The 1153433-nt window shown below is 36.1% G+C and overlaps 1 protein-coding gene and 5 pseudogenes across 2 annotated transcripts; 4 read left to right on the top strand and 2 right to left on the bottom strand.

The window, feature by feature from the left end:
• The first annotated feature begins 4427 nt into the window (after positions 1–4427).
• On the top strand, positions 4428–5406 carry LOC123805192 (annotated as a pseudogene).
• Positions 5407–136315: 130909 nt separating this feature from the next.
• On the bottom strand, positions 136316–137094 carry LOC123805059 (annotated as a pseudogene).
• A 51951-nt stretch (positions 137095–189045) lies between these two features.
• Positions 189046–1070244, top strand: DIAPH2 (diaphanous related formin 2). Of its 2 annotated transcripts, XM_045817491.1 has the most exons (28): positions 189046–189415; positions 238550–238582; positions 241606–241782; positions 257135–257239; positions 262153–262173; positions 369082–369221; positions 393866–393940; positions 394023–394092; positions 396687–396823; positions 400772–400880; positions 413402–413512; positions 420987–421105; positions 423023–423139; positions 425570–425688; positions 429749–429813; positions 432760–432864; positions 440080–440394; positions 441400–441514; positions 534713–534814; positions 536425–536519; positions 569009–569110; positions 581862–582101; positions 608445–608574; positions 717563–717687; positions 799647–799811; positions 839496–839631; positions 875866–875961; positions 1064788–1070244. In XM_045817491.1, the coding sequence occupies exons 1-28, from the start codon at positions 189284–189286 to the stop codon at positions 1064850–1064852; spliced, it is 3321 nt and encodes a 1106-aa protein (XP_045673447.1). In that variant the 5' UTR covers positions 189046–189283; the 3' UTR covers positions 1064853–1070244. The 2 variants fall into 2 exon arrangements, with proteins under 2 accessions (XP_045673447.1, XP_045673448.1); XM_045817492.1 differs by lacking the exon at positions 238550–238582.
• Positions 638575–638876, top strand: LOC123805010 (annotated as a pseudogene).
• LOC123805009 lies at positions 901300–902406 on the top strand (annotated as a pseudogene).
• Positions 998291–998410, bottom strand: LOC123805250 (annotated as a pseudogene).
• Positions 1070245–1153433: the final 83189 nt, after the last annotated feature.

Raw genomic sequence — 1153433 nt, 5'->3', positions numbered from 1 at the left:
ACCCTGCTGCTTTGGATGTTATATATGTACCATTCAGGCTCTGGTGCTCTAGGCTGGGGATCTCAGCTTGAGATTTAGGCCCCACACTTCTCAGGGGCATCCAATCAGCTGCCTAGTTATCCCTCCAGCACTTCAGCTGCCATCTGTGGTGCCCAGCCAGCCCTCTGGAGTCTCTACCACACTCTCTACCAGTCAGTTTGTGCTGAAGCTAATTCTTCCTTCTGTCCATGGTTATAAGGCTTCTCTCGCACTTCTCATTGTTCAGTTTTTTTGTTCCAGATGATTTGTCCACAATTTACTTATAATTCCAGATTTGTCCTGGGAAGAGGTTAGTGTAACTTCCACTTACTCTTATGCCATCTTGGATCTCTCCCAGTTCTAATGTCTTATTATTTGAATTATGAAAAAAAAGCTTGTGAATGCTAACTGATAAATATGCTCCTTTATATGTTTATCATATCTACCATATTCCACCTTTGCCCATGCCTTTAATTTATATAAGTGTCCTTGTTAATATAGTTAACATAAGAAGCAATAAAATAATGAATATGACACTTGTGCATGCATAATTCTTATTCTGATGACATTTTTGAAATGCATGGCATTATTACAAGTACTCTTTTTCTTATTTCCATAATGACAAAATAACAATAATAGTGCATGCCTGAAATATTAACTATGTTGTGATAATGAGAACTGTAATAACCTAAAAAACTCTGATAACTTTTGATTGTGTTTTCTGAGTAGTTCATTCACTTTTGTTGCTGAGATCATCCCTGAAATGCTTAATGATATGACAGCTATGTGTAAAATTATCATTCTGGGGAACACCTCATAGAAAAACACATTGGGGGCCGCCCTGTCTCGTCTCAGGAAGCTGTAATCCCCTGTGACTTAGGCTGAGTGAAAGACCTCTGGACCAGGAGCCACTGAAGGAGACAAAATTTATTTCCCTGCCATGAACGCTGCCTGTTCTGTACCAAAACCTCCTAGCTTGATCAGTTAGCCAATGACGGGTAAGATTTCCCATGGAGGGAAATGCCTAAGACAGACATGATCACGTGGAGGCTTTTGGGAAGGGACTCGGGGCTGTGGAAATGAAGGGGTGATGGACATCAACCCCTTCCCCCTTGGCTTTGTCACAAAGCCTGAGTCCTTGTTCTTAAATGTGAGAAATCCAAGTCTCCTGGCTGCCTTTGTCTTCTCTGTTAACTCAGGCCTGCAGGGGCAGTTCAGACCAGAAACAGCGGACCCCAGGGGTGATCAAGCCTGGAACATAGAATATGCAAGATCCTGTGAGATTTGTTTGCTGGAGGATGTTATTAACTTGGAATTTAAAAGCACAAGCAGGAAACTTTTGGAACCTGTAGCCCTTTCATATGTTAAAGACCACAACCCTTGCCCAGAATCTCAGCAGGAGTTCTGTCCCCACCTTTGTAAGTTGCCTACATCTTTTGATCTTTCCTGCCAGACTGTGAATCCACAAACTAAGTCTGTTTTCTCAATAAAAATCTGCTTGGGTATGGATATGGGGTGCCCTCCAGGAGAGCTGGTGGCCACACGGTGCCCTGCAGGAGAGAGGGTGGCCAAAGGCACTCTCCCCACTTGAGAGAGGGTGGCCATTCTGTCCCTATTCCCCCACAGGACCTGGTTGTCTCTGTGTATGTTTTTCTTGTGCTTCGATGAACCATTCACAGAGTTCCATGCTCACTGCAAGCAGGTGGGCACGCATCAAAAACAAGCTTGTACAATTGGAAAGGTCCTTAGAAATTATTGTCTATTTTACTAAAGATAGATGCATCATTTCACAGTGTCAGAGATGTTCATATGACAAGAAGTACTTCCTATCATATATAAAATGTGAATTGAATTTGAAAACAAAGGTTCTTATTTTAATACTATCACATCAATACCCTATCCTGGAGCTTACCACAAGGAAAGATGTTACATAGCTTGTGAGATCAGTGATAGAATAATAAATCCATTTACTTCTGGTTTACTGCCAGTTTAAGTAACTAATCACCAAAGTAGTCTCCAATGATGATTACCTTCTGGTATTCACACTTCCCTCTCAAATTGTACCAGAGTTGCTCTGTGTGACCAGTCCTATGTGGCAAAAGTGATGGTACATAACTTTTAAGCTCAAGTAACAAAATACTATGACTTTTCTCTTAGCTCTTTTTTCCTCAGAGCACTCACATTGGCAAAGCCAGGGCATTCAGTAAGCATTCTTGTGGAGCGGTCCAAGTGGCAAGGAACTGAACCCTCCTATCAAGAGCCATGTGAGTGAGCCATCTTGTATCAGAATCATACAGTCCTAATCTTAACTCTCCAGAACTACAGTCCTGGCTGACAACTTGACTGCAACCTAACAAGAGATCTTGAGCAACCACCCAACTGAATTACTTCCAAATTTCTGGCCACCAGAAACTGTGAGATAATAAATGTTCATTGCTCTACTTCCTAAGTTTTAGAGTAATTTGACACACAACAATGTATAAGTAATACAGACTATTCTACCTCAATATGAAAATATAGGTTAAAATATATTTTTCAGAGTGCTCCTTCATCAATCTTTTGCTACCTAACTATACTTAGAATAAAATTAAGCTTATTCTCAAAAAGAAATGTCATTGTTTCTAACTAATTTTGTAAATAAAACGACTATGTAACTAACCCAGATTTATCAACAAATAAATAATGTGGAGGAAAAAAGGGGTAAGGGAACACTATTATTGATTAAAATGGATAAGAGACACAAAATATGAAATTTTAATGTTTATTGTTGGAAAATATGACACATTTCCCAAATTTCTCCTAATGAAAATCTAACTTTAAGATGTTTCAAGGGTGAACGATTTTCCAGTGGTCATCCAAAGTCCAAGAGATTGTCTTTTACATCATAAACAATTCTGTTCATTTATTTTGAAAAAAAAAAGTATAATTACAAATAGTCAAAGATAAATAAAAGGATTAAGGTGAAATGTCCTAGGAAGATCACAATTTGTCATATCTCCCCTGCTCTAAACACATTGCAATTCTACTATATAGAGAGAGATAAAAATAAGAAGACAACTAAGCTCAAAAACAACAAAAACCTCTCTGTGGATCCAAAATTAAACAGAAATAAAAATGATAGGGAGTCCTGGAACCACTGGCCTGCTAGTTCTAGATATTAGAAACAAAGTAGGAATGGCCAGAAGTTTGTCTCCAGTGGGGTAACATGGCCTAAAAGGGCTATAGAGATATGAAGGGAAATGAGCAAAGTTAATTGCTTAAAACCAAGGCTTAGGATGGATTTATCATGCTCCAGTAATAAGGCTAAAAAAAAAAAAAAAAAGAACAACTACCTGCAGACATAGCTAAAAGAAACTACAAGTCGAGTGAGGTGAGAGGTCAATATGGCCTCTCTTTTTGTCCAGTAAGTTTAGAGACTGGTCTCACCAAGATTTTGAGCATGTTTAGAATACTAAAAGAGGGAGAGAGAAAGGAAGAAAGAAAAAAAAAGAAATAAAGAAAGAGAACAAATCATATTTATCAAAAACAGGAAATTAGGGAATAAAAACAAGCAGAACTGAAGTATGAATAAGCAAACGTGTAAAAGAATCAAAAGGAAATTACAGAAATAAAATGTCTAATCTTTAATAAAGATAAGTCAATAGATAGGCTGAATAGTAGAAAAATATAGTGAATTAGAAAATGATATTGGAAAATTCATCTGGTATAAAGCACAAAGACAGAAAGAGAAGAAAAACATGGCCAAGATATGGAGAATAGATTGGGAGTTGGGACACCACAACATCCCTTTAATAGAAGTTACAGGAAAAAAAGAGAGAGAATTATGCAGAATCAATATTTGTAGCATTTATAACTGAAGTTTTTCCAAAATCTAGACACAACTATTTACATGGCAAGTACACTCTAAGCACTAAGTCAGATGCATATAAATAAATCTACATCTAGGCAAATAGTAATTAAAAAGCATAACATCAAATATAAAAATAAAGTAATAACAGTTACCAGTAAAAACAATATACTACCTTAAATAGGAACAAAAATCAAGCTGATCAGCTCTGCTCCTGGCAATAATAAATTGATACCAAGAAACAAAGTAGTATTTTAACTTATTAAGAGTAAAAGTGTTCTTCTCATTTAAATTACCATTCAAGAGTGATATCCAAAGAAGAAAGGAGGGGAGGAAGGATGGATAGATGGAAGGAAGGAAAGAAGGAAAGGAAGGAAGGAAGGAAGGAAGGAAGGAAGGAAGGAAGGAAGGAAGGAAGGAAGGAAGGAAGGAAGGAAGGAAGGAAGGAAACAGAACCCAGAATAAAAGCACTGGATAGAAAAACAAAAGGTTGGATTTTTGTCAGAACTTTGTCCAGTCTTGCAACTTCCCTTTGGTCAGATTCTTCAACTTTTCTCACAGCATGTCTCCCAAACACCAGTCTTTGCTCTCACCCCTAATGAAGAAACCGAAACCTACTCCTGCCCCCAGGACAGAGAAGAAGTCAACTTCTCAGGACTTGCCAAAGGAAGAAAAAGAACAGCAAGAAGCAATTGAACATATTGATGAAGTACAAAATGAAATAGATAGACTTAATGAACAAGGCAATGAAAAGATTCTGAAAGTAGAACAAAAATAAAACAAACTCCACCAACCATTTTTTTAGATTAGGTCAGAATTGATTGCCAAATTCCCAAATTTTGGGGGTAACAACATTTGTCAATCATCCACAAGTGTCTGAACTGCTTTGGGTAGGAGGATGAAAAAGTGCTACATTATTTAACAAGAGTGGAAGTGACATAATTTGAAAATATTAAATCAGGTAACAGAATAGATTTTTATTTTTATTTCATCTGAAAGAGAGTGGTGATCCATCTTCAAAGTCCACGGAAATAAAATGGAAATCTTGAAAGAATTTAATGAAACATTCAAGTCGAGTGCAGAATAAAGCTAGCAGGAAGAGGCAGCATGAGGAATCACAGAATTTTTTTACCTGGTTTATTGACCATTCTGATGCAGGTGTAGATGAGTTAGGAGAAGTCTTCAAAAATGATATTTGGCCAAACCCATCCCTGATATGGATGATAAAGAAGGAGAAGAAGAAGGAGGAGGAGGAAAGGAAGAGGAAGAAGAAAAAGAAGAGAAGAAGAAGAAGAAGAAGGAGGAGGAGGAGGAGGAGGAGGAGAAGAGGAAGAAGAAGGTGGAGGAGGAGGTGGAGGAGGAGGAGGAGGAGAAGGAGAAGAAGGTATGGAAGATATTGATGAAGAAGGGGATGATGATGAAGGAGAAGAAGATGAAGATGATGATGAGGGGGAGGAAGGAGAGGCAGATGAAGGAGACAATGACTAATGGAACACTGATGGATTCCAATCTTTTTTAATTTTCTCCAATCCCTGGGAGCAAGTTGCAGTCTTTATTTCCCCTCTTGTGCTCAGTTTCCCTGTTTTTGAGGTCTCCTTTCTCTCTTTACACCATGGTTCTCATCTGATTTGGAGGGGATGTACCTTGAGCAGAATATAGTAGCAAAAGAATCTCTGCTCCTTTCTGTTCCAAATTCATTTTTATCCCTTCCTATGTTGACAAAAACTTTATGGAATCAACAGCATGTGCTCTGTGGGGAAAAAAGAAAGCCCTTCCACTTCCTTAGCTCTGCTGGAAGCTAGAGGGTGCTAAGCCCCACTGTAGTAGTGCATAGTATTCTAGCTTTTTTCTTCATTTCTCTGTATAATAGGCTGAGAGATTACACTGTTTCTATGTGAATATGTACAGTTAGCATCTACCAGCATGTATCTGTCTACTTTCTCTTCTTAAAAAAAAAAGAAAAAATAAGGAGGCAAGATGGCAGAGGAGTGATTGGAAGCCACACTAACTTCATTCATTCAGATAAAAGAAAGATGGCTATTGCCACCTGTCTCCACTTTCATCTGCCTTTAATATGAACATGATGGATGGAACTGTAGCAAGCATCTTGCAACCATGTATTTACTACCCATGAAGGATGGCATATTTGAGAGAAATAAATCCTGGGATTCGATACCATTTCTGAGCAACAGCATGATCCCTGGCCTGTGATTGTGACATGAGATTGTCTTTATGACTTAAGTCACTTTTATAACCAGATATTTTGATACTTGCAACCAAAGCATTCCTAGCTGATACAATTTTGAAGCGGTGTTCAAGAAAATAGATAATTGTCCAATAAAAAATTGTTTTTGACCTCACTAACAGTGAAAAGTTACATTCATTGTTGGTGAGAATGTTTTTTAAAATGGGCATACACAATTGTTACTGATAAGAATGTGAAGTTTTGCAACCTTTTAAAGAAGTAATCTAACGATATCCATTTTAAATATATATGTAAATGTGTACATGTATATGTGACTGTATACATCATTTAACCAAGAGATTTCATCCTGGGGAATATAGTCTAAGGAATAAAAATTACCTGTATGTGGGGGGGGGGCGGCTAAGATGGCGTCGGAGTAGGAAGGAGCAGACTCGGCTTCCCTCTGCTCAGGGGAGAAAATCCTGGCCCATTTATGGAGTAGAGAAGCAAGCAACCAACATACTTCAGCATTTTTAAAAGTAGGGGACCAAGGATTGTGGCAGAACCAAAGGACTGGACCGTAAGAAGAGTGCTGCAACAAGGTAGGGTCCTGGGGACCAGCGTGTGGTCCGGTGGCTGCAGCCCCAGGCCCAGGGCCCCCTGCTGGGTTTGCCACAGAGTCTGTGGGAGAGAGCCGGGACAACTGCTCCCTCCCCAGCCAAACAAGGTCTATGCGGCATTGGGAGGAATCCACGTGCTGGCAAACACATGGGAGCTGTGAGCACCTTTGGAGACTGTGGACACCGGAGGGGCTGAGTCGCGCAGTGGTCCCGGACCCCCATGGTCACCAGTCTGGCTGAAGCATTTGGCAGTGGGAGAAGCCAGGCCACAGTGGGGAGCGGCAGGCTTGAGCAGGAAGAATTTCTCAAGAGGAAGGAGTGAATAGACACAGACACTGTTTGGGGAATTCTCCTAAAGTGATCAGTGGCTCCAGGCTCCCTACTACCCAGTGGTGGGTGCACCGAGGACGCATGGGCGCATGTGCAGGGAGAGCATCCCCGCACCCCAGTCCACAGCAGTAACTCTGGGGAAAGACCTGATTCCCACACCCAGGGTGCAAGGCTGAGGAGCCAGTGCGAGCTCCGCTGGCCAAGGAAGAAAAGCCATACCAATCACTCTTCAGCCTGCCTCAGCCAGCAAGAGCAGAAAAACTGGTTTGGCCACTTTGAAACCAAGAGTCTTTTTACTTTGATTCTATTTTTTATAACAATTTTTAATTTTTTAATTTTTATTGTTTTTATTCTCCTTTGATTTCTTTTTCCTCTCTTACCTGATTTCTTGTTTTATTCCTTCCTAATTTGTGTCCTCCAATTTTATCTCTTCTTCCTTCCTTCGCCTGCCTTTTCTATTTTCACTTTTTAAATTTTTTTCTAAATACCTACAAGTGAGACAAAATCCTGGATTTGTGAAAAGACCAAAGTTGAACACAAAGAAGGGGCACCACAACAGCTGGGAGAGTGAGATAAATTTCACTCTGCTATTACAAAGAACCTGCAAGTTCTCGCATATTTGTATTATTATTATTTTTCCAGTATTCCTACATCTTTTTTTAAATAGTATTTTTATATCCCTCTTCTTTTTGTATAGTCTGCTTTGCTAGACTGGATATATTGTATGACCTGACAGCTTTCTCCTGATATCTCTTTCCATACTGTATTGCTAATCTACTGTCCTTTAACTCACCTGTGTCCCATTAGCACACTACTCAAGGTTCTGTACTCCCTATTCTTCTTACCTAAATCTCATAGACTCTGTCATATGATTGTTGCCATAATATTATTGTAAATAACTGCTGTTCCATGCAATGGTAATTACTTCACAACAACTCCCACCCCCCCGAGATCTTAGCCCATTTGAAAGTTTCCTGAACTCTATTACTGTAGTGGTTAACTCTATTCTCTCACTCACTACACCTATTTACTATCCTTTACTCTCACCTTACCTCAGAATCTGACCTCCCACAATCTCCCTGCTTTATACGTCCAACTCACAATACTTCCTTCCCCAACAAGAGTCTTATCTTCTTTCCATCCTTTCTAAAAATCAGCTAGCTGGGTGGAAGATTACGGTTAACACTAAACATAGTCAAAGGATCTCCTATCTCTTCCCTACTTGCTACTACTATAAAAAGCATAGAAATCTCTGTTGCTGTCTTAAACCATTTTGCCTTCCCCCTCCAACTGATGACAAAAAAGAATAGATGGAGGTGGTGAACACCAGGATACCCACTGGAAGAGGAAATCCAACAACAAAGGAACCACTAACAGATAACAACAGAAGAAGGTGAAGGACGGAGTAGTAACCACACAAACCTCAATCCAGGACCTATCTGGAAATACAACTAAACAGTAGAGATAGTACCCAATACAAACAACTGAACAAGAATTCTTTAAACCTTACCCACACGGAAGAAACAGCTTCAACACAACCTGCCCTCACCAGCACAACAAAACAGGAGGTGGTGGACAGAGTGACCCTCATTTAACCAGCTGGTGGGAAGGAACCACCAAAGAAAGACTCAACAACAATCAAAACCCAAAGGCATACACAAAGCCAACTTAAAGGACAGCCCAAGACCAGTGAGCTTGGGAGATCAAGGAAACTGTACCACTGAAACTCACTGCTATTCTACTAAAGAAGTTCACAACATAAACCCAGGGAGCCAGAACAGATCAATATAAGAAGCTGAGACTAACAAGAAGAGTCTCACAAACAATGGGATGACAAAGAAATGATCCCCAAATGAAAGGAAAAGAGGAAGCCTCAGAAAGAATGGTGAATGAAATAGAGGCAATCCAACTATCAGATATTGAGTTCAAAGCAATGATTGTCAGGAAGCTCAATGAGCTCCCAAGGAGCTACCAGAAACTACAGGGAAGGTACAATGAACTCACTGAAAACTACATCAGCATGAAAAAGGAAATAGAAACTCTCAACAAGGGCCAAGAGGAAATGAAGAATACAATTTCTGAACTGAAGAACACAGTAGAAGGAATGAAAAGCAGAATCGATGAAGCAGAAGATTGGACCAGCGAGCTAGAGGACAAAGTAGAAGAAAACACCCAGAAAGAGCAAGAAAAGGAAAAGAGGCTCAGAATGAATGAAGAGGGATTAAGAGAAATGCAAGACAATATGAAACGTAATAACATCTGTATAATAGGGATACCAGAAGGAGAAGAAGAAGAGCAAGGGATCGAAAACCTAGTTGAAAAAGTAATGATGGAAAACTTCCCTAATTTGATGAGAGAAAAAGTCACACAAATCCAGGAAACACAGAGAGTCCCAGTCAAGAGGAACCCAAAGAGACCACCTCAAGACACATCATAATTAAAATGGCAAAATTTCAAGACAAAGAAAGAATCTTAAAGGCAGCAAGAGAGAAACAGGAAGTAACATACAAGGGAGCCCCAATAAGGCTAACGGCTGACTTCTCAATGGAAACACTCCAAGCCAGAAGAGAATGGCAAGAAATATTCCAAGTAATGAAAACCAGAGGCCTGCAACCATGACTACTTTACCTGGCAAGGCTCTCAATCAAGATAGAAGGCCAAATAAGAAGCTTCTCAAACAAAAGAAGTCTAAAAGAATACACCTCCACTAAACCAGCTCTGCAAGAGATGCTAAACGGACTGCTTTAAGGAAAGAAAGGAAGAGAGAGTGAGAGACGAACACACATACATAAAGGCAATGAATAAGTACCTATCAATAATAACCTTAAACGTAAATGGATTAAATGCTCCAATCAAAAGACATAGAATAGCTGAATGGATAAGAAAAAATGACCCACACATATGCTGCCTACAAGAGACCCACCTCAGGATAAAAGATCTGCACAGGCTGAAAGTGAAGGGCTGGAAACAAATTTTCCAAGCAAATAGACAGGAAAAAAAAGCCGGGGTAGCAATACTCATATCTGGCAAAATAGAGTTCCAAAAAAGGATCGTAAAGAGAGACCCAGAAGGTCATTTCATAATACTCAAGGGAAGAATCCACCAAGAAGACATAAATATTGTAAATATATATGCACCTAACATAGGAGCACCGAAATACATAAAGAAAATCTTAGAGGACTTCAAGAAAGATATGGACAGCAACACAATTATTGTGGGTGATTTTAACACTCCACTATCAAAAATGGACAGACCTTCCAAACAAAATAACAACAAAGATATTGTGGCATTGAACAATACCCTAGATGAAATGGGCTTTACTGATATATACAGAACCCTCCACCCCAAAGAAGCTAAATACGCATTCTTTTCAAATGTACACGGGACATTTTCAAAGATAGACCCCATGATAGGACACAAAACAAGCCTCAAGAATTTCAAAAAAATTGAAAGCATACCAAGCATTTTCTCGCATCACAAGGGACTGAAGCTAGAAACCAACCCCAGGGGAAAAAAAAAAAAACACTCAAATTCATGTAGATTAAATAGCATGCTATTAAACAATGAATGGGTCAAGAATGATATTAGGGAAGAACATTTCTTCACAGGGAAGAAATGAAAAGGTTTCTGGAAACAAATGAAAATGAACTCACAACAACCAAAACTTATGGGACACAGCCAAGGCAGTCCTGAGAGGGAAGTTCATAGTGATACAGGCCCACCTAAAAAAGTTAGAAACATTCCAAACAAACAACCTAACCCTATGTCTACAAGAAGTCGAGGAACAACAACAAAGACAACCCAGAGCAAGCAGAAGGAAGGAAATAACCAAGATCAGAGCAGAATTAAATGACATAGAGACTAAAAGCACAATATTAAGGATCAATGAATCCAAGAGCTGGTTCTTTGAAAAGATAAACAAAATTGAAAAGCCTTTAAGCAGACTCATCAAGAAAAAAAGAGAGAAAACCCAAATAAACACATTCAGAAATGAAAGAGGAGAGATTACAACAGATACCACAGAAATACAAAGGATTGTAAGAAATTACTATGAAGAATGGTATGGCAAGAAATTTGAAAACCTAGATGAAATGGACAAATTTCTAGAAAAACATAAGCGTCCAAAACTCAATGGAAAAGAAGCAGAAAACCTGAACAAACAAATAACAGCAAAAGAAATTGAAGCAGTAATCAAAAAACTTCCAACACACAAAAGCCTTGGACCAGATGGTTTCACAGGAGAATTCTACAAAGCATTTAAGGAAGAGCTAACACCTATCCTTCACAGACTATTCCAACAAATCCAAAAAGATGGAAGACACCCAAACTCTTTTTATGAGGCCAACATCATCCTAATTCCAAAACCAGAAAAAGACACAACAAAGAAAGAAAACTTCAGGCCAGTATTGCTGATGAACATGAATGCTAAAATCCTAAACAAAATACTGGCAAACCGCGTCCAACACTACATTAAAAAGATCATACACCAGCCCTGGCTGGTGTAGCTCAGTGGATTGAGCTCGAGCTGCGAACCAAAGTGTCGCAGGTTCGATTCCCAGTCAGGGCACATACCTGGGTTGCAGGCCACGGCCCCCAGCAACCGCACATCGATGTTTCTCTCTCTCTCGCTCTTTCTCCCTCCCTTCCCTCTCTAAAAATAAATAAATAAAATCTAAAAAAAAAAAATCATACACCATGACCATGTGGGATTCATTCCAGGGATGCAAGGATGATACAATATTTGCAAATCAGTAAATGTAATACATCACATAAATAAAAGCAAACATAAAAACCACATGATCATATCAATAGATGCAGAAAAGGCATTTGATAAGGGACAGCACCCATTTATGATAAAAACACTCAGCAAAGTGGGAATAGAGGGAGCATTCCTCAACATAATAAAGGCCATATATGAGAGACCTACAGCCAACATCATACTCAATGGGTAAAAATTAAAATCTTTTCCACTAAGATCAGGAACAAGACAAGGCTGTCCACTTTCATCACTTCTATTCAATATAGTACTGGAAGTTTTAGCCACAGCGATCAGACAAGAAAAAGAAATAAAAGGCATCCAAATTGGAAAGGAGGAAACAAAACTGTCACTGTTTGGAGATGACTTGATAGTGTACATAGAAAATCCTATAGACTCCACCAAAAAACTGCTTGACCTAATAAATGAATTTGGCAAAAAGCGGGATACAAAGTCAATATCCAGAAATCAAAGGCATTTCTGTACACCAACAATGAAACAGCAGAAGCAGAAATCAAGAAAAAAATCCCATTTGAAATAGCAAAAAGAAAAAGAAAATACCTAGGAATAAACGTAACCAAAGAGGTAAAAGACCTGTATTCAAAAAACTACATAACATTGAGGAGAGAAATCAAGGAATACACAATCAAATGGAAACATATACTGTGTTCATGGATTGGAAGAATTAATATCATCAAAATGTCCATACTACCCAAAGCAATTTACACATCAAATGCAATACCTATTAAAGTACCAATGGCTTATTTCACAGACATAGAATAAACACTTCAATAATTTATATGGAATCATAAACGACCCCGAATAGCTGCTGCAATTTTGAGAAAGAAGAGTAAAGTAGGAGGGATCACAATACCTGACACTAAACTATACTACAAGTCCACTGTAATCAAAACACCCTGGTACTGGCATAAAAACAGGCACATGGACCAATGGAACAGAACAGAGAGCCCATAAATAAACTTAAGTCTCTACGGTCAATTAATATTTGATAAAGGAAGCAGCAACATAAAATGGAATAAAAATAGCCTCTTCAACAAATGGTATTGGGAGATCTGGACAGCTATGTGCAAAACAATGAAATTTGAGCACCAACTTACACCTTATACAAAAATAAATTCAAGGTGGATAAAAGACTTAAATATAAAATGTGACACCATCAAAGTCCTAGAAGAGAATGTAGGTAGGAAAATCTCAGATATTTCACGCAGAAACTTTTTTACGGACATGTCTCCTAGAGCAAGGGACATAAAGGAAAGAATAAACAAATGGGACCTCATCAAAATAAAAAGCTTTTGCACAGCTAAAGAAAACAGTATCAAAATAAAATGAGAACCAACTGTATGGGAAAACATATTTGCCAGTGATACCTCAGACAAGGGTTTAATCTCCAAAATATATAAAGAACTTACACGACTCCACTCTAAGAAGACAAGTAACCCAATTAAAAAATGGGCAAAGGACTTGAACAGACCCTTCTCCAAGGAGGACATACAGAAAATCCAAAGACACATGAAACGATGTTCAATATCGCTAGCTATCAGAGAGATGCAGATTAAAACCACAATGAGATACCACTTCACACCAGTTAGAATGGCCATCATAAACAAAGCAACAAACAACAAGTGTTGGAGAGATTGTGGAGCAAAGGGGACCCTAGTGCACTGTTGGTGGGACTGCAGACTGGTACAACCACTATGGAAAGCAGTATGGAACTTCCTCAGAAAACTAAAAATGGATCTGCCTTTTGACCCTGCAATTCCACTGCTGTGACTATATCCTAAGAACACTAAAACACCAATACAATAGAACCTTTGCACCCCGATGTTCATAGCAGCACAATTTACAATAGCTAGGTGCTGGAAGCAACCTATGTGCCCATCAGTAAATGAATGGATCAAAAACTATGGTACATTTACACAATGGAATTCTATGCAGCAGAAAGAAAGAAGGAGCTCCTACCCTTTGCAACAGCATGGATGGAGCTGGAAAGCATTATGCTAAGTGAAACAAGCCAGGCAGTGAAAGACAAATACCACATGATATCACCTTTTACAGGAACCTAAACAACAAAACAAAGAAACAAGCAAAATATAACCAAAGACACTGAAATGGGGGATAGACTGACAGTGACCAGAGGGGAGAGAAGAGGGATTTTCAGGGGGGAATGGGTAGGGTTTACAGGAACAAATGTAAAGGACACATGGACAAAAACTAGGGGGAGAGTGGTAATGGGATGGAAGTGGGGAGGGATGGGTGGGTGGGCTGGAATGGGAGTAAAAGGGAGAAAACTGTACTTGAACAATGATTAAAATAAAATTTAAAAAAATTACCTGTTTGTAACTGTTGGGAAAAATAATCCTCTATGGATCTCTCAAAATCCTGCACGTCTTGCTAGGAATGCCCAAAACATAAAGGCCTAATTTCTCTATACTTGGTTCCATTCTTCAGGTTATGGTTGCAGTAGGCAACCTCAAAGAATGATGTCCTGACTGTCATCCTCCAGTAGAAATAGTAGGCTTACTTTTATCCTTTGTTGCTGAATTGGTGAATTCTCTAAGCTCATTGTTCCTCAGGTATGACAAACCCACTGCATTTCAAGCATTCATCAAGGCCCATAACCCATCTCCTTTTGGGACTTGGAGCAAAAAGAACTGATATAAATATACTAGTGCTCATACTGTTTGAGGTGCTGTAAGTAATAAAGTCCTTGTATTTGACTGGGGAGTATTGTGTCTTCTGCCAACATTCATGAAATCACACTAGCCAAATTTGTTAAATTGTAAGTAGGGCAAAATTAAATCTTAGACCTTTATAAAAAAACATATGTAAATTATTGTTTTGCATTATTGACTTTAATGGCAAACCAAAAAATTAAAGGAAATAATATGAATATTCGTAGGAAGAGAAATTGTTAAATAAAATGGTGGATCAACACAACACTATGAAATATTATAAGACTATCAAAAACGTGTTTTATCTATATGTAGTTTCTTGGAGAGACAAGTGTATATATACATTTGAGTGAACATAGAGAAAGGTGTAGCAGGAGACTTAACATTGATTACCTCAGAGAATGGGTTGGAAAAAATTAGACAGATATAGATATAGATATACACTGCTATAGTTTGTATTTTTAAATAAGTGTCTACTGTTTCAGCAAACATATAATGAACCTCCTTGACTGGTATGGCTCAGTTGGTTTGGTATCATCACAAAAAGTGAAAGGTCACCAGTTCAATCCCCAGTCAGGGCACATGTATGGGTTGCAGGCCCAGTCCCCAGTTGAGCATATATAAGAAACAGCAAATCTATGTTCCTCTCTCACATCAATGTTTCCCTCCCTCTCCTACTCCTTCCTTTCCCTTCTCTATAAAAACAAATAAACAAAATCTTTAAAAATATATAATGAACCAGTAAAACTATGTTAGAACTAAAAAAAAATTAATTCATCAAGGTTACAGAATACAAGATCAACATACAAAAATCAATTGTATTTTAATATACTTGCAATGAACAATCCAAAAATTATATTAGGAAAATAACTTTATTTACAATAGCATGAAAAAGAATAAAATAATTAAGAATACATTTAACCAAATAGGTGTAAGACAGGGGTGTCCAACCTGTGGTCCACGGGTTGCATGCAGCCCAGGATGGCTATGAATACTGCCCAAAACAAAATCATAAATTTACTTAAAACATTATGATATTTTTCATTATGTGTCACAATGTCACATAAAATGAATGTACATATGCTCTCACTATTTGTATGCATGCATGGCTTCAATTTTACTGCTGTGTGCAGCTTGCAGTGTGTTATCTTCCAAGCTCAGACAGTAGAATTGACACCATTACATGTTCTTGTGGTGACTTAGCAAGGCAGCGATTATCAACATTTCAACCTACCATTGAAACTTTAGACATTTAATGTTATTTAGAACTCAAGTAAGCATTTTTATTTGATTATTAATGGTACTTTCACACCTCGGTGCCACCTGCGTCGAAGGGCCCAAACCTTGTTTTCTATTTTCCTGTCAACTAATTTTCATAATAAAAGTAAATAAAGTCACTTACCCATTATTATTTTTTTAATCCCAGCATAGCTTCTACAACATCTCAAAAGAAAATAGAACCCTCATAAAGAAAAAGTATGGATGAAGGAAGATTATTCACTGAAAAGTGGACAGATGACTACTTTTTTGTCAAGGCAAATAGTAAGGCACTCTGCTTAGTTTGTAGGGAATTTTTGCAATTTTCAAAGACTACAATTTGAAAAGACCTTATATCAAAAAACATGCTGCCAAATTCAATGCATTTGAAGGATTGTGTTGTAAGGACAAAATAGTGAACTGTAAAAAAGTCTGTCTTCTCAACAAAAAAATTTTCAAAAGGTTACAAATTTAGTGGATTCCATTGTAAAAGCTAGTTATGTGGTAGCATATTTAATAGCAAAAAAATCAAAACCATTTACTTATGGTGAATTTATTAAGAAATGTATGGAAATAGTGGCAGATATACTTTGCCCTGTAAAAAGGGGGGATTATTCTAAAATCAGTTTGTCTCTGGTGAGACAAACTGAAGAAATGGGAAAATCTATCAAAAGAACTTTGGAGAGTAAAGCTGCTAATTTTAAATTTCACACTTTGGTGATTGATGATAGCAGTGATGCTACAGATATGGCTCAACTTGCCATTTTTATTACAGGTATTGATGACAAATATAAAGAAGAAATGGCTTCTTTAGTGCCATTAAAAGACACAACTAAATCAAGATTTATACAGGGCAGTAAAAAATATGTTAAAGCAATTTTCTTTGTCCATTATCAACATATCTGGAGTTACTGATGGTATCCTGATGATGGCAAGTAAAAGAAAGGCACTTGTGAAACTAATAGAAGATGATGCAATTGCTGCCCCAAACTCACATTTGATGAAGTGTCATAGCAGAGTACATCAAGAAAATTTATGCACAAAATCTTTAAAACTGGATAATGTCATGAAAATCATCATCAAGACTATGAATTTTATAAGAGCCAGAGGACTGAATAATCACCAATTCCAGGAATTCCTTAAAAGTATTGATGCTGACTATGGCAGTATCATTCACTTTTCAGAAATAAGATGTCTAAGTCAAGGCCAAATGTTGGAAAGATTTTATGATTTGCGACATGTTATCAAGTCGTTTATGGTATCAAAAAAAACCACCTAAATTTGTTCTGGAATTTGCTAATGAAAACTGGCTTACAGATTCGTATTTTTAGTGGATTTAACCACTCATTCAAATGTGCATCTTGAGTTAAATGTGCATCTTCAAGGTGAAAACCAACTGATCAGTACCATGTTTCAAACCATAACAGCATTCCAAATGAAACTGAAATATGGCAAGATCAAATTAAGGCAAACAATTTTATGCAGTTAGTCTTGTTGGCTAAACACAGTCTTGTGAACAGCAAAAAAAAAAAAAATATGTAGCCTTCACTTTGACACAAAAATTTGAAAACATTTCAAGATTTCTGGAAAAATAATCAATATTTTGCTATATTTGTGACTCCCTTTTCAGTCGACATAAATATGTTACCTGCCAATTTTCAAATGGAATGCATAGAGCTGCAATCTGACATTCAACTGAAAGAAGAATTTGATTGTGTCTTTTTACTGGACTTCTATAAGTCCTATCTTCCCAGGGACAAATATCCCTTGCTTCACAATCACACCTTATTCATGTCATCGCTATTTGACAGCACCTGCATTTGTGAACAACTATTTTCAAGAATGAAACACATTAAGAGTAAAATTAGAACCAAAATGACTGATAAGCACCTTTAGAACTCACTGAGAATTGCAACTACTTCTATCAAACCAGATATGGATGCACTAGTTTCTCAAATACAATGTCAAACATATCACTTCTTCAAAAGAATGTTGCCCTCTTTTCTTTTACTCTTATAATAAAATATTTTTAAATCAATGACATTTTATTACTTTGATATGTACATTTTCCACATTAGTGATCACAACCTTCTCACCTGCTCGATAACTTTAAAAGATTATTGAAAGAACCACTGCATAACTAGGGTTATTACATGAGGACTCTTACTTATCTGTGGTGGCAGATAACATGAAAATTATGCATGGACCTTTTATTTTGCTCATCAGTTTTCATTAGTGTTTGTGTATTTAATGTGTGGCCCAAGACAACTCTTCTTATTCCACTGTGGTCCAGAGACACCAAAAGGTTGGACACACCTGGTACAAGACATAAACTAAAACTACAAAACACTTTTGGAAAAAAATGAGATACCTAAATAAGTGGAAAGGTATTACATACTTATAGACCATTAGACTTAGTATTATTAAGATCACAATTCTTCACCAAATAATATACAGATTCAATGTAATTACTATCAGAATCCCAGATGGATTCTTGTTAGAAATTGATAGGCTGATTCTAAAATTCACATAAGCACTCAAGGGACCATTAGTAGTCAAAGCAATCTTTTAAAAAGAAGAACAAATTTGGAAGACACACTTCTCAATTTCAAAATGTAATATAGAGCAACAGTAATCAAGACAATGTGATACTGGTGTAAGGGTAGACATATATAGTTCAGTGCAATAGAATTGAGAGTTCAATGAAAACCCCGTTATATCTATAATTAATTAATTTTCAATAAGGGTGCCAAGATCATTCAGTAGGAAAAGATAAATCTCTTCAACAAATGGCACTGAGATAGCTCTATATCCATGTGCACAAGAATGAAGTTGGATCTCTATGACATACCATACACAAACTGATCTCAAAATGAACCAATGATCTAAACATAAGATCTATAACCTTAAATTTTTAGAAGAAAACATAGGGGTAAATATGTTTTAAATATTTTATTTATTTATTTTTAGAGAGGGAGGGGAGGGAAAGAGAGAGAGAGAGAGGGAGAGAGAGAGAGAGAGAGAGAGAGAGAGAGAGAGAGAGAGAGAGAGAGAGAGAGAAACATCAGTGTGCGGTTGCTGGGGGCCATGGCCTGCAACCTAGGCATATGCCCTGACTGGGAATTGAACCTGCAATGCTTGGTTTGCAGCCCACGCTCAATCCACTGAGCTACGCCAGCCAGGGCGAGGGGTAAATCTTGATAACCTTATATTTAGCAATGAATTCTTAGATATAATATCAAAATAAAAAATAGTCAACCCTGGCAGGGTAGCTCAGTTGGTTGGAGTGTCATCCCAATATGCCAAAATTGAGTGTTCAATCCCTTGCCAGGGCACATGTAAGAATCAACCAATGAATGCATGGATGGGTGGAATGGTGCATCAATGTTTCTCTCTTTCTCTGCTTTCCTCTCTCTAAAATCAATCAATAAAAAAATTAAATAGAAAAATTGTACTTCTTTAAAATGTGGAAGCACATCATAATTACATTAGCCAAGGTAAAAATGAAGGAGAGAATCCTAGAAGTAGCAAGAGATTAGGAGACATTTACCTACAAAGGAGTTCCCATCAGACTGTCAGCTGATTTCTCAAAAGAGACCTTGCAGGCAAGAAAGGGCTGGAAAGAAGTATTCCAAGTCATGAAAAAGGCAAGGACCTACATCCAAGATTGCTCTATCCAGCAAAACTTTCATTTAGAATGGAAGGGCAGATAAAGTGCTTCTCTGATAAGGTCAAGTTAAAGGAGTTCATCATCCCCAAGCCCTTATTATATGAAATGTTAAAGGGATTTATCTAAGAAAAAGAAGATAAAAAACATGTACAGTAAAATGACAGCAAACTCACAATTATTAACAACCACACCTAAAACAAAAAACAAAAACAAACTAAGCAAACCACTAGAACAGGAACAGAACCACAGAAATGGAGATCACATGGAGGGTTAGCAACAGGGGCGTGGGAGGAGGGGAGAGGGGAAAAAGATACAGAGAATAAGTAGCATAGATGGTAGGTAGCAAATAGACAGGGGAGGGCAAGAATAGTATGGGAAATGTAGAAGCTAAAGAACTTATGACACATGGACATGAACTAAAGGTGGGGAATGTGGGTGGGAGAGGTTGCAGGGTGGAGGGGAATGAAGGGGGGTAATGGGACAACTGTAATAGCCTAATCAATACAATATATTTTTAAAAGATTAAACTCTGAAAAAAACTATATGCCAAGTAATTGGACAATCTGGGCATAATGGACAAATTTCTAGAAACATGTCATGTTCTATAACTGAATCAAAAAGAAGCAGAAAGCATGAATAGACTGATAGCAAACAGTGAAATTGAAGCAGTGAACAAAAAACTCCCAGCGAACAAAAGCCCTGAACTGATGTCTTCACAGGTGAATTTTACCAAGCATTTTAAAAAGAACTAACTCCTATCCTTCTCAATGTATACCAAAAAACTCAAGAAGAGGGAAGACTCCCCAACTGTTCTTATGAGGCCAGCAGCATCCTAATTCCAAAACCAGGTAAAGACACAACAAAGAAAGAAAACTACAGGCCAATACCTCTGATGAACATAGATGCTAAAATCTTCAACCAAATATTGGCAAGCCACATCCAGCAATACATTAAAGAGATCATACACCATGATCAAGTGAGATTCATCTGAGGAATGCAAGGATGGTACCATATTCAAATATCAATAAATATAATACACCACATAAACAAAGTGAAGGACAAAAGTCACATGATCATACCAATTGATGTCAAAAAAGCATTTGATATTGTACAGCACCCATTTATGATAAAAACACTCAGCAAAATGGGAGTAGAGGGAGCGTACCTCAACACAATAAACACCATATAGGAGAAACCTATAGCCAACATCATACTCAATGGGCAAAAAGTAAAAGCTTTCCCCTTAAATCAGGAACAAGATATGAGTGTCCACTTTTACCGCTCTTATTCAACATAGTACTGGAAATTCTAGCTACATTGATCAACAAGAAAAAGAAATAAAAGACATCTAAATTGGAAAGGAGGAAGTCAAACTGTCATTATTCACAGACAACATAATAGTGTACATGGAAAACGCTCTAGTCTCCACCAAAAAACTACTCAACCTAAGAAGTGAGTTTCCCAATAATAATTCCCAATAATTTCTCCACAGGATAGAAAATTAACATTCAATAATTGATGGTGTTTTTGTACACCAGGAATGGCATATCAAAAAAAGAAACTAGCCCTGGCTGGTGTAGCTCAGTGGCTTGAGCACGGGCCTGAAAACTAAAAGGTCACCAGTTCAATTCCCAGTCAAGGCACATACCTGGGTTGCTGGTCAGGTCCCCAGTGGGGGGCGCATGAGAGGCAACGACACATTGATGTTTCTCTCCCTCTCTTCTCCCTCCCTTCCTTTCTCTCTGAAAATAAATAAATAAAATCTTAAAAAAAAGAAATAGAAAGTAGGAAAAAACCCATTTAGTATAGCAACAAGAAAAACAAAGTATGTAGGAATAAATTTAACCAAGGAGTTAAACCTGTACTCAGAAAACTATAGAACACTGAGGAAAGAAATATAGAAGATATAAATAAATGGGAGCATATATCATGTTCATGGATTGGAAGAATTAATATCATTAAAAAATCTATGCTACCCAAAACATTCTGTAGATTCAATGCAATTACTATTAAAATACAAGTGGCATATTTCACATATGTAGGAAAAATACTTTAAAAAATTATATGGAACCAAAAAAGACAGCAAATAGCATTAACAATCTTGAGAAAGAAGAAAAAGTAGGAGAGATCACAATACCTGATATTAGAGTATACTACAGGGCCACTCTAATAAATACAGTCTGGTACTGGCTTAAGAAGGCACACATAGATTGATGGAACAGGATAGAGAGCCCAGAAATAAATCCATATCTCTATGGTCAATAAATATTTGACAAAGGGGGCAATAGCATACAAAGGAATCATATAGTCTCTTCAATAAATGGTGTTGGGAGAACTGGAGAGTACATGCAAAAAAAAATGAAACTAAGTCACCAACTTCTACCACAAACCAGAATAAATGAAAAATGGATAAAAGACTTAAATATAATTCATGACACCATGAAAGTCCTAGAGGAAAATATAGGCAATAAAATTTTAGATATCCCTCATAGCAATATTTTTATCAGTATGTCTCTTAGGGCAAAGGAAATAAAGGAACAAATAAAGAAATGGGACTACATCAAACTAAAAAGCTTCTGTATGGCTAAGTAATCCATCATCAAAATGAAAAGGGAACTGACTGTACGGGAGAATGTAATTGCCAGTGATACCTCAGACAAGGGTTTGATCTCCAAAATACATAAAGAACTCACATGACTCCATCCCAAGAAGACAAACAATCCAATTAAAAAATGGGAAAAGGACCTGAATGTGCACTTCTCCAAGGAGGATATACAGAGGGCCCAGAGACATATGAATGGATGCTCAACATCACAAACCATCAGAGAGATGTGAATTAAAACCACAGTGAGATATCATCTCACACCGGCCAAAATGGCCATAATTAATAATCTACAAACAATTGGTGGCAAGGATATGGAGAAAAGGGAACCCTTGTGCACTGTTGGTGGGAATGCAGATTGGTGCAGCCACTATGGAAAGAAGTATGGTATTTCCTGAAATAACTGAAAAATGGAATTGTGTTTTGACCCAGCATTCCACTGCTGGGATTATACCCTAAGAATCCTGTAACACTAATTCAAAGGAACCTATGCACCCTAATGTTCATAGCCATGTAATTTACAATAGCCAAGTGCTGGGAGCAACCTAAGTGCCCATCAGTAAATGAGTGGATCATAAAACTGTGGTATATTTACACAATGGAATACTGCTCTGAGGACAGAAAAAAGGGACTCCTACCTTTTGAGACAGCATGGATGGAACTGGAGAATGTTATATTAAGTGAAATAAGCCAGATGGTGAAAAATAAATACCATATGATCTCATCTATAAGGGGAATCTATTGAAAAATATAAACTACTGAACAAAATAGAAGCACAGGCATAGAGTCATGGAATGAACTGACAGTGACCAGATGGAAGGGGGGTGGAGATAATGGAAAAAAAGGAGATGGGACTAGTTAAAGACCATTTATGAATGACCCATGGATATGGACAATAGTGCAAGAATTGACTGTGGGAGAGGGGGGTAGAATAGAGGGAGGATGCCAAAGGGGGTAAATTGGGACAACCTAATAGAATAACAGTTTTAAAATCTTTTAAAAATTCAGTCTGTATAACATTCAAAACCCCAAGGAAGAAGAGCATGTGAAATAGTCTTTGAAAAGGAAAATAAATAGAGAAAGAAGTGGAGTTTTCTTGGAAACATATGCAGATGTAAAGGGAAGAATTATCTACGGTTCGTACATAATTCAATTGTATAGACATGCTATCAGTGTATAATAGTTTGCAGACAGACACAGATTTATACACACATTTGAGGCAAAGTAGCACTTAATGTATTTGTGAAACATTAAAACCTAGTGTTCTTAATTCTTTAAATCATCCATTAAGGTAGATTGCCTATGTTGTGCTGGGCACTATGTTCTTTGAAGCCTCACTGAGTATTTGAAAAAAAAATGAACCTTTCATACAAGTTGGTAGTTTTTATAATAGGTACAACTTTAAAAATAGTCTTGAATCCACTGATACAAGATGCCTCCTAAGTTGAAATGTTAAGTTTTGTTTTGATAATTTTTGCTGCAATATTACCAACTTTCACTTAAACCATATATCCTTTAATCATAAAAATGATGGACAAGTTCATTTAGAAATGTCTCCAGAATTGTCATTAGGAACATGAGGAAAATTTTCAACAATTTGATTGAAGGAAAATATGAACACTCCTATATATATTCTTGAAAGGAATAATAAAAGCCTATTCTCCAACTGATAAAGGCAGACAATTGAGTTTAATTGATCTTTTTCTTCTCTTCCCTGAAATGGTCGCTTCACTTTTTCTCAGTTTGCTTCCCTCTACCAAATAGTAACAATGACTCATTCTGTGGATGAGAACTAAGCAACCAGGCTCTAAACTGATCAGGAGGGGAAGGGGCCTTCTGATACAATATGTAACTGTCCCCTACAGCTTAGCTTTGCTTGCATTTCTTTGTGGCTGACAAATAAATGATAAAATTTTCAGAAAGCTTTCAGAATGTCCCAGAGGGCTGCCTTAGAAAATGCCAAATGTCCATTGTATTAAATAAAGAAAGCAATCCCTGTCCATATGAAAGACAGAGAGGGTAGAACAGTGTATTGATCACTGTGGGGATTTCAAGAGTATCTGGAGGAAAATACATTTCCCTGGACTACAATCTAAATTTTATTTCATGGATGATATATATTGACGTAGCTCCATCTTTTGTAAAGAAGCAAGACAACTCACAACTGACTTTTGAATCTGAATTAAAAAGCAGGGAACTATAAGGCAGAAGTATGATTTCCACCTATCAAGTCTATATGGATTTGATGTCAAAATGAAGATAACATTTGCTTTGGGAATCACTTTGAATAATTTAGAAATAATATTGAATGATTAAAACCTCATATGTTCTGTCATTCCTGTTCTGACCTGTTCTGATACAATATAATCTTATTTTACATTGTACTTCATCTCAATGGGTCCCAAAGTGGTTTACAATCACAGCAATCTTTTAAATCAGGCCAGGTCTCCTGGTTGAACAATTTATTTGAAATGACAGAATTATAACTTCCTTGGAAGACCCATGCATAATTCATAGGAATATCTGCAATACAAAAAAATCAGTTTATACTTATATATAAATAATTCTTAATAATGGAAAAATCACTCTTCTAAGTTGTATGCATGTCAAGTAGAGGTAGAGAACAAAACAGCAATGCTGAGTAAGAACACAAAACTTGTGCAAAACTAAAGGGGAAAGGTCATCATTCTGCTCCCGTCAGGGATATGTTTGTAAAGGATTGTAAAGGGGAATGATGCACAGAGTAAGTGACATAGTTTATGTATCTGAATACATCAGTAAGTTATAAACCATTGCCAGAGTGAAAGGGTTTGTTGAACATACGTTAGTCACTCTTCTAAATGAGCCATATCAAGCATTCTGCTTATCTATGTAGCCTGCCTGCTTATTTGCTGCTATTCCAACTCTCTGTATTAATTTAGGTGCTATGACTCATTTTCTTCCTTTTCATAGATCAACAGATATTCAGGAAAAAGGGAAAGCAGGTGAACCTTGAAAAAAATCAGTTTGTGTGTGCAGAGAACATCTGCTAATAAAATACCACATAACATGTAAACTTCATAATAGGGGCTCAGTGCAATATTTTTGAGAAAAAAATTCAAAATTTCTTCCACTCACAACTTTAAGGTATAACTAAAGATTAAGGGGAGCCAGAATTCAGTAGTTTATCTAACCATGGTATCAAAAACTTAAAGCACATGAAAGGAATCATTCTTGGTCTGAAACTGAATGCCAATATTTATGATGAACTGTTATATAATGTACTTGATTATGGTCAATTTTTTCATTAATATTTTGTATGATATGTACTATCATTTTTATTGTACTTTCTAAATAATATGCTTAAAGGTAGAAAACATGTATGTTGAAAAATACTTAAAACTTAGGTCTTTCCACCATTCCACATGGCAATTTTTTTCTAGTTATCACAGTGAAGTGAAATTTTAAGACATGTGTACATATCAGTTCACACACCCTTTTATGGAAGGGTGGGATTTGTGTGCATGGTGTTCAAAAGTATTTAACCCTAAGCATGTTGTATGACATTACATACATGGGGGTATACAGTATAAAGTATTGAAAACGAAGAGTGTTGTCATAACAATGGTAAGGAAACTGTGGTTCAGCTCTGTACCACCACTGTTTAAAGGAAACTAGCAAAGTAAAATGCTAGTATTTTCCAGGACATTCCCTGTAAGGTGACTGGTTAGTCCCATAAAATGTGAGGAAATTAAGATTATCATTGGGTAAACTTAGTATTGGATATTTCATCTTCAATCAATGAGGGGGTCATAATGGCTGATGATCACCCACAAAACCAGAAGAGAGGAATAAGGACTGAGCCAAACTCCTCTCTCCTTGTCTATTTCTGAAGAACTGTGTTTGTTCAGAAAGAGCAAGTCCTTCAAATTCTTAAACTAGTTGTCCCCTCCTCTCCTCTCCACTCCCCTCCCCTCCCTTCTCCTCTCCTCTCCTCTCCCGTCCCTCGTCCCCTCCCCTCTCCCCTCCCCCTCCCCCTCCCCTCCCCTCCTCTCCTCTCCTCTCCTCTCTTCTCCTCTTCTTCCTTCCCTTCCCTTCCCTTCCCTTCCCTTCCCTTCCCTTCCCTTCCCTTCCCTTCCTTTCCCTTCCCTTCCATTCCCTTTCCTTCTCTTCCCTTCCTCTCTCTCTCTCTCTCTCTCTCTCTCCCTCTCTATCTCTCCCCACCTCTCTCCTACCCTTTTTCTCATTGTGCTGTTTTAACTTTTAAAGGTAAGAGACCCTAGCTATGACAGGTGGTTTGGTTAGTCAGAGCATCATCTTGTACACAAAAAGGTTGCAGGTTTGACCCTCCATCAGGGCCCATACCTAGGTTGTGGGTTCGATCCCCAGTTGGGGTGCATTCAGGAGGCAACCAATCTCTCTCTCTCTCTCTCCCTCCCCCCTCCCTCCCTTTCTCTTAAATCAATAAACATATCCTCAGATGAGAATTAAAACATAAAAATAATAGATACTAATAGTTTATTTTGTAGTTAAATGTGTGGAAGGTGTTATTCATTTTTCATTCTATATCAGTCATCTGTTGTTGCTTAACATTACCCAAACCCTCAGAAGCTTACAGAAAATGGGTATTATCTCAGTTTCTGTGGTTCAGGAATTGGTGTGCAGCTTACCTGGGTGTCTCTGGCTCAAGGTTTCTCATAAGGTTCCCATCAAGTGTCTGCTTGATCTGCCATCACCTCAAGACTCAACAGGGAGAGAGCCCATTTCTAAGATAACCCTCATGGCTGTTGACAACCTTCAAGTCCTTGCTTGGTTTTTGCCTAGAGACATCCTTTCCTTGCCACCTGGGCCTCTCCATGGTGCAACTCACAACAAGGTAGCTGGCCTCCCATGGTGCAAAAGAGTGAAAGAGGGACTCCAAAATGGAAGCCACAGTCTTTTTATAACCTAATCTCTGAAGTGGCATCTCATTATTTCTGGCATATTTTCTTTGTTGAAAGAAAGTCAGTAAGTCTAGTTGACACCCGAGAGGAGTGAATTGCAGTAGCTATGAATATGAAGAGGTGGACATTACTGGGGGCTATTTTATTGTAGAAGCTGCCTACCAAACCTGAGTTTTTAGCAACTCTTTAAGCATAGCCCAATGTAGACAGTCTGGAATTTCTGTAAAGTCTATTCTTTTATCTTAAATTACATTTCTGCTATCTTTGGAAACTGTAAAAAGATTGAAGTAACCTTAACACACTAATATACTCTTTAAAAAACAAGATATAGACAACTTTTTAAAAAATAAAGACTATTTTCTTTGTCTTAAGAGCAAGTTACTTGCCAGGCATATTGGTAGTGCTGTCAGAGAATATTTCATCTCAGTTATAGGCAGCAAAGAGTCAAAAAAATTACAAGGCGACTTCCGGCCAAGATGGAGGCATAGGTAGACACACTGTGCCTCATTGCACAACAAAGATAAGGACAACAACAATTTAGAAACAGAATAACAACCAGAACTGATAGAAAATTGAACTGTATGGAAGTCAGACAACCAAGGAGTTAAAATAGACATGTTCATCCAGACTGGTAGGAAGGGTGGAGTCAGGCAGCTGGGCAGAGAGGCACAAAGAGCAGTGGGACCAATCGAGTAAGTTATCCCAGGCACACAAGACCACAGCAGGTGGACCCTGGGTGCACCACAGGTTGCGGCTGGCAGACCCCAGGCTCGAGGTGGCAACAGGCAGACCCAGCAAGGCAGTGATTGTGAAATGAGGTACTGCACACAAACCAGGGTCCCAGCACTGGGAAATAGAACCTCAAGGCACTGATTGAAAATACCTGTGGGTGTTGAGGCTCAGGGGAAGACTCCCGGCCTCACGGGGAAGTTCGTTGGAGAGACCCATGGGGTCCTAGAATGTGCATAAGCCCACCCACATGGGAATCAGCATGAGAAAGGCCCAGTTTGCTTGGGGGAAGCTGTGGAAGGGACTGAAATCTGACAGAGAGTGGAAGAAGCACCATTGTTCCCTCTCAGACCCCGCCCCCACATACAGCATCACAACCCAGTGTCTGGGTTGCCCCGCCCTGGTGAACACCCAAGGCTCCACCTCTCATACAAAACAGGTGTGACTAGACAAAAAAAATGGCCCAAATGGAAGAACAGAATCCCAGTTTTCTTCCCATCACTATTGGTTCCCTGCATTTTCCTTCATTTCACTTAGCATAGCCTTCACTTTTTCATCTAATTTGTAACCAAATTCAACCAATTCTGTGAGCATCCCGATCACCACTGCTTTGAGCTGTGCATCTGATAGGTTAGCTATCTGTTGGTCGCTTAGTTGTATTTGCTGTGGAGCTTTGATCTGTTCTTCCATTTGGGCCATTTTTTTGTCTAGTCACACCTGTTTTGTATGAGAGGTGGAGCCTTGGGTGTTCACCAGGGCAGGGCAACCCAGACACTGGGTTGTGATGCTGTATGTGGGGGTGGGGTCTGAGAGGGAAAAATGGTGCTTCTTCCACTCTCTGTCAGATTTCAGTCCCTTCCACAGCTTCCCCCAAGCAAACTGGGCCTTTCTCGTGCTGATTCCCATGTGGTGGGCTTATGCACATTCTAGGACCCCATGGGTCTCTCCAATGAACTCTCCCGTGAGGTCGGGATTCTTCCCCTGAGCCTCAACCCCCACAGGTGTCCCCAATTGGTACCTTGAGGCTTTATTTCCCAGCGCTGGGACCCTGGGTTGCACAATCTGTCTCACTCCCCACGCTTACCTTGTTTATCTGAACGTGAATGTGGGACCACTCTGTCAGCCAGCCACCTTGCACACTGTGCCTGGCTTCACAATCACCCCCCTGCTTGGTCTGCCCGTTGCCACCCTGTGCCTGGGGTCTCCCAACCACTGCCTGCATGACCAGGGTCCACCCACTTCTGTCTTGCGCCCCTGGTGCCACCGCTTTTTGTGCAGTGACACATCTCTGCCTGGCACCCGACTCCACCCTGCCCACTGGTCTGGATGAATGTGTCTATTTTAACTCCTTGGTTCTCTGACTTCTATACAGTTCAATTTTCTGTCAGTTCTGGTTGTTATTTTGTTTTTAAATTGTTGGTGTCTTTATTTTGGTTGAGTGAGGAGTCACAATCTGTCTACCTATGCCTCCATCTTGGCTGGAAGTCCAGCATATACTTTTTCTTAGTAATTTCTTACATTTCTTTGTACTTCTGTGGAATATGTTGATTTCTACACTTCTTTGTACTTCTGTGAAATAGATTGTTACTCTCCTCTTTCATTTCTGATTTTATGTAGTTGGGTTCCCTCTCTTTTTTTCTTGATGAGTATGGTTAAAGGCTTTTCAGTTTTGTTTGTCTCTTCAAAGAAGCAGCTCCTGGATTTACTGATCCTTTGAATTGTTCTTTTAGTCTCTATGTCATTTAATTCTCCTCTGACCTTGATTATTTCCTTTCTTCTACCTGCTCTGGACTTTGTTTGTTGTTCCTCCAGTTCTTGTAGATGTAGGGTTAGTTTGATTCTTTGATATTTTTCTATCTTTTTTTATATAAGCATATATTGCTATGAACTTACCTCTCAGGACTGCCTTCTCTGTGTCCCATAGGTTTTGAGTTGTTGTGTATTCATTTTCACTTGTTTCCAAGTACGTTTTGATTTCTTCCATGATCTCATTGTTAACCCATTCATTAATTAATAACATGTTATTTAGTCTGTCTGAAAGTTTTTGAGTTTTTTCCTTGAGGTTGGTTTCTAGATTTAAGCCATTGTGACCTGAGATGTTTGATATGATTTCACTTTTCTTGAATTTTTTGAGTGTTGTTTTGTGTCCTATCCTGTGGTCTAAATTGAAAAATGTTCCATGTGCATTTGAAAAGCATGTATATTTTGCTTCTTTGGGGTGAAAGGTTCTTTATGTATCAGTTAAGTCCTTTTGATCTAGAGTGTCATTCATTACCACAATACCCTTGCTGATTCTTTATTTGGAAGATCTATCCATTTTTGACTGTAGGGTGTTAAAATCCCCTATGATGACTGTGTTGCTGTCTATATCTTTCTTGAAGACATCCAATATTTTCCTTATATATTTAGGTGTTTCTATGTTGGGTGCATCTATGTTTGCATGAGTTACATCCTCTTAATGGACTACTCTCTCAAGTATTGCAGTGACTTCTTTGTCTCTTTTTATTCCTTTGTTTTGAAGTCTATTTTGTGTGATATAAGTATTGTTACTCTTGCTTTTATTTTTTCAAGTTCGTTTGTGTGGAATATTTTTTCCACCCCTTCACTTTCAGCCTGTGTAGTTCTTTTGTTCTGAGGTGGGCCTCTTGTAGATAGCATATATGTGGGTCATGTTTTCTTATCCATTCAGCTACCCAAGGTCTTTTGATTTGAGCATTTAATCCATTTACATTTAAGATTATGATTGATAGATACTTATTCATTGCCAATTAGTCTGTACCTTGTTCCTCTCTCTCTCTCCCTCTCTCTAATTTTTCTTCTTCTTGTAGCAGTACCTTTAGCATCTCTTGCAGTTCTGGCTTTGTGGTGATGTATTCTTTTTGCCTTCTTTTATCTGGGAAGTTCTTTATCTTGCCTTCCATTTTAAATGAGAGCCTTCCTGGATAGAATAGTCTTCACTGTAGGCCCTTGCTTTTCATTACTTGGACTATTGCATGCCATTCCCTTCTGGCTTGTAGTGTTTCTGTTGAGAAAACCTAATAACCTTTTCAGAGCTCTCTTGTATGTTACTAGCTTTTTCTCCCTTGCTGCTTTTAAGATTCTCCTTTTCTCTTTAAATATTGCCATGTTAATTATGATGTGTCTTGGAGTCAGCCTCTTTGAGTTCATCTTGATTGGGACCCCCTGTACTTCCTAAACTTACATCCCCTGTTCCCTCACAAAGTTAAGGAAGTTTTCTGTCATTATTTCTTCTAACAGTTTTTGTATTCCTTGTTCCTTTACTTCTTCTGGTATTCCTATGATGCAAATGTTGTTATGTTTTATGTTGTCCTGAAGTTCCCCCAGACTATCTTCATTCTTTTTTAATCTTTTTTTCATTTTGTTGCTCCAACTGGGTGTTTTTTCTATATTGTCTTCCAGCTCACTGATTCAATCCCCTGCTTCATGTAGTCTGCTTCTGATTCCTTCTAGTATATTCTTCATTTCAGATATTGTATACTTCATTTCTTCCTCATTCTTATTCATAGTTTCTATGTTCTTTTTTGTGCCGCTGTAGTTCCCACTAACTTCCTTGTAGCTCCCATAAACTTCCTTGTAGTTCTCACTGAGTTCCTTGAACATTGTTACAACCATTACTTTTAACTCTATGTTTGATAGATTGCTTGCCTCAATTACATTTAGCTCCTTTTCTGGACATACTTCCTTTCTTTTTGACTAGGGGATATTTCTTTGTCTCCCTATTTTAGGTGTCCTTTTTGTCTGTTTCTGCATCTCAGATTGCTGTGCTTTTATTGTCTTCATGGGGTAGTCTTCTGTGGTAGGACTTCAGGGGGAATTCAGTGGAACTCAGAGTGGTGCAGTCTTTGATCTCCTCATTTGGATATGCTCTGGGATGCCCTTTTTCAGTTTATTTGGGCTCTCTTATTATAGTTGGGCTTTGATTATTGATGCCTGATTCACTGGTGGTTTCTCCCCTCCAGCTGGCTGACTGGGAGCCACAACCCCCACTGCATATTGTATGCTGTTGTACAGGCACTCATTAACAAAGCAGAAAGCCAAACCCGTGCCAGCAAAAATACTCCTCTACCACATCAGCAATATCAACAGCAAATGAGCAGGAGTTAATAAAGATGGAAAGAGATTAAGAATATTATGAGAAAAAAAGAATATGAGGTGACTAAAGGGTAGAAAAATGATTTTGAGGGAAGAGGGAGGAGAATAAATAAGAATAGGGGAAACCAAGGCAAAGAAAGGGTGAAAATAAAATTTAAAAAGTAAGTGAAAAGGGAAGGATTATGGCAAAATAGAATAAGAAACAGGAAGAGTATAATATGAGGTTTTAAATAAAATTAAAAAATAGTGAACCAGTAGAAACAAAATTGGAGAAAACCCACAACCGGATTGATAACAACAGGAGATGAGAAAAGATTAATAAAGGTGGAAAGAGAAAAAAAATTATATAAAAGACAAAAAAGAATATGAGCTGTCTACAGTAAAGAAATATGATTCTGAGGGGATCGAAGGAAGGAAAGATAATAAGGGTAAGGAATAGAATCCAGGCTAAGAAAAGGAAAAGTAAAATTCCAAACTCAAATAATGAAGGGATGGAGGAAGACAAAATGGAATAGCACAGGGGAGAGTAACCAATGAGATTTGAAATAAGAAAATAGTGAACAAATATGAATACTATTGCAGAAAAACATCAATAACTCCAATATCCATGCCAAACAAGACACAATTAATAAAGGTGGAAAGAAAATAAGCATATTATATGAAATGGAAAAAGACTGTGAGCTGACTTAAGACAAGATGAATGATTTTGAGAGGATAGAGGGAGGAGAAATAGTAAGAGTAAGGAATAGGAACAAGGCATACAGAGGGGAGAAATAAAATTTACCACACAAATAAGAAAGGGCAGTAAGAAGGCAAAGTAGAGTAACAGAAGGGAAAGGTACTATATGAATTTTGAAATTATAATAATAAAATTAATATATATATATAAATCTAAATAAAATGAATGAAAACTAAAAGGTAAAAATAGTGAACTAGTTGGGATACACTTGAGGAAAATGAAGAAATGTTAAAGGGCTATGCAAGAGAAAAAAATAACCCAAATCCTGAAGAAGAATGAGGTAGAATTTGGTGTTTGCCTTCTGTCCCCTGCTTCTGGATCCACCTCTGGCTTTTTATCAGTTCAAGGCCCAGGTCATCCAACTTCTAGCAGCACCACATGTACCACTTTCACCTGTCTATTGAGAGGGCTTCCATTGAGATAGGAAGGGTGGGACCCCTGAGACTCCCCTAGGAGGCGCTCTTCAGTGTTTTGGGAAAATTGTGGTTGTGTTTCCCTGCCCTTCTGCCACCTGTCTTTGTCTGTCCCAGCTTATTTCCAATACTGTATAGTTTCTGATGACTACCTGTCCATTTGAAGGTAGGAACCAATCTGTGTAAGAGGATCAGCTCTTTCCCGCTTGGTGCTGTTGGCACCTCTGTGTGAGAGCCAAGGCTAGGCAGGGCCCTGATTATCCCTTGCTGCACCAATTTCCAACCTCCTTGCCTTGCTGGCCTCAGTGGAATAGGGCCCTAAGAACCAATTTATTTTTTCTCCCTGAGAGAAGTTAAAAATTGATCCTTTCAAAGATCCCCTTCCTGCCCTTTCTCCTGGGGATATGCACTCTGCAGGGGCTTCTTGAGCCTGAGCTGTCTGTTCTGCCAACCTGAAGGAGGTGGGGGCTGGGTAGTCCTTCCCTTCCCAGAGGTTTGATTTCTGCTGGGGAAGAGGGTTGTGCCTGGCTGTAAATATCTCAGGTGCTCAACTCTTGCCAGCCGAATTCCTAGCCCACTGCCCTCATAGTAGACACAGTCCCAAACTTTGTTTTGAGTAGCCCCCCGCTTGCTAACTGCACTGGACTGGGGCCAGAAATCCCTTTGCTGGTGAGATTTTCTGATCTTCTTTCCCAGTTTTATTCAGTGGCAGCAAACCACATTTTCAATCTTGTTCCTTTGTTGGCATGGCATCTGTGCATGAGGTAACTGCCCAGCACATTTCAGCTCTCCTTTTAAAATGTCATTCTGTGTCACACCCACTGCAGCACCAAGTCACTGTCTGGCTTTTTGCACACACTACCTCTCCAAAAAGTCAGAAGTCTTTCAAGGGCACATCTGGCAGCAGCTTGCCTCCATCCGACCCACATGCAAATAGAGTCCCTTTCTCTCTCTCTAGCACTCTCCTGGTTGGCATTGGGCTGCAGCTATGGATGCTGAGCTGTTCACTGTGTGCATGTAGCCTAGATCTCCCTGAATTCACACATCCTCCCAAGTCACTCCTGGCTTGGGTCTCTACCCTCCATGCCTGGGACTGGGGCCTCCTGACCTGAGAGGGGAAGGGACTATGATTTCTGATCAATCTCTCTGCATCTACAGGCACCACACATGGAATATTTCCCATTCAACTTATAAAATCACCTTAACACCTGTTGTGAAAGGTCTTCTCTAGTCTTTGGCTCAAAATTTCATATCAGCTAATATTCCATTGATTGTTCAGGTTATTTGTTGGAAGATCAGCCAAGAACCTCAGTTGGGGGCCAGAGCAAGGGGTCTCATGTTCCACCTACTGGGCCACCATCTTCCCCTCTCTGATTTTTTTTAAACCAGTTTTTTAAAAGATTTTATTTATTTATTTTTAGAGAGGGGAAGGGAGGGAGAAAGAGAGAGAGAGAAACATCAATGTGGGGTTGCTTCTCATATGGCCTCCACTGGGGACGAGGCCTGCAACCCAAGCATGTGCCCTGACTGGGAATCGAACCTGCGACACTTTGGTTCACAGCCCATGCTCAATCCACTGAGCTACACCAGCCAGGGTGTTTGTTTTTTTTTTATATGTATATGTTGTAGGGAAGGAAAACTTCTTCTTTCCCCTTCTGGGTTCTTTGGAAGGCCTAATAATTAAATAGACATAACACAGATCAACAGGAGAAAAACAAATTTAATTTTGTGTGTACGGAAGCTCTTAGGAATATGAGACTCAAGAAAGTGACCAAAGATGTTAGCTTTGATACCATTTAGACAAAGAAACAATAAATTTGTGAAGAATTGACAAGACAAAGGGGTTGGGGCTTGAGGCAATAAATTGGTAAAAAGTAACAAAATTTGTTTATACAGACTTCTTGACACTAAATTCCCTATCTTTGATGATAAGGATACCTTTTACCTCTGTAGAACAGGGTAGGTACATTTCACATGGGAGATTTATGTCCTGCATTCAGAGAAACAAAGAAGGGTAAGGGTGTTCTTTTTTGTACTGGCTATTTAGTAAGTAAATTTTTAATTTAATTGTATTGTATTCTTTATTTATTGTTCAGTTGCAGTTGTCCTGCCTTTTTCCCCATTGCTCAACCCCACCAAATTCTCCCCTCAACTCCCACAGTCAATCACTACCATTGTCCATGCCCATGAGCCCTTTATTCATGCTCCTTTGCTTGCCCCTACATCTTTTTTCCACATTATACCCCTCCCCTCCTCTCTAGTTACTGTCAGTTTGTTCTATATTTCCAAGTCTCTGGTTCTGTTTTGCTCTTTTGTTGGTTTTATTGATTAGATTCCACTTAGAGGTGAGATCATATGGTATTTGTCTTTCACCACCTGGTTTATTTCACTTAGCATAATGCTCTTCAGTTCTGTCCATGCTGTTGCAAAGAGTAGGAGCTCCTTCTTTCTGTTGCATAGTATTGCATTGTGCTAATGTACCACAGTTCTTTTATCCATTTATTTAATGATGGGCAATTAGGCTGCTTCCAGCCCTTGGTTATTGTAAATAATGCTATGAACATTGGGGTGCAAAGGATCTTTTGAATTGGTGATTCAGGATCCTTAGGGTATAATCACAAGAGCAGGATTGCTAGATCAAAAGGCAGTTCCATTTTTAGGTTTGTGAGGAAATTCCATACTGTTTTCCACAGTGGCTGCACTAGTCTGCATTCCCACCAACAGTGTACTATCATTCTCTTTTCTAAACAACCTCACCAGCACTTATTGTTTCTTGATTTGGTTATGAGGGCCATTCTGACTGGTGTGCAGTGGTATTTCATTGTAGTTTTAATTTGCATCTCTCTGATGGCTAGTGATGCTGAACATCCTTTCATATGTCCCTGGGCCCTCTGTATGTCCTCCCTGAAGAAATGTCTGTTCAGGTCCTTTGCCCATTTCTTAATTGGATTGTTTGCCTTCCTGGTGTGGAGTTGTGTGAGTCGTGAATATATAAAGTCATTCTTTATATATTTTGGAGATCAAACCCTTGTCCAGGGTATCATTGGCAAATATGTTATCCCATACAGTTGGTTCCCTTTCCATTTTGTTGATGTTTTCTTTAGCCATGCAGAAGTTCTTTAGTTTGATGTAGTCTCATCTATTTTTTCAGTCTCTTATATCCTTTGCCCTAAGGAATATATCAGTGAAAATATTGCTACATGTAATATCTGAAATTTCCCTGCCTATGTTTTCCTCTAGGACTTTTATGGCATCACAATTTATATTTAAGTCTTTTATCCATCTTGAGTTTATTTTGGTGTTATAAATTGGTGATCTACTTTTATTTTTTGCATGTACTTTTCCAAATCTCCCAAAACCATTTATTGAAAAGGCTATTTCTATTCCACTTTATATTCCCACCCCCCTTTGTCAAATATTAACTCACAATATTGACATGGGTTTATTTCTGGGCTCTCTACTCTGTTCCTTCGGTCTATGTGTCTGTTCTTATGCCAGTACCAGACTGTCTTGATTACAGTGGCCTTGTAATGCAGTTTGATGTCAGGTATTGTGACCTTCTTACCTGTTCTTCTTTCTCAAAATTGCTGAGGCTATTCAGGGTTGTTTATGGTTCCATATAAATTTTTGAAATATTTGTTCTATATCTGTGAAATATGTCATTGGTATTTTGGTAGGGATTGCATTGAATGTATAGATTGCATTGGGTAAAATGAATATTTTAATGATGTTAATTCTTCCAGTGCATGAACATGGTATATGCTTCCATTTATTTGTGTCTTTCTTAATTTCTTTTTTCACTGTTCTGTAGTTTTCTGAGTACAGGTCTTTTACCTCCATGGTTAAGTTTATTCCTAAGTATTTTCTTTTTCTTGGTGCTGTAGTAAATGGCATTTTTTCCTAATTTCTTTTTCTGATACTTCATTGTTAGTATACAAAAATGCCTTCAATTTCTGATTGTTGACTTTGTATTCTGCTGTTTTTCCAAATCATTTATTAGGTTGAAGAGGGTTTTTTTGTGGATTCTATAGTGTTTTCTGTCTACACTACCATGTCATCTGCAAACAGTGACAACTTACTTCCTCCCTTCCAATTTGCATACTTTTTATTTCTTTTTCTTATCTGACCACTGTAGGTAGAACTTCTGATACTATGTTGAATAGAAGTGTTGAAGGTGGACATCCTTGTCTTGTGCCTGATCTTAGGGGAAATTTTTAGTTTTTGCCCATTGAGTGTGATGTTGGCTATATGTATATGCCAACATCATACTTGTATATGACCTTTATTATGTTGAGGTATGCTCTCTCTGTTACAAATTTGCTGAAAGTTTTTATGATAAATGGGTGCTGCATTTATCAAATGGTTTTTCAGCATCTATTGATATGATCATGTGGTTTTTTTGTTTTGTGTTATTGATATGGTGTATTACATTAATTGTTTTGCTTATATTGTTCCACCCCTGCATCCTTGGGATGAATCCCACTTGATCATTGTGTATGATCTTTTCAGTGTATTGCTCAATGAGGTTTGACAATATTTTGTTGAGGATTTTAGCGTGTATGCTCATCAGCGATATTGGTCTGTAGTTTTCTTCCTTTGTTGTGTCCTTATTTGGTTTTTGAATTAGGATAATATTGGCCTTATAAAAAGAATTTGGGAGTCTTACTTCTTGTTTCTTTTTTGGATAAGTTTGAGAAGAATCAAGGTTAGCTCTTCTTGAAATGTTTGGTAAAACTCTCCAGTGAATCTGTCCAGTCCAGGACTTTTGTGTGATGGGAATTTTCTGATTAATGCTTCAGTTTCACTAGCTGATATCATCAGTTTATTCAGGCTTTCTGCTGCTTATTGACACAGTTTTGGAAGATTATATATTTCTCCAAATTTGTCCATTTTGCCCACGTTTTCAAATTTCTTGGCACATAGTCATTTGTAGTAATTTTTTACAATCTTTTGTATTTCTGCAGTATCAGTTGTAATCTCTCCTCTTTCATTTCTGGTTTTATTTATTTAGGTACTCTCTCTTGTTTTTCTTGATGAGTCTGGTTAGAGGCTTGCTGATTTCATTTATCTTTTCAAAGAACCAGGCCCTGGATTTATTGATCCCTTGAATTGTTCTTTTAGTCTCTATATCATTTAATTCTGCTCTGATCTTGATTATTTTCTTCCTTGTACTCACTCTGGCCTTGTTTGTTGTTTTTCCTCCAGTTCTCGTAGATGTAATGTTAAGTCATTTATTTGAAATTTTTCTATCTTTTGTAGGCAGCCATGGACTCTTATAAAATTCCCTGTTAGGACTGCCTTCACTGTGTCCCTTACATTTTTTATTGTGGGTTCATTTTCATTTGTTTCCAGAAAGTTTTTGATACTTTCCTTTTTAAAAAAAAAGTATATTTTATTGATTATGCTATTACAGTTGTCCCATTTTTTCTCCCCTTTATTCCTCTCTGCACTGTACCACCCCTCCCACCATCATTCCCCCACCTTAGTTCGTGTCCATGGGTCATAGATATAAATTCTGTGGCTTCTCTTTTCCCATACTATTCTTAACCCGCTCCTCTCTATTTTCCACCTACCATTTATGCTTCTTATTCCCTGTACATTTTCCCCTATTCTCCTCCCTTCTCCTCGCTGATAACCCTCCATGTGATCTCCATTTCTGTGTATCTGTTCCTGTTCTGGTTGTTTGCTTACTTTGTTTTTGTGTTTTTAAGTTCAGTTGTTGATAGTTGTAAGTTTGTTACCATTTTACTGTTCATATTTTTCATCATCTTTTTCTTAGGTAAGTGCCTTTAATATTTTATATAATAAAGGCTTGGTGATGATGAACTCCTTTCATTTGACCTTACTTGGGAAGCACTTTATCTTCACTTCCATTCTAAATGATAGCTTTGCTGGATAGAGTAATCTTGGATGTAGGTCCTTGCTTTTCATGACTTTGAATACTTCTTTTCATGTTCTTCTTGCCTGTATTTTTTTTTGTAGAAATCAGCTGATAACTCTATGGGAACTCCTTTGTAGGAAACTGTCTCCTTTTCTTTTGCTACTTTTAAGATTCTCTCCTTATCTTTAATATTGGGTAATATAATTATGATGTCTCTTGGTGTGTGCTTCATTGAGTCCAACTGCTTTGGCACTCTCTGAGCTTCCTGGACTTCCTGGAAGTCTATTTCCTTTGCCAGATTAGGGAAGTTTTCCTTCATTATGTTTTCAAATAAGTTTTCAATTTCCTGCTCTTCCTCTTCTTTTTCTGGCACCCCTATGATTCAGATGTTGGAACGTTTAAAGTTGTCCTGGACGTTCCTAAGCCTCTCCTCATTTTTTAAAATTCTTTTTTCTTCATTTTGTTCCAGTTGGATGTTAATTTCTTCCTTTTGTCCCATATCATTGATTTCAGTCCCAACTGCCTTCCCTTCACTGTTGGATCCCTGCATATCTTCCTTTATTTCACTTTGTTTAAGCTTCATTTCTTTTTTCATTTTGTAACCAAGCTCAATCAATTCTGTGAGCATCCTGATTACCAGTGTTTTGAACTCTGCATCTGATAGGTTGGTTATCTTTTCATCGCTTAGTTGTATTTTTTTTGGAGCTTTGGTCTATTCTTTCATTTGGGTCATATTTTTTTGTCTTGGTGTGCCTGTTACATAGTAAGAGGTGGAGCCTTAGGTGTTCACCAGGGCAAAAATACCCTTGTCATGGTGTTGTGGCACTGTATGTAGAGGAAGGGTCAAAGAGGGAACAACGGAGCTTGCTCATCTCTCTGCCAGTTTTCAGTCACTTCCTCCACTACCTACAAGCAAATTGTGCCCTTCTGGTACTGATTCCGGAGTGGATAGGTTTGTGTATGTTCTACGACACTGTTGGTTTCTCCAATGAACTATCCTGTTAGGCTGAAAGTTTCCCTTCCTGTTTTAACCCCCATAGGTTTTTTCATTCAGAAATTTTGAGGGTTTATTTCTCCCATGCTGGACCCTTGGACTGTGCAGTATGTCTCGCTTCCCAAGTGTTCCTCCCAGTTTATCAGCATGCAAATGTGGGACTACCTAATTTGGCAGCCACTGCCTTGCCCAGTCTGTCAGCCACCACCTTGCTAGCCTTGGTCCTCAAGCCACCACCTTCCTGGTTGTCCTCTCTACCCTGGATGCCCATCTCTGCCCCTCCTACCAGTGTGGATCAATCTTTCTTCTTTAACTCCTTGATTTTTGGACTTCCAAACAGTTTAATTTTCTGGTAGTTCTGGTTATTTTTTGGTTTTAAATTTGTTTTTGTCCTTTTGTTTTGCTTGTGCAAAGAGGAGAAGTGTGTCTTCCTATGCCTCCATCTCGGTCCAAAGTCCGTCTGATTTCATCCTTGATTTTATTAATAACATGTTATTCAGTCTCAATGTATTTGAATGTTTTTAAGTTTTTTTCTTTAGGTTGGTTACTAGTTTCAAGTCGTTGTGATCCAAGAAAATACTAGATATTATTTCAACTTTATTGAATTTATTGAGGCTTATTTTGTGTCCTATCATGTGATCTATATTTGAAAATATTTCATGTGCATTTGAAAATAATGTGTATTTTGTTGGTTTGGGTTGAAAGGTTCTGTGTATATTAGTTAAGCCCATTTTATCTAGTATATTGCTCAGTGCCACAATGCTCTTGTCAATTCTTTGTTTGGAAGATCTGTCTGTTGTTGACAATGAGGTGTTGAAATCTCCTACTATAAGTGTATTGCTGTGTATATCTTTTTGAAGTCCTCTAAGAATTTTCTTATATATTTGAGTGCTCCTATTTTGGGTGCATGTATGTTTACAATGTTTATAGCTTCCTGGTGGATACTTCCCATTAGAATTATGAAATGACTTTCTTTGTTTCTTTTTATGGCTTTTGTTTTAAAATTTATTTTGTCTGACATAAGTATTGCTACCCAGGCTTTTTTTTCCCCTGTCCATTTGCTTGGAATATTTTTTTCAACTTTTCATTTTCAGTCTGTGTGGGTCTTTTGTTCTGAGGTGCATGTCTTGTAGGCAGCATATATACAGGTCATGGTTTCTATCCATTCAGCTACCCTATGTCTTTTTAAATTTTTTTATTATTATTCAAGTACAGCTGTCTCCATTTCCCCTCCACCACTCCCCCAAACCCAGCCATCCTCACCTCCCGATCTATTTTTTTAAGATTTTATTTATTTATTTTTAGAGTGAAGGGAAGGGAGAAAGAAAGGGAGGGAGAGAAACATTAACATGTGATTGCCATTCATGTGCCCCCGACTGGGGACCTTGCCTGCAATGCAGGAATGTACCCTGACTGGGAACTGAACTGGCAACCTTTTGGTTCCCAGGTTGGCACCCAATCCACTGAGCCATACCAACCAGTGTTACCCTGTGTATTTTGACTAGAGCATTGAAACCATTTATTTTAATGTTACTCCAGATAGGTACTTATTCATTGTCCTTTTTTCCTTTTGTACCTGTGTTCCTCTCTCTCACATTATACCTCCATCTTCTTAAACAGTCCCTTTAGCATGTCTTGAAATGCTGGTTTGGTGGAGGTGTATAATTTTAGCCTTCTTTTGTCTGGGAAGCTCCTCATTTCACCTTCAATTTTAAATGAGAGCCTTGCTGGAGAGAGTAATCTTGGTGCAGGCCTTTGCTTGACATTACTTGGAATATTTCTTGTCATTCCCTTCTGACTTGTAATTTTTTTTTGAGTAATCAGCTGCTAGCTTTATTGAAGCTCTCTTGTATGCTACTATCTGTTTCTCCCTTGCTGCTTTTAAGATTCCCTCTTTGTCTTTAAAACTTGGCATTTTAATTATGATGTGTCTTATAGTAGGCTTCTTTGGGCTCATCTTGATAAGGACCCTCTGTGCTTCCTGAGCTTGCATGGCTTTTCCCTCTCCAGGTTTGGGAAGTTCTGTCATTATTTTCCAAACAGGTTTCTATCCCTTGCTCCTTTTCTTCTCCTTCTGGTATGCTTATGATTCAAATGTTGTTGTGTTTCATGTTGCCTTGCAGTTCCCTTAAGCGATCTTCATACTTTTTTAGTCTTTTTTCATGCTTTTGCTCTACCTTGGTATTTCTTTCTACCTTGTCTTCTAGCTTGTAGAAGTTCTCTGCCTCATCCAACATGCTTGTAATTCTTTCAGTTCTCTGCTTCATCCAACCTGCTTGTAATTCTTTCCAGTGTATTTTTTATTTCAGATATTGTATTCTTCATTTTTCCTGGTTCTTGCTTAGAGTTTCTTTCTATTTTTTTCATGCTATTGTAGTTCCCACTCAGTTCCTTGTAGTTGTCTGTGAGTTCTTCGAGCCCCTTTTAACCTTGTTTTTGCATTCTGTGTCTGATAGATTGCTTGCCTCAATTTCATTTAGCTCTTTTACTGGGGATCCATCCATTTTTTTGGATTGCAGATTCTTTCTTTGTCTCCCTATTTTACTGACTCTTTTTGTTTGTTTCTGTGTCTCAGAGTGCTCTGCTTTTCCAGCTTTCCTCATGTGGTGGAGCTTTGTGGTAGCAGTTTTGTGGGACTCAGTAGTGTGGGTCTCTTTAATCTCCTTGTCCAGATGTTCTAGGGTTGCCCTTTCTTAAGTTTGTGTGGGCTCTCTTGTTATACTTGGACTTACTTCCTGGTGGCTTCTTTGTTGGTGGGTTTTCCACTCCTGTGGGATTACTGGTAGTCACAACTCCCACTTTGTATTGTTAGTGCCTGTTTTGAAGTATCCTCTGCACACTTTGGCTTCCAAACTTCATATAAGTTAAGATTCTGTTGGTTATTCACTTTGATTTTCAGAAGGTCAGCTACATGTCTTGGTTGGGTGCACACACATGTGTGTTTAGCTCCCACCTACTTCATCACCATCTTGCAAACTGTGTTAAGTAACTTTAATTCAAAATGATCAACATGCCAAAGTAGCATATTTTGCTCCTACTCAGTGTCTTCCACTGTCCTAGAAATGTTTTTTTAAAAAGGAAACATTTTATTTTGCTTTCTATTCTTTTTATTAAAGATTTTATTTATTTCATTCAGAGGGCAAGGGAGGGAGAAAGTGAGGGAGGGGAACATCAATGTGTGGTTGTCTCTCATGAGCCTTCAACTGGGGACCTGGCCTGCAACCATGTGCCCTGACTGGGAATCAAACTGTTGACCTTTTGGATCACAGACCAGTGCCCAATCCACTGAGCCACATCATCCAAGGCTAATTTATTTTCTATTCTTATCACTTCTGCTCTAGCATAGCACCCTGTGTTTGACTCTATCATTCCTTATTCCAATTGCTCATTTGTTTAGAAAGGGAAAGCATTCTTATGATTTGAATCTTTAAATTCCACCATTTTATAATATCTTTATTATATGAGTCAATAAATGCAAATGGGTTTGAAATAGGTTTTCTGTCCCTTGTAACAGAAATACTCCTCAGAAACTTGACATTAATATCTAGAAGAGTGGTATCAGAAAGTAACAGATCCCAAAAGTAGAACAGCTGATTGCAATTAGAATGTGGGACACTATGTTCTCTTGCTTCCAGCTGTGAAATTGGCAAGTTAGATTTTACAGTAACTTATTAAACATCCACTGTTGCATCCTAGGATTCAGACTTTGGACTGATCAAATTTTAGAAACTTGACATAATTACTTCAGGATATTGAATTTAATTGACTACTGCTTTTGACCTTGAATAACTGCCTATCTGGAAGATAAAAGCTGTGGTCCAAGGTGGTCTGTCTGAAAGCAGACAAGGAAGAAAATAGAGATACTTTCTGCTTATGGCCAGCTATACAGAATGGTTGGCAGGCAGGTAATCATGAATCTTCCCAGGTTGGAAGTGCTGTATAATCTGCTCTAAGCTAAACAGTGTGAACAAACTTGGGAAAACAGCAGATATAGCAAGATATAAGACTGGTGCTAATCCTCTAGTTCCCAACCAAAGACTTTATCCTATGCATGCCCTGTGTGACAAAGGGCACAATTACTTGCATTTTAAATAACATTCCATTAAGATTCTGCTTTGGCAAGGGGACAGATTAACTGTATCTCCATCACACCCTAACCTATTAGAGCAGTATCCCCTTATCCATGTGGTATCTATGTTCCAAGACCCCAGCAGATACCTGGACTCACAGATAGTACCAAACCCTATATATACTATATTTATTTTTAAAGATTTTATTTATTTATTTTTAGAGAGAGAAGGGAGGGAGAAAGAGAGAGAGAGAAACATCAATGTGCGGTTGCTGGGGGTCATGGCCTGCAACCCAGGCATGTACCCTGACTGGGAATTGAACCTGCGACACTTTAGTTCACAGCCCCCGCTCAATCCACTGAGCTATGCCAGCTAGGGTTATACTATGTTTTTTTCCTATACATACACACCTATGATAAAGGTTAATTTATAAATTAGCACATTAAGAAATTAAGAAGAATAACTAGTAATAAAATAAGACAATTATAACAATACATTGTAATAACAGTTATGTGAATGTGGTCTCTCTGCTTGAAAATATCTTATTGTACTGTACTCACCTTTTCACTTAAAAGAAGTACTTTATGGCTTGTCTTTGGAATACCCAAATTGCCAGCATCACTACTCTTGTGCTGTGTGGCCTTTATCAAGTAAAATAAGGGTCAATTGAACACAAGCACTGCAATACTGTGAGAATTGATTTGATAACCGAGATTGATGCTAAGTGACTAACAAAAGGATAGGACATACAGTTTGGATTCATTGGGCAACAAGATGATTCATGTCTCAGGCAGAACAGAGCAGGAGAGTGCTAGATTATATCATACTCGTCCAAATGATGTGCAATCTAAAACTTATGAATTGTTTATTCTTTGAAGAATAACTAAGAATAAAATAGCACAAGTATAACAATATATTATAATGTTATTGTATAATATAATAATACCATATTATTTTACTTCTCTCTCCCTCCAGTAATTTTGTATTTTTCTGTTTAAACCTATTCCTGAATCTGTAGCCATGTCTTGCACTAAATTGCTTGGTGTCACTTGTTTCAGGAGATCCCTTCCTGAAGTTTTCTTTAATGCTTTCTGGTGCAACACATTGCCATCAATCAGCACACGTTTTCTGTTCATGTCTTTCACCCACAATTTAATGCCCCTTCCATCTTAACTAAGAACTTATTATTCATTGTATCTGTAACTTTTGCAGTTTAAGGTGGAACAGCATAACTAGCACAGTTTCTTTTTTGCTTCTTCATAATTAAAGATACACTGGACAAAGGGAAGATTCAAGTGCTGGGTGGGACCGGGAAAGAACATCGTGAGATTTCATCATGCTACTGAAAATTGCATACAATTTAAAACTAATGAATTGTTCATTTCTGGAATTTTCTATTTAATATTTTGGGATATGCTTGACTGCAAGTAACTAAAACTGTGAAAAGCAAAACCAAAGAGAAGGGAAGACTGCTGTGTAGTTTAAAAGACACTTAACTTGAACTTACTGCTATTTCAGCTAAAATCTGTTTGAAAATTTAAGGAACACTAACTTTGCTTTGCACAGAGTTTCAAGCAAAAAAATAAATTATTCATAGAGTTAATTATCACCTCAGTGCACCATCATTCCTATTTTAAAAATGATATCCAAAATATTAAATACCCAGAAATTCCATCATAATTTGCATGTACTAGTTTTTGTTTTATTTTTGTTCAAGTACAGTTGTCTCCTAGTTTTGAAATTAAGTAACAATCTCTCAATCAATGCAAAATTACAAAATCCTCCAGATCAAAGATAACCTTGACATCATAATATGGGTAGAAAAATAATTTCTCTCTAAAAAATAAGCTAATGACCACCCCCTATTGCTTGTGGACATTTTACTGTTTATTTTAATAAATTGCTTTGCATTCCCCTCTCCTACAAAAGGAGGAAAAATTATGTCTCTTGTTCTTTGCTGGCCTTTGATTTTTCAGCACATGGACGATTGAGCTTAAATAGCTGTCTGAGTTCATTCCTCTTCTCTCTTTTCCACTCAATATATAAGTGCTTCCTAATCATTGAATCTTCTAGACACAAAAGTGTAACTGATGTGCCATGCATCCCTCCAAATTACTTAGACTGGCATAGACAAGAAACTACCAGATCATCACAGTAACTATTATTTCCTCCCTGAAGCCACGGTGAAACATAATGGCTTAACAGTATACTACTACATAAACTCAGGCATCTCTGTTTCTTTCAGTCACCAAAGTTAAGTCTTTGTGATAACCAAGCCTTCACATGTAAAACAGGAAGTAAGGACCAAATATTAACAAGTAAGAGATACAACATCCCTTTCACTTTGGAAATATAAGTATGCATTGATGTGAAACTTTATGATTTCTCATTTATTTTAGTAACAGATTATGTTTTGCTCTAGTACTTCTTCCCTTACAGAAATGCACATAACTATAACATACTAAGAAATTATATAAAATTAAAACATTTAATTTTACAAGCATAATGATTCCTTGGTTGAACATGTAACAGATCACAATCAAACTTATTTATCATAATTTATCACTTAACCCAAGAAATGTATTTAACCAAAATTTATTGTTAATTCAAAGGATTAGTGTGTGAAGACTAACATTTTTCTATTAACATTTTATACATTATCATAGCATTGACAAAATATTCCATACTACTTCTTTAAAAATAAAACATCTTTGCTATGATTCTAATCAGTGTCTAGACATCAAAAGAAAAGTTTTTTCCTAATTTTTCCACAATTTCAAATATTTAGAGAATTTACTAGACAGGTAGAAAAGACTAAATCAAAGCTTTAACATTTTCAAAGATATTTGTTCCCCTTTCTTGACAGAGAAAGAGATAATAAATAAGATCTACATCCTGTGTTCAATAAAATTATAAAGGTTAGAGTTTTATTATTTTTCTCTTGCCTTTAAAAACTAAATAGGCTTGCCAATGACTTCATTACACACAACCCTTCAAGGTAAGCATAATAGAATTGTACTTTATTGGTACAATGCAATTGCATGTTCTTCAAGGTAAATAAAAGATGGCATTGAATTACAGAACTTATTCCTTTATGAGAACTCAATTATAGTCATGTCTGGTATTTTCCTGAATCAAATCCAGTACATCTTGAGTTAAAATTCTGTACCTTCCCTTGGCACAGAGGTACAGAAAGGTTTTCTCTGCCCTCCTCTTTGATGTTCCTCTTCAACCAGGTCAAATCCAACCCAGGATTTTTAAAAGACAGAGCTTTATAAAAAAGAGAATTACCAAAATACCCAAATGTTGCCAAGTTCTCAGTCTTCTGAAGCCACTCTTTCATTTAACATGCAACTATTAAATGACTTAAACCACCATTGCTCATACAATAAGTCCAGCGCCCTCTCTAAAATCCAATGATTCCTGGGGGAGGTGGCTTGAGAGTGAAATCTCATCCCAAAATACATCTCCCCATGCATTCTCAACCCCCTTATTATCCTGTGTCTGAAAACCCCTGACCTTTTATCTCCTCACTTTTCAAGCCCTCCATCTCTCCACTCACTATATAGCACTCTTCCTCTTTGATTCCCCAAAGTGGCCCTAACATATGCAGTATGGAGTTCAAGAAAGGTTTGTTGAATCAAACCAAGCCAAGAATGAGATGGGGGATTTCAAAATCAAACAAGAGAAATGTCAAACCAGAAGCCTAAAAGTGACAATGAAGACAAAGGTGCAGCTCAGAAAGGGTAAGAAAGATGTTCTTTGCCTTCGAGGAGTATCTATACAGTGTATTAGGACATTTTGAAACATACCTGAGTACAGCTTAGGCTCAAGCTGGGACCTTTGTTATATACTTAATGTCTTTTCAGAATGATGTTGTTCTTTTAATAAACCCAATAATCAGAGAGCTGTCAAAGTAAGTAGGAAACCAGAGAGTAATCAGGTAGCTAGTGTTATGTTATAACTGGCAAAGTGATTGAAGGTCTGTCTGCAGTGAATAACTGGAAAGGAAATGTGCAGGAAAGGATATTTTCAGAAGGTCTGACTGAGAAGGAGCTGCATGTTCCCACTGCCTAGCAATATGTCCAACATCTGCCAATCATTACACATAAATCAGTAAAAGGAAAGGCTGGTCAGCCAGATCAATGCACCTCTGTGACAATAATATTCTAATTTCTGATAGAATTCACTTGCTCTACAGGAAGCCATTTCCAAATGAAGTTTTACTATTTCATCTTCTTGATTTTATTCCTTGTTCCTTAAGAGTCAAAGAAGTGCTTGCTATAAGAGTAAATTTTTCTTAAATATTCAGTTCACTGACAATTCAAATAACTGCTGGATCCTAATTGTAAACAGAAACAGTGGCAAAGAAAGCACATCTTATCATTAGAAAGTAGAAATATGTAATCAGAGTTGGGAATACAGAGATATAACAAGACTGACAAAAAAAGAATCTTCCAGGCACCCTTATAATCTACTTAGATATTCAGTGGTTGACCTTGAAGCAACTTCTAGCAAGTTAGATGGCATAATTTCCTAGAATATCATAGTGGATAAATCCATTAGCTTGATTACCTCCACTTCGCACTTTCAAAGAAATTTAATGCTGGTAGTGATAAGGTTGCAAACACTAAAAGCAGTCTGGCTTATGAAAATCCTATTTGAGAAAAAATATAGGCAGATTTCACTTAAGATTTCCACCAAATACATTCACAAGCCCATACTGTTAAAATGTATACCTTTTTAAAACATGCATTAAGGCCTGAGGATATCATGGGCATTACAAATTCTATTTTATCTTTAAAATTGCTTTTAATCCATCAAAAATGTTTTGAGACCTACTGTTACTGGTGGAAGTGGGGATTTTGCAGTATCTAAAGGAAAATAATTTTCTGATACCTACTTAGGAGGATATGGCTCTATGGTATGGTTTATTGATGATGTAAAATCAAGGGGTTCCCCTGCTGACTTCCCAATGTCCCATCTCCCTCCATCTCACCAAGATAAAAGTTCAATTTTATCTTCATTAGGGCCAGGATGAAGGCTACAGCCCAGAGTTTATGTTCCATACTAAAATCCAGTCTAATCCAGCATCCAGTTACCTTAGTGTGGTTTCTGATACCAGCATAACCTGGCAGTTGCCAAGAGTGCAAGCCAGAACAGAGGGGAAGGGCCCGAAGGCAGATCCAGAGAGGGTGTATTTCCCAGGTAACCAACCTAGCAAGGTGCATGATGTGAGATTCCCCAACCCCTGTCAAAACATGGGAGGCAGGGAGGCCTTCATAGAGCATGAACAAGCCTAACGAGAGTCATTGGCTAAGGGAAAAGTCCTTCTGGTCCCTAACTGTGAGTTAGGCTGGAGGACATAGCCACATGTTACAGTAGAGGTCAACATGGAGGAAGGGGGAGGTGCTGTCCTATCAATTTAGCCTGGGAAAAGGACGGGATTGGCTGAGGTCGGGGGTAGGGGTGGGAGAGCTGGACAATCGCAGAGCACAGGAAATTTTGAGCTGGGAGATTTAAACAAAAAGAAGGGTGAAATGCATTGTCTTCCTCTGGGATCCATCAGGCAGATATGGGGGCAGGGATTACATGACCAGCCAGCCCTGGAAGCCAGGTGGCCAATGGCAGTTCCAACAACACACACAGACTATGGGAAGGAGCTCGAAGCCAGAAAGTCGCTTGCTTGGTAGCCTTGAGCTCCAAAGGACAAATAAGGACTGGGATTTCTTAGAATTGTTTTGGGTTTTAGTCTTTTGGGGAACAGATAGGTTTTGTTTGTGTTTTGCAGAAAAGATGAGCCAGGAGATGGGGAATTCCCCATCCTCCCAAATGTGCAACATTTTAGTAAAGACCTTTTTCCCCCTACAAACCTCTGCCTCTAGAATTTGGCTGTGGGTGGCAGCAGGTAGCCAAACTCCATTTTTGTTTGGTTCACACCAAAGAGAGGATACACAAATGCATGCAGTGAGTGCAGGTCACACTAGCAAGAGAAAGAGTGAAAGAGAGAGAGACAGCTTCTTAGTATCCCTGGGATTGTATTAGCTTAGGTGTGGGAGGGACCAGGTATTTTCTCAAGATGACCAATCAACTTCCCATACCTTTGTGTGTTTCACATGGGCCCACTTCCCAACCAATTCCTTCTTTCCCCAGACTAGACTGACAGGTCTCTGGTGCAGTACCACCCCCTGAGCCATTTTGACTTCTATTGCACCAGTGCCTGCTTTCTCCTGCTTTCACTTGATTATTTGGTACTGAGAGGGGGGGAAGATGTGTTAATCTTCTTAGAGAAATGTTGTAATTCCCTGGAAGTGCGAAGCTGCAGCTTCTTGGCTAGCAAGCAGGCTTGTGCTTCCCAGTTTATTAAACTCAATATCTAATTCCCTTTGCACCCATTTTCTGGCTAAATATTGCCAGTAGCACTACTATATGCAAGCCATATGCTAGGTGCTTAGAGGAGCACAATGATGACTAAGAGAGTTCTTCCTTCTGTCTTGTAACAGAAATAAAAACCATTAGGCAAATAACTAAAGCAGAATAAGTATTAAATTAAGATACAAATACCCATTTGGAAAAGCACAGGGAAAGAAAGATTGATTCTGACCAACAAGGATTAGGGGAGGCTTAATTGAGGTGAGAATTGACTCATAGAAACCAAATCAAACCATACCTTTCTGGAATCAAACAAGAATTCTCTAGGTGGATTTAATACACAGTGGGAAATCTGTTCAGAGATTATGCATTCTACAAAGTGAGAAATATTAATAATGAAGCAAAAGAGATTTTGGACCATGTTATCATGTATCATACAACCTAAAATGTCATTAGTGAATAATATCAGTTGTCATGGGAATTGCAGCAAGTTACAAAAGTATAAAATATTTAATTCAAAGTGAACGATGTCATGGCTCTTAGTTGTAGAAAAATAACATTTGTACACTGTTTAAAGGAGCAGGAGGACATACATATTCTATTACTAGAAAGATGTGCTATAGAGTGGAACAGCGGTAGTTTTCTTGGCTTAAACATGACTGGGATGCACTCTTCTCCCAAGACTTCTAATTATTTTGCTCTTATTCTATAATTAACTTGTAGCCTTTTGATTACTAATGTGATCATTTACTCTAGTACCTGAAAAAGAATTATTTTAAGGATAGTCTTTAAACTTCTTGGGGTCAGGGGCTATAAACTGGTTAGCATAGATCAATATGACACTGCTTGATGACTGGAAAAATTGCAAATTTACAAAACTGTCACAATCACAACTCTAAGTCCCAGCAAGGCAAAATTGACTCTTAATTGTCAGTTAACTCTTACACATCTTACCAGATTTGCAAACTTACCTATTATGTCCTTATTTTCCAAAATAAAATAAAGCCAGTAGAAAAGTATGGAAGAATCCCCATAAATAATCTCATATATATCATGGGCCTATATTTTCATTTGGTCACAAATATTTGATATCAGAGTGAAATAGAAGGTTAAATGGTCAAGGATCTATTCCAATTTTTTTAAAAGTTACATCGGGAATATTTTAAAATAAATATGATGAGAGAATATAAAATATTTTTCAAGTACATCAAAACTAGTACATCATGTACTCCCGGATAAGGAGGACTGAGGAAGGCATATCACTTTTGCGATATTCTTGCCAAAAATGCATAACACCAGGCTAATCAGAAAAAAAGAACAGCAGAAAAATCCAAACTGAAGGACATTCTGCAAACTAACTGATTCTTTAAAAATGTACAGGTCATAAAAGATGAGGAAAGACTCAGAAACTCTCACAGATTGGAGGAGACTAAGGAGATTTTAAAATTAAAATAATATGGGACCTCAGATTAGACTCTGGAACAGAAAAAAAGGTAGTATAAAAGCCTAAATTCCAAATAAAGTCTGTAGTTTAGTTAGTACTATACTAATATTTTTGTTTTGATAATTGTACTATGATTATTAAAAATACTGATATTAGGGGAGGCTGGGTGAAGGGTAAAAGAGAATTCTGTTTACTATTGCAACTTTTTTAGAAGTCTAAAATTACTTAAAAAAACACAAACTACCTCAACTTAAAAAACAAATTAGAGCACAAATTAACTTAGGAAAAAATCTAATGAAATGATTATATCTTGACTCAGAATTATTTTGAAGAATTCTGAGACTGAAACATTTAGAAATACTTGTTGTATTTCTAATCTATTCATTTGAGAGCTATTTATTAAACATCTATTGAATAGTAGGCATTGAATGTACAGTGATAACCAAGACAGGCACCATCTTGACTTTTTGAAGCCAATTTATTCATTAGTCATGGAAAACACAGTGTTTAAGTCTCACAATATTTTTAGGGCTCCATGAAACATGTTTCAATTTCTTTTAAAATGAGAAATAAAAAAATTAATATAATCCTGGCTTGATTGGATTGATCTTTATACCAATGCAGTCGTAAAGTATGATTTTAATATTTTTATTAAGAAAGAAGTCCACAGAGGAAAAAGTTGCTAGGGCTCATTAAAGACATAAAGTGTGTTTGTTTGGAGTTTACATTCTTTTAGAAACGACTGTTAAATAATTAGGTAACATTAATATAGTGTAAAAAGTACTGAGATGAGGGTAAACGCAGGGTGCAATGGAAACGCATGTTGAGAGATCATGTGGGGTTTCTCAAAAGCCTCAGAAGAAACATGAAGGAAGATAAGAGTGTGAAAGAAAATCACTGGAGCAAGAATATGCACAGATTTGAAAGTAACTGAAAGTAACTCTGAAAGTAACTGAGATCCTAACAAGTGAGAAAAATGGCAAATACCTACATACTCTTAGTTCAGCGGTTCTCAAGGAGATTTTGCCCCCAGAGGATGTGTAAATATCTGGAGACATTTTTAGTTTTCACAACAGGAAAGGAATGCTACTGGCATCTAGTGGGTAGAGGCAAGGAATGTTGCTAAACATCCTACAATGCACAGGATACCACCCCCCATCAAGGAATTATCTTGCCTTAAATGTCAATAGTGTCAAGGTTGAGAAATATGTGTTAGAGAATTAGAATTCAATATTTTTATTTTGCATCTTTTCCAATTTGATAACTACATATGATATCTTGTTGCTTAGATTTACATTTCTTTGCTTTCTAGTGAACTTAAATGTTTAAATATATTCATTAGCTATTGTAGTTCTTCTTAAGTATATTTTCTATTTGTTTCCTTTGGTGAATTTTCAACTGCTTATTGATCTGTTGTTTAGTGTCCTGGAAAAACTCTTCACATATTTTGGAGAGAAAAACCTGTGTGTTATATATGTTGCAAATATTTCCCCTAATTTATCATTTTCCTTAATGTTTTATTTTTCTTTCTGTGCAGTTTGTAACATTTATGTAATCAAATCTATTGTTCTAATTTTTCACATTTTGTGCCTTTATATTATAAAAGCTTTTTCCAACCCAAATTGCATAAACTAGTTATTTTAACACAATGTGATAAACAGTGCAGTACAACAGCATGTCGCATGTCAACAGTGGGAAGGCACAAAAACATGGTCAATTAAATGGTCAGAAGAGACAGGATTAATTTATTTTTTTATTGTCCTATGTATTCTAAGTGCCTAGAAAAGTGACTCACACATAATATGCTACCAATCAATATTCATTAAATATTGAAAGAATAAATAAGTGGTATTGAATTAATCATATAATTACAGTTTATGAAATAGTATAAAATATTTATACTTGCAAATGTCCTTTGCAGAACTGGATAATGAATAGAAGAGATCATATAGTTTTGCATTACTTCTAGCTTATCCACTTCAAACCTATTTCTGAATTTAGGGCTTCCAGGCTGTCAAAGCCATCCTAGGAATATGCATCAGTCTTAGAGCTAATCCAGATGACCTTGGAGATATCTATGTGTTACTGGACAGGGGTCTGGCCCTGATTGGGTCTGCCTAGCATCAGCTGTAATGTGTGGATTCTTGATTTCGTGTAGGAAAGATTTCACAACACAAATACAAGTGACTATGAGGATGCATTTATTAAATCTGGGGACAGTGAAACAAGGAAGGGCTCAGCATAGAAGCAACAGGAGAGCCCAGATGGGGCTGCCATTGCACATTGGGAAGTCAGGGAAAAGGGGTCTTGGGGACAGGTTCAGGGAATAAGACAAGGACAACCTGCCTGCCCATTGCCTTAGAGTTTAGGAGACGTGTGCCTGTGGGGAAGGAAGTGGGGGAAGAAGGAAAAGGGAATAATGGCACCCAGAGGAGAGTCTTTTATCTTGAGGTTTTTATCTCTCTCTTGCAGGTGGGAGTCTTAAGGGAAGTCTCAAGGGAGAGTCTCAGCAAAATATTCATCAGCTCTCCAAGTGTGCCCTTTCGGGGTCATAGTCTCCTCTGATTGTCAGTGACAGGGCAGGGGGTCTTTAGTCATTGCAGTTGGTCCTGGTGTTGCCCACCTGATTTTACTGCTTTTCTGAGCCTGGAGCTGAAATACAACTGAGGACTAGATGTTATCTCCTGGATGTTATCTCTAAGGAGGAAAGGTTACCCTGGGGCTGAAGTCTTTGTTTTCCCAGTTTTGCTTCCTGCCAGGCACTTGGAGCCTTCCAGCAATGGTCACCATCTGCACCTGGACACAAATTGTCCAGCCATTGTGTTCAGCTATCTGTCTGTTTCCCTATTCCACTTGCCAAGGATTTTTCTTAGCTTCTTACTATATCCTATTCATATGCATCTTCAAATCCTCTTCTTAATGTAAATTGACTTGTGTTTTTGTTTTGAAAGGAAGAGCTTATTCTCCTTTTCCACCAGATACACACACAAGCCCATATACATTTTTAAAATATTTTATTTATTTTTTTAGAGATAGGGATAGGAGGGAGAAAGAGAGGGAGAGAAGCCTCAATGTGTGAGAGAAACATTGATTGGTTGCCTCTTGCATGCCCCCAACCGGGAGCTGGCCTGCAACCCACGCATGTGCCCTGACCAGGAATTGAATCAGCAATCTTTCAGTTTGCAGGAGGATGCTCAACCCACTGAGCCACACCTAGCCAGGGCCCTATATATATTTTAAGTAAAAAGTGGAAGTTCCTCCAGTCCCCACTGTATTTCTGAGAAGCTTGAGGTATCTATCCTTCCATTTAAAAAATGTATTTGTGATAAGCATGAATTTGTTCCAGATTGCTTGGGTACAAGAAACACCACATTTTCTGTTTTGTTTTGTTTTTAATTTAAATTCCACTTTGTTCTGAACCTTCACTTTGCTGATAGGACATTCACTAGTAGTCATTAGTAGAGCTTTCTCCTCTATCAAATCCTGTAGAAATTCAGAACTTACTAAGTCACAGGAAAATGAGCGAGATGAGATTAATCCTTAATAGTTGGTGGTCACTGTCATTACTAATGATTCTGTTACCCAAAGATGCCATTGAATTCTGGTTCTCTGCCATCTTCCAAGTGCCAGTGCATCATAGTATATATAGCAGGAAGCAGGATGACACATCTGCTTTTCTGAGATGTTTTTTCCATGCCTCCAATGATTCTAGAATATACCCCAGAGGATCCTCACTGGCCCTTTCACGCAAGACAGGGATCATTTTGATCAGTGCCTAGCATATACCTGCTCCAGCAGTAGTACTGCCATGCACCTGACTACAATCTCAAGGTAACACTTCTCCATCAATAATCACTCAACCAATTTGACAGAAACTCTGTCAACCCTTGCTCTCCAGGGCAATTCCAAACTTAACTAATAAAGACCTGGACAGATGTTACTGTTTGTTTTAGGAGTGGTTTTGGTTTATGAGTTTTTCCTCTAGGTCTGCTCCTATTACAGAAATAAAAGGGGGAGAAAAAAGAAAGAGAAAGGAAGGGAGGAGGGGAGAGGGAGGGAGGAAGAAAAGAAATAGAAGGAAGGACAGATAGATGAATGGAAGAATGAAGGGAAGGAAGAAAGAAACAGCTGTTAATTTCACTTACCCATTCACTTCCCATCTCCAAGAAAGAGATTCATTCCTAGAAATGAACTGGCTTTGGGCCAAGCAAGATAAGTTTAGGATGCCAGGAGTCGTACGTATCACTAAATCAACAAACAACAAGTGCTGGTGAGGGTGTGAAGAACATGGAACTCCAGTACACTGTTGGTAGAAATGCAAAGTGGCACAGCCACTATGGAAAACAGTGTGGAGGCTCCTCATAAAACTAAAAATAGAACTGCCTTATGACCCAGCAATTCCACCTCTGGATATTTATCCAAAGAGATAGAAAATACTAATTCAAAAACATATAATGCACCCCTATGTTCACTATAGCACTCTACACTAGCCATGATATGGAAGCAACTCAAGTGCCTATCAATAGACAAACAGATGGAGATGTGGTATGTGTATACAATGGAATATTACTCAGGCATAAGAAGAGTGGAATCTTCCCATTAGCTGCAGCATGGATGAACCTAAAGTGTATTATGCTAAGTGAAATAAGTCAGACTAAGAAAGACAAATACCGTATAATTTTACTTAGATGTGGAATCTAAAAAATAAAATCAATCAACAAACAAAAAAGAAACAAACTCATAGATACAGACAACAAATTGGTAGTCTCTAGGTGATAGGGGACTGGAGAGCTGAGTGAAAAAGGTGAAGGGATTATAAAATATTCATGGGGATGTAAAGTACAACATAGGGAATATAGTCAATAATATTGTAAAAACTATGTATGGTGCCAGGTGGCTACTAGACTTATTGGGGTGATCACATTGTAAGGTACATAGGTGTCTAATCACTATGCTGTACAACTGAAATTAATAGAATATTATATGTCAATTGAAAAATAAATTTTTTTAAAGTTATGATATACTAAAATTCACCAAAGAAAATCCTCATGTAACATTTCAAATATATTCAAAGAAAAGATCTCAGGAGATAGCAAAACATTTCCATCTACACTAGGTCTTCTAGATATAAACCTCACAAATTTTGACAGGACATCACAATCACTTCTCTTTTCTCCCTCACATTGGCAATGACCCAGATGCTTTATATGATTGCTGGAAAGGATAAAATCACGTGACTTGCTAGGAAATTTTTTCAATCAATGAAAAATATCAGCAGGCACAAATGTCTGAAGTTTATCAAATATTTGAGCAGCAACTTAAGATTCGATTAGATTGGATTTCCACTTAAAATGACATCAAGCTACTGCATTATTGGAAAATCATTACAAGTAAGGATGAAGCAAAGCATCGATTACTTTAGGAAGTGTATACTTTAGAGTCCTTTAGCAATAAGTGCAAAAAGTTATTTCATGATATCTTCACAAGGCTTTGTTTTTGTGAAAATATTCAGAGTTCCAGCCTGAGTATTTTCACAAAAACATGAACTAAAATATTTTTCCAAGAACGTTCTGACACTAATTTTGTATCAAAGTTGTTGGTATAGTTTTTCAACCCCAGAGTATTAGCTCTATGACCCCACTGCTATTTAGACTGTCAACTGTGGGTTCATTGCACCAAAATTTGTTATTGAAAAAGGTGTGACAAGTATTCTGTTACCTTAAAAAGAAAAGGCCTGGTTTCAGGAAAATGAATCAATTACCTTATTTAGATTAGTTGGTGCATCAAAAAGATTGTGGGAAAATTATTGAACATTAGATATATAAATAATCAATCCTCACATCTTTGAAGTAGCTAAAAGAATCTCACGCACTCACTCAAAAATATCTCTGAGGAAAAAGTACTTGCCAATACCCATGTACAATCATAATTACCTCCTTCTTTTATTTGTTTGTTTGTTTGTTTGTTTAGGAATAGGAGCAGACCTCCTCCTGGCCTGTTCTTAAGGCTTACTAACTCATAGATGAGCTCCCTTGCCCAGTCTGTCACTAAATAGTTTTAGTAAGTTAATTTTGGTAATTAGCTCTCTGTATCTTTGTATTCTCATGTATAAAATAGGGATAATAATAAACTACAACTATGTTATCTACTACCCATGAAGCTCATTCAAGGCTGAAATGTGATGGGATACATAACCTTGTTCATCAAATATAAAGCTTTTTTTCATCTATTCCACATTCATTTAGCCAGGAAGTATACTAGGTGCTCAAGATATACAAATTAGTTTAACAGAATCACTGTTCTGTGGGTCAGTAACACAAGGTGCTAAGTCCACTGGCAGACCTGTTTGAGCACCTAATATTATGGGAGTCACTGTGCTTCATGAAGAGGTTATAAAGATGAAAGACAGGGTCCTTGCCCTCAAGAAACATGCAGTCAAAGGAAAACAGATGCCCATAAACCAACAACTACAAAATAACACAATAAATGCCATAATAGAGAAGAGCATAAAAGAGAAAAGGCTTATGTTCACTTCTGTTCACGTTTACTGTACTCTGCCTATAATTAGGAAACACTGCCACTATGTCATTGGTACTGACTTGGATATGCTCTTTTGAGTTGAACAGTCATGTTCTTCACATGTGTGGTCAACTGAGAAAGAAATGAGCAGACTCTATACTCAAGTATCCATTTTATGATAAGAAAACAGAAATCTTTATTAAAATGTGTTAAGCACTGATAGTAGAAAGTAAAACATAGTGATCAGAGGCCAATTTTTGAAAGTACATTAAATCCTGCCCTGGCTGGGTAGCTCAGTTGGAGCATTGTCCCATACACCAAAAGGTTTCAGGTTTCATTCTTGGTCAGAGCACATGTTTAGATAATGGGTTCAGTCCCCAGTCGGTACACATACAAGAGGCAACCATTTGTTATCTCTCACATAGATCTCTCTCTCTCTCTCTCTCTCTCTCTCTTTCTCTCAAATCAATAAGCATATCTTTGGGTAAGGATTAAAAAATAAATAAATATACATTAACTACTAAGTACAATTTGTTATCTCTCACTAATTGCTACAGGCATCTAGGTCACATTCACATTTTTTGCACTGCAGTCCTCAAGACCAAAATATCTGTTTATTATTGGAAAACAGAGTAGAATGGCTCTTATTAATTACATAATTTAATGTTCCTTGAAACATTTAAAGTGAAATAAGTTTACAATTCCAACTAGAAACATAAAAATTCATCAAGGAAACTTCTATTCTAAGCACTTTAACTGACATGAGATACTATTGTGCATGCGCTCTTTTTTTAAAAAAAAGAATTAAGTTTTCCCAAGATAGCATCCCATGGGAGCTGAGAAATTTATTTTTAAAGGGTATATCTTTTTCCTTTAATATACTGCTATAATTCTAGGACAGCAGTCTCTCTGGGAAATAAAATGGCATTCAAGTGGTTGCCGTCTGTATAGCCCCAACCCAAATGATAGGAACATCCAAGCTGGTTCAAAGGCTGAATGACAAATATTATGAATTTCAAACAAATCTAAACCTGCCATTCTTTTTAGCTTGGATGTTCAAGAAATCATTTAAAACATTTGATAACCATGCCATTGTATACTTTGTGAGGCGGTTTGATTTCAGGGATTACAATTACCTGAGAAACTCAGAACCATTTATCTCACACCAGCTATTTCAATTTGAAGACTTCTTTCATCAGAGCCCTGAAACTTCATCTTACATCATATCCTGATGGGAGCTGACTGTATTATGCATGGAGCTGACAAGAAAACTGTAGCGTTACCATTACTGCATGCTTGTTTTGCAGACAAGTCTTGCAAGCAGCATTAGTAATGATAGGCTGTGGCATATACAGAAACTTTTGAGAGGTTAAATCCTATAGGGAGAAGAATTTGAGGAGCAAATGATTTAGCAATGGGAAGAAATCAGTTAGCCACAAAAGCACCAAGACTGAACAGGTATTTAGCTCTTCAGGGAAACACCCAGCTATATATCAAGATCAAGAAAAAGTATGTGATCAATTAGAGTAGATATTTAAAGGCAGTTAACATTTCATGATGTTGATATTTAAAGAGAAAGGACAAAAAATTCATCTTTTCTGTGTGCTATTAATCTATAAATATTTCGCATTTAAAAATCAAGTTTTTCAGAGAAATGATGTTCTTTTATCATCTTTCTTTTTTGAAGTATATTTCTTGTTGAATTTGTTTTCAATAATTGAACTACATTAGAGCACACCATTTAAAATGCTTCTTCACTTAACCTCAAAGTAATTAAATCAGCAATAGGCATGTATTATGAATAACTTTATCAATCAATGTCAGCATTTCAAATGTTCAAAATTGTGCAGTAATATCCAAGATAATGATTTCAGAAATACAAGAGAGGCATCACTATTTTTAATGTGTATCATGACATTTATGAAATGTTAAGGAGAAAAAAATGACAAAGAAAAATGGAAAATGAGCTATTAAAGGTACACATGTCAATTTCATGAAGTGGTTCAGATTAGCATTTTATTCAGGATGAGCTAATTTTATTATTTTATAATCTTCAGACCAATAGATCAGTCTCCATTTTCAGAGATGTTCAGATAACATTTTTCTAATTTAAGGTTTCTCTCTCTTTTAAATTTACCTATCAGAAAAATAATACTTGCAATAATACTTGTAACAATTACAAGTTTTACCAATTTGTACCTCACTGGTAATAGCCTCCAAATATTTCTTGCCTTCAATGACTTGATTATTTCTTCCCAGACTTGAGTTACTGAAGTTTTAAATTGTTCCCTGGGATATGTGGGGATAATTAGGTTACTGCCCTCAAAATCTACATTCAACAACAATGATTTTAAGTTTTAAAAGAAGTAAAACAGCAGTTACTTCATTAGAAGTTCACTGGATATAACTTTTATCAAAAATAAATTGCTTCAGGGGTCATTTTATTTCTTATTAGAAGTCTAATAGATTCATTCAAAAATCCAAAAAGCATAACTCTATACCCTTCAAAAATCTCAAATATATTTGTAGGGTAAAAAAAGTTTGTTTTTTTAATGTGGAATTGGTTTCAACATAAAAACCCTTATTTTAAAAAATTCTCCCTGCTGTCTTTTATATACAATTACATTTTGTAAAGATGATATATCTTTGTCTATATATGTCTATCATTTTTTATGCATTGTTTTATTATCATAAACTTGGGATATCAAGGATATTTTCAATCTTTAAAGAATTTTGTTAATCTGTTAGATAATAAGGTGAAACTGAGGTTTATATTATTTCACCACTGCCCCCCTTTTTTATTTCTGTACTCAACATGAATCATTTATTCAATAACCATTTTTGATAAGCAGTGTAGTTTAACACAAAAGAAGTGTAATACATAGTCTTTGCCCCTAAAAGACACACACACACACTGTAGAAAGTCAAGACATGAACACCATTTAGGAGAAAATTATGATTAAGTGCCAACATGCATAATATAGCAGAAGTTAAATTTTTAAATAAGATTCATGTTTACTGAAATGTATGTAGAAGATTTCACAGAGATGATGGGACTTGAACTGGGTATTAAGGGATATTGGATTAAGTGAAATAAGGGGAGGGGGTCTGCACAAACAAGAGTAAAGAAACACAAGAATGAATATGACCAGGAGAATGAATGGATAATAGTTTACATATGGGGAAACACCTTGATGGGCAGTAGGGACAGGTAAAATTGGAAATAAACTGGGTCTAATTATGGAAGAACTCAAATACTAAAAGGAAGAGTTTAGACTTGTTATTATTTGGCTTGGGCTAGGATAACAGTGGAAATGGGATAAAAAGGTTCAGTCTAAGAAGCCTGGGGGAGGAAGCATCAATAGCGCTTTTATCCATTCAGTTGGTAAGCATTTGTTGAGTACTGTTTATTTGGCAGAATAGTTAAGGAGTAAAGACTCTAAGATGGGTTCAAGGCTTTGAGGTTTCAAAAAGAGAGAAGTGTATATATAACATAAATTTTACTATACCCTCTGGACCCTTTAGAAATAAGACTCTAATCCCCAAATGGTGCTTGAGCCACATAAGAAGCATGGTGGAACAGATGAACCAAATTTGTGTAATTAGTTCCTGAACTGACCTACAATTCCATTATGCTTTTCCCTGCCTTTGAATCATTCAGTTTCCAAACCTTTCTGTTACCAAGTCCTTTCCTGCCTCATCTCTCCAACCTCTGAGACTTTAGCTAGTTACTTTCTTTCCAGATGTTGCTCCCTGGGACATTTAGGTTGTCTTAGGCAAAGCCTAAGTCATTTTTCTTTTTCTGATTTTGCAATGTGGAAAACTGGCTTGGAGAAAAATTAGGAGGTTTAGAAAGGAAAATGATTAGGGTAGGGGAAAGGTGATCAGATCAACTTGACTGTGATTTTATTGATGTTGTAATGATAGTGGGGTTCATGATCACATGCATGATTCCTGATAGTTGAAAATATCAAATTAGAAATTAAGATAAGAGACAAAGTTAAAATGCTAATTTGGGAGTCTTCACCAATGTCAATTTAAGGCACTGAAAGTGCTTCCTTCTTCTTGCCCTGGAATGAGCATCATTGGTGAGGAGAACTATGTAAGGTATCATTCAAGGTCAATAAAATAATGTGTTAAGTGTTATCTCATTATGTCTTGCACAACTCTATGAGGTAGGAAGGCAAGGCTGATTATATATAATTTCCAATTAGGATTTTTTCTCATTTGACCAATAATTTGATTCACATTAAGATTTATATACATATTTATCCCAGACTGATTTCTTCTAAGCTTCTATGCACAAAAACCAATTGTTATTTTCATGACTGGTCTAATTATTCCTAAAATCTGCTAATTCTACTGTCTTTCCTATCAGCATTTGCAGTCTTGCTCTCATAAATAACTGTGATTAGAAAAATTGCATATGTTAAAAAGAAGGCCAGATTGAGGAAATTTGGTCTATAACACACAGATCTTCTATCCAGCTGAAAATAAAGGAAATATGTAAGGAAAAACATTAAGGAGATAAAGGCTTGTTATTCTTTGAGGGATATGTTTGGAAACCACTGGTAACTGTGCCTGGAAAAACAATAGACTGAAAAAAATCTACAGTTTGATTCCTTGTACACTAATTTTCTATTGAACATACTACACTGTTTAGAGTTCTTAATTTTTTAATCATTTTGTTATATATCCTCAAACAGAGCCATAAATATAAGTTCCAGAAGATGGTACAACATTCAATAACTATAAGGCACTGATGGGACATGAGAAACATGGAGGACTCTTATTCATTCTGGAGTATTACTGGATCATGCAGTTGAAAGGAATTTGGAAAAAAAAATTAGTTGAAGCACCTTTGTTTTAAAGAAGAAACTGCAAACTCTGAGAGATTGTGAAAAGTTTAAGATCAGCCTTGACCAGTGTGGCTCAGTTGTTTGGGTGTCATCCAGCAAAGTGAAAGGTCACTGTTTGGATTCCTGGTCAGGGTACATGTCTGGATTGTAGATTTTGTCCGCAGTGGGAGCAGGTACAAGAGGCAACCGGTCCATGTTTCTCTCTCACATAGGTGCTTCTCTCCCTTTCTTTCTCCCTCCCTTCCCCTCTCACTAATAAATAAATAAATAAATAAATAAATAAATAAATAAATAAATAAATGGTTTAAGGTCATAGCAAGTCAATATTAAAGCTCAGTTTAGAATCAGGTTCACCTGACCTCCAGTTCAGTGTTCATTCCACTGTACCATACTGCTTGTAATCCCCACACCTTGACTAAATGAATGAATCCAAAAGTAGTTATTGAGTTCTTACTATGTGCTTACCAATGTGGCATGTATTAAAGGGGAAGCTAAAATTTTTTTAAAAGGCAGTTTTTAAATGTTGAGACATTGACCCTGTTGCCAGGAGCTTTAAAATTTATGTGAGATTATCTTACAAGAAGATAACAAGTAATATCAGAACTAGTACAGAATCAAGTGTTGGATGGTAGCAGAGTGTTGATTAGGGAAGATAAAAGTGTAAGTCAGAGGAATCAGAGCAGGAGTAGGGACGTGTGTACTATCTGCTCCAAAGCCACTAGGCACGGCTCTACAGAGCCACTCTTTGACAATGTCATGTGTCATCTGCCAATATACCAGGAGTAAAAAAGACACTCTCTATTTACTTCCCTCACAGAGTACAAAGAGAAAAGTTGATGAGAGTTAAGTTTGCTGCAACTTTTTATGTGTATATTGATTTTAGAGAGAGAGGAAAGAGGAGAGAGAGGAAAACATGGATGTGAGAAACAGTTATTGCTTGCCTCCTGTACACTCCCCAATTGGGGATCAGATCTGCAGCCTAGGTATGTGCCCTGACTAGAGATCAAACCCACAACCTTTGGGTGTACAGGACAATGCTCCAACCAACTGGGCCACTTGACAAAGTTTGCTAAGGTATTTTAAATCTTGCCTCCCAAAATAGGCTGTGTTTACTCTTACTGTGAAATTATTAAAATTTATGCCAAAGTATTAAAAAGTACTTTCCTCAACTTTAAGATCTTAGATCTCACTAACATATGATAAATAATAGAGTCCCCTTTTTATGGCAAATAGCACATAACTCCAGAAAAAGGTCAGGTAAATTTTGAACAGAAGTCCTCATTGAGGTGGAAGTACTCAGTGCCTCAAATTGCTTTAAATGAATAGTTACTACAAAAACACTCAAACAAAAATGTATACTTGGCAAATGATTTGAAGCAACCAAAAGAGAAAAAGAAAATATAGGCAAGTTTGGTTTTATGTATTTATTTTAAGAATATAAGAATATTATACTGTAGATATTAAACCTACAAACATATACAACCTGTTTCAAGGAAAAATTGCACCACCTATTGAGTAATTTTAAATGCATTTTAATTGCCATTGAATCAGTTTTTAGTACAAATATACATTTTTCTTTACTTTTTTCATATGTTTTGTTCACTGCTATGTTCCCCTAAGGCCAACAACACTGCTGACACATAGTAGGCACTCCACAAATATTAGTTTAAGTTTTTTATGTCAGGCTCTTTTCTCTCACTAACTGTATTAACATTTAATCTTGATTGTTGCTTAGGCCACGAGGTCTACACAGGGACAGCAATTTGAAAACATACTTTTAACTTTTAAAGATATTGCATAAACAATGCTAAAATTAGGTATAGTCCTGTGGAAAAATAAAGCCACTTCTCTTCTTCTTGTAGAAAAAATTAGGGATTAAAACTAGTAAGACTTTTCAGAGCTTCAGTGTGGATAAGAATAACGGAAAGGGGGGGGAGAAAGAAAGGAAGGAAGGAAAGAAGGAAGGAGGGAAGGAAGGAAGGAAGGAAGGAAGGAAGGAAGGAAGGAAGGAAGGAAGGAAGAGAATGAATGAACAGATAGGGGACTCAAGACTTGGAAAATTTTAGCTTAAGGTAAAAAGTTGTAAGTCTAGCAAGTAATGTGTATGTTAAGCTTTTGTTTCAGAAACTACAGATAAGGCCCATCCTGGCTCCCAGCAAAAGCAGCTGACCTCCTGGGGCACTGGCTAGAGATTACCGCCTGGGGACTTGTTGGAGACAGTCAGGCCTTTTGTGTGACCACCCTCCTCCCTTAGGAACAGCTAGCTGCTGAGAAAAGGAATGCTGCAGCTTCACTCACCTAATCCTCCCTGAATTTCAAAGCCCTCACCGCACCTTGCTTGTCCTCCCCCACCCACCTTATAAAAGATTTGGCCAGGAAAGAGAAGGCAAGATGGTTTGTTAAGGTATGAACCCACCACCTTCTTGGATCGCTGGCCATCTGAATAAAGCACCCATAAAAGATTCAATTGCTGTCATTGCTTATTGGATTTGGTAGTGACAGGCAGCCTGAATGCTGGTATCTTTTCTGGTTACAGAAAGAGAGTCAGCATGAAACAAAATACAAAAATCAAGAACAACTTTTATCATTAATCCCCATTAAAAAAGTGAATAAACAGAACAAAACAAAAGTAAATACTGTTTCCCAACAACAGAAAACTGAAATTTTACGAGGCGGCTCCAGCTGATATCTGTTACCTACAATACTTGACTTGAAACAAGTTACTGGCAAAGGAGTTAAGAGCACTGGTTTTGGAATCAGATAGATCAGGATATGCAATAGACGTGAGACTTTCAGGGTTATTGTGATGTTGGAGATGATACAAATAAATAGCAGCTATCAGGAAGTACAGGCTGTTCAGTTTCTTAAATTATACTTAGTATTTAGATTACAGAGAACTGTGCTGTATTTAGTCCTAATAAGGCCATTTTTTCCGTCTAAAACACATACAGACCCACACCATAAGCAATATGAATAAGTCAGTAAAACCTTGTTACAATAGCTTTTAATCCTTGCTCAAGGATATTTTTTATTATTGATTTGAGAGAGGGGATAAATGGAGAGGGAGAGGAAGAGGGGGAGGGAGGGAGGGAGGGAAGGAGAGAGAGAGACAGAGACAGAAAGAAAAAAACATTGATGGGTTGCCTCTCATATGCTCCCAACCAGGGTTGAAACTCAAAACCTCTTGGTATTTGAAATAATACTCCAATGAACTGAGCCACCTGTCCAAAGCATTGTTAGAATATTTGTAAGCAAAACTTTTATCACACCAATAATATTCCTCAAGTCAGTGCAAACAAAAATTGTTACTAAAGTCCAATAAATTGCTCAAAATAAACATGAAATTAGTGCCTACTATGTGCCAAATGCTTTGCAAGACACTGAGGATACCACACTAATATTTAATCCTTGTCCTTAAGCAGCTAATAGTTGTTAAGAGAAGACACTTATAAACACCTATAAACGGGTGATGAGGAGATCCACTGTTTTAAACCCAATGTGTTACAGCAATTTTGAGAAAGAAGAACAAAGTAGGAGGGATCACAATGTCTGATATCAAACTATTACAAGGCCACTGCAATCAAAACAGTCTGGTACTAGCATAAGAACAGACACATATTCCAATGGAACAGAATAGAGAGCCCAGAAATAAACCCAAGTCTCTATGGTCAATTAATATTTGACAAAGCAGGCAGCAGCATAAAATGGAATAAAAATAGCCTTTTCAACAAATGGTGTTGGGAGAGCTGGACAGCTACATGCAAAAACATGAAACTTGATCACCACCTTATACCATACAGAAAAATAAATTCAATGTGGATAAACGACTTAAATATAAGTCATAACACCATAAAAGTCCTAGAGGAAAACATAGGCAGGAAAATCTCCAATATTCCACACAGCAATATTTTCCCCAATATGTCCCCTAGAGCAAAGGACATAAAGGAAAGAATAAACAAATAGGATTTCATCAAAATATCAAGCTTCTGCATGGCTAAAGAAAACAGCATTAAAATGAAATGGGAACAAACTGTATGGGAAAACATATTTGCCAGTGATACCTCAGACAAGGGTTTGATCTCTAAAATCTATAAAGAATTCACAGGACTCCATTCTAGGAAGCCAAACAACCCAAGTAAAAAATGGGCAAAGGACTCGCTTGAACAGACACTTCTCTAAGGATGACAAACAAAGGGTCCAGAGATATATGAAAAGATGCTCAGCATCACCAGCCATCAGAGAGATGCAAATTAAAAACACAGTGAGATACCACTTCACACTCGTCAGAATGGCCGTCATAAACAAGTCAATAAAAAAGTGTTGGAGAGGATGTGGAGAAAAGGGAACCCTACCCTAGTGCACTTTTGGTGGGAATGCAGACTGGTGCAGCCACTGTGAAAAACAGTATGGAATTTCCTCAGAAAACTAAAAATGCATCTGCCTTTTGACCCAGCAATTCCACTGCTAGGAGTATATCCTGTGAACCCTGAAACACCAATCCAAAAGAACCTGTGCACCCCAATGTTCATAGCAGCACAATTTACAATAGCCATGTGCTGGAAGCAACCTTAGTGCCCATTGGTAAATGAATAAATGGAAAAACTATGGTACATTTACACAGTGGAATTCTATGCAGCAGAAAGAAGAAGGAGCTCTTACCCTTTGTGACAGCATGGATGGAATTGGAGAGCATTATGCTAAGTAAAATAAGACAGGCAGTGAAAGACAAATACCATATGATCTCACCTGTAAGTGGAGTCTAATCAACAAAACAAACAAGCAAGCAAAATATAATGTCTTTGTTTAAAGACATTGAAATTAAGAACAAACTGACAGCAACCAGAGGGGAGATGGTAGGGGATAATGGAAGGAAAAGGGTGAAGGTTTTCAGGAACAACTATAAAAGACACATGGACAAAACCAAGGGGGGTGGAATCAGGGCAGGTAGGTGGGAATGGCTGGGGTGTGGGGGAGAGGTGGGAGTAAATGCAGAGGGGGAGTAAATGCAACTGTACTTGAACAACATCAAAAAAATAAGTAAATAAACTCAATGTGTCATTTGGAAGAGGAAAACTTGAGATCACAAATGGATTTGAATATCCTTGGTCCTACTTTTCATAGTCCTGCTAACCACATGTCAAGCAGGTCACCACTATAATATGGGCCATCAGAACTCACTGAAAACAATCACATTTAGAAAACAGAATACAGTCCATATGTCCAACTAATGAACTCAATCACTCGTTAAAAGATTAAAGTAAGAGCTGACATAATATTAACATTTTTATAGCATATACAATTTACAAAGGACCTTAATTTGTATAATCCCAGTTGACTGTCATAAATCCATGAGTTAAGCAGGCATTCTCTGGCACATTTTATAGGTAAGGAAACAGGTTTTAAAAAGTGAGTGATGCAATTGACTCAATATGACACCATGGGAAACAAAAGCAGGAGCACTTGAAGTATGAAAAAATAAATGCCCAAAAGATAGAAGTTAAATGGGTTCAAATTAAAGAAAGAAACTATAGAGATGAGAGGAAAGGGAGGGGGAGGGAATGGAAGGAGGGGGGAAATGAGAGAAAGAGGAGAGAGAAAGGAAAGAAAGAGGAGAGAGAGAGAAGAGGCTCCTGAAAATGAGTAGAGCTTCAGGAGTGCTTCTGGCACAGACATTGCAGACCATAGGCAACCAAATGATAAGAGGTTTGAGCCCTACAGATTGAGCAGCCAGGACACCTCACGACAAGGTAATGCCCCTACCATGATCTTGCACCAAACAGCAAATCACAAAGTTGCCTAAACTTCCTGTCTCCATCTTCTCTCCTCCATGCTCTTTGGAGAGCTCTAATCAGCTTGTAGCCCTCCCATCAACTCCGCCAATATTGCTGCCATCTAGGTAACTAATAAATTCCAAACTGCTAAATCCAATGTTTCATTTTCCATTCTCATCTTACTTGACCTGTACTATGGGCTGAATGTTTGTATCCCCTGAAATCCATATGTCAAAACCCTGATGTCCAATGTGATGCTGTTAGGAAGTGGGGCCTTTGGGAGGGGTCTAGCTCATGAAGGTGGAGGCCTCATGAATGGCAATAGTAGCCCAATAAAATAGGATCACAGAGCTCCTTAGCCCCTTCCACTGCAAGAGGATACAGCAAGAAGTCAGTAGTCCATGACTTGGAAAAGGGCTCTGTAAAAAATTATATAAATGGAGTCACTTTAAAATGGAGCCAGAGCTGTCATCCCAGAGGAAATACCTTGTATGTTACAAACCCATAGAAAATTAAGACAGGGTAAAATAACCACTGGAGTGAGCCTAAAGCAACATTATGTCCCAAAGACATGTTTGCAAGAATAACAAGAAGGTAGATATGACTACCAAAGTGATTACTAGACTGAAAATTAAAAACATTGTTGAGAATTAAAGTCACTGTGTTAGCTTATCTGCACCAATAGAAATGCCTTCCTTCTATCGATGTAATTCTTCTCACTTTCCTTTCTCATAAATATCCATTGTTTTTGTCTCCAGTCTTGCTTCTGCCTGAATCAGTGTTTCCAGAATAGCAATTCTTTTTTATCTCAAATAAATACTTGTTGCCTCTAACTCTGGTCTTTTATTTTTAGGTTAACAGCTCCCACTCAACCATGCTGACACTCTGGTCTCAGACTCCCAGTCTCCAGAATTGTGAGAAATAAATTTCTCTTGTTTTTAAGCCATCCATCCTGTGGTATTTTGTTTTAGCAGACAACCTATTAGAAGGATTGAACACAATAATTGACATCACTTTCTCCATACCTAAAACTCAGCTAAACTTAACATGTTTAAACCCAACTCCTGAACTTCTCCCCAAACCTATTCTACTTACAGCCTGTTTCATTTCAGAAAACGGCAATTTCATCCTTTTCAGGCCCCAAACCCTGACAATATTATTTTTTATAATTTTTATATTTATTTATTAATTTTAGAGAGGCAGAAGGGCAAGAGAAAGAGAAAGAGAGAAATATTGATTTGTTGTTCCACTTATTTATGCACTCATTGGTTGCTCCTTGTATGTGCCCTGGTCAGAGATCAAACACGCAACCTTGGCATATTGGGATGATGGTCTAAACTACTGAGCTACCCAGCCAGGGTGAGTTATTATTTTTTAAAACAATTGTTTATTGCAATAAGTGTACATATCAGAAATATAATGCTCCAAGAATTTTCACAAACTGAACAAATGCATGTAACGAGCCTGAACTCAAGAAACAGAACTTTAATAATACCCCAGATGCTTTCCTTAGACTGTCCCCTTCTAGTCACTAGTTTCCCCTCAATAAAACTAATGTCTTTCTCAGAATGCAATGCAGGAGAACAACAAAGAAGAAAAGATAGGCAACAAAGGGTATATATTTTCAGAAGTTCCAGCATTCATCTACTCTCAGTGCCAAACGAAAAAGAAGAGATAAGATGGGTAGAAAGGAATACACAAAGCAATAATAGAAGAAAATTTCCTAGAACTAAAGAAAGGCATGACTTCCAGAAAGTAAAACATTGTGCTAAAGGAGCAAGGATCAATGACAACTGAATCAATGACATCAGTGACATTGAATCAATGAAATCTGAATTTTCATAGGTAATACTGTGTAGGAAGAAGATGGGGCAATATTAAAAATAAAAAAATAAGGTATCCAAGATGGCAGCAGAGTAGAAGGCAGCTACGTTCACCTGCTCATAGACACGGACCAGATTTGAAGTCAGAACAAGGAGCAGAGAGCTGCTAGTGAGCACATACATGGACAAGAGCGTGGGGAGTGTGCAGGAGCATGCCGGTACTGGCCTGTCTGTGGGGCACCCAAGGATTGATGGCCTGGGTTTTTTAGGTGGGCCACCTCTGCTGCCCAGCCCAGCACTTCCGGCTGCACAGAGTAGGTCAGATCCTGTGAGCTACCAGGGTGGTGAGAGAAGTCCTGAGAGGTGTGGGCTCCAGAAACAGCATGGTGGGAGCAAGCAGGTCCGAGGCTGAACATCTCTGGAGGGAACAGGGTCAGCACACTGATACCACCCTGTGTTAAGCAGAGCTAAGGAGCTGTTCCTAATGTCACCTGGGAAAGATTCAGAGAGAAACTCTATCTAAAACTGTTAGAGGCTCTGAAGGGAGATGGCCAGCCTTGACCATGGGACTGTGTGTTTCAGGGAGAGAGGGAACACATGGAGAACAGCACCTCCAAGGACTGGCACTACAGCATGGAGGCCATAGAGAAACTCTTAAAGCAGAGCTGAGACAAGTCCTAAGCTTTGGCGGGGACCTGGGCTCTCACGCCTGTGCACATAGCCAGGCTGCAGTGGCTTTGCTAACCAAAAATTCAGAGGCAGAGAATACACTGAAGGAATGGGAGGACCTGACACAGCATGGCTCATGAGTAGAGAGAGAGGGCAGCTCAAAGTGGAGAATTCATGACAAACCTCCTGCAAGAGATTGGCAGGTTCTGGTCTCCAAGGAAGGAGCTGAAAGCCTGAGGGTTGCTGCAGTCAACCACAGCCTTTCACAAACAGGTGAGCCCAACCCCAACCTGCAGGATTATAGGCTCAGGGGACTGGTGAGATCAGGTTCAGGAGTTTCCTACTGTGTACATTTCCTCAAGGGAAAAAATAAAAAGTGCTGATAGGGCCCTTCACAAGACACTACTCACCAGACACTACGTGTTACACAGCTCCTCAGGCCCAGATTTACTAAACCCAAAAGAGCAGAGAAAATAGAGACAGGCCCAATGAGGTGCTACTTCTCTCCTGTATAACTGTTTAACATTCATTTCATATCCTTCAAATTTGGGCATAATATGGCTCCAGGTTTTATAATACAGTTTATGTCAATTCTCATATATTGCTCTTCCCTTCTCTTACTCCATACTACCTCCTTCCACCCTCTTCATATTTTTCTTTTAAATTCTATTTTCTTTCTTGTCATATCTTGTTTCCATTCCACACTCTTACTACAGCACCCTCTCTTGCCTGTCAAAACCATTTGTGAGTGTCATTAGTCATCTCACATTCCTTCTCCTGTTCTTAAATACCCTTATTCTCTTTCCACCTTTATCAGTGTTTGCTCATAGGTTGTGGATAAGATGGTTGTTGTTACAGTTCTTCAATCTTATTTTCAGATAGTGACTATCTTTGTATTTCAAATCTCAAATTTCACTGTTTCCCTCTCCTACTCCATTTTGCCTTCTTTCTGCTCTTTCTTTTGTTTTAAACATTGATTTTTCCTGTCTTAGCCTGGTTTTCATCCACACTATTAGTATTCCTTCTCCTCTCTATCCTTTCAAATACTTCTCTTTCCTCTAGGTATTTCTTAAGCTTTTTCATCTTTCCTCTTGCTCTCTTCTTCCCATCCCACCTATATAAATCTTAGCTCATTAGCTGTTGATATTTCTGTGGTGGAACTTGTTTTCCAATTTTATATATGTGTGTATGTGTATTTCTTACTTATGGTTGTCTCCTTTTTCTGTCACTATAATTTCCTTTAAATTTTGGTTTTCACCTAATACTGTATTCTTCCCCTCTCTTACTCCATTCTACCTTCCCTTCTCCCTTTTTAGTTGTGAAGTAAATTTTATTTTATTTCCTGCTTTGCTTTTTCTCTACTTCCTACTCTTATTATTGCCCCTCACTCTTCTCTGACAAAATATTTTTTCTTTGAGTTAGTCATCTCATATTCTTTTTTCCTTTCTTGTAATAGTCAGTCTCTTTAAACATTTATTAATATTGGCTCCTTTGCTGTTTGTAGTGTAATTGTGGGTGGGGGTTATTTTATAGATGTGGGTCTCTTTCCTAGGCAGTTTGGGTTTTTTTCTGGCAGCACCTGTACAACAGTATACAGGATGTGGATGGCAGAGTGACTCTCGGTCAGGCAGAGGGAAGAGCCTTCCAAAGAATGACCTAACAACAACCAAAACCCAATTACAACCACATAAAAGGCATAAAGGGCAGCGCAAAAACATCAAGCTTAGGTGATCAAGGAGCATGCACCACTGAATCTCTCAGGTTTCTTAACAGAGAATATCACATCATGTAGATTGGGAGTCAAAGCAGATCAATCTAACACACAGAAACAAACAAGAAGAATCATCTAACTGCGGAGACAAAAAAAAACAAAAAACCCTTAATTTAAAGGAAAAGAGGAATCCCCAAAAAGAGTGATAAAGAAATTGAGGCAACAAAACTGTCAACAAAACTGACAGACATCAACTACAAAATAATGGTTATAAGGACCCTCAAGGAGCTGAGTGAGAACATCAAAGAACTCCAAGGAAGCTTTAAGGAAATTACTTCAAACTATATCCCCATGAAAAATGACACAGAAACTATCAATAAGAGCCAGGAGGAAATTAAAAACACAATATCTGAAATGAAGAACACAGTGGAAGGAATAAAAAGTAGGTTAGAAGCAGAAGAATGAATCAGTGAGCTGGAGGACAAGGTAAAAAATAATTCCTAGACAGAGCAACAAAACAAAAAAGGACTCAAAAAAAAGAAAGAGGGGTTGAGGGAACTTCAGGACCATGCGAAACATAATAATATCTGTATAATAGCGATATCAGGAGGAGATGAAGAAGGGCAAGGGATAGAAAACCTGTTTGAAAAAGTAATGATGGAAAACTTCCTTAACTTGATGAGAGAAAAAGTCACACAAGTACAGAAAGCACAGAAAGTCCCAATCAAGATGAACCCAAAGAGGCCTATGCCAAGACACATTATACTTAAAATGGCAAAATTCAAAGACAAAAAAAGAGAATACTAAAGGAAGCAAGGGAGAAACAGTAAGTAACATACAAGGGAACTCTGATAAGGCTAGCAGCTGATATTTCTATAGAAACACTATAAGCCAGAAGGGAATAGCAAGAAATATCCCAAGTAATGAAAAGCAGAGGCCTTCAACCATAACTACTCTACCCAGCAAAGATCTCAATTAGAATGGAAGGTGAAATAAGGAGTTACCTAGACAAAAGAAGGAAAAAGAACACATCTCCACCAAACCAGCACTGTAAGAAATGCTAAAGGGACTGCTTTAAGATGAAGAAAAAGAGTGAGAGAGAGAGAGGATAAGAAGAACAAAGGGGATAAAATGAATAAGTACTTATCAATAATAACGTTTAATGTAAATGGATTAAATGCTCCAACCAAAAGACACAGGGTAGCTGAATGGATAATAAAACATGACCTGCATATATGGTGCCTACAGAGGCACCTCAGAACAAAACACCTACACAAAAAGAAAGGGAATAACTGGAAGAAAATATTCCAAACAAATGGACAGGAAAAAAGTGGGATTGTAATACTCATGTGAGACAAAATAGATTTCAAAGCAGAGAGAAGAGCACTTCATAATACTAAAGGGTAAAATCCATCAAGAAGATATAACCCTTGTAAATATACATGCACCCAAAATAGGAGCACCCAAATACATAAGGCAAATCTTGGAAGACTTCAAGAAAGCTATAGACAGCAACACACTTATACTACAGAATTTTAACACCCCACTATCAACAAAGGATAAATCTTCCAAACAAAGAATCAGCAACAATATAGTGGCATTGAATGACACCCTAGATCACATGGACCTAACTGATTAATACAGAACCTTTTAACCCAAAGAAGCAAACTATACATTCTTTTCAAATGCACATGGAATATTTTCAAAGATAGACTACATGATAGGGCACAAAATAAGCCTCAACAAATTCAAGAAGTTTGAAATCATATCAAGCATTTTGTCAGACCACAAGGGAGTGAAACCAGAAACCAACCACAAGGAAAAAATTCAAAAACACTTAAATTCATGGAGATTGAATAGCATGTTATCAAACAATGAATGGGTTAAGAATGAGATAAAGAAAGAAATTAAATAGTTTCTGGAAACACATGAAAATGAACACATAAGAGTCCAAAACTTATGGGACACATTGAAGGCAATCCTGAGAGGAAAGTTCATAGTAATATGGTCATATCTATAAAACAAAGAAATATTTCAAATAAATAGGATAACTCTACATCTGGAAGACCTGGAGGAACAACAACAAACAAAGCCCAGAGTGAGTACAAGGAAGGACATAATCAAGATCAGAGCATAATTAAGTTACATAGAGACTAAAAGAATAGTCCATAGGATCAATAAATCCAGGAGCTAGTTCTTTGAAAAGATAAACAAAATTCACAGGCTTCTAACCAGAATAAGAAAGAAAGAAAGAAAGAGAGAAAGAAACCCAAATAAATAAAACCAGATATAAAAGAGGAGAGGTTACAACTGATACCACAGAAGTTCAAAGGATTGTAAGAAATTACTATGAATAACTATATGCCAAGAAATTTGAAAACCTGGGAGAAATGGACATAGAAACATATAATCTTCCAAAACTGAATGAAAAAGAAGCAGAAAGCTTGAATAGACTAACAACAGTTGTTGAAATTGAAGCAGCAATCAAAAAACTCCCAGCATACAAAAGCAGTGGACTCAATGGTTTGGAGAATTTTATATAAATTTTAAGGAAGAGCTAACACCTATCCATCCCAAACTGTTTCAATAAATCCAAGAAGACAAAGACTGACAAACCCTTTTTATGAGGCCAGAACCATCCTAATCTCCAAACCAGATAAAGACACAACAAAGAAAGAAAACTACAGGCCAATATCGCTGATGAACATAGATGCTAAAATCCTTAACAAAATATTGGCAAACCACATCCAGCAATACATTGAAACGATGATATGACGTGATCAATTGGGATACATTCCAAAGATGCAAGGATGGTACAATATTCGCAAATCGATAAATATAATGTGTCACATAAACAAAAGCAAAAACAAAAATCACTTGATCATATCAATAGATGTGGAGAAAACATTTGATAAGGTACCATACCCATTAATGATAAAAAACACTTAGCAAAGTAGAAGCAGAGGGAGCATACCTGAACATTAAAGGCCATATACAATAACCTACAGCCAACAATATACTCAACTGGAAAAAAATAAATGCTTTCCCACTAAGATCAGGAACAAGACAAGAATGTCTGCTTTCACCACTTCTGTTCAACATAGTAATGGAAGTCCTAGCCACAGTGATCAGAGAAGAAAAAGAAATAAAAGGCATCCAAATTGGAAAAAAAGGAAGTAAAACTGTCATTGTTTGCAGATGACATTACAGTATATGTAGAAAACCCTATAGACTCCATCAAAAGCTACTCGACCTCATAAGTGAATTTGGAAAAACAGCAAGATAAAAAGTCAATATTCATAAATCGAAGGCATTTGTACACCAATGATGAAATATCAGAAATAGAAATCAGGAAAATAATCCTATTTTATATAGCAACAAGAAAAATAACTACCTAGTAATAAACCTAAACAAGGAGGTAAAAGACCTATACTCAGAAAACTACACAACATTGAAGAAAAAAAAATAAGGAAGACACAAATAAATGGAAGCATATACCACATTCATCATTGGAAGAATTAACATCATCAAAATGTCAATACTACCTAAAGCAATTTATAGATTCAATGCAATCCCTGTCAAAATACCAATCCCATATTTCACAGATATAGAACAAACATTTCAAAAATTTATATGGAACCATAAATGACCATGAATAGCTACAGCAATTCTGAGAAAGAAGAACAAAGTAGGAGGGATCACCATACCTGATATCAAACAATATTGCAAGTGCACAGTAATGAAAAGAGACTGGTTCTGGCATAAGAATAGACACATAGATCAATGGAACAGAATAGAGAGCCCAGAAATAAACCCAAGTCTCTATGTTTGATTAATGTTTGACAAAGGGGCCAGAAGCCTAAAATGGAGTAAAAATAGCCTTTTCAACAAATGGTATTGGGAGATCTGGATATCTACAAGCAAAAAAATGGAAGCTGACCACCAACTACACCATACACCAGAATAAACTCAAGATGGATAACGGATTTAAATATAAGTCATGATACCATAAAAGTCCTAGAGGAGAACTTAGGCAGGAAAATCTCAGATATTCCACATAGCAATATTTTCACTGATATGTCCCCTAGAGCAATGGATATAAAGGAAAGAATAAACAAGTGTGACTACTTCAAATTTAAAAGTTTCTTTATGGCTAAAGAAAACAGCAAAGTGAAAAGGGAACCAACTGTATGGGAAAACCTATTTGCCAATGATATCTCAGACAAGGGTCTGATCTCCAAATATGTAAAGAACTCACGTGACTCCACATCAGGAATACACACAATCTCATTAAAAAATACGCAAAGGACATGAACAGACACTTCTCCAAGGAGGACATACAGAGAACTCATAGACTTATGAAAGGAGCTCAACATCACTAGTCATCAGAGAGATGCAAATTAAAAACACAGTGAGATACCACTTGACACCTGTCAGAATGGCCATCAAAACCAAATCAACAAACAACAAGGGCTGGAGAGATTGTGGAGAAATGGGAACCCTAGTGTACTATTGGTGGGAATGCAGACTGCTGCAGCCACTGTGGAAAACAGTATGGAATCTCCTCAGAAAACTAAAAATGGAACTGCCTTTTGATCCAGCAATTCCACTGCTGGGATTATAAACTAAGGATCTAGAAACACGAATTCAAAAGAACTCATGCATCCCAATGTGCATAGCAGCACTCTTTACAATGACCAAGTTCTGGAAACAACCTACATGCCCACCAGTAAATGAGTTTATCAAAAAACTGTGGTACATTTACACGATGGAATACTACACAGCAGAAGGAAAGAAGGAGCTCCTACCCTTTGTGACAGCATGGATGGAACTGGAGAGTAATATGCTAAGTGTAATAATCCATGTGGTGAAAGACAAATGTCATATGATGTCACCTATAAGTTGAAGCTAATCAACAGAACAAACAAGTGAGCAAAATAGAATCAGAGACATGGAAATATAGAACAACCTGACAGTAACCAGAGTGGAGGATGGGGGGATGATGGGGGAAAGAAGGGAAGGGGTCTTCAAGGAACATGTATAAATGACCCATGGACAAAGTCAATGGTGAGGTGGCAGGGTGATTGAATGTGGGTGTCGGTGGTGGGTAGGGCCATGGAGAGCAATGGGGGGAAATGGGAACACCTATAATTAAACAATAATAAAATAAAAAAATTAAAGCTCAACTGATTTGAAATTATTGTTTTCATTAGACCACACCTGTTCTCACATATTATCCAATAAAAAGATGCAAGATATTCAACTACAAAACAGTTATCTTAATTCCATTTATCTGCTATTCATTTTCAAAGCAAAAGAAGTCAACCTCACAAACATATGCAAAATTGAACCAAGCATGTTTAAAAGACAGTAGAATAAAAAATAATTGTTAAACTCCAATAGAAGGGAGCTCTTTCTCTTGGCCAATCAGAATCCGTCTTCAGGTATTTAGCTCTTTTGCACAGGTAATCTTATGAAAAATATTTATTTCACCTAATATATATATAGCATAGTGATTAAGTCTCTGGAATCTGGGTTTGAATCCTGCATCTTCCACTTACCAGCTTCATAATGTTGAACACACCTGATACTTAGCTTCTTTGTTATTTTTCTGTTTTGTATAATTTGAATAGAATTATAGGGAGGGTTAAATGAATTAAACCTTGTGAAGTCATTAAAGCAGTGTGTGGTACAAAGTAATTGCATTGCATGTTAGCTATTATTGTTATTAGTAGTCTTAGTTCAATTCAACAAATATTCATTAACTAGCCACCATGAGTCAGCTGCTCCACTAACCATTGGTGATACAGAAGTTGACTGAGAATCAGTCCCCACCATAGGAAAAAGCTTACACAATGTAGAACAAATAGACACAGGCCCAAAATGTCAATACCATGTGGAGATAAGCGCTCTTTGAAAGAATAATTGTAGGGTGCTGTGAGCATACTGAGGAGGCTCACTCAACACAGTATTGGGAAAGGAAGGAAGGAAGAGTGGGGACAATTTTGAGACGGCAAAGTATAAGAACTTTCTCTCCATTCCCTTTCCTCATTAAAGGAGAGAAAGTCCTTTGTATGAGGACTTTGTTACAAGACTTTCTGATTACAGCTCAATGTCAGCAGCCAAAAGTAACCACTGAGACATGACAAGGCTGTTCCACAGAACAAGTTGCTAAACAAGTGCAAATCATGCTATAAACCTCACAGAGACTCTATTCCATGGGGTGCCTGCTTTTTTGGACTTACTTTCCACATTCAGAGACCATTGTATGGTAAGTTTCCAAAATTGTTTCACAACTAACATCTAAATGGTTCCCCCACAAAGGATTCAAGATTGTATAAACTTAAGATAAACATGAGTCAGCACAACATCTTTAGGTTTTTTTAAAGGCATGAAAATGACTTGAATGAACTAGAATATATTATCTAGGAACTATTAGGTAGTTTGCTAACTGTAGTTCACAGTCTTACAAGGTTGAGACTGAATATTCAAGAAAGAGAAAAAATCTGATACTGATTAAAACACCAACCTATAAGACTGCAATGGGTTAAAGGAATAAGGGATGCTTTCTGACTAATTCAGTAAGAACTGCCTACTCCAGAACAAGCAAAATAAGAGATTTCCTGCCCATAAGAGTTCACAGTCTATTCATAAAAAGAAACACACACACAGAAAATAGAATGCTCTCAAGTCTTACACAATATAACTTTTAAGTATAGCTTTGAGCAAGTGGAATTTTAGCTGGATTTTGAACAATGATTACATATCCCTCATGAAAAACTTATAATGGCTTCTCATTGCCTACAGCATAAATCTGTTCTTCTTACCTTAACCCACACACCACATCCCAATGGTAATCCTCCTGTCCAGCTAGAATGGCTTAAGCACCATGCCTCAAGTTTCCCATCTTTAGTACTTTTCTGTATAAATCATAACCATAGATAACCACATTAATCCCATCTGATCCATGAAACCTTACCAGTTATAGCACCCCATATCCTCTTCCTCCAGTTATTTGTAGTCTATAATCTGATATCTTTAGGCAACCTTACCTCCTACAAGGACTTGGTCATGAATAAGGAAATTTTACAAATAGATCAGAACAGAAATATGCAAAGTCCCTTTATATGGTCAAAATGTCTCACAGGCTTCCAACAATTGACTGCATCCTAATCGAATTAGCTTACATCTCTAAGGAACATAAAGGTGAAGCAAAGAAAAGTGGTGAGGGGCTAACAAATCTCTAAAGCTAGACCAGGCTTTGTCCAAAGAGCACTTCCCTAGAGGGAAGCTTGAGCTCTGGACTTCAGTATTTCTATTCCTTAAGGCAAGGCATTATTCATGTGGAGACAGTGAAGGGGCTTCCAGCCAATAGGCTTCACATATTTCTAAGCCTGCTGGTGTCACTGCTCTACACCCACTGAATGAGAAACTCCAGCGGAAGGTGCTCTATAATTTGCATTGTTTAAAACAGCTTTATTCTGGGATAATTTACATACTGTAAAAATCCCTTTTTTTAAGGCTATAATTCTAGGAGTTTTGACAAATGCACATGGTTGTATAACCACCACCACAATCAAAATATAGAATATATGACAACTTCTTATGTAAGTTTGTTGACAAAAAGAAAAATGCACTGTTTATGAAGATATGCCTATAACAATTATTTTTCCTTTTTGATATTTATTTGTGTATTTATTTATTGTTGTTCAAGTACAATTGTCTCCATTTTCACCCCACCTTATGAAGCACATCTACACATAATAAAGGCTATATATGACAAACCTACTGCCAGCATCATACGTAACGTGCAAAAACTACAATTGTTCCTCTTAAGATTGGGAATAGGACAGGGATGTCTGCTTTCACCTCTCTTATTTGACATAGTACTGAAAGTCTTGGCCACAGCAATCAGACAAGAAGAAATAAAAGGCATCCAAATTAGAAAGGAAGAATTAAAACTGTCATTATTTGCAGATGACATGGTACTCTACATAGAAAGCCCTAACAATTCCACCAAAACACTACTACTGAGAAATGAATTCAGATAAGTAGCAGGATACAAAGTTAATATCTAGAGATCAGTTGTATTTTCATATGCTAATAACTAACTAACTAACACAAGGGGAAATCAAGAAAACAATCTCATTCACAATTGCTACAAAAAAATACCTAGGAATAAATCTAACAAGGATGTAAAAGATCTGTACATGGAAAATTAAAAGACACTGTAGAAGAAATAGAAGAAGATGCCAATAAGTAGAAGTACATGCCATGTTCATGGACAGGAAGAATTAACATCATTAAAATCTCCACACTACCCAAAGCAATCTACAGATTCAACAGAATTCCTATCAAATTACAATGATGTACTTCAGAGAACTAGAACAAATATTTCAGAAATTTATATGGAACCACAAAAGGCCCTGAATAGCAACAGCTATCGTGAGAAAGAAGAACGAAGTTGGAGTAATCACGTTACCTAATATCAAACTATACTATTTGGCCATAATAATAAAAACAGCATGGTAGTGGCATAAAAACAGACACATAGATCAATGGAACAGAACAAAGAGTCCAGAAATAAACTTATACTTTTATAGTCTATTAATATTTGACAGAAGATGCAAATATACAATGGACTGAAGATAGTTTGTTCAATAAATGGTGTTGGGAAAATAAGACAGATAAATGCAGAAAAATGAAACTAGACAATGTTCTTATACCACACACAAAAATAAATTCAAAATGTAGCAAAGGCTTAAATGTTAGACCCAAAACCACAAAAATTGTAGAAGAAAACATAAGCAGCAAAATTCCAGAAATCGCTCATAGCAATGTTTTATTGAATATATCTCCCCAGACAAGGGAAACACAGATACACACACATACACAATAAACATATGGAACTCCATCAAGAAAAAATGCTTTTGCACAGGAAAAGAAATCATCAACAAAATAAAAAGACAACCCATAGTATGGGAGAATATATTTACCAATACTTCTGCTAAGGTGTTAATATCCAAAATTTATAAAATACTTACAAAACTCGACATCCAAAAAGCAAAAAAACCCATTTAAAAAATGGGCAAAGACCTTAACAGACACTTCTTCAAAGAGGTCATACAGATGGCCAATAGACATATGAAAAGATGCTCAACATCATTAACCATCAGAGAGATGCAAATTAAAACCACAATGAGATATCACTTCACACCCATCAAAATGGCTATCATCAATAAATCAACAAACAACAGATGTTGGGAAGGATGTGAAGAAAGGGGAACCCTTTTGTATTTTTGGTGGGAATGCAGATTGGTGTAGCCATTGTGGAAAGCAGTATGGAGTTAGCCCCCCAAATTAAAAATGGATCTGCCTTTTGACCCAGTGATCCTACTTCTGGTACTATATCCAAATAAACCTAAAACACTAATTCAGAAGAACATAAGCACCCCTATGCTTATTGCAGCATTATTTACAGTCACCAAGATGTGGAAACAGCCCATGGGTCCATCAGTAGATGAGTGGATAAAATATATGGCACATTTACACAATGTAAAATGCTCAGCCCTAAAAAAGAAGAAAAAAATTTTACAAATTTTTAAAAATATTTTATTTATTTATTTTTAGAGAGGAGAAGGGAAGGAGAAAGAAAGGGAGAGAAACCTCAATGCATGGTTGCCCCTTGTGCATCCTCTACTGGGAACCTGGTCCACAACCAAGGCATGTACCCTGACTGGGAATCAAACCTGCGACCCTTTAGTTTTCAGTCTGGTATTTAATCCACTGAGCCACACCAGCCAGGGCAAGAATAAAATTTTATCCTTTGCAACTATATGGATGGACCTGGAGAATATTATGCTAAGTGAAATAAGCCAGTCAGCAAAAGAGAAATACCATATGATTTCACTCCTATGTGGAATCTATGGAACAAACTAAACTAACAAACAAAATGAAGACAGACTCATAGATGGAGAACAGGGTGACAGTGGTGAGGGTAAGAGGGTAGTGGGATTGAGCAAAAAGGAAAAAAGACTCATGGACATGGACAACAGTGTGGTGATTCCTGGGGCGGGGGTTGTATAAGAGGACTAAATGGTAATGGAATAAAATACAGTAAAGATTAAATAAAAATAATTAAAATAATTGGTACTTCAAATTATGATATATACTAATTATACGTTTTTTATGCCAAGTGAAAACATATTGCCTAACTTAAAAATTTTAAGAAAATTATTCACTGCAATGTGTGACTAAAATTTAATCCAAATTTGATGGCAGTAGCCTTAGAAATATAGCCAAATAGAAATATAAATTTCTCACTGGCACAAAGTGTTGAACTGCAGGCCTGCTATCAACAACTTCTCAATGGATCTAGAAAATACACATCGCCTGATAGCCATGACCACCTTTTGAGAGATCCACCCTACTCTTACAAAAACAGTCCCTTTTGTTTTTTTGTCCTGGGCCTGTGACATTCTGGACTGGTTCTATTCTCAGTTGTGGATGAATGTAATGTGTACAATAAATCATCTCTTCTGTCTTAGCTGAAGGGAAAAAAAAGAAATATAAATTTCTATTGGGCATTAATACTTAAAGAGTTAGAGGGAGGACAATAGGTTCTAAATATTGCACAGGTGGAATATGAAAATGTTAAATAAGTGAATTGTCAATATTTATTACACCAAGAAAATTGTCATGTAATGGCACATTTATTTAATCAGTATTTATTGAATATGAACTGTGCCAAGAATTGTGATGCACAGGATGAATCAAACATGACCTACCCTTCAAGAAGTGCATACTCTGGGTAGAGTGTAAAACATGATGAATAAAATAGTATGACTTATAAATCAAATTTTACTGCAATTTGACAGATTATATTGGTGTTTCCCCAAAGCTGTCAAATATGTCCTTCAAAATATATTCAAGTAACTTTATTTACACATTTTATTGTGTTGTCTTTGCAAAAGAAAAAAAAACAGCCTTTTTGGAGCAACAGAAGGTTAATTAAGCTAATGTGATTGTCTAAAAAGCATATCTAGTTTATGAAATGCAACGTGGAACCCTGGCTGGTATGGCTCAGTAGGTTGAGCACCAGCCTGCAAACCAAAGGGTTGCTGGTTTGATTCCCAGTCAGGGCACGTACCTGGGCTGCAGGTCAGGTCCCCAGTACAGGGCACACTAGCGGCAACCATACATTGATGTTTCTCTCCCTCTCTTTCTCTTTCCATTTCCCTCTGTCCAAAAATAAAAAGAAATAAAAATCTTTAAGAAAGAAATGTGAGATAGAGCAAAATAAAAATGTTTCAGACCTAAGAAAGTCATTCCAATGTCCTCTGATCTATGCTTACTATGGAATCAGTCCACAGTTATTTAAAAATTGTTTAAAATTAATAAAAGTCACACTACTCAGCAAAATTCTTGACAGTTGAAATATTTACAGATGTAAAGTAAGTCATGTTGTGAAAGAACTATTTGCAGCCTCTTTAACTAAATCAATTGTATTTTGATTTATACATTAAAGCTAAAATGTAACATATATGATAAGGTCACTCCTTTGGGGTACTTAATGGCTTTATTAACTATGAAACTCATCATAAAAAGAACTTGTTAAAAGCCAATTCAAATGACAATTTTAATTTTTTTAACCACGTGTTGCATTATGTTTAGGTTTCACAAACAGGAACACTTTGATCTGATCCTTGCATAGCAATGCTGAATGCAAATTTGGTTAAACCAGTGTAGCATCCATTTGCATCTACCAGCTCTGTAACTCTAATTCAGAGTCACTAATATTATACCTGGCCCAATGCTTGCTATATGTGAGGCCTAGAAACGAGGCCTAATATATCTTTGGGATATTCCCAATCAAGAGCTGGTCTATTGCTTAACTTCGCTTCTCACCAAAGCCAGAGGGCCTTGACTGATTCACCAACAATAACTTCCTTGCATTTGAAAGGACCAAAGTTTTGCTACCCTGAAGCTGCCTTTTTGGGTTATTGATTTTAAGCTGTTTATTAAGAAACAAAAGACTCAGAAAGAACTCCCCCACCCCACTTTCCTGTCCAAGAGACTCAGACAAACATACCTCAGGAAAGAGATCTCACAGTGTTCTCCTTAACATAATTTAAATGAAGTGTGGTAAATAAGAGGGCTTCAGGCAGGGACATGTTAGCTAGGGAACCGCTGTGTCCCATTGTTACTAAGTCACCTAGCAAGAATTTTCCTGCTCTGTATTTTCCACTTTTCCCCAACTACCTGTAAATTGCCCATTCTCACTTTTGAAATCTAATACCTCATTCCCTCCCCTTCTTTGTTCAAAAATGTCACATATACCCAATGTTGCCTCACTGTCTTTGGAATTTTCATATCTATGTGAATTTCCACTGCACATGTGTTAAACTTTGATGTTTCTCCTGTTAATGTGTCTCTGTTAATTTGGTTATTAATCCTGCTTGAAGAATTTAGAAGGTAGGAGGAAATGTCTTAATATTTTTTAGCCCCTTATACATTGTTTTTGTGTTTTGGTACTTACAGTTTTAATCTTGCTCAGATTAACTTTTTATTCTTATTTATGATCTTGGATTTTTTGTTCTATATCCCTAGCATATTAATCCCATCTCCTGGGCCTTAATCATATTGTTACAGAACCCAGCCAGTCAATGTCCTACTGATTGCTGACAACAGGCAAAGGAAAGGAAAAGGTGGTAAAGAAAAGGAATCATTTAGTTGATGAACATGTAATTTGAAATAAAGACAGGTTTCTGCCCCAAAATTCATTCCCTTGTAAAAAAATATTCAAGGAAAATTGATCCTGCCACCCTCTGCCAGGCCAGACTGGTCTTAGGCCATATCCTGAACCCCCTTTCCTTAAAATATTGTCTTTGGGAAAATGCAGGCAGCTGAAGCATAAAAGGAGGTCTGGAGTGGAAGGAAGCCCTCACCTAGGGGAGAAGGATCTTGGAAGGTCCAAGTCAGCTGGTTGTCCCTGGAGAGCAGAATGTGCAATGTCCAAAGGATGGCATTCCTGGACAGGTTGGCAACCTTGTTGTATTCTGGAGGTGACACATTTGGCAGGGGAGTTAGAAGGCACAATCAGAACCACAACAACTAAGTAGCAAAGGTAGGAAATAACTCAACAATATCCTACATTAGGGAAGAGATGCTTGATGTGTGCAAGGCATGTGCCACCTGTACAAAGCCCTTTTGCCCACTATATTTAATTTGGGCTGGGGGGCAGGGGGAGTCTGAAACTAGTCTTAGAATATTGTCCCACACCAACCGGTCCCACAGATGACCTCTCCTAGGTCCAAATGGTCTAAAGCTCAAATGGTAGAGACATTCTTTCACACCAACCAGCATCACAAGCAACCCTGACAAGGTTCAAATGGCTTGGAGCCCAAACAGCAGAGATGATATCTCACACCAACCGGTACCACAATGACCTTTACAGGGTCCAAATTGCATGAAGCTGAATGGAAGAGATAGAATTCCCAGTGTAAACAAAACAGCTAAGTTCCTCCCAGTTCCCACAAAATCAGAAAGCAAGCAAAGACTAACTGTAACCAAGAACTAAGGTTTCTTTCATTTAAGTTAAAACTCTTACAACTTTCTATTCTCATTCAGAAATAGCCACAACTCACTTTTTTAAAATTCCTATGAATATGTCATTTGACTTCTTATTTTTTAAATTTAATTTTTTTGCATTACCATTTAACTCCCTTATACTCCCACCCCACAATCACCACACTGTTGTCCAAGTCCGTGGGTCCTTTTTCCTTTTTTCTTGATTCCTCCACCCGCTATCCTCTCCCTCCATAGTTGTTATGCTGCTCTCTATCTATGAGCCTGTCTCTATTTTGCTTGTTAGTTCAAGTTATTCCATATATGAGTGAAATCATATGGTATTTGTCTTTCTCTGACTGGCTTATACCACTCAGCATAACATTCTCCAGGTCTATCCATGCTGTTGAAAAGGGTAAAGTTTTCTTCTTTTTCACTCACTTTCAATCTTTGTTCTTTTTAACAATGGGAAGACCAATACCTTAACTGAATATCAAGCAGTCAAAAGTCCCCAGATTTGCAAACATATAAATAAAGTAAAGGAATATTGTCATTTTGCATTGAGGCCTGCTGACTTCTTCTGAAAAAGAAATTTCAAGTCTCCATCCAAAGTGCAGCTCCAGCTTTTCTTTTCAGCATCAACCACAGCAGCAGGGTTTGAATGAATCCTCTTCAGGCGGTACCCATTTTATTCGTGTGTGGTGGGTCCAAGGCTTAATTCCTGCAAGTTTTAGAGAAGAATGATTTGTCAGTAGTACATCTTAGACAACAGTTCATTGCTCAGCTATCTGCAATTCAGGGCCTTGATATTTACAGGTCTTCAGTAAGACTTGTTCCCCCGGGTGGAACAGATGCAAGGGCTGCCAGACAGGTAGGCAGACCTGCAATGAGCAAACTTGTACAGAGTAGTTAGTGTTTGCCCTAAATATTGTACATGTTGCTTAATTTTGACTTGTGCTCCAAATTGAGGGGGGGGTGCAAAACTGAGACTTGGAAGGGTCTCCCATGCACCATTCTAAAAGAGCTTAATTCAAGCCCACCTCTGGGTGCCACCCCAATTCGGAGGAAGGTAATGGAGAGTGCCTGGTTCCATTTCAAATGCATTTCCTGGCATGTCTTAGCCAGGACCTTCTTTACTGTGTGGACCATCCTCTCAGTTCCTCCTGTAGACCAAGGTCTCCAAGATGTGTGCAATTTCTACTGCATTTGCAGTGCCTGTCCAACCCTCTGGGAGCTCTCCAAAGTGAATGATTGTCTACTGTCACTGCAAATGCTGTAAGGAAGTCCAAACCTAAGAATTATTTCTTTAGTTAAAAGTTTTGCTACCTCAGTAACCTTCTCAGTTCTAGTAGGGTATAGATCTACCCATCAAGAAAGAGTGTCCACAAAAACTAACAAAAATTTGAAATTCCCTCTAGTTTTAGGCATCTGTACAAAATCCACTTGCCATTCTTCAAATGGGCACAACCCTTCATATCGTGCTCCCCTTTTCACCAGGGCATGTGCTGTCTTAGGATTGTTTTTGGCACATATCCAATAGCCTTGGGCAATTCCCGGAATGGTCCTTTGCAAATGAGGGCCCCTCAAATTTAGCCTAATGAGATCCATCAAAGCATCCTTTCCATAATGGGTCCCTTCATGTAGGTGTTTGAGGATGGGATACACTAGAGCCTTGGAGAGTAAGATCATGCCATGCGTGTTGATCTTCTAGACAAAATGGGATCAGTGTTAGTGAATCCCCATTCATGGTCCCATTTCTCATTTTGCTCTATATACTGGGGTTTAAATTTTGACAAGTCTAGGCATGGCAGCCCTTCAGCTGCTTGTCTCACTGTTTCATCAGCAGTTTGGTTTCCCTGGCTCATTTGGGAATCATCTCTTTTGTGTCCTGGGCAGTACATTACAGCAACCTTGTTCAGTAAATTCACTGAATCTAGCAATTGTAAAATCTCCTCTGCATGTTTGACATCTTTGTTCCCTGAAGTTGGGAGCCATCTCCCATTCCATATTGCTCCATGGGCATGGACAACCATGAAGGCATATTTGGAATCTGTAGATATTAACCTTCTTTCCCTGACACAGCACTAAGGCTCTCATGAGGGCTATTAACATCCTTCTATGCTGAGGTCCAGGTACAAGGGCTTGGGCTTCTATTACCTTGTCTTTGGTAATCATCATGTACCCCACTTGTTGCTGGTCATTTTCCATGAAGCTGCTCGCATCTGTGTACAGCTCCCAGTCTGGTGCTGCCAGTTATTCATCTAACAGATCTGGTCTACCAGAATAAACTTGGTCAATAATTTCTAAGCAGTCATGCTAGAGGGCTGTCTCCCTCCATGTCTAAGAACAGCATGGCTGGATTCAAAGTTGTGGTAATCTGCAAGGTAACATTTGAGTTGTCCGACAGAATGGCCTGGTATTTTCCCATATACCCTGCTGTCAGTCAATACCCTCTTTTCTGATCCAATAAAGTTAGGACCTGGTGTGATACCAATACCATAGTAGATTGTCTCAAAGTGAAGTTCTCAGCTTCCTGTAAGATGTCACAGGTAGCTGTTACTGCCCAGAGGTATGGCACCCATCCCTTTGTTGTATGATCCAACTTCTTTGAGAGTTAGGCTATCAGTCAGGGAACATTTCACAGAGTCTGGGTTAGTATCCCCAGTCCAATCCCCTGCTTTTCACGAACGTACAATTTGAAAGGCTTCTAAATTGGACAATCATAGTGCAGAAGCTGAAACCAGCTTTTCCTTCAAGGTATAAAATGCTCCCTACAAGCCCTTGTCCATTTGAAAGGTTCAGAGTCCAGTCCTTTCAAGGAGTCATACACAGATTCATATTTGCTGCTTTTCAGGCATGCAATTTGCAAAGTATATCTTGCCCCAGCAGTGGAATAAGGCAGTCTGGCATGTAGAGAAAACTATGTACAATCTTTTGATCCCCAAGTTGGCATTCTAGGGGTTGAAGGAACGCCAGTTTTTGTAATTGTCCTGTCACTCCAGTAACTGTTACTGCATCTGAATTTTTACTGGTTAATTTTTTATTCAGCATTGAGAATGTAGCTCCCATGTCTTCAAGGAAATCAATTGGTATCAGAATCTCCTCACCCTTTTCAGAATTTATCAGTGAGGATTTTCATCTCTGTTTTTCCTTTTGAGCTTTTGGCACTCCTTTCTCCAGTGGCCCTCCTCCATGCAATACATACATTGATTGGTGCATACAGGGCCTCTCCTTTTTTCTTTAGGATCTTGCATCTTCTGGTCTTGCCAACCTGTTTCCAGGAACACTATGACCTGCTTTATCTTCCTTGTTTCTTGGGCATTGCAAACTTTAAAGGCTATGTCCACCAGCTGAAAGGGATTCATTCCCAATGCCCCATCTAAACTCTGGAGTTTCCTTCTAATATCCAGGGTACTTTGACCAATAAAATTCATGTTCACCATCTGCACACCTTCAGGTGTTTGTGGCTCAGCATCTGTGTGATTCCTATAGGCCTGATAAATCCTTTCTAAAAATTCAGAAGGGTCTTCATTTGGTTTTTGTTGAAGGGCCTGTATCATTTCAGGATCTTTTGCTTGGGTGCCCCTTTCTGAAGCACTTCCAGTATGCACTTTCTGTAATGTTCCAGGAAGGCTAGGTCTCCACTATTTGGATTCCACTCAAACTTTGTCAACAGAATTGCCCCAGCTTGGTTGGGGGTCTCATTAGGATTCTCTTGGTGGAGATGTTGAGCCTCTTCATTAGCCGTGTTTATAACCAGCCATCTCTCATCTGTGGTTAACAAGATGTTAAGAAGAACCTGTACATCTGCTCAGTTTGTGTGAGTGGAAAAACAGAGGCGATAAGTTCTGTCATTCTCTGAGGATCATCCCTAGATGAGGGGTTGGAATTTTTCCAATTCAGTAAGTCTGAAGTGGAGAACAGAGTATGGGCCCAATAGTAGCCAGCGTGCTGGCCTTCCTGATTTGCTCTACTTATAGGATATTTCCTCAAAGGAAGCTTCCTTGCTCTGAATAGGAAGGCTCCCTGTCAAAATTGGGTACCCTGACAGGTCTTCAAGGGGGAGACTCATTTATCATCCTACAGGAGTGGGGCCGTTGGTTCTCTGCATCCTATTTCAGAGGTATTAGCAGTGCCAGTGGTGACAGAGAGGTTCTCTTGCTACTAACCCTAATTCCCCTGAGGTCTGGGAATTAATGAGGCTTATTTCCTCATTTTCCTTTTTCTTCCTACGTCTTACTACCAGGAAGAGATTTCAAGTCCCCATCCCTTCTCTGCACCATGAAGGGGACCTCTGTCTCTGGTGTAATCCTATTATTCAATGACATAAAGGCCTTGGCATATAATAAATTTCATCCCATTTGTGTAACTGCTGGCAATACTGTTCCAATTGCATAATGGTACAGCAATCTAGGGAACCATCCATGGGCAACCTTCCCCCATGATCCAAAATGGATGTAGGCCACACAGTATTATAATAATAAACCAATACCTCCTTGGACATTGGATAATGGCTGTGCATACTCCAGTCCACTAAAATTCTACCCAGTGGACTCCCTCCAGAAACCAACCCAGAACAGCCCCTGCTGACCCGAACACACAGCAGGCTCAACCCTATGACCAGAAGCAGCCAGACAAGTTGGGAACAGAGAGACAAAACTGGCATCCACGACTCCATCCACAACTTGATTATTCCAATAAATGTTCACAAGCAAGTTTTCTGCCAACCAATCTCACAAACAGTAGCCCCAAGCAATGGCCTCTCCAAAGTTCAGCCAGTCGTCACTTAGAACCCAGTTCACAGCCCCAAACTCAGGTGATCCTTCTTCCTTTCCAGAGTCTGTTTCCTTCCAAGATCCATTTCCTTTTTAATTTCCAGGCATGTTTTAGTGGCTTCCACCTCCAGTGGGTGTGCAGAGAAATTCTCAGCAACTGGGACACACACACACACACACACACACACACACACACACACACACACACAATCTCCAAAGAAAACAACCCTGGCACCCTTTGCCAGGCCAGACCAGTCTTAGACCACACCTGGAATTCTCTTTTCCTTTAAAAGTACTGTTCTTGAGAAAATGCAGGTGGCTGAAACATGCTTCTGGTCATGGTCTACTCCGGGCATCTCTTGGAGTCCATGCACGCTGCACCTTTGTTGGCTTCTGCTCATTGGTCCAGGCCTTGTTTCCCATGTCTTCTGTGTCATCTGACTGGTGCAACTGTACTTCTAGTCAGGCAGTTTCCAGGACCAGTCAGGGTAGTTGCTGACCAATGGAGCAGATGTGGGGTGGTTCTATCATGCAAGCCACAGGGCCCAGTGCCAGCCACTGAGGCACGTGGATTCCTGGGCTGGCTGGAGCACAAAGCTCCAACCAACTAAATGCCTTCCTACATGTTCATGCGGTGGGTCTAAGGCCCTGCCCACAGTGCAGAGGGTGAAGCAGCAGTGGCAGCTCCACTGCTAATGGGACCTGTACTGGAGGACCAAGTGTGGGCAACAGGTGGCTCGCTGCCGCCATAGCTTCCTGTGTGGGGAAGGGCATGTGGCTTGCCACCCAGTCACGTGGCACCTGGGGCCTTCTGTTCTAGACCTCCTCCCCTTCTCTCTTTTTAGCACCCACTGCACTCCAAGCAGGCTCTGGAGTGCTGGGGATGGGTGCCAGGAATGTGCCCGGACCACATGGCCTACCACTGGCCTGGGAACCCGAGCCCCAGGTGGCCAACCAGACCAGAGAGGGAGGCAAACTGCAAAGTGTGCAGTGTTTCCATGCACTCTGCCTTTGAAGACTGCCCCCAACCCTGGCTAGTTTGGCTCAGTGGATTGAGCACGGGCCTGCAAACCAAAGGCCTGCCAGTTCAATTCCCAGTCCAGGGCACATGCCTGAGTTGCAGGCCAGGTGCCCAGTAGGGGACACAAGAGAGGCAACTACACATTGATGTTTCCCTCCCTCTCTTTCTCCTTCCTTTCCCCTCTCTAAAAATAAAAAAAAAGTATTTTTTTAAAAAGACTGCTTTCAGCATCCCCCCACCCCTAGTCCCCTGCACAGTGTATGTAGTTATGCATGCATCACCCTGGTTGCCAGGGCAATATATGCTGGTTGGGCAGCTGCAGCTCATGTGCCATCCTTGGCACTTTCCAACCCTTCCCCCATTTCTGAGGTTGCCACCGTTACAATATCACATTGTGTTTCTATTTTACCTTGTCTTGCCTGATACTTGGATTCTAGTAAATTACTTTGCTTCCCTAACTGAAACCTCAGGCTTTGGGTTACTACTACACACATCCCAATTTCTGCTGGTGGTATACTGGTCAGAGTTTAATGATAAAATTTATATCCATTTATTCACTTAATAAACATGTATTTACTTGTGCAAAGCACTCTCTTAGCTTTTATGCTACTGAGATGAATGAGACAAAATCCTCAAGGAGCTTACAGTGTAGTGAAGGATAAAGAAAAGTAATCAACAATTGTCATATAATGTGTTATATAAGTATTACATGAAGGGAGTCATAAAAACATAAAGGGAAATATTCAGGAAGGCTTCCTGGAGAAGGTGATACTTAAGCTGAGTCTGGAAGGTCACACAGGAGTTGGTAAGGCAGAAGAAATAAATAAGTAAAAAGGCAGGAAATGTATTCCAAGAAGAAGAAGCATCATATGCAAGCAAAAGACAGCATGACAAATTAGAGAAACTACAAATACTTTAGTATGGGTGAAACATATTTGTAGCAAAGTGATGAAATATGAGGCTGATTGGAGCCAGATCATGAAAAGCCTTGTTGTACCATGTTCTAATTAGTAGGCAATAGGAACCCACCGAAGGGGATTAACCAGAGCAGTGCTGTGACCAGATATGTGTTTCAGATTACTCTACAGGGCTGTGGAAGATGAATTAGAGATCAGTGAAAGATGGTGAACAGAGAGACTTACTAAAATCCAGATAATATATAATGAGGGACCGATAAAGAGGAGTGAAGAGAAGGGGATAGAAGTAAAAGGAAGAGATGTAGTATTTGATCACTCAGAACTTGACAAGTCATTGGGTACAGGATAAAAAAAACTAAAGTAACCCATGCAGTTACATATTTGAAGTATTAGGAGAAGAAATTGTTTGCAGTTGAAAGTTTGATGTACAAGATGATGACTTCTTTAATGATGCCCATTGTGTGGTGTATAGAGGGTGGAACAAAACTAGGTTTCCATTTGTTCATGTGGGAAATAATATAATAATTAAGAAATAATAATATAAGGATAAACTGTGTTTCGTTTACTCACAACTGTAAACCTACTTTTGCCCCAGTCCGTGTAAGGATCTGAGCAGAGATAATCCATAGGTAGGTGAGAATGCTGTTCTGTAATTCAAGATAAAAGTTATGGTTGGGATCAATTTGAGGGTTGTCTGCATTGAAGTGATAGCTTATAGGAATGAGAACATAATGAAAGTCTGGACAGGTTTTCAAGTAGAAAATAAAATGCTAGATAACGCTAGAGTTTCCAGTAGGTTTAGCATTGTTGATATACAGCTTGTACATGCTCATTGTCTTACCTATTCCTTTCTAATAGGTTTTAATTGGTTGTTTTCAAAGTACTTCCTCTTACCCAGTTTTCTGTGACCCTCTTCACAAGTGCCCACAGGAAGAAAGGAGGGACCTGAGGACTGCCAACTTCATGTCTAGAGCTCCTTGTCCTACATTTTAAAAAAGATTTTATTTACTTATTTTCAAGAAAGGAGAAGGGAGGGAGAAAGAGAGGGAGAGAAACATCAATGTGTGGTTGTGTCTCACACACCCCCTACTGGGGAACTGGCCCGCAACCCAGGCATATGCCCTGACTGGGAATCGAACCAATGACCCTTTGGTTTGCAGGCCCATGCTCAATTCACTGAACCACACCAGTCAGGTTTCTTGTATTACATTTTATGATGAATTTTCCAGGAATCTATCTGTTACTGGAGCTTGGTTCTTCTCCGTGACACTGTAAAGAATTATAGATCAGTGAGATGAAAGTGGATCAGTAAGAAGTAAGAGTTTTATTAATACATCTTCAAGGGAGAGAACAGGCCTGCCAAGAGTAGTGAGAAAGCCTTAGCATAAAAAAAGGAACAGGAGAGCCTAGGCTGGGCTGCTTTAGTTCACTGGGAAGTCAGGCCTTGAGAAGAGGTTCAGGGGATAAGCCAGGGACAAGCTGCCAGATGCCCATTGCCTTAGAGCAAGGGTGTTAAACTCATTTTCAGCAGGGTGCCACATCAGCCTCATGGTTGCCTTCAAAGGACCGAATGTAATCTTAGGACTTTATAAATGTAACTACTCCTTAACTAGGGCTTGGCAAGGAGCTCAGTGCTGCTGCTGGGTAGAAACAAGGTGCTGGGCAGATAAAACAAGGTGGAGGGCCGGATTTGGCCCATGGGCCTTGTGTTTGCCACCTGTGCCTTAGAGTTTAAGAGACACTTACCTGTGGGGAAAGGAGTGGAGGTGGAGGGGAGAAAGGAAAGGGAGTGATGTGGGTTGCTCCCCAGAGGAAGAGCACATGTGCCTTTGTCCCAAGGCTTTTCTCTCTTCTTTACAGGTGGGAGTCTTAGGAGAAGTCTCAGGGAAGGGTTTCAGTAGGGTAGAATATTCATCAGTTCTCCAGGTGTGACTTTTCTGGGTTTTGGTCCCCAGCTTGGGCAGTGAGTCTTTAGTCCTTCCAAAGGTTGTAGTTATCCACCCACCTGGTTTTGCTGCATTTCTAGGCCTGGAGCTGAAACACAACTGAGGCCTAGATGTTATCTCTAAGGAAGGAAGGCCCAGGGAGAAAAGGTTACCCTGAGGGTGAGGTCTTTATTTTCCCAGTTTTGCCTCCTGCCAGACACTTAAGGCCTTCAGCCATGGTCACCATCTGCACCTGGCTGTAAATTGTTCAGCCATTGTGTTCAGCTATCTGTCTCAGTTTCCCCATTCCAGTTGCCAAGGAATTTTTCTAGCTTCTTACTATTCTGTCTCACATCTATTTCACAAAGCAAAGTAAAGCAAAGCAAAGAATACTTATAATATTAACGGTGGATATATATGTATAGTTATAAAACATATTAATTATATACATATGAGCAAAAGGTGGAAAAAGGTAGAAAACATCTCATAACTATTATTTATTTTCGTTTTTTATTAACTGAGTTTTACTCTACTCTTGAAATCAGTTCCCACATGGAAGTCTTTTTCTCTTCCTCTCTCAGTAGAAAAAACGGTGAAGCTCCTAAGCATCAAGGACTTTAAAATTTGTTGAAGCGATATATTATTCTCTAAAAATACCCAGCAAATTTATACAAAATCATAGAAGGCAAAAACTACAAAAAAAGAGAACTCATGTCTAAAAAATGAGGAGGTAAGTTTTTTGCATACTATAGAAAGTACATGGAAGAAAGGGGGAAGTGTGTACAGCCTATAGTAAGGTACCTTCTAAAAATTTGAAATTTTTTTATCCTCTAAGAGTTAAAACTATAAAATCAAGGCCTAAGTGACCATTATGGATACAGAAACGCAAGCTAAAGAAAGAGGACTGCCCCCAAGCTACATCAAGACAAACAAAATACACTAACATATGTAAAGAAAGAATGGGTCCTTGCAAAAGCATGCTGGCAGACAGGAATTTAGGAAGAGCGTGACAAAAGCCTTGGCAATACTCATCCTAGCACTGCCCCAGGAAACAGCGTGAGGGCCATGGCACTTTGGGCCTTTTATCAGTTATATATGCCTGTTCCAGAAATAAACACATTGGTCCTTCAGAGCTAGTTATCATTACCCGTAAGTTTCATCCCACTAATACAATTTGCTTGCTTCTCAAGCTAATCCTCCTGTTTAGTAGGAATTCCTACGGGGAGAGAACAATATGGTCATATCAACATGAGCATTCCATCCACTATGAGAGTTGTATTTTCTGTTGTCAATCAATTTTTTGGCATTCTGAAATGTTGCTTGTGGATTTAGTCAATATGAGTTCATCTTTGAGGCACAGAGCTAATCTCCAGGTGCACACAAATCAAGTATCTAAGGCTACCCTGTTAAGTTCATCAACACCAACCCTGGAAAGTGCCTTTTATTCACAGTTTATTGAAGGCACTTGGATCAGATCACTGAGCTCTGGCTTCTTCTGTCTGTATTTCTTGCTCATTTGTAACATTTTTGGTGCCAAAATCCCAGAGGACCATGAATGGGGAAACCCACTTGCCTGACCTCCACATCCACACTGGCGAAACCAGCTAGGGCAAAGAGTATATCCTTCTCCGTCATCTGGCCACTCTCCTCTGTTCTGCTGTTGTCCTGGACAACATCTCAAAAATCCCAGTGCTGGATGAGAGGCGGGGCCTGGACCCTCCCTCGGGAGTGAGAATGACGATGGAACACCTCCCTCCTCTCCTCCCTTTCCCTGTCACAACCCTAAGACACTCAAGAGTGGGTCACCTCCTGGTTTGTCCTAGGGTAGGGAAACTGGGCTTACTCCTTTCCCCCTCTCAATCTTATTCCTCATAATGGGCTGGGGCCAATCTCTGCTGCCCCACAACATTCCCTTGGAGTGTCTGCTTAGAAGTCTAAAAGACCTAGGCCTAGAAATAAACTTAAAAGTCCAAAGACTTATTTTCTTCTGTAACAGTGCCTGGCTGCAATGTAAGTTATATAACAGGTCCATTTGTCCAGAAAACAGGACACTCAACTCTCAAATCCTCACGGACCTTGACAATTTCTGCTGGCATCTTGGCAAGTGGAGTGAGGTCCCATATGTCCAGGCCTTCTTTGAGCTGCGCAGGTGCCCCTCCCTATACCATACCTGTTCCACCTACCAAATCCTTCTCCTCTGCTATCCCCTTTCCCAGCACTGTCCATCTGTTCCCAGCACCCCAACAGAAACGTCCTTTGATCCCTCTGAGGAATCTCTTCTCCCTCCCTATACATCCCCTCCTCCTTTATCTGACAAGGCCAGGGTTGGGAGAGAAAACTATGAATCCCCTACCTCTCCTGATTCCACCTCATATCCTCCACCTCCCTCCCCTTGCAAGACCGGTTCTAACAGGCCTCAGCCAGTCTTACCCCTCTGGGAGGTGGTGGGACCAGAAGACCCATCCGAGTCCACAGCCCCTTCTCCCTCTCCAATCTCTCCCAAATTGAACAATGCCTAGGATCCTTTTCCTCTGACCTCACCCATTTTCTCAAATAATTTCAGTATCTGACTGTCTCCTACGATCTCACCTGGTGAGACCTTTATGTCATCCTCTCCACCTGTCTTTCCCCACTCAGAAGGAACATGTTTGGCTGTTGACCCAGGCTCATGCTGACACCCTAAACAGGCAAGACTCCACCAACGACCTTTTAGGAGCTGCCACTGTTCCCTGTGAAGACCCTAACTGGGATTATCAGGATAGGAAACTGGGTGGGCATTCCTGCAATCACATGATTACTTGCCTCGTGGTGGGACTGCAGACTGCCGTGCACAAGGCAGTCAACTATGGTAGACTAAAAGAAATCTCTCAGGGGGCAGTTGAGAAGCACTGCCTTTCTTGCTAGACTACAGGAAGCCCTCCAACATTTTACTAATCTGAACCCAGACCCCCCAAAGGGCACCTGCTGCTTCATATGCATTTTATCTCCCAATCAACTCCAGACATACTTGGAAAACTCCAAAAATTAGAGGCAGGCCCTCAAACTAGCCAGAATGAGCTAGTTAATCTAAACTTTAGGGTTTTCAACAACAGAAATGAGGAAAAGGCCCAGCAGGGAGCTAAGGCCAAGTCTTGTAACCAGACCTACCAGATACTCCTCAGCATTAAAAGAGACCTGAGATTTTCCCAGACAAAAGGGAAAAACCCTCCTAGGGACCTGTTCCAAGTGTGAGAAACCTGGGCATTGGGCCAAACAATGTCCAAAATCCTGGCTCCCTCCCAGGCCGTGCCTACTGTGCAAACTAGAGGGCCATTGGAAGTCTGGCTGGCCCTGGGCCTCTCAAAGCAAGGAATATTGGTTATCCACTCAGATCGGACCCCTGGTTTTGAACTCCCAGACTTCTTGGGGTTAGAGGCAGAAGACTGGCAGTGCCTGGGAACCACACAGGGCCCCACCATAAACAACAGGATGGAACCTCCAGTAACTCTATCAGTAGCAGGTAAGCCAATCTCTTTTCTTATTGACACGGGGGCCACTTACTCTGCTCTCCCTGAGTACTCCGGGCCAACAAACCATTCCTCAGTCTCCATAGTGGAGGTCGATGACATAGTCTCACAACCATTAGCTACCCCTCTCCTACTCTGTTCACTAGAGGACCACTTATTTATTCACTCATTCCTGGTCCTCCCTTGCTGCCCTACACCAATTCCTGGAAGAGACATTCTCACCAGGCTTAAGGCTCAAATACTCATTCCTTCTCCTCAGAACTCACAGGGTATTTCCCATCTCTAACAGATGCACCCCTAACCCACACTCCCTCCTTCTATCACCACCCCTACTCTGTTAACCCAGAGGTATAGAACACTGAAACCCCAGCCATTGCCAGCCACCATGAATCAGGTACTATACATGCCAGGGATCTGACCTGACACCCAGCCAAATGCCAATACCCAATACCCCTTGAAGCATTGTGAGGAGTTAAATCTACAGTTATTTGCCTCTTTCAGGGAGGACTTCTGTGACCAACTAAATTCCACATATAATAATCCAATTTTACTGGTAAACAAACAAACAAACAAACAAACAAAACCCTAATGGAACTTATTGCTTAGTCCGAGACCTGTGAGTCATTAACCTGGCTGTACTTTCTATGTATCCAATAGTCCCAAACCCTTACACTATTCTCTCCCTCATACTACCCCCTACCACTCACTACTCTGTCCTAGACCTGAAGGATGTCATCTTTACTATCCCCTTACACCTCAACTCCCAAGACCTATTTGCTTTCACCTGGACAGATGCAGACACACATCACTTCTAACAGTTAACCTGGATTGTCCTCCCCCAAGGGTTTTGTGACAGCCCCTACCTGTTTGGACAGGCATTAGTCTGTGACCTGTATGACATTGATCTCTCCCCCTCTACTGTCCTACAATATGTAGATGACCTCCTCCTACTCAACCCATCTTTTCCAGACTCAACAAAACACTGCTAAACTCCTTAATTATCTAGGACAACTAGGATATCACGTCTCAGCCCTAAAGGCTCAAATATCACAAACCTCAGTCACCTACCTAGATTTTACTTTAACACCCACTGACAAGGGAATGATATCAGATAGACAAGCACTAATAGCTTCAATGCCAATCCCTACTACTAAGCAAGAACTCCTCTCCTTCCTGGGCCTGGCTGGATACTTTCGAAATTGTATCCCAAGGTTCAGCATTCTTGCCAAGCCATTATAGGAGGCAATAAAAGGACCCCTACAGAAACCACCACTGCTTTGGAAGCCCATCAAATTATCCTTTCAGGAGCTAAAGGAGGTTCTCACTAAAGCCCCTGCTCTAGCCGTCAATAAACCTTTTATCCTGTACACAAATGAAAGACAGGGCATTGCTCTAGGCCTCTTAGGACAGAAGTCAGGCCAAGACCTGAAGATTATAACCTATTTATCCAAACAATTAGACCCTACAGTCCAAGGGTGGCCTGCTTGCCTCAGAGAGTTAGTCACGGTTGTCCTCACCCTAGAGGCACAAAAGCTGACTTACACTCAGCCAATAACTATATATTCTCCCCCATGCTATTTCTATCTAATATCCAATCAGGCAGAAAAATTCCTCCACCCCACCCAATTCCAGCACACTTTCCTTACTCTGCTACAAGTTCCTCATACTACAGTCATGAGAAGCACCACAATCAACCCCGGCCACTCTTCTCCCCTTGCTTGACCCCCAGCACAATCCTCACTCATGCTCCAAAGTTCTAATATTTTTCCCTTTCCCCACATCCCTAAAACATCCATGCCCAATCCAGACAACACCTGGTTTGTTGATGGCAGCTCTTTTGTCACCAGTAGGAAAAGAAAAGCAGGATACGCAATAGTCTTTTATACCCAGGTCATAGAATACAGCCCTCTCCCTCCCAGAACCTCATCCCAACAGGCTGAACTTACCGCATTAATACACTTACACTGGCACTTGCACAAAAGAAACAAATCAATATTTACACTGATTCTTGCTATGCCTGCCACATCTTACACTCACATGCCACAATCTGGGCAGAAAGTGGGTTTCTCATGACCAAGAGATCCCCCATCACAAATAATGACCTGATCTTCAAATTCTTACAAAAGGCACAAGAGGTCTCCCAAACGGTAGTTATCCACTGCCAGGGCCATCAAGGCACATCCTCACATATCGCAATAGGAAATGAAAAAAGCTGACCAGAAAGCCAAGAAAGCTGCGGCCATAGAAACCCCTGAATGTCAGCTCTTAGCCATTCCCTCTATTATTCATCAGTACACAACTGAAGAAATACATTCACTAACCCAAGAAATAGTGGTGTGGGAAGGGGCTTGGCTCACATCTGGAGGATGGCTAATACTCCCCAGTAAACAGGAAGAACAAAACCTTAAACAGTTTCATGAGGCCCTACACATAGGATTTAGGCCACTATTAAAATTCTTTACCCCTTTGGTCACCTGCCTTCACCTAGCCTCCACACTACAGAGCATCACCCAGCAGTGCAACATTTGCAGTCAGGCATCCCTCCAAATGGGAATTAGACCTCCACCCTCATTCCTCACTCACCAAGCTAGGGGACAGATTCCAGGACAAGACTGGCAAATTGACTTTAGTCATATGCCCCCCCCCCCATTAAAAAACACAAATACCTTTTAACCTTGGTAGACACCTTCTTGGAATGGGTAGAAACCTTTCCTATCACCTCAGAAAAGGCAGCTGAGGTAACCTGTGTCCTACTGGACCACATAGTTCCCCACTTTGGGGTACCTACCTCTATACAATCTGATAATAGCCTTGCCTTTATATCACACAGGAAGTAGCTACCACACTAAATATCAGTGGAAACTCCACATTCCATACCACCCCAGTCTTTGGGTAAAATAGAAAAGGACAATTCCATTCTAAAAACACAACTGACTAAACTACTTCTAGAACTGCACATGGATTTCCCTTCTCCCTCAAGCACTCACTAGAATCCAACCCACTCCTTGGGCACTCACCTTTCTTAGCCCCTTTGAATTTGACTTCAGGGCCTCCAGGCTAAAGAAAGCCTTCCAGTCTGAATCTGTCGCTTCTCCGAAGACTGATCTGCCTTGGTATCAACCAGAAGTCTTAACACTCACCTGTTTGCAGCTAACTAGGATCCAAGAAAAAGACGACAAGGTGATGAGAAATCCCCCACCCCTAATCCTCCCATAACCAGTGTGTCTCTTCACCATGCCATTCTCCTTGGGAGCCTGAGTGGAATGTGTCCTGCAACGCAGGCAGTGTGGGGGCTCTCAAGCATCTCCTCTGTCTTATTCTTTTGTTCACTGCCATTATTATAACTCTCCTTGCCTTCCTAGCAGCTTTTGGTATCATCCCATCCTCCTTCCCCAACTGCCCCAAATAATCCACACCACTGACTTTTCCATGAGCAGTAAGAATCCCCCACCAGTGAGTACCCAGGACTTTTATAGCCTCTGTATAGGCATCGTAACTGACACAACACCACAGCAGTCCACTAAACAGACATACTCCAAATACTATGGGACACTTACCTCCAGGGGGACTTCCAGGAATGTTCCTGGGAACTAGTTTCTGCATGGCTCAAGCTAGATTAACCTTAATTAGCATTTTCCTACTCTTACTCCCCTGCTGCTTGTTCAAGGCCCTCTGGGCCAGAAACCTCCTTCAACCTAGCGGTCCATGTAGCCCACCTCCTAAAGTTAAATTACTCCTGCTGGCTTTGCCTTTCCATCTGTAGCTGGGGTTATGTCCAACCCCTATCACCAGGTCAATGGGGTAATGTCTCTTGCAATCTTGACTCCACAACCACCCACACAAATGTTTTGGGGCCTCAGGTTACCAACATCTATTACAATAAGCTACCAGACACCTTCTTCACTCATGATGGGCACTCTCCACAGGGACCCTTATCTCTCACATCATTAATTACCTGCATACCACGTACCCCTCCTGCATCATAAGTCAGAGGGGTGGGGGAACCCTAGTTGGCTCACTCCACCCAAGCCAGTTCCAATGGAGCTTCACAGTTCCACAACCCCCTCTGAGAAACATTTTGAGATTCTCCCTAATTTGGTTACCAAACCTTGGAATAGGTGGAATTGAAAATCTGGAGACAAAACTGCTTTCTTACACATTCGTCTCACAAAACCTGCAGCTCTCACCAGCACAATCCTGATATAGACATCTACCTACTACAATGGCAGGCCAGCTAGAAAAATTAAAATTTTCAACCTTCTTTTCCAAGAAGACCAGGACTGCTTCCCCCTGTACTGAGACTGGACTGTGGCAGTTGATTATGGGAAAAAGTAGGGCTCGAACTATTCTGAATTTATAGACAAAGACTTCCAAAATCCCATCATTGACCCCCGAGTCATAGAATCTCTAGCTGCACAAGGCCTTGAATACTGGGGCACGAAATACCCTAGGACTAAAACACTTGTTAGTGGTAGATTTTTCTCAGTAGAAACCCAGCCTATTTTGCTCACAGAACATAAACTCTCTGCAGAAATCCACCACTCTTTAGGTGTATGTTGGATTTGTGGATCATGGGCCTATTGGATCCTGCCCCCAAAATGGACAGGGATCTGCTCCCTGGGATACATTATTCCTGACATATCAATTACATTAGAAAATGCCTCACTCTCCTTGCCCTTCAGGGGACAGGAACACTTATTCTAAAGGGGCAGCCCATTGATCCCCATAATAGCATTGCTAAGAGTTCTCTCCATGGATGGGGCCACAGCGGGTAGCAGCTCCCTAGGTATTCATCACCAATTATTTCTAGAAACAGCAGAGACACTGACCAAGATGGGGGAAACCCTAGCTGCACTCCAGGTGCAGCTAGGCTCCCTAGCAGGAGTAGCCCTTCAAAACCGAAAAGCCTAGACCTCCTCACAGCATCAGAAGGGGAGACATGCCTGTATCTCAAAGAAGAGTGCTGTTTTTATATTAACAAATCAGGTCAGATCCAACTAAATATTCAGGGTATACTGGAGTCTGCATCTAAAATAAAAAATCTGCCCTGACTGGTGTGGCTGAGTGGATTGAGTGCCAGCCTGAGAACCAAAGAGTTGCCAGTTCGATTCCCAGTCAGGACACATGCCTGGGTTGCAGGCAAGATCTGCAGTTGGGGACACGCAAGAAGCAACCACACACTGATGTTTCTCTCTCTCTCTTTTTCCCTTCCTTCCCCTCGCTCTAAAAATAAATAAATAAAATATTTTTAAAAACTCATCAAATTAAAAAAAATAAAATAAAACAAAAAATTCAAGCCCCTCAAAAAATACTAGTTCCTGGTTCTCTCACATAATGTGGCTGTTGCCTTTCCTTGGACGCCTCCTCTCAATACCCCTGCTCCTCATGCTCGGAGCATGTGTTGGGAACCGCCCTGACTAGTATCAGAAGCTGAACCCCCGCCTAGGCTAAGGCTAAGGGAATGCCCTTGGAACCGTAAGCCAGCAAGGAGACAAAAGCTTATCTCCCTGGAAGGAGTGCTGTTTCTGCTGCTTCATTCATAACTGAACCCCAAAGCTTGGTCAGTTAGCCAAAGACGGGTAAGATTCCCCAAGGGGGGAACGATCTAAGACAGGCACGATCATGTGGGAGGCTTCCCAAAGAAGGATTTTGGGGGCTGCAGCAAAAGGGGGTGATGGACCCTCGCTCCTCAGCTTTGACATAGCCTGAGTTCTCATCATCTGGGAGAAAATCTCCTTATCTCTTGGTTGCCTTAGTTCCTTTGCTCCACCTAAGCCTGAAACGATGACAGGGTGGTGCAGCTCTGTGCTAAAAAGGGCGGATTCCCCGGGTGATCAGGCCTAAGAAAGAACATGTAAATTACTGTGAAACCTTCTTTGTTTAGAATGCTCTCAGTTGAATGAGAAGGGTCCAAGGAGGAAGTTAGTTTGTTCCTCAAAATCTTACAGTTCTTTGACCCTGACTCAAAATAGACCCGCAGAGTCCTTGTTATCTATTGTTCCTTATCCCTCGTAATGAGTACTGTACTTTACCTGAATTATTATGCAAAACAAGCCCAATAAAAGCAGGTTTGGATGGTAAATCGGCGCGCTCCCCACTAGAGGGGGTGGCCATTCCGTCCCTACTTCTCCACAGAAACTAGTCTGTCTCTGTGCGTATTTTTTCTCGCGTGTTTTTCGTTGAGCCATCCGCAGCATTCCGTGATCACTGCTGGCCGGTGACCCACACATCAACCATGTACCTTTAACCTGCTTGTAAAATTTATATCTTCCAGGCTGGAACAGTTCAAAAAGCAAATTGGGGCAGTATTTGTCCTGCAGCGTTATCAACCTAAGCAAGTGTGAGTGCAAGCACAGCTCATAGGTATGGCTTAGGGACAGCCTTACAATCCCTCCCAGGGGAAGCAGCTCTGGAAGACAGAACTTCACCCATTTATCCTCAGCTTTGCAAAAACAATAAAAAGCAGTCTTGGATGAAAGGGTGAGGCCAGCTTTTCAACACGTCTGACTACTCATGACTCAGTTATCCTGACTCACTTGGTAGCTCCTGGCTTAATTGAAACTCCCTCCCTTCTTGCACAATAGACATCTGGTGCCAGCCACAGTGGCCGGTGGTCTTACTGACCTTCTTGCACCTGGGAACAGCCTGGCCCTTTACCTAACCCATTGTCCCAACTCACATCATGAAACCCGGAGGCAACAGTCCAGAAGAACAAGAGACTAGCCCCTCGCTTATTCCCCCCATGACCGCACACTTTTCCTTTTTAAAAATCCCCATTCTTGCCTCTCTCTGCTGCTGTAGTTTGCGCAGACTCAGCCTGCCATTAATGAAACTTCAAAAAAAGGCACTTGAATTAGATCATCTGGCTCCTCCTGTCTCTATCTCTCTCACATTTCTAACAGTGTTAAGAAGCAAGAATGGTTTTTAGAAAGTACGTTGGAAAAAAATCAGTGTTCAGATGTAATTGTGTCTTTGGTCTGAATCCAATTACTACATGTAGTACTTTACCTCATACCTACCTCAGAAATACACGTACTGACATGCAATCACAATTGTACATATGTAGCCCTGTAGGGATTATATAAGTATACATTCTATTTTCTCTTTCTCCCTTTCTTTCTGAAAAGTAGGTTAGTGAAACAAACAGAATTTTGCAGGTAGAAAGATCTAGTATTGAATCTCAGTTCTACTACTTTCTCAGTTTCTTACTTTCTCATTCTTCATCTCTAAAATGTAGATAATAATAAGAATCTCATAGAATTGTTGTGGAAATGAAATGAAATAATATGTGTGGAACTACTGAAATGTTGGTTCCTTTCCTGTTCCTTTCCATGCCCTGGCCTCTTCAATTTAAAGATACACACACACACATTTATATTCTATATGACTGTAGGCTTCATGAGAGTAGAGATCACACTGATTTTTGTTTATCACTTTAGTGTATGGTTTCTTGGGAAGTGGTCCTTAAATCTATTTTGAATTATAAAAATAGGTTGATTAAGAAACTGTTGTTTTGTTTAACTGAATTTTCCAGTCAGTTTAGGGATCTCTCTTAGTTAAACTAAAGAAAAAAATCGATCATATACCCGAAAGGCTGTTGATTAATCAATGTATGTCTATTTAAGTGACTTTTCACAGTATTTGTTTTTTTTTTTTATGAAACTACTGATAGGCAATGATGGTATTAATTTGTTAGGGCTGCTGTAACAGAATGCCACAAATTGAGTTGGTAGAACAATGGAAATCATGTCACTATTCTGGAGGCTAGAAATTCAAGATCAAGGTGTGATGGACAGGGCTGGTTCCTCTGAGTGTGGTGAGTGAAGGGTCTGTTCCAGGCCTCCTCATGTGTCTTCATATTCTTTCCTCTATGCCTGTGTGTTTTGTATCCAAATTTCCCCTTTTTATAAGGACACCAGTCATATTGGATTAGGGCCCACCTAATGACCTCATCCTCACTAATTCTAACTGCAATGACCCTATTTTCTGATAGGTCAAGTTCTGAGATACTGTGAGTTAAAACTTCAATGCATGAATTATTGGAGGTATGTAATTCAAACCATAACAGCAACTTCAGAGTGATTTATCTTGAAAGCTTCTGGGCATAGCCTGTCCCTGGACTGCCTTTTTTCTTACTACATATAGAGGAAAACATCTGACATTTACTGACTTACATTTTAGGATGTTTTGATTATTTTCAAATAATCTTCAAATGCACATAGCAACAAGAACTACTAAACTTTTTAGGGTATCTAGCTATCTACAAGCAACTGTATCTTAATTGACTTTGTTGTTTTCTACTCCTGAGAACACTTTGTGTGTTACATGGGAAGGACAGGAGAAATGGCCATCAAGTTAGGAAAAACATTTAGTGAATTTTGAAAAGCCAGTATGTGAAGATATGTCAAAGAAATGCAAATATGACTTAAGAGAAAACATTTAGTGAATTTTGAAAAGCCAGTATATGAAGATATGTCAAAGAAATGCAAATATGACTTAAGAGAAATAAGGGGAACTGTAAAAACATGAAAACAAGTTTATGAATTTGGGAAAAGGTGAATTTCAGAGGGCTAGCAAGGACCTTCTGGATACAGAATAAATTAAGCCTCAGTCATAATTATATATTTCCACTAAAATGAATCAAAGTGGAATTGTTCCAATCGTTTTGGTCATCTTCCCAATGGATTTGGATGTAGGTGAGTTGATCCAATTATTGATCTTTAAAATGGTTAAGGGAATTATTTTTTAAAGCTGCAAAAGGATTTGATTGACTGAAATTGAAAGGGTTTCAATGAACATGTGTCCTGTTCTCCATCAGATCATCCAGATCAAAATAAGGAAAGCATTTGCATTGCTTGATTCCAGAGAACAGGGTAGGAATTGATGCAATGGCCTTGTGAAGGATAGATCCCCTTTAAAAAAAATAATGCCTCATTGCACATCAGTATAAGGGGAGCATTTTGTGTTTAGCATTCTGGAAATTGTGATCTTTATGCTTAACTTGACTTCTAAAAATCTGTAGTGCTTTGTAAAATTGTACTTCTGTCTCAAATGTAAAGCAATACGTTACAGAGGAATGAGTTTTGGACCCAGAGAGATTAAAGTCTCAATTCCAGTCCAAGCTCTGCCTGTGGCCTTAGGAAAGTCACACAGAGTTTTTGCTCTGTCTCAGCAAACTAAAGGGTTCAATCTGATGATATTCAAGGTCCTTTCAACTCAGACAAAAGTAATTGAACAGCAATAAAAATATTTAAAAAGATAAAATTATTATATCTCTAATACTACATTTTTTTCTCATATGGCGAGTATATCAACATAAAAGGATTTTTTGCTCTGCTGGGGATATGGTGTGGAAATAAAGTTTCTTCATATGAGAACATCTTCTATCAGTTTTTCAATCTGATTATTGTACTTCATAAGGCCTACATGCTTTTGGATTTTTTGTCTTCTGTCCCAAAAGATGCCGTGTAATTTTATTTTACATAAATTTTGGCACAAATTACCTTAGTGCTTATGTCTTTGCTAAGAGCCAGGTACATTGTATACAATGTATACCAACTGCTCCTTTTATTTTAAAACTTTACATATCCTGTATAACTGATTTTCCCACCTGTCTGATTACCCTTGATAATATTATAATTATAATTTTAATATAATTATTCAAATTATTACAATAATTTTAAATTTAATTATAATTTAAATTTAATAATTATTTAATATAATTATAATATTATAATTAATTATTCTTTTAAATAATTAAATGTGCTATCATTAATTTCAATAGTGATAACAAAAGTTTAACTGGATCCTGCAGTTTTAATATTGGCAATGCAATACCTGGAATGTACATGCATTTAGACCACATTCCAAGTGTTTCATTTGTGATACTTATATTGAATAATAAAGTGTTCAATGTAATACAGCATTTATAAATCTAATTTTTAATAAAGATTGGGCCATGTATTGATTAGTTTATAAGCAGAGTTTAATTTTTGAGATACAATATTTAAAACTGAAGATTAAATTTTTATAATTTAAGTCATAAAGAAATCCATTTTGTGACTATATCTTATTGTATTTTAATCTGGTAACCAAAATTAAGTACTTTCATTTTGTTTTCTTTGTTGCTTAATATGATAGCCAATGACCTTGGTGAAACATAATTCTATTTTCATTTTTTAATGTAGTTATCTTATATTCCCTGTTTGTTTTAGCAGCACTCAAATATTTTGGTATATTTTAAAATAATCACTGGACAGGTTTTAGTTTCTTACAACATTTTCTCCATTTCAAATTTACCTGAAACTACATGAACTCAATCCATTTTCTGTAACTTTGTTTTACAAATTTTTAATCATATTTTTATTGTTGTTCAAATACAGTTGTCTCCATTTTCACCCCACCATGCCCTCCCGCCCCACCCATCCCTGCCTCCCACCCTCGAATCTACCCTCTTTGGCTTTCTACCTGTGTCCTTTATACATGTTCTTTGATGTCCCTTCCCCTTCTTTCCCCTCCCTTCTGGTTACTGTCATTTTGTTCTTTATTTCAATGTCTCCAGTTATATTTTGCTTGCTTGTTTGTTTTGTTGATTAGGTTCCACTTATTGATGAGATCATATGGTATTTCTCTTTTACTGCTTGGCTTGTTTTACTTAGCATAGTGCTTTCCAGTCCCATCCATGCCGTCGCAAAGGGTAAGAGCTCCTTCTTCCTTTCTGCGGGGTAGTATGCTGTGTAAATGTACCACAGTTTTTGGGTCCACTTATCTATTGATGGGCACTTAAGCTTTTTCCAGCATGTGGCAGAAAGCATAGGCAATAAACTTTTTAAAATATTTATTAAGCATCTACTGTACACCAGGCATTGTATTAGGAGCAGGGAATACAATAGTGAAAAAAAACACAAAGTCTCTGCCCTTATGGAGCTTATCTTCTAATGAGGGGAAAGAATACAGACAATAAAAAATAAACAAATATATATATATTATGCTATGGTAATAAATACTGTAGAGAATTAATGTAGGGGATAGAGTGTGTGGAAATTGCTACTTTTATGTCTATTATTTTTATGTAATCTTCTTTCTAAAGTTAGCTTTGCCTTTGTCAACAAATATTCCTCTAAAACATTATTTCTATGTTTGCATATACATTCCCTTATATGAGTTTATCACTATACCTATATAATTATTCCTTCCTTGTTGGGAATTTAGCTTTTTTCTTTATTATAAACAACATTGAGAAGAACATACTTCAAGTTATCCCTTGGGGCACACCCTTGATTATTTCTATAGGGTAAGTTCCTAGAAATGAAAGGGTTGTTACTCAGCTGCTGCCATGCCAGGCAAATCAGAGTTACCTCCAGTCCTTCGGACACTGTTATTGGCACCAATAGAAACTTTCTGTAGAAGTCAATGCCAGAGCTTGATTATGCTGATTCTGCCTCCATCCATTCACCTTTCTCTGTCTTCCCTCAGTGACCCACACAAAAAGGATCAAGAAACTTAGTGGTGAGAGCCATGAAAGTCATGATACTACTACCAGGTAAAAATCTCCAGAACTTAAGGAGACTTTGTCTAAATCTAAAGGTATTGGTGTTTTAAATCCTAAAATTTCTATTGAAGTTATAGATGGCATCAACCTTAAAATCGAGTGTAAAATTCTCCAGTTTTATGTCAGCTCCATGTTCAGTTCCATGCAGAACAAATTGAGATTTTAAGCATGTTTCTTGACCTCCAACTCCCAGAATGTGTTACTTACCTTTCTCCTTATTTTTACTAGATCTCAACCTTCCTCAGCTCTGCTCTCCTGGCTGGCATCCTAGCTCTGGTCCTTGAGCTATACCTTAACCATACTTTCTTTTTTATCTTCCATCAATAAATGAATAACCTAGATACTGTCCCAGTAATGATGCCTATGGGCCTTGGTATTAGAACCAAGAATAAGATAACACATCATTTTCTTTTTCTCTTTACTCACTACCACCTCCTCTTTACTGATCACAAAACACTAAGTGTATATTTTCCCCAGAAGCTCAAAAAAAATGGCTGGGAACTGGTATGCAGATTAAATTATGTAATTGTCAGATTAGCTATTTATTGACAGCTTTTTAAAGAACAAATAATTTGATGATTAAGGAGGTCAAGCTAGTGATTAAAATAGTTTGAGAGCAGAGTTTGTGTTTTTCATTTGTCAATGACTTCACTTTCTCTCATAATGATTAAATCATTAAAAATTTTCTCTCACTAAACTATTCTATTTTTCTAACACAGTTTGAGTAACTATACAGACTGCTGGAGAATTTTCAGACATGTTAGCATAAAAGAGTGCTGAAAAGTAAACAAAAAGACCAGTCAAGTGAAAATAATTATAAATTGGATTTTAAATATATAGACTCTTTTGCATAGACTGGTTCATTTTGATCAACTCAACTTTAGGAACTGGAGCTTATGAAGTCACACCAAAAATGCAAGATAATCCAGGCACAAGAATTTTGGTACCCTGGAGGAAACATGTCTACCTTAGAAAAACATATTCACTTTTTTTAATCTGTCTTTTCAGTAGGTGATTCTACTCTTTTGTTTTTCTCATTTGAATTAAATAATATTCAAAGCTACCTATCTTCAGCCAGTTTTCTCAAGGTGATAATGGGCAAATTAGAAGCCACAGAGCCACCCACAGATGTGACTTTCCTACTTGTTTGTGTATATTCTCCCTTGAGCACTGCTTTAACCAGTGATGTTCTTCAAACAACCACACCAAGCTGGACACAACAAGCTCACATATTCACTTTCAACCTCCCATATTGAAAATAAAAGTCATTGGCCCATGAATTATCTATAATATCTTTTATTATTTTCCTACTTTCATAGATATACAAAAGAAATAGACAACTTCAATAGGAATGTGAGATTTACCTGACCTGGAAAACAATATACTACACAGCATGAACAAAGCCAATAGGTATAACAGATTTTCTTGGAAATAAGTGGTGTCTTCCCACCTATAAATCACAGGTTACACTATCCAATCTCCTCTATTCCTTGAATGATGGATTTCATAAGGTGTTGTCCATCATATAATCTATATACTACTATTTCTTTCACTTTCACCTGAAAATGGAGCTGGCATGACCATCTGAATTTGGTATTGGGGAACGTGGATATAGAAAACATGCTGAGAGAATCACGTTCATGCAGTCACATTAGTTGGGAAGTATTTTTGAGTCTGCCTTGAAGTGATTGTCATATACTCATTTTAACCTTGTTCAAACATGACTGGTATCCACTGAAAGCAAGACAGATCAAATTTCAGTTGATCAAGGATCAAGAGGGTAGACTGATTCATGAGGAAATTTCAGAGATCCAAAAAGCAAGCCATGGAAGCTAATGCAGATACATGCACAGGTAGTGTTGGGAAGAGCCAGCAGGTGATAAAAAAACACAAGTATGACACTAGGAATATATGAATTAGGAATTATATTCTGCTATTAGTATTACATGCCTAAAAATATTGGTTTACATGAGGTTTTTTATGTAATTAAAAATCTGCAGATTTTTACATCAGAGGACCAAACTCCCTTATTGTCTTCATTTATCATCCTTAGGATCAGTGACATTCATCCTCATGGTTTCATAATGGTTACTGAAACTCTAGCTAGTACATCTGCTTACACATAGGAAGAAAAGACAAAATGGGTAAGGACACAGCAAACTTTTTAAAAGAGACTTTCAAAAAGTCTTGACTGTTTCTGCTTACATGTCTCCCTATAGCAATTCGATCTGTAAATGAGACCAGAGACCAGGATATAGAATTCCTTTATCTTAACACATTGACATCCTCAAGTTATAGAAATTCTGTTTGTAAGGATGAAGGACAGAATAGATATTGAGTAGAAAACTAGCAGTCTCTACAACAGTCCAATGTAGTATTTGGTGGGAGACTTTTCATTCAGTGACTGAAGGACTCAGGCTCCTTCCTTTTACAAGCTATTTCAACACATGGCTTCGGTGGTAACCACAGAAGGGATAAGATAAGGCAGAGAATACATATCTGCTGGGCAACAGAAAGCAGGAACTGTACCAGAGATACAGGTTCAAACAACATTGACACTCCTCCTTGAAGGACTAGTGGAGTGCTTTCACACAATGGCTGCAAATTAGAATTATTAGATACAGTAGAGCTTTTAACATGTATCAATGCTTAGGCCCATGCCAAATGGAGTGGGAATAGGTAGGCATCAGTACTTTTTAATGTCTTCCCAAATGATTCTCATGTTCATCTAGAGTTGAGAACCATGTTCCTAGGAGAATACAGCTGGACATCAGACCAAGAAAAACTGAATGCTGGACAAAGATTGAAGATAGAGATTTGGCTAATTCACCTCACATATAATTCATGGAACCATGCAGCAAAAGAAACTTCATATTTATTAGTAATTCTAGAACTTCAACCTTGGCCTACTTAGACAGTTTTATCCAAATGTCTGAGGTGAGGCTAATATAAATAGGGGTTAGATAGTCCCAGCAGTGAAATATAGAGGGCTCATCACCAGGGAGCCAATCACACCACACACACATAAAAAAAATCAACCTCCTGTAATTTTTGGAGTATATGCTACACAAAAGATAGACTTCAGCAATTTTATTTAGTAGGATATCTGCAGTACCTAAGACAGACCCTGACACAGAGCCATTACGCAGCAATTTTTTTAATTTAATAAACTAACAAGTATTTAGAGAGACTATTCTATGTACTCAGAGGGTTATTATTTTAAAAATGTAATGGTACAGAAAAATACAAAGATAGTGCTAACCATTGTGGCTTAGTTGGGTGGGCATCATCTCACTAAGTGGAAGGTCATCATTTGGATTCCTGGTCATGGCACATGCCAAGGTTGTGGGTTTGGTCCTTGTTGGGGCACAAATGACAGACACCGTATCAATGTTTCTCTCTCACATTAAAGTTTCTCTCCCTCTATTTTCCCCTCCCTTCTCATTCTTTATAAACAAACAAATAAATTTTAAAAAAGAAAAATATGAAAATGATAATTGCCCTCAAATGACAAGATAAGACAGACAGAGAAGATATGTGATAGAAAGGGGAGAGTCAAGATTTAACAAACAGAGTGACAGAAATCAGACAAATGATTCTATGCTGTGGTTCAGATTGATGGTAAAGGAGCATGAGGGAATTGGGAACACGATATTAATACTATCTTAATTGTGGTGGTGTAAGCATTTGTCTCAACACATCAAACAATAAGTGTATCTTATATTTGTCTTCTAACGCTACATAACAAATATAGTGGCTGAAAACAACACTTATTTATTAGGTCACAGTTCTGTAGATCATATATCTGGGTACCACATGGCTGAGTTCTGAGTACAGGGTCTCCTCAGGCTAAAATCATGGTGCCAGCTTGGCTGTGTTTTCATCAGGATCCTCTTCCAACTTCACTTGATTGTGTAATAATTCACTTCCTTGTGACTGTGTGACTGAAATCCCAGTTTTCTTAACTTCTAAAAACCAGGGCATGCTCTCTAGAGTTCATGTCACTGGCTGCATGGATCTTTAAATCCAGCAATGGCTGAATATTTCTTGCATCAAATCCGTGTCAGCCTTCAAATTTCTTTCACTAGGTAGGGTCCAGTTCCTTTTAGGAGTTCCTGAGATCAATCAATTACATCTGCAAAATTCCTTTTACTATAAAATATGACATAATCACTGGAATGATCTCACACATTCACAGGTTCCAGCCAGACTTGGGGGGAGGAGATTGTAAAGGAGTCATTGTTGTCATCCTAGAATTCTGCCTACCACATACCCAATCATGTATATTATAATAGTAGATTAATACATAGGGAGTTAAGGACATTTTAATGTTGCCCTTTAGTTATTCATTCCCATGGTCATATCTTGGAGCTGATCATCATGCAGAATAGTTACACCTTTTAAACCTTAATCAACTTCTGAGACATAAAATGCAGATAGACATACTACTTGTCAGTAGAATGGAGCAACTAGATAATCGGCAGGACCAAGTGAGAGAAAGGCTGAGCTACTCCTTCAGGCATTAATCTACAATCACTGTAGGTGACACATTTGCTTCTTTTTCTTTCTACTGGAATCACATTCTAGTTGTCAGAAGAGTGTGTGTGAGAGGTGGGATTTACCAGCACTCCCTAACTGTTTCTTACTTCTGACATCAATGACTGATCACTGGTGAATTCTTTTTCAGTTGTTAAGAATTTCTAGCTCTTTGTGTGCATGTGCACGTGTGCACATGTGCCAGTTGCAAAAAGATGCCTTTCTAGATTTATGACTCAGTACTAACACAGGTTCCTCTTTTTCTGGCAGGGAAAATAAACACCATATAATATTTATTGTATAGTCACAAGTTTTTAAAATCAGTATTTGGGAAACTTGTGTAACACTGACTGTCAGCTACTTTTAATTTATGCTTAGCAAACACTATACAAAGGAAGGTACTATATTATTTCATGCATGTTATCAGGGAGCATGTATTATGGATTTGTTCACTTCACAACAGTTGTCTGTTTTAAGAAAATGATGTGCATTTTTTATTTAGATCCATGGAAGATTAATTACATTTCAGTATTTTTATTAGAAAGAATGATAAACCATAAGTACACTTGAATTTTCACAACTTAAAAATTCCAAATTCATCACTAAACATTTTTAAACCCTCAGAAATATTTTTCCCTCAAAATACATGATGATGAGCTAATTCTAAACACTCTGGGTTAAATTACAGTACTATTTATATTTAGTAAATTGCATGGCAGCTTGTGATGCTATCACAGTTTAAGAAATGAATCTTGATAAGTGATTTGTGCTTTTTACACATCCCTACATTTTATCAAATATAATTACACTGTGTTCAAATATGAATATGGTATTAAGACTCAGGATAAGTGACATGCCTTTCTGTTAACAAATTATTCAAATGATACAGGGCCTACTGCTTTTCTGGTCAGAATGATAGATAATGACTTTGTACAAGATAATTTGAAATTAGATCCTTAATTTTCATTCGCTTAATTACAAGGCAGGGTTATAAAATCTCTACCAAAATAGTTCGCATAGCAGTCTGCAATGAGGAAGCTTTTATGTGAAAGCACATTGTATAAGCTTGATCAGTTGCCAGAAGTGGTAGGATTGTGCTGAGCAAGTCATGGCATTATTAGAGGATGCTGGCATAAACAGAAATGCAGATCAGTAAATGAAATGGAGGATAGAAAGAAACCAGTGAAGATGGTATGTTCAACAAGTTGAATGTAGCTTATTGGAATATGTGTTAAATAGTTCAGTATGAGTAAAGACTTGAGGAAATGATCTTTCATTTAAGTATAAAAGAAACATAATTTATTCCAACTGTACTCTTTTACAATAACATGAAATTATTTAGACTTACCCATGAAAGTGGTTTCATTGATAGGCTGGTGGTAATGATAAATTAACTCTTCATAATACACAACATATTAACTGGTAAAGGACTTAAAGAAGCAGAAACTTTTAAGAAAGGCTGTTCCTCAGGAGTATAAAGTAATGAGGGACCTATACTAGTAAAAGAAATCAGCTTTTTATGATGATATTTGTACATATTGCAAAACTCAGGCTTTGTAGCAGAAATAGCATGACAGTCAAAATTTCTCTTAAAAGATAAACTGAATCTTATAAAGAACCTACCCATTCAATTAATATATTGGTATTATTTCATTTTTCATAAATAATTAATCTATTAAGGTGCTATAATCAGACACTTTGCATGTAACAGTGTTCATCCTTATATAACTGAATACAAAATATGTCATAAGACTGAAGGGAAGAGATGACTGGGGTCTAAAATCTTCAAATTTTCAGATTCCATCACACTGCTTGCTCCTTTATAAGATTCCTGAGGAGTATATACAGCACATAGGAGACAATGGACAAACACACTATTGTAGCTGGAGCTATAGTCTCTAATCTTTATATGGTCTCAGGTTAAGCTGGGTTGGACTATAAGTGAAAGAAGGTGACTCTTTGTCTACTTGACTCCTACCTTAACTTAGGGCCTAGACTAGAAGACTAGACTACTAGACTAAGAGTGACTTCTTAGCCTTTTTTCCAGGAACCACTCCTTGGTCTTGATCCCTCCTTTCCTTCCACTTTCAGGTCTTACACTCTGATAATGAGAGGATGGAGAAAGAGGAAATCTTCCCAGAAATATCTAGAATGGAACTTGCTCAAACTTCTTCCTGTGCCCCTGGGCACTAACTTTGTCCTCACTTGGCTTTACATAAAAAAGAACATGAGGGGCATGGCATCTCAACACGGACAAGGCTCACATTACTACACCTTCCACATTCAAGTACATCTGAAGCTTGGATTTTTATTTTTTGTTTCTTGCACCAAAAACTCAAATTATGTGTTACCTTGTCAGAGTTGATTCTTCTAGAAGATGGAGTTGTTGGAGGGAATATTTGACCTTTCACAGCAGTTAGAATGTGCCACTAACAATAATTAAGACAAAAAGTGAAGAACAATTAAACACCTCTTATTGGAGTTACTCTTCTTAATTCAGGCATACATATCCTATCCTAACACTTCATTGACCTGGTGAATATAAAGTAGTAGGAACTGAAGTGTTTTAGTTCCATCTCCATTTCCATTACCTAGTTGTTTCTATAAAATAATTAATTTATTTTTTCAATATAGAAATATACACATTATGATACATATTTGGAAAACATCAAATTATTAATTGGTCTGCTCAGCTTTTAAAGATCTAGTTCTTCAGCTAATCTAATATTCCACATAAACACATTACATAAAAAACTTATAAATAAGGAAGACTGATAAATATTGTAAGAGACGTAGAGAGGGTATGAAATGCATGTCAAAAAGAGGAGCTGTTATTCTGAGAGTGAAGGAATTGCTATATAGAAGAGGTAGAATTTAAGGAGACATTTCAAATATATCTAATCTCTCATCAGTTGAATTTCACAAATATAGTCTAATCAAGTAATTGTCAATATGTGATTTGAGGATGAGCAATATCAGCATCACCTGGGAACTTATTAGAAATGCAAATTATCAAGCCCCACCCCAGATTTAATGAATTGTAAATTCTAGGGATAGGGCTCAGAAATCTATGATTTATCAATCCTCCATGGGATTTTGATGCATGCAAATTTTGAAGACCACTAAACTAATCAATCAATAAGCCTATATTTATTGATTGGCTTATGTGCAAAGTGCTAAATAGGCATGTGGGGAATAGAAATAATTATAAAATAAAATTTTTATTATTTAAAATGTCCCAACTGAATTAGAATAGTCATCTTAACATGACACTATAAAATAAAGCTAAACTACAAACTTGTTGATAGGGCCCAAAGAACTCACACTGACAGGTAAAGATCGTAGAGACCTTCTACCTAAGTGGAAAGTGCCAAGGTATACAAAGGGGGATTGTATTAATATATATCTCTTCCCTTTTGTCAACGTGAGCCTTATCACTCCCTTGGTCCAGATGGCAATCAGTTTTGAGAACTCAGAAAAAGATGCTAATCAGGGAGTCAGAAACAAGTTCAAATAGAGCTAAGGAACCAGAATCCAATTCAGTTCTTAAGTCAGGATTCAGGGAACAATAAAACAAGTAAACAAAATGACCACTTTATCCTGCTTTGAGATTGTTGATCTTCTTCAATGTGTAAATTTATAGTTTTCATCAACTTTGGAAACTGGCCATTATTTCTTCAACAAATTTATTCCTCCACTTCCGCGTTTTGAGGAGACCAGTTACAAGTATGCTAGACTGCTTGATATTGTCATGGCCTGATATGGTCACTGAGACTCCTTTCACTTACTTTAGTCTTGTTTTCTCTCTCTATGCTTCAGTTTGCATACTTTCTACTACTCTGTCTTCAAGTTTACTGATTTTTTCTTCTGAAATATCTAAGGCTGTTAATTCTACTCAATAAAAATTTCATTTCAGATATTGTATTTTTCATCTCTAGAAGTTCCATTTCGTCTTTTTTACTTCTCCTATTTCTCTTTTCATTAAGTTTATTTTTCCTTTATGTCCTTAAGTGTATGGAACATAAATATTACAGATGTTTTAAAATCCTTGTTTGCAAATTCCATCATCTCTCATTTCAGCATCTGTTTACCTTCTGCTTATAGGTCACATTTTCCTGCTTCTTCACATGTCTAGTAATTATTTTATTGAATGTTGGACATTTTGAATTTTTGGTTGTTGAACAACAGACTGTATAGTATTCCTTTAGAGAGCATAGGACTTTATTCTGTCAGGCAGATAAGTAACATGAAGATCATTTTGATGTTTTTGAAGTTTGTTTTTAAGCTTCTTTTAGTTCCACTACTAAGGGGTGCTTTTCTGAGAGCACTATTAAATGTCCAGACATTCAACAACATCCTTCCATTTTGCCAGTTGGAATCAAAATGCTTTTCAGTCGTGTGTTAACTGTTGAAACTAGCTTACAGTAATTGTTCTTTCCCTAAGTTTTTCTTGGACCAACCTGATGGAGTTTCACTCTACATATACATAGACGGGTTTTAGTGAAAGACTTAAGGAGGCTCCTATGTAGATTTCTGGAGCTATTTCTCCATGTAGTACCCTCACCAATATTCACAAATACTAGTTGAATTCTGGCCTCCCTGAATTCTGATCTTGGCTCAGTGAGATTCTCTCTCCTTCTGCTCCTCTTTACAAAGTGTCTTCACCAGAAAGTTAACATTATTATAGTGTTCGCTTAATTTATTTCCCTCTTCTCAGGAATCAAAATACTGCGCAGCCTATCACCCAACCTCTGAAAACAGTTGTTTCATATATTTTGTGCATCTTTCTAGTTGTTTATGGCAGGAAGGCCAGTCCCACAAGAGATATGCTTCATGGGTAGTAGCAGAAGTCCTCAAAATGCCTACTAAAAAATATGTAAGAAAACTATAACCATAAACAAAAAGGTCTTAAGAATGGGTAGCTGAGAGAGATGTAGTAACATATGTTTGGTAAACATCTTTTGGCTTAGATAGATTATTTCCAACTGAACCCTGGTTGGTTTTAAAGATGTCCTGCCCTCAAGTGACTCTTCATTCCATATGCACAGACATTAGTCAACACATTAAGTGCTGCTGAAGGATTGCCTAATTTATTCTCCTTATCAAGTCAAATAAAATGCAGCATTTTCATTATCTAGTAGATTTCTCTGTTCTTTTTGAGAGTGGCCTTTTTAACTATATGAATAAAGTATATTTATAAGAATATTTTAAACAGTTCAGGAATTTATATATATTTACACACACACATATAAATATATATATATATTTATACACATATATATGTGTAAAATCAAAATCTCTCCACTCTCTTATTGACTGTTAAGAGTTTGGTGTATATATTTCTATATTCATATCACAAAAGTAGATTTCTCTACAACTGCTCAGTCCCACTGAAGAACCAGTGACAGGACTTTCCCTTCTATACCACCATCACTCTTCTGTTTTGGGGGACTTGCCAGCATCTTGAGCTATTGTCAAGGACAAGTATTTATAAGACACAATGTGGATGGGATGCAGAAAAGCTCAGCATCTACTTCTGCTGGATAAGCAGCAGTGAGGACCATGGGCAGATCCTAAAGGAAAATTTCATCTCATAGCTAAAAGGTGACAGGACTCCTTGACATGGTTATATGTTCTCTTGATTCATGATGAATATTTAGCTGGTATCAATTTAGCTTTCATTTGGGTGCCTGACAGAGGCTACCAATAGAGTACTAGGTACCCTCAATGTCAATTCCCTGCTATTATCCATATACCCCTAGGTCTGGTCTTTTTGTCTCTAGCTTATGACCACCTTCAAGGACTCTTCCTTGTCTCCCCACAAACACATTCACTGTTAGACTCTAATCGAGTCCCTTCCCAGGACTGGATTAGAGTGGGTAGATAAGATCCTTTCTTCCATTTTCTTTGTAAGCTGAAAACATCACCAACTCTATATTGTCTTTTCCAGAGGGCCTTCCCTTTTGTTTCTCCCCATACTTGTTTGGAAATAAAAACAAAATGAAATAAAAAACAAAGAGCATATATTAACTCTTTTCCTTTTAATTCTTACTAAAACTATGCTTTCTTACCTCCAAACCATACAAGTGGCTATGACAAACAAGGGTAAGGGTCAGGAAATTCAAGAAGTAAAATAAAGGCAAAAAAGCACAAGGATAAAGTTCAAGGTCATGTTCGAATCCTTACAAGCCACTGCACATAGAAATGCTGCATAATATTAACATATTATACTGTGTAAATCACTGTAATATAGTGAACCAGTCTCTTGCTGAAGCACACAATGAAAGAAAAACACCTTGTATCTGCACAAGCTTTAAATAGAACTTATTTCTTTATTTCTATAGAAAGTAGAAATGCTTGATCAAAGGGTGTGTACTAAATATATTTTTAGCTGAAACCATTTTTTATTGTTGTTCAGTTACTGTTGTCCCACTTTTTTCCCCATTGCTCTCCCCTGCCCCATCTCCTCGACTCCTACATTCAATCCCCCCATTGTCCATGCCCATAAATCTTCTATTTTTGTTCCTTTTCTTGCTTCTTCCCCTTCTTTCCCGGGTTATCTCCCTCCCCTTTTTCCGCTGGTCACTGTCAGTTTGTTCTTTATTTCCAAGCCTCTGGTTCTATTTTGCTCATTTGTTTGTTTTGTTCATTAAGTTCCACTTATAGGTGAGATCATATGGTGTTTTTCTTTCATTGCCTGGCTTATTTCATTTAATATAGTATTATTTAAATTTAAAAGAAAATATCAAATCACCTTCCAGAAAGATTGTACTAATCTATACTTTTATAAAAGTATATGATATTGTCAACACTAGATATTAATAGTCATATCAATATTTCCCAATGTAATAGGTCTAAATTAGATAAAAATATCTCATTTTTAAAAATTCTTTTTTTCTGATTAACAGGTTGAAGATATTTTCATATACACAGGAGTTATTTGTACTTCTTCCATGAATTGTCTCTTTATATCCTTTGTGAATACTTGATTTGGGTGTTACTCTTTTACTTATTAATATGTAGTGGTTCTATATGTGTATTGTACAGATATCAACCCCTTAGATGTGATATGCAGCCTATATACTGAACATCTTTTCTATTTGACATTTGCATTTTAGCATTATTTAAAAGATTTTCTTTTTTTTTTTGCTATGCAGAGATCGAACCATTCAACAAATATTTATTGAGACCCTACTATATGCCAACCACTAGTTTAAGTTATAGGAACATAGTGATGATTGAGACAGACAAGGTTCCCGCACTCAGGGAGCTCACATTCTCATGGAGAAGCAAGAAACTAAGTAAACAAGAGATGAAAAGTTGCACAATAATGAAAATAAACAGGGGGACTAAAAAACATGGGAGAGGATAGTCAAGGTCTTTTTGAGGAGATGACATTTGAGGTCACACCTGAAAGATGAAACAAAAAACAAGTGATTAAAGCATATGCGCAGTGGGAGAGAGCTTTGGGGTTAAGGAAAAGTTTGTGTGGAAGAGGAAGAAGAATCCAAAGGAACAAAGGCAAGGATGGATTTAGGGTGTTCAAACACAAAAAGAAAAGCATGGTCACTTAGCCTAGTGAGGGACAGAAAATTATATGAATGGGATTGCAGAGGAGGAGAGGGGCCAGATGAGGCAAGATCTTATTTTATTCCAAGAGCAACAAATGGCTACTGTTGGTGGTATGGTATGGAGTGGCATGATTTGATTTATGTTCCTAAAGCTCATTTGTTTTAGCTATGCAGAGAAAAATTGGAAAGAAGAAAATATACAAAAAGAAAGAAGGTAACTCTTCTACTAGTCTAGATCAGAGATTATAGTGCCTTAGATTATAGTGGTGGCCATGGACAGGAAACAAATTAGGAAGGGCAATTTTAGGCAATCCAATTTGCTCTTTTATCCCCTCTTTCAACACATATCTTCATCTGTTCTTCTCTTGTCCTTTGTAGTGCCAAAGAATAAGGTGTCCCATTTCCTTTTTAAGACCAACCTTTCAAGACAGCAAAAATCACCTATTCAAGAAGTTTCTCTTAAACCTTTTCACTATAAAAGTCAATATGTCCTTGACTGGTGTGGCTCAGTATATTAAGTGCCAGCCTGCGAACCAAAGGGTCGCCAGTTTGATTCCTAGTCAGGGCACATTGTTGGGTTGCAGGCCAGGTCCCCAGTTGGGGTCACACAAGAGTCAACCACACATCAATGTTTCTCTCCCTCTCCTTCTCCCTCCCTTCCCCTGTCTCTAAAAATAAATAAATAAAATCTTTAAAAAAAGAGTCACTAATGTGTGGAAACCTCTACCAAAGCATTTAACGTTCTATTTTAATTATGTTCATTCATTTTCCTTTTAAGGTTCCCAAAGTAGGTGATTATACCTTATTCATCTATATAACACAGTGCCTGGGTCAGTATCTGGTACATAGTAGGTACTTAACTATTAATTATTCTTGAATTGAAGAAGTGGTTATTAAATTTTACATAAGACATTTAGAGATATAAATTTATTTTAATCTACTGATGTTATATATAATTAGCTTGTCTTGAAACAAGCCCTCTATGGTTATGATAGATTGTTATTTTCCAAATCTAATCTACTAATACTTTATGTAGTTATTTTTCATGTATACTTTGAATTTTGTATATCTTGTTCACATTTTGGGACCAGAATTGTGCTGACTGTAATATATTGAGTAGGTATACAGTCAGGGGTCTTAATTTTAAACAGCAGAAAAGACACTGGTTAATATAAACAAACATGGTGTTTGTTGGAAGAATGCTGGATATTTCACAGAATTCACAGGAAGGTTGATGGCCTAGGATTAGTTTAAAGGCAGGAACCATGGGAGTCATCACTTCAGTTGCCATCATGCCATTGGAATGGTCTGGTGAACATGCCACTGGGATTTCTATTATTTAATACTGGATATTGCAGCCCACAGCTACTGTCAGAAGTCTTCCCTGTTCCTGCTTCTTTGCTTTAGTTCCTAGTCACTGGTTTAGCCTGCATCCTGCACCTATAACTTAGGGTTTGGATGCAAAGATAGTAAGCACCTGGCATTTTTAGTTTCTGTAATAGAAGGCAAGTAAGACCTGGCTGCTCCCAATACTCTGTGAGGAATTTCTGAAACCTAAAAAGGAGGTTCAGATGTTAGGCAGCCACAAAACATATGCAAGAAACCCTCTTCTAAAAAGCAAAACAAAACTAAAGTCTACTCCTGATGATTTTAATTATTTTTGATGATCTCGATGGGAGATGGCCTGTAAGCCAAGGCCCACAAAATTTCCTGGGAGAAATTCTTGATTAGTTGTTTTTGTTTTGTGTATGGTTATTGCTCTTATCAAGCTATCTATAATTTTTTAAAATTATCTTTTAAATCTATAAAAATAAAACATAAGCATACACATGTAAAATGCAAACTATTTAGATATGAAGAGAGTAAAAAAGGGACAGTTTCTTTTTTCCTCTTCCTGAAGTAAGCACTTTTGACAGTCATTTTCTATGCATTTATAGAGAGCATGTGTACATACATACATTATATGTAGTTTTGTGCTTTTTTTTAAAACAAGTGTTATCCTAAACATATTGCTCTGATTTCTTTTTAATTCATAACATAACAAGATCATCTTTCTGAACCTTTATACAGAGAGACACCACATTTTTAAAGTTTTTTTTTAAGATTCTATTTATTTATTTTTAGAGAGGGAAGGGAGGGAGAAAGAGAGAGAGAGAGAGACATCAATGTGCAGTTGCTGGGGTTCATGGCCTGCAACCCAGGCATGTACCCTGACTGGGAATCGAACCTGAGACACTTAGGTTCACAGCCCATGCTCAATCCACTGAACTACGCCAGCCAGGGCTTATTTTTAAAGGATTTTATGGTGGTCCATTGTACATATTAGCATGATGTACTTAGCAAATAGTCCCTTGATGGACATTTAGGCTTCCAATTTCTTGAAATTACTTACTATAATACAGTGAATATTCTTGTACCCCATATTTTTATTCTACTTTATAGTTAGAGGCTAATGATGGTATGTTGAGCTTTTGTAATTCTGTTTCTGTCCATTTCTCTTTTTATGTTTAACATCATCATCATATGCTTAATGAATTTTGATATTGCTTTTTAGTGTGTAAAATTCATAACTAAAAACCTTTATTTTGGATGTTTTAAATGAATATAAACTTCTTTTGTCTCACTAAGTGTTTTTTTCTTTTATTCTTTTTATTTTTTATTGTTGTTCAAGTACAGTTTTCTGTCTTTTCTCCCCACCCTTCCCCACCACCCGAGCCCTCCCTACCTCCTTCCTCTGTTTCCACCCTCTTTGTTATTGTGCATGGGTTCTTTATCATTTTTTTCTTAAATTGTATTTTATCCAACATCAGTATTAACAACAGTTTTCCCTTTGGATGTGATTGTCCACATATATTCACTAGCCTACTTATTTTTAACTTTTCTAGATGGCTGAGTTTTAGGATCTCTGATAAACAGCACATAGCTGAGGCACATAGTTGGAGGATATTCCCTTCGATATTCAGTATCAGAATTTTCATCATCCATTATCCTGTTTCCCTGAAGTTGGAAAAGAGGTTAGTAAAACATACCCAGTCTAGCCCTGACTGGTGTGGCTCAGTAGGTTTGGTGCATCCCCGGTTGGGGCATATAAGAAACACAACCAATGGATGTTTCTGTCCCACATCATGCTTCTCTCCCTCTTTTCCTCCCTCCTTTCCCTTCTCTCTCAAAAGTAAGTAAATATATATATATATATATATATATATATATATTAAAAATCCAGCCTCATTCTAAAAGAAGTTTGTATAGAGTCTGTATACCTTCTTGTTATTTAAATGAGCCAAAATAAAACATTTTAAAAGCCATTTGGCCAAGTTGCAGGAAATAATAATAACGTAGACTAAATTTGTTCAGGCGTGGTGTTTGAGTAATTCCTTTCCTACCCACAGATGAGGTTACAGATGCCTCACAAAGGGTTGCTGCCTTTGTATTCTAACACATACAGATAATATTTTCTGGAACTCTTCATTGTCCTGCCTCTCAGCATGCTTCCTCCATCTTGTCAGTCTTCTGATTGCAGTCACATTGCTTAATTCCTGCTTTTTTGTTAAACCTCTTTTCCCTGCTCCTTTGAGTAAGCTGTCTATGTGAACTATTTGATTCTCCATAACAGCTTTGTTTCCATGACTCCATGCTCTGCAGGCCAGAAGCTAAATCTAACTTTTCACTATTTGCCCAGACATAGCTTAAAAAATGCTCCTTGGATATATGATCTTCAGAATGAAGATTATCTGACATAGCAAAATTTCTGAAGTTCATAAACATTAAAGAAATTTGAGAGGTGGGAAGGGCTGTGGTGGCAGGGAGGGGTGGGAGGAAAAGGCAGAAACCTGTACTTGAACAACAATAAAAATGTTAAAATAGAAAGAGAAAAAAATTTTAAAAAGAAATTTGAAAAATGAAGTAATCATTTGTCTCTCTTACTCTCCAATTCAGACAGGAAAAGTACTGAAAAAGCCACTAGACTGGAATACGAAATGGCCCCTTCACCAACTTGGACCTAGAACATGAGAGATTTTAGGTTAGGACGTTACTCAGTAGCATTCCTGAACTTTTTCATCTTTTGGATTCTATTTTATATTTTGTGGGTACATCTCACTGAAGGTGCCTGTGTCTTCTGTACCTTTGTATACCCCACCTGGCCTGGTAGAATACTATACATGTATATGCACTCAATAAATGTGTGAAATAAAGAAGGAAATAATAAAACAAACTATGAGACCAAAAAAGAAGAACATCAATAATGAGGGGAAAGATGGCTATTTAAGAATTGTATTTACATAAGATTGGGATGTGATCAATTGAATGATAATTTATCTAGATTGGTCGGGTTTGGGTAGTGATAGAAAAATAATTGTCAATATCTATAACACATGTCTAATCTTAGTTTCTTTAGATTCTGTAATGAGTCTGGACAGAAGAGTATTTAATAGTAAAATCCAATTAATCTCTCAGCCTCCAGTAGCTGCATCAGTGGAATCCATTTCCCCTTCCAATTCAAGGGGGTGAAACAGAATCAAGGAGTGGTCCTGTTTATGATAATAGTGATAGTTTTCTTCCCCTTTATGGAGTTTTTATCTCTGCCTCTGTTGCTCCAGACCTGTTCCTAGTGGAAACTATTGCTTGTCATACTTCTGGATGTCAGCCACAATGTTGTAGCCTTAGTTGTTTTCCCATTCCATTCCAACAGTCGTTTCTGTCCTTAATTGTACATCAGTGTATTACTAAGCCACAAATAGCACTGCTTCATGCTTTCAAGGTCTTACAATGACTCTAGTGCTAGAACCCTTTCATTTAACCTATTATCTATCAGAGCCAGCACCACCCTTCAACCTTGAGCCTGCAGTACAGCACAGACCCACATGTGTTCTACTCAAGCACCCCTTCCCCTTAACACAGACCATTTCTTTTTCTGATCAAATCAGTTTATCTAAATAATATCTTCTCTCAAAGTTGGTTCTTTCCCATCTGTTACACTGAATTATTGTTCAAAGGGAGGCTCTTATTTTTATAAAACTCGGGGAGGAGTCATAGTGCTTAGGCAAAATACCAATTTCAACTTTCTCAGTTATTATAAGTATTATAAGTTATACCAGAGTCCTTAAGCCCACATATAAATAAGCCTGTAATGAGTCTGTCCTTCTGGGTATCTAGATAGGCCTGGACATGTTTGAATACACAGTGGGTACTTCCACAATTTAGCCTCTCACTCTAGGACTCCTGCTACGCTTGAGCAGCTTTTATAATGAAAAAATAACAAATAAATTTGTGAGAACAAATTGAGAGCAAGCATGTGAAAGTGCTTTGCAAATGCCATGTATTATAATTATTTTTTATTATTTGTTTGTTTAATAAACAAAATGATTTAGATACCAGCATGGAAATCTATGTCCATGGGGGAACTGAAAGCATCAAATAAAGAAAGTTAAAAAAAGACAAGAATGATTAATTGAAGAAAAAATGAAGTTGATAAACACATGGATAGGAATTCAAAATTTATGTACTAAATAGAATTTCTGTGAGCCTATTTCAATGCAATAGACACTTTGGCAAATGAACAGAGATAAAGTTGAAAAATGATTCTGTAGTACCTGAATTTGTAGACATACTCAGCCTACTCACTTTAGGTAACAGAAACCTAAGTGAAGCTATATAGATGGGGAATTACAAAGCTTGACTCCAGAACTCAATTACTTAGGTTTAAATTTGAGCCCTACCACTTATAACTCAAACTGAACTTTGACAAATTACTTAATCTTAGTTTTTCATCTGTGATAAATTAGAGATATAATAGTACCATCTTCCCCATGGTTTTTTGTGTTACATAAGTCAACACATATAAAGCACTTACTATCACATCAGACACATGCCAAGTGCTCAATATAAATAAATTTTACACTTTCATCTATTCATGTCATTGTATTTCACAAAAGTAAATCGAGCTAGAGTTTATGCACATTTCCACTAAAAAGAAATTTAGAGACTTGTATTTTTTAGTTAGGTAGAATTTAGTGAATGTTACCTGTAATTAAATTGGAAAGCATTTCTTTAGTTTTAAGCAAAAGTTAGGGAGTATTCAAGAATATTCAGGTGGCTTAAACAACTCACATAATCTAAAACTAGTTAAATTGCCCTTTTTCTCACAATATGGGCAAAGAGACACAGTATCATAGGATAAGATCAAGAAACAACCATTGATACTAAAATGATTAAAAATGCCATTTACTCAAAATGACTAAGTGAAGATTACTCTCAAAATTGTAAGAGAACATAATTAATATTTGTGTGCAGATAGTTTTATTTACAAATATCATATAGTTACAGTGTACTTTGTTTAAAACTACTGCCACAAATGGAAGTCACATCACTGCCAATATAGAGAGGTACATTATTAATCATATGTAGATATAGTTAAAGCTCATAATAGCAGTGAACATATCAAGTAATTTGTCCTAAAGTATAATCATATAAAGGGAAATTTCTTTCACAACCATTTGGGAGCCTAATTACTAATCAACATAGGTATAGTTTTAGTTATAAATATTAGAGATTATTGTGTAATACTTAAAATAACTGCACTGTAAAAACATTTATTTTCAACAATTCTTGAAAACCAAATGCTTAACATAAACCACAAAATGTTCACCATAACAATACTTTCAACATGCTGTTCACTAAAACAGAAATTTGAAGCAATAATAAACAAAATGATTTAGATACCAGCAATGCTTATATTCTCTCCCAGAAAGACATGGGAGTGAGTCAATAATATTCCCATTGGTCTAAAAGCAAGACTCATAAACAGCCCATTGGCCGTATTTAGCAGAGGAGTCTGCAGTTGACTAGCTGTGCTCTGACAATAAATATCCTATCACTGCCACCAATGAATACCACCACAGTATAGAGAATTTCTAAGGTGATATCATAATTCATGTTAACCAAAATAGACTATGCATATGTGAAAACCCTTGCCATGAAGATCTGGTTTCATGATGTACATCCTCATGGAATTTAGTTGAGCAGATATTTTATAGCTGATCCTCACTGCAGTCAAGTCAAACCTTTTGAGGCTCATTATCTAGTTTCTGAGTTATCCATGTCTTGCTTTTTCTACTATCAACTCCTGGCTGACAGTCTTTTGATCATTTCACTGTTCATTAACACCTGCAAAGAATAACAGAAAGCAGATGAACTCAAACCACTTGATTATGCTTCTCATTAACAGCTCTACTGAAGGTTTCTGTCCAGGAGGTGGATGCAACTATAGGTAAAATTAAGTTTCTGGATTATCAGTGGATTTTAATTATCCACATTATTTCTGCCCCTCATGACTCTGCATAATCTAGAGTTGGCCATATCTACATTACTTGCCTTACCATATGGAGAATAAAGTGGATCTTTAATGGGAACATCAAAGATACTGGCTATCTGTTGTCCTGTTTCTGTTGAGAATTTTCTCCCCAGTCTCCTTTAGTATAGCAAACTAAAAAGCACATAAGGGTCTATGAGAATTCATACTAATTGTTATTTGTATGTAACTAATTGTATGTAACTAATTGCTATTACTATAATCGGTAAAACCTTGAAAGTAATCTTATAGACATGTGGGTATTTAGCCACATTTCTCACATTTGAAGGGCTCTTTGTGAGTGTTTAAAATACTTAATTTGGCAACTCATTACTTATACTAATCTCAATAAGAAACACTGTAAGCCAGGGAGTGCCCGTAACAATATACAATTAAAGGTTTAGCCTATGATGCATGAGTAAGGGTGTGTCTCCAGAAAAAACAAGACTCATGTATCTTTCTAAATCCTGAAATACTGTAGTCTATTGTAATACTTGTTTTTTGATGCATTTGAACACTTTTATCATAATAGAATTAGTTTTATTTTAGAAATAACCATAAAAATTGCCTATAATCCCAGCAGTGATAACCAGTTACTATTTTGTAGTATACATTTGCAGAATTTTTCTTTTCATTAATAGGTTAATACACAACTCTTCAAGTGGAGTGGTACATAATACTGTTTTCTAACTTGTTTTTTTTTCCATCAATATGTCAGGCAGGTTTTTCTGCAATAACAAATATACTCCAACAACATTCTTTGAATTGGCTTCATAGCATTCCATTTTATGGGTGTATATAATTTATTTAAATATTTTAGATTTGAATATTAAATGGCTTTGATTTTTTGTTATTATAACAAAGCCATAAGAAAGTCTCTGGGGTGTAAATCTTTTTGCATGCTCATCATATTACTTCAGGAGAAATTGTAGAAGTGAAATTTTGAATCAAAGGATATGGGTGCACCTCCAATTTTTTGGCTTAACAAATGTCCTAATATTAACCATACTAAGACTGTATATATTTTTTACAAGAGTGAAATCAGTAATATACTCCTTAGAATTTAACATTCAGAAAGCAGTGTAACTTCTGAGGTGTGTGTGTGAGTGTAACCTGTTTAAGTTTAGTATGGCGTGGTCATTGTCACCATGATCTTGTTTGGGCTACTGGTTCCTTCTTGCACATATGCACACACACACTTAATCCTTATAGTTTACTGGTATCAATCAACTTAAGAGAAGAGATAAGCACTAAAATTATGTAATTTCTCTTGGTGAATGACCACAATAAAACACTAAATGAACTTATTTTAACATGCTCATTAAACTACTGTAATAAAAAATCTATTCCTTCCTTGATTGATATTTTGAATATTCTTTGTACTGCACCATATTCAATCTCAGGTGTAAAAACAAAAGAAAAGACTAACCCCCAAAGCCCCTACCTACGACTGTTTACTTATCTAAATAATGAACTGTGAAATGACTAGTATCCACCACCACCACCATGCCCCATGAAAGAAACATATTATCTGAAACCATATTGAAATCTCCAAAATATTTTAACATCCCCAATATTCCAACCAATCATGTCTTTTCCATCTCAGTAAATGAGAGCTCTATCTTTCCATTTGCTCAGGCCAAAAACATTTGCATTTTCCCTGACTCATTCTTTTCTCATGAGCCATATCCAATCCATCAAGGAGTCCCATTGGCTATACTTTCAGAATATAGCCTCAATCAGACCAGTTCTCAAAACCTCCAATGTTTCCAACCAGGCCCAAACCACCATCATCTGTTTTGAATTATTGGAGTAGTGTCTTAACAGGTTTCCCTCCTTTGGTCTTTTTACTCCTTGGTTTATTCTTCGTACAACATTCCATAACTCTGTTAAATTATCTATCAGATCAAATCACTCCTCTCCTCAAAACTTTTCAATGGCATCCCATCTCACTTTGAGTCAAAGCCAAAATCCTTACCATAGACAACAGGACCCACCCTCTGAACTCTTCAGCATTCTCTTTGAACCCCTATCCTGTTGCTCTCTCTCCCCACTTTTCACTTCACTTCCACTACACTGGTCTCCATTCTATTTGCCTAATTAGTGGCATCCCATGCAGAACTGGTACTGTAACACAGTTTCTACATGGCTATGGAAGCAGTAGTCACTAAACAATCCACTGCAATGAGCTTGGTGTACTTTGTAACCTTTACTCATCCACCCTGGAACATTCTGTACTTGTTTCTTAAAACTCACTCATCTCATTTATTCAGTCAGCAAATATTTACTGAGGGCCTATTATATCTCAGACACTGTTGTATATGTTAGGCATACATCAATAAACAAAACAGACACAACTTTCTACTTTGGTAGTTTACATTTTATAGGGGGAGAGAGAATACATAATAAGTCACTTGTGATGCATGTTAGAAAGTAATGGACAGGGGAGAGTGGTGGGGGGAAATGGAGACAACTGTACTTAAACAATAAGAATAATAAAAAAGGACCCATGCACAAAATCAATGAGGGCATAGGATTCAGTGGGGGAGGCGGGGGTGGGTGGGGTGGGGGAGAGTGGTGAGGAGAAAATGGGGACAACTGTACTTGAACAAAAATAAAAAATATTCTCTCCTTAAGAAAAGAAAAAATATAGAACAGAGATGAGAGATGGGATGTTAGGAGTGTCTGCATATATGTCTGTATAAATATTGTGTGTGTGTGCAGTTGTACTGTTGTTCCTACCTCCATGTCATACTTGGATTATCACATGTTTCTTGCATTGTGTTTTGTATAGGTCATAGATTCTCTCTACATCAATGTCCTGGGTTCTAACATGGTTCCCCATAGATTGCTTATTATATAGTGTGATCTTCCTGTACTTTCTAGCATAACCTATTCCTTGAATTTATTCTTATTCACTTCATTGTTTTAATAGCTAGTGCATTTATCTCCCTGCCCTCAGGGCCATTGGTAGAAATTATGGACCACATTTTAAGAATTTGTTTGCAATCTTCTACCTCAACTGCTTCTTACACTTTATTTAGCTATCTCTCTTGTTTATGTCTCAGGCCCCTGTCAGTGACAGCCAGTGACATCCACATACATTCCTTAACCCCAACAGTCTGAATGAAACTGCCACAGTCAGAAATGAATTATTGACCTGCAAGGAATTAGACATGGTGAGTCAACTGGTTATTTTCTTAGAAATCTTCCCAATTGCAGTTAGAACCACTGTAGTTAGGTTTTTATATCAGTCCATAACTGATCCTACAGTCGTATGAATATCTGGGATAGTTCTGGGCTTCCTTGATTTCTCAGTTCTGAGATTTTGACTTCCTGTGAATCAATGTTTTGGGTTATAAGGGTTTTGGGCAAAACTGAATTTCTTAATCTGCTCAACAGCCTGACTGTTCAGATAAGAGGAATTTAATTGACATCCATTTAGGGTATTCTACCTGGAGATAAACTAAGGAAAAATATAACTCCACTAGAAATTTCTCATTTCTCTCTCCTCAAAACTCTGATTTTCTCCTAGTCCAGCCATGCTCACAGAGGTTTTAAGCCGATTAATTATTGCTATGCACCTCTATGTTTATAGCAGTGTTATTTATGGTAGCCAAGTGCTGGAAACAGCCTAAGTGCAAATTAGTAAATGGGTGGGTCAAAAAACTGCAGTACAACTGTTGGTGAGAATGCAAACTGGTGAAGCCACTGTACAAAAGCATATGGAATTTCCTCAAAATAACTAAAAATTGAACTGCTTTTTGACCTGGCAATTCCACTGCTGGGATTATACCCTAAGAACCCTGAAACACCAGTTCAAATGAACCTGTGCACCCCCATGTCCATAACAGCACAATTTATGATAGCTAAGTGCTGGAAACAGCCTAAGTGCCCATCAGTAAATGAGTGGATCAAACAACTGCAGTACATTTACACAATGGAATACTATGCAGCAGAAAGAAAGGAGCTCCTACCCTGTGCAACAGCATGGATGGAAATGGAGAGCATCATACTAAGTGAGATAAGCCAGTTGGTGAAAGTCAAATACCATATGATCTCACCTAAATGTGGAACCTAATGAACAAAACAAACTGAGCAAAATAGAACCAGAGACTTGGAAATAAACAAAAAACGGACAGTAACCAGAGGGGAGGGGAAGGGGGATAACGATGGAGAAGGGGAAGAAGCAAGCCAAGGGACACAAATAGAGGGCTCATGGGCATGGACAATGAGGGGAATTGATTGTGGGAGTGGGTGGGGGACAGGGCAGGGGAGAGCAATGGGGAAAAAGGTGGCACAACTGGAAGTGAACAGCAGTAAATAAATAAATAAATAAATAAAACTGGGGGGGAAGCACCTTTATAAATGAAAAGCAGCTAATTACCAATGTAATCTTTTAAACTCTGGGTGTTTTACTTTTTCTTTAATTTATATTACAGTTCTAATTTCATACTTTTCCCATAATGTCACCAGACTGTAGGTGAGTTCCCAAAATAGACAGTCACTAGGACCAAAACTGTTGGCATATGACCCAATATGCAAAGTAGTTCTGGGAAAGGAATGTTGCAGTTAACTTGATTGTAGCAGTGGCCTAGTCTTTAAAAGGATTTTTGTTCATTCAATATCATCACAAATTGTTTTTCAGGGATTTGGAAATAGAAACATTTTGTATTTGATGTAGTGCAAAAAAGCTATTTATGTAACAGTTATTGCAGATTAGCTATAATGCCATAGAAAGTTCCTTTCAAAACTCAGACTTGGAATTTGAGTCTAGCAATAAGTTATGTTAATTTCCATGAAAAACTGGGTATTTTAAGTCTCTTCCTCTTTCCTAAAAGTTGTTACATTTTCACAAACAAGGCTTAATAACTTGTGATGAGATAGTTCTTTTCCAAGACTGATTTTAAAACGTTCATTTAGATTTATAACCAAGTGTCTATCAGAGAAACAAGTCAAAACAGGAAACCTCCAGGTGATGTAGAAACCCCATTGAATTGTAATGATTTTATATCCTATTTCACCTTTCCCCAGTATGCTGCAAAGAAAGAAAGAAAGAAAGAAAGAAAGAAAGAAAGAAAGAAAGAAAGAAAGAAAGAAAGAAAGAAAGAAGGAAGGAAGGAAGGAAGGAAGGAAGGAAGGAAGGAGAAAGAGAGAAAGAAAGAAAGAGAGAGAGAGAGAGAGAGAGAGAGAGAAAGAAAGAAAGAAAGAAAGAAAGAAAGAAAGAAAGAAAGAAAGAAAGAAAGAAAGAAAGAAAGAAAGAAAGAAAAAACTAATAATATGAGCTGAAGCTACCAAGGTTTGAAAGAGGCAGTTTACTGAAAGGTGGCCAAAAGTGTATGTGGCTATATCATTTTTATAACTTTGAACAACTTTAAGCTTTGGTAGCTCCTCTATAATTAGTACCCAGATGTCATAATAAAGGAAGATTTGTTAGTTCATTGCATTTACCTAAAGAGGATCTACTGTTCTCCATAAGATAGATAATGATCACTTAATGGTCTTCTGGGCTACTTCTATGCATTACAATGTTAAGAACACTAAAAATTTAACTACTCTGTCATATTTATTAATTTTGTAAACCTTTCTCTAGGAAATAATGCTTTGGTTTTGTGCTTGTAGGAATGGTGTAGTATAGACTCTAAAAAATTAAGTAAAGAAAATTGGTATGTTATATCACAAACAAAGATGTACACCTTAGATTCAGATCTAGTTTTCAAAACTATTGTTATATGAAGAAATAAGTCAAATATTTATACTGTAAAGTGCATTATGAATGTGTCTTCAATGATGAGTATGACACATGCATTTAGTCAGTTAAAGCAACGATAGCAAATACATGAGTAGAGCTGGAATGCAAGGTAAACTGCTCTTTAAAATATTTAACTTATTTATTTTTATTTTTAAAATATATTTTATTGATGATGCCATTCCAGTTGTCCCATTTTTTTCTCCCCTTTATTCCCCTCCACCCTGTACCTCCCTCCTACCATTGTTCCTCCCACTTAGTTAGTGTCCATGGGTTGTACATATACGTTCTTTAGCTTCTCCATTTCCTATACCATTCTCAACCTTTCCCTGTCTATTTGTGTCTACCAATTATGCTTCTTATTCCCTGTACCTATTCCCCCATTCTTCCTGCTCCCACTCTTCACTGATAACCCTCCGTGTAATCTCCATTTCTGTGATTCTGTTCCTTTTCTAGTTGTTTGCTTAGTTTGTTTTTTATTTTGTTTTTAGGTTCAGTTGTTGATAGTTGTGAGTTTGTTGTCATTTTACTGTTCATATTTTTGATCATCTTTTTCTTAGATAAGTCCCTTTGACATTTCATATAATAAAGGCTTGGTAATGATTGTCTATAATAGTAGTGAGGCTACAGAAACTTGTTTGATTAAACTGATCATACCCCAACTCCAGGTCTCCAAATTGGCATAATGGGCACAAGAACCAGCATATCAAGGCAGAGATACACTGAAAAATCCTAGGAGAAAAAAAAATCCTAGGATATATATAGCCACTGCCCAAACTGAGATTGAATAATTATACCCATCATTACATCAAATATTCATGTCTATATGTTCATGGAATCAGGCTACATGCTTATGGAGTAATATGGGAATAACCCCATGGTTTGCTGGGTACCACAATACTTAGGGGTTTGAAGTTTTGCATCATAGCTTTCCCCAGAAGTTTCCAAGGTGACTTCTAAGTCATTGATGGGAGTTTGCTGGAACTAGGTATCAGGCTGCAAGGATTCCTCTCCATAATTATAGAACTGACTGCTCTAAGCCTGGTTATTCCTGGCTTGGGGTTACCAGGTCTGACTAATCCAGGAATAGTAGTTCCAAGATGGGCTGTTCTAGGAATGGTTGCTACAAGATAGGTTACTGAATATCTGGTTGTTCTACACTGAAAAGCTTCCAGAAGCCTTCACCAGACATCCCTTGTGATGATAGGAAGAGAGGCCAGGTACTCTGCAGTTGCTGAGCTCATCTGAGTCACACAGTTGTCGTTCTTTGGCCAGTTATATTTCTGCCATCTCTTACATTTCATCCCCTGGTTCTGGAACAAGGTGTTAGTCTTTTTGTAGCTAAGGTTCAGAATGTTAGAAAGTTCTTGTGTCTTCTGGAGCCTGAGATATTTCTGTCTCTGAAATCTTGCATTGAGTACACAGAGCTGGGTCTGTGAGAACATGGTTCTGATCTTCTGTTTCTTAATCTAGCCTTTTTCTTTCTTCACTGTACTGTTCTCAACAGAAGTGGATAGTATTACGTTGGGACTGGTGGAAGAATCAGGGCTATTCAGTCTCCTGTGGAGTGTCTCAGCACATGACATTTGCAAGGATGCATAGTTTTCTTCAGACTCATACATCTCAGGCACTGGTGAAGGTTCCCTAGAATTGGGTGCTTCAGGACAGGGCAGGTTCTAGGGAGAAGCCGAATACACACTTATGTTGCTTTGCAGCAACAGGAGCCAACCAGCCCAATCTAGCAAAAGCTTATTTATTTATTTTTAGAGAGAGGGTAAAGGAGGAAGAGAGAAAGAGAGAAACATAGATGTGTGAGACAGAGAAACATCAGTCAGTTGCCTCTCCCACATGCTGGGACCTCAGACCAAACTGCAACCTAAGCATGTGCCCTGACTGTAATCAAACAGGCAACCTTTCACTCTGTGGGATGGCACCTAACCAACTAAGCCATATTGGTCAGGTCTGTACAAACTACTTTTAAGGGGAAAAAGCCAGAGAATTATCATCTATGATATTCAGTAGATAAATAAATGGCTCACCTCTAGGAGAAAAATGCATGTATGAAAACCATGCTATTCTCACATCCTTTGGTGCTTACATATTAAATTTAGTAACTAAAGGATGAATATGTACTACTTTACCTATGGTTTATAAAGTGTTTAAGAGGTGGAAAGCTAACAGTAAGAATGAATGACTAAATTTCACTCTGTATAAACATTAAAAGTACTACAGCCCTATATGTGGTTGGTGGGATTGCAGTTTTATTAATTTATTAAGAACCAGAGGAAAGATGAATATTAGAGCTAGTCAAGATGATAAGGGAATTAGAAAACACTCCTGGGGATCTAAGCAAATGCTATCATTGTGCAGAAGATAAACAGTGACAGATACAATTTAACATCTCTGTGTACAAGTCAATGCACATTGGAAATAATTAAACTACTTGCATACCCTGAAAAATTCTGAATTAGTTTGTACCTCTTGAGAAGGAAAAAGGAAAACCATTAAATGTCCAATACAGACATTTCAGTGAGGTTGCCTGCTCAGTGTTCAGCTTTGGTCAAATGATGAACAAAATATTAAGTATTATGAAACAAGTAAAGACTTACTCAAAAGATATAATGAACCCTGAACAGTGTGGCTCAGTTGGTTGGAGCATCATCCCCAAAACTGAAAGGTCTTGGGTTCAATTCCTGGTCAGGGCACAAGTCTAGGTTGTGGGTTTGGTCTTGGGTTGAGGCACATACCAGAGGCAACTAATCAATTTTTCCTCTCTCACATCAATGTTTCTCTCCTTCTCTCTCACCCTACCTTCCCCTCTCTCTAACATCAATCATCATATCCTCAGGTGAGGATAAAAAAAAAGATATGATATACCACATACATATACCTAAGCTTTGTGATCACAACACATACATAAAATAATACATACATATATATGTGTTCAATTTTTAGAGCAAACACATGTTTTTCACTTTTATTTTGGTATCATGGAACACAGTTAACGGTATCCTTAGCATTTCCTTGTCCCTTGGTGTCATAAAACAAAATAGGAAAAGAAAATATACAAAACCACAGATATTTAGCATAAGTATGGGGTTGACCAAAAAGTCTGTATGGTTTTCTCTGTAAAATAGAAGACATATTTTTCATTTTCACCAATAAGTTTATTGATTTGGATATTTTAAGTGTGTTAGCTACCTCCCAAGGGATATAACATTGATTGTTCTCAATTAATATCTCAATTTGATCGCTATCAATTTCAACTGGTCTACCCAGCTGTGGAGCATCATCCAGCTAGAAATTTCCAGCCTGAAACTTTGCAAAACACTTTTGACATGTTTGATCAGTCACAGCACCTTCTCCATACACTGCACAAATCTTTTTTTTTGCTTTTTAGTTGCATTTTTACCTTTCTTGATATAATGAAACATAATATGCTGAAATGTTGCACATTTTCATCCATCTTCAATATTAAAATGATTACACAAAAATTCACCACTTTTGATATATTTTTATGTATGCTGACATGACAGCTGTCATAATACAATCTAACAAAATTGTTTTGAATGAATTTAAAGACAACTAAGCTCTGCAAAAAACCATCTTACAGAAAAAAATCAAATGAAGTTTTTGGCCAACCCAATAGGTAAGGATGAGAATATCTAATCATTACAGAAGGTAGTACCAGATAGTGGCTATTAGCATGGGCTTTGAAATCAGACACATCAAACTTCCAATTTCACCTCATCTAAAAAATAGCAATCCCTAGCTCATGAGATTAATCTATTATTTGACCTATGATTCCCAATAAATGAGAGTTAGAGAAAACGTGGTTTTCCTGTCATAGATACTCTGATAATCATACAGATCTCAGTAGGTCCAACTGACTTGTTTATAAGTTTCTTTAATAAATATTTGTACTGAAATATAACAACATGCTTTCCCAAAAGTAAAGAAATCACAAACATACAGCTCAGTGAATTTTCACAGAATGAAAACACCTGTGTAACCATCACCCAACACAAGATATAGACTATTACTCAAACTCAAAAAGTCTCCCTCATTCCCATTCCCACTCATATCCTCCTTCTTTCCAAAGCTAATCACTACTTATGATCATATAAAGTGTTTTTGAACTTTATATAACTATAATCAAAGAGTATATAGTGTTTTGTTTCTGACAATTCTCACTCAACATTATGTTTGTGAGATTCATCTATGCTGTTGCTTGTGGTAGTCGTTTGTTCATTTTCTTAGCTGTTAAACCTGAATATATCTTAGTTTATTTATCCATTCTCCTGTTGATCAAAACTTATTTTCTGACTCTGATATAATGTTGTTGTGAAATTTCTTGTATATGCTTCTGGTGATTACACATATGCACTTATTGGGTACGGGATTTCTGGATCATGAGTTAAGCACATATTCATCTTTATTCAAGACAGAGCCCTGGCTGGTGTAGCTCAGTGGATTGAGCATGGGCTGCGAACCAGGCATCGCAGGTTCGATTCTCAGTCAGGGCACATGCCTAGGTTGAGGTTGCAGGCCATGGCCCCCAGCAACCACACATTGATGTTTCTCTTCCTCCCTCCCTCCCTCTCTCTCCCTTCCCTCTCTAAAAATAAATAAATAAAACCTTAAAAAAGACAGAGAAGCAGTTTTCCAAAGTGGTGATACCAATTTACATGTCCACCAGCCATGTATAAGAATTCTAGTTGCACCCTGGCTGGTGTGGCTCAGTGGACTGAGTGCTGGTCTGCAAACAAAAGTGTTGGCAGTTCAATTCCCAGTTAGGGCACATGCCTGGGTTGCAGGCCAGGATTCCAGTAGAGGCGCATAAAAGGCAACCACACATTGATGTTTATCTCCCTCTTTCTCTCTCTTTTCCCCTATCTCTAAAAATAAATAAATAAAATATCTTAAAATAATTCCAGTTGCTACACGTCCTAGCCAAAAAATGATTTTGAATGTAGTTTTTAAATTTGTAGTGCTGGTGGTTATCATCATTTGATATTAAATCAGGTTTCTTGTTTTATAAAGGAAAACCAATAGTGTGAGACCTTGGTTATCCAGGTTAAGCAAAATCCAGCATGCTGAATAGAGTTAATTGAGTATATCTCTACTGCCCATTTCACTTATCAGGCTCAAGTTTCATAATAGAAAGTTTTCAAAGTAAAGCAAACTCAGCAAGTTATTTTGTGGATATCAACAAACTAATTCTAAAACTTATAAAAAGAGGCAGAAGATCCAGAATAGCCAACACAATAATATTCATGGGGAGGAAAAATTCAGAGGAACAACACTACCTGACTTCAATCATTCCAAACTGGTTGTTATAGAATGGTCATGGGATGTGGAGAGCAGCACAGGGAATATAGTTAATGGTATACTGGTAGCTATGTGTGGTGTGAGATGGGTGCCAAATAGGTGTGAGATTTGTCAGAGTGATCACTTGGTGGGTTTTGTGGTGTCTGGCAACTATCATAGTATTGCATGTCAACTATAACTGAAAAATAAAAGTGATTAAATGGCAAAAATTTTACTATCAAGCTATATTAATCAAAACAGTGTGGTATTGTCCAAAAATAGACAAATAGATTGGTGGAACAGGACTTAGAGCCTATTATTGGACCCACACAAATATGGTCTGCTGATCTTTGACAAAAGATCAAAGGCAATATGATGGAGAATGACCATCTTTTCAACAAATTGTGCTGAAATAAGTGGACAGGCACATGCAAAAAATTAATCTAGATACAGACCTTTCATAAAAATTACTTCAAAATAGATTATATATATAAATGTAAAAAGAAAAACTATAAAATGTCTACAAGATAACCAAGGAGAAAATCTAGGTCACTTTAGGTTTAACAATGACTTTTTATTCAGGCCAAGGCTTGATCCATGGAAGAAATCATTGATATTAAAATTAACAGCTTTTGATTTGCAAAAGACAGTCCCAAAAGATTAAGAAGGAAAGCCAGAGACTGGGAAAAATATTTGCCAAACACATATCTGATAAAGGACTGTCACCATAATATACAAAGAATTCTTAAAACTCAACAATAAGAAAACAAACAACCTGATTAATAAAATGGGCAAAAGATCTGAACAGTCACCTCACCAAAGAAGATTACAGATGGCAAATAAGCATATGTAAATAGAATCAACATTATATGTAATTAGGGAACTATGAAATAAAACAATAATGAGATACCAGAACATATCTATTAGAATGGCCAAAATGGACCCACACATGGATCCAGAACCCTGACAACACCAAATGTTGGTGAGGATGTAGAACAACAGGAACTCTCATTCATTGCTGATGGGAAGTACAGTACTTTGGAAGACAGTTTCATAGGATTTTACAAAATGAAACATATTCTTACCATACAATCCAGCCATCCTGCTCCTTTTTTAATTTTTAAAAATATATTTATTTTTAGAGAGAGGAGAATGGAGGGAGAGAAACATTGATGTGGGAGAGACACATTGATTTGTTGCCTTTTACACGCTCTCAACTGGGAACCTGACCCACAACCCAGGCATGTGCCCTGATTGGGAATCTAACCTGTAGCCTTTTGGTTTTTGGAACAATGCCCAACCCACTCAGCCATGCCAGTCAAGGCCATCCTGCTCCTTGTTATATACCCAAATGAGTTAAAACATATGCCCACCCAAAAACTTGCACAAGGATGTTTGTAGCAGCTTTATTCATAACTGACAAAATTTGGAGAAAATCAGGGTGTTCTTCACTAAGAGAATGTATAAAAAACTGTGCCATATCCATATGATGGAACGTTATTTAGTGCTAAGAAGAAATGAGCTATTTAGCCATGAAAAGACTAGAGGAATCTTAAATGCATATTACTAAGTGAAAAGCTAATCTGAAGAGGCTACATACTGTATGATTCCAAATATATGCCATTCTGAAAAAGGCAAAACTATAGAGAAAGGAAAAAGATTACTGGTTGCCTGGAACTAGAGGGGAGGGAGAGAAGGAGGAAGAGCACAGAGGATTGTTAGGGCAGGGAAACTACTCTGTATGAAACTACAATGGTTAATACATGTCATTATACATTTGCCCAAAGCCACAGAATATACAACACCAAGACCGTACTGTACTTTGGGTGATAATGATATGTCAATGCCAGGTCATCAGCTTTAACAAATGTAACACTTTGGTGCAGGGTTTTAATAGGAGGGAAGTCTATGTGTATGTCAGGGCAGGGAGTAGATGGGAAAACTCTGTACATGCTATTCAGTATTGCTGTGAACCTAAAACTGTTCTAAAAAAATAAAATCTATTTTGTTTAAATGTGATCTTACTGCCTGTTTTCTTCTAGGATTTTTATGGTTCTGGGTCTAACATTTAAGTCTTTGATCTAATTTGAATTTCACCTTAGGCAAGGGAAACAAAATAAAAAATAAACAAATGGGACTGCATCTACTAAAAAGTTATTTGCACAGCAAAGGATATCATCAACAAAATAAAAAGACAACTGGGGTTCCAGCCAAGATGGAAATGTAGAGAGAAATACTTTGCTTCCTCGCACAACCAAAAGGATAACAACCAATTTAAAAACAATAAACAACCCAAACTGCCAGAATAGCAAACTGCATGGAAGTCCAAAGACCAAGGATTTAAAGAAACATTCAACCAGACAGATAGGAGGGGCTGAGACAGGCAGCCGAGCAAACAGAGAGGACCAGTGGCAAGGCAGTGGACCACATGGGCAAGGAGGGGCTGGCTAACTGGGAAACTAAAGACTCAAAGCTAGCTGTAAAATACTGCAGAGGTTGCCATGGCAGGAGAAACCCCCAGTTTCACAGGAGAGTTCATTGGAAAGTGGAACTAGAACAGAGCAAACGGCATTGTTCCCTCTCTGACCTCTCCCCAACAGACAGTACCACTAGGCAGCAAAGAGGGTCACCCTGCCTTGGAGAATACCTAAGGCTCCACCCCCTTATAACATAACAGGTACACTGAGACAAAGAAATATGGCCCAAATGAAAGAACAGATCACAACTCCTGAAAAAGAGCTAAGCAATGAGGAGATAGACAAAGTATCTGATACAGAGGTCAAAACACTGGAACTCAGGATGCTGACAGAACTGATTGAGCTTGGCTGCAAAATAAACAAAGAAATGAAGGCTACACAAAATGAAATAAAGCAAAATGTACAGGAAACCAACAGTGAAGAGAAGTAAACTGGGACACAAATCAATGATTTGGAACAAAAGGAAGAAATAAACATCCAACCGAAACAGAATGAAGAAACGAGAATTCAAAAAAATGAGGAGAGGCTTAGGAACTTCTGGGACAACTTTAAATACTCCAACATGTGAATCATAGGGGTGCCAGAAGAAGAGGAAGAGCAAGAAACTGAAAACTTATTTAAACAAATAATGAAGGAAAATGTCCCCAGTCTGGTGAAGGAAATATACTTCAGGAAGTCCAGGAAGCCCAGAGAGTCCCAAAGAAATTGAACCCAAGGAAGCACACACCAAGACACATCATAATTACATTACCCAAGATTAAAGACAAGGACAGAATCTTAAAAGCAGCAAGAGAAAAGGAGGCAGTTACCTACAAAGGAGTTCCCAGAAGACTATCAGCTGATTTCTCAAAAGAAATCTTGGAGGCAAGAAGGGGTGAGAAAGAAATATTCCAAGTCATGAAAGGCAAGGACTTATGTAGGGTAAGTGGAGGCAGTCTGGCTTCCTCACCCAGGTTTCTGGGAAACTAAGGGGTGGAGTGTTCCCATAGCCTTGGAGGGGCCTGATAACCAGTGTTCTCATAGCCTTGAGACTGGGTCTGATAAACTGTTCCCATAACATGAAGTGACCTCAGATGCACACAATTATATTATGTTATATAATGTTCTAGTGGTTTTCTGGCTTTGCTCCCCTCTAGTACTTAAAGAGGTAGGGAATCCCTGCTGGGGGCCATGATGATGAGAGAAATGCAAAGAGACAGGCGCCATGATGGGTGCCACACTGGGGAGCAGGGGCCATGACATGAGACATGGAGATGGACACGTAGTTTGTGGCATGTGTGGCTTGCTCACCCATGAATACAGGCATGCCAGACATCCCAATGGCTCCATGAATATTTTTTTGTCTGCATGAATACCATGAACCTGCCTGGCCTTGAAGAATGGCAACACAATCTACATCCAAGATTACTGTATCCAGCAAAGCTATCATTTAGAATGGAAGGGCAGATAAAGTACTTCCCAGATAAGGTCAGGTTAAAGGAGTTCACCATCCCCAAGCCCTTGTTATATGAAATGTTAAAAGGACTTATCTGAGAGAAAGAAGATCAACAATATAAACACTAAAATGAAAACAAAGTCACAACTATCAACAACTGAACCTAAAAAAAACTAAGCAAACAACTAGAACAGGAACAGAATCACAGAAATGGGGATCACATAGAGGGTTTTCAGTAGGGAGAGGGAAGGGGAGATAGAGGGAAAATGTTACAGAAAATAAGAAGCATAATAGGTAGGCACAAAATAGACAGAGTGGGGAGGGTTTTAAGAATAGTATAGGAAATGGAGAAGCCAAAGAACTTATATGTACAACCCATGGACATGAACTAAGTGGGGGCAAATACTGGATGGTGGGGGGAGGCAGGGAGGGGGGATAAAGGGGATAAAAAATTGGGACAACTATTATAGCATAATCAATAAACTGTACATAAAAGAAACAACCCACTGAACGCAAGAACAAATTCACCAATACATCTAAGGGGCAAAATTTATAAAGAACTTGTAAGACTCAACACCAAAAAAGAACAAGCTATTCAGTTTAAAAAATGGGCAGGATATCTGAATAGATATTTATCCAAAGAGGACATAGAGATAGACAATAGACATGAAAAGATGTCCATGTCTCTAAATTTTAGGTAGGATAGAAAAATCAAGGCAGGGAGGAGGAGGGAGATAGGTCTCATCCACTAACTCAGCAGTCCTGAACCTGGTCCAATAATGTTGCCAGGTGCTCTAACATCACAAGGAACACTATGTTATTATGGGAGGAGGGAAGCCCTTGAAATTCTATGTGTCATTTCCACTATCTGAGAAAGAAAGTCTTGAAATTCTGTATTCATCCCAAGGCCTGGAAGGGGGAAGTGGAGGGGGTCCGCTGTGCCTAAATAAGAAGCCCATAAAACAACTTTGGTTAATTGTCTACCTCTGGTCACTATCTATTTTACGAGGGAGTCCCTAGTGCTTACAGAATGAGACCATAAATAACTTTGGATAGCTGCTCCAAATTTAGTTAGCTGCTTCCTGTCATGTATCTGTTTTACAACAAGATGGCCAAATGTAGTCTGGAGCAAGATAAAGATTCGGGCTAACAGATCCCTACATATAACTACGTTTGGGCAGTCACGTCTCCCTGGGAAAGCTGGCACAACCTTTATCTGCCAATCAATATGTAACTTCTTCACTCCCATCCTGCCAACTATGTAAGTCCTGAGAACAAAGGACTCTTTCTTGGCTCTCTGACTGCACGGCCTCCCTTAATTTTGCAGCCCTTTCCATGCTTTGCTTATGCCTTTTACCCCCTACCTTAACTTTGCCCAGTTTCTTCCATAAGAATGGATCACCAATAAACCCTGCTTGCATGTTAATAGATTTGTTGATCTGTAATTTCTCACTGCATCGGTGAGAAGAATTGAGTTTCTGGGAGTTTCTCCCATAATCATCAGAGAAATGCAAATTAAAACCACAATGAGATACCTACCATCTCACACCTGTCAGAATGGCCATCATTAATAAATCAATAAACAAGTGCTGGCAAGGATGTGGAGAAAACATAAACCTTTGGCACTATTGGTGGGGATACAGATTGGTGCAGCCACTGTAGGAAGCCATATGGAGATACCCCAAAAAGTTAAAAATATAACTGCCTTATGACATAGTGATTCCACTTCTGGGAATTTATCTGAATAAAGGCAAAACACTAATTCAAAAGAACATGAAAAGCACCTCTATGTTCTTTGCAGCACTATTTATAATCACCAAGATATGGAAGCAGCCCAAGTGTCCATCAGTGGATGAGTGGCTAAAACACCTGTGGGGCATTTACACAATGGAATTCTACTCAGCTATAAAAAAGAAGAAAATTTTGCCCTTTGCAGCAGCATAGATGGACCTGGAGAACATTATGTTAAGTGAAATAAGCCGGTCAGAGAAAGACAAATATCATATGATTTCAATCAAGTTTGGAATCTAATGAACAAACTGAACTAAGAAGCAAAATAGAGACAGACTCATCAATAGAGAGCAGGCTGACAGCTCTGGGGAGGGCAGTTAGGCAGTGGAGGGATCAAGAAAAAATGAAAAAGGACTCATGGACATGGAGAACAGTGTGGTGATTATGGATGCATGGGTCAGGTAGAGGTGGGAGAGGGTATAAAGAAAATAAATGGTAATGGAAAAAATACAATAAAAATAAATAACAATTTAAAATAAAATAATGTTTAAAAAGGGAAGCAAAACCTAATGGCTTCTGAGGGTTAAGTAGACATTAATAGGCTTTGTCATAAGAATAGTAAAAGGCCAAATATTGCAGGAATTTTTATAAGCATGCAAACTTTTAGTTAGACCTATCAGCTCTCAATTAAAATTATGTTTTCATTGTTTTTATTATCTAAGAATAGAGGGAGAAATCTGGGAATTAAATTCTAGGCCTCCATTTGTTTTATTTTTTAAAGATTTTATTTATTTATTTTTAGAAAGAGAGGAAAGGAGAGAAAAAGAAAGCCAAAGAAACATCTATGTGAGAAACATTGACCACATGTGCCTGTCATCTGCACCTGGATCCAGGACTGAACCTGAAAGCCAGGTATGTGCTGTGACTGAGAATTGAAGTGGTGACCTTTCACTTTGTAGGATCATGCCCAACTAAGTGAGCCACATCAGTCAGGGTGGCCTCTATTTATTTTTCACCCTGTGTCATAGGGGTGGTCTTTATGCAGGTAGCTACATACATGGTAGGATATGAGAGATGTTTAATGGCTACATTTGTCCTAAAATCTCACCTACTCCCCTGTCATGGTGTCCTCTTCTTTTTCTCCTAGAGTGAAAATATCTCTTGCTTGCTTCTCATTTTTAACATATCTAGAAAGCAGCCCATCATCAAATGGCATATATAAGGTATTCAATCAGTGCTTGTCAAACAAATCAATTATTGATTCTCATTTCTAGGTTTTATTTTTATTTTTTCTTCTTTACTGAATTTATTGGGGTGACGTTGGTTAATAAAAGCATATAGGTTTCAGGTGTATTCTATTATATATTATATTTTTAACACATTATCTATATATTGTATTTTATGTTCACCACCCCAAGTTGAGTCTCCTTTCATCAGATTCCGATTTAAAAAATAGAATAAACACCCCCCCACAAAGTAAAAAAAAAGTTGAATACTCTCTTTTTACCTCTTGAACTTATCAAATTCTTAAAGCTTGCATATCTCACAACTTTCTTTTGAACTACTTTGTTTATTTTTCTTCCTACAAGGGCAAATAACATGACTTAGAAACAAATAGACTCTTTCAAAGCTGGTTGACAGTCTAGTTGATTCTGAATTCACTAAAGTTGTAAGTGTGCTCATTCTTAAATGGGCTTATTTACATATTTGGAGTATAAAGTGTACATATAAATGAAAATTAATCATATCTTTTATTTACCATTTCTTTTAGAGGAAATGTCAGATGGCACTCTGAAGCCTTTAAATATAATAGAAAGCAAAGTAAAGGCTATTTCTATGAGTTCAGCTTTATTTCTTGTTGTTTTCTTTTCTGTTATACTCCTCTTAAGCCATATTGCTTCTCCTTGTACTTCCTACTTCCATACAAAGAGTCAACTGTGTGCATCTTCGGTCATACTGGCTACTACCTTACTACCTGGTCTGGCCCCAAATCACTATAATGCTTTCACAGGCAAACACTCACTTCATTCCTATCTTTCTGATTGGTGAGCCTTTGATTCAGTGTTGATATATAACCAAACTGCTTTGACATTAAAATAGCTTGGGATTCCTCAAAGTACTCTAGGAAGTGACAGGTAGAAACAATAGTTGAGATAAATAAAATAAAGATCACACATTTGTATGAAAACCACCTGTGATGAGATTGTGGTAGGGAAAGAGAAAAGTTAAAAGCCAACGAGTCCTTGTTCTTCTGGGTATAAGATGATTGTAATGTGGGATCAGGAAACAAATCCCCTTGGAATCTTTTACTATCCAATCCCTGTGTGTGGGATTTATGCTACCCACCCTCCCCCCCTTCGCCCTCCCTCACACTGTTGAGCACTATGAGAAAGATGTGAATTAAACAGTTAAATAAAAAACACATTTGATGCCTAGGTCTCTATGCCTTGAAATGATAATTTAGTAAATACCATCATAGTGTCTCACTTTACAGCAAAGACTGTTTTACAAACTTATGAGGATGGCTTCCAAAACAATAAATTTTGTAAAGTAAGCCTTTATTTTTCAGTTTTTCCTTTGAAATGCTGATACAGCTCAAGTGACCAGTCAACAATTTTCTAATCCATACTTCTTAGCTCATAAGAACCTAGTTATTCCAGAAATGCTCATTTCTCTCCCATCACACCAATATCCTCCCATGTATTAAAAACAATCTTCCACTATTGAATAGCAGCAGCATATCTGTGACAACAGGAACTTTTTAAAAGTCTTTTAAGTGCCCCCTTCAGATCCATTTAATTCAGAAGGTAGTTGGAATAAAGCCAAACACTACCAAGATGGAATGAATGATTACTGTTCTCTAGTTACTGTGTTCAAACTTGGGCTTCTGGTTTATGCAGTCAAGGACAGATGTCCAAGTGCCACCAACCCTTTCCAATCATTGTTACTTGATTCTGGATATCACTGTTATCGCCTCTAAGTGCCAACTTACTCTGTCCTTTATTGAGACTTGGCCAAAATAAAGAGAGGAAATCTAGAAGGAAAAGAATGGGTGTAATTTTGATTCCCTTTGCTACTGCTAGGACTTTTTATGTGATTACTCTTTAGGATGGATTGAAAGAACACTGAATATGTGAGAATAATTTAATTGAAGTATCAAGTAAAACCCAAAATTGTATTATTATTTGGCAATGCCTGGAGCCTGCATCTTCCTGCCACCATTATAATTAAACTCATAAAGGTGTAAAACTATGCAGAGCTATGTCAGACATATTTTTAAAAATCTGCTAAATGTCTCTGATGACACATTTCTTTCCTTTTTATTCTTTTCCATTCATCATTTTCTTCTCACTGAGTTTTGAACTGGGCTGAAATAGGAAACAAAGAAACAAAAAGGACGAGTTAAGGAACGTATGAATGACCCATGGACATGGACAATGGTGTAGGGAATGACTGCAGGAGCAGCGGGGTGGGCTGAGTGGAGGAGGGCAGAGGGAGTAAAATTGGGAAAACTGTAATAGAATAAGAATAAAAAAAACTTTAAAAATTTTGTCTAACTCAAAAACAAACAAACAAAACAAAACATGACTTTTGTTCCTGTAGTGTAGCTGTTTTGGTGTTGTTATTTTTGTTTTTATATTTTTTTCTAATAGTGTTCTAAGAAATAATAAAGGACAGAATAAACATATTATTGGATAAAATGTCATCTTTAAAAGCTGAAGCCATAGTACCACTACTTATAGAAGACACCTTTACAATTGGCAAAACATACTTAAATTTCCTTTGGTTATTAAATATAGAGTTTGGATAATTAATCACCATCTCCTCCTGTGTTTCCTATGTGGGTGAACCCATCTGGTCACCCAGACAGAAATTGGGGAATCATCATTGAGATGTTCTTCTCTTTAAATTTACAAATCTAGTCTATGTTGATTCTACCTCCTTGATATATTTTGAATTTCTTCTAGAGACCTATAATTAGTAACTATACTCATGTCTATCAATTACCATTTTATTACCTTAGTTTTGTTTTTTAACCAACTGAAGGATTCTAAATCTCTTATGTAGTTTGCCTGCCATCAGTCTTTCCTCTCCTCAACATTCCTAAAGAATCTAACAAAGTGTTCTCTTTAAAATGCAAATATTAGGTAATTTAAAAATCTATAAGAGACAACGGTACTTGAACATCAATTTAAAAAGTTTTAAAAAATCTATAAGAGACTCTTTCTGCCTTTACAACAAAGTCCACACTATGGGATACAAGGAACTGATATTTACTTACCTTTCCAGTTTCATCTCTGGCCACTTTTCCTTCAGAACTCCAACCGCTTTGGTCTTCTTACAATTTCTTCCTCTAGCTTCTCCACTCCTCTACATGAGCCATTATTTCCTATATCTAGGAAACTTCTCATGTCCCCCATTACCAAAACCCAGTGGCTTTTTTTTTTAATTTAGAATTGTGTTTAATGTCCACAACTGCAATGGCTTACACAAAGTCCAAAGGAAATCAAAGTTGCACAATATTAAGAACCCAGACTCCTATTATGCTTAATTGTACCCTTATTATAATAAGGCTTTTGTACTCACAAGTGCCAGATGATGATCCCATCTCCAGGTTTCATACCTGCATTCTTAGCATGAAGAGAGGGAAGAGTGAAAAACCTGTCAGTTAAATTTGTTTTCATCTGGAAAAAATGGTTTTCAACAAAGCGTCATCCAATAGATGTTCACTTACATGATCATTCATATCTAGAATGGTGTATGAAGGGATAAGTAGTTTTTAATGTAACACAATGTTGCCTCAAAAAAATACATGGTTCTTTTCTGAGTACAGGTCTTTTACATCTTTGGTTAGGTTTATTCCTAGCTACTTTATTTTTCTTATTGCTATATCAAATGGGATATTTTTCTTGATTTCTGTTTCTGATATTTCATTGTTGGTGTACAAAAATGCAGAAAACTAAAAATGGAACTGCTTCATGACCCAGCAATTCTACTGCTGGGATTATATCCTAAGAACCCTGAAACACCAATCCAAAAGAACCTATGCACCCCAATGTTCATAGCAGCACAATTTACAACAGACAAGTTCTGGAAGCAACCTAAGTACCCATCAGTAAATGAGTGGATCAAAAAACTGTGGTACATGTACACAATGGAATACTATGCAGCAGAGATAAAAAGGAGCTCCTACACTTTGCGACAGCATAGATAGAACTGGAGAGCATTATGTTAAGTGAAATAAACCAGATGGTGAGGGACAAATACCATATGATCTTACCTTTAACTAGAATGTAATCAAAAAGAAAAAAGTAAGTAAAATTTAACCAGAGGCATTGAGATTAAGAACAATCTGACAGTAACCAGAGGGGAGGTGGGAGGGGATAATGGGGGGAATGGGAAAAAGGTTTTCAGGAACAGAACTATAAAGGACAAATGGACAAAACCAAGGGGGGGGGGTGGAACCAAGGGAGGGAGATGGGTTTGACTGGGGTAGGGGGGCAGTGGTGGGGGGTAAAGCGCAGACAACAGTAATTAAACAGCAATAAAATAATTTTTAAAAAATCCATAAATTGAAAAAAAAGGTTTTATTTGGTTTCAAATCAATGATATTAATTTAATTGGTTTTAAACCCATTATTTCTGAACTCAGTATTTTAAAAGAATTAATTTCACAATTTTTAAATCATAAATAAACCTTCTGTGTTTTTAAGCAATAAATAAAGCTTCTGTACTTTGATAGAAAAAAATACAGGGTTCTATTTGTATGCAGGAAGGAAAGAGCAAACACTGCCTCTTGTAAGATTCAGATTAAGCTTCACGTTCTCTTGGGAGCTTTCCATGGCACCACAGGTTTAGGCTCAGGGTCCTCCTCTGTGTTCCCAGACTAGTATCTGGAAAATAAAAGGCACTCAATACATTTTGTTGATGATTGAATAAATGAATGAAAGAGTGAATAAAAGTTACCTCTATTTCTTATGCTTTTAGCACTGTATATTGTAATCACTAGTTTAGACATTTGCTGCATTACAAAACTGCAAGTTTTCTAAGGTCAATGGCTGTGTTTTATTCATCTTGGTACTCCACAGTTTCTGCAATACAACAATCATTTAATAAATGCTTGGTTGGATGAATATGTAAGAGAACACATGTTAAGATGAGATTGTATAAGCAAGTTGCCACATTCAAGACACAAAGATTAAATTTTCGTCTGTGTTGGAGACTGGCAATAGGCATCAATATAAATTAAATTAGCATAGGAATATACTAATCTTAGTATCCAATTTAAACCCCAAACAGCTAACTAACCCTAATAGCTAAAGCCACTGTAATTCTGCCCATGGGTTCAACTTCAGCTCCAATTCTGGAACCATAATCTTTTTTTTAAAGATTTTATTTATTTATTTTTAGAGAGAGGGGATGAGAGGGAGAAAGATATGGAGAGAAACATTAATGTGTGGTTGCTTCTCATGTGCCCCCTACTGGGAACCTGGCCTGCAACCCAGGCATGTGCCCTGGCTGGGAGTCAAACCAGGGACCCTTTGGTTTGCAGGCTGGCACTCAATCCACTGGGCCACACCAGCCAGGGCTGGAACCATAATCTTACCGATAAGTACAGCCTTCTACATTTTATCTCATTCTTAATCTCCTGCCTTATACCTAATCTTAGCTTCATACCTAACCTAGAATCCACATCAAGAATTTATCTTTCTTTGTGATTAGACTCTGTCTGCTTTGAACCTTATCTTCATGACTTCTCCTTTCCCATCTGTTGTCAAACCCCTTTTATACCAATTATTGGCCTGTCTGGACCTCAACATATCATCTGGGTTCTGTTTACCTGCCTGGGCTTCTTATTAATGCTTGCTGCTGGGAACTTTTCAGATTGGCTGCCTTCTTGCCTGCCTGACAGTTCTAAGTCTATTCAGACCCATCTTCTCCCTCTGTGGCCCTTTCTGTCAGTGTAACCAAAGCCCAGTTCTGACACTTATGAGGAGATCCAGGTTCACCTAAGGATTACTTTGTCAGAGAATAACTGGAATCAAAGACAAAAGCAGATATTTGACACAGATTCTGAGAAATATTCAGATAGCCAAATGAAAACACACTCTTTATTAAAAATATAATTGTCTCAGCTAATTTGTGTAATGCTTTCGGTTTCTTAAAAGTCTTAGAAAGTTGCCCTGGTTCAGTGGCTCAGTTGGTTGGAGCATTGTCTCATACCCCAAAATGTTGTGGGTTCAATTCTTTGTCAGGGTAAATGACTAGGTTGCGGGTTCAATTCCAGTCGGAGAACATATGGGAGGCAACAGATCCATGTTTCTCTCTCACATCTATGATTCTCCACTCTCTCTCCCTTCCTGTCTCTAAAGTTGATGAATATATCCTCAGGTGAGGATTAAAAACAAATGTCTCATGAAGTTAACAACTGCACTTTCTTTTTCATACAAGTGGTGGCTACCATCAAACATTCTGTTTCAGATTTATGGTTGTAGCTGCAGGAAAGAGTATAATGTTTTTCAGAATAGCCAGTTACCATGTTTTCTCTAGTGTTAATTATTAGTAAAGTGGTAGTATAAGTAAGAAGACAAAAAAACTAACATATCTGCATTTTTATGAAACATCATTATATGTAAAATCAAATTCTCTTCTTTACATATGGATGGTTCTACCTCTTTTCCAGTTGTCTATACATGGGACACTTTCTCCTTACTCCTAGTATGCTTATACACAGATTTACCTAAAATAATATGTGTAGGAGTAGGAGACAGATAATTCACATCTATCAAATATTGTGGAAGTGGGAAGATTCATTCAACTTTCTATACCTCATACACTGTGACCTAGGCACTAGTTTTATTATTGCAAAGCATAGGATGATTTCTTCTCTTCAGCTCTTGTGAATGAGACCTCCTGATTTTTTTAGCCTTCCATCCATTTTGCTAATAATGATCCAATCACAATCAACTCTAAAGATCACAGCTTAAGTGTTCATGATATAAATAGCAAGTGCCAGGGCAGAGTTGCCTAAGTCGTACCATCCCTCATCCTATGCTGCTCTATGTCTTAGAATACAACTATGACCAGTGGAGTAGACATGTGCAATACTTTTACTCTTCTCATTACTCTCACATCAGTTAAATCTTTATTGAAAGCCTGTTATGTGCACCATCCTGTGCTAGAGAGAGGACTAGAGAGAAGTCTGAGATAAGGTATCTGCCTTGAGGAAGCTTACCATCTTATTGACTTGAAGAAGTGACAGTACTCTCAATAATAATTAATAGTCAAAGGCTTAGATAACAACAGAAAACCACAGTAAATAGAAAATCTCAAACTCAGTTTAACTGCTAGTGGGAGCTATGCCCCCTAGCTCCTCCATTAATAGAAAAGCAACCAGCCCTACTTTACATGGCTTTTCACAGCTGAAGTACACTTACTATAGAATAATGACATTTTCACAAAATATACAGTATGACAAATATAAACATTTCCGTAATTTTTCAACTATTACTGAAAAAAATATTCCTTTCTCACTTAAAAATAGTCAAAGGGTCTTTTCAAAAAGTGTCTACATTGTACACCTTGCACTTGCATTTCAAATGCATTCCTAACATAATTTAACAGTGAATAATAATTTAGGAGTGAATTCTGATACTGTTATAGAGGAAACTACTTAAGCCCAGAGAGAAATATGCAAGAGGAGAGGTTTGAGAAGTCAAGGGAAATGCACTTATATTTAAGATCTCTCCTATTTCTCCCATACATATTCTCCAACTGAAAAAAGAACTTGTGTCTGCCTGTTGGCGCCCTGACCTTACACCAAGTTCAATTAATTAGCAGTCTTCTCCAGCTGTCATCTGGCTTCATTTGCCTAGGCTGTAACCACAGTGAGGTACATTACTTAAGGTGAGACTCCAACTATGACCTTTTTGTCCACTGAACTGCAAGGACTCAACAGCTGATCAAATCTTCCTCCTCTTTCCACTGTGCCCCAAACTGCATCACTCCTGCCAACAGCGGCCAACTTTAACTTCCTAGACTTAGATCAGTATCTCAAAGTATGGTTTATGGATGAGTGTACTGCAAATAACTGTGGTGTTTGGAAAACTGCAGATTCCGGGGCCCTGGTCTCAGGTATTATGATAGAGTAGCTATGGGATGGAGCCTGAGAATATGCATTTTGACAAGTTCCTCTTTGTGCATCTCATGCTCACTAAATTGATTGATGATGCTAATATAATTTTGGGAATAAGACCTAAGGCCTATAGGATCCAACTGGATGGGATCCCATCTTTGGTCCCATTCCCCTAAATCAAAGGAATTATAAAGTGGGCCTGGGAATCTGTATGTTTGAAAGGTACCCCTAGGTGGCCATGGCTGATGAGGCTCAGTTGGAGCAGTCCTGTACACTGAAAGGTCACTGGTCCCATTGCTGGTGAGGGCACATACCTAGGTTGCAGGTTCTGTCCCTGGTTGGGGCATGTACAAGAGGCAACCAATTGATGTTTCTCTCTCTCTTCTTTCCCCTCTCTCTGAAAATCAATGAACATGTCCTGAAATGAAAATAAATAAACCTTTAAAAAAAAAGCTCTCCTAGGTCATTCAGATGTAGTTTAATATTTGGGACCCACTTCATTAGATCAAGTACTTCAAGGTACCCAGCAGCCAGCAGAATGAAAGAGGTTACTTACAGAAGATCCAGCCACTTGTTCCCTATTACTGGAGTCTACAGGTTTTAAAGAACAAAGCTACACACATTTTTAAGTGCATAAATGATACTTTACATTTAATGTGGTTGGAGTAAACACTCTATAGGCCTGGGGGATGGAGAGAAGCAAATGTCCACAATATTATGGAAGAAAGGAGGAGGTAATTAAAAGATACCATGGTGAAAGGCAGGTGATGGCAGGTATAAGCAAGTGTTTCTGTATCTGGCCTCATCCCCTCTATAATCTCAGCAAATCACCTCCTTCCCTGCAGCCCCAGATCATGAAGGGCCCAGGACTAAGGAAGAAGCAAGTACCCATGTGGAAACAGTAGGGTTCTGCCCTCAGTCATTCTAACTAGTCCTATCAGTTCTGTAAATATCATCAGAATACCCTATTTCTAGCTCTAAGAGCAAAGTAGGATAGCATGAGTAGACATAGAGCCATCTCACACTGCCGCATGTATTCTCACACCATCTGCTAATTACTCTGTGCTCATCAGTTAGAGTAACACATCCAGGCAGGGAGGTGCCATGCTCTCCCAGAAAGAAGAGAACACTTCATCCCATGCCACTGCCTATATCACATGATTGTCGATTTGCCTTCTCTTTTCCCTCTGGGTCTGGAAGAGTGTCTTAAGGGTGGAAGTGACAATCAAGTGGAAGGGCAAAACTAATATAAATCTACTACTGAGAGTCATGATATCTTAAGATATCATGATATATGGTTCCTGAGACTAACTAAAAAAGAGCTCAGTGCTAAATGGAAATATATAAGAACTCTTCCCACAGAACCCATTTCAGTCAATCTCTAGGTCTTATAACACCAAACTCTCTCCAAATGTCCACATCCACAACACAATCACCCAATCATCTTCTGGATGAAATGTTGCACTAGCATCTCTAATGCTACATATCAAAAACTAAACCTATGTCCTCCTAACAAGTTTCTGTTAATGACATTACCATCCACCCAGTTAGAAACCTACAGGTTGTCTTCAATTTCTCCCTTGACTTTATTCTCTACCTTTGATAAAGACTTTAGACTATTACCAATCTAAGCAGTAATGACTAGGACACTAGAGGACAGAAAGGTGGAAAGATGTTCAGGAGATAGTTGATAGGACTCACCTTCTGAAACGGTCTTCTTCACGTCTTCACTTCTAGGTTTCTAATCTTTCTCCTCCTAATAGTTCCCACCCACAAACCGTTATTTTCTTTACCCCCAAACCCTCACTTGCCCTTCAGGCTTAACTTCCACCACTCCTCCTGCACACAAAATAATTTTTTAGTATTCTCTAACTATCCTCCTACATATAACCTAAGCGTTAGCCAAATTCTACCATTCCTTATCTCCTAAATATGCCCCTTGTTTTCCTTGCTTAACATTTTTGCTAATGCCCTCTCTGTTATTTGAAAATTCCTTCCCTCTCCTGTTAAATCCTTATTCATCCTTCAGATTCCAGCCTCCTATTGAATTCATTCCTTCCTTCTCTGGAATAAGAAGCACTTGTCATTTTTAGTGACCCTTATCAGATTCTGCCTTATCACACTTACCCCACCTAGAGGATGGAACGCTTGTAATTCCACACAAGGCCCAGTGGTACTTTTGCCAGAGTAGTTACTTTAAAACTGTGTTGAATGAATAAATTTCCCCTTCCTTGGCTTTTAGGGAAACTCCCTAAATTAAACCTGCTTTTATTAGTAACAGAGAAGCTTTCATCCAAGTACTTGTCCTGGTCTCTTTTTCTTTCTGTCTTTATTCCTATGCCTAGCTCTCTCTGTAGCTTTATCTTTGTCTCTTTCTGTGTCTCCTTGCCCTTCTCCACCATCCATCTATCTTTGTCTCTTTTTCATGATCTTTTCCTTTTTATTGTCAGTATGCCTTTGAAGTTTGCCCTGCATTGTCTTCCTCTGTTTGTCCATTTCTATTTCTCTGACACTCTGCCCCCTTCTTACTTGGAAGTCAATCTCTGAAGCTCTTTCAAAGCCTCACTTAAACTATAATTCAAAGTAGAGCATTATTGGGACTTTTCAAGTTGGAACTCAGAAGGCTAAAGTCTGAAAGCCCTGTAACTGAAGAAAATCAACTTTCCAGGGACAGGTGACATTTGTATCTATAGTAAAGTGTTTGAATAGCAATATTCAAATACTCCAAATTCTTAATGTACAATGTGAAGGCATAAAGGTATAAAAGGTGACTCATAACAGCTAATCATAATAACAATGCTAATTTCTCTAACTCTGGCTTCAAAGATAAGAATATATTAAAAAACAAAGGAAAAGTTTTAGAAAATCATTGCCCATTTTGGCACCTTTCCAGGAGACTCTAAGGATTCATATATAAGTATAAATCAATGGAAACTAAAGGCACATAATAATAATAACGCCAACTGTCTTTTCAGTGTCTACTGTGAGACAAATGTCTTGTATATGTTAATATATTTAATCCTCAAACATTTTGTTGAGATGGAAACTGAGGTTGAGGGTGGTTAATTAACTTCAAGATCAGTCATCCCTAAGGATGGGAGTTATGATTTGAACCTGGGTGTTGTTTGATTCCAAAGCCTAGGCTCCTAAGCTCTCCAGCTTTTTCCAAACACATCAGGTCTTAAGAGTCCCCTGGATGCTGATTAACCCCTCCGATTCCTCGACCCCACCCTAAATTTACCAAATCCCAAAGGACAGCCCAGGAGACTGGTTTGTGATTTTGTCCTTCCTTTTTCTTTTGTTTTCTCTTCTTCTTCCTCTTCCTCTTTCTCTTTCTCTTTTTCCTTTCCTTTCCTTTCCTTTTATTTTCTTTTTTTTCTTATTGCTAAAACAATCAATGGGCCCTAGCTGGTGTGGCTCTGTTGGTTGGAGTGTCATCCCATAACTGAAGGGTTACAGGTTCAATTCTCGGTCAGGGTACATGCCTGGGTTGTGTGTTCCTTCCCTGTCCTGGCACAGATGGGAAGCAACCAATTGATGCTTCTCTCTCTTCCTTTCTCTCTCCCTAGAAAACCAATGAAAAATGTCCTCAGATGAGAAAAAAATTCAAAAGCCTTTAAAAAACAATCAGTGGTTTTTATCGAGCTCTTTTTTTAAGGGATAGTTCTTTTTCAATTATAGTTTACATTTAGTGTTATTGTGTATTAGTTTCAGGTATGCAGCATAGTGGTTAGACAATCATATACTTTACAAAGTGTTTCCACTAATATTTACAGTACCCACCTGGCACCATAGTTATTACAATGTTATTGACTGTATGTCCTATGATACACTTTACATCCCCATGACTATTCTGTAACTACCAATCTTTACTTCTCAATCCCTTCACCTTTTCCACCCAGCCCCCCAACACCCCTCACCTCTGGCAATCATCAGTCTATCCTCCAAATCTATGCATCTGTTTCCATTTTGTTTGTTCATTTATATTGTTCTTTAGATTCCACATATCACTGAAATATTATGGTATTTGTCTTTCTTGACTGACTTATTTCACTTAGCATAATACCCTCTAGGTCCATATAGGCTGTCACAGTGTGAGATTTCATTTTTTTTATGGCCAAGTAATATCCTATTGTATATATGTATGACCCCAGTGATTCTTATTAGCAGGCCTCCTGGGGAAACCATGCTCTACTAACCACCTTCCCTAGCCATGACATAAAGGAGGGGAGAGTTCCATTTCCCTGGTAGTTACTAGCACTCCTCGACTCACTCTCCTGCATTTGGTGCTTTTCCTAGTCTCTCCTTCCCAGGGAAGCACTATCAGCCTTAGAGTCTTCATTCAGTCTATTTTTTAAATGTACAAAAGTATCCACCCTGGTGACCCCTGAAGTATGACTTGAATTTTGACCAAAGTCAATAGAGAAATAGAGCTTTATTGGTGGAATGAAAATGAGTAGAAGAGTATGCTGTATTTACATGGGGAGAGGGAGAGTGAAGGGGTTGGATTCTCCCTGACACTCTTAAAATCATATAATGTAGGTGTTTGACTATTTCAACTTTTGAAAGCCCAGTCCTTATTATGAAAAATGATTTTTCTTTTAATGAACAGAATGGACCTCATACTAATGATAGAAAACACTAAGAAAACATACATGCTAAAAATTCAAAATAACAATAAGTTATTATGTATTGATTATCAGGCCCTATGCTAAATGATTTACATGGATCCTTTCATTGAATACTCACAATACATTTCTGAATAGCTGCTTTAGTTGTCTTTATTTTACAGATCACGAGAATGAGATTCAGAAAAACTACTTGTCCAAGATCTAAGATTCCAACCTAGGTTGGTTTGACTGCAGGTTGTTCCGTTATCACTGCTGCACAGCCACCGCTACAAATAGGTCAAAGGAAGATTTTTAGGCAAGTTCACTGATTGCAGACCACTAATGACACATGAAAGGATGTTTTAGGATATTAGGGTGTTTTGAAAGTATTTTCAGGCTAGTATTCTACCAAAATATTCCTTGGTATCTTGGGGAGAGTCACTGATTTGATCCAATATGGCATTTCCTATGTTACTATCTTGTTAGGTTTCTCAGCAACTTAATTCTTTAGTTGGTTAGGGTACCATTTGGAGCAATTCTCTCAAATTCACTATGAATCAGAACCCTTTTCTGAATCATCAGAACATCAAGTTTCCAAAATTTATAGACTTTAAGATACATATTTTTTAAAAATTTCCTTATGGTAGTCAAAGTTTTCCCTGAACTAGAGTGATAATGGGAGAAAGCAGAAAGATATTCTTTTTCCTTTTTTGAATTCTTTGAATTCAAATTGTTCTCCCCCATTATGCAAGGAAGGATAATAGTAATGTAGAATATAACAAAAATACTTTTCAGCTAGAAGTACAAGATATTTGACATATATGTGTAAGGAATTTCTTGCTTCTCATAAAACCCTACCAAAATTATACATTCTTAAGTAAAAGCCTAGTACCTTTCAAACATCTGAGTACTTATAATCTCTAACTTTAGAATCTTTTTTCTACCAAAATTTAAAAATAAGAATAAATTTGAACTAAAAAAAAACCTTCAGCTTTCAAAAGTCAAGTGATTATCAAAATGGCTAAATTTACTGCATAAACTATTAACTGATTTATACAACTCAGTAACTTCGCATAATAGAAAAACACTTTTAACATAAGCATGATGTGGGTTTTCTGCAAAATTGCTTTTATTTTTAACAAAGCAATACACAGACTGCACAGAAATTTAATAAGTAAAAAATGGCTGCCCCCTTTTTCCCACATCTCCATTCCCAGTAGGAAACCACTTTTAAATATACCTAGTTCTTCTGTTAACTCATTTGCTAAGCTAATAACATGTTTTCTATAATAAGTCTCATATTTCATCATTTAGCTACACACATTATGAACCTTTTTTCAAAATTACTTCATCTAGAGCCCATCCCCCTCTTTTTCCTTGACTTTCTTTTTGTTTCAAGGTTTATCTTCCTAGCTAATTAGTCTTGGGGCAGAGATCAACTGTAATTTTAGCTCCAACATGCAGCTCCAAAGCCTAGCTAAATACTTGGAAACTCTATGCCATTGCTCTGTTGGTTACAAAGGAAACAATTTGGGTTGCTTGAAACATAGGAGATAAGGTGGAATGTGTGACACTGGGCCACTTTTTTCATAAATGACATTTATTAGTTTTATATTTTTGTTTAAGTGATACAATGAATTGAACATTTAAACTGTGCAATTTGACAAGTTTTAAAATATGCATATTCCTGGGAAACTATCAACATAAAGTCATAAACACATCCCTTACTCCAAAATGTTTTTTCATATCATCCTGCCTCTCCCCACACCCCTCTTTCAATCCAGAAACCACTGGTCTGCTTTTGACACTATAGAGTAGTTGACATTTTCTAGTATTCTAAATATGAGGCTGGGCAAAAAAGTCCGTATGTTTTTTCCCCAAAGAATAAAAGACACATTTTTCATTTTCACAAATAACTTTATTGATTTGGATGTTTTTTACTATGTCAGCCATCTCCCGCGTGGTATAGCTTTTATTGTTCTCAATTAATGTCCTGATATGATCGCTATCAACATCAACTGGTCTACCCAACCATGGAGCATCGTCCAGTGCAAAATGTCCAGCACGAAACTTCACAAACCTCTTTTGACATGCTCGCTCAGTCACAACACCTGTTTCACACACTGCACAAATCTTTTTTTGCGTTTCCGTTGCGTTTTTACCTTTCTTGAAATAATAAAGTATAATATGCCAAAAAATGTTTATTTATTTCCACCTTCAATACTAAAATGGCTAACCAGAAATTTACCAATATTGATAACTTTTTAAAAATGCATGCTAATATCACAGCTGTCAAAATACAATCTAACAAAATTATTTTGAATGAAGTTAAAGATAACTAAGCGCTACTGAAAGCCATCTTATGGAACACCAAATGAACTTTTTGGCCAACCCAATAAATGGAATCATACAACATGTACTCCTTTCATTTGGCTTCCTTCACTCACCATCTATATTGTGTGGATCCATAGTTCTTTCATTTTAGTTGATGAGTAGTTATTCATTGAATGGATATATAACAATTAGTTTGTCCATTAATCTCTTGACGGGCATTTCAATTGTTTCTGGTTTTTAGCTATCACAAATAAAGCTGTTATGGATATTTATGGGTTAATTTTCTTTTCTCTTGGGTAAATACCTAGTAATGGAATGGCTGATTTGTATGATAGGTGTCTGTATAATTTTTTAAGAAACTACCAAACTGTTTTTCCAAAGCAATTGTACTATTTTATATTTCTACATGCAGTAAATGAGAGTTTCAATTCCTCTACATTCTTGCATTTTTCACCAGGTACAAAATAGTATCTCAGTGTGGTTTATTTTGAATTTCCCAGATACCTAATGATATGAAGCAGTTTTTCATGTACTTATTAGCCACCCTTACATCTTTTTTTGGTGACATTTCTGGTTAAATTCTTTTCCTACTGCATCAGGGGTCTCAAGACCATCCTCAAGTTTGCTACTTCACTAGAAGAAGTCACAAGAATCAAAATAGGTTTTACTCATGGCTAACATTTGTTACAGAAAAAGTATAAAGAGCAAGAGAAACAGGAACAAGATATCAATTGGGTGGATTCTACAGTTGTTAGACACAGGCTTCCATGTCCTTTCCCATCTGGAGTCACACAGGATATAATTTTTTTTTCTGGTCATGAACTGCAGGGATATATATGAAGACTCTGTGTATAGCCTGTTCAAGTCTCAGAGTCCAAGGTTCTTATGGAGGGTGGGACACCTAGGCATATTGTGCTAGGCCACCAGCTATGGCACCCAAACTCAGGACTCCAACAATAAAATCAGGTGCATATCACCAGTCTTGATTTTTGTGCAAAGTAATTCTGGCAAGATAGCATAACACGGTCCATTGTTCCAGGTGTACACAATAAAATCCTCAATCCCGAGTGTAAAGAACCATCCAAGTACAACATTTTCAGAGGCTGTCCAATGATTAGTAATGGCTCTAAGTTCTCTTGAAGGAGTAAGCAGTAAGACCTGCTGTGTTAACTATTTCTCACAATCATTTATTATCAAATTGCTTGTTTACATATTATTGAATTTTAGGAGTTCATTATATATTCTGTATACAACCTTTATCAAAGGTTTTGCAAAGGTTTCCCCTCCCCCGGTCTTGGGTTTATCCTTTCAATTTCCTAACAGAATCTTTTGAATAGCAAAAAATTTTAATGTTGATGAAGTCCTATTTATTTATTTATTTTAAATTGTTGTTCTATTACAGTTGTCCCCAATTTTCCTGTGTTACTCCCCCCTACCCTGCCCATCCATGGCTCCTGCAGTCAATCGCCACCCTGTTGTCCATGGTGTGGGTCCTTTATACATGTTCTTTGACTAGGCACTTTCTCTTCTTTTCCCCCTTATCCTCCTCCCTCCTCCCCTTTGGTCACTGTTAATCTGTTCCTTATTTCCATGCCACTGGTTCTATTTTGTTCATTTGTTTGTTTTGTTCATTAGATTCCTCTTACAGGTGACATCGTACAATATTTGTCTTTCACCATCTAGCTTATTTCACTTAGCATAATATGCTGCAGTCCCATCCATGCTGTCATGAAAGGTAGGAGTTACTTCTTTTGTTCTGCTGCATAGTATTCCATTGTGTAAATGTACCACACTTTTTTGATCCACTCATTTACTGTTTGATCCACTCATTATACTGTTTCTGGCACTTGGCTCTTCTACATAATGCTGCTATGAATATAAGGGTGCATAGGTTCTTTTGGATTGGTATTTCAGGATTCTTAGTGTATAATCCCAGCAGTAGGACTGCCAAATCAAAAGCCAGCTCCATGTTTTGTTTTTTGAGGAAATTCCAGTTTTCCACAGTGGCTTTACCAGTCTGCATTCCCACTAACAGTACACTAGGGTTACCTGTTCTCCACATCTTTGCCAGCACTCATTCTTTGTTGATTTGCTTATGATGGCCATTCTGTCTGGTGTGATGTGGTATCTCATTGTGGTTTTAATATGAGTCTCTTTGATGGCTAGTGATATTGAACATCCTTTCATATGTCTCTGGGCCCTCTGTATGTTCCCTTTGGAGAAGTGTCTGTTCAGTTCCTTTGCCCATTTTTTATTGGATTGTTTGCCTTCCTGGTTTGGAGTTGTATGAGTTCTTTATACATTTTGGAGATCAAACCCTTGTCCAAGGTATCATAGCAAATACGTTTTCCCATAAGGTTGGCTCCCTTTTCATTTTGCTGATGTTTTCTTTAGCTGTGCAGAAGCGTTTTAATTTGATGTAGTCCTGTTTGTTTACTCCTTCCTTTATTTCCCTTGACCTAGAATATATCAGTGGAAATACTGTTGCATGGGGTATATGAAATTTTACTGCCTATGTTTTCCTCTAGGACTTTTATGGTGTCATGGCTTATGTTTATATTATCCATTTTGAGTTTATTCTGGTGTATGGTGTAAGTTTGTGATCTAGTTTCATTTTTTCATTTAGTTGTAATTCCAGATTGGTCCTAGGAGGATGTTAGTGAGACTTCCATTCACTCCTCCACCATCTTTCCCTCCTCACATGTCTCCAAAGCTCAGCTTTGCTGGCAGCCAGGCTTGCTGAAACCTTCTCTTTGACCCCCAGGAGACTATGATGGACCCTGCCCTCTTCTTCCTGATGAGATACTAAGGATACTTGTGTATCTTGTCTTAAAAATCTTTGCCAAACCTAAGATTGTAAACAATTTCATATGTTTTCTTCTAGCATTTGTATCATTTTAGGTTTTTTGCATTTAGGTCTATGATCCATTTTGAATTAATTTGTGTATGGTTTAACCTGGAGTATTTTAAAGTTAACCTTTGACATCAGATCATTTTACTCATAAATACTTAGATATGTATTTCTAGCAGATTACAAGAATTCTAAAAACATAATCCCAATACCTTTATCATAATTCTTTAATAGCATCCAGTACCCAATCTGTGTTCAGATTTCCTAAAAGTATCTTTTTTAAATATAAATTTGAAGTAGGATTTAAACAAAATTAGTATATTGCATTATGTTGAAATTGTTTCTTAAATCTCTAGTAAACTATAACATTCTCCTTATCCTATACTCCAATGCCTTTTATTTATTTATTTAAATAATCCAAGTCACTTTTAACAAAGAATTTCCCATATTCTGTATTTGGATGATTGTATCCTTGTGGTATTTTTAACATGTTGTTCTGTCATTTTTTGACTTATTGATCTTAGTCATTATATATTTACTCTGTGGTGTGAAAGATGAAGATTTGGCCAAATTACAGTTCTCTACTTCCATCTCTTTAATTATCCCTTCATCATCTTTAGAAATGGAATAAACATGCAAGATTTTTGAATAATCGATAAGTATAATTATTTTTCTTTTACCAAATAATACCTTTATTTAGACTTGGATCTCCCATAAACTACATATAGCATAATAAACTAGCTTTTATCTGATATAATAGCAGTGGAGAATAGAGATTTGAGAAATAGCTGAGAATATTTCATAGCATCAAATGAGGAAAGGGATGTAGAATGATTGCTCAGTTTCTGGCTTCAACAACTGAATACATGGTTGTGCCATTTAGAAGAAAAGAAGGAGCAGGTTTGGGGGAGGGGTTATGGACACAGAAAGAAAATTTCAGTTTTTTGCACTGAGACACAGGGTACCTATAAAAATCATGCACAGATATTCTATACACCATTAGAATTATGGATCTAGAGATTAGGAGAGAGATGTGGTCTAGAGCTACAAATTTGAAAGTCATCAGACTTTTGGGTGATAGTTGAAGCCATAGGTATGGATGACATTATTTGGGAATGTGTAAAGAGTAAGAAAAGAGGAAGACAACAAAATTCTAGGAAACACCTAAGATTTAAGGAGAAACAATTGCGACAATTATGTGATAAATACCATAATAATGACATGTATGAGAGAGATTCCCTAGTGATTCAAAATAAGATTGATCAACTGGGTGGGGAGAAGTTGTCATAAAAGGTTTTACTTTGGTTTGGATACTGAAGGATGTACAGAAGGGTACCCATGGGATGAGGGGCAGGAAAGCAGACAAACTCACCTATTTTACAAGGAGAATAGAGACTTCAAATGAGAGTTCTCTCAAACATGCCCCACCATGATACACTTGTGTCTAGAGTAGTTTCCCTCGAAGTGTGGTCAACAATTCAGTGGCACAAGGATCACATAGGGGCTTTATCAAAATTGATATTATTGTATTCTATATTAAATCTGGTGACTCAGAATCATTGGGGGTGCAGAGAAATCCTCATTTTAAACAAGTTTTTTTTATTTCCAAGCAGATGGATTTAGAGCTAAATTTTGTACAGACTAAGAACTGATCAGGGGAACATTGAGTTAAAATGTAATGGAGATAAAAGGCTTTAGGATTGATGGAATCAAAGAATTGCGATCTGCAAGTTGCTACTCTCTTCTTGCCAGTTTTAGAAGGAAGGACTAGTAGGGAAACTGGGAACAGGGAGATTTCACAAGCACATAGTTGACTGCATCTGTTTTCCTTCCCTAAAAATGGAAAATGAACCAGATAAGACCAAGAGCTCAGAGCAGTTTTCCTGAGCTGGTCCCAAACCAACCAGGAAGTACATGTAAGCACCTTGATGAAAAAGAAATTGATTTGGATGATTGAATGTAGTTGGTAACACAATAACAACAACACACCTATGAACTCCTCTGATTTTATTTTATCTGGCATTTTATACTCCACTCTTCCTAGTGAATGCATCTTACCTGAAGTCACTAAATGTTTAGCCTTTCACCTGTTCAATACTTCCAGGGATAAAAATTTCCATGTTTCCCAAAATTATTTTCCTAAAATGAGAAAAATCTCAAATTAAGTAATTGACTATTATTCAGTCAGAAAATGTTTCCATCTATGTCTTCATAAAAAGGATAACTACATGTTTGGAAATACATTACTTGTAGTTCATTGCAAAACAGATTACTCTTTAGAATTACTTTACTTGTGTCCTTATAGAATCCCAGGGATATACTCTCAAACTAAATTTGATGGCATATGAATATTCTGCTATGGCTAGAAATATTCTTCTGAGAAATCAGCTAACATGGCTTGTTACTTTGTCAAAGCAACTCTCTGTATGGCTAGAGTTAGGTATTATCTTGCTAGAAATATGCCACCTAACTGCAAAAGATTGTAACATATTATTTTGTTTTGAGAATACTATAAATATTTCTATGCATTCCTTGTAATTTTTCCAGAAAAAATTATATTACAAAAACAATTGCCTCCTTTGAAAAGATTCACACCTTTCATAAAATTAAGTCAATTCTGATTTCAAAATTAAACATGAAGAATGATAAGATTTTGTAAGAAAAAGAACTGTTCTTTGTATATCCATTATTTCCACCTATCATCCTGAGTTTTCTAAGATACATTTCCTGGCTCACATGTTGTGCTAGTAAATTAGTAACACATGAAAAGCACGTGATAGCCCCTGGTTATTCAAAAGTTAGAAGGTGCTTTAGAAAGTATGAGGTGTGATGGTGAAATAAATTGTCACTTCTACTGTGATTCCACCCAGGAGTTGAGAGATTATGCTGTTAAACAAACAAAAAAGCAAACAATGAAACCTAGAGAGAAGAGAGCTAGAAAATAAGGAATTGTCAGTGGGTGTGCAAAACTGTGTAAAAGAAATACTAGATAAAAGGAATGAATACTGGGTCACTCTGAAGTTATATTTTTTCTAGATTAGGAGAGGCTCTAACAGAGTGTATATAAATATTCCCACAGGAGCATGAGATTTCTTTCTTTTTTTAATTCCATACTTAACAAAACAATTTTTTTAGTTATTGTATTATTTTACTGGCAGTTATATCAGTTGCTAAGGCTGCCACAGACAGGTTGATTTAAAGGGAAATTTACCATCTTACAATTCTGGAGAGTAGATATCTGAAGTCAAAGTAATGGGGTTGGTTTCTTCTTAGGCTTCCCTTCTTGGCTTTCACAGGAAAGTCTTCTCCCCTTGTCTTCACGTGGCCTTCCTTCTGTGTGTCTCTGTCCTAATTTCTTTTTTGAAAAAGATTTTATGTATTTATTTTTTATAGAGGGGAAGGGAAAGAGGAAGAGAGGGAGAGAACATCAAAGTGTCGCTGCCTCTTATGTGCCCCCTACTGGGGACCTGGACCACAACCCAGGCATGTGACCTGACTGGAAATTGAACTGGCAACCCTTTGGTTCACAGGCTCATGCTCCATCCCCTGAGCTACACTAGCCAGGGCCTAATTTCTTTTTATAAGAGCAGGAATCATTGGATTAGGGCCTATACTAATGACCTCATTTTAACTTAATTACCACTTTAATGACCTTATCTTCAAATAGTCATTGTCTGAGATACTGTGGGTTAGGGTTTCGAATATATATTTTGTGGGGATACAATTCAGAGCATAACAGTTATTATTTCAGGTTTCCACATACATTAATACAAAGAAAGGTCCCTGTAAATATATATCATCTAATATAAATTTAAACGTCAAATGTTTGGCAAAATCTAGTTGACTGTGAGTTACCTTTCTAAAGGTCTGATCTTCTGGGGAATCAACATCCATTTTTGAATACCTACTCTGTTTCAGGCAGTGATATATGCACTAGAGCCTGAAAGACAAAGGAAACACATTTCTTATCCTTGAGGAGCTTGCAATCTGGAGGAAGGGAAACAATATAAACAAGCAAGTATAATAAAATGTGCTAACATTACTACAGAGGAAATGAAATGTTGAAGGAGTAAATTCAGCTAGACCCATGGTGACCCAACCAAGATAAAGGAGTATATTAAGCCCTAGAAAATTACCCAATAAATAATAGACCATAAAGTTTTAGAGCTTATTATTTTTGACTCATTTATTCATCTATTTAGATTTTTTTGGCCTAAAACCCATTTCATGTAGAATTTTTAAAAAAGCTTTATAGAATGCTGCTTATATTATAGAAAAAAAAACAGGAGAAATATGTAAATTTTATGTCATAATATGATGGTCATGACCTTGCGGGGTGTGTTATACAAATTAAAAATCAGTCTGATAGGTAACTATAAGATAAACTATCGTTGAACACAAGGTTGGATATAAAAACTCTGAAATCCAAGGGCAGTTAAAAAAAATCAAACTATACACAAGAACTAGAGCAATCCATAATGATATGTAAGAACCAGGTTATCAAAGTAGTGAGATAATCCAACTCGTTATCAAGTACTGTATCACTTAGCAGATACCTATCTTACAAAAGTTATCCTGAAGTTATGATACACTTTCAGAAGCATTCAGAGCATCATAAATTGTTTTTCATAATACCACCATTTTTTTGATAACCAAAGATAATTTGATCACAAATCTCTATGCATCACTGAATCATCATTATAGATCTCTTTTCCTCTTTAGTCCTTCGAAGATTCTATTAGGAGTAAAACAAAGGAGGGTTTAGGTCAGCAAATGCCACCAAGAAAAAGTCAGAGACTCTGTGGATTTGCATACTTAAAATGGTACTCTAATAAGTCTAACAAACAAAAATAAATATTGCATGACAAATGCTAACAACTTAAACAAATAGTTGTGAAAGTTTGATAAATGCATTCCATGCATTCCATTAAAAAAAACAATTTTTACTTCCTATTGATTTTTTTCTTCCTAGGTTTTCTTGAAATAAAATACATTGATATGTAATTTCGCTTTGAAATATGTAACATAAGAAAGTTGAACTAAATTAATTTTACAGTCATTATCAATGAAGAATCTAAGATTTTGCCCTAAGTACCAGTTAACAGTTTGTTAGCCACAGTTTCATAGATACTGGCAGAAGACACGAGATTACAGAGCCAGATACAAAAGATAGTTGTTGTTTTTTTTTAAGATTTTATTTATTTATTTTTAGAGAGGGGAGAGAGGGAGAGAGAGAGAGAGAGAAAGAAACATCAATGTGTGGTTGCTGGGGGTCATGGCCTGCAACCCAGGCATGTGCCCTGACTGGGAATCGAACCCGCGATGCCTGGTTCACAGCCCGCACTCAATCCACTGAGCTACGCCAGCCAGGGCCAAAAGATAGTTTATTAATATTAGCAGTAGCAGTTGCTAAAGTATTAGCATTTGTACCAGTTCCCTGAGCCCCAATTCTCACAGGGTCATGCAAGGAGGGATAGAAGATATCTTCCCATGCAGTAGAGTACATTATAAAAGAGGAATTTCGAATGTATTATTTATAATGGGCAGTAATTTCTGGAGAGGAATACTATCTGTTTTCCATGGCTCTTCACTATAGAAAAAGTCTTTTTATAAATTAAGATACAATTCATATACCACAACCTTTTTAAAGTATACAATTCAGTGGTTATGAGTATATTCACAAAGTTGTGCAACCATCACTACTCTAATTCCAGAATATTTTCCATCATCTGAAAAATAAACCTCATTCTCATTAGCAGTCACTCTTCATTTTCCCTCCCCCAAACCCCTGGGAATCAATAGACTACTTTTGTCTCTGTGGATTTGTTTATTCTAAATATTTCATGTAAATGGAATCATATAATATGTGACTTTTTGTGACAGGTTTCTTTCACTTAGCATAATTTTCAAAGTTCGTCCATGTTGTAACATGAATGAGTTCTTCATTTATTGTGACTAAATAATATCCATTGCATAGGTATAACACATTTTGTTTATCAATTTGTAAGTTATTGATAGACAATTGGGTTATTTTAATATTTTAACTACTAAGGATGATGGTGGCATGAATATTTATGTACAAGCTTTTGTGAGGACATACTCGTATATCTTCTGTTTTCTTGGGTATATAACTAACAGTGAAATTGGTCTCATATGGCAACTCTATGTTTAACTTTTGAAGAAATGCCGAACTGTTTTTCAAAGCAGGTGCATCATTTTATACACTCACCATCTTTGTATGAGAGTTCAAATTTCTCCACATAGTTGCCAACATTTGTTGTTTCCTGTTTTCTCAATTATAGCCATCATCATGAGTGTGAGTGGTATTTCACTGTGGGTTTGATTTCCATTTCTCTAATGACTGATGATGCTGAGTATCTTTTCATGTGCTGATTGGCCATTTTCATATATTCTTTTTAGAAATGTTTATTAAAATCTTTTCTCCCCCCTTTTTACACTGGATTGTCTTTTTATTGTTGAATTGTAAGAGGTCTTTATATATTCTAGATACTAAACCCATATCAGTTATATGATTTGCAAATATTTTTTGTGGGTTATCTTTTTCCAATTTTTTAGATTTTAAACTGACCACATGGTTTTCTTTCTTTTCTTTCTCTTTCCTTTCTTTCTTTCTTTCTTTCTCTTTCTCTTTCATTCCTTCCTTCCTTCCTTCCTTCTTTTCTCTTTCTTTCTTTCTTTCTTTCTTTCTTTTGAATCTATTTGAGTGACATTTGTTCACACAACCATGTAGGTTTCAAGTGTACAATTCTACAAAACATCTGCACACTGCATCATGTACCCACTGCCCAAAGCAAACTCTCCCTCTGTCTCCATTTATTCCCCATTTGCCCACCTCCATCTTCCCCCACCCCTCTTTCCCTCTGCCTATCACTGCACTGTTGTCTTTGTCTATGTGATTATATATATATTTGTTTGTTTTTTGCTTAATCCATTCACCTTCTTTTATCCAGTCCCCCATCCCCAACATCCCTCCCCTCTGACAGCTATCAGTCTGTTTCATGTGTCCATGCCTCTGTTTCTATCTTGTTCATCAGATTATTTTGTTCATTAGATTCTAGATATAAGTTAGATCATATGGTATTTGTGTTTCTCTGACTGGCTTATTTCACTTAGCATAATAATCTTCAGGTCCATCCATCCTGTCATAAAAGGTAAGATTTCTTTTCCTTTTTTATGGCTGAGTAGTATTCCTTAACACAAATGTACCACGACTTTTTAAATAAATAAATAAAAAGTGCCCATCTACTCATGGGCACTTGGGCTGTTTCCAGACTTGGTTATTGTTGGGAACCACCCTGCCTGGTTTCAGGAGCTGTAATCCCCGCCCCCATGACTAAGGCTGAGTGAGTGACCTTCGGACCATAAGACACTAAGAAGACAAGGCTTATCTCCCTGGCAGGAGTGCCACTTCTGCTCCTTTTTCCATAACTGGCCCCCAATGCTTGAACAGTTAGCCAGTGACTGGTAAGATTCCCCAAGGGGGGAACTACCTAAGACAGGCATGATCACGTGGAGGCCCCAGGGAAGGACTTGGTGGGTTACAGCAAAAGGTCACTTGCCCCTCGGCTTTGACAAAGCCTGAGTCCTCATTCTGTCTGAAAGAAGTCTCCTAATCTCTTGGCTGCCTTGCTTCCTCTGCCTAACTTAATCCTTAAACAATGACCGAGGGCAGTGCAGCCCTGTGCTGGAAAGGGCAGGTTCCCCGGGTAATCAGGCCTGAGAAAGAATATATAAGCTCCCATGAAACCTGCTTTGCTAAGAATGCTCTTAATTAAATGATAGAGGCCCAAGAAGGAAATGAGTTTGTTTCCCAAAGTTTTGTAGTTCTTTGTATGCTATCCATTGTTTGATCCTTACTGCCTGACAATGATTAATGAGCTTTACCTGTATTCCTGTGCAAACTGAAAGCCAATAAAAACCTGTGAAGGGAAGGATCGGGGCGCTCTCCTCTTGAGAGAGTGTCCAGGCTGCTCCGAGGCACTCTCCCCTTGAGAGAGTAGCCGTGCTGTCCCTTTTCCTTCACAGGACTCTGTGTGAATTTATCTCGTATCTTGTCCACAATGCCTCGGACATTGCGGGCCAGTTCTGCATCAGGTTATTATAAATTATGTTGCAATGAATGTAGGGGTACATATATTCTTTCTAATGAATGTTTTGGGTTTCTTTGGATATATTCCTGGAAGTGGGATCACTGCATCAAAAGACAATTTCATTTATCGTTTCTTTGAGGAAACTCCATACTGTTTTTCACAGTGGCTGCACCTGTCTGCATTCCCACCAACAGTGCAAAAGTGTTTCCCTTTATCAACATCCTTGCCAGCACTTGTTGTTTGTTGATTTATTGATAATAGCCATTCTGACAAGTGTGAGATGATATCTCATTGTGGTTTTGACTTGCATTTCTCTGATGATTAGTAATATTGAGCATCTTTTCATACGTCCATTGGCCACCTATATGTACTCTTTGGAAAAGTACCTATTTAGGTCCTTTGCCCATTTTTTAAAAAGATTTTATTTATTTTTTAGAGAGAAGAAGATACAGGAACAACTATAAAGGACACATGGACAAAAACTGGGGGGGGCGTGGAAATGGGAGAAAGGTGGGAAGGGCTGGGTGGGTGGGCTGGGATGGGAGTAAAAGACAGAAAACTGTACTTGAACAACAATTAAAATAAAATAAAATAAAATAAAATAAAAATAAAGAAATTCTTAAAAAAATAAAGAAATATTTGAGAAGACACTGCACAGAACATACTTATTTATTTTTAATTGGATTTTATTGACTATGCTATTACATTTGTCCTGATTTTTTCCACTTTTGTACCCCTCCACCCAGCATCCTCCATCCCTAAGGCAATCCCCCCACCATTGTTCATGTCCACGGGTCATGTGTATAAGATCTTTGGCTGCTCTATGTCCTATATTGTTCTTTACACCCCCATGGCTATTCAGTAACAACCTATTTGTACTTCTTAATCCCTCCACTCTTCACCCATTCTTCCCCTCCCAACTGACAACCTTGTGATAACTAATTTTTTTCTCTTGCTTTTAAGAGTCTCTCTTTATCTTTAATCTTTGGCCTTTTAATTATGATGTGTCTTGGTGTAAGCCTCTTTGCATCCATCACAATTGGGACTCTCTGCATCTCCCGGACTTTCATGCATGGCACCATATTGGGGAAGGTTTCTTTCACTATTTTTTCAGATAGATTTCCAATTTCTTGTTCTTTCTCTTCTCTTTCTGGCACCCTTATGAGGCAAATGTTGGACCTCTTAAAGTTGTCCCAGAGGCTATTTATACTATTCTCATTTTTTTATTCTTTTTCCTTCTTGTTGTTCTGTGTGGTTGTTTGGTTCTTTTTGTCCCAAATCATTGATTTGATTCTCAGCTTTGTTCATTCTACTGTTGTTTCCCTGTAAATTGTTTTTTATTTCAATTATTGTATCCTTTGTTTCTGACTGGATCTTTCCCTCTTAACAGATTTTTTAAGTGTACAACACACTGTTATCTATAGGCATGATGCTGCACAGCAGATCTCTAGAACCTATTAATGTTTTTTTTAGTCAAAATGGTTTACTCACATTTGTTAAAATCAGAATTGAAATGGCATGTATAAAAGAATACAGTGGATCTTTCACTATAGTCAGGTGTATCATTGCTTCCAATTGATCAGGACATGTGAACCACACAGAGCAGGTATATGGACTCAAAACTGTCTCAGCTGGCAGCACTCTCCATTTTAACATACCTATTAATCTGGCATGACTGAAATTCTATACCTCTTGATTAGCAACTTCCCTGTTCCCTTTTACCCCAGCCCCTGGAAACCACCATTCTATTCTTATAGAAATTTGACTAATTTGGATACAAATTTTATCAAATTGTACAAATACATGTGGTTTATTGTACATCAATTATACCTCAAAATTCATGGAATTATACATACCTTTAAGAATAATCATTGCAGTTAACACTTATTATTTACTATGTGCCAGGCACTGTAGTAAGCATTTTAATGCATTTATCTATCTCATTCTCCAAGCAACCTATGATAGACGTATTATTCTTAACCTCATTTTATTAATGAGGAAACTAAGGCAAAGTTACTTGGTCAAGACCACAAAGTCTCATAAAAGGTGGAGTAAACCATATGTTTGCTTCCTCTCATAATAATAGCTGAACTGTATTCAGTGCTTTCTGAGGCAGACCCTGGGTTAATCATTTGACAAGCACTATCTCATTTAATCCTCATACCAGCACTATGAAATAGGTAATATTTTGCAGATGAGAAAGCAGGCACAATGGAATTAAGTAACATGTTCCAAATTATATAGCAAGTAGAGATTTGAGGAGGAGCAGAGATTTGAACCTAAGATCTTCATCCATCAGGTGGCTTTCAGTGGAAAATAGGTTGAGAACTACTTCTCTGTTTAGAAGTTGGGCCTGTTGTGTATGCTGATGGATCTGATTTGCCTGATGCTGAACACAGACATTTATTGTGTGGATCCCTCACTGCCTTGGCCCACTTTCATGATTACATACTCAGACACCAACTACAGCTTGCATTGCGGTGGAATCTGGTAAGATTTCTTATCTGACTGACCACCTCTTTGCCTTTCTCCACCACTCCAAGCCACACTGTACAGATGAGTTGGTTCCTCCAGATTTTTTACCTTAAATACTTCGGTCTCTACCAGCCCTAGTTTCCTCTCCTTACAGACTTCGTGTTACTGATAACCACAAAGCCCCTTAGCAGAGTAGATTCAAGTTAAGATAAAGGCTAGCTCACAAACCATCTTATTCAGATTTAAATATATCTCCTTTCTTATAGGTCCATGGATTTATGTTGGTATTAGAAATTCCATGCACATTTGAGGGCTGTGAATGTGGAATGAGCCATGCTCCCTGCTGAAAGTTCAAGGGCCTGGGTTACAGGAACGTCTTGTTTCCTTCAAGCACCCATTCAGATAATTTTGAAACATAAGTATATCCCCTCCCCTTAACCCTATCCTCCCTTGGGACTGCTTGTTCTTCTCTCTGGCAATACAGAATTGAATGGCAGGTGCCTCAGTATTTCCATAAAACCATTGCAAGCAATCAATTCACCTCTTCTGCTCATCTCCACTGCTGTGTTTTGCTGTGACAAGTCCTATTGGTTTGGATTTGATCCAGTTCTTAGACCACTTACCCTTGACTCTGTTCTCGCCTTGCATTAAACATTTGGTCTCACATTGTACTCCGTTTATTGTTACTTTCTAAACATGCAGTTCAGCACTTTTAAAACATCTGAGTAGAAGAGTTGTTCTTGGGAGAGCAGTCATAGTGTTACAATTCAGTGTACTACTTCTTTAGTACCTCCCTCTTTCATTTAGTTCCATATCTCTTGCTGGTACCTTGTTTTTCTCTTTCCTCCATCCTATGACCCTCTTGCTCAGGACTTGTTTTCTTCTATGTCAGTGGTTTTCAAACTTTAGCATGCATCAGAATCTCCTGGAGGGCTTGTTAAAACACAGATGGCTGGGACTCGCCACAGAGTTTCTGATCCAGCGGGCCTGGGTTAGTTCCTGAGAACTTTTAGTTCTAACAAGTATCAAGGTGATGGTAATGCTGTTGGTCTGGGAACTACACTGTCCTAACTCTAGCTCAAGACTGTTCACATTGAACACATGCCTATGTCTCTGGCTTGTCCTCTAGTGAGGCTAGACCCTTTCTTGTGAATTGCCTTGATGTGCAAGGCTGGCAGGTGTGGCTGAGAATCCTCTGAGGCCCAAGCCAGAGGCAAGTCTTTAAATTAGAGCCAATGACTGTGAGGTACCCAAAGGTAGAAATTTAATGTGTTCTCTAGAGGTAAGAACTGAGAATATGTTGAATTTATGTTCTAAAGCTCATGAAATATCTTTCTAAAGTGTAGTTCACTGTCCAACTTAAGCTAGTTCAGCTTTCTAGAAGAGAGAAGAATAACTTTAGAAAAAGAAATGCAATCTATTCCTGAATAACTGAAATAAATGTGGTCTCTCATATTCATTCCTCTCCTCTCTCTCTCTCTCTCTCTCTTTCACACACACACACACACACACACACACACACACACACACACACACAGAGATACACACACTTAAAATATTGTTTCCTTTACCTCAAATGTTCTTTCCTCTAATTTCAAACTTTTGGGATCCTACTTATACTTAAGAGCCCAAGTTTTCCATAAAACCTTACCTACTCTCTTCCTCTTATATGTTTATGTCACATTCTTTTGAAGTTACATATGTATTTGCCAGCTTCCTTGACAATATGGTAAGCCTCTTGATTGAGATCATGGTAGATTTTTAAATTTCATTACTGAGTGACAGGGAGGGTAGTAATACCATGATACTAGAATGTAGATTGGGAATCCAGAAAAAAAAAACCTTTTGTTTATCCTCACCCTATGACATTTTCTTATTGCTTTTTAGAGAGGAAAGGAGAGAGGCAGAGAGAGAGAGAGAAACATTAATCTGACAGAGAAACATTGACTGGTTGCTTCTTCTACATACCCCAACCAGTGAGCTAGCCTGCAATCCAGGCATATGCCTTGACTGCAGATTGAACTGGAAATCTTTTGGTTTATGGGATGACCCACCAACCAACTGAGCCCACTGGCCAGGGCATGAGATATTTTTGATACTGGATGCTAAGAAAACAATTTAGACAGGTAGGATGGGATACAGGAGAGTGCAGTAACCCACAAGCCATACCTTAAGTTTAAAGGGATGGTAGCCAGCAGAAAAGTTAGAAAGGTTGAGGTCTTAGGTGTCCTTAAAGACATAAATTAGGGAACGTATGAGAAGATTTCTTTTTGGAAACACTACACACTTAGAAGACTATACACACATTAAAACAAACCTAACATTGCTCAGAATCCACTTTTGTGTATGGTTTCAGAGATAGTTTATCAGCCAAATACTATAGTTTATAGTCACAGAGTACTCACTCTTGACATATACCTGTGACTGTCAGCTTATATGTTTCCTTCTTCCCCCTCCTCTTCCTTACTTAACTTCATTCATTATCCTCCCTCTCCTATAGTAGTTTGAACCTTTCACTCCCTCTTCCATGGGAGTCTCTGCTGGTGTTGGCCTGTGACCAGACATAAGGTAAAGGGGCTACATGGGGTGGAGGCTAGGTCCAAAGAGCCAAGTTGAGGCTAAGAGCCAGGAGGAGCAGTACTCAGAATGTATCAGAAAGCAGACTAACTGCCATAATTTTATTTGTATGCTGGAAGCCTGCTCTGAGTGCTAGAGGTTTATAACATGCAAATTACAGTAAGTAAAGTTTTGGTCAGATATATGCTTATATATTAAAGAACATACACAAAGCACACAAATAGATACACATGGAGATAATTCTTAATTTATCATGTTAATGTATACATATACAAACATGTTCCTGCATCCTCAGTTCCTGGACATAGTTACTACTCTATATTTGTTAATATATTATTAACTAAAATTATATATGGAAGTTCTAATATGCTAGTTACAATATAATGTAATTACTTTATAGTCACACATCATATTTAACCATCAAAAATAGTGTAAAAGGAAAAAAGCCATCTTCTAATAATATTGGGTTGACCAAAATGTTCATTTAGTTTTTTTGTGTAAGATGGCTCTAGTAGAGCTTTGTTGTCCTTAACTTCATTCAAGACAATTTTGTTAGATTGTATTGTGACAGCTGTCATATCAGCATGCATTTAAAAAAACTTATCAAAATTAGCCCTGACTGGTGTACCTCAGTGGAATGAATGCTGGCCTGAGAACTAAAAGGTTGCCAGTTCAATTGCCTGTCAGGGCACATTCCTGGGTTGCAGGCCAGGTCCCCAGTTGGTGGACACATGAGAGGCAACCTATTGATATATCTCTCACACATTGATGATTCTCTTTCTCTCTTCTCCTTCCCTTACCCTCTTTTTAAAAGTAAATAAATAAAATCTTTAAAAGAACTTATCAAAAATTGGTGAATTTTCATTAGCCATTTTAATATTGAAGATGGAAGAAAATATGCAACATTTTTGCCACATTATGCCTTAATATTTCAAGGAAAGTAAAAATGCAACTGAAACCCAAGAAAGATTTGTGCAGTGTATAGACTAGGTGCTGTGACTGATCAAATGTGTCAAAAGAGTTTTGCAAACTTTCATGCTGGAGATTTCTTGCTGGATGATGCTCCATGGTTGGGTAGATCAGTTGAAATTGATAGCGATCAAATTGAGACATTAATTGAGAACAGTCAATGGCATACCACATGGGAGATAGCCAACATACTTAAAATATCCACATCAGGTGTTGAAAATCATTTGCACCAGGCTTGGGTATGTTAATCGCTTTGATGTTTGGGTTCCACATAAGTTAAGCAAAAACTATCCTTCTTGACCATATTTCCACATACGATTCTGTACTTAACTGTAAATAAACCATTCTGTTATTTAAAAAAAACAAATTGTGATGGGTGATGAAAAGTGGATACTTTATAATAATGTGGAATGGAAGAGACTATGGGGCCAACAAAATGAACCACCACCAACCACACCAATCACTGGTCTTCATCCAAAGAAGGTGATGCTGTGTATAAGGTGGGATTGTAAGGGATTCCTCTATTATGAGATGCTTCTGAAAATGAAACAATTAATTCCAACAAGTACAGCACCCAATTAGACTAATTGAAAGCAGCACTTGACAAAAAGGTCCAGAATTAGTCAACATGAAACACATAATCTTCCATCAGGATAATGTAAGACCATATGTTTCTTTGATGACCAGGCAAAAACTGTCACGGCTTGGCTGGGAAGTTCTGATTCATCCTACATATTCACCAGACATTGCACCTTCAAATTTCCATTTATTTCAGTCTTTACAAAATTCTTTTAATGGGAAAAATTTAAATATCCTGGAAGTCTGCAAAAGGTACCTGGAACAGTTCTTGGTTCAAAAAGATACAGGTTGTGGGGAAAAGAGAACCCTAGGGCATTGTTGGTGAGAATGCAGAGTGGCATAGCCACTATAGAAAACAATATGGAATTTCCTTAAGAAACTAAAAATGAAATTGCCTTTTGACCTGGCAATTCCACTGCTGGGATTATACCCTAAGAATCCTGAAACACCAACCCAAAAGAACCTATGCACCCCAATGTTCATAGCAGCACAATTTATAATAGCCAAGCACTGGAAGCAGCCTAAGTGCCCATCAGTGAATAAGTGGATCATAAAACCATGGTACATTTACACAATGGAATACTATGCAGCAGAAAGAAAGAAGGAGCTCCTATCCTTTGTGACAGCATGGATGGAACTGGAGAGCATTATGCTAAATAAATAAGCCTGGCAGTGAAAGACAAATATCATATGATCTTACCTACAAGTGGAAACTAATCAGCAAAATAAATGAGCAAGCAAAATATAACCAGAGACATTGAAATAAAGAACAAACTGACAGTAACCAGAGGGGAGGAGGGAGGGAAATAACAGGGAAAAAAGGGACAGGGTCATCAAAGAATGTGTATAAAGGACCCATGGACAAAGCCAAAGGGGGGGTAGGATTGAGGGTAGAAGGTAGGGGTTGGGGGCAGGGAAGTGGTGGTGGAAAAATGGAAACAACTGTATTTGAACATTAATAAATAAGAAGATACAAATTTCAGGAAAATAGAATTATAAAGTTGCCTGAAAGATGGCAGAAAGTAGTGGAACAAAATGGTGAATATGTTGTTCAATAAAGCTATTGGTAAAAATGAAAAAAAATGTTTTTTATTTTTACTTAAAAACAGAATGAATATATTGGCCAACCCAATAGTTATATAATTAGCATAAGGCCATATATGGGGCTGTGCCTACAGTGGAAAAGCTCTATTCTATAGGTTTGCGATTAAGCTCGGCATGTGTGTCTTTGAATTTGGTCACCAATGAAGCCAAGGCTTTGAGGCATTTTGATGATGTAAATCAACAGCATGGTGAGGGATTAAAGGATGAAAATTTTCGTGCAAATCAGGATTGGCTCATAGGGTTCAGAGGCAGGTCTACCTTTGTATAATATTAGGCTGTGAGATAAAGCTGCTACTACTGATGAGATGACGGCTCACCTGAGCCTTTATATTTTGAAGGCACCAGGAAGCCCATGTTATGAAGCTATTTTAAAAAATAAAACAAAAGCATTAGCAAAGAGATATCCTTGCATCTAGTTCTCAAGAAATCATCCAATGATGAAAAGTCTTTTCCAAATTTTTCTGAAAAATTCATGTGCAAATCTCAAAGAAACCCTTCTGAATAAATCTGACACCAATGTAGAGGTATATTTTAACTTCTAATAATGTTGGAATAGAAGACTTAGAACTAAGTAAGACAAAACTTATATATTCTCTGTTACTGTATTAGGTACAATATAATTTAATGTTATTGGTTTCTGGGTTGACTTGCTTAATTAATATAAATTTCTAAGAGTTGTTCTGGTGTATAATGTATACTGGGTTTAATATGGTAGATGTGGTCATTTTCATAAACTATGAGACACAAGGCCTGGGTCAGAAAGAATTCTTTTATCATATTATTGTATAGGAAAATCAAACCCTAAATCTCCTGCTTTTGCCAGGAGAGGAAGGACAAGATTGGTGTTCACATGGGAATATCAATTCTTGGAATTGTATGCAGGCATGTTTGTCCCTGTGTTAGTAAGGGAAGTGGCTTAAATAACTGATTTGTGTCCAAGAAACAAATAGGCAATAATGAATAAATAAAAATTGATGAGGGATAGATGAAACTTGAAAATGTTGTTCTCAGTGAAAGTAGCCAGTCACAAACACCATGTATAGTATGATTCTATTTATGTGATGTCCAGAATAGACTAATCAACAGAGACAGAAAGTAGATTAGTGGTTGCCTAGGGCTGGGGAAGGGGTGATGGCTGAGGAAGGGATTATTTTTGTTGTGAGGAAAATATTCTAAAATTAATCATGGTGATGGTTGTACAACTCTGTGAATATACTGAAAACTGATGAATTGTACCCTTTAAAAGGTGAATTGTATCATATGTGAATAATATCTCAATAAAGCCATTAGAATTTATGTGGAAGAAAACATAAAACAAAAACAAACCTATTTCTAAGGCTTGCCTAACTGTGGATGCTCACTTATGAAAACCTATTTTTATTATTTACAGATGTCAAGCACATGTTCCTTAGTTTTCATATAATTAATTATATTTTGCAAAGGTCAGAAAATAAACACAAACCACAGAATAAAAGAGATAATAGATTTTAATTGCATAACTGCTTCCACTTTTGAACTATATTCATCTTTGAGACTGTTTATAATAATTATAAAAACCCCTGAACTTCAAAAAATAAATAGTATCCCTACAAACACTGATGTGTGTTTCTTTGATTCACATACTTTAACAGGCAAATTAAAAGTTTTTCTCTCACTATTTATTACTACATCTATGTCTTAGTAACATATAGATTGGACAATTACCATTCATAATCTGTTAAGTCATTCTTAAAAATAATTTTGGGACTTTGGTTAATGTAGAACAGGGACAACTGTTCTTCGTTAGAAGCACATTTTCCAGACAAAATTCAAAGGGTTGGTTTTCAGCATACTGTATAAAACTATGGGTGGCATGAATTTGGGAATTCTCAAAGTCTCTATCACCCTCAGCACTTTTGTCAATAGGAGAAATGAGGACTGTTGTCTCTTGGGCTAATTTTTATAGGGCTGTGCTTTAGTTGCTTGGCATCCTGCTTCCCAAACCCTGTAATCATCACAACTGAACACAATAACCTTTACTTCCAGGTAAGTAACTATTATTTTCCCAGGTGTTTCCTCATTGTACAGTTTTCCTCCACTGGGACCAATCCTGTTCCTAGTCGGAGAGGATTTGAATATTTCAGCAGCTCAGTTAGCATCCCATGGACCTATTGCTTCTGGTTCTATTCTGATCTCACAGACTAGTTGAAGTAACTGGGTGTCTTGAGTACCATTTTTATTTGCCTGTGTCTGCTTCACTTCATGGACTTCATGAGTTAGGCCCAATTCTTTTAAGCCTGGCGTCCTGCCTTGTTTAGTGAGGTCTTGCCAGAACTTTTAAGGAACTGCTAATTGGTTTCTTAATCTCAATCCCCATGTCTAGATTCCTGTTACATACTGCTTGCTTCAGCCTCTGCATATTGTTCACCACAAGACTGTCCGGATTCTATTCTATGCCTGCCTCTTGGGACACCCATTGCTGCACTTCAGAGTCTAGTTGTCTGTCTGCCCACAGCTTACTGAACCCCTTCTATTTCACTTTCCTATCCAGACTTGTCCTGTTGGTGATTATAGAACCCTTCTTAGCTTTCTAGTCTTGCCCTAATTAGTCTCTTTAACTCTGGATATCAGGCTTCTTGGTCTGGTTCTGCCTGCCAATAACAAGCACCTGTTTAGATAATATCTCCCAGGTTACCAGTAGGTTTTTATTTCCCCGAGTCAATGTTTTTGAATTTCGTTTTCTTTTAGTAATTCTATTTTCTCCCCTTTGTTTCCTGTATGTAATCTGAGGAGAGAAAGGTTTTTTTAAATGGTTTGGATTCATTTCTTTCTCTTCATTTTCAATCTAGTTCCACTCTAGTTCCAATCCTTATGACCTTATCTGGTAGGACTCTGTTTAGTTTTAGCTACAGTTCAGCAGTGGTGTCTCCAAGGGGCACCTCAGAAGTTGAGAAAGAAACCAAGTGGACACGAGCAGCAATATGGTCTCTGCTCTCACGCTAACTTCAAACAGGTCAGCTTGATTGGTATTTGTTGTATATATTGGGGTTTTGTGAAGAGTTTGATTTAGAAAGAAATAACCTGTAGTAAAGGAAGAGTAAATTTGAAAATTAGTGTTCAAGTTATTCTGCATAGACCTGTTATTTTGCTAAACCAGCTCCTACAAATAACTTCTTTATTTTATAACATTCCTACTAAATATCCTTATAAGTTACTATGACTGCATCTTACATCCACATCTGTTTACATAATGGGGAAATACTCTGAGGATAACTATGTTTCCTACTATTATTCAACATCTATGTTCTCACCATTCTAGTCAAGCCCCACCAGCCCCTCCACATTATTCCTCAGTATTGTTTCCAGGCCATTCCATATGCAGGCTTCTCCTCACTTCCTTTCTTTGCTTTGCCTATTCAAGTCTGATTTCTGCTTCATAGGTTGGCAGCTCAAGTTGTACCTCCTCCTTGAAAGCTTCATTTGTTCTAAGCCCACCTAATTTTACCCCTTTACCATCTTATGTTGAATTTAGAGTCAATACCCCTGAGTTAGGCAGCTAATTTCTCCTCTCACTGTTCCCCATATTTGTTTTCTTAGCTAGATTTTTTACCTGTTGATGGCAGAGATTTTATATTTTACAGTCTATCCCACTACAAGTGTTTATGTACCACGAAAAGCACAGTAGCAATTGGTAAAATATAAGAATGGTGTCAAAATAAAGTGGAAGTGCAGCTGGTTGGTTCATGGATGAATTTTCTTAACATTTTTAGTTTTGCAGTGATCAGGAGTGAGCTTTCTTACAATTAAGGAGAAGCATTAGCACTATATGAAGACTTTAAGGAAAAGAGAAGAATTCTGCATAAAGACTGCCTCTTTAGTGTGATTGGTTTAGTGGCTTCAAAAATTCTAAATTTTCCACAACATTAGATTATCTGATAAAGCTATGAGTATTGATAATGAAGCTGTCAAGACTTTTCACTACATGGTTTTGAAAAGGTGGGTCCTCCTCAGTTAGATTGTTATCTGCTGGACATCTGGTTTGGTGTTGGCCATATAATACATGCTTAATAAATATTTGTTTATTCTTAGGCAACATTTAATTTATAAATATTTTTCCATGACCCTGCCTGCTGGGAGATCCACTGCTACACTTCAGAGTCTAGTTGTCTGCCTGCCTGTTGCCTTCTCAACCCCTTCTGTTTCACCTTCCTGTCCAAATTTGTCTTGGCGACTACGCATACCTACTTAGCTTTCTAGTTCTGCCTAATCATATTTATCTAATCCATATTTCCTTTAATTTCTCTATTAATGACCCAGATTATTTACATAAGAACATGCAACAGAAAGGAGACACCAAAATCCAGAGGAAAACTGTAAGGATCATCAGAAACCTCGGGGGTAATGAATGGATGGGTCTAAGGACAATGTCAAGAAGACTAGATCCTAGCAGCCTTTTTGTCTTTCTTTTTCTCCCAGGGCTAGTTTTTTAGCATTGACTTTATGCTAAACTTGTGAGATGCCAGAGGGAAAGACCAAAAAGTCAGTGCCTCTAATGTACATGTTTGATATGCAAACCGATAGTGGTAACATCCTCCTTTCTTCCGCATCATCGAGAAAAATTGTCTCTCTATCCACCAGGTTACTTGTGTGTCCCAGAAAGGTAAAAATGAAGAAATGCAGGTGAAGTCAGATTAGCCTAGGGACTACACTTGGTGAGATGCCTGGTTCATAATCAGTGGACAAGGTGTCCTTGAGGGAGAGCAGTGGCTCCTTTGTGTGTTAACTTCTAAGAGAGGCCAGTGACTATGATGCCTGAAGGAAGGGTATTTGTAATTACTGTTTATACTACCTGGAGCAAAATGCTGAAAAACAAACATTAAGAATTAACATGGGGCTGAGATAACCACAATAAAGTCAAATGTAAGCCATATCAGGAACAGAATTTTTCACTATTTTCAGTAAAGATTATGAGTCTTTACAGGTACCTCTAACTTGATTGTAAATGTAGCCTCACCTGGCCTGAGGATAGTGAAACCCAATCTTACCTTCAAAATAATGTCAATCCATTTTTAAGTCTATTTACACCCTCCAAACAGAAGTATTTGTACTATCAATACAATGCCTTCCCTCCTTTTAAAATCACGCCAATGAGACCTACAGGTAGGAACTTCATGATCTGGAAGCTTCTTGTGTTCTGCTTCTTTTCTTGCTAACAGCAGCCCCCATCTTATGTCCCCAATTTCTTAACCATAAGGTCTCTGTGCATGCTATCATTATTTCTTTTGCCTGGAATGTTCTCCATCCACCTTCTTTGCTCCATAATTGCTCAATACATTTTTGCTGAATATCCTTCCCAATACCCAGAAAGTTCCATAAGAGCAAACAACATCTGTCTTGTTCACCAATGTACCCACAAAACCTAGCACAGTATCTAACACTCAGGCTGTCAAGAAACTTAATGGATTTACACCTTTAAGACTCAGTTCTTTGGGAAGGTGTTCCAGAGCCTCTGACATCCCGGTGCGTAGCTCCCTCATCTGCTTGTGGGCTTCCTGTTCATATATGCTGTATTGAGGTGTGAAGTATGTGAGGTTCTAAAATGGCAAAAGTGAGGTCGCTTCATGTTTCTAACCTACCACACTCAGTAAATCACCTGGTATACACTAAGGAGCTCAATGAAAGTCTACTGAGTAGATAACTGAGCAAAATTTGAGCTTAGAAAACCCTCAGCAATGGCTTACACACCTACATCTCTCAAACGGGAATTATATGAAAGCATTGGACAAACAACTCACATTTTTCTGCAGTAACCACTTTCCATGAAACTTTTCAGGAGGGGTGACAATTAAGTAATTTAAATCATGTGTGTGCATGTACACTCATGTAGTAAGTTGAATTCAAAATGTACATCAGAATTTAAGTCAAAGAAAAACTTGAACAAAACAAATTTACCTCAGGGTTCCTTTTCTACCCTCTCTGGAAGCACCTATTCCCTCTTTTCTGCTGTCTCTAGGTAGTTTACCTCCTGCATTATTACAAAGACAGTTAATGACACAGCCTGTATTAAAGCTGTTTGGGTATCTTTTCACCCCTTTGTCCAAGTTAATTGCCTCAGCATGCCTACAGCATAGTCAAACTTATTCCAACACACTTAGTAAATATGTTTGTAAACAAAGTAGATTCAACAAAGCTCAATTTAGGTTGGAGGGGAGAAGGGCAAAAGGAGTCATAGCCTGAAGATATTGGGTTGGCCAAAAAGCCCGTTACGTTTTTTTTTTCTGTAAAATAGAAAACACATTTTTCATTTTCACCAATAACTATTAATTTGGATATTTTGAGTATGTTGCCTATCTCCTGCTATTGGCTTCTAGTGGGTCGAAGCCAGGGGTGCTACAAAACATCTTGCAATGCATAAGATAGCCCACAGCAAAGCATTATTTGGCTAAAATATTAAGAGTACCAAGAAACTTGGAAAACCACTTCTGATATGTTTGATCAGTCACAGCACCTTCTCCATACACTGCACAAGTCTTTTTTTTGCATTTCAGTTGTATTTTTATCTTTCTTGAAATAAAGTATAATATGCTGAAAACATGTTATTTTCTTCCATCTTCAATATTAATATGGCTGCACAAAAATTCACCAGTTTTGATAAGCTTTTTAAAAAATACATGCTGGTAGGACAGCTGTCACAATATGATCGAACAAAATTGTTTCAAATGAAGTTAAAGACACTAAGCACTACTACGGCCATCATAGGGAAAAATGTAATGGGCTTTTTTGCCATCCCAATATCTGAGTAACAGGCACATGGACCTGCTTAGAGATTTGGTAATTTGAACTTACATTTCACGTATCTTCCCTTGCATATGTGCTCTTATTCTGATGGTAGATCATTCACTCCTTGTCTTGTCCCTTAAAACATTATTTTTAAAAGGCTCTGTTTAAAAAGGATGGAAGAAATATTGTGTGGGCCTCTTCCTGACAACTCAAGATTTAAAGACTCACAATACCTGCTTTGCCCTGCTGCTGCTGCACAAAACACCTAACATTGTCTACTGATTTACGTTTTAAAGGAAGCTTTGACACACGTGATCTTTTTCACTCCCCACAACAACCCTAAAGCAGACAACTGTACTTGAACAACAACAACAACAACAACAACAACAACAAAAGTTGCTTGGAACGGAGACTAGCACTCAATCCAATTTCTAACTCTCTACAGGTGCTGTGGTTAAAAAGCCTTATAACCCCCTCAGGGATTAAGTGGTGGGTGCCTGCTCCTTCTACTACCGAACGGCATGCGAATAAAAGAAGACTATTTCTTTGGCCGCAATTCAATCATTGCAATAGAAAGCACCCACGCTTTCCACTTTGACCCATACAATCTGTCTAGCCAATTAATCAGTGCTCCCTGAGGTGGTTTTCCTGTGGGATGCCAATCAACCCCTCCCACACAGCGTAGCAGGACCACACCCGGAGCCAGGCCTTTGCCAGAGAAGGTGCTCGGGCCTACACTAGTTAAAGGGTATAGTCAGATAGACCCTCCAGTGAAACTTACACGTGAATCCTCCTGGGCCTCAGTTTCTCCATCTCTAAAATGGGCTACACCTCCTCTCTCTGGACTAGTTCCCTCCCATTTTACCAAAGGCCCCTCGGAAGTGAAATCAGTGCTTAACCACAGCTTAAACTCAGCTCGCTGGGCTCTAGTCGCTGGGCCGGGCATGCTCAGTAGCTGAGGCCGGTTCTGCAAAAGAGTAGGAAGCAGTTCTACGCGCTGGGCGGCTGACTGCGGGCACTTTGATGAATCACGTGTGCTGAGGCCCTCTTAAAGAGATAGACACCCACTTTCTCCACCCTAAACGCCGCCCTGAGGGAGGCGGCAGTAGTGGTAATTGCAGCTGCTCAAGGGCAGGGCTTGCCCTAGCGCCGAGTAGTGGCAACGGTGTGTGGCTTCTGGGGTTCTTGGAAGCCCGGTCCCAGCGGCCTAAAACCGGCAGCTCCCCAGGCAGACACACTCTTTCCCAGGAAGTAGTACTCCCGAGTCAGCGCGCGGCAGCGAGACCGCCTGGAGGGGCTTCCTTAGTGGAGGAAAGGTGGGGTTACAGGGCACAGGTGACAGGGCCGGAGAAAGATGGAGCAGCCCGGCGCGGCAGCGTCGGGAGCGGGAGGCAGCAGCGAGGAACCTGGTGGGGGCCGAAGCACCAAGAGGAGCACGGGGAACCGGGCCGCCAACGAAGAGGAAACGAAAAACAAACCCAAATTGGTGAGTGCTCCCGCAGCCCCCGCCGGCCTTGGGGATAGCGAGAGCCCCGGGATCCTCCTGCCGTTGAACGCGGGGGCACCCGGGGCCCCCTCCCAAGAGTGACCGCGACCTCGCTGTGCAACCTGGAGAGCCGCTAAAGGAGCGGTTACGCTGAGGCGCGGAGACGGCGTGGGGGCGGAAGAGCACCCCCTTCTCCACTTAATCCCTTTCTTACTCTTGTCAGCGCTTTGAAGGCAGTGCGGGAAGGAGAAAGGCCCCAACTTAGGGAGACCCCGAGTACTGGGCAGGGTCTGTTGTTTGTCTAACTTGTGGGCGAGAAGCTTCTTTGCGTGATTCCGTTCCCCTCCCATCCCTGTCAGATGCTGGCTTTTGGTTCTTGAACGCTTTTAGGGTCTGGGCACGGGAAGCGCTCTTCCTTGCATCCAAATGCTTGGGAGCCCACCCACAGACTTACAAAAAAAAAATCCTGTGAACAAAAAAACACAAAACCTAGGCTCCCATTCTTTTTACTTTACCAGAAAATCTAAGGAAGAGGCCCCTACGTGCCTCCGCCGCCCCCCGCCCCCCGCACGCCCGCCTCTCCATGTGCTCTCCCCAAAAACATTTCTTTGTAAGAGTGGGGGGAGCATGGGAGTTGGAGGCTGGGTGAAATACCACCAACTGTCCTTTATGAATAGACAGAGGAACACAGCACTTCTACTTAGTTGGTTAAGAACTCTCAAAAGCACTAGGCTGACTCCACAAGTCTCACCGTCCTGAGAGTGTGTGAACCAGTGGTAGCAGTTCATTTCCTGCCACTGACTTCATGTGCAGAGGAATGAAATCTATGGGGCCCACTCTTAGATTGGGAAATACTGGAGTTTCCTCTACTCATCAGTTAAAAGGGTTCCTCTTTTTTGCTGAACTTTTTAATTCGGGTGGCATGCGGGGAAATGGTTTGCCTGCACAAATTGAGCAAATACTCCTGTATGAACGTTGTTAGCCTAGCTCTGAAGCACAAGTCAGATGTTGCCTATCTAGTTTGCAGTTTTAACCAGCAACTTGTTCATAATTAGGAAGGACAGAGTGACTTAACTAGAGCCAGTTCTTATGGCCATTTGGTATGTACCTGTTTTACTTCCTCGATGCCTACTATTGGCCTTTCACATTGGGAAACAGTGGTCAACGCATTAGAGTATCAGGAAATATATAACCTTCCATTCCATTATGTGGGAAGGGACCTGGTTGGGTAGAATAAAATGGTAAGTTTAAAGTCTCATCAATTCCACCTAACTTGAAGCAAATTGAGAATTTACTTACTTGATGTATCCCATTACCCCAGTAATTACAGGTGAAGAAACTGAGCCACAAGGTCTTTGTGAATTGTCTAAGCTGGGTTTAATGGGTGCCCTCACTATAATGAAAGTGAGAAAAGTTTTGTGAGTGTATCACCAAATTTTAATGTATTTAAGGATTCTCATGTTGTGATTTTGAAGTTTATCCATTTGTGGTAAAACAGTGGTCATATCACCTTTTATTTTTGACCCAGCACAAAAACTGTGGTTTAAACAGTGATTAAAAGTTTAAGCAAACATAAATGTGAATTGAGAGTTTCCACAAGTAGTTTAGTACAACCAGCAAGAATCTTTCACTTTTAGGAAGTATGCCAGAGAAAATGCTTATCTCTGCCTGCTAGTAAATAACACCTTGATTATATTCTTCTCTTTCTTTTGGCCATTTGTTCTGTTTCATCTTTTATGTTTTCCTTGCTTTGACAAGGTAACTAGATAGTTATGAGGTGGAATCAGTTTCAATTCCTAGCTGACACTGTTTTGGTGTTGAATATAGCTTCATGTAGTATAACAAGTATTCAAATCCAAGAGTTTAATATCAGTGGAAACTTCTCTCTTTTTGCTCATATATAACTTTTCAGCCTTACATGATTCTACAAGCAGAGGTGTCAGTTATAAATACAAATTTAGAAGGATATTTCAGCACTTTTTAAGGCAACCAAATTGAACAAACAACAAGACTTGGTAAACTACTACATGTTATAAATGCCTTTACTCCTTAATTTCAGTTGTCTTATTAAACTGCTCAATAGTTTCTTCTAAGACACAGGGTGGCAAACACAAGGCCCACGGGCTGAATCCAGTCCTCCACCTTATTTTATCCAGCCAAGCATCTTGTTTCTACCCAGCAGCAGTGCTGAGCTCCTTGCCCCTAGTTGAGTAGTTATATTTATACAGTCCTAAAATTACATTCGGCCCTTTGAAGGCAACCTGAGGCTGATGTGGCCCCCCGTGAAAATGAATTTGACACCTCTGTTCTAAGGCCTTTTAGAGAACAGTTCACCTGGGATTCTTAAAATACTGCTAGTAAGATAAAGCTTTACCTAGACTAAGTTTTATTACTTTGGGTATTATGCTACAATTAGTGTAATAGTCCTTAATTATGTGCATGTGTGTGTGCATGCACATGTGGGATTATAAAAGCCATATGGTAATAGAAATTATTTGTGTCGGTGATTGTGGGGGAGAGCAGTTCTTTAATTCTTGAAATTGTATGAAAGAATGTGAATGTATGTAGGTACCTGCATTTTTCTGGGCCTCATAGCTTTCATCAGTTTCTCAAAGGCATGTGTCACCTATAGAAGAACAAGAGCTATTGGGTTATGAAAGAGAGAGGGAGAGTACAGGAAAGGCCAGTTGATTCCACTTAAAGTTACTGGGGAGAGGAGGTCAGTGATGGAATATCAAAATAGCACAGACCACAGGAGTGATTGATATTGAAGATAATTCACCTGGTAAAAAGAAGTTAATTACACAATGTCAGTATAGTATTAGCCAATGTGAAAGTCTCCACTCTGTAGAGAAATGAACTTAATAGCTACCATATAGTAGATTCATAAGACTTGTGATTCATTTGTTACTCATTGTTCTGGAAAACGGGAGGATGAAGGCATGGTTTCTTTTTCTATGGACAACTGTCCTTTCATTTATGTCCCTAGCTTCTGATAGCTATTAGTGAGAATTTTTTTTTTCAGAGAGATGTTTCAGGACTTTAATGACTTCTGTTTAAGATTAATTCAGTCAAAATGTAACAAAATTTACTTCAGTCTTCTTGATCCATGCCTCCTCATAATGATCTTTTTATTTTGATTCTCTTTAAGGAAGGCAACCTTGTTTGGGACTCCTCATCACATTGCCCAGATTGTAGCATCTCATCAAACAGTATGATTCTTAATTAGTAATTTGAGGTCAACCATGGAATGTATTTTCTTAAGTAGTACAGAGAGCTCTAGCAGTGTTATGATGGAATCTCTCATGTTTAAGGCAGTGACTTAACCATTAAGAGAGGCTAGTGTTAAGGTAGAATGAACACCTTTCACACACACAGAATGGTGTAGAATGGGTGTAGAATGGCTTAACATTCTCTGGTGCTTTTGTCTTTTGACTTTCTGTTTCTATATAATTCCTGAAGCCTTTAATTAGTAACTTGAAGTAACAGAAGTTAAGTTATCTTTGTGGTTATTATATAATTCCTGACAATTTGGTTATTTTTATTGGATAAATCATGTTTCATTTTAATTGATAAACACCAAGTTTTATGATTTCATTTATGTAACATTTACTGAGCATATCCTATATGCTTTAGATATTATTCTGAGGGTTGGTGATAATTGGGTTGGCCAAAAAGTCCATTATGTTTTTTCCCAACGATGGCTCTGAAAGTGCTTAGTTGTCTCTAACTTCATTCAAAACTATTTTTGTCAGATTGTATTGTGACAGCTGTCATCAGTGTGTGTTTAAAAAAAGCTTATCAAAATTGGTGAATTTTTGTGTAGCCATTTTAATATTGAAGATGGAAGAAGATATACATTTTCAGCATATTATGCTTTATTATTTCAAGAAAGGTAAAAACACAACTGAAACACACACACACACACACACACACAAAGATTTGTGCAGTGTATGGAGAAGGTGCTGTGGCTGATCAGACTTTTTACAAGTGGTTTTCCAAGGCTCTTGGTCCTATTGACATTTTGACCAAATAATTCTTTGCTGTGGGGCTGTCTTAGGCTTTGGAAAATGTTTAGCAGCACCCCTGGCCTCCATCCACCACTAGAAGCCAATAGTGGGAGACAGCTGACATAGTCAAAATATTCAAATCAGTAAGGTTATTGGTGAAAGTAAAAAATGTGTCTTTTATTTTACAGAAAAAAGCATGCCAGGCTTTTTGGCTAACTCAATACCATATATGGTTGGTTATATATTTATTGATTCCTTATTCTCTCCCCAATTCCATTTGTCTGTTTAGAGGATTATACATTCTTTTCTTTTACTAATAATTCTTTCCATTGAATGAATATAAGATGTGAGTTTAACATTTTTGTCCCTGTACTTTTTTTTAAAGATCCATGCTACCATTTTCTTTGAATTTGAAGCATTTAACATTTTTGTGAAAAAAACTTTCATTAGATATTTATGACATTTGTCTTGTCAGGCAGCATGCTGCTGTTGTACAAATAAGGAAATCGAGTCATTGATGTGTTAAGAGGTCTCTTCTAGAGATAAGTTTAAAAGCTAGCACTTTTATTGTCAAAAAGTTAGCTATAATGCTGTGTCATTATGCTTCAGGGATTCTGAAAGTGAAAAATTATTCAGTCTTTTCTTTTGTACCTTTTTGGAACAATTGTAATTGTTATCCACCTAGCTTTCACTCCAAGTACCAAGAGCTCTGACAGTAGCAACGTGTCATTGACATGAAATCATATTCTTTTCCCACCTGATCTCTAAGAACACTGTAAATAACAGGATGCTCTGAAAATAGTACATACATAATATATGCCAATTTACATGAATCAGCACATTTGCCTAAATATTACTGGATATTACTAGCACCGTAGTGATTGTTATTGAAGACCAAACGTTCTCGTATTCCTGTATTCAGTTTGCCATGCAGAAGGGACTAGTTCCTTCTGTTAGATTTTGGCTGTTTTAATACTTTGTCTTAAGCCTGAATAAACTAAGATGATGGCCAGGTGACTTCAAATATGATTTATATACCTGCTGTCCAAGTGAGCATCTTGTAGAAGACACCCATGTGGAAGACTGTTCAAAAATGATGCAATGCCACCCTGGCCAAGTGGCTCAGTTGGTTAGAGCATGGACCTGATATACCAAAGTTGTGAATTCGATCCCTGGTCAAGGCACATATAAGAATCAACCAATGAATGCATAAATAGGTGGAATAGCAAGTCAATGTTTCTCTCAAATCAATAAATATAAATTAAAAAAATTAAGAATGATGCATACAAAGGAAGGTTTGGATATTTTCACAGAGCTATTTATTGTTAATTTAAGTAATAGAAAGAAATTGACTTATACTAATTTAAAACTTATTTACATGATCAGGCCTCATCTGTTTCAGTGTAAATGATTTACTCTGGCTCTAGTTTGAATAGACACTCAACTGAATCCTGATGCTTGCTTTTGTAAGGTAGCCTGGGGAAAAAGATATTGGTGCCTTTCTCATGAAAGAATGTAGAATACAAAATTCTTACTAATCACCATTTACATAGGCTTTGGCTTAATGAAGGTATTTCTGTATTGCTTTAGGGAAGGGAAGCTACATTGCTACCAAATGCAGACTAGCCAATTGGCTGCCAGATACTCCTTCTTTCAGCACTCTAACATTTGTGGTGCCTACTTCAAGGGAGAAGCTTCTAGGTGGCTATTTTTAGGTAGCCTAGGTAGGAATCCAAGACTTCATTTGGAAAGAATCGTTCCCCAAAGACTATTGAGTCAATCACCTGGCAATTCTGCTACTCGCTCAAGGGAGAAAAGACATGGGCACAAGAGATTGAATAATTTTTCTTATTCTATGATAAATATACATACATGCTTTTGTTAAGATCTTTAAATTACAAGGAATTTTTATCTGCCCTTAATTATTTCATTTGTCTCACCCACCTAAAAGTAAAAGAGGTAAAATGAAGTTTCCACTTTCTTTGTGATAAGGGCTAATTAAGACTTTTTAATAAAACATATGAAAATTTCAAACATACTATAAAGTCAAGAGGAAAGTAATTAATATCCAGTACCTACATATGGTGGTACAGTATTTATCTCAATTTTCAGCATTTGCTTCATCTATCTTTTTAAATTTTTTTCTTGCTAAGTAGTTTGATGCAAATCCCAAATATCATGTCATTTTAGTCCTAGGTACTTAGTACACATCTCTAAAAATTCCTTTTTAAAAAATGTAACCACAATGCTACTGTCATATCTTTAAAAAATAACATATTCCTTGCCATCATCTTACACTCAATTCATAATCAAATATCCCTAATAGCCTAAAAAAATAATTAGATTTTGATCTAATCTGTACCTAATTAATGTACATGTCATTGAGCTCCCTAAACAAATACAGCTTTAAATTAATGGTAAAATCATTATAGTCAAAGTTATTCCACATAAAGTGATATCATAAAGTATCACATCCAATTAAGTTCTCTTTTGTCTTTAATCCTGTGGAAGTGTTTGGAAAAGTTGACTATAAAAATATGGAGTAACTCCATAGAATAGCTATTATGTATCATAGAAAATAGAACAAATTAAGACTTTTAGTTCCACTCACTGGCTGGATAATTACTCATTCTTTATTTTGGAATTTTTCAAGTAGGGTGGGTTTTATTGTGTAAGAATTTTCCTCTTAGGGAAATATAGAGAGTTGGGTGAAGGAAATGCGTCCTTGAATTCTGTGGATAAAGGGTTCATATGGCTTTTTGATACAGACACACATACATACACAAGTTTGCTCCTAGCTCTAGTTTTTATTTCAATGCAAATGTCGTTTTAGTACTTGAGGTATTATTTTTTTAGCCACTTGAATATACTCTGTGTTGCTGAATGTGTGTAATTGGTGTGCAAACCTTTACAAAGAACTCTAAACTTTTAAGTATCCTTATTTAGAGATTTGTGGGGTTAAAATTGAAAACCAGGCTACACTGAGGTGATAGAGCTGGGGATGGGTGGAATGGATAAGCATGAGAATTAATTTGGGAAAACCACATGCTCTCCACACAGATTTACTAAAGAAATTGTGTAACCACTGCCTTCTAGACAGCAGTTTAGTGCTATTACTGTGCTAGGAGGAGATAGGTACATAATTCATCAGTCTTGTGGAATTAAGTCGACTTAGATTAGTAATCCATCTCCAATCTGCAACTTCCAGGCTGTCCTTTTACTGACCCAATCACATGGGCGATTTTTCTCAAAACAGGAGATGAGTGATAATTGTGAGTTTGGACAGATGGCCTTTCCTCCTTTTGTTTTTCCCAGGGGAGACAAAGCTATAGAGGTTTTGTTTTATGTGCTTTGAAATCAATCACTGGTCAACTATCAAATGCTTAATAGCATATTATGTCGGCTGAAGCTGTCAGGAAGATTGTATATGTAGAAAGAAAGACCTTAAGTAGACTGTACACTTACATTTTGAACTTTAACAAAGTGTGTAATAGAGACCAGGGCCACTGTGCATAGTGGGGCCCTATTCAAGTGTGAGACACCATACAGGTCATACCACGTACCTAATTATGTGCCTAGTCACAAAATTGTGTCTTCAGGGGACCACTTTTTGGAAGGCACACCAAGGTGCCATATGAGCTAGCTAATTGCACTGAAAACCAGATGGTTGTGTATCTGAAATTTAATAGGAAATTTACCAAGATACAGGACACAGTTTAAGTATATCATTTAGAATAGGTATTTTCCATTTGTCATTGATTTTGAAAAAAAGAATCTAAGGTGTATATCTATGCAACATGCCCTAAACCTGACTACATTTGTTTTTAAGCTGTTGCAGTCCTCAAATGTAGAGAACTGTGCCCTTGAGGATATAGCCTACAGGTTCAATATGTTAATTATTTTCTCTTATTTAAGGCTCCCCCCTTTCTGCACTCTTCCCAGTAATTTTCTTGACATTATTGTTTCACAGTGCTTCACATGGTCACAGATTGTGTTGGATAAGACTGCATTTTGAGGAAATTAGTGTCACAAGTTCAATTTATTTTCATTTGCATTGCTCATGATATAAGGTAAGACCATATAACCAGTTAAGATGGATTAAAATAAATTTGGCAGAAGCATTTCCTTTAATAATATGCTTTGCAGCTGAGTACTTCACATTACAAAATCAATGTTTCTGGAAAAGTCAGTGTGTACATAAAACATTTGTGAGTAGAAACAATATTTTTATAGGCTGATCTCACAGCTTGTTTTTCAATGACAGTGCATTAGCTTACATTTTTCCTCCCCTTTGGTTGAGTAGCTAATTGTCTTAAAGGCTGTTAAAGGGAAGAATAATTTTACACTGCAAAATAAAAAAAAAAAGGCCTGGATTTTATCCATGCTGGTGCTTTGACTTTTCATGTGTGTGTGGTTTTTTTTTTTAATCAAAGCAGGGTGAGCCCATGTTCTGTAATCTCTAAATTCTTAGGCTTTCTCAGTATAGCCTATACTTGTTTCATCAAATCATTTTCAGAAGGTCTTGTGAATTTCTGTGAAATCCAGGTGCTCCATTTTTATAGAAGTTGAATAGGTCTGAGACCCAATACTAAATTTCTCAGTGGCCATATCTCTGTATAAAATGTATAAAGCAGGAATTGTGCAGGGCTCAGGGCCTAATTTTCCACAATCTTCCTACCATCTATTATAGCTAATTGGGGATCAAGATATGCAATGTTACAAATCCTTGATTCGTACCCCCTCCCTTTAAATATTCTATTATCACTTTCATGCTTCTAATTCTGAAGATCATCTGATTCCTTGTCATTTGTACTGTTTTCAGTGAATATTATTAATGGTGAATGCTATTGCCTGGCCACAGAAATAACATGCAGAAGGATGGCCATTGAATGTTTAATCAATTACTTAATGTGTCAGAAATTTATTTAAAAGCATTTCCCATCCACACACATGGCCAACCATGTTACCATAAACTAGTAGAAACTACTTTTTGTTCTTGGTACCACTACTTCATGGTTTCTACACCCCACATTTTATTTTATACAATCTAAAAGTATTTCATATACTATACAGAGTTGAAATAGGCTGAACAGGATATCCAAATGATTCTATTAAGTCTTTTTTAAAAAGATTTTATTTATTTTTAGACAGGGGAAGGGAGGGAGAAAGAGAGGGGGAGAAACATCAGTGTGTGGTTGCCTCTCAAGCACCCCTTGCTGGGGACCTGGCCTGAAACCTAGGCATGTGCCCCAACTGGGAATCGAACTGGCAACCATTAGGTTTGCAGGCTGGCACTCAATCCACTGAGCCACACTAACCAGGACAAATCTTTTTTTAAAAGAGTTCCTGGCAGTTTAAAGAGGTTATATAGAGAGCAAGCTGACTACTTTTAAAATGTAACTCTGGGTAAGTCATTTATCTCTCTTCTCTGTGGGTGTCAGTTTATTCTGTAAAATAAGGGAGTCAAAATAAATAGTCTTCAAGGTTTCATTAAGCTCTGATGTACTGGGAATCAAAGGTTATTGAGAGCAGTAATGAATCTGCCCTAACATAAATACATGACATCTGGGTTCCAGTTAGATGAAAAGTTGACAATCATGAAAGATGACTGTTAATACTGAATGCTAATGGGTGAAAATCCCAGTTTAATTTACTGTCCTGTTTCTGGAGTCTGAGTTAGCATGGTTCGGTGGAGGTCACATCAACATTGTTTTAACCATACACTGTATGCAGGGCCCTGAGAATGCTGGCTCTGCCCTTGGTCATCCTGATCTTTGGGTAGTGTGCCTTGGTTCACTGACCAAGGGCAGTGCTTCAAGCCTGCCCAGAGTTGATTCTCAATGAACAATCTCATATGTAGTGGTTGCTATTCTTAGTGTCTTGCATGTATTTGTCAAGAACTGTGTAAGGTCTGGGATTTAATTCTGTTTACCAATCTGTGTTGCTGTTTCCTGGATGGTTGCAGAAGACACAAGACTCCTGGGTCAGAGTCAAAACACAATTTGTTATTCATTGCAAAGCAGTCACTAGAATGTCAACAAGACATGCTGGTTCACTACGGTGTTAAATCCAATGAAATTGACCAGAATAGGTGCCTGCACAGGTAGTGAGTTGCGTTATAGAAGAGGAACACTGAGCTTAGTTGATTGATCACTTTTATTGTAAGCAGATGCAAGCCTGCTCTATGTTTGAATGAGGAGATATTATTACTCCATCTTCTTCACTACTTTAAACAAAGCCCTGGGAAATGGCTTGGAGAAGGTGCTCTCAGGGCCTTTGAGTCTTGGCATCCCCAGCAAGAATGTGCAGGGATGCTCAGGGATTGTTGGTAGATACTCTTCCCCATCAATAGTAACTCATTTGATTTTCACAGCAGTTATTTTGTAGGTAAGGAGAAAGGATCACAGCACATATGTAATTTGCCCAAGGATATATAGTGGTGAATTGGAATTCTAGGCCAGTGTGACTATAAAACCCTTTGTTTTTAACCATGATTTTCTATAGCGTCTAAGACCCTACACTTCAGAGTACTTCTACATTGACCTGAAGACGTACCTAGTGGTTCTCTGGACTGGTGATGGTTAGGCCTGGCCTAGGTTTTCCAGTATCCTTATGTATAATTTAGAAGACAGAATTCACGACCATCCATTTTAGTGCCATTGATAATCAAAAGTAAACATTCTCTGAATCACTGCCATGAAGTAGTGGTCAGTCATGTGACCATTGCTAGAGAAGAGCCATGAAGATAAAGTGAGGTGGCTGTGGATTTTAAGGCTAAGTGAACATAATTGTTAAAAATACCAGTCTGGCCTCTGTTAAATAATTTCATGGTCAACACAAGGCCTACTGTACTTTACTACTGTTGCATATTGAATACAATTCTCTTTTTTGTTCTTTGTATGCTAGCCATGAAGAGAGTCACTTCTGAACATTGCAAGCCATACTGCTTGCTTCATCTTTTACATTTTCTCTTCTTCTCCCCACTCCCATTCTGTTTGTGAAATTTTCTGTGAAGTAAAACTGCTTTGGACAAACTGCTATCTCCTACTACACAAGTACACAGTATGCATTATTTCTTGTTTAGGGGCAAGCCAAGAACCACCTACCTTCTCCTGCTGCTTCCTGTGTCTGCTTTGCCTAAAGATTGGCTGCTATAAAAGTGTGGCATATTCAGCCAAGTACTATCTTTTTTAATTAGGCTACTGAAGTGTTGTGGCAAACTATTTTTGTGTTGACTTGTGACGAATAATAGAGCCCTAAATTATGTGCTTCAATGTCAAATAATATGGAAGAACATTAATGTGATTTGAGTTCTAGTCTCTCGGCCTTAACCATCATCCCTCCTTAAAGGGAAATAGGGCCTTTAAGTGTAGAAAATGTGATGAGTGAAGTAGATCATGCATATACCAGTATATGCCTGGAATCAGGTGATTTCACACTTATGATCACTAATCTTAATGAGTTAAAAGTTCCATGTTGTTTCTTTTCATTGAACTATGTACAATAAATGTGAAACAAGGTAAAGGATGTCTTAAGCTCACATAATTATATAAATATAACTGGCAAAGCTGATAATTAAGCAGACCAATTATTTTTTAACATTTGTATATTTAAAATATCCCTCTTACCTCTTCTTACAGGTTCATATTGTCTCCAAATATCCTGGTTGTTGATGTCCTTCTTTTGTTTTTATATCATGGAACCCAAAGAGTTTTGTGTTTCAGACAAACATGTAAGGAAGGATGTAGTATTCCTTTGTCTCCAAAACTACATTCTTTTCTTTACAGCAGTGATTCTCTGTGGGGGACAATTTAACCTCCTAGGGACATTTGGTAATGTCTGGAGACATGTTTGATTGTCACAAATGGGAGAGGGGTGCTACTGGTATCTAGTGAATAGAGGTCAGGGATGCTACTGAACATTCTACAGTATGCAAGACAGCCCCCCCCCATGAGAAAGAATTATTTCATCCCAAATGTCAGTAGTGCCAAGGTTGAGAAATTTCACTTTGGACCCTGTGAGTTTTTGTTCTGGGATGAAAAATTCCTATGGCTCCTTAGCCATTCTTTACTCTCCATTCTCTTCTTTCCTCTATATTATGACAGGGCCAGATCATCCCTGTCTTCAAGGAAGCATTGTTTGTTTCATTGACTCCTACCAATTTTACTTTCATTTCCTTTCTTTCCACTACTAGAAATCTGCTGGAATGGACTGTTTACAATTTTGTAGTTGTAAACTATATCTCTTATCATTTATCTCATTTCTGACTTCTAATAAAATTCATTCTCATAAATGCCTTTAAAAAGGCTTTTTCCACCTGCTGATTTCATGATACCTCAACAAATTTTGATGCTAGTCACTTTAAACTCATAATCTGTGCAGATTTTAGACTCCATGGTACAGAATTATCTGGCAGCTTCTACCTCTTGATTTATTGACTGCCCAAAGTAAAAGCTTTCCTTGCCTTCTACCCCCAAAGTTTCTCATTCTCTTTATCTGCTCTTTTCCATATACAACAGGCAATCATATGCCTCTTCAAATGCTACCTGAATGCAGTTGGAGCCAAACCTTTCTAGCTAGTTTAACATCTAAATTCTTTACTATATCATTGTTTGCTGAAAAGCATCTCCCAACTATGGTGCAGTTGTACTACAAACAGCAAAAAGTTGATTTCTCCATGATCCATATGAAACCTGGAATTCTTTATGGCAGTGGTTGTTCTAATAATCTTTCTTCTTTCAGAGAAAATAAAAATTAACTTGATGTCACTTCCCTGAACATACACAGACACATAGACATGCACACATACAGTACTTGTAAAGTTTATATTTTAAAAATAGGATTTACTCTTACCTCACTTATCACCACCCTGTAGTATTATAACATTAGTCCTTTATGACCTTTATGATTTCTGGTCCAGTTGAAGCAAGGTTAACTTCCCTGTTTGATCAGTTACTTCTCCCTCAATTTGACAGGATCAGCTTATTTTTATATTTGGGGTTATTGTTAGGCTACCTAATTTTATCTTTTCTTTTTTTTCTGTTTGCCCCTTTATTTAAGTGAAGCTATAAGCTGCATTGCCCCCTCTGCCTGAAATAACCTCTTATCCTTGTTTTCTCTTTTCAGGTAGTTCCAAGTACTTTCCTCTTATTTTTTTCATGTAACTTCTTAAAATCTTTATTGCCTGATTGAAAATGACATGGTCATTCCCCTTGAACCTTGAGTTTCCTGTAGAGAGCCACTTTATTCTGTGACATGCATGGCCATAATCACAGTTATGCTTATTATAAATGTGTAATACAGTGTATTATCATTCCACACATGTGAAATCCTCATTATGAATAAGGCATCATGCTGAGGGTATAAACGCAATTATACATATGTCTTACTCTTGAGGAGTTCATGGCCTAGAAAGAAAAGAGGGACATATGAGTCTAAAGTAGTAAGTCCTATAATAAATAGGTGTCAGCAGAGTGCTGTTGGAATGCCACATACTGTGCTAGGTAGGCAGAGGAAGGACTTCACAGAGGTCACATTTGCTTCTGGGTCTTATAGAATGAAGAATAGTAAAGTTACAAGGGAGGAAATTCTCAATAGAGGAATTATCATGTATGCAAGTTTAGAGTTATGTTATGTAAATGCAGGGTTTTTTTAAGTGTAATTGATTTAAAAATGTTATGTCTTGGGAGGAAGGCTGTGACTGAACTTGCTTTGTAACTGAATGTGGGTGATCGTAGGGAGCGTTTTTTCACCAAATGAAAAGTGAGGCAAAGAGAAGGAACTAACATTTACTGAGCACCTACAATTTTTCACGCATTCTTCTGGGAGCTTTACATCACCATCTTATTTAATTTTTATCATAAATGTGTATGCTAAGTATAGTGATTTCCCTCCTTTTACAGATAAGGAGACTGAGTCACAGAGAGGTTAACTGATTCTGATTCCAAAATACATGTTATTTTGTGGTAGCTTGCTACCACCTTCATAGAACTAACAGACTATATTTAAAATTTAAAAATAAACTATAATGTTTTTCTACTTTGTAAACGTATACATCGTATTTTATATTTTTATATTTTATTTTTTCCTCTTATCACAAGCCTTATTCACAGTCTAATACATTCATCCTAATATATTTTATCATTGTTGGATTAAGTTAGTTGAAAAATAATAGAGATTGAGAAGATGGCTGGGGATTGTCCACAAACATCTGATTTAGAGCTATATATAGTTTACTACTGAGAACTTGGGCAAGCTATTCAGTTGGAAAAGTTCTTGCCCTGAAATTCCTCTTGCTCAGCACTTAATCTAATTTGATGACAATTTTGTAGAAATCCACCCTAGTACTGTAATAAAGATTACTAGGGCACTAAAATAAATAGTCCCTGCCCCCACTAGGAACACAGCATTGGAAATTCTGATGTGTACAAAACACTGGTGCAAGGTGGAATGTGTTAAGTGCTACTGGAGAGGTAAAAAGCGCTGGTAGTATTTGGGTTGACTTTATGGAAAGATTGGCAATAGAAGAGGGTCTTAAGTGCAGGGAGTTTTTCTTAAACAGTACTAGAGAGGGGCATTCGCTGTAGTGAGAACAATGTGCCCAACTGCCAGGGGCTAGGAAATTAGGGCAAGTTTGAGGAATTATGGAACAAACTGGTAATTTGTTTGTTAATCCCTTCCTCTTTTCCACCCATCTTCCCAACCCCCATCCCATCTGGCAACCATCAAAATGTTCTCTGTATGTATGGTTTGTTTTGGTTTTCTTTGTTCATTTTTTTTTTTTTTTTGCAGATTCTACATGTAAGTGAAATCATATGATATATGTCTTTCTCCGGCTGACTTATTTCACTCAGCACAATACCCTGTAGGTCAAGGGTGTCAAACTCATTTTAACCAGGGGCCACATCAGCCTCGAGGTTGCCTTCAAAGGGCTGAATGTAATTTCAACTCCTTAACAGTTGAAGAGTAGTTACATTTATACAGCCCTAAAATTATTTTGGCCCTTTGAAGGCAACCACGAGGCTGATGTGGCCCCTGGTGAAAATGAGTTTGACATCCCTGCTCTAGGTCCATCCATGTTGTTGCAAATGGCAATATTTCATTCTTTTTATGGCTGAGTAATTCCACTGTGTAGATGTGTGTGTGTGTGTGTGTGTGTGTGTATATAACATCTTCTTTATCCATTCATCTTTTCATGGATACTTAGGTTGATTCCAGTTATAAAAAGTCATGGGGATGTATAGTACAGCGTAAGGAATATAGCTGATAATATTGTAATAACTATGTGTGGTGCCAGATGGGTACTAGACTTAACCGGGAGGAACAATTCATAGGTTATATTCATGTCTAATCACTATGATGTACACCTAAGACTGATAATAACATTGTATGTCAACGGTAATTGAAAAATTAAAAAAAAAAAGCTAGCTTAAATAGGCCCCAATATATTAATACATGCAAGAGTGGTGGAGGTCAGTCTGGAGGAGGGAGATTGCAGTTCATCGTGGTGAGTACTGAATGCTTCTGTAGTCAGTTTGGAGTTCATTCTGTAACCTAGGCAGAGTATCTGAGCAAGGGAGTGATGTTATCAGACTTTACTGTAGACTTTATAATTGGAAACATCACAAAGTTTTAAAACTTTTGTCAAAACTGTGGTAATTGGCATGTTTATAGTGCAAATATAAAGGCATGCATTAATTTTGATATGCTTTGGCATGCTCTGATTTGATAGTTTTGAACTTGTGAAATTAAACATGTGCTGTTAATAGAATGTGCTTTGATAACTTACAGTTTCGTGTGACTTAATTGGCCCTTGCTCCCAACCTGTTCATCTGTGCCTCTAAGTCTAAAGTTTTTGCCTTTTTTTTTTTACAAATAGGTACTTCTCTAAAGGTCAGGTAGCTTACTTAGCATACAAGTCTATTGCTGTCATACTGAATGTATTGTGTCTAGACTGAATTACAGTCCCTGGAATATTATAAGAGAAGCTGTAAGATTTATTATATACAAAACTAGGTAAATTTATCCTCACTGAAATGTTGTTGCGATTTGGTTGTTTCCATTTTCTTGTATGAATCTCCTGTGACAAAGTAAGAGAGATACATTGCTCACAACCATGGCAAAATAGTCTTAGGGTTATGATTTCAACTTGAGTTTCCTACTTATAATAATTCACTTAAACAAGTGAACTTTGTACTAAGAGGCACCGTCAACTAGGTTTCATTTACTACAGCCTTTAAAGCTTTTATTACTAGAGAGTTCCAAATGAATTCAAGATAAAAGACGGAGGAATGAAAATTTGTCAATATGCAAAGGATTTCATATACTCAGCATATCAAACTATGTGTTAATCTGTGTTCAAATATAGTTTTTACACAGAACCTCATTTATAACATGTGGATAAAGTAATATATGTCAACATTGTCGTTATTATTAATGATTATGTTTATTTACATGTAAAACTTTAAAAAGAAATACAGGGTTTTAAGGTGTAGCCACTCCCTTAAAAGTAAAAGTAAACTATCTTTCTGCTATGTTACATAACTGTTATTCAGTGTTTGGTTTTAGTCAAGGACAAAGATAATTAGACCAAACTTGAATGTTCTCTGATTATTTTTTATTTCTGAGTTTAGAGATAGTACCTATCATGTGTTTTATTGAAAGTGAATGATTATTTTCTGTGCAGTGGTTTGTAGCTATAGAAATGGAACATCATTTTGCAAGGTATAGGCTGGGAAAATTTTTAAGCTCCTTTTTGGATTACAATATTATTCTGAAAAGATATAGGTCTTTAGAACATGAATTGTCCTTTGCTAGACAACTTTCTCGTGAGAGATTTGTGACTTTTGCAAAATCCCTTTGGAACCCTCAAAACACAAAGTATTACTACATGGCTATATGAAAGGTGGTAGGGCAGAGGCTCTCCTGCTAACTTGGAGCCAAAAATATTGTCTGGCCTTTTTCCTCTGCACTGATGCTGCCTTGGGACCTGGCGGCCCAATCACCAGTGTAGTCATCTCTGCTTTGTTTTTTCTCAGTGACCTCCATAAATATGATGGTGCTGGAAATGATTCAATTCTCCAGTCTCCCTCCCATCTGACTTTGTTGCCAAAATGTTGGAGATGGTGATGGCTGTGAACTTTCCCTGCTGCTACTGGTCCCTCTCCCTATTTTGCTTAATAATTTTCCCATAAACATTATTCCTTTATTTGGTATATATTGTAGTGCATTTCAGTTTCCTAAAATTCTATTTTGGGCTGAAGGATAGAGTCATGAAATATAGGTGCTTGTTATCAAGGAATTTACAATTACTATAAGGAAAGTAAGACTTGTATACACATCAGTATTTAATTAGTACCATACAAATGTCTGGGATTCAGAGACAAGAGAGATTAATAGTTTCATTTAAAATAGGCTATAAACTGAGTCACTAAGTACTTCTCCCCACCCTCCCTCCCTACCCCACCCTCAAAATTCCCATGGGAAAATGCATTCAGAATTCAAAACAGAAGAGTGAAGTGTGAATTCTTGGATTATAGAATACTCCATTTCAGCATTTTTATATGGATTGGGTCAATTAAAATATTATAAAAATACATTTAAGTAGATTTTAGTAAACAAAATAAAATGTTTCTGATTTTTTAGAACACCACCTTATATTTTGATTCTAACCATTGCTATACTATTGATCTGAGATGTCCAGTACATTGAAAAAAGTGACTTAATAAGTCTCACTGGTTTCATATGTTACTTGAAAATGTGTTTATGAATGAGCACTATTGTTCAAAGTTTAAACAAGTATGACACTAAATTGTATTTCTCTGGGGTTGTAAATGACAATATTTAAAGTATTTTAAATGTATTAGAAATAGTTTTCATTTTTTCCATTCCTCTCATCCCCTTTAATTTCTTAAACTCTTTTTTTCACACAGATTTGTAAAAAGTGGTTTTAGGACTACTTGCCTAAAGGCCACAGGGAAACTTGCTAAAAATCATGGCTTCTGAAGTCTCAATGGACCTACTGAATGAGAATTTATTTGGTGTGGGCTCCAGGAATCTGCATTAAAAGCTGCCTAAGTGATTCTGTACTTTAAAGTCAGAGAACCACAGATCTCATGTACAGTTTGTAGACTGGCAGCCCTGCAAGTTATTTGGCCCACAGATTTGTTTTGTTTGGCTTGTAGGATTGGTAGTATGGTTTTAAAAATTTTGATTTGTCAGCTCTTAAAAATTGGGAGTTTACACATAAATACAAATATCTGCTTTTGCTTGAAACAGTAATTTTATAATACTGAGACCATGTTCCCATGTGGCTGTCCATAGTCCCCTGTACCTGAATAATATCTGTCTCATTTGAATGGGTAATGTGCTCTTGGATTTGTCTCAATCCACCACTTACTGCATTTTACCCTGGGTTCAAGTGTTACTCATTGTTTACTTTTCTATAGTTGCAATGCATTGCTCAATTGTATTATCTGCTTAGAATCTGTATGCATTTGAGTTTTTGATGCCAGATCCAAAATTTAAAATAGATGAGAAGTTATTGGTGAAACTGGAGGCTATGAGACTAGAAAATTTATAACAAGAGTAAAGATAATAAATGCACTTCTGAACTAGGACAGTGATACCACGGATGAAGAAAAGGAGGGAGATTCAGACTTAGAAGCTATCAACTTTGGTTATTGACTGAATTTTGGTGGAATCTGGATAGAAGGAGGAACAGGCATGGAGGAATAGGGAAAGAGATGGAGTAGGTGGGCAAATCAATTTGTTTTTGGGCACAGTAACTTCAGGTGATTATGGGGCATCATTGCTAGGCACTGAGGTGTAGTTTGTTAGGGAGCAGAGATCCCCCCCACTGTGTTGGGGGAGAGGATGACTCCTAGAAGAGCATATAAGACCTCCTGGGTGTAAAGATTTGATTAAAAACCATATTAAAAAAGCTACCTACTTTTTCTAATTGCAAGCTGAAAAAAATCCTACAAAATTGTGACTGGCAGGAATAGACAGAAAATAGCATATACTCACCTTAATCTAACCCGGGTGGAGGCGTTGCAATACAGAATCCTTGGGCGAGGTGTAACAGAATCCTTGTAGTACATGAGATAATTTTCTAAAGGGGTTAAAGTTTAGCAAAGGTTGACACTTTGCTTCAGTATATCATGATAACATTGATTTAATGACAACCATTTCTTTTTTGCCAGTGGTAACTTTGGTTTCTTTCTCCCTTTATGTCTTCTGTATTTTAAATTTTGCTCTGTGAGTATTCTTTAGTACTGTGAATACTAGGAACATGCTGTATTCCAAAAAGTTTTTGTCAAACATTTTTCTTTCTTTGTTATATTTCTGAGAACATTGTTTCTTTGGAACATGTTATATAAGGAGGTTAGGTTTGCAGGGGTAGCTCCCCTTCTTCATACTTAATGTACATTGTAGATATGCTGTTTTATTAATAGCATGAGTCTGGGCCCTGGGAACAATCAGGTGCCATGTAGTAGAGGCACAATGAAGAGAGTTTCTTCCTCTTTTCTATGTACAGGGCAGACCTAGGGAATATTACAGAATTGGTAAATTTTACCTTTGGGATTTCCCAAATCCCCTTCTGTGCTACCCCTTTTCTATATAATGGTGCCCTTCCTTCAGGTTACACCCCTCCTCCTATAAACCTTTTCCCAAATCTTCCCTGTTCCTCAGTGTTCCAAAGTCACCTACTTCTTCTTCAAAAACTCTTTCCATCTGTCATACAACTTATCTCTCCTAAGTATCAGATGAAGTAAGGTATACTAAAACTATTTCTGGATTTACTGTTGTTTTAAAATGATGATTATTAACAACAATTGGTTGCTTGAATAGCCAATAGGCAGCACAGGAAAGTCAATAAAGCAGACAGTGAAAGGAGAATGTTTTGGAGGAGTGCGTAATCATAAGCAGCTCTGATTTAAGTATGAAGAGAAGGAGGAATAATTGGCTGTAAACTGTTTCTACTCTTCAAGTCTTGCCTTTATTCACTTATGAACCCATCTCTCACGCATGTCTTTATTCATGACTGCTTCCATAAGAGCAACGGAGAGGCTTCTGGAGTTGAAGGTAGGCAAATAGGGTAAGAAGAGTGGTTCTCCTAGGTTTGGGATTGCTTATATGGATTTTTGAGTGAAGGGTATATTCCAAAAGGGCTTAATATAAGCAGAAATGAACTAATAGATGTACTTTCATATTTCGTACCCACAATGGTGACATGCAAATTCTAAGCTTAGACAATTTGATCATTGAGACAAATGATGATTATCATTAAAAGCATTGGTTTCTAATAATCTGTAAACTACCTTCTGTTCCTGTTTCTTGGAGCTGTATGATTACAAAAGAGTCTCTTGTATTTGATCCCAAACCTGTAATCCTAGCTATAACTGCCATTGTAATGATATGATTTAATTAAACATGAAATTGATGAATGTGGGTGTGAGGAGAGAGATCCTTCTATGAAAATTAAATAGAAGTCTTCTGTGAGTTGATAAAGCAGCTAAAAAGATTGCCATTGAATTAAGCCTAGGGAAGGCAACTGAAAGCCTAGGTAAAACTAACAAAAATCTAGAACGATTCCTATCTGTGGCTTTGCAGGTATCTTTAGGTTCTTTTAAAGAACACGCAAATAGTAGAGAATGCATTAAGGGTGTGGTTTATGAAAGGAAGACTGCTCTGAACTTCAGCAAAGAGCCTATATTAGAAGAAATGGCCTTAGCTCTACATCAGAAGGTTGATGAATGAATGAATGTATATTTCTACATTGTAAGTGACAATAAAATGTTGGAGATAATTTTTACTTTGAATGATTCCTCATTTTAATCACCTTTTACAAAGTCACCACCTACTGCACCTTATCATATCTGTATAATACTGTGCAGTAAACGCTCATTTTCCATGCTCTGAAATGAAGTTCTATCTAGGATATCTCTGCCATTTGTAGGCATAGGGAGGGACTAACATGGCTTCAGGTTGTTTATTGAATGACCATGGTAGTGAAGCAGATTGTATTCTCATTCATTAAAATTTATTAATCACAGATTAATTTATTGTAACATTTTTCCATGACGTGAAGGCATTTATTAAACATGGAAATTTTATTTTGTGGAAATGATAAAGTTGGGGATGATTTTAATACATAGACACTAAATTTATCCAGGGGTATGCTTTCTGGAACATGTGTAGTCTTCTTAGAGCAGGGGCGTCAAACTCATTTTCCCCCGGGGGCCACATCAGCCTCGCAGTTGCCTTCAAAGGGCCAAATATAATTTTAGGACCATATAAGTGTAACTTCTCCTTAACAGTTAAGTGAGAGTTCCGCGCTGCCGCCTGGTAGAAAAAAAGGTGGAGGGCTGGATTTGGCCCTCGGGCCTTGTGTTTGCCACTTGTGTCCTAGATAATCATGAAGGTTTCTGTATATGACATTTACCTTAGTATTCCTCATTTTTAGTAGGTTTTAGTAGGGAGGTTGCTCAGAATAATATCATTTACAAGTGAAGTCTGATAGGTATGTTTTAGAACCATTCTCATATTACAGCAATTCTTTTAAATGCAGATGAATTCAACTACCTAGGCTTATTCTGATCTGGCTTAGCCTTCAGGGTAGGATGAATAAAGCAGTTTTGTCCTCAAGAAGTTTGCTGGATTGACTTTTTGTCCCTGCTGTTTTGAAAAAAAAAAATAACATACTTAGCCACTAACCCTTTAGGTAATGTCAATGATCATATAGGTGGATAATAATCAAGGGGTTAGAATTCTTATGCAGAGGGGTATGCCATATCACAATTTATTTTCAAAATTGCTGCTTCACTGTCCTGTCTGCCACGTTCTTCCTGTTGATTTTAAGTTGATTGTTTTTAATGAACAAAAGATAAATTTTCTTTTTTTTTACCCTGGTTCCTTTGAGTAGGTTAGTACCTGATTCAGAAGGGTTAGTGCTAGTCAATCTTTGGATAACATATACCAGGTCTGCCCAGAAGGTATCCAGCCATGTAATATGAAAAATAGAGACATTTATTGAAGAAGATACAAGATACAAGAAACATGGAATGTAGGACAATGACACCTAGTCCCCTTCAAAGTAGGCACCTTGGGACTTCACACAGTTCTCCCAATCGCCATCAGCTGCCCCATTGTATTTTCCTGAATCTTATTGATGCTCTGAAATCTCTTTCCTTTCAAAGGTGATTTTAGTTTTGGGAAAAACCAGCAGTCACAGGGCACCAAGTCTGGGCTATAGGGGGAAAAGACACCTGGGTGATTTGATGTTTCACCAAAAATAGTAGATTAGTGATGTTGAGCATCTTTTCATATCTGTATGTACTGTTTGGAGAAGTGTCTGTTTAGGTCCTTTGCCCATTTTTTTAACTGGATTGCTTGTTTTTGTTGTTGAATTCTGTAACTTTATCATTTTTAGCTGTTAACCCCTTATTAGATGTATTGGCCAGTATTATCTCCCGTTCCATGGGTTGTCTTTTAATTTTGTTTATGGTCTCCTTTTGCCATGCAAAATCTTTTTAGTTTGCTGTATTCCCATTTGTTTATTTTTACTTTTGTTTCCCTTGCCTGGAGTGATATATCAGAAAAAATATTGCTATGAGCAATGTATGTGATGTTACTGCCTATGTTTTCTTCTAGTATTTTTATGGTTTCAGGTCTAATTAATTTTTAATCTACTTGGAATTTATTCTCGCCTGTGGTGTAAAAAGGGGGTCTAGTTTCATTTTTCTGCACATATATGTCCAATTTTCCCAATGCCATTTATTGAATAAACTATCTTTAGCTCTTTCCTTGCTTCCTCTGTTGAATATTACTTAACATTAGCTTCACTCTTGGCATTGTACATTCTTTGGGTTTTTATATATGTATAATGACATGTATTCACCATTATAGTATCATGCAGAATAGTTTCATGGCCCTAAAAATCCTCTGTTCTCTCCCTATTCACTCCAACACCTTAACCCGTAGTAATCACTGTTCGTTTTACTGTCTCTGTAGTTTTGCCTTTTCCAGTATGTCATAGGGTTGGATTCATACAGTATGTAGTCTTTTAAGATTGGCTTCTTTCACTTAGTAATAATGCATTTAAGGTTCCTTGAGTCTTTTCATTGCCTTGATGGCTCATTTCTTTTTAGTACTGATAAATATTTCATTGTCTGAACATAACACTGTTTGGCCATTCGCCTGCTGAAGGATATCTTGGTTTCTTTTAAATTTTGATAATTATGAGCAATGCTTCTATAAACATGTATGTGCAACTTTTTTTGTGGATGTGTTTCAACTTCTTTGAGTAAATACCAAGGAGTGGTAAGAGTATGTTTAGTTGTTTTTAGTTTTGTAAGAAGCTGCCTGTCTTCTGAAGTGACTCTATCAAGGATTTTGCATTGGGTTTTCCTATGCCCCCCACTTTTTTTTTCTAAGTAACCTCTAGTCTTCCCTAAGACCTCCACTCAGTTCTCCCATCACCTCCCTGACTCAAAAATTTTCTCCCATTGACTGCTTTCATAGCAGATGTACCTCTCCTTCATAGAATTTCTCGTAAGTTTGTGTGTGTGATTCTTTAATGTCTATCTTCCCCAGTAGTTTATAAGCTATATGGAAGTATGGATGGTGGTTCATTTTTTACTCACCTTTTTATCTCTAGAACTTGGCACACAGTGTCTACCGTTTTGGCAAATATTTATTTGAATGAATGAATGAATATAGAAATTGCATCAATGTTCTTTTTCCATGATGATTGATAATTATGTTTTGGTTTGGAAAATTTATTATGCTTGAAGAACTATGCCTAGAATTCTGGAGAAAAACTAGGCAAAACCATTTGAAACTTCAAGTCAGAAGAGCTGAGCCACACAAGTTCTCTAAACTCCAAACTCTTTATGTGTCTCTCTGTACACACAATGACACATATACACACATGTTTGTGTATGTTTATGTTTAGGCATTAAAAATAGTGTGCTTTCAAATGAATCAGTCAATTTTTGGTGACTATTGACCTAGCAAAGAAAATATTAGGCAACTCTTTTAGAGAAATGTGTTATTAGGTAAGAGATAATTACTGATTTCTCTTAAATGAATGGATAAATAGTGAAGTGGAAAAGTTCTGTGTGTTTTTTAAAAAAAATTACATTAAAACTTTGCTTGCATCTCAAAGGATTAATGTATACTGCACAATAAAAATGCATATGTAATTTAAATCTTGTCTTGCGTGTGGTTTAGTTTTTATTATTATTTGATTACTCATTAACCTGAAGGAAAAAAAGATTTGGAGAGCAAAGCATTCACTGAGATCATTCATTTTTGTGCAACACAATAGCTGTGAACTTGAAAGTGATTTTCAGAACAAAGATTTTCAACTCAGGGTAGGAAGTATTGACTAATGATGCAAGGTATTAATGGAGCCAAATCTCATTGGAAGTCACACTCTAGGGACACTTATTTCAATACTTCACTTGTTATGGCTGGCTTATATATGCTTTCACATGGCAATATTGATTAAATGGTGAAGATTTATTCTCTGTCTTCATTGGAGCTAAGCAGTCATAGTTAAGAGAAAGTGAGGCACACACAAGATGTAAAGCGATGCTTTGCATTGTTTATTTCTTTTTTAAGTTTCAGAGACCTAGAATATTTTGTAAGATATTTTACACATAATTAATAATGAGTGTCTTTATGTTTGATTATTAATGAGAAAGGATTAGGGTTCGAGGGAGTGACTGCTACTCAATGTGTATTTAAACATAGCCAAAATTTGGAGTTGTGTCAGAATTCTTTCATAACCATAATTATATGAAAACAAGATGACTCTTTTGTCTTTTTTACTTTTGGACCAGTTTTTTTTTTTTTTGGCCTTGTGATATGTCTTCAAAACAAAAGGCATAACCCAGACCTTTTATGTATTTTGGGTAACTTTCCTCTCATCTGGCTCCCTGTTACAGCTCTTTCAGTCACCTGGTTATGGTGTAAAACCTATTTTGCCACAGTGTTAGAATAATTGCAGATTACAGATGGTAAACTAAGGCTCTAAAATAATAAGCTGACAAATCCTTGCAAATTTGTTCAGTTGTTGTCACTTCACTATAGTCACCCTGGGTGTTAGGGGTTTTGTTTTTATTTTGTAATGATGCTGTTACCATTTCTCAAAATGTGTTTTGGAATGTTTGGGAATTATATGCAGAACTAGTTTATAAGAGACATGTGAAAGCCACTTTAAATGTCACATTTTGTTTGAGTCTAGGGTATATTTCAGTGTCTGCAGTGATAATCAGAGTTTAATGTTTTTGAAAGCAAACAATTGATTTGAATATGTACATTCTAGTATATTAAAGAACAAATTCAATTACTTTCTTTTCATATTTTATAAGTAGAGATAAGTTGGTTGTTGGTATATAGTCATTTGTCTATTCTGATCAATCTATTTAAACTGCTTTATTGAAGTATAATTGGAATACATAGAACCATGCATATTTAAAGTATACAACTTGCTAAGGTATACATATGTACACACCCATGAAACCATCACCACAATCAAGATAGTGAAGATGTCCATACACCCCAGAGGGGTTATGCTGCTTGGGAATTACTCCTTTCCCCTCTCATCACAACCCCAAACCAATAATCAGTTTGCATTTTCTTCAGTTTTCTGATAATATTTCTGCACCATTGCTTTTGGTAAAATACCCAAGTGAAGCCATAGTTTCGGTCTTCTTTTTCTCTCTCCCCATCTCCTTCCTTCATTAAGGAAAAAACTCAAAAAAACTTCATTTTATTGATTTTCCCATATTGTTTTTCTATTTTAATGATTTCCATTTTGACTTTTATGATTTCCTTTCTGCTTGCTTTAGATTTCATTTGCTCCTTTTCTCTTTGTTTAAGGTGGCAACTAAGTCAGTAATTTGAGAACTCTCTTATTTTCTAATCTACATACTTTGTGATAAATTTTCCCTTAATTACTGCTTTTGTGGCATGAATTTTGATATGTTGAGATTTTATTTTCATTGACTTCAAAATACTTTCTAATTTCTCTTTTGCTTCTTTAACTCATGTTATTTAGAAGTGCATTTGTTTCCGCATATTTGGAGAACTTCCACAAATCTTTTGCTTTTGGTTTCTAAGGTAATTGTGGTCTGAGAATATACTTTGTATGACTTGAATACTTTTAAATTTATTGAAACTTTGTTTTGTGGTAAATGAGCACATGCACTTGAGGAGAATGTGTACTCTGCTGTTGTTGGGTAGAATGTTCTAAAAATGTCAATCTCATCAGGTTGATTGATTAATGTTGTTCAAGTCTTCTATATTCCTGCTGATTTTCTGTCTACTTGTTCTATCAGTTAATGAGAGAGGGACAGTGAAATCTCTGACTGCAATTGTGTATTTGTCTATTTCTTCTTCCAGTTCTATCAGTTTCTGCTTCATGTATTTTTAGGTTCTGTTATTATAGGCATAAACATTTTGAATTGTTATATCCTCCTGATCAATTCATCCCTTTATCATTATGAAATGACCTTTTTTATCCCTGGTAGTATTCATATATGTGTGTGTATTATATATATATTTCTGGCTATGAAATCTACTGCATCTGATATTAATATGGCTACTCTAGCCTTCTCTTTGCTTGTGTTAGTATGGTTTAATCACCTTTATATTACATATTTTTCCCACTCTGGCTGCTTTTAACATTTTTTTCTTTATTACTAGTTCTTAGTAATTTGATTAAGGTGTGCTTTGGTGTAGTTTTCTTCATATTTCATGTGCTAGGTTCATTGGGGTTTTTGAATCAGAGGGTTTATAGCTTATTTATTTATTTTCAAACTTTACTTTTTAATTATAGTTTACCTTCAACACTTTTTTAATATTACTTTCAGGTGTTCAGCACAGTGAATAGTTAGTTATTCATGTATGTTACAAAGTGTTCCACCTGATAATTCAAGTGCCCACCTGGCACCACAGATGGTTATTACAGTATTGTTAACTATATTACGTATGCTTTACCTTACATGCCCATGACTATTCTGTAACTACCAATTAGAATTTCTTAATCCCTTCACCTTTTCACCCAGTCCTCCAAACATCCTCCCCTCTGGCCTCCATCATTTTTTAAATGTATTTATGTCTTTTTCTATTTTGTTTAATTAATTAATTTATTGATTGATTCACATATAAGAATATCTGTCAATCATATGATATTTGCCTTTCTCTGTCTGGCTTATTTTACTTAGCATAACATTCTCTAGGTCCATTCATGCTGTAACAAATGGTTAAGATTCATTCTTTTTTATGGCTGAGTAATATTCCAATGTTTCGAAAAAGTCCAACCATTGTTAATACAATGAAAATGGTTTGCACAACATCAGTGTAACCTGGCAGCCAAGTAGAATGGACTGGAATGCATGTGTGTGAGCAATAGCAACTTCACTGTACTAGTCAGTGGGGGGTGGTAGATGCCATTGATTGAGCATCTGTACTGTGTGGCCATCACATTCAAAATGACTGAGTGAGTAGAGCAACAAATCTGCATCAAATTTTGTGTTAAGCTTGAACATTCCTCTGCAGAAACTATTTGGATGATTCAGAAGGCTGCAGCTCTGGGCAACTGGTGATTGGCAGCTTCATCATAACAAAGTGCCTACTCATGCATCTCTCGTGCACATCTCCTGCAGAACATCAAATCACCCAGGTGACTCAACCCCCTACAGCCCAGATGTGGCGCTCTGCAACTCCTGGCTTTTCCACAAACTAAAATCACCTTTAAAAGGGAAGAGATTTCAGACTGTTGATGAGATTCAGGAAAATATGACAGGGTAGCTGATTGGTGATTGGGAGAACTGTGTGAGATCCCTAGGTGCCTGCTTTGAAGGGGATAGAGGTGTCTTTGTCCTGTGTACCAGGTTTCTTGTATGTTCTTCAATAAATGTTTACATTTTTCATATTATATGGCTGGATACCTTCTGGACAGACCTCATATGTGTACCACTACTTTTTTATCTACTCATCTGTTGATGGACACTGGGTTGCTTCCATAGCTTGGCTATTGTAAATAATGTTCAAATTAATATGGGAGTGCATACATTCATTTGGATTACTGTTTTGTGTTTCTTCAGCTAAATTCCCAGAAGTAGAATTGCTGGGTCATAAGGCACCTCCATTTTTAATTTTTTCAGGAACCTCCATCCTGTTTTCCATAGTGTTTGTATGGATCTGCTTTCCCATCAACAGTGCACAAGGGTTCCCTTTACACATTTGTAATATTTTTGGCCATTATGTCTTTAAGTATTTATTATCCCCCCTTACGCTCTTTTCCTTTTGGATATCAATTACATATATTTGGTCAATTGAAAATCTCCCCATATTACTAAGACTGTTTTCATTTTGACTTGATTTTTTTCTGTTTCCTTTGGATGGTTTGTACAGCACATGTCTTCAGGTGCACTAACCTTTTCTACTATAATGTCTAATTTGACATTAATACTATTCAGTAAGTTTTTCTGCTCATATATTGTAATTTTCATCTCTAGAAATTCAATTTGGGCCTTTTTGTATCTGTCATATCTCTAGTTAATTTTTTATTCATGCAGAATACAAGTAAAATAAATTTTAATGTCCTCATCTATTAATTTTTACAATCTGTATTCTGGATCAGTTTTGATTGATTGGTTTTCTTTCTCTCTTCATTGTGTATCATACATTCCTGCGTTTTGCATGCCTGGCAATCTTTGATTGAATGCTAGATTTTGCGAATTTTACATTGTTGGATGGCAGATGTTTTTGTGATGCTTACAATTATTGTAGAATATTATGCTGGGAGGCAGTTCTGCTACTTGGAAACAGGTTGATTCTTTTGGGTCTTGCTTTTCATATTTGTTTGGAAAGACCAGAACAATGTTCAGTCTAGGGATAATTATTCCCTCACTACTGAGGCACAGACTTTCTGAGAGGTCTATGGAAAGACACGTTAATTATGAGGTTTTCCAGTTACATGGTGGAAACAAGTTTTATTCCCAGCTTTGTATGAGGGTCAGGCAGTACCTTCTTTTTAAACATCTTGCATGGTTCTTTCTTCCCTGTCCTCAGGTAGTTTCTATACAGGCATGTATCAATCAACACTCTGCTGAGTGTATAGTTTGGACATCCACAGGTCTACTGGATTCTGTTTCTGGCTCTGCATTCTGAACTCAGCAGCCTGGTCTCAGATTTTTGGCTCCTTACTCCAGTCATCTGCAGAGCTCTGCCTAGGTCCTCTTCCTGAGCAGTCACTCGGACACTTTCAAGGAAGTGTGCTGGGGCAATCAGAGGGCTTGCCTTATTTATTTACCATGTTTCAGTGAGCATTGGGCTTTGTGTCCTGATGTCCAGTGTCTTGAAAATGCTTGTTTGAAATATTTGTCTGATTTTTCTTTTGTTTGTTTGTGTGTTTGTTTTGGGCAGTATGGTAAATCTAGGCACAAGTGGAAGTTCTAAACACATTTAAAAAAACCAAGGTGGTTTGACATAGCTAAAGTAGTTGTTTTTTGCTCCCTCTTCCGTACTCCTCTAGGCCTGCACATGGTCAGTCTTGACTGAGTGTTAACCAACACCTTGTGACTTTTTACTTTAGTTCCTCTTTTAAATATTTTTAAAGATTTTATTTATTTATTTTTAGAGAGGGGAAGGGAGGAAGAAAGAGAGGGAGAGAATCATCAATGTGTGGTTGCTCTTACATACCCTGTACTTGGGACCTGGCCCACAACTCAGGCATGTGCCCTGACTGGAAATCAAAACAGCAAGCTTTTGATTCACAGGCCAGTATTCAATCCACTGAGCCACAGCAGCCAGGGCTAGTTTCTTTTCTTTTTTATTTTTAATATATTTTCTTGGTTATGATATTATAGTTGTCTCATTTTTTTTCTCCCATTTATTCCCCACTACTCTATACCTCCCCGCCCACTGTCATCCCCCCAGTTTAGTTCATGTCCATAGGTTGTACATATAAGTTCTTTGGCTTCTCCATTTCCCATACTTTTCTCAACCTCCCCCTGTCTATTTTGTACCTACCATTTATGCTTCTTATTCCCTGTACCTTTTCCCCCATTCTTCTCCCTGCCCCTCTCTGCTTATAACCCTCCATGTGATCTCTATTTCTGTGAATCTGTTCCTGTTTTAGTTGTTTGCTTAGTTTGTTTTTGTTGTTTTAGGCTTGGTTGTTGATCATTGTGAGTTTGTTACCATTTTACTGATCATATTTTTTATCACCTTTTTCTTAGATAAGTTCCTTTAACATTTCATATAATAAGGACTTGGTGATGATGAACTCCTTTAACTTGACCTTGTTGGGGAAGCACTTCATCTGCCCTCCTAAATGAAAGATTTGCCAGATAGAGTAATTTTGGATGTAGGTCCTTGCCTTTCATGACTTGGAATACTTCTTTCTAACCCTTTCTTGCCTGCTAGGTTTCTTTTGAGAAATCAGCTGATAGTCTTATGGGCACTTCTTTGTAGGTAACTCTCTCCTTTCCTCTTGCTGGTTTTAAGATTCTTTCCTTATCTTTAATCTTGGGTAATGTAATGATGATGTGCCTTCTTGTGTGCTTTGTTGGGTCCAACTTCTTTGGGACTCTGTGAGCTTCCTGGTCAGCCTGGAAGTCTATTTCCTTTGCCAGATTAGGGAAGTTCTCCTTCATTATGTTTTCTAGTAAGTTTTCAATTTCTTGCTCTTCCTCTTCTCCTTCTGGTTCCCCTATGATTTGGATGTTGGAATGTTGGAAGTTGTCCCGGAGGTTCCTAAGCCTCTCCTCATTTTTTAAAAATTGTTGTTTCTTCATCTGTTCTGGTTGAATGTTTATTTCTTCCTTCAGTTCCAAACCATTGATTTGAGTCCAGATTTCCTTCCCTTCACTGTTGGTTCCCTATACATTTTCCTTATTTCACTTTGCATAGTCTTCACTTTTTACTCTATTTTGTGACCTTACTCAACTATTTCTGTGAACATTCTGATTACCAGTGTTTTCAACTGTGCATCTGATAGATTGGCTAACTCTTCATTGCTTAGTTATATTTTTTCTGGAGCTTTGATCTGTTCTTTCACTTGGGCCAACTTGTCTTTTGTCTCAGCATACCTGTTAAGTAGTAAGACGCAGAGCCTTAGGTGTTCACCAGGGTAGGGTAACCCATGTGGCTGCTTTGTGGTGCTGTAGGTGGGGGAGGAGTCAGAGAGGAAACAGCGCTGCTTGCTCAGGTCTTTGCCAATTTTCAGTCACTTCCTCCACTATCCACAAGATTATTGGGCCCCTATGGTTCTGATTCCCAGGTGGGTGGGTTTGTGTTTGTTCTGGGACCCTGTGGGTCTCTCCAATGACCTCTCCTGTGAGGCTGGGAGTTTCTCCTGCCACCACAACCCCCACAGGTTTTTTCAGTCAGAGGCTTTGAGGCTTTATTTCTCTGTGCAGGAACCCTGGGTTGTGCCGTCTGTATAGCTCCCCAGTTGTTCCTCCTGGTTTATCTGCACACAAATATGGGAACACTTGCTCTGCCAGCCACTGTCTTGCCTTGTCTGCCCTACTCTCCAGCCGCAGCTATGCCACGAGTGGAGATGACTCAGGTCCCCATCTCTGCCCCTCTTACTGGTCTGAATTAATATTTCTTCTTTCACCTCTTGGTTGTTGGACTTCCATACTGTTTGATTTTCTGGCAGTTCTGGTTGTTTTTTTGTTTTTAAATTTGTCATTGTCCTTCAATTGGTTGTACCAATTGAAGCCAAAGTGTATCTACCTATGCTTCCTTCTTGGCTGGAAGTCCTACTTTAGTTTGTAGGTACAATCTCTTGGATTTGGTAAAAATTGCCTACTTTATAATTTTAACCTTGATCTGGAAGTTTCCCTTTATTTTAGTCAATAATTGTTTGGCAATTCCTTCCTTTACTGAACTTTGGTAGTTCATAAATATTGTGTACATGTAGATTCTCCCAGTTTCCAAACATTTTTCCTCCTAACAGTTTTCCTCTTGGTCCTATAATACATCTATTTCTTTCTAGTTGTTTATTACAATGCCTTTTTCAGCCTTGGTAAAAAATTCATGCAATTGAGTTCACATCTCAAAGTCTCCAGCTCAAGCACATATATTTTTTAGTAGAAACATAGCACAGAAGCAGAATTTTAGTGCTAATGAGATCCTCACTGTTTATCACTTTAAAGCATTGAGAGCACACTTCTCAGTCTTTCTGCAGTAAGCACCCATCTAGTTTTTGCCTTGTCATACAATATTTAAGATATTTATTTTCATCTTTGATTACTGTAAAACTTAAGATAAAGGCTTTTAAAATATTTTAAATACATAATATAATTTAGGGATTACTCAATTTGTGTAAACTCACATGTTCTTTAAGCTGGAACATTCTCATTGGCCATGGTGGCAGGGAGAAAGGAAGGAAGAAGAGTATCCAAGTTACTGTTCACTTAGAAAAAAATGTGACATTTGTGTTGTATGGTCACATCCACACAGATTTTGGCAGAATGCTTTCCATCAATTTGACAGATTTTACTCATGATAAATGTACTTCTGGAGGGCTTGCAACAAACCACTCAGCTATAAATAGATATTTCTGAAGTAACCCTTTCTGATTTGTCTTCAGTTTGTGGTCCCTCCCACTCTTCTCCCCCTCTCTGCCCCTCCTTGAAACTGTACCCTGTGGATTAGTTAAAACATATTGGATGCAGAGACTAGTAGCATATTATACATATGACCTCATTTTATACTGGTTTTCTCCTTCCTGATAACATTCTTTCTGGAATTCAAGGGGAAGCTTCTGTTTTACAAAACTAGGTCAAAAAATGAATTCTTCATTGCTGGCTGTCTCCAAGCTTAAGTTGAAGTCATCATGTCCTTGAGGGATGAAGCTAATATACTCACTTTTGTATGTTACTGGAGCTAAACTTATATAGATGAAAACAGAAACAGGGAAGGTTTTAAATCCTTGTTGTAGGGCTTATTATATAAGATGGGAGTACTTCATTTTTTTCATGCAATTTAAATAAAGGGAATAAACATTTCTAATGCAAATCCAAACTGAGAATTCATCTTGCAGAGATCATGAAGATTTATGGTATGATGTTTTCCTTGTATATTTTTAAAATGCAAATACCACAGAAAATCTAGTATATGTACATGAGAGTGCATTTTGGTGCTTACTGAGTATTTCGTATTTTACTGTTGGTCAGTCAAGTCCTTACTAATGAACACCTGAAAAGATCTGTGCGTTATTGGTGTCAGAAGCTAAATTTAATAGCTTTTACACACAAGCTAAGTCATACAAGCTAACTTCATGTGAGTGATCTGGGAAGCACATGATTTTTGTGCCTTACAGCTCTTGCTTGGATTCTGAAAGTAAACTATGTAAATGATCTAAGATGTCAGCTGAAAAACTTTGGTTAGGTTTCACCCAACGGAAATATTGAATATGTTGAGGTGCCTCCGTCTGTAGCATGATGGATCACAGCATACCACGACCCTATGTTTGCTAATTATTTTGTGAAGATGTATTATTAGTCAGCATGATGATACTGCATACAGGTCAGAGAATATTATAAAATGGTTTTGTTTAACCTCTGTGTGCTGCTATTTTATAATCAGTAAAATGGGAATAATACCTATTTTACAGGTTTGTTGTAGGGATTAATTAAACCAAAGTACTAGGAACAGTGCCTGGGATATAGTAGGTGCTTAATGAATCTTAATTAGTAGTACTAATATTAGTGTTATTCTCTCTTTAGTTCCAGCTTTTCTTTTTTTTTAACATACAAATCATTATTTAACACATTCCTTATTAGGTATCCACCTATACTATTTGGCAATTTAAGAGATTCACATTCATTCATGTCCCTCCTCTCTTTCCCTGTCCCTTTACTTCCCTGCTCCTCTCCCTCCCTCCAGTCCTCATTTCATCCCTCCACTGTATATCTTGGACTTGTTCATGTCTAGGTAGAGTAGTAATAGGCTCAGAATATAAATGTTCTATACATTGTGGCAGTTTGATTAGGAGATAGTATTTGAAGCCATATATCCCAGAAGAGGAAAAGGGACCCAGGCATCCTTTTGTTTGTTTTCTAATTTGTTTTTTTTTTAAATTCAGGTTCAATTTTACAGTTCAAATGTATTTAAACATTGATTTAAAAATACACTTCCTGTTTGTTTCCTGTTATTTTATTACCCTGCCTAAAAAGCAACCCTTCAGCTGAGGTGAGCAGGGTGGTGGGAGGTTACTTTCTAAGCAGGCTCCCATGGCTTCTGTATACTTAGGTTCCAGAGGTGGATGTGTGTAATAATTCCTTCCTGAAAGATCCCCCCCAACCCAACACACAAACACTTTTTATTAGCCTCGTAGAATGAGATATGGGTAAACCTAATCAGCATGTCTGGCTGGTTAATGGAAACCATAGAGATTACAGATACTTTTCAAGAATTTTTTCCACATTTTTTATTGTCATTCAAGTACAGTTGTCTCCATTTCCCCCTGACTACTCCCCCATCCCACCCACCCCCACTTACTGCCCTTAACCCCACTTATTCCCCCCTGACCCTACCCCCCTTCGGTTTTGTCCATGTGTCTCTTTTACATGTTCTTACAATATGTTTATGTAAATGTTATGACTGTTTTTTTTTTAAATTTAAATCCTCACCCGAGGATATGATTTTTATTGATTTTAGAGAGAAACGAAGAGGGGAGAGAGAAGAAGGAGGAAGGGTGGTAGGCAGGGAGGGAGGTGAACATCAGTTGCCTCTCATATGCTCCCCAACTAGGGATTGAACCTGCAACCTAGGTAGGTGCTCTGACTGGGAATTGTACATGCAAACTTTTGGTGTACAGGTTGATGCTCCAACCACCTGAGCCACCCAGCTAAGGCCTGAGTCTGTGTCTTGATTAGGGGTATAAAGGCCCTTACATTTATTGAAAACTTCAATATTATTGATTATGGCCATTAAATAAGTAATTTCTTTTTAACATAAGTATAATATTATTACCAAATAGAACGATACTTGAAGAACTCAATTTAGGAATATTATGAAAAACCTGGCAATGATTCTTGTGCTGGCTTATTAATTTGGAGCTAGAACTCATGACAGCACAGTAAGAGAAATTCTATAAATATTAAGCACATCTATATTTATATTTCAATGATCTGATTATAAATCTTTCTGTCAGTTGCATAGTAACATTTTTTAAACTTTCTAATCTTTAATTCGCTAAGCTGTTATAAAACCAAATTACTGAACAGTGAAGAAAATAGAAATTTGAAAAAAAATTTGCTATTAAAATAGGTTTAGAACTTTTCAAATGTAGCCTGTATAACTTTGACATCCTGTTTTATCAGAGAGCACCTATCATACATAATCTGAGTTGTTACTGACCTGTTTAAGATGTGCAGAGATACATATGCATTTCTCATTGTTTGTTAGGAACCCTTATGAAAGGTCTTGATTTTGATGGTCAGGAGACCTTCTTGGTGTCAGCAAAGTCAAAGAATTGCAACAAGGTGTTACTAGCCCTGTCACATTTTTGGCTTTGTGCAAAGTATGATCTATATATTGATGTATAGAGGACACCACTGTTATCTTAAAATCTGGCTGGAAAGGGGGAAAACCTGTTTTCTACATCTGAAAAATGTCTGTGATTTTGCAATATTAAAAAAAGAATCATCTGCTTTAACTTGTACGTATGTAAGGACCATTTTATTACTTCTTGAGTTGCCTGTAATTTTTCAGGCAAAGGGGCATACAGTTAATCATTTTTTATATTGTAAATGGTATAGTGAACATGGCATATAAAACCTGAAGGGCTAAGTGTAGTTGCTGACTTACTTGCGATTCATCCTCCTCCTCAGTTAACTCAAAAATGAAGAGTCCATTGTGGAATAAACAGTGTTAGAGTAGAAGAAATTCAAGTTCTAATACAATTATTGCTTTGCCTAAAATCATAAAAATATCAACAATTTAAAACTTCCTATTAATTTGTTATGATAGTGTTCACAAAACACAGTGACACAAATGAAATATTTCTGCAATGTGTTCTTTATTTTACTTGGACAGAATTTGTCACTATATTTAGATAGAATCCCTTATCCAAATTAAAACTAAGTAAGTATTTAAGGAACACTATGGGACAAAAGCTTTAAAAGGAGTTACCACTACTCAGCAGAGTCTGAAGCCAATGGGAGAAAATGAATGCTACAAAATTTAATATTTTATTAGTCTTAAATTCTTTCAAAGAGCTTTTTGAAATTTCCTGACATTTTACATTTTTGCCTATCATGTAATCATGTTTTACATAAGTTTTAAAGTGTTCATTGTTTGTTATAATATTTGGTTATTTCAAAAGCTATTATATGAGTCTAAATAAGTAGTTTTTGTGTTCCATAGGGAAAGGGTTATCTGCTTTCACTTTGGAACCACTTTTATTAGTTGTATCTTTGGAAACATGTACCGGGAGCAAAATGACTGACGTACAAATGAACTTTTAGACCACAACCTGTTGCTGAATTGGGAATTATTTTCAAATTCAAGAATATCAGTTAAAAGTACTAATAGTGAAATTTAACTTAAATCAATGGTTGGTTTATATATCTTCCTACCAAAAGTATGTTATAATAATACCTTATTCACAACTCAGGTATAATTTTCAGGTTTAGCAGATTCATACTCATGAATCTTTAAAGGAGTGAATCATTCTGTTTTGTCAGATTAATTTTGAAGCTACATCAGAAAACTGAATGATGTGGTTATTTATAAAAGCTACTTGAGGTAGATACATCACCTCACAACGATTTGCCATGTATCTCCAGAGTGATAATCATAGACATTGAGAGATTTTTTTGTGTGCTATAAAGATGGTAATCATGACAACAGATATTAAATTACTCTATTAAATACAAACAATAATCATATTGACATTGCTTCAATAACAAGTGTAGTTTTAAACAAAATTATATATAGTAACTGCCTTTTTTTGTTTCTATTGTAACCATCCTAGTCTAAGCTCTTACCAACTCAAAATGGCATCTCTCTCTCTTTCTCCTCTCCCCTACCTCTCTCTCGAATTCAGTCAGTCACAACACCTTTGAAACAGTGCAAAAAAACTGAGGACACAGTTGGGACCAAGAGGGACCTCATACTTACTACACTGAGTTTACAGTATAGCTGGGAAGACCAGCGCTAATAGAGAATTGTAGTTTGATAACTGGGATTGTATTACAAAAGGAGAAGTTGGGAACCATGGGAGAGTATAAGAGGACCACCTATAACCTCAGTTGAGATCAGAAATGATGAGTAGGAGATGGCGGATGAAGAAGGAGGGGAATGTGGGCTGAGCACTCTTAGCACAGCAAAGTTTTAGCACAAATCATGGAAAGGCCAAGGTTGAAAAAGAACTTGAGGTCTAATCAGTATTTTTTTAATTGTTGTTCAAGTACAGTTGTCTCCATTTTCCCCTCATCATTCCCCTCCCGCCCCACCCATCCTCACCTCCACCCTTGATCCCACCCCTCATTGGTTGGCATGCTCCATGGGTCCTTTATACACATTCCTTCCCTTTTTTCTCACATTATTCCCCCCCCCCAGCGGTTACTGTCTTTATTTCAATGTCTCTCGTTATATTTCACTTGCTTATTTGTTTGATTGATTAGGTTCTACTTACAGGTGAGCTCATATGGTATTTGTCTTATACCACCTGACTTATTTCACTTAGGATAATGCTCTGTAGTTCTGTCCATGCCATCTTGACAGATAGGAGCTCCTTCTTTCTTTCTGCTGCATGGTATTCCACTGTGTAAATGTACCATGGCTTTTTGTATCCACTCATTTACTGATGGGCACATAGGTTGCTTCCAGCACTTGGCTATTGTAAATTGTGCTGCTATGAACATTGGGGTACACAGGTTCTTTTCCATTGGTGTTTCAGGATTCTTAGAGTATAATCCCAGCAGTGGAATTGCTTGGTCAAAAGGCAGATCCATTTTTAGTTTTCTGAGGAAATTCCATACTGTTTTCTATAGTGGCTGCACCAGTCTGCATTCCCTCCAGCAGTGCACTAGTGTTACCTTTTCTCCACAACCTCACCAACACTTGTTTGTTGATTTGTTTATGATGGCCATTCTGACCCGAGTGAAGTGGTGTCTCATTGTAGTTTTAATTTGCATTTCTCGGATGGCTAGTGATGCTGAGAATTCTTTCATATGTTTCTGGGCCCTCTGTATGTCCTCCTTGGAGATGGAGATGTGTCTGTTTAGGTCCTTTGTTTGCCCATGTTTTAATTGGATTGTTTGTCTTCCTGGAGTGGAGTCAGTAATCAGTATTGTTATACTGATGAAGACTCTTGCAGACAGAGTTCAGAATATAGATAGAGGTTTTAGAGTTTGGGTTCTACCCAGATTTCAATGCTAATTCCAGCCATACAATTTATTGTCCTTTGACTTGAGGCAAATGTCTTAATGACAGTAAACCTTGATTTCCTGACCTATAATATAGGACAGTAAATTCCAATATCATAGGGTTGCTGTGAGGTTTTAACTGAGACAATGCACGTAAAACTCTTAGCATAGTGTCTGCAAATAATAAATGCTTAGAAAAATGGTGGCCTGTATTTATGTGGAATAGGCCAAACTTGCTGATCTGTACAAGCTGCCTTTCAAGCCTTTGATTCCTTCTCCAGTCTATCCTCAAATTTAGAACCTACAACCCTTTTGTGAAATTTTAAAGCCTGAAACTTCTGAATACAGGATTTTACCATTTGGCCACAAAACCTGACCTGTCTTGAGGCTGTATTTAGTTTTTATTTATCCTGTTTTATGGAATATTCATATTTCACTACTAACCTTGAGTGCATTTGATTTAGGTTGGTATCACAGATCCTGCTGTGTATGTTTTGTAATGTGTATAATATAGTTCCTATACCATAATCACTTCTAAAATATGGAACACTCTGAATTCCAAAATATATCCAGCTTCAAGGGTTTCAGGTAAGAGATGGTGTACCTGAACCACCTGAAGTCACCTTTTGCAAATAGCACCTTCTCCATGTTTGTCTATCAATCAGGAAATTATAAAGACTACCATTGGTTGTCAGACTTAGTCTAGCCTACTCCTTCTGCTTTTCATGACTGTCTCCAATCTGTCCCTAACTTACACGTCCAAAATTGAATACCCTTCAATTTGAATTTTGTTTCATAAGGCTGCTTCCATCAAGTAAAATATTAATGCTGCTCCTTCTGTCTGACTTCCTTCTCTTTCCCTATTTCTGGGTATTTAAATCCTACCCAACAATTAGGGCACCATTCTTTTTTTAAAAAACAAATGGTTCTTTTTTATTTTTGACAGATTTAATTTATTTATTTTCAGATAGAGGGGAAGGGAGGGAGAAAGAGAGGGGGAGAAACATCAACATTTGGTTGCCTCTCACATGCCCTCTACTGGGGACCTGGTAGCACCTCAGGCATGTGTCCTCATGGGGAATCAAACCGGGACCCTTTGGTTTGTAGGCCAGCACTGAATCCACTCAGCCACACCAGCCATGGCCTAGGTACAATTCTTTATATACTTTCTTAATAAACCTAAATGTATCTATTTCTTCTCTGAATATTTACATTGCTTCAGTCATCAAATATTGGAGCAGCTATTGTATACCAGCTACTGTTTAGGTGTTAATGATCCGAAAGTGAATAAGACAGGGAAATTATGATCTTTACTATTAGGTAACCTGTTTTTTTAAGCTACAACACAAATAAATAAATAAGTGGACAAGATAAATTCAGGTAGCGGTTAATGCTGTGAAAATAGTAAGACAAATCATGTGATGGGACCTAGGGAGGAGGAGGAACTACGTACCTCAGAATCTCATAATTTAGCACTTAGTTAACTATTTGGTTTAAAAAGTTAATTGATTTGAAAGAGGAATCAGAGTAAGGGGGCTGGGAGACAGAGAAACAAACATTGATTTGCTGTTCCACTTATTGATATATTAATTGGTTGATTCTTGTTTGTGCCCTGAGCAGGGATGGAACCACAACCTTGGTGTAAGGGGACAACACTCTAACCAACTGAGCTACCTGGGTAGGGTCTTAACTGTTTGCTTTTATGCAGTTAGTTTTTATTCCCCGGTTATATTCTGGATTCCTTAAGGGCAGAATCCTTTCTTGAACTTATATGTGCCATAAAATGCTGGGCATATATTGGATACTCAAACATATTAATGTTTAGTTGAGACATTTGCCTTTGTTTAAAACAGAGAAGATACAAACTTATTTAAAGATAGCTTTTTTTATTTCTGTTGCTTTTTATTCATAGACTAAGAAAGAACTTTCATATCCAAATAATTTTCCCATTTGACGTGATTTAGTACAAACCAAATAGACATGATTTCTGTACCTGCAGAAGAAGTTACTACTCTTAAAAACCTGGATGATTCCTGCAGTTGTTTTCTGATTAATTCAGGTACTAAGTGACTTCCTCCAATTCATTAGTGTTAACTTTTTTAAAGACCCAAGTGGCAAACATATATTTCCTGAACACTTGGCTCTTAGCTCTGAAGCTGAGCATGAGTGTTACACAGACTTTGCTGGATTCCCATATTAGTCACCTGTCTTGTATGTTAAAGATTTGCAGTTCATGTCAAGACAGTTAATTTAAGATTGATCATATCTTGTTATGTCAGATTTCTGAAACTTATCCAGTTTAGTAACATGGTCTTTTGCATCAATGTGGAAAACTGAAGCCCTATACAATGATGTCATATTTGATTTCTGATACACATTTTGTTTGTTAGGAATTAAAACAGCATATTGAGAAGAAAATCCTAAAAGGAATTTTTTTCTTATCAAAATGGTGGAAACATTTTTTAAAAGATTTTATTTATTCATTTTTAGAGAGAGGGGAAGAGAAAGAGAAAAATATCAATGCCTGGTTGCCTCTCACATGCCCTGTACTGGGGACCTGGCCTGCAACCCAGGCATGTGTGCCTGACTGGGAATTGAACTGGCAACCCATTGGTTCACAGCCCGAGCTCAATCCGATGAGCTACACCAGCCGGGGCAAAATGGTGGAAAAATTTTTGATTTGTAATAGCTGAAAACTCTGGTGGGTTAAAATTTGAGGCTTTTGATTTTACAGTACGTCAGCAATGGCATCCTTATGATTACAAAAATATGAAAGTATTGCTTTATTAAAATGATGAAATGGACAGTTTTAGATGCTAACAACAACATAGTAAGGTGGAGGATAATAGCAGCTTAATGCCTATGACCTCATCTTCTCAGGTATTAGCCTCTGCCCTCTAAGAACAGATCCATGCCTCTTTAAATCCCAGTGCCTAGGGCACTGCCCATTAATCTGTCTTCTAACCTCTGTGGTGATGAAAGGCTATGACTACATGTGGGTGTCCAAAAATGACTCTTGTGTTAGAAAGGGGATGAAAGAATGTTTTGGAGTAATTTTAAATGCAACCAGTAATAGTTCAATGATCTTGAAAGCCAAAATTTGTTTTCCCTTAGAAGCAAACCTCTACATCGATCCTATTTCTAAAAATCAGATTGTATATAGCTTTTTTGTGTAAGAAACACAACTGGCAGGTACTCAACTAAAAAATCTGTGTAAGCCCTGGCTGGCATAGCTCAGTGGATTGAGCGCGGGCTGCGAACCAAAGTGTTGGAGGTTCGATTCCCAGTCAGGGTACATGCCTGGGTTGCAGGCCATGACCCCCAGCAACTGCACATTGATGTTTCTCTCTCTTTCTTTCTCCCTCCCTTCCCTCTCTAAAAATAAATAAATAAAATCTTTAAAAAAAACCCCTGTGTAATAAAGTATTTTAATGCCTGAAAAGAGTGTTCAGCTTGATTACCAGCTGATTAAATGGCTTAATTGCTTTTACTGGTTTATAAAGTTGAGGATACATACAGGATCAGAAAAGTTGGAAGGCAGACCATTGAACAGTAACTAGTTCCTTCTTTTACTGCTGCTGATCTGAATAGGTATTGGGCAAGGCCTGTTGTCTTGAGATTTCAAACTCTGGATCAGTAGTTGATATGGATGGCCTTACTTAAGGGCTCTTCTAACATGGAAATTATATGGAGGTTATGTTAGGGTACTACCCTGTCAGAGCGCTCAGAATTTCTCTATTGTGATTTGTTCTTTCACTCATCTTATGTTCAACTAAACTGCAACCTCCATAAAGGAAGAGCACATGCTTATTTTGTTTATGATTGTATTCCTAGTGCCCAGCACTTGACAGGTGCATAGTAGATGCTCAAATATTTGTTCAGTTGACTTGAACATGGTTTTCTGTGTCTTATTGCCATGCCCTTCTTAGAGAACAAGAAACTTATAGCTGGGTAAATAATTGACCATTAATCTTTATTGTGATGGCAAACTTACTTTTGAAAATTGTCCAATATTGTGACTAAGTTTTTTGAGTTGGTGGTGAGAGTTTTGAATTATATGCAGTTTAGCTCTCCAATTTCTTTGGTACTAGAATAATTGTATAATGTTAATAAAACATTGTGTTACTATGTAACATTAGCCATAAGAAAGTTGAATCTTTACATCTTGCAACAATGACTGTTGCATTTTCAATCAGAACTAAAGTGTTTGAGTTTGTAAATAAATTAGCCATTTCTCTTATTCTTAAGGGGTTGAGACTTTGGAGTGATACTTTTATAATTGTGCAATATTCATATAATACTGTACTGTTTTATTTAATATAACTAATTATAAATGAAGTTTAATAAACTCTGATTGCTTGACTAATGTACAAGCTTACTGCTTTTTGAGAGTTGATTTTAATGAAAATATGTGGTCACTATACTTATTGGTGTGAGATGTCCTCATCCTAATGACCATTAATGCTAGATTTGCACAATAAAAACTTATTGAAATGACTTTAATCAGTACTTTTAAATCAGGGTTGTAACACTAAAGTTATTCAGCAATTTCTTATAATTCCATTGTAACTATAGTTTGTACATAGGAGTAAAATCTGTAATGTCTGCTTGCATGTGGTGTGAGAGATGCATGCATGTGTATAAATTACCTTCAGATAAAATTTGAGAGGTTGTCTCTGTAGAACATCATTATAAATGAGACTCTTTTTAATATAACCATGTAAAACATGTTTTAAAGTTTACATAAAAATGTCTGTGATTTATTCTTGTCAAAGAAACAGGTCTTTACAGTTCTCTGAACTTTGTCTATTTTGTGTTGGTCTTCAAAATTTTTTTTTATTTGCTTTTTGAGAGAGAGAGAAACATCAAGTTGATGTTGCATTTATTGATGCACTCATTGGTTGCTTCTTATATGTATCCTGACTAGAGATCAAACCAAAAAACTTGGCATTTAGGTAGACTGTCTAACCTGGTCAGGGCTGGTGTTGGTTTTTGTTATTATTCTTACCTCCTTTGGTGCCTTTAATTTTTGACTGCTATAGGAAGATAGTCCTGTGGCAGAAATTTATTTTCTATTTTAGATAATTTAATTGTAACTGGGACAATAATTCAATGCATTTTTCATGTACATTGGCCAAAAATCACCCCTTCTGAAACCCAAGCTCTTCAAATCCACTTAAAGATTTTTTTCTTTCTTTCCTGTTCTTTTCTTTTCTTTTCTTTCTTTTTTTGAATTTTTATGGGCACTTTATTCAGATGGCTAGTAATCTGAGAAGAGGGTGGGTTCATACCCTAAGGGATATTTCTTTCCAAGCCAGCCTTTTTATAACAGAGAACAAAGTGCGGTGAGGGGTTTTGAAATTCAGGGAAAATTAGATAAAAAAAACCCCCTGCAGCATTCTCACCCTGGTCAGTTACCTGTTCCCAGGGGCCGGTGGTGGTCTGTCTCTCTCTAGAACACAATGGCCCGGATGCCTTCTCTTGTGCTCCAGGCGGTGGTGTTGTGGCCTAGGAGGTCTGCTGTCTCTCTGGGAGTGGTGGGCCTTATCTGCAGTTCCTGAAACAATAGCTTTAACATATGCATTACCTACTGGGTTTATTAACTATTTACTTTAAACTAAAAACTTCCAACTCTTGAGTCCCCTATCATTCCCACACTGTTTTAAAATATCTTATTTCTATAAGATTAGTTAGGTTGAAACAGCAGAGTCTTTCCACATATTAGAAACCATCCTGTGGACGATTTAACGTGAGCATAAGCATAAGATACACCAGTGGTGGTGGTGCAATTCATCGCCATACCTGCTGAGAGCACAAAACAGTTTTTAGTACAGTTGACAAAAGTTGCACACTCCATAGCTGGGGCTACATTAGTGACCTCCAAGGAAAGCATTTCTCTGTTCTTTATAGTTACCACTGGTCCCCAATTACAAATATCAGAGTAGGTCATTTTCTTTTTGATATGCTTAAACACAGTATAATTTATAAGGCTTTCCAAGGGAGTACAAACACAAGACAAAGTGAAAGTTTGTTCAACATAAGTTCCTCCTGCAAGACAAAAGTCAGAAATATTCAGAACATTTTTGCTAAATATAGCCAAATATTTTCATCCTGTTTGAAAGGAATAAGTTATTCATAACAAGGGGTTAAATAAGAGGTAAAGAAAAGGACATAAGTCATCATTTTCTAAAGATTACTTTCAGATCTTCTTCCAGTGCTTTCTTTATTCTGGTGTGATGAGTCCAAGGTTTTATTCCTGCCAGCTTCACCATGGTGGGGGTGGTGAGGAGTATGTCCCAAGGTCCAGTCTACTTTTCTTCCACTTGGCTTTCTTGAGATGCTGTCATCCAAGTCTTGAGTAGCACCTTATCTGCAGGCTCAAAAGAATGCAGCAAACCTGTGGGGGAGAGGTCTCTGATACAGGCAAGGTCATTCATCACAGCTAAGGTCTGACTTAAATGTTGTACATTTTCTTTACCTTCACTTCTTGATCTATATATGTATCATGTCTCCCACCCCAATCATAGCCTGAAATGGTCACCTGTACACAATTTCATCAGGACTCAACTGAATCCCAGTTCGAAGAGCCACCCTTATAAAAGGTTTTCTTTTTAAATAGACCACATTTGTTTCTTTTTTATTAAGTTAGAAAGAAGAGTTCTAAATATTGGTATCAAGAAAATATTTTTGAAAGTAGATTTTTACATGAGGGAAATCTATGGAAAAATATCCATGTTAGCCAAATGTGCATAGTTACACAAGATATACATTCTGAAGTTGAATGAAACTTGTAAATCAGGAAATTGTAAGCGGAGTGTTTTCTTTATGGTTCTCTATCACAAGTAATTTCAATATTTTACATGAGTATAATTTTCTGTGTGCCTCAGAATGCTCTAACATTCTTGAAGATGCCTGTTAGGAAAAAATTCTCTAAGAAAACACTAAAAAAAACCCCATAATCCTCCACTATTATTTTTGAGATTTATCAATCACCAGACATTAAACTCAAGGATAGCTCTAGGAATAGAAATTCATCTAGCTAGATGGGTGTTTGAGGTAGAGGGAACAGTGGGTACACAAACAGGACATATTGGGCCATGCATTTAGGAAAAGGATTTCAGGATTTCCATTTTTGTTTTATATAGCATATGGATCATGAGGGAGGGGGAGAAGTAGAACTACAACTAGGGCTGAATAATACAGGACTTTGAATGTCCTGTTAAAGCTATTAGTCTTTATTCTCTATGCCATCAGGAGCAATTGAGTATGAACAGGAGTGTGATAGTCATTTATGGTTTTTAGTGTACCTTTGCCAAGCAATACTCTAGGCATCACAGTACATCCCTAAACCAAACAGATGACTATCCCTGTTCTCATGGAGCTCATGGACAAATAATGATAATAATAATAAATTATAGACTATGTTAAAATGTGATAAGTCCTAGTGAAATAAGGAAAAGTAGAGCACAGTAAGGCAGGTCAGGAGTGCACAGAGGAAGTGGGTGTTCCATGTAAATAGGATGGACAGAGTAGGCTTCACTGAGCAAAGACTCAAAAGGGGAAGTGATAATGGTGGAGTAAGCTGTATGGATAATGGAAAAGAGCATTCCAGGCAGAGGGAAGAGCTACCACCTATGGCTTATTGCCTTCCTGAGGAAAAGTGAGGTGTTTAGTGTGACTGGAGCAGAGTGGATGAAAGTGCCAGTAGTAGGAGGTGAAATCAGAAGGATATAGAGACTGTGGAGATAAATAGGACCCTGTTGGCCATTGTAAAGATTTTAACTTTTACTCACATTGAAAAGAGATAGTCATTGGAAAGCTTTGAGCAGAGGAGTGACATGATCTGATTTTGCTGTTAACAGTATCACTTTGGTCTGTTTAAAACTAACTGTAGGAAGATGAGGGTGGAAGCAGGGAGGCAGATTAGGAGGTTATTCCAGAAATCTAGGTGAGAGGTGTTGGTGCCTTGAACCAAATCTCTGCTTTAAGAAGAGGACTTCAGCAGTGAGAAAGGAATGGAAGCAGAGGTAACTATTAGGAGGCTCTTGCCTGCTGATTAGAATGTAACCCGAAATGGTTTGTGTGAGGATTAAGAGGGAACTTCAGAAAGCTTGACTACAGGAACTGAAGAAAAGGGAAGAGAGCAAGGGGACATGGGCATCTTAAGTCTGGATAAATGGAATGCAGATGTAACCATTAATAAATGTTACTCTCCTTTTTGAAAGTCTTTCCTGACCCTCTGAGGCATTTTGTCCACTTTGTGCTCATGTAGTGTTTCCACTGAGTTATGAATTGTATAATCACTTTTCCCTTCGGCCACACACCTAGAAATGGTCTGACTTTTAGAATTGTGGCAATATTAAGGAGTAATTAGGAAGGTAACATTTAAGAATTATGAAAGAATAGATAATCTAAATTAGCATATAGTTTGTATATGGAGAATAATTAATTAGCCGCTTGAAGAACATAAGGTATGTTGGTGAAATTGAGTTCAATAGATGTGTGAGATGTACTGGGGAAGGACTGTGGGTGCTAGGGGAATGTTCTTTGGGATTATGCTTTGACCCCCTAGGTAATGATGGCAAAAGGCAGGTACCCCAAAATGGGGTATCTGTGAATTTGAGATTACTATATACTGTTTCAATTCAGTAATTCAGTCTTAATATCCTAGAGTTTAATTATGCTCACAGAAAAGGTCATGTGTTGACTAAGTTTTAGTATAAAATAATAATTAGATCTGTGGTTCTCAGGCAAGTCACTTATTATCTTCAAACTGCAGTTTCATCATTTGTAAACTGAGAGGTTTTGACCAGGTAATCTCAAATTCCACTGAAATTTAATATTTCTAACTCCATAATGTGTGGTTAATATTAGGACAGAAATATATTAATTTAAAAAAGAGGACAAATTCAAGTCTATTTCCATAAGACAGGGTAAAAATGTAGCTAGCAATACTTTTTTTTCTTGTTTCTCTCCCCTATATTAAACTGTCAACATATACACAGTTGAGATACAGATTTAAAGCTTTTCAAACATATGTGTACCTTAAATTAGAGAATTGGAGCAAATCAAATCATATTTTTCCCTAATTTACATCCTCACTTTGAAGATATACATCTGATTCCAATCTTGAGTTTATAACCCTACCATAAGGGAAGAGAAGAAAAGCAGGAGTTGCTTGAAGAGCTGTAAAATCTATCTAATAATAATACTGGTGGACAGGTACATATCTGGATGGTAACAGGGTAATTGAGGCACTTTTGAGACTTTGACATTTTTGTACTCTGATTTCACATTATAAGAGATCATGAAGCTTGTCATTGTGTGTAAAACAGTTTTCAGTATCCCACGGGGAAAATTACAGAGAAAATTAGAGATCGTTCTAGGGAGAATTGATCTCTCTTAAAATGGGTTCAGTTCTGATATAACTAATCCCATCTCTTTTACTTTTCTTAGACAGTAAAGATTGATTGGGGTCTGTGTCAGCAGGCTGTGATGAAGCCGTTGTATATAGATAATAGAAGTGTAGATCCCTGAAAGAATCAATGAATTGAAACTAGAAAATGAACTGTACATATAATAGTGTATTTGTCCCAGCTGATACAGGGGAGAAAGATCTTTAACAGCATTTGGTTGGTGGTATTTGAAGACAAAATAATTTCTTTAAAACTCATAATGGACTTCTCCCCACCAGTGAGATCATATTTTTCTTAGTAAAGAGGGATGTGACCATGCATGACCAACTAGATGCATATTGTTCAGCTTATGTTGTAGGAAATAAATGTATAGGATATAGCAAGAGGCTTAATTTCAATTAATTTCTAACGTGCATTTTAAACAAAACCTGTTCTTCTGTAATCATGTCTCTTAGTTGGCAGTTAAACACATTTATAATATCCTATAATAAGAACTGCCCTTCATGCTGAGTGTATGTTATTGTAAGACCTTGAACTGGCTTCTGAATCATGAGAGATTACTAAATGACTAGAAATTACTTTGCTTATTTTAATACCACTGTATTACTTGAGTATTGCTGTATTCTGGTTCTTCAAATCATGGTGGCACTGTATGTTATGTGATAGCTTTCATTAACTTCTGTACTTTATTAACTAGAAAACATTTCCAATTATTCTCAGCATTATAAGTAGAAAACCACATTCAAAAGAAAGTATTGAAGTTTTTGAGAAATGGGCATATATTAACAGAATCACTAAGTTCAATTTTATCTAGAGTATTTATAAAGGTGTCATTTAAATATCCATCAGCTGTAACAGAGTTCTAGACTGAAATGCTTTATTATATTTTATTATTGTAAATGTGACATTTTTCCTATTCATATATTTTTTTGTATTTTAAAAATTTACATATTATAAAAACATGATTATTTATTCTAAAACTTAGGAAAATTTGAAAGGGCTTATGATTTTGCTGATTATTTCTCATGTTTGAGCTTTGTGGTCATAATGTCTGATCCAATGTGACTTTAGTACCTTGGACATCATCTTTAAAAACAAATAGACACCCCAACCCTTCATTTTTAATTCTTAAAAAGTTGGGTTTTTTTCCTTTTCTGAAAAATGTACTTGTTTATATATTTAAACTGATGCTTTTTGACTAGTTATACTTGATAAAATAAAAATTGGGAATTATCCCATTATTTTCTTTTCTCAATGAATTTCTCTTATTGACAGTTTTTTTTCTTTTGGTTTTAATAGAACATTCAAATAAAAACTTTGGCAGATGATGTGGTAAGGTGGTATTAGTAGCATGTTGTTACATTACTCATGTGTGTTGCCTTTTTACTAAAGTGAGTGGACATTAAAGCATTGATATGCAAAAGATATAGAATGTTTGGATATTTACAAAGTACAGTAGAATGGAAGAATTTTCAATAGAGACACCTCTTTGTTTGAATAGTAACATAAACAATGATATAAAATCTCAACAAAATTTCAATATTATCATCTTGATATACAAGGTCTGTCCAGAAAGTATCCATCCATCTAATATGAAAAATAGATACATTTCTTAAAGAAGATATACGATACAAGAAACATTGAACATAGGACAATGATGCCACAGTCCTCTTCAAAGTAGGCATCTTGAGACCTCACATAGTTCTCCCAATTGCTACAAGCTGCCCTGTCATATTTTTCTGAATCTCATTGATGGTGTGAAATCTCTTCCCTTTCAAAGGTCATTTTATTTTTGGGAACAGTCAGAATTCCCATGGCACCAAATCTGGGCTGTAGAGGGGCTGAGTCACCTGGGTGATTTGATGTTTCACCAGAAAACTCTGCAGGAGATGTGATGCAGGCACGTTGTTGTGACGAAGCTGCCAATCACCAGTTGCTTATAGCGGTGGCCTTCTGAGGACTTCTGAATCATCCAGATAGTTTTTGCAGAGGAATATTGAAGCTTCATGCAAAATTCGGTGTAGTTTCATTGCTCTATACCCTCAGTCATTTTTAATGTGATGGCCACACAGTACACAGGCTTACCCCATGACGTCTACTGCTCCCACTTACTAGTACAGTGAAGTCATCATTGTTCACACATGTACATTCCAGTCCACTCTCCTTGGCTGCCAGGTTACATTGATGTCGTGTAAACCATTCTCATCATATTAATAATGGTTGAACTTTTCCGAGACAGACCTTGTATACTTTAGCCAAATTTGTTTTATTGCTCTGTAAATATCACTCTGGAAATCCTTTTTACTTTCTACCCAAGTAAATTGACTGTGCATATATTAACTACTAATGTGAATATTGGAAGAAATTAATGTACAATAGAAAGGAAATTAAGTTAATTATCCTTAATTAACTTTTGGAGCTGAATCTATCATAGTGAAACTTTAAAAGTTATGGTGAAGTTACCTATCCACAAACAATGTTAAATATTGTTAGTGGTTTAAGGAGGTGAAAATATGTGGCTTAGCTTTATTTCCTTATCAAGATCCAGCTGAAAGCAAAAGCCAATTTTCTATATAGAAATAAAGTGCATAGTGGATGATCAAATATGTATGTAAATAATGCAACTCAGTAGAAAAACCAGCACTGAAAAGTTAAATATTAAGTGATATGACAGGACAGGAACAGTTGATTTAATGGTTTATTGCATATTTAAATGCTTTTATGTCCATGTCTTTTAGTTAAGTTTGACTGTTGGATATGTATTCAGCTTATTTGGGATTGCTTAATATTTTTTTTGCTGGAGGTGTTTGAAGATATACTACATATCAAAACCAATTTAATTCTCAAAGAATTAAAAGGAAATTTGAAAACAGTTGAAGATGATTAAAAGAAATGAGTCCTAATGTGAACACTGGAATAGGAACCAGGGACTCATGAATTTAGTGAGTCACTTTTGCTGTGAAATGAGAGAGTTGGTCTAGATGATTTTTCAAGTTTCTTTCCAGCTCTAAAATATTATTATTTATATAATCTCTTTGTAAGTAAGCATGTACTAAAATCATTTTTGTAATCCTAAATAAGCTGCTTAAAACTGCTCATATTTCTTTCAAAATATACCTTTTAATAAAAAATGTTGTTTGAATCAAAATGAAAAATATGTTTTTTAATGGGATCAACAGAAATTTACATAAGTTGTGGTAATAATTTCTGATGCTTTTTGTATTGTTGAAGTAATTTATAAGGCTCAGTTATGTGTCAGTGAAGATGTGCTGTCCTTGCATGTAATGCATGTCTGCTTATTTAACATGAGCTGACAGTGCGCATGTGTTTCCTAACAGAAACCAGAATAAAACTGGGTTGCATTCAGTTTTATAGTAATTGCTAATTTTTTATGTCTATTGTTTTGTGGTCTAAAACAGAATGGCCTGTTTAGATGCAGCTGGAGTTGTTAACCCATTTCCTGTGAAATAACATGCTTATTATTAGAGATTGTACATGGGATCAATGGTTCAGAGTCAATATCCATGAAGTAGCAAGTTCTTCATAATAGTGTTTGTAAGATCAAGATATTTCTGTTTGTGTTGTGTATTCAGCAAATGGAAAAGGTGATGTCTTGTTAGTCCCACTTTTTAGGGAAGAAGGGAGGAGAAGTAATACTAGTATTAAGAACAATAATAATAAATAGCAGCTAAGTACACTAAACATATCAATTTATTTAAATCTCATAATAATCCTATGGTGTGGGTACTATCGTTATTTTTTATGTAACATACATTAAGTCATTATTGCTATTTTACAGATGAGGAAGCAGGGAGACCAACTGGTATTCACAGGCTAACTGAGCTAGCGAAAGGCAGATTCATACCTAGGTAGTCTGGCTTCAGGGTCTGTGCTCTTATCCATTGCATCTACTGCTGCACTGACAGAGTATTCACAGATACTTGTCATAGCTTTTGGCACTTTGAGGAAAGGAAGCATTACTATAATTTCCCCTTAGAATTGGATATTGGAAGCTCTTTTTCTTTCTCTTTTTCTCATGGTTTGAAAGTTGCCAACAAATACACATTCTTTTGGAAACTACCACATTACTTTGATGCAGGACTTTTGTTTACCTGCTTCCTGTGCAAAAACTAGTGAGAAAGGACTAAATTTTAATTTTTGAGGAATATTTTCCACCCCCCAGACTGCTGAGGCTGAAGAGCTACTTAAGGGTTTCAAAATAGTACAATCTCTAACTACAGCTTGCTGCTTAAAATAATACCATACTAAGTGTCATTTTGATTTTTCAGTTCTTCATGTTTGCAATTCTTGATTTCTTTTTTCAGCTTATTTGCTTATTTTTTTTCTCTTTGCAGCGTGACCGAATTACAAGTTTCAGGAAATCTACTGTCAAAAAAGAGAAACATCTTATTCAACATCCTATTGATTCTCAAGTTGCAATGAGTGAATTTCCAGCACCTCAGCCATTATACGATGAACGATCTTTAAATTTGTCAGAAAAGGAAGTACTGGATCTCTTTGAAAAAATGATGGTAAGGTTGATCCCTAATTTTGTTGTAATTTTAAAATGTGTGGCCAAGAATAACACTGGGTTTTAAGTAGGTATCTTGTACGCACTGTGTTTATAATCACATAAAGGAGAGACTATAAACTTGTTGATACAGTAGGGCTATTTTCAAAAGTATCTTTTTTGAGTGAAACATTCATACTTACTTCTTACAGTATGAGCTCCTAAAAACAGGGGCTGTGTTATTTACTTTTATTTTCCAATAATTTGTAGGCTCTGGCACATCAAATCAATCTTTCAGTTAACTAGATTGTATTCCTGTTTCTAGAAAGCATAATAGGACTGAGTTCTCTTTGCTGCACAAGGTATCTTGCTGGGTGTATGAAATAGAGTTGGGAGGAAAGAAGGTATAAAAGCAGTAATGGGAGCAAAGGAATTAATTCCTTCAAGTTTGTTCTATAGCAGCATTCACACAACCAATATTTCCTAGCATGTTGCTTATATTTTATAGCTTGTGGTCTAGATTATTTCTTATAATAGATAGTAGATATAGTATTTTGAGTATTCAATAGTTTGATAGGAGAGGGGAGGGATGAGGATTTGGGCCATGTTACACTGGTTTACTTGACCAGAAAACAAGTGGAGATCCTTACTCATGATTCATTCATTTGTAATTCTATCCCACTTAGATTGTAAAATTTTTTGGTAGACTTCTACTTATCTGGTGTTAGAGTTCACATGAGTTTCTACAGTTCTTTCACTCGCACCAAAATTAAAAGTTAAGAATCACTGAAAATCTAGATCCTTCTATCCTGCTTATTATGGTGGTAAGAAGCTTGTCACCACCCTTCTCCCCACCCCCACTGTTTCCCTCCTGTGCCTAGAAGAAGAGGTAACAGGCCTTCAATAAATATCAGTTGAAAGTTGTTGAATGAATACAAAGTAATTCCCTTCATCTTTGAACTTTTCCTAGACTGTTCCTCTTGTCTAGCCACAGCTGGCCTCTGGCTTGTCCCCTGACACAAGTCCTGACATTCCTACCCTCTTCAGCTCTTCCTCTTCATCCTGTGGTCCACCCTTGTACACTCTTTTTGCTGCTGCTTCTTCCATGCTAGTTTGAACCATCTTTCAGCAGCCCTTTCTCTTGTGAAGTCTATTATCTGCTGACATTCCTTGATAAAAGCCCCTGGTAATCCTTTAGACTTTTCCTTTTCTATTCAGTTTGGTGATTTCAACTATGATATTGATAACCCATGCTTTTTTGCTCTTAGTTCCTTGGTTTCCTAAACTCTGACCTATGCATCTATGTATTTAGCTAGTTATTGGCATGAATACACCTTCAACTGTGTCATTCTTGGGAATGACTTTACCCATAGAAGATTTTTAACTCTGAAATTCTCCTCAGAAGCTAAATAACCTATGCTACCTCTCCCAGGCTCCTAATTTTACAAAGCATGTATTGTGTAGTGGTTATGAGCATGGACTTGGGGTCATTCTGACTTGGATTTGACTTCTGGCTCTGCCAATAATCGCATTACCTCTGAAAGGTTATATAAACTTCTCTACAGTTTATTTTCCTTAACTGTAACAAAGGTATAAAAGGATCTACCTCATATGGTTATCTTTAGGATTAAAAGAGATGATATTTCTAGAATAGTGCCTGGCATAGAAACTTTCTGTATAAATAACTATATAAATGTGTGTTACATTCCATTTCTGTATCAAATAGTTTTGTTCTTTCATCAGTTACAATATTTCTAGATCATCTAGTTTGCCCCTCAGTTTACCACTTGGTTGCCTTATCTTAATCACCTAAAACAATGATGATAACAATAGAAACAAGGATATTCCTTGATACTATTAACACTTTTAACCTTTTAACATTTTCTTTTTTCACTCAAACCTCACTTAAATTATACTTACTGCCTTAATCTGCCAATTGGTTGCCAATTTTTACTGTATTGAAATAGTTCTTTGAGCTTATTGGGGGCACTGCACTACTCCAGCTTGCTTAAGCTTGACACTTCTAGGCCATCTTCCACTCCATTGGTGTTCTCAGTCACTTCTATTGCTTGCCAAATCCCATTGGCTCTGCTTTTGCAATGACTCTTACATCTGTTTCCTCAAATGTCTTCCATATGCTCTTGTCCTAGTATGGGTCTCTAGTTGTTTCTGGTAGGCTACTAAAATAGTCTCCTAATGGGTCTTCCTCCTGTCCTTCAGGTTTTGTCTATTCTACTCAACAAATTCCCTAATAATGATTTTTAAAACATTGCTTTTCCAAAGCCCCAAGTAGGCCCTGATGTTTTCAGACAATTATTTTATATGTCCCAACTCTAGTCCCTCAACTAGAGTCCTAAGTAAGTATTTCACACCTTTAGTTTGATGTTGAATCCTCACAACTCTTACCTATCTTTTTACTTTGATGATGACCTTGCTGCTTAATTTACTGAGTAAACTGAAACAATCAGAAGAGAACCTCTACTACCATATGTATCTACCTAACTTTTAGTGTCTATACTCACATAGTTTGTCTTGCTACCTGTCACCATAGGTGAACTTTTTAGGTTTCAAATCCTTCCATTGGTGTACAGTTTCTATTCCTTTTCAGCTATTCAGGGACATTGCTCCAATATTTTTTCTCCTCTCATCTCTTACATTCCCAGCAGCATACAAACCTGTCTCATTTTATAAAACCTTTTTTGACCTTATCTCCCTTGCCAGCTACTGCTCTGTTTTTACTCTCCTTTGAAGCAAAACACCTCCCCTAATTTTGTTTATATTGATTGCTTCTGATTTCTCTCCTCTCACTTTCTCTCCTAAACTCCCTCCAGCCCAGATCCATCTCATTATGCCATCAAATTTGTTATTTGTGTCACCAAAGATCTTCATGCTGCTGATTCCCATGAAATCAGTTCTAAGTTCTCATCTTAATTGACTTACTGGCAGCATTTGATGCAGTTGATCATTCTCTCCAATTTGAAATTCTTCCCCCCTCCATCCCCCAACGTTGATTTGGTTTTCCTCCTATTCTTTGGGATGCTTGACAAGAAAGAAGTCACCTTAACAGTGCTGATACAATGTATTATTTGGGCTTTTGGGTAATGATATATTGTGGTGAAAGTTTAAATAATGTGAAAGGCAATATTCAAATACAATCTTATCTTACTCTGATAATTGAAACTCTTGTTATGCCTGAGGATCACAGCTATTAACAGCAGTTCTCATTGTACAGGCTCATAGATATAGATAATAGGTGATATTGATCTAAAACTTTAATTACTGTTGGATGTTCTTTTAAAGTATTAACTTTTATTTGATTATTATAACTCCTATTTAATTAATAATACTCTAAAAAATCACTTGGCTCTTCATAGCTAAATAAAATCCTGGAATGGGTCCAGTTAATTAAAAGATCTCAGTGGTTAGGTTTTACTTTACTAGCGTATTAGTAGATTATTAATGTTTCATTGACTCTGCCATCTATTCCATGCATTGGTATGTCATTTTTCATATTGTAAACATTCCATGACACAATAATAGATGTTTTGAGTAATGGTATCAGTGACTATTGATGACAGATTTAAAGCTTCAAATTTGAAACTTTTAGGTGATTGCTTATTTTTTTAGAGCACAAGCTATTTATTAGCAGTGTGTCTTCAATAGTTTGTAAAACTTAATTTTGTACTTAGGGTATGGTTGCTGACTATTAATTGAAAATTAGGAAATGGTTCTCTGATAAATACTTTCAATAATAAAAACAGACACTTGCTTTTACATGATTTTTATAATGCCCTTCATGGGGTAAATTATAATTGCTCTTTAAGATTCCTGCTCCCCTGCTCACCCAGAGTGATGTTTTCAAATCTTACACAAGCGGGTAAAGGTAGTAGGACCAAAATAACAATAATTGCTTCAACATTTTGGGGGGATAACTTAAAAGGATTACTGCACTATGTAGTAGTATTGCATGTCATCTTTAACCCCCAATTCAAAGTTGAATAAGATCCATATCAGTAGCCTTTCTCATGGTAATCAAAGGCATTTTGAATGGACTGTGAGTGGGGTTGGTGAAATATCTCCTCCCTGCCTCTTTACATATAAGAAAAATATTAAAAATGCTATAATTGCATAACTTTTCCACATTTTAAGTTTACTGAGACTAACTAAACTGGTTTTTATCCATTGAGTATAGTGCTGAAGGACTATTAAATGTTTAATAATCATAACTTATTTTTATCCAAATTGAATTAATGCAGTTAGAACACGGAGAAAAATGTGTCTTAACATTTGTATTTATTTTTGATTAATATTGCTGTTTCATATTCAGTTGCCCTTTTTGAGGGATGGATGGTAGGGGATATCCAGTTAAAGTTTAAAAAAACATATAGAGACTTCAGGTTGTAATTAAATTCCTGTTAGCTAGCATAAGGATCTACTGAGTGGAGGTCCAGCTTACACTGGTAACATTGGATTCATATAAATATGGCAATAAGGACTGTGTTCTAATACAGGTAATTAAATAGTTGGGTTACATGCAAAAGATGAGCCTAGTGATGATTTATGATTAATTTCTAGGCATACTTCATTTCAGCTTCATTTACTATTGACAATGTTTGATATATTACTCCATGTGCAAATTTGATGTTTTATACTTTGTTTCTATTCAGCGATTTATATTAATGTATTTTGCATTTTTGGCATAAATTAATAAGAATGTAGTTATATACAACAAATGCTAAGCTCTCTATCCAGTCTTACACCTGATAGAACTCTGATAAACAAATTCCAAAGCTTTTAATTTGTTCTTTCACTTTTGCCTTTCATTTGTTAAGAGACTAACTTTCAGCCTCATGTGTTGTACTTTAGCCCAAGTATACTTATTCACCTTTGATTGCTATCATGGATTTCTTTCTTACCCAACACCAATTTCTTAGGAGTTGGTTAGCTTGGATGATAACCTTTTAGTGCTCTCAACATAAGTAATTTTAATTAATGATTAGGTTATGATAAAACAAATTATTGGTAAAGTAGGTTTAAAAATCTATAATAAGCCATGGAAATCTTTTCAGAAATGACTAGACCCTTAGAAATTGTCTAGGCAATATAATTTCCATTGGTTACAGTTTCATTTCCAATATTCTTACTCCATATCATTAGACTGAGAAGACACCAGCATCATTTCTAATCTACACAGAGTCCTAAGAAAAGCTTAGGAAGGAGGAGCAAAACTTACCCAGTAAACAGGTCTAAAAGGTTATTAATTGTGGGTCACTGTTTAATTTCCTTACCAAATATAATTCTTACCAAAGGTTTCACAATTGAGAGAGTAGTGGGCTAGGAGTCCCATGAAGATGAATTAAAGGAACTAGGTTTGCAAATTCATTCTGATTGTAAAAGGGAGACTTCATAATTCACTGCCTCTCTTCTGGGTTCATACGTAGGAATGTTTTCTAAAATATTTTTACTGTTTGAAAGGTTCTGCTAGTATTGATTGCCATGTATGCATTTTCAAAACCATTTATTGCTGTGTTCAGTGTGCCAGGTCCTGCGCTACATGCTGGGGGTACAAGGATGAATGCAACACCTCCCTTTTCCCCATAGAGCTCAGAATTTAGTCAGGAAGACAAGCAAATAAATGGATGATTTCCATGGTACTGAAACAGCTGGGAGTAGGCTGCTGTGTATACTTAACCCAGTGCCAGGAGCACAGGGAGGAAACAGATAAGACCTGAATATACTATGAAACCAGTGCCATTTGTGAATTTTAAGTCTTTATTTCTTAAAGCATTAAATTATTCTGAAGTTTAGATGCTTTAGTTCATTGGAGTCCAATGCCTTCTAAATGCCAGACAGTGTTCTAAGCTCTGAGGAGAGAGAGAGAGCAGAGAACAACATAAAGAAAATCCCTCCCATCAAGGAGTTTATGTTCTAATAGGGGCAACATAGCAGAACCCAAGGTGTACTTGTAAGAGAGAAAAAACAAAGACACATTTTGTGTTATGGAGAAGTTTGACAACTCTCAACTGAAAGCTAAATACTTTATTAGGTACAGGGACAGAAAGATGACAAAGAACACTATCCCTGTACCTAGTATTTCATTTTGTATAGCTTGCAGGGTTAGAACCATTTTTATATTTTTAAATGGCTGGGAAAAATCAAAAGAAGACTGTTTCAGGGCAGATGAAAATTATTTGAAATTCAGTGTTCATAAATAAAATTTTGTTGAACACAGTCACAGCTATTTATTTACATATTGTTGATGGCCCCTTTTGTGCTACAACTGCAGAGTTGAGTAGTTGTGACAGAGATCCTCTGACCTTCAAAGCCTAAACATTTACTGTCTGATTGTTCACAGAAAAAGTTTGTCAACTTCTTTATTCATGTAGTAGTCTCTAAACTTTTTGATTTCCTATCCTGTAAAGGGCAAAATATATAAACACTACAAACACACATACACACAGGGATGAGTAAAAATAGGTTAATAATAATAAATAATGCAATAATTAATTAATAATACAAGAATAAACTCTGTTTCACATACTTACAACTCTAAACTTATTTTTGCCTATCCCTGTGAATATAGGTATGCCTTAGCAAGTAAGCCCTATATATTTTATTTAAAATTATATTTATATATATGTACTGTGTACATTATAAAATACATAGTAAAGAATGAGAAAAATATGAAATGAACATGATTTTTAAATGATTTAAAATGAGCTTATTTTATTTATTAATTTATTTAAAGCACAAAAGCTTTTCCTGTTATGGTTAATAACTTTTTAGAGAGAACAATGACAATTCCAGTTTTTGTGTCTCATTAAAAAAAAAAGACAGTAATTAGAAGGTTTAGTTTCCAGATCATTTTATTTTAATATTACGCTTGAATCATAAATCTCACAAAGATATGTAGGTCCAAGTGGAACAAGAACATCATTAGCAGCACTTATTAAATCATGGTATTTACTCAGTCCAACCTATGAATCAAGCAAAGGTTTCCTGCTGAACTGTGTCTTGTAAATTTCTATCTTCCTTGATGATAGTCAGTTGTTCTTGCAATTAATCTGGAGTTCAAAATGGACTTTAACAAATGGGCTTCAGCCCTGGCTAGGTAGCTCACTTGGTTAGAATGTCATCCTGGTACACCAAGGTTACCCATTCGATCCCAGGTCAGGGGACATGTAAGAATCAACCAATGAAAATACAAATAAGTGGAACAGCAAATCTCTCTCTCTCTCTTCTCCCTCTACTCCCTCTCCCTCCTTCCTTCCTTCCCTGACTTCCTTTCTCTCTCTCTCTCTCTAAACAATGGTCTTCAACTGATGTCATCAGGGCTCTTTTCATTTTTCCTTCCTTGTTTTTAATGAGGAGACACTCATCCCTATTTTTGTGTATTCACATCAGCTCCACACTTTGTTTCTTATGCCTGGAAGAGGGAGGAGGAAGTGAGTCATGTAGGGAGGGGTCAAGGAGACCAATTTGGAAGTTGGGTCTGCCAATATGTGTCTTTTTGAATGACATTAATTTAAATGCTTACTTTTTTTACTAATTGATAAACTGTGAAGGGATCTCTTGTCTTTTTGTGAATGAAAAATGCCTAAGTCATGCTAACTTTCATCAGTTTTTAAATATTTTGTCTTGAGACTACCAGAGCTATCTCTTGTACAACATATTTTCATGTTCACTTCCTATTTCATTTCAAAATATTGTAAATGTTCTGCTGTATTTGAAATCTCTGACTTTTGTTGAAAAAGGTGCTACATTCTTGACTCTAGTGTTTTGTGTACTGTGGTTTCAACTTCTTTCTTGTAGTAGCTGAAATTTTACATGTGGGATAGCCTTACTCAGGAATCCTTCCCACTTAGTTTTTTTCATAAAGCATCTTTTTATTAAATAAATTATTTATCTTCTTATTATGTTTTCTCTGATTGTTCCATTAGTGACTCCAAGAAAAGTGATTTCTATATTATGTTATTCAAACAATCTAGCAAATAATATAAGCTGAGTTAAAAAAAACAGCTATACTTTCATTTGGCTATATGCTAAACTTTCTACACTGAGTAATTTTTCTAATATTCATTTTAGCATGATTTCTGAGTGTTTTCTAATAGTATTTGTTGACAAAAGAATTTGTTCCAGTTTACTGTCATGTTGTTTTGCATGTATATTTCAGCTACTTCTACCAAGTGTTTACCCAGTGTCACGGACCTTTTGTTTGTTGCTTTTAAATGGGTTTAAATGGTCTAAGTTGAGGTGGCTTAAAGTGGGAGTCATCATTGATAATATCCATTTTATATTTCAAAGTTACCTAAACAATTTTTATCTTGTAGGGTCAGCTTCTTATGAATTGTAGATTTTCATTATTTTAACCACATTGCATGACTGATGAAAGGCTCAAACTTATGAGTAGGAGATATAGCAGTCTAGTATTTTCTTGTTCCCTTGTGTTTGCATTATTGGTGTTATCCTTTTATCCTCAATCTGTTGTCTTTCTAGGAAACTTTCAAAATCACTTCTCCATTTTGGTGTTTCTTTTCATTTGAGGATCAATTTAGTTGAAAGTAGATAAAACAACTTACAAATCCACTTAACCATGCAAACTACAGCCTGTTGCAGTACACTGACAGTGAACAAATATGCATTATGAGTATTTCACTATTCCCCTAAGATACCCCGGTACCATTTGGATCTATGGATCCAGTGAGGGCTCCAGTGTTGTACTCATGTTAAATATTAAAGCTTATATTCTTATATTTTGAATACAAATAAATATTTCACAAACTGAAGTGGACTATATAATCTGTTGACTCTGGAAACCATTGGTTGAATGTTGAGCTCAGGATTAAGGATTGGGAAAGTGAAAATAATATTTTTGTTTTCCAATATCTTAATATATGTTCTGAACTTACCCTCATAAGGTAAAGAGGTATATGTATGTATTTAAATTTGGATCCCTCTATCAGGACCTGAAAGCAGAATTAGAAGAAGAGTTTCTGTGCCTTACTCAGTTATGGTCATTTAATATCATGCATGTTTCCCTGTGTCTGTTTTTATGATATTTGTAGAATTAATGTATTTGGACAGTTTTTTTTCCTTTATCTTTGCTTTCCATCTGAGCTTCTATATCTCTTGGGGCCACAGTCTATACAGGTAGTTATTTAATGCCAGGTGGAATTGGCCAGTTATTTAATTATGTACTAAGTCCCTAATACTCTTATTAGAATCTGAGGGAAAAACCTTTTATCTTTTCTGGTCCACATAAGCTAGAGGAATTATAGAACCTATCTTTAGAAAAGGATAAATTAAACAAATGCTGTAATATTCCATTAATTTATAACCTTAGAATAATCAAACATAACTATAATCACAGTTCATGCTAGATAGTTTTAGGAACTAGGGTATTATTGGTTCGTTCTCTTCAGGTCCCCCAAACATAAAAGTTAAAAAATACTTGAGTAATTCCTGTTGAGAAGCAGAAGGATCTGAGTAAGCATTTGATACTGAAGTCAGGTTCACATTTTAAAACAGCAGGTGGAAAATCAGCTGTAAAGTGGGATCAAGACATATTGCAGAAACAGAAACACTTAATAGAAAATATAGAAGTTTATAGCAAATTTGTATAAACAAGGAACAAGTATTCTTTCTTATAGGAAAGGAAGAGACATAAAAACTTAAAATGTTGACATATACCTCTCATAAAGCAAAAGAGAAAAACAGTGAAAGAATTAGAAGGCGAGGAGAAAGTTTTAAAATTGTACTGTCACCTTTTAAATTATTTGTGGGGCAAAAGATGGAGAATGAGAATGAATGAATGAGAATACAAATGAATGAATGGCCAAGTAGTTCAACTTTTAACCTCCTTGGAGTCTAATATGGTTCCTCAGTGATAACTTTAAGAATACAATGTTTATTTGCTGAAGAAGTGAAGAAATTTGTTGTTAATGGGAAAAGTACATCATGGCATATGTAGAAGGAGTAAAATGTTTTAATGTTAACAAATAATGGCTTTAAAAATATAAGTGGTCAATTATGTAGACTTCAAACAACATTTTTAAAACTACGAAATACTAATTTCTTCTCATGTGTTATAGAAGTGTTAGCTGAATATTAAACATACTGAAAGCCTGCTTTTATGTTTTGAGTACTATAAGAACTCTGTTTAGAAGTAGTTTCATATTCAATTACATTGTTTAGAATTAATATTTAATTATGAGTATTGCTCTATTGAGTTTTATGATTTTATTATAAAGCTAAAGTTAATGATTTGGAAGTGTTAGTGATATGCTTCTTGTTTCTATAAAAATAAAATGAGTCATGGTCTTTTCTGTTCATATGAATGGTACCTATTTGCAGTCAACCTATGCAGCAAGTTTGTAGGTATAGAAAATCTTGGTGGATATTAAGCAAATTAAAGTATTTAGAGAAAAGATCCTAAATATTACATTGATTCAACAAATATTTATTAAGTGCTTATTGCACTCCAGGAGCTATGCTCTTTGCTGGGAGTATATAGATATAAATGACCCAGTTTCTGTCCTCAGGGAGTTTATAGTTTAGGGGAGACAGCTTTTTTTCAGATAGTTTCAATTTAAGTGGTGCAATATTGGAATTCATATGGGAGAATAGAATGAAGATAGTCATTTTGAAATGAGGTATTTGAGGGAAATATAAAAAATTAGTGTACGTATGAGTTATTCACATACGGATCTGGGTGGGGTGAGTGAGATGAGATGAGATGGGGCTAATAGAGGGAGAGGGTGGTGAAGACAACAGCACTGTAGGCAGAGAGAACATCATGTGCAAAGTATTGGGAGTGGGTAACAGCGTAGTGTATGTAGGAAAACTACAAACAGCCCTGCATTATTGAAAGATAAGGGGTAAGATTAAAAGTGGCAAAAAGTGAGACTTGAGGGGGTGATGCTAACACTAATAGCTAACATTTTTGAAGGCTAGTTAATCTACAGGGTGGGGAAGAGTAGGTTTACAGTTCATATGGAAAATAATACAGTTATTTAATAATAATACAAGAATACTTTTGCCCTATCCTGTACACCAGGCTTGAAGTACATGATAATGCTTAATCTTGACAACATTCTTCTGAGGTCTCTAATCTCATATTCTCCACCCTGCCTATCTCAATGCAAAAAGATTCTACTCTAATGGCATGATCTTAGCAGTGTATACCATTAAACATTGAATGGAGATACATTGTAATGTAGAAATGTCATTGAAAGGAGAGCAAATTCTCTACCCAGAGACTACCATAGGCGGCAATAACATACTTTTAGGTCTGGTGGTGAAGTTCACAAATCCAGAAGTGTTCCAGAACTGATTCTCCTTGGGTTATGCAGATTTATGCTAACCACATTTGTAGGAGACTGTAATTTAACTAGAATGTTTTGAGGCAGTATAGACATGGCCTAGCATATATGTGAGCAGTACATAGGGGTTTTAATGGCAACAAACACAATGTGAGTTAGCAGAGTGATGTGTTTGCCAATACAGTAATAAAATCTGAATTAATAGTGGTATAGTATTTCTAGATGAAGGAGGTGGAAGTCCTTTCCTTCCTTGTGTTTATCAAATCACAGAGTATTTGAGAGAGAGACACACAGAGAGAGAGAGATTAGGAGAGAGAGAGATAAACGCTAAGCTGTGTCACATGAAGATAATTTGAAGCTCATAGGTACACTTTATTGTGAAGGTGAGAGTGCAGCCTTCAAATAACATTTGTATGGTTGTTGAGTTTATTCCCTGTGTTCAATCTGACTATCATCTCTTAGTTTAGACTGTTATCATTAGTCATGTGAATTACTTTAATTGTCCAAATTGCAGAACATAACAGAATCCACTCAAGCTAGCTTAAAACGAAAAAAAATATGCTATTAACATATGTATAAGGAACCTAATCAACAAAACAAACAAACAAACAAACAAGCAAAATATAGCCAAGTACTGAAATTGAGAACAGGATGACAGTGACCAGGAGGGGAGAGGGGAGGGAGTTTCAGGGGAAAAGGAGAAGGGTTTACAGGAACAAGTATAAAGGACACATGGACAATAATGCGGTGGGGGTGGAAATAGGAGAGGGAGGCAGGGAGGGCTGGGGTGGTAGGGAGGACTGGGAGGAAAAGGCAGAAAACTGTACTTGAACAACAATAAAATATTTTAAAAAGATATGTATAGATATTAAGTAGCTCTCTTGAATCAGCTAGTTTGCAGAAACGGGCTCCAGATCATTATAGGAATAACTTCTAGAACCACACAATTGAAAAACAGTCTAACTAAGGAGCTGTTGCCACCCCAAAACCGCTTGGTCAAACTCATATAAAAAAGATACAGCTGCTGCCATCAGTTCAATAACCATATCACCTCTGTGGCCAACCACACCAGCAAAATGGATGGCTTACTAGTGAACTGCTTCTTTATGTAGTTCCCTTCTGAATCTACACCTCCTATAAATGCATTTCATTGGTGGAAACTAAGCCATATGCCTGTATCCTAGTTATAAGGGAGACTGGCAAATGTAGTTTTTATAGATTCTTCCTTGGTTAGGCAGAACCGACACTGTGAGGGTGATAAATATAGTAGGCATGTTCAGATGCTGCTGGGCAGGCACACATGACAGCTGACGATTCTGGTCTCCTAGCTGGTCTCCTCGCCGTCACTAAGATTTTTTTCTCAGCTTTCAACACTGAAATCCTGGCGAAGACTTTTCTGACCATTCCATCAGTCCTCCCTGTTCCCCAAGCATCATTTTCATGTCTTTATTATAATTATTGCTTTATATTTCCACTTTCTATACTAGACCATGAATTATTTATTTTTATTTAAGAAAGAGCATTTACTAGTTAACAGGCATTGTCCCAAGTGCTTCATAAATAATAGTTCATTTAATTTGTGGTACTAGCAGACTTTTAAGATTGCACTCCCCTTGCCAGCCTAGCATAGCCCCTGGTGCATGATATGTGTCCAGTAAATAAGTGATTCAAAATTTAAAAAGTAGAGGAAAAAAATGATGACACAGTCCTGCCACATTAGTGTACTATTACTATTTGGTTGTACATATTTCACATCCAGTTGTCCAAAGAAAACCTTAGCAAAAATTAAACTACCCTAACATGGGATGGGTGGCCTGCTGTGGTAGTGAATTCCCTGTTAGTTGAAATTGACACAGAACATAGATGGAGTTGTAGATATAGATATAGTTATAGATATAGAACATAGATATAGAACATAGTCCACATTTGTGGACTACCTCAAAAGTACCATCCAACTTCATTTCTCTGATTCTACTTTGATTCAACAATGCTAAATATAGCCTATAAGAGAGAAAAATAGGCAAAAGATCTCTTCTGCTTTCAAGTAAGTCATTAACAAGTGTGACATACAAATGAGAAATAAGATGAGAAGATAGGAAAGTAGGTGTAGAGGCAGTGGTAAAGGTGATCAGAGGAGTGGCCATATACATACATGCTAAATTAATAAGTATTGATTGAATGAATCATCATAGGACTTACTGCAGTAGGTACAAATTTAGATCATGAGATTCTGACTTAGTGAAATTACTATTCAATTGATAACAGGTAGTTTGATTACTTTTCATGAATCCTTTGTTTTTTCCTCCCACATTCTCACATATGAGTCTTTAAAATAATTTTAATATTCTTTGCTAATTAGTTTACTTGATTAAAAAAGGAAAACAGTAATGGCAGAATTACTAAGAGAATAAAGGGAAAAATCAATTAAAAATTGCGATACAATTTACATATCTTAATTCTACCCTCTAAAAGTGTTCAGTGTGTTTTTTAGTATATTCAAAAAGTTAGGCAACCATCACAACAGTAACTTTTAGAACATTTTTATCACCTCAAAAACAAACACTTTACCCACCATTAGTCATACCCCAATCTGCCCATCCCTTCTTCCTGGCTCCTGGCAACTACTACTCCACTTTCTGACTATAGAGCTGCCTATTCTGGACATTTAACATAAATGGAATCATATTATATGTGTCTTCTGTGCCTGGCTTTTTTCATAATGTGATTTTTTGATTCATTTATTTATCAGTATTTCATTCCTGTTTATGGCTAAATAACATTCCATCATATGGACATATTACATTTGTTTATCCGTTTATCACTTGATGGACATTTGGACTGGTTCTACTCTTTGGTGATATTGCTATGAATATTCATGTGCAAGCTTTTTGTGTGGACATATGTTTTTATTTCTCATGTATAATAAGCTGGGTCATGTGGCAACTCTATGTGTAACTTTTTGAAGAATTGCTAGACCGTTTTCCAAAGTAGCTGCATTGTTTCTCATTCTCCATTTCTCCACATGCAAACCAACATTTATTACCATCTTTTTTATCCCAGCCATCCCACTGGGAGTGAAGTGTTATCTCATTGTACTTTTGGTTTGCATTTCCCTAATGAGTACTGATTGCATTTCCATAATGAATATGTGCTTATTGGCCATTTTTAGATCTTCTTTAGATAAATGTCTGTTCAGATCGTCTGCCCATTTGTAATTAGTTTATTGTTGACTTGTAAGAGTTCTTATATATTCAGGATAGAAATACTGAATTAGACATGATTTGTAAACATTTTCACCCATTCTGTAGGTGAAATCATTTCCAACTTGGTGACCCCCAAGAGTAACTTATTATTTTGCAAGGGTTAACAGGAGTTTCAAAATGAAGGAAAATGATTTGTCTAGTGAAAATGTTACATGTGTATCACCAAATAAAGGAAGATTCCCAACCAAATTAAAGCTTATCAAATCTTAAAACATGTTCTTAAAACTGCACATTTTCCCCTCCAGTGAGGGGTTATTGTTATCCCAATACAGCTGACTATGTTTCTACCTTTTTTTCCCAAATCCAGCTGCTTCTTGTGAATTTTTCTTCAGTGACATATTATAGATATATATTTTCTTTTAATTTACAAATCATATTTGCTCGTCTAAATAATAGTGATCCTAAGGGAGTATACACCAAATACTAAACTATGTGTTTGTTATTTAATGTTTGTTTTTTTTGCTATCAGGGTAAATAGAGCTTTGCTAAGGCTGCATGATGTATATCTCTACTATAAATTGCCAATTTATTCTGTAGAATAGTTAAAATTATTTTCATTCTGCTTATTATTTGACTAGGTACAGATATGGGCCATGAATATATGATAGATTTTATACAAGATTATGTTATCTAGAGTGGAAAATAATAGCAAAGTATCTGTAAAAATAACTATTATTGTTAGTCACAGCATGACTTACTGTTTTAAGACAGAATATTAATATTTATTAATCACTTTGAAGCTCTTAAGCAGAAATTTGCTAATGCTTCTAATAAATGTTCTTTTTAACAGGAGGACATGAACCTTAATGAAGAACGAAAAGCTCCTTTACGAAACAAAGATTTTACCACTAAGCATGAAATGGTTGTCCAGTATATTTCTGCTACAGCCAAATCTGTAAGTAGTCAGTTTCCTGCCACCAACATAATGAGCTTAATGTTATCTGCTTAAAAATAAATCTCAGATCTTCAGGTTCTTGTCTCATTGTACTCATAGAGACTATTCAGAAAAAATTATACATGTGTTTTTACACATTTAGTATACATTTCAAAATTGTTTATAATTAGAGAGAATTCCATTAATAAACAGGACAGACTAAAGATAGAAGGCTCTGACTTAATCCATTGAGTTTTGGGGTGGAGGTTGTTTTGTGCACTTACTAAAAATTGACAGAAATTTGTAGTTACTCCTCTTACTATATAGTCTGTTATATGAAAACTTTGGATTTTGAGGGAGAAGACACAAATATAGCTTAGTCACAGCTTAAACTAAGCTTATATTAAAGCTACATGTCTAGTGCGTGCTGGCATGAATGTTTTAATGTTTTTAATATTCAGTTTTGTTAGCTTTTTTCATTATTTTATGTGATATGTCAGCTGCCTCATAATTGTTATTGAACAGCTTAATTTGATATAAAGAAGGTTGCTTAATAGGAACTTTAATAAAATCTGTGTGAGTCTCAAAAATTTTGAAAGTAGAGTTCATTGAAAATACTTATCAGAAGGAAAAACATAGGGTTTTAATGAAGTATGTTGCTTTGTTCACATCTTAAGGTACTTCCAAAAATAGTCTTCAGGATTGATTTTATTTTGTTAAAAAACATGAATTTTTGAAATGGGGAAATATATTATTTACATTTCTATAAAGAAAAATATTTTCGTATGTAGAGATCATAAAATCACTATGTATGTATGTATATATCTATTATATGTGTGTATACACAGACATGCAGTGATACTGTATGTGGTGTGTATATTATATGTGTGTATATATAAATAATGTGTATAGATGCACATTTACATTTAAAACATGCATATTTTACATTCAAAAAGTTCAATGGAGAAGAAAATATATATTCATTGGAAAATATATTCTAAAATTATTTGGCTATCCTGTTAATGTTATTTCAGTACAGTAATTGCAGTGGCAATTCCTGATGCATTTTGCCCTAATTCTACGATCATGTTTATTTCATATTATACTTTAAGCAAGCTAACTCTGAATGCTGAACTATTTAAACATAACACATTGCAGCTCTGCCAGAGCAGAACAACAGCATGTTTGTTAATTTGCTTCTGGTATCCAAGGGCAGAAATATGTTTTGAGTGATAAGTGAAATTTGCCATGAGCATTGTTTTCAATAGAATTAGATGATGCATAGGGTTTTACTTTGAAATTCTGATGAATCTCTCCTCATTTTGCACTCAAGTTATTGTTCACAGTAAAATGCTTTAGGAAAATGCAGAGTGTACATTCAGTGTTAGTTTTCAAATACCTAAAGGCAAATACAGCAGTAAATCTATATAACCAGATCTGACTGCAAAGTACAGATAATAATGTATGAATAATCATGTCATGTTTTTAATGAGATGAGTTTATTAGTGTTTTTGGCTCACTTATTGTTTTTGTTTGTGAAAGTGAGGCTGAATGTAATGAAGATTATATGAAGCTCTTCACCTTTTGATTTTCACTCTGTTGCTATGTAGAACATGTTTTCATTTATTCTCATATTGTTTCCTTTTCAAAGAACCAAAGTAAAGCACACTCTAAGTTATATACTCATTTTTCAGATTAAAATGCTAAAATTTAGGGAAATGCGGGATGAGCTCTCTTTAATTGTTTTATTCAAAAATGGGACTTGAATGTTTCTAAAAAGACATTGAAAATTCTGCCTAAGGCATTAACCTCAAAATCAGTACCATAACTCTTTATTGTATGATCTTTGTTTCATTTAACATATATGTGAGCATCTGACACATGTACAGCCTTTCATTAGAGTTCTAAGATTAGACATTTTATTTGCTAATTTTTTCATGGAGCAAATATGATGAAAGAAAGCCTCTTAATAAGCATATGTTAAGCTTTCTGACCTTGGGGAGACATTAATTAGTACTGTGTTTTCTGTTGTTAAAACAAAAAAAATTGCTTATGTAATTTCTTTTTGAATGTGACAGGGATGTCATTCAGTGACAAACAGTCCTCTCCTCTTTTGACCTCTTCATGATTATAACAGTAAAATTTACATAAATCATAACCCAATGTATGGCCATTTACCTGTGTGTAACCAAGGTTTCCATCTTGCTTGCATATCTTACATATTTTTATCTTATTTTTTGTTTACTTTTTCATTATATTGATACACTGATTAAAATATTTTCTCATTTAAATTAGATAGGATTGTAACTACATCCTTATGAAAATGATTTATAAGTAGTCAAAACTTTCATCTTGAAGTAAAAACAAAGTTAAGGGCTAGAGTCCCTGGTGGAAACATATTTTATAGTCACATGTAAAGCATGTGAGAATTACTGTTAAATTGAAACATAAATTCTACATTTCCCCCTTTAACACCTGCATTAGTCATTTTATATGGAATTGAAAAAGAAAATATGCACTCAGCAAAAAATGTCCATCAACCTCCTGAGTTCCTATAAGGACAGTAAAGTAAAATGAAACTGTATATAGGTATGTGCTCAAAATCTGTTTCTAAAGCAAAGGACAGAGTATTGTTGTGTAATTAATGTTACTTAAATTAGCATGCAATAAGGGAATATAAAGGCAATTAAAAGATAATGAAAACTATTGCTTAGTTTTTCCCTTTTCAAGTCTCACAATAGAGAATGCTAAGTTGTATGAATATTAAAGGAAAAAATAGCTTGAGTAACTGTCAGTGATGAATGGATGTTAAATAAGGGAGCAGAGAAGAATCTTTTCTCTGCATCAGCTGAGCTTGTTTGCTTATGGTACCAAGTGTGGTTCTGACCTGACTTAGGGTAGTTGGTACATGTAGTCATTTAGCCAAAGGTAACCTGGAAGAGCTTATATTTTAAGCAACAATATATGTTGTCAGAAATGGAAAACCAGGCTTTGTTAATATTGCAAATGTTGTCATATTGATTAGAGGGCATCTTGCATATTATATCAGAACATCTTATATAGACAGTTATGAGGAAAAAATCACTGAAATCCTGACCTTAGTTTGCTGCATACCAGTGCCCTTATTAGAATATTAGAAAACCAGTTTATTTATAACTTAAATCACCATCTTTGAAGTTGAGATTTTAAAATATGTAAAATTATATTTTTAAAGACACATGAGCCCTTGAGAGGTATCATTGATTGGAAAAAATCTCAATAGGAAATAATTTCAAATAGTGATACCAAACACATCTATAGATTTTTTAGATTGATCTGTATAATAAGCAGTTAGAGTTTCAGTGTATCTGTGTATGCATTTGTATACATGTATTTTGGCTTTGCTTTAGGCATGATCAGATATTTTCTTTTTTCAGGACTTCTATTCCAGGCATGGCCTGCATTTGCTGAAACAGCTGAATCCAAACATGACCAAACCAGTTTTTCTTAGCTTCCTTCTGCCAGTCTAATCTGTTTGCTGTATGTGCTTTAGCTAAATGCAGTCATTTTGCAATCTGAATGAATCATTAAATGGGCCATATTCTGGTCATTTCACTGGGTGTAAACCTGCCTTAATTGTTAAGACAGGCTGGCATTCTTTCTTTTTTTCTTTATCTTTTTTTTTTTTTTTAGTCTCACATCAGTGCTAAATAAACAAGGGACAAATAAGACCTCTGTCTTTTTGGTGGGAGGAAATAATTTAGGTCAATAGCATATCTTTCAATTCAGAAGACTGTTAATGGCATCAAAGAGGCTTTTATTCAACTAAATAATCATTGCCTATAAATAGTCTTGTCAAGTGAATATTTAAGAAAGCTGCTTCTCTATTTGGAGATTCATGGATTCCTCTGAAATAATTTACTTGAAAACTGTCATTATCTTTTTGTATCTTGTGGTATCCTGTTCAATTTAGGATTCTTACTGGGATCTCAATTATATATGATTTTTATTTTTAAAGTACTAGCTGAAAAATAGAACACATTGATAATAACTGTTATCAGATTAATGGTTTTAGGTTGTGGATTAGATAGCTTGATAATTCAAGTGTAGAAATCTCATACAATAAAATTATGTTTAAGACTGTGATTTTACTTCTTGCTTTTTGAAACATGAATCTGCCTCTCAAAAAGTCTCTCATCTTTTATCTATTATGAAAAGCTCAACTAAAGTTACAATTTTGAACTGTTTCCTTTTTATGAATATCTGCATGTTTAGATATAAAATGCTTCTGTTTCATTATATTATGTGGAAAACTCTGATGTTATAATAGAAATGCTAGGATAACCTAGAAAACTAGAATTATAAGCAATCTATCTTTCTTGTAATTTTCAAGTCTAATATAAAATATTATCTTAAATTTATAAAAATATAAAACATTTCCCAAAGTTAATTTCTTAATACATGAGTTTGAATGCAACACATATATTCTAAAATACTTTATTTCAAACTTAACAGTATGCTTATAACAGGGAAAGAAAAATGCAATATTTGGAAAAAATTAATTTTCTATTGATAATTTTTTGAGGGGCTATGGGCTTGATAAAATAGTTGATGCCTAATTATACTTAATCTTGCATTACTTGATATTTAGATTTCAATGTATGAAAATCCCATAGTACATTTAAAAATCCTCAAATTGTAATAATCTTTCACTTGAGAAACCTTATTCTGCAAACTTTATACATTTTCGAAATGTGATAGAAATTAATACTGACAGATTTGGTTTAGTCTGTAGATCTAAAGTGTTAAAAGCATATATAGGATTAGCTATTTACTAATTTACTAAACACTTCTGTGAAAATCTTCTAATTACTAATACTATTGATATTTGTTTTTTTTTTTGTTCCGTTTTTTGTTTTACACCATAACCACTCTCCGTTGACCACTGCATGCAGATAGTTGGAAGTAAAGTTACGGTGAGTACAAAAGATGTGTTTTACCCTTAGATGTGAATTTGTGCTTTTTGGAATTGAGTGTCTTTTTCTTTTAGTATTTATATGTCCATTTATTCTTTTGACATGTATTTTACCAATGCAGTGAGATGAATATTAAGATCAGGTGATTAGAATTTAACTATGATAACTATCTTTCCTGTGGTCTTGGGAAATGTTTTAGAACTATAACATGTATGTATACTTTGTCTTAGAAAATTTTACTTGTTTTTGGAATTGTGCCTATGTCAGTCTATGATTCTCATGAAATTGCATGTTTCACCTCAGTTTCTTTGGAAGGCAGGGAGAGACTCCTAAAATATTGGTTTATGCTAACAGGAATTCATTTTCAAATATCTCAGTTTGATTTTAGTATTACTGAGCACATAGCATAGTGAAAACAACCCTTCATGTTCATTCAGGAGGCCTAGGTGATTGTCTTTGTTGGGTGCTACTAATCGGCTCTGTGAGTTTGGGCAAGTCATACAATTTCACTGTGGTTCAGTTACTAAATGGATAAATTGAAATGATTGCATTACATTTATCTTTTAAGACTCACTTGTTGTCTTTTAAAGTTGTTATATTCAAGGCACTGTATTTCAGTGTTATAATTACATGATACAGCAAAATGGCCTATATTGTAATTGAGAGGTATTTGTAATTACCTTGCCTTTATGGCTAAGCAGTCAATGGCAGGAAACATCTTTAACATCACCATGTACTGTGCTATCTAGAATAATGAATGTATTTCATATTTCTTTTCCTTTAAAAATTTCTTCTTTTCTCTTTTTTTCAATTCAATGTGACATTTTGGGGGAAAAGCCACCAGTCTTTTGGGATAATTAAAAAATCAGCACATATTTCTTTAGTGCGTATTATGTGCATCGAGAGCTGTGCTAGGTGTACTGATAACTGGAAAATATGAATCAGATAAGAACTTTCAGTTTCAATAATATATGTTGAAATAATCAAACCTTAAATTATGTGTGCTGATTTTAAGTGTACATCAGGTCCTTGAATAACATTATTTTGTTCAGCAGCATTTCATTGTAACATTGATGAGATGCTATAGGAACTTAACTCTTGTTTATATCTATTAGACTATGGTAAGATTGGTTTTGTTATATGTTGTATCACCTAAAGTTGCAATTTCCAAGAACCTATTGATGATATTAAGTGAGGACACACTGTAATAGGATTTCATAAGCAGGAGACAGAAGTAGTCTTAGAGTAAATAGAGACAACTCCGTGATTATTTATGGTCTTAAACTGGGTTTACAGGCATTGTTAGTTATGATGGCTGGGATTTGACTAGGGAGAGGAGACTACAGAGAATCTCCGAGATTTGGGAATATTCAATGCAAAGGCTTGAAGAAAGAACCAAATTGTGTTTGGAGAGTGGTATGGGGAACAGGAAAGCAAGAGATGAGGTTGATTTTGTGGAAACAAAGAATACATATTGGAAAGAATAAAAAGTCAAGTTGTAGGAGGATATTGAAGTACAGGCAAAATATTAGAAATTAGTTTGAGATCAGTTAAGCAGGGTTTAAGAAAAATAAATTTGATAGTAGTAGGTAGGCTGGATTAGGCTAATGGTTCTCAATCTTGAAAGTGTATCAGAATGCGAGAGATCTGAGATGGCAGAGGAGTGAGTGGAAATTACACTAACCTCCTCCCAGGACCAATATGGAATTACAACTAAGTTGTGGAGAAATTATGTGGAATAAACAATTGAACAATAGTGGGAGAGAAGCCTGATAACCGCAAATAGACAGAATAAACAGCTTCAGCAAAATGTGACTGGTAGGGAGTGTGGTGGAGATGCAAGTGGGCTGACCAGGCATCCACAGGCAGCCACTGAGTGCCAGAGAGATGTTTAAATGGCCAGTTGGAACCTCTTGAGATGTGTAAGGCCTAAACCCTAAGCTGGGATCCCTAACCTAGAGCACCAGAACCCAAAAAAGTACACAGATAATATCCACCTGTGAAAAGCAGTAGGGTTGCTTTCTGCCAGAGATGGGCAGCTGGAGATGTAAAGAGCTATTTAAAGGGCAATGCATAAAGTTTCATTTTCAGCCACTTACCCTGGGCTCTGGCAAAGGGGGCAGGGTGGAGTGGGTGAGAGACACCTGAGGAGAGACTGGGGAAGGAAGCTTTGGGGATAGAACCGAGAGACTAGCCTCAGGGATCCTGGTGCTGAGTTTTCCCCCACACTGCAGCAGCCATCCTGCTCAGGCAGACCACTCCCCTTTGAGGGGCAACAGCAAGAATGGAAACAATAGCCCCGACCCCAGAAGGAATTCTGCCCCACTGTATGGTGCTTAAGCCTGACTGCTGAGTGCAGAGTGACTAGATTAACAATTGAAGGAATCAGCCACAGACAGGAGATCCCTAGTAGTCTCAGATAGACTGCCTAAGGTCAGACAGCATCATCATCTGACATCACCAGGGACAGATCCAGAAAGAAAAAAAACAGTGGTCAATACTAGATGTTACCAAGACAAAATCCACCATGGTCTTCTCCATGATTTGCGATATTTTCTCCTGCATAGCTTTTTTAAAATTTATTTCTTGTCCTGCAAGTTTGTCCATATTCACTAGTTTTATATTATAGTTTATTTCAATTCATATATTTTGCTCTCCCCCTCTCTTACCACATTTTATGTTCTTTCCTCTTATTATTTTCATTTTACATTTTGTTTTCTCTCTTGCTACAACTTTTTTCCATTCTGCACTCTTAATATTTCTCCCCTGTCCAGACTCTCAAAACCAAATTTCTTGTCAATGGTCACCTTACATCCTTTTTTCCCGCTTTTAAAAGAGCCACATTCTCTCTTCACCTTCAGCACTCTTTGCTTATTGGTTGTGGATAGGGTAGTTGTTGTTGCATTGTTTTCAATTTGATCTCCAGAACTTCATTATTATTGCATTTCAATCTCAAATTTTAATGTTTCCCTCTCCCTTTTGTCTTAAATTTTAATTTTCCCTTGTCTTAACCTGTTTTTTTTCTTTTTTCTCTTTCATTCTGCCCTTTTTTTCTTTTTTCATCTCACATTTTAATATTTCCCTGTCTTAGCCTAGTTTTTGTTCCTCACTCATAGTATTTCCTATCCCCCATCATTTCAAAATCACTTTCATTTCCTCTAGACATCTCTTTAACTTTTTTTTTCTTTTTTTCCTCTTATTCCAATCCTACTCACATTAATTTTAGCTTATTTGTTGTTGATAGTGCTGTAGTGGAACTTTTTCTCCAACTTGGGTCTATTTTTTATTGTTTATTTAATTTCTGTTTCCTTTTTCTTTCTATTTTATTTTTTTAGATTTCTGTTTAATTGTAATACAGTATGCTTCCCTTCTCTTCATTCTGCCTTCTTCATTCCCTTTTTTATTTATGATATAAATTTTACTTTGTCTCTTTACATTGCTCCGGTTTCCTACTTTTATTAGTGCTCCTGTCTCTATCCTCTCAAAATCATTTTTCCTTCACTAGCTCATCTCATATTCACTCTCCTTTCTTATAGTAGTCTTAATCTCTTTACACCCTTGTTAATACTGGTTCATTTGCTTTTGATAATGGGATTGTGATGGGGGAGAATATTTATGGGTATGGGTTTGTTTCCTGGGCTTTGTGGTTTGGTTCTGGAAGCACCTTTACAACAGCATACAAGATGCGGTGGGCGGAGTGACCCTCAGTCAACCAGCTGGAGGGAAGGACCCACCAAAGAAAGACCCAACAACAATCAAAACCCAATTACATCTGGAGAACCAGCATAAAAGGCATAAAGGGCATCCCAAGAGCATCAAGTTCAAATGATCAATGTGACTGTACCACTGAATCTCACAGGCCACCTCCCATAGAGGTTCACAAAGTCAGGAAGTCAAAATAGATCAATGTAAGAAGCAGAAGCAAACAAAAAGAGTCTCCCAAATAATATGAAGCAAAGAAACAACCTCCAATCTAAAGGAAAGAAGGAATCCTCAGAAACAGTGCTAAATGAAATAGAGGCAAGTCAACTCTAGAACACAGTAGAAGGAATCAAAAGCAGGTTGGATGAGGCAGAGGATCAAATCAGTGAGCTGGAGGACACGGTAGGAAAAAACTCCCAAAAAGAGCAAGAAAAGGAAAGAAAGACTCAAAAAGAACAAAGTGTTTAAGGAAACTGTAGGACAACATGAAATATCATAATATCCATGTAATTATGCTTCTGCTTTCAAAATATTCTAATGGGAAAGATGGACAGGTAAACACAATAAAGGCAGGGCCTGATGATGCAATGTATTAAAACTTGCAAAATGTCAGCCACCAGCCACAGGAAAAGTTTCATTTTATCTGAGAGTATTTTGAAAGTTAGTATAATGAGATAGGTGTTATGATTGATCTGCAGTTTAAACTATTTCATACCCATTGTCTTATCTATGACTTGCTTCTCACAATGGAGTTTACAAATCCTGCAATAAATAGAGGAAACTATAGGAATCAGCTTCTAGAGAAAGTGATGAAGGAGTAGTTCTAGAGGTTTGGGTGGGAGGGATCTGTAAAGGGAAGAGTGATGCAGACACCGGCCTGCAGTGTCCGCATCATTATGGATGAAATGAGACATTCACACAAACTACTGAGTCTGGTGGAGGAAAAGGGACAGCATGGCTTTTCTCTCAAGGGGAGCCAAAGCCTTGGCCCTTGCTGTGACTGGCCTTTATTGGGTTTCTAAGCACATTGCATGATGGTCCTCATTTACTATGTTCCTTTTAGGTGGTTACCTTTTCCAGAAAACAAAGGAGCCAATGCTGCTAATCACATCACAGAAGAGGGATATTTGCAAATGAAAAGGCAAAAGTGGTTGAACCGGTTACACTCATCCTTGGAAGGTTTAGCATGGATTTTAGGAAGTTACTTTGCAGTAAATGTCCTCAATTCAGGGTAAGGGAGTTATTTAGCAAGAACAGGACTCAAAGTGGCCTAGGTACATTGCAGGCCTGATTCCCCAGGGGAGAACCTATCCGTGGGCATGGATCCTGTCTCCGAGTGGGAGCTGGGCCCACACCATGCAGAACGGTCTCCTACAGAAGAATTTTTTTTGTTGTTTTGAGATTAGAGAGAGTAGCAGAAAAACACTATTTAAAATTACTCTGGTCAAAGTAAGTTAAAAATAGCTTATTTTTCACAGTCTCATTAATCTTCAAAAGGTGAGAAGTATTCATTGATAAAATGGGCAGATCAGAATTTCATAGAGATGTTCCAGAGAGAAGAATTTCTAGAATAACCACTTTAAGTATCATAGTTGCCTGGAAATAACAAAATGAGTGATGTGGAAACCAGATTGAAATTGGAAAGATGAAATATGTAATGAACTAGGTCTGCATGACCCTGTCTTTCTTTGTCTATTCAGTATTGATTAGAAGCAGAAATGGAGGCATTTGAGTCTTTTCTGCTCCTGAACTATTATCTGTTTTACTTTTCACTATTCTCCTTTATACTTTTTACTTTAAAAATAAGGCTGGAAAACTGCCTGTTACATGAACATAACCAGCCTCTTATCCTCATGCAGTCTTGCTTCTGACTTTTCTCATATGACTTATTTATTTTTGGGGGGCACAGAACATTTTCCTTCCTTTGTGAACATTCTGTCCATCCTCTACAGCTCTTCCATGAAACCTGTTCTGATTCCCACCCTATGCTCACCCCGATTTCCACTTAACAATTTATCTGAATTTCTGTAAGCACTTTTTTTATGTTATATGGAATCAATTTCTACTTCATCTTATACTTTCTATTACATTATATGTTCCTTAAGGGTTTCTCTTATAATACTCTGATTTTACTTTATAGCAGTGATTTTCAACCTTTTTCATCTCATGGCACTCATAAACTAGTTAATAAAATTCTGTAGCACACCAAAAACATATTGTTTGCCAGTCTGACAAAAAATTAGGTATAATTTTGATTCATTCACACTGGATGGCTATTGTGTTGGCAGTTGTCTTTTTTTTTTTTTTTAATAATCTAGGGGAAAAGAGGTCAGTGCCCTGACTAAACAGCCAGGTACTGAATGTTTTAAAGATTCTTGTGGCACACAAATTGAAAATTGCTGAGTGTGGGAGGTGGGGTGGGCAGGGCAGGGGAGAGTAATGGGGGAAAAATGGGGACAACTGTAATTGAACAATAATAAAAAACTTTACAAAAATCACTGATTCATAGTAATGTATAAGCCTTGAATAATACTTTCATCCTGTGTCTATGTTTTTATATCTGTAGTATAGACTCAGAAGAGATGAAAATTTTAGTAAAGGTCCTGGGTTTAGAGGCAAAACAACCTGGGTTTGGAAACCCACTCTGTTGCATGCAAGCTGTGTGACCTTAGATAATTTACTTAACCTCTCTGAACCTTAGTCTTTCCATTCATAGTATGGGGATAACAATCTAAATTCAGGATGCTTTTGAAGTTTATTATTTATATTTTAATATATTTAACATACAAAGAGGCTTGTGAATAGTAGTTCTAAATTATATTTTTTGTTAAATGTATTTAATTCTTCAAAATACTTGGTATGAAAAACATAACAAGAAGATGACACAGTAAAATTAGATTATGAGCTAGTATTTTTTTTTTTGTTAGTGAAGTATTCAAGGTGTGTGCTATTTGATAGCATTTAGTCTGGGTCAAGAATGGTGAGAAGATTTAGCTGGATGGAAAAAGGAGAATACTTTACCTATTTATTGCGAGCTATGTGTTTTGTGGTATAGATTGTTGATGGGCTTTGAGAAAATATATGTGGTCTCAAGATAATATTGACAATATTATTTTAAAAATTTAATAAGACTTGTTATGGATGCCATCAATAAAGGGAAATGATAAAATATCTTCCTGTAGATGTCTTAAAATTAGCAAAAGAGAATTTAGAGTAGGGAAGAGATAGAAAGAACTGAATGACTTTTTTTTTAATGGTTTCTAGTTCTAAATAACTATTGTACAAATTTTTGAACCAAAATAAGTTATTCTTATTAGTTAGTAACACATTGCATAAAGCAGATTTAGAAAACAGCGAAAATGATTGATTTGATTTTCACTGGAAGCTAGGAATAATTTATCCACAGGTGGAAAAATCACTATTCTTCTGTGGAGGAAAACAGAGAATTGACATGACTACATATGATAATTGGAAAATAGAATTACAATAACCAGACCTTACAATGTTAAATATAAGGTAATTTAATGACATAAATAGTTGAGTGCTTAGTGCAGCAGTAGGATTTTTGGGGGATGATATTTGTTTTGGCATCAGAAAGACCTTAGTTTGAATCCCTGATTAAGCATTCATTCATTTGCTGTGACTTTGTTAACTTCTTCAGCCACAGTTTCATTCCTTTATTGAGCAAAAAGTTACTGGTTACCTATTATATGCCAAGCACTATTCTAGGTACTCAAGTGATGAATCATACAGTTAAATTCCTCATGGAGCTTACATTCTGGCTGGGGAGATGAATAGTAAGACACATATCAATTATAATGGCAGGGAGTGGTAAGTGCTATAAAGGGGGATAAACATGAGGAGAAAGCTGTGATCAGGGTGTGCTATTTTAGATAAGTTAGCTCTCTCAGCAGTTGGCATGGAAATATAAATTAAATTGGGAAGATCCATGCAAATATCTAAGGAAGAGGTTTATAGGCAGAGGAAACATTAAGTGCCATGGCTCTGAGGGAGGAGTGTGCTTTGAGTATTTGAAGAATAGCAAAGAGGTCACTGTGGCTGGAGTGGGGTGAACCATGGGAAGTGGTATTTAGTAACCCACCCAGGAGCTAGTGAAGGTGAGTAAAAATATAGGTTAATCATAGCAGTGGGTTGTAAATTTGGAAAGGTGGTTTAAGGTCATTTTCGAAGGAGTATGCTGAGGAGTTGTGAGGAATCCTGGAAGGTTTTGAGCAGTGGAATGATGAAATCTGAGCTGTATTTGGGGAAGATTAATGGAGCAGTGAAAATTGGAAAGGTTAGGGACTAGGGCAGGGAGATCAAACTGTGGGTTGTTGAAGTAGTTTGATTGATAAGACCCTGAACTGGAGAGTGGTTACTAAGAACTTAATGGCAGGTGTGGATGGGGTAGAGAGGTTGTGAAAGTAGAATTATCTCAGCCTCAGCAAATGATTAAAAAGGCAAGGGAGATGTGTGTGAATCAGTAATGACTGAAATTTGAAGCATGAGTGATGGACATGGTGGTGACTTCACCATTCATAGAAAAATCAGGAGCAAGACTGAGTTTGGAGGAAAAGATGATGAGTTCAGTTAGACTTGCCAGTCTGGGGGAAATTTAGTAACATTACAAAAACAGGAAAAAAGTTAGCACCATGAAGGAACATTTCATTAGCACTTGCACCATTAAGAGTAGAATTTAGTAGTTTGATTCTCTGTTTCTGTCTCTGGCTTTTACTATTTTAAATATGCTCTCAGCACATTGCTGCCAAACTTAATGTCGTTTATCATCCTAGTACCGTTTACCTGTTTATAAACAGAAACCTCAGTATCTGTACTAGGAAGTGAAGGCCATGTGCACTTCTAGTTGGCTCAATGGACCCTGACAGAAAAAGCTGGTTATTTTCTTGGCCAGGAGCATTGCTCACCAGCTAAAGCATTTTACATAATTGAGATGTCACATATGTGCCTTTTGCTGTATTTCTAAATAATGTGAATCAAAAGGACAACCCGATTGTAGGTGGAGGTTAGCTATAGATGTATGTTTCTTGGCCATAATTGGGGCATGGGAATCACGGGCCCTGATTGAGTGACTATTGCAGAACCTTTTTGAGCCAAATGAATTTGTTTGCACTGGCTGATGAAGAAGGTCAGACTGAAAGAAAGTTCTTGTTAAAAGTATAAGTGTATGGCCAAGCTCAAAGTAATAACTTCAAAATGCTACTGATGTATTCCTTGTTATAAGCCACTAGTAATTATAATAGTCATAAAATACCACTAAGTGTGATGGTATGTATTTGTGGGTTTTGAAGTTGCTATTGCATTATTAAATTGAAGTTTTATTAGTGTATTGCTTCAAATAGTGTCTTGATGATTACTTCATTAATGTTAAATTTATGTCAAGCCAATTATTTGAATAATCCTGAAAGATCGAATAATCATAAAAGTCCAATCGTATTTCCCTTTAAAAAAATCATATAGTCCAGAAGGGGGAGACAAAACATTGATTACTGAAGGTTGAAGCCAGTGCTTTACAATAAAACATGGCTTTCTTGCTCTACAATTTGATTGCTTTTTTCTTGTGGATTTAAAAATTGTAGGATCGTTGCTACTGTAAAATATTTAGTTTTATCATGGTAACAAATTTGTTAAAAATCTAAATTCAATCAGAATAAAATAATCAATGTAATTCTTTTTAACTAGTAGAAGAACTCATTTGATAAGCAGATGAAAATAAAACCTGAGACTGTTTAATGATGGTATATTATAAGTGATCTTTCAAAAATAGCACAAACACTATTAAAGTTCCAATTTCGGTCTTTTCTAATTTTACATTCATTATGTACAAGGAGTAGCTACCTTTCCGGTTCCTTATGTTTTAATACTGCAAGCCAGCTCATATATTATACTTGTTTTGGAACAGAGTATCTACGTATGTTTTGAAAGATTTTATTATTTAACTCTCTATTCTTAGAACAATTTCTTATCAGTCCCTCTCTTTCTGGCGCATTGTCATTAATTACATTATTTCATCATGCCAAATTAAATTCATTGTTTAAAGAATGCTAAGACAATGTACATTATAAAATATTTGCAAGTCATCTCATTTTGGGCATTTAAAAACATGTGAAAGACAGTATGAATATTGACTTTCTGTTTAGACATATTTTATGAATTGAGTACATTAATATTTATGAGAATGAAATAGTTATGTTTTATAATATATCCTGATACTAGAAACAAAAAGATGTACTTTTCATGTAGTATTTTACACTGCAAATTTATTTTCTTTGTACTTTGATTGTGATCTTGTTAAAATTTCTAGTGAAGATATATTTCTCTGTGTGTATAATAAGGTAAGAGAATACATTTGAAATCTGATGCTTGATTTAAGATTTTTAAAATGAGTACAGCCATTATTTCATATTGCATTGATTTTTGGGTTTTTACCTTTCAACTATGGCAAAAATTTTGATTGGCCATATAGCACGAGATACTTATATGGTAAGTGGTTTTTGTGTGTGTACATGTGTGTTTGCTTTTGTTGTTATGGAATATAGTCTCTGTACTATGTATCTTTTAAGAGCTCTGTGCAAAGTTTGCTGTTGCCATTACAAAACTTAGTGGCATGCATGCCATAGGGAAATTTTTTATGATGCACTGCTTACTTGATCCAGGTAGTCTGGACAGCCCGAGAAAAAGTGGAAACAATAAGATTAGGATCAATATTAAAGAGTTAATTTACTAGGTATCAAATTTTGGGCTTTTTCTTACATATTTTATTCTCTTTCCTATTGTAGTTAATTAAGTTTCTTTTATCAACTTATCTGTTAGGAAAGGCCTATTTGGTTGAATGAGACTTGGCTCCATTGAATGGGATAAGGGCAGAATAGTATCATTTTTAAAATGCCACCTTAGACTTTTAAAGTGGTTTAGAACCCTTTCACATATTTTCTCATTTCAGCTACATATCACATGTATTTCTGTAGGTTTGTGTATCAGTTTTTCAGAAAGACATTGCCTCTATTCCCATATTCTTGGGGTCTGGCCTTATCACATGGAATTATTTTTTGAGTAGTATGTACTTGCCAAGGTATTTCCCATCAGTAGTCAACAGATATTTATAACTTGAATTAGTATCCAGTTAATATGCTTGTATGAAGTGCTTTATGGGCCCACATCTCTAAATAACTGTCATATGACTAGCATTATGTAAGGTAAATGTTTTTGCCTTGGTCACCATAGTTCAGATATCAGGATTACTAAATTAATTGTATATGCAATTATAATCGCAACCACAGTTACCAATCAAAACAATAAAGAAAACATAAGTGAACTTTAAGAGCATCAATTAAAAAAATACCAAAAGCTTTCTGAGTTCAGTTTTTATGCTGACCTGTTTGTACATTTGTACTATTCTGTCATGGCTCTTTTCTTCAATGAAGTTGTGATTTAAGGAAGTAATTGCTTGTGCAATGTAATTATTGTGCTCCGAGTATAATAACTACTTTGCTTCAGGTAAATCATCTATTTTCATTGATGATTAAAGTTTTTTGGCAGACTGGTTTTGCAGTCAAAGAGCTCTTTTACAAACTGATTGGCAACTGCATCCTAGATATTGTGTGTGTGTGTGTGTGTGTGTGTATCTATTTATCCATCTGTCTATCCTCTCAAATTTAAAATAACATAGGTTTCTCTGTTTGAAAACTGAGACATATTAAGAGAACTGAGACCTTTCCTCAAAATTATCTAAAAGGACACTAAGTGCCTACGACTGCTAAGCAAATTCCATGTAAAAGGTAACTTAATCCTCATAACAATTATCACCCCCATATTAGAGCTGAGAAAAATGAGGTTTAGGAAAGCAAGTACATTGCCTGGGGTTGCACAGTAAGTGTTCTCCCAGGGCTTCAATCTAGTCAGACTGACCTCAGAGCTTGGCTTCTTAACCCAAACCTAAGAATTTGGTGGATTCCAGGCAGCTGTGGATAATGATCATCACCATTAGGTGCTTACCTTTTTTAACATTGTTATTAGTCTTTCACCAAGGTGATTGTTATCTTTTACCAGTTGAAGCCTGCAGATAGTCATACTGACATGTAGATAGAGCCCTGCTTGTGGGAAAGCTACTGCTCTATCATGGAGAGTTACATAGCACTCTGCACATGTTGCTTTATGGGACAAAAATGACCAAACAGACATGGTGTCTGTGTTCTCATAGCAGGAATTCACAAACAGGTAATGTTAACTCACATAAACAGAACATACTGAGCAAATTAAATGTGAGGAAAGAGATACTGCTGCTTTATGAACCAAATATTTTAAAAATCCCATTTTTAGCAATGGCCTTTTTTCCTTGTAAGCCATTGTCCCTGTGTCTAAAATAGATTAAACACTGTGCTTCTAAAGGTTTATATCAGTGTTGTTCACTTTTTATTGTGCACTCTTGCTTTTTATAAATGATTTCAATTAAATATTAATTTTACTTAATTATTACTGTGTAATTAAAATGCATATAAGCTGTCAAAGGGCAAGGACTGTGTCTGAATATTCCTTAGACATTTAAAAATACAGTAGGCTAGCTGTGGCTGGTGTAGCTCAGTGGATTGAGCACTGGCCTGTGAACCAAAGTGTTGCTGGTTTGATTCCCAGTTAGGGCACATGCCTGGATTGTGGGCCAGATCCCTAATAGGGGGTTCATGAGAGGCAACCATGCATTGATGTTTCTCTCCCTCCCTCTCTCCCTCCCTCCTTCCCCCTCTCTCTAAAAATAAATAAATAAAATCTTTAAAAATAAAAATATACTAGGCTATTAACAGTCATAAAATAATCATCCTTTTGTTCAGTCTCTACATATATTCAGAAGTCCTCTGACTCTGAACTGTATAGAAACTGAAGTCTAAAAGCTTTTATAGTGCTTGTCAAGAACAGAAGTCTTCTTCCATTGGAAAATATAATCTAGTATCTTAAAAACTTATTTTTTTTTCAAGAATAAACTAAATTTCTCTTGTGGCAGTTCAAGGCTCCTTTTCTTTTGATATGTTTCCCACTTCCACTGAGAATGATTGTCCATCCTCACCCATGCAATCTCTCTTAGATTTAAGTGGTCCTTCAACAACTTCTTCTCCCACTTGCTTTAACTTTTCCTTATAGTCTTGCCTTCTTTTTAATTGACTTGGGGCAGTACAGTTTGGGGCCTCAGAACCATAAGTGTTAATTGTGATACCTCCAATCTGAGTGCTTTTATTTTCATTTTACTCAGTCTGTTTTCATGTGTGTGTGTTTGCAGTTCCTTAGTTTTAGTGGTGATACTGCTATTGATACTGCTATTGTGATTTTTCTGTGCAGATGTGACTAAAAAATACTGAGAAGGACCCCACCCCATCCCACATCTCATTTTCCCCCATTATCTGGGAAACTCCGAAAACTTCATCACACCAGTTAGAAACGTTCTGGATGTTCACCTGGAGTTTTTCTCCCAATTGTTTTGATTCACAGCTAGTGTACAGAGTGAATCATACCCATAAGGGAACCACCACATGAAATTGTTGCTTATAGCATAAATTATCACCTATGGAAAATTACAGTGCTTGGACTAGAAGACCTGGGATTTGGTTGATGGCTCTGTCTCCTAATGGCTGAGTAACTTAGGGATAAAACATGCAACATTTTTATGAGCCCAAGTCTGTTTGTTTTTACCTACCATGCCATTCTAATAGAGTTATGAAGTACTTTGCAAACTATAAAACACACTACACATTGAAACCATGATCACTCTAGTTCCTAAGGCACATTTTTTTGGAAGTAAGTGCTGAAGCACAACTACTGCCAGTGTATTGTGACACCTGCATGCATGTGTTCATTCCTTCATTCTTCAGTGTCAGTTTAGAAGCCAGTTAGGTTATAACCTTTGTAAAAGCTCAGGTCTTCTAAGAAGTCTGCTAGGCCACAGACTACATTTAAAGTCACTTTTTTATTAAAAAAACACAAGTAACCATGAAGATTATCTCTAATTTTTCATCTAAATGTTAAAATATCTGCATTTTAAATGGCACAGCATGGTATCCTTTTCTCATTTGATTTGAACTGTTTTCTCTATCTAAATATCGTATATAATTTACAAATTAAGTGTTCAATCACTACTTCCAAACTAAGGCCACACAAATACAATAATGGGGAAAGCTTCTGGAGTAGTATTTTAAGATTTATGGTAGTAGGAATTTGGCTTTTATTTTTTTAAGTAGTACTAAATGTTTACACACAAAAGTCCATGTTTCTTTTAAAATAAATGTTTTAAACCAAATAGAAGATTTAAAGCAACTATTTTTCAATGAGCATAACATTCAAAGAGTATACAGTACATTTCAGAAAATTGGGTGATGGAGTTAGAATAAAAAAAAACCCCTATACTCCTATAACCATAACAAAAACCACTGTTAGGAATTTGGTACTGATATCCAATCACCTCTCTGCTGTAGTTATGTTTTTAACATGGTTTCTACTATAGCTATACTTCCTCTTCAGAAATGAAACCCTATTTTATGATGAGGTGAACTGATACAAATAATTTTTGGTAGATTACAGCTTCTGATAGCAAAGTAGTATTTTAATCAATCCTGGCACCCTTACATCATTTAATTACAATCTGGTTACTATGAACTCAATATCTATAAGCATTTGATTCCTTGAATAGTTCTGGCATGATTTTATCTTTAGTAATGTTTGAGGATATGAACAGTTATAGGCCATTTTTTGCACTTAAAAATCTAATGAAAACTGTCCTTGACCTATTTCAGTATTGGATGAAAATAATACATAAATTGCTATCAGGATATGAAACAACATTACATGTTAGTTGTCTCTGATAGATATCTATTTATAATGATCCATTTTTCTTATTTGTCAGATATGAAAATTTTGCAGAAAAATCTACAGGTGTTAAATGCATACAAAGCAGCAGAAAAATGATAACTCTCATGAAACTGTAAACTTCAATTTCTATTACTTTTTGTGGGCACTGTTAAATTACTGTTGCACAGGAAGTAAGATCTTCATTTGGAAAAATTACTTGCATTAAACAGATGACTAAGCTGAAGCCTCTGCTAAACAATTTCATGCTTTTCTTTTGAATGTAGTCCAATTATAAAATATCACATCAGATTTTGTACAAGTATATAAGTGCATCATTTTAATTTTATTTCTGAGTCGTCACATTTTAGAGAAGTTGATTAAAACTACCTAAAATGCTTTATAGCTTCTCTTATATAACAGTTTAACAATTTGAATTGAGTTAAAGCAAGACTGAAATTTTGGCAGTTAATACCTTTATCTAAGGAGTTGACCAATTATTTTTAGTTACCCATTTTGTCCTTTTTATTGTTGAAGGTATAAGGAACTCATTACCACATTTTATTTGCTCTATTTTCTTGTTTTGGGAAACTTCAGATCTACAGAATCATCATCATAATATTACAGGGAATACCCAAGTCCCTTGCCTAGATGCTCTAATTGTTAACATTATGTCATATTTGCTGTATTCTCTCACTTTCATTTATCCTTTTCTTTCTCTTTTCTGAGTCTTAGTTGCGGATTTGTAACATTTCTCTCGTAAACACTGGGTATCTCTTTAAGAACAAGGACCTTCTCCTATTAAACACGGTATAATTTTAAAACTCAGAGAATTTATCACTGATGCAATACTATTATTTAATATACAGACTGTATTCAAATTTCCCAAACTATTATCCCAATAATGGCCTTTGTAAGTTCTTTTCTGTAGGGTCCAATCAAGGATCATGTGTTACATTTGTTTGTCATATCTTCCAATCATTTTAAATCTAGAACAGACCCACCCTACATTTTAAAAACTTTTATTTCATTAACATTTTGATAAGTCCAAGCCAGTTGTTTTACAGAGTGCTCCTCGTTTTGCATTTGTCTGATTGTTCCCCCATAATTAGGTTCATGGTAAACATTTTGATCAAGTATACTTATGTAGGTATGTTTGTCCTCAATGCTTCACATCATGAGGCACATGGTTATCAGTTTGCCTCATTACTGGAGATGTTAAGTGTGATCACTTGGCCCAGAGGTATCTTCCATATTTGTCTTTGTAATTAATAATACATGAGGTTATACTTTGAGATCTTGTAAATGACCTATTCCCTAGCAACATTAACATCTGTTGATGATTCTTGCCTGAATCAGTTATAAGTGGAGTTTTACAAAATGGTGATTTCTCATAATTTTTCTACATATATCATCTGGCATTCTTCTCCAAAGTAGAATTTTATTATTTCCCCTTCCTCTTTTAATTTAAAAAAGTACTAGTATAGACTAATAGATTATTTAAATTTAGTTCACTGACATAGTTTATTCATAAAAACTGTATTTAAAGCCTTTCAATTACTTACTGAAAATAACAAATAAAATAAAGAAATTAAACAAATAATATCTGTTTGGTTTGAACTTGATGAGGTAATTACACATACTAATTTATTAACTCTCATCTAGGAGCAGCTCTATTTCATCCTCCCTCCTCCCCGAAAAAACATTAAACAGGTACAGTAGAATTTGAAGGAATGAAATGTCTGACATGATAGATTTATTCACTGTAGTTGTTATATTTGGGCCTTATTTAGATTCATTGCTGCATGGTACTTCTAAATATTCTAAACACTAAAATCTACTTTTGTATCTTACCTGACATAAGGAATCTTATATCAGATTGCTATTTGAAATAGAACGCCTTTAGACATCTTTATTTTCAGAATTCCACTATTCTTACAAAGTCCTGGCAGTTTATCTTTACCTTTTATCAAGCATGAATCTATAAATACCGACAAATGAGTTTTCTGAAAAACAATATGACATTTGCATAAAGAAATGTGGGTTGCCATAGTGTTTGATTATCCAGAGCAATGAGTTTCAAATCGTCTTTCTTGCACACCCTTTACCTGAGGCTTTTGTGTAAGAGGTGCTTCATGAGTTCTGCAATCCCCCTCCAATTCTTCTTAAAAAGAGAGCTTTATCTATTCTAAAATATTACAAAAAGAACACCCAGGGTCAGAGATACCTACGTTAGTAGTAATTTATGAGATCAGGTAAATTCATTTTTGTGTACACCTCAGAATGTAGACTCTCTGTGTCTTTGCTAAAGTATCCTAAGATTTCAAGAGGTGCAATTTTAAAAGTCTTAACAGTTATAGGTACTTTTTTATGAAAATCTGTGTTTCCTTCATACAATACAACTAAAACAGAATGTGTAGATCATCTATATGCCTTGTTTACTACAACTGAAGTTCTTTTATAAAATGCCTGTTATTAAATGATTCTGTTTATCCAAATAGTCTTATTCTTCTTGATTGACTTATAAAACCAATTCCCACTCATTGAATACTTCTTTAATATACCTAAAATAGTTAGTCTTTGAAAAAAAGTTTTTAAATCGCCAATCTTAGAGAAAATATCCATTTCAATATGTAAATTTAGTATACCCCTTATTTAAAGTGTGTGCCTGTAAATTTTAAATACATTTCCTTTTATTGGACATTGAATCAGGACTTTAAAATTTGCTTTCTCTGAGTTTAATATAATAAGATAAAGGATAGATATTAGGAACTTTTGTTGCTCTTAAGCAAAAACAAGAATAATTAGTGGTGTGGATTGAAAAGGTCTCTGGTTCGATTCCCAGTCAGGGCACATAACTGGGTTGTGGGCCAGGTCCCCAGTAGGGGGTGTGCAAGAGGCAACTACACATTGATGTTTCTCTCCCTCTCTTTCTCCTTCCCTTTTCCTCTCTCTAAAAATAAGTAAATAAATAAAATCTTAGAATAATTATTAATAAATTCATTCTTTAAGAATCTGTTTATATAGCTCTCTTATACAAGGAGAATAGCTTAGGTAAAAAAGTATACCAAGATAACTGTTATGTGGAAATAGACAACTAATGCTAAAGTGTGTTAAAACACATAGATTTATAAATTTAGACATCTTCTCTTGCTTATAGATTTAAATTTAAGAAATAAAATTAATACAATTGAAAATGAAGGTATGAAAATGATCTGATAGTGCTTTCATATGTACAGAAATTTCACCAGATTCAAAGGTGTGAAATCTACAGGGTCTGGCACAAGTAATGCCCCCTTTTATTACAAAATCTTTTTTTAAAAATCATAAGATGTAATTCTGTAACATAACAATATTGCACTCAAGCACACCATATGACCTTTAGGTGAAAATTTCAAATTAAAACTATAAATTATTACACCCATATTATTAACCTACCAATGACACTCAAGCAGGCCTTGCTTCTACAGGACCCTGTATTTTAATGACTTTTCTATTGCTTTTTTGTGCTATATATGCCCCTCTGTTTATTTTCAATGTTTCTTATTCATTTATTTAAAAATAGTACATCTTGAATGTGCCAGGTATTTTTCTAGGTGCTGAGGGGAAGAAGTAATGGGGGGAAAGCCCCATGGAGCTTAAAGTATAGTTGGGCTAGTGTTAGAATAGACCATTGATAAATACGTTTGTTTTATAAGCCTCAGTTACTTCATTGTAAGAGGACTGGGAGCCACCTTTTTTTAGTGTGTAAATTGATAACTTTATTTTATAAAATTGCAGTTGTATTCATCTCTTATAGACTATTTGGTTTCCTGTAAGGGCTTATTTAGTATTAAGCATTTAATGCATAAAACCAGTTCACAGTGAAATCTTAGTAGTACGTCAAGGCTAATACTTTGATACTAATAAAAACAACTGGAAGAGATAGCATTACATAAGTAAGGGGTGGGGTAAGGTGGGGAGTGAATCAACTGTGGTGGCAAGAAAAGCCCTAAATATCTGAGTTATGACTAAAATGGGAAGGAGGGAGGGAGGACAGGGAAAGAGAGAACAAGCATAAGAACAGCATGCCAGTCAGAACCAAAGCCAAAGTAGACTTAGGAATTACATTTTACACATTAAGTCATTGGTTTGATAACAAGGGAGAAAGGCATGTTCTGGCTGGTAACTGATTTAAAAGCCTAGCCTTCTTGTACAGAAGCTAAAAAGAAAAACTAACAAGGGAGAAAAGAGTAGAGATGATCACTGACAGTATAAGCATCAATGGCTTGCCGATATTAACACCATCAGTGACAGAAGCAAACTAGAGATGGTGGTAACAATTTTCCAGTGGACTTTAGAAATAGTGATTGAGGTAGCTTGATGGCACAAAATGTAATAAAGACACAAATAGAAGAGCTCTGTTCAGCAACAGGCCAGGAAGCAAAGAGACTGTGAGGCTAAGTCACAAGGCCTCTGTGGTACCTCTTAACTACAGGTGAGGAATGTCAACAGTTTGAGAAGTCTGCTTTCCCTCCTCCCACCCCTCATTTTGAGGATGGACACTTGTAACTGGGAAAAGTCCCCTCCCTTGCCATAATGGGAATCACTTCTGTATTCTGTGTGTTTTATGCCTGTACAAAAAAATCTGCTGGTACTTTCATAACATCTAAGGATATTGTGTGAATGTGGATCCTGTGGCACACCCTAGGCAGTCATTTGGCCTTAGGTAACATCCACCTGCATCTGAGTATTTCAGTTGTATCTGCAGCATGTTGTAACATGTTCATATCATGGGGAAGTATAATAGTCCTTGTAGACAGAGGCATATTTTAACCTAAACACTTAAAATAGCTGCATTGGAGTGGAAACTTGCATTTTCCTGAAATATTTTTCCTGGAATGTCTCAATCTCTATTGATTCTAGGTCAGGAGGTATTTTGCTTTCTTGATCTGCTTTCTGGCTGTTTGAGATTTTAATATTCCACATAGGTACACACCAGTTTTCTTTGTGAATGACACAGCCAGATTACATAATTATACATATAGGATTCTCTCATGTTGCTAAAAATAATACTGGAACAGGATGAATGCCTTAATGAATAATCCATTTATTTTATTGAAATATTAATATCCATATTAGGACCTCATTTAATTTGCTTATTATCTATTGGTTTGAATCAAGAAACGTAGTCTCACCTTTGAATTTTTTTTAAATTATTGATTTTAGAGAGGAAGGGAGAGAGAGAAACATCAATTTGTTGTTCCACTTATTGATGTGTTAATTGGTTGATTCTTGTTTGTGCCCTGACCGGGAATCAAACTCTCAGTGGTGTATGGGGACTATGCTCTAACCAAGTGAGCTACCTGGCCCAGCCATGGCCTTGATTTCTTATAGTTATAGATGTATGGAATTGGCAATATTGATTGAAATATAACCCAGTCTCTTTAACTCTGGTACTTTAGGAGGAGACTCCTTCATACAATAAAACATTTCTCAAATATATGTAAAAATAGGACTGTGAATATAAGCATCAACAATGAAATGAGTGAAATTAAACTCATTCATTTGACTGTCAGGATTTGTAGAAAGTGTGCAGTTTCAAAAAATTAATATGGAGGTGGTCGCATACCTAAACAACTTAAACATAACCCTTCTTCCTAATATCCTTGCATTGTGTATAGGACTTGCTTATTAGAGAGAGAAAGATGTACTGTTATGTGGTTTATGACTTTAAAGAGCAGTGAACAGCCCTGGCTGGATAGTTCAGTTGGTTAGAGTGTTGTCCTGATGTGCTGAGGTTGCAGGTTTGATATCTAGTCAGGGTACATACAAGAAACAATAACCAGTGCATGCATAGGTGAGTAGAGAAACAAGTCTATCTCTCTCTCTCTCTCTCTCTGTGTGTGTGTGTGTGTGTGTGTGTGTGTGTGTGTGTGTGTGTGTGTGTTTCTCTCTAAAATCAATAATTAAAAAAGAGCAATGAACAGTATCAGAGCCTGGATGATAAAGATGGACTTCAGTGAAATCTATTTGAGTGGTCTGGATACTGGATCATTGTGGAGGTAATTATCAGTGCAGAATGGAGACTGTGGACATGTTGGCTAGACCTTGACTGCATTTTGGAGAATGGCCATTTCTGTAAGGTTGGCTAAATTGTAGTCAGATCATCTCAGATATGGTGAGCAACAGTGGTTGGGAAGACAACTTCTGGAGTCAGTAGGCTGGGGTTTGAATCCTGGCAGACTCTGTAATCTTGATTTTCTCATCAGTAAAATGTGATGACAAACTACAGCATCTGCTTCCAAGGTATTTTGTAAGGATTAGATGTTAGCCACAGAGATTGTTCTTGTTCCTTGGAGAGTGAAACAGATTTGGTTTTGCACACAAAAAATCAATTTGGTTTGTGAAAGTAGCCAAATATAAGGGAAAAGCTAATAGAAATTAGGTAAAAGGGAAGTACAAGAATTATTTTTTTTTGAGTCCTCATATAGGAGCCATAGTCCAAACCTTAGAAAATGTGGGGCTCCCTCAGGGGAGGATAGTGGATAGAAAAGAGTAGGGGGACAAAGACAGAGGAAGGCTCACATTTAGAGAGTGGAAGGGTGAACTGGAGCTAATGGTGACCAAAAAAAGCAGAAGAGAATGTCTTAAGGAATAGAGGGAGCAGGGAGGTGAGCAAGGTCAAGTAAGACTTTCACAGGGTTGAAGAAACCTGTTTATGTTTGAAAAAACCAAGGTGGTTAAATCAAAATATGATTATACCTGCAGGTCCTTTTCCACAGAAAGGCACTAAAAGTGCCCTGTTACCATCAGTGAAACTTTACACTATTGTATAATATAAAGGTTATTTAACGCAGTAGTAATCAAGAATTTTGCAGCTGAAATGAACTAAATGGCCCCTTGATAACCTCTGAAGAGTTAGCATCCTACTGTTAAGTCCTCACCTGACAACCAGGCAGTAATTAAGGGACTGTGGAGAATGGGGCTTTAGGTAATTAGAACTTGGAATTAGTCCTGTCTGTTGTGAATGGCTGAGATTGTAAGCACATTTTTGAGAGTATCAAGCAAGACTGGTAACAAATAGTTTAGTTATCCTAAATGTAATTTCTACTACAGAATACATAACAGATGTATTTAGATTAGATTTTGTTTGTGTTAAAAAATATAATCTATTGATTCCAATTTGATGAACATTGACAATATTACTTGCATAGCTATTTAACACAGGAAAGAAATAACTGTAGAAAATTAAGTGAGGGAACCTCAAGCTGAAACATTTCATTCTGCTTTACTTTCAGTGATGATGGTACTACTCCTTTTACTTTAGTCCAGTAATACTTTCATGTTTTGTTTTGTGGCCTAAACTCCTTCAAGTAGTAGGAAGAATTCAAAACAAAAGGTAAAGGAAAAACACTTGTCAATACTGTAGATGTTATTGCTAGTAAATTTTCTTTTTTCTTTTTTTTAAAGATTTTATTTATTTATTTTTAGAGAGGGAAGGGAGGGAGGGAGGGGGAAAGAGAGAGAGAGAGAGAGAGAGAGAGAGAGAGAGAGAGAGGGAGGGAGGGAGAGAACCATCAATGTGCGGTTGCTGGAGGTCATGACCTGCAACCCAGGCATGTACTCTGACTGGGAATTGAACCTGTGACACTTTGGTTCACAGCCCACGCTCAATCCACTGAGCTACGCCAGCCAGGGTGCTAGTAAATTTTCTTTTAATAAAGCTGGTGCCACATTTCAGAAAATGTAATAATTGAAGCTAGTACAAGCGGTACCTTCTGTAATAAAATAATTTTATATTATGTACCATGATGTAAACCTTATTGCTTGCTTTGATTTATATGCAAATATTTCTTTTTCTTGTAGTTTATATATATGGCTTTCAGCTGTTATCTTGGTTTTTGTGCCCTAGCCTACCTTCAGTTTTTCCAAGATTACCATCATAAAATAGGCAAGTAGGAAAAATTATGGCTACTTCCTGTCTCATTTTGTGTATTTGTTTCAGTAGCAGTACCAATCTTTTAAGCAACCAATGTTGCCAATGTCATGAATTTACAGTAAACCTGTGGAATTTACATATATAAAACAGATGTCATGCTGGTGAATTCAACTTACAAGCCATGGAATAGAACTCTTGCAGTGAGGCTATTAGTTTCAGGTAATTTAAATCTCAGTGGGAACCAAGAAATGGATTTTCAACTAATATATTTTTCAAGTCTTCAACGATAGGAGATTGTAATATTCTGTATAGAGAAAAAAAGTTGGTGATTTATTTTTAAGGCAATGAGATTTAAATTTAATGAAGTGATGAAAAGTAATTTCAAGATATATTTCCCCTTTATACAAACAGTTTTTCATTAGTTTAAAGGAAATTTGTTAAAAACTTAGGTTCTTTTTCAGCATAATTCCAAATAGAATTAAACATATCTTCCAGTGTTGGGAACTTTTTCTAATGGAAGGAATGCAAAGTATGTCTGTGAGGACCTGCAGAGAGCCTGGTATAGTCTGTTCACCAGTACCATTGTGGACATAACTCTTAAGGGACATTTTACACTAGCTTTTGTGTCAGGTAAAATTATATCTTGATAAAGCGTTTTCCAAATTTTAGAACTTGAAGGAAAATGTATAACTATTTTAAAGTACAGGTAGTAGTAATAATCTTATAATTAATGTTAACACTGCCACTCAGGTGTGAGCCATTGTTAGCTCCTTTTCACACATTTGTTTTCTAACAATAATCCTGTGGAATGGTAGAGATCACTAGTTATGCTCCTCATCTGCATTTGTCATATCACCTCCTGCAAACTTCTCACACTTGTAACCTGGAATTCTAACAATTTGTTTAATTCTTTGTCTCTTTCAAGAGACTATGGGATCCTTGAAGGTTGGGGCTGGTTTCATTATTTTTATTTCAAGCAAATCTAGCATAGTGCTTAAATAGTTAGTTGGTAGCTGATCAGTTCTACAAAGAATTCTATAACAAATATTCAAAAGGGTCTCACAAGACTTAAGGACCACCATCCTGGCCTTTTGAAATATTTTGAAGAAATTAACTAACTCCCCTAGTATTACCCAAAGAATCATGTAAATTGAACAAGTCAAAGTATAGGTCTGAGAAAACAGGAATGTCTATGGTGGAATAGTTAAAATCTTTTTGTTCTAATACTCCATGCAATGTCATTTCCTGGAGGACCATTTGTTACTGCATATTTGTCTGTTAGCACTGTAAGCCCTTTAATGAGAGACTATGTTTTCGTTCTGGTATTCCTGTTATGCCTATTACCTAACATTGCCAGGAATACAATACATGCTTGTTAAAATTTTGAATGAATGATAAGTGTTCACTGGTTTATTGCCAGCATACCCTTCCAATACTCCAACTACAGGATAAACAATTTCAGGGTGGGACCCAAGTATGAGTCATTTTAAAATTATCTGACATTCAGAAGAATTCCAAGTGTATAGTCTGGGGTTTCCAAGACCACTCCCACATTCCAAGATTTACTAGAAGGACTCACAGGATGTAGTACAATATAGTTCTACTATGAGCTAAGACTTATCACAGTGCTATAGTAAGGATACACAACCAGATCATCAGGGGAAAATCTCGTGGATTCTAGAGGAATCCATGAGCAGGCTTCCTTCTGCAATCTCCCTCCCATGAGGAGTCACATTCAGTGTTCTCTTTTCTTTCAGATATGAAAATGCAGCAGTATATCTGCAGTGTTTCTGCCCAGGAAAGCCCAGTAGGGAGTCAGTGTCCAAGGTTTTTCTTGGGGGCTTGTTTTGTAGACACTCTGTTTAGCAGGTACCCAAAATCTAGACCTACCAAAAGAAAAGCAAGTATTCAATATAATCTACATTATTTGTAGAAGCAGGCACAGAAGTCTGTCCTTATCAGTTAGAGAATAGTGGGAACACTTTGGAAAATGCAGTTCCCAGACCCAGCCATGGGTCAATCTTGCTAGCAAGCCTTAGTCTTAGACCTGCTATGCTAATGTTTTTTCTTCCCAGTATGGATTTGTATGAATACTGTTTTTGGTAGGGAAAGGAAACTGGATGGCATTTCTTCTAGTACTTCAAAGTAGTCTTATGCTTAATTTGTTAACAGGGAGATTAAGGTTTCTATTCTTTATTAGGGTGCCTTTAATGCCTTGGCGGTTTAAGTGCCTGCTCATCAATTTGACTTGTTGCTAAATTCCCTTCTTGAGTTTTATAAAGATATCAGGCATACCTGTCCTCCATCCTTCTCTGCCCTCCTTCAGCACAGATTTGGAAAGCTTGCTACAAGAACAGTTGCTTATATTCCACCTGCCCCTGCAAGTATGGTCAGCTAGGCCACAGTCTCTGTTGATTAATGTCTACTGATAGTTGTTATAGACCCACATAATATTATATTGCCTTTTATTTACAGAGTGCTTCATTTTCTTTTTTTAAGATTTTACTTATTTATTTTTTATAGAGGGGAAGGGAGAGAGGAAGAGAGGGAGAGAAACATCAGTGTCGCTGCCTCTTATGTGTCCCCCACTGGGGACCTGACCCGCAACCCAGGCATGTGCCTTAGACTGAAAATCAAACCGGCCGCCCTTTGGTCAATACAGGCTTGTCAATACAGGCTTTCACCCAGTTAACCTTGTGTTTTGAAAAGGAAAAAAGAAGAAAGCTCACTTAACCACTGAGCCACACCAGCCTGGGCTTAATTTTCTTTATTTTGGTTAGTGGGTTGGAATATTTGCAGGATAGGAGTTAAGAAAACAATACAACAAAGAGAGAAGGAAAGATTCCAGAAAATCTGGTCATACTGTTGTAGTATCACATGTCCTAAAATGTCCAAAACGTCTTTTTAAGATTTTATTTATTTATTTATTTATTTATTTATTTAAAGATTTTATTTATTTATTTTTAGGGAGGGAAGGAAGGGAGGGAGGGGGAGAGAGAGAGAGAGAGAGAGAGAGAGAGAGAGAGAGAGAGAGAGAGAGACATCAATGTGCGGTTGCTGGGGGTCATGGCCTGCAACCCAGGTATGTGGCCTGACTGGGAATCGAACCTGCGACACTTTGGTTCGCAGCCCATGCTCAATCCACTGAGCTACACCAGCCAGGGCAAATGTCCAAAGCTTAATTTCTGAGCTATTTAGGTGAATTCCTGATAGGTGGCATCTCCATGGTGATTGATAGAAAATCACTTTTGATTACTGCCTTAGGTAGTTTTCTGTGATAACATGTTTTCTGATTTTAAAGGTTTCCATCAATCAGGTTTTACCATCTTGCTTTTTGAAATACAATTATGGCAGTTTTGTATTTAGAAGAGGCCCCATATCAGGAACTCAGTGTTCTGACTATTCTTAAGTATTTGTAGTATTGTTTGCATTTCTGCAAATTACGGTAAAAAAACCCCCACTTTTGTGTGTCTTAGAGAATCGTGGGTGTCCATACAGGCTTTCACCAAGTTAACCTTGTGTTTTGAAAAGGAAAAAAAAAGAAAATTGCTATTGACAGTGATATGTGACAGCTAATAGCAGAAAAGAGGAACTATAAAAATATGGTAGTCTTCAGTTATTTCACTGAGAAAAACAGCCCAATGCTCTTCAGTGGTTTCAGAGAGCAGCACTGTTATTATTGCACAAAATAGAAATTGATCTTGCTGAGGAGTTATCAAGGGACGATTCATTGTACTCTTCATCATTGCAATCTAGGCATAATATAGTTTCAAAATGATTCTATCAGCAATGCTTAGCATTTTTTCCCTTTTAGTTGTTATATTTAAAGAAGTACATTTCAAGTACACAGCATGCATTCATAGATCACTGATTATGCTGGATTAAGGACTAATTTTTAGCATTCCTTATGAAAGCTTACAGGGACAAATGACTTATTCGACACTTGACACTTAACATAATTAAAAATCTTATGGGCATGATTACAGGGGAACTGTGCCACATGAAAGAGGGGAGTTTCCAGAAATATTTGGTAAAATATGGAATGCATTTTGCATGTTTCCCCCCTTGCCTTACATTGTTTTTCTGATATTGATTTCCAAAAAAAATTGGTCATAATTAAAATACATTGTTTTTAAAGGATGTTTCTAGTTCTTGACTTCTGGCCAAGATGGAGGTGTAGGTAGATATATTTTGCCTCCTTGCACAAACGAAAGGACAACAACAAATTTAAAAACAAAAAAACCCCAGAACTGCCAGAAAACCAATCTGTATGGAAGTCTGACAACCAAGGAGTTAAAAAAGAAACATTTATTCAGACTGCTAGGAAGGGCAGAGATGGGTAGCCTGGGGTAGCTTGGGCAGAGAGGATGCATGGCAAGGTGGTGGCTGGCAGAACAGGCATTCCCACATTTGTGTGAGGATAAACCAGGAGGAACAACTGGGGAGTGAGACAGGTGGCGCAACCCAGGTTTCCAGCTTGGGGAAATAAAGCCTCAAAACCTCTGACTGAAAAAACCTGTGGGGGTTGAGCCATGAGGAGAAACTCTCAGCCTTACAGGAGAGTTCACTGAAGTGGCCCACAGGGTCCTAGAACATACATAAACCTACCCATCCTGGAGTCAGCACCAGAAGGGCCCAATTTTCTTGTGGGATGTGGGGGAAGTGGCTGAAATCTCACAGAGATCCGAGCAAATGGCATTGTTCCCTCTCTGACTCCTCCCCCATAGACAGTGCCACAATCCAGCCAAGAGGGTTGCCCTGCCCTCTGATGAATACCTAAGACTCCACCCCTTACCACATAACAGGTGCACTGAGACAAAGAAATATGGCCCAAATGAAAGAACAAATCACAACTCCAGGAAAAGAGCTAAGTGGCCAGGAGATAGACAACCTATCTGATGCAGAGTTCAAAACACTGGTAATCAGGATGCCCATAGAAATGGTTGAGTTCAGTTGCAAAATAGAGGAAAAAGTGAAAGCTATGCAAAGTGCAATAAAGGAAAAGGTACAGAGAACCAACAGTGAAGGGAAGGAAACCAGGACTCAGATCAATGATTTGGACCAGAAGGAAGAAATAAACATTCAACCAGAACATAATGACGAAACAAGAATTCAAAAAAAATGAGGAGAGGCTTAGGAACTCCCAAGACAACTTTAAATGTTCGAACATGTGAATCATAGGGGTGCAAGAGGGAGAAGAGGAAGAGCAAGAAATTGAAAACTTACTTGAAAAAGTAATGAAGGAGAAGTTCCCTAATCTTGCAAAGGAAATAGACTTCCAGGAAGTCCAGGAAGCTCAGAGAGTCCCAAAGAATTTGGACCCAAAGAAGTACACACCAAGGCACATCATAGTTGTATTACCTCAAGATTAAAAATAAGGAGAGAATCTTAAAAGCAGCAAGACAAAAGGAGACAGTTACCTACAAAGAAGTTCCCATGGGGCTGTCAGCTGATTTCTCAAAAGAGACCTTACAAACAAGGGGTGGAAAGAAGTATTCCAAGTCATGAAAGGCAAGGATCTACACCCAAGATTCCTCTATCCAGCAAAGCTATCATTTAGAATGGAAAGGTAGATAAAGTGCTTCCCAGATAAGGTCAAGTTAAAGGAGTTTGTCATTGCTAAGCCATTAATATATGAAATGTTAAAGGGACTTATCTAAGAAAAAGAAGATAAAACCGTGAACTGTAAAATGACAGCAAACTCACAACTATCAACAACTGAACCTAAAAATAAAAGCAAAAACAAACTAAGCAAACAACTAAAACAGGAACAGAACCAGAGAAATGGAGATCAGCTGGAGAATTATCAGTCGGGAGGAGGAGGAGGAAGAATGGGGTAAAAGGTACAGGGAATAAGAAGCATAAATGGTAGGTACAAAACAGACAGGGGGAGGATACGAATAGTGTAGGAAATGGAGGAGCCAAAGAACTTACGTGTATAACCCATGGACATGAACTAAGAGGGGGAATGCTGGTGGGAGGGGGCATGTAGGGTGGAAGGGAATTAAGGGGACAAAAAAAATGGGACCAGTGTAATAGCATACTCAATGAAATATACTTAAAAAAGATGTTTCTGGTTCTTCATGAGGTAACGAAGTCCTGGCACTTTAACACTCTGTGGGACGAGGGAAGGCAATTGACAAAGTACTTAAATTCTGGTGCCATCTCACGGGGAGGTAAAAACTGCTACTGTTCAGAGTTCAGGAATGTAGTTCTTTGGAAGTTGGAGTTTTTACTTATTAACTGGGAGAAGAATTAGGTCAGTTATGGTTTAAAAGGCCCAACCCCATCCCAGTATTTTTTTCTAACTGTCCAGTAACATTTACTGACCACTTACAGTGTGGCCAGGCGTTGTGATAAGTGTTTTTCGTGGATGACCACATTTAATCCCCACTATAACACTGTTGGGTGGTCATTATTTTCCCTCCAGTTTAGGAGGAGGCTGAAATTCAGAGAAGTTAACTAACTTGCCCAAGGTTAGTTGTGCCTGATGCTAAACTCTGATCTATTAACTGTTATGCTGTGCTGCTTCCTACCCAAATATTTGCCCTGGGTGCCATGATGTGATATCTAGCAGGTTTTTCTCAGTCACTATAGGAAAACAGAGATAATTATAGTTGTAAAAAATATGTGAGAAATGTAGAATAGCTCATTATTCTTCTACCATCTCTTAAGTTAAAAACTGTAAAAGTATGCTTTGTTTCATAATATTTATTGATTCTTCTGTGGTTTTACACAGTCATCTTCCTCTATTGTTTTGATAACTTTCTTATGAGAGGTCCTTGATTACTCATTTTGCAGATAGTTCATTTATCCTTCTGCACTTGAGTGCTTGGACTCATAATGCTGGAACTCAGCTCCATTGCTTTTGGGCTGCTACTGCTGCCAAAGCTGGGACTCTGTTCCTCTCATTCCTAGTCAGTGTCTAATTTTTCAGGACTTACCTTTGATCCCATTGCTCCGTACCACCAGTTGCAAGGAAATTCAGAGCTTAGAACTTCTACTAGCATATTACATTATTTTATGAATTAACTGTATTTTACACAGTAAACTTAGCACTTAAGCATTTTACTTCAACTCTTTTAAAATTAAATATGACCTAGCATTGTTTGCCAACTGATTTAGAAACATACTTTAGAATACAGTAGTTCCCCCTACCCCTCCCCATTGTCAGTTAATATACTTCTGTGGTTTCTGTTATTTATGCTTAACCATGATCTGAAAGTATTAAATAGAAAATGCCAGAAATCAACAATTATAATTTTAAATTATGAGCTTTTCTGAGTAGCTTGATGAAGTTTCGAGCTCTCCTGCTCATCCTGCCCAAAATGTGAATCATCTCTTAGTCCAGTCTATCCATGGTATAGATGCTCCCTTTCTGCTAATCACTTAGTAGCCATTTTGGTTGTCAGATGACTGTGGCAGTATCTCAGTGCTTGTGTGCAAGTGGCCATCATTGTACTTAACAATGTCCTCAAAACACAAGAGTAGTGATGCTGGAAATTCAACATATCAAAGAGAAAACTGTAAATTGTATGCATAGGAGAAACATGGTTTGCATAAGGTTTGGTACTATTCGGAATTTCAGGCATTCACTGAGGGTCTTGAAACATATATACCTCCAGGTAAGGTGGGCGGGCTATTATGCAATCCACTTGTAAATGGTTACTGCTTGTATAACACATGTAGATCTGGGGATACTTTTGCTATCAGATTAGACTGAGTACTCTTGTTGAGTCCACTGATATACATGAAAGTGTGTATGTTGCAGTTAGTTTAACAACTCAGTTGCTATAAAAGCATAATTTCAATAGTATGTAAATTTAATGTAGCTTTGGAAATGGTTTGTCCATTTCAATGTTAATTTATTTAAATTTTACATATTTTAAAATAGGTTTGTTTGTGGAGGCTGTTAATGTTTTTATTTCAGTTTTATTACATTTTGAAATGAAAGTTACTTTAAAATAGGCTCCAAGGGGGTGTTAAATTATTAGTAATGAGTTTGGTTACTATTCTTTAGTTAATAAACTTTTGAATTTATATTCATTTATTTTTTTTGAGTGTTGCATTTTAAAAGTAATCTTTCTTAATTCAAGGACAAAATTACACACACACACACATACGCACACGCCCACACACACACTTATCTCCATGAAGTAATCCTGTAAGTGTAATCAGTCATGCAGACTTTTTTGTGGGTTGTTTTTTGAGTTTTTCTATGTATGAGAGACATGAACATGCTGAATTTGTATGTAGTCTGCTTCAACTAAAGAAAATCATTACAATTGTGACCTACTTTTTTCTATTGGATTTATTCACTAATAGGCAAGTGTTTTGATAGAGTGTAAATAACATATTATTAGTTTTTCAAACTGCTTGCTATGCTCTTTTACAGAATGAAATTTTTCACTATTTGTGTCATAGTACAAAATATAGAATCTGAAAATATAATTTTCTACTTCTCTTAACTACAGTTATAATTTGAATAGTCCTCAAGATACATTTCTTTTTCCCTAGATATAAGTGAAGCCTGTTTTGCGTTCAGAGCTAAAATTAAGGACTATTTTAGATTGAGTCCCTAGGACATTCAGTTTTTCATTCTAGGTAGCACTATCTCCCTTTTACATTTTCTGTGTTTTTGTAGATGGTTAGAAAAGCAATACTTCATCAGAACAATGGGTTACTGCCAGAACCCCTCTGTGAGATAGTTATGAAAAGCATGTCCGTTTCTCTCTCAGAGTGCAAGGTTTTCACTGATGTTATATACTTGAGCTCCTCTGACACAAGGAATAGGATAGCTAAAACAGCTTTCACACTGGGTTTATAGCCTTTGGTACTATTTGGTATTTCAGTGAATTAGGTGAGGTGGTTCTTAATCTTTCTCTACCTCTATATCATTAATGTGGTTCATTGTCAGTGAGAGCTGCAGTCAAATAAAAATGGAAACTTTGTAATTTATGTGTAGCCTTAAAAAGGGAAAGAAATGAAGGATTATTGCAGTTGGTACAGTCCCTGATACAATTAATATAAAATGCATATAAATCCTATTAGAGATCTGTCATGGGTGAAAAAGGAATATGAAAAATGCGTGACCTATCTTTATTAGATTCAGTTAGAGAGAGACCATATAGAGCGAAGGAGCTTTACGAATGGCATATTAATCATAACCAGTCTTCTGAGATAAACTTATTTTTTGTAACTTATCAAAGCTGTACAATGATTAGTCATTCCCTTTGGTATAGGAATGTTTTACATATTGTTCTGAGTTTTGAACTTCACAGCTTTAAAAACTGATTAACAGATATTTTTAATACTAAAATACATCTCATTGAATTATATAGCTTAGGCAGCTATTATCCTGTAATGCCACCTCAATAGGGAGATGGGCTCTTTATCAAAACATCTACATCATTGTTTTGTTGTCTATTAAACCAGAAACTCTAGGGAGTTGTATTAGAGACCAGAGAGAAGAACTTTGCCACAGCAAGCAATCATTAAATCATGCAGAAACATTTTTTTCCTTAAATCTTTACTTTAAGCAACAATTGGTAGATGCCAGCACCATCTTTTAAAATGTTGCTTTCAATTCTTGCAGTCTTTTATCTCTTTGAAAAGGAGAATTAGCTCAAGGGGATGGTTAAGACCATCATATTAATGTATAGTATTACTAAAAAGAGGGGATGTATAACAGCTATAATCTGACAAAGATAACTAAGATCCTGTTTTTAAAAATGTGTCAGGTTTTATAAGATGAAACTTAGATAAAATATGAAGGGTAATAGGTATAAAATGTATCCTATAGTGTGGGTTAACAAAAACTAGAGATGCTGAGTGATTTAAGCCTTTAATTTCAGACCTTCTATTGCCACTTGAGTGCATATGATATATTAGATCCTGTCAATAAAAATAAAGCACTATATCGTGATGAAGATATAATATGTATTCATTTTATTGTTTTGTTTCTAAATTTCTAAAATAAAGGACTTTTTAAAAAGTGTACAAATGTATAAGTATATACATTAAAAATAAAATCTCTCATTTTCCCATCCTATACTCTAGGGGAAAGTACTATTAATAATTTGGTATATGGTCCTTCTCAATATATTTTAAATATTCATTTATTGGAGGAATACACAGAAAAATGCACATAATAACCATACAACTCATCTCAAAGTGAATTTACCCATGTAACCAACACCAAATTCAAGAAATAGAACATTAGCACTTATTCCCAATTCTTATTGCCTTCAGCCACTATTTAGACTTGGAGCACTATACAGTATTCCACAGTTTGTTACCCACGGTCTACCATGATCCAAAAATATTAAATGGAAAATTCCAGAAATAAGTAATTTTTAAGTTTTAAATCTCATGCCATTCTGAGTAGCATCATGAAATCTTGAGTTGCCTGTCTCTCACCTCTCCAGCTCCAATGTGTATCATCCTTTTTGTCCAGTGTAATCACAGTGTATACACTACTGTCCAGTTAGTCACAGAAGAGCTGCTTCAGTTATCAGATACATTATCAGAGAGTGGGGTGGTGGACACCACATTCGCATAACTTTCATTGGAATATATTGTTATCATTGTTTCATTTTATTATTAATTATTGCTGTTAATCTTACTGAGTCTAATTTATAAGTTAAACTTTATCATATGTATGTATAGGAAAAACAGCATACATATATAGGGCTCAGTATTCTCAGTTTCAGGCATCCACTAGGGGGTCTTAGAATCTGTCTCTCATGTATAAGGGGGGACTGCTGTAGTTTAGTACTGCCTATTTTTGAATATTATGTAAGTTGAATCATAGAGTATATACTTTTCTGTACTTGCTTTTTCCACTCAAGCCATGTTTGTGACAGTCATTTAGTCTGTAGCTGTTCAAAAAATATATTGTTCTGTAGCCAGGGTCAGTAAATCTTTTCTGTAAAGGACCAGAAAGTAAATATTTTAGGCTTTCTGTATCATACAGTCTCTGTCACAACTGCTCAGTTTGGCTGTTGTAATGCAAAATCAACCATAGATGATATGTAAATGAATGAGAGTGGTTGCATTCCAATAAAATTATACTCAACAAAAATAGGCTGCGGCCTAGATTTGGGCCATAGACCATAGTTTACTAACCCCTGCTTTAGAATTTTCCATTATATGGATATATCACAATTAACTCACCCATTCAAATACTGATGTACATTTCAGTGTTGGCTATGAATTTTGCCATACATGTGTTTTTGTGTACTATTGCATGCATTTCTGTTTGGTTTATGAATTTGCCACATCTATGTTACATGCAGCTTCAACTTCAGTAGTAATGCCAAGTGCTTTCCTAAAGTGATGGAATAATTCACACCCCTACTAGTAAGTCTGTCTAGTCGACAGTAACAACTTATCAGTTGTTACTGTTGCCAGTTTGTTTGTTTATCTGAGAGCTTTTTTATTGTATTGTTTCCCATTACCATTTATCCCCCCCTTATACCCCTGCCTCCCACAATCACCACTCTGTTGTCCATGTCCATGAGTCCTTTTTCCTTTTTGCTCAATCCCTCCACCCCCTAAACCCTGCCCCAAATAGCTGTCATCCTGTTCTCCATGTATGAGTCTGTCTGTATTTTGCTTCTTAGTTCAGTTTGTTCATTAGATTCCACATATGACTGAAATCATATGGTATTTGTCTTTCCCTGACTGGCTTATTTCACTTAGCATAATGTTCTCTAGGTCCATCCATGCTATCACAAAGGGTAAATTTTTCTTTTTATGGCTGAGTAGTATTCCATTGTGTAAATGTCCCATAGTTGTTTTATCCACTCATCTACTGATGGATACTTGGGCTGCTTCCATATCTTGGCAATTGTAAATAATGCTACAATGAACATAGGGGTGCTTATGTTCTTTTGAATTAGTGTTTTGAGTTCCTTTTGATATATTCTCACAAGTGGGATCACTGGGTCAAAAGGCAGATTCACTTTCAATTTTTTGATATATCTCCACACTGCTTTCCACAGTGGTTGCACCAGTCTGCATTCCCACCAACAGTGCAAAATGTTCCTCTTTCTCCACAGCCTTGCCAGTACTTGTTGATTTATTGATGATACCCGTTCTGGCAGGTATAAGGTGACATATCATTGTGGGTTTAACTTCATTTCTGTGATGATTAGTGATATTAAATCCACTTTAATATGTCTGTTGGCCACCTGTATGTGGTCTTTGGAGAAGTATCTATTCAGGTCCATTGCCCATTTTTTTCATTGGATTGTTTACTTTTTTTGGTGTTGAGTTCTATAACTTCTGTATAAATTTTGGATATTAACCCCTTATCAGATATATGCGTGGATATGTTCTCCCATTAAGGTGGTTGTCTTTTTATTTTGTGTTGTTGGTCTTTTTAAATAATATTTTCTATACTGACTTAGGTTATGTATAATATATGGTGATAGTTTAATTTAAAAACTTAAAATATTAGAGACTCTATATATCAATTTATGTTTACCTAAATCACAAGACTCCATATAGACAACTTCATATATGTTAGCCCCTAAATTGACCAGTTACTTTCCTTAATCCTAATATGCTAACAGAGCTCCACAGCATACATTATGTAATTTATGTATTGAACTGACTTTTATTCTCAACAAATATCTGATAGTAGCATTGGGTAGCCACACAGAACAAAGAATATTTGATTCCTAAATAACATGATTTCTGCACATGTATTGTATTGATAGCCTTTTCCAGGGTTATTTATGACCTTTATCTTAGAGTCCAAATCCAAAGGCCTTTTCTCAAGTGTCCTATACTTCAAATACTTTTTGGCATTTTATAACCATTCTTTCTTCAAATTCTTGTGGGTTCTACCTATCTGAACCCTGTTTCCATTTCCTAGCTTTCCATCTTCCTGCCCCAATAATTTTGCCTAACTCCTCAGTTTTTTCCCCAGCCATTTGTTCTCCTGAAAAAAACCCCTGCCTACCATGAGCCTTGGGTGGATGGCTCAGTTGGGTGGAGTTTCATCCTGTGCACCAAAAGGTTGTGGGTTCATTCCTGGTTATGGCACATGTCAGCTAGGATGTGGGTTTGATTCCTGGTTAGGGTGTATACCCGAGGCAACTGGTCGATGTTTCTCTCTGTCTTGCTCTCTCTCAAAATCAATAAATACATCCTTGGGTGAGGATTTAAAGAAATGCCCGCAATGATGAGTACATATCATCTATAGCCTTAATGTCGATGCTCATAAAATTACATTTTGATTCAGGCATCTCACTGACTTTCTAATCTTATAATTCCAGATATATACAAGGTATCACTATTTTATCTCATTTTCTCAAATTTAGATAACTAAAGTGAAAGTCAAAATATTCACATTTACTCCCTCTTCTCGTATTCTCCCCAAGGTCTCAACCTTTCTCTAACCCCTGTTAGCAAATACAGATAGAAAGAAGTATTTCATGAAACATTGTTAAATAGCAAGGAATAGAATCATTTCTCTTGTTGAGAAAATGAGCGGGAGGGGAAGGAATGGCATATTTTATAAAACTCTTGTTAGGAAAAAAATTTAGCTATATTCAAAATAATGTGCAATATTGTTGATTTTAATATTTATTCTTTAAATATAAATCACTTTACAGCCATAATTTGGGATGGTTAGTCATGATACTTTTGGAAAATAGTGTAAAAGTAGTGCTTCATTATTCTAATATAAAAATGAGCATAGTTTAATTCTTAATAATGATCCAAAAATAAAGTTATAAATATATGCTAAAATTTAAAAATAATTTATTCAGAATGAATAAGTGATAACTGTCATTTTGAAAAAAGGAATTGTTTCTGGGTAGTAAGAACAAGCATGTCTTTCCAGTGAGGCACTAATATTCTCTGATTCTAAATGGAGTTAGTTTGAAACTTTTGAGGAAAGCATATAATTTATCAGAATGTCATTTCCAAATGTGGAGCCCTTAATCTCGTAGAAAATGAGGAGAGTCACTGACATTCTTTAATATCTATGACATACTGCTGAAATGTGTGATAACTCTGAGGCGAATTCCCTGATGATAACCCTGGAAAACTATTAGAGTGTAATACAGACATATATTTAGGTGTCAACTGTGTTCCATGCATTGTTGTAGCATCTTATGAGTAAATTATACTGAGGACAAAGAAAGAAAAAATACATGTACATACACACACATCCATGTACATACATATGTGTATGTACACGTATATGATACGTGGGTAAATAAAAAAAAGCCCAGATGTAAATGTTGTGGTAAAAAGAATTGAAATAGAGCAGGGTGGAGAGTATCGGATGAGGGCTATAATTTCAAATAGGATGGTCAGAACAGACCTTGTAGTGATATTTCAGCAAAGACAGGAACAAGGTAAGGGAGTGAGCCAAACAAACACTTGGCATGGGTGTTTATTTACTAGGTTTTTATTTATTTCTCACCTCATTACTCAAAGGAATGGGAGTCTAGATTATTTTGTAGATCAAAACTAAAGAAAAACATGATGTCTTGACTTATTTTGCCTTTGATAACATAAGGGAACCATGTAGGGAAAACTTAGTCTACTCTGGGGAACTTCTGCCTGGCTTTTGTTTTACTGCCAGTGCTGTCATTTGGGGTTCCATGCCGCCCACTTTTGAGGTCCGATTTTCATATTAATTAAAATGGTTATGCATAATACATGTATAATATTAAATAATTATATCTCAAAGAACATTTGTTACAAAATTGTGTATTTTTTGGTCTACTTTTAAGTGGAAAGATTTCATTTCAGGAACCTTTATATTACATATAACTCTAGTTCCTAGACACTTTAAGAAAGGTCCCTTGGGGGAACACTTCGTAAAGTATCTGATTGTCTAACCACTATGTTGTACACCTGAAACCAATATAAAATAATAGTGAATGTAAACTGTAATTGGGAAAAAATTTTAAAAAATGTAAAATAACTCCAATTAAAAAATATACTATAATTATATAATTTTAAAAAAAGATGCCATCCTTCCCTTCATAATGGGGCTGATTTAATAACTACTAGATAGACAAAATTCAACACTGCATTGATTGTTAACTCAAATGATACATAAATATGAGATAAATAAAGAAGACAATGATACAATTTACAAAATGCCATCACTTGCATCAATACCTGTATCACTCCAAAGGCTAATTAGTATTCTGAAGTTATAATGACAAAAGATTTTTCTACTATGCAGAAGAAAAAGTGCACTTTCTTTTTTCATCCCACCTCCTGTTTTGAATATATCTGCAAGGGTGGTTTAAATCTTGCTTAAAAGTTTACATTAAAAACATGTATGCACTTCACATAGATGTGATGATGCTTAATTGGGTGTTAAAGAACACAGTTTACATTTTCAACATGAATGGTTTCCTACTCTAAACATTTTTATTAAGCCATTTAGTCAATAAAGTAAGGTCGGCGTAGCAAGAAATAGTTTAGATGTTTTTCAGCTTACTACTCTGTCAGGAATGTTTGTCCCAACACATTTGAAATACTATGTTGAGGAAAAAACCCTTTAATGGAAATTCAGATAACATAAAAAATAATCACTACAGTTCCACTATAAGATTTGTCTAGAGTTTGATTTTATGACTTTTTAAGGATAACCTCATTTAAGGATATCTCACTTTTTTCTCTTACATTTTCTTCTATTGATAATTGTTTTATTTTATTTTATTTTATTTTATTTTAATATTTTATTTATTTATTTTTAGAGAGGGAAGGGAGGGAGAAAGAGAGAGAGAGAGAAACATCAATGTGCGGTTGCTGGGGGTCATGGGCTGCAACCCAGGCATGTACCCTGACTGGGAATTGAACCTGCGACACTTTGGTTTGCAGCCCGCGCTCAATCCACTGAGCTACGCCAGCCAGGGCTTGATAATTGTTTTAAATTACATGTTGGGAGAGATCTTTATCCTCTTTCTCTGGTCAAAGGTGGCTTCTTTTACTACCTTGAGCAGTGCCATGTATTTATGTATTTGAAAAGGGTTTTAATACATGCTTAGCAAAGATGTTATTAACTGCTTAAGCATATTTCATTGATTAGTGTATAAAACAGTAAATTATTAAAAGTTTGGAAACCCAGTCACAGTTATTTCCTGATATACCATGGTGATTTTGCATGCTGCTCCATTAGGTATTTGATGTAAATAGGATCTCTCTAACTCTCTCTGTCTCTCCCAATTCCACCTTTCCTGGAGACCTAAATATGATATCTCTTTTTCTCTCTTATTCCAATAGTAGCTGGAAGAGAATATGTCTTATTCCAACAAAAGTAATCTCCCTGTTTCAACGTAGGAATGAATCAATATGTTTGCGGAGGCTTACTCTGTTTTATGTGCTTGTTATTAAATATTATTATTGTGATAAAAATGTATAACCTGAGATCTATCCTCTTAAAATTTTAAATGTATACTATGGTATTGTTAACTATAAGCACGATGTTGTACAATAGATACCTAAAACTTTTCATCTTGGACCAATGAAATTTTATATCCATTGAACAGCAATTCCCCATTTCCCTCTCACCTTATCCCCTAGCAACCACCATTCTACTTCATGCTTTGATGAGTTTGACCTCTATAAATACCTTATATAATGGACTCATGCAGTATTTATGCTTCTGCTACTGACTCACTTTACTTAGCATAATGTCTTTAAGGTTAATCCATGTTGTAGCATATGACTTGATTTCCTTCTTTTTATGGCTGAATAATATTCCATTGGATGCATATACCATATTTTCTTTATTCATTTGTTTATGGACATTTAGGTTGCTTTCACCTTTTGCCTATTGTGAATAATGCTGCAGTGAACATGGAAGTGAAGATACATCTTTGAGACCCTGATTTCAGTTCTTTTGTATATATACCCAGAATTAGGATTGCTCGATCATATGGTAGTTCTATTTTCAATTATTCAAGGAATTTGCAGACTGTTTCCATAGTGGCTGCACTATTTTACATTCCCATTATAAGTATTCAAGGTTCAATTTTCCCCAGATCCTTGCCAACACTTATGTTCTGTTGTGTTCTTTTAAAGTATATTTTATTGATTATGCTATTACAGTTTTCCCAATTTTTTCTCCCCTTTCTCCCCCTTCTACCCTGTACCCCCAACCATCCAGCAGTTCCCCCTTTAGTTCATTTTGTACGTATAAGTTATTTGACCTCTCTGTTTCCTATACCATTCTTAACCTCCTCCCATCTATTTTATGCCTACCAAGTATGCTTCTTATTCCCTGTACTTCTACCCCAATATTCCCCTCCCCCTCCCCACTGAAAACCCTCCATGTGATCTCCATTTCTCTAGTTTTGTTCCTGTTATAGTTGTTTACTTAGTTTTTGTTTTGTTTTTTAGGATCAGTTGTTGATAGTTGTGAATTTGTTGTCATTTTACTAGTAATAGTTTTAATCTTCTTTTTCTTCGGTAAGTCCCTTTAACATTTCATATACTAAGGGCTTGGTGATGATGAACTCCTTTAACTTGACCTTATCTGAGAAGCACTTTATCTGCCCTTCCATTCTAAATGATAGCTTTGCTGGATAGAGGAATTTTGGGTATAGGTCCTTGCCTTTCATGACTGTGAATACTTCCTTCCAGTCCCTTCTTGACTGTAAGGTTTCTTTTGAGAAATCAGCTGATAGTCTTATGAGCACTCCTTTGTAGGTAACTGTTTCCTTTCCTCTTGGTGTTTTTAAGATTCTCTTCTTATCTTTAATCTTTTGCAATTTAATTATGATGTGCCTTGGTGTGTTACTCTTTGGTTACAATTTCTTTGGGATTCTCTGGGTTTCCTGGACTTCCTGGAAGTCTATTTCCTTTGCCAGATTGGGGAAGTTTTCCTTCATTATTTGTTCAAATAAGTTTTCAATTTCTTGTTCTTGTTCTCCTTTTGCCACTCCTATGATTCTGATGTTAGAACACTGAAAGTTGTCCCATATGTTCCTAAGCCTCTCCACAGTTTTTTGAATTCTTGTTTCTTCATTCTGTTCTAGCTGGATGTTTATTTCTTTCTTTTGTTCCAAATTGTTGATTTGAGTCCTGGTTTCCTCCCATTCACTGTAGATTCCATGTATATTTTGCTTTATTTCACTTTCAGTAGCCTTCATTTCTTCTTTCATTTTGTGACCAAGCTCAATCAGTTCTGTGAGCATCCTAATTACTAATGTTTTGAAGTCTGTATCAGATAGGTTGGCTATCTCCTTGTCACTTAGCTCTTCTTCTGGAATTTTGATCTGTTCTTTCATTTCGGCCATATTTCTTTGTCTCAGTGTGCCTGTTTTGTTGTAAGGGGTTGAGTCTTAAATATTCACCAGGGCAAAACAACCCTCTTTGCTGTGATTGTGGTACTGCCATTGGGGGAGGGGTCAGAGAGGGAACAATGCAGCTCACTCACTCTGCTCTAGCCCCATTTCCAATGAAGTCTCTTGTTTGAGATTGGGAGTTTTTCCTCTTTGTTATGAAAAACAATTGGAATTAAAGTAAATTCTCTAAAGAATATACTAAAGCCTTTCAAAATACTGATTTTTTTGTCCTTTTAAGTTAGTTTTTGACAAATATACAAGTTTTCAATCTTAAATTTAGCATCAGACACCCTCCCATAACTTTAAGTCTTGACTATTTCTTTGGTTCTATTATCCCCGTTGAAGTGAGCATCTGAATATAACTCTGATAGTTTTCTGTCAGTAATATTGGTATCTGGTCTGACTTTTAGGTCTTAAAAAGGTTATTTTCACTTTGGAAACACTTTAAAGATGCTTTGAACTTTTTTCTAAAGATCTATAATCCATTTGTACACATAAGGCATAGTAGCGTATGTCTCCCACATACAAGGCTCACAACAGGCAAAATTCTATATGTCCACTTTAGATTTTCCTGTAGAATATAATGTTTTGGCTTCTTTAAAAACATTAAAGACACACTTGCTAGGTTGTGGTATTGTCTTGACTTTTGAAAGTTTCTATACTACTCTTTTATGTTACACAGGGGTTATAAAGTATATTTAAATCTTATGAACAATGATCTTTTAGACATTCTGAACATAAGACACCATTGAATTCACAGTAAATGCTCTAGTTCCTTATATTATCAATTTTGGTATCAAAATACACATTATGAAATAAGCAACATTAAAATGAAGGAATATTGGATTTAGTTTCCTGAATAATTCCTCTGTTTCCTAGCTTGCCAATACCCTCTGGCTTGCTGTTGGACTGTGCATGAAATTAAAGGGAATTTGAATTTTTAAATGACCCCTGGTATTATTTGAACAAAAGGATCATTTTAATTCAGAGGTGGATTTTGATGTCCTTGAGCACATATTGTATAAAATGTTTAATCAGGCAGATAGGTGGCTGGTATTCACAAATGCTGCTACTGGTATATTTATGAGAATAAAATCTGCCAAATACAGGAAGAATTATGGCAGCAGAGCTTTTTCTCATTTTAGAAATTATATTAGAGACATTTTATATCAGTTGGGAAAAGTGTTTCTGAAGCAATTGACAAATTATTGAAAGGAAAATATAAATTGATTCCTTCTCACTATACAACAGAATAAATTTCAGAATAATTAAAGAGTTAGGTATGAAGATACAGAAAACCTAAAAGGGAATATACAGGGTCTGGCAGAAGTAATGCCTGCTTCAGCGTGGTTGGTAGGGTAATAATAAAGGTGTAATAATTTATAGTTTTAATTTGAACATTTCACCTAAAAGGTCATATGCTGTGCTTCAGTGTGATATTGTTATGGTACAGAATTATATGCTTATGATTTTGTTATAAAAGATTTTGTAAGAGAAAAAGGAACGTTATTTGTGCCAGGCCCTGTGTTTTTAACTCTGTACAAATTGGGAACTTTTATAAATGAAGAACAAAGGATGCATTATTAAAAGGCAAATGATGAATTCGGAACAATTTTGTAAAATTTTGATAATGGATTAGTACTTTTATTATAAGAAGTTTTGTCCAACACAAGAAAAATAAATATCCTAATAGAAATATGAGCATAATACTCATATAGTGTAAATTATATAGATGACGTACATGGTATGTATGGTATGTATAGGTGGGCTTATGTGGATGTGTATGGGCATGCATGCATGTGCTCATGTTTAGCCTTACTAGTACTAAAAGAGTGGCACAATTTAATAGGTAAAAAATGTCTACAATAATTAATCTGTTTGGTGAGGGTACCAAGAATTAATCATTCTCAGTTTTTGATGGTCAGTTTAAAAAATGGTATAACCTTTCTGTAAGGCAATTTAGCAGAATAAAACACAAGCAACAAAAAATGTTTATATTGAGATCCTGCAATTCTATTTCCGAACAATTTCTTAATGAAGCCAATGTATACATTAAAGAAAAGGAATCTGTATATGGATGTTCATTGCAGTATTTCATCCGAAAAAAGACAAGATTGTGTGCTAAAATATTAACAGTGGTCTTGGAAAATGAGAAATTATGGTGATTTTTCTTCTTTTATGTTAACTGTATTTTCCAACAATTAGATTGTCTTAGTTTTATAATGAGACAAATGATTAAGGAGAGGTCAAATTGAGTACATTATCTTTATTCCCTCTTAGTGGAGCATTAATTGATAGAATTAATAAACTCTATCTGCTTTGTTTATCAGTTTTCTGTTTAGCAAGAGGAAATATATAACTTTCATTCTCTTTGTAAAGAATGTGTGTGTGTGTGTGTGTGTGTGTGTGTGTATGGTTTTTCATGTTGTGAGTGCAATGGGTGAAGGAACCCACAACAGTTCTTTTATCTACCATATTTTTTAGATAATAGAAAAAATATTATTTGAAAAAATAATGAAGGAGAACTTCCCTAATCTGGCAAAGGAAATAGACTTCCAGGAAGTCCAGGAAGCTCAGAGTCCCAAAGAAGTTGGGCCCAAGGAAGCACACACCAAGGCACATCATAATTACATTATCCAAGATTAAAGATAAGGAGAGAATCTTAAAAGCATCAAGACAAGGAGACAGTTACCTACAAAGGAGTGTGCTTAAGAGTATCATGTGACTTCTCAAAAAAAGCCTGGCAGGGAAGAAGGGGCTGGAAAGAAGTATTCAAAGTCATGAAAGGCAAGGACCTACTTTCAAGATTACTCTATGCAGCAAAGCTATCATTTAGAATGGAAGGGCAGATAAAGTGCTTCCCAGATGAGGTCAAGTTAAAGGAGTTCATCATCAACAAGCCCTTAGTATATGAAATGTTAAAGGGACTTACCTAAGAAAAAGAAGATTAAAACTATTAATAGTAAAATGACAGCAAATTCACAACTATCAACAACTGATCCTAAAAAAACAAAACAAAAACAAATGAACTAAGCAAATAACGAGAACAGGAATAGATTAAAAGAAAGAGAGGTCACATGGAGGGTTATTAGTGGGAGAAGGGGAGGGGGAAGAATGGGGGAAAAGGTATAGGGAATAAGAAGCATAAATGGTAGGTACAAAATAGACATGGGAAGGTTAAGAATAGTTTGGGAAATGGAGAAGCCAAAGAACTTACAGATATGGCCCATGACATGAGCTAAGGTGGGGCAATGGTGGTGGGGGTGGGGGTGTTTCAAGGCAGAGAGGAATAAAGGGGAGAAAAAATGGGACAACAAATACCATAATCAATAAAATATAATAAAAAAAAGACATGTATATACACATCCATCTTTCCTTCCACACCCTGATCTAGTCACATGTGGATTTTAACTTTTGACAAGAGTATCATATTAGTAATTTATTTTGACCATGTTAGGGGGTATATTTGAGACTATAATGATAATGGATTAAATGAGTGTTAACATTTAGAAGTAGATTTGCAGCCAGGTTTTGTTTTTTTTGTTAACAGGCTGGGAAGCTAAAAATAACACCTTGTAAGGGAAAACATTGCAAACAGATGAAACTTGCAAATAGATGAAATTTATCTGAGCATTAGCCATTCAAAGTTGAAGAGCACTCAGGGGAGAAATTGTATGTCTTTAAATTATCAAATTATTGGAACTGAAATTCTTTAGTACAGATCTAAAGAGTAAAACAAAAACAAGTTGATAGTTTGTAACATCTTCCCATCTGCTCTCTGTATTACAAGTAGAAGTCCCAGCATTCACACTCACAAAAATAAACTCTTAAAAACAAGTGTTTCACAATTTCAGTTTTAGATAATGTATTCAGAAAGAGATGATAACACCATGCATAATAGTAAGGGATAAATGTACTACTTTAATTTACCTACAGATGTTCATCAGGATGCTTTTTTGTGAAGTGTTTTTAATTTTTCTCAAAAGACTGATCTCATAAGCTATTTAAGAAAATGTTGATTTGCATATGTAAACAATTGTGTCCATAGACCATGTGATTTTCTCCCTGAATTAAGGTTAAAAATGAACATACAACACATATCACAAACTTATGCAGCATATTATCAAATGCATATTAGGAATTCCTTTTCTTAAGTATTTTTTAAGCATGCCTAGAGTCCTACTTATGATTGCATTTTTTCTTTCTTAAAAGTATGTCCCCTGGGGAGACCACACAATTACTCCTTTTGGGCTTCTCTCAATCAGGCTATTTCTATTACCCCTCCTTGGACAGTTACCTTTTGACCTCATTCCAATAGCACTGGTGAGTAATTCAGTCCATAAAATCAAAGTTAGACTACAGTTGTGATATACCTTATTTACCCAGCTTTTTGTTGAAGTTCAGCTGAGTGATTTTTGATATTTTCTAATGTATAATAAACATAAAAAATAAATCTCATTTTGGAGCATAACGATCTAATTACAGCCATAGAAGCTATTTAAAATGATGGATTTTATGTTCTAAAAATAATTCCAGAAGAGGGATATCCAAAATGTCTTCATTGTGGCAATTTTCTAAGAATAAGTTTGTAGTTCATCAAAGGGACCACTTTAAGTTGACCAAGAACTTGGATAAGTTCTAATGTGTTGACTGAAATATGGCTTGGACCCTGGCTGGTGTGGCTTAGTTGATTGAGTGCCGGCCTATGAACCATTTGGTCACCAGTTTGATTCCAAGTCAGGGCACATGCCTGGGTTGTGGGCTAGGTCCCCAGTGGGGGGCCTTTGAGAGGCAACCACACATTGGTGTTTCTTTCCCTCTCTTTCTCCCTCCTTTCCCATCTCTCTAAAAATAAATAAATAAAATGTTTTTAGAAAATGAAATAATTGGCTTGATAATTTGACTGGATTTCTATCTTGCAAAAGTTTCAACAATCTCCTCCATTTTATTTTTTATTTTGTTTAGTGTAATTTTTATTGTATTTCTCCATTATCATTTATCCCCCCTGTACACTCCTCCCATCCAGAATAACCATATTGTTGTCTATGTCCATGAGTCCTTTTTCCTTTTTGCTTAATCCATCAAAACACTACAGCCTCTACGCCACCCCCCAGCTGACATCCTGCTCTCTCTCTCTCTCTCTCTGAGTCTGTCTCTGTTGTACTTGTCAATTCAGTTGGTCATTAGATTCCACATATGAGTGAAATCATATGGTATTTGTCTTTCTTTGATTGCCTTATTTAACTTAGCATAATGTTCATTAGGCCCATCCATGCTGTTGCAAAGTATAACATTTTCTTCTTTTAACTGCTGAGTGGTATTCCATCATGTAAATATCCCATAGTTGTTTTATTCACTGAGCTACTGATGGACATTTGGGCTACTTCCATATCTTCGTAATTTTCAATGTGCTGCAGTGAACATAGGGGTGCTTCTTTTCTTTCGGATTAGTGTTTTGAGTTCCTTCAAATATAGTTCCAGAAGTGGGATTGCTAGGTCAAAAGACAGATCCATTTTTAATTTTTTGAGGTATCTCCATACTGATCTCCACAGTGGCTGCACTAGTCTGCATTCCTACCAACAATGCAAAAGGGTTCTCCTTTCTCCAAATCCTTGCCAGTGCTTGTTGTTTGTTGGTTTATTGATAATAGACATTCTGACTGGTGTAGGGTGATACCTTATTTTGGTTGTAATTTGCATTTCTCTGATGATTAGTGACATTGATCACCTTTTAATATGTCTATTGGCCATCTGTGTGTGCTGTTTGGAGAGGTGTCTGTCTAGATCCTTTGCCTATTTTTAATTATGTAGTTTGGTGTTTTTCGTGTTGAGTTTTGTAAGCAATTTATATATTTTGAATATTAGCACTTATCAGATATATTGGTAAATATGTTCTCCCATTCAGTGGATTGTCTTTTTATTTTGTTGATGTTTTCCTTTGCTGCACAAAAATAAAATTAAGTTTGATTTACACTCATCTGTTTATTCTTTCTTTTGTTTCCCTTGCCTGGGATGATATATCTCATAAAATAGTGCTATGAGCTATATCTGAGATTTTGCTTCCTATATTTCCTTCCAGGATTTTTATGTTTTTGGTCTAACATTTAAATATTTAATCCATTTTGAATTTCTTCTTGTGTGTGGTGTAATTAGGTAGTCTAGTTTCATTTTTCTGTACATATCTGTCAAATTTTCCCAACACCGTTTATTGAATAAACTACCTTTGAATAAGCTCACAGTATGTGTTTGCTTCCTCTGTCAAATATTAATTGACTAAAAGGTGTAGGTTTATTTCTGGGCTGTCTATTCAGTTTCATTGATCTACGTGTCTGTTTTTATGCCAGTACCATGTTGTTTTGATTACTGTGGCCTTATAGTATAGTTTGATATTAGGTAGTATGATTCCTCCTACTTTGTTCTTCTTTCTCAGGATCACTGTTGCTATGAGGGGCATTTTGTGGTTCCATATAAATTTTTGAAATATTTGTAATAGTTCTGTGAAATAAGTCATTGTAATTTTGATAGCAATTGTGTTGAATCTGTAGATTGTTTTGGATAGTATGGGCAGTTTAATGATGTTAAGTCTTCCTATGCTTCCCTTTATTTTTATCTTCTTCAGTTTCTTCAGTGTCTTATAATTTTCTGACTACAGGTCTTTTACATCCTTATTTAGGTTTATTCCTAGGTATTTTATTCTTTTTGAAGCAATTGTGAATGAGATTGTTTTCTTAATTTCCATTTGTTTCAGTTCATTATTGGAATATGAAAATGTATCTGATTTCTGGATATTAATTTTATATTCTGCTACTTTGCTGAATTTATTTATCAGTCCTAGTAGTTTCTTGGCAGAATCTTTGGGAATCTCTTTGTACAGTATCATGTCATCTGCAAATAAAGACAAATTTACTTCTTGTTTCCAATTTGAATGCCTTTTAGTTCTTCGTCTTGTTTGATTGCTTTGGCCAGGAGTTCCAGTACTATGTTGAATAAGTGAAAGCATACATCCCTGTCTTCTTCCTGATCTTAAAGGGAAAGCTTTTAGTTTTTGCCCATTGAATATGATGCTGGCAGTGGGTTTGTCATATATGGCCTTTATTATGTTTAGATGTGTTCTCTCTAATCCTGCTTTGCTGAGAGTTTTTATCGTAAATGTGTGCTAAATTTTATTAAATGCTTTATCCTTCATTTTCTTTATGTGGTGAATCACATTTATTGATTTGCAAATGTTGTACCATCCTTGCATTCCCAGAATAAATCCCACTTGATCATGGTGTGTACTCTTTTTGATTTATTGCCGTATTTGGCTTCCTAATATTTTGCTGAGGATTTTAGCATCTGTGTTCATGAGGGATATTGACCTTTTTTTTTTTAGCGTCTTTATCTGGTTTTCGAATTAGGGTAATGCTGGCCTTGGAAAATCAGCCCTGGAGCCTTCCTTTCTCTTGAATTTTTTGAAATAGTTTGAGAAGGAGAGATGTTATTTCTTATCAGAGTGTTTGGTAAAATTTCCTGTGAAGCCATCTGGTCCAGGGATTTTGTTTGTTGGGAATTTGTTGATTACTGCTTCAATTCATCTAGGTATAATCTGTCTCATCAGATTCTCTGATTCTTCCTAATTTAACTTTGAAAGATTGTATGTTTGTAGGAATTGATCTATTTCAGCAAGCTTGTCCAGTTTGTTGACATATAGTTGTTCATAATGTTTTCTTGCAATCCTTTGTATTTCTTTGGTGTCAGTTGTTATTTCTCCTTTTTTTTTCTGATGTTATTAATTTGGGTCCTCTTTTTTTTGTTGGGGAGTCTGGTTAAAGGTTTGCCAATCTTGTTTATCTTCTCAAAGAACTGAGTCTTGGATTCATTGATCTTTTGTATAGTTTTTTTTGCTCTATTTTGTTTATTCTCTGATCTTCATTATTTCCTTCCTTTTACTCACTTTGAGCTTTTGTTCAAGTGCCTTTAAGTGTGACATTCCATTGTGTATTTGAGCTCTTTTCCTTTTCCTTTTCCTTTTCCTTTTCCTTTTCCTTTCCCTTTCCCTTTTCCTTTTTCTTTTCTTTTTTTGAGATAGGCCTGTAATGGTATGAATTTCCCTTTTAGGATTGCTTTCCCAGTGTCCCACAGATTTTGGATTGTTGTGTCCTCATTTGCATTTGTTTCACGGTATCTTTTGATTTCTTCCTTTATGTCTTCATTGACCCATTCATTGTGTAATAACATGTTATGTAACGTTCATGTCTTTCTGTATTTTTCAGTGTTCTTGTGATTTTAATTTCATATGCTTGTGGTCAGAGAAAATGCTTCATAAAATTTCAGTCTTCTTAAATTTTTTAAGTTTAGTTTTGTGTTCTAGCACATGGTGTATTCTAGAAAACATTCCATGTACTTTTGAAAAGTATGTATGTTCTGCTGCTTTTGGGTGGAGTGTTCTGAAGATATCAATGAAATTCATTTGATCAAGTATGTTGTTTTAGGCCATTGTCTCCTTGTTGATTTTCTGTCTGGAAGATCTATTCATTGAACTCAGTGGGGTGTTAAAATCCTTGACTATAATTGTATTTCTGTGCACCTCTCCCTTTATGTCCACTAAGATTTGCTTTACATATTTAGGTCCTCCTATATTGGGTGTGTAAATGTTTACTAGGGTTATGTCTAATTCTTAGATTCTTCCCTTTATCATTATGTAGTGTTCTTCTTTGTTTCTTACTATAACCTTGATTTTAAAGTCCCTTTTGTTGAGTATAAGTACTGCTACCCCAGCTTTTGTTCCCTTTCCATTTTCATGAAATATCTTTTTCTTTCCCTTTACTTTTAGTCTGTGTGTATCTTTTGATTAGAGGTGGGTCTCTTGGAAGTGGCATATGTGGGTCTTGTTTTTTTTTATCCAGTCAGCTACCCTCTATCTTTTAGTTGGATCATTTAAGACAGTTACATTTAAGGTGATTATTCATAGATACATATTTAGTGCCATTTTATTGTTGGATTATTTTTGTCTTTTTTTCTTCAGCTCCTTCTCCCCCTCCTCTCCACTCTCCTTCTTTTACCTTTAACATTTGTTGCAGTACTGGTTTGGTGTTAATATACTCCTTTAGCTTTTTCTTGTCTAGGAAGCTCATTATTTCTCCTTTGATTTGAAATGATAGCCCTGCTGGATAAAGTAGCCTTCATTGTAGGTCCTTGTTTTTCATTACCTTGGATATTTCATGCCAGTCCTTTCTGGCCTGTAATGTTTCTTTTGTGAAATCAGAGTACAGCCTAATTCATTCTCCCTTATAGGTAACTACCTGCTTTTCCCTTGTGGCTTTTAGGATTATCTTTTTGTCTTTAGGCTTTACCATTTTAATTATGATATGTCTCAGGCCTGTTTAGGTCCAACTTGTTTGGTGCTCTTTGAGCTCCAGGACTTCTGTGTCTTTTTCCTTCACCAGATTAGAGAAGTTTTCAATCATTATTTCTGCAAATAGGTTCTTGATCCCGTGCTGTCTTTCTTGTCAGTCTGGTATTCCCATGATGCAGATATTGTTATGCTTCATGTTGTCCCCAAGGTTTTTTAAGCTCTCCTTATTTTTTTTAATATTTATTTATTTTTAGAGAAGGGAATGGAGAAAGAAAGTGAGAGAAACAGCAATACATGATTGCCTCTTGCATGCTCCCAACAGGGGACCTGGCCTGAAACCCAGGCATGTGCCCTGACTGGGGATCAAACCAGTGACTCTTTGATTTGCAGGCCCATGCTCAATCCACTGAGCTATACAAGCCAGCACTCTCCTCAGTTTTTAAATTCTTTTTTTCTTTATGGTGCTCTGCCTGGGTGTTTTTTTTTTTTTTACCTTGTCTTCTAAATCAGTGATTCAATCCTCTGCTTCGTCTAACCTACTGTGTATTCCTTCCAGTGTATTAATTATTTCAGATTATTGTATGCTTTATTTCTGACTGGTCCTTTTTAATGGTTTCTTTGTCTTTTTTTATGTTGTTGAATATACTTATAATTGTTACTCTAAAATCTCTATATGATAAATTGCTGGCATGCATTTCGTCTGGTTCTTCTGGAGAATTCTCTTATTCTTTAATTTGGGGTCTGTTTCTTCGTCTTCCCATTTGGGTGGCCTTTTTGGGTTTGTTTTTATGTATTAGGCAGATGTGTAAGACTCTGGTGTAGGCCTAAGTCAAACTCTGCCTTTGACTGGCCCTGGGCAACCGGTTTGGAGCTTTCAGCAATCCTCATCATGTGGCTCCCTCTGCTGGGCTTTGTTGTATGCAGAAAAATCAGGGGCATACCAAGCCAGTTTTTATCAGCTGCAGGCCTGGGGCCATATCAGCTGAAGACTCAGAGCTCCCAGCAATTAGACTCTGCCTGCAAGCATTTTGTAGGGTTAATCAGTGAATGTCTTCCTGGTGTACTCCTCAGCAGTGGGACTTAAGCTCCACAGGGTGGGGCAGAGTAATTCCTAAGGGGAGGGCTGTTGCTTCTCCTCTGAGTGGTGCCATTCAGAAAGGAGTGCTGTGCCTGAAAAAGATGGTTCCTGCAGTATGAGGGATGATTCAGCACAGGGATCCTGGCAGATGTTCCATCAGTTCTCTTCTCAGAGCCACCAGCCCCATACTTTCCTCACATTGTCTTTAGCACTCTGTCCTCTGTCTGGTGGAGCTCAGGGTAAGTGACTGCAAACAGAATTTTGTGCATTGGCACTTTAAGAATCTCTCTGGATCTCCTCTTGTATCTCTGTGAACAGAAACCCTGCCACTTTTCACAGCTGGATATTATCTGGGTTTCTTTCTGGCTCTGGTGCTGTAGGCTGGGGAGTCCAGCTTGCAGTTAAGACCCCACACTTCTCAGGGGGAGCTCCATGACCAATGAAACATCCCTCCAGCATTTCAGCTGCTCCTATGGGAGCCTAGCTAGCTTTCTCATGCCTCTTTGCACTCCCTAGCAGTCTCTGTGTGCTGCAATGGCTTCTTCCATCCATCTGTGATTATAAGAGTTCTCTCCAGCTAGTGTTCAGTTGGTTATTCAGGATGATTTTTTTAAAACGATTCTGTGGTAATTCCAGTTTGTTCCTAGGAGGAGGTTAGTGTAGCTTTCACTTACTGCTCTGCCATCTTGGGTCTGATTGTTTACTTTTTTTTTAGTGTTTGTCTTCACGTAAGACATATAATCCTTCTGTAATTGATTGCTTATATGTAACTAAAATAACCTTTCTGTCACTCACAAGTATTAAATACTTTTCTAATCAGATAAAATTTTCTGAAAAACTCCAAAATTTATATGTAAATTATTTGATTACTACATTTATTTTCTTTTATTTACTATTTACTAAAGAATATTATCAGTTATAATTTGGTAATATGCATATCTTCATGGAAGTTTTTAAGTAGATTTTTTTTATTGGCCTTGTTTATGTGGGTAGAAAATTATGCTAAATCACAAAACTAGAAACAAGAGCTATTTTCTCTTAGATTACTCTTTTGTCATTTTGTTTCCTTGTTATATAAGAACATGTTATACTAGCTATTTCATAATGATGATTAAACTATTTTGAAATGTTCTGCTGGCACCTTATACTTAATATATCTAATATAGATTCCATCATTTTTCCTTATTACCCATGCTAGCTTCCCCTCATCTGCTTTTTATCTGTGGTCCTTGTCACTGTTAGCAACATCACCATTCACCCTGTCAACCAAATCTGTGCTACCCCTTACTCATTCCTCATCCTGTGTTCTCTGGAATCAACCACACCTAAGAATTTGTCTGTTCCTCTCTGGTTCTTGTATTTTAACCTTTATAGTCTACACCTCCAATATCTGATCCATCCTGCAAAAGCCTTCAAAAAATCTTTATAAAGCTTAGCATTTTCTCTATTACCTCTTTTATATGTAGAATTATTTAAGTTTCATCCAGTGATAAAATAAAGTAATCCTGAAAAGAGTGTTGCCTCTTGAAGTCCTTTTTCCCACATGGCTATTTAACTTTTATTTTCATTGTAGTTTTGTTTTTGAATCCACCTCAAACTTAAAGTGAGTTTAAAATAGGGTGGTTTTAATGGTTAAAGGTCATTAAAAACCTTAATGATGAAAACTGAATAATAATTAGAATTAGAATAACAGAAAAATGCACTTTACTATCAGGTACCTATATATAGATTACTACCATTCTACATTATCTGTGAGAGTCAAATACTGCCAGTAAGTGAACTACATGCACACGTTGCAGTGGGGAGGAATTCTGGCACTGACCTAACTTAAAGGTAAGGAGCATGCTTGATTTGTAAAGTCAGAAACTGGGAGGTAGAAGAGATCATTTAGTGCAATGATCTCCCTTGAAGGAGGTAAGGAAGTGATTCACTCAAGATTATATAACTGGTTATAGAGCTATATAGCTAGTAGTTGAACTTAGTATGTGGAAGAGTTAAAGTTTGGGTTATTTGGAAAAATGTATTACACATTTGAAATAGAATGATATTAACAGAGGGACAAATATGAAGTCTGTCCAGTAGTTATCCAGCCATGTAATATGAAAGAGACACATTTATTGAAGAAGATACAAGATACAAGAAACATTGCATATAAGGCAATGATACTTCAGTCCCCTTCAAAGCAGATACCTTGGGACCTCACACCGTTCTCCCAATCACCATAAGCTGCCTTGTCCTATTTTCCTGAATCTCATCAATGGTCTGAAATCTCTTCCCGTTCAAAGGGGATTTTAATTTTGGGGAAAGCCAGAAGTCTCAGGGTACCAAATCTTGGCTGTAGAGGGGCTGAGTCACCTGGGTGATTTGATGTTTTACCAAAGAACTCTGCATGAGATGTGATGCATGAGCAGGTGTGTTGTCATGATGAAGCTGCCAATCACCAGTTACCCATAGCTGAAACCTTCTGAATCATCAAAACAATGTCTGCAGAGGAAAGTTCCAGCTTAATGCAGATTTTGATGCAGATCCTTTGCTTTACTTGCTCAGTCATTTTGAATGTGATGGCCACATAGTACACATGCTCACTCAATGGCGTCTACTGTCCCCACTGACTAGTACAATATAGTCGTCATTATTTAATCATGCTCATTCCAGTCCACTCTCCTTCTGCTGGGTTACATAGATGCCACACAAACTATTTTTCTTATATTAACAATGGCTGGACTTTTTCCAGACAGACCTGTTATATATTATAAGTTTAGAATACTTTGTAAAACAGATTCCTTTACTTGGATATGCTTTCTTGGTTAAATATTGGTATAAAGTCTAGAACGGTCCATTCAAATGAAACATTATAAGAAAATAAAACTAGGTAATAGTCTGTATTAACAACTGAAGACTGGGCTAGATCATAATCATAATTGTATTTAATTTCTCTGATATCCCAAGTTGTATGTATTATCTGTTATTTATATAACAATTTTTAAATAATCCAAATTTCTTATTATAAGGAAAGGGAAAGGTATTAGCTAAAGATTTAAGGAAAGAAAAGGAAACCAGGGACTTGAAAGGATTTCCTGAATGGCAAATGTGCAGAGTTAAGGCAGTTATTGCAAAGAATAAGAATATTATGTATTTATTAAACCACAGTCCAGGTGGAGAGAGCATGTTCATTTAAAAACCAAATCAACAACCCAAAAGATCTGCAGGGCTGCTTTCCAAAAGATAGGAAAATCAAGTGTATTAAAGGGACAAAGCTCACTTAGGACAGTAAGTTATAATGCTTTGGTTTTGGGTGTTTTGCACTCTTAAAAAATTTTTTGGTTTTGGGTGTTTTGCACTCTTAAAAAATTATTGGGGACACCGAAGAACTTTTGCTATTTTCTGAGTAGATTTAGGACTGAGGAAAAATTTAAAATAGAAAAAACATACAGGCACATACTTCATATACTATCAGAGTGATGATTTATCCCAAGACGTATAGCTTCTAGAAAACTCCACTGTAGATTTGTGAGAGAATGTGAGTGGAAAAGTCAAGTGTCTTAATATTACTCTGAGAACAGTGTTGACCTTGCATCCACCCCTAAATTGATTTCTGTGACACCCAAGAGTCCTTTGAGAACTTTTGTGCATTTGGGACCAGTATGGACAGGGGTGAAGCTTGATATAATTAGAGATGATTTTGGTACTAGAATGTAGTCTTGTTTTATCTTTTCTCTCAGTGAGTCAGTCTAATTCTCACCTGCTGGAGAGAGGCTTCTTAATTTGGCAGACATATTTGTTTTCAGAAGAAAAAAGAGCAGTCAATTGGCTGGATAGCTATGCCAAAATGTCTTTTTGAGTGCTAGTGCCCACTGAGATAGTATCTGTTTACCTGGATGTGGAGGGTGTCTTGGCCAAATAATCTTTGCATGCCATATTACTTTTGGCATGCTATACACTTTCCTTCTTACTTGGAAGGATCACAATGCACATTAATTTAGCAAATTATCCAAAATATCCTGTGGTAGAAATATTAGTTAACTTTAGTTAACTCTTTGTGTTTAAATTTTAGATGATTGCAGGGCATTATGATCATCTCATGGGATACTAGTGTCTTACAGGACTTTGGGAAGTCTTAATTTGTATTGGGTTGGCCAAAAATTCTTCATGTTTTTTTCCATAAAATAAAAGATACATTTTTCATTTTCATTTTTAAATTTTCATTTCATTTTATCTATTTGCATATTTTGAGTATGCTGGCTATCTCCTGAGTGGGATAATGTTGATTGTTGTCAATTAATGTCTCAATTTGATCGCTAGCAACTAACTTCAACTGGTGTACCTCACTGAGGAACATTGTCCAGTAAGAAATGTCCAGCATGAAGCTTCACAAACCACTTTTAACACATTTTATCAGCATCTTCTCCATACACTGCACAAATGTTTTTCTTTCTTTTTTTTTTGTTTGCATTTCGGTTGTGTGTGTTTTTTTAAAGATTTATTTATTTATTTTTAGAAAGGGAAGGGAGGGAGAAAGAGAGAGAGAAACATCAGTGTGCGGTTGCTGGGGGCCATGGCCTGTAACCTAGGCATGTGCCCTGGCTGGGAATCGAACCTGCGATACTTTTGGTTCGCAGCCCGCGCTCCATCCGCTGAGCTATGCCAGCCAGGACTTCGGTTGTGTTTTTACTTTTTTGATATAATAAAGCATAATGTAGAAAAATGTGTATTTTCTTCCATCTTTAATATGAAAATGACTACACAAAAATTGTTAATTTTTTAAGAATGCACACTGATGTGATGGCTGTCACAATACAATCTAATAAAATTGTTTCAAATGAAGCTAAAGATACTAAGCACTACTAGAGCCATCTTACAGAAAAAAAATGAACTTTTGGCCAACCCAATAGGATATAAAATTCTGTTTTCCACTTTTGTGCTGTAGAGTTTACTATTCCCATTTCCATAATAGGGAAGTCAGTATGGTTTATGATAATAAGGAATGAACCACAGATTGATTTTTGAGGGCATATAAATAGGTAGGTAAATGAAATCTGCTGAATGTGTTCTGAGACTTTTAAAATACCGCAGAAAAAAGAAAACTATTATCTTAGTATGTGTATTATCAAGAGGTGTTTGATAAAATTCAGCATGCATTCTTATTTTTAAAATGTTTAATACAGTACAAGTTACATATTTCCTTAATATGATGAAAGTATATATTTCAAACCGAATCTCACTGTTATGTTAATGGTAGAATATTTGAAGCATTCCCACTAATGTCAGGAGCAAGGTAAGGATGTTCACAATCATCAGTAGATTTTAGTTCTTTATTCTTTTTCTTTCTTATTTTTTTTGCAGGGCAGGAGGGCAGTGTGTATTAAGCAATGCAATGAGACAAGAGATTGAAATATACAAAGTAGAAAGGGATATGTACAATTTTTTGCATATTATATGAATATCTGAAAAATAAAGTTAATAGCATTCCTATATACAAATAGTGAGTTAAATGGTAATTGATGGAAAAAAGTCCTGTTTATTATAGTCATAAGAAACATTCAATGACACACTAGTAAAAATTTGAAAATATTTTTTTACACATTGCCAATATAATGTTAAATTTTATATTGCAGAATAAATATTTGAGAACAGCCAGGAAAAAACTGGATTAAACATGCAATGAAGAGGAACTAATCCCACAAAATAAGAAAAAATGTTAACAGCTACAGTGATTAAAATAGTTTACTTCTGTTTTAGGAACCGAGGGATAGGTTCCTGGAACAGAACAGAGTCCAGGAATAGACCTTAATTCATATAGGAATTAAATGTATGATGTAAGAGGCATTTGAACTCAGTAAAGATCCATTATTCAATTTCCAAACTTTGATAAAAAGATCATAAACAAAGTTAAATACTACATTACAGAGTGAAAAATATATTCACAACACATGGGACTAAGAGCTCATACTCTTAATATACAAAGACATTTATAAAATTAAATACAAGAAAATTGAAATGTCAATTTAAAAATAGGGAAACACGTGAACAGGCAGTTTACAGGTAAAGTAATACAAGTACTAAATACATAGAAAGTACTTCAGATTTTTAAAAATGTGGATTAACCAACAGTAACATAACATTTTCTAAGTCTAAGAAATTAAAATTAGCAAAGGGGAAAACATCTGAGTGCAGAGGGTATGGGAAACAAGCACCAGTTTCTCTCCTGTTATTTGTTGGAGGGCAGTTTCACAATATCTATTAAAATTTGGTCCAGCAATTCCAGTTGTTGGGATTTTTTAAGTATATTTTACTGATTATGCTGTTACAGTTTTCATAATTTCTCCCCCTTTACCCCTCTCCACCCTGCACCCCTAACCCTCCAGCATTTTCCCCACCTTACTTCATGCCCATGGGTTGTACATATAAGTTCCTTGAGTCCTCTTTTTCCTATACCATTTTTGATCTCTCTTTGTCTATTTTATGCCTACCAATCATGCTTCTTCTTCCCTGTACCTTTTGCCCCCTACTCCTTCCTGTCTGCTCCCCACTGAAATCTCTCCATGTGATGTCCATTTCTCTGGTTCTGTTCCTCTTCTAGCTGTTTCCTTAGTTTTTGTTTTAGTTGTTTGTCTTTTCTTTTAGGTTCATTTGTTGCTAATTGTGAATTCGTTGTCATTTTACTGTTCATATTTTTGATCTTCTTTTCTTTAGATAAGTCCCTTTAACATTTCATATAATAATGGCTTGGTGATGATGAACTGCTTTAACTTGACTTGTCCGGGAAGCACTTTATCTGCCCTCCCTTTCTAAATGACAGCTTTGCTGGATAGAGTAACCTTGCATGTAGGCCCTTGCCTTTCATGACTTGGAATACTTCTTTCCAGCCCCTCCTTGCCTGCAACATTTCTTTTGAGAAATCAGCTGATAGCCTTATGGGCACTCCTTTTTAGGTAACTCTCTCCTTTCCTCTTGCTTTTAGGATTCTTTCTTTATCTTTAATCTTGGGTAACTTAATGATGATGTGCCTTGTTGTGTTCCTCTTTGGGTCCAACTTCTTTGGGACTCTCTGGGCTTCCTGGAAGTCGATTTCCTTCATATTGGGGACATGGCTGATGGGGTGGCCCTTCTACACCCTTTCAAACCACATGGCTGCTATTTTCCCTATCTCTGAGCTCTCATTGCTGCTCCCTTCTCTCTCACTGCCCACCCTTATTTTTAAATGTTGACCTGGAGCTTCCTATGTGACTTCATATCTGGCCCCTCCTATAATGCGCTATGTTTTCGAGTTCCCCTATATCTTTTACCTTCTTTTGGCTTCCATCTTTAGTCAGGGCAAGATTACCCCATGACACATGAGCCTCGCCTCCCTGCCTCTTGTGCAGGTGCTGTATAAGTTCCCCTGGCTACGTCATGTGTCCCTGAATGCTCCCAAAGTCACATATACTTTTGCCTGTGGTGGGTGCACAACTATCAACTAGCTATCAACTTGCCATTGTTATGGAAAGTATCTTAACCTCCATATCATCCATCACCTTCCCCTATCCCCCTACCATGAGCTGTGGGGAGTATGCTTTGCTATTTTCAGGGACCCCCTGCTCTGCACCCCATTTCATTTTGACAGTGTGCCATGGCCAGTAGTATTAAAGTTGAGTCAGTACGGGATGACTTACACTGTATACATATGGACATGGACAGGGACTTAGCAATGAGAAAAAAAGAGTGAGGAGAAATCGATTATTTTCTGGATAGAGAAGGATAAAATGGGGTTCCACAAGGACCAGTGACGACAATAAAGTCCTATAAACTATCTGATGTAGGGAATTGCATGGTAAAATTTCCAAGCTTAGTAGTAACAAGGTCTTTTGGGTAGTTAAGTGCCAACCAAATAGGGGTCGGCCACACAAAGATTTTTGTCTCACTTTGCACTTGGATAGAAAAACATGACATAGGTAGGTGATATATTTCTGATCTCTTAAAAGTTATCCCTTCAAAGTATATTGTTTTTAACAGGTCTTGTTTTAGATTTTATATTTGAAAGATTTTTTAAACTTTAGATGTTTAGTTTTACACAAAATATTATTTAGTTATAAATACAGGTATCTCTTTAACTAGAATAAATTAAGCTCTTTCTATTGTAGTGTGGTGTCTGAGTATCATACTTGATATTAACCTGATTTTTGAAGCACAACCAACTGGTGTTAAGAATTCAGTCTTAACTACAGCAGCATTAAGGGCCTTGAAAACTAGGCAGGAGTTTATGCCCTAAGTCCTTGTTTTGTAGGATTATATAATCTAATGGTTTAGAGTACTTTTGTTATCTAGTGTTTAAGGTACTTATAAAATGCTGTTTGCTTATGGAATGAATTTTCTCTTGATAAATGACTGTTCTCAAAGGCATATTGATTTCCATATAATTATATAGCTAGTTATACTCTAGTTTGTTAACAAAAGTCTCGGGTTTTGCATAATTTAATGAATGTAATTAATGGCTATTCTTCTTTTGTCTGATAGGCTAAGTAATCAGGCTGACCTAGACCAATGATTTATACTCATTACAGAATGGAAAAAAAATAGCTGCAAAATATTTTTTCATGATTGTTCTCTTATCAATTTCCACTCCTAGGGATTTGATTAATTTCACTTTAAAGTTGTACAGGCATAGTTAATATAAGAAATAGAGACACTCTAGCCAAAACAGTGGTAAAGTAAAAGACACATGTAACATACTCCTTTACTGGTGTGCTTCAAATTATAATAATGTGACTGAGTAGACTGGTACTGGTGTTTTAGATATTAGTGATTTATAATTTAATTACTAGGTAAGGGTGTTTTATTTTTTGAAGTATGGATATAAACATCTGAACTATATGTCATATTAGGAGATAATCGGTTCCCAAAGGAACCTTATAAATAGCTTCGTGGGTGAACGTGTTTATACCTTATTAGCAGTCTACTATGAAAAGTGTGTGTGAGTTTGTGAGTGTATGTGTAGCTGAGGGAGCATCCGGTGAATTTCAAGGTGAGGCAATGAAGCCTCCTGATTGATCAAGTTAAGGTAAAGCAGCTATTTAGTCAATTTTGCTCCTTAAGGGTAGAAACTATATATATTTTTTCCTATCAGTAGCTAGAGTTGTGCCTGGAAATAGTAGGTACTCAAAAATTTTGATTGTACTATTGTGAGTAAAAAGATTTGGATTTTGGTTATAAAAATATTTACGCTATTTTCAGCAGTGTATATGTTGTGTAAAATAGGATAGTTCTGTAATTAAAATAAAGCAGGCCTTTATGTACCACTGTCTACTCCTGTTTGCTAAGCTTTTTCATGTGTGGCTTGTAGAATTTGTTTCTCACAGTGTAAACACAGTATTTTCATGTATTGATCTCTTACTTCCTATTAGGCACCATGCTGGTACTTTTATAGATGTTATCTTATTTACCAGATATCTTCATTATATGTATGAGAATTCATATACAGTCTTCATTTTTCAAGTTACAGGGCTCTGACTCAGTATTTAAGTAAGCTGCCCAGTAAGTTGCTTGGTAGTAGGCACTGGGGCTTTTATTTGAATTCAGATGCTGCTTCTCTCGAATATTCTTGCTGGCAGTAAATCTTCATCTTCTGAGAGTGGAAATAATTTTTAGAAATAGCCTAAATTAATCAAATTCTAGCCTTAAAATATAAAGCAATGAGACATGTTTTATTGCTTGGGTGGTAAACTGTCCCTGAAGATAATTCCTTCTTCCAGAAAGGATGTTCAGGATGTTTTCAGCAGTTGCAGCGTAATTCTAGTGTTTATATAGCCCCTGAGATAACTGTGATAGACAGTACGCATTTGGAAGATTAAAATCTTGTTAAAAAACAAAACACGATAGTTACTTTGTAGTCACAAGTGATGCCAAAGTAAATCACTTCCATGCAATTAATTGTATACATTGTTTTAAGAGATGTAAAGAAATATTAGAGTACAAAATTATGCCACTTATGTTAGTGTAGAACATTTGATAATTTCTAAGGGAAAATTTCAAACTGTTTAGCACACTTCAGTTTCTATAGCAAAGTCTCTAAAGTCTCTTTTCTTTAACAGGGCCTTGTGGGTGTTCTAAAGGAATGATTAAAATGAAATGACAGAGTCAAACATTGTACCATAATAGATGAAATGGAAAGTAATTATGTTAATGTTGACTCATTATGAAGCTTCAACCATTTTTACCTGCTTATTTCTATGTAGAAACCTGTGCAGCTGAGGTGATGAATAAGAAATTCTTGTACAAATGAGCCTGGAGGCATGTTTCTGATATTGAGGCTAAACCTATGCAGTATTGTAATGAATTTCCCTAAGTTAGCATTTAAATGAGCTATAAGAGAATGTAGTTTTCCTGCCAGAAAATTTGGATTTTAATGTTTCTCATCAAAATTTTTAGCATTGTGTTTGAATCTTTATAGCTGCATATACTTCTCATGTGTTGATTATGGTGGAAAAACCCTGAATCCATACTATATGTATATCACATGTAGTGTTATATTTTTCAAGATATATTCATAGAGAAGTATTTTAGAGAAATTGTAAGGAAGGGATTTATAACAAAATATGTTAGGGCAAAACGATGTTGATAAATACATCTTGGCAATTATATGTACTCAGTAGTATTTTGTAAGGAAGCACTTGTAAATTATTCATTCAAGAAGTTTGTCTAAAAAAATAAAGAGTGCGTGCATGTGTTTTTGTGCAAATCCATAGTCATAATTATACACATATATGGAGATATATGAAATGCTTAAGAACATGGAATTTGGAGTCAGGCAGAATAGATGTAAATCAAGTCTGTCTGATTCCCAAACTGAAACTTTACTTCACAGAGAAATCTAAAAGTGTCATCCCTATAAATGTTTACACTGCCCCCCATTACATATATCCTTTTTCTTTAGTTATCATGTATAATCACATTTAATGCTCTTAACTTCTTACAACTCAAATGTCCTGCCTGTATTCAAGAGAGAAAATATTGTAGAAATATCTCTATGTTCAATTGCCACCTATGGTGTAATCACTTCTTAGACAAATGGTATATTGTCACTTTTAATTTAAAGAGACAATTTTATTTGCTATGCCAAGGAATGGCTTCCAAAACAATTTAATTCCTAAAACAATTAAATACCTATTTTTGTCAAATTATATTAAACATTAATTTAATAGTTTAATTAAAACAAAAGAATATTTTACCTTAGGCATGAACTTTTCTTTCCTACTGTCAGTATGGTAATGCTTTTTTAGTAATAAACTTACATTTCTTGTTCTTAAAATTAATGTTGGTCCTATAATGGTCTTTTATAGTATCAGTTTGATATTTCATGTCAGTCTTTTGTATCTGGAACTTTTGAGACATTTTTGTATTATTTCCACGAAGATGCAAGAACTAGTTATACTTTATTTTACCCGTGTAGCAGTGGAGTCATGAGAGCATAGAATTATTATATCAGAACAAATATAAGAAAATCATCTAGAGCAGAGCCATTTAGGAGAAATATAATGTGAGACACAAGTATAATTTTAAATATTCTAGGAACCACATTTAAAAAGCAAAGAAAAAAGTGAAATTTATGTTATTTATTTTTTACAGATTTTATTTATTTAATTTTATAGAGAAGGGAAGGGAGGGAGAAAGAGAGGGAGAGAAACATCGATGTGTGCTTGCTTCTTGAGCACCCCCTACTGGGGACCTGGCCCACAACCTAGGCATGTGTCCTGACCAGGAATCAAACCAGTGACCCTTTGGTTCACAGACTGGCACTCAGTGCACTGAGCCACATCAACCAGAGCTGAAATTTATTTTAATAGTATATTTTATTTAATATATTCAGAACATTATCATTTTAATATGTAATTAATTAAAATTATTAATGAGATGTATTATATTTTGGGTAGGACTGACTGACTTTGAAAGTCTGATGTGTATTTTACATGTATAGTGCATCTCAATTCTAACTAGCCAGATTGCAAGTGATGGGTTGCCAGACATGACTAGTGGCTACCATATTGGACAATGCAGATGTAGACTCTTGATTTCTATTCCATCCAAATATCTCTGATGACATGGTACATGAGAATAGTGCTAGGGGCTCACCAAGCAGGACATACCTCTCTGCTAAAGCATTATCAGAAAATCTAGGTGAGAGGAACTTTTGTCTGTAGTTTGTCTGTAGTTCATGCATTCCACATGATCCTCATGTGTCCCTCACCTGAGGGTAGGAGAGTTTACCTTCTCCAAATGAGAAGCACTGACTTTATTTGACCTCTTATTTTACCCTTGAGGAAACAAGAGCCAGATTCATTCAAGGGTCTGTGATCTGCAATAAAACTGGCAGTCTCAGATTCCTTTCTACCTGAAGTTGCCTTCCTCTATGCCTGTACATGTTTTGAAATAAATCAGTTTTCCTTCTCCTCCAGTCTGAATAGTTAATGAAATGGAGAAATCACATCATTAATGATAGTTCTATAGATTCTATTTTTCTTATTAAGTAACCATTTCCTCTATTCTCTTTGACTCTCTACCTGTCATTTAAGCCAAACCCTACTGTACGCTCAAAAAGTGAGAACTAATTGTTTGCATTTTTAATATAAATTTTTTATCTATTCTGTGCATTGAAAAAATCTCTCCTTCTCATTAGTTGTAATGCCTTTTTATTTCTTTAAAAGTGTATTACTACTACATTATTACACCAGGTAACAGTTAACTGACTGATTGTATGCCTAGTGTTTTTTAATCCCTTTGCCTGAATTATCTCACATAATCTGTATAACAACCAAAGAAGATGGCTTCTGTTGTTATATCTCTTCCTTCCTTCCTTCCTCCCTTCCTCCCTGCCTCCCCCCCCCTTACTTTCTTTATTTTTACTGTTGTTCAGTTACAGTTTTCCTGCCTTTTATCTCCTGTTGCTCTGCCCTGCACTATCACTCCCACTCCCAGTCAATTCCCTCCATTATCCGTGCCCATGAGTCCTCTTTTCATGTTCCTTGACTTGCACCTTCCCCTTTGTTCCACCATTATCCCCCTCCCTCCTCCACTGTGGTTACTGTCAGTTTGTTCTTTATTTCAGTGACTCCGGTTATATTTTGCCTGCTTATTTTTTTTTGTTGATTAGGTTCCACTTATAGATGAGATCATATGTTATTTGTCTTTCAATGCCTGACTTACTGCAATTAGCATGATGCTCTCCAGTTGCATCCATGCTCTTCTGAAGGATAGGAGCTCCTTCTTTATTTATGCTGTGTACTATTCCATTGTGTAAATGTACCACAGTTTTTTTTTATCCATGCATTTATTGATGGGCACTTAGGTTGCTTCCAGCACTTGACTATTGTAAATTTTGCTGCTATGAACATTGAGGTGCATAGGTTCTTTTGGATTCGTGTTTCAGTATTGTTAGGATATAATCCCAGGAATGGGATCACTGGATCAAAAGGCAGTTCCATCTTTAGTTTTCTGAGGAAATTCCATACTTTTTTTCCATAGTGGTGCACTAGTCTGCATTCCCACTAACAGTGTACTATGGTTCCCTTTTCTCTGCAACCTTGCCGGCACTTGTTTGTTGATTTGTTTATGATGGCCATTCTGACCAATGTGAAGTGGCATCTCATTGTGGTTTTAATTTACATCTCTCTGATGGCTAGTGATGTTGAGCATGCTTTCATATCCCTCTGGGACCTCTATATGTCGTCTTTGGAGAATTGTCTACTCAGGTCATTTGCCCGTTGTTTAATTGGGTTGCTTGACATCCTGGAGTGGAGCCTTGTGAGTTCTTTATATATTTTGGATGTCAAACTCTTGTCCGAGGATTCATTGGCAATTATGTTTTCCCACAAGCTGTGTTCCCTTTTCATTTTGTTGATGTTTTCTTTAGCTGTGCAGAGGCTTTTTAATTTGTTGTAGTCCCATTTGTTTATTCTTTTTTTTTATATCCCCTGCCCTAGGGGATGTATCAGTGAAAATATTGCTGCATGGGATATCTGAAATTTTCCAGCTTATATTCTCCTCTAGGATTTTTATGGTAATGTGACTTATATTTAAGTCTTTTATTGCTTTGTATGGTATAAGTTCATGGTCGAGTGTCATGTTTTTGCATGTAGGTGTCCAGCTCTCCCAACACCATTTGTTGAAGATGTTATTTTTACTCTATCTTATGCTACTGCCCCCTTTGTCAAATATTAACTGCCAGTATTGACATAGGTTTATTTCTAGGTTCTCTGTTCTGCTCCAGTGATCTATATGTCTGTTCTTATGCCAGTAGCAGACTGTTTTGATTACAGTGGCCTTGTAATATAGTTTGATGTCAGCTATGGTGATGTCCCCGACTTTGTTCTTCTTTGTGAAGATTACTGTGGCTACTTGGAGTCATTTATGGTTGCATACAAGTTTTTGAAATGTTTGTTCTATATCTGTGAAGTATGTCATTGGTATTTTGATAGAGATTGCACTGAATCTATAAATTGCCTTGGGTAGTATGGACACTTTGATGTTAATCTCTCCAGTCCATCAACATGGTATATGCTTCCTTGTATTTGTGTCTCCCTTAGTTTCTTTCTTCAGTGTTGTGTAGATTTCTGTGTACAGGTTTTACTTGCTTAGTTGGGTTTATTCCTAAATATTTTATTTTTCTTGTTGCTGTATTAAATAGGATTTTTTTCCCTAATTTTTGTTTCTGATGTTTTATTATTAGTGTACAGATATGCCATTGATTTCTGAATGTTTACTTTGTAATCCACTGCTTTGCCAAATTCACTTGTTAGGTCGAGTAGTTTTTTGGTGGAGTTTCTAGGGTTTTCTATTTATACTATCATGTCATATGCAAACAGTGACTGGTTTACTTCCTACTTTCCAATTTGGATGCCTTTTATTTCTTGTTCTTGTCTGATTTCTGTGGATAGAGCTTCCAATACTATGGTGAATATCAGTGGCAAAGGCAGACTACCTTGTCTTTTTCCTGATCTTAGTGGTAGTCCATTGAGTGTGATATTGGCTGTAGGTTTCTCGTATATAGCCTTTATTATGTTTAGGTATGCTCCCTCTACTCCCATTTTACTGAGTGTTTTTATCATAAATTGGTACTGTAACTTATCAAATGATTTTCTGCATTTATTGATAGGATCATGTGGTTTTTGTCTTTCATAATGTTTATGTGATGTATTACATTTATTGATTTGCATATATTGTACCATTCTTGCACCCCTGGGATGAATTCCACTTGGTCATGGTGTGTGATCTTTGTAATGTATTGCTGGATCCAATTTGACAGTATTTTGTTAAAGATTTCATTTATTTTATTTTTTATTGTTCAAGTACAGTTGTCTCCATTTTCCCACTACCACGCCCCCACCCCAGCCATCCCCACTTCCCACCCCTGATCCTACCCCCGTTTGGCTTTGTCCATGTGTCGTTTATATATATTCCTTGACAACCCTATGTTCATTAGTGTTATTGGCCTGTAGTTTTCTCTCTTTTGAAAAGAGGAACTTGAAGCTCAAAGAGTTTAAAAAGCTTTCTTAAATTCATATGGGCTGTGACTCGTGAGGCCAGGGTTCACATCCTGGAATCAGACTCCGGAGCCATACTTAACCCTCATTCTTTGCACAAACATTTGTTCTTCATTCTCCCCCTGCTTGGCATGTTGTCTGGTAGGGATTGACCTATGTGTTGTTGAGCTATACTTTCCATGCTTGCATCCTCATCAGAGGGAAATGAGTTATATTGCCCCTGCATGGTTCTTTGGTGTCTTCTAAGCATTTGTAGGGTCCTCTTCCCTTCACCTTCATGCTTGGAGTATCCTCTTCTATATCAGGGAATGGAAAGTCCATCATGTGAGTGGAAACTGAAAATTTGGAATGGAGAAATGGAGGGAAAACAGAGAAGTATCTCAGGAAGTGATTGAAGCTGGCTCATTGTGTTCCATTCATCCATATTTCTAATTCTCACCAATGAAATGTCTCTTGAAATAATTGCCTTTCCTTTTTATTTCCTTCCTACTTTTGTATATTTAGCCCAGGACTTTTAGAAGGGCCTCCCAGATAGTATCCCTGACCCTTTGAAAGTGCCTGCAGAGTTATCTTTCTGAAAATTAATCTAATAATGTTGCTTTTTTGTTGTCTAGCAATGGTCCAGTGCAGTGTCACCTGCAGGGTCCTGGCTTTCTACCTTCTATACCTGTCATTCCCTTCCTGAGTGCTCCCCATTCCCCTGCAAACCTTAACATCCAGCACTTTACCCTAACTCTGTTATTCATAATCTCCCAATGCACTACACACTTTTCTACCTCTGTTTGTGATATTCCTCATTCACAGAATGCCCTCCCCATCACTATCTTCCATGATGTCTCTTCCCTCCATTGGAATTTATCATTTTCTTTGTATTCTAATAAGTCTTTTTCACTCATACGTTTCTTTATTTTCTTATTGTATGGTAGTTTTATGTTTTTTGCTTGTTTGATATAAACTCCTTGGTCTAGAAAGAAACATAACTGACATTTATTGACTGTCTAGGTGTCAGGCCCTATGCTAGCTATGTTTAATTTATATCTGCAACCCAAGCACCAGAGTAGAATATGGTAGTTGCATAGTAAATATTTGTGGAGTTAATGTTGGTTACAGCTTTTAAAACCCATTGGAATGTCTTTGGGAATTCTAACATAATAACATATGGGCAGGATACTGATATGTACTAAAATGCCTACTAGGTGCTTTATATCTATAACTTCATTTAGTATTGACAATAACACTGTGCTGATGGTAGTTTCCCCATTTTATAGATGAGGAAATTGAAGCTAAGTAAAGTCAACTAGTTACCCAAACCACTCACCTAATAAATGCAGAGCTATAACCTGAATCCAGATATGGCTAAATAACGCTTTCTTAGATTTGAAAGTACAGATTCAGCATGAAGAAATAAACTTTGGTGGTGGTAAGAGGTAGCAGTCTTGGCTAACTAGAGCAATTGAATCAAGCATGAGGAGTATTTTTGTGCTGGCATTTAGATCTGATAACCCTTACTTCCCCAAGGTACTAGTTTAATCATGTTGCTTATGTTCCAGCTCCCTGTGTTGGTGTATAGTAAACTTTGCAAAGGTTATTACTGGTTGTGTACTTGATTGAAATGCAAGTTAGTAAAACATGACTGTAGAAGGAAAGGCTCTTTTACATTAGTAAAAAAAAGTCTGAATTACAGAATTTTTCTTTGACAGAAATACAAAGATTGGAATTAGGCTAATAGCAGTGCCTAGCAGAGGGCCTTAGGAAGCATGTTTTACTGAATGTATTACAGCTCTTAGTAATTAGCATATCGATTATTTGTCAATAAGAAGGGGCTACAGAATTATTTTTGGAAAGGGGTAGAAAACTAGCATTAGTTGAGTGGCATAATTTATGAAATTCTCACATTGCCTGATGAGATAGGTAACCAGAGATTTGTTAATTGAGACTAGAACAAGTTAAATAACTTGCTTAAGTGAGAAAGTAATTGGTGGAATAATATAAATATACATTTCTTACACTTCCCCAAAGCACACATACTTTCAGATATGCCAGTGACTAATTTCAGTATTCTTTCTGTAGTCTTTGTTACTCCATCAATTTTATTAGCAAACATATTTTATAAGTATAGTACAAAGATGAATTTCAAAACTACTCTATCAGGAAGCACCCAAAATCCACATACGTGATTTGAGTCCACATGTTAAAGTGAAAACATATCATAACCATTTAAAATGCCACCAATCAATTCCTTCTTTTCAATTATGCATAAGCTCTACTTAGGTAAAATGGCTTATTTTTCATTAAACACACTTGTTTGAATGCACAATTTAAAGGTAACAGTCACTCTCTCATACCTTTTAAATGCTAATAATATTCTCCACTAAGTCATTTATTTAAATTTTTCTCTCCTTTCAGAGAAGTCAAGCTTTTTTTTAAAAGATTTTATTTATTTATTTTTAGAGAGGGAAGGGAGGGAGATAGAGAGAGAGAGAGTAACATCAGTGTGCGGTTGCTGGGGGTCATGGCCTGCAACCCAGGCATGTACCCTGACTGGGAGTCAAATGGGAAGTCAAGCTTTTGATTCAGCTTTAGCCAAAAATAGATAAAATAAATCCCTTCTTTTTAGTGTAAATAGTATAATTGTCATTGATTTACACATAAATTCTGAAGATCCAAATACTAAATTGTTTTTGGCAATCAAATTTTCTAACCCACTGTTGTATATGGTGATAGCTCAGTTTCATATGGTTTTGTGAGTAGCAGTAAACCCGAAAGAGTCTAGGAAATTTATGTTTACACACAGTTTTTTTAGTGATATTTAGTATGTTGCAGAGGAAGTGCTATTTCACATCAATATGCTAACCCTTTCTGAATGCCCCATTCATTGAAAACACTGAACGCACCATTCATCACACAAGCCAGACTCTTAAAAGCTAGCAAGCTTTAACATTCTACTTGTAATTCAGTTGTGGTAATGAAATATGAAAAATAGTATTTTAAGATTTATTCAAAAACACTTTGGTAAGGATAACACATTTCTTCTTAGTCCCTCATTAATCTGGTTTTACACATGGGCTGGTTCCACTTATTTTGGAGGCAGTTAATCATTAAACATTTTTAGTAGAAAAACCTCTCCTTATAAAAGGATTTTTATTTTATGGTCACTGATTTCTCATTTTTCTTCCCAAATTTTTAACTTAGGAAGTGCTATAAATATCTTAAGGTAGTATTGCAATATTTCTCACAAATTAAAATGATAGCTGTCTAACATTGCTTGTCCTTGTTTATTAAGTGGCCTATTGTTTAGTAGTTGATGACTTGTCTCTTCAGAGATGCTTAGATACTCAACCCTTTGCAAACATAAACAGATTACTTTTAACATAGACACTAGATTGACGCCCTGATTAAAACAACACTAATCCTACCAGACAAGTCCAAGGCTAACTGCTTAGGAAAAGAACAGGTTATCAATACATTAAAGAACATTGCCATCTTGGTGCACTTTCTTTTTAAGTATGTAGAAAGTCAATTTGTTGATGAGGCACCACTTCTAAGTTCAAAAGATAAGGCTCTGTTACCCTTTTCTTTAATGAGATGATTAATAATTTCCCCTGTTTCTGTCTCTGTTAAGCCTGATTAACAAATAATTATTCCATGTAGGGGAGCAGGGAAAATATGCATTTCCAATTAAGTATCATTTGGAAAGAATTTTATTCAGTGAAGCTCTTGACAGATCTGAATATGTCAACAATATTTTTGTATTTCACCTTTAGTCTTCCTAATTTCAGTTAATATAAAGTATAAATTAAAGAAAAATACCATTTTAAGTCGACTGTGAGAAGTCTTGGCAGTGGTTGAAAGAAAAAGAATTTACTTTAAGCAGTACTTCTCTTTGGAGCTCCAAAATAGCACTGTATTTTAGATATTTTTGTTTGAGCACCCTCAATTATGAAATCTGCAATATCAAGCAGAGTTAAACTTTGAATTAAAGGAAATGTATAAATGTGTCAAATTACATTTATATTCACTTGGTCCAGTTTCTCATTTGGCACATTTAACAAAGCAAGCAATGATAAAATATGCATGTATTGAGTATTATAATTTGCATTTGAAACTGCAGAATCTTCTAGCTGAATGAATCAATAGTGCAGATCATTTTCTAATTATATATGTAGTCTTCTTTAATAGTATTTTGTAAAGTCTACAGTGTTTATATAAAATACAGTCCTTCTTTTTAAAGAGTACCTGACAGGGAGTTTGCTACCATATTTCAAAGTACAGTACAAACTCTGTCTGAAATTTCAATTGCTTTTGGCATGCCTAATTTGAGTTCTGCATTGTATGTGTTTTAATGCTGCTGTCACTGTGACTGCTGGAACATTCAGGTCTAGTAGAACCAGTAACTATGTTAATAAGTGTTTCTTGAGAGAGAGAGAGAGAGAGAGAGAGAGAGAGGGGGGGGAGAGAGGATTCCCTGACTCAGATACATCCCTTATATATGCACTGCCCTTTATTGCCTTGTCAGTCTAATTGTTACCACTCCTTTGTCCCCTTTTCCACCCCCATGGCACTTATCCTTTGCTGCTGCCTCTTGTGGGTGGTGAGACAAAATATAAGGAAAAATAATGTGTGGGGGTGGGGGTTTATAGTTATCTCCTCAATCTAAAGAAGTATGGTGCTGAAGAATTGTTCTCTGTAGGTCCAGAAGAAATAAGTGGAAGCAAGGAATAAGTTACTCTAAGGCATGCTTTACATTAGTAAAAGGACTAAGTGTTAACTCAAGATGCCCAGATATGGCATGGCTCCTTAAGAGATACTGAATGGAATGCTGATAAGACAGTAAAGTGTGATGGAAGGAATGTATGTGAATTTTGGAACCAGGCAGATGTTTATTCCAATTTTAACCCTACCTCTTAATAGGTATGTGGCCATAAGCAAACCACTGAGTAAGGGAACCACTTAGTTTCTTTCTCTCTAACGTTGGAGACAGTGCTTACTTTGTAGGTGGTTGGTGAAAGGGTTGAGATGATGTATGTAAAGGACCTCAGCACTGTGCCTGGCATGTAATAGTTGCTCAGTTCTTTTATTCATTTTATGAGTGATCAAAAGCCACTCTTTAGAAATATGTAATTGGGTATATATATGTTATTTTGGACAAAGGAGAAAGGCAGAGAATGGGATCTTAGATTTCAAAAGTGAGAATGGATGATTTGAAGGTAATTAAGGAAGAGGGGAACACACATGGCAGGTGAATTTTTGCTAGGCAACTCAGAAGCAATGGAACATGGGGGTGAGGAGGGCAGTTAGTCAAGAGGCTCTTGCTTGGAGTCTTCTAGTTTAATGCCATGATGATAATGCTGAGGTCCCTTCCTGAAGCAGGTTTTTCCATCTGAATCTCTAAGGCAGGAAAAGGAGGAGGGTCAAAGGCTCTTTCTGAGTGTCTCTCTCTCTTGCTTAATAACAAGGTTAAAATCAATGTCCTGCAAAGGCAAAATGTTTGGTCCCCTTCACCAGCAGCATGCATACTCCACAACAAAGCAATAGTAAATGTTTTTATTGAATAAATTGATACAGAGGTTGAGCTGTTTGGCAATTTGATGCATTTTCACCCTGTTATAAGTGAATTGACCATTTGCTCAAAAGCAGTTCACATTAAGCTGTTAAAGTAATTTTCATGTCTGTATTGCCAATAATTTCTTTTAGAAAAAGTAGGAAATTGAGGATGGTAAATGGTAAAATGTGTTTAATTTCATTTTACCATTTTGAAAAGGATCTTAAAGGACACAAGACTCATTTTGGCTGAGGGATTCTTAATGAAACTGGAAAAAAATGGCATTTGTGCTGCTTGTCACACACTGAACCCAATAAGCAGAAACAAGGATTGAATCTTTATGGGCGCTTTAATCAGATGGCCAGTGATCTGAGAAGACAATGGGTTCGCACCCTAATGAATGGACCATCATACATTTCCTTACAAGCCAGCTTTTTTATAACAGAAAACAAAGTACAGTGAGGGGATTTTAGATTCATGGAAAATTAGAGTAAGAAAAATATCCTGAAGTGTTCTCGCCCTGGGTAGTTAGCTGTTTCCAGGGGGAGGCAGTCTTCTGCCTCTCCCTAGAACACAATGGCTTGGATGTCTCCAGCTGTGCCCCAGGGGGTGGTGTTTAGCTGTGGCCCAGGAGGTCTGCTGTCTCTCCTGGGAGTGGTGGGCCTTATCTGCAGTTCCTGAAACAATAGCTTCAACATATGCATTACCTACTGGGCTTATTAACTATTTACTTTAAAATAAAATTTTCCAACTCTTGTGTTCACTATCATTAAGAGATAAATGATAGTGACAGGAATGGTGATGATTTTTTTTCCATCAGAGTTTTGGGTATCAAACTGTGTCAAAGAGAATGATGTCCTAAACCTGAGCTTCATTAAATGCCAACAAAACTGTCCTTTGTTTATTCTTTGGCCATGGGAAGTATTATCTAGAACATTATCTATGTATGGACTATAACATTGAAATAATGGGATTTGATTTTATATAATATACTTCTCAGGAATTCTGGTTTTCTTTGTTTCAATCTGGTAATGTAAACCATGAGTGGTATTTTCAAAGTGTTCTCACCTCAAAGTAATTCTTTCTTCAAGTACAACTATTGTTTGGGTGGGGCTAAGACTTAATGATATTTTTTCCTGATTAATATTGAAGGTATTTTTATTTTTGTTACCTACACTAATTTAAACATTGGATGCTTTTTACTCTCCTTTTATTTGTCAGGAGTGTATATCTGCTAAAAATCTTTCTTCATGAATAATGAAGTCACCAGAAATTTGGAATACTTTTCGTTTGAAAACAGTTACATGGTAAAATATTGCAAAAAATACCTGTGAATGAATAATGAACCAATACTATTTCTATTCATTTAGAACATACCTAATGCAGTTGTCTGGAAGAATTTAGTAAACTTTACTTTGTTTAATAGCTCAATAACCTTTTGTGCCTCTACAAATACAAAATACTTAAGAAAGTGTGGCAGGATAATCAGCAAAGCCTCTGTTTTTTTTTTTTTTAATTTTAGCACTAAAGGGACACATTTATGATGTTATTCCATTTTTCCCCATTTCTGTTCTTCCAATAGAAAAACCTAGGAAAAATTACTCTTAGATACCTTGTGATATTTCTGAACCTAGTGTTCATGCTGCACTTATTTCAACAAAGTCCTCCTGGTACAGTAAATTGTATACCCCATTGCACCAGATCCTTACAGTATTAACTGTCATAATATAACATGGTGTATTTATGTCAAATTGATCTCTTATCTTAAGAAGCATTTCTCTTCATATTCTGTATAGATGCAATCCAGAGATAGATTACCAGGTGAGATGATAATAATAATGATAATAATAATAAGTGATTTTTGCTGAACAGTGAATATGTGTCAAACATTGTTGTAAGTTTCTTAATTCACTTGTCATAACATCCCAGTGAAGTAAGTAGTATTTTAATTCCATTTTATACAAGGCCTAAACAGAGGCACAGAGAGGTTAAGTAACTTTACCAAGATTATATAGCTAGTTAAGTGGATCTAACTTGTTAACAGAGAAGTGGCACCAGATGTTGGACCTTGATTCAGCAACCTCAGTTCTTAAGTTCAGCTGGGAAAGAATTCAGAGCCAAGAACTCTAATTATAAGAGAAAATTTAGGAAGTCACAGAGGTGGAAAAAGTAAGACATGGAAAAAGTGAGCCAGCTGGGCTGTGTGGGCTCAGGAAAAAGTTACAGAGGCAAGAGAAGGGCCCTTGGAGATTAGGAAAAAGAAAGGTAAAGAGAATGTGCCTCAGGGAAGGAGAGGGGGAAATGCACAGGGTGCTCCAGAGAGAGAACATTAGAGGGAGATAGTGAGTGCCCCCGGCAGACAGGCATCGGTGTGGTCAGGGGAGAAAAAGAGGGATTGTGTGCAGGATCCCTGTCCTAAGTGTTTTCATCACCTCTAAATGTGGGAATTTTAGAGGAGGATTTCCAGGTGTGTCATTTCAGGGTCATGGTTTCCACTAATTGGTTGGTGCCAGGGAGGAGGAGGTCATTAGCCACTGCAGCTGGTCCTGAGGTCAGCCATGGTTTTGCCCCACCTGGCATTGCTCCTTTTCTGGGCCTGGAGCTGAAACACAACTAAGGCCTAGATGTTATGTCTAGTTTGACCAAAACTCTGTCTCTATGGTCAACAGATCTGAGGCTTTGTTCCTTAGATTATTTGATGTTGGCCACGATTTTATTGTCTTGAGGGCTTACTGCTTAAGGGAGAGGTCATGCAAAGGCTTGTATAGGAGTCCTATGAGACTATTCTGTGTTCTCCTTGTTCTTCCTCTAAGGGGGTCTACAGCATGGCTGGTGACACACTGTGGGGAAAATAGGTCAGGGGAGGTTCCAGAACTTCATGACCAGCAACATGGAAGTTCAGACTGTTTAAACCTCATGACTAGCAACATGCTAAGAGAGGAAAGGTTACTCTGGATGTGAGGTCCCACCCTACCATACTTGTGTTTTCAGTTTTGCCTGTTGGTAAGTGCTTGGGGCTTTCCTCTCTGGTGACCTTCCGTATGTGGTTTATGGTTCCTACTCTGTTCCTGTCTGTCTAACTGCCCACTACAAACCCAGGTACTTTGACTCAATTATCTATTCTGTTAACAGTATTTTATCTAGCTGGTAGATACTTTAAGCTGCTACCAAGCTTCCTGCTTTTTCCCTATTTCATGTTCAATTGGCCCTTCATTCATAGGGAAAGCATAGAAGCTCCTTAGTTTCTCCTGTTTATTACAGATCCTCATCCCATAGTGTCTGCCTCTGTATGAACTGAGGTCAGTAAGTACTATTATCATGCCTTGTGTTTCCCATCACAGTAATTGCTTCAGTCTCTCAGGCATGTAACATTTTAAGTGATTTTCAAATGTATTGATTTTCTACATTTGCAAATGCTAGTTTAAATAGCAATAGAAATAAAACTTTAATAAAGTTATGTTTGGTTGGCATGGTGTCTAAATTCTGAGATTAGGTAATGAGATGCATGAGGATTTTGCTCAGATCTTATCTTTGTCTTTTTCCTCATTCTACAGTGATAATTGTAATTCATAATGATAACCCTAAGGAGGCATCAAGATCTTTGTTTCTGAGAATGTACTTATAAAAGGGGGAATGTAGAGACTTCTTTTTTAGAAGTATTTTTCTTAACATGAGTTTAAATGACAGTAACAATAACGAAAAAAGTTAGTGCAGTCATGAAAAGCTTAAAGTGAAAGTTAAATTTACTATAACATATCATAATTCACACCAAATAGTCATTATGGTTAATCAGTATTTGGATTTTGAAAGAAATACATACGCCATAAGGATTATATGAATCACAGAGCAGATTGTTGATGATATTTGATATTTCATTTTCTATGGTAGTTAAAGCTTTTTATTCAGACTCTTATACTAAATGAGTTCAAAATATATATCACATTTCTGTAAAAACCTCCATTATTTTAGAATGTCACCTATCTAGTGCATTTCATATTTTAAAGCTGAAATGCTCATTGATTTTAATTAAACCATAACAGCTTCAAATAAAAATAGACAAGCAATTTCTCTTTTATTTCATGCCAGTTTGGTCAGATGTGTTATGAATCCTCATAATGTGCTGGACACTGAACATTTCTGAGACCATAGGTTTACCATGGGTTTATAAGGAGAAACTGTGGTACTGGATTCTCCATATCATTTAATAAGCAGACTAGCAATGATTGTGTGTCTGACGTGTTGACCCTAGTAATCATAATTGAAGTGTTTACTAGATAATTTTCATCCAACAACAAATTTCAACATGTCTATTATAGGTATGGTTAGGCACTCTGAGACATAACAAGTGTCTTACTAACTACCTTCAGACTCCCCAATTCTCACAAAGTTAAACTGTATGGCTGCTATGTGAGTTAACAGAAGATTTAAAAATACAATTCAAGAATTCAAGTTTTTTTTTCCTGTGGTGATACTGCCTTTACTTTAAAGTTTGTGTTGTTTTCCAGTAGCAGAGGCCCTAATTAGTTAGAATGGTGTTCATTAGAAGAGTTGGATATTTGTCCTAATAAAAAAACAGAACAGATGCCCTGGCTGGCATAGCTCAGTGGATTGAGCGCGGGCTGGGAACCAAAGTGTCCCAGGTTCCATTCCCAGCCAGGGTACATTCCTGGGTTGCAGGCCATAACCCCCAGCAACCGCACATTGATGTTTCTCTCTCTCTCTCTCTCTATCTCCCTCCCTTCCCTCTCTAAAAATAAATAAATAAAATATTAAAAAAAAACAAAAAAAAAACAGAACAGAACAAACAAAAAAAACTTGTTCATAGGCAGAGAGAAGAAAACCCACCAAGCTTTCTATTACTTAAGAGCTCAAAGCTGCCTGTACCTACTCATTCACTCTTTCAGGAAGTATTTATTGCATAACCCTAATGTGTGGTATTAAAGGGATAGCTTTAAAAGAAAATAAAAACAAAACAAAACAAAACAAAACAAAAATGTGATCTCTGCACTTGGAGAGTTTTCAATATAACCAGTGAAATGAAAGATGTGTACATTCTCATGAGAGCATGAGATGGAAACAGCAAGTATCTTTATGAATTCTGAATTTGGGGTAGGTTTTGTTTTGTCTTGTTTTTAAATTAGGGAGAGATTGAAAATACTTGTCTTAGTATTTTAGTCCTGATGTATAATACATGAACATCAACGTGAGTGTTCCTTGAGTATACATGTCATAGCACTTGTTGAAATGTCTGCAGGTTTACGTCCCTCTGCAGGTGTTTACTATTTCCATTTTTATAGGAAAGAGTGAAACAATACATCGAAGACAAATAGTTACCTGTTTTTCAAAATGTTCAGAAATTGCAAATTATGACTTTAATAATAAGTTAGAATAGGTTTATCATAGTAGTGAGAGTTCCTAAATACTATTTCCAGAGATACTATTTTTCAAAGAAACACTTAAAATTCATAAATATTTTCTAAAGTTTTTCCTGCAATATATATTAAAATGTAAAAATATATGTATCTTTCAAAGGGTATCACACATAGTAATCTTAAGTGTGTTTCACACATTGATTGAAAACTATGCTAGTTTTATTATGTAGCTGGAATTTTATTCCTATTCAAATATGTAGATTTTTCATTATGGTGACAGTTTTGCTTCAAGTGATATATCTGCAGCAAACTGAACTTGCTTGGACCTTGTTTTCTTGTTCTGGTCTTATTAGCCCTGAATATCACACATGATTGTTATGAGTATTAAATGACATAATATATGTGAAAATGTTTGCATTATAGCTTGCTATATAATGTAAGGTATATCTATGCTATAGAAGCTAAGCTATCAGTAATTTTATCCAGTAGAGGGAGGTAACCATATGCATGTTATAAAAACCAGATTTAAATTTTCTTTTCTGTTAAAATGATTCATTTTTATGTCTAAGTAAACTTTTGAATCAATGTCCCATTGTTTCTGGGTTTCCTAGAATAAATTTGTCTGCCTCAAGGGTTCTGCTTTTTCTCAGCTACTTGTAAATTGACTATTTCCTTTGAAATCTCAGATCCCTGTCCCCTTTCTCCTTTGTCCATAATGGCATGGTAAACCTCAACTGTCCAATGCATTAGGAGTCATATCTTATGACACTCCTGGAAGGTACATCCACAATAAACTGTACATTTTCTCCTGTTTTAAAAAAAGCGTATATGCATGCAAAAAATCTTTTTGTTGTTGTTGTCATACCATTGATAAAATCTGTGATGAATACAAAGGTATTTAATAGTATATTAAGTAAAATGGTGCTCATTTGATTCCTTTGAAGTATGTATCTAGATTTAGTTTTGTATTCTAGGGTTCTGGAGAAAGTGATTCACAGTGGATGCTGGTTATTTACATTATGTACTGAGCTGTTTCAGCTTTCAGGCCTACTCTGACGACCTATGTAATATTCAGTGGTGAAAAGGTAATAAATTGGCAACCATAAGTGGGAATTTTGGAAATTGGTTGAATTTAAATGGTTTAGCCATAGATGAAATCAAGGTACAATGGGGTGTGGGAAAGTGGCACTTTATTTGGACCATTGACATTCCAGGAATCTCATGACCTGATAATTAAGATGCAGCCACTTGATTTGCTAGGCAGACTTTTGGTAGCATTGTAGTTTCAGGTGATCAGTCTGGTTTAGAGCAAAACTGTTGCCAGACTGTGGGATTCATAATGAAGGATGCTTCATGCAATTTGTAGGCAAAAAGCATAGCATGATGCCAAGTTAGCTAGGGTTCAGAGCAACTTCTTGTGCCAGCAGGGGACATTTACCTTAAATATATCAGGCTCTAGACTTAGGACAGCAAAGCTAAATCTGGACTCCACTTATAGGCAGTGATGAGCGTCACTATTTTGAGTTCCCTGATCATAACTGAGCCTCCTGATAGAAGCTATCATTGCCTGGAAGTAACCATTTATAAATCTGATAGGCCATGCTGACAACATGAAACATGCATCTCCAATGTGACAGATATGTCCATTTCTCTTTGCTTCTGTTGACCTATATGGAGATTGATTGATGCAACTAAGAAAAACTCAAAAAATCCCTCTAAAGACAATAAATCCCTGGACTAGAAATCAAAGACACTGCAGTCACATGTGTGGTTTCATTTCATCTTCCAGTTGAAGGTTGGAATTTTGGGAGTCAGGAAGATAAAGAAAGTCATTTGGTGATTGTGTACTAAAGCTATTAAATTTTTAATTTTATATTTAGTAAAGAGTACAGTGAAATGGTTAAGATGATAAGATTTTGTTTTGTGTATTTTACTATAATAAGAAAACAATGAAGATCACATACATGATAGTAACAAAGTATAAGACAATTTGAATGATCTTAATAGGAGGTATGCATAATTTACATAAATAATTCTACAACACTTTGAGAGCTATAGAAAAAGTCTAGAATAAATGGAAAGAAAATAATTTTAGTTGTGATGAATAAAGATCACAAAGATAGAAAATTTCCTTTTTAAACTTATACACTTTATAATAAAATGAAGACTGGCATTTTAATTGAATTCAACAAGATTATTGTATATATGGAAAAGGAAACTGACAAAAATATAAAATACCATTTTGAGAACCAGGGATAATATTGTGGTGGTAGGGAACTATCCCATAAGAAGTTAAAGGAAACAATATTTTTATGGGAGATACTGTATTAGCGCACATTCATACAGATAAGTGAAAGTAAAAAGAAATTCTAAAATCTAATAACATATGATTGATTGATATACTAATAAGTAGGAAGAATTAGTATTATGTAAGGATATAAAATAAGGGGAAGAGATAGGCATCCCAACACCATTTATTATTCTGCCTATAAATCTGGGAGAAAAATAGGTTCATAACTCATGTTTTATATGAAAATCATATAGAGATTAAAAGTAAATTTCAAAGTGAAAACATGATAAGCTTTGAAGTAACTGAAGTTACAAAAGAAAAGATTTATTCCTGCTCACGCTGGTGTGGCTCAGTTGGTTGGAGTGCCCTATAACCAAAAGGTTTCAGGTTTGTTCCTTTGTCTGGGCACATATGGGAGGCAACCTGTCAATGTTTCTCTCGTGCATTGATGTTTCTCTCCCTCGCTTCCCCTCTTTCTAAGAGAAATGGAGACAATTGTACTTGAACAACAATAAAAAAAAGGAAAAAATATAAAAGCAATGAAAATCTGTCTGTGGGTAAGAAAAAAAGAGTTATTTTTAAATAAATATAAGCTAAATTATTATGGAAATATCAAAAATAAAACACTGAAAAATATTTACAAGGTTCTCACACAAGGGATAACTATTGTTGCTATCTAAGTACTGCATAGAGCATGATGGAAACATGTTTGGACAGATAAATGTGCAAAAAAAGAGGCAATACACGTAAGTGGAAATACAGTTAGTAAAGTGGGGAAATTAGCATACCAGTTGAGAAATTCAAATTTTAAAAAGTATAATTTTTCCATCTATTTAATTGGAAATAATTAAAGTCACATTACATAATGCGAATGAATTTATTACAGTGCTGATAGTGTTAAATATGTTTTAAAAGCAATTTGACAGAATATACAGAATATTTATACCCTTTGACCTCTGTTATATAGTACTTAGGAGAATTTATCTTAAGGAAATTATCCAGAATAAGGAAACAGTGATTCTTTGCAGGATTGTTTTTACAAATGGAAATTAGCTTAGGTGGTAACCTTAATTCTAAAAAGAAGGGAATGCATAAATTAATGGCCAAACACTTAAAAGAATGTCAGGTAGGCATTAAAATTATAATATAGGCTGTGTAGAAAATGAAAACATTACCCTGATAGAGTGATCAAAAGCAGTTACATGTGTATTATGATGCATGCTTTCAATTATGTAAAATGTAAGCATGTAATCAAAGATTAGATTACAATGTAAAAACTAGTTTCTGGTATGGTAGTATTTTTAACAATTTCTTGTACATTCTTTACAAACTTATTTTTAAGGGGGGTAGAGAGAAAATGAAAATGGGAAAGATTTCTAAGAATAATGTTACAAATGCTAAAGTATGCTGCTAATTAATAATGGTAACGACTTGTATTGATTTTGTTCTATGGACCAGGAACAACCTTAAGTTTTTGTATGTGATCTCTAATTCTTGAAATGTTTGAAAGCTGAAAAGGGAGAAGGTTTAGGCAGGATATACTTGTCTCCAAATCATTGAAGGGGTGTGTGATAGGAAAGCACAATCAGAATAGTCCTCTTTTATTCCACTGGATAATAAAACAAACAGAAACAACTGTTATCAACAAAGAACCTATGCTCATAGCAGCACAATTTACAATAGCCAAGTGTTGGGAGCAACCTAGGTGCCCATCAGTAAATGAATGGGTCAAAAAACGATGGTACATTTACACAATGGAATTCTATGCAGCAGAAAGGAAGAAGGAGCCCCTACCCTTTGCAACAGTTCCTCTCCAGGAACTGGAGAGCATTATGCTAAGTGAAATAAGCCAGGTGGTGAAAGACAAACACCATATGATCTCAATTTTAAGTGGAACCTAAGCAACAAAACAAACAAACAAACAAACAAGCAAAATATAACGAAAGACACTGAAATAGAGAACAGGCTGACAATGATCAGAGGTGGGAGAGGGGAGGGAATTTCAGGGGAAACGGGGAAGGGTTTACAGGAACAAGTATGAAGGACACATGGACAAAAACTACGGGGCGGGTGTGGAAATGGGAGGGAGGTGGGAAGCACTGGGGGGCGTGGGCTGGGATGAGAGTGAAAGGCAGAAAACTGTACTTGAACAACAATTAAAATAAAAATTAAAATAAATCAAAAATTATAAGAAAACACATTTTTACTTAATGCTAACAAGACAAAATGGCAACAGCATGCCTGTACTCCCTTCTGTATTCTCCACATTGGGAAATGGATACCACCATACATTCAGATGTCTGAGCCAGAACTGGGCCTTTGCTTTTCATATCTAGCAATTCCTCATTCTCTACCTCCAATCCACCACCATATGCAGTTGATTTTAACTGCTCAAGTATTTCTGAAACTGGTCCTTTCTTCCTCATTCCCACTGTTCTTTCCCAGTTTAGGACACCACACTTTTTTCACTTAGATTAATCACACCAGCAACCTCCTAACTGGTTCCTTTTCTACCATTCTTGCCTCCCTTTCCTCTACTTTACATACAAATCTAAACCAAATCTATCCACCCCTAGTTTTAAAATCCTCAATGTTTCCATTCTGCTGAATACAGTCAAAACCCTTTAATTGGACTTTCAAGGGGTTTCATGACTAGGCCTACATTTGTCTTCACCAGCATCTGCACCCAGCAAATAAATTCTTGCTTTCTCTCTCAAGTACACACACATACACACTCCCTCCCTCTCTCTGTCTCTCTCACAGGCACAAACTCTCTGACACACACACATGTACACATGCACACACATAAGTACCTACAGCCATGTTGAGTTTCCTCCATTTCCATGACTCTATTTTATTGTCTCCTATAACTGAGTCTTCACAAGTGCTCTGCCCTCTTCCTGGAACGCTTTCATTTGCCTGTAAAACCTCATGTTTTCCTATGTTCTCTAATTCTGGCTTATCCTTTAGGTTTCATCTTCCTCTTCCAGGAAGCCTTTCTGGACATCTGGGGTGGGTCTTCCTGTGCATTCCTGTACACCCCTATATGCTTCTCTTTTGACTTATATTACTTGAAAAGAGGAACCACCTGAGTAGAGGCCATTGTATTTGTTTGCTCCCACCTCCTTAAGTCAGCAGAGTTTCTGGCATATAGGAGATGCTCAATATAGATTTGTTGAATTATTCTCTATGGTTTTGGCATATAGTGAGTACTGTGAACTCCTTAAGAATTATATTTTCAACTTCCAATTTGAGCAGTGTCTTCTTAATTATCAGTTAACACTAAGCACAAATGCTACACATAGTGCATCTTCAGAAATGGTTTGAAATGAATGAATAGCGTATTCAAATGAATGAATCATAGTAAGGCCAATATCTCATGGAAGTTAATAAGCATTCTTCCTCTCTTTAAGTTCCTCCAAGACACAGACTATCTCGTTTGTCTCTGTTTTATTTTTATATATTTTATTTATTATTTTTAGACAGAGGGGAAGGGAGGGAGAAAGAGAGGGAGAGAAACACCAATGTGTGGTTGTCTCTGGTGCACCCTCTACTGGGGACCTGGCCTCTACTGCAACCCAGGCATTTGCCCTGACTGGGAATCAAACTGACTGCCCTTTGCTTCACAGGCTGACATTCAGTCACTGAGCTATATCAGCCAGGGCTCATTTGTGTCTGTTGTACTAAGGGTACCTAACATACTGACATATAGTAGACACTCAGTGAATAATTGTCTTGAGTTCCCAAGACTGAATATTACCTAGAGAGTTCCAACTAATGTTAGTGTTAATGAGGTGACCTTGACTGTGTCTGGACTTTGAACTTTAGCTAGATTATTCTGTATACTTTTGAATGTGTGCATACATACATGGTCAAGTCAACATATGGTATTTAAAAATAGAAGATTGGTTTTATACTCATTTATACTAATTAGTAATCATGGAAATGATGCTATCACCTTACAAATAGCCAAAATTTCATAGTTAGGTTGTTGATTTGATTTATTGTGCTATTTTGGTATTGATTATGCAAAGAATTCTGAGTTGCTTTGTATCTTTTAATGCAATATCTAGGGCTTGTCTTAATTATTCACTGTGTAATCAATGAGAGGGTATTAGGAATTGGGAAATAATTTTTAATAATTTTTAAAAACATTTTATTTATTTAGTTTTAGAGATAGGGAAAAGGAGGGAGAAAGACAAGAAGAGAAACATCAGTGTGTGGTTGCCCCTCAGGTGCTCCCTACAGAGGACCCGGCCTGCAACCCAGGCATGTGCTCTGACTGGGAATCAAACTGGTGACCCTTTGGATCACAGGCCGGCATTCAATCCACTGAGCCAGCCACATTAGCGAGGGCAGGAATTGGGAAATAATTTTAACTGAAGGGAATATATGTAAGATACCTTTCATGGGGAAGGTCTTTTTTTTTCTTTTTTTCCTTTTCTGCTTGAGTATGGATGTTCAGGTGATATGTAATCCATATTCTTTCACAATCCCTCCCCTCATCAATATATTTTACTTATAAATTTCTGTCTATAAGGATGTGTCTTGAAGCCTGTTTTAAACAAATGCAAGGCAATCCATATTTGAAGAAGCATCCTCTTTGTGTTTGAAGTTGAAAGAGCAAATCTTTTTTGGTTGAGGCAGGAGAGATTGTATCTGCTTTGTTATGAAGGAAGGGTTTCTTTTGTGTCCTCATTTTTTTTATAGCTTTCTACATTTTTTTCTTCAACCATTTTGTGTTTCTCCTTTATTGTTAACTATTTATTGGGTTGGCCAAAAAGTTCAAGCAACATTTTAAATATATTATGTTATATTATTGCAAGAAATGTAAAAACACAACTGAAACTAAAAAAAGAAAAGATTTGTGCATTGTATGGAGAAGGTGCTGTGACTGATTGAACTGGTCAAAAGAGGTTTGTGAAGTTTTGTGCTAGAGTATTCTCACTGCAGGATGCTCCTTGGTTGGGCAGACTAGTTGAAGTTCATAGTGATCAAATTGAGACATTAATTGAGAACAATCAGTGTTCTACCATGTGGGAGATAGCCGACATACTCAGAATATCCAAATCAATATAGTTATTGGTGAAATAAAAATGTGTCTTTTATTTTATGGGAAAAACGAAATGGATTCCTTGACCACCCCAATATTTTATTCTTTCATGCATTATTTCTTTTATTCTCACCCTTTCTTTATTACAGGCTTATACTTATATATATATGAGTAAATTGGACCAAAACAGATGGTAAGACGTGTGTGTGTGTGTGTGTGTGTGTGTGTGTGTGTGTGTGGTTTCTTTTCCTCAGTTTATTTGCATTTTTGATTTAGGGTTATATGTATCTTGCCTAATTGTAAGTAGTATATTCTTCACTTATTGTTTTGGATAAACTTTAATGATACCCATGGATTTTCAGCAAATTCACAAACACACTGGACAGTGAAGACACACATATATATTTAAGACAAGAAAAAGACTTCCAGCAATGTATTGGAATTTCACTGAATCCATGTGTTCTTTTGATTATCATAAAGTGGTAAAGCTAACTTCTTAGAAGTCCAGGTTATGCCATTTTAAAAAATCTTTGTGCCTCTGGATAAGTTGCCTCCTCATCCAAGTGTTGCTGGGAAAATTAAGTGAGACATAAAGGCAATCTGTAAACTGTTAAAAAATGCTACACATATTTCAGGTGTTCTGATGTTAAGGTCCGTCTTGGCAGACTCAGATGACAGTGACTGTTTGATTCCTCAGTATGATCTCTGAGAGCTCACAGATTTGGATAGAACCTTCTTTGGATGAAGGAGGACTGTGTGTGTGTGTGTGTGTGTGTGTGTGTGTGTGTGTAAATTGAGTGTGTGTGTATTTTGTTGTGGTGGGGGAAACAGGCAGAAGGTAGGTAATGCTGGGCATTGAGATTTGGAAAAGTCGTTACAGCTCTGTTCTTGATCTGTTCTTGGTTCTCGTAGGATCCATCTAGGGTAGATCCCTGCAGGAGCTCTTTCTTCCAGTTGTCATGGTAATCAATCCCAATATTTCATTCCTTCTTGTACCAGGAACATTTCTCCAACATGGGCGGAATTGAGGAAGCTTAGACCAAACACACCAGTTGCAGTGCTGGGGGAGGGGGTGGTAGTAAAATATAGCATGGAGGGGCCAGAGTCCTCAATAACAGCTGAGGAAGCAGGTGGAGGGACAAGGGATCAGGTTAGCTGCAGTTCCAGCCCTTGTATATGCCAGTGACTGGTGGCCATATGTTGTGGGGCACTGCTGGGCTGGAGATGGGCGTGAGCTGGGAGAGGAAGGTACAGAGTTGTGTGGCAGGATTTGGGGGTAGGCAGTGGCATCCCCTGAGAGTTCTGGGACACCAGGGCACCATCTTGTCCACCTAGGCAGGTGGATTGAGGGGGTCAGATGGTGTTGGGCCCTCAACCCACGGTTCCTTGGGCAGTGCTGCCATCACTCCCTAGTTTTATTTTTTAAATGATATTTAATGTATTTTAATTACAAAAGTAATAATCTTCAGTTTAGGGAATGTGGAAACACAGCAGGTTTTAAAGAGGAAAATATATATCTAAAATTATTTCTTTAAATATTTTATTTATTTTTAGAGAGAGAGAAAGGAAAGGAGAAAGAGAGGAAAAGAAATATCAATGTGTGGTTGCCTTTCATGCCCTCACTACTGGGGACCTGGCCTACAACCGAGGCATGTGCCCTGACTGGGAATTGAACCAACGACTCTGGTTCGCATCCCGTGCTCAATCCAGTGAGCCACACCAGCCAGGGCTATAACTAAAATTCTATTAGGGACAATTAACATTAACATTACCATGGATCACCATTTAGATGATAGAAATATTTTTACATAATTGAAATCATACTATACATAGAATTGTGTATCTCATTTCACATATCATTAACTAAACAATATATTGCTATATCAAAAATATTTAATGGCTACATAATATTCCATTTTAATTAGATACTATAATTTACCTCTCCATTTCCCTACATTTGGTCTCTGCCAGTATTTACAAATTTCCTTACTAAAAATTATATCATGAACATCTTAATATGTGAATCTTGGTATACAGTTCAAATTATTTCTTGTGATGATTCTTAGAAGTAGCATTACAAGATCAAAGAGAATGCATACTTTTTGAGGCTCTTAATTTTTCTTATCACAGAAAGATTATACCAAGCTGGCATGTTGTTATAAGCATTGTAAAAGAATTTCGATCTCACCACATGAACAGGATCTTTTAGTTTCTTTAACTGTATTCTAAGTCAGTAAGTGCCTAATTTCTGTATAGCTGTATGTACTGCATTATCAAATTAATCCATGAAACAAAGTATGCTACTTTATGTACATATTTGAATCTTACCCAATTTATTTTGAAGGCAGTAAGTACATGGTACATTTTTTCTACACTTGGAATCTTTTATTGTACTGGGTTATTACTCTGTGATATTGCACTACTCCATTAAGTTCCCAAACTAAAGCAATAATTTTTTTCTAAGTTCTGTATCTTGGTGGCCTTGACTAGTGAGACTGTACTTTGGAGAATAAGTGATCCAGGACTGCATTTTAGGACGAGAAGTGCCAAAAGCATGAGAGAAAGACTAATGGATAGGATACTGAACTAGAAATCAGATGTCCTAGATTCTATTCCCAGCTCCATTTGTCATTGTGTATCATGGCCAAATTTGATTAAAGAACTTGTCCAATCTATAAAAGGGGGATATTATGTCTCACCTTACAGGGATGCTTGAGGGATTAATACAATATTTTTTAAAATACATTTTGTCTTCTCTCAAAAGAATTCTAACTTTAGAGACCAAAAACTTAAGTCAATCTAAAATTTGAGAGTAGAAATTGATTTTTATACTTTGAAACTTTTATATCCCCAGTTTCTTAAAAACCTTTATTTCTTATTTATACAGAGTATAGATTGACTACAGAATTTCTCCAAATATAGGAAAAAGTGATAGTGGGCTTATGAACAATTAGATTCTGCTTTATAACTTATTATATTACATATATTCTTCTGTATTCATCATATATTACATTAAAATGTAAGGTGAATCAATTCTTTAAAAAAACCCAACATGAGTTAACATGTTAAGTCTAAAAACAGTATGAAAGTATTTTGCTTTACTAATTTATGATAGTTTCATTTAAGAAATGTCTGAAACAGTGGCATGAAACAATTTCTTTATCTTCATTGCTTGAATTCATGTTTTTTTTCTGAATTTGACAAAGTTCTGTCTATAAATTGATCTGGCTTATTCTCATCTATAATGAATATTTTCTAAAAGTAGTGGAAATGTTGGGATGAGTAGAAGAGTTAGGTGATAGTTTTAAATAATCTCTTCTAAGCCTCACTTAGATACTTTCATTAAAAATTCTTCTGGTAAAGAAAATGCTATTCAAGCTGACTTTGAGCTCTTTGACGACAGGGGCTGTGTCTTAGACATCTTTGTATATATACATCCAGTGTCTAGCACATAGTAGGTGCTTAGTAAAAGTTTACTGAAGAAATTAATCTGCTGGTTGAGATAAAAATAAGAGCAATGTATAATGGTCATCGGTTTCCAAGAAAACTAGTATATTGTAGAAGTTACGGGGTCTTTGAAATAATTAATATCGGTTCTGGCTGGTGTGGCTCAGTGGGTTGAGCACCTACGCAACCCTAAAGATTACTGGTTTGATTCCTGGTCCGGGCACATGCCTGGGTTGCAGGCCAGGTCCCCAGTTGGGGGTGTGTGAGAGGCAACTGATCCATGTTTCTCTCACATAGTGACATTTCTCTCCCTCTCTTTCTCCATCCTTTCCCTTCTCTCTAAAAAATAAACCTTAAAAAATAAGTAATTAATATCTTATTTAAAAATAATATTTTACACATACACCATACTTTTCTGAGAACTCAACATGTTTACTACACTTGAAAATTCACATTTGCAGAGATTATACTGGGTACAGATATTTCAGCTTGGTTGTATTTTGAACACTAAGTGCTTGTGCTTTGGATAAAGCCATACATGTAATTATCTTCTGGGACAAGAGTAGAACTTTTGCCCTTTAATTTTTTGTTTTTTTCTTTGCTTTCAGGGACTAAACCAGATTGATAGTTGATCTGTAGCAATTTTTAATATTCCAAGAAAACTCATTTTTTGAATTCTTTGGAATGTCAGCAATGTTTCAAAATAATTTTAATTTTGGGGGGCACAGTTAGTGGTGATGGTGCATATCATTTTGTTTGAATTGTCACAAATAACTTGTGAGATCTATGTGAATACATTTACTAATATATATGATACTTCTCATAAAAATGCTTCCCCACATGCACATTTTTGTGCTTCAGTATATGAAATATATATTGGAGGAAAGAAGTTCCATCTCCCAACCTTAGGATTTTGTAAAGTTCTAGTAATGTAAAATGTATCACAGCAATAGCTATCATCCTAAAATTTTATGTGAAACATTATAAAAATTCACTGCCCTTGAGGAAGTCTACTGAAAGAGTAACACTTAAAGTATCCAGTGGAGGAAATAAAGAATTATCAAAAATAATCATGGAGTATTACTAGTGTTGTGTTTTAATCATCACTCTAGTCTAGGAAAATCTCTCACACCACTTTCTGCTCATCTAAAATGGCATATGTGGGATGTTGACTGTTAGGAGACCAGATAGATCAAAGGGACTGACTTCTGGATCCTAGTGTGATGAAGAAGGAGGGTTGGTCTATAGGTTTATGTAAGATCATGAATCTAGAGATTTCTTTTTGTTTTAAGATTTTATTATTTTTAGACAGAGGGGAAGGGAGGGAGAAAGGGCGAGAAACATCAATGTGTGGTTGCCTCGCGTACCCCCTCTGGGCCCTGGCCTGCAACCCAGGCGTGTGCTCTGACTGGGAAGCAAATTGGAGACCCTTTGATTCTCAGGATGGTGCTCAAGCCACTGAGCCACAACAACCAGGCCAAGTTTTCTTTCCAGGACTCATATAGGGTATATATAGGGTATAGCTTTCTAAAAGTAAGAGAGTTTGACCGAAGGTGAGAAATTTGTTCTCATTGGAGGCTAATGAGTGTATCTGATAGATTATGCAGTATTTCAGGGAAATGTGCCACAATTTCGTTCTATCATGTTTGTGTCTCATGAAAACTCATCTGTAACTGTACTTTCCAAATATGGGGTGCATATGTGTTTATATGTATGTATATTTCAACAACAGAGTTAAAATCTTGGGTGGTATATTCATTCATTCATTCATTCAACAAATATTAAGAGTATTTCCTGTGTTTTAGGTACTATGCTGTGGACTGGGGATACAGCTTTTGAGGAGCGAGACAAAGCCCCTGCTGCCATGGGACTTATATTTTAGTGAAGGGAGATAGAGATCAACATATGAGTAAGCAAAGAAAATACCAAATAGCAATAAGAGCTCCCAAAAGAATAAAATGGAATGATGTAGGGGTTTTTAGGATGCTGATTTAATGCTGGGCTACGCCATAAGATCATCAGAGAAGGGCCTCTGTGAGGGGGTGATATTTAAATAATGGAAGGAGACAACCATGCACAAATTCAGGAAAAGAGCCTTCAAAGTAGATGGGAAAACACATGCAAAGCCCCTAATGTGGACATGGGTTTGGGATGTTCCAGTGCTAGAAAATAGACCAGTGTGGTTATAATAGACCAGAGAATAGTGAATAGGGATGGGGAATGGCATCAGATGAAGTTGTAGAGGTAGGAAAAGGCAAAATTACAGAGGGCTTTGTAGGCCCCCAAGTGTGGAGTTCAAACTAATCAGAAGTTTGATTTCTGCTACTTACTAGCTGTGTGACCTCAGATAAGATTCTTAACTGTGTGGGCTTCAAGTTTTCTCATTTGTAAATTGGGGGTAATTATTGCTTTGCTGCATTGCTTATAAGGATCAGGATAGTAAATGTAAAGTGAGTTCACAGTGACTGGTGATGATTATGTTGATAAGAGGCAGTGAATATGCATTGATTAATTAACAATGTGTCAAGCATAGTGCTGGGCATTTTATACTTATTTATATTTAAATCCTCAAAACAATTTTGTAAGACAGTGAAACCTACAAAAATTGTCACTATTACTGCAAAATAGTCCTAAGTAGCTGATACTGGATTCAAAATCAAATTTCCATTACTCCAAAGTCAGTTTCCTCCCACTGTATAAAGGGAGTAAACAAATTATAATGTGTTGGTTCATTTTGTATGTGCATATAATTTGTGACTATACATACTTTTAGAGAAGAGATCAATATTTGATATTACATGAGTACCTCTTGCCAGGCAGAAACTTTAATGCATGTTCATATTCCTCTCAGACTTAGGATAATGTCTTGTTTCTCCTAGAAACTTCTATTCATTGACTAAATAGATCTGCATAACACTACTAATACTTGCCAGTGACAGGCCATAACTTTAGAAGAAACCTTAGGAATCTTCAGGTTTTTTCGTTAAGATTTCTGATTTTGTCCCAAAGACACACATCATATAGCAGCCTCTTCTTTTGAAAGTGTTTCTCCCTTAATTGTACTAGTTGGAAATGTCACAACAGTGCCTTAACCTACTGGACTCCAGATGGCTGACTTTTTGTTGTTCATTTGGTTTGTTTTCTTTTGTTTAAAGGAATGTAGAATTGGTTGCAGAGCCCTCTGACTGATATTAGATTTGAGTAGTGTAAATTATGTTCATAAACATGCACTTAAAAAGATCACCAGTTGTGGGTTTTATTCTTTGCTGTATAAAACCTCACTGAATATATAAGTTAAATTGATAAGTTAAAAGGTTCATTCATTTTGTGAGCAAGTTTATAAAAACATTAATGATTATCTTAACTTTTGAAAATATTTAATGTTGATATTTTTACATTGGTTACTAGAAGAAGGAAATAAAGCGTTTTAGAGAGAGGTGTGTGTGTGTGTGTGTGTGTGTGTGTGTGTGTGTGTGTGTGTGTTGAAGTGTTAGGTTATATAAATTTTCTCTCTGACAAGTGACAGGCTAAAATAATAAACCATCAAATTTAGAACATGAAGTAATGTTATTTTTAGAATAATTATTTAGGTCACACAGGAATGCGTGGTTTCTTATGTTCAAATTCACAACTTAGGTCTTTAGAGGTAAGAGCATTACCAACAGAACAGTGGGTAATCTTTGGAAGTAATGCCATCATATTGGATTATATTATACTGTTGGTTCTATTGGCATAACCTCTAACTGTAACATGATACATATCCCTTTTGAGCCATAACATTGTTTGAACTTTAAAAAAAACCTATGAAGACTACATGCTCAGTATTCTTATCAGGTTGTTCTTTCAAGTGAGGCTAGGGCTTTGAGCAAAAATATTTTGTGATATTTGTTGTATACTATTTAAGAATAGAATTGATTCTCATGCTGCATAGATGAATTATTTATTACAAAAAAGCTTGAATAACCTATAAATCCATTGCTATTATAGAAAATACAAACAAATGTTTGACTTTGTTAGGTAAAAATCAGTTGACTGAAATGAAACCAAAAAAGATCGACTTGCAAGTATTCTTAGAATTTACATATACTAACCTAAACAAAGCAGTCTTCCTTTAAATACTAACTAGAAGACTATCCTACTAAAATACTATTTGTTCCCAAACATGTCAGTTTCTTTAATTAAATTGAACATTTATGGATAATGTGACTTTATTATAAATATATTACCACTTCAAATATTGCAATAATTTTTTGGAGGTCAGATCACATAAAGGGAAAATTGAGAATTCAGTTGCTTGTATACAAATTAAAATCTTATCCATTTCACTCATTCTTATCTATCTATAAAATATCCTATTTTGTACCTCCTGCTCTCTGGTTCCCAATGTAATCACTGCTCAGATTTTCTTACTTGGCCTTGTCTTCTCACCTTCAATATGCTCTGTGGAGCATAGACAAACACAACTTTATCAATATGAGTATAGAAGAAAGTGTCACTCAGTGGTTAAGCACACAGGCCTCAGACTCAGAAAGACTTGGGATCAATTCAGGGTCTACCACTTATACTGCTGAGGTGTTGTAAGCCTTTGTTTCCTGATTGCAAACATGCAGATAAGATCATCATTTAGCTCAGAGTGCTTGCATGAATTTGGAAAACATCTTAGTTCCTCCATCTTACCTAGCCCAGCTTCCTCATTCACTTAGTAGGTGAATTAAGTCTATGTTTTAAAAACTGTTCTCATCCAGTCTTGTCTTTCTAACTGCATCATTAATGGTTAGCACATCATATTCTTCTGTGATGGTTTAAAAAGACTGAACAAACTTACTGCTTCCACTTTCTACCACAGCTGCTTTTCTACACACCTCCATACCCAAGCCATCTTTTACAATACAGAAATATTTGTCACTCCACAGCCAAGTCCTCCCAGTGCCTTCCTTTGTACCTATGGCAGTTTTGAAATTTGAGCAAACTATAGACCCCCTTTTATAGGACATAACTTCTCAAAGGCCCCAGTGTTGGCTAAAAATAATTTAATTATGCTGTTTAAATATATGCGCCCATACAAAATAAGATATAAATTATGTCAGTAGTTCTTATATAACTTTAAAAATAAATATGCATATTAAAAATACAAAGCCAATAAAATTTAAATTAACATTATTATAAGGAATAAGTGAAGTTTTGCTGAACCTAAATTGCTTTCCACAATGTGAAGACATTACAATGCAAGCATTTTTGAGTTCTCTGTGCCTCTCTGTGCCAAGTTTGAAAATAATGGGGTAATTTTTTGTTTGCTAGAAGATATTTTTCTTTATTTCATTTACATTTACAGCTTCATTACCTACTTGAAATAGTTTCTCTCTAGGCTGTAGGAAACACTTATAATCTGGAAAAGTGTTATTAAATTACCTTTGTTACAGTGTCTAAACTTATTGTTAGAATTGGATCTAAAAAATGGTAAAGCAGAGAGGGAAAACATTAGATTTAAATATCTTCATAGTCTTTGCCCAAAATAACAAATCCTGATAAAGTTTTCACTATTGTTTTTATCTTTAAATGGTAGAGTGAAGAAATTGGTTATGCCACATTACTGGACATTGTCACTGATCAAATTCTGCCCATATTCTTAGGTCATTATTTGCATAGATGAGCTTTCTCTATCTAAAATGGTAACATGCATTTTCTCCCATTATAGGCAGTAGACAGAGTAAGTGTTGTGAGATTACAAACTAAAGGAAACAGGTTACTGTAAGGGTCCTTAACATGCTTTGTATCATGCACCCCTTTGGCAGTCTGGTGAACCTATAGGCACCTTCCTACAAACATGTTTTAAATGTAAAACATAAAGTACATAATACTAAAAAGAAAACCAATTACATTAAAAATATAATTAAATTCTTTTTTAAAAATATGACTCCTTCCAGAGAATTAGATACTTATATTCATACAGAAACCTGTGGACATAAGTTTGTAGCAGGTTTTTTTCTCTCTTTTTTGTTTATTGTTGTTCAAGTACAGTTGTCTCCATTCCCCAATCCCCAACTCCCATCCTCAGTCCTACCCCTCTTTGGCTTTGTGCATGTGTCCTTTCTACATGTTCCTTGATGACCCTTCCCCCTTTCCCCTCTGTTGTCCCTTCCTACCTCCCCTCTGGTTACCATCAGGTTGTTTTTTATTTCAATGTCTCTGGTTATACTTGGCTTGCTTGTTTGTGTTGTTGATTAGGTTTCACTTAGAGATGAGACCCTATGGTATTTGTCTTGCAATGCCTGACTTATTTCACTTAACCATAATGCTCTCAATATCAATCTATGCTGTTGTGAAGAGTAGGCACTCCTACTTTCTTTCAGCTGCATAGTATTACATTGTATAAATGTACCACAGTTTTTTAAAAATATTTTTTGAATTTATTTTTAGACAGAGGAGAAAGGAAGGAGAAAGAGAGGGAGAGAAACACCAATGTGTGGTTGCCTCTCACGTGCCCCATACTGGGGACCTGGCCTGCAACCCAGATATGTGCCCTGACTGGGAATTGAACCAGCAACTCTTTGGTTCACAGGGTGGCACTCAATCCACTGAGCCACACCAGCTAGGGCTACCACAGTTTTTTTATTCACTCATTTACTGATGGGCACTTAGGTTGCTTCCAGCACTTGGCTATTATAAATTGTGCTGCTGTGGACATTGAGGTGCATAGGGTCTTTTGAATTGGTGTTTCAGGGTTCTTAGGATATAATCCCAGAAGTGGAATTTCTGGGTCAAAAGCCAGTTCCATATAGCGTTTTCTTAGGAAGTTCCATACTGTTTTCCACAGTGTCTGTGCCAGTCTGCATTCCCACCAAACGTGTACTAGGGTTCCATTTTCTCACCAACCTCGCCACCACTTGTTCTTTGTGGATTTATTTATGATGACCATTCTGACTGGTGTGAAGTGATATCTCATTGTAGTTTTAGTTTGCATCTCTCTGATGGCCAATGATGCTGACCATCCTTTCATATGCCTCTGGGCCCTCTACATGTCATCCTTGGAGAAGTGTCTGTTCAGGCCCTTTGCCCATTTTTAAATTGTGTTTTTTGTCTTCCTGGAGTGGAGTTGTGGGAGTCCTTATATATTTTGGAGATCAAACCCTTGCCTGAGGTATCATTTGGAAATATGTTTTCCCATACACTTGGTTCCCTCTTCATTTTGCTGATGTTTTCTTTAGCTATACAGAAGCTTTTTTATTTTGATGAAGTCTCATTTGTTTATTCTTTCCTCTATGTTCCCTGCTCTAGGGAACATATTGATGAAAATGTGGCTGTGTGGAATATCTGAGGTTTTCTCGCCTCTGTTTTCCTCTAGGACTGTTATGGTATCATGACTTATATTAAGTGTTTTATTCATCTTGAGTTTATTTTTGTGTACGGTGTAAGTTGGTGGTCAAGTTTCATTTTTTTTTCATGTATCTGTCTAGCTCTCCCAACACCATTTGTTGAAGTTATTTTTACTCCATTTTATGCTTCTGCCCCTTTGTTGAATATTAATTGACCGTAGAGACTTGAGTTTATTTCTGGGCTCTCTATTCTGTTCCATTGATCTATGTATCTGTTCTTATGCCAGTACCAGACTGGTTTGATTACCATGTTCTTGTAATATAGTTTGATATCAGGTATTGTGATCCTTCCTACTTTGTTCTTCTTTCTCAAAATTGCAGCAGCTATTTGGGGTCATTTATGGTTCCATATAAATTTTTGAAATATTTGTGCTATCCCAGTGAGATATGCCATTGGTACTTTAACAGGGATTATGTTTAATCTATAAATTGCTTTGGGTAATATGGACATTTTGATGATGTTAATTCTTCCAATCCATGAACATGGTATATGCTTCCATTTATTTGTGTCTTCCTTAATTTCTTTCTTCAGTGTTGTATAGTTTTCTGAGTACAGGTCTTTTACCTCCTAGATTAAGGTTATTCCTAGGTACTTTATTTTTCTTGTTGCTATATCAAATTTAATTTTTTCCTGATTTCTGTTTCTGATATTTCATTGTTGGTTTACAAAAATGCCTGTGATCACTGAATATTGACTCTGTATCCTGTTGTTTTGCCATATTCATTTATTAGGTTGAATAGTTTTGGTGGATTTTACAGGGTTTTCTGTATACACTGTCATGCCATCTGCAAGCAATGGCAGTTTTGCTCCCTCCTTTCCACTTTGGATCCCTTTTATTTTATTTTTTTTTCCTTTTCTCTGATCACTGTGGTTGGGATTTCAGATACTACGTTGAATGGAAGTGGTGAAAGTGGACATCCTTGTCCTATTCCTGATGTCAGTGGGAAAGCTATTAGTTTTTGCCCATTGAGTATGATGTGGACTGTAGGTCTCTTGTATATGGCCTTTATTATATTGAGGAATGTTCCCTCTACTCCCACTTTGCTGACTGTTTTATCATAAATAGGTGCTGTACATTATGAAATTCTTTTTCCATATTTAGTTTTTGTTATTTTTGAAAGGTCAGCTGTATTAATTATGTTTTAGTTTTTTTCCAATCACTTAACCAGGAAGATGATATTTCAGACATTATTTGTATTACTTTTACAGTGTCTCATAAGTCCAAATGATAATCTAGACAAATTCAACATATTTCATTACTATCTCCACAAAAACAATGACTACCTGCATCTTCAATCTCCAAATTCAGAACTTTCACATAGGATAAAAATTAACAGCTCTGGTGATCACTAAAAATAGCAATAATTATACTAACTGGAGAAACAACAACAAACAAAGCCCAGGGAGAGTGGAAGGAAGGAAATAACCAAGATCAGAACAGAATTAAATGACATAGAGACTAAGAGAGCACCAAAGAATCAATAACTCCAGGTGCCAATTCTTTGAGGAGATAAACAAAATAAACAACACTTTAAGGAAACTCATCCAGAAAAAAATACAGGACCCAAATAAATAAAACCACATCTGTTGATATGATCATGTGATTTTTCTCTTTCCTTTTATTTATTTGATGTATTACCTTTATCAGTTTGCAAATATTGTACCATCCTTGCATCCCTGGGATGAATCCCACTTGATCATGGTGTATGATCTTTATAATGTGTTGCTGGATGTGGTTTGCCAATATTTTTGTTGAGGATTTTAGCGTCTATGTTTATCAGTGTTATTAGCCTGTAGTTTTCTTTCTTTGTTGTGTCTTTATTGGATTTTGGGGATGTGGGCTTCATCAGAAGAGTTTGGGAGTCTTCCCTCCTCTTGGATTTTTTTGAATAGTCTGAAGTATAGGGGTTAGTTCTTCCTTAAAGGTTTTTAAAAATTTTCCTGTGAAACCATCCAGTCCAGGGCTTTTGTATGCCAGGAATTTTTTGATTACTGCTTCGATTTTGCCAGCTGTTATAAGTCTGTTTAAGCTTTCTGCTGCTTCTTCATTCACGTTTGGAAGATTATATGCTTTTAGACATTTGTCCATTTCACCCAGGTTTTCAAATTTCTTGGCATATAGTTTTTTTGTTGTAATTTCTTAAAATCCTTTGTATTTCTGTGGTATCAGTTGTAATCTCACCTCTTTTATTTCTGATTGTGTTTATTTGGGTCCTCTTTCTTTTTTTCTTGAGGAGTTTGCTTAAAGGCTTGTCTCTGTTGTTTATCTTTTCAGAGAACCAGCTCCTGGATTTATTGATCCTTTGAATTGTTCTTTTAGCCTCTATGTCATTTAATTTTGTTCTGATTTTGGTTATTTCCTTCCTTCTACTCACTCTGGGTTATGTTTGTTGTTCTTCCTCAAGTTCTTGTAGGTGTAAGGTTAGGTTGTTTGTTTGAAATGTTTCTGTCTTTTTTAGGTAGGCCTGTATTGCTATGAATTTCCCTCTCGGGACTGCCTTTGCTGTGTCCAGTAAGTTTTGGAGTGCTGTGAGTTCATTCTCATTTGTTTCCAGGAACTTTTTGATTTCTTCCTTGATGTCATTGTTAATACAGTCATTGTTTAATGGCATGCTATTCAATCTCCACAAATTTGAGTCATTTTAATTTTTTTTCTTGATTGCTGCTTTCTAGTTTCAGGCTATTATAGTTCAAGAAAATGTTTTATATGATTTTTGTTTTCTTTAGTTTATTGAGGCTTGTTTTGTGTCCTATCATGTGGTCTGTCTTTGAAAATGTTCCATGTGCATTTGAAAAGAATGTGTATTTTGCTTCTTTGGGATGAAAGGTTCTGTATATATGTATATCAGTTAAGTCCATTTGATCTAGGGCTTTGTTAATGCTACAATATCCTTGTTGATATTTTGTTTGGAACATCTATCCATTTTTGACAGTGGGATGTTAAAATCCTATAGTATAAGTGTGTTGCTGCCTATATTTTTCTTGAAGTCCTCCAAGCTTTTCCTTATATATTTGTGTGCACCTGTGTTGGGTACATAGATGTTTACAATGTGTATGTCTTCTTGATGGATCCTTCACTTGAGTATTATGAAGTATCCTTCATTGTCTATTTTTATGGCCTTTGTTTTGAAGTCCATTTTGTCTGATATGAGTATTGCTACCGTGGCTTTTCTTTCCTCCCCATTTGCTTGGAATATTTTTTTCCAACCCTTCACTTTCAGTCTGTATAGGTCTGTTCCTCCTTTCATTTTGATTGGGGGTTGTTTCTTTGTGTTCTCTTTTTTTGGGGAGAGTCTTCTTGTTTGCCTGTGCTTCTTAAATTGGTCTGTTTTGACTCCCTGAGTTTGTGGTATGAACATCTATGGTAGGAGACCTGTGAGATTCAGTGGTGCACTCTCCTTGATCTCCTGAACTTGATGCTCTTGGGATATCCCTTATGTCATTTATGTTGGCTCTCTGGATGTATTTGGGTTTTAATTGTTGTTGAGTCTTTCTTTGGTGGGTCCTTCCCTCCAGCTGGTTGACTGAGTGTCTCTCCGCCCACGGCATCTTGTATGCTATTGTACAGGTGCTACCAGAACAAAGCCACAAAACCCAGGGAACAAACCCACATCCACAACGATACCGCCCCCCCCCGCCCCCGCCAGAATCCCACTATCAACCACAATGAACCAGTATTAATAAGAGTGTAAAGAGATTAAGATTATTATAAAAAGGAGAGAAATAAAGTATAATATAAAATCTAGTGACTTAATATGCACAGAATTGATAGACAAGAAATGAATGTTAAAAAGCTGTTCAGGAAAAAAAAGTATTGCTAATAAAGGAGAGGACCACTGTAGTTTTTGTCTGGTAGCCTCTAGTATTTACTACTGTTTTTCCTTTCTGGATGTACCTCTGGTGATGTCACATGTTGACCTTAGGCAGGATGTTCTGAGGCTGCCAGGGATTTAAGGTCTGTGGCCATCTCCTTCAGTTGTTAATCTAGTCCCTCTGCACTTAGTAGTCAGGTTTATGCCCCATAGGGCAGAGCAGAATCCCTCCTGAGGTTGGGGCTACTGTTTCTCCTCAGGCTGCTCCCACTCTGAGGGCAGTGGTCTTCCTGAGCAGGATAACTGCTGCCATATGGGGGATGACTCAGCACCAGGATCCTTGCATATACTCTCTCAACTGTGTCTTCAAAGCTTCTGTCTCCAGTCTCTCCTCAGGTGTCTCTAGCCCACTCTGCCCCCACCTTTGTCTGAGCCCCAGGTAAGTAGCTGTAAATGAAAATTTGTGCGTTGTCCCTTTAAACAGCGCTTTGCATCATCCATCCATCCATCCATCCATCCATCCATCCATCCATCTCAGAGCAACCCTGTTGCTCTTTGCAGCTGGTTGTTATCTGTGTACTGTTTGGACCCTGGTGCTCTAGGGGATCCCAGCTTAGGGTTTAGACCCCATTATTCTCAGGGGGATCCATCCTGCAGCTTAATTATCCTTCTGTTGCTACTGCCTGTGGGTGCCCAGCCAGCTCTCTTGAGTCTCCACTGCACTAATTACCAATGAGTGCTGAAGCTTCTTCTTCTGTCTGTCTGAGGATATCCGGCTTCTCTCTTGCTATTGTTCAGTTGTTTGTTCCAGGTGATTTCTCCACAATTTACTTGTAATTCCAGATTGGTCCTAGGAGGAAGTTAGTGGCTTCCATTTACTCCTCTGCCATCTTGTCTCATGTTCATAGCAGTTTTATTCAGAATAGACAAAAACTGGAAACAATGATATTCTCAGGAAGTGAATGGTTAAATAACTGTGGTATACCCATAGCATGGAATACTATTCAGCAACAAACAGGGACGAACTAGTGATATGTGCAAGAACTTGTATGACTCTCCAGGGCAGTATGCTGAGTGAAAAAAGAGCCCATGTGAAAAGATTATTACTGAATAATTCCCCGCATATGACTTTCTGGAGAAGTCAAATTGTAGAAATTGAGAATAGATTAGTGGTTGACAGGGATGGGGACTGTGGGAGGCATATGAGTATGGTTAGAAAACAACAACATGAGGGATCCTTGGGGTGGTGGCACTATTTGGTATCTTGATTTTGGTGGTTGGATACGTTAATCTACATGTGATTAAATTGCATAGAACTAAACACACGCACACATACACACACACACAAGTTCAAGTAACACTAGGGAACTCTCAATAAACAGGTGGGGTTTTCAATGTCAGTATTTCAGTTTTGATATTGCAGTATAGTTTTAAGGAAGATGCTACCATTGGGGGAAACAAAGGATTTCTTTGCATTTTTCTTACAGTAGAATGCATGTTTACAATGATCTCAAAATAGAAAGTTTAATTAGAAAATTGAGACAGAATAATATGTTTCTTTACAATATTTGTTGAATAACAAGGCAAAGTGGCAGCTTGTAGAACAGGTTAATTTTGAAGAAATGGTAAGCATATGTGATATTTTGAGAAACTGCCACAAATGTGGTTTTTGTGGTGTGATAGGAAATATCTGTGACTTCTATGAGTCATAGTGACCAACTATGCACTATGATCTGTTGTTTAAATTCATAATTGGAAGAGTTGCTGAATTCAAGTCAGCAGTTATTGAAACTAAAGATGTTGTTTTTCCCCTTCCAAGTTTATGTACTTCCTGAATTGGGACCCAGGGTTAAGAACCCCTGGGTTATTTTCTATCTGTTTATATTTCATTTTCTGATATATCTTAAGGGCCTCTGTCAAATAAAAGATAAAGATAATGCTTAAACTTTCTTTCATCAAGTACCCTGGGTGTTGATAAGGGCTAAAAATGCTAGTAGTAACACGTTATAGTTTTAAGACATTACCCATATGTACATTGTTTACCATAATTGTTTTATACTAGTTATAAAAGGTAAGTATGGGTAGATTTTAAGTATGGGATAGACCATACATTTATTGTGTTTGGTATAAAAGAGAAACATATCAGACTGATAGCTTATTATACAGATTGACTAATTTTGAATGCATTAAGTATTTTAATTAGCTTTCTCTAGCAAATCATTTAACAGTAACATTGGTTTAGCTTTTTGTTGTTGATGTGTCTGAAAGTATGTAGATCAAATGAGATTGTTGGACAAGAAACATTTTACAAGAAGTGAAGTTGAATGTTTTGGGATCAATATTCTACTTATTAAAATATCCTTTTATTAATGTTAGAAATGAAAATTTGTATATTGAATAATTCCTTGATGTTATTATGAAGTATTTTCCTCCATACTTTGTAAATTATTTTTTTCATATTTTATACATTAAATACATTTTCTTTTATACATTTCTTTTTCATAGCAAAAGAAATACCAATAGGGTGACATAATACATGTTTAGAGTTTCTTTGTGTACTTGATATTTCTAACAATAATGTGCTGAAAGAATAATTGACATATTATTGTTATGGTTTTAGAGTTTGTGATTTGGGGGTGAAGTGCTTAATCTGGTGTTTAATATATAGAAACTTCAATAACTAAACAAAAATTATTTCTCATAGAAAATCTTATATTTTTAAAAAGTCATTTTAGCTAATCACATATAAAGTAACTGTCAAATCCTTTTGGAACAAATGGTATGTATAATATGAAAAATTAGGGTGCATCTGTATTGCTGTGAAATTTTTTCTGTCCTAGGATTTAGGGTATGTTTTCTTATTTTGCATATTACTTTCAACTTCCAAATAAGTCCTTAATTAAAAAGGCCTTAATTCCCCATTGTGTCCTGCAATGGGGAGTGACATTTTCTGAAGTTACCTCATGATAGTAATTATCTGTGTAGGTTTTTATCTTAGAGACTGTGAATTGATAATGTATAATTATTTTTATGCTATATGTTTCATGCAATGTAAAGAATTTTCACTGCAAATTGCATATATAGTAATTTGAAATGTGGTAATATATTTATTTTAAAATATATTTTGTATTTTCTGGATAAATGAATTACTTAATTCCATTGTCTCTTTTTATAAGGTATTTGTCTTAAATAACTGGAGAGAAGCCATCTAAAGTTTAGCATTCAGAGTTGTATAGTTCACCAAATTTATCACTAATAGAATAAATAAATAGGTAGATGGATTTGGATCAGGCACTTGTTTTATGTTTCCTTTTCCTACTAAAACTCAAGAAACTGATGATGAGGAAAATAGCCTTTTGATTCCCCAAGTTTTTAAAGGTTTAGGAGCCTCCCAAAGGACAACACTGTGACCTTTGTAGGTATAATTCCAAATGTGTTAATCTCTGACATTGCTTTTTCTGAGAACTGCTGTAATAGATAAGAAACTCACTTGATTAAAGTAGGCAAATTAACCTGATTTCATTAGGGTTTATGAATGGTCAGTAATAGTAACAAGAGTACTGTTTTCATGACAACAATATTGTCCATACTCTTAGAAGATGACACCACTTATAGTAATTGCTATTTGTGTATGCATTATAGTTGAAAAGACCTGTGTAATGATCAATTCTTCCTAGTGTCTGTAGGAAGGTACCTTACAGCTTAGAATTAGGAAGCTTTCCTCAAATTATAGGTAAATATGTATTTACATTAAATAGTGACAGATAATTCTCAGAGAAAGTCTCCCTAAATTATAAATTGTATCTCCACTGCAAACTTAAAATGTTTCTTTTAGACTATTGCTTATCTGGTTTTGATACTAACATTTCATATTGAAGTAGGAAGATGTGATTATTATGCTGACCCAAAGTTCTTTTTTTGGTTCTTCGTGTAATGTCTTAGGATAACACAAGCACAATCACACTGATAAGTGTCTCCATCTTAATGATTTTCAAATTAGGAAATAGCTTCAAATTAGGAAAGCTTTTTGTTCACCTAGCTTTAAAGTAGCATGATGTATGCTAATTGGTTACTTTGTCTGCATTATTTTTGAAGATCAAATGGGCACAGTGGTAATTTTCATTAATCTCATACAGAGCAGCTAATTAAATTTTCCATTATTATCCATCCATTATCTAGTTGTTTCCTTTGTTCAGTATCAGAACAGGGTGTTAATAATAAGCCATTCTTGTATTACAGCCCTATTAAAGATAGTGAGAATTAATCTATTGCACTATTTTGTTTTTAGGTGATTTCTTTAATATTATGGTGTACCATATTGATTATGCTGAAGATTCTTTGACATTTTGTAATAGAGGTTTCAGAATTAAATACTTGTTGCTTTAATGTTTTATTCAATATTGGGAAAAAGTGGCATACAGTATAAAAAGAAGTAACCCGGGGACCAGAACATTAGTGTTTTAGTCCTGCTGTCTTACTAATTATGTGAAGTTTGGTAATCACTGCTATTTTCTATTTCTGTAATTAGGGTATAAGAAGAACTGACGTTTAAGGGCCAGTCCAGCCATTATATGTTATTACATTTTCATAATTATCAAATGTGAACTTATGATAAAACCCCTAAGTCCTTCTAAGCTTGATAAAAGTCATTTATTTATTCTATGAGGCTCTGTATTTTTGGTCTTGCTCCATTAGGTCATTTGCTTCCACTCCTTATAACCAGAGATTATCTTAAATTATATAATTTAAACTTGTTTCTAGGATTTAGAGGAGTGGCGACTCTCAATGTGATTGGCTGGCCCAATTTTTCCATAAATAGTATCTTAGCCATGACCATATGGAAGCAGGGAAGTAACATTGTCCGGTCAGCTTACTGTGTCTGTGAGGCAACACATACAAAATGCCTGTTTTAGGCATTTCATATGCATTGTCTTACTTAATATTCATAACAAACATGAAGGGACTAGGTGTTTATTACCCCTATATCATGGATGAGCCAACAGGTTTATAGAGATTAGTTCGATAGCCTGCTGAGGGATTAGCTGGAACATAAGTGAGGGGGCCATGATTCAAACCCAGTGGCAGTTTAAGTGGTCCCCAGCATGCTGTCATACACTGTCTCAATTTATCTGTTCAGTGCTCACATCTTTGAATGTATTGTAATGGGACATCTCAGAACTCTAATACTCTGATGGAAAACTAAACTGAATTTTGAACCTTCTGCATGTTGAAACTCAATAGTTGTTCATTCATTTGTTTATTCTCCATCCATTCATCCATTCATTTGAGAAATATGTGCTGAGAACTTACTGTATGCCAAGCACAGTGTTAAAATCTGGAGATACAGTGGTGAAAAAGGTAGGCAAGATTCCTACCTCATAGAGTTTCTCTTTCAATGAGGAAGACACAGTAAACAATGAAAGTGCTGTAGAAGATAAACATATAAAGCTAATGCTATAAATGAGGTTTACAGTGGGATAGAACTGAAATGATGAGATCGAGCAGTGGGGAGGTCAGGGGTCAGAGTCTTTCCGACAGAGAAAACAGAAAATACAAAACTTATTCTACAGGAATAAGGTTTATTATATACAAGCCTCCAGGGGATCAGTAGAGCCTTGTTATCTATTAATTAAGGAAAAAGTTTGAATTTCATATGAAAGTGGTATGTGGTTATAACTTGTAGTTTTATGCTATTGATATTTACTTGTGGATCTGTATGTAGCCTTAAGAGGTAGATAAATAAGTTATAGAAACTTGGAAATGATTTCATGGTGATGGTTTTACTTACTGTACCATGTATGTGGTAATTTATACAGTAGACTTCTTGAACATCTGTGTATCTTAACAAAGCAAGAAAAAATCAGGTCAGTGGCCAATACACAAAATATGGGCACTAAAAGTATGAAATTATATTCTTTGTTCTGTTATTGTTATGGAAAGATTCAATAACAGCACACTTTTGTTAACGCTCACTAAATTCATTCACTATGTTAGGTACTTGGCTTACATTGACTTCCCAGTCCAGAAGAGAGACAGACACAAATAATGACCTCTGCCCCAATGTCTTATGTGTGATAGGAGTGATAGGGCCACAGTGCTATAAGGGAATAGTTTCCATATATAAGACGTTAGACTTTAAATGTTTACTATTTAGTGGAATTTTTTAAAAAATCAGACATTAGAAATGATGGATAATTTCTATATTGAGAAGATCTCAATAAAAAGACAATAGTATAATATCCTAAGTAATCCATTTTTCATTATTAACACATTGTATTTTTTTTAATTCTATATATTCTAATGCTATGACTTCTACCAAATGAAAAAAAAATTACTTTTCTTATTGCAGCTTAGATACTTAGCAGAAACTGAGTATAATTTGTAAGAACTTAGAAAATGGGAATCAAGCAAGGGTTTTTATTCAAAGGGATATGTTTGTAATGTATTAAATGGTAGTTGTGATTATGTGTGTCTGAAAGGTAAAACTATGCATTATTGGTACAGTGAATGTGTTGCTGATGTTTTCCTCCCAGCCATTCCTCCAAACTACTTAGATAGATATGGTTTGGTGATAAAGCTAAAGAGCTGTGATGTTATAATGAGTTCTAGAAATAACCCCTCCTATATTGGAAATTAAGCTCAAAACTAGTCACTATCAGATAAATGCATTAATGACTTTTTAAAAGATTTATCTATAAAATGAGACTAACAAAGTTAGAAAGAAATTGGAATTGATGAATGTTTTAGATGAATTTGATTAACATGCTAATAGGAGACTATATTGTTTTACACTTTAACAACTGTTTTCACTTGTTTATTCAGATAGGCTGATACTCCATTTCAATAAATGCGGGTTATGTATCATGTTTTATATTAAAGTTCATTCACTCTGTTTTGTGGGAAAGAATACAAATATCTTAGCTAGAAAAATTAATAAGATGATTGCTAAATGTTCATCCTGTGGGTTGAGGAGCAGCTAATGTTAATCCTAATACATGAATTGTAAATTTAAGTGTTCCTGTCAGTGATACTTTATCTAACTCAAGTCCATATTCTATTCAGGTCATGAGCATCAGCAGTGTAATTTTCTTTTAAATGAGGCTGAGGAGAGTGTTGAGATACACCCAACGTGATTTTACCACATCAGTTTTGTGACCGTGAATTTTTAAGTGCCTAGCACTCTGCACACATTTTTATATAGTAAAATCTTAATATATTTTATGCATTATTTTATTTTAAAAGTTTTATAAAAACAAACGGTTATCTGTCTTAACTGCTATCCTTTTCTTCTATTTAGGGAGGACTGAAAAACAGCAAACATGAATGCACCCTGTCTTCACAAGAATATGTTCATGAATTAAGATCTGGTATTTCAGATGAGAAACTTCTTAATTGCCTGGAATCTCTGAGGGTTTCTTTAACCAGCAATCCTGTCAGGTAGGTGGTTCTTATTTGTTTTGATATGATTCATACAATTTGTACTGTGTATAATTGTTGGGAATATAATCAGTTAAATCATGTGAACCTCAAGATTTTCTGATCAGATGTCTAATGTTAGCTAATGTAATAAAACATTAATGTCTAATTATGAGGTTGTAAGCATTTAAGAAAGTGTAGTTAATCTGATCTTTAATAATGTTCAATTTTAAGAAAACAAATATTGCTTAGATGTGTAGTTCCTCTTTGGTTATATAAACATATATCCAGAAGTTAAATATGCATATTTACATGGAAATCTTTGTACCCAGGTAATGATTATTATATATTTTTTTATAAAACAAATTCAGTATACAAGTGTAAAAGGAGGGACCCAAAAAACCTGGAATTATCTTCTAAAGGGCCGGCCCCTTATAGTACAGGCTTCCCCCATTAGGTGAGATGGGTTTTAGGAACCCATCTGTGTCTCTGTGTCAGTGTACCAACTGGTGTTGTTGTGAGAGTCTGTGTTCAGCTTCAGTGAATATTTTTTGTTTGCTCACTTCATGATGGGTGATTTATGAGTGCACCTGCCCACACCATGGTGAGTGTTCAGCAGTTTTTGACTGCTGAACAGCATATGACCCTCATGCCTGAGCTCACCCTATTCACCTGATCTCACCCTAAGCAACACTTTTTGTTTCCCTGGATGAAGAAAGTGTTCGAAGGGAAATGTTATTCTGATGAGGAAAAGCTGAAAAAATGGTAGAAGCACTAAAAGGCATCAAAATCGATGATTTCAGAAACTGTTTAAAAATCATTGGAGCAGTGGAAAAAAACATCTCAATATGTGTGTTTCATCAGATGTAGAGTACTTGAAAGGTGACTGAAGTTTAAACCTATAAGAATAAATGCATACTTTTTTATAAATACATTCCTGGGTTTTTTGGTTCCCCCTCATATTGGCTCTATGGTTTCATTCCTTTTTTCTTAACTTGAGAAGTAAATATAAATGTAGAAGTTACCTTCTATACATTTTAGATATACCACTTATATATTTCCATAATTTGGAATAGCAAAATTTTAGTTATTTACCCAATAAAAGAAATGAAAGTACTAATAAACTCTTCAAAATTGTTGAAAAAGACTTTAGTTGAAGTTTCTTGCCAATGATGTATTACAGTAACTGATGTTCCCATATTAACCATAAAAAGTCTTTAAATTACACCAAAAAATAAAATGTTTTTATAAGAAAAATAGACTTTCAGTGTAATATAAAAATATTGTGTGATCTAATCACACAATTGCTATCTGCTTCAGTGCAGAAATAAATGCATAAAATATATAAAAATCGACTTTTTATTTTATTCATGTTCTTAACATATAATGGGGTCACATCTTGAACTTCTGTGACCTAGCTATAGAGCCTTGAAAATAATGTAGAGCTCAGTAGTTCCCTTGGGATTTATGTATAAATTCAATTCAAATTCATCATAGAAGAGTTGACCCTTGAACAACATGGTGGGGGTAGGGGTGCCCACTGCCTGCAGACTGGAAAATTGGCTTATAACTTAAGTTAAGCATCTGCATAACCTAGATTCCCAGCACCAGTTTACCCTTGAACAGTACAGGTTTGAACTGCACAGAGCGTGTTGTTCAGGGGACAACATTTTTTAAAATCCTCAACCAAAGATATGCTTTTAGAGAGACAGAATGAGAGGGGGAGAGAGAGAGAAAGAAACATCTATGGGTTGCCTCCAGTAGGCGCCCGATAGAGGGGGGGCAGGGTAGGGAGCAAACCTCAATTCTTTTGGTGTTGGGGATCACACTCCAACCAACTGAGCCACCTGGCCAGGACAACTATATTCATTTTAATCTCTAGTGCATTTGGCAGAAAAACTGAAAAATTATAATTCTTCAATAAAAACTTTTAAAAGAAAGTGGTAAGATGAACTTACATTTCAATATAATCATTCAAAGGTGGCTATCTTTCTATTTCTTCCAGAGGCCTCTGGTTTTAATGATTTGAACAGCATGTGAATTCTTTGAGAACAGTAACCAAAGTGGTGATCCCCCACATACCATGTCCCCCAATCCTTTCCTTCTAGTTGCCCTTCACCCTCTACCCCTCTCTCATGCCCCTGCCTCCTTCATGCCCATGTAACCTGCAGCACTCTGCCATAGCACATTTATGTATTCCAAAAATTTCATTGAATGGTTAACTGATTGAATGAGTGAATGAATGGTTCTTGAAGAAGTGATAAAAGAAGGTGAAGGGATTAGTAGCTCAAGAACATGTATGTATGTTCTCATGGACACAGATGATAGTGTGGTGAAGGCCAGGGGAAGAGGGGGTGCGGGCTGGTTAGAGGAAGGCAAAGGGAGGGGAATGGGGACACCTGTAATAGGATTGACAATACAAATTTTTAAAAAAGAAGTGACTATAGAAGTAGCTTCCTTCTGGTTTTAATGATTTGAACAAGGAATGAGTTCTTTAAGAGTAACCATGGTTATCCTCTCCCGCCAGTTTCTGTCTCTTGTTCTGTATCCCCCCTTTACTGTCTATGCCTCCACCTGAACTTCTTGTCATCCCTCCATCATGTAACCTACAGCATTCTACCATAGTGAACGTGTGTGTTCTGAAATTTGTGTGTAATGGTTAACTGATTCAGTGAGTGAATAAATTAATCTTTAAGAAGCAACTGCGGAAATTCTGATTGGTGTGACCCAATCAGTGGCTTGGGCCTCGTCCAGCAAACCCAAGCAAGTTCCATTGGGGTCAGGGCACATTCCTCCCTTGGTTGTGGTCCTGGTTCCCTGGGGGTGTGTGAGAGGCAACTGATGGACGTTTCACTTTCTCTGTCACATTGATGTTTGTTTTCCCTTCCTTCTCACTCCCTTCCTCACTCTCTAAAAATAAATAAATAAATAAATAAATAAAATCTTTTAAAAAAGTGACTGTGGAAGAACTTGTGAAATTTTGGAAAGAAGGAGTCCAGGGAAGATAGCAAAAATGCCTTTTTATTGGATGGCAGGAGAGACCTGAAATTATACACTGGGCTTTTAAAATGTAGCATCGACAAGTACTAGACAACTCCAAAGAACTATGGGATGAGGAGAAAAGCTGGCAGGTCCTGACTGGCTGGAGGCAGTTGCATTCTGGTAGCTGATTGGATCCATGGTGACACAGAGCTGCGTGTATCCTCACAAACCATGAATTCAATGTAACCCTTGGTAGAAGTGGAAGCTTGCTTGAGGAACTTGCTGAGTAGAGCCAAGTCATGCCAACTCATCTGCTTGTGCTTTGGTTAAGATGAATGGGGATGGGTTTGGGGGCCATGGTGGCCTCTCTGCCATGAGTGGAGTCAGTGGCAACACTGACATACTGTTTCAGGTTGGCACAGCTCCTGTTCTGAGAGCTCGAAGATCCAGGGCTCGAGTTGAGAACATTATACCTTGTTGTGTGAATTAGCTGCTCACAACCACTCTGGTCAAGAGTGTTTTCAAGGTTAGGGGAATAGTAGTTTTCCAGGTCTCAATCACAGAGATCATCAGAAAGGCAGAGAAAGTGTCAAATTACATTCTTTACAAGATTGATGATAGACCACCAAGCTTATTGATGCCCACCACTGGCTAGGCAGAGGTAAAGCAAAATAGGAGCTGACTCCGTATCAGGTGGAAGTTTATGCTACAGTGTTTGGTATCCTCAGTGGTTCTGCAGAGGTGAAGATCCTTGAGGTATTGCAGATCTGCATCCTGGAAGACATGAACAAGTTCACCTAACATATTCTGGAAATGGTCAGTGTGAACTTTGGGCAGAGTGCACTTGTTGCTCCATACAAAGTGGATCAGCCTCCAGAGCATAGTGAGGCCAGCCCTGAGTTCATCCAAAAGGATGTGCTGCATTTAATTCCTGAGTGTCCTCAACAGGAAGGTAAGAACATTCAGGAGCTCAAGACCCAGACCGAGCTTTGCAGCCTGAGTATCAATGCCATCAAGGAAGCCCTTGAATATCTGATGGTCCAGGGCCATATGTACCCCAATGTGGATGGAGAACATTTTAAATCTGCTGAGTGAATCAGCAAGAAGTTTTTACATTTCCTGAAGATACCTGCCTCCAACTGTGACGAAGTTTGACCTGTTGACTTTTAGGAAGTAGGTGTTTTTAACAAAAGATCTCAACTGGCATTCCTTTGGAACATCTCAGCTTTTCCAACTGCTTTGAACTTTTCTGTTTTTCTAACGATATTTGAAGCTCAAAGGGAGATCGAGGTGGATAATTGATTGGACTTTTACAGTTTTTACCAGCAAGGAAATGAAAATATTTTCAATCAGTTGAATTTTGGGGAGAAAAGATACAGAACAAGTTGAAAATTATTATTTAGTTGCATGGGAGCTTCTTGTTTCTGAAATATCTATATATTAGGCAAAAATAGATGCAGTCATGGAGCCAGCTAAGAGACAAAAACAATTCTGTTGTTTTTACATTAGACTTATTTTCTGTTTTGATTTGGCTTATTGTAGTCATTGCTACCTCTTGCTAAATCTAGCAATTAATTTAAATGTGCTAAAGATAGCAACTTGTGAATTCAAATGCTTAGTTCCAGTGTTTATTGAATGATTTATTTTTCTTACTATAGGTTTATTTTTTTAAAAAATGAAATTATACTGTGTTAGAATAATTGTCAGTTTTGAATGCTTTTCAAAAATGTGATTGTTTAATGGATATTTCTTCAAATAAGATGTGATATTTGGATTAAATTACAATCTGTTGTAGTTATGTGGTACATTGATGCTTGATTTCTGTAAGTTTGATGTCCCAGAGAATTATTAATAGTCCTGAATGCTCTATTTTATATATAATAAGCTTTCTTTCTTATAGGTTATACAAACAAAATATAATTATAGGAATATTAAGCTTAGTAAGTTTAACTGAAATTTATTTGAACATTTTATTAAAATACTTTTGTAAACTCTTTGTTGTGATTTTTTTCTAAGTATACTTGATAAAACCTTTTGTTTTTAAGGAATAATACTTTTAATTATCCAGAATAATTTTTTTCTTCTCTATATAATACTAATAACATATCTTTGTGCTAATAATTTATTTTAGTATAGATTATATTAACTGTGTGGGACTTTTAAAAATCGAGGTAAGCCCTCAGTAATACTTACACTAAAGATGGTATTTTCCAAGCTACTAATTTTATTACATTAGAGAAAAAATGTGTATATAGTCATTCAGACAGGTAGAAGAATAAAGCATCATTTGTCTTAATTGGATTATAAAAAGAAGATGCAAAAACAGAAAATCCCTTAAATGCACCATTACTAGTAATCCATACTGTTAGGAAGACTACTGTCATAATGTGGCCTCTCATTGTCAGCCTTTAGAAAACCATCAATACTTACTTAAGTATTTTGAGGCATAAACTTTACCTTTCTTCCCCTCAAGAGCCAAGTAATCATAAATGGCACCTTTAAACCACCAATGGTTAACATACTATAAACCTGTTTTTGTACTCTGTTAAAAAGGTTGCCTGCTTTGGGGAAAATCAGACTAGGGAAGAGGCAATGAGGGGAATATTGCTTCATCAGAATCTGAGTGCAGAAAGAAATAGTCTAGAAGACATAATGGTCTTTTGTGATATCACTTAATAAAAGTGCATGAAATGTGAGATTAAACTCTGATATTTTTATGACTTTAGAATCACTCTTCTAATGGTCCAAATTTATTCAACTGGCCATTGGATAGGTATCCACGTTTTTTCCCCTACTCTAGAAATACCCCTTCAGAATGTGGAAAAGGGGAAAAAGAGCCTTTGGGCTGCCTTTGTGCCTGGGAACTGATGTGATATATACACCTCAATTTAAAGTCCAGGACCATCTGCTTTCCCTCCTTGTCCTCTGAGGGGAACTGTCCATGTGTGTTCCTTGGGGATCTTTTTAGGTTTGTTAATATCCCAGTACCCATCCATCTCTTATTCTTCTGAATGGAATCATGTGCTTTCCTGGGATTCTGCTGTAGGTAAGGGACTGCAAGTGGAAAAATAGTAAGTAGGGCTACCTCTAATGTAAGTTGAAATCAACATTTTTAGGCAGAATATAATTGCTAGATTATTGTATACATACACACTTGGTGTATGTTAGGGATGGAAGATTTTAAAAAATGCACTTTAAACCATCTGCCTGGCATGCATACTTCTTTTTCAGTTTTGTTTAGATGGTGAATTACTTGGCCTGTGCTGCCCTTCCTTGCTGGTCTTGCTTTGTGTGTGAACCAAACATTTGAGGATAAGATACAAATCCTGGGCAAATACCATCAGCTATTTTGGGAAGGGTCATTTAAGCCTAAAGAATCTAAAGACCTTAAATGATGATTATGGTCTACTTGGCCTTGTTTTTCTATGGCTCCTAGGCATGTGAAGTATATGCACTACATTGAAGTTGATTCTAAATTAACTGAATAAGTAAATTTGAAAATGTTTTCAAGTCAGAGCTTATATTATTACTGTGTCATAAATGCTAGTAATGATTTTAGTACTTTTATCTGCTAAATTTAGATTTAGATTTAAAGTATAATTGAGAAATATAAATTCTTTTTTTCAATTTCAATCTACTTTTTATTATGATGTATCAAAAATGGTAACTGCCAAGAATTATTTGCATTCATTAAACCTACTCTGCGTATTTAAATGTTAAGTTTCATTTTAACAGCTTAAATCCAGTTGACTTCTAAAATGGTTATTAGCCCTGGCTGGTGTGGCTCAGTAGGTTGAGTGCTGGCCTTCAAACCAAAGGGTTGCCTGTTCAGTTCCCAGTCAGGGCACATGCCTGGGTTGCAGGCCAGGTGCCCAGTAGGGGGCACATGAGAAGCAACCAAACATTAATGTTTCTCTCCCTCCCTCCCCCTCTCTAAAAATAAATAAATAAAATCTTAAACAAAATAAAAATATGAAACAAAGAAACAAAAAAATAAAATGGTTATTAAAATAACGATTGGATAATATTAAAATAATAGCTACCATTTTAATTGAATTTATTGGGGTGACATTCTTTTGGAAAACCATATAGATTTCAAGTATACAACTCAATAAAACATCATCTGCACACTGTATCATGTGAACATTTTAACATTTACATAGTACTTATCTGCTAGGCACTGTTTTAAGAGTGCGTGCATGCATGTATGTGTGTCCATCCCTCCATGTTATGCCTGGATTTATATTTCCAACTTAGACTGCTCTCTTAATATTCAGACTCTGTCTCCAAATGCTTTCCTAGATATCCTACTGATATCTTTAAAAATATTTAAAAATAATGACAAGGAATACTGTATAGTGTTTATTATCCCCCAGGAAATGGTCTATGAGTTTGAAATATACATTTAACCAGGTTATCTTTATTAGTAGTATTAATATTATTCTCATTTTATAGATGAGAAAATTAAGGTTCAGAAAGATTTGGTAATTTTTTCCATTTTAACATTACATGGCTACTAACTGTCAGAGCTGAGATTCCAACTCAGACAGTGTTATCTCCAGAGCCTGGGCCCTTAACCACTTTTTAATTCTACCTCAATAAGGAACATCTTTCTTTTTTTTTAAGATTTTATTTATTTATTTTTAGAGAGGGAAAGAGAGAGAGAGAGAAACATCAATGTGCGGTTACTGGGGGTTATGGCCTGCAACCCAGGCATGTACCCTGATTGGGAATCGAACCTGTGACACTTTGGTTTGCAGCCCGAGCTTAATCCACTGAGCTATGCCAGCCAGGGTGGAACATCTTTCAAAAGATACTCCTTTCACTCTTGTCACATACTAAATATTTTGATATTATTTCTTTTGTTAAGATTTATCTGACTTTATTTTTAAAAATCTATTATGAAATCTTCCAGCAAAAATTATGAACAGTTGTGAACTCACCTACCAGTTTAATAAACAAAACTATTTATTCTTGTTATAGAAAACTTAGTCCTATGACTCATTAATTTTAATGATACTACCGTACCTCTTGAGACTGTATTTTCACTGATTAAAAAATAATGTGAAAGTCTACATGTTCTACAAACCAATGCATTTATTTTTTGAAGTATGATATCTTAAGAATATATATCATTACATTGAAAAGTATCTTTTTCTGATGACAACATGGCTCTGAATAGTGAAATTTGGGACTTATTTGCCCTGTCCATTAGGGATGATACCTGTAATAATTCAAATGTCATCCACATAATACTTATATCCATTTATTACTACCTGACATATTAAGAAAATAGTTTTTACTATTATACTATTAAGAGTTAGTTGTCTTTGGTAATACCTAAAGTTGGAGTAGTTCAGTGAATAGCAGCTAATATTATGTGATTTGTTTGTACATGGCAGAGGAATATCCCATATGGAGTCACAAAACAATATTCTTGTCCATATGGAACTTATTTTCCAGTAAGAGAAGTCAGATAATTTAATGAATTTTTATTTATTTAGAGAAATAAAGGAAGGGAGGGAGGGAGAGAAACACTGATTTGTTGCTCCACTTATTTATGCGTTCATTGGTTGATTCTTGTCTGTACCCTGACTGGGGATCGAATGATCAACCTTGACATATTGGGATGATGCTCTAACTAACAGAGCTACCTAGCCAGGGAGGGAAGTCAGAATTTTTTTTTTAAAGTACACATAAAATGTCAGGGTGTGATCTGTGCTAGGGAGGGGATGTTGCTATTTTTTATCAGATGGTCAGTGCAGGCCTCCTTGACTTTAATAATATTTGAGCAGAGGTCTAAAGGAAGTGTGGGAATGAGCTATATGGTTCACTAGAGAAGGAACATTGTTAGAAACAGGAACCAGCAAAAACAAATGTTTGCCTTGTTCAGGAATGTTGAAGAGGCCAGCTGGCTGGAGGCAGAGAATGAAGTCTTGGGAGCCATTGGAAAGACTTTGGCTTTTATTCTGAGAGATTTGGGAAGCTCTTAGAGAGTTTTGAGAGAGTAATGGCATGATCTGACCTAGATTTTTAAAGGATAACTCTGGGTTGAAACAGGGAGCTAGAAATCTCACAGGAATTCCAGCAACCGTTGTATAGCTGTGCTTCGTGGAGGCTGATATAGAAGGTCATCTGACATCCTAAGGTAGTCCTAGAGCCTGATCATTTTTGTCATGAGCCTTCCTTACTTCAGCAGCAGAAATTCACAGAGCATCGCTCTGATTACTGCCACTGGCAGCTTCCTTTCCTGATATTAACTGCTTGGCTTTCTCTGTATTGCCCAGGTGAGAGTCTTAATGGGATGATTCTGGTCCCCATTTGGTTCTGCTTGGGCAAAGCTTTTCATGAGAGGCCAACTCAGTCTGTAGGCCAGATTAAGTCCTTACCATGCCACATTTCAGGCCACCATGCCTAATGGAGTCAGCTTTCTTTTGGTAAGGGAGAGGATGGCAGGGTGATATGGTCCAGGATTTGTCCACCTTGGACTGTTACCTCAGGAGCTGACTTTATAAAGTGTTCCCCTAAGAAGGTGATATGTGCTTGTCAGGCACCAGACAGCACAGTCACTTTAATAAAGATGAGAAGGAAAGTTATTTTAAGGAGATCTCCTGAAGATCAAGGGTTATTTTATTCATCCTATGCATTCAGATTTTAACTTTATTTGTTGTGGGATTACAAATTGAGTACATGAGCAAAAGCAGCATATTGCTACCACAAAGTGTCTCTAGTGTGCCTGTGTGTATATGTGTGTGTTTTGGAAAGAGGATAAAAAACAAGGAGCACTACTGTCCTTATGTTTCCTTTGAGTGTCCTGAGAACCCAATTCTAGTAAGCCACCTCCAAGCAGTGGTCTCTCCTTGGACTTTTATCTACCAGTAGTCTCTGTTTCGAAAATCTGTTTTCCTAGTAAGGGGTTTTCTCCTCAACCTACCCCTCAAGAACGTGGAAAAGTGATGGTGGTAGGTTTTGTGTCTACATCACATAGTTAAATAAGTTTTGCAGGTATAGTGCATTTTTCCGTTTGGGGAATTTACAGTAAACAGTAGCAGTGTGTTTTTTTTAAGGCTTTTAAAAGTTCTGCTGGAAAGAAACCTATTTCACTTTATCATTCCAAAGTTTCCAAATAAAAAAAACAAACACCTCATTTTATTCCTTAGAAATGCTTAATAACCATTTCATAGTCTAAACTTCACCTTCTATTTCTATCAGATTTAAACCCACCAGCAACTGTAGATAAGGTTATCTAACCATCTCCTAGTTTAAAATACCCCTTACAGAAACGCAAAAATTAGGTAATCAAACCATCAAAGCAAAGAACTAAATAGTCTTCCTTTTGTATAGAGACTAATAAACAAACAACAGCTCTGAAACAACAACAAAATGAACAACAAAAAAATCAGAAAAGGAGGAAACCAATGTAAGAATAGACTCAAGAATGAGCATAGTTTATATAACAAGAAGTAAATTACAGAGAAAACAAAGAAAAGAAAAACAGTCTGTAAAAGGATAAATTACCTTGAATGCATAGTGGCTTATATAATATACTAAATAATCATTGAAATTCAGCAGGGATCATTTAATATTATTGTTTTAGTTTCCTAGAATTTCCATAACAGTTACCAAAAACTGGGTAACTTAAAGAAAACAAAATTCGCCCTGGCTAGTGTGGCACAGTGGATTGAGCATCTGTCTGTGAACCAAAGCATTGCCGGTTCAATTCCCAATCAGGACTCATACCTGGGTTGCAGGCCAGGTCCCCACTTAGCAGTGCATGAGAGGCAACTACACATTGATGTTTCCTCTCCCTCTCTCCCTTCCTTCCCCTCTGTCTAAAAATAAATAAATAAAATATTTTAAAAATTTATTCTTTTATGGTTCAGTTAGCCACAAGTCTGGTATCAAGGTTTTGTCAGGAAGGTCCCTTCTAAGGCTCTAGGTGAGGATCTTTCCTTGCTACCTCCTGCTACTGGCAGCCCTTGGGTTATGGCATTGTAACTCTAAACCTATCTCCCTTGTTCTATCCCCTGTGTGTCTCTGTGTCTTTTCTGTGTCTAGCTTAAGAACACATTTAACTGAATTTAAGACTTACCCTAATCCAGTATTATGTTATCTCCACACTTAATTATACCTGTAAATACCTTACTTCCAAATAAGGCGATACAATCCTTTCTAGGTAGATGATATTCAACCCAGTACAACCATGCGAAGGACAGTTATCCTTAAAACCCTTGAAATTACAAAATTAAACTAAATTCTGTCTAGGTAAAAACATTAACTAGTTCAGGATATTTGAAAAAGTAGACCTATATACTACTTCTAGACCTATTTTTATATATAACTCCTTAATGAAATTAAATTTTGTTGGCCTCAATTTCCTTTATAAGGAACATTTTTCTGTAGTTCTGCATTGTAAGAGACAGCCTGTTATAAGGTAGAGTCACACTAGAATGCCAGTTATGAGGTCTGATTTCTAGTCCTAGATTTCTCACTTTCTGTGACCTTAGTCCAATCAGTGAGTGACTTCTTTGGGCTGTAGTTTCACCATATGTAAATGATATTGGAGCCTTCTAACTCTAAACTACTATGTTTTATGTTCTCGCTTGCTTAGTTCCAATCTTAATACATTTGCTATTGGAACTAGATTAGTGTTTAGAAGTGATTTTGAAAAGTGAGGAAAACTTTCCTCCATAAGACTGGAAAATTTCTTAGAATTCCATTATTTTCTTCCATCTATAAATCTTATATTTATTAATGCCAGACAGGTATTTATAATTTTCTTTAATATACTGAAGAAAGCAGTTTTCAAATGTGTTATATAACTCTTTTTAAAATCTAATGTTCATTAGAATCTAGGCATATGCTCTATCATGGCTGATGTCCTTCCCTAGTATAGTTTTAACTGGTTTATTTTTGTTCAGCCCCTACTAAAATAATAAATGTAAACATATACACACAAATAGCTTTACTAAACATTCTCAAAGCACAATCATTTCAGAATTTTAAATGGAGTCGAGAATTTTAAATTCATATGGTACTTAATCCCTCAGATGATAAAGGCTCAAAGAAAGTCATTTCATTATATTACTTTCTGCTAAAGGTGAATATTTGAAAATTCCTCGTATAAACCATTAACTGGCTATATCCCAAGTCACTCCCTTACTATATATTTCCTTCAATAGTTATTTTGTAGTCTATATATTCACCTGCATCTGCTTATGCTCTACAATAGTTTCATGAATATATGTCTGCTTCTGTTATTTAGATTTTTAGATTCCCTTGGGGAAGGGACACTCTTGCCCTCTTATTGTTTCATAATGGCAGATATGGTGTAATTTGTATACAATAATGTGTGATTTGATGTGGATATTGACCCACCATCAATAAAAGCAATGCTTCTCCAGCAGTGAGGGTGAATATGCATTAATCTGGCACTATTTTGTGGCCACGCATTTTCAGATGTAATCAGAGAAAAAGAAGGAAGCTGACTTCCTCCAAACAGGAGTATAACCTGCTGGTTTGATTTGAACCATAGTAATAAGCTACAAACAATATTGCATGCTTTATGCAATGGTCTTTTTACTCTTGCATGATGAATTAATGAAATTGAATGTTTACAACTCTGTTAACATCCTAAGAATCCATGAATTTTGACTGTAAAATAAATTTCAATCTGCCATCACAAATTGCATTAGACTCTGAACACACCATGGTCCATGTGTTTTAGAATGATGACTCTGTTATTTACAGATTTTTGTTCATATTCCTTTGCTAAATTTTATGAAAGGAAGTAGTGCCCGCTGAGAAAGGATCAGTGAGTTTAGACAATTTTATTCCCAGCCAACTCATTATTGGATGTATGGTATTTGTCAATACATTCTATGAAGATCCAAAGAAATGTATAGTAATAAATCATTGTGACTAGGGGTACTCAACACATGACAAAAAACAGCAAATCCTGGTTTGAAGAATAGTCACAGAGAGTTGTGATTGTGTAGAATTCCTTGCAGAGTTGTTACTGAGATTGCCTTACTGCTTGAAGGGTATTTTACCCTACTAGCAATTTTTTTTCTTTTTTACTTGGAATCTTAGTTATTGATCTACAAACTCATGGCATAGTGTGTATGGTCACTTTCAGTGCTGATAGCTTCCTCAGCCTATGTTTTTAAGCAGGTGAAAACATTTAAAATATCCTTTAAAGTTTCTATATGTGTAATTATTTGCATTACCTCTAGAACATCTTTCGTTTTTACTTGATATTTTCTAATTTCCCATCAGATTTAAACATTTTTCTTGTGTATTAACAAATGCACATTTTAACATAATCATTGTAATGAAATTGCTACTCTTGACAATGCAAATTAGGAATAAAAAGTACTTTTTAAATTATGGGTGTTAATAACTATTTAAACAACTTATATTAAATTTGCTAAAAGCTTGTCAAAGGAGCCATCACTACTCAGAAAGTTAATACAAAGTTAGGTAGAGATCAATACTCTTAGAACATTTTGCATTGGTTTACCAGTGAAAAATGGAATAATGAGGACAGTTTTTTATGATGCAGAAATGTGATCAAGACTTAAAATTGTGAGCACATCTATAAGGCAGTATTACTAAAGCAGGGTTGTTTACTATTAGTATTTTAAATTTGTTCACTTTAACTTTTAAATGCATAAATTGATTTAGACTATCCCAGCACATTTTTACATAGGATAGAGTATAGTAAATTTAGTGCACTTATGTTAAATCTTATGCTTTCTTTTAAAAACATGGGCAATAATTTGAATTAATGACAACCATATCTATGCTCATTTAGTTACGTTGGTACCATATATATTGACATTGAATTTTTAATTATATAATTTTAGTTTCAAAATATAGTTCATTACTTGCTTGCACTCACTGGAAAACAGGCTTTTCATTACTCTACGGACTATATTAAGATACTTTATATTAAACCTAATTTTCTTCAGAAACAAACATGAATTTCTACACTTCACACTGCACTAACAATACCAGGTTTTACACACAACTCCAGGCAACACATTAGAGCAAAAATTAACCACTATGACTGTCCTAACACATTTTGCAGAGCAAAATTCATCCCAGTATTTACTTTCAGTAAACTGAAGCAGAATTTTAAGAGTAACCGCATTTCTGCAGATATTCAAGAAATAATAGTATAGGCCCTCTGATACAAGTCGTATATTTTAGCTGTCATCTGAAGATTGTAATCTTCCTTAAAAGGAATACTCGCTCTACCTTTGACTGTCTAATGACATTCTGGTGGGTAGAAGTAACTGGAATTTTAACTTCCAATGGAAACTCATTGTTATAATCTACTATGAAAGTAGGCCAAAATAAAAAGATTTACGCAAACCTAACCAAAAAAAAAAAAACACACAACACAACTTTAAGGCATATCCGATACTATTTTTCATACCAGAAACAAATTGCTAATTGAATGGATTCTTTAATAGAATTCTAAATTTCATTTATTTGAAAGCATTTTACATATATTTTATTGCATTTTCAGCATATTGAAAATTTGTTTTTGGGAAAAAAATCTTATACATATGTGGCATTTGAAATATTTTTATTTTGATTTACATGAGGTAATTTAACTAAAGGTCTTGGACACACACTGGAGTTTTACATGCTTCTCTTATCATTATGGGACTATTACTAAAAGCATTTGCACTTTAAAGTAAGAAATGCAGGTATCCCATTACCATTAAGATCAGGGTAAAAATACAAGCACCAAATAACAAGAAGGGAAGGTGGTACTTTTCAAAAAGCCTAGGATAATGTCTGATAATGGTTTGAGTATGCAGTCATCCCTCACTATATCGTGGTTCACTTATTGGGGCTTCACTGTGTCATGGGTTTTTTTTTTAATTGTTTCTAAAACCCCGCAATACAGTGATGCTGCAAAGCTGCAATAAGTGAACTATGATATAGCGAGGGACGACTGTAAAGTATTGTAGTTCCAATTTTCCTTGTAGCCAAGGGTAGGAAAAAAAAGGCTTAATATTGGGAGACACAGCTGTTATCTGATGAATGATGGTGCATCTATTTTTCAGGTAGGACTTTATTCCTAATTCTGAGATCAGATAATTTTATTTTGTGGTTCTTTAAATGAGAGATATCACACAAAACAGTAGAGTGAGTCTTTGATAGTTCTCCATACAGTACATAAGATTTCCTTGTATGTCCATTTCCTCCATTGGGCCTTGAGTTAAAAAAAAAAAATCAGGGTTGTGATGTTTCTACAAAGACCCAGGGTAACAGTATTGGTATATAGCTTCCAGGAATCTAACCCACTACCAAGATATACATGAGAAATGTTCCTGAGGCTCTCCCCATGGAATATCTATCATCTCAGCTGGACTTTTGATAGGAGCTACATATCTGAAAATTCACAATTAAGATGCTAGCTAGCATCTGTAGTGCAGGTTGGCTTCGTGGTATATTGAAATAAGATCTGTGTGCAGTAGATAACTGTGTTTGCTCTATGACCCCAGCTGTTCAGCTGGTGTTAAATAATGGACAGCTAATTTGAGGAGACTTCCCACCTGGTCAGCAAAACAATCGTTGTACAACCTCTCACATCACAGTTTGAATGTGCAAGTCTTCTGTTGAGGTAGCGTCCAGGAAAGCAGAACATAGAAGGCATTATACTGTTATAATGTACTTTGAAAAACTAAATCAGCTTTAAGTGAGATGCTTAGTGATCTGCCATATGAATATCAATCTCAAGACTTCATATACTCAGAATTAACTCAATCCTATTTTTTAGGTCTGCTCTGCAGCAAACAGTGTTACTAAAAATATGCAGATTGAGCCCAATTCTATTTTGGAGAGCACGACCTGAGTACTGAGTACTGCTCTAGATGTTTTATGGGGCAATGCTGTGGTATCATACCACCCTTCATACCAACTTCCAGATAGTTCTCTGGAGAATAGTTTTCTGCATTCAGCATTCTTCAAAAAGTATTGAAGACCAAATGCTATACTGGATTGTTAAAAAGATTTTTTTTTAAAAATGAGATCATAAATTGTCATAATGGAATTAGCATTTGTCAAAGAATAAGAATACCCTGAAATGGATCCAGCACTAAAATTAAATGAAGCATTAATGATTTTTAAAATATAGAAATGCTTAAGAATTTTATAATGTTAAGGTCAGCATTATAAGCATCAATTAAAATGGAAAATAATTTTATAATGTAAGTGGTATGGAATATCTACCTGCAGGTATTCTCTGATCTTATGACATATTTTGTACCTTAAAAAAACTTTCCTGTCAGTTTATTTGCTCAACATTTTCTCCCAGGAGTAGAATGCTGTATATACTGTGCCAAGTTGTTATTATGTAAGCTTTTTGTAATTTTTGGTTATTTTTGTATTGTTTATAAATTATAGTAATGTTTTTATATGTTGAAATCATGTGTGAATTTGCTGATGACAATAGTTTGGTGCAAGCATTCACCTCAATGCATTTCTCAACTCTTTCAAATGATCTTGAAAAATTGGAGTAATACAGTTAATAATAGATAGCTATAGAGGAATTAACTTTGAGGATTAGGAATAAATTATATATGATATATATTTTTAAATATATGGCAGGAAATTTCTGAAACTCTGATGTGATGAATGCTAAATAAATATGAATTATCTAATAGAATGGTGGAGATATAAGCAACATGCTGGATACATGACACTGGACCTTGTAGTTTGTGAGCCCACAACAAATTTGTGATTACATAATAGTAGTCAACTATTTTTGACTGTGTATATTATTCTTTGTCTTAGAGAGCTTATCCATCTATTCAGGGTTTCAGATCAGATCCCTGTGTGTGTGATTTGAAGTCATCTTTGACACTCTGGTTATTACATTTGCCCATTTTCTTTATATTTTCCCAAGGGAAGAATATGTTTTATATAAATTTTTTAGAAATTTGTAACAAGAATTATTCGCTGTTTTAGAAAATATTTTGCCAAGAACAATGCATTTTTGAAATTCAGGTCACCAGTATGTCACTTGTAGCTGATGTATGAATGGTCTTTTTAAATGTATGTATGTATTTTATGTATTTATATATGTATACAAATATATATATATATAATTATATTTTAAATATATATATATGTATGATGCAAGCATCAACCATTTAACTCAGTCCTCTAGTATATATAGTCATGTCCAAGTATTCAGGCATAAAAATACTTATTACAGATATATCTCAGAGATATGGCAGGTTTGGTTCCAGACTACTGCAGTAAAGTGAATATTGTGATAAAGCAAGTCACACAAATTTTTTTATTTCCTAGTGCATATAAATGTTATGACATATTATAAATGAAGTTAAGTGTGCAATAACATCATGTCTCAAAAACAATGAAGATACCTGACTTTAAAATGTTTTATTGCTAAAAAATGCTAATCATCGTCTGAACCTTCAGAGAGTGGTAATCTTGTTGCTTATGGTCTCTTGCCTTTATGTTCATGAAAATGCAATATCTGTGAGACACAATAAAGCAAAACACAATAAAATGAGGTGTGCCTGTATTTAAGTTTAAGTTAGCTTTCTTTTCTTTCTCTTTTACATTGTGGTTAGGGATTTACATTGTTCTTTTTTTTCTTTATTGAATTTATTCAAACAAGCAAACAAACCAATGGTTCACCCATTTTTCTCACCTTCCATCCCTGCCTCCGGAAACCACTAATTTGTTCTCTATATCTATGATCTTTCTCTATCTCTCTATCTATCTCTCTATCTCTCTCTCTATCTATCATCTATCTATCTGTTGATAGATATTTTAGATTTTCCATATAAGAGCAATCATATATTTGTCTTTCTCTGTCTGACTTATTTCATTTAGTGTAGTGCCCTTGAGGTCCATCCATTTCTAATCACAAGGTATTGTTTTCCTCCTTATGTCTGAATAATTTCTTTGTGTGTATATGTCTGTGTTGTATGTGTATCCATTCATTTATCAATGGATACTTAGGTTGTTTCCATGTCTTGGATATTGTAAATAATGCTGCAGTTAACATAAAGGTGCATAATCTTTCTGAATTATTGTTTTCATATTCTTCAGATGAATACCTAGAAGTAGAATTGCTGGATCATATGGTAGTTCTAGTTTTAATTTTTTAAGGAACTTCCATACTGTTTTCATAGTGGCTTCACTTAATTTATATTTCCACCAGCAGTGCACAAGGATTCACTTTTCTCCACGTCCTTGCTATCACTTGTTAGTTCTACTCTTTTTCTTAATATCCACCCTTATAGGATGTATCGTTATGTCTAAGCAGGTGTGACGTGATACCTCATTGTGGTTTTGGTTTGCATTTTCTTGATGACTAATGATTTGAGCATCTTTTTATGTACCTGTTGGTCCTCTGTATGTCTTCTTTGGAAAAATGGCTATTCAGATCTTCTGCTCATTTTTAAATTAATATTTTTACTATTCAGTTATATTAATTCTTTATATATTTAAGATATTACTCATTTATCAATATATGATTTGAAAATACCTTCTCTCCAGTAGGTTGGTTTTTCATTTTGTTGATGGTTTTCTTGGCTCTGCAGAAGCTTTGAAGTTTGATGTAGTGCCACTTGTTTTGTTTTGCTTTTATTACTTTTGTTTTGGATGTCCAATTAAAAAAGTCATCACCAAGACCTATGTGAAGGAACTTACTGCCTTTGTTTTCTTCTAGGAATTTTACAGTTTCAGGTCTTAAGTCATGTGTTTAACCCATTTAGGTTAAATTTTAATATATTTTAATGATTATGCTATTACAGTTGTCCCAGTTTTTTTTTTGGTATGGTGTAAGATAGTGGTCCAGTTTCATTGTCTTGCATGTGACTGACCAGTTTTCCCAACACCATTTATTGAAGAGGCTGTCCTTTCCCCATTGTATATTCTTTGCTCCTTTAGTGTATAAATTAATTGAGCATATATCCACAGGTTTATTTCTTGGCTCTCTTCTGTGTTCCATTGATCTGTATGTCTGTTTTTTAAGTCAATACCATAGTTTTGATTACTTTAGCTTTGTAATATAATTTGAAATAAGGGGCCTCCAGTTTTGTTTTGTCTTTTCAAAATTGCTTTGGCTAGCAGGGTCTTTTTTGGTTTTATACAAATTTTAGGATTATTTGTTCCTATTTCTCTGAAAAAATGCCACTGGATTTTTGATAAGAATTGTGTTGTATAGATTGCTTTGGGGAGTAAGGACATTTTAACATTACTAGTTCTTCCAACCCATGAGCATGGAATATCATTTATCCCATTTATTTGTGTCTTTTTCAGTTTTTTTTCATTAATGTTTGTAGTTCTCAATATGCAGGTGTTTTATCTTCACGGTGAAATTTGTTCCTAGCATTGTTATTCTATTTGATGCAGTTGTAAATGGGATTGTTTTCCTAATTTCTCTCTCTGATAGTTTATTATTAATGTATAAAATGCAACAGATTTTTGCATTTTCATTTTAAATCTTGCAACTTTTTTGAATTTGTTTATTTGAAGATTTTTTTGATGAAGTCTTTAGGGTTTTCTATATATAGTATGAAGGTACCTGAAAATAGTGACCATTTACTTTTCCCTTTCCAATTTAGATGCTTTTTGTTGTTTTTCTTGCCTAATTGCCCTACCTAGGACTTTCAATATTATGTTGAATAAAAGCAGTGAGAATGGGTATCCTGGTCTTATTCCTGATTTTAGAAGTAAAGCTTTCAGCTTTTCACCACTGAGCATATTATTTGTTGTCTTGTAATATAGGGCTTGTAATATAGGGCTTGTAATATAGGGCATAACAGCTGAGGTACATTTTCTCTATACATGCATGAGTTGTTGAGAGTTTTTGTCATAAAAGGATGTTGAATTTTGTCAAATGCTTTTTTTCTGAATCTATTGATATGGTCTTATGATTTTTATCCTTCATTTTATTAATAGAGTGTATCACTTTGGCTGATTTGTGAGTGATGAACATCATATAGTTGAATATGAGGTGCATAAGGATTGAGGAGTAGCAGTTTTCAGTTACAGTTTTGCCATTAACAAACTGTATGACCTAAGAGAAATCACTAAAATTCTCTAGTTTATTTACCTGTAAGAAGAAAGAGACAATATGGAGTAGCTTACTTTGATTTCACAACCAGTAAAGATACTGTGCTCTGTGTGTGTTCTTTCAGTGCAGTTCATTTGTAAATGAAGTCAAAACCATGTTGTCAATTTAAATGTTAATGTTTGTTTTGGTTTTTAACTATTGCAATTGAAAAGAAAGTTCTAGCAATTTTGAAGAAGATCAAAGATACTTCAGCAATTAAAACGTTATGCTTTTTTTCAAAAGCATTTGTATATTTTCAAAGGCTTATCATGTATAAGTATGTATCTTTTAAGAGTAGCTATATTTCTAGATTTTTCTGAAAATGAGCAAAGGCCAGATTGACTATAGTTGGTGATTAATATCTTCTTAGGATATTGCATTATAGTCCTATAAGGGTTTTATCTATAAGTCATGTACATGTTTATTATTGTTCTGTTGTTATTTTGCTTTAGATGGTTTTATATCACCATGGAAGAAAAAGTAATGAGCATGTCTGGCTTAATTTGGCTTAGATAAGCCTTAACAATTCCCTACTTGTTTAATGTATAGTTATTAAAGATTCTGAGTTTTCATTGTATAATGATTATGTTTTGAAAAACATTTATTAAAGGTGATTATATTAAGATATTTAGCTGTGGTTAAGGATGCATGTATGTGCACACAGATGCATACACAATTTCCACAGTATCTTTTACAGTTACTAGGGGAAGGGACTTGAAAATATTATATAATAGTAAGCCAGAGAAATAGAGAACAATTTTACATACCATATTCTGAGACAGTAAAACATTTGGACTTCCTGAAATATTTTGCATCCACAATGAGGTTCCAAAGAAATGCTTCCTTTTGGTTTGGTTGCCGTTATTCTGTACTAAAACTGTTTGTGAACATTAAATTTCTTGAATCTTTATGTTTGTATCTATCACATTGTATAATGAATCATTCATTATATATTTTTCGAACTGCATTTCTCCCCTGGTAGGGGAGAAGGACTGTTGCATTTCTGTTGTTCAGACATCAAATAGTAATTACCCTTCAACTCTCCTTGTCCCTGTTACTGTGAAAGAAAATTCTTAATTTCTCTGCTGCCTATCAGAATCAGACAGTATAACATGCAAATTGGTGTGGGAAAAATGGAAATGCATGGGTGGTATTTTCTAATGCCTCTCTGTTTTCCTGCTTGCATTCAAAAAACCTGTTACCTTATGCACAAGAGATAAACTTGACATCAGCTCAGTTTCAATTTTAGTGTTTACAGACTAGGAATGTGGTTTCTTGGAGTAGTTCCATTTTAACAAAATTCTACTAAATTACAAGAAATTGGATGCCCTGTGTAATATGTGATAGAATTTTAACTGTATCACTTAGCTTAGGAAAATGAAGCAATAGACTTGTCTTGTGGAAGTTAACATTTTATTATCAGTTTGACTAGTTATATTACAATGAGGCAACCTTATTTAGTGTCCTAACATAATTTTATTTACAACCTAAAACCTATACAGAAAATTTAAAATATGACTAGGACCATCTCTTAAAAATTTTTAAACAATAATCTTTGAAGGAACACAAGAGAAGAAAAGAAATTTTCTATAGCCTTTTGGACATTTTAAAAGATTTGGACTTGAACCATTTCTGCTGTCTCCAAAGTAGTTTTGAGAGCTTAAGAAATCAATTGTAATAAATAAGGAACTGTATCCTTCGAAAGAACATTTTTACTTCAACTACTGCCCTGAGGAGATTTTTATATGTAACTCAGGTATTCACAATTTGTGAATATATAAGAGGAATTTGTTTTCTTATTATATGAGCAGCTAGAAAGATCACATATTTCCTCTTTGTGAGGAAGTCATAAAAATATGTAGGTAGTATGAAACAGCAGGATCTTTCCAGTGGTTCCTGATGGGGAGAATAAATGTAGCCAGATAAAACCCTCTTAAGCGAATAACAGAGTATAGAGACAAAGATAGAATGTCCTCTTTGGTGTTTTCTAAGGACATTGTAATCTATCTATTTCAATATTGGAGTCAAAACCATTCAGAATCAGGGCTGTAAAATTGACATATTGAACCTTTCTATGAATTAGGTGAAATAAGTGGAAAGTGAATGTTGTGCTTCAAAGGAATATAGTCAAATATCTGGAAATGGCAGTTATTATATTTAATAGATATATTTAATTGGTCAGAAATAGTTCATGCATTAATCTACCATGATGAATAGTTTCCAAGGACATTCAAATGCCCATGGCTCTTATGTTTACTTTGATGTACCAGACCTGAGTAGATGTGTGTGTTTTTTTATTGTTGTTCAAGTACAGTTGTCTCCATTTCCACCCCCCAACACTCTCCCCTGCTCAAGCCATCCCCACCTCCCACCCTCGATCCTATTCCTCTTTGGCTTTTTCCATGGGTGCTTTATACATGTTCCTTGATGATCCTTCCCCCTTTCTCCCCATTATCCCTTCCTACCTCCCCTCTGGTTACTGTCAGTTTGTTCTTTATTTCCACGTCTCTTGTTATATTTCGCTTGCTTGTTTGTTTTGTTGATTAGGTTGCACTTGTAGGTGAGATTATATGGTATTTGTCTTGCAATGCCTGGCTTATTCTCTTAGCATAATGCTCTCCAGTTCTATCCATGCTGTTGCAAAGGGTAGAAGCTCCTTCTTTCTTTCTGCTGTGGAGTATTCCATCGTGTAAATATACCACAGTTTTGTAATCCACTCACTTACTGATGGCCACCTAGGCTGCTTCTAGCACTTCGCTATTGTAAATTGTGCTGTTATGAACATTGGGGTGCATAGGTTCTTTCGAGTTGGTGTTTCAGCATTCTTAGCATACAATTCCAGTAGTAGAATTGCCAGGTCAAAAGGCAGTTCTGTGTTTAGCTTTTGAGGAAATTCCATACTGTTTTCCACATGGCTGCACTAGTCTGCATTCCCACCAGCTGTGTAGTAGGTTTCCCTTTTTTCCACAACCTCGCCAGCACTTGTTGTTTGTTGATTTGTTACTCTGCTTAGTATTATGGAAGACAGAAAAATAAATGAGATACTATAACTATCTTCAGAAAATTCTTAATACAGAAAAGTATGTAAGGCATTGTGCCAAGAATTGCATTATTAAGTATCAGAGGTGAAGATACATGGTTGTTCAAAGGAAAAATAACTGATATTTGGATGGGAGGCTCATGAGAAAGAAACATTAATGGAGGAATTAACTGTCAATTTGAGCCTTGAAGGGTTTGGAGTGATGGAGTTGGGGTTACCTTCTGGAAAGAACCATACATTAAATAATGCAGGCAAGTGCAGGAAGGATATCAGGAAAGAGAATTTGTCTGATATTTACTGGAACATGTGGTATAAGGCCTGAGGCTGTAAAGGTAGGTTGATACTAGATCAGAATCTGGGTTTGAAATGTGTTAGGTAGTCCAGAGAAAAAGGCCATAAGACTGGTTAAGTACAATCTAGTACAGTGTGTTGTAAAATGAATAAAAGAACAATTGAAGCTTCAGAGACCCTAGTTTGGAGGCTCCTGGCATATTAAAGGAAAGGTAACTATGGCTGAACTAGAATGTTCATAGAGACAATGGAAAGGAGGGCAAGGCATGTATGGGAGTCATTCCAGAATAGAATATTCATGACTGGATAACAAAAAGTCAAAGGAAGCTCTACAGGATTAGTCTTCTAGCCTTCTGCCACACATGGGACTTATCTGCTGCTGCTCACCCATGCCCACTTATCCAGCCCTAGAGACACAGGTCTCCTTGCAGTTCCTTGAATTTTTCAGGCACACTAACCACCACCTCAGTACCTGATTTGTGCTTATTCCTTCTACTGGAGAAGTCCTCATTTCCTTCAAGGCTGTGCGCAAATACCACCTTATCAAAGAATTTTTCCCTGACCACACACATTTAAAGATAACATGTTGTCACTTCTTATTCCATTTACCAAGTTTTATTTTTGTTCATAGCACCAACACAGTGACATTTTATTATATATTTATTTATTGTCTGTGTCTCTCTTTTGAGAATGTAAACTATATGAGGGTAAGGACTTAGTTATGTTGACTGTTATATCTCTATCGACTAGATCATGCTGGTACTTCATAAGCACTCAATAAATATTTATTGAATAAATAAACAAAATAAATGCAAAGGTCAAAGAGATTGGGGGGTCAAATATTATGCCAGTATTTGCAGCCTGAATGATTAAAATGGTAGTCGTGTTATTAACATAATAGGGAAGAATGGAAGAGGGGTTGATGTAGGGAAGCAGTGACACAGAGGAAGATGAATTTAGCTTATAAATTCCGGTTTAAGTATATGCTGCTGGTGAAACAACCAAGGCAAGGCTGTGGAATGGGCAATCCAAAACATGAAGAGGATACTGAGATTGAGGTAAAGATCTTGAGTCATACTCACAGAGGATGGTTGAAGCAATTGGGGTAGAAAAAAGAATGACAAGAAATATAAAGTCAGGATTGTCATATTTGAAAATAAAAATTTCATGTTCGGTACTTTATGTTTTCAGTTTACAAACATATTTATATATATTTTTTGTGTGTTTATTTCATAGCTGGGTTAACAACTTTGGCCATGAAGGTCTTGGACTCTTATTGGATGTGCTGGAAAAGCTTCTGGACAAGAAACAGTAAGAATAAACATGAAAAAAAATCACAAAAGGGGAAACGTTTAGGCACAGGATAATATGTGTGTCTCTTTTTTTTATTCAGGCAAGAAAATATTGACAAGAAGAATCAGTATAAACTTATTCAGTGCCTCAAAGCATTTATGAATAATAAGGTAAGTAGTGTTTATTTCTGCCTCTGTCACAAAAGGTGAGAGAACTTGCCCAACAGCATGAAAGAATGAAACACACAAAATAGTGTGTGCTTATTCAGTTTATAAATGGGTCTTTATGATGCAAGTTATCATGTTTCATTTAAATAGTATTTAAAATATTTTGATTTACAAAATATTGGTAGGCTTTTGCAATCATGGAAACATATAAATCTTGTTCCCAAATTAGTTAATACTATTTTTTTATGGTAGAAGAAACATTTAAATGTCATATGTTGAAAACCATTTTCTTAAGAGACTGTTTTTATTCTTTGAAAAGGAAAATTCAAAGCCATTGTTTGACTTGATCACTAAGAACATAATAAAGTTAAGATTTCTCTTTCTTTTGTGTTCAATTAATGTCAGTTAACATACATAAAAGACATTCCTGGAAAATAGTGGGGATTTTTTTTGCTTTTTTTTTTTCATTGTAAAGGACTCAATAGGTCTAGACATGGGTTTTTCTCAAAGTAGTCTTTGCTCAGGTTATGAAGTTATAGTTAGTTTTTCTATAAACTATTTTGTTACTGTCTTAGAAATGATTTGCTCTATATTTCTATAGGTAAAATACCACTAATTACATAATACTCTTTAGATGGTGTTTTAATAATCTCAAGTATTAATAGAGATAAAGAATTATTATAGTAAACAAAAACTTGCCAAATGTGAATTATAGGTATTAATAACCAATGCAATAAGATTGTTTAAGTAATCTGCAAACACTTTCATAACTATAGGGGATTATATGCAAATATATATATACAAGGTGGGGCAAAATCAGGTTTACACTTGTGAGTATGCAAAACAGTTTATTCTTGCATTATTATTTATTAATTATTGTATTATTTTCTATATGAACATGGTGGATTGACTTAGATTATTCTGAACTAAGGTTAAGCTTTAGTTAAGAGCATGTTAATGTCCTGAACATAAAGGCTCAGAATGTGAATAAATGGTGGATCTTTTAAATTACAGGCATATGTAAGAGTAGGCCTAAACTGTATTCAAAATAAAAATATACAGTGATATATCTGTTTCATGTTGAAATAAACTGTCCTAATCAAAGAATGAAATTTTCATCTTTCATCTACAGTGACTTAAATATCAAATTTGTTGGCCCCAAGGAGTTTATATTACTTACATCAAATCTCTTTTTTCTTGTACAGTGCATGTCAGAACAGGATCAAAAAAAGCCACCCATTTCTTAACTTCTTTTGCTATAATATTGCTCTGATGTTTAGATATATGGTTTCTCATAATTTCTTATATCTTCATTTTTATTTTTCAGTAGTTCCCTACATAGTAGAAAATACTTTTAAATAATAAGTGGAAATTTAAAAATTTAAATGATTTGACTGTCAGTTTAATTGATTTTTAAACTTGTTATTTTAAATTTGATAATTGCACGGTAATCATAGATCTCTGTTTTGCACCTGTGTTTTTCACTTATTTTTCTTACTATTTGTTGTCTACTAGCCACCTTTATATTTACATATCCCTTCTGTTTTCTTTGCTTCTTTTAAATTTTGTCTCTTCCATTTCCTTTTTTTTTGTTTTTTTTTTCCCTCTGTGTATTTCTTTATTATGACCTCTGGTAAAGTTACATTTAAGAGATTTGTCTATTTTTCTCCATGAATTAATTTAGAAGTTAAATTAACAACCATGAAAATATTTATATGCTTGGTACTTAACTAAAGGTTATCTTGAAATGGCAATTTTACTCTGACGAAATGTCAGATTTTATCATTAAACTGAAAAGAAGCAAATGTATTTCATAAGAAATCTGAGAAATACTTTATGGGACAATGATCAAAGAAAATATTACATTCTTACTGTAATGAAAACCCAAGTTGTGTGTTTTCTTTAAAATTTCTTAACCTATTTCATTCTTATAATGCACACTTGTACATGCATATTCAAGAGTAGAAAATAAGTAAAATTGGTGTCTTCTCTGCCTAGTTCAATGTGACACTTACTGAAATCCTAGTGCCATTTCTTTGGGCTTGTAGCTTTTGGAATGCAGCACAGCTATCTGAAAGAGGGAGGATATGAGACAGAAAGTGTAGGAACATCTGTACCAGAGGTTTATTGCTTAAACTGGCATATAGTATACAAAGAGCTTTTCAACATTTTACCCTTTTTGTTCAAGTTAATTTTTCATATAACCATATTGAATAAGTTATCCATAAATTGTAGATATCCTCAGGGAAACCCAGTGACATAAGTAGAATTACTTTAGAAAATTATATCAGTATGTGCTTTATGGGTTCTTCATTGTTGAAGAAATACTGATCATTGCCATATTTCTCCGAAATTTAATGGAATTTTTAGGCAGGCTAATGGACATCATTTCTGATCAAGGGCCATAAACTCTAAGATACAGTCATTTCAAAGAAAAAAACAAAGACAAATAACTGCTTGTTTGAAGAACATTCATATAATTAGGTAGAATCTCATTGTGAAGGTATGGGTTTTTAGAAAATCAGTGTCAAGTAGCTTTTTAAAGTTAAAGGTATGTTCCAAAAACATCTTCAAAGAAAGTATATATTTTTTTAAAGTTTGGATTACAAAGGATTCTAGGAGATGAAAGAAGTCTTCTACTATTGGCAAGAGCAATTGACCCCAAACAACCCAGCATGATGACTGAAATAGTAAAAATACTCTCTGCTATTTGCATTATTGGAGAAGAGAACATGTAAGTATTGCTGTGTTATTATATTAACTGCATGGAAAATGCCACTTGAGAAATTAAGAAATACTGCTTTTGTGTTGATTCTTTAGATAACTTGCAAACCCATGGACATGAACTAAGTGTGTGTCGGGGGGATGCTGGAGGGTAGGGGGCTGTAGGGTGGAGGAGGGATAAAGGGGAGAAAATATTGGGAAAAATGTAATATCATAATGAATAAAATATACTTAAAATAAAAAATGATATGAAATTTTAGGAAAAAATCAGCAGCATTTTTATCTTATCTGTTTACATTTTAGCTCTGTTTGATTCTTTGAAAAGTAGCTTTAAACAGATAGAAACCTAATGGGAAATTTTTCTGAGTTGGATTCAAAGTGAATGAATAGAATTTGTCTATGTAAAGTAATTACTAAAATTATAGGACAAAAATCAGAGAGTACTTTTGGCTAGACATACATACAATCACCTCTATCCCTGAATACACCCACCCTACACATATGCACATCAGAAACTTGACTTCTTTAACTAACTGCATTAACTAGTGCTTTTATTTTGCATTATTATGTATAGCTTTATTTTACTTTACCTGTCTATGGTAATGGGAAAGATAAAGCAGTTATTTGTGGAATGAAATAAACTGACCTGTTAAAAAGAAATAACAAGGCTCTTGTCAGTTTTTCAGTGTATGTAAAAATGCCAGTTTTAGCGAGTCATTGCTGACCACGCAGTAGATCATTTCTACTTTTGGAAAAAATATTGAATCAGAAGAAGTATTTTAGATTTGATGTCAATAATATGTCTAGGTAAGAAGAAACTATTGTGATAAAGAAATACCTGTGAAGGACATGGACTAAAGTGTTTCTTCTTTTATTAAATTATTTTTTTATTTTCTATTGTACTTTTTCCATTATCATTTAGTCCATCTATACTCACCTCCCAAACACAATAACCACTCTGCTATCATTGTGCATGAGTCCTTTTTCTTTTTTGCTCAATTCCTTTACTCCCTAACCTTCCCTTCCTTAGTTGTCATTCTGCTCTTCATCTGTGAGTACGTGTCTATTTTGCTTGTTAGTTTGGTTTGTTCTTTAGGTTCCATATATGACTGAAATCATATGGTATTTATCTTTCTCTGACTGGCTTATTTCACTTAGCATAATGTTCTCTAGGTCCATCCATGCTGTTCTTCCTTTTTAAAACTAGTAGTATTCCATCTTGTAAATGTCCCATAGTTGTTTTATCTACTCATTTACTGATAGACACTTGGGCTGCTTCCATATCTTGCTGACTGTAAATACTGCTGCAATGAACACACAAGTGCTTGTGTTTTTTTTGGATTAGTGTTTTCAGTTCCCTCAGATATATAGGGCCTGTGTAGAAGGCATGCAACCAGTGTAATATGAAAAACAGAGACATTTATTGAAGAAGATACAAGAAACATTGCACATAAGACAATGATACCTCAGTCCCCTTCAAAGCAGGCACCTTGGGACCTCACACAGTTCTCCCAATCCCCATCAGCTGCCCTGTCCTATTTTTCTGAATCTCATCGATGGTCTGAAATCTCTTCTCTTTAAAGGTGATTTTAGTTTTGGGAAAAGCCAGAAGTCACAGGGCACCAATTCTGGGCTGTAGGGGGGCTGAGTCACCTGGGTGATTTGATGTTTCACCAAAAAACTCTGCATGAAACGTGATGCATGAGTGGGAGCATTGTCCTGATGAAGCTGCCAATCACCAGTTGCCCATAGCTGCAGCCTTCTGAATCATTCAAATAGTTTCTGCGGAGGAATATTCAAGATGAACACAAAATTTGATGTGCATTCACTGCTCTGCTCACTCAGTCATTTTGAAATGTGAGGGCCACACAGTACACATGCTCACTCAATGACGTCTATCGCCCGTCATCCCCACTGACTAGTTCAAAGTAGTTGTCATTGTTCACACATGCACATTCCAGTCTACTCTCCTTGGCTGGCAGATTACATTGATGTGACACAAATTGTTCCTGTGATATTAACAATGGCTGGACTTTTTCAAGGCAGACCTCATATTTCCAGCAGTGGGATCATTTAGTCAAAGAGCAGATCCATTTTTATTTTTTGAGGAATCTCCATAGTGTTTCCTACAGTGGCTACACCGGTCTGCATTCCCACCAATAGTGCAAAAGGGTTCCCATTTCCACATCCTTGCCAGCACTTGTTTGTTGATTTATTGATGATAGCTATTCTGATAGGTGTGAGGTGATAATTCATTGTCATTTTAATTTGCATTTATGTGATGATTAGTGATGTTGAGCATCTTTCCATATGCCTATTGGTCATCTGTATGTCATCTTTGGAGATGTATCTATCCAAGTCTATAAATCAGTTGCATTTTTATATGCCAATAATGAACTAACAGAAAGGGAAATTAAGAAAACCATTCATAATTGCCACAAAAAGAATACAACACCTAGGAATACACCTAACCAATGTTGTAAAAGACCTGTACTCAGGAAATTATGACACTGAAGAAAGAAATTGAAGAAGATACAAGTAAGTGGAAGTACATACTGTGTCATTGATAGGAAGAATTCACATCATTAAAATGTCCATGCTACCTAAAGCAATATACATACTCAGAGCTATTTCTATCAAGATTCAGATGATATATTTCACAGAACTAGAACAAATATTTCAAAAATTTATATGGAGCACAAAAGGCTCTGCATAGCAACAGCAATCCTGAGAAAGAAGAACAAAGTTGGAGGAACCACACTATTTAATATCAAACTATACTATAAGGCCATAGTAATCAGAACAGTTTGAGGCTGGCATAATAACAGACATATAGATCAACAGAAGAGAATAGAGTGTCCAGAAATAAAATGTTGCTTCTAAACATTTTGTTGTATCAGCAGTGATTTCAATTTAAATCAGAACAGGCCTAAGCAAAGATTTAAGATTATTCTAATATATTGACTTTTTCAAACCAGCTAGAATAAAATGTTGCTTAGTGCTGACTAGTGTCCTTAGAAACCAAAAGACAAACACTAAACAAAAATACTATTATGTAGCACTAAATATTGTCTCAATGTGAATAAACTGTAAATGAGTTAACATGCAGAAGTAAGATTTTCTTAGGTTTTGTAGAAAAATTAGTCTATATATGAGTAAGAAATATTTTTCTATTTAAGTAGATTTTTAGTACTTCATTCATATCATACAACCTACTCTATTATACTTATGATTTAATTATAATGTCAGATGTAGTTTTGGAAGAGTACATAGACTTTAACTTGATTCAGACTCTATACTAAAATGACAAGTCTTCAATATTTTTTTTCAGATAACTAAGTTTCTTGTGCCAGCTAAATTATAGGTGTTTCTCTCATTACTTAGGCTTTCTCTTTCAGGTATTATTTCCTGTTTCATTTCAAAGAATGTTAATATTTTTAAGGTCTTTTTGAAAATTTTACTCATTCCAGCACTTTATTATAAAATTACAGTCAGGAGAGCATTTGAGAGCTTACTCCCTACCATGTGTCATTAGTTTGGTTCAAATAAAGTTTTGTGAAATTCAGAAAAAAAATTACAGTTGTGTTACACTTGAATAAGTTTTTAATAGTTGTAGATGCCATTCTGTGTTGAAGGGATATTAATATCTGTTACATGAAATATCAATTCCTGAAATTTTACATTTGAATGTTTATCAGTTAAGTATCTTTTTAAAAATGTCACGCAGAAAAAGTATGTTCCTCGAGATTTTTAAATTGAATTTAATTTTGATGCCCTGCAGTTATTTAAAGCCCTCAGTATTTGATGTGTTGAAATGTGCAGACAGGAACATATTTTTTTAATTGTGATGATCAAGCACCCAGAAGAAATTAGTGAAAATTGAAAGAGAATTACCCATATTCACAATGTGTTTGAGAGATGTATTTCTCATTTGTTTTCTATTTTTTTTCCTCTATAGTTTAGATAAACTTTTAGGGGCTATAACTACAGCAGCAGAAAGAAATAACAGAGAACGATTTTCACCAATTGTGGAAGGATTAGAAAATCATGAAGCTTTGCAATTACAGGTGAGTTAGTTTTATCTTACATTGCTTCTAGGATTATATTTTGAGTACTCACTTTGACATAAAGTACATTTGTGCTGACACTTAAATTGAATGGAATATAAACATGAAGTTTTTGTTGCTTAGTTGTTCCCAAAAGCTAGAAGTTTTGCCCTGCCTGGTGTGGCCCAGTGGGTTGAGTGCTGGCCTGCAAACCGAAAGTCCACTGGTTAGATTCCCAGTGAGGGCACATGCCTGGGTTGCGGGCCAGGTCCTAGTTAGGGGCTTGCAAGAGGCAACCTGTCAATGTTTCTCTTGCACATTGATGTTTCTCTCCCTCCCTTTCTACTTCTATTCCCCCTTTTTGAAAATAAATAAAATGTTTTTTAAAAGCTGGAAATTTAGCCTCTGAGAACAATTTGTTTAATATTAGAAAAAGAAACCCTGGCTGGATATCTCAGTTGATTAGAGCATTGTCTCAGTATGCCAAGGTTTCCAGTTTGATCCCTGATCAGGGAACATGTAAGAGTCAACCAATGAATGCATGAATAAGTGGGATAACAAATCAGTGTTCCTCTCTCTCTCTCTCTCTCTTCCTTTCCATCTCTGAAATCAATAAATACAAAAATAAAATTAGGAAAAGTACTTTGGATTATTACAAATGTGATTATTATGATCATTATTAATATTTGGGTAGAAATTTAGTAATTAATAAATTGCTGAAATTAAAGCCTTAGCAGTAATCAGGGCAATAGGACAGGCAGTTCAGCCAATGTCATCCTACCAAATTTTAATGGTGTCTGTGGGCTTGTTGTAGAAATTTAAGAAAACTAAACACATCTCACTTTGTGCTATTCATACAGCATTCCGGAGTCTGACTCACCAGAATAGTGGGGATTGAATTGCAACTCTTAGGACAGTGTCTATTTGATAGCCCTGTGTAGACCCAGCCTAAATGTTTTCTTTAGAAAATGACAAAGCTCAGTGTCTTAGCTGATTTCAAGAAATGACCCATATGCACAATAACTTTGTCCTTGACTGGTGAGAGCTCATATTTATTGACCATACTTACAGTGTGAGATCCTAGACTAAACATTTTAAATTGTGGCTATTACCTGATTTAACTCTCACAGCAACCCACTTATGTAGGTACTATAATTTAGTTGTGAGTGCTTAAATATTCAAATTTCTCATCTTATGTAAAACATACATTTTCGTTTCTTTTTTATTGTATTATGAATTATTGGTATCTTTTTTCACTAGACATTGAAGCTACAGAAGATAGATAAAGTGGCATGTCCAAAGAGAATATGGTAGTGTTATAAAGCTATAAGTCCTCTCCAAATATTTAATATTTGTTAATTGTTAGTTCTACTCCAACTATTCTGAGCAGTTTGGATATACTTTTATGGTGTGCCTTTTATGTCTAGTTTAATACATTAAAAATAATTGTAGTATTTACTTCCATTGTTTTTCTTTTCATAATTCACTTATTATGAAATTCATCGCTGATTAATTTAATATCTCTACTGAAAGTTATGAAAACTAACTTTTTAGATGACTTGTAAAAATTTTTGTCCTTCCTATGGTTGGCTTACTTAACTAAATTTCTTTGACTTTCAGTCATATGTAGGAGTTTGTACTTGTCTTGCAAAGTTTGTTTAGGAGGAATTAGGTTTTTTAGACATATCAAAGTTTTTATTACATCGCTCACTCAAAATCACATGGCTGTTGCGTGGTAGAGCTGTGATATGGAGCCAGGTTTTTGTGATGCCGACATTGGTATACTGAATTGTTTGACCTTTACAGTGTCACCTGTGCCATACAGTAGTTTACCTAAACAATGAGATGGGAATGACGTTTTCTAGCCTTTAGGAAGCTGGGTGAATGGAATGATAAAATGGCAGGTTGTTAATAAGTAAACATATAATAAACACATAATAAATAAGTTGAACACCTGGTAAATATCTAGGTGTTCAAGATATTGTTGTATATTTAATATAGATGTGAACATGCAAATCACAATTTGAAATTTTCTGTTCTACTGAGCTACAAAAATTAGTAATTGTATGTAGATCCTATTACTCTCAAAAGAATTTTAAGTGTGTTTTATTTGGACTATTTCATGTGAATGAAAAAATATTAACTAGAAGTTCAAAAATATATTTGGAATGCAGAATGAAAAAGAAAAATTCAAATATGTTATTTAAAAACATAACTAGTGTTACACAGTATATTGTAACACAGTGGCTTTTCTTTTTCTGTAGTATCTATCCTCAGACTTCTCAAAATGTTATTATAGTCCTGGCTGGTGTGGCTCAGTGGATTGAATGCTGGGCTGTGAACCAAAGGGTTGCTGATTTGATTCCCAGTCAGGGCACGTGTCTGGGTTGCAGACCAGGTCCCCATTAGGGGGTGCTCGAGAGGCCACCACACATTGTTGTGTCTCTCCCTCTGTTTCTCCCTTCCTTCCTTTCTCTAAAAATAAATCAATAAAATCTTTAAAAATGTTATTACAGTCTCAGGAAGTAATTCTGTTAAAATACAGGACTAATTATATTCTTAAATAGCAACTATATACCTTTTTTCTCTTTTTTTATATGTGTTTTAAAACAGGTTATTAACTTCTCACAATGGGTTTCTAGTTCTTCTTTAAAGTGAAATTTTATACCTGTGATTGGATTTTCATTACCTTCAGTTCTTCAAAAAATAGATAAGACATTAAATCATATATCTTCATATACTCTCCCTTCATTGAATTCCCGAAAGCTTAATAGCATTTTCTTTTTCTTTAATTAAATCTTTATTGTATTTTTCCATTGCCATTTATTCACCTTATATCTCTCCTCCTCCTAGCAATCACCATACTGTTGTCTATGTCCATGAGTCCTTTTTGCTCAATCCCTTCACCTCCTCACATCCCTCCACCACATGTTGTCATCCTGCTCTCAATCTATGAGTCTGTCCCCATTTTCCTTCTTAGTTCAGTTTGTTAATATATTCTACATATGAGTGAAATCATACAATATGTGTTTTTCTATGACTGGCTTATTTCACCTAACATAATGTTCTCCAGATCCATCTATATTGTCACAAAGGGTAGAATTTTTTTATGGCCAAGTACTATTCTATTGTGTAAATGTTCCATTTTTTAAAGAAAGGTTTTGTTTATTTATTTTTAGAGAGAGGGGAAGGGAGGAAGAAAGAAGGAGAGAAATATCAATGTGTGGTTGCCTCTCACACATTCCCTACTGGGGACCTGGCCCACAATCCAGTCATGTACCCTAGAGTGGGAATTGAACCAGTGACTCTTTAATTTGTAGGCTGGCACTCAACCACTGAGCCACACCAGCCAGACTGTAGACTTTTAATTGCCTACAAATATTTTATAATGGAGAACACTTTACTTCAAGTATTGGGTTGGTTAAAAAGCCTGTGTGTTTCTTTTTGTAAAATACATGGCACTCTTAAAAAAATAAAAGATAAATTTTTAATTTTTACCAGTAACTTTATTTATTTGGATATTTTGAGTATGTTGGCCATCTCCTGCATGGTATAATGTTGATTGTGCTCAATGTTTTGATTTGATTACTATCAACTACAACTGGTCTACCCGACCATGGAACATTGTCCAGTGGGAAATCTCCACAAAACTTCGCAAAGCACTTTTGACACATTCAATCAGTCAATGCACCCTCTCCATACACTGCACAAATCATTGTGGTTTTTTTGCATTTCAGCTGTGTTTTTACCTCTCTTGAAATAATAAAGCATAGTATGCCAAAAATGTTGTGTATTTTCTTCTATCTTCAATATAAAAATGGCTACACAAAAATTCACCAATTTTAATTTTTTAAATACACACTGATAGGGTAGCTGTCACAATGCAGTTTAACAAAATTGTTTCGACATTGCACAAATTGGTTTTTTATTTTTGCGTTTTAGGTGCATTTTTACCTTTCTTGAAATAATAAAGCATAATATGCCAAAAATGTTGTGTATTTTCTTCTATCTTCGGTATAAAAATGGCTACACAAAAATTCACCAATTTTGATTTTTTTAATACACACTGATAGGGCAGCTGTCACAATGCAATTTAACAAAATTGTTTTGAATGAACTTAAATAGAACTAACTGCTATTAGAGACATCTTACTTTTTGGTCAACCCAATACAATACTTTTTCATACCTATATACTTTTCCTCTTGAATGGTTTAATGTGAGCACAAAGGAGGGCACATTAGGTATGTCCTCCATAAATCTAGGAAGGCTTCAGTGAGAAAGTGGTGCTTTAGCTAGGTCTTAAAGGATAAATGGGAACCAGTAGTATGGTAGGATTGGAGACAGAAGACTTCCAGTAAGTCAAAATTGAGGTCAGAGTAGTCTGCCAGTCACTTCACAAAAGAAGACAGAGTGAGGTAATATCAACTTGCAGTTGAAAGTGATTTGTGCATACTGCAGCAGGAAAACCTAGGGTACACTGAATATAAACAATAGTTGTTTATGGAAAGAGAAAGTAGTATAGTTAACCTCCAATGATGTATTATAAAAAGAGCCCAATCTTTACAGGCTGTTGTTAGTCTAAAAGGTATCATGTCTTAATGTGTTTCAGGAGCTGTGTGCAGAAGTGCATTTAGCATGATTTAATACATTTTAAAGTGTGTTTTCTAATGTGCCAAAAATAATGATAAATTTTTTTGCATGCCATCGTTAGATATGGTACATAAAAACATAGCAGTAAGTATACATTCACTGATGTGTAATAGGTTCACTTATCCTGATTTTACCCATTGGATAGATTTGTCATTTTGGAATATAATGGAGAACCAAAAAAAAAAAACAAAACAAAAGTAAATAAAACAACCTGAGCAGCCTATAAAATGTCACCAAATTCATCAAGTTAGCTTCATGATGACAAAGACATTTTGGCCTTTAATTGGAGTCTATTAACTCTTCTTTTCTATGGTGCTGCAGTGAGCCCAGTTATTTCTTTTTTTTTTTATCCACAGCAGACTAGATGCACAGGTTGTGAGGCTGGGAGAGGGTTTATTCCAGACTGGTGCACTAAATGATCAAGAAGTGACAACTGACAGACTAAAAGCAAGGCAGGAGGAGGTAGAAACTCAATAAAAGACTGGAACTAGAATGTAAAAATTATGACATTTGCTTTCATTTAGTGTCAGAGCAAATAGCCCTAAACGCCTCAATAGCTCCTGAGGGTATCTCTGTTATATTGTAGCTCACTAACTCAGATATTCATTCATGTCCCTGAGTTAGCGAGAAAAACAAGTTATATTTAGGATATTTTGTTTAAGAATATGGCAATTATATAATTTATTTCAGGAAGATTTGTAGGCAAAAACACATGACATTAAATAGAGAAACTATCAGATATATGCACTGATCCTTTGTAGCTTGATTCCACAGTGGTCCTCAAGTGTTAATATTTTACTCTAAGCATACTTGTAAGTTAGTGCACTCACACTTTCACATATGAGGAAGTAGTTTTGGATAAATCACTTAACATGTGTTAGTAGAGGTACGTTTATAATAAAACAAGACACTTCAACTCATGAATAAGGAAAAACATTTGGGAAAAATAAATACGTGTGTTAAATATTAAGTGTTGAATGAATGCCTGATATACTTAAGAAAATTGTTCTATTTATTGACAATTGTATATTATTACCATGTTTAAAGTAAAGTTAGTACGGTGAGGGGATTGTATAGATATATTTGTACAATGCAGTCATTTTTCAAGTTATCATATTGACTTCTTCAGCACAATTTGACACTATTTGATCACTCCTTTATCATAGCTCTCTTTTTCCTCGACATCTGTAATAGTGTGTTCTCCTAGCTTTTCTTTGACCTTATGTTGCATTTAAAATCTCCTGTCTCTGTGCTAAACCCTTAAACACACTGATTCCTAGATCTTGGTCCTAAGTTCTTGGGTCCTTCTCTATACCCATTCTGTACATTTTCCTTAGGCAGCCATATCCATCCTTACGACATCAACTTACAGTTATATGTGATGGATCTCTTTCAATTCTTTTTTTTTTTAAAGATTTTATTTATTTATTTTTAGAGAGGGAAGGGAGAGAGAGAGAGAGAAACAGAAACATCAATGTGCGGTTGCTGGGGGCCATGGCCTGCAACCTAGGCATGTGCCCTGACTGGGAATTGAACCTGCAATGCCTCGTTCGCAGCCTGCGCTCAATCCACTGAGCTATGCCAGCCAGGGCGGATCTCTTTCAATTCTTTATTCCAAATTCCTCCTGACTCACAGACCCCATATATTCAGCTGCCTCTCGACTGGGTTTCAAATTCAATATTGTCCTTACCTGTATATACCTTCCTTTTCTTCATCTTTCTTACCACTCTGGTCCCATCTCCAACCTTAACTTGCCTTTCTCTTGTGTTCCCAATCCTGGTTAACCTTAACATAATCCACCAAGTAGCATAAACTAGAAATGTAATAATCATCTTCAATTATAATCCTATTTTTCCACCATTTCCTCATTCACCACATTCTACCAATTCTACCGCCTTAGTGTTGCACTTCCCTCCTTTGGTATGGTTTACCTCCTCCTCTACTCCTGCTGACATTTCTTTGCTTCAGGTTAGTGTTTTATTATTTCCCTGGGGTCTTACATATTATCTCCACCTTGCATTCTAACCCCTTTTAAGTCGTCTTCCACAAACTTATATTTCTGAAATGCAATTTTTCTTATAACACTGCTTGAAATCCTGCAAAAGCTTCCCATAGCCTCTAGAATTAAAGTCTGGTCCTTGTTCACACAATATGTTTCATCATTTCACTGTTTGTTGCTTTCTCTGTAGCCTCACACAGTCTATTTCTCTTCTACAAAAACTTTTTGGTCTAATCACACTGTATACAGGTTCCTGAACATTTTGTGCTGTTTCACACCTCTACCTCCATACCTTTGTACATGATTTTGTGCTACCTGTAACCCTTGTCAATTTCTTGACATAATTAACTTGCTCTGCACATTTGTATCTTTCTTGGTATTTATTTTGACATGTTTTTTTTTTTCTAACTCCTGCTGGGGTAGGATAAAGAAAGACCTGGTTAATGACAACAAAATACTTAATAATGTTGAATGTGTGACAGTGTCAATAAAATTTTAAAAGCACAATTTGTCACAGCTAATGGCAATATGGATAATCTGTTGGAGAATGCCCTGGAGTTGGCAGTTATTGTACTCTATAGCTCTATGCGCTGTGATTAAAATAGATGTTTGTATAGTTTTCAGAGCTGATAAAATAAATAAAAAGTTCCAGCATTTTCCCACTAATTTTGTGAAGATGTTCCATGTTTAAATGTTCCCTTCTCTACCACTTAGGTAAGAAACTGAATGCTATTTTTTTGTAATAATATCTCTCATGCCAATAAAATTTGAGATATTTAAATACTATTCACCTATCATATCATAACCAATTTATTGGGAGCAGATACATGTTATATAGAAAACCCTAAACAAATAAAGAGCCTTGTCTTAGAAAGTTTACAGTCCATTTGTGATATTCCACTCTCTATGCCACACTCCATACCACACACCCACGGCCCAGGGTGAAGATAGTAATAGCCTATGATTAAAGACTGCAGATGATTATTGTAGAAAGAAAATGTGCTATTATAGTAAAGGAAGGATTATAATGTGGTAGAAAAACTGATAGTAATTGAGTTTAGTACATACTTATTTATGGCACAAATTATTGGATGTTTTATCACAGGCACTGATTTGGTGGTTTTTATCTATATGTGTTTATGCATATGCTTAATAGCTAATATAGATATCGTAGAAATCTCCTTATGATGTAAGGAGATTACTGAATAAAAATGCAAATACACAAACTACTTGTTTCTACTGGTTTAAAATCAGAATTGTAGTCCTAGGCTATTACATTTATTAGTAATGGAGAAAATTCACTGATTTCCTGTGGTTTTAAAGTTTTTATTTTCATGGAAGCTGTATTTAAAAGAAACAGATAGAGAAGACCACTTTGAACTTAGAGGCATTATAAAGAAGCTAAGCAACAGAAGGAATCTGGATAATGGACTTGGTGATATTCAATTAAAGGGTGCTTGTTTTCTTTCTCTACTCCAAGGAAAATTGCTGTTCAGCAATGCCAGATTTGTACATTGTAGTGTGGCAGAAAGGATCCAAGACTAAAAGTTATGCAGCTCGAGTTCTAATCACCTTTGGATTTATTATTAGCTGTGTGATCTTGGGCAAATTACCTAATCTTTCTAGGTTTTCAATTTCTTTAAATAAAGAAACATTAAATGAACATTTAGGACCAAAGTATTTTATGCTCTCTATTGCTTCAAAATCCTGTGATTCTTAGTATCTATCTCCAAAGTTGAATATTTTTTTGAAAAGAAATTGAAAGGTTCAATTATGCTCTTAAAGGTTTATATACTTGAAATTCGAGCATACCAGTTTTGAAACCTCTCATTATTTAGTTTTGTACTGTACTCTTTAAAGCTTAGGTTTTTCACAGTAGGCCAGAAGACTTTATTCTTTAAAGTCTCCAATGCAGTGCTATCCAGTCAAAGTTTCTGCATTGTTCTTTATTCGTACTGTCCAATATGGTAGTCACTAGCCACATGTGGCTCTTGAACACTTGAGCAGTGATCAGTGAGACCAAGCAACAGGATTTTTAACTTTATTTAATTGTAATTAAGTTAAATTTAAATTATGACTCATGGCTCTCTATTGAGCAGCATGGCTCAGTTTTGTGTGTATGCATGTATCTTAAGGGGTGGGGTGGTAGTAAGTAAAGGAGAGTGAGAAACCATTATTTTGGATAATGGAATGACGCCCATAGTTCATTGTTTTATATATATATATATATATATATATATATATATATATATATACATACACATATATACACACACACACAGATATGTATATATATGTATACACACACATATGAATCTCTTTGTACCTCACTTTTAAAAAAATGTTTTTGTGTTCCATGATAGCCATTTAATTTTTATTGTTATAATTGGCATATAATATAACCCTTTTATATTCTAGATAACATCTTTTTAAAATAGTTGTATGTTTTTCTCATTAATCTTTAATTTCAAAGCTAGATATTCCCAGTGTATTATATATGCACTAGTTAAATTTTATTATCTTACTGATCCTTAATAAACTTTTGTCATATGAATCTATGAATGGAGTAAATGAATCATCTAGAATGTACTAGAAATTACTCCATATTTGCAGTAAAGTGATATGGTTTAGAATCATGAGTTCCCTACCCTGGCTGGAGTAGCTCAGTGGATTGAGTGCTGGCCTGCGAACCAAAGGGTTGCGGCTTTGATTCCCAGTCAGGGCACATATGGCCTGGGTTGCAGTCTAGGTCCCCAGTAGGGGGTACATGAGAAGCAACCAGATATTGATGCTTCTCCGTCTCTTTCTTCCTCCCTATCCCTTTCTAAAAATAAATAAGTAAATTATCTTAAAAAAATCATGACTTTCCTTTTTGCAGTATGACCTTGTGTAAGTTATTTGTTTTGAGCCTCAGCTTCATCAAGGATAAGAGCAACTTATCTTGTATGATTTTTCTGAGGATGAGTTTGGATGGTGAGTTATATAAAGCACCTAATACTGTCTGGTAGCTAGTCATGACAACAATAATAACAGTGATAATGGTTTGTGGGTTTGTGTTTATCTATAAATTCAGAACTCACACAATGGGTATTTCACATTTATTCTTAATGTTATTTTCTGCCCTTTAAGCCAATTACATTTTTAAAATTTAATTTTATAGTTATAACTAGTGACAATTATTTTGCTTTTGTTCTTGTCCTGTGAAAAGAGCAGTAATTTTGTAGTATTATAAAGGAATAGAGATAATTAGGATGACAATTGTTCTCCACATTTATATAACATAAATATTTTTGTAAAAGAGCATTGCTTTAGCAGATTATGCTGTAAAATGACATGATAGTATGACTATTTCTCTTATGTTATTTATAATTAATTAGGTATCTCTTACAATTTGATAAACAATAAATAGTACATTGATAAACCATTGCCATTATCTGTTTAACTACTGAATTAACTGTTTCCTAATTATTTTATACTATAGTCAAGGGGTGCAGCTTCTTTATTAAGTTATTTATTCATACATTATATGTAAAGTTTTAATAGCATTGCAACATTTATCTTATTAAATGTGAAGTTATGATATTTTGATATTGATACATTCATTAATTTAATTGACTTTTTCTATGTTTATCATCTCCTGATCTAAATACTTTTATTTGTATAAAGGTACAATTCTAAGACTCATTAACTAGTTTCTTATGGAAGTGTTCTCTTTACTTGTAGGGTATTAATACAAACCATTGAGTTACAATTTCTTTTGGCAAAAACAGTCCTAGCAGATGGTAACTTTTCTCTCTATTAATTCTGGATTGGACATGTACTTAGGCTTGTTCAGTCATGTGATAGTTGTAACATAACAAGGATTACTCCAATATAGCTATGTTCATGTAGAATATACAAATATGTCTCAGCCTATTGTAACTATAAAGACTTCAGTTTTTATTGTTAATAGGAGAGTTATGCATCTATTAAGGCATAAGTATAATAATTTATGTGCTATGTCTTTAAAGTAATACCAAGTGTGGGGTGTGTGGGGCTGGGGAGAGCAATGGGGGAAAAATTGGGACAATTGTGATATAACAACAATAAAAAAGGATAGGATGAAAAAAAAAATAATGCCACATCTATGGCAAATATTCAGTCAGTTGTATGTGTTTTAGCTTGACATTTGAGCATTCATAGGGAATAGACTGCATTGTTCAATTATCATTTTGACATCTAGTAATGTTAGAAACAACTCCTGCAATCTCCTATAAAGCATTTAACTTTTGATTTTTGAACCTGGATGTGAGGTAAATGTGCTTATCACTCAAAGAATCATCTTAAATGCATAAGATATAATTGTAAAAATAAAAGCAATATACCTTTTAATCTTTTCACTGTACTTGAAAAAATAATTATCATCATAATAGGTCTGGACAAGTAAAGTAAAAATACATTTGAAATATATATATTTTGCTAATGTTTTTATTCCATAATATTTGTGCAAGGTAATAAAACTTTATTGACACAAGGAGGCACCACACCAGATTAGGCCTGTAGGCTACAGTTCACCCATAGCCTGTAGTTTGTCAATTCCTGGTCTTTATGCCTACTTAATCTTGGCAGCTTCAGAAGATTGGTTGTCACTCAGAGGAGAAAAGGAGGTTTAGGGATTAGAGGGTTATCTGGTCAGTCTGGGGTCCTTGTGGGACATTTAGTAGTAGGTATATTCAGGTACAGCTGTATTGGTACATGGGGAACCAAAGAGGGGAGAAGACAGAGGTCAGGGTCCCAGCCCAGAAGAGGAAGCCTCAGGGTGTCGGGCACACTAAGCAGATAGAGTAGAGCCCATACCAACTATTGATTTATTTGTGTCCTCTTCTATATATACTAAACATCTTTACAAAATCTGGTATTTTCTGGGAGTCCTCTTGCAGTTGTTCAGCTCTTTGGCCACTCCACTAGTCATCACATACTTTAAAAATAATCAATTTAAACGTTCAGCTCTTCAGTTAAACTATTAGTGGCTATACACTTGAGAGGCATTTTCTAGAAATGCTATTAACAAATAATGTATGGAACACCTGGCAATTTGCATTTTGATAATTACCTTTTAGCTTGCAATTACCAGAAAATAATTCCCCTTTCATAGTAGAGAACTTCAATAGCAGAAGGTAAGAAAAGCAAAATCCATTTTCCAGTGTCAATATAATTAATGAAGCACCTTCACTTAAACAAAAGGCCTTATATTTACTTTATCATGCATGCACATCGTTACTGGTATCACAGTACCTTCTAGTTTATCTTAATTCATTTAATTCATTCTTATACATAATAAATTAATTTATCTTAATAATATATTTTAATACTCTAAATTTTGTGTAAATCCATTCTAATAATAGGATAGAAATAGTATAAATCAACGTAATCATTTCTCTGAGTTATCACTGTTGCCTGTTTAATAGTATAGTACTTTTATAACTTTATTTGATTTATTTTAGAAAAGTGTTTATAACCATATAAAATTCAGGCTAAGTGTCCTCTGAGGACAGCTGGATATGTAAGATACATTTCATGATCATTTTAAAGGGCTCTATTTGCTTATTTTTGGGACTTTGTGTTTCTTGGGAAAGTGTTAAATATTCCTTCATATTGTTCAGCAGATCATGGAGTACTTGACCATCCATCATATCTTCATTACAGTTATTCTGCACACCAAAATTATATTATCATTTTGTCATTTATACTTTAAAATCATAATCATCCTTAAACTTGTATAAATGTTTACATTTCTTATTTTCATAATATATGCATTCATGCCTTTAGTAAATGGAAAAAAATTGTCTGAATACATTCATTAAATGTTTCTTTAAATAATTTTTAAAACTAAGGTTTGCTGTCTAATTGCAGGTGGCCTGTATGCAGTTCATAAATGCCCTTGTCACTTCTCCATATGAGCTTGATTTTCGAATACATTTAAGGAATGAATTCCTCCGCTCGGGACTAAAAACCATGTTACCAGTAAGTTGAGTGTACATACTATTCATGCTGATGAGCTTTTACATTTTTCTTTCTCTAGATGAAAATAGTTGCAACAGAGTAAAGAAATGTGCCTTGATATTTTCTTTTGTAAAGCATTAAGCATTTTTTAAACTTTTTTCTATTGCAGTAATATCAGTCTTTTATCCAACTGGTAATGTATCCAGAATGCTTTTTAATTCTTGAAATGAAAAGGGAACTTCTTTTCTTTCAATGTAAATATTTAGAACATAAAAGAGTACTTTTTCTGCAGTTTCAATTTTTATTTTTTTTCCCTTTTCTTTAATAACTTAGATTGATTTTATTTATATTCTGTACAAGTATGCATAGAATTTCGATTAGTATGTTCTGGATATATTTCTTAAGATTTTTATTCTTGTTAGAGTACTCTAGGAACTTTTCTAAAGAAAAACAATTTTATTTTTTGAATGTGAATATTTTACTCCAATTTTAAGAAGCCAAAGAACTTACATGTGTGACCCATGAACATGAACTAAGGAGGTAGAGATTGGTGGAGGGAATAGGGGTACTGGGAGGAGGTGGGCAAAAGGGTAACAATTGAGACAACTGTAACAATACAATGAATAAAATAAAATAAACAAAAAGAAATAAACAAAAAGCATTTTTCAAATAATGTTATAGGCTTGATCTGAGATAAATGAACAAACTTGTTCTTTAAATACAAACACAAGAGCAGTGATTTTATATTTTATTTAGTATGTTAACTGAAGAAGAGAGACTTTGATTCACACAATAGTATTGTTAAAGGAAACAAGTAAAATCTCACTAGTCTGTTCATTTAAGGTACTCAGGTCACACATGAGAAACAAAAAATAAAAATAAGAGAGGAAAAACAGCCTGAGGAAAGAGAAACACAAAAGAAATGTCAATGAACATGTATGTTAGACTTAGTATTCTAGAAACCAGAAATAGCTTAATCAGGGAAAATTCCTAATGAAGCAGAAGTGTGTAGCATGGGTCAGTTCCTTTTGTGTCTTAACTGAAAGTAGTTGGAAGTCATCATCATAAAATGGATGACTGGTTCTATTAACAACGATTTTAATCAGATGTATGATTGGGTCTATTTTAGAAATTTCTATATCAGTTCCACTTGGGTTGGTTCTTTCACCCATGAATTTAATGACCAAGGAATTTTTTTATTTTTTAAAAATATGCATTTCATTTATTGATTTTAAGTATATTTTATTGATCATACTACTATAGTCATCCCAGTTTTTTTTTCTCCCCTTTATTCCTCTCTGCCCTGCAACTCCTCTCCCACTAGCTTCCCCCACCGTAGTTCATCTCCATGGGTCATACATAGAAGTTCTTTGGCTTCTCCATGTCCTGTACTAGTAATCTCCCCCTATCTATTTTGTACCTACCATTTATGCTTCTTATTCCCTGTACCTTTCCCCCATTCTTCCTTCTCCCCCTCCCCACTATTAACCCTCCATGTGATCTCCATTTCTGTGATTCTGTAGGAATTCTGTTCTAGTTGTTTGCTTAGTTTTTGCTTTTTAGGTTGAGTTGTTGATAGTTGTGAGTTTGTTGTCATTTTACTGTTCATATTTTTGATCATCTTCTTTTTCTTAGATAAATCCCATTAATATTTCATATAATAAGGGCTTGGTGATGATGGATTCCTTTAACCTGACCTTATCTGGGAAGCACTTTATCTGTTCTTCCATTCTAAATGAAAGTTTTGCTGGATAGAGCAATCTTGGCTGTAGGTCCTTGCCTTTTATGACTTCGAACACTCCTTTCCAGTCCCTTCTTGCCTGCAAGGTTTTTGTTGTTGTTGTTGTTGTTGTTGTTGTTGTTGTTGTTTTGAGAAATCAGCTAACAGTGTTATGGGAACTCCTTTGTAGGTAACTGTCTCCTTTCCTGTTACTGCTTTTAAGATCCTCTCCTTATCTTTAGTCTTGGCTAATGTAATTATGAGTTGCCTCAATGTGTGCTTCCTTGGTTCCAAATTCTTTGGGACTCTCTTGGCTTCCTCGTCTTCCTAGAAGTCTATTTCCTTTGCCAGATTGGAGAAATTCTCCTTCATTGTTTGGTCAAATAAGCTTTCAGTTTCTTGCTCTTGTTCTTCTTGTTCTGGCATCCTTAGGATTTGGATGTTGGAACATTTAAGGTTGTCCTGGAGGTTCCTAAGCCTCTCTTCATTGTGTTGAATTCTTGTTTCTTCATTCTGTTCTGGTTGAATGTTTATTTTTTCCTTCTGTTCCAAACCACTGATTTCAATCCTGGTTTCCTTCTCATCACTGTTGGTTCCCTGTACATTTTCCTTTAATTCACTTTTCATAGCCTTCACTTTTTCCTCTATTTTGTGACCATACTCAATAATTTCTGTGAGCATCCTTTTTACCACTGTTTTGAACTCTGAATCTTATAGGTTGGCTATGTCTTTATCGTTTCGTTCTATTTTTGGATCTTTGACCAGTTCTTTCATTTGGGCCATAATTTTTTGTCTTGGCACACCTGTTATGTAGTAAGCGGCAGAGACTTAGGTGTTCCCCCGGGGTGGGGAAACCCACATTACTGTGTTGTGTCACTGTCTGTGGGGGAGGGGTCCAAGAGGCAACAATGCCACTAGCTCTGCTCTCTGCTTTCTGCTGACTTTCAGTCACTTCCCTGCTACCCACAAGCAGATTGGGCCCTTTTGGTGCTGTTTCTGGGGTGGGTGGGTTTGTGTACGTTAGGATCCTTTGGATCTCTCCAAGGAACTCTTTCCTTTAGGGCTGGGAGTTTCTCCTGCCCCTGCAGCCCTGACAGGTTTTTACAGCTAGAGTTTTTGAGGCTTTATTTCCTAGTGCTGGAACCATGGGTTGCAAAGTCTACATTGCTCCACAGTTGTTCCTCCCAGTTTATCTGCACACAAATATGGGAATGCCTGTCTGCTAGCCACCACCTTGCTGCAGATCCTCTCCACCCCAGCTGCTTCTCTGCGCCACTCCTACTGGTCTGGATGAGTCTTTCTTTTTACTCCTTGGTTGTCGGACTTCCATAGAGTTCGATTTTCTGGTAGTTCTGGTTGTTATTTGTTTCTAAATTTGTTGCTGTCCTTCTTTTGGTTGTATGAGGAGGCAATGTATTTCTACCTATGCGTCCTCATGGCTGGAAGTCCCAACAATGAAGGAATTGGTTGCAGTGAATCAAAGCAACATTTTAAGTGACCTATTGGGAGGGTTCAGTGTGCAGTTAACATAGGCATATTATATAATTAGTTGTAGTGTGTGCAACACATTTATTCTTGTTTTGTCTCAAATATTTGTTCATGAAATGTCTTTGGCCTTCATAGCTAGAAATAATGTATAGTCTTCATTCTAGTTTGCTTTTCAGTTGCCTACTGATTTGTTTTGTTCTTTGTCCTCCAAGGGTCATTCTTCTGTTTCTGGGAGAGTGGTAGTAATGTCTTTGGGCACTTGTTGGGTATAGGGGCTCCTTAGCATCCTCTTCTCATTTACTAATATGTCATGTTTTCTGCCTTAGTTTTTACTATTACCCTTTTATCTTTTATTCCTCTCTATTTATAATTGAACATCCACTTTTCTCCCTTACACTATTGAATGGCTGATCAAGAAAGCTGTGACTCTCATTTTAATTTACTTAAGTCCTCATTTTCAGAAAGAATATGTATGGTAGCTTTTGCATTTATCCTTTGAACTTCTGTGTGGGTGTCTTAATTTCTTCTGGGTTCAGTGGTCTCATAGTATGTTATTTTTTTTATTACAGTGACAGCTAAGATTTTGCATCAGTGTTTCTCAGCTACACTTTACCATTTGTCCTATAGCCGTATATAAAGCCTCTTGTGGCACATGTGCTTCTTAATTATATATATTCTTAAAATATGCTTCCAGTTATATTTTTCTTTAAGTACCACATTTCTTTAATATCCTCTGCTTCTCAGATCTCAGTGATTCTGAAGCAGGAGAAATGTGGCAGGTGTCATGTTTCTGTTTCTTAAAGTTTTGGAATAGAACCTCTAAGGATTTTCAGGGTTTTTTTTTCCCTCCCTGAAACAATGGAGTATAACATGGCTCTAGTTCTCAAGCATGATATGGTCATGTCCTGGTAAAAAGAGACTATCAAGATATTATTGAGGGTGGGGAGTAGATATTTATTTTGAAAAAAAAACCATTCTTAGGTATTCCTGATATAGAAGATAATATGAATTCAGGCAGAGCCTGACATTAGAGATTTATTCTTTATTAACATAGATTTCACTGCTGCTGCTGTTGTTGTTACAGTTTTATTATCACAATATGGAGCAAACACCATACTGGTCATGCTTTAACATATATTAAATATAGTTAACATGTCAACTATCTTATTAACTCACTATTAACTTACTAAATATATACATTTAAATCACTAGAATTCATAATAATGAACATATTTTACACATGCAGTGATACTTAAAATATAATAATGGATGAGTCTTTAATAACCTTTCTTGTTTTTTATTATTTTATACCTTGTTATAACAAGGGGATGTCCCTAATACTTTAGGATATAACAGCTAATTAGATGTGGCTATGGTAATATTAGTAGTTGGTATATGGATCAAAAATTATTATTATTTGGAATCATTAAGTGATAGGTAAGAATAGTTCTCAGTATTTCAGTAACCCTGTGACCATCATAATATTATAGTATAGTAAAACTTTTTTCATATAATTATGAGACTCCTAAAGTACAATTATTTTAATTAATATTCTGCAAAAAAATTTTCAAAATTCTCCCATCTCTATGGATAAATTATAGTATTTAAAGTGGAAAATTCTGTTTTCATAAATTTGCTTTAGTAATTTGGAATGAATGAGTCATTACATACTACACAGTGATTTTTGAAATAGTTTTGCTGTGTAGTTAACTTACATTGATTTCTTATGAAGTCTGACTGTGCCTCTTCTTTAAAGTAGGAAAATATTAGGTAAATCATATATGAGAAGGAACATGATAGTAAGAAGTTGTATCTATAGGTAACAAGCATTCTTAATTTCTTTTAAAAGACTGACAAACCCTTCCTTATTCTTTTGATGACTCTAATTTGATTGCTTGACTGGCAGTCTGCCATGTATTGGTAATAGACTTTGATTTCCTTAAGAGTACACTGTATTATAGAGAATTATGGGTTTCAGAAAATCTGCTAAAGCATTCCATATCTATACAGAAAATTTGTTTAGAAAAATAACTGAAATGTGCCCTGGCTGGTGTGACTCAGTGGATTAAGCACTGGCCTGCAAACTGAAAGGTCCCTGGTTCAGTTCCCTGTCGGGGCACATGCCTGGGCTGTGGGTGGCTGGGTACCTGGTTAGGGGTCGGTGAGAGACAGCCAATCAATGTTTCTCTCATGTATCTGTGTTTCTCTGTCTCTTTCTCCCTCCCTTTCCCTCTCTCTGAAAATGAATAAATAAAATCTTTTAAAACATTATTGAAATATTTATAATAGTTCCTATAATTAGTAATAGTGTAATTCAGTAACAATAATATTCTACATTTTTAAACATAAAATTTTCGTTACACATTTTCATTTATTTTTATAATGTATCTCATCTTTGTGATACATAAAACATTATTAATTTATTAAATGATTATTTTATCAAGAATTTATGGATATATCTTTTTAGGTTGGACATTGGATAGGAAGTTTTATGTATATATGTATGTGTATGGATGTATATAGCATTTATATTTTTTTAATGGAACATTATAAATAAATGATATTTACAAGATGTTGCATTGATGCATGTCCAAATTAATATATTATGCTGTATATGTTCATATACTATATATAATATAATATATTGTCCTAATTTGAAACTATATTAAAATTTTTACAAATTATTTTTACTGAAAATATTTTAATTTTATTTATTTGTTTTTTATTTAATTTATTGGGGTGACATTGATTACTTCCTGAAAACATTTTAATCATGCATATTGATTCCATGTTTTATAAAGTTCTGATGCTAATTAAATGGCAGTATTTAACTTGGATTTTTCTATTTCTCAAATATATTTGAATGTGTTCAAGTTTTATAGTGAGTATCTAAGAGAAAACAGAATGTGACATGAGAATAATGAAAGGTTTATATTCCAAAATGTGTTGCAGGTTATTTATGCAGTGACCAGAATATTGAGTGTGTTTTCCTTGTGCTGTTTTCTGAACACAGTTCAGAAATCACCTGATAATATGACTGAGCAATGTTAGACAATTTTGCATATCAATGAATTTCTTTATTCCCCTTCAAAGTGGAAAGCTAGACCTAAAGCAACCTTTTACTAAAGAGGAAACTAGTATAAATATGCTTGTTATATATTTATATGAAATTATACAGATATATATTAATAAGCATTTTCCTATCCTATTTAGCTATATTTTCAGTTAATTGTTATGTTTGGGAATGTTAGAAAAAGAACATCTAGAAATTCCATAAATTTGTGTTTGCCTTCCTTATTTGCCATTACATCTTCATTTTATAAATTGTTCTATTGAATAAAAATACAAACAAGAAGTGCATCCTATTTTGTTTTACTGACCTAATTTGAAGTACACCATGCTTGCATTTCCTTTCAGAGTTCAAGCTCAGCTCTGAAAATCCTAGTCCCACTTTCGGTATCACCCTTGAGCATCCACAGTTGTGATTATACAATTGGGTTTTGAAAGCTGCACCTTAATGGACACATATTAAAAGATATTCCAGGTGATATATATTAAGCCCAACAATCTCCAGTGTGGCATGCTTCCAAGGATTTTGCTTATATTATTATTTTGAAAATTATCAGAGGTTTGTAATGCATGTGCTTATAATGTATTGCAAAACAAACCTTTGATGCCCAAGTTGGTATTTTGTGATTTGCCTAAGCAAAAATGAAAGGTGGGGGAGGAGGCTAGATAGGCAGCCTGATAAAAAGTCCTGATACCATTTTGCTTTGAGTCACAAAATATCATTTACAATAAATTTGTTTATTCAATTTCTCACGCCATACTTGGGACTGTTGTGCTTGAGTATATCGTTGTATTTGTTCTCTATTAATTCAATTGATCTATATTTGTATTTTTTTTGCCAGAGGCATATGTGAATGATACAACTGCATGAGTTCTTTAGTAATCTTTGATTAGTGAGTTTAGTCAAAAACAATAGCATTTAATTTGGGTTGTTAGCAATTAGGTTTTTTTTCCTTTGTAAAAGTGATTGTTAATTTTTTAATGTGAATAATCAGAATCTGGGGCATGAAAAGAAAATCCAATGAATGCAATGAGATTCTTTTATTTTAAAGTAGAAAAACATTGTGCATTTACTTTCTTTTAGGAAACCAAGTGTGTGGGTCAATATTTGAAATTACTTCTGTGTATATAAATGAATAATAGTGTCTGGCCTTTATTACCAAAATATACTGTTGTCAAACTGTTATTCATCTGTTAAATTTTATGTTTAAATATTAGGATCTAAAAGAAAAAGAGAATGATGAGCTTGATATTCAGTTGAGAGTATTTGATGAGAACAAGGAGGATGACCTAACTGAATTATCACATCGTCTCAGTGACATTCGAGCAGAAATGGAATATCCTTTTGATAAACTAGAAAACTCATTTTCTGTATGTTGTGAAAAATGGATTTGTGGATGAATTTGTGAATCATTATTCAAATTCTTGTCTGCAAGCCCAATTTATATCGATTTATTTATATTAGAACCTCACTATGATGCTTTCCTTGAAACTCATGTTGATAAACTGTCAGACTTTCCTGATGATTTACATAGACTATATTGAAATCTGCACAATGGCTTGCTGTATTATAGGTATATTCTGCGTAATGTTCTTGAATACAAAGAGTCTTAAGGAAATATACCTCACACATGAAGATTTTGAGGGGAAAGTTCACTGAGTTCATAGGTAGGTGGCTGTAGGTAATATATTTATTAGTTTATTAAATGGTACTCAGTGGTTTAGAGATATAATTCAGTTCAAATAAATGTCTTATTCTCAATTCAGATATTTTGGTTCCTTAGCAAAACAATGTTTTTTGTTCCTAGAAATGTTTAAATGTGACGGTATCTGACTATAACAAAGCTGTGTATAAGAAGCATTCAAGTCAAATAGAACTGGCACATAATGTTCCTTCGACAACCATTTATTACATAATGATTTTATATCTCACAGATGGTTGTCACTACATTATTGACCATTTATTTCACATCCGTTCAATTTCTTACTTATGGATTTTAGGGAAATTGGGAAATACTTCAGAACCAAAATGACCTTTGAGCTAGACCTCTTTTGTTCTATGATGTTTTGTTTCTTCCTCCTCTCCCCCTAAAAAAATCTGGAAGTAGTTTTCCCTTCTTGAAACTTCTAGAGTGCTTTTGTTTGCATCTCTCTTATTTATGTAAACATCTATGCCCATTTGAGAGGGCAGAAATGTTCTATTTCATATTTTCCCTCCAATGTTCCTATCGAAGTGCTTTATACATAAGTACTAGATAACTAGGTATGCAACAAATCATGGTGATAAGGGATAATATCTCATAATTTCTTATCCATTGTTAGTGACTCTAGTCCACAGTGACTTCCAGAATATTAAATGCTTTTTATGTCAATTAATAAATATCTTGCTTTAAATACATTTTTCTTATAATTAAACTTCACCATAAAGCTATTTTTGGACCCATCCTGTAGCTACTTATGACCTTATGAGACTTCAACACAACACTCTTACGTGAGGTCTAAGAAGTGATCCCTCATATACTTAATCCTGCTTCAGAAAAAATGTTGACATTTCAGGTTATTTTTAGGGTGTTGAATTACATCTCTTCTACCTTTCTTTTTACTTTCAATGTAATGATTTTCCAGATCCAGTTTTGAAATCTTTCTAGTTTATTAAACACTTAAACTTCTACCATTCTTTATATATACTAAGAAAAAAGTTGCTAGTTTTATTCTTTACTGTCCATCTTTCATTAAGTAGTAAAATACAAATGAATGCAAACAATAATGATTTCAGATTTTATTACTTCATCTGTATAAAATAAAACTGGTTTATGATCCTTTATCTGTCCACATAATGCTATTTTACCTTTTTCTGTCCTATGTCACAGTGAAAATGAAGGAACATTGGCTTTTGTGAATAGTATATAGGTCTTGCCTCTATCACAGCTACAGAAAGATTAAGAGAAAACCATTTTTATTAAAAGCATTGGTGTTCCAGTTGTACCAGCTTTTCCAGTTGTACCAGACTTTAAAATATAATGAATGACTGATCATTAATATTTTGATGGTTAAATGGTCTTGGAAATACTATTTCAGACTGTCTTGTTAAAAGATTAACATGATTCTATAGATTACATTTCTTTGTGTAAATGTTTAAATATAAGATAATAGAGTTGAAGTCTTAGAAACAGTAACACAAGCAAAAGTATAAATCAATGAATGAAACTTTCATGAAGAATCTTTGATTTTTTTCCTTGACTTACTTTTTTCACTGATATGAATGAAGTATACCATCTTCTGTATAATATGTTGAAGGACACAGCTGCTGAAAATTACTTATTATCCATTCTACAACATTTTTTGCTCATCAGAAATGATTATTATGTCAGGTAAGAAGCTATGTGAACAATTTGAGTTAGATATTAAAGGAAAGTGAACAATGTGGTGGGTCCTAGCCAAAAATTATGAGCTTGACAATTTAAGATAACAGTTTTTAAACAGTGTTAATTTCTTTTTAATTGGGCCAGAGGAATTTATTTATAAAAATGTGACACCCCAATGACAGGACTTTTAATAGCAAGGAACCCCACAGATTTTATTAACCTCATGATTAATTTTCTTTGCTAGATAATGGTAGTACAGAGTCAGCACTAAACAGTCTATGGTAGAACTTTAAAGTTGTTATACATTTTAATAAGTAAGGTTTTACTACTATTTCTATTTTATCGTTTTTATTTAGTAATAGATGTATTCTTTTCTAAGAAAATAATAATGCTAATATTTTAGCTTTGTATTTACTAATGTAATTCTTCAAAATAAATGATTATGAGAATAATCCAAAAAGTTAGAAGTTTTAGAGTCTAGTAACTGGGAACATATCTGAAAGCCGTAAAGTTAGAGAAAGGTTTCTGAGTGACTAAAATTTTCTATCAGGTGGTGATCATGATCTCATGTTTACCTGTTCAGAAGACTCCTAGTTGTTCTTGGTAGTCTAATATGCATGACATTCTGTGAACTGAGGTTTTCTGATTTGTCAAACTTTGCTTGATTAATGGGAAAAGGAACACTACCATGGGGTCAGCTAGAGTCATAACAAAAATGACAGTACTGAAGCCATGGAAAACTATCATAGTCCAGACCAGTACAATAACTGATGAACACATCATGATGTTACAAAGACATAGAACAATATTGAAAATATTAAATTTTATGCTTTTTTTAAAGTAGAAAAGATGGTAATACACTTAATACGATTATGGTTTTCTAAAATAACTTGGTAATTAAAAGGGTACTATCGCTGTGTTTTCACAGCTATCTGGGGAAGTTGTGTGAAGCTTTCAATTTCTCAGTAACTTTGATTAAATGAGAACTTACTGTAATATAACATCCTTTTCATTCTGAGAAAATCCATGTGTGGTAGAAGTGTGACAGACACTTATATTCTGCGGATAATTAACCTGTCTTCGAGGACAAAAATTTTGTTTTCCTTGTTTACCCAAAGAGTCATTGACTAGGCTGATTTTAATCCGATGTTATTTACCCTAGACCCTATGATGACTTGCAAGAGCCTCAGATGTGTAATATACAGGGGTGGAGAAAAGTAGGTTTACAGTTGTGAGTACATGAAACAGTTTATCCTTTTATTATTATTTATTAGTTGTATTATTTACTTGTATTACAATTGTAAACCTACTTTTGCCCAACCCTGTATATCATCATTTATTCTTATTCTTGATACCAGTCCTATGACAAAAGTCATATAAGAACAATGGGACTGTGTTTGGCCCCATTAGCAAGCTTTTAGTAGGTTGGCTAGTTATTATCACACAATTTTATGGAAGTTTATGTTATAATTTGTCTATAGTACTATTTCTTTCTGATATTTCTCTTTTGAATTTATTAGCCACTGGTCAATACTCACTTTTCCCAAAATATTAATGCCGAAAGTGTCTTTTTAAAATTTTGAAGTATGAAGCCCTGGCTGGCGTAGCTCAGTGGATTGAGCTTGGGCTGCCAACCAAAGTGTCGCAGGTTCGATTCCCAGTCAGGGTACATGCCTGGGTTACAGGCCATGACTCCCAGCAACCGAACATTGATGTTTCTCTCTCTCTTTCTCCCTCCCTTCCCACTCTAAAAAATAAATAAATAAAATCTTTAAAAAATTTTTCGAAGTATGCACAAGGTAATTTTTAAGGCCATAACTACCTTGATAGATTACAGAATTATGATATGATTTAAAACCTTAGATACTTTGACCAAATTGAGGTTATAGCCATGCATATTAAGTTCATATGATTGCATAAAATGGATCTTTTAAAATATGCACATAAGTAGATCTTTGGAATAGTCTGTACTATAAGTGACTCAGTCTGGTTTTTATTGGAGTACATTTAAGACATTGCTTGCCACCTGATGTGAAGATACTCATTCCTCATTGAAATTGAGAACATGTAGAGACCTAGAGCTATTTCTAGGTCCATGGATATAGGACTAACAGGTCACTTGTTTTCATTAACTCTAGGAACAAAAGCTTAAGTTTAAGTAGGTAAGGTTGATAAGTAGTGTTTTTGTACTCAAGCATAAATCCCTGACAACTAGAGTATTAAGTCACTAAGTGGTTGCAGTTGATTATATTATAGTGGGTTCTGCATTATAGCATCCAGACCATCTTTAAATGTAGGCATATTTCTTCTTAAGGAAGTGTTATGACTCAAAATATTTTTAAGCAGTGCTAGAAAAAGACTTAGTTCTTTTATCATGCTGAAAATTGATTTATATAGGTAGAAAAGGTATTCAATAATAATTTCTCTATTTTTCAGGCCACAGTATTACAAAATAATTGAGGAATGTGTTTCACAGATAGTGCTGCACTGCAGTGGTATGGACCCAGATTTCAAGTATAGACAAAGATTAGACGTTGATTTCACTCATCTCATAGGTAGGTAATATAATCCTCAATGTGCTTTGATTGTATTTTATTCTCTGCTGTATAATAGGCATTTTTGAAAGGTAGCTCTCATTCATACTGTACTTCTACTAATATCTGATAAATTATTGTGTCTGTGGGTACTCAAACACAATAATTGTTAATTATGATGATCATGAAAGTTCTGCCTTTGTGATTGAAAATATTAACGTATTTGATAGGTCTAAACACTCTTGAATTCAGATTAAAATTAATACTCTACAAAAAACATCGTTTTATTATAGATGAATGCCTTGGTATTTAGAAACACAACTCTGAAGTGTTTTGATTCTGTTTATAGTTGTACCTTATTGGCTTTACATGTACAATAGGGTCTAATTAGTAATATACCTATGTTATTCATGTTAAAGTTTGAGAAAAGAAATGCAGGGTTATTTCAGTAACTTAAGGCCTTTTAATTCTGTTGAAGTAGATCAATTTATATTTCATAGACTTAGAGCTAGAAAAGAATTTGAGATCATATTCATCTACTTGGATTGCTGAGGAAATGGCCCTTTATCATCCTATACTGATAATTAGTTATATTTTCTGGAGCACTATCTGGACAATGTGAAACCTATTTTGTGAAATATGCTGTGCTATGTGACCTTATAGTTGAATAGTTTTACTTATACCTAATCAAAATCACTATTGCTAAAATTCAAGGATTAATTCATTTGCCTATCTTTAAAAGAAGAAAAAAGCAGCTATTTAAAGCCAATTATATATTGTTCATTTCATAACACAGGGCAGGCTCACATTAATATTCAGATATGAATCTTTATTATTATTTATCATGTAATAATCTTTTTTACTCATTTATTAATGAGATATAGATACTAGTTTGTTGTTCCACTTATTGATACATTGATTGGTTACTTCTTGTATGTGCCCTGACTGGGGATTAAATTCGCAACATTGGTGTATTGACATGATTCTCTAACCAACTGAGATATCTGGCTAGGGCTATTCTTTTCTGCTTTTAAAACTCTTGCTTCCTTATTCTAGGCAATCTAGAGACTTATATGATAGAATAAACCATCAACCTCACATTTTAGCTCAATACATTCTCTCTTTCTCTCTCGGCTTTTCATGGAGCATTTGTATTATGAGAATTTCTCCATGTTAACCTTTTAAATAGAACTTTGATAATTTTTCCATATTAACCTTTAAAATGTGGTTTTGAATGTCTGTATAACATTCCATTTTATGGAATTCCTTAATCATCTTCACTAGTTCTTTCCTATTGTACATCTAGATTGTTTTTGGGTTTTTACAATTATAAATGAAGTTCATGTGAACATTTTTTGCACAAATATTTGGCCTTTTCTCATTATTTTCTTAGGATTGATTTCTGTAAGTAACATTATGTATTTTAAAGGCTAAATTGATTTTAGAAAGCGTACCAATTTACCTTGCTTAGCAACTAATGTGAATACTGGATTCACTGCATATTTTTCATTGAGCTTGATAAGCTCAGAATTTTTTCATATATTGTTGAGTTGTAAGTGACTGTTTCCAAATATTTATATTGGTTTATAATCTATTATAGATTATAGTTGGCACACACAGTGTACTGTTGATTTTGCCTCGATCATTTAGTGTTCACAGACATTTGTTTTGTATACTATATGCCAGGAATTTATAATTGTGGACTGTTAAGAGTATTGGGGTGGGGAGAGATGAAGGGATCAAGTGACAAAGAATAGTCAGCATCACAGATCCATGAATACCTGAACAAATCACTTACCTTCTCTAGGCTTCTGTTTCCTCAACCTGTAAATTTAAATAAGTCAAATGTATGTGTGGCTCATAATATTTTATGGTCAGAGGCCTTTTTCAGTAGCTGATGAATGCTGTGGAACTTTCATTAGAATGTGCACACATGGACACACGATATACTTGAATTCACAAAAAAATTTGCAAATGCTTCAAGAATTTCTAGGAAATCTATGAATTTCTCTGTTAAGATCACCTAGACTTGAAGACCATACCATCTCTTCTTATTTCACAATTTTGTGTGTATTGTATCTTTTATAAATCAGATTATATTCCTGCATATTTTTTTTCTTTTTCCTGTCTCATGTTTTTTATTGTTACTCAACTAGAGTTGTCCCCATGTCCCCCCTACCACTTCCCCCTGCCTCACTGAATTCCACCTCCCACCCTGAAACCTTCACTGACCCCCCTTGTCTTTGTTCATGGGTTCCTTGACTTGACCCTTCCCCTTCTTTCCCCCATTATCTCCCTCCCATTCCCCCTGGTAACTGTCAGTTTGTCCTTTATTTCCATGTCTCTGGTTCTATTAGGCTAATTTATTTGTTTTGTTGATTAGGATCCACTTATAAGTGAGATCATATGCTGTTTGCCAGGCTTACTTCACTTAGCATAATGCTCTCCAGTTCCATCCATGTTGTCACGAAGAATAGGAGCTCCTTCTTTTCTTTCTGCTGCATAGTATTCCATTGTGTAAATGTACCATAGGTTTTCGACCCATTCATTTACTGATGGGCACTTAGGCTGCTTCCAGCACTTGGCTATTGTAAATAACACTGTTAGGAACAATGGGGTGCACAGGTTCTTTTTGGTATCGTGTTATAGGATTCTTAGGGCATATTCCCAGCAGTGGAATGGCTGGGTCAAAAGGCAGTTTCATTTTTAGTTTTCTGAGGAGATTCCATACTGTTTTCCATAGTGGTTGCAACAGTCTACATTCCCACCAACAATGCACTAGGGTTCCCTTTTCTCCAAAACCTCTCCAACATTTGTTGTTTGTTGATTTGTTTATGATGGCTATTCTGACCAGTGTGAAGTGCTATTTCATTGTGGTTTTAATTTTCATCTCTCTGATGGCTAGTGATGCTGAGCATCATTTCATTTACATTCTCTTAAATAGATTAGTTTCATTTTCTAAAATTTTATGAAGCTAGAAACATATATGTACTCCCTTTTTGCCTGGCTTCTTTCACTCAGCACAATTATTTTGAGATTCATTTATGTTGTTCTATTATATGCAGCAATAGTTCATTTCTTTATATATCTGAGTGATATTCCAGTATAGGGATATGCTCTAATACATTTGTACATTTACTTACTGATAGACATTTGGGTTCTTTCTAGTTTTAGGATATTATAAATAACGCTGCTACAAAATTTATATACAAGTCTTGCTATAGATATATGTTTTTATTCCTTGTGGATAAATAAGTAGATATGGAGCCCTGGCTAGTGTAGCTCAGTGGTTGAGTGAGGGCCTGTTCACCAGAGGGTTATCAGTTCGATTCCCACTCGGGTCACATGCCTGGGTTGCAGCCCATGCGCCCTTGGTTGAGGGCATGTGAGAGGCAACCACACATTGATGTTTCTCTCCCTCTCTCCTTCCCTTCTCTGTAAAAATAAATAAATAAATTCTTAAAAAATAGGTATGGAATTGCTAGGTACGGAAGAGACTGTGTGTATAGTAATGAGACTGTTGTCCAAAGATATTCTTCAGTTATTTGTGCTCTCAAGTATTTGATTATATTCCAGAAACTTAATGTTTATTTCTTTACATAATATATTGTGCCTCCATCAGAAATTATTTATGTGCAGTCTTTTTTTAGGAAACCTGAATTAATTAATGTTATTTTGTCACTTTCTCTAACCTTATTTTAAGGGTCATTTTGAGTGTCAGTAATCAAGCATAGGCTCTTGGGCACCTCTCCACCCATAATAAACTGGAAAACAATTTTTTAAAAATTCTGTAATTATAAAGGTTGCAAAACAATCAAATACTTTTAAAACAATGATGATTTAGTTTATATTTCTGTGCTGGGTTTTTTTTTCTCTCAAAAATCTTGTCAGTGAATTCAGTTAGTTATGCAAAAGACAATTTATAGAGGTTTATGTTTCATGTGTTGTCTAGGCCAATTTCCCCTTAATAGCAATTGACACAGACATGATTGTCTACATCATAGAATTATAGGCTGGCAGCCATATTTGCCTAGAGATATGATGCAATAATTTCTAATCATTTTTTGGTTAATATTAATAGATTCTTGTGTGAACAAGGCAAAAGTTGAAGAAAGTGAACAAAAAGCCATGGAATTCTCAAAGAAGGTAAGGCTCATAAAATATTACCTGTAATTTTTAAGTTAATAATTTAACACAATATGTATTCTACTTTGTTTCTTATAAATGGTGTTTTACTTGCATAGCACTTTATGTTTCTGGATTCAGACATAACCACAGGATATTAATTTCTTTCCTGATAAGATAAATTGCTACTATTCCTTCCTCATCACCTTTAATCCTTTATGGAAGAAAAATGCTAGCCATATTCTACTAAAGTGACAAATGAAATAATATTAGGTTGCTGGAAGGATATAGTTAGAAGCAATCAAGCAAAATATTATCCTTCCATTGCTTTCCAACAGTTCTTACAGTAGGTATCTCCTTAGGGAACTGTGAGATGTTTAGCTAGTGTTATTTGTTTTACTCCACAGTCAGTGCTATTGATTGCAACCAAATGATGCAATGTTTTCTCTCTCTCTCTCTCTCAGACTTACTTTTGATTTTTTTATAATTATCGCTTTTAAAATGATATTGCTGCTTCATGTATGTTTGGTGGAATCTGAGGTTCCCCTTATGTAAATGCCAGCTTTGTGAATATCTTACTTTCATTTAAATCTTAAATTGTCTTTTCCTTGTTTTATGAAAGCATAGTTACAATCTTATTAGCCTCTACCAGAAGTTGAATTGTTGTTGTTGTTGTTGTACATCCTGTGAGGTATTAGTATAGTATTTCTCTGCTGTTGGTGGCAGGAGAAGGATTGAAGCACAACTCTAAAAGCTCTCCAGTTTTAGCCTCTGACAGCAAGATAAAGTGTTTACATATTGCTGTCTCTTTAGAGTTAGGACTTACTTTGGAGATTAGATAATCAATTTTGCCATTACTCTAGAAATTATGGAGTATTACTGAAGTTATTTCAGGGCATCTGTAGAAATGTCTTCATTCTTTCAGTTATTAGAATAGATTTTTAAGAGCTTGAGTATAAAATGTTTGTATGAGCTGTCATTTATATTAGTGAAGGAAAATGTATGCTTTTGACTAATACACCTTTATATTTCTAATGTTCTTGTTTTAAGTAGCACATTTAAAATTGCCTTTGAAAATCTTAGAATCTCTTTTTTTTTTGCTGGCACTGTGATTACACACCACAAGACTGGAACAAATTGTGATGATCTATCTGGTAAAATTTTCTGTAAGCATATGCTGTAGGAAAAGGAGTCCTGAAATAATAAAGATTTCAGTGTTCAATGCTTTCTTCTCATCACCTACATTTAGAATGAAAACATGTATGGTCTCTCAGTGGTTGTCTGAATGCTTTGTTTTATTCTGCTGATTTTAAGGGACAGTATAAAGCAGTTTAAAAGAGACAGTTGGGAGACTAGAATGAGAAAGTTGTAAGATCTGATCTTGGCTTTGCCATTAATTAGCTGTGACTTTAAGTAAGCCACTTAACTTGCTTTAGATAATTAGTCTCTTTGTTATTAAAAAGAATGCCTAAGTTTAGTGGATTTGTAGGAAGTCTCCCCTCAAGTCTTGTAGTTTGCATATCTCAGACTTCTCTGATTCTTTCTGTGGGTTTACAGATGAAGATCATTTCAAGCAGTAATGCTGTGTGCCTCTCTTCAAAAGTACTAACAAATAAATACTTTGTAGAGGAAAACTGTACAGTGCGCTGGTGTAGATACCATGATTGAGAAGCACTGGGAAGTTAACTTTCAGAGGGAGGATGGGAATACAGAATCAGATAAATCTTAACTTTGATAGTAGTGAAGTGAGAAAAGCTCCATCTTCTAAGTGAACTAGGAAACAAAGTCATTTGCTGACTATGGAGGTCCTGGGTTGGGTTTGAAATTTAAAGTGATTAGAGAGGATTTGGACCGCACGTGCAGGACAGTTTCCTTGGTCTCAAGTAGAAATGATTTAAAGAATTAACTGTTTCAGGTTTGACCCAAATACTGTGATTATCCAACTTGCTTACCCACTCTTTCTTCAGACTTTGATCTAAGTGGCATTTTATAATTTGTAAAGGTAACTCTACTGTAAAGATAAATATTAGTAGTGAGCATACTTTTTTACTGTTTCACTGTGCCTAAGTACAATTTTATATGGTAAGTTATCACTCTTACAGACAGAAATAATATCATTGGAATAATGTATAGACTTCTAAAATGACTTGGTCTCGACAGCAGCAAATGTTCTATAGCTGGACATGAGCAGTATTCACTCTATGCAGGCATGTTTCAGTCTGCGTACATCCCTGACTGGGGTAAGATGTGCAGGATGCAGTGAGTGGATATTCACCATTCAGATGGTCTCTGGCTTAGCCTACTTTAATGTAACCTTTTCTTTTCCCTCTTGCAACATGTTAGTCAAGTGTTTTAGTTAACCCCCTGGAGGAGAATGCCATTATGGCATATATCATTTTGTCAGATTTCTAGGAGCACTACTTTTTGGATGCTAGACAATTAAGATTATAGTGGAAATATTCTAATTTGTTTTAATGTACATCCATCCAGTTGAACATTCTAAAAAGTTCAGTCCCTTTTCAAGATTAAATATAGTTAAGCAGTAGAACTTTTTGATGGGTAATTGTTAGGTTTCATTTGCTTATTACATAAATTTGAAGGTATGGGATGAAACATTTAAAATATGAATAATTATAAAAACTGACATTCAATAACAGAAAAAGAGATCTGTTACATATGAAGATAGACTCCTCAGGTCACCCTTTTGAAACTTTGTTTCATATTTTTTCAGGAGTAAAAATGCAGTTTGTTTACCTTGGGTTGGGGGCGTATTTCTTCTATCACCACAGCAATACCCCACTCCCACAGGGGTGCTCAAGTGTCATGAAATTAATTAAGCTCTGATTTTTTTAGTGACATGGAATTCAGTGAATCAAGAGACACTCCACTTATTTAATACTTAATGTTGTTTAAAGCTTTCTCAAAACTGTATTATTAAGTGTACCTTTATGGTGGTGATCATTGCAGTTCGATGAAGAATTCACAGCTCGACAGGAAGCTCAGGCTGAGCTTCAGAAAAGAGAAGAAAAAATTAAAGAGCTTGAAACAGAAATCCAGCAACTTCGAACCCAGGTAATGAACAAAGATATAGACTTTCTGTCATGTCACACAGTAAGTTCAATGGTAGAAAATTATCTTGTTAGATGGAAGGAAAAATATGACCTGAAGCAGATTTTGGCAGGGTCACATTTTCATTGAAATAACTAAAGATTTGATTTTCCAGGAAAATAAATTGTTTTAACACTGGGATAAAAATAAGGCAATCATTGCTTAAACTGTCCTGAATATCGTTAATGGAATATATTACAAAAACAAAGCTGTTCCTGAGATGAAATTTTCATGATAATTTGAAAAGTTAGATGGATATTATTTTATTTTCCTTTAAAAGTAACATGGAAGTGCTCCTTAAGTTTAATAATCCCTAAATCTTTTTAAAATCACTTTAAATCTCAACTACCATAATTTCAAAACCTATCAACTTTTTTTACCTTTACATTTATATTTGCTATGGTGAAAAGATCCCATGTATACTTGAAATATTAATTATGGTTTTAAACTTAAGAAGTGATTAAGTACTCTCAGCATATTTTATGTTTTAAATGAATATTAAGAAATGTAAGATAATTTCTTAATATAGTGGATGCTGAGGTGTTGGTTGATTGATTAGATCTATTTCCATCAACATACTGAAAAATGACTTCAAAGTCATCAGAAAACTTCAAATTACCCAAAGTGGTGGCCTCTTCTTACCCATACATAGCCTGTTTTACTCATGTATATTTGATCATTTCTTTTCACTAAATCTTTCCTATTTCTTGTTTAGATTTTATTTTTATTTTTAGAGAGAGGGGAAGGGAGGAAAAAGAGGTAGAGAAACATCAATCAGTTGCCACTCACAGGCCCCCAACCAGGGACCTGGCCTGCAACCCAGGCATGTGCCCTGACTGGGAATTGAACTAGCACCCTTTCAGTTTGCAGGCTGGCACTCAATCCACTGAACCATACCAGTCAGGGTCTCTTTTCTCTCTGTCTTTCTCCCTCTACCCCCTTCTCTCTCTCTTTTTGCTATCATCTGATTTCTTTTTATATCTCTGAGAACTTAGTTTTTCTTTGTTTTTGACCCACAAATGGTGATATTCCCCAATGTCCTATCCTTTGCTTTTTTTCTCTGTATGTCCTTGTACTAATATCCCATTCAGTATTATAATTCAAATATCATCTTTTAGAAGGTGTCAGGTCTCCTGAGGTTGTCTTATATTTCTAGCTCTTGATTATCTTTCCACATGAATGTTGAAATCAAATCAGCATAATCTCCATTCTTATTTGTTTAAATTTAGCTTGATTTTTTTTTTGATCAAGAAGCTAGAGGGTTTATTTTAATTTTTATTTTTTATGGTCTTGTCCCTGTGCTGCCACCTGACAATTTAACTGGTCATTGTTTTGTGACAATTCTTGCTCCAACTTTTCTCCTTGCACCAAAACCCAGAACCACTCAGCGTCATTCTCATTACATCCTGCCTCATATATTACAACTGTTTCTTAACTTTTCTCCCTGACTATATTCTCTTCCTTCTCAGATTCATCCTTTTTGTCAGTGGCAAATTAACCTTTCTAAAATACTGCCCTGATTATTGTCACTCTAGGCTTTAATATGTTTAGTGGTTGCCTGTTGCATTCAAGATTAAATAGAAATCTCCCTACCAGGAGTTTGGAGGCCTTCTATCATGGACTCCCTTATCTCCCCTTTGCAGCTGACTCTCTCTGTCTGCTCCCTTAACTACAGCCACTGTTGCAGCTAAGTCACCTTTCCTCCCTTCACATGTAGAATTTACTGTCTCCACACTTCTTCCTGTCAGCACTTCCCAGACATTAGTTACAGAGATGCTAATAGATTTTTCATGAGGAAAGCATTCCATAGTCTAGTAAATTTGGTGCACTTGAAATTCTCCTCTTAGAGGGTCAGAATATTCATTATAATATTAAAGGGTCCGAGATGTCCTACAATGAAGAAGCCTGTCCACCTCTTTTTCATACAGCTTTCCAAAACTCATTTAACCATAGTGCCCTTTATCTTAGACCATCTATTGAACTTAGTTGAGAAATGCTGATTTAATATTATTCTGTCAGAAATATCCTTCACTGTTCGTCTGTGCCTACAAAACTTATTGTGTAGGGATAATCTTAGTAAAATATCCTTTGGAAAGCTTCACCAAGAACTCCATTAAGGAATTTCTGTGGACTTTTGTAAACCACTCATATCATAATTGTTTGTGTGCCAGCTTTGTTTCTTCCACTGGAACATAAAGACCTTGAGAACAGTGTCTTTACTTATTCTTACTTATTCAAGGCCCAACTGCACCTAGAACAAGGCCTTACAATTTACTGAGTACCTGGCTATTTATTATTAAATTAACTATTTATAAAAGTGCAGAGTCACACAGTACTTTCTAGCACATGCAAAATTGTGTTAAATATTCATTTGCAATATTTAATTCTCAATACTTTATCGTAGCCTAATTTAATTGTTCCTTTCCTAATTGTTCATTGAAGAGAATAAAAGAGCTGATATGAATTGATTTTTAAAGTCTGGTGTCATTTAATATAAATGTTTGAGATTCTTTGTTAAATTTGTGATATATGTGTTTAATGAGTAACATCCTGTTTTAAAAGAGTAGTAAAATTTTAGTGGTTGCACATGTATCATATCATACATATGATATGTTATTAGACAAAATTTTATGCTTACAAACATGTATTACTTTAATTTTGCTGTCTTTTTAAAGTATATTTTATTGATTATGCTATGACAGTTGTCTCTTTTTTTCTCCCTTTTCTCCCACTCTGCCCTACAACCATCTTTGCTCCAGCATTCCCCACCTTTAGTTCATGTCCATGGATCATGCGTATAAATTCTTTGGCTTTTCCATTTCCTATACTATTCTTAACCTCCCCCTGTCTCTTTTCTACCCTACCATTTATGCTACTTATTCCCTTTACCTTTTCCCCCATTCTTCTCCTCCTTACTGATAACCCTCCATGTGATCTCCATTTCTGTGATTCTGTTCCTGTTCTAGTTGTTGGCTTAATTTATTTCTTGTTTTATTTATTTATTTTTTTTAGTTTCAGTTGTTGATAGTTGTGAGTTTGTTGTCATTTTACTGTTCATAGTTTTGATCTTCTTTTTCTTAGATAAGTGTCTCTAACATTTCATATAATAAGGGCTTGGTGGTGATGAACTCCTTTACCTTGACCTTATCTGGGAAGCACTATACCTTCCCTTCCATTCTAAATGATAGCTTTGCTGCTGGATAGAGTAATGTTGAATGTAAGTCCTTGCCTTTCATGACTTGGAATACTTCTTTCCAGCCCCTCCTTGCCTGTAGGTTTCTTTTGAGAAATCAGCTAATAGTCTTATGGACACTCCTTTTTAGGTAACTCTCTCCTTTCCTCTTGCTGCCTTTAAGATTCTCTTTTTATCTTTAATCTTGGGTAACTTAATGATGATGTGCCTTTGTGTGCTCTTCCTTGGGTCCAACTTCTTTGGGACTCTCTGGATTTCCAGGACTTCCTGGAAGTCTGTTTTCGTTAGCCAGATTGGGGAAGTTTTCCTTCATTATTTGTTCAAAAAAATTTTCAATTTCTTGCTCTTCCTCTTCTTCTTCTGGGACTCCCAGGATTTTGATGTCATAATGCTTAAAGTTGTCCCCAGGTTCCTCAGCCTGTCCTCATTTTTTGCATTCTTGTTTCTTCATTCTGTTTTAATTGGATGCTTCTTTCTTTCTTTTGTTCCCAAGCATTGCTTTGAGTCCCAATTTCCTTCCTGTCACTGTTGGTTCCCTGTACATTTTGCTTTATTTCACTTTGTGTAGCTTTCATTTCTTCCTTCATTTTGCAACAGAGCTCAATTCTGTGAGCATCCTGATTACCAGTGTTTTGAGCTCTGCATCAGACAGGTTGTCTTTCTCCTTATCATTCAGTTCTTTTTCTGGAGTTTTGATCTGTTCTTTCATTTGGGCCATATTTCTTTGTCTCTGGACACCTGTTAATGTGGTAAGGGGGGAGCCTTAGGTATTTGTCAGGGCAGGCAACCCTCTGCTGCAGTTGTGGCACTGTATGTGTGGAGAGGTGAGAGAGGGAACAATGACACTTGCTTGGCTGTCTCCCCACTTTCTGTCACTTCCTTTTCTTCCTTTGCTTCCCACAAGTAGATTATGCCTTATCATGTGCTGATCTGCAGGTAGGTGGGTTTGTGTACCTTCCAGGACCCTGTGGGTCTCTCCAGTGAACTCTCCTGTGAGTCTGGGAGTTTCTCCTGCTTCCATAGCCCCCACAGATTTTTTTTACAGCCTAGGGTTTTGAGTCTTTAGTTTCTCGCCCCGAAATACTGGGTTTTGCAGTCTGTCTCCCTCCCATGTTGTTCCTCCCAGCTTGTCTGTGCGTAAATGTGGTCCACTAGCCACAGCCTTGCCACTGTCCTCTCTACCCCAGCTGCCCATCTCTGCCTCTCGTAGCATCTGGATGAATGTTTCTTTGACTCCTTGGTTGTTGGACTTCCATTCAAATGTTTTTCTGGCAGTGCTGGTTGATTTTTGTTTTTAAATTGGTTGCTTTCCTTCTTTTGGTTGTATGAAGAAGGGAAGCATTCCTGCCTATACCTCCATCTTTGTGGGAACTTAATTTTGCTGTCTTGAGATAAAAATGGGGTACACGTTTACCTTTCAAATTATTTAACAAATCAATTTATTTGTACATTTGTAGGGTAAATTACTAATTTCCCAAACTTTTCAGAAAAATTATTTTAGTTTTCCCCAGAAATTCTTTGACCTCCATCAAGATTTTAAAAATCATGTTGCTTTCTATCATTTTGCTGCATTAAAATAAAATTAAAAGAATTTCACACATTTTACTCCTATCTTTTTTATTCTTTCTAATCTAAGGACAGATTGCATTACACTAAAGGATTTTCATTTGTTCTGTGTATGAACACTTTAGTTGTATGTATGTAAATACACATGTAAACATTTATATATAGGAATATAATATATGGATAATGTACATTGAATAATATGAAAAACATTTTCATGTTTAACCATGATTTTTTATCCATGATATATACTCATGATTTTTAATTTTCAATAATCTTATAAAAAGAGTGGCCCTTTATGTTTGTTATTCTAAAAATATGCTTCAAATTATTAATTTTGTAAAGATATTTCTAAGTTTATTTAGCACAATTAAATAGTCCAAGTAGGAAATTCATATTATTATTGAAGATAAGAAGACTTGCTCTCCAAGTAAAAAGATGACTATATCAAGAAATTTCATTGAGTTGATCTAAAGTCATGTCTTGATTACAGATGTTTGTTGATTGGTATGAGTTTGTTAGAAATGTTTTTTAAAAAATATCTTTACTTCTCCATTCATTTTGGAAAGTAAATCATTTCAATCAGTAATTGTTTAAAGAATTAGGTACAACTTAATCACCAAAAAAGGAGATAATATGGAATGTTATTTTCTCTTTCATTTGTCATTCCTCATTTAAAGAATGAGTTTGAAGTTACTTTCTGGTAGTAGTATAAGTTATAGTCTCCTCATAATCCAATCTGAGTGAATCAATTCCCCTCATGGCAGTGACACACATACATGAGGAAGCAATCTGCTGTGGTGGAATGAGGACTGCATTAGATATGAGAACCACATTCAGATTTTAATCATATTTCAGACTGTATGACCTTTGATTAGCCATTTAACATTTTTACAGTTATAGTTTCGTCATCCATAAGCAGCAAGTTAATGGTAAGATAAAAATGTCCTACCTACATTATAGGGTTATAATAAGAATGACAAGAAATAATACAGGGTCTGATAGAAGTAAGTCTTGCTTGAGTGTGATTGGTAGGGTATGTGAATGTCTTGCACAAGATCAACAGCAATTTGAACATTTCACCTAAAATGTCAAATGGTGTGCTTGAGTATAATATTGGTATGCTACAGAATTACATGCTTCTGATTTCTTAATAAAAACAGGAGCATTATTTGTGCCACATCCTATAGAAGTAAAAATGTTGATGAACATTTATTAATAGGGACATGGACGTTACTTACTATTAATTATTGGTATTAGAAGATAGCTAAGTTACTGGTACTCAGACTATTTTTGTGTAAAGTTGAATGTCCTAATGGAATCAAATGTATGACCTTTTAAGTATTAATTATCTCATATTCAAACTAACTACTCTGATAGGCCCAAGCCATATATGAGGTCTGTCTAGAAAAAGTCCAGACATTGTTTATATAATGAGAATGGTTTGCGCTATATTAGTGGAACCTGGCAGCCAAGGAGAGTGGACTGGAACGCACATGTGTGAATAATGGCGACTTCACTGCATTAGTCAGTGGGGGCAGTAGACACTGTTGAGTGAGCATGTGTACTGTGTGGCTGTCATATTCAAAATGACTGACGAAGTAGAGCAACAAATCTGCATCAAATTTTTCATTAAGATTGAATATCCCTCCACAGAAACTATTCAGATGATTCAGAAGGCTTTCAGGCATGATGCAATGAATGCAGAGATAAAATATGATGAAAAATGGCCATAACTCTGGGCACCTGGTGATTGGCAGCTTTAATAGTACAGTGTGCCCACCCATGCATCATGTGTGGTGCAGAGTTTTTGGTGAAACATCATATCACTCAGGTGACTCAGCCCCCCTACAACCTACATTTGGTGTCCCACAACTTCTAGCTTTTCCCAAAATTAAAATCACCTTTGAAAGGAAAGAGATTTCAGACCATTGATAAGATTCAGGAAAATATGACAGGGCAGCTGATGGCAATTGGGAGAACGGTGTGAGGTCTCAAAGTGCCTACTTTGAAGGGGACAGAGGCATCATTGTCCTATGGACAGTGTTTCTTGTATCTTCTTCAATAAATGTCTCTATTTTTTATATTATGTGGCTGGATACCTTCTGGACAGAACTTGTATAACACTTCTTCTTTGCATATAGTTATATTGAGAGGTGATTATTTTCATTAATTTGGGGAAGTGTTTCACAAAATCTTTCAGGATGCCAACTTTCTTAGCATGAGTATTAGCAAATTAGTCAATGGCCAGAATTTATAATGCTTACCAAAAATCTATGCAACTCTTTTTCATGTATTGTTAAGCCGTTAAATGTTGCTCAATTAAATAAAGTGCTTATAATCTTAAAGTACAGATGTCTCCTGATAAGTTTTCTTTGCTGCAATATTTTACAAGCATTTAAACATTTTTTTTTATCTTTCAGGGAAATGGATTCTCAGCTGTATCAGGAATTCCAGGCCCCCCTCCACCACCTCCATTGCCAGGTGCTGGGCCACCCCCACCACCACCTCCACCAGCACCATTTCTACCTGTAGGAGGTCCCCCTCCTCCTCCTCCTTTACCTGGAGTAGCTGGTGGTATACCACCACCACCACCTTTGTTTGGAGGACCTCCTCCACCACCTCCCCTTGGAGGAATTCCTCCTCCTCCAGGAGCACCAATTGATCTGCCTTATGGAATGAAGCAGAAAAAAATATATAAACCTGAGATCCCCATGAAGAGAATCAATTGGTTAAAGGTAATCTTACAACTTGAGGTTTTTGGCTTTGTCTAGCTGTAGACTACCATTTGGGGAAGTGACTCATCTAAGAATATGCAGTGAAATCTGACAGTATCTGCATAATAAATTGTTTTGACCGGGATAATGGTTAAATCAGTTTTAAAGTTAATTATTTACTTAATGCCTTTTTCATAAACGTAAACGAGTATAAATGCTTTTGGAATGTACAATGCATTTGAAAAAAAAACAGGCACAATCTACCAAACTATTGGGTTGAAAAGCTGTTGGCTCAGTCATTTGTTTGTATAAATGCAATGGTATATTAATTTAGCAATTTAACATGCAGTGTAATGATACTTAGGTGTCCTCATGATATCCTGGAAAATGTACAGTTCTAATCTTGGTTTTCAGTGTAGTGGCTAAGAGCATAGTTCTCTGGAGCTACACTGCTTGGGTTTAAATCCCATTTTTGCTATATACTAGCTTGTGCAGCCACTTAAGCTTTCTGGGGCTCTGTTTCCTCACATTTAACATGGATAGAGTAGCTCCCACCTCAAAGAATTGTGAAGATTAGATTAAATTAGTTGATATATGCAAATAAACTGTTATTATGGTTATTGCCTTCAATCTAGTCAGTAAACATGGGGATTTCCTATTTCTGAATATCAGTTTTCCCATTTTTAAAAATCCTGGAACAAGAAGAATGTATGTGAGTTAGGGAGGGATTTACTAAATTATTTTTTAATGTTCATTCCAATAGAAGATTTTTAATATCAGTGAAAGATTTTTTAAATGTAATTTGTGATATGCTATTGCTATCATATACCTTTCTATATACTTACAGAATTCTGTGCCTTTCCCAATGAATATTTACTTAAAAAGTGTTATTTTGATAGGTTCTAAAGTTGATTTCGTAGGTAAATGAATAAAGGAACTATCATTCAACGTTGGTGAAAGTGAATTTTTGAAAAATTGAATATTAAGTAATATTTTAGAAACTTGTATTTGTTATTTTTGTTTCAGATTGAACCCAGAGAATTGTCTGAGAATTGTTTCTGGTTAAAGGTTAAGGAGGACAAGTTTGAAAATCCAGATCTCTTTGCAAAATTGGCACTGAATTTTGCTACCCAGATAAAAGGTACATTTTACTCTTTTAAATATAAATTTTTTATTTGGATTTATTGAAGCCACTGCTTTACTACAGTTTCTACTAATGTATAAATGTGTCATCCTTCCACAGTGGACAGAGTCAAACATGAGTAGATTAATACATTAACTGTATTTACCTAGCAACTAAAGAAGGTAGCTCTTTTTCCACTTCATTTTCTTTTGCATAAATGTTATTCATCTGAAAATATAGGTTTTATTTTTATTATTTAGTATGTGTTATTTATTCATGTATTATAAAGTTGTCATTTTAGAAATAATGTAACAATACTAATGGCTTAAAGGTTTCGTGAAGTTGGAATAGGGTTGATGCCATGGGTCTTAAATTGTCTTTCCTGTTACATTTGTGCTACTGATCAGTTCGGTTTCCTAAGAAAGTTTATAATTTCTATAAGCAGATTTTCTGGAATAATATCAAACTCTAGTACCTAATAAGTCTGTTTTACTGATTTCATAATAGAGTGCCTTGTTTATGATTAGATCTTTAGGCTTTTATGAATGTCAGACATAAATTCTGTGTTATAGAGGTGACCTGTCAGTCTTACAATGAAACATTGTGGTTTCTGAATTTTCAATAGTTTATATTAACATTACTATTTTACTTGTTATTGCATAATTTATAGTTTAGTTAAGCATAGGATTTATTTCAGTCTGAATGAGTCTTTACAACTAAGAAATTTATGTATTCCATATTCCCATGCCCTTGGAATGAGCACCTTTATCATTCCTCACTACGTGCCCTAGTATGTGAAAATGTACATTTTGGAAGATTCAGAGACAGGGAGAGGGAGGGGTAGGGGGAGAGAGAGGGAGACGGAGACATGGAGAAATTATTCCTTTTTAGCCCTTCTATCACATCTTGCACTGTGGAAGTGCCTATGCTATATTTTTTGTTCCTTGTAAATTGAAGTTCACATACACAGTGAAATCTGTGGTGATTAGATTATTCTGAAGAATTTTGAGATTTAAAAAAAATTCTGTCATTAGGTCTTTCTTTTCTTCTTTGCTACAGTAGACCTCACATTTAAAGGGTTTTTCAAGGACTCCAGAGATTATTATTTATTTTAAACTGTTTAAAATTGAAAATGTAAAATGTGCTTGTGCTAAGGTATTCATATCATCAAAAAGAAAGAAAAGATGCATGGTAAACATAACACTTCAATTAAACTCTTACAGCCTCTTCCCCAGAGAAAACCACTCTTACTAATTTGTCACATTGCCTATGAGAAATATTCTATGCCTCCAGAAGCATATAAGTATTTCTCTTTTTTGTTTTTTTTTTTACCTCCTGCTGTCTTCACTTTATGTCCTTGGATATTATTTCATAACAGCTTATATTTTCATCATGTGTTCTTTTTATATACTTCATACAATTCTGTGGTCTGGGCTTATTTTAATTTATTTAAGCAGTTCCCTATTAATGGATATTTATATTAGTTCAAATCCTTTGCTATTCCAAGCAGTGCTTCAGTAAACATGTACCTGCATGTACCTTTCTGCACATGGGATCTATTTGTAGGGTAATATCTAGTAGTGAAATTTCTACATAAAATGTGCCATATGTTTATAATTTTGATAGATATTACCAAAATGACTTCCAAAGAGTTTGTGTCTATTTATAGTGCCACCTAAAATTTATATGAGTTCCCATAACTTTTGCCCATTGCAGGGATTTAAATAGCAAATCATCCATGTCATAATTTTTACTTCTTAAATTAGGAGTGAAGTTAAGCAGGTTTTCTTTTGTTCATAGGCAGTTTTAATTTCTTTTTTTCTGTGAACTTTTCCCTACAGTTCTTGGTATATTACGTATTGAGCACTTACTCTTTTACTTATTGATGTATTTGTATTGAGTCCCACAAGAATCATGGTTTTCATAAAATCTTAGTGTTAGTCTGGACCTTAGAAGCAAGTCTTTATTTTACCAATGAAGAAAATGAAGTTTGAAACATAGAAGTAACTAGAAAACTCACTAGGGAATTTCTAAAAGTAGTGTGGTGCAGTATGGGGAAAGCCAGAGAAAATTGAGTTACACGTACTTGCATTCCAGCTGTGATGACTTGTAACCTCTGAGGCTGAAGTTTCTCAGCCATAAAATGAGTAGAGTAATATTTACCTAATAGTGTTGTGAGAATTAAGTAAGGTTATATATATTTAAAGCGCCCAGCACAGTGCTTAGTGTAGCAGGCACTCAATAAATGTTAATTTCCTTTCCCCTTTCATTTAACAGGGTATGTGTGTTTTGTTTAGTTATTGACACTTAACACAACTGTTAATTCAGCAAGAGAATTTCCTGCTCTTCAGAGAAGCATTTGGTGGACCCAGTCAATTACAATAGAAGCAATTTTTGTAGCTTTCATTTTGGGCCACCTTAAATTTTCTTTTGTTTTAATGTGCTTTCCATAAACACATACAAATGCTTCAGGCAAAAGTTTTAACATGGAACCTTCTGTTTAGAGATCTTGCCAACTGTTACTTACAGTAGTTTCTGAGCAGTGAACACTTCAGAACAATCCCAAGCCAATACTTCATTAGTTACAATTCTAAGATGCAGAACATTTTCTTTAAAGTTTTCTGGTCCCTGAAAAGTCAGTAGAACCAAATGCATTAACTGGAAGTAGTATTTGTATAAAAAAAGAAAGTTTTACCCAAAGACAATAATGAATACAATAACTAATTAGGCTATCATACATAATCTTTCTAAATTTCCACCCTGTAAAAAAATGATTACAATTTCCTTCAGGCTTGCTACATGCCCCTCAGAATAAAAAGAAACCAACAAGGAATTTAACATTTCAGTTACCTAGGAACTATTTAGTAAGGTGAAATTCTAGAATACATACTACTATATTTCAAGAAAACACTATTAACAGATAAGCATGTGTTGAAGAAGGCAGTTTACAAGTGAAACATTACAAATCTTATGTTCATGCATACAACTTACAAAATAGAAAATGGTATTCTTCCAAATAGTATAGCAGCACACTAACACTATACAGTTAAGATTGAAAGCTTCTTCACACACATCCACTACACCGCACAGCAGTATATACCTTAGATATTCTCTTTGTCACCTGACATGTGCCAAGCATGGTTTCACAGAGACTTGTATGTTAGAGCAGGCTAAAACATTCTGCTTTATCTGCTTAACTATGTGTCAAAGATAACCAGTTACAGGAAACAAAAAGTTTTATAATCAAGTAAAGAAACACATAAACCTCCACAATAGGCTAAAAAAATGCTTCTAAGGACATGATACAATCCTAACAGGAGGGTGGATCATACCTGTAGATACTATAGAGTATGTGGGACTAGTTTGGAGCCTGGTGAAATACATTAAGATATATGGACCTAAATGACCATCAAATCTGTAATAACTACTAGAAACTCAAATGTGAATTATTGGTGTTTTTCCAGTGGAATGTCATCTAATTTATGGCTTAGCACTATTGAAAACTGTTCTGCCATTACAGGTTTGCAGTCAGTGCAAATTAATATCTAAACAATAGGGGACAGCCTGAATCAAATGGAATTTTGAAAAATTACAATGACTGCATATATAAACTTATTTTGTATTCTGAAAATAGTACTATAAAACTCAATGATTTTCCCAACTTCTTAGAGTTTGTACCATCATAGATAATAAAATTAACAACAATAAAAATAAAATAAAATAAAATAAAATAAAATGCTTCCTCTACCAATTCTTTACTAGAGTAAGTAAAAGCAAAGTATATGTTTGTCTCCTGCCCCTTTGTCATATATTAATTGACCATATAGACATGGGTTTATTTCTGGGCTCTCTATTCTATTCCATTGATATATGTATCTGTTTTTATGCCAGTACCAGACTGTTTTGATTACTGTGGGCTTACAGTATAGTTTGATATCAAGGGTGATCCCTCCTACTTTGTATTTTAAAATCTTATCTCATTTAATCCCAACCCTAGATGTTATTATTATGGTTTTATAGGAGAAGAAACTGAGGCTATGGGAGACTAAGACATGTTTTGTTTACATAGGTAGTAAGTGGCAAAGCTTAGTTTTGAACCCAGGTTTGTTTTTAATCAGTTACTTCCCTATGGTGTTATATTGACTTTTAACGGCTTTTATGCCCCTAGTAGTCGGTGCATTTTGTGGCATGGTTTAACTGATTCCTTTTTAATGCTGTAGTTTGACATGTGTTATATTATCTTGTGGAATGTGTAATTCTATTATCTTAGCACTGAAGTTAGTTCTTCAGAGTTTAAACCACAGCTAGGACATTGTACCTTCATGGAAAGGAATAAGATTATTTGTTTCTATGACTAAGATTTTGCAAGGCATGCTCTGCATAGTATCTATTAACTATGAAACATTGCTATATAATTTGCCATCTGTCTCTTCTAATAATCAATGAAGTAATGTGGTCTTCATGTCATTAGATATATGATAATGATTTGTTTAAGTATATTTTATTGATTATGCTATTACAGTTGTCCCATTCTTTTTTTCTCCCCTTTATCCCCCTCTGAATGGTACCCCCATTTTCTCCATCACTCCCCTGCTTAGTTCATGTTCATGGGTCATACACACGAGTTCTTTGGCTTCTCCATTTCATATGCTATTCTTAATTTCCCCTGTCTATTTTGTACCTACCATTTATGCTTCTTATACCCTATGTCTTTTCCCCCATCATCCCCCCTCCCCATCTCTGCTGATAACCCTCCATGTGATACCCATTTCTGTGATTCTGTTCCTGTTCTAGTTGTTTGCTTAATTAATTAATTAATTAATTAATTAATTTTAGGTTCAGTTGTTGATAGTTGTGAGTTTGTTATTATTTTACTTTTCATATTTTTGATCTTTTTCTTAGATAAGTCTCTCTAACATTTCATATAATAAGGGCTTGGTGGTAATGAACTCCTTTACCTTGACCTTATCTGAGAAGCACTTTATCTGCCCTTCCATTCTAAATGAAATTTGCTGGATAGAGTAATCTGGGATATAGGTCCTTGTCTTCCATGACTTGGAACACTTCTTTCTAGCCCCTTGTTGCTTGCAAGGTTTCTTTTGAGAAATCAGCTGATAGTCTTATGGGAACTCCTTTGTAAGTAATTCTGATAAGGATTGATTAATATATATGGAATTTGTAAAGTAATGAAATCAAACTTTCTTGGGGCTCCTTTGAGGTTAGCTTCACAACATTATAGACACCTTATGTTAATATGACATTTTTTAGCTGTGAGTTACTGAGCTCTCCTGTTTCAGTAATTTAGACACAATAACAGGTGTTCAGTTGATAGTATTTACAATTCACACAGATACTCCATTTACATTTAGAATTACTGTTCTAGCTAAATTAGTTTTATTTTGGCAAATAGAAATTATTTACATTGAAATCCAGTGGACATTTTTAACACTGCTATATAAAACTACAAAGATGTATGCTTTATTCCAACTGTATACTAATGGCAGTTAAACCAGTGTTAAGTAGTAAGAATAAGAGAGTTCTCTGATTTGTTTAAGAAACATACTCAATTTAGACAAGTTTAAATCTGGTAGCTTTTCTGAGTCATTGTGTATAAGTAATTCCTTTAATCAGTTAGTTCTTCTTGGTCAAAGTACATTTAATTCTTTCTTTTTAATAGGTTATTCAGTAGTAGCTGGTTTTTAGTTAGCTTTCCCTAATTTTAAACTATGTTTTTGGTATTATTATTTTCAGTATTATAATTTTTATTTGTACTGTTATTTTTGTTTTGCTTTTTAATTATTTTTCCAGTTTTATCATGATATAATTGACATAAAGTTATGTAAGTTTAAGGTACATAACATAATAATATTATATATTGAATACCACAGTAAATTTAGTGGATATCCCTTACCTCATATAGTTATAATATTTTTTCCTTCTTATGGGAACTTTTAAGGTTTACTCTCTTAACAACTTTCAAAGATATACTGCAGTATTGTTAACTATAGTCATCACACTGTACCTTATATTACCAGAAATTATTTCTTATAACTGAAAATTTGTACCTTTTGACCACTTTCAACCAATTCCCCTACCCTGAATCCCCTCTCCTCTGGCAACCACAAATCTTATCTCTGTTTCTATGATGATATGTTTATTTTAAATCAGTGTTTAACATCTGGTGAGGTAGGTGTGCCAAATGAGTGATACAAATTTTATTAGGTGCCCTGAAGATACTACATGGGTGATGACCCAAGAAATTAAAAATGTAACCTAAAAATATAAGTTCCATTTTAACACATGCTTCTAGGAATATATTTGCACTTGAAAACAGGTTCACATTTTTGTCAATGACCATTATGTTGAAAGAACTTAAACTTTTAATTTTATTGTTGTTGATAATGCTATCTATACCAATATAACATATTATCTTTAAATTAACTAGCTTAAAAGAATACACATTTATTTTCTCATAGTTTGAGGAATCTTGGCAGAGCTCAGCTGAGTCCTCTACCTCAAGGTTCCTCACAAGGCTGCATATAAAGTGTTATTATGGTTGTGGTATTACCTGAAGGCTTAAAGGGGGAATTACTTGTTTTTAAGCTCATCTAGATGAGTTGCAACAACATTCCGTTTCTCCAGGACTATTGGACTGAGGGCCTCCATTCTTTGTTGGCTGTTGTCCAGAGGCTGCCCTCAGTTCCTTGCTTAATGGGCCTCTCAATAGTACAGCTCACAAAAGGCAGGTTGCTTTATCAGGGCATGCATGACAAAAAGGAGTGAAGACAGAATGAAAGCAAAAAGGAAGTTATGGTCATTTGTAGCCTAATTTTATCATTAGAAGCAAATAACTAGGTCCAGTGCTTATGTACATGTAGAGAGGGATTTCTCAAGGGCATGAAAACCAGGGAGCTTTTGTGAGCCATTTCAAAAGCTACCTACCACCTGGATATATACAATTTGATTTCTCAGTAATTACAAGTGCTATGAGATCTCTCTCTTTGATGACCTCACCAGAATCCTAACTGGTCTCTCTGCCTTTAGTCATTTTTCATGGTGATCAATTTTCTACAACTTAGTCTGAATTATCTTTTCAACTGTAAATTATCATGGTACTCCCATGCTTGGGATATTTCACTGACTATCCATTGTCTTCAAGGGGGCATATAAACTCCTCGTGGGTATCAAGGTCCATTGCCTCTTGATCCTCCCTCCCAGCATGGTCCTTAGCGCAAACTCTTTCATTCCTGGAACAGAGACATTTATAATACGTTGCAACTTCTCTTTGGCTACACCTTCACCAGTTCTTCATTTAGACTCACTTTAGATGTTACTTCCATCAGAAGTGTAGTCTTCACAATATATTTTAATCGTCTTTATTCATTTGTGTCCCCATCAGAAACCGAATTTCTTCCAAGCAGGAGGAAGTATTTTCATTTTGTTTACTATTGTTTCCCAGCATGTACCACAGCTTCTAGCAAATACAAGTTTTCAATAAACACACAAATTAATTACTGTTATGTGTACTTACTTTCATACTACCAAGACAAATAAAGTACAGGTGCTAACCTAGAATTTAGGCATATAGTAGGAAATGCATGTGTTTAATAATTTATTCAGTTATTTTGTGAATGTGTATTCAGTATATATATGTATATATATATACACACACACGAGATAATCTGTATTTTAATATAGAGTGTAAGTGCCTTAAAATAGTTATAAGTACCTAAATAGTGATAAGCACCTTGAAACTGATGAAATACTAGAAATCCAGAAAACACATATTTGAGTATAACTATTGTGGTTTGTTAAATTTAATTTGCCCATTTAAGTTCTTGTGATTTAGTAACTCCCTTCATTCACTTCATTTGCTGATGTATGGAGATATATATCTATAAATTCTACTACCGATTTTGTTAACATTTTTGAAGGTGAAAGATAGAATTTTTTTCAATAGTGGTCTTTGATTCATTTAGTCAATAAAGTTTTAAAAATTATGGATGGTCCACTTACATAAGTAGAAATTTAGCGTGCTGAAGTAAATGTCCATTTCCTGATTTATTGTTCGACCCTTAAGGAAACCAGTTAATGTCTATCATTTGTATTGAAACATCTATAAAATAGAATAATGGTCAGTAAATAGAAAACCATCAATAGAAGTTTTGTGAAAATGAAGATAAATATATATCACAAACTCATAAGAACACTGATCATTTTAACAATTACAAATATTAATATTTGTTGTCCACTTACTATATACCAGTTACTTTTTAAAGTATTTCACATGAATTGTTTTATTTAATTTTTAAAGTCTATTCTATGCTGTAGACTCTATAATTATAGTTATTTCGTGAAAAAGCAAAGTAGCACTGGAAATCAAGCTCAAGCAGGATGATTGCACAGCCTGCGTGCTTTACCACTTGCTATGATTACTATGTGAGCAAAGACATGGAAATAGGGCATGTTAGAACAAGCCTGAATTTATAGCCTGTGCTTTTGATAAAACTGAATCAACAAGTATGCCCACTAAGTAATTGTTTATGGTGTATTGAAAGACACATGTTCCAATATAAAACCAGTCTCAAAAGACTAAAAATACATTGAGGTTGCTAGCAACGCTTGGCTGAGTTCTCCATGATTGTGTGGTCTGCCTTGGCATATCCATGGCCAAATATTAACACTAGTGTGATTTCTCCCTACCTCCCCTGCATCATTTCTTCATGCTTTTTGCCATTTGTTGATAGTGGCTTTAGGATTATCCTCTTAATTTAAATTAATTTCACTGGAGCTGTAACAAACTATGTGTTGCATTCAAATAACAAATGTAACTATTGTGAATTATCAGTATTACTTCATGTAGATGGTTTAATGAGAGCTGACTCTGCCTGGCCTCATGTGTTAAGAATAGACTGATAACATGATCTTGGAAATGCCTGAGAAATGCGGTTTTCCTAGCATATAATTGTTTTTAATTTAAGGTAACAAAAATGACTACTCTTTCACATGTGATGCTATTAGGATATTTGTTATTTTCTATGGAAAGAGAATCTGCTGTGATTAGGTAACTTTCATTCCATTAACAGCAATATTCACTGCTCTCCTCTAATTTTTACTTCCTGTTTGTTCTTACAGTATCAATCAGATCCCATTCTTGTTAATTATTGGCACTTTTACTGTATTTCACATCCTTTTGTTTTCTCAATACTGAGAATTTAAGTATTTTAATAATTTAGTGTATTTTCAAATGCTAATACATATAACTACATAAGAGATCAGAATATGGTTACAGAATCCTTGTATCATTGTTTATATATAGACCTTCATTTTATTAATAATAATATTACTTGACATTATACAGTTTCTTAATCCATTTCAGGGCATAAACTGAACACATATAAAGGTAAAATCATAATCATAGTAAATTATTTTCTCTGATTTGAAATAGGATTTGGGGACAAAAGTGTACTTGTCTTTGAATATTTCAGACTAAGGCATAATTTATCCAAGGGATTCCTTTACAATATACAATTTGTTAAACACTTAGAATTCTTTATCCTTTCCTGAGGTGAGTTGTAATCAGCTATATATATTTTTCATGTTCGTTTATATAAATACTATGAAAGCAAAGAGATTTTTCATATTTTTCTTTGAAATATATTTGCCCTAATATTGTTTGCCATCCTGTAAATTATTTAATATTTAAGATTTTTATAAAGTTATTTTTAAATTTAGTATTTCAAATTTAGTATTAAATTTATCATTTGTTACATATCAAACATTGTTCTGAACTTTTTACATATATTAAATCATTTAATTAATCCTCCTGAAAGAAAACATTATCAGCTAATGTCATTATCTTCAGTTTGAAACATTATATAACTGGGTCACAGGGAGATGAAGTGACTTGCCTGAAGGTCACAAGGGCAGTAGATATCAAAGCTGAGTTTAACCCATTGCTTTTTATTACTACACAAATAGCCAGGTTTCAGTTCATTTACATGATGTCAATTACATAGTTGGTAATCTACACTCCTTTTACTACTTAGGAACTATATATCATAGAAACGACAGTCTTATTCCACCAGCCTACTGCATGCTCAAGCAGGCAGATCTGGGGTTTATCTGGAAATCAGAATGGGTGTGATAGCAGGGAAGGAAATTAGTGTGGTCCAGTGATATACACTGCCTGTGGGAGAATTTCCAGACTATCCATGTTTCTGTCTGAGTTGCTTCTGAGTCTGAACAATATTATTCATTCTTGGCATCTAAGTGTACTTATTTTAGAATCAGATCTTGAAGGTGACACTTGCAATTTGAAAAAGATATGAAAAACTCTAACAGAAGTTGATGTTGTTTTAATCCCTCCAGTTGTGTATTAGTTCTTAACAAAAAAGTCTTTCCTATTGAAACTGCTGTTGGAAGTGTTTCAGAATTCCCTTATAAGGAAATGCTGCAAGTTGTTTTGCAAGTTTATTTCACTATTACAGTAAAAGCTGAGGGTGGTGAGCTAATTTAGCATGACTTGCTTTTTATATCTTGCTTTATCCCCTAGCATCCACCCTCACAAAAAGGAGGGACTGTATGGAGTTAGATTCTGTCAGTCATATTCTTCTATCTTCTTGGAGATCTCCAGTTCATGTGACTCCTAGAAATGCAGTAATCTAAGCACCTAAATTACTCTTCACACCGGTAATGCAGATATTAATGCTTTTTTAGTTGTGCGGGGTTTTGAGTTCCAAGGCATTTGAGCTCCAAATGTCTGCTAGGAGATGATTGTGTATAGCAGGTGCAGGCACAACAGCATGCTTCTTTGACTGAAAAGAATCAATATGTCAACTTATCAACACATATTTTTATACTGTTTCAAATACATTGCTTCTAAAAAGTTACTAAAAAGTTATTGAAAATATGTAAATAATTTAAAGGTTGTGGGAAGCTTAATTTTGTAACAATTGTTGTCAAACTACGTACTAAGTAGAAATCATGCTATTTTTATTTTTTGTATTAGAAGCACTTGATCATTTATAAGAATCATTCCATTTAATGTCCATCAGTACTAGCTCACTAAAAGGTTTGGTATCCATAGGCATTTATTTAAATTTTCTGCACTTTCATTTTGAATTAAGATCAGATAAGAGGGTTTGCATAAAGTGTTTTCAATTTGAATCATTAAAAGGAGTTATGTAAATGGGCTTTGATACCTGATGATATTAATAATGTGTGCATTTGAAATATATTAATCATTATACATTATGAATAATTAAATCTATTATAACTACCCTGAATGAGTTTGCTTTGAGTATTTCTGAATGCATTTTAGCCTGAACACTGCCATTGAGGAAATTTACCTTGGAACCATGCAGAAAACAACAGAGTTGCTAGGACTTTGGAGTTTGTGGAATGGCTGCTTATGGAACATCAGTATTTTAATTATCATATTAAAATTCTTCATTATGATGTTTGAGGAGGAAGTGAAAATATGCCCTGCTTTATTGTTTATATTATATATAGCTGCACAATAGAATACAAAACTTTACAAATGGAACTTTTAATAATGCCTTTGCTCTAAAGATGCATACCCTGATATTTATAGAATCTAAGCAACCTATGGCCTTTACCATGTAGAAGTAGGCAACTGGGGCATATGTAATATTAAATACTTCAATAGTCAAAATAGACAATATTTAGATTCACTAATAACTTTTAGTGAATACATCAGCTACAAGTTAAGTAAACCACCTAATAGGTTTAATATATTAATATGCTAACTGCTGTACAGAATTTGCTGGTGTGGACAATACCTTTCCCAAGAGATGTTCAATACTAATTTCCATTACTAAGTAGTGATTGAAGACTGTTTTTGAGACCAAGTGTTAATAAAAGGGAAGATAATTTTTAATAAACCTTGCAGATAGTGTCATAAATTTAAATTCCATATGCCTGAACTTTGTAAAATAGTCTTCCTTTTTCCAACTTCTCTCAGATACCTCTCTTCTCTCAGTGGACCCAGATACCTGCATCGTCAATGCAGCGTCACATTCACATTTCACTAATTTTGGATAAACTGATGCTTGGGTCTTGAGCGCTCCATTTCTGAGTGTACGTATTAGTGAGTAATGATGGCCCATATAGAGACTAATTTACTGCAGAACTGCAGTAATGGCAGTTTTCTAGACATTCTTCCAAACTGCCATTGAAGCTGTCCTCCTTGTCTCATTTGCTCTTTCAACAAATATGTATTGAAATTCTATCATATACTGTACAGTACTGGTTTTCACAGATCAGATTGCTTATTGCTCCATTAGGCCTGTGACTCACTGAAAGAGTAAGTGTGAATTCTCTGTGATAGAAAGGGATTTGTTTTGTTTTACACTCACAGCATCCTTGTATTTCTATTCTTTAGGCCCTGCTTGCTTACTCAGCCTCAAGATAATTATTTCTTCTACTACCTTTGAAAATTTCCTAGTATCCCCATTTTGTTGTTGTTATTTAGATATGCTTACACTGTTGTGTATTAAATGAACCACTGTATGCGTAACTATTCTCTTACTTCAGTCCAATTTTTATCTGAGTCTTCTTGTTTCTTCCTGTAACTCAGCGTGACAAAAAATGTTCCAGTGGACTTTGGGGTTGACCAGTATTTTGAAGTTTGGGAACAGGAGTAGAGAAGACAGCAATTAGAGTATCCAGTAAAAGGAAAACTAGGATTTTGATAAAGACTGTTTGGGGTGTTGTAATATGCTTGCCACTTCACTGGGCATTTGGTTTACATAATTAGTAGTTTTTTTTTGAGTGCACTGCTCATATTTTCTCAGAAATGTATTTATCTGTTTTCAAGAAGTATGTAATAAATTATCTAGAAACTCTGAGTCCCCTAATAGTAGTCAGTAGATTTATTTTGCATGCATTTTTATATTTACAAATGTGTGTATTAAGCACCTACTTTGTGCTAGATGCTAGTCTAGGCCTTGAGTATGGGGATATTATAGCTGTAATCAAGGCGGATGTGATCTTAATTCTCTTATAACTTCTCTTAGTCTAAAGGAAAAGATATAATAATGTCATGAAATGAATATGAATTTTAGATACATTAAATATTCTTAAAAAGATAAAATACAATAATATGATAGAGAATTATTTAGGTGGAAGAGTAAGTGTGATGGTTATGGAAAGTAATTTTAAAAGCACATGAATTGGAGAATTTAAAACACATATCTTCAGAAGTAGAAACCAACACAGCTTTAATGGGTTGAGTGTAGCGGATAAGAAAAACACAAGGAAGTCAGGGATCACTTGTAGTTTTGGGGCTTGAGTAAACAAGATACTGTCCAATAACTATCCTGTTCTAGGCATTGAATCAGAAAAGGCTTAGGGCAATAGTGTTGACAGAAAAAAAATGGTCAGAGGATTAAAACAATGTGATAATCAAGATCAAACCATCTTTGCATGTACTATACTAGTATTTCCAAAGGTAGGAAGTGCAGTGCAGCTTGAACTAGTTCATTGTTGATGCATGGAAGTAATATGTATTGTTTTAGCATTGACCATTGCTTGAAGTCTAGGGGTTTGTGCATATTTTGATTTGATTGTAAAGAGAATTTTTACTTTTTTCTCTGTGTTTAACTCTGGTTAATGAACATTGCACCTCATTTAACCAAAGTGTTCCTTCTGATTTACTCCAGGATGAGGTCACACTGTATACTAGGTATGAATTAGTTATGAAGTAACCAGTTTTGTTCTGGTGAAGAGATAATTTTATTCTCATTCTTACTAAATATGTGATTTAAGAAAGATTTTTACATTCTCTGTGTGCCTGAAGGGCACTGAAAGTGTACTGTTAAAAACCCCATCAAGGGACTGAGCACAGGCCTGCGAGCCAAAGCATCGCAGGTTTGATCCCCAGTCAGGGCTCATGCCTGGGTTGCAGGCCATATCTCCAGTATAGGGTGTGCTAGAGGCAACCATACATTGATGTTTCACTCCCTCTCTTTCTCCCTTCCTTCCCCATCTCTCTAAAAAAAAGTTAATAAATAAAATCTTAAAAAAAACTATCAAGTTTAGAAAGAAATGTAGGTCATTCCTTTTGGACTGTCTACTAAATGGCTTGAAACACCATATTCCGAAGTCCTCTTTCCAGATAGAAATAATATCCTCTGTCCAGGAAATTATTAAAGGTTATTTATTATCTTGTTTCAAGAGTTCAGAGGAAATTCAGCATTTATTAATTACTGGGGAATTGCCAAAATGGATTATATGTATGTGACAAAGATATTCATGTAAATTTTGAAGTATATTCTTACTGTGGCTGCATGATTATTTGTGATAGATACCAAAGGGCCCTCTGACTCATTTACTGGTGTTCCATGTCTTTCCAGCCTTTTCTCTAATAATTTAATCCTAGGAAATGAGTTGAATTAATAAAGCAACTGTGATTGTTGATTATTTCCTTATCCTTTATATCCCAGAAAACTAAGCATAAAATCTGATTCCTCAGTGGGTTGGTTGATATTTCTAAATTCATCAATGACCCTTGATACATCTTCAGTTGCACTATTTTATTTCATTTCAATTTAGCATAAAGGTATTGGAGATTTACATTCAAGAAGATAATGCAACTTCTCTGTATGATAATTTTTTAAGCAGCATTGTAGTGCATGTGGGAAGTATTATTGCAGTTTAGATATGCTAACTTGCATCTAAGATAGCTTAGTTTATTTCACTAGTGAGCTCCAAAAAAGTTATCTTGGGTGGTCTCTGGAAAATATAAGAAAATTTCAAACCTACGCTGTTAAGTAACTTGTCTCTATTCTATTTCCAATTTTTATTCATCAACTGCCACTTTTAATTAATAATACATAACAGGAATCAGGAATTTTTTTCCTTTTAGAAATGATGTCATAATGGGGATTTTAAAACATCAACTGCCACTTTTAATGAATAATACATAACAGGAATCAGGAGTTTTCTTCCTTGTAGAAATGGTGTCATAATGGAGATTTTAAAACATATGTATACTCATGCTTGTGTATATGTATATGGAAGAGTTAGATGTTTTATCATCTTATGTTGATACACACAAACACATCCTTCAATCTATATAACTTGTTTACATTTCTACATAAAATGTCAGTTTATCATATATACCTTAGATTAAGGTGGATTCTGATCTGCTCAGTAATTCTTTCCTCAAGCTGAGACTTTACCACTGTGGAAAGACCAAGTTATCAATGTAGGAAAAGTAGAATGCTAAGCAGTAGAAAATGTGGTTAGTGCTAGTCTTGGAAGACCCCAGTCTTTACATTTCTATATTCCGAAAAAGCTCCTGTGAGGGGTATGGTACTCTCATTGTGAGGGATGAAGGTTCAGGGCTCCTGTTATAGTTGTTCATTGCACAAGGGTGCCCAGCTGAGTGTCCCACTAGGCGCTACAGTTTGATACAAACTCTGACAAACTGTCCGTCTCTAATTTGTACAATAGTTTCATAGCTCTGGAGACAGCCCCGGCAGGTCGTGCAATAGGCAGCCACTGAACTTGACTCTACTGGCCTTCACTCCACATTCTCCCTTCAGACTGTTTTCTGTAATGCTTCCTACTCTGTGCTGCTTCATTCCTTCCTATTCTCTACTTGTCCTTTGCTACCAAGAAGCTAATTCCTCTAAGGATGCTTAATTATGTCTCTATGTTGGGAATAAGGCAAATGTTACCCTGAAGCGTTATATTTGCTGTAATTACTATGTCAATACCAATTGGGATCTGGAATATATGTCAACATTTTCTCTTTTACTGGCACCCCTTACTTCAAAATGGAGCATCTTTAATTACAATTTGCATACATCCTAACCTCTGAGGGAATGATCATAGTCTTATACATTAAAAAAAAAGTCCAATTTAAATAAATAAACTTACAAATAGAATCTGGGAACAAAATGATAATAATAATAATAATGGTTCTCACTTACTTAGTTTACTCTCTGCAGAGCATTGTTACAATTGTCTTATATGCGTTAACTCATCCTATCGTCTCAATAACTCTTTGATGTTACTATTACTAGTCTTACTTTATATTTGAGGAATATAAGGAACTGAGAAGTTACATAACTTGCCCAAGAGAACAAACACAATAAATAGAGGAATGATGATTTAAATGAAGGCATTCTGTTTCATGGTCTTTTTTTTACTATACTGTAATTTATGAATTTGCTAATTGCCTTAATGTTGTTTTCCCTTTAACATTCTATGAAACTCTGCAATAAATTATCACTTATTTCTTTTTTTGGTATTCACTGGGGATAAAGTAGCATCATATCAGTAGCTAAAAGAGGTTTTCTGGCCCCTGTCTGGTGTAATTCAGTGGATTGAGCGCAGGCTGAGAACCAAAACAGTCTCGGTTTTGATTCCCAGTCAGAGCACATGCCTGGGTTGCAGGCCAGGTCCCCAGTGGGAGCTTCGCGAGAGGCAACCATACATTGATGTTTCTCTTCCTCTTTTTCTCCCTCCCTTCTCTTCTCTAAAAATAAATAAATAAAATCTTTTAAAAAATTGAATAAAATAAAAAAAAAGATTTTCTGGTTAATCAATGTAGTGCTTTTAGAAGTTAGTATATTATACCTGGCTGGCATAGCTCAGTGGATTGAGCACGGATTCCAAACCAAAGTGTCGCAGGTTTGATTCCCAGTCAGGGTACATGCCTGGGTTGCAGGCCATGACCCCTAGCAACCGCACGTTGATGTTTCTCTCTCTCTCTGTATCTCCCTCCCTTCCCTCTCTAAAAATAAATAAATAAAATCTTTAAAAAAAAGTTAGTACATTATAAAAACTGCATTTCCATAACAGATGACTAGAAGAAACAACTTATTGTATATATGTGAGCACATATATACCCATGAGTTTGTATTCCATATCTCTAATGTAGTGGGGTGATATAAGCTTCAGTGTACTTTAAATGCAGTTACTGTGTTTCAACTATTAAGTGTTTCTTTAGAAACAAGAAATACTCCAAATTACCTAGAGCACAGCAAGGGAATGAAGAGAATCCAAGTCTGTACTGTCTTTTCAAAGAGTTGCCGTCAATGTCTTTTTCCCCAGGAATATACAAGGGGACCCCCCCCAAAAAAAAAAAAACTGGAATTATCTGCTGGAGAGTGGGACCCTTGTAGTACATGCTTCCCCTGCTCCGTGAGTGTCCTAGGAGCCTATCTCTATCAGTGAACCAAGTGGTGTTGTCGCAACGGGCTGTGTTCTTTCATGTTTACTGAATTTTTTTGAAGACTCTTTCAGTGCATTTTCCCATTTGATGATGGGTGATTTACGAGTGCACCTGCCCCCACCATGCTGAGTGTTCAGCAGTTTTCGATCAAAAACAGTATGACCCCTGGGCCCCATCCCTGTGCTCCACTCTCACTATCACCCAATGTTGCCCCAAGTGACTTTTTTGTTTCCCTGGATGAAAACAGTGCCCAAAGGGAAATGTTTTGCTGATATGGAAGAGGTGAAACACAAAAAATGACAGAAGCACTAAAAGGCATCAAAATTGACAAGTTCAAAAACTTTTGAGAAGTGGAAAAATATGTTGATAGATATATTACATCAAATGGAGAGTACTTTTTGAAGGTGACTGAAGTTTAAATATGTAAGAATAAATGCACAATTTTTTATTGTTGTTTAAGTACAGTTGTCTCTATTTATGCCCACCACTCCCCGCCACCCCACCCATCCCCACCTCCCACCCTCAGTCCTACCCGCCCTTGGCTTTGTCCATGTGTCCTTTATATATGTTCTTTGATGACCCTTCCCTTTTTTCTCCCACTATCCCCTGCTCCCTTCCATCTGGTTAATGTCAGTTTCTTTTTTCCATGTCTGTGATTCTGTTTAGCTCGCTTGTTTGTTTTCTTGATTAGGCTCCATTTATAGGTGAGATCATATGGTATTTGTCTTTCACTGCCTGCCTTATTTCACTTAGCATAATGCTCTCCAGCTCCATCCATGCTGTCACAAAGGGTAGGAGCTCCTTCTTTCTTTCTGCTGCTTAGAATTCCATTGTGTAAATATACCATAGCTTTTTGATCCACTCATTTACTGATGGGCACATTGAAATAAAGAAAAAACTGACAGTAACCAGAGGGGAAGGGTGAGGGAATAATGGGGGAAAGAAGGGGAAGGCTTGTCAAGGAACATGTATAAAGGACCCATGGACAAAGCCAAAGGGGGATAGGATTGAGGGCAGGAGGTGACGGGCGGTGGGTGGGGGTGGGGGAAAGTGGTGGTGGGAAAATGGAGACAACTGTACTTGAACAATAATGAAAAGGAAAAAAAAATTGGAAAGAAAAACTTAGAATGATTTTATCATAGAGAAAGCATGGAATCTATTTTGTTTCTTTTAACTGATTTACAAATATCAGTAGAATATTTATAAAAATAACTCTTTACCTTTTACCTTTGAACTGATATCAACTACTGTGCTTTGGTAGGAGAAAGAATGCATGAACTGTGGATTGTGTTGAGTATGATACACAGGTGGAGATATTTAGCAACTAGAAAAGCATATGGTCTGGAACTCACAGGGTAATTTGGCCTGGACAAAATGATTTGGGAGGTTATTTAGTAGTTGTACATGTACTAGACATTGTGAGCCACATCTTTTTACTTATCTAATTAATTAATTAGATATTTATTGTATCTTAATTAATTAAATCTATATTGTATTTTTCCCATTACCATTCCGCCCCCTTATACCCACCCCCAACAATCACCACACTGTTGTCCATGAGTCCATTTTCTTTTTTGCTCAATCCTTCCACCCCCTACCCCCACACTAGCTGTCATTCTGCTCTCCTTCTATGATTCAGCCACATTTTGAAATATAATTCATTATGGTCAGTTGACATGTTTCATTAATATAGAATACATTATAGCTATATACACATATATCACAATTTGCAAAGGAGACAATTGGGAAATAAATGAAATTTGTTAGCTTAGCTTTCTGTAAAGATGAATTATTTGAATGTGCTGTTATATTGGTTAAGGCATTTTATACTTGAAGAATATAGTTGCTGAGTCTAGGACCTTAGTTAATGAAAAAATTGTAAAAATCTGCCACTGTTTTTGTTTTTTAAATCTTCCTTGAGGATATGTTTATTGATTTTAGAGAGAGGGGAAGGGGTGTCTGTACATATACACATATACATACATGTATATGAAAACAAATATATATGAGAACATTGATGTGACAGAGAAAATTGATCAGTTGCCTCTTGTATGCATGCCGACTAGGGATTGAACCTGAACCTAAGTATGTTCCCTGACCAGAGATCAAATCTTCAACCTTTTGGTGTATGGGATGATGCTCCAACAAACTGAAACACCTGGCCAGGGCAAAATTCAGGCATGCTTATAAACCCAAACATAATCTAAGCAGACTATCCTATTTAAGTAACTAACCTTGAAAAAAGAGAAAGACTTAAAAACACAAATCACTTATTTAATTGTTTCCATTGTACTAATACACCATAATTTGAGTGAAGTACCATTTTAAGTTGTATGCTTGTTTAACTGCACTAGTCACCTGGAAATACAAACACAGTCATACACATAGCTGTCAACCTCTGAAATTCAAAGGAGTTTTTTGGAACTTAATTTCTTCAGTAAAATATTCATCCTTAGATTTCTTCATTCACCATGGAATATAATGGTCAGAAATGTAGAAATGACCATTTGTGATTTAGATTATTTTTGGCATATAGCTTTTGATACTAGTAAAGAAAACATTGAATATGATTGACCTTATTAATTTTAATTTTATACAATTTAATAAAACTTCTGTTAGTGATTTTACAGAATGAAACCTTTATCCATTTATGCTTTTGAAAAATGACCTTGTGAGATGTCAAAATTGCTATTGTATGCTTTTGAAAAATACTTAATGATTTGTGCTTGATGCATTTAAACTCTTTAGTGAAGGTCAAGGATTCTATTAGGGCACTTTTGTTTTAAAATGCTGACAGAAATTAACTAGGTGGTTGAATTCTTGCTGACAGTACTGTCACATTTTTTAAGAAATCGTCTAATGATAAGGCCAGATTTTGCTCATTATTTTTCCCAGTAACAACCACTAGTTCATTAAATATTGCCCTAATTAGAGTGTGTAAGTGTCAAAACTTAGTGGTCACAGTAGCAGTTCTTACTGCTTATTGACTTAATAGATATTTACTTTAAATTGCTATAGTTTTGCCATTCTCTATGACTGTGCATATATGCCATGCATTTTGATCGGATATAATTGTATGGATATTCCATAAGCTTGGTAATTGTTGATTCTTAATGTATTTTTGGTATTCAAAGTTGTATTTAGACACCCACAATTTTATTTACAAAGTCATACTCCAAACTAGTAAAGCCTTAAAACAAAGGCAATAAAGAAAAGCTGCTATATATTTTTCTTTTCTAATTTAGAACTTTCTTGCCACCTAATTACTGCAGCATATTTTGTGAACAACTCGACTTATTACCTGCTATCTAAGCAAGAGTTGATATTTTGTGACGATGTTTTTTGCACTTCAGCTCTCTTAAAGGAGATGGTTATAATAAACATAATAATTTCAAATGTCCTAATATTGAAATATAAAAAGCATATGTTATAAAGGAGGAAAACTAATTTTCTCTCTACCCTTTCAGGGTCTTCTTGGCTCAGACCCTCTGTAATAAAACACACATTAACAAAAGAAAAACAAACAGAAGTTTATTAATATGGGTACTCACATTTACCTAGAGAGATGGTCCAAGATACCACTTTGAATGCTATCTTCAGGTAAAGACAAAAGAAAGATGTTGGGGCTGGGGCAGGGGTGGGGGAGCCACAGGTTGGGTCAGGTTTAGCCAGTTATGGGAGGTGACCAGGAAAAGCAATGGTAAGATGTATTGTACAGATTGAAGTAGTTGCCTTTCTCCATTGATGTGTTTCTTGTGATTTAGAATCATCCTTCTCTTCTTGGTACAAGAGGCAGGCATCTTAACAAATGAAAATTCCTTGTAAATGTAAATATCTTAAAAAGGATAACTTTTAGTCAGTTTTCAGAGCTTCTCCTGTGTCTTGTAATTTCTCAAAAGTAATCTGCTCAAAATAACCTTCATGCTATTGGAGAGGAAAAATTTTTTCTCTCCTACTTTATTGATCGAGACCCCAATAATAAAAAGACATCATGTATACCTCATATATATAGGAGATACCCATGGAAAAGGGAGTAATTTCCCCAAGTGGACTAAGCTATCATCTTGAATACCACTTCCAGCTAAGACAAAACATGTGGAAAATGGGTAACTTCTACTTGGTTTTGAGAGCATCTCATTCCAAAGTTCTCAAAAAACCACAGCCTGAAATACCAATGTTGCAGAGAGGCATATTGTGTGTTGTCATATTTTGCTACCCTTCACTGGACATGAGAATATAGTCATACCAAATGTAGGATTGCCTCTTTTACTTATATCAGTGAAGTACTTTAATATAAAATTCTTAGATTAATCTGTACAAAGATCACTTCCTCTGTAGGTATTTGCCCATACTTTTTTGCACATGATTGTTCTGTTGATATACCATATGGAGAACTATTTTAAGTTCACACATCCTTGAACATACCATGATTATGATACCTAATAGTTTTGTAAGTATTATGAAATTATCCTTCAGCATTCCTTGTTCTTAGTATGTGAGAGAGGCTTGGATGGTATGTACATCATATTTCCACATCCCTGCAGTTCCATGGTGTAAATGACCTTTTGGATGCATACCCTATGGCTCTCTAGTACCTTGGGTTTTTATTCATGATCTTCATTTAAGTTTTCAGTCCTATTAAACTTTGTATAACATGTAGGACTTACAAGACACTTTTGGTTACTAATGATTTTTCTTTCATATTAAAAAGCACTTTATTCACACATTTTTAATATAGACAGAAAGGACTATGGTTATATAAACTATAGTTGTCTTTCAAAGGTAGAGTAACAAATTAGATTTTTTTCACTTTCTTTTTCCCCCACATTCTTTTATTGTTGTTCAGTTATAGTTGTCTCCATTTCTTCCCTACCACTCCCACCCACTACAGTCATCCCCACCTCCCACCCTCAATTCTACCCCACTTTGGTTTTGTGCATGTGTCCTTCGTACATGTTCCTAACAATCCTTCCCTCTTCCTCCCCCATTATCCCCTCCCCCCTCCTCTCTGGTTACTGTCAGATTGTTCTTAATTTCAATGTTTCTGGTTATATTTTGCTCTCTTAATTGTTTTGTTGATTAGGTTCCACTTAAAGGTGAGATCATATGGTATTTGTCTTTCACTGCCTGGCTTACTTAGCATAATGCTCTCCAGATATATCCATGTTGTCATGAAGTGTAGGAGCTACTTTATTTCTGCTGCGTAGTATTCCATTATGTCATACTTACTACCAACTTACACCATACATAAAAATAAAGTCAAGATGGATAAAACACTTAAATATAAGCCACAACACCTTAAAAGTCCTAGAGGAAAACATAGGAAAGAAAATCTCAGATATTCCATGCAGCAATATTTTCACAAATATGTCCCCTACAGTAAGGGACATAGGGAAAGAATAAACAAATTGGACCTCATCAACATAAAAGCTTCTGCATGGCTTAAGAAAACAGCATTAAAATGAAAAGAGAGCCAACTGTATGGGAAAACATATTTGCCAATGACACCTCAGACAAGGGCTTGCTATCCAAAATATATAGAGAAGTCACACAAGTCCACTCCAGGAAGACAGAAAACCTGATTAAAAATGGGCAAAGGACTTGAACAGACACTTCTTCAAGAGGACATACAGAGGGCCCAGAAACATATGAAAGTTTGCTCAGCATCACTAGCCATCAGAGAGATGCAAATTAAAACCACAATGAGATACCACTTCACACCAGTCAGAATGGCTATCATAAACAAAGCAACAAACAACAAGTGTTTGAGGGGTTGTGGAGAAAAGGGGACCCTAGTGCACTGTTGATGAGATTGCACACTGGTACAACCACTAGGTAAAACAGTATGGAGTTTTCTTAGAAAACTAAAAATGGATCTGCCTTTTGACCCAGCAATTCCACTGCTGGGATTATATCCTACGAACCCTGAAGCACCAATGGAAAAGAACCTGTGCGCCCCAATGTTCATAGCAGCACAATTTACAATAGCCAAGTGCTGGAAGCAACCTAGGTGCCCATTGGTTAGTAATGATTTTTGATGTGTTTCACAGTCTTCAAACTTTTGAACTTTTGACTAGCTATTATTTATTTTCTGGGAGTTGGAGTTTCACGAGTCTTTCTAGACCTTGAGCCATCATTGCTCTTTTTCTAGGCAAGGCTATATTTATACCCCCAACTCAGTATCATCTCCATTTGGTTAACAGCCTTCAATGTCTTGTGTACTTTGTTGAAGTTTTTCATTTCATCTGATGAGTACAGTCTTTTAGATTATATTAAATGTCAACCTTGTAATATTCCTGCTTTGAAAATATATTTCAATAGATAGCATAAACATTACAGGTAAGATGTTGAATTTAGTGCTGAAGTGTCTATGGAAGGCAGTAGTGGTCATTTGTGTAATTAATGCTTTTATGGCAAATGTTATTTTCCAGTAAGGCTGGCTTACTTTGTATCAGATTGATTTGTGGATGTATTCATAGTTTCATGACAATACCTTACAGAGGAATTACATGCCTTTTCCTTAAAGGATATTTTTAGCTTGTAGTTCCTGTGATTTAAGCTCTGTACCTTGCCAATCAATAAAGGTAGTTGTGTTCTGAAGAAAGTTTTATATTGTACCTCAGTAAATATAGTAATTAATACATACTTATGTTGAACCTTGTAATATTTCTGTTTAGAATATGTGAATAGACTTATTTATAACAAACAAACAAACACAAATTTATTTTATGTAGCTTTTCTGCAATAGTTTACTGAAAATGCATTCGATTTGGGGGAAAAGAATTATGGTGTATTAGAGAGAACCAGCTCATTTTAATTGCTCCCTTCTCTGTTAAATAAAGAAATGCTCAATTTATAGAGGACATATTTATCATTCTCAGTTTGAAAAACTGGATTCCTTCATTATTTGCAATAGTTTTTTTTTCTTTTGGTTTTACTTACTTTTTATTGTTGTTCCATTACAGTTGTCTTCATTTCCCCCATTTGTTATTCATAGTACTTTTTATTGTTGTTGGATAAATCCAAACTCATATATTAATTTCTAATTGTCTTTAATGATAAAAAATGACACATTGTTTAGATGCATTTGTCTGGAAAAGGTAGCCCTTGAGGATAGAATGAAAATTAGTTAACTTCACTTGGTTGTTTTTTGTACTTTATGCTGCTCAGGAGGTGATCATGATAAAAAGTGAAGCAAAGGCCCAATAACAAAAAGGACTGGGTTGGTTAGAGAGAAGGAGAGTTAGGAAAGCAGGCTCTGGAGCCATTCAACTTCAGTTCAAAGACTACTCCTGCCATTTTGTACCTGGTGTGATCTTCAGTAAGGTCCTTAATATGTCAGTCTCTTCATTTCTAAAATGGAGATAATTATATATCTAACTCTTAGGTTTATTGTGACAATTGAGTTAATATCGTGCAGTTTTTGAAATAGTGCTTGTCACATGTGAGGTGTGATAGTTCTTGTGACCATTTTTTTATCTCTGTCAATAATTTTTGCTTATTATAGCAGCAGGCATTTTTTTTTCACTCTAGGTGTACAGTCAATTGTTTGCCACCTGTTTGCAAATAATATGGTCCCCACTATGGACACTATTTCTGTTTGATCAGTGTCCACACAGAGTCTGTTATCTGTCTAGCACTTAGTACAGCAATCTTATTTTGTAGGGAAAGAGACTGTGGGCCAGAAAGTTATCTCCTTATGGTTGTAAAGCTGGAAATTGGGAGTCTGATTTTGACTGTTGGATTCTTTGGCACTACCTGTTCTTAATGGCTTAAGTTTGCTTGGTTTTCTTCATTTTTGAATAATGAAATCCTTAAGTTTAAGGACCATGTAGTAAATGTATGAAATGTTAGCATGGGTATAACTTGTTTCAGTTTTCCCAGGAAAAATGTGAACTCTGAAATGCAATTTACGGAATTATCTTCCTGTTGATATCTGTTATGAAATTGGATAGATGAGGTCTGTGCAGAAGGTATCCAGCCATGTAATATGAAAAATGAAGATATTTACTGAAGAAGATACAAGAGTCAAGAAACATGCATAGGGCAGTGACGCCTCAGTCTCCTTCAAAGTAGGCACCTTGGGACCTCACACAGTTCTCCTAATTGCCATCAGCTAACCTGTCATATTTTCTTGAATCTCATCAATGGTCTGAAATCTCTTCCTTTCAAAGGTAATTTTAGTTTTGGGAAAAGTCAGAAGCCATAGGGCGCCAAATCTAGTCTGTGCAGTGTCTGAGCCTCCCTGGTGATTTGATGTTTTGCAAAAAAACTGCATGAAATGTCATGCATGACTGAGTGCTCTGTCGTGATGAAGTTGCCAATCACCAGCTATCCATAGCTGTGGCCTTCTGAGTCATCCATATAGTTTCCATGGAGGAATGTTCAAGCTTAACACAAAATTTGATGCAGATTCACTGCTCTACTCACTCCGCCATTTTGAATGCGATGGCCACACAGTGCACATGCTCACTCAACAGTGTCTACCACCCCTGCTGACTAGTGCAGTGAAGTCATCATTATTCACACATGTGCATTCCAGTCCGCTCTCCTTGGCTGTCACGTTACATTGATATTGCACAAATTGTTCTCATTATATTAATAGTGGCTGGACTTTTTCTGGACAGACATTGTATATGTAGCCTAACATGTGATGAAAGTTACACTGGATAATGGAGGGAGATAAGGTTAATGACAAAGAAGAAAATGACTAAGGGATGGTCTGGCTATTGTAAGTAGGAGACATAGGCTACAAAAGAAATCAATGACAGGAATGTAATATTTTTTTAAGAATTTATTTATTTATTTTTAGAGAGAAGGGAAGGGAGAGTGAAAGAGAGGGAGAGAAACATCAATGTGTAGTTGCCTAACGCATGTCCCCTACTGTGGACCTGGCCTGCGACCCAGGCATGTGTCCTGACTGGGTATTGAACCAACGACCCTTTGGTTTGCAGGCTGACACTCATTCCACTGATTCAGAGCAGCCAGGGCAGAATGTAATGTTTTCAAATCATCCACTTTCCACATAAAGTTAGAATGTACTATTTCCTAATTGTCTACTTTTAAAGTAAAGATCTGGCAAATGTAGAATGGAAAATTCTTTCATTTTCAGTAAACAGTGATTGCTAAATGTTTCAGATGTTTCCTTCAGTCCTGCAACTTTTAGCTGAACATTATTGGTTCTTCTCTCTAAGCTCTTAACTTAGAGATTCATATCTCCATAAACATACATTTTCATAAAACATTTAAAATGTATGTGTATGTTATGCATTTTGTAAAATTATAATATTTGTTTTAAATAATATCTATAGTACTATTGATTATGACAAAATAAATAATTCCTCATGTGTTTTTATTATTATTTGTCATTAATACCTGTAAGTTCACCATCTAATGCCGTTGTTTTCAAACACAGTGTCCAGTGCATTATTTTAGCCAGTCCAGTTGGGTTGTCCTCACTTCTGCATATGAGTTACATGGTCTGTTTATGTGCCTGTCACATACTAGTTCCCCAAATTAAATACCTGATGCCTCTGGTTCAACTAATCACAGCACTTACCTCCTTCATAATCTTGTTTGCCTCGTTTAATTATTCCTGATACCAGCTTTGAGAATACTGAAGAGAGCTAACATGCCAGAGTGGAGCCTTTCATTTACTTAATATGCATTCTATTAGGGTGTACATTTTGCTTTCTAAATGCTCTCGAGTTGCTTTGAAATGTTCTCTTTCGTGTCCTGAACCAGTTTCTAGCTTTCTGAGGGTAGGAAAAGGTAATGGGTTTGTTTTGTTTCCTTGACAACATCATTGGGTGTTTAGTTCAAGCTATTTCCTGACTAATTTTCTCAGTAGAGTAATGTTCAGAATGTGAAGATTTATTTTAAATTAGCTTGCATAATAGGTAAGTGCAGGAGTTGGGAGATTTGTGATCTGTTTAAAAACCCCAAGCCAAGTGTATTTGTTATTAGTATGGAGTATATCCTTGTTGAACTCTGTACCTTTACCTATTCCTTATTTTTTTAACCCTGAAAATGGGAACAGTTCCTAGAAATTTTACGCAATGAAGATTGTACTTCTAGCCTTGACTTTTTCCACATTTCTTGGCAAAGGTAGTCCTATTTGGCCATGTACTTTAGTAGTTCTGCATTTGGAAGAATGTTGATTTTCCCAATTTGGTTCAGTATTTTATGCAAGTTATTTTTTTCTTGAAATGAGAATGAACATTCCAAGATCAGCAAGAGAAATGCTTCACAGAAATAATTAGCTTCTCTGTAAAAGGAAAGGCTGATGAACAAATACTGTCTTAATAAATAAAGTTGTTAATCCATGAATGTGTATGAGTCTCACTGGCTGACAGTCTGTTGTCATTCAGTAGGTCAAATCTAATCCATGTGTCTATAGTCTTAACTGCTCATTTTCACATTGGCTTAACTCTGTATATTTAAGCATTACATGTTTTTGTAGATCTAAGCTTGCGTACATTATTAAAAGTTTTATCCATTATCTTTACTTTCCAATGAAAAGAAGTGATGAGTTGTAGTGAATATTTGTACATTTGCATCAGGATCACATGGCCCATCCCTGTGCCGGCTACATTAATGACAATCAAAATACCAGAAAGCAAAGCTGCAGTTTCATTTATACTTTTTGCAACTCTTTATATGAATAAAGGCAACAGATACAACTGACACTTCCCTAAAGCATGACTACATTGATTCCATAGAAGATTTTAATTGTGAATTGTTAATTCAAGATCTAAATATCCTTCCTTTTCCCTTATTGTTTTAATTTTCTCTATCAAGACTGATCACTTTTCAGTATATAATTATTTATGACAGAGGACATAAATAAAATATGTTCTAAGTTTTCTTATATTTTCTAATTCTCATTTTATTATATTTGCTCCAAAATCACCAAGTAATGGAAGAGAGAAATAACAGTGATTTTCTCAAAGGACGATATTATGGGATATTATTTTCATTGTTATAAAATAAATGTAATGCTTGTGAAAAATGTCAGGCTGTCTAATCTTAGATCAAAGCCAGGCAGCTTTGTACTCCAAATTCGAGGTGACCTGTAGATCTTTCCCATTCAAGTTTTTGAATGCAAACATTCCTTTCTTGTCTTTATCTTTGTTTCTACATTTTCTTTCCTCTTTGTTTCTTCTTCCCTGCCTTCTTCGTATGTTCTCTCTCTTTCTTTTACAAATTTGTACCAAGAGGAAAAGTATAACTTGTACTCAAAGAGGGAAAAATCTAACTTTGTTTTTAAAATCTACTGGCATGAGATATTATTTATGATTATGCTGTTATTGTCAAATGGTTTTGCTTTCTAAACAATTCAAGAAGCAAAATTTTATTTGCACTAACTACAAGGATTTACCTACATGTATACTTTCCTGTAATTTTTTCAAATAGAAATAATATATGAAGATGTCATTCTTTTCAAAACACCCGTCTCTATAATGTAGTAGTCACAGTAATGCATATATGGTGACCTGAAGGCTAGCTAGTTCATAATACTTCAAATTCCATTGAATGAATACATTGTGTATTGTTTAGTTCCTGCTTGCTTCATTTGTTCATTAGTCATTAATCCAAACAGTTCTCGAGCACCTGTTGTATTATGTTCTGCTTGGGCTAGGCCTAAAACAGCGAATAAAAAGGTTTCTGACATGGACAACTTCACAGTCTAGGTAGAGAGACAAGTGTGTAAATGAATAAATAAAACTATAGTGTAGTAGTAAGTACTATGGCCAAGGTGGAAAAAACTGCTCTGGGAATAGTAACTGCCTGAGATACTTGAGAAGGCCTCACATTGGGAGCAGTAATTTTTTTTTCTGAAGATTGAATAGGGGTTATTGAGGTAGAGAAAATAGTAAAGTGTATTTCAGACAAAGGGGTGAATGCAAGCATGGAAAAGCACAGTTAGATGATGATGTTAGGAATGTTTATTGCAGCATGGGAGAAAGACGTTAAAATCGGCCATTTTGTGTAGTAATAATGTGGGTTTAGATGCAACAGACACATGGGGGAGATATTCCTAATTAATCCTCTTCCAGGAAAACTTAATAGCACAGACAGCCATAGTGCTGAAAAGAGTACTTCCTGTGGTGAATGGCTTCAATGATAACAACAATAGACTCTAACATTCAGCAAAAGGTTATTTTGTGCTAGCCACTGTGCTAAGCATTCACATTTACATACATTCACATACATTCATATTTAATCCTCAGAACCCTCTGAGGTAGGTACTACTATGGAAATCTAAATTAAGAGAAAAATGAGGTTCCAAGTGATTAAAAACTCTTCTAAGCTCTCATAGAAATGGCAGAGCTGGGATTTGAGCCCAGTTGGTCTGACTCTACATCCTTTGTCCACATATATAGTCCATGCAGTGAACTATCTCATATATTACAGTGGAAATGAAAAATATAAATGTGAAATTTAACATAGCCTCTCTCTTTATGGATTTCACATTGTAAGACTTGTGCAAGGCAACTGATAAATAATTATAGAGTAAAACAGTATATGTTCACTGTCCTAGAGATAGTTTTAAGATACTGGGGGCATATTTATAACTATGAGGAAACCACTGGATTTAGTGCAAAAGGTATAGGTTCAAACCCTACTTTTGTTTTTTATTACCTGTGTAACTTGCAACAAATTACCTAGCTTCTTTGATGTTGAAGATTCTGTAAATTGAGTTTAGTAATAACGTTTACAGAGGTGTTATGAAGAGTAAATAAAATAAACCAAATGAGTTATATAAGGCATTGAGTGACTGCTGAATATCTTCAAATAATAGCAAAAACATCCTATTATTGGTGTTCTATATTGCTTTCAGCTTGTGCATGTTGATAGTAGTGAACAGAAATGCGTGGGGGCACTCAGTTGGGCCCTGAGGTAAGCCCCCAAAGCCATTTATCCTCTTTGGGAGCCAGTGTTGTGGCTGGAGGAGCACTTGTGGTTCTTATTATGACTGCAAGATGCACCTCAGTAGCAACCATCAGGGAGTTTTGAAAAAAATCAAGGCTTATTACCCACAGGTCCTGCAGGATGCACCCCTGAGGACCACACAAAGTAACAACAGAGAGAGACAAAGAAAGCCGAACCTGGGATTCTGCCTTTATTGGGGTACCTAGGGTTTAAGGAGTTCCTTCTTTATTGGTGAGTGCAAAACATAACAGCAGGAATTAAAGTTCAGGAATGGAAAATCAAGATATCAAACAGTAATCTAAGTCAACCAGACCTCTATAAAAAGGAGAACTTCCTGGGTGGGGTGACTGCCTCTTTATCTGTTCCTGCTGATGGCAATGTGTTTATTGGAGATGGATGTTTTTGATGTGAAGGCCTGGGCAATCAAGAGCTTAATGTCAGACACTTACATTAATATCAAAAAAGTTAATTGTCAGAAACTTACACTACAGCTGGAAAGAACATGGCATTTTAAATGAGACAAAACTTACGGTGACCTTGGAAACCTGGAGTCTTAGTTGCCTAAGCTATAAATACTACCAGCTTCTTGGGGTGTCTGCATATTCCTTCTACATGTTTCCTGGGTCTTTAGAAGGAACCATCCCAGAAGAGGTAGCATTAGGCCTTGAAGAATGAGTAAGAGTTCACTGCAGAAACATAGTTTGAAATAACAGTATGGTGCCTTAAGAAGCCTCCTGAGGAAAACCTGTGAAATTTGTTAAGAGAGTTGCTGATGGCTAAGCACTGCCTTGGTGTGTTACATGGGCATCTTTACAAACAAGAGGAGGCAATCGTGGACTAAAACAGAGAAAACAGAAGGGGCTAGAACAAAATATCCCCCTTTCTCTTCATGTGTTCATTGAGCAGAAAATAGGGAGAAAAGGGGTGGACAGCCACTCTGTTCTTGCTTGTCAGTTTTCTTTTGGAGAGCAATGCACAGATTGAATAACAGGAGAGGCTCACACTCCCAGTTGGCTGCCATTTAATAGTTTTCATGTCTGCTTTTTATAGGCATTTTGTCTTCTTCCTGCTGTCAGCTGTCACTTTGTGCACATGTCATTGTGACTACCATACCTCAGTAAGTCAGGGCCCAGGAGCTGGCATTAAATAAATTAAAGCCTGCAGCACCTTGGTTTCTAAGTTACTGAATTAGCCTGGATGTCTGAAGCTTCCAAAATCAACAGACGAACAGCAGCTACAGCCAGGAGGACATGTCGTTGTGTTCAGAGAGGCAGCAATATTACCTGTGGCTTCCAACTAGGTTGGAAGAGATGGACTATGCCAAGGAAAAGACTTAGGAGAGAGAATTGGTGTAAACTTTGGACTTAGAATCTGTTGTGTGTCCCTGGTTGGGTGGCTCGGTTGATTAGAGTGTTGCCCCATGCATGAGAAGGTTGTGAGTTTGATCCCAGATCAGGATACATGCCTAGGTTGTGGGTTCAGTCTCCAGTCAGGGTATATATACAGGAGGCAACTGATAGATGTTTCTCTCCCACATTTATGTTTCTTTCTCTCTCTTCCTTTCATCTCTCTATAAAATCAATAAATGTATCCTTGCATGAGTATTAATAAAATAGCCCTGTCTGGTGTGGCTCAGTGGATTGAGTGCCAGTCTGTGAACCAGAGGGTTGTCAGTTTTATTCCCAGTCAGGGCACATGCCCGGGTTGTAGGGTAGGTCCCCAGTAGGAGGAGCATGAGAGGCAACCACCTACTGATGTTTCTCCCCTTTCTTTCTCCTTCCTTTCCCCTCTCTCTCAAAAACAAAAACAAAATTAATCTGCTGTGTGAACTTAGACAAACGGTTTAATGTCACTGTTTGTTCTGAGATATACTATTGTTTAATACCTGCTTTGCACTATTGTGAAAATTAACTTCGCACAGTTCCTTCACTTGGGTAGACATTCAATGAATGTGAAATTTTCTTACAATCTCACTTCCTGATAAAGTAACATATGTTTAACTATTCAAAATCCTAAAGGTCTTAATATTTTAAGTCGTTTACTGTTGAAGGCACAGAGGTAAAGCGTCTACAAAAATTACATTGGATGGGAATGTACAATTTAGTCACTTTGAGTGGATTAGGAAATGCTCATTGAGGAACAGTGAGAAATGTACTTAAGGGGTTTGCAAGTGGGAGTGAAGTTGGGAGAATTTTCAGATCATTCTTCAAAAATAAATTTTGGAGGTTCAGGTTGTATCCAGCTGGCATTTGGGAGCCTTGGTGGATCTTGAAGGGTGATGTTTGGGACAAGCTGATCTGGCAGCTGGACAGAGAAACTTTGGGCAGGGACATGAGTTATGGGATTGTTTTAGCAATCAAGGGGCAGGTGATAACAGCTTAGAGGCTGTGTTAATAGCAGTGGGAATAGAAAGGAGGAAGCACATCTTAAAGGATCAGTGAGCATTAACTGTGGAGGGAACCAATTAATTTAAGGAGATAGAAAATGGCCTTGATGATAGAGAAATAGGAAGGAGCCTTTTTGAAATGCAGTGTACTATTTCTATTATTTTTGTGTGTGTTTACTTTTAATATGTTAGGATATATAATTAGGAATAAATTTTAGGCAACTAAAAAAATAAACATGGAAAGGCAAGCTTTCTAAGAGTGTCGCTGAGAAGGGGAGACAGAAGCTTAGTATGGAATCATGGGAAGAAGTCATGGTTAATGGCAAAGGGAGAAAAAGAGCTAGAAAATGAGAAATGATCAGTAGTTGATGTCTCCTAATAGGTCAGGAAGAGAATGGAAAAGAATTTTGGGGAAATTTAGGAGTAAAACTAGCAGTTACAGTGAAGCAGTGTATCTGAGGATTGGTTTGTTGGAGATTAAAGATGGAGTGTGATGTGTTTCTTGGCTTTTTTCTTAATTTTATTTTTCAATAAATTTTGTTTGTTTCAGGTTTTCAGACTTACTACTTTTGTTGTGTACTTTTTTTTTTGCCTCTGCTTCCCCCTATAATTTCCTTCTCTCCCTCATGATAAATATATTTTTATCTTTTATTTTTCCTAATCCTGTCAGAAATCCTGAGCATCCATCTTTTCAACAACTTGAACCTGATCAACTCCATTGCTTTACTCCTCTGCAAACTATCTGTAGACACTTGTTAAAAACTATTTGCTCATGCTAAGTGAAATAAGCCAGTCAGAGAAAGACAAATGCCATATGATCTCACTCATATGTGGAATCTAATGAACAAACTGAACTAATAAGCACAGCAGAGACAGACTCAGAGAGCAGAATGGCAGCTCTGGGGGTAGGGATTAAGGGGTAGAGGACTGGAGCAAAAAGGTAAAAAGGACTCATAGGCATGGACAACACTGTGGTGATGGGGGGAGGGGAATGTAGGGGAACTAAATGGTAGTAGAAAAAAATGCAATAATTTTTTTTAAAAAAAACTGCTTGCAAGATCCCATCAGCTTTTTCACCAGAGGCAGGTGGGGAGGTCAAGGAGGAGATTGTGCAACTTCACTGTAGCTTAAGAGGAATGAACGTGGGAGTCAGAGCTTTTGGTTTGAACCTGACATTCCCAGTTACTAGCTAGGTGACCCTCAGTAGGTTGCCTATCTTCTTACATGTCAATTTCCTCATCTGTAAAATAGAAGGGACAGTAATAGTTCCTCACTTGATTTTCATGAGTTTAAAAGGATTAAAATGTTTCAAATAGTGGCCTGGTCCATAGTCAGTATTATGAGTGTTGGATGCCATTAGTTTCTTATTGTTATTTTGATTTATTATTAACTAGACTTGAGGTATGGACATGACTTAGAAACATATACCACATTTAGACTATTTTATTTTTTTATATTGGAGAAATTTATTTTCAAAGTTATTGATTTTATTTTTAAAATAAGATGTTTAATTCAGTCTCTTTAAAGATTGGGCACTGAGCACATTAAACAACATTTCAGGAAGGATGGGAATAAGTAGCACTTGATCTAAAGATTATATAAATAACATGAAACTTACACAGAAATTAGGCTACGTATTGTGTCTTTCAGGCATCAAAATTACCATATTCAACTTAAACTTTCTAATACCAACTTTTTTATGTGAACCAATGGGCAGTCTTAATGAACATTATTTCTAAAAGAGCACCTTGACATGTCATTTTTTTATTGTGTAAATGCTCTGCCTTACACAAATCCTCTAGTGTTTTATTTTAGGGAATGCCTCATTTTGATTTTGACTAATGTACAATAAAAAGTAACTGAATTCAATAATTTCCACAGAGTCATTCCCATCTGCATTCACTCTTTGTTTTTTAAGCGACCCGGTTTCTGGCAACCCTTTCCAGCTTCACAGAGTAACAAATACTATCTCATATGCTGACCTTATGTCAAATTTACTTTTTCCCCTTCTATTTATTTTTTAATCCATCTTTCATGAGTCACTTGTAAATATGTGTCTATGTACATGTTAATATGGCATTTTTTATGTTGTGGCTTTGTAACATCTTTCTGAGTTAAGGCAAATACTGAGTCAAAATCTCTTTTATAAGAAAACCTCTTCATTTAACAAATTACATGATCTGTGCAAGAGAAAATTCATAGCTGTAGCTGTAGTAGTCCAATTTTAGATGTATACACTGAAACTATGTATTCATCAATTCCTGTATGCTCTCTTTTGATCTGAACAAATTATACTTGAAAATTTTTGCTGGTAACCATGTCTTAAAAAGCTACGTAGCCTTTATGTTAGAAGTAAAACAATTACGTCAGGTCCTACTATTAACTTGGTGTAGTAGGAATATGTTATCCTCAGACTAGAATACTTGTAAAAAGGTATGTCTTGAAACAAATCATAATCTGTCAACATGCTGGTGATGAATTTCTTGTTTTCATTTGGATCAGTAGGTGGGGCAGTTCCCCAAGTGTGAAATCGACATTTAATCTTTCTTTTTTTTTAAATGCAAACCGACCAGTGGCTAATTTGTGAAAAATTGATGCTCAGCTTTTCTTAAGGTTAAGTTGTTCTCATTTGTCTTGGAGAACATTTCACTTAGCCTGTGAGTTTATGTAATTTGGCAGAAAGGAAAATGTATTTTGAAGTATTAAATTAACTCATTCTTGACCTTTTATTTTAGAGTGGTAATGTCATTAGCATGTCCTTATGAAAAATTTAGAAGAAATAGATGTGTTATATATCAGAGGTTACTTACCTTCATTGTGTAAAGAATTGGTCATCTTCATGGCTTTTATTCCCTCTCTAAGCAGGCTTGTTCTTAAAGATCAAGATATGGGCATTCTTTTACCCCTTCCTTAATAATTCAAGACTATAGCCACTGTTTATAGAATGGGGTGCTATCTATACCTTTGACAAGTTGTTTCCATCTGTTCCCAAAGAAAATTATTCAAAAGGAGCCAGCCACTCAGTTAGTTGCTACATATTGAGGTAGCCAAAAGTCCTTATGATTTTTTTCTGTAAAATAAAAGACACATTTTTCATTTTTTACCAATAACTTTATTGAATTGGGTCTTTTGAGTATGTTGGATATCTCCCACATGGTATAACATTGAGTGTTCTCAATTAATGTCTTGATTTGATCACTATTAACTTCCAGTGGCCTACCTGACCATGGAGCATCATCCAGCGAGAAATCTCCAACGTGGAACTTCAAAAATCACTTTTCACACATTTGATCAGTGACAGCACCTTCTCCTCCGTACATGGCACAAATCTTTATTTGCATTTCAGTTGAAATTTTACCTTTCTTGAAATAATAAAGCATGATATGTGGAAAATGTTGCATCTTTTCTTCCACCTTTAATATTTAAGTGGCAACACAAAAATTCACCAGTTTCCATAAGTTTTTTTTAATGCCCACTGATATGTCAGCTGTCACAATACAATCTAATAAAATTGTTTTAAATGAAGTTAAAGGCAACTAAATGCTACTAGAGCCATCTTATGGGGGGGGACAAGGAACTTTTTGGCCAACTCAAAATGTCACTGTCCACCACAATGTAATTTCCTTTAATTTCCTAAAGTGTAGCATTGCTTATCTTTGCATCTGTCTGCTTTGTAGATTTCTTGGCTCCCAATACAAGTCTTCTGGGTTGTGTGGTAAGCAAGAGATCATATATCAGTTTCTAAGGAGAAATTTGTTGCTGATCTGGTCTTACTGGTTAATGTTAAACACGAGTGGATTTTGTATTTGGTAAAACTGGGAGTCTGTGGAGTCTGTCACTGGTTGCCATCATGAAGCTGGGTGTGAAGTTGGGCACCTCTTCTACTTTTAACACTTTTCTTGGAGTTGCTTGAGGCCAGTGCAAGGACTTTTTTTTAACATACTTCTATTGGAACATGGTTAATTTAAGATTTGTCAGACATAATTGCCGTATAACCTTAAACCTAAGATGTGTCTCTCAATACAAACTTGATAATGATTAAATATTTTTAATATGCTCCTTTGAGGAAAGGATTATAAACAGTTACCATGAGTCTTTTCATTTCCCTATAGGAAGATTACTTAACTGGATACCAGCAGTTTAGAACTTCTACCATATTTTTCCTTTGGTTGATGGTGATGAGGAAAGAAAACTGTATTTTCAAAGATTATAAATAGTATATTCAGTCAGAGGTCATACATGTAATAAAACTTTGATAAAACACTGTATAACCTGAATTCAGATGTAATTCAAATGGGGCAGGAAGGGTTAGGAAGTGTCTTTCTCTCAGGATAATTTGGGATCTCCTTAGTTCATTTTATGTTTTTTAAAAATGTATTTATTTTTTAGTGGGGGAAGGGAGGGAGAAAGAGAGGATGGTGCATTATTATCAACCAAACTCCCTAGTTTACCTTAGGGTTACATCCTTTGTGTTGTATAGTCTAGGGGTTCTCACAAATGTATAATGGCATCTTCCCACCATTATAGTACCATAGAGAATGGTTTCAGTGCCCAAAACATCCCGTGTTCCACCTATTCATCCTTCCCTCCTGACTCCCCCAAAACCATGGCAACCACTGATCACTTTACTATTTCCATAGTTTTGTCTAACCTTTTCAGATTGACTTCTTATACTCATCAATATGCATTTAAAGATTGTTCCATGAGTTTTCATGGCCTGATAGCTTTTTTTTTTTCATTACTGAATAACATTCTCTTGTGTGGATGTACCAGAATTTATCTGTTCATCTATTGAAGAATAGCTTGGTTGTTTCCAAGTGTTATCTATTATGAATGAAGCTGTTATAAGTATTTGTGTGCAGGTTTGTTTTGTAGGTATAACTTTTCAACTAATAAATACCAAGGAACGTGATTGCTAGATCATACAGTAATAATGTGTTTAGTTTGGTATTGCTGGTACTATTTTATTCCTCCAATTCAAAAAATTAGACTAATCACAGCCCCTTAGTGCATAACCCTCTCATTGTTGATTTGTGGGTGATTCAGTTTTTATTTATTTATTTATTAAGCAAATTAATTATCTTTGATTATATATCAAAGTTCCTCTGGCCTCACCATCCAAAACAAAATATATTGACTTGATAAGAACCTGTCATTTAACTATGTGCATCCATTTCCCAATTCATCACTTGCCTCTCCCAAACTGTGTCTAGTGCCATTTTAGTATTAGATTTAAGAATGGTTCATTGAATGTTTTTACTGTTTAAAAGTTAATTGGTTATTGAAGACACTCTTCTTAGGAATAGTCAGCCAAATGATTTTAATCAGTCTTATCCCTCCAAATATGTAACAGACCTTAATTGATTTTCACTTAAACCATTTTATATTAATGTTATACATTTTGATGCTGTTCTACATATTAATAATGTATTTTCAATTGGTAACACAAGAAGAGTTTTCTGCTGAAAAATGAGTTCATTAGTGAAATTATAATAATCAGGAAAGACTAGGATTGTTACATCCTTATATGGAACAGACCCTTCGGGGAATTTGTCAAACTATTAATGCCAGACAATCTATTTTGAATCTATCTGCTCCCTTAAACTAATGGGAATCAAAAGAAATCCTAAAGAACAAGGACATGTTAAGCCTTTGACTTTGTGGTGCTGTGTTTGACCCACTCACTTCCGTATTCAGGTAATCTAGTTAACACAAACTTCAGTATCAACACATTTTAACAAGGGATGGTTAATGTTATTGTATGAAACACTTTCTAGTAAGAGTCAGCCTGAAACAAACTTTAAATAAATGCTTGCTTGAGCTGATTAGAGAACACAACTCCTAATTTACTTAGTGCTCTCTGAATGTATGGGTATATGTAGCTATAATATATCAGGTTTCCTAATTAACAGTAATTAACTTTTGGGTGTATATATGTAGTAGCAAAGCAATTTTCAGTTGTACCCATTATTACTATATAAATAATGTTATTACACATAAGATTATTTGAGCTATCAAAGAGGAAGTTGAAGGTATGATGAATGTAACTCCTGCTTTCTTATGATGTCCTTAGTTCTGACAATCAAATTGTTTTTCATTTGCCCAGAAGGTTAGATATTCATGGATGGGGACCATCTTTTATTCCTCTTAGTGTTCTTAGGAACTTGTACAGAGAAAGTCTTTAAAAATTATTGTTATATCACTGGATACTGAGAGCCTTCTGTAATATGTTTAGAGTGAAAGTTACACAGGAATCTTTCAAGGACCAAATAATATGATGCAAACAGTTTCAAGGTCTAGAAATAAAATTAATAACATTCAGTGATATTGAAATGTGACAAATAAGTAGAATGTGAATTGATTAGGAAAATAGTTAAAAGGTAATTAGTTACTACTTTGTGTGTACTCTGATGCTGGGTGAGTAGAATATATGGTAGGCATTTAAACTTCAGAATACTCATTCAGAAAATATTGACTAAGAGCTTCCTTTATGTAGAGTACTTTCCCTTGTTTTGGAGGAACCAAGATGAAATTATTATGATCAGGGAGTTTACAGTGTAGTGGAAAAAGAGGCTTGTAAACAAATAGCTATGGTACAGTAAGATAGCTGTTCTAATGGAGGCATGAACTATATGTAAGAACAATGGGAAAAATTGGGAAAGAAAATATCAGTTGGCTTGAATGGAAGTAAGGACTTGCAGTTAGATTGTTAAAGGTTATGGATTATGTGGAATCTAATAGGGAGTGGAATATATTAACTAGATGGGGAAGAAGACCTAGGATGGATACAATCCCAGCTCTGTAACTTTCTAGTTCTGACACCAAGTGAATCAATTTACTTGTCTGAACCTGTTTCCTCCAGCGTGAGGTAAGGATAATGACATCAAGTTTACTTAGTTTTAGGGTTAAGGGTAATGAGAACTATGAAAATGGTTCTCTTACAATTGCTATATACATTTTCACATGCATTGTTTTTGTTGTTGACATTGTGTGGTGTTGTGCATCCTGAACACCTTTGTTTGGAGTATGTGTGATACTATTTTCCTATTGTTAGATGGAACAGGAAAAGTTCATCAAGGTGGCTTTTAAGATGAGCTTTGGAAGAAAAAGACCTCTATGCTCTAGGTAGATGTTTTTATAAATATATTATTTTTTAAACACAGTTATTTACACTAAGTTAGGTTTTTCTCTGAAGTAATGTTTTTTATTTATTTTTTATGAAAGAGTGAGTGCTAGGGGTTTGGGCTCATAAATGAAAATACATTTATCACAGTCTCCAATTGTCTTTTCCTTTACCCACTTTCATGTGTATGGATCTATTCCTGAAAGTTAAATATTGAAAAGGTCAAGGTGACACTGGTGTAAAGAGAAATGTCTTGTACAGAATACTTTGATGTATGTGTGAGATCTTTGAGACAGGGAGAACTGGGAAGCTAGATATCTATCTAAAGGGCTGTATTTTAAATAATTTTTTAAAGAAATGTTCTAATTGCAAGAGTTTTGATTAAACAAAATGGCAACTACATTTTTCTACCACAGTTCTTATTTATAAATCTTTTTTGTTGGCTATACAACTGCTTTGTGGCTTGTCATTGGACATGAGGGCTATGGGAGGTTTATGGATTTTAGTGATTGACAGTTCAGTATTAAACCCATGTGGGGGTTTGGGGAAATGCCCATTTTTATAGTAACAAACAGCTTGCATTCACAAAGCAAATTGGCCAATCTTAAATTCTATGATAAAAATAGCAGCAAGATCTCTTATGTTTGTTGTAGGACTTTACCTCCTACAATCTTTATCTTCTTCCTTTGAGGCATTACATTTCATCATGCCACTGAATACCAGCATCTCACCCTTATTTCTCTGCAGTGTGCATTCAGCCTGGTGTTGACCATTAAATTAGCACAGAGTAATGGAATACGGGTCCCCTCTAAACTGATGAATTCATCACATGTTTTACAGTTATGTGGGTCAGTCTCTGTTATCAGGCTGATAGACATTTTGTAAAATTACTTTCTTGTTGTTCAATTACAGTCGTCTGCATTTTCTCCCTACCACTAGCCCCCTACCTCAGCCAAACCCACCTTCCTCCCTTGCTTCCACCCTCCCCCTTGGTTTTGTCATGTGTCCTTTATAGTAGCTCCTGAAAACCTTTCTCCCCACTGTCCCCTCCCCCCTCTCCCCTCCCCTCTGGCTATTGTTAGATTGTTCTTAATTTCAATGTCACTGGTTATATTTTGTTTGCTATTTTTTTTGTTGATTATGTTCCAGTTAAAGGTGAGGCTGATAGACATTTTATAGTGGGAACTAACACATGCCTACATAATCCTTTCCCTCTCAACTCAAACTGAGAGGGCACCTGTAGAAGGCCTGCTCTCTGAAAAGATAGTGGCAATTGCCTTAAAAAGATGAGGAAATGTTGGTATTAGCAATGTACTTTTAAATTATTCTTATTGAAAATAAGGTTTGGTGACTATTTTCCATGTTAATATGAGATAAGCTTTTAAAAAGTGTCCTGATCATAGGGAAGTTTGGTGATTGTTGTATGCTGTGATTATTGATATGGGTAATAATAAATTTTTGAGTGTCTTAAACTTGCATCCTAACAAACAATGAATCATTTGGACAGCATAGAAGATCAAATGTTTTTGAGATATGAGTTGTTAAAACTAATATACCTATTTGAAATATTAATGTTTGAATAAAACATTAGTATTAGGGAACAAAATGTAATTTTTGAGTATACTAAGTTTGGGGTTAAGAACAATGAAATTATGCATCATCAGCCTCTTTTAAATATAATCTAAGCCATTCTTATAACAATATCAATTATATTCTCTAAAAATAATGTTTACAAGACTATTGAAGAGCAATTCATTTTTAGTAAATCTATTTAATGATAAAAATAATGCTTGTGGAAAATCTGGAAAAATCTTTGGTAAATTTAGAAAATATATATATCTCATCTGGAATTCCAGCATTTCAAGATAATGATTTTTAACTTTTAAATAATCTCAAAATTCTCTCTTTTCAGAAAATGTATATTTTTAAAATATTGCATATGTATATGTATGTCATTGGGATGTGTTAGGTGTTTGACAGTCACAAATTTCGTTCACATTGAGTATACTATTTGATTAAGTTTTATTATTTTATAATTTGGGTTTTGATTTGTACTTATTTAAAATTATTCATAGAAACTGTGTTACTGTTAGCAGTGATGCAGATTTTATTTTCAGATTTTAATTGTATTACATATGAAAAAATAATAGATTTGCTATTTCCTGTGTTCTTTCACTGTATCCAATATTTTCTTTGTATTTGATTTTGTTGAAAATATCATGGTTTTAGTATTTTTCTGTATACCTGCTGATTTAGATTATTTTAAAGGCTCTGAAAAATAACAGACTGTTTTGATTACAGTGCCTTGTAATAGAGTTTGATGTCAGGTATTATGATCCCTCCTACTCTGTTCTTTCTCAAAATTGCTGAAGCTATTTGGGGTCATGTATGGTTACATATATTTTTTGAAAGGTTTGTTCTGTATCTGTTAATTATGTCTTTGGTACTTTAATGGGGACTGCATTTAATCTCTAAATTGTTTGGGTAGTATGGACATGCTGATGATTCTAATTCTTCCAGTCCATGAGCATGGTACATGCTTCTATTTGTTTGTGCCTTCCTTAATTTCTTTCTTCAGTGCTGTGTAGTTTTCTGAGAAGAGATCATTTACCTCCTTGGTTAGGTTTATTCCTAGATACTTTATGTTTTGTTGCTATATCAAATGGGATTTTTTCCTGATTTCTTTGTCTGATATTTCATTGTTGGTGTATAAAAATGCTTTCAACTTCTGAATATTGACTTTGTATCCTGCTGCTTTGCCTATTTCACTTATTAGGTTGAATAGTTTTTTGGTGGAGTCTATAGGGTTTTCTATGTACACTATTATATCTTCTGCAAGCAATGACAGTTTTGGTTCCTCCTTTCCAATTTGGGTGCCTTTTGTTTCTTTTCCTTGTCTGATCACTATGTCTACAACTCCCCATATTATGTTGAATAGAAGTGGTGAACGTGGGCATCTTTGTCTTGTTTCTGATCTTAGTTGGAAAGCTTTTAGTTTTTGCCCATTGAGAATTATGTTGGCTGTAGATCTCTCATATATGGCCTTTATTATGTTGAGGAATGCTCCCTCTATTCCCACTTTGCTGAGTGTTTTTATCATAAATGGATGCTGTACCTTATGAAATGCTTTTTGCATGTCTCTTGATGTGATCATGTGATTTTTGTCTTTTCTTCAATTTGTGTGATGTATCAAATTTATTGATTTGCAAATATTGTACCATTCTTGCATTCCTAGGATGAATCCCACTTGATCATGCTGTATGATCTTTTTAACATCTTGCTGGATGTGGTTTGTCAATATTTTGTTGAGGATTTTAGTGTCTATATCATCAGAGATATTGGCCTGTAGTTTTCTTTCCTTGTGTCTGTATTTGGTTTTGGGTTATGATGATGCTGGACTCACAAAATGAGTTTGGGAGTCATTGTGTTCTTGGATTTTTTGGAATCATGTGAGAAGGATAGGGGTTAGCTCTTCCTTAAATGTTTTGTCAAATTAACATGTGAAACTGTCTGGTCCAGGGCTTTAGTGTGCTGGGAGTTTTTTTTTTTTTTTTCCCACTACTTCCATTTCACTAGCTGTTATCAGTCTGTTCAGGCTTTCTGCTTCTTCTTGATTCAGTTTTGGATGATTGTATTTTTCTAGATATTTGTCCATTTCACCCAGGTTTTCAAATTTCTTGGCATAGTTGTTTGTGGTAATTTCTTACAATCCTATGTATTTTTGTAATATCAGTTATAATTTCTCCTCTTTCATTTCTGATTTTATTTATGAGTCTTCTTCCTTTTTTTTCTTGAACAGTCTGGTTAAAGACTATCAGTTTTGTTTATCTGTTCAAAGAACCAGCTCCTCAATATTGATCCTTGGTTTGTTCTTTTAATATCTATGCCATTTAATTCTGCTCTGATCTTGGTATTTCCTTCCTTCTACTCACTCTGGGCTTTGTTTGTTGTTGTTCCTCTTGTTCTTGTATAAATAAGGTTAGGTAGTTTATTTGAAATGTTTCTATGTTTTGTAGGTTGGCCTTCATTGGTAGGAACTTCCCTGTCAGGACTGCCTTTGCTGTGTCCCATAGGTTTTGGACTGTTACCACTCCTTGTTTAAAAACCTAATAAGGTTGTGTAGATTTGACTCTATTTTCTGTGTTTTATTTTTCTAATATCCTGGATTTGGTGAGGTGCTACCTCTACTCCTGAGAAAGCTGACATGGCTGTATAGAGAAATTTTGCTTGTGGTGGCAGCAGACTTCATGTTAGGTTTTTATGTGCTATTGATAGATTCAGCTTCTAGCCTATTCTCGAATAATGTTGATATCCTTAGACTGTAGGACATAGAAGAGACTAAATTGCTCACACCAAGTATGTAATTACTTCTTAATAACTCCAAACAGACTCATGGTTCATAATAGGCTGTACTGTTACTTGACAACTTTATATGTTAGTGGATTACATTTATTTGAGGGTGCATTTCATGTGAATTTAGAGGACATTATGGTATTGTACTAGAGAAAGAGGGAGTGAAAGCAAACACCCTAAATTTAAAAAAGTGGAAATGACTTGAACAAACACTTCTTCAAGGACATATAGAAGGCTCAAGGACATATGAGAGGATGCTCAGCATCACTAACCATCAGAGATATGCAAATTAAAACCGCAGTGAGATACCACTATATATTGGTGAGAATGTCCATCATAAATTTATCAACAAACAACAAATATTGGAGAGGTTGTGGAGAAAAGGGAACCCTAGTACACTGTTGGTGGGATTGCAGACTGGTGCAGCCACTGTGGAAAACAGTATGGAATTTCCTCAGGAAACTAAAAATGGAACTGCCTTTTGACCCAGCAATTCCACTGCTAGGATTATATCCTAAGGATCTTGAAACACCAGTTCAAAAGAACCAATGCACCCCAAAGTTCATAGCAGCACAATTTACAATATCCAAGTGCTGGAAGCAACCAAAGTGCCCATCAGTAAATGAGTGGATCAAAAAACTATGGTATGTTTACACAATGGAATTCTATGCAGCAGAGAGAAAAAGGAGCTTATGCCCTGTGCGACAGCATGGATGGATCTGGAGAGCATTATGCTAAGTGAAATAAGCCAGACTGTGAAAGACAAATACCACATGATCTCACCTATAAGTAGAACATAATTAAGAAAATAAACAAGTGAACCAAATATAACCAGAAACATTGAAATAATGAACAAACTGACAGTAACTAGAGTAGAGGAACAAGAGGGATAATGGGGGAAAATAGGGGAAGGTCCATCAAGGAACATGTATGAAGGACAAATGGACAAAGCCAAAGGGGGGTAGGTTCCTGGGTGGGAGGTGGGTGTGCGTGTGGTTGGGGCCATGGTAGGGTGAAAATGGAGAGAAGTGTACTTGAACAACAATTAAAGAATAAACTAAGTAAATGGAAAAAAGAGAAAATCACTTCATATGTATCTGGGCTCTCTGTATGTCCTCCTTGGGGAAGTGTCTGTTCAAGTCCTTTGCCCATTTTTTTAATTGGGTTGTCTTCCCGGAGTGGAGTCATGTGAGTTCTTTATATATTTTGGAGATTAAACCCTTGTTTGTGGCCTCATTTGCATTATGGTAAGTGAAATAAGCCAGGCGGTAAAAGACAAATACCATATGATCTCACTTATAAGTAGAAGCTAATCAACAAAACAAACAAGCAAGCAAAATATAACCAGAGACATTGAAAGTAAGAACAAAATGACAGTAACCAGAGGGGAGGTGGGAGGGGATAATAGGGGAAAGGGGGAAGGGTTTATGGGAACATGTGTAAAGGACACATGGACAAAACACGGGGCGGGGGTCATATCCAGGGTGGGAGGTGGGGATGGCTGGGGTAGGGGAGTGGTGAGGGGAAAATGGAGACAACTGTACTTGAACAATAATTAAAAGAAAAATTAACTTGAAAATGGAAAGTTAACTTTATAAACTCATGGTAAATTTATATTTTGATAGTGTCTCCCAAATTGGAGGTCTTTCTTATCAGGACTATTATTGTTGCATAGATGGTAGGAAAATAATCATACAAATCCCGTTGCCACTTACTTGGAAATAAAAATGAACTAATTTAGTAGGTCTTCAATGAATATGTTTCAAGTGCTTTTTGAATACATTAAATATAGTATTGTAAATCTTAGAAAAATGATTTAGACAGTATTATATAATGTAAAAATGATTTTTTAAATGTGCATTTGGGTTCTATTGAACTGTGTTTTATTACCACGTTCAACTTAATCAGATACTCTGGGTGTGTCATTCTGAGAATCAAATAGATTCTAAGAATGTCGAGATTCCCTAGGCTTAGAAATAGAAGGCCTAGGGAAATTTTTCATATTTCTGGACTTCAAACTGCAGGTGGCTCTCTTGATCTTTTTAGTTCTAAGTTTAGGTTAATAACTTATGTCCCCTAACTGCTTAGAAAAATCTTTTTCCTCAGATTATCACACTTGCTCTTGAAACTTGTAATAATTGTATTGGTATTGGATTGTAACCAACATAGCTTTGTTTTGTCACTGTAGAAGATGCATTTTGTCATTTTTTCAGTTAGTTTACATTCAGTATTATTTTATAATAGTTTCAAGTGGTATAGCATAGTTGTTAGGCAGTCAGATACTTTCCAAAATGCTTTGTTCACCTCATATTTTAGTACCTGCCTGGCACCATACAAAGTTATTACAATATTATTGACTGTATTCCCTATGCTGTACCTCACATCCCTATGACTATTCTGTAACTACCAATGTGGGCTCCTTAATCCCTTCACCTTTTTCACCCAGCCCTCCAAGCCCCTTCCTCTCTGGAAGTTGGTTTTTAAAAGATAAATTGCTTAGCATTTTTTAAGAATACATCAAATTTTCCTTTTCATGTCCTAAATGAGGATTTGCTAAATATCAACTATAGTGTTGATAATGCTTCTAAAAATTATATCAGTATTCTAGCATGATTTAAAAAAGTATATTCATTTTTATTCTCAATTTCAGAGTAGCATTCCTCCTTTATGTCATACTTTATTTTGGACACACTCGGTACTCTAGGGTTTTTCAAAGTACCAAAATAATTGGATATAAAAACTTGTTGCTACAACTTCAGTTGGAAACATAAGCCTCATCTGTATCTTTATTTATTCTAATGCCTATTTCAATAACATTGAGACGATGAAGATGTGGTGATACATTTATGCAAATTATGTGCCAAATTAGAAATAATATAGCCCTTATATGGATCCTTGAATTGTCACTAATAATATCATGACTTTTTTGTTTTTATAAACTGAAAGTCTAATTCTTCCTTTTGAAAAGTAGGTAAAATATATGCAATGGCTACTTTTTTAAGATAATGAATTAGTCTAAAATATGATGGGTGAGAGAAAATATTCTATAAAGATACTTCTTGCCAGTACTTGATTGTGTTATATAAGCACCCAACACTCAAAAGGTTGTTTTCAATAAAAGTCTTATACCAAGATATTCATCAAGTAATGAAATGTAACCCCAAATGTCGAATTCTGTGTGATGTGTGCATTATAAATTTTCTTGTGATAGTGCTATAAAAAAGGCACCAATACCATACTGACCTGAAGAATGACACGTGGCATTACTGCAGCTGGTGTATTGTCTAGGAGATTCACAGAGGAGGCCTCCCAGGAATTATTTGTATGTTTCTTTTGTATCAAGTTTTTGTCCAGAAAGTCACTGTGCAAACAGTAGCTATTCCTTAGCACCTGCTTCTTTAAGGAGGAGTGAGTCTTTTATTTAGAGAGCATCAGTAGCCATTTCATTCATCACTGCACAAAAGACCTACATAAAGAGTGTCATTCCAGTGACACCAAAGAAACCAGAGCTTCCAGTTAGTGTGGTGCTTGCAAACACTGAGTCTGCCTGTTTCTTTTTTGCTTTTCATGCAGTTACATCCAGGTGTTTATTTTAAGGAGAAAAATGATTCAGAATAATAATGGGAAAAGTTCTAAAATGCAATTTTAAATTTAAAAAGCTGTATTATGTAAGTAGCTGTGGCAATGCCATACATAAACTTGGTCATTTGCATAAATATTACTTTAATCTTCTTAAAGTATTAGGAAATTAATTGTATTATAGAAGTCACAATGCCAAGATATTCCATAGAATATCTTTGAAAAATGTTTATGGGATTGTTTTCAATGTGCCTATTGTCCTAGCATCTAAATGAGTTTTTTGTATTTCTTTCATGGCTAATCATCTTCAATAATGATGTCTTCATCCAGTGCCTCCACTACTTCTTAGCTCTCTTATTGGCCATTGGCAGTATACCTTTCTTTGCTACTCTGTTAAAATTACTCTCTCTCTGGCCTCTAGTTACTAACACCCAACCTTCTCCGTTAGCTTTTTCTTATCATTATTCATCATTATATTATGCTTCACAGGATCTCCTTGATACCTACTTTGTCATTTAAAAAAAAAAATTGGTGGTTTTAGTACATACACAGAGTTGTGTAGCCATTACCGCAATGTGACTTTAGAACATTGTCATAACCCAGAAACCAGGTGCCTGACAGCAGTCATTCCTCACCTTCTATCCTCAATAATCTGCCCTCACAATCACTAAACTAAATTTTGTGAGAATTTGCCTATTCTGGATGTTTCATAAAAATGGAATCATATAATTTCTGGCCTGTTGTGTCTGGTGTCTTTCATTTAGCATATGCTTTCAACTTTCATCTATGTTGTAGTATTTATCAAAGTATTTAATTTCTTTTTATAAATGAAAATATTCCACTGTGCAGAAAACTACATATCATTTATCTTTTCATCAGTTGATGGACATTTGGGCTGTTTCCACCTTTTGAATCTTCTGAATAGTAGTGATATTGAAATTTATGTAAAAACATTTATATGAACACTTGTTTTCAGTTTTGGGGTATATAACTAGGTGCAGGAATTTCTCAGCTACATGGTGATCCTGTGTTTAATATTTTGAGAAACTGCCAAACTGTTTTCCAAAGTAGCTGTAGAAGTTTACATTTCCACCAGTAATGTAAGAGAGATTAAACCTCTTCACATCTTCCTTAATACTTGTCATTGTCTGAATATTTTTTTAAAGATTTTATTTATTTATTTTTAGAGAGGGAAGGGAGGGAGAAAGAGAGAGAGACAGAGAAACATCAATATGCGGTTGCTGGGGGCCGTGGCCTGCAACCCAGGCATGTGCCCTGACTGGGAATCGAACCTGCGATACTTTGGTTTGCAACCCACGCTCAGTCCACTGAGCTATGCCAGCCAGGGCTTATTGTCTATATTTTGATTGTAGTCATCCTAAAGGGTATGGGATAGTATACTGTTGTGGTTTTGAATTGCATTCCCCTATGTCTGATGATGTTAATTAAGCAGGTTTTCCTTTATTTTTTTGCTATTTGTGTGTGAGTATGTGTATATGTACGAGGTCTGTCCAGAAGGTATGCATCCATGTACTATGAAAAATAGAGACATTTATTGAAGAAGGTACAAGATACAAGAAACATTGTACATAGGACAGTGATGCCTCAGTCCCCTTCGAAGTAGGCACCTTGGGACCTCACACATTTCTCCCAGTCGCCATCAGCTGCCTTTCCTATTTTCCTGAATCTCATTGATATTCTGAAATCTCTTCCATTTCAAAGGTGATTTTAGTTTTGGGAAAAGTGAGAAGTCATAGGGCACCCAATCTGGTTTGTACTGGGGCTGAGTCACCTGAGTGATTTGATGTTTCACAAAAAACTCTGCATCAGATGTGATGCATGAGCTTGTGTGTTGTCACGGTGAAGCTGCCAGTCACCAGTTGTCCATAAGTATGGCCTTCCAAATAGTTTCCCTAGAGGAACTATTGTGTTCAAGCTTAACACAAAATTTGATGCAGATTCATTGCTCTCCTTGCTCATTCATTTTGAATGTGATGGCCACACAGTACACATGCTCACTCAATGGAGTCTATCACCTCCACTGACTAGTACAGTGAAGTTGTCATTGTTCATGCATGTGCATTCAAGTCCACTCTCCTTGGCCGCCAGGTTACATCAATGTCACACAAACCATTCTGGTATGTTAGCAATGGCTGGACTCTTTTTGGATAGACCTTGTGCATATAATACCTCAAATTTCATTATTAAGGAGACAATTACATTAACCCCATTTGATATTTAGTGAAATGTATTTTTATGGCACTATAAAAACACAGCAGCATCAATTGTGTCATGATACTATAGCTAATAATTCTGAATTGACTCATGGATTAAATTTTAGTGAGTAGAGAGAGATATACTTAAAATAATTTTAATCTATGAAAGTATACTTTAGGGACTTCTTACCTTTTATTTACCCTATGTTTGAGCATTGATTTTATTTCCTATTTTCTGCTTTATTCAGGACTTTAAGATATTTGTCCAGCTCAGTAGTAGTTATTTATTTTGCCTGTCTGTATACATTGGTGTTGTGTTGTTCTAGATGAACCACCCCTTGCAGTATTTCTCAGCTCCAGTGTATGAGTTTGAGTCACACTATTTAGGAGGACATTAGATATTTCCTGTACTTGATGTGTCCACAGTTCCCATAGATGAAGCATTTGTTTGGAGGTCATTGGCTTTTGGAACTCCAAAACGAGGTCTTCATATTTAGTTTTTTACCACAATGTGAAATGATAAAATTTTGAGGAAATGACCTTATGATGTTTTCATTACAACCTATGGGGGAGAAGAAAACCAAATCTCTCATAATGCTATATAAAAAGTTAAAGAAATAATGAAAAAATCATACTACCATAAAAGTGGCTTGTAGCTTACCTCCCCTCCCAATGATGTTTTTTTTTTTTTTTTTTATACCATAATGTATGTGTTTTTGTTTCAGCATCATTCTATTTGGGGGCAGACTTCATATATCAAGTCTCATAAATAGAATTTTTATTGCAAATGCTAGTTGTGCTTTTCTGCTTTCTTTAGTCAATACACATTTATTAAGTTCCTGCTTTTTCTAGGCACTGTGGTGCATGCTGGGAATATAGAAATATGACTGTTTTCTCAGGGAATTCTAGTGGATATGGTAGACAGGTAAATAGATTATTATCATAATGTTGCTGAACCAAAAATGGGGTTCAGCTGCCTGCTGCCACCAAAAGGCAAAACCTAGAAGCAGACACTAGTGAGAAAGGAAAGAAGATTTTATTTGGATGCTGAATGATCTGGGAAAATGGGAAACTCCCCATCTCAAAACTCATTTCTTCAGCAAAACCCAGACAAAACCCAGATGTCCTCAGCAAGAACAAAACAAAAGAAGAGTTCTCAGAATTCCTGCTCCATTTCAAAATACCATCCTTTGGAGCCCGAGGGCTACTAATCAGTCATTCAGATAGGTTAGGTTGTTCCCAGCTGCTGTCTGTCTTCAGGCTCCCTCCTGGTGGTTGCATGTGGAGCCAGTGCTGCCAGTGGCCATGCAGCTTCTAGGAATACAAGGCATCATGCTCCTGGGCCAGAGAGTGCTAAGTCACTGGTGAATATGCCACCAGGTTGGCAAGAGAGACCCTCTCCTGGAGGCCAGGGGCCACATGACTTCTAAGGTCTCATGGCCCATGGAGAGGAGAGGCCAGTACACCCTCTGAACAGTGAATGATGAGCAAGAGGGAGTTTCTTTGTTCCTCAGGTTTATATTAATTTCAGGTGTGGGATAGACTGGGCAGTTTCTCCAAATGACCAATTGATTTCCTAAACTTTTGTATATTTTCAGTGGGTCCACCTCTCAAACTTCTTTCCCATGGCTAGACTGACAGGTTTCGTTGGTCCAGCACCTCACCCTGCCATCATTTCAACTTCTGTTGTGCATGTGCTTGCCTTCCCTTAGTGCCACCCCTAATCCAGTATAGGAAGGGAGTAAGGAGGGCTTTTCTTTCTTATCCAGTTACCTTTCTAACTTTGTGCGTGCTCAGTGCAAGAACTTCCTTCTGCTGGTATGTTTCCCAAGGTGGGGGGAGCATGAGCTCTGTTACCTGGGCAGTGCAGCTCCATCCATGGGACTGAGGCTGACTCGCTATGGCCCTGGACAGTGTCTGATCTCCCCAGTGGCCCCTCCTGCTCCCTACCCTCAGCCCACTCCCAGTGGTCCAGTCAGTCTTTCTATCAGTATCTATAACCTGTAATAAACCCAGGAATAGAGATGAATAGGGTACTGCAAGACTACAGAAGAGAGAAGTTCATTGAGCTCAGATGAAGGATGTCAGCAAGAATTCCCGGTTAACATTGATATCAGGTCTGAGTTTCAAAGGCTTAATAAGGAATAGCCAATGGAAAATGGGGGCTGCAGTAGCAAGGAATTCTAGACAGAGTGGAAGTACACATTGAAGCATGGGTTAATGTTTGAGAAAACCTTGTGTATTCAGGAAACTCTTAGTTGTTTTTTTTTTTTGTTGTAGTCAGTAGGTAGTATACTTCTAGGGGAAGTGGTAAGAAATGAGGGTATAGATACACGAAGGGAACAAGTCATTAATGGCCTACTATGAAATATTTAAGAGTTTGGCTTTTTATCCTAAAGACAACATTGAATATGAATTTTAAGCAAGGAAGTGACATTTTAAGATTAAAATATTAGAAAGTTAAATGTGATTATGGTATGAGACCTGGGACATGGTTGATTGTGTGCAGGGGATATTTGGACTTGAGGCATGTAGACAAGTCTGGAGCTTATTGCAGTAGAAATCTAGGCAAGGCACTGTACACATCTAAACTAAAATTGTAGGAAGAAAGATGTACAAATTCTACAGATGTAGATAGTATACCATTTAATTTTTACAACTTGATAGTGGCTATTGCATTATTCAATTTACTAAGTTATATTTCTGTTTCCTGAGGTCATCCTTGTCATCTTGATCAGAATTTTGAGTAGTGGTTGGGCAATTTAGTGCCCAAATCTTGGGACTGATCTTTAGTTTTATCCCACTAGATAGCTAATAATAGCTATTATGTTTACTTCTTTTTTACTAGTCTTATTTCCTTATCTATTACTAGCATATTACATGTTCAAAAACATTCAAATTCATAAATTTTAGATTAAAAAAAGACTTGGAAGAGATTATCAGAATTACTACAAGGATTTGCATAAGTTTCCTAGAACCTTTTTTAATAAAGTATATTATAAAACATTATTTTATTTGTACCCTTTTGGTTCTACTAAAGGATGGAACGTCCCTCTTTTCTTTTCCTTCAATTTTTATTTTTATTACTACCATTTTAAAATAATGTCTTTGGTTACAGACTGAGTGCAACATTTTTTGCAACATCTATGCACATTTTTTCTTTTTAAAAATCTGCTTATTCCCCATAGTAAAAATATGTTCACGCATGGTATTTCATAATAAACATTATACACAAATTTCCCTAGTGTTATTGACTGTCAAAACTGCTTTATTTAAAGAGTCTGATTTATATGACTAACTAGTTTGATTTTTTATGGTTTTCCTTAAATAATTCAGTAAAGCTACTTTTGGCCAAAATAATTTAATTTCACTTGCTAGCATCTCTGTTGGGATGATTGATTGTTTATGTCACACAACCATTTGCTGAAGGCCAACTCTTTTTGAAGGGCTGTAATGCTACATAAGAAACCATGATGCTCTTAAGGCACACATGTAAACCACTGTATGGTATCCTTTCCAAAGTTTCCAGATTCTGTATTTTTAAAGTGTTAAATCCATTGCCAACTGTCCACACAGACCGTTTTCTGATATAAAAACAATTACTAGTATGCTATTGAAACTATGTTGTGATTATTAGATCTTCAGATATAGTTTACTTACACAGATACATTTAGACTAGATATCCATTCCATGTCAAAAAATGAAAATGTGAGATTATTATGAACAAGATTAGAAAATAATTAAAAGCAGTTAGCAACTTAAATATTTCGAATCCTCACATTTAAAATGTACTTATTTTCCAAAGGAAGATGAGAGCTGGACCAGATAACTAGATCAGAAAGATGCCAGATCTAATAATCTGAGTAAGTTGCATTAGAATGTTAGTAAATGTTGCTTTAAAGGTCATCTCCATAGATACTCTGTTGTCCTGTTTTTTCCCCACTCTTTCCCTTTTTTCTTTTTAAAATGACGAGTAGTGTTCCATAATTTACTTTTAACTAGAGAACCTTATAAGTTATTTAAGCCCTTTGAATTTATGCAAAAATAAAGTAATAGAGAATGTCTAAATAGTATAATAATGTAAGTAAACACATACTTTTCCCAAAGATGTTTGAAAGAAAAGAGTTGGAAAACTAAAGTCACTATGACAAGGGTTAGCAAATTCCCTTAGGGTCAGTTTACTTTGTGATACATTATGAGTATTTGTTTTTAAGAGTTGAAAGATGAAGTTAACATTTGAAACTTGAAAAGTAGAAATGTTGCTTAAGTGCAGCCTTCATGATTGTGAAGTTATGAGTAGATATTAAACATCAGGAACCTGAATAGAAAATATACAGAGATTTAATGGGCTAAAGTGATTTAACCTGCTATTTTGGTAACAACTCATGTTTTCTATCTTGGTTGCTGTAGTAATTAGCCTGAAGGAAACTGCTCTTCCAGCTGAAAAGTATTCCAGCTGGGAATGTCTTTTTTAAAAAAATCATTGAAGTTATTGGGGTGACATTGGTTAACAAAATTTTAGGTTTCAGGGGTACAATTCTATAGTACATCATGTGTATATTGTATTGTGTGTTCACCACCCAAGTCTCCTTTTGTCACCATTTATCCCCCCTTTACCCTCTTTTACCTCCCTGTCCCTTTTCCTCTGGTAATCACCATGTTGTTTTCTGTGTCTTTGAGGTCTTTTTCCTCATCCCTTCAACTTTTTCACCCTGCCGTGCAAGACCCCTTCCCTGTGACAGTCCGTTCTCTGTATTAAGAGTATATTTCTATTTTGTTTATTAGCTGATTTTTTCCATTAGATTCCACATATAAGCCAGTTCATGTGGTACTTGTTTTTCTCTGACTGACTTATTTCACATAGCATATTACTGTCTACATCCATCCATGTTGTTCAAAAATGAAAAAATAAAGGTACAGATATTACAAGATTTTACTTGGTCAGCATTGTTTGCATATAGAAAGTAAAATTTTAAAGTCAATGAAAACTAGAATTATTCCAGTAATTATTGTAATTTACCTTTATCATTGATATATAGATAATTAACAGTTGCAACCATATTTTGAGGAGAAGCACATAGGTGACATGCATTCCTCTTTAAATAAATATACATTGTGTATTCAAGACTGGATTCTTTTCCATGTTGTTAGCCTAAGGTTCTAAAAACTAAGAGAGTAAAAATCAATGTGGAATTGTCAAGCAGGCAAAATATCTTATCTTGGGATTATACAGATCTACTTCTGAAACAAAAGTCAAAAAATTCATCCTCCAGCAATGAATATTCTTTTACAATGTAGAATGAGGAAAAAAGGTAGAATTCAAATTACCATCATGTAACTATTTAAAAATTAGTCCATATTTGAGACCCTGCACCACTATGTTATGTTAACATAACCTCCTTCTGTCATTTATAAAGAACTTTATTCAGAATATTACTGTTCAGGCAGGATTATATTGCCATTATAACCACTGGACAGTCTCTGCTACTTAATTTTTTTAAGTGTGTGTCTGTGCATATGTGGCCTGGATATATAGTAATCTAGGGAAAGTCTGTGTATCAGTGAGCATGGTATTTTTTCTAGGCTTTGTTGGTTTCAGAGGTCCCCATTAAAAAGAATGAGGATTGCTACTTCTGAAACCTTGTCAGATACTGGGCATATTACCTGCATGCACAATGGAGGTATTGAGGATAGTGATCTACCTTAGTGATCGCCTTGTTTATAGACTTAAAGAACATATTGACTACTGTATGCATTACTTCAAGAACACTACCAGAGCTTTGCTTGTAAGATTTTAAGAACTGCACAAGAGGAAGGAATCATAGACCTTAGATTCTGAATTGTCTAATTCAGTCACAGTGATGCAGTGTTCAGATGAACTAGAGCAAATTTAATGTGCAATGTAGGACAGAGACACATGCACTGGATACACTAGGAAAAGAGATTACATGTACAGGGACTAGTTAATGTGAACTGTGAATAAAAGTTGTCTTGATCTATGGGAATCCTTTGTTATTGTGAATTATTTTTGTATGAAGTTAATGAAGAAAAATTCAGGAGTTATGCTATGTAAAGCATTTTTAAATAATGTTTTAGCTTTTTGATTCTGAAAAGTCTCAATTTCTGGAGTAAAAAAAAAATGAAATTGCCTGTCATGAAATCATATGATCTAATGAAATGGATCTATGTTATACAAAGTCTCAAATATACAATTTGGGAAACAGTAGCTATTATTCATATAACCAATTAACTTCATTAACAAGTATTTTGACTTCAATTTCTTGAATTAGAGATGCACTAATATTGAATATCACCTTCATATTTTAAACAAGGTAATCTGGACACATTATTTTGCAGAATATAGACCTCTAGCCAGTAAGATGAAAAGCTTGGATTCGGTTCTTTGAGGGTTCTGAGAGGTCTTTACCAAAGAAATTATTAATCTTGAGGAATTTAGAGAGAGAATGGGATTAATTTACTTTCAATTTGCTTTGGCCCTTGAGAAAGGGAACCAAATAGATTGAACTCCAGTTGAAAAAAATCAGGGGTATAATATAAATTTGAACTTTTATTCTTAATTTAAGGTTTGAAGTTTTGTATACAGTCATTTAGAATTTAAATCTACTTTTGATAATAAAATACTAAGTTTGAGGAATGAAGCTTATTTTTGCCACATCTACTGCCTTCAAAAAGTTCAAGATTGAATTGCTTAGTTAAATATAAGGCTAGATTTTATGTAAAATACACAATGTTAATATTTCATTTTATATCTTGCTTCAATAACCTTTTCATGTGCAAACTCTCAGAAACCACCACAGAAGTCAATATTCTTCAAGAAAAGTCAGTGTTTTTGAGATGTGATATTCAAACAAACACAGCTAAAATAGCCTATACATTGATATTTTATAGAATACTTGTAAGTCACAGATGATTTGTATGTAGGGCCATAGGGCTGTTTGCCATCCAGCAGAAAAACAGGTCCTATATGTTGGTTACTGTGTTGAGCGCTTTCATGGTTGCCCCAAATATTAACTCATGTCTGTATACACATGCAGGGTATATGAACAGAGCAGGACGTTGGTGATAAAAATTGAATAGGAATATGAGTAAATTTAGAAATAACCATCATTCCATCAGTTCCAGCTTTGAACAAGTCCAAAAGAACATGAGGTTTTTTAAAATTTCATTATAAGGGCACATTTGAAGAGAAAATTGACTGACCAAAGTTGGGTCATGAGTCAGACAGTTCTTTGTGTAACTGCTCTTTATTTTTTTAGAACAGATTTTACTTTAGGAAGGTTCAGTAGATACATGACAGTGTTCAAAATAGCAAGAGGACAGTAGAGTGTCAAATGCTTCGATTGTGCTACTAGTATGTTTGTTGATTTTACTTCACTTCATTAATGCTAGCAGATCTCTTGTGAGTTATAAGTAGTATTTTTAATCTCAAATTTGCAGTTGAAGAAACAAGTTTGAAAGAGCTAAATGTTTTGCTTACCGTTATAAACTACTAACTGTAGATGCAGAATTCAAATCCAAGTCATTCATATGATGTCACATATAAGTGAAACCTAATCAACAAAACACACAAGTAAGCAAAATATAACCAGAGGCATGAAAACTAAGAACAAACTGACAGTAACCAGAGGGGACAAGTGAGGGGGAACAAAAGGGAAGGCTCATGAAGGAACATGTATAAAGGACCCATGGACAGAGCCAAAGGTGGGTAGGACCAAGGGTGGTAGGGGGATTGGTGGGACGGGGGAGTGGTGGGGAGGAAATGGAGACAACTGTACTTGAACAGCAACAACAAAATAAAAAACATTGAGTTAAAAAAAAAGCAGTGCAAGTCATTCATACCATTGAATGTATACCTAATTATTTTGGTTTATAATAGACTATAATTAAGCAATGAAATGAACAAAAATTTCTCTTGAATCAACTCTCTATTTAGCTGTGCAGTAGATGACCTCATTCTACCTTTTGTGTATTGTATTGAATTACCGCTGTTAGGAACTCACACTAGGCTGCTTAGATGTCAGGCATGTATATGTCTTCCCTGCTGCCTCTCCCAGCCCATTTTGCTCCTGCAAATACTTGTAATCTGGTCTATTTTTCTTGCCACTGTAGTTACTACAGCATGGGGTCACTTTCTCCCAAGAGTTACCTTGGGGAATATTTTCCTTCACATCCATTTCTAGTACATATGTTCATTTTATACCACTTAGTATAGAAGAGATTAAGAAAACTCTTGAATGTATATCACCTGTTTGTGATAACCAATTTACCATTTCCTTGTATATTCTTTCACTGATAAGTGCTGTTTTTTTAAAAAAATGTTTTTCTGCCCTGGTTGGCGTAGCTCAGTGGATTGAGCGCGGGCTGCGAACCAGTGTCGCAGGTTTGATTCCCAGCCAGGGCACATGCCTGGGTTGCAGGCCACAGCCCCCAGCAACTGCACATTGATGCATGTGTCTCTCTCTCTTTCTCCCTCCCTTCCCTCTCTAAAAATAAATAAATAAATAAATAAATAAATAAGTAAATAAATAAATAAATAAGAACAACATTTTTAAAGATTTATTTTTTTAAATAAATAGTATCTTAGGGAATTTATAGGGTATACTATATCCTGCTTTTTGAAGATAATATATTTTAAATATTTTATTGATTATGCTATTAAAGTTGTGCTAAATTTCCCCCCTTTCCTCTCTCCACCCAGCACTCCCACTCCTTCAAGCAATCTACCACTATTGTTCATGTCCATGGGTCACGAGTATAAGTTCTTTAGCTACTCCATTTCCTATACTGTACTTTACATCCCCATGGCTGTTCTGTAACTACCCATTTATACTTCTTAATCCTCTCACCTCTTCATCCATTCCCCTTCACCCCCTTTCATCTGGCAACCATCAAAACATTCTTATTATCCATGATTCAGTCTCTGTGCTTCTTGTTTGCTTAGTTTGTTTTTTGATTAAATTGTTGATAGATATGCATTTATTGACAATTTATTGTTTATAGTTTTAATCTTCTTTTTCTTAAGTCCCTTTAACATTTCATGTAATAATGGTTTGGTGATGATGAACTCTTTTAGATTTTTCTTGTCTAGGAAGATCTTTATCTGCCCTTTGATTCTAAATGGTATCTTTGCTGGGTAGAGAAATCTTGGCTGTAGGTCCCTGCTTTTCATGACTTTGAATACTTCTTGCCAATCTGTTCAGCCTGCAAAATTCCTTTAGAGAAATCAGCTGACAGTCTTATGGTAAATCCCCTGTAGGTAATTAACTCCCTCTGTCTTACTGCTTTTAAGCTTCTCTCTATCTTTAACCTTTGGCATTTTAATTGGGACGTGTTTTGGAGTGGGCCTTTTGCATCCATTGTGTTTGGGACTCTCTGTTCTTCCTGGGCTTGCATGGCTATTTCATTCACCAAATTAGGGCAGTTTTCTTTCATTTTTTATCAAATAGATTTCCAATTTCTTGCTCCTTCTTTTGTCCTTCTGCCACCCCTATGATGTGACTCTTGGACCTCTAGAAGTTACAGTATAGTATAAAATCTAGTGACTTAATATGTACAAACTTTCTGGATGTATTTTTGTAATTTTTTAAAGATCTTTTTATATGTTTACATTAACCCTGTATCAACTTTGTTACAGTTTGCTTTCCCCCCCAAACTTTCCAACTGCCTTTTAGTTTCCCTTTAAAATATTTTCAGATGAGGTAAAGTTTTATCATTTATTTGTTTTTGTGGAAAGTTGTTTCAACCATTTGACTGGAATTTCCAATTAAATAGAAAAGTTTTACTTTTATTCCTCCAGGGAAACAGAGGAGAGTATAGTGATTGTAATATAGACTGAATTGAAATTAATATATGTAGTGCTTTTGATCATCCTTGACTTCCATTTAAGTGGATCTAACTTTTTATTTTCATATTCTGCTTCCTGAATCTCCATCTGTGACAGTCTCTTGGCAAGATTTCAATCTAATTTTTTCTTTTACACTTGTGGTTGGAGCTGATCCAGCTTCTCCTACTTTCTGAGGGGAGTTCCCTGTCAGGTACATGCACTGACTTGGAGCTCTTGTAATGATGGAGCAATAAATGCCCACGTGTAGGACATTCAAGTTTCCTAAGACTCAAGTGGGTCATATCCATGTTATCAAACCAAAGCATACTAAATCTTGAAGTGACCTTAAAGATCACAGTTTAAAAGTCTTACTGTACATATAATTCAAACCCAGGGATGCTGCTTTTGCTTTCTTGCTCAGGCACATAGACTTTATTGAAGAATAGAGAACTTGGTTGATTTCCTGACAGTCACATTATGTTACAGAGACTTTGTTGGTATTGATCACATTACACATTTACTTTTGTATTCTGTATATGGGAATATAATATTTTTTGATCTATTGAGCCAGGCTACAAGAGGTGCATGTCTTTTTCTTATAAACTTTTTAGGATGAGGCTTGGCAAACAACCTAGCCATCTTAGGTGTTTTTTTTTTTTTTTTAGAATATTGTATCTGTGGTGATGTTCTGTCTGTGGCATTATTATGAAAACCTTTTACTAATCACATTATATGTTTGTTAACATACTGAGATATAAGAAACTGTCTTTCACAGTTGACATAATTTCACAATCCACTGGGTGCTTATCACAGTCCATTGGGGTGCTCATTAACTTATAGATCTCAGAGCAGTTTGGATTAGCCATCATTTAACAGTTTGGGGTGTTGTAGGCTAAAAATGTTGGGCCCCCAGATGAAATACATTATTCCCTCCTGATCTGATAGGACTATAGTGCGTATCATCAGATGTCAGGGCTTTGAGCAAGCCTGACTCTGGGTGTTTTATCTTTTCCAGTAATTTGAGACAGGTACTTATAGTGAATGTACATGAATATCATGTATAGCTCTACTTTATTAGTCTGTGTTTGGGTTGTTTTGAAGTGTTTTCATTTTAATATGTAGATTGAAACACTTATACATGTTGCTGGAGGCATTTTTGCACTACTGCACTTTATAAATCAAAATAATAAATAATACCTATGGTGTTCATTGTTTGTCTTCTTTTTGCAGTCATTTTTTAATGACTATAAGTTTTTACTGGAAGTATTGGTAATATGGTTTTACTTTTTCTCTTCTCACTTTTTCCTTGTCTTAAAATAATAATAAAAGATTAGTTTTTCAGACAGTTGTGATATTTCCTAATATGAAAATATTTACTGCACTTTTTGAATACACTGCCTTTTTTAAAGCAAGTTTAGACTTGTAGAAAAGTTAAGAAAGTTCAGAGTTCTCATATACTGCTTCTGTACCTCCACAGAATTGCCTCTATAATTAACATTTTGCATTAATGTGCTACATTTGTCACAAATTATGAACTAATAATGATGTGTTATTTTTAATGGAACTCCATAGGTTACATCAGCGTTCATCCTTTTGTTATGCAGTTCTATGTGTTCTGAGAAATGCATATGCCCTGTATACTATAAACTGATATATGACTTAGGCTTTGATGATGGTACTGTCATTTCTTGGTTCATTTATTCATTGATTCATTCATCCATTTTAGTGATATATTTCTCTAGTAACTATTAATTGAGTACTCTCTGTGTTAAGACACTTACAGATCTGCAAGAAGTCACCTCTCTATGCATCTCCAGTGATGAAATGAGGTCATGTATGAGAAAGTCTTTAAAAGGGGAAACCCTTTAATGACATAATGTTGTGATAAACAACTGATTGCTGATTATAGGTTTCTGCTTCTGAACTATTTTCCTAGGTTAAAACAGTGGTAATATGTTCCAACTATGTTTTAGACATTTATTGAAAAAATTTCTAGAAACACATACAATCCTCCCAAACTGAATCACAAAGAAGCAGAAAGCCTGAATAGACTTATAACAATTAGTGACATTGAGGCAGAAATCAAAAACTCCCTACAAATAAAACCCTGGATTACATGGCCACACAGGTGAATTTTACCAAACATTTAGAGAAGAGATGACTCCTGTCTTTGTCAAACTATTCCAAAAAATTCAAGAAGAGGGAAGAATCTCAACCTCTTTTTATGAGGTCAGTATCATCCTAATTCCAAAACCAAGTAAAGACACAACAAAGAAAACTACAGGTCAATATCCCAAATGAACATAGATGCTAAAATTGTCAAGAAAATATTGGCAAACCAGATCCATCAATACATTAAAAAAGATTGAGCCAGAATAGCCACCACAATCTTGACAAAGAACAACAAAGTAGGAGGGATCACAATATCTGATATAAACTATACTACAAGGCCACTGTAACTAAAGCAGTCTAATAGTAGAATAAGGACAAATACATAGAGCATTGGAATAGAATAGAGTACCCAGAAAAAACTCAATTAATATTTAATAAAAGGGGTAGAAGCATAAAATGGAGTAAAGTTAGCCTTTTCAACAAATGGTGCTTGGAGATGTGGAATGTTACATGCAAAAAGATGAAAAGTAGGTCACCAACTTACACCATACACCAGAATAAACTCTAACTGGATAACATACTTAAAAATAAGCCGTGACACCATAAAAGTCCTAGAGGAAAACATAGGCAGTGAAATTTCAGATATCCTAGGCAGCAGTATTTTCGCCAATATATCCTCTAGGGCAAGGGAAATAGAGGAAACAATAAACTAATGGGACTACATCAAACTAAAAATCTTCTTCGTGGCTAAAGAAAACATCATAAAAGTGAAAAGGGAACCAAGCATAAGGGAAAACATATTTGACAACTGTACCTCAGACAAGGGTTCAATGTCCAAAATATATATAGAACTCATGTGACTGTACACCAGGAAGACAAACAGCCCAATTAAAAAATGGGCAATTGACTTGAGCAAACACTTCTCCAAGGAGGACATACAGAGGCCCAGAGACACATGAAAAGATGCTCAGCATCACTAGCCATCAGAGAGTGCAAATGAAAACCACAATGAGATACCACTTCACACCAGTCAGAATGGCCATCATAAACAAATCAACCAACAACAAGTGCTGGAGAGGATGTGGAGAATCTGGAACTCTAGTACACTATTGGTGGGAATGCAGACTGGTGCAACTCCTGTGTAAAACAGTGTGGAGATATATCAAAAAATGTAAACAGCCTAAGTGCCCATTAGTAAATGGATGGATAAAAAAGCTGTGCTACATTTACACAATGGAATACTATGGAACAGAAAGCAAGAACTCCTACCTTTTGTGTCAACATGGATGGAACTGTAGAGTGTTATGCTAACTGAAATAAGCAGATGGTGAAAGATAATTACTTTACCATATGATCTCACCTATAGCAGGAGCCTAATGAACAAAACAAAGGAACAAAATAGAACCAGAGGAATGGAAAAAAGGAACAAACTGACAGTAACCAGAGGAAAGGGGGAATAGGAGGTAAGGGAGGAAAGAAGGGGAAGGACCTAGTTAAAGAAAAAGTATAAGTCACCCATGGACATGAACAAGAAAGTGTGGATTGATGGGGCAGGGAGCAGGGAAGAGAGTGGACAGGGTAGTGGAGAGCAATGGTGGCAAATTGGGATTAGTGTAACAGAACAACAGAAAAATATAAATTGAAAGCATTTGTATTTAAGTTATATAATCCTAAGGATCATTGTCAGTTTTAGGCAGGAGCTAGGGAAAAATCCAATATGCAATAGCAGGAAGAACCTTAAAGTACATAGGGATAAACCTAATCAAGAAGGTAAAAGACCTGTACTCAGAAAACTGGGAAAATGAAATGTATGTTGTTTTTTGCTTTGTTTTGTTTTTTAGTAAAGTTCACAAATTTATGGCTGCAAATGTTAAATGCTACCGGGGTTAGAACTGCTGTCCCTGTTGGTAGATTTTCAAATAAGTAAATTCTGTGTGTGTGTGTGAGCAAACTTTACCAATTTTCCCATTTCAATTTTACGGATCCTAAGATGATTCATTTTTCACAAAAGACTTTATCTCTCTGAACTCTTTTGCTATCTTTGCTTGACAGAGAGAAAAAATGTGATGCCTTTTTGAAAGCTGCCTTCTGCTGCTTAGCCCCTTAGTGTTTTAGTTGCCTTATAGTAAAAACGATGGGGAGAATTGAAATGGCAAAGCAGTGGGAGTTTTATAGCGTAGGATGCTTTAAGTTTCATGAATTTATTTTGCATTTAAATACTGGGTGTGGGAGCAGGGGAAGTGAGGTTACATTCTGATACTCATTTTGTCTGTTGGGATAGTTGGTCGTCTAGAATATCAGTTTACTTCTTTATATAAAAACAGTAGTATTTTGCCTTTTCTGGAGGATAATTTTAATTCTCCATTGCAGAGATTTAGTAGGAGGGAATTATAGGCATGCTTTTAATATTTATAAAGTATTTTAAGGACCATGCATGAAAACTGTATATAAATATATTACTATAAAATACCACCACTAACACAAGTGAGATATTAAAAAAAGGAAAAAATCTACTTACCATCTAGTGAGCAGAGATGTTCTTTCCCTAATTTGCATTTAGAAAGCTATAAATTAAAATGCTAAAAGGAAGGCAAACAATTTTAGCCAGTGCTGCTGGGATTGTAAATATAACTTGCTTACTTGATGTAATTTTAAATAAATACTCTTGACATTAAGACATCATGCTTTCTGATCATGTAATGGTAAACCAGAGAAACATGTTTGAAATGGGCCTAGTTTGGACCACAGTGCAATATGAATTGCATGCTTCTGTATCTTCAAATTAATTTGTGACATCTCTGTATACAGAAATGGACATATAAAGAAAAACGAACCCCTGTTTTTCTACAAGAATGTCATTTCTTTTGTGAACCATTATATCAGTTTTTTATTTGGCATATAACAAATAAAATATGTAATGTTGTTTTATCTTCCAAAATTACTTTGCTATATAAAAAGAAATTATAATTTTGCAATAAAAGAAAATAAAAATCCACTAAGCTGCTACACGTATATTTTTGTGTTAATCCTATACATGACCAAATAGATTGTACTGTCTTATAAATTTTCTAGTATCTTCCCTTTAGCACAGCTAATTAATTTATGCCTTTTCTCTTATTCAACTTGTTTTATATCCTACTTTTCAATCCCCAAAGCACACACCACACATGCACATAGAGATACACTGACATGTAGAAGAAATCAATTAGAAATCCCTTTAACTTCCTATGCAACTTTACCAAATTACTCTGTTTTTGTATTCATGTTTTCTTTTACTATGGATAAAAAGAGTCCCTACACCTGTGAAAGAGTAACCTGTTTACTTGGGCAATGGTCTCTGCTAATCAGTTATTTATCGTCTTTTTTCATGCTATGTTTATATTTTCTTTACAATAGATCATTTCAGCAGCACACTACCATGGTCTGGTGTCTCCTGTCTTGAAAAATATAAACATTTGACCTCATAGCCCTCTCTAACTATTCCCCATTTTGGTTTTCCAGAGCGAGAACCTCTTGAAAGATTTCTCTCTTAGTCATAGATAAAGACACCTATTTGAGATCATTGTCACACAGATGATATTTAAAAATGTGTCTGGATGAAATCATTTTGTGAAAGAGTGTACATGAACAAGAGAAGGAAATAGGGGACGCATCCTTGGTATATTCTACCAGTTAGAGATTGGAGAAAGGAGGAAGATTTAGTAAAGCAAATGGAGGAAAGGATGATTAGAAAAAATGGAAGGTGTAGTGTCATAGAATCAAGATAAGAGAATGTTCCAAGAAGGGGGATATGATCTGAGAGGTTAGGTAGGAAGACAATGACACCTCCATTGAATTGGCAACATTAAGGCCATTGATAGCTTTATGAAGTTCAGAAGAGAGTTTGTCCTAGATGCCAGGCTGGATTGAGATGAAAAGTGAAACAGGAGCTTAGGAAATACATCCACTGTAGCTAGACAACTCTTGGGAAGCTTGGCTCCGTAAGAACACAGGAAGGATGGTGCCTGCAGGGTGCATGATATCAGGGGATTTTATTTTTTGTTAGTGTAAGAAATGCTAAAGCATCTTTGAATGCTATTGGGAATAACAGAGTTGGGAAGGATAGGTTGAAAATGTAGTAGAGGGAAAAGAAAATAAAAAGTGAGAAAAATGAAAATGGAAGATCCATATGTGGAAGAACTTACCTTTGGTAGGAGGGTCCTTCTCTCCTTTGTAATAAGAGAGAAAGGAAGATGGTGTAAATGCAGCTCTGTTTTCTGGTGGCATGATTAGAGTGTTTCCACTTGATGGTTTCTATTTCCTTATGAGTTAGTCAGCAGGGTCATCACTTAACAGTTTAGCAACAGTGTGTATTGGTTTGATAAGTAGACTGTAAAAATTTGAAATGATTCTTGGGATATTGTAGCCATCATTGCTGGGAAATGTTGAGTGTTCATTTGAACTTAATGATTATTACTTTTGAGTGATATGATTCTTCTCAGTTTTTTTTTTCAGAAATACTCAGCTGTATGAATGTAGCAAATGTAGTAGAAGCATCAAGAGAAAAGTGTGTTGAGTATGTGTGTTAAACAATGATCACTGATGCTTAGTAATATTTATTTGGCCATGGAATTTAAACTAGATGGGGAGGCAAGGGAGGATGTAATAGATGGTATGTCAAAAGCCTGGTGGTCTCAGTGACACTTTAAAGATAGATTGAGCAGGGCTCCTCGATAGATTAAGGTGTAACTATAGGAGAAAATGCAATGAGATATTGTGACTGAATTGGGATTTGGGTGGTTGAGTTATTTTTGGTGACTACAGTGTCACCATAGGATTAAATATCTATGGGTGAATTAAGGCAAAGGTAGATATGAAGAAGCAAAAGAAAGTGAGAGGCTAGATAGTTCTTGGATGTGGCTGATGAAGTCAGTGGAAAAAACAATAGAGTGGACCAAAAGATTGAGTTATTTGCTAAAGTCCTCAGTAAATGAGTGGGAGTGACTAAGAGATCTGAAGATAAAATGGAAAAAGTGGTATAGCTAGATTATGCTAGCTACTACCTATTTATCTCACAACTGTAATGGCAAAATTAAATATTGGCAAACCAATTACCCTATAAACCAATGACTGAATGAAAATCACTTCATGAATTGTTAGGAGTAGCCCAGTGAAAATGGATTATGTTTTGTTTATCTAGTTCAGATGGTATATTTAATAAGAACAGTTTAAGTGGAATGACATTAATGATGGCTAGCTATGATTATAATGAATTTTTGAAACTTACTATTTAGATTTACATAATACCCTTTATCTAAAAAAGCATGTTGTAAAGAAATGTGTAATGCAAGGTATCAGTAAAATGACAACAAACTCACAAGTATCAACAACTGAATGTTAAAAAAAAACCCAAGCCAAAAACAAAAGAAGCAAACATCTAGAACAGGAAAGGAATCACAGAGCTAGAGATCAAATGGAGGGTTATCAGTGGGGAGGGGGAAGGGGAAGAATGGGGGAAAAGGTACAGGGAATGAGAAGCATAATAGGTAGGTGCAAAATACACAGGGGAGGTTAAGAATGGTACAGCAAATGGAGAAGCCAGAGAACTCATATGAAGGACCCATGGACATGAACTAAGGGGGGGAATGCTGAAGGGTCGGGGGGCAGGGTAGAGGGGCAAAAGGGGAGAAAAAAAATGGGACAACTGTAATAGCATAATCAATAAAAGATACTTAAAAATAAAGAATTAAAAAATAAACACTTGAAGTACATAAGTTATAATCATTTCCTTGAAAAAATGTTTTGTACTGTTTATAAATGATTTACTTGAAACATTTCAGATTATTGAAGGTATCCAAGTATTCAGTATCTGTGTATTGATTTGTTATTAATATGGACTGATAAATTTCTATTTTTCAAAGATTCATTACTATACTAAATAATTTTGGTGCTCAATTTTCACCAGATTTGGCCAGAGAGAACCCCCTCAAACTAACCTTGTGACACACATCTCCTCCCTTATCTTTTTTTTTAGCAGTACCTTGTCTTTCAATATAAAGACATTTTAGTCACTTTTTACCTACCCTTCTATAGCACTGAGCTCAGCTATATTTCTAAGGATCTTGGTATGACATATCAATAATTATATGGTAGATGTGTGTTGCTAGTTACTAGAATGGCAGTAAAAACAAGTGACTTTAAATTAACAGTAAAAAATGTTAAGAATGTAATTAGAATATGTAATTAGAAAAATAATGGGATTTCACTTTTACATATATTTCATTGGTGTGATAGAGGTGTGAAATGGTTTCAAACCTGCATGTGCTAGCCTAATTATAATTCATAATAGTTTAATTTTTAAAATAATAGTGTGTAAGGTGAGGACATAGCAAATATTTATCTGCCAAAGAAAATATTGCTAATATATGTAATGATCATATATTAATACTCTATTTGAGTTGCTTGTGTGACTCAGCTAATTAAATAAGAAATTAAAATATCAAACAGAATTGGAGCAGGGATTTAGTGAGAAAACGAAATCTACTTCCACCTCAAAAAGTCACAGTTAAACAATAGATTTAATGATTCACTATGGATTATTGCCATGGATTATAGGAGGATAAAACTATACTTGAATTTATTTACTTTTTGAACTTAAAAAACCTCTTGTATTATGGCGTTACATAGAGTTTGTTCTATGTATAAATATTTCTTTAAATTTTTGCCTATATGTTTAATTATGAAATAACACTTGAAACAAATTTGTACACATTCGTTGAATTAAATAATTCAATTAAAATCAGTTCAAAATGTCTACATTTAATGTTCTACTTCATTTTCTGAAATCCCTTTTGCATTGCTTGATATTTGACCTTTCTAGAATTCAGCATACACTGAGCTATAGCAGCAGAAACCTAGTTAACACATTTAGGTACTTTTTATTGCGCTCAAGATATTGAGTTCTTACTAGATACAAGGCACTGTCCAGGGAACTAATTTTTTAAAAAGTGGCTGGAATTACTGGTGTTTCCAAGAAGTTGATAGTAGTGTCTGCTCCCTCCCTAGCCAACAGCATTAGACCAGCTTGTGAGATGTATTACTTATTTGGTTGCTAAGGAATAAGGCCAGAACTTGAGGTTTATAACATAATGATATTTGATGTTTTTCTTCTCTTCATCATCAATGCCATATCTGGATGTGAAAACTGATACACTTTTGTAACGTTTTTCTCAAAATATATTTTTCCTAAAATCCCATTATTTTTTAGCTATTAAGTTTTCTCTAAAACATGTCTTAGAATCGATGGTGTAGTTTTTGCCCTTTTCCTATGGTAGTGATAATCAAATGCTTGTTTTTAGAAACATTTTCTTAACATGTCTGAAATGGATACATTTGTGTACTCACTGCTTCTTTTTCATTCATTTTTTTCCTTGTATTGCTTCTTGCTTTCTGAGTAATCATGTATTTTCACTTGGTTCATCAAGTAGTAGTAGTATAATTATGAGATTATATTAAATTAATTTCTTTTAGGTTGACCCAATTTATATGAAACATCAACAACTTACAAATAATTGAACCATGTTTGTTTATTTTTACTGCCTTCTTGAAAGGAAATAATCTTATTAACATTGAAACTACAGTCATGTTTGGCTTTATTCAGATGTACTAGTTTTGTGAAACCATAGAAAGATGTTCACATATGTTAAGGGAACAGAAGAATTTTGTTATGCTCCTTGGGTGTTACATTAAACTACATAATTGCCTAAGGATGCTATTTAATATGTCCATCTGATTTATGATTTCTTTGTAGTTCTTTTACTTTGATTTGTCTCATCTTTGAAAACTTGGCATTTATTTCTATTTTATTTTTTACGCTCTCTCAGTGGTTATCTCTGCTTTCATTACTGTTAGTAGTGTTATTTGCTGAATATAAATCAGATAAAGGAGAATATTGTGTTTTCGATTTCCAGTCATGAGGCTTGAAGGAAGAAACATGGTTTGCAGGTTCAGAGAATGATTTTTTTAAACTATCAATTTCTATATATTCTTAAAACACTGTAGTCTTAGGTCTTATGTAATATCTAAAACAATATGAATGTTAAATATACCTTCATTCTTATTTTTGTTTATTTGCTTTTTTCTATTTTTTAAATTATTTTATTCTTTAAGTCACGACACAGAAAACTGACTTTTGGTGTACAGTTTTTAAAATTTTAAAACACGTATAGATTGATGTTACCAAAACCACAATCAGAATACAGAAAAGTTTCATCACATACAAAAAACTCCTTGATGTTACCACTTCATAGTCATACATTTCCCTTACTTGTAACTCCTGGCAAGCACTGATCTTTTCTCTGGTACTGCAGTTTTGCCTATTTGGAAATACCATGTAAATGGGATTATTCAGTAAGTGACCTTTTAAAACTAATTTAGTAGGCCTGGCTGGTGTGGCTCAGTAGACTGAGTGCCGGCCTGCCAACCAAAGGGTTGTGGCTTGGATTCCCAGTCAGGGCACATGCCTGGGTTTCAGGCCAGGTCCCCATTGGGGGAGCTGGAGAGGCAACCACACATTGATGTTTCTCTCCCTCTCTTTTTCCATACCTTCCCCCCACTCTTACTTTTTTAAAGTATATTTTTCGGTTATGCTATTACAGTTGTCCCATCCCCCCCCCCTTATTCCCCTCTGCCCTGCACAACCCCTCCCCCTGCACTCCCTTAGTATAGTTCATGGCCATGGGTCATATATATAAGTTCTTTGCCTTCTCCTTTTCCCATACTATTCTTAACCTCCCCCTGTCTGTTTTGTGCCTCCCAATTACGCATCTTATTTCCTGTACCTTCCCCCGCCCCCCGCCCCATTCTACCCTCCCCACTGATAACCTTCCATGTGATCTCCATTTCTGTGATTCTGTTCCTGTTCTAGTTTCCTTTGTTTTTGTTTTTAGGTTCTGCTGTTGATAGTTGTTTGTCATTTTACTGTTCACAATTTTGATCTTCTTTTTCTTAGATAAGTCCCTTTAACATTTCATACAATACGGGCTTGGTGATGATGAACTCCTTTAACTTGACTTTATCTGAGAAGCACTTTATCTGCCCTTCCATTCTACAGGAAAGCTTTGCTGGATAGAGTAATCTTGGATGTAGGTCCTTGCCTTTCATGACCTGGAATACTTTTTTCCAGCCCCTTCTTGCCTTCAAGGTTTCTTTTGAGAAAACAGCTGATAGCCTTATGGTAATTCTGAGTTTTCAGATCAGGACTGGAGGGTGTTGAGTGAAAGTTGCCTGCATGCAGTTGCTCCAGGCTGTAGAAGAACTCACAGAGGCTATACTTACCATTTAGAGTGACTTGACTCTAGGATTTTGCCATAGGAAAAGCTGTCTTACTTGTTATCTTGGTTTTACCAGAGAAACACATATATGCCAGCTGGTAAGTTCCATGCTAGTGATGGAAATAGAAAACATAAATCAATCATAGAATTGTAATTTTTAAATGTAATATGTAGCAATGAATGACTCTGACATCTTTAATGCAATTTAATTATGGGTATAACAGTTGATGTTCAACAACTATGAAAAGATGGCTTTGGATTTGTTAAATTAGAATGCATTTTAATTTCTGATGCATAGACTTTAAAGAATTGTTATAATTTGGCAAAATAGTATTTTCATTCAATTGAGGAAACATTTTTTAAATGTCTATCACGTACCAAATTGGTATTCATTTCTTGTGATACAAGTATGGTCAGTATATGGCTGATAGCTTTAAGAATCTCACACTTAATTAGGGAGCTGGATATCTAAATTACTGATAATTCAGTATATTAACTTCTACATCCATGCTAGGAACAAAAATGCTGAGGAGGCCCATAGGAGGGAGTAATTAATTCTGCTTGGTAGAGTTCAGGAAGGCATCCCAGAGGACATGGTATTCTAACCTAGCCAAATGTTTTCAGGCTGAGAATGAGTTGGATATAAAGACCTTTCAGCAAAGCTTAGAATTATATGTGGGGACTATTATTTTAATTTCCAGCCAGGTTTTGAAAGGGCCGGAATGTCATGCTTATTACTTAAGCTTTATCCTATAGGTTGTGAAAAAACTAAGTATATAAAAATATCATAATATTTTAAAAAGTACCTCAGTACTGAATATGTAGAAGAAATTAAAGTGAAAAAATGCAAAACAAAGGTTTAGCAGACTACTGTACATTCCTAGCTCTTCCATACACCTTAATACATTCTTGTAGTCATTCATCTGTTCCCTCTCAAAACAAAGGTTGTGTATAATTTATTTTTGCTTTTACATTGCCTACTGTAGTGCATAGCTGTAGAATAAATGGATTAATGTATGAATGAATGGACTAAGCAATAATTGTTGAAGGCTCTGAAGAAGGGAGGACAAATGGAGGCAAAATTTTGCATGGCACAGGCAAGCTTAGGGAGAGAAGAGTCATTAATGACTTGATGGCTTCTTGTATGATATATATTGGGTTACTATGCCTTTAACCTATATAGTGATCAGACAAACCACTTTTCATGTTACTGGATGTGAGTTCATTTTGGATCATCTTTATTTGAAGGCCCTGTGGAAGAAGTAAGAAATTTGGTTTATGCATCTGAACCTCAAGGGGAAGGCCTTTGTCTCTATTTTTATATATTGTTGTACATGATATTATGAATATATATGTATTGCAACACACATCTATTAATATAGATTTGGAATTTAGCAACATCACCCATATCTGCTGTTAATAATTTTAGATTAAATCATAGGACAATTTCTAGGAAGGAGTAAAGAGAACAAAGAGCTCACACTCCTCGATTCATAACTCATCTAATAGAATGGGGCGCTCCTCTATTATCAAGGGATAAACTTGAAGTAGTTGTTTTTCATTATGTGTGTTTATGCAGTTCATTTTCATTGATTACATGCTTTAAAAGGGTTTAATGTGGCCAAGTATTGAGGATGTAGCTGTAAGAGCCTTTATGTGGTGGTAAACTTCAGCTTTTAATAACTGCTGAAAATACAATGTTTTTCTCTCTTATTGTAGTTGACAGGTGTTTTGTTATTATTTTCATACTCTTTATTTTGCCAAAAGGCAACTCATTCCTGAAGGCATTTTATGCCAGGGACATTTTATTGTACTTTGTAATGAAATCTAGGTTTTATACTACCTTTGGACTGTGTGTTTTTACTGTGGATTATAAATTACTGGAATTACTTAAGCAAAATTCATATTGAGATTCTTTAGTTTCAATCTGGTAATGGGTATATGCATTAGAAAGTGAGTCCAAAAAACTGCCAGCAGATAATCATCCTTGAATTTGGGAAATAAACTCAGTATATCATGTTTCAATTATCATTAAACATATCAGTGGGTATACTCATTGATTTATTTCTGTTCTTTTTGTGAAACCAGATTTTTCCTTTATCAGATTTAGCAGTTGAATTTGAAGTAATTAGTATGCTTACCTGTAACTTTACAGAACCTCATTTCCTTGTATAACCCATTTGGTTAGACTGCCACGTGTTCAGCATTTGTAGAATGATTGCTGGGATGCGATGGATAGGAATTGGTATTTATTGAGGTTCTTAAGTGCCAGCCACTCTTCTTCATATTTTACACATGATAGTTCATTGATGAACTGATAAGCAAACACTAAGTGAGGCAGCATACTGTAGTGGAAGGAATATATACTGGAAAGCTCTATTGTCTTCAGTTTGACTCCCAGATTTATTGCTTGTTATATAGACAAAGCTACTTCACTGTCCTGAGCCTGAGTTTTTGTATAGTTAAAATGGGGTATTTACTTAAAAGAGTTATTATGATACTTATGATACTAAAGCGATGGGGATATTTAATCTTTGGCACTAATTAAATAGGAGATGACATAATAGTCAACATCAATAATAAGTAATATTAGAAAGAAAATTAAATGTTTGATTTTCTTTGGGTATTATTACTAAATTATAGTTCATACACAGCATTCATAGACATAGGTATGTATAAGCAATCACCTTTTAAATGAAACTTAAAACAAAATTTTAATCAAAATATTAATTTGGCAATCATCTTGGATATCATTGCTTTCTGAAGGTAGTGAGTTTTTCTTGGAACTCTTTCATTTGCTTTGGTAACACCTAGCCACCTACTGGGAACTTAACTATTTCTTTAATTATATTGCATTGAAATTGTTTGGAATAGTATGCGTTTGTCACTAAAGTGACCCAGCAAATTTTATTCTTTCCTTGAATATTTTCTCTTCATAAGACTACAAATGCAGTTAGTAAATTGAGAAAGCCACCCGCTGTCTTGTTGGTAGGCCTCTTTGCTGGTCCATCTGTACTCAGTTTAGAGGGAAGCTGTAATCACTACTGTGAGGTCTGCATATGGTTAGATTTTACACCTTCAGGACACCATGGGTAAATGGGTAACAGCCAGTTTATTTTCTCCAGCTAATATTGTAGATAAACACTTCATATTTTAGTTTAGCCCTAAAATGACATAATTAAAGAGTGTTCTGCCCTGGCTGGCGTAGCTCAGTGGATTGAGCCTGGGCTGCGAACCAAAGTGTCGCAGGTTCGATTCCCAGCCAGGGTACATGCTTGGGTTGCAGGCCATAACCCCCAGCAACCGCACATTGATGTTTCTCTCTCCCTCTCTCCCTTTCTCTCTCTCTCTCTCTCTCTCTCTCTCTCGTGAATAAGTAAAAAAAAAATTAAAAAAGAGTGTTCTAATAATTATTCAGAAACTTTTATAATTCAATAAAAATGGCAATGGCTGCAGCTTGTGGAACATTTCCCATTGAACATACCGTTCCACTTTTATTCATTTGTTGACTCATCTAGATGGAATTGCTGTGTTTCTTTGCCATAGATATTGACAACACCTTATGAGCTGTGCTTCTTATATAAACATTTAGTTCTCTAAACAATAATTTCCAGCCTAGTTTGGTTCATACTGCTATGTAATAATTTTCTGTTCCTGTAACACAGGAAAATGTTATTTTGTCATCAGTAAAAAGAGGATGTGGTACTTACTATTTGGACTTTATTTTCCTGGTTGATTGCATTAAGGAGCAATTCCAGGAAGCTTTGGACCATTGTATCACCATATTCCATTATAGATATTGATGAAACATGGATTGCTGAATAGTATAATCTTTTTGGCGCAATTTCTATGGATTTTGTCTGATAAGTCATTGCGTGCTGGGTTTGTTCTGAAGTTATTTTGAGAATAAGAGCTGTTCTTGAATTTGACAATCAGGTGTCCTCTTGTCAAAGGGAAAGTATATAAACCTGAGATTCAATTACATTGTTTCTGTCTTCTTCATACTATAAAGTTGTTTTTCCTAATTAACTTCTCAAGTAAGTGGTCTTTACTCATTGTTTTCATTCATTTCTTCCTCACACCTGTCATGTGGTTTCTGTTGTGACTGCTCTCTTAAAATTCCTTTCTATGGTCTGAAAAGGCCTATTTGTTCTCTAGGTTTTGTAGTTGTTATTTGGGACTTAGACTATGCTAGACCTTCCTGCCATTTTTGATATTGTTAATGATTTCCTATTATTGAAACATTCCTCTATGTCATTGGAGGGACAGTACACCCCCCTGTTTATCATACCTATTCCATTGTTCTTTTTGCCCTCTTAATTGTTCATTCTTTTTTGTGTCCATGAGTTTGGGCATTCTCTAGGGCCTAATCTCCTGTCTTGGATTCTTTTTCACTGAGTGTTCAGTCACTTATTAAGCCTCAGTTACATCTTGAAGAGAGGAGATTATCAAATCCTCCTTTCTATTTCTGCACCTTCATCATTTTCTATTCTAATCTTTCACATATTTTATTCACATACTGTTTTTTTGAATATCATTTTCTAGATTCTGTAGGAAATGAAAAGGGCATGGAAAACAAAAGTTGTATGAAACTTTGTTTTCCCTGTGAACTTGTAACTTAGGGAACGCAGTAAGATGCATACATGCACCTTAAAAGTAGGGCAGCACATGGAAAATACCTTATCAGGGATGTGCATAGGCAAGGAATATGCTGGCAATTGCAGAAGGTTCATAGACAAAGTGGTACTTTATTTGGGTCTTAATAGATAGATACAGGTTTGACAGCAAAGATATAAAGGTAGGCAAGCATAAAGTATTTTGTAAGTATTCAGTACTTCTGTAATACCTTTACTAACTTTAGGTGGACTTGCCCTAAGTAGACAATAGACAAAAATTATAATATTTACAAATAGAACCTGTAATCTTTTCATGTATATTAAGCACATAGAATAACTGTATCCACAATAACTCATGTCATACCCATAATGTATTAAAATACATATATAGGATGCAGAACTTCAAGAGTGATTTTAAATAGTGTAACCATTTCTGTGGTATCAGAGGTAATTTCTGCTCTTTCATTTCTGATTTTGCTTATTTGGATCCTCTCCCTTTTTTTCTTGATGAGTCTGGTTAAAGGCTTGTTGATTTTGTTTATCTTTTCAAAGAACGAGCTACTGGATCTATTATTGATCCTTTGAATTGTTCTTTTAGTCTCTATATCATTTAATTCTGCTTTGATCTTGGTTATTTGCTCCTTGTACTATCTCTCAGCTTTGTTTATTATTGTTCCTCCAGTTCTTGTAAGTATAGCGTTAGGTTGTTTATTTGAAATGTTTCTATCATTTTTAGCTAGGCCTGAATTGCTAGGAACTTCCCCCTCAGGATTGCCTTTGCTATGTCCCATGGGTTTTGGACTGTTGTGTGTTCATTTTAATTTGTTTCCAGAAATGTTTTGATTTTTTCCTTGATCTTATTGTTAGCCCATTCATGGTTTAATAACATGTTATTCCGTCTCTATGAGTTTGAATTGTTTTGAGATTTTTCCTTGAAGTTGGTTTGTACTTTCAACCCCTTGTAGTCTGAGAAAATGCTTGATATGATTTCAATGTTCTTGAATTTGTTGAGGCTTGTTTTGTGTCCTATCATGTGGTCTATCTTTGAAAATGTTCCATGTGCATTTGAAAACAATGTGTACTTTGTTTCTTTGGGAAGGAAGGTTATATATATATAATCAGTTAAGTCCATTTGCTGTAATGTGTCATTCAGTGCCACAATATCCTTCTTGATGTTTTGTTTGGAAGGTCTGTTCATTAATGACAGTGGGTTATTAAAAACCCCTAACATAATTGTGTTGTTATCTATATCTTTGTTGAAGGCCGCCAAGTCTTTTTTTATATATTTGGGTTCTCCTATGTTGGGTGCATAATACAATCTCCCAAAACTAAATCAAGAAGAAGCCAAAAATGTGAACAGACCGATAATGGCTGGTGAAATTGAAGCACTAATCAAAACACTCCTAGCACATAAAAGCCATCGACCGTATAGTTTCACAGGAGAATTGCACAAAACATTTAAGGAAGAGCTGATCCCTCCCTACCTTTCTCAGACTATTCCAAACAATCCAAGAAGAGGGAAGACTCCCAAATGCTTTTTATAAGCCCAGCATCACCCTAATCCACAAACAAGACAAAGACACAACAAAGAAAGACTACTATAGGCCAATATCGCTGATGAACATAGATGCTAAAATGTTCAACAAAACATTGGCAGACCACATCCAGCAATACATTATAAAGATCATACACCTGTAACTGGCTGTGAGGTGGGGATGGGTAGGGCAGAGTGGAGTAAGGGGGGATAATGGAGACAACTATAATTGATAAACAATAAAAAAGATCATAAAGCATGATTAAGTGGGATTCATCCTATGGATGCAAAGATGGTATAATATTTTGGAAATCAAAAATACATTACATAAACAAAAGCAAAGACTAAAACCACATGATCATACCAATAGGTGCAGAAAAAGCATTTGATAAGTTAAAGCACCCATTTATGATACAAACACTTAGCAAAGTGAGAATAGAGGGAACATACCTCAAAGATGATAAAGGCCATATATGAAACACATACAGCCAACATCATATTCAATGTGTAAAAACTAAAAGCTTTCCCACTAAGATCAGGAACAAAACAAGGGTGTGTCCTTTCACCACTTATATTCAACATATTATTGGAAGTTTTAGCCACCTCAATCAGAAAAGAAAAAAAATAAAGTCATCCAAATCAGAAAGGAGTAAAACTGTCATTGTTTGCAGATGACATGATAATGAACACAGAAAACTCTACAGACTCCACCAAAAAACTGCTTGACCTAATAAGTGAATTAGGCAAAACAGCAGAATACAAACTCAATATGCAGAAATAAAAGGCATTTTCTATATCCACAGTGAAATATCAGAAGTGGAAGCTAGGAAAAAATCTAATATACAATTGCAACAAATACAAAGTGTCTAGGAATAAACCTAACCAAGGAGGTAAAAGATCTGTACTGAGCAAACTATGCAACACTGAAGAGAGAAATTAAGGAAGACACAAATAAATGGAAGGATATGCTGTGTTCATGGACTGAAATAATTAGCATCATCAACATGTCCATACTACCCAGACAATTTATAGATTCAGTGCAATCCTTATTAAAATACCAATGACATAATTGACAGATATAGAACAAACACTTCAAAATTTTATATGGAAGCATAAATGACCCTGAATAGACACAGCAATTTTGAGAGGAAGAACAAAGTAGGGGGGGGATCACAATAAGTGACATCAAACTATATTACAAGGCTAGTGTAATGAAAACAGTCTGATACTGGCATGAAAACAGACACATAGACCAATGGAACAGAATAGAGAGCCCAGAAATAAACCCAAGTCTTTATGATCAATTAATATTTGAGAAGAGGAAAATGACATAAAATGGAGTAAAATAGCCTCTTCAACAAATGGTGCTGGGAGAGCTGGACAGCTACATGCAAATAAATGAAACTTGATCACCAACTTACACCATACACAAAAATAAACTCAAGATGGATAAAAGACTTAAACATAAATCATGACATGATGAAAGTCCTAGAGGAGAACATAGGCTGGAAAATCTCAGATATTCCATGCAGCAATATTTTCCCCAATATGTCCCCTAGAGCAAGGGACATAAAGGAAAGAATAAATAAATAGGATCTCATCAAAATAAAAAGCATCTGCATGACTAAATAGAACGTCATCAAAATGAAAAGGGAACCAAGTGTATGGGAAATATATTTGCAAATGATACCTTGGAAAAGGGTATGATCTCCAAAAGAGATAAAGAACTCACAGGACTCCACACCAAGAAGACAAACAGTCCAATAGAAAATGGGCAAAGGACCTGCACAGACACTTCTCCAAGGAGGACATACAGAGGGCCCAGAGGAATATGAAAGGATGGTCAGCATCACTAGCCATCAGAGAGATGCAAAGTAAAACCACAATACGATAGCACTTTACATCAGTCAGAATTGCCATTATAAACAAAATCAGCAAACAACAAATGTTGGCGAGGTTGGGAAAAAAGGAAACCCTGGTGCAATGTTGGTGGGATCGCAGACTGTTGCAGCCACTGTGAGAAGCAATATGGAATTTCCTCATAAATCTAAAAATGGAACTGCCTTTTGGCCTGACAATTCCACTGCTGGTATTACACCTAAGAACCCTGAAACACCAATCCAAAAGAACTTATGAACCCCTAATATTCCTAGCAGCACAATTTACAATAAGTAGTTGCTGGAAGCAACCTAACTGCCCTTTAGTAAATGACTGGATCTAAAAACTGCGGTACATTTACACAGTGGAATACTACACAGCAGACAGAAAGAAGGAACTTCTACTCTTTGTGATTGCATCGATGGAACTGGAGAGCATTTTGCTAAGTAAAATAAGCTAGACGGTGAAAGACAAATACCATATGATCTCACCCATAAGTGGAACCTAATCAACAAAACAATGAATTGAGCAAAATATAACCAGAGACATTGAAATAAGGAAATGACAGTAACAGGAGTGGAGGTGGTATGTGGGTAATGGGAAAAAGAAGGGGAAGGTCGTAAAGGAACATGTATGCAGGACCCATGGACAAAGCCAAAGGGGGTGGGGTTTAGGGTAGGAGATGGTGGTGGGTTTGGCAGGGGAAAGTGGTGGTGGGAAAATGGAGACAACTATAGTTGAACAACAACAATAAATAAATAAATAAATTCATTTTTTTCTGTTTTCACTTATACCTATTGTATCTTCCATGCCTTTAAAAAAAAGTACTGTGCTGGATATCAGATATAATCTGTGCCATTTTAAATGTCTTATCTGACTTACTTCCATATTTAGTATGATTTTCCAGTACAAAATAGGAATCCATCACTTCTTATTATCCAGTTTGAAGCTTTTACTTTGATTATATTTTTTGTGGTGTTTCTCTTCCAAATTTTATATATTGACCTCCTGCTCTCTTTGTCTGTACTTATAACCAGGGCTTAAGTTCATGTTCAATGTGGTCTAAATTGCAAGCCGAGGCATGCTTTGATAGGAGCATGAGGAAAGGAACAATGAGTCCCCATAGTGATCAGACAAAATTCACCTGGGTGAAGTAAAGACCAGCCTATTGGCAAGAACAGCAAGTTTGAAATAGCTGCTAGGGAAAAGAGTCAGCAGGTTGGTGTCCTGATCCAGTAAAATTTATTTGCTGTTTGAGACTATTAGCGGGTACTTCTTACCTGGGTTATTACTTTCTCTTTGATGTTTCTGGTAAAACCTTCAATTTGATGGATTTCTGATTTCTTTTTACATAATGCATGTTTCATTCTAATCTTCTTGAGATGTATTTTACTTTATATGGTAATACTCTATCTCATTTTACAGATTTCAGAGAATTTGGGAAGACATCCATTGAAGTTGCAATGTACATTTGAGTTTTCTTTTGCCCTGAGATTAAGTGTTTAATCCTAAACATTGTTTTTAGCTTATATATGCCTTTATAAACAATACAGTACCTTCTATTATGTACCTCTTGAGCTAAAAAGTTAATAAAAGGTACACAATAGGCAATTATCATTTCTACAATAATTGACTAGGTTTATGTTATTGTTTTATAGTATATCTTTTGAAGTTATATTTAAAATTCTCTGTACCAGAGAAGATAATATTATTAAAAGATAGTTCTCACAGGAGACAGAGTTCTCATATCTGGGCCCTCATCCAAAATTTTTTTAAAAAGTTCTTACAAGCTTACAGCCCAAACTATTTCTGGCCTGTGTCGAATGAAGTACCTCGTGGAAGCTCATTGTTAAACTGAAGCCACCTATGATATATTTAATGATATACACATTCCTATCTCAGTTATGTTTATCAGTGACTCAACATCAGACTCAGTGCACCTATTGAATAGGTTTCACAGAAGTTGACTTAATTTACTTTGATAAATAGCTTACATGTTGATCTCAGGTTATCATTCTCATTGTGTATAGGTGGTAACAACATGCTACTATCTGGGAGCATAACTGCAATTGACCTTTACATAAACAGAGTATTCTATTTAGAAATATGTATTTGCACTAGAATTTGGTTCTCAAGATCTATTGTTATTGAGATACAGGTTCTAAGGCATGCAAGCTTTAAAATGTCCACATAGTGGGCAAAGCAATGAAACCAAGCTATGGTATGCTTACTTAGTATAATGTCTAGATCAACTATGGATTTTAGTTAAACTGAAATTTTGCCCTTTTGAAGACTGCAGGTTTTATGGGAAATATTTTGTCTTTTCCTATTTTGCATCTTCCAAGTCCTTACCAGCCTTGGTTGTTTTAGTCAGTTGGTATAATAGGACAATGTTTATATCCAGCAAGGATAAATCTGTCTTCAACTACCTTTCGCTTTCCTTTTCAATGCCAAATTATTATTTTTTTCGCATTATTTTACTGTTGTTCAAGTACCGTTGTCTATGTTTTTCTCACACCCCTCCCCCACCTCAGCCATCCCCACTCCCCATACTCCATCTTTTTTTTTTCTTTTTTTAAAAAAATATTTTATTTATTTATTTTTAGGGAGGGAAGGGAAAGAGAGAGAGAGAGAAACATCAATGTGCGGTTGCTGGGGGCCATGGTCTGCAACCCAGGCATGTGCCCTGACTGGGAATCAAACCTGCGACACTTTGGTTTGCAGCCTGCGCTCAACCCACTGAGCCAGGGATAAACCCCCATACTCCATCTTAAACCCATTTAGTCCTGTCTGTGTGTCCTTTATACATGTTCCTGACAACCCTTCCCCTTTTCCCCATTACCCGCTCCCACCTCCCCTCGTTACTGTCAGTTTGTTCTTTATTTCAATGTCTCTGGTTATATTTTGCTTACTTGTTTGGTTTGTTGATTAGGATCCACTTATAGGTGAGATCATATGGTATTTTTCTTTCACCTCCTGGCTTATTTCACTTATCATCATGCTCTCCAGTTCCATCCATGGTGTCTCAGAGGGTAGGAGCTCTTTCTTTCTTTCTGCTGGGTAGTATTCCATCATGTAAATATACCACAGTTTTGTGATCCATTCATTTACTGGTGGGTACTGAAGTTGCTTCCAGCACTTGTCTATTGTAAATTGTGCTGCCATGAACATTAGGGTGCATAGGTTCTTTAGAATTCAATGGCAAATTATTGCATCTTCCTTTCTCTTCTCTTCTAACATTGTGATAACTGCATTTATAAAAGGGGAGAAAGTCAATGGTATGTCATTAATTTTAATATCTATTATGTGCATACATGTTTTTAATTACTTGTAAAATTCATTATTCCTAAAACTTCTATATATATAGCAGAGCGAGAGATTATAGGAATATATGGCAAGATTCTTGCTGTCACATTAATAATTGATTTAAAAATAAACCAAGTATTCATTTAGTATCCTTCGCTTTTCCTTAAAATTCCATTACTTGTCACTATTATGAGCCAAATTGTTGACCAAGAGTTGCCTTTAGTGTGAAATCCTGACCTTTAGAAGAAATTAAAAATAAGAGTTCCATTGGTTACTGTTGATGATATTTGCATTTTCAGTTTGGGGAGTATTTATTGATCTGTTAGGGTGTTGTGTTATGTGCCTTAGAGCAGTTCTTTCAAACCTTACTAATATTTAGAACTACCTTGGGAGTTTTTATGAGATGCAGGTCCTGAGGTGGTACCTATCATTATTCTGATATTCTGATTCCCTTGTTATGGGTGTGTTCTAATCCAGATTACAAGTGGATGAGAGTATAAGGAAGGGAAGGGGTTTGATGACAGGTATTCTACATTTTTAGTAGTATAACAGAGAGGGTGATAAACTGGGAAGGAAAAGGGTTATGAGTCTGTTGGTCCTAAAAACAGGATAACTTTAAGCTTATTTAAATTTTGTTCTTGTCATGTCTTTTCACATTTTCAAAGTAGTCTCAAAGGTTGCTTACCAGTTTCAAATAACAATCCCCAACATATTAAACTTGATGTTAAAAAAAGAGAAAGAAATGAAAAGTTTAGGTACTTCCTCTCCTAGCCTTTTTAGTTTTTTTAATGCTTTGATATCTGTCAACAGAATACACTGATGTGATTTTGTGAAGTAAAGAAAATTAGAGCTAAAAGGTAAAATTGAAACCAGTTGGAAAGCCAAAGAGAAAACAGAGACAAAGGACTATGGTTGTTTCCCATTGAGCTCAGCTGGCAAAAAAAAAAAACAAAAAAACAAAAAACCAAAAAACAAATTGAAACACTCAATAATATTTTCATGTATGTAAAGTAAGAGAACTGTATTATATAAAATTCAAGGTTCTGATTTATCTTTTTAAAATAAAATTCAGATGTTCGTCTTTTCATAAAGCAGCATTTCCCAAGTGAAGCATTACCAAACATTGTAGCTCCTTATAAGCTCTTATTCTACCTGGATATTGATGGGATGGTAGAAACTAATTTTTTGATTTTGTTAGAGCTGATTTATTTTTACAGTCACTTTATATGTCCATATAATAAAATCATGGGAGACTTTACGGGGAAAAATAGGAGACAATTATACTTTGGGATCAAATCATTGATCTCTGTAGGACTGACACATTTAAAAATCATGAGGAGCCCTGGCTGGTGTGACTCAGTGGTTTGAGTGCAGGTCTGTGAACCAAAGAGTCACTGGTTCGATTCCCAGTGAGGGCATATATCTGTCTTGTAGGCCAGGTCCTCAGTGGAGAGCACTCTAGAGGACCACACTGATGTTTCTCTCCCTCTCATTCTCCTTCCCTTCCCCTCTCTCTAAAAGTAAATAAACAAAATCTTTAAAATGTAAAAATAAAGCATAAGGAGTAGAAATGTTTTTTTTTATTATGAGAACATTATTTGAAAAACAGAATTTTTCATTGATAATTATAGTAAGATAAGTTCTAGATGCTATTTTGTAAGGAAATGTTTGAACATTTTCAAAGGTTGAAGTGAGAATAAATTGATCTCAGTTTCAAAAAGAAGTAGTTAAAAGACAAGGCACTTACTGAGCATCTTTGATGTCAGGGATTGGCACACTATGGAAGGGATATCCAGCCAGCCACCTGTTTTCCTGTGTAAGGTGTGCATTGCTGCCATGCTCCTTTGTTACTTATTGTTTATGGCTGCCTTCATGCAACAGTGCCAGAGTTAAACAGAGTTGTAGTATAGACTGTATGACTTGTAAAGCATAAAGTAATGACTATCTGGCACTACCCAGAACTCCCACTTACACAGTTCCTAGAATTTGTCTCAGCTGCTTTTCAAAGGATCTCTTGGTTCATTGCAGAGGCCTATGATAGTGGAGGTGATCATTACTCATTAGCTAATGCTCTTTGACTTAGGCATCCTCATCAAACCTATGCCTTTTTATGAGCATATTTATCCACTCTGTACAACCATTTTTTAAAATCTGCTGACTTCTTTGAACCCTTGGGTCCCTGGCATAATCTCTAAGCCTCCCCTTACTCTAGTTCTTCATCTATAAATTACACAAAAATCAGTTTAAAAGTCTGGACCAGGTGGAAACACATACCCTAAGCTGGTGCTTCTTTTCTAGTTCTGTTCCACCTTCCCCTGTCAAATATTAAAAAATGAATAACACCAGCACCCCTTATAGGGATCACTGAACACTAAACTCAGAAATGCAGTTTGGGCAAGCAAGAATTCCAAGCCATGGGTTTAAAAAGAAACCACAGGTTTGATTTAGTACTCTAGGATGCACAGCAGAATATTTGGTTAGACCACAAGGAAGAGCTCTATGAGGGATTTTGAACCATGGGATATGTTCACCATCTCCATAGAACTTCTTATCTTGAATTATTTAGTAGTAAATTATGGGAGACACATATGAATCTCATTCTGTATCAATGGGGAATGATGGAGCTGTTAGCAACATCATAGACTTAGGGGTCAGACAGCCTGGAATTGATTCCTAGCTCTACTATTTAACTTTTCTCTTAGATGTTTGACAGCTTTCTGGAGACCTCAGTTTCCTTTTTTTGTAAAATTGGAATAATAATACTGTTATGGACTAAATGTTTGTGTCTCACCAAAATGTATATCTTAATGCCCTAACCTCCAGTATGTCTGTATTTGGAGATGGGATCTCTAAGGATGTAATTAAGGTAATTCAGGTAAAAAACATGGGCATCAAACCACTAGAATTAGTGTATTTATAAGAAGAGACACCAGAAAGCTAGCTTACTAATTCTGCCTCTGCATATGCACCAAGGAAGGGCCATGTGAGCACAAAGTGCAGTCGTAGCCATCTACCTCACCAGCACCTTGATCTTGAACTTCCCAGGCTTCATAACTATGAAAAATTTCTGTTGTTTAAATCACCCAGTCTGTGGGATTTTGTTATGGCATCCTGAGCAGACTAATACAAATATCTACCTTGTACAGTTCTAGGATAAGCCATCCAGTGCAGTTCCTGATAATGGTTGTACATTGACTCTTAATCATTACGTGTATCCAATATTATCCCAGTTCATAAGAGTCTGTGGATAGAAATGTAATTACAGAAACTATTGTGTAAATAATGTACCTGAATTCATCTTGCGGGAACTAGTCTACTCCAGTTCTTCACAACTGGTTTAAGAATTCTCCATGCCAGGCCTAGTTATGTATATAATGACTTGGTAGCCCTTGAATTTTATATGTTCAACCTTCAGAGTATCCTTTGAAGATGCTATAATTCAGTGAAACTGTTAAATTTCCTTTCATATAATGAATTCAGGCATTTTTACAGACATCATAGTACTGTATACCAACTAATATTTCTGTTTCTGTGCTATTGCTATTTTTGTCTGTATAGAAAACATTTGTGCAGGTATTTTAATGTTTTATTGCAATTTGACTTCCTTTCATAAATTATAAATGGCAAATAAGAAAATGAATGTGTTGATAGTAGTAGTAAGAAATATGGGTATTAGACATAAGACATCAGTGAAGAAGATGGAATTTGTTAGGCATATTGACAACAATGAATCTTTAAGTCCCCAACTCCACCCCAGCATGCATAATATGTGTGTTGTTAAAATATTTCTTATTTGTATTTCACTTATACATTACAATATGCCTCTATGGCTAGGCCATGGTTTGGTATCTGTCACTTCATTCCTCCTTTGCCCTGCTGTTTGATCATGTTACTTGAAGCCTGGGCTATGTTTCTATGCTGGAACATGAAGTGCACAAATAAGTTTTCTTTTAACTTGTGCCACAAAGCATCCCTATGCATTTACATATTAGAGACCTTTTAGTGATGAAATCATTTCGTTTCTTCTTTGTTTTGTTTTTCTATTCATTTTCTAGTTGACAGTATATTTACATGGCCTAAAATTGGAGAGCTAAAAGGATACCATACAGTGAATTTTCTTCCTCTCTCTTCTGTCATTTAGTTAGTTCTCTCCCTAGAATTAATTAATTTGATACATTTCCTGTGAACCTTCCCAGAAACACCTTATCCATATACCAGCAAATACATATAAATATTTCCCTCTTGTTCTTTCATAAACAGGAGCATGTACTATGTAGTCTTGTATACCTTATTTGCTTCATTTAACAATATTTACTGAAGATCACTTCATATCACTCCATAGAGAACTTCCCTGATCATGAATACAGTAGCTGAGTACTCCACTGAGTGGGCATGCTACAGTTTACCCCAACAGTCTTCTAATGATGAGCTTTTGGGTCATTTCAAATATTTTGCTCTTCTAAATAATGCCCAATACATCAGAATTTATTTCCAGTTGATGAACATTTATCATTTGTTGCTATTAATAATAGTGGAATACATAACCTTATACATCAGTTCTTGTGGACCTGTGAGAATATATATGGAGGACATATGTCAAAATAATTGGAATGCCTGTTCTTTTCCAGGCACAGTTTCAGGTGCTAGTATATAACAGTGAACAAAATAGTCACAAATAACCCCTTTTTAACAGAGCTTATGTCAAAGTGGAAGGTGTAGAAAGTAAACAAATACTACATGTATTTTGTCACCTGGTTGTAATTGCTGTGGAGAATAATGAAGCAGGCAAAGGGAAAAAGGAGTGCCAAGAAGGAGGAGTTGCAATTTTGAAGTGCATCTTCAGGAAAGATCTCTACGAGAAAGTGAAATTGAACCAAGATCTGAAAGAAGTGAAGGAAGATCTGGGGATGATATCACATCAAGTGTAAAGGCCTTGTTGTGGGAGTTGTTCTGGTACATTTGAAAACAGCAAGGTACTTACTGTGGTGGAATAGAGTGAATGAGAGGAAAGAGGTAATAAATGAGGTCGGAGAGGCTAAGGACACTGCATTAAATATAAAGTAGGACATTCTATGTCATTGTAGATGTAAAAAACTTTGGATTTTACCCTGAATAAGACAGGAAGCCATTGGAGGATTTTGAACAGAAGACAAACATTATTAATTAGTTTATAGTATATAGACAAAAAGGACAAAGTCAGAATGGTGATTTCTTTTTAGGGTGCTGCAATAACCTAGGCTTGAAGTCATGGTGATTTCAAATCCTTAGAAGTGGAGGTGATAAGAAGTGATGAAACACTGGATTTGCCCAAAAATGTGATATGGCCTGTGAGAAAGAAGAGTAATTGTTGACTCCACATTTGTTTGCTTAATAACTTAGGGCTGGATTGCCATTTGTTGAAGAGAAGACTAAAAATCACATATGGTATATGCTAAATCTGAGACGCTTCTTAGATTTTCAAATGGAAATATCCAGAATATGAGAAGTTTCTTTATGAGACATAGTTTCCCAGGGGTCTTTTATTTGAAAAAAAATCTCTCCGAGGTCTACAACACTGAGTTTATTCTAGACATGTTCAGGTATATCTGTAACCCATACTGGAAAATCCTACATTGTCAATTTGAGATCCTGACTACAAATATTCTGGGGTATTATTCTGTTCAGACTTGCTCAGCAAGGCTTAAATAAATTGTGTGCAGAATTATACCAGTAAGAGAAGGACCACATTAAAAAAGAAAAGCCTAGATAAGATGAACATCCAAACTGTATTCTCAGTAAGAATTGTCCTTTTACCTTAGCACTACTAAGTTTTATCATACTGATTTCTACTGTTATGTTTTCCTTAGTACTCCTCTTTGACACACATAGCCCTTGGGATTCATTGCTGCAGTTAACTGATCTGTGACATGAATTAGGAAATGTAACATAATAGGAGGTTATCTGAATGCATGAGGTGCCCAGAAAAACATCAATCCATACTTACAAAGCCAGAGCCAACCTAACAGTAGAGGGATTAACTATAGCTTTTTAGTAAGGTACTTCATATCTGTTAAATGTTAAAAGGAAGAACTCCCACAACCTCATTTGTCAAATACTATACCAGGTTGAGGTTACTTCAGTTTTGTTATTTAAATTGTCACTTCAAACAAGGAAAATTCTACCTAAAACCTCTAACCCAACTTTATTTGTTCTTCCTAAAATATACATTGCCTGCTGAGTTGTTGAGGCCCCATTGAAAATATATATTAGCACCCTGTCTGGTGCGGATTGAGCACTGGCCTACGAACCAAAAGGTCGCCAGTTTGATTTCTGGTCAGGACATACATATGCCTGGGTTGTGGGCCAGGTCCTCAGTAGTGGGCGTGCGAGAGGCAACCACACATTGCTATTTCTCTCCCTCACTTTCTCCTTCCCTTCCCTTCTCTCTAAAAATAAGTAAATAAAAATATTTTTGCAAAAGAAAATATACATTAGCTAGTGGATGTCATTAAACATAGTGTTATGGTGACATTTAGTGGTTTTCAGTAATTGGCTTAATGAACAGGTGTACAAGTATATTGGTTGGGCAGATGTTAATTTGCAGTAACATGTGCTGCCTGATTTGGGGGGTTCTTGTCTAAACTACAACCAGTAAGATTTGTTCCTTAATTAAGACATCATTACAAAGTATGTGTGTGTGATTCCCAACATCAGAACCATTACTCTTGTTTAATGTGCAGTAAACTTTCGAGAACACTCCTGGTAATGCCATTCCTATGGCTTCAGGTACTATGCAGGTGTCAGAATGAAATCTGCCTTTCTGTGGGATGCCTTTGTTAGTGCACATCTGCAGGCAACACAGAGAGGGGACACTTCCCATCTGTGATATGCAGCACGTAAGGGGAGATTGAAATGCAGTCTTTTAGTCCATATTGCATCAGTTTTTCCTGTCTAGGTTTGGTAAACAAATGTGTTATTCCTTACAAAATAGATTTAAAAACCAATTGCAAAGAAAATTGTGCTTGCTGACCAAACTGACTGATCTTTACCTGTATTTTTTTTATTATTTTCTCCCTATTGTTTCTGATTCCTATCTATACTTGGTCCTTGAGATTGCCAAAGCTAACACTTCATACATTATAAAAAGGGATAGGTTTATTTATGTAATTTAGTCATATCATTTTTATTTTTATGTTGAAAAATAGAAATTTGCAAAGGCTAATATAGCAAACACCCATGTACCAGGCTCCTAGAGCGAACAAATATTAACATTTTCTCATTTTTACTACAGCTCTTTGCTTTTAAAGAAGTGAAACATTAGAGATAAAGTGAAAGTTTCCAAGGTTCTACTCATTCCATTATCACTTTGCTACCCTAAGACAAGCACTGTCTTAATGTATCTTAATGTTAGTATATCTTTAATAATAATGCAAATGTTTTTATTATATCATCTTCTTAGACAGGATTTTATAATGTTTCATTATTATTTGGTTGACTAACAGTGCCAATTTATGCTCTCAATTTAATCCATTGGATTCAAACCAAGTGGCTGTATGGTTTTTCATATGCACAGGGAGAGAGTGCATTTGACTGGAGGCCTCATGTTGAACCTGAGTCCCATAGGGCCATTGATGACAAAATGACTTCTTGAAGTTATGGTATTGAGACTTAAAATCTCTTCAGTCTCATCCAAGTAATTTCAAATAATTATGGAATCTCTATAATTTATTTTAAGTTTTTAATTAATTTATATTTTATTGTTATAAGCACATTTAACAAGAGCTATACCCTCTTAACAAATTTTTAAGTGCACAGTATAGTTTACTGTAGGCACAATGCTGTACTGTAGATCTCTAAAATTTCATCTTGTATAACTGAAACTTTATTCCATTTGAACTGGCTCACTATTTCCCCCACCCTTCAACCCCTGGCACCCACTGTTTTACTCTTTGTTTCTATGAGTTTGACATTTTAGGTTGTGTATATCAGTAACATAAAAAGCATTTAGATTACTTATGTAAACACTTTATCTTTCTGTGATTTTCTTATTTCACTTAAGATTAATGCCCTCCAGGTTCATCCATGCTGTTGCATATGGTGGGGTTTCCTTAGTTTTAAAGGCTGAATGATATTCCAAACTGGGTGGGCATGTGTGTGTAACATTTTTATTATCCATTCATTCCTTAATGGGCATATCGGCTGCTTCGACATTTCGGCTATTGTGAATAATGCTGCAGTAAAGATGGGAATGGAGATAACTGTATGAGATCCTGATTTCACTTCTCTTGGATATATACCCAGAAGTGGGATTGCTGGATCATATGATAGTTCTGTTTTTAATATTCGTGAAATCATCATACTTTTTTCCTAAGAGGGTACACCATTTTATATTCCTACCAATAGTGTAGAAGGGTTTCAATTACTCCACATTCTCATTAACACTCCTTTTTTCATAATAGCCATATAAAAAGATGTGAGGTGATATCTTATTGTGATTTTGAATTTGCATTTTCCTGATGATTAGAAACATTGAACATATTTTCTTATATCTGTCGTTCATTTGTATGTCTTGTTGGAGAAATATCCATTGAATTTTTTTTCATTGTTGTTCTGTTACATTTGTCCCAGTATTCCCCTGTTGCTCTCCTCTGCCCTGCCTGTCTCAGCTCACACGGTTGATTCCCATCTTGTTTTCCATGTCCATGGGTCATTTGTACTTGTTCCTTGACTAGACAGACCTTTGCCCTTCTTTACCCTCTTATCCCCACCCCTCCGCTCTGGTCACTATCAGTTTTTTATTTCCATATCTCTGGTTCTGTTTTACTTATTTGTTTGTTTTGTTCATTAGGTTCCTTTTATAGGTGAGATCATATGGTATTTCTCTTTTGCCACCTGACTTATTTCACTTAGCATAATATTTTCTGGTTCCGTCCATGCTGTTGCAAAAAGTAGGAGTTCCTTCTTTCTTTCTGCTATGCTGTGTAAATGTACCACAGCTTTTTGATCCACTGATTTATTGATGAGCACTCAGGCTGTTTCCAACACTTGGCTGTTTTAAGTAATGCTGCTATGAACATTGGGCTGCATAGGTTCTTTAGAATTGGTGATTCAAGATTTGTAGGGTATAATCCTAGCAGCAGAATCGCTATATCAAAAGGCAGTTCCATTTTTAGTTTTCTAAGGGAATTCTATACTGTTTTTCACAGAGGCTGCACCAGTCTGCATTCCCACCAACAGTGTGCTAGGTTCCTTTTCTCTGCATCCTCACCAGCATTAGTTGTTTATTGATTTGTTAATGATGGCCATTCTGACTGGTGTAAAGTGGTATCTCACTGTACTTTTGATTTGCATCTCTCTGATGGCTAGTGATGCTGAGCATCTTTTTATATACCTTTGGACCCTCTGTGTGTCCTTGGAGAAGTATCTGTTCAGGCCCTGTGCCCATTTTTTTTAATTGGATTGTCTTCCTGGTGTTGAGTCATGTGAGTTCTGTATATACTTTGGAGATCAAACTCTTGTCTGAGGTATCATTGACAAATATGTCTTCCCATAAAGTTGGTTCTCTTTTCATTTTGATGATGTTTCCTATCCATGCAGAAGTTTTTTTAATTTGATATAGTCCAATTCATTTACTCTTTCCTTTATTTCCCTTGCCCTAGAAGATATATCTGCAACAATATTGCTGCATGAGACATCTGAAGTTTCCTGCCTATGTTTTCCTATAGAATTTTATGGTGCCACAGTTTATGTTTTAGGTTTTTATCCATTCAGAGTTTATTCTGGTGTATGGTGTAAGTTGGTGGTCTATTTTCACTTTTTTGCATGTACTATTCCAATTAACCCAACACCATTTGTTGAAGAGAGTATTTATACTCCATATTATGCTCTTGCCCCCTTTGTCAAATATTAATTTACCATAGAGACTTGGATTCATTTCTGGGCTCTCTATTCTGTTCCATTGATCCATGTGTCTGTTCTTCTTTTTTTTTTAAGATTTTATTTATTTATTTTTAGAGAGGGAAGGGAAAGAGAGAGAGAGAGAAACATCAATGTGCGGTTGCTGGGGGCCGTGGCCTGCAACCCAGGCATGTGCCCTGATTGGGAATCGAACCTGCGACACTTTGGTTTGCAGCCCGTGCTCCATCCACTGAGCTACGGCTAGCCAGGGCTTGAGAATTACCTTCTTAATACACTATAAATGTATCTTTTATTCTAAGAAAGCAAATAGTACTAAAAAAATGATGAGAAAAACAAAGGTAGCTTACTCAAAAGACCCTGTCTTTGAAGTTTGTTAACTATGTGTATGTGAATGTGTGCTAGTGTTGTGCAACTTGCAAATGGTTCATAATCTATTTTTCAAAGCAGTGTTTGCAGGAATTTTTATATGGCAACTTGTTTAGCAGTTAAAGTTACCTTAGGTACTTTAAAGCAATTTCACTAAATGAAAGACATGCCTAAATTTTAACATAATGTACGATAAATGCATGTCTTTTCCTCAATTAGTCCAAATTAGGGAGATTTTACAATTAATTCCAGTGCTTCTTGTAGGTACCTGGTAAAGTAGTAATTAATGTTGCACATTAGTTAAAAAGCAGCAATTGATTTTTGGTTCTATTTGGCTTATCTTTTCTGCTTAAGTGCTGATATTTAATTTGTAGAGAAACCTCTAAAGAGGTCTATATTTTTATGTTTATCCTCTTACTCGAACTAATGAAATAAACACATTTATTGATTTTGGCATGAGCTTTATTAATATAGTTAGTATGCCTTGCAAATGTTATTACATGTACTTGGATTAGTGCCATCATTGTTTATGAATCAATTTTTCTTTCAGTACAAAAGAATGCAGACGCTTTAGAAGAGAAGAAGACCCAACCTGCAAAGAAGAAAGTGAGAGAATTGAGAGTTTTGGATCCCAAAACTGCCCAGAATCTGTGTATGTGAATTTTCCTGCCTAGGGGGTGAAGGAGAGAGGGTGGTTTTTGAATGTATTTAAACAGAATTGTAACTTCTTTGAACAGGTATATTTAGCATTTACTAAAAACAAAATTCTGTGTAAACATGATTTGGTTTGTCTTTTTGTCATTCAGCCAGAATGGGAGCCATCATAACATTCCTCAGGCTTGATGAAATTTATAAATAATAAAGCTTTGGAAAGTAATGATAATTAGGCATTGTTAGAGGACTCAGTGAGATATAAGGCAGAGTTGAAAATATTGGTATTTCTTTTCCTTCTGCATAGACTTGGGAATGAGAGTTTTAGAGCATTCACTAATCATATTGGACAAATCTTTTTCTGCTATTCCTTTACATTTGAAGTAATTGTGATGTGAACTACTTAAATTATTAACTACTGTACTTTAAAACTGGTCACTAAACCTTCAGGCCTTTGACAACCAGCCAGCCTTTAGTATACTTTTGCTGAGCAGCTGGACAGTTAAAGCCATCATTTAAGTAGGCCTTCAGTTTTACTTTGATAAATTCTCCCCTCTGTATTGAATTTAGCATATTTTTTGTCACCAGAGTAGACTGTGTTTATATTCTGAGGCTACTAAAACACTATGCATGAAAAATTGCAACACATCAAGCATTTCTAATTACTCAATGAGATACCATAGGAGTTTATTTTGTTAAGGAATGTGCTATAGGGAATCAGATTAAAATAAACAACTCATCATTCTCCTGTCAGTCAGAATGCTGCTGTCATAAAAGCAGTCGCCTAATAGCTCTTGTGAGTGTGTATAATGCTTATCTGACAGTACATTTTCTTTATAAAGTGGATGTTCAGTATGTTTTTAAAAATACAGTATGCTCTTAATTGCTAGTTGGTATCTGTCAACATTATTAATTTTGATTATGGTTATCTCATTTGATGTTTATTTCTAGGTAATCATGTGCATAAACAGTAAGAATTTGTTTTTTTAAGTCTCAGTGAAATCATGTGGGTCCTTTCATGGAAAAAAAAAATCTTAGGGATATATTCTGGTTCTGATGATAAGAACACACAAATGTTCTTTAAAAAGTATGTTTAATGGAGGTTAAACTGTAATGTATTGTTGGAAAAAATACCTTCTGAGTTAAGCGTAAGCTTTGTAGATGTAATTTAATTAATTAAACTCAATATGACAGAATATATACTCAATAAAGATATTGACAAGGGAAATCGAAATCCAACATATAAAGCAACTAACAGTACACCACATAAATGTCAGCAGGAATGCAGAAAGCAGTGATGATTCAGACACTTAAATTTTTTCTTATATATGAGAACTACACAGTAGATTGATATGCTTTTCTTGTATTTGGTTACGTTATTGTTATTCCCGAATAGTGCTGTGTTGGAATTATTTTACTTAGGCCATTGTATTTAGATGAATTGTACAGTACATTGAATGGGAAGTACTTTTGTTTGTTCATAACTCTATAAATTAATATTAGTGACAGAAGTTTCAAAATTTGATTCTGTCAAATGAGAATCAGGCATTTATTAGAATGTTAAAATTTGGATGCTGTTCTGTTTTTACTAAACTCTAATTTTTATTTTAGCTATCTTCCTCGGATCATATCGTATGCCATATGAAGATATTAAAAATATCATTTTGGAGGTCAACGAAGACATGCTGAGTGAGGCCTTAATTCAGGTAACTTGCATATTTTCCTTTTAAAAAATCATTTTCATGGGTGTTTCTAGGTTCCTGAATGGAGTTGTAAGAAAGTGTTCTTCTGTACTTGGATAGTAGAATAAGGAGTATCTAGCTGTGTTGGTACTCAGAGGACTAAATGTCGGAAGGAGATTCAGGTTCTACTTTCATTTCTGCCATTCATTAGATAAGTATTTTTTTTAATTTAAGTTTATGCATATGTAGACATATCATTCCAGTACTCACTGTAAAGAAAATTGGATGTCATTATCACATGGACTCTGTAAAGTAGACATTGTTATTATCATTCCTTGGATATAAAAGAGGAGAGGCCAACACTTTAAATGGCTTGGTCAAGATCAATGGGTAAATGGGAAAATTATGCTTTGTTAGGCACTTAACATCTGCTGGGGATTGTGCCAAGCACTTTATATATTTTCTCTCATTGAATCCTACAACAATTTTGTGAGATAAGTATTAATATTTTCATTTTATGAATAAGGAAGCTGAGCCTAAAGAGATTGCCTATTGTCTCATGGCTTGTAAGTGGCAGGGTAGCAGAGGTGTGCTTCAGAACAAGGTCTATCACGACTCTAAAACCAATGCTTTTTTCTTTTTTTAATGTTTATTGATTTGAGAGAAAGAGAGAGAAGGGGAAACATCTATTTATTGTTCCACCCATTTATGCATTCATTGTTTGCTTCTTGTATGTGCCCTGACTGAGGATCAAACTCACAAGCTTGGTATATCAGAACAATGATCTAACCAACTGAACTCCCTGGCCAGGACCATTGTTCTTTCTATTCTATTATTTTGCCTCCTGTGGGCAAAATATTTCAGCTTGTTATACCTGTGTGCCCTCATCTGAGATCACAGGGTTCCTGTGATGATTAAACCAAATAAAATGCTTTCTAGAATTAAGCAGTATAGAAGATCTAACATGTTATTAGAAATCCTGGTATGCCTTGTCCTATCTGGTTTAATTTCTAGAAGGAGAAACACTGCAGAGATTTTTCATAGAAGGGCATGTTTATTATAGTTATTTTGTGGTGGTGGTTGCTTGTTTTGGAGCCATGCAGTTTGCTTTGATTTTACCAAGATGGAGTACTTTGTGCTGTAATAATTTTGCCATAACTTCCTCAGACTGTGTCTAAATGTCAGAGAATCAACATTTGTCATTTGAGCCTGCTGTGTTTATATGAAATTCTGTTAGCCTAAAAGTAAAGTTCTTTCAAAGTGAGAGGCAAACTAGTGTTTTTTGAGATCAATAAGAATATCTATTCTGGAAACACTGACTCAGGTAGAAGCCCAATTTTTTTGGATTTAGGCACAAAAGGTAATGAGTATTTATGAGAAAGGGAAGGTCAATGGAAGGAAGAAATTTCTATTGGTAAAGATAACATAACACACATGGTGATAATTATAGACAATGTTTTTAATGACAACTAATCCAGTAGTCATAATAATTGCTTTCTTATTAGCTTTACAAACAGGTCTCTTAGGAATGGTCTGAAGGTTATTTAACCATATTTTCCAAAAACTTCCTGATGATTTGAGACATAAGTTGTGCAAGACAGTTCCTCTGGCATGGCAGCTTTAGCTCTATTTTAAAGTGGCTCCCTTCATATTATTGATTATGGTTCCTTCATTTTGTAGTAGAGACTTGCATTACAGTTTACCTCATATATATGTTTTAAATATACAGATATTCACTTTCCAAAGGTTTAATGAGTTGATTTAGGCTCTTTATTATACTGACACATTTATATTAATCTCATTAAGAGTCACACTTTGCTAAGAAATCCCCTTGTGGTAAAATGTTTAGGAAAGCATTTTTCTCTGTGGAACTAGCAAGTCCATACATAGCACTCTGAAATGGAAAACTGATCACATTTCTCCTGTCCCACTTAGTTCCACGGTTCTTTGTGCAGTAGTCAGAATGAGCAAAGAATGAAACCTAAATGTGATTTAGTTCTCCCTTTTTTCCATTGGATATTTTAAATTTAAACTACAAAAGGCAAACAAATTTCTGACTCCTACTGAATAATTGAAGCTTTTTCGTCTTTTATGTATAATCAAATTATAGTGAAGTAGAACAATATTTTGAAGAATTAATGTAGTCATTTTTTTACCCTTTAAAACTGTGTAGGTTTTTCTTTATATGCATTGATAAAAGAATAATGCAAACATGCAGACTACTACTATGGTATTTATTTCCCAGTAACATTAAAAACTATTATTTTTTGAACAACAATTAAAATTTTTTTAAAAAACTATTATTTTTTAAGTCATGTTTTTAATTTTAGGGAATATAAGAAGAGAAATGTTCTCACTATGAATGGTCCTCTATCCTACAGCAAGGTTTCAACATGTGTATATAGAAATGCATTACCTGGAATTTTTTAATGTTTCACTTTATTTTCTGGCATAAACAGTATATATTTGTTTCTTTCTTTCAGTTGGGTAATCCTGATCCAGTTGGGAGGAATGAATTGCTTAAAAATTAGACAGGGCAGTGAATTATGCCGATATTGTTGAATTTGTGGGTTTAATCTTATCCACCATGCAGACAAAACAAATGCTTGTGAAATCACATTATTATACCAAATTTTGGGCTGTACTGTGGGAAGGTGAGAGAAGGAGAATCATAAAGTTCAGATTCTGCCAGACTCCTTTTGTGCATGTCACCCTGTGCTTCCATGCACTTCCTGTTTGTGGTTTGTGGAGGGACCTCAGCTTGTCTTGTCTCTTCCTGTTTTCTACACCTCCCTTCCCTTTTGTAAGCCTTTAGTTCATTCTTTTTTGCCCCATGTCTGTGTATTTTACCCCTTGAATCCTTTGCCCCATGAATTTTGTGCCTGCTTTTATTTTTTTGAGGTCTACTTTTTTCTTTTTTTCCCCTTGTTTTCCTTTTTCAACACCAGCCAGCTTTCCTTCTCAGTGCCAGATACTCTACAATTTTCTCTCATTTCTTACCCTCCTCAATCAAAACTCAGTTTCTTCATTATGATGGTAGCAGAAAACAATGTAATGTGCAGTTTACCAGTATGCATGATTAATATTGTGCTGCTTGGATACAGACAAGGCACAACTGGTGAGGAAATCACCAGAGTTATTGAAGTTAATACTGCGTTTATATCTAGAGCAACCAAATGTCTCAGTATCTTCTGGTAAGGAGGAAGGTCCTGGATTGAAATGATTGTTTTCCAGCACCAAAAAGAGTGTTTACACTATCAGGAAAGAGAGAGACTAGAATCACCAGTCCTCTTTCTCTCTCCCATCCTAGAAACCTTTGCTTCAGTGATGCAAAAGTAACATCAATTTGCCATTCATAGGAGCAGTTTGACATTTATGCCTAATCACCATGTAGCACATTGATAATGCATAGGATTAAATGTTATCATCAGATTAACTTTGTTGTAAACTCTATTTGATCACAGTGCTAAGCTCCATCCAGGTATAAACATAGATTGTTGCTCATGTGGCATGGTTGTCTCCTCATAACAAGACAACAAAAAACAATTAAGGACATATTGTTTTATGGAGACTTGTATTAATACCAGTGTTAGTTATTTAGCAGAATAAGTGTCTTATAAAAGTTTTAAAAAATCAACATTTGCCCTGACCGGATATCTCAGATGTCTAGAGTACCACCCCGACACACCAAGGTTCTGGGTTTGATTCCTGATCGGCATATATACAAGAAGCAACCAATGAATGTATAAATAAGTGGCACAACGGACTCATTCTGTCTCCCTCTCCCTCTCTCTCTATGTCTCTCTCCCACTCCTTTCTCCTCTCTCTAAAATCAATAAATGAGATTAAAAAATTAAATCAGCAAGATCAAGCCCAAATTTTCAGGTTATTAATAAATAAAAATACTAATATCTCCTTTATTTCAAAATATATAAATCTAAGCTAGAAACTGAGTTCATATGGGAAATAAGTCAAAATGTCCTAAATTACTTTCAGCAGCACATAGAAACATTTAAAAAGTAATCCTATCCTGAAATTACCATTTTTTAAGAGAATGCAACTTTATTTATTTATTTTTATTTATAAAGGTTTTATTTACCCATTTTTAGAGAGAGGGGAAGGGGGAAAGAGAGAGAAACACCAGTGTGTGATTGCCTCTCACATGCCCCCTACTGAGGACCTGGCCTGCAACCCAGGCATGTGCCCAAGTGTGAATCAAACCGTAAACCCTTTGGTTTATAGCCAGCACTCAATCTACTGAGCTACACAAGCCAGGGCCTGAAATTACCATTTTTAAAAAATGTGTATTCTATTTTCCCATTACCATTTATCCCCTTATATCCCCGCCTCACTGCAGTCACCACACTGTTTGCCATGTCTATGAGTCCTTTTCCCATTTTGCTCAGTTCCTTTACCCACTAACCTCCGTACCCCTTAGCTTTCAGCCTGCTCTCTATCAATGAATCTGTCTCTCTTTTGCTTGTTAGTTCAGTTTGTTCATTAGATTCCACATATGAATGAAATCATATGATATTTGTCTTTCTCTGACTGGCTTATTTCATTATCATAATATTTGCCAGGTCCATCCATATTGTCATAAAAGGCAAAAATCTTTTTTTACAGCTGAGTAGTAGTCCAGTGTGTAAAAGTCCCATAGTTGTTTTATCCACTCATCTATTGATGGACACTTGGGCTGCTTCCATATCTTCGCAATTGTAAAACATGCTACAATGAACATAGGAGTGCTTATGTTCTTTCAAATTTGTGTTTTGGTTTGCTTCAGATATATTCCAAGAAGTGGGATCACAGGGTCAAAAGGCAGATCCATTTTTACTTTTCAAGATATCACCATATTGCTTTCTGTAGTGGCTACACTAATCTGCATTCCCACCAACAGTGCAAAAGGGTTCCCCATTCTCCACATCCTCCCCAGCACTTGATGTTTGTTGACTGATTTGTGTTGGCCATTCTGCAGGTGTGAGATGCTATCTCACTGTGGTTTTAATTTGCATTTCTCTGATGATTAGTGACTTTAAGCATCTCTTCATATGTATTTACCATCTGTATGTCTTGTTTGGAGAAATGTCTATTCATATCCTTTGCCCATTTTTTAATTGGGTTGGTTGTTTTATCAGTGTTGAGTTTTGTAAGTTGTTTATAGATTTTGGATATTGACTCTTTATCAGATATATCAACAAATATGTTCTCCCATTCTGTGTGTTGTCTTTTTGTTTCATTGATGATTTCCCTTGCCATGAAAAACTTTTTAGTCTGATATAGTCCTGTTTGTTTATTTTTTCTTTTGTTTCCCTTGCCTGGGGAGATATAGCTAATAAAAAATTGCCATGAGCAATGTGCAAGATTTTGCTGCTTACATTTTCTTCTATGATTTTTATTCCTCTGGGTGTAACACTTAAGTCTTTGATCCATTTTGAATTTGTACTTGTGTATGGTGTAAGAAAGTGGTCTAGTTTCATTTTTCTGCACATATCTGTGCAATTTTCCTAACACTGTTTCTTGAATAATTGAATAAACTGTCTTTAGTCCATTGTAAGTACTTGCTTCCTCTGTCAAATATTGTCTATAAAGGAGTGGGTTTGTTTCTGGGCTCTTTATTCTGTTTCATTGATTTATGTGTCTGTTTTTATGGCAGTCCCATACTGTTTTGATTACTATGGCCTCGTATTATAGTTTGATATTAAGTAGTGTGATTCCTTCAACTTTGTTCTTCTTTCTCAGAATCTCTGTTGCTATGCAGGTTATTTTGTTGTTCCATATAAAATTTTGAAATATTTGTTCTGGTTTCGTGAGATACATCATTGGAATCTTGATGGGAATTATATTGAATCTATAGATTGCTTTGGGTAGTATGGACATTTTAATGACGTTAATTCTTCCTATCTATGAACACAGTATGTCCTTCCAATTATTTTTATCTCCTTCAACTTCTTTCTTCAAGTGTCTTATAATTTTCCAAGTACAGGTCTTTTCCATCCTTTATTAGGTTTATTCCTATGTATTTTATTTTTTGTGGCCATTACAAATGGGATTGTTTTCTTAATTTCGCTTTCTGTTAGTTCGTTATTGGCATTTAAAATGCACTGATTTCTGGATATTAATCTTATATTCTGCTACTTTGCCAAATTCATGTATCAGTTCTAGTAGTTTCTTGGTGGAGTCTCTAGGGTTCTCTATGGACAGTATCATCATGTGATCTACAAATAGTGACAGTTTTACTTCTTCCTTTCCAATTTGGTTGACTTTATTTCTTCTTCTTGTCTGATTGCTGTGGCTAGGACTTCCAGTACTATGTTGAATAAGAGAGGTTAAAGTGGACATTCCTGTGTTCATGTGTTCATGATCTTAAGGGGAGCTCTTGTACTTTTTGCCTGTTGAGTACTATGTTGGCAGTGGGTTTATCATACATGGCCTTTATTATGTTTAGGTATGTTCCCTCTATTCCCACTTTGCTGAGAGTTTTGATCATAAATGGGTATTGGATTTTATCAAATATTTTGTTCTTCATTTTGTTTATGTGGTGAATCACACTTAGTGATTTGTGAATGTTGTACCAACTTTGCATGCCTGAAATAAATCTCTTGTGATCATGGTATATGACTTTTTTGATGCATTGCTGTATTCTGTTTGCTAATATTGTGCTGAAGACTTTAGCATCTGTATTCACCATGGGTATTGGCCTATAATTTTATTTCTTTGCAGTGTCTTTATCTGATTTTGGGATTAGGATAATGCTGGCCTTAAAAAATGATCCCTGGAGCCTTCCCTCCTCTTGAATTTTTTGAAAGTTTGAGAAGGAGAGATATTATTCTTGGAATGTTTCGTCAAACTACCTGTGAAGCCATCTGGTCAGGGCTTTTGTTCATTGGGAGTTTTTTGACTACTGGTTCAATTTCACTAGTTGCTATCTATCTATTCAGATTCTCTGATTCTTCCTGATTTAGTTTCAGAAGATTGTATGTTTCCAGGAATTTATCCATTTCATCCATGTTGTCCAGTTTGTTGGCATATAGTTAGGATTTACTCCAGGAATGTAAGGTTGGTACAACATTCACAAATCAATAAATGTTATTCACCACATAAACAAAGTGAAGGATAAAAACTATATGATAATGTCAATACATGCAGAAAAAACATATCCTGAAATTATTAAAGAGCTTTTAATAAATAGAATTAAGAGTTCCAAATAATATGTACTAAATTTAGGTGATTTTTGGAGTCATTATTTCATCTTTGAAAATCTGCTTCAGTGTAATTTAATTTGATCTATTGAGACACAGAATATATGACCAGTGAGTGTTTTGGGATAACAGTGATGAAAATGAAATATTTGTGCAAACACTCACATATAGAATATTGTCAAAGAAATGAACCTGTTTCAAAATTTTAATTCAAGTCTTAAGGGAAAAATAAAAGTATGTTCTTTTTTAGAACATTAGTATAGGCAAATGATTCTTAAGTGCTGAGGAAGTTCATCTTGGTAGGGAGTTTATGGTCACATTCACAAAGTATAAGCAGAAAAAAGATAATTAACACAGAAGGCAGTAAAATATTACTGCAGAATAACTTGCATAGATATTTTTTTGTAGATCAATTTGGAAAATTCAGGTGCCCCTACTTAGATGTGAAAAATACTGCATCTTATTTTCTTTGATTTCTAACTAATATTTGACATCTCATTTGACTAACAATGTGTAGAACAGACTGAAGAAATATTAACAGTATTTTTAACTTTGTCACTAATAGAAATAATATTTTCCTATCACAGTACATCTGTGGTAGAGTTCTTGAAATATTGTTTACAGTTATTACTAATTAAAATCATACTAGTTATTAAAGCTTCCAGTTGATCTTATTTTTGAATGCTGTAATCAAGATGCATATAAATATATCACAATTTGTTTTTCTGAATGTGTTGATATATATTTCAATATAATTGTTTTCTTTTGCATTCGTATATATTTATTCTGAGAAGAGATCCATACACTGGTATAAAAGGTTTATGGCATAAACAAAAAGGCTAGACACTAGTACAGAAAAGTTTCCCAGTCAAGATGGTGGACGTAAATCATTCTCAAGTTCAGTTCCCATTAACTGCTATCCATAGAAAGGACACCATTTGGAAATTCCAGACCCATGGGTTGACTCTAAAGCATCCTCCTAAACTAGAGAGGCCCAGAAGGACCACATTAAAAGGGTAAGAGGAACAGAGCTACAGTACAAGAAGTGCTAAAAAGTGTTGTTCAAGCCAAAATGAAAATATGTTAATTTAAATCATAACAACCTGTGAATGTGTAAAACATACCGGAAATGATAAATATATAGTCAAAGTCAGATTCATGGTGGTGCATAATTCACTTGCACCTCTAATTTAAAAATAAACTATTAAAAATAACTATAACTACAATAACCTATAATTAGGTACATAGTATAAAAATGATGTAAATTATAACATCAATATCCCCAAATAACTTAAAATATGAGGGGGGTAAAATTATAATGTTTTTTGTATGCTACTGAAGTAACCAACTTAGAATATATTTTAGAGTTTATTTTTTAATATTTTATTTATTTTTAGAGAGAGGAAAGGAGGGGGGGAGAGAGAGAGAGAGAGAGAGAGAGAGAGAGAGAGAGAGAGAGAGAGCGCGCGCAACATGTGGTTGCCTCTTCTGTCCCCCCCAACCAGGGACCTGGCTTGCAACCCAGGCATTTTTCCTGACTGGGTCAAACCGTCAACCCTTTGGTTCACAGGGTGGCATTCAATCAACTGAGCCACAGCAGCTAGGGCTAAAATTGAATATATTTTAAATGTATTTTAAGCCTTATGGTAACTAGAAAGAAGAAACTCCTCTAATAGATTTTGATAAAGTAGTCATAGAATACTGTTGCAAAAAGTATTCAAATCACAAAGGATGAGAGTAGTAGAGAAAGTTAAAAAAGTAAGTGTATTGAAAATTTAAAAGATCAGAAACTCTAAACTTTCTAGAAGGAAACATTGAAAAAGCTCCTTGACGTTGGTCTGGGCCATGATTTTTTTGAATATGATAGCAAAATTACAATTAACAAAAGTAGAAAGAAACTATTTGGGGCTATATCAAATTAAAAGTTTTCAGCACAGCACAATACATAACCAACAGAGTGGAAAGGCAACCTACAGTATGAGAGAAATTATTTGCAAACTACACATCTGATAATGGGTCAGTGTGGCGGATACTGGTCAGCAGTATCCATCTCTGCTGTGGATTCTCATCGAAACACGAGAAAAACATACACAGAAACAACCAGGTCCTGTGGGGAAATAGGAACGGAATGGTCACACTCTCTAGTGGGGAGCGTCCCGTCTCCATTCCCAAGTAGATTTTTATTGAGAATACCGACTTAGTTTGTGGATTCACAGTCTGGCAGAAAATATCAAAAGAAGTAGGTGACTTACAAAGGTGCAGACAGCACCCCCACTGTGATTCTGGGCAGAGCTTGGAATTTTATCATTTGAAAGGTCTAACAGGGCTCAAAGGGCTAGTTTTGGTTTCCTGTCTGTGCCTTCAAATTCTAATCTAATAACATCCTCCAGCAAACAGATCTCACAGGATCTTGCATATTCTATGTCCCAGGCCTGATTACCCCAGGGGTCCGCCATTTCTGGTCTGGGCTGCACCGCCCCTGCTATTTCCGCAGGCCTGAGTTAACAGAGAAGACAAAGGCAGCCAGGAGAAGACTTGGATTTCTCACAACTAAGAACAAGGGCTCAGGCTTTGACAAAGCCAAGGAGGCAGGGGTTGATGTCCATCACCCCTTCATTTCCACAGCGCAGAGTCTCCTCCCAGAAGCCTCCACATGATCATGCCTGTCTTAGATGATTCCCTCCATGGGAAATCTTGCCTGTCATTGGCTAACTGATAGAGCCTAGGAGGCCAGGCACAGAACAGGCAGCGTTCATGCCAGGGAAATAAGTTTTGTCTCCTTAGTGGCTCCTGGTCCGGAGGTCTCTCAGCCTAAGTCATGGAGGGTTACAGTTTCCTGATACCAGGCAGGGCTATCCCCAACAGGTCAATATCCAAAATATATGAGCAACTCATACAACTCAAGAGCAGAAAACCAAATAATGTGATTAAAAATGGACAAAGAACTTGAATAGACGTTTTATAAAAGAAGATATGCCAGTTGCCAATAGATACATGAAAACTTGCTTAATATCTGTAATCATCAGGCAATGCAAATGAAAACTAAAATGAGATTTCATCTTATACCTGTTGGAATGACTTATCAAAACAACAAAAAATACATGGTGGCAAGGATGTGGAGACAAGGAAACCCTTGTATAATTGGTAGAAATGAAATTTGGTATAGCTGCTATTGTCACAGGTGTGCACAGGTGTGCACAGGTAACCAGGTTCTTAGTGATCGAGAACAAAGAATTGAACCGAACACACAAAGTTTATAGCATAAAGAAAGAGGGGAGGTTTATTAAGTGATAGTACACACCACAGGACACGGGAGTGAGCCAGCTCTGAGCAGAGGGAAAAAAAGGGCACGTGGGCTGGGGGATTCTATTCTTATAGGGGCAGAAGCCCCCCTGCTAGTCTTTGGCGGGCTTTTCCTGCGCAGGTACAAGGAGTTGGATTTCAAAGCTACTGCGCATGTGTGGTTTCCCATGACTTTCTTGACTGGCTACTGGAGAAGGGAGTCCCACAATGTTATTTCATTATAATGATATTATAATGAATCAGGGGGTAGCGCGCAGGCGCATTCTATGATTCAGAGTTATCCCAGAAAACAGGAACAACCCGTCTTAGGGGGTCTTTGTCATGTATAGGTGTTTTCTACCTTAGCCCTGCGGGGCCTCTGGAGCTTCCTTCCTGACTACCTCCTGCCTCACTATGGAATACACTATGGAGATTTTTCAAAAAATGAAAATAGAGCTACCACATGATCCTCCAGTCCACCTTCTGGATTTATATCTGAAGGAAATAAAATAAATATATCAAAGAGTTATCTGCATGCCCATGTTTATTGCAGCGTTTATTTTGTAATAGCCAAGGCATAGAAAGACCAAACAGGTAAAGAAGTTGCTATGTGTCACAAAAGCCAGCACAGGCAAGAGTTTTAAGGAAGGACAAAAGAAAGAGTGAGATCCGGGGAAATGATACCTTTGATATTCTGAACTGCAGTGACTTAGTTTAAGTAGTTGTTATTTTCTTATAATTCTTTCTTAAAAGAAACCACACTATTTACCAGACACCTACCTATATTCTTTAAGAAATGTTCTATGTATTGTGTTTGGTGTCTTTCTCCCTTATTTTTAGGGGAGACATTTATATCTGCTGGTCATGTAACTCTGGTGTCCTATTTTCTGCCCCCCCTCTCTTTGTGTCCCCTATTTCTTTCTTCTCTCTTTTACTCTCATTCCTCTTTTTTTGTTAACTTCCCTTTCTTTCGTTCATTTTAACTAATTATTTTTTATAAAGGATATTATTTTTTCTTATTAATAACCCTTTGGTGAAATACAGCTCTAGGGAATTTCCTCCCTGACTGGAAACTACAGAAATAGCTCCATGGTTGTCTTTCTGTAATACATGTGTGGGAGTTGTCCAGCTTGTGCTCCCCCATCCTCCAGTTAATTTCCACTTCTAGTAGCACTATTACTTTTCTCAAACCCTTTCAAGTTATCTAGCACAAGATCCAATGTGTGGGATCTGCCAGTAGCCACAAGATTATGTTTTACCACATTACTTTACATCTCAAAATAGATTGTATGATTTCTATAACTTATTACTAGGTTCTGCCAAAATGATTAGAATGAAGGAAAGGCCATCGAATCCATTCCTTTGATTCAAGACAAGGCTACTCCTAATTCATCAAAGATATATGGCTATGTTTCGATTCTGCAAGGAAAAAACATTCTACAACATCCCTCAATTAACCAGTTCCAGATTATAATTATTCTTGTAGTCAGGAAGTTCATGCATGTGTAATAGTACAGCTTGTTTTTGTCTCCTCAATCCATCTTTGTAATCATTGATCTATTTATGTGGCTATCGACCGTCTGTATTTTATGCAGGCTGTGAGTCTGCATGTGTTCATGCACTAAGTATATCAATTAAGGCTATAATGGCATTATTATTGTAGAATTTGAAAACATTTTTCTCTTAAATAACAACTCATATTCACCACACTCATTTTCATAATTGTGTAGGGAACATGACACATTAGCAATGACAGCAACAATCATAAAACATTTCTTTCCAATTTCTCATCATGGTGGAATAAATAATTATTTTGTGGCATGCTTATTACAATGTGAAATTACTTTCATCCATGTGCTGCTGTTCTTTTTCATCTTTTGCTTCTAACTGGTTAGTTGAATGATTTTATTTTTCTGTTACCCTTCTTCAATGAAGCTTTCTTTAACCCTTCTTTGCTACTTTCTGTCTATCTTTTATGTCAGACCTATTTCACACAAATGTGATAACTGTTTATTTTTGCCCCCTCTAGGCCTTTTGTTGATTAATACTGGTATTTTATTTATCACCATCACTGGGCCTTGTCCATGCATTATACCACTTGTTTAACAAAAACAGAAACGGTAGCTTTAAGCAATTAATTGTTCTTGTACTAATTAGATTATGAAACATTTTGAAAATGCAAAAGCTTTACTTTACACTTTGAAGAAAACATAAGTCTTATTAGTAGTTGAGGAACATATGGCCTCAAAAGACCATACTTTATACTGCCTTAAAGACTTTAAGCTGTGGTAGTACTTCATTAAAATTCTGGTTCTTTCACACTGTATAGATTCCTTAAGTTTATTGAAGTGAGGTGATATTTGTGGTACACCAGGGATTCCTTTGTGATTGTAGAACTTTGAAAATGCCCTCATTTTCCTCACACAGACTTCCAGAACCCTGAGCTAAGAAATGAGAAGTAAGGTTAGACCAAAGTTCTACTCTAACTTTTAGCTGTGTGGCTACCTTTGGGCACAATTCAGAAGTCCCTGGGCTCAAGGGAAATGGAGGGCAGGGTGTCTACCTCTGATGCCCTTGATGAAACAAAGTGACATGGAGAACAACAACACTCTTTTTTTTCCTACACTTTTTTTCGTATTATATAGATTTGCTTGGAATTTGAAGATCATTGGCTAGTCATATATTTAATAAATAAGTCCTTTGTAATATAAGTATAAAACCACTTCCTCTGTGATGTGCAGTCAGGGGATACAGTACTCAAAACCTTCCTTTCTAGGTACAAGGAATAAGTATTGACTTACGATATGGTTTCTGCAAACATCTACCCTAATTTTCCATCTCCTGTGTAAACTATTATAGAAATGCACCTATTCATCAAATCTATTAAATCTATCTATCTGTCATATGATACTTACAGTGTAATTTAACAACATACTGTAGTTAACATGCTATGGTATCCTTTAACACAGTATAATATTGATATAACATGATGGATATTTTAACTAGTCAGGAAGGAATACATGAGTGATTGAATGCTTTTTATTAATGAGCTCAGAAGTAGGCATATAGAGTCATTGTCTTATGTATACAGTTTTGTATGTCTTAAGTATTACACAATGTATAAGTTTTAACATTTTTTCAAGTACAGAAAGCATATGCTTAAGGCAGGGTTCCTCAGCTTTGACAGTATTGGCATTTTGGGCCCAATAATTCTTTTTTGGTGGAGTGCTGTCCTGTTCATTGTAGGATGTTTAGGAGTATCCTGGGCCTCTCCCACAAGGAAAATGCCTTTAGACATTGACAAATATCTCCTAGCAGGTAAAAGTGTCCCTGGTTGAGAATCACTGATTTAAGAATTACTTTTATTTGTGAACTATAAGTATATAAGTACTAAATTTTCAGAATTTAATAAGGTTCCAATTATTTGCTTTTATTTTCTGAGTTAGAAACTTCATGGGCATTTTGTACATTTGATTAATCTAGGGAAAAAGAACACAAAACTTGATTCCATCTGTTTAAAAAAATCTCTTTCCCAGAAACATAAAGTATGTAAGTTTAAATTGCAAATACCCTTAGTCAAGCATTATTGAAAGTATAGTCCATAATTATTTTTCAGTTGTGAATATAGGCGGTCATATCAGTGTGAATTGGCTATTTTATGATCACATCGTTGGTGCTTTTTTTTTTACATTATCAACTTAATAGTGTTGAACAATTCACTTTATATCATTTTGAAAGCCTTGTGTTTATTATTTTAATATGCCACTTAGGTCAAATAATATACTGATATTTTTCAGTTTGGACTCAGAAAGCTGGGTTTGATTTCTAACTCTGCCACTTACTAACGTTGTGAACCTGAGAAAGTTACCTAACCTCTCCAGGCCCATTGAATTTATTGTCTACATAGCTAATGAGTTGTTTTTTTTTTTTTTGGTAGAGATTAAATCAAATAACATGTGAAATTCCCTCTAGCACAGTGTTGGTTACATGGCAGGTACAAAACAAATGTGTTTTGGTTGGACTGAGTGGCATCAGTTATTAGGTTTGGTATTTTTCAAGTATTTTCTTTGAAACTTTCAGTTGACTAGTCAGCCCTCAGTTTTCTATATTAATGGAAGCATTATCAGCAAGTGATAATTCCCCTGGGGCTTCTTACTTTCTCTATACTGTCTGGAACTCTGGAAATAGAGATGTCAAATAGGGACCAAGAATAGTAAAAGAGTAGTGTTGCAGGTTCGATTCCCAGTCAGGGTACATGCCTGGGTTGCAGGCCATGACCCCCAGCAACCGCACATTGATGTTTCTCTCTCTCTATCTCCCTCCCTTCCCTCTTTAAAAATAAATAAATAGAATCTTTAAAAAAAAAAGAATAGTAAAAGAGCCTAGGAATAGTCTACTGTTTTTGAGAGGATAATTCAGAAAGCTCACTTCTTCCTCTTTGATACTTTATATTGCATCCCTTATTTTGTATTTCTGCTTATTCACTTGCTAAAGGGAAATGTGTAGTCTTTTCAGTGGACATATATACTTAAATTACAATAGATATAGTCAGTGGAGCTGACTTGGGAGGACTATGATAGGTGAGAATGAAGTCTCCCCAATGTTACCACAACTTTTTAATATTTTTAAAGTATTTCATAGGGTGTTTTTTTTCTGTCCATAAGTAAATAGACTTTTATTGGAACATGGCCACGCTCATTTGCAGGTTTTTAATATTCCACTTGAATAAGTGAAACAGAATGTTATCTATCAATTGTTTTCTGCAATTTTAATGTGTTGTTGAATGTATATTTTATAAGTTACTCATGTCTTCTTTTTAGTATTTTTAAGATTTAGCTTTTGGTGTTTGTACTATTACTAAGCATGAGATGAGGGTATCATAATTTGTGGCCCTTAGAGCAAATGATCTCAAAATGTTTTAGATAATTACCTGGCATTTTTATATTTGCATTTTGTTTGTTTAGGATTATTTTACTTTAGTATGTTGGGTAATATTTAGATTCACATATTTTGTATTTAGATCATTTAGTATACATAACAACATATATGAAATCATAGATTTATAAAATTATCAACATTTATTATGAATGAAGTTGATATTTTAGTTTGAGTATTAGTAAACAGTATTTTGTACAAACCAAAATACTGGGAATTGGGAACAGAACTTTGTCTAAGGTTTGGTGGGAGAAGAATTTGTCATATTAAAGAGTGAATTAGAAATGATGTGATCCATTCTGAATGATTAGATATGGTATAATGTCTACATTGCATATTTGTTCTAATAAAGAATCACAACATATAATCAATACTTAGAGGCTAATAAGCTTAGATAACAGTGTGAAATGTGGCTGCAGGACTGTTTTTGTTGGTCAGAAAAGGAAGGTGGGACTGCTCTGTGACAGCGAGGTGTGGGGATACTTGTGAGATGGGTGAAACCTGCAAGGTTGGGCTTTACATGAAGGATTACAAGCAAGATGACCTCTTAGGAATGGTAAGAAAGCATATGGATAAAAGCAGATATGATTCCTGGTGCAATAGTTAAAAGGTCTTTTTCCTTCTCTTCCAATTGTGGAAACATGTCTTCTATGAGGTACTCACTAAGGTGTGACCATTCTTTTCCAAATGCTCATTTGTACTCAAATTTAATTTTGTCCTTGTGTCCTGTTTATGCAGTTAGAGACCATCAAAAGTTAAGGCTAAAGTAAAATTTATAATTATCTTATTCATTGCCTTTATTTCATGGAAGGAGAAACTGAGGCTTAAAAAGGATTATATCACTCAGCAAATACGGGATCACAAATCAGTTCATATTAAGCCCAGTTTATTGATTTCTTTTTTTACCCCTATTGTTTGACCTGTATTTTTCCCTCCTGTAGTGTGCAGATGGGTGAATAGGTTCTGGAGTTTCCTGTTGGACAGGAATAAAAAGTGGCCACAAAATGTTTACTAATTAAGCAATTTGTGCAATGTCCATCACCAGAAGTTAGAGTAGAAATTAAATTATCCTTTTAAAGTGTCTTCTTCCAGTATTAGAAGACATTATAAATGTCTTCATTGACTTCATTACCATTTGTGTTGTGAAATATATAACTGGTGCCAAGAAATAGACTTACTTTTACTTAATGCAATATAAGGAACATTGGATTCTATTTGTGTATTAATAAACAGCATTTTAGCAAAATGAAAGTGTAGTTCAAATACTAATATGGTCATCATTTACTTTATCCAATATGAAGGATGGAGAGTGATTGGCCCTTATTAATGAAATCAAGTCTTTCAGCTTTGTCAGAAAAATAAGAGGATATATTTTGGCTTTCATTTTATAATATTTTAAGATGTACATAGCTGAACAGATTTGAAAAATTAATTGCTTCTCAGGAAAAGCAACTAAGGTGTCTGCTTTTCTTCCTTCAGTGGTTATGACTAATTGCTACACTATCTCTTTGGAGTTTCTACTCCTCAGTGATTTATTCTTAAAATACTGCTGTCAGTGTAGTGGTGATAAAAGCATTGTGTTTGGGTTTCAGTTTCTTATACCCTGTGCAGTCTGGGGAAGTCACTTATCTTAGCGTTAAATTTCTTGCCTCTTAAACTGGGGGGGGGGGGGATGTGCTTGCTGTTATAAAAATTAAATATGAGCATTTTAGAAATCACTTGCAAACTATAAAATGCTAAGCAAATAGAACACAAATATTGATGAGTCCCTTGGAAATCTACTTAGCCTTAACCTCTCACTTTCTCTAGTTGTTTATATAAAAGATAAATTAACTCTCCACTTGAACATTCAACCATCACTTGATCGAGTGTCCCAAAGAGAACTCTTGTGCTTGTTTCTTCCTCTAAATAAAGACATACCTTCCTTATATCCTAAAGTTCTTTCTATTCCTTCTCTCTTCTTTGACCCTGCCTGAGACTCATCCAGTTCATCATGCATTCTTCCTGATCCTGATCCTTTCACTGAAGATTTATCCACTCTTAACCTCCCATTCACTCAGGACTAGACTTAATCTCTCATCACTTCAGAACTTCTACTACTGCTCTATACTGTTTACTACTCTTGAACTATTGTTTGCTAGCTGGTCTTTTCATCTCTAGACTGCCTCCAGTCCAGTGAACCTCACTAGATTCAACTAGGTTTTCTTTATCCTCTATTAATTGATTTTCTTCCTTAAAGTAGCAATAGCAATGATTGCCATATGTTTTTGATTTATATTTTTTGTTTTCAGTTTGTTTTATTTATTTTAATCTTTCTTATATGTTCCCATTACCATTGAGTCCCCTTATACCCTCTGTCCCCAGCATTAACCACACTGTTGTCCATGCCCATGAGTCCTTTTTCATTTTTTGCTCAATCATTCCACCCCCTAACACCTCCCCCATTAACTTTCATCTGTTTGCCATCTATGAGTCTTTTCTCTGTTTTGCATGTTAGTTTAGTTTGTTTGTTAGATTCCACATATGAGTGAATCATATGGTATTTGTCTTTCTCTGACTGGTTTATTTCAAACACTGTAGGGGATCTTTAGTTAATGTCAAATGTGAATTTCTCTAAGTTTTGATTTTGAATAATCTGTACCTGACTTGCCTTTGATTTTCTCCAGGCCTTTGTACATGTCCTTCCATCTCTTAGATGTCTTTCATTTCTTTCTGAACATAAAACTCACTACTTTCTATACCACCCTGAAATAGTGCTAAAACACACCCTACTTCCTATACCATCCTGATAATTCTCTATGTTCTTTATCTGTTCATGTGTACTATGCTGTTTATAGCTTTTTGGAATAGTTTTTGGAAATGATCTTTTCATATGTGACTGATATTTTGATCTGTATATAAGCATTCCCTGTTTTAGTCATTTTTTTTTAGTTTGTTTAGAAGCACTCAGATATAGGATACAGTGTTCTAGCTATATGAAAAATATTATCATATCGTGTGATTTGGTGCTATTTTAAATTACACATTGTGAAGTTGTTAGACTGATCCTTTCTGTAGGGCTGCTTTGAGAGGGTGAGCAGGCCATGTTAAGCTTAGTGTCAGGTTTATGGATTTCCGCTTTGTGACTGTGTAGTTCTGTGTTCTCTCTCAAGGATCTCTGAGGGGTATCCCAAATCTCCTTTACTGCACTAAAGATCTTTATGAAAATAAGCACAATGATTCCCCCACAGCATCAGTGTAATACTGATATGGAGTCACGATTAGTGGTAGGCATTTCTGCCAGTCCTAAACATTTCTGTCATAGATTACTGTGATCTGAGAGTTCTTTAGCATTGAGAGGTGAAAAGTGCTCAGTTTCCCTGAGCCTCAACTGCCTGTTTTGGGGACTGGGCTTCAGGCACAGAATTATTGGTCTCCATTAGCCAAGGTTCATGCAAGCAGTGTTTTAGGCACACTAGAGCCCAAGGGGGCAGCCAGTAGATCCAGTTTATGTAAGTTTTATATTGTATATAATTCTAAAACAAAATTGTGGCTACTTCTAGATGAAGAGAATTTCAGTGGCTGATGAATAGTATCACACATAGGGAAGCTTTTATTATTGGTTGCTATAAATCCACGAAGGTTATCCGAACTCCTGTGAAGACAGCAGGTGCTCCATGGGGTGTGTATAATGTGAAGGCTGCTTCTGCATCAGACAGGGGACATACCACAAAGAAGGGTTCAACTTATGTGATCAGGAGTTTGGGAATGTTTACCAGATATCTCCTGTATATCCTATACATAAGGACTTCCTCCTTATGCTCTTATGCCCAGGTCTCCTCAGAAGGGCAAACAGGTCAAGTGTCATGAAAAGGGCCAGCCTTGAGAGGATGCATAATTAGTTGCTGATGGAGTCATTAGCTATATAGGAGTGACTGGTTAGAGTAGGACTGCATCTGAAATGTAGCCCAGCTTCCCCAAAGTGGTACATTCCACCTAACCAGCCAAAATGAACTCATGGGGTAACAAATGTATTTGGTCACCCAATATTGATAAACTTCCTTCTATATGATAATTAATACTCATTTCATTTTTGTGGAAGATGGCATTGTTGTATATTCCAGATCCTGTCTACATATAATCTAATTCATTGCTTTTATTTGATCATAGAGTAGTGGTAAAATTTTCTCAATGAATGTTTATACATAAACATTACCACTTGCCACTAATTAGAAAAACAATCAATATATGAGGATTTCAGGGAAGACTGTTGTTGCTTTATATCTATTTGAAACGCAACGCCCCAGGCCAAATGTACTTTATGGGCTATTTTCACACGTAATTTGAATGCTGCTTTGAGGAAAAAATATTTCAAACAAAATTTGCGATTTGTTATAGGATTTATTCAATTTTTGTTTGACTAACTCCTCTTAATTTATGGTGTAAATGTACACGTAAGCATAAGATTTGTCCAGGATCATTTGATTGTCTTTTGCCTCATTCTGTTTAAACTCAGTTGACAATTCTTCATGGGATATTTGGAAAGGGTCCACAAAAAGACAACAATTATTTTTCCTTTTTAAAAATAGTCTGAAATAGATGAGTTTAAGCCTTGGGGATTATTACTGAGCCTGTGGAGGAAAAGTAAACTGAAGAGTGTGTCTAGACATTGCCAGTGTGAGGCGCCAGTGTGAGACCAGCTGAAAAATGGCCCCGACTGGCCCAACACAAGAAATCAGTATTAGTCCTGGGAAGAAAGAGAGGGAGAGAAACATCAACATGTGGTTACCTCTTATGCACCCCCAACCGGGGACCCAGCCTGCAACCCAGGCATGTGCCCTGACTGGGAATCAATCAAACTGGAGAATCTTTGGTTCACAGGTCGGTGCTGATGCACTGAGCTACACCAGCCAGGGCGTATATCTTATGTCTTTACAGGCCTAATTCTGTTGTTTGTTTTTGCTGAATCTTACTAATGTTTGTTTTTTCCTGTGTTACCTGTATTTTTTTATTGTAAACTAATGATTACTGAATATTACCTGTGGAAATACTTTAAAACTGAAGTTTAAAGGTACTTTCCTTCTTGGAAATTTGTATGAATTACTGCCAGGTGCCTGGGAGCACTACCAAAGAATAATCACTTTAAAGTGTCAGCATGATTTTTTACAACTGTGTAGTTTAAATTCTGACCAAAAACTCATATAGAGGCTGTCTTGCAGTTACAGGATTTCAGAGGAGAAGCCAAGCCTTATCCTCAATCCCAGAGTCAAAGCAAAAGTTGACAAGATTCAGTACTATTTTTCTCTGTCAGTAGGCTTTGTTTTTTCTTCAAGGTAAGCCATTAACCGAGGATATTATCTTTTGGGAGTTAAGATTTATATAATGAACTAAATTTGTCCTCTCATCTTGTGAAAAGTCTATGCTTTATGTACCATCTTATGTTTGAGACCCATTAATGCTATAAATTGTAGACCAGTAGAGTTAGAAATTGGTAGATGTTCCCACGACAGTCTTGGCCTTCAGCATTTAGTTATATCTCTAGACTAGTGTTATCTTTTTACTTGAGGGAACAGGGGAAATGATGGGAGTTTTTCTTAATTTCTTGGCAGCTATCTTTTCATGTAAAGGTATTTTGAAAGAGTTTTATGTGCTTTGTAAATTGACAGTCTATACTCAATATGACTACTCAGTTGACTGGGGTATCTACTTATCTAGAAAAATAAGTCTTTTCTAAAGTATCTCTCAATGACTCTTTTATTGGGAAGTTAGGAGAAACGTCTTTGACATCACTAGTCTGCCACCATGTTCACATCAGCGTATTTTAATTTTCACAGATGCTAAGTTTTGTTGCTACTTAGTTTCAAAATATGTTGTTAGCTTGACCTGGATGCATGATGTGTCAAAATGTCCAGTGTATTATGAAAATTTCATATTGACTTTCTGATTCTTTAATGTACAGGATAACTGTATAATTTGTTTTTGATTACCAAATATAAAGAGTACTTACTTAATGATAGTCAATCACGTATGACAGTTTCTAGTACAAACCATTTGAACTAATTGAAATGATGTATTGGGACTATAATGATCTCAGAAATAGAAGCCAACGTATGTGTTTGTGTGTGGATTGTTTTTCTAGACACTGGAAAGTGTCTTTGAATCTGCAGTGTGGCATTCTGATGTAACATATTTCTTTGAATTACATGGACCTTCTGTTAGTATGCTAGTTTTCATAGCCTGCATGGAATTGTATCATTTCATATAGCTAAATGAAACTCATGGAAGAGAAACACTGACTTCTTAAAGCAGAAATGATTGGGTATATTTTTAGCATATACCCCTCTATACTTGGGTGAAATTTCCAGATTGTCTTTTGGGGTAGTCCACACAAAGTTAGTTGTGCTCTTCAAACTCTGTAGTTACCCTACAGGCAGAAGGTGGGGAGGGTTTGGGAGGGGTGGGCTGGAATTGGGAGTAAAAGGCAGAAAACTGTACTTAAACAACAATTAAAATTTAAAAAAAGGAAAAGAAAAAACAAAAAACCCCTCTATAGTTACCCTAGATAAGTGTCTTGACTGTCAAGTTAGGATTCAGCTTTGGAAACATCTCTATATAATACTTTATAGTAATGCATCTTTGCATTTGTTTGTGGCAGTTTGAAAGAGAGTATAACATAAACAGTATATTGTACACCTATATGTGAGAATATCAATTTGGCCTCTTGTATTGAAAATATATTTTGTGTTTTATTTGATATACGTTAATTTAAATACATGAACATATATAATTTATAAAAGAATATTAATAACATGGATATCACTTACACGTAGGAAGAGTATATTATATTTAGACATGGGCATACACATACAATATGCTATTCAATGTTCATAGTGAGTCATTCATTCTGCACTATATATTTTTTATTTCTTAAAATCACCTTTAAATTTGAATATGATTTCTGATTTTTATTTTTGAGTGTAAAGCAGGACAAAGAAAAGAAACTAAATTAACATCAAAGGAATACTTTCAGTAATTATTTTTAGATTAAGTGTAAATCATAAAAATTATTTTAGTAAACAATACATTTGTTCTGCAAATAGAATCATGACTTTAATGGGAGTCAAATTTTTTATGTACAAAGTAGTCACATTTTTCTTCCCTTTACAATTAAAGAAATTGCAGATATGTTTGTGAATTCTATTAGTCTAGTACAGAACTAGAACACTTTGGATAATTTAATTGGATTTATATTAAGAAATGTTTTGATACCATGCGATTTCCGTAGCCCAGATTTTTGGCTATAGAATGTCAAATGAAGGGTTAAACCCAAAAGAGATTTTGCTGAGAGGATCCATCAGAACTTGTGACTGCGTGATCATTGCCAGTTTAAAAGCTGAGAAGATGAATAGGATTCCAGTCTTATTGGAAGAATGGGGCCATTAGGAGAAGCTGGTAAGAGGACGGGTCCGAGTGAGGATGGATTCTTTAGATTTGTTAACTTGAGTAAATGATGGGGCATCTGGGTGGGACTTTCATATAGAAACATGGAAGTTGAAGATGGATAAGAGTAGTGAGGGCTGGAGCTATTCATTTGGCATTATTGACACTGAGTTGATACTGATCCTAGAAGAGTCAATAAACCTTCTAGGGAACTGAGTTAGTTAATACTAAGTCTCAGAGTTTAGTGTAGTTTCTTTAGGAAAAGTTTTCCTTCCTGAGCCAAGTCGAAGATTAAATAGGTAGGAACGATTTTCAAGGCTGCTTCTTTGTAACATATGGTGGTTATATTCCAAGGTCAAATTTTCTCATCAGGTTTTCAAGCTTGTATGTCCTTTTGTCAAGTAACATTTTTTGAAAAGAGTGGCTCGCTGAAGAGGGCTAGAAAATCTCCCCCTCAATTTTTGCCCAGCTAAGCAGCATTTTAATATACTCTGCTGAGCTCAGGGAGTCTATTTTAGGAATTACAAAAATGTTAGGAATTTCAAACCAAAAGGAGAGAATTATAGCATGATCACCTGACAAGAAATGCATTTTGGATAAAGCACAACTCAAATTACTGTCAGTCATATGTTGATTATGGTTTCCATGTTGTAGGCAAGTATATGCATGGCCCTTTGTACCTATAATCTTTGTGAGGATCAGCTCTCCAGTGATTAACATGGTGATAATCACATAGTTGGCAGCCAGTATATATTAGCCGACTGGATGGATGAAGCACAAAATAAGTATAGAACTAGATGTGGCATCAAAGTTTTTTTTTTTTTTCCATTTAACTCAAAGCAAAGAACAGGAACATATGAATGTGATATCAGAACATTAAGTACACACACTTAATTTATGAAATATGCCTTACAAGTGTTGAAGAACATATAATAGTTAAGGGTTTGAGCTTTTGACCAAGTGAAATGGGGAAGGTTTGTGTTAATATCACAGGGACTTAGCCAAGACTAAGGGTAAATATTTCTTATCTGGATTTTCAGAAAAAAAATGTTAACATAACTAAAAATCATCCTGTTTTAGTCATGGTCAGTTGGTTAAGTTGGTTAGAGCATCACCCCATCCACCAAAAGGTTGAAGGTTCAATCCCCAGTCAGGGAACATACTTAAGTTGAGGGCTTGATCCCTGGTCAGGGCACATACAGGAGGGAACCAACTGGTGTCTCTCACATCAATGTTTCTCTCTTCCTCTCTCTAAAATCAATAAAAACATACCCTCAGGTGAGTATTAAAAATAAAAGCACATTGTTATATGCATATATATTATATATAATTTTGTATATATGCTACCATGTATTTTAAAAAGAATAATCTGGGGTGGGGAAGGTTAGGGGTAGAAGGATGGAGCAAAAAGGAAAAAGGACTCATGGACATGGACTGTAGTGTGGTGATTTCAAGGGGTGGGGGTAAAAGGGGACTACATGATATTAGAAAAATACAAGAAAGATTAAATAAAAAATAAAATAAAATAAACATGATATCTTAAAGAAGTAATTAAAAATAAAAATAATAAATAATAAAATTTTAAAAGAAATATTGACCCCTATCCATATATGTAGGGAATTATCACAGTGAACCTAACTCTGCTCTCCTGCTACGCAAATGACTTAATGAGATATAACACAAAAAGTAAAGGTTATGTTTTGGCAAGAAGGAAAGGTCATTATGGTTCAATACTTTCACTTAACTAACCTTTAACGGTGCAATTAACATTTAAAGGAAATAAACTTTTAGAAGTATTATAGAGTAATTGCAGAAATGTAAAAAGTAGTTAAAAGTCTGTGATCTGTTAGGAGAGATTCCTTTCGGATAGCAGGGACAGTGTTCAGAAAGTGAATCTGTGATGCATAAAAGATGAAGAAAAATGTGCTCATTTGGTAACATAGTTATTGCTTTCCTCTTTGTTGTTTTCTTTGTGAAATTCAGTTCATTGACATTTTCAAGCATGAAACTTTCATACTGATCCAGAATTGATCTTTAAAACACAGATCTTGATATATTTGAAAGAAACTGCTCAGTAGTAATCAAGAGTAGTGGGAGGGAGAAATGGAAGGGCATATTTGTCTATCAGATCCCAGTTTGTTAGAATCTAAGTTGTATTTCAAAAATCACCAGTGCTAGCTTCTGCTATTATGAACAGCTTTTCCCTTGCAGTGTAGAGGGTGTCTGAACTCATCTTTGCAAATTATTTAGAGAATATATGTATATATGCAATGGTAGTTATCAAGAAGGTAACTAAAGTCAAAAGTTGTTTTTCTTGCTCTTGCAGACATTTATCTCTTTTTTAAAGTCCCTAGATTAGATGTTTCTAGGTGTTTCGGGTAATAATTTACAAATCCCACGATTTGTGTTGGATTCCCTATAGTAGCTGTGGGGTGATTTTCCTCATTTTCTGTTTGGAACCTTCTCAGAGAGACAAGTGTGGGGGTAGGGGAGGAGACTCCCATTGGGCACAGCTGGTGTATACTAAGTCCCTCTAGCTGCCGAGGGTATGGGCTGTTCTGTGGCAAAGTGTAGATATATGTTTCTTCCCTTTTCTCCTTTTTAAACATACTTGATTAGATTGTACCCAAGCAGTGCTCATCACATTGCTTTCCTTTCCACAGCACCCAGATCCATGACTATGTGGGTAGACCAGGCCTGGAGGCACATCCATGAAATAAATATGCTGTACTCAGAAATCACCCCAATACTTTCCATAATGCAAGCTTTGTTTGATGGACACAGCCTGATCCTCTGATACACGCTGCCCTTTTGTTAGGCAGGAGATTTCTCTTCCAGGAGGCCCCTTAGTCCACCATACAAATAGCCTTCTGGTGGATTCCTTGGACTGCCCATGTTAGTCTCAAACTGTGCCTTGGGTACCTACATTTTTTTCATTTTCTTCTCTTGACATACTTTCGATTTGTAGCTAAAGGAGAGTAGAGGGAGATAAGTAGCTCTGTGTCTTTCCTTTGTCCTCTTAACCTCCTTCCTCCTTTATTCAGAAACTTATGGGCATGAAAACATCAGTGTCCCATCTTATACTACATCTTTGTCTATGAAGTTTAGTATGTATGTATGTATGTAAAAAATAGGTATATTAAAGCATTGGCTGTGATGGCCACTTGCAACATGGGATTAGAGGTAGCTAACTCATTAAGCAATAGGTGGTATAAGTAGTCATTCTCTGTTACATGTGTGAGAGAATGACTTTTATTCCTAACCTTATTTGCAAATAGAAACTACTAAGCACTGGCACTTAAGCTTGTAACTCAGTCAAAAATGGTATCCAGAACCAGAATACATCTAAGCCCACTGAATGTGTTAAATATTTCATATAGCTGAACAGTGTAAAAAAAAGATATATCACCTACTATGGAGATTACATCCTGAAGAAGAGTTAACAGGCTACCTACAGGTGAAAGAGAAACAAAATAACACATTTCACATTGTGACCTAAAATTCTATTTTAAGCTTGATTCATTCTCTGATACTTTTTATTCACATTTAAAACTTAAAATTGATTAGAACCTAATCAACAAAACAAATAAGCAAGCAAAATATAACCAGAGACATTGAAATAAAGAACAAACTGACAGTAACCAGAGGGGAGGTGGGTGGTGATAAAAGGGGGAACTGGGGCAAAGGTTGTCAGGAACATCTATAAAGGACTCACAGACAAAGCCAAAGAGGGGTAGGATTGAGGGTGGGAGGTGGGGATGGATGGGGTGGGAAAATGTGTGGCAGGAAAATGGAGACAACTGTACTTGAATAACAATTAAAAAACAACGAAACAGAAAAAAACATTTAAAATTTAAATGGAAAGTTTAAAATATGTGGAATTGATATATTTCTGTCCTTTAAAAATGTTCATCTTTTTAACTTAGTTTCCCAGTAATAAAAATTATGTAAGTTACCAAACTGATTAGTTGTTTTCCTTAATAACATTCCTCAGGAAACATCCCATTAACAGAAAAAAAAACTACAAAACAATTGGATAATTTACATACATCCGAAATATTCTGGAAATGAAACCTTGGTATTTACTTCAATTTTTTTCTATAAAATATAATGATATGAGTAAAACAAAATAATGGATGTTCTTAATTTCATTTGATTATAGGTGTATGTTGTTATATCAATACCAGTATTTCTTTAAAGTGAGGGGACATGATATTTTAAATCTTTAGTCTGATTAGTTACACAATGGGTTCCATTGTAGGTCTAGAGTTTAATGGGAATAGAAAATTGAGTGGGATGAGAGAAAAAATAAATGGAAAGAACAAAAACCCACTTACAGTAGAACATGATACCACTCTTTTCCCCCAGGACTTATGTTATATGTTGCTTGCTTATTTTTTAATGTGCAAAATCTATAATGTAAAACTTACCATTTATTTATTTTTAAGTGTATGATCAATTGTCATGAAGTATATTTACATTGTTGCTGAACCATCACCATATTCAGACTTTTTCATCATCCCAAACAGAAACAATATACTTCTTTAGCAGTACCTCCCCATGCTCCTCTGCCCCCAGGCCCTGTTAACCTCTATTCTACTGTCTTTAAGAATTTGTCTCTTCTACATAGGATGAATAAGTGGATTCATACAATATTTGTCCTTTTGGGTCTATATTTCATGGTCCATAGATGATTTAGCATGTATCAAAACTTAATTTTTTGACTTAATATTTCTTTGTATGTATGCACCACACTTTATTAATTTATATGTTGATAGACAAATGTGTTATTTCCACCTTCTGGGTAGTGAATAATGATACTGTGAACATTTGTGTACAAGTATCTGAGGCTCTGTTTCCAACTCTTTTTGTTATATGCTACGGATGGAATTGTGGGCTCATATGGTAATTCTGAGTTTAATTTCTGAAAAACCACCAAGTTGTTTTCAGTAGTGGCTGAACAACTTTACATTCTAGCCATCAATGCATGAGGATTCCTATAATTCCACTTACTCACCAACAATTATTACCCCCCCCCCTTTATGATAATGGCCATTCCTAGTGGGTATGAAATGCTATCACATTGTGGGTGTTTTTAAAAATGTTATCATAGAAAAAGCGGAAGAGTTTATAGGAACATCTATAAAGGACACATGGACAAAACCAAAGTGGGGTAGGATCAAGGGTGGGAAGTGGGGATGCCTGTGGTAGGGGGGTGGGAATGAAGACAACTATACTTGAAAAACAATAAAAAAGTTAAAAAATAAAAATAAAAACAAATGATATCATACATGGAATTGTTTTCTTAATTTCATTTTAGATTATTCATTGCTAGTGCATAGAAATGCAGCAGATTTTTGTATGCTGATTGTGTATCCTCAAATTTTGCTGAATAGAATTATTAGCAAGAACAGGGGGTTTGGTGGATTATTTAGTGTTTTCTCTAAATCGTGCCATCTGCAAACAGGTAATTTTTTTCTTTCCAATTTGGATGCCTTTTACTTCTTTCTCTTACCTAATTACTCTGATTAGAACTTCCAAGACTATGATTAATGGAAGTGGTTAAAGCATACATCCTTGTTTTGTTCCTAATCTTAGCAGATAAGCTTTCAGTCATCACTATTAAGTAGGATGTTAATTGAGTTTATCATATGTGAACTATATCATCTTGGGAAAGGTTCCTTTTATTCCTAGTTTAAAGTGTATTTTTTTCTCAGAAACTAGATTTTATCTAGTTTTATCAAATGTAAAAAGATTTTATCAAATGCTTTTTATGCATTAGTTGAAACGATCATGTGTGTTTTTTCTTTGTTCTCTTACGGTGGTGTATCACATTGATTAGTTTCATATGTTTAATTACTCATGCATTTTGGGGTAAGTCTCACTTGGTTGTGGTGTGTAATCCTTTTAATTTGCTGCTGAATTCAGTTTGCAAGTATGTTTTGAGGAATTTTAAATCTGTATTTGTAACCAAATAAGCAATGGGGTCCTACCAGTCGTACCAACAGGCAAAAACTTTGGAGGCAGTGTTCAGTAGAAAGGGAAATGAGTCTTTTATTCAAAGGATATACATTTTGAAATAATGGCAAGTTTCTGCCTCAAAGCCTGTTTCCTAAAGACACCCAAAGAAAATCACCTGGCCACCCTCTGCCAGCTCAGTTCAAGGTTATTCCAGAAACCTCTTCTCCTACCCAGAAGTACCATGCTTTAAGAGATGCAGGTGGGTTAGCTGGTTTCCAGTGACTATCTGGCTTCAGGCATCTTTTGGAGTTTGTACTTCAGGTGTCCTACTCACAGTTTGCTGCCTTCCTCCTCCAGCCACTGCCCTCTGGTGCATCTGTCTGCCTGGCTGAGCCACACCTGTGCAGCCCCAGCCCCTGGCGCCGCTGTGGTGCTGGTGTGGGGCAAGGCATGCAGCAAGGCATGGTGCTTGTTACCTGGCCACCCAGCTTCCAGGACACATGGACCCAGGCTTACTCCCGCTGTGCCCTACCATCCCAGTTCCTGCTGTGCTCCTGGCTCGCTGGCCAGGCACCTGCAGTGTAGCACCCAGGGAGGTGCAACTAGGAACTTTCCACATCATTCAGTTTCCTGGGCCTGCTGACCCAGGAACTCTAGTCCCAAGAGGCCTGGAAAGAGAGAAGAACAAAGAGAGTAGCATTTCCATGCTCTCCACTTTATATAGTCTGGCCCAAAATCTTCTGTGTGGTGGAAGCATGTAGGGGGATTTTCCCTCCTCCAGGCCAGGCTGCCCTGTTGCTGGGGCAATTGCTCCTGCACAGTGCCCCAGGCTTCCCAACCCCTCCCCCATCTCCAGGAGGGATGCAGCCTCTGGCATTGATGCTGGGCTCCCCACTCCCCTCCACCCAGTGATCTGGGCAGACCCTCCACTCATTATATATTTATTAGAGACTATTGGCCTGTAGTTTTCTTGTAGTGTCTTACACCAGTTTTACTCTCAGTTTAATAATGGCTTCATAAAAGTTCCCCATCTCTTAATTTTGTTCAGAAGAGTTTAAAATGGATTGGTGTTAATTTTTTAAATATTTGGTGGAATTGACCTGTGAATCCATCCAGTCCTGAACTTATCTTTGTTAGGAATCCTTTGATTACTGATTTAATCTCCTTACTTGTTATAGGTGAACTCAAATTTTCAACATTGTTTGGATTCAGTTTTGGTCGTTTGTGTGTTTCTAAGAATCTCTCCATTTTGTTTGGTTGGCATTTGTTAGCATGCAAAAATTCCTAGTAGCCTCTTATAATCCTTTTTATTTACATAAAATCAGTAATAATCTCCCAACTTTCACTTCTGATTTTAGTTATTAAAGTCATCTTTCTTTTTTCCTTTGTAAATCTAGCTAAAGACTTGTCAATTTTGGAATCAACTTTTAATTGTGTTGATTTTTCTCTATTGGTTTTTAATTCTCTATTTTTAAAAAATCTCTGCTTCAATCTTTATTTCTGTCTTGCTGCCAGCTTTAGGTTTAGTTTGTTGTTCTTCCAGTTTTTTGAGGAATATAGTTAGGTTGTAGATATTAGATCTTTCCTTTTTAATGAAGGTGTTTATTGCTCTAATATTTTTTCGCTTAGTACTGCTTTTGCTGCGATCTATAATTTTGGATTATTGTATTTTCATTTTCATTCATCTCAAGATATTTTCTAATTTCCCTTGTGATTTCTTTTGGTTGTCTCAAGAGTATGTTGTTTATTTCTGCATATTGTGAATTTTCTACTGTTCATTCTGTTATTATTTTCTAGTTACTTTCCATTGTAATCACAAAGATAGTTTATATATTACAGTCTGTTAATGTATTAGGACTTTGAGGTAGAGCATTTTGTATATATCTGTTAGGTGTAATGGTTTATAGCAGTGGTCCCCAATTTTTTTTGCCACCAGGGACTGGTTTTGTGGAAGATAATTCTTCCATGGACCAGGGTGGGGTATGGTTTGGGGATGATCTAAGCACATTACATTTATTATGCAGTTTATTTCTATTATTATTATTACATTGTAATATATACTGTAATAATTATACAACTCAGCACATGCTAGGGTTAGCATGTGGGCTTACCACAACTGTGACTGAGACAAGTGCACAGTGTAGGAAAGAGGCATGTATGAGAGTGGTAAATGAAATAATGGGTGAGCCACCCATGGACTGAAATAAGTGTTGGATTCTGACTTAAAGCCCACCACCACATGCAGCTTAATTGTCACTTGCCACTCACTGATAGGGTTTTGATATGAGTCCACAAGCAATTGATTTATTATGGTTTCTGTGCAGTCAAACTTCTCTTCTACTGATAATCTGTATTTGCAGCCACTCCCCAATACTGGCATCACTTCCTCAGCTCCACTTCAGATCATCAGGCGTTAGATTCTCACAAGGAGTGTGCAACCTACATCTCTCACATGTGTAGTTCACAGTAGGGTTCAAGACTACTGTGTTGTATTGTATTGTATTCTTCTTCTGTTTTGTATTGTATGCTTCTTTGAGAATCTAATGCTACTGCTGATGTGACCAGAGGCCAAGCTTAGGTGGTAATGTGAGCAATGGGGAGCAGTTGTAAACACAGGTGAAGCTTTGCTTGCCCACCACTCAACTCCTGCTTTGCAGCCTTGTTCCTAACAGTACATGGACCAGTACTGGGAACCCCTACCCTAGAGGAACTCAAAGACTAACCTCACAGTGGTGATGAGGAATGGAGTATGGTATCTGTTTCATGCATATCATTTTTTTACTAGAGAACAGAAGTGTCTTTCTTCATGAAACATCTTGCTATAAGTATTCAGTCAGGTTCTAGACTTTTGAAATAGTTTATTTAGATCACTGTTTCTAGCTCACTGATTGCTTTGTGGAAGTTCTAATCCCAGAAACTTCCTTCTCTGCCATTTTGTGTCAACCCTTACTTTCTAAATTCTTTGTTTCTTGCTGTCTTCCCTTTCATATGTTTTTTGAAATCCCATACAAGTCCCCAAAAGGTTGGCTGCAGACTAATGTAATAATAATTAAAACTATACCAAAGTGCAAGATAAGCCAGGTTGGGAAGAATTAATCAATTTTGCTTCTGTTATGTATTAGACTTGAGCATGCATCCAATTTCATCACTGTTGCTTGATTTTCCATTACAGTGAAATTCATCTTGTATTTAAATACAGGCATTGTAAATAATGGGAGATTATTATTACAGTCCTACTGTGGTTTGTAAGATTGAAAAGGATTTCAGATTTTGCCAATATGAATATAGTTGATGTATTATTAATATTATTATTATTATCATCATTACACATGAATTAATTTCTTCATAGTATTTTTTTCTGTGTAGATTGACTAATTTTCATAACAAAAATAAAGCTTAAAATTTATTTTATATATTTAAGACCCAGAAGGTCAGTCTGTTTATTTCTATATGATGGCATTCATTGCAATATGATGTTTTTATTTAAGTTTTATATACTGTAGTACATAGTAATTGACTATATTTATATAATTATTGACATTAAGTTGTAGTTCATTTTTGGGTATGTTTTTAGGAAGAAGGTATGGAAACAGTGCTACTATAACAGAACCACAATTAGAAATTTATATGCTACCCTATTTTACCACTTTTAGAATTGTAAATGCATGCTTACTAATTCTAAAAATAAAATAGTAAACATTTATACTTTTTTTTTAGAACCTGGTTAAACATCTTCCTGAGCAGAAGGCACTCAATGAATTAGCACAGCTGAAGAATGAGTATAATGACCTTTGTGAGCCGGAACAATTTGGAGTTGTGGTACGTATCCAGCATAAGGGTCCACAAACTCAGCTTGGAGGTTACAGTCAGGAACAGTGAAAGGAAAGACAATTCTTAAGTTGTTGATATTTGTTTCACTATATATCTACATAATTTAATATATTATTAGCTGTCAGACAAAAATTCCTCATTTGATATTATTTGTCAAGGCATTGAAAAGTACAGAAATTAATGTTTATATCTTATAAAATATTTCAAAATATCTCATGGAAAGTCCTCCATACCATCGCTGATATTTATTATATTAATATATGAAAAATAACATTTTGTGGTGGTATATATTACCTCAGAAAAAGCAAAAGAATTTTAAGATTTCCTATAGAGTATCATTAATTTATTAAAAGCTTTAAATACATTGTCTCAGGTGGTAGGAGAATCTCATAAATACATATCATGCTTTAGTGTGGTTAAGTCATTATTAAAATATATCATGTTTTCTTAATTCCCTCCATTTCAAAACTACCCAAAAATGTGGAAGAGAGGGCAAGATAATTGATTCAATTTCTCAGACAAAGAGGTGTTTTGACATAGGTATTCAATACAAGTTTGTTGGCTTGTGGGCATTAAAAGTTGTAGTACAGCTGCCATCTTTACCCTGGCTACCTGACTATTTTCCACTTGCCTACTAAGACATAAAATTAACATAAGACCTAATAGTCAAATACAATGTCTGCTTCATCCAAAATATTTTATAGCCTTTTTAATAGTAATATATTTAAATTGATCTGATTTGGTTCTTTGCAATTTAAAAATTGATGAAAGACAAATCCAATATGATCTCACCTATAAGCAGATTCTAATTAACAAAGCTAATGAACAAAATAGAATCCCCAGTCATGGAAACATGGAATAGACTGAAAGTGACCAGAGGATATTGGGGTAAGGGATAATGGTGGAAGGAGGGGAAGGGACTATTTAAAGAACATATATGAATGACTCACGGTCACAGACAACAGTGTGAGGATTGACTGTGAGAGCGGGGGTGGGATGGGCGAGAAGGTGAAAGGGGGGAAATTGGGAAAATTGTAATAGAATAAACAATAAAAATAATTTAATAAAATAAATAAAAATCCTATCTAAAGTCAAATTATGATAGATGGGACAGATTATGTTCCTTTTGAGCACATTCATTAACTGTTTGCCTATATTTAGAGTTTATTAATTCTCAGTTATAGATTTGCAAACACTGATCTAGGAGGATTCTTTCAAATCCTTGACAAGTACATCTGGAATGTATATTTGGGATGAGATAGAGCATGTAAATGTACCTGAGGAAGGTATTTTTCTCATTTTTGATTTAGGTGAAATAATCTGAACTGGCAAGTTATTATTATTAGACAGCACTTTAGTACCATATTAATTAATAAATTTTCTAGACCAAAGTTCTCACTTGAAACCTAAGCTGCCTGAATTCATATTACAGTTTAAACTAGTCTATGTACCATCTGAGAATTCAGCTGTGTCATGATTGTTATGACTTTTACAGTAGGTACACTACACAATTTTTCTCAGGCCATTTTTTCTGACTGTAGTTTATCTTGGAAAATGTATTAGTTTTCCACTCAAGTCCTTCAAAAGGAATATCCTTGGTACTGCACTGTGGAAATGAAATTTGGGGACATAGAAAGCGATATACCTCTTGAACTTGAAGCAAACTAGAAAATGGAGGAGATTTCTTCTTTATGCACATAACTGTAAATAATTCTGGGACTCTGTACCTGAAATCACCTGGTCCTCATATTTACTCTCCCTATGTTTGGTGACATGACAAGACAGGGGGAAATGCCAAGGACATTACAAAGTAGTTTATTCTACGTGAATTTTCTAAGGCAGTATCAATCAGTGTTTACCACTTAAATTTCTACAATCTTACATATTCCAAAAAGATATTTAAAATAATGATGTGCCTTAGTCTTTAAAGCAAGTATGCTTTGCAGAGCTTGGGGTAGATTTTATATAAAATAGACAACTGATAGATGTTTATTAAATTGAGTTATAGGACAGTTATTAAATCAAAGTATGAGCCTGAGATTAAAAATAGCACATTTTAGATCTGTAAAAGTGAAAATTATGCTAAAACACGTTCCTTATGGTCTGTGCTGAAACTCAGTTCAATTTTTTATGAATATACCTGAATGCTCTTTAACCCTCAAATTTTATCATGAGTATACATTGAGGACAACTATGATAATGGATATAGAATAATCTGCACTAATGAGAGAGGCTCCAAACTATTTGTCTTATTTCTATTTTCTTTCTCCTTCAAAAATGGTTAGTATAGTCTTCTTAAAATCTCTATTCATCATATGACATCTGTATCAAAAACCTTCGGTGTCCTCCAGAGTTTACAGAATAAAACCTGAGTTCCTTAGCATTCTCATTCTGTCTCTGGCTCTCTGGTTTTATACATCCCTGTTCTCTTTGGTGCATTCAGTGAATTGGTGTCTTTATGACATTTTAGGTTTTACCTCAGCGGGACTCTCATTGTCATTTCAGCAGTTATTTTTACTTGTTTCTATTCAGTGGTGTTTCATTTTTTCATAGCGGCTGTATCATTTCTTACCTGACTTTCTCAAGCCTTCTCTACCTCCTCTCCCTGTTCTCTTTACCTACTACAAACAACCTAATCTGTTACTCACTGGAGAAATAACAAAGCACTTTGGTTTCAGAACCTCCAATATCTCTTTTACCTACAAAGTTATCTCTACCTATGTCTTATTAACTTACTCTCTTATCAAACTTCAGAAAGAGGATTACTTTATTTATTATGAAGAATATTGTTTTTATTATTAGTGATAGAAACACAAATGTATTGAGGAGTTACTGTATCATATACCATGCTAAACAATTTTCTCCTAGCATCTCATATATTCCTCACAACCCTATGAGATTAGTTCTATTACTGACTCCATAATTTGTAAGAGGGAACTGAAGACAAGTAAGGTTGGGAAGTCTGTCCAAGTTACACAGTAAGGAGGAGATCCATAATTAAAACCCAGGCACCCTGACTTCATAGGCAGTGCTTTTAACAATGTTTATGTACTGTTGTGTGTGTGTGTGTGTGTGTGTGTGTGTGTGTGTGTGTGTGTGTGCTCATGTGTGTACAATGCTATATTATGTGCTAATTTACTTACCTCCATTTGGGGAATATTTTACCCTACTTTAGTTCTGTTATTTCATTGCCTATTCAATTTGTCAATCTCCATCCTGCCCTTCAATTCAGAAAAAAAAACTTCAGTTGCTTAATGCCTGAAAACAAATGAATGGGAAACTGGAGAGATGGATGAATAAAGATTCTTCATTGGTCATGAGGTCCCTGATACCTACTTCCCTTTATCCATTTCCTAGCATCAGTTTTTTCAAAGGTTAGTCTCCTTTGACTCTCCACTTCCTTACCTTCAGTGAACAGCAATCAGAGTTCTGCCTTAAATAGTGCACTAAACCTGATCTATGAGAGTTCCTTAATTACCCCCTAATTTCATTGAAAATACACATCAGATCTACTCACCTCTCTTTATCTGTGCCATCAGCACTTTAGCCTAGCCCAGCATCATCATTCCCTTTAACTATTATGATATACTTTGACCTTGTTTTCCCTGCTTGCACTTTTGCCTTTCTCCAAATCAGTCTCAGCAAAGCCATTGCTGTGATATTTTGTAATCCTCACCCAAGGATATATATATTGATTTTAGAGAGAGAGGAAGGGAGGTAGAGAGGGGAGGTGGTTGGGGGAAAGATCATTTTGAGAGAAAATTATCAATTGTAACTCTCTGACCAAGGATCGAACCTGCAACTTCTGGTTGTACAGGATGATACTCCAACCAACTGACTCACGCAGCCAGGGCTCAATGTGATATTTTTAGAGTGCATTTGTGTTGCATCATCATACTATTGAATATTTATCTGCTTTTAGAGCGTCAGCGTGTCATATGCACAAGAGTTACAATATAAACTCCTTACCCCAACTGACCACCTCTTTTACTTTTACCTCTTAATGTTTGGCTTCTTGCTTGTTATCCCTTAACCACATTGTATTTTTTTTAAACTTACCTGCTGTGTTCTACCTGTGGAACATTACACATGCTTCTGCCTTTTACTCCCACCCACTGCCTGCCTCTCTCCTGCTTAAATTTCATTCCTCTGGCGACATCTTCACTTACCTATAAATCTAAATTATGCCACTCTATTAAATGCTGTCATAGAATATTTACTTTTCCTTTCTAGAAATTATCATGGTTTTTAATTAAATGATTATTTGCAAGGTTTTTAAAATTAATGTGTGTAAAACCCGACTAGATTGCAACTTCTGAGTACATGCATCATGTTGATTTTATTCACACTGTGCATATTTAACAAATGTTTGTTGAATGTATTAGCATGAAGATAAATTGAAGGGGACTCTTCAGGCCTAATTCCATATCCATATGACCCTTGAGAACATTGAAGAATTTTGTCTCCTTAACCTTTACTCTCCTTACATTTTCTAGCAATAAATACTCTTTCCTGGTTTTATTTATATGATCCTTGCCAGTGCCTTGTAGAGCTCACATGAGTATATCATTTCCTGGATGATAAAAAAATAATTTCATCAGTTAGGGATAGACATATGCCAGAAGTGAGATTATTCCTGCCAGATTAACTAAAATCATCACCATCAAACAAACAAACAAACAAATAAACAAACCCAATAAAACTGGCAAAGCTGGAGGGAAAACCTGGCTTTGACTTTTTGAAAGAAATAAACTTACTTGTGACAGTGACTAGGCTGAGAAGCTTTCTCTAAACTTTTGGGGGTTTTCTCAGCAGCCACATTATTGGGCTTGCTTGTATTTACACATAAAAAGTTAAAAAGAAACCCCCAAAAAGAGAAATAGAAAAAATAAATAAATGAAAAACCTAAGGACATTTCTTCTGTCTAGAGGTAGACCTCCTAGTAAGAGGGATATGCTAGTTCCCACACCTTCTATGATCAATAATCCTTTTCTTTAGGGGGCAAAATTGGCTGCACAGCCTCCCGCTGGCACTTCCTTATAATTATGTGCTGTAACTTTATCGGTAAAAAAAGAGCACAGATCTTTGAAAGCTCTTCCAGTTAGAACCCCCAGCAGGGGCTTTTAGACTCTTTGCAGTGTGTTTGCAGCTCAGCTGTTCTCTAACCTCACAGCTATGGAAATTCCCACTTGTCTTGTGCTGAGAATAGAGACCCATACTGTGTGTATCTATTAAACTAACACATCTTTTGAGAAAAGAAGGCAATAATTAGTTCTCTTAGTAATTGGTCCTTTGTTTCTCCAACTTCAAATTACCCATATTTTTTCAATTAAAATACTCTAAAACTACAATGTAACAAAAAGATTTTGAGATAGCCTTGTGCACAAAAATGTAATGAAAAGTGAAGATTATGTGATATTGCTGACAGCACACTTCATTTTTTTATTTTTCTACACAAATATATGAAGGCAGGAGGAGTGGATTTATGCCTATAGATGGAAGTGCAACTATAAAGTCTGTGTGCTTTTTAATTTATTTTAAAACCCCATAAGAGCTTATGAGCTCTATTCAAGATAGCTTAACCAGGTGAAAAGGAATTTTTTCAAGTGTTTTTTCTCTCACATATCATCATAGGCAGTTACTTTGGATGGAAAATTGTAGCTCTTCTGTTTCATCATTATTGAATAATTATCCAGGTTTGCACATTCATTGGGAAAAATCACACTTTCCTTTATCTGCATCCAGAGTGTTTAGTGTTTTGATATGTAATGCCTTGATTGTCTCTATTTTCATTCTTTCTGTAAATATGAATGCTAGCTGTTAGTTCTAGGTGTGCATTCATTTTAATCTGAGAAAAAGCTGGTTTAATAATTTTGAGATCAGGTAAAAGAAAACCCCGTGTGATTCACTCTCAAATATATGCATTCATATTGTTCTTTTCATTAATTTCTCATAATAATCCATTTTTGACAGGATTTATTTGCATCAGCTTTTCAAATAAAATAAGTTTTAAAAATCTGAAGACAGAATATTCATATTAAGTCTATAGATGTCAATCAGTTTTGCTATTGAATGTGTTTTATTACATTTAAAGAAACAAAAATTAACCCCTCCCCCCCCCCCCATATATCTGTAATCCACACTATAATAGCATAGCAACACAGTAGATGTTTTCATGGTCATTCCTGGCCTCAAACAGTTGTTTTGAGAAGGATGTTTGGAAATTCTTTGTTAAATTCTATGATTCCGCTGAGTTTAGAGTATCTTTTGAGACAGATATTGTTACTGTGTTCAACTCCAGAACAAATGAGTAGAGGTTTTTTGATGCATAATTTTCACATATTACTGTCTTCAGGGAAAATATTCTTTATCAACACATCATTACTTTTCTGATATAGAGTCAATTTTCAACACTCTACTATTCCAAATCCTCATTTTACAGATTAACTGTGGCCCTTATCTCTCCTGATATATAATACATTTGAAACATTTGCCACTGACTCCAGCTAGCTGGAGTACTAGTATTGATTATTTTGTCCGGACCAGGTACTCAGTGCATTAAAGAAGGGGTAGCAAGGAGCAGGAGAAACCCAGCTCTTGAGGAGGTTATTGTTAAAAAAAGGTTAAGAAAATTATTTATTTAGCAGAGAATCACAAATGTCCCTGCTTTATTTCTAGCTGAAAACAAACATATTTCAGCTAGAGTTCTTGTTTTATTTACTTAATATCATTTATGCACACTCAAGTGCCTTTATCAGAGATGAGCCTTTTAATAATTGTACATGTGGCCGGGAATGTAGCTCTGTGTTTTCTGTTATTTCTAAGCTTAGTTATCTAAGACATTTCCTCATACACAACCAGATTCAACTGTTGCTTAGTAGTGTACCCTGGTCTGTTCATAAAAATCCACACTTAATGGTTATACCAAATTATGTTAGTACAATCAAAGTGTGCTCATTTGTTGCTCCTGTTAAGACACGTATTTAATAAAGCTTCCCCTCCTCCATAGGGTCTTGATTTTACAATAACACATTTTCAATGATAACATGTCTAATAAAAAGTGTATATATTTCAATTGGCTAAAGGGAACAGAGCACAATATTTCTAGCATATTCAGTTGATAATGAGCATTGTTCTTCACCAAGCCCTGGAAATATACATTCCTTCTGGTGGATGAGAGCAACTTTCCCTCAGGCTTGTGAGACTAGTTAGGGATCATGTTTCCTTTTTGGAAATTTGTGAGGATGAGAGAGGGCAATAACAACCATTGCTATTGTTTTAGAGTGCTTACATTGATTGTGTCAGCTGCTATAATGGGGTGTTCACACAGTATGTCATTTAGGTCTTATTGTAACTTGCATGGATGATTTAAGGAATATATTTTACTGATGAGGAAATAAACTCTTAGAAATAGTAGGTAACTTGCACTAGGCTGTACAAGTGAAAATGACAAATCCAGGCCTGTGTAACTGAAAATCCTTATTTCTTTAACTATTCTTTACATATGAGTCTGGAAAATTCAGAATGGTTTCTCTCCCTCTATGGGGATTAGGAAACATTTTTTCTCAAACCTATCATTTCAAGTAGTTATATGGAGCTCTGAATTTGGACAAATATTTGGCATGTGTAGTATTATTGAGTTAACTCATATGGTAGAAAATTGCCTTCCATAGGTTGTTGTTCTCCAACCCCATATCAGCCTACTATGATACCTCTTCACACTAAACATCCTCTTCCACATCCGGCCCCTTTTTTTGATATTGGAGTTGCAGTATATGTGAATGAAAACATCCATCCATTCATTCATTCACAATTATTTTAATCACCTACCATATTTATCAACTACTATGTGTTAAACCTTATTCTAGAGAATAAGTAAATGAAGAAATTTTGCCAGATCAAAGGGCAGCTCTAACCCCCTTATAATGTACAACCTCTTCCCAAAATCAGGTTGAGTGATGATAGGTTATATTCAGAAACAGCAATTCAACAAAGTTAGTTCTCTAGCATATGTAGTTTGACTTCATGACTCAAGACATTATTTTAGGGACAATAAAACATCACCATCTGCTGTTAATTTTGTTCAGTACACATTTTGACTGATCTACTTGGGAGATATGCAAAATGGTTAGTCAGCCAAGGGGTACATTTAAACTCAATCAGCAAATATTTGAACTAATACATGCAATACTCTGTGCTGGTTGCTGTACAAGGTTCAGTCTTTGACTCTTTTCTCTGTATATTTTCTTCATCAGTGGCCTCCCATAACATCTATTTGAATAACATAAGTCTTCCAACTCCGATAATTATCTCCTAAACAAAAAGACTGAATTTCCAAAGCTTCCAGATATCACAATAATACCCAAAACTCAAAATGTCAACAAAGCAATATTATTTCCCTATGATAGGAGTGTCAGTTTACTGTTTATTGGAGGATTTGAAGGGAAAGGCTGGCGAGGGATCATGGAGTACACTTAAATAATCTACCTTAGTAATTCAACCTTGAAGTACATAAAATTTAAGCTTGAATAGTGACCATGGAAAATTAGAGACAATTCTAAGAAATTCTTCAGGTTAAAATATAGGTAAGGAATGGCATTAAATTACATTATGTTTAACATGATTTAAATATGACTCCAAGATTTGGAGCCTTAATAATGGGGAGCTAATAGTATCTTTGTTAGTAGTAAAATGAACTGTTTGGTGTCTGAGAGGAAGGTGGACCAAGTTCACTTAAATGCTAATAAAAATAATTTTGTAACAACCAGGTAATATTTTTATTTGTAGATCTAGTTCCCTTAATTCCCCTGTCCCACAACTCTAGAGGCACAGGCTGAAAAATAAGGAAATGATATTTATGGGTCATTTATTTGACTCCTATTTAATTATCTAAGCAAGACCACTCATTAGGAATTTCCCCTATGTTACAGATGAGGAAAAAGTAAACCAGTAAAATTAGGTAGGTTAGTGTCACATGGTCAGTTTATGTGAAAGTTAACAGAATCAGTCATTTGATTGAATTTACTACTAAGCTGCACCCTACCTGTCCCCACTGCCTTATTTGCTGAGTAGCTTACTGGAGTGTAGGCAGCATCCATCCAAGGAAAGCAAATCCACTTTCCCTCATTTCCTGGAAAAGGACAACCAAGCAAACAGTAAATCACACCAAGTCAGCACCTTTTTCTACCTTCATTATTGCCAACAATCTTCTGCCTCACAAGAGACTTAAAACCTTGGAGCCATGTATGACTTTATCCTCACATGACTGGTCAGGTAATAAGTCCTACTGATTCTTCCCTAATTCTGTCTCTTATATCCATTGATTCCTTTTTCTTCCTGTCAACATCCTAGCTCATTACCTTCTTCTCAGGCAATTTTAAAGACTTAGTAATGGTATCCCTGCCACTAATCTCTGTTTCAACTACTCATGTATACTGCTCCTAAGATGGCTCAAGAGGCAGTGTGGTATAGTGGCTGAGAGTCTGCCTTCTGTGGCCTAAATGTCTAAGTTTAAATGTCCAGGTATTCAACATGCAATTTGACATTGTGCAAGTTACTTAGTATTTCTGTGCTTTACTGTCCTCATCTTCAGAATGAAACTAATGCTAATAATCTTTTGCTAGTTGTTTGCCGAGACATTATTCTTTCCTTCTCCCTCTCCCTCTCCCTCCCCCTGGTTTGATTCCCAGTCAGGGCACATGCCTGGGTTGCAGGCCAGGTCTCCAGTGGGGGATGTATGTGAGAGGCAACCACACATTGATGTTTCCCTCTCTTTCTCCCTCTCTTCCCCTCTCTCTAAAAATAAATAAATAACATCTGTAAATTTTTTAAAAATAAAAATATATAATACTATGTAGAAAAATGGTGCAAAATACTAAATAAATGTCAATTCCTATTATTATTATTGTTACTATTATATTAAAGTGCATTTTTGGCCACATTATTGCATATATATCTGGTATTAAATAAAAAGATTATGCCCTGGCTGGTTTGGGTCAGTTGGTTGGAGCATTTTCCTATAATTGAAAGGTTGAGGGTTTAATTCCTGGTCAGGGCACATATCTATGTTGCAGGCTCAACACCCCAGTCTGGGCATGTATGGGAAGCAACCTATTGATGCTTCTCCCTCTCAGTGATGTTTCTCTCTCTCCCTTCTTCTCTCTCTGCAAACTCCTTTGTAGGTAACTATCTCTTTTTCTCTCACTGCTTTTAAGATTCTCTCCTTATCTTTAATCTTGGGAAAATGCAATTATGATGTGCCTTGGTGTGTGCTTTCTTGGGTCAACTTCTTTGGGATTCTCTGGGCTTCCTGGTCTTCCTAGAAGTCTATGTCCTTTGCCAGTTTGGGGAACTTCTCCTCTATTATGTTTTCAATTTCTTGCTCTTCCCTCTTCTCCTTCTGGCACCCCTAAGATTCAGATGTTAGAATGTTTAAAATTGTCGCAGAAATTGGTAAGCCTCTCTTCATTTTTCTGAATTCTTGTTTCTTCATTCTGTTCTGGATGGATGTTTATTTCTTCCTTCTCCAAACCATTGATTTGAATCCTGGTTTTCTTCCCTTCACTGTTGGTTCCCTGTACATTTTTCTTTATTTCACTTTGATTAGCCTTCACTTTTTCCTTTATTTTATGACCATACTCAACCATGTCTCTGAGCATCCTTATTACAAGTGTTTTGAACTATGCATCTGATAGGTTGGCTTTCTCTTCATTGCTTAGTTCTATTTTTGGAGTTTTGATCTGTTCTTTCATTTGGGGCATATTTCTTTGTCTGGGTGTCCCTGTTACATAGTAAGGGGCAGAGCCTTAGGTATTTGCCAGGGCAGGGCAACCCAGGGCCACTGCATTGTGTCACTGTATGTGGGAGAAGGGTCTGAAAGGGAACAATGTCCCTTGCTCAGTTCTCAGCCAGCTTTTAGTCACTTTCCATTACCCACCAGCAAATTGGACCCTTCTGGTGCTGATTCCCAGGTGGGTAGGTTTATGTAACTTCTAGGACCCTGTGGGTCTCTCCAACAAATTCTCCTGTGAGGCTGGGAGTTTCTTCTGACACCTCAACCCCTACAGGTTTTCTCAGTCAGAGGTTTTGAGGCTTTATTTCCCCATACTGGAACCTAGGGTTGTGCGGTGTGTCTCACTCTGTGATACAGACACCGGCCTGCAGTGTCTGTGGTGTTATGAATGAGACAAGACAAATGCACACGGACCACCGAAGTCCTGTGGAGGAAAAGGGACAGAACAGCCACTCTCTCAAGGGGAGAGCACCTCGGAGTGCCTTAGCCACTCTCTTGAGAGGAGAGTACCCTGACCCTTGTCTTGACAAGATTTTATTGAGTTTAATTTGCATAGAAATACGGGGTATATACGTAAAGCTCATCAGTCATTGTCAGGCAGAAATGATCAAACAATAGATAGCATTCAAAGAACTCTGAGGGCTTATTCTGAGTCAGGGTCAGATAGTTAAAGGGACATAAAACTTTGGAGTGCAAACTCACTTCATGCTTGGACCCTTATCATTTAAATTGAGGGTATTAGCCAAGTAGTTTCCATAGGATTTTATGCATTCTTTCTTAGGCCTGATTGCTCTAGTGAACCTACCCTTTCCAGCACAGGGCCACATCCATCTCCACTGGCATGGTTTCAGGCTTAAGTCATGCAGGGGAAGTAAGGCAGCCAAGAGATTAGGAGACTTCTTGCAGACAGAATGAGGACTCGGGCTTTGTCAAAGCCGATGGTTGAGGGTCCATCATCTCCTTTTTCTATACCCCCAAGTCCTTCCATGAGGGACCCTTCATGACTGTGCTTGTCTTAGTCCGTCCCTCTTTTGAGGAATCTTATCCATCATTGGCTAACCAGTCATCTGCCTGGGGCCAAGCAGGGTGAGGTGAAAGGGGGCAGAGGCAGTGCCCCCACAAGGAAGATAAGCTTTGTCTCCTAAGTGGCTTATGGTCCAAAGGTCTTTTTACTCAGCCTTAGCCATGAGGGGTTACAGCTTCTGAAACCAGGCAGGAGAGTTCCCAACAACTCCACAGTTCCTCCCAGTTTATCTGCACACAAATGTGGGACCACCTGCTCTGCCAGCTGCCACCTTGCCATGCATCTTCTCCACCCCAGCTCCCCATCCCTGCCCCTCCTACTGGTCTAGATGAATGTTTCTTCTTTAACTCCTGATTGTTGGACTTCCATAGAGATCTATTTTCTGGCAGTTATTTTTTTATAAGTTGTTGTTGTCCTTTTGGGTGTGCAAGATGGCAAAGTATATCTACCTATGTCTCCATTTTGTCTCGGAGTCCCTAATAAAAAAATTTTAAAGACATTGTGGTTCCACTTACATTTACTGTTGTTATGTACATCTTTGTTCTGTGACCAAACCATTCACTCAACTATATTTCGTATTTATACATTTTTACAGTTCACCTCAGGACAGATTTTTGGCAGTTTAAATGCTGTTGATGACTAATAATTATGCAGTAAATATATAACAACTGTTTAGCTTCAATAATATTATCTTAATGCTAGAAGGATAATTTAATTTGTTTAAAGCTGAACAGGCTGTTTTGTAAAGTATTATACAGAAATTCTTTTGTAATGTCTAAGCCATGCAAAAACAACATTTTTGAAACCCAGAGAGAATTAATTTTATGCAGAAATTTTACAGTATTGTATATAAAATTATTCCCACTTGAGAGAGAAATAACAGGCTTTGAATATATTCTTATAAAACATTCCTTATCTTACAGATGAGCTCAGTGAAAATGTTACGACCTCGTCTCAATAGCATTCTTTTCAAACTCACATTTGAAGAACATGTAAACAACATCAAACCAAGCATCATAGCAGTAACTCTTGCCTGTGAAGAACTGAAGAAAAGTGAAAACTTTAACAAACTTTTAGAATTAGTTCTTTTGGTTGGAAACTACATGAACTCAGGCTCAAGAAATGCCCAGTCTTTGGGTTTTAAGATCAACTTCCTTTGTAAGGTAAGATAACATTTTATAATGGTAATTTACAGCAATCATCTCCAGTATGAGGGGGCCATTCTGAATAGCAATAGTACTCAATCCCCCCCAAAAAAGTATGCCTAAAATGGATGAATTTTATGGTATGTTAATTATATCTGAATGAAAACAGATATATAATTTTTCATTTGCAGTAAACTTGGAGTGACTGGGCCAATTCTTTTGCAGTATGGCACTATACTCTTTCCGATCAAATATTACTTGGGTTTGTAGATCAAGAAAGCTTGCTTTTAAAATTAGATACAGTCATGTATTTCAGTCTCTTTCCACTTATTTTATGCTTCTCCAAAAAGTATTCGAGGAGTGAAATTCAATGAATAGCCTGAAATTTCTTCTTGACTGTGCTTTGCTTATTCTACTCTAAGAAAATACTAATATTATTGAATAGTGTTACTATGCTTATATTGCATATCTAGTGCATTTACTAAAACTTTTAAAAAAATCAAGTGATGAATTGAGCACAGACCTGTGATCCAAAGGGTCACTGGTTTGATTCCCAGTCAGGGCACATGCCTGGGTTTCAGGCCAGGTCCCCAGCGAGGGGTGTGTGAGAGGCAACCATACATTGATGTTTTTCTCCCTCTCTCTCCTTCCCTTCCCCTCTCTCTAAAAATAAATAAATAAACTCTTAAAAATAGAATTACAAAAGATGTGTTTTTAAAAATCAAATGGTTATTTTATTGTTTGGATCAGTTAATACCATTTCATAGTAGTATTTTTGAAATTTCAATTCTTGTAAACAGTAAACAAAGAAATAGAGAAATGCAAAAGTGATTACATATGTCCATTTGTAAGCTAGAGTGAACCACCTTATTCAGAAAATATCTGTCTATTACCGAGAAAACTGAACAGACTGAGGTGAAGGACTGTAAGAAAGCTAGAGACAAAAATAAATCTGAAAACATGCAATGCATCTTTGATATCTCACCATTCTTTCACCTTTTTTTCTCTCACATCTGAAAACATTGCAGAAGTTTGGTTAACTCTTGAAGTATATTATAAGAAGAATCCCAGATCTAGGAATAGATATAAATTTCTTTTCTATTCATGCATAAAGTAGATGTACATTGCATCTACATTGACAACCATTTTAACATGTATCAAAAATGATTTGCTTCTAGTAGTTCTAACTCACACATAAAGAATAGCATTTGTACATAACAGGATATATAATGGAATTTTATCTGTTTGTTCCTGATTTATTTTTGAGGAATATAAGAAATGAGAGAAAGGAACAAACCAGAGTGCTAATGTTTGTAAAAAAATTTTTACTTTCTTTTTTGTGATATTAGGGGGCATGTAAAATTATTTGTTAATGTCAGAGAAAATAAAGTAATGCTTATAATAACCTGAAATAAATGATAGCCACATTTGTAGAACAAAACTAATATTTAAGACTTTTTCATTGTATTGAATATCATATATTCAATACTAATAAAGTCATCTCTTACCAAGATGTTACTTGTTTAGAGTATATGCTATATATTCAATGAGTGAATCTTAAAGTGATCTTGGTTGATGACTATAAAAACAGTATAAATTAAAAGAAAATATCATTGGAAATTTGTATTATAAACCTATTTCACATTTAATTCATATAACATGATATTTAAAGCAAACTGCCCTAGTTTGAATAAACATGTACCTTTTAAGTGTCTTAATTTCACACCATTCAAATTAATTACATGAACAAATTTTTTTGAACCAAGAATAAATAAGTCATTTATACACAGGAAGAAAGTATTATATTAATCTCATAGAAGGATTTTACAGTTACATCTTATATTTTGGAAAGAGGATTCTTCCTGTCATCTACCTGTCAAATAAACGTGCTTCTACACAACGGTGATCTGACATCTAACACTAGAGGTATACTCAGTGGATTCAGCACAAAGATTTTTGCCAAATTCAAATATAATAAAAATAATCTTGAGGGAAGTAGTTATATGTAGTAATAGTTGTTCTAAAAGAGAAAAAGGTGCATGTTTTAAAGTCTCTCTCCCGTCCCCCAATTTTTAAGTAGGATTTTTATCTTTAGAGAAATACTTGTCATTAAAAAAGAGAAATATAATGTGTATGCACAATATTCCCATAATGTCTAGGATTACATTATGTTCCTGGAATACAAAGGATTTTGAGTAGATACAAATGTCTAAAATGATAGAATTTTCTGAAGTACATAGAAATGGTTAGCTTGGGTTTGTAATCTGTTCAAAATGGAATTGACTACTGATGTATGATTACCTAGAATTGCTGTTAAATTCCAGTTAGATCATAAAAGATTACTTGATTGATTTTTCTTAGTGTTATTTTTTTCTTCAAGGAAAAGAAAGCACAGGAAACTGTCTTTGTAGAGCGCTGCTTAGTTTTAAAAATGATACCATTTAACCACCTAAATTATTCTAATGATAACTTTCTCATTGAATTTAAAACTCCAATCCAACGTTTTTTACAAGAAACTATACAGTGTGTGAAACTATTTGCCTAGTTATAAAGAAGCCATTATATAATCAGTTGCTTATTACATGTATCTTGTAGTAAAGTAATATTAAAAATTCAGTTGGTCACAGTTGGCTCCTGTAATATTTGAGAAGAAAAGGAAAACAGGTGGGTTAACCTAAATGTCATATCACTAAAGGGTATCATTACTATAAATACTACCCTTACCACAAAATGTTTTGTTAACTTTCAGCAGTGAATTATCAGTTTGTGAGTCCCCAAACCAGGATGCTGAACTACAATGAAACCCAATTCCATGCAGATGAATTCCCAGTGTTAGCTTGTCCTATGCTTGCTTGTTGGTTGCTAAAATTCTAACGAATAGCAGTGTTGCACCGAGTCACTTTTTTATGTTTTCAGTACATAATAACATATAATCTGCATAACAACAGAACATTTAAAAGTATTCAGCACTGCCTAGACACTAACCTTTGTGGGTACATTAGATCAGGATCTTTGTAAGCAACAGAAAATGACTCTGCCTGATGTAAGAAAAAAATGGAATTTATTGGGAGGGTATGAGGTAGCTCAGCCAGAAACTGAGGAAAGGGTGAAGAACTTGGCCTTTAAAAGAACAACAACTATGGCAGCTTTGAGAATACAGGGAGCAGGAACTAATGGAAAGGCTTTCATGAGGCTGCCTTTAACCTTGATTGACAGTGCTACCAAGACTACCTATGATGGAAGATTGGTCATGCCCCAGAGTCCACTGTTAAACAAAGGTAGGAATACCAAAGTTCAGGGGCAGGTGAAGGGACATCAGACAGACTCAAAGGCAAAACAAAGGGATGGTTGGTACACCAGGGGGACAGCTATAATACAGACTCACAAAAACCTCAAGAAGCTTGTGGTACCATTGAGTATCCAGGAAATATGTATAGAGAGTATTATGTAACATCACAAGATACACTGTCAATGAATACAAAAATTAATGGGCATTGAGATTAGCAGGACTTCAGAGAAGGGGATAAATTTTCCCCCTTCTTGCAGGATGGGGATGAAGATAGGCAGTAAGGTAAATTGGAAACAGAAGAATCTTGAAGAATAGGTAGAATATGGTTGTATGAAGGGAAGAAGCCTTAACCTTACAATACAGAACACTGGGCTCAGCACCTGCATTTTTGCTTCTGTTTTGCTAATCACTAGACAAGTGTTCAAGGCTAAGTCACCTCCTCTTTCTGAACCTGTGTTCTCTTCTGTAAATAAGGAAATACAGTGTTCCTTGTTTATTTTGATAGGGTTTTTTTCAGAGTCAAATAGAATGATCTTTGTCAGAGTTCTCTGAAAAATTATAAGTTGCCTGGCTGGTGTGGCTCAGTTGGTTGGACATCATCCTGCAATGCGAAAGATTGCTGGCTTGATCCCCAGTCATGATACATGCCTGGGTTGTGGGTTCGGTCCTGTGTTGGGGAATGTATGAGAAGCAACCGATAGATATTTCTCCCTCACATTGATATTTCAGTCCTTCTCTAAAAAGAAATAATTAAAAAGAAAAACTTATAATATTAAATGAATGCTTATAGTTATTTTTAATGATAGAACACAACCAGGAATAATCATATGTTTGAGGATGAATGAGAAAACCACACTGCCTGGAATGTTGAGTGTGTATTGGAAACAAATGAAAACATTGGTAGGCAGGGTGTCAAAAGAGTTCTTTACATACTAGTGTGGATATCTTGCCACATATATATGTATGTGTGTGTGTGTGTATGTATATATACGTGTATATATATGAATGAATGAAAATCATTCACAGCCCATTAGATAACTTATGGAGGCCAAAATCCATTTTTTTTGCCTTAAGTTAATATTTTCTTCACCTTTGCTATGACTTTCTGGTCATTCTAGTCAGAGAGACATAACAAATTGTAATACAGTTGTATGATGTGCTTTGGTACAGAAGTGAAATATATTATATGACAAACCTGAAGAAAACATTTGGGTTTACTGTAAAGTAAAATTTAGGTATCTTTAGGTCATCAGACATATTATGATAATGTAATTGTGCTACTTTTCTAAGATTCATCACTTATATGTAACATATAATGACCTCATTTCCCAGAGTCCATGACATGATATTAGTGACAGAATGTTACAAGCGTCACCCCAGCATACAAAGGAAAAGCATCCATCTTCCTCATAGAAGTTGTAAGAACAAATATGAAATAGGTTCAGTTTCATCATGAAATAGATTATGTACCAGATGATATGTTTTATAAGGAGAATGACTGCTGTCAATGGAAGCAAAATTTACAAACATGCAATCCAAGAGAAAATCTAAAAAACACCTACGGAAAAAAGTCATATCTAAGCACTCTAAACACCTCAGAATGTCTAATCATTTTTAGCTGAAATTATGTGGATTGTGTTCATATAAACTTGGAATCTTCACATCAGAAGTATCTGGTCTAGGCTTTTTAGTCTGCAGATTAAAAAAGTGGTGCTTAAACAGTGAAATACTTTGGTTAATATATTGGTCAGCTTGGGTTGTCATAATAATACCATAGGTTGCTGGCTTAAACAACAGAAGCTTATTTTATCACAGTTTTGGAAACTGGATCTGAGATCAAGGTTCTAGCCTAGATGATGTTTGGTGAAGGCCCTCTTCATGGCTTGCAGACAGCTGTGTTCTCACAAAGTTCTCACATAGCCGAGAGAGAGAGAGAGAGAGAGAGAGAGAGAGAGAGAGAGAGAGAGAGAGAGAGAGAGAGATATGGATATCTGAATTTCTTCATATAAGGAGACTAATCAGTGTCCTTATTGAATATATGCCTTTATGACCTTATTTAACCTTATAATTGTCCTGGCTATACCAAGATTGAGAGCTTTCTGTGTGGTGGAACTTTTAGTGCAAAAATTGAGACAGTCCCAAGCAAACCAGGACAGTTGGTCACTTTATTTATAAACATAGAGCTAGGACCCTGGGCTCCTAATTACACTCCATTTCCTTTTCTCTTAAATGTGTAACTAAAACAGCTTGCCTTTTGCATTTTTATAATGTCCTTTGTTACTCTTCTTCATCTAGTTTTGCCCTTTTGCTCTTCTTTGCTTCCCAGTGCACATTGTGAGGAGAATTATTATATTGGGTTCGCTGAAAAGTCTGTATTTTTCTTTCCGTAAAATAAAAGACACATTTTTCATTTTTTTTAAGATTTTATTTATTTATTTTTAGAGATGGAAGGGAAGGGGGAGAGAGAGAGAGACAGAGAGAGAGACAGAGAGAGAGAGAGACATCAATGTGCGGTTGCTGGGGGTTATGGCCTGCAACCCAGGAATGTACCCTGGCTGGGAATCGAACCTGGGACACTTTGGTTCCCAGCCCGCGCTCAATCCACTGAGCTACGCCAGCCAGGGCCCATTTTTCATTTTTTACCAAGCATTATTGATTTGGATATTTTGAGTATTATGGCTATCTCCTGTGTGGTATAATGTTGATTGTTCTCAATTAATGTCTTGATTTGATGGTTGTCAACTTCAATTGGTCTGCCTGACCATGGAGTATCGTCCAGCGAGAAATCTCCAGCATGAAACTTCACAAACTGCTTTTGACACATTTGATCAGTCACAGCACCTTCTCCACACACTGCACAAATCTTTTTTGCGTGTGTGTTTGACCTTTCTTGAAAAAATAAAGCATAAAATGCCAAAAATGTTGCATATTTTCTTCCATCTTCAATATTAAAATGGTTACACAAAAAATCATCAATTTTGATAAGTTTTTTAAATGCACGCTGATAAGACAGCTGAACAATGCAATCTAACAAAATTGTTTCAAATGACTTTAAAGACAACTAACCCGTACTAGAGCTGTCTTACAAAAAAAACCCAAATGAACTTTTCGAGCAACCCAATAGAACTGTCCACACTTTACTATTATTATTTTATTTATTTTTCTCTTACAAGACTCTGAATTCATGAAGTTTGGATGTTTATTTTATTCTACATTATATCTCCCAGTGTCAGTTGTATTTGAAGTCTTCAATAAATTACCATTGAATGAAAGCCAAGGAGCTTGATTAATTAAAGGATTTGTTGTGAATGTTTAGAATGAGTGTTAATTTTTAAGCAAGAAAATTTAGTACTTCTCAGATATGATTATTTTTTTAACAGCAAACCTATTGAATATGTAATCATAAAATGTTGCTATGGTTTATTTGTAAAAACATAATCATGTATTATTTGCTAAAAATATGAACCAGCAACTTACCCTCAAATATTGTTTGAAAAATAAATATAGAACTATTCACTTAAAACCAAAGATATTTTAGAAAATAACCACTATAGGATATACTAAAAGTCACCTTAGGAAAAGTCAGTAAATACTGGTCAGTAGTCCACACTTTTGGTTGGTGTGTTTTTACAGTTTATAAAGTGCTTTCCTTGCAGTTCAGGGAGGTTAATTATCATTAACCCCATTTGTCAAATTAGAAAACTAAAGCCCAATGAGTTATGTGATTTTTCAAGACTAAAAAGCTAGTAAATGTTTAAATTCAGGCTTAAATCTAGGTTTTCTGTGTCTAAAATCCTTGCAGCAAAATGCCTCTCATTTCAGTATAATGGAAGGTTTGGTTGTAGTAGCTCATTTCCAGGAAGCGTTAAAGAACAAGCTTTGGCATTTTTAGTGTTCAGACAATGAGAAAAATTACATATGGGTTTTTCTGACTGGTAACCTATGAAATGAGGAATCTCTCTCTTTTTAAAATTCAAATTGAATTGTAAGTAAATGTAGGCATATTGATGCAAAGTTTCTCTTCCCTGAAAAGATTTTAATGTATCCAGGCAGTAGAGCCTATATATTTTAATAATAAATATTATTAATTATTTATTATTAAATAATAAATAAATCACCTGATAATCTGAATAATTATAGAGCTATCAGTTGCTTTGTATGTGTAGGTTCCCAGGTCCTATACATTTTGTGTAGACAAGGCGGATTGCTGTTCTCAGTATTTTACAAATGAGGATCTGCTCTCCAGAGATTGCTAACCCAGGATTACTCAGTGTCAGAGGAAGAGCTGGAATTCAGATTTTCCTGGGACTCAAAATATTTCAGTGACTCAAGCTATTTTTAGAATTTGATGGTCTCTTTTGGTTCACTGAAATATGTTCTTTTTTCTACCAGTGTTTAGCATTATTTGAATTTGGGGGAGATGTGTTTGATAATTTGCTGAGAAGAACATTGCTTTGTGGGATATAGTTTGTCTTTGAAAAATTCCATGTAAGGTAAGATTAGACTATCAAGTATGTGTTGGATGGAATGTTAGCTCTTCTTTCCAACCTTTCTTTTTTTCTCCCTATATGTCTTTTAAACTTTCCTTCCTGTGGGGCTGTTTGCAGGGGAGTTTTCAGTAGGTAGTCTTTCTGATTCACTGGTTGTAATCAGTTATATATCAGTTTCCCATTCTATAGCAAAATTCGCAGGAGCTCATTCATGGTACTTGGCATTTACAATGGCATCATATCACATAGTAATACACAGTAACATTTATTCATAATTCGTGACCAGTAGACACAAGCCTTTCAGGTTAAGAGTTTGTCTGTGCCTCATTGTATTACACTGAAGCAAGAGCATTCACCATTTTTGAACCTCTTCAATAACTAAGCATCATAGAATGACATGAGAATAGGATATTGTTCTTAATGTTAAATGGTTATCTCTGTTCAGCTTTGTTGTTAGTTGAACTTTATTTATGACCATTGTGTTTTACTTTTTTGTGTTTAATGGGCTCTCATTGTTGAGAATCACTGAATAGTTTCTTGAATTTAAAGACAAATGTTGCACCACTGTGGCACTATGCCAGTGGTGACATTTTAGATTCAGTTTCTATTATTGTGTCATGGGGTTATTGCTCTCTGGAACTCTTTATATAAATCAGTATACCAAACTGTGTAATTTTCAAACAGCAAGCATTAATATTACTTGAGTCAATAAGTCTGGAAGTTTTTAAATTTATAGAACACTAAATTAATTTTTAAAGAAATAATTATCCATAAGATCTTTAACTTCCCATATCTTATTATATATCCTACAGCACATATTTTTAGTTTATGCATGTGGACTTGTGCATTGGGCACATGTTAGTACCAAAAGATTGCTTCAGTAATCTCATTTCTCTAGTAATCAAGATGCTTAGATACCATCTTGGAAATCTAATCCAAAGTTCTCACCTTCAGTGCCCTTCATGTCACTTAATACCTGAACAAAACAGAGGCTTCTCCTGAGTTTTTGCCTTCTTTAAAAGTGCAGCCCTCCAAAGGTTGGAAACTTATGATCATGGCTTCCTGATTTTGTTATCCCGTGAACAGACTACCATGTGTTTTGTCCTTCAGTTACAAAATCAGCTCTTTTTTTATTACCAAGAGGGAGGGCACTTGTCTCTCTCTGTCTCTGTACTGCAGTGGTCTGCACATAGACATTGACTCCTCAAGTAGAAAGAAAACTTAATGGTGGTAGTGTGTGTTTTTTTTCTTCTAAGATGGTTCCCTCAGTTTTTCCAAGTGATCACACCATTTTCTAGATTTATGTTAATGTGGAGATGCATTATATCTTTCTTGTTCTCTGGAGCCTACACTATGGAATTGAGAATGAAGAAAAAGCAAACTTGTGTTGAGCATAGGAATTAATCAGTTTTGTAGATCTACTTCTTCAAATTATCATGGTTATGAAGAGTATATCTAAAAGAATTTCTTTTGTTGAAAACTTGAGTCCTAGTCAAAGGAAACAAACTCACACCTTTAGTGTCCTACTTGCCTCTAAAACTACAGCCATTCCATGAGTTTATTTAAATATTTTTCTCTAAGTTGAAATATATGTTAATTTACATTTATTGGTGAAATTACTCAGCTAATTTGTTAAATGTAGCACTTGTTTGTTTCCTCAGAATTTGATTATATCTGTTTAGATATTATGACATTTACAACATATAGGTTGTATGAAAACTTCATTATAACCCCTCCATTTTCAGTTTATTAAATTCTCTGGAGAACAGTAGTTTGTAAATGTAATTTGTCTGATGCAGACTTGATGAACATTCCTTGTTAATACTGACTGCTTTGGAGACATTGTTTTCTTTTTTTTTCTCTCAACATTTTTTCTATTTTACTTATATATTTGAAAATGTTCTGTCCTCTAAAGAGACACACCCTTAACTGTGATTTTTAATACTTTGAATGAAGCCTGTGCTGTTATCCCTGGTATTAACTCTGAGTTACAGTTACATGTGCTTCCTTGTTGTGGTGGGTAATATGAATACACACACATACACATACATATTTGCCTTGTGTACTAGCTATGCCTATTTATTGTCCTCCCCTATGCAAAACCATGGACTTTTTAATATGGAAGACATTCCAGGTTTTGAAACCTTTACGTAAGGAAAATATCAAGGAAAAAGAATTGAAAGCTAGATCAAGTCAAAAAGTGTATTTGTATGTGTGTGTAAAGAGAGAGAGAAAGAGAGACACAGAGAATGAGAGACAAATTAAGAGAGAAAGAAAATGAAACAGATGTAATCAGGAATGATTTTCAGATCAGAGAGAAACAGAATTGAATTATATTTCTTCTTATACATAAATTGACAAACTTGTAAAAAGCATTTAAAAAACAAAGTCAGAGTTGCTAAATTATATTCCTTCTGACTTTAATAATTATTAAAAATTCAGCAATATATATTTGTACATAAAACTGTAGTGAGTGATAGTTTTATGGATCATTAAATACAGATGCATTTCAAGGAAACACAAAGGATGAATACATCTGTATTTTCTTCCATTTAAAAATAATCTTATACTGATATAAAAAACACAGCTTAATACTGTGCCGTAACTATACTTGTTGATGTCATTGTGAATAAACAATGGATAGAATTAACTGTTCTGTTAGGTAGTATGGCTAGGAGAGATGAATAATTCTCTAGTTTACAAAAAAACAACAACACACTTTTGATGAGTTCCCCATATATCGGGGTTGACAATAAACAATTTCAGCACTGAAGCAGACCAAAAACAAAAAAGAGTTGATTAATGGGACTAGCTGTATATCTTCCTTTGTTTACCACTAAGAATGTTTCTCTAAAGGATTTAAATGAACCCAACTGGCTTAGTCATTTTCTGAGTTTAAAGTTATGACTGATTTTTGTAATTCTCACAGTGGGGGAGTTGACAACCTGAACAGCATTTAGTGAATATAATTAGTAAGTTTGAAAACAAATACCTTTTTACTTTATGAAATTTCTTTTTGAAGAGGATTTTGACCCTGTATGAGACTGTTGTTCAAAAAACGAGGTTAGTATGACTGAATGTGACTGATTATCTTGCAAACTGGTTTTCCTATCAAAGGAAGCCATACTAATAATGAAGGCCTGGCACAACTTAAAAGCTCAACTATGAAAGGGAATTTATAAAGAAGCAGTTAATACTCAAATAAAACTGTGAACATCAAGTGTCTCTGTGATAATCTTAGGGAATATAAGATCTATTTATGCACACTTGACTCTTCAACAATATGGTGGTTGGTGGTACAGATACTTGAACAGTAGGAAATTCACATATACCTTTTGTCTCTAAAGTCAGCCCCCCACATCCATGGATCCTACCAATCACACAGGAAAAACTGTATTATCGAAAACTACATATCAAAACCATGAAAACTGCAGTTAAGGCCAACTGTATTAAACAACTCTCCATCTAAGTGGACCCACACAGTTCAAACCAATGTTATTCAAGGGGCAAGTGTACATATAAATACTTTTTAGCTAGTAATTGGGCAGCAAGTTGGCCACATTTGTTGAGCAGTTACTTTTTGTGTAACCCTGTGCTAGATATTTTGCAGATATAAAGAGGAATAAAACATGCATCTCCAGTCTGTGAGGGCCTTATGAGCTGGTTGCCAGATACAGAATGTTGTAATTCAAAAGCGGGAGTCAGGGAGGTAAACAGTGGAAGTGAGGCAGAGGGTTGGGGTGGGGGTGCGGGGATGGCTTTTATATAGTAGCATACTCAAAACCTAATTTATGTTGCTTTATAAATACTGGTTAACTGTAAGATAATAACATACTGTGATCCATAACAGTCCATACTGTAAAGCTGTCCCACTTCTTTAGAGAGGAAAAGCACAATACAAGCCCTATTCACATGTACCTTACTTCTCTTCCCCCCAAAAATTGCCTAGGTTTTTCTTTTTCTGACTCATGTCATGGGGACAAACACAAAGCCTTGCCCTTTTTTTCTTTCTTAAATGCTTTTTTTCACTATCAATATTCTCAGAATACTCTCTTCCCTTTTTATGCTACAATAAAGTATCTTTGAAAACTACTTCTCTAAGTTCCTACGTATTTCTACTATAATTAAATGTTATTATTTTTAAATTTTGCATAAAATTAATCAATACTTATTCAAAAACAGTAATATAATGCTACTACTGTGTGACTACTATATGTTGGTCTTTTTCTGGTTCACTGATTGGGATATATATATATATATTTTTTTTTTTTCCTTTAATAAGACAATATCATGTTATTTTACAGATCAATAAGAATGAAGAAAGTCATTGTATAATGCTTTGTATGAGGTATCATTCTAGGAGCAAAGCAACTTGCTACAAGGAAACATAAACTATTCTGAGGCTGACTGTTTAGAGAAAGGAATTCAGTTTTAAAGTTCAAGAAAATAGCTAGATACTTATCTTAAAACAGAATGTTTTATTTGGAAACCTGTTCTGAGGAAAGTGGAAAAGCATTTGGAGAGAGATGTGTAAGCAAAATGCCAAGGATTTTTCATCAGTCAGAGTCTGGTACATTGAAATCCCTTTGTGTTTCCAAATCTCGGGTGTCATGAAGTTGACAAGAAAGGCCAGGGAGTCATCACCTTCTGAAAGCCTCTCCTTAGGACTTTGTTGTGTTGTCATTATTTCAGAAGTAAAATGTGTTCACAACCAAGAGAGATTTGAAATTAACCTGTAATTTTCTTTTGAGTTACTTAGTAAAAAAATATTTATAAGGCATTTTTAAAATTTAGAACATTTGCTCTTATAGAGATAAATAATGTAATAACTGGTATGCATATTTGTAAGGCAAACCACAGAGTTCAGGAGCCGTTTTAAGACCAATGTTATTTAAGGTCATAGTTTTAAGTTTATGTTATGTGGAAAGTAAATGTTTTTGTTTGTTTTTGTTTTGTTTTGCCTGAAAGCCAGTTGGCATTTTTCTGTCTACTTTTTGATTTCCTTTGTCTAGCTCCAAATCTCTATCTTTACTTTTGATGCTAAAAAAAATTATCCACTACCTTTATACTCCAAAGGACTTTTTTTTATTTTTTTATTTTTTTAAAGATTTTATTTATTTATTTTTAGAGAGGGAAAGGAGGGAGAAAGAGAGAGAGAGAGAAACATCAATGTGCGGTTTCTGGGGCCCATGGCCTGCAACCCAGGCATGTGCCCTGACTGGGAATCGAACCTGCGACACTTTGGTTCGCAGCCCGCTCTCAATCCACTGAGCTATGCCAGCCAGGGCTCCAAAGTACTCTTATAACCACCAATTCCAACACTCTCTGGAAGTAAACAGTATGAATTATAAATTAATAAAATAAAACACCGTTCCTCAGTGTAAAAAGATATAAGAAACCTGATGAAGTTAACTCATACATCCATGAGTTATATTTATGTAATTATAATGAGATGCTTTCATTTCAAAACACCAAGATTAATTAATCTGTAATTTTTAGAATTGACTTTACTAAAGCATAACTGAAAATCAAATTACTCATTTTTGGGGATACAGTCTGATGATTTTCATTATTTGTATAGGTTGTGTGGCCTTCAGCACAATCAAGATAGGGAATAGTTACATCAACCTGTATAGTTTCCTCACGAGCCTTTTCACTCAGTCCCCACTTGCTTTCTGTTAGCATAGTTTCACCTTTTTTAAAATAGAATTTCATATGAATGGAATCATCCAGTAATGCTATTTTTTGTGTTAATTGGTGTTTGGTTTGATGTCCACTTAGCATAATACGGTATTTATCAGTAGTTTGTTTTTATTGCTGTATAGTATTCCATTTATGGATATATCACATTGTTTCCATTCATCACTTGATGGACTATTGTTTTGCTTTCTATCTATATTGTTTGGCTGTTACAAATAATGCTAGTATTAATATTCATGCATAAGATATAAATTTCATTTATTTAGGATAAATACCTAGGAGTGAGACTGTTGGGTCATATGGAAAGTGTAGGTTCAATTTTAAAAGGTACTGTTTTCCAAAGTGTGCCACTTTACATTGAGGCCTACAATTAAATTAAATTAAACCATAATGAGATATAATTTCATAGCCATGAGATTGGCAAAATTTTACAAATGTCATAGTATCAGGTATGAGTAAGAATATGTATCAAAGGGAACTGCTGGTGAGAATGTAACTTGGTACCTCTATTTTGAAAGACAATTTGGTTCTATCTAGAAATGCTGAATATATAATACCCAGAAATACCACTCCTCATACATTCTCCAAATAAACTATTTTACATAAAGACTTTGGAGACATGTATAAGAATGACAACAGCATTAAAGTACTCTATCAACAGAGTAAACAGGCAACCTACAGAATCGGTGAAAATATTTGTAAATCACTTATTAATGTTGAAGACATTATGCTAAGTGAAATAAACCAGACATAGAAGGACAAATACTGTATGATCCCACTTATATGAGTTACCTATAATAGTCAAATTGATAAAGAATGAAAGTACAGTAGTGCTTTCCAGGGCCTGGGGGTCGGGTGTGTGTGTGGGGAGGGGGTTGGAGAGTTTTTGTTTAATGTGTACAGTTTCAGTATGGGATGATGAAAAAGTTCTTGAGATGTGCAACAATTATGGTTGTATAACAGTGTGAATGTACTTAAGCTAGTTAACTGCCCTTCGAATGGTTAAAATGGTATATTTTATCTTATGTATATTTTATTATAATAAAAGAATGTCCACATTAGCATTATTTGTAATAATATCAGTAATAATGACCCCCAATGAAAACCATATAATGGAAATGTTCAAAAGGAGAATATAACAAATTAATTATGTTCATATGGTAGAATAGAACATAGTGGTCGAAATGAGTGAATAGATATAGATACAAACAGCAGCATAGTTATGTAACTCACCTCTGACTAGCTGCTGCTCCTCAATGCTAAATTCTAATTATGCTTTACCAAATTTTGCATGTCTTAGACTTTTACAGTTCTTCAATAGCTAATACCACTAATGATTAACCATGAAATATGATTTATTTACAGTATATATACATAGCAAAATCAGTTTTATACACACTTTTGGTGGTGGTGATAATCTTTAAAGCTATATATACAGGAACAAAAACTCAAAAACTGTTCCACCCAGTCTCAAACCTTATACATTTGAAACAGTTGTGTTAAGTAAAATACTCATGACAATAAAAAAGTTTCTGTTAATTGCTTAAACCATTTCTGAGAAGAAACCACTTAATACCGTAGAGATATTCATGCTTGCAAACTATTTCTATACCAATTTAAAGTAATTTGTTTTTTGTTAAACCTATTCTTAGAGGAATTTTTATTTGATACACCTACCATAGGCAGGTTGATTAGCTAAGATGACTTTAAAGTCCCAGTCCAGCTTTTCCTTTAAAGTATACACATAACCCATTAATTATGTCGGGCCTTTCCTAAAATAAGTACAAATGGTTGTTTGATCTGCCACTCGTCTTGGCTAATTCAGGCTAATACATACATGCAGGGCATTGTCCTTGAGTAAGTGAAACTAGAAGGGAAAATGTTGAGAGGTGGAGCAGGAAGAGCAGGAAGCACAATTGTCTTTGGGAAACTAACATCACAAATGGCCTGCCTGCTGGGCCTAAAGGTTGACAGTTGAGATGAATACTTGTGCTATTTAGTGTTGTCATGGTTTCAAGTTTATGCTGTTCTTTCACAGATTGCTGTCATAAATTAACCTAACAAGTGTAAAAATCTTAAATTGTTTGACTTTTACACAACTGATATCTGTTCTGTTTTTGTTGGAAATATCATTATAATACCAACATCAAGATTGTAAAATGGGGAAGATGGAGCCTACATAAAGAATTAGGATGTCTTTCTACTGTCAATTAGTTTTGGCTGAGTTATTGTCAGCCCTGGTCATGTAGAGCCCAGAAAATCATTCTTGATGACAGATTTAGAAATAAAACCAGGAGAGCATGTATATTAAACCTAGCTGATGATAGCAACAGAGCTAATGTCTTTATGGAAGTTGAAATCCTTAAAAATACATGCTATGTCCTGGCTGGTGTGGCTCAGTGGATTGAGCACCAGCCTGCAAAGCAAAGGGTCACCAGTTCAATTCCCAGTCAAGGCACATGCCTGGGTTGCGGGCCAGGTCCCTAGTTGGGGGCGTGCTGGAGGCAAACAATCTATGTTTCTCTCTCACATTCCTGATTCTTTCCCTCTCTTTCTCCCTCCCTTCCCTTCTCTCTAAAAATAAATAGATAAAATCTTTAAAAAATGCATGCTCTTCTTCAGTGTTATTGCAATGTGTGGTGGTGTTGAGAAAAGCAATAATTTGTAAACAACCCTTGGCAGAGAACACAGAACTTCATTTTGTTTAAATAAAGGAGACTAACATTAGAATTCATGTGCTGTATCAAGACTGGCAAACAGTGGTGGTTGTTTTGATATATGCACTGAAGCATTCATGATTGCTAAAATATTAACTGTTCCATGAATATACAAATATAATAGGGATAAAAGACGCCATGATTAGGGAAATTTTTACTGAAAAGAAATGAAATTGAATTATCTGATTGTATTGGTAGTTTAGATGGGCTTATCCCAATGACTCAACTAGATGCCTTCACTGCATTTTACTCTCTCCTTTCTTGCCAAGGACAATTTAGTACAAATATATATTGCATGACCTTGCTGTCTGTCACAACACTCTCCTTGACACAGAGGAATTAGGCTATTCCAGTTTATCCTGAATACAGGATCTGTTGATAAGTTTGCTGAGTTTGATATGGCCATTTGTATAAACACCAAGGGGAAAAGGGGGGTCGGTGGATGAAGGCCTTCCTTTAGATGTAATCTGTATAGAAGGTCTTCTATTTTGCATTATAATTTTCATACATGTTAAAGACAGACCTGCTTAAATGTGTCCTGAAACTTTTTCCTTAGTAATATCCACACTGCTTTACTACCTCATTTCTTATGCCCTTTATATGAACATTGGGTTCATGTCTGAAAAATACTCGTTCTACAGCAATTTGTGCAAGGAAACCTGGTGTTCCTCCTGCACATTCTTGCTTCTTTCTGGGAGAGAACATCTTCCTGCCACTGGCTGCTTGTGTGCTCTTTTATTCATGCTGATAATTCTCTGTGCCACTCTGCAAGGTGGGTGTGATTTGTATGAATATAAATTCCATGGCTTTGTTCCTGTATAAGGTAATGGTAAGTAATCCATGAACACATTCTCACTCTGGGCCTGCAACCCCAAATGGGGTTGCCAAGTATCAAATACAGTGTGCCTGTGTCATGCACAGGGAGTATGCTTCCTCTTCCTGCCACTTTTTTTTTACATTCATTCACCCACTGTATTCTGATCTCTGCATATGAATAAACTCTGTATGATGTATGTGTTGAGGTGTTTTTTCCTTAAATCCAGTACACATTAGCCCTGAAATTAGAAGTGGTGAAATATATTTTCAGTACAAGATTTTTATGGAAAGAATAGCAACTTGATGTCTGGAACTAAAATTTGGTATTCTCATTCAAAATTCTTGAGTAAAAAAGAAGAAAATATCCCTTTGTGATGGCATGGATGGGTCTGGGGAACATCATGCTAAGTGAAATAAGCCAGTCACAGAAAGGCAAATACCATATGATTTCACTTATATGTCAAGTCTAGTGAACAAACTCAACTAGCAAGCAAAACAGAGACAGACTCATAGAACAAGTTGACAGCTGTAGGGGGGGGACAGGTTAAGGGATGGAGGGATCAAGCAAAAAGGAAAAAGGATTCATGGACATGGATAACAGTGTAGAGATTGTGGAGGGGGCTGTAGAAGGGCACTAAATAACAATGGAAAAATACAATTAAAAATAAAAATATTGAGTAAATATTTAAGTAACAATTCAGATTTGCCAAATAGAAGTAAGTCTATTGCTTGAGCTGAAAAGGCTGAATGATCTGCTGGGTTATCTATTCCATCACTCTGGTCATACAGAGTAGACAAGACATATTGCAGTGTCATATAAGTATATTTTCAATACAGTTTAGGAGAAGGATGAGGGACAGTGTACCTAGAATCTTTGAAGCATGGAGCATATTGTTTGGGCCATCTACTCTTAGATAAGTATGTAGTAAATTATACAAATCAGTCTCATTTTATGTAAATTAATTGAGAACATTCACAGTGATTCTGTCCTTCAGATGCCACAGATTGCTAGACAGTTCCTTTCTAGTGTGACATTGACACTAAGCTTTGAAATTATGTTGACACTTCGACTTATTACAGGTAAAAGTAATTATGAGAGGACACAGGTGAGCTGTGGGCAATTGCCAAGCATCTCTTGCCTGAACATTTCCTTCAAGGAAGTCTAGTGGTTCTCAAAATTTAGCATGCATCAGAATAACCTGAAGGTGATACCAGAATTATTTTTCCAGTATGTTAAAACACAGGTTGATAGACACCACCCTGAAGTTTCGGATTTAGTGATTTGGTATTTGATCCCCAAATTTGCATTTCTCCCAAGTTCTTAGAAGATGCCAATACTGTGGGTTCAGGGACCATGTTGTGAGAATTAGTGAGGTGGTCATTGCCCAAACATTCTACTTTCTTATGATTTTTAATTCTTAGTCCTTCCATTGTTTCAACCTCTGAGGCCAAATAATGCTGAACTTATTTGGGGCAAAGAGTTACAGTGATTTTTGTCACTAGCCTTACCATTTTCCAGCTCTTGGCTCTGCAGCCCCCTCTAAAATTATTGCCTAGTTATTATCCACAGTCACTGTTTTTAATAAATTAACTTACACATTAACTCCTCTTTCTTCCTAGTCATTCTTTTTTATTTTGGACCCTGGCACTGTATTGAAACTGTGCTTGAAGGTCACCAAAGGTTTCTCTAATCATCAGGTTAATCCTAATTACCATTGTCATCTCTCAAAAATTTATTCATTCAATGAACATTTACTGAACAGAATTGATACAGTTCTCATTTTTAATGAGTTCACAATCTGGTAGGTGAGACTGGCTGTGGAACAAATGCTGTAGCAAGTACATAGAACCCCTATGAGAAAACAAAAACTGAATTTATTAATTCTGTTCAAGAATGATGAGAAAGGCTCATTAGCACCACTCTCTAAACCCCACCCCCACATCTGCCCCTCTTCACACACCTTCTCTGTCAACCATGACACTTAATTCAGTCCAGTACCTATTATACATGTAGCATACATAAGTTATTATGCTGTATTCTGGCACCACCTCTGACTAACTGTGTGACCTAGGTCAAGCAACTAAAGTACTCTAAATCTAGTCACTTATCTATAAAATGGGCATACTAATAACTAACATACTGAAAATTTTGAGAATTATAATTTTTAAAAAGTGATGCATATAAAGTGCCTTATCAAAGTGCCTGGCCCATAGGCACAGGATAGATGGGTAACAAGTGTTGGTCCACTCCCCCTTAAAGGAGGAGTAGCATACTGCCACCTGATGAAAGAAGAAGGGCATCTAAGTTTAAGAAGAATGTAAGAAAATTGATAGAAATCTTCACCCATTTGTGTATTCAACAAATATATATTAGGGTATTAAGTGCTGATCATGTGTAGACCATTGTTCTGAATTCTGGGTATAGAAGTGGAAAAGAAGACAAAAAAGTTCTGTACTTGTGTGGCTGATATTCTAGTGGAAGGAGCTATTCAATAAATAAGTAAATAGAGTATATAATGTATTTGAGATAATTGCTATGAAGAAAAATGAAAGAGGGAGGAAGTAAGAGGCATTAGGAGCATGTGTTACAATTTTAGATAGTGTAGAAAAGGCCATGATGAAAAAGTGACTTTTAAGAATAGATGTTGACAGAAGTGAAAGATGCAGCTCAGTAAAAGCAAAACCTTCCATGCAGAGAAAAAACCCTCATAAAGGCTCTGAGTAAGACACATGCCTGGTGAATACAAGGAGCAGCAGCTAGGAGGCTAGCATGGCTGAAGGGGGTTAAGTAAAGGATACTAGCTAGAGGTAGGGATATGATCATGATTGTAACAGGTGGCCAAAGCATAGAGGGACTTTAAGGTTATGCTTATGACTAATTCTGTGTGGAGATGGCTCCACATCCCCTATTTGTGTACATGGCCCTACAACTGGCTCCCATCACTTCTTATATGGATAATGATATGGTCATGGTAATATATTACCTTATTCAATTGTGTAAGTCTGTAAGCACAAGTATTATTTGATACCCATTTTATGGCTGGGAAAGCTGAGACATAGAGTGTTAAGTAACTTGCCCAAGGTCATACAACTAGGGGATGAAAGAATGAAGGGTCAGACCTTGTTCTGTCTGAATCCAAAATCTGTGCTGAAATCTGTTCTGATTAGAAATTTGAATTTTGTGATCTAAATTATAGAGAACCATTGAATTTTTAACTATATTTTATTAATTATGCTATTACAGTTGTCCCATTTTTATCTCCCCTTTTCCCCCCTCTACCTGATACCCCCAATTCCCTCTAGCAATCATCCCCTTAGTTCATGTCCATGGGTCATACATATAAGTTCTTTGGCTTTTCCATTTCCTATACTATTCTTAACCTCCCCCTGTCTATTTTCTACCTACCATCTATGCTTCTTATTCCCTTTTCCCCCATTCTCCTCCCTCCCCCTCACTATAGATAAACCTCCACGTGATCTCCGTTTCTGTAATTCTCCTTTTCTCATTGTTTGCTTATTAGTATGTATGTTTTGATTTTGTTTTGGTTTTAGGTTCAGTTGTTTGCAGTTGTGGGGTTGGTGTTATTTTACTGTTTATAGTTTTGATCATCATCTTTTACTTAGATAAGTCCCTTAATATTTCATATAATAAGGGCTTGGTGATGATGAACTGCTTTAACTTGACCTTATCTGGGAAGCACTTGATCTGCCCTTCCATCTTTTTTTTAATTGTTCAAGTACAGTTTTCTGCCTTTCTCCCCCACCCCAGCCCAGCCCCTCAGCCTTTCCCACCTCCCTCCTGTTTCCACCCCCCCATTATTGTCCATGTGTCTTTTATAATGGTTCCTGCAAACCCTTCACCCTTTTCCCCTGAAATTCCCTCCCGTCTGGTTACTGTCAGCCTGTTCCCAATTTCAGTGTCTTTGGTTATATTTTGCTTGTTTGTTTGTGCCCTTCCATCTTAAATGATAGCTTTCCTGAACAGGGTAAAGTAATCTTGGATGTAGGTCCTTGCCTTTCATGACTTCAAATACTTGTTTTCAGCCCCTTCTTGCCTGTAAGGTTTCTTTTGAGAAATCAGCTGATAGCCTTATGGGAACTCCTTTGTAGGTAACTCTCTCCTTTTCTCTTGCTGCTTTTAAGATTCTCTCCTTATCTTTAATCTTGGGTAATTCCATTATGATGTGTCTTGGTGTGGTACTCTTTGAGTCCAACTTGTTTGAGACTCTCTGGGCTTCCTGGACTTGTATGTCTATTTCCTTCACCAGATTGGGGAAGTTTTCTTTCATAATTTTTTCAAGTAACTTTTCAATTTCTTTGTCTTCCTCTTCTCCTTCTGGTACCCCAATGATTCATATGTTGGAACGTTAAAAGGTGTCCCACAGGTTCCTAAGCCTCTCTTAAAAAATGTTTTTTTTGCATTCTTGTTTCTTCATTCTGTTCTGATTGAATGTTTATTACTTCCATTTTTTCTAAATTGTTTATTTGAGTGTTGGTTTCCTTCCCTTCACTGTTGGTCCCTTGTATATTTTTCTTTTCTATTGTCAGGCTAAAGAGAAGGCTATATACCAGGGACAGATTAGAAAGGTAGGCAAAGGCCAGCTCACAAAGGGCCTTTTAAGCCAAGAACCTTATATACTATTTGAGCAGATGATAGGAGCCTTTGCAATGGAAATTCTAAATGGATTCTAATAATTCCTGTCACATATATATTCTATAATCCATTCTTAAATATATGGATATATAATATAAAATACTCCATTCATATATATTCCATAATATATAAATTATAATTAATTTTTCATTATAAAATTAATTTATAATTAAAATTAGTTAATTAGAAAAACTAAATGTTTGATTTCATCCTGAAAAAATTAAACATTTGATAACTAACATCATTGTGGGGAGGTTAAATTCAGTAATTGTAATCCAAATTGTTGGATTTACAGCAGCAATTTTCAATACCTGATTGTTTAGTCAAGGCACTGATCTCTTTTCCCTTAGATTGTCAAATTAAAAAATGACAACAGTCAACACAAGAATATTCATCCAATGTGAATGAATCAAAATTATACCTGCTTTTTGGTCTGATCACCCCCCAAAATATGTATTACATATTATATATAAATGTACTATATGTATGTATGCAGGCATACATATAGTGTGTGTGTGTGTGTGTATGGGGTACAGAATTTTAGTAATTAGTTTGTGTGCCCTGAGATGAAAAAGGTTGAAAATCACTGGTTTAGAGAACAGGACACATGAGAAGGGAAATTTACTCTGTGAGAGGGGGTTATACACAAGATAGTGACCAGTTATTTTTGGTTCCCACTGAGGACAGAGGAAGAAGAAATAAGCTTACATATAGGCAGAAGGGAAAATTAACTACAGAAGTGGTCCTTCACAGAAGGACTGAGTGTGACTGAAGTAGATGATTAAAATGTTGTTTTCTCAGGCTCTCTCTCTGGTGCTATGCTGGCTTCTCTATGCTCAAACTGCTTGATTTCAAAGACAGGCTAAAGTCTGCACATTTTCAAGCCTGAATGAGAATATTTGAAATGAAAAAAAAAACTTTTACATGGCAGTTAGTTCAGATATTTTTGCTGTCAGCCTAATGAAAGTTTTTGAAATGTATTTGAATATGTCAATTCTAAACATTATCTTCCATAATATAATATAGCACTCATATTTACTAGAAGAAAAATTATCAGAATTTGCTGTAGAAAAAAATCTTGTTCTGTTAAAGTTATTTTGTATTCGTGTACCATATCAGGAAGTTATTAGAGATTAGGTAGATATAACTAGTATAAATTCAATTATTAATCTTTATGGTTAACATTCATTGGTCAGTTGAGTATAATTAAAATTGCTACATGGTTTATTAACTGATGGCACTTTATCAGTGATTGTAGTGAATTATTTCTCAGTTTTATTGTTATCATTTGTTGATAGCTCAGCTTGTTAAAATATAAAATGTTTTGAATTTTTTTCCAAGATTTCCAATTTCTGAAACTGCTGTTTGTGTTTTCATTGTATAGAAATATATACAAAACAGCGAACTGTAGGTTGACCAGTTTCTTCATTCTTTTGCATCTTCTAAAGGCAGTGATTAGTGAGAGGGAGAGAGGGAAGCAGAGGCATGGACGCAAACAGGCACTTGGCCCCTCGCTGCAGCAAACCTTCAAATGTGTATAGTCACCATTGAGACTTAAGCAGTCTGGGAAACTATTATTGCAATATTTGATGTTAGTGTAAAATTAACATTATTTCTAGTTAACCAGATATCAAATGGAAAACAATTGTATTTCTTAATAAACTAACCCAAAATACTCTAGAAGTAATTTGACACAAACTCAGATTAAGTTACTTTTATACTACCACAAGAGATGTATATAGCTAGCTAGTACAGTTGGAATAGCAAATTATTAAATAAATGCCATTAGCCATTAGAATTGCTGAAGGTGAATGTTCTTTCTTGCCTTTTGTGTTGACATTGAGCAACACCATAGGTCCTGAGAGAGACGATGACTAATGTGTGAGTGGTGTATATGTAGTAAGAGAGACTGAACATGTGATAATACAAAGTACATATATTCTCATAAGCAATAATTATTCCCCCTTCTATTTTAATATTAAAATTTTATTTTAAAATGATTGTTCTAAGGGTCATATACATAGAGAAAAACAAACAAGACTACATATTTGTCATGATTATTCTCTTCCAGTTTGAAACCCTAAAATGGACTCTGTATGGAGTTATTTAAAAAAATATTGCAATACAGATTTATCAGTTTGTCTCCTGTATGAAATAAGGTATTTCTTAGCTTGATAAGACAGGCACTTGGCCACATTTGCCCATGCTTTGAAGGGGATATTGCATTTCTAAAAAAATACATGATTACTCTTTCTACAACTCTTTCTAATTTTGACAAAGATACCAAGATATTTATTTAACTGAAATGTTGTGCTATATTTATCTTCTTAAAATGTAGCCATTGATGCTACTAAAACTTAGTAGCATCAATTAGATTAGCATCTAATTTCTAATTTCTTAACAGAAATTAGATTAACAGACATATTATGAATGAATGGTTATCACTTAAAAAGTATTGAAAACTAAGCACTTATAAGTATGTATGTCAACAGCTGAAGTTTTAGATCACCTATAAAATTGACATATAAACACCATGCTATTTTTTCATTTTTGTGTTTTATTTTCCAGTGTTCTGTCGTGTGAATTTAGAAAATTATATTTGTACAGTTTTATGTCCTAAAAAATTAGGTGGATTTTTGTTTTTTGTTGTGTGTATATTTGTCATCAGAAAGTTCATAACATATAGATTGATTTCCTTTCCCTTCAGAAGATGTAACTTTTGTTTTCCCTAATCATCTGATTTTTTTTTTTAGATTTCAGCATTTAGGAGTTCAGATAATTTGTATTAAAAAGTCAGTGTCAGTTTTCTTGTTTTTTTTGAATATCCAGCATACTCTGAAAACGACTTTGTGAACACATAACACCATATACCCATAATCACAGGTAAAGATTTCTCTTTAGGAAAGTGAGCCTCCCATTGATTCCTCTGCAACTACAAGCCTTACTTAAGACAAATTGCCTTGGAAGTTTTTGTTGTTTTTTGTTCTTACAGTATGTCCTTGAGTTGTGTCATTTCAACCTTGTAGTATTTTAAAGTGCTTACTGGATCAGTATGATAATGCTGAGTTTTAAATATTTTACTTATGTGGGAAAAGGTAATGCCAGAAATTCTAAAAGAAATAATTGTGACCACTTAAACTTTCAATATCATGCCTCCTGTGGCTGTTTCTTGAGCCTGGTGACTAATGTTTCTTTTAAGTTGTTCATGTCATTGGTCTGTAAACAATTGTTAAAAAGCTGTAGCACAAAACAGATTCAGTATGGGCCTGATTGACTGACTGTATTTTTTTTTGTCTGAGTCACAAAAATAGTAAAATTAAATTACTCTGTAATTACCTAAATATCCTCCACAGCCTTGTCAGAAACCTGTTTGTGAAGAATACTCATTTATTCGAAACAGAGTAATCCTTAAAGCTAAAAATCCCCAATCAGTATGAACATCAGTAGACAAACCCATCATTTTAGGATTATAGAATTAAAATATTGAATAGAATGAGAAAACTTAATACTTTATGCCATATTTATCCTTTGTTTTTCAGTAAATTTTTTATTTCATTTGCAGCTTTGTTTAGTATGAGAGCTATATTAAGGAAAATACTTAGATTCACATCATAGACATATTTGTGTCCTACACTTCAAAGATTTTTACCCTTCTAACCAAAGCATCCCTTTTCTACCATGTCTGCAAAGGAAATAGTGTGTAAGCAGGCAAATAAACTTTACACATCATCATGATTGTGTGCTCATATTGCATTTATAAAACCACATAAGAAGGTGTCAGTTACTCCTTTTTGATGGCTAATGCAAGCAAAGGAGGGTAAAACATGTTTACTCTTTTACATTAATTTGCATAAATGATAGCTAGAAATAAGTATAACCTCACAAATGAATCTGGCTTTCAAGAATATATTTATGTGATAAAGGATAAAGTAGAATGCTGATAACAGAAGTATAGGTTAATTTGGACTGCTTTTATCAATATATAAATGAAAGTTATTTTCTTGTGATAAGAATCATTTATTTTGTACTTATTTGGGTCTTCTCTCTTTTTTTCTTGATGAGCCTGCTTAAAGGCTTGTTGATTTTGTTTATCTTTTCAAAGAACCAGCTCCTGGATTCATTGATCCTTAGAATTGCGCTTTTTAGTTTCTATGTTATTTAATTGTGTTCTGCTCTTGGTTATTACCTTCCTTCTACTTGCTCTGGGCTGTCTTTGTTGTTGTTCCTCCAGTTCTTGTAGATGTAGAGTTAGGTTGTTTGTTTGAAATGTGGACAAAAACTAGGGGGGTGGAAACTGGAGGGAGGTGGGGTGGGATGGGTGGGTGGGCTGAGATGGGAGTAGAGGACAGAAAACTATTCTTGAACAATGATTAAAATTAAAAAAAAAACAAGAAATGGAAGTAAAAAGTAAATACTGTAAAAAATAATTTATTTTGCCATAATAATTTAAACATTTCTAAAAATATAGATTCAAGTTTAACTTTCCACTTATTTTGGTCATCCAAAATATGGAATTCATTTTTAAAATATGGAACTCATTTTTAAATCTACAGCATTGTTACTAGACCCCACTGGAACCTACTCTGAACTTTAAAAAATTACTAGTGATAAATTGAGTTTATTCATTCCATTTCAGAAAAAAAAAATCTATATTTATGTTACTAAAAATACTAAAATTTTTGTATCTCATTCCAGATCAGAGATACAAAATCAGCAGATCAAAAAACAACCCTCTTGCATTTCATTGCTGAAATTTGTGAGGAAAAACACCGGGATATCCTGAAATTTCCTGAAGAACTGGAACATATAGAAAGTGCAAGCAAAGGTAATTGATTTGCAACTCTGTTGAGACTATTCATTGCTTAAATATATTTTTAAGTGGTACAATTAAATAATTCATTAAAATTAATTTCATTTTTCCTGTTTTTATATAAAAACAGGAAGACAGTTTCTATTAGCCTACGTTTGACAGCATAGTGTGTTTTAATGTCCTGCTTTAGACTTACTTTATTTTTAACGCTGCTAGGTTATTGAAGCTTTCATTAGTCTGGTGGTATAGTCTGTTCTTTCTTACATTCCATAGACACTAGAGTGTATGTTGATTGCAAAGGAACCATACTGTGGGGCTTTTGGTGATGTTAAAATGATTGTGAGACATTTCTTGCTTGAGGATGTTTAAAACCTAGGAGTCAAGAAAAGATATACATAGAGATATTTTAGAAAACAAGGATGACTATGAAAAATGCTACACAAAATATAATGTACTGCAGTTTAGATAAAAAAGAAAGTACTTTAGAATGTGTAGATAAGGGAAGGTTTCTGGAAGAGGCCAAAAGGATGAAGCTTGAGAAGAGTATTTTTACTGGCATGAGAAGGACATGCTTTCCAGAGAGCAAATAATATGAGCAAGGCCAGTGGCAGAATGTGTTAGGTCAAATGGAAAAGTTGTTGACTATAAGGTTGGAGCAGTAAGGTGGCATCTCACAGATCTCATTGTTATTCTAAGCAGCCTGTGTGGTAGGAAGCAGGGGCATCATTGGACTAGAATGGGCAGGACTTGGAACCACGGAGGAACAGGAGAGGGGGGCAAAAATGTCTTTAAAAGTGTAATTTGAGCTAATTAGCTTTGTTTGTTAGTGAGTATTGTCTACTCTAGTAAGAAGTTGAAAAGTGAGGATTAAGGAAACCTTTTTTTGAAGATGGCATTATATATGTGGAGAAGTACATTTTCCCTCTTAGATACAAAAAGTGTGCCATAAATCATATATTTGAAATTGCACTTTAGTAAATACATTTCTCTATAACTCTGAGGACTTTCAGTAAGGACTCAAAAGCATATACATTTCCCAAGTTTATTACAATCTAGATAAACCAGTTAGTATCCTTTGAAGGGGAAAAATGTGTGTCTATAAACCTCAAAATATTTTTGTTTAGTGGTTGTCTCTGCTGGTCGGGTATTGTCAGTCAAATCCTCAGCATATTTCTTTAATCTAGTATGTTGCTTTTGTGATTCAAGGACCACAATAGCACTACAAGACAAACTATATCTCCAAAGCACTATTTATTTGCTTTCTTTTTTATTAAAAAAAAACTTTATAATGTGATGGAAAATTGTACTCCCTACACCTATAGTAGCAATTTTCTGGCAATTGCTTTTCATTTTTTTACATTAAATTTATTGGGGTAACATTGTTTAATTTGATTATATAGGTTTCAAGTATACATTTCTATGATACATCATGTGTATATTGTTTTGTGTGCCCACTACCCAAGTTCAAATCATCTTCCACCACCATATATTTGACCCACTTTACCTTTTACTATCCCTTTAGCCCCTTCCATCTAGTAACCACCATACTGTTGTCTGTGCCTATGAATTTTTGTTTGTTTTTCGTATTGGTTCATTTGTTACTTTCAGTTTTATATCCCACATATGAGTGAAATCATATGGTTCTTAGCTTTTTTTGACTGAGTTATTTCACTTAGCATGATATTCTCAAGGTCTATCCATGTTGTCACAAGTGGCAGTATTTCATCTTTCCTTATGACTGAGTAGTATTCCAGTAGTATATATGTACCACATCTTCTTTATCCAGTTCTCTATTGAGGGACACTTTGATCATCTCCTTGTCTTGCCCACCATGAATAATGCAATGAACGTAGAGGTACATATAACTGCAAATAAATGTTTTCAAGTTTATTGGGTAGGTACCGAAAAGAAAGGTAGCTGGGTCATATGGTAACTATATTCTTAATTTTTTTATTTTTCTTAATTTTCTTTTTTATTTTATTTTAGTCATTGTTCAAGTACAGTTTTCTGCCTTTTATTCCCATTCCAGCCCACCCACCCATCCCTCCCCACCTGCCTCCCATTTCCACCCCCCTAGTTTTTGTTCATGTGTCCTTTATATTTGTTCCTGTAAACCCTTCCCATTCTCCCCTCAAATTCCCTCTTCTCTCCCTTCTGGTCACTGTCAGCCTGTCCTCTATTTCAGTGTGAATCTAAACAACAAAATATATTCTTAATTTTTTGAGGAAGTATGGTACTGTTTTCCATAGTTTCTGTACCAGTTTACATTTCCACCAGCAGTGGTCCTTGAATTTAGAAACACATCTGCATGCCTACAGGTACATATACTAATATATAACTAATATGGAATAATAACAATATTTATAGAATGGGTATTATAATTTGAAACATAAGAAATGTCACAAATAAGGCCAATTCTGAAATTAGATCATTTCAGGGCTATTATTAATTTTTCACTGTCCTGTACTAGAATTTTTTCTAAATTTTTTTCTTTCTTTCTTTTTTAAAGATTTTATTTATTTATCTTTAGAGAGGGAAGGGTGGGAGATGGAGAGAGAGAAACATCAATGTGCGGTTGCTGGGGGTCATGGCCTGCAACCCAGGCATGTACCCTGACTGGGAATCAAACCTGTGACACTTTGGTTCGCAGCCCACACTCAATCCACTGAGCTATGCCAGCTAGGGCCTAAATTTATTTCTTAAATACATATATTCAATTTAAGAAATATTTTGAGTGAAAGCATATCAAGGATATGTTTACATAGAATGATATGTAAATTTTACAATGGTGATTTTTAATTCTTAGATTAAGGACACTTTACATGAATATACCTAATAAGCATAGTTTTGGCCAAAACAATTTGAAACAACTGTAATGAAGTATGGAATGAAGTTTATATCCGTTTTTGTTTTTAAGTCTAAATACCTGTTTATCTATACCTAAAATACCTGTTTATCTATACCTATAAATGCCTAAATATCTATATCTATGTCAATGTCTATATCATATCATAATACTTTTAGTTACTAAGGTAGCCTATAGATCAGATCATTTTGAGTTAGATTTTATAAAGTTCTGTTCCCAGCTTCTGTTCTATAAACGTGAACTACTCATTAGAACTTTCAAGGTTGTTTCCTCATTTGTAAAATGGAAATGATAATAACAATAAGATAAAATGAATTAACATGTTCAAAGTAAGCAGTTAAAAGGTTGGCACATAGTAAATATTCAGTTGATTGCTATACCATTATTATTATTAGTAGTAATAGTAGTAGTAATTGATATGCTACTATGAATATTATAGCCAGTGCTGTTGCCTTGTTCAAAGGGAATCATAATGATCATAAGTCTACCTATAGTTCCTCTAGTCTCAGATAAGTATGTATCTCAGCCATCTTCTTTCTCCCTATCTATTAGAAGAACAAAATCTGTTTTTTGATTATTTCTGCCTTTGTGTATTTTCCCTGCCAGTGTATTCAAAAGACAGTTGCCAGAAATCCTCTTCCTAAATCACCGGTTGGGGCCACAACAATCCCCATTCTCACATTATTTTTACTAGTTCTTTTCTTTCCCTTTGAAATTCTGACTCAGAGTTCTCAACACAAAAAGTTCTGAAGTACATTCTGCCTGGTTGCATTCTTCTTTCATTTCCTCCTAGTTTTCATTTCAGTGTGCCCAGACATATTTTCTCTACTGCCATTTTTACTTCTTTTTCTGTGTATGATTTCATGCTGCACCCCATGCCTGCAAATCTCATCTGTCCTGTCAAGTTAGTTCAGAATCTATTTCTTTTTACTTTTTCCTAATACTTTAATTCTAAAGCCTATTAGAAAATACTTTTGAATTTAGTCTGCAGGAAAAAAAATACATAGTGAAATGTCAAGCCAGTGACCTTTTATTTATAGTTAAATACTTGTCCTTGGTATTTGAGTCTCTTATCTTGTTTGCTTAATGTATATTTCAGTCCTGTTTAAATCTCATTCTGTCACCTTCAGTGCTCCTTGTGTGTGTGTATATATCTGTATCTATATATTTTTTCACAGTCTACCAGCAAAAATAAAAAGAGATCAACACCATATAATTCATTTTATTTGATGACCAACTGTCTCCTTGTGATATGATCACCTTTACAAAAAAAAACAAAAAACAGTGACTTGTATTCTAAGCTGAAGGGGTATAGATGAGATGAAACTAATTTAGTTGTTCATTGAATTATGTAATCATATGTAAAGAATAAATGCATGACCACTAATTCTTTTTGCATATGTTTTTGGATTATTCAAATCCAAGTTATTATTTTGATAGAGTAAGGATCTTTCCTGTTTGGTATAGCAGATAACACATTTATTTTAGTTCAGTACTAAAGGCATAGACCTCAAATTAACTGACAAAAAATTACTTTGAAGTGAAAGGAAAACTGAAGGAAGGAAATACGTGAGATCCATGGAAAAATTTATTTTGTGATTGCATTTATTCCTTGTAAAGTGAAGCTGTGGCATAAACTTACCCTATTTTCCTTAAGCTCTGCAATTCAAGGATATTGGAAAAAACACATCATTTTTATATTAAAACATGTATATATTCTACTCATATATACTACTCATTTTATGTACATTACATGAAAACATGTATATATTCTACTCATAGAAGACATATATTCTACTCATATATATGTATATATATATCATGTGTATATATACATGTATATTACCATGTGTGTGTATGAATAGAATGCAGAATCCATGTGAATTTTTAAAATAAAATGAGAAGACTTCAAAGAAATTCAAATGAGCTGCAGATCACTAGTGATATGTGTTCAATTTTCTCTTCAATTAGGGGTACTTGGGTGGGAAAAATTTATGAAGTGTCACCTAAAGAATTATAGAGTGGTTTTGTTTTGGATTGATTTCACTTGTTTATTTATCTATTTAGTTATAATGTCAGAGAGAGGGTAGGCAAGCAGGCCGGGTGAGGGACAAGAATACCTAACTGTCTTCTAAACACATATTCTCATAGTCCTTATTAAGTTCAGAATCAAATCATACAATGTAATTTTATTACCATTGTAATTAATAATATAATCTGTAGAGAAAAAAAAGTTGCTATACACACCCTGATAATTTTGAGATATTGAGAATAGTTTTTAAAGATTTTATTTATTTATTTTTAGAGAGAGGGAAAGGGAAGGAGAAAGAGGGAGAGAAACGTCACTGTGTGGTTGCCTCTTGTGCACCCACTACTGGGGACCTGTCCCGCACCCCAGGCATGTGCCCTGACCAGGAACTGAACCAGCAGCAACCTTTTGGGTTGCAGGCCCTCACTCAGTCTACAGAGCTACACCCACCAGGGCTTGAGACATTGAATATATTTTTGATAAACCACAACTACCTTTTGTTCAATGATTACTTTTAAATATATATATGTGTGCATGTATTTATATATATTAGATATAGAGATATAAAGCATTACTAGTTTATTGAACATATTTTATAAATCCTTTATTGTTTCTTTTCTCCCTATGTCTATAACTTTAACTTTCAATTTTGCATATTTTTATGGTTTGATTTAAAAGCTCTGGTGTTTTATAGGTCATCTTCTAGGATTAAGCCAAAGGGGTTAGTAAAGTTTAATTAAAACTATTCCACTCAACAGGGAAAAATATATTAATAGATTTGAAAGCACTATTAATCCTAAGGTTTTGCATAAATCTAAAATGAGTTTCACTTTAGTTAAATCAGTGCCATCCTACAAAATAAAAGCTGGCTAAGTTTCTTATGAATGGTGTTAATTTTTTTTGTATTAAATCAATTGTGAATTTTAATGACCAGCTATACCTTTTGATTTCTGCCATGTTTCCATGTTATAATAAGTAACTCTGATTGCCTATTTATCCCCTCTGAGTTATTCATAGGATTGATAATGATAACAGTTTAGAAGACAGGAATTATTATAGGGAAAAATCTATTAAATGAAGAAAAAGAAAAGTAATATAACAGCAGAGTAAAAAAGTTTGGGCAATGATAAAACCCAAAACTTTTTCTGAAACTCCAGAGCTGTCAAAAACTTTAGAGATCATCAAGTCCTTGCCAAAAGACACCCAAGATGGCACTTAGTCCAAATTCATCATTTTGCAGTTGAAGAAACTGAGGCCCAGAATGATGAAGGAATCACACAGCTCAGCGGAGAGTCAATGAAAGTTTGCAGACATTATCTGGAGTTATTTTATTGCATATATTTCAGCTCCCATTTTACTCCCTTTGTGGTCTAAAATATACAACACAGAATTTATGCTCACATATTGGAAAACACATAGAAAGTAAATGCTGACCAAATAAAAGGCTTACTGGAATGTTAATGCTAATACTTCCTATATGTAGTGGTCCACAGACTGTCCAGCCTCATTTTGACAAAATTGCCCTCTCCTTTCTTTCTGTCACAGCAGTATGTAAGCCTTATTAGTAAAGTAGCACATATACTTGCATTTTTTATTTAATTCTTTGCTTTTTTATGTACATCCTGAATTGAGTTCCTCAGTGACAAGGAATATGCCCCATGTGTCCTTATAGTCTCAGTGTTAGCACAGCACCTCAGGGAGAAGCAAATGCTTAAGAAATGTTTATTAAGTTGTATCATTGCATATGATTTTTTTTAGTACAACAGGCATATTTGAAAATAAGACATTGTGGGAAGTTGACAAATAGGGAAGAGCAACCTGAAAACTGTTGTTTGCTGTAAACACAAGAGGAAAACCAATATAATTTAAAATAAAAAAATAATACAGGACACTGTGACTTAACATATTTCCCAGTCCATATTTTACTTCTTTCAAGGAAAAAGTTAAAATTGGAAACAATCAAGTTAATAATGGACAGTACGTAAAGTTATGGAGACCACCAAACCATAAAGGTTTATGGTGAACAGTAAGGATTAAAAGTATCATAGGATATGTCATATCTGACTAACTGCTGAAAGTTCTATCTTCTATTCTAATGCCTGAGAAAAATTGGTTTCACGTTGTCCACCATTTGTTTTGTTAAAAACTCTGAGTTGTGGAACAAAATCTTACTGTTTCAAGAGCATTTAATGTATGGTGACTGATAGGACCTAAGATATGAGCAAGTATTAAACTAGGATTTCCTAGCAGATTTAAACTTTGAGTTTTAGTCTAACTTTTGTGAAGCACAGAGTGATATAGTGATGTGACAAAATATCAGTAGAATTGACCTTACTTAAATGTTAGCAGTCTGAGTTAAACTGAATACACATCTCATCTCATTCATTCATTCATTCATTCATTTTTTGCCCTTGTGGTTTTTTTTATTGTTGTTCAAGTACAGTTTTCTGCCTTTTCCCCCAAACTCTCCCCACCACCCCAGGCCTCCCCACCTCCCTATCTGCTGCTGCCCCTCCTTGTTATTGTCCATGTGTCCTTTATAATTGTTCCTGTAAAGCCTTCATCCTTCTCTTCCATTATCCCCTCCCCTGTCCCCTGTGGTCACTGCTGTTAACATTATTTTAATAAACAATTTAAATTTTTTGTTTAGCTTCCATTGTACTTTTTCATATGTACTTTTAAAAATAACTTACATTGTAATTCATTCAGTAAAATTAGCATTATCAACACCATAAAAATATTATTACCTTTAAAGAATATTAAGTTTTAGTGAATCAAAGTCACACATATTTCGGTTTGTTATACTTTCTTCCTTACTCTCACCAAATTCCCCTAATTTTTTTAATACTGTGAATTGTTTAAAAATAGTAGAAACAATAGGAGGTCAAGAACATATATAAAATATATTTTTCCAAGCTGAAATGTCAGAAGGACTTAGGAAAGAAAGTTATGTTTTCCTGCTGGTTAGTAATCTAGTTATTACCAACCAGTATTTTCAATTAATAATATATAAAAACATTCCGATTCACTTTCATTTCTAGAGGAAACTCTTGAAAACAGTCATATCAGAAATTATTAGTGAAAAGAAACAGACACCATGGCCATATGGATTTAAGTAAAAAGTTTCAACATAAATCAACATTTTTTACAGCATAAAGAACTTATTTTACCTCTGATCCATTTAAAAATAAGTTGTTACCATGATGTTCCATCACCCATGAATACTTTATTTTTTTCTTCCATTATTATTATTTTATATATATTAGAGAGGGAAGGGAAGGAGATAGAGAGAGAGAGAAACATCAATGTGTGATTGCTGGGGGTCATGGCCTACAACCCAGGCATGTACCCTGACTGGGAATCGAACCTGCGACACTTTGGTTCGCAGCCCACGCTCAATCCACTGAGCTATGCCAGCCAGGGCCCATTGTTATTTTTTTTTTAATTTTAATGTATTTTCCACGATCATTTGTCCCCCTTATACCCCCTTCCCCCAGCAAACACCATACTATTGTCCATGAGTCCTGTTTCCTATTTGCTCCATTCTTTCACCCTTTAATCCCTGCCCCTATCCAGAGCTGCTTTTTCAGTTTCCTCATCTGGTTCTACACATGACTGAAATCATATGGTATTTGTCTTTGTCAGACTGGCTTATTTTACTTAGCATAATGTTGTACAGGTCCATCCATGCTGTTGCAAAGTGTAATTTTTTTTATGACCAAATAGTATTCCATTGTGTAAATGTAACACAGTTGCTTTACCCACTCATCTACTGATGGATACTTGGACTGCTTCCCTATCTTAGTGATTGTAAATAATGCTGCAATGAACATAGGGGTGCTTATGCTCTTTTAAATTAGTGTTTTATGTTATTTCAGATAAATTCCAGGAAGTGGGATAGCTAGGTCATGGGGCAGTTCCAGTTTTGATTTTTTGGAAGACATTTCCCTATACAACCATCCAAGTTAGGAAATTAATACATGTATCGCTACTATTCGATTGCTACCATTCATGATTTCCCAGATGTCCCCAAAATGTCCAAAATGATCCAGTCCACTATCAAGTTTTACATTTAATTTTCATATCCCTTTCAAGCTGGAAATATCACAGAATTTGTGCCATGTTATCTCATTACATCTTATCTTCTGGCACATGATTTCTATTCTGTTACTGGTTTTATAACCTTTGATTGCTTATATGACAGTCTCCTTCACTCTAGAGTTATACATTTAATCTTAAGAATTAAAAATATTAAACAGCTTTATTAAGGGATAATTGAATCAACAATTTTTATAGACTTATATAGGCATTTGTTAGGGTAACTTAGATTTTGCATCCCAGGATCTTTTTCTGCTAGAAAAAGCATTTGTATGCATAGCTTATCTGCCTCCTACCATTGCCCTACCTGTCTCAGAGCCTAACATCTGTACTTTTTCCAAATGGAAATGCCATCCCATTCCCTTAGCCCTTTTGAGCCCTAAGTATCTTATCAAATATTTATTAAACTTATTGATGTGACATTTGTTTGTAAGATTATATAAGTTTCAAGTGTACCATTCCATAATACATCATCTGTATATTTTACTGTGTGTTATCCACCCAAAGTCAAGTCTCCTCCTGTCACCATATATTTGACCCCCTTACCTCTTTCCCGTCTATTTCACCTTTGGTATCCACCAAACTGTTGTCTGTGTCTATGATGTTTTTTGTTTATTTCTTTGTTTGTTGTGGTTGTTTGTTGCTTTCTGTTTTAAATTCCATATATGAGTGAAATCACATGGTTCTTGTTTTTTTCCATCTGACTTGTTTTGCTTAACATGATAGTTTGGAGATGGATCCATGTTGGCATAAATGGCAGTATTTCATCTTTTTTTAAGGCTAAGTAGTATTCTATTTTGTATATGTATCAGATCTTCTTTATGCAGTCCTCTATGGAAGGGCACTTAGGTTGTCTCCATTTAGTGTCTGCTGTGAATAATGCTGCAGTGAACATAGAGGCATATATGGCTTTATGAATAAAAGTTTCCAATTTGGGGAGTAGATACCTAGAATAAAGTTTGCTGGGTCATATGGTAGATCCATTCTAAATATTTTTAGGAAACTCCATACTGACCTCCACAGTGACTGTACTAGTCTGCATTCCCATCAGCAGTTATGAGGCTTCCTGTTTCTCTACAACTTCTCCAGCACTGGTTATTCTTCTGTTGATGACAACTAGTCAAACAGGTGTGAGGTGATATTTCATTCTGGTTTTAATTTGAATTTCCCTTATAGCTAGTGAAGTTGAGCTATGTTTCATATATATAAAATTTGTGTATATGTACATGTATATTTGTGTGTGTACACATACACACACACAACCCTACGTATGTTTTTGAAGTCTCAGCTTAAATCTCACCCCTCCATAGTGACTCCTCTAACTGTTGTGACTTTACATGGTCTCTCATTTCTCTCCTATACCACGGTACTTATTTGAATGTCTTCTTTTGGAACTCGATCCTGCAATTTTTGCATGACAATATAATGGTTGCCATGTTTATGGTTGCATCCTGGCATGATGCTTTCTGAATTAATGTGTAATGTCATTTGTCTCCTTTCTTAGGGCGAAGTCTAACACAGGACTGGAATGGTAAATTAGGCTTAGTGAATACTCACTAAACATCAGCTTCATCCTTGTCATTGTCTTTATTTGACACCATAGTGGGTACTTACATGAATTAACATACATTCGTAGATATTTAATTTCAACTTTTTGTCCATTAAGCAACAAGTAAAAACGCAGGTCTTCAAAAAGTATTCTTTAAAGCAAATCTATGGTGTTAGAAATTATTATAATGGTTGCTTATGGGGTGGGTTAGTGACTGGAATGGATTATGTGAGGGCTCTTCTGGGGTGCTGGTCATGTTCTATCTCTTGATCTGGATCCTAGTGTTAGGGGTGTATTTAGTTTGGAAAATCTCTTCGGCTGGTCACGTATATGCACAGTGCATGTATGGTGCAACAAAGCAGTTTTACAAAGCCAGCTCATTCAAATTTCTAAAGTATGCATTTTATGCAAAGTGAATCAGTGTTTCAATTCATAAGGTCCTCATCTTTTAACTTGTACCTAATTATAATGATCACATTCATTGTATAAATATTTGTTGTCAGACTTGATCTGCTGTTATTGTAAATTATTATGTTTTAGAAAGATGCATATCACTTAAGGATATTATCAAGCTATTTTTTAGTCTAAGAATAGATGGATGCACTCTGGTATTTTAAAAAAGGAAACAATTTCTAAACCCTCCAACTATATAATATACATGTAAGCATTCCAGGTGATCTTTCTATAGTTGTTGTCAGTATTATACTATTTGGTATAGCATTGAATCTGAACATGTCCTGAGCACGTGGTGGGTTAAACTTTTCTCTAAGAGGCTGTCACTGTTGTCATTGTTATCACCATGTCTTTGCTTCAATGTTGGGAAAATGGGTATGTGGGAATATTGCTCAGTTTTATCTCATTGGGGATTCAAGGTCATTAGATGAAAAGTGAATATGAACACATAAAATGTTGTCATTTGATTGACTTCTGAAATTATTATAATTCCATTCATGTGTGAAGTAAAACTCAGAGACATATTTGATGCAAGAGGTTAAAGGACTGATGTTCAGTAGTAATGTCAAGGTGGAGAGGGGGAAATTAAGGAAAAGGGAAGAACAACAGAAATGAAGAAAGAACCAGCTGCCTGCTGCCACAGCACAGTCATAAGAAAAGGTGGCTCATGCTCTGAGTGGAGATTCCCTTATACCCCTAGAGAAAAATGGGTGCATTCTGGCAATCAACTTGGTTACCATTACTGCAGTTTTCACCACTACCATTCCTTTTGATGGGGTCATCAATAAGAATCAGCAAGGTTCAGGGATGAAGGGAGTAAGGATTTTGGGAGATTACAAGAACAGTATCACAGTAACCTCAACAGTTGCTTCTACTCCGCACTTTTTATGCAATTCTAATGTGGTTTGAACACTACAACCATGTCATAGGTGGCTACACTGGTGTGATTTCCCAAATTTAATTGGGGTCTTTTCCTGGAATTCGGATTCTACAAGTTGAATTAGTAAATAGATAGTATAATATTGACTTGTGCCAATTGCATGCAACTCAAACTACTTAATGGCATTTTCATGCAGAACAGTCAGAAGGGAGCTGACAGTTTTATTCAAAGATTTATTAAAATAATGAGAAAAAAACCTGAGTTCTATTGGAAGCTAATAGCTCTATAGCAAAGGATTCTGGAGTAGTCATATCTGAAAGAAACATATGCTAGAAATAACATGTACAAAGATGAGAATCATGACATATACATTCTAGTTTAACTTTGTTACTGCCTACTTGTTGGATCATAGATTGGTATGATGATCTGTATGCCTATATCATAACTTGTGCAATAACATTTCTTAATTTCAAAAATAGACAGGTCATATTTAGTCTACTTATATCTCCAGATGATTATAATAATAAAATTAGATTTTCTTTTTTTTTAAAGATTTTATTTATTTATTTTTTTAGAGAGGGGAGGGAGGGAGGGAGGGAGAGAGAGAGAGAGGGAGAGAGAGGGAGAGAGAGAGAGGGAGGCATCAATGTGCGGTTGCTGGGGGTTGTGGCCTGCAACCCAGGAATGTACCCTGGCTGGGAATCGAACCTGGGACACTTTGGTTACCAGCCCGTGCTCAATCCACTGAGCTACACCAGCCAGGAATAAAATTAGATTTTCAATATGGACATGCCTTAGGAAAAAAGTGTTATAGATAAATAATGGTTTTTTATTCAAGCTAACATGATGTTACTTAAAGATGATTTTGATCAGGTGTTTTGTTTGTTTGTTCAGTCTTATTTTCAAAGTGAAGGTCAGAATTCACTTGTTAAATCATAAAGCTGTCTGAAAGAATGTATGATGATATTAATTTTATTTTCTTTACATGTTGTTTTACTTTTTCCATTGTATATAGTCTTTTATAAACAAGACTAAAAACATGATTGCAAAGCTCATCTTATTTTATTTTTTTAAGATTTTATTTATTTATTTTTAGAGAGGGAAGGGAGGGAGAAAGAGAGAGAGAGAGAGAAACATCAATGTGCTGTTGCTGGGGGCCGTGGCCTGCAACCCAGGTATGTGGCCTGACACAGAATTGAACCTGTGACGCTTTGGTTTGCAGCCTGTGCTCCATCCACTGAGCTACACCAGCCAGGGCTAAAGCTCATCTTATTTTAAATAACATCTCTAAACTTTGATGGAAGAATCATTGTTCAACATTCAAGAGTTGATCATAAAGTTTCCAGTATCTTATTTTGTTATTTTATTTTTGTGCTTAGTATGTATAAACATGGAAGAAAAGAAAAAGCACATCTTTTTAAATTGAATATTCTAAGTAATTAATAGTAAATGATTAGGGGAAATAAAAAAGGCGTTAATTTTAAATATTATAACAACTAATAAAAATATTAATAAAGCATTACTTGATGTGCATTTTAAGGAAATGAATCCTGCTCGCATTTGTGAAGAAAACCCAAAGCTAATGTTTATGCTAGCTGTTGTTTATTCACTTATTTATACATTTTTCCTAATGCCTAATAGTGATAATAATAACTATTACCATTTATAAAGAGCTTACTAAGTAGCAGACACTGTTTTAAGTGTGGTTTTATAGAAAAGGAGACTGAGTCTCCGAAACAGTAAGTAAAGTGCTCTAGGTCACACACTTAATCAGATCTAAGCTTTTGGCTTCTTTTATACCCCCTGTTCTTTTCACTGTAACAACACTGAGAGTAATATTAAAAACAGAGTTAAAAAGCTATAAAATATGAAAATTATATCTATAAATTTAAGAGATACTGGGAAAGCAGATTCTATATTTCAATAGAAACATTAGTTATTATAATTAGAAACATCCAGTGACATCATATAAACACATATTGGTTTACTCTAAACCTCTAGTAAACTGATAAATATATAAAAATGGTATTGTTAGAATTAAGGGTTTTATTCAAGTAATGTTTGCTTCTACATGTCCACAGAGAATAGTAATGTACCCTGTGATGATGAACAAGGAATAAATATCTCCATTGCCCACCCTTCATGAAGAATATGGTCATCAACTAAACACATGTTTATTTACATCTAATAAGATAAGGACTTGCAGTCCCTGAGTTGTACATTTATGTCTGTTTTTTAAGAATATATGACTTTTCTTCAGTAACCTATTCCACAGAAGTATAGGTATGTTTTAAATTAACATGTACATTCATTCATATGTCTTTTACTATTAGCAACCACTCTGACTAGCTATTGTTCAAAGGAAAATGAGTTATCTCAAACATTTCTATTAATTGTCTTAGTATATATCCCAGCTTACTTAGAAATTCATTAGAAATGATTCTTAACCCTTAACTGGGCAAATGGCACATGGATAGAACATTCTGAGAAGAAAAGCATACCAAAAATGGTCAACCTCATCAAAATGGAAGAAATGCACATAAACTAATAAGATAGAATTTTACAGCTATTGAATTGACAGAGGTTAAAAACAAACCCTATCTATACAGTACCTGTACAGGTGGTGTAAGGGAGACACTTAGGTATTAATGGTCCAAGTTCATGATGACTTCAACTTTTTGGAAAGAAAGTGTAGCAAGAGGCTCAAACTAATTATAAATTTTTAACTTGTCCTAAGAAGATGATCATAAATGGGCACTAGATTTTTCATAAGGATTTCATTGTGACATTACTATAGTGAATAACTAGAAATATCTCAAATAGGAAATAATTAAAGAAAATAATAAGATATTATTATGTGTATATAATGTAATATATGTTGCATAGACTGTAATATATGTACACATAGAATATATATTCTATACATGCAATATGTAATATATGCATATACATACATTATACATATGCATATACATATGTGATATATACACATGGGATGTATATATAATGTAATATATATTGAACAAAATCAAGTTGTAATGAACTTTATCGACATGGCAAGTATAAATATAATACATTTAAATGAAATTACATACAATAAGATCACAGCAATCACAATAGACTTCACAGCAATATTTACTGTCAGTAATATTCTTGTGTTTTTATATTTTCTATGTGGTGTATACAGTTGATTCTTGTTTGCAGTAGTTAGTTCTATAAAGTCACAATGAACACTGAATTAGTGAATACTAAATCATTGTTCTTGGGGGAAATCTCTTGGCACAACGTTTTCATCAACCATTTAAAACCTAACCTTGTTTTATGTGTTTCTGTTTAAAGATATCTTATTTAATATACATGGTTGATTCATTAACATTGAACTCACAGCCAACGGCACTATGACTCAGGCCTGAATGAAGCCTATTTAGCACACATTCTCTTTGTAAGGCACATCACAACCTCCTTACTCATAGGAATGCTAGACAGCGCTTTCCAGTACTCTATTTGAGGGTCATTTTAAAAAGCAAGATCACCAAAAAAACAAAATACCCCAATAAGAAAGCATGACTCTAAATATATTGCAAAAGGACAGGTGTTTACAGTGTTCTAGCTAAAACAAGCCAGAGTTTCACCTTGTTTGACCTCAGCTGGAAACATGTGCCAGGGACAACTCAAATTTTCCACCACTCTGCACCGGTGCATGTCTGTGAATGACCACAGACTTACTGTCAGTTTTTACCAGGGTTACATATTCATTTCAGCAAGTAGGCAAATTTACAAATGTGGAATCTTTTAATAATGAAGATCCACTGTGCATTTATATTTATAATCATAATAAGGTATAAGTTATGAAGTTAATTTATTTTCTCATTTCTCAAACAATTATGAAGACTTACCATATGTCTGGCACAATTCTTTACATTTGGGCTACAGTAGTGAATAATATTAAGTTCTTATTTTCATGGGGGGGACAGACAAATATTATATAATTCCACTCAACCACATGTATTATAAAGAAAAATAAAGCAAGAGAATAGAGAATGACAAGGGTGCTCTATTACATGTAATGGTCAGTAAGGCCTCTTTATGGAGATGTTTGGCCAGAAACTTGATTAAACTAAAATAACAAGCCAAGTTTGTATCTCAGTAAAGGGCATTGCAAGCAATGGAAACTGAATGAAAAAGACCCTGAGTCTTCTACATGTATCATGTGTTTGAGGGACCCAGTGTGTCTAGACCAAAGTGAGTGAGGGACAACATGATAGGAAAGAGGTTGGAGATGTAGCCAGGGATAAGATCATGTATGCGATAAAGGCTCTAGAATGGACACTGGCTTTTATTCAGAGTTTGATGGGAAACCATTAGCAGGTGGAGATTATAGGAACAATGAGATCTGACATATGTCTAAAAGGATCATTCAGGCTACCATGTGGAGAAATGGATTGCAGTAGGGCAAGAGTAGAGGAAGATCAGGAGGTTGTTGAAATCCATCAAATGGAAAGATGTTAGCATCAATTAGGTTGACAGCGGTGGAGGTTATGAGGAGTAGACTTACTGTTTTTAAAGGTAAAGCCAACTGCATTTGCTGAGAAGTTGGATGAGAAGTATGCCAGCATGATTTCTTCAACAATAACTTCAAAGGTTGTAATGAGAGCAGCAAAAAAGATGTTTTTTGCATCAATTGAAGTGGGGCATACAGTAGGACAAGGGTTGGGAGACAGGAGGATTAGGAGTTCATTTTTGTATATACATTTACATGCCTGTTAGATGCGGAAATGGAGATGTCCAACAGGAAGATGAATATGAGAGTCTGGAAGTTCAGGGAGATATTGGGACTAGAGATAGACATTTGAAAGTGATCAGCACATGGACAGTGTTTAAATCTATGTGAGTGGATCAGAACACCAAGCAAGTGAGAGTATATAGGAAAGGGAAGAGGCTGAAATGCTGAAAACCCTGGGGCTAGGGAATCCAGGTAACCAATAAGGTACTTTTAAGTGAATTAGGAGAATGCCCATCCAAGAGAATGTAAAGTACCCTGGGCTCCTGTGGCATGTAGAAGAATTGAATTTGATTGAAACTATAAAGAATAATGATAAGTACAACATGTAGATATTCTCTCTTCTGCATATAGTGTATCATTTGTACTATTTGTGACAGAGCCTTTGTTTTAAGGAAAAAAGTACTACCAGTGTACACATATATGCAGAAACGCACACACACATACACAGGTGTATGCTATATACATTAGCCCTGAAAATTACCTACTACTTCCTATGAACTCTCGATCATCATAGAATCCCATGTATAGTTATTTGTAGATTACCAAACATGAAGTAGTATGTGGTGTACTGGGTTTGAGAGGGTCTGCAAGCATGCAAAAATTTATCACCTACAAATTCTTATGCTTTTTTCCATATGTGAGATTTTTTATTTATTTTGTAAATCTTTGATTCCAATATCTTCTAACCAGAACACTAAGCATATTGAAATTTTTCAGAAAAATGCATTGAGGAAAACAGACACCATTTTTGTACCTTTACAACTCTACTACCATGTGCTTCTCACTATATATGTAACTCACTATAACTTCAAAGGTTGTAATGAGAGCAGCAAAAAAGATGGTTTTTGCATCAATTGAAGTGGGGCATACAGTAGGACATAATCACTATGCTGTATATTAGGTCTCCACAGCGTATTCATTTTATAGCTGCAAGTTTGTACCCTTTTATCAGTATCTCCCCTTCTTCTTTATCCTCTAGACTCTGATAACCCATATTCTACTATCATGCGTTTAACATTTTTAGAGTCTACATATAAGTGACATCATGCAGTATTTGTCTTTCTGTGTCTGGCTGATTTCACTTAGGATAATATCCTCTATATTTGTGCATGTAGTTGCAAATGGCAGGATTTACTTCTCTTTTATGGATGTATATTATTTCATTTTATATATGTATATACACATGTGTGTATGTGTGTGTGTGTGTGTGTGTGTGTGTATCTTTAACCATTCATCTGTCAGTGGACCACTGGCCACTAAAAGACTCTTTCCATATCTTGGCTACTGTGAATAATGCTACAATGAACATGGGGACACAGATATTTCTGTGAGATGATTATTTTATTTTCTTCAGAAGAATACTCAGAAGTAGGATTGCTGCCTCATATGGTAATTTTAAAAAAAAGTTGAGGAACCTTCATACTGTTTTTCCATAGTGCTTATACCGATTTACATTTCCACCAATAGTATACAATGGTTCCCTTTCTCCACATCCTTGGCAACACTTGTCATTCCAACAAGTGTGAGGTGGCATCTGATTGTGGTTTTGAATTGTATTTCATGATGATTAGTGGTGTTAAGCACTTTTACTATACCAGTTTCCCATTGTATGTTTTCTTTGGAGGAATGTCTATTCAGGTCCTTTGCACATTTTCTAATTGGATTTTTTTTGCTATTGGATTGTATGAGTTTCTTATATATTTTAGCTAGTAACCTGTTGTGCAATGTATCATTTGCGAATACTTTCCTCTATTTCGTAAGTTGTCTATCTTTTGCAGAGGCTTTTAAATTTGCTGTAGACTTACTTGTTTATTATTACTTTTGTTGTCTGTGCTTTTGATGTCAACTCCAAAATATTACCAAGTCCAGTGTCAAGGAGATTGTCCCCTGAGTTTTCTTCTAAGAGTTTTATGGTTTTAACTTCTCACCATATTTCAATACTAAAAGTCCCTTCAACACTCAAATACCTACTTGTAACCAGCAGCTTTTCCTAAAATCAAGACTGATATTTGTATAATATCTTGATTACGATATGTTTCCACACAGTGATATATTCTGATGGGAATTAAAACAGGCAGGTAATTTCAGGAAAGGGATGTGGTTTAAACATAGGTGCAGACCGTGGAGAATAGATAGTAAGCAAAGGTTTTGTGGTAATCATTGGTGTAACATATAAAGCTTGACACAATTGCCTGTGGCAGAGAGCAGCACATTTCCAACAGGTTTTAAATTAAAAAAAATTATTGTATTTTTCCATTACCACATGTCCCTCTTACAGACCCTCCCCTCTGCAGTCACAACACTGTTGTCCATGAGTCCTTTTGTCTTTTTGCTTGATCCCTCCATCCCCTAATGGCCCCACCCAGATCTGCCAGGCTGCTCTCCATCTATGAGTCTGTCTCTGTTTTGCTTGTTAGTTCATTTTGTTCACTACATTCGACATATGAGTGAACTCATATGGTATTTGTCTTCTCTAACTGACTTATTTCACTTAGCTAAATGTTCTCCAGGTCTATCCATGCTGTCACAGAGGGTAAAATTTTCTTCTTTTTTATGGTCATACGGTATCCTATTGTGTAAATGCCCCATGGTTGTTTTATCCACTCATCTACTGATGGACACATGGGCTGCTTCTATATTTTAATGATTGTAAATAACACTGAAGTGAATAAAGGGGTACTTGTTTTTTGATTAGTGTTTGGGGTTTCTTTGGGGTTCCCTGAAATGGAATTGCTGAGTCATAAGGCAGTTCTATTTTTAATATTTTGAGGTATCTTCAGACTGCTTTGCACAGTGGCTGCACCTGTCTGCATTGCCACCAAAAGTGCAAAAGGGTTCCCCTTTCTCCACATCTTCTCCATCCAGCACTTGTTGTTTGTTCATTTATTGATGCTGGTCATTCTGACAGGTATGAGATGGCATGTCATTGTGGTTTTAATTTGCATTTCTCTAATAGCTAGTGATGTTGAGCATCAGTTGCGTATGTGTATTAGCCATCTGTATGTCCTCTTTGGAGAAGGGTCTATTCGGGCCCTTTGCCCATTTTTGAATTGGTTTGTTTGTGGGGAGTTTTTGGCATTGAGTTTTGTAAGTTCTTTATAAATTTTGGATAGTAATTCCTTATCACATGTATTGGTACATACGTTCTCCCATTCAATGTCTTGTCTTTTCATTTTGTTGATGGTTTCCTTTGCTGTGAAAAAACATTTTAGTTTGAAGTCTTGGTTGTTTATTTTGTTTTGTCTCTCTTGCCTGAGGAGATATATATCAAAACAAATATTGCTATAGGCAATGTCCAGGATTTTACTGCCTATGTTTTATTCTAGGATTTTTATGGATTGGGGTCTAACATTTAATTCTTTAATTCGTTTTGAATATATTCTTGTGTGTGACATAAGAAAGTGGTGTAGTTTCATTTTTCTGCATGTATCTGTTCAGTTTTCTCCACACCATTTATTGAATAAACTATCTTTACTTCATTGTATGTGCTTGATTCTTCTGTCAAATATTTATTGATTATAAAGGTGTGGGTTTATTTCTGGGATTTCTATAATGTTTCATTGATCTATGTGTCTGTTTTATGACAGTATCATGCTGTTTTGATTACTTTGGCTTTATATTATAGTTTGTTCTTTCTGTTGATTGTGGTTGCTATTCAGGAGCTTTTGTGGTTCCATTACATTTTTGAAATATTTCACTTTGTATTACAATGAAATTAGACAACTGTACTTCCAGCAAACAGTGAGTAAAATGCTTATCCAGCTAGTTGTTTTCCTTGAGAAATACTGTTTATCAAAAGTAAACCCAGAAAAGTCAAATTCAAATGTGTGCTGAGTAAACTCACTGGATGTAGATAACTAACTAATCTTGAGTTATACTTGGTCCAGCACCAGAAAAATTGTATGTTTTTTATTACCCTCTCCTAGAAAGAAGTATATGAAAAATGTTCACTGACATTTAAATTTTTATGCCTTTATGACTCTTTAAGAAAAACACTAATGTATGTTACAGTTTCCCACATTGTCATCTCATCATAAGTAAATGAGTAGACTTGAAACTTAACACCTGGACAGAAATGCATTTCTTAGCTTTGAGGATTTTTGAAAAAGTTATTCACAAACATAATTTAAATTCTTTCATTATGTACTCAAATATTTTATAATAATATCAAGCATTTTATGATCTGGGATATATTTTTAGTAGGTGAGTGTTGGGGACCATTGTGTGTGGTTTCGGAGACTGCAGCCCCATGAGAGCAAGCCCTCAAAGGGGCTAGTCTGGAAAACCAAGTAAAAACACAGATGGCAGACATGACCAGACTCTAACACGGAGGGTTCACATGGGAATAAATACATTGTATCCTTTGAAGTTTTCTCTGCTTTGCTTGGTATAGCCCTGTCGATATAAAGTGGATGTTTAAGTTCAAGGCCTAAGGAGTAAACTCCTTATCTCATGAAATATGTCTTAAAGATTCTCTGTTGTCAGCATGACTAAAAGATCCTGACCTATGACAAAACTCTGTGTTCCTTCAATTGTTATCTATTGATAATACCTGTTTTTGTATGACTAGAGCCTTTTGACATTGATTGGTGAGCTATGCATGTATGCTGTATACCCCTACACATACCAGTCCCAAGGAAAACCACTTGGGAGAAGGGCTCAGGGCTCAAGGCCTCCACTAGAGGGAATCACCACCCCCTTTCCCACCAGAACAGCAAGATTGTGTCTGGGATGACTTATTTCTCACACTCAATGGACAGGAGGATTCTGTGGACTGGAGTTCCTCCCACAGGTGACAAGCCATAGCAGTGAGGCTGGAAAGGAAAGGAGAAATTTTGGAAGAATGAAGGAATTAAATGTTCATTGGATTTGGGAACTGATATGAGTAGTATTAGATGAGGAAACCACAATGAGTAGAAAAGTTGAAAAATCAGAAGGGATATGTGTGTGCAGATACTGCACTTAAACAATATATGTGATAATTTTGAAATTACCAGTATCTGTGTTTCAAAACACATGTGATTTCCTGAAAGGATTTCTCTTCTAGCATCAGCAGTGTCATACCACTACTATTTCAAAGTAAATAAAAGTTCTACAACTAACTGGAATTTCAGATTCAATATCGTCATTTAAGTTTGGCAGGAAATACAAAGAAATGTTTATTCTGCATGATGAAATTTTAAAACAATTATGTACCAAGGTCAAATATTTAGCATATTTGTATTTTGTTTTCTATTTTAAAAAGTAATTATTTCTCTAAGATTTATTGTTATTTAAAGTAGCCAGCACATAAAAATATATCCTGAGCCATAATGAGATGTTAAATGCTTATAATGTTCAAATATTTTGCAAAATATAATTTATTTTTATATGGCTACTAATCACAGCTGAATCTCCTCTGTCTAAATACAGTCTTATACTAAGTAAATCACATTCACAATTTATTGTACAATAAAAGAAATTTGTATCTATAAACAGATTTTTCCTCTGTTCTTTCTCTAACAATAGTAATCAGTTAATCATCCTCATTTTAAGCCTTACTCGGGTCTTCCATGTTCTCAAAACAATGGGAAATGATTGTGATTAATCAAGGTACTGACAAGATGATATTTAGGACCTTATTCATGTTGAAATGTTATAATGTTTAAATTATAAGTCAATATCTGGGATCAGAGGAAAGAAAGAACTCTATCTTCTGTAAATAATTTCCAAATTCAGCTAGCAACAGTTAATATAAGGTAAATCAACTGTACATCATTCTCCAGATTCTTGAATTCTAAGTTTGTGCCAAGTGGGCTTGAGGGAACATCTACAGACCAAAACATTGACTCTGTCGGTTGTCAGCATTGTTCTCTTCAACAGTGCTGACTCTCCAAGTGTGCAGTGTTTGAGTGGCTGTGAATGCTCAAGGACTGTATCATCTTAATTTAAAAATAAATAGTGACTGTCACTGTTGCTTTTGCTAGAGCTTTTTGAGTCATGGGATTGATTTCCTCTGTATTTTTTTATTATTTTCATGAAAGAAAAAAGTAATCACTGCTTTGACATTCAGAGAGGGGAAATGTGCTAATTAAACTGTGGAACATTATTATCCTCTTTAGTTTTACACTGACAATTTTCATGCAATCACTTTAACAGGCTTTGCAAATCAGAATTTGCTGGGCCTTTTATTTTATCTCCGAAGTCACTGAACAAGTTCATTCCCAGGGATATTGAAAATGCAAAGCAAAACCAGACAAAAATAACATTTATTTTATGAAAGTTTCATTAGAACTCTCAGTAGCTGAAGAGAAAGGGGGAAAATGTTTCACAGGGAGTCACATGAGATATTACTGTATGCAGATTTTTAGACACAAAACACTGAAGTCTGAAAAGCCATCAGGTATTGCTTTGAAAGGAATATAGAATTATATGGATTTCAAATATGTTGAAAATGGCTTAAATGTACTGAGTTGTTGTTCATAGCCCTTGGCTTTTACTTTTTATGTGAGTTATATCTGAACAAGGATTTTATTATAGCCAGTGTTGTTCATGCTGCTATAGTTAAGGTTGTTGGCATTTCCATTACAAACCTACTATTTCACTTGGGGTTCATAACTCAGCTTTAGAAGTCACCCGCAGCTAAAGGTTGGCATATGCATTTTTAAGTTGTGGTGGTAGTGATAGATATGAGTATGATTAAGTATGTAGTAAACATTCAAATTAACATAACTAGCTTTTATGCTATGAAATATTTCATTGGAATCTTATATTGTGGTTCCTTAATTATAGAAACTGTCTGACAAATGTTAGCTCTGGTAGTATAACTGATACATAGAGTTAAAGAAAATTCTTTTCAGTCTAATTAAGCCTTGTAGGCAAAAAATTCTTGAGTATGTCTTGGAGCCATGAGCCAGAAAACTTCTGATTACCAATTGAGTAATGGCTTCCAAAAGCACTCTGTAATATATCAACATTACACAAAACAACTGGTTAATTCTATCCAAAAATTAGTGAGTGCCTTGTGGATTGAAAGGTTAAACTGACAGTTTGAGATTGTATATATTTCTATACTCCCATAAGGCATGTACCTAACAGCTTTTCAAAATGAAAATGTATTGTTTTTAAATTAGTCTCTTTTTTTCTGACTATAAAACTTCCTGGCTATGAGAACTAAAATATTCTAGAAGAGTTAGTAAATATACAAAAAACTAAAGACAGAAAATAATTGAAAATAATTTAAATTATTCCTAATCCCTCAAATCATGGATAGCCACTACTCACATGTTGAGGTGCATCCTTCAGATCATTGCATTATGCATATACAGATACCTATATTGATTGAGGGGTGTGCAAAGGGGAAACTTTGGTACAAATAACATGTCTTTAGGTATTTTTTTGAGGGGTGAGGCATTCACCAAAGAATGTCTTATTCACCATATAAGACATTCTTTAATATACGGAGTTCTGTGATGTGAGTTTTAGGTTTTCCAGGTACGAGGCCGAACCAGGACAGTGGGCCCGGCACAGGAAGAGTTTAACATTTTCTAGGACCTGAAAAGTAAGGGTGGCTTAGAAAACAGTGTAGAAAGGGGAGAGTGACATACGGTGAGGCTTGAAAATTACACATGGGCTAGGTCATTGTGGAACTGCATGCCCACCAAAATGCCTGGCGGAGAGGTGGCCCTCACTAAATAGTCATGTTTTCTTCCTTGTGGGCTTAAAAGATGAAGTAGTCTTGGCCAAGGGTTTGGGGGTCCGGTTGTAGGAATATGTAGGTTACATAAATGTTTCCTCTGGTATTTGGATCATCATCAGGATGATCTTAACAAAGCTAAACCTCACTTCCGATTTTTGTTTAAGTACCTCTTCTTCTTTGCTTTAAACTATATCTGTCCCTTACTCCCTCTTCTCCACAGTGCTATGTTTACTCATGCCCATGCAGATAAGCTGTCTGTGCTGTGCAGCTTTTTGCATTTTTCTTGATGCCATATTTTCCTCTCACTAGCACATCTGTAGTATTTTCCTTCACCTGGATTTATCTTCTCTTCTTGTCTTGGTTCTTTTGCAGCTCATGATTCATGATTAGAGCTTGTTGTATGAATACCACAAGTTAGCGAGAGGATAGAAAAACATCAAGACTCACTTAAAAATTTCTCAAGACAATGAATCTTTAAGACTAAATCTTTCTAACAGAAAGGTTACCTACTGTCCATGGAACAAAAAAAAAAAAATAAACCTTGTACGCACTTATGCCAGTAAAAATAGGTCTATTAAAGTAACCAGGAGAATCCATGCGTGAGATATCTTTGCATTAAGTGAGAGAAAGGAGCACAAATTTAACAGGATTATAAAAAAAATAGCACTGGCATTAGTGAAAGTTGAGTTGATTCTTTAGGTGGAATAACAACAGGAAAGCACTATACAGCAAAGACAGGAAGTTTGTGTGCCTACAACATAAGAACACATAATTTGGGCATATATTCTATGTGTGTAGATATAAATGCTTTACTACTGGCAATAATTAATCCCTCATCTTAAATAGTTGTTGCCTCACAAGTTTTCAGTATTATTTCTAATTGTTATTATTAGTAACATATTTCATATGCAACCATTATGGTTAGAAAATTAAAAGTATATATATATTTATGTAGTAATTGTTCATGTTTTCTTTAAATAGTGTTTTAGTGGATTTATTTTTTTCTAGTATGAGAGATCAGTTAAAAATTAGTTAATAACATTTGGCATTTCAAAGTTTCCCTGCCAAATACTTTTTATTAAATGTTCCTGTTATAGCAACAATTTTCAGCCAGTGTGCTGCAGCACACTGGTGTGCCACAAGAATTTTTAAAACATGCAATACCTGACTATTTAGTCAGGGGCCCTGACCTCTTTTCCCTTAGATTGTCAAATTAAAAAAAGGACAACAGCCAATACAATAATAAGCATCCAGTGTGAATGATTCAAAATTATATCCATTTTTGTCAGATCAGTAAAAATATACTTTTTTGGTGTGCTGCATAATTTTAGGAACTAGTTCATATGTGCCATAGATGAAAAAGGTTGAAAATTGCTTTTTATAGGGAAGGGAAAACTTTTTTCTATTGTTCTAGATTCTCTAGCTGGGGCCCTATAAATTATATTGAGAAGAGACATATTAACAAGAGGAAAAGAAACAGAAGTTTGTAAATGCATGCATGTACATGGGCATGCTCAGTGATAAATAACTCAAAGGGGTTAGAAATTAGGCTTAGATACCATCTTTAAAAAAACAGTAAGTTTTGTAGGCAATTAACAAGACAAAGACAATGGTTTTAGAGCTTTTGGGGACAGCAAATTGTGGAAAGGTAAATAAATATATGGAGAAAATTAATGGATGATAAGGGCTAGTTAGTAATATTTGTTATGTAAGTTCTGGTGCTGAGCTGGACATTCTGGACTGATAAGAATTTAGAGTTTTCTCCAAAAGTTAAGATTTATTTTGCCCTTCCTTGTAGAGAGAGGGAGGGGAGTTTTTCTTGTGTCTTATTGTTAATTGGGTTCAGCTCAAAATAGTCTTTATGTCAAAATGCCACATTCTGGGGTACCATTCACTGCCATGTATACTCTAGCACATTATTGTAGAAGTGGGTGAAAAATAGAGTTCATTGTTAATAATGCATAGAGAGCCCATCATTGTTTATTTGTTTGTTTGTTTTACTAAATCCCCCATATCTTTAAAAGCATTTATCACATTTTAATACAAATATAATATGGGATTTAAAGACTGCCATTAAGAATGGTTTCCTGATGAACACTTTTTTCTTAAGATTGGTAGGATTAGAATATGGACCTAGAATATAGGTCAGTTAAATGAATAGTGTGTACTGTTCATAATTCTCTATGCTAGAGATACTGTAAGATGATACAAAGATGAGTGAGGTTGGGTCCCTGCTCATCAGATACTCAATCTAGTATGGGAGTTAGATACATTACCCCACCCCCTAAATCAGAAGGAAGACACTAGCAGGCTGTCATGGTAAATGTTTTTATTGATTATTTTTATTTTTTCATACATTGGCTCTTTTAAAATTTGCCACATTCCTATGGATTCCCACTCTTTTTTTAGGAGGGGAACAAATGGTTAAGAAATTCACTTAAAAGTCACATAGGCACAGTGTAAAGTCCATACTGATTTTGTAGAACTACAAGAAATATACAAAGTCTTATAATTATATATCCTTAAAATCATGTTTTGGAACAAATTTTAAGACAATAAGTAATCGGAACCACAGCACTAAACCACAAGCCTTATTGTCCTGAAATCCATATTATCCCTATAATACTGATTATAGTATATCAGTTAAGGTAGCAATTAATGTAGACTAGAGTTTTCAGAGGAGATAACATTTAAACTCCTCTATAAATATAGGTATCCAGCAGTGGAGAGAAGTCAAGGCAAGAAAAAAACAGTGCTGTTAAATGCATAGGCAGAAGAAACAGTTTGTCTGCAGATGGCAGTGATAACATTGGCTCGATTGGACATGACTGGATTTAATTAGGTCCAGTTAGGAGATAGAACTACTGTATGTTGTGTGGAAATTGAAAAGCTAAACTTAGTTTATATTCATGCATTAAGACTAGGTGGACATGGTATACCCATAAGCAGGAGAGTGGTTTAATGAAAGTTGTATTCTAGGAAAATTATTCCAACCCTAGTACCAAAATATCTTTAAAACATGAGCACTAAATGGCAGTGCATTGCATTTCAATATTTCTCTAAAATCCATCATTATAATAAAGGCAGCCTGCCTTATTACTTCTATTTTAGTTAAGAAACAGCTCAGTCTTTAGTATTACACTGTATTTTTCAGTTTTGAGGACTCTTCTTTAATTTTGTAACATTGTGGTCTCTTAATCTGCAAGTCTTATATGATATAGTTGCAAACTTATTCTGTCCTCCAAGTTTATTCTTTTATATTATCCATCTTTTGATATACCTTCTTAATATCCCTTTGCAATATCCCTTTTTAAACTTTTCTTAGTTTTCTTCTTACTATTACCTTAATGTAATAAATTTCCTTGGATTTATCTTCTAATTGACTAATTCTCTCTTTGGCTGTATCTAGTAAACTTTTCAAGTTCTGTATTAAGAAGCAGTATAGTGTGGTAGGCATAACTAAAGACTTTGAAGGCAGCTTTCCTAGGTTCAAGTCCTTTCTCTGCTACCTACTAGCTGGGTGATGTCGGGCTAATTTCTTAGCCCCTTTGTGCCACAGTTTCATCATTTGTAAAGTGGAGATAAGAATAACATCCGCCTTATAGGTTTATTTAAGTATTAAATGAATGAATGTATGGAATGAGCTTAGATCAGTACCAATGAATTTTTATTCTTTTTTTATTGCTGTTCTAGTATAGTTGTCACAGTTTTCCCCTGTTGCTCTCCCCTGCTCCCCCCCTCCCACAGTCAATCCCCCCATGTTGGCCATGTCCATGGGTCATTTATACCTATTCCTTGACTAGACCCTTATCTTTCTATCTACCCTGTACCCTCCCCATTCCCCTCTAGTCCCTGTCAGTTTGTTCCTTGTTTCCATGCTTCTGGTTCTATTTGGCTAATTAGTTTGTTTTTATTCATTAGGATCCACTTATAAGTGAGATCATATGCTATTTGTCTTTCACTGCCAGGCTTACTTCACTTAGCATAATGCTCTCCAGTTCCATCTATGCTGTCACAAAGAATAGGAGCTCCTTCTGTATTTCTGCTGCATAGAATTCCATTGTGTAAACGTACCACAGTTTTTTGATCCACTCATTTACTGATGAGCACTTAGGTTGCTTCCAACATTTGGCTTCCAACATAATGTCAATAAAATTGTCAATTATTATTAATAGTATTCTGATGCAGTAAAGATAGTAGAACAATTAAATATTTAGGGAAAACTGAGAGATATGAATATCTTTTTTGAAAGCAGGTTACAATGTAATAAAAAATGGACAAATGAAAATAAAAGCATAAACATTTACAAGGGCTATTGAATAGTGTCTGACTCAACTCCTGTCCTTCCAGAAAGGCCAGACAAAAACTAGGCAAACAATAGTCTTTTGTATTTTTAAATGTTAGTAAAGACATTTAAAAAACAACAAGGATCATCAGGTCATGGTCATATGTGTCTATATTTACTATATAATTGTAAATCATTTTCCACAGCAGTTGTACCAGTTTATCCTTTCAATGAAAGGATATAAGTATTTTCTTTGCTACCCATTCTGGCCAACTTTTAATATTGTCAGACTTTCCAATTTATTTCAACCTAGTGGGTATAAAATGGTGTCCTGCTATGGTTTCAGATTGCAGTTATGTGATCACTCATGAGACTAAAGATTTTCATTGACTATTCAAAAAATTGTTAGGTCCTTTTTCCCATTTTCTTTTCAGTTATCCTTTTCTTAAGTTACTAATTTGTTGTTTAAATATTGGAAATACTAATCCACTGTTAGTAATATGTGATGCAAATATCTGGTCACAGTTGAGGCATCATTTTTTACTTTTTTAAAAATACCCTTTTAGTGAACAGAATTTGAAAATTTTTAATATGATCAGTTTCTATTGATCATTTCCATTATGGCTTAGACTCGTTTGTCTTGTTTACAAAACTCTCTCTACCTGAAATCATAAAGATATTCCTCTAATTTTTCTTTCACTCATTTAAACATTATTTATTGGTTACCTGCTACTGCAGGATACTGTTCCAGGTATTATGGAGATAGTAATGAAAGAAAATATTTAAAACTCTGATATTCCTGGGGTCTGGGGAGGAAAACAATGAACAGATGAGCAGGTAATGATTTCACAGAAGAATGGTGATAAAGATTAAGAGAATCATAAAGCAAGATGTGAGTATGAATGGTCAGAAGTGAGGTTCTGTAGCCCAGAACAGTAAAGTGCAAAGTTTCCAAGGAACTTATGTGCTTGGGGGAGTTTGAGGAAAAGTAAGAAGACCAGGTGGCTACAATGGAGTGAGCAAGTGGAAGAGTATTGGTAGATGAGGGCAGGTTTATGAGAGAAGCCTAGAGCAGGTAGGGCCTCTTAGGCTATTGTAAAGACTTGAGCTTTTGCCTTGAATTGAGAAGGCACTGGAAAGTTTTGAGCAGAAAAATAATGTTTTGCTAAGTTAGTTTTTTTTGAAATGATCACTCTAGCTGATGTTTTGAAATTAATATATAGGCAAGCAAGGGAGGGAGCCAGAACAGTTAGGAGGCTTTTCCAGTAGTCCAGGCAGTAATCCTGGCTTGGACCAGGTGATGGTAGTGTTGAAAAAAAAATGATCAGAGAGAGCAGGATGTCTGGCTTGCGAATGGGAACCTCTGTTGTTTCGCACAAAAGAGCAATTTTAAAATGGGTGATGTTGAGATAGGTGAGTAGATTTTTGTTTAGAAGTGTGCCCAGTGCCATACTGTGAAAAAGTGAGGCAAGCACAAGACTAGGCCAAATCTCCATGGTCTGTTTGGGTGAAAGGTCAGGCCCCTGGATTTTCTTACATGGATGCCAACAAGAACAAAGGCATGACCTGGGGAGAGGCTGCACTGATGGAGTATGTAGAGAATCCCAAGAAGTACATCCCTGGAACAAAAATGATCTTTTCTGGCATTAAGAAGATTTCAGAAAGGGTAGATTTGATCAGTTATCTCAACAAATAAAACTACTAATGAGTAATAGTTGGCCACTGCCGTATTTATTACAAATGTCTCATGACTTCTTTCTTATGTGTACTGTATTGAAATGGATCTCACACACCAGAATTCTGATCAAGAATGGTGGATAGAACGTTTCTTTTGGGCAATTCTGATTTAAATAATATTGGTTTGCAGTTAAATGAATATGATAAGCTTTTTGAACTTGGATGGTTATTTTGGTTGAGCAACTGCTATCACTGTTTTACCCTTCTAAAAATATGAGTGGACTTGATTTGTAATAGTCAACTTTTCACAGAGATGGTGAATGCTGTGTCAAAACCTGTAGGAGGTTAGTTTTATATTTAGATTTATATAACTGGCTATATTAACATGTTTTGATACTGAGGAAACCCCTTCACTCTTTATTAGAAAAACAAGACTTGGCTTGTGTTTCAAATTGTGTTCATTAGCCTGTTAAAAGGCAAAAGCTGAAGATAAATAGGCAGTGTCCATTTCATGTTTTTGGTCCTAACTATGCCAATTTAATTAAAATATCCTTTTTCTTAACTTTTTTCTTTTACTTCATGAAAGTCATTTTAGTATGGTTGTGACTGTAATATCCAATAAAGAATATTTAACACTCCTCACATTTTATAGGTGATCTGTAAGGTCAGATAATTTTGAAATTCAGCATAACAAGTTCTAGTAGCAAACTTTGTGAATTCTTTGTCAGCCTAAGTTATAATTCAGGATTGTCTTGAACAGCTATTCAAAAATAAATGTAGAATTACTACATATGTGTGTGATTGGTAATGATGCTCTTGCCAACTCAGTAGAAGGGTTAAAGAAGAGGAGAATAGATCAACACAAAATTGTGAATTATGTGATCATAAGTCTTAGGATAATTAAAACCAAAATCACAGGTCATGAAAGATTAAAAAATGATCGAATTCTTGAAATATTTTTCAGCTAAAGATTTGGAAATTGATTGCACATAATTTCTAAGAAAAATAGAGGAGTGAAAAATAATTAGCTCCTCCCTTTAGGGGGACATTTTTTGAGTACTAGAAAGAGAAAGTGATCATTTAAAGAGGTGAAGAAGATTGCAGGTGGAACATGATTAGGTTCAGAGGTAAGAACTTCCTTTGGGGCATGTTACTGTTCTTATACCCATCAGTTTTCCAAATAGGGACACCAAGAAGGCATTTGGAAATATGAGTGAGGAGTTACTGGAGAGATCATACCTGGCTCTATGCATATGGGGACATATACGTAGCCTTTGAGGATATAAGGCTAGGTTAGATCCCCATGGGAATAAATATAAATATAAAAGGGAAGAGGCCTGGAGTCTGATCCCTGAGACCCTGCAGTGCTTATAGATCTGGAAAATGAAGAGGAACCAACAAATGGTTGGTAGTAAGCAGTGACCAGAGGAATAAAATGACATTTAAGTTGTGCCTTGGAAGCCACTTGAAGGACATTTTGTGTGGAGAGAGTAGTGAAATTTGTGAAATAAAATGGGTTCAAGTAAAATAAAGACTGAGAAATATGAGATCTGACAACCTGCCTTGTGCGAATGCTATTGGGATAGAGTGTGGTGGGGGAAAAGAGCTGGACTGGAGTAGATTTAAGAGTGAAGCAGAATGGAGAGATTGCTAATCAATATTTTCTGCTAAGACATTTACACTTTCAATATATTCTTTACTTATTACAAAATATTAATAGTGCTTATTATAGAGAATTTAGGAAAGTCTTAAAAATAAGAAGATTTGTATTTTCTATGATCCATCCATAACCACTATTAATATTTTGGTTTATAGCTCTTAGGCTTATTTTGTCTGTGTACTTTAATAAATTGATTATCTAAACCAAAAATAAAAATACTGTTCATATGATTGCTGTGATCTTCTTGCATAACAATATATTATGTCTATCTTTCCACTTAACTAAACATTTTCATGATTTTTAATGCTAGTATAGAATTTTATTATGCAACATAGTTTATATATAGCTAATACCCTATTAGACATTTAGGTTATTTTCAGTTTTCATCATCATTTAAAATAATTCTACAATGAACATATGAATACATAAAAATGGGATTTTACTGACATATCCTTAAAGATTTATACCATTAATCCACGGGAACGTATTCAGAAGTGACATCAGTGTTACAAATAATATCATTTGCCATTCAGACTCTAGCACACTGCCATCCTGGCTGCACACAGAATCAAGAAGGCAGTCAAGGTTATTTTACTAGCAAACAATGGTAGAATGTGGTCTTTCAAAATAAGTTTAGTTGCCTGGGAACAAAGAGAGAGTATAGCAGGAGTTGCTCCCATAGCAACAGTTGGAAGGGTTCCAGTGGAAGAGGAGAAATGTAGTAGAGAGGAGGACAGAAAGAGATCCCATCCATACCTAAAAATCTGCATAGAATTGCAGCAGTTGTTTTTGTAGCAACTTTTTCAATCAGAAACTTTCCATATTATACTGAATTATAGGTCACGTGTGTTTTCTACTACATATCTATGTGATTATAAACACTTAATGCATTCTAGAATCAAACACAGTCCCATCTGTATGAGTCTATGTTGTAGTTGAAAAACTTGAATTTCTCAACTACAACATACTAGTAATTTATGGAATACAAGTTTTGAAATAGGTTTGAATTAAATAATATTTTTTTAAAGATTTTATTTATTTATTTTTAGGGAGGGAAGGGAGGGAGAGAGAGAAAGAGAGAGAGAGAGAGAGCGAGAGAGAGAGAGAGAGAGAGAGAGAGAAAGAAAGAAACATCAATGTGCGGTTGCTGGGGGTTATGGCCTGCAACCCAGGAATGTACCCTGGCTGGGAATCGAACCTGGGACACTTTGGTTCCCAGCCCGTGCTCAATCCACTGAGCTACGCCAGCCAGGGCTGAATTAAATAATATTTTTAATCAATTGGAGAGGATTCTATCATTTGAAAACAAATTGTAAGTTACATTTTCTCTTTTTGACCTTGAACTGCTTGAACTCTGTAGTTTTCTGTTCATTTACTATCTTGAGAAATGCTATGGTCAATCCCGAAGTCTTTTTTTGTTTGTTTTTGAGGCTTCTGTTGTGATTTTCAGCAAAAGGGTCAATGCAGATATTTTACCTGATTTTGATGTTGCTTAGGAACTGAATCAGGAGTAGTCTCTTTCAGTTCAGATTTACAAAAAAAACAAATAACTTGGCCATTGTTGCTGCTTGCAGAAACATCCGCATCTCTCGCCCTCCTTATTGAACATTTTGTATACTAAAATATTAATAGGTCTGTTAAAATGTCCTTTTCATTTTTATGGAGCTTGTGAATACTTCCCTGTAAGAATGGGTTGCTTCAGGAATCAGGGGAAAAGCATGTTCTGTTGTTCTTTTTTATATATATTATTTTAGATGAAAAACGGATCAAATGAAGAGTTTAAAAGATATACCTGATAGTGAACCTTTTTAAAAATTACATCTGTATATGACTACTCATAACTAATATTATTTAACAATCAATCCAAACACTGCTCTGCAGGTCAGATCCCCTAGTTTCAAATTGTCTCCTAAAACTTCCCACTCTGAACTGTGTACTCCAGGTGAACTGAATTCCTTTCTGTTCTTCTACTTACATTTGTATGATATTCTGTCCATCTAGACTTCCTGGATCCAAGACATTGAAAAGCTATTTCCCACCCATCATTTTAGGTTAATTAAGTTGCCACCTCCTCCAAGTGTGCTTCCCTGGATACCATAAAGCACAGTCTCTTTCCTTGAACTTTAATTTATTTCTGTATCCCTAGAGAGCACACTAGTGCTGGAACATAGTTATGACCATATGGGAGTTTGATTTGCTCTGTTACACTATTATAGTGCATGACATATACAATATATCATCCTTTAAATATAAGTTTTCCTTATGAAAATCTCTAGCATATACAGATTTATATTTATATATCTTTTTTGGCAACTTTGAATTGTATATACATAAATCCTAAGTATTCTTTATAGGAGTATTTTTAAATAATAATAAAAATTTAATAGTAGCTAAAATAGCGGTATTGAGCTGTAGAATGATAATACCATTTATTAAGCATTTATTATACGACACATAAGTTTTTTATGTGCATTATCTCCTTTATATTTCACACACACACACCCTCTAAGGTAAGATAACATTATTTTCCCCATTTTATAAATGAAGAAACTGGAACTTGAGGAGATTTGCCTAAGTTCCCACAGAGTATAAAGTTTTGAAATGAAATCTTAGGACCCAGAAAGGAAAATGAGAAAAATGCACCTGGGTTTTAGGATTGTGTTCAACTGTTGCGAGTGTTAGGGCTCCTAACAATGATAGGAGCTTATATTAATATATGTTTAGTTATCTTAGATAGTAATGGGGAAAGTATTCATAAATGCTTTCATTAAATAATTTGATTCCTTTATGCCCCTAAAACTGTTTTCCTACAAAACATTAAATTTTTAATGAATTATCCTAATGTAGGATTCTTCAGAAAACTTAGTTCCTGGAGTCCAGTTTCTAAGAGTTTGAGTCTGTTTAAAAGAGCTATCAATAAAACTATATTTATTCCATTGCGTTGTTTTAATTATTTTTGACTGATCCTGTTTTTAAGTTCCAAGTTAGAACAACTTCTTTAAAACATTAAGGAGAGGTTGTTGAACCAGTTTTACCTGACATTTGCGGACACCATCCTTTGACTGCCCCCCACACTGTGCTTAGAGAATGGTGACTTAGTGTGGATTATACTAGTTAGGATATGGTACTTGTTCTACTAGCATGCATTTCTCTGAGGGTTGGAGGGATACAGGGAGGAGGGGGAGAATTTATTTTTAATTTTATGAAGAAGTCTAGCCAAGGGATTATACTAACCATTATCACAGCTTTTGTCCCCTTCAATGAAAGAGTGTTGTTAATACCCAAAGTCCTTTTGCTACTCAAGATAGTCATGTGTACACACTGCATTATGAACCTATTTCCAGAAGATTAAAAACAAGTTCTAGCAGATTTAAGGCTTCTGTTTTGGAATCGCCTTTTATATTACTATGGAAAGTAATCATTTCCATTTCCTTGAACCCTAAATTTCTTGTTCTATTTCTCTAGCATCTAATAGGCTGTCATTTCATATCAGCATTGAAGTAATATCACAATAGATCGTGCCACAGCTCTATACCGACTGACATTATGGGAAAAGATAAAGTGTTTTTGACCAGTGAAATCAAAAGGGGAGAAAAAATATAAAAGTCTTCTGAGCCCTGCCTTTAGGAAACTCATGAACAGCTAAAATTGTTTTGAAGGACTGCATTCTTCCATTCTTAGTTAGAAAAATACTGTAACTACCTTCTTGATTCTGTTGGCAGCCAGGATGGCAGTGTGCCGGGGCCTGAATGGCAAATGGTGTTATTTGTAACACTGATGTCAGCCTGCATGGAGATTTATTACTATATTTGTAGTAAAGTACTGGATGGGTTGGAATCACTGCCTCCCTCCCCCCAACTTTGGTCATTTCTATTGACAGTTTACAGTAAAATAGCTGACAACTGCCTATGATTAGTTTAGGCAGATGGTCCTTGCTCTGGTAAATTCATTTTAAGCATTTGACAAGGCTGCAAAGATTAGTGCCAGCTTAACTAAAAATATTTTTACAGATGGAATATGTTTGCCAAAGTCAGTTACTTTCCAGGTGTATGATGACTATGTAAATTAACTGACGACATATCTACTTTGGTGTTTATTTGTGAATCATTTGTCTATTTTATAGAACAATTGGTAGAGTTGTCTTTCACAGGTATGTTCAGAGGATGTCACCAAATGTAGCACTTACTGGTTTCTGCATGTTATTATGTTGCTCTATGAGTTACCTGCACCTCAAGACTTAGGGAGCTGCAAGGTAAAATTGGGAACCTCCATATGAAGAAATGTCAATAAAAATGAGAGGTTCTTTTCTAGCTATTTCTACCATTTAACATAAAAAAAGCAGCTCTTTTCTTACTCTGAACACATTGTTCTTGAGAAGGGCCTAGGTGTTTTAGCTCCAGGTACTATTGACACATGAGGACTAGTTTATTGTTTTTAAACCTTTCTTTTTTCAGAGCCCTTCTTATTCATTTCCCCCCTTTATCTTCAGTTTTTCTTTTACAGTCTCCTTTTTCTTAGCACACATTATACTATAGAAATGCCTCTTGTTAGTGATTATTGTGTTAAATTAGATTAGTGGAATAGAAGTGAATTTAGATTCCAGATTACACCTATTCCTTGTTATCTGATAGCACTGTCCAAGACAGCCACTTCTATAGGCTTGGGGCAGTTTCCTATCTTCCTTCACAAAGCTGGGCATGGCGTTATTTTTTCGAATCCTATATTATATATGTACTCTTAGTTGTGGAACATACTGGGAATGCCGTGCTGCCCAAAATTATTTTACAAATGAAGAACCTGAGACCTTGGGGTTTCAATAACTTGCCAGTTATCACCTGGAGATTAAGTGGTTTGGGTAGGATTAAAACCTAGATTTCATTAAATTCCAGTGTTCTGTCCACTGGCATATGTTGCCTCCCAACTGGCTTGACTTTGTACCTTTGACTTTCTGTATACTTTGCTGGCTTTAGTTTTCTCACCAAACTTACTGACTTATGTGACTTCGAAATTGATTCTCAGAACAAAACAGCAATAAGCAAGTCTTCAGTTGTGCCCCATTTCCTTGTCCTGTTTTCCTCCCTTTCTTTCCTTTCACTCTTCTGGAAGGTCTTTCTTTTTTCCTTCATTACTGCTTTTTCAGCTATCATAGTAGAATACATAATGTTTCCTTTGGAATCTCCTGTTTATTTGTCTTTCCTGCATCCCTTTTTTATTTTATGTCTCAAAAGCCTAGTTAAAGAAAAGAAATATCACTCTGCTAATTGGCTTCTCTTACTGGTCTCTAGACAAAGCACTAGATTGGGAATAAGAAAACACTGATGCTTTTTCTTACCTTGACCAACGACATAAACATTCTGGGCTCTAGTTTTCTACTTATAAAATGGTATTTCTCAGTATTGCAGAGTTATCAACCAAATTTAATTTACAGGTCCAGATATATTTAGGGCATTGGCAGAGAATGGTGCACAGAAAATACATGACGATATTACTATCTTTTAAGATATGGAAAAGAAAGGTGATTGTTTTGATATTGGTGGTTATTATTATGAATTTTTAAAGACTAGTATTATATTCACAACTTTTCAGGACAGTGATTTAGCAACCGTGTAACAGCACTATGTTTCTTTTTACCCTTATTTCACTTTGCTATGTTGTAGATTAACCCAGCCTCTACCGTGTACCAGTAAAATGGTATTACTGGTGGTGTTGGAATTACTTGTGTATGTGTGTTAAATGTTTATTGGTTGCATGAGAAGCTATAGTATTCTTATCCCAACCTAGTTTGAGTTGATATGACAATGGCAGTTTTTTACAAGTTTAAGTATATAAGTAAGTAACTATTTTAGTGTTTTATGTAATATACAGATGGCTACCAATAATGTGATATGAATTTATTTTTATAAAAAGATTATGATATGTTAATATGTAATGTTCTGTAGGATAATTGTGGAAAGTTCATTAAGTACTCTTAAGGATATGAGTCATTGATTAACCATTTGCTTTCCCTCTCACTATTTGCTGTCATATGTCATGATCCTTAACAATAAAAATGGACCCTGAAGTCCAGAACAAAAAGTACTTTGGGAGTTCAAAGGAGGTTGGGACAACTTCTAGTTAGGGCCCTGGGAAGGCTTCATAGAAGTGGTAGAATCCCTTGGTGCAATTCCAGTAGGTTGAGATCTTGGGATGGCCTGTGGAGCTAGGCAAGATAGGGGCAAGAAAAAAGGTTGGAATTCAAGGTAGAGAGTACAAATTATACCAAGGTACAAGTTGAAGAGTGTGCAGACTCTATGTGAGTAGTAGTGAGTAGTCTATCTTGGTCAAGCATAGGGTTTATAATTAGAGAAATTCTTTTGAAAAGGAAGTTTGAGACTATATCAACAACAGCCTTGAGTGCTATTTTAAGGAGATTTCACTTTATTTATAAGGCAGTAAGGGAGCCATTGAATAATTTTAAGTAACAGTGGAATATTATCTCAGGTGATTTTGAGAAGAGTGATCTGACATATATGAATGAAATGGATGGAGGAAAACCTGAAAGAGGAACTAGTTATTAGTTTACCACAGTAGTTCGAGCAAAGAAAGCCTAACACAGAATAGGTGCAACCAAGATTAGGAAAATAGCTCACCATACCGGATTGTTTAAAATATGGGCAGGAAAAGATCAAGGACAGTTCTGAGCCAGAATGACTTGCTGAATAGTGATACCTTTATTTATATATATGAGAATATTAAGTTCTGTTTGGGGAGAAATTATTTGTGAACTTCTCTGAATTGAAGTATAGACAGTTGCCTAATAGGGAGTGAACATACATGGTTTGAATGGGTGTCAATAATTATCCATTTTTACAGGTATGCCTACAAAGGACATAATTAAAATTATGAGATTAAAAGAGATCACTAGGGAAGAGTGTGTAAGAAAGGAAGAAGGCCAAGGAAAGAACTTCCATGATCACCTCATTTGAGTACAGAAATAAGGCATTCTAGAGAAGGGAAAGGTAGAGAGGCTGGGTGGGGGAATTATACTAAAGCAGCATTTAGAAAGCCCATGGAGGAGAAAATTTCAGGAAAAAGGGTTTAATCAACAATCTAAATTTATGAAGAGAAAGCAAGTGAGTTGAGGATGAAAATGTAGGTCATTGGATTTGTTGGCCTTGGTCATATTACTGATGATAAAAGTACAATTTTGGGAGAGGGGGAAGGACAGAGATCAGATTGTAAGGGCTTAAGTAGGTCCTGGGTGATAATAAAGTCAAATGTGTATAGATTACAGTCTTTTCAAAAGGTGAACACTACTTGTTTTTGCTTTCATAGTGTTAAACTGGGTTGATTATAAATTTTAATATGTGCAAGAAGCATTTGTATCATTTTGTAGCAGATTTTAAGGCCATAATTTCATATTTTGAACAGATCAGCATAAGGCAGATTCTCTTTAGCACCATTTTAGTTCTGGACAAATTTCAAGCTGGATATTACTAATTACTCTGAAATGGAAATAGCGCTATTTTGTTTTATAGCTATCATTGAAAAAGCCATGTACTCATTAAGAGAAATATGTGCTGCATGAACAACAAAAAAATGAGAAAGAAAATGGACATTATTTGTATTTTGTAGGTTCTCTGGCATGGAACCGAATGCAATAATCTTTCAATACTAATGAGCAGCAAAACGTAATTTGCCAATGCATAATTAACTTCTTACTGGCTTCTGTTGATTTGGAGTGCTATAACCCCTTACCTGGTGAAGCTTCCCAGCTTGAGAGATTTTATTGGACCAATATTTTAAATTGTGGCCAAATAATGAGATGATTATCATGAAAAAATGTTATGTTGGAATAAATCATAATGCCATGGAGCTCAGATTATAGCCTCTCTGTTGAGTTGTCTGCCACCAGGACTGTGAGCTTTTATTTTCCTCTTTTCCCTTGTGCTCTTGCCTTTTCCCATCATTGATAAAGAAGGACTTCCCTCTCATTTTCCATTTGGAAAACTGCTAGTAGCTTACTTTAGTTGCATTGTTTTATATCTCACTTGACTGTGTTGTCACTTCTCTCTTGCTTTCCTTCCCCTTTATTCTATTACTGTCATGTCTTACATATGCATGCATACCTACATATTATATATACATACACACATTCATGCATCCATATATACATTGATTCATTCATATCACAGAATAGCAGGAGAAAGATTTTAAAGCAGAAAGTTTAGTTGTTTAGCTCATAGTCTAATGAGATAAGTTTTGTTCCTTAATTACACATCAGAAAATCTCTACTCCACAGTTGTGTGCCAAATCCTAAATCCAGCTGGTCATTTTACAAAGATGCCTCCTGAGCCTGGGAGATTGGGGTAAAACATATATGACTCAGTGGGACCAATCATTACGATTAGCAAACGAACTCAAAATAGTATCTTAGTAATGTTAGAGCAGTCAGCAGTTTTATTTGCACAACTTCCAAACTGTAATATGCTGAATGACTAGCAGATTGAAAATGGTAGAAAACTCTGAAGTGTGATTCTCTTATAATTTGGGGTAACACTTGCTTCATAGAATAATGAAATATTGTTTGTTGGAAGGGGCCTTACAGAATCATCTAATTTAATCTCATTTTTGAATACAGCAGTACTTTCTGTATCACCCCTGAGATGAGAAATAAATGTCTCATGACAGAATTCTGTACTTTCTGTGGGCTTCTATCCCATTAACAATATATTCTTCATACTAAATTGTGATGCCTTCCGGTATGCTCTCACCCAGTTCTGCCTTAAGGGGAAACATAGAATCCAAGACTTAACCTCTTCGCCCTAACAGTTTTTTCCAGATAGTTGAAGTTCTTTTCATTTGGTTCTCTTTTCCAAAGTTACTTTTCTGTGGTACATAATTCTGTTTTTATCAACCATTCCTTATTTATTGACCCTTTCAGAATGTTGGTTCCTCTGTTTCTCATTATAATTTGGCAATGACCCTCCTAAAATGTCACATGACATTATTTAACCTAATATGCCAAATGGAGTCTGATTTTTGAAGAATATAATTGAATAATGCCTTCTGCATTATAGGTTTAAAGGTCAAATCTCTATTCTCTATTTGCTGTTCTCACTTGTCTGAATATTTTCTTACAATAATTATTTTTAAAAATGGAAATTTGGTGCCAAAGAAAATGTGCCTTTAAAATAGTATTTATGTAATTTGTCAAATTGTTTTTGAGTAAAGGTGTATCTATGAAAACTCCTACTACTGCAATGTCATAAGACAAGAACCTTTCATACCCTTGCAACATTGGGCAATGCCTGTCATTCTTTTAAATGTTTGCTGATCTGACAAATATAAAGTGATTATCTCATTGTTACTTTAACCTGCTTTTCTTTTATTTTTCAACCCATCCCTTCACCTCTCAATGTCAAATGTTTAGAGTGTAGGTTCTCATTTTATATTATTGATAACGCTAAGATTTTCAGCTTGTATAGTAATTTCATCTTGCTGGGGGCACATGTTGATTCTGTGGTCAACTGAAATCCTCACTCTTTTTTCTTTCTGAGATTTTATTTATTTATATTTAGACAGTGAGGAAGGGAAGGAGAAAGAGAAGAAAACATCAATGTATGGTTGTCTCTGGTGTGCCCCCTGCTGGGGACCTGGCCTGCAACCCACGCATGTGCCCTGACTGGGAATCAAACTGGCAACCCTTTGATTTGTAGGCTGGCACTCAACCCACTGAGCCACACCAGCCAGGGCCTTTTTTTTTCTTTTTTATAAACCACATTCTAATTAGATTGTCTCAAATCCTGGATCCTATGCAATTTTTTAACTGCCTGTAAGATTTGTGTTTCTCCCTGTTAAATTTATTTATTCAGTTTGATTTCAGTTTAGTACTACTACCTGTTGTAAAAAAAAAAAAAAAAAACTTTGAATCTCAATTTTGTCATACTATTATATTAGAATCCCTTCAGGTGTTCTGTCATTTTCACATTTAACAAGTTTACTTCAAACATCTTTGGAGTCACTGATGTGTTTTAAAAGACAGGAACAAGAATGAATGCCTGGGACTAACTCCCAGAAATACCCTACTCAGTTGACACCAATCTAATAATTAATAGACTTGAATTTAACTTTTCAACCAAATTAAAATCTATCTAATTGTGCTCTTGTCTTGCCCATATGCCTTTTTCTTCCTCATAGTGGTATGGAGACAATTTTCCTAAAGTCTTGTGAAATAAAAATATTCTGTGTATGTACCTTCCAGTTGATTTTCTATAAGAAAGAGTTGCCAGTAATTTGGTATCAGTTGTTTACATATTCCATGCTACTTCGTGCTTTTATAGAATGATGTTTTATAAGGATGTTGAAACCCTTAGCTTGGTATACCCAAGCATGGTACAGAATTGGGGATGCTTTACTTTCTTTAACACAACGAGAAACATTGATGAATTAATCAAGACTTCTGTTAAGGGAGAAACAGAAAAGGTATAAAAATCTAAAACAACTGACTTGCAAAGTATAGAATTCTAATATCCCTGTTACTAATGATCCATTCCACATGAATGAAAGGCTTTACCTTGACTCCGTATTTCCACTTTGTTGGTCTGCTTCCTTCTTTTGAGTGTCATTTGATATTCAATCACCCGGGAAAATCATGCTGTATTTTATGGCACTTGAGTATAGACCAAAAGTAGCTATGACCTTTTGTTTGTCTACCTAAGGCCCATTCTCTCAGTTTCTGTTTCTGGAATGGAAGGCATTCAAAGGTGATTTTTACCAGGAATGACATCATCCTGTCTGTGAGATCCCACTCTAATTATATTGTTGTGGCTTTTTCACATAGAGATTTAATAGAATGATAACTTTATGCAACATGACAACCTTGGAATTTATGGGGACTAAAATCTAATGCTTTTGTTACCAGACCAAAGGGGAATTTGTTTGCCTGTACACATCAAAGTCCAATCAAACATGAATAGGAGCTTGCAGCCAAGAAAGTTTATTTTTAAGGGAATGGTGCCATGCCTGGAATCACGGGTAAGCTTGTGCTCAAAGACTTGGCTCCCCAATGGCTTCTAGGGAATGGACTATATAGAGTAAAAATCAATAATCACGGTGAAGTTGGGGGTGTAGTCTGTATTAATTGGTCAACACCAGGGTAGGGAGCGATTGATCATTGGATTTGGCCTTGATGTCAGCCATGGTGCCCCTTCACCTAGTTTTCCAATGTGGCCTGTGGGCTTGGTCCACTTTTCTGGATCTGGAGCTGAAACACAGCTGAGCCATAGATGTTATCTTTAATTAGATTGAAACTCTGTCTCTGTAATAAATAGGCCTGAGGTTTTGTTCCTAAGATTGTTTAATGCTGACCAGGACCTCATTGTCCTGAGACCTTAATGATTAAGGGAGTGGTGTGCAAGGGAGAAGGAGGCAAGTGAGTCAGGGTGTCGGATGAGGTCAGTTTGAATCAAAGGAAAGAAAGGAGAAAAGTCACATTAAAGAAATGAAATTTCTGACCAGTTACACTTTTTCTCCCACCTTCTAAGTTCTTCTAGCTGGGCTAATAATGAAATTAACAGAGGAAAATCAAATGTTTAATGCATGTACATTGGGAACTCACATATACATGAAAAATCCAAAGATGGTAAAGCAGTGTTGGGTATAGACGCCATTTTGGACAAAGGAGAAAGAGGGGGTGGATAATATATTTCAGAAGTGAGGATGGGCAATTTACAGGTAGTTGAGGAATAAGAGAAACACACAAGGCAGGAAAATCCTTTCTTAACTGAAAAATAATGAGACACAGGAATTACCTAGCTAACAGAACCCTGCCTGAAGCCTCTTATTTACCATACTTGATTCTAAATTTATATTTTAGGCTGATTAGGCTAAGGCAACATGCCAAAATTCTCTTCTTGGAGTAATCCTTTCCATCTGAATCTCTTAGAACAAGAAGGGTAAAAGGTTCTTTCTGTGTCTTTTGTTTCTTAATAAACATCTTATAATCAATACATCCAAAAGGCAACTTCATAGTGGTAAAACTTTGGTTTCCTTCACATTAGTGATAATCATATAATATTGATTACCATTCTGCAGTACTAAGGAGTATGATCATAAACTGCCACTTAATCTGGTAGAAATGTGCAGAATGCATTAGAGAAAGGAGTAGGGACTGGAGAACAATTAAGTAGCTATTATTTATTGCCTTCCATGTGAGGTGTGATGAGTACCTTAACTTGTTTGTAGCAATGTGAATGAAGTGACAGACCAGTGGTATAATGGGAAATTGACAAAATATGAGACAGTGAGAAAAAAGAATCAGATAATAACTAAAGGCTCCAAGATAATAACTAAAGGCTTTGGAGCCAAGATAGTTGAAAGTTGATAGGAAACAAGGAAGTTAGGAATGTTATCTACAGGAGTAAAGAAGGCAGGATAAAAATGATGGGTTTATAAAGGTGCTAACATACCTTGGGTGATTTTAAGTATGCAGTTAGAAATTCATACGTAGACAGTCTATCTGTAAAAAGATAGTAGGTGAATCCAAAAAAGAGCCTTTGGAGCAGAAGTGGAAGGGTTAACAGATAAAATGTCGGAGAATAATGCCTACATTTAGGATGGGGTTTGAAAAGAACTTGCTAAGAGATTGTTAAGAAAGATGGAGGATAAACACAGTTTATAATGTGTCTTAGGAGCCAAGGAAAGAAAGTATTTTTTAAGAACAGCAGGGAGTAAAACAATACCATCAACTTCCAAAAAGAAGTTGAAAAGTATACCCTGATGTCAGGCCTTGAAGTTTGACAATGACATGCTTATTGGAGAACTCCACAGAAGAGGTTGAGGAGCATATTAAAAAGGCAGACTGGGATGGCTTACATAGTATCAGCTGGAATGGAGGAAGCAGAAGCAATGGACTATTAGTGCATCCAGCATAAATAACTGTGAATGTCAGAAAATGGCTGTACTGTGGCATCTTCCTGTTTAACCAATTGTGTTGTAGATGAAAGGGAAAGGGTAATTAGATTAACGTATATGTTGAAAAATTACTGTAAGTTAACTATTTTGTTTTAACTAATTTTAACTTCACTGTTCAATATTATTTCATAGTTTAACCACTACAGGAATGAAATTAATTAAGTTCTTTGCTCTGTATAACTTTAATAAGAGACAGATGTTAGTTTTTCAGTAAAAGCAACCAAAGTTGGCCCTGGCCAGTGTAGTTCAGTTGGTTGGGTGTCATCCCGCAAAATGAAAGGTTGCCAATTTAATTTCTGGTCAGAGCATATGCCTAGGTTGTTGGTTTGGACCCTAGTCGGGGAGCATATGAGCGGCAACTGATCTGTGTTTTTATCTCTCTCACATCGATGTTTCTCTCCCTCTCCTTCTTTCTCCCTTTCCCCTCTCTAAAATTAAATACATAATTAAAAAGAAACTATGGTTGTTGTCTAAATTACTTTGAATTTACAATACTGCAGAGCATTTTAATTATATTCATATGTGTATACTTTAAAAATAATTTCAAAATGTTTTATTATGGTAATAAATGCACATTTATGCCACATCATGCTACATGGAAAGTGTTCTCTCTGCAGAATAGTATAAAATGATTTTTGCTATATCTTGTTTTGAAACTGCCATCATCATTTATATTTCCTAGTAATCTGGTTTTGAACTCCATGAGCATGGATATATATGAGCATGTGGTAGACAGGGTGTCACTGGAAAGCTAAGAATTGAAAAAGGGAAATAACAGCCAAGGGTATTGGCAAGATTACCTTTTCTTTACTGTGCCCAAGACAGCTGTTTTAGCTGAAAATAAGGAGGAAGGAGTGCACACTAATTTCAAATTAGGTGGATGTAGAAAGAGAAAAGCTGGGCAAATAATTAAGTTATGTAACCAAATTCAAGAGATGAATGAAGACATTATCCTGACTGTTAAGGAAAGACAATCAAGAGAAAGATTGACTTACAAAATGTCATATGTGAACCCAGAATAATAAATGACTAGAGTTGACTAGAGGTCTTATAGCAGTAGCACTTGGAGAATAGAAGAAAGAAATAGATCCCTAAGTCACATTAACCAGAGAGAAGGCTCTGAGAAACAAGACACAAAAGAGATAGGTCTCTGAACATTTGTTTTACTTTTGTCAAAATCTTGTGGTCACATGCTCTTCCCATCTCCCTCCCCCTATTTCTCTCCCCCCCCCTTTCTCTCTCATCTCCTAAACTCTCCCAATGCTAAATGATTGCTGCATGCTATAAATGAACTATATATCCCAGGTTTATGGGCAGTAAATTATAAGTAATATTTAAAACTACCCATTATTATAACTATATAAATAACATCGTTTGGTTCATTTAAATTACCTGCTCCAAATTGCCAAAAACACAAAATTAAAACCTCAGCTAACTGAAGAAAAAATAATGAACACACAACAACTACTAAAAAAAAATGCTGCCCTTTACCTAGCCAAAAAGAAAAAGAAAACAAAAATTGAGTCTGATTCATTGTTAGAAAATGTAACCTTTAACGCTAGCATTCAGCCTGTTGTTTCCTGCCTCTGCAGGGAAAGGCCCTTGAGACATGCTTAACTAGGCAGGTGTGATGTTTGCAGGTTTCTTAGGGTAAGAGTAGAGGCGCATATTGCCAACATCTGGGCAGGAAAGGCTGCCTACTCAAACTCTGGACACTTCCTTATTTAGTCGTGTGCTCTGTGCAGGGGGGTTTTAGCTTAAGAGAAAAACTCCAGCACTGTTAGAAAATGCCTGTTTTACACAGCATCAAAATGGTTTTACCAATCTTAAAGAAGTAGCAGGAACAGATTGAGAATGTAGTCCCCTGTTCTCTAGTCACTTGCTTACCTGCTGATGATGGGCTCTGTTTTCCACCAAATTCCATGTGCACTCACAGTATTTGTAGCCCATTCATTGTATCTGTCTGATGCATTGGTCTCCAGAGCACCCATATCTTAGGAGATACAGGTTTTTAGTTATGGTTGCCTAGGTCATCACAAGGGGGAATAGAGAGATTTGTGATTCCAGGATACTGTGCTAGCCCTAATTGGGAAAAGATTTTAACGGTTTTTCTGTGGACCTTCTTTCATTTCCGTAGTGTGGTATGAAGTGAAAAAAAAATCACCCTAATACTACCAGTAGAGTTTAAACTTACATACATATACTAAAAAGTTATATGGTATATATACTATAACCAGAGCTCTGAATAAAGCAATCAGTTACCTGCTCTTTTTCCTAAATAACACATTTATATGATTAAGATAACTTTAACTTTGTCACTTTTAGTTTTCTTCTTTTACCAGGTACATACTTCCTATATTTTGATGACAGTGCTGCATTTGGTTACCTACATTAGGTACTTTTTTGGCCAGTCAAGCACTTTTTGGTTATTGACTTATTTCTTATTTTATTAAAGTGAAATGTAGGTATATTTTTCTTGTCAAAAATGTAAGGTTGTCATTGTCCTTATACTAGGACTAAATTGTTTCCCTGTTGGTATCATTTAAGATAAAAGACACCATTTGTTTGTATTCTATTAGGTTGGCCAAAAAGTCCATTTAGTTTTCTCCATAAAGTAAAAAACACATTTTTCATTTTCACCAATAACTTGATTGATTTCCATATTTTGACTATGTCAGCTGTCTCCCACTATTGACTTCTAGTGGGTTGAAGCTAGGGGTGCTGCTGCTAAACATCCTGCAATGTATAAGACAGCCCCACAGCAAAGAATTATTTGGCCAAAATGTCAATAGTACCAAGAAACTTTACAAACCACTTTTGATACCTTTGATCAGTCACAGCACCTTCTCCATACACTGCAAAAACCTTTATTTGCATTTCAGTTGTGTTTTTACCTTTCTTGAAATAATAAAGCATACTATGCTGAAAATGTATGTTTTCTTCCATTTTCAATATTAAAATTGCTACACAAAAACTCACCAATTTTGATAAGTATTCCTTTGCTGTTCTTTTAATTTTTTAAAATTTGATTCAAGTAGCAATTCCCTTTTTTTCTAAGACTTTATTTCTTTATTTTTAGAGAGGGGAAGGGAGAGAGAAAGAAAGGGAGAGAAACATCAATGCGTGGTTGCCTCTCATGTGCCCCCTACTGGGGACCTGGCCCACAACTCAGGCATGTGCCCTGACTGGGAATCGAACTGGCAGGACAGTGCTCAATCCACTGAGCAACACCAGCCAGAGCTAATTTTTTTTTTATTGTTGTTCAGTTACAGTTTTCCCCATTTCTCCCCCATAAATCTTCCCGGCCCTACCTACCCCCTCTCCATTAAGTTTGTTTTTTAATGCAAGGTGATATGACAGCTATCACAATGCAGTCTAACAAAATTGTTTCAAATGAAGTTAAAAGCAAATTGACACTACTAGAGCCATTGTTTAGAAAAAAAATAAATGCACTTTTTGGCCATCCCAATACTTAGTTGCCTTCTGGTGCTAGAAAAGCAATTTCACTGTCTGGTGAAGTTTATGCTGATGAGTTGAGTGCAGTGGGTACTAGTATAATGCATTTAATTATATGTTAAATTAATTTACATTATTTTGCTGTTTATCAAGCAGGATTTTAGTATCCTCACAAATTATTGTCTGACCCAAGGAAGTGCCCAGCCAGTTTCTTTCCTCTGTTGGAATTAGTATGTCAAGCCAAGTGGGAAATTTAAATCCATGTATGATGAATTTATTTATACTCTGGGATGTAGAACCTATCATCCATTTAATATTTGTGTAAAATTTTATATATGACAAACACGTATAGATTTCTTTTTGGGTTTTAATGTAGTTTTTACATTTACTATCAGACTTTATTTTTCTTAATAACATGAGAACATACAGTAGGTACTGTTACTCCCATTTTATGGATGATATAAGTGAATGCCAGATATCTAAGTAATGTAAACTACACAAGTAGTTAGTAAGTGGCAGAGTCAGGACTAGAACCTGAGATCATATGACTCCAAGTCTTGCATCTGTTCCTTATCTCTGCTCCATGCTAGTGACTCTCTTTGCATATTATTTTTAAAATATGTCTTCCCTCTTCCCTCCCTGAAAGTGATACCATTTGTATTCAAATATCCTATTCTCATTTTAATCTCCTAGAAATGTTTTCCAATCGGTGAATTTGTTGTAGTGGATCCACCTTGTGGGGTAACTTATCTCAAACACCATGATGAGAGGGGAGGGTAGAGAATAAATAGTATACTTAGAGAGTTTAAGCCTGAATTAATGATAAAATTATAGACTCAATTAAATGTGATTAAATGAGCCATTTTATAGCTTACCACTGTACAGGAGCATATTAATGATGATAGCAAAAGAAAGATTCCACATTCAGGTTTTAAGCGGACACTTTTATTTTAGATATATCAAAATTGCTTTCCAAACTTTATGCCTACCTTTCTCAAGGATGCATTACTTAATAGTTCTGTGATAATTGGTTAATTTGTTAGGGTATGGGGAGGATAGGTCCCAACATCACACCATACCCTAAAATTTCTACTATGTAGATTAAAAAGCAAAAGCTAATAAAATATATTTACCAAGAAAACAAAAGAAATAGGTGATTATTGTCTGATCTTAGGGTAGGATGAGACTTGCTAAGCATGAAGACTTAGGGAATGACCACAGGAAAAGTTTGCTTTGTGTTTGTGTGTTACATGCATTGAGTTAGCTCTGACTTTTGGCAACCCTACCAATGAGTGCTGTCCACAATGTCCTGTCCTCAACAGCCCTCCTCACCTATATCTTCTTTTATGGAGTCAGTTCAACTCATATGTGGTCTTCTTCTTTTCCTGTGGCTCTCTGTTTTTCCCAGCACTATTTTCTTTTCCAAAGAACTCTGCCTTCTCGTGATGTGCCCCAAGTATGACAGATTCAGTTTCATCACTTTTGCCTCCCTCAATGGTTCAGGTCTAATTTGCTCTAGAACCTGCCTGTTCATTTTTCTGGTGGTCCTTGGTATTTGTGCAGCTCCCCTCGAATATCATATTATAAATCAATAATGTTTTCATTCTTTTAAAAGAATTTGTATAATTATTCTATTTTACTTATCCCAATTTTCCTACTTTGCACTCCTCCACCAGCCCACCCACCCACTCCCACAGTCAATCCCCACATTGTTTTCCATGTCCATGGGTCATTCATACATGTTCTTTGACTGATCCCTTCCCCTTCTTTCCGTCATTATCCCCCTCCACCCACTCTGGCCGCTCAGTCTGTTCCCCTTTTCCATGCCTCAGGTTCTATTTTGCTCATCAGTTTGTTTTTATTCATTAGGTTCCTCTTATAGGTGAGATCATACGGCATTTGTGTTTCACTGCCAGGCTTATTTCTCTTAGCAGAATGCTCTCCAGTTCCATCCATGCTGTCTCAAAGGCTAGGAGCTCCTTTCTTTCTGCTGTGCAGTATTCTATCATGTAAATGTACCATAGTTTTTTGATCCACTCATTTACTGATGGGCACTTAGGCTGTTTCTAGCCCTTGGCTACTATAAATAATGCTGTTATGAACACTGAGGTACATAGGTTCTTTGAATTGCTGTTTCAGGATTTTTAGGGTATAATCCCAGCAGTGGAATTGCTGAGACAAAAGACAGTTCCATTTTTAGTTTTCTGAGGAAATTCCATACTCTTATTCATGGTGGCTGCACCAGTCTGCATTCCCACAAATGGTAAACTAGTGTTTCCTATTCTCCACATCCTCTCCAATACTTATTATTTGTTGATTTGTTTGTGATAGCCATTCTGACCAGTGTGAGGTAATATCTCATTGCGGTTTCATTTATTTTTCAAATAATTTACTTATCTATTTTTAGAGAGAGGGGAAGGGAGGGAGAAAGAGAGGGAGAAAAATGTTAATGTATGGTTGCCTCTCACGTGCCCTCTACCGGGGACCTGGCCCTCAACCCAGGCATTGCCCTGACTGGGAACAGAATTAGCAACCCTTTGGTTCACAGGCTGCATCTCAATCCACTGAACCACACCAGTGAAGGTTTATTGTGGCTGTAATTTGCATCTCTCTGATGGCTAGTGATGTTGAAGTATCTTTTCATATGTATGTGGGCCCTCTGTATGTCATCCTTGGAGAAGTGTCTAGTCAGATTCTTTGTCTATTTTTTAATTGGACTGTTTGTGTTACTGGTGGTGAGTAGTGTGAGTTCTTTATTTTTTTTGGAGACAAAACCCTCGTCTGACATGTCATTGGCAAATATGTTCTACCATATGATCAGACCCCTTTTCATTTTTTATTATGGGTTTCTTTAGCCATGCAGAAGCTTTTTTAATTTGTTGTAATCCCATTTATTTATGTTTTCCTTTATTTCCCTTGCCCTGGAGATATATTTGCAAAAATATTGCTACATGGGATATCTGAAATTTTAATGCCTGTGTTTTCCTCTAGGACTTTTATGGTGTCACACCCTATATGTAAGGGCAATCTTGAGTTTATTCTGATGTGTGGTGTAATTTGGCAGTTTCATTTCATTTTTTTTACATGTACCAGTACAGTCCTCCCAATATTGTACATTGAAGAGGCTATTTTATTCTATTTTATGATCCTGCCCCCTTTTTCAAATATTAGCTGACTGTATGGACATGGGTTTATTTCTGGGCTCTCTGTTCTGTTCCATTGACCTATGTGTCTGTTCTCATGCCAGTACCAGACTGTTGTGGTTACAGTGGCCTTGTAGTATAGTTTGATAACAGGTATGGTGATACCTCCTACTTTGTTCTTCCTTCTCAAAATTACTGAGATCATTAGGGGTCTGTTTTGGTGCCATATAAATTTTTGAGATATTTATTCTACATCCGTGATACATGTCTTTAGTTTTTTAATAGGAATTGCATTGTACCTATAGATTGCTTTGAGTAGTATAGACATTTTAGTGAGGTTAATTCTTCCATTCCATGAACATGGTATATGCTTCCATTTCTTTTTGTCTTTTTTGATTCCTTTTTTCAGTGTTGTATAGTTTTCTAAGTACAGGTCTTTTACATCCATGGTTAAGTTATTCTTAGGTACTTTATTTTTATTGTTGCTATAAAAATGTTTTTTTTTTCCTTGTTTCTGTTTCTGATATTTCATTGTTGGTTTACAAAAATGCTCTCCATTTCTGAATATTGACTTTTCATCCTTCTATTATTCCAAATGCACTTATTCGGTAGGGTGGAATTTTGGTGGAGTCTATAGGATTTTGTACATACACTATCATGTCATCTGCAAATAATGACAGTTTTACTTCCCCCATTCCAATTAGATGTCTTTTATTTATTTTTCTAGTCTGATTGCTGTGTCTAAGTCTTCCACTATAATGCTGAATGAGAGTGGTAAAGGCAGGCACTCTCCTCTTGTTCCTGTTCTTAAGAGGAAATCTTTTAGTTTTTCCATGTTCAATATGATGTTAGCTGTAGGTCTCTCATATATGGCCTTTATTATGTGGAGGTATGTTCCCTCTATTCCCACTTTGCTGAGTGTTTTTATTATAAATGTGTGCTGGATTTTATTAAATGCTTTTTCAGCCTCTGTTGATGTGATCATGTGATTTTTGTCCTTGATTTTGTTTATGTGATGTATTATGTTTATTAATTTGCAAATATTGTACCATCCTTACATCCCTGATATGAATCCCACTTGATCATGGTGTGTGATTTTTTTTTACCATATTGTTGGATCTGGATTGCCAGTAGTTTGTTAAGGAGTTTTGCATCTATGTTTATTGCAGATATTGACCTGTAGTTTTCCTTCTTTGTTATGTCTTTAACTGATTTTAGAATTAGAATAATACTGGTTTTATAAAAAGAGTTTGGGAGTCTTACCTGTTCTTCAATTTTTGGAAGGAGAATAGCAGTTACTTCTTATTTAAATATTTGTTAAAATTTGCCTGTGAAGCCATCTGGCCCAGGGCTTTTGTGTACCATAAATTGTTTGATTGTGCTTCAATTTTACTAGTTATTGTTCTGTTTAGGCCTTCTGCTTCTTGATTCAGTTGTAGAAGATTGTATGTTTCTGGAAATTTGTCCATTTCTCCCAGGTTTTCAAATTTCTTGGCATATGGTTGTTCATGGTAATTTCTTATAATTCTTTGTATTCTGTGCTATTGATTGTAACTTCTCCTTTTTTTCTGATTTTATTTATTTGAGTCCTCTCTCTTTTTTTCTTGATGAGTATGGTTAAGGGTTTGTCATTTTTGTTTATGTTTTCAAAGAACCAGCCTCTGGATTTATAGATACTTTGAATTCTTCTTTTAGTCTCTATGTCTTTTATTTCTGCTTTGATCTTCATTATTTACTTCCTTATACTCTCTCTGGACTTTGTTTGCTGTTGTTCTTCCAGTTCTTGTTGATGTAGGGTTAGGTTGTTTATTTGAAATGTTTCTATTTTTTTAGATAGGCTTGTATTGCCGTGAACTTCCCTCTCAGGACTGCATTTGCGGTGCCCCACAGGTTTGGGGTTGTTGTGTGTTCATTATCATTTGTTTTGAGATTCTTTTTTTTAATTTCTACCTTGATCTCTTTGTTAACCCATTCATTATTTCATAACATGTTATGCAGTCTCTATGTATTTGAATATCTGAATTTTTCCTTGAGGTTAGTTTCTAGTTTCAAGCCATTGAGATCTGAGAAAGTGCTTGATATAATTTCATTTTTCTTGAATGTGCTGAGGCTTGTTTTGTGCTCTACCATGTGGTCTATCTTTCAAAAATGTCCTTATACATTTGAAAAGAATGTGTATTTTGCTTCTTTGAGGTGAAAGATTCTGTATGTACCAATGAAATCCATTTGATCTAGAGTGTCCATCAATGTCACAATACCCTTTTTGATTCTTTGTTAGGAAGATCTATACTTTTTTTTGACAGTGGGGTGTTCAAATATCCTATAATAACTGTGTTGCTTTTGATATCTTTCTTGAAGTCCTCCAAGATTCCCCTTATATATTTAGGTGTTCCTGTGTTTGGTACATATATATTTACAAGGGTTATATCCTCTTGTTGGACCAGTCCCTTAAGTATTGTGTAGTGACCTTGTTTGTCTCTTTGTTTAAGTCTGTTATAGCCATTGTTTTTAAGTATATTTTGTCTGATATAAGTATTGCTACTCCAACTTTTGTTTTTCATGTCCATTTACTTGGAATTTTGTTTTCCATCCATTCTCTTTCAGCTTATATAGATCTTTTGTTCTAAGGTGGGTATCCTGTAGACAGCATATATTGGTGTCATGTTTTCTTATCCATTCAGCTACCCTATTTCTTTTGATTGGAATATTTAATCCATTTATATTTAAGGTTATTATTGATAAGTATTTATTCATTGGCATTTTCCCCTCTGTAGCTGTGCTCCTCTCTTTTTCTCTTGTTTTATTAATTTTGTTAAATCAATGTGTTTACCTTCTTTTGCAATGGTGGTTTAGTGGAGATGTACTCTTTTAGCCCTTTTTGCCTGGGTAGTTCCTTATTTCACCTTGCATTTTAACTGAACACCTTGCTGAGTAGTCTTGTTTGCAGGCCTTTGCTTTTCACTACTTGGAATAGTTCTTGCCATTCCCTTCTGGCTTGTAGTATTTCTGTTGAGAAATCAACTGATAGCTTTATTGGAGCTCACTTATATGTTACTAGCTCTTTCTTCCTTGCTGCCTTTAAGATTCTCTCTTTGTCTTTAAATTTTGCCATTTTAATTATGATATGCCTTGGAGTGAACCTCTTTGGGTTCATCTTGATTGGGACCCTCTGTGCTTCCTGGACTTCTTTGACTTTTTCCTTCACTATGTTAGTGAAATTTCCTGTCATTACTTTTTCTAACAAGTTTTCTGTCTCTTGTTCCTGTTCTTCTCCTTCTGGTATTCCTATCATAGGAATAGTATTACACATTTCATGTTGTCCTACAGCTCCCTTAAACTATCTTCATTCTTTTTTAGTCTTTTTTTCATTTTCTTGCTCTGTCTGGGTGATTTGTTTTCTACCTTATCCTCCCACTTGCTGACTTGATCCCCTGCTTCATTTAGCCTACTTTTATTTCTTCCTAGTGTATTCTTCATTCCAGATACTGCGTTCTTCATTTCCTCCTGACTCTTTTTCATAGTTTCTATGTCCTTTTTCATGCTGATGTAGTTCCCTGTAAGTTCCTTGTAGCTTCCAGAGTTTCTTGTCATTCTTACTGAGCTCCTTGAGCATCCTTACAGCCATTATTTTGACCTTTCTGTCTGATAGATTCCTTATCTCAATTTCATTTAGCTCTCTTTCTGGGGATTACTCCTTTCTTTTTGTTTAGGGATTGTTTCTGTGTCTCTCCATGTTAGGTACTATTCTTGTTTGTTTCTGTATAATATATTGATTTGGTTTGACTGCCTGCTTTATGCTGTGAACTTTTGTGGTAGGAGACCTGTGATGCCCATTAGAGTAATCTTCTTGATCTCCTGAGGTGGATGTTCTTTGGATACCCTTCATGCTGTTTATGTGGGCTCTCTTGTTGTATTTGGTTTTCAGTTGTTTTGGGGTCATTCTTTGGTGGATTCTTTCCTTTGGTAGCAGAGTCATACTGCCCACCATGTCTTCTATGCTCTTATGCAGGTGCTGCCATAACAAAACCAAACAGCACGGGAAACAAAACCCACACCTGTAGAAATAACCGCAACCCACAACCAAAGGATCAAGAACAAATGAGCAAATATTAATAAATGTGGAAAGAGATTAAGACTATTATAAGAAAGGAAAAACAAATATGAGATAACTAATGGAGAAAACAATTATTCTGAGAGGGTAGAAAGAAGAGAAATGGTAAGAGTAGAGAATAGAAGCAAGGTGAAGAAAGAAATAAAAGAAAATTTACATCATAAATAAAAAAGGGATGGAGAAGGCAAAATGAAGTGAGAAAATTGAGAAGTATAGTATAATGTTTAAAAATTTTTAAATAATGAAAGAACATGAATAAAATGGAAAAACATCCATCACAGTAATATCAATGACAAATGAGCAAATATTAATAGAGGTGGAAAGGTAATAAGTGGAAAAATGAAGGAAAAATAAGCTTATGAGATGTCTGAAGGAAAGAAATGTGATTTTGAGGGGATGCAGGGGAGAAGAAATAAAAAGTGTTAGGAATGAAAACCAGGCTAACAGCAGGCAAAAGTAAATTTTAAAAAGAATAAAAAAGAAAGGTCAGGAGAAAGGCAAAATTGAATAGTAGAGAGGAAGAGTAAAATTTGAGATTTGACATAAAAATTAGTGAACATGTAGGAATGAAATTGAAATTCAAAAACAACCACCATATCTATAAGGAATGAGGAAAGATTAATAAAGTTGGAGAGAGAATAAGGATGTTATAAGAATGGCAAAAAGAATGTGAGGTGACTACTGACGAGAAAAATGGTTTTGAGAGGTTTGAAGGCAGAATAGGTAGTAAGAGTACAGAATAGAAACTAGTTGTATAAAGAGAAAAAAGAAAATTTAAACAGAAACAAGAGGAAGGAAGGAGGCAAAAATGGAATAAGGGAAGGGAGGAGTAAATTATGAGATTTGAAACAAACTAAAATAAGAAAATAGTGAAATAATAGGAACAAACTTGAAGAAAAATGTTTAAAATATATGCAGGTGAAAAAAATAACACAAATAATGAAGACTGTGGTGGAATTTATCTGAGCAGATTCTAGTGTTTGGCAGTGTCTTCTCTTTCTGTATCCACCACTGATAATGTCAAATGGCATCCTGGGCAGCCTGTTCAAGTTTACAAGCATTCCTGTTTGTGGTTGTCTCTTTCATGCTTGGCTGGTGCCCACTGTTCTGCCCTGCTAGCTTTCCATCAGCACAAGGCCCAGGAGTGGTTCATTTAATATCCAAGAGCACTGTCAGTATCACCCCCACCTGCCTCCAGAGGGGGGCTTTAATGTGATCTGGAGAGTAGAATCCCTGGGTCACCACTGGGGTTGCTGTGCACACTTTGGGGAAGATATTTCCTTACCCCCTTGTCACATGTCTTGGTCTGTCCCAGATTATTTCCAGTAATGTATAGTTTCTGGTGAATTAATTGTCCATTTCCTGTGAGGGACCAATCTGTGTAAAAGGAGCAGCTCTTTGCTGCTTGGTATTGATGGTAGCTCTAAGAGCCAAGGCTGGGCAGGTTCCTGAACGCCCCTTGTTGTGCCTGTCTCTAATCTCTCTGCTCTTCTGCTTTCAGTGGATCAGGGCCCGAAGAATTTTACAGCTCATAGTGCCTAATAGATGTTCAGAAATGGCCCTTTCAGAGTATCTCCTTCTTTCCCCTGTAGATATGCACCAAGCAGGGGGCTCCTGAGCCTGGCCTCACTGATCTGGAAAGCCTGCAATACTGCAGATGGGCATTGGGAACACTTGCCTGTGAGGGGACCTGCCTGGCCGCAACAAATCTCAGATTTCAGCTCCTGGCCTTCCAGTCCCCAGCCTGCCTCTCTCACAGGAGACTCAGGCCCAAAATCTCTACTGTGCACAGTCCCCTGCTCTCCAACAATGCTGAGTTGTGTCCTATAGTCCCTACAGCGTGAGCAATTTCAGCGCTTTCTGTGCAGCTGGACCCAGAGGGACTGAACTGCACTTTCACTCTGCTTTCTTTGTTGGCAGAGCTGCTGCTTATTTATGTGTGCAAGAGCACATGGTCCCTGCCTAGTCTCGAGTCTTTCCTTAGCTCTTCTTTTAAAACAGTCTATATGTGGACTTCTCAGTACAGCATGCAGCCCTGGGCTGTTTCTCTGTGCTTTCCCCCTCCCCAAACAGCACAACATCTCTCTTGGTCAGGGCTGACCACATCCTCCCAGTGCCTCCCACATTTTTAGGTAAAGTTCCTTCCTGGAAGTCTCCCAGATGATGCTGCAGCTATGGACATGCTGCTCACTGTCAGTGTGTAGCCTAAGTCTCCCAGACTTTGTATATCCTTCTAAGCTTCTCCTAATTAGGGTTGGTTGTTTCCCTGTGTGGGACCAGAGCCTCACTCCAGGATGGGAGGGAGCCACTAAGCTGAATTTTCTGTCTGATCTCTCTTTTGCTGAAGGTGCCTCAGGCAGGGCATTTCCCCCTCAACTTATAAAATCTCTTACTGGAGCATCTTCTGCACTCCTTGGCTTCATTAATTCATATCAGCTGAGGTTCCGTTGATTGTTCAGGTTACTTGTTAGAAGATCGGCTGAAAATCCACTCTGGGGGCGCCAGTGAGTGGACTTAGCTTCCATTTACCTTGCTGCTATCTTCCACTTCTCTCCATTTTTTAAATTCTTACCAGCCTTCTTCCCTGTCCAGCCTCAGTATCCATACATAGTAATTGGGAATACGAGTGTGTGGATGATCTTAGCCTTGATCTCTAATAACACTTTTGCTGTTGGGGATCTTTTCTAATTTTCCATTGCTGCCCTTAAAGCAAGTTTCAGACTTCAACTGATTTCTTGACTATAGTCTTCATTTGAATTAATGACTGAATCAAGGTAAGCAAAATCTTTAACAATTTCAAAGTTGTGTATATGTCAAAGTTGTGTATTTCTGCTGTGGTCATGAGTTCGGGCACCTTGATATTCAAATGCAGTCCTGCTTTGGCCTTTTCTTTTACTTTCATTAGAAGTCATGTTGAATCATTGCTACTTCCTGCCAGCAATTTGGTGTCATCTGCATATAAGTTATTGATACTTCTTCCAACAGTTGTAAGTCCTCCTTGCTCCATATCTAGCCCACTTTTTTGTATGATAAATTCTGCATAAATATTAAACAGATAGGGAGACAACATGCACCTTTTCTGACACCTTCACCTATAGAAAATCACTTTATCTAGCTATATATCAATTAGTAAATACAGAAATCTCCCAAAAAAGTATGAACAAAATTAAAAGACAAATTATAGACTCTGGGAAATGGTTAAAACATGTAATACCAGTTATATTTAAAACAGCTCATGAAGTATGGATGTCATAATAAATGTCTACTATTAAGTGTGATATAAGGACAGCATAATCCAATAGAACATGTTTTGGGTATTGAAATCGACTAATCTCATTGGTAAATTGGGAAATGATTAAAAACAAAGATTGCTGGTAAATAAAAATTAGTACAAACCCTAAGATAGCCCACACCAGCCTACCAGTTTGCAATTTCTTGGTGCTGAAATATTATGCTATATATATTAATGAAATAAAGGTAACCTAATATAATTATATTATTTATAAAAAAAGGACTAGGCATCCATGGGGCAGTATATAACAGGATTTTGTGTTTATAAGCAGAAGAGCATTTATCAGTAGCTGCACATTTAACTTAAAGGCACATACAAAAATGCACATGTAGGTAAAACAATTATCTGATAGCACGCCCTTATTTTATTTTAAAAATTTATCTGTAAAAACAAAGCAATCCTGGCATTTTTTGTTTACATTTAATTTAAAAGTATGGGATAAAACATATGAAAGAATATGCCACTGATGAAACTCTTCAGTCTTAAGAAACTGTTAGTCACCTGAAAAAATGGTGACAGTTGCTCAGGATAGCAAAGCTTGGTAGTTTATCAGTGTATATGGAACTCAGAGTTGGAGTTATAGTCATACACATAGAAAAGTCTGCACACGTGCACATATATTGCTGTGTGTGGATGTGTGCACACTTTTGTTATAGTGCAGTGCATGAACAAAGAACAATAAAAAGGGGATTTTTTTAGTATTATAGTTTACCTTCCTTTATTCAGTTCTGTATTACTGCTATCTTACCTGTTCTGAAGCTAAGCAGGATATAACAGAAGATAGTAGGTATTTGAATATGATCAGATACTAACAGAAATATGTTGAAAGAAAATATGGTTCTTGTGGTATGAAATTCACAAAACTAAATGTCATCAAATGTAAATAAACAGAGAAGTTATAGACATACCAAGAAAGAAATAACATGAAATGCTTCATTTATGAACTAGTGCTGGATGCAAGGAGTGGACAGAGAAAAAGAAAATGTTCACTATTCCTTTTACCAACAACTTCTTTCAAGATTCAGATATTGAAAATGGGCCAGATATCACTGTATAGCACCTTTCATTCAAAAGGTGATTTCTGTGTTGAGCATATGTCTTTGAAGCTTGTGTACATCTGATTTTCATTCAGAAAATGCAAATATAAAAACTTTCTAATAAAATGTTTGATGTATTCCATTGATTATAATGAATTACCTCCCTTATTTCCATTATTTGATAATGAGGCAAATTGATGGATTATATTAGGATTGGGGGAACTTCTTAAGGCAGCATTGCACATGGCAGGTGTAGAGTTATACTGTCTTATTTATGATTTGTGTCTATGTGTGTATGTCCATATGGATATGGACATACAGATAATCTTACATGTAACTCAGAACACATAATATGGGGGATACAATTTATCCTCACTGTTATACATGTAAAGTATGCAGTAAGCATATTTCTTCTGGTACAAGAGAGGATATAGAGGTTGGAAATGGGTATGGTGAGTAAAACATCTAGGCAGTGGCCACGCATAAAGTGGACTTCCGCCCTGGCCTGTGTAGCTCATTTGATTGAAGTATCATCCCATAAGCTGAAAAATCACAGTTTTTATTCCTTTCCAGGGAACATGCCTGGGTTGCAGGTTCCATCCCCTACTGGAGCATGTACAAGGGGCAATCAATAGATGTTTCTTTGCATCAGTGTTTCTCTCCATCTTCCTTTCTCCCTCCTTTGCCCTCTCTCTACAAATTAATAAGCATATCATCAGGTGAGGATGAAAAGAAATTGGACTTCTATGTATTCTACCTTCCATTTAATTTTCCTTCTTCAATTACACTTTATTGTTTTTTTTTGTATATTTCCTTAAAGTTTTGATACCCACTAGATGTATATGCTTAAACTTGTATGTATGCCTCATTTTAAGAATGCTCCTGATTAGAATCACCTAGGTTCATAAAAAGGAGAAACATTTGGTTGATTATTCATACCTTAGAAGGTTACAGTATAAGTTATAAACTTTAGGTATCTAACAATTAATTCAATATATGAGAAATTTAAGTTGCCAACTTTTTTCAAGAGAATTCTGTAGTAGAAAATGTGATCTATCTACATTTAAAAATACATTTAAGGTGCCCTACTATTGCTGACATTGTTTTTGGTATATTTTTGTTTTCCAGGGGGAGAGGAGGGTGATATTTATATACACAAATTACAGGATTAGTACCTTCCACTTAATGATTGCTGCCCTTCATCCATCCATTTCCCTAGGTTAAATTTGATTTAGTTAGATCAATTTATGATCTTAACCACAACCAAATTGTCTGTCAAGGATTCGCTAATACCATTTACCAGATTTTCTCAAAACGAATTTTAATTTTTTTGTGTGTATTTCCCAAGCCTGGTATATTTTTAGTTGAATAAAAATAAATGGAAAAGAAACAACTACTCAGTATTCTGAAGCAAGCCAGTTATGTTTGCATCACTTAGAGAGCTCTATAGGCTCAGACTGAGAGTCAGATTAATGAGAATCAGCTGAACACCATTTGCTTCCTGAAAAGACAGTGAGAGTGAATGTTGATTGCACATGTGTCATGAATGTTGAGAAGCTCAGCTCATGATTCACAATGAAACAAAACAAAATACCTTATTGGATGAGTCTAGAGAGATGCATGTTTAAGAAATCTAAGGATGCTATGCCTTACAGAAAAAAACATGGTGGTCCCATCAGTATGTGTGTTTGTGTAAGGAATATACTATTTTAATATCTTTTAAATTACAATTATCCAATAATGTAAATGGTCACAAAAATCTTTCCCATAAAAAGGGTATGAAACTAGAACTTATTTAATTTGAATATACATATACATATATTTAGGCACAAATGTATTTGAATTTGTACTTAACAGATTTGCTTTTATAAGCAATGAATATTTATCCTTATGTGAAATTTCACTATGACTGTATGGAATCATCAACAATGTCTTAACTACGTATTTTGTTTCTTCTGATCTTTTATTCTTTGAAAATATTAAGTGCTACAGGTGAACAGTCCATACCAGGTACTGTATTTGTATCTGTTAGTATAGTGCAGAGTGTAGACAAGTAAACACTTGATGGGTTTTGTCAAATATATTGAACTTTACCTACACAATTTAACCTATGCACCCCGATTTTATTATAACATCACAGTGATTTCCCAACACATTCATTTGATAGTTCCGTCCCTGACAGCACTGTTAAGAAAGAAAAGCAGGAGACATTCTTTGTAATTTTAATGTCTTAGATGGGCATGTGAGCTGTGGTCAAAGTTGGGTTTTTTTTTTTTTTTTGTAATTTTATTTTAATCATTGTTCAAGTACAGTTTTCTCCCTTTTACTCCCAATCCAGCCCAACCTGGTCAAAGTTTATCAAAGGTGAGGGTAAGTCAATGTAGAAAGAAGAATTGGCATGCAGAGAATAAGGTGGCTTGGAAGTGTGAAATTGGGGTGGGAGGAAGAGAGCCTTGTAATCAGCATGTTTCAGGTGCAAGACCGTGTTCTGAGTAGTTTTTCCATACCCTGCTTTTACAATTTCCCCTTGTAATAGTCAGCCACCTGTGGTCTAAACAATTATCCCATAGGGTTGTTTTTTTGATGATTAAATGTGTGTGTGTGTGTGTGTGTGTGTGTGTGTGTACATGCACATCTATTTATATGTATGCATATGTAATTATCAAAAATGGATAATATAGGACTTATAAAAATAATTCAATTTTTCATGATCTATAATATAAATGGTTTATATTTCATATATGAATGTGCAATATATCTACATATGTATATGTGTATTTATAATATATACTAATATTTACAGTATCTATAATATATATTAATATTAACAGTGGCATAATTCTACATTCTACTCTTCCAAGAAAACATTTATGGAAAGTTTGTTCTAGGGACATTTCTTCCTTAGCATCATGTCCCTTTCCCCTTTATTGAAGCAGTGTGTATTTTTTTTGTTTCTAAGAATGTTCTAGTTATTGTAAAATATTAGTCTTCTCAGCATTGAAGTTGGAACCTTTTATTCCAGCCACTGTTTTCTGGTCTGATTTGAACTAGGGCTGGCTAGGGGGTTAGGGAGGGAAAACTTCTTTAAACCATTTTGGTATTAATAGCAACTTAATGCTTTGGCTTTTACTCTGATTTCTATGGAATTGAATTATTTGAAACTTTTTCAGCCATGAAGATACCTGAATATATGATCTCTTACATTACCTTTTTAAGTACTTTTTAAAGGTTACCTACTTTAAAAAGAGCTAGATGAGGTATCATATTAATAAAAAATATGTACTTTTTATTGGCATTCTTCAACTCTGCCTCTTCTGGACTACTTTTGAAAATGAAATGTTGTAAGAAGAACAACTATTTAAATATAGGAATGATTGTGAACGTACTTATTTTGGAGTCCTAAAATGCTGTTTCATACCCACTTTGGAGTTCAGTAGGAAATTAGGTATTTGCATCTTAAAATCTATTTTAAATGGGTACATTGAAAGAATTCATTCATATGTACATATATAGAGACATGTATAATGCAGATATTCAAATGTTCAATTTATAATGTCCATGTATCTTAGTCATATCTACCCTAATGGTGAGCAATAATTATACATTCTTTCACCATTTGACCCATTTTAAACTCTGCTGAGATCATTTTAAAAATGTTTAAAGATTAGTGGCTTTAGGATAGTATGTTTGACAAAACAATGAAGATTGTTTTACCTTTAAAGGGCCAGGCAGTGCTTTTAAGATGCTATGAGTCAGCCATGCTCAGCATAGTGGTACTTATGTCATATTAAAAGCATCCTTGGCAGTTTGATCTCCAAAATATATAAAGAACTCACATGACTCCATTCCAGGAAGACAAAAAACCCAATTATAAAATGGGCAAAAGACTTGAACAGACACTTCCCCAAGGAGGACATATAGAGGGCCCAGGGACATATGAAAAGGTGCTAAGCATCACTAGCCATCAGAGAGATGCAAATTAAAACCTCAATGAGATACCACTTCGCACTGGTCAGAATGGGCAACGTAAACAAATCAACAAACAAGTGTCGGAGAGGATGGGGAGAAAAGGGAAGGCTTGTGCACTGCTGGTGGGACTGCAGACTGGTGCAGCCACTGTGGAAAACAGTATGGAATTTCCTTAGAAAATGAAAAATGGAACTGCCTTTTGACCCAGCAATTCCACTGCTGGGACTATACCCTAAGAGCCCTGAAACACCAATTCTAAAGAACCTATGCACCCCAATGTTCATAGCAGCACAATTTACAATATCCAAGTGCTGGAAGCAACCTAAGTACCCATCAGTAAATGAGTGGATCAAAAAACTATGGTACATTTAGACAATGGAATACTACAACACAGCAGAGAGAAAGAAGGAGCTCCTAGGCTGTGCAACAGCATGATGGAACTGGAGAGCATCATGCTAAATGAAATGAGTCAAGAGGTGAGGGGCAAATACCATATGATCTCACCCTTAAGTGGAAACTAATCAACAAAAGAAAAAAGTAAACAAAATATAACCGGAGACATTGAAATTAAAAATAATCTAACAATAGCCAGAGGGGAGGGGGAGGGGGCATTGGGGAGAAGGGTTTTCAGGAACTACTACAAAGGACACATGGACAAAACCAAGGGGGAGGGTGGAAGCAAGGGAGGGACGTGGGTTTGGATGGGGTGGGGGAGTGGTTGGGAGAATATGCAGACAACTGTAATTGAACAACAATAAAGTAATATATGGAACAAAAATAAAAAATATGATAAAAAATAAAAATAAAAAGTAAAAGCATCGTTGGCAGGAATGATATCATTTTAAAGTTTGTTTTTTTTTAATAGCTTGTGACTCTGTTTCTATGTTTCTGTTACTGGTTACCTTGACTGTACTTTCTTAGCATACTCTCTATTTTGAATTTTGGCATTGCCCTCATTATAATCTCAGTATTTTATGACCTTCAGTTGTCTCCATATTGCCTCTTTGTATTTGACACTGTCGGTCCCTTGAACAATAAATTCGACCTATTGTCATTTTATTGAATTTTGGCACTGCTCCTAACCAATCCTTTATCATTCTGATGGTACCTGTATTGGTGTGTTTTTGACAAAATTAATAGCTGAGCTGTATAGTTACAGATTTACTTTAATTACTCTTAAAGAAAGTATCAATTTAGTAAAAACGTTAGTAGTCATATAGCATAGATACCATATAAGTTTATACAAAATTCAAGTAAAATACTGTAACATTATAAGCACAATATAAACCCAAGTCATTCAGAAAGCACTGTGGGCATCTTTTAAGATTATCTACCGGAAGTTTTATAAGAACAATAGGAAGAACAAGATTGGCAATGATGATAGCAGTTCATATTTATTGAGCTTGTAGTACGTAGTATATGTCAGAGCTATTCTAAGTGCTACTTTATATCAATGTATTTAATCCTTACAATAATCTTATGAGGTAAGAACCATTTTTACCTCATTTTATACGTAAGAAAACTAGAAAGTAACATGACCAAACTTACAAAGCTAGGAAGTGTAACAGCCAGAATTTGCCTACTTTTTTCATATATCAAATTGTGATGGTAAGATTTGCCTTATCTTCTTCCCAGTATTTTATTAATAAGCTTCAAGGAGAGACACAAAGATAATGCTTTCAGTAAGTATTGCTTATCAGTCATTACTCATATACTTAGTAGGCTAAGCCATGTGCAGCAGTGATTTTCCTACTGAAATTCTTGTTTTAATATGTAAAGGAAGAATATTGCCACTAGAGCAAGTCATCGTGCATATGAAAGAAAAATTTGTGTATTTCCCTGGAAATAGTCTTTATTATCCACATACCTATTCATCCAGGATTTACTGTGAACAATGCCATAATAAGTGATAAGAATATAATAGTAAACAAGACATGATCCTTGTTTTCGAAAACTTAATTGAGCTCAAGAAGAGAATAGAAACCCATTTATTTTGGTTGCTTATACGCTTACCTGCCTAAGGGCAGATTAACTCAAGAAGTCAACCAATTCTTTTATTTGGACTATAAAAATAAAACTTACTTCCAATGGAATTTAATTTGCTTAATTTGTTTTAGTCTGTCTTCAAATTAGTTTGGATCAAATTAATACATTAGCTGATATGAAATAAGGGTTGCTCTTTCTCTTTGCTAGTTTTGCAAAAGAGGGAACATTTGACAAATGTGTATATAAATTCCATTAGCACAATAGTTTGCTTTTTTGTAAGAATATATGTTTAGAAAGGAATGTGTAGAATTTCTGGGTGTTTAAAGATAATAAAATATTCTAGTGAATGTTCTTACAAAAAATATCTTTTGAGTAGGATGCTCATTCTGTTGGCCAAAAATTAAGTGAACTATTATGTAAGCCTTTGCATTATTTTAATTTTAGTGTGTGTGTATGTATTTTTTAAACAGCATTAAGGAAATCAAAAGATGTTTTTAATTTCCCAACTCTCAAGAATCTAAGACACTGGTCAGTTTTTGTCTCCATGTTTGTTTCTTCCAGTCTTTTTCCATAAGGAATATTTGTAGAGTTGTATGTTCTTTATTTGCATTTATTACACTTAATATTTTAAAAGCATGATATTCTTTCTGTCATGCTACCTTTTCTTTTTTTCATGACTATAGTTTGTTTTATTGTTGTTCAATTACAGTTGTCCCCATTTCCCCCATTACTCTCCCCTGCCCTACCTACCCCCACCTCACACATTCAATCCACCCCCTTGTTGTCTTTGTCCGTGTGTCTTTTATATGTTGTAATCTTGACTGCAATTGCTGTGCAAACTTCATCAAATCCATTTTTTAGTATAAGATACAAAGCACTCTACACTTTTTCTGAGGTATTTTATTTTTCAATTACAATTAACTTACAATATTATATTGTATGTATACAATATTATAGTTGTAGTTATTCAACATAGTGATTAGATGGTTATATAACTTATGTAGTGATGATTCCACTAAGTGTAGTACCCATCTGACACCACACATAGTTATTACAATGTTATTTACTAAATTCCATATCCTGTACTTTATATCCCTGTGACTGTTTTTATAGCTGGCAATTTGTTCTCCTTAATCTCTTTCCTTCTTTCATCCATGCCCCAAAACTGCATCCCATCTGGCAACCATCAAAGTGTTCTCTGTTATCTATGAGTTTGTTCTTGTTTCTTTGTCTGTTTAATTTGTTTTGTTAGATTCCACATATAAGTGAAATCATATGGTATGTGTCTTTCTCTGTTTGACCTATTTCACTTAGTATATCTTTCACCATTAAAATTTCTTTATACTTTTATTCTTTAACCATGTATAGCTTTCTTTCATTTGGTTATTTCCTTTAATTTTGACAGTTTCTGCTCTTGAATTTTCTAGAAAATTTGTCTTCCATGAAGATTATATCAATGTATAGAATCATAGGAAATACATAAATATCAGCTTCAGTACAGCCTCAAAAACAGTAGTTTTTATCTGTGTATTTATTGTATTCTTACTTTGAAAGAGGGACTGAGACAGTTGGCAGTGGAAGGAACACACAAATTTAATATTAATGTAAAAATTAAAATGAGACTTTTAAAAATGTACCAGTAAAAATACAGTGGTAATCTCTTTTGTTGTAATTTAAATTCATATGACTATGAATCATAGTATTTTTCCATTTTTAAATTAACATTATCACTTCTGTGTTGAAATTTTATTTATTTAGTTAATTTGTATTTATTTTGTTATTTTTTTATCCTCACCTGAGGACATTTTTCTCATTGCTTTTTTAAAAGATACAGAAGATAGAGAGGAAGGGAGAGAGAGAAAGCTCTGTATCAGAGAGGAACATTGATGGGTTGCATCCTGCACATGCCCAGACCTGGGATCATATGTTTCCTGTCCAGGACTGTAACCAACAACCTACCTATATGTGCCCTGACCAGGAATTAAATCTGCCACCTTTAAGCTGGTTATAGGAAGATTCTCCAACCAGCTGAGACATACCAGCCAGGGTTGCTTTGGATTTTTATTGACTGAAGTCAAGTGGTTTGCTATTTCTTTCATATGAGTTCTTTTTTTTTAGTTTTTATTCAATTTATTAATAGAATCAGGGGCATGGTCTTCGATTCATATGGATAAAAGTTGGAGAAATAAGGTTAATCTTTCAGTAGACCAAATTGAAAACACTTTGTGAGCAAGGAATTAAGATATTGGCTAGCCCTGGGTCACGCTGACCATTTGGTGCAACTTCTGAATGCTTCTTTAGGGTTGAGATTACTGACTACAATTGAATTATTTTTCTTGACTCCTTCATCCTACCACCCAGTCCATGCCACACTGCACACTCAGAACATAAGAATTTTACTCCTATGTACTGTTCCCCTAACAGTAGAATTTGTAGAACTCTGTCTTTCCTCTGTGTTTACATAGCATATTACAGAGCTTCTATGCCACATAACACTGTGCAAATATATAGTGTCATCTAGCACATTGTGCACTGTTGCCTAAACTACCTTGGTTTTGAAGATTTTCACTTTGTAAATTGTGTTAGTTTGCTACCTAATCAAATTTTAAATTTTGAAAATTTGACCTTGTATCCAGAAAAAATTGTCAGATGAGTGGGCAGTGTGACAATTATTTCATAAAAGTTATCAGTCTGTATTTTAGGGCATGTATTACAATAAAAGACTTGATCTCCATCTTTTAGGCCAACAGTCCCCAACGTTTTTGACAGCAGTAACTGGTTTCATGGAAGACAGTCTTTCTATGACAGGGGGAGGGAGGTGAGAGTAGCTTCGTAGCCCACCACCAGTTGTAACCTTATTGCCACTTGCCACTCACTGATAGGGTTTTGATATGAGTCTGCAAGTAATTGATTTATTATGGTCTCTGTGCAGTCAAACCTCTCTGCTAATGATAATCTGTATTTGCAACCGCTCCCCAGCACCAGCATCACAGCCTCAGCTCCACCTCAGATCACCAGGCATCAGATTTTCATAAGGAGTGTGCAACCTAGATCCCTCCCATGTGCAGTTCACAGTAGGGTCCTAATGCTGCTGCTGATCTGACAGGAGGCTGAGCTCAGGAGAAAATGCCAGTGATAAGGAGTGGCTGTAAACACAGATGAAGCTTTGCTCACTGACCTGCTGCTCACCTCCTGCTTTGTGGCCTGCTTCCTAAACAGAGGTTGGGGACCCCTGTTTTGGGTTATTTTGAAAAGGTATATTAGAACACTTGGTTTGGGTTTTTGCTTAAACCATTAGTTGCATGGCTAGGGAGGTGTGATTTTGTTTTTTCTTGTTTAAATAGCCTGGGCTATCATGTATATTAATTTTAAAGTAACCTCAATCAAGATTCTATTTTTTCCTTTCTCATTAAAAAGAAATAGATATAACCTATGTTGTAATAAGTAATATGAATCCCTTTTTTCAAATGTGGGTTACTAATGATGAAAGGAATATAGGGTATATGGGAGACAGGAGGTGAGTCTATAGGATTTAGAATTATAGGACCTAATTTTGAGTCCTTGCTCTGCAAGTGAATGGTTGTGTGCTATTAGGCATGTTTCTCACTTCCCCCAACATAAGTCAACTCCTGTAAAATACCTGTAATTGCTACATTTGCTTCATTGAAGTTGTCACCAATAAAATTAAATGAGCATCTGATGGAACTTTTCAAATGTGTGAGTAAGAAGTCATTGGCTAAATAGCTGAAAGAAAGGTTTGGGCATTTTCAACATTATACAGCCATTATTATTATTAGTTCTGTGTGTATACTGTCAAGGAATTGTTGGAATGTGTAGCAAATGTAGTTTTGATTGGTGATGTTTAGAATTTTTTTTAATTTGAAATTCACATGAAATTTTGATAATAGATCAATGTTGTGTTCTTTATAGAAATTATCTCCACTATAGAGAATGGAATTGCACATGTTTTTCTTGTTGGAGTACATGAACTTTAACAAGGCAACCTGAGACTAATTACTGAGAATGTGTTAAAATAATAACATATTTCAGACTCTAGCTTCAGTGGAAAACATTTATCACATTTTTATTTCTCCAGAAAAGAAAGATTTTCTTCCTTCTTTTTATGATTTTCCCCTTTCTTTGTTATTCATCATGCCCTCTTAAATGTTCCTGTTCTCACTTGCTATCAAAATTGAAAGGTGTGTTTTCATTGAAACGTTAAAACATGTACCCTGGTTGGCATTAAGGTATTAATATCAACAAGACTAACAGCTAAACCAGTTCTTTCACTTTCTATCTAACTGTTGTTAGCTACCAGAGCCATCTAAATAATATTATTATATGTCATATTTGAGAATTTTTGTTTGCATTAGCACATGGTAAGGTGCAGCAAATTTTTTAAAAAATGTTTCCAACAACTCTTAACTAAATCAAAGACTAGTAAAGGGTTGCATATACTTAGGCAGTATGCAAATGTACTCTTCATTTTCTGTAGAGAATCATTTTGTTAAAGTAGTTTTATTTTTATTTTCACTAACTCATTTAGTAAAGTGATTAAACATCTACATATCCAAGACATTGAGGATGCACAGATAAATACAGTCCAGTACCTGCCATCCAGAATCCCACACTGGAGTAAGGGAAGCAGATATCTAAGCAAATAAATTACAGCACAGCATGTTAACTCATATTGTACCAATTAAAACCTCAATGCTATGGAGTACAGTGGACAAAAACACCAGCTCTGCCTGTTAAAGTCCAAGAAGGCTTTATGGCTGAGCAGACATTTGATCTGGATCTTAGAGGACAAGTAAGAGACTGCTCCAGTAAAAAGAAAGAAGTGTAAGGCCTGAAAATAGCTTCTGCACAGAAATGGAATGATGAAAGGACACAACATCCATAGACTGTGGAGTAGCTTGTAGTAAGATCATAGAATAAAATCTCTGTTACTTGAAAGGCAAAAGGCCAGTCTTCTATTTTGACATTCCATAGATCAAACTGTATAAATTAGTTTTACTATGTGTGAGGAGGGGTGTTAAATTTGTAATGTCTTTCATATTTATGATTTTTCTACAAATTTTTATTTAAAATTTCTTAAATTTTAAGATGCACACTGTAAACTTGGATATTGAGTTTGTTTTTCTTCAGTTTCTTAAGTTTTGTCTGTCTATAATAAGCACAGTTTAGGTAAGACATGCTTCACCTTGTTCAGATTTTTTTTTGAGACTCCAGTAATGAAAATGATAGAGGTGGTTCAGCCTCCTATTATCTTGCTTCAAAGCAAATCTCTAATATTCAGTGTACATATACTTCACAATCTGAATGAATAAGTTTAGTTTTCAGTTTGTTTTTAGCAATTTGCATAAAGGAAATGTAATGATCTCATTAAGTCTGTCTCCTTCAGAGGGGTAGGAGCCTACTGTTATTCCTCTGAGGATCTTTGTAATATCATTTTCTTGGATATTAGGTGGTATTGTTTCATTGACTCTTAGCAGTTGGTTGATTTAAAAGCATTTTACTACGTTGGGTCAACATCTCACACTGAGGAAGAAGATTTTTCTCCCCTTATCATACAACAATTCAACTGTTATTAACAGTGGTGTGAATCACTGATGTACACTGAGGGGGAAATTGGTTCCAGTTGTTTAAAAAACCATTAGTTTTTTTAGTTCTAACCATGGGCAGCTCTGTGAGGGGAATCATATCACTGTCTGTGGAGAAGAGAAATGGGAATCAAGTTCTTAGCTCACCATCAGCCATGTAATCATTGAAGGTGAAGGCTAAGGAGAAAAATCCTCCATTGACTCTTCTGTCATTTATGCAGTAGACCTTCGTGTGCCATTTTAGCTGTGAGGATGCACAGTAAGGGACCACAAGGTAGTGTGTGAACCCCCATATTTTATATTAAAGCCTACCAGATAAGTAATAGGGGTTTGGCTGTTTGTATATTACAGCGGCTATCCTCTGCTGCCTAAGTGAATTACATTCCTATAGTGGTTAAAGGTATATTTATCTATGCAGACACACATGTATATGTATATATGTATATATATATGAGATTCATAAACTTATACAGAACACATATATCCAGTTGACAGTAAGGGAAAATTGTTCTTTATTTTCATTTGTAGCTCACATACTTTAAAATGTTTTATCTCTGAAGATATAGGTATGAAATTGATGCAATAGCTTTGGCAATCAAAATTTGAGACCAAAGTTATACTATTTTCTGTTATTTTTATGTTGATTTTCCCCCTTATGATAGTGCCAGAGACTTATTCACTGAAATTATCTATTGGAAAAATGTTTAATGAACAGTTGAATCAATCTGAGAATTGGTAGATGTACTTGAGACACAATTTTTTAAAGATTTAATTTATTTATTTTTAGAGAGGGAAGGGAAGGAGAAAGAGAGAGAGAGAGAGAGAGAGAGAGAGAAACATCCATGTGCAATTGCTGGGGGCCATGCCCTGCAACCCAGGCATGTGCCCTCACTGGGAATCGAACCTGCCGTGCTTTGGTTCATAGCCCTCGCTCAATCAACTGAGCTACGCCAGCCAAGGCCTGAGACACATTTTGTATAGAGTTTCTTAGCAAGGTATGCCATTATACTTATACATATACCTCAATTAACAAATCATCTGCGGGAAAACACTTTTTTTTTACTTTTCAATTATTTTTTTAGCTTTGTTGAGATTAAAATTGACATATAACATTGTATAAGTTTAAAGTGTGCAACGTGTTGGTTTGGTACACTTACATGTTGCAATATGATTATCACTATACTGTTAGCTAACATTTCCGTCACATCACAGAATTACCATTATTTGTAGTGAAAACATTTCACAACTACTCTTTTAGCAATTTTCAGGTATACAACACAGTATTGTTAACTACAATTACAATGCTGAGTATTAGATTCCCAGAACTTACTCATTTTCTCTATATGGAAGTTTGTACCTTTTGACAACTATCTCTCCAATTCTCCCACCATCTGAGGCCTTGGTAACAATGTTTCTACTCTTTAGGAAACCTATTTTAAAATTATGTTGACTGTTGAAAGATATTTAATAATCCTACAGTGTAGTCTCATATGGGTTATAGATAAAATTTTTAGCTCATACTACAAATTTTCTTAAGAAAGAAATGAATATTTTTTAAGAGAACAAATGGAGTAGGTAGAAAAGAAGTATGCTGACTGACATTCGTGTGACCTTGACAGTAGAATTCGATGTTATAAATAAACTATCCCTGTCCTGTGAGCCCCATTTCAAATGCTTTCTTTTCAGTGGCAATATCCTCCTGGAAGTAACTGTGTCTTCGTCTTCCTTTACACAGTTAAGCATTTTCTTGGAATTCTCTTGTGGTGGTCATTATTTTCTCTCTTCAACCATATGTTTGATTGCCTTGTTTCAACTACCAGAATCTAAATTGGGAAAGGGGAATGGGGATATGTAAGACAGAGATTTTTGCCATACCTAACAGTATTTATCTCACATAATAAGTACATAATGAGTATATGTGGGATTGAGTTTAATAACATCAATTGATTTAACACTAGAAGTTTATCTACAGTGCGCATTAAAATCCAAGAGTCTGGGAAGGACTGAAATCATAGAGAAGGAGAAATATATTTGATACAGGTCTTCCAAGCTGCATTACAAACAACCAGAATGGTGCCCATCACGTCTCCTGTGCTACTCATATGCTTATCAGTACAGTGGGTCAAGACAACATTGAAAACTACGGTGTTGTGTCATGTTACTTCAAATGCATCTTCTTTCTTTGGGTGACACAAAAAGGATAGTTCTTCACTATCATATAAACTCTAACTCCTATGTCATGCCTTTGGCTCCCTCATTGGGAAGCTCATCTGCTGCAACAAGAAAGAACAAAATGCATCTCTGTTCTCAGGTTTCTTGAGGGTGGTTCCCCTGCCACCTTCCTGGCCATATTCCAAAGCTGTTCTGCTTATGGTTACCTGTACTGACTGCTCTGCATCTGCTGCGTAATCCGCCGCTGCTATCACACTCACCCCATCTTCCTGAAAACCACTGTTCTGTCTCCCCTAACAGGGAAGGAGATGTTTTCCCATCATTTTATGCTTTCCCTAACTAATCAAATATTTCCTCACAATTTCACATATGTTAATTCATGCTTGTTTGTTGCTATTGTTAATTCAACAATATTGCATACTTACTTTTAGGAAAAAAACTAAAATTTCTGAAAAATGAGATCTAAGATGTGCTCTTGGCGTACGAAGCACATAACTCAATTTCTATTCTGAGGAATAAAGACAGGCTTTTCATGTGAGATAATGTTTGAGCTGATTCTTGAAGATAGCAATATAAAATGATGTGATAAGTTACACGTATGATCTCAGTTGTTATTGATATATCTCACATGTATATGTATTTTATTCCAGTGGCTATGTCAACTTTAGCATTGTGATAAAACAGGAAAAAATCTAATACTGCCTGCCAATACAACAAAAAAAATTCAAACCCAACATATATTCTAATACATTTTCTTATCTATGGAATACTTACAGATAAGTAACTCATACTTACAAGCATGTTATTTATTAAAGTCAGAATATGATATCTTATGCCCCTTCCAAATACAGTCTTCTGATAAAGGATCTTCAGAGAAATTATTAAACCTTCATATAATATACTGAGAGTTCAATGAATGTGTTTTGTAGCTATGGAATTAGCAGACTGGTAATGCATGCATGAAAAATGTTTCCTATATTTTACAAGTTCTTCTGAAAGCAAGTCATGAAGAAAGGAATATAACTTCTTATAGAGTAAATACAGTAAAATTGAAAACACTATACTATAATATTTTATTGTTTTCTATGATGTACAATAAGCATACATAAGTATATTGCACAATCTGACTATCTTTTCTTATATAATACTATATGGGAACATTAAATAGTTTGCTTGTTAACTCTTTGAAGTAAAGGTCAGAATTATTTTGTTGTTGTTTGGAGAAAAGCATAGTAAAAGAAGGGCAACAGGTTTTTTTCCATGACACTTCAGAAAATTTGAAATGTACAGATAAAAGAAGAAAATTGTACCCATACCTTATAGGTCTTATAAGGAAATAGTGGTGTTGTCATTTTTGTAATGCCATCTTAGAGCCACATTTTTATTCTTACAGATTCACAGCTAAAAGTTACAATGAAATCCACTGAATAATATGAGCAAATATACATGTACTAGTTATATAGAGTCTTTAAAAGAATATTAATAATACCTGAAGTGAGAACAAGCTGACAGTGACCAGAGAGTGGAGGGGAAAGGATAATGGGGGAAAAAGGTGAAGGGTTTACAGGAACAATGATAAAGTACACATTGACAATAATAAGGGGGTTGCAAATGGAGGAGGGAGGTGAGGAGGGCTTGGATGGTGGGGAGGGGTTGGGGGAAAAGGCAGGAAACTGTACTTGAACAACAGTGAAAAATATTTTAAAAATATTAACTAAATGAAACAGAGCTCTAAACAGAAACCACCCTGGTGAAGGTGTATGCTTACCCATAGTTGTAGCCTTATTGTTATCCCAAGATAGATTTTATATTTCTGCACCTCCATTTTTCATCTTGCTCACCAACTAAATATCTTTTATAGATGTCAGAATGATTAGATTTACTGTCTGCAAAATACTCATCACTGAGACTGATAGGCCACTTAGAAGATTGGCAAGGACAAGTTAAACCTGAAAATAGGTTTCTCAACAGGCATGCAAAATCATAGCAGTACTCAATAAATTTTCAGGAATATATTCCTTTCATGGTAGAAGGGGGGGCAGTTTATATTTTGAGGTTGTTTGCAGAATAAACAGTGGATACAGAAAATGACACCTGTATTTATTGTCAAGCCACATTTATTATATAATGCATTTTCCTCCTACCCAGATGTGACTCACCTTCTGTTGAAATGTTATTTCCTTTGTTATCCTTTGTTAAAACTGGTTCAGTTCAAGCCTAACTCCTAGGATTCTAACACTTTTGTATTTCCTAGCTAGAGAAGTAGAAGTTCTGTTTTTAAAATCCTAAATGCACAGAAGTTTCATTGTGACAAGCCCTCTTTTTCAGGATGACCTTATCAGTGCTTATGCGTTTTGGAAGGAAAAATGAAATCTAAGATGACCTTTAATAGCATTATTTAACTTGGTTCTTGAGGAGAGGACATAGAGCAACAACCTGAAGATGTGGGTTTACTAATAAACACCTCTATTCCTCTGGCTGCTCCCCCACCACACAAATACTGGAATTCCAATGGAATAACATAACAGGGAGGGGCGAGAGGGGGCACTGTACAATGGGGATGTGGTGAAAGCAGGAAAGGCAGTGGGAACAGATGGTAGCTGGAAAGAGAAGCACTCCATGGCACTGTTGGCATGGTTACAGAGAGGTAGATGTGCTAACAAGCTGTGCCAATGTCTGAATGTTTCCAAACTCTACTTTGTGGCTTGTGGCCTCAGACCTTACTCATTTGCTGTCACCATATAGAATCTGCTATTGCAAACAGTTCATATAAAAGCATTGTTTTCCTTACATTTTCTCAATACTGTCTAAAATATATTTTTGTGTGTTTTGTAATTAATCTACTGATACGTAGGAAAAAGTGTTCACTGCCCTTGGTCTCCAGGTGAATATAATTAGTTTGTGTAACAACTCTGATAATGATGATGATGATGATGATGATGATGATGATGATGATGATATATATGTGTATGTATATTGTTAATCAATTTACATAATAATATTAATGCACATATATCATTATAAGTAGTTTTTCCATACAATCTATTTATATAGCAGGAGTAAATACTGTTAAAAAAACAGTTCGGTGTTTTGTTTTGTTTTTTCTTATTTTACATTCAGTTGTAGGAGTCATATGAGCATTTGGTGGTCTCTTTAGTTGAAATTCTGGTTACCATTAAAAAAGAAAAGCAAATGTCCTAATTTAAGTTGAAACAGTTCCTTGACTAAGGTCTTATTTTTCTGTAAAAATGAGTCCATCCCAAATGTTACTGCCACTTCTAAAGCTTAAAGTGCCCTTAGAGGATATGTGTAGTGTATTGATTTGAGGTTTTCAGCCATATGGCATGGTTGAAGCAAAAACATATTGTATTATGTCAAACCATGTATAATTGCTGATACTCAACCATTTCTGAACTATAAAATATCAATTTGGTATGGTTCAGCCTTATCTATTATAGTTTTATTCCTTATGTAGTGTTCAGGTAGAATAAATAATGAATTATAAAACATGCACATGTATACTTCATCTTGCAGCTAAGTAAGGATGAAATACAATTTTCCAAACCTTCAGAGAGCCTAACTCAATTAAAAATAATGTTTGCACAGGTGTTGAGATTTGTCTTTGTAGAAGTTCTCTGATGGGGTTGTTAGATATGTTATTTATTACCCAAAGCTTCTTTTGCTAATACATCTACTCAGAGGTAACGCTGCTATGCATAAAAATATTTGATGCAACAGAGAGGCAGCTAAATATGTGCATTTTGTTTTTAAGTAAGGGACTTAATTCTTAGGCTGATCACTGGACTTTCCCATTCAAAATTTTGTCCAAAGTAATAGTATGAAACTTCTCCCACAGTTTAACAAAATGATTGTGCTCCCTCCACCTTTGTTTTCTTTCTGAGACAGTTTTTAGATTGTAATGAACTGATTCTAAAATTCACAGAGGATTGTTTTTTAAATTCTACACGTGCTTATTTTTTAGATGAAAATTGAATTGGGCTTTGTACCAAAGAATGTATCTTTAGATGAAGTTATTCCTATAGTATCAAAGTGTTACTTACATTTCTGTAGCAAATCTTATGTTATTACACTGAAGCAAACATCATTTTTTTTCAATCATCTCAACCATATCCAGGCTTGTTCCTTCATGATTTTTGTTTGTTTGCTTGTTTTGGTAGTTAAAAAATAAAACGGAAAGTCTACTTTATTGAATAGAAAAACATGCTTATGAATGACAAAATGTTTCAGACAAAAATAGATTAATTCATATACAAAAATTAAGGTTGATTTTTAATGATCAGAACACATATTAAGTATGAATGACCTGTTGGATTTCTCCTAAATTCATATCAACATATATAATATTATGGAATAATTTATTAAACAAAGACACAAAGGTCATAATGACAGTATTCATTCATTGGCAAGCTCAAAATAAAGCACAGTGCTAGTATCATGTGTACCCTGAATTTTGAGACAGTTGTCTGGAGATTATACTTTGTTTCATTAAACTAAAAAACAATCTTGGTTTTGCTCTTGCTTTTGAGTTTTCCTTAGTTTGGAATACAAAGTGAATTTTTCTTTAAAGTTTACTATTTTTTTAAAACTGTTGTTCAAGTACAGTTTTTTGCCTTTCCCCCCCACCCCAGCCCAACACCCCAGCCCTCTCCACCTCCCTCCCATTTCCACCCCCCTCCCCCGTTATTATCCATGTGTCCTTTATACTTGTTCCTGCAAACCCTTCACTTTATTCCCCTGAAATTCCCTCCACTCTGCCCTTTGGTCACTGTCAGCCTGTTCTCAATTTCGGTGTCTTTGATTATATTTTGCTTGTTTGTTTGTTTTGTCAATTAGGTTCCTGTTAAAGGTGAGATCATATGGTATTTGTCTTTCACCTCCTAGCTTATTTCACTTAGCATAATGCTTTCCAGTTCCATCCATGCTGTCATGAAGGGTAGGAGGTCCTTTTTTCCTTCTCCTGCATAGTATTCCATTGTGTAAATGTACCGCAGTTTCTCGATCCACTCATTTGCTGACGGGCACCTAGACTGTTTCCAGCATTTGGCTATTGTAAATTGTGCTGCTATGAACATTGGGGTGCATAGGTTCTTTTGGATTGGTGTTTCGGTGCTCTTAGGATATAATCCTAGCAGTGGCATTGCTGGGTCAAAAGGCAGTCCCATTTTTCAGTTTTCTGAGGAAATTCCATACTGTTTTCCACAGTGGCTGCACCAGTCTGCATTCTCAACCAACAGTGCACTAGGGTTCCCTTTTCTCCACAACCTCTCCAACACTTGTTTGTTTTTAAATGAAGTAATTTTAGTATTGTACATATGATTCATTTTTTTTTACTCCAAATTCTAGATGGTTTATCTCAGTGTCCTTGGTACAAAATGGTAGATCATATATTTTCTAATTAATAAAACACGTAGGTTAATTGATGTATAATAAACTTTCCCTAAGATGTAGTAATACTCATATTTCTACTGAATTAAATTAGTAGTGTCCTAGTAATTATGAACAACAATTTTAAGCCAGCACTCAAATTATCATAGTTTAGTAGTTTCATCTATAGAATCATGTACATATGGTTGTAAGAATTTCAGTATTAGCAATTCAGGAAGCAGCAGTTACGTATTTCGGAAGGTTTCGTTTTTTGGTGGTGGTTGTTCAAAAACAGATGGTGGGTCTAGCTCAGAGTAAAGAAAATTACTGGAAACTATAACTGTTATCATTTTTAGTTTAAAGTAAAATGAAACCCAAAAGGATAGATTAATCTTGAATGCCATATGGAGTAGCATGTACTTATTCCTGACCAATTTAGACTCTTAATAATGATAAAAACATGATGGTATTTAATGTATTGGGGTTGTGCTGTTACTTTAATTGTTGTCAGTTTCTGAAAACAGTGCTTTTCAGCTTTTCAAGGTGTTCAGTTAACCTGTAGTGTAAATGCCAGTTTCTCTGATCACCACATGGTAAAATTATTGTATCGTCTTTCTTTACCTGTCATCAGTTCACTTAGTATTTCCTTAATCTTTTTACACTTCAATAAACTAAGGGAAAGATTGAGATCATTACATATCCAACTGTAATTTAGCATTGTCAAGATTAAGTAGGGGATTATGTTCATTAGAAGCAAAATGGTTTCACTTATGAACTGAGAACAAAGAAGCCCATCCATAAACTGCCTTTAATGACCCTAGTTCTATCTAATTGTGTGCAGATATAACAACAAACTCATTTGCTTCTTTCATTCTTGAGGGGAAGATTGTTAAACAGACATGCTTTGTTTATGTGTTGTTTTTACTTCCATGAATTTTAGTATGTGTTCATGAATGCAATAAATTATGGCTTGGTGAACTAGTATGTCTTTTAAGGGAACTGCGCTGTGTTCTCTTGGTTTTTCAAGATATATTTGACAGAAGAAAAGATATTTCTAAGATTAAATGAGCTCCAACCTCAATGGCATCTTAATCCTTACATGAGTCATTCTTTTAGAAAGATATCTGTCTTATAGTTCCCAGTTCAAAATATTTTAATATTCTGAAAATTGAAAGTGATCTCACTAAGGGGTTCTTAAATGAAGTGTCTCTTTCTGGGCTGTCTTTCTCTTACCTTTATGGTAGAATTCTCTTTATCCCATTAAAACCAAGTTGCCTGAGAAATCAATACTAACAATTCTCTGGATGTAAGTTGTTGACTGATGTCCTGGACACTCTGACTGCTCTGCAGCTGGAAGGCTATTCTCAGGGACACCCTGGCACTATGGCTCTTAACAGTTGAGACCTTGTATTCCAGGAGTCTATTGTGCATATTCTCCAAACTTCCTGCATATGCCAGTTGTACTTGTTAGTGCAGTAATGTCTTTCAATTAAATATTACATGAACTCAGAAATGGTGTTTAAAAAACCATAAGCCGTTTTTTTATAAAAGCAATGTTGAGTACTTCAGAAATCATTTAAAATTTGCCCTTTAGCCCTGGCTGGCATAGCTCAGTGGATTGAGCGCGGGCTGCAAACCAAAGTGTCGCAGGTTCAATTCCCAGTCAGGGTACCTGCCTGGGTTACAGGCCATGATCCCCAGCAACTGCACATTGATTTTTCTCTCTCTCTCCCTCCCTCCCTTCCCTCTCTAAAAATAAATAAATAAAATCTTAAAAAATTGCCCTTTAATCAGGTGTCAGTAAGTGCACTTAAACAATAATGTATTGATTTCAAAGGCATTTTTTTTTTTTGCTTAGATTGCTCCATGAATGTATTTATGGTCTAGGAACTTAAATTGAGAAACCAGTCTAGATGGTTTAGGGTGTATCTCTTGATTGGTTATATGCAATCAAGCCTCTGCAGAGAGCTAATCAGAGTATCCGAACTCATATCTTAGTTCTGTGATGAAAAGATTGGCAACTGAATAGTATTTATACCTTTTTGGTTAAAATACTTAAGATATACATTATGTTTCATAAATGCCTACTTCAACTTAACTCTGATTAATTAACCTTGCCTCATTTTCTAATTGCCTGTCCTAGTCAAATCTACTGTATTAAAAACTTTATTGCTGCTCACTCATATTTACTAGAAATGTTACCTTCGTATTCTAAGTCCATCATTTTATTTCTTTGCAGTGTAAAAAAGGGCTATTGTTTGTTCTGCTTTGAATACCATCCCCAAGACAAACTCAACTCCCATAGGCTGTTGGTCATTTTACCTCGTTAAGGTATATAAAACAAATAAACAAAGAAACCTTGAAGGCATGTATCTTGTGTCTCTCTGTTCTGAATATTATATTACCAATAGCCCATGCACTCTCTGCAAAGGAGAATCTAATAGTGGACTGAAGATAATTTTGTTGGCAATCCCAATTCTAACATCAGAGATAAATAGGACTTCCAGTGGGGTCTACTGTGAGAAAAACATGATGTCTCTGCTCTAGAGGAACTTGCATTCTTATTCAAGAGATAGGACTTACAGATAAGAAACACTTAGAAAGCAGTAAAAGAAACAAATGCTTAGATGGTGCAGTACAGATTATAAATTTTCTGGGAACTAAGAGATAGAAGAGCTAAAACTTAATTAAGGTACAAATCTCTGAATGTTTACCCATGTCTGATAATTGAATAAAATGATAGCTCAGGAAAAGTTGGAAGTCTATTGGTGTTATCAATAGAATGTCCTTTCCACTGTAAATTGGAAAATAGTTGATAAAATGTAAGGATATACAAATAAATACTATGTTAGGAATTACATAATATAATTAGAAACATGCCAAGACTTGTTATTGAAAGGTTAAGAATGAATGTATGTTTATGACCATGTAATGTAAATATTCAGGTAGTCAATGAAGTCAAAGAATTCAGCTTTTCTGGGTAGGACTACAACTTATTCAGTCACATATACCTTGGCATAGATACATTGACCTACAAATAAGGTTAGATTCATATGGTTCAATGATTATATTTATATGTAAATTCTCTCAAGGACTTTAATCAATATAAATATATATAAGGTATGTCTAGAGGATATCGCGCCATATAATATGAAAAATACAGACATTTACTGAAGAAGATACAAGAAACATTGTACATAGGACAATGAAACTCAGTCCCTTCAAAGTAGGCTCCTTGGGACCTCACATAGGTCTCCCAGTCACCATCAACTGCCCCATCATATTTTCATGAGTCTCATCAATAGTCTGAAATCTCTTCCCTTTCAAAGGTAATTTTAGTTTTGGGAGAAGCCAGAAGTCACAGGGCACCCAATCTGAGCTGCAGGGGTGCTGAGTCACCTGGGTGATGTGATGTTTTGCCCAAAAAACTCTGCATTCAATGTGATACATGAGTGAGCATGTTGTGAAGATGAAGCTGCTAATCACCAGTTGCCCATAGCTGTGGAACTGGGAATTATCCAAATAGTTTCTGCAGAGGAATGTTCAAGCTTAACACAAACTTTGTTGTAGATTTTTGCTCTACTTGCTCAGTCATTTTGGATGTGAGGACTTCACAGTACTCAATGGCATCTACCATCCCCACTGACTAGTACAGTGAAGTTGTCATTGGTCATGCATGTGCATTCCAGTCCACTTTCCTTGTCTGCCAGGTTACATCAGTGTCACACAAACCATTCTCATTATATTAACAGTGACTGGCCTTTTTCTATACAGACTTCATATATATTGTAGTGGTCACATTTAATTGTATAAATATGCCATACTGATACAGAAAATGATATATTACTATTAATATTTATATAATCTTTATTCACTGAATGTGGTCAGATTTAACAAAATGGCTTAGCTATTCATGGTACTGAAACTTTCTTAGCACAGTACAAGACTTAAACAATTATTGAGGCATCTTGGCTGGAGTGGCTCAGTGAATTGAGTGCGGGTCTGCAAACCCAAGGGTCGCCAGTTCAATCCCCAGTCAGGGCACATGCCTGGGTTGCAGGCCAGGTGTCCAGTAGGGGGCTCAGGAGAGGCAACCACACACTGATGTTTCTCTCCCTCTCTTTATCCTTCCCTTCTCCTCTCTCTAAACATAAATAAATCAAATCTTTTAAAAACTATTGAGGCATTGTAGGCAACGTAATACATGAATAACCTAAGGATATTTCCCTATTCTGTGCACTTATTATTTGGGACTTGATGCAGCTTATTAGCTGACTAACAGATCACTTGATAGTAACATGTTTGTTCATTTTATGCAATATTTATTTGACCTTACTATGTGTGATGTACTATGATGGTTCCAGTGAGAAATACAAAAAGAAGTTGACAGGAATATAATTTCTCTGATAAAGTGATTGCAAAGCATTTAGTGAAGTTGACTTTAGCTAAGAGAAAGTTTTGAAAGACATTTCACACCAGTTTTAGTTTATTACAAATCTTAAAAAGTGAAAGTTGCACATGACGTGGATGAAACTAAAGCAAAAGGAGATTCTTTAGATCACTCAGAAAAAGGTGATAATCAGGAAGCCAAACCCATTTATTGCATTCAGATTAGTGGCCACAAGGCATAATTAAATAAAACTGACTTTAAAATTAAGATCCAGCCCTGGCTGGTGTTGCTTAGTGGATTGAAAGCCAACCTGTGAACCATCGGGTTGCTGTTTCAATCCCCAGTCAGGGCATGTACCCTGGTTTGACAGGTTGGAAGTGCATGAGAGGCAACCACTTGTTGTTCCTCTCCCTCTTTTTCTCCCTCCCTTTCCCTCTGTTAATAAATAAATAAAATCCTAAAAAATAGAATTAAGATCCAGATTTTTTTTGTCCAATTTAATCCTAGGTAAATGTTTAAATCCTAAAATTATTAACTTTTGCCTTCAACTTCTTATAAGAAAATTTAGCATGTGCATGGAAGAAATCTCAAGGTGGGGGAATGGTAGGCCTCCTGCCTGATACTTGAACTACTGAGTACAAATAATATGAGCTTATGAGTCCTAAAATGATTGGGGTCATATACTGGACTCTGTATTTATGGCAGAAAACTTGAAAATACTATTTTGTGAGGAGAGGCTCCATATAGAAAATGAAATCTGTTGAGGCACATTATGAAAATCAAAAAAGAAATTGTTTTCCAACATTGCTTGTTGTTCTAGTACTACTCATTGGTGTATACTCACTCTTTTATTTCTAAGATCATAGCCTTTATTAGGCAGCAATAATGGAGAAAAGAAAATGAGCAGTTTACAATTATGTAAATAAAAGTTTTTCTATTTTTGAAAAGTAATAGAGAGAACTTCCCCCCTATATTAATAAAATCTCAAATAAAATTAAAATCTCTGTGCCTTGCTACTTATTAAAGTGTGACACTAGTAACAATTTGCAATGAAAAAACTGTATAAATGTGATAAAACAATATTATCTTGGGAAAATTGAGATTTCTCTCCATGTGTCATGCTAAACATGTAGCTGAGACCTAGTCTTTAAAAGATCAATGAGGGATATCCAGATGAAATGTGATTTGCATATTTAAAGAATTGGTTTAGATTGTAGATTATAACCCACACCCCAGAGAAAGCAGTAAAGTAACAAGGTTGTACCATTGTCTGGCTATGTATAGCAGAACCCATGTTTTTACCCAGAGGGCAGTGGTGCGTTTTTAATTTCCAGAGACAATAAAGCTGGTGTATGAAGTTTACAAAAGCAATTTCATTTTATGTTCACCATGGAAATTGTAACTATTTTTTTTTGTATTTGGGGAAGCACTGTAGTCTCCTATTAATTTGTATTACTTTAATGAAAGCATTCTATCCCAAAAATGGCTTGATTTGTGTTCAGGATGTTGGTCATATTTATTATTTTCTAATTGCTTTCTGTAACCTATAGTATCTTTTGGGACTTCATATGTAATTCAGTGGTTTAATTTTAACTCATAGAATCAAAGACTGATATAGTGAGATCAGTCTTCTAAGAAGAGCATTGTTTTATCCTGGAGGTATTCGTGAGATAGATCGAAAGCACCACAACCAGATGCAATTTTCTAACCTTTTGGTGATGTGGGCTTCAGAAAAGAGGAAGTTGCAGTGGGAAGGCAAAGACATAAGGCAAAAAGCTTTTTGAAAAATGATGATTGATGAGAATTGATAACTGGCTGGGTATAGTTAATAAAAGGGATAAAGAGTAAAAACTAACTCTGGTTTTAAGTGACAACAGCTGAAAGAATGGTGTTTCTATTGGGGAACACAGAATAATTAGAAATAAGTTTCAGTTTGGGGGGGTGGGAGGAGTGGTTACTCAGGTGTGGATATGCTGCTTATGAGGACATTGAACACCCAGCTGGTTTTGTTTAATTAGTTGGTGTGTGAGAATAGAACACTTTCTCAAATAAGAGACTCGGACTTGCATGTAGAGATTGGTAATCCTCAACTTCCTTATAATAACAAAATTCTTGATGTAAGTGCAGTGCATTAAGATAAAGAGAAACAACATTTATAGAGAAACAACAGAGGGTCTTGGGCTCCCATGTAGGTGGTGAGAAGCAGTATAGAGGGCAGCAAATGAAACATAGGAGGGATAGTCCATTGCTCTATAGAACAGATTTATATTTGGAATTGAAGCAGGATTATAGTATTGGCCTCAATAATTTTTCTATGTCAGGTAGTCATTTATTTTCAAATAAAAGAAAATCTTCATAGATACTCACAATGAAGGAACTTATGAATTTCATAGTGTATACCATGGGTCTAAAATTAAGCATTATTATTTTCATGAGTTGATAGAACTCTAATAAATACAAGTAACCCTGCTGTAGAGTAGGGGTGTTTCTCAAGAGTTTTCCACGAAAACAATCTATCCCATGTACTGTGCCTTGCTTTCTAAGGATGATCTTCATCCATCATAACTTAAGAGTCAGGGAGCTGTTTTGGCCCCATCCTGCTGCCCAGGACAATCTCCCTATAACCACATTTTTAATACCATCAGCTCAAGGGTTTTTAAGGTCATAAACACTATTTATAAAGAGTTTCCCCAAGTCATTTTTATCTTTATAACCATCCTGCAAGACCAGCAAAGCAGGTAGATTATTCCAGTTTTACAAGTAAGAAAGTAGATACTCAAAGAGGTTTAAGTGACTCATCAAAAGTCATATGGAAAGTAGGCGGGACTACGGGTTTTATGAATACAAGATAAACTTTCTTTTAGTTGTCATTATGCTGTCCCACACTTGCTATATATTTCCTGAAGTCTCCTGCAAGTGAAACTTTAGAATTTCTTCAAAAGAAATCCCAAAGGTACATGATGAATTCTCTCTTCTTTACTGAGGAAAAATCCACTTTGAGAATATTACATACAATAGGTCAGAGGTCTGAAGTCAGTGTTTACTGGGCTCTTTTGGACACATTTTTAAAAAAAGATTTTATTTACTAATTTTTAGAGATAAGAGAAGGGTAGGAGAAAAAGAGGGACAGAAACATTGATGTGAGAGAGAAACCTCAATAGGTTGACTCTTTCATGTTGCCCCAACCTGGAACTAGTGCACATCAGGTGTGTGCCCTTACTGGGAATTGAACCAGCAACCTTCTGCTTTTTAGGACAATGCTCAACCGAGTGAGCCACACTGGTCAGGGTTCTTTTGGACAAAGTAGGAGGCATATTAGTTCTTCCCAGCCTCTTGAGTAAATTACTCTAGAAAGGATTCTTATTGGTATTCTTCAGAGGCCAAGGAGAGTTAATTGGCTTACAAAACATATGTAAATTGCACTAGGGAAATAGTTTGCTCATCTCTTAACATCTGGATGTACTGTGATTTTTTTTTTTACAATTATGTATTCATGTCTGAAAACTGTGGCCATTTAAAAATAAATATGGTAAGTAAAAAGCATGTATATAATTAAGAATAATTTACTATAACTCCATGACACTTTATAAAAATGATCTGGAAAAAAAAAGAAAAAGCCTTCAAGTTAATAGCACCATGTTAAAAATATTCTGATGTATCTATGTAACATAATTTCAATGTAATGTAAATAGCTGAAATATTTTTACAGCAACATTTCATTCTCATTTTAAAAGAATTGCAAATTAGTTTTATATTATCTACTTTGAAAATATGGGAAAATTATTAAAAATGTTTATGTACCTATTCTCTGAACAAAAAGTTTTTTTCAACCTGCATTTCTCCAGAGAGATATGAAAATACTGCTCTGCTAAAATCTGATTTTCACCTGATGCTAATCATACTCTCTTCCTCAGACTTCTTCTCCTACTCCCTTCTAAACATAAACCTTGATCAAAAGAAGAAACAAAACAAAAACATCATCAAAGGAAGAAAATTACAAAAATAGAAATGCAATGCAAAATCCAAGAAATAAATATGTTTATTTAGTAGAAAACAGGAGATAAATGTTGATAACTCCACCTTTGAAATGAATTCTACTCTACAACATGTTCTCAAAGTTACGTGGCCTCCATTTCATCAGCATGAATTTTTCCCTACCTCTCAGCTCCCCGATATGTGTATAAAATATAGAGTTTGCGGTCACATAGACTATTGACACCTCCAGGATTCCAAACTGTGACATTCTACCCACAGGCTTCCTCACACAGCCCTTGCCTCTGTCTCTTGGCCTCATTCTACCTTTTCCTTTCCTCTTTATTAGCCTTTACCTTTTCTTCTAACCTCTTAGCTCCCCTCCAGGGGACCTATACATTTTAAGCACATACTATGTAACCACTGTAGAGTTCTCATTTTTTTCTCAAGCCCTACCTCCTTTAGCCTTCTGTCATTCACACTGTGCTGTTCCTGATGCTCTATTCCAGTTTGAAGTCCTTAATAGATGATTAAAGTCAGACATCCACCTGATGGGGTCCACTATCCCAGGATTCTAACTGTAGCTTCCTAATGGAGTCAGGAGCTTTCCACTTAATTTTAAGTTTCCTTAAAAAACAAAAAAAAGCGATTGCAGCCCTGACTGGTGTAACTCAGTGGATTGAGCACAGACTGCAAACCAGAGGGTCACTGGTTCAATTCCCAGTCAGGACACATGCCTGGGTTGTGGGCCAGGTCCCTAGTAGGGGGCGTGTGAGAGGCAACCACACATTGATATTTCTCTCTTTCTCCTTCCCTTCCCTTCTCTCTAAAAATAAAGAAATAAAATCTTTTAAAAAATAAATTAAAAAAATCAATTCCAAACTGTTCTCCTAAAGCCCCAAGACCATCCTCCACTGGCCCAGAATATCACCTTTTCTCATTCATGACTGAGAAGATGGAAACTATTGTTTTCACTTACAGTTATGTGCTTCAAGGAATATATAACCCTCTCCCCTTTACAAGTGTTCTTTCTTCCTTCTCACTCTTTAGTATGTTATAACTTGACTGATACTCTCATCAGTGTGTACATTCTTCTATGTGCTTGTTTCAACCTCCCCACAAAACACTGAGCTCCATGAGGACAAGGACTGTGGTTTGCTCCTCCTGTATAGCCTTGTCCTTTGCTATTGCAATATTGTGCCTTTAACAGACATTAAAGAACTTTGTGCCCAGTTAAGGGTTTAAAAGGACTTCAGGTACCAAGTTCAGTTTGTACTTCCCATCCTTGAAAATGCTGCTTGACTAAACTTGCCTTTACTTATTCCTGAGGAACAATAGAACACACTGGTTAAGGACACCGACTAGACTACATAACTTTGAAGACTGGCTCTGCCACTTACCAGGTATATGACCCTGAGGAAATTGTTTAATCTCCCTTTGCCTCGGGTTTCTGATACGTAAAAATTGGGATAATAACAAGATATACTTCATAGAGTGATTATGAGAATGAAATGAGAGACAGCAAAGGAACGAAAGAGAAACTGTGTGTTTTCTTTAAAATAAATATTGTAAATGTATTTTCTTCCTTATAATTTTCTTAATAGCATTCTTTTCTCTTTATTGTAAGCATATAGTATATAATATATATATATATATATATATATATCATACAAATTTTGTGTTAATTGACTGTTTATGTTGATGGCTCAACCATACTGTATTAGTAGTCGTGTTTTGGGGTAGTCAAAAGTTTTAAATGGATTTTTGACTGTGTGTGGGGGTGGAAGAGTTGGTGTCCCTAACCCCTGCATTGTTCAAGGGTCAACTGTTTATCAAGTCATTTTGTAAACTAATACAATGATATGATATGTCCATTACATCTCAATAAAAATATAGAACACAGATCAGCAAACTTTTTTCACAAAGAGACAGACATTAAATATTTTAAGGTTTGCAGACTACATAGAATCTCTGTTGCAAGAAGTAGCTCTGCCACTCCAGTGCAAAAGCAGCCACAGGCAATATGCAAATGATGGGGCCTGGCCTTGTTCCAGTAAAACTTGACTTGTGGACACTGAAATTTCAATTTCATACAATTTTTCTGTGTCACGAAATGTAATTCTTTCAATTTTTTTCCAACCACTTATAAATGTAAGGGACATTCTCAGCTTGTAGGCTGTACAGAAATAGCAAGTTGGATTTGGCTAGTGAGCAGTGGTTGGCCAACTCCCATTCTAGAAATGGCCAAAGAATTTATACGTACATATATTTAAGAATATATGGTATGCATGTTATTACCTCTTAGTATTGGTATTTGTAACCATTTTTACTTTCTTTTCCCTTATTTCATAAATGATCATGAGGCATTTGAAAAATTTGAAGATCCTTTGATCAGATTGTGTGTATATATGTAGTTGTAGATATATGGTTGCCAGAATGCCTCCAGGTCTCTGGAGTTTTTATACATCTTTACTTTGCCTAATGTTTACCAAACCTGTGCAGATGAATGAAAACTTTCAACAGCTTTTCTTTGCATTAGTTAAGAGACATGTTGCTATTTAAGTTACATGAAAGTGTCTGTAGACCTTCCTTAGGTGTTTGATGAGTCCCATTTCACCAGGGTAGAGGGACTTTTCAGAAACATGTTTGAATAGATTGAGAGTTCTGAATAACCCAGTTCGTGTATTTATTTGTGTCTTATGGAAGAAAACAGATTAAAAAAAAACCCTCTGTTTCTCTGTTAGGTACTTCATTTATTCAGAAACCAAAGCATCTTTGCTTATTCTATATATGAATATATATGTGAATGATAGATACTGCTTCAGAGAATCTCCCTATATACTTAAAAAGGTTCATTTCCTTCTTTATTACCTATCAGCTTACCCTAAGTCCCAGCAATTATTCTGAATAAATGCCTAATGAGCATGTGAGTCATAATGGGGTTCCCATTCACAGTTAAGGAGTTTCTTTTCATTTAGAGTGAGGTTATTAAAACAAAAGACTTTGTACAATTAAGGTCACATTGTATATAAACGTACATATGATGATTTTTCACTTGATATGAAAGGAATCATAAGTATTTATGTGATTAAAAAGTTTTCATGGACTTCACAGTACTGTGTATACAATTATCATTCATATCATTGCACTAAAGTTTTTAATTATTCCCTTATCTCCAATCATCCAGGTTATGTCATATTCCTGACACTTCAAATGAGATTTAATGATTTTGTTTTGCCAAAAACCCTTTCTCTTTCATGCTTTTTCTGAAAGACAATTTACAACAACTAGTATTACTATGTCAAAGGTTAGGAATATTTGTAAGCCTCTTTTCTAGAAAAGTTGTGATTTTTCCCTATTAACTTTATATGAGATTACCTGTAACTGTACTGTCAGTGGTACAAGGTATTTTACACTTTAAAAACCATGTTTGCTAATTGGATAAATGAAAGGAATGGTGTTTCAGTTCAAACAACATTTGTTAAGCACTAACTTTATGGCAGCTGTAGTGTTAGAGGCTGAGAATAAAAAAACATTTTTAAAAGTCTCAGTATGCCTTCCAGGACCTAAAATAAAATTGTCTTGAAAGAAGTAGCCATATACACTATGAAAATGTATGGAAAATCCTAAATAATTCAGAAATACTATGAGTGCATTAAGAACTGAGTTACTACATCTAGAGGAGTTATGAAAACATCCATCAAAGAGTTGACCTCAAGAAGAATGGGGATTCCAGACAAAGAGAGTAGAGTGGTGGTTACCGGGGGATGAGGATAGGGTAGAGTGGGGGAAATGGAGATAGCAGTCAAAGAATACAAAGTACCAGTTATACAGTTAACAAGTTTGAGGATTTAGTGTTGAGCATAGAGATTGTAGCTAATAATACTGCATTATATTCTTCAGAGTTGCTAAGAGAGTAGATATTAAATGTTCTCACCACAAAAATGAAATGGGCATTATGTGATGGTATGGAGGTGATAGCTGTTTGCTATGATGGTAATTATTCTGATATGTATACATATATGAATGAAATCAACATGTGTATATCAATAAAGTTTGGGGGATAGGAGTCAAACAAAATAAAGTAAAATAATATCTAGTAACATTAGCACTTTTTAACATGGAAGGCATGTTTTTTTTTAAGTCAGCAAAGAGAAACCAAGTGCCTCTGGGGAGTAGGAAACAGGGTGGCAGCTAAGAAGTGCTGATTTTATAAGCAGACTTATACAGTGATTTGACTCTTTAAACAAGTACATGCATAACTTCTATAAAAACAAAAACTATGTTTAAAACTTCCATAAAGAAATAATTAAAAGCTTTTATATCCTTTAAAAAGGAGGAGGGGAAGAAAGGGGATCAGGAATAGGAGAGGAATCAGGCCAAGTTAGCAGAAAAAAAAAACAGCCCAGGAAGAGGAAATGTGAACCAATGAGGGAGGCATGAAAGAGCAGATCAGTATGACAGTTCAGGAGCAGTAAGTCTGGGATAATGGCCTTAAATGGTAATCAGAGTTAGGGAACTAACAGTCATATATGTTTTAAAGATTTTATTTATTTCTTTTTAGACAGAGGGGAAGGGAAGTAGAAGGAGAGTGAGAGAAACATCAATGTATGGTTGCCTCTTGGGCAACCCCTACTGGGGACCAGGCCTGAAACCCAGGCATGTGCCCTGACTGGGAATCACACTGGTGACTCTTTGATTCGCAGGCCAGTGGTCAATACATTGAATCAAACCAGCCAGAGCTCACAGTCATATATTGAATAGCCTTGTTTCTATTGATCCTATGGATGTGAGGAGCACAAAAATAATGTGTCTAGTGTATAATGTGCTAATATATGATTAGAGCTTTGTAAACATTTTTCATGTAATCATCATGACAACCTTATGAGGTTAAAATTGCTTTCCCCAATTCACAGATCAAGACAGTAAGGTTCACAAAGGTAAAGTAACTTAACCCAGAATCACACAGTAAGTTGTAAAAAAGGAGTTTGAGATAAGTATGTCTGACTCTGAAGTCCATGTTTTTTTCTGCCAGAAATTAGTACAACCACTGAATTATTGAAAGATTTTTAAGCCCTGTGGTGGCAAAGTCAGGTTATTTAGTTTTTAAAGGATAAGTCTGGCATAGTGTGAAACCAGAATTTATGGTACCATTATTGACTAAATTATATGTGTGTTTCTAGGAGGACTATTTTGTAGGACATATTGTTCATTCGTATTCCACCAGGTTAACTGACATTTAGTCAGAACCTTGTATTTGCTGGACACTGTGTTAGGTGTGTTTTAAAACATTATCTAAATAATGTAAACTGCAGTTAAATAGTGTTGTTAATGTGCGAACTTTTTTTTTTATCATGTTTTGCTAGTTGAGCTAGTAGCAAAACTGTTTTGGAAGAACATATGTGATGTCCAGTGCCGAATCTATTTTGTCAGTATTACCAGCATGACATTTAGCTTTCTGTCATGGATGGAATTTTCTGTGATGATGTCTTAAAAATGTTATTCTGTAACTTTTAAGCAGCCAACCATAGGTGATCCTGTAACAGTATCAATTTGAATTTGGTGGGAAATTGATATATCCACATAATAAATTAATTTCTAGTTCTCCTAGGTTAAAATTAATGACCATTTGGGTAGGTGTCTAATATAAGTTTTCTTATCCATTACTGGCCCATAGAATATATCCATATCCTTTATAAATTTGCAAAATTATTTGAGTAAAAGGACCATAATTGTTAAACCTTTATTTTAGAATACTATCAGCTACAGGTTACAGTTGCAAATATAACATGCTGATTAACCAGTAGGATGAAATTGATGGAAAGTTAAAATTCATATATATATGAATGTATTAAAATTTATATATATAAATGAATATTATACATTATATGTATAATATTATACATATAATATGATTGGATATAATATATATTATACTATATAATGGATATAATATACATTATACTATATATAATATGTATAGTATATATGTGTGTATACTATATATGTATACTATATACCATATATACTATATATGTATACTATATATAATATAATATAATTATATATAATATATATACTATATATAATATAATGGATATGATATATATTATACTATATAATGGATATATAACACTATATATAGTGTTATATATATAGTGTTATATATATATATATATGGCAGGTATTTGTGCCCCACACACACATATGGAGGAGCTTCTATAACAACTTCATCACATCTAGGGCAGTACAATTATTGACTTAGAAAGCAAAGCAGATGTGTGCAGCTCCCCCATTCACTCAAGGCACTGAGCACTGGTAATTATATTGGTCCATTCTGATTAAACAACCAGCAGTAAAAACTAAAAATGTATGTATACTACAAGAAGATTATAGAGCTACAGTCAAGAAGAGACTGGATTTACTTTGAATCCCTCAAGTAGAGCCAATGTGAAAAAGGGACTAAAGAAGGATGAAACCTACATTGTGTTGTATTAGCTGAATTACCCTTAACTCTTCGCGTTCTACCAATGTTAACATGCTTATGTGTACTGTGAAGGAAAAACAATTGAGACTTTCATATTTCTCTTCCTTCTTTAGAGGAAATTCTGGCAGATATTTTCCTGGCTATGTGCTTTAAAGGCCTGCAGCTTTTTAAATTAGGTATACCCCCCCATGTGTAAATACAATTAGCTGTATGGTTGTTATTGTCAACATTTATTTTAAGAGAAGTATGACAACATGACTTGGAAAAAACATGTGTTAATAGGAATATACATCATACCTGTGCAAATTTACAGTAACTCACAAAAAAGCAGAATAAAAGGAAAAAATAGGAATACATTATAAGCATAGTCCAGAGGAAAAAGATCTTAACCAACACCTAGAAATGCTTGAACTTAGAATGAGTCAGGGATACAGGAATTATTACTTAGATTTATACAGACAAAAAACTAACTGTAGACTGTTATACCAATGTAATGAAACAGTGTAACTATTCTCAAGTGGGATCTGTATGAAAATGCCTCATTGTTTCATGCATCCAGCTCAGACCTGTCTGGTAAGCTCCAGAGTTATGTATCAGCCTATTTGCAGTCTCAGTTTAGATGGTTCATACTATTGAAATTTAGTGGGTCCAAAACTAAACCACTTGTCTTTCCCCACAAATCTCCCTTGCAAATATCTCCATTTTCATCTTATGTGCCAGAAACCCAGAAGTCATCCTTAACAATTCCATCTTCCTAACTTCTCACATTTCATCCACCCAAAGCCAAGGCAGCTCTAGTCTTAAAATACACAACACAACTATCTTTGGTCTTCCTAATCCACGCCACCTTGATTTCTTGTCTAGATCATAATAATTGCCTCCTAACTCTTTTCCCCCTTTCCATTCTTGATCCCTCCATTTGCCATATAGCTGCCAGAATTATCTGTTTTAAAGTGTAAATTTCATCAGCCTTTTCTGCTTATAAGCCTTTCAGTGTTTTCCCACTACTTTTAGAGTAAAACCTAAATTCCTTATCTAGACGGCCTTGTCTATGAACCTCACCCCTTCTTTTAATTCATTATTTTATCATTAGGCAAAAATATTTACAGTAGAATAGATTTTTGAGATGGTAATATCCAGATAAAGCCCTGCTTTTTTTTATGAGCTTATTTCAATGGTGAGAAACTTAGATAATTATTACAATTAGATCCTCTAATTACTTTGCATTGTCAATACTTTATCTTTCGGCATATAGTAATCCTGTTAGTATCTACAATGAATAAATAAGGAAAATGTATCCATCAGATTGCTATACCATTTCAAGCATCTTTTACATGACCTGTAACCCTATTATCAAGCAGAAGAACTGCTAATCCAGACAGTAGTGATGTGGAATGGACTCTGATGTAGAATGGACTTGAATGACTCCAGCATGATGACCCCAGCACTGACAATGATCTACTGACAAGATGACAGCCCATATTCAGTTTGGGTGAAACTTGATGGCTTTGTAAATGTATATGCCTGTGGACCTCACACATTAGACTTCTTCTGCAAATACCTGGTCAAGTGTAAGAATAACTACCAAATTACACAGTCTCATTACGTTTAGGAATACAGTTCATGGAAAATTAGTACACAGTCACAAAAATAGTACTCAAGAAAGCTAATATTCCTTTAAAGTAACTTTGTGACAACACTATTTTGATGTATTTAATTCTTGCCAGATAGCATGTAAAAGAAAGTACTCAAGTTGTTTATCAATCATATAATCTTTCCACACCTTATTAAGGATATACTATACCAGGAGTAAGCCCATGCTAGTAAAGTTGCCATTAAGTGATGGCTCAGATAAAATTATTTTTCAATGCTTAATCAAGAACTAGGTAGTTGTCTTGGTATAAAATAAACAGTGCTTATTTCTCATATCTGATTTTATAAGACTTTGGCAATATTGAATATAGTTGTATTCTAAGTGCTTTTTCTTTGTGCTTTAAAAAACAATGTTAATTATAATCACTCAAAAGTAAACACATATAAACATAGACTCAAATTTCCAAATTTTATAAACTGGTAATTTCAAAAATTTTGAAATTTGTTATTTAATTAAGATTAAATTAATGTTTTATTGTAGTCTCAGTCAACAAGTCTACCTATTCCATAACCCTTATTTATTTTCATAGCTGAATTTATTTTTAAGGATTTTTTAAAAGAATTTATTTATTTATTTTTAGAAAGAGGGGAAGAGAAGGAGAGAGGGAGAGAAACATCAATGTGTGGTTGCCTCGGATGCCCCCAACTGGGGACCTGGCCTGCCACCCAGGCTTGTACCCTCACTGGGAATCGAACCAGCGACCCTTTGGTTTGCAGGCTGAGCTCAATCCACTGAGCTATACCAGCCAGGGCATAAGACCTTCTATTGTTATATTAAGTAGGCTCTTTCACAGAGTCCCTTATTACCACTAGTGTTCTAATTCCAAGGTGAAAGAAGAATGCATTACATACATTTGTCAAGTGGAGACATTACAATAGGATTGTCATGAAGAATTTATAAGCACTTGAAGGTTCTGGCAACCTTTTTTGTTTTATCCATTTCCATAAAATTTTAAGGGGAGAACAGTTTTGTATAGCCCAACCTCAACTCAGTGAAAACTTGACCCATTAGAATTATCCCAGGTCAAGGTGTGGCTGAGTGAGGGTTCTTTTACTTCAAGGAAAAGATGTGAGATTGAATCAAAGATTTTTCATGATGAGAACAAAGTATTACAACAAGATTATATTCAGCATCATTTTATACAAGCTTCAGTTCGCATATGTACTTCCCAATCCTGGCCTTTAGCTAAGACTGTCAATAAGAGTACCGTATATCAGTTTGTTTTTAAGCCTTTGATTTAAAAATTCACGCATAGTATTTGCTGCAAGCAGAATAACAGTGACAGAAGAGACAACAAGTGAAAGAACTGTGATTCTTCATGGATGACTTGACTGTCCACTGCTGATGGTTCAAGTGGTCAGGCCACAGAATTTTTTTATTGCCAATCAGTTTTCAGAGGATTTCAAACTTTCCATTTCCTCCTCCTTTACCCCAGCTATTTTTTGAGCCATAATCTCCATAGTTATTAGTAAGTTTTTTTAAAGATGTATCCATTTGTGTATTTTTTAAAATTCATTTAGAATAAACTTTTCAGGCTAAAAGCTGTACAATGTGAACCCTCAATTGAAATATGCTTAGTGGAGTATTTAGAGTTGAATATTTATATGGTTTATAAAGCAGTTCTTCATAATTTCTAATGAAAGTTCCTCTGCCCTCAGTGTCAGTTCAGGTCGTATTATGCATCCAGTCTAGAAACACTGCACCTTCCCCCCAAGATCACCTTAGAGGAGCAACTGATGGCGGCATTTATGAGCACATACTGGGGACATGTATTTTTAAATTTCATTTAATAACTATTGTAGTTGAAGTGTTTCTTTTTAAATAATTTTTTTTCTGTGAGAATGAGTCAATTTTTATCAGATTTTTCTTTTCTTTATAGGAGTTTCTTATTTGGGTATCACTACCACTTATTTTTTATTTTTATTTTCACTTTTTATCCTCACCCCAGGACATTTTTTCATTGCTTGCAGAGAGAGAGGAAGGAGGAAAGGAGGGGAGAGAGGAAGGGATATAGAGAAACATTGATTCAAGAGACAAGCATCAGTTGATTGCTTGCCATATGTGCCCAGACTGGGGATGTGGGATCAAGGATCAAACCTGCAACCTAGGTATGTGCATTGCCCAAGAATCAAACCTACAACCTTTTTATTATGGGATGTCACTTCAACCAATTGAGGCACACCAGCCAGGGCACTACTTATTTTTTCAAAATCCTAAGAAGCCCACAGAGATGAGCTTTAGCTACTATTATTATATAAATATATTTACCTCATTTCCATGTACAGCATTCATATAAAGTAAAACTATTAACTTATAAATGCACTTGAGAGAGAATACAACTATGCCTGTTGTTCAGGCTGCTTGTAATGTTCTTTTCTTTTGTACGTATGCTTTCTGGGTGAGTCACTTTAATGTTGTGTGCCTCAGCAGATAGTAATTCTACAACTAAATATATTCAGTTAAAGAAAATTACAGGGTACTTATAATAATGTTTGGGCCTACTCACATATAGACTTGCCAGAGTAAATTTTTACTTGGCCTTCCTGATAGCAAAGATGTAAGAAGTGTTCAGTTACTTTGTCAATGGGTAAAATTAATAGAAATAATTAATTTAGAGAAAAGTTTCTCAAGCTCCTACAAAAGCTGTTATATTTACATAAAGTTACACATTTTGCACATGGTCTGAAAGATGTCATCACAGTACTTTTTGTCCACTTAGATACGTATCAATTCACATATAGTACATAATTAAAGGATCTTTCCATTTAAAATCTCACTTAAACTATTTATTTTGCATTTTAATTTCTTTACAATTATGAAGTAGAGCATGTCTGTCATTTAACATCTTTTCAATGTAGGTTAGACCACTCATATATGCTTATAGCCAGGTAAAAATTGTATATGTATTTTTCAACTGAAATAAGTAGATAAATAAGATTTGTAGGGGAAATTTCTCCCTACATACAACTCAAGAATATATTGAACTTAAAATATCGTTTATAGAATACAAGGAATAAATCTATAATAAAGAACCCGATAAAGCCCTGGCTGGCGTAGCTCAGTGGATTGAGCGCGGGCTGCGAACCAAAGTGTTGCAGGTTCAATTCCCAGTCAGGGTACATGCCTGGGTTGCAGGCCATGACCCCCAGCAACCCCACATTGATGTTTCTCTCTCTCTCTCTCTCCCCTTCCCTTCCCTCTCTAAAGGTAAATAAATAAAATCTTTAAAAAAAACCCGATAGCTATAACTTAATTTTTTGTTATAGTTTTGATTCAGTAATTAACTAGCAGATGTAAAAAGTGAAATGAGAGGGGAAAAAATAAAGTGCCACCAGAATGACTAATCAGTCATTGAAAATGCCTGTAGTGGGAATTTACTCAGAAAATATTTGCACTGTCATTAAAAACTCCCAAATTTATATCAGTGAACTAATTTAGTGACAGGTATAGAAATACACCCTGAGGCTGAGGCTATTTATGCAGGAGATAAGTATTTCTAATCACTCTGCTATTTAAATGTTCTGAGCACTCCATGTACCCTACACACATTTTCCCTTGTAAAAAAAATATCACACTCCCACCTCCTCTCTCTCTCTCTCTCTCTCACACACACACACACACACACACACACACACACACACACACACACAAGAAATATTAGAAGTAATGTAGGTTAGAACCTAATTAAATAATTAACTAATCAAGATTCATTGACTTTCAACTCTTGATACTGAACCAAATATATTCAAGGAGATTCCAAAATGGCTACAGACTAGGTGTAAGGTACATTCACCTGTTCCTGTTAGCTAACTGATTGACAGCTAAATTACAGAGCAATCAATCTGAATAACCAACTGAAGGACAGCTGGACTGAAATAATATAACCAAGAATTTATAGATGAAGCTACATAGAAACTGGTAAGAAGGATGGAGACACAGAAAGGGCTGGCCCCTGCACCCATGTGTGGCAGCTGAGAAGCTGGAGGGATATCTCAGCTGCAGAACTCCCTCACTCCAGGAGCGTGGGGTCTGAACTCCATTCAGGGATCCCCAACCCAGAGCAACAGAGACAGGAAGAGGAGCCCACATAGTATCTGGTGGTGAAAATCAGTGGAGATTCCCTCTGCCTGGGATAGAAAGGAGTCTCCTGTAGACCCAGATGCCACCTTTCCAGCATCAAGCAATCCAGTTGTTATAGCAACAGCCTGGGGTATGTACTACCTGGTCCTCCAACTACTGGTGATAACATTCTCTTGTGCTCAGGTCCTATAGAGGGGTCTGCTGGTGGTACCTAGCAGATACCTCCGGAGAGCTCTTTTTCTGGAAAACCTCTTGGTGAAGACTCAGACAGTGATTGAACTGTGTAGCTTTGGAAAGGGAACCATTCTTACTCACCTCAGGTGTTCAACTGGCACCCTCCTCCACCTGTTGAATGACTTGGCCTGCCCTGCTGAATTCAGTCACAAAGGGGGATAAGAGTGCTATGCAGAGCTGTGACTTTCAGAGCATTTCTCCCAGGAGGGCTTTTGTCCAGGAACCAGAGACATAGATGCTGAGTCATGTGTCTGCATCACAAGGCGGGCAACTGCTATCTCCCCTGCAAACTCAGTGCAGGCTATTCCAGTAAAGGGGATAAGTGCATTACACCCTCCTAAAGGTTTTCTGGCATCATCCACAATGGTAGACTCTTTGGATCTGTCCCCCAGTTCTGTTGGCCCTGCCCTACTGAGCTCAGTTCTGCAAGGGGGGTTCTGCAAGGGCCCTGCTTGGAGTTGGGGCATTTGGAGTATATCTCCCTCAGAGGCTATTGACTAGGACTGAGACAAAGTGCTTAGTCTTTACTCTGCAGGCTCAGCCAGAACCATAACAAATGGAAGACTCTTTTGATCTATCCCCCGAACCCCAGTGGCTCTGCCCTGGTGAGCTTGCTCCTGCTGAGAGGATGGCTCACTGTACCCAACCTGTACCTGCAGTGCACTCCTCCTGGGGGAGCTAGAATTGGAGGCTCTGGTGGAGAATGTGTGGTTTGACTCTGGAGCAGGAGCCACATCTTACCATGTAGCCCCAAGCAGGTGCTCACTACCCCTGTCCTCCCAATTCTGGTCATCTTGCCCTACCCAGGTCACAACCTGTGGAAGGGTCTGTGGGTTGTGGCCAGCCTGGGCCCACTCTACAGTTTTTATTCGGAGGTTTCTGTAGGAACACCAGGTGACCTCAGGGGGAGGTGGAATGGCTAACAACTGGAGGTGGACCTTAGAGGCTTAGACCATTTACAGATCTGCCTCGAGATCTACACTGAGAAAACTATCAAAAAGAGATATTAAGAAAACAATCTCATTTACTATTGCAAAACCAACAAAAAATAATGTACCTGGGAATAAATTTAACCAAGGATGTAAAAAAATTATACTCGGAAAATTATAAGATAGTGAAGAAAGAAGTTGAGGAGGATAGAAATAAGTGGAAGCACATACTGTGTTCATAAATAGGAAAAAAATAACATCATTAAAATGTCCATACTTTCCAAAGCATTCTACAGATTCAACACAGTTTCTATTAAAATTCCAATGCCATATTTCACAGACATAGAACAAAGATTCCAAAAATTTATATGGAACCACAAAAATAACCCCAAATAACCTCAGCAATCTTGAGAAAGAGAAACGAAATTGGAAGGATTATACTACCTGATATCAAAGTATATTGTAAGACCATAGTAATCAGAACAGCATGGCACTGGCATAACGACAAGCATACAGACCAGTGAAACAGAATAGAGAGTTCAGGAATAAACCCATGCTCTTATGGTCAATTAATATTTGAAATAGGAGGCAAGAAGATACAATGGGGTAAAGACAGTCTCTTCAGCATATGGTGTTGGAAAATTAGATACTTGCAAAAAAATGAAACTAGACCACCAACTTACATGATACACAAGAATAAACTCAACGTGGATTAAAGATTTAAATGTAATTTGTGAAGCCATAAAAATCGTGGAAGGAAATATAGCCATTAATATTGCAGACATGTCTTGTAGCAATATTTTTGTTGCTATATCTCCTCAGGCAAAGGGAACAATGAAAAAAATAAACAAATGGAAATACATCAAATAAAAAAGTTTCTGCACAGCAAAAGAAACCATCAACAAAATGCAAAGGGAACCCACTGAATGGGAGAACCTATTTGCCAATGATGTATCTGCCAAAGGGTTAATTTCCAAAATATATAAAGAACTTACAGAACTCAACACCAATAAGACAGACAAACTAATTTAAAAATGGGCAAAAGACCTGAATAGACACTTCTGCAAAGAGGACACACACATGGCCCATAGATATATGAAAAAATACTCACCTTCACTAACCACCAGAAAGATGCAAATTAAAACCACAGTGAGATAGCACCTCACACCAGTCAAAATATCTATAATCACTAAATCAACAAACAAAAAGTGCTGGTGAGAATGTGGAGAAAGGGGAACCCTAGTGCACTGTTGGGAATGTAAACTGGTGCAGCCTCTGTGGAAAACAGTGTGGAGTCTCCTAAAAAAATGATAAATGAAACTGCCTTTTGACCCAGTGATCCCACTTCTGGGAATATATCCAAAGAAACCCAAAACACTAATTAGAAAGAATATGTGCACCCCTATATTCATTGCAACTTAATTTATAATAACCAAGTCTGGAAACAGCCCAAGTGCCCATCAATAGATGACTGGATAGAAAAGATGTGGGACATTTAGACAATGGAATACGGCTTGGAGGCAAAAAAGAAAGAGTTTTTACCTTTTGCACAGCATGGATGGTCCAGGAGTTTTTTATGCTAAGTGAAATAAGCCAGTCAGAGAAAGAAAAATACCATATCATCTCACTTATAAGTGGACTCTAATGAACAGAATAAACTGACCAACAAAATAGAATCAAAGGCATCTATATATGGAACAGCTGTCACAAAGGAGGATTGAGGGGGAACTGGTTGAAGGAAGGTGATGGGATTAATCCAAAAATAAACACATCTACATATCACATAGACATAGACAACAGTGTGGTCATAGCCAGAGGGAAAGTGGGAGGGGAGGGTGGAGGTGGCCAAAGGGAGGGGAACTGGGGATGGAAAGAGACTTTGGTGTGGCGGGTGCATGATGTAGTGTGCAGATGATGTTTTATTGATTTGTATACTTGAAATATGTATGGTTTTTGAACCAGTGCCACCCCAATATTCACATATATACATGAGGGGGATTCAAAAAGTGAAATTTATTTATAAAACTTTGTGTATTCTTATATGTTTAAACTTCAGTCACCTTCAAAGTACTCTCCATTTGATGAAATACACCTTTTGAGGTGTATTGAGATGTTTTTCCACTGCTCAAAGCAGATTTTTAACTTGTCAGTTTTGAGGCATTTTAGTGTTTCTGCTGTTTTTCTTGTTTCACCTCTTCCACATTGGCAAAATGTTTCCCTTTGAGGCTTTTCTTCATCCAGGGAAACAAAAATATGTCACTCTGGGCAAGATCCGGTGAATATGGAGGATGGGGCACAGGATGTTTTGCTCAAAAATTGCTGAATACTCAACATGGTGTGGTCCAGTGTGCTCATAAATCATTCATTATGAAATGGGCAGATGTGTTAAAAGATTCTGTAAAAAAATTCACTGAAGATGAACACAGCCTCTCGCAACACCACCACCTGTTACACTGATACAGATGGGTTCCTAGAACACTCACCCACTGGGGGGAAGCCTGTATTACAAGCGGCCCACTCTCCAGAAGATAATTCCAGTTTTGGGGGGTCCCCCTCCTATATATAAAAGGCAGATAGTCAAGCACATTAATTCTTTTGTAACATGTTAAAAAATCTGTTTCCTTTTAGAGAAGTCTAGAAAGCCAAAAATCCCCCCAAAACCTAATTTTAAGTGTCTGCATGGAAATACAGGCTAAAAGTTTTAATTTCCAGAAATATTGTTTTAATTTGGAACCTGCTAGTGTCTCTAACAAATTGGCTGCTCATTAGTATAATTGTCAATGGTTCACAGACCTAAAATTCCATGTACCTTAAAAAACCTACAGAGAAGACAATCTAAGTTTAGTTTTCTCAATTAGAAAGAAGACCCATATTAAATTAAATCAGGCCATAGCGGCATAGGAAGTAGGGAGTGACTGCTCTTTTGTGGTTGTTCAGGTACATCTAAATTGTTGTTTAATTCTTGGGGGCACATAAGTAGGAATACACACAGTAGGAATAGGGCACATACAGTAGGAATTTGTAGTAAAGGAGGGGGAATGATAGTGAAATATGAAATGAAAATTTATAGATATAACAAGAGAAACTATTTATCAAATCACTTAACTAGAATGACTGCTTTTTAAGAGAGATATTATTTTCGTTTTGCAAGTCAGGAAATGGCAACCCAGAGTTACTAAGTGACTGACTCAAGGTAACCCAACTAATAGCTGGTATGGCAGAAATTAGAATCTAGCTCAGTCTAGCTTCTCAGACCATGCCTGTTCTCCAATATAAATAATATGCCTTTGTGCCAGTGGGTACAGATTTTATTTCAACTGTCTAGCCTTCCAGGTACTAGAGACACTACTTTACGTTTACAATTGACTGAGAAGACATCATTTGGCTCATAGCATACCCCTGCTTTAGAGTAGAACATACCTCAGAGTTTTCATGAAGATTAAATTAGTTAATACATGAAACCACTTAGAATAATGTCTAGTGCAAATTAATTACTCAATAAATGTAGCCTGGAAAGATTGAGAAGATGCTAGTGACACCATTCCCGTAAAACAGGGAGTAGACTTGATCAGTGTGGCAATAAGGCAAAATGCAGTCTGATCTGATGGTTAAGAAAACTTCAAGTAAGCTGATGTTGATTATAAGTGAACATTTTTTTAAAAAGTTTTATCAAATGTAGAAAAGGGAATAAGCCACTTAGGATAGAGCAAATCCTCTGTTCTGGATCTAGTGCATGCACCGGGTACATTGCATAGATTCACTGGGTGCCCCTTCTGTGCCACCATCCACCTCCAGGCCTGAGCCAAATGATTTATACCCCATCCAGAGCCAGAAGTTCAGCCACTTTGTAAGAGAATTTCACCAATGAGATAATAGGAAATGAGAAGGAGCCAGCACGTGAATTGCTCAGTCTCTGTAACCAGTTCTTACAAGTTGCAGTTGTTTCATTTGTCTTATTTGGAGATGAGAACTGACTGCATGGTTAGTGGGGCCCAATGCAAAATGAAAATGCAGACCCCCATTTAATAAATGATTGAGAATTTCAAAATGGTGACAACAAAGCATTAAAGTACCGACCCCTTCTAAGCACAGGGTCCTTTGCCACTACACAGGTCACATGGCCATTAGGTTGGCTTTGATGGAGACAACCTGAGATACTAAGCAACCAGCTGTATTTTTTATACAGCTCTGGTCAGTTCAGTAACTTATTCTTGCATCGCTTTCTTCCATTTTTCCTCATACCATTTCCCTGGGGTCACACCCCACCATCACCCTTAGTAAAGTCTTAAAAAAGCAAGATTCTTCTTAGTCTCTTTTTTGAGAAACATAGGGTGGGGACTACAAAAAATGATACTTTTTCTCCCGCCTTCTGAATTCTTCTGGCTGGTCTAATAATCAAATTATCAGAGACAAATTAACATGAGAAAATCCAGTATTTATTATAAGGGCATGGGGAATTCATCTAGACATGATGAATCTGTGAAAATCCCAATGACATTTGGCATTCCCAATGAAGCAACATTGACTATATAACATATTTTGGACAAAGGAGAAAAGGGGGAAGAGGGTATTAGGTTTCAGAAGTGAGAATGGGCCATTTTCAGGTAGTTGAGGAAGAGTAGAACATACACAGCAAGAAAATTCTTTCCGGCAACCCAGAAACAATGGGATACAAGAGTTCCCTAGCTTAGAGACACCTTCCTGAAGCCCTCTTGTTTAACATACTTCATTCAAATTAGGCAAGGCAGCATCCTATGATTCCTTTCCTGAAGCAGGTTTTCCTGTCTGAATCTCTTGGGCAGGGAAAAAAAAGGAGCGTTGAAGTTTCTTTCTGCGTCTTGGTTCTTAATAAACAGCTTAAAATCAGTACCCCAAAAGGCAGCATCAGGGTAGCAAAACTGGTTTCCCTCAGTGACTATGACTCTTTGTTACCTCAGTTTTTAAAACCTGAAGGTCTGGTCCAAATCCCCTTTGATGTCACTTATAACTCTAAGATATCATGATTCAACCAAATTTAAAGGTATACATTTTCTCTAATGGTATTGTTTCTATAGTGTAGCCACAAATTTACATGTGGGCTAAAATCCTTACATTATTACAGTTCCAGTAGTTCATTCTTTTTTCAATATAAATTAATAACTAATTAGAGGGGAAGAATAGAGAAGCCTAATAAAGAAAGGTGTTCCTTCTCTTCTTATCTCAATCCCTCACTTTCTTGTCTAAGCATCTTCTGCAGCCCTGCCTCCTCTGCAAATAATTAGACATATGCCAACTTTCTGCTTCCTTTCCACACTCACATGATAATAGATATGGTAACTTTCAGTCACTATGACTGTATCTAAGTTCTGAATGCACATTCAGTTGCAGAAATGAGCATAAATTTAAATCTGAACCAAAATTTCTTGAGATATACATGATCATTCAACAAATATTTATTGAGGGAAAAGCGAAGAATTAGATATGGATCTTACCATTAAGTAGCTTTAGGTTTTATGGTGGAGACTGTGTTAATGTACACAACAATAAAAAATCCCATTCAAAGCAGAAACTAACATGTGGAAGATCACTTAAACAAAAGTGCCTATAAATGATAGAGAATTTAGACTAGAACTTTGGAGGAACTTATTGAGAACTAAGGATCTGACATGTGAAATTGCAGACAAGAAATATCTGGAAAGTAGTGTTTTATTCAGAATTTAACCTTAGGGTAAAAAGCAATGTCTGGATTAAAAATAGTCTATTGTTATTTGAGATATTTGGACTTTTGTATGCATAGCAACTTGCTCGGACTATTTCTGTATTTAACAATCAAAAGATGAATTCTCCTTTTCATCCTCTTTTTAATACTGAAGTTACTATTGCTCTTAGTAGGAGGATTACTATTGTGGCCTAAACCTGGCCTTTGGGCATTTTGTTTTTTTGCATAAAGTTCCTGATGTATTATTTCTTCCAGGCAACCAACATGACATAAACAACTTGTCAATTTTATATCTTCAGGTTTTCAATTAAGCAAATGGATAAGGAGAAATCTTGTGAATAATTAGCAAGAATTAAGCAGAAAACCCCACAGTGAAAAAATAATTCAGTTTTAAAGTCAGAGAGAATGATTTCCTCCACAGCTAACTCGTCCTCTAAATACAGCAACGAATGATTGCTAAGCCATTAGCAAATTTTTGGGCAAGCAAAGAGCTATTAGACTTCTTCAATAAATAGTATTTTTCAAGCTCTGTGGATCTAAGTAAGTGGCAAAAAAAATTGTACAGAACTCTTTGACATATTTATAAGAAAAAAATATGTCTTTAGTGTTGGCACCTGATTTTTCAGTTTCTTGAACTTCCATGTATATAAGGTTTGCCTAGAAAAAGTCCATCCATTGTTAGTATAATGAGAGCGGTTTGTGCACATCAATGTAACCTGGTAGCCAAGGAGAGTGGACTGGAATGCACATGCATGAACAATGAAGACTTCACTATAGTGGTCAGTAGGGGTGGTAGACACTATTGAGCGAACATGTGTATGGTGTGGCCGTCACATTCAAAATGACTGAGCAAGCAGAGCAACAAATATGCATCAAATTTTGCATTAATCTTGAACATTTCTCTGTGGAAACTATTCAGATGATTCAGAAGGCCACAGTTATGGGCAACTGGTGATTTGCAGCTTTATCACCGCGATGCACCCATTGATGTATCATGTCTCATGTAGAGGGGTGTTTTTGGCAAGACATCAAATCATCCAGGTGACTCAGCCTCCCTACAGCCCAGATTTCGTGCCCTGTGACTTCTGGGTTTTCACAAAATTAAAATCACCTTTGAAAGGGAAGAGATTTCAGATCATCGATAAGATTCAGGAAAATACGTTGGGCTGGCTGATGGCGATTGGAAGAACTGTGTGAGGTCCCAAGATGCCTACTTTGAAGGGGACTGAGGTGTCTTTGTCCTATGTACAATGTTTCTTCTATCTTGTATCTTCTTCAATGAACATCTCTGTTTTTCATATTACATAACTGGATACCTTCTGGACAGGCCTTATATAAGGAAATTATGACTCATGGAGTCATAAATGTATGCAATCAGTGTGGGGACTTTGTATCAGGAAAGTTTTACCAAAATTTGTCAGGGGGTTGATTTTGTCACATATTGAAATTTTCATTGTAATTCTGATGATATGCCTCAGAATGAGACTGGAATTTACTTAAAAATTTTTAGTATTATTTTATTTCTGTTTCATAGTTCTTTGATGAAAAACACAGTGTTTCAGAGGTCTGGAATTAAGAACCAATGTCACAGGCTACCTATCAAATTATAAAACTTACCTAGTCTTTTCAACTAGAACCCTGGCAGATGCCATTGATATTGATAGAAATGTCTTCATATCTAATTGGTCATCATGTAGTAATAGACTATCTATCTATAAAATAATATTAGATTTTTTAAGTACCTCTCTGAAAATAATTGATCATGAGAGATCTGGAATATGTATTTAGGGGAATTTCAATACAATACTTAAAATCATTGGTTGTCAGTGAGGGGAGAAAAAGAAAAGTGCAGAGACTATTTGGGATAATGAAAGCAAGTGATGATAATGTAGGAAGGCACACTGAAAATTTTTGGGTGTGTATATGAATTTGTGTTGGCTGGATTTTGCTCTAAATTCTCTATATGTATCAATAGTTATTTTTAATATCTCTATGAGTATGAAAAGTATGGGTACCAGAGGATGGAACTTTTAGCATAGATGTTGGTTTATACAACCTAGAATACTTCAACAAAAGAAAAATATTTGATCCTGTTCTGTAATTTAACCTTAAATTATTTATAAAGTCAAGAACGTGCTTTGATAAAAAAAGATCTCTTTGAACCTTAGTTTCTCTTTAATCTTCAAATTAGATTTAAAGAATGAAATATTAGAAATTTCATCAATAAATTTAAGTAGGAATACATTCATTTGAACTAATGGGTGACAGAAATGGTGACATTCTCATATTAAACCTGAAAATTTGATATATTATATTACACATTTCACTTAGTTAATGGAGAGTAGAATTTTTATGAGCAGTGAATCAAAAATGACTTGACTTCATGGAAGTCTTTTCCATATTAAAAAATACTTTAACTGATACAATTTTCTTTTAATCTTTTTCTGAAATACCTAATAAAATATTCTAAAGGCTTTGCATATTGTTCTTCAGTTTCAGCTCAGATTCTCAAGAGCAACCTTGCAGCAATGGAACAACAAATTGTTCATCTGGAACGTGACATCAAGAAATTCCCCCAAACAGAAAATCAACATGATAAATTTGTGGAGAAGATGACGATATCCTTTATTTAAACATTTTGTTTATATGTGTGTGTGTGTGTGTGTGTGTGTGTCTGTGTCTGTGTACTTTCTGGATAGTTCCAAACTTATTCTGTTCACAGTAGCTGAAGTTTTGTAAAGGCTGTTTTTATATTAACAGCATAAATTTTAGTTTATGATGTTTTGAACCAGGTACAGTAGCCAAGGGAACAATTACATAAGAAAACAGTGCCATTTCTCAAAGAAGAATTTTATTTGAAGTCTCACAAGATACACAAGGTAAGTCTTATGAGGCTTGATTAGACCTAAACCAAAACAAAACAGAGTCTCCTTATGTAACCATTTGCTTAAAGGAAATTATCAACAGGAGAAAACTTATTTTGGTCAGAGATTTTTTATCTTTATTATGTATGCAGCTTTTTTCCCCTGAAGGCATGTATGCATTTTCAAGGGCAGAGGATGACTAATAGCAGTAGATTAAAAGAATTGTGAAGGATAAAATGTATGCATGGGTGAACAGATGAATTGATTAATAGATTATATATTTAAATAAGTCACAGTAACTATCTATATAACATTAAGCATTTCCTGATAAATAAATGGTTTTAAGCTTTCATTTTACATATGTTATATCTGCATAAATTACAGACATATGAAAAGGAAACTTGAGAATTAGCATTTAGTTTGAATTGTTTAATGTTAAATCTGGTGTCTAGAGATAAACCACATTAGAGCTGTGTTTTTTTTTTTTTTTTCAATTTGGTTTTCAAAGGTAAAGCCATATCATACTCCTCTGGGTTTAAGGAAATATCTTGAACTGCAGATTGATTCACTGTTTTATATATCTAGAGGGAATAAATACTGTAAATTATTTATCTGATAATAAGTAAATTCCTTTAACAACTATATGACAGTCACCTTGTTTCAAGGTTAAATCCAGTGCCTTTTTCTTCTCAAATATGCTTTCTTTCCTGCCTAATTCGTAAGTTACTGTATGGAACATGAATTGCCTGAGAATGGCAATTTAGATTTACGTTAAAAATTTTTTATTCATTCTTAGATTTTTGGCTCATAAATTAATATTGTTTTGTGTGGTCCTTTAGTAATACTGAGTACTTTCATAAAGAGGAATATTGTAAACAAATTTGCAGGTGATTGGAGGCAGGAAATTCTCAAAAATAACCTTGGATTACATAACTGCCCACAGTGGGATACTTAATGTGAAGATTTAGCTTTATTGCTGACTAGATTAGTCTTTTGAATAAGTTATATTGTCCTGTCGCTGAATATACTGCCTAAATTTTTCAACTTTTGATTTTGACTCTTTTTAAAAAGATTTTATTTATTTACTTTTAGAGAGAGAGGAAGGGAGGGAGAGAAACATCAGTGTGCGGTAGCCTCTTCCACACCCCCTCCTGGGAATGTGGCCTGCAACCCAGGCATGTGCCCTGATTGGAATCGAACCAGGGATCCTTCAGTTCACAGACTGGCACTCAATCCACTGAACCACACCAGCCAGGACTGATTTTGGCTTTTGCATCTTATATTTCAATTAAATTTCTGATACTTTTTGTTCTTTTTCACATTTCCTTCTAAATTGGCGTGTATGCACATAATAGCTTGTACTATTGAGGAGTCTTAGAAAAAGAAAAGTAATTTCAAACCCACATGAACTTGGCCTGGACTCTTTTATTTTATTTCTCTCTTTAAACAGGTAATTAAGCACTTAAAAATGAAAATCCAGAGTCTTGCATATCTGCATGTTACAGATGAATGGTTGGTTATTCTTCATTTAAGTGGCACACTGAAGTATGACTATTTGTCTATAAGGGTATTGTAAACTGTATTAAAATGTATTAAAATAACTTTATATATCATATTAGAAAAACAAATAAAATATTCAGCAATTTATTTTAGGGAAAAAAGTTAAAATATTGAGTAAAATTGTTTAAAAACTCCAAATTAATGAATTATAATGATAGAACTATTGCTGAAGTTATTCTACCTCTAGAGAACTGAATGACAGTCTACCATTGAAAGTTTTGAATTTCTTGAAAATGACAAAGAAAGTGCATAATCATCATATATATCTATGTTGTATGAATTCTTGTGCCTACTTAGTATTTTTCTACTGTTCTGGCAGATTCAGAAGAGAAGGATATTTTATTGAGAGACATTTGATTCTGTTTTAAAATTAGAGCCATGATTCTATTTCTAGTATAGGATTCTTTGTACTGGATGATCTTTCCAATGTTTTTGTCCACTGCCAATAAATTGGTTAGCTTCAGGTCACTGGCCCTTTAAATTGAAAAACTACAAGCACAGTATGGGAGTAGTTTCCCTTGAAACTAACCATACCTACTTAAGCAGTAATCTCTTTATAAGCCCTGCAAGTCCAAAAGCTGAATAAACACCACCACACCTCTGAGCTTTTAGAAAAGTAGCAGTGCTATAGTTAGCAACAATGGCATGACAACCAGAAAACATACAGATTGAATGTACAAGTTGAATCTTCACTAAATCTCTAGGTTGGGCAAAGTCCCATAGCCCCTTATGTTTACCCTTGCTCTTTCCATAATATTGATTAAACACTTTTAATATACTAGGCATTGCCAGGCCATGAACATACAGCTTTGCATAATATAGAAAACTTGACCTCTAGCTGCTAATAGTCTGGCATTTCCATGCTTCCCTATCTTTCTTTCCCCATGGCCATGATCATGTCTGGTGTTTTATATTCCCATCACAATATGCAGCACTTAGCAATATGTAGAAACTCAGTATGTGTTGAATCACAGAATATTAGAGCTAGAGAAAATGGGGATCACCTTGTTCAAGCTATTACTTAGTATTTTAAAAGGGATATTGTTAAACAATAGTAGGTTGTGCTTATAGCTACGAAATTTTTCTTCATGTAAATCTTCTCAGGAACTTAAAGAAAACTGGGTGACTTTTTTAGAGCATGCATGTAAAGTATAATCAGTTTTAGAAGGGATAATCCCCAACTTTATAAAGTCAATGTCAAAAAAAATTGGCCAACAAACAAGTGAAATCTCTCCTCTGAGTGAAAAGGCCCAGGCTAATTCCTGCCTCCCAAAGAACAGCCATTGGATTTAGAAGAATGGTCATCACCTCTGTCTCCCTTTCTCTACCCCAAGTTGGTTGCTTGTTCTGGATGCGGCAGAGGAAGAAATTATACTCTACCATTCTAGGTTTTTCCAGCTGGTCTAATAAAACAATCAACATGAGGTAGATTAACAAGAGAAGATAACCAAATTTAATTTCGTACATACATATGGGAACTCCACACATATAAGAGGTTTAGAGACTAAAAGAGTAATGAGATTTATATGGCACCTTGAGCCAGGGAGTGAGGTGTCATGCCCTGAGCCTTCACAGGGAAGGTATGCCATTCATAGAGTGAAAAGAAAAGGCCAGATGTTTAGTAATTAGAAGTTTGCCTTGCCCTATATATAGGTCAGAAAAAGTTATCTCTGATAGTAACTCTTACTGCACAACCCCGAATTTAAATTCTTTAAGAGAAAGATAACTTTCTTAATGAGCCCACAGGGTCTGATTGCCTTCAGCTCAAATTAATCAACATGTCAAAATGGCACATCTTGGAGAGGCCTGCTCTGAGCCCCTGAATAATTAAAAAAATAGGTGAAAAGAGTAAAGTAAGCAAAATTGTGTAAGACTACAAAACATGGAGAAATGGAGAAAATTCTCTTATAAGTCATAGTAGGGATGCTCTAGGATCAAAGGGAATGATCTATCATGGACATAATAGTCCTATATATATTAAAATGTGTATTGTTAAAAATCATGATAAAATTTTTGAAGAAATTATTTGTTTTCCTAATTTTTTAAAAGGCAAAGTTCTTAGTATTCATGCTAATATATTCATTGTAATAGTATTGGAAGTTTTTAGTTCAACTGCTTGTACTGTGAATTGAAATAGAATCTATAATCTAAAGTTTATACTGTGTATCAGACATTGCCTAATTTTATATACTTGAGCTTTTAAAAATGTTGCTATTTATTATTTTCCATGTCTGGATAAAATTGACCATACTCTGCCTAGGATAACTTCAACAGCTTCTGAAGTTATTTGCCATAGCCCATTTGTTTTTCATTCATAAATATGTAGAGGTCACCTGTTTTTAGTTTTTAAAGTTACCAGTAATTATGTAGTCTGTGTTAGTGTTTTATGTGGATTGCAAATGCTGGTAGGGTGAGGTTCAGAATCACATATAGTTTCAAAGACTTGAAAAATAACCCATGCTTAAGAGCTGAGATGGAGCATTGTGAAAGAACTGCTTGCCAATCCTTAGGCCGTTATTTTTAACTTGATATTATAGGTGGATTCTGAATTTTACAAGCTCTGTTTTCTGGAGAGTTTTTCTTTCTTCTAAATCAAAGTATCAGTTTTACTTAGTGCTCCTTCCCTTGTCTGACAGGAAAAGCATTGTTAAATAGAGCTTCTTATGTTTTTCCATTACCATTTAACTCCCTTATATTCCCTTACCCCTAAAATCCCCACACTGGTGTCCATGTCCATGAGTCCTTTTGCCTTTTTGCTCAATCCCTCCAACAACTGACCTCCTCCACACCATACCTGTCACCTTTCTCTCTATCTATGACTGTTTCTATTTTGCTTGTTAATTCAGTTTGTTCATTAGATTCCACATATAAGTAAAATCGTATGGTATTTGTCTCTCTGTTCGGCTTATTTCACTTAGCATAATGTTCTCCAGGTTCATCCATGCTCTTTGAAAGGGTAGATTTTTCTTTTTTATGACCAAGTAGTGTTCCATATGTAAATGTCCCATAGTCATTTTGTCCACTCATCTACTGATGGACACTTGGGCTGCTTCCATAGCTTGGTGATTGTATGTAATACCACAATGAACATAGGGGTGCTTACATTCTTTCAGATTACTATTGTCTCTTTTTTATTGTACAAGTACAGTTCTCTCCATTTTTACCCTACCATGCCCCACCACTATACCCATCCCTGCCTCCCACTCTCAAACCTACCCCCCTTTGATTTTGTCCATGTGTCCTTCATATGTGCTCCTTGGTGGCTCTTTCCTTACTATCCCTCTCCTCCCTCTTCTGTGGTTACTGTCAGTTTGTTCTTTATTTCAGTGTCTCTGGTTGTATTTCGCTTGTTAGTCTGTTTTGTTGATAAGGATCCACTTATAGGTGAGATCATATGGTATTTGTCTTTCACTGTTTTCTTTACTTCATTTAGCATAATGCTTTCCATTTCCATTCATGCTGTCACAAAGGGTAGGAGCTCCTGCTTTCTTTCTGCTGCATAGAATTCCACTGTGTAAATATACCACAGTTTTGTGATACACTCATTTACTGGTGGGTAGTTGGGTTGCTTCCAGCACTTGGCTATTGTAAATTGTGCTGCTATGAACATTGGAGTGCATAGGTTCTTTTGGATCGGTGTTTGAGGGTTCTTAGGGCATAATCCCAGCAGTGGAATTGCTGGATCGAAAGGCAATTCCATTTTTAGTTTTCTGAGGAAATTCTATACTGTTTTCCACAGTGGCTGTTCCAGTCTGCATTCCCACAGACAGTGCACTAGGGTTCCCTTTTCTCCACAACCTCGCCAGCACTTGTTTGTTGATTTGTTTATGATGGTCATTCTGACTGGTGTGATGTAGTATCTCATGGTGGTTTTAATTTGCCTCTCTCTGTTGGCTAGCAGTGCTGAGCATCCTTTCATATGTCTCTGGGCCCTTTGTATATCCTCCTTGGGGAAATGTCTGTTCAAGTCCTTTGCCCATTTTTTTAATTGTGTTGTTTGTCTTCCTGGAGTGGAGTCCTATAAGTTCATTATATATTTTGTAGATCAATCCGTTGTTCAGATGTATCATTGGCAAATATGTTTTCCCATACAATTTGTTCTCTTTTCATTTCAATGCTGTTCTTTTAGACGTGCAAAACCTTTTTCTTTTGATGAGATCCCATTTGTGTGTTTTTTTTAAGTTATTGAGAACTCATTTTCTTTTTTTTTAAGATTTTATTTATTTATTTATTTTTTAGAGAGGGAAGGGAGGGGGAGGAGGGAGAGACAGACAGACAGACAGACAGACAAGAGAAACATCAATGTGCAGTTGCTGGGGGTCATGGCCTGCAACCCAGGCATGTACCCTGACTGGGAATTGAACCTGGGACACTTTGGTTCGCAGCCCACACTCAATCCACTGAGATATGCCAGCCAGGGCGAGATCCCATTTGTTTATTCTTTTTTACATCCCTTGCTCTAGGGGACATATAGGTGAAAATGTTGCTGCGTGGAATGTCTGAGATTTTCCTGCCTCTGTTCTCCTCTAGGACTTTTATGGCATCACGGCTTATGTTTCAGTCTTTTATCCACCTTGAATTTGTATAGTATAAGTTGGTGATTGAGTGTCATTTTTTTGCATGTAGCTGTCCAGCTCTCCCAAGACCATTTTTTGAAGAGGCTATTTTTACTCCATGTTGTGCTTCTGTCCCCTTTGTCAAATGTTAATTGACCATAGAGACTTGATTTTATTTCTGGCCTCTCTGTCTCCTCCATTGGTCTATGTGTCTGTTCTTATGCTAGTACCAGGCTGTTTTGATTACAGTGGCCTTGTAATATAATTTTATATCAGGTATTGTGATCCCTACTTCTTTCTTGTTCTTTCTCAATATTGCTGTGAGTATTTGGGGTTGTTTGTGGTTCCATAAAAATTTTTGAAGTCTTTGTTCTATATCTGTGAAACACACCATTGGTATTTTAATAGGGATTGTGTCGAATCTATAAATTGCTTTGGGTAATGTGTGCATTTTACTGATGTTAATTCTTCCTATCCATAAACACGGTATATCCTTTGAGCTTCTTATACCTTTAAATATTTGTTATGATCCATTCTTAACATCTTATACTGTCTGAAAGCACATTAAACACAATGTTAATCATACTGCTTATGTCCTGTTGACAAACTTCTTACCACATTTACTCACATAGATTTTGTTAATGGCAGGGCTGTCTGTTGTACCAAATCACCTTAGCTTTTTGATTGACTGCTGGCTAAATCATTTCAAGAACTGGAGGACAGAGAATGACTGAGCAGCTGGGGCACCATTAACACTTGACAAGAAGAGTTGACAGAATGTTAATTATATTAACACCCTGTCAACTAATATCAATGCCTAGGTTTTCTTGATAGTATGAGGAAGAGACATTTGAAGAGTTTAAAAATGTAGTTACTGAGTAAGCACATTGTATTTGCCAGATAATTCAAAACAGATTTGTATTCTGTTCTGCACTGTAATTATGTTAATTTGTCTCATTCTTTATTAAGAGAATTATTTCTAAAAATTTGAAAAAGTTCACATGTTATTTAATCAAAGTTACATTAATTACCTTTGAGAACATGCCAGTAACAGGCTTTAGTGAGATGATGATCCACACTTTGTGATGTAAATGCTATATGAAATTGACAAAACAAAAACAAAAAGAACCCTCAAGAACAAAGCCTTTGTGTCTTTTTCCTTTTCTCTTCTCTCTCTCCCTCTCTCTCTTTCTCTCTCTCTCTCTCTGTATGAATGTATTGTAGTAAGGCAGGCTATTTGCTACCTCTTTAAGAAGAATGGAGAACTGAAGACTAGATTGGAGGGGAAGTTCGCTGGCTCTGACTCTTGAGTTTTTTTACCTTCAGTTGCCTGCTGATCGCAGATTAAAGAAAAATTAGGAAGTTCAAAGCAAAACTTTTTTTAATGAGAATGCTCTGGGAGAGAGGGTTCAGGAATCAGGAAAGTAAAACAAAAATGAGATCATGGTCAGTAGTGGACATAATGCATACATTGAAAAGCCTAATGTTCTAGAAAAGCATGTGAGTAATCTGCTTTGAAATATACACTCTTCGTAATGGTATTGGGAGCTTTTTTTCAATTTGTCCATTGTTTTCAAATAAATGGTATAATTACTTATACTAATAATAAATGTAAAATAGATAATAGAATAGTACTAATAGCAACTGTTTAGTGAAAGTGCTGGAAATATGAATATATCTGTTATATGTCTGTCCAGAAAGTATTCAGCCATGTACTTTGAAAGAGACATTTATTGAAGAAGATATAAGGTACAAGAAACATTGTACATAGGATAATGATGACTCAGTCCCCTTCATAATGGGCACCTTGCAACCTCACACAGTTTTCACAGTCACCATCACCTGCCCTGTCATATTTTCCTGAATCTCATGGATGATCTGAAACCTCCTCCCTTTCAAAGACAATTTTAGCTTTGGGAAATGCCAGAAGTTGCAGGGCACCAAACCTGGGCTATAGCAGGGCTGAGTCACCCAGGTGATTTCATATTTCACCAAAACACTCTGCATGAGACATGATGCATGAACAGGTGCATTGTTGTGATAAAGCTGCCCATCACCAGTTTCTCATAGCTGTGGCCTTCTGAATCATATGGATAGTTTCTGTGGAGGAGTGTTGAAGCTTAATGAAAAATTTGATGCAGATATGTTGCTCTACTCTCTGAGTCATTTTGAATGAAATGGCCACACAGTATACATGTTCACTCAACAATGTCTACCACTCCCACTGACTAGTACAGTGAAGTCATCATTGTTCACACATGTGCATTCCAGTCCACTCTCCTTGTCTGCCAGGTTACATCAGTGTCAAGGGAACCATTCTTATAGTAACAGTGGCTGTACTTTTTCCAGGCAGATTATATATATGTATAACCTCACATATATACATATAAATGTATATATACAATCTCAAGTGATTTTTAAAGCAACCTTATGATGTGGGCACTATTTTTACCCCATTTTATATTTGTGCATATTGAGGCTACAGAGGTTTGTAGTTCAACTGCATATGTGAGATCCTGTACATAATAAGTCTGGTTAATGAGAGTGTGGAAGACAAAGAGTTGTCTCTACAGGCATCACGGTTCCATTGGCTGATCTATTAATTAAATCTATACAAGACAGATTGACAAAAGAAAATGACCAAATTTAATACATATATGCAAGCATGGGAACCCCACACACTGCATTGTTACCGACAGAAAAGGAAAGTGGAAGATGATGACATTCTGAGCTAAGGAAGACCTTGAGGTGTCAGAGGGCAGGAAGGTCATTGCAGGATGATAAGAAGAATGAATATTAAGTAATTAGAAGTTTACCCTGCCCTATAGAAAGGTCATAAAAAGTTATTTCTAGTGGTAACTTTTATTATGGATAAGGTCCCTAATTTAAATTATTTAAGGGAGAGGTAATAATCTCTCTTCAGCTCCCAGGGCCTTGATTGCTTTCCACTGAAAATAACCCACATACCAAAGTGGCATATGTTGGGAAGGCCTGTTCTGAACACCTACAAGGACCAGGATTGAAGCCTTCTATTTGTAACCATGATATTGTGCTGCCGCTGAGATCAGAAGGCTTCATAAATCAGAGATGAACTGAATATTTGTTCACTGTGAAATTATTGCTTCCTTTCCATTCTCATTCAGATGGGAAATGTTTTCTTTTTGAAAGGTTTGTAAGCTAATTTTAAAATTAGCTGTTCACTTATACCATCTCCAGAATGCCTTTCCTAGTTATAGCAATCAAAATTAATTTCCCTGTCCCCTATGTTTTGATATATATTTAATACTTCATTGTACTTGCAGACTTGCCTATACTCTACTTATATGCCTATATGTTTTGCACTCTGGGTTATAAAATCTCTTCAGATACATATTGTTATTCATCTTTGAGCACTCTACAACAAACAGAGCATAATGATTTTTAGAAAGTTGTCTTAATAAATATTTAATTAAACACATTGATGTTTATTGTACAATGATTAATGTTAAACAACATTCTGGGAAGTAAAGAGTAAACATTAGCTATATTTTATCCTGGCATGACTTCGGTTTGACAAGAGAGAAAATCTAACATATTTCTAATGTCATCCCTTAGTTATATTTTGATTTAAAATGAGGGTATTTGTTAGGAATTATCTTTTAAACTCTTAGAAATCACATTCCAAGAAACTGTCTAAATGGAGCATATATATATATATATATATATATATATATATATATATATTAGTATTAGTCAGTACAAACATTTTCTATTTGAAGAGTTTTGCTCTCTCGAACTTCAGCCTGAAGTTACATAGACTATGAGCTATATTTTCCAAACTTCATTTGTTGAATTGATAGGCATTTTATGTATATTGCTAATGGTGAGAAAAGAATATATTGCTAAATTGAAAGATGCAAAAACTTTTTCAGGCCACTAGAGTCTCAACTATATATCGTCTTTTTTCAGAACATACAGTGAGACAATTTGTCAGAATGAGTTAATATACTCCCAACCTAACAAATTGTCATCATTCCCAACTGAAGCTAAGTTATAAGTGATTAAAACCTTTTTTCTGGGATTTATTTATATTGAATATAAATGGTATATTTGTAAAGCTTGAGAAAAGTAAATGATCCACTATGGTTATGTTTTTTTGTGTATGTGTGTGTCCTAGATAATATATAGCATATACGTATATCATCTGTATAGATACATATGTAATTTAAAGCCCTTTCGCTATTCACAAGAGCATAAATGGAGTATCATAGCAAGGAATCTATGAGTTTGTTTCCTTTTGCTTTGATTTGAAATTTATTCTAACTCTTTATTTTCAATCATGAAGGACATGCATGGTATGTTAAATACACAGTTTATAGGCAATGATGAGATATTAGTGTAGGTATTCAACTAATACACTCTTGCAGCAAAATCTCAATCATTTACTATTTTCATAAGAAAAAATATATCAGTATCTTTTTCTACAATAGAAATCTGTTTAGTTATTTGTAATTAGAATCTGTGACATAGCTTATGAAAATTATAGCAAATAAACAGGTTTTTATTTAATATTCCATGTTATTTTCATATGGTTTTAAACTTTAAGATATAGTAAGTTAAATAGCTTTAGAAGATGCAGACTAAAATTTTTATAAATGTAAGGAAGAAAGTAAGTCATTATTTTTAGTAATCATGAAATGCTACTTTATTTTGTGTTGCAAATGTAAAATAGGATAATCTATTACCTTGTTTCAATTCACTAGTAAAGTTATAAGTGAAAGGAAATATATAACATACATCACTGAATTTATCCACTTGAACTTGCATGGTGGACACACCCACACATGCACACACCTCATAAAAGAAACCTTTAGAATTATTATCATCTTGAATTTATTACCTCTCAGGTACTAATTTAAAACTAAGATACTCAACCAATGGTGACAATGGAAAATAAATGAAAATTTTAAAAATAGAACTACAGAAAAGCTTTCCCAATAGTATAATGAGAAGAATACGATCCAGTCTTCAACTGATGTTGTTTGGGTAAGGAAAGGCATGATTAACTGGGTTGAAAATGGTTCCCAGGGGTAGAGGTATAAACCCATCTTCACCTTATGAAAAGCAAACTTTTAAGAAATGACATTTTCTTATCTGCTGTGGCATTTTCAAATTCATGAACAGCAACTGTGTTCAATTACTAGTGTCTAAATTTCTTTATTATGGACCTGACTCAAAACTTAAAGAGATCCATCTCATTTCTTGTGGCACAATATTGGGAAGTACTCTCTCTACTTTATTTGACCCATATATACATAAGTATTTTTGAAAGTTAGTGTACTATACAAATGCAGAGCATTTTTATTAATCCGTTTGAATGGAAAGATATTTGGACTCAGTAGCAATACACCTAAGTTCCAGCCTTGCTGTTTGCAAACCTAGTAAAGATGCTTGGTTTCTCCATTTGTGAAAATGAAACAGTAATACAGTAGACTGTTGGGCAATGCAGGGGTTGGGGCGCTGGTGCCCCACCTTCAGCCAAAAATGTGCATGCAACTGTTGGTTCCCTAAAAACTCTATTGTGCCCTGGCTGGTGTGGTTCAGTGGATTGAATGTTAGCCTACACACCAAAGGGTCACCAGTTTGATTCCCAGTTGGGACACATGCCTGGGTAATGGGCCAGGTCCCCATTGGAGGGCGCATAAGAGGCAACTACACATTGATGTTCCTCTCCCTCTCTTTCTCCCTCCCTTCCACTCTCTATTAAAATAAATTTAAAAAATTCTTTAAAAAATAAAAAAGAAAAACTCTGTAGTCCCTTGGTGTCCATGAGGATTGGTTACAGGGCTTTCCCATTGATACCACAATTTGCATATTAAAAAGCACACTTAATATAAAATGTCACTGAAGAATTCATACAGTCGGCCCTCCACATCTATCGATTCCCAACCAAGGATCAAAAATACTGATTTTAATCCCTGATTGGTTGAACCCATAGATATGAAACCCAGAGATACAGAGGACCAACTATATATTTTAACAAAATATGTGTATAAGCAGATGGCATAGTTCAAATTTGTGTTGTTCAAGGGTCAATTGTACTTACCTTGCCTACCTCACTTATGTTGTAATTGGACTAGGTATGATAATGACTTTGAATGTGCTAAATAGGAAATAATATCCCCCCAAGGAATATGTTCTTTTTAAAAAATATAAAATCTTTATTATATTTTTATTGCCATTTAATCCCCTTATACCTCCCTCCCTCCAGTCACCTTTATTAATAACCATGACCTGCTTTTGTCCATTTTCATTTTATCTTAGTTATTCTTTTTTTATATATAAATCCTAAGTTTCAGTTTTTTAAGACTGAAATGAAAAGGCACATTCTTTAAAATGTAATAAATGCTTGTGGAGGAAGTAGGATGCTTACACCTAATTATTCCAGGAGTTTCCAGATGTTTGGTATTAAGCAAATCACTGCCTTTTTCACTTCAGTAGAAGAGAGAAAGAAACAACAAATGAATTTGAAGCATACTCCATGTAAGCTGATACTGTGAACACCAGGGCATTTATAAAGTAAGATGAACATATGTTTCCTGCTTTTAGGAAGGAATGTCAGGAAGGTGAAACTAACAGAAAGAAGACAGAACAAACAATACAAGATGATTTCAATGCTAAATGAGTGTAGTGCAGGCTAATGATGCAATAGGCATCTTCAATATTTCTTCCCTTATTTTGGGGTGTTTGAGACAGCATTCTGGTTTTGACCACAGATGGGAATTAACTTTGCAACTTTCTTATTTTGTTGGAAATATATTCTCAAAATAAGCAAGAGACCCAAATGAGACGTATGGAAATGCATTCCAGAGCCATTCCAAATGCATTCCAGATAATATAAAATAATAATCGTATATCATCCTTTGTTTTGCATTGGCTACCTCCCGTAGCATAGATAATTAAGAACTGGCTGTACCAACAATCTTTCTAGGTTCAAAACTAAATTTCTTTCCATGTTTTTATCAGTTAATCAGCATATATTTATTAAGCAGCTGCTGAAGAACTTAGCCCTATGCTAGATAGCATAGAAATGAAGCATTAAAATGAAGCATGGAATATTCTCTTGCTTTAAAGAACCTTAACCTTTAGTTAAGAGTGTGCCTGTGAGAAATAATTCACTAAAAGGAGAGTGTTTAATAAGTTTAATTGTGTGGCATTGATTATAAAAACATTAACAGTTGACCAGGTAGGGGAAGTGGTTTGGAACAACTTCATGGAGGAGATAAGATTCAACTCTTGCTGAAATGTAACCTGTGTGGAGCAAGTTTACTATGTTGGTTTTGTGGTGATCATCTTTTATAATCCTAATGCTTGGCAGATAGTTGGGCTCAATACATGTGTAGTGAACGAATGAATGCATAATTTGCTCTCTGGTGACATTTTATTTCCAAGATATTAGAGCATTTTATAGAGGTGGTAGTTGAAAATATTTTCCTACATCTTCTCATAGGTCATGGAAAAGGTGATTCTGTCTGACTTTGAAATCCACTTAATGTCTTTATTTAAGCAAACATTTCCCAAAACCCCTCACTAGTTATGTTTGGTTAGATAACTATTGAAATGATTTTGTATTGTGATAATTTGTCCACCTGGACTATATGGAGATACTAAGATTGCATTGAAGGAGAATCAGAATTTAAGATTTGAAGTGATCAGCTAGAGTGAGCTGTTTTGTATTCACAAATAGGATTTTTTTATTACTGAACTTCACATTGTTCAGTGATTATCATTATAGAATTAAACAGCTTAAATCCACAGTGCATGTTAACAATCATTCCTTGGTTATAGGCATTGAGATGCCATATGATGGGGCATATGTGTTAGGTTATCTAACATTCATCTAAAAACTCAGATATCAGTGTATGATTGACACAGAGAACTTGCCCTCTGTTCTGGGTTGAATTTCCCCTTTGACCACATATCTATTCAGTCATTTTTTAAAACATATGAATGTACTTTGTGAACAAAGCATATTGAATTGTTTGGTTTAAGAAATGAATAAGACATGGACCTTTCATTTCAGAAGCATGTAAGTTTGTAAACAGAATCAACAATATACCCAAATGATTATGAGACAGTATGGGTATGATAAATGCAATATATATAGTGAAAATTTCATTTTATAAAATAATAAAACCTAGTATATTCATAGAGGTTTTTGGTCTCTGTAGTGTTTGCATACATCATCTTAGTAGCAGTTCAGAACAGTGGAAGTTCACTTCTGACTGAGAGCTCAGGGGAAGGTGTTATAGAGAGTTACAGACCAAACACATGCACTCAGTCTGAAAAGATAAAAAAATCTGTTGAAAGAACATCAAGTAGGCCTGTTTGCCTGGAATAATGAAAGCTATTACTAGGAAAAACTAAAACGTTAAATTTCAAATATCAACAATACTGTTTAAAGAGTTTGAATAGTATTTGTTGGGTTGCAAAGCGGTGAAAGACAAATAATTTTTGTTCTTTCCCCTTCCTGCTTCCAAGTATCATGTGGTATTTGCCTGAATGGCATGATACTTGCCACCTACCAACTATTGAGCAAAGGAGTAAAGTCAAAATTGTTTATGATATTAGAAATATGATTGTGTGTGCATGTGTGTGTACATGCACATGAGTGACTGTGATGGGGCAGGTTTTTTTTTTTTTTTTTACTTTTGATAATGCATTTAAAACTGCCATATAGTTTGGAGTTGCTATATATATATATATATATATATATATATATATATATATGTATATATATATATTCAGTTAAAAAGCTCTTTTATCTATCTTAGAATGCTTTCTCTGAAATTTTCCCTAACAAAAGCTATCATTTTAAGTTTTGAACCTATTTGATGCTTTTTAAGATTCATTCATTCCATAGATTTTATTTAGTGGTTCTCGCTTTGTGCTAGGCATTGTGTTAGGTCCTTGGAATGCAGTGGTGAACAGAAAGATATGACGTGATTGTTACTCTCAGGGAGGTTTCAGTCTGATGGAGGAGTTAAACATTAAACAACTCCACAAGTGATCATGGCAAGTGACATGGAAGAGATTTATAATGCCATCCCAATTGACAACCTAGTTAAGCACAGCTGTCTTCAGAAGGCAGTGCTTTAGCTGAACTGTGAAGGATGGATAAGGATTTAGAAAAGAGGTGCAGAACAAATGTTTACTTCTGCCCATTAAAAATGTTTTACTGTTTGGTACCTCCATGATGATATGGTTAATTGCAAATCCGACATATTTAGTTTCTTGCCAATGGGCTTACTGGATTTGCGCTTTTAGTGGAGCTTTAAAGTTGGAATTACAGATTTCTAATATGAACCAAATACTGAGATCATTTTATGTTGTAAAAACTCTGTTAACTAACCCCCCCCTTCGCCAAAGTTGCTTTTACTATTGGTTAGGGATTGAAAGTGGGTATATTTGAAAAGCTATGTCAGATTCTATTGAAAATGTAAAGCTGTACTAACCCTTTGGGAGCTGGAATTTTTCAGCTAAAGAGGTTCAAATAGATTTATATATTTATACAAACCAAACTTTGAAACCATCAGAGATTTACCCATTACTCTTTTACATGGAGCTTAACTACAGTGTTTTCTTCTTTAAACATTTACTTTTTATTTAAATAAGCTTGATTGAGAACTATAAAAACACTGGATCAGTCTTTTCAAATAAAAATGAAATAGAGCTGCCATGCATTAGTCCTACAAAAGAAACTCTGCTGCCTGCATTAGGTTTAGGTGTTAAAATGATAGATTTTTAACTACCAAAAAATCTAGCTTTGGATTGCAAAGTCATATCTTTGAATTGCAAGTTTATAAAAACCTAGCAATTCATTTCATTTGTATGTGTGCATTTGTGTGTATGTTTGTGTGTGACAAACATTATCTTTAAAAAAAGATAAATGAAATGGGTGAGAGAAAGACCTCTCAGAGGAAGTGACACTTAAGCAGAGATCTGAATTGAGGATATGATTTGTATGAATAACTGAAAGAAGGGCCTCCCATGCAGAGGGAACAATTAATGCAGAAGCTCTAAGGTATGGACATGAGCATGCTTGAAGTGTGCAAGGAATAGCAAATGACCAGTGTGGTTGGTAAACCATCAAGGGAAGAAGAAAGTAAGAAGGAGAAAGGGTGGGGAAAGTGAAATCATGGAAGACTTTATTGTACAGTGGAAAGCCTTTTGGGGGTAGAAAGGATGAGCATGCCAATTAACAGATATAAGGAAGACTGGATGAGGAAGAAGAGTAGTTGTGACAGTGGTGTATCAAATGTTTGGCTTCATATCCGCTAAGTTAGAGACATTACTAGGCATACAGGTCGAGATGTTGAGCCTAGAATATTTGAATGTTTGAGCCTAGACTGTAGGGAAAGATCCAGACTAAAGAGAAAAATTAAGGAGCCATCAGCATGTACATGGTATTTGAAGTTATTAGAACAGGAAAAGATTAGCTAGAGAGTGCAGACAGGGAGGTCAAAGGACCAAGGTTTGGGGTAGCCTAACATTTAGAAGTTAGGAAGATGATACACCTAAAGCTAATGGAAAATAATATTGAACATAAACTGAAAAAATTAAAAATAATAAGTTAGCAAGATGACAAGAATTTTAAGTAAAGACATGGTGAAAGTAAAAGGCACAATTAGTGTGGAAGGAAGAAACTAGAAAACTATATTGGACACTAGAAGTCAAGTGACAAAAATGTTTTAAAAAGAGTCATTCTGCCTAGACCCTTTTATTCTATGAATTGATTGAAAAGGTATTGCTGTGACTTTGTTAAATTGATATTAAGCAGAGCCCCAGGGTGTCAAGTAGGGAGCCAGTTCATGGAAAGACCTCAAGGGAAGTTATTACTCATAGGTCCTAGGGGAGCACATAGCAGGTCTCAAGCTACTGCTTGTGGAGGTCAAGGCAGAGTACAGGTACAACCCTGGCAGAGTAATGTGCTGTTCATTCATTATTAGGTTTTGTGGGCAGAGTGCTTTGGGGTTCCTGGGCTCAGACCAGATTGGTGAATTCACACCAAAAAGAGTGAGGCTTTGGTAAGACCTGCACCCATCTGATCTAAGCAGAATACAAGGGGAAAGCCCTGAGAAGCTGGGAGACTATAGCTCACAAGGGTTGCTGGGAAAGTCATACCAGAAATTTATATTTGCTTGTGACTCTGTGCGCACTTATGTAGGGCATGCTTTTTGGGAGGGACTAGTGTCAATTTAAGGCTCCTGCAGGCCACCTAAGTACACAAAATGGATGTTGAGGCAGCAATATCATGGAGTAGTTTGGGAAAATTCTCTGACAGGTATTATGTGTATGGCATTGAATACAGATTGAAGAGAGGAACTAGTGAGTTCAGAACACTCTAAGTATTTTATTCACAAAATGTACACTTATATCATGCATTTCTTCTTTAACTTTGTGATTCATTCAGATAGTGCCCATGGAAAGTTATATTAGATTCTTTTTCTTCTGTTGTAACTGACTATATTTCCAGATCAATCAAAAAGCCCCCATTAAGTTGTCAGTCAGATCACAAATAATTGCCATAGGCCATTCATTTCATATTTTTAGAATCCTAGGCATTGAAGGCTATGGAGTTATTTGACCAAATATTTAGTGGAATCTGAGTTATCTGGAATTCCAGTAGCTTATGTCCCATTAAAATAAGCAGGATTTCCCAAGTCTGAACATTAACCATTGGAATGCTGGAATGAATGCCCCTTTTTTGGGGAAATAGACTTCTGAAGTCCATTACTACTGTATTTTTCAGTGTATAATGCACAGTGCAAAAATCATTTTTTGCCCAGATTTTTGAGGGGAAAAATAAGTGTGAGCATTACACATGGCAGGTGTTTTGACCAAATTTTTGAGGGAAAAATAAGGATGTGCATTTTATACCAGTAGTACTAATTCTGTATCTGTATAAATGTTTTTAAGTCTTTTATTTATGCTTATGTGTTAAGAGTGTAACTTTACAAAGGAATAACAATATCTGTATGCAAAATAATACCTGATAATCAATTTTGTTGAACTTACGATAAAGTTGCAATGGAAGTTTCAACCAACAATTCAATGCAATAAAATGAATAATGATATATTGTTACCCACAGAGTAAGATAGAAGATGCCAATTATTATCCACTTGATAAGATAGGTGATGCTGACTTTATTACCATAGGGTGAACAATGTAACATTTTTCTTCATATACTTTAGGTGGGAGAAATTTTTGGAAAATCCCTTGGAAAATGTCAAAATGGTTTTTGCACACTGCAGGCTTTAACCTAACAGTTATTAAATATACTAAAAAGCATGGCAACAGAGCTGCCGAGAGACACTTTGGACCGTCTCTCACAGAGAGTGTCAGCAGGATGTGGGGCAACAGGAAGGAAGCTTCTTCAGATGCCAAGACAGAAGGCAATACGAGTGAGGGAAACCTCCACAGTGACCTGAGGTGGAGCAAGAGATGAAGACCTGGATTCTGGAGCAGTGTCAAACTGGGATCTCTGTTTCAACCAAGACGATACAAGAAAAAGGCGAAAGGATTGCATGAGGGGAAAACATTGATGATTTCTCAGGGACACCTAAACGGTGCTTTAACTTTGTGAGAGAGAAGTTTTAAGCTTGAGGACAGAAATGAAACTTGCCCAAAATCCTCCAGAAGTCTATGAGAATCAAGTCTTGGAATTTCATTGTTATGTTATCTTCAAAAGACTGAGAACTCTGAGCTGTCCCTAATCACCAATGTGGATGAGGCCCCACTCACATCTGATGTGGCATCCAACAGAACTGTGGATGTCAAAGGAGCAAAGAACGTTGCTGTTAAAACTAATGGTCATCTCCTGGCTGGTAGGTAGCTCAGTGGATTGAGTGCCAGACTGTGAACCAAAGTGTTGCCAGATCTATTCCCAGTCAGGGCACATGCCTGGGTTGTAAGCCAGGTCCCCAGTAGGGGGCACACACGAGGTAACCACACACTGATGTTTCTCTCCCTCTCTTTCTCCCTCTCTTCCCTTCTCTAAAAATAAATAAATAAAATCTTTTTTAAAAAAGTAGTGGTCATGAGAAAACACATTTCACTGTTGTTCCAGCCTGTTGTGCACATGGGATGAAGCTACCACCTTTGATCATCTTTAAAAGAAAAACATTTCCAAAAGAAAAGATTCCAGGTGGAGTTATTGTCCATGTGCATGAAAAAGGATGGATGAATGAAGAAGGTATGAAAATCTGGTTTAACAAAGTCTGGTCAAGAAGGCCTGGAAGATTATTTAAAAACTAGCTTTGCTTGTTTTTGATTACTTCAAAGCCCATGTAACACAAAGTGCAAAAGCAACTGTAGTGAACCTGAAAAACTGGCTTGCTGTGATACTTGGAGGGCTGCCCAGCCAACTGCAACCTCTTGATGTGTCAGTAAACAAACCCTTTGAGGCCCTAATAAAACGTGGACATTGTGGATGCAGTCAGCTGGTAATGACTTACTACCTACAGGCAGGATCAAGAAAGCATCCATCACCTGGTTATGTGATTGGATCCTAAGATCGTGGAATGATGTCAAGAAGGAAGTGGTTGTGAAATTGTTTAAAAGATGTGGCATCAGAAATGCGATGGATGGAACCAAAGACAATGAAGTTTACTGTGATGAGGAAAGTGACTCTTCAGAAGACACCAGTAATGTAGAAATTGAAGACGATACTTCTGATATTGACAGTGGCGAAGAGTTCTTGGCCGTCTAAGATATGTAAATATAGTAAATTTGTCACCAATACGTAAAATTTCTTGTACCTTTTATCTATCTGTTCTTGTGTTTTCTAACTATTTGTTACAGAAAATTTCTTTTACCATAACATGCTCATAAATAAATGCTAACATGCATTTATAATACAAAAAATTATGTAAATATAAATAAATAAATAGTTGGATTTAAAAATTAAAATGAAAGATTTTTTTCCTGAAACTCTGGGGCAGAAACATGTGTGCGAACATACACAGCAAAATATGGTATGTTGAGCACCAGTCGTGTGTTAGACATTTTGTTAGACAGAGTAACTATGCTTTTATCTGTCTTCATAAACAGAGTATTCCAACCATAACTTAACCATAACTTAATGATCTTGGATTAGCCAAGTATTTTAGAAATATTTGTCCCACTGATACTGTATTCTATTTCCACATCTTACCTTGGTTCTGAAACTTTATTTCATTTATTGCTTTAACACTGTCACATTGTTGTTTCTGAGGCACAGATGATTACCCTTTGTGTGTGAGTACATGCACATGTGTCTTGTCTTTTTCATCTTTTTCAGTCTCTCTGTGTGTATGTGTGTGAGACCCAGAGAACATGTCACGCATTTGAATGCACTATATTGAAACAAAAGTGGCTATTCATGTCCTTCCCACTTATGCACACATGTACACATGCCTTTGATGCCATTGGGACCACCTGGTCGGGTGGTTACATACATTTTAGAGCAGTTCCTTGGCTTCTGAGATACACTACTGTCAGTGCCCCTCAGCTTCTACCCTCCAGGAATTCAGGAATGGTCAATCTTCCATCTCTTGAGAAATTACTTTTCTCTCTCTTGTCAGTGTATACTACCCGTGTTATTGATCTTAGTTTCTGCAAGTGTCATTCTATCATTATTTTGTTCCAGTTCTTCATCAATCTAGGTCAGTACACAGTAAGAATATCAAAACTGGAGGCAGCTGACTGTGGTGGAGTTGAGAGGCACACTCAAAATGTGCTCCACTCACTTACAGAGCTGGGGCATTGCATGTCTGGAGACGAGTAGTACTGCCTAACACGACCCATCTTCCAATGGCATGCAGAATGACTAAGGAAAGTGAAAGACTGAATACAGGAATGTACCTTAAGAAAATTAAATATTTCCTATGTGCCAGGCATATTTCTGGGCCTTCAGGTAGAGAGATTAATGAGACAGGCAAGGTTCCCATTTTCATGAAGCTACAGTTTTCATTGGGGTACAGCTGGAGTGAGGATTGGGGATTCAGTGCTATGTAGTGCTAAGGGCAACTGAAGGGCATAAGCTATGGGATAGTGACTAGGGTGCTACTTTAGATCGAGAGGGCAGACAAGACCTTTTGTCAAGGTGACATTTGAACCAAGGCCTCAAATATGCAAAGGTTCCAGCCATGAAAAATCTGGGTAAATGCATTTTGGGTGGGGAGAAGAACATGTTCAAAATTATGGAAATGAGCATAAGTTTCATATGCTTAAGGAACAGAAAGAAGGCCAAAGGGAAAATTAATATAAGGTGAAAACTGAGAAACAGGTAGGAAGCATATCGTGTAGGTCCTTTCAAGAAGGATGAGTTTGGACATAACTGCACCAATCTAGGTGTTAAGTAATATTACTATTGCTATTGAGTTGAGTTTTAACTAGCCAGTTCTCTAAATGAATTAGTGTTTAGGATTAATCCTGGCTTGGCACTAGAGATCTCATGGAGAGTACCTCATAGTACTTACCTCATAGGAGTTTACAATATAAATAATCTATTCTTTTGATTTAGAAAAACAAGAATTTGCCCACAACTTTGGAAGAACAATTACTGGCTATTTTCTTTACCCCCTCCTCCTTTTTTGCATTTTATACAGGTGATTCTGTCTCATAAGACTGTTACCAGCATTTATTTTGATGATGGACTTTCAAAGTGTTTCACTCTCAGTTTGCACACTATTATCAGTGCCTGATAATTAGTGCAGTGACTATCATTGTCCTTATTGGAACATGGTCACAACATTTGGTTCAGTGTCTAATATGAAGCAGCTGTGCTGTCTACCTGAGTACAAGTGATACTTTGGTGGATGGATATCTTGTAATGTCTTCACTTACGTAATTCTCTGGCATAAGCTCATCTTTAAAGTGGAGTTAAGGAAAAAGAGAAAATTTAGAAAGAAATATAGCACATCAACCCTTTATCCTGCTAAAGCATTTCACATTTCAATTTGTGTTTTTGTAAAGTATAAAGCAAAGAAATTATACGATTATAAATATTTTTATTTTTATTACTCAGCATAGGAATTTTCTCATCAACATGTTTTTAATTGCCAAATCCATTTTGGCTTTACCTTTAATGAAAAACCACTGCACTTTGTTTATTTGTCAGAAATGACTGGCTAATTCTTTGAGCCAGAACAGTGACATGAAATGTGATTTTTGTTGATTTTCTAGAGTGTAGCACAATTTATTTTTTGAAACATCCTCTGCTGTGGTTAAGATTCCCATGGCATAGAACAAACTGCTTATTCTGAGGTTGCAAAGTACAGCCAATCTACAAGAATAAGCTTTCTAATATCTGCTATCAAACCAAGAAGTGATGTGTTGTACCAAAAATGTGCACATAGAAAAGAAATCATTTTCTTACATAGGACAGTGACACTTGGACTGCACATAGAGTTGATCTGTAATCTAAGTTAACTTATTAATTATTGATTGTTTCATCTGACTTTGTACACATTAAGAATCTTCAGAGTTTCCAAGTTATCAATAATAACGCTTTGTATGAAATGTAATGGGGTGTGTCAGCTGGATGCAAGTGAGAAGTTGCATTAAATGTTGCTCAGCTTTACCATCTGTCACATACTTTTTCATAATATTTTAATCCATTAAAATGTCTTTTTGTTCTTTAAAAATTTTGACCTACATAGGTTATAGTGAAAACCCTTTAAGAGCTAGTCTCTGACTACTGACCTTCCCACTGTCCTAAGATTTTTTTCACATTGTTTATTTTTTTGTGCCCTCATTAAGATGAAGAATGGCAATGACTAGAAACAGAACATGCCAAGCTCCCAGTTGCACTGCTAACAAGTAGTAAGTCCCATTAAATTTTTAAGTTCTCAGACAAGAACTAAATTTGCCATGAGATACTGTTTATGAAACTACTTGTTCTTGGGAGCAGTGATTGAATGGGCTTAGGAGTTGCTCTCACTAAATGGAATGGGAAACTCATGTTACAGCATGTCAGTTCCTGCTTAGTGAATAAGATATTCACCGAGATATAAAGTAAGCACTTTATATCCATAACTCTTTACGGCTCCCAGGCTCCATTGATTTCCTTGTGACCTACCTCAGTGTTCAGAATAGTACCTGTGTAACTTAAAAGACTTAATGTACAATCAAGCTGTACAATTTTGACCCCCAAAATAGTTTGCTCACCTGGGAACCTCTGACTTTAAATGTTCTCCTCCCTCTAATGAGAAAGTGAACTCTCAGGTCACGGAATGAAAGGAACTTGTGTGTCATTTAGAGTCATTTACCAAATAAGCCATTGTGGCCTGAAAAAAGTTAAGCAGTATTGGGCCTGGAAACTTACCATAATTGAAGAGTTCCAGCAGAAAATATGCAAGTTCTGATTTCTAGCCAACTGGCATTTGTGCAGTGTGGCTCTTGGCAGCTCCCTGCATTATTTTCAGTAGCCTACTCTCCACTCCCTCTCTTTGTTATTAATTAGTAAAATGAAACAAATTACTGAACCCTGAATTGTGCTATTACATATGTTTGAGTAATTTTGTTTCATTTACAAAGAACTTCATTTCATTTATTTATTATTTACACTCTACCTACTTCCAGAACAATATGCACTGGACTATTTTTACATCATTCTAATTCAAATCAACAGAAAAATTTTCCAACTCATATTTTGAAGAATACTTAATGTCATCATCCATTATGTCACATTACTGTGCTATGATGATATTATAGCATTTCTCTGACCACTTAAAAATGACTATACTACCAAAACATCATGCCTAGGATTTAATATCACTTATTTTTGAGATGGTATGGTCTATTGGGAAAAAAAAACAGCTTAGGTTAGGTTTATATGCCTTGTACTACCAAGTATGTGACCTTAGGAAAGTCACTTGCCATTTCTTGCTCAAATTTACTCAGTTTTAGAAGTGATAGCTAATGTTTAGCTCCCCAAATCTTAACAGATTATATTAATCAGTGTAATAAATAATCAATTGCAGATAAAGTGTTTGGGTCCCATGCTTCTCTTCCATCCTAGGACTAACGAGGCCCAACCCTGCTTAGCTTCCAAGATCAGGTGCATTCAGGGTGGTATAATGGTAGACCATGCTTCTCTCATTGTTAATACGAGGTAGAGTAACTATCACTTGAATTTAAACTTTCAAGGCCTCCCCCTCCCATGTGTTCAGGCAAATGGCGGAGCGAGATGGCAAGAAAGAGTCACTATATTTAGGAATTTACAGTGTGGTTGTGGGGAAAGGCAAGTTTATAACAATTATGATAAAATTCCTGATGGAATCAATGCCACAGGTGAGACACACAAAACTATCACAGCCAACAGGAGGTTGAAGTAAGGAACTCAGATCAGGGCTTTGAGAAATAGGTGAAAATTAGGAGAAAAACAAGATAATCTTGGTGGAGACTGAGACACAATCTTGTTATCATCAGTGCCATTTCTTTAACAGATATGTAAATGGTATTTGGTATATGTCAGGCACTGCTGTAAATGTTTCACAATAGTAACTCATTCAATCCTATTAGCAACCACAGTGAGGTAGATGTTATTAACTTCAGTTTACATGAAAATATAGGTACAAAGGGGCTAAATTTCCCAAGGTTACATAGCAACTAAGTGGCAGAGCTGATTTTGAGCCCAAGCAGTGGGGCTCTAGAGGTGAAACCTTAATCAGGTTTGCTATACTGCTTCTCCATTACCTATTGACACAGAAGTGTATACTTTTCCTCTTGAATCCAGTGCTAGAATCCCTTCTATGACATTTTGACACATGGTCATTTTGATCTCTGTTTGAGCACCTGGAGCAATGACAAGGACCTAACTAGCTTTTGAAATAGCTACTACATTTTTTGGACAGCTGTAATTGCTGGAGAGTTTTGATTTAAGCCAAAATCTGCTTTTCCTGTACCTTCCATCTATTGATCCTATGTCTTTCTGACACTAAATAGACTGATTATACACCTTCTTCCACTCAATGACTGTTAGGGAAAATATCAGAAAACATTTCCCGTGCTTCCTGTATGAACTCTTCATTGTCTTTTGTATTTTGGGGGCACCAACATCTAAAACAAAGATGGTATTTGTTAAGAGTAATTAGCAAATTTCATTGTTTCGTTGAGCACTTATCCATGGAGTTCCTACTGTGTGCGAAATGTTATGCCAGGTGTTACCAATTGGAGAGAAATAAATAACCAAATATGTCCTCTGCACTGAGCTATATAATTTTTACCCAAGATATTGCAATTATAATTTAAGATACAAGCTGATGAATAGGAATATTGTGTGTACTTACTGAAGTAAGAATTTAAATAAGCAGTCTCTTGCTAGCTGCACATGTACACATGCCTTAATTACCCCACAGTATTACAAATGTGTGAGCAGAAACTGCTAATTCAGCCTAGTATTTCCCAAAATAGCTAGCATCAGACCTTGTGAACAATAAAAATATGCTTATATATGTGTACTTAGAGTATTTTAATCCATAACACACACACACACAACACAGACACACACACACACACCCTCAATTCGGATGCTTATTGATTTTAGAAAGAGAAGAAGAAAGAGAGAGAGAGAGGGAAAGAGGTAGGAGAGAGGGAGAGAGAAACATCTATGTGAGAGAAACATCGATCAGTTGCCTCCCCTAGGCACCCTGACCAGGGATTGAACCCGCACCCTTTTAGTGTACAGGATGACGCTCCAACCAACTGAGCCACCCAGCCAGGGCAGGCAATAAACATTTTTGAATAAATGAATGAGAGACATGCTGTATTCATTAATGCTATGGTTTATTTAGATAATTGTTCTTATGCTTTTCACATGCTGTTGTAACAATAAGGAAGATCATTTTACTTGGCTGTTTGAATTTCTTAAAAAATTTCATTTGCCAAGTTAAATAATACCACTTAAACAAGCAAATCTTCCCAAGAGAAATGTCTGAGTACAGTGTTTGAAAGACGGCAACATAATTAAGGAGCCAGAAGTATAAGACTATAATAGTATTGATCAATTCTCAACTCTATTTGAAAAGATTCCCTGTTACCATCTGAGAAGCACTTCTGCTACCATGTGAGCCCAGGACAGGCTTTTTCTAGGTTATAATCATGGGTGCCCCTTTGGTGCCAATTGTTCTGGTTAATATGGTTATCAGTGGAGAATTCAGCAAAACGATTGAGTCTGTACTCTGATCATTCAATTGGCGTTTTTATAGAGCATCACACAAGTGAAATCAACTGAACCCAAAAGGTAAGGTTGAATTTTAAGCTCAATATATTACTGTCTATAAAAATAGATATGTATATAGATATAGATATAGATATAGATATAGAGCTATAGATGTTTCTATTGTAGTCCATGAAAACTTCTATCAGTGACAGGATTCTGTAAATGATGAAATGATTCATGTCCATGTTAAAAACTTGAAGGTGCCTATTTGTGAACAAATTATTATCCTTTCTCCTGTCTTGTTTGGCATAACCTTAACATCATGCATTTATTGGTGTTACCTACTTATAATTAACTGGTAGGTAACTTTTATGTCACACAAATTTTAAAATCATTTTATGAATAAGTCAATATTTTATCAGACAGGGCCTCTATGGAATGACTCTGGGATGTAAATATAATGGGACAGGACAGGATCTTTTATTACATTAGAAATCTTGATAGTAATAGGCCTGTAATTAATTAACATTTCCATTAATGACCTGTAAGGAGTACCAGTAAACAACTGTTTAATTAAGTTCATAAGTAATAAATTAATAGGTGCAGTAGATACCAATGGAGACAAGAAGATAATTCAATCAGACTAGAGAATTTATAAGATACAGGAATGTAACAGGAATTCCACTGGCCACATGTAATTCTCTATTCCTACAAATAAAGGTGATATTGATTGCATTAATTGAGTATAGAATATAAGAAAAAACAAAATAAGTATCATTCTTAACAATATGATGGCTACAAGAAGCAACAGCTTTGTATTTGAGGGATCTCTGAATATATTTCCACATGGAAGTATTTTAGTTTTGTGCATCTTAGAAACAAACAAAATAATTATATCATCTGAATGGCAGGGCTTCTTAGGAAGCTGACATTTCTTGAAACAAACCATTAGTCAGTCACTGTGTTTAAGTGCTTTAAATACATTGTTTTTAAGCTTGTCATACTTTGTATGCTCACAGACAGAAAAATTCCCAATATCTTGTATCCACTTAGTGTTAGAGCTGGGTTTGGACCCAGATCATTCTACACTGTTTCCATTAATGATATGAAGGATTGTATAGTGTGTGTGTGTGTGTGTGTGTGTGTGTGCGTGTGTGTAAAAGAGGTCTGGAAACATTTACCATTGGCTCAATAATATACTGGTTAGTGATACACAGATATTTCCCTGTAAGCTTCTGTGTAAGGGGTAGTTTGTACACTTAAAAATGGCCCCCAAAGTTTGCTGACTAATTAAGCCACCTGGGGGTAGAAGAATAGTTAGATCAGGTTTTGACTGAGTCAGTACCTATTTCACATGTAATTTGACACTGGTAATCGTGATGAATACTTGGGCCTTATATGGAACTTACTGTGGCAATAATTCCACACATTTACTCTTGGCCTTGATATCATTACCAGCAAGAAGTAGAAGTGGTCATCCTGTTTCCTTTTAATGACTTAAACCAAACAGAACCTTGAAATTTTCACACCAAATAAAACTAGTGGTGTGTGTGTGTGTGTGTGTGTGTGTGTGTGTGTGTGTGTGTGGCGAGAGAGACAGAGAGAGACAGATCAAGACCCTGGAAACAGCTTGAGTGGATAGAGTAGCTTCAACTAGAATAAGGAAGCTCAAGATGTATGCCCCAGAGACTCCAGCTGAGTTAAGAGCACCCAGTACGTCCACTTATGTACTCTTCCACCAGACCTCCCACTGGATTTTGGAGCTATCTCTACCCATCTCATCTGTATCCTGCCTGTCAGGTTCAACACTACTTGTCAGAGACTTCGATCTAATCTGTGCTATTACTTCCATTGGGAAAGATTTATAGAAATGACTTTCACTGCTTGGATGATTCCATTCCAAAAGTATGAATTTAGAATCATGCTTCTCTATAGTTAGAATACCTCATTCTAAATCTTTGAAAACAAGAGCTTTCTTTAAAAACAACTAGCTCCCTTTTTGCTAACAGACTGTATATTTTGGAATAGTATTAGGTTAACAGAACATCTAAGGAGATAGTAGAGACAGTTCACATGTACCCCCTCAATCCCTCACTGTTTCTCTTATAATTAACATTTTGCATTAGTGTGGTACTTCTGTTCCAACTGATGAATAAATATTGATAAATCATTATTGACTATAGTTCACTCTTTACATTAAGGTTCATTCTTTGTTTTATCCAGTCTTTGAGTTCTGACAAATTTATAATAACATATATCCAACATCATAGTATCACACAGAATGGTTTTATTGTCCATCTATTGTTCTAAACATCTCCTATGCTCCTTCTATTCCTAACCTCCCTCCCTCCCCCAGGACCTTTGGCAACTACTGACCTTTTTACTGCCTCCATGATTTTGCTTTTTCTTACAGTTCCAATTGTACTGTGCATAGCCTTTTCAGATTGGTTTCTTTCACTTAGTAATATGCATTTAAAGTTCTTCCATGTCTTTCCAAGGCTTGATGGCTCATTTCTTTTTATTGCTGAATAATATGCCATTGTCTAGATGCCTAAAAATAGCCATGACGTTGGAAAATAATTCCAAGGCATATTCTTCTTTGGCTTTGCCCCTAGCAAAAGTTGCAGTACATCAGTGTGGGAGGCTCTATTGTCACAGGCGTAGAATCACAGCTACTGAGATGAGGAAGAGTTTAGCAGCACTGATTTGCTGGACAAAACAACATGTATAAAACAACAATGCAAGACATACAGGCTTTCAAGCATCTGAAGTTCATGTTTGTGTCCTGCACCTTACCAAATGCTGTAACACAGCAGTGTACCTCTGTGGACTTTGGTTTCCTGATCTAGAAAGCAAAGCAGGTACAAAAGGAACATGCACTCCATGGTTCCTCTAATTCAGAAATTTGATTATCTGGTCTAATTTTCTAGTTTTGAAAGTAAGAAAAGAAACACATGGTAATTAACTAATCCAAAGGGGATTATGTAACAAATTATAGGTACTGCATGGACTAGCAGTTTAATCTCTAGATTTGACCTGGCATTTTTTTCCTCTCATTTCACACTTTGCTTCCTGATTTTTCATGTTAAAACCTTTCTTTCTTGTTTCAGAGCCACTGATTACATAAGCTATTATAAATTGGTGGGGAAAACAACAAGAATAGAGATTTAAAGGAACTGAATCTTTTTTCTTTGGGTTGTACTATTTAAAATGCCCACCCAGGTCTGTGTTTCTAAAACATGTAACCCTATAGTGTTCTGGAGGTGAATAATTTTTCACCACTGATGAAAAATTCCTCCTTATTTATGGCAGATTTTAAAGGATAAAGAATATTTATATCTCTGATAGCATCACAGGATGTAGCTACTGACAATAAGTAGCTATGTTTTCACTATTCACAGCCAGGCTAGGACACTTGTAGCGCTGTCATTATCCAGGACCATGTTCACTAGCGAAAAGACAGGTGAATGACAGCCTTTCGAATGACTTGCTTGTAAAGTAGATACCAAAATTACTCATATTCTACATCATAACTATATTGAGAGAGAAGTGCATGTTGATATATAGATATGGATTTTTTCTTTCCTATTGTAACCCAGAATAAAATCCTGGAATTTTATTTTCCCCTAATAGACACAAGCTTTCTTAGTCTCAGTACTTTTAATTTTGAGCCTATTAGATCTGAGAGGTGAATAGATCTATACCAGATTAGAATTACAATTTTAATAGTAGGTCTGCTAAAGCTGGAGTTTAAGTGAACAGTTTTAGTAATCAGGTTTTAAATATTTGTTAAATATGATAGTCAGTGATAAATAAATAAATAAATATAATCTCAGTTAATGAAACTGTTATGTTTTCAGGTTGCCTAGAAAAGTTGGTGATTCACTAGATCTAGATGTTGCATCACTTCTCTTCCTGACAATCATGTAGTTTTGATTTAATTAACTTAGAAAGTGTGGGGGTTGGGCTCGGATGGGAGTAAAAGACAGAAAACTACTTGAACAACAATTAAAATAAAAAAGTTATAAATAAATAAAAAAAGAAAAAGTCTGCATGTACAATAGGGGATAGAGTGTGAATTTTACTTCTTTAAGAGTTTGACAAGCAGATTGCAACAAACAAGGATTGTTAGGGTAACAGAGGCCTTATAAATATGCAATGCACTCTTCTGCATTTCCCCAGGTCCCTGAGGTAGAGATGTGATGAATAAAATTAAAACCACGAGATCTTTTTATATAACTTTCAGTTACTGCTATTTAAACCTAATAATGACTGTTTTACAGGTGTGTGTCCAGTCATTTAAAAAGTAAAGGAAGTAAAATGTAAAAATGTGTTTTGACTTTGTACTAGGTTGCTATTAAATTGAAAGATTTTCTACTTTTTTGTATCCTGCTATATTTACTTTAAACCACATTCTCAGAGTCAAACTCTTCATGCCCCCCTAGGATTGTTTCATATTTAATGGTGCTATTGAGACTCACATGGCACAAAACATGCAGATAAGGATTTCTTAGGGACGTGGTATATGTTTATGTATAAACACATCATTGAAATAGCATAATCCATCTGGAACAAGTTCTTTAGAATTGTATTTTAATTAACACTCTTACTACCCTTACTATTTATCATATTTATGGTTATTTATGATTGAACACATCTTTCTGTTTCCTTTCCAAGGACTTTGTGAAACTTGACAAAGTCCAGGGATAGATTATTTCAGGCTCTGGATACCATGTCATTAATATATTCTCTAGAATTAGAGGACTATTTTAGAAGACCTATGAGAAAGGTTAAGCTAAAGTGCAATTCATTTTATATATATTCGCAGCAAAATTCATCAAAATGTATGGGAAAATGTATAATGCAGATCTTCTTAGTTTGAAAGATAAGACCACAACATGTAAATATCTCATTAATATTAAATATACTAAGCAATATTGGCATCAGCTCTACATTTATTAAAAGGCTAGCCTTTTCTAATGTTAACTGAAAAAAGAGGAATCTATTGAAAACCCACATAAGTATACTTTTTAAAGATTTTTATGTATTTATTTTTTTAGAGAGAGGGGCAGGGAGGGAGAAAGAGAGGAAGAGAAACATCAATGTGTGGTTGCCCCTCAGGTGGCCCCCACTGGGGACCTAGCCCACAAACCTGGCATGTGCCCTAATCAGGAGTCAAACCAGCAACACTTTGATTCACAACCCATGCTCAATCCACTGAGCTACAGCAGCCAGGGCTAGTAGGATGTTTTGTTTAAGGGAAAAAAAAAACAATGGGGAAATGAAACTTTAACTTACTTAGAACACAGTTGTGTCAATTGTGAAGTTTGGGGAATAGAAAAACTAATTTGTCAAATTCTGCCCTCAGAGTTCAACAGTAAACTAGATGAAGTCTCCTGGGTTTATATACAGAAGACTTCTGTAATTTGTTGTGATTTTCACATACCTTCACACTGCAACTGATTGCACCCAGAAGTACTAAATTGCAATCCCCAGTAGCCACTTTTAGTGCATTTTAAAACAATGCATCCAAATAACAGACCAATTGAATTAAAAAGAGCACATTCTTTTACTGATTTGATCTTTAATCCTTTTCTTTTATTGTCCTCTTGATAAATGTACTTTATATTTTTGCTTTTGACACTTTCAACTAGAGGCATGTTATATCTGAAATGAGATAAGAAACAATTCTAACATGATAATAGTAGCTCTCTGAATTAATTTATGCTTGTAGTTCCATCTGTTTTTTTTTCCTTGTGTTCCCAAAAATCTTCTTTTCAGTGTTATAGAACAAGGATAAAAATTGTGACTTGTCTTGTGATTCACACAGTAAATTTCATGTACTGTCATGTTTCATGTTTCATCATATTCCTGGCATTTTTCCCCAATGAGATACTATAATATCATTGCATAATTGAATGTCCAGACAGAGGCTTGAAAATGAAGGGTAGTTGTAGATGGTGGCTGAGAAATATACCTTTTAGATTCAATTTATTAGGACTGAGTGTTTCTAAGCCTGCTTTGTAATTTGCATGTGGTCATATAGCCAGTTGATAGATAAATCAGGGATAGCATATGTGTGTGTATCTATCATTTATCTATCTACCTATCTTTCAATCATCTATAATGTATCTATTAATAGGTGAGGCTATATATGTGTATATGTAAACACATATACATACATACATGTGTGTGCATGTGTATATATGAAGCCTGTTCAGAAAAAGTCCAACCATTGTTAATATAATGAGAATGGTTTGCGTGACATCGATGTAACCTGGCAACCAAGGACCGTGGACTGGAATGTACATGTGTGAACAATGATGACCTCGCTGTACTTAGTGGGGACAGTAGATGCCTTTAAGTAAGCATTTGTACTGTGTGGCCTTTCAATTTGAAATGACTGAGCAAATAGAGCAATGAATCTGTATTAAATTTTGTGTTAAGATTGAATATTCCTCTGTGGAAACCATTAGGATGATTCAGAAGGCCATAGCTGTGGACAACTGGTGATTGGCAGCTTCATTATGACAAAGTGCTCGCTCGTGCATCACATCTAGTGCAGAGATTTTGGGCAAAACATCAAATCACCCAGGTGACCCAGTCTTCCTACAGCCCAGACTTTGTGCTCTGTGACTTCTGGGTTTTCCCAAAACTAAAATCACCTCTGCAGGGGAAGAGATTTCAGACCATTAATGAAATACAGAAAACAGGGCAGCTGATGGTGATTCGGAGAACTGTGTGAGGCCCCAAGGTGCCTACTTTGAAGGGGACTGAGGTATAGTTGTCCAATGTACAATGTTCCTTAGATCTTATATCTTCTTCAATAAATGTCTCTATTTTTCATATTGCATGGCTGGATACCTTCAGGAAAGACCTTGTATACTTCTGGAAGTGGTTAATGAGTGTTTTAAAGGGAAGAGTTCTCCCTATACCTTTATGTCTTAGGGCCTTCTTCCCAAATTTATACATCTATACTACAATGAGGACCTCATCTACTTGGCCAATGTTAATATTTCTTTGTACCCATGGGAAATATTTAAAATATTCAACACATGAAGCTCTGACCAGGTAGCTAAGTTGGTTAGAGCACCATCCCTATATGCCAAGGTTGCAAGTAAGATCTCTGGTCAGGGCATATGCAGGAATCAACCAATGAGTGCATAAATAAGTGGAACAACAAATCAATGATTCTGTGTCTCTAATTTTTTAAGTTAAATATTTAAGAACTGATATGTCATAGGAACTGACCAATCAGAATGGGTGGAATCATCATCTGGAATAGGATCCAGGAGGCCCATACTTTGCCACGTTACTGTTTGGTTGCTAAATCATGGGTGTATCTGGGAAATTGTGAGATGAGGGGCTAAAGTAGCTAGGGCAGCAGTGTTTACCAACTGGTGTGAAAGGTTTTTCTTTTTTATATTTTAATAACCAGCATGGCCATTCCAGGCTATAATGACTGAATATTTGGCACAGTATGTTGTAGAACAGGCCAAGATAATTGATATTTGCATTTGTCACATTTGTAAGGATATCTCTTATTCATGTCTGTATGTTCATTACATAAGAGTTACAAGATTCCTTATAAGTGAATTAACATGCTCTGAGTTTTTGTGGTAAGGCAGACTGTGTGCTTCAGCCTCATTCTTCCACTAGGAAACAGTCTCCAAGAAATGATCAAGCTGTGAATATTTGGAACTATAGCAGAAGAAAGGGGAGGGTGCATGGGAATGTTCAGTGTGCCATATCTGCCTTACTTGTGTATCGTTTTCTACTCTAGTCTATGAATATGTAGAGGGTAAGCACTCTCTACCTTACTCTTCACTGTCACTACTGCCTCACACAGGACTTGGCATAGAGCAAGTGTGCCAAATCCTTGACACATTTTTGAACAAGTGAAAGCATTGTACCCCACTGATGAAAGACTGTAGTATTGGAAATGAAGAGGCTTATGTTAAGGAAATAAGCTCACTGGCCTTGCCTGAATTATTAACCTAGCTGTAATATTGCCTCTTTACCTGTAAAACAAGAAAAAAATACAATATCCTCACTGCAAAATGTGTGAAAGATACTAGCAAATATTTATAACAGTCAGATTGGCAGTGAAAGAAATCTGGAAGTGAACCCAATTATTTAAATTATTTATTCCCTTTTCTCCTTATAATTCATGCATCATCACGTGAACCTTTCAAATTCAGCTTTCTAGAATGCCTTTAAGATTCATTCATGTTCAGGCTGACATTCTGTATGATTGCTTCAAAGACTATGTTGCAACATTTTTTAATAGTACAAAAAGATGTCAGGATAGATACTAAAAAGTTGGTTACTGCTTTTATCTTATAACTTTTAACCCATGTGTTGAACAAACAAAACCCATAGAAAATGGTCAAAATGCAGGTGTGTTTCTCCTGCTACCTCCTTTACTATTTATTCCCTGGGATTAACTTGCCCCGCACCTAGATGAAAATTTAGGCAGTCCCCATGGCTTTGAGATCTCCAAAGTGTCTTTAACTTGCAAACACAGCCTCAGTCCAGGAATTACAGTGCTATCTTCTAGCATGCTAGCAATACTAGCAATCTAATCTCACAGATTTAAAATTGAAATTAAAATATTTTCTGCTTCCCAGACTGGGTTATTGTAGTGCTTAGGAAGCAACATGCTCCTCCTGTTTGGGGAGCCTCCCTGGCAACTCACTCGCTGTGGGTGAATACATTTCCTTCAACCTGCCACTTCCCCTTAGTCCTACTTTTTTAAATCTTCACCTGCAGATTTATTTTTTATTTTTTATTTTTGAAAGAGAGGAAGGGAGAGAGAGGGAGAGGGAGAGAGGGAGAGGGAGGGAGAGGGAGAGAGAGAGAGAAAATCATCAATCAGCTGTCTCCAGTATGTACCCCAACTGGGGCCCTAACCTGCAATGCAGGTATGTGCCCTGACCGGGAATCGAATATGCAACCTTTTGGTGTACAGTACAATGCTCCAATTGGCTGAGCTACCTGGCCAATGCCGTCTTGCCCTACTTTCCTCAGCACTACCTGCTACAGACATTATAACAAGGATTCTCTGTCTAGGTACCCCCATCCTCTCAGATGTTCTTCTTGGACAGGACTAAAACACAGGGTTCAGTTCATCTCTTCCACAGGGCTCAGTTCTATTCTGTGGAAAACATTCATATGGGGTTTTACCCTGAAAAACTCTGAGTATAAGGATTGAAGCCCAGCTATCTCTATGTATGCTACCAGCCCAGGCAGTTTTAGCTTCTGCAGGAATGAGTCCCATATCCTTCTACTGTGTCCCCTAACTTCAGGGAACACATTCATGCTCCAAATAGTCTGATGGGATTTCATTCACTAAGTTTGAATTGAAGGATGTCGCAATCTCCATGCACATGCACATCCTCAGCAGGTGAGTCACATCATGGCAACAGCATTTTCCAAAGAATCTCTATAAATCCTTTTTCTTCCACTTTATTAACCCTTTCATGTTTGAGAGGTGGCTCCCAAGAGAGGGCATGTGAAAGTCATGAGCCCAATTTTAAGAATTTTTTTTCTGAAAATTCTGCATATGAAAGTGTATAGATATTTTTCTATGTAGTGCTTATCTAACATTAGCATGTCAGCGAAAATAAGAGTTTTCATTTTAGTATCTAGGTACATGTGAGGTGTATTCTGCTGCTTTTCTTACACCTGAAGGCTTCATATGTCAGTAAACCATATAAGATTGTGAAAGGCATTTCTATACTGTGTGGTGTCTAGTGCTTTCACTTGCCACCACTAGCACACAGATCATCACAATGCAAGTGTGGATAACACAGTATTCAGAATGCAAAATTAAGTTCTTCTCTTTTGAAGTGATATCTGACCTTCGTAAAAAAGAGGTTCAAAGAGTCAATACACCTTAAAAAAGATGAACATCATGTCTATGGAGAGGAAGATTAAATTTAGCATATTGAAATGTTCTGTTTAGCTGGGAGAGTCTAGTAATGGGAATTCAGAAAGGTTTTGGTTTGGAATATTAGCTGTGCAGAATAGGAGGAAACGGCAAACAAAGACAAACACAAATGGCTCATAGATGATGCTAAGGGCTTGGCTGACATTGGCAATTATTAATTTGTATTGTTGCTACTTTCTAGCTGTGTGATCTTTTTTAGTTTCCTGCAGTTATCCTAATATAACAGCAGAGTTGGTACTTGGAGTATTGTTTCAGAGTTAGGGCTATTCTTGGGAGTTAGGGAAGCAGAAAATAGAAGGAAATTGTTAGGGTTGCTGATTACATGGTTTAAGTGATAAGTAATGGGGCCGTGCTGTGTAGTGAAGGGAGGGAGGTCAGGAATCAACAAATATCTTAGATGAAAGGATTTCTGCAGGTAAAGAAGACCAGGTGCACTGGGAATGAGAGGGCCTAATGGCTGTGTGGTTGTGATCACAAAATAGGACGTTGTACATAGGGATTTCAGGAGCTGTCCAGTTCTAAGTAGTCAGGTAACATACATGAATCTAATAAGGAATGAAATTGCTCTATAAAATTAAATCATGGATGTTGTGGAGAATGAGTGTACATGAGGGTGGAAGGTCTTGAGACTGTCACAGAGGGGGAATTTTGAGTTTACTATTTCAGAGGTGGAGTGGCTAGGTTATGTGGCAATTCTGTTTTTAATTTTTTTTTGTAGTAACTCCATGCTGTTTTCCACAGTGGCTACACCAGTCTGCATTCCCACCAACAGAGCACTAGGGTTCCCCTTTCTCTACATCCTTGCCAGCACTTGTTTGCTGACTTTTTAATGACAGCCATTCTGACAGGTATGAGGAGATCGCTAGCTGTAATTTTGATTTGCATTTTCCTGATGAGGGGATATAGTGTATAGAACAGGGAACAGAGTCAGTAATATCATAGCAACTTTGCATGGTGTTAGTTGCTAGACTTACCATGGTGATCATACCATAAGGTATTTAAATGTCAAATCACTATGTTTTACACCTGAAACTAATGTTGTATACCAAATTCACTTGAAAAAAATTTTAAAAAGAATATTTCAGAGGTGGAATCGGCATTTATTTATCATCCAAGTGATGACAAACTACCAATTTGTGGTGGTGAGAGAAAAGAGAGCTACTGAAGTCACGCAGAATAATTTAGTTAGGATTTGCTGTGGAGAATGAGTCTATGAGCCAAATGCCAAAGACCTAAATAGTGAAGCGTGGTTGAATTTTCTGTAGGTGGCATCAATGGCATGATAGTGGAGTGGTGTTGTTGTTGTTGAAGAGTGTGCCCATAAGGAACAAGGATGAAAGTGAAGAGGTAAGAGAATGAAAGTTATATTAAGGAAAAAAATACTGGTTTGTTTTTTTACAACAGATTGGGCTCTTCACATCTATTTCTAATATTTACCTTAACCCAGCAAGATACATAATATTTTTAACTTGTTTATTATGGAAAATATTAAGCATACACAATAGTAGAGAAAATGACATGATGAGCCCCTGTGTACCTGTCATTCAGCTTCAACAATCATTGTTTTACCTATTAATCCCTTTTTCCCAGGTGAGAAAAACTGAAATACAGAATTTAAACAATTTTCTCATTATTTCATGACTAATCTGTAAGTGAGTAAGTCAGAACTCGAACCCAGGTCTAAGTAATTTCAGAGCCTTTGTTCTTTCTATGACACTGTGCTCTTCTCCTATAAACCATTATTTTCTCTTCTGAAAAACATCTTTCACTCTAGGAGCACCTTCCTGCAGCATTGGAAAGCCAACCAGTTGAAACTGGTTAACCTCTCTGTCCTTGATTACATAGCTCCCCCATGTACTTAACAAGTCATTTGCTCTAGTGTAGATCGATTGTAAGCAACATTTCTTCACTTATAGTAACTTTATTATTTCATTTATTTGGTTAGTCAATGTTTTTATCTTAAAGAAGTCTTCCCAGATATTTTCTGAGTTTACTGATTTTTTGTTCATGGTGCTGCAGCTATCATGGTTATTTAGTAGATGAACATACTGATTTTTGCACAAATGAATTGTGGACTCTATCAGTTAAGTAAATGATTGTTGAGATACAAATATGAGCATTCAGAAAGGATGTAGAAATTGTGATTTCTAAGTTTATGTCAACATGTAACATGTCCATAGTTACAGGATAGTTGTCTATAATCTTCTCAGGTGTTGAAATGGTAGTTTCATCAGTGCTCACTTGTTAACATATCTGAACATTGTTCAGGGTGTTCAGAAACTCACAAATATTCAGCATAAATCACAAATACAATACATGCTGAGATATTTCTAACCTTTTCAATTTGAATTGCTTTAAATGGCAGTCTGTTGTGTCTTCATTTATATTGTCCATTAATAGACTTCCCCAGCAGTCCTGTTCTGATAATTAGTTGGCTTATTTATACCTCAACACTTTGAGCTGCTACATCTTGTTTAACTTATTGCTCTTTAAAGTTCTTGTAACTCAATGGTTCTCAGTCCTGGATACACATTAGAATCACCTGGGGAACTTTTTAAAACTACTGATGCCTGGCCACCATCCCAAACCAATTAAATCAGAATCTCTGAGGGCTAGAACCCTAAGAACCATGGCAATAGTTCTTATTCTTTGATCAGTGCTACTCAGAACACTCTGTTCAATGTGAAGTTGAGGCAATAAAAGCAACAACATGCCAACTCTTTACCTCATTCCTTCCACTTTTATTTTTCTTCATTTGATAGTAGATTTTTTTTAAAAAATATGATTAGATACCATCATGTTCATGGGTTATCAGAGCTTTGTATTTCTCCACTTCCCACAAATGTCATTGTAAAATACAAGATGCCGGAAGTAAGATTCCACTTGTAGATTTTAAAGGAGATCCATTGACTTTGCACCCATGTTATTGTAATACACAGGAAGAAGGGCAAGCAGACTCTGAGCAGAGATGAAGGAGATTGAAAGAGCATGGGACATTTGGGTAGCAAACAGTTACTGTGACTGAGACTTAAAATAGCTGGTGATAGAAGTATGAACCATTTTCTTAAGTACTTTGTATGTAATGTTAAGGGATTTGATCAGTCCTAGCTACAGACATACCTTAGAAATGTTGCAGGTTCAGTTCCACACCACTGCAATACAGCAAAGCTCACAATAAAGTGAGTCATAATATGTTTGTTTATGGAGAGTCTTGCTTTCAATTTCTTGGAAGGAAGGAAGGAAGGAAGGAAGGAAGGAAGGAAGGAAGGAAGGAAGGAAGGAAGGAAGGAAGGAAGGAAGGGAGGAAAGAAAACATCTGTGAAGTGCAGTAAAGTACAATAAAAGAAGGTATGGCTGTAAATAATTTCTGGGGCCAGTGCAAAATGGCAGTACAGGGCCCCTGTTCATAATTCAGTAAGACCAGTAAATCAAGCACAATGCTCTTCTAAGTGTGGGCCCCTATGTTACTGCATAGGTCTCATGCCAGCGAAGGTAGCTCTGGGTTTAATTTTATCCTGAAAGTAATGGAGGATGAGAAAGATTTAGGTAAATGAATAAATTAAGGTATATTATAAAGATAGTTCTGACCACTACGTGCTAAAATGAATTGTTGAGCTGAGAGACAAAGCACTACCAATGGCTTTTAGGAAACCTGATGTGTCTACTCCATATTTTTTCTGTGATTTTTAACTCTTATAATGATGATAGTAGTGATGGTATTAGTAATAGCTTCCACTAGTATAGCACTTAAACCCTTTCATATACAATATTGTCATTTGGTCCTTCAACCATCTGGCTGTCAGGCAAGGCATATGTTGTTACCCTTGTTGAGAGATCAGAAAACAGTGAAGAGACTTGCCAAAAATTATATGACCAATGATTGATGTATAAGGGATTTGAATCAGCCCTTCTGACACTTACACTAGTGATATTTCTACTTTACTAATACTGCTTGTTTACTATTAATAGCTATTTATTCAAGCAACTGAAACACATCATTCATACAGTGGATTTTGTTAAAGTGTAGTTGAAGTCATTGTCTACTGTGTTTTCAAAGCCCCTCACACAAAGATCCACATGATCGAGGTTTTAGTTTAATGCCAGCAAGATTTTTTTTTTGTAGAAAGATGTCTGTTTTTCTTTGATCAGGCATTAAAAAATGTTACATGGCCCTATCTTTAGCCTGGCTGTCAGAGAATTTATATTCAAATTCTACACTCAGTTTTCAAAATTAGCTTATCTATTCCCTCAACTCCCTCTAGATGGCATCTACTGTTTTTTATCCTTGACAATGCTATTTTATCAATATAATAATTTTTTATAAGTCACTTCAAATACATTTGGAAGCTGTTAGGATATAAATCTGTACTCAATAAATGAAATAAAAATCATTTAGAAATTTATGCAAAAGGAAGAAGAACACAAAGGAATGTTTAAGTGGCTTAGCCACTGCATAGTGGACATACTCATTCAAGCTTGTTAAAGCAGAAAGTAGCCCACAAGTCAGATAAGCATTCCCTAATTAAATGAAAGGGAAGATTAAGTGATAGCAGGAGATTTAAAAAGCACATGTGCACCTCCAAATGACTTAGGCCAACAAATCCTGTACTCTTAGAGATTGTGTAATGTCCCTACCTATAAATTCCAGTAGTTCTGTGTCCTAGAATTTCAGGATATCCAACATCTCAGGTTTTTATAGCCTCTGATGTACAGGGTTTAGAAATTTTCTTTTTGCTATCTCTTTTGTTGACATTTCTTTATTGCTATTATTTTGTGTATGCCCTGACTAAACATTCAGGCATTAGAAAATCTACTCTTTGATAGTAAATATAACAACTAAATTTTGGAAATATATGTTTTAAAAATATTTGAGTATTTTTATAGAATCACTATGTTTGGATTGTTTTAGGTGTTTGTTTCTCTGTTGTACTTAAACAGTTGGACTTAATTAAAGTCCAGGAAAAAACAATACTCTTTTAATAGTCTTGGTTTCACATTTCTTGATTCTTTTCTCTTTTTTAGTCTGTTCCTAAGTTATACACAAATAGTGGTTATAGTTCACAGTGGCTACTGCAGGAAATAATATTTGAGTTTCAAAAGCTACTGTATTCTTTTTATGATAGTAATATGTTCAAAGTATCTCAGGTAGAATTTTAGTATCTGAGACCAAGTGAAATGCAAGCTTCTGTGCACAGAGGAGATCCTCTAAAAACAGTTGGAAGGAAGCTATTTAGCAGAATTTATTGTGTGGATCTGATCGGCAGTCTACCAGTCATTCCTATACCTGAGTGGATTCCTTGCTTTCTTTTTTTTTAAAGATTTTATTTATTTTTAGGGAGAGAGGAAGGGAGGGAGAAAAAGAAGGAGAGAAACATCAATGTGTGGTTGCCGCTCATGTTCCCCTACTACGGGCCTGGCCCACAACCCAGGCATGTGCCCTGACTGGAAATCAAACCAGTAACCCTTTGGTTTACAGGCCCGTGCTCAGTCCACTGAGCTACACCAGCCAGGGTGGATTCCTAACTTTCTTATCCTCAGTAGTTGCACAGTTGATCTTATCACATGGCATCCCTCTGTCTATCCTGGAGTTTACCTCTCAAGTCACAGACAGGCCCTGACTTGCACCCATAGATTATCTGATGCTGACCTGTCCTGCTTCCTGTTTTCTTTCACTATCCAATGCCAGACTATCCAACAAGAGTTTTAAAATATACATGTATTTTTTTTAGAAATGGAAAGTAATTTAGAAATACTCTAATCCATTGGTCTTCATTTATGGATGAGAAAACTGAGACTCAGAAAAGGTGACTTATGTGTCTGCTTTAAATAGCATTTTGAACCTTTTCATTGGAATCAGAAGATAGAGATTATTTCTGTAGAGCTCTGTAGAGTTTTATATGGAACTATATTTTCCTTTGAGTTATTCAAGAAGTGTATGCACATATAAAGTACAGAAGGCAGACTAGTTTTTCTTATATCGTTTGACATAGATAATTACAGGAATGTAGAGCAGCAAGAAGAAGCAAAAATCAGTAGTACTTAACAATTTAGATATGTCATTCTCTATTTGAACCTTGAAACTATTTGTTATACACTATCATCAGTATATCATTTTCTGTAGGAAATATGTAGGTCATAGAATTGAAATATAAAATTGAAAGTAGTTTTGTAGTTTAGGAAATTTTCAACTAATGTTTATAAAGTTCTAAGTACATGACATTATTTTACAGTTTATTTACTCCACTGACATAATAACAGATCTTGCCTTTGGATAGGAAACACTTCATCAGCTTTTATAATTTCTCTGCCTTTCTTTTCCTCTCACCATCACTTGGCAAGTGTTCTTCCAGAGTGTTGATCAATCCTTCAAGGCACAGAACTGTTAAGTCTATTATCTCCTTTTTTTGTTTGCCATCCCACACACCAGACCTGATTTTCTAATGATTAGCTGAAAATGTTTAACCAGATATATATCCCCACCCCCAAACTCATTATAATTAGTTCTAAACTTATTCACCTTACTCTGGAACCTTTCTTTGAATACTACCACTACCCTCCTTAGTTATGTAGGTTCAATCACTAGTGGTATTCTTGACTCTTCTCTCTCCCTTGCCTCCCACACCCACTTAATCATAATATTAATTTTGACATACATTTAACATTATGTGCCAGGCTCTGTGCCAAGTACTTAACATTTCATTCTCAGAAAATTCTTTGAATCAAGTTGTTTATGACTACATTTTACAGATGGACCAACCATATGCAGAGAAATTAGGTAGCTTCTTTAAGTCAGAATATATTTAAATGGAAGAATTGTGGCTCAGACTCATGCAATCTGGCTCTATTATCCAGGTTCTACTGCATTAAACTGCTTACCAAATTGATATGTATTATAATTTCTACTTCTACAGTAGAGTTGTATCTGTCTAGTCACATTATCTTATTACTTAGAATAATCTCTTGTTACTGCTTGCCAGAACTATTGCACTAGTAGTATCCAATTTCTGTAGTCTCTCTCTCCCTTGCCTACTTCATACACTCCCCTGAGATAAATCTTCCCAAAGCATGATGGCTAGGGACATTTAACTGTCCTAGTCCAAAGAAAAATGGAGTAGCTTCAAACTCACTAGGCCTTACAAGAATTTTACCTCTTCTCCTTCATTAATCCTGTGCTTTAAGCAGACCTAACCACTTCCTGAAATACCATTATCTTTAAGTATTGATTTATGTATGGTTGAAGTTGTCCACTTTATGTTCTCATTTATGTATATGGTTTTGTAATTATCCATATTGTACATCATCCTTGGAACATATATCTCTGGATCATATAGTAGGCACCATATATCTTGTTTTCCACGTGAGACTTTAAAATTCTCTCATACATAAGCACATGTTGTTGATTTATTCTGAAAATGTTTCCAATGTGTAGTAGACATGATTGTGGTTTTACAACACAATTCCTCAATGTTATGTGAACATTATGGGGGTTGAATATGAAGAAGAATCTCTTTACTCACTGCCATTAGAACATGTGCTTTGGAGTGTCTTTGCAGCCTCATCGGAATTCTCTCTGGTTCCTCTTTTTAGCAGTGACATGAATTTGCACCCTGGCTGGTTGTAGTAAAGGTACTTGCTACAGAACCTTTTTTAGTTTGTTTTACAAAGGTAACTGGCTCATGCAGGAATCCATGACCTTGTCTTCATTAGCACTATGACCTAAACATCTCTGACATATACAAATTACACAAACAACAAATCATAAAAGAAAGTGGAACTATAAGATGGCTTATTGGGAAATAATTTTCTTAAAGAGCACATCCAAATAGAGTCCTGCATTTAGCAGCTTATGTCAGTTTCTTGATCCCACAGAGTTGCTTGTTTTAAGAGTAAAAAAAAATATATATCTAGAATAGCAGTGGAGATGGAAATCAAGGAAGTTGTCCTGACATACTGTTTTCTTTCTTTTATAACATAGATTTATATAGAAACAGGGGCTCTACCTACCTGTCAGTTATATGTTTTTGTCAATTTCCCTGTAGAGTTTTATTCACAAAAATAGAACTGCTGGCAAACATAAGCTAGTGAGTGAAAGAATCATCCACAATTCCCCAAACTACTCTGCCAATTTATTTCAGTGACTTGTAGTGCACTGACTTTTTTCCCCTGCAGAGTTGGACTAAAGCAGAGAACAAGTGAAAATTGTTATGGTTCTACTAGCTTTGATAAGTGGAAAGGTGCCAAAAATTATCCTTACAGTGACTTTCCCTCCCCAAGATAACCATTACTATTACTATTTACTATTGCTATCACTATTACTATTACTACTATTTTGTTTCTATCTTACAAAATATGGAGTGGAATTTGAGAGTTTTATGGTAAAAACTAAAGCTTATTTCAGATTCTGTTCTGAGTGTTGTGACTTCTGGAAATCTTTTATTGTATACTTCAGTTAGCCCCTGTAATATAGAGACACCAATATATTGGGTGTGATATGAAAATTAACAATTTTTTGAGTTAATCTTCTGGAAAGACAAAAATAGAACACATTTGCACAGCCATAGACTCTCATAGGTCAAGAGCAAGTGTTAAAAATTTTATACATAGTTCTCATAATTTTCAGGGCTTAGGGTATGTTTCTTCAATTCAAACTACTGCAGTATTTCTTGCCTCTTTCTGATTGTGACCTTAACTAAATTAATTTTATCCAAATACCCTCATGCTAGATATTGGGAATTTATTAGTAGTGGACATTTGAATAAAGAGTGAACATCATAAAATGAATTTTCTTTCAAAATTACTAAAATAGATACATAGATTAAACATGATACATGACATTGTCACTACTACACTGATTAATAATAAGGAGCAGCCAGCAGAGTCTGATTTTTGTCAATATGGAAGTAAAATATACTGTGATAAATATGAGGAGGGACCCAAGAAACAAAGATTTATTCATAAAAATTGTGTATTTATTCTTATATGTTTAAACCTCAGTCACCTCCAAAGTACTCTCCATTTGATTCAATACACCTACTGAGACATTTTCCCACTGCTCGAAACAGTTTTCAAACTTGTTGATTTTGATGCATTTAAGTGTTTCTGCTGGTTTTTTTGTTTGTTTGTTTCACAGCTTCCACATCACCAAAACACTTCCCTTTGAGGTTTTTTTTCTGTCTGAGGAAACAACAAAAGAAAAGTAACTCTGGGCAAGATCAGGAGAATAGGGAGGATGGTGCACGGGTGTCATGCTGTTTTAGGTCAAAAGCTTCTGAACACTCAGCACTGTATGGGCAGGTGCATTGCTATGAAATGGGCAAACGCATTGTAAGAGTCTTCAAAAAAATTGCTGAAGCCAAATGCTGCAGTCTCTCACAACAAGTCTGACTGGTGCACTGATACAGATGGGTTCCTAGAACAGTCAACCTAGCAAGGGAAGCCTGTACTACAAAGGGCCCATCCTTCAGAATATGATTCCATTTTGGGGGAACCCCCTTGTACACTGCTTGTCTAACTCTAGTTAGATTGAAAAGGAAATGAAAATTAAATGATAAGATTTAAGAAGTCATGTTTGTAAAATCATTTGAACAAGTCAAAAGTGTAGAAATTCATCATCAGGCAATCCAGAATATAGACTTTGTTATTAAACAGTCTATGAAATTACAGATTTGATTAATGTATTTTCACATTACTATCAGGGACCTCTTAGTTATTTTCTTCCCTCTTTCTGGGTTTATGCCTTCCACAGAAACTAGGAAGAATGTTAATTTGCTGGCCTACCTCCCTTGATCTGATCACCACGTTTTTGAGATAGAATAGAAAAGGAGCTACAAAGAGCAAAAATAACAAGTACTAACTGAGAAGACTAAGTAAGACAGAGATATAAAAGTACTAGTATAGATGTAGCACTTAGTGTCTTATAAGTAGTAATAATAACAGCAATTATTATTATTGACGAGGTCTTGAACTAAATTAGGCTGGGAGCATTGAATTATTTATTAGCATTAATAATAGTACTGTAGTAATGTTGATACTAGTTTTACTAATACTATTTCTCTTTTGAGGTGACAAGGGATTTGCATGAAAACATAATAATTTAGGCTTAAATATGATGAAGTTGCCAGTGAGGGTTACCATCAACCTGCTGGATAAAGTATTACATTTTGGAGACTGCTGGAAGAAAATGCTAGGACAAATCAGAAGATCCTGTGTTACAGACTACATAGCTCGAACCTTATCTTTTAAAAATGCATTGATGGAAAAATAATTTAGGAAGATCTAAATCATATATTTGAATATCAGGGACTTCCAACATCAGTGAGTACAGTGCCACTCATTTCTGAACTACTGTGTGGTCTGGGGAATTTTCCCAAGGTCACGTTATTTGTTAGTGGCCAAACAAGGTCTTGAACCTCAGACCCCTGATGTGAAGTTAGTGTGCTGATCTTTTCATTTAAACAACTTGACAGCATTGTTCTAAATGGATATTGTAAATGTCATCTAAAGGAAAGCATTTTCATATTTCAATTAAAGAATGAAGAGTTAGGTATATACATTGAGATTGATGTAAGTGTACTGACCAAAATAAATAGACTTTTAAAATTTCCCAATTGTGTGTTGTAAGACTGACAGGCATTGGATTAATGTTGAAAATGTTGAACAGGTAATTTGCAATTCTATGTTATTTGCAGAGATATCATATTTTGCTATTATTATGAACATTCATATGTTCGTTTTGGAAGTTTTCTGAGACCTTTACTAACTTTGAAAATGACAGAATGTCTTTTTAGTAATTCATGGAATAAATTCTACATTGTTCTTTCCAGAGTACATAACTGTCTATATTGTATATATGGCAATAAAGTATCTTAGGGTGGTTAATGATTCATAAGATATAAAAAGCGGATGTACTTAATAGCGAAGTACCCATTCGAATTTGGTAACAGATTGTGACTTATAATGACCAACAGTGAAAAAGGTTTGAATGATATTTTGATTTGTTCCTGATTGGTAAAATGACTCACACTCCAAAATATACTAGTAAGATTTATGTTAGTCAAATATCTTGTCATTTGGGTTTCTGAAGAAAATGGCTGTCAGGAGAGTAATGGAAGTTGATACTAGGGACATGAGTAAGATACATTATCCTACAAGTCTTAGGAAATCAGACTGCCCCCTGACCTATTTTGAGAACAAATTAAAGACAACAAGCTTCAGCTCTTTTGCAAAAGGAAATGATATTTTCTTCTTTTGATATACAAAATATACTATGGGTAATGAAATGCATGCATAGAATAACTATATATAGTTACTACACACACACATACACACACACATAGACATACATGAAGGGCCCCCCCCCGAAATAAAAGGGAATTAATTATCTTCTGGAGGGTATTCCCCTTGTAGTACAGGCTTCCCCCACTAGGTTAGTATTCTAGGAACCCATCTGTATCAGTGTACCAGTTGGAGTTGTTGTGGGAGGTTGCATTCAGCTTCAGTGAATTTTTTTGAAGACTTTTCTAACATCCTCTGCCCACTTCATGATGGGTGATTTATGAGCACACCTGCCCACAACATGCTGAGTGTCCAGCAGTTTTTCACCAAAAACAGCATGACCCCAATGCCCACCTCCTTATTCACCTGATTTCACCCAGATTGAGTCTTTTTTGTTTCCCCAATGAAAACAGTCCTTAAAGGGAAACATTTTGCCAATAGGGCAGAGGTGAAAACAAAAAACAGCAGAAGCACTAAAAGGCATCAGAATTGATGTGTTCAAAAACTATTTTGACCAGTGGATAAAATGTCTTGATAGGTGTATTGCATCAGATTTGAAGGTGACAGAAGTTTAAACATGTAAGAATAAATACAGTTTTATATATGAATTATTGGATTTTGTGTCCCCTCCTGTAGAGAAAAATTCAGTGAGGCTTTCCAACTTTATCAGGACCTCAGGCCTATAATATACTATCCAAAGTTACTAACTACACTGGTTAACTGGTATTTTGCTTATTTATTAAAATAAACAAGAAGAATTACCCCATACTTATTGATAACATAACAGTTGTAAAAATTCTAAGTAATTGGATAAGTAGCTTTTGTATAAAAGTAATGCATGTATTAGATGTCCTCATTGTGTACAAAGGGCTAAGATATTTATACAGTGAAATATGAGTCATGCCATCTGGGAAGGGCTTAAACATTTAAATAAAATATCTACTAGATAAGATACCATAGGGATATTGTATTCTAAGTTTTATCATGAAAAGAAATATGTTTATAACAATTTTGAAAAGCAAAGTATTCAAAACTTCTTGGAGGAAGGTTATGAGATCTGTGAAAGACTACCAGATTATTCTTTATCATTTACTGTTCACCTCTGACTCAGTCTACAATGGTTAACTTTCAGGGAATAAATGTGTTAGCCAAATTAAGGGTACTTTAAAAAGGTTTTATTGAGAGCTTTTTAAGTCTTAAACGAAATATCAAACCCAGAGATTTTTAGGAACAAAATGCTGAAAAGAGATACAGTTCACTGTCTCCGAAAGTCTTCATAATCAAGAGCTGACTGCATAGAAATGCTGTTTGTAGTTAATTCATTCCTCATTCCATAGGTGCCGGTGGCAGTCATGAAACACCTGCCCCCCATGGAGGAACACCTGACTTGTATTCTTCCACAACTTCCATATATTATAGTGAATTGGCCCTTTGAGTAGCATCATATTACTGGTCTGATTTGGCGAGGTTAGTAGAGCTCAGCAAAGGATCATAGAACTGTATACCCCAGTCAATATATTAGATGCTTATTCAACCTTTTATAAAAGTACTGGCAACTCAGTGTATTCATTCTGAGGAGTTAGTGAAACTGAGTGAGAAAACAAATGTCCCTCTTTTCTACATCCCCTAAGTGCAGCTCTGATTTGTGGTGCATCTGCTTATGATGGTACCCACTATTAAATGCTTCTGGGGAGGTATATGTTGACTCATACAGCTAGTCATCCCTGCAGTACTTTGCATAACCAAATGATGTGAGAAAGACTTGCTGTAATTAAGATGTCAGTTCAACTTTGTTTTGGTGCTCTTGACACTGTTAGTACTTGACTTAACTTTTTGGTTTTCAAATTTGCATTCCACTTTTATTTGTTTTACTTTGTATAGATAAAAGGTTTATGCCCTTACTGGTTTAAATTTTGGTTACTTGGGGTCTTTGATTAGTAAAAAGAAATAAAGTGTGGGCAAAAGTGGGCTTATGATTGTGAGTACATGAAACACAGAGTTTCTTCTTGAATTATTATTTACTTATTATTGTGTTATTCTCCATACCAACAACTGTGAACCTACTTTTGTCCCATGCTGTAATTTGGTTTGGCTTCTAATAATAGATTATGGATTGTTCCCCAATTGCTTTTACTTTTTTACCTTCATCCAAAAGACTGGAGCACCAGATCATCTTGTGTTTGTTACCAGCAACAGGAGACACCCAACTGTAGTTTGCGTATATTGTAAGACATACAGAGAGGGTTGAAAATTCCCAGTGTTGTTCTCTATTTCTTAGTCCCAGTCCCATACCATTCTTGATAAACTAGTATGCTCAAGAAAGAGGGTTATGATACATTGTTGTTTTGAGATACTGAAATTATGTTAAAGTATATTGTGTTGGCCAAAAAGTTTGCTTAGTTTATTTAGTAGGATGACTCCAGTAGTGCTTAGTTGTCTTTAACTTCATTCAAAACAATTTTGTTAGATTGTATTTTTACAGCTGTCATATCAGCATACATTTAAAAATAACTTAACAAAATTGGTGAATTTTTGTACAGCCATTTTGATATTGAAGATGGAACAATATATGCAACATTATTGGTGTGTTGTGCTTTCTTCCTTCAAGAAAAGTAAAAATGCAACTGAAATGCAAAAAAAAAAAAGGTCCCACTTGTTTATTATTTCCTTTATCTCCCTTGCTCTAGGGAACATATTGGTGAAAATAGTGCTGTGTGGAATATCTGAGATTTTCCTGCCTATGTTCTCCTCTAGGACTTTTATGATATCACAACTTATATTAAATCTTTAACCATCTTGAGTTTATTTTTATGTATGGTGTAAGTTGCTGGTTGAGTTTCTTTTTTTTTTTTTGCATGTAGCTGTCCAGATCTCCCAACACCATTTGTTGAAGAGGCTATTTTTACTCCATTTTATGCAAGCAAAATACAACCAGAGACATTGAAATAAAGAACAAACTAACAGTAACCAGATGGGATGGAGAGAGGAAAATAGCAGGGGAAAGGGAAGGGTCATCAAGGAACACGTATAAAGGATACATGAACAAAGCCAAAGGCGGGTAGGACCGAGGGTAGGAGGGGGGATGTGTGGGATGGGGGAAGTGGTGGACATAAATGGAGACAACTGTATTTAAACAACAATAAAAAAAGAAAAAGAGAAAAAAAAAACAAAAAATTACAGTAAAATCTATTTTCTCTGGTAAAAAATAGATTTGTACAATGTATGGAGAAGGTGCTGTGATTAATCAAATGTATCAAAAGTGGTTTGCAATGTTTCTTGGTACTACTGACATTTTGGCCAAATAATCCTTTGCTGTGGGGCTCTCATGAACGGGAAGATCTTTAGCAGCACCTGTGGCCTCCTCCCACTGGAAGCCAATAGTGGGAGATAGCCGATATGCTCAAAGTATGCAAATCAATAAGATTATTGGTAATAGTCTTTTTAAGTGTATTTTAGTTTAAGGAAAAACTAAATGGACTTTAGCCAACCAAATACATGGGAGATATTATTTATTTATTGAATTTTGTGCTCCCAAACTGTGTTCTACAGAATATTTTTCCATGGGATGTTAAAATACATTTTAAAAAGAAAAAGTGTTTGTGTGCCAGGGGAGGTAGACCAGGAGATTGTGGGAAATAATTTGTGGATATGCTAGTTAAACAAAGATCAAAAAGTGTATTTACTTCAGAATTTCTCATTTTATTGTAAATTTCTAAGAGGAGCTATGGTGTGAAATGTTTCCCAACTTATTTAACCATGCTGTATGTGTGTGCATTTAATACCTTTTAACATCTCAAGCATGATGCACAGTATTGTGGGAAAAGATAATGTAGCTATTCTTGTATGAATATGTCAAAGGTAAAATTAAAATGGACACAGGGCAAAATTTTAAAATTTCTGATATACTGTACCTTAAATGCACACAGAACTTATTAGTGAAGCTTCCTGATATTAGGAAATCCCCATTGAAGTGTTCAGGAGAAGAAGAAATGTATAATAGGATTACTTTAAAAAATGCATTGGCAATGCCTTTGGTGTTGAATATAGGAAAGAAGAGAAGATTTTTAGATACTATACAAATAAACAATATGCCATATATGATACCTAGGACTTCAGAACATTGTAAATCTATATATGAATGCAAGCCTGATTATTGTTCATCAGCAAGAAAGATGTTGCTTTTATTGATTTATTTTTCACATTTTTATTGTAGTTCAAGTACAGTTGTCTCCATTTTCCCCTACCACCCCCCCACCCCAGCCGTCCCCACTTCCCACTCTAGATCCTACCCCCTTTTGTTTTGTCTGTATGTCCTTCATACTTGTTCCTGAAAACCCTTCCCCTATTGCTTTTAGAACACGTGATCCATTCCTACCAGCATTGTATACACACTGTCCAAGGATTTTCTGCTTTTAACCATATTATTTGCAGCATGAGTTACTTAAAACATTAAAAAGGCATTTAACAATGGAATTAGTTGATCTCAAAAATAAATCACTTGAATAATTATCACAGCAATATTAAAAACCTGGGACTGCAATGAAGCTGTGATCATGAAAGACCCTCATATTATAGGATAAACCCCTCTGTGAACCATTTCTAACAATAGAATAACACTGGAAAAAAAGCCCAGATAGATATACTGTTGGAAACAGTTGCCCTAGTTCTGTAATTTCACATTGAAGTGGCAGTGTTTCCCATATTGGAAAAGGACTTGTACATATCTGTTTGATGGTGTTCATCTCATGATGTGTGATTCCATTTTGATGGGTTTGCTGATAGCACAATGCCTGCTGTCATTGTGATTTGTGTTTATTTTAGCTGTTTTCTTTCTAATAAAGGATGCTGTTATGTATAAACACTGACATGAAGTTGTCTTTTCAGAAATTGTACTCTGTTTGCTGCTATAGTTGTTGCAAAGTTGTAAAGTGACGATTTTGCTACCCAAAGAGTAGGATTATATTTTTTTAATGTATTTTTTCCTGTGTTTTGTTGTTACATTATAAGAAGGGACCTGTGGTTATTTTCCTTTTGTATTTGTTTCTAAGTGGTATACACTTTGAAGGAGAAAACAACAAGGTAGGCAATGCAGCGTAGTGGAAACATACCTTAATAGAAGAATTAGAGAGGACTGGGCAGAGTGGAAGGTGAATGTACAGAAAGTGGGAGGGCAGCAGATTCACTATAACCCAAAAGTCATGGGAGGAGAACATCCAAAGTCAACAGGCATCATCTCTCCTCAGCTGAGCCAGGGCAGTATGTAAGCCATCCCAGGCTGAGAAAATAGCCAAAGAATAGGAGGGCAAGAAGGCAGGGAGCTGTCACTAGGGTAGGTCAGCCAGTTGCACTGGATAATGTTTTACTCACCTGGAATTGCTTTTAACAACCTTATGCCCAGTGACATTTTAATATTGCTGTCTGCTCCAGAAACATTTGTCTATAAAATAAATTGAGCAAGGTTGAATAGAGAGTATATTAAAAAGAAGTTTAACCTGTTATAGCTAATTTACAATGTTCTAGCCAAGTGTCATTGAAGGCATTTCCGATTAGTTAAGACTGGCAGTACACTCAACTCCTCTCCTTCCCCTCTCCTTCCCTCTTTTCCTCCCTTTCTCTTTCTTTCTCAGGTTAGAAAAAGTTTCCAATTTAGTTAGTCAAGGATGCACCATGTTGTAGGAAGTACAGGGTGAAGTACATATAACAGAATTCAGCATAGTTTCCTTTGGCTCCCAGAGTTGCATAAGGGGGAAGGGCCCTTCGTGGTGGGTAGCGATTAGGCTTGCTATCACCACATCTGGAAAGTTCAGCTCTCTCTGTACTATTGCTCTTTTCCACACACACCCACCTTTAACTACAATAAAGTATTTCCATAATCTGTACATTCTCATTTAATGGCATATTTACAAACACTGAGCTTTCCTCATCCCTGAACCCGTCAGCATTACCAAGACCCTGGACTCAATCTGAAGGAAGGAAAGAATCAAGGCCAGGTACTCTGGAAAACTATATCTTCCACCACCTCCTTGCAGTCACTCTACCACTTTCTGCCCCTCTATATGCTTATTTTCTGGGTGTTTTGAGAGTAATAGAGTCACAAACCTGTTTCCCCTTGGGTATTTTCATATTTATTAACACAACTTTCAAAGCATTTGAGTACATGAACACTTGCTCTGTAACTTTATCCTCTACCTCAAAGAAACTGACTTTCAGCTATATAGCTAAAGTAGGAAAGGAGATAAGATTTTCCATACCAGAGAGACAATTAACAAAGTCTGAGATGTTGGCAAATCTAACAGTTAAGGAGCAGTGGGTTGTTATATTTAATTGGATTATTGGATAGATAATTAATTGTGACTGAGATAGTGCAAGGTTGGAAGTGTCCACTGAGACCGGCCCACTCAGAGACCTGAGTGCTTAAGGAAAAAGCTTTTATTATATGTTTAAATAAGGTGTTTTTTTTTAGTAGGGTCTTACTGTGAGGGGGCAGGCATGAATAAAAAGCCAGTATGAATTACCAGAATGTTCTTGTCAGTTATAAATCCATTGGCATGGGAAGCTAGAAGTTGATTCCTATAAGATAGAAATAATTGTAGTTTACCATAGAAGGAAAAGTGAAAAAAGCATTTGTGCAAAAGCTGAATGTTTAACTGTTTCTCAGATTTAATCCTTCTGTCTTATTTAGCAAACTAGTTTTGTCCCAAGTCTGAAAGAGTCTTGCTTCTTGTCACAAAGGGAATCCCTTTTGTGAATGAATGATAGTAATCTCTTATGAGAATTGAATGATCAGTTTATTGGAAGTATACTTTAAGTAAGTGTGATTTATAAGTAAGCAATAGGTTCTGCCTGAGAAGACTTTGAAACCATGTAAAGTTTTTTTTTTAATTTTTCCTTAACACTTGTTAAGATTTTATACATTTCAGATTCTGTTTAAAATATAGAACTAGCATTAGTTGCATAAATTTTATTAGCATGTACTGTTAGTTGTAAGAAGACATCATCAAAGACTAGGTTGGCATGACTCAACCTTGTTTACAGATGAATTGTTTCTACCTACTATTTTTACTCCTGCCATATTTGTGCCACTTCAGGTGGCTTGAAAGTCAGATCATTTAGATCCTCCAAACAGCCTAATGAGTCTCAGAGATAATATTGTCATCTACTTTTTAATAGCTTTTTGATGTTAAAAGGAATCATTTCCAAACAGTGTCACTACTGTCTAAACACTAATTAATTAGACATACATATTAGCAATGATTAAGAAAAAAGACTGAGGCAAGGTTGTAAAGAAATGGAATGACCTAGGCCTAAGTCAGATACCTTCCTACTTAAATGAAGGAGTATTTCATTACTGCTTAACCTACTCTGCTCTTTCAGACTGACCTTGACTCACTTCCAGGTCAGAAGTCTTCCCACTTTATGCTTATTAAAATCCCTAGTATTCGAAGTGACAGCGCTGCTCTGGCCCTCAAATCCTGCCACTTTGGTTCACTTGCTATACTTCATTTTCCCTTCACTTCTGTGTAACCTACACCTCTTATGGGTTACAAAGCCTATGCTAGCATGTGTTTATTCAACATTTTCTTCAATTAGTGGCTTGCTCAGTTTTATTTTTTAGACGAAATTTTCATTGATGCATTCTCAAGGCTTAAGTATAATGTTTCCTGATGTGGTGTGGGCTTTAGCAGTAAAAGAACTTTGTCATAGAATAACCTAAAGAAACTGCAGTTATACTTTTGAAATCATTTCCTTTGCTAGTGTTGCTATACAAAATGCTTTATAAATAACATTTCAAGAAAGATATTTCTCTGAATCTCCTTACAGCTGCTGGAATGTTTCCCAGCAACTTTTCTAATGTCTACTTATGTCTAGTGCTATGTTTAGATACTGGTCAGTTCTTACCCATTTTTATAGATGACAGCATCAATTATATAAAACCACAGATAATCTGTCTAGGATTCCATCTCCTCTTTTGAAGGATCTCTTTGAATCCTTGAAATATAGAGCCATTTGGGTGAGGAAACCAAAGAAACAGTTTTAGGGCCCAAGTCTTGGTGAGTGCACAAAACTATTTCTTCTCTCCTAGTTCTAATCCTCATGTAACAGGAAAGTTGCTGGACAAGCAATTGTGACCTTCCTAGAGGGAAATAAAAGGAAAGGAAAAGCAAGACCCAGCTTCTGTTCCTAAAGAAAATCAGAGAGAAATGTAGAGAAATCTTCACTAGACTGCTTTACCTTGTCCCCTCCCACATTTCCTCACTCTGAATTGGTCAAGTTGCAAAATTGCCACCAAAGAATCAGCATGAATGGGATTTGAAGAATAGAATAAAATGAAGAGTGAATTACTCAACTGATCAGCTTAATTTAAAAAACCCATCCACTCATTCATTCATTCAGCAAGAAGTTATTGAGTGCCTAATAATGTGCTTGATACTGTTCTAAGCTCTGAGGATACCGTAATACACAGAACAGATAAATTTTTTCTATAGCTTGCATAGTAGTAGTAAGGAAAAACAGGGAAACTTTTTTTTAAAAAAAATTACAAAGTATTTTAGAAGGTAATAAATACCATGGGAAAAAGAAAGCAGAGAGCATTGGCATGCTGGTATTTGGGATAGTGTAATCAGTAAAAGCTTCAGTGACATTGTGATTCCTAATTAAGATTCTCACAGATGTTCCCATGCATGGGAAAGAACATTCCAGAAGTATTGTATATAACCAGAAAAGTGAGAGTAAAATATTTGACACTGTACATATATTCTCTAGGTAAGTGAAGACGTGAGGAAAGTTCACCACAGTAAAATATAGTGTTATGGAAAGTCTGTCCTGCTGAGTTGTATTTAAATCAGAAATTAGTACACATTGCTAACTATTTGTCAAGACTACTGATAATACACTTCTGAAAAGGGGTCACAGTATTGGTTCAGGAGGAGTTTAAGATAAGAGTCTATCTGTTGGCATGAAGTTGTCTTTTTGCCTGACTAGCAGCCTGTGTGCTGCACATCTTTGCAATGTGGGCTGATTTCTTCTTGTGCATTTGAATTTATAAGGGAAAAATTAGCATTGGCCTGAAAAGATGTTAGAGAACTTAGATGAATACTTAAATACATCATTCAGTTTGTCCAAATTAGAAACCACAAAGGTTATTTGTTCAAATTGCTGTTTTCAAGATAGCATGTTGTGTATGGATGTCAGTGGTGCCCTGAGTCCTTGGAAGGCAGGGTTGGTTTTGTTGCTGGGAAACATTTCAGTTGGAGAATCCTTAGAGGCATGTTGGCCCATATCTTTAATGTTTTCCTCTCTTAGTCATACTTGTGGTGAGACAGAAAGGGATGATAAGAAACAATTGTCTGCCATTATTATAGAAATACCTTTAATATATGACTATTTTGACTGTATACTTAGTTTTATCTATCAGTCTTCTTTGTAGTAGACTGCTATCCTTCTCTCTGTAATTAGAAACCCAGTAAGGGGTATAAGTATACACAAAAACAAGAAACCTGAGGCATGATGCAGTGTAAACAGCTACATACATTTTAAGTCCTATTTTTACTGTAGGTTAACATGTGAGATGTGACTTTTATAATTATATGATCCAATGCAGTCATTTCTCAAAGTGTGCTCCAAGGTACTGTAGATCTGCATTTCTCTCAAAATAAAGCAGAGATTGTTGATAGGATGGGAACCTTACAGCCAGCCCCCTATGCTCATACTTATACACAACAGCTCCATTCTCGTGTGTCTTATAAAATAAATGGAATTTTTTTGGTAGAACTTGTGAAAATAAAGTGTTCTTTACATTTTAAAAAAAGCAGAAACCACAGCTTTAGTAGGAAGATTTGCAGTAAGAGGTCTGCATTGAAATTTCAGTTCTGCCTTTAGATAATGCTTACTTCATCTATCACTGTAAGCCCTCTACTTGAGTCTCTCAATTGTGAGGATAAATGAGAGACATTTGTAGAGTGCCTATTGCCAGGGATGAGCACACATTCCTATTGAATTAGAAGAATGTGAATGGGAAGGTATTATTTAAAAACTTTGGATAAAACCACTTCACATATTTATTAATGTGATGATTATTGATTTCATGTCTATTCTAAATGTTTCATGTAATTGTGCCTAAATAAGCATATTTGGCCATCATTCAATTATAAACATGTGTAGTGTCTGCTCCCCACAAAACACATAAGCATTTCAATTAATTTTGATTCTGTGTTATCTTTCATCTTTCTAAATTATATAGGATTTAGAGATCTGGAGCAGACAGTCTCAAAGATTTAGCCTCACTACATTGAGATATCACACCCCTTAGCCCTTTGGGTGGCCATGCCCTCTAGCCTGTTACTTATTTACCCTGGGATGTCATAAGAAGATTACTGTTTCTTGTATGTAGATGGCATATACATACATAGAGAAGCATAGATGGTCCATTTCCTCTTTCCTCTTCTCTTTTTCTTCTTACCCTCTATTTGTTCTTTTCCCACTTTCTTGTCTTCAAACCCTCTGATTTATAAAGACCAAAGAAACAAGTAAACTGGGGGTAGGGAGCATAGGTAATTTGATGAAGGGAGATAGTCCAGTTCTTACTTCAGTACCTCAAGCCCTGTTTAGACAAACTTTATTTACACGTTAACAAAGAATATGTTTTTACAAGTTGATTAGTTTCCCTCTGAGTTTCCATTTGCTTTGAGCAAATTTGGAACATTCTTATGTAAATGGGGCAAATGTGTTTGTATATTGGGGTCCAAGTGAAATGAAAAAGTTTGATGTGTACTAGCTTCCATAATAGGAACAGCACAAATTGAAAAAGAAAGATAATAGAAATGAATGCATGGAGTCTAGGCAAAATGAGAAAGCAAATTGGCTAGAATATTAATTGCATGGTGACTATTGTAATGCTCCTATTCTTTTCTGAAAATTCAGAGTGACTTTATATTGAGCTTGAAGCAGAGGATTACTATGTCCACTCTGGGTGCAATCTGTAAGAAATACACTAAAGCAGGTGAACACTGAAAATGGTAAAATGTCATCATTTGTTTGATGGCCCAACCACCAGTTTTCTGATTGCAAAGTAAGTTATCCAGTCCTGTCCATTTTTTTGTTGTTGGTAGTTATTAACAATTAACTTTTTAAATTCAAACAACTTTGTAAGAATGTTTTAAAATAAGAAATTCAAGGGCTTTTTTTTTTGATGCCCCTCCTGCTATTGCCAAGTGAATGGAAGGCAAAATTCAGATTTGAAATATTTTGCTTTCTTATGAATGATTTCATTTGTTTACTTTATAAAAAGGCATTGCTCTTATTGTCATTATTATCTGATGATAATTGAAGTTAAATCAGCCAGGTGTTAAAACTCATACATTGATTTGATAGAAGAAATATTCGTATGAACACCAAACCATGTTGAACATGATCCTAGACATGTGCGGCCTTTTGTGAAAGCATATTTTGACTAATAATACTTAAGGGAAATTAAAAGAATTGTGGAATATTTTGCTTTGCAAAAGAATGTGATGAACGTACCACTGTTCTGTCACTGAAGTGAGCAGTAGTTATGTTTACTGTCCCCTTTCCACTTTAAGAACCAATATACCCTGATGACATCAGTGATTATAATGGGTCCACTGTTACTTGATTATAGTTTTTAACATGTCAAATAATCACAAATGTGTTAAACACCACCTACAGTTAGAGAAAGGGCAGTGGTAAAAGTATAGAAATATTAAACTTAAAGCTTCTCGATTGTATTATTAATAGAATTAGAAGTATATAGAGCTTTCTCATAAAGTCTGAAACACAAAAGAATCTTCAAGAAAACATAGTACTGGTATTTTTTTTCTTTTCTGGGGCAAAGATCAGATTAGAAATAATTGTATTTTAATATACTCCTCAAAACATTCTTTTTAAAATTATTTAAACATAGAACATTGCACATGTCTGTTTCCCATTCATAATGTTGAGAATTTTCTAAAATTGATGAGGAAAGTGATTATACAGTAAGAAAAAAGTGTACAGAACTTAATAAGGAATTTGTTTATCTCTCCAGTTATCCCTGATGCTTCCTAACCCACATCTTCAGTAAACAAGAAGATTTAGTCTATGTTCATTTTCCTCACCATGTCAATCTAGAGATTTTAATGGTATATTCACACACACACAACATTTATAAATCACGTTTGGGAAATGATCACTTTCCTATTCTAACTGGAGGGTTTTAACTCTTTTGTAGGGCACCAGAACTTTAAAATATTTCTAATATAAAAATTTCATAATATTGTTTAAAAAAAGAATTAGTGCCTAGTGCAGTGCTTGGTGCTGAGCAGGGACTCAGGATATTATAAAAACTGTTGATAATAAATATTTAAATATACTCTTTACATTTCTGCCAAGAGACACGTTACTTTCCAACGCCAATAACAAAGCCTATGGTTTTTGTGAAATATTCAGACCATAAATTGTTAAACAGTTTAAGAGCCCATATGTTTGAGTCTTACCTCTGGAGTAACCAACCTTGCAGATTTTGCCAAGCACTAAAGAGATTCCATGGACACAGAACTCTCAGTGCTAAACTTGGGAAAGTCGTAGGGAAACTGGAAGAAATTTGTTATCCTCAAAATAACATCTCAAGTTGAGATTGCATTGTATGTAAGAAAATCTGAGCTTTTTGATAAATTTCTTACAGTAAAACCTATGAATCAAACAAAGGATCTGTCCTTTTATTTGAAATCTATAACATTATATTCAGCATAGAAGGAGTAAAAAGAAACAAAAATTATTTCATTAAAAGCTATATCTTTAATTTCAAATATTAAATATGTTATTAATTTAGTATTTATGAGTCCACTATAGTTGTCAGTTATCCTTTATGACATTTATAAAATGACTGAATAGGAGCACATTTTCTAAGTTGAACTACTGAGAATAGTATTATGCAATTTTTTAATAGCTGGAAATTGAAAGAAAGAGTGCTAGATGGACAATTAACCTCTGAATCGTGTTATATACTAGGAAATTAGGATTCTACTTGCAGTATGGAAACAAATTTAAGGGTAAAGTGTTCAGTAGAGCATCATAACATGGTTCATTTTGTATGTGTTAGAGATCAAAGAATGCCATGTGAAACATAGTATTACTATGCAATAAAAATTGGAAAAAATGCAAGTAGCATATGGTAGACACATTATCGTAGCTCCTAGAATGCAACCAACATGTTCAACTATCATTGGCATAATGTTTTCCCCCAAAGTTTTGCTTCCTTTTAGAATATTATCATTGCAGAATAAGGAGTAATATAAATTAAAGAACCTTATGTATAATTACAGTCATTCCCATACATATATGCATGCATGTATGTTACATGCATTTACATACGTATGTGTTTTTTATTGAATTTATTAGGATGATACTACTTAACATAACTATACAGGTTTTAGGTACACAGTTCTACAACGTATCATCTATATGCTGTGTTGTTTTAAAAGGCCGTTTACCTTCCAATCTTGGTTAAAAATCATACAGGAAATTGTTTTGAATTTAGGCATATTTAAACAAATGCCATGCTAATTTATATCTTTAGAAATATATTTGCATGTAGTTTAATTTGAAAAGACAAATATTTTACTAAAATATTTGGATAAACAAATGTTACTATTAAATGCAAACACCTATAGCAGTTGAGCTGAAATTTTAATTGTAACTAAATTTTAATGTATTCATCAAATGCATATCCCAGTGTATTTCATCAAAATAAATTGTTTATGTTTCTTACTTTGGAGACCCCTCCCTTTAAAGATAGTAAAAAAAAAAACCACACACTTTCAGGAAAAGAAAATAGCCTACATAGTTTGTGAATTAGAGACAATGTTTGGCTGAATTTATGTTTATTAGTTTTAATGCAATTAAAAATAAATGTATTTAGAAGCCTAATTATGTTATTTATAGCACTTTTTTTAAAGATTAAGCATGTGATTCTTTGGTGGAGACTACAAAAGAAATCAAATGTATTTTAGAGTTAAAGAGGAAGCTGTTCATAGGGTATAGATGGGACAGTGCAAAAAAGAAAGGAAATGAATACAGGGAAGGCCATATTTTTAATTATTTCCAGAGGGCACTGGTATATGTTTTATAACTATTCATCCCTGTTTATATGAAGTGCTGACTCCTTGAATCACAAAACTGCATGTGTGTGCCTGAAAGGATGTGGAAACAAAATACACCAGAAACCATTGCTGACTTTTAGCCACTGGTTTAATGTGGACAGTGTTGGAGGGGTTTGAGACCCTCACTGAATCTACTGATTTCAATTATTTTTTTAAGAAAGAAAAAAAACTTTTAAATTAAAAACCTACCAATCAAAATTGAAATTAGATTAGAGACGGTGCTTTGAGATTTTCTTCCTGACTAAAAAATGGGTTGTTAATAGCAAAAGTTCTTTTATAACATTAGCATTTGCTGTAAACTATGATATTTGAGGTCTGTCCAGAAAGTATTCAGCCATGTGCTATAGAAAATAGAGGCATTTGCCCTGGCTGGTGTGGCTCAGTGGATTGAGCTTCGGACTGCAAAGCAAAGGCTCACAGGTTTGATTCCCAGTGGAAGCAAATGCCTGGGTTGTGGGCCAGGTCCCCAGTAGGGGGGTGCGCCAGAGGCAACTACACATTCTTGTTTAAAAAGAAAAAAGAAAAAAATAGAGGCATTTATTGAAGAAGATACAAGAATCATTGTACAAAGGAGAATGATGCCTCAGTCCCTTCAAAGTAGGCACCTTGACACCTTACACAGTTTTCCTAATCACCATCAGCTGCCCTATCATATTTGCATATATCTCATTGATAGACTGAAATCTCTTCCATTTCAAGGATGATTTCAGTTTTGGGAAAAGCCAGAAGTTTCAGGGTGCCAAATCTGAGTTTTAAGGGAGCTGAGTCACCTGGGTGATTTGATGTTTCCCCCAAAATCTCTGCACAAGATGCAATGCATGAGCAGATGCATTGTCGTGACGAAGCTGTGAACAACCAGTTGCCCATAACTGCAGCCATTTTTATTGTATTGTATCTCAACAGATGAAGAACATTGTGATAGTACTTGTTAATTGTTTGGTCTGCAGCTACGTACTCATGATAGACAACACCTTTTCAATCAGAAAACACAATTAACATGGTCTTGCCACAACTTTGCCTCACCTTGTTCAGGTGTGGAGAACCAGGCAACTTCCATTGGGATGACTGGGCCTTTGTTTTTGAATCATAGCTGTAGACCCATCATTTGTCTTCAGTTATGACCTTCTTGAGGAAATCTGTTTCTTTGGTAGCAGTTTGAATCAAGCCATTAGCAACTGCAGCATGATGTTCCTTCTGCTCTGGTAGCAGAAGCTACAGAACAAATCTTGGCATGACATATTTCATGCCAAGATCTTGAGTCAAAATCTCAGACACAGTAGTTTTTGAAAGCCCCAGATCAGCTTCTACTTGTCTCACTGTCAGTTGCTCATCTTAGTTGATAGCAGCCTGTACACATTCAACACTGTCAGGTGTTCTGTTTGTTGCAGGCCTTCCAAAACATGAATCACTTTCAACAGATTCTTGACCATCTTTGAAGTGTGTTTGTGCCACACTTTTATTTGCACTGCATTCATTGCATTGTTCCCAAAGGCCTTCTGAGTCATCTGAATAGTTTCTGCGGAGGAATGTTCAAGCTTATCCCAAAATTTCATGCAGATCCATTGCTCTACTCAGTCATTTTGAATGCAGTGGCCACATAGTACACATACTCACTCAACAGCATCTACCACCCCCACTGACTATTGCACTGAAGTCATGATTGTTCACACATGTGCATTCCAGTCCTCTCTCGTTGGCTGCCAGGTTACATCAATGTCGTGCAAACCCTTCTCATTATATTGACTATGGCTGGACTTTTTCTGGGTAGGCCTCATGATATCTTTGCAAATAGAAATCTTTTGACATTAATTCTTTACTTGTTCCTAGTCTTTAAAAAGAAAGCACAGAAAAGAGAGGCCCTTTATAGGCTAAACTGAATAACTTATTGGGCCTAATGATAAAATTTGGCCCTCATTTGTCTATTCAGAATCTAAAGGCTATTAATTTGACTAGGCTAATAACCAATTGAAGGGAAATAGTCACTGTTTGGTGCATGAAGCTGACTTTAGTTTTAATAAAACACATATAAAGAGGAAACGAGTGTTGTACTGGTGATTCAAAGGCTTCCATGACATTCCCATTTGGGCATCTGCTTTGGCTAATGGTTCTGGCAAGTTTTCAGCAGGGGGAAGGGGGTAATATGGGACTCATGAGAAGAGATGTATTGTTTACTTCTATATAGAAAGCTGTAAATAAGGAATAGATAAATATATCATGAGTTAAAAGCCAGATGTACCACTTAATATTTTCAGGTGGCAACAGCAGCTGTCATTTCATATAAAATTCCTTTCATTAAGTATAAAAAACAGTGCCTGCCTGTTAGGCTTTGAATGTCCTTCTTTTAACTATACAAGTAAACAGTAGAGAAATTACACACTTCTAGTCTTTTTAAGATAGATTTTCAAAAGTGGAAAATAAAAGGAGAAACCCCTTTATAGTTTTCTTTATAGCTTTCTAAGATGTTATAAATAACATCTTAGAAAAGAATGTACTAGTGATTGAAAGACATCATATGATCAGTAAAATGACAAAACAGTCAACCCCCATGTTCACAGTAAATATAATAATCTAGTCAAATAATACATTTTTAAAATCTGTCTTTTATATAAAACTTTTTTGCTTTTTCTCATATTTTTAATGATGGCATCTCAGTTTGTTCTTGTTGTTTTTCTGTCTGATCTAACAGACATATCTTGATAGTCTGTACTCAAACACAAAGGTTTATGAGATCTGGAAGATCTTATATGTAGTACAGTATAAAGGGCCTGTGCACCTGAAGACTTGAATTTATCGATGTCCAGAGACAAAGAGCAGTGATCAGCTCTTTCTATGTTCTCTCTTCGGGTAGTGATAACCATCTAATATTGGGCTGCTGTAAAGTTATAGAAGTAAATTGTTTTTTCTTAAACATATATATCACTCATCTTAAAGTTTAAAAACAGCGAGCTTAGTGATGATCACCCTTCATGCACATGGTTATGGATAAAGAGGTAAATGGACAAGCCCCACTCTCTGCTTTATGCATGTGAGCAGTGAGCAGGCTGTTCTGTGGCTGACATCATGCCTTCTCAGTGCACAGTCTGTCTCCGCAGCTCTGCTTCTTCGAGACATCATGTACTTGATAGCATTGCTCAAGGAGAGAAAATACATTGATACTTCTGAAATATAGGACCATCTGGTTAGAATTACTTTTAATGGCCACGTTGAATATCAGTAGTTGATTGTTAGCACAGAGAGCAGGAAGGACGTTATATTGCAATGCACAGCAGGGGTCCATGCCCGGCAGTCTCTTAGATATCTCAGGCATGAGTAAGTTTTCCACTGCTTAGGTTTTCTTCCTAATGTTATTTTAGGTATTTTAGTCATTTGCAGCATTGCTTCTGTTCTTTAATTTAGTAAAGGGAAAGTTAATTATTTTCTACTCTAGAACTGAAAGGCTTTGTGGATTTAAATATACATTATATAGAAGTCTAGTAAATGATATATTCCTTTTTAAATATGCTTAAATACAAATTTCAAGCAGCTACTATCTGTAGAAATTTTTCATAAAAATCAAGGGAGGAACAAAAAGCATGTCATTGTACATAGCCACCTTTCTTTATGCATTATCCAATAAAATAACATTTCAAAGATTCACAGTAGGTAGCATATGGAATCCTCCATAAACATTGATTAGATTTAATGTTTGTATCATGATTTGGGAACATGTAGAAGGAATGTGACAGCCATATATTATTAGCATCAAAATAACTTAGAAGAAGAGCTCCTAATTAAAGCAGGAAAGATTTCGAAACTTAGCAAAATTTCAGCCAGAAATAACCACCTACCCACCTGCCTAAGACTTGGGACTTTCTTTAATGCATACAAAACAGACTTGCTTCCTAGGGTTGTGAGATCCTGCTATGAAACTTATAATGAGCTGTAGCAGTACCATTTTCAGTTTGTCCAGAATGGCACAAAACCTAGTCTCAGAAGGACAACATTGCTGCTAGAGTTAAGGTTTCAGCCAAGTGGTATCAAAGGAAAGCAAGATGTGGTCTCGCTGTTGTGCTGAGCTGCACTCAGTGACTCTCCATGATTGATTAATATCCTCTCGCTTGGCAAATGTGCATATATTAAGCTCAGCAACACAATAGCAGAGATTCACTCACAGCCTGCCATAGTAATTTATGCACACCTGTTCTGGAGAGCAATGCATGTCGTGCTTTTGTGTTTTCGTGGAAGGTATCTCTGTGATATTTTTACTTGGTTATTTCTAGAGAGAAACAGGAGCAGATTCAAGTAAACAGGAGAAAGAGGTTGTTTGATTGGATGGTTTGAAAAGCTGGCTAACAATGATTCTCCACCACTTATAAACAAGTTACACTATAATGAATTTCTTTGCCTACAATCTAAAATATAAAATGTTCAACAGGTTTTATTTTTATAGACAAATGTCTGCAAGCTTAGGAAATTTCTTTGTTAGGTATTTAATCCTTCTTCAAAGTTGACATTTCCCTAATACTTACATTGCCTTTTTAAATAGAATTTTTCATACCCTTCCCTACAATCTATTTAATTAATTCCTTCCCAATGCATCTGAAGGCAAAGAGACCCCTCCAAGAACAATCATTTTTCTTCCCTGTTGTTAGCTTGGGGCATGTGTGTATTTGTTTTGTAATAATATCAAAACATTTAGGTATGTAGTATTTTACTGTCTAATTGAATCATATTATTTTGCTCTAAAAATATACTGTGTTAGGTTATCTTATTGTTTTTTCTGGATCTAGCATCTGTCATTTTTCTATTTAGTTTATGCATCTCAGTTTCAACCTAATTTAAATAAAATACCATTTGTAAAAGATTTTATTTATTCATTTTTAGAGAGAGGGGAAGGGAGGGAGAAAGAGAGGGAGAGAAACATCAATGTGTGGTTGCCTCTCACATGACCCCCACTGGGGACATGACCTGCAACCCAGGCATGTGCCCTGACTGGGAACCGAGCCTGTGAACCCCCACTTCACAGCCTGCTATTCAATCCACTGAGCCACACCAGCCAGGGCATAAAAAGTTCTCATTTGCTGAAAGTACTAAATCAGTAGTAAATGTGCAAATATTTTAATTATTTTCCACATATTCTTCTGAGATACATATCCTTATTTTCTACTTATTTTATTTTGACTGGGAAAAATAATTTATAAGCGGAATAATATTAAAATATATAAATATTCAGTTAATTTGATTCCAAAAATGAGCTGAAGACACTTCTCATATATATTAGACTATACAGCCATATTCATCATTTTTCATTAATACATTAGAATTTTTTATCTAAATTAAATACTGTACATCATTAAGTCTTTATTCCAAGATTGTTTCCCAAGATGTATTACAGTGTAAACATGTTCTTTCCAACCCCCCTTCCCATCAAAATATAGCTTGAAGTCGTCATGATAAAATAGATATAATGTATTTATAGAGACAGGATAAATCAAAAACAGTAAAGATGAAAGAATCGGATTAGACATTCCATTATCTTAATATGGTATCTCATGCCCAGGTTTATATCTTTACAGAATTTATTGGGTATATTTCACCCGCACTGTAATCTAACTGATTTTTTTCTCTCTGCCATCTGCTATTCAGTTAAAATGTTTTTGGATGTGTGCTTTATGCAAAAATAACTAACAGCCTAACATTTTGACACACTTTGCTCTTGTGACTTTACAATGCCTTGGTATTTGTAGATAAAAGAAATGCATTTTGGTTTATACATATAAATGAGTGAAAATAACTCCCCTACAGATACTCCCCCCACTAATATGAGAATACATTGAGATGCTAAAAGGAAATTACCCACTTAAAAAAAAACAATAGCTCTGGCTGGTGTGGTTCAGTGGATTGAGTGCCAGCCTTCAAACCAAAAGGTTGTCAGTTCGATTCCTGGTCAGGGCACATGCCTGGGTTGCAGGTCAGGCCCCTGCAGGAAACGTGCAAGAGGCAGCCAATTAATGTATCTCTCAAACATCAGTATTTCTCTCCCTCTCTTTCTCCATCCCTTCCCCTCTCTCTAAGTAAATAAAATCCTTTAAAAAAGCAATAAACTTAAGAAGATTGAAGTGTTAATATACAATAGAAGCATATGTTAACAATTGTTTGAGTGTTATGTTTTCTTTTTTTGTATATGTGAGACTGTTTCACTTATTTGGGTGCTGGTATATATAACCTGTTGTATCACTTGTTTGCAGCTTATCTCTATTTCTGAATTTCCTTAGATCAGCCAATGACTACTTTCAGTATTGTCTGGCAGCAACATATCTTCCAGGGCAGCTGGGTGTTAGTTACAAGGGGAAGAATCCACAGGCGGGTCCCAGCTGGGTACTCTGCTTATAGTTAGCTTAATTATAGAATGTTTCTATTGTCACTGTAGCTCCAATTCTATTGTTATTCCCTGGGTAAATCTGCTAACACTTAGAAAAGGCTTCTAAGTCACAAAGTAGCTCTAAATTGTAAGTCTCAAAATCTCTCTAGGCATATCCACTGTCATTTTTTTACGCTCTGCCTCCATTCCTAGACACACATACACAACGCATACACATTCACTCCTTCCGGGCTTCTAAGCAAGGCCTGTGCATACTAAATTGCCAGGGGAGAAGAGAAAAGGAGAAAGTCACTGTCTCCTCTACCATGAACTTGGAAGAACCCTGAGACTACTCAGACTTACTAGTAAAAATTTGGATTCATTTTGTGTCCATGCGTGTTTGTGTGGAGTTAATGACCTCAATTGAAGTTTGCCTTTTTACAAAAATTGTGCTAAAATACATAATATAAGATCTACCTTCTTAAGAGATATTAAATAACTATAAGCGCAATGTTGTACCACAGATCTCTAGAACTTTTTTCATCTTGTATGACTGAAACCATAGTTATTGAACAGCAAGTGTCCACTTGCCTCTAGCAACCACCGTTCTACTTTCTGCTTCTGTGAATCTGACTATTTTAGACTCCTCATATGAATGATATCATGAAGTATTTGCATTTCTGCATCTGGCTTATGTCACCTAGCATAATATCTTTCAGGTCCATCAATGTTGTACCATATCACAAATTGCCTCTATTGTATCATTGAATAACATTCTATTGTATGTATATATGACATTACCTTTATTCATTCATGTGTCTCCAGACACCTAGATGTTTATCCACCTCTTGGCTATTGTGAATAATGCTGCAATGAACAGGGGAATGCAAATATCTCTTTGAGATCCTGCCTTTTTCTTTTTTTCTTTTTTATAGAAGTACTGGCATTGCATAGCACATTGACATTGAAATATATATGATTCCTAAGATCACATAATTTTTGGAGATGTCATGAACACCTAGAGAGAACAAACACATTAAAGATATATTTGCAGTCCTAGTTTGTATCCATGTCACAGACTGAACACTGCCGAAGCTGTTGTGTTATTGTTTTCCCCAAGCAGAAAAATTTCACAGGCCACATTTTTATTTTTCATAACAAAGGAAAGAAAGGAAAAATAATGTGTTTAGAAATAAAGCCACTATATTTGAATATCTTCTTCTACATAAAGCATCTAACCATGTCTTTCAGAATTAATGCAATTTCGTATTTAAGACATGTTAAATTTATACTAGAAAAAGCACAGCATTCATTAGTGGCACAGTAAAAGAAATAAATAAAAAATGTGTATAAGCACACACACATGCATAGGTATACACACATGAATGCATGTATGTTTAGAGAAATTTTAAAAATAGATGAAGAGTTGCTAAAAAGCATAAGAAATGTGGTGCAAAAAATGAGATTTTTCTGAGAGAATTTCATTATAGCAATGAATACAATTTTCCTAGTGGAATTTCAGGTCTACGGTTGCTCCAAAATAGCTATTACTATATTAAATAAGCATAGAAAATGTTCTGAAATGTTTGACTGCCATGACTGAGACATTAATGTTCTTTATATCCCAAAATGCATTTGTTTTCAACCTTGCAAAAATTTTTAGTAAGTGAGGAAGAAGAGATTAGTACTAAGGTTAGGTTTACTGATCATCTAAAGAAAATTTATATAAGGCAATGGCATGAAGTGACTCTTAAGGGAAGATAGTTCCTGAAAGCTTAGAGAACTACAAGTTAGAAGTTTAATGTCAGAGGTGGCCAGCAGCCCAGATTAAACAAGAAATAAGAGTCCTCAATAAACAATTGGGTTAGAAATACAAAGTTTTGTTTCACTGCTATTATTTATTTTAGAGTAACAGGTTTGTCTTTGAGATAGTTTATTATTGGTTAAATTCAGAATGAGGTTGCTGTGTACTTACCAGGCCCTTAACCCTGTTTCATACCAAAAAAAAAAAAAAGCATGCAAAATATATTTAGCTTCAACTGCATTTACTCTAAAATAGGAAGGCAATGTGAAACTAAGCAACTAGCTTATATAATCAAGTATTTCCATTAAAGAAATCCAAGCACTGTCATCACTGTTTCTCAAGATGTTAGTGCTCCGTTTTATCTGAATGCTTCCAGAATCCATCATTTTACAGCTGTAAGGTTCCTCCTCTTTTCATTTCTATGAGAAGTGAATCCCACAGAGTACCTTGTCCATGCAAAAATGGTATTAAATACCTTGCCTCAGTTTACATGTTATTAGAATGCACCGAGTTGCCTCTTAACTGTATGAGTCAACTTGGTTTGGAAGACTTTTTCCTTTTTGATGCTAATTCTGTACCTCATTGGTGATTTTAGTTAAGGAAAGATAAGCAGGAAATAATAAAGCATTAAAAGCTGAATTTGAAACAACTACTTGGATTGAAAATGTGTGATTGGAAACTATCTATAATTCAGTATAATAATCCCAAAGCCTGAAATGGGCATTTGAAGCAAGTGTAAGAAAACTAGAACATAAAATGCCCAAAGAATATGGAGAAGTATTTTACAGTGAACAATCAATCCCAAATACCTAGAACTGTATTCTAAAGTAACATAGTAGAAGTGCATGCTGTAAAAAAATATTGCATACAATGATGAGAAACAGTGATTCTCAGACATTTGTCATCAGCATTTCTAATTTTATACCTGTATACAGTTATTCTTGAATCTATAATAATGGATCTTAAACTGCTTCATACCTAACTCTGGCATTACCCAAAACAATAAAATTTAATTCCCCAAAGACCTATCCTTGATCAAAATTGACACTGAGTATATGTTTCACTTCACTGACATTAGTAGTAAATGATCTTTTATGATCCTTGGAAAGTGTTAGCACAGACTGTGGGATCTGGTATTTTGTTCTCTTAGCTAAAGTTTGATTTTCAGAAGTCTATATTTGTGTGGTAGTATATCAAGGACAAACATAATGAAATGTAGGGCATGTTCAGTGGAATGAAGGAGTGTTAAGGGAGCATGATTAAGGCACTGTCCTGATCTAGATCTGACTGGACAAGAGGATGTCTTTGCCCCATTTTCTGTGGCTTTGCAGTTCTCACTATTTCCACACAAGCTGATCTCCAAGGTATCAAGGAGACCACATATTTCCAACTGCTTGTTAGACATGAACATCTGATGTTTCATTATGTTCGAAATTAGTTTTTTGTCTCCTGCCCCCAATAATCTTCCCTATCTTGTTTACTAAGTTTTTTTAATAAGTATACATGAAACATACCTTTGAGTCACATGGGCTGGAAAACTCAAGTGGCATCCTTAAATACTTCCCTCTCTCTAACTGCTGATATGTAGTCAGTCACCATGTCCCACGGACTCTACCTTTTCCTTGCTATTCACAGTGCTACTCTAATAGCTTCCTAGGTGCTCTCCCAGGGTTCAGTCTCTCATTTTTCCAAACCATCCTCCCCACTGCTGCCAGAAGTAGATTCCTACAAAAAGGTAAAGTCATATTTCTCTGTATAAAAATCATTGATTACTCATAGCCTACAAAGAAAAATTGACTTGCACGTGCATTCAACACCTTTCCAGGAGCAGGGAAGGAAAGACTTGCCCTCTGTATTCCTAGGTTTGGTAGCTGGGTCTATGAAACAAACTGACAGTAAGCAGGTGAACAGGAGGAAAAATACTTAGATTTATGAATTTTTGATATGTTCACAGGGACATCACAGGGGAAAAAGTGAATGTCCAACCAACAGTGAGCTTTGAGAGCTCACATGCCATCTTAATGAGGGAAAGTGAGAGAGGATGTAGGCCACTTAGAGGAGAGAATAATGGATTTTTAGGAAAGACAAATGTGCCCTTAGAAGAATAGATGAAGTCGTGATAGTGTGTGACAAAGTTTGTCTGGCTGTGGTATCAACTTCTAGTCTCCTCTTCTTTGATATGAGTCAACATTTGCTGGTTGATGAAAGTCCAGGAGAAGAGATTTATGACAACTGAGTTCCTCTTGGATAATCTGTCTAAGCAAATAAGGGGAGTTCAGAGAAAGCCTGTCCCTGCATTTGCTGTATTCTCAAGTGCTTGCAACTCAAAAGAACTCTCATGTCAATGAGGAATATTTTGAGGTGACTTATTCTGTCACTCATCACGTCTCCTTGCCTACTCAGACTGTGTTATCCTGAATGGTAAATGTTGCCTGATAACTGCAGATGTATTTACATCTTTGCTTATTATATTCTTATTGCCTGGAGTGTCTTCTCTTTGGGTAGAAAGATTCTTTCCATACCTCCAGATGGTACTGGAAAGTTACTTCCTTCTGAAGCCTTTCCTAATAATCGCAAAGTCACTCCTTTCTGTGTGTTTCCACATCTTTGTTGAATTCCTTTATGGAACTTCATTTATTTTTACCACACACTTTTATTTATTTACTTTTTATAAACCCGGGAAGCAGTATGGCATGCTGGTTAAATGCATATAGTTTTGTACTGTGGGGGAGTGGGAAGGGTACCCAGGGTTCATATCCTGAGTCCACCACTTACTATGGAGATGGCACTGAGAAAGTCAACTGATCACTTTTAGGCTAATTTCATCATGTGTAAAATGGACTTACTAATAGCATATATGCATCATGGGACCATTGGGAAGAATGAAAAAGGGAAAGCGTTTACTTCATTGTATGGTTCATTGTAAGAGTTCAGTGAACATTAGTTACTGCTTTTCCTGCTCTGCTATTATTTCTCTTACTCCTGGCTCTAGTTTATAAAGTCACTGAGGTTGGGAGCCATGTCTTACCACTTTACTTTCTTTTTCTCTACTTAATCTCTCAGAGTTTCTTTTACCTTGTCACTACAAGATTAATGATGCTGTGAGCCGAATGTGAGGTAAGGCTGGAGGTATGACTTGACCTAATTAATGTCTGTGTGCATACCATGGATATTAAATAATAGTACTGACATTCCAAAATATACTCATCAATCTCAAAATTTTATAATCATAACTCTTTTGCTATTCTACACACAACTATTTATTTCTAAACGCAAGTATTTTATCCCAATCTCAATAGTTATGTATTGGCTAACATCTGCTGTTTTTAACTACCTTTGATTCTTTGTAACATTCTTAATAATTTATCAAATATACTTTCATTGGATATTTATATAACATATACTCTCTTCATCAATAGTTAGGATGTAGCAAGTAGACTTTTTGGATAGTATTCTATATTCCATTAGTCCTGGGTTTGTTTGTTTGTTTTTTTGTTGTTGTTAGTATGTGTTGGGTGTATGTATTAAGCTAACATTTTTATACATTCCAGCAAAAGAAATCTTTTCCTGTTGCCTCCCTGTATAAAGTTCTTCAATGACTTAACATTTTTCTCAGAAAAAATTCAGCATGCTAGGGAGACATATAGAATCTGGTCCCTACATACCTGAGGAACTGTGTCTCTCCTATTTCCCACATACTCCTCAGGCTCTAGAATTCCAGACCTTTCTTCTCTTTTTTGTGTTCCTGACATATTTAATATCCTTGAGAGCCTTCACTCACACTGCCCTAGTGCTCTTTCTCCTGACTTTTCCCCTTCAGGTCTCTCTCAATGTTTGATCCTTAAAGAGGCTTTGCTATACTCATGGCTGACTCACACCCCAACATGAGCCTAAGTTAGGTCTCCCAAATGTACTCTCAAACAACCCATGTTTTGCAATGAAAGTTTTCAATTTGTAATTTTAAACATGTTTTTTTAATTTATTTCTTTAATGCATGTTTTTCCACTAAACTGTAATCTCCATAAAAGCAGTGTCCAGGGCCTTGTGTGAATACTCAGTACTATATCCTCAGCACCTAAAAGATACCTAGGCACTTAATAAATATGTTTGAATAAATGGCAAAATCACTGTGCTGTGTACCTCAGTGGGCAATGATAGAATCTGTCTTCAAAGGAAGGGTAAAATAAATGTACACAAAAGACACAAGGGAGTGAATAGTGAAAGGGTAGAGAAAAGTAACAGTGTTGATTGTACCTCCTACCTCTGTAATAACTATCATTTTTTGGCTTTAATTGGAAGCTGATTTAAAAGCATTTTCTTCATACCCAGCTGACTCAGGCCATCTGTGAAAAAGTGGGTTCATGACAAAATAGTTTCATTTCCCCAGTAACATAATGGCCTCCTATATGTTAAAAAGTGTAAATTTTGTTTTAAAATCTTTATCATTGACTGTGGTATCATTGTGATATTATTTAATTATCTATGCCTAGATTTTGTAATCTTAATTTTAAAATAATTTTGTAGTCAATATCCTGAACTATTTTAAAGTATTAAGTTGAATCCTAATGCAAATTAATATATGAATTCAATATTGTCCTTGTTAATGTTCTACATTTTAAAATATTTGCCAACTTACACTCATCACATAATGTGTGATTTTAAGTAAATTTCAGATGCTGTAATATGCCCTACTATTATTTTTAAGTTAAATTTTTGAAATATTAATAGTTTTATACTAAAATGACCATTTTCAATTTAAAAGGAAAAATTAATATTTTCTTTTTAGCATTTAGAGAAATCTTGTCTGGGAGGTTATGGGAAGAGGAAATACTATCTATGTTCTTCAATAAATTATCTATTTGTGACTTCCTTTTATTTAAGTGAATAATTATGCCATGTTGCTAACGAAAGCTTGTGTGAAGGTTAAGTGGATCTCAAATTGATTTTTCTTTCCATGTACTCAATAATCCAGCAGTAATGATGTTTAAATTTCAAGTTTTTATTAAAATCATAACTAATGTACTGCCTACAAAGATGAGAAATTGTAAAACTGATTTCACTCAATTAACTGTGAGATACATCAACCCCTTCATCCCCAGTGCTCTGCAAAGGCTTATTGCAGTTCTGACGGAACATGTTTTCTGTGTTAACAATTACCCTTTACATCAAAATTAAGTATAATGATGAACAGCTTTCTCTGACTAATATTTGATGAAGTACTACTACGTAAAAAAGTTTTCCTCAACCCTCTTAGGGACCCTGGCTCAATCACAAAATTTAACTCTCAATGGTAGATTAGTAGATTAACAAAGGAAAGTCATACAAATTTATTGAATATAACTTTCACATGACACTATACAGTTTAATAGGAAAATAAGAACCAAAGAAATTGTTAAACCTGTATATTTGTATGCTAGGATTGATAAAGAGTGGAAAGTCATGGAAAGATATGTTACATCAAAGAATATGGGGTGAGTATAGTAAAATGAATATGAGGTGAGTATGATAAACTGGGAGTAACTTAGCAAGGCCTGTTCATTTTGTTCTTCTTGGTATCCCTCCATCTTAAAGATATGGATGGTCCTTTTCTCCTGATATAAGGAAGCCACCTCTCATATGAGGGCCTTATGACTTACCTCAGGAGAGAAGGACCAAGAAAAGGTCAGAGTGACCTTCATGTTTCTTTTTTCTCAAACTTCTTCAGCTTAGAACATTCAGTATTCCACAGTGCCATATTTTGGGGTAGCATGTTATAAGCCCCATCAGCTATTTTACCAGTCAGGGGCAAGGTTTATACCTACCTTCAACAAATTTATGGACAGGCATGAACAATTCCCAAAATAGTCAAAAACAATATATACTGTACCTAAAAGTGTAAAGAAAATAATTTACTTTCTATTTGAGTACATGCCTATAGAAGAATTATAGCTGTATCGGGTTGAATTTTTTTTAATTGAAGTATATTTGACATATAACACTATATTAGTTTCAGATGTACAACATACTAATTCAACATTTGTATACACTACAAAGTGATCACCACAGTAAGTCCAGACAACATCTGTAACCACACAAAGTTACACATTTTTTTCTTGTTATGCAAATTTTTAAGATTTACTTTCACAGCAGCTTTCAAAGTTGCAATATAGTATTATTGACTATAGTCACCATGATGTTCATACATCCCCATAACCTATTTATTTTATAAATGGAACTTTGTACCTCTTGATCCCTTTTGCCCATCTCACTCAGTTTTAACCCTCTTCCCCTTTGGCAACTACCAGTCTCTTCTCTGTATCTGATTTTATTTTGTTTGCTAATTTATTTTGTTTGTTAATTTATTTTGTTTTTAGATTTCACATGTAAGTGAAATCATACCTTATTAATCTTTGGCTGTCTGATTGATTTCATTCTTTTATTGGCTGACTAGTATTCAATTGTATGTGTACATACATATGTGCTATATGTGTATGTCTATATGTATGTATCTGTGTATATATATGCATGTATATGTGTGTATATATACATTTTTATGATCTGTCCAGAAAATATCCATACCTATAATATGAAAAATAGAGACATTTACTGGAGAAGATACAAGATACAAGACACATTGTACATAGGACAATGATACCTCAGTCCTCTTCAAAGTAGGCACCTTGGGACCTCACACAGTTCTCCCAGACACCATCATCTGCCCTGTTGTATTTTCCTGAATCTCATCAACAGTCTGAAATATCTTCCCTTTCAAAGGTGATTTTAGTTTTCAGAAAAGCCAGAAGTCATGGGGCACCAAATCTGGGCTGTACTGGGGCTGAGTCACCTAGGTGATTTGATACTTCACCAAAAAACACTGCATGAGATGTGGTACATCAGTGGATGCATTGCCATGATGAAGCTGCCAGTCACCCGTTGTCCATAGCTGTGGCCTTCTGAATCATCTGAATAGTTTCCACAGAGAAATGTTCAAGATTAATGCAAAATTTGATATAGATTCATTGCTCTAGTCACTTAGTCATTTTGAATATAATGGCCACACAGCACACACAGCACACACAGCTTCACTCAGCGATGTCTACCACCCCCACTGACTAGTACAGTGAAGTCATTATTGTTCACGCATGTGCATTCCAGTCCCCTCTCCTTGGCTGTCAGGTTTCATCGATGTCATTACAAACCATTCTCATTGTATTAACAATGACTGCATCTTTTCCAGACCGCATATGCACACAGACTGCATCATTCATAAACACACACACATTACACATACATACAGATATCATGTGTTTATCCGTTCATTCATCGATAAACATTTTGGGTGATCTATAGTTTGGCTTTTGAAAAGAATGCTGCAATGAACACATGGGTACATATATCTTCTTTTAATATTTTTTGTTTTTTAAGACTTTATTAATTTTTAGAGAAACGGGAGGAGAAGAAGAAAGAAAGGGAAACATCAATGTGTGGTTGCCTTTCATACGTTCCCCCACTGCAGACCTGGTCTGCAACCCAGGCATAGGGCCCAACTGAGAACCAAACTGGCGATCTTTGTTTCACAGGCCTGCTCTCAATCACCTGAGCTACACCAGCCAGGGAAATTTTTTTTTATTTTTTAATGACAGTTTACATTCAACATTATTTTGTATTACTTAAGGTGTATAGCATAGTGGTTCCACAGTCATCTACTTTACAAAGTGTTTCCCTGATATTTCCAGTGCCCACCTGGTACCATACATAGTTATTAGAATATCATTGAGTATATTCCTTATGCTGTGCTTTACATCCCTGTGACTGTTTTGTAACTGCCAGTCTGTACTTCTTAATCCCTTCACCTTTTTCACTAAGTCCCCCAACCCCCTCTACTCTAGCAACAATTACTCTGATCAATACATTAATCATTGTATCTATGAGTCTCTTTTGATTGTGTTTGTTCATTTATTTTTGTCTTTCGATTCCACATAAAAGTGAAATCATGGTATTTGTCTTCCTCTGACTTATTTCACTTAGCATATAATATGCTCTAGGTCCATCCATGTTGTTGCAAATAGTAAGATTTTACTCTTTTTTATGGCTGGATAGTGTTCCATTGTGTAAATGTACCACAACTTTTTATCTACTCATGTATTGATGAGCACTTGGGTTGCTTCCAAGTCTTGGCTATTGTAAACAATGGTGCAATGAACATGGAGGTGTATATGTTCTTTCAACTTACTTTCATGTGCTTTACATAAATACCCAGAAGTGGAATTTCGTGATCATATGGAAGTTCTACTTTTAAGTTTTTGAGAAACCTCCACACTGTTTTCCATAGTGGCTGCACCAATTTATATTTATACCAACAGTACACAAGATTTTCATTTTCTTTACATCCTCAGGTTTGATTTGCATTTCCCTGATGATTAGTGATGTTGAGCATGTTTTCAGATGTCTGATGGCCCTCTGTATGTGTTCTTTGGAAAAAAAAAGTGTCTATTCTTTCATTCAGTAGGATAACTTTTTTATTTTGTTGACTTCCTTTTTTATTTGATTTCCTTCACTGCATAGACCCTTTTTAGTTTGATATAATCCCATTTGCTTGTTCTCATTTTCTTTTTGTTGCCATTGACACTGGCAGTTAGATGCAAAAGAAAAATACCACCAAGAACGATGACAAGAAGCTTACCACATATGTTTTATTCGAGGGATTGTAGGGGTAGAAAATACTTTTTCTCCTGCGCTTCTCCTTTTCAGAATGTCTCACTTTGGTACACAGACAGAATTTCTGAAATCAGGTTTTGTTCTAGAACAAATTTATGAAATTGTACATCACTACATAGACATACATTACCTGGTGAAAATCTGTGTTACTAAAATGGAAAACACAGTGTTTTTTCCTTTTTTATCCCTTGCTTCTTTTTCTCTGTGTTGTACAAATGTCGAGCCTTCTGAAATATGTAATTTAGTACTTTGCATTGAAAATAGAGTCTAAGTGAACTTTGAAAAGTGTTTCTGCCTAAAATGTCTCTGGAATGAGTGTTTCATTTAGGGAAGAGAGACTAGAAAACAAAAATTTCACTTTCATTCTGTGCTAAGAAATGAAGTATTTTGTCATATTTCTGCAACTTTTAGGTAGGATGTTGAACACTTTCTTAAAATTATAGAAATTCTCAGAGGTTAAACAAAAATGTGTTTGTAGCAGTACCTATAACACTTAGTTGGCAAAAATTAAGTAGAATAAGTCAGAAATACATTCTTTCAGGTCTATTGAAATCAAAATGGACTGGAGAGTTAAAAGATTTAATGTCACTTGTTAGTAGGGAACAGGTTGATGCGTTGCTAATGTGAATACTAATATTTCAGTAGCATGAAAAAGAACATGGGTAGGGGCATCTCCCTGTTTAAATCATGTGCTATCCCATAAGTGTCAGCTGTGAAGTAATTTTCAGAAATAGTCTGATTTCCCCATTGACTTCTGTTGTAAAACTGAAGCTGTGTTCCCATAGAAAATAAATTTGGCCCCAGGTTACAATAAAACACCTTGAAAATTTCAGAAAATCTTATAACATCAAGTATTTCTGGACACAGTTATAAGTACCTGATAAAATACTAGCAGAAATTATTAATACACAGTAGAGTGGGTCTTAAACTAGCATGCTGTGAAGCATACTATTATTCGTTTACAATTCCAAATCTATTACCTTTCCATTTAAAGACATTTTACTTCTGTGATTGCTGTTGTTTTTTAATAGATTTAACTCTAATTTTAGAAGGTGAATTTGGCTTCCTATATTTTTCATGGTTAGGCTGCTTACCTTCCTCTAAAGTGTTCTTACCAATTCTTATTCACAGATTATCAGCCATAGAAGGAAGACCAGAGGAAATGCTTCAAAATGGTCACAGTACTTGATTCTGTGTTGCTGAAAATTTGTTTACTTATGTTTTTATATTGCTAAGTCTCCTACAGAAATCATTTTCTTTTTTTTCTTTTCTTTTTTCTTTTTTAATCCTCACCTGAAGATATGTTTATTGATTTTAGAGACAGAGGGAAGGAGGGAGGGAGGGAGAGAGAGAGAGAGAGAGAGAGAGAGAGAGAGAGAGATCAGTTGCCGCCCATACGTGTCCTGACTTGGGATCAAACTCACAGCCTAGTTGAGGGAGAGAGAGAGAGAGAGAGAGAGAGAGAGAGAGAGAGAGAGAGAGAGAGATCAGTTGCCGCCCATACGTGTCCTGACTTGGGATCAAACTCACAGCCTAGTTGTACTTCAACCGGGATGTAAACCCAGTGACATTTTGGTCTATGGGATAACACTCCAACCAACTGAGTCACCTGGCCATAGCAAGAGATAATTTTCTATAAATATGTCTTCTATAATTAGGAAAAAGTACCATAATTTCTTTTTGTATGTATAAATTTAGATATGAGATACCTTTAGTCAGGCAAATTTATATATTTTATTTATTTTATGCTTTGAATAGTAGTGGTAGTTATCACTTTTCAATAAAATTTGTAAAACAATGATCTACTTAATTTCTGGATAACTACTACTCTAGAACATACTACTCAAAATACAGATCAAAATATAATCCGGGACTAGAAGCATCAGCATCAGCTTAGAATTTGTTAGAAATTATCTGGCCCATTGGCTCAGGCTCAGGAAACAGCAGTCTGGGTTTTAATAAGGTTATATTGTAGAACTACAGCAGAATCAATCTCTCTCTGTCTCTCTCTCTCTCTCTCCCCCTTCCTTCCCCCTCCATGAGCAATAAACACACACATATGTAACCTATATGGAATATGTGTACTGAAAAAAGAAAATAAATACATTTTTCTCAGTTTTTTTCTTTTTCTTTTTTATTTTTAATTGTTGTTCAAGTACAGTTTTCTGCCTTTTACTCCCATCCCAGCCCCACCCCCCAGTGCTCCCCACCTCCCTCCCATTTCCACCCACCCTAGTTTTTGTTCATGTGTCCTTTATAGTTGTCCCTGTTAACCCTTCCCCTTTCCCCCTGAAATTCCCTCCCCTCTCCCCTCAAGTCACTGTCAGCCTGTTCTCTATTTCAGTACATTTTGTTATATTTTGTTTGTTTGCTTGTTTTGTTGATTAGGTTCCACTTATAGGTGAGATCATATGGTATTTCTTTCACCGCCTGGCTTATTTCATTCAGCATAATGCTCTCCAGTTCTATCCATGCTGCCACAAAGGGTAGGAGCTCCTTCTTTCTGTCTGCTGCATAGTTTTTTATTGGTGTTTTTTTGTTTTACTGTACCTAGTACATAAAAGAAAAGATATGAGGTACTTTGCAAGTACTTATACTTATTTGTTTTGACTTAGCAAACATGTTCTGCATGGTTATACATTAAATACTTCTGCCTAATTTATAGATTTTCAAAACCCACTAACAGATATAATGACACCAGCAACTGGTTATGGACTGAAGTGTGTCTGCCCCAAAATTGTATGTTGAAGCCCTAACTTCCAGAACCTCAGAATGTGACTTTTTGGAGATAGGGCCATGGGAGAGGTAATTAACTTAAAATGAGGCTGTAAGGGTGGGCCCTAATCCCATGTGACTACGGTCATCATAAGAAGAGGAGATAAGGACACAGACAACACACAGGGACCACCATGTGAGGATACAGCAAGGAAGTCACCATATACAATAAGGCAATGAGCGAGGCCACAGAGGAAACCAAACTTGCCAACAACTTCATACTAGATTTCCACCCTCCAGAATTGTGAGAAAATACATTTCTGTAGTTTAAGCTACTCAGTCTGTGGCATTTTGTCATGGCACCCTAGCAAACTAATACATAAGTATTTGTAGAAATGGTGATATAATTCAATCTAACATCTAGTGATTGCCTTTGAGGTACTATTGGATCATGTTCCTTAACAGAAAGCTACAGCTTTACAAAGAGTGCCAGAGAGCAGTATGACAAACTGTCCACCATGCACAGCAACATGGTAAAGCTCTACGAGAATCTTGGAGAATACTTTGTTTTTGACTCTAAGACAGTGAGCATAGAAGAGTTTTTTGGCGATCTCAGCAACTTCCGAACATTGTTTCTGGTAAGTAATATATCTTAAAGTATTACAAAGCCTGTTGCTTTTGTTTTTAAATAATGTCTTCTGTTGGAATTTTATATACCTATTAACCATATTGATTTGTTATAGCCCTGTAACAGTAATTGACAGCTATTTTATACCTGGGGGCACAAGTAAAAATTGTTAGGTGACTTAATGTATAATGGAGACCAAAATGAATTATCTTCAACTTTGGGTACACAGGGGAGTTTTTCTACTGAAATTCTATAGAAAATCAATGAATTGGTGCTTAAATGATCCTGATTTTTTACAACATAATACTATAATTTGACCTAGCTTAAAATTCATATCTAAAGTATTCTTTCACATAATACATTAAAATACTATGATTGATTAACAAGTTTCTTTCATAGTCTAGATGAAAAATGGATTCTAAGTTGAACTATATAAATACCTTGAATACTTAAAGTTTCTTTCAGAATGTGGGCTCTTGTTTCCAGCTATAACTCTCTCAGGGATAATATTAAATATTAGCATTATTTGAAGGGGGCAATTAGTCTGCCAATTATGATGGTAGAGGGAAACAAAAGTTTTGCTGTATAAACAGCGTAGAACTACTCTGTATCCAGCTGTGGAGCAGAAGAGCACAGACTCTGATTATGGTAGTGAAGAAAGATACGCACTATAGTTGATATCAAACAGGTAAAGGTTCATCTATTTTAAAGAAGGAATTCTAGCAGTTAACCCCAGCAGGAAGACCAATCAGCAAACTAATTATTGTAGTTCAAGGTATATTTCTATCAAAAGTAGTTGTTTGTTAGATAAAGCTCCCTCTCTTAATTAATGGTGGTTACCCCTGAAATCATTTGGATTTGGCATCTTGTACAGCCTGTGAGATAGAAATATGTTTGCAGAAAGTGTTTGCTTTCATCTATCAACCTAGGACATAGGACCCAGAGCACACCCCACTCTTGGTAATAGAAGCTAAACCAAAAGCTTTCATAAATATGATCATTTATCTTCATTTTTTGCTGAAAATATAACGTGTTTTTGGCCTTTGGTGTTTGCCTCTTAATAGACACACATTTTTAACTTTTAAGCTGGCCAATAAGTAGTAAAATATGTTATACTGATAATGAGTGGTCCAACTAATTTCAAAACTTTAAAGTCATAAATAGTATATGAACATATGAACACCCAGGTTATATCCACTTAGATTATTTTCAAAATGACAAAAACAAAGTATGTGAAAAGGAATGAGGACCAGAAAAGACACTTCCATTGACATACTGAAAAGATAAATCCAATGGGTTATATTTATAATATCAGTGTCTATGGGTGAATGGAGAGAAATAAATGTAGTTAATATTATCAAGTCCCTCATTTTAACATGGATTGTACCTTAAAATATTACCTGTACTCCCCTTCCTGCTCAATACATAGACACAGGATAGAATTTAGTACACGTCTCCCATGTTAGAGCATTTAATGAAGGAACATTTCTGTGTGACAGTTTATGGTTAGTCATATTAGCCAGATACTTAGAAGACTTGCTAAGAAGTATACTCGTAGTACTTCTCAATAATAACTTGTTTAAAACATGTAAGGGTATAATTGTTAAGAATACCTGAGTCTGTGCCCTTGGGCTATCAGTAATAAGCTATGTGACTGTAGGTAAGTCATTTATCCTTTTTAGCTCTTTGCTTATTTATTTGTTCATTCATTTATTCATTTAGTAAAGTGGAGGGATTATACTGCTGATCTCTAAGAACTTATTCTTTAGTAGTGTATGAGTCATGGTTGGAATTTCATAGAGTTATATATGTGCATTACATACCTAAAGACACATACACATATGTCTACTGGCTTTACTTTGCATGTAGCTCAAGTACAGGGAAATGATTTGTCACAAACCATTTTCATTATAAATAAGTTGGCATTCGGTATTCCAGTGTTGAGTGCATTTAATTTCTTGACAAACTGCTAAGATTCAGTTTTGAAGCTTTTGAAACAGGTAACCAGCCTCCACACTGTGTCCCGGCCAGCCATTGCCATCTTAGACAGAATACTACTACTACCACTTCTCTCTACCTATCTTTAGTGACTGGCTCACATAAAAACTAGGTGTGCAAGTTATTAGCTCTTTTGAATTGGGTTGGTCATGTAACCTCTCTGGGTATCTGTTTCTTCTTTTACAAAATTTGGATAATTCCTGCCATGTCTTCCTCACTGCTATGTGAAAACACCATGTAACTTATGCTATGCAGATGAAGAGTATTATTAGCTCTTCTCTATCTATCCATTTGATTATTATGTATTGATTACCAACTTGATTTTGGTAGTGCTTTAGTCTAGGGATAAAAGGAAGAGAATAGTCTCCCCCTATACGTAGGTAGAGGGAAAGAGGCAAATAAATGAAATATAATTGAATAAGCACTATCTTAGGAATATGTCAGGGTGCTATAATAATATTAAGGAAGAACTGCCTAACCCTTCCTGAGCTGGCCAGAGAAACCTTCATAGAGAAAGTAACATTTGGGCAGAGTCTGGGAAAATCCATAGGAGTCTGACAAGCAGACTTTGACCAGCAGATTTAAGGGTTTTACGCCTGACCTATAAGCCAAACACTCCTAAATCAACATCACCAACTTCAGTCAATCATCTGTGTCCACCATGTTCCTGTCTCATAGTGAGCTTAAAGAGAGTTCACTCTCCCAGGGGAAGGAAGAACCCTGAAGGAAAGACAAAAATTGTAATCGCCAGAAGTTCCAACTTTTTTCGCGTTTTGTGTGTTTGACCTCAGGGTTCTTAGCGCTAAAAGCATATTGTACTGTAGATGGAAGCAATAAAATACCAGTAGTGCTGAGAAGAAAATAAGAGTTCTGATTCATGTGCTACCAAAAATTACTTCCAGATGAGCTCAGAGTTTCATTTTGTGAGATCTATTTGGCATGTGTAGCATAAACAAAATGCACATACCAAAAAATCTTCCTCAAAGGGATATCCTCTAAAGGATAGGGAAAGTGGAATTAAACAAAAGGGGTTGACATGGATTAGGACCTTTTTCAAACTAATAACTTTCAAATTAATGAAAATGAAATGGGGTATTCTTCATGAGACATTGCTGTATTCAATATCTGTTTTATAATTATTCGATGTCATTAGTATTATTCAACTAATGAAGATATTAAAGATATTCAAGATAAGTGTGCTATAAAAGTATATTGGCATAAAGATATATGTTATTGGAAGCATTTCTAATTTCAGAATTAAGACTCTCCAGTTGGCTTCTCTGAGATTGGAGTTTTAAAAGCTGTTTACATTATAGGCAAGATTAATTAATAATTCCTAAATTTAGGTTGAATATTTTGTAGAAGAAAATAAAATTCCATGTTTATATAATATCTAAACATCTTTTTCCCTTATTCTTCTTTATCCTTCAGTCATTCTACTAGTTCAAATAGATGAATCCACAGTCATTTTTAGGGGCATTATTTTCAACAGAACTTTCAAAATCAGTGAACCTCATACATTTTGTCACCATGCAGTCTCTTGCTTAGACATAAAAATTAACTACAGCAGTTGAGAAAGTGTTTGAGGTGAATATAATACTTTAATAAGTTTCATAGCTCCAAATAAACTATAGAAAATATTTTTTTATTTTTAAAATATGTCACCTTCCTACTGCTTCTGTGTATTTTTGTCTTGTTTTTTAAAGAACAATATGTTACCTAGGCACTCAAGAAATATTTGTTATGTATGTGTTCTCATTCTATATCTGATATACTAGAAGGCTTTATAGAATTAGATTCATTGACATAACTTAAGAAGGAAATGTTACCATTACTACTAATCATGCTAGAAGATTTTCCCTTAACAAAATAAGTGCCACTGTTCATTTGATAAACTTCAATATTTTTAATCAGGACATTACTTTAACAATTCTTGAACAGCTGTTAAAGGAACATCAAAATGACTAAGTGTTAGGAAGCTAAGTGATATGTATAAATCATGGAGTTTTTATCCCATTATTCAGTCTTATTGCTTCTACCTCCTACATACCTTTGAATCCAGCCATTTCTCTCCAAGTCCATTGACACCATTTTAGTTCAGGTGCTCCAATCTCTCACCTGCACTATTACAATGATGCCCTGACTGGTATCTGTGTCTGCTCCTCTTACCATTACTAACTTTGAATGACATCCTTTTGGCCTCAGGATAAAACCTATGCAGTTCAAAATTAAAGTGGTTTACAAAATCTAAAGAACTGTGGTTACTTAAAGGCCAAACCATCCAAGTATGTCTGAATGAGCCATGTACAATCACTTAGCATGACCTCTTCTCCCAGACTGGGATGTCAGGTATGGAAGGTGAAAGCCACAGAACAACACAACAGCAAGTGCCCAAGGGGACTTGAATCTGTTAGAATAGGAAGAAACTTTGGGAGTGTAGTATCAAAACTAAATGAAATCTCAGACACAAATGTGTGATTGTCCTTATGCCTTAATTGCTCCCATAGTTGTTATGGCATGGGGAGTTATGGGAACCAAAGTCACTCTTAATTCTCAGTTAGGGATGTGCTTCTTTCCATCTTATTACTTGTTCTTTTAAAATCTAAACTTGTCTGAGAGCTCCTTGTGTTGGCTCATGAAGATACTTAATTTTGAGAAGCTCTCATGCCTCTCAAGCCACCTTCCTCTTTAAAGAGGAAAACAATCATGTCTAAATTGAAACTATGATTGAAAAGCCAAAGTAAGCATCTGCATTTTGGTAGACTCAAAATACTAAATTGATAATATACAGAGCATTTTATTCATTCATTAAATGCAATTTACCTTTAAAGAAATGAGGAGGAATTTTTGCATTGAAAGATTGCATATGTAATTCCTGATCTAAGAAAACTAAGTTATTTTGACACATTTTTAAACCTGTAATTCACAAAACACTTGACATTTAATGGTAACTTTAGTGCAGTGTTATAAAAATTCTGGACTTACATAAGAAACCAAATATATTCATTAACAAAGAAGAGACTTAATCAATCATGGAAACTGTTATCCAGAATTTCATCAACTAAAATTTCCATTAGGTGCCTCATAAATTGATACATCTTTCCTTTGCCAATAAAATGGTAATTAATATTATGATGATGTCCACAAAGATCCTGATGTATCACTTGGATAGTATAGTTTTATTTATAAGATAAATGTCTCTAGTTCTCATTACCTATGAATTCAGATGGGAGGTGCCACCTTAGTAACGATAATCCAAATATCACAAATTATTTCTTCTTTACCCATTGTGTGGCAGGACTGAGCTCCCTGAAAAGTTTCGGTTCCCAGAGTACATCAGGAGTAATCTCCTGTTGGCTCAAAATATTGTCACCTACAATCACTACCTGATATTATCCCACAAATATTTGAGTGCCTGCAATTCTAGGATGCCATAACATTGAACAAAACTGACAAAGCTCTGCCTTTATTTCTCCACCTCCCCTTACTAAATGCCTTTGCTGATAAAGTTGTTTTCTTGGCCCTCAGTGGAAGTGTCTGCCTATGTCTGGGGGGCGAGTTTGCAGTCTCCTACTGCTCCAAATTTGCCCCCAGTCCTCACAGTACCATAATGGGCTTATCCTCAGTGCAGAGATAGCCATGCTTCACAGGACCCTTCATAAAAACTGTTCTTTTCCCTTCTCTCATGAACCCTTTCTCCCTAGTCACTTAAATTTTTTCAAGTCCTGGAGAGCTGAAGGGTTTAAGACCATAAAATCCATGATTGCTCTCCTTCCTCCATTTTGTTCAGGAACCTAGGCATGTATCTTCCTTTTCCTAAAAGACAGAGATAAATAAAATACCAGCTCAAATACTTTCATGCAAATAGAGCCCCTAAGGGCCCACAGCTCCCTCTATTTAATCACACACCCAGATAATTCCCTTTGAGCTCAGCTGGGACCACCCATGCTACTGTAGCCTTAGGTTTACTTTGATCTACTGCAACACTTTGAAAATAGGCAATCCATGTGAAATATATGGTAACTCTATTAAGCAGAATATTTGACCAGAATACCTCATTCTCTAGCTGTGCAGAGAACAGCCTTTACTGTATTACACACAGATCTTTGGATTCTTCTTTAAAAAAAGGTCTCACCTTTCAACTGTTGTATTCTGTTTGACTATTTACTCTAGGCCAAAAGTAAATGTCCAATTTTACTGAAATGATTGTTCCTTGTATACAGAAGTTAAATATTACAATATAAGGAACTAAAGGAATATGTCATAATGTAACTGTGCAAACTGGGCTTTGGCCACTTGGCACCCTTATATATGACCCACCGATTTATGTTGAAGGAAAAAGATTTTTATTAACAGGGATCCTACCTTGGTGGAGTGGGGTGGGGAGAGAACTGACAGCACTCCTGCTCAGAGCCGTCCTCTCCATGAGACCCAGAAAAAACTTCTCTTGTTCCCTAAGACTACAAGCCAAAACCACACCCAGAAGTTCCCCATTTTCTTGTCTGTTCTTTTGGAGTTTAAGCCAGCCATGCAAACAGATCTTCATCTTCTCTGGAATGTGCACTCAATGGTTTCAGAGTTGCCATCTTCTTGCAGCAGCTCTGTCCTTCAGGATCTAGGGTGCACTGTTATCAGTCTCCATGTAGGGATCTAGGAATTGTGTGCTGTGCTGCGCCGGATCATGGTGTCTCAGGTGCTGGAGCCTGGCAAGGAACATGCCCCAGGATTGGGCTCTCATTCATGTGTTATCTAAGCCTTGGTGGGTCCAGCATCTTGTGGTCTCACAAGTGCTCCCATCCATGTGTAGAGCAGGTCCAGAAACCCAGAACATCCAACTGCTAAAAGCCCAAAGAGAAAGCTTGCACCAAGCTTCAAAGAAAGAGAATGACTTCTCCATACCAAGTGCCTGTACCAAGAGTGCAAGCAAGTCAGGAGAAGAAAGTCTTTCCATGCCGTTGATTTTAAAAGGCCCTCCCAAAATCCCATGTGCACAGAAAGCCAGTGAAAGTGCCCAGCTTTTCCTATAGTGCATCAGTGTTCACCATTTTTGTCACCTCCTTGGTGTTGTTGACCCACATTCAGTCAGCGGCCACCTTTAATCAGAGAAAAAGTTTCCCAGCCACACACAGGTACACAGGTATCTGTCCATCCAGGGTGGGGCATCCATCTGGCCCCTGCAGCTCCCCACCCAGCACTATATAAGCTCCCACCACCATAGCTATGTTACCAGTTCTCACAGTCAAGTTGTCTTTGTTTACAGTTTGTCCCAGGCAGCAGCATCCTTCTGCATGAAGTCCACCCCTACAGGTTGTTTTATACTACCTTTGTTATGTAATGTGCCTTAAACTCCATGCCTTCTCCATCAGCACACTTTCCCCCTTGGAGAAGGCATGGTATTTTTAATCTGCCACCTCAGCAGTCTTCATGTGCCTCACTGCTTCTTTGCAGGAATTGGGGGGTGTTACCCCGTTTTCCAATGACCTCTGGTCTGACCTATCCTGTTACAGTATTGGCATACATGGTATGTAGAGGACCCAAATTCCCCAACAGAATTAAAGTGCCTATTGGTATTAAGAATGTTTAAACATGTATACATTTTAGATTAATATTATAGGATTATAAAATATCATAAATGTTTCTAAAAATATTTCTGAAAGTTGTTGGCATTGTTTATGGCAAGCTGAATATCGCCCTTTAAAAATATATGACAATGAAATAGTTAACGCTGAAAAATACTAACAAAATCAGTTCAATGTCTACACTTTTCTTATTGAAGTCTAGTAAGAACTAGAACCAGGAAGCAAAATGCAGTATTTTTAGTTCTAGTGACAATACCTCAAATAGAATTTTTCAAGGAAGTACTCCCTATAAATAAGTTATTATTGAATTATGTCCAAACACCAAGCAATAGGAAAGTTGTAAGATAAGCAGCAGGGTATACAATATGACCTTTTCCAGTGCTCTTAACATTGTCCAAAGCTATTATCATCAAAGTCTGCTTGTTACAACCTGAGCAGGAAGATCCTGAAGGCTAATGGTACCAGTACCATTCTCTCAGCTTCTTGAACTGTTCTTGATTCAGCTTCATCCTCATTTGTTTGTCTATTTTTTAATGAATCTATTATCAGAAAAGATGCCCTAGCCCTGATAAAGGTACTGGGAGGCAGTACTCTCCCTGGAAACCTACCCATTGAGCTCCTTTTGACTGATCTGCCTACTCCTTCTTCTCTTCACCTCCCCCTACTTCCTCCCCAGTTGCTTTACCAATTTGTTCAAGTCACTTCTAAGAAACCCATCCTAACACCCCATTTTGGCCAGGAGACCTTTCTGTGTACTTCCAAACCTCCATAATAGCCTATTTTCCCCTGTAATGTCTTCATCTTCATATTTTCTGTGATCAGCACTATAATTAGCCTAATTTGGGTCAAGCACAGTTCTAATCACTAAGGACAAACAAGAATTACTTAATAAATTAATAACATAATCAATTAAATGATCAAAGATGAAAAAATCAAAATGTTGGCCTCCAGAGCTTACGTTTTTGTGGGAAAGGAAACAAATCAAAGATACAACTACTGATAAAGAAATATGATACATATTAAGTCTGTCCAGAAAAAGTGCAGCCATTGTTAATATAACAAGAATGGTTTGCACAACACTAATATAACCTGTCATCCAAGGAGAGTGGATTGGAATGTGTATGTGTGAATAATGATGTCTTCACTATACTAGTCAGCGGGGGAAGTAGACTTTGTTGAGTGCATTTGTGTACTGTGTGGCTGTTTCATTCAAAATGAATGAGCAAATAGAACAACAAATCTGTATCAAATTTTGCATTAAGTTTGAACATTCCTCCATGGAAACTATATGCATGATTCAGAAGGCCGCAGGTATGGGCAACTGGTGATTGGCAGGTTCATAATGATAATGTGCCCAATCATGCATCACATACTCTGTTTTTGCTGGCATAGATTTGGTGGTCTGATAAAACTGCTTTGTTGAGCAAGACCTGTACAACAGCAAACAAGACAAGGTGGGACTTGTGAATACCAGTAAACCCATTGGAGGGGAGAACCCAACAACAAAGGAGCCACCAACAGGTAAAGCCCAAGTACAACAAGAGAGGCCACACAAACAGAAAAATGGACAAGCCTAGAGCATCCAGACAAGTAGGTAAAAGATTCTGCACAACTGAATCCAACAGAACTCCTACCACAAAAGTTCACGCTGCAAAGACAGCTAGGAAAGAAGAGCATCCAGAATTGCAGAAACAAACAAAAACTATCTCCAAAATATAGAGACAGAGAAAGAACCCACAATCAAAAGTAATGGATGTCTCCCCAGTAAAAGAACTAAATGAAATGGAACTATCAGATACAGAATTCCAAAGAATGGTTATAAAGATGCTCAAGGAACTCACTGAAAACTACAAGCAACTAAGTGGGAACTAAAACAGTATGAAAAAGAAAATAGAAACTATAAAGAAGAACCAGAAAGAAAAGAAGATTAAAATCTCTGAATTAAAAAGAAAATACACTAGAAGGAATTACAAGCAGGATGCATGAAGCAAAGGACCAAATTAGTGAGCCAGAAGACAAGGTAGAATCAAATACCCAGGTAGAGCAGCTGCACAAAAAAAGATTCCTCAAAAACCATGAAGATAGCTTAAAGGAGCTGCAAGACAACATGAAATGCAGCAACATTCTAATCATAGGAATACCAGAAGGAGGAGAAAAGGAGTAAGGGATAGAAACCCTGTTTGAAAAAATAATGACAGAAAACTTCCAGAATCTGAAGAGTGGAAAAGCCACTCAGGTTGAGGAAGCACAGAGGGTCCTAAAAAAGATAAACCCAAAGAGGCCCACTCTAAGACACACCATTAATTAAAATGCCAAATTTTAAAGACAGAGAGAGAAAGTTAAAGGCAATAAGGCAGAAACATACAATAAGGAGGTAACATACAATGGAGCTCCAATCAGACTAGCAGCAAATTTCTCAACATAAACACAAGCCAGAAGGGAATGGCAAGAAATATTACAAGTAATGAAAAGTGAAGGCCTACAACCAAGACTCCTGTACACAGTCAGGCTCTCAATTAAAATGGAAGGTGAAATAAGGGGTATCCCAGACACAAGAAGGCTGAAAGAATACACCTCTGTGAAACCAGCAATACAAGATATGGTAAGGGAACTGCTATAAAAAGAGGAAATAAAAGAGCAGGTCATAGAGAGGAACACAAGTACAAAGGGGAAAATGAATAAGTCCTTTCAAAAATAACCATCAATATAAATGGATTAAATGCTCCAATCAAAAGACATAGGGTAGCTGAGCAGATAAAAAAAAAAAAAAAAAAACCAAAAACACATGAGCAGCACAGGCACATATGCTGCCTACAAGACACCCACCTCAGGACAAAAGACCTACAAAGACTGAAAGTGAAGGACTGGAAACAAATATTACAAGTAAATTGATGGGGGAAAAAGCTGGGGTAGCAATACTTATATTACACAAAATAGACTTCAAAACAAAACTCATACAAAGAGACACTAGAGGACACATCATAATACTCAAGGGAAGAATCTATCAAGAAGACATAAACATTGTAAACATATATGCACCCAACATAGGAGCACCCAAATATATAAGGAAAATTTTAGAGGACTTCAAGAAACATATAGACAACAACACACTTATACTAGGGGATTTTAACACTCCAGTGTCAAAAATGGACAGACCTTCCATACAAAATATCAACAAAGATAATGTGGCATTAAACAATGTTCTAGATCAAATGGTCTTAACTGATATATATATATATAGCCATTCATCCCAAAGAAGGGAAATACACATTCTTTTCAAATGCATATGGAACATTTTCAAAAATAGAACATATAGTCTATCATGTGATGTTCCTGAAATCTCAACAAATTCAAGAAAAAATCATATCAAGCATTTTTTTTCAGACCACAACGGCCTGAAACTAGAAACCAACCTCAAGGAAAAAAGTCAAAAACACTCAAATTTGTGGAGATGGAATAGCATGCTGCTAGACAATGAATGGGTTAATAATGAGACCAAGGAAAAAATCAAAAACCTTCTGGAAACAAATGAAAATGAACACACAGCAGTATAAACCTTATGGGACACAGTAAAGGCAGTCCTGAGAGGGAAGTTCATAGCAATATAGGCCTACCTAAAGAAGATAGAAACATTTCAAATAAACAACCTAACCCTACGTCTACAAAAACTGGAGGAATAACAACAAACAAATCCCAGAGCGAGTAGAAGGAAGAAAATAATGAAGATCACAGCAGAATTAAATGACATAGAGACTAAAACAACAACTCAAAGAATCAATAAATCCACAGGCTGATTCATTGAAAACATAAACAAAATTTACAAGCCTTTAAGCAGGCTCATCAAGGAAAAATGAGACAGGACCCAAATGAACACAATCGTAAACAAAAGCAGAGAGAGTACAACTGATGTCACAGAAATAAAAAGGAAAGTATAGAAATTACTAGGAACAATTATATGCCAAGAAATTTGAAAACCTGGGTGAAATGGACACATTTCTAGAAAAATATAATCTTCCAAAACAAAGTCACAAAGAAGCAGAAAGCATGAACAGACCAATAACACCTGATGAAATTGAAGCAGTAATACAAAATCTCCTGGCACATAAAAGCCCTGGACAGGATGGTTTCACAGGACAATTTTTCAGAACATTTATTGAATAGCTAACTCCTGGCCTTCTCAGAATATTTTAAAAAATCCAAGAAGGGAGAGCAGTTCGAAACTCTTTTTAGAAAGCCAGGATCATCCTAAACCCAAAAGCAGATAAAGATACAACAAAGAAAGAAAACTGCAAGCCAATGTCACTGATGAACATAGACGCTAAAATCCTCAGCAAAATATTGGCCAAACACATCCAGCAAGACGATAAAAAGATCACACACCATGACCAAGTGGAATTCATCACAGAGATGCAAGGATGGTATAATATTCTCAAATCAATAAACAAAGTACATCACATTAAACAAGAGGAAAGACAAATTACATGATCATATCAATAGGTGAAGAAAAAGAATTAGATAAGGTACAGAATCTGTTTATTATAAAAACACTCAGCAGTATGGGAGTAGAGGGAGCATACCTCAACAAAATAAAGGCCATATGTGATAAACCTACAGCCAACATTATACTCCACGGGTAAACCTAAAGGCTTTCCCATTAAGATAAGGAACAAGATAAGGTTGTCCACTTTCACCACTTCTATTCAACGTAATATTGGAAGTCTGAGCCACAGTGATCAGACAAGAAGAAGAAGTAAAAGGCATGCAAATTGGAAAGGAGGAATCCAAACTGTCATTATTTGCAGATGACATGATAGTTTTCATAGAAAACCCTATACGACTCCACCAAAAAACTGCTCAACCTAGTAAGTGAATTTGGCAAAGTAGAAGGATACAAAGTCAATATTCAGAAATCAAAGGCATTTTTATATGCTAACACTGAAATATGAGAAACATAAATCAGGAAAAGAATCCTATTATCTATAGCAGCAAGAAAAATAAAGTACCTAGAAATAACCAAGGAGGTAAAAGACCTGTGCTCATAAAACTATACAACATGAAGCAGAAATTAAGGAAGACACAAATAAATGGAAACATATTGTGTTCATGGATTGGAATAATTAACATCATCAACCTGTTCATATTACCCAAAGTAATTTATAGATTCAATGCAATCCCTATTAAAATACCAATTACATATTTCACAGACATAGAACAAACATTTCAAAAATTTATATAGAACTATAAATGACCTCAAATATCCACTGAAATTTTGAGAAAGAAGAACAAAGTAGGAATGATTACAGTATTGGATATGAAACTATATTACAAGGCCACAGTAATCAAAGCAGTCTGGTACTGGCATAAGAACAGACACATAGATCAATGGAACAGAATAGAGAGCCCAGAAATACACCCAAGTCTCTACAGTCATTTAATATATGACAAAGGGGCCAGAAGCATAAAATGGAGTAAAAGTAGCCTCTTCAACAAATGGTGTTGGAAGATCTGGACAGGTACATGAAAAAAAAAATGAGATTCAACTTCCAACTTACACCATATACAAAAATAAACTCAAGATGGACAAAACATTTAAATATAAGTTGTGACACCATAAAAATCTTAGAGGAAAATATAGGTAGGAAAATCTCAGTCCATGCAGGAATATTTTCGCCAATATGTCCCCTAGAGCAAGAGACATAAAGGAAAGAATAAACAAATGAGACTTGGCCAAAATAAAACGCTACTGCATGGCCAAATAAACAACAAAATGAAAAAAAGAGAACTAACTGTATTGGAAAATATATTTGCCAATGATACCTCAGGCGAGGGTGTGATCTCCAAAATATGCAAAAAACTCACAGGACTCCACACAAGGAAGACAAACAATCCAATTTAAAAATGGGCAGTCTTGGCTGGTGTGGCTCAGTGGATTGAGTGCCAGCTTGCAAACCAGTGAGTTGCTGGTTCTATTCCCAGTCGGAAGCATATACCTGGGTTGCAGGCCTGGTCCCCAGAGGGGTTTGCGTGGGGGGCAGCCTCACACTGGTGTTTCTCTCCCTCTCTTTCTCTTTCTTCATTCCTTCCCCTCTGTCTAAAAATAGATAGATGATAGATAGATAGATAGATAAATGAATCTTTAATAAAAATGGTCAAAGGACCTGAGCAGACACTTCAACAAGGAGGACATAGAGAAGGCCCAGAGACACATGAAAAGATGCTCAGCATCACTAGCCATCAGAGAGATGCAAATTAAAACCACAATGAGATACCACTTCACTCCATTCAGAATGGTCACCATAAACAAATCAGCAAACCACAAGTTCTGGCAAGGCTGTGGAGAAATGTGAACCCTAGTACACTGTTGGTGGGAATGCAGACTGGTGCCGCTACAGTGGAAAACGGTACGGAATTTCCTCAGAAAACTAAAAATGGTTCTGCCTTTTGACCCAGCAATTCTACTGCTGGGATTATACCCAAAGAATCCTGAAACACCAATTTAAAAACACCTGTGCACCCCAATGTTCATAGCAGCACAATTTACAGTAGCCAAGTGGTGGAAGCAGCCTAAGTGCCCATCAGTTAATGAGTGGATCAAAAACTGTGGTACATTTACACAATGGAATACTATGCAGCAGAAAGAAAGAAGGAGCTCCTCTTCTTTGTGACAGCATGGATGGATCAAGAAAGCATTATGCTGGTGAAATTAGCCAGGTGGTGAAAGACAAATACTGTATGATCGCACCTATAAGTAGAACCTAATCAACAGAACAATAAAGCAAGCAAAATATAACCAGAGACAGTGAAATAAAGAAAAAACTGACAGTAACCAGAGGAGAATTGGGAGAGGGATGATGGGGGTGAAAAGGGGAAGTATCGTCAAGGAACATGTATAAAAATCCTAAGGACAAAGCCAAAGGGTCATAGGATCCAGACTGGGAGGTGGGTATGGATGGGGTGGCGGGGAGTGGTTGGGGGAAAATGGATATAACTGTATTTGAACAACAATAAAAAAAAACAATGTGAGATGAATCATAGTGTAAAATTTATACTAGATAAAGTAATAGTACATCTATCTGTCACATTAATTTAATGTTATCATGATGATTTCAGTTATCAACCTAATCACCGTAGGTATTTTTTAATTTTTCAATGTTTTCTATATCATTGTAAGATGTCCTGGTTCATAATGAGTTGTAAAATTTTGAAATCCTGCATGTAAATTGTAGAGCAATTAAAAACCATATAAAAAATCAAATTCTACTGCCCAGAGATAATTAAAATTAATACCTTGGCATGTATACTTCCAGCCATTTCTCCGTGTGTGCACATAGTAGTTAGATGGTTACTATATGTTTCTTAATAATAAAATCTTTGTAAAAATTTAAGCCCTAAAATTTATATTTACTTTTAAAAATTCTTGTAGGTTATGCCTATATGGATGGGATCATCAGCATATAGTTCCAATGGTTATGTCTTCAGTTGTGATTAAAATATTAATTGGTTCATTTTTTATGCTTTTTCTAGAATACCTGGTCTTTGGTGCCTTGTGAACCATAACTGACTATTAGAAGCCACCTATAAACAGACTAATGAAATCTTGCCTTCTCTTTTTGTTTTCTACATAATGGCTTCATCTGACTTCCATGTGGCAAGGAGCTTTAAATAGGTAATTGGTGAATTACCAGTTGGCTCCATTCACACTAATGTTTTAAAAGCATTCTGCTATCTGTGTCTGCTATATATTTTGGTTTAAGAACCATTTACTTCAACTAGGCTCTCTTTCAGTTTGTAAATGGGAACTGAATTATATAAAGATTTTTAATTTAATCACAAAAGGATTTACAAAGGTACTAGTGTTATTTAAAATCAGTGTCCTAAACATATAGATGTTTTCCTTTTGTTTTCTCTCATTCTCTCCGTGCAACAAATTGTGCAGTCATAGAGTACAGTCTCTTAAACCGTTTTTTCCCTTAGATCTGAAACATATTATAATCCTGATGATGAAATGGTTCCTGTTTTTGCTCATATACCTATTTTAATTTTCTTTTTTTATATTGTTATTGGAATTATTGGCGGCATTGTTTAATAAAATTGAGTTTCAGGTGTATAGTTCTATAATACATCATCTGTATCTTGTATTTTGTGTTTACCATCCCAAGTTGATTTTATTTTCTGTAAGTGTTTGGTCCCACAATAATCAGAATTTCCTGATATTCTTAATGGGGTTTGTGAGTATAACAGAGATCGCACAGTATTCCTGAAAAGCCAAGGAATAAACCATTCATCCATGGAAGTGTCATTTTGAAATGGAAGGTATTGGAAGACCATTATTCTTCAAAATCTTATAAAGCCTGTGTTCAATTAATTTAGTACTTAGTATGATGGTTTACCTGCAATTCTTTTTTTTTTCAAGTTTTATTAATAGCGCACACAAGAAAACCTGAAACCTGAAAACCCTTCTCCCTTTTCAGGTTTTTGTTTTTTATCTTCTAGACCAAAGACAACTGAGCAAAACCAAATTATCCACTACTCCAAACTGTTCTGTCTCCAGTATAAGAAAGTTTGGTTCTTCTGTGTACTATTAATAAAACTTGGGAAAAATCGTTACAAGAATAAAATTAAAAAATAAAAGAAAAAATTGAGATCCTAAAAAAGTAATGTTTTATGTACATTAGAAACCTGTTAATGAAATAGTAATTAGGAAAAGTAATACCAGCTGATTAAAATGTGAATAAAATACAACTGTAGGGACCAATAAAATCTCTAGATGGGAGATATGGGTTGATATCCCCAACAAATTTGAATCTATATTTTGAAAGTTAATTATTTTTAGTGTTAAAAGGCCTCCTACTTCATTAGATGACATCTACCATAAAGTTCTGGCTCACGTACATGTTCCGTAGTTTAAAATACAAGAGCTATCAATAAAAATTAATTTGACATTGAGCCTCTTTAATACGTCATAATCATGTGGTCGTTCCCTGACACTACATCAAAAGTCTAAAGCACATAATATTTTCATAGAAATGTACTCTTTTTTTTTTTACATTTGAGTATCATTTAGGCAAAGGATATTTTAGGTAACCCTTTAGGAAGCAGGCTTTCATGCATAGGCCAAATTAATTTATAACTATTCCTATACCTGCTTATGTCTGTAGACATTATTCAAGTATTTTTATAAACACCTGAAAATAATTGATTTAACTTTTCTTTTAAACAGAGTAGCATGTTTTGACATTTGCTCTTTTTCATAGTCTATCAGGATGCTTTTGGCTGTCAAGTAACAGAAAGCATAACCAAATTAGCTTAAGAATATTGTTTTACTCTCTGTCATACATCAGAAGAAATGTTAAGGTAAGACAGTAACAGAATTGGTTAATTCAGTAGATTAATGATATTACCCAGGTCCCCCAATTTTCCAAATATTTCTATTCTGTCATCCTTAGCATGTTGGCTCATGGTTGCACATTGCCTGCAACTGTTCCACGTATCACATGCAAATATAATATTTAATATATACAAGGGTGTTGCCTCCCATAAAGCCTTTTTTTTAATTAAACAGAAATATGTGCCCAGAAGTCTCTGCGCCAATTTTTCCTTCAAATTCTGTTGTCAAGTTTAGATCATGTTCCCATCTCTAAAGTGTCATCACCATCAAGGAGAATCTTAGACTAATCTTTATTCACCTCTGGGACTGGGAGGGGAACCCTTCCCTGCACATGAGCAACCAAACCACTCTAGGGTTCTGCCAGCAAGTAAGAAGATCAATGCTGGATGAATTAAGGCAGGCCACTAACAGTTTCTATAAAGCAGACAACATAAAAGTGCATCATTCTCATCACTGTTTGAATTGTCAAAAGTTCCAAATTGGCAAAATACAAATGAATGAGATATATTTGTGAAATGCACCCTTGTGTTTATTTAAAGTTTTCTTTTTTAATCGTGGGGAATAGGAATGTAAATTAAAAACATTCATTTATTTTCAAGTTATCCCTTCCTTTTTGTTTTCTGTCTTTAGCTGGGATATACTTACACAGGACAGCTCTACTTTCCCTGTTTGCTGGCTTGCTTTTTTCATTCATATAGTCAGGAAATATTTATTGAGCGCCTACCAAATTAGACACTGTTAAAGCCACTGGCACTGTTTAGTTTACTAACGCCTCTGCCCTCACGGAGCTTAATATGTAATGGGGAAAGTGAGACAATAAACTATAAACATAATTATGAAAATTATATTATGTGTTAAAACATAATAAGTGCCACGGAAAGAAAAAAAATGTGCCAAGTGGAGTGAATGGCCACATGATGGTGGCTGAAAAGTTTAAGCCTTATTTATAAAGTTCGTTGTATAATCAGCATTTTAAGTTAAGGCTTACATCGTAGTATTGTATCGATAGCTTTTTCCTTAAATATAGGAACCAATGAGTTCTCTACTTTAGAATATTTCACTAATTACAATGAGATGGTTTCCACACAAATTGTAACTATTTCACAAGTTGTGCCTCCTTATGTATAGTATAAGAGAAATAAAAATGAACTCTACCTCACTTGAGAGTTTTGCCAATGGCTTTATCATTTCAATTAAAATTGTAATATTATCTTCTGGAATGTGGAGTGTAGGCAGAGATCTATACCTGGAAGCATGGCACATTGATTACTTTTAGACACAGGTCCAATTCAAAATTTAAAATGGGAAAATCAGGAAAAAAATGTCTGTCATTTTCCAAATGTTCTTTCTAAAGGTATGGGTATTGTCTTTATGAAATCACATCTGTTCTTTTTCAAGAGAAAACAAAACAAAGCAAACCTTCAGAAAGATACAAATTCAACCTCAGGGACTGCTTCTTCCCCAAGGGTAACTCAGATACCTTATTTTGGAAGACAGACATTAACATTCCAAAATGAGTGTCTACACAGGAAGCTCTGATAATAGATGGCATATGTAACAAAACATGTAGTGGAATAAAGGCATATTTTCAGTGCCAAATATATGAAAAAATTATAAGGAACTTACAAAGACAGTTCATCTTGGATTCCTTTTGCCCTGGTCTTTGTTCTCTGCTAGATGTCATGTAGTCGGTCTTATAAACTGCTCACTACTAATGTGTCACTCATTCTGTGATGCACGCATGCCCTTTAAATTCAGGGCAATGCCTAATCCAGCAGAGCAATTCTACCACCAGGCACTTCCTGCAGCATCTCTAGCTGACAGAGGAAATATTTGGAGAAAGGCAGCCTTTCTTGTACCTCTGGAAGAATATCATGTATGTAGCTGCCTAGTCTTCCTGGGTCTAGGATTTTTTTCCCCATAAAGCTCATTCCAAAACTAAAACTGTGTGGTCTCATAATCCAGCTTTATGATCTTTGGTTTTCTGATGGGTATCCTCTGGTAATGGCCTCCTCCATGATAAAGATCCTCAGGAATCTGCTGTCCATGAAGCAGTGGCCAAATTCATCCTGTCCTCTGCTTTTGTAAATAAGGTGTGTTGGCACACAGCTGTGCTCATTTATTTATGCATTGTCTATGGCTGCTTTCCCAATAAAATAGCAGTACTGATTAGTTGAGACAAAGTCTATATGACCCACAAAGCTAAAAGTATTTATTCTCTGGCCCTTTACAAAAAGAGCTTTCAGATATGCAGACAGGTAGTGAAGAGAGATTCTGACTAGGCAATCATAGAAAACAGGTGTAGTCTCTTGCTTTTTAACTTTCAGATGCAGACTTTTCCTAAGCAAGTATAGCTTTTCTCTTTTTTCCTTCATTTTTTTTTTGTTGATTCTATTACAGATGTCCCCATTCCCCTCTTTGCCCACTTTTACCCATCCCCCATGCCCCCTCCCCTTTGGCCATCACCACACTGTTGTCTGTGTCCATGGGTCTTGCACACATGTTCTTTGGCTAATCCTTTCACCTTCTTTCATCCTGTCCCTCCTTCCCCACTCCCCAAGAGGGTATTGCTTTAGAGAAGATGGGAATTTGGAGTTTCATTGGAAGAGATGTGGCAACATCATGGCTGTTGATTTCCCCTTTCTTTTCCGGGTGACATTAGCTTCTTCATATATTGGCCCCTGAGGAAGATTTCTGCACCCCTGTTGCATGGGACGCAGGATGACTGCAGGGACTGAACCCAGCCCTAGTGTGTGAAACTCAAGTGATGCTTAGCCAGTAGTCCTTACCTCACTTGTACGTCCCTGGAGACAAAAGACACATAGTGCCTATCGTATATAAGGAACACAATATATGCTTTAGATTCCAGAATTCCCCACAATCTACCTTATAGTATGGTACATACATAGCCTCTTCCATCGAACAGTCATTTGTCATAATGAGATCAGGATTTCTTGTTTTTGATTTCAGTAGAAATCTCTTTTTAGTCTATTTCTTTGGTTCCTTATCCTTCTGTCTTAAATGTGAGTATTACCAAGGGTGTACCCTTGGTCCTACAAAATTTTTCTATTCCCATGGTTTCTACGCTTTCCTCAGTTGTGATTTTATTCTTCAGTCAAGTTTATTATTTGTTGAATGCCTCGAACTAGATTTCCCACAGCTCTCTCAAGCTCAGCATAATTGAACAACAATAAAATAATTAAAAAAAAAAACAAACACAAAATGGAACTCATTACATCTTCTCCCAGCTTCCTCCCATATTCTCTGTTTTAGTTAATGGCACAACTGAATATCTTCTTTTTCCTCACCATCCACATCTATTCAATTTTATGTTGATTCTTCCTGAAACATCCTCACTTTAGCAGCTTGAGTTTTGGTATTTGCTGTCTCTCCCCTGGACTACTGCTACTAACAAAATAATCTTTTTTGTTATCTGACTCCAGGCTTAACACCCTCTAAACTATTTTTATACCACTGCCAAATATTTCTTTCTGGACCATAGCTCTTATTGGGACACATACCTTCTCAGAAACCTTTAATGGCCTCCTGTAGGTGACAGTAAAGTGTAAACTAGCATCTGGAAGCCCCTGGCACTCTACCCCCAACTACTGACCTTTTTCTCTGCTTGAAATGAAATCATGCTCACAATTTTTCTTCTTCTAGCAAAATAATTTGCATCTTTCAAGACTCCAGTGAATGGCTACTTTCTGCATTACATCTTTCCTAATACCTTCTCTTCCAACTCCAGGGAGAATTTGTAAAAAAAAAATTAATACTAACCTGAGGATATGTTCATTGATTTTAGAGAGAGAGGAAGGGAAGGGGAGAGAGAAAGAGAGACAGATAGACAGACAGACAGACAGACACATCAAGGTGAGAGAAACATCAATTGGTCATCTTGCGTATGTGCCCTGACAGGGGATTGATCTTGAGACTTTTCGGTTCAAGGGGCACTGCTGCAACCAACTGAGCCACCCATCCAGGGCACTCCAGGGGTAATTACTTGCTCCCTATTTTCTATGTTCATATCATGTTATTAATGTGGCAACACTCTACTCATTATAATTGGTGATGTGCAGACTTACCATGTTGTTTATGCCGCGCATTCCTAATGGAATAAATGTATCTCACTTATGTTTGAATTTTTATCACACAGCAGGGTGTGTAGCACATAGAAGTAGCCAGAAAATATTTATTGATTGGTAACCATATTTATAACTAGTAATTATGCTCCTTTTGTGCTCGGAATCTAAAAAAAAAAAGGCCTTTTCTATTAAATGCATCAAAGCCCTCTACCTGCTCTCTCTCTCCTCCCTCCTCTCTTCAAGTTTTTTTTAAAAAAACTTTCATTATTTTAATGACTCCTTTGACTCTTCATCAACATTGATTCAGCAAATATTTGACTACTTATACTTGTCTGTATTTGCCACATCATTCTAAATTTTGAAATTCCAAAGTGAACTTTATTTTCCATCTATAACTCTTAAATAGTGCTTTCTGTGTCTACAGGAAATACCTGTGTTTAGTCCATTTTATTTGTACATTCGAGTATACAACCTCTCATTTGTCAGCATCATTTTCTGATTTACTATTCACCTGTGATTATGACCCATAAATCTTCATTATTTATCCTTAGCCCATTACTCCTGTGCTTATGTCTCCAGGATACTTTTCTCTTTATGATAAAAACCACTAGAGAAGGATTCTTCTTCAAATCTATACCTGATCTTTCCACCGTCTCTAAGTCTTGCCATCTTCAAAGACCCTTTGAAGAGAGGAAAAAGTTTTAAGTTCTCTCTTTTGGATATTTGCTGCCATTTAAAAAGAAACAGTCATACATTTTATAAAATCTAGTCACATTAAATTTGTTAAGAATATTATACTGTCATAATTTATCTTTGCAAGTACTTAACTATAAGTACTGACAATATGCAGAATGTAAAATTGCATTGTACTTGAGAACCTAGAGTCAAAAGGCATTATACAGAAGTTCACATTGAAAGAAGTCAAATCCAAAACATGACATTTATTATTGCAAAGTTTTGTACAAGAAATAAAATCCAGTGTGTCTGTACACTCCCTAAGTCCTTTCATAAGTTATTTGCCCAACATGTCAAGCATAATGGCAAACTCCCTCTATACCAATAAATAAGGCAATGTGAGCAGAAGATTCATGATGAAGCCAGAAAACTCCTCTATAAATAAGAACAGAGTATCCAGAGAGAAAGGGGGTAAAAGAGAGGGCAGTAGATCATTAGCATAGTAAGAAAAGGATATTGTCATCAGTAAGTAAGCAGGGATATTTGACCAAATCTAGGACATGATCAAGGATATAATCACAAGCAAGATGGATTTTACATTGTGGAATGTAGCCATGGTGCTCATATACAGATGGAATGGCTTGCTTCCCAGAATGCAATCACCAGTATATAACAATGTCCTTATTTCTAGTTTTCAAAAGGAGATCTTAAAGCACAATATCTTTGGTTCTGACCTCTATCCCATAGAAACCCAATTTCACAGTGATCCACATTATAACAATTGTTTTCAGATTATTTTCACACATCAACTTTTTCTGGCTGTGGTGTTAAGGGAGACATGAAATTGTATATTCACTTTATTTATCCTGTTTTATAAACTACTGACTCAGACACACATACCTATACAACCAAAAAATCCTAGACTAGAAACCGAGGAATTTCCTATGGATTTATCTCACAGATCAGGCTCCTGGCATGTTTTCCCAACCCTTTTAGAAGGTAGCTAGCTAATCTTTAAAATATATTTGTAGAGAAAGCAATTTCATAACGACTTGATTTCACAGCTTTGCCATCCTTGCTGTAGTTCTTGTTAATTCTCAGAGTTTCTTTTCTTAGAATTCAGATTCAGGACCATTATTTTACCTTCTGGAAACATGGAAAATACCTGATAAGCTTTGTTCTTTATTTTTCCCTATTTATTGAATTTATTGGTGGTGACACTGCTTAACAGAATTACGCAGGTTTCAGGTGCACAGTTGTACAACACATCATCTGTACACTGTATTGTGTATTCACCACCCCAAGTCAAATAAATATCCAATCCATGTCCATGGACCCAGTTATATTCCTTAACTCCATGTTCCCTCAGCTTAATTACCCATCTTTTGTTCAGAGTTTGGCATTTCCTAAAGTTTAGCACTCCTCTCAGTCTTCATCAGATTTCTTTTTCAGGCTTTCTTTAAATTTTTTGAAGATTTTATTTATTTTTATAGACAGGGGAAGGAATTGAGAAAGAGAAGGAAAGAAACATCAATGTGTGGTTGCCTCTCATGCACCCCGCCCCACACACACACTGAGGACCTGGCCAGCAACTCTGGCATGTGCCCTGAGTGGATATCGAACCTCGACCCTTTGGTTCACAGGCCCATGCTCAATCCATTGAGCTACACCAGCCAGGACTCTTTTTGAGGTTTTTATATATTCTTTCAATGGAGGAGGACCCAGATTTGTGAGGCCTGCATTTATACATCTGGGGAGGAACTACTGAAAAGAACATAAATATATCTTTCTATTGCAAATTTTATAAAAACACACCACCAGGTGAAGACATTGCCAGTGTCCTTCCCAAGCAAAGGAGGGATCCTGATGGTTTTGCTTCATTAGCTTCATGGTAAATCCGTCTCTGCCCATAAATTAAGTACAGCTCTTTTTAAAAAAGGGCCAATCTGTCAAAAAGGATAAACCCAATATGAACATTATCACATGTGCAAAGCTAATATTTACACTAAATTAATCATCACTATCTTAATTTATTAAGAAATAGTTATTGCCTGGCTGGCATAGCTCAGTGGATTGAGCGTGGGCTGCAAACCAAAGTGTCGCAGGTTCGATTCCCAGTCAGGCCACATACCTGGGTTGCAGGTCACGGCCCCCAGCAACCGCACATTGATGTTTCTCTCTCTCTCTTTCTCCCTCCCTTCCCTCTTTAAAAATAAATAAATAAAATCTTTAAAAAAATAAATAGTTATTGCATATCTTCTTTATATAAGTGCTGTATTCAGCTTATAATTAAGAGGGCTTATCTGAGTACAATGCACACACGCAACAAACTAAACCAGCTCAGCACCTGCCCTTTCAGAAGCTGTTAAATTAAGCCAAGACTGTAGCTGTAGTAAACATGCCTAAAGAATATATGTGCATATACTTAAATGTGTATCAAATATTTAACCGACATATCAACATTATATACAAGAAAGGATGAGTGCATCTGATAGTCATGGTTAATGATGCAGTCCTTGGCATCTCTAATTTAATCTGAGGGACGAGAGGTTTAAAAGAATGCTCTCTCTCTTCTAACTACTGAAAACTATATTCCCCTTATCAACAATATAGCATGGAAGTTTCAGATTAATTTCAGGACCATTGTGATCTCTAGGGGCTGTGTTGCCATTTTCTCCCATATGTCATCAGTGCTTCTTTTTTAGTTGTGTTCTTTGCCTTCTATTACTTGTTTAGTGTTATGTAGATTTCTCTATATGTGAAAATTACTCTGATTGTTCATACAACATCAGTAAAGGGAAAGGTGCTACCCTATAATTACTGAAAGGACATCTTGCTGTTAATATCCTGGCAGGCAGGATAACAATTCATCAAACAATCACTTTCTACTTAGAAGGGCACAGAGTTCTGGCTGGCAATCAAGGTGGCTTTGTGAAAAAGCAAACTGAGCAAAACCATTTTAACTTACTTCTGTGAAAGAATTGGTAACTTCTAAGTCCAAGATAAAGAACTCTATTTGTTAAGATTTTGATTCCCTCTCATGTGACCTTCTTAGTGATGATTTGTTAAAAAAAAAAAAGATCTAGATTCTACACTCTAGAATATTCTGTTAACTCATAGTAAGACAGTGCTCCAGGTGAGTGAGTCTGGGACACTGACTAAAAGAGAATGAACACTGCTGTGCTTCTTTGGATGACTTCAAAGTGCCAGGAGTGCAAGAGCCTTGTCTGTAATGCTCATTGTTGATCTTCCAGGAGTTAGAACAGTACATGATAATTCATGGTAGATACTCAATGAATGAATGTTTCCTGATTCTCAGTGAAGGTAAAGTCACTGGATACAAATTAGTCTACATTTATCTTAGCATTTCATCTTCCTTGTCCTCTTTTTTGTTTCCCTGTCTCTCCCACCCATCACCTAGAGGACAGAAAAATTATCAATGGCAATATATCCAGTAGGATTTATATCAATCAGTTCATTAAAAAATTTCCTTTGGATGGGTATGTTTCCTTAAGAAAAAAGATCAAGTGCAATGGAGACAAATGTACTTCAACAACAATAAATTTTCTAAACAAAGATCAAGTGCAAGTAGACATTAGTAAAATATAAAAATAATTAAGTGCATTAAGCAGGTAACATAGAGGCAAGAACATACAGATTCCCTAGAAAAAGATTCTTTACTCTTAGGGGAAGAATCAGCAGTATATGAGATATGACTATTTTGTTAGGACAAATCAGAAATGTGTAGAGTTTGAGGGGGGGGAATTTTACTCCCCCATATTTTTAATTTAAAAGTAATTGTATATCCCTAAATGTTTTGGAAATACCTATTTGGGATTTGCCCTAAAGGTTATGAACCATGTGGTTTAGATTTTTTCAGGGTTACTAAGTATTTGCAATTTGACAATGGATTTAATTTTTGAAAATAGCTAAAAGTGATGAGCCAAGTTTTATGAATAAGATGTACAATCAAAGTGGGTAACAAAACCTCTGGTCAAAAATACTGTGACTCTAAAATGCAACCAATTTTATTTGATTCTGCAGTTAATTCTGAACGAGCAGTTACAATCACAGAGTAAGGGCCCTCACCAAAATGATTTAATGGCTTCCCAAGGTGGTTTTTGAAAAACAGGATTAGTGATTTAAACTGATATATTGGAACTAATCTTATAAATTTACAATTGTACTTTAAAATGTTACAAAACAAGTGCTAAGATATGTTAGGAGAATGAGAACATGGAAAACTGGGAGTATCCTTACACTAGATATTGGTTAGCCCATCTCTTAAGTTATTGTTTCCAGATTTGTCCATTATTTTGGGGGGCGGAGGCATACAAAGATGAAGAAAGAAGCCTATAATTAAAAAAAAAGTCCAACAGGTAGAGAGAAAACCCAGAGGAAAGTATTAACATTATAAATTTTTAAAAGGAACTCTCTGTGATAGAGTTATTCTAGAAGATGGTATTGAATGGCTTAATTTGTGGTCCAAACAAATTATCCTGAGGGGCCCTCTGACTGCCCTTCCCCCAAAACCCTTACCCTACAAACTAGGAAATGCACCTGCATTGCATTTGAGGATTGATTAGCTTTACTTTTGTGGAATTTAGGCACCACTTGTCCTGGGGACAACTTGCACCTGTATGAAAAATATTAAGTATGATATTGACCAGGTTTTTACTTCTTATTGACCAATAGACACGATACAGGCTTAATAAACCTACAGCTTTTATTTAGACATGAGGAAGTATTTTCTTTTAGAAGTGAGTAACCAACAACAGAGGTTTCAACAGGAGGTCAAGAAACCCTTTTCATAGGCAGAAGACTACAGCAAGCATTTCCTTATGGCCCTTCCTGTCTGATTCTATATTTCTACTTGTCAAGGTAATTTGATATTCTTTTCCAAGTCTCCATGTGCTTTTCCACCCACCCAAATTGGTCTTATCAAAACCTTACTGATTGCACTGCCTCTTCCATCTTCTAAGTTGGTGACAGTAGTAGGCAGTAAACTCAGCTCTCAGGCTTGTAAGATACCATTGTTTTGTCCTTTCCACCCACCCATATCTTTCCAGGTCATTTTGCCATTGAAGTACTATATCAGTCACTTTAGAGTTTCATTTTGTCCCTTCAGTTAAAGATAACATTAATTAAAATGTTATAGATTAACTTCCTATAGGTGCTCAAAGCATTTTGTGGACTTGAAACAAGTGGAGGCCCATAAAAGCATGTCCATTTCAGTTGTTTTTCTTTTCCCCCAGATGGAAAGTGGGAGACTCAGATACTTCCTAAGAAAAATCTATCTGCAGAAACCTGCAGCATTTGACACCTTATCCATGTTACAGAATATAGATTAACTTCCAGCTAATCGGAGTTCAGCATTCTAATAGACTGTGAAGGGAGAGGCAGTTTTCCCTCCAACTTCAGATCACAGGTTTTTGCATTTGTAAGGCAGATTTTAATAGAAGGCCTTGGAGATCACAGCCAGCCTTTATTATCAGTGCATGACCACTTTGTAACCAACTGCAAGTTTAATATTCAATAAAATTTGCACATAATAGTCTTTTTGCCTTGTCAATTTTAATAATTTGTATTTGCATTTCTCTTCACAACCACGCTGGGGTGCAAAGATCTGTCTGTCTGGCAAACCTCAGGATATGAACAGCATGTGAAAGATACACTAATTTTTTATTTGTTTTCTACGAAGGCCGAATAGTAAGCAAGTCATGCTGAATACAAGAGGACTACTTCAGTGAACATGTGCTAGAATTTACTTAACGGCTCTTTCACCTGGAGCAGATCAGTTTCTTCTATGAGTCTCCCATCTGCCAAAAGGCAGTCATTTATACAAATAAACTCAAGGAATTTTTCATATAAACTTTCCTCCCCAGACCTCAGACAGATTTGTCTTAAAGCAAAAGATTGCAGGAAAAGCTGTGTCTTACTGATGCTTGTGGATCCTAAAAATATCTCATTCACAATAAATACTCATTTTCAAAATGAGGGTACATCTTTCCTTTTAACTTTGAAGTTTCTTTGTAAACACTAATCTTTGCATAAGTGAATTTTCACTGCAGAGTGTTAAACTATGTCAGTGAGAGAAATGGCATGGATATCAGGCCTCAGAAACACTAACTATTGGCATATTTTTTAAAGTAACCATAGATTCAGTGAACCATAACCTGTTAATGATTAAGAAGAAGCCTACCATTCAAAGATGAGTAATGCTTATTTCAAGGACACTAAGATTTTTTTACAGTTAAGACATCAAAGGTGTACAAGGAACTATGTGTAGAGATATTCTCGGTAATTTACTGTTTTGATAATTCCCTGGCTGAAAACTATTATATAAAGAGACCAGGCCGCTAAATCTCAGAAAATGTGAACAGTATCTAAAGTGTTGTTACGTTTTGACCTTTTATGTGATGAAGACTACATTAGGGAAGAGGGAGCCAGAGAGTTTGTTGGGGGGTTCTTTTATGTAACACGATCAGGGGAATACCTCACTGATAAGGAGACTTTTAAGCAGAGACATGATGAAGCTGAGAGCAGAAGGAACACAAATGTAATGGTGCTGAGAAAAGGAGACCAGTGGGCTGGGACACAACAATGAGGGGAAGATAAGGCCAGACAAGTAGGAGGGGGCCAGATCACATAAGGCCTTGTAGGGTACTGTAAGGGCTTTCCTCAGCTCTGAATAGGAATAGATGGATTCTCTGACAGACTAACATACAGAGAGAAGAGAGGCAGAAGTAAGGAGGGGGAAGGAGCTTTAGGGGAAGGCAAAAATTAAAGGGTGGGTGAGGGCAGTGTAGTCTAGGAAGGATATGGGGAGAGAGCAGTCTGGTCTAAAGGAAGGAGGGGACACAGTGACTCAGGAATCTATGAAGGCAAAAAATGTGTTATTTTGTTTGATTTGGTTTATCAAGTTACCTATGACCCACTATGATTAATACCATATTTATGTAGATTAATAACCATGTCTTTAATCCCCATCTAACTACAGTATCAATACAGGTGTGCAATGTGTATTCCTGAGACACTTAAGTACTTGAGCAAGCTAATCAAGATTTCAGTTACCCAGTGAGAAAGCTATACCTGTCAGTTACAATTGCAGTTGATTGGTTGATGAAATATTCATGAGATCTTGCATAAGAGGGACCTTATAGGTCACTTGTACCATAATAAGTGGAAATCTATGGGAAATAACAAGTTAAGCAGTGTTACAGTACTGATAAAATCTTCACTGATACTGATTCTCAGAGTACAGTTGCTGCAGCTGGAAATTCTTTGCCCTGAGCACTTGTCATGACTCCTTCAATCCAATACACCCTTTAAACACAGTGAACAACTATAGGAAGGGAATATCTAGTATTGTTTGATGTTAAAGTGTAGGATTCTTTTCTTTAATGGAAAGCCTTAATTTGTCCCTAGTTGCAGCTGAAAAATCTAATGAGTTTTTGCCACCATCTTATGTAGATTTTTTTCTCTTATCATCTGGTTGTTCAATTGTCTGTTCAAATGCTAAACAACTCACCTTGGCTCAAATCTTCCCGTTTGTCACCTGACACAATCATTCTAAAATAGGAGCGAGAAAGATCAGGAAGAGTCTATGAGTCCTGATTTATCTTTGGTATTCTTTGGGATTTTCATCCACTTATACTAACAAATTAGGGACTTGGTCCATGTTACACATCACTTAGTGGTAATAGATGTTGGGATTTGTGTTTGCCAGTAACTCATCCTTGGTGGCAGGCACATGCAGCAAATTGCAAAAATGTCACTAGCTGCCAAAATAATTCAAGCAAAGAATGTGTTAGAAAGGAAGAAAGGAAAAATTTTTAAGAAAAAAATTTTGATAAAATGATGAAAAGGCATCATAGATAGAATTCCCTTTCATATTCATCGTCATGCTCAGGACATCTCTGGGGCACAGAAAAGACAGTGCTGCTGTAATCCTACTTCACTGCTCTGAACAACCTTTTCCTCCCTATCTGTTTTGCCTCCTGTTGTGCCTGGAATTAAATGACAACCCCACCAACAAGCAAAAAGGTTATACAATTCATCTTATCTTCTATTTGAAATCTTTCAGCCCAGGCCAGGGGTTGGAGCATCATCATGTAACAGAAAGGTTGTGGGTTTGAGTCCCAGGCAGGGCACATACCTAGGCTCCAGGTTCGGTCCCTGGTCCAGTTGTGTAAGGGTGGCAACCAGTTGATGCTTCTCTCACACATTGATGTTTACCTCTCTCCCTATCTCTCTAAAAGCAATGGAAAAAATGTCCTTGGGTGAGAATTTTAAAAATTCCTTCAGTAGATGGTTTTTCAGCGAGACTAGCAACCTCCTATGAGTAAAGATGGCAAAATTAAGTATAAGAAAGCTTAGGAAGGCCTGGGGTAGAGGATTGAGTGTAGGCTAATTCTCCTTACCCGTCCATAAACCTTTAGGCAGAACGAATGAATACTGCATTCTCAGATAGTCACAAAAGAAATTAAAGCAAATCTCTAATTTCCAAATCAAGTTGTTTTTTGGTGTTTGTTTTTTAGTTTGTGCTTCATTTTTTCAGGGAGATGACAGAACTAACTCCAGATGTTTGAAAACAAATGATACCAAAATGAACCCAAGCAAACAAAAAATACTGCCTTCTTCCAGGAAACTTTATCCCTCGGTTTATGTGAATAGTCCTGTTAGGTGCATTGAACCTTAAGTAAGATGATATGTGAATTTCATTATTGGTCCACAGAACAAAATATTCAGCAATGTTTTTATTTCTTAGATTTGTCAAATTTGGTCTATTAACACAAGAATATGCCCCCCAAACTTCTGTTGTTTATTCTGTCTCTATTTTTTTTTCTCTTCTCATGGCTCAGGCAGGCAAGTACCATTGTTTGTTCAAAGTTTGTAGGTATGAGAGGAAATGTGTTTTGTGAGTTCATATTTTTACATGATACTGCAAAATTGCCATATCTTGAAGGATTCTTTCTTATCCCCAGTGAGCATGCACATATATGGTCATGTTCCTAAGTTAAGCAAAATTGAATACACACCCTGGATTGCATGGGACATTGGTATTGCCCAACTGTGGAATAATGTAATAGTGATAACCCACCAACAATCACTGAACATTTTCTATGTACTGGGCACTGTGCTTAATGGATCTATATGCAATTTATCATTAACTTGCAAACCAACAGTATGAAGTACAAATATTTGTAGATCAGGAAAGGAGGCTTAGCTCAGTTAAACAAATGGTCCAAAGCGATAAAACATTATAGTCAACTGGACAGCTAGGATTTAAACCAGATCTCTCAACTCCTAAAGGCCATCCTGTGTTCACAAGGATATGCTATTCTACTTAGAATGTTTGAATTATAGGCCCTGACTTCAGAGGAACAAAATAAATAGGACTCTTTCTGATTATTTTTACTCTGGACATAAAATTATCGGTCAGGAATTTTAGAAGTCTTATGAACAAAACGCATAAAAGAATGAAGCCATAGAACCATCATACTTATCTAGAAAAGAAAAAAATTACAGTAACCATGTCAGCAGTTCTTTAATTTAAATGTTTTATGTGTTATTTTTATTGTTGATCAAGTACAGTTGTCTTTAATTTAAAAAATTAAGTGTTCTATGTTATTTTAAAAAGAAGTAATTAAAAACATTTTAAAATTCTGAAGTGACTAGCATAAAACAAAGAAAGTTAAAACATAAACCCTCTAAAAGCACAGTGTGATTAAAGCTAATAGAGTGTCAGGTGCTAGGACAATCCAAGATAAAATTTCACCTGTTTCCTTTACTTTTCATGAAAAATAATATCTTGGTAACACATATTTAGTGCACAAAAAGACTTTCAATGTAACACATAGCAGGTTTCTTTATATTGTTTCCAAATGATTTTACTCAGTATTACTTGAGAATCCTTCTAACATCCCTGATGAATGAAGAAACACTTAGCAGTGTGATCAAAATATGCCTCTGGCACCAAAGTTATCAATTTGTTCACCAGGCTATTTCCAGTTTACATTCTTTTAAGGTTATGTGACTACTCTTGTACAGCTTCTGATACTGGAATTAATTGCAAGTCTTGCTAGGTATAGTCACACAGGTACCCAGGATGATCCAAAACCCAAAAGAGAAGAAAATAAATCTCTGGTTTCTTACGAGTTTAGACAGTGTCGATATGCTGCATTTCTAGTCATAGATCACATCCTCTTGAATTCCAAAAAAGAGGGACAGGCTTATGCAGAATAAACCATTGAAAACACATGTAGTCATTTGTGTCTTAATGACCAAATTCTTGCCATTCAAACTTTCAGATGTTTCTGTTATACATGATAACCAGTGTCATCATGTATTGAGCATTTCTTCTGTATCACACACTGTCTTCAGTGTTTTTATATAAACATTAATTCCCTTAATCTATTTAACAATCAGTTTATTTGAGTATCTCCATACTGCAGATGTGGAATTTAAGGCTCGAAGTAATAAAGTAACTAAGTTGTTCAAGTTCACACAGCTTTTAGGATAAATCATGGGAGCTTGGATTTGAATCCAGGTTTACCTGACTCCAAGATCCTTTTTCCTTAGTAATTTCTCCACTTCTCCATCCCTCAAAAAGACCTTTGACTTTCAGTGAGATCACAGTTCTTGCAAAGTGCTTTTGTAGTCAGCACTGATATAGTAAGCCATTGGAGATGATGGAAGGAAGGAATGGTTTTGTTTTTCAATGGTGGTGGTTTTTATTCTCAAATATCACATCAAGTTTGGAAGATGCTTTCTTCATGTAGTCCTGGTGTGATTGAGGCTGGCATCCGAGCCTTTTGAACATGCTTATTGATTTTAGAATGAGGGAAAGGGAGGGAGAAGAGAGGGAGAGAAACATCAGTGCAAGAAAAATATCAATTGGTTGCCTCTTAAACATGCCATGACTGGGAACCAGAACTCACAACCTAGGCCTGTACCCTGATGGGGAATTGGACTCTCATTCTTTCAGTTTGTGAGATGATGCCCAACCAACTGAGCTACATCCAGTTTTATCCACTTCTCAAAGTTTAATTGGAATAAATAAGTCTTAGCATTTCATGAGTTGTTTTTTTTTTTTTGGCCATATGTCTCATTTGTTAATTATGTACAGCAAAGGAAATAAGATTTTTAATTTATTCATATTTTTCAGTGAGGCAATAGAGGTTTCAGTGAGAAATTTAAAATTAGGTTGATGAATACATTTTGCAGTAAACCCTAGAGACATTAATCTGTTACATTTTGTTCCTTTTGTACATGTTTTTAAGATATTTATTTACTTACTTATTTATTTATTTTAGGCAGAGGGGAAGGGAAGGAGAAAGACAGGGAGAGAAACATCAGTGTGTGGTTGCCTCTCCCACAACCCCCACCGGGGACCAGACCTGGCTTGCAACCCAGGCATGTGCCCTAACTGGGAATCAAAACAGCAATCCTTTGGTTCATGGTCTGGCACTCAGTCCACTGAGCCATACCAGCCAGGGTCCTTTTGTACTTTTTACTGGCTCTTAAAAGATATGCCAGATAAGGTAAAGTTAAAGGAGTTCATCATCACCAAGCCCTTATTATGTGAATGATTAAAAGGACTTATGTAAGAAAAACAAGATAAAAACTATGAACAGTAAAATGACAACAAACTCACCACTATCAACAACTGAACCTGAAAAAAACAAAAACTAAGCAAACAACCAGAACAGGAACAGAATCACAGAAATTGAGATCACATTGAGGGTTACCAGTGGGGAGGGCAAGAGGGGAGAATGGGGGGAAAGGCACAGGGAATAAGAAGCATAATTGGTAGGTACAAAATAATCAGGGCTGGGGTTAAGAATAGTATGGGAAATGGAGAAGTCAAAGAACTTTTATGTATGACCCATAGATATGAACTAAGGGGAGGGAATGCTGATAGCCAGGGGAATGCAGGGCAGAGGGGAATAAAGGGGAAAAAGAATGGGACAACTGTAATAGCATAATCAATAAAATATAATTTAAAAATAGATATGCAGTAAAACTAAGACTTTTTTCTGTAAATATTTCCTACCTTGTTTGAAATTACCACCAAAACACTTTCACAATGAGTATCCTTTTAACAGAACACAGTCCTATACACTGACAGAATCTAATCAGTTGGCATTCCCAGCCCTAAGAAATAATTATTGATGCTAACTTCATGATGATAGTGCTTATAAGTTAGTATTTTAAAATGTTTAGTGAGGCTCAGCAAATATAAAGTGTTGTTAATCACAGCTAGTTATTTAAGGGTTCTTTAAAAAAAAAAAAAAAAAGAAACCTGAGCTTAAATTTGTTCCTGTTGCTTTTACTCTTTCAATTATTTAGGTTTTGTTTATAGGAATTAGGTGAAAAGAAAGAACTGGTATCTCATCCCTAAAGAGAGTTCTCTCCCCATCAGATTTCACATTTAGGAGAGTTAAACCAAGTTTTTAACTATCTTATCTTTCACTCTAGTAAAACTCAAGATTGTTGATATAAAACCATAGTTAAGATTTGCCTTTCCCTTTTAAATTGTTCCCTTAAGGAGAGAGAATTGAATAGGCACATGTCTCCCACCCCTAAGTTTTTAAAGCTCGAGCCAAAGAATAGAAACAAGAGCAATAGAGTCTTCTTTTCGGCATGAGGCCTCTTCATGAAGACAGAATGGGTGACACAAAGACCAAAATTATACTTCACAGTCTGTGTGGCTTGAAAAAAAAAATTTATGTCTTTGTACATAGACTTTACTTACAAACCATGGAATGTATTTTCCTCCTTTGTTTTGGTCTCTTTATGATTACACATGGCATTTCAAATGGTGTGCTTGATTCATAGTTAAATCTATTCATGAAACATTTAAGATGTAAACTAATGGGCCTATTATTCGGTCTGTTTCATCATTTACTATGTTTATGCTTACATTGTTTTTGTAGTGTGGGTAGCAAGCCCCCATTTCATATAGAAATTTAACCTACTCACATATGCCAAATTTCTTCATTATCAAGCCTTTGATATTAATTGTTGACTTATTTCCTTCTACCGCAATTGTATCAGCTAAGATATAAACATTTTTAAGCTTTATTCCATTTTCAATAAATAAAAACAAAAGAAATATATGGAGAATGCTACAGAAATAGTGTGATTCAAGTCCATGAACCTCGGAATGCCTAACAGTCTACATCAACATGTCTAGTCAGAAAATATGGTTTAGATTTGGGCTTTTTGTGTGTTTTTTGCAATCATCTTACTGCTTTCATTAGATGATCTTAGTCTGTGAAAGGATGTCTATAAAAAAATCAACACAGTCTTGGGAATCTGATTGCCATATGTATCAAATAAAAATAGATGCCCATTTCAATTTGGATTTCAGAAAAACCATGAATACCTTTTTAGTATCAGGTGTCCCAAATATCACATGATTTTTTATTATAAATATATCCCAAATATTAGATGCACAGTAAATAATTTTCACCATCAATGGTTCCCAAATGTTACATGAATTTTTCAAAGATAGCTTAAGTATTATATGCGATATACTTATGCTAAAAAATAATTCATAGTTTATTTTAAAGTAAAATTTTTCTGAGTGTTTTATGTTTTATTTGGCAACTCTACTTGGAAGGCATCATGGTAGTGTAAGTGAATACACCTGGTTCTGATACTTAAGTAACTGAATAACCTTGGGCGTCTCACTTAACCTACCTGAACCTAAGTTTCAACATCTGTAGAATGAGAAGAAATAATAACTACTTTGCACATTTTCTATAAAGATTAGAAATTATTTACTTAAAACACCTGGCACATGATTTCATGAAAATGTAGCTGTTATTATCAGGACAAAGAAGAAACATAAATGGAAGTTAGTAGTTTTTGTTTTTTTTAGCTTCATAATTGGCACCACTCATCAGTTAAATGGCCCATTTAATTAATAAGTAGAAGAGTCCGCCACATGATGTTGGTGACTATTTACCAATCAGAGATTTGACCAGTAATAAAATACTGGGTTGGCCAAAAAGTTTGTTGTTGTTGTTGTTGTTGTTTGTTTTTAGTAAGATGGCTGTAGTAACGCTTAGTTATCTTTAATTTCATTCAAAACAATTCTGTTAGATTGTATTGTGATAGCTGTCATACCAGCATGCACTTAAAAAAACTTATCAAAATTGGTGAATTTTTGTGTAGGCATTTTAATATTGAAATGGAAGAAAATATGCAACATTTTTGGCATATGATGCTTTATTATTTCAAGAAAGGTAAAAATTAACTCAAACACAAAAAAAGATTTGTGTGGTGTGTGGAGCAGGTGCTGTAACTGATCAAATGTGTCAAAAGCAGTTTACAAAGTTTCATGCTGGAGATTTCTCACTGAACAATGCTCCACGGTTACATAGACCAGTTGAAATTGATAGTGATCATATCAAGACATTATCGAGGACAGTCAGTGTTATACCACACAGGAGATAGACAACATACTCAAAATATCCAAATCAATTAAGTTATTGCTGAAAATGAAAAATACATCTTTTATGGAAGAAAACTAAACAAACTTTTTGGCTAGCCCAATATATACAAACGTTAACCTCCCTCCTTTTTCCTATAACTTGTTATGTTACTTACCAAATGTCATATAACTTGTTAGCATCAGAGCCTGAATATATGTTGCCTTCACATTATCTTTTTTTTTGCTAAGTCACAATTTTATTTCAATCCTACCCATCCCAAACATCATTTTTAAATTTTTATTAATGTTATTGAGATATAATTTATATATAGCATTCACCATTTTAAAGTATACAAATCAGTAGTTTTTATTATATTCACAAGGTTGTACAACCAAGGCCAGTATCTAATTCCAGAACATTTTCATCAGCTCCCAGAAGAACCCATACTCATTACCAGTTACTCCCCGTTCCCCCTTTTCCCATCCTCTGGCAACCACTAATCTACTTTTTGACTTTAAGGGTTTGTCTATTCTGGATATTACATATAAGTGAAATCATAACATATGTGGCCTTTTGTGTCTGACTTCTTTCACTTAGCATAATATATTAAGGTTCATCCATGTTGCATCATGTGTGAATGCTTCATTCTTTTTATGCTTGAATAATATCCCATTATATGGCCATATAGCACATTTTCCTTATCCATTTATTAGATGATGGACACTTGGGTTGTTTCCACTTACTGGATATTAAGAATAATGCTGCTATGAACATTCTTGTACAAGTTTTTGTATGAACATTTTTTCCCCTTGGGTCTGTATCTCAGAGTGGAATTGCTGGGTCATATTGCAACTCTTTGTTTAACATTTTAAGCAACTGTTTTCCAAAATTACTCACCATTTTACATTCACCAGTAACACAGAGAGTTCCAGTTTCTCCACATCCTCACTTGTTATTATCTGCTTTATATTATTATTATAGCAATTCAAGTGGGTGTGAACTGGTTCCTTACTGAGATTTTGATTTGCAGTTCCGTAGTTACTAATGATGTCAAACATCTTTTCATGTAGTTATTAGCTATGTATATAGGACGTGGGACACAAAACCAAAATTATCATCTGGAGGGCAGGCGCCTTGTAGTACAGGCTTCCCCTGCTAGGTGAGTGTTCTAGGAACCCATCTGTATCAGTGTACCAGATGGTGGTGTTGTGAGAGGCTATGTTAGGCTTCAGTGAATTTTTTTTTAAGACTCTTTCAACACTTTTGCCCATTTTATGATGGGTGATTTATGTGCGCACCTGCCCCCACTGTGCTGAGTGTTCAGCAGTTTTTGACCAAAAATGTCATGACCCCCATGCCCCATCCTCCCTCTTCACTCGATCTCACCCTGAGAGACTATTTTTGTTTCCCTGGATGAAAAAGTTCTCAAAGGCAAATGCCTTGCCAATGTGGAAGAGGTAAAACAAAAGAATGGCAGAAGCACTAAAAGGCATCAAAATCAACAAGTTCAAAAACTGTTTTCAGCAGTGGGAAAAATATCTTGATAAGGTGTATTGATTTCATCAAGTCAATACACCTTATCAAGAGTGTATTGGAGTACTTTGAAGGTGACTGAAGTTTAAACATGTAAGAATTAATACACAATTTTTTATAAATAAAATCTGGGTGCTTTTGGGTCCCCTCTTGTATTTTCTTTGGAGAAAGATCAATTCAAATCCTTTGCCTATTTTTAATTAGGTTGTTGAATTTTTGAATTGGAAGAGTTTTTATATATTGTCATCAGAAAAAAACTGATTAGCAAATATTTTCTCCCATTCTGTGGGTTATCGCTTCACTTTCTTGACAGTGTCCTTTGATGGATAAAAGTTTTTAGTTTTGATGATGTCTTATTTATGTATTTTTTTCTTGGTTACTTACAGTTTTGTTATCATATCACATTATCTTTTCTTCCTTGAAGAATAAAACAAGCACTAAAACAGGAGTAGAGACAGAAGCTCTGTTCCCACATTCACAATTAATAAATGTGTGAGCTTAAGCAAATATTAAACTCATTGGGAACTCAGGTTCCACATCTGTGAAAAAAATCTGGGTTCAGCACAGCAGGCACTTCATAATTTTTTTATGAATATACTACCTCTCTGAAACTCCTTAGGTTAGTAGTTCTCAACCTGGGTTACATTTGGCAATCTCTGGAGACACTTTCGGTTGTCACAACTGGGAAAGGTTGATACTGGTATCTAGTGAGTAGAGGTCAGGGGTGCTGGTAAACATGTTACAGTTTACAGGATGGCTCCTACAACAAAGAATTATCCAGACTAAAATGATAGTAGTGCTTAGATTGCGAAAACCTGCTCTGAATTCTATTTCTATTATTCTGGTTTATTTTAAGTGGTAGTTTTTAAGTTTGTCTACTGGAACCAGATCTTTTTGTGCTCTTAACCTAGTACTGGAGGTACCAGCCTGACGGGGGCAGTAGAAGGGAGAGGTACCAATAATTCTTGAGACTATTAGTCAAGAGATTTCTTTGAAAATGTTTTTAGGGCCTTTAAAAACTATTGTGTCTTCTAATTTGGAGAAAAAATACTTCGTTATAGACACCCCCAGGAAAAATCTTGTAGATGTGTTCATGTTATTGAGTCCTTTTCTTCAGGGTTTCTGGAAGAAAATATTTTTTGTGAAATACTTGGTACATGTTGTGAAATGTACCTAATCAATCATAATGGGAAAAAAGAAACAGAACAGCTTGATGGAAGAAACCTTCATTAGTGAGTTCTGTGACATCAAAGGAAGTTAATATTATTATTCTAGCTGATCAGTTTACTTCAACTTTATCCCATACCATCTACTTGAATGTACTGATTTACTTGAGTTCCATAAATAATCTATTTAAGATAAAATATACAATAGACTGAAATATGTTTCAGCATTTCTAAAGATCTTGGCATGTAAAAAGCTATTAAACTTGAAGATATATCTTCTCTGTGATAATATGGCTTATTATTTCATGCCTTTCACCATTAGATGTAATTGTTACCACCACAAGCACTACCATTGTAGACTAGCATTTTATCAAGGTATCCCATTTTTCCTCATAAAAATCTTATGGGGTAGTTTTTTTATCCCCACTTTTCAGATAAAGCCAAAAGTTATAATGGAACTATAAAATACTTGCTAAGCCATAGTTCCATATTAAAACTTTTCTCGTATATCCAAACTGCTTCCTATTTCAACAACAAAGAAAATCTATTTATTGTTAAATCTGTATACATTCATATCCCTAATTTTATGGCCCTTCATAATGCTGATTAAACCCTGAGTTATTTCTAAATGTTTTCAATGCCTTAGAATTACTGTTGTTTTTTTTTCTAAAAATTATATGTATGTACCTTGAATCTGGTATAAGATTTCTTTTTGTCTCTGAGCACCCACATGCATGTGTGGATATGTAATATTAAAATTGTACAAGTTCTCCAATATATAAGTAATGGTAGGATTTCTGTTTAACTTTTTTTCTATGTACAGGAAGCAGTAAAAGAAAACAATAAGAGAAAAGAAATGGAAGAGAAGACTAGGAGGGCAAAGGTTGCAAAAGAGAAAGCCGAACAAGAAAAGTTGGAACGTCAGAAGAAAAAGAAACAGCTCATTGATATAAACAAAGGTATGAAGTACTTCCATTTTTTCAAATGGTCTATAAACTGCAAAATAATTGCACTCGATTAATTTTGGATTATGAAGTGAATTGTGGTTTTGGTAGAAAAAAATCACAGTGTTATTAGTTGCTTGTGTCAAATTTCTCTCATCAAATTACATGTATTTCTTGTCACCCTACACTGAGCACTCAGGATTTTCGGTAATCAATTGAAGGTAATATGTTTGTGAAAGAGTCTTTTTCTCTCTGTTTTTTTTTTTTCTTACCAAATTCTATTATGTTCTGGATGAGGCACTGGTGAAGGAATAAGAGGGCAAGTTGAACAGAGAAAAACTGATATGGGGAGATGAGCATTATAGCTGTAATTTTAATTTTGTTGACAAAGAGCAGCAACAATTAACACTTTTCCTTAGGGGCTTGAACATTTCAAGCCATAATGGATATTGACAGCACTATTTTATACATTTGAAAAAAATTAGGAAAAGCATCCTGCTCAGCTGTGAGCCTAGGAACAAAATGTTGGTATGTCTGTGTAGTATAAAGTAGTTGTTTTCTTGGTTAGCAAGAATGACTGTGGATTAAAGGTAGGTATTTTTTAATTTGTTTCTTTTCTTTATAAAGAAGATAGCATAAATAAAGTGATTGGCACCAGATAGCTACAGCTGAATATTTAAGAATGAAAAAGCATAGCCTTTGCTACTGAGGGTTACAGAATTTAAAAATGAAAAAAAAAGTCAGAACAAGATAGAAAATAATATGATCAATATGGCCCAATGTAATGATAGTCAAAGTTGTAAGCACTGTATAATCTTGAACATGTGCCATGTACTGTTCTAAGACTGTCACATGTTTTAAGTAATCCTCATAACATCTCTGTGAGGTAGTTTTTTATTATTGTCTCATTTTACAGATGAGGAAACTGAGGCTCATAGAAAGCAAGGAACTTGCCCAAAGCAAATAGAAAGTATTAGCACCAAGATTAGAATTCAAGTAGTCTGGCTATGGAATCTTTGCACTAATAAATGCATTATCAAATAACGAAAACATGCCCCGGCTGGTATGGCACAGTGGATTGAGTGCCAGCCTGCGAACCAAAGGGACATGGCTTGATTACCAGTCACAGCACATGCCTGGGTTGCGGGCCAGGTCCCCAGTAGGGTGAGTGTGAGAGAAAACCACACATGGATGTTTTTCTCCCTCCCTTCCTCTCTCTCTAAAAATAAATAAGTAACATATTTTTTTTAAGCAGCCCTGCCTGGTGTGGGTCAATGGACTGAGTGCTGACCTGTGAGCCAAAGGGTCACCAGTTTGATTCCCATTCAGGGCACATGCCTGTGAGGTAGGCCAGGTCCCAGTAGGGGGCGCACAAGAGACAACCATGCATTGATGTTCCTCTCCCTCTGTCCTTCTCATCCCCTCTCTCTAAAAACTAAAGAAATAAAATATTTTTTAAAAAAGCAAAAAATCATGTAGCACTTACTGTGTACCAGGAACTTGACTGGGAGATTAACATATATGAACATATTTAAGTCTCATCAAATCCTATTAGGAAAGTGCTACTCACTCATTTCAAGATGAGGCAACTAGACACAGACTAAATTGCTCAAGTTCACAAAGACAGTAAGAGGTAGAACTAAGATCTGAACCTAGGCAGTCCATGGCCCAAGGTAATTAGTAATAATTATAATGCATTTTTATAATTATTACTCATAATTATTAACCAGTATCAATCATCCATAGTAATGTCTCTAAATGGTTAATCTGAAGTAATATCTATTCCTATTAAGCTATCCTTCACTCCTTTAAAATATGCAAAATCCCTGGCTGGTATACCTCACTTGGTTGGAACGTCATCTGCACACCGAAAGGTCACAGGTTCAAGTTCTGGTCAGGGCACATGCCTAGGTTGTGTGTTGGGTCCTCTGTCAGGGCATGTATGAGAGGCAACTGACTGATGTTTCTCTTTCACATCAGTGTTTTTCTCCCTCTCTCATCCTCCCTTCTCATATATAAGTGTGTCCTTGAGTAAGGACAAAACAAATTAAAATAAAAATACAAAAATTTTCAGAAATTGAAAATAGTCTTTTTTACCCATAAAACAAATATAACATAATTTAATTTTAAAAGAAGTAAAAAAGTAAACCAATGAGTTAAAATATAGCATAAACATAATTTAACAAACAATTTCATAATTAGGCTCACTAAAACTGGTCCTGACTAAAGACCACTCAATTAAGAAAAGCATTAGAGCACAGCCTGGCAATGGGTATTTATAGGGAGTTCTCCCTTAAAAAGTGATAAAGTTCACTGAATAGCGCTGAAAGTTAGCCCCCTTATGTGCTTGGAGGAATAGTGAGAGAAAAGCCTGGAAGAGGTAGGGGACAAATTGTTCATTCTCTAGGCTATGCTAAGAGTCTTACCCTGAAAGCTATGGAAAGACTATGAATATTATAAACTGGAAAGTGATGTGCTCAGATAAGTTTCATTTGGACAGAAGTGTAGAGAATGGATTGGAAGGGGAAAGTGCCGAGATAACAAAGTTTATGAAGTTATTATTATAGTCCTGTTAAGAGATGATGGTGTCCTGAATTAATCAATGGTAGTGAGGTTAGAGAAATCACAAATTAGAGGTGTATTAAAGTTCTATAGGATATGTAAATGTAGAGACAGATTTATTTTAAGAAGTTGGCTTATGTGATTATAAAAGGTGGCAAGTCCAGAATGTGCAGGGTAGGATGACAGACTGTAGACCCAGGGAAGAACCAGTGTTGCAGTTCAAGTCTGAAGGCAGTTTGCTGACAGAATTCCCTCTGGATCAGGGGAGGCCAGTCCTTTGTTCTGCTCAGGCCTTCATCTGATTGGATGAGGCCCGCCTACATTATGGAGGGCAATCTGCTTTACCTAAAGTCCACTGGTTTTAAATGTTAATCTCATCCAAAAAATACCCTCACAGAATCATCCAAAATAACATTTAAACAAATATCTGGACACCATGTCCCAGCCAGTTTGACCCTGAGGATTAATTAGATATGGAAATCAAGAAAAGGAGGTATTAAAGAAAGTAGTACCCTTCACAAAATAGTGTAAGTTTTCATGTAAAAGGCTAAGTACAGTCTCTGGGCATATCGGTAGAACTGGACACTGAAGGATGGGTAATAGTTGGATAGACAGAGGCAAAAGTTGTCAAGTAAAAGAAAACATCAGCAATAGTGTGTGTCAGTATGTAAGGTAGCAGGCCTTATGTAAGATATGTTTAATGGCCTACAAGAAAGTAGATCATAATGACTAAGAGGATAGATCTTAAGTTCAAGTCCCAGATCCATTACTGACTAGCCACATAATCTCTAATAAGGTATTTCATTACTCTTGCCTCAATTTCCTCATCTATAAAATGGAATAATGGGACCTTCCTTGTTATTGTGAACACTAAATGAAATAACCCACAGAGACTCGTGTTATTCGTATTTTATTCTATCAATTATATGCCAGCGTCTTTGGTCTCTGATAAATAGTTTGTTATTCAGTAAATATTTTCTGACATTGTCATTGTCCTCATTGTTATCCATTGGCATGGAAGGCTTTGAATTGGAAAACTGTTGGAAAGGTGGGAAGACTGTTGGAAAGACAGTGAAGAGCCTTCCAAGTCAGACAGGGGAGCTGTGTTGTGATGAGGTTGGAGAGCCAAAGTGACTGTAGAAATTTGTTCAGGGATTCCCAAGGTAGTGAACTAGAAGTATAAGAAAAGATAGCTGAGTATAGGGTAAATGTATCTGGAAAAGGACAGTGAAAGGTGAGGGGGAAAAAAGAATTAGTTCATACCTTATTCTTTCATACCTTATTCTTTCCTTCCTTTCAGGAAGGAAAATTTTTATAAAAGTGATCGAGAAAAAGGCAGTGAGAGTTGCAAGCAACCAATTAACTAATGGTCAAGGCTTTAAATTTTTTTTAAGAACAGCACATTTTACCAATGTATAATTATGCATTGATGTTTTTTGACATATTAGGTTATTTCATTCATTCAACTAACATTTATTGCACCATTTCCCAAATAACTCTAATGAAAGCATGCACACAGTAATACACTATTTATGTAAATGCAAAATTGAGAAAGCTAATTTAAATGCAGCAAAAATATGCTAAATCAATAAATGTACTCTAAAACGTGTAATAATATATAAACTATGTAAAGTATTTGGTATATTCTATGTTCTCCAACCTTTTATTATATTATATAAATGATAACTTAGGGAACACTAAAAAGAAAATAATTAATTTTGTAGGTAGAGTGAGGAGGCTTACCAAATATTAGTAGTATTTGTGAGTAAATCTGTTTTCATGTTTATGGAAGTAAACTAATTACAAGAACTTGGAAGAAGAAATAAAAAGAAATGCATTTTTTATTGTTGTTCAAGTACAGTTGTCTCCATTTCCACCCCCTATGCCCCACCCACCCATCCCTGCCTCCTGCCTTTGATCCTACCCCTCCTTGACTTTGTGCATATGTCCTTTATACTTGTTCTTTATGGCCCTTTCCCTGTCATCTGCTATTATTCCTTTCCCTCCTCCTCTCTGGTTACTGTCAGGTTGTTTTTTTTTTTTTTTCAGTGTCTCTGTTTGTATTGCTTGCTTGTTTATTTTGTTGATTAGGTTCCACTTATAACTGAGATCATATGGTGTTTTTCTTTCACCACCTGGCTTATTTCACTTAGCATAATGCTCTCCACTTCCATCCATGCTGTCATGACAGGTAGGAGCTCCTTCTTTCTTTCTGCTGCGTAGTATTACATAGTTTAAATGTACCACAGTTTTTTGATTCAGTCATTAACTGATGGGCACTTAGGTTGCTTCCAGCACTTGGCTATTGTAAATTGTGCTGCTGTGAACATTGGGGTGTGTGGGTTCTTTTGAATTGGTGACAAATGGATTTTTTAAATTTTATTTTAATTGTTCAAGTAAAGTTTTCTGCCTTTTTCTCCCAATGACAAATGCATTTTTAAAAAGGGTATTTTTAAATTGGAAACTCAAGTGTATTTTGTACGCAAATATTATTTAATCAGAAACAGTTTTGTTCCTTTTTATATAAGATTATATGGAAATTAGAATCACCTATTTACTTCTAGTATGATAATAAAGAATGAGCTATCTTAGTAGTAAGATCTGATGATACATCAGCCTTCTGAGAGTGAATTAGCAAATTTTATCCAATAATCCTAAACATTTAAATTCTGTGATTACTGGTAGAAAGCAATTTTGTTTTTCTCTGTATTCTAAGTTTTAAAATAATTACATCTTATAAGTAAATGAGTTCATTTTATGTTACATTATTTTAAGCAGAATAGGTCAAAACTACATTTCCTAATATCATACCCCAAACATTAAATTACAATAATCAAAATTATAGATTAGAATACTCATAATTAATGGAATTGATCCCAGTAGTATTAAAGCTTTTCTGCAAGTATAAATTACTGAAACAGTATAGGTACCATCACAAATACTCATGGATGTAATCTAATCACAAAAGCTAAATAAGTGTATATACTTTGTGAACCTAGGAAAGAACCATTGACCTAATAAAACTTTATCTATGAAAAAAAAAGAATATCTAGCTGATATTCCATGTACTTAAATTGCTTTGTTCCCTACATTAGCAAACATTTCAAGAAATCTATATTTATTCACAATCAGAATTTTTAATATTCTGTTTTTGCAGTGGAGATTTATGAAACTTTTTCCTAAATAAGATTATTCAGTACAGTAAAGTTTTGCCCAGTTCTTTAGAGCTTTTAACAAATTAAGATATTTTGTATAAATTTTGGGCCTTGTAATTTTTTATGAAACATCCTTAGGTTTGTTTTGGGCAACATCATGCCATACTGCTGCCATTCACTCAATAAATACATCTTGAATTTGTAAGTTCAAGTAGTAGGTTAAAACAACAAGGTGTAAGAGGAGTTCTCACAGTAGCAACCATCCAATGGTAAATTACACCCTGCTGGGTGATTTTGATGACTCCTGTGACATGTCATCTCAGACAGATCTTTCATTGGGTTAGCTTTCAATTGAGATGAATTCAACCTTTTCCCCTTTGTAGCCAAACAAACCTGAGTTCAAATTCTAATTCTGCATCCTAAACAATGTAACTTTGGGCAATTTACCTAACCTCTGTGATCCCCAGCTTTCTTGCCAATAAAAACAGTGTAAGAATGGTACCTGCCTAGGATTTCCATAATAATTAAATGAGAGAATACATACACATCTCTTAGCACTTTCCTGGCACATGGTTAGTTAGCACTTATGTGTTAAATGTTGTTAGCCCATTTATAATAGTAATTACTTCAGTGAACATATCAAGGGAATGTATTAATGGCAATAATCACTACAGTAAAATCTGGGCTCACTGAAATGCCTGGGGAAGAGATGTTTTGATTAATTTGATTTCATAATTATGTAGAAAGCCATATATGTATCAGTCTTTATTATTTGTGATCTTTTGGAACTCTTTGTCTACAGCCCTCCTCTGACCCTGCCAACCATCTCTCCACTCCCTCCCAGTTTTCATTTTTTTTCTTAGCTTTACATTTTACAGAGATGAAAATGTGTAGCATATAAGTGCTTAAATATAATTTTGTACAGACAGCCAGCACACAGTATATAGGTCATGAGGACTTTGTTATAGACTCTGGACCATTATTGAGAGCATCAGTGATTGTTGCAGACAGACATCAGAGAGTGGGCTTCATCGGTACTAATTCCAGAATGCCCTCTAGATTAACTAACGTTTCTAGTTATTTTTGTCCTGTAGCCTATTTGAGCCACTTATCACTAGAAATATTTTTCTGACCTCATAGTAAAATAATTACATTTCTGGCATCAGTTCACTGTAAGTAAGGGCTAAACTCTCATTCTGGCCGTGTTAGCATGAAAACAAATTTTCTATATCTACTAAAAATATCCTTTTGAAAAGGAGACAAAAATAAATATGTGAAACAAGATAGGTAATATACTTTAGATCTCATTAAGAGTTCTTAAATTTTAAATTCAGAAACTCATTTTGCAAAAACTGTCAAAGCTGTCCTCAGTGTGTTGAGCATTTAACAGATTTCATCAGTTGTTATGTAGAAGATGACTAATGCTGGCAGTTACAGACTTGGCTTTTCTCTGTAGTATGTGCTCATTATCACACATACCTTATGTAACTTTACTAGGCAGAAACCTATGAAAATATTGGAGCAGGTAGGTGAAAACAATCAAATTGGCTACGTAAGAAATAGTCAAGTCACACTGTAGGTGGCCTAATCTCTATTAGAAACATACTTTGGTTACATATTTTAATACTCTAATTCTTATTAGAGAAAAGTATCAAATGAATAACAGCTGTTACATACCAACATCACAATAATTTGGCTCTGTTCTCAGTCAGATGCGTTTAGATTCATGTCAGAAATTACACCTAACAGATTCATATAACTAACAAACTATACTGAACACAACTTAATCTCTAATGACTTTTTTTAAGTTGTATTTGTTCTACCTACATTGAATCCCCAAGTCCCTGGGCTGCTTCAGAATTAGGATAAAATCTGTTGTTACAGTAAATATGCAAAAGGGTTATTATGGATGAAAACCTTTAAGTGATTTTTAATTTAATTCCACAAGTATTTACTGAGTGCACACAGTGTGCTGAGCAGGGATGACATACCCTAATCACAGTATTGTTGTCTGAAAACTCAGCACTGTTAACCTGCTTAAGCGGTTACTAAATGTCAGCATTTCTCCCTCTCTGTGTATCTCTTCTGTGAGAAATAGTGGTTCTTGCTGCAAATGTGTGCATCTGTGTATGTATCCATTCACATAGGACCATGTGTAGCATATAACATCTCTCATCATTTTTATCATATTTTGTATATGGAAACTTCTATTTTTTATGTCTAGTCAATCCTGGGTTACTCCCTTCATACATGATTGATATATAATTGTAATAGACTGTCTTGACTAGTTAGTGGAAAGAAATGGGGGAAAAAGTATCTTAGTTTAAGAAAACAGTTATGCCCTTGTTATAACGATTGTTAAGAAAACATTATAAACTAATCCAAGAATATGATTGTCATCTAAATATGTAATGTGTTTCATATATGATTTCATAATAGCTTAGAAAATGATGATATGATTCATTTGGGAAGCAAAGAATAATTCTTTTAAATGTGCAATTAACTATGGATGGCATAATACTTTTATTTGTTTGAATTAGTACTGGAATCTACTTTAAGTGCACATTGCATAAAAAAAATCCCCTTATTATCAGATATTTTATAGTTCCTGAATTTGATTTAGCCTTCTCTATTTGCCGTGCTCTGGACAGGGCTGCCTGGGAATTAATTAACAGGATAGAGGCATGTAGCTATGGGAAGCTGCAGGCATGACCCTGCTGGGTGGGCCAGGCCCTAGGGGGTTCTTTTGAGACCTAAGATTCTGTGGTAGAACAACCACATTCTCACAGTATGCTCTGTAAGACTGTGTTGTAGTCTGAAAGTCAAAATACATTGTTTTGTTTGGTTGCTTAGTCTCTCATATCTTTTTATATCATAACCCCCATCTCAAATTTTAAACTAATAATGTTATGCAGTTTACTGTCTGAAGTGAAGACAGTTTCCAAATTTCCTGATTATTTCCAATGTCTCTGCATTCCTGGTTTGAGTTGCTACCGCCTTTGTTTTCCTAGAACAGCATTTCTGCAAAAGGAAAATGTGTTCCCTCTAGCCCTCTTTTGTCAAAAACCCTTGCACTTCCTCTCTGTTGTCAATTGAACCTTTTTTTGAAATGCATCAGTAGGGAGAGCTTGCCTAGCCTTTGCTAGAAAGTAGTAGCTGTAGGTGTATTTAAACAATCCAACTGGAAAAAGGTTTTTTTTTCTTTTTATTTGAAAACAATTGAAAATGAAAGGTATGTGTCTCAGGATAGAGTGTTTAACTGACCTTGTTCTACTGAAATTCAGTATAGTATAAGAAACAGCCTCCCCTGTGTTTCACTCAGTGTTTAAAAAGATGCTTTCTTTGTTTGAGGCAACTGGTTCTGAGTCAGAGCTCTGGCTGGCATAACTGCGATCTAGTATGTTGGTAGACCTTGTTATATTGTTCTTTGCATCTCTTTCTCTTCGCTCAAAGAGTCACTGCAGCTTTGTTCTAAGGACTTTCTGATCATATTTTGAAGGGACATAGAGATCGAGCTATACAGATGGACTATGACAGCATTAACCTTTGAGTGTAACTACACTCCATCCCTCACAATATATAGCCTGTACTTTTTTTTTTTAGGTTAAGCAACAGAAATTTTTTTCTTGTTGTTCAAGTGTAGTTTCCTCCGTTTACCCTCAACACTCCCACCTTCCACCCTCAATCCTACCCTCCTTTAGCTTTCTCCATGTGTCCTTTATTCATGTTCCTTAATGACCCTTCCCTTTTTCTCTGTTATCCCCTTCTGCCTCCCCTCTGGTTACTGTCAGTTTTTTCTTTATCTCAATGTCTCTGGTTATATTTTGCTCACTTGTTTGTTTTCTTGATTAGGTTCCACTTATAGGTGGGATCCTGTGGTATTTATCCCTCACCACCTGGCTTATTTCACTTAGCATAATGCTCTCCAGTTCCATCCACGCTGTCATGAATATTAGGAGCTCCTTCTTTCTGATGCATAGAATTCCATTGTGTAAATGTACCACAGTTTTTTGATCCAGTCATTTATTGATAGGTGCCTAGGCTGCTTCCACCACTTGGCCATTGTAAATTGTGCTGCTATGAACATTGGGGTGCATAGGTCTTTTTGGATTAGTGTTTCAGGGCTCTTAGTGTATAATCCCAGCAGTGCAATTGCCAGGTCAAAAGCGAGTTCCATTTTTAGTTTTCTGTGGAAATTCCATACTGTTTTCCACAGTTGCTGCACCAGTCTGCATTCTCACCAACAGTGCACTAGGGTTCCCTTTTCTCTGCATCCTCTCCAATACTTGTTTATTGATCTGTTTATTAATGGCATTCTGACTGGTGTGAAGTGGTGTCTCATTGTGGTTTTAATTTGCATCTCTCTGAGGGCTAGTGATGCTGTGCATCCTTTCATATGTTTCTGGGCTCTCTGTGTGTCCTCCTTGGAGAAGTGTCTGTTCAGGTCCTTTGCCCATTTTTTAATTGGGTTGTTTGTCTTCCTGGGGTGGTGTCATGTGAGTTCTTCATATATTTTGAAGATCAAACCCTTCTCCAAAGTATCATTTGCAAATATATTTTCCCATACAGTTGATTCCCTTTTCATTCTGCTGATGATTTCCTTTAGCTGTGCAGAAGCTTTTTACTTTAATGAAGTCCCATTTGTTTATTCCTTCCTTTATGTCCCTTGTTCTAGCAGACATATATCGGTGAAAATACTGCTGAGTGGAATACATGAAAATTTTCCTGCCTATGTTCTCTTCTAGGACTTTTATGGTATCAAAACTTATATTTGGGTCCTTTATCCATCTTGAATTTATTTGTGTATATGGTATAAATTTGTGGTTGTTTCATTTTATTTTGCACGTAGCTGTCCATATCTACCATTTGTTGAAGACACTATGTTTACTCCATTTTATGCTTCTGCCCACTTTGTTGAATATTAATTGCCCATAGAGACTTGGGTTTATTTCTAGGCTCTTTATTCTGTTCCATTGGTCTATATGTCTGTTCTTATGCCAGTACGAGACTGTTTTGATTACCTGGCCTTATAATATAGTTTGATGCCAGGTATGGTGATCCCTCCAACTTTGTTCTTCTTTCTCAAAACTGCTGCAGCTTTTGGGGGGTGTTTATGGTTCCATAAAAATTTTGGAAATGTTTGTTCTATATCTGTGAAATATGTCATTGGAATTTTAATAGAGATTGCATTGAATCTATAAATTACTTTGGGTAGTATGGACATTTTGTTGATGTTAATTATTCCAATCCATGAACATGGTATATGCTTCCATTTGTTTGCGTCTTCCTTAATTTCTTTCTTCAGTGTTGTGTCATTTTCTGAGTACAGGTCTTTTACCTCCTTGGTTACCTTTATTCCTAGGTACTTTATTTTTCTTGTTGCTATAGCAAATGGGATTTTTTTCCCTGATTTCTGTTTCTGATGTTTCATTGTTGGCATACAAAAATGTGTTTGATTTCTCAATATTGACTTTGTATCCTGCTGCTTTGCCACTAATTAGGTAGACTAGTTTTTTGGTTGAGCCTATAGGGTGTTCTATGTACACTATCATCTGCAAAAAATGACAGTTTGGATTCCTCCTTTCCAATTTGGATGCCTTTTATTTCTTTTTTGTGTCTGACCACTGTAGCTAGGACTTCTAATATTATGTTGAATAGAAATGGGAAAAGCAGATATCCTTGTTTTGTTCCTGATCTTAGTGGCAAAGGTTTTACTTTTTGCTTATTGAATATGAGGTTGACTGCAGGTTTTTCATACATGGCCTTTATCATGTTGAGGAATGCTCCCTCTACTCCCAGTTTCCTGAATGTTTTTATCATAAATATGTGCTGTACTTTATCTAATGTTTTTCTGCATCTATTGATATGATCATGTGTTTTTTGTCTTTCCTTTTGTTTATGTGATATATTACATTTATTGATTTTCAAATATTGTACCCTCCTTGCATCCCTGGGATGAACCCCACTTGGTCATGGTGTATGATCTTTTTAACCAATTGCTGGATGCGGTTTGCCAATATTTTGTTGAGGATTTTAGTGTCTATATTCATCAGCGATATTGGTCTGTAGTTTTCTTTCTTTGTTGTGTCTTTATCTGGTTGTGGGATTAGAATGATGCTGGCTTCATAAAAAGAGTTTGGGAGTCTTCCCTCTTGTATTTTATGGAATAGTCTGTGAAGGCTCGGGGTTAGGTCTTCCTTAAATAGTTTGTAAAGTTGTTCTCTGAAACTGTCTGCTCCAGAGCTTTTGTGTGCCACGAATTTTTTCATTCCTGCTTTGATTTCACCAGCTGTTATTGGTCTGTTCCAGCTTTCTGCTCCCTCTTAATTCAGTTTTGGGAGATTATATTTTTCTAGATATTTGTCCATTTCACCCAGGTTTTCAAATTAGTTGGTATGGAGTTGTTCATAATGATTTATTTCAATACTTTGTACTTATGTGGTATCAGTTGTAATCTCTCACCTTTCATTTGTGATTTAGTTTATTTATGTCCTTTCTCTTTGTTCTTGATGAGTCTGGTTAAAGGCTTGCAAATTTCATTTATCTTTTCAAAGAATCATCTCCTGGATCTGTTGATCCTTTGAATTGTTCTTCTAATTTCTATGTTGTTTAATTGTGCTCTAATCTTGGTTAATTCCTTCCTTCTACTTGCTCTGGGTTTGTTTGTTGTTGTTCCTCCAGTTCTTGTAGGTGTAGGGTTAGGTTGTTTATTTGAAATGCTTATCTTTTTTAGGTAGGCCTCTACAGCTATGAAGTTTCCCCTTGGATTCCCTTTGTTGTGTCCTATAAGTTTTGTGCTATTATGAGTTTATTTTTATTTGTTTCCAGAAACTTTTTGATGTCTCCCTGGATCTCATTATTAACTCATTCATTCTCTAGCAGCATGTTATTCCATCTCCACAAATTTGAGTGCTTTTGACTTTTTTCCTTGAGGTTGGTTTCTAGTTTCAGGCCCTTGTAATCTAAAAAAATGCTTGATATGATTTCAGGTTTTTTTTTTAATTTTTTGAAGCTTGTTTTGTGCCCTATCATGTGGTCTATCTTCAAAAATGTTCCATGTGGGTTTCAAGAGAATGTGTATATACTTCTCTGGGATGATTAGTGTCATATATATATATATATATATATATATATATATATATATATGAGGTATATAGATATAGACATATCTGTTAAGTCCATTTGATTTAGGGCATTGTTCAATTCCACAATATGCTTGTTGATGTTTTTGTTGGAAGATTTATCCATTTTGACAAATGGATGTGTTGAAATCCCCTGGTATAAGTAAGTTGCTATATCTTTTTTGAAGTCCTCCAAGATTTTCATTATATGTTTGGATGCTCCTGTGTTAGGTATATATGTATTTATAATGTTTATATCTTCTTGATGAATTCTTCCGTTGTGTACTATGAAGTGTCCTTCTGTGCTCTTTTTGTGGTCTTTTGTTTTTAGGTCTATTTGGTGTGATATAAGTATTGCTACCCCAGATTTTTTAATCCTGTCCATTTGCTTGTAACAGTTTTCTCCAACCCTTCACTTTCAGTCTGTGTATGTCTTCTGTTCTGAGGTGGGTCTCTTGTAGGCAGCATACATGCGGGTCATGTTTTTTATCCATTGAGCTACCCTATGTCTTTTCATTGGAGCATTCAATCCATGTATATTGAAGGGTAGTTTTCATAGGTACTTATTCATTTATATTTTCTCCAATTGATCCTGTGTTCCTCTGTCTCTCACTGTTTTTTTTTTTTCCTTTTCTTAAAGCACTCCCTTTAGCATCTCTTGCAGAGCTGGTTTGGAGGTGTATTCTTTTAGACTTCTTTTTTTCTGGGAAACTCCTTATTTCACCTTCCATTTTAATTGAGAGCCTTCCTGGGTAGAGTAGTCTTGGTTGCAGGCCTTTGGTTTTCATTATTTGGAATATTTCTTGCCATTCTCTTCTGGCCTGTAATGTTTCTGTTGAGAAGTAGCTGCTAGTCTTATCAGGGCTCCTTTGTATGTTACTTCCTGTTTGTGTCTCACTGACTTTAAGATTCTCTCTTTGTCTTTTACTTTTGCCATTTTAATTATGATGTGCTTGGAGTGGGCCTCTTTGGGTTCCTCTTGATTGGGACCCTCTGTGATTTCTGGACTTGTGTGACTTTTTCTTTCATCACATTAGGGAAGTTTTCCGTCATTAATTTTTTAAACACATTATCTATTCTTTTATTCTTCCCTTTCTGGTATCCCTATTGTATGGATATTATTATGTTTCACATTGTCCTGCAATTCCCTTATCCCCTCATTGTTTTTTAGTCTTTTTTCCTTTTCTTGCTCTTTCTGGGAGTTTTTTTCTACCTTGTCTGCCAGGTCACTGATACAGTCCTCTGCTTCATCTAGCCTGTTTTTGATTCCTTCTACTGTGTTCTTCAATTCAGAAATTGTGTTCTTCATTTCCTGGTGTCTCTTATTGATAGTTTCTATATCCTTTCTCATGCTGATATAGTTTGCAGTAAGTTCCCCATAGATTCCCTGTAGTTTTTCATAATTCTCTGTGAGCTCATCGAGCTTCCTTATAACCATTGTTTTGAAGTCAATATCTGATCATTGACTTGCCTTTATTTCATTTAGCACTCCTTTTGAGGATTCCTCCTTTCCTTTCGATCAGGGGTTCTTTGCCATCCCATTATTTGTGAGACTCCTCTTATTTACTTCTGCTTCTTAAATTGATCTGTTTTGACTCCCTGCCTTTGTGGTGTGAACTTTTATGTAAGGAGACCTATGGGATTCAGTTGGCCAGTCTTCTTGATCTCCTGAACTTGATGGTCTTAAGGTTCCCTTTATGCTATTTATGTTGGCTATGTGGATGTAATTGGGTTTTGATTGTTGTTTGGTTGTTCTTTGGTGGGTTCTTCCCTCCAGCTAGTTGACTGAGGGTCACCCTGCCTGCCACTTCTTGTATGTTGTTGTGCAGATGCTGCCTGAACAAAACCACGGAGCCCAGGGTGCAAACCTATATCCACAAAAATAACTCCACTCCCCTTCCCACTATCAGTAGCAAATGAACCTGTATTGATAATGGTATGAAGAGATTAAGAGTATTACAGCAAGATAGAAAATGAAAATTGAAATGAATATAGTGAGAAGAAAGAAGGTAAAATGGGGGAAGATAAGCGAGGGGCAATGTATGTTAATTGAAGTAAACTGTAGTATAAAATCTAGTAACTTAACATGCACAAATTTGATGGACAAGAAAGGAATTTTAAAGAGCCATTCAGAAAAGAAAATATTGCTAATCATTGGGAAAACCACTGTAGTTTTTGTCTGGTAGCGTCTAGTATTTACTAGTATTTTCTCTTTCTGGATCCTCCTCTGGTGATGTTCAATAGTGACCCCATTTGACCTTAGGTAGCATAGTATAGACTACCAGGGATCTACTGCCTGTGGCTGCCTCCTTCGGTTGTTAATCTAGTCACTCTGCACTCAGCAATCAGGCTTAAGCAACACATACTTAGTGTAGAATCCCTCCTGGGTTCAGGGTTGTTGTTTCCCCTCAGGCTGCTGTAAGTTGCAGGAGAGTGGACTGCCTGAGCAGGATGGCTGCTGCAGTATTGGGGATGACTCAGCACTGGGATCCCAGCATCTACTGTCTCAGTTCTCTCCCTAAAGATTCCATTGCCAGTCTCTCCTTTAGTATCTGTAGCTCACTCTGCCTTCACCTTTGCTAGAACCCAGGGTAAGTGGCTGCAAATGAAATTTGTGTGTTAGCCCTTTAACCAGCTATTCATGTCTCCAGTCATGCATCTCTGGCCAAGAGCAACCCTGTTGCTTTCCACTACTGGTTGTTATCTGTGTGCTCTTAGGGCTCTGGTGCTCTAGGTTGGGGACACCAGCTTAGGGTTTAGATCCCAGCCTTCTCAGGGGGATCCAACCAGCCGCTTAATTATCTATCTGGCGCTGTCACTTGTGGGTGTCCATCCAGCCCTCTCCAGTCTCTGCTGCACTCCTTACCCAACAGATTTTGCTGAAGCTGGTTCTACTGTCTCTCTGAGGTTATAAGTCTTCTATCTTGCTATTTTTCAGTTGTTTGTTCTGGGTATTTGCTCTACAATTTAGGTTTAATTCCAGATGGTACTCGGAGGAGGTTACTGTGGCTTCTACTCACTCCTCCCCCATCTTTCCCCTCTCAAATTGTTTCATTAGAACTTTGTGCTCTACCTAGCTTTCTTTTCTGATTTAAGGCTTTACTTAGTTTTATTAGTCTTAGTTTTAGGTCACAACTTTCTGAATTACCTACCCTCTCTGCCCCACACCCTGCTCATATTGGCACTTGACTGGCTAATGCACTGCCACTGTTCAACTTGAGTTTCTTCATTTGAAAGAACACTCCTTTCCTCTGTTAATACCTTGGGATACGTTGGCAGGGGCATCAGAAACCCTACCACAATGGGTGAGTTACTGCACTGAAGATTCTTGGTGTTCTCCTACAGCAGTGGATCTCAAAGTATGGTCCCTGGATAAGCAACTTTAGTGTAACATAGTTTTTTTTTTTTTAGATATGCACATTTGCTGGCTTTCATCCAGAATTACTGAATAACAAAATGGGTGGGAATAAGAGGGAGAGCAATCATTTTTTTTTAACAAGCTCTCTAGGTGATTCTAAATGCACATTGAAAGTTAAGAAGCCTAGAGCCCAATGACTGGACTCATCTTTTACAACTGAGACACTAACAGCATTTGCTCAAGGACATAGAGCTAAGTTTAGTGCTAAATATTAGAGCCTGTCTCAGCCCACTGCTCTTTCTACTATACTACTACACATTGTTCATGCTTAAACTTATTTTTAGTCACTTAATTTTGGTCATGGCATATTAATGTACATGTAAAAGTGATTGGCTTATCCTCCAAACTTTGCATTTCTATACTTTTTGAACCACTGCCAATGATGGGGTCAGTCAGAATCAAGTAGTTTTTAGGGACAAGTTGGGAGGATATCCTTGGCATTAGAACTTTACAGGGAACTGGGCATTGTCTGTGTTGTACAGCATGGCTTTGATGAATGGTTATTGCCATGTTTTGGAAAGTACAACATACCAAAATGAACTCAAGCCACTGATTTATTAAGGAATGATCACTTGCATTTGTGTACATGTGTTTGTGTTTAGTTTGTAAAATGAATTACCAAAGAATTTCTTAAGTAGCAATGTTCCTGGAATGTTAAAATAGAATTACTTGGTTGTGGGGTAAAGGTATTTAATGAATAATGTAACTGTTTAGGAACACATCTATTGAAGAACAAGTATACCTTGTATTAGTTTTTAATTATTATTATACTTTTTGTATAATTATCCTCATTTTAACATACTTTAAGGCCTTCTGTTCCTTGTAGATGGATGTTCTCATATATTCTCCAGATAGTAAATAAATATGTCTGAATTTTCCATTGTTTTAGTTTGACATCTTTGCCCCTCATACCCTCATGGATCTGAACTTAGAGGAAAGGCAATCCAAAGCTACTATTGCTTTTTTTCTGCTTTCAATTTTATTTTTAACAGCCAAACATTTTTCAGTGATCATTGGAGCATTGACACTATTATCCTACTAAATCATGGTTGAGTGGATTGAAAAAGTTAGTGCAGCCTCTAAAGATGTGACTTAACCATTGGGAAATTCTTCTTTCATATGATTCTATGAATGTTAAAGAAAAGAAAATAGCATTAAGAAATTATCAGGAATAATAACTGCTACATCATTTTGAAGACCTTGTAATGTTTTTCATATATTAATAAGAAACGTGAGAAATGGGCAACCAGGATAGTCTATTAGGTTACAGATGGGTTTTATTTTTACCAGCATTGGCTATATAAATTGCATGGCTCACTGCAAAATGAAAATATGGGCCTCTTGTTCAAAGATTGTTAATTTCAAGATGGCAAGTAGCAGAGTATTTAACCAACCATGGAGTCCTTCTGAGCACAGGGCCCAGTGTGATTGCATGGGTCATAAGCCCTGGAAGCCCATGTTTTGCCTAAGTAATACAGTTAATAAAAGAACCGAAATCTACACCCCATTATTCTTGGAACAAAATGAACATTTTAACTTGAATAAAAGTGAATCTTTTAACAAGAATCTGCTTCTAAAAAAATCTCTTCCTGCAAGTAACCTCTTTTATTTGTTTCAAAATGTCTATCTGTAGCAAATAAAAAGGGGAGCTTTTCCCTCGAGAACTTCTGGCAACAAATGATGGTTTTCAGCCCTCTTTTGATATATTGAGAAATAGTTCTAATTTCTCTTAAATTAAATGTTAACATAGTTCTCTGGTAAATACTTTATATACTCTGAACAAACAGCTTAAAATTTCTCACATATTTTGCTGAAGAGATTCCTGTTTCTCTTTTTTAATCCCCAGTAGCTTAAGGTATCATATCTAGAGATAGTTTACATCACAATCTATGTAAGTAATATGATAGGGCTTATAGTATTTCATTCTGCAGTATTACCTTTGGGTCTATTTTCAGTTGATGCTGAGTTGACTTAGAGTGATAGCAATCCTTTGTAATTTGTTTTCCACAATTTTGTTATCATAAAGCATTAGGATGCCCTCTAGATTATCCAGGCCAGTTCCCTGCATCAAGGTATGCTCATATAAAACTCTGTAAGACAAATGGTTAGATACTATATTTCTATCTGTCCAAAGAGAAGGAACATGTGATAGTACCAATAATCCTTATATAGGAAATAATGTCCAGGGAAACACCAGTTGTACTTATATTCCTCACAAGTCATATTGTTCTTTTTATAAGTTAATTTTTAAAATTATTTTATCATTGTTAAATTACAGTTGTCTGTCTTTACCTCCCACAACTCCCCCCCACCCAAGTCACCCCCACCTTCCTCCCCTGCTTCCAATCCCCCTTGGTTTTGTCCATGTGTCCTTTATAGTTGTTTCTGAAAACCCTTCCCCTCTTTTTCCCATTATCCTCTCCCACCTCCCTTCTGTTCATTGTCAGATTGTTCTTAATTCCAATGTCTCCGGTTATATTTTGCTTGCTTGTTTGTTTCGTTGATTAGGGTCCAGTTAAAGGTGAGATCATACGGTATTTGACCCTCACTGCCTGACTTATTTCACTTAGCATAATGCTCTCCAAATCCCATGCTGTCACAAAGGGTAGGAGCTCCTTCTTCCTTTCTGCTGCATAGTATTCCATTGTGTAAATGTACCACAATTTTGTGATACATTCATTTACTGATGGGCACTTAGGTGACTTCAACCACTTGGCCATTGTAAATTGTGCTGCTGTGAACATTGGGGTGCATAGGTCATTTTGGATTGGTGTTTCAGGGTTCTTAGGATATAATCCCAGCAGTGGAATTGCTGGGTCAAAAGACAGATCCATTTTTAGTTTTCTGAGGAAATTCCATACTATTTTCCACAGTAGTTGCACCAGCCTGCATTCCCACCAACAGTGCACTAGGGTTCACTTTTCTGCACATCCTCTCCAACACTTGTTGTTTGTTGATTTGTTTATGATGGCCATTCTGACTGGTGTGAAGTGGTGTCTCATTGTGGTTTTAATTTGCATCTCTCTGATGGCTAATGATGCTGAGCATCTTTTCATATGTCCCTGGGCCCTCTGTGTGTCCTCCTTGGAGAAGTGCCTGTTCAAGTCTTTGACCTATTTTTTAATTGGGTTGTTGTCTTCCTGGGGTGGAGTCATGTGAGTTCTTTATATATTTTGGATATACAACCCTTGTCCGAGGTATCATTGGCAAATATGTTTTCCCATATACTTGGTTTTCTTTTCATTTTAATGCTGTTTTCTTTAGCCATGCAGAAGCTTTTTAATTTGATGAGGTCCCATTTGTTTATTCTTTCCTTTTTGTTCCTTGCTCTAGGGGACAAATCCCATTGTTCTTGATTGCAATCATTATTCTTTTTTTATTGAAATTATTTGATGTCTTATTTCTTTACTTCAGGCAACATGTTTTATTTCTAAACCTAACCTTAATTATATTCTTCCTGAGAAAATATAGGAAATAAATATGCTTTTCTAACCACTATACTCTACCATGTAAAACACTTGAAAACTGTTATCACATCTGTTCCTTTTCAATTCTTGGTTAGATATTTCTTGGTTAATCATTATTACTGCATATGTTTCTCTTTTTTAAAGAAAAACTATGGAATTATTCAGTTTTTCTTAAAAGTTCACTGATTTTATATGTTAGATGCTCTTTAGTATTCAGTATATTCACAGGATACTCAGTTTCCTTTACTGGTCCACTGGCTCAAAATTTATTAGAATAATTTTATTTACCATATGTTTGTCTCATATTGAAAATGTTAGGAGAAAAAATGAATTTTGAATGTGAAAGGTTCCTCCTTCTTTTATCAAAGGAAAGAATGCATTCTCTGACATTAATAAAAGTCACACTGGCATTCCCTTCCAAGAAACTCACTAAAATGACAAAAAGCACAAAAAATAATTAGATATTTGGTTGAATGGAATTGGTTGGTTTTCTTATCTGATAAATTTTAATACAGAAAAATAAAATGACAATTGATAAGAAAGTCCAAACATGCCTGATACATTGATACTTGAAGCAATTGTCATTATTTCATGTGTTTACACTAGAAAAAGTAAATTTGATTTTTGCAAATATTGCTGAATTTTTCTCCGAAAAATACTATAATGAGTAGGTGTGTTTATTAAGTTTTCAGTGAGGTACTGGCTGCATCAAGGTTTTGGAAAAACAAATATGTATTTTCTATCTCTAAGTATATGAACTAAAATGATAAAGGCTTAATATTCATTAACGCTTGCTGAGAGGAACAAAATGAGATTAGAGATTGTGTTTTGCTCAGTACTGCATAACTTATTTTCGCAAGTCCTACTTAAGTTTTGATTTCTAAAACTGTCCCCAGTGAAATCATACCTCAAAAGTTATTCATTAGAATGACAAAATAAGCTGCCTTGCATTCATATGCTAGAGTTGGGGCAAGGGACAGAGTTCTGGGAGATCTTGCAAAACAATTCCCAAGCTGTAGTGGAAACGAGCACAAATTATTGACCTCAGTGAAAAATTGGCAACATCTTCATATTGAAGATAATAGGCGAAAGGATGTGTCAATTGTGTGCTGAGCACTGACTTGTCTTGCTGATCTTGTATTGATAATTCATACAGAGTTAAAACATGGAGGTTGGATTTATGGAATGTAGGGACTATTAGAAGGACTGTAATGCACTTTCAAGTTATGCACTTTAGAGAATATTTTAAAATGCTTATTTTGTTGTCACAGCTTTCTGCATCGTGCCATCTTCCACTCTTGTCTACCACTCTTCTATTATTTTTTAAATTGAGTTAACATGGGTTCATAACATTACATAAAGTTTCAGATATACTATATTATAATTAGATATTGGTATATATAAAGAACCCCTCTTTTTATTTTGAAATATTTTCTCAGAGAGTCAGAAATGGTTTACATGTCCTCATTAATATATCCATACATATTAGTTTGAGCCATACAAAATTGTTGCTATTTGGCCATTTTTCAGTCTAGAAAAAATGTAATTTCACATGGTTCAATCTAATAAAAAAAATATGTAATTCCCTAAAAAGAAAAGTAATGCAGTAGTATTAACCACTTTTTGTTATATATGAAACTCACCTCTGCCTTAGTTGATCATTTACTGGCTAAGTTTGACATTTAAAAAATTTTGTAGCAGATTTTTGGCATTAAAGGAGATTTGAAATAAGAAAACCTCCTCCATGTTCATGCAGGGACACCCTGGGAAATAGGCCTTAATGAAGTCACCTAATCAGTAGACTGGTCTCCTGTGGATACAGTTCTGTTTGCAAGTATGTCTTCAGCGAAAAGTGCAGTGTGATTGGTCAATGTATCATTTTATTTATTTTTGTTCTAAATGAATATGCTCCGGTCATTCTAATGAGATTTGGAGATACTGTATCATATTTGGATAGAAATGGATGTTGACAAATTTTCCTAAGCCACCCATTCCAAATCACCTCCGAAATAAGGATTAATACTCCATCCAGCACGTGCTAACTTCCGCAGGTTTAAGTTTTCCCCAGTTCAGAGTGAGTGCATCTTTAAATAGCTTCCTCTAGACTGGCTATAAAGAAGATTTTAGCCAGTCTAAAGGAAGAATGAGTAGATTCTCCAAATATACTTTTTCTTTTTTGTTCTAATATTATATTTGTTTCAGTTACTAAACAAATGTCATATTATTAACACCACAAAGTAGGTAATTGCTTTAAGAAATCATGGTACATTCTTTTCCTGAAATAGAAAATCATAGTCCTATTAAAGACTGAGCATTCCATGCATCATAAGGGCATAGCTAGTGTATTCCTTGTAAAGGATAAGGATCAATTTACCTTATACAAAAAGTCATCACCTGCCACAGAAGTGGAGTAGAAGATCATTCTTACCATTTCTTTGTGGACTGCAGTTCTCCCCTGTTGATACAGGGTATAAATAGGAAATAAACAGTGTAATCAAGTCAGGTAGTGTGCAAAGATCTCACTAATGACTTTAAGTGAGCAAATCATAAAAAGAACAGACTATTGCCTGATCCTAAATATTTGCCAAGAACCATTTAGTTACCTCTTCACCCTCCACCCTTTTGGAAAATACCACTTTGAACTGCCTTTTTGAAGAGTAACAGATATTTGATTCTGAATTTTTTCCACTAATCTAAAAGAGGGAAAATAATTAAGAATATTGACAATATTACAGTTCACTGGACAAGCAACATAAGCACAGTTTTTAATCACATTTATTTAATAAAATCAGCAGTTCCTCCTTTTATAACATATTTTTCAGTATATGGACCATACAAAACTAACTTGCTTTTCTAAATGGCAGATCCTTGACTTCAGCAAACACTTGAACCATGGCTGCAGTATAATATAAAAGATGGGCTGTTGTGTTTTGTACAAGTCAAAAGTCTGAAGTATTTTTTCTCTTTGTTCTTCAAATATATTACATATCAAACAGGTAGAGATTTTTAGAGAGTATTTTATTTTTGCTTGGATAGAACAACAAGGCTCTTTATTAGCCAAAACTTCTCTTAATTTTCAAATTTATTAATTTCTTAATTTTTTCTTCATAGAGAAAGAAATACACAGTTTACTTATTTGTAGCAATTTAGTCTTAAGAGGATGCCTTACAGTTCTCTTTCAAACACTGCTATCCACTGAGTAATCATCCGGTGGTTGCATGCTGAAAGCTTGAAGGAGTAAATTAAAAACTAAATAAGGAATGTGCTGAGGGTATGACTGAAGCAGTGCCCATTACCTGTGTCTAGACCTCCCTGCTTTCCTCTCTGTAGCCTACTAACTGTCCCAAGAAGAGACTTGGATGAATGAATTTGAAATTGTGGATCTTTTTTACTTAAACCCAAGCAAGAAGTTAGGTGCCTATTTACAAGTCTGTCTCTGACCACAGCTCTATTTCAATGAAAACAAAGTCTTTACAAACAGTAGTAATACAACAGTACCTAGTCAGTGACATAGTTACTAAATAAAATAATATATGATATAAACCATGGAAGGCTATTTTAATTTAAAGAAAAATCAAAGAAATGCAGAGGTCAACTAGATACATCAACTTAAACCAATGCACTTTATGAAGTTAAGTCCTAGGAATGACAGTCTGAATGACACTATTTTCTCTGGTTTTACCAGCTTTTAGCAGGCAATTTAAGCATAATTATCATTCATGACTATATTGAAAGAATCACATAATGTTCAGAGATTTACATAATTATATTTCTGAGGTATTAGTGCCTGATTTTCCAATTCTATAACATTTTCTACTAACTGATCAACTCCCATTTAAATCAATGGCATCAATATTATTTATTCAATAATCTGTGATTATAGACTTCCTCTAATGAAGCACCCTATGCTTTATTGCCTTGTGTTCTTGGGAGTTTTGTGGGTTTCAGCTTTGCAAGATTTGAATTTACAAGAGCTACTTGTTTTCCATTATAAAGTAATGAGGAGGTTACAGTGTTGACTTGATTGAAATATCAAAAGGCAATACCACCTACTATACATACAATCACCGTACTACTTTTAATATGTCTTCTTTTTTAATTTAAAGATTGGATTATATGAAATGATAGTAGCTGTCTGTTAAATTGACTATGACTATCTGCCTTAGAGAGTTATTTATTTATTTATTTATTTATTTATTATTTTGAAATTAATTGTTTTCTTTTTCATCTTTTTAATTTTGTTATTGTTGTTCAAGTACAGTTGTCTCCATTTTTTCACCAGTACCTTCCCCTGCCCCACACACTCCCAACTCCAACCTAAATTTTTTCTATTGGATACCATCTTCCTTTTATTTAAGAAAACATATAACTAAGGTCTTTCTAAATTTTAATTATTTAATAAAATAGAATATTGTGTATATATATATATTTGTATAGATTGTCTAAATTACCAGAATTTAGGTCATTGATATTTTTAAAGTAGTCACCCTAGGAATTTGACCCTTTGAATAGATCTGGTGAGCTAACATATATTCATATAATAATCTTTCCAAAAGCTATATGCATTTAAATTTAAATGTATACTGTATTTTATTTTCTTGGTTACTTTTTTATTTTAGAATTTATATTAATCTTTTACTTGTTGATTAAGCACATGAAGGAAGACATATAGTTGCGAATACTCAGGAAATACAGAAAACAATAAAGAGAAGTAGCCTGGCTGGTGTGGGTGGAAGAGCCAAAGAATAATCTAGAAACCATTAATGAGACCTTTGCAGTTTCATTTGGATCCAATGAGCATTACATCTTAGACAAGAGGATAATCTGATTAAAGTTATAGTTTAGTAATGTATGGCAGTAGAATCAGAGAAGTGAACTATTGAGTCATGTAGAGGTAATCCAGGTTAAGAAATGAGTGATAAACATGGTGAGGAAGGTTCTCTGACAGATTGCCTGTGAAAAAGTGGTATCGCTTAGTCATTGGTTGAATTTGGAGATGAAGAAACAATACCAGAGACCATTCAAAGGTTCAGCCTGAGGGTTAATAAGAAATGAGAAAATTATTCTATGAAGATAGTAGGGGTGCAGCTAGGTTGGGGAATCTGTAAATGATGAAATTAGTCTTAGACATGTTGAAGTCTGAAATTATGTGAAATTTGGTAAATAACCTTTTTGGGGGGTTAGCTGATCATTTGGGCCTGAAATGGGAATGGGAGTTAATACAGGGGTGAAATAGAAGGCATCTCCATCATAGAAGGGATCTAGAAACCTCGGAATTGAGATCACCTCCCAGAGTCCAAGAAAGAAAGGCCACAGACTGGGCAGTGACACTTCAGTCTGCTTTCTAAATAATCTGTCTACAACGTGTTTCATTCCATCAGGAGATAGCAGTGAGATTTGTGGGACAAATGCATTCTAGTTGATGGAGAAAGAATCCAATTATGTTCAGAGTCAAACTGGCTCTCTTAGAGCAGACTATTGAACTCCTCTTAAAGAATTATTGAGGGATTTAATCAAGACTTAATGGTAAATCCTTCCCTCTCCCATTTTGAAACATCAATGTAAATTATACTATTGAGTTATGATAATGCTTATTAAAAGTACATGCCTTCAGCTCCTTATCTGAGGCAGCCTGTTAAGCATTGCTAACCATGCCTCATACCATACTATACTCTCCTTTCTCAGACTAGGCCAGAAATTGATTTGACACATAGACAGCCATCTCTAGGCTGGTCTATTTTGTTAGAGATAGCCTGTCATGAACACTCCCAAAAGGCTGTTCTATACTGCTTAAATCAGTTTGATTCTTTCTCTTGGAGTATTTGGGCTCAAAGCACAGAGGGATAAATTGCTTACAAATGGCAGAAGGGAAAATAAAAACAGATACTAAGAGTAGGTGCACTTGTGTGGAGTGCATGGGTAAGGGAGAATGGACACTAAAATACAAAAATAATAATGTAGTGGATTTTCACAGCTGTTATTATAGCTGGAGGGTAAGAGTCAAGATTGTATCTTGGTGTTTCAGTTCTTCGTGACACCACCCATACAGCCCATGCAGCTGCTGAGGCCTGGTTCTTATTCCTTCTTACTTCTGCAGTCATCCTTACATTAAACCCCCAGCTTTGTTTCTTGCAAACTGTGTAACATGTTTATCAAGAGGGTTATAACAGTAGCTGATTAACAGATGTTCCTTCTTTTCCTTTTCCTTTTCCTTTCTCAGTGCCCCACCCTACTAGGGTATCTAATAGCTCCATGAGACAAGACGGGGAGGGGGAGTGGATGAGGGTTAAACTACAACCAAAAAATTATGGAATCTTCCCAAGATGGCAGTAAGGGACATGGAAGGCAGATTTGATATTGCATGCCTGAGAGCAATGATGAAGAAAATGCAAAAGAATTTTATGTTTATGTCTTTACTGAGTTGAGACTGCTTACCAGACTAGTTGGTTATACATGCCTGTTTTCAAATTGCTTTTGCTTTAAAAAAAAAAGGAAAAGTGTAAATATCTACCCCTTCTTTACCCAGAAAGAGCAAGCAAAGGAACATGAACAGAGGAGTCATTGGCATAGACAATGGCAGGGAGTTGACTATGGGAGTGGGGTGGGGGAACAGCATTAGGTGAATGATGGGAAAAAAGGACAACAGTAACTGAACAATAATAAATAAAAAAGTATAAATGTCATCATGGTTTTTTAAAAAAATATGCTCCTAAATGTGAAAGGAATAGCTGTAATAAGGACACATAAGTTTGCAGCAGTGTACCTTTTATGGGCATTGAAAAAATTAGGGGGTCACACAGCTGTGCATGCACACACATACAAGAACTTTTGCACTTTACAAAAATAGATGAGCAACAGTTGAGTTTCTGTGCAAAAAATGAAGTTAAGTTGTTATGCCCTATCTGCAGCTGTGCATGAACTTGGCTAGAGAGTCAACCTGCTGTAGAATCTGGTGAACAAAGGAATAGCAAACCTGTGATTGATTCAAAAGTTGGGCTAGCACCTGATGAATTTCCACTTGTTTCCTGCACTCCAAGCATCAGCCAATGGGGAGTATCAGTTGTACAATTTACAACATTTTTTAGACTTGGTGCTGGGCTGCCATTTTTTTTCTGTGCTGCATGATAGTTATTAAAGCTGCCTACCTTGACTCTCATGATGGCCATTCTTGAAAAGCTACCTCCATTCCCACACTTACCTCAGTGCTGGGCACTAAAGAAGATACAAGGATACATTTGACCTCATGGTGGTGCTTCTGTCTTCTACTAGAGGATATCTGTATTTCTTAACGAAGATGGTTAGGCTATAATATACACTATTATATTCTGGCATGGCAGTCCAGTTGAAGTTCATAGGTAAGGATCTAGGTCTTCTATAAAACTGCTCAATTTATTCCATGTCAGTCAGAAGCTGCTTCTCATACAAGAAATAAAAACTTGAAAGCAGGTCTCCCACTGGCCTTTGAAGAATCTATTTTTGACTTTTTGTAACTGTTCTTTTTGGAACTGGACTTCAAGAACCCCTAAAAAATTGGTGGGTGGGCTGGAATGGGAGTAAACGGGAGAAAACTGTACTTGAACAATGGTTAAAATAAAATTAAAAAAGAAAAGAAAAGAAAAGAACCCCTAAAAATATAAATCCAGATAGAAGTGTAGGTATAATTATTCATCAGTCTGATTAATAATTCTGCTTCATCATTCTGTTTCATTCTTGGCTTTGGCCCTCTAAATGGAAGCATATCCATTTGAAGTAGGGTTACACTGACTACTCCCATTCTTTCTCATCTTGCCCCACCATGAGTCCTTGTTTTACTGATAAGAAAGTTGTCTGGGTCCTTCAGTACCTCAGAGGCAGATTGTGAGCCCCACAAGTGTCTGTACCTAGCATGACACTGATCTTAGTGTATACTCTAGAGCAACGGTCAGCAAATGGTTTCTGTAAATGCTCAGACAGTAAAGGGACAGAAAATGTTTTTGGTAAAGGGACAGGCATTTTAGGCTTCATAGGCCAAAAGGTTTATATCACAACTACTCAACTCAGCCGATATAGCATGAAAGCAGCCATACATGATATGTAATGAATTGAGCATGACTATGTTCCAGTCAAACTAGGTCTTTGGTAAAAGAGCTGAATTCATTCCATGTATAGAAATTTGAATTTGGTGAAAATTTTATGTAGCACAAAATACTCTTTTGAATTTTTAGAAGCCATTGAAAATGTGAGAACCACTCTTAGCATGTAAGCTATACAAAAACAGTTGGTAGTTTGAATCTGAACACTAGGACCCTAGAGACATGCTCCTAGATTCTAATGCTGGCCTCTCACCTCCCAACTATGTGACCATGCAAGAGTCACCCCACCTAAATGTACCTCAGTTTCTTTACCTGGAAAACAAGTTGGTGTGAGGATTCTCTTAGGACAGGGCCTGGCATATATATTATAATCCCAATAAATGGAAGATATTATTAATATTCCTACCTGAAAAACACCTATCTTTTCAGACAGTAACTTAGATTTACTTTGGTGGATGGTTTGAATTGAGTTAAATGTATTCTTTTTCCAAGTTTGCTTTTTCTTAGTTTCCCTTTCACAAGTGTTCCATGTCCTTGGTAAATGATTGATTCTGATAAGACAGAGTATTTCAAAGGTCTCTTTGAAATATTAATTACTTAAAATATTGAATGTGAGATATTTCACCAGAGGCATCAAATGTGGTTTTCTGGTAAGTGTTAACATTGAGCTTTATTGGCTGTTTGTTTATTTATAGAATGTATAATTTTCTTGTTCCAATCCTATAACATATAGGTAAACTGGAAAGAATGAATATGCATAAACATTGTCTTTTTAACTACCATTTACTATCAAGCTGTCATACAGTAGGCAAACCACCAAAAAGATGCCTCTGGCCAAAAAATATTCTTCACTGAACAAGCTCCTCTTTAAAATGCAAATACATCAAGAAAAGTTAACTCACTAAGTCAGTTTCCCTGACAAACTTTTAGGTAGCACCTATCTAGTAGCTATTTGGGGAGATATCATCATCTCATCCTTCACCATTCATCACTTTGTTGTGGAATATCCATTTATCTTGTGATGCTAATACAGTACCTATTCCAGAACAAATATACCTAAAGCATTAACTTTAAATTAAAACTATTAAGGAAGAGTAGTATTCACTATGAAGTTTGTCAGGGTTGTAATGACTTACTTCACTGTAGGAAACTGTTTATTAACTTGTTTTGGCAAGGAGATAACCAAATGAATGTATTCTCTGACCAACATTTCCCCATATAGTTTTAACTTGAATTGTTCTGAGCTTAGTGTAGCTATTTGGTGTGTACCACTGTGTGAGGCCTTAAACTGGGAGCATAGTGTTCTGTTTCGTTTTACAAATTTTCAACTGCTGCAAAATATAATTGCTACACTGCCCCTAGCTCATCCTGTAGTTTCTGGTAATTTCTTCTAACCTCCTGTGCCTTCTTTTTCCTCTTAGAAGTTTTCCTCCTTTGAACAGGAACATCTGCCTTCATTTTTTCCCTTAGAATTTTATACATTTTACTTATGCACTCTTTTACTCTCTCTGGAATAATATCTTGATTTCCTTAAACACTTTTTTATAACTGTAAATAATTTCATAGACTATTATCATAATTATCATATGTTGGTATTCCAAGCTTTCCAAGTCCATTTCCTTTCTTCACTCACTTCTAATTAAACTGCAAACTAACAAAAACCTCACATCAGGTAGAAGCTTTCTAGGTTCTTGTGGACTGCAATACAAGTTGCTCATTTTTTGTCATGTCTGTTGATACACTGCTTTGTCAAATGGTTTGATTTTGTTTATTTCTGACTCATTATGTTTTATTATTGCTCTTAGATATTAAGGTCCCATTGGCACATGTTATTTTCATCATATTATGATTGCCTTTTGCTTAGTGTATTACCATTTATTGTTCCATGTTAAATTATAAGAGCTATTTGTCAAGCTCTGTGCCTTTATTTATTTATTTATTTATTTATTTTTAGATTCCCAGAGAAGGGATTTGATTCCTTCTTCTTTGATATGTGAGCAGTCTTCTGGTTTTGTGTCACCAAAAAATCCATACATTTTGCAGCATGGTCTTAATCTGGACCATAATAGATAGTGTAAAACAGATTGAATCTAACACTGATTTTTCTTGTACTCCACTTATCACTGCCTTCCTATGCTGTCAGCTTCCATTTACTACTGCTCATGACCTTGCTCACTAAATCAGTTTTACTTTTTGATTTAGTCTTTCACCATTAATGACAAAAGTAACCATTCTAGTTTGCTCGAGTATAGGTAGGATAATATATGCCACTGCAAATTAAATTATGTCCTGTGTGTAATTCATTTCTCTCTCACTCTGGACAATTTTGCATACTACTGTGAGGCTGATCTTAAATGTCACCTTTATCACATCACTGTCTTGCTGAAGATCTACCAATGGCTTTTCAGAGTCAATTGAAGCATTTTCAAACTTCTTTCTTTGATATCCAAGTCTCTTTAGAACTTTGCTCTAATCGATGTATCCAACTATAACTCTTCTACCTTTCAACTCTGTTGCTCTCTCCATGGTTTATCAGGCAAAGCATCTATATTTAATTTGAGGAAGCTACACTCATTCAAAATGACCTCAACAAGTTTCACCTTCTTAAAATGATATGATATGAACAATCAAGACTAATATATGGTGGTAGAAATCAGAGCAGAGCTTGCCTCTGAATAGTGGGGGCAAGAGGGAACTTATTGGGGGTGATAGAAATGTTCAATATCTTGATTGTGGTCATGGTAAGTAACATGGGTGTAGCCACTTATCAAAACTCACCAAACCATACACTTAAGATGTGTGCATTACCAGTATTTGTAAATTTATACACACACACACATACACGTGCATACACAGAGCAAGTGACTTCCCTGGCTGGTGTGACTCGGTTGAAGTGTCGTCCCATAAACTAAAAGGTTGCAGGTTCAGTTCCTGGTCAGGGCACGTGCCTGGGTTGTGGATTCAGTCCCTGGTTAGGGTATGTGGGGGAGGCAACTGATAAATGTTTCTCTTTCACATCCTTGTTTCTCTGCCTCTCTCTGTTCCTCTCTTCCCCTCTCTCTAGAACCAATAAGCATGTCCTCAGGTGAGGATTAAAAAACCTTTAAGCTAATGAATACATGCATGTGTGCTAGGAGTCAATAAATATAGATTTTAGTGCCTTTAACCAGTCATTATTCAGCCTTTTTAATGTAATGTTTTCAGAGAGTTAAGTCCTAATTCTTCCATGAGTCTTTCCCAACTCCTTAAGTCCAGAAACAGTATAGTTTTATTTTTAAAAATTACTTAATCTACATAAGTATTATCTTACATAGTAGGGTCCTACCATCAGCAAAAGGTGTTTTGCTTCTCTTTGGTCACTTTATGCTAATTGATTAATGGCAACTTATTCAACTTGGAGCAGCTGAACTCATCCAAAAAGCCTTAATTAAACAATTGAGAATTCAAGGAGGCTGTAATAGTGAAGTGAAGCCATCATGCCTAGGTCATTAGGATCTTATGAAATGATCTTTATAGTATTGGCTTTAGTTTAGTCATTTTTGAGGAGTAATGAACTGGAGTTGGGTCTTAGTTCATATAAAAGTCCAAGGCACTAAGTGTTTAAGTTCCTAGACTAATAAGGGTTATAATTAATAATGCTTAATAAGGAATGAGAGCTCAGAGTATTTTCAAAAACCTTGTAAGGTCAGAGATTTCACCCTACTGGCATGCTAACAAGTCAGTCTGCCATAGTTTCAGGTGTGTTGGCCGAAGACACAACATCCAGGATCAGAGACAAAGAACTTGTGGTACAGCAAGCACTGTAAGCTTCATGTTCACACTGCTTTCCCTTGCCTTCTAGATCCCACAGGGTGACAGCATGATGGGCCCAGGTAGATACTATGCACACAGTTGGTTTGTGTTACTGCTGAGGAACCCAGGCTTAGGGAACCCAACTCTTTTATAATGGACTGAAAGCAAATCTGCCTGACATGTGCCCTAGAGGGAGATAAAATGTTTTGAAAGCAAACAAACCTTCCCTCTGCTCTGGAGAGAGACACTGTCCTTCAAGATTGTTCCATATAAAAACATCCTTGAAAAAGATAGTTTAGAACAAAGGCCATCAATGCTTATACTCACAAAATATGCACATATGTGAGAAACCCATAGAGAATAGCCTCTAAATAAATTTATGCTGGCCATCTGGGAATAACCTTGCAAAGAGGTGTACCGGAGATAATTAATTTACCTAGTGTTCATTTTACTCTGTAACATCTCCAAACTCTTCTGGGGAAATTGTCAACATAATATAGGTAAATATTGATGCCGAAAATTGAGATCAGCAAGTATTCAGCATCCAATGAATGACCAACACTCTTTGAAACATGCAATAGAAGGTACAACTCATGCCTTTCATTTTACCCAAAGATAAGTAAAGTAGCTCACACAGAGCCCATAGGGCTGCATGCAGCCTGCCTAGCTCCTTAATGCTGTCTCTGATCTAATTTCACAGTGAAAGATTAGGAGGTTGTCTCTGAATCGTTACTTCTCAGATATGCCCATATATTTCCATATCAGTGGCTAAAAAGCATTAACAAGTTTCTCCTTGGTCATCCTTTCACTTAGTAAAATAGGTATTTTAAATTTTAAGAAAGTGCATTTTTCTATATAACTCAAAAAAGAAAAGCTTTTTTCCTTTTCAATGAAAAAAAAACCTCTTAAGAGATATTTTTCCTGTTTGATCACATAGACCAAAACATTAAAAACACAAACAAATAATCCCAGCTAGTTACTACTAATCATATCTAAGTAAGAATGAATGTTTCTATGGAATAAGTGACCTGTCAACTTCCCACAATTCAATCACATACCAAATTTCACTGAAATTTATTTAAAATGAAGGATAACTTCTTTCAGATGGTCATGTTGCCTTCCATATTGTTTTAGGAAGACTGAAATATAAATCGGTTCTACAATATATTCATATAATCTTCATTCTTCAGAGATAAACATTATGCAAAAATCTCCCAGCTCATTTGAAAGTTATCCAGAAGCAAATGAAACAGTAATGGTGGACTGAAAACAATATATATTTGTCTCCTTTAAAATATCAGTGATTCTTACAAAGACCTGGCTTTTCTTTTCTTTTTTCTTTTCTTTTATTTTCTTTTTTTTCTCTTTCTTTCTTTCTTTTTTTCTTACAAAAAACAGAACCATTTAGCATATGCCTTCTTTGGTTCTTGGGAAGGTGGGTGGAGAAAAATCTTAGATAGCACAACAGTTTGTAGAACTCCAAAGGCCACAGTACAGAAGCAGATATGTAGTATATTGCTGGTATTAAATTTTAACAATGGAAGATTAGGAAAAAGATATCTAAAAAGGTTTCTTGCAGGGGCATATGATAATGAAAGAAAACGTTCAGAAACAGTAATCTAGCATAGTATTTTGATCAGTGTTGCCAGGTGGGAACCACTAAATTAAGGAAAAAGAATTTTATTGAAATGGTATCCATAATGTCATTGTTACAAATTTAAAAAGTTTTTTTCATATTCTTTATGTAATATCATATATACATACTGTTTTGTATTATATATTCATCTTTCTACATAATTTTCATACTGACTTTTTATAAGGACACATAAAATTCAGTTGTATTGTGCCTCTCTTCTGGTGTACTTCCGTAACTTTACAAATTCCTTCCATGTCTTCTTTGCCATTTTGCTTCTCATGATTTCCTAATGAAAGTTGAAATCCTCAGGAATTGTATGTTCTTCCCCCACCTCTTTTCATATACTATCTAAGAGTAATCTTAATTAGCTTCCAACAACACTCAGGTCTTTATTTTTTTATTTTTTAAAGATTTTATTTATTTATTTTTAGACAGAGGGGAAGGGAGGGATAAAGAGAGGGAGAGAAACATCAATGTGTGGTTGCCTCTTGTGTGCCCCCACTGGGGACCTCGCCCGCAACCCAGGCATGTGCCTTGACTGGGAATTGAACCAGTGACTCTTTGGTTCGCAGGCCAGCACTCAGTCTACTGAGCTACACCTGCAAGGCAGCACTCAAATCTTTTAGTTCCAGCCCAGACTTTGCTTCTGGGTTCCAGACTCATGTTTCCAACTTTTTACTGGATATCTCTACTGAGATGTTCTTTAAAAAATAACCTCGAAAGAACTCATCTCATTTTCTCAAACATGTTTATTCCTGGTCATCTAGATTCCTTCACCCACCCATCCAGGTCCTATTGAAAGTATTAATACTTTTACAGTATCCATCCTGCCCATGTACTCTGCTATCTTAGTCCTTTATCTCTTACTTAGATAATTACCCTATAGTCCTAAACATCTCCCCACCTTCTGTCTTGCCATCTTGAGTCTTCCACCACAGTGCTATGTGACAAGTCTTTCTACAGTGTAAATCTGATCAAGTCACTTCCTGTTGCTTATGGCTACTTTGCTCAATATAATAGCCAAGAGCTACAGAAAGCTATTGAGTGCCTGAAATATAGCTAATCTGGAGTGCAATGTGCCAAAATAAAACTGTCAGCTTTCCAACACTTAGATAAGATCAATGTAATATATATAATTATCATACACATTGATTTAAATATTCACTTAATATATTCAAATTGATTTTGCCTGTATCTTCTTATTTTTAAAAATATTGCTACCAGAAAATTTAAATTGTTTTATGTGGTTCAAATTTGTGCCACACATTGTATATTTATTCGACAGTGCTGGCTTATAGGATAATGCCCAAACTATATCATAAAATTATGATCTCTCATCACCTGGCCACCATATGCCTAGTCCATCTCATCTTCTGCTAACTGCCATTCAAAAGGAGCTGGTCTTTGTGTCAGATTGATCCGAGTTCACTCTTGGGACCTTCCACATACCAGCTGTGTGATCTATAGTAAGATGCTTAAAATTTCTAAGATTTAGTATCCCCAGATGAAAAAGAGAGAAAATACCTATTTCAATGTGTTGTTGGGAAGATTAAAAGGTACAAAAAATGTGAAGTACCTACTGCATAAAAATTAATTTTCCTACATACATTTTAGCCTCACCAAACTGCTTTCAGTTCCTCCTTTCTTTCCTATTGTAAAGAGCAGGTGTCTGTTCAGTTCTGTGTGCACACGTAATATTCCTAAAAGTGCACTATCCCCTTTCCCTGTTCAGTCACTAGGGTTCTACTTCCCTTTTATTTTTCATGTTTTCACCAAACATTAGATCTGAGGACCTCTGTTTCCCTTTATTCTTTTTAATCCAGTATTCTGTCCTAGAGAATTCATTTTAGAGTAAATGATTGTAACATTGAGGAAATCTCAAGTCAGATGAACAGCAGAATCAAGAAAGATTTTAACTTGTTCTTGCCCCATAAGACAATGTTTTATTTCTGTGATCTAATACACTATAGTCAATTCTTTAAAGAAAGAATGAATTAAATTTAATTTTGGAATAGCATCAGAAACAATTTATTTTCCTTCATTCCTCAGTTTTACTTCTCTTAACCCTCCTGCCTCTAAATGCCCCCTACCCCAGACCCACACATTTAGCTAACAAACATTAACTGTCTTGTTAGGGTCCTTTTAATCAGCTGAGCCAGTTGAGAAACCAGACCTCAGCTCACTGCCTTATCAACAGTGTAGCAGAGAGTTTCTGGCAATTGACATTTTGAGACAAATACTCTTAACAGATTTTGGAAGTAGTTTTAATGGCCAAAGTTATCAAAGGTGAAATGTTCTACATATATTTCCATTGGAAATTTCCATAAACATTTTTGGAGTACTCACTCATGTATTCTTCTTTACAGTTCTTTCCCACAGGAAAAGCTTAGAAACAAAGTAGCACTCTGAAAGGGATGATGAGGCTGGCTAAAATTCCTCAAATGTAAAATGTGCCCTTTAAGGTGATGTGGTCACCTTTTTTTTAAAACAATGATAGCGTTTCAAAATGAGAAAAGGATATGGATTAGGTAGGAATTGGATGCAAATGTGTTTCACAAATAGTGTCTTTTGAGATAATCACAGATGATAGTTGAATGCTGAAGGTATTAATACAATCAGTGTTTAACCTTGTGTAACTCAGCTTCATCAAATCACACCCTGTGCATTGATTGCATTAAGCTGGGTCAGTAGTTTCTTGCTTAGGAATACCTTACAAGAATCTTAACAGGGAGGCAGCAGTAGCTGATCAGCTGCTGTTTATTTGCATACTGAGCATGTCATCAATAATACAAAAGACAAGGCCTTTAAGTTGAAAGAACAGTGGGGTTGGCATGAATTTTGCTTAATGGTGTGTAATAAGCAAAGTAGTCTGTGGTGCCAGATACTGACAGGATCCATTATGTTAAAACAGATATATGTCTTTAATTTAGTGGTATTATGTAAATCTGACAGGAGTTTTCCCTTTATTTTCCTGTAGTTTAACTTTAATTGCTCCAAGATTAATTCCAATTTCTCCTTCCCTCCAGAGGGTGATGAGACTGGCGTGATGGATAATCTCCTAGAAGCCCTGCAATCAGGTGCAGCATTCCGAGACCGCAGAAAGCGGATTCCCAGGAATCCAGGTAAGACCCCTTCCAGCTCACTGGTATTGTAATACGTGAATGTTCAGAACCAATGACACCCTCACGACAAAAAGAAAAAAGAAAAAAAAACTTTCCACATGAGAACGTTTTTTAACAATTGATCTCAGTTCATGTGGAAAGTCTCAGCAAGCTTCTTTATCTACGTGATTGAAAGTTTCAACCTGGTAAAAGTATCTTCAAATAACTGAAGACTTTGCAAAAAAAAAATCAGAAACAATGACCCCCACTGTGTTTAATATTAAATACTTTAATTGTTATTTTATGAGCATGTGGTTTGTGTGAAAGTTGTGGTTTAAAACCATATATAATTAAATCATTAAAAATAATTGGCCCTAAGGATGTCACATTAGCTATTTACAGATAAGGAAATTGAGACAATATTTCTTTTTAAAGACCATTTTGGCTTTGCAGTTCAGTCCCTTCTCCATGTTAACAAAGAGAGCAGAGGTTCAGATAATCTAAGATCCCCCAAAGTCCCAAGTATTAGAACACATGTTTGTGTGTGTTTTTGATTAGTAACAAAGCCACACAATGAAAGTTGATCTCAGGGGCATTAGAAACATGAATACAACCTGTCTCACTCAAGTGTAGCTAGAAGGTTGTCCACATTCTCCATTTATACCTATGGCTGAAGTAAACAGTAGTTCCATTCAGGATAATCCAAATAGGCTGAGTTGTCATCTTCTCTAAGTAAGTTTTCATTTTTTTAGTCCATATCTTTCTTAAAGTAGAGGAAGAAATTATGTGTGTTGATTTTAAGTACCCTCTTCATGGGCTGTAAGGCTATATAGAGAAGTAAATAAGAAAAAGGAAAATTAATAGTTAATATGTAAACTCTACTTCATTTAGAGTAATAAGATTTGCCTTGAATACCCTACAACTCAAAACATATTCTGTACTTAGACTGGAAACTATCATATGTCATTAGAATGCAAATTGATGCCTCTCAAAACCATTGTACCCCAACAAACCAGTGAAAGAAATGTAGCATAGTGCAGAACTATCCAGGAAGCTTTTGGCAATGATGAAGTCTGTGGCAGAAGACAGTATAAGTTATATTCATCTTGTTTACATTTGTCTGAATCCTAATGGGTTGGTTTAGCCTGAAGGTAAGATATAATTGAGATGATGAAAATGTTTTCATTGGAGTATAAGACTGCTTTGTATATATGAAGACATTAAAGGTGGCATACAAAAAGAGTAGAACACTGGAGGAAAGAAAATTAAAATCTACATTTATATGTTCATATTACTTTCTTAAGGTAATGCTTCATGGGAGAATGTTAGGAACATTGCTACTCTGTTACTATGAAGTGGCCATTCCATCGATCTTCTGTCTTTATCTGAGAAATGAGAATGTTCTACCATGTGATCAGAGGCCCTTTTACCTCTTCAGGAAAACAGAAACCTTCACTTATCTTTGTTGAACTATCAGAGCATTAATAGTCAGTGGAAAGCAAACTGAAATAATTTTCGTATTGATTCAGTTCTTTGTTAAGCAGCAGATAAGTAAAAGCATGTTGTTCTGTGCCGTAACAGAACTGCCATCATCTTTCTAGTCTGTTTATTTTAAAAATACATTTGTGCTGCTTGGACAAAACCAAAGAGGGGTAGGATCGAGGGTGGGAGGTGGGGGATGGCTGGGATGGGGGGAAGTGGTGGGGGTAAAATGGAGACAACTGTATTTGAACTACAATAAAAAATGTAAACAAAAACACATTTGCTAGGGTCCCTGTCTGAATAGTCTCACATCTCCAGCTGACTCTAGAAAGACTACTTAGAGAGAGCTATCATTACATGGGGTTCTGCAAGTTTGGTATTCAAGGGAATAGTGTTATAAACTGTGAAACACTAAGAATATACTCAGAAACTGCATAAATTTATAATACTGACTCCAAGTAATCTAAATTGGGATCTCTTTTGATTTTAGCTAGAGTGCCTCCATGAACACATAGGGTCAAAAATATCAGCCTATTTAGCCCTGGCAGTCATTCCCTGTGGCAGCAGCCAATGCAAATGTCCAGCAGTAAAAAGAAACTAGAAGGCAGGCAGGCAGTTGCCATGATTGGTAGGGCATCTCGGACATCAGTGGAAGAGCTTGGAGCAAGGGAGAGGGGAAGACAGGCACAGAGTAGACAAGTCTGCCAAAACCTCTTCTGAATGCTTCTTCTTTCTAGAAGCAACAGAACCAGGAACTTTTCCAGGTTTTCTCCTTGTTTCTGACTTTCCTAGCCAAATTGCTTTTTCCTGCTGGCTGGCTGTGTGTGTGTGTGTGTGTGTGTGTGTGTGTGTGTGTGTGTGTGAGTGTTGACTTTCTTAGGCACCTGATTTGTTTTTTTTTCCCCAAGATTCCATTGAATTTATGTTATTACAGTTTCCCTGTTCAATACTGGCATACTTGTTGTTTTCCAACAATCTCTACTTGAACATGATGGGATAGAAGCAGTAAAACCAAATTATTTAAAAAATGGCCTTGGCTGTTATGGCTCAGTGGATTGAGTGCCAACCTGGGGACCAAAGTGTTGCCAATTCATTTCCCAGTCAGGGCACACGCCTGGGGTGCAGGCCAGGTCCCCATTAGGGGGTACTTGACAGGCAACCACATATTGATGTTCCTGTCCTGCTCTTTCTCCCTCCTTTCACATCTGTTAAAAAAAATCTTTTTAAAAATGGCTATTTTCTCCAAATAAAGTAAAATAAGAGGAAATAGCCAAAAATCTGAAATCATAATCAGCCACAAACAGCAAAGATGTACTGCTCAGCTTGCTATCTCTGTTATCACTTACAGATGGAAGTAATAATATGTAAAATACACAGCTCTACAATTCTGCTTCTGATCGCAGTGTTTTCAATTCCATATTTAAATGAGGTGATAGTGTATATTCTTCATTAGAAAATTAAAATGTTAATAAACGATATAATCAGTTGCCTAAATTACAGGTATTCCGCACTAAGCTTATATTCCCTCCCCAAGAGTCACCCACATTAGGTAACTTAGAAGGAGCTCCTATGTATTACCTACAGCCAGTTCAGCTGAGTGCACTGTTTCTAGTAAGGGCACCAAAAGACATGTTAAGGGAGACTGTCATATCAGGAGTGATATTAAAAACATTAATACCTGTTGTAGCACAGGCCCTAAGCAGTCAGAATATACACAGGCAATAAGTAGCCACTATGGTTGTACTAATTCATTCTGGCTGCATATCAACCCAGATTACAGATTTGCTTATGTGAAACTGAGATTAGGAAATGAGCCCCTAAACATTCATTAATTCATCACATATCTGTTCTGTGAAAGGTTATGAAATAGTGAAGATAAGACATCCTTAGTTATCCTTTTTATCTTTCATATAAGCCTTGTGTCTTGTAGGAAAGATAAAAAAGTATAAAAAGACTACAGAATGAGGCCAATGATAATAGTTATTATACAAAAGGTGTTAACATATTATGTGAGTTTGAAGGAGGGAAATATCATAACTTATTGGATATTACAGAAAAAAGTCACAAAGAAAAATGCTTGGAAGGATGATAATGGATTTTAGCAGTAGGAGTTAGAGGTAGGGATAATAGTAAGCATTTTAGTCAAATGAAATGTCATCAAGAAAAATACAGAGGTAAGAAAATACAAAGTATTTTTGGAGAATGGCAAATAGTAAAACTAATGGTTCTATAAAGTGTAAAGCTATGGAGACAATTCTAGAAAAGTAGGTTGGTGCCACATCATAGAGTACTTGAATAAGATATTGAGGTGTTAGCATATAATTCTTTAGACACTGGGGATATATTGAAGGCTTTTAAGCAGTGAAGGAGTGTGAACAAAGCTATATATTAGGATATTTCATCTATAGAAGAGTGAATGATGAATGAGAATTCTACTCTCATATTCTTAGTCAAAGGAGATAATATAGGGGAAGCAGAGTAACCAGGAGTTAAGGATGATTCTAGGGTTCTGAGTGTGATTAGTTTGAAGGACAGTTGGCTTACTAAAGAAAACTATTAAGATTAGGAAAATGACTGCTGATAGAAGATAAATTCCATTTTGGTTAAGTGAACCTAAAATGGGTGGCATAGCATTGGGATCAAGCTATTTAGAAAATTTCTGTAAATATGGGTGTAGATTTCATCACACAACTGAGTTCATGAGATTCCTGGAAATGGAAGAGATTGTTAGAGGGATTATTAAGAAAAAGGTCCACAACAAGAATCTTGGAAATGCCTCCACTTAGGGGCTAAAAGCAGAACTAGCTAAGAAGATAGACAAGGAAGACTTGGGCAGGCAGGAGGAGAATGAAGACACTCTTGATCTAGAAGCAAAGGAAAAGGAAAGTATTAAGAAAGTTGGACATATTAAATAGCGACATATACTACAGTGGAATCAAAATGGATAAAGACCAATGGTTTGCCACACTGGAGCTTTCTGGTGACATTTTAAGGACATCTTTTCAATATTGCAATGTAACTGAGAGCTGAATTCAGGAGTAGATAGTGAGGCTATAGGGATAGATAGTATTAGGTCAACAATTGAGCAATACTGTTGAGAGCCTCCTGGGTGTAATATACTAGGTTGGGCACTGAGGATCCAACACCAAATAGGCCCCTTGCCTCAAGGAATTTACATACTACTTGGGAAAACATGAATGTAAGCCAGTACAATTGCAACACAATCTTCTATGTGCCATAACAGTTAGGAATTGTATGTTTGTACAACACAGGAGTTAGAGTAACTTTCCCTACCCTCTCACCTTTGGAGAGCCCTTGCATCCCTAGAATGTGGGTTATGCTTTGTAGAAGCTTGGTGGGTAAAAGGAACATCTCAGTTTTCCTTAATAACCTAGTATGAATCTATTTTCTATGAAATTTGCTAAATCTTTATGTACCCTCTTTGTTATAGCCTTTGTTAGCACTTAAGATGCTATATGTTTTACAACACACTTTGTAAAGAATCGCCCATCATTATTTCTGATTTTGTCATTATAAGATCAAAGGTAAGCTTTAGAGGGGGAAAAACACAGAGAAAAACCTTGAAGGAGTGAAAAACACACTTAATATAAATGCACAGTGCCACATCTGTTTTATTACTGACTAACTATCAATCCTTAACACTTGCTTCCCCTCCTTTAACCAACTTGACTTATTCATTCCTTGGCCACTCTGTGTATAAGTGTATATATAAATAGGCTTCTCTGCAGGAGATAGATATCTAACTTAGTTACTTTGGCTATGACTACATTTTGATATATAATTCTAGACATTAAAAAAAAAAACAAGAGAAGCATCGTACAAAAAAGGAAACCAGGAAACTGAATAAATGTAATTTGGTTTTAGAACCATGCAGGGCAACCAAGAAAACTAAATTTGAAAAAAACGAGAAGAAATGCAGGAGGCACACGGTCTTAATTTTATGGACCTGCAAAATAACAGTATAATTAGGGAAATATCTTTATGGCAAAACAAAATGTACATTTTTCTAGGCCTCTCTATCTCACATAAATAATAAAACACGGATTTTCCTGGCTCTTGCCTCCATGTGTACATTCAGGACCTGAGCTGCCTATAACGGATCTCTGAAGCATCTGTAGAAGCTCTCAGGGGGCATTTCACAAACACTCATGCACCACCATTCCCCAACCTCTGCTTATAATACCAGTCATTTCCACACCTGCTGTTTCCTATGGCTGGCACTGTCATGCCTTTACAATTCTACCGCTGGACAGTGGTCAGTGGCAGAGTGGGAAGAAATGACTCTCTCTTCCTTTATTTTGGCATTGCACCAGTATACCAAGCAGTACTACCTATGTCTCAAAATCTTACAGACATGTTTAGAGAAATGGCCCTCAGTTTTATAAGCCCTCTCGATTTCCATAGGATTTGACCTCACAGAGCAAATGCCCAAAGACAAGCCCATGACAGATTCTAGGAAGTACTCAATATTATTCTGTTTTTTTAAAAATATTTATGCAAGGATATGTTTATTGGGGGGGAGAGAAATGTGAAAGGGAAACATTAATCAGCAAAATGGCAAATATGCACTATATGCACTCCTACCACGGATTGAACCTTCAGCCTTTTGATGTATAGAACAATGCTCCAACCAACTGAGCCACCTTGCCAGGGCTTATCCTCTTTTTTGATGACTGAGGTCTGTTGGGGGTCCGTGTTTGGTTTTGTTTTATTATTATTATATCATGGTGGTTGTTCATTCCAAGGTTTTACTTCTTCCTTAGGATGGGTTCTTTCCCATGAGGTTCCTTCATCTTTATTTTGTGTTAGAATATTAGATTTACCAACCAAATTTCATTTTGTCTATAGTATTGTTACTATATTTTATGTATAATTCAAATCAGTAAAAAATATGTAATGTAAGCAAATAAAAGCATGTCATTCATCCAGATAATATTTATTGCTCAAATAGCAAGATCCAGGCAATAGTGCTAGGACCTTGGAATGCAAAGAACTCAGAGTCTCATGAAGAAGACAGATCTATACACAGTAGAATTGCTATGATATAAGTTTACACAAAGTACCAAAAGAGCAACTAACTGCCTAGAGAATTCAAGAAAGATTTCATGATGAAAATGTCATCTGAGCTGTGGTTTGATGGGTGAATAGTAGTTTTGTCGGGAGAGGGACAGGAGGAATAGGCATTTTAGGTAAAGGAAATGGCAGATACATGCAGTAGAGGTATGGAAGTGTACAGTGGCAATGATGACAAACACATTGCAACAGCAGAGGGCCAGCAGAGGTTTTTTAAGTAGAGGATTACATAATTACACACAAGCAGGAGGGGTTGAGGCTGGAGATAACAGATTTTCAGGACATCTGCATAGATATAGTTATAGAAATCTTGGGATCACCCAGGAAGAGTATGTCCAATGAGAGGTAAAGAAGGCCAAGATTAGTGAGTTTGGGGATTACAATATTTAAGAGGCAAATGGAGGAATCAGCAAAGGACATTGAGGAAAAAAATGTTCAGAAAGGAAGGAGAAGTAACCAAAGTGATACCTGGAAGACTCATGGTAAAGAAAATTTTAGAATGGAGAAAGTCAACAGAGTCACATACTGCAGAAAATTAAGTAGAATGTCAACTGAAAATAGATGGGTTTTTCAACTAGCACATAACAGTTGACCTTTCCCTGAGCAGTTTAGTAAAATAGTGAGGGCCAAGAGCTAGATTCTAATGGATTAAAGAATGAATATCTTTTGTACCTTACATCCTGGGGTTTTAAAGAAAGAAAGGTAGTTAGAGAATGAAAGATAAATTGTGTTTCTTCCAGAGATTCTAACAGGAAACTCTGTCTAGACACTTTCAAGCATCTTGAATGGAGTTGCCAATCATATATTATTATACCTAGTTTTACTTCCAAATGGGTGGCCTTTCCCCCTCTTAACTCAATTGTGTTTATTAAATATATACTGTGTGATATGGTTAAAGTACTTTAGCACTACTAGCACTTTACAGTTAACAAAACACTTTCTCATCTATTGTGTGATATGTATTTTATAGATGTCTAATGCTGAGCTCTAGTCTCCTAAGTTAAAATAAAGGACATTCATGAATAGTACAGAGAAGGCGTGGGCAGGGGGTAGAGGAAAGACATTTTTGAGTTCACTATGTAGAAGCAAGGGGAGAGTTGGGAAAGGACATAAAAGGAATGGGCCCATTTTCAGAAAACCATTGTCAACTTTAGAATTAACTGGTTTGCAAGTGTTGAAAGTCAGGATTAGGTGGGTCATAGTATATGTGTGATTCTTTTGAGAGGAAGGAAAGAGGTCATTAGGAAGAAGGAAATCAGATTCTCCTTAGGCCAGCCATTTATTGTTCTCAGTGGCATTAGCTTGGTTACTTCTGGGCAATAACTAGAGCGTGAATACTAGGAATCTTGGAGACTTGATCAGCATTCAGGTGACAGTGAAAAATACAACAGTGGGTAAAATAATCTGGGGAAAATGAGTAGAGCAGTGGGCAAGTGAGAAAACAGACCTTTGTGCTTCTCTTAGTTGTACCTACACATTGGAATCATTTTGAGGTACTTCTAAGAAATATGTCTGGTTCCTCTTTGAATGAATCAAATACAAATCTATGCAGTCAGAGCCTAGACAGTCATATATTTTTAAAAACTAATTGAACCAGCCCTAGCCAGCTGGCTCAGTTGGTTCAAGTGTTGTCTGTACACCAAAAGGTTGCAGGTTCAATTCTCCAGTCAGGGCACATATGGGAGGCAAACGATGAACATTTCTCTCTCACATCAATGTTTTTATCTATCTGTCTATCTATCTATCTATCTATCTATTTATCTATCTATCTCAATTTCCTCTCCATCTCTCTCTCTCCCTCGCTCTCCCACCCTCCCTCTCTTAAGGCAATAAGTATATCCTTGGGTGAGAATTAAACAAAAAAAAACCTAAATGAACCAGGCACTTCAATATATTGTCTGTAAATGATACCACATGAAAACAAAGCTAGAATTTTTTTAAAGTAATTTAGGTGAATTTAATGTGCCACAAAAATTAAGAACCACCAGTTTATGGGAGTAGCTTCCAAGATAGAGAGCATGAAAGAAAGCATGAAGGGGTTGGTTATGAAGATGTGGAGAGTAAAAAGCTAGTGTGCTATCACAGAGGCCAAAGGAATAGACCCTTTTAAAGACAAAGTGCTTTTACCTCCAGGCTTACACACTTAGCATAATGCTCTCCAGGTCCATCCATGCGGTCCCAAAGTGTAGGAGCTCCTTCTTTCTCTCTGCTGTGCAGTATTCCATTGTGTAAATGTTCCACAGTTTTTTGATCCACTCATTTACTGATGGGCACTTAGGTTGCTTCCAGCACTTGGCTATTGTAAATTATGCTGTTATGAACATTGGGGTGTGGGTGAGATGTGGGGATGGGGTTGGGCAGGGGGCCGTTGTGGGGTGAAAATGGAGACAACTGTACTTGAAAAACAATAAAAAATAAAATAAATAAAGAGAAAGTATTGAACAGCAGCAGATGTAAGCAGGAGGACCAATAAAATAAGAATTGGAAGAAATCCACTGGATTTAACTGTTAAGAACTCAGTGATGACCTTAGCAAAAACAGTTTTGGGAGAGTATTTGGAGGGGGCTTAGAGTGGGCTGGAAGATGGATTGGCACTGATTTCTGAAATGCTATGAATTTTTAAGACTGCTTAATTTATTGCCTTTTTTCTATCGCTTCATGTGAATTTTATATTGAAGTGAGTACCTATATTAGTTACATAATTTTGTTTGTTTTTTGTTTTCTTTTTATTTATGGAAATTAAATTTTACTTTTGGGACAGACATGCATGTGTTAATCAGATCTAGGTTTGCATTAGGGAAACCAGAAAGAGGAGATTGCTATGTAGTCTGTCCTTGATTATTTTTTGACAACTGGAGAACAAATTGCACACAGACCATTTATGCCCCATTTATATGCAAAATTGTCCTAAGCAAGCACTGATGATGTACTCTATAGAAATTCCAATCACTTTTGCTTTTCTATTCTCCTACACAATATAATCAGCTCTGCTGTACATTTCTTCATTGGTGATAGTTCCAGGCCAATAGGAGATAAGGTCAATTTCAGTTGATTTTTTAAGACTATGAATTTAAAAGGCTTCCTTCAGATATTGGAATATGGGATATGAGGACAAGCAATTATTATGCAGCAATAAATTTATCTTGGTAGGTTTAATTCCATGTCAAACACTCACAGACATGCTAATGTTCGTGGCTAAGCTCACAACCACCTGCTTATTCACCAACCTTCAATTCAGGAATAAGTGTCTGGGACCCTATATGTCAGGCACATGATACCACTGCAATAAGAGCAGACATTCTGTGCATTTGTAGCTACATTAACTGACAAGGTATTTATCAGACTGTCATAAGGACCTTAAATTTTCTGAATAACTAATTGCTTTCAGAACTAAAGAAAAATAATTGTTTGTTCTAATTGGTGCTCGTGATGATGGGTTTATATTTCTCTTGTATGGACTAAGTAGTATATTATTATTTTGCTAAAAAGGGATAAGAAATTGTAATCTGCTTCCTCTTCAGCAAGATTTCATCTGCTTCCCCAGTGGTCAAAGGCAGCCATATTCACCTGGATATAAACGTACTACTTCCCTATCTCCCACTTTTGTGAAATCTTTGGACATACCTCTCCTGTGTGTTAATAATTTGAACCTTGCTCCTGATGGTTCTTCTCCTTGTGTCAATTAAATTGACAGGAATAGAAGATGATAGAAGAAAGGAAGAGAGCAGTGGGCATCTTCAGCTTTTCCACAGTACCCTTTTGAGATTCAAGTTCTTATGTTATTCATTGGTATCTTTTGCTTTTGCAAAAACACGAGCCCACATACCTTGCACTTAATACAGTGCTTCACCTAACCCAGGAAGCCTTTTATGGTTATGCTCAGTATCAACGCTCTTAAAGACAAAGATAATGCAAGCTGCTAAAATACCATAAGGCTTATAACTGTATTTTACTTTTAAAAGATTGTGATTTATTTTTAGCACCTGGAACATAACTCAGTATAACATATTGATAGTATATGCTCTTGATAACTGCTTGTTGAATACGTCACAGTTATCCCCCCCCAAAAAATGAATCTACATGAAAGCCTTTTAAATGTATCATACCTAAAGCTGTCTCTCAAGTTTGAAATGTGGGAGATGAAGGAAATAGAAACTTCATTCTACATCACTGTAAATGAAATTCCATTAAAGCTGAGTTTATTCTATGGGCAAACCTGAATGTCCGTCCAATGCATATTACCATCACATGACCTTTCTACATAGTAATGTTTAGGCTTGACAAGTGAAGGAAAATGCTGAGTCTACATTAAAAAAAAACAATATAACTATATGCCATTACTCTTATTTTTATGTCTAATTGTCCTTGCATTTGACTATCACCTCTTTGTCATTCTCAGATTGTAATTTCCTCTACTCCTACTCCTTAAAGGGGAAAATGCCTAAATACTGCTGCAGAAAATACAGGAAAAAGAGAGTAGCAATAATTGCATTTTGTTGAAGTTGTGCATATCTTCTCCTTGGTCTTTGCAAATATGCTATGGAAGACAAGGGAAGTAGCAGGAGTTAGTGAATTTTTTTAGAATAACATTAAGTTAATTAATTGCTTTTCTGGCTTTCCCACAGCTTTACTCAGGAGAACAGATATTTCTGAAGTTTAAGGGCTCTTATCTAGTTCAGAGGATTATTCTAAGGATTTGAACTGTTTGGTTGAGAGACTTCTAAAATCCAGGATGATATTTTCCCTTTCCACTCGGGAAGGTTTTAGCTTGAGATTTCTAGGTTTAATGGTCTGTTTGTCTTGCATAGATGTACTATATGGCAAGCAATACAGTTCCCCCTGGGCAATGAACAGAGATTTTTTTTTAATTTCATACATTATTCAAAACTCTGCAGTGGTTTCAGAAAGTCAATGTATATCCTGGACACAAAGAAATGAAAAAAAATACAAAAACAAGGATATGATTTCATATTGTTGTTTGAAAAATTAATATTATTGTACATGGGTTCATCTTTAGTGCCCAGTTATAATACCTGTTAGATTTTTTAGAAACTTTATAGCTATTAATCAAAAGTGTACATGTTTATCTTATTTCCTAATAAATTGATAAGTTATCTTTAAATATTTGGAGCTAACCTATGAAGGGAAGTTTTTATCAGGAGGGATATGCAGTATGGCTTTGTATGAATATTCAGGTGTTTATTTTATTTATGATGTTTGTGACATCTCAGTTGTTTATGTTAGCACTACTTTAAGTGGCAGAGATAATAAGAGATTACTGTGCTTTGTACATATTTGTGGATTTCATTTTGTCATATCAACAAGTAATTGGAATCAAATGCTGTTGAACTGAAATGAAAGGATTTTTTTAAAAAAACTTTTCTAGTATGTAGTTGTTATTTTATGGTTCAAATTTAACTAAACTCTCTTGTACTAAAAGGGGATATTAAAGCAAGTTCCATTAATAATCCTAAAAACCCATAACATGAAGGCACAAAGAGGATGGCCATCATTAGTGACTGGGATATTGGTCCAAGGTAGAAAATAAATACAGCAATGAAGGTCCAACATAATGAGTTTCTAGGAAATTATTAGAGGATGTTTTAAATGTTGAATTCATGTTGGATCAAATTAGGAAGAACACATGGAAAAAAATATCACATCTAGCAATTTAAATACTTTTTTTTCAGTTACCAGAAGTAGTATCGGTCAGTTTGCATGGCTCATTTAGAACTGATATTTCCTGGCAGAGGAAGACACAAAGCAGTGAAAGGAGATTATGGTCAAATTGAATGCTATCCACACAGACTCTGTGCATTATAGATTATCCTTATGTTTCCAATTTCTTAACTTTTTTTCTTACTTACCATGCTTTGTGGTCCTGGGACCCTTTGTTCACAACTTTCCTCTATTCCATTTTGCTGCTTCAGAAGAATCCTCTTTCATCTGTTTACCTCCTTCACAACACTGTTTCCCACCTCCATTGTGTCAATATGGTATTTCTCACTTCAGCTGTGGGAAAGAAAAATTAGGGAAATATAATTGTGTGAGCATTATTTGAAGTCTATTTTACTTCTCTTAAGTATCATCATTCTCTTTGAAGAAAACAAACAAAAACCAAGACTGGCACTACTTCTTGCTCGCAAGAAAACCTCTCTTACTTTGGGCAAAATAGTTCTGGTCTTGGTGACAGGGAGTGGGGCAATGAAAGACATTTCAAAGGGACAGAGAAAAGTTCTTCGATGAACCCTTGGCTCCCAGCCCTTTTGGAATTCTGATAACACTGCTGGAATTTCTAAGTGCTCCTACTACTGAGTGAAGCCACAAGTAGATGGTAAACATTTTGTATAGCTGCACAAATTATTTCATCTACTAATACAGACAATTCTGATTTATATTTTGGTCTCAAAAAGTATACACTCTTACAAAACTCTTTAAAGGGGAAAATGTCTTTCCATTAAAATTCCTCAAACTACAACAGTTATGTACAGCCTGACAGGTGAGAATGTGTTCAATGAAAAGGAAAGACTTCTGGATTCAGTAAGTGGAGTAGTTTGGCAGGTTTATCCTTTAAAAATTTTTGTCTTTATAAATTAATTCAAATAAAATATTAGGTCTTACTGGAATAGATCATAATTAGGAGAGTTCTTTATTACCAAGGTATGTAAAACACGTTTTTTAAAAAAATACACTTTTTAAATAATTTAATTCATATGTTAATTTTTCTCTGATATTTTATAAAACATACACCTCTGTTCATTCAGCCATTTATTCTTTATTTTATTTATTTTTAAAACTCCTTTTTTAATTTTATTTACTTTCTGTTCATTGTTTTTCCTCCTAAAATATTTTTTTAAATTTTTCATTGGTTTCAGATGTACAGGTTAGTGGTTAGATAGTCATATAATTTATGTAGTGTTCCCCTCGATATTCTCAGTAACCCAGCTTGCAGACTGACTCCAATAAAAGTGAGACTGCAGTGCGTGCACTTATCTGTTTACTTAAACTAAAGGATGGCCCTTGGGAAATTGCATCTTTTATCAAAAATGATTTTTTAAATATATAATCTTTATTGTATTTTCCAGTACCATTTAGTCCCCTTATACCCCCTCCCCCAAGCAACCACCACCCTGTTAAATCAAATGCAAAAAGTTTTTTTTTAATTAATCATTATGCATCACTTTTTTTTTTAGATTTTATTTATTTATTTTTAGAGAGGGAAGGGGGGGAGAGAGACAGAGAGAGAGACAGAGAGAGAGACAGACAGGCAGACAGAGACATCAATGTGCGGTTGTTGGGGGCCATGGCCTGTAACCCAGGTATGTACCCTGACTGGGAATCGAACCTGCGACACTTTGGTTTGTAGCCTGTGCTTATGCATCACTTTTTAAACTACTATTTATGTTCCATTCTTGGCCATCAAATAGGTTTTCTTCTCTTAGTTGATTTGGCTATAAAAGTTAAATGTGTCATTTTTGTAAATGGAAGAGAAGGTTAATTTTGAATTATGGCTTCTTTTCTGGGCTCTATGTGGTACATGTCCTGGAAGAATTGAAGGTAAAAAGAGTAGTGATTGGGTTGAATTCATCACAGAATTTGGCTTCCTAATTGTGTGTCCAAAGCTGCTTTTGGACCAGTTAGCAATGATCTTTTATTCTAGCCTTAAGGTATGAGATTATTAGAGGTGACTGTTTCTGAAATATATCCTTTCTAATTATTAGTTTAAGCAACTTTGCTTGAAGTGCTGACTCTTCTTTTGTGGTTGGTTTTTTGTTCTGTTTTGTTTTTCGGTGTGCTGCTTCTTTCCACTAAGCTGCTAAATCTTTCACAGAGGAATTAAATGTAATGTTTTCAGAACCATGAATAGCGTGTGCCCTTTTCTGCATGTCCTACTTCAGAAATATCACAGCTGCAGTAGTATTACGTGCCCTCATTCCTTCCTGCTTCTGCAGGGAAGCTCCTGCTTTAAGGTAGACCCAAACTCTTTTAATCTTGGGATTTTCATCTTCTCAATGATGTGAATGCTTCAGTGTTGTTTTTCAGAGTACATTGTTTCTTTGTCATCTTCTTTCACATAGGTTGATTATGCAATTTGTAGGAATAATTGGGACTGGGCAAGGGAGTATAGATGAATATTTATTTACAAATCCATCTTTCCTGTTAGCAAAACAACCCAAAGCAAGAGCTGTATGAATAGTCACAGTGTGGTACCTGTCTGTGTGATACAGGCAGGAAACATCTCCACAGGTCATATAATGTCAAAAATGCAGCTAAAATGAAAACAAGTCACTGGTACATTTTTATGGTGCTCTGGTCATTGGACTACATTGTTGCCAAATGAAAAGGTCTTTGACTTGCATTTGGGGCAGAGGAGAGATTTGCTGAGGTTTGTCTTGTTAAGCCCTCTCCCTTTAAACCATTTCTTTTATGTTATTCTTCCATTTTCTTTCTCCATCCACTTGCCATTTTATTTGTTTCAACTTGAGTATCACACTTTTTATGGAATGGGTACTCCTTTTGAAGTTCATTAAGCAGTGCTCTAAGATTTATTGAGAAAAAAACAATTTTCTACAATAAAAAAGTTATTGAACAAATTAGTTAAATCCTATTCAAATAATAGAAGGCAAACTTCTATTTGACTTTGACATCTAATTTGAATTCTTTGTGCATGCTGTCTGAAAGCTGCTACCACTTGCTAAATTTAAATAGGAAAGAAAAAAACAGAGATAGTAGAATATTACTTCTTTTCCACTAATGTTAAATTAATTTTAGATTGCACAGAACCATATCTTCATTATTAAAGTGAGAAATTCAATATGTATGCCAAAGTGCTCTCCTCTTCTGTTTCCTTTAGTAGTGTCAAAACTCTGCCCCAGAAGAACAGGGATATTACTATTTTGTTATGGTACAAATGTTCTTTCTAAACTAATAATGTTAAAAATTCTTTCTTCTTATGTTTATGATTTTCCTTAAGCTAATTATAACAGAATCCACATAAGTAATTTATATTATGGACTACCTGTCACTTAAACTGGAAGGAAAAATACAGTTTTAAAATACAAAGAATAAGCCTTTTTTGAAAAGACTATATATCACTAACAATTTTTATATATTCCTAAATAAGCTCATTTTGAAACATATAAATATATTAAGTTGGAAGTGAACCTTATACTCTAGCACTGGTTATGATTCATGGTTAGCACTGGTGCAAGCTGATATATTAAAAACTGCATAGATTTTTTTACTGCTTTTGTGCACATTGGTTTCAGCTGTACAGATGATAAAATAATCAAAGCACTGATGACTTAATATACTGTCTATTCTGCTCTAAATATCTTTTATGCTTTCACATTAAATGTCTGTCTTGCCTTGGTATTACTTTTCAAAACTCCAGTACCTATTCCTTATGCTCTTTAACTGGGATTATTAGTCATTTGACAGTACAGCATGCTCTTGACAGTATCTTTAATTTGCCTAATTTCCTGATATTTTCTATGTTAAATTTTTTACTTTTGGATTTTTAAATGCCAGATTTGTGCTTAAAATAGAAAAACCCTCTACCAATAAGATTTAGTCATATCACCTAAGTACTTCAGAATTGTCCCAGATGCAATAGGAAGAGATAAAGAAGGGATCACAGATAATAAATTTGCCCTGTTTTCTCACAAAATTATTACTGCAATCTTTAAGTTTCAGCTTTTATTGATAAACATAAATATGTGTTATGTAAGGAAAGCCTATGCCTGTTTATAATAGCATTCAAATCTGGTTTTACTGATTGCTTTAGGCCAAACTGCTTCATAAACAGACCCAAGGCAATTTGAAAACAGGTGTTGGTTTCATAATCTGTTTTTATTGCACATGCCTTTTATTTTATGATTTTCATAATCAAAGTAATAAAACTAAATAATATATCCTGGTTTACTAGCAAGTAAAAAACTTTGTACAGTATAAATGGATTTTATGTTGTGAAACAACTGATGATCATTCAAAAGGAAGATTGTTGAGGAGTGGTGGGAAAAGGTAGTATTTTCAATTGGTTGCCAGGCTTTTAACAAAACAATTCCTATTATAATCCTAGAGAATTTCATCTGACTAAATCCCCAAGGAAATGACAAGCAAGGAGTGAGAGCTATAGTCAAAGAAACAAAGGGTGGGTGGACCAGTATCTGAATGAGTCCCCCGTGGTGCTCTTTAGATGGACCCATTATGCATGGGGTTAGCACCTCTCACCATTGCTTATAAAAATGCTCAGCATTATAGGATGCTTTATGTCTTACATTCTACTTACTAAAATTGCTTATACCATTTCAGTTGGCTATGGTATTTATCATGTTCTCTGCTCAGCATTATGTTAGCATGGTTAAATGTACAAAGTAGCTGCCTCTTTTTTTACATGGATCAAGTGATTGTTATATATTGTGTGAATATCAATTCAAATTTCTTGAGTACTGCAGCAGCTAAATGAAGTAGTAAATAAAGACTAGACTTTAAAAAAAAGATTTCTATGCCATTCTTCAAATTCTTCATTGCCTAGAAATAAATAGTGGCTGTAGGACCCGTTTATTTCAATAAAACTTAGATATATACATCCATTGGTGAGCACCTATAAATCTGAGCTTTAATGTTAATGGAAATTGCATGTGGGTATCAAGAGGTAAAAATCTTCAAAGATGTTGTAAAATCATGTTATGTTGCTGTTTTTACAGTGGTTCAAACCAAAGGGACATCCTCATGTATCTTGAATATATAGTTTTTAACCAACAACACTCTTGAACTAGCTTGGTTAGTTTCTTTTAAAGTGTGTGGAATGGGAGATTTTAAAATTATAAAAGCCTCTTTGAAAATATATCTCAGTAAAATGAGCTATGCTGTGTGTATACCTGTATAACATATGTAGCTCCTTTGGTATCCGGTGATAACTAGGTGTCATTCTAGCATTTTTACCTACTCTCACCTTGGGTTTTTGTTTTGTTTTGTTTTGTTTTTTTACAACTGACACTTTGTCATTCTGTAACCCTCACTTCCCCACAACTTCTCCTCTGGTCCCTTCAACTGCATTATCTCTTTCTTCTCTTTGCATCTGGGAATGCTTATGTCCCACAGTTTACTGAAATGCTATAATTATAGCATATATCTTTTATTAATGTATCTCCATGCTATGCTTTTTTGTGGTGGCACACAATATTAATATGATCAGTGCCATTCATTATGATGTAATGCCCATTTTGAGTGACAGCCTTCAGTCACAGGATAAGCCTCCTCCAGAGTAGCCCACCTTTTGTTTTTCTTTGAAGGAAATAGAGGAATTTTATAATGAACAAAAAAAGTAAAAACCTCTCAGATAATCTACCATTACGAATATATCATCTCCCCCCCCCCCAAAAAAAAAACAACAACTCAGAGTTCTGTTGGCCAGGAAGAGACAGGTGGAGATGCAGAGAGCCTTTTAAAGGGCCCAAGCACAAAATTTATCTTGCAGCCACTTACACTGGGTACCAGCAAAGGAAAGGCTGAGTGGACTAGAGAAGCTTGAGGAGAGTCTGGGGTTGGTGGCTCTGGGGAGAGAACTAAGGGAACAGCCACCAGGATTCCTGTGCTGAGTCATCCCCCATATAGCAGGAGTTATCTTTCTCAGGCAGAGCACTCCTCTAAATGGCAACAGCCTAAGGGGGAAGCAATAGCCCTGCCCGCAGGAATTATTCTGCCCCACCCTGTGGTGCTTAAACCTAGCTGCTGATTACTGATTGATTAGATTAACAACTGCTCAGATTGATGGTTGATTAGTTTCACATCTAAAGTGGAAAATACAGAGAAGCAGCCAAAATGAGAAGACAAAGAAATAGACCCCAAATGAAGGAACAAGAGAATTCTCCAGAAGAACTAGATGAAAGAGAAGTAAACAATTCATTGGATAGAGAGTTCAGAGTAGTGATTACAGGATACTCAACAACACGAAAAAAGACATAGAAACCATAAAAAAGGATGAGTCAGAAATAAAAATGCAATGTCTCAGATACATAATACACTGGAAAGAATAAATAGTAGGTTAGATGGAGAAGAGGATCAAATCAGTTTTGGAAGATGAGGTAAAAAAAACAATCAGGCAGAGCAGCAAAAACAAAAAAAGTTTAAAAAATGAGCAGAGCTTCAGAAACATCTTAAACTACATGAAATATAATAACCTCTACATCATGGCAATACCAGAAGGAGAAGAGAGTGAGCAAGGGATTGAGAACCTATTTGAAGAGATAATGACTAAAAACTTCCCTAATCTGGTAAAGGAAAAAGACAAAGAAGTCCAGGAAGCTCAGAGAATCCCAAACAAGTTGGACCAATAGAGTCCTACACCAGGACACATCATAATTAAAATGACAAGGCCTAAAGATAAGGAGAGAATCCTAAAATCCACAAGTAAAAATCAGATAGTTACCTACAAGGGAGCAACAATTAGATTGCTATCTGATAACTAGTCAGAAACATTTCAGGCCAGAAGGGAGTGGTGTGAAATATTTAAGGTTGATGAAAGGCAAGGAGCTACAACCAAGGTTTCTTTAACCAGCAAAGCTATCATTTAAAATTGAAGGAGAAATAAGGAGCCTCTGAAACAAGAAAAAGCTAAAGGAGTTTGTTAACACCACACTACTACTGCAACAAATGTTAAAGGGTTTGCTGGAAGGAGAAGGAAGAAGAAAGAGGAAGAAGAGGAAGCAGAAGGATGAGGAGGGAGAGGGGTAGGAGAGAAGGGGTCAGGGAGAGAAAGAGAAAATGGTACTATGCACATCTGTCAATAATCACCTTAAATGTAAATGGATTAAATGCTTCAACCAAAAGACAAAGGGTAACTGAGTGGATAATAAAACATGACCCATATATATGCTGCCTCCAAAAGACCCATCTCAGATTGAAAGATACATACAGTCTAAAAGTAAGGGGTTGAAAAAAGATATTTCATTCAAATGGAAAAGAAAAGCTGGGGTAGCAGTACATATATCAGACAAGATAGACTTTAATACAAAAGGTGTATTAGGAGACAAAGATGGACACTACATAATGATAAAGGGAACAACCCAAAAAGATGATATAACCCTAGTAAATATTTTCACACCAAACATAGGAGCACCTAAACATGTAAAGCAAATCTTGATGGACATAAAGGGAGAGCTTGACAGAAATACAGTTATAGTTGGGGATTTTTGCACCCCATTGACTTCATTAGGTAGATCTTCCAGGCAGAAAATCAGCAATAAGGCAGCAGCCTTCAACAACACACTAGATCAAATGGATTTAATTGGTATCTTCAGAGCATTTCACCCCAAAGCAGCAGAATATACATACTTTTCAAGTGCACATGGAGCATTTTCTAGTATAGAACACATGTTAGGAAACAAAACAAGTCTCAGTAAATTTAAGAAGATTGAAATATATCAAGCACCTTCTCTGACCACAGTGCTATGATTAGAAATCAATCACAAGAAGATCACTGAAAAACACAAACACATGGAAGCTAAATAACATGTTATTAAACAATGAATGGGTCAACAGTGATATCAAGGAAGAAATGAAAAGATGCCTTGAAATAAATGAAAATGAGAACCAAACAATCTAAAATCTGTGGGACACTGGGAAAGCAATCTTAAGAGGGAAATTCATGGCAGTACAGGCCTGTCTCAAAAAACAAGAAAACCTCAAATAAACAATGAAACTTCACACCCGAGGAACCTGAAAGATTACAACAAACAAGCCCAATGTGAGAGGAAGGAATGAAATAATTAAGATCAGAAAAGAAATAAATAAAATAGAGTCTTAAAAAATGATACAAAAGATCAATGAATCCAAGAGTTGGTTCTTTGAAAACATAAATAAGATTGACAAACATTTAACAAGACTCATTAAGAAAAAAAGAGAAAAGACCCAAATAAATAAAATCAGAAATGAAAAAGGAGAAATATGAAGGGATTGTAAGAAAATATTATGAGCAATTGTATGTCAACAAACTAGACAACACAGATGGAATGGATAAATTCCTAGAAACATACAATCTTCCAAAAATAAATCAGGAAGAATCAGATAATCTGAAGAGACAGATTATATCTAATGGCACTAAAGCAGTAATTTAAAAACTCCCAACAAACAAAAGCTCTGAACCAGATGGCTTCATAGGTGAAATTTACCAATTAATCCAAGAAGAAATAACACCTCTCCTTCTCAAACTATTTCATAAAATTCAAGAGGAGGGAAGGCTCCCAATCTCATTTTTAGGCAAGCATTATCCTAGTTCCAAAACAAGATAAAGACACTACAAAGAAAGAAAATTATAAGTCAATGTCACTGATGAACATAGATGTTGAAATCCTCAACAAAATATTAGCAAACTGAACACAGCAATGCATCAAATACATCATACACCATGATCAAGTGAGATTTATTCTGGGAATGCAAGGATAGTACAACATTTGCGAATCAATATATGTGATTCACCACATAACAAAAGGAAGGATAAAAACCACATGACTATATCAATAGATGCATAAAAAGCATCTCATAAAATCCGAACCTATTTATGATAAAACCTCTCAGCAAAGTGAGAATAGAGGGAACATACATAAATATAAAAAAGGTCATATATGACAAACCCACTGCCAACATCATACTCAATGGGCAAAAAAATCCAAGTGTCCCCCTTAAGGTTGGGAACCATACACAGATGTCCACTTTCACCTCTCATATTCAGCGTAGTACTGGAAGTCCAGCCACAGCAATCAGACAAGAAGAAATAAAAGGCATCCAAATTGGAAAGAAAGAAGTAAAATTGTCTCTATTTGCAGATGATATGGTACTGTACATAGAAAACCCCAAATATTTCATGAAGAAACTACTAGAATGGAAATGAATTCAGCAAAGTAGCAGGATACAAAGTTAATATCCAGAAATCAGTTGCATTTTTATATGCCAATAATGAAGTAACAGAAAGGGAAATTAAGGAAACAATCCCATGTACAATTGCTTCAAAAAAATACTTAGGAATAAACCTAACCAAGCACCTGTACTCAGAAAAGACCTGTACTTGGAAAATTGTAAGACACTAAAGAAAGAAATTGAAGAAGGTATGAATAAGTAGAAGCACATACTGTGATCATAGGTAGGAAGAATTAACATCGTTAAAATGTCCATGCTACCCAAAGCAATCTATAGATTGAACTCAATTCCTACCAAGATTCCAATGACATATTTCACAGAATAAATTTCAAAAATTTGTATAGAACAACAAAAGGTCCTGCATACCAACAGCTATCCTGAGAAAGAACAAAGTTAGAAATATCATGCTACCTAATTTCAAGCTATACTACAAAGCCATAGTAATCAAAACAGTCTGGTACTGGCATAAAAACAGACAAATGGATCAGTGGAAGAGAATAGAGAGCTCAGAAGTAAACCCATACCTTTATAGTCAATTAATATTCAATAGAGGAAGCAAGCACATACAATGGGCTTAAGATATTTTATTCAACAAATGGTGTTGGGAAAATCAGCCAGATACATGCAGAAAAATGAACTTAGACTATCTTCTTACACAACAGACAAGAATAAATTCAAAATGGATGAAAGACTAAAATGTTAGACCCAAAACCATAAAAATCATAGAAGAAAACATAGGCAGCAAAACCTCAGACATTGTACAAATTTATTATGGAGTATACCTCCCCAGACATGGGAAACACAAGAATAAACAAACAAATGGGACTTCATCAAACTAAAACATTTTTGCACAGCAAAGGAAATCATCAACAAAATAAAAAGACAACCCACAGAATGGGAGTACATTTCACTGATACATATGATAAGGGGTTAGTACCCAAAATTTATCAAGTACTTACAAAACTCAATACCAAAAAACAAACCCAATTAAAAAATGAGCAAACTACCTGAATAGACACTTCTCCAAAGAGGATATGCAGATGGCCAATAAACATATGAAAAGATGCTCAGCATTGCTAATCATCACAGAAATGCTAATTAAAACCACAATGAGATATCACCTCACACCTGTCAGAATGGCTATCATCAATCAATCAACAAACAACAAGTGCTGGGAAGGATGTGGAGAAAAAGGAACCCTTTTGCACTGTTGGTGGGAATGCAGACTGGTGCAGCCACTGTGGAAAAGCAATATAGAGATACCACAAAAAGTTAAAAGTGGATGTACCTTTTGACCCAGCAATCTCACTCCTGGAAATATATCCAGAGGAACCCAAAACACTAATTCAAAAGAACATGCGTTCCCCTATATTCACTGTAGCCTTGTTTACAATTGCCAAGATAGGGAACCAGCCCAGCTCTCCATCAGTAGATGAGTGGCTCAAACAATTATGTGACATTTGCACAAGGGAATACAACTTGGCTTAAAAAAAAATTACCCTTTGCAACAGTATGGATGGATGTGGAGAACATTATTTTAAGTCAAATGAGCCAGTCAGAGTAAGACAAATATCATATGATTTTACTCATTGATAAAGTCTAATGAAGCAACTGAACCAACAAGCAAAACAGAGACAGACACATAGATGGAGAGATGACAGCTGGGGGAGGGATGTTAGGGGCTTGGAGGGATTGATCATAAAGGAAAAAGGACTCATGTATGTGGACAACAGCCTGGTGATTGCTGTGGGGAGGGGTATATAAGGGGGATATAAGGTAATGGAAAATACAGTAAATATTATATATTAAAAGACAGAAAGTTTTGACATTGAAACTTGGGGAATTTTCATCATGCTAGCACATCTTCCATACTTTAGTAAGTTAATCCAAATGTTAATCACAAATGAGGAAATCTTTTTTATTTCCCACAGTGGTTGTGAAGACTAAATGAGATGGCAACTGTGAAAATTTAATGAATTTTTTAAAGTTTATTTATTTAAAACTCGAATACAGTTTAAAGTGTTTGAACTATATTACTATATTAAGCCAATGCCATTACTATATTAAGCCAATGCCATTTATTTCTATAGCTTCCCACTACTTCTAGGAAGATCCAAAAGTTTTACAGTAGCTGAAAGTCTCTGTGTGATCCAATTTATACTTACATTACCTGTCTCATTTTGAATACTTCAAGGCTAGGAGGAAATGTGACTCTTGGCTGCAGGACTGTTATTATATGAAAAAGAGAAACATGTTTTGGGTACATAAATATTCCAGTATTAATTCCCAAAACTGGGGATGCTTAGTAAAATGTGATCAGAAGATGGGATGACAAGTTTTATTATGATTGTCAGGTCATTACTAGGAAAATAGGTAAGATGCTATTGGTTTCATGTATATCTATAATATCTATAATTGACTGAGATAATGAATAATTAAAATGTAAGCCAGAATTTGAGATATTTAAATAAATGCAGTAAATATATTCTATTGAACTTTGAGTTGCATTGCTTTTCAGACTCAGACTTATTAAAGTAGGTCATATGTTCTAAATGGAACAATTAGAATAGGTCTTATTTTAAAGTATCCATCTTCCCATACTCCAGGTTCTAAATAATTATAATGAAACCTAATCCTTTTGTTACAAGTTAAAAAGCAATGAAAGTATTGCTTGTACCCTGGCCTTTATATTTCAATGTTAGACTTAGTTTTTTGTGTTTACATCTATAATATTGAAAATGCTTTATTTTCTTAGCTGATTTTCTTTACTTCACTATTCTAGTGAAGTAAAATTTTGGAAAGAAAAATTATTTTGGATCAAGGACAAGCAACACTAGGATTTAAAACAGTAATTTTTCCTGATTTTTTTAAAGTTTTTTTAATTTTAATTGTTGTTCACATACAGTTTCCTGCCTTTCCCCCATCCCAGCCCAAGCCCCCAGCCCTTTCCACCTCCCTCACATTTCTACCCCACCTTGTTATTGTCCATGTGTCCTTTATACTTGTTCCTGAAAACCCTTCACCCTTTTTCCCCCGAAAACAAATACCATATGATCTCACCTTTAACAGGAACCTGATTATTTTTTAAGGTAGGAAAAATTTAAATATATTTTTTCTACAATATTTTCCACCAATATTTTGCTCTGATTGAAGTCTCAAACATATTAGTTATAAGTGGACTGCAAAAGTAACAGCTCTTTCTTGAGAAACCAATATAGTCAAATATACACCTAAGAAATGCAACTTGTTCATACTTATAATAGTATCTCCATAAAGATTTTTATGTTGTTGTTCTGATTTGTTCCATTACTGGAGACAAATATATATGTAAGTCTCATGATCAGAGGAGCCATAGCCATCATAGCTCTGTCAGAAACAGAAACATAATATTAATGTTTTAATTTTTTATTTGCTTTCATGAAACCTATGAACAGAAGCTGTCACTGTCTAGGGGCTGTCTTCAAAAAAAAAATTCAGCATGCTGTAAAAGTGATATTAGGTTTTCCTGCTGAGGTCATCCAGAATCTAGCCATCCTGGGAAATGATTGTGGGTGGATTCATATTCTCCAATGCTCTAGGTTCTTATTCTCTTATTATTTTTTATTGTGATCATAAAGAATATGATTGTGGAAAGGAATGATGCCACATGAAGATGGACATCACTTACTGAATTATAAATTGGTCAGTGTCTCCTTGCTGGTATTTCAGAATTGTCTGACTGAAATGATATGGTTTAGTTTCATTTTTAAAAGATAAAAAAAAACAATGGAAATGGACTTCTGCAGTATTCTGAGTCATTCATATGAAAAGTAATGGTGGCCCGGCCAACTCATAAGCCCTCTGAAGCTCCATAGATGGTGAGCCATGGAGGATACAGAAGCGAGCCTGTTGCACCAGTGCCCATTGCTTCTGCCCCAGAACTGAGTGAAAGCGTGTATGAAGGGTTTATTACTGCTCAGAGACTTACATATTAAAATATTGTTGCCTGAAGATTTGTAACTGAAGAATGCAAAAGTACTACATAGTTGGCAGCAGAGTATAATACTTAATGGATACTATCAAATCGTACAACAGCAAATAAAGCACTCTGCTAATCTAATGAACTTTATGTTGGAGTTGAAGATAGCTTTGAAAGTTACTTCGAAGAATATATGAGAGATACGTGCACTACTTCCTCCTTCCCAGTTCTATTCAAGCCTTAATGAAGAGATAGGAATTCTGGGTTGGGTTGAACTTGTATATGTGGTTTCTTGCTTCAGCTCTATCAAGTTAAAAGTTGAAGGTGGTTCTGGTAGAAAGCATCTAATCACTCTCAAGTTGAAGGCAAAGTACCCTGAAGAATCACCAGATTGTTTTGTGGATTTTCCTGTTTCATTTTCTCATTCCTGGACACCACAGACCTCTATAATAAGCATCATAATCAATATTTAGCAGTATTGGAATCCTTGAAGGCATTCTGGGATGTCATGCATGAAATTGATGAGAAAACTTGGAAACTTAAGCCAGAAACACCTACATGGAGTGCAACATCACACAGAATTGCAGTAGGGAACAATGCTTCAATAAACATAGAGGTAGACCCTAATAACCTACTATGTTTCCTTGGAGCTGACCATGTGATGAAACCCCCTGGAATTAAGCTGAGCAGAAACATACATTTGTGGGATCCAGAAAACACTCTATTACAACAATTGAAAGGTGTTTAGGAAATTGATTTACCAGCTTGCACTATCCTGGAAAAATCAGATTTTTCTATGGATTGTTAAATTTGTTATGCCTGTCAACTTATTGGTGCCATTCCCGATCAAGTGTGTCATAATTCCCAGTGTGGACAGCCTTTCCATCAAATTATGCTTATATGAGTTGTTGAGAGGAATACAGACTAGTAGACAGAGTTTTAACATCTTATTTGCTGAATGTACATATTGTAGTAAGCCAGTTACCTTGAAAATGTCTGGGAGGAAACCCTGAAATAAGAATGTAACACTTCTGTAAAGAACTAGCACTTTAAAAATTATCAAAAGGATTTTGTTTGATGTCTTCAGAGAAAATATAAAGCAAGACATACTAATAGCAAAAGAAGAATGGTGAAGCCATAATAATATACACCTGACTTTGTTTTTTTTTTCAGTGAGGATAAAGTGGGAAATTGCAAGCCAGAATCCTGTAGAACTTTTTTAAATCTGTGACATCCAAACCAGTTATAGAAGTGTGTGTGTGTGTGTGTGTGTGTGTGTGTGTGTGTGTAAAGATGAACATTTTGACTTGTTAAATATATCTGGATTTATAAAATCTTAATGAGGTTCATCAAATGAGTTTGGGAATGGCAAAAAGAAAGAGAGAGAGAAAGAGAGAGAAGAAAGGAAGGGAGGGAGGGAGAGAGGGAAGGAAGGAAGGAAGGAAGGAAGGAAGGAAGGAAGGAAGGAAGGAAGGAAGGAAAGAGAAAAGTAATGGCTAAGATTGTTTATGTTCCTGGAATATAGTATGTCCTCCTTAGTAAAGATTTATTGAATGAAGGAATAAATTAATTACCTAAATAAATATGTGCTCTATTTTAGTTATCTGTTATATTTTCCTTTGACCTTTTCTTTTTCCAAGCTTGACCAAATAATTTCAAATATGTTATCATCATATTTCCCTATTAAAATGTTTTACAGTATAAAAGATAATGTTTGCTCTTTGTAGAAAATTTGGAAACATAACATGCAAAGACAAAGAAAAATTTCAACTACGGTCTCAATATCTAGAAACAATTACCATTAATATTTTGGTATATTTTTCTAGTGTGTATTTCTATGCATACTTTCCATTATTCATGTTATACTTTATACACAGTTGTGTCTGTTTCTTTTTCATTTTACTTTGTAAGCATTTTCATATATTAACAAATCTTATTATTGTTCACCTTTCTAATGGTTGCATATTACATTATCTGGATATATGATTATTCATTTCATTAATCCCTAAATTGGATATTGAACTTGTTTCTATTTCTTGCTGCTATACATAATGCTGTAGTAGATATTTTTATACATATACTGCATATATTTATAAATCAGCACTTTATCCCAGAAGTGATTCAGAAAGTAAATGTAAGGGAGTGATGTTAGCAATATTGTCACCTAGGAGATCCCCTGCTGTCTTTCTTCCTCAGTAGCAATAATTTGGCATCTAACTACAGACAAAATGTCCTTGTGGGAGCTTTGGCATCTAGGTACTAGATTGTGAAATAGTAGTCAACTCCAAGACCAAGGAAAGCTGTTTTGAGAAGACAGGTTCCTAAGTAGCTGACTCACTCACTGGTCCCAACTACAGACCCAGAAATAACTCTGGACCCCAGGGGATTCAGCTACAACTCCATATGGCCTGGGTCTGACACCAGTGCTTTGTGCCAAGGAACCTGGGAGGAATCACACCTACCCGTACCTCAGGTAATAGGCCCACAGAGCTCAGTCCTGGCTGTGGACCCTGAAATATCCCACGGCTCCAGTCTCTCTCAGCTGTGGTCCTGTAGCTTCTGGAGATAAGGCTGCAAAACTCAGTTTGACAGGAGGTTGTGAAATAGCCTTGTAACTGGGCTCAAGCCTCTCCTAGCTGCAGTTCATGAGCAGTCCTGCCAGTCTAGGAATCCAGTAAGAGGCACTCCCATCAGTATCTCTAGATATCTTGAAATTGCCCTGTACCTAGCTAGCGTCCGCACCTCCCAACTGGAAACAGGGAGCAGTCAGCCTACCCAGAGACCTGGAGGCAGAAATGCTCATCCATGTCTCTAGAGTCAGTTCTGCAGACCTCAGTATTGACAGTGGACCCTGAAGTAGTCCTGGGACTCAGTTCTATCCCCTCTTGACCATGGGCCAGGGCCAGTCCTGCTTCCCAGAGACCCACCCTGTGACCTAGCAGAAGCCCTCTCAGGGACCTGGTGGGACCCACACCCATCCATACACCCCAGCATCAGCCTTGTGACTCAGCTTCAAACAGTATGACTGCAATTTTGGAGGTAAGTCCATCAGCTGTGGGATCCAACAGGTGAAGTTATTTACTTGCTGAACTCAGTCTATAGAAACTGAAAGAGGTATTCGTCTCTTTAAATGCACAGACACCAATGCAAAGCTACATGATTGTGAAGAATCAGGCAAATATGATTCTACTGCCAATGGAAACTAATTAAAGCTCCAGTAACTGACCTCAAGGGATTGGAGATCTATGAATTTCCTGACAAGAATTCAAAAGAATCATTTTAAAGAAATGTAATTAACACAGACAAACAACTAAATAAATCAGTAAAACAATTTGTGAACAAAATGAGAAGTTTAATAAGGAAATAGAAAACATAAAAAAGAACCAGACAGAAATCTCAGACTGAAGAATACAATGACAGAACTGAAAATTTCAATAGAGAGCTTTAACAGCAGTTTAATTAGAAGATCAGCAAATTTGAAGATCACTTGACATTAGCCAGAGGACCACAAGGAAAAAAAAAAGAATGACATATACTGAAGAAAGCCTACATGAATTATAGGACACAATCAAATGAGTGAATATTTGCAGTATAGGAGTCTCAGAAGGAGGAGAAAGAGGCAGAGAGTTTACTTAAAGAAATAATAGCTGAAAACTTCCCACATTTGGGGAGATATGTAGATACTCAGGTACATTAAGCTCAAAAAACTACAACCAAGGTCATCCCAGTAAAGATTACCTTGAGATACATTATAATTAAAATGTAAAAAAGTCAAAGACAGAGAGAATTTTGAGTGCAGCATGGGAAAAAGCACTCATCACAGATAAGGAAACCCCAATAAGGCTAATGGATTATTCAGCATAAATTTTGCAGACCAGAAAGACTGGGATGATATATTCACAGTGTTGGAAAAAAACCCTACCAACCAAAAATATCACACTTTGCAAAACTGTACTTCAAAAATAAAGGAGATATAAAGATGTTCCAAGCAAAACAAAAGCTAAGAGTTGTTCATCACCGGTAGACCTGCCTTACAAGAAATGCTAAAGGGTGTTTCTCAAGTTGAAATGAAAGGGCACAGGGTATCAATGGAAAAGATATAGAAGCATTAAACTCATTGGTAAAGGTAAATATATAGTCAAATTCAAAATACCCTAATGCTGTAATGGTGGTACACAAATGACTTTTATCCCTAGTATAAAAGTTAAAAAAACAATAGTATTAAAGTTACTATAGCTATAATACTTTGTTAGTAAATACACAATATAAATTAAATAAAGTATGAATAGCATAAAATGTGTTTTGGTGGAATAAAAGTAAAAGTGTAGAGGTTTTGTATGCATCTGAAAATAATTTATCAGTTTAAAATAGGTTGTTATATCTATAAGATATTTTGTGTAAGCTTTATAGTAACCACAGAGAAGCAACCTCTAATAGATACAGAAAGGATAAGGAGAAGGAAATTAAAACATACTATTAATAGTATAAAAAGAAATTACAAATATAGCAAGATAGAAAGAAAGGAACTGAAAAGCAGTCAGAAAACAATTACAAAATGTCAGTAGTAAAGACTTACCTATCATTAGTTACTTTAAATATAAATGGATTAAATTTTCCAGTTAAAAGGTACAGAGTGGCTTAATGGATAAAAAAATATCAAACAATGTGCTGCCTTTGTGAGACTTACTTTAGCTTTAAGGACACACATAGGCTCAAAGTGAAGGGATGGAAAAGGTATTTTACGCAAATGATAATCAAAAGAGAGTACTAGTAACTATGTTTATATCAGATAAAACAGACTCACAATCAGTGACAAGGGACAAAGATGGTCACTGTAAAGAGATAAAGGGGTCAATTTATCAGGAGGATATAACTATATATATATATATACACACACACACATATGTACACACATATATATACATGTTGGATATTATACACACACACACACACACACACACACACACACATATATATATAAAATAGCCAACCTTGGTGCACCTAAATATTTAAAGCAAATATTCACATAAATGAGGGGAGGAGTAGACAGCAATACAATAATAATAGGGGAATACAATACCCCACTTTCAACATTGAATATGAATAGATTATCCAGACAGAAAATCAATAAGGAAATATAAGACTTGAATAAAACTATAGACCAAATGGAGGACATTATGCTAAGTGAAATAAGTCAGAGAAAGAAAAATACCATATGATCTCACTTGTATGAGGAATATTAAAAAGCTGAACTTCTCCACACAAAGACTAGATTGGTAGTTGCTAGGGTCTGTGGAGGTGGCAAAAGTGAGGACATACTGGTCAAAGACTAAAATCTCTCATTTAGAAGATAAATAAATTCTGAGGATCTAATATATAGCATATTGACTGTAGTTAACAATACTGTATTGTATACTTGAAAGTTGCTAAGAGACTAAATCTTAAATGTTCTCACAAAAAAATGTAACTATGAGTTGATGGATCACAATATATACATATATCAAATAATCATATACACCTCCAAGTTTCACCATGTTACAGGTCAATCATATCTCAGTAAAGCTGAAAAATATGATTTATGAGAACAGCTCCAGACAATAGACATAAACACAAGTGATTAGAAGGAGGAGTAAAATTGAGCCACCACATTGTCTAAAAAAGAAGAGAAAGTAAATGAAGTGAAATGAGAATTCTTTTTTACTTACCACATCCAAAGCATTTGTTTACCTGGGTCAAATAAAATCTATAATGGCTGATTTTGGACAGATAGATAGATTGATCTAGTTGTCTAGATCTAAATCTCTCTATATATTGTTCACATTCTTTAAACAAATATTTTCAATATTTATTATAGCCAGAACCTGAAGGCACAAAGATGGAACTTCCCTCAAAGTTTTTTACTATCTACTGTGGAAAAGAGAGATGCATAAAATTAAGTATCATGTTGAACCATATGAAATTCTAAATTTTTGAGGTATAATTTTATCTGCTTCCACCTAGTGTAGCACAATATGATGAGGGTTAATATAACAGATACATGGTGGCCTGGGGACACAGATTTGTAAGCTAGTTATTCTTCAGACAAGTGATAATGTATATTGTTGCTACTTATTCGGCAAGAATAAATTAAAGGTGGGGTGTCTCTTGTCTGTGTAGGCAGGTGCTAGAAGGTTGCTAGGCCCAACTTACACATCCAATTTATGATATTCAGTAGCATTGCAGTACAAGTGACACCTCACTTCTCTGAAAGTCAGGTATTCCAGAATTGCACCTACCTGAAAAATGCCATCTATTTCTTCAAAATATGGCCATAAGCCTGTTAAATATGCAAAAACCAAAATATCTCTAAATAGGCCAAAGGAATGTGAAAGTTCCTAAACAGTAGCCCATGGAATTTCATCTGAAGAGAGCCTTCCCAATCCCTCACTCAAACAAATCTGTTTACTCTTCTATTAGAGGGATCTATCAAATTTTGTTTTCTGTCACCCACCCCCACCCCAGCAAAAGGGAAACAAACTAGTAGTATAGGTAGGGGTGGATATGTTAAGACCCACTGGCAATGATAAGAAGTGATTATTGCTAGCCAATATGCTGCACCAGTGGAAATGAACTAATTCTCAAAGCAGGCAACACCTTACAGAAAAACAGCACAAGATACAACAGTGCTTATAACTGATCTCAGGAATGTAAAATACATGTATGTAGTTGCTATAAAATCAGAATAAAACACTTCAAAATATTAACTATTTGTGGCTAGATCATGGTATTATGGATGATTTTCATTTTTTCCTACTTTTCCTAATATTTTTTTGTGATCACATCCTGATTATATCATTAGAATCAATAAAATAATGACTTAAACAAATTATTAAGATAAAAAGAACTTTAAACACAGAGTAGTTCTTGTCTACTTAAAGAAAATACAAATAGACACACCTCAAGTCTGCCCTGAAGGCCTCTTTGTATTTCATGGCCATGATAATTATGTGTCAGTAAAGATGTATTTTCAGTAAATTCTCTTTAAGAAAGCAGCAAAGTGTATAATACATCTTTGAAACATCCCCATTCAAAGTGGCTAAGATTTTTAAAATGTTGCAATTTCAAAATTATAAACCCTCAACAATCTAGATAAACTCATTACCTGAGGTTTCAGGATAGCTGAGATCTCATTTCAGGTTTTTTATATTTTAAAAAGAAATTGCTGTCCAGCTGTTCAATAAGATTAAATCATGCAATATTATTATATCTAACTTCTTTTTTTTAAGATTTTATTTATTTATTTTTTAGAGATGGAAGGGAGGGGAGAGAGAGACATCAATGTGCTGTTGCTGGGGGTCGTGGCCTGCAACCTAGGCATGTGCCCTGACTGGGAATCAAACTTGCGATGCCTGGTTTGCAGCCCGCACTCAATCCACTGAGCTACACCAGCCAGGGCTATATCTAACTTCTTGTCCTAAGTGTCCATAGCTATTTATTGAAGCATTATTTTCAAGTGGCCACGGAAAGAAATGTTTAAGTGGTTGTCTTTATTCTTTTATAAATGGCCCTATTGGATGTTAAAATATATCTTCATTTCTTCAATGCAAGGTTTAAACTGTTCGATGTTGCCCTTGTTGGTTGGCCCTTGCTTTTACAGACTTTCACAAAGTAAGAGAAAAAATATTTATGTATTTCCAAACTGTTGCAAAGTATTAAAATCAAATCATAAATTATTCAAGCTATTTGGAAAGTTTCCTGAGAAAAAATATACAAAGAAAGAATATAGTGTTTAGAATCCTATCTCCCTGTTAATTGCTTTACAGTTGAAACATAGTTGCTACTTAATCCTCTCCTCTTAAAAAATAAAAGTCAAACAATAACAACAAAACAAAATAAATCCTAACAATGAATTCATTGCCCTTGTGGAAGAATCTCAAATTTTATCTTTGTCTTTTATGAATGAGGTACGCTTGTAGCATTAGTTGAGTCTTCATTACTGCTTAGCAGTCTCCTCATTTGTTGTCCACTGAGTCACATGACTTAGTGCTTGTTCTGGATTTGCTCTACCACCCTCAGTCCCTCAAAATAAAACTCAGTGAGTTTATTTAAAATAAAACCCTCTCCATTAATCTCAGTAAATGATCTGATTTTCCAATTTCCTCAGTTTCCCTCATTACACATTCCTGAGGCCCATATTGTACTTACTCTTCATCTCTTACTCTTACCCTCTTCAGAATCATGCTTCATCAGTTACTCACTGCTTCTTTTCTTCGTATTGTCTTCTTTTAAATTAATTTCTTGTTTTTTTGAAATGCCCAGGTCCTCCTTGTACTTTAAAAGCAAAACTCAGTGATAAATACCAAAAAGTTAATAAATAAAAATATCCCCAAGCTACTACCCTCTGTCTGCCTGGGGAGAGACAACATGGTCACATGAAAGAGGTAAGATATGTATACATCTGTATGTATGCATGCACAATGTACAGTTTGTACAATAGATACCATCTGCATGCACTGGAACCCATGGATGAACCTTATATGGCTATTGGGATCTTACCTCTTTTAATTGGGTGGTTTAACTGGAATTACTTGATCTGATGTGGTGCCTTGATGGTCAGTCAGTTCTTTTTTTTCCCCCTTTGCTCTTTGTTTTACAATTTTCAAATATATACAACATGGAATACTAATATAACAAACCCAGCCTGACTTCAGCGATGATTAATTCCTGGTCAATCTCATTCCATCTATACTCCCACCCTTGGATATTTTCAAGCAAATTTTAAACATTACATTTTTAATCTGTAAATATTTCTATATGTACCCATAAAATATAAGGATTATTTCTAACAAAATCAAATACTATTATTATACCTTATTGGAAAAGAAAAAGATTTCTTAACAAATATTCAGCATTCCTATTTTCTTGATTATCTACTACTTCCTCCCTCCCCCCAATTTGCATTAGGAATGGAATAATTTATTTTGTTTCCTTAAGTTCCTTTTAAACAAGGAGATACATCTTGTATTAGTTGTCAATTGCTATATAACAAGTTATCCTCAAATTTTGGTAGCTTAAAATTACAAGTATTTATTACCTTGAAGTATCTGTGTGTCAGGGATTTAGCTGAGTGATTCTGTCTCATGATCTCTCATAAAGTGGCACTCAGGATGTTGGCCAGGGCTACAGTCATCTATAGGCTTGACTGAGGCTGGAAAATCTGTTTGGAAGCTCTCACTTCACAATGTGGGCCTCTCTGTAGGGCTTCTTGACTCTTCACAACATGACATCTGACTTCCCCATGAGTCAGTGATTTAAGAGGGAGACCAAAGAGGAAGCCACAATGCTTTCTATGTCCTAGCCTTGGAAATGACAAAGCAACACAACGGGTCAACCCACAAACAATGTGGGAGGGAAGTATACCAGAGCATGTATAACAAAGGGTGGGGATAATTTAGGGGTGGTCTTGGAGGCTACCTACTATATCTCCCCATCTTTCTTTCTCTGTTTTTTAATTGTGATTTTCTATTGCGATTGTTAAAGCAACCGGGTCACTGATCAATAGTTTGCACTTGGTTATTGCATCCCAGTGATACAATTTATGCATATCTTTCCCTATCTCCCCACCCCATATATTGCCTATAAAATTAGATATAGCAGCTAGATCAGATTCAGGATTCAACATTTTTGGCAACCCATCCTTATAGTTCTTGGTGTGTCCTTTTACAATAGGGCGCATGATGACTGGTTGACTCATATTATATTAGCAGCCACTGCCAATCACTGCCTAGATCCAATAATTCAAGAGTGAAATGATGATTTTTCTCTTTTTTATTATTTGGAATATTTCTATAAAGAGAAATGTTCCCTAAACAGCCTTTAGGTTACATTCAGGTATGATTCGTAAATAGAAGGCAAGGTAAATTCTTGATTCTTTGCCTTTATTTACCATTTTCAAAATGATATGTTGGCTCCCTGGCATCCCCCAAAGATAACAAGTGATGTCTGAGAGCCTCTATGAGTATGCTGAGGCAGAATCTCCAGGCATTGGAATGTTTTAAAAAAGCTACTTAAAGGATTCTGATTTTTTCCTTTATTAACTTCTGCTGGTCTCCATTCCTGGTAGATTTGAGATGGGGCCCAGGATGCTGGTTTTGTTTCTATGTTTGTTTTGTAAATCTCCAGATAATTTTCTTGAGATTTCAAGTTTGGGAAGCACTATAGTAGACTATGCTTTTGCATACTTATTGCAGCTATATGTATCTATTCTGTTTTCCTATGACATACATATCTGAAATTCTCCCTCCTACAAAACACAATTACATTGAAAGTCTACCTAGCACAGACTCTAAAATTAGACTGCTTGGGTCCAATCTTGGTTTGACAGTTACTAGCTTCATGACCTTGGAGAACTTAATTATCTCTCTGTCTCCGTTTTTTCATATATAAAATGGAAATGATAGTAGGATTCCCCTCATCATTGTTTTGAGGACTAAATGAATTCATATTGGTGAAGTGCTAAGGACAGTGATTAGTAAGGATTTCTTTCTTTTTTCTTTTCCTTTCTTTTCTTTCTCTTTCTTTATTTTTAGAGAAGGGGGAAGGGATGGAGAAAGAGAGGAAGAGAAACGTCCACCTGAGAGAGAAACAATAATCAGTTGCCTCCCTTATGTGCCCCAACTGGGGACCACACCCACAGCCTAGGCATGTCACCTGCCCAGGAATCGAACCTGTTACCTTTCACTTTGCAGGACTAGGCCCAAACAACTGAGCCACACTGTTCAAGGAGGATTTTTTAAACACATTATAAAGCTTATCAGTATTATATTAACTGCCATTTATTGACTGCTTCATATATGACAGGCATGGTGGATTATATGAACTCTCTAAGTCAATTACTCCTCATATGGATTCTAAAAGTTTAGCATTATTCTCATTTTACATATAAAGAAACTGAGTCTCCAAGAAGTTCAGTAAGTTGCACATTGTAATTGAGCTAATAAGTGGTGGTATAGGCATGACATATATTAAAGAGGCAGTGTGATTTTTAGGAGTAGAGAATTTGAAGCTAAGCTTTCTGGGTGTAAGTTTATGTCTGATTATGTCTGATAAGAATAATGTCTGCCACTTCCTAGGTGTGCATCTTGGGCAAGTTGCTTAACATCTGTATTTCAGTTTTATTATATGTAAAATGAGCATGACAGTAATACCTACCTCATGGATTGTTATGAGGATTAAATGAATACTTACAAAGTGCCTAAAATGGTACCTGGTACCTAATAAGTATTTTGTGTGTACTAGCTAGTTGCTATTATGGTTATTAATTATTGTCAGTTATTTTTAATAGTTTGGGTTTAAAGAAAAGGCAGCAGCTAAGAGGGAGTGATTGAAGGTACCAATGAGGAAGCGAGTGAACATAGAAGCATTGACCTTTAGGACAGGAGGAAAGGAGAGCTATTTTCTACCACAGAGATGGACAGGGTAGAAGATAATTGACATCTAGGCAAAGGTAGATGACAAAACTTGTGGGAGACAGACTTATTTTTACAACAAGGTAGAAAGCAAGATCTTCCCTTAGGAATGAAAAAAGAAAGAATTTGGAAGCTTGTGGAGGCAAGAGAAATTTAGATACACTTGAGGAGTATGCCAGGGAGACACAGTTAGATAGAGCCAAGTTGAGTTTTGTTAATACTCAATCATAGCTCAAATATTTGAGGCTAAGAAAGTTAATGTCTAGGGGACAGAGATCCCAGGTTATTGAAGGGGTAGCTCACCAGCCTAGTGAGGCCAGTGAGTTCTGGCATGGTTGGGTAGGATGATTATGATGGTAAGTAGAAGTAAAGGGATATTAAACAAGAAATCATGAGGCTGGGACCCTCAAATATGTCACTTGACCTTTGCATCTCAGTTAATTTCATTGTGAAATGAGAGAACTGCATCAGATTATCTCTAACTTCCCTGCTAACTCCAGAATTTATTACCCTAATATGCTGATTCTAGAGTCTAGCTGGAGAAGCAGGGAGTTGATTAAAATGCCAAAAGTAGGGAAGCAATGGGAAGGCTCAGGGAGGTTTGGATGCAGCTTCAATAAAAGTGGAGGTCGATGAAGGAACTCATGCTAGTCAGGCTCAATATCTCAATCTTTTCTGCCTTTAAAATTTGTTTTTGGGTTCAAAAAATTTTAATATTAGCTTCCCAATTTTTTTCTTTTTTGTTTTTGTTCAAGTACAGTTGTCTCCATTTTCCCCCCACCAGTCCCCCCGACCCCAGCCATCCCCACCTCCCACCCTTGATCCTTCCTCCCTTTGGCTTTCTCAATGTGTCCTTTATACATGTTCCTCGATGAGCCTTCCTCTTTTCCCCCCCATTATCCCCCTCCCCCCATCCCCTCTGGTCACTGTCAGATTGTTCTTTATTTCAGTGTCTCTGGTTCTGTTTTGCTCACTTGTTTGTTGTTGTTGTTGTTGTTAATGATGATGATGATGATGAGGTCCCCCTTTTATAGGTGAGGTTATGAGGAAGTAGGTTGCCAATTTTTATAGCAGATATTGTAGATACGGTGAATGTAATAAGCTATGTGTGATTCCCAAGAAAGTAAATGTTACTTATTTTAATTTATGCATCAAAAATGTTCATCAACACATGAAAACTATACCATTTTTACTGATAGGGAGTTATTTTTCTGCTTTTAAGAATAAGATAACAAAATAATATTTTATGCTTTTATGTGCCCATGATAACATTACACTTTGGAGTAGCTAACTAGTTTCCTTGAATACACTGTTACAAAACTGGTTAATCCATAATTCAGCAGTTTCTTGGCTTCCAAGTTACCATATTGACAAACCTGAAGAAAGTGGTTGGAACTAATTAGCACTCAGCATAATAAAATAGGAAGAATGAAGTAAAGCAGCTTCAATTTTAAACTCAGACCTCTATGAAGATATTTCCTTTAGTTATGGGGATTTTGAAATGATGGGCAGGCTAAACCAAAACCCATAATCCTTTTACAGTCTCCTACACCCAGCTAATAAGCTTCAAGAGCCATTTCCTTCGAGTCTGGGATAGTGCCATCTTCCTCTAGGCTTTTCTGTATATAGCTCATAAATTCTTTACTGTTCCCACTAAATACTTTGTTATTTAAAGTAGCATAAAAGAGTGTATATAAGTATATATACATATTGATGCATTTTGACTGTAATAACAACCTTGGCCTATAGAGAGCTTCAAATTATTAATAATTTCAGAGGAAAGCATTTTAAGAAAAAGCTCCAGGCTTACCTGTAATGAGGCATTTGAGAAGGAGGAGGGGGTATGTTTGTGTGCATAATGAAAATATTGAACCCTTCGGGATGTTATGAACCTGGGTGTACTAATAAATGATCTTTCCTATTCAGTGTTCCAGCAGACATCTTTGTACCCTGGCAAAATGCCTTTAGCTAAAATTTTCTTTTAAATATTTCTTTCTCCTGACATTTGCTACTTGGGGTGGGGGCTGCAACAGAGTGAATCTGATGGAAAAAGAAGGACAGTACTAAGACGCTGGCAAAATCGGCAGCTTAAAATAATGAGTCCATTTTCAGCTGAGCTGTGCGGTTCATGTGAATTAATTAACCCCTTACAAGTACTTGTCTGACAATCCTAATTCTCATTCAGTTCAATGAGTTTTATAATTGTCATTATACTAAATAGCAGTAAAAACTGTTTATATTATGACATTAAGGAAGCTTTGTAGAGTTCTCTTCCTATAAATCATAGGAAGCTGTTTACTATTTTATCAGTTTTTGTTTTTCTTTTGGTTTGTGCTCAGGTTGCTGTTTTAAAAAATATTTTCAGGGTGCTAATTATAGAACATGCTCTAGAGTTGGGTTAGCTGTGTAAGGGTAAAGAACCTCAGTAAAGAATATTTTCACATTTTAATTGGGTGAATGTAGGCTTAAACTATTATCGTGTTAAACAAGATGAATCCAATGATGCTAAATGAATATAGAGAGATTAATTACTCATTCTTAAGACCTGTGCTGTTTAGTTCCTGGTGATATGATGGTGATAGAGCACTTTTACTCAGAAAGAGAGAAATGAAAGCATTGTGTTGATGAGGCGGGAAAACTGTGAGAACACTAGGAAAATTTGTTTCAGATGGGAAGCATGTGGACCATTCCCTACCACCTAAGCCCTGTATTTTTAGTTACTGTTCATTTTCACAGTAAAAGTCAAGGTAATATTAATAAACACCATATAATGGTGTGTCTTTTGATTGCAAGGAACCAAAAGGTATTTAAACTGAGTGTTTATTGAAGAGATAGAGACAGGAATATTATTATTTCTATTTCACTAGGCCCAGGTACACCAGAGCTTGGAATGGATGCATTTTTGGTCAGGTTCCTACCCAGGTTCAACCAGATATTACTATTTGTGTCATATGGTGAATAATTTAATTCTCACAATAACCCTTTGGTTAGATTAAGCACTATTGTCATACCCTTTTTTACAGAAGAGAGAACTGAGGCAAGGAAGGTTAAGTAATATTTCCAAGGTCATATAGTGCCTGGGGTTGTGCTCTGAACCAGCAAATTCTACTCATAGGTGCTTCATACATAGTTAGGAGATCTGGTTTCTAGTCATTGATCTGTCGCTATTTGAATGATTTGGGAGGCTATTGCTTAATCTCCCTGGGCATTCAGCTATTCCATGAACAGTTTAAAACTTATTTTTAAAATTTATTTATGAAAAAGGTAAAAGTGGAATAGAAGCCCAGTAACACATTGTCTTAGGGTTTGCTTTGTTACAAGGAATAGAAATCTACTCAAGCTGGCTTGAATGAAGGGGGACTTACTCAAGGATATTGTAGGTGAACTTTTGGATATCCAAAGACAGGGAAAAAACCATAGAGTGCCTTGGATTGGAACCAAAACTGAGAAGTTAGAATTATAAGTTGGTTTCTCTATCCTTGAATGGTCTCACTCATTTCTGTCCCTTCTGTCTCCACTCGTTTATTTGAATATGACTGTCACAGCTATGAGATGGTATAACCCTTATTCCAAGTGCCTATCTTTATGTAACACCAGTGTCTTTAGATTTCAGTTCTCGTGACAGAATGTAACTGGCCCAGCCTAGCCTATGGATTCATTCTCTTTGGGTCAAGTGTCCAACCTGTGTCCAGTCAGCCAGGGCAGAGATAAGATCACATGGTACATAGGAATGCTGCCTCTCCCAGGAACTGTATGTAAGGGCATATTCTCTGGGAAAGAAGTATGGGTAGGGAAGGCAAATGGACTGATGTTTGCTACACCTCTAATCCTAGCACTATGACACTTTAAAAATATATTGTATATTTCTCCATAGAACATCATTTTGACTACGTAGAAAATATTTTACAATTTAATAAGCACTTTACTGTATCCTAGGAACTTTACTAGAAGTATATGAGGTGCTGGGCCTCATTTTCTTTATCTGTAAAAATAATGATCTTATCCAGCCTTAGAATTCTGCCACACACACACAGTACATACATATTTATGCATTTATTTAAAGACTACATTGTCTTTATTACCAAATCAACAAGAATTTATTTATCCCAGTAAATGTTCATCAGAGTCCCGTGATTTGAGTTAAAGAAGAAATTTGGTATCATTTCTATACAGTTGAGCCTAGTTTTTAACCAAACATTAGTATCACACAGCTTAGTTGCTGAGCTTATTTATTCTATTTGGCTCTGAAATACTTTTATGTTTTCCAAAACTCAAATCTACTCTAAGAGATTTGCTGTCATTGATACTACTCAAAAGAATGTGAATCTGACTCTGAAGATATCTCAAAAGAGCACTCCTCTAATGTTTTACACTATGATAGAATCATTGCTTGATTCTGTGACTTCCAAAGCAATTACACTGATGATGATAGATCTCATTTACCAACACAAGTAGGTTATTTTACAAATCATTCGCATTACTTACAGTATCAAAATTATAAGAAAGTTTACCAAATACAAATGATCAGTTAAAAATATAGTCAGCAAGTTATGGCACTTAAAAATAATTTCATTGGACTCTTTACTGAAGTGTTAAAAAAAAGCATTCTGTCCCATTTAGTTCTACTACTCTGACCCATGATCAGTATACTTTTCTTATGCCCTCATATTAAAAAATATAGATTGAAGTCCTTTACCTAGGTACATTAAAAAGTAAGTAGATGGATTTAGTGCTTCTAAGAGAATGAGAACACTTTGCACAGATCTCCTGAAACAGCCAATTGAATTAATCCGTTGTTGTTGTTTTATCATAGTTACACAAAATAAGTGCTACAAGTACAGGGAAAAGCCTCAAAGGCACAAAATAGATTTACCAAATTTGTTGCTGCTTGCCTGGTTTTGTAACTGAACAAAACAGAGGTTTTGACTCCTGTCACTATAAAAGCCAAACTTGTGAGGCAGATGCTGGTGCAAAAGGAAATAGATTTTATTCAGGTGCTGTGTGATCTGGGAGAATGGTGGACTCCTGTGTCAAAGCCCATCTGTTCAGCAAGACCAACACAAAAGCCAGTTTCCAGAGTTACTGCTCCAACTTAAAGTACAGTCCTTTGGAGCTTGCAGGTGGTTGCTAAGCAGTCATAGTCCACATCCAGGTAGCTTAGTTTTTTCCTGGCTGCTGTTCATTTCAGATTATGCCCCCTTGGGCCTAGGTGTGGAGCTCTCATGGCCATGGGCCCTGCTGCTGCTAGGGCTACAAGGTTGTGTACTACTGGGAGAGTACACAAATGCACCAACCAAAGCATCACCAGGAGGGCAAAAAAGAGATTCTTTGTTCCCCTAGGATTATTTTAGCTTGGGTGTAAGATGGCTGAGATACTTCCTCAAGATGACCAATCAACTTTTGTGCCCTTTGGGTGGGTCCACCTTCCATCCATTCCCTTCTTTCCCCAGGCTAAACTGACAGGCCTCTTTGGTCAGCACCACTCCCTGCACCATTTTGACTTCTATTGCACTTATGTCTGCCTAGCCCAGGTCCCATCCCCAAGCTGGTACTGGAAGTGGGGGTAGGATTTTTCATGTGCCTGGTCTAAGAACCTCCCCACTGCCACCATCTTGGCAGATGGGGGTGACTCCCCAGCCCTCTGACTGTTTTCGGTAATAGATTTGTGTTGGTGTTTAGACAGTCTCTTATTGTGATAGCTATGAAGCTTGAGTGTGTATGTGAGTGTGTGAAGGTATGTCTATTTTTGCTGCAAAGTACAGAATCCTTGGGTTAAATATGCTTTGTTTATGAAGTGATTTGAAAAATGTATATATTTTTCTCTTTCCTGTACATTAAAGTATCTTTGTTTCTGTTTTTTAGTCTTTCTAGATTAGTCATTCTAACTTCTGAGAGGAATAGAAGATAATTTTAAAGCTAAAATTAGAATTCTGTCTAAGTAATATGGTCTGATGAACACATTCTTTGTCTTAGATTTATAACAATAAATGTTCTAATTAAGAATAAATAATATGAAAAGCCTATCATAAATGTGGTTTCAGAAATTTGACATATTAATCACAGCTTTAGTGAGTCATATACTCTAAAGTAAATCACTTGTTTTTTTCGAAAATTATAAATAGCTAGCCTAATTCCTTTTTCTTGTTGTTCCACAAAGATTTGAAACCAATGCACTGTCTTTTTTCTAATAGACTACAATACTAGTTTCCATACTCTTTCTGTGCAATTATACTTTAAGACCTAAGATATACCGTGTAGAAAGAATCCTTCTAAATGTGACCCAGAGACTCCCTTTGTGCAGCACAATTTTTGTGTATGTGTTATCATCTTGACTCATTCCTATCCTACCTTATGTCTCATCTTCCCTATTATACAATACAAAGTCTGTCCAGAAGATATCCAGATATGTACTCTGAAAACCAGAGACATTTATTGAAGAAGATTACAAGATACAAGAAACACTGTACATAGGACAATGACGCCTCCATCCCCTTCCAAGTAGGCACCTTGGCACCTCACACAATTTTCCCAGTCACCATCAACTGCCCCATCGTATTTTCCTGAATCTCATCAACAGTCTGAAATCTCTTCTTCTCAAAGGTGATTTTAGTTTTGGGAAAAGCTAGAAGTCACAGGGCGCCAAATCTGGGCTGTACGGGGACTGAGTCACCTGGGTGCTTTAATGTTTCCCCCCAAAACTCTGCATGAGACATGATGCATGAGTGGGTGCATTGTCATGATGAAGCTGCCAGTCACCAATTGCCCATAGCTGCAGGCTTCTGAATCATCCAAATAGTTTCTGCGGAGGAATGTTTAAGCTTCACACAAAATTTGATGCAGATTCATTGCTCTACTTGCTCTGTCATTTTGAAAGTGACAATCAGCCCTGGCTGGCATAGCTCAGTGGATTGAGCCCGGGCTGAGAACCAAAGTGTCCTGGTTCGATTCCCAGCCAGGGTACATTCCTGGGTTGCAGGCCATAACCCCCAGCAACCACACATTGATGTTTCTCTGTCTCTCTCTGTCTCTCTCTATCTCCCTCCCTTCCCTCTCTAAAAATAAATATAAATAAATAAAATCTTTAAAAAAAAGAATTTGATTCAAAATAGAAGAAATATATTATTATTTAAAAAAAAGAAAGTGACAGTCACACAGTAAACTTGCATACTCAATGTTGTCTACCACCCTCACTATTACAGTGAAGTCATCATTGTTCACAAATGTGCATTCCAGTCCACTCTCCTTGGCTGCCAGGTTATATCAATGTGGTGTGAACCATTCCTGTTATATTAACAATAGATGGACTTTTTCCATACAGACCTTGTGTGCTGATGCTAATGGCTAAGGAAAGAAAAAAACAGAAAAATAAAACAAGTATAAGGTGAATGATAGTTTTTTATAACTTTAAAAGACCTTTAAGATATATTTCACAGTCTACAGGGGAATAAACATAATTTGGTTACATACAGGTGTCTGTCTAGTGTTTCATGTAGCAGAAGTTACCCCTTTGCAAAATACTAGCAGAAACTATTTTTCTATGGGAAGACACAATTAGATGCTTAATTTGAACCTTGAACAATGTAATTTGAGCTGATTTACAGAGGGAACATAAAAGCTGAAAAATCAGTTTGACAACATTCCTGCTGGTATTGGCCTTCAATATATGTTCAGAGTGGTATTTGGAGGTCATGCCACTTTAGTCAGATCACTGGGTCTTAGTAGATGATGTCTACAGTAAAACTTGAGTTCACTGCTTATCAGGGAATGCAGGAAGACTCCCCGGCTGAAGGTTCATTAGGTCAATCTGTAGGAGCTGTCAATCAGAGCAAGCTGGCAGGGGGAATCTTTAAAAAAATAGGTAAAAGCAAAATCATCCCATTTAGGATGGTTCACGTTGTATCCTTATTGCTGTCACATTGTCCACACCAGAGAGTAGAACATGAGATCATTTTAATGTCCGAATATCAGCTTCTGGCCACCATCTCTTAGGAGGTGCCTGCTGCTATCCTCTTTGTCACCTCAAGTAAATAGGATAGAACGATTCTCAAAGTACACAAGACTGTAGGGACATAGGAACTTTATCATATTCATTAGCCCCAGCATCTTACCACAATATAATGTGAATATGTAATAAAGTATAAATTACATAGTTTTTCTTTAATTCTTGTTTTAATCAGCACCAAATTAAGCTAGTTTTATTTGTTAATCCATGTTTATTTCTAATATGCATAATTAATTATTTCTTCATGAAATAATACCCTTCTCAGAATGGAGATTTAGAAAATCTATTCTATTAAACATAAGTTGATTTTATTTCCAGGTGGCATCCATTAGGACAAACATGATGAAAAGGCCACTGACCAAAATGTTGATTCCCTGGCTGACACCAAGAAGAAAAATAAACTTATGTTTAATGGAGTAGACTGTCTAAATCCCTATTTTGAGAAGAGTGCACATTCATGAATATGTATTCAGTGCTGAATTCAATAGATTCTAATAGTGAAGGACATCCGTATCATAGAAAGTAGCATCTATTCATTAACTTACTACTTTTCAAAGAAGGAAGCAAGAATGCAGCTTCACTGCAAGCTTCACAAGAATGCAGCTTGAACAATAACCAGTTCACTCCTTTATTGTGTGACACAAAAACTCACCATGACCTGCATGATAACCAATGAAATAAAAATGTGATTTGTGTATAATCTATAGTCTAATTTTTATCATGAACAAATATTATAAATGCGCTGTTCACAGTTTTGCTGTGTTCTGGGCGCAGCATAATGGCCTATTTATTTGTACATTTCAGAGAGGTTTTTTTGTTTATTTCTTATTTTGTGCAATAATAACTTGTCCTTGCACAACAGGGGCTAATCCAAGTTCAGCTACATAAATGGCCATATATTTAACAAGGTTGGGTGGTTGTACAACATGACTTTTTAAGATAATCAAATGATGAAATTTTTCAGTAGAAATAAGATATCCTTTTCACTCAGGCCCCTTTTCCTCCTGCCTAGGCACTACCTAAGTTCCATAAGTAACCATCTCACTACATTTCCACAAAATTTCTGAACATTAGGTTTTATCTTCCCAAGATTACAGGAGAAGAAATGGAGGATTAGAGAATTGAAGTAGCTTGGCCAAGGTCACAGCCAGTGAGCAGTTGAATCATAATCGAAACACCAGTTTGTCTAATTCCAAACCACATGCTCTGCTATTTCCTCGCAATGTTGCCTTTCACTTAGGGGGCTCATGAAAGAGATTTATGAGATCTCTCAGATCTTCTTTGGTCATATTACTAAGAACACTTGTACCTGAATTTTTACTTCTTGCATCAAATAACACTAGTAATGCCACTGTATTTTTTAAAAATGTGGTTGATTTGTGGAAATATTCATTGGAATACTTTTTAAGAATTTTCAAGTCATAGAGTTGAAAGTGCATGCTGTGCTCCAGGCATTATTGATCCTGAGCCATCCCATGCAGGTAGATATAAATCCTGTTCTTAAGGATCTCTGTTGAAAAAGACTCCAGGCTTTGCCACAGTAATTTACCTCACTGCCGAAATAGCTTACAGATAGGTATATGCACATTGTTAGGGCCAATGACAAAATGCCTAGCTCCAGTGAAACAAGACAATAAACTAATAATCCCTTTTACAATTAAAGTCTTCAAAGGGTCCCTGGAAATTACTTATAGGAAATTTATGTGATTTTACCATTTCTCTATGACAGGCAGTTACGTCTGTCCTAGAGAGAATCACAGAGAGATTTTTATTTTGCATTTGGATTTCCTTTGTGGTTTAAATCAAAGATTTCTACCTTAAATGTAAATGAATGGAAGTTATGGAAAAACTTATGTTGAGAATTGATATAATTTTTAATTTTTCATATTTGTTTTTACATAGCTTCACTACCATATTCTTCAGACTGTAAGATGCACTTTCCCCCAAAATTTGGGAGGAACAGTGGGTGCATCTTATAGTCCAAATGTAGCTTACCTGGCTCACGGGGACTGGGAGTAGAGTGGGGTCACAGGTTATTAAATATTTTATCACATTTTTTGCTTCAAAAAATGTTTTTCCTATTTTCCTCCTCTAACACCTAGGTGCATCTTATGGTCCTAAAAGTGCGGTATTTAGTTTTAGTATCCTATCCCACATTCCATCCTGTGTATAACTGCTTATTTTTCCTTGTAACAAGACTGTGAGCAATTAGAGGGCAGGAATTGTGTCTTACTCTTCACACTGTCTCTAGAATTTAGCATAATGCTTGACATAGACACAGTCAATAATTATTAATTGAATAAATGAATTAATTTCTCCAATTAGTGCTGCTTGGGTCTTTCTCCTGCTGCCCCACAAGTATATCCTGGTAATTCATGTTTCTCTGTTTTGGATCATGTTATCTCTCTCACCTGTAGTTATCTTTCCTTCTCTACCTATATAAATCCAGGTAGTTCTTCCTGGTACAATTAATGAGTCAATACATGAATCCTGTTCTGACCATTTTACCACAAAGTTATGTCACCCATATCCTCATTCTTTTAGCCCCCTGTGGGATGCACTATACATTGTTCTTTATTGTGTAATTTTTCAATCTTTTAATGTTGTTTACCATTGTTTCTGTAACCATTATGAGAAGTGGCCATGTTTTACACTGTTTTCTCTCCCCTTCATAATGACATAGTTATAGAGTAGAACAGGAAATGACAAACTGTGACTTACAGGCCAAATCTGGCCCAAAGTCTAAGAATTATTTTTACATTTGTATCCTCACCCAAGGACATGTTTTTTTTCCCCATTGCTTTTAGAGAGAGAGGAAGGAAGAGAGAGAAAAACATCAGTTGGTTGTCTCCTGTATGCACCTGGGTAGGGGATTGCACATACCCGGACCAGAGATTAGATCCGCAACCTACATATAATGAGCCCCTACTGGAAACTAAACCTGCAACCCTTCAGTTACAGGACAGCACTCCTACCAACTGAGCCACACCAGCCAGGGTGATTTTTACATTTTTAAATGGTTGCAAACAATCTCAAGAGGAAGAATATTTTGTAACATGAAAATTATATGAAATTCAATTCCATAAATAAAGGTCTCTGGAACAGAGCCATGTTCATTCACTTATGTATTATCTATGGCTGCTTTGGGACTACAACAGCAGAGATGAGCAGTTGTAACAAGTACCCTATGCCCCACAAAGCCTGAAATACTACTACTTGGCCCTTCACACAGAAGGTTTGACCACTGCCGGAATAGGCCATCAATGAGGAGTACTCATGGTTAAATAATTCATTACCTCATGACTATTCCATCATAAAATAAGATACTCTGAAAGAACTAATAATTATGTTATCTTACCTTAAATAGGGAAAAATAATATGAAAGCAACCTTTTGAGCACAAATTATTCTTGTCTTTTAATTGATGAAGTACAAAAATTTTCAGTATTTCATCTCTGGTAATAGTACCCTTTTTAACACATGCAGAGAACCTCTTCCTGTGAGGATTCTTAAAAACAGGGAGGATGATTATCATTCTGGGATGGACTAGATAACCTCTAACATTGTACAATCCAGTGATTCCTGGAGTCCCCTCTGTATGTAAACCCAGCTTTATTAGAAAGGAGAAATTTGACTTGTGAAAATGAAGTCTCCTTGTTTGTAACATCTCCCTGATTCTACTTTGCCAGAGCCCCAAACCCTCCACTTTTGGTTTAATCTAGTTACTTTAACTAAGTATGAAATAATCAAAGTTCACAGAATTTAAATCCAGATGGTTTGATTTAGTGATAAAAATCTGTGCTTTGTCAGGTTTTCAAGGCATAATTCTGGCTTCAGCCTTATCTGACAGGTAGTCAGCCTAGCAGGTTCGAGGATGAAAATCAGAACATCTGATTTTTCTCAGGCATGACTTGCTGTTTATCTTCTGAGGTATAATTTACAATTGGCCTATAGAAAATGGGTACAGTTAATAAGCAGAAAAGGTCCCTTTTTGCATCAGTGAAATTAATTCATTTAGTATGCAGTTACTAGGCCTACAACCTGCATAGGCATATTTCAAGTGAGGGGGGTGGAATCTCCCAAGTAGAGCTTATTTGATTAATGTAAATTATTGCTTTACTCACTGAGTATCTAATATGATTTTAGTCCTGCACTCAAAAGGTAACTCTGTACCATTAGTTTCTGCAGCAGACAAAGCCTACTGTATCCTGAACTGCATTTTCAGAGAGGTAATGCTAATGTGAGCAATTGCCTTAATGAGCCAGAGGGTGTTCTTTCTTTATTTCTATTCATCTACTTAGAGTCATCTGAAATTGAGATCATCTGTAGATGTTACAGAGTGAAAAAAGGCATGGGTTATCTTATTAATGTGTTTCTCCAAGCATGTTAAGAATAAGCCATCAATCAGTTATTTGCCAAGAAAATAGTTTTTCAGTGCTATATAGGTGATATTCAGTCTTGAAATGCAAGTTTTAGATTCTAAGTATCATGCTAGGTAAGTAAATACAATTGTCAAGCTGTATCTCTTAGTAATTTCAGTAAATGTTGTAGGACTTCCCAAATTGAACAGAAAATAGCACTAGTATTGTGAAACTGAAATAAACAATAGGACCCATTTTTCAAAAAATCAAGCACTGTATGTGAATCATCAGGAAGAGGTTAGAAATCTACCTACCTACACCGTGTTGCATGTAAAATTCAGCTCAATGGTTAGCTTTACTTTGTTTTGTTTGAACCCAACACATTAGTACTTAAGACAAATTTCCTGTCAACTCTATCTTTCATTCTAACTGAAATGTCTATATTTTCTTATTAATTCCAGTCTGTTTAGAGCAGGGGTGTCAAACTCATTTTTACCAGGGGCCACATAAGCCTTGAATTTTCCTTCAGAGGGCTAAATGTAATTTCAACTCTTTAACAGTTAAGGAGTAGTTACATTTATACAATCTTAAAATTATTCTGGCCCTTTGAAGGCAATCAAGAGGCTGATGTGGCCCCTGGTGAAAATGAGTTTGACACCCCTGGTTTAGAGATAAGACATATCACATTAACTGAGAAGACTGAGAAAGTTATGTGCAAGTTTTACTTTAAGGCATGAAATATATATGGTACCTGTAATTGCCTATGGTGTTTTCATTTAGTTCTAAGAAGTAGCTGTACTTTTCATGTGGAATGAAGTGTGGTGGTTTAACACATTAGTATTGTGAAAGTATAAGTTTATATGTAAACCACACCCCTGATGCAGACACTGGCCCATAGTGTCCATGTCATTATGGATGAAATGACACATTCACATGGACTACTGAGTCCAGTAGAGGAAAAGGGACAGCATGGCTTTTCTCTCAAGGGGAACAAAAGCCACAGCCTCCGCCATGACAGGCCTCTATTCGGTTTCTTCGCCTATTACATGATGGTCCTCATTTACTATGCACAGGTTTGCTTTAGGTGGTTACCTTTTACAGAAAACAAAGGAGCCAATGCTGCTAATCACATCACAGAAGAGGGATATCTGCAAATGAAAAGGCAAAAGTGGTTGAACCGATTACACTCATCCTTGGATGGTTTAGCATGGATTTTAGGAAGCTGCTTTGCAGTAAATGTCCTCAATTTACGGTGAGGGAGTTTTAGCAAAAAACAAGACTCATAGCGGCCTAGGTACGTTGCAGGCCTGAATCCCCACAGGAGAACCTATCCATGGGTGTGGGTCCTGTGCATCTCTGAGTGGGAGCTGGGCCCACGCCATGCAGAATGGTCTCCTACATACTCCTTAGACAAGGGTTTTCATAAAGTGCCAAAGATTATCTTGGGCTTGTGAGAGAAGTGAAATAGTAAATATATAAACACTCTAAGCTTAAGTCCTTGTTTGTTGTCATCATGTGCAGTTCATATCTGTATCCTGCTGAATCTGAATTCAGTGGTATGTCTCCTGGATATGAGCACTGATTCTGAAATTCTACCAATACTTAAGAGCTTAAAAAGTGCTTTTGAGACTACATCAAATTAAAAAGCTTCTGCAAGGCTAAAGAAAACATCAGCAAAATGAAAAGGGAACCAACTGTACAGGAAAACATATCTGCCAATGATACCTCAGACAAAAGATTGATCTCCCAAATACATAAAGGACTCACATGACTACACACCAGGAGACAAAAAACCCAATTAAAAAAATGGGCAAAGGACCTGAGCAGTCACCTCTCCAAGGAGGACACACAGAGCACTCAGAGACATATGAAAGGATGCTCAGCATCACTAGCCATCAGAGAGATGCAAATTAAAACCACAAGTAGATACCACTTCACACTGGTCAGAATGGCCATCATAACCAAATCAATGAACAACAAGTGTTGGACAGGATGTGGAGAAAAGGGAACCCTAGTGCACTGTTTGTGGGAATGCAGACTGGTGCAGCCACTGTAGAAAACAGTATGGAATTTCCTCAGAAAACTAAAAATGGAACTGCCTTTTGACCCAGCAATCCCATAGCTGGGATTACACCCTAAAATCGTGAAACACCAATTAAATAGAACCTATGTACCCCAATGTTCATAGCAGCATTATTTACCATAGCCAAGTGCTGGAAACAGCCTTAGTGCCCATCAGTAAATGAATGGATCAAAAAACTAAGGTACATTTACACAATGGAATACTACACAGCAGAAAGAAAGAAGGAGCTCCTACCCTTTGCAACAGCATGGGTGGAACTGGAGAGCATTATGTTAAATGAAGTAAGCCAGGCAGTGAGAGACAAATACCATTTGATCTCACATATAAGTGGAACCTAGTGAACAAAACAAACAAAATAGAACCAGAGGCATGGGAACAAAGAACAAACTGTCAGGGACCAGATGGAAGGGTGCATGAGGGAGAAAAGAAGGGGACAAGCCTAGTTGAAGAACAAATATAAATGACCTGTGGACATGGACAACAGAGTAGGGACTGACTGTGGGGGATTTGGGGGTGGGCAGGGCAGGAGAGAGCAATGGGGAGAAATTGGGACAACAGTAATAAACCAACAACAAAAATGTGCTTCTGTACAGAACTCATACAATGAAATACAACTTAAAAATAAAAAACACCTGGGTGATAGAAGTATGTTTTTTCAATTAGAGTAGTACTGTTAAAAATACATCCTTTTCAGATTACATAATCCATTATATTAGAAAAAATCTAAATATACAAGTGACTCACAGTTTTCAGAAAGTGAATCAAATAATTAATTGAAGGACTTTTAGACCTCAATTATCATGTGAAATTATGTTTCCCTATAAATGTCCTATTGAAATCTCACATTGATTTTTGTGTATATTTGACCACTGAAGTAAAGTGAGGGGACTATTATAAAATTTAAATTTAATGCCTATGTACTGGGCACTTGTCCAATTACAGATCTTCATGAAGTTTCTAATGAAAAAGCAGTAAAATGCTCCTTATCTCAGCTACATCATAAATGAGAAAAACTCAGTTCTCTAGGCCTAAGTCAGTGATAAGTGGAAGAGCCACTCTTCCAGTTACTCATTTGTGCAGTTTCCCAAAGTTAGCTTACACCTTAACTTCCTTATTAGGAAAAATATTTCCCTAGAGTTAATCTGCTGCTGTTGTCACAGTCATGTCATCCCCAAATAGGTATGATGTGCACACACTTAAAGCATTCAATTCGTAATACTTTTTGCTATTGGAGGTAAAAATTCTATTACACAGTTATACTCTCATGGAAATAGCAATTATAATGTATTATTTGTTGAATTTTATCTTCTTTCAAAATCCCAAAGAAAATGTAACACTACTATGTCTTTGAATCTCTGGTTATGAAAATTTGTTTATGTTAATTTATAACATGTTACTTGGTTTCTCAGCAGCTCTGTTTTCAAGCTGATGATACTAAAATTTGTGTTAATTCACATGTAGGCATATAGGTGTACTTGAAATCACCTAATTTGAAACTGCAGTTCTCAGAGTTCGCTCTAAGAAATGCAATTATGTAAAAAATATCTTGAGTGTAATATTGAATAAATTAGTAGAAACATAGTTGAGTTTTCCATACCTCTCCAAATAGTTGGCTTGGAAAGTGGTGCTTTTCTAATTTAATTAATAATCTTGTACATTTTATGACTAAGAAGCAAGCTTATCCCTGTATTAGGGAACTCAGATGAAATGCTGGTGCCATTAATTCAGAATAACTAGGTTCAAGTTGTGATGACCTAATGCAGGTTAAAAAAATAATAACGTAAGCAAATTCTTGGTTAATTCCTGTGATTTTCTATCTGGTTTTTTTTCCAGATTTTTCTTGTTTTGTTAAATCTTCAGTTAGGTTATGATAGAATGTCATTGGACTTCGTTGTTCTTTAACCCCAGTGATTGCTGGTTTTAAATTTCATTCTCAGTAGTCATTTTTTAAATATCACATATTTCTGGAAAAGGAGAAAGGAAACAAGAGCTTTGACTTAACACAGTGACTCGCAAGGTATTCCAATGATTGGTTTTATCTAAAGTAAGCAATACAGCCTTTTTTTCCCTTCAAGAAGTTAGTTATTAACATTGCATTTTTTTTGGGGGGGGAGGATAGTAGCTAACCTTTATTGAGCACTTGCTGTATTCCAGGCACTATTATAGCTGTTTACATGTATTATCTCATTTAATTGTTTTAATAGTCACAGAAACCCTTTGAGGTTGGAATATTACCCCCATTTTACAAGTAAAAAAACAGAGGCCCAAAGTATGAAGTAACTTGCTCAGTTATCGTGCTAAACATGTGAATCTAAATGATTAGGCTTAAGAGCTTATGTTTTTTTTCTTTTAGGTTTCACTTTCTTATATATATATAATTATATATATATAATTATATATATATATATATATATAATTGATTATGCTATTACAGTTGTCTCATTACCCCTTCTTCATTCCCCTCCACCCCTCCACCCTCTCCCACCCACATTCTCCACCTTTAGTTTATGTCCATGTGTCATAAGTTCTTTAGCTTCTACATTTCCCATACTATTCTTGCCCTCCCCCTGTCTATTTTCTACCTACCATCTATGCTACTTATTCTCCATACCTTTTCACCCTCTCTCCTCCTCCCACTCCTGTGTTGCTAACCCTTCATGTGATCTCCATTTCTGTGGTTCTGTTCCTGTTCTAGTTGTTTGCTTACTTTCTTTTTGTTTTTGTTTTAAGTGTGGTTGTTAATAATTGTGAGTTTGCTGTCATTTTACTATACATGTTTTTTATCTTCTTTTTGTTAGATAAGTCCCTTTAACATTTCATAAAATAAGGGCTTGGTGATGTTGAACTCCTTTAACTTGACCTTATCTGGGAAGCACTTTATCTGCCCTTCCATTCTAAATGAAAGTTTTGCTGGATAGAGTAATCTTGAATGTAGGTCCTTGCCTTTCATGACTTGGAATACTTCTTTCCAGCCCCTTCTTGCCTTCAAGGTCTCTTTTGAGAAATCAGCTGACAGTCTGATGGGAACTCCTTTGTAGGTGACTGTCTCCTTATCTCTTGCTGCTTCTGGGATTCTCTCCTTCATTTTCACCTTGGCTCATGTAATTATGATGTGCCTTGGTGTGTTCCTCCTTGGTTCTAACTTCTTTGGGACTCTCTGAGCTTCCTGGACTTCCTGGAAGTCTATTTCCTTTGCCAGACTGGGGAAGTTCTCCTTTATTATTTGTTCAAATAAGTTTTCTGCTTGTTGCTCTTCCTCTTCCCCTTCTGGTACCCTATAATTTGGATGTTGGAACATTTAGAGATGTCCTGGAGGTTCCTAAGCCTCTCATTTTTTTGAATTCTTATTTCTTCATTCTTTTCTAATTGTATGGTTTTTTTCTTCCTTCTGGTCCACTCCATCGATGTGAGACCCAGCTTTCATTCTGCCACTATTGGTTCCCTATGCATTTTTCTTCATTTCACTTATTGTAGCCTTGATTTTTTCATCTAATTTGCAACCAAAATCAACCAATTCTGTGAGCATCCTGATCACCAGTGCTTTGAACTGTGCATCTGATAGGTTGGCCATCTCTTGGTCACTTAAAATTACTGGTTGTGGTGTGGGGCTTTGAATTCTGTTTGAGCCATCTTTTTTTTTCCTTTGGTCTGGTCGAGCCTGTTACATATGAGGGGTGGGGACTTAGGTGTTCACCAGAGCAGGGCACCACAGTCACTGGGCTGTGACATTGTATGTGGGGGTGGGGTCTGAGAATGAACAATGGCACTTGCTCTGCTCTCTGTCAGACCTCAGTCCCTTCCACCACTTCCCCCAAGGAAACTGGGCCCCTCTGGTGCCAATTTCCATGTGGGTGAGCTTGTGCACCCCATGGGAGCCTCCAAGGACCTCTCCTGTGAGGCTGGGAGTCTCTCCCTGCACCTCAACCTCCACAGGTGTTTTCAATCAGTGTCCTGAGGCTCTATATCCCAGCACTGGGAACCTGGGTTTTGCCCAGTGCCTTGCTTCACAATTCCCACCTCACTGGGTCTGCCAGTTGCCACCCCCCAGCTGGTGTCTGCCAGCTGCCGCTTGCTCACTCAGGGTCCGCCCACTGTAGTCTTATGTACCCCGGATGCCTTAAGTGCCCGATCCCAATGCTCTCTGCTCTCCGCACCAAGACCCCCACCCACCTGCCCGACTCTGCCCCTCCTACTGGTGTGGATGAACGTGTCTATTTTAACTTCTTGGTTGCCCAACTTCCATACAGTTCAATTTTCAGTCAGTTCTGGTTGTTATTCTGTTTCTAAATTGTTGTTGTCCCTATCTTGGTTGTGGGAGGAGGCACAGTGTGTCTACCTATGCCTCCATCTTGGCCGGAGGTCTGCATATATCATTTTTGAAACAGGAAAGAATGAACTGTGTATTTAAGTTCCCTTATCTATGGCAAATATCTAATTCCTGAGTCCTTCCTCTTGCCCTCTACCCCTTTGGGAGCTACTTTTCACCATGATTAGTTCATGATCATCAGAAAATTACAACAGGCAGAACAGCGCAGCCAAGACAATATGTCTGTCTTACCTTTCTCCTGGTAAGGTGTTTCTTCCCCAGATATCTGAAACTTGAACTAAATCCATGCCCTAGGAAAAGAAAGGTCAGATAGTCATTTTGCTTTCTGAGAGGCTTCAGAGATTAGGACAAAAGATAGAAGGAAGCATCTTGGCATCTACTTCAGAATTGTGCTTGACTGCTAACTTGTTTCTAATCTTTCTATGGCATGTCATCAACATTTAAAGTATACCTAGTATGTGAAAGAAAAATACTAACCATTGCAGGGTTTCTTTAAAATTGTGCCTTCCATTTGTTTCCTTTGCATGTTCTGTTTCTGCAGTTAACTTCGGGAGCCCTGGGCAAGTTAGTTAACTTCCCTGGGCCTCAAAGTCATCATCTATAAAGTGGTCTAGAATAGATGATCTTTATGATCCCTTCCATTGCAAACATTCTATGCTGTGAAATCTCAAGGCTGTAAACTATATGAGAGTAGGAGCCAATTTTTTTATCACTTTTTTCTCTCCGCACAGGGCCGAATGTAACTTTGAGTTCACTACCTTGCTCCCATTATGTGAAGTAGAGAATGGATTTTGAAAACAGCTCAATTATGTACTGAACTAGATTAGAAATTAGACATTCCTTTTTAATTGAAAGTCAGTTTACTTATGAGGTGTCCGTGTCATATAAATTTGAGTGTTTCAAAAGAAGAACATGTGGGAAATGAATCATTGGAATGAGATTATGTAATCTCACTTAGAGGCCTAATACTTTAACAATTGGGTATGAAAAGATTGAAGGTTGAATTGTGTCTCCCCAAAAAGATATATTGATGTCCTAGCCCCAAGTACCTATAAACATGACCTTATTTGATGACCTTGGACTGAATTAGGGTGAGCCCTAAATCCAGTTACTGGTATGGTAATAAGAAGGCCATGTGGAGACCCAGGGACAGAGAGACCCCTGGGGAGAATGTCATGTGATGAGAGTAGCAGAGATTGGAGTGATGCAGCTACTAGCCAAAGGCTGCCAAGGATTGATGGCAACCAGGAATAGCTAGAAGAGAGGAATGGAACAGATTCTCCCTCACAGCCTCCAGAAAGAATCAACACTGCCAGCACTTTATTTGTCATGTCTAGCCTCTGGAGCTATGAGGGGGTACATTTCTGTTGTTTTAAGCCACCCAGTTTGTGATCATTCATTATGACAGCCCTAGGAAACTCATACAGAAGGCTTAGGAAGAGTTCCCAAGGGATACAGTTCTATCATTAACCAGTTATAGATGCAACCAATATAGGACATCCAGCCTCAGCCTGGGACATCTTTAGAAATCTGAATGGAAATTAACCATTATGATCTGTTTTGGAGCACCTCAGAATTCCTTAAGGCATCAGGAACTATCTTATAAAAACTCTAATCAGTCTGAACTAGAATCCTATTTGCTATAGCTACTACTGGTCCTTTAAAAGCCATTTTTGACCCAGCACTTCATACCCTCAAGTCGAAGGGTAATGTACACAGAAAGGCTATTCCTTAAAGTTACCATTCATTTACTGATATACCTTTTTCTACCTTATGTAGGTTTCCTTTGTTTGTCTTTAGTTAACCATTTATACAGTTAGGTATTAAATTTAGATCTTTGAGCACAAACATAAATTTTCAGAGAATGAAAAAATGAATATATCAGTTTAAGCAGTTTACTTGCTCATTGGGAATGGCATCTCTCCTATTCTCTACCTATGAAAATCTCATCTGTGCTTCTGCCTTGCATAGTGCAAATCTCATACCTCATGAAGGCACCTTCGACCGCCCTGTTTTGAAGTAATCTGCTACCCACAGTTACATAATTTTTGCTTTCTATGTAATGCCTCTGATGATTAGCAAATAGTATCCTTTGTTATAGTTTTGTTTTTACCTGTGTGAGTTATCTGGACAATGAGGTTGTTCCTAGAAGATGGGAATTATAATTCATATTCTTTTGTATCCCTACTCCACACCTGTAATATACAAAGAGAAGTATATGGGTGTCGTAAAGTAAATTGTGATGAGTACTTTTCAATTATGGCAGAATAATGATAACAATCAACAATTTAATTCAATGAACTGGTTCTAGGCATAGCCTTACATAACTCATTGTGTAACTAAATCAAGGCAATCTATATTCTAAGATTCTGGCACAGAATTTCTAGTTAACAGTGATTGACATAATGTATTCTCTTGCCTGTTATTTTCAAGTTATGTTATCACTTTGTGCTCATTTTTAAAAGCAATATTTATAAATATCACTAATAAAAGTATGACATTGTAGGCCAATGAAAAGAATCACTTCCAGTTTCAGAAGAGAAACTAAAGCATTATAGTATTCTAGAAATTACAGACCTCCTCACAAAAGTGATGGATTAATGACCACATAACAGCATTATGAAAGCTTGTTATAGTTTGCTTAAACCAGTCTCTCTCTTTATTGCATTCTCAATCTTTTTAAACAGCTAGGATATAATAACATTTTAAAAATTAAAGTATTCCACATAAACAAGAAGTTGATATGAAATAAGCAACATTAAGCACAAAACAATTGAAGCTTCAAATACTGGAATGGGCAAGAATTTTAAATAGGACAAATGAATAAGGATACAACACTGTTTTGCTTCTTCAGATGCAGTAATAATCAGGCTCAGAGGTTAGCTGGAAGGGATATCACAGAAATAACGGCTCCCAATGTCATTTTTCTCTTGTGACTTTGACTCACAAATGTGAAGCTTTTATTTGAAGATTTGATACACTGCAGCTGAAGATAGCAGAGGGGAGAATTTGGCCAGGTAGCTGGGCCCTCTCAAACATCCATGAGAGAGGGTGAGATTGGGGAGAGACTGGGAGACATTGAGACAGGTAGAAGAGGAGGATGGGAGGGGACTACAAAAAAAAGATTTACATTACCAATGACAAATCAGTCCTGAAAGTTTGCTGCACCTGTTGTCATCATTGTCATTCAAATTTAGAAAGCAGACTGCTGTGATAATTGATTTGATGGTCTAGCTTGAGTGGAAGCACTTCTGGGCATAGCAGGCCTCAGAGATGCCAGAAAAGAAGAAAAGGTGAAAACGAAATAATGTACTACTTTCTCCTTAGAGGCATGTGGCCCAGTTTTTAAGAAAAGAAAAAAATGTGCTCTGGGGTGGGAAGAGTAGAATGCAGAAGAAACCTAAATAACTTAGTAATAAATACAAAAATGACCACATAGCTCCAGTCAGATAAAAATAGGCATTCAAACTGAGACAATAAGAGGACATATTTTACTGACAGGTGAATAATAGGAGAGCTTGGTGGAAATAATCTGATTTTTAACAGACTCTGTCCTTGGGAATATCTTTTCTGCTGTTCTTTTGTATAGGGAAGAAAGTGATTCCTTTTCTCAAAGCCTTTTAATTTTGTAAGTTTTTTCATACTAGTTTAATAGTTCAGAAACAGAAAAAGGAAATAATAATTGAGACTGAAAAAGCTATGTATGTGCCTGCATTATTTAAACGCTGCTGAATTTACTTCCATGATATAAAAGGTAATAATGAAGCTTGTCCTTAGATTTGAGTGGAGAGTGGTATTCAGCCATTGCTTCCTGCTGATATGAATAAGTTGGGAGATTAAAGTGCAGCTTGAAGGGGCGGGAGGTGGGAGGTGCGGAGAACAAGATTTTTTTTTTAAATAGTGAATTCACTGCCTGACCTCTTAATCACAAATGCCATTTGGACTGTGTGCACTGTCATCAATTTAAGGACATAAACAAAACTAGATAAGAGACACATCTGTCTGTCAAAACACAAATTTTAATCAGAAACTGTTTGTCTTTTGAGAACAATGTGATTATTTATGTTCAAAGGTAGTTCAATCCTTTACCTTGTTCCCCTTCTTTCATTTCTTCCCTGTCTCCCTTCATTTCTCCTTTCTGTCTTCTTCTCCTACTTACCTAGCTACCTGACTTTACTTAAACCCTCAGTGAAAGCCTGTTGTCTGGCCTCATCGAATCAGAACAAATTTATTTCATACCTATGTAGCCATTATGCAAATATCAATATCCTCACATCACATCACATCAAATCACAATTTCTGCTCTCCTAGTAAGTTTCTCAGTTACAGTGAAACAGTGAACATAATGAGTTTAAAAAAAGAGAAGAAATACAACCTTAAATACATGACTTGTTTTAAAAAGACTCATGAAATTAATACAGAAAAAGCAATGTTAGCTATGTCATTATAATGTAAGTCAGTACTTCTCAAAGTCTATACAATATCATCAGCATGAGAATTACTTGGGGAGCTTATTAAAATTTAGATTCTCAGTCCTCACCCCAAGTCTACTAAATCACAGTGTATGGCACCCAGGAATCTCTATTTTAACAAGTACCCAATATCATTCTTCTGCGTACTACTACAATTTGAACACTAGGGGCATATGGTTAAAAAGAGCAGTGTTTAATCAGATAAAGTCATATGATTCATTTTCCACCCTTACTAGTTGTGTGAACTTAGGCAGATTACCTGGATAAAATGTATCTAAAGTTCAATTTCCTCACCCATCAAATGTACATAATAGGGTTGTTCTGAGGACTAAATATGCTAATTAATATAAAATGCTTAGCACAGTAACTAGTGATTATACTACCAATATGTAGGCAGTACTGTTGATATTGCTTATCTCTTATGATTAAGAAATAGATTATTTTCTATGAGTTATTCATATTGCCTCCACTTAAAGTAAATATTAGAATCCACATCAGTGTTAATTTACCTACACAGTACTTTTTCATGCCTCAAAAAGTTTATAAGATCAGTCATATCCAGCACTTCCTCTTAATCAATGGAGAAGCAAAACTGTCTTAGACTAAAATAATGGCACACATGCTTATTTTCATAGAGTAGAATATCCTTATTAATATTATGTATATGTAGGCAGCTAGATGTACACATTATCCATATGTCAATTTGTAATTAAAGAGTGTTAAGGTACTGAATTTAATTGAGCAAGGTGGGGAAAACCACCTAAGGGTATCAGTGTGATACTGTAAATACCAAAAGTAATTCAAAGTCTAGCCAGTGGTATTATTCGGCTCACACCAAACATAATAAAATATTATCATGTGTAAACAGATAACTAACACTGTCCTCATAGCCTGGAATAAGGGAAGATCATTAGATATTTTTAAAGTATATCTCTAATTCCAGTGCTTCTTAGCTCTTTATCTTAGTTTGGGTTGTTCTAACAAAGACACCATAGAGCGGGTGGCTTAAATAACAAGTATTTGTTTGTTTGTTTGTTTGTTTATCTATCACATTTCTGGAGGCTGGGAAGTACAAAATCAAGGTGACAATAGATTTCCTGTCTGGTGTGGCCCCACTTCTGTTTGCCAGGGCTCCACTGTTATGACCTAGTCACTTTGCAAAGGCCTCACTCCAAACAGCACATGTTGAGGATTAGGTTTCAACATATGAATTTGGAGGGGAGACACACAAACATATAATACTCTGGAATATGTGTGTGTGTGTGTGTGTGTGTAGTATTAAACTATAATACTCTGCTACCTCAGATAAATCTCTTAACCCTCAGCACCTCAACATAGAAAATGAGGGTAAATCATATCTGCCCTATCACAGAGCCTTGAAGTGAGAAGGAAATGTGGTAATGAACTTAGGAACCATTTATAAGTTAAGATCTATATAAATTTATGGTATTATTTCACATGTTTTCAAATGGACTGAAAGTCCATTTTATAAATGCAATATCAACTTTTGACAGATTGTATTCTCATTTTCCAGGGAAGTCCAAAGAATAAAAGAAATTATAATTCTTCATTCATCAAGTCCTTGTTGTGCCTTGATGAGTTTTGCTTGAGGTGATTAAATTTTTTGTATTTTCATGCAGCTTTTGTTGAATGTTCCTTGGTCCAAATGCTTTCAGCTTTGTGGCTTTAAAGCTCCAATTCCCTGCTCAGTGTCTGAACTTGTGAAGCTTGAAATTTGTCATTGACTTATGAGCAAATTTGAGTCAAAACTTGGTACCCTTTAAACATCTCCGGGCAGATTTTCAGCATGGCCTCATTTTTACTGATACAGTTATGTATTTGTAAGTACAAATTGCCACTTTTGTTTCCAAGAGAGCACAAAGTGGTCATTGCACCTGCCATGAGGTAATTGAAGGTGCAATAAAACACTTGTACAAAAAGGTTTTATTATAACTCTGTTCCCCCCATCCCTTCCCTCCTTTCATCTGTGTATAGAGAAAGAGAAGAAGAAATAATGTTATTAGTAGGCTCTCAATAGAGGTCAGCATTTCTTTTCCAGAAAAATAATCTGTGCTTCTTTTCTTTAAAAAAAAAAAGATGTGCTTGAGATACTCTGAGTAATTTATAACAAAAAGTTGATGGAAAGAGCAATATGTTTCACACTTCTCATTTTGCTGCAATGCTATATATCTTTAACTTAAGCAAATGAGTAGTTCTGAGTATTCAAAAATAGCTATTGAGAGCCAATTATGGAACTTGCAGTACAGCTATAGTTTTAGTTGCCTAAAACTGTCTCCTCTACCATTGCTCTACACCAAGAATGTAATGTTTGGTTTGAATATGTCCTTCTTTGCACCCCGTGTTCTTTAGGTCCTTTGTGGACTCTAGCGCTAGAAAAAAATGAGAGAGTATAAAAAATGAAACTAAGCGCAATGTAGAGCTTATTGGTTACCTGAACACTATATATACTGCAACTGGCCTATAAAATCATCTAGGCCAGCATTTTTCAACCAGTGTGCTGTCAAACTTTTTAAAACATGTAATACCTTACTATATAGTCAGGGGATCTGACCTCTTTTCCCTTAGATTGTGAAATTAAAAAATGAAAACAGCCAACACAACAATAGCCATCTGGTATGAACAAGTCAAAATTATACCTATTGTTTTGTCAGATTGGCAAAAATATAACATTATTTGGCATACTGAAGAAGTTTAGTAATTAGTTTTTGTGTACCATGAGATGAAAAAGATTGAAAATCGCTGATCTAGGATGCAGAAAACTTCCTAGCCACTTCTTGGTGCACTGCTTGTGGCTTTGTAAGTATTGTCTGGAAATTATTTGTAGAGCTTGATTTTACACATACTTTTTAGCCTGGCCTACTCACATATCACATATGTGCCTAGTCCAGTACCAATAGACAATAACTTTTTTCCCCTCAGAAACAGGAGACTGTTGTTTAAAAGGGCACTTTCCTTTACTTAGGTGAACAATACAATTTCATGGAAGTTGGTGCACATGTTTTCCCTTGAATGGCTAAATTTCAAAAGGACATCCTGAATTCCCCCTCCACTCTGACACTATTAAAGCAAAAGAAAGTATTTATGTAATACCCACATAACTGACCAGATCCCTACAGGCAGCTTGAGAGATATAAAGGCAAATACTCCTTATCGACCATGGTCTAAAGGAGAAGATTCCGAAATCCCCACAATTAAGTTATATTAATAAATTTAATGGAAAATAAGATCTTAGAAAGTGACTAAAATGTATTCAAGGTGATGAGAAGGTAAGAAAGAGAGAGATAGTAAAGTCTTTGTAAGCATGTTTTCAAAGGAATGCTGTCACATATTAAGTATACAGACTGAACTCTTCCTTGTTCTGGTGACAATCGCATGCCTAAGCCAAAATGACTGTTTTGTTTCATTTTATCCCTCCCCTTCCACAGTTATATCCATAGTAATGAGGAGTCCTAGAGAGTGTCATTCCATTATGTTACGAAATTGTTGCCTATTAGGTAACCAAAATGTAAGAGAATTACATCACACTATATATTGTCCAAACACAGAACAGCAACAAAGACAACCAAATGAAAGAAACTCTGGTCTTTTCAAAACCAAAGAAGTACAAGAAAACCATAGAATTTAAGGGGCAGAAACTATCCCAGAAGGTTATTCCCAGATTTCAGATGCTCAAGATAGTAATAGAATTACACCTTTACAAAGAATAAGAGTAACAACTTAGATTTGAATTACTACCATTTCAGGTCCTAAATTCATTCAATTGTTAAAAATAAAAGAACGCATAATCATGCTTTAGTTTGCAACTTTCACAGGTGCTAAGACAATGAATGAAAATAGCTCTCTCTAAAACCCTCCTACAAATTGGCACATTCCATGAATAAGTAGTTCCTTGTGACCCTGAATTAGAAGCTTTCAATTGATAGTTTTCTCTATAAAGGGAGAAAAGAATTCTCATAATTTATATTCCATAAATGAAGGTTTAAAACGGATACCTTTTCATTTTTAAAAACTTCAAAATAGAGATGAAAATACCACGTTGGACTGTAATTTTTTTCAGTCCTCAATCTGAAGAGCTTGGACCCATTTAAGGTATGTTGCACAGGAAGACAGTACCCTAATAAATGTTGGCTCAACCCGATTCATTCAGATAATCATCATAATATTGTTAGATCTGTTGGCTGAAAATCAGGACAGATTTGATTAATCCAAGGTAATTTGAGGAAGGGAGGCAAGCTGGTCATGCTCTGCCCTGAGCATTATTGCCGAGGAGGAGAATGAGAGTCACATTTGAGGATTTGTCCAGGGCCCAGTCAGATACTATTACTGAAAAGAAACTGTGTTTATGATAACCCTCCTTAAGAGAATAAAATGAAGAGGTAGAATGGAGTTGACACTCCACCTCCGGCCTCTTCCACCCCTCAGTTTTTGAGCTCATGCAACCTAACCCTCTCCTTTCTCTGGCTCGACCACTTTGTAACTCTTACCACATTCCTTCTCACATTCTCTTTATACTTTATCTTTTGCTTTCTTGCAGTTGTTTAATATTGTATAAAGAGCTTTTTCTCTTGGGAGAAACAGAGGTGTGCCAAAGTCTTGATAGATAATATAGTGTTAAGGAAACATAGGGGAAACTAACAATGTGGTTGCCCAGCCGTGCTTCATCAAAACTAGAATGTCCCTATTACAGCAGTGACCCTGGCAGTCTGACATCAGCTCTGGTGTCACAATGACCACTCTGCCAGTAGTCTTTCTTTTGGAGCAGGTGTCTGTTGCACTGAACTCCACTTTTGCTTCACTATGCCACCTACTTTCATGCTTTTCCATTAGGGTGACTCAGCTAATCCATGTTTGTTTTTCTGTCTAATTCTTCTCTGTGCTCCTTGACACTGAATGCACTCTCTCTTCTCCTTTCTACATGAAGGTGTGTGCTTATTCATGGCTTCTACTGCCATGTCACTTTTGCTTAACATCCTCTCTCTCTGAGCTTCCAGTGCTGCCTACCACTTCTATTCCTTTCTGCATATGTCTCATTAAATGTTGACAAGAAGGATTTGGTTGATTTGTTTCAGAACAGAGGGTTCTTGCTAGGAAGAGCTCTCCTGGTAGTCTATAGATACTTTTCTTCAGCACTTACCCATTATGTAACTTACTGTGATTGGGATCCTGTGATACCAAGTATTGTGGTCTACATGTAAGGTACCTCTTTAGGAGCCTCTAAGTTGTATTTGAAGACGACAGTGTAACCTACAGACATCATGCACAGAATATGCTATATTGAGGCATCCTATCAAGGGACTTGAAGTACTAGATTTTTCATTCTTATACCATATATCACTGACTTTAAGATGATATCAATTGTAAGGTATACATTGGTTTATGTGTGTGTGAGAGAGAGAGGGAGAAGGAGGAGGGGGAGAAGGAGAAGAAGAAGGAAGAAGAAGGAAGAAAGAAAGGGAAGAAAGGAAGGAAGGAAGGAAGGGAGGGAAAGAAGGAAAGAAGGAAAGACTGCCAATTAAATGATAGAACACTATAGTTAGAGGCATCCCAGTCTCAGGTCTGATATGTGAAAAAGTGTGCTTTTTACAAAAGGTGAAACATGGCGCTTGCCATGTATCTGAGATCATCATGGAGTGAGAGTGGGGTAAGTGAGCCTCCAGAGTAGGTCCCTGAGGATTGACCCATAGAGTGGGGTAAATGCTAAAAACTAGGAGTCAGGTCAGAAATCTGGGAGGCCAGTAGGTAATGTCTAGAGAAGAGACAGCCAGATATCTGTCTACAAAAGAGGAGGAGGCCAGTCTCTGCTCCCAAGTGTTTTTTGGGTCAAGAATGTGACAAATATCAGAAGGTAGATCCAAGGGGAGAAAGAAGTATGTTCCCCTAATGGTTAAATGGCATGGATATATCAGGAATGTCTGTTTCTCTTAAATCCCCACTTATACTCAGGCATCAATTCAGCTGTGTCTTTTGTCTTCTAAAATTTTCTTTGTTTATTACTTGAATATTAACTAGCTCTTTGGAAGTAAGGTAATTTAGTAAAACAAACACTGTATTTGTCTTTGAGGCACCTAAAACAGCATAACCACTGAGAGTTAAACACATAGTTGTAATACATTAACGAATAATGTCTAGTTGTTGATTCCCTTTTTTGTTACTAGGAGAGTAATATAGCTGGATCAAAATTATGAATCAGCAGGACTGTCTTTTAGTCTCCTCTATGTTACTAGAGCAAATCTCTTATTAATGTGATTAGTATGGAAGAAAGTCCTTATCAAATTCCCGCTTCATTACTGGCGACTGGCCAGGGTAGCTTGAGTGGTTATCTAGGGAGAATATCCCCAGGAGATCTTTGCAGCATTCAGGGATGGTTTACTCTGGCTCTGCAGATGTGGCAAGTGACACATCAGTTTGTTAGGACATTTCCCACTGTTTCCACTGAATGTATCTTTTTATTGTTTATTGCCCCACATCTTGTATAAAAAGGATTAGATAAAAATGCTGGATGAAATAAACTTGGTTAAATTATGAGTGGAAAACTATCTGTTGGTGAATCTCAGGGGACCACTCATGAGTTACACAGCTGTTCTAGAACAACAGTCAGTGTGATCTTCAGGTTGGTCTCTTGGGTCCTGTTCACCTTCTGAGACCCCAGTGCCTAAGATGAACTCATTGTTTCCTATATGCTTCAAAATTATAGTGGTCCCACCTCACCCCCCCCCCCAGGGGACTCCTTTGAAACTATGAACAAGAGCATGCCTGGCTCAAGAGGATAGCAAAGTGCCTAGTTTTGTGTGTCACTTCATAAGGAAAATTTCAAAGGGGGCCAGTTTGGTTTCTTAGTTATATTCTTGGCGGGGGGCGGGGGGACACAAGTCTCCAATACTGTCCTTACAGCACACCTGAGTGGCCAGACTGATTATCCTGGACTTTACATATCTGAAGAATGAGCTTAGCTTAATAATGAAAAAAAAGTTCTTTCCTCTTTCACACAATACCTTTCTACCCATTATTTCAGTAACACTTGTTATATGTATTCTAGATTAGAGTAGCAGTATCTATAAGTACACTTGGATTCCACTGTGGCCACTCAATTAAATTTTTTGGCAGAATAGGATTTTTTTGGCAGAGGTACTATTCAACAGTTTGCAAGTGACTGAAATGGCCTCCAATGGTCCTTTGTTGATATCCGCAAGTCTTGGCCCTTGCAGGTGCTGTCTAGGGATCCTAAAACATGTCTTCTTAAAGGCCCCCCTTCCACTCCTGCATATATGCCAGGTCTTCTTGAACCCACTCTTCCATTCGTTTCTTTCCCATGCTTTTTACTCCAAACTTCTATTTTCAACCTCCATAAAGAAAATGGTTAAGGTGCAGGAAATGCTCCAGGCTTCTATTGTAGGAAACAAATTTAATGGACACTCCCCAAATCCAGCATCAGAAATAAAGGTCTCATGGGTCCTTTTGGCAGCATTTAAATGACTGCTCCCCTATGGCTTTGTGTCTGTTAATGGGTGTTCTCCTTCTTTAGAGCAAGGCACATTGATAGGCCACTGTACAAAGATAAATACTATTCTTTGGATTTGTGGATTTTCTAAATAAAATGAGAACAGTGGCTAAATATCAGATGACCTGGAAGCCTGAAAGGAAGAGGCATAGAGTGACTTCATTCAGCCTCTTTTCAAAAGCACTCTGTATTTGTCAAGCGTCAGAGTTTGTAGAGACACTTAGCAGACAGTAGTTGCAAGAAAAAGAATTTTGCTGAGATGTATAAGCTGTATGACTTGTGTTAAGTCATGCCTAAAACATTAGACAACATATATTGATCTTGTTTTTAGAAGATAAATATGTTTTAAGGAGTTGTCTTGTACAAAGGGACACATATGAAAATGAAATCTATGGCCTTTTGTAGTATATATGAAAATGTTGTTATATGTTAGAAGATGGTAATATATTTCCATGAATCAAATCCTGTACATTAAGCTAACTTGTATTTATTTATATTGTGTTCTGTGATAGAGGTTTTTCTTGGGGGTGTGGGGTGGGGAAGCAATAGAAATATTTTCTGGCTTTTAATAAATGTGAGTTTTTAAATAATTATTTTAGTTCAACCATTCACATCTTATAACATAAAATTTTTGAGCTTAGACCTTTGTTCTTTTTCTTATTCTGAACCTCCCAGAATCAGTCAGTTTTGTACTGAAATAAATGAATTCATGAAGTTGCTTCCTTCACAGCATGAGGAGCCAACAGCTAGAATAAAAACAATCAACCTAATATTTCTTGTTGCTGGAAAATAATTATGAGAATATTACACAGAGGAAGCCATGCTGAAAATAAAGGCTTCATATTGCTTTCAAAAATCAAGTGGGACTTTCAAGCATTCTGTTTAGGAGTAATATATAGATGAACCCTTGGAGAACTAATTATGTTGTTTCACATGAGTTACAAATGCATCATTTAGCTGCATTATAGTATTACATGTGTCCTTTATTGTTAATCATCATTAAATGTTAGAAATGTGAAATTTAACATGCAAAGAAAGCATACTTTTCAAACAAAATAGTCCAAAGAAATACCAGTATTTTAATTTGACCTCTGTAACTGCTCTAAGATTTTCATTTCCTCTTTTTGCAACAACAATGAATGATTCTAAGAACTTCTGTTAATAGAGTTCCCTCATGGAAATCCTACTATCAATACTAAGTGTAAGTTATGACAGTAATTTTCATTATACCACTTTAGGCTTACTTCTAGAATTTGAAGAACAGAAACATGTTATTAAAACTTTTCATTATTTCTGTAGCTGCCTTCTCAAATGCATTTCTAAAAGTCATGGATTTTTTTAAAGCTTCTTTTCTGAAAATCACAATTTCAAGTAGGAACTGAAATTCTAGTAACACAAGTAGAATCCTAGTGCAGAGTCCTAGCAGTAAGTTTTAGTGAATTATTTAGGAGATGAATGTTGATTCCCTTATGAGTCAGTCCAGTCTCTTTCTCAAAATAGTGTTATTCCCATTAGCCCTGGCATTTGGCGGGAAAATGTTGTATTGTAAAGAATTGGATATTGGTAACTAAATAGGCAGAAAACATAGACACTGAATAGTTTAACTGAAATGTGATAAACTTCTATAATGCAAACATTTATGGATAGAAAATGCTGTAAGATGAGGAAACACCAAATAGAAGGAATATTTATTAGCTGTTGGTTACTGAGTGCTGAGTGCTGGGGATACTGCAAGGGTTGCGATATGTTCCCTTTCCTCAAGAAATTATATACACTGAGTAGGAACACTCTGAATGGCCAAGAGTGAAGGAATTCACAATGAGTTGACATATTATGGTATAAACAAATGTACTTCAGACTGAGGTCGATAGGCAAGGTTTACATGTATCTAAAGTGCCCCATCATAACTGCCATCCTGTGTAATTGCTGATAAAATCAGCGGGGGAATGGTAGAGCTGGAAGGGCTCTTAAAGATCATGTAGTCCAAATCTCTCATTTTCCAGAGGAGGCAAACTAGGCCCAGAGAGGGTAAAGTGATTTATTCCAGATCATACAGCAAATTAATGACAGTGGCAACTAGAACTCAGGTCTCCTGGTTTTCAGTCTTGTCTTTCAAGAGGCAACAAACATACACTTTTTACTTTTCACTCTCTCCCCACTCTCCCTTTTACTTTAATGGTAAAAGCAAAGGCGTAGGAAGTCTATGGAGAAGTGAAATTCCCCAGATAAGGAAAGAAGCCTTTGATAGGATGCTTATGAGGTCAACTAAGAAATTGGAACACAGGGTGAAAAATTGGTTAAAGGAAGGTAGGGAGCAAACACACAGCAGAAAGAAACTTGAGAGAAACCCCACAGCAAGAACAAGAAAATCACAAAGAAAGGATGGCTGAAATAATTATTGATTAGCAATTATTTTTATGTAAAAGCATGCTGAAAATGTCACAGGTCTAATTTTATGCATTCAGTCTGCTTCAATAATTTTTTCAAAATAATTATAGTCAGCCATGTTTGGTACCGTTTTATTAAACTGAAGAACTCTCTTTTACCCAGCACATTTGTATAGCTGCAGAAGAGTGTTGACCGATGCACATAATGATGACCCTGAGGTAGTGTAATGTCCCAAAGTATCTTCTGAACCATGAAAAAACTATTTCTGTTATGTTCAGCCTACTTTCATTGTTAACTACATTTTCTATTTAAATTGTTGGAAAAATGGGAATATGTTTAGGACAATATCTCTGGTAATTACCTATGAATTGTCTTAAGTTCACAACACTTCATATCTTAGCTAAGCCACATAGTAGAGATTTTACTGGAATGAGAAAGAGCCTATCCTGTCCAAGTTGTCCTCCCAGATATTTGTTTCTAAGGCTTTTGGGGCTTTTTGACTTTCCTTGCTTCTTTTCTGATGAAGAATTTCAGGCTGTTCTGCCCCATTTTTGACCATCTGGGTCCAATGATGCTTTTGAAACAATATGTTGCATAAATAGTTACTTTCTGCTACCTTACAAGTCTTTTTGTATGGTAGTAAAGGAAGATTATAATGTTGTCATTGGCTCTCAAATGTCCTTTTCATCTAAGTCACCTTCCAGGCAAGCATCCTGGATCTGTTTTCTAGCAGCCATTTGAATGTTTCTGCCAGATCAGTCAGTGCTCACAGGAGCTACCTTTGTAAAGCAGATCCTGCAGGTACTGTTTCTGTCATCTATACTACAGCAGTCAACCTAATAGATTGTTACTTGGTCACTTTCTGTGTTGGAAGTGATGCCAGATATAATAAAGAAGAGAAATCCAAATTGAATGCATTTCTGTTGAAACCCAAATAGATTTAGTAGCAGAAAAAACTACATTAATTTGAAGTTTTGCAGGGATTATTGTTCCCCCCAAAATCAGCTTGAGATCCACTATATTATTTATCACCACCTAAATTAGATTGTTATGTGGGTCTCTAACAGTGAATTACTAATAGACACATAGACATAGTATAAAATGTATCACATGGCTGTAATAAACATAGGTCAGAATTGCAGTTCAGTTAGTCAAGTGCCAGGAATTGTATTTCCTAATTGGAAATCTAGATCAGCAGGTATAAAATGCCCATTCTTATCATTTCACACATCAATGGGCAATTGTCTTTACAAGTCCTAGGTATATTTTGCAATGAAAGAGCTTCTGATGCCTACATTGAAGAACAGGCCTCCTTTTTGCATGTCACTGCCCTTTTCTGTTTCATGTGTGCTTTGGGGTCATCGTCATTATGGACTATGAAATTACTCATCTTAGGCCATGCTGCCAACAATGGTGATATTCAAAAGGGAGAGGTAGTCAGGGAAAAAAACATCCAACATCATGCAGCATAGGGTGAAAACCCAAGACCCAGAAGCAGGGTTAGCAAAGACAACTGGATGCAAGGGACCATTTGAATAAGATTACAAACATCCCTGGACGTGCATATTAGCCCTGGATTGAGGAAAAACAAGAATTTAATGACTTCCTTTGTGTAAATGAGCATCTTAGAGTTCAGTAATGAAGCCAATAGTCTCACTGCATTTTGAATACATTCAGATGTCATGTAAAGAATGAACATATGTAGTACTTAATAAAGAAAGGTCAGTTCTGCCATAGTGCTCACTGAAGCATAATGCAGCAAATGAGGCATGACATTTTTGTCTTTTTTAATTCATCAATCCTAGAACATTCAAGCTTATCTTTTTAGGTAGTTGCTACTTTTTAAAATTCTCCTGTGCCCTGATTGGTGGGGTTCAGTTGTTTGGGTGTCATCCCACAAAGCAAAAATTCATCACTTCCATTTCCATTCAGGACACATGCATGTGTTACAGGTTCGATCCTCCATCGGGGCACATACGAGAGCCAAGTGATCCATGTTTTTCTCTCACATTGATGTTCCTCTCCTTTTCTTTCCCCTTCTAACCCCCTCTCTCTAAAAATAAATATTTTTTTAAAAATCTCCTGCACCTGTTATAATCTAAATGAGCAACACTTTAAAGACAATTCTACACCTGTACTAACATTTGACACTAAATGTCAAATAATGTGCATATAAATACTGATGTGCAGTTTCACTAATGGGATCTCTGATTTGTCACTGCCCTATTTATCAGACTTGAAATGGATTCCTAAATTGCTGTGGGTCTGTATTGTCTCTTATTTTATGGAATGTACTGCTTTGATCATAGTTAACAACCAGCCCTTTTGGTAATTTTTTGTTATCAAAAGTATACCATTGGATTCATCATCCTCATCCAAGAAAAAATAGCTTCCTTGATTTTCAGCATATGTTTCTGGATATCCAGTGGCTTTTTTTTTTGCAGGAGGGTGAACTAGAAGGAAATAAAATTATAATCCCAGCATCTGACATAACTCTTAATTTATACTTTCAGAGAGGTGCAGAAATAACTACATTAGTTCCAAAATCATCAGAACCGATTTCCACCTAGAACTCATTTGATCTTGTTTTTATTAAAAGTCTTATCCAAGAGTCAGCTCAAATGTCATATTCTTTAGTCATTTCAACTCTCCTCCTCTCAGTCTTCCATCTCAGACTGTCATTAGTTCTACGTATATGTATTTCCATCCAGTGGTCTTTTTCCTTACCCATTAGCACTTGAAAGGCATCAACTATGCTATCTTTGTTATTTTTCCATTGCTTAGAAGTCACTCATTGAATACATTCATTCATTTTTAACAAATACTCTCTGTAATCTTCCTACTACCAGTCAATGATCTACCTCAGAGGTTGGCAAACTATAGTTAGTGGGCAAAAATACAGCCTGTGGGACTGAAGTTAATAATAATTTTTATACTTTCACACTTCAAGACCCAATGTCAAAGGTTGTAAAAACAAACAAACAAAGGAATATGTGGTAGAGACCATGTAGGGCTAGCAAAGTCTAGACTATTTACTGTCTGGACCTTTAGAAGGAAGAAGTTGCTGGCCTTTGGTCTTAGTACTGGCAATACAACCAGGAAGAACTCAGACAAATACTCCTACTTTCAGGGAGCCTCAACTCTATTATACATCTATTTTACATAGACTAGGATTCCATCTTTGTTATTGCCACACTACTTACATGTACTGTTGACCCTTGAACAGTACAAGTTAGAATTCCATGGGTCAACTTGTTATGTGGATTTTTTTTCAATAAATACTTGTGCTGTTTTCAATCTGTGACTGGGAATCCACGTGGATACAGAGGGCTGACTATATGCATCATTGAACACCATTTTATATAGGGGACTTGAGCATCTTTGGGTTTTGGTATCTGTGTGAGGTAGGGGTATCCTGGTGCCAATCTGCAGTGAGTACTGATGGGGGACAAGTTTTGGGAGAGTAAAAGTCAAAAGTTACATGCATATTTTCCACTGTGTGGGGGTTTCAATGCCCCAACCCCCACATTGTTCAAGGGTCAATTGTAATACATGCTCAATGAATATTTATAAAATGAATGAATGAGGCATATATGGAATCTGTCCTCCAATATAGACAAATATAGACAAGCATCTCCATATAATATAAATTTTGTATTTTTAAAAATCTTTACATTGAATCTTTTTCTAGATAGTTTTTAGAGTAAAAAAACTGAAACATTAATTACTTGTCAAAGACATCTTATCTGGTATTTAATAAAATGTTCTCCCATCTTAATGTAACTTTTATTCTTGAGAATTTCTGATTATCTGCCTTCCTTATGAAATGTAATCATAATTATATTTAATTCTGAAAGCTTTCTAAAATGGTGGATGATCCATAAGAGATCATTTTGTGTATGTGATAGTTAAAACAATGAGTTCATCTTCCAGAGAGTATCTATCCTTGAAATCTCCAAATTTCTGGTGTTGGAGAGCTGGAATTCAGATGAAATAATTTTACATCACATTACAACAGGCAGTTGTTTGCTTTCCATTCGGAGGAAATACTGTGGCAACTTTTCATAAAGTCAGGCTATAGATGCCATTAATTCTTCAACACAGTGTTCAGCCCTTAGAAGCTGATGGTTGGATACTGGGGATGAGCTAAGGTGTGCTCAGAGATGAGTGGAGGGGAAGAAATAGCTAGTGAAAAGAAACCAGAAGTGGAAAAGGTGGTATTTGTGGAGCCAGCAGATTATAGTAATGGCTAAGAGGATTGTAAAATTCCCTTTTCTAGCCCTTAATGGCAAAGTATGCCATTCAGCACCATTTCTCCATCCCAGTGTGCCCCCCCAATGTAGTCAGTTGTCCATTGTAACACCCACATATCTCCACCCCAAATCATCACTACCAGGAGTAATTTCCCGTACTCTCCAGTGTCTCTTAAACATCTCAAATGAGAAGTAAATGGGGTACCAGATATAAAAAGTAAAAAAATCTCAACCTTTAATACAAAGCTTTATTCCCATTGGCCCTTAATCTGAACTGCCCTTACTCCTAAAATCCTGCAAACTTCCTCTTACAACAACACTATTGGTAATCTAAATATTTTGCTTTATTAAGAAGTTGCTCCTCCCCATTCCTTGCATAGATTTACAGTTGACAAAATGAGAGTTTAAAATGCTATAATGGAGAATCTTAATTATAAATGAAGGAAATTGAAGCATATTACTGTATGTACTGATTTACTTTCAGTTTCTTGACCTTTGTCAAGACTAATGAGATTATATATCTAGTACAGATAATGGGCAAAAATTTTAATAGACCTGCCTAGTTTGTGTTGTTAGGAATCATGTACAACAGAGTATTATGCCAGCAAACCTGCACATGCTATCACTTTAATTGCACCTACTACTTCCCTCCACTAGTCTACCCTCATCCTCTCATATCTATTGAACAAAGCAACATTTGTTTAATCCAGTTTTGGCATGGCACTTGTCTGTGCAAAGGAGTCTTTCATAATACAGTTTGAATCTCTTTCCCTTATGTAGCAAAACAAAGAAGGGACTGCTCTGGAAAGGTTCTAGATCATTGAACTCTATTACTGAAGGATCATACTCATGCATATAAAATAACCAATCAGGCCATGGGTGTATTCAATCAATAATATTTGTTGAGGAAATATGATGGTCTTATTAATGTGTGAAGTATGAAAGTAGAAAGCATATTCCCTTCCATGTGGAACAAAGACTTACAAAAATAAAACAATTACATACAACAATAAATGTGTACTAAAATGTTTTCTATAGATTCTGGTATATACTACATTTTCCAAAATCATCTCAATTCATTATGACATAATGTGTTCACATACATTTTTAGAAAAAAAAAACAGCCCCTTTGGCAAAAGGACCTCAGAGAAGGACAAGATCACTGCAGTTTAAAATATTCTAAGAAGGCTTCACACAGGAGGCAGGGCAGTTTATCTTACAAACATTACATCAGTTCTTGTCAGATTATTTTCTAATTAAACATTTTGCTATTTCCCCTTAAATTTCTTGCTACTTAATTTTTTCTTTTGTTTTTCTTTTCACTCATTCATAATAACCCACAATTGGAAGCAGTTCCACATCTTTTGGATTCATTTTTATGTTGTTTCAATGCTGCTTCTCCCAGAATCCCCATTCAAAACTTTTCACTATGAAGTTCACAGTAACATGGAATAAGTTACTGAAGAGCATTTCAACTCAGTAAATGTAACATTTGAACCCGTTCATTGTGGTTAGGCAGCAAGTCTAATTCTGTTTTTATTTGAAAAATGTTTGTTCCATAGTTTGAAGAGAAAATTAGTTAAAAGACCTCAACAGGCCATCTTGATTTTTGTATTTTTTCCTTTTCAGTGAAATCATAAAAACAACCAATTCTTGAGTGTGGTATAAGAAGGTAGTCTACTTTCATTTTTCAGCACATATCTGTCCAGTTTTCTCAACACCGTTTGTTGAATAAACATCTTTAGCCCATTGTATGTGCTTGCTTCCTCTGTCAAATATTAAGTGACTACAAAGCTGTGAACTTATTTCTGAGCTCTCTGTTTCATTTATCTATGTGTCTCTTTTTATGCCAGTACCAGGCTGTTTTGATTACTATGGCCTTGTAGTATAGTTTGATTTTAGGTAGCATGATTCCTCCAACTTTGTTCTTCTTTCTCAGGATTGCGGTTGCTATATAGGGCTTTTTGTGGTTCTATACAAATTTTTGAAATATTTGTTCTAGTTCTGTGCAATGCATCATTGGAATCTTGATAGGGATTTCATTGAATCTATAGATTACTTTGGGTAGTATGGACATTTTAATGATGTTAATTCTTCTTATCCATGAAAAAAGGATGTTCTTCCACTTATTTGTATCTTCTCCAGCTTCTTTCTTCAGTGTCTTACAAATTTCTGAGTAAAGGCCTTTTACATCCTTGGTTAAATTTATTCCTAGGTATTTTATTCTTTTTGAAGCAATTGTGAATGGGATTGTTTTCTTAATTTCCCTTTCTGTTACTTCATTATTGGCACATAAAAATACAACTGATTTCTAGGTATTAATTTTGTATTCTTCTACTTTGCTTAATTCATTTATCAGTTAGTTCTAGTGCTTTCTTGGTGGAATCTTTGTGATTCTTTATGTATAGTATCATATCAACTGCAAATTGAGACAGTTTTATTTCTTCATTTCCAATCTGGATTCCTTATATTTCTTCTTTTTGTCTGATTGTTAATTCAAAATGGATCAAAATGGAACAAAATAAAAAGCCCACAGGATGGGAGAACATACTTGCCAATACATGTGATAAGGGGTGAATATTCCAAAATTTATAAAGTACTTACAAAACTCAACACCAAAAAACAAACAACCTGATTAGAAATGGGCAAAGGACCTAAATAGATACTTCTCCAAGCAGGACATACAGATGGCCAATAGGCATAAGAAAAGATACTGAACATCACTAATCATCAGGGAAATGCAAATTAAAATCACAGTAAGATATCACCTCACACCTATCAGAATGGCTGTCATCAATAAATCAGCAAACAAAAAGTGTCAGAGAGGATGTGGAGAAGGGGGAATCCTTTTGCACTGTTGGAGGGATTGCAGACTGGTGTAGCCACTGTGGAAAGCAGTATGGACATACCACCAAAAAATTAAAAATGGATCATCTGTTTGACCCAGCAATCCAACTTCTGGGAATATATTCAAAGGCACTCAAAACACTAATTCGAAAGAACATAAGCACCACTATGTTCATTGCAGCATTATTTACAATCACGAAGATAAGGAAGCTGCCCAAGTGTCCATCAGTAGATGAGTGGATAAAACAACTATGGCACATTCACACAATGGAATACTACTTTTTTATGAAAAAGAAGAGAATTTTACCCTTTGTATCAGTAGGGATGGGCCTGGAGAATACTATGCTAAGTGAAATAAGCCAGTCAGAGAAAGACAAATACCATATGATTTCACTCATATGTGGAACCTAATGAATAATCTGAACTAACAAACAAAGCAGAGACAGACACATGGATGGAGAGAAGGTGACAGTTAGTAGTGGGGAGGTTGGTGGGTAGAGGGATTGAGCAAAATTGAAAAATGACTCATGGATATGGACAACAGTGTGGTAATTGCTAGGGGGAGGGGGTATAAAAGGCTAAATGGTAATGGAAAAAATATAATAAAGATTAAATTTAAAAAATAAGCAATTCAAACCATCTCCCTCACAACTCTCAGAAAGCCCTGAAGTGATGTATAATTTATATATATTTCATGTATAAGGCTGAGAATTACTGATAGGACCAAAAAAAAGGTGGAAAAAGGGATGTCTTTCTAGATAAAGTGATGACAGTTTTCTCCAAGTTTAAAAAAAACTTCTGTGCAAGAATTTTTTTTGGGGGGGTAACAACATTTTATCAATTGTTATTAAAATATATTGCTGGTAAAAACATATCCTTAGTTTCTTACAAACCAGTATCTTTTATGATTTTTAAAATATCTGTTTACAAACATCATCCCCACATTGTTCTGGCTGCTTTTATTAAAGGAAACCCTACAGGCAAAAATGTAATTTCTCTAAGGTCAGACATATGGCCAGTGTCAGAACTAGCAAATAGTGTTACATAGAGCCAAATGCTGAATTAAGAATCCCAATGCTGATGCTCATCAGACCACTAAGTAGGTGTGTATTACAAGGTAAGCAAATGTTAGCCAGAGATGTTGGACTCAGTGGAGACAGAACTGCTCACTTGAAAAATCACATAACTCTGAAAATGAGTGACACTGTAATGTTTGGCCAATTCCTGCTAACCCTGGCTCTGGGAATGCAATCTTGTATGGAAAATCCAATGAGTAGAAGTCTTGGAGCTAGAATACTATCAAGGTCTTCCTAGACTTTAAATGGATGCAAAGACCTGCTCATTGTTATAGAATCCGACATGGGTTTTAAGGGCCCATAAGCAACTTCATTTTGTTTTACTCTATTTTCTTATTTTTAATAAGCATAATTGGCAGTAAAAGATTAACCTACATAAACAGAGAGTTTTTGTTTCTCATCTTTATTTCCCATATAGATCTAAAGTCAGTAGCTTTTTTACATGTATCTGCAAAACTGGAGGACATAAGGGAACAGCATAGGGCTATGTTGAAAAATCACATTGAGAAGAATCCCCAGAACTGCCTGACATTTTATTAATCCCTTCTGGGAAACATCTGCAAAATTTAATAAAAAGGCATTCCAGTTGTTTTAAAGGCATATATATTCTACCTAGTTTTCTCTCAGTCATGTCCATTTAAATCAGGCTTGTTTCTCAAGTCATGGATTTCACCATCTATTAGATTCTGTGTATTAGAGTACCAGTGAATACAGCTTCAGTTCTTACCTGAGCTACAAAACTCTCAAATGTGAAAATAGGGGATTTTCCAAGACAGTTTTTTTTTTTTTTGCTATCATCCTCCAGGACCCTTCCTGCTCTTCCTATTCTTAAGCATTTCATTTCTCTGTAGCTGAGGAAAATACCTGCATACCTTCTAGCTCCTCCACTTTTAGAAGCAGGAATAAGAAAACCTTGAGAATCAACCCATAGAGAAAGTTTCCTCAGCCCTCAGGATTCTTGATGCCAGCTTGGTTTCAAATTTTTGTAAATAGTGAGTCATACCTCAAAGGTAATTTTGTGTGTGAAGTGGCTTTCTAAATGTACATAAATAGTTTCTAGATTATTTGCTATTTTAAATTAGCCATGCCTCTGTTCCTCTCCATTAGCCTAGATAATTGAGAATTGGCTATATATTACCTGGTATCCAGAAAAAGAATTGAACATTCTGAACACTATAATTTAATGGCTGCAATTTCAGTTTTGCAGAGAAAGGGCAGGCTACTTTATTTTTGCTCACAGTAGTATATAGATGTGTCCCTGTTTAAACAAACTCAATAAATGAAAATACTGTTTTATAAAATTGATAAGCTAAGGTGACTTTCCCCTTCAAGGATTTCTTACATTAAAAAGAAACTCACATCAGGGTTACTTTAATTAGTAATTTCCTTAATTACATTTAAAACATCTCTGTTTTAAAGAAAAGAAGTAAAATTTATGTATAACTTTCCCGGAACAAATATATTATAAATCATTTGGATGTGCAGGAACTGGCTAGAAGATAGTCATTACCCCATTTCACTCACCAGCTAAATGTCCTGTCTTCTCTTTAAAACATTTAGAAGACTTTAAACTGTGTTTTAAAGGTTTAAGGGAATAGTAGTCTGTGCATACCCTTTGTGAACCTCAGAAGATGGAGTATACTTGTGACTGTCATTGATAAGGCTCCCAGTAATTTTCAACAGAGGTTACTATTTAAACAGTGGACCACATATCCATCTGTCGATCTTTGTCAGATAGTTTATTTGTTATTCATTTTCCTATAGCCCTTTAGGTTGTTTTTCTTCTTCCCACACATTCATCCTCCTTCCTTCCCCAAAATTCCATTCTAAAAGCAAATCAAGAAATTCACCTATCCAAAATGGATAACAAGGATGTTATTTAGTTTTACTTTAATCTTAGCTATTCTTAGACCTTCTTTTCTTCATAGTCGTTTTCAGTTAAAATAAATATGATTTTTGATGTATGTAGGAACTATGGTTGTTTGGGAAACTGTTAAAATTGTATAACTTCAAAGAGTTTCCAAATGTTACATTTTCAAAAATGTTTTATCTTGTTTTTCTTTAAACTTCCTGTTGCTCTGTGTAGTTCCAGTGATGACTGAAGGCATTGAATTTTATATCTATATTGTTCTCTGTGTTCTGCATCTGGTTAGCAGTTATAAAAGTACTTTTATGGAATTAATTACTCAAAGCTGGTTTATTTCTAATGAGTTTTTTCAGACTATGATTTTAAAGTATACTCGAATTTCCACATATGTAAATGTTTTCCCCCTTTAGATAGAATGTAGACATATGTTGATTGCATCCTAAGCAGGTCCTGCCTTTGGTACAGTTTGACAGTTATTATCCTGGATATAAATTCTAGAAGGTTTCATTATTTTCCTCCTCCCATCTCAGTTGACTTTCCCTCCTTTTCCTCCCTCCCTCCCTCCCTCCCACCCTTCCTTCCTTCCTTCCTTCCTTTTCTGTATGCATTAATGTATTTATCCCTCATCTGATTCCCAGGAAAATTTCAGGTAGTTTACAAAAAAGGCAATTAAATTAACATTAAAAGTTAGAAGGAAACATTTAGACAATTACTTGAGATGCTGAAATTAAGGATGGTTATAATTATTGAGCATTAAATTTATCTCTGAGCCTCCTACAAGCCAAGACAGAAAGAAAAGCACAATATATCTTTTTTTAAATTTTATTTTAATCATTGTTCAATTACAGTTTTCTCCTTTTTACTCCCAATCCAGTCCCCCTCCCACCCCTCCCCACTTCCCTCCCATTACCACCCTCCCCTTAGTTTATGACCATGTGTCCTTTAAGTTTGTTCCCGTGAACCCTTCCCACTGTCCCTTGAAATTCCCTCTACTCTCTTCTGTGGGCACTGTCAGCCTGACCTCTATTTCAGTGTCTTTGGTTATATTTTGAGAAAAGCACAATATATCTTAGAGATACAAGATATTGTCATCATGACAAAATGAAGTTTAAAATGGAAAACAACAACATTGTCTTCAATAGGAGTTTGAAATTAAAACTAGAGAGAGAGAGATGACACAAAAATCAACTCTAAAATTGAAATGGTAGAAAATGTGCTTCATGGTCATTTATTTCATCAACAAGCACTTTCTTACTACCTTTCACTGTTCACTTATGAAGAACAATGAAATGCCATTGCATTCGTAGAATGTATTTGAAAGATGTTGTAGAAAGTGTTTATTCTGTAATAAGTCCCCCCCACTCCTCACTCCCCTGTCCCCATTACACATTGCTTACCTTTCCTGACTTCCAAAGTTAAGTGATTGGTGATAGTTTTAGAACCGGAAAATATTCATTTATTTCTAAGAAGTTATAAAATCTTGATTCCACTGGCAAGCATTCATTGAGCACCAACTTTGTGCATCTCTCTCTTCTCAAGTTACAATTTCAAATGAACAACAAACATTAACAAGAACTATTAAGCAAAACAGCCTTTATAGAAGTTTGTCATTAATAGCTATTTGCATATCTGTCAATAGAAGTTATTTGCATATAGGTCCTAAAATCATAGGAATTTAAAAATGGAAGTGATCTTAAAGTACATTTACCAATTCCTTCCTTGTACGTAGAAGAAAAAACTTGTGCAGCTTCTTGTATCTCATTAATAGAAAAGTTGGCCCTAGAACTTACACCCTCTGATGATTATTCTACCACTTTTTCTGCTGTACCGTGACACAGAATTGCAGGATTAGAAATGCATTCAAATTGCTGTCACATCCCCACACATGGGAAACCTGAACCTCATGTAATCTTTTCCCTTTCTATACAGAACTTATATCCTGATTACTATGAAGATTCTCAGTTTCTAAGTTTCATAATGAAATTTTTTATATAGCAGATTAATTCATCTTTGATCCATTCAGTCAAATACTTCTGAACTATGTAATTTATAATTTGAGGTCCATTTGGTTAAAAAATCATGACTACTTTCATTAGTACTTTAATTAGCTTAATTTTGTACTTGAGAGGGGCAAAACTAGGAACTGGGTTTTAATGATAACTGAGGTACAATATGCCTTTTAGGCAAATGAATCCCTAACTTTTTGTTCTTATGTTCAGTGTTGATATTCTGTGTGCTTTTGTTTTTACTAGAAAGAGCACCATCACCATATTACCACAAACAGTAAATACACCTCACTGTTGCCCATGACCCCTCCTTTCCTATTCGGGGAATAGATGATTTTCATTGTTCCTACTTACAGGCCTATCTGTCCCCCAGTGGAAGTGCTGAACTGAAGGCACAAGAAAGTGGAACCCATGAACACAAGCACAGGGTGGAAGGCTTTCTAATACTCTACATGACCAATTCAGGCAGTGCTTGCCTGGTTTATTACCTAAGGCAGTGCTATTTCTTTTCATGCCTTTGGAGAACCCCCCAAAATGAGCTATAAGTTTAGGGAAACCTCTTTGGTCTCACAGGACTTTCACAAACAAGGGCAATTCATTTCAGCCTAGAGGCAAAGAGAATGTCTATTCTTTTAAGACTTTTGTTCTTATTGCCTATATACTTTGAAATCAAATTAGTGGGAAATTGGAATGTTTTTCTTTCTCTGTCCCTATATACCTCCATTACTCCCCAGACTTGAATTTTTAAGACCAGTTAGAGGCAAATAGATTGATAAGGAATTCCTTTGTTCCTGACTTCTATCTAGAATGTTCTCCCTTCTTAATATGCATAGGAATGTATTTGAAATATTTCTGATGAATATCAGGAACAAGCCTGAGATAATGAACAAAGTTAAATGGATTGAACATATTCATATCAATATGAATTCATAATCGATTTTATTTAAGTATTTATCTTTGTCCTTTGGAATTTCAATTAGCCAAAGGATGCCTGTGCTGATATTAATACTGCCTGACAAAGGAAATTATTTCCTCTGATTTCATAGCTCCCAAGGCTATCTTGACATACTCTCTCTCGTCCACCCCCACCCCTTTTGGGCAATATTTAGGGGGAAAAAAAGGAAAAAGCTCTGTGGGTGGAGAACTTCTTCAAGTAAATTTGGAGCAATTTCAAAACCTGCTTTGCTCATTAAAAATATTACTTGAACCCTGACTGGTGTGGCTCAGTGGATTGAGTGCCAGCCTGTGAACCAGGGGATCACCAGTTCCATTCCTGGTCAGGGTATGTGCCTGGGTTGCAGGCTGGGTCCCCAGTGGGGGACAAGCCAGAGGGAGATACACATTGAGGTATCTGTCCCTCTCTTTCTCCCTTGCTTCGGTTCTCTATAAAAAAATTAATAATTAATTAATTAAAAAATATTATTGGAGCCCTGATGGGGTAGCTCAGATGGTTAGACTATCTTTCCATGCACCAAAAAGTTGTGCATTGGATTCTCAGGTGGGACCTGTGAGGGAGGCAATCGATTAATGTTTCTCTTTCACATCGTTGTTTCTTTCTCTCTCCCTCCCTCTTTCTCTAAAATCAATAAACCTATCCTCAGGTGGGGATTAAAAAAAATAACATGACTTGAAATTGATAGCACATGCATTGCCTTCTGTAATTTTTTTTTATATTTTATTTATTTATTTTTAGAGAGGGAAGGGAGGGAGATAGAGAGAGAGAGAGAGAGAGAAACATCAATGTGCGGTTGCTGGGGGTTATAAGCCTGCAACCCAGACATGTACCCTGGCTGGGAATCGAACCTGGGACACTTTGGTTCCCAGCCCGCGCTCAATCCACTGAGCTACACCAGCCAGGGCTGCCTTCTGTAATTTTTCATGACTCATCTCATTTCTGTGTTCTTGTATTTTATTTTTTAATTTTTTAATTTTTATTTTTAAATTATTTTTACTATATTTTATTGATTATGCTATTACAGTTGTCCAATTTTTCTCCCCTTTGTTCTTCTCCACCCTGCACCACCCTTCCCACCAGCATTCCTCTCCCATATTTCATGTCCATTGGTCGTATGTATAAGTTCATTGGCTTCTACATTTCTCATACTATTCTTAAACTCCTGCTGTCTTTTTTGTACCTACCATTCATGCTTCTTAGTCCCTGTACTTTTTCCCCTGTTCTCCCCACTCCACTGCCTGCTGATAACCCTCCGTGTGATCTCCATTCCCGTGGTTCTGTTCCTTATCTAGTTGTTTGCTTAGCTTGTTTTTGTTTTTTTTAGGTTAGGTTGTTGATAGTTGTGAGTTTGTTGTCATTTTAATGTTCATAGTTTTTATCTTCTTTTTCTTAGGTAAGTCCCTTTAACATTTCATACAATAAGGCCTGGATGATGATGAACTGCTTTAACTTGACCTTATCTGGGAAGCACTTTATCTACCCTTCCATTCTAAATGGTAGCTTTGGTGGATAGAGTAATCTTGGATGTAGGTCCTTGCCTTTTGTGACCTGGAATACTTCTTTCCAGCCCCTTCTTGCCTGAAAGGTTTTTTGTTGTTGTTGTTTTTGTTTTTGTTTTTGTTTTTGAGAAATCAGCTGATAGTCTAATGGGCACTCCTTTGTAGGTAACTCTCTCCTTTTCTCTTGCTTCTGGGATTCTCTCCTTCATTTTAACCTTGGGTCATATAATTATGATGTGCCTTGGTGTGTTCCTCCTTGGGTCCAATTTCTTTGGGACTCTCTGAGCTCCCTGGACTTCCTGAAAGTCTATTTGCTTTGCCAGATTGGGGAAGGTTTCCTTCATTATTTATGTAAATAAGTTTTCAATTTCTTGCTCTTCCTCTTCTCCTTCTAGCACCCCTATAATTCAGGTGTCAAAACGTTTAATGTTGTCCTGGAGGTCCTGAGCCTCTCCTTGTTTTTTGAATTCTTGTTTCTTCATTCTGTTCTGGTTGAATGTTTCTTTCTTCCTTCTGTTCCAAATTGTTGATTTGAGTCCCAGTTCCCCTCTCATCACTGTTGGTTCCCTGTCTATTTTCCTTTATTTCACCTTCCATAGCCTTCACTTTTTCCTCTATTTTGTGACCATACTCAACCAATTCTGTGAGCATCCTCATTACCAGTGTTTTGAACTCTGAACCTGATAGGTTAGCTCTCTCTTCGTCACTTAGTTGTAGTTTTTCTAGAGCTTTGATCTGTTCTTTCATTTGGGTCATATTTTTTATTTTGGCATGCCTATTACATAGTAAGGGGCAGAGCCTTAGGTATTCACCAGGGCAGGGCAACCCAGGTCACAATGTTGTGGTCCTGTATGTGGGGGAGGGGTCTGAGAGGGAACAATGCCACTTGCTCAGCTCTCAGCAGGCTTTCAGACACTTCCTGCACTACCCACAAGCAGTTGGGCCCTTCTGGTGCTGATTCCCGGGTGGGTGGGTTTGTGTATATTCTAGGACCCTGTAGGTCTCTCCAATGAACTCTCCTGTGAGGCTGGGTGTTTCTCCTGCTGCCATAACCCCCACAGGTTTTTTTCAGTCAGAGGTTTTGAGGCTTTATTTCCCCATGCTGGAATCCTGGCTTGTGCAGTCTGTCTAGCTCCCCAGTTATTCCTTCTGGTTGATCCTCACGTAAATGTGGGACTGCCTGGTCCATCAGCTGCCCTCCTCAACTGCTCCCTAGCCACCACCTTGCTATGAGTCCTCTCCACCCCAGCTGCCTGTCTCCGCCCTTCCTACCAATCTGGATGAATGTTTCTTCTATAATTCCTTGGTTGTCGGACTTCCATACATTTGAATTTTCTGGCAGTTCTGGTAGTTTTCTTGTTTTTAAATTTGTTGTTGTCCTTCTTTTGGTTGTGTGAGGAGGCAAAGTGTATCCATGTGCGCTTCCATCTTGGCTGGAAATCATTTCTGAGTCATAAATATTTTAAACTATTACTGTTACTACAATTTCCCAGAAATTATTTGGCTCTTAAATTCATTTTCCAGTTTTTTCATACAAGTTATGATCATCTTTATGTAAGAAATAAGCAATAACTGGATTTTAGTGTAAACTGTAAACTAGTAGACCCACCCTACTTTATTTTTCTTCTTAGCATTTATCACCACCTGCTATCTAGTTATTTATTTATTGTCTCTTCCTCCCCCACTGAAACATAAATTCCACAAGAGAAGAAAGTTTTCACTTTTCTTGTTATCCAAAGACTCCCCAATGTCCAGTGTCTGGCAAATACTTATAGTAGATTTTAAATATTTGTTGAATGTATGATTAGTATGTCTGAGCTGTACAGCTTATTCATTTCCAGCTCTGTGATGAATATTCTCCTGTACCTGAGAAATCTCCACCCAGACTGGACTGTTACCATTATGTTCTCCTGATGACCAACATGATAGTACCACAAGAGCCAAAAAGTGGCTTAAATTCTCTTTGTCCATGTACCTTTATGTTTCATGTAATAATATACGGTCTTCACATTAACAGACATTCCTTCACTGATTCAATGAATATTCATTGAGAATTAACAATGAGCCAGACACTGGCCCAGAAAGAGACATAAACAGGCAATTAACATACTGCACTTTTGCCATCACTCCATTAGAGCACAACCTCAGGAAAAATATTTCAGAATTTCTGTCATCTCCACAGTTGTTTGTGGATTTTTCCACAAAATTGTTTGTCAGTGTTGTTTTTGTGACACCACCCTTTTCCTGATTTTTCTGATACTTTCCATATCTCCTCTCTCACTGATGTTTCCTTTGCTCCATGCATGTTAAATGCCCTTTTGACCAAGTTTCCTCCCTGAGTCCCTGCTCTTCTTGCTCCCATATTTTTATCTATCATACATATGGTTCTCAAGGCTGTAGCTATGGCCCACAATTCTCCCTGGAACTTCAGACTTACATAGCCAAATGCCTGTTCGGCGATTCTACCTGGGTGTTTCATAGGCACCTTCAATTCAACATGTCAAAAAAATTTTTCCTATATGTAGTTTATTTTATTTTAGGGTGTTTTCTTATATTTTGTTTCCTTTCAAATACAGTTGATGTTCAAGTTATTTTTTTTTGTTATTTTCTGGTATACAGCATGTTGGTTAGATATTTACATAATTTAAGAAGTGGTCCCTTGATAATTCTAGTACCTACCTGGCACCATAATATAGATATTACAATAAAAGGGCATTTTACATACCTGTGACTATTTTGTGCCTATCAATTGTACTTCTTAATTCCTTCACCTTTTACACTCAGTCCTTCCAACACCCTCCCTTCTGGCAACCATTAATTTGTTCTCTACCTATAAACCTGTTTCTACTTTGTTAGTTTATTTTGTTCATTAGATTCCACATATCACTGAAATCATGTGGTATTTATTTTTGTCTGACTGGCTTATTTCAGTTGGCACAATACCATCTAGAGCCATCTATGCCGTCACAAATAATATTTAACTCCATTTCATGTCTGAGCAATATTCCATTTGAACATATCAAAATCATAATCCTTCTTTTTCCTCTAAAATCTCTGTTTAAAAAAAATCCTCACCCTGCCCTGGCTGCTGTGCCTCAGTGGACTGAGCACTGGACTGTGAACCAAAGGTTGCTGGTTCAATTCCTAGTCAGAGTACATGCCTGGCTCGCAGGCCAGGTCCCCATTTGGGGGCATGTGAGAGGCAACTGATTTGATGTATCTCTCCCTGTCTTTCGACTTCCCTTCCCCTCTCTCTAAAAATAAATCAATAAAATCTTTTTTAAAAATCCTCATCTGAACATATCTCATTGATTTAAGAGCGAGAGAAAGAATGATATAAGTGAGAAACATTGGTCAGTTGCCTTCTGTTCATGCCTCTACTAGGGATCAAACCCCCAGCCTGGGTATGTGCCCTGACTGGGTATTGAACATACAACCTTTCAGTTTATGGGACAACTGTACAACCAACTAAACTACCTGACCAGGGCAGCAGCTTTCAGCCTTGTCTACTGTCTTACCCACCCATCCTTTCATAACTTTGGTCATTTTGTCCCTCTGCCTCAACTGCCCTCCCTTATTCTTTTCACCTGATTTACTCCTGTTCATCCTTTAAAACTCAGTTTGGCCCTACCACCAGGAGGACTGTACATACATCCTCAGTCCTGCCATCATACTTTCATGACAGTGTCCTCTGTAAACTCCCACACTGCTTTATGTTGGTTCCTGTCACTGCCTGTCTGTCTTATTAGACTGTGAACTCTGGAGGGGCACAATGTCTTACTCATATTTATAGATCTGGAAGAAAGCGTGCCTCTTGTAAAGTAATAAGACCTTCAGAAATGTGTGAATAAATAAAAGATGAATGAACAAAAGAACAAACAGGCAAACAAAGGGTGGCTTTGAGGTGCAAAATTAGGATATCAAATTATATAAAATTATGTTCTTTCTACTTTAGATATCAATCTTACAAATTGATTACAAAAATGAAAACATGAAAGGGCTATAATCAACCAGAATATAAGATATACCTTCTTATATTCACTACTGTTTCATCTGACTTGACCTTTTCAAGACTGGTATTACAGAGAGTATCTGGGCCTACATAAACTGCTAGTTCTCTGAAATTTATATTGAATATTTTGATGGAAACTTGCCCATGGCTTGGTTCCATGTAAGTGCCTTGATGGTAGACCAGTTTGTATGACTGCTATAAGTGAAAAATGTTTCCTACATAGTTCCTACTTCAAAGATATAAATCTGACCTTGATCAATGTCAGCAAACCAGGCTTTTGGCAATCCCTTCACAATTTTGACTGTCCAGAGAAGTTCATTGTCATCCTTAGATAACTACACCCTGGCATGGCAGGTTGAGTTAGTATCAGTGGAGCCTTGTCAGACCTGTTTCTTAACAAAAATGACCTCAAGCAAGAGTGTGTAGTTTTTTCCTGAGAAAGCTTTTCTTCCTGAGCAGATCGTAGCATCTATAAATTTCCTTGAAGCAGTCATGCAGAGGTTGGTTTATACAGATGAATGTGACACTGAACATAAGGGATTTCAATGGCTATCCTAAAGTGATCCCCTCAAACAGAAGGGTAAAATGCCACTACTCTTGGAGTATTAAAATAGAATCCTTTTCTCTTGAACTCATGGAACATTTGTGATCAGGCCACTTGAGAAGAATGAATGTTATCATATCCATTTGTCACTTGTTAACAAAATGTTAAGAATAGGCATTTAGTATTATATTGTCTTTATTGTTCATCCCAGCACAGTGCTAAGTATGTGTTCCCTCCAAAGCATGTTGCTCCTCTACTGCCTCTATCTCTAACAGTGATTAGCCCAGTCACCTAGGTTCAAACCCTTGGAGTCCACTTTGACTCAAGACATTTGTTTCTGATCAACTAGACCTAGTGATCACCAATTTGGATTTTATCACTGCAAACTGTTGTACCCCTAGGTACTCTAAAATTCTCATATTTGAACACAGCCTCTTCTCCTTTCATATTTCCTAGTCTATTCAACCTACTGTACTTGTGCTTTTCTGTGGGATTGTCTACAAACCTTTGTCCCATTTCAGTATTTTCTCATTTCTGTATCTACCCAACTATAACTCTGTTGTCAACCATTTTGACAGTGTACTCAATATTACTGCTCCTTCACTCACCCAATTCTTCAGTTGCTACTGGCTTTACAATCCCTAGCCTGGAAATACCTATTGACCATTTTCTCTTCTATTACTCCTAGACTAATTTATGCTATAGAAAATAGCATTCAATGGTAGTATGTTGATCAGGTCCATAGCCAGTGAAAGAAAAATTGTAACTTAATTAGATAGAATTTTGAAAACAAAACATCTGTCTCAGGACATATATTTGGTTCTGAAAAGCTGATTTCTGTAATTATTGAGAGTTTTCTGTAACATGATTGTCCAGCTGGTGTTTTACATGTTGAAAATCATTCTAAAAATATTAAAAACAGAGCATCTGATATACTGACAGAATTTTCTTTAGGATTTACATGAACCTAATCTGACAGAATGGAGGAATAGAATTGAAAACTAGGAAGAAAAATTCAGGAATAGAATCTCAGCATCCTAATATGTCCCGCCTGGTTAAGAACAAGATACCAGAATGTGTTTTTCAAATACAGGCAGTCTCAATCTTACAAATGGCTTGTAGACAGATGCGGGATGCTTTATTGTTTGAATCCTGATTACTCAGGTGGGAAAACTTTGTTTAAATGTCAGGTGTTTACAATCCAAAAAGCATTTTCCCACAGAAGCAATGTTATAAATGATGGTTGGGCTCCCCCAGGGTAGTCAATGTCACTGAAATCCTATACATTTACAATTGAATGGTAGCAAGCACATTTGTAATACTAATAATTAAACAAAAGCAGTAGCATTGAGTACTATAATTTTATATTTCTGGCTTGAATGTACTTAAATAAGATGATAAAGAAATAGATTGAGACTTGTGAAATCTCAGAATAGGACTCAGGAGCATTTTTGAAGATTTTAAATGGCTCATGTTCTTTAAAAGCCTAATCGAATTTTAAAACTTGTGAACTTTTTGCTTCCATCCATTTTTTTGGTTATAGGGGTCTTATGCTGAGATTAACACTCTATGATTGAGGTCAGTGATTGACTGGAAATCAGAACAAAGAGGGAGAATGGAGATGTGGTACTACAGGAAAATTTGGAAAGAGGAGACATATACAGATATTCAAGATAAAAATACAACCATATACGTTAGCAAGCCACAAGCACCACCATCCAAAGGAAAAGGAATTCTTGCTGTGTAGTCAGTTTTTAGGTCATCCTTTATGTATATGTTAATAGATGGACAGAAAATTTGAAATATAGTAGAGAGGCTAAGCTGAGCCACACTAAAAAGCGATGATACAGGGAAAGGAGAGTAAACTACAGAGCTTGCATGAGGTGGGATAGAGAGAGAGCTATTTATTTGCTTTTTCTCTCCAGTTTTATAGCCTAGATATTGGAATGGGGAGGAAGCCTTGGGACTGTGCTGTCTTGAGTATGAAAAGTTGAGTCAGAGAGAGATATATAGACAATTTTTTCAGTTTTATTGCACATTATAAATGGAATCATCCTTTGGTTTCCTGGGAGAAAATTCAGTATCTACTTACGTTGTTTTCCAACCATGCTTTATTCTGATTGTTACTTGTATGCAGCTCAATGCCATTAGGGAACCATGGGGTAGCTTGACCTTATTTAAGTTATACAGATGTGATTGATTTCTCAAAATCACATTGAGCTGTCAGTGAGGAAGAGGTGATGAGGAATTCCTCATAGCATGATTACTCTGAAGAGAGAGAAGAGAGGGTGGTAGCAGAGGGACATTGATCCACATCGTTTTCTGTGTTGCCCAACAGCTGATTGCCAGACAATTCATTCAACAAATATTTATTGTGCTCTGTGATAGGCACTGTGCTATGTATTTGAAGATACAGTGAAAAATTACTGGGAATACAGTGGTAAATATAACACTGTCTCAGCCTTCACATGGGGGGGCAAGTACACATAAGTAAGTGGGAAATTATTAATGAATTGTGTTAAGTGCTGATGTGGAAGGACTATTGAATATTAAGGACACATACAGAAATATTATCTAACTCAGACTTTGACAATTAGGAAACACTTCCTAGAGCATTCTAAGATGACACCTAAAAGACAAATAGGGGTGAAACTGGGAAAGAGAAAATGAGAGGCAAATGTTCCTAGAAGAAGAAATAATATTTATGACTCCATTGTATGGCAAGCTGTCTGGAGAGCAGAATAAAAAATAGTCAAGGAAAGATTTCTACTCCTGGCAATGATGTAGTAACTTGAGCCTAAAGAATGTTCTACCAAGAACATCTAAATCATCCAGATGGAAGACAAAAATTCTATTTGAAAGGATGGGAAATTTACCAAGCCAGACAGGGCTTAAGTTAAAACCTTGAGTAAGGGAAACTCAATAGAAGTTAGCCATACTTCCTTTTGGAGCATTTGCCAGTTATTGGTGTATGATACAAAGTCATCAGATGTCTCAGCTATCTCATGTGGCTGGGAAGAAAATAAAACTGGGTGCTGTCCATGCAGTTAACACTAGAGGGGCCAATGTCTTGAAAAGAAGAGATGAGTAAAGAAGTGAACTTTGCACTCAGTAGTTTATTTCCCCTAGTCATTTGCCAAATTCTTAAGCTCTTCATGGTGTGAGAAAGCCTGATTGAGCAGAAAGTAGCTGAAAAGCAGAGGGGAGTTTTCCCCAAGTTCATAGTTACCAAAGAAACAACTAATGTTCACAACCTTCCATGGAGGAGTGACCCCAGAAAATGCCTCAAGATTTCAGTCGCGACCCCTGCAGAATCTACACCCTGAGAATTGGGGGTGAATTAGAGGTAGACTGACTCTTTAAAAGACTGCACCGCAACTACTCATTCTACTCATTCATTAGATTAAGGTGATCTGCCTTTGCTGTAATTGCCTACTAAGGGTAGGGTTAATCCTCTCTAGAGGAAAATAATATGCAGAGCTCCTAGAGTTTTTTTCATATAAAATGTCTTTATCCAATCAAATATTAATAGGCTTATGAAGAAACTGGACCGTGGGAAAAATTAGGCAATAGAAATAGACCTACATATGATCTAGGTATTGGCATTCCCATAGACTTTAAAATTATTATGACCAAAAAGTTTCTGTGATTAATATTTTCAAGAAAATAGATTACCATATGGAGAACTTCATAATGGAACTGGAATGCATTTCAAATAAGAAAAGAATAGTCACACAGCTAGGAGAGTGTTATAAAATTAGTGAAAACTGTTTCAATAAGGTCAGAATAGTTGACATTGACTGAAGCTGCAGAGAGATTCTTTGGATGCAGTAACAGGTAGAGTGAGTATTGAGAAGTCCTTTGGATTTTATAAATTGTCTGCTGGTGACTTTGGATGCAAACAGTTTCAATAGAGTGGTGGCTATAGAAGCCATGATGATCATAGTTTTCAAGTGAGCAGGAAAGGTGACTGTGCAAACATGGAAGGCACCATGGCCGTAGTTAAAGTTGTGGTTCATGAATTTATAGTGATATCAATCTACATAGATCTATAATTTTCTCTAGTAACACCCAACATTTTGGGTAGAAATATAGACATCATTGGACTATTAGGTTGATTCAGAGTTGGAATTTTGTCAGCCACATTTAAGAGAAGTACAGTGGGACAAGGGAATAGAGGAATTAGTGAGAGGGGAGATAAGAATGTTTTTTTTTCTTTTGGTTGGAAGTAGGAGCTAATCCAACTTGGAGTGGCCTAAAACAATAAGCATTTATTATTCTCATATAACAAATGTGAGGGCTCTTACCCTTGGTTCAGGGGCTCAAGTGTGTTAGGGATAGAATTTCATTCATTTTACCTTTCATTTATAGCCACAAGCTAGCTCCCATGGCTTCAGGTAACCTATATGTATTCAAAGCAAGAATAGGGAAAAGGAAATGCCAGCGCTATTTGTTGATTTTATCAGGAAAACTTTCACCAGCATCTCACAGCCAAGAGCCGTGCTACATATCTTGCTGTAAAGATACTGAAAAAGTGAGTATTTCATTTACTCTCCTCTAAATGTGAGGGGAAACATTATTGGCAGTGATTGTTGGGTTAGCCAACCACTAGTATCTGAAACAAACAGCAGATACACTATGGGCTCTAGGCTGAAGAGGGAAAGAAATTAGGACAGAAACAAGCTGATAGCTAAAAACAAAGTAGAGTGGTCCAGAACTCAAGAGCATTATGCTAAGTGCAATAAGCCAGGTGGTGAAAGACAAATACCATATCATCTCACCCATAAGTGGAACCTAATCAACAAAACAAATAAGCAAGCAAAATACAACTATAGATGCGGAAATAAAGAACAAACTGACAGTAACCAGAGGAGAGGGGGGTGAACATAACAGGAAAAGAAGGAGAAGTGTTGTCAAGGAACACGTGTAAAGGATCCACGGACAAAGACAAGGGGGGCATTGGGTGTGTAGTGTGGGGGTAGGTAGGGAGAGAGTAATGGGAGAAAATGGGGACAACTATAATTGATCAACAATAAAAAAAAGAAGTGCCTCTTAAACTAAAGAACAGATATAGGGGGAGTCATTATGTGAACGAGCTGGAAGCATAGGAGATTGTGGTCAGAGAATGGGATGCATGAAGCTATTACTTATCATTGCTGAGGTGGAGTTAGTTGAATTAGTTTTAATTACTACCTTGAATAAGACGAATGTCTGGTGTCAATGATTGAAGAAGATGTCTATGTGTGGGAGGTGTAAGGAATACCCATGAAGGATATTTGGGGTACTAACCATATAAGTAGAAAAAATCTCCAGAAATATAAAATAAATGTTTATTAGGATTTCATTAAAATCATAATCACATTATCATCATCATCTCTTCTTTTTTTACAGAGAGCTACCACTTGCTTTTTTATTTTGATGTAAAAAATAAAATAATTTACATTATGTATATGGTGGCAAAATAGGGTGTGACCAAAAGCTAGGTTGTTTATTTTCCTAAAGGTTGTCATTTTTCCTGTGGTCAGTGTACCGGTATAAGTGACTTCTTACTCCCACCCCAAATATGGGGATTTCCTTCCTCTCTATTTTTCTCTCCTGCCCCCTATGCATTTCTATTTCTGCTTTTGTTACACTTCCATTTTGCATTCTTTCTTTCTCTTTTCCTCTTTGCCCATTTTTTTGTTTCCTATCCTTACTTTTTTTTCTAATAGTAGAAATAGTGATAAATTGTATGGACTGAGAGAGGAGAGCCTGTATACAGAAAACTCCTTAGACTCAAACTATGCCATCACAAAGCTGAGATGATTTTTAGAGATGATGTGTATTCTAGTAAAATCTACTCTACCTGAACTTTTTTATAGACATAGCATACATTATAATTAAAATGCTTTTTAGAGTCTCATTCAGTTTTACAACACCATAATTATATGTGTACATACATGTAGCACAGGGCAAAAGTAGGTTTACACTTGTTCATATGGAAAACAGTACACTAATTAATAAATAATAATACAAGAATAAACTCTGTTTTGTGAACTCACAACTATAAACTCACTTTTGTCCACCCTGTATATGCCAATAACATTTATGTTATGCGCCTGTATCTATATGCATCTCTGTATTATATGCCAACACAGTGTTTTCTTGAAATAAATTTCTAAAATTGGGAAAAAAGACTTCTGTGGTCATATAGACTGTTTATTAAACATTGCAATCCAATTTTTTGAGAGGTGATTAATTATTACAACTTATTGGTCCATCACCATGTGGAACAATAGCTGTTCTAATGTAGTTAACCATGGAAAGAAATACATTTTAAGTGTTCTAAATTGCATTTCAAATTACTTATAACTAAAACTCACTAGAATTTTAAAATCCATTTTATCTTATGAAAGGCTTCAGTGTTTATCCCTGTTTTTGCACTATTACTTTAGATTAGGGTAACTTCATTCTAAAATTACATGTCAAATATAATTTACTTATAATAACTTGAAATGTATGGCTTCACTCTGAGAGAAAAAAGCCTGTTCAGCATTTTTTAATATCATATACCTAAACAGAAGTTACAGAATGATTAGATCACATTTGGACCAACATAGATCTATTTGTAATTTCATAATGCATGTACATGTATACATTGTTATATTTTATTCCTATTTTGATGCATTGATTTTTCTAAAAAGGGAACTTTTATCCACATCTTTTTGCACAGAAGTACATTTAAACATTGGCACAGGTAAACAACTTACTAAAATGAAACCCATGCTTGGCACAACTGTTACTGGTGCCACAAGTTTTACAACTATAATATTTCTGAAAATCTAGTTTAAACACTTTGGAACATCTTTTAGGGATGAATGCAGAGGCAGTTTGGCAAGTAGTAAAACTTCTACAATTCATTTTGCATTCTACTCCCGGCCAAATCTTAAGTGTCACTAAATCTGACCTCATCTTGAATAATCGCCCAGTATCATCTGCACAAAGAGGTTTTGCTTTCCCACAGTGGGGAAGTGCGCAATTTAAAACAAAGGAAGTGGCTTTGCCAGCAGTGAAATATTAAGAATGAAAAAGAGTTAGAAATAGGTTAACAAAATCCAAAAAGTAAATCTAAAATCCAAAAACCCAGGCAGCTTTAACTCTGTTCTATTTTTCTCTTGTGATCCTGCTTAAAGAAACATATCAACTTCTTGTAAATAAAGCAAAACTCACTAACATACTATAGAAACAATGTTAAAGTGGTATATAAAAATACCACTCTTAAAACATGAGTTCCTTCTCATCAGAAGGACCCTCTCCATAAACTATGTGACTGTGTTGAGGACATGACAATTGACAAGAGAGTGAGTTAGCCTAGTGACTTGAAAGTAACATGGAAAAGTCTGCTTATGTCTACTATATTTGATATGTACAATAGTTAGTCAATTTTTAATCCTTACCTGAGGATATGTTTATTGATTTTAGAGAGAGAGGAAGGGAGGAAAGAGGCAGGCAGGCAGGCAGACAGACAGACACGCTGATCAGTTGCCTCCTGGACATGTCCTGACTGGGCATTGAACCTGCAACCTTTTTGCTGTAAGGGATCATGATCATTGATCCACCCAGCCAGTGCACAATTATATAGTGCACAAGCCCTCTGGGTTGGGTTCCTAGTACTCATCTTTTTTTCCTAATTTCTTATTTTGCAAGAATTTCAAAGTCATAGAAAAGTTGCAAGAATAATACTGAAAATTCCTGTGTACTGTTTACTCATATTCACCATTTTAAACATTTGGCCACATATGTTTTGTTATGCCCACTTAAACCTTAATACTCCAGTGACTGTTTTCTAAAAAAAAGATTATTCTCTCAGGAAACCACAGTAAAATCATCAAACTCAGGAAATTTATTATTACTATAATATACTAGTTTCATCTGCTTAATAGCCCGTAGTCCATATTCCAGTTGTCTCAATTATCCCAATGATATCTTTTTTAAAAAAGGATTTTATTTATTTATTTTTAGAGAGAGTGGAAGAGAGGGAGAAAGAGAGGGCAAGAAACATCCATGTGTGGTTGCCTCTCATGTGCCCCCTACTGGGGACCTGGCCTGCAACCCAGGCATGTGCCCTGATTAGGAACTGAACCAGTGACCCTTTTACATGCTGGCATTCAATCCACTGAGCCACACCAGCCAGGGCTCCAGTGATATCTTTTTCTATCATTTTCCCCTCCAGTCCAAGATCACATGTTGCATTTAACTGTCTTGTCTTTTTAGTTTCCTTTACTGTGGAACAGTTCCTCATGACACTGCATCACCTTGTTGAATATGAAAAGTACTGGTCATTGTATAGAATGTTCCTCAATTTGGGTTTCTGCCCTGATTAGATTCAGGTTACAACATCCCATTCAGAATACTGCATACACAAATTGTGTTCTTCTTAGGATTTCACGTCTGGAGGCACACAATATCTCCCTGTTCCCAGTCAGTGATGTTCATTTTGATTGCTGGTCAGTGTGTTGCCTCATGTCTCTATTTACTAGATATTGTTTTTTCCATTTCAACTAATAAGCAGTAGAGAGACACTTTAAGACCACTAGATTTAATAACTGTTAATGATTCTAGCCTGAACCAATATGTACCACAGTGGATGTAAGTCATCTTGTGTGAATTTCTTCTGGAACAAGAGAAAACAGACTTTTTTTCTGGTAATTTTCAGAAGAATCCAGAACATTTCCTTTGACAGTATCCTAATATGGGCAGTTATTTTCTATGGAATCACAGAGTAGTCTACTTAATGTAACTCAATTAAAATGAGCAGAAATTAAAATCAAAGCTCTAGAATATATATGCACTCCCCAACAAGTTATGGTATAAACTTTCCTAAAACTGTACTCCAGGCATATATAAAAACAATTTTATTGCTTCTTGAAAAACAAACGTGCTTTTAACTGGTTTACTGACAGAATTCTGTACTTTCCAGCTACCTTAGTTTTTCTAGAATTTGTTTTACGTATGTACTTTTCAAATTTTCAGCTTTTCCTTTTCCATCCCTTCAACAAATTATCACATCATCCATTTAGTCATGTTTGATCTAATTAATGCATTTGTCTTCTTCCTTCCTTCTGCCCTAAGTCTTATGTGGTTGGGAATACCTAAATTTTAAGTATTCCCTAGTCATGCCTAGTCTTATAAATTATGTATATCATTTATTTAATAAGTATTTTGGCCATGTATACAACTGTACAGGAGACCTTTCAGGCATCACAATTAAAGAGATTAAAGTTATATCAATATTATATTATAAAATAGTTGTATAATAGTTGCTAATTTGTGTTGTATATATTTAGGGAACTGTACAAAAGTAAAATTCTCTTCAGTGTAACAATTCTATTTATATCTTTTAATTTAAGATTTATTTAGAGTTTTAATCTTTTCTATTTAGCATTCCCCATAACTAGTCAAGAGTTTTACTGTTTTTTTAAACATTTTTATTGAGTATGCTATTACAGTTGTCCCATTTCCCCCCTTTAGTCCAGTTTGCCCTACGTACCCCCTCCCACTCACATCCCCCCTTTAGTTCATGTCCATAAGTCTATATATATATATATATATATATATATAAGTTCTTTGGTTCCTACATTTCCTATACTATTCTTAACCTCCCCCTATCTATTTTCTACCTACCATTTATGCTACTTATTCTCTGTACATTTCTCCCTCTCTCCCACTTCCACTCTCCCGCTGATAACCCTCCATGTGATCTCCATTTCAGTGGTTCTTTTCTTGTTCTAGTTGTTTGCTTAGTTTTTCATTTTCGTTTTGTTTTTTTTTTTAGGTTCAGTTGTTAATAGGTATGAGTTTGTTGTCATTTTACTGTTCATGTTTTTGACACTCTTTATTATATAAGTCCCTTTAACATTTCATACAATAAGACCTGAGTGATGATGAACTCCTTTAACTTGGCCTATCTGGGAACCACTTTATCTGCCCTTCCATTCTAAATGGTAGCTTTGATGGATAGAGTCATCTTGGATATAGGTCCTTGCCTTTCATGACTTGGAATACTTCTTCCCAGCCCCTTCTTGCCTGAAAGGTTTCTTTTGAGAAATCAGCTGATAGTCTAATAGGAACTCCTTTATAGGTAACTCCTTTTCTCCTGCTGCTTTAAGATTCTCACCTTATCTTCAATCTTGGGTAATGTGATTATGATGTGCCTAGGTCCAACTTCTCTGGGACTCTCTGAGCTCCCTGGACTTCCTGAAAGTCTGTTTGCTTTGCCAGATTGGGGAAGGTTTCCTTCATTATTAAAATAAGTTTTCAATTTCTTGCTGTTCTTCGCCTCCTGGCACCCCTATGATTCAGATGTTGGAACATTTGAAGATGTCGTGGAGGTTCCTAAGCCTCTCCTCATTTTTTTGAATTCTTGTTTCTTCATTCTGTTATGATTGTTTCTTTCTTCCTTCTGTTCCAAATTGTTGATTTGAGTCCCAGTTCCCTTCTCATCACTGTTGGTTCCCTATCTATTTTCCTTTATTTCACTTAGCACAGCCTTCATTTTTTCCTCTAATTTGCAAGCATATTCATCCAATTTTGTGAGCATCCAGATTACATTCAGTGTTTTAAACTCTGCATCTGGTAGGTTGGCTATCTCTTCATCACTTAGTTGTATTTTTTTTTTTTGGAGCTTTGATCTGTTCTTTCACTTGGGCCTTTTTTTTTTTTTTGTCTCAGTGCGCCTATTACATAGTTGAGTTTTACTGTTTCCATGAAAAAAATTGCAACGTCCCCATGAACCCTGAATATACATATGTAATTGATGTAGGTAAATTATTTACCTGACAACTTTCTAGCTACTTTCCTAAGTCTCTGATATGTTCTACATTAGTAAAAATTATGAAAATTAGGTTTAGTGGATTCCTCAGCCAGATGATCAAAGTCAACATTATTATTTGTGATCAGATATGTAGCTAATACGTCCCCTTTATGTGATAAGAAGGGCATTTTACTCCTGTGGTCTTCCTCCCCAAAACATATGACCCCAGTCTAATCAAATGGAAAACACCAGACAAACTCAAATTGAAGGAAATTCTACTTGACCTTTAGTCTTAAATACTGTCAGGGTCATCACAAACAAGGAAAGTCTAAGAAACTGTCACAGTCTAGAGGAGCTTAAAGTGATATGAAGGCTAGATGTGATCTACTATCCTGAATGAGATCCTGAGACAGAAGGACATTAAGAAACAAGTAAGAAAATCTGATCAAGTATGAATTTTACTTAATGATAAACTATCAGTGTTGGTTCATTAGTTGTGACAAATATCCTATACTAAGGTAAGATAGTAATAGGGTGAAGTGGACATGGAATATTTGGAAACTCTATTATTTTTGCAATGTTTCTGTAAATCTGAAGTTTTTCTATACATTTTATGTAAAAAAAAGGGTTCATTTGGAATAGTATATTTGATATGAGATGTGCGGTTAGAAATTCTAAAATCAGCAGAAGGTTCCTGGGTATACAAAATGCTATAAATGTGTTTTTATACTTGATAAAAAATAGTTATTACCCAAGTTCACTACCATCTAGGTTTATATTTTTAAAATAACAAAGTGTGCAAATATAACTTCATATTTACTGACACAACAATTATTAATCAGTATTTCGAGTATTTTATGTTTCAGAAAATATCAAAATAGTAGAAAACACTTACAAGACTGTGGTCCCTGTACATAGTAATAGAGGTGAACATAATTTATGCAAACAACAGAGAATAGAGTGTTCATTCCAATTTCTTATGCATCCTTAGGGAAAGCACTATCTAAATGAGATCATTGCTTTACACTTCATGGAGATGACATACAAATAAAACACTTGTAATACCAAGGAATTCTAAGAATTTCATGAAGTTTACTAATTGAGAAATTAGAGGAAAATAGTTAAATGAATCATAAAGTATATAAGTATGAGTGTATCAATGGAAACAGACTCAGCTATTATGTACAATATGATGCATTTTATGAACTGAGACAAAATAAATTTCTTTAAAAATTTAATACCATTTTTTACCTTGAATACTCAATGTAAAAATTTCCATGAAGAACCCCAATTATTAAAGTACTCAGATGTAATGTTGACCATATGAAGCTATATTAGCACTTCTGTCTCTTTAGAATGAAAATATTTTATGAGTCAGATTTTAATTATTTAAACAAATTATGTTGGTCTGATCTTAACACATTGCAACTCCATGAAAATTATCTGCAACTTTTCGATAAACTATTTAGAAATAGAATATTGTGGAGGTATGACAAATATCCTATAAGATAAATAGCCACTTAATATTTGTACTTCCAGAGTATATTAAACTATCAAGACCTTCAAATATTTCACACTAATACTTGTAGGTTTTCTACACTGGATTATTTGCCTCATCTATCAATGGCATTTGGCTGCACACCCTCTCCTCCATAAATCCAATTGCCCAGCTGTACTCTTTTCAACTATGTTTCAATATTGGATAGAGAATCATATAGCCTGCAACCTCATAAAACACTCTTACCAAAGAATATGTCATCAGAGTGAGTGGGATCTGACAGAGGCCTGCATCACAGAAAAATTATACAAAATTATGCACAAGTGATTAATTCTAAAAAAACTTTCATTTACTACTGCTTAGACACTGTGCAAGATCCTGTAAAGGTTGAAAACTAAAGCTGAATAAGCTGTGATCCTTTTCTTCAAGGAGCATACAGATCATTGGAGGAGACAAATATACAAGGTCTGTCCTGAAGGTATCCATCCATATAATATGAAAAATAGAGACATTTACTGAAGAAAATACAAGATACAAGAAACACTGTACACAGGACAAGGATGCCTCAGTCCCCTTCAAAGTCAGTACCTTGGGACCTCACACAGTTCTCCCAATTACCATCAGCTGCCCTGCCATATTTTCCTGAATCTCATTGATGTTCTGAAATCTCTTCCCTTTCAAAGGTGATTTTAGTTTTAGGAAAAGACACAAGTCACAGGGCACCCAATCAGGGCTGTAGTGGAGCTGAGTTACCTGGGTGATTTCATGTTTCCCCAAAAAACTCTGCATGAGACGTGATGCAAGAATGGGAATGTTGTTGTGATGAAGCTGCCAGTCACCATTTGCCCATAGCTGTGGCCTTCTGAATCATCCAAATAGTTTTCATGGAGGAATGTTTGAGCTTCATGCAAAATTTGATGCAGATTTGATGCTCTACTCCCTCAGTCATTTTGAATGTGATGGCCACACAGTACACATGCTCCCTCAACAGCATCTACCACCCCTACTGACTAGTATAGTGAAATCGTCATTGTTCATGGATGTACATCCAGTCCACTCTTGTTGCTTTCCAGGTTACATCAGTGTTGTCATTCTCATTATATTAACAATGGCTTGACTTTTTCTGGACAGACCTTGTGTATGAAAATAATTTTAATATTGTACTTATTCATAATTCTGTATTGGAGGTAAAATCTACATTATATGGAAATATGGAGAAAGGAAGGAATGGATTTCACGAAGAAGTATTCATGGCAGAAAACATATTTGGAATGGGCCCTGAATGAATTGGTTAAACTTCGACAGGTAAAAATAAACTAGGAGAGAGAAGTACAGGGTGTGAGGCATTTCAGAAGGAGCATGAAAGCAAAATGTATCCAGTATTTACACTGAGACTAGAACAAGAAATTAGATCATGGAAGACCAAATAGATGACTGAGGATTTTGAACAGCCATAGGAAACTATTATAGGTTTGTAAGCAGTAGAATTTCAAAATCAGACCTGAAATGTTAATGATCTTTTGGGCAATCCTATGAACGTTAGATTGAAAGAGATAGTCACCTCTTAGGTGATACAATAATAAGGCTCAAGGTTACTTAAGTAGACTTGATTGCTTAAATTTAACAGGTCAGTATGTGTGATAAATAACCTCTGAGGTGTTCACTCATGATCCCACCTTCTAGTATACATGCCCATTGAGTGTGGGCTGGGTCTAGTGTCTTGCTTTTGATGGGATGTCTCTTCTGACGTTAAATTACAAAAAGACCTGGTTTCCAACTTGGATGCTCTCTCTGTCTCTCTCATGGGTCACTAGCTGCCATGTTGTAAAGACACTTAGGCAGTATAAGGAGAGGTCCACATGTCCAGGAATCATTGGCTGGCAGCAACCATGTGAATGAACTTGGAAAAATATCCTGCCTTACTCTCTCACCTTTAAAGTATAATGTGCAGCAGATACACTTGATTAATGAACCAATTAGCAACTTTTAAAACTATTTTCCAGTCATTTTTTTCATTATCCAAGATGCAATGAATAGTTACTGTCCTCTACCTATGATACTCTAAAAACTTTGAAAACAAACTTTTGTTCCCAAAAAGGGTGAACAGAAAATATGAGAAATCTCTCATATTTTCAAAAATATGAGACCTCTCTTTCTAAGACCTCTCTTACATATATGGATGTGAGGGCAATCTGGCTGCGACATCTATCACTCCACTGATCATCAGGGTTGATTTGGCTGATCTGGCTGGCTATGCGGGTGTCTCCTTCCTCCTTCACCGATCAATGTGAGTCCCTCCTGAAGCCATGTGCTTGGTGGAAGAGGATGACCTTCCCAACTAGAGAAGAGGACTGGTCTTTGGTCAGGGGATTATGCATGGCTATGTTCCCCTGCTAGAACCTCCAAACAAGCTCTCAAGGTCCATATAAAAACCTGTATCTTTCATTTCTCAAAAAAGTTGAGCCTTCATATCAAATTGAAGCCCTGGTCAATGACTTGGCTGCAGTTTCATAAAAGACCTTATGCCAGAGGCATCACTTCAACTAACCTCAGATTTTCAATGTAAAGAAACTATGAAACTGTAGATAATAAATGTCTATTATGTGCCACTAAATTTTGGGTTAATTTGTTAGGCAGCAATAATAGGTCAAATCCAATATCTAGCCTATTTTGTTTTTGTGGTAAATTACCAAGTATTTTACTTCTATAATTTATGTACATGGTATGGCTTAAAAATTACTGGATTAACATCCAGAATACTCTTTATATTGCTTTTATAATCTTAACTATTTGTTGTAAAAGTCCATCCTCCTACCCCCATCAAATTCTAGTTGTTTGGGAAGTACTCATTCCCAAATACTTTTGTGATCCCTTAACATTTACAACTTTTTGAGAAATGAAAGATACAGGATTTATGAGAGGTCTTAGAAACCTATTTTGAAATTAGAGATTTCTGTCCCTGGCTTGCATGGCTCAGTGGATTGAATGCCAGCCTGTGAACCAAAGGGTTGCCTGTTCAATTCCCAGTCAGGATACATGCCTGGTTTGCGGGTCAGGTCTCCATTAAAGGGTGCACAAGAGGCAACTACACATTGATGTTTCTCTCCCTGTCTCCCTCCCTTCTCTCTGTAAAAATAAATAAAATCTTAAAAAAAGAAAATAAGGATTTCTCATATTTTCTGTTCATCCTTTTTAGGAATACAAGTTTGTTTTCAAAGTTTTTAGAGTACCATAGTTTGAGGACAGTAACTTTATTCACTGCATCTTGGATAATGAAAAAAAAAATTATTGGAAAATAATTTTTAAAGTTGCTAATCAATTCATTAATCAAGTGTATCTGCTGCACATTATACTGAAACAAATTGAAAAGGATGTTGTGCTAGCCAGAAATTCCTTCTCAAATAAAATCAAAAGTAAAGATAAACTAAATTGACTTTTCCTTTGTGGTTGATTTCTATCTCAGTAGATCTACCTCTAAAACACTGAACAAAGGAAGTTGCACCTCTCCATAGATCCAAGCCTCTACTGAAATTCTATACGTGCAGTGACTTGGTCCTCCAAGGTTAATTTGAACTTTATTTAATCAGTCTGTCTTTAGTTTCTGTTTTAGGTTTTATTTGTTTTTATAGCCCACTGACTATTTTTCTTTCCTCAATGGCAAATACACTTAGAAAATACAAGAGGGAAACAAATAATATCTTGCTCATTGCATTAAAACAATTGGTTTTGTAACCTAATTAAAAAGATTAGATAGCTTTATATATAACTTACCAAAAAACTCTAGCACTGGGCAAAAATGAATGTCTACAGTCAGGATGATTCCATTCGTTCCCACTCATTCTTTATGGTGCTTTAGCTATGATCATGACAGTGAGACATAGTGTTCTGGAAAAAAAATGCTGTCAGATTTGCAATTATGATTAATGTAGATCTTCCACACAGGTCTCAGCAGAAGGTCCAAGGTTATCTAACAGGTAAAAGGAGTGACTAAACTCTGACTTAAAATACTATATAGTTCTTCCCTTCCTTTCTTGATACTGACCTTCAAATGTATTGGGATTTTTAAAAAGCTAAACCTGGAAAAATCTGTAGGTTCAAAATTGGAATTCGTTTGGGTTTCATTAGGTGTGAGCCACACAACAATCTGTGTCATTTTCCAAAAACAGAGTAATTTAGATTTAAAGCAAGAGCCTGTGAAGAAGAAACAGGTGTCCTGGAAATTACATTAACTAAGACTCCTTTGTTATGGACAGATATACATCATAACTTCTTTTGCTAGGTTATTTTATTTACTCCTTTAATTTTGGCACTCAATTTCAAAGGTGCCCAGAAAGCTTAAAATATATGTATGTATCTGTGTGTATACACAAACACACAGAGTTGGGGAAAAGTAGGTTTACAGTTGTGAGTGCATGAAACAGTTTATTACTTTTTTTGTTGTTGTTCAACTACAGTTCTCTCCATATTCATGCCACTACGCCTCCTGCCCCTCCCATCTCTGACTCCCACCCTCAAAATTACCTGCTTTGGCTTTATCCATGGGTTTTATACATGTTCCTTGATGACTCTTTCCCTTCCATCCCCTATTATCCTTCTCCACTCTCTCTTCCTTTACTGTCAGTTTGTTATTTCAATGCCTCTGGCTGGTTTTTGTTTGCTTGTTTGTTTTGCTGATTCTGTTCCACTTATAGGTGAGACCCTATGGTATTTCTATTTCACCACCTGGCTTATTGCACTTAGCATAATATTTTCCAGTTCCATCCATGTTGTCCCTAAGGATAGGAGCTCCTTCTTTCTCTCTGCTCCATAGAATTCCATTGTGTAAATGTACCATAGTTTTTTGATCCATTCATTTACTGATGGGCACCTAGGTTGCTTCCAGCACTTAGCTATTGTAAATTGTGTGGCTATAAACATTGGGGCACACAGGTTCATTTGAATTGGTATTTAGGATTCTTAGGGTATAATCCCAGCAGTGGAATTGCCAGGTCAAAAGGCAGTTCCATTTTCAGTTTTCTGAGGAAATTCCATACTGTTTTTCACAGAGGCTGCACCAGTCTGCATTCCCACCAACAGTGAACTAGGGTTTCCTTCTCTCCACAGCCTCTCCAACACTTGCTGTCTGTTGCTTTGTTTATGATGGCCATTCTGACTGGTGTGAAGTGATATCTAACTGTGGTTTTAATTCGCAAATTTCTGATGGCTAGTGATGCTGAGCCTCTTTTCATAGGTCTCTGAGCCCTCTATAGGTCCTTCTTGGAGAAGTGTCTATTCAGGTCCTTTGCCCATTTTTCAAATGGGTTGTTTGTCTTCCTAAAGTGGGGTTGTGTGAGTTAGTTATATGTTTTGGAAATCAAACCCTTGTCTGAGGTATCAGTGGCAAATATGTTTTCCCATACAATTGGTTCCCTTTTATTTTAATGCTGGTTTTTTAGCCATGCAGAAGCTTTTTATTTTGATGAGATCCCATTTATTTATTCTTTCCTTTATGTCTGTTGCTCTAGGGGACATATTGGTGAAAATACTGCTGCATGGAATATCTGAAATTTTCCTGCCGATATTCTCCTCTAGTACTTCTCTGCCATCACAACTTATATTTAAGTCTTTTACCCACCTTGAATTTATTTTTGTGTGTGGTGTGAGTTGGTGATCAAGTTTCATTTCTTTGCATGCATGTAGCTCTCCAGGTATCCCAGCACCATTTGTTGAAGAGGCTATTTTTACTCCATTTTATGCTTCTGCCCCTCTTTGTCAAATATTAATTGACCATAGAGACTTGAATTTAATTCTGAGCTCTCTATTCTGTTCCATTGGTCTATGAATCTGTTCTTATGCCAGTATCAGACTGTTTTGATTACCATTGCCTTGTAATATAGTTTGATGTCAGGTATGGTGATCCCTCCTACTTTGTTCTTCTTTCTCAAAATTGCTGTAGCTATTCAGGGTCATTTATGATCCCATATAAATTTTGAAACGTTTGTTCTATATCTGTGAAATATGCCATTGGTATTTTAATAGGGATTGCATTGAATCTATAAACCACTTTGGATAATATTTACATTTTGATGATGTTGATTCTTTCAATCCATGAACACAGCCTATGCTTCCATTTATTTGTGTCCTCCTTTATTCCTTTGTTCACTGTTGTGTAGTTTTCTGAGTATAGGTCTTTAACCTCCTTGGTAAGGTTTATTCCTAGGTACTTTATTTTTCTTGTTACTATAGCAAATGGGATTTTTTTTCCTGATTTGTGATTCTGCTCTTTCATTGTTGCTGTATAAAAATGCCTTTGATTTCTGAATATTGACTTTGAACTCTTCTGTTTTGCCAAATTCACTTATGAAGTTGAGTAATTTTTTGGTGGAATCTCTAGGGTTTTCTGTATACACAATCATATCATCTGCAAACAGTGATAGTTTTACTTTCTCCTTTCTAATTTGCATGCCTTTTGTTTCTCTTTCTTGTCTGATTGCTGTGGCTAGGACTTCCAATACTATATTGAATGGAAGTGGTGAAAGCAGACATCCTTTTTTTGTTCTTGATCTTAGTGGGAAGTATTTTAGTTTTTCCTGTTGAGTATGATGTTGACTGTAGGTTTTTCATATATGGCCTTTATTATGTGAAGGAATGGCTCCCTCTACTCCCACTTTGTTGAGCGTTTTCATCATAAATGGGTACTGTAGCTTATCAAATGCTTTTTCTGCATCTATTGATATGATCCTGTGATTTTTGTTTTTCCTTTTGTTTATGTTATGTATTATGTTTACTGATTTGCAAATACTGTACTATCTTGTATGCCTGGGAGGAATCCTACTTATGCTGTATGATCTTTTTAATGCATTGCTGAATGAAGTTTGCCAATATATTGTTGAGGATTTCAGCATCTGTGTTCATCAGCGATATTGGTCTGTATGTTTTCTTTCTTTGTTGTGTCTTTATCTGGTTTTGCGATTAGGATTATGCTACATAATCTTAATTTGTGCTACATAAAAAGAGTTTGAGAGTCTTCCTTCTTCTTGGATTTTTTTGAATAGTCTGAAGAGGATAGGGGTTAGCTCTTTCCTTAAATATTTTGTAAAATTCTCCTGTGAGACCATACAGTCCAGGACTCTGATGTGCCAGAAGTTTTTTGATGACTGCTTCAATTTCATCAGCTGTTATTGATCTGTTCAGGCTTTCTGCTTCATTCAGGTTTGGGAGATTATATTTTTCTAGAAATCTGTCCTTTTCACCCTGGTTTTCAAGTCTCTTGGCATATGGTTGCTCATATTTATTTCTTACTGTCCTTTGTATCTCTGTGTAATTGGTTGTAATCTGTCCTCTTTCATTTCTGATTTTGTTTTTTGGGGTCCTCTTTCTTTTTTTCTTAATAAGTCTGCCTAAAGGCTTCTCTGTTTTGTTTATCTTTTCAAAGAACCAGCTCCTGGATTTATTGATCCTTAGAATTGTGCTTTATTCTCTATGTTATGTAATTCTTCTCTGATATTGGTTATTTCCTACCTTCTACTCGCTCTGGGCTTTAGTTGTTCTTGTTCCTCCAGTTCTTGTAGACGTAGGGTTACATTGTTTATTTGATATGTTTCTATCTTTTTTAGGTAGTCCTGCATCGCTATGTATTTCCATCTCAGGACTGTGTCCCATAAGTTTTGAACTGTTGTGTGTTCATTTTCATTTGTTTCCAGAAACTTTTTGACTTCTTCCTTAATCTCAGAATTAACATATTTATTGTTTAACAGAATACTATTCAATCTCCATGATTTTCAGTGTTTTGCATTTTTTTCCTTGAATTTGGTTTCCAGTTTCATGCCGTTGTGGTCTGAGAAGATGCTTGATATAATTTCAATGTTCTTGAACTTTTTGAGGCTGTTTTGTGTCCTATTATGTGGTCTGTCTTTGAAAATGTTCCATGCGCATTGGAAAAAAATGAGTATTTTCTTCTTTGGGATGAAAGGTAATATATATGAAGTCCATTTTATCTAGGGTGCATTGTTCAATGCTGCCATATCCTTGTAGATATTTTGTTTGGCAGATCTATCCATTTTTGACAGTGGGTTGTTAAATTCCCCCAATGTAAGTATGTTGCTGTCTACATCCTTCTTGAAGTCCTCCAAAATTTTCCTTATATATTTGGGTGCTCCTATGTTATGTCCATATATGTTTACTATGTTTATATCTTCTAAATGGATTCTTCCCTTGAGTATTATGAAGTATCCTTTAGTGTCTCTTTCTATGGGTTTTGTTTTGAAGTCTATTTTGTCCAGAATAAGTATTGGTACCCCAGCTTTTTTTTCCTATCCTTTGGTTTGGAATTTTTTCCAACCCTTCACTTTCAGTCTGTGTAGGTCTTTATTGCTCAGGTGGGTCTTTTGTAGGCCCCGTATGTGTGGATCATGTTTTCTTATCCACTCAACCACCCTATGTGTTTTTATTAGAGCAGTTAATCCATTAACATTTAAGGTTATTATTGACAGGTGCTTGTTCATTTTTCCCCTTCTATATCTGTGATCCTCTCTCACTCTTTTTCTTCTATTCTTAAAGAAGTCCCTTTAGCACACGGGTGGCAAACACAATGCTCATGGGCTGAATTCGGCCCTCCACCTTGTTTTATCTGTCCCGGCATCTGGTTTCTACCCAGCAGTTGTGCCAAGCTCCTGCTTAACTGTTAAGGAGTAATTACATTTATACAGTCCTAAAATTACATTTGGCCCTTTGAAGGCAACCACGAGGCTGATGTGGCTCCCATGAAAATGAGTTTGACACCCGTGCTTTAGCATATCTTGCAGTGTTGGTTTTGTGGAGGTGTATTCTTTTAGACTTCTTTTTTTTTAAGATTTTATTCATTTATTTTTAGAGAGGGAAGGGAGGGAGAGAGAGAGAAACATCAATGTGCTGTTGCTGGGGGTTATAGCCTGCAACCCAGGCATGTACCCTAGCTGGGAATCGAACCTGCGACACTTTGGTTCAGAGCCCACGCTCAATCCACTGAGCTACACCAGCCAGGGCCTTAGACTTCTTTTGTCTGGAAAACTCCGTATTTTGCCTTCCATTTTAATTGAGAGCCTTGCTGGGTAGAGTAGTCTTGGTTGCAGGCCTTTGCTTTTCATTTCTTGGGTTATTTTTGCCATCCTCTCCTGGCCTGAAGTGTGTCTGTGGAGAAATCAGCTGCTAGCTTTGTCAGAGCCCATTTGTATGTTACTTCTTATTTCTCTCTTGCTGCTTTTAAGATTCTCTCTTTGTATTTAAAACTTCACATTTTAATTATGATGTGTCTTGGAGAAAGTCTCTTTGGGTTCATCTTGATCGGGAGCATCTGTGGTTCCTGAACTTGAGTGGCTTTTCCCCACTCCAGGTTCAGGAAGTTTTCTGTCACTATTTTTTCAAACAGGGTTTCTATCCCTTGCTCCTTTTCTTCTCCTTCTGGTTTTCCTATGATTCAAATGTTGTTACATTTAATGTTGTTTTGCAGTTCCCTTAAGCTATGTTCATGTTTTTTAGTCTATTTTTGTGCAGCTGCTGTACCTGGGTGTTTCTTTCTACAGCTCACTAATTCATTCCTCTGCTTCATCCAGCCTGCTTGTATTTCCTTCTAGTGTATTTTTTATTTCAGAAATTATATTCTTCATTTCTTCTTAATTCTTGTTTATAGCTCCTATTTCCTTTTTCATACTGTTGTAGTTCTTACTCAGATCCTTGTAGTTGTTTGTGAGTTCCTTGAGTATTCTTTTGAATTCTATGTCTGATAGTGTTCTTGCCTTCATTTCATTTAGCTCTTTCAGTGGGGAGTCTTCCATTCCTTTTGATTACAGGTTCTTTTTTTTGTCTCCCCATTTTAGGTGACTCTTTTTGTTTGTTTTTGCGAATCCTGATGCTTTGCTTTGCTAGCTGACTTTGCAGGATGAACTTCTGTGGTAGGCATTCTATGGGAATCAGTGTGTGGTCTCTTTGATCTCCTTGTCTGGATGCTATAGTGTTGCCCTTTCTTCCATTTGTGTGGGCTTTCTTGTTGTACTTGGGTTTTACCAGTTGGTGGTTTCTTTGTTGGTGGATTCTCTCCTCCAGCAGGTTTTCTGGTATTCACAACTGCCACTTGATCTTGTATGTGATCAGTGGCAGCGTGAAAGCAAAATAGAATAAGACAGCAGGAGAGTTTTCTATGGGATTTAAAGTACCAACAAGTAGGAAACAGATAGGAGATCCTTTGGAGAAGTACAGCGATAACTGATATTTTGCCCAACTAGCCACTTTTTGTAAAAGGTGAAAAACAGATAGGACTCTTATTAAAGGGGAGAATAAATGTGAGCTCAGTCCAGAAAAGAGTGCTTGTGCGAGGTTAGATGGTGAGATATAGTGTGATTAAGGGATAGTAACTAGGCATAGTGTGGGAGAGAATAAAGTTAACCACAACAGTAATACAGCTCGGGAAGAGAGTGAAATGAGCCAAGACCAGGGTGCTGTATAGTAATTACAACAATATGGAAACAACAATTATTTATAATAATGCAGGAACAACAATAATATGATGAGAAATATGTGATCTAAATAAAAAGAATAGAGAGTAAAAGGCAAAAAATACTGTGTTATTGGAATATGATTGAAGTGAGAGAAGAAAAATTAAAATACCATGTGACAGTGAGAACAAAGAAAACCAGCAAACAATGTAATTAAACAAACAAAATGAAGAATACTAAGCAGAAAGAAGAGAAATAAAAAATAAAAAAGTAATAAAATAAAAGAAATAAGAATAATGAAATAATAATAATAGTGAAAATAAAACATAAACTGCAAGTTCTGCAGAATAGCAAAGTGAAATTTGTCTCAGTTTCCCAGTTGGTGTTAGCCTTCTGATCTCTCTCTGGTTCTGTCTTTGGTTCTTTGGTCCTTTCACAGGTCCAGGTCTTATTGTTTCAAACTTGGAGAAAAAAAAAGACTGCTGACTTTAAACCTGCCAAATCAGTTCTGCTGGTCTTCTTGGCTGTTGCAGACAGAGGGTGGCTGGACTTTACTCCTTTCCTTTCCTGTGGTTTTGTGATGATGGGGCTCAGTCTGGGCTGCAATATTCAGTTTCCCAGCCTTCAGCCCAAGCCCTCAAAGTGCTACAGGGCTCCCACTGTCCATCTGCACCAAGCCAGTGTCTTTAATGCAACATGTGCTGCCCGTGAGGTGCACTGATTAGGAGCAACCTGCACACCTCCTCCTCCCCATTTGCTGATCTTTCCCTTGGTTTCTGGCTGTTGTTTTTAGCAAACAATGGGCTTTTCTCACAGCCAAACTCTCTGATCAGCCCCAAAATTCTCTGTGTTATGGTCAGTCATGGCCCAACTCTTCTCCCATCTCCAGGTGTCTCCCTGCTCCCTGATCTCTCTGGTAGTGTTGAGCCAGCGACCTCAGTGCAAAGCTGGGGAATGCCCCCTGCTGTGTGCCTCCCACTGCCTCTTTATCCCCTCAGTGACTTCACACATCCAGGTCTCTCCTAGGCCAGACTGGTTTACCTGCTCTGGTAAAGGAGGGAGCTGCAAAGTTAGAATCTCTGACCCAGCTCTCCTCCAAAGCTCCTACAGCAGCAGGGACTGGGACCACAGCCACCATGCCACGGTCCCAGGTCCAGGGTCCAGTGAACTTCCTGTCCACCTACCAAATTTCCTTACAGTCTGTTTTTTAATGTCCTCTGCAGTCTTTGACTTCCAAATTTCATATAAGCTGGGATTCTGTTTGCTGTTCACTCTGTTCTTCAGAAGATCAGCTAAGTGTCCCAGTTGGGTACCCGAGCAAGTGGGTTAAGCTGTCACCTACCTCACTGCCATCTTCCAACCTCCCCTTCCCCTTATTTTTGTATTATTATTTATTAATTATTGTATTGTTTATTTGTATTACAATGGTAAACCTACTTTTGCACAAACTCAGGTATGTAAGAATACACAAATTTATACTTCATATACTGTCCCCACCATATTATAAAGATACAATGTCCATTTATTGAGAAGTGAATTACATATTTATTACCGATTATTTAGGATTATGCTGAATTCACAGATGAAAAAATGAGCAAAGAAATGCCAATGGACATAAAGTATTTTGCTTTCCAAAAGCATTAATTTAAGCAATTGGTCTGTGGTTATCTATGTGCTGTAGCAGTGAAAGATCCCTAAAGACAATGCTTGTCTTCCATCCTTGTCATATTCAGTATGTTGTTGGCATTAACAAGTATTTGCCCCAAATGGCTCAACTGAGGATCTAGGAGACAGAAATATATGAAATGCAGTTAGTCATTGATAGGATCTGAGTGAAAAATCTTTATATTGCTTTGAGACTTATATGAATGGACACGGTTTCCTATTGTTTTGTGTATTTGTGTCCTGTTTCCCACCCCCACTCCAAGAGTGTGTGTGTGTGTGTGTGTGTGTGTGTAAACAGAGTTCTAGAAGTTAGAAATGTCAACTGGAATTGGTATATTCTCAGGAGCTGAGATAAAATATATCCTTTACCCTTGTGCAAAATCTGCAGTAGAATCTTCTGGTAATTAACAGCTTGATGAGATTAACTTAGATGATAGTTAACTTCAGAATGGTTTAATGTAACATATTTAGTTCTTTTTTGTATTTTTAAAATATTATTGTTTTTTAAAGATTTTATTTATTTCTAGAGAGGGAAGGGAGAGGGAAGAGAGGGAGAGAAACATCAATGTGAGAGAGATTCATTGATCAGTTGTCTTCTGCACAAGTCCCAACCTGGGACCTCGGCATGTGCCCTGAATGGAAATCAAACCAAAGACCTTTCACTTTGTGTGACAATGCCCAACCAAGTGAGCCACACTGGTCAGGGCTGTTCTCATGTTTTTAAAATACAAAGAAAAAATAAATAATAATACTACCAAGTTATTAATAGAAAACTTATCATTATGCAATTGATTAAAAGATATAAATATTTAAACTCATTATGTATAAAATGATAGATACTTCAGAGTAATAAAGCTGTGAAGGCAAATGATTGGCAATTATAATTAGTTGTAAAGATAATCCAGAAGCAAAGTAGTGGTTTAGCGACCTTGTTACAAACTTTTCTCTATAAGTGAAGATGTATGGCCTTCAGAGGCCTTTAATCATCAGTCACAGATACTTAAAGTTTTATATTTATCATAATTCTGTAATGTTGTTAGTAATGTTCATACAATTGCATTGAACTTACTAGAGCAGATAATGCATATGTTCATGCATCACTCTTGAGCTGTCTCTAGAGGAAAAGAGCAAGAGAGCGAAAGGAAGAAAGTGGAAGAGCATGAGCAGGATGATAAGAAAAATAAACCTCCTCATACTTACAGGCATACAAAAATTTCACATTCCTCACAGGTAACCTAACTCCCCAATTGACCATGACATTTCCTCCCAAATATTAAATGCCAAACTAGAAATCTGTTTCTGAAGCAATGTACATTAAAGAAAAATTGAGTCAAGAAGTTAAAGAGAAGAGAATTAATTACATTTAGCAAGGATCCCAATCCACTTAGATACTTACCAGGGTACTTAGTAGGTTTTAGTGTGGCATTTGTATTAAGCACTTGATTAAAATTAGGGTGAAGTAAATTATATAGATACTAGATGAATCATTATGAGGTCACAGAGAAGTACTGTAATATGATAACTGAAGCTGGGGGAAGTAAAGGCAAATTTACAACACAGTGGAAAGCAGACTTTTATTCTTTCAAGTCATCTTTCCAGCGAACATTGCCTAGATATCACATGCAATATGAAAAATGGGGCAGATTATTGAAGTACTCAACAGGAAGGCAAAATGATTTAAAATAATTTTTATGTGACTCTACCCATTTCTTCCATATCCCAAGAGAATACAAATACTTCTACATTGCTATGTCGGTACACTTGAGCTGGGAAGGGGAGGATAGACCCAGAGTGATGGTTTGCTTTTCCAGTGATCATACATGCTTGTAACAACCAACTGAGTAATCCAGCTGTGTGTATGCAGGCACGTGTGCACATGCCAAGACATCTGGCTTTGCCAATTGCTTTCTAGAATTTTCTGTCTATTATATTCCCTGAACTAGAGGGCAAACAAGGAGCATAATCACAAAAACAAAGATACATGAGGTTGTATAATTCTGAACAGCAGATGTTTTTCTGTTTCCTCTCAGGAGAAATAAAATACATCATGTTTAAATTACCAATTAAGATCGTGTTCGACTTTAAAACATTGTTTTACTCTATAAGGATTGTGAAAGAGTGTTGCAAGGGGAGATTGTGAAATGTCCTAGAACATGTTGAGAAAATAGTTGATGATGGGTTTTTCTGGTACTTTTGTCATATGACCCTCTACATGGAAGCACAATGTGGGTCTAAATGACTTCAACCGAATCAGCATAGAGCTGATTAAAAAATGTGTTCTTTTATCTGATAAGCATGAGATTAAGTAGATTGCCAGGTATCTTGGAGCTTTTGCTACAGCATTTTTAATTTTTAACATTGTCATATGGTAACCAGTTGCCAACCTCCCAGTCAAAAGACCCATGGTAAGTTTTTCAGGTTCCACGTAGAGTGTTGGGTAAGGGTAGGACTAGACGCTAGCTCAGGTTTATATGATACTTGAACTAGTCACAAGTGCTAGAGGCATAGAATATCAGGCTAAATTGCGTGCTTGGAGAACTCTGATATATTATGGATATATTACTTATATGTCAGTAAATATGGACATGGGTATAGTAATGTAACTAATCCTATATTCTAACTTCATTCTAAGGAAAGGCAATTCTTTCTGGGTATCAGCTCACAAAAGGGTGATTACTATTTCCTAGCGAGTGTGAAGAAACAGGCCTTCTTTTTTAGAATAAAATTTTGAAGATTTTATTAATTTATTTTTAGAGAGAAGGGAGGGCAGGGATAAAGAGGGGGAGATAAACATCAATATGTGGTTGCCTCTCACACACCCCCTACTGGGGACCTGGCCCACAACCCAGGCATGTGCCCTGACTAGAAATTGAACCATCAACTCTTTGGTTCACAGACTGGCACTCAACCTCTTGAGTGACACCAGCCAGGGCCAAGGGGACATTTTCAAAAGCCAAGAAATAGTGGCCCTTAGCTGGATTACTCAGTTGGTTGCAGTATCGTCCCATGCACCAAAAGGTTGTGGGTTTGATTTCTATTCAGGGTACACACCTAGGTTGCAGGTTTGATCCCCAGTTGAGATGAGTGTGGGAAACATGGGATGGATGTTTCTTTCTCCCTCACACTCTGTCTCTCTTTTCCCTTCCTCTCGCTTCCTTTCTCTCTTTCTAAAATCAATAAACACATGCACAGATGAGGATTAAAAAATACATAAATAAGATTTTCAGTCAAGATGGAGGCACAGGCAGACATGCTTTGCCTCCTTGCACAACCATAGAAAGAATTACAACCAGATCTATAAAACAAATAACACCCAAAACTGTCAGAAAATCGAACTGTATGGAAATTCAAACCAAAGGATTTAAAGAAGCCAGCCATCCAGATGGATAGGAAGGGCAGAGTTGTGGAGCCAGGATGGAGAGCAAAAGGTATGGTGCAGACAAGCAGCAGCAGCAGAACAGTTGGTCCCACATTCACATGAGGTGGATAAAAATTGGAAGGGATACATTAGGAGCAGGCGATTCCAGCCCAGGTTTCCAGTACTGAGAAGATAAACCCCATTACCTCTGACTGTAAAAACCAGTGAGGGTTGGGATGGCAGAAGAAACTGCTGGATTTTCACCGCTTTAAAGGGCCCACATGGGCTTAGAACACATGTAAACCCCATGGCAGCAGCTGGAAGGGCACCTATTGCATATGGGTGGTGGGAGAGCTGACTGGAAGCAGGGTGAGTGCCTGGAAGGTCTCTAGAAGCCAGGCAGTGGTACTGATCCCTCTCCCAGCCCCACCCCACCCACACACAGAGCCACAACACAATGAAATGGGTTGCCCCACCCTGGCAATTGCCTTAGGCTCCACCCCATACAATTTACAGGTGCCTTTTCTACATAGGCCACACTCCTAAGACAGGGAGTAAAAGCAGCTCTACCTAATACACAGAAATAAATACAGGGAGGCTGCCACATTGAAGTGACAAAGCAATATGGCCCAAATGAAGGAGCAGAACAAAACCCCAGAAAGAGAACGAAATGAAATGGAAATAACCAATCTAGCAGATGCAGAGTTCAAAACACTGGTAATCATCGTGCTTAAAAAAGTCATTGAGTAAGGCCAAAAAATAAAGGAAGAAATGAAGGTTACATTAAGTGAAGTAAAGAAAAATCCACAGGGAACCATCAGTGAAGTGAAGGAAGCCGGGATTCAAATCAGCAATTTGGAACAAAAGGAAGCAATATATATTCCACCAGAACAGAATGAAGTAATAAGAATTGAAAAAAAAAAAAAAAAAAAACTAGGTGAGTCTTAGGAACCTATAGGTCTACTTTAAACATACCAACATCCAAATCGTAGGAGTGGCAGAAAGAGAAGAAGAAAAGCAACAAATTGAAAACTCATTTAAAAAAAAATAATGAAAGAAAACTTGCCTAATCTGGCAAAGAAAATACACATGCAAGTCCAAGAAGCACAGAAAGTCCCAAAAAAGTTGTACCCAAAGAGGATCACACCAAAACATGTCATTAAAATGCCAAACATTAAAGATGAAGAGAGAATCTTAAAAGAAGCAAGAGAAAAAGAGTTACCTACAGGGGCGTTCCCATAAGGTGGTCAACTGATTTCTCAGAAGAAACTTTGCAGGCAAGAAGGGACTGGCAAGTATTCAATGGGATAAAAAGCAAGGGCCTACAACTAAGATTACTCTATCCAGCAAAGCTGGCATTTAGAATGGAAGGGCTGGTAAAGCACTTCCCAAAATAAAGCTAAAGGAATTCATCATCAAGCCCTTTATATGAAATGTTAAAGGGAATTACTTAAGAAAAAGGAGATCAAACTATGAACATTATAGTGACAATAAACTCACAACTATCAACAACTAGATCTAAAAAACAAAAACAAACTAAACAATCAACTAGAACAGGAACAGAATCACAGAAATGGAGATCACATGGAGGGTTATTAGAGAGGAGGTGGAGGGAGGAGAAAGGGGGAAAAGGTACAGGGAATAAGAAGCATAAATAGTAGGTAGAAAATAGACAGGGGGAAGTTAAGAATACTATGGGAAATGGAAAAGCCAAAGAACTTATATGCATGACCCATGGACATGAAGTAAGGGGAAGATTGCTGGAGAGAAGAGGGTAATGGTATAACCAATAAAATATATAATAACAGAACAGATCAGTGTTTGCTAGGGGTGAAGGGTATGCAAAAAGTTGACCACAAAGGGGCACAGAAAATTGTATGTGTGTGTGATGGGGGTGATGGAAATGTTCCATATTATGACTGTGGTGGTAGTTGCATAAACTTGGCAAACTATGCACTTGGCAAAATCCATAGAATTTTATACTTAAAAAAAAATAAAGTTTCTTGTGTGTTACTTACACTTCAGATTTTTCAAGTTTTTTTTAAAAAGCCAAGGCATTTAGTATGATAAATACATACGTACATACACACCAAGAAATTGTGAATATGTAGGCTGAGGTCAAGATAAAAAATGAAAAGAGTGAGCAAGGTAGAGTAGAAAGAAAAAGGGGCTCAAGAAATAGGAAGTATCACAATGAAAAGGAATATCTGTTGTCAAGTGCTGTATAACAAACCACTCCAAAGTTAATGACTTAAAACAATTATCCATTGTTCCGCATTCTGGAATGGCCTCAGCTGGGCAATTCTGCTCTCCTAAGGTCATTCATGCAGCTATGGTTTTCTCAAGGCTCTTCTAGAGCTAGATAGTCCAGGGTGGACTCACATGCCTGGTGGTTAGTTGGGACTGTCAGCCCAGCACTTGTAATTTCATGGTCTCTCCAGAAGGAAGTTCAGCCTTCTTATAAGACCAATGCAGTGTTCCAATAGGTCAGGAATGTAAACTGCACAGTCTCATGAGGCCTGGGTCAGAAGTCACATTGTACCACTGGTATTGCCTTCTAATGGTCAAAGCAAGTCACAAAGCCACTGTAGATTAAAGGGGTGGGGAAATAGTTGGAAGAAGCTGCACATATGTGTTCACATTTAATCATTCATATAACTTAAATGACTATGAAAATAATATCATGGCAAGCCTAGTGTACACTTAAGTGGAATTACTTTTAATGTCCACTATTTTACAGTACTTCTTGTGGAACCTCTGTTTAATATGTTTTAAATGTCTATATATATTTTATTCTTGAATCTCTATAAAGCTAATAGTCATGAGAAATATTTTTTATTTTAATCATTCAATAAACATTGATTACCTGTTGGTGTAAGGCACTGATTTCTCTGTTACTCTCAGATTTATCAGCAGCGTTAGATGTAAAGTGATTATTTGCTGCTTTATCATAATAATTGTTTAACTTTCTTTGTAAGTGCTTTACTAACTCTTGATAGAAAAAAAGATTAATTCCTATTATAACTATTCATCAAAAAATATAAAAAATGCCCTTCCCTATCAAACTTCTTCAATTCCCATCCCTCTACTGTCCCAGAGATTCAAATAGCATCACATGAAATTATAGCCGGATGAGAAGGGGGGAAAAACTAGTAAGGCTTATTCAAATTGCATTTCAAATATATAAAACATATCCTCTTCCCAAGAAATGAAATCTAGTAGAATATTAAATCAATAGTATTCATACTTAAATTATTTTATGTGATAGTTAACTATTATGTAGTATTTAAAACCAAAGTGATTCAATTGTCATTACAGTCAGCAAAATGAATTTTAAAAATGGTTGTTACTACCTTGTTTTTACTTTGATATAGAGTTTCCCTCTGAGGAGAGAGGAGACCAGAAATAAAATCATTGTACAAAATGCAGGGTTTCCACATCTCCACTTTCCACACCAATTTTAGTGTTGATGTTATTTCTCTATGGAGGCTCTCTGAAAGCTAAAATCTTAAATAAAAATCACTTAGGCCATGCCATTTTTACTGACTAGAAGTCAGTTTTCCTATAAAATGTACCACAAGATATTACTTTAATGGCTCTAGTTCAGGGGAGACCAGGCTCTCCAGACTATGTGAGCTTCAGCAGCAGCACTCCTTTAAGTGCAATACTAGTGGCTGTATGAATCATTGGGCTAACTCACTATTCACCTATTCATCTTAGAAAAGCAATTTTAAGTCTATTTGTAAAAGGAGTTTAGCCTTGACTGGTGTGGCTCAGTGGGCTGGGCATTGCCCTGCAAATAGAAAGGTCACCGGTTCAATCCCCAGTCAGGTCACATGCCTGGATTGTGGGTCAGGTCCCTGGTTGGGGGTATTCAGAAGGCAGTTGATCCATGTTTCTCTCACACACGGATGTTTCTCTCCCTCTCTTTCTCCTTCCCTTACCCTCTCTCTAAAAATAAATAAATAAATAAACCCTTTAAAAAATAAAAGGAAGTTAAAAAAGTCTTAAGAGAAAGTAAAATTTTAAAATCCACACAAAAATAATTTTACAACCCATTCAATTCCCTGAGTATTTAATGTGACCTAGTCTGTATCTAAGCATTCTGTACCTGAGTACAAGGGGAATAGCAAAGACATTGAAACAGTCTCAGTACTTGAGGTACTTGAATTTACTTGTGAGACGAACATGGTCACTTAATTATAGACTCAAGTTGGTATTGCAGGTTTTCCATGGGATAGCCTTCAATGGGCCTTTTCTGTGTTTCCCAGTACTTCCCTCATCTACCCCCAGTACTCCAGCCCCACTCAATGATACCTTTTTCTCTGACTATACCTTACATTTCCCACCTGTGTAGCTTTCCTCATCATTTTCACCCTACCCAGTCACTTTTTCAGGCTCATTTCAAACACAAATTACTTCATGATGACTTTCTTCCTGAATATATACACCACTACTACCCACTCCCTCCCAAATCAAATGTTCCTTTCCTTTTATCTCCTGATTCCTCTGTCATTGCACTCAATTCTTTGTGTAACAGTTGTCTCTGTATCCTTTCCCCATCAGCCACTGAATTGGAAATCTTAAAAGTGCAAACACTGATTTCCTCTATCTCCTCCAGTACTTAGCACTCAGTAAGAGGCAAAATGGCTATACAGTTGAATTAAAAATGAATGCAAGAAAAGATTCTTGCCATCTGTCAAAATGTGTACTGATGTTGGAGTAGAAGTAGTTTTTTTTCTTAGAACCTTAATAAAATATATATTCCCATAAAGTTAATCACTTGTCCAAAATGTAACAACTAAACTAACATTTACTCTGTGTTTGTTACTCTGCATAATCTGTTTATCATGTATGTGAAATTGCTTTATGTAGTCAAAATTATTGAATTAAATTTCCCCAGTAATTCCTAAGGGCTGTCAGCTACTCATTAAATCTTGATTTTCTGTCAAGAGGAATTAATAATTTTGCCTTTGAGTGAATTTAGAAGCAATGAGAAATTGAGCAGAAATATTTGACTACCCTCTCAGTGGTAAATTGGGTATCCAATTTCCAACTTAATGTTAACCAGTAAAAAAGAATAAATTGAATCCAGAAGCTGTTTTTGTCTTCTTTCTTAAAAAAGATTTTATGTACTTATTTTTAGAGAGGGAGAAGGGAGGGATAAAAGAGAGAAACATCAATGTGTGGTTGCCTCTCGAATTCCCCTTACTGGGGACCTGTCCTGCAACCCAGGCATGTGCCCTAGACTAGGAATTAAAGTAGCGACCCTTTGGTTCGCAGGCCAACACTCAATTCACTGAGCCACACCAGCCAGGTTTTGTTTTTTTCTTAATATTTCCTCCCCTTTTTAGCTGAGTTAAAATGAAAAGGTATAGTGCTTTCCCAGTGGTGGGGGAAATCTATTTTCATTAATTTTAGAGAAGTTTCTCAATTTCAAATGAGACCTAATGTATGGACAGTCTATATAGCTAAGCCTATAAGGTGATCCTCTGAAAACTAAAGGTAAATTTAGTATGATAACACAGAAATTGATTTGCATGAGATTTGAATAGTGTTTTTTCTACACTTGATCTTAGCCAAAAGGCCAAGAAGCGATGAATAGTGTTTTTTCTAAAGGCAAAGCATCCCTCTCCTCCCCCTAAAATGAATTTTATTGTCAAATACTGGTACTAACAATTACTGAAATCACAATTCAGTTTCTAAAAGCAAACTGCCCTATTATTGCCATGCAGATGTTAATTTATCTCAAACTAATAAAAATATAGATGTTAATTTTTAGTTTCTGCTACATGTAATCTGTACCTAACAGACTGAAAGTTCATTAAAATTAGAAAAGGTTGAGAGACATTCATAAATAGACTCGAAAACTTGTGGGTTTTATGTATTTTTTTCTCCAAACACTTTTTTTCTAACCAAAGTTACATCATGTACCATCCAGCAGTACATTTAGCTGTTACAGGGCTGCTGATAGATGCCCATCCACTATGCAGTACAAAATTATAATCACTTTCTCAGTGAGGAAATAAGGTGAATGTATTTCTATCTGTATTATGACTGCATGACCCCGTGTGTGTCACTCACTTCCACTGTTTTTCAAAATACCAGGGAGCAGTTTGCTTGAATTTAACTGTGTTTTTTTTTTCATGCTAGTCAAGAAGAAATAGTAACATACCTAACTCCAAATTATTTCTATTCACAATTTCATTCTACGATAATTGTTTATAGATATGGCTACATTCAAAGAATGAGGTCAAATGATGAGGACCCATGTCAGAAAAAGCCAAATGCCTGTGAATGCCTTATCTCTTCTCCTGGCTTCCCTTACTCTTGCTAGGGATCAGGGGCATCATCTCTCTGATCGATGGTAAAACTTGACAAGAAATTGACTTCTTTCTGGCTCACATATATTACTTTTTTAGCTCAAACTCCACTTAGGGTATGGAAGGTTTTCCCTGGTTAAGTTGAATAGACTTAGTCTACTAGATTTTGCTGTCCAAAAGCAAGACAATACAAATGTCAACAGCAGGACAAGATTAGTATAACAAGAAGTAATAAAAAGCCAGGAAATAAAAGTCAAAATGTAGATTATCATCTGTAGATAATTGAGAGTTATGAGCAAATTTCTAAGCTTTTACTTCGAAAGATGTTGAAGCATGACCAGCAAGCTGTTACTTTGCATCGGTACTGTTGATTGAATTTCTTCTCAAGCCTGTGCTTAAAATCAGCCTTTAGATTATATGTCAATAACCCTTGCTTCTTAGAAGTAATGCTAGCATCAGCATCTCCTTTGAGGGGGCTGCAGTTTTCCCAGGCCTCATGTCAGTTTACAGCATCCCAACCTTTGCACCCACACAATTTACATTTTTTTATCCATGTGGGGCAAGAACTGTCCCTCATTATTCTCCAAAGAATCTTTTCAGGATAGATGTAATCATCCCCATTTTATAGATGAAGCAGTATAGAGGCCCAGAGAAGATAAGTTGCCTACGGTCATACAGCTGCTAAGTGATAATTAGGAATTGACCACACCCCCTCAGGTATGCCTAATCCTGAATCCTTATGCCTTTGTGAGCTCTGTGTTGTCTCCCTATTTAAGAATCTTATTTATATAATTGCCCTCCATAAATATTTATCCTATTTGAACTGGGTTGCAGAAAGTTTAGCATCAATCCTTGTTAACTAGTGTCAGCTAAACAGTGCTGTTGGAAATGCTCAAATAGCCACTGCAACTAGTTCTAAATTCAAACCCATGCTCTAATACATGACAATAGAAACCACTCTCCTCCAGGAAAAAGAACTGACCTGAGGATGCCAGAGTGCTTTGTGTAATCCAAAACCAAACTCCCTATCCATTCATTCATTCATTCATTCATTCATTCATTCATTCATTCATAGCTTCTCTGTCTTTCCCACACACAATTTCGGATGGGCAAATAATTTTTAAGTCATTAAAATGCTTAAATATGTTTACTGATTTTAAAGGGAGAATAAGGGAAAGGGAGCGAGAAAGCAAGAGAGAGAGAAACGTCAATGTGAGAGAGAAACATTGATTGGTTGCCTCCCATATGCCCCCTGACCTGGGATCAAACCCACAGCCTAGGTAATTTTTTAATCTGGAGAATTTGTACCTTTGCCCTTGTTACATGGTAATACAACCTGCCTACAACAGTGTGACTCACTCTGTGTGAGTCTCCTTGAGGTCCTTTCTTGTGAATTTTCATTTTGTGCCTCCTTTTTTAATATGCTCTAAAGAGCAGGGATAGCCTGTAGCTAGAAGCATGGCATGTCTACATGGATCTGTGAGCCATGTTGTTTTTCTTAACCATGAGAAAGCATCACTACTTTGTGACATGGCCCAGTTTTCTAAGCTAATTTAATTGAATGTACAATGTTATGGGCATTGGGGATTAAATACAAGTCCACTTCTGTCCAAAGTTCACAATGCCTTTAAAGCAAAGTGATAATATTTGCTCATTTCTTGTGAATGTTTTTTTCTATATGCCATATTTCTATATGCCATTTAGAATTTTGCTTGGAGTCTCTGTGCAAGATGGTGCCTTAAAAATAAAAAAAAATCTGTAAAAAGACTACTGTAACTTGGTCTTGAATATGATCTGAATATGAACTGACCATAAATTCTCTAAACCTTTATGTTGTTTTGAAAGTTTTTTCTTGTCACAATAAGCACATGAAACATGGCCAAGAAAAGTACTAATTTACCTGCAAGTGCAAAAAGTAAATTCATATGTTTGTTATTTTTTAAAGAGAATTTATTTTGGAAATTTGCTGAGTCATTTCTACATTAAAGCCCATATCAAGAAACCTCCCCACTTATAAAATGATAGGTAGAGATTTCTCCAAGTACTGAGAAATTATTTTATCTAAATTTTAAAAGAAAAAGACACTCATTTAAAAGCATTTCTAACATACTATATTTTGTGATTTTAATATGCTTTTCATTTCAGTTGTTTGCTTTTCTTCACTTTACTGTGATCCAATTTACTGATAGGCTAATTTGCTAAATGGCTGCAGTATTTGAGTTTAATTTACTGTAAAGTAGTTGTTAGGAATTAAAGTTTCTGGTTAAAATTTGCCTTTCATATATTCTTGCATAAATATATATGTAAATGAGAAATCAAACCTAACTTTCAGAAATATTCAAAATATTCTATAGATTTTATTTGTGTATTTTGCAATAATTTTAGACTTACAAAGAAGTTACAAAAATAGCCCAAAGATTTTTATATGCTCTTTACCCAGATTCCCCAAATACTAATGTTTTATCACATTTGCTTTATCATTCTTTTTTATACACACTAACATGCACACATGCATTATTTTTTCTGAATGTTTGAGAATAAGTTGCAAAATGATGCCACTTTACCCCAAACACTTAAGTGTGTACTTCTCTAAAAGTAAAATATTCTTTTACATAACAACAGTAAATTTATCAACATTGGTAAGTGAACATTGATAAAATCCTATCTAATTTATAGACTTTACTCGAATTTCATCAATTCTCCCACTAACAGCCTTTATAACAAAAGAAATAATCCAAGAGCACATGTTGCATTTTGTTATAGTATCTTTTCAATCTCCTTTAATCTAGAACAGTTCCCATCCCCAAAATGTATAACCTGAATCTAATCATGAGGAAAAAGCAAACAGTTCCACATTCTGCAAAGGAACTTACCTCTACTCTTCAGAACCCAAAGTAATGCTTAACCATGTTGCTGAAGGAAGATTTCTTTTTGAAAGTTAAAGAAAAAACATTCTTAGACTACATTTTTATTTAAACATGGGATGGCCATTTCAAAAAATAACATTATGTAATAAGTTAGGGGAAATCCATCTTTTATATACATATTTCAGACAATTGTTTGTTCATTCTAGGCAACATTTCTTTCATGGGCTTTTTTTAAAAAGATTTTATTTATTTATTTTTAGAGAGAGGAAGAGAGGAAGAGAGGAAGAAAAATATCAACATGTGGTTGCCTCTTAGGCACCCCCCAAATGGGGACCTGGTCTGCAACCTAGGCATGTGCCCTGACTGGGAATTGAACTGGCAACCCTTTGGTTCACAGACCAGCACTCAATCCACTGAGCCACACCAGCCAGGGCTCTTCCATGGGCTTTTAAACTAAGAACATTAAACTGCTTGTGGAGTAGTTTTTTTTTCTAACTTTTGCCTCATGACCGTCTCCCACTACTATACCTGTGACAACAACAGTGAACTTTGAGCCTGTGATTCTAGAAGAGATCTACATGGCATGCAAAGTTCTTAAGAACCTTTCTTCTTAGGAGGGATATGTAAAGGAAACTGGGAAGCCTCATTTGCCCAAAAGAACTCCCACATATTCTCTCCCAATTCAGGTTGCATTTAGTTAAACAAGATGTTCCTGTAAATACAAATACCAATGAGACTATCTAATGCTTTCAGGATATCATAACTTCACAGTAATTATCCACTCTGACTACTTTCTGGTTTGAATAAATGGAATATTTCATTAAGGAGCAGGGAGAGCGGAAGAAGTAAAGTAGAACAAGGAGTATGTAGTGAAAGGGTCTCTTTCGCTCTTCACCTAGGGAATTACGAATAGCAAGAGGGCCCTGTATATCCACTAAGAGGCAGGGAAGGAGTATTCAAAAATAGGTAGAAGGCCAACTAATTTGCAGTTTTGCCTCATAACAGCAACCTAGGCAGCCCAGGCCTGGTTTCTAGTTTGACACAGCTGCAAATGATGATAATCAATATCTAACACTTTCTATTATATGACTGTTTTAATTTTGAAAATAAAATTTTCACTGTTATTCATTAAAGCAGGTGTATCATGGTAGGTTATTTTTTAAAATATTTTCTTTATAATTTGTTTAATCCCATGGCTATTTTTAGCAGACTTTAGGAAGATTTCTTAGTCTGATTATTCTTAAAGCATAGAGATTCCCATTCTGGCTATTCTATTGTACATATAACTTTCTCCCTAGGTAATTATTTAAAATCCCTATCTTCCTTCTCTTCATTGTCTAGAAATGACATTATGGAGGTAAAACAAATTATAGCGTGCCATCTGGAGAATTAGTCAAATGTTCCAAAGTTGTGTATGAAACATTTGACTTAGTATTTTGCAAAAGTAGCACTGGCCCAAATAAGTAGTGATCATGGCAAGAATATAGATTTAGGGGACTAATGTTAGTCCATACCTGTATGACTTTGATCTAATCAATAAGACTCTATAGACATCAGCAATCCCTCCTTGCATGAAATGAGGTCATTGAACTATGATTCCTACATTCTCTCCCTAGATGTGAACTTAATAGTTTTGAGTATAGTAGTACCCTCTTATTTGCAATTTCTCATTATGTGGCTTCAGTTATCTGTGGTCAAAAATATTACATGGAACATTCTAGAAATAAACAATTTATAAGGGTTTTTTTTTAAGAGAGAGGAGAAGGGAGAGAGACAGAGAGAGAGGATGAAAGGAAGAGAAACATCAGTGTGAGAAACATTGATCAGTTGCCTTTCTTATGCACCCCAACCATGGATGAACTCAAAACCTGGGCATATGCCCTGACCTGGAATGGAACCCATGACCTTCAGTTTATGGGATGGTGTCCAACCAGCTGAACCAGACAGGCCAGGACAATAATTCATAATTTTTAAGTTGGGTGTAGTTACGAGTAGCATGATGAAATCTCATTCCATCCCACTCCATCCTGCCTGCAACATGAATTATCTGTTTGTTCAGCATCTCCATGCTGTGTATGATAACCACTGATTAATTACTTAGTAGCTGCCTTGGTTATCGAATCAATGGTCATGATATCTCAGTACTTGTGACCCTATTTTACTTAATAATACCACATTCACATACCTTATATTGCAGTATATTGTTACAATTCTATTTTTTATATTTTTGTCTTAATTGACTAGGGTGATACTGGTTAACAAAATTATTTAGGTTTCTGGTGCACAATTCTACAACACATCATCTGTGCACTGTATTGTGTGTTCACCACCCCAAGTCAAGTCTTCATCCATCACCATTTACCCCCCCATTATTAGTTATTGTTAATTTCTTACTGTGCCTGATTCATGTATTAAACTTTATCATATATACATATATATAGAAAAAATAGTGTATATAAGGTTCAGTACTATCCATGGTTTCAGGCATTCACTGGGGGTCTTGGAATATTTCCTCCACAGAGAACTACTGTGTAGGAATTTACAAAGCCACTTAAGGGGGAATATTCTATTCATTTATTGATGAAGTATTTATTGAGTTTCTACTATATACTACATTGAATAGAAATGGAAAAGCTATATGCCTTAACCCTACTAAGTTCATTTGTTTGTACATATCTACAGAAAATAATGTGAAAAGGTTACATGTAAAATCAGGAAGTTAACATTGGAAATAGTTAATAAATTGAATCAGCAATTAACACAGCCTCAATTAAACAGTGGACTTCCAAATGGAATCATAACATTCAGAGGTAAATTATATTTGAGAATACATTCTCTTAGAAATAGGTTTTTATGTTCTGCACTGTCACCTCAAAATACAACATCTAATCCATTACACTTTTCACTCATTGCCATTTTCTTTTTGAAAGTACAAACTTCTTGGCGTAGCTCAGTGGATTGAGTGCGGGCTGGGAACCAAAGTGTCCAAGGTTAGATTCCCAGCCAGGGTACATGCCTGGGTTGTAGGCCATAACCCCCAGCAACCGCACATTGATCTCTCTCTCTCTCTCTATCTCTATCTCTATCTCTATCTCTATCTCTATCAATATCTCTATCTCTATCTCTATCTCCCTTCCCTCTCTAAAAAAATAAATAAAAAATCTTAAAAAAAAAGAAAGTACAAACTTCTTTCCTATAACATAAAGTGAAAAGAAAATCTCAGGATGGATAGACTTTGTTTTTATGGTAATACAACTCCATATGTAAAAGCAATATATATGTTCCTATCTTAAAAAACCAAAGAAAAAGAACTTCTAAGTCCTAGAATTATGAAAGGCTGGAAATAGTTGATTTCATAATCATTATTGTGTGTATTAGTTCGCTAGGGTTGCCATAACTAATACCACAGATTGGGTAGTGTAAATAACAGAAATGTACTTCCTCAAAAGTCTGGAGATTTATTTATTTTTGATATTTTATTTGTTCTTAGAGAGAGAGTAAGTGGGGTGGGGGGGATTACAACCCAGGCATGTGCCCTGATCAGGAATTGAACTGGTTACCTTTTTGCTTCTTAGGCCAGCACTTAATCCACTGAGCTACACCAGCCAGAAGAAGTCTGAAGCTTTAGAAGTGAAAGATAAAGGTGTTTACAAGTTTGGTGTTTTCTGTTGACTTTCTCTTTGGCTTTCACATGGTTGCCATCTCCTTGTGTCCTCACCTGGTCATTCCTTTGTGTTATCTATGTCCTAATCTCCTCTTCTTATAAGGACACTAGTCAAATTGGATTAGGGCACATCCTAACAACTACTTTTTAATTTAATGACTTTTTGGAAGGCCCTATGTTCAAATACAACCTCATTCTTGAGTAATAGGGTTTAGGGCTTTAACATAGGAATTTTAAGGGACACAATTCATCTCATAACACTTGCTTATTTTCATAACAATTAACATGGATTTATGTTATTCTTACTTTTGTACACTGAATATAATTTAATTTTTATTGTACAGTCGCCTTTTACATGTATCAGCTTATCACAGTGTGCCCTGGATGTGAAATGTATTGCTTCAAAATATATCCTAATTAAGATAATATTCACAATGTTCTCACAGCATTTGTTTTTTTCCTTGTTAAACATAACAGAGAATTGGATGCTGTTTATATGTTACAGATCAGACAATAAACCAAATATTTTACCATACTCTGTGTTGATAAGGATTTAGGGGATGGTGCATGGCAATGATAAATTTGTTTGCCCTTAATTTGAAGACTCCCTTAAAAACAAACACCATGGCCATTTTACTTGGCATATTATATATACAGCAGTGTTTAAAGCTGAAATAAAAGTTCTTAGAGGGAAAGTATTCAAGTCAATTGTGGCCCGTTGCTGAAATACAAAATAGCAACTTTTGACATTGTACCAAATCCTTCATTCTGTTCTCTGTCTGACTCTAAAACACTTTATGTAATGAATAGGTTAAAACAAATGGTTGGGAAAATGGAAAGGTAAAAGTGTTTTAAGGAAGTAAGATAAAGCATAAGGCCTAACTCCAGCTATATACAATAGACTATACGGGTATGGTACCAGACAGCCTGAGTTTGTGTCTTGATATTTTCCACTCATTTAACTGTACTTTTTTGTACCTCAGTTTTTTTCATTTATAAAAGGGGGTAAATAATGATATCTTAATACATGCTTGATATGATTATTAATAAAGTAATTTATATAAGGTATTAGGCACAGAGACTACATATAGTAAATTCTCAACAATTTCTAGTTATATTTTAGTGTATGTGTATATATGTACATATGTACCTGTGTTTGTATGTACTTGTACATATATTATCCATTTACATACATATTATGTACACATACTAAAGTTCATTTGTATATTATCCAGCCTCTGTTTGGTATACTGCTGTTATATATAGTCCAACTAATGGCTAGTTCTCCTTTCATAGTGGATAAACTAGCAGGGATATAGATGTTGTCAGTGGAAATCAGGCTTTTCTATGGGATCATGAGGAAATCATTTCAAGGACCCATGCATGGAAGATTGTGATGTGGCAAGTTTCATTTGGGTGGAAATAGAAGCTCACCCTGGGATTCCAATATCCTATCTCTATTCATTCCACCATGAAACAACTCCAACCATGTCCTCAACAAGCCCAAAACAAAAGCCAGTGTCCAGAATTTCTGCATCATATTAAAGCTTAGTCCTTTGGAACCCATGCCATCTGCTGCAGGCCCCACTAGCTGCTAGATTCACATGGTTGCATACTCCCAGGTGAGAGAGCATGTGCATAAATGCATGGGATGATTGTGTGTGTGTGTGTGTGTGTGTGAGAGAGAGAGAGAGAGAGAGAGAGAGAGAGAGAGAGAGAGAGAGAGAGAGAGAGAGAATGCCTTTGTTCCCCTGGGATTATATATCTCAGGCTTGGAAAAGACCAGAAGCTTTTTCAAAATAACCGATGAACTTACCAAGCTTTCATGGGCTTTTTGATGGGTCCACCCCCTAGTTAGATTGGCAGGCCTCTATGGTCATGCACCTTCCCCTGTGCCCCTGAACAATCTGGTACTGGAGGGTGGACAGTGCTCCTGAGGAGATTTCCTGTGCTCTTAGGATTAAGTCTCCTTGGCAGCAGTTCCCTGGAGTGTGTGAATGAGTCCATAAATGCTATAGCTTCCTGACTAGGCAAATGGGTTTATGCTCCCCACTTTATTAATCTCAATGTCTAAGTGCATTTGCTCCCCTGTCTTATTAGTAATTAGCTAACTACCTATAGTAACATAGGAGTTGGTGAAACCAGTCTTAAATGGAACATCTTTCTGTAATTAGACATATCTAGTGATTAATTGTCTCACAGACACTATCTCTAACCTATAGGGAAATTGTTGCACAGAATCCAAATCCCTTCCATCCACTCCTCTAAGTGTTGAGAAATCTGTTGATAACATATAAAGCCATATAAATGTGCCTAAGTTTTTCTTTAGTCTACTTATGACCTTTATGTTTGACTCATTTTTAAGCTCTCAGAAGGCTGAGACTACAAAGGTTCCTCATATAACTTCAAGGATACCTGATATAAGTTTTCTTACAACTTAGACACTGAAGAAATTATGAAGTCTAATGAGAACCTGCAACTAACCCATAATTTAATAAACTGCAAAACTTAAGATGTTTCTTGCTCTGGACCCATGTTAGTCTAAAAGTTTCGAGAAATCACTGAAAGGCAAGAAAGAATAGTGGTTTCTACATGGACTACAGAGAATAAGCTACCTGGATTTGAATCCTAGCTCTGCAGCTTAATAATTATATGACTTGAGCAAGTTGTTTGACCTCTCTGTGCCACATTTTCCTTATTTATAAAACGGAGATAATCAAATTATATCAAAATGTGTGAATTTTGGGATAGCCACTTTAATATTGAAGATGAAAGAAAATATACAACATTTTTGGCATATTATGCTTTATTATTTCAAGAAAGATAAAAAAAACAAGTGAAATGCAAACAAAAAAAAGATCTCTACAGTGTATGGAGAAGGTGCTGTGACTGATAAAACATGTCAAAAGTGGTTTCTGAAGTTTCATGCTGGAGATTTGTCATTGGACAATACTCCATGGCCAGGTAGACCAGTTGAAGTTGATAGTAATCCAACTGAGACATTAATTGAGAACAATCAACATTATACCACATGGGAGATAGCCGACATACTCAAAATATCCAAGCCAATAAAGTTATTGGTAAAAATGAAAAATGTCTTTTATTTTACAGAAAAACTACATACAGACATTTTGGCTAACACAATAGTCCTGGCACAAAGTAAATGATAGCACTTACTCTAAGTGTCTGTGACATAAAATCAAATATCTGGCATCTCCTAGCTACTTAAAACAGTGGTTCAAAAACTAGTATATTCCACATAGGTCTTCCACACCATAATCTACTATAAACCTAGTTGAGATCTCCCAATTAGGTAGCTGTAGGTCTTTCAGAAATTTCATTGGGGTTCATGTGCAGACTGAATATTATAAATTGGTTTCAACTAACTTTCCCTGAAGAGATTTAAAAAGCAGAGTGGTAGGACATTTGCTATGTGTTTCTTTGATGTTTTACAGTCTGTGTTTGTAGTGCCTACATCATTAATAGATATCTCTTTCTGCACTTATACTCTGTCATTACTCATCCCTGTTTTGACTTTAACTTGCCAATGGAAGAAAGGAAGAATATGGTTCTCCTTGTATTCTAGTGCTTCTTTATGGTCATAGCTTTATGGCCATTTCTAAGCCAACTAAGATATAGCTGCAGGCCCATTGAATCTTAATTATTCAGAAATTCTTTTCTATTCTTTTTTAGTCTCTATTTGATTTGCTTTCACTTGGATATTTATTGTTTGTATCCTTCTACTGATTTGGGGCATTGTTTGTTCTTCTTTTCATAGTTCCTTTAAGTGTAAGTTTGATTATATATTTGAGATTTTTCTTTTTCTTGAGGTAGACCTGATCACTACAAAATTTCTTCTTGTAACTGCTTTTGCTGCATCCCATAGATTTTAGAATATTGTATTTTCATTTTTATTGTCTGAAGGTATTTTTTAAATTTTCACTTTGATTTCTTTTTTGACCTATTATTTGTTTAGTAGCATGTTATTTAGCCTTTAAGTATATGGGGTTTTTTTCTAGTGTTCTTTTTGTGTTCTAGTTTCATACCACTGTAGTCAGAAAAGACTTCTGTTCTGATTTCAGTCTTGTTAAATTTATTGAGACTTGTTTTGTGGCCTAACTTATGATCTCTTCTGGAGGACAGTTCATGTGCACTTGAAAACAATGTGTCTTCTGTATATATCTATTAACTACATACAATAGAATATTATTCAGCCATTAAAAAGAATGAAGTCTTGCCATTTGTGACATGAATGGACCTAAAGGGTGTTATACTAAGTGAAATAAGTAAGACCAAGAAAACACATACTGCATGATTTCACTTATACATGGAATCTAAAAACAAAACAAATAAATTACAAAGCATGAAAGAAACAGACTCATAAACACAGAGAAGAAACTGATAGGTGCCACCAGGGAGGAGATTGGGTGAAGAGCGAAATAAGTGAAATGGTTTAAAAGGTACAAACTTCCAGTTATAAAATGACTAAGTCATGGGGATGTAATGTACAGCATAGTAAATGTAGTAAATAATATCATAATAACTTTGGTGACATAATTACCAAGTTATTGTGATAATTATCTCATAAGGTATATAAATGTTGAATCACTATGTTGTACATGTAAAAATAATATAAAATAGTCAACTATGCTTTAATAAATAAAAATGAAGAGCAAATGCAGTTTTTGTTTTCCTCCAATTTTGTTTTACTCTTCAGCTCTTAAGCGAGGGAGATAAAAAGAGAGAGCCAACTACAAACATGAGAGTTGAAATATTTTCATGAAAATATCATTATAATGAATGCAATAGACTATATTTTAATAAGAGTGAGTATAAAAGAAAGCTTTGTTAGGAAAATTAGAAACAGAGATGAACAAAATGACTTCAGATAAAAAACAAGCAACACAATGTCAGTGTAGGAACCAGACATTAAGTTAGAAAAGGAATTTTTAAATTATAAACATGAATAAAAGGTGATTTTATTTTTATTTCACAAAAGTGTACTATAAACAATAAATTTTCATATATAACTGTAGGCAGTGATTATGTTTGTATAGCAAAGGCCATATTAATGAAATGGCTAGAGTAATATCTTACCCAGTTTTATATATGGGCCCACTGTGTGCATTACTATAATTTTTGTTGGAAACTTACACTGAAATAGGTTTTATAAGAAACAGCAATAATAGCTACAATTCCCGTTATTTGACCATTCTACCATAGACTGGGGAACATTAATATGTGAGTTCTACAATAATATGACACATTTTAGAGCACAAGACGCCAGCCAAACCTTCAAAGACAATTTCTTACCATAGAAAAACAATTTCATCGGTTCCTTCATGATTCTAAATCTTTCACCTGTGGCTTTGAGATCTCTGCTCTGTTCCCAGTGGGATGATGGTAGGGAGAAGCAGTCATTTTTCTATGAGTTTTATGTCTGTTTTGTCCCCTCCCTGTAGCCAGAATAATCTTGGAAATAAATATGTGTGGAAGTTGTAAAGAGACTCTCCAAATGCTGACTGAGACTCTTACTTGGGAGAGAAGGATGGATGTTTTGGAGAATGCACTGGACATAGATCTTTTACCAAGCCAAAAAAAAAAATCTAATTAAGAGGATGAACGTTAAGTCATTTATCTCCATTTATTTATTCATTCAATACAACTGTATTGGGTGCTGTATTAGTTTTCTAGGGTTGCCATAACATATTACCATAAACTGGGTTACTTAAAGCTCCAGAAATTCATTCTCACTAGAGGCTAGAAGTTTGAAATCAGAGTGTAAGCAAGGCTGGTTCCTTTGGGAGTTTTGAGGGAAAATCTGTTCCATGTCTCACTTTTTGCTTCTGGTGGTTTCCAGCAATCCCTGGCATTCCTTGGCCTATAACTGCATCACTCTAATTTCTGCATCTGTTGGCATATGAATATGACCTCCTTCCCTCTGTGTGTCCTCTATGTCTCTGTGTTGCCAAATCCCTCCGAATAAGAACAAAAGTCACTGGACTTAAGGTCCATTCACATCCAATATGGCCTCATCCTGATGTTATTACATCTGCAAGTAACTTATTTACAAAGAGGGTCACATTCACAGATACTGCAGGTTAACACAACAGCATATCATTTTAGAGGACACAGTTCAACCCACAATAGGTGCCTTCATTTTACCAAATACAATGCTAGATGCTGGGCATAGAAAGATGAATAATTTATACTTTCTGCTTTCAAGGACCTAACTCTGGTGGTATACCTAAATATATAATTATAATATAATGGCATAAATAATATATGTCTCAACAAAATGCTGTGGGAATACTGAAATGGTTGACTAACACTATCTTAGTTGACCAAACAAGCTATATTATGGAGCTGCCTTGTGAGGCATAGGATAAAGGATATTGGAGTTCTTGGGTGAATTCATGATTGTGACTGTGCAAAGGATATTCAGAAGAAAATCAATAATGTGTATAAAAATATGATGTCATGAAAAGACCTAGAATCCTTCAAGAAAAGCAAGGCATTTATCTAACTGGACTGCAGATTTAGTTGCAGGGACTGGTGAAATACATAGGAGAAAATGAACAGGGTGGTAATTGGTAGTGGGCCTTTTATTTCATGCCAAAGAATATGATCTTTATAATAGTATATACTAGAAAGCCTCTACTAATACCCTTGTGGAAACTTTTTAATTCTTAAAGTGTAAACCTATGGATTTAAGTAGTATCCTAAAATGAAATGAAACAGTAGGTAATAAATCATCTTGCAAAATTGGAAAGGCCATTCAACTCAGAGAAAATTATTTGAATCATAGAATAATTTTAAGGAAATGCATTTTTATTTATGTTAGTATGATCAGGAACTCCTACTAAGTTAACAAGATTCAGTCATTCAAACCATTGTCTCACAGAGGTCCTTAAAGACTCAATTTTAGTGAACAAATATGGCTAAAGTGTAAGTACCATATTGATTGTTTATATATAAATTGATGCTTTTAAAGTACTTGAAGGGATTTGAAAAGTTTGTTCTCTAAAGCATTTCAAATATTCTCCTCATAATCTTATTTATACTATTAATTTTAGATTATCTATGGGGAAGGAGTTTGCTAAACAAAGGTAAACTTTGATCCCACTCCCTGGGTAACAGATGAATTCTGAGTTACTCATTTTTTCTTTATTCAGCATGTATATATTGCTTAACATCTGTAAACCAGATCTATCCTAAATGGCAGGGGTTCAAAGTCATGAGAGGAACCATTACTACCCTTGTCTTACTGACAGTCTAGTTGGGGAGACCAAGGTGGCAACAAATAACCACATTAAAACTTGTTGAGTTGTATAATGGTGGCTTATACGTTTTGCTGGGTGAATACAGTAGAAGAATAATCCAGTTCTTTGTCAGAGAAGAGAAGCAGACTGTCAGAGGAGAATTATATTTAGGTTGAACTTGGAAGGATAAAAAGTATTTTTTCTAGTAAACAAGGAGGCCCGACTGTGTAGTCAGTATCCTACTATTGGGCACAGCTCTTTAAAATGGTGGGAGAAATGAAGGCTATGCCACACTCTCAGAAGTACAAGAAATTGAAAGTAAATGCCTTGACATACAGGTGTGAATGGGCAAGGTAAGAGATGAAAGTAAGGAGTTGAACTGCAGCCCAGATCTGTTCTAATACAAAGGCATTTGAACTTTTATATGTTATAGGATCCACTTTTTTATATATCTGTTATAAGATCCACTATTTTATATATATGTTATATACATGTGATATATATTGTTGTATACATATATATATAATATATAAGTGTATATACACACATATATATTATTGCATACATATATATGTAATTATATGTGTTACAAGTTTTAAGCAGAAGAGGACCATGTTCAAATTTGGGTTTTAGAAAGAGACCTCTGGGAGCAATTTGGGAGACTAAAGCAATGGTTTTAAAACACTTTTTCTTTTATTCAGAGAGCACTTTTCCATATAAAATCTTACATGTAACCAAAGTAGATAAAAGATAAGAATGGTACTTTATTAGAATAAAAGTATGTATTCAAATGTAGAGCATCTATTTATTATGAGGTCTATGAATACAGACTGCTTCAAACTAAAAAGTATGAAGTCGGGTGTTATAGATTGTAGCTCCTGTGTTACATCAAATTCATCATCAAAATTGCGTTTGAGGCCCATAAGAGCAAAGTTTCTGTATGTAAAAATAAACATAACTTTTGTCAGCCAGAAGCTTTGTGGCAGGCCCAAGTTAGGCATTAAAGATACAAAGCTATAGACAAGTCCTCAAGTGGCCTTCAGTTTAACCTGTATGAACCCCAGAGGGCTACTGTAGTAAATGCATTAATACCTATTTAGCTCTTCTGTACCTCTTCTGTATGTCCTCCATGGCCATGAGGGTAAATCTTTTTTCTTTAAATTTTTGAAATATATAATCTTTATTAAATTTTTTCCTTTACCATTTAGTCCCCTTATACTTTCCACCCTAAATAAAGCACCAACCTGTTTTCTTTTTTCGCTCAATCCCTCCACCACCTAACCTTCCCCCACTAGCTGTCATCTGTTCTCCATCTGTGAGTCTGTCTGTTTTGTTTGTTAGTTCAATTTGTTCGTTAGATTCCACATATGAGTGAAATCATATGGTATTTGTCCTTTTCTCACTGGTTTATTTCACTTAACATAATTTCTCCAGGTCCATCCATACAGTAGCAAAGGGTAAAATTTTCTTTTCTTTTTTTTTTTTTCACTCAAGTAGAATTCCATTATGTGAATGTGCCATAGTTGTTTTATCCACTCATCTATCGATGGACACTTGGGCTGCTTCTATATCTTGACAATTGTAAATAATGTTGCAATGAACAGAGAGCTGCTTCTGTTCTTTCAAATTAGTGTTTTGGGTTCCTTCAGATACATTCCCAGAAGTGGGGTTGCTGAGTCAAAAGGCAGATCCATTTTCAATTTTTTTTATTTTATTTTAATTGTTGTTGCAGTACAATTTTCTACCTTTTACTCCCTCCCCACCCACCCACCCAGCCCTCCCATTTCCACCTGCCCCTAGTTTTTATCCATGTGTCCTTTGTACTCGTTCCCGTAAACCCTTCCACTTTTCCCCTGAAATTCCCCTGAAATTCCCTCTCCTCTACCCTCTGCACTCTGTCAGTCTGTTCTTTATTTCAGTGTCTTTAGTTATATTTTGCTTGTTTCTTTGTATTGTTGTTTAGGTTCCTGTTAAAGGTGAGACCATATGGTATTTGTCTTTTACTGCCTGGCTTATTTTGCTTAGGATAATACTTTACAGTTGCATCCATGATGTTGCAAAGGGTAGGAGCTCCTTCCTTCTTCCTGCTGCATAGAATTCCATTGTGTAAATGTACCATAGTTTTTTGATCCATTCATTTACTGATGGGCATCTAGGTTGCTTCCAACACTTGGCTATTGTAAATTGTGCTGCTATGAACATTGGGGTGCATAGGTTCTTTTGGATTGGTGTTTTAGGGTTCTTAGGATATAATCCTAGCAGTGGAATTGCTGGGTCAAAAGGCAGATCCATTTTTAGTTTTCTTAGAAAACTCCATACTGTTTTTCATGGTGGCTGTACCAGTCTTCAATCCCACCAACAGTGTACTAGGGTCCCCTTTTCACCACAACCTCTCCTACACTTGTGGTTTGTTGCTTTGTTTATGATGGCCATTCTGACTGGTGTGAAGTGGTATCTCCTTGTGGTTTTAATTTGCATCTCTCTGATAGCTAGCAATATTGAATGTCTTTTCATGTGTTTCCGAATCTTCTGTATGTCCTCCATGGAGAAGTGTGTTCAAGTCCTTTGCCCATTTTTTAATTGGGTTGCTTGTCTTCTTAGAGTGGAGTTGTGTAAGTTCTTTATATATTTTGGAGATTAAGCCCTTGTCTGAGATATCATTGGCAAATATGTTTTCCCATACATTTGGTTCTCTTTTTATTTTAATACTGTTTTCTTTAGCTGTACAAAAGGTATTAATTTTGATGAGATCCCATTTGTTTCTTTTTTCCTTTATGTCACTTGCTCTGGGGGACATATCACTAAAAATGTTGCTGTGTGAAATATCTGAGATTTTCCTGCCTATGTTTTCCTCTAGGACTTTAATTGGGCATGGCTTATATTTAAGTCCTTTATCCACCTTGAATTTATTTTTGTGTAAGGTGTAAGTTGGTGCTCGAGTTTCATTTTTTTTTTGCACATGGCTGTCCAGTTTTCTCAACACCATTTGTTGAAGAGACTGTTTTTACTCCATTTTATGTTGCTGCCCCCTTTGTCAAATATTAATTGACCGTAAAGACTTAGGTTTATTTCTGAGTTCTCTGTACTGTTCCATTGGTCCATGTGCCTGTTTTTATGCCAATACCAGGCTGTTTTGATTACAGTGACCTTGTAATACAGTTTGGTATCAGGTATTATGATCCCTCCTACTTTGCTTTTCTTTCTCAAAATTGCAGCAGCTATTCAGGGTCGTTTATGGTTCCATATAAATTTTGAAGTATTTGTTCTATGTCTGTAAAATATGCCATTGGTATTTTAATAGGTATTGCATTGAGTCTGTAAATTGGTTTGGGGGGTATGGACATTTTGATGATGTTAATTCTTCCAATCCATGAACACAGTATTAGCTTCCATTCGTTTGTGTTTTCCTCAATTTCTTTCTTCAGCGTTGTGTAGTTTTCTGAGTACAGGTCTTTTACCTCCTTGGCTAGATTTATTCCTACATATATTATTTTTCTTGTTGCTATATCAAATGGGATTTTTTTCTTGATTTCTGTTTCTGCTGTTTCATTGTTGGTATACAAAAATGCCTTTGATTTCTGGATATTGACTTTGTATCCCACAGTTTTGCCAAATTTGTTTATTAGGTCAAGCAGTTTTTTAGCAGAGTCTATAGGATTTCTAGGTACACTACCATGTCATCTGCAAACAATGACAGTTTTATTTCCTCCTTTCTGATTTGGATGCCTTTTATTTCCTTTTCTTGTCTGATTGCTGTGCCTAAAACTTCCAATACTATATTGAATAGAAGTGGTGAAAGTGGACAGCCTTGTCTTGTTCCTGATCTTAGTGGAAAAGATTTTAGTTTTTGCCCATTGAGTATGATGTTGGCTGTAGATCTCTCATATGCGGCCTTTACTATGTTGAAGAATGCTCGTTATATTCCCACTCTGCTGAGTGTTTTTTTATCATAAATGCATGCTGTACATTATCAAATGCTTTGTCCGAATCTATTGATATGATCGTGTGATTTTTGTCTTTGCTTTTGTTTATGTGATGTATTACATTCACTGATTTGTGAATATTGAACCATCCTTGCATCCCTGGGATGAATCCCACTAGGTCATGGTGTATGATCTTTTTAATGTACTGTTGGAGGCGGTTTGCCAATATTTTGTTGAGGATTTTAGCGTCTATGTTCATCAGTGATATTGGCCTGAAGTTTTCTATCTTTGTTGTGTCTTTATCTGGTTTTGGGATTAGGATGATGCTGGCTTCACAAAAAGAGTTTGGGAGTCTTCCATCATTCTGGATTTTTTGGAATAGTCTCTGAAAGATAGGGATTAGCTCTTCCTTACATGCTTTGTAGAATTCTCCTGTGAAATCATCTGGACCCAGACTTTTGTGTGTCAGGAGATTTTTTATTACTGCTTCAATTTCATCTGCTGTTATTGGTCTGTTCAGGCTCTCTGCATCTTTTTTTATTGAGTTTTGGAAGATTATATTTTTCTAGAAATTTGTTCATTTCACCGAGGTTTTCAAATTTCTTGGCATACAGTTCTTCATAGTAATTTCTTACAATCCTTTGTATTTCTGTGGTGTCAGTTGTAATCTCTCCTCTTTCATTTCTGATTGTGTTTACTTGGATCCTTTTTCTTTTTTTCTTGATGAGCCTGCTTAAAGGCTTGTCGATTTTGGTTATCTTTTCAAAGAACCAGCTCCTGGATTCATTGATCCTTAGAACTGTGCTTTTAGTCTCTATGTCATTTAATTCTGCTCTGATCTTGGTTATTTCCTTCCTTCTGCTTTCTCTGGGCTGTCTTTGTTGTTTTTCCTCAAGTTCTTGTAGATGTAGGATTAGGTTGTTTGTTTGCAATGTTTCTATCTTTTTTAGGTGGGCCTGTATCTCTATGAACTTCCCTCTCAGGACTGCCTTGGCTGTATCCCATAAATTTTGGGTTGTTGTGAGTTCATTTTCATTTGTTTCCAGAAAATTTTTGCTTTCTTCCCTTATTTCATTCTTGACCTATTCATGGTTTAATAGCATGCTATTCAACCTCCATGATTTTGAGTGTTTTGGGTTTTTTTCCTTGGGGTTGATTTCTAGTTTCAGTCCCTTGTGGTCAGAGAAAATGCTTCGTATAATTTCAATTTTCTTAAATTTGTTGAGGCTTGCATTGTGTCCTATCATGTGGTCTAGCTTTGGAAATGTTCCGTGTGCATTTGGAAAAAATGTGTATTTCGCTTCTTTGGGATAGAGGGCTCGGTATATATCAATTAAGTCCATTTCCTCTAGGGCATTGTTCAATGTCACAATATCTTTGTTGATAATTTATTTGGAAGATCTGTCCATTTTTGACAATAGGGTGTTAAAATCCCCTACTATAATTGTGTTGCTGTCAATATCCTTCTTAAAGTCCTCTAAGATTTTCTTTATGTATTTGGGTGCTACTATGTTGGGTGCACATATATTTACAGTGTTTATGTCTTCTTGGTGGGTTCTTCCCTTGAGTATTATGAAGTAACCTTCTGGGTCTCTTTTTATGGCCCTCTTTTGGAGGTCTATTTTGTCTGGTATGAGTATTGCTACCCTGACTTTTTTATTTTTTTCCCTGTCCATTTGCTTGGAAAATTTGTTTCCAGCCCTTGACTTTTGGTATGTGTATATCTTTTATCCTAAGGTAGGTCTCTTGTAGGCAACATATGTGTGGGTCATGCTTTTTTTATCCATTCAGCTATTCTATGTCTTTTGATTGGAGCATTTAATCCATTTACATTTAAGGTTATTACTGATAGGTACTTATTCATTGCCATTTTCGTACCTGTGTTCCTCTCTCTCCCTCTCTCTCTCCCTCTCTCTCTCTCTCCCTCTCTCCCTCTCTCTCTCTCTCTCTCTCTCTCTCCCTTCTTTTCCTTAAAGCGGGCCCTTTAGCATCTCTTACAGCACTGGTTTGGTGGAGGTGTATTCATTTAGATGAGTTTTGTCTGCAAAGCTGCTTATTTGGCCTTCTATCTTGATTGAGAACCTTGCTGGGTAAAGTAGCCTTGGTTGCCGACCTCTGGTTCTCATTACTAGGAATATTTCTTGCCATTCTCTCCTGGCTTGGAGTGTTTCCATTTAGAAGTCAGCTGCTAACCTTACTGGGGCTCCCTTTTATGTTACTTCCTGTTTCTCCCTTGCTGCTTTTAAGATTCTCTCTTATCTTGGTATTTTACCATTTTAATTATGATATGTCTGGAAGTGACCCTCTTTGGGTTCCTTTTGATTGGAACTCTCTGTGTTTCCTGGATTTGTGTGACCTTTTCTCTCATCAAATTAGGGAAGTTTTCCATCTTTACTTTTTCAAATACGTGTTCTATCCCTTGCTCTTCTTCTTCTCCTCCTGGTATCCCTATTATATGGATATTGTTACATTTCGTATTGTCTTGCATTTCTCTTAATCTCTCTTAATTCTTTCTGAGCCCCTTTTCCTTTTCTTGCTCTTTCTGGGTGTTTTCTTCTACTTTGTCCTCTAGCTCGTTGATCCAGTCTTCTGCTTCATCGATCCTGCTTTTCATTCCTTCTACTGTGTTCTTCAGTTCAGAAATTGTATTCTGCATTTCCTGTTGGCCCTTGTTGATTGTTTCTATTTCCTTTTTCATGTTGATGTAGTTTTCAGTGAGTTCATTGTAGCTCCCCTATAGTTTCTGGTAGTTCATTGTGAGATCATTAAGCTTCCTGACAATCATTGCTTTGAACTCAATATCTGATAGTTGAATTGTCTCTATTTCATTTAGCATTCTTTCCTAGGCTTCCTCCTTTCCTTTCATTTGGGGGTTGTTTCTTTGTTTCTTTTGATCTATATGTCTAGCATAAAATGCCAGTACCAGGCTGTTTTGATTACTATGGCCTTGTAGTATAGTTTTTTATTAGGTAACGTGATTCCTCCTACTTTTTTCTTCTTTTTCAGGATTGCTGTTGCTATGTGGGGCCTTTTGTGGTTCCATATATATTTTTGAAATAATTGCTTTGGTTCTTTGAAATACGTCATTGGAATATTGGTAGGAATTGCATTGAATCTATAGATTGCTTTGGGTAGTATGGACATTTTAATGACACTAATGCATCCTATCATTAACATGGTATATGCTTTGACCAGACTAATATAGTCATATAAAAATCATGTGATAGAACATATAGGAATGAATGATATCATCTGTCAAATGAAGCGTTAGACCTCACTTAATAATCTAATCAGCTCCAGCTGGTGTGGCTCAGTGAATTGAGTGCCAGCCTGCAAACCAAAGGGTTGCAGGTTTGATTCGCAGTCAAGGCGCATGCCTGTCTTGCAGCCCAGTTCTCCAGTAGGGGGTGCATGAGAGGCGACCACACTTTGGTGTTTCTCACCCTCTCTTTCTCCCTCCCTTCCCTTCTGTCTAAAAATAAATACATAAAATCTTTAAAAAATAAAAAACCTCATAAAAATAGTAATAATCCAATGAAATTAGAATGTATATTCTCTTTTTCAAGTGCGTCATTTTCCACTTCACTTTTCCCCTTGAGACCCTGATAATACCATATGATAAACCCTTAGGTCCAAGTCCAATGACATTTTATATCCTAAAATGGGCCATGACACTAAAAAGAATTTTATTATACCAGCTAGCGCAAAAAGTGCTATGTATTATGAATGTGTAGGCCTAACTTTAACATACTCATATATCTCGGCACCCCTTATAGGTATTTGAAGCAGATGAGATGGAGAAAAACATTCATTTTCTGTTTCTGGGAATATGTTGGTGGTGGTGATATTAGGATATTGTTATTGGACATTTTTGCCACCCTCTTTTAGTGCTTATTACTATGCAACTTCCAAAGTCAGTGATATGTTTCATTTGGTTCAGTATCACTGACATGGATCAATTCCTCTTCCTCTTTTCTTTATTGTCTTGTTGTGTGTATTTGTTTTGCTTTAAAAGAAAAATCAGCAGTTAAATTGCTAGTGATAGACATCAGTGGAACCATTTTTAACAAATGTGTAAAGATAATTTATCTTCCCTTAAAGTCTGTTGTTCAAGTACAGTTGTCTCTATTTCCCCCCTACTCCCCCCAACCCCAGCCATCCCCACCTCCCACCCTCAATCCCACCCTTCTTTGGCTTTGTCCATGTGTCCTTTATACATGTTCCTTGATGACCCTCCTCCCTTTTTCCCATGTTATCCCCTCCCACCTCCCCTCTGTTTACTGTCTGTTATTCTGTAGTATAATGCCTTTTAAATGCAACTCAATCACAGTAGACTACTGACTACTGAAGAGCTGACTGCTACCTAGTACGTATTTTCATTTTTTGGCCTTTCTAAATAATTGCTTGTCAGGAAGGCAGGGGAATGGATGAAAATATCTATTCTGACACCTTCTGAAATGTAAGTGTTAGTTGACTATATCTGTTACATCACCCTGTACACATTTGGCATCACTAATCACAATGTTAAGTGATCTTTTACTTTATATGGCATTAAACTTGTGTTGCTTGACCTTTGAGCCTCAAGCATGCCTTTCCCCAGCACCCTCCTGTATCTTTAGTGTTGTATAAAACTCTTGAATCATTATCTATCTTGAGGATCTGCTTTGCCTTAGAGGTGCTCTGACATTTGCTAACACTTCCCATTGGACTTTGCATACATTTCCAGTTGATGGCAATGTCATTTGGTATCTTGGTTTTAAACAGCATTCAAGTGGCTTATGTTGAAGAGCCTGAACTAAAAATAAAATGATAAAATAAAAACAACAAAAGTTATTTCTTCTGTGCTTATGAATACAGCAGCAAAAATTGCTCTAACCAGCAAAGCTATTATTTAGAATTGAAGGGCCCATAAAGATCTTCCCAGACAAGAAAAAACTAAAGGAGTTCATCATCACCAAACCATTATTACATGAGTTATGAAAGGTACTTATTTAAAAAAAAAGAAGATCAAAACTGTGAACAATATAAATGGCAAGAAATAAATATCTATCCACAATTGAATCTAAAAAACAAACTAAGCAAACAAGAACAGAGGCAGAATCATGGATGCAGAGAGAGTTTTGATTGTTGCCAGATGGGAGGGGTGTGTGGGGGAATGGGTGAAGAGGTGAGGGGATTAAGAAGTACAAATAGGTAGTTACAGAATAGCCATAGTGATGTAAAGTACAGTATAGGAAATGGAGTAGCCAAAGAACTTATATGCATGGCCCATGGACAAGAACAATGGTGTGGGGATTGCCTGAGGGAGTTCAGCGTGCTGGGTGGAGGGGGACAGAGGGGAAAAATTGGGACAGCTATAAATGGCATTGTCAATACAATACAATGTAAAAAAGATGACATGGAAAAATACTTAGATTTTTTAAATTATAAATACATTCAGCCCTGACTGGTGTGGCTCAGTGGATTGAGTGCTGGCCTGTGAACTGAGGGGTGACTGGTTCAATGCCCAGTCAGGGCATATACCTGGGTTATGGGCCAGGTTCCCAGTCAGGGCGCTTGAGAGGCAGCCACACATTGGTGTTTCTCTCCCTCTCTTTCCCCCTCCCTTCCCCTCTCTAAAAATAAATAAAGAAAACATGTGCCTGCAATAAAAACCTAGGCTTTTATTACAATCTCCTTTGCATCATTGGTGTGAAGAAAGGTGAAATTTTTAAAAAAGATAACTATCACTGTGTGGAGCATTTTTTTAATTGGATAATAATTTTACACTTACTATTTCCCCTTCAGTTGCAAACATTATCACTTTACTTTGAGGAAGTAGTTTATTCTACTTCCTAAAAGTTTAGGAACTTGAAGTAGGAGGGTTTGCAGTTGTGAGTGCACTGCAAGTGAAACACCAAGCTGCCAGGGATACACTGTAGGGAGCTCTGTTCAGGTTACATGAGTTGGCAGAGAAGTGGCAGATGAGCTTCCACATGGGTAAGGCAATGCATTTGTGGGGGGAATAATGGTAAAATAAGCCAGGCTGCATTCACTGGCTGGCAGGCTCTGACTCCTCAGTTCCAATCTTGAAAAAGGTCATAAAAATGACTGGTAACTGTTCCCTGAAAACTTTAGCTCAGAAAGGTCAGCATTTTGCTGGTCAAGCCCCAAAGAAAGAGAAAGATACTGACATCATAACAGAAGATGTTCAACTTCCTTAGTACAATACTAGTACTTCATGAAAGATTACAAGCAATTATGGCTGCTGCTCCCTTTTAAAAAGCTGCTGCTGCGTCTGATTTGAAAAGGCATTTATAATGAACCAGCTAATGGTGAGGATTTCTGGTTATGAAAGCCTAAAACAATTAGGATACCTTGAATTGGAAAAGAAAATGGTTAAGTGAAGCTATGCTCAGAGCCCATCAAATCCTGACACCATAAAAGGTTTGGATAGGATATATGCAAAACTGTTTATCAAACCCAAGAATATTGGAAATATGGAGTATCAGAGGTAAATGACAGGGAAGGAGACCTAGTATACATAGCATATGGAATAAGTTAGCCCAGAAGTTATAAAGAACTAGCATGTGCCCTGGCTGGCATAGCTCAGTGAATTGAGTGCAGGCTGTGAACCAAAGCATCGCAGGTTCGATTCTCAGTCAGGGCACATGCCTGGGTTGCAGGCCATGGCCCCCAGCAACCGCACATTGATGTTTCTCTCTCTGTCTTTCCCCCTCCCTTCCCTCTCTAAAAATAAATAAAATCTTTAAAAAAAGAACAGAATCTCTCAATTCCCTCACCAAAGCTTTAAAAAAAAAAAAAAGAACTAGCCTGTATAAAAAAGTGAAGTGATCCAGGTTAATCACTGTAGATATGTGGTTAGAAAAGAGAAGGTTAGGGTAGCAAAGGAAGACAAAACATGTCTTTCTATAGAACATCCCTAGGTGACTCATGGCTGAAATAGAATCACGAGGCTAAATAGATCACCACCACTTAATTACTACATGATCTTGAGCAAACTTTTTAAATTCTTGGAGGCACACTCACCTCATTTGCAAAAGGGCTTCATGATACCTAACCTATAGGATTTTTTAAGAATCACTGACATATAATATATGCAGGTCACTTACATGGCACCGAGCAAGTGCTAAATAAATAAATGGCAGCTCTTACTATTATTGTGGGCCAAATGAGCCACGTTGGACCAACCTGGATTCAAAAGCTTGTAACAAATATGATGGATAACATGTGCCTGCATTTTCCTAATATGATGTTTTAAAAGGTTTTTTTTTTGTTTGTTTGTTTTTTTACTATCTTGGATATAGCCATCCTTTTAGAAATGTAGATGAAAGAGTAAAATGTCTAATTTTGATAAATTTTATTTGAATATACAGATGTATTCAAATTGCATATAGTGTAAAATAATATCTTTCTATAGAAGTATTGCTTTTTCCTTCACTATCTCATTTTGTAAACAATTTTGTTCAATTTATTCACATATGTCTCTGTCATCAGTGTATCTATAGGCATGAGAGCCCATGTTTGAGTTCCCTAACACTTTTGTGGAACACACTGCATTCATATCCATCTAAGTTGTTAAATAGTTATATAACACTTTAATTGGTGTATGATAGCATTTCTGTCATTTTTATCCCAGCTGCAAATATCCATCTACATAAGTCAGTTGAATTATTCTAATAATTCTAAATGTATACATTTTTTATCTTCTAGGTATTCACTGTATTTCAATTTTAAGTGATCTTTCAAAGGCTTTTTTACACTTGCCACTGTTAGGTCATATCCTGTAAATAATTCTTAGGTCTGTGTTATATTTCTTTGTCCCCAACTCCACCCCAGTTCTGTAAATTTACCTCCATAATCACCTAAAACTCATTAATTGAGGTTGTCCCAGATTAGTTTGTGTTCTCCAAAGCATGCCCTAATAGCATTATTAAGAATAATTTTAAAAAGGCCCTTTAGATTAAAGAATTTGTAAATACTTGAATATTAGAAAGTTTACCTTTTCTCTTAGACATAACAGAGTAGGGAGGCATGTGTTATATTTAGGAAGGTAGGGATATGAAATTTTTTGAAATATTTACCCAATTTCATGACTTTAAAAGCATTTAAGTTTCTTATTTTTATTCCTTCCTCATGTGTGTTAAGTGCTGGGAGGATTCAAACATGCAGAAGTCAAAGTTACTGCCATTATAGGAGTTTTCAGACCTTAGAGAATATTCAAGTCAAAAAAAATGTATTGAACATCTACTATGTGCAAAGCATTTGTAGAGAGAAAGATATGAATTGCAGCTCCTATCCTCAACAGTTTACAAGCTATTCCAGGTGTTTCAAACAAATATGCAAATGATTCTTGCACCCAAGAAAACTTAAGAAATCTGTAAACTGTTTTAGGGGGGTTACTGATAGGAGAAGCCATATCCAGTTGAGAAATATCAGAAAAAGCTTCAGGAAGTCAGTGTTATTTAAGATTAAACCTAAAGGGAAGATATTCCCAGGCATTCAGAGTAGAGTAGTGGAAAGGGAACCAGAACCTACTGGGAGAGTGAATCACCTGAGCAAAAAGTGGAAGAAAAGCAAGAAGGGTATTCAGGAACAATGAGTAGTTCATTTAGATGTAACTAGAATTTATGGGAACAGTGGTGAAATGAGGGTGTGAGATTAGACTGGATTGCAGACTTTGAGGCTATGCTCAAAAAAGTTTAATTTCATCCTGTAAGCAATAAAGACAGATTTATTATTAACTGAAGATGGAGTTATATTTTTGGGTTTGTATTTCAGTTATTTGGGGGATTGATTTGTAAGAATAACTGTGAAGAGACAGAAGAATAGATTGAAACCAATTTTAGAGATTTATCAGAAATTGGGGACCATTAGGATATTGGGTTTCAAGGGATAAGAGGATTGATGATAATTAGTTATATAGCCATAGTATTTAGTTAGACAGGTTTGGAGGAGTAATCAACAAATGTGGTTATGTTGTTACTGGACATAATATGTGAGTGGCCTGCAGACATGGTTCACAAGGCAGTTCACATAGGAAGAAAGAAAGTTTGTATGTAAAAAACATGCACAGAAAATCATCACAAGGAAACACACACAAGAACAGAAATTCAAGTTAAAATAACAGTAGGTAGCAATATATATCTACTAGAATGTCCAAGCACTAAGTGAGGTGTTAGAGGAGGTGTACTGAACAAGGTGCAGGTTGATGGTAGTGCCGTTGCATGATAATTCATGGAAATGTGTATAGGAAACAATGTTAAGTGGAAGAATTAGATCACAAGAGAGTATATAAACACTGATTATATCTATAATAATGTGTGTATGTTGGCACATATTGGAAGAGATTTGAAGGAATGTAAGTACTTTAATGTTCATTTCTTTCTAGTACAGTTATTTAAGTGCATTCTAATTTGAAAGGAATGGGATGAAAAATGATTCCCCATTACAACCCTAAAATGCATACAGATACACACATCTTTGCAAATACATTGTGGTAGAATATGATGTGCATTGTTTGTAAGGTTGTAGCATCATCTATAAATCAGGGATGTAATTGAAGCTGTAGTTCCTTCGTTATCTACCATAAGTCTAATGAGGCAGTTTCTGATTGTGGCTTATAGCAATGAGAAAAGAGGAAAATTTTTCATCATAAATCCTGACAATCTGCATTCTAAATCCTTTTACATTATGAATGCTGTGCCCCCACTAAGTAAATACAGAAAGTATTGCTTATTCTCTCTACCTTCTGAGTAGTCACTAGCACATTCTTGACCTTTATCTGTCAGTTTTTTAGTTGTTTTCTTCCTCTCCAGGGCTGATACATTGACATGTATTTATTAAGCTCACACAGCTAACAATCTGATTCATATTCAGCTAAGAAACTGAATGGATTTAACCATGTGTCACCCATTGTTGCCTGGCACGCTATAGAGAAGATTTCACTTAATCTTGATAGTAAACATCTAAGGTCTGAAATATTATCGGTATCCTTACATGACAAAAGGTAGGTATCAGCTCAGTAGGTTTTCTCTTCAGAGCCTAGCACAGTGCTCTTTCTTTTCCACCATGGTGCCTTTTTAAGTGGCTATTAAACAACAAGAGGAAGGCACACTGCGTGTTATGGTTCATGGTATAGTTTTAAACATATAAAATAACTTATCAGAGGGCAGCATATTTTAAAAGAAGATCTGTTTTTTAAAAAGGTGTGCTGCTTTTCCTCATTTAAAAAATGTATACTTTTGCTATAAAATTACTTTATAAGGGCATTGGGAAAATTTGATACAAAGCAATTCCAAAGTGATACCAACAATTTAAGGGGAATCCAAATATGAAGCAAGGTTTTCTACTACTTTAATGATTTCAATTAAATAAAATGTATGAGCTGGTAAAAAATGTTGAAGTTTTATTTAAAGAAGTACATGAGGTTGGCATGCTGACCAATAACAACAGGTAGTTGACATAGCATTACATAATACAATACATAATGCAAACAAGGAAAATTTTGAAGTAAGCCATGGAAAATCAAAGTACGACTAAATGGATGCCTCAAGTGGTGATTGGTACAATGAAGTATATTAGCTATGAGAATGTTTTCTGATTCAACATATAACACTATTAAGACTGCATTGGGATGATTGAAATGCTAGTATTTATGTGACAGCTGAAGTGCTATTGAGATTGGAAATGTGCACCAGATAACCAATATTTTAAGACGGGGGCCAGAGGTAGTACTGGTATGAATCATGTAAAAACATGAACTGGAAAACAATCCTGTTTAGCAGAAGAAAAGGAGTCTAGCAAGAAAGGTAAAGAGTTTAGAAATAGGAAATATAGCTATAATGTAATGAGAGTCATATACATGGTGGAGCAAAAGTAGGTTTATATTGTTCTTATGGAAAATAATATAATAATTAATGAATGTTAATACATGAATAAACTGGTTTCATGTCTTTACAACTATAAGCCTAATTTTGCCGCACCCTGTACATAAGCCATATGTACACAAACATCCACCTCCATTTGCACTACTCACACTATGTTTATGGCTTGCAGGAGTAAGAAACCTTGATGAGAAGGTAATTGTTCAGAAAAAGAACTTGAGTTGAAATCAGTGAAAGGAACAGCATTTAATAGCATTTTAAAATAGATACACAATAGTAAGTGGCATGAAGAATGAATGCAAAAACAGATAGTGCTTCTAGTTAATTTCTGAATATCTCTATTGACATTATGTAGCTCATTCAGATTCCAGAGAATAACTGGAAACAGAGACTTTGTGAAAGAGGGCTTTCATTTGAATTGTCCACCTGTCAGTTGGCTTTCAATTCAATTTTCTTACCAATCAATTTAAATTAAAATACCCATACCCAGCTCATAGCAAAATACTGTAGACAGTGTCTCAAATACTGGAACACATACTCTATGTAAATTACATTAAGATTAGGACAAATATTGAGAAAAACAATGACACTAAACATTTATGTGATACCAGTAACATTGAGCTCCTTCTATCAACAATGTGGAATATGATGAAATTACCAGAAAGGGCAGTGCATTGACTTCTCTAACTTGCATTCACAACTAGAAGAGTATTTAACTTTTCAATTTTAACTACTCATAAATCCATTGCCTTTTAATAAAGACATGGTGCCAACATCAAATATATACTTATATATCGTACCATTTATATATGTGTGTATGTGTGTCGCAGACCCCCCGCTTGTGGGGTCCATGGCGTTGTAGCTGAATCAAAAGAAATTCACATGGACTACCAAATCCTGTGGAAGAGAAGGGCGAGTGGCTTCTCTCTCAAGGGGACCAAAGCCGTGGCCTCCGCCATGATAGGCCTTTATTGAGTTTCTCCGCCCATTATATGATGGTCCTCATTTTCTATGCAAGTTTTGCTTTAGGTGGTTACCTTTTCCAAAAAACAAAGGAGCCAATGCTGCTAATCACATCACAGAAGAGGGATATTTGCAAATGAAAAGGCAAAAGTAGTTGAACCAGTTACACTCACCCTTGGAAGGTTTAGCATGGTTTAGGAAGTTGCTTTGCAGTAAATGTCCTCAATTCAGAGTGAGGGAGTTTTAGCAAAAAGCAAGACTCATAGAGTCCTAGGTACATTGCAGGCCTGATTCCCCAGGGGAGAAACTATCTGTGGGTGTGGGTCCTGTGCATCTCCCAATGGGAGCTGGGCCCACACTACGCAGAAAGGTCTCCTATATATGTGTGTATGTCCATAGCCATCTATCCATCCTGTAGCATCCAGCAAATGCGAGAACAAATATCTGAGACTTTCAGGGTATCAAAGATGTTACTTTATTGGCCAACTTTAACCTGCGCAGGGGTGAACTCTCAAAGTGTCCAGTGACACAGTGCCCACAAGGAGCTGCAAACGAGAGCCGCCCCAAGCGCTTACGACTACGTTCTTATATATGGGTGGGCAAGCAAGCGTTATACAGAAGCAGATGTGGCAGTTAGTAATTTGCTTACAAAGACCGCGTGCAGGAATTTCAAACCAAGCATTCTTTCATAAGGCGGGAAGGCAGGATGTTTGTTCATTAACCTAGTAATCTCCTGGCTCTAGCTAGCTAGGTTCTTATTTTCTGATTAAAACTACAAAGCATTGCTTATCTAGCCTACCCAGGGGAGAGCATCTGCTAGACAGAGGATGTTTGCTTAACTGTACTCTGGCTCTTTTATCATTTCTTTTTAGCTACAATGTGGTTCTTGTCTATTAAGGTTAAATTTAGTTCTTAATTTCCTTGTTCCCAACACATCCCAGAGTGCATCTCACCAAGGCACTAGCCCAGACAACTGTGTTCTTTTCTTCTCAGGTCTTTGTACAATATAAATGTGTACTTTAAGGACTCTTTGACAGGGCATAATGTAAATATGTTTTGGGTCCATCAAAATGCAGATTATAATATATATATTTTTTCCTAGTGAACTTTTTCTTACCAAATAACTGAATTACTTAATATTGTTTTATAGGAGTTTTAAGCATATTGTTGTCACAGGTGGGGACAGGTAACCAGGTTTTTAGTGATCAAGGACAAAGAATTGAACCGAACACACAGAGTTTTTAGCATAAAGAAAGAGGGAAGATTTATTAAGAAATAGTACACTCCACAGAACATGGGAGTGGGCCAACTCTGAGCAGAGATTGATCCCGTGGACTGGATAGATTCTATTCTTGTAGGGCAGAAGCTTCCTGACTAGTCTCTGGCGGGCTTCTATTGCACATGTACAAGGAGTTGCATTTCAAAGTTACTGCACATATGTGGTCTCTCATGATTTTCTTGATTGGCTACTGGAGAAGGAAGTCCCACAATGTTAATTCATTATAATGCTATTATAATGAATCAGGGGTAGTGCGCAGGGCATTCTTTGAGCCACCATATTCAGAGTTATTCCAGAAAACAGGAACAACTGGTCTTAGGGGATCTTTGTCATGTGTGGATGTCTTTTATCTTAGCCCTGCAGGGCCTCTGGAGTTTCCTTCCTGACTATATCCTGCCTCATTGTTACCCTCTAATTACTTCTTTAGGTTAGCTATTGTATGGGATCATCATAAGATCATAGTCTGTCATGTTATTGCTATCTTTGATTCTGAATATATTATCCAATAAATGAATGATAGAACAGTTATGGTTATATAGTTTACTACCTTACATCCCATTTCCTGCTTTAAGCCTCTCATTTTCATATCTTTATTGTGTAGGGTATTTATGACAAACCAATTCTCTCCGGAAGTCAGTATCATCATTTATAAAATCAAAGGTTAGCCTTCACTAAATAATCCATAAATTCTCTTCCAGCACTAACATCCCATGTTCCATTGACTGTCCCTAAACTATTACATCATACAAGTTCGTAGGGCTCTTTTTAAAAAGTAGATATCTTTTATGAAACACTTTATTGACCTGCATGAATTGAGATATGGTATGGTATCAAAAGACCTTTCTGCTTAAGACAAATACTGTATCATATCAAGTATATTTAGAATCTAAACAAAACTGAATTTGTAAAAATGAAGAGTAAAATGGTGATTACCAGGAGTAGGGTGGGGGTGGGAGGAGAGATGGGAAAGACCTTGTTTAAGGCTACAAACTTGCACCTAGTAGACAAGTCTTGGAGATCAAATATGCAGCACAGTGGTTATAGTCAGCAGTACCATATTACAAGCTTCAAACTTGCTAAGAGATTGGATCTTAATTATTCTCACCATAAATCAACATGTTGTACACCTTATACTTACCTGATGTCATATATCAAATATATTTCCATTTTTTAAAGAAAAAAACACCTCTTTTGTGCTTGAATCTATGATAGACGAGTTTATAAACGTTTAGCCCCCAGAAAGAGAAGATATGGGACTAATCAGTCTTCAGTTTTATGATAAAATAGTGACTAATTTTCATTCTTTTGGTAAAGGATAGACTGAAAGGGAACAAACTGTACCAAATGCCAGGGTGACTAATATAATGGTGCATCAAAAAAATGCTGTAGAAGCTGGAGATGCTTAGAGGAAGCAACCATTTGATGCAAAAGTATCAGCTAACTTCCCCTCTAGTGTCCTTTAAATCCAGGAGTCTCAACATGCAAGGGTGTGAAGAAAGATTGGAGCTGTTTCTCACAATTCAACAGGAAGGCACATTATATATTAATGTATATATTTATTATTTTTAATTACTTATATTTCTGAGATAATTCTCCTAAGAGAAAACAGTCAGATCCAAGGTATAGAATATTTTCATTTAAAGATACAGACATCATCATTGGTTATATTGTATACACCCAAAGTTAGATTATGTGCATGCATTTATATGTACTTAGTTTATATGTGTCAAGATGAACCAACAGGATCCGATCCACCCCTTCCTCCACAAAAATTAATTTATAGTCTGAATGTGAAAAGGGGGAAGGAGACCATCGTGATGTCACTTATTTTTTAAGGACATTAATTCACTAATGAGTGATATACTGACATCTGTAAAATTCTGGAAACCAGTAATATTTTTATGCCTCTTTTTCCTGTGGGTAAATGTATAAGTTATTTAATAATCATTAATATAAAGTGAAAGAATGGCTGATGTTAGAGTTGCTGATAAGGATGACTGTTTTGAAGGAACTGTGACTTAGCAAAATCAGTATATTCAGTCAGAAACTTATGAATTATATTGTATCTATTAATCTTTGTAATTGCAGCACATTGAATGAAAGTAGCTGTCCTTTCTAAATAATTTTCAAGCAAAAGTTCAAAATTGAGTAAGTCATAGTTCGTGGACACAGAGGCATAGCTAACAGGTAATAATGGGCTCATCCAGCTAATGTCAAGTCTGAGGTTTTTTCACTCTTTTATGATGAAGATCATAAGTAAGGACAACAATCCATTCAAGAAAGAACCTGTCTCTTTTTAAAATTTTTGCATAACATATTCATTTCCATTTAAATGTTGCAAAAAGCTGAATTGCAAACGTTAACCAAACATAAATAGAAATGTTGATATTTTATTTAACCTAAAATAGTAATTATAGATAGGCTGCTTTTATGATTATCATATTGAAAATATATCATTTTACATTGGGAATATAGGGGGGATTGCCACTGTGATGGTATAATAAGAACATTTGTTTTTTGTGCATTAAAAATACAGTAGATTATTATTGCAATATAAGGAGGGAAAGTTCTTTGCTTTTGGCAGTCTGTCAGTGGATGCAGCCTAAGAATAAAAGTATGGTAGCTGCTTTATATAAAACAGTAGGAGAAGGGCACAAGCTCAGAAATTTTTTCCATCTGCTGTCATTCAAGAAATTCTTTTATAGAAGAGAGGCTGCTTTATTTTTCATTCCATTTTTGCTTCCATCTCTGAATCCACTGCTTTCATCTGGCATCTAGAGTGTCTGTGATGGCAGCCTGTGCAGTCTGTTATTTAAACTGCCAACCATTAAAATGGATTGAGTTGAACTAGAGGAAGAGACTAGCCCCACAGAGGCAAATGCAGTTTTATACCCCTTCTTTAAGACAATATTGTAAGGAATAGCTAGAAAGTTTCCCCCTAAGACTTTCATCTAAAATTGTTAGATTGTAGCCATGTAAAAGAATCCTTATTGACTCCTGTCAGAAAGTTTGGAAGAGGAAATGAAGAGACTTGTCTCCTGATTTTCTATGTGCTTTGTCAAATCAGGCACTTGGAGCAGAAGTATGAAGTGAAGGCTGATGTCAGGGAATGCTTTAACGCAGGAACTTTTCGCCTGTCTCCTGTGGCCTCCTTTTCTTATTGTTGTTATGGAATCAGATTGGATTGTAAAATGATGGGAATGTGACTAGACACAACACTTTTATTGCAGGCTCAGCAACCATTACATATCATCAGTGGAAGGAGAAAAGGGGGACCATTTTGATGTCACTTTCATTCTTTTTAAGGACAGTTTCATTCAAATTCTGGAGACTTGCAATAGTTGTATACCTTCTTTTTCTGTAGGTAAACATATAAGTTTTGAGTAGTCATTAATATAAACTGAAAGAATGGCTGATGTTGGAGTTGCTGTAAAGGATGCCAATTATAAAGCAACTGCAACTTATCAGACTCAGTATATTTCCATATCAAAATATGGTATCTTTTTCTTGCCTAAGTATAGACTACTGCTAATGTACCATTTTGGTTAAAGTTAATGTCCAAATCCAATATTTCAAAGGTAATAATGTTTTTTATTAAGAGATATAGTTTGTTCTAAACTTTTCACCTATAAAAACAGTATTCCTTACACATCAGCTCTAAAGTTAGTCCCATTTTCTGACTTTTCTTGTTCTTGATTCACCTTGCTGAAGAATCTCTGTAATTGTCTTGCTCTGCAAAGTGTTTTATTTGTCCTTCTAAACATTAACTGTTTTAAGAATCTGAATGGCCCTGGCTGGCATAGCTCAGTAGATTGAGCGCGGGCTGCGAACCCAAGTGTCGCAGGTTCGATTCCCAGTCAGAGCACATGCCTGGGTTGCAGGCCATGGCCCCCAGCAACTACACACTTGATATTTCTCTCTCTCTTTCTCCCTCCCTTCCCTCTCTAAAAATAAATAAATAAAATATTTAAAAAATATTAAAAAATGTTTTTTGTCCTTAAAAAGTATCCAATTTAAATAGGGAGACTAATCATGCAAAAATAAAAGTTGACAAAAATACAAAAAGTTATACAATATTATATTCAGTCAAATACATAATCTTAAATCTCAGGCTCTTTTTTGCTTTCTAGAAATCCCTATTGCAAAAAAGTCTCTGTCTTAAAATGCCTTACAAATGACCTATAATAATATAAGTTAATGCTGAAAGTTCTCTAGAATCCTAAAATATATGTTATCTACCCTTTGAATCCTAATCAGAGTGCCTGAATATTGATTGACTTAGGTGACTTGTCTTCTATATGGAAATGTACAGGGCTAGTAATTTATTATTGCCTATTCAAAAAGATCAAAAGGATATTATTACACTATTTTTAAGTGAATAAAATTAGAAATTGTGTTTAGGTGTCACTGAAATAGTACTATGTTCATTTACATTTGGAGATAAATAAACTTCTGTGTTCTGGTGTGAAAATAACAGCAGTAAAAGAAGGAACTAGTTACTGTTCAATGGCCTGCCTTCCAACTTTTCTGATCCTGTATATTTCCTCAACTTTATAAACCAGTAAAAGCAATTAAGCCATTTAATCAGCTGGTAACCAAGCTGAACACTCTTTTCAGGCATTCAAATACTTTATTACACAGATTTTTTAAAAGATTTTATTTATTTATTTTTAGAGAGGGAAGGGAGGGAGAAAGAGCGAGAGAGGGAGAAACATCAATGTGCAGTTGCTGGGGGCCATGGCCTGCAACCCAGGCATGTGCCCTGACTGGGAATCGAACCTGCGACACTTGGGTTCGCAGCCCGAGCTCAATCCACTGAGCACAGGGCAAAAAAATACATTCTTAAAAAAAAAGAATCTGAATGTATGATGGCAGGGAGCACAAGATTTACAGTTTTCAACCATCTTCATGCCCCACCTCCACTGCCAAATTATTGCTTCTGTTTTGAGTATTCTAGGGAAGAGTGAAATTGCCAGGATGTAACTGGTCCCAAAAAGTGATGTAAACAAAGGAGTCATTCCCGGAAAGACCCTAGCTTTATGCCCAACATGGATCTTGGCCCTGCCCTACTACTAGGCATCTAACATATCCTGAGTCATTTCTTCTGTATTGTGATTTTTAAAAATGAAGAACTTTTGCATACCCCATATGGTTTAAAACAAATCAGACAATCATGTCCTAAATATTTCACTAGTCAGAATAATTAAGTTGATCAATTCTGGGAGTAGTGCAAGCAAAATAATGGGTCATTGAACAAGTGAGGCACTAATGGGAACTTGAGCTCATTCAGATATCAAATCTAATAATTGTTCTACACCTGTATTCGCAGTCCCATTGAGCAAATTCACATTAAAGGTTTAGTACAACACTTTCAATACTCTCATTTAAAGGGACTTGCTACTGCTTTCACAAAAATGCAAGAATATTTTTTAGCAATATGTTTTTTGTGATGTGTTAACTAAGCTCTGAGTGTTTATGTTGGTGCCATGTCCCTATCTAGAGAGGAAGAAAGGGGAGATATGTATAACTAAGAATGGATTTTTAATGGTTTTACCATTTAAAGATAATAAAAGTGCACCTAAGCATTTGCCACATGGAAGCAAAAATATATAAGATGACTGACCTCATTGGACTATGTGTTGGAACGCAGTGCAGATTGGGAAAGGGTTGTTAAACAACCTATGCAACCTACTAGAAATGATCCCTTAAACCTTTTTAATATGTGGTATAAAGTATGATTTTGCTTATTGAGGTATAAAATAACAATTAGGCATCCTGTAGAAATGCAGTGTTTCATTTCTCTGTCACTGTATAACTATAGCAGCAAATTGACTGTTCTTTATTCTCCTATAAGATATCTAAGAAGAGTTGACAGACCTAAAGTTTTTTTAAGGATCTAAGGAATGGAAAGATGAATTCAGTGCTGCCACTGAGTTCAATAGTCATTGTACAATGACTGTTGAACTAACAGATCTTCAATAGAGCTCTCCTATTTGAAGTTTCAAAGCACACAGGAAAATTAGAAGATTGGCAGTATATTCTGAACGACTAGGCAAGACAGATCTGCCCAGCCCTCTTTACCAAAAAAGGCTATAGATGAATTGACTTACCTAAATAATATATTTTTTAAGGTTTTATTTGCTTATTTTTAGAAAGAAGGGAAGGAAGGGAGAGAAAGCAAGGGAGAGAAACATCAATGTGTGGTTGCCTCTCACGCGCCCCCTACTGGGGACCTGGCCTTGTAACCTAGGCATGTCCCCTGGCTGGGAATTGAACCCTAACCCTTTGGTTCCCAGGCCAGCACTCAGTCCATTGAGCCATACCAGCCATGAACTAAAGAATAATTTTAATACATACACACAAATTCATTCATGAATATTGTGCTCTAATATTTTTGCCTTCCCTGTGGATAAACAAAAAAAAATGTGTTCATTTATGTATTCAGTCAAAAATCATTTATTGAGTTCCTATTATATTCCAAGTGCCAAGGAAACAGATGCAAATGGAAATTTCTGCCTTACCAGAACTTGCAGTAAAGTGGGGGAGACAGATGGTACAGAGACAGTCACATGTACAGCTAAAGCTGAATCTTAAAAGATGGGTAGGAGTTTCTTGGGCCGGAAAAGAAAAAGGAAGAGAAGCATGTTTCAGGAAAGGGGATAGTGTTTATGGAGGAAATAGGAGACGATGATATATTCAAGGAAGAGAAAGGAGTTCAACATTGCTAAAGTATAGGCAAGAGAAGCTGTCCAGTGAGGCTTTGGATAATAAGGAGTTTGATTTTTTTCATTGCATGGATGATGAGGAGCCATTTCCAGCTTCTCCTAGCAACATGGAAGGCTGATTGGATGGGTGTGAAGCTAGACCTAGGAGAGATTTGATAGGAGTCTATGGAAGAAAGTCCTTCACTAAAGTCGTGGCAGTGGAGTTGATAATGAAGAAAGAATAGATTCAAGAATGTTTCAGCATTCAGAATTGATTGAACTTTTTGAGGAATTGGATAGGAGAGTGAAAAGGTGGAAGGAGTCTAAGGTGATGGTTTGTTCTTTGTCTTTTGTTTTTATGACTTGGTGTATGAAGGCTGTGTTTGTTTGCTTGCTCTGCTATAACAAAGTACCACACACTGAGTGGCTTAAATAATGAAATGTATTGTCTCATCGTTCTGGAAAGTAGAGGACCAAGGTCAAGGTGTCAGCAGGGCTGTGCTCCCTGTGAAAGTGTTAGGGAATGATCTGTTCCGGCCTCCCTCAACTCCCGGTGGTTTGCTGGCAATATTTTGCATTCTTTAGTTTGTATGATCATCACCCTGATCTCTGCCTTCATCTTCACATGTCATTCTCCATTTGTGAGTGTGTTGCCAAATTTCTCCTTTTTGTGACACCAGTCATATTCGATTAGAACCCAATCTAATGACCTCTGTAAAGACTCGATTCCAAATAAGGCCACATTCTGAGGTAATAGGGGGGTAGAGATTCAACATAAGAAATTGGGGTACAGTGAGGGAGCTGTTCAACCCATATCATTTATCAAAATAATTAAACATGAAAAGGAAAGAACAGAGCCAAAGGAAAGGATCTTGAGTGTGAGTTAGCTTTGAACCAATCAGGAGAAATATTTAGAAGGTGATTGAAGTTGTAGCCTAAAGCCTAGGAAATGTAGGAATGAGACCATTAGCGTAAAGGAAGCAGAACAGTTAAAGCTTTGCAAATGAATGGAGAGTAGTTCATAGAAAGGGAAAAGACTAAAACCCTAAAGATTACTAACACATAAAGTACAGGGAAAACAATGGTGGCTTTTAAAAGAAACAGAGAAGCCCTGGCTGGTGTGGCTCAGTGGATTGAGTGCTGGCCTGTGAACCAAAGGGCCATGGGTTTGAATCCCAGTCTGGGCACATACCTGAGTTGTGGGCCAAGTCCCCAGGGGAGGGCACACAAGAGGCAACCACACATCGATGTTCCTCTGCCTCTCTTTCTCTCTCCCTTCCCCTCTCTGTAAAACTAAATACATAAAGTGTGAAAAAGAAAAGAATAAGAGAAGAATCATACAAAGTGGTAACTTGAAAATTAAGGAACAGTGGTGATTAATATACAAGCCAAGAGAGAAGAGAGCTACATGGAAAGAATAATTGCACAACTGTAATGTGCTACAGAGAGGTCAAGGAAAATAAAAGCAGAAAAGAAAATCTAATTCTTAAGGCAGAAATGTGATGATGATTCAGAACAGGCCTATTTATAAATACAATCATCATGGTACATACCCTGTATTGTCAATAGAATTTCACTCTTTGTATTGTTAGAGAAAAAAGAGAATGTATTTATGCCTCATAACATTTTATACCTACAAAATTGTGTTTTTCTGCATGATCCAGTTTTTCTATAAGAAAGCATTCACTATTGGCATGAATCCATTTTTTTTAACTATCAAAATGTAGTTGAATATTCCTGACAGAGACTCTCTTAAAAGCAAAACATACAAATTCTGCCTTAGTCTTGAAATTCTGATATTTATGGTCATTGTCTTTTGTGACTAGTGCTCAGAATAGGATAAAATAGAGTGTCTCAGAATGAGATTGTAATGTGGCTAGTCAGAACAGTTTTCTAAGGAAGTATCTTTTCTTTCAACTCATTGTCTATTTTTACATGGTCAACATTGGTGCTCTCGGGGATGCTAAATGCCATTTTTTATGTACACTTTACAATCTAACCATACATATTTTCCTGTTCCCTAAATTCCCCTAAGAACACAAAACTATCTCCTGGACCAATTTCAAAGATTCACAATTAGACCCATAGTAAAAAAAAGTATTGAAAAGATAGGGTACATTTATAAACTATTGTCCCATACCAATATGTATATATGGGAGCAAATGACATACTTTTATGTCTATAAGTCCTCAGAAAGGTATTATTCATAGAAAGGGAACAAATAGATATATATTAAATGGCTATTTAGTTTCAAGAATGCTAATAAAGAGATAGAAGAGATGTATTCTCTGATCTCTTAGAAAGGCAATATGTAAAATGATAGTGAAACTGACTAAAATTAAAAGCTGAATTGTGTGATACAAGCTAAGTTTGTGCTAATGGAGCCCAGAAGAAAGATCCATGAGAAACACAAAGGTCAGGGAGGTAGGCTTTGAACTGGGCTTTGAAGGATGGGTAGACTGTAATAGAGAGGAGGGAGAAGGTCACGCAAGCAAAAGTCTGGAATATGCATAGATGTGTTCTGAAGCCAACCTAACTGGGTTCAAGGGTGAATAGTAGAGAATAGGGGAAAGTCTGATTGGATAGAATGGGTTTCTATAAAAATAAATAAATAAAACAAAAACAGGATATGTGCAATTTATTTTCTTTTACTTGTTCAGCTTCTACAAATTTTAGAGCCAAATTCATTACATATATATTCTAATCTCCCTGAACTACTTCCTTTACAGTGAATCTATTCACTTTTATCTCCATATGCCTTATCTTGCAATGAATTTTAATCTGTAAGCCCTCCAAAGTCCTTTTGGAAGTTATTTTAATTTTATTGTTTCCTTTTTTCCCACCACTTCAAGTAATAATTGAGCCAGGTTTGTCTTGTTTTCTTTTTTAAGCATAATTCACATACAATACAATATTGTATTAATATGTTTCAGGCATATAACATAATGATTCTACATTTATATGCCTTACAATGTGATCACCATGACAAGTGTAGTAACAATCTGTCATTGTACAAAGCTAATAATATATGACTGACTATATTCCCTGTGTTGTACATTACATCCCTGTGAATTATTTATTTTATCACAAAGTTTGCACCTCTTATTCACCTTCTCCTGTATTAGCTATCCTCCCACCCCTTCCCTCTTACAGCGATCAGTTTGTTCTATATGTCTGTGAGTCTATTTTTGTTTTGTTGTATTTGTTTTGTTCTTTTAAGTTTCTCATATAAGTGATATCATACAGTGTTTGTCCTTCTCTGACTTGTTTCACTTCACATAATACACTCGAAGTCTATCCATGTAGTTGGAAATGGCAAAATTCCATTCTTTTTTATGGCTGAGTAATATTCCATTATACATGTGGGTGGGGGTGATTCACATCGTTTCTATCCATTCATCTACTGATGGACACCTACATTGTTTCCATATCTTGGCTATTATAAATAATACTACAATGAACATGGAGGTGCATATATCTTTTCAATTGTTGTTTTTGTTTTCTTCAAATAAATATTCAGAAGTGTAATTTCAGGATTGTATGGTAGTTATATTTTTAATTTTTTTAAGGAAGCAGAAATTTTCATGCCCTGTTGGTGAGGTTTCAAATTGGTGCAGCCACTGTGGAAGTTAGCCTTGTTTTAAATTTATGGCAGCCTTTTCAATGAGTTTTCTGCTCAGAAAGCAGATTGGAGGATGCCTTTGAAGGAGGAAAATCCAAGTATAGTGTTTAGTCTAGCCAGTGCTTTGTTTATCAAATTTTAGTAGTAAAAGGTATCTATAGGTTTATTTTGAAGAAAAGCTAATTCCTTGAGATTTCTAGTAATTGATTTAAACTATCATTAATATATTTTACTTAAATATCAGGAAATATATAATTAGGCATAAACTCCTAATGCTTTACCAATTTTAATAAAGCTATAAAACAGATAAAAACATTAATGTGTCCACTGATGCTAGACTTAATAGCAAAAAGATTTAGCTTTAGATCCAGTTACATATTTTGACTTTATTGATAATAGTGCAGAGAATCTGTATTACATAAGTGGACTAGACACAATGGTATTAATAACTTCAAGGCTTTATCATCTAACTCAGTGCCATCAGACTCCACATTGAATGAAAATTCTGATATTGAACAACTCTCAAATTTCAGTTTTAATAGGATGTCTCCTTGATAATTTTGTAAAGTTGTCTTGGTTACATAAAGATAAGGCTAGGACTAAAATTCTTCATAACATGCATATATAATGTGTTTATTGCTAGAATCAGGAACAGAAAAAAAGTCATTCAGTGCATATTCATTCCTCTATTTACAGCTAATGAATAGTTGCAAGTTGGTCCACAAAGACTATATTCTCATTGTGTATTTGCTCGCACCATGAAGATGGTAGTGACTTCTTTGTTGCAGGTCCTTATATGTCCAGTTTACCTATGCTATTGTATAAAATAGTATCACACTCTGGGGTGACTCAATCTCTGAGGAATTTTATTTATGTTATTGTGAAGCTTTATTTCACTATACCATGATGTTGTTGGGCTTTTTTTTTAAATTAAATTTCTTGGGTGACATCGGTTAATAAGATTATATAATATTCAAGTGTACATTTTACCACCTATAGTCTAGTCTCCCTCTGTCACCATATATTTTATTTGACCGCTCAGCTTTCATATAATACTATATGTGTTTGTGTTTGTGTATATATAAAATCATATATATATAACCAGATATATAACCATGAGCAATACACTACTTATAAGATGATACAGATTATGTTCATGTCAATATTTTATAAGAAAATGAGAACACAAAACTTTAATTATACCCTGCTTTAAGAAATCATGGGCTAGTGAGCTTCAATGACTATTTTTTTTAACACAGTTGGCTAAAATCTTAGGAATCAAATCATGTAATGTTTGTCTTTGTTATATCGAACTCTTTTAGAACAGAAACTTACTCAGGACACCTTAAGAAACAGAATTGGTTTCACTTCCTTCTGGGTATCTGTTTATTCTTATTTATTTCTCTTTCAACTGGTTGATTACCCTATGAATAGTATCTTTCATCATAAGGCATGTCATGTGTTACTAGCCAGCCTATGAATTGGCTGCCCTTGAGGGGGACAGATGGCCATTGTAGTCCATTCAGTGGCCTCTCTTGTGGTGGTGGAGGGGCAGAAAATCCTATACAGTGCTGGCACCTTAAGTAAAAATGTACAAGCAGTTTCAGCTAGTAGTGTGTTGGGCATGTCAGGTACGATGACCTGTGATAACTGTTTTTGCTCTATGAAAATATCACCTCTTTCAAGGTCATGGGAAATGCAAGTGTAAGTTACATTCATTGCCTCCACTTAACTCCTCAATCTTCAGCAATATGGGTTCTGCTCATCTTATTTACTGAAATTGTTCTCATTAATGTCTCTAATAATCCTCATATTTCTAAAGCTGATAGTTTTCTCCTTTTTATACTGCATCTTTCTATAGAATGTGATATTATTGCTTATTTCATTTTTCAAATGCAGCATTTTTCGCACTATGACACACTTTCCCTCCCCCAAATTTGGGAGGAATAATGGTTGTTAATGCTGCTGAGTTCTGTTTAAATTTATATTGGGGAAATACTATGTTATTTATGTTATTAAATGTTTTACCACATTTTTTGCTTCAAAAACTTTTTCCTATGTTCCTCCTCTAAAACTTAGGTGCATCTTATGGTCCAAAAAATACGGCATTTACTCTTCTAATTCTATAACATATGCTCTAATGTCTCATTCTGTACCTCTGAATAGTTGCTGTCTCCTTCATGGATTCCTCTTCCTATGCTCATCAATTAAATGCAGTGTTTCCAAGAATTGATCATCAGCCCACTGCTCTTCTTATTCTACATACTTTTTCCTGCATAAATGGCTTCAGTTACTCTATATGATAAATTTCCAAAGGCTCTCATACTCTTTCCAGACCTCTCCTTAAACCTCAGTTTTGTAACAGTTAACTGCCTGTTATAAAGCTCCACCTGGATATCCTAAAAGTATTTCCAACTTGAAAAATCCCAAACTGAAAATACCATCTCCTCCTTGAATGTAACTTCTCCTCCTCTTGTATACTGTTGATGGAAGCTCCATCCTCACAAATGTATAAGGTAGAAATTTTTGAGTTGTATTTAACTTTTTCTCTCTTCCATGTCCAATTGTCTTGTCCCCTTTAAGTCCCTATCCACAACATGGTCATCAAATTGGACTATCTTAATTTTACTCCTGATTGAACATGTAAATCCCAAGAGTTTGAAAATGGCACACGAGACTATCCATGATCTGAGTCCAACGTCCCTTTCTTTTAATCAATATTGATTTGCTTGTAGCCACACACATATTCGCTTCTCATCTGTTGTGTCCCTATCCTCACAGTATCTCTCTTACCTGGAATACAAGGTCTGTCTAGAAAGTATCCATCCATGTAATATGAAAAATAGAGACATTTATTGAGGAAGATACAAGAAACATTGTACTTAGGACATATTGAGAAAGATACAAGATACAAGAAACATTGTACTTAGGACAATGAAGTCTCGGTCCCCTTCAAAGTGGGCACCTTGGAATCTCATACAGTTCTCCAATTGCCATCAGCTGCCCTGTCATATTTTCCTGAATCTCATCAAAAGTTTGAAATCTCTTCCCTTTCAAAGGTGATTTCAATTTTAGTTAAAGTCAGAAGTCACAGGGTGCCAAATCTGGGCTATAGGGGGGTTGAGTCACCTGGGTGATTTGATGTTTCACCAAAAATCTCTTCATGAGAGATGATGCATGAGTGGGTGCATTGTTGTGATGAAGCAGCCAATCACCAGTTGCCCATAGCTGCGGCCTTCTCAATCATCCACATAGTTTCCATGCAGGAAAAAGACTTCTATAACCACCAGTTTGCATCTTATTCCATTGTCCCCAAAGTGGCTAAAACATGCACAACATTGCACCTGTACAAATGCTGGTAAGAAACATTTTAATACTTTTTGCCAATATCCCCCCTCTACAAACACACTGCCTGCATTAGCCAAGAAGAATACCGTTATGTGTGTCTTTTGAAAGTAGATATATGTTATTTACCATCAAAAGGCAGTGATGCGGACTCCATCCAGTGGGATCTGTATGTTGTGGATGCAATGAACAAATTCACATGTACTGCAGAAGTCCTGTGGAGACAAAGGGTGTCATGGCCACTCTCTGAGTGAGACAGCATCTCGACCCTTGCCTGGACAGGCTTTTATTGCTTTCTAATAGCATACATCAAAGAAGGTTCTCATTCATTATGCTCAGGTTTGCTTTAGGTGATTACCATTTACAGATAACAAAGGAAAGGATGTTACTGATTAATTCCTACAGATTACTAAGGAAAACATATTGCAAATGCAAGGGAACAATAAGAGTAATTGGTCTGGTTACACTCTGTCCTTGGGAGAATGAGCACAGATTTTAGGAAGTTACTTTAAAGATATGCAGTAAACATTTGCTGCTTCAATTCAGGGTGATGGAGTTTTAGCAAAAAGCAAGACTCATGGCAGCCTAGGTACATTGCAGGCCTGATTCCCCAGGGGAGAACCTGTCTGTGGGTGTGGGTCCTGTGCATCTCCCAGTGGGAGCTGGACCCACGCTACACAGAACAGTTTACTACATCTCCCCCCTTCTTTTTAGTTAGGACCAGTATAGATCCCACAAAGCTTGCTGCTTGCTGGTCTCCCACATGACCCTGGGAAAATAATTTGCAAATATGTCAAAGTACACAGGGCATTATTATAATCAGTAAGCAACCCACATTCTCAGATTAATCCCATCCATCATTGTCAGGCAGTAATGATCAAATACATAACATTCAAAGAAGTCTGAGGGCCTATTTTGAGTCAGGGTCAGATAGCTAAAGGGCCATGAAACTTTGGGGAAACAAACTCATTTCAGGCATGGACCCTTATCATTTAAATTGAGGGTGTTAGCAAAGCAGGTTTCATAGGATTTTATGCTTTCTTTCTTAGGCCTGATTGCCCCAGGAAACCTACCCTTTCCAGCATAGGGCTGCACTTACCACAGGCATTGTTTCAGGCTTAGGTGGAGCAGGGAAAGGCAGGAAGCCAAGAGATTAGGAGACTTCTTGCAGACAGAATGAGAACTCAGGCTATGTCAAAGCCGAGGGGGGGTGGGGTGAAGGTCCATCACCCCCCTTTTCAATAGCCCCCCAAGTCCTTCCCTGAGGGCCTTCCCACGTGCTCGTGCCTGTCTTAGATCCATCCTCCCTTGAGGAATCTTACCCATCATTGGCTAACTGACCAAGCAATGGGGGCCAGGCAGGGTGAGGTAAAATGGGCAGAGGTGGTGCTCCTGCCAGGGAGATAAGCTTTGTCTCCTCAGTGGTTTATAGTCCCAAGGTCTCTCATTCAGACTTAGTCATAGGGGGTTACAGCTTCTGAAGCCAGGCAGGGCGGTTTCCAACATCTGATCTCCCCACTTTTTCATTTGTAAATGCTATTGTAGCTGTTAAGCCTTTGAAACCTACTATTTGCTGTTCCCGAATGCAGTCTTAAGAAAACAACCTCTATAGATATCATAAAGCACAAATAAGGATTAAGACAAAGGGGCATCCACTGGCTGCTAGGACCCAAACTTGTAAATTCAGTCCACTGAAACAGTTTTTAGGGTTCAACCATTGAACATTATGGGGCACCGAGTGGTTGTTGCCCTCTGCAGGAGGTGCTTGAGTGTCAGCCCCTGTCATTGGGGCAGGCCCCATCCTTCTCTGAGGGCGAATGCAGGCCCATGAGTGATGGCGTGGGTGTCCGTTTTCCTTTTGGCTGTTCAGGGTCAGTTGGGCCATCTGGTCTGTCAGTTGAGTGGTTTTGATCTGCAGATAGTGGAGCTTGATGTCTGTCTCGCTCATGATAAGGCTTCACTCTTTTTGCTGCTATCCAGATAGGACCTGTAGGAATAGAAACACATGCATACCTTCTTCCCAAAGTTAAGAGATTTACAAGGCCCTGCCAAGAGTCATCTCCCAACATATCCCTATATAAAACCTGAGGATAGGATGAATTTGGCTCTTTCTTCTGAAAATGTTTCTCAACTGGAGTATAAAGTGATTCATCACAATTTAAAAAATTTAAAGTATGATGAGCCCGTTCTACAATTGCTTAACTGCTTGGATTATAAGGTATTCCTGTTTTATGTTGGATATTCCAATGCTGAAGAAAAGCCTGAGTGGAATGGGCAATGTACCCAGGGCCAGTATCAGTTTTAATTTGCTGAGGCCATCCTAAATGACTAAAGGACTCCAGCCAATGGGCTTGTATATTTTTAGCAGATTCTCCTGTTAAAACAGATGCATGTAGAGCACCAGAGTAAGTATCAATAGAAATATGAACGTATTTGAATTTTCCAAAAGGAGTGTAATGAGTGACATGTGTTTGCCAAATTGTCTGAGAAGTTGGTCCTCGAGGAATAACTCCTGTGGATGGGGGTGCCTTGCTAAAGGCTTGGCAATCGGGACATTCTTTCATAATCTGCTTAGCTTGGAAAGACAGGCCCCCTGCTGTTTCTGAAAGCTGCAATGAGTTTAAGAAGCAATTCCCCTGTTATTATCAGGACCTGGTAGTTCTTAGGTTCACAGTTTTCAAGGAAAGTGGGAAATATGGGGGGGGGGGTGCTCTGAAAAAATATGTTTTAGACCAAAATGGTTATGTGCCAAGGGCCTCTTGTGACTTGATTGACTAACCATTCCCTCTGGGAGAATAGCCAGTTCTTCCCCAAGGATTCTATCAGTGTTTACAGGTACTGAGTTAAAAAGTGGTACTTAATCTTCCCTGGAGAAGGGCTAATTCTCCCCAAGAGTCAGTACACCTAAACTTCATTTTTACAATAAAGGGTCATGGCTCCAGCATAAACAAGGAGGATTCTTAATATTTTTTTTAACACATCACCCCCCCCACCCCACTTATAGGATGCTTTAGGTTGACAAATTTATGAACACACAACTTTCAGAAACAGTTTTTTCTCTACTGGCAAACACATTTACTTTTTTTAGAATTGGAGTTTTGACCTGCTCTGTTTCCAACCTGGGCCGGTTCACCCCTCCTTTGGCAACCTGGTGGCCCCCTGCTCCTGGGAGGTCACCGTATTGATGCCGAACTTCGTGCGGACATAGTGCACTGCAGCCCAGAATTCCTGGGCTCAAGCGATCCTCCTGCCTCAGCCTCCTGAGTAGCTGGGACTATAGGCATGCGCCACCATGCGCTTCACTGTGCCTGGCTGGTGGCAACTGCATTGGTGTGTCCAGGACTGCACCCGATGCCCATGCTCGGGGAAGGTCTCCCCCGGTTTGCACCAGGGAGAAAGGGAAGCAAGGGAAACCAATCTCCCCCTCTGCTCCACTACCTTCCCCAGCAGAGAGACCCAGCCCCCACTCACCTCGCCACTATCGTGCAAGCACGGGCGGCTATAGCCTGTTTCCCAGCTCTCAGGGTGGGCCATGAGATTGGCAGTAGCTGGCGCGAACCGTGAGAAGGGCCTAGCTAGTGCGAATAGGTTCCTTCTCTTCCATAATTCCAAATCTGGGAGACATTCAACAGCCCCATAACTGCTGAAATAGCTTCAAACATTGCTCTTGTTCTTTAGAGGGCCCATTCCCTATGGTTGAGGATTCGCAGAAACCTTTAAAGAAATTTTTACAAAGCGGTTGCAAGAGAGAGCAACCTAGGAAGAAAAACCCTTTTCCTCTGAAATCCAACACACCCTTAGGACATTCCGGAAAAGCACTCAGGGACGTTGGCCCTTACCTGGGCTAATTGCACACGTACTCCAACCAAGTTGGTGTGTCGTCCATAATGATGATGGCTCATAGCCCTGGGTCCCTGTTTGTGGGTGCCACCTGATACAGACTCTGACCCGCTGTGTTTGCGTCACTATGGATGAAATGAGACATTCAGAGACTACTGAGTCCAGTGGAAGAAAAGGGACAGCATGGTTTTTCTCTCAAGGGGAGCCAAAGCCGAGGCCTGTGCCATGACAGCCCTTTATTGAATTTCTCCGCCCATTCAATGATGGTCCTCATTTTCTATGCACAGGTTTGCTTTAAGTGGTTACCTTTTCCAGAAAACAAAGGAGCCAATGCTGCTAATCACATCACAGAAGAGGGATATTTGCAAATGAAAAGGCAAAAGTAGTTGATCCAGTTACACTCACCCTTGGAAGGTTTAGCATGGTTTTTAGAAAGTTGCTTTGCAGTAAATGTCCTCAATTCATGGTGAGTGAGTTTTAGCAAAAAGCAAGACTCATGGCAGCCTAGGTACATTGCAGGCCTGATTCTCCATGGGAGAACCTGTCTGTGGGTGTGGGTCCTGTATCTCAGAGTAGGAGCTGGGCCCATGCCACATAGAATTGTAACAGGGTGCAGCCAAGAGGGGGGACCCCAAATAGGGATTTGGAATGTGGTCCAGAACTCAAGGTATTCAGGAAATATTAAGATGTCCTCACCTACCCCCGCCCCCACACGTGTGGGTTGGGAGAAGGGACGTGTGGAGCAGGGCCATTGAGAGCTGTGTTGCATAGCAACAGCTTTGCAGCTAACCTCTGGTGTGGTCATTTGACATATCTACAACCTTTAACTGATTACATAGATATGTTAAATAGCTGTGGCAACACTCTGAGCCAGGGGGATGGAGGTAACTTCCCCACTAAGATGTAACTGGGGGAAGGTCCCCTGAGTTACAGCGCCTGTGTGGGAGCTTGGGGAAGATTGGCTCCATGACATGGGGCCACACCTGCCCAGACTCACAATGGCAGCCCAGTAAACCTGGAAGGATATGAGAGTGCTGGCAAGTGTAGCCAATTATGGGAGGAGTCGGAAATGGGGCTGCAGAGGAAGATTGGGTGAGGATTTAAACCAAGCCACAGCAGCCGTTGGGGGGAGAACCACACAGGTTTTGCAGAGTGGAGACTCCTGCAGCCATTGTGCCAGGAGAACCACATGGTTTTGGCTGAGTGAGGACTCCCACGGCCATTGTGCAAATAAGGACCACGTGGCTGGGGCAGTGGAGAGAGAACCTTGCGGCTTTGCCATAGTGGGAACCCCTGCAGCTTTAGAAGGAGGAACCACTACTCGGCTTTAGCAGAGATCCCAGTGCCACAGCTGATGGTGCTGGGAACTGAGGGAGGCCTACCAGCAGAGACAGATTACTGGGAAGAACTGGGGGCTGCCTGAGCCATGGACTTCTATTTCTTTTCCTGAGATACGGTACCCCAGACTGGGCAAAGTGGGAAGGAAGGACTGTGTGTGTTTGTGGGTGTTGTAAGGGACTTTGGGATTTTGATAAAGACATTAGGTCACTACTTTAAGTTCGTATAGCATTAAATAAACATTTCCTTACCTTTTCGTGAATCTCTGGCATTGAGAGATGTCTTTCTTGTAAGGCGACAGACATAGTGAACCTGGGGGGTTCCTTTCGGTAATAGTATATGGTCCCAGGCCCCCCCATTGTTGTTTTGTAACAATAGCATATGGTATTTATCTTTCTCTGACTTATTTCATTTAGCACAAAACCCTCTAGGTTCATTCATATTGCCTGAAATGGCAAAATTTTCTTCTTTTTTATAGCTGAACAGTGTTCCATTATATATATGTATCACATCTTCTTTATCTATTCATCGATCAATAGACACTTAGGTTGCTTCCATATCTTGGCTATTGTAAATAATACTGCAGCAAACACAGGGGTACATATATATTTTCAAATTAGTGTTTTGAATTTCTGTGGATAAATACCCAGAAGTGTAATTGCTGAACCATATGGCAGTTTAATTTTTGATTTTTGAGGCACCTCTGTACTGTTTTCCACAGTGTCTGCACCAGTCTGCTTTCCCACCAACAGTGTTCTAGGGTTCCCTTTTCTTCACATCCTTACCAGCACTTGTTATTTGTTGATTTATTGATAATAGCCATTCTAACAGATTTAAGGTGATATCTCATTGTGGTTTTACTGATAGATATTGAGTCTCTTTTTATGTCTGTTGGCCATCAGTATGACCTCTTTGGAGAAATGTGTATTCAGGTCATCTGCCCATTTTTTTAATCAGATTTTTTTTCGGGGGGCGGTAAGTTATATGAGTTCCTTGTATATTTTGGATACTAACTCCTTACTGGATGTATCATTGGGGAATATATTTTCCTATTCAATGGGTTGTCTTTTTGTTTTGTTGATTGTTTCCTTTGTTGTGAAACAACACTTTAGTTTGGCATAGTCCCATTTGTTTGTTTTTATTTCCCTTGCCTGAGGAGATATATCAGAAAAAATATTGCGAAGAGAAATGTCAGAAATTGTATTGCCTATGTTTTCTTCCAGGAGGTTTAGGTTTTTGAGTTTTACATTAAGTTCTTTGGTAAATTTTGCATTTATTTTTGTATATGGTGTAAGAAAGTGATCTAGTTTAATTCTTTTGCATGTTCCTGTCCAGTTTTCCCAATACTTTTTGTTGAAGGTACTATCTCTACCACATTGTATATTCTTGACTCCTTTGTTATAAGTTATTTAATAGTATAGGCATGGGTTTATTTGGGGGTTCTATATTCTTTTTCATTGACCCATGTGTCTATTTTTATGCCACTATGTGCTATATTTACTACTATGGCCTTGTAGTATAGTCTGATACTAAGTAGCGTGATACTTCCAACTTTATTCTTCTTTCTCAAGATTGCTTTACCTATTGGGTTCTTTCATGGTTCCATATAAATTTTAGGATTATTTATTCTAGTTCTGGGGAAAAGGCCATTGGTGTTTTGATAGAAATTGCAATGACTCTGTACATTGCTTTGGGCAATATGGACAATTTAAATGATGTTTATTCTCCCTATCCATGAACATAGTATATCCTTCCACTTAGTTGTTTCTTCTTTCATTTCTTCAATGTCTTATAATTTTATGTGTACAGGTCTTTTACCTTCTTGGTTAAAGTAATTCCGAGGCATTTTACTCTTTTTGATGCAATTATAAATGAGATTATTTTCTTACTTTCTGATAGTTTATCATTGGTGTATAAAATGCAACCGATTTCTGAATATTAATTTTGTATCCTTCTACTTTGCTTAATTTATTTATTCTAAAATTTTTGGTGGAATATTTAGGGTTCTCTCTAGATAGTATCATTTCATCTGCAAATAATGACAATTTTACTTCTTTCTTTCCAGTTCAGATGACTTTTTATTTCTTTTTCTTGTCTCATTTCTGTAACTAGGCCTTCCAATACTCTGTTGAATGAAAGTTGTAAAAGTGCACATCCTTGTCTTGTTCTTCATCTTAAAGAAAAAGATTTCAGCATTTCACTGTTGAGGATGATGTTGGCTGTGGGTTTGTCATATATGGCCTTTATTATGTTGAGGTATGTTCCTTCTATCCCACTTTGCTGAGAGATTTTATCGTATATGGTTGTTAGATATTTTCAAATGCTTTCGTTGTATCTGTGGATATGATCTCATCATTTTTATTCTTCATTTTGTTTAAGTGGTGTATTGTATAAATTGACTTGCAGATATTGAGCCAATCTCGCATCCCAGGAATATATACCACTTGCTCATGGTGTATAATCTTTTAAATGCATTGCTGAATTTGTTTTTGCTAGTATTTTATTGAGGATTTTTGCATCTATGTTCATTACAGATATTGGCCTATAATTCTCTCTCTCTCTCTCTCTGTCTCTCTCTCTCTCATTCTCTCTCTCATAGTGTCTTTGACTGCTTTTGGTATTAGTGCAATGCTGGTCCTGTCAAATGAGTTTGGGAACTTTCCCCCCTCTTCAAGTTTTTTTGGAATAGTTTGAGAAGTGTATGTATTAGTAATTCTCTGAATATTTGTTAAAATTCACCTGTGAAGCCATCTGGTCCAGGACTCTTGTTTGTTGGGTGTTTTTTGATTATGGATTCTATTTTATTAGTAGTTACCAGTCTGTTCAGATTTTCTGTTTCTTCCTTGTTTAGTCTTGAAAGATTGTATAGTTCTAGGAATTTATCCACTTCTTCCAGGTTGTCCAATTTGTTCTCATATTATTGTTCATAGTATTTTCTTATAATCCTTTGTATTTATTTGGTGTTGGGTTGTCACTTCTGCTCTTTCATTTATGATTTTATTTATTTTGGCTCTGTCTTTTATGTTTGATGAGTCTGACTAAAGGTTTATCAATTTTGTTTTATCTTTTCAAAGAACAAGCTCTTAGTTTCATTGATCTTTTTTGTTGTTTCTTTAGACTCTGTTTTGTTTATTTTCACTCTCATCTGTGGTATCTTGGGAGGGGTCTGGTGCAGGCCAAGGTCAGCACTGTTTGTGTTAGGCTAAGGGGCTGCCTGGTAGGAGTTGCAGAGTTATCTGTGATTGGTTGCCACTTGTGCTAGAATTTGAGGTGTTCAAGAGAGGCTACTGTAAGCCATTGCTTTCTGATGGGGGTACATACTATGGCCCTTATTTCAGCAGGGCCAAAAATGGTACCTGATTTTTGTCTATTTTTTTTACTTCCCATTTATTGTGTAGTAGGTGATAGTATAATCAACTTAATTCAGATGATTGAATCCTAGACTGTTCTTTTATTAAGTTGAGAGAAGTAAGTGCTTTTTATCTGAAGACAGAAAAATTTCCATCTTACTAGGTTGTTTTTCTAATTTGCCAAATGAATCATGCTCAATGCCAAAAATTCAAACATGGAAAAATATAAGAGAAAAAAATATGACCCTACCACTCTGAGATAACTACCATTGTTATTGGTATATATCCTTACAAACTTCTAAAAGTTATATTTAAAAAATGACAATATGATACATTCTTTTGTAATTCGCCTTTTCCACTTTATAATGTGGATCTCATAATGTCAAGTACATGTAGATCTATATAATAATTCAGTATGGCTGCATTGTATCCTAGTGCACGAGTCCCATCTGTTACAATATAATTTCATGATGGACATATAGGTTATTTACAACTTTCAATAGTATAAAAAATGCTGTAAAAATCAATGTACTGCCATTCACAGTTATAAATTTGTCTAATTATGTGAGGATTGACTTTGTTCCGGTAGACTTAGAAACCAGGAAAGATTCTTTGAGATGTATATGATAGGTAAGTTGCTATCAAGTGGTCATTATTTAAGTATTCATGTATAAGCTTGGCCTGCATTCACATTGTGTACAGATTGCATTAGAAGCTAAAATTACAAAACAACTTCTGCCAGTTATTAATACGACATTGAGAAACTGTGTTTTAACTCTATCCTAATTACCCATATTTAAAACAACTGCTGACTGGCTTTTACATTAAGAGACTGTTTATAGTTTAAAACAATGGCTCTGATATCTGCTAATGTGTCTGTGATATTAACCATACAGTTTGCCTTTATCCAAATAACTTGTTAAATAATAAAATAGCATGGGGAACACTGTTAATAGGAAACACCTGTTTATAGGCTTGTATATTGTAGCTTGTAGATTAATATCTTCTTTCCTCAAAATCACAGCCAGTGGTACATTTCTGTGTTCTGGTCCTTTGGGTTCTTGTTTGCTTAGTTTTTTAATATTTAGTTGTTGATAGATTTTGCCATTTTGTTCATATTTTTTATCTTTTTCTTACGTAAGTCTCTTTAACATTTCATATAATAATTGTTTGGTGATGCCAAACTGCTTTAGTTTTATCTCATCTGAAAGCTCTTTATTGGCCCTTCAGTTCTAAGTAATAGCTTTTCTGGGTAGAGCAATCTTGGCTGTAGTTGCCTGCTTCATGACTTTAGAAGGAATTCCCTTCTAGCCTTCAAAGCTTCTTTTGAGAAATTGGCTGACGGTCTTATGGGAACTCCCCTGTAGGTAACTAACATTTTTCCTTTTGCTGCCTTTAAGATTCTCTCTATTTAATCTTTGGCATTTTAGTTATGATGTGTCTTGGAGTGGGCTTCTTTGCATCCATCTTTTTTTGGGACTCTGTGCTTCCTGGACTTGCATGTTTATTTCCTTCACCAAATTAGGGAAGTTTTCTTTCACTATATTTTTTCAAGTATATTTACAATTTCTTGCTCTTTCTCTTGTTTTGGCACCTTTATGATGTGAATGTTGGACCTGCTGAAGTTGTTCCAGAGGGTGCTTATACTACCCTCATTTTTTTGGATTCCTTTTTCTTCTGGTTCTGATTGGTTGGTTTTTGCATCCTTGTATTCCACATCATTGATTTGATTCTCAGGCCTTCATCCACTCTACTGTTGTTCCCCTGAAAATTGTTCTTTATTTCAATTAGTGAATCATTAATTTCTGACTGGATCTTTTTTTGTGCTGCTGAGGTTCTCACTAATTTCCTTGAGCATCTTTATAAACAGTGTTTTGAACTCTGCATCTGATAGATAGCTTATTTCCATTTTGTTTATCTCTTTTTCTGGAGTTTTGATATACTCTTTCATTTGGGCCATGTTTCTTTGTCTCCCCTTTTGGCAGCCTCCCTGTGTTTGTTTCTATGTATTAGGTAGAGCTGCTACGACTTTGTGTCTTAGTCATGTGGCCTAATGTGGTAGGTGTCTTGTAGGGTCCAGTGGCACAGCCTCCCCTATCTCCCAAACTGGGTACTCAAGGTGCACCCTTTGTGTGGGCTTGGTATGCCCTCCTCTTGTAGTTGAGCCTTGGTTCCTACTGGCAGGTCAATGTGAGGGATTTACCCAGGCCAGTCAGCTGCAAGGATTGGCTATGAATACTGACCACCTACCTCCTCCCTCTATGGAGTATCAGCTGTGCAGGGGTAGGGTGATGGTGCTCTGACATTATCTGTAGCTGTCCACTGGGTGCACTGGCCCTGGGGTTTACCTGGTGGTGCAGGCCAAGGTCAGTCCCGATCTGTATTTTCCCAGGGCAACCCTGCCTGGGTATAAAGCAATCTGCAATGATGGCTACTTGTGCTGTGCTTGAAGATTCCCAGGTGAAACCAAGCTGTGAATCTAGGCTGGATACTGCTAGTGCCCAGCCTGGAGCTCACTGAAGCCAGCTGTTGCTTGTTTCATAGGATCTAGGAAATCTGCAGCATTAGCCAAGACAAACCATTCATATGGAAAACCAGTTTGGGTGGACCCATAAGTTGTGTGGGGTTGAGTCCCTGAGGATCTCCAAGGCAGGTCAAAGAGTGGTAGCCAGGTTGATGGAGTCTCAGATATGGCACCAGCTTGCCAGGTCTGTGCAGGGAAGATTTAGAAAAGGGACAATGGCCACTCCTTGCTTTGATGGCAAACACTTCAGTTTCTCCCTGTGAACAACTGGTGCCTTTTAAGCTGCTACCCCGGTGCTGTAGCTCAGAGGGAGTGAGGCTGAATAGGTGAGTCCATGTGTGGGGTCTTTAAGAGGAACTTCTTGGGGTTCCAGAAGTTTCTTCCACCAACTCAATCTCCACTGGTTTTTGCAGCCAGAAGTTGTGGGGGCTTATCTTCCTGGCACTGGAACCCTGGGCTGTTGGGGGGACCTGATATGGATCTGAGACTGCACACTCCTGAGATATCCCTTTCAAATTTTATCCACCACATGTGGATGTGGGACGAGCCCATTCCAAATCTGCACACCTCCTACTACTCTGAATGGATGTGGTTTCTTTAATTTCATAGTTGTCAGACTTCCATTCAACTTGATTTCTGGTAGTTCTGAGTGATGGTTGTTCTAGAATTTAGTTGTAATTTTGATGTGGTTGTGCAAAGAGATAAACCATGTCTACCTATGCCACCATCTTGACTAGATCCACTTATCCTTTAAGGCATAATTAGGGTGACATTCTTCCTGACCCTCAGCTCCTGAACTCAAAGGATATGATTTTTCTCTGTTCTGAACCCCCATTATACTTAGACTGTAATAGATCCTATGACACATATAGTTTTGTGTTATAGTTGTTTGTACATTTATGGTTTCCTCCCTAACAATTTATGAGGATGCCTGTTATGGTACACTGTAGATACTTTATCCATTAAAATTTGTGGGTGGATGAAAGGGTGTAAGGGAAGGAGGGAGAAAGGAAGTATGGGTTTCCTTTCCTTTCCTTAGATTAATGACAGAATATATTTTCTGTGTGTAAGCAGTATAGCAGAATGTGAAGTGGAGGTTCAGTTCCTGATTCGTTGCTAATGATTTGATGATTAATCAACAGACAGTTTTTGAGAAACTATTATATATAATCTGCTGTGATTGACATCTGAGAGTCTCTGTTATAGTTTGTATGGCTTTATCTGCTGGTTTTCTCTGTAGTATAAGTTACACATATATAATTTACTTGGCAACTTTTCCAACTATTTTCTAATATTCTTCATATTTTTATTTGTTGCTTTTTCCATATTTTCCAGATGTGGAGGCATTGTCATTAGACTTTCAAACTCATAGAGAAAAAATTTATCTTAAGACCCAATTGCATTTCCTTGTGTAGAAGGAAACATAATGCATGGCTAATATACAAAACCAAGGACATTTTTTAAAAAATCTATTCACTGGCTTTGACATTGTGTCCAAGATAATTAACAGCAAGGTATATAGCACTTGAAATACTGAACAATATACTGATTTTAGTTTTTGTCTGAGTCCTACTTTTCTAAAATGCTTTGAAATTCTCAAGTTACCAATTATGTATATGCTAGTCATTGAAAATCCCAAGAGGTTGATTGTACATGTCATGAAAATATCATGTTTATGATAGATAAAAGTATTGCATATTTTCTACATTTGTAGCTTAATATGGATTAAGTTGTTAATGCCTTGAAGTAATATCATTGTTATACTATGTAGTTGTACTTTTATCACATATTTCAATCTTCCTAAAGTTGCTGTAATTGAGTTTGTTTAATAATGTACCTTTATATTATATAAGACTTGATATTGTGCAAAATATGAGGTTCATAGTAGAGATAGAGAGTACAGTTACTACCTGATGGAGAGGATAAGAAGAAGGTGAAATATAGAAAAGTGATTTAATCTCACTACTGTAGTTTTATAAAATATAATTTGATTTTCCCCAGCACAGCAGAATTTCATGCTGATAATAAGCTACTGAATTAATAAATTCATTGCAACTATTGAGGACTTTCCTCTAATAACATAATGAATGCTGAGCATTAGGACGAGAAAAGGAAAGGCATTCTTTGTACAGATATTACCTCTAGCAGATCTATATCCCTAAGCATAGGAAAAATACCAACATCATATGCTGAGCAATATCAATATGAAAATAATTTGTGCATTTCAATAAGCACATTGTATTCCACACAAAAGCACACCATTTCCTGGAAGATATTTGCTTATTTTCCAATTGGAAAGACATTTAAGGGTCTATTTTGTTATCATTACATGTGCTTAACTCCAATTATAGTTAATGGGAGCTGTGTGTCTATAGTCACAGTAGCTTCTGCATCACTTTAACATTATTGCTTTTCATTATCATCCTCATTAAAATACTTTCATGTCTTCTACCAAGCTGAACTACCGTGGTAATCTGGGTTTCTATTTACTTTGCATGGATTTATTTGCATGTAATAAAAGATAGATTACACAATATGGTCTGTTTCTAGTTTGAAGAATTTCAATGAAATTAGAAAAAGGCTAGAACTATTTGTTAGGTGGAGGTATTTGACTGACTTCTAGACATACATTTTTCATAGTACCCTTGTATGCAGTTCTGTTGGAATCAAATAATGTGTTTGATATAGATTAATATTTCTGGTTTCTAGTGGAAGCCAATTTTGTAAAAACATAGAAAACATATCAGAAAATTAGATTTACAATCTAGAAACACTAGACTTTATTATCAACAGCCAACAAACTATACATTTAATTCCAATTATTTATATTTTTGACAAGGCAAAAATAATGAGAATAAGAGTATTATAAAATCTCTACATAGATTTGGTTATATTCTTTTTTTTTAGTGCTGGTCTCTGCTGTATTTCCAGAAGAAGAGTGGTCAGACAGTAGAAAACATGATCAGAATGCAAAGAAAGAGGCTTTTTAAAATCTTTTGAGAAAAATGAGAAACCTGAGGAGAACTGTTAAAAACATCATTAGGCTCCTGGCTTGGTTGCTCAGTTAATTGGAGTGCTGTCCCATAAACCATAAGGTTGATGGTTCAATCCCCAGTCACAGCACATATGTGGGTTAGGCTTTCATCCCCGGTCAGGGCACATGCAGAAGGCAGCTGATCCATATTTCTCTCTCACATCTATGTTTCTTTCCTTCTTCCTCTTGGGAGAGGGCCCTCCCCCATCTCTCTCTAAAATTAATGAACATATCCTTGGGTGAGAATTAAAAAATAAACATAATTTGAGACGTTAGAGTCACTTGACTCACTGGCACTCAGGAATAGACACCTGCCTAGCCTTGCTAGGGAGAGCCTAGTTAGTACATATTGGGTTTGTTTTCAAACTGTACTTTTTCTTCTTCAGGATTTTTTCTGATGAAAGCATGATATAAAGATCCAAAATGTGCCCTAAAAATACATGTTTGAAATGAAAATATAAATTGTGGAGTATTATCTCCACTGAGTATTAAAACATATTATGAGGCTAAAATAATACAGCCAGAAGGTACTGGCAGCAAAATAGTCAGAAAACTACTTAGGTCACTGTAACAGAAATGTATCTTAGTATAGATAATTTATGATAAAAGAGGTATCGTGAGTCACTGTAGAAATTCATGATTATTCAACAAATAGTGCTGGGACCACCCATTTCCTCTTTGCAAGGAAAAAATTCAAGCAAGCAATGCGGGAACCTATCTGACATGGCACAGCAAAGTAAATTCTAAATCATTTAAATAATCGAATGTAAAAAAAGCAAACCTTGAAGAAAAAGAGATATAGTTGAATGTTTATCAGATATCTCTAGCTACAGAAAGACTTAATTTTGCATATTTAACGATGCTAGTTCTGTTACAGGAGAAACCTGGTTCTTCTTGCCAATGCAATGCAGAATTACAGATCAGCAAGTCTATTAGAGTGCAAGCAGGGTTTATTAGTGATATGTTCTCATGGAAGAGAATGGGCCTTGCCAAGGTGGGAAGTGAAAGGCATAGGTTAAGGGCATGGCAAGGTAAGGGTGGCAGAATGCAAGGACAGGAGTGGCAAGAGCATCAGGTCCTTTGTTCTGAGGACTTACATAGTTGGCACAATGGAGGTGAAGAAGTTACATACTGATTGACTGGTAAAGGTGGTGCCAGTTTTCTCGGGGAGGCATGACTGCCCAAATGTAGGTATGTGTATGGGTCTGTTAGCCCAGATCCTTATGTTGCTACAGATTACATTTGTTCATCTTGTTGTAAAACAGATACATGATGGGACAGTTAATTAAAGTTGGGTCAGTTACTCAAAGTTATTTATGGGCTCTTTCTGTAAGCATTAGGGGCTCACTCATAAAACAGATAGTAACCAGAGGAAGACAATTAACCAAAGTTGTTTTATGGGCTTCTTATTTAGGCACTGTGAACCCCCTCCTTCTCACCTTTCCAGGCCTTGAGATGAATACACAATTTTAAGGCTTTCTTTCCCAGATAGCAGACATGACACATAGAATTTCAAGGGCTTCCCTCCTCCCATACTAACATAGTGTTCCTTGCGATGTTGGAACACCTGGTGACATTATTGGACCAGGCTCAGGACTGCTGAGTTAGTGGGTGAGATGTCTCCCTCCTATCTGCCTTGGTTTACTATCTATCCTACATAACACTTCCACACATGATATATATAAAGATAAAACTATAAGGATATTCATTGTGAGGTTTTTTATAATAGAAAAAATGGAAGCAACTTAAATGTCCAACAGTAGAGATATGGTTAATCAAATTGTGGTTTGTTTATATAATATTAAGGAAAGTAGCCATTAAAAATCATGTTTTCTCCAAAATATATAAAGAACTTACATGACTCCACTCTAGGAAGACAAAGAATCCAATTAAAAATTGGGCAAAGGACCTAAAGAGACACTTCTCCAAGGAGGACATATAGAGAGCCCAGAGACATATGAAAGGATGCTCAGCATCACTAGCCATCAGAGAGATGCAAATTAAAACCACAATGAGATACCACTTCACACCAGTCAGAATGGCCATCATAAACAAATCAAACAACAAGTGATGGTGAGGCTGTAGAGAAAAGGGAACCCTAGTGCACTATTGGTGGGAATGCAGACTGGTGCAGCCACTGTGGAAAACAGTATGGGATTTCCTCAGAAAACTAACAATGGAACCACTTTTGACCCAGCAATTCCACTACTGGGATTATACCCTAAGAACCCTGAAACACCAATCAAAAGAATCTATGCACCCCAATGTTCATAGCAGCACAATTCACAATAGCCAAGTGTTGGAAGTAGCTTAAGTGCCCATCAGTAAATGAGTGGGTCAAAAAACTGTGGTACATTTACACAATGGAATACTATGCAGGAAAAAGAAAGAAGGAGCTCCTACCCTTGATGGCAGCATGGATGGAACTAGAGAGCATTATGCTGGTGAAATAAGCCATGTGATGAAAGAAATACCATATGATCTCACCTATGTGTGGAACCTAATCAACAAAACAAACAAGCAAGCAAAATACAACCAGAGTTATGGAAATAAAGAACAATCTGACAGTAACCACAGGGGGAGGAGGAGATAATGAGACAAAGAAGGTGAAAGGTCATCAAGGAACACATATAAAGGAACCATAGACAAAGACAGTGCAGTTGGAGGAGGATTGAATGTGGGGGTTGAGGGTGGGTAGGCTGGAGGTGATTAATAGGGGAAAAATAGGGACAACTGTAATTGAACAACAATAAAAAATAAAATAAAATAAAATTGGTTATTTTATAATTAAGAGATAGAATTTTCTTTATCAGTGTTTGGAATGCAAACAGCTACTCACTATACATTTCCTAAAACAATCTAAAATTTTCTTGGTTTTCTTAGCCTAAACTCAGTAAACCCAGTCCTCTATTTGCTCAGTATGCTGGATATAGTGCCTTACCCATTAGTGGTCACCTCATTTTGAAGAGTTTTGGAGAACACAGAGCTCACAGTAAATTACAGAGGCTTTCTTTTACTTTGTTTTCTGGCCAACTAATTTGCATTAAAATGGAATATTGGTAATACAATGTGCAGTATATACCAGGCACACCTTTTTTTATGTTTCCCTACTGAGAGTGTATAATGCATTATGTTAGGTTGCCATTTGATATACAACTGCATGCCTATGAAGCACCAGGAAAGAAACAATTCTTCCGTAGATGACAGATGGACACCTAACCTGGGGAAAATGACTATAGGACATGGCCTTTTTATCACAGTTTTTCAGTTTTAAGGTGACTTACTCATACAATACACAAGATGCAGCTTTGTATGGTTGGCATACACTGACTTTTCTAGAGGATTAATTGCCCATTTCCAGGTTACACACCACAGACTTGAGTCCTTCAGTCTATCTCACATCAAGTTTGGTTTCAGCCTTACCTATGATATGCTAATTCTTCAGTTATTGCATTTGACAAAGTTTTCAGTAAGAAGGAAATTAGTGGTGTAGCTTTAGCTATGGATCTGAAACTTTGTGACATTCAGGTATTCCATGGATGATGTGCTTTATATATAGTTGCTAAATAGATGATTGCACAAATGAATTTTAAAACATTACAATAATGGGTTTAATTCATTCCCTGTAGGACTCAGTTGGGAAGATTTTGAGATGAATGTCAAATCAATTTATGCTCAGAAATGACATAAAGCTTCTTGCTCTTAAGACCGTGGGGAAGCCCTCACATTGGTATGAGTTGGTTAACCTGATATTCAGAATATGCAGAAGCATGTTAGAGCTAAACCATGTATTTATAGTCTCTTGGTGACAGATTGGAATATTGTTTTAATTTGAGCCATCCTTCCTCCAGAGAATACACATTTTCACATGACTACATTACTCTTTTAAGCTCATGCTATGACCAGGCCACCCTCTGTAACAGAAGAATCCTTGCACCTTCACAGGAGGCATATTTTATAAAGAAAAGCATTTGATGATCAAAGAGACTCTGTTAGCATATACACACCCAAACTGTGGTGGATTTGGAAGCTAATTTTTGGGACTAACATCTCAGGCTTTAGTGCTACATTAATTGTGTTTACAAACAATAGAATGCCTTGATGAATTCCTACTCTGTGAGGATATACTAGATTCTCTAGGCTTTCTTATTCACTGTAATATGTCACCTCATAAATTAATAAAATGGAAGTAGAGGAAGATGATGGCAAATCACATTTCCCATCCTCTAAGGAAATGGTTTTGCACAGTATCTCCAACAAGCATACAAAACCACACAGATGCTTCCCCCATCTTCCTCTCTTTGATATCCAAAAACACAACAGGCATATTGGAAAGGATAACCACTCACAAAGCCCTTCATATCATCTCAGGTAAATACACAATGTTTTAAACTATTGACTTTTTAAAGGACAGGCTGCTGTGTTCACCATGTAAACTACTCTAGTATCAGTAGTGTTGGGAGAATCACACAGGTTAGAAAGTTAATTTGGTTCGTTCTGGGTCTCCTGAAGCTCTCCAATCATATCACATGCACACCTGTTTCTTCCACCTGTGTTTCCAGAATGGAAATGCAATCACCAAAATCATTCCATTAGCTCTCCCAGCAATAATATCTAACATGTCCTTCTTTATCATAATGTAATGCTAACTTTGTACCCTCACCTTATGAGGGTCAGACCACTGATTTTTATGCATTAGTATTTAACACTATAAATATAGATGTTTTTATTTTAAAAAGTTAATGATTCTCAATCTCTGCTTCAAAGAAGGCATGAATCCAAGCATGAAATATTATCATCAGGAGATTGTAAGCTATTATAATGTGAAGAGAGATGAATATGTATTTGTTATATATACATATAACATATTATCTTCTAACTTACACTGTAGCCTGGTCCATACAAGTCTAGAGAATAAATATATATTTTCTACCAAAATATTTTTAATGTAAATACAGAGAATTGTAAATAAATCACAAAATTCAGATCAGACATTGCTGTCATTGTTTCTAATGGCATTTTTTCATAAACAAGTTTGTAGCTTGATATTTTAAAAACATTAAATGGTGACTTTTACAGAATTAAACATAGGGGACTGATTAGGTACCAAAAAATTAGAAGAGAGAGAAGAAGGAAGAATGAAAAGGAGGAAGGAAGGGAGGAAATAAAGAATATTTCACTTTTGTGTATGACAAGAGCTGGGTTTTGACCCTGAACCAGTGTGTATCTTGCCTTTCAAAAGCTTCAGTGTCCTTTCCTAAGTCCATTTTGACCTGAAAGTTTATTTTCTTACACCAAATGCTACCAACTAGTTGCAGGTTGACATAAACCCTTACATCATATCATTTAATGGGCAGTGAGTATGAATACCAGTTTTACTTTAATGTGTAAGACCACCAAGGTGCAAGCCTCATTATGAGCTGGGACACTCCTCAGTGATTGGTACCATCATTCTCATATCTGATAGCATTAACACTGAATTCTTACATGGCAGCAATGCAATGGTAACTGTTCTATTATAACCTCACTTTTAAATGTTTTATAAGAAGTTCCAAACCATACCATATGCAAACCAGTGTCATCTAAGTAATAAGCCCTTTATCTAAGAATGTTATCTTCACATTTTAGCTGAATTGTGATTCATATCACAAACTAAATATTGGATTTTTAAAATAGTATCTTTAAAAGGATACCCAAATAATCTATCACTCACATATATCTCTGGAAAGAGAAAATGCCTCTTTCATTCTCTCCTCTCAATGATATTATTGCAGGTAAGGCACTTTAAGTTTATAGCTTGTTGGTTCAGTGCACTCTCACCAGGGTGTTAATGAGCCCAACACCATGGAGGCCAGTTAGCTTTCTTTGCTTTGTATACTGACCACAGATTACTGGGAGTCAGTCAGGATACCAGCACAGATGAAAAAGACATCATCGCAAAATCTCAGCACTTCTCACAGTCCATCCTTCTCATGGGACAGACAGGTGTCTTACTTTCATATCATCATCTTAGGGAGGGAATGAATAGTAGCTTGGGAGCCTCCAACATTTACTTCTGAACAGAGAGGCCTGCCATTTAGGCATTAACTTTGCAATATAATCCCCCATCATTGATTTTCCCTGTAACCTTCATCAGTAAAGCAGAGATAGTAGGATAGAATGAAATGGGCTTACCTCCTAGGGATGTTGTGAGAATTAGCCAATTAAGGAGTGTGAAGTGTCAGCATTTATGTAAGTGCCTGTGGTTGCCATTGTTTCTACTCTCATCCTAAACAGAGACTCTTAAGTATATTATGCTTTTGTCAGAAAGGGATTTTCACCCACATCAGTTGTGTTTAAGCTGAGCATAAAACAAAGGTAATAATAACATAGTAGTGATCATCTCAATGCAGAGCTGTAAATTTTTTTCCTATTAAAGCTAAAACTATTTTCAGCAACTTTTAATACTTTAAAAGATTGCTTTCCAAGCTTTGTGCCAACAGTTATCTCTACAATGATAATTTTTCCTGTGATGGTTGAGGGGAAGGGGACATATTCATTATTCATTCCTATTATGACTGTATAATGCATTGAACTTGTTTACATCATACAATCAGGCAAAGACTCGGTAGCTGATTTGATTGCCACATATTGCAATCATTGTAAAAAATTTTTAAAAAACACCTCTCTTCTGCTCTGCCATGCTGGTGTCCTGTAGAGGTTGCCAATATACAGATTGAAAACGCATGGGGAATTGAAGTAGTTACCAAGAAGTTTTATTGTCACCTGCTATTTCCAAGGAGATTGTGCTTGAGAAAATTCTTCCATTTCTTGTATCACTCTGACTTCACTTACCAAGAATAGCTATTTAGTGCTGATTGCAGAACTCCTGAACTCAGCCTGGCAGCTGCAGTGTGAGATTCTCAGATCTGGGCTCCTTGTTACTTATTTACATATTCATTGGAAGTGATTTCTTTCATGACTGTTTGAAACCCTCTCTTGACCTGACATCTTGTAATAGCTGACACCTAAAACTCACCATGTTTTTGGTTCTTTTTCTTTTTGTCTTACAGATAATAGACGGGTACCTTTGGAAAGGTCACGCTCTCGCCACAATGGAGCTATCTCATCTAAGTAATTCCTGATGCCAAAGAATATAAAAATATTTAAGTATACAACATCACTCATTTTGAGAAAGACAAAACATGCAGTCAAGGGATGGAGAGGAAATATATGCACTTCTGCAAAGATCAAGCTAAGCCGTATGACATAGCCTACATTTGTAAAGCTACTGCCAGACTCCTCACACTATTAGACTAATATGAACATAATTATTGAGGTTATAAAATGTGTGTTCTCTTTTAGTGTAAAGATGTGTATTACTTGTTATTGTGTGTGACCTGATGGTGATGGTGAAAAGTGTAAGAAACTAAAGAGTTCTAAGACTTTCAAAAATATCCAGTTTGTCAAAATTTACAATGTTACTCATATTTGCAGGTCACCCCCCAAAAAAGGAAGAAAAGAGAGGAGAAGAATAGAAAGAAATAATTTCTCAATGTCTGTTTCTGATTCTTGTTACACAGGAAATGAAAAGGCTAATGAAACTATGCATATTAATGATCTGGAGAGGCACTAATGTTGCATACTCTGTAAGAGAAGCCATTATGGAAACTCAAACAAGTACTGCTTCAGCCCCATCAGGTTATGTAGAATCTTATCTCAAGTGAAAGCTGATATATTCATCTGCTTTGGCTGAAATTAAACTTATCATTAATCTAGAGTTTTAGCATGATATTGCAGGCACTTACCATTGCTAAAACTAAACCAAAGTTTAACAGAAGCAGTTAATACAATTTAAATTTTATTTAAGGAAGTGTTTTCTAATTATGCACATATCTACTTTCTACAAACACTTTATATGGCTATTTTTGAGAAAAACTTCACATTTTAATGTTTATGCTAAGGATGAACCTGAAAATTCTATTACCTTTATTTAAATTTTTAAAGGTAAATATTGATTCCTAATCTCTGTGATTTCTTTCTTCTCTCTGTCACTTCTTTCTCCCATGACCCCCTTGAAAGCAGGGAATAGAATTCTAGAATACCTGAGAGGGAAAAGATTTCTCTCTGCAGGAGGCAGCAGAAAACTGAAAGGTCAATTGTTTTATCTGCCTTTCTACTCCCCTTTCCAATTCTGCCTTGGTGGTCTGAAGAAGAAGAAAAATGTATGTATGTGTATATATGTGCATATATTTATATCTCCTGTTACAGTAATTCCACATCCTAGTGACTAAGTGAACTTTTTAGTCATCGTACTTACTTACCTATATTAACAAATTAAAATCATACTGCCATAAACAACATTAGGAGGAAAATAGGCTCTACGTTTTTCTTAAATTAATGAGAGAATAAGAATGTCACATAAATTTTCTATTATTTTAAAATATGCATTGAAGTAAGATGGTATAACTTCTCTGCAGTGCAATTTTAAGATTAATTCATGTAGACGACTATTGTAAAAGATTTCTTATGTGTATATATCTAATATAGAGAATCTTATTTCTCCTCTAAAGAGCATTGTAGACATTCAGAAAGAACAAAGGACTGACTTGGCAAATCACCCCTTGAGATGAAGGAAACAAGTAACCAGCAGCTCCCAGTTTCCTTTATACTGATGTATAATGATTAAAACTGCTGCCTTTTCCTCCAGTGCATTCTTACTTGGAAAAATACTTTTAAAAGCTCTGAAGCTGCTATAGTAGAAAAATCAAAAATAATTACAGTATCTGAGATTTTACAGTTTTATCTCAAGAAACACACATAGGCACATACAAATTTAAGGGGCATATCAATTTCTCAGTTTTTTAACAATAAAATAAAATAGTAGACTACTTTATGTAAATACTTAATGTGTGTATTTTTTACTTCACAAAATCATTTCTGAAATCTTTATGGTATGGCTTCTTTAAATCTTTTCATAGGTTTCTATTCTGTAGGAGAATGGTATTTTGAAAGGTTAACCCTCACTAAAATTAAGGGGTATTTGCCATACCATGTTATCAAACTGGTCAAGGTAGAAATACTAACATACATCACCTTTTCCAGGTGTGAACTTGCCTTATTTTATATTTTGTGGAAAAAGTAAAGTACTATTATTGATAAATTATATATTTGTATTTAGAGCAATCCCACATGCTTCTCACAAATATTATGAAGCCTTTTCAGGGTCTTTCATGAAGTTCCAATAACTGAGTTCAGGGAATTTCTTCACAGATTTATAATGGTCCTGCTCTAGCTATTTGCAGTCAAGATTTAAAAAGTAGCACCAAAAAAGTACATAGTGATGTTTCTAGTAATGAAACAGATTATACCAGGGGTCCCCAATTACCAGGCTACATACCAGTACTGTCCGCGGCCTGTTAGGAACCGTGGATGAGCCAGCAAACCTTCACTTGCATTACTGCCTGACCTCCACCTCCTTTCCTCCCCACCCCCCACCCTGTCCCTGGAAAAATTGTCTTCCATGAAACCAGTCTATAGTGCCAAAAATATTGGGGACCATGGGATTATACTAAAGTGTTTGGTTGAATTTATTACTACCACTTGTGAGAAGCGCCAGTTTATGAAGATTTCCTTTGGAATGATTTAAAAAATTACAAAACCCTTAAAATGATTACTAGTTTTATTAGTTTCTTTTGGCTGCTACAACAAATTATCACACACTTGGTTGCTTAACACATCAGATGTTGTGTTAACTCTCATAGTTCTGATGACCAGATATCTAAAACCAAAAACCATGCTCCCTCCAGAGGCTTTAAAAGAGATCTCTCCTTGCCTATAACAGTTTGTGGTGACTATTGGCATTCTTTGAGTTATGGCCACATCTCTCTGCTTCATTTTCATATTCCCTTCTCTGTGCACCTAATCTCCCTCTGCCTTGCTCTCATAAGGACACACTTAGGTGGCATTTAGGACCCACTCAGATAATCCAGCATAATTTTATCTGAAGGTCCTAAACATAATTACATCTGTAAAACCTTTTTTCCAAATAAGGTAACATTCACAGGTTCTGGGGATTGTGTTACAAATATTCCTTTTTTTGGAGATGACCCTTGGCCCACTGTAGTCTGCCCTCTGTCCCCCATTCCCAATTTAGGTCCGTCCCATATGCAAGATATCTTTACTCCATCTCAACATTCTCCCCAAGGCCTAACCCATTACAGCATCATCTAAGTTCAAAATTTCATCCAAACATTATCAGTTTAAAAGTCCCAAATATCATCATCTAGATCATCTAAATCAGGTGTAGGTAAAATTTCTGGGGCAAAATTCCTCTCCATCTATGGACCAGTACAAGAAAACAAGTTATCTGCTTCCAAAATACAATGGCAGGACAGGCATTGGAGAATAGTTGTGGACATTGGTATTTCAAAAGGGAGAAAATGGAATGTAGAAAGGAGTCATTTGTCCCAATCATTTGCAAAGTTCAGACAGCAAAATCCCCTTAGGTTTTAAAGCCTGACAAAAATCCTCCTTGTGTCAGGGCTCCAATCTTTAGGCCTGTAGTTCTGCACTCTTGGTCCATGGATTGAATCTCTCCCTCTCTGCCCATGGCTTTCACTTCTGCTTCTGCTTGCATGCTTGGGCCTCTGCCTCTGTACCTGCAGCTCTACTCTACAGGTGATCATTTACATTGAAGGGTAGCACACATTTGCTGTTTTATCACCCTGTTTGCTACCTGTAAAAGTTTAGCAGTCTTGACAACTTTATCTCATTTTGTCACATCTCTGTCCCTTTCAGACCAACCTAAAAGTGTTTCTGCTGGTATAACAGTCTAAAAAACTCTGTGAGCCTCCTGTGTATATCACATTGATTCAATAATGATACAAGAAAGTCCTCATGGATCTTTGCCAGATAACCCCATCTCTATTCCTGGCTTCTATTGAGATGGCTGAGTGGACCCATGCATAATTATTCTAGCACTAGCCACAAATCATCTAGCCACATGCTTGGCTTTATCTCCAAAGGACACTATGCTAACAGTGAATCTGCTAATGTTAGCATCTTTTACAATCTGAATAGGCTCAGAATTTCCTGAATCACCAAGTAGTGGTTTCTTTCTGCTTAACAGTTCTTCAATTTCTCTCTTTCCTCGTGTATTTTAATATAAGCTCAAGAAGAAACTAGACCATACCTCCAAGCTTGGCTTAGAAATCTCATCTAAATATTAAACTTCATCACTTTCAAATGTACTTTTCATACAACCATGGGAAACAATTCTGATAAGTCTTATGCTGCTATATAACAAGGATCACATTTCCTGTAGTTTCAGTGAAATGTTCCTCAGTTCCTTCTAAGCCCTTACCAGGAGAATCTTGAACATTCATATTTTTACCAACAGTTTATTTAAGGCAATCTGTGTTTTTTCTATCACATGCATCAGAATTTTTCCAGCCTTTACCTATTATTCAATTCCAAAGCCACATCTACATTTTTAGGTATTTGATATAGCAGGACCTTATTTTCTAGTACTAAATTCTGTATTAGTTTCCTGGGGCTGCTGTTACAAATTACTGTAAATGTTATAGCTTAAATCAACAGCTATTTATTCTCTTATTGTTTTGGAGGCAAAGAATCTAAAATTGAGGTGTTAGAAGGGCTATACTCCCTCTGGAAGCTCTAGGGGGAAATCTCTTCCTTTCCTCTTCCAGTTTCTTGTGATGGTCTGCTCTGATCAGTCTCTGCTCTGTCTTCACATCACTTTTCCCTCTGTGTATCTAATCTGCCTCTGTCTTTCTCTTAGAAGGACACTTGAGATGCCTTTTAGGGCCCACCTGGTTAATCCACAATAATCTCCTAATCTCAAGATCTTTAACTTCATTTGTGAAAACCTTTTTTTCTAAATAAAGTAACATCACAGGTTCTGGGAATTAGGACATGGACATACCTTTGGGGAGCCACCATTCAGCTCACTACAATAGTCATTGCATATAAATGTACTTTCCACTTTCTAAAATGCATCCTTGGTGCTCAAGCCAAATTCAAGGTTGTCTCTAAAAGCTATTGTCTGCACAGGCTACTGCATGCTTTGATGTTAAATGGCTAAACAGGCTATTCTAAAATCTGGTTGATACTTTTGCTTCTATGGCCAGTTTGCTTGAAAAAATAATTGGTTGCAATCCTTAGCTCATCTCTTCTGCCCCTTTTATGGAACCTTTGATCAAATGTCGTCTATGATGCATAATGCAGGCATAAAACTACCTCTGATACAGAAAGGTTCTTTACAAGCTTATTCTGGATATTGTGAATCCTTCAGCTGAAGGGAGAGGTGACAACAAAGCCTGCTTTGAATGGTACTGACAGATTGTGTCCATGCCAAAACACTCAGAAGTATTTCACTATCAGTAGAACTGTGGATTCATGCTCTCATATTGCCTTGGAATAAACACCTGTCTCTTTGCAGGACCAAGAATGACTTGCAATTTATATGTAATGCATACTTATTCAATAAAGTTAAGATATACATTAAATATTGTGCTGACTATGATAATTGATACTAAGGTTGAGTGAAAAGGCACAAACTCAAGTACTGAAACAGGTTGTAAGAATGTTCTAGAAAGATAAACTTCAACTGAACAGAAATTCAAGAGTGTTTCTATAAGGACCTGGTCAGGTGAAAATCATGGGATGTATTCAAAGACACACATACCTATGGGAATCATAAGATTTTCTGGAAGTGTTCTTCAGCACTGCTTGCCAGAATAGTGGAGAGATATTTGCACAACTTAAAAGTCCAGATAAGTCAAAAGGGTAATTTACATCCTCCAGAGAAACTGTTTCCACAGGAAAGGTTTTTATTTATTTATTTTTTGTCTCCATTATAGAATGAAAGTAAATGGGCTTCAAATGCTCAGAGGAGTAAAAATCTGGAACGAGTCATTTAGGATTATAGGTAATTATTCTCTGAAGGGCTTTCAAAAGAATTTCTCTTCATAGGTGGGCCAATGTGAAGATGAAGGGTTGTACAAAGTATAGCCAGGTCTATAAATGATAGAATCTAAAGTATCTGGCAAAACCATTGTTTCCCTTGGAATGGTTTGTTCCAGGAAATAAATACATAGGCTTTTTCTTCCCCAGAGGCCCAAATAGTCAAATTCCTTAGTGGAGAGTCTTAAGAGTATCCACAACTAGGGGAATTGGAGCTTAATGCCAAGATTTCAAAGGAGAGTGGTAACCTGAAAATTGATATATATATATGCAGTGCATATAACATGCAGCATAGTTTTGACTTATAATACAAAGAAAACTAGAGCCAAAGATACCATTTACAGACTGAATTTATTTAAATGTCTATAACTCTAATAGCCATGAATAAAATATTATTACAGTTAGCATCCATTGAAGGGAAAAACAACTCACAATTTCATGAATTATGCAAATTTTGATGTTGGCCCTACTTATTTCTTGGAGATTGGCCAGAGTTTAATTCTTAGCCATCATGGCCTCATATCTTGGCTAATAGAGGCTCAACCAATATTTTCACTTATATTTTGGCTAATTGACATCCAGGCATTTTCACCTTTTGATGTTTATGAGCAAAGCACGAGAGCTATTATCATGCAGTTAGAAATAGTAATAAACCTCAAGTTTCTCTACTTTGCTATAGCTTCCAATGTGGCTATTCTAATCACCTGAGTGTCCATTTCATGAGCATTGATTTTTAGGACACAATTATTAATTAAACATAGCTCATGACTTCAGGGATTTCAGTATAGTGGGAGATGGGATAGGTACAAAAAGAATTGTAATTCAAAGTGCCAAGAAATAGTATCAAGAAGGCCTATGAGAGGTCAGACAAAAACAAACTACTTATATTTAGAGAGGTGAGGTGAGGTAGGTATTAAGGTGGGAGGCAGGTGTTAATACAGATATTTTGGCAGGATGACATTTGAACTGAATTTTAAAGGGTAAGTTGATTTGGAAATGTGGTTTTATTAATTTAGTCAATATTTAATGACCATGTACTGTATGCCAACCACAATGCTAGAGTCTGAGAACATAAAAGTGAACCAGATAGATATAGTCCCTATTCTCATGCAGCTTACTCAGCTTTTTGAGGAAGGAGGGCAGGCATGAGCAGAAATACAAACTTTGATATGCATATGCAAGGAACATTGAACAGTTCATTTTAACTGGAGTATTATGCCCATGAAAGGCAGAGTGGTCATGTGGTTTGGGCTTGATTTTATAAATGGTAGGGAAATACCAAGGGGTTTTGAGGAAAGAAATAATATGGAGTACTTAAGGACGATGACACTGGAAGGTCTGCATAGGACAGAGAGGGGAGAGATCACAAAAGGCCCGCTTTGTTGGGGGCTCTTGCCAAAATACTTTTGGTAAAAAATGAGGGCCTAAACAAGGGTAGCATCAAGGAGGCAGGTCCAAGTGGCATCTAAAGAACTGGCAATTAAGTAGATGTTGAGGGTATGAAGAAAGGGAGGATTCAAATCTGACATCAAGGTTAAGAGAATAATTGAACACAAGAAGAATAGCTCCTCTTTGCAGTTGTGATACCATGGATATGCACAGCTGCAGGTCTGGCACTTGATACAATTCTATTATCTGTACTGTTGAATGGTTCATACAAGTTTTATATACAAGGAACATTAAGTCATAAAGACATAGCAGACAGGAGAACATGATTCTGCATAAGAACGTATTCAGTGATATTATAGTGATTATGGTAATAAAAGAAAAAGGAATTTCTCTAGGTTACATTTTTTCCTTTCCTTCTTATTCTCCTTATCTCTCACTTCCCCATTCCCTTCTCTTTTCTTTTTACTAATGCTGCAAAGCAAAACATTGAATGGCTGTTCAAAGAAACAAAGAACTGACGAAGACTGAGTGGACATTAAAATGTACTGATTCACTGTTGGCCTCAGTGACAGGAAAGGCATTTAGATGAAGTATAATTTATGGAAAAAGCTCCAATTAATTCACAACTAGGACTTCTTAAATGTCTGGTTTAGCCAGACATTTTAAGCCATACATTTAAGAGGTTGTTGAACAATAATTACTCTCTAGAAGAGCAACAAATTCTCCCATTTTATTATTTTCCTAGGACTCTGTCAGACTTCTAAACTGTGCCCAAGTCTATTCTTTTTAGGCTAAATACCTTTCTATTCAAAGAATCATAAGCTTTCCTTTCTCAATACATTTAACTGCTGGGTACATGTGACACTGAATGGCTTTCTTTTAGCAAATATTAGCTTGTTTGGGAGGAGTGACTGGTTTATAAATCTGCTTCATCTCCCTCCTTATTCCTACAAATATCTTTTGTTATTGTCTCTCCATTTTCCTACAAACAACTGAATATCACAATGGGAATTAAGTTGAAAATACTCAAATACTATGAATTTTTTCTAAGAACAGTCTTGGGAAACCTATCACATGTAATAGTAGAGTGGCCTAAGCTTGATGAAAAAAATCAGGTAGACTGAACAATTGGTAGCATTTATGGTGGTGCTTTGGGGGATGGAGGAAAGGGCAATGCAAGGAGTCATGAATAAGACTCCATAGCAGAATTCAGTATAATAATAAAAATGAAAAATGTCTTTCAGATGTCAATGGTCCTTTGACTCCACAGCATCTGGGATGAAAAGCCAACTTGCTGTGACCTTATATTGTGTGGAGCTTTGTACTTCTGAAAGAACTTTCACTCTTCATATGCATTATTCCAGCATCTTGTTTCCTCTCAGTCTACAAGCACCCTCAAATTTCCTCCATCCAATTAAATAGGAACTTCCTTGTGAATCACTCATTGAAGGCTACTATTGGCCATCTGATTGCCAATTCCTATTAATTCCTCTTAATCCTCATCCTACTTACTTTCTCCAACACTTCCACAAGGTACACGTAGCCCTGTATACTCCCACCACTTAGAAGACTCTTCAGTTCCCTTTATTTGTGGTTGTCTTCACATGATACCTAAATATAGGTGGCATCTCCTTGTGTTCATTTGTATTCTCCCCACAGCTAAGGTCATCTTAGCCATTTACATGGCTTTGACAATTTCCTACCAGCAGATGACTCTGAAATCTCTCCTGAATCCCAGAACCACTAAACTCAGTATATTTCCAACCAAATATATTCTCCAGCAAACCAATCATTTTATTCAGGTTGTCTGTCATTATGGGCACTTCATTTTTCCCAATATTTTAGGCTAGAAATGACAGCAGCATCTTGTATTATTCCCTCTCTCCTAATATCCAGTGAGGTACAGAAGTTGGTCTCCCTGTTTCAGTCCTTTACCTCTTCAATCCATCCTTCACACTGCTAGAGATTGCTTCCTAAAATGCCTTTTTTGGCCTTCTTCAAAAGTTTTAATTTTTCCCCTTAATTAAAATTAGTATGGACTTCAAAGGTCCCAGAAGCAGACTCACACATAACCTTCAAGCCTTGTCACCATCCCTCCAGTCATGGAACTTGCCAATGGTAAAGAAACACATATGATTACATCCCCAACATGTATATACCTTTCATGCCATTTTATGTACATACAGCTTAGTCTGGTATGACCACACTGCCCAACTTCAAGGAGCAATGCCACCTTTCCAAAGCCTGCCTTAATGCTCCTTCCTCCATTAAAATAAATAGTGTTATCTATGCTCCCACAGCAATCTGTACATACTCCTATTACAGCCCTTATTTCATTCTGCCTTCTACTAGAGTTGGCTGTCTGTGTCCTTGACTAAAGTATAAGTTTCTTGATGATGATAACTGTCTCATTCATCTCTGGGCCTTTACACAAAGCCACTGCTCAATGAAGTAATGTGTAGTGTCAATTCTAGGTGAATTAAACAAATGAAGAATGTTTGGTAAGATAATGGAAAATCATAGCTGATTTCCTCATCCAGGTGAGAGCATAGCCTTCATTATTGCCCTGGGAACTGCGGGCCAGTCTAAGGTCAATGTTGAGGACAAGCTCCCCAACTGTAGATGACTGGAAGTTGATTTTAAAAGAGTGCTTTCAGGAGTTGATAACTGAAGACAAGGAGGAAGGTTTTCTGTCCAAGATTGAGCTTTTAACAAGTATCTGCAGTGTACACTGAGGGGTTTGGCTGTATTCCAATTATGCTAATATGTTTTATATATGGGCCACCAGCATCCAGGAATCACCTCCCTAAACAATTTAGTAAGTGTAACTATCAAGGCAGAGTTGTAAATGCAGAACTTATTTGTAATGTAGCAACCTTGTTATTATCAAATGTCATGGGGTATAAGTCACAGCAATTATGCTGCCCACTTTTTACTATATTTATTTTACTTTTTAAAAGTGCAGTATACTCCTACAAGCTTCTAGCCTGGCTGTGTGTTCTAGAGTTACAGAAGGCAGGAACTATAGGGTCACAGAATTAATACGCTTCCCTGATAGTAAAGGGACCTCATGGGTCATTGACTCCACCCACTGACACAATATACGCAATATTAGACTTCAGGTTTTGGGAACTCGTGGGTTTCTCCATAAAAGAGATTTCATGATCTAGCAAATAGAGTTGTTTCTTCCTCCTCCCTCTCATCATCTGAGCATGTGGATGCGTGTATGTTCCTGTAGTAAAGAAGCTGACAATTTTGCAGGAGGCCTTCAAAGTCTTTATTGCCAGCTTGATGTGATGCAGTTCTAGAGGCACCTCTTAAGTGAATTTTTGGCAAGCGAAAGTGAAAGAAGTAGACCTGAGTTTTCTGGTTTGGACCGGAAAGGCATCTACTACACCTGGCCCACAATTCCTTTTTTTCCTGTAATCTCTTTCTCCCCACTGCTTTTCCACTTTTCATTAATTACCTAGAAGGGGAAGAGCAAGTGTCTCTCTTACTCCATATAACTAAGCATTCAACAGCAACAGTCCTCCTTTATTTCAAAGGATTCCTTCCAGTCTATTTGCAGGCTTCCCTGGTATTAGGTAGAAAAACTACCAGGCCACAGAAGCCTGTTGGCCAGTGAATCTATTGTTAAGGGTTTGAAAAGTATCACTACTTCCAAAGTTTCCTTGAAAGACAAGGAACAATAAGAATAAAATAGCACTTAATTGTTGCACCCAAGAAAATCTTCCATAGCATTACTTTCCTAATGCCAGCATCCCCCGCATGTTTGTTTTTTAACCATGTTAACAATAAGCTATTCATTTGTTCATCACTAATTCCACAAATAACTACTGAGCAACAACTATATGACAGGCATCATTTAATGTTAGCCAAAATAGAGGCTATCCAGCTCTTCTTGATGAGCTTACATTCAAGCCGAGTACATCAATGATAAACAGCCTGGCTGGTGTAGCTCAGTGGATTGAGCGTGGGCTACAAACCAAAGTGTCGCAGGTTCGATTCCCAGTTAGGGCACATACCTGGGTTGCAGGCCATGACCCCCAGCAACCGCACATTGATGTTTCTCTCTCTTTCTCCTTCCCTTCTCTCTCTAAAAAATAAATAAATAAATAAATAAAATAAAAGATAATCTATATTTGATTGCAATTGCATTAAGTGCCTAAGAAGAACATAATACAGTTACTTTAGGAGAAAATAATGGTATGTAATACCATTATTGGTAATTATGTATGTGAGTAATAATGGTAATAATGTATGTGAGTACAGTGGGGAGGGAGGCTTAAACTATACCCAGCCCACCCAGGTGAACAAGAAAGTTATCTCTGAAGAAGTGATATATAATTGAAGACATAAAGAATGAGTAGAAGTTAAAGAGGGGGTGGGAGGAGGGATGGGGAGAAAACATGGACAACTGTAATTGAACAACAATAAAATAATTTTAAAAAAGAATGAGTAGAAGCTAACATGAAAAGTGAGCATTTGTGTCAAGTCAATATAATACAATTAAATCCATATAATGGGGTAGTGTATTAATCAGCTTTGGGTAGTACAAACCATTTCCAAACCTCATTTTCCACAGTAAAGGTCCATGTGGCAGCTATAGTTTATCTGAGTCTGTGCTTCATATGCCTTCTTCATTTCAGGACCCTAGCTGAAGGAGGACCCCTTACTTGGGCATGTCACTCTTATGACAGAGAGAAAAGTACAAAAAAGGCTGCCCCATGCCATGGCTTTTAACTGCTTCTCATCACATGTGGCAGAGGTCACTTTGGCTCACATTCCATTGGGGAAAACAATGGCTTTTACCCTGTAGTGCAAGGGCATCCTGTCCAGTGTATGTTTCTGCCTTATGCCCCCTGCTGCAGCCATCCCAACTTAACTCACCCTTCTCTGAAAGTCTCCATTATCTAGATAAGTACTGACCAGCAGAAATCTAATGCCAGCCACATATACTTTTAAATATATACTTTTATATATATACATATACTTTTAAATTATCTAGATGCTAAATTTTAAAAAGTAAATACAAACCAGTGACATTGATTTTAATACAGTGTTTCCTTAATGTGGTTTAATTCTTGGAAACTGTGACTTTGAGCGAAAGGAGGTTTAACAAAACCAATTTGACCATAGGCTAATTGATAGAAATAAAAGTTCCTATGGCATATTTCTTGTCACAAAAACTTCTAAATAAAGACCCCCCCAAACACTCCTAATATTAAACACTGAAATAAATATGAGCTATACATACATTTAAGAAAGATGAATAAAAACAAATAAGATCACTATTTTCCAACCCACTAATTCCAATTCAGGGTCTTGGGTGACCCAAGTCTGCCCTAGCAGCAGAGGGCATAAGGCAGAAACATACACTGCACAGGATGCCCTTGCACTACAGGGCCACTCACACATGTATACACACAAACATTTGGACAATATAGGCACGCCAATTCACCTTACATGCACATATTTGAGGTATGGGAGGAAACTGAAGTCCCTGGGGAAAACCTACATAGACATGGAGGGAACATGTAGGCTTCACACAGAAAGTGGTCCCAGTAGGGCATTAATTTTTTTGTCATCAATATTAGAAAATGACATCGGATTAAATAACATTGTTCAAGGACCAGCTGTATATTTAAGTTAACCCAATACCAATATATCCAAAATATCCTTTCAACATATAATCAATATAAAAATTATTGGTTCTTTTTTAAGCCTTACCTGAGGACATTATTTCATTGTGTACAGAGAGAGAAGGAGGGAAAGAGAAAGAAAGAAAGACAGAGAGAGGAAAACATTGATTGGTTGCTCTCTCATACATGCCCTGACTGGTGATCAAACCTGCAACCTGGGTATATGCCCTAACTGGGAATTGAACCCACAACCTTTCAGCCTATGGGATGGTGCTCCAACCTATTGAGCCACACAAGTCAGTACAAAAATTATTAATGAAACACTTTACATTCTTTCTCATTCTATGTCTTCAAAACCCCATGAGTGTTTTACAGTTGCAGCACATCTCAATTAACATGCAATAGTCACATTTCCAATGCTCAAGAACCACAAGTAGTTAGCAGCTGCTATATTGAATGGTACAGATCTTGCTCTCACCCTGTGGCTCAAGACAAGTACTGTCCTCTCCTTGAAATACATCCCACTTAAACCATCACCTCTGGAGATGCTACCTTCCAAAGACTCAGCTCATAACTCACATGCACTAAGAAGTCTTCCTGGCTTCTCTCAACTAAAATTCATCTTTTCTTTCTTCCATGTTATCATACACATCATTTTATTATACATCTTTAAGACAGTCACTTGTTTCAAAATTCAAGAGAGTACTGAGGTATATGCATACAATAATACCTCCTCCACCAACAACCATGATTCCTTCCCCTGCAGACAACCAGTGTTATTAGACTTTTGTGTATTCTTGCAGATACACCTTATGCATATACAAGTGCATAAGTAAACATCCATTTTTTCCTCTATCCTTATGGACCAAATGGTAACATACTAAACATACTGTCTTATACCTTAAATTTTTATACCTGACAGTCTATACTGGAGATCATTCTGTATTAGTACATAAAGCATACCTATCTCCCTTACAAGGATATAAATTCTTAGAGGATATAGATTTTGTCTTTTTTTTCTGTATACTTACATAGCTCTGCACATTGGACTCTGCTGCTATACATGTTACTTAGTAGATGATCATTAAATTGAATTGCTTAAACTGTTACCAGATTAATCTCCATAAAATGTTCTTTTGCATGTGATATCCACCACAGCCAACAAAAACTCATTAACTTCTAATTGCCAGCAAGACACATTTCACATTCAAGGACCTTCACAGTCTGAGACACATTCCCTTCTATCCTAATCTTTACTCCCTAGAGACATATCCCTTGCTTTATTTTAGGAGGAGAATTTATTTTTTTTCTGCTTTTAATGTAAGTTTTTTACATTTAATTTTTACTGCATTTTTTCATTACCATTCAGTCCCCTTATATTCCCCTCCTTTCAGCAATCACCACACTGTTGTCCATGCCCATGAGTCCTTGTTACTTTTCTCTCCATCCCTCCCCCCTCTTACCTCCCTGTACCCTAGTTGACATCCTGCTTTCCATATATGAGTCTGTCTCTGTTTTGTTTGTTAGTCAGGCTGGTTCATTGCATTCCACATAAGAGTGAAGTCATTTCATATTTGTCTTTCTTTGACTGGCTTATTTCACTTAGCACAACATTCTTCAAGTCCATCCATACTGTTGCAAAGGGTAAAATTTTCTTTTTTATAACTGAGTACTATCCCATTGTATAAATATCCCATAGTTGTTTACACTCACCTACTGATGGACACTTGGGCTGCTTCCATAAGTTGGTGATTGTAAATAGCACTGCAATGAACATAAGGGTGCTGATGCTATTTTGAATTAGTGTTTAGGATTCCTTCAAATATATGCCCAAATGTGGGAATCACTGGGTCAAAAGGCAGATACATTTTTAAATTTTTGAGATATCTGCATACTGCTTCCCACAGTGGCTGAACTAGTCTGCATTCCCACCAGCAGTGCAATAGGGTTTCCCTTTCTCCACATCCTTGCCAGCACTTCTTGTTTGATTTATTGATAGCCATTCTGAGACGTGTGAGATGGTATCTAATTGTGCATTTAATCAACACTTCTCTGATGATTAGTGACACTGAGCATCTTTTCATATATCTACTGGTCATTGGTGGGTTGTCTTTCTATTTAGTTGATAATTTCCTTTGCTGTGCAAGAACTTTTTAGCTTGATGTAGTCACATTTATTTATTTTTTTCTTCTGCTTCCCTTGCCTGGATAGCTATAACCAATAAAATACTGCTACGAGAAATGTCTGAGATTTTGCTGCCTATGTTTTCTTCTATGATTTTTATGGTTTTCAGTCTAACATTTTAATCTTTGATCCATTTTGAATTTATTCTTGTATGGTGTAAGAAGGCGGTCTAGTTTAGTTTTTCTGCATGTATCTATTTGTCCAATTTTCCCAACACTATTTATTGAGTAAACTATCTTTAGTCCATTTTATGTGCTCACTTCATCTGTTGAATATTTGTTGACTATAAAAGTGTGGGTTTATTTCTCAGCTCTCTATACTGTTCCATTGATCTATGTGTCTGTTTTTATGCCAGTGTGATACTATTTTGATTATTATGGCCTGGTAGTATGCTTTGATATATGTATGCTTTGATATATGGTAGTGTGATTCCTCTGATTTTGTTCTTCAGGATCGCAGTTGCTATACAGGGCCTTTTGTGGTTACATATAAATTTTTGAAATATTTGTTCTAGTCCATTAAATATGTCATTGGAATATTGATAAGAATTGCATTGAATCTATAGATTGCTTTGGGTAATAATAGATGTTTCAATGATGTTAATTCTTCCTATTCATGAACACGTTATGTGCTTCCACTTATCTGTATCTTCTTCAATTTATTTCTGCAATGTCTTATAATTTTCTGAGTACAGGGTTTTTACATCCTTGGTTAGGTTTATTCCTAGGTATTTTATTTTTTCTGAAGATATTGTGAATAAGATTGTTTTCTTAATTTCTCTTTCTATTACTTCGTTATTGGCATATAAAAATACAAATGATTCTGGATATTAATTTTATATCCTGTTACTTTGCTGAAATCATCAAACAGTTCTAGCAGTTTCTTGGTGGAATCTTTAAGGTTCTCTATGTACAATATCATGTCATCTGCCGATAATGACAATTTTATTTCTTCCTTTCCAATTTGGATGCCTTTTGTTTCTTCTTGTTATCTGACTGCTATGGCTAGGACTTCCAGTACTATGTTGAACAAGAAAGGTGAGGAGAGAAGATGGCGGTGTGATAGGTGGGAGCGGAGCCCACATACCCCTGCCACCTAGCCGATCTTCTGAGTAACAGCAAACAGCCAATAGTACCCCAGCATATATGAAGATTGGAAACCAAAACTTTTAGAGGACATTTAAAAATCAGACATTAAGGAGAGTAATTCCGGACAATAAGGTCCCTGGGACCAGCGCAGGGACCAGGGTGGCTGTAGTCCCAGGCCTGGTGCCCCCCAGGTCTGCTGGAAGATTCTTGGGAGAGAGCCAGGCTGAGCTGTGTGAGAGGCCAGGTGCTTAATTGGACTGGTGGGCTTGAACAGCAGGAATTTTTCAAAAATAAAAAGAGAAAAAAGATACACTCCATAGCTGTTCAGGGAATTCTCCACGGCAGCCGCCTGCCATCTGCACCCCTACCCCCACAGCGCCTGGATGAAGCCTACTGGATCAGCAGCCTGGCTGCCGCAGGCACCCAACACCCAAAGCACCAGGGAAAGAGCACCTCCTACCTAGCCCCTGCGCTCAGAGCCCTGCAGGGCCAGATAGCATTTCCCAGAAAGACTTGACTCAGTGGGGGCCTGAAGTACCCTGAAGGGGTGCCGAGAGTCCCTAGCATCTAGGACAGCAAACAGCAAGAAGTTTGTGTGTGTTGCCCCTAATTTGTGCACCTCAAGGACAGTGCAGCTGGTGGACCAAAGGCCTAGGTGAGGCACAGAAGAGCACTGAGGAACTGGTCTGGAGGCTGGACAATAGTGAAGAGTGACACTTAGGAAGGGAGAAAAGTGAAAATAATGGCTCCTCAGCCTGATGCAGTCAGGAATACCAGCAGAAATGGCTTGATTGGTTTAAAGCCAGCAGAAGGCATTTTTGTTAATTCCTTTTCCTTCCTGTCCTTCATTTTTTAAATTCCTTCTTCCTTCGTTCCTTAGTTTCCTTTTTTATTCCTTCTGCCTTCCTTTCATTTATTTTTATTAATTTTAATTTTTTCAATTCCTTCTTCATTTCTTTCTTTTTTATTCCTCCTTCTTTCCTTCCTTCCTTTCCTTTTTCAATCTTCCTTCCTTCCTTCCTTCCTTCCTTCCTTCCTTCCTTCCTTCCTTTCTGTTTTATTCCACAGGGAAGACAATAAAACCTAGATCTGTGAAAAGACAAGAGTTTGACCCAAACAGGGTTCATTCTAACAACAAAGACAGTGAGACAGATTTCACTTCGCTACTCCAGAGAACTTGCAAGCTTGAAGTGGTGAACACCAGTACACTTGCTGGAAGAGGAAACCCACCAACAAAGGAACCACCTACAGAAAACAACAGAAGAAGATGAAGGAGAGAGTGGAAGCCACACTAACCTCCAACTAGTACTTACATGGAAATACAACTAAATGATGAAGGAATTACCTACAAAAAACAACTGAACAAGAGTGAAGGAGAAGCCTCAAAACCTTGTACGCACAGAATAATCAGCTTCAACACAACCTGTCCACACCTGCACAACAGAACATAAGATGTGGTAGATGGAGAAACCTTCAATTAACCAGCTGGAAGGAAGGACCCACCAAAGAAAGACCCAACAATCAAAACCCAAAGACATACAGAGAGCCAACATAAATGACAGCCCAAGACCAGCGAGCTCAGGAGATCAAGGAGACTGCACCACTGAGTCTCACAGGTTTTCTAACATAGAAGTTCACACCATAAACCCAGGGAGTTAGATCAATTTGAAAAGTAGAGGCCAACAAGAAGAGTCTCACAAACAATGAGAAGATAAAGAAACAAACCCCAAATGAAAGGAAAGGAGGAAGCCTAAGAAAGGATGCTAAATGAAACAGAGGCAAGTTAACTATCAGATATTGAGTTCAAAGCAGTGGTTATCAGGAAACTCAGTGAGATCACAGAACATGACCAGAAACTACAGAGAAACTACAACGAACTCACTGCAAACTATATCAACATGAAAAAGGAAATGTAAACTATCAACAACAGCCAAGAGGAAATGAAGACTATAATTTCTGAATTGAAAAACACAAAAAGAATCAAAAGCAGGCTTGATGAAGGAGAGGATCAGATGAACGGGATAAAGGACAAGGTAGAAAAAAAAAAACACCCAGAAAGAGCAAGAAAGGGAAAAGAGGCTCAGAAAGAATGAAGAGGGGAGAAGGGAAATTCAGGACAACATGAAACATAATAATACCCACATAATAGAGATACCAGAAGGAGAACAAGAAGAGCAAGGGATACAAAACCTGTTTGAAAAACTAACAATGGAAATTTTCCCTAATTTGATGAGAGAAAAAGTTACACAAACCCAGGAAACACAGAGAGTCTCAATGAACAGGAAACCAAAGAGGCCCACTTGAAGACACATCATAATTAAAATGGAAAAATTCCAAGACAAAGAGAGAATCTTAAAGGCAACAAGGGAAAAATAGGAAGTAACATACAAGGGAGACTTAATAAGGCTAGCAGCTGACTTCTCAATGGAAATGCTCCAAGCCAGAAGAGAATTGCAAGACATATTCTAAGTAATGAAAACCAAAGGCTTGCAACCAAGGCTACTTTACCCAGCAAGGCTCTCAATTAAGATAGAAGGTCAAATAAGGAGCTTCCCAGACAAAAGAAGTCTAAAATAATACATGTCCACCAAACCATCACCGCAAGAGATGCTAAAGGGACAGCTTTAAGGAAACAAAGGAAGAGAGAGGGAGAGAGGAACACAGGTATGAAAAAATGGCAGTGAATAAGTACCTATCAATAATAACCTTAAACATAAATAGATTAAATGCTCCAATCAAAAGACATAGAATAGCTGAATGGATAAGAAAACATGAGCCACACACATGCTGCCTACAAGAGACCCACCTCAGGATAAAAGACCTGCACAGGCTGAAAGTGAAGGGCTGGAAACAAATTTTCCAAGCAAACGGACAGGAAGAAAAAGGTGTGGTAGCAATACTCATATGAGAAAAAATAGACTTCAAAAAAAGGGGCCATAAAGAGAGACCCATAAGGTCACTTCATAATACTCAAGGGAAGAATCCACCAAGAAGACATAAACATTGTAAATATATATGCACCCAAATACATAAAGAAAATCTTGGAGGACTTCAAGAAAGATATTGACAGCAACACAATTATTGTAGGAGATTTTAACACCCCACCATCAAAAATGGACAGATCTTCCAAACAAAATATCAACAAACATATTGTAGCATTGAACAATACCCTAGATGAAATGGACTTAACTGTTATATAGAAAGCATTTCATCCCAAAGAAGCAAATATATATTCTTTTCAAATGGACATGGAACATTTTCAAAGATAGACCACATGATAGGACACAAAACAAGCCTCAACAAATTTAAGAAAATTCAAATCATATCAAGCATTTTCTCCGACCACAAGGGACTGAAACTAGAAACCAACCCCAAGGAAAAAACCCCAAAACACTCAAAATCATGGACATTGAGTAGCATGCTATTAAATAATGAATGGGTCAAGAATGAGATTAGGGAAGAAATCTTCCAAAAGATATAGGACACAGTGAAGGCAGTTCTGACATGGAAGTTCATAGCGACACAGGCCTATCTAAGAAAGATAGGAACGTTTCAAACAAAAAAACCTAACTCTATGCCTACGATAACTTGAGGAACAACAACAAAGACAGAGCAAGTAGAAGGAAGGAAATAACCAAGAGCAGAACACAATTAAATGACATAGAGACTAAAAGCACAGTTCTAAGGATCAATGAATTCAGGAGCTGGTTCTTTGAAAAGATAAACAAAATCGACAAGCCTTTAAGCAGACTCATCAAGAAAAAAAGAGAGAAGACCCAAATAAACACATTCAGAAATGAAAGAGGAGAGATTAATAACTGATACCACAGAAATACAAAGGATTGTAAGAAATTACTACCAAGAACTGTATGCCAAGAAATTTGAAAACCAAGGTGAAATGGACAAATTTCTAGAAAAATATAATTTTCCAAAACTCAATGAAGAAGAAACAGAAAGCCTAAAAAGACCTATAACACCTGATGAAATTGAATCAGTAATAAAAAAAATCTCCTGACACACAAAAGCCCTGGACTGGACAGTTTCACAGGAGAATTCTATAAAGCATTTAAGGAAGAGCTAACCGCTATCCTTCACCGAGTATTCCAAAAATTGTAAGAAGAAAGACTCTCAAACTCTTGTGATGAAGCCAGCATCATCCTCATCCCAAAACCAGATAAAGACATAACAAAGGAAGAAAACTTCAGGCCAATATTGCTGATGAATATAGATGCTAAAATCCTCAACAAAATATTGGCCAACTTTATCCAGCAATACATTAAAAAGATCATGCACCAAGACCAAGTGGGATTCATCCTAAGGATGGAAGGATGGTACAATATTCGCAAATCAATAAGTGTAATACATCACATAAACAAAAGCAAAGACAAAAATCACATGATCATATCCTTAGATGCATAAAAAGTATTTGATAAGGCACAGCATGCATTTATGATAAAAACACTCAGCAAAGTGGGAGTAGAGGGAGCATTCCTCAACATCATAAGGGCCATATATGAGAGACCTACAGCCAACATCATACTCAGTGGGCAAAAATTAAAATCTTTCCCACTAAGATCAGGAACAAGAACAGGTTGTCCACTCTCACCACTTCTATTCAATATAGTACTGTAAGTTTTAGCCACAGTGATCAGACAAGAAAAAGAAATAAAAAGCATCCAAATTGGAAAGGAGGAAACAAAACTGTTACTGTTTGCAGATGACATGATAGTGTACATAGAAAATCCTACAGACTCTGCAAAAAAACTGCTCAACCTAATGAATTAACTTGGCAAAAGAGCAGAATACAAAGTGAATATCCAGAAATCAAAGGCATTTTTGTATACCTACAATGAAACATAAGAAGCAGAAATCAGGAAAAAATCCCATTTGATATAGCAACAAGAAAAATAAAATACCTAGGAATAATTCTAACCAAGGAGGTAAAAGCCTGTACTCAGAAAACTACGCAACACTCAAGAAAGAAATCAAGGAAGACACAAACAAATGGAAATATATGCCATGCTCATGAATTGGAAGAATTAACATCATCAAAATGTCTATACTACCCAAAGCAATTTATATATTCAATGTAATGCCGACTAAAGTACCAATGGCATATTTCACTGATATAGAACAAATGCTTCAAAAATTTATATGGAACCATAAATGACCCCAAATAGCTGCTGCAATGTTGAGAAAGAAGAGCAAAGTAGGAGCGATCACATACCTGATACCAAACTGTATTATAAGGCCACTGTAATTGAAACAGCCTGGTCCTGGCATAAAAACAGACAGGTAGACCAAGGGAAGAGAACAGAGAGCTCAGAAATAAATCCAAATCTCTATGGTCAATTAATTGTCAACAAAGGGGGCATCAGCATAAAGTGTAGTAAAAATAGCCTCTTCAACAAATCGTGTTGGGAGAGCAGGAAAGCTACATGCAAAAAAAAAAAAATTGAAACTTCATCACAAACTTACATCATACATGAAAATAAATTCAAGATGGATAAATCACTTAAATATAATTTGTGATACCGTTAAAGTCCTACAGTGGAACATAGGCATGAAAACCTCATATATTTCATGCACCAGTATTTTCATTGATATTTCCCCAAGAGCAAGGGACATAAAGGAAAGAGTAAACAAATGGGACCTCATCAAAATGAAAAGCTTCTTCACAGCTAAAGAAAATAGTATTAAAATAAAAAGAGTACCAACTGTATGGGAAAACATATTTGCTAATGATACCTCAGACAAGGGTTTAATCTCCAAAATACATAAAGAACTCACACAACTCAACTCTAAGACTAGCAACCCAATTAAAAAATGGGCAAAGGACTTGAACACACACTTCTCCAAGGAGAACATACAGAGAGTCCAGAGACATATGCAAAAATGCTCAGTATTGCTAGCTATCAGAGAGATGCAAATTAAAACCACAATGTGATACCACGTCACACTGGTCACAATGGTCATCATAAACAAAGCAACAAACAACAAGTGTTGCAGAGGATGTGGAGATAAAGGAACCCTACTGCACTATTAGTGGGATTGCAGAATGGTGTAACCACTATGGAAAACAGTATGGAATTTCCTCAGAAAACTAAAAATGGAACTGCCTTTTGTCCCAGCAATTCCACTGCTAGGATTATATTCTAGGAACCCTTAAACGCCAATCCAAAAGAACCTATGCACCCCTATCCTATGTTCATAGCAGCACAATTTACAATAGTCAAGTGCTGGAAGCAACCTAAGTGCCCATCAGTAAATGAATGGATCAAAAAAACATGGTACATTTACACAGTGGAGTACTATTCAGGAGAATGAAAGAATGAGCTCCTACCCTTTACAGCAGCATGGATGGAACTGGAAAGCATTATGCTAAGCGAAATAAGCCAGGTGGTGAAGGACAAATACCATATGATCTTACCTTTAACAGGAACCTAATCAACAAAACAAACAAGCAAAATATAACCAAACACACTGAAATTAAGAACAGGCTGACAGTGACCAGAGAGGGGAGGGGAAGGAATTTCAGTGGACAAGGCTGAAGGGTTTATAGAAACAATTACAAAGGGCACACAGACAATAACAGGGGCGTGGAAATGGGAGGGAGGTGGGAAGGCTTGGGGGTTGGGCTGGGGTGGGGATAAAATGTAGAAAACTAAACTTGAATAACGATAAAATTAATTAATTAAATAAAATGGCAAAAAAAGGAAGGTGAAAGTGGACATTGCTGTCTTGTTCCTGACTTTAAGAGGAACACATAGTTTTTGCATGTTGAGTATGATGCCAGCAGTGGGTTTTCATATATGACCTTTATTATGTTTAGGTATGTTCCATCTGTACCCACTTAGCTGAGAGTATTTATCATAAATGAGTGTTGTATTTTATCATATGCATTTTCTACATCTATTGATATGATCATGTGGCTTTTGTCTTTAATTTTATGTGGTGAATCACATTTATTGATTTATGAATGTTTTACCAAAATTTCATTCCTGGAATAAATACCACTTGATCATGGTGTATGACCTTTTTGATGTATTGCTGTATTTGATGTACTTCTCTATTTTGATGTATTGATATATTGATGTATTGACCCAGCAATTCCACTATGAGGATTATATCCTAAGAACCCTTAAACACCAATTCAAAAGAACATATGCACTCCAATGTTCATAGCAGCAAAATTTACAATAGCCAAGTGCTGGAAGCAACCTAAGTGCCCATCACTTAGGTTTTTAATCCACATAAATGAGTGGATTAAAAAAACTATGGTGCATGCTCACCCTGTCTGGCATGGCTCAGTGAATTGAGCACTGGACTGTGAAGCAAAGGGTCACCTGTTCTACTCCCAGTAAGGGCACATGTCTGGGTTGCAGGCCAAGTCCTCAGTAAAGGGTGCACAAGAGGCAAACACACATTGATATTTCTCTCCCTTTCTTTCTCCCTCCCTTCCCTTTTCTCTTAAAATAAATAAAATCTTTTTTTAAAAATCTATAAACAAATCAACAAACAAGTGTTGGAGAGGATGCAGAGAAAAGGGAACACTAGTGCACTGTTGGTAGGAATGTAGACTGATGCAGCCACTGTGGAAAACAATCTAGAATTTACTCAGAAAACTAAAAATGGAATTACCTTTTCACTTGGCAATTCCATTGCTGGGATTATACCCTAAGATACCTGAAACACCAATCCAAAATAACCTATGCACCCCAATGTTCATAGCAGCACAATGTACAATAGCCAAGTGCTGGAAGCAACCTGAGGGCCCATCAGCAAATGAGTGGATCAAAAAACTATGGTACATTTACACAATGGAATTCTATGTAGCAGAAAGAAAGAAGGAGCTCCTACCCTTTGTGACAGTATGGATGGAACTGGAAAGCATTATGCTAAGCAAAATAAGCCAGGCAGTGAAAGACAAATACCATATGATCTCAACTTTAACAGGAACCTAAACAAGAAAACAAAGAAACAAGCAAAATATAACGGGAGTCATTGAAATTAAGAACAATCTCACAATAGCCAGCGAGGAAGGGGGGGCAGTGGGGAGAAGGGTTTTCAGGAACTACTATAAAGGACACATAGACAAAACCAAGGGAGAGAGTGGAAGCAAGGGAGGGAGGTGGGTTTGGATGAAGTGGGGGGAAGGGGGAGAAAATGCAGACAACTGTAATTGAGCAACATTAAAATAATTTTTGAAAAAATCTATGGTACATATTTACAATATTTTCTTACAAATCTTTGTATTTCTTTGGTGTCCATTTTTGTTTTTCCTCTGTCGTTTCTGATTTTTTTTTTATTTTGGTTCTCTCCTTTTTCCTTGATGAGTCTGATTAAAAGTCTGTTGATCTTGCTTATCTTTTCAAAGAACAAGATCTTGGATTCATGGATCTTTGGTATCATTTTTTTAGACTCTATTTCATTTATTTCTACTCTGATCGTTATTACTTTCTTCCTTCTAGTAACTTTGTGCTTTGTTTCTCCTTTTCAAATTATTTTAAGTGTGAAGTTATATTGTTTATTTAAACTTTTTCTTTTTTTTTTTTCAGATAGGCCTGTAATGCTATGAATTTCCCTGTAAGTATTGCTTTCCCAATGTCCCATAAATTTTGGGTTTTGTTCTCACTTTCATTTGTTTCAAGGCATCTTTTGATTTTTTTCCTTGATCTGGTTGTTGACCCATTCATTGTTTAATAACATGTTATTTAGTTTCCGTGTTTTTACATGTTTTTTAGTGTTCTTGTGATTGATTTCGCTTGATATGATTTCAATCTTCTTAAATTTATTGAGACCAATTTTGTGTCCTACCTAATATGTGGTCTATCCTAGAAAATGTTTCATGTGCACTTGAAAAGTATGTATATTCTGCTGCAGCTTTGGGATGAAATGCTCTGGAGATATCAATTAAATTCATTTGATCTAGTGTGTCATTGAAGGCCACTGTCTCCTTGTGTTGATTATCTGCCTGGAAGATCTACCCATTGAAGTCAATGGGGTGGTAAAATCCCCAATTATGACTATTTCTCTTGATCTCTCCCATTATGTCCATCATGATTTGCTTTACATATTTAGGTGTTCCTATGTTGTGTGCATAAATATTTACTAGGATTATATCCTTTTCTTGGATTGTTCCCTTTGAAATCACTATGCAGTGTCCTTCTTTGTCTTTTATTATAGCCTTGGTTTTAAAGTCTATTTTGGCACATGCAAGTAGTGCTACCCAGCTTTTTTTTTTCTTTTTCTTTCACATGAAATATCATTTCCATCCCTTTAGTTTTAGTCTGTGTATCTTTCTATCTGAGGTGGGTCTCTTGGAGGCAGCATACATAGAGATCTTGTCTTCTTATCCATTCAGCTACCCTCTGTCTTTTGGTTGGAGCATTTAAGTCATTTAAATTTAAAGTAATTCTTGATAGGTATGTATTTTATGCCATTTTATTGTAAGATTGTTTTACTCTTTTGTTTTCCTTCCTCTTTTTCTTCTTCTTAAAGCAAACCCTTTAACATTTGTGCAGTACTAATTTGTTGCTAACAAACTCCTTTTGTTTTTTTCTTGTCTGGGAAGCTCCTTGTTTCCCTTTCAATTTTAAATGATAGCTTTGCTGGGTAAAATAGCTTTGGTTGTAGGTCCTTTCTTTTCATCACCTTAACTATTTCATACCACTCCCTTCTGGCCTGAAATGTTCTTGGTGAGAAATCAGATGACAGTCCAATTGGTGCTCCCTTGTAGGTATTACCTGCTTTCTTCTTGTGGTTTTTAGGAACTCTTCTTGTCTTAAGCCTTGCTATTTTAATTATGATGTATCTGGGTGTAGGCCTCTTTGGGTCCAACTTGTTTGGGACTCTCTGAGCTTACTGGACTTGTGTTTGTTTTTCTCTCACCATATTAGGGAAGTTTTTAGTCATTATATCTTCAAATAGGTTCTCGATCCCTTGCTCACTCTCTTCTCCTTCTGGTATTCCCAAGATGCAGATGTTGTTGCACTTCATATTGTCCAAAATGTTTCTTAAGCTTGCCTCAATTATTTAAATTCTATTTTCTTTTTGGTGCTCTGCTTGGGTGTTTTTTTCTACCTTGTCTCCAAATCACTCATTCAGTCCTCACGTTCATTTACCCTACATTTTATTCCTTCCAGCATATTACTTATTTCAGAAATTACATTCCTTATTTCTTACTGGTGCTTTTTTATGGTTTATATGTATTTTTTCATGCTTTTGAACATCTTTATAATCTTTGCCCTAAACTTTCTTTCAGACACTGCTTGTTGCTCACCCTGGTCAGCCTATTTGGAGCTATCAGCAGTCCACAGAATGTGGCTCCCTCTGTTGGGACTGTTCTTGTGCAGAAGGAAGCAGGCTGTGCACCAAGGTTGGCTTTTATTAGCAACAGGCCCAGGGAAGTATCAGCAGAAATCTCATAGAGCTCCCAGAGATTTGCCTTAGTTTTTAAACTAATCAATGATATAGCCTCAAGGTGTAATATGCAGCCTGGCTTAAGCTCCACATGGTAGGGCAGAAGGATTGGTGTAGGTGGGCTGTTGCTTCCCCTTAGGCTGATGCCATCTGGAGAGGAGTGCTCAGCTTGAGAAAGATGGCTCCTGCAGTATGAGGAATTACTCAACACAGGTATCCTGGCAGCTGTTCCTTCAGTTCTCTCCCCAGAGCCACCAAGACCCAACTCTTCTCATGTGTCTCTAGTCCACTCTGCACTCCCTCTGCCAGACCCCAGGATAAGTGGCTGCAAATAAAATTTTGTATGTCGGCCCTTTAAGAGGCTCTCTGAGTCTCCAGCTGTCTCTCCCTGGCAGACAGAAACCCTGCTGCTTTTAACAGCTAGATGTAATCTGGGTTCCTTTCTGGCTCTGGTGCTATAGACTGGGGAGCCCAGCTTAGGGTTTAGACTCCACACATCTCAGGGGACTCCCACAACTGTTGAAATATTCCTCCAGAACTTCAGCTGCCACCCATGGGAGCCCAGCCAGCCCTCTCATGCCTCCTCTGCTCTCCTTATAAGTCTCATAGTAAAGTGTTATTTTTTTCCTGTCTGTCTGTGATTATAAGGCTCTCTCCAGCTTGTGTTTAGTTGATTATTCAAGATGATTTCTCTACAATTTAATTGTGATTTCATATTGGTCCTGGGAGGAGGTTAATATAACTTTCACTTACTCCTCTGCCATCTTGGATCCACCCTTTGCTTTAACCAACATGTGTCCTCACTGGAGCTTTGCCACAAGGCAATATGTATGGTTGCTTACATGTGTGTGTGTCCATGCATGTGTGCACACACATGTATTTTAACAATATCTTCCCAAGTAGACCAAAAATTTCTGAAACATGGGTTATGTCCAATGCCCTTATTTATCCTAGGACAACACCTATAACCCTGCAACCCTCCATGTGTACTGGATGGACTTAGCAATGTCTTTCTTTAGGCCTTCTTCTTTCCCTTTCCTTCCCTTACACCTGGATTGTACCAGACTGGATGATAATTGCCAAGATTCCATATTTCCTTTTGGCAGAGACATAAGACAGCTTGTTTCTCTAATCTAATTTTTATTTGAAGTCATTCTTTCATTATTCAAGTGATTTTTAAGCCAGAGAAGTAGGCAGAAGCAATGACAAGTGTCAAAGAACAAAATAAACATAATTCATGACAGGAAGTTTTTCTTCCCATTTTCATGCTTTTGTCCAGAAGTTCATTTATTTAAATCTGAAATCACAAACTTTTCATAAGTCTCATACATTTTAAGCTGCTTTGAGAGTCACATCAAAAGCAAGAATACACTGCTGTGGGTGGCTCACATTTGAATGAAGCCCAAATAGTACTTAAATATGATCAATTTAAACATAGCAAGCCTGACAATATCTGTCAGTTATTGAGGACTATGTAGAAGGTGCTGCTCTAAGGTTTTATACTGTTTATTTCATTTAATCTTCACGACCATCCTGAGATAGGTTCAATTATTCAAATTTTACAGAGGAGTAAGCTGAGGCTCAGAGAGGTAAGGTAGCATGATCAAGATTTTTGTTAGGAAGCAATAGAGGTACAATTTGAACCCAGGGAATATGATTCCAGAACACATGCTCTTAACCACTAGCCATATTTTCTCCCTTGCCTTGAGAAAGAAACTACTTTTCTGCTGTTTATTGCTTGAAACCCATCTATTTGAACACCTGAAGAGTCTAAAGGTAATCAGCCTCTTATCTACCTCTCCTTTGAGTCTAAAGGCAATCAGCCTCTTATCCACCTCTCCTTTGTTTTCTTTGCCCTTCATGTGGTCCAGCGTTACCCAAGCTACTTTTCCACTGAGCCTCTTCATACTTTCAATACCTACTAGATAGAGGGCCCAATATTTAGATTTTGTATCTATAATGTTTCTTGTGACACAAAATACGCTCCATGAACAAGAAGCACCCCAGCTTCCCCAGAGAACTTGTTAGAAATAAAATATTGCAGGTATAACTCTAGCCTCCTAAATCTGAATCTGCATTTTAACAGATTCTCAGGTGATTCATGTGCACATTGAAGCTTCAGAAGCACTGCTCTTCATCTTCTGGAGTACTCCCTGAGAGATTCCTTGTTGGAATATTCCAGAAACAAAAGTCTAAAATCTATGGCTTGAAAGGAAGGGAATTATTTAAGTCAGTCAGAGGCCATGCTCAGTATAGATTTTGCTGTCTTTAGAATTAAAAAAAAATGTGTGTAAGATGAAAAGACAACTACACATTAGCCATCATTTTCTTACCATATTTAATCTGTGCTCTCCTGGTGTCACACACTGCCATGACACTGACACTTTCTTTTCCATAATGATGGAATTTTTTAATTAAAAGCATCAGAATATTTTAGGATAGATAATCCTTTGACAATTAAGTTTATCTGTATTTACAAGCCTCCAGTTATTTGGTAGTGACAAAATGAGGGAAAAACCTGCCTCTGAAGACATATGGAAGAATAAGTTAATTTACAGTAATTGCTTTAATCTTGGTATACTGAATTGTAGTGTCTAACTCTTTCAGTTCTCTTGGTCTAAGATAAAGGAAAGATACAAGAGTGTGTAAAAGTAGGTTTACAGTTGTTTGTATGTGAAATAATACAATTTTCAATAAATAATACAAGAATAAACTGTTTCACATACAACTATAAACCTACTTTTGCTCACCCCTGTGTATTATCATATTCTATATTATACTTCTGAATGACTGGAAATTCTGCCTTATAATGTAAACCTATCTTCCATATTATCCATGCAATAGCTGAGGAGAGATCCCAGAAGCAGCTCCTCACTCCACCCCCAACAAGTAATTGTTACTCTACTCACTCCTTCAATTTAAAATGGAAAGTCCATGTTCAGAAGAAAGTTATTAGCAGCTATTAATTTCTTAGCTCTAAAAAACTGACCATGCCAGAACTGAATTAAAGAAGACATTCAGGAACAGGACACAAGTTATAAAAGACCAGGAGAAGGTCCAGGTTGGGGAGAGGGTAGCTGAGACATACAGAGGTAGAGGTTGCTTACCTTCTGGTGATGTTTCATAACAGTCTTGCTGGCTGCCATCTCTAATTTTTGCTAGGGGTTCAGCATTACACATGCCCAGGAAGCATCTGGGGTAGGAAGAGCACTGCTACTTAACGTGTTGTGTAGTATTGCTCCTGGTACACTTTGCCCACTGCTTCCCACCCTTGCCTGCCTTGAGGTTGCCCAGTTCTGTTTTTGAAGGCACTGGCTTGGTCAGACCTGCCTTTGCTTTTTGAATGACTCAGGTCTGAGCCATTCATCAAGAGGAGGAGACCCTGTGAGAGGAACAGTCCTTTCAAGTCAGAAGAGTGGAGTTGCATTCTAAGGGAGCATTGTCATTCCGAGACATTGGGCTGAGAGTTATGATTTCATTATTTTACTTTTAGAAAAACTACACTCTTAATTTTTGCTCTCAGTGACCTGTGATGTACCACTGATTTCAATCTCAAATTTATATAAGCATCTGTCTCCAGATTCTGGAATGAAGCATTGAGGCTAACAAAACAGATTTCAACTGGAGACAGTATTTGGCAGCTAACAACATGGCACTGCATTTCACTTTCAAGAGTAGAGGGGAGATTGTGTGGGCTCTCTTGGTTGAAAATCCTTTAAAGAAAGGAATTATCAGCAAGAAGCAGATGTGGGTCATCATTATTAATATTTCCATACACAGACTTCCTTCTGATGGGCTTCATGCCTTCTACATCTATGACCTCAACTGTGAGGGGTGATTTACAGGGCATGAACACACAAACTCATATATCCCAAATAATTCCCAAAATGCCTTTACATCTAGCATCTTATTTTGGACACACAACAACTCTGTGAGATCTACGGAGGTTTTCAAACCCTGTTTGTGAAAAAGCATCATTTGAAAGCCAGAGCTTCCAGCTCTAATGGTACTATATGCAAGATGTCTTAAGAGCATCAGGAGATGGAGAGAGAGAGAGAGAGAGAGAGAGAGAGAGAGAGAGAGAGAGAGAGAGAGAGAGAGAGAGAGAGAGAGAGAGAGAGAGAGAGAGAGAGAGAGAGAGAGAGAGAGAGGGAGGGAGAGAGGGAGAGAGAGAGAGAGAGGGATGATAGATAGATAGATAGATAGATAGATAGATAGATAGATAGATTCATAGATAGATTCATAGATAGATACAGGGAGAGACAGAGGGAGGGGAAGAGAGAGAGAGAAGAGAAGAGAAGAGAAGAGAAGAGAAGAGAAGAGAAGAGAAGAGAAGAGAAGAAAGAGAAAGAAAAGAGAGAAATAAGAGAGTAGCAGCTTTCAGCACTGCTGTTGCTGTAGGTGGTAAGCACTATTCTTGAACTACCAAGGATGTGGGGGAGTAACTATGTGCTTCATAAGATGGGTATTAGGGACTCTTCCTCTGTTTCATGTACTCCTATTTCTTTACTTTGACTTCTTATTGAAAAATGGTGGTATAAATACACTGTTTCTACATCTTTCTTCTTCCCACCAACACCAGGTAGTATTTTAGCCTTCATAGTTCCCATAAGTCTTTCTTTATATCTAGATTAAAAAATGTTTCTTGACTTTTGAAACCTTTGCTACCACCTTTTTAATTTTTGCCTGAGGATACATTTATTGGTTTTAGAGAGAGAGGAAGGAAGGGAGGGAGGGGGGGGAGAGAGAGAGAGAGAGAGAGAGAGAGAGAGAGAGAGAGAGAGATAGAGAGAGGGAGAGAGAGAGAGAGACATTGACTAGTTGGCTCATGTACATGCCCTGACCAAGGACTGCAACATAGGTATGTGCCCTAATCAAGAATCAAACCAATGACCTTCTGCTGCACAGCATGATGTTCCAACCAACTAAGTTGCACCAGTCAGGGCACCTTTGCCTGTTTTTCATAAATATCTTGCATGCCCTACCATTCATCCCCTCTTGCCTGCTCTTTGCAAAGATATTGATGCACCTATTCATACTCAATTGAGAGTTTGGTCTCTTGGTTTAGATAATCATCATCTTATGTCTATAAGCAGTGAACTTTTTACTGATCTTTATTTTCTGTCTTAAGAGGTCAACATGCTTATTTTTTATCTTTTACATGTAAGGTGATAGAATATTCACATGATCTTTCAAAGTATTTCTGCCCCATCCTGATTCTAAAACATAGAGCCCCTTGATAATAACTGCCCTGTTATTACTTATGGAGTTTCATTATATGTATAATAGTTTCTATGCCTGCCCCACTAGACTGTGACTTTCTTGAGGACAAGGATGTAATCCAGTTGTTTGTTGTATCTTTAAATCCCAAGCAGAATGACAGGTAAGTAACTGATGTACATTAAATATGTGTTGAATGAATGAATGAATAAACAGTGCCAGAAGAAATCTTATTCAGTGCTGCTGCATCATTTTTCTGGTGTCTTATTCTGTTTTTAGCAAAAGTACAAGTTAGAAGTGTTTGAAATTCTTTAACATCTGACCCTGTGAAGAGTGTCAATGAAAACAAGGTTCCCCTTCTTTATTCCTACAATGCTGTCTTTTATCCCACTGAAGCTGTACTGCTCAGGTTCTATATACCTCTGCTCGATTAATTATATACTTCCTTCTTTCATCTTGAGTGTTTTAAACTGACAGTAATTGCCCAGCATTGAATGCATTAACTCTAAGAATCTAAGTCTACTAAAAAAGGGCTGATTTCTTACTGTAATATGTCATAATAAACACAATATTACATATTATATTATATAATCATAGACACAATATTATATATTATAATATGTAATAATACTCAAAATGTTGATTTTGTAATTTAGAAGAGGTTCAGATAAGCTCCACTGGCCAGCCTACCATCCACACCTGAACTTGAAAATAGTTTAGTATTGTTAGTTGTTTACATTTTTCTTATATAAACTAGACACATGTGTCATAAACCATTTGGAATGAAAAACTGCAATTTATGTTTTGATTTGTTTTTAATTTTCAATTCACAGATAGTTTTATAAAATATAATAAAAATAAATTACTAGAAAATATAACAAAAGGGCATGCAAAAGAAAATCCATTTGTTATTATTTATTGTTAATATCGACAGACATGAAAGTACTCTGTCAAATTACTGTAAGGTTCTCAAATGCTTACTTTCAATAGCTACACTTAACTCATCATGGACCATCATCAGTCTACATGATGAGACTGTGTACTTAGCCAGGGCTCAGCCAAGCCTTATTGTGGTCTTAGTTACCTTTGGACCCTCAGAGGCAAATCTACATCATGCATAATTATTAGAGATGATTTTCTAAAAAAACTAATGTGCCCTTATTTAGAGGACAATCAACCTTTGTGAGCATGAGTTAGAACTGGTGTTAGTGACCCACCACTGTAACTAAAAGTATAATCTTGAGAGATAGACTTGGGTTAGAATTCTGGTTTAGCCACTTACCAGCTATGTGTCTATAAGCAAGTCATTTTATCTCTTTGTGTCTCAGTTTCTTCAACTATGAAGTGGAGATAATTAAAGTATCTATATCATAGGGATGCTGTGAGGATTAAATGATGTGATGCATTTTAAATACTTGCTGATTGTATACATTTGAAACTAATATAATATTGTATGCCAACTGTAATTATAAAATTAAAAATGATTAAAAATAAAAATAAAAATGTTATTTTTAATTGAAAAAATACTTGGTGAAATTCCTGGGAAATAGTACAAACTCAGCAAGGTTGGCTATTATTGCTATATTCCCAACAAATGTTATTAATATTGCCTTTACTTCATGTGAGATGAAAATTCCAAATTTGCAGTCCCATAGATTCCTCATCTGGTGACTCTGGGATTACAGAAACTGCTTCATATAATGTGTCTCAGGCTTGCAGGACTGCTCTCACAGGCATGCTGCCCATTCTCTTCCCCCTTTTCCTACTCAAGGTGATTGATTATCAGTGCTCCTGAGAAGGCTTCTGTATCCTAGTGAATTCAATCTATTTACTTCTCTTTCCTGGCACTCAACCAGCCAATTATTACTTCTAGACATTTTCCCAGGATAAGTCTTAACCTAGAATGCCTACTCCTTTCTTCATTTGCCTTGTTCAAAAAGTCAAACTTTAATGTTCAGAACCACTTGGCAATCCTATTAAGCATGCCTGTTCCTGAATATCATCCCTAAATTCTCATTTTTGTAGCTCTAGGTTAGGGCCCAGGAATTTGAGTTTTTATATGGCCTCCCCCTCCCCACTGCTCCAAACTCAAAAGACATTAACTTTCTGTACCACAGATTGGGAAATAGTGTTCTATACAAGAACGCAACTTAACAACACTGGACTCAATTCTCCAGATTTCTTTAAATGCTAATACTTTTAATAAAGTAACACCTTATTAATTCAGCTCCATTCAAGTAGAATTCTTGATGACTGGATAAAAGTGTGGCTGCCAAAAAGAGAGGTGGGGGACTAAAGATGAATCTGCCTTCAATATGATAAGTAGAGTTAGCCATGCATTTTTAGATAGGTGTTGAGTGACTAATTCCTTGCTGACTTATTCACTGACTAAAAAGTTCCTTGATTAGTCCATTAAGGGCCTAATCTACCATTTGCTCTTACTTGGATTATACCCTAGACTCTTACTGGTCTTCCCACACCTCCACTCCTGTCCAATAGTTCACTCTCTACTTAGATACTTGTACGAACTTAAAACTAAAATGGTAGTTATATCACCTAAGTAAAACCTTTCAGTGGTTTCCTGTTGCTCTTAGGACAGAGACCAAACTATCAGGGTACACAAAGCTCTGCACAGTCTGGCCCTGCCTACCTCTTAAGCATTATCTTATATCTCTCTCCACCTTGCTCTCTGTGCTTGCTATACATGCTAGCTTTGTTCCAGCTCTGTGATGAGGCCCCAGAGCATATGCTTTTCCATGGATTTGGAATGTTCTTTCAAGCATCCATCCCCTGTCCAATCACACAGCCACACAAACCCTTACTTATCTTTGGATCTTGGCTCAAATGTCTCAACCACAGAGAAACCTCCTTAGCTTCCTACTCTAGGATAGTTTCCTTTGCTAGATGCTTTCAGAGAATCATTCTTCAAAATATTTGAACCAGTTTGTGACAATACAATTACTACTATTGGTGTAAATATTTGATTAAAGCCGACCTTGTCTTCTAGACCATAAGCTCCTTGGAGTACCAAAGCATATCACTATATCCTTTGCATCCAGCATAGTGACTAGCATATATAATAGTCACTTAATATTTAAGAAAATGGGCAGGATGAATCCCTTCTGTTTTTTCCCAGGAAGACCAAAACTACCAAACTTCTCTACTTTACACCCAAAGGAACACTATCTTGACACTGTGTGTAGGAATATGTGAGTGAGGTGAGTTCAAACTCTTCTACAGGGAAGACCCCAATCACAGTAATAGGATTCAAAACTTATCCATTTAAACCTTAAGAATTAGATCAGCTCCTTCAGCCAGGGGACCAGACAAGCAGGACACTGAATACCCGTGCCTACAGGCCTCTGCACTAAATAGTTCCCTTGTTCCTAGAAGCCACCTAGGCATTAGATGGTAACAATGGGATCCTTGTTCAAGTCATTAAGTTTCAGTTCAGCATGGTCAAATCTTGTTAGCTATCACCTTAACTAGCCAGTGTCATCTACACTAAACAATTGTATTTTAATTAAGTTATCTATCCTATTCTTTCTAGTATGTATGTAATTATAGTTCTTAAAAGAGAAATTAAAGAGTGGGAACAAGAACATTCTGGTAATGGTGATGGAGAATGAGTCGATAATGTAGAGTGTTATGCGTCATTTCTTAGCACCAGATGCTGCTCAGAATTTCATGTAAGTGGAGCCAGCATTGGACAGAAGAGCCACTTTAACAACCTGGAAAGCTTCAGAGTTCAAAATTATTAACTCCCCGTCTCTAGGCTTCTGAGACAACCAGAAAAATCATAGAAACAAAAAATCAGGATATGTGGGCTAGGGGGATCATTGAAGACCTAGGTTTTAAAAAATTCTGACTGATTCAGTGGGCTGCCTTAGGAATCTCAGCATAGGAAAAATCATATAGAATCCTGACTCTGAATGGAGGCATGATAGGAGAATGTTTTTGTCAGTGAAAACCTTAACTACAGAGCAACTAGACAATTCAAATGATTTTACGATTGGTCATCATTTTCCAAACATTCTAATATCACAAGTTTTCCCTGTAGTCCATCTGAGAAGAGGCACACCACAAGAAGAGTTTAAAAGTGATTGGACCCAAAATTACTCTCTCTGCTCATTTATTCTGTCCTTTGGGTTTTTGTGGTTTTTTTTTGCAATTGTGCTTATTTTATATGTCCTTTTAACTGATGTTAGAAGGGATATTATTTAACATCTGAGATGCTGTTGGTGGCACCTATAATCCTTAGTAAATTGAATAGCATTCAGCAGGATTTGCAAGGACACTTTAATATAATGGCTTTTTAGAGGATCAAAGATGATGGAGGAGTAAGTGGAAGCAATACAAACCTTCTCCCAGGACCAGTCTGGAGTTACAACTAAATTGTAGAAATATCATTCAGAATAACCAACTGAACAATAGCAGGAGAGAAGCCTTATAACCACATACAGAGAGAAGAAAACTTCACCACAATGTGACCGGTATGGTGTATGGAGGAGATATGAGAGGGCTGGCTGGGCTTCTATGGGTAGCAGCTGAAGTACCAGAGGCAAATTTCAACAGCCAGGTTGTTCTCCCTGAGTAGTATGGAGTTTGAACCCCAGACTGTGCTCACTAGCATACAGCACCAGAGCCAGAAAGGAGCCCAGACAGGGTTTCTGTTTGCCAGAGAGAGATGGCTAGAGACACAGAGCCTCCTAGATGGCCAACACACAAAATTTCACTTGCAGCTACTTACCCTGGGCTCCAGCAAAGGGAGGAAAGAGTGGACTAAAGATGCTTGAGGAGAATCTGGGCATGGTGACTTTGGGATGAAAACTGAGGTAGCAGCCGCTAAGATCCCAGTGCTGAGTCAACCCCCATACAGCAGGAGCCATCTTGCTCAGGCAGAACAGTTCCCTCCAAGTGAAATCAAACTGAGGAGAAGCAATAGCCCCACCCACTATAATTGCATGCATGCCCCACAGATTTACTAGATTAATAACTGAAGGAGTCAGCCATAAGCTATGGATCATTGGTAGTCTCACACAGGGACTGGGACACCATTTGACATCACCAGGGAGAGATCCAGAAAGAGAAGAGAGTGGTAAACACTAGGTTCTACTGAGACAAATTCCATCATGATCTTCTTCATGATTTGCATTACTTTCTTTCCTGCATTGCTTTTCTCATTTATTTCTTGTCCTACAAGTTTGTGCCTATTAGGTCACTAGTTTTTATATTATTTTAAATCTCATATTTTGTTCCTCCTTTCTTTTACTCAATTTTACCTTCTTTCTTCCTCTTCTTCTTTTCATTTTAAATTTTATTTTCTCTCTTGTATGACTTTTAAAAAATATATTTCATTGATTATGCTATTAAAGTTGTCCCATTTCCCCCCTTTATTCTCCTCTGTCCTGCACACTCCCTCCTACCCACATTCCACCACTTAGTTCATGTCCATGGGTTGTACATATAAGTTCTTTGGCTTCTACAGTTCTTATATTATTCTTAACCTCCCCCTGTCTATTGTGTACCTACAATTTATGCTACTTATTCCCTGTACTTTCCCCCCTTTTGCCCTTCCCCATTCCTGCTGACAACCCTCCATGTGATCTCCAGTTCAGTGATTCTGTTCTTGTTCTAGTTGTTTCCTTAGTTTGGTTTTGTTTTTAGGTTCTGCTGTTGATAGTTGTGAGTTTGTTGTCATATTACTGTTCATGTTTCTTCTTTTTCTTAGATAAGACCCTTTAACATTTCATATAATAAGGGCATGGTGATGATGAACTTCTTTAACTTTACCTTATCTGGGAGCACTTTATCTGCCCTTCCATTCTAAATGATAGATTTGCTGAATACAGTAATATTGAATGTAGGTCCTTGCCTTTCATGACTTGGAATACTTCTTCCCAGCCCCTTCTTGCCTCAAGATTTCTTTTGAGAAATCAGCTGATAGTCTTATGGGCACTCCTTTGTAAGTAACTGTCTCCTTTTCCCTTGCTGCTTTTAAGATTCTCTCCTTGTCTTTAATTTTGGCTAATGTAATTATGATGAACCTTGGTTTCTGCTTCCTTGGGTTCAACTTCTTTGGGACTGTCTGAGCTTCCTGGACTTCCTAGAAGTCTATTTCCTTTGCCAGATTAGGGAAGTTCTCCTTCATTATTTTTTTCAAATAAGTTTTCAATTTCTTGCACTTCCTCCTCTCCTTCTGGCACCCCCTATGATTTGGATGTTGGAATATTTAAGGTTATCCCAGAGGTTCCTAAGCCTCTCCTCATGTTTTTGAATTCTTGTTTCTTCATTCTGTTCTGTTGAATGTTTATTTCTTCCTTCTCATCCAAACTGTTGATTTGAGTCCCAGGTTCCTTCCCTTCCCTCTTGGTTCCCTGTACATTTTCCTTCATTTCACTTTTCATAGCCTTTGCTTTTTCCTTTATTTTGCGACCATACTCAACCAATTCTGTGAGCACCCTGATTACCAGTGTTTTGAACTGTGCATCTCATAGGTTGGCTATCTCTTCATTGCTTAGTTGTATTTTTTCTGGAGCTTTGATCTGTTCTTTCATGTGGGCCATTGTTGTTTGTCTCGGCATACCTATTACATAGTGAGGGGTGGAGCCTTAAGTGTTCACCAGGATGGGAAAACCCATGTCACAGCCTTGTGGCACTGTATGTGGAGTAGGGGTCCAAGAGGGAACAATGCTGCTTACTCAGCTCTCTGTTGGCTTTCAGACACTTCCTCCACTACCCACAGGCAAGTTGGGCACTTCTGGTGCTGATTCCCAGGTACATGGTTTTGTGTGCCTTCTAGGACCCTGTAGGTCTCTCCAGCACTGGGACTCTCCTATGACACTGGGAGTTTCTCCCACCGCCTCAACACCCATAGGCTTTTTTAGACAGGGGTGTTGGGTTTTTATTTCCCCACACTGGAACCCTGAGTTGTGCTGTCTGTCTTGCTCCCCAGGTGTGCCTTCTGAATTATCTACATGAAAATTTGGGGCTGCCTGCTCCACCATCCCCTGCCTAGCCACAAATCATCTCCATCCAGCTGCCCATCTCCACCCCTCCTACCAGTTTGGGTGAATGTTTCTTCTTTAGCTGCTTGGTTGTTAGACTTCCATACAGTTCAATTTTCTGTCAGTTCTGGTGGGTTTTTTTGTTTGTTTGTTTTGTTTTCAAATTTGTTGTTGTCCTTGTTTTGGTTCTGCGAGGAAGCACAGTGTATCTACCTATGCCTCCATCTTGTCCAGAAGTTTCTGTCTTGTATGGCTTGTTCCATTCTGCATTCTTACTATTTTTCCACCCCCACCCCAGCCTTTCAACCATTTTCTTATCATTAGTCATCTCTCATTCTTTAACCTGTTCTTAAAATACTCTTATTCTCTCTCCACATGTATTAATATTTGCTTGTTGGTTTTGGATATAGTGGTTGTTGTTCCATTTCTTCAATTTTGTTTCCACATCTGTACTATTTTTCTATTTCAAATCTCAAATTTTACCATTCCCTTCTCCTACTCCATTTTGTCTTCCTCCTGCTCTTTTTTTTTTTCATTTTGAATTTTACTATTTTCCTGTCTTAGCCTGGTATTTATTCCTCACCTTTACTATTCTTTTTCTCTCTATCCTCTCAAAATCACTCTTGTTTCCACTAGATAACTCTTAAGCTTTTCTTTCTTTTTTATTTTAATCATTGTTCAAGTACAGTTTTCTACTTTTTACTCCCATTCCAGCCCACCCACCCATCCCTCCCCACCTCCCTCTCATTACCACCCTCCCCCTAGTTTTTGTCCATGTGTCCTTTAAATTTGGTCCTGTAAACCCTTCTCATTCTCCCCTGAAATTCCCTCTTCTCTCCCCTCTGGTCACTGTCAGCCTGTCCTCTATTTCAGTGTCTTTGACTATACTTTGCTTGTTTCTTTGTTTTGTTTCCTGTTAAAGGTGAGATCATATGGTATTTGTTTCTCACTGCCTGGCTTATTTCACTTAGCATAATGCTTCCCAGCTCCATCCATGCTGTTGCAAAGGGTAGGAGCTCCTTCTTTCTTTCTGCTGTGTAGAATTCCATTGTGTAAAGGTACCACAGTTTTTTGATCCATTCATTTACTTATGGGCATCTAGGTTGCTTCCAACACTTAGCTATTGTAAATTGTGCTGCTATGAACATTGGAGTGCAAGGGTTCTTTTGGATTGGTATTTCAGGGTTCTTAGGATATAGTCCCCGCAGTGGAATTGCTGGGTCAAAAGGCAGATCCATTTTTAGTTTTCTGAGGAAGTTCCATAGTGGTTGTACTAGTCTGAAGTCCCACCAACAGTGCACTAGGGTCCCCTTTTCTCCACAGCCTCTCCAACACTTGTTCTTTGTTGCTTTGTTTATGATGGCCATTCTGACTGGTGTGAAGTGGTATCTCATTGTGGTTTTAATTTGCATCTCTCTGATAGCTAGCAATATTTAGCATCTTCTCATGTGTATTTGGATCCTCTGTATGTCCTCCTTGGAGAAGTGTGTGTTCAAGTCCATTGTCCATTTTTTTAATTGGGTTGCATGTCTTCTTAGAGTGGAGTTGTGTAAGTTCTTCATATATTTTGGAGATTAAACCCTTGTCTGAGGTATCATTGGCAAATATGTTTACCCATACATTTGGTTCTCTTTTTATTTTAATCCTGTTTTTTTTTTAAGTTGTGCAGAAGTTTTTTATTTTGATGAGGTCCCATTTGTTTATTCTTTCCTTTATGTCCCTTGTTCTAGGGGACAAATCAGAAAAAATGTTCCTGCGTAAAATATCTGAGATTTTCCTACCTACGTTCTCCTCTAGGACTTTAATGGTGTCACAGTTACATTTAAGCCTTTTATCCACCTTGAATTTATTTTTGTGTAGGTGTAAGTTGGTGCTCGAGTTTCATTTTTTTGCACATAGCTGTCCAGATCTCCCAACACCATTTGTTGAAGAGGGTATTTTTATTTTATTTTATGTTGCTGCCCCCTTTGTCAAATATTAATTGACCATAGAGACTTGGGTTTATTTCTGGGCTCTCTGTTCTGTTCCATTGGTCCATGTGCCTGTTTCTATGCTAGTACCAGGCTGTTTTGATTACAGTGGCCTTGTAGTATAGTTTAGTATCAGGTATTCTGATCCCTCCTATTTTACTCTTCTTTCTCAAAAATTGCAGAAGCTATTCGGGTTGTTTATGGTTCCATATAAATTTTTGAATTGTTTGTTCTATGTCTGTGAAATATGCCATTGGTATTTTAATAGGTATTGCATTGAATCTGTAAATTGCTTTGGGTGGTATGGACATTTTGATGATGTTAATTCTTCCAATCCATGAACACAGTATATGTTTCCATTTGTTTGTGTCTTCCTTGATTTTTTCCTCAGTGTTATGTAGTTTTCTGAATACAGGTCTTTTATCTCTTTGGTTAGGTTTATTCCTAGGTATTTTATTTTTCTTTTTGCTATTTCAAATGGGATTTTTTTCTTGATTTCTGCTTCTGCTGTTTCATTGATGGTGTACAGAAATGCCTTTGATTTCTGGATATTGACTTTGTATCCAGCAGTTTTGCCAAATTCGTTGATTAGGTCAAGCAGTTTTTTGGCTGAGTCTATATGATTATCATGTACACTATCATGTCATCTGCAAACAGTGACAGTTTTGTTTCCTCCTTTTTGATTTGGCTGCCTTTTATTTCTTTTTCTTGTCTGATCACTGTGGCTAAAACTTCCAGTACTATATTGAATAGAAGTGGTGAAAGTGGACAACCTGTTCTTGTTCCTGATCTCAGTGGGAAAGTTTTTAGTTTTTGGCCATTGAGTATGATGTTGGCTGTAGGTCTCTCATATGCGGCCTTTATTATGTTGAGGAATGCTCCCTGTATTCCCACTTTGCTGAGTGTTTTCATCATAAATGCATGTTGTACCTTATCAGATGCTTTTTCTGCATCTATGGATAAGATCATGTAATTTTTATCTTTGCTTTTGTTTATGTGATATATTACATTTACTGATTTGTGAATATTGTACTGTCCTTGCATCCCTGGGATGAATGCCACTTGGTCATGGTGCATGATCTTTTTAATGTATTGTCGGATGCAGCTTGCCAGTATTGTGTTGAGGATTTTAGCATCTATGTTCATCAGTGATATTGGCCTGATGTTTTCTTTCTTTGTTGTGTCTTTATCTGGTTTTGGGATTAGGATGATGTTGGCCTCATAAAAACAGTTTGGGAGTCTTCCAACTGTTTGGATTTTTTGGAATAGTCTGTGAAGGATAGGGATTAGCTCTTCCTTAAATGCTTTGTAGAATTCTTCTGTGAAACCCTCTGGTCCAGGGCTTTTGTGTGTTGGGAGTTTTTTGATTACTGCTTCAATTTCATTTGCTGTTATTGGTCTTTTCAGGCTTTCTGCTTCTTTTTCATTGAGTTTTGGAAGATTATACTTTTCTAGAAATTTGTTCGTTTCACCGAGGTTTTCAAATTTCTTGGCATACAGTTCTTCATAGTAATTTCTTATAATCCTTTGTATTTCTGTGGTATCAGTTATTAATCTCTCCTCTTTCATTTCTGATTGTGTTTATCTGGTTCTTCTCTCTTTTTTTCTTGATGAGTCTGCTTAAAGGCTTGTCGATTTTGTTTATCTTTTCAAAGAACCAGCTCCTGAATTCACTGATCTTTAGAATTGTGCTTTTAGTCTCTATGTCATTTAATTGTGCTCTGCTCTTGGTTATTTCCTTCCTTCTACTCGCCCTGACCTGTCTTTGTTGTTGTTCCTTGACTCCTTGTAGACGTAGGGTTAGGTTGTTTGTTTGAAATGTTTCTATCTTTTTTAGGTGGGCCTGTATCACTATGAACTTCCCTCTCAGGACTGCCTTAGCTGTGTCCCATAACTTTTAAGTTGTTGTGAGTTCATTTTCATTTGTTTTCAGAAACCCTTTGATTTCTTCCCTAATGTCATTCTTGACCCATTCACTGTTTAATAGCATGCTATTTAATCTCCATGATTTTGAGTGTTTTGGGTTTTTTTCCTTGGGGTTGGTTTCTAGTTTCAGTCCCTTGTGATCCGAGAAAATGCTTGGTATTGTTTCAGTTTTCTTGAAATTGTTGAGGCTTGTTTTGTGTCCTATTATGTGGTCTATCTTTCAAAATGTTCCATGTGCCTTTGAAAAGAATGTGTATTTAGCTTCTTTGGGATTGAGGGCTCTTTATATATCAGGTAAGTCTATTTCATCTAGGGCATTGTTCAATGCTGTAATATCTTTCTTGATATTTTGTTTGGAAGATCTGTCCATTTTTGACAGTGGGGTGTTAAAATGCCCCACTATAATTGTGTTGCTGTCAATATCTTTCTTGAAGTCCTCTAAGATTTTCTTTATGTATTTGGGTGCTCCTATATTGGGTGCATACACATTTACAATATTAATGTCTTCTTGGTGAATTCTTCCCTTGAGTATTATGAAGTGACCTTATGGGTCTCTCTTCATGGCCTTTTTTTGGAAGTCTATTTTGTCTCATATGAGTATTGCTACCACAGCTTTTTTTCCCTGTCCGTTTGCTTGGAAAAGTTGTTTCCAGCCCTTCACTTTCAGCCTGTGCAGGTCTTTTATCCTGAGGTGGATCTCTTGTAGACAGCATATGTGTGGGTGATGTTTTCTTATCCATTCAGCTATTCTATGTCTTTTGATTGGAGCATTTAATCTATTTATGTTTAAGGTTATTATTGATAGGTACTTATTCATTGCCATTTACATACCTGTGTCCCCCCCCCCTTTACCTTCCTTTCCTTAAAGCAGTCCCTTTAGCATCTCTTGCAGAACTGATTTGGTGGACATGTATTCTTTTAGACTTCTTTTGTCTGGGAAGCTTCTTATTTGGCTTTCTATCTTGATTGAGAGCCTTGCTGGGTAAAGTAGCCTTGGTTGCAGACCTCTGGTTCTCATTACTTGGAATATTTCTTGGCATTCTCTTTGGCTTGGACTGTTTCCATTAAGAAGTCAGCTGTTAGCCTTATTGGGGCTTCCTTGTATGATACTTCCCATTTCTCCCTTGCTGCCTTTAAGATTCTCTCTTTGTCTTGGAATTTTGCCATTTTAATTATAATGTGTCTTGAAGTAGACCTCTTTGGGTTCCTCTTGATTGGGACTCTGTTTTTCCTGAATTTATGTGACTTTGTCTCTCATCAAATTAGGGAAGTTTTCCATCATTACTTTTTCAAATAGGTTTTTTGTCCCTTGATCTGCTCCTTCTCCTTCTGGTATTCCTATTATATAGATATTATTGTTACAGAACACAACAAGGGGGGCCTGGGACAATATACTATTATTGAAAGAAGGCCCCGGGTCCGTTATGTCCGCCACCAGAGGAAAGACATCTCTCAATGCCAGAGATTCGTGAAAAGGAAAGGAAATGTTTATTTAATGCTATACAGACTTAAAGTAGTGACCTAATGTCTTCATCAAAATCCCAAAGTCCCTTAAAACACCCACAAACAGACACAGTCCTTCCTTCCTTCCCCCTTTGCCCAGTCCAGAGTACCGTATCTCAGGAAAGGAAAACGAAGTCCATGGCTCAGACAGTCCTCTGGTTCTTAGTTAGTCCTCCATCTCGACTGGGAGACCTCCCTGGGTACCCGGCACCCTCGGCTGAGTCGCCGGGATCTCTGCTAAAACCAGGTGGTGGTTCCCCCTTCTAAAGCTGTGGGGGTCCCCACTCTGTCCAGGTCTCGTGGTTCTCCCTCTCAGGGCTGCGGGAAGGGGAGAGTCCCCACTCTGCCAAAGCCGCGTGTTTCTCTCTCTGTCAGGGCTGCGGGAGTCTCCACTCTGCTAAAGACGCATAGTTCTCCCTCCTCAAGCAGCACGGTTCTCTCTGGGATGCAGGAGTCTCCACTCCATCAAAGCCGCATGGTTCTCTTACCTAATGGCCGCCAAGTCTGGATTTTAAATCCCCGCAGCCAATCTTCCTCTGCAGCCTCATTTCCGACTCCTCCCACACTCGGCTTCACTTGCCAGAATTCGTATCCTTCCAGGTTTACTGAGCTGCCATCATGAGTCTGGGCAGGTGTGGCCCCATGTCCTGGAGCCAATCTTCTCCAAGCTCCCACGCAGGCACTGTAGCTTGGGGGATCTTCCCCCAGTCACATCTTAGTGGGGAAGTTACTTCCATTCCCCTGGCTCAGAGATGATCACAGCTATTTAACATATCCATGCAACCAGCCAAAGGCTATAGATATGTTAAATGACCATGCCACAGGGTAGCTGCAAGGCTGTTGCTATGCAAAACAGCTCTCAATGGCCCTGCTCCATTTGTCCCTTCCCCCAACCCACACCCTGGGTGGGGGGGATGGAGACATCTTAAAATCTCCTGGACACCTTGAGTTCTGGACCCCATTTTAAATGCCCATTTGGGGTCCCCCCTCTTGGCTGCACCCTGTAACATTATTATTTTTCACATTGTCTTGCATGTCTCTTAACCCCCCTTCATTCTTTCTGAGCCTCTCTTTTTTTCTTTTTTTTCTGGGTGTTTTTTTTCTTCTTTGTCTTCCAATTCGCTTACCTGATCTTCTGCTTCATCGATCCTGCTTTTCATTCCTTCTACTGTGTTCTTCAGTTCAGAAACTGTATTCTTCATTTCTTCTTGGCTCTTGTTGATAGTTTCTATTTCCTTTTTCATGTTGATATAGTTTTCAGTGAGTTGGTTGCAGCTTCTCTGTAGTTTCTGGTAGCTCATTGTGAGCTCATTGAGCTTCCTGATAATCATTTCTTTGAACTCAATATCTGGTAGGTGATTTGCCTCTATTTCATTTAGCATTCTCTCTGAGGCTTCCTCCTTTCCCTTCATTTGGGGATTGTTTTTTTTTTTTTTTTCTTATCATTGTTTGTGAGACTCTTCTTGTTAGCCTCTGTTTCTTAAATTGATCTGTTGTAGTTCCCTGGGTTTATGGTGTGAACTTCTGTGGTAGAATACCTTTGAGATTCAGTGGTGCAGTCTCCTTCGGGCATTCTTGTGTTCACAGCTGCTCCCTACTCTTTTTTTGATCAGTTGGAGGAGCAAGGCAAAATGTTTTAAGACAGCTAGGGAGGATTCTATGATATTTACAGTAGCAGCCAGTAGAGAAGATATAGGAGATCCTTTGGCTATGTATAGTATTAACTATGATCTTCCACCCCACTAGCCATGTTTCAGAAAGGATGGAAAGAAGATAAGACTCTTATTGGGGAGAAAAGGATTTTGAGTTGGATCTATAAAGCAGTGAGGCTGTGGGAGATCAGATTCTGAGGTAGGGTGAACATGAAGAATATTAAATAGGTGTAGTGTGCAAGAGAATAGTGTTAACCACTACAATAATAGAGTTTTGGAAACTGTGAAGTGGTCTGAGATCTGGTAGGGGTGTTGTGTAGTATTTACAATTGTGTGAAATAGGTTTTATTTACAGTAATATTAGAGCAACAATCATATGGTGGAATCTTTGACATCTAGGTAACAAGAATAGGGAGTATAGAACCTTGAGTAGTGTACTAATGGAACACAAATGAAGGACAGTAAATTAGCAATACACTATGAATGAGATAACGGGGAAATGTATCAAATGATACAGTATATTCAGCCAAGCAAAGAAGACTATATAGAAACAAGAGGAATACCAAAATACTATTAAAATAAAAAATGTAAGAATAATGAAAAAAAGATAATACAAATTTGCAATAACTTGCAGTTTCAAAAAAAAAGGAAAAAAGCAGAAGATGGAATGAAGGAGAGATAAATTTGGAAAGGAAGGAATAACACTAGGATGAAAGGAAGAGAAGCATAGGGAATTGAGAGATATGAAAATAATAAGAATTAAAAATAAAGTTATTTTAAAAAGATAAAATCAAACAATCAAACAACAACAACAAAAACAACAACAACAACAACAAAACTTCTTGTTGGTTCCTAACTGACCAAACCAGTTTTTCTGGTCTTGCTGGCTTCAGCAGGCTGAGGGGAGAATGGAATGCTTTTCACCCTTCCCAGTCAGATCTCTGCCAGTCTCTCACATACTGTTCCCAGGGCTAGCCTTGTGCTCTCCCCAGAGCCAGTCTGGTGCCTCTCCACAGTATCCTGGTTGTGGGTCTGACTGCTCCCAAGCCACTCTCTGGAGCCCACTGCCTCAGGCTCCCAGGCTCCTGGATCTCGTAGAGCCCTCACATCTTTTCTGGGTTTACAGTATAAGCTCTGGGGACCCAGAGGGGGCGTGCACTTCCCCTGAGTTCACCACTGAGGGCTCCAGGATCCTATGAGCACCCGTGCCTTTTCCATGCTCAGGGCTGTGGGGTCTGGGTCTTCCACAAAACCACACTATCTCCGGGTTGGGGGTGCAGGCACATGGCCAGGCCAACCCTGGTTGTGCAGGCTGAGGCACTCACTCTTCCCAGGGCTATGCATGGGTGCTCACAGCCCCTGTGTGATTGTCTCTCAGTCCTCACTCCCCTCTCTGTGCCTTCAAGCAACAAGGCTTCCCCTGGTGCTGCTCAATTCTTGTTTGGCCTTGGAGGGAGCAGTTGACTCTGCTCTCCCGCTCTCCCAGGTGCCCTGAGGCAGACGGGGAGCACCAGGCTTGGGGACTGCAACCTCCCTGGTCCCTGTGCTGATCCCTGGGCCATTATTATCCTGAAGCAGTCTCCTTACCATCTGGTTTTTCAATGTCCACTGTAATTTTTTATTTCTTGTTTTCATAAAGGTTGCGATGTTGTTGGCCTTTTGCCCTGTTCCTCTGCAGATTGGTCAGTTTCTCTCCCATGCATAGGGAGAAGGGAAACCTGCTCCCACCTGCCATGCTGCCATCTTCCCGCTCTTGAGCTTTTCTTTCTCCGTCTCTCTCTTTCTTTTTCTTTTTCTTTCTTTCTTTCTTTCTCTTTCTTTCTTTCTTTCTTTCTTTCTTTCTTTCTTTCTTTCTTTCTTTCTTTTTCTTTCTCTCCATCTCTCTCTCTCTCTCTCTTTTTCCTTCCTTCTTTCTTTCTTTCTCTCTCTCTTTCTTTCCTTCTCTCTCTTTTTTCTTTCTTTCTTTCTTTGTTTCTTCTCCCCTCTTATTCCAATCCCACCTATATTAATCTTTGCTTATTTGTTATTGATAGTGCTGTGATGGATATTATTCTCCAATTTGATTAGTATTTTTTTTCTGTTTTTCACTATATACATATTTTAAATTTCTGTTTACTTTTAAAAGATTTTATTTATTTATTTTTAGATAGGAGAAAGGACGGAGAAAGAGAAGGAGAAAAACATCAATGTGTAAGTTGCCTGTCATGTGCCCCTATTGGGAACCTGGTTTGCAACCCAGGCATGTGACTGAGATTGGGAATCGAATCAGTGACCCTTTCATTCACAGGCTGGCACTCAATCTACTGAGCCACACCAGCCAGGGCTAAATTTTGTTTAAACCTAAGATTATGTCCTTCCCTTTTCTTACTCAATTCCACCTTCTTCCCTCCTTCCTTTATTTACAATTTAAATTTACTATCTCTCTTCTCCTTGCCTTTATTCTCTGTTCTTATTATTGCTCTTCCCTCTACACTCTCAAAATCATTTTTATGTCAATTAGACATCTCATATTCTTTTTCCCTTTCTTATAATGGTATTAAACTTTTACACCTTTATTACTACTGGCTCATTTGCTGCTGATAGTATGCTTGTGGGTAGGGGTTATTTTTCCTGGTGTGGGTTTAGAGGAAATAACCCACCAAAGAATGACTCAACAACCACCAAAACCCAATTACAATCACAGAGCCCACATAAATGGCATAAAGGCCATTCTAAGAATATCAAGTTCAGGAGATCAAGGAGACTGAACGGCTGTGTCTGACAGTTTTCCTACCACAGAAATCATAACAGGAAGACAGGGAGTCAAGGCAGATCAATCTAATATGCTGAAACAAACAAGAGTCACCTAAAATGGGGAGACAAAGAAATAACCCCTAATCAAAAGGAAAGGAGGATTACCCAGAAAGAGTGATAAATAAAATAAATACAAGCAATCTATCAGACATTGAGTTCAAAATAATAGTTACAAGGATGCTCAATGAACTCAGTGAGAACTACAAAGAACTCCAGGGAAACTACAAGGAACTTACTGTGAACTACACCAGCATGGAAAAGGACATAGAAACTACCATTAAGAGCCAGGAAGAAGTAAAAAATAAAATATCTAAAATGAAGTACAAAGTAGAAGGAATTAAAAGCAAGCCTAGATGAAGCAGAGGATCAAACAGGAAGAAAAAGTAGCAAAAAATTCCCAGACAGGGCAACAAAATTAAAAAAGACTGAAAAAGAATGAAGAGGGTTTAAGGGAGGTGAAGAACAGCATGAAATGTAATAATAACCATACCATAGGGATACCAGAAGGAAAGGATGAAGAGCAAGGCATAGAAAGCATGTTTGAAAAGTAATGATGGAAAACTTCCCTAATTTGATGAAAGAAAAAGTCACACAAGTCCAGAAAGCATAGAGATATCCCAATCAAGATGAACCCAAAGAGGCCCACTCTAAGACAACATAATTAAAATGACAAAATTTAAAGTACAAGAGAGAATCTTAAAGGTAGCAATGAAGAAACAGCTAGTAACATACAAGGGGGATTTGATAAGGCCACTAGCTGACTTTTCAACAGAAATACTACAACCCAGAAGGGAAGGGTTAGAAATATTCCAAGAAATGGTAAACAAATAACTGCAAACAAAATTGTGCACACAGCAAGGCTCTTATTTAAAATGGAAGGTGAAACAAGGACATTTACAGGCAAAACAAAATGATAAAATAATACATCTCCACCAAACCAACATTGCAAGAGGTGCTAAAGGGATTGCTTTAAGAAGATGAAAAAAAGAGAAAAAGAGAGAGAGAGGAACATAAATACAAAGGATAAAATGGCAATGGATAACTATCAATAATAACATTTAAAGTAAGTGGAATAAATGTGCCAATGAAAAGACACAGGGTAGATGAATGGATAAGAAAACATGATCTGCATATATGCTGTCTACAAAATACCCACCTCAGAACAAAAGATACTCACAGACTGAAAATGAAGGAATGGCAAAAATATTCCAAGCAAATGGACATGAAAAGAAAGCTGAGTTAGCAATACTTATATCAGACAAAATAGACTCTAAAACAAAGGCCATAAAAAGAGACAAAGAAGGACTTCATAATACTCAAGGGAAGAATTCATCAAGACATAAATATTGAAAACATATATGTACCCAACACAGGAGCACCAAAGTTTATAAGGAAACTCTTGGAGGACTTCAAGAAAGATATAAACAGCAACACACTCATAGTACGGGATTTTGACAACCCATTGTCAACCATGGATAGATCTTCCAAGCAAAAAATCAACAAGGATGTTATGACATTCAACAACACTCTAGGTCAAATGGATTTAATTGATATATACAGAACATTTCATCCCAAAAAAGCAAAATATACATTCTTTTCGAATGCACATGGAACATTTTTAAAGATAGGACACATGGTAGGAAACAAAATAAGCCTGGAAAAATTCAAGAAAGTTGGAATCATATCAAGCATTTTCATGGATCACAACGGCTTGACATTAGAAACCAACATCACAAAAAACTCAAAAACATTCAAATACACAGAGACTGAATAACATGTTATTAAATAATGAGTGGGTTAACAATGACATCAAGGAATAAATCAAAAATTTTCTGAAAATTAATGAAAATAAGGACACAATAGCCTCCAAACTATGGGACACAGGGAAGTCAGATCTGAGAGGGAAGTTCATAGCAACACAGGCCTACCTAAAAAAAAAATAGGAAAAATGTCAAATAAACAGTGTTACTCTATATCTACAAGAACTACAGCAACAACAATGAACAAAGCTCAGAGCAAGTGGAAGGAAAGAAATAACCAAGATAAGAGCAGAATTAAATGACATAAGACTAAAGAACAATTCAAAGGATCAATAATGCAGCAGCTGGTTCTTTGAAAATATAAACAAAATTGACTCCCTTTTAACCAAGTTCATCAAGAACAAAAGAGGATCTAAATAAATACAATCAGAAATAAAAGGGAGAAATTACAACTGATACTACAGAAATACAAAGCATTGTGAGTTAAAACTATGAAAAACTATATGCCAAGAAATTGGACAACCTGGGTGAAATGGTTGAATAAACAACCTGAGTGAATAAATTTCTAGAAATATACACTTCCAAAACTGAATCAAGAAGAAGCAGAAAGCCTGAACAGATTGATTATAACAACTAGTGAAATTGAAGCAGAAAAAAAAATTCCAGCAAATAGAAGTCCTGGACAGGACAGTTTCCCAGATGATTTTACCAAACATTGAAGGAAGAGCTAACTCCTATTTTTCTCAAACTATTCCAAAAAATTCAAGAAGAGAGAGTACTCCCAAACTCTTTTTTACAAGGCCAGTATTACTCTAATTCCAAAACCAAGTAAAGACAAAATGAAGAAAGAAAACTACAGGCTAATACTGGTGATAGGCATAGCTTCCAAAATCCTCAACAAAATATTGGCATGGGATCCAACAGTACATTAAAAAGATCATACATCATGACCAAGTAGGATTCACCCCAGGGATGCAAGGTTGGTACAATATTCAAAAATCAATAAACATAATACATCACATAAACAAAAGGAAAGACAAAAACCACAAGATCATATCAATAAATGTGGAAAAAGCATTTGATAAAAGTACACTACTCATTAATGATAAAAAGTACTCAGCAAAGTGGGAGTAGAGGGAACATACCTCAACATAATAAAGGCTATATAAGAGAAACCTACAGCCAACATCATACTCAACAGGCAAATACTAAAACATTTCCCCCCCTAAGATCAGGAACAAAACAAAGTTATCTGCTTTCACCAGTTCTATTCAACATAGTATTGGAAGTTCTAGCCACAGCAATCAGACTAGAATAAGGAAAAAAGGCATCTATATTGGAAAGAAAGAAGTAAAACTGTGATTATTTCCAGATGACATGATAGTCTATATAGAACACCCTATAGTCTCCACCGAAAAACTACCTGATCTAATAAGTAAATTTGGCAAAATGGTGGGACACAAAGACAATATTCAGAAATAGAAGGCATTTTGTACACTAACAATAAAATAACAGGAAGGGAGACTAGACAATAATCCCATTTACTATAGAAACAAGATAAATAAAGTACCTAGGAATAAACTTAACCAAGGAGGTAAAAGACCTGTACTCAAAAACCATACAACACTAAAGAAAGAAATTAAGGAAGACACAAATAAATGGAAGCATATATCATGTTCATGCTTTGAAAGAATTAATATCACTAAAATGTCTATACTACCCTAAGCAACCTGTAGATTCAATGTAATCTCTGTCAAACTACCAATGACATATTTCACAGACATAAAACAAACATTTCAAAAATTTATATGGAACCATAAACAACCCTGAATAGCCTCAGCAATTTTGAGAAAGAAGAACAAAATAGGAAGGATCACAATACCTGATATCAAATTATATTACAAGGCCACTGTAATCAAAACAGTATGGTACTGGCATAAGAATAGACACATAGATCAATGGAACAGAATAGAGAGCCCAGAAAGAAACCCACATCTCTATGGTCAATCAATATTTGACAAAGGGGGCAGAAGCATACAGTGGAATAGAAATAGCCTCTTCAATATATGGGTTTGGGAGACCTAGACAGGTACATGCAAAGATTGACACTAGACCACCAACTTACATCACACACCAAAGTAAACTCAAGATGGGTAAAAGACTTAAATATAAGTCATGACACCATAAAAGTCCTAGAGGAGAACATAGGTAGTAAAATTTTAGACATCCCATGCAGCAATATTTCTGCCTATATACCCCTCAGGCAAGGGACATAAAGGAAAGAATAAACAAATGGGACTGTATCAAATTAAACAACTTCTGCATGGCTAAAGAAAACATCAGAAAAATGAAAAGGGATCCAACCATATGGGAAAACATTTTTTCCTAATGATACCTCAGACAAAGTTTTGATTTCCAAAATGTGTAAAGAACTCATACAACTCCACACCAGGAAGACAAACAATCCAATTAAAAATACCATATGATCTCATCTATAAGTGGAACCTAACTACAAAACAAACAAGTGAGCAAAATAGAATAAGAGACATGGAAGTAAAGAACAAACTGACAGTGACCAGAGTGGGGGAGGGGATAATAAGGGAAGGAAGGTGAAGGGTCATCAAGGAAAAAGTATAAAGAGCCCATGGTGAAAGACAATGGGGGGATTGTATGTGGGAGGTGGGGGTGGGTAGGGTGGAGGAGAGTAATGGGGGATAATGGGGACAACTGTAATTGAACAAATATAAAAAGAAAAAGAAATAAAATAAAATAATTTCATTATTAATACCAAAAAAATGGGCAAAGGACCTGAACAGACACTTCTCCAAGGAGGACGTACAGAGAGCCCAGAGGCATATGATAAGATACTCAATATCAGTGGACATCAGAGAGATGATAATTAAAACTGCAATGAAATACCATCTCACACTGGTTAGAATGGCCATCATTAACAAATCAACAAACAACAAGTGCTATTTAAGATGTGGAGCAAAGGGAACCCTAGTGCACTGTTGATGGGAATGCAGATTGGTGCAGCTACTCTGGAAATCAATATGGAATTTTCTCAAAAAGTTAAAAATGGACCCTGGCTGGTATAGCTCACTGGATTGGGTTACAGCCTGTGATTCAAGGGGTTGTTGGTTCAGTTACAAATCAGGACACATACCTGGGTAGCAGGGTGGGCCCCCGGTTGGGGTCAAGCAAAAGGCAATAGATTGGTGTTGTTCTGTGTCTTTCTCTCTGCCTTTCCCTTTCTCTGAATAAACTAATTAATTTAAAAATAAACTAAAAATGGAATTGCCTTTGACCCAGTGATTCTACTACTGTGATTTCTGGGATTCCTGAGATTGTACTTCAGGATTCCTAAGAATCCTGAAACACCAATTCAAGAGAACCTATGCACCCATACATTCATAGCAGCATTATTTACATTAGCCAAGTGCTGGAAACAGCCTAAGTAGCCATCTATGAATGAGTGGATCAAGAAAGTGTGGTTGGTACATTTGCACAATGGAGAACTCTGCTGCAGAAAGAAAGAAAAAACTCCTTCCTTTTGTGACAGCATGGATGGACCTGGAGAATATTATACCAAGAGAAATCAGCCAGGCAAAGAAAGACAAATACCATGTGATTTCACCTGTAAGTGGAAACTAGTGAACAAAACAACAAATGAACAAAATAGAACCAGGGGAATGGAAACAAGGAACAGACTAACAAGGACCAGAGGGGAGGGGGAGGAGGATACTGGTGGAAAGAAGGGGAAGGGACTAGTCAAGGAACATGTATAAATGACCCATGGACATGGGCAACAGGGTGGGGATTGACTGTGGGAGCAGGTGTAGGGATCAGCAGAGGAGAGCAAAGGCGGAAATTTGGGATAACTATAAGAGAACAACAATAAAATATTTATTAAAAAAAGTACAAAAATATACATTTTATGTTTCTCAATAAAATTATCTGTTTGCTAAAAATTCATTTGGGAAATGTTTAGAAAGTGTTCACTAGATACACCAAAAATGTGGTAATATGTGAGATCAGCTGATGAGTTACAATATGACCTAGCTATTTTGTTATATTGACATCTGGACTGTGGACCAACACTAGATCCAAAGGCAATATTTATAGACTAACCAGTGGCCTGTTAGGGGAATGGCATAAGGATTCTAACCAGATCCTTCATCTTGGGGAGTTTCAATTTGAGACTCAAAAAGTCATCCATTGGTCAGTAGTGGGAGAAAGAGAAGTAGAGGCAGAATAGCTGTGCTAACTTGATAGCAGAGTAGTAAATGATGGAGTAATAGAACACTATTGAGTAATTTCACTTCTTGTGAAAGAACTTACTGCTCTATGATAAATGATGGTCAAGTTCTTTGGACAGAGTGTGTGGCTTGATTACAACAAACTTTCATTAACAGAGACATCCTTAGACTGCCACTGTTCTTTGTAACCTGACTGTGTCTAACACATGGGTCAACTTTTAAAATTTTCTGAAGTTGTCAATGTAAACCAAATAGAGGCTGAACTAAGATAAGAACTCATATCTCATTTTCAAATAAATAATATTTACAAGATCAACTTTACTTCCTATCTGAAAGTTTTAGCCATCAATTAATTAAAAACTTAATTCATAGTTGAGAAACGGTACTTTTCCAAACTTGCTACTACCAACTTCATCAATAGTATGATGCTGTCTTATGTATAGGAATGCCTGGTAACAATTCTGCAAGATGAGAAGTAAATTTCCTGGTTAATATGTATAAAATATTTGATTGGTAAAATGGCAGTCCTAGGAACTAGTTAGAGAAGAGTACCATGTGGTCATGCAAGGACAATGTAGATGGACAACATAGATGCATTTAGGAAGGTGCTATTAAATATTAACACCATTACTCTTTTTTTATTTAAATGGTGCTATTATGTTTCAAAGGAGCCTCTTGGCTGTTAACTTACTGGTTACCTTAATTGGAAAGACCTGCTTTTCAAACCTACTCCTCAGGAAAAGAAACCATTTTCTGTACAGGGCTTTAGCTCTATGCAGAATATTAGCCAGTGTATAATTATTTTTTCATGAGTCATCCTCTACACTTCATGGTTACATTTAAATTTATCCCTAGAAAAACTAACATATGTCCCTAACCAAGAAGGCACTTCCTGATTTGTCCTATTTTAGGTGTCATTCTCCTTGTACAAAACCAGTATGTCTTACCTGAAGAGCTTTGAGAGATAATCTTGTCTAAAGACTCCCAAACACCAGTTGGCAAAACCAACTGCATCTGAATTACCTAGGAGGCCTTTGACAAATACAGGCTCTTTTGCTTTTAATTTTATTAATCTTTTTACTATGAAAACCTCAAACATATAAAAAATGAGAGAATATAAAAAATAATTCTCAGATAATCATCACTGAGATTCCATGATTAACCACCCATAGTTAATTGTGTTTCACTTATATTTCTTTCAACCACCCCCTGGGTTATTTTGAAGTATATATCACCTATAAATATTTCAAAATGAAAACAGATATATATATATATTTTTCAAATTCAATTTCCTGAGATAATGATTCATTAGGTTTGCATCAGGGCCCATGAATCTGTATTTGTAATAGCTGACCCTGATTCTCAAATTTGGCAACAGCTGCATTTTATTCTCCTTTTAATATAGAAAGAAATAGAATCTAGATATGAGAAGTTGCTAGCTGAAGTTTGTTACATTGCTCTGTCACAGAAACAGGCTACTATTTTGAATAAAGAAATATTCTGAGGTCCATTTGAAAAGATACTATTTAAGTGGTAAAATATTGGTCCAGATATCACGAGGCAAGGAAGCAACTTTCTGAGATGTCAACTAAGCAATGAAACCTTCTCAGTCCACCCTGAAGTCTCATGCCTTTGAGCTCAACCTGCACCGACTGAACTACTCATTCAGAAGTTAATCACAGACAGCCTTGTGACAGCTCATATATTATGGAATTGTTTTCACTCTTAAATTGCCTTAACTCTCCACCTAAAATTGTAAGCTCATGAAGGTTAGGGACCTTACCTGATCCAGCTTTGTACCAGTATCCTCCCTTCCCCCTAACAGAACACTGCATGGTTTCCCATCATGTGTGATAACTTATACAGTGCATTATTTCTTATCTTACACTACTAAGGGATTCATTCACCACATTTCCATACTAATGTGCTAAATGTAGTAAGAACATTAGTGATTGTGCTTTACACTGTCCCTAAATGCAAGGACACCCATGTGTTGTGACTCAAAAGGTCCTGTTATAAAGTCCTGGACAGGATTGCCCAAGACAAATATTTCTTCAGTGCCTTGTCATATTGCCTGGAATTGTCACTCCTATTTACTTAAGTGAGTGGATTGAAACCTTTAAATTCAAACAAGAATGTTAATCTGGGAACTACTTTCATAAATAAGCTGAGAGGGATGATAGCATTTGTGGTATAGAACTTTTTGATGTTATAAAGGGAGCATAGATAGCCCAAGTGGGCTTCTCTAGAGGAGATCATGAGGCATTTGAGTACCCAGTGGGTGAGAATGGGTTTGCTGAAATGGAACACAGAATGGCATAGTGGCCAAGAATGCAGGTTTTGAAGTGAGATAGATCTACCATTTACTAATTGTGTGGCATTGAGATAGCCACTTAACTTCTCTGAGCCTCACTTCATTTATTCATTCAAGAAATTTGACAACCTCCTATGTGCTATGCTGTGTGCTGGCACTGAGTATCCCACAGAAAACAAGCCAGGCAGGGTATCTGTACCCCTAGACTTAAATTCTACATGTTAGGATTGTGCTGAGGCTTCAAGTGAGATAGTGCACCTGGAGAGCTTAGCATGGTGGCTGCATCTGGGAAACAATATAGACTTTGTTATATATTAATGTTTATTATTATCCAGGAAGAAGGGTGGATGGCACCAGAAAAAAGATATTTCAGAATTTGCCCAAGACTCATGCTGTATTATATAATGGCAAAGAAAAACTGTGGCTCAGGCTCCCTGAGCCCGTGGGAAGGCTTAAAGCAATGCACAAAAAGAAATTTGAGGAATGGACAGTCTCCCTCAGCTGAGAAGTCTTCTCTAGCCAAGAAGATATTTTTATGTCTCCTTAAAACTACAGCCAACCAAAAGAAGCCCTCTTACTACAGGAGCAAATACAATGTCAGAGCCTATATGCAAGTCAGAATGTTCATACTGCAGGGATTCATATAATAACTAGATCAACAGAGATATGATGAGTGAGCTTTCTGCAGTTGAGACCAAAAAACCCATGTACTTTAAGGACTAACATTTGCACTATTGTAGGGAAGGAGGGTGAGACCTTTCTGCAGTGAGCATCAACAGGCATAGGATTGGCAAATGGTCATCCAGTAAGACTGGAAAAGAATTCAATACACAGAAAATTAAGTGTAGCTACAAGATGCTGAAGAAACATGTGGTAATGGAAGAGGAGGGTACAGGGATTACCTCTGAAGACAATAATTGAGAGTGTAATGCAAAATATCTAGGGAAGAATGGTAACCTTGGGTGTGATACAGCAGGAATTGATAGTGAAGAGGTCCTATTCCAGAGGTGGGGCTAGGGAAGCAGCACCCAAATGCTCAAGGGCCATGCTTGACAATAAAGTTAATGGGTCTAGGACAACAACACTAAATTTTGCCCTCATGGATTAGTATGGCTGGAACTTTTTTTAGTTTCTGATATTTTATATTTTCTGTCCTGGTGTTCAGGCCTAGCTTAATAATTTGGCTGGGGTGAGCCTGAAGAAAACATATTAGTGACTCAAACTGGGCATGCCTGACATCAGGTATCTTTGTTTTATTTGTACTGTAACAGATGATGAGAGAGAGGGCTCACAAGCTACAGGGTCAAGTATGGCAAGTATGCATAGAAACATCTGACCACACACAAAAATAACATTGTCATTCAAAAAATACATATATTCAGACTCATATTTATATCCACATTCAAGAGTCAATGTGCAATCATTTTTAAGTCACTGCTTATCCTTCCCTTCCCTTAATTTATTTAGGAAGGTAATACTTATGTATAGCCTATATTTGTGGCTTAAAATAAAGGGCCATTAAATAAATACAAAGATAAGTTTTGAACAGGTCTTTTGCCTATGGTCTCTTTCTCTTCCCCAAACTTATTAATGCTAGATTCCAAAAGTCAAATCTTTAGCAATTACTCTGAAGCACTAGATCCTACCTGCAGCCTTTTAAGTTTTCTAGCCTAAAGAAGATTCATTCTCTTTTCTTGGAAATAAATGTGAACTGTCAATCAAATACCACTAATAAACATTTCTAATTGATGTTTGAGGTGAGGGAATATTTTCCCCTTAGGCATGCTGCCTTTTATCTTGGCCAGTGGCTTTGTTTATAAGAAAAAAATTATTTGTGCATTTATAAAGCATAGGTTAAGAGTTAAAGGATAATGCTTCATTTTTCCTTTTGTCAAATTGGAGGAAGGTGCCAATAATACTGAAGAGTTTTTCTTTTTCTCATAATTTTAGGTAAGTACATTACAAATAGACAAATCAGACACAGATTCAGATCTCAGTTTCACTATAATGGGATGAAAATGCCTGTCCCAATCAAATGACTGAGGCCAAACCATGAGTTGCAAAGTCTGAATTTCATTCCTTCCATTTCTTACTTTAGTGCCCCATCATTTTTTTAAACCACAAAATGAGATTACAGCACCCACCTTTCAGAGATACTGTTAAGATTAAAGCAAATAAAATAACCATTGTGGTGATTGGGGGAAGAAATAATATTTGATTCCAAAGCTAACTGAGAAATAAGACACAGGCTTAAAGCAAATGAAGATAAAAAAATACCAGCTTTATTACAGATAATGCTGAACTCAAGGATATAACTTTGATACGCAGCCAAATGGTCTTAATAGTTCCCCCTGCCCCACTCTTTGAGATGGCTTACTTGAAGGAGTGTTTTGGTCTGCAGAGCAGAAAATCTTAGCCAGAATGTCCTCTTAGTTCTATGGACTTGAAAAACATGGACCAATGTTTCAATTCAGATAATTCACTCCTCCTCCCATTGGTAAAATTGTTAGATTTAGCATATGAAAATACAGAACAACTCAAATTTGAATTTCAGATAAACAATGAGTAACTTTTTTAAAAAATCCAAGTTCCGGCCAAGATGGAGGTGTAGGTAGAAACCCTTCACTTCTTTGCACAACCAAAAGGAGGATAATAGCCAATTAAAATCAATAAACAACAGAAGTTCCAGAAAATCAAACTGCATGGAACTCCAACAACCAAGGAATTAAAGAAAAAATCAACCAGAACAACCAAACCGGTAAGGCAGCGGATCACCCTGGCCAACTCAGGAAAACCTCAGTGAGGCAGTGGACTGGGTGGGAGGGGCTGGCTGAAGGCGAAACTGAGACTCAGAGTTGACTGTGGACTACAGCAGTTGCTACGGTGGAAGAAGCCCCCAGTCTCACATGAGAGTTTCCATTGGAATGTGCGCTAGAGACAGGCAAGTGAGCTACATTGTTCCTTCTCTGGACTCTCCACCACAGGTGCAACAAAGAGGATTTCCCTGTCCTGGTGAATAACTAAGGCACCACCCCCTTAAAAGTTATCAGGGGTATCAAGACAAAGATGTGGCCCAAATGAAAGAACAGACCAAAACCTCTGAAAGAGAGCTAAGCGGTGAGGAGATAGCCAACCTATCTGATGGAGAATTTTTTTTAAAGATTTAATTTATTTATTTTTAGAGAGGGACAGGAAGGAGAAGGAGAGAGAGAGAGAAACATCTATGTGCAGTTGCTGGGGGCTGTGGCCTGCAACCCAGGCATGTGCCCTGACTGGGAATCAAACCTGCGATGCCTGGTTTGCAGCCCACACTCAATCCACTGAGCTACACCAGCCAGGGCTCTCTGATGGAGAATTTAAAACCTTGGTAATCAAAATGCTCACAGAACTGATTGAGCTTTGTCAAAAAAATGAAAAAACAAATGCAGGCTACCCAAAGTGAAATAAAGCACAATATTCAGGGAACCAACAGTGACAGGAAGGAAACCAGGACTTAAAGCAATGATTTGGAACAAAAGGAAAAAATAAACACTCAACCAAAACAAAATGAAAAAACAAGAATTCAAAAAAGTGAAGAGAGTCTTACAAACCTCTGGGACAACCTGAGATGTTCCAATATCCTAATTTTAGGGGTCCTAGAAGGAGAAGAACAACAGCAAGAAATTGAAAACTTATTTGAACAAATAATGAAGGAAAACCTCCCCAATCTGGCAAAGGAAATTGACTTCCAGGAAGCCCAGAGAGTCACCAAAAAGTTGGACCCAAAGAGGAACACACCAAGGCACATCGTCATTAAGTTATCCTAGATTAAATATAAAGAGAGAATCCTAGAAGAAACAAGAGGAAAGGAGAGAGTTACCTACAAAAGAGTGCCCATAAGACTATCAGCTGATTTCTCAAAAGAAACCTTGCAGGCAAGGAGGGGCTGGAAAGAAATATTTGAAGTCAGGAATGGCAAGGACTTACATCCAAGATTACTCTATCCAGCAAAGGTTTAATTTAGAATGGAAGGGCAGATAAAGTGCTTCCCAGATAAGGTCAAGTTAAAGGAGCTCACCATCACCAATCCTTTATTATATGAAATGTTAAAGGGACTCATCTAAGAAAAAGAAGATAAAAATATGAACAGTAAAATGACAACAAACTCACAACTATCAACAAATGAACCTAAAAGAAAAGACAAACAACAAAAACAAAAACTAAGCAAACAATTAGAACAGGAACAGAATCAGAGAAAAGGGCATCACATGGAGGGATGTTAGTGGGAAGGGAGGAATAGGGGGGGAAAGTACAGGGAAGAAGAGGCATAATTAGTAGGCATAAAATAGATGGGGAGAGGTCAAAATGTTGCAGGAAACAGAGGACTCAAAGAATTTATATATACAACCATGGACATGAACTGAGGGGGGAGGAATGCTGGAGGGTTTGGGGGGCTGGGTGGAAGGGGAAAAAGGGAGGAAATTGGGAAAACTGCAATAGCATAACCAATAAAAATATTTTAAAAAATAAAAATAAATAAAAATCCTCACTGAAGATGTTTCTTATATTGATTTTAGAGAGAGAGAGGGCAAGGGTTGGGGGTCGGTAGTGGGAGAGAGAGAGAGAAAGAGAGAGTGAGAGAGAAAGAGAAACATTGATGTGAGAAGGAAACATGGTTGCCTCCTGTAGTGCCCAACTGGTGATTGAACCTGCAACCTTTAGGTATATAGGACCATGCTCCAACCACCTGAGCCACCTGGCCAGGGCAAATAAATAACTTTTAATGTAAGTATGTCCCATGCAATGTTTAGGGCATACTTATACTACTAACATTATCCATTATTTATCTGAAATTGAAATTGAATGGGGCATCCTGTATTTCACCTGGCAACCCTACCCATGTGATGAAAGTAAGAGTAGGAAGGGAATTCAGGAGTGTTATTCCAGTAATAAGAAGGATTACCTACCTATAAGGCCATGGGAATGGAAGGTTCTCCCAACAGCCCTACAGTATGGAGCATAGGGCAGAGTACACAGAATATGCCATACACATGTGATTACTTTCCTTCATGCCTGTAAGACCCTCATGGTAAACTCATTTATACCGAGGCACTTGTTTCTTACTGTGTTGCTATTATAGAATTTATCTTTACTTTAAGTGAGGTCTAGTAAGAGATCAACAATAACCTACAGAAATTATTCTCTAATGATTGATTTTCAACCTTGACTGCACATCAGAATGCCTTGGGGAACTTATTTTAAATACCGATACCCAGCCTCTCCCTCCCCAGCTTTGATTCTGGGGTAGGATCTAGCCATTTGTATTTTTAACAAGCTTCCCAGAGAAGTTTAAAGCAATCTTTCTAACTTATAAGTGCAGTGTCAGGGAGAAGGGAATGGGTATACCCAGGAAAAGATGTATACTTCTATCCAACAAGATACCAGAGAAACTATTTTACCATCGCATGGACCACTGGATTAGAGATATTATTCAAGACCATGAACAGAAAGAAACACATCCTCCTTATTTTAGTAGCAATAGGCTTAGGCTCCAACAGTAAAATTATGAGTATTAAAATATTGGAATAGAGGTCATTTTAATCAGGGATTCCTTCCAGCACTGATCAACCACATGAAACACTAAGTGAAGACCTGGGAAACCACACTGTCTTCAGTGCAGATTACAGTCCATGTGGAAGGGCTAGAAGATAGGCAAGTAAAGGGAGTAGGGATTTAGGAAGGAATAGGGAGGAAGAATCATAGAAAACTTAACAGAGAAGGTGAGTTATCCTTGAGCTCTCAAAGGGTGAGTACAAATTTACCTAGAAGAGAGACAGGGAAAAAAGATAAATACATAGAGGCTAGCAGACAAGAGACTAATATAGCCAAAGAAAGACTGAGACAGTTATAAACTACATAGAAACTTTCAGAATAAGAAAGAGACAGCTATAAGGAAGAGAGAGAAAAAAAAACAGACAGTTACATTAACAAAAATTTTAAGAAGACAGAGAAAGCAGAAAAGGCAGAGAGGAACATGCAAATCCATATTACAAAACTGCTTACAATAACCCATACTGTAGGACTTCAGTGCTGTTTTAACATGGCATCATGATAAAAGAAAACACCAAATATACATATATTATACTTTCTCTGAAGACTATCTCATGGCTGTGGGGAAGCTGAATGTGTAGGAAATGAACACCACATTTGCTTATTCTTTATGACATTTACTACATAAAAATGGCTGCTTTTCAGGGGAAATAGTTATTATAATTCTAAAACTAGGAAGATCCATCATTAGTATATTTAATAATTAAGGGTAGAATCATAATGCAGTATTGAGAAGCAAGGCAGCCTTTCTTCCTGAACTGAATCTAAGGGTAGAATCTCAAATTGTCACCACTACAATTCTCCAGAACTGTTTTACCATGTGTCCCTCTCCTCTCCATTTTGTGTTATTATTTGAATTTATTTTTTGTGTGTTTTTTTATGAAACTTTTGGAAAACCTTTGCAGCTGGTGAGCACAACCACTGAGTGTAGGTGATTTGGCTTCTGTTCTGGGAGATGTTGCTGAGCACACCAGTTTCCTGGAAGATACACAGTAGAGGAAGATCAATTTTGCTTCATGGTGTTTAATAACACCTCCAGGTCTTTTCCCTTCTGTTTCTTGTTCCTCATCCTTTTGAATCATACATTCAAATAGCCACATGTGTGAACATTCAAAGGAACGCATCTCAGCATGTCTTTGTAAAGGTACAAAAGACAACATAGCATTACACATGCTCAATATGCTATTTTGAATTCTGTAGAACTTTGTTGCTCCAAAATCAAATAACTTCAGATAAAGGAAATGTATGTTGCTCAGTCAGAAATGTGTAGCTGCCAAGTTTGATTTCTCTTCTGTATCCTAACCATTTTCAGCACATATTTTCCAACCCAAGGGTGTTTTTTAATTTTCTTTTCTTTCCATTTTGAGTGTAGAAAGCAAGAAGCAGGTGAGTAATTACTATATCTGGGGAAAGTTAGTGGAAGAGTTCTCCTTGAAAAGCTTGTATTAGCTATAGACATAAACCTAGGATGGGAAGGGGCTGGGTGACAGCTGGCATATATATGAGAGCTTAATGGAAGAAAAAGAATAAGCAAGAAAGGAGGGATTGCCTATCTTACCCACTCTCTTGACTTCGAGGAAGTGGTCACTCTATTTGTGTATGGGGAATGGTATTAAGAATGCCCTAACTACAAAGAGTCTCCTACTGTTTTCCTGTTACAAAAACAAAATTTTCATTCCAGAAGAGTAAAAGAAGTTCTAAAAATTAGCAGCCCTTTTCCAAAGGCTCCTAGTAGTTTATAGTTTATACTGCAATGACATTAGCATCTATAATTCCTGTTTTCGATGATTATTGAGCTCATCATTGATTTTTCTGCCACTGTTACAGCTGGTGTCCTTATGCTGTTACAGAGGCACTGACCAGTGCCCTTAATCCCCCACTCATGGTATACTTATACCATGTGTATTCTTGTTCTGCTGTCCTTGATTCTGGAGAAGTGTATTTCTATCCTCTGGCCATAGCATTTTCAAATGTCCTTAGGTTTCCTGAATAATCAATTATCACAATTACTCTGTATCTCCAATCCAAAGTAGACTTACACCTTCAAGTTTATAGTTTTCTAACTATTAGAACAATTTCCTCCAGAAAGTACCAGGAAGTATTTAAGTAATTTCTGTCACTTCTCATTGACTGTTAAGGATTCTTCCAAGATAACAAGTATGTAAATTGTTGTCTCCTACCTCCTTTCCTGTAATTCCCTCATACAATAAATGAATCATTCACCAGATGTTTGTTGAGCACTTTTGCTAAGACTAGGGGTAGAATGATTAATAAGAAATATAAGATTCTTACCTTCATGTAGGTTGCAATTTAACAGAAGAACAAGCAAGTAATTATATAAAAGTGTAATAAGTGTTATTCAAGGGAAAGCAGATTTTGCTGTAGAACCTAACAGCTCCCATGAGTAAATGGAACTTCAGATGAATCATGAAGGCATTGCTAGCAGGAAAAGAGGTGGGTTAGAGATGGAGATTATTCCCAGATGGAAGGTATGAAAGTCAAGGTATAAGAGAGAACCTGGCAATTCTGAAAAAACTGAAGAAAAGAAAAACAACTTAAGCATAACTGGAATATAGAGCAAAAAGAACAGTGGGGTGAGAGATCAGACTGGATAGATAACAATTCTAGATGATGGGAAATCTTGTAATGCATTCTAAGACCTTGAGACTTTATCATTCAGTAACAGGAAGCTGTGTATGGAATATAAACAAGGGAGTGACATGATCAGAGTTAAAATTGGGAAAGACTGCTCTTACTGTATAGTGTGGCAGAATCAGTTGGAAAAGGGTAAGGAAGGGTGAACTGAAAAGAGTTAAGAATTTGTTGTTGTAAGAAGCAGGCTACAGGTGTTGGTGACCTGAGCTATGGTAGTGGCATGGAGATAGAGAAGGCTGGGCAGATTTTAGAGGTAGAATATATTCAACTAAAATGTAGAAAAAACAGGAAAAAGAAGGAATCAAGGATGGCATCTGCTTTCTAGTTTATGTAACTTACTGGGGGACAGTGGTGATGTTATTAGGGCAGGAGATGCAAAACAAGTGGTTGGTTTGGGAAGAAAGATGATTTCAATGATAGAGTGTAGAGTTTCAGATACTAAGACATCCAAGTGGAGATGCAAATTAGACAGTCAGCTAAAGGAAACTGAAGCACAAAACAGAGGTCAGGCATGAAGCTATATTTGTGAATTATATGAGTATCCAAGCTAGCCCATGAGGAGCATAGTGACGAAAAAAGGCCAAGACCTAGAATATAGCTTTTAGGAATGCCAGCCTTTAAAGACTGGGAAGAGGAAGAGAAGCTTGAAAAATGTCTGGGAAGGAATGGTCAGATAAGTAGAAATAACACGAGTGGAGAGCAGTGTAACAGAAACCAACAGAGAACTTCAAGGAGGAAGGTCAAATGTTGTGCTGGTGGGAGATAAACCAGATAGAACAAGACTAAAGGGAGTGTTTGAATTTTATGACACACAGGCCATTGACTACCTTAGCACATCCTTGATGGAATCATGATGACTGGGTGAGTGTTGGGGTTGGTTCGAGATGTTGGAAGGAAAAACAAAATGTGGTGCATTGAGAAGTGACTTGGAGGCAGGCAGAGACAGGGAATCTAGAATAGACCATTCTTCTGAGGAATTTGGCTGAAGGGGAGGGGGGAGAAAAGTAGAATCGTGCCAAGAAGGGTAAATAGACTCCAGAGAAACATTTTGTTGTTGCTACTGCTGAGTGCCTCTCCAGTCAAAATGATGTTCTGATTTTTCCTCATTGACTATGGCATGAAACTGATACTGTTTACAAATTCCTTCTCTTGTGGAAAATAAATCCTAGGACAACACAGGAAGAAAAGAGACTTCAACACATTTTAAAATTCAAGAGCCTTTGTCCCTAATTTCCCATAAGACACCCAGTCCTGAAATACCTTCCTCACCTCCTCCATGGGACCAAGGGACCTGGCTGCAAACAGTAATTTTCATAATATGACTTGCCTTCTCAGAATTCCTGTGTTGAGCAAATAGATGAGACCCCTATCAAAACTCTTACAACACTATTCTTTTAGAGATATTCCTAATGATCTCCTTTCTTCTACTAAGAGAAGAAACACAAGCATTGTTGCTGTGGCTAGTATTCACATTTTCCAGGAAAATAAAAACACATTTTGCTTTTCTTCCTGTATTGTGTTAAGTTTTACTTCTCCAAGCAGGAATGCACAGTCAACATTTATTCCAGGTTACTGTTGATGATTAGAAATCAAAATATCTACCTCCATTCCAGAGACCTATAAAGGTTAGTTTTCCCTGTCAAAAGCCTAATTAAAAATACGGCGAATTTCCCAACTTTTTTGAGTTAGGAATATGCAAACATGTTTCTCATTAGCATATTATCTCTCCTCTGATCTCTCTATCAATCTTAAGACATTTTCCATCATTTATATTCTAACCAGGCATGGCAATTGGCCCTCAATAAAGATTTGAAGTAAGCCAAATTTCATACTTTCAGGGGTTTAGAATTTAATTATGATTATTTCTCTTTTTTTACCATATTTACTGTTATTTTTATTGCATTGAATACACATTTTAAAAAATTATTGTTGTCCAAGTACAGTTTTCTATTACCTCACTTCTCACCCCCACCCTAGCCATATCCACCTGATTCCACCCCCCTTGGATTTTTCCATGTATCCTATATGGTTGTTCCTGAAAACCCTTCACAATTTTCCCCATATTTCCCTCCCACTTCCACTTTGGTTACTGTCCAATTGTTCTTAATTTCAATGTCTCTGGTTATATTTTGGTTGTTTGTTTGTTTTGTTGATTAGGTTTCACTTAAGGGTGAGCTCATATGGTATTTGTCCCTCACCACCTGGCTTATTTCACTTAGCATAATGCTCTCCAATTCTATCCATGCTGTCACAAAGGGTTGGAGCTCCTTCTTTCTTTCTGCTGTGTAGTATTCCATTGTGTAAATGTACTATAGTGTTTTGATCCACTCATTTACTGATGGGCACTTATGTTGCTTCTAGCACTTGGCTATTATAAATTGTGCTGCTATGAAAATAGGAGTGCATAGGTTCTTTTGGATTGGTGTTTCAGGGCTCTTAAGATATAATCCTAGCAGTGGAATGCTGGGTCAAAAGGCAGTTCCATTTTTACTTTTCTGAGAAAATTCCATACTGTTTTCCATAGTAGATGCACCAGTCTGCAATGCCACCCACAGTGCACTACAGATCCCTTTTCTGCACAACCTCTCCAACACTTGTTTGTAGCTTTGCATATGATAGCTATTATGACTGGCGTGAAGTGGTGTCTCATTGTAGTTTTACTTTGCATCTCTCTGATGGCTAGTGATGTGGAGCATCTTTTCATATCTCTTTGGACCCTTTGTATGTTCTCCTGAGGGAAGTGTCTGTTCAAGTCCTTTGCTCATTTTTTAATTGGGTTGTTTGTCTTCTTGGTGTGGATGTGTGTGAGTTCTTTATATATATTGAAGATCAAATAATCCTTTGTCCAAGGTATCATTGGAAAATATGTTTTCCCATATAGTTGGTTCACTTTTCATTTTAATGCTATTTTCTTTAGCCATGCAGAAGCTTTTTATTTTGACAAGATACCATTTGTTTATTCTTTCCTTTATGTCCCTTGTTCTAGGGGACATATCAGTAAAAATATTGCTGCATGGAATATCTGAGATTTCCCTGCCTATGTTCTCCTGAAGGACTTTTATGGTATCATGGATTATATTTAAGTAATTTATCCACCTTGAATTAATTTTTGTGTGTGGTATAAGTGGGTGAACAAGTTTCATTTATTTATTTATTTATTTATTTTGCATGTACCTGCCCTGCTCTCCCAGCACCATTTGTTGAAGAGGCTATTTTTGCTCCATTTTATGCTTCTTCCCCCTTTGTCAAATATTAATTGACCATAGAGACATGAGGTTATTTCTGGGCTCTCTATTCTGTTTCATTGGTCCGTGTGTCTGTTCTTATGCCAGCACCAGGCTGTTCTGATTACATTTTCTTACAAATGTTTGATATCAAGTATCAAACAGGTTGGTATCAGGTATTGTGGTCCCTCCTACTTTGTTCTTCTTTCTCAAAATTGCTGCAGCTATTTGGGGCTGTTTATGGTTCCATATAAGTTTTGAAGTGTTTGTTCTATGTCTGTGAAATATGCCATTGGTATTTTAATAGGTATTGCATTGAGTCTGTAAATTGCTTTGGGTGGTATGGACATTTTGATGATGTTAATTCTTCCAATCCATGAACACAGTATTTGCTTCCATTCGTTTGTGTTTTCCTTAATTTCTTTCTTCAGTGTTGTGTAGTTTTCCGAGTACAGGTCTTTTACATCCTTGGCTAGGTTTATTACTACATATATTATTTTTCTTGTTGCTATATCAAATGGGATGTTTTTCCTGATTTCTGTTTCTGATATTTCATTGTTGGTATATAAAAATGTCTTTGATTTCTTAATATTGACTTTGTATCCAGCAGTTTTGCCAAATTCATTTAATAGGGAGAGCATTTTTTTTGGTAGAGTTTATAGGTTTTTCCATGTACACTATCATGTCATCTGCAAACAATGACAGTTTTGTTTCCTCTTTTACAATTTGGATGCTTTTTACTTTCTTTTTATGTCTGATCAATGTGGCTAGGACTTCCAATACTATGTTGAATAGAAGTGGTGAAAGTGGACAACCTTGTCTTGTTCCTGATTTCAGTAGTAAAGTTTTTAGTTTTGCCCATTGAGTGGGATGTTGGTTGTAGGTCTCTCATATATGGCCTTTATTATGTTGAGGAATGCTCCCTGTATTCCCACTTTGCTGAGTGTTTTTATCATAAATGCGTGCTGTACCTTATCAGATGCTTTTTCTGCATCTATTGATATGATCATGTGATTTTTGTCTTTGCTTTTGTTTATGTGATGTATTACATTTACTGATTTGTGAATATTGTACCATCCTTGCATTCCCTGGGATGAATCCCACTTGGTCGTGGTGTATGATCTTTTTAATGTGTTGCTGGATGCTGTTTGCCAATATTTTGTTGAGGAATTTAGCATCTATGTTCATCAGCGATATTGGCCTGATGTTTTCTTTCTTTGTTGTGTTTTTATCTGATTTTGGGATTAGGATGATGTTGCCTTCATAAAAAGAGCTTGGGAGTCTTTCTTCTTCTTGCAGTTTTTGGAATAGTCTGTGAAGGATAGAAGTTAGCTCTTCCTTAAATACTTTTTAGAATTCTACTGTGAAAGTGTCCAGTCCAGGGCTTTTCTGTGTTGGGAGTTTTTTGATTATTGCTTCAATGTTGTCAGCTGTTATAGGTCTGTTCAGGCTTTCTGCTTCTTCATTCAGTTCTAGAAGATTCTATTTTTTTTCTAGAAATTTGGCCATTTCAACTAGGTTTTCAAACCTCTTGGCATATAGTTCTTGAATTAATTACTACAATCCTTTGTATTTCTGTGGCATCAGTTGTAATCTCTCCTTTTTCATTTCTGATTGTGGTTATTTGGGTCCTCTATCTTTTTTTTCTTGATGAGTCTACTTAAAACCTTGTCGCTTTTGTTTATCTTTTCAAAGAACCAGATCCTGGATTTATTGATCCTTAGGATTGTTCTTTTCATCTCCATGTCGTTTAATTGTGCTCTGATCTTGGTTATTCCCTTCCTTCTACTTGCTCTGGGCTGTCTTTGTTGTTCTTCCTCCTACTCTTGTAGGTGTAGGGTTAGGTTGTTTATTTGAAATGTTTCTATCTGTTTTAAGATAGGCCTGTATCATTATGAACTTCCTTCTCAGGAATGCCTTTGCTGTGTCCCATAAGTATTGGATTGTTGTGAGTTCATTTTCATTTGTTTCCAGAAATTTTTGAATTATTCCTTAATGTCATTCTTGACCCATTCATTGTTTAATAACATACTATTCGATCTCCATGACTTGAGTGTTTTTGAGTTTTTTCCTTGAGGTTGGCTTCTAATTTCAGTCCCTTGTGGTCAGAGAAAATGCTTGATATGATTTCCATTTTCTTGAAGTTGTTGAGACTTCTTTTGTGTTGTATCATGTGGTCTATCTTTGAAAATATTCCACGTGCATTTGATAGGAATGTATACTTTGCTTTTTTGGGATGAGAGGCTCTCTCTATACATATCAGTTAAGTCCATTTGATTTAGGACATTGTTCAATGCCACAATATCTTTGTTGATATTTTGTGTGGAAGACCTATCCTTGTTGATATTTTGTGTGGAAGACCTATCCATTTTTGACAGTAGGGAGTTAAAATCCCCTACTATAATTGTGTTGCTGTCAATATCTTTCTGAGGCCCTCCAAGATTTTCCTTCTATATTTGGGGGCTCCTAGTTGGGTGCATATATATTTCTAATGTTTATGTTTTCTTGATGGATTTTTCCTTTGAGTATTATGAAGTGACCTTCTGGGTCTCTTTTTATCGCCTTTGTTTTGAAGTTTATATTGTCTGATATAAATATTGCTATCCCAGCTTTTTTTTTTTTCTGATCATTTGCTTGGAACTTTTGTTTCCAGCCCTTCACTTTTAACCTGTGTAGGTCTTTTGTTCTGAGGTGGGTTCCTTGTAGGTAGGATATGTGTGGATGTTGATTTCTTATCCATTCAGCTATTCTATGTCTTTTGATTGGAGCATTTAATCCATTATGTTTAACATTATTATTGATAGGTACTTATATATTGCCATTTTTTGTACCTGTGTTCCTCTCTCTCACTCTTTTTCTTCCTTTTCTTAAAGCAGACCCTTTAGCATCTCTTGCCATGCTGGTTTGGAGGAGCTGTATTCTTTGAGACTTCTTTTGTCTGGGACACTCCTTATTTGGCTTTCCATTTTAATTGAGAGCGTTGCCTGATAAAGTAGTCTCGGTTGCAGGCCCTTGGTTTTCATTACTTAGAATATTCCTTGCCAATCCCTTCTGGCTTGGAGTTTTTCTGTTGCAAAATTAGCTGCTAGTTTTATCAGGGCTCCCTTGTGTGTTACTTCCGGTTTCTCCCTTACTGCCTTTAAGATTCTCTCTTTGTCTTGGAATTTTAATTATGATGTGTCTTGAAGTGGGCCTCTTTGGATTCCTCTTGATTGGGACTCTCCATGTTTCCTGGATTTTTATGATATTTCTCTTATCCAATTAGGGAAGTTTTCCATCATTACTTTTTCAAACACGTTTTCTATCCCTTGCTCTTCTTCTCCTTCTGGTATCCCTATTGTACGTATATTATTATGTTTCTTATTTTACAGAATTTCCCTTAACTCCTCTTCGTTTTTTTCTGAGTCTCTTTCCTTTTTTTTTTTTTTTTTGCTCCTTTTGGGTGTTTTTTTTCCTGCCTTGTCCTTCAGCTTGCTGATTTGATGCTCTGCTTCATACAGCCTGTTTGTAATTCCTTCTACTATTTTTTCATTTCTGAAATTTTATTGTTTATTTCTTCCTAGTGTTTGTTTATAGTTTCTATTTCCTTTTTCATAGTGTTGTAGTTCTCACTCAGTTCCTTATAGTTGTCTTTGAGTTCTTTGAGCATCTTTATAACCAATAATTTGAATTCTGTATCTGGCAGTTTGGTTAACTCCATTTCTTTTAGCTCTTTTAGTGGAGAGTCTTCCATTCCTTTTGATTTCATGTTCTTTTTTTGTCTCCTCATTGTAAGTAACTGTTTTTGCTTGTTTCTGTGCTTTCCGATATTTTGCTTTGCTCGTTGTCTTTGTAGGGTGAACTTCTATGGTAGGAATTCTGCGGGATTCAGTGGCATGGTCTCTTTGATCTCCTTGTCTGGATCTGCTAGGTTTGCTCTTTTTTTTTTGTTTGTTTGTTTGTGTGGGCTCTCTTGTTGTACTTGGGTTTTTACCTTTTGGTGGTTTTTTTGCTGGTGTTCTCTTTTCCCATGTGTATATTGATGTTCAGAGCTCCCTCCTATTCTTGTATGTGATCATTGACAGGGGGTAGGCAAAATGGCTTAGGACAGCAGGAGCATATCTTATGGGATTTAAAATATCAACAAGTAGTGAAGATATAGAAGATTATTTGGATAAGTATAGTATTAACTGTGATATTTCACCCAACTAGCTCCTTTTCATAAAAGGTGAAAGAGAGCTAAGACTTGTTAGAGGGTAGGAGGATTGTGAGTTGAATCCAGAAAACAGAGCACTTGTGCAAGGTTATATGATGAGATGTAGTGAGAGTGTAGGGTAGAAAGTAGGCATAGTATGTAAGATAATAGAGTTAACTACAGCAATAATAAAGCTCAGGAATAAAATAAAATGGGTTAAGATCAGAGATGGTTGCTGTGTAGTATGTACAAATGTATGGAACAACAATTATTTACAATAGTACTGGAACAACAATAATGTGACAAGAAATATATGATTTGGATAACAAGAATAGAAAGTACACAACTGAGAGTAGTGTGTTATTGGAACAAGAGTGAGATGAAAGAATGAAAATTAAAATACAATAAAGAGAGAATAAGGAAAACCAGTCCCACAGTGCAATTAAACAGAAATAAAATGAAGAAAACTAAACATAAAAAGATAAATTAAAAATACTAATAAAATAAAGGTAGTAAAATAATGAAAAACAATAATAATATACATAAACAATAAAATGCGAGTTCTAGAGGATAGCAAAGTGATTTTTGTCTCAGTTTATCAGTTTTGGGGATTAGCCTTGTGCTCCCCCTTTGGATTTGTCTCCTGACCTTTCATAACCCCAGGTCTTATTGTCTCACTTGGGGGAAAAAAAAAGAAAAGACAGAGGAAAGAACAAAAAAAAACCTCCTGCTGTCTTTAAACCCACTGAGCGAGTTCTGCTTGTCTTCCTGGATGCCACAGGAAGGGGAAGCTGAGCTTCGCTTTTCTCTCTTCCTATGATTTTGTGAGGATGGGGACCAGATCTGGGATGCAGTATTCACAGTTGCCCAGCCTCCAGCCCTGGTCCTCCATGAGTTGCCAGATTCCCACTGTCCATCTGTGCCAGGCCTGCACCCTTAATTCACCAGTTGCACCAAGGTCTGTGCAGTGCGCCTCCTCTTTGCTCTTTTTGAGCCTGTGGCTGGAGCCCACTGCTGGGTAAGCAGTGCCAGTCAGCCTCTGTGGGCACAGCACCACTCAGCCTCTCAGTGAACATTGCAAGTCAAGCTTGGGTGCACAGCTCAAAGAACAAACAGTTCTTTATATATTTTTGAGATCAGCCTTGGGGCAAGTGGTGCCAGAGTAGCCAGAATCATCCTCAGGGCAAGTGTCACCAGTCAGCCTCCAGGCAAGAGGTGCAACTCAGCTTCAGGGCTAGCAGCCTGAGACTGGTGCAGGGAAGCAGCTCGAGTCAGCCTCAGGTCCAGTGGGGCTAATCAACTGCCTGGCAAGCTTCCTGAGTTAAGCACAGGCACTGTGCTCGAATTCACAGTTGGGCAAGCAGCAAGAGCCAAGTGGGGCACACAACTCAAATCACCCTTGGGGCAAAACAGCTGCTGCACCAGAGTTCCTTATAAAGCAGCTGCCTGCCATTCTTAACAAGTGCATAGCTTTTCACGCAGCCCAACCTTCCAACCAGTCTGGAGATTATCCACATCAGGGTCTAACACAGCCCAACTCTTCTCCCTTCTCCAGGTGTCATCCAGCTCCCCAATTTGTCTGATAAGTACCTAGATGGTGTCCATAGTCCCAGAGGGTGTATTCTGCCTCTGTGTGTCTCCCACTTCATCTCTATTACCCCCAGTGACTCCCAGCATCCAGGTCCCTCCTAGTGCCAGGCTGCCCTCCCTGTTCTGGTAGGGGAGGGAGCTAGTGCTCTAACTATCCTCTCTGTATCCTGCAGCAGGCACCCAGCAGGGGACATGACAGTCTTGGTCCCTGCACAGATCCCAGGGACATTACCGTCCCAGTGCACTCTCCTCACCATCTGTTTTTCAATGACCTCTACAATTTTTGGCATTCATACTTCATATAAGCTGGGATTCCACTGGCTTTTCACTCTGTTCCTCATAAGATCGGCTAGGTGTTCTAGCTGGGCACAGGGAGAACTGGACTCTGCTCCCACCTACCTCACACCATCTTTTCCAATCTTAATTATGATAATTTCTTGAAAAAAATTACTTGCTTACTGTTAACCATTTCTTTTGACTCAAATCACTGACCAATTTTGCCTTAGGAACTTTAATATTAAAAAGTAGACAAAAATGATCTCCCACTGGGATGGGAGTAAAAGATAGAAAATTGTACTGCAACAACAATTAAAATAAAAACAGCTTGATTTAAAAAAAATGATCTCCCATTTCACTCTAAGTATAGACAGTTTACCCCCTAAAGAATTCCTCATTTGACCTTATTTGTTAGGAAGTGGCATGTTTCTTCCCTGTCCTTTTCTCTTTATCTCTCTTTTTTAAAAAATATTCTTTATTATTTTTATTTTTATTGTTGTTCAGTTACAGTTGTCCCCATTTTCCCTACATTACTCTCCCAGCCCTACACACCCCCGCCTTCCACTTTCAATCTTCCCACCACAGATTGTGTTTGTCCATGAGTCCTTTATACATGTTCCTTGACAACCCTTTCCCTTCCTTCCCCTGTTATCCCCCCCCCCCGCTCTGGTTACTGTCTGTTTGTTCTTTATTTCCATGTCTCTAGTCCTATTTTGCTCAATTGTTTGTTTTGTTGATTAGGTTGCACTTTTTGTGAGATTGTATGATATTTGTCTTTGACCACCTGACTTATTTCCCTTAGCATAATGCTCTCCAGTTCCAGCCATGCTGTCACGAAGGGTAGGAGTTCCTTCTTCCTTTCTGCTGTGTAGTATTCCATTGTGTAAATGTACCACAATTTTGGGATCTACTAATGTACTGATGGGCACTTAGGCTGTTTCCAGCATATAGCTATTGTAAATAATGCTGCTATGGTCATCGGGGTGTATAGGTTCTTTTGAACTGGTGTTTCAGGATTCTTGGGTACAATCCCAGCAGTAGAATTTCTGGGTCAAAAGGCAGTTCTATCTTTAGTTTTCTGAGGAAATTCTAACAGTTTTCCACAGTGGTTGCACCAGTCTGCATTCCTACCAACAGTGTTCTAGGTTCCCGTATCTCCACAACCTTGTCAGCACTAGTTATTGGTTTGTTTCTGCTTGCCATTCTGACTGGTGTGCAGTTGTGTCTCATTGTAGTTTTAATTTGTGTTTCTCTGATGGCTACTGATGCTGAGCATCCTTTCATGTGTCTCCGGGCCATCTGTATCTCCTCCTTGGAGAAATGTCTATTCAGATCCGTTTCCCATTTTTTAATTAGATTATTTGTATTCTTGGATTGGAGTCCTGTGAGTTCTTTATATATTTTTGAGATCAAATCCTTGTCCGAGATATTGTTGGCAAATATTTTTTCCCATATGGTTGATTCCCTTTTCATTTTGCTGATGTTTTCTTTAGTTGTGCAGAAACTTTTTATTTTGATGAGATCCCATTTGTTTATCCTTTCCTTTATGTCCCGTGCTCTAGGGGACATATCAGTGAAAATATTGTTGGGTGGAATATCTGAAATTTTCCTGCCTATGTTCTCCTCTAGGACTTTTATGGTGTTGTGACTTGTATTTAAGTCTTTTATCCATCTTGAGTTTATTTGTGTGTATAATGTAAGTTGGTGGTCGAGTTTCATTTTTTTTTTTTTGCATGTAGCTTGTCCAGATCTCCCAACACCATTTGTTTAAGAGGCTATTTTTCTCCATTTTATGCTTCTGCCCCTTATTGTTGAATATTAATTGACCATAGAGACATGGATTTATTTCTGGGCTCTGTATTCTGTTCCATTGATCTATGTGTCTGTCCCTATGCTAGTACCATACTGTTTTGATTACAGTGGCCTTGTAATATAGTCTGATGTCAGGCAAAAATTCTTACTTATTCTATTACAGTTGTCCCAATTTTCCCTCCATTGCCTTCCTCCATCCCAGCTATTCCTCACTCCCACAGTCCATCTCCACTCTGTTATCCATGTCCATGGGTCATTCATACATGTTCTTTACTCCCTTTCCCTTCTTTCTACAATTCTCCCCTCCCCTTTCCTCTGGCAGCTATTAGTTTATTACCTGTTTCCATGTCTCTGGGTCTGTTTTCCTCATTAGTTTATTTTGTTTATTAGATTACTCTTATAAGTGAGATCATGTGGTATCTATCTTGTACTGACTGGCTTATTTCACTTAGCATAGTGGCCTTCACTTCCATCCATGCTTTCACAAAGGGTAGGAATTCCATCTCCTTTCTTTGTGCTGCATAGTATTCTATTATGTGAATGTACCATAGTTTTTTAAATACATTAATCTACTGATGGGTAGTTAGGCTGTTTCAAACACTTGGCTAGTATAAATAGCACTGCAATCAACATGGGGGTACATAATCTTCTCTGGCTTTTTAAAAGTCTCTAAGCCTCTCTATGTAAACAGGAGAGGGAAGAGGAGGGAGGGAGAGATTGATGGCATTCACAGATAGCAATTGCTTTGTTTGATAGTCTGAACTTTTCCATCATCTTAAATTTTCCATCATCTTCCAAGTATTTCCTATCCACCAAATTGACCATGGATGCTTCAACTCCATTCTCCACCAACTCCCAGGCCTGGACTGGAGCATGGGACAGAGATCAGCAACAGCTACCCAAACTATTGAATAAGCAGGCTATTGAATAGAGTTATGATAAGGTGGTAAATCTTCCCGCATTCCTACCTTTCAGACCTGGGCATTGCATCACTAAACTGCACACAGTTGACAGGCCTTCAGGCTTGTGCCTGGGCACTGGGCCTCTTCCTTGGAATAGCCTTGCCTCTCAGAAAAATCCCTTAAAACCAATTTTCCCTTTGTGTGATCAACATGATGCCTACATACAATCCATCACAGATGCCAACCTTCTTGCATTAAACTATAAATTGGGTGTCATACAACTGAGAATGTGGACTGTGGTGAAGTGACTCTATATACAGCCACAAGGTATATTGGATGTTGGCTCAGGTAGTAAAACCCATATTCCTGCATGAATAGGAAATTGTCACCACCGAAGATGATAATATTTGTGAGCCTTACTAGGAAGCATGAATTCTAATATAAGGCAGTTCATTGTTATGCTACATAATGTGAAATCTTAACGCTATTGCTATTCAAACTCATCTTATTTCACAACATGATTTACTACAGCTCTGAGGAGCCAACATAAGGGGGAAAATTGGAGGTGGGAGGAAAAAATTGTTGGGAGTGGAAATAGTGACAAACCCAGCTTTGTGAGCAAATTTCATTGCCACTAATAATGTAATATTTTGTTTTTATTAAAGCTCCATCTTATTGAATGTGCACAGTGTTCTACATACTGTTTCTTCAGCCTAGTCACTGATATTTTTGTGGATTCCACTTTCAAAACCTGCATTGTGCTGTGTGCAAATGTGGGAAAATGGAAGGAAGAAATCGCCACACAAAGGGTATGCTTTTGTCAAAAGACAGGCTGAAAATGTTTACTTTGCTAGGTTCATTTTCTTGTGTCAGAAATTTCCAAACAGATGGTGGAGAAATTGATATTTGACCAGACAGTTGAGCACTCAACAATAGAAACTAATTGTCATAGAATTCTACTAATGGTACCTATGCTAATACTGGACATAACATAAGTTTTCAGGGACTAGTATTCAATATTCTCTTCAGTAAGATTAAGTTAAGTCCTGGCTGGTGTGGCTCATTTGGTTGGAATTTCATCCCTGTCACAAGCATATATTTCCTGATACAGTCTTTCCTATAAGTCATCCCTGAGTGCTTGCTTAGGTCGTCTGACCTCAGCCTTAATAACCAAAATTGCTGGGCTGCGTATACAACTACCAGCCCTACAGGTGGCACCAGCATTAAGGAATAACACTGAGTCAACACAGGTGACTATGCTATTCACTCAGCTTTTATTAATGCAGATTCAACCCAAATCCATACTAACCTAATAACAATAATAATCACTCAGAAATAATAAGCAATAACACCACTCAAGAGAATTAGGGAATAACAAACCCGAATCCCAAGAGTCCAAATCAGGTCCAGGGTGGGAGGCAACAGAGAGCAGTCAATGTCTTACAAGGCAGAGTCAGAGGGGCAGAAGTGCAGTGGAACTCTTTTTCTCTCAAGGTGGAATGTGCAGGATGTCTCAAAGTAACTTACTCTCTGGATGTGTTGTCCATGGTCTGAAGTCCTTTGCTTTTATGGTTCTTTTGGTTGCAAAGTCATGTTCATTTTGAACAATTTCTTGTAAATATATTTTTCCTAATTTGGATAAGCACATTTTATTTTCCTTAGTCTCAGTAGGCACATGTTGTATACATCAACTATGATAGGCACATGTTTACCTCAGTTCTGATAGGCACAGGCTATTTTGTGCAACCTTGATAGGCACATGTGGTTTATGTCACTCTACTGCACATACTGAGAGGGTGGTGTTACCCTTCAGATAGATACATATTGTCTGCCACGCTGTACTGTGCATGTTGAGGGGTTGTATTATTTCTCTTAGTCATTGCTGTACTACACATGCTGTAAACATGGCTTCAGGTTCTGCTCTCCACAGTCCCATACACCAAAAGGTTGATGGTTCGACCTTTAGACAGGGCACATACCCAAGTGGCAGGTTTGACCCCAGGTCAGGGTGCTTACGAGAAGGCAACCAAAGAATGTTTCTCACATTGATGTGTCTCTCTCTAAAGAGCAAAGATAAAATATCCTTGGATGAGGATTTAAAAAAAAGAAGTTAAAAGACATAATTAGTCAAATGCTTCTAGGAAACAGACTTACTTCAGGAAGACTCTATTTTATTTTATTTATTTATTTATTTTTAAACATATATTTTATTGATTATGCTACTACAATTGTCCCATTCCCCCCCCTTTATTCCCTTCTGCCCTGCATACCCCCTCCTACCCACATTCCCCTACTTTAGTTCATGTCCATGTGTCATACATTTTAGTTCTTTGGCTTCTACATTTCCTATACTATTCATACCGTCTATTTTCTATCTACCATTTATGATATTTATCCTCTGTATCTTTTCCCTTTCTCTTCCCTTTCCACTTCCCCACTGATAAAGCCCTATGTGATCTCCATTTCTGTGATTCTGTCCCTGTTCTCCTTATTTGCTTTGTTTTTGTTTTAAGTTCAGTTGTTAATAACTGTGAGTTTGTTGTCATTTTACTGTTCATATTTTTTATCTTCTTTTTCTTAGATAAGTCCCTTTAAAATTTCATATAAAGGCTTGGTGATGATGACTCCTTTTACTTGACTTTCTCTGGGAAGCACTTTATCTGCCCTTCTATTCTAAATGAAAGCTTTGCTGGATAGAGTAAACTTGGATGTAGGTCCTTACTTTTCATGACTCTGAATACTTCTTTCCAGCCCCTTCTTGCCTGCAAGATTTCTTTTGAGAAATCAGCTGATAGTCTAATGGACAATCCTTTGTAGGTAACTGTCTCCTTTTTTCTTGCTACTTTTAAGATTCTCTGTTTTTTAAGATATTATTTATTTATTTATTTTTAGAGAGAGAAGGGAGGGAGAGAGAGAGAGAGAGAGAGAGAGAGAGAGATAGAAAGATAGATAGATAGATAGAGAGAGAGAGAGAGAGAGAGAGAGAGAGAAACATCAATGTGTGGTTGCTGGGGGTTATGGCCTGCAACCCAGGAATGTACCCTGGCTGGGAATCGAACCTGCGACACTTCAGTTCGCAGCCCGCGCTCAATCCACTAAGCTACGCCAGCCAGGGCAAGATTCTCTCTTTATCTTTAGTCTTGGGTAATATAATTATGATGTGCCTTGGTGTGTTCTTCCTTGGGCCCAACTTTCTTGGGACTCTCTGAGCTTCCTGGACTTCCTGGAAGTCCATTTCCTTTGCCAGATTGGGGAAGTTCTTCATTATTTGTTCAAATAAGTTTTCAATTTCTTGCTCTTTTTCTTCTCCTTCTGGCACCCATATGATGCTGATGTTGGAACATTTAACATTGTCCTGGAATTTCCTAAGCCTCTCCTCAGTTTTTTGAACTTTTGTTTCTTCATTCTCTTCTGGTTGAATGTTTCTTTCTTCCTTCTGGTCCACACCGTTGATCTGAGTCCTGGTTTCCTTCCCATCTCTGTTGGTTACCTGTACATTTTCCTTTATTTCACTTTTCATAGCCTTCATTTTTTCCTCTAATTTGCAACCATATTCAACCAATTTTGTGAGCATTTTAATTACCAGTTTTTTGGACTGTGCATCTGATAGATTGGCTATCTCCTCGTCACTTAGTTCTATTTTTTCTGGAGCTTTGATCAGTTCTTTCATTTGGGCCATTTTGGGGGGGGGGGGTCTCAGCATGCCTGTTACATAGTAAGGTGCAACCCACATTGCTGTGTTGTAACTCTGTATGTGGGGGAGGGGTCTGAGAGGCAACAATGCTGCTTTTCTGCTCTCTGCTGGTTTTCAGTCACTTCCTGGACTACCCACAAGCAAGTTAGATCCTTCTGGTGCTGATTCCCGGTGGGTGGGTTTGTGTACATTCTAGGACCCTGTGGGCCTCTCTAATGAACTCTCCTGTGAGGCTGGGAGTTTTTCCCACTGCCACCTCAACCTGCACACATGTTTTCAGTCATAGGCTTTGAAGCTTTATCTCCCTGGGCTGCAACCACGGGTTGCATGGTTTGTCTCACTGCCCTGCTGTTCTTCCCAGTTTATCTGCATGCAAATATGGCACTTCCATGTCTTCCAGCAGCTGCCTTGCTACAAATCTTCTCTGTCTGGCTACCAGTCTCTGCCCCTCCTACTGGTCTGGATGCATGTTTCTTAACTCCTTGGTTGTAAGACTTCCATACAGTTCAATTTTCTGTCAGTTCTGGTTGTTTTTTGTCTTTAAATTTGTTGTTGTCCTTCTTTTGGTTGTGTGAGGAGGCACAGTGTGTCTGCCTATGCCTCCACCTTGTCCAGAAGTCTGGAAGACTCTATTTTAAATATAGTCCAAAATGTGTGCACACAGTACATTCTGCCCCTGCCTATTATACTTAGGATAAAAAGTGGCCTTGAAAAGTTATTCTGTAGTTATTACACTGATATCGTCTCTGCTCTTGGTTCCTGGGATGACTCTGAATCATACAGAAAAAGCTCAAGGAGTCAAAATACAAATGTTTCAAGTTGAATAATGCACTGAAAACTCATGTATTCCTTCACAGAAGCTATCAGAATTTTGGATTTAGACTGCAGTCAAGTTTGGTGAGTTGATTCCTCCACCTATATTCCAGGTCCCTATTTGCTTTTGGCTATCAAATTGAGCTCATAGAAGAAACTTCTGGCAGGTGGTTAGCTAATATTTCCAGAAGATTTCTTACTATTGTCATGAGAAAAATTGTGATTAACTGAAGACAAAGAGAAAAACTTTCAGACAATTGTTTTTAAGATTTGTGACAAAACCAAAGGCAAGGTTGCAGGGTGGTACCTTTATAGGCCTTTTATAAAAACCTGACTTGGTGTGGAAAGTAATGTCCATCTATATACTCAGATAGCAGGAAGAAGGCAATTAGACAGATACCTGTGTTTCTTGAGAGGGGAAACTACATATAAAATCAGATCCTTCCCAGCTGCCATACTCTGAACAGAAAGAAGCAGCTTGGAATGTATCAGCCTCTGTCTCTGGACTCTCCTGAAACATTAACTAGAAATTGACCTTCCCAGTTTTGTGATTCCAGATGCAACAAAGAGAAAACTCACTATATGCCATTTGTCACTTCAGACAGCTGACAGATATTTTGTCAGTGTCAAATTATTTCACTATCTCTCTACTTGTGCAAACTGCATCAAGGAGGCATTTCAGAAGGTGGTAAATGAGGGGCCTCTAATCTTTGCCTGGAGGCATTCTATGGATTAATAATTCATCTGAGTGAACAGTCTCCATTGCCTGTATATGTTGTTGCTCTACTCCTTACATTAAGATGTTATTGTTCAGGAAGCACTGTGCTATAATCTAATTTCCATAGATAATCAGAAATGTCTAAATCCTTTCTATTGACTGGTAAGTATTCATTATGTGCTTTATTGGGGTTATAATACTGTGGAGCATGATTTAAAATGAAATGTAGTATATTATACAATGAGAAAGGAAATATCCAAAACAAATTTTCCTATAAGTATTTGATGCAAACATGACATTGGGTTATATTAAAAACACAGTTTTGCATTTAAAAATAAGAACATTAGGAAGTATTTCATTTTAATTATGAGGAACCTTAGAAAAATCAATAGTGTACTACATTCCAACAGGATTTTTGGAATGGGCATCCTTTGTATTAGGCATCTTATAGGTTCCTTTTGAATAACAGGATCAAAACTAACGTGTTATTTGGTCTGGTGAATGTAGCAGAAATAGAACCTGTAACACAAACATTAATACCTGTAACACAAACTTGACAGGTATCCCATTTGTTACAAAATCTTTTTGTTTTTTATCTATAGGAGACTGTTCTGTGTGGCATGGGAAATGTAGCCCAGCTCCCATTTGGAAATGCCAGTGGAAAGTGAGGTCTGACACACAGGACCCACACCTAGGGATAAGTTGTCCCATGGGAAATGAAGCCTGCATTGTACCTAACCCAGGCCACTTTGAGACTTCCTTTTACTAAAACTCCCTCACCCTGAATTGAGGCAGCAAATGTTTACTGCATATCTTTAAAGTAACTTCCTAAAATCTATGCTAAACCTTCCAAGGACAAATATAACCAGTTCAAACATTTTTCCCTTTACATTTGTAAATATCTTTCTTCTGTGATATAATTAGCAACATCCTCTCCTTTGTTTTCTGTAAAAGGTAACCACCTAAAATGAACCTATGCATAATAAATGAGGACCATCCTCAATGGTCCAGAAAAGCAATAAAAGCTTGTCCAGGCAAGGGACAGGACCTCTCACTCAGAGAGTGGCCATGCCATTCCTTTTTCTCCACAGGACTTCTTTAGTCCGTGGAATTTGTCTTATCTCATCCACAATGCCTCAGATACTGTGGGCCAGTGCCTGCATCACTTGTCCACTTCTTAGAACTTTACCATAGATCCATAACCATCTTACTACCAGCAGAACATTTTGCCTTGATTACAGTGGTTTAACACCCATGAAGGAGAGGGTATGTTTTTGTTGTTATTTTATTCATTCTGGGTCTGAGCAAAAGAGGGTGACTGTGCTAGTGAACACAGAGTAATGCTTACCAAGGGCAAAGAGACCATGATTGTTATTATGGTCAGGAAGACAATGGCTTCAAAGAGCTCTGCTGCTGCTAGAAGATTCATCTACAGCACTGGCAGTCTCAGGTCAACTGGGGATTTCACAGTGAGAAACATCATTACACCAAAATAGGAGAAGTAGCTGAGACTTTAACTGAAATGGTACAGCTGAAATAACCTATAAGCAGCCAAGATGTATAAAACATGATTTTGCCTCAGGTTTGTTATCATAACCATTTCATGAGACTCACCAGTGAGATCAAATTCTTCTTTATGGGTAGCTACTATTGGTCTTATCTGCCTTAACTGTCCCAGCAACCAGAGATGGGTGTGTGGTCCACACTTTGGAGCACCTTATATTCAATAGTGAGCTTGGAGAACCCAGCAGGAGAGAGATCTTCTTTTGGTTCTCAGTTCTGTTACCTGTTTATTATGCGACAAAGGCCATGTGGGTAAGAGTATGAATGTTGCCATCAGACAGCCCTGGGTTCACACCTAACTTGTCTGCTTCTACTTGTGCAAGTTGCTTAACTCCTCTATGTGTCATTTTTATCATCTGAATAATTTTAAAAACTCTCATGGGATTTGAGAAAATATTAAATTCTAAAAATTATAAACATACTTAGCATAGTGACTAACACATCCTAGGAACTCAATAAATGGTAGTTATTTTCAAGAATGGAAAATGATGTCTCTTCTATATCAACTGGGGTTAGTACTTGTAATGCAGGAGCTCCAAACTGGGGAGCTGCTTAAGTGTTCATGATATTCTGAAAAACTCACCCAGAGAACTAGCAGATGTGGATATGCCATTTATTACTCACATTACGGAGGAGTCTACCAATGGCAGAAGATCAGTGTGAGAAAGACCACACCTCCCTGAGCCTGAGACTCATTTTAAGGAGTCTCAAACAAAGAAGGCATATGTCCCATGCATGACTCTAAACTAAATTACCTTAGTGTGCACATACAGAAAGAAAAGGTCAAGAAGCAATCAGAGGACAAGAAGCTGCTCCCAAAGAAGATAAGGAGGGTGTTATGATCCATTCCCCCAAAAATCCACATTCCTTCTGGCCAGCAGCCATATGACCACCCCTCAGTCATGGGAGGGTGAAGGGCCATGTCAGCATTTGACCCCACACTCCACCCTAACATTGCTCCTCCACCTCACATTCTTCATGTTAATTCTGGTAGGGGACCTATGTGGGGAGCAAGTTGGCACAGTGAATCTATATGCCACAGATATAGTAAAGGCTACACCCTAAAACTAAAAGTGCAAGACAGAGCCAAAGACACCCAGGAGGAAGGAATGCCATTAAGAACCTAAAGAATTCCAAGTCGTAAAGAGGTCAGAGGCTATGATTGATTTATGATGGATTTTGGCTCCTAAGGTGGTTAATGCTTGGGGTACATTGTTGACATTAACAAGAATATATACACAACACTGAGTGTGGAATGGCACAGGTACTTCCTTTGGTGGCAAAGAGGAAGTCTAAAGACATTCTATTCTGTAGTACAACTTTCCTCGTTTGAGTTACCTCATCAGGAATCAGAGCAACAGCATGCTTGGTGTGATTAAGGGATATTGCAGTGTGATTTGCTAGAGTCTTGATGGCCTCATGGGTTAGAATAGTGCTTGCAGGGGTTACAAAAAGGGCTAGGGTGTAGAACAACCAGTCAGAGCTCTTGACTCAATAACATGCCCAGAATCAGTCCCAATTCTGAGGGACATCTGGAAGACTATTCAATACTCATCCTGGGATATAAGATTCTCCCCAGGTGCAATGCCAGTCTAATTATATGGAAGAAAAGGCCAAACATATTTTCCACAGGCCCACAGGGCTCCCCATAGGAGACAATGGGCTTGTGTCCTATTAGTAGACCATGACCAGTAGTTGGTAGAAGTCACTACTGTAATGTTTTTGCATAGGGCTGCCAGCATCCATCGCATGAGCTGAACAGTTTCATTTGCAGTTCCATTTGTGCATTCAATACATATGGGTATGGGCTGTCATACTTTTACCTGTAATGCTTGCAGGCACCCCACACCATCCCAAACTGCATACATGAGCTATGTCTTGATGCGTTTAGTCTGCTCTCTCATGAGGGAAAATACCTTTTCACACATCTGTTTGAAGAGGGTGTCAGAAGCCTTCCAGCCTTGCAGCTAGTCCCAGTGTGTCTGGTTTGTAGGGTGAATCCACTATGGCTGGCTGGCAGAGACCATGGTCAGGAACTCTGGGCAGACCCAACAGTCTGAGCAGTTGTTCACAGTGGCCAGCGTTCCTATCCACTGGGGAATGGTATTGCTTTAGAAGAATCCAACCAGGCAACCCCCAAAATTTGACAGAGAAGCCAGGTATACAAGGTCAGAGTATATATTCTATGAAAGTAGAAGGAATACAAAGGTTAATGAACAAAGCAAATCATAAAACAGTTTCTGAGTCTGCAAGAGTGTCAGGTGAGATCAAGCCACCCAAGATGGTGGAGGAGTGAGTAGAAATTACACTAACATCCTTTCAGGATCAATCTGGAATTACAGCTAAATTGTGGAGAAATCATCCAGTGTAGAAAACTGACCAATAGTGGGAGAGAAGCCCTACAACCACATACAGACAGAAGAAATAACTTCAACACAAGATGACTGCTAGGGAGTGCAAAGGAGACATGAGAGGGCTGTCTGGGCTCCCACAGGTGGCAGCTGAAGTGCCAGGGGGTATTTCTATGGCTGGGGGATCCCTTGGAGAAGTGTGGGATCTAAACCCTAAGCTGGGCTCCCTAGCTACAGCACCAGAGCCAGAAAGGAACCCAGATAATGTCCAGCTGTGAAAAGCAGTGGCGTTTCTCTCTGCCAGAGATGAACTACTGGAGATGCACAGAGGTGTTTAAAGGAATAAAGCATAGAGTTTTCATATGTAACCACTTACCATGGGCTTCAGCAAGGGTGAGGCAGGGTGATGAAGAGATGCTTGAGGAGAGACTGGGGTTGGTGGTAGTTTTGGAGAGAGAACTGAGAGAGCAGCCATCAGAATCCCATGGCTGAGTTTTCCCCCATACTGCAGGAGCAATGTTGCTCAGGCAGAGCACTCCCCACCGAGTGGAATCAGTCTGAGGGGAAACAATAGCCCTGACCCCAGGAATTACTCTGTCCCAACCTGTGGTGCTTAAGCCTGAGTGCTGAATGCAGAGTGACTACATTAATAACTGAAGGAGCCAGTCACAGTTGGTAGATCTCTGGTAGTCTTGACAAGCTGACTAAGGCCAGACTGGGATAGCATCTGACATCACCAGACGTGGATCCAGAAAGAAAAAACAGTGGTAAGTACTTGATGCTACCAAGACGAAATCCACCATGGTATTCTTGATGATTTGCAGTATTTTCTTTCCTGCATAGTTTTTAAACATTCATTTCTTGTCCTTCAATTTGTGCATATTAAATCACTAGATTTTATAATTTATTCAATTCTCATATTTTGCTCCTCCCTTCTCTTACCCCATTTTACCTTATTATTTTTCCTCTTATTTCCTCTTATTATTTTTTGTTTTTTTTATTTTGTTTTCTTCCCACTCTTACTATTTCTCCCCCGCTCATCCTCTCAAACCAGTGTTCTTGTCAATGATCATCTCATATTCCTTTTCTTGCTGTTAAAATACATTGTGTTCTCTCTCCACTTTCAGCGGTCTTTTCTTCTGGTTGGTTATGGATAGGGTAGTTGTTGCATTTCTTTCAATTTTATCTCTACATCTTCACTATTATTGTATTTCAAATCTCAAATTTTACTGTTCCCCTCTTCTACTCTATTCTGCCTTCATCCTGCCCATTCTTTTTTTGTCTCAAATTTTATATTTTCCTTATCTTAGTCTGTTTTTATCTTTTTTAGTTTTTCTTCTTTCATCCTACCCTTTCTTTTTTCTCTTTCAAATTTGAATTTTTCCCTCGCCTAGCCTGGTTTTTGTTCTTCATTCTTACTATTCTTTCTCCCTCTGTCATCTCAAAACTACTTCCTTTTTCTCTAAACATCTCTTAAGCTTTTCTTTCTTTCTTTTTCCCCTCTTCTTCCCATCCCACCTATATTAATCTTAGCTCATTTGTTGTTGATAGTGCTGTTGTGGATCTTTCTCTCCAATTTGGTTCCTATTTTTTTTAACTTATATACTTTTTTCCTTTTTTATTCTCTCTCCCATTCTATTTTTCCTTAAAATCCTGTTTAAATGTAATACTATATGCTTCCCTTCTCTTACTATATTCTATTGTCTTCATTCCCTTTTTTATTTATGATGTAAAATTTACTTTTCACAATGCTCTGATTCCTTATACTTATTAGTGCTCTTCCCTCTCCCTCCCAAAATAATTTTTTTCCTTCCTTATAATAGTCTTTACACCCTTATTAATACTGGGAATTCACTTGCTGTTGATAGTGTGATTATGGGTGGGTTATTTTTACCTGTGTGGGCTTGACTCCTGAGCTTTTTGGTTTTGTTGTGATAACACCTGCACAACAGCATACAAGACATGGTGTGTGGAGTGACATTCAGTCAGCCAGTTAGAGGGAAGGATCCACTAAAGAATGACCCAACAATTATCAAAACCCAATTACGTCCAGAGAGCCAACATAAACAGCATAAAGGGCTCCCTAAGATCATCAAGATCTGGAGATCAAGGAGACTGCACCACTGCATCCCACAGGTCTCCTACCATAGAACTTCACAATGCAAAGACAGGGAAACAAGGAAGATTAATTTAAAGTAGATCCGGGAAGATGGTGGTGAGGTAGGTGGAAACTGAACCCACT

Source organism: Phyllostomus hastatus, unplaced genomic scaffold (assembly GCF_019186645.2).
Source record: "Phyllostomus hastatus isolate PE091 unplaced genomic scaffold, TTU_PhHast_1.1 phas_scaffold_28, whole genome shotgun sequence".
Taxonomy (NCBI): domain Eukaryota; kingdom Metazoa; phylum Chordata; class Mammalia; order Chiroptera; family Phyllostomidae; genus Phyllostomus; species Phyllostomus hastatus.
The sequence above is the reverse complement of the archived record's forward strand: the minus strand, read 5'-3'. Positions and strand labels throughout refer to the sequence as shown.

Coding starts and splice junctions, on each gene's coding strand:
- DIAPH2 (XM_045817491.1), top strand. CDS start 189,284: ATGGAGCAGCCCGGCGCGGCAGCGTCGGGAGCGGGAGGCAGCAGCGAG. Junction 441,515..534,712: donor TTTTGCTACCCAGATAAAAG/GTACATTTTACT, acceptor TTTTTCTTTCAG/TACAAAAGAATGCAGACGCT. Junction 569,111..581,861: donor CGGAACAATTTGGAGTTGTG/GTACGTATCCAG, acceptor CTTATCTTACAG/ATGAGCTCAGTGAAAATGTT.